Source organism: Lineus longissimus, chromosome 10, assembly GCF_910592395.1.
Source record: "Lineus longissimus chromosome 10, tnLinLong1.2, whole genome shotgun sequence".
Lineage (NCBI taxonomy): Eukaryota > Metazoa > Nemertea > Pilidiophora > Heteronemertea > Lineidae > Lineus > Lineus longissimus.
In genome coordinates, this window is record NC_088317.1 from 8710792 (window position 1) to 9864224 (window position 1153433).

Consider the following 1153433-nt stretch of genomic DNA (forward strand, 5'->3'; position numbering starts at 1 on the left):
CTGGTAAGTACATGTCAGAACGAATCACTTACTTATTATCAATCTAAGCTGAATTTAAGACTTTTTTGGTGTCAAAAGTTTGGGTCAATTTTCCTTTCCTTTTAGACAACAGAAGACCAATAATTAACTGCCATACATGAGGAAAAAGGGAGAAAATCCCGTTGAGGCGTGCTTTGAGGTGTTGTACGCGAACACGACTTGAGGCAATTGGTTCTCCCAGTCATCACCTGGCTCCATCTTTAGTAGCGTTGCTTCCAATGTCTGATTGAAACGTTCTGGAGAAAAAAATACAACAAATGAAGCGAAATTAATTTACGTATAAAACAGAACTAGAATATGTGGCCTTGTAATGTATTGTCTGCATTTATATAGCGCTAACAAGTTAACCTGCTAAAGTTCTTTACTTACCAGTTAATCCATTCGACTGAGGGTGGTAAGCCGTGGTTCGGTGGTGCGACATTTCTAAAGCAGTCACTATGCCCTTCACAATCTCGTTGTTGAAAAACCGCCCTTGATCGGAGATCAAAACCCTTGCGAAACCAAAACTGAAATAAAGAATACGAATACGGAAATATTGTTTTTTTGTGCGTATGTCTATTGATGAACAGTCCTGTCCCTGAGTAAGGCATGATGGGTTATACTTACATGTAGCTGCCAAAGTAGCGCTAATTTGACTATCGCCTATGTCTTAAGTTATAGTAATGTATTATGCCTATGTCCTATCAACATGATCAAGGAGAAAAGAAAATTATTTATTTGTCTGATTTCATTCTCTATTCATTGTTCAAATTTAGTCTATAAAACTTACCACAAGAATGACTTGAAAAGCACTTTCTCAACACCTTCTGCATGTTTTGACGGTAGTGGGTTCGCCTGGGCCCACTTGGACAAGTAACAGGTCGTCGTGCATATGTATTTATTGCCATTCCTTGACTCTTCTAGAGGCCCGATAAGATCGATACCAATCTGAAATCACAAAAAGGGGACAAAACGAAAGTAGAGTTAGAACGCAGATAATCAATTGTAGCGTCTTGCCCAGTAGGACACCACTGCATTACGAGATATTACATTGTATTTAAATGCAAGATACTATCGCTATTTATATGAGCATACTGCAGTTAGTTATAAACAATGAAGAGTGTAAACTCACCGTTCTATAGCATTGCGCTATAGCGACAGGGATCGGGTGAAGAGGCGGGACGACCATATTCATTTTGCGGTTTACCAGCTGGCATCTTGGGCATTTCTTCAGAAAGGCATTAACGTCGGCTACAACGTTTTGCCACCAATAGCGCTTTTCAACTTTGTCCAAGGTTTTATCCCTTCCTAAATGCCCACCTGAAATGTTGGAATGGTAGTTGAAAAGAGGAAAGATTTTCGGTACCACGATCATTTCACCAAAGTTGCCTTCAAATTAAAATTCGCTTATTTGATATAAGTGGTCAAGTGTATCCTTAGAACAGTAAGCACATCAGTAAACACTACGCATAAATTAACCATCCATCGCTTACCAAAGGCCGACGAATGGAGATTTGCAAGCGCGTCATCGATCTGTTTTGGCGTCATAAGGACCTTGCGCCAAGGACTTTCGTGTAATTCCCCATCTTGGTCAGCATCATCGTAAGTGCCTGGGACGTCGTTTATCTTCTTTTTCAGTCGCCGATACATGAGTTCACCGCGTTCAAGCTGTAAAAAGACGTATGCTGGTGTTAACAGTGAAAGCATTCATGGTTGTTGCTTCCCAGTCTAGTTTTTTTTTAGAAATTTGAAATTTTTTTGCTTGCAACAAAATTGCCTGTTTGGGATGAACACTGTAGTCGTGCGTACACGCATTAAAATGTATTGAAATCTAGATCAGCAACACCGAATTTGTTGCACATATTTGTCGAAAAAGTGTACCATTAGATTTCGCGCTGGAGAGGAAAAGGCCTATGCTATGGCATGGGGTCTATATATTGATTGAATTTGAAACATCATAACCAAAATCCTACGCAGCGCATCAATAGCCTTCTCAAAAATAAGCTTCCTCCAGTCATCCGGACCTATTTTCCTAGGAAAAAAAGGCCCCAAGACCTCCTTTCCTAGTTATCTAACTCCCCCGGACCTTCTTTTCTAGGAATCCAAGTCCCAAGACCTGCTTTCCTAGGAATCCAAGTCCCCCAGACCAGCTTTCCTCGGAATCCAAGTCCCCAAGACCTGCTTTCCTCGGAATCCAAGTCCCCCAGACCAGCTTTCCTTGGAATCTAAGTCCTCAGATCTGCTTTCCTAGGAATCCAAGTCCAAACTTACCTTAAAATTGTTCTTTGCTGCTCGGCGGATGGACCGCATCCTCGAAAGACTGCAACGAGCTGGATAGGCATGGTCCCGTAAATAGCGAAAAATAATGTGCGGGTCATGAGGTGTTCTTTCGGTTGACATCTCGGCAGGAATGAAGGCCAATACAAGTTTCCACTTGCGTTTTATAGGCCTAGGCTACACTGATGATCATGATTGAATGTTGAGTCACTCGAATGATTGTAATCGATTATGCAAGATGTAATGAAGAGAAATAAACAAAAAAAGAATAGACCGAGCGGGACTCGAACCAGCGGTTTCTGCTTACTAGGCAGGGACCATGACCACTACACTATGGGGGATTGGCTGGCAGACATCCCAAAACTTTAAATATTTGAACGCATGTTCTATTATATACCGTAGTACATGCGTATGTAATTTAAGTGGGTACGGACATTGGTTACGGGGACCTCAATTTCTGTCACTGTTGTAAAAGAAATCTAAGTCCCCCAGTAATCAAAGTCCTACCTTCCTTTTATATATATAGGAATCGTAGCCCAGGAAGGGAAGTCCGGTTAGGACAACCGTTCCCAAGGAATGGGGGCCCTACCGTAGGACCTTGGTTCCGGGCGGACTTGCATTTCTTTTACACCGGTAATAGATCAGGCAGGGACCTCTAATAAATAGCATAGCTGCGTTATTTATGTGGTTGGATAGCGCCCAGCCCAGAGGTTATAGTTTAGTCAACCGTGGTTTGTGGTCATATAGGTTCGGGCCCAGATCAGTTATTGTGGACTGTGGTTGGATAGGGAAAGAATGAAAATGTCGCAAACAAGACACAAGCCCTTTTGCGGGAAGGGCTAAAGCTGAAGGACTTGTCTTTTCAAAAAGTCGAACGCAAACGCTCATACAATGACCGCCCAGGCCTGATTATTGCCACGTGCCGGTCGTATGAGGACAAATCTCTGATAATGGACGCTAAACAATCGCTTAAGGAGTGTCGTCAGTACAGTAATGTGTATATTTCGAACGATAAGCCTCTGTCACAGAGAATCGCCGAGAATAATATACGGACAATTGTGAAAAATCTCCCAGGCGCTGGCGACGTGCTTGAGGTCAAAGGCTCGCGAGTGGTCGCCAAGCAACAGAAATATGTCCCCAACGAGAATAATCGAAACGATAAAATGAATAGCCGAAATCTACCTCAGGGTAACCAAACAGTAACACGAAACACGAACAACCACCAGGAAGGATATAACCGTGGAGCGAATGCAAACCGCCAGGATGGCGCAATGTGTCGAGACAACTCCGCTGGAGAACATGCAGTCAGGGATGGCCACTCATTTATGTTGCTGAACGCTCGTAGTCTAAAAACTGTAAATCGGTCGAAAAATAAGCTGGCGCAATTCCAGCAGTTGGTGCTTTGTAATCAGTTTGATTTCGTGTGTGTTTCGGAGACTTGGTTAAACGCAGAGGTAGCAGACAGTGAAATACTGCCGCCTTCGTACACCATCCATCGAAGGGACCGCAACTCGCAGGACCAAGAACGTGGTGGCGGCGTTCTAATGGCATGTAGATCGGACATGCCGTCGTACCGTAGAACTGATCTGGAAAAAGAAAACTCCGAGATTCTTGTGTGCGAGGTCAAACCAGATTCTGACGAGCCTTTTGCTCTTATTGTGTGCTATAATCCACCGGATAATGTCGATGAGCAGATGTCGTTCCTGGGGGACCTCAGGGACGTTCTCAAAAGTTGTGAGGGAGAATTCAGCAATATTTGTCTCTCAGGCGACCTAAACATTCCGAGCATCAATTGGGACACTGTGTCTAGTGTCAATGGCTCTCATGTGTCTGGGGAGTTTTGTAATATCGTGAACGATTTCTCGTTAACACAGCTCGTCCTCAACCCTACTCATAAGCATGGAAACATACTCGACTTAATTCTGACAAATCAACCAGAGCGATTCAGTGACACGGAAACATGGCCAGGAATGTACGATTCTGATCATTTTCCCGTAGTGTCGAATTTCCGTACTAGAATGCCCCGTCGTGTTGGAATTTCGCGCGTTGTTTATGACTTTACGCGTGCGGACTACACAGGTCTAAGGTCATTCCTTTGTGACGAGCTTGGTCCCAACTCTGATCTCTGTTTGCAAAATGGCCAGGATGGCATTGACAATTTGTGGTCAGAGTGGCTAGGTGTGTATAACACTGGATTAGACCGCTTTATTCCGCGGAAAACTATTCGTGACAAAAGCTATCCGCCATGGATTGACCGCGAAGTGAGACGCATGTCAACAAAAGTGAATGCTGCCCGCCGCTGCGCAAAAAACAGGAACAGTGACTCTAGTTGGAGGAAATACCGGCGCCTGCGCAATGAACTCAGAAATTTGACCCGTGACAAATACAAAGCGAATGTAAACAATCTTGGATCAGAAGTGCGTAGAAACCCAAAACGTTTTTGGAACTTCTATCACGCAAAAACCAAATCAAACTCTGTACCAGAGACAGCGAAGCTGGGCAATGAGTCTTTTGTGACTCCTCTGCGCAAGGCAAATGCCTTCAATGGTTATTTTTATTCCAATTTTTCTCATCACAACGACTTGAGAAAACCTGATGTTACTATGTATGATAATTATAACCTTGATTCTGTTAACTTTACAGCAGTTGAGGTGAAATCGGTATTAAACAGGCTGGACAAGACTAAGGCCTGTGGGCCTGACAGGGTCTCTAATCGTGTTCTGAGGGAGTGTGCCTCTACACTGTGTTCTTCACTCGCATTTTTATTCAACGTTTCAATGCAGACAGGTGTTTTACCAAACGATTGGAAAATCGCTAACGTTGTGCCAGTGTACAAGAAGGGAGACAAGCATTTGATTTCAAATTATAGACCCGTGTCTCTCCTATCTGTGGTTTCTAAAGTAATGGAACGTTGCATTTATAACAGTATCTATCCAGTCTTAAGTCCGTCAGTCTATAAAGGCCAGCATGGCTTCTGTAACAGGCGGTCAACGGCCACTCAGCTTGTTCAGTTCCAGCATAGACTGGGCCAGGTCTTAGATAGTGGGGGTCAAACTGATGTTATATATTTGGATTTTGCTAAAGCTTTCGATTCCGTTCCCCATTGCCTCTTATTACATAAGATTCGTTCCTTTGGAATCTGTGGACGTCTTCTGAGTTGGTTAACGTCGTATCTTACAAATAGGAAGCAGAGAGTTGTGATTAATGGCTCGGAGTCATCACTTTTAGATGTACTGTCTGGTGTGCCGCAAGGGTCAATTTTAGGCCCTCTTTTATTCTTATTGTACGTAAATGATATTGCTGAGGTCGTTAGTGACGGTACTGCCATGGATCTTTTTGCTGATGATTCCAAAATGTGTAGGGAGATAGAGTCTGTAACCGACTGTCTGCTACTTCAGACCGACCTTGATAAATTGTACGCTTGGAGTAAACGGTGGGGCATGACATTTAGCCCAAGCAAATGCATGGTCATGAGTGTTACTAGGAAGTTAAATCCGACACACTTCTTTGACAATATCAATGGTTTTGCATTGTCTCGGGTTGATAAATTCAAGGATCTTGGTATTGTCTTTTCTTCGGACCTGTCATGGTCATCTCATGTCAATGGTATTGCAAGCAGTGCAAGTAGAATGTGGGGTATGATCAGGCGTGTATGCGGGCGTACTGCAGACGTTAATTTGAATATCATGTTGTATAAATCACTTGTGCGTAGTCGCCTTGAATATGGTACGGTGGTATTCGACACACATGTGCGACGTGATCTTGAAACTTTAGAGCGTGTCCAGCGGAGGGTGACTCGTCACATTTTAGGCCCTGATATGCCATATGTGGAGCGTCTGCGAGCGTTGTCTCTGCTGCCCCTGTCGTACCGTCGGGAAATCAAGGATCTAGTTTTTATGCCCGATTCTTATTATAATGTCCTGGATTTTAATGCACGTTTTTATATAACCCCGGCTGTAAGGGGCGACGGTTTACGACTAGCGCAGCCGAGATTCCACTCGGAGACGTTCGGTGCCTCATACTGGGTGAGGACACCGAAGCTGTGGAACAGCCTACCGGTCCAATTACATAATTTGAAAAAAATGCATTTTAAATCGTCCCTTAATGTTTATTATTTTGACAGGTTGGATCGTTTGGATGTCGACGACATGTGCACTTTCGTCACTTTCTGCCGTTGTGCAAACTGTCGGCCCACTTAGTGCGCATGTCGCCGGTACCCCGACGACACAACCCATATTATCTGGTGCCATATAATAGGTCTCGACCTACATGGTTACCAGTGTAATGCATGTACGTTTTATTTTGTTCATAATTCAATGTCTTGTCATGTTATATCAAATATTGTACATGTATTTTACACGAATAAATAAATCATAAGATAGTGCCTAGCCCAGTCAACTTTAATATCCAAGTTAGTTTTTTAGAAAGTCCCTGACCGGAAGTAATAGAAGTTTGGATCATATTTGGTTTCAATTTGTCTCAAGAACATTGTTGTAGATTGTTTCTTTTGTGTAACGTGCAGTATTCGTCAGAAATTAGTTTCTGTTCTATGATTGGATAGGGCCTAGCCCAGGCCAGAGCTGTTGCACAGGAACACAGTTTCCAACGAAGAATAACAATCATGGCTGAATTTAACAAGAAAGAGATGGAACTTAGACCTAAGCGAAAAGGAAAATTGCCCGCTAATTTAAAGGGACACGTGTTGGGCACATATAAGAAGGCGACGTCATCGTCTGGAGGTACAACTTCGTCGAGTATGGGACGTCTCGTCATGGAGAGGGACTTCATTCGAGCTGACGTGGATGAGTACTGCAAACAGGTGGATAAACTCGTAGGATCCCCTAAAAGTAAAACAGCATTAAAAAGAGTAGAAGCGCGTTTAGAAACGTCATACTCAGAGCTACAGGGTATCACCAAGAAGATACTAGATGCTGGGGAAGATAACTTCCTGCAGGAGACAGAGGGTGCTGCTCATGTTGTGAGCGTAATCAAAAGCAGATCGAGAGCTGCCAGGCTACGATTTCGGATTAACTAGATGAGTTGAAGAAGGTTACAAAATCCTCCGCTCCCATGCCTACAGGAAAAACCTCGAAGGCAATATGCGAAGACCTGGGCGCCCCCCAGGGTGATGACGGATCTCTTGAAGATGGAGAGATTAAATCGACTAGGAAGAAATCATAAGTAAGGTCGCTGAACAAAATAGCGGTACAAGAAAAACGGCTTTACGAGGAGAAGCAACTTTGAGAAGAAGCTAAGCAGAACTTAACCATGACGAATTAGACAAAGCCGAAAGGTCCATGTTTGAGGCCGAGTTACGCCGAAAAGAGAAAAAGGTGGACTTTTATAATATAAATGTTGAATCCCCAGAGAAAAAGGTCAGACATTGAAATGATCAAAAAACACCTGACATGTTCGTCACACCGGACAAAATCATCAGGAAGAAACCAGGTTATGGAGAAAGTGGTTTCACTGGATTCGAAGAGACTGGTCCAAAGCGTGAGCGGACGGATAGTAGTCCATTTGGAGGACTGTCATTCATTACGATACTCTTCACTACAGCGGGGCTACACGCCACAGCAAAAGCGTGAGGATGAAGAAATCAAGCCAGTGTTCCACGGAATGGCAAAACCCACATTGCCAAAATTTAAAGGTGACAAATAGCAGCTTGCTGATTGGTGGGAGAATTAATAAGTTTTTATTTATAATGTTGATGTGCCCACAAAATACAAAATTGCGATGTTAAAAAGCTCGATTGGCGAAAAAGCAGCGGAGCTGGTAAAACGCTTAGGGTGCTCAGAGGCCCAGTATAACTTGGGCGTAAAAAAGCTTCACGACAGATACGGAGGGGAATCCAGGCAGTTACAACAACATGGATGCCATCATGGCAGTACAGCCGATAGACGAGCAAGATCTCAATGGACTAGTCAGAGGCCTTCTGCAATCGCCTACAAGATATGGTGGCTAAGTTGATAGACGCCTATGATAGGCCGTAGTGGACATACATTTATGTTCTAGAACACAATTCCTGTTCAGCGATTGGTAGATTAATGGTCTAAAACAGAATTTCTGTACTGTGATTGGCTGATTTATGTCCTTTACCATTATTCCTGGCCAGTGATTGGTCGAGTAATGGGTCTAGAACAATATTCTTGTTCTCCTATTGGTAAGATTATGTTCTAGAACATAAATCGGCATTGATGTCCACTACGGCTTACCATAGACGCCGACATAGAAGCGGATGTGTATGGTTTATCCTCACGGTTCTGTACACCCTGGCCATGCAGAGGATACCGGACCACCTGATTGTGGAGTACAAAGACAGAAGACAGACAGGAGGCAAGGATGGCCTTTTTTACTTCACAGAGTGGATGAGCAGGCAGTTTATAATTAGATAAGAGATGGCTGAATTAAAGGATGGACTTGAAAGGAGGCCTAAAAAGGCCAGAGTTCGAATCAAAAAAAGTCAAAACCACAGAGAAGTTCGACGCACACCAGTCAGACAACGCCTGAAACAAATAAGGCAAGTATAATTTTAGTTCAAAGGGATAGTTCAAAAATAAATAACAGGAGTACAGGCATGACTGGTCAGCCAGCGAGCTCCAAGTGACCACATGTAAGGGCTATCATCCGATGTGGATTTGTAAACAGTGGACCACACCAAATGTTCAAGGGCGATGGAAACTAGCAAAAGAGCACTGCTTGTGCTACAGGTGCCTGAAGTTAGGTCATCAGGGAAGAGAGTGTGCCGGGTAAGGAAAATGCGGAGTAGATGGATGTGACAAGACGCATAATCGGAGTCTTCACTCACCCGCTAAGATGTCCGCAGGCGACACACAGCCCACTGCACCTAAGTCTCAAGTTGCTTTTGAAGTGAGTACGGATGGGCAGATTACTCCAACCAAGGTGGCGCTGCGACTTACTCCAGTGTATCTCGAAGGATCCGACGGGATAAAGCTTAAAGTAAACGCCGTTGGTATCAGCATCCAAAGCGGATTAGTCACACTGACACATCGAGAGTATAGACGGTAAAACATTTTGCACAATATGTTCTAGAACCTTACCACGTATGTGTGAGCGACTGACTATCCCAGATTGGGCCAAACTCAGGAAGAAATGGAGCCAACTAGAAGGGATACCATTTCCGAAACTAGAGGGCCATAAAAAGGTTAATCTCCTGATATTATCAAATAATCCAAAACTTACCATAGCACTAGAAGAAAGGGTAGGCCAAGCTGGAGATCCAGTCTCCAGGAGAACCCCGCTAGGATGGACTTGTGTGAGACAGATAGGAGTACAAACAGAAAGGATAACACATTACGCCCAGACATACTGTGACAATGCACAGATGAATGCAGACCGGAGAAGACTGTGGAATGCAGATGCCATGCAATATCAAGGTCCCACTCCACTAACTGGATAGGTGACATGGAGAAGGCAACACAGTAACTGAAGTTCCTGGGATATAGATACCAGGTATCAATACCGTGGAAGGAGAGTGCGCCCAACCTCTTTGATAAATATAACATGCCAGAAAAACGATTACGGGTCTGGAATCTAACTTAAAGAAAGTACCAAACATCGCTGAAACCTATAAGGAGGTTATGAACGGCAACATTGAGAATGGGTATCTCAGAGAGGTGCCTAAAGATGAACCCCATACCCCAGGGTGGTACTTACCACATTTTGCAGTGGTTCGAGAAGACAGAGAAACCACTAAAGTTCTGTGAAATGTAAAGAGCGCTGACCTGCGGATAAGACCGTTGTCATTGAACGTTGCGTCAATCAGTGTCAATACCGTTGCATTGTCCTGAAGTCGCTGCGTTATCCGTGGATTCGGTGACGTCGGGTTGACCCGTGGCGTCGCTCTTCGTGGAGAGACGTTCCCTTCGATGACGCAATTTGGCGTCAGATTTGGTGGCAAAACTGGGTTGCGCGTGTGTCCCCGTAGGTGGCGACATAGTGTGTTTGCGGGTTTGGCTCGCCGGGTGATGGTTGCAATGAAAACGGTTTCGAAAAGGTGTTTTCTCATAAGTAATCAGTGCGGGAAAGACGGAGTATGGTGCAGGTACCAAAGTGAATCATGTGAAATCTTATTTGTGGTAAGACTGTGAGTATGTCCCGAAAGGGTCCATATTTACCAAAGTATTGCCAAAGCAGTACACTGAAGGCTTGTGCTGGGTTTGCAAAATAAAGGAATGAAACTGCTGAGGTGTCATTCAAAAGGTGCGACAAAGTTGGGTGTGAGGACTTGGATTCTGAGTGATATCCCGGCTGATGCACCGTAGCATGGTAAAGAAATAGTTCGTGGGACCACAGCACTGTGTAGTGGTGTGAGAGACTAGGTAGCTCAGGTCCATTGGAGAAATTAAATAGTGGAAACGCCAGGATGAATAGATCAAGGCTGCCAAGACTTTTATGTTGAGACCGAGAGGCGACATGGTGCGCAAGCGGTGGATCCAATATGACTCTCTCGCGAGTCTGATGGGTTTGGAAAATGGCGCCTCTGGTGGGGCATGTAGAAATTCCAGTACTGTGATAGTAAGGTCCGGTAGGCCTGTGTGAGCATGGCGGTTGAAATGATGGCCTATGACATCTGAGTCGAATTTTACCACTAAAGTTCGTGTGATCTTCCCTTTAGCGGCAGAGTACGCAGGGCATAGTCCGAACGACAAAATGCTAACTGGACCAAAATAGCTGTTGGACATGAAAGACATTCTTGTGACCTTCAGGAAGGAGGCAGTCGCACTAGTTGGTGATATTAAGGAAATGTTCTGTCAGATTGAGCTAGATGAAGGGGATAGGAAGTATCACCGAGTGCTCTGGTGAAATTTAGATCAGGAATCTCACATAAAAGTTTACGAGTCTGCCCGGTTAACATTCGCTGACAGGGCACCACCTTTCTTAGAGCAGTTCGTGGTTAAAACTCATGCTCAGAAACACGAACAAGAATATCCGCTGGCAATTGATGTCTGCCTAACAAGTATCTTAAGTATCTATGTCGACGATGCTATGAAGTCACTGGAAACCATTGAATTATTTACAGAGCTTCGGAAGCAGCTAAAGGAGTTGCTGAAAAAGGCAGGCTTTGTGAAAAGAAAATGGTGTAGTAACAGCGTGCCCGGTGGGATTCCGCCAAAGATGCATTCGGATATTCTCACACGAAGGTAGAACTCGAGATAGTAACCAAGCGTATTCTACTTAGCCTCATTACGCGTCTGTTCGACCCATTGCAGTTGCTTGCGCCATTCATTATTAGGGCCATGATACTACTACAGCAGGCCTGGTTAGAAGGCTTGGAGAAGGATGAACGATTTTCACAAACATTAGAGAATCAAGTAATTGCATGAGCTAAGGATATGGACTTAGTGGCCCGATTTGAGGCCTCAAGATGTTTACACCGAGGATCTCCCAAGGAGAGGTCTATTCAAACATTCTCAGATGCCTCGGAACTAGCCTACGGAGCAGCGGTTTACGTACGCAGCGTCTACGTAGATGGTACTGTTCTACTATTAAACTGTTTTAAATCAAATATTTGCTTCTAACTCCATTGTAAAGTGCCTTGGAGCATGCTTAGCATGTACAGGGCACTATAATATCCGGTATTTATTATCATTTTTATTATTATTATCAACTTGATCCCCCTTATCCAAGTTTGCACCACTGTCATGTAATGAGCATCATTTTATATCAGTTGAACCTCGATGATCAGTTTCGAGTGAATCAGCCTCTCCAGTACCTTTGAAATAATGCATCACAAAGACACTGGTCGATAATTATCACCCTTACCCTTATCTTTTTTCTTATATACGGGCGTAACATTAGCCAGCTTCAACGACGTTGGGAGCACACCAGACGACATGCTACAATTAAATATAAATGCACATAAGTCGCTCAAAGAAAGAGCACATTATTTCAATGGTATGTGTGAGATTCTATCTGGACGATAGGCCTTGTTTACATCGAGAGCACAAATACACTTTAAAACCTCATCGGCCGTAAATAAAAAGCACTCAAGCGACGGCTCGATGACAACATCAATATCCGCCATCTCAAATACCTCTGCGGAAAAAACTAATGCAAAATAGTTGTTGTACAAGCACGCTTTTTCACCGTTCTCCACAGCCTTTACTCCATTGTAACTAACAGTTTTCGGTATCCGATCAGCTTTTACTTTGTTATGATAAAAATACCAAAAACGTTTCGGACTAGTCTTCGCATCCCTGCCCACTGACTCGACATACAAATTGTAGCTTGTGCGAGACTTATCACTCAGCCTGTTTCTTAGGACCCTGCATTTGTTCCAAGAGCGCCCGTCCCTCCGGGCCTTACGTAGTGCTGTCTTCACCTTTTTTGACAAGTGCTTCAACTCACCAGTTACCCAACACGGTATCTTAGAGCTTTTTAAAACTTTCTTGTGAACAAAACATTCAACACCCCGATTTACAATGCCAATCCAGTCCTGCCATATACACACACCGAGACCTTCATGTCTTGCTTTGAAATCTGAACCTTTACCAAGCTCTTTACAAAGAAAATTACGCAATACATTAATATTTGCACTCTTCCAATCTAACACTAATCGTAAACACAACCGGGTAGTTATCCGAACAAAAACTGTCAGGCTAAACTTCTAAATCATTGATCTGTTCCGGTCTATTAGACAAAACAAGATCAAGAACGTTACCTGCCCTGCGCGTGGGCTCACGAACCATCTGCCACAGTGAACAGTTAAAGAAGAGATCAAAAACTCTTGCGCAACGTCATTTACCGAGTCGCAAACAACGATAGACCAATCAATGCTAGGAAAGTTTTAAATCACCTTAAACACACACATCATAAATATGATTTTCACAATTATCTAGGATAGCTCTAATCTGACCGATAAACTCATGTACTGAAGCGACCTCGCGGTCAGGTGGACGATAATACACTACAACACCATGTTTCTTTCCATAGCTTCCCCTCAAATCTACTACAATACATTCTAGGTTATCAACCTCCAAATCTGACCGTCTCACACTGTTAATGTCACTTTACAGGGCCAGAAAAGCACCCCTTCCCCGATCATCATTTGGTCGATCCCTGCGGAATAAACAATAACTATCAAGCAGTACCTCACTGTCCGAGACTTTCGATGTTGGCCACGTTTCAGTCACCGCTACACAATCAAAATAATTACACAATACCAGGCTTTTAAAATCGACGAGCTTATTCTAAAAATTGTCAACAGTTTTTACACTACGTGCGTTCAGCTGGATGGTAGACAGTTCGGAGAATAAATTACCGGTCTCATGTTCTCAAGCCTGACGATGTGCACCCCCTCGATAATTCCTCGTACTCATCTGCTCCGCATTACGTTGATCGGCCCTCCGTGTATTCTGCTGCCCATTAATACCTGGCTTTATAGACTCGTCGATTCTGGCCATAGCACCATTGCCTTGACCATGATGGCCTTGACGACGACGGCCCGAATTTACAGTATTCCAACCAGCATTGTGATCCTCGTCACGTGCCCTGTGTTCATACCTGGGCCTTTCATCGCCACGGGCCTTAACGACCCGATCACCGTCGAAACTTGCATGACCACGTGCTCCAGGAATGATATTTATAATAGTGCGAATTCCATGATACGTTCATGTTTTGGCTTGTCATGTTTTATCGACACAGCATATTATTGTCGACTATCTCTCAAAAGGTTCTTAGACTTCATTACACGCTTTTTGTCATCAGCACATTTGAGTTTGGCAAGAACAATGCCTGGCTATGCATTATATGAACGTGTTCGTTCAGCACTCACAACCTAAACGTCAAGCTTTTGGGCCTAGCGGATAAGAGCGTTCACTTTACGCTCCACGGACGGCTCGTTAGCTCCTTCTGTCAGATTGCGAATAACAATAACCAAAGAGTAGTCCTCTGAAGTTTTGACAGATGACTTGATAGTATCCATGTCATCACGGACATCAAGTAGTGATGCATCCAAGTCTTCCCCGACTCCACGCATCTTAGTGGCAATTTGTCTCATTACATTATCAAATATTTTGACTATACGTTCCTCAAGACGAGACTAAAGATCGTCAAAACGACTGGCAATTCTGACTTCGGAGGCTTTAATAGCACTAAGAACAGCGGAGTACTGATACTGATCGTCCTTATCCTCAACACCATTACCGGCAGACTGGCTGCCCGCCTTTCCCTTTTTGTCTTTTTTGACTTTGTCCTTCCCCCGGCATTGCGCCACACTACCAGAATCCTTTCCTTGCGAACATGAATCAGACTCGGCACAAGTCACATTATTTTTCTCGCCACAAACAGTATTGTTTTTTTTCAGTCGACACTTTGTGCCATTTCAATAGCGTGTTGTTGCCCAACGATGAAGACAATGAAACAGTGGCCGACGGATTCGGCCACGGGGGAGAATGTTCAGGCGTCAGCTTGCGCCAGCCCACCGACTGGCTGACTCGTAAGTGAGACCGGGGAGTGCCTGCATGTGACGAAAAAAATGGCGAGTTTTAGGAAAAAATAGTTTGCTCGTGGTTGATTTGTGCCGAACTAGTGACTTTAGATCGTTCGATTATAGAATCAATGTTATTCTGCTGGAAGATTAGATCGTTTAGAAGACGTAGAACCTAAATTTAGAAGTTGTCTTAAAAACTCGTTTGAACATCATCAAAATTCTAGTTTGTGCAGTGATTGAAGTTTGCGATTTCGCGGTTTGCCTGCTTGCGTACCTCGTGCGCTGTACGACCTTCACCTTTCGAGACCGTCAGCGTGTTTATGTATTTTGGGAGCTAGCTCGTCGCGTTTTTGCTGTATTCCTTAGCGACTGTTAGTGTATTATATGAGTTATCGTTTCGTCGTGTTTATGCCATAAAAATCGTTCGTGTTACATTTGTTTGAATAACCGCAATGCAACTTAGACTGCGCGTGGTTTTGTGATTAGTTTGTTCGTCGAAACTGTCTATGGAGAGCCATTACCGCAATAATCAACATTCTGATGTGGGAGTTTATTCATTCGAACAACCTGGCCGGTTGATGTGATTCGAAGTTAGATTCCATGGACTAAGAGTTATGTATATATGTTAAACAAACAAACCCGTAGCTGGAAAAGGCCAGATAGCGGGTCCATCCGGTCGTCACAGGGATGGCTAGAGTATAAGTAAAGGAATCAAGAGGAAGAGAATAATCAGTGAGTTTCATAGTTGTTTAATTAAGAAGTCGAGGGCGTACATTTCGTTTCTTTATTATACAGTCCCAAAATAAGTATCATTTGGCGCCCCGCCCCACCACAAAAAAATTACCAGCCGGAACAAAAAAGTTGAGAGAAGGCAACCCTGCCGCACCCCGGTGCGAATCTAAATTGCATTCGCTAGGGAGCCGCTGTGGATAACTTGACATGCCGAAGGTTTGTACTTGTTGCGAATCAGGTTGACGATCCTGCCTAGGATGCCATGATGTTCTATGAGTCTCGACATATTTTGTCGATCGACGACACCAAACGCTTCATCAAAGTCACCAAAGGTAATGCAGTCGGAAAAATTCCACCTCGAAAACTGCTTAAGGCACTGGTCATTGACAAGCGCCATGCCGTAACCATACCGCAGCCCGGCAAGTTAAAGTAAGCTTTTAAAACACCAGATGTCGCCCCATCAAGCAAACCAATTTCAAATGTCAGCAAACCTGGTATCAACAGGGCATGTTCAAAACCAATGCTAAAACTCCCATGTCCAGAATGATACATCATTGTTCGAGGTAACATCACAAGCGTACGTATTGAGAGCTAATGCATAGCGACACATGCTGCTATTAGCAGGCCTGTTTTTGACAATATACTGTGGTTTCACTTTTATAACATAGTGACCTTGACTGGTCTGAAGTATAAATTCTCCCAACTGATCAGTTTTCATAGGCATTACAACATGTGTAATAACATCAGGGCAATGAAATGAATGCCAGCAGAGGTACACATTGACCCATTATTGAATAGTTCTCATAGTGAATCCATTTCAATCAGCATGACCCTTCTTTCTTCATTCCTCTGAAACCTTATTACCAAAGGCAAAGGCTATTTTGGAATGCGTTTCATACCGCTGACATGTTTATTTCCACATCTTTTCAACTTTTGCTGATGTCCCCTCATAACCTTATTTGATTGTTTTAAACATGTTAAATGTCCAGTTATTCCAACATTAATCAGTCGTAATACTGGTGGTTTTTATCAACGTGTGCATGAAGCGGAACTTCTTGTGAAGTTAACCTAAAAAACGTCTGTCATGTAGGCTTTATGATTACATAATCAAAAAATTCAAACAAGATAAAAGCAGGTGCGTTGGCACCACATGTTCCTCAGAACGCATCTAACACAGAACACTAAACATGTTGAAAATCGCTGCCTTATCCTTGCTGATCCTGGTGACAGCCATGCATCAAGGTGAAGACGATGAAGCTGATGTAGCCGCAAATGGTATGCCCGACAACAATGATGAAGGAAATGCATTTGCAGACCAACGTGTTCCCCGTCGACGCCAGAGTTATTCCATTGCGGAAAAGGTCCGTCGCCTGCTGGACTTCCATGGGTTACATCAACAGGGGAGGGTTCTTGATGCGGCAGAGTATGCACGAAATAATCACATCTCATACCAGACGTTCCGCACTTGGTTGAATAATGAGGAATGGATTATTGAGCAGGACGACCAGAACCGGGGTCAACGCAGAAGAGTGAGAGAGGGCCATGGTGGTTTGTGGCCGACAGTTGAAAACCGCGTCCTAGGACGAGTTCAGAACACGAGAGGAAGATGATTGCCTGTCTCGCTTGCTGATATCCATGATTATGGCATCGAAGAATTCGATTACTATTGGGCAGAACTCCCTGAAAATGAACGAAATCAACTGGAAGCTTCAAGAGCGGAAAGAGCACATTTCCATGCATCAAATGGGTGGGTTAACTATTTCAAAAAACGCAAAGGATTATCCCATCGAAAACGGACAAAGAACTCGACGACGATACCAGACGATGCTCCGCAACGTGTACAGGAATGCATTGGTCGTGTGCGAAATTCAGTCAGAGAATTCAATGTGCAACAAATGGTTAACATTAATCAGACATTCGTACAGTTAGACTTTCCCCCTCTCTACACTTACAGTGCCAGGGGTGCACGGCAGATCGATGTGAAAACATCTTTGGGCAACCACAAGCTTGGCTGTTCAGTGTCCCTAGCAATCGGTAGCAATGGGGAAAAACTTTCAGCGCATGTGACCTTTCGGGAGCCTGGATTTGTCCGACAAATTAGAGCATTGCATGAAAACAATGAACTACCAGAAAACGCTGTTTTTTCCAGTTCTCGCACTGGTTGGGTGAACACTGAAGTGTTAATAGACTGGCAAGATCGTGTGCTATTTCCAAATGTCGGAGATCTACAGGATGCTATTGGTTCCAAAATGTTGAGTGTGGACAGATTTCGTGCACACCTTCAGCATTCAGTATCCCAGTGATTAACCATGGCCTCCTATTAGACTACATCCCAGCAGGCTGCACTTCCCTGGTGCAGCCATTAGATTTAGTAGTCATGAGGCCGTTTAAGACGCTGGTCAGAAAATATTGGAAACAGTGGAAAGTCTTAAACACTGATGATGATGGTGTATCCCAACGGATTTCATTGTTAATTTTTTTGCAGATCATAAGCCGTGCCTGGGATGAGGTAGACCCTCATTCAGCAGAACATGCATTTGCTGTAGCAGGACTCACGGGTGAACAACAAGTTGTAGGCCTAAATGATTTTGTTCAAGTAGAGGGAGAAGAGCCAAATGATGACGATCTAGAGTTTTTTGACGAGCCACCAGCTACGGATGATGAATTTGAATTTGAGTAATTGATTGGTTTTTATTTCTCATTTTTCCGGGAGCAAACGGAGGAATGTTTGACCTTGTAAGTATTTTTTTCAGAAGTGCAGTATATGTAATAAAATACAGAACCAAACGAAAATAAAGTTCTACTTGGCCTATGTTCATGTTCGTAGACGGAAACGTGTCCTATTGCCATATTTCAATGACCTAAAACCAATTTGTCTGGTGTCATAATGATTTAAGAATGAATGAATACCGTGCACGGTCATCTGAATGCCACAGTTATCCATTATAAGAGGGCGTATGCAATACATGAAAAGAATTACCGCTACAAGTTGGGAGAATTTATACTTCAGATCAGTGAAGGTCGCTATGTTATAAAAGTGAAACCACAGTATATTCACTTGAATTCTTGTCATATTAGTGTCTGTATTGAGATAGCATGCATCTGTGTTGAATGGTTGACTTAGGTTAGTAAGAACATAAACACAGTAATGTATATTTTAAAAGTCATTTCGGCCCCGAAAGAGATATGGGTTTGGTACGGTAGCGAAGACTTGTATAAAGAATCTACGAGAATCGTGGAATGGATGAAGGAAAAGCCCAAGGCGGTGGCTCGAGTTAAGAAAATCTATGACGTCCACATCGCCAGGGATTTTTGCAATCTTGCAGAAGCCGTCAGGAGCTCTCCTTTCTCTGGTGTGCTTCTGCTCTTGTCCTTTCCGGGAACAAGTGGCAGCCGTAACATGTTCAACAATCGTGTAAACAGTTGGCTGTGAATTTCATTTGTACATGGCATCAATTTGAGAGGATGGTCTAGCATAAAAGCGTTAGGTAACCGACAACTACTACCGAGCACTGTGGGCACGATTTCCCTCCGTCGGTGGATACTAATCGGGTACTTCTAAAAGGTCAGCCGGCAAGCAGAATGAGGGGGCTCTCACGAGGAGGCTTTAACTGCTCCTCTTTCTCATCTGCCTACTGTGCTGACTCCAAAACTGCTATAACACTGCTTCCATGATGACTTTGCACATACCCTATCGTTGGTAAGCCTAAACGGAGACTTGAACAAACCCTTTGTGCGATTAAATGTTCTTTTGTTCCTAAGACGTCTCTTTTTTGCACGTTATAATATAACTTCTTTTGAATCGGCATCTAACTTAAATCAGGACATAATTGCGCGATTATCATCTTTGTCCGCACACAACACTGCTCTCATTGAGTACTGGGAACATATTAACATTAAAGCTTTGTGATTAGTCAATGATCTCTGGCCTGGGCACAATCACTGGATGCTTGGCTGGGTCAGGAATACATTCGTTCTTCAAACGTCCCGTCACTTTCAGGAGCTGGTCTTCGTCCAGATATGGCTCTAATTCAAATATTGAACTCAGCTTCGTAATGCGTCCATTGGTTCTAAAAGTGTTTAACTCGTTGCTGTGATGCTTTTTCTGGCGACATTACAGGATAGTTCGTTCGGGTGCCTTTACACCATCAGATGAAATACGTTCGTTCATCTTGCGCCTTTCCTGTTGTAGCCACTTGAGGAATCTCATCAAATACGCCACAGGAATCTCATCAGATACGCCACTACATTGAGTAGCCGAGGCCAGCTTGAATAATTATCTGTTAAATAGGTTTAAGATGATATCGCCATGTACCTTCACAATCGCACAGGACATGGCTTCCTTCTTGACTTCGGGATCTCTCTCAAGCAGGTCAGGCTGCCCTTATGGTATTTCTGGCTCACTGTCTTCACTCAACCATAAGTACGCTGGACCTTGGCCCCATCTGGTGTTGGACAACATCTGTTCGGCGTTTAACCCTCTTGAGGCGTCACCAAAGTGTCATTAAAGTTTGGGAAACTGTACCCATGAATTTCAAACAAAGTCACACACAAAATTATTTTAAATTCAAAATTAGGACCTTTTTGAGAGGCAGATGTGTGTACTACAAAAATACTGGACTTATCCCGCTCCGTGGAAATAAACCTCAATAAGGTCAAATGTTATATCCTTTTCAAGCAGCACATTTTCACTCATAATTTTGATATTGATCCATCGTGTGCCTGTGATTACATATCCCAAAAAAACAGAACACCTATTCTTTCTACTTGCGATGCCCTCTTGCTAAAAACATCAGAGCCGATCTTCTTCAGGACCATGGACATCTGCTTTGCTTTAATCATGTATTTCTTACGTTAAATTTAAACCAAAAGCGTGTTACCCTACTTCACGGGCACCAATCACTTTCACATTTTACCAATCAAAATAGTGTTTCTCGTGTAGCAAAATTTAATGTGGATGTTATATGAACTTAGGCAAGTTCGGTTGGGTGGCGTAACTGTACAAAGACGCACAATATCGGTGTGAGAAGAAGGTAATAAGATAGTATTTTGAATATAAACAAATGTGAATTTTTATATAGATTAAATACACAAAAATAATGAAGTTGCGGAAATGGCAGTGGCGCGTGTCGTCATTAGTGCGTATCTCGCGATTTGGAGCAGGTTTACTACTTGGGTTTCGCAAAGTTCGGAACAAGGGGTTACAGTATCTATGTTACAGGCTAGACGTCATGTGACACTCCAGTAGCTTGTTCGTTGATACTCGGACCAGCTCGAGGGGGCTTTGTCTCGATGCAGCCACGTTGCCTTTCGTAGGCCTTGCTTATTCCGTGTTTTAGACAACCCTGCCCCAAACTAGTCTGCTCCCCACAAATGTGACATTACCAAACGTAACATTTACTTGTGGCGTAATCTATACGCGCTCTATAGTCAGTCCAAGCTATCAGTGAAACTGCGTGGTGTCACGTATACTTTTTTTTACTGTCATTACTGTTATACATCTAGTGTCTTTTACATTTTTCTGCATTTTCTTCTCTTCTTTTTCAACTTGCCTTGGCTAAAAAATAGATCTATATAGCAAATTGTACAGCCAGGGCTGCCCATGTCCTCATAGGGGAGCTAGGCCCTAGCTAAATTCATTGATGTAAATCAAATATGTGTATTGTCTGGAAACGTTTCGTCTTGTTCTTGACATATTGGAGAACGATGGTGCTGTCCGTCCAAAACGAAGACTCTTGCAGGGGTATTCTCATCTCACGACGTATTAGGTTATCAATATTCACAGCGAGCACAGCAGCGGACAGCTTTAGGCAGGGAATCGTCATCGGTGTCATTGGCGCCAGTCTTGATTTCGCCATCAGTATTGTGAAGTGTACGGCGCCGTCGCTGTTCACCAGTCTCAGGAATCTCACAGCACCATAGGCATCGGCTGATCCATCGGAGTAGTGATGTAGTCTTGCTTCAGTGATGTCAGTCGCTTGAATACATCTAGGCACTTGAAAACCATTCTAGTTTGGGTAGGTCATCTAACCATCTCTGCCATATTTTGGTGCTGGTGGGGCTCATTTTGCGCATATCATCCCTTGTCCGACCTGCATTCCGTCTGGCAGATCACCTTTGCTTCACTGACGGATGGACAAACCAATCCTAGGGGGTCGTACATTGAGCTGGTGATCCTAAGTAGGCCTCGTCTGGTGAAGTTAGTTCCTTGTAGCGAATAGTGAGGCCAAACGTGTCTGTCTCTGTCTCACTCAATCGGCAGGGAGTCGGACATCATGTCGAGATCTTTGATTGTCTTTCCTCTTTCCTCGGAATGAACAGGAGGATATTTTCACTAAACACCTCAACAAAAGTAAGCCCCCCTCTAAACAATTGATTATAATTTCTAAAGTATCCACGACAATGCGATGATAATTGCAGGACATCATTATATCATACTTTGTGAAGTAGTCTGCCAAGACGATTTATATTCGACCATTAACCACAAATAGATCAGAGGCCAATTTTAACCATGGTCCCTTGGCGATTTTGTGTGGGATAAGAGACTCGTTCTTGTCTTGAGGTCGATACTCCTGGCATGTGCTGCATGTTCTAACAAGGTCTTCCACATCTCTGTTGATGTTTGGCCAGTATACAGTTCCTTTAGCCAGTCTTCTTGACTTCTCGATACCTTGATGGGCGGCATGGACCTTTTCGCGTATATCTTTGCGGAGTGTCTCTGGAATGAGGACTTGCTTACCCTTGAACAGGATACCATCCTCAATTGCTAGTTCATCTCTGCAGGACCATAATTGCCTTAGTGGGGATGAAAGATCATTCTGCTTCATCGGCCATCCTCTACATACGTACTCGCCCAATTGTTGCAGGACTGGATCATTGCTTGTGTGGTCTCTGAGCTGCTGTGGCTTGTAGGCACCACAATGGAAAAGGTATTGGTTGGTGGTCTCGCCTTCTATCTTCTGCTCCGGGTCATATGGCACTACATCTGTGGCGACAAAGTGGACTCTGGTGGCTAGCTTTACTTCAGCATCATTAGATTGGTTGGGCAAGCGACTTAGCACGTCGGAGAGGACCATCTCTGGGCCGGGACGATAAACCAGTCGAAAATAATTGTAGCCTCTGATTTTCTGAAACATTCTATATAAGCGGCCCGGTAGTCGGTAGAGCGGCATCTCTTTCAAAGTCACTAGTGGGTTCTGCTCTGTTTTATTATTATTTATTATTATTATTATTATTATTATCAAAACATATTTGTTGGTACCTTTATCAACAAATTGCTCAAAGGCACCTTACAATCTAAGAAACAATGTGCTCAAAGAACTAAAATACAGCAATAAAACAATAAAACAATTTAGGACCACATTATTAAAAAACGGATTTAAAAATAGGCTAATTTAAAAATATAGGTTTTCAATGCCTTCTTGAAGATGCCCAGGTCAGCTGTCGATCGGATGGACAGAGGAAGTTCATTCCACAGCCTTGGGGCCGAAGCCCCAAAATATCTCCCTCCACAGACCGTCCTATGGCGGGGGACCTTGAGTTTATACTCCCCCGCAGAGCGGAGTGCGCTGCCAGGCCTGTGGAAGGAAACCAACTCCGAGATGTAAGGAGGGGTTGTGGAATAAAGGGCTCGAAAGGTATGGATGAGAACTTTGTACTGGATCCTAAACTTCACGGGCAACCAATGTAGGTCGATCAGTACAGGTGTTATGTGGTCAGACATTTTAGTACAAGTGATCAAACGTGCCGAGGCGTTTTGAACGTTTTGATTGCTGCACCTAACCCCTTTCTGGGATGCGTCAACTTCGAGAGTCACCGGCTCCTTCGGATCATAGTAGGCCAATGTGGATTTACTGGAAATAAGCTTTTTCAGGTGCTCAAATTGTATCTGATTGTATCTTTTCGAGCGTTTGGACATCCTTTTGGAGATGGGGGCTACATACTGGAGCCACGTATTCTAGTATTGGCCTCAGGTGTGTGGTGTAGCCTACATCGTTGACTTCTATGTGGTGTTTATATTGCCAGAAGTTGCTTCTCAAGAAGCCCAACGTTCTGTGTCCCTTGCATATTACGTTGTTTACATGCTTCGTCCATGATAGGTTATTACTGATTGTCACCCGATGTATTAATGTGGGCTTCCTCATTTAGTACGTGACCGTGTAGCCTGTATGGGAAGTGTATCATCTTTTCTTGCGTCAGCTTGACCGGATGCGGATGACAGAGCATTTCGTTGGATTAAAGGCCATTTGCCACTTGTCTTCCCAGCATTATTGTAATGATGCCGCATCAGCCCAGGTTGTGTGCCGCATCAGCCCAGGTTGTGATGAGTTTAAACTTCAGGCAGCCATCATGAAATAATCTTGCTTCTGAGGATAAGATATTGTCCGGCAGGTCATTGATGGAAGCTAGGAAGAGTAAGGGACCTATGACTATACCCTTGGGAACTCCTGAGGTAACTGCGCCCTGGCTCGACTATTGACCGCCAACAACCACACACTGTGACCTCTTATGCAGGAAGGACTTGATCCAAAGAAATGTGTTACCTCGGATGCCGTATAAATCTAGCATTTGGAGCAGTCAGCTATTGGGGACTTTATTAAACGATTTAGCAACATCTAGTAGGGTGATTTCATGGATGGTGGTGATCAGCTGTGATTTACATGGTCTTCTTTTTCTCAATTCGTGTTGGCTGTCGTGCAGGCTGTTTTTTTTCCATATGGTCAATTATTGTACTGTGAATTATGTTATCCCACCTTACATGTCACGGATTTTAAAGACACATGTCAGTAGTTCTGGGCTAGATGTTTGTCTCCTTTCTTGAAAATAGGCAAAACTCTTGCATCCCGCCAGTCCTTGGGAACTTCACCAGAGTTGATTGACATATGAAAGAGGACTGTAAGTCAGTTCATCTGCTGCAGCTTAGAGGATAAGTGTTAGAATTTCGTCCGGTCCTGGGGCTTTGTGTGGCTTTAGTAGTTCTGAGCTCTTGTCAACCTTGATGTCTGCCATTCTTGGGAAGGGGCCGTCGCCTTCAGTGGGGATGTTGGTCTCATCGTCTATAGTAAACACTGACTGGAATTGGGTGTTAAGAATGTCTGCCTTGTCTTGATTATTACTCTTGATGTATCCTTATTTCGATTTATGCGGTGGTATTCTGTTGCTCCTTGCTTTGCATCCTTAATATTTTGCAAGAAATTCCTTGGCATATCTTTTAAGTTGTCGCTCACTTCTTCAAGGTAGGTTCGGTTGGCTCCGCGCAGTTCGGTTCTGGAGGTTCCTGTACCGTTTTCTGGTTTCCTTGCTTTCTTGTGGACCTTCTGTTTCCCCCGGACCATGATCAGTCGGCGCAAGTTCGTATTCTTCCAGGGGTGATTTGTCCTGGCTCGGATGGTTCCTCTGGCACATGTTCCGTATTGTGGATCGTGGCTTTGAGTGATTCCCTGAAGTTTTCGATATCTGTGAATCATTTAAACTTAAATTCTCCGATGGTTGCATGATCGGATCTCTTCTAGGTTTGCCTTTTTCCATAGCTTAATTCGTCGCTTTGGTGATTTGGGCCGGTTTGCAGTGGTTGTGTTGTCATAATAACATGTTTAAGTCTGGGTCACGGTTCCCGATTTAGATCATTAGTTTACAGCAGGTCTTGAAGCTGGAGATCGTGGCTTTGAGTGAATTCAAGACGTTTCGGATATCTGTGAATCATTTGAACTTAAATTCTCTGATTGTTGCATGATCTGATCCCTTCTAGGTTTGCCTTTTAATTCCTCGCTCTGGTGGTTTGGGACCGTTTGCAGTGGTGGTGGTGTCATAATAACAGGTTTAAGTCAGGGTCAGGGTTCCTGATTTAGGGCATTGGTTTACAGCAGGTCTTGAAGCTGGGGTGAGTGGCGAGTATCAGGTCCAGCGTGGCTTCTTTGCGAGTAGGAAAAAACATATGTTGCTCGAGGGAATTCTCTGCCATGATGTCGAGGTAGGCTTGAATTACTCTCTTTGGGTATTAGTTTCCTACGATGGTTAGTGAGGTCCAGTCAATGTCTGGGAGGTTGAATTCTCCTCCTATGAAAGTTGGTGTTGATCTGTTTCACTTGAGGAATTTGTTGATCTCTTCCTTCGACTGCTCTAGTTATTCCTCCTTGGTCCTTTTAAGTGGCCGGTAATATGCTGCAATGTTGATCTCCTTTCCATTGCAGTGTCTAACTGTGGCTCTGATCAAATCGGTGTTAGTGCTCCTCTTTAAATCTTCGAGCTGGAGTTCTCTCTTGACTGCAATGAGTACCCCTCCATAGCTGGCGTCTCTGTCTATTCGCCAGACGTCGTATCCTATCCAGGTAGGGATGAACTCCAGTTTGTCTTTTCATCTAACCATGTTTGTGTGCTAAGCATCACAACTTGGTCTGTGGATTCGATGATCTCCTCCAAATAAAGCACTTTTTTCATGACACACAGGAAGTAAATGTTGAGTATCCTTATTTAGATTTGGGGACGTGGCTTGGCTTTCTTGTTGTGGCCTGGAGAGGATATCATCGCTGGACGATTGAAGGAGAGCTCAGAGTCTAGGATGGAGTTGGATATGGTTTGGTATTGTGCAAGGCTGGCATCTGTGTCATCTTCTTGTATGCTGTAGATTAGTGATGTGGTTACATTGGCTGAATTACAGCCGGGGCACTAACAAATATCGTCAGTTCTACCGAGCATACTGTATTAAGCACTTGACATACCGATGCATTCTTTGTGGATCCATGGTGATCTTTATGTGTCGCATACATTACAGGCAATGGATTTAATCTTGCTCTCCTTTTTGCAGATTCCACAGGGGTATGGAGTTGGTGTTAAAGGGTCGGGTCTGGGCTCGATACCTGCTATGAGCAGCAGAATGAGTCGTGTTTTTTTTTTGTTGCATGCTAGGTTTCACATGAGAGATCCAAAAAAACTCAACTATACCAAGGTCATTGTACATTGGGTCCATGCATGCGAAATGCAAACATAGACGTGCTTTAGTGGTAGAAGTTCCCAAATATCCTAATCCGATCTTGCATCCACGTTGTTGCGTTGGCAAAAGTATGGACACTTAATTCACTAGAATGTCCGGCTCGGGGTTGCTATAATAAGACGCACAGGATGCAAAAGAGTTAAAATCGGTTGATCTTTGTGTAGTGGTGGCATCATTCCTACTAGCCCAGGCTAGAGGGGAAATTCCCTTTAGCTCAGTCGGTAGAGTGATGGCCTTATAAGCGAGAGGTCCCGGGTTCAATCCCCGGTTGGACCTTGATGTTTTTCCTCTGTTACATTTGCAAGATCAGTTGTGGCGGGCGTCAATTTTTAAGTTGGCCTCGCCTTCATTTACGCGCAAGTAAGGGCGCAGCAATTTTTGTCTCCCTATTATCCTCTGGTCTTAGAAAAGCGATATTCTTCGATATATATCTTCCAGATGGATTTATGTTTAGATCTTAGTACTAGTTATTGGCGCTGCATTTGATGATGAATCAATAGTTTTAGAGGAGCGATCTAAAAAGGAACCTCTGATCGCTCGCGCATTGACATGCTAGATACCATCGATAATTATGCGCTATGCGTATTAAACACGGGAATAACCATTACAACCGTTCATTATCTACTTAGATGAGACAATAATTCGTCGATAGTTGGTATGTTCCAAATAAAAGTAGATTGAGTTGTAAACACAGCGGCCACACTAAATCAGACTGGGGAATCCCAATATCTTCGCAAGTGTTCTTGCGCCGGAGTTCTCGACACCATACTGCACCATTGTTTGACAAAGGCGGGATCTGACCACTGATTATTTTGTTTACTTTTGGAACATTTTAGAATAGCACGTAATATCTCGCGGTGTCGGTTTTTGGTTGTATGGTTTATGCCGTATTTGCCATTTCCACATTCGCCATTTTCCACACTCGCCTAAATAAATCCACATTCGAAATTTCCTTATCGGTCAATTCCATATTTTTCACATTGGCCATTTTCTTATTCGCCATTTCCTTCTTCACCAAAACCACCTCATCTCTATGAAAACCCCTGTCATAAATATACTCTTCCAGTCTCGTCGGTGAAGTGACTGATTTACTTGTAACTGGTGAGGAGGCGGGGCAGAAATCAAAAATCACAATCTTGACTGCAGGATCGATGATATGCGTTTGAAGGTCCCTTAGTAGTCGCCAGATACTGATAAATTGTACGACGATGATTGTCGTACAATGCCGTTTCCAAATCAATCAAATCAAAACATCAAAATGAAATTGGATTTCACCTTTTTTTGGACAATTCAGAGATAAAAGCACCAGCAGAAATGTATTAAAACAAATAATTATGAATTTATAGTTCATCATTTGTTCAAATGATTGCAATTTGAAAGTAAATGTCGCACATACATGTACATATATACTGTATATCCATGCCGCAAAAAATGTCTGGTGATCGAGTGCAAAACATCTGAGATACACTTTTGATGTAAGGACATGAAGTTAATTTTTGGCAGATGGCATATTATCAAGTATTTTTTTCATTTTAAATATGCAGGGGGTAAAGGCTGTATTCAAAATGGCGAATGTGGAAACTTGCGAATATGGAATTGGTGAATAAAGAAATGGCGAATAAGGCAGATGCCGGTTGTATAATCAAGACCGCTTGGGTAGACCACAAATTACGAAATATTATCTGTATTTTCAGTCTACCCGCACTGTCTTGATTATACAACCAATGACCACCAGCTCGGTATTAATCCTTAAATCAAGTAGTCCCCGGATGTACAGGTTGTCATGATTTTATTAAGTCAGGCATCCATGGTCAAAGGCATACATGGAGTCGGACATACATGTATAAAAGGCATGCATGGCTTAGTTAAACATGTGTTTATCTACCACTACTACTAAAGGGTCACAACAAATTCTACACAAACTGGAATAGAGGACAGCCTGACAACCAACAGGCGCCCGAATATTGCACCAAAGTAGACAAGCGCGGCTATTGGTCGGACACACCATGTGACGTCAGAAACAAAGTCATCTGCCAAAGAACAATGTTACCGGGTAAGATAAGTGTAGGGTAGATGCTGGTAAATGATATCAATTTAATTCCGAGGCTTTTTGAGTGTAAGTATGCGGTTTTGACGTGAACATTTGTTGGCAATGGCTTTTACTGTTACAAAAAAAAAAATCTGCTGTGTTGATTTAAAACCCCATGCTTTCTCACAAAACTAACAAGACGATAAAAGTCTCACCTTGACCGGTTTCGCATGTAACTAGCCACTTTTTGGAGAACTGTAGGCAGGAGCAGTGGGGTTAAATTGGCCATATTCGGGTGACTCATATGAACGTTTGGGCACTGGGTCATGTTATATATCATGTTACATGTTATATCATGGTATATCAGCACTAAAATAATTCATTATACAAGCGTGAATAGTTTTGACGTACTGTGAGATGTGAGGTACCCCTATTGTCGACATTGTGTAACTTTATATTGCCTACCTAGCAGCTACCTACAGTGTCTCTTTAATACAAGTTTTTGTGACAAGAAAAAATAACACGTAATTTCCAAAGAGCGGGCTATATACGAATGATGGTGTAACTTTATTTCCCTCCTCAGATCTCGTCATGTCGTCTTGTATAGCCAGGTTCAAGCTGACATGCATGCATAGAACCCCTAACTGCCAAATAAGAAAACATAGACGCCAGGGGCCTGTTTCATAAAACTTTTTAACGGACTTCCTTCAAGGTACCATAAAGGAAGGATATAACGTCTATTTAAAGCTGCGTATTAAAAGCGTTTCATAACTCGTTATTACTCTGCCATTACATTAAATTTAACAGGCCTGCCATTAATAAATGATTGTATGGTGTACCTCATTGGTGAAAAAAAAAAATCGAACGCAGAGTGATTTATTGTGTTGAGATTAAGGAATTGAACCCGAGGCGGAGGACCTTGGTTGAGTTACCAAGACACTCGAGGGTGGAGCTAAAATACAGTCCAAACCCGAGCCGACAGGCGAGGGTTTGGACGAAATTTTAGCTCCACCCGAGAGTGTCTTGGTAACTCAACCAAGGTCCGAAGCCGAGGGTTCAATTTCTATTCTAAAATACCTCAAACTTAAAAAGATAGGCCACGAAATAACTTGAATATGTGCGAATTTGGCAAATTCCATCCATCGCCTGCCCGGAGCGCCGGTAGCGCCGTTGTTTACATTATGTTACGGCAGCCCGTATAGGAAGTCCGGATCGGCTCGCTCAAGTGACGCTAAAATCCGCGCAAATGGGCTATTTGGAGCGTTTTTCTCAGCAAATATGTGTAGTGCTCATTAAAAAACTTAGGGTGGTTGATGCTTCCTTGGCTGATTTGTGTTTGAAGCAGTGTTTTGAGAGCCTCAAACTTCTGAAGTGAGCTGTGTGCATGGTTCCACATTTTAGTGCAACCCGAGGGAACTTTGGTAGAGCATCTTGGTTGCGTGTCCAAAACACTCCACTCTCAGAACGAGGCTTATGCATTTTCCATTTAAAAGTTGACTTTACGGTACCAAGGTATTTTAGAATTCGTAATACATGATCGAGCCGTGGCAAATGTGTCAATTTCAGTGTCTTTGGTTCCTATACACTATATGAATGCCCTTTCGACATACGAAACTTCCTTTCCATGCATTAACTCTGTGTCTCGAGGAGGAAAGTCATCATCCCCTGCGTCATCATCATAGGTCTCGTCATCATCGTTATCGTCGTCTGAATCCTCCACTAAGGGCAATCTATCCCGGACAGCAATGTTGTGGAGCAGGCAGCAGGACTGAATAATAATGCTTGCCTTTTGTGGTGTGTATTGAATCTCCTTGCGGAGGCATCTGAACCGTTGCTTTAGGAGACCGTTGCAACGTTCTATGATGAATCTGGCTCTTATTTGCATCCGCTGGAATGCCCCTTCCTGTCTGGTTTGGGCATTGGCAAGAGGTGTCAAAAGCCACCTCTTGCAAGGATACCCCGAGTCTCCCAACATCCAACCATTCGGTGGATTGTTTTCAAATGCCTGGCCAAGGGCTGAACTGTGGAGAACGAAGGCGTCATGAGACCCTCCTGGAAAACGTGCCACACAGTTATTTATGATCATATCCCAGTCACAAACTAGCATGACATTAATGCTGTGGTATCCTTTCCGATTGATATACACGTTTTCGTTGATGTGAGGCTTGCGTATACGACAATGGGTCCCATCGATCGATCCAATTACTATTGGAAAATCCGTGTTATCAAAAAATTTGGTTTTGACCTTCTGGAGGTCCCTGTTGGTCAATGCGTGCTGCAAACGCGGATGACACAGCGCCTATACACCTCGATGTTGTCGCAATGCTCACATGGTTAATATCACCGATACTAGATTGTTCGTGCCCGGTTGCGAAATATCGTAATGCTGTACACACTTGCAATGATACTGGGAGGGCGTCATTTCTCTAAGTAGGATGCTCCAACTCCTCCGACAGCTGACGACAAAAATCGAAACATATGTTCTTCGCGGCTAAAGGAACTCTAGACTACCTTCAGGTTTAAAGGAACCGAATAAAATAAAGACAGGATAAAACCACAACCTGAAACACTCTTAATGGTAACATTAACCTAGATATTTTAAAGACACGTTTATGAAACGCGTTCTTCATTTAAGGAGTGACTTTATCCTAGCATTAGGGCTAAAGGCACTCTATTAGGCTTTATGTAACAGGTCCCAGGCCACGAAACGACCAACAACTGCACTTGAAACATGACAGACATCGAGCGACTGCTCTCACCTGACTGAACAAACAACACGTTTGTTGATGAGACAGGTAACAGAGACGCTCTCGAAGAAAAGAAAAATGAAAAATATGTACGAGTTCGAACTTGGAACTCTCGCCGTCTTACCCACTATGTCATGAAGCCGTTATTGTAAATTAACATATTTTTTGCACGTACAAACTTAAAAGAACGGCATCTTTTGTGCCTTCTGTACCATTTTCAGTTTCAAAGTGGCCTTGAGAAATTGCCCTTTTGCAATATTGGCAAAGTGAATTCACAAGATACATAATCCGGAGATGAACATGACACCCTCTGATGAACCCCGGATAATCAAAAATCATGAACTCCGGACATTACGTGCCAAATTAAAGTTCCGAGTCATCTCGTAAGCCTTTGTTCCGAGTCCCACGATTGGTCGTCTAGGAAAACAGCGCTTCCCTCCTTCAAAGATGCGATAAAGTAATGATTCAACTTGTGCATTCGGATATTGGGATTTTTGGGAACACGATAGTTGAAGTATCATATTAAATGTTGCATCTGATAGGCTACAATAAGGAAAAAGCTGTTGTTTTTCTTGCTTGCTTATTGATATTTTGCTTCGCCGCGTCATCTTAGCAGAGATAAGGTACTTGAAGTCAGTACATAGCAGGCCAAGTAACTCTATATCCGAATACACGCATCAGTTAAATACTACTTTATTTAGGTATGGCATGAGAGAGCCATGTTTAAAAGGAATATACCGAGGGACTCGGTACTCAGGAATACCAGGTGACTTGGAATCTGGACTTGGCACGAATTGCCCGGAGTTCAGGATTTTGAATCTCCGGGGTGATGAGTTTCGGAGCACGCAGACATTGATTGCACGAGGTCGAAAGCTAAAAAGTAAAATATCTCTCTTATGAGCGACTCGTTTTCGATGAAATATTTATGGTAGGTTCTCATAGCAAGGATACATCTGATATCATACAGGTTTTTGATTTGATCAAATTTTCAAGGTCACGGAGGTCAAATGGTCTAGATTGGCCATTTGAGTGTATGGCACGTTTCTTAACCCCTAAAGCCATAAACTTGAAATTTGGTACTCGTGACTCATTACGTCATGTTACCTGGGAAAACCAATTTCGATCCGATCTAATTCTCGACTTGGCCACCAGGAGGCCAAAACTAAAAGTAAAAAAGGGCTATATATCGCTTATTAATGACTTGTTTTCAATTATATTTTATGGTAGGTACTCAAAACAACGATACATTACATGTCATACCGACTTTGGTTTGACCTATATACTACATGTATACATGTAGCATGTTTCCTAACCACCAAATACCAATACGGTGAGCACAACGGCCCTGGCCGTTTCGTTAGTGACTTGTTTTCGATAATATTTTTATGGTAGGTACTCCGAGCAAGAATACTTCGCATATCCTACAGGTTTTTGATTTGACCTAATTTTCAAGATCACAGAGGAAAACAATTGCGAACATTGGCCGTCTGAGTGTAACTATGACACGTTTCTAACGACTTAAACTATGAACTCTAAATTTGGTACACATGACTCCCTATGTCATGTTACCATTGACACCGAATTTTTGTCTGATATGATTGTAGACTTGGCCACCGGGGGGCCAAAAATAAAAAATGTAAACAAGTGCAATATCTCGCTTATAAGTGACTTGTTTTCGATAATATTTTAATGGTAAGTACTCCAAGCAAGGATACATCATTTAGATTTGATCAGATGTTCAAGGTCGCAGAGGTCAAATGACGTAAATTGGCCGTTTGAGGGTAGCTATGTCCCGTTTCTTAACACATTCAGCGCCAAGGCTTTTTTTAGTGTTTTCTGTGGGGGACCAGCGTTCCTCCGACGTTACCTCTTAACACGTTCGCTACCGAGCCACGAATATACTCGAAAGCTTGTTCCTTCTCCATTGCCAAGGCACGAGTTTTCGTCACCATTGTCAAGTCACGAATATATTTGGAGCAGTCTATGCATTATTCCATGTATTTTAAATGACTGGCAGGGGTAAATGTGCTTCCGTTCTGTAAAGCATCATGGGATATACGGTTATTTTAGTGTGTTTATTATGCACTAGGTGTGTTCTAGGCTCACGGCCAACCCTCGTGATGTGGCAAAGAAGCAACACGCAAAACCTGGCAAACGTGGTGAATTGCGCTGCGTTCAAAAAAATGGGGCGACAATGAACGCGTAAGATAAAAAAAAATAAAAAATTCTAGAAGAGATAATCCCACCATTTTTTCTTCGCTGTTTCGTTGATATTTTCTATGGTAACATATACTATTTACTTGCCAGTGATTATTTTATGTAGTGGAGGAAAAGGTTGAACTTTGGTACACATTTCTCCCTAAATCATACAACCTCTGACACTGAATTTCGGTCCGATCAAATTCACGACTTGGCCACCAGGGGCAAAGAGGCTACAAAGGAGGCATACTTGCTCCTCCAACTACCGAACATGAAACATTGTACCGTGGCCACGATTTTGAACTACACTGCCCCAAAAGATCGGGTGTGGCAGATATTGCATCATCAAAGACTTGTATCAACCTTTACATCAGCAGTCAGCTGTCATTCAGACATCGTTTTAAAGCATTTATGAAAGTTCTTCATGCAAATTACGCCACTTGGTTGTTCTATACATATTTTTCTGGCCAAATTTGACTTATATCAAACATCGATAAAAAAGCAAGGTTTTCATCGGGAAGCAAAATGCCGGAAAGCAAAAGCCTTCAAATATATGGCGCTGACATCAGAATTACTTTAATGCGATATATGCTGTTACAGTAAGCGTAAGATCCACACAAAGGTCGCGTTTAGGCCTCTGTCAGTCAGAAAGAGTGCATTGGCCTGGATACGGCATTGGTCTCAAACCTCTGCGTCCCCGGTTTGAATCCCTCAATGGCCTTTTTAAAATTTTCTGCCCGTGATTTTTCTTCTAAATTTTGCGAAAATATTGCTTCACTTGTTATAAAAAAGCCTGACTTTCACTCCAAAATAAAAGACAATATCACATACTCTATTTTTCCATTTACCTGTCTGTGGTAAAGTGGGCCCAGGCTATTGGTTCCTCCGGACAAGAACTAAAATGACAGCTGGTTAAGATAAACAGATTAGGTATTTACAACAATAATTGCGTACAGCTTGAAAGAAACAAAGGTTAGAAGTAAGTCGTGAATAATGTTTATTCTGTCTAAATGAGAATGTCGGTATACTTTACCTTATCAGTCCAAGTGCTCTTAGACTTTACCGAGCAGTTTATTCTGAATTGTTCACAGAAACGTTCCATGAAGAGTAACGGTGAATTCCGGAGGTGGGTATGAGCAACGGAAGGATAAGTAAAGAACGTTATGAACTCCGGCCGGCCGTTCCCGTATCGTGTTCCGCAACGTAATGGCGATACCAGTGTAGAGCAGGTTCCTGGGTCGCCTCGACCCCATATATGCCCTCGGTCACAGAATGAATAACCAGTCCACTGCCAGTGAGTGAACAAGCCGCGTCACACGACTTAACAGCACCAACGCCAGGAAAGTTTCAGACCACTGCCAACAGCAAGTGAACAAGCCGCGTCACACGACTTAAAATAGCACCAACGCCAGGAGAGTTCAGACCACTGCTAACAGCAGAACAGGAGCTACTTCTGCAAAAGGTCATACACGGTACACTGTGACTCTAGAAGGGATCTTGTATTTTGATCATACCCCCAAAATTAGCTATACCCCCGTACCCATTACACAATAGGGAGTTCCCCACACAAAATTATTCAGGCCTAGTTGGACCACTATTACTTCTGCAAAGTCTCAATGTTTATAACAGTGTCAATTTCTAAACCACAGGGCCTGACACAATCATTTCCGCAATACAAACCTTCCATTATAACCAGCTAACCAATACAGGGTGTCTAACAAAAAGGGAAGGGGCACTTCGCCACACTGTCCCACTACCGAACATGGCAAACTAAGTCCGAGGTGGGCGAGAGCTCAAGTCATGTAAGAGTCTACGTTACATCACTGTCTTTCGAATAATATTCATAAATTATGAAAGACTATGGTTACATCAAAACATGTAATACAAGTAGGACATTGTGTTGAGTAGGGTTTGCCCTAGAGTGTTTAGGTTGTGGTTTGTGGTTCGATTTGTCAAGATGAATTTATTTTGGAATACGTTTTGCTTTGTGTTTTATATTTCTGTGGTGATTGTGATGGATAATGATGACGATGGGGCGAACGATGAGCAGGCAGGACATGAAAGGAGGCATATTCACGGTTACAGGCTAAATCAGCGATTGGACTACGTTGACACGTTCAGGCTGCACAATGTGTATTACATCGACCATGCCCGGTCTATGCGTTCTTTTGCGAACCATTTTCGAATCCACTCGCGGACGAGTTCATGAATACGAGGAGATGGCAGAAAGGCGTGATCAATGCACACAAGATGAGAGAACACGACGGAGAAGTCGGCATCAAGGCCATGATGAACAAGGTAACTCATTTGCTGGTCAGGAATTAACCGAAAACCTTTGCCCTCAAATGGAGTAACAAATTATTGTGATAATCAGTGTCATTTTCGAGATTTTTGTTTGAATAATTTCGATCAGGTGCCTGTTAGTTAACCCTTAAGGGTTGATCATTGGTAAATGAAAAATTGCAAATAGCTGCTTGCTTTCTTCGACTTCAAATTTTAGCAAGATGATTTCTCCTTCAAAACTTGGAGTAAACATAATGAAACTACGGGAGTGCGTTCTCTGCATAGTGAATGTACATTTCAAGTGCTCCAGTCCATACTGTTCACCATGTTTTGAAGAAATTCATATGATTTTAATTTCTGACAAAATACTTCAACATGTGCACAAAATCCTGGAGCAATTAACACACCTTCAACAAGAGAAAAGTGCATGAGGAGGTAGCGAATGCGTTCTACACTACACAGATAACGCACTTCTTGTAGTTTCCCACTCGTCTTGGCCGCATTTCTCTGTGTGCGCCTCGCTTGAGTTTAGGAATTGATATGCGCCTCGGTTTTGGCCAATATTTTATCTCCACCCGAGCGGTTTTGTAACAAACGTGTAATGTGCGGTTCATTCTAAACCCAGTTGTTTGAGATTGTACCACCCATTCTGATGCGATTTGATAGTCAATCACCAAAAACAACAATTCATTTTCCTTCTGTCTTTTTCAGCGTTTTTGGCCAGAGATGGAAAACCAACTGCTTGAGTGGTTCCTTGAACGTCGCCAGCATGGTTTTCCTATTTCTGGAGGCGATCACCAATCCCAGTCGTCCAGGGAATACCGAAGGTGGTGGGATGCAATGACAGAGGAGCGGAAACAGCAGCAAAACCACAGGGGCCAAGCCATCAGCATTTCCGAGCATCAGACATCTGGCTCCAACGTTTCATGAAAAAGTAGCACAATTTAGCAATACCATGCTTTTATGCACAAATATCCCTCGATGTTACATGTACCTTTTTCGAAGTTCGATGCAATCAATATCCATGACTCACTCGATTCAATCTCTCTCCAATTAGTTTCTCTGCCTCTAAGGAAACATTAAAGAAAAAAATCCGTACTGGCCCAATGGCGGCAGAGAAATTAGAGAATCGTTGGTGGGCAATTAAGGGTTGGCAATAGGTACCACTAATTTTGACTAGAAACTGAAATCCAAACTCAATTAGAACCCCTTCAAAATGAAGTGAATGCCGATTCAAAACCTGGGAGGCTGTTCTCCAGAAAACAAAGAACAACTTCCCACCCTTAAAATTGCCATTCACATTATTTTGAAAGAGTTTTAATTGCTTTTGGATTTCAAGTTCTTGCCAAAATTTGAAATGCGAAATTTGCCATGGATTTAGTTGTCGTCGATTGCTTTTCAGAGAAAGGATAAGCCACTAAAGGAAGAACAAAGATACGAGAACCTTACCCGATAATGCCCAAGAAATAGCAACCGACAGTCGAAGAGAAACGCTGGCACTTACCCGGAATGAGGACTGACGAATTATCCTTAACATGGATGAAACTTTTGTAACTTTTGATATGGTTCCTAGAACAACTATGGCTAATAAAGGCTCCCAATCGATAAACATTGGATCTAGCCGAGAAAACGCAAAACTAGGATGCACGGTCAGTTTAGCTGTTACAAGTGATGGAAGGAAACTACCCGCCGAAATAAACTTCAGACGCATTGACCCTGATCTGGCGATAACATAGCTGAACTACTAGCCTATGCTCAACGGAACATGAGAGTATGTAATCTCTCATTTAGCATGTTTTACAGCTTATTTTAATCCTTGTTAGCTCTTTTATTGATTTACCATACATTTTTAGTCTGCCTGTCCGTGATGGAATGTCTCTTTTACCAGAGGTGAAGTCACCCTGTACTGGTGTTTTTACTGTACGAATGATCACATTTCACCGACCTCCAACAACAGCATTACGAAAACTCAATCAGCTTACTGAGTGATATGAGAGTAGGAGCTTGATTGCATGAATTGCCCGGATAATGACTAAATTTGATTATTTGTCTTACGTATACACTTTTTAGGGTATACCTACGGAAAATCTGAAAACCTTAACTCCTTCCAAAAGAACTGAATGCCGATTCCAAGGGTCGGAGTCCATTTTTTGTTTGCCATAGATTGGACTCCAACCCTTTAAATGCAAATTCAAAGTTTGTAGAAGGTGTTTTTAGATTGAAAATGTAAGACAAAATGTCGGTACCGAGGATAAACCCTTAACAAAACTCTTTGTCTTAGGTTATAGGCAGTCTGTCGGGGACGCGGTTCCTTTGACCAAAGGCAAACGTTTAGACGCATGTGACTTTTATATGCTCTTCAAAAACAGGTACGTCATACATGGTTTTACTGTAAAGACACAGGAAAATAGGAGCATGAGATAATTGTCACATTTATACAAATGGAATATTAAACGTTATAATACACAAAGTATCTCCCTTGCAATGATGAAGGGTTATCAACCCAGGATGGACAGGCAGATTCCTGCACCAATGCTTAGTACAGGAAATGTATATTAGACTATTAGTCAGATGTGGATCCATTTTCGGACACTGGCCGAACATGACCCGTGGCGGATTTTCTTGGGACATTTAAAACCAGAAAGAGCGTTCTGGTATACGATCAGACCAATATACTGATGTTAAAAAACCCCAAAGGGGCGTATTATGAGAGTAGAATGCAAAATTTTGGCCGTGGCGGAAAATAAGTGGCAAGAAAGTGGCGTCCAGAGTAACTTGGCATCGCCAATATTACAACGATTTCTAACAACTTTCAAATGTCCTTACATCATTTGTCTCATTGAATGCCTTATAAAAAACATTGTCCCTACTGTCTGTGTTTATTGGAAACAATAGCAAAAAGATTTGGAAATTAGTCTATAGGTTCGGTTTTTCTCGTAATTTGACAATTACCTCCTTTCTCGCGAAGAGTCCAAACCTCAATTACCCGTGGCGCACAAGTTCGAATGACGTCATCATTCCCGCAAGTTTAGGCGCTTAATTTGAAACACTGCTAACTAAATAAACTGAAGCGAGGCGCCGACATCCTCCCCCCAGTTGCTACTCTAGTAAGACAGCCACGAGATAATTTCATATGACGCTGAGCGAAAGTCAAATCACCTTAAACGGAGACCCTGTAAGTCCAAATCAAACATAACATATTGATTGTCTATCCTAACGATGCGTAATGTCCATGATATGAAAACCTGTGTAGGAGAACACCACATACTGAATCAAGTTCCTCCAGGTTAAGAGTGCCGACATCCTGTGGAGGCCTGTCGAAGGAGCACAGAATGGCCCAAACAAGGACACTCACATCCATAAAGAAATCAGTTTATCCCAAGCGTACGAGCAAAACAATTGTTAGAGTCCAAGTTTGGCCAGGGTCCGAGCACCGAGACAGAATTGACCAGATGAGACTCCAACACAGGATGGGAGGGTGAGAGGTTCCAGCTCATCACCCTGTGAAACGGTTGTTATAAAGCACTAACTCTGCGACTGAACACGACCTGGTTCAACGCATATCGAATCTCGAATCTAGTCCTCAGCAACCGTCTCCTCGAGAACTGCTTCTCTCGTCACCGGCCGTGTAAAGACTCATCTTAACGTTCTCAACCTGACTGCCCTTGTCCTTCTGTTTTCTCCATCCAGTGTCTCGAGGATGTATTCTCCGCGACCAAGAAAACCAAATCTCCTTCACCAACTTTTTTCTTGTCCTTCAGCCATCGCTCCCGTAGTGTCAGCTGCGGAAGGTACTATTGTAGCCATATTTTATTGATGTGGTCCGCTACCACCTGGCTCTGGCGCCAAAGTTTCTTACTGTTGATCTCTGTTTCTCCTGAAAACTATCAGGTGGATGGTTGTTTTCTGCTCGGCCCAAAAGAAAGTGATAGGGCGTGATGAGCAGTAAATCTTGAGCATCTGAACTTGTTTCTGTCAAAGGGCGATAGTTTAGGACTCCCTCTGTCTCAGTAAAAGCTGTGCGTAGAACACTCTCGGTAACCACGACTGTTCCCAAAGTGGCGTTCAAAGCTCTCTTGACGCTGCGGACGAGTCTTTCCCATTCTCCCCCCCCCCCCCCAAGTGTTGGGCCACAGGGGGGTTGAAGTTCTACTTGATCCCCAACGGCGCGAGGTATTCTTGTACGCGGCTCTTGTCCAAGCCTTCCAGGCAACGCTTTAGCTCTTCTGCTGCCCCACGGAAATTTGTCCCGTTTTCACTGAACATCTGATGCGGCTGGCCGCGCCGAGCGATGAAGCTCCTTAGGCACAGGATGAAGTCGTCTTTCTCAAAGGAGTTGGCCAGTTCGAGGTGTACAGCCCGGCTACTCATGCTAGTGAACAAACACCCCCAGCGCTTCGTGGTCGTGTTCCTTCATATTTTGATGTTCATCGGTCCAAAGTAATCCACTCCCGTGTAGTAGAAAGGCCCTTTGTTAGCATCTAGACGGCATGTCGGCAAATCCGCCATCCTGGGAACTGTGGGTCTTGCAAATTGTCTTCTACAAGGGATACATGGCACCTTCAGTCCCTTGGCTGTAGTCTTCAGAGTGGTTGGCCAATATCGTTGTCTTATCTTAGCTATCAAATGTTCATTGCCGCCATGCTTGATCTTCAGATGAGCTTCCCTTATGATCAGTTCAGTAATATGATGGCTCTTGGGGAGTATGTGTTGATGCGTTGCGTCTCTCGGGATTTCCGCTCTCCTTAGACGGCCACCTACTCTCAGTGCCTGTGTTGTTGGGTCATGCAATGGCGCCGGAGCAAAGACTGTGCACTTGGCTGGAAGAGGCTCGCCTTTCCTCAAGGCCTCCAACTCATCAGCAAATGCATCATTTTGGGCCCTTCACATCCACATTAGTTCAGCCTCCTGGAGCTCTCCTGTTAAAACGTATCTTCTTCTGTAGGCTCCTTCCCCTTCGACAGGAAATTTGATTCAGCACGCTGTAGCCACGCGGTCTGCCTGACTACCTTTTCCAAGCTCGAGTAGCGCCCTGGCTCTTCCAGCTTTGACGTGTCCATCCGTGGCCTCTCATCCTCAGCAATGTCATTGAGTACGGTCCGACGTAACTCTGGATCCCCTTCTTTCAGCACTGGGATATTGGCCTCCTTAGATTCCAATTATTTCTGATGTTGACTCTCCGGGCCTCGGAACGACAAGTAATCGGACTGGAATAATGACGCCTTGAGGCCTTTAGTACATAGATCCCCTGTGTTCGATTCAGATGCTACGTGGTGCCAGTCAGCAGCGTCTGTGTGTTCCCATATCTCAGCCACTCTGTATGCGACAAACGGCAGGAATCTTCGTGTTGTGTTATTGATGTACTGTAACACGACCATTGAGTCACTCCAGTACACCTTCCTCAGTGGGTCAAGTTTCAGTTCTTCTCCAACAATCTTCCCAATTATAACGCAACGGCTCTTTAAAACGATATAATGTATTTATTCTTCACACATCGTCTCCTACAAGTACCGTATCTTAAGCATACGTACACTGAAATGTACAGAAACAAACAAACATGTACTAGTAATTACAGTGAAACCTAGGACATAGGCACAACCAACCATGAGCACAATCGTGCGATCAAACATGAAATTACTCCAAACACAAAAACTTCAATTACACCAACATTACTGGTATTAAGAGCTTACGTATTTATCCTAAGTAATAGGTGTATATTTATCTATGCTACGTACCTCTTATAAGAGGGTCTTAGAGGCTCAGTAAAATGATTAAACCCTAAAAACGACAAACTTTGCACAGAAAGTTCTCGCTCTACACATCTTAAGCGACCACAATCCACCGCTGCCGCGACCTCTCCTAAAATAGACCGAATACAGTTATATTACTGTAAACCAACAACGAGACGTTTCTACACCAGCCTTCTAATACTGTTATGTAGACTCAACCGAAATAATTGGCACTAACCAAACAAATTATAACGTATATAATGCTTCAAGAAGCATAACCAGTTCAGTAACTGGACGTCGGTAAGTACCAGTCTGTGTCTTGACCTGAGCAACGCGAACCAGTCTCTTCTCTTTAGGACCAACATCAATCACCCGTCCCAATGGCCAATGATGCGGCGGAGCATCCTTGTCTGCAATCAAGACTACGTCTCCTATCGTGACATTCCGTTTTGGTTGCAACCACTTCTGTCGCTCCTGCAACACTGCCAAGTACTCCTGCTGCCACCTTCTCCAGAAGACCTTGATCAGGTACTGGATCTGTCGCCACCGATTTCGAACATAGAGATCCTCCTTGAACAATTATCCTGGTGGAAGCTGCGGACAAGTCTGAAGAATCAAGAGATGGTTGGGGGTTAGAGGTTCAGGTTCGTTTATATCGTTCGATGCCATTGTTATCGGTCTGGCATTGATAATTGCTTCAGCCTCGCAGAACAACGTTTGCAGGGTCTCGTCATCCAGCCTAATGTTTTGCTCCTTCAAGAGACCGTATAGCACCTTCCGAACAATCCTTATCATCCTTGCCCAGACCCCTTGTTCTGAAGACAATTGAACTCCCATTCAATCCCAACCTGTTGCAACAAAGCTGCCATCCTATCCTTGTTCCATTCCTGCAATGATTTGTCCAGCTCTGCCTTTGCTCCGACAATATTTGTTCCATTATCTGAGCGCAAGAACTTGACCGATCCGCGCCTTGCCACAAAGCGCCTTATGGCATTTATACAGGAACTCATATCTAAAGAACTGGCAACTTCTAGATGTACGCCGCGTGTCAACAAACACGTGAAAATGACCCCATAGCGCTTGTACCTAGTGTTACGCCCTCGTCGTACCTCAATATGGCCAAAGTAATCCACTCCTGCATTTGTGAAAGCATGTTCTTGACTAATCAGCCTTTCAATAGGTAGATCCGCCATCTTCTGTTCCATCAGTTTACCTCTATAGCGGCGACAGGACACACACTTTCACAACATGCTCCCAATCAGCCTCGAAGCTCTCACCACCAAGTATTTCCTCCGAAACCTTGTAAGTACCAACATGTCCCTGGGTCGTGTGGATTTCCTCAAAGATCAACATAGGTATTACTGACTTTCCGGGAAGGAGGATCGGATGCTTGGCTTCCATCGGTACATTTGCCCTTGCGAGTCGACCGCCTACCCTCATGATGCCCGTCACATCCATTAAAGGGTCCAGCTTCTGCACGCCTCCCCCTTAGACTCCTCTTCCAGATACCTCTCCTGCTCGTGCCGTATTATGGCGATCTCAGCTCTATGTTGGTCCTTAATGGACAAGCTGTTTGTTCTCTCTGACGTTCACATTATGGTTGGCTTCTCCAGGCCTTGGTTGGTTTGATCTCCAAATTTCCTTTGCCCTGATAATCCTTGCCACGATCTTCTTGAGCATCAGCCAGCTGGAGAACCTGCCAAAAAGCCTGTCAATCGCCGAGTGATCCGTTTTGACGACTGCAGATACCGCAACCGTCTTCTTTACTTTAAGATCGTATGAGGAAAGATCCCTTGAAAGCTCCACCTTAGGCCACTCCGACTCCAGCTTGTAAGGAATGATGGCCCCCTTTCCCACAACTGTAGTGCTACGGGTTTCTTTAGACCTAGCCCTCGTGATGCGATATCTGCCGGATTTTCCTTGGTGTTTATGTAGTTCCACTGTTGCGGCTGGTTGCCTTTGTGAATTGTTGTCAACCTGTTTGCCACAAAGGTGTGGAACATAAACTGACCCTGATGTGAACATATCTAATCACAGCCTTGGCATCGGTCCAGTATTGTACATCAGCAAACTTGTATTCCATCTCAGCAACGATGATCTGAGCAAACTTTACTGAAATTGATGCCGCTGAAAGTTCGAAGCGGGGAACAGTAACCTTCTTCAATGGTACATCTCTGGAATTTCCCATCAACAGCCTACAACTTATATTTCCTTGTTCGTTGACCAATCTGATGTATGCCGCTATCCCATACCCGGTGACACTAGCATCCGAGAACATATGCAGCTGACATGTGGTGATATTACCAAAATTCTTCGGTTTCAGACATCTGGGAAAACTGAGCAGTATTAACTGCTGAAGTTCTAGCAGTCACTGTTGCCATTTTTTTGAGATATCCATCCTCGATGTCCTCATCCCATCCTACGTTTCTCTTGAAAAGATCCTGCAGAAGAACTCGCGCTGGAGCCACTAAACAAAGAGGGTCGAATACAACACTTATAACCGAAAGAATACCTCGTCGAGTTGATGGCTTCTCCTTCACACCAATCTGAGTGTGTCCTCTTCTACAGACCACACTACCCCTAATGCCCTCTTGGTATGTAATCCATCACCTTCAATACTAAGCTGCAACAACTTACACCGATCTTCCTTGGAGATAACTTGGTTGATTTCCTGGTAATTGCTTAGCCACTGTCGCAAGTGAAATCCACCCTCTTGAAAAAGCCTTGATGTGTCTCTCATCATGGAGATGCCATTCGCCACGCCGAAAGCTGTCTTAAGGTAGTCATCAACATAGAAGTTCTGCACAATGCTCTTGACGATTTCTTGATCGACACTATCCTTGTGATCCAATGCCGTCTGATGAAGAGCCATGTTGGCTTATGCAGGCGACGAGACTGCTCCAAAAGGATGAACCACCATTTCGAAGGTCTCCGGCTGCCGTGTGAAGTCCCCTTTAGGCCACCACAGACAGCGCAAGAAGTCTGTACATGAATGTGCCACCCCAACTTGATAAGACATACACTCAATATCTCCAGTGACCGCAACTTGCTCCTGCCTATTAAGCGTAACAAGACATCCAAAATCCTGTTTGTGAGGTTGGGACCAGAAAGTAACGTGTCATTGGGCGAAACTCCCTGATGTCATGCTGAACAATCAAACACGACCCTTATCTTACCAGGTTTGTGGGGATTGTATACACCATGATGCGGTATATACCACTGCTGACCAGGGGAATCCTCGCCGGTAGGGACCCTTGTTTCGTAGCTCCACAAAAGAAGTGACGACTACTGGATAATGTGAAATGAATTTAATTTCTTAACCAAATAATATTTATATATTTATAAACCCGCTTCGGGTAAAGTTCATAATATTTCAATGTCACAATGTCAAAACGGCAACGCCTCCAATTCCACTATCCTCGTTTCATGAAAGCTACAATGATACATGCGATGCATGTAAAATCCCGAATGTCGGTATATACCACTTGGATAATTAAACGAGAAAGCTTGTCATGACCGTAAACCGCAAACCACATACAAAACAGCTGCTTCTCCCTGCTCCTCATATTAACCATGGACCTCCCATGTCAGGGCTCATCCACACTCTCGTAATGCATGCCTTGCTCAAGGCCTCGTTCGTATGGTGTACACTACATGTACATAACAAATGCACATCAGGTCACATTCATTGCACAAAGACGTATGTCACACATGGATAAAATCCAATCCCATAGAACATCGTATACACTATTTTCCTGCCACCTGGTTAGTATTCTCTAAATACATCTAACTTATTTAAATAGGCGAATATTGTCTTCATTTTTCTGGGGCTCAAATTTCACACATGTGCTTCTCAGCCATCTTGAATTGGGAATGGAGGAAGAAAAGGGCCAAACTGAGGAAGAAAAAAATTTAGTTTAGGAAATCTTAACCAGGTGGCAGGAATATCTAGCAGACAGCATTTTAACAATACTCATACACAAAGTTAGTTTATAAATAAAGTTTATTAACCACGACCAAACATTCTCCCCTCTGAAAATTAAGCTGACGAAATTTTCACATTAATAGTGAAAAGTAACCGCATTTTAGAAGCAAAAAAAATCCATACGGGTCAGATGTTACAATAAAAGTGGCGGTTCAGCTTTAAATATATTTTACTCTCGCTAGCAAAGAGCAAATACATTTAGCGTACTGCTAGATAGACAAGTCCAGTAGTCTTATTTCTCTCCTGCCTCTAACAATCTCAAACGCTGTATCGGGCGTCTCCTCATTCCTGCCGGCGTTTTTACATTCACTGAGCGAACTAAACCATCCCTTCCTGGAAAAACATATGTAATTCTTCCCAGCAACCAATCTTGTCTCTTTTGATCATCATCCAAAAGAACCACATCTCCAACTTTAAGGTTACGTTGTGCTTCGACCCATTTCGGTAAGGCGTTCAGCTCCTGCGTACTCGTTCGTCCATCTATTCCATAACATCTTGGAAAGTCGTTGTTGGTAAACCCAGCGTTTTCCTAACGGGGTTGTCTTCGTGTCTCGGTCCAGATCAGGTAAGATATGTGGTACTCGTCCAATTGTTAGATGTCCTGGTTTTAAAGCCGCAAGATCCTCCTTGTCACTCGATACCACCGTTAGTGGCCGAGAGTTAATCTGAGCTTCTACTTCGGTTAATGTTGTCTCCATTTCAATAAAAGAAAGTCTAGACTTGCCTAGAATTCTTTTCAGTGTGGTTTTCACACTTCGAACCATTCTCTCATAGAATCCTCCATGCCATGGAGCTCGTTCTGTTATAAAACACCGAGTTATTCCTATTCGACCAAGTTGATCTCGGAGATTCTTTAATGTTTTATAGATTATCAATAAGATACTGGATGCTTTCTTAAAGGTCTTGGCAATGTCAGAATAAATCTTATGACACTGCCCTCATCTGCTCGTCATTCTCCTCAGTGCCATTAGGAAGTGTTCTGTCGTCAAATCCTCGACCAGCTCTAGATGAACCGCTATTGTTACCATGCAGGTAAACAAACAGATGTAAGCTTTCTTGTTCAATCCACCACTGATCTTTACATATAGAGGGCCAGCGAAGTCAACTCCAATATTTGTAAATCAAGGAATCACAGAAGTCCAATCGGTAGGCAATGGTGCAATCTTCTGTGTTAGCTTGATTGGTTCCCTGCATACCTGACAATGGTTTATTATTCTCCTGACCTCCAGTCGTCCATGCACCAACCAATATCTACTCCTCATACTGGCTAGGGTCTGCGCTCTGCCTATGCTAAGATTCTTAGTATGATGATGCATAACAAGCTTGTCAATGAAATGGTTATGAGTTGGCATAATGATGGGGTTTCTCGTTTCCTCTGGGAGTTTACTGTATTGCAGGCGTCCTCCTAATCTGAGAACATCCTTCTTGTCATCCCAATATGGATCCAACTTTCCTAACATGCTGTTTTTCTGAACATTCTCACCCCTTTTTAAACTCTCTATTTCTTCTCTGAAATTCTTCCGTTGAGCCCATTGGATCCATTTCAACACTTCTTCCTCTCGGTCTGTGACAGTAACACCAATACTCCCCTCATCTATGATCCACTCGTCTAAACATGTCTTCTTCTCTCTATGATGTTTCGCCAGCTTCTCACTAGTGTCATCACCCTGATGAACTTCTGAAGAGATGAAAACCTTTTCATCAAGTTCTCTTGCTGATCGGGTTCATCGGGATCTGATTCAGTGACGCTGAAGACACCGACTTGGTGTTTCTCCGCTTCTTCTATTCTCGCTGACTCCACAACGGGTTGACTTGGCCACTCTTCATCACTTCTCAAAAATGTAGGTCCATCCAAACACAATGTTGCTTCTACTAAGGCACTCGCTGATATTCTTCTCGAACAAAGATCCGCTGGATTTTGCTTCCGAGGGACATATTTCCAACTGTTAGGATTTACCAGTTCTTGGATTTCTGAGACCCGGTTGGCTACAAAAGTCTGCCAGGTGTAAGCTGGCTGACGTACCCAATGTAGTACCACTTGTGAATCTGTCCAACAGACCTTGTCATCTATCTTCAGCTTCAGCTCCTTTTCAACATAGTTTATCAATCGTACATGAGGGCGGCCATCAACTCTAGTTCTGTGACAGTTCGCCTTTTCCCGACAGGTACAACTCTTGTTTTGGCACATAGTAATGATGTGTGAACTCTGTCTGATCCTGTATCCGCTACACTCAAATAAACGGCTGAACCATAAGCTGCCTCACTGGCATCTCTAAATCCATGCAGGGTATAAGTTGGTGTTGCGAAATCGTCAGGAATCAAACATCTCGCTACCTTGATCTCATCAAGGTCAGGAACTTCATTCTTCAATCTCAACCACTGTTCCTCTAGATCCTCTGGTACAGGCTCATCCCAGTCTAGGCTGGTCAACCATGACCTTTGGAAAATCTGCTTGGCAATGACTGTAAAGGGTGAAACCATTCCTAAGGGATCGTAAACTCGGTGTAGTTGTTTCAAGATGGTGCGCTTTGTTTCACATCCAATGTCGTCCATCTTATCACAGAACGAGAACATCAGAACGTCATCCGTTGGCTCATCATATCGCACTCCTAACGTCTTGGTTGCAGACTCTGTACCAATCACAGTCTTAGTGCATTGTGCAGCTAAATCTCTCTCTTCCAACAATGACAATGCCTCATGTTTGTTGGAAAGAAACTTTCTCAGTGGCCAACCGCCTGATCCCAGAACCATTTTGAGATTCAACGCTAGTACTGAAGCCTCCTCCACGGTACTATCACCAGTCAAAACGTCGTCGACAAATATATTTTCCGTTATTTCTGTTACAGCCTTCGGAAATATATCTCGTTGAGTCTCCACATGATCAAGAACTGTCTTAATACTGGAAAAGGGGATGGAGTTAAACGAAACGTCACAGTTGTCAGACGATAGATATCAGGCTCCTTATCAGTATCCAGATCTCGCCAAAAGAATCGCTGCATATCTCTAGCAACCTCTCTCATCTTAACGTTCAAAAACATTTTCTTTATGTCGGCTACGATTGCAACCTTATGTCTTCTAAACCTCATCAGTACTCCAGGTAAGTAGTAGGTATAATGTCCCTTTCAACGCCCAAAGTCCGAGGCCCAAAGTCCAAGGGTCGCGGGGCGTTGAAAGGTGCATCATTCGACGCCTGCGACAAATGCCCTCCCGTGATATTGTGCTTAAAGTATTTTTTCCGCGCTTCGTGTAAGCGCTCAGAAATTCGGCGCTATCTGTCCGCGCTGTCCACGGGAGGGCATTCGTCGCGTTTCAAATATAGTAGAGAAATAGAGACAGAACAACCGAACATGACACATTAAAGCGCATCATGCAGGTTCGTTTTCCCTTTTTATTTTGTTGCTCCTTCTCTGGAATGGGAACTCTTAGTGGCAATATTTTAACATGATATTATAAACAACTGAGAAAAAGGGAATTTTAGCAGCGAACACTTTCTTAATTTCAAAACGTATCTTCACTTAGCGGCACCCCTGTGGTTTGTCTATCAATACAATTCAATTCAATTTATTTCAATTGATTTTTAGGCCACCGGCCCTTTACAGCATGAACATATAGACATATACACGAGGATGATACAATAGGAAGACACGATGATACATAGTAATACACATACACTAACGCCTCTGCTCGTTTACTTTTTGCAGATACATGGCCGATAAATTTCGTAAAATTTCATAACGTTTTGGAGACATAATATTGATAAATAATGATAGAACGGTTGGTCGTACAAATGCAAATACAAAACATATAAATATTGTATCAATCGTAAGGAGTATTTCAGAACATTGGCTTTGCAATAGGAAACTACTTACGGCGGCCGCAATCTCCCAAAGCCGCAGTATTATGGGCCTTTGTTGAAACATTCATAAAACGCTTGCATGCATAATATTGTACTCATTCAATTGTCGTGAAGTCCTCATGGCCCCATAAGTCAAGATCGGGGAGATTTTTGTGTTAATGATCTTAAAGAATAAACTAGTCGACAGCTCACAAAAAATCCCTAATGAGCATAGACATTGGGAACTGCTCTCTTGCCTTTCTCTGCTATATGATACAAACAAGAGAATGTACCTTTCTAATAGACAGACAACAGGAGCGATTGCTTTTCACTCATATACCAGTATCCCTAATGTTCAAAGTACAGGCTATATACTTAATTTACAAAACTATATACAACAACAGCAGCAGTGATCCCGGCAGTGATCCTTTCATTGGGAGCAGGAATTTCTATCAAATGCATGTTACCGCACGGAAGGATAAGTAAGTGGGCGATACAGTCTCCTCTTTTTACTATGTATGGTTTTGTCCCCTCGTTTCGAACTAATATTGTCACTGATTTTTCGAAATCCGCTTCAATGACGGCGGGAAAAATACAAATGTTATGACTATAGGTTAAATCTGCCGCCCCCTGATCATACCAAAATGTCCAGCCGGAATGAAAAGAACAATGTCTGTGGGCACGGGTGTGAAACCGCCCCATGTCCGACAGAGACCGTCTCGCACACGTACAACTCCAGTGCGCTTGCATTTGACGAGGGCCACATTGACTCGATCATTCGTGGGGAATATCGCGCGAACTTGATACGAAGAGTCATCTTATTTTGATCCCTACCTATCCTCTCGATGGTCTGAATTTTGTGCACGTGTATTCAAAGTTTTTTTCGAAACCAAAATCGTCATATTGCAATAGATGAATCAAAATCGCCCCGTTTTGTCGTAGGACATCAAAGGGGCAGAAAGCCTGAGTATTGAATCCCTCTGCCCGCAGTTGACAGATGATGCACTGAGGCATTTTTCTGAAAGATGGAATAAAATTCTCTTTCTGTTGTTTGTTTTTCATAGCGAGAAGGGGCTATTAAAAGAGACGTTTAATTGTTCAAAGGCGTGTCAGCTCCAGCAAGCTTCTTTTAAAGTGTTTCGTTACAAATGTTGTTTTCTTATCGAAGAGTTAGTTTGTTTTTAGCTGCGCGCGGTTGTTTTATTTTCGTGTTTCTTTGCCAAATATGTTTTTGTAAAGGTAAAAAGCGACAAAATATAGTAGCGACTGTACGTCCCGTTGTCTAAAACAAGAAGATAACGCACTGCTTGGGAAATTACATTGAATATTAACAATTCTCCCTTTGAATTTAAGCTTTAGTCTTGGCGGCCGTGGTGTCAAACAAGAATGTATTTCTTTCAAAATGTGTTCATAAAGTTTCTTGAAATTTTTCCTTTCAAGCCAAGCGCCTATATTTTTTCGCAGATGCAAAGTAATGTGTAATTTCTTACTAACCCGGTAGGAAATGTCAGTAAAACGTCGCGTAACATAACCGTCTTTAACTGTTTGGAAATATTTTTTGGAAAAGTGTTAGATTTCAAACTTGTATTTTTCAAAAAATGAAGGCTCTATAAGGTCAAAGTGAAATATAACTTGTTTGATGGAACTAACTATTGTATCATTCATTCAGCTTTATGGGGGTTATGGAAGAAACTTAAGTTTTTTCTAGCGCGTGCACGGGTATACAGTTGTTGTTGTGTATACTTTTTATGAATGATTATGTACTGTACTTACAAATACTCAGTCTTACATGTAATTCCCTTTAGAATTCCTGAAGTCATAAACACTAGTGAATGAAACAGTTGTAGAACACAATCATGCTCCAAACGTTGAATGATATATTGAGGCTATACTGTATGTGTATGAGAAACATCAGGTCGAGCTGTCTGGAAAGAGAAAAACGAGGGTTGACGTTAGTTTGCTGTCAGAGAATATCGCTTACGATCATGTAAAGAAATGTGTATTTTTTTCCTAACCCAGTAGGAAATGTCAGTAAAACCTCGCGTAACATAAGCGCTTTTTCTGTCTGGAAATTTATTTTTTAAATGAAGGTTCTATCAGGTCAAAGTGAAATATAACCTGTTTTATGGAACTAAGTACTGTACCGCGTTCACGTGGTTATACTTTTTATTAATGAATGTATATGTACTTACAAATACTCCTACATGTTATTCCCTTTAGAATATTCCTGTACACTCGTGCTTCATCCGTTGAATGATTTTGTGAAAACACCAGGTCGAGCTGTCTGGAAAGAGGAAAACGAGGGTTGACATAGTTTGCTGTCAGAGAATATCGCTTACGATCATGTATCACATGCTTTTGTTCCAACGGCGTGCTCTTTGCTTTTTACTTCACATGATCAGGAATTGATGTAATGAGACAGGCTAAGTACAGCGTGTCCTTGTCGCATTGTATAAATAATAAACATTAGCGCTTGTCTATTTTGTTCAGATGTTATTCTGGAAAATTAAATAGAAAGGATATGATGAGTTTTGTTAAACAAATAACAGCCTTCGTTTAGTAGAGACAGTATTTTTGTCCGTCCTTGTGAGTAAACAAATAGGCCTACCTTTTAATCGGGCGGGCAGCAAGGGCTGTTTGTATCTGCATGGCGCTGGAAGAGAAATATGGCGTCGCATGTTATTTCATTTCCCAAAGAAGAGATGATTATTATTGTTGAAGCAAAATCATACTGAGCCGACAGAACTATAAACATGAAGGCCCTACCTTGATTCACGATAACATAATGTTTCTCGGCTTTGGGGCGCTTGTGTATAAGCCATCCTTCTGAAAGAGAAAATAATGGTCGGATGTTACCTTTTAATCGGGCGGGCAGCAAGGGCTGTTTATATCTGCATGGCGCTGGAAGAGAAATATGGGGTCGCAAGTTATTTAATTTCCCAAAGGAGAGATGATTATTATTGTTGAATCAAAATCATACTGAGCCGACAGGACTATAAAAATGAAGGCCCTACCTTGATTCACGATAACATAATGTTTCTCGGCTTTGGGGCGCTTGTGTATAAGCCATCCCTCTGAAAGAGAAATAATGGACGGATGTTACCTTTTAATCGGGCGGGCAGCAAGGGCTGTTTATATCTGCATGGCGCTAGAAGAGAAATATGGGGTCGTAGTTATTTCATTTCCCAAAGGAGAGATGATTATTATTGTTGAATCAAAATCATACTGAGCCGACAGAACTATAAAAATGAAGGTCTTACCTTGATTCACGATAACATAATGTTTCTCGGCTTTGGGGCGCTTGTGTATAAGCCATCCCTCTGAAAGAGAAAATAATGGACGGATGTTACTAAGTCTGTTTCTGAAGACTTTTAGCCGAGCTGCTAACTAAACGGAAAAATAACAGTTATAAGGCCTACCTTTTATCCCGATTGCTTCTCAGCAAAATGTGTGTGCGTAAATTACCCGCACATGCGAAATGGGGGAAGTTTTGCCCTCACAGCTCTTGATAAAGGTTGAAATATTCCATTTTTGACCAATAATGGAGGCTAGAAGTGTAGTTTGCCACGTAAGGAGTCACGAGACCATAATAGAATATTGTTGTATTGATTTACAAACGAACTCCTTGACCTAAAGCCCTTCGAACTGATCAAGGCACCTCCAGGCACTTTTGAAATTATTCTCAAGAACAATCTCCCACTGATTATATAGGGTGCTTAATATTTCATCACTAATCCAAGCTCAGATTATATATAACTCGGCCACAATAACAGCCAGTACGTGCGAAAAGACGATGATTCATTATAAAACAATTAGGCACTTTAACTTCACTTTTCGGTCACCCAATTGATCACATTGGATTGTGCGTATTAGAAATGATGCCAAGAGAATAAGTTCATAAGAGTTTTTTCGTTGTTGCTAGAACAAAAACAATTGTTATCGCTCCAAGAACAGCTGGAAAAAGGCCTAATTTAACATGCCGGTTAACCAGCCTCTCACTAGTACAATCTACCTTTTTGAAATGACGCCAAAAATCATTTAAACAAGAGCTTGATTTGGCTCATTGACATACTAACTAGCGCGCTGTGTTTTATCAAAGTGATCTTGAACTCACCAACGAAGTAAATTTTGCAAAGCAGTTCAGAACATTTAGTTCTGCAATCAGATAATGAGTTGGTCTTACATCTCGTCCACGAAATAACAATGGGAAGATATTGTGGGCCTAAGTATCTTCTTTTTTTCCTGTAGCATTTTGTCGTCACAAAGCTATTATTACGAAGAAATTGAATGCTTGTTCTCCTAGTTTTTCTTCTAACCTAGATGTGACACGATCGTTTGTAATGGGTGATTTTGCTCGTGCGCAATTTGTCGTGTCAACTTGGCACTAGGACAAGGGTAAAGAAGGCAATTGAATTGCACATTGCGCTAGTAACCTACCTCTCATTAGATTCTTCGCATCAGTAATTTGTTTTTCAATAGCAAACTTGTTCTACTTTGAGGAGAAAATCATTTTAGAAGGCCCAGCATATTCTCGTCACAAGGCAATTATGAGCAAAACGATGTTTGCTGTGGTTATTTTTCTCTTAACCGTGATGTGATACGATATAATCAAACCAACGCGTTGGCACCGCCGATTGTTGCTTTCAATACGACTGATTTTGTTAGTGCGCATTTCGTCATCATGTCAGACGACCAACTTTTATTCTATAGACCAAAGATTGTGGATGAAAAAAATGATGATGATGAAGCTGAAACACTCATTTTTCACAAATTGAGTGACTTAGCTTCTGCCCCGCAAAAGGCGACGGCACATTCAGTGGGTTTTGACCTGGCTAGCGCCCATGACTACACGATTTTGGCCGGTTGCTCGCAACTTGTCCGCACAGATTTACAACTCGTTCTTCCAAGAGCGTGTTATGGTCGAATCGCGCCTCGCTCAGGTCTAGCCTTAAACTATATGATAGCCGTAGGCGCATGTGTAATCGATTCCGATTTTAGAGGCAATTTGGGTATTTTGCTATTCAATCATCATCCGCAAAACGAATTTCGTATTCGACACGGCGATCGTGTGGCCCAACTTATTTGCGAAAGAGCCCTTATGCCACGTATTCGAGAATCCAAAGATGAATTGCCCCGCGCGGCCAAGGCGGTTTTGGATCAGCTGGCGGCTATTCTACGAGAAATTAAAAAGCCGTGAAATGAGCTTGTGATAAAAACGGACCATCCAAATGTAACGCTCAAAGTACAGTTGTATTGTTGTCACTATGAGAGCACAATTCTCTTTTGATGTTTTGAAAAAGAAGCCCCATGATTTGGGGTGGAGCCGTTCACTAAAGTCTACTGCGGCATCAGACATGCATTATATTAATAGGCGAAATAAGAGCTGCCGATGTCCAGATTTTGCCTTGACTTCGATCAAAGATGTATTAGAACGTGTCTGTCATTTTGGGAATATCTGCCCCCTATGTAGAGTCGAATGTCCCCGTTGGAAGACAATGCAAATAGCTTTTGCACTACCTGATCTTTTATTGTTTTCGTTGCAATCATTAGTAAGCGAACAATTGATAAGAAAGAACGCATCTCCTGATGAAAGAAAGAAAACACAAGATACGAGTTACTCTATCCTTCGTTCGGGTTTACAAATAGATCTTGTCGCCTATCGCGCCATGCACGATATATTCTGTTTCGTGCCAGAGGAAGGGTCTAACTACGTCAAAACCTAACTGAGACAATAGCTAGGCGCCTACCATTTACTAATAATATTTCAAGGATAGCTTACTTTAATCGTGACCAAGTGGAGGAGCAGGAACAAGATACGTTGTCGTGTGCCCCTCAAATACGCAGTACAAAGGGGAAGTCGACCCAACACTAGTTCGAATTTTAGGATTCCTTTGGCAAAGCCGCTCGATTTCACGATGTCGCCTTTTGCATACGAATGTGGCATCGCGGAGGTCAGCTACGCACATTCTTGGTCAAGCGAGATCAACGTTAAGAGGTGTACTTACCAGATAGCGCTGGCAGATTTAAACGAACCCGACAAAGCGCCCGTATTGCTTGATGCCTGCGCGCAGAGCGAAAAAATGGCCTCGTCAATTGAAGATTTGATAACGGCGCTAAATAGACAGAAACCAGTTCAGTGGAGCGGTGATTTTCTTCTCACGCGGGGTGAACACGTAGCAATAAAACTGAGACACGGCGAAGCCATTTCGATGGACACTTACTTCGCAGAAGTGCTCGGTTTTGCGAAGGCGAATTATTTTCACGTCGATGGAAAAATTATTATACCGAAGAGTAATTATGAGGCTAAGAAACGACACCAGTACACACTGTTGGCAAAAACAGTATTGGGGGAACATTCGGCCAAGGAAACCCAGTGACGGCGGACCCTCTTGTGGGCAAAAAAAGTCCCGAAGGAGAGGACACCGATCGCACTTTTAAAAGCGATGATTTCGGCAGGTCAGACGAAAGTATGGATGATAATGATGATGATGATACGTCTAGTTTACAAGGAGATCAGGCGACCGTGAATTTACCCCTTCTGTCGAGGCGTTTTTTATCGCGTTGTAGCGGAATGAAAATGTGATTTAATGTCCTCGAAGTATGCACTATTCTTTTACTCGAATTTAGTATAGCCAATACAAGTGGGAAACGTTTTTGTCCCCTTGCTACGAACGATACCCACACGCCCGGAAAAACATGGCAAATATCTCTCCAAATCGTTTGAAAGAATACGCTACAGACCCCTGAGTGCAAAGTTTTTTCAATTTATAGAAATTAACATTTGCGACGATATGGGAAATCTAATCGATTTTAAATTCGGTAAAGTCATTGTGACATTACACATTCGACGCCAGCGGCGCCACTAGATGAAAGGCAGACTAGAGCTAGATTACCCGTTGCCTTTGTAAATAGCACAAATCATAAAAAACCAGGACAGAATCATTTTTAAGTGACAGATGGTACGTGAGGGCTCTATCACAGAGGGAGAAGAAATTAACGTTCACACCTATCGGTTGAGTGTTCGTGTCACCCTCCGCATATCAGCACCCATCGACGCGCGGTTGCAAAAAATATCGCTAATTAACTTCGACGCGGAAAACCGCATCGATCTGACTTCAGAACAAGCCCAAGAGATGCTGTGCATGAGTGAACAGGTACTTTCAAGCGAGAGGATTGGTGCGATCCAATTGTGGACTTTGTTTGTTTGCGTGCCAACATGTACAGCACAAGACATCGGTCGGAGGCCGTCACCAGCAAGGCCAAGGGTTTGCCCAGATGCGTTATGCAAAGCATTGGCTTTGAGCAGTACAAAGATGCGCTATACATGAACACATCTTCACAAGCGGCACCCAGTACGTGCAATTTTAAATCGATTAGGTCAAAAAACTAAAGCTTTATACATTAACGCAAGAGAAAAAAGCTTTGTCACCATTGGACACGAAACGTTGGCTGTGCGAAGATAACATTCACACATTCGCCTTTGGACACTACCGCATCAAAAACAAGTAAAGAAGTCAGAGAATCACATTGTGACAAGGACAAATATCCATAAGTGTTTTTGACGCATCTCGCCGCCACATGAGTTCGACAAAGAATACTAGAAGTACAAAAAACACACGCTGCACCATAGCAGTCGGCAAACGGTGCAACGTTGATGTGACGAGATTTAAAGGTGACACCTGGTTTCCCCTCTATTTGAAGAATAATCGTCAAAAGTGCATCAGTTTACTTGGGGAAGACATCGCAGATTTGTTGATGAACATGGAGAAATTGAAGAAGGCCAGTTACAAGGTTTTCAAAGCAGAACAGCAAAACGGAGAAGGCGATGGTAGAGGAAAGGGGCAACAGCAGAGAGCAGAGCTTCGTAGAAGACAAAACGAAGAACAAAATGTGGAGGATGAGTTTTTTCAGGCCGGCGATGCTAAAAAAGCTCCCCAAACGAGAGGAAGAAAAAGAAAATACGAGGAAAGCAGTGTAAGCGAACAGAGCGAAGAGCAGGAATCTCCCAATAGCGAGGGGACTCTCGTTTCGAGTTGGTACTAGTCGGCGTGACACAACGCAAACGATTAGCCCGTCTGTGAAAAGTGACATGGGAGACGTTCACTGCACTCTTATTTGTTGCGCTAATGTGGAAAGAAAACACGAGCAAGACTTTTTCGACGGGGAAGACAGTGTATCTACGGAGCCACAGGATTTTGTAAAGGAGTTTGAAGCTACACCATCCCCTTGTGAGCCTATTGAAGATTGTGATAAGTAGCATGTGACAAGAGAATTTACTAGAAAAACTTTACATGTGCAGCAAAGACTGTTCACGGTCGAGGGTATAATCGCAGCCGGCAAAACAACCATCATAGATCAAATACAAGAAATGGCTACCTTCCACGGCGACGATCTTCCCTTCAATATTGTTAGCATAAGGGAATGCCTGGACGAGTTCACCTCGTTTCAGGGACACAATCCGCTCAAAATGTGTTACGATAATCCCTTAATGGAGGCTCCCCTAGCCCACATTTTGTCCAGTCGCTCAACAGAGTCGTCCGAGAGACAGTTCCTCAGCTTTTGAACAAGTTAGCGATGGAGAAGAGGGAAAAGAACACTACAATAATTGTCACAGATCGAAGCCTTTTTTCGCCCCTCCCCTTCGTCGAAACCTTATTCGAGCTTGGGAGAATAAGCTGTTTCTCAAGAGATTTCCTCATCGATTTTCCGAGGACAGAGGCCGAGAAGACAATGCAAATGCTAGCACTTCAGATGCACGGTATCTTCTTGGTGAACACGCCAACAGACATATGTATGCACGTCTCGTAAGACGTGGTCGAGATTTCGAGTGCAGCGGACCAAATCCGGTGGCGTATTCGTATCAAGAAGCCCTTAAAGCCGCTTACCAAAGGCACCTGGCCAAATGGAAAAGCCACGAAATTTGCACAGGAGCATGGGGCGAGTGCTACATTGCCCTAAAGGAGAGTGCCAAGGCAAGCCCGAGAGAGCTGCTATATTTCATACAGGACACTATTAAAAATAGTGAAAAGTAGCATATGAGAAGAGAAAAGGATGTCTATAACTGTACATGATATAACCTCCCTCAGGACCACCTTAGTTGAGCAACGCAAAAGCGACGCCACAGGTTGGGAAGCGTAAAGCGAAAGTAAAACACACGGATACTGATGAGGAACATTTCAATTCCGACACCGATTATGAACACGTAAAAAAAGAGGTGTAATTGGTGCTCTTCTTACACCTTTCTAAAGGAGATTCGCTCCAGGACAGACCTTTTTCGGAGACTATCAAAGAATATTTGTACCACGAAAATTGTACAACAATAGTGAGCGAATTTGGCAAAAAAACCGCTAAGAACGATGTGATAGGCATCGCTTAGATGCGGTGTGTGAGAAGACAACAATAAACATTGAGTCAAAAGAGATCGTTTCGTGCAATTATATATTACCAGTGCCAGTACAGTTTAAAATGCTACCAAATAATAGACACCTCATGGAGCAATTAATTCGGAGTAAACAGAAGGGCAGACGCAAAGGAACGGGGAGGAGACAGTCTTATAATAGGCAGAGGAATCTTCCTCGCGATTCCACTGCCGCCGATCATATCGATTTTTTATCGCCCTTGAGCAAAACTAGCAAAAAGAATCAAGCAAAGCTCTTGGAAGTCGCCAACGCGGGGCAAATTGACGCTTTGCTCGAATGCATCCACAACGTGGGTAATAGAAATGTGAGTGGCATTTCAGCGGATAAGATCAGGAAATTACAGAAACACAGCGCTATGGTACAGAAGCTCTTTCGCCCTAGAAGGCATTTCGACCGAAGGTATCAAAGGATGATTCTTGAGCGCCTTGATTCCACTGGCCGTTTCGGCGATTGGCAGTTTGATCGGTGGAATCGGCAAATAAGTCTTTCCTCCGTTTTCAAAATAGAACTCTAGCCAGCAAAATGGCCAGATATTCAGGACAACATGACAAAGGGGGATTCGAGGAATGTATCTTAATTCTGTTGGAATTCTACAAGCGTCGTTGTGCGATGGTCGGTGCAGACATCCTGACTAACAGTTACGATTCATCAACGGCGAAAGCCTTTAGCTCTATCAGCAGCGAGGCAGCATATGACAAGGAGCAGGAGGAGGAGGAGCCTTCATCGGATCGACTGTTAGTGGCGAAATCTACCAATCTACCGGCCGATTTAAGAATGAAACTTTTCAGTCAGGCTCGAAGAAGAGAGACAAGAGCTTTGTTCGATCGCGTAGCGGATTACGGGGAAATAATGTACTCGATATGATCGCGCCCACTTTGAAATTACACCACCCCTTCATTAATTACACTATGAAAAATTACGTAAGACGTCTCCGTTCAACGATAGACTGGGATCCGTTCAGCTACTAATTAATAATCGAGGGAACAAAGCTACCCAATACAAATATCGTACGAATCATTGAATTCCTAATGAAGCCGGAGAGCATGAACTACGTTGTCCCGCAGGGGGCCACCGAATTGAGAGATGCCTTCTTGAAGATCGGAGTGCCGCCGGGATGGATAGCCTATACACCGAATATGAAGAGACCGTCTACCAACACACCCCCACTACTATCAGAGGGGAAAAAAAACGAAACTTGTCGCTGATGAGGACGGTTCTAAATTGACACCAATTCAGAGCGCTATTACGAAGTCAAAATTGTTATCTCCACTCGCGGGGCGCGCCTTGGAGGAGAGTATCAACACAGAAGAGGGTGCCTTTTCGCCGTTGATGAAGGCGAAAAAAGCAGCCAAAAGGAAGGAAACATCGGTTCTGGGCTTGCCAATACCTCTATCTGTTGCCATGAGTCCACAAGAAAAAGCTACAAGTGCACCAACATTTTTTAAGGATTCAGAAATACCGAAGCACCGACGCTCGTCACGTCTGAGTAAAGCCAGGGAAAAAGCACTGATAGTCGGGAGTAAAAAAACAACGCCTGTACAAACTGTGCCCAATTGGTCCCAAAACCAATCATGGAGTCCTCTATCAGAATCAACAGCTAGTCCGGACAGAAGTCATAAAGAAAACGAAGAAGAGAACTCTCGGACCGCATAATCAAGTGGGAAAAACGCACCTAGCCCTTAAAGGGTTTGTGAGGGGAAAATATCGTGTTTTAAAAACAAGAAACAAACATTCAGCCTGTAAAATCGTTCTAGGAAAAATTCATCATGTATGTATGTTTATTCGTACAAAACTAGTACAGATTGTTGTGCATAGTGCAGATCAACTTGTCTTTGAACCTTAAGTGCATTACAAAAACGTATCTTATGTATTATTAAATAGTGCAAAGGAAGTCTATAATTTGTCCTAACTCTTCCTTTGATAAGAGACAATGACCGGAATCCCTCAATTTTAGTAGCTCTCTGATTTGCTGTGCGATTCTAAATGATTCAGTGTTCTCATCAACTCCATTTACAATTGAATATGAGTAATTTATGCGGACAGCGTTATATTTACAAAAAACATATTTCCGACTGATTTTGATAAAGTTTTTACTCAGGTACGACGCGCTTCCCTCCAGTAACAAGTTCTTACATAACATTAAGTAAATGTTATCTGATTTGAATATATGTTCGATGTATCTCAATGTCCTCCTTTCCAAAAGTGTCTCCATATCACAATCACTGATTATAAGCGGAATTAACTGATTATGAGTCCTACTCGGTATACACATAATCTTTCTTACACATTTCCTCCATGCCGTATATACATTTTCAATGTAATGAGATGTTGTGTCCCAGAACTGAAAACCATATAGACAGGTAGCAAAACTCTTAAAGAGAGCATATCGAATGTCTGCATTTGCATGACCGAAGTACGCCATTACCATATTAGTCTTTTTTATATACTTTACTTTCGGCTGTCTATGGTCCCTTCCGGATATTCATGGTAGAATTTATGCCTTGCCTCCAGGAATAACTACCCAAAGGAAGATTCTATTCAATAAAATTGACCAATAGGCTGTGTTGCAATCTGTTTGCACTGGTACTCACGATGAAGGCCTGAGTTCACACAGCTCCACATTGTCAATTTCATTGTGGACCATTCAAGAATTTCCGCCGTAAAATGGCATGGTTTATACAGGGTGTACCAGAAAAAAAGCGTATTGCTATCATTCGACAAAAACACTGTTGGCCGATTTCACAAATGGTGTTTAAGACTTAGACGCGTGTAACTTCGTATATCAATCAATCAATCATTTTAGATTAAGGGTGCCTATATCCACTGCCAGTGATCAGAGACACCGTAGCTCCAATTCGGTTCGGTACATTTCACAACATTTTCGTGCTCTTGAAGGCAGGGACACTATCGATGGCGCGAAGTTTTTGTGGTAAGTTGTTCCACACTCGTGTTGCAGCACACTGAAAGGCCCCTTTCTCTCAGCAACAACTCCCCTGATGAACGCAGAGATATGGATGACACACACCTAGTGAGGAGCTCCACAAGATATCCTGGCGCAAGACCATGCAAACATTTGAAAGTCAGTAGGAGGATTTTAAATTCTATCCGTCTCGCGACTGGCAACCGGTGAAGTTCACGCAGAATGCACGGTGGAAGTGCATTTAAAGTGAAGTCACACGCGTCTAAGTCTACTTTGATGAAATCGGCCCTGGAAGTTTATGTGGTTTGTACGACGGAATTATTCGGCCGTCCCTGTATATGAATATTCGGTGCATTATCTGCGGATATTGGTCTGAGCTGATTGGTGAAATTAACACACTGAAGTGTGATTCACAACTTTTGTGGCATGCGATATAAAATGACGACACGGCACTTTGTCATGAAGTTGTCAATTTCTCTCTGGTCGAGTCTTCGTGGCCATCCTAGGCCTATAAAAATGAGGTCGATGGCCATTTCCATCTCAGTTTGTCCGTCAAATATGGATCAGCAAGAACCCCTACGAAAACGGCGAAGGAGCTACTCGGTTCGTGAGAAAATTGCTTATCTGCGGGATCTAGAGGCAGCTCTCCTCAATGGCACAGTCGACAGCATGAGCGAGTTTGCGCATCACTACAAGATCCCAGTGTCGACCCTGAAGAAGTGGGACCTTCAAGACCTGGAGCGAAAGGCAGGTGAAGGTCGCGGCGACGACAGAACCTCTAAAGAGCGACAAGTTGGTCTTTGGCCCGAGGTAGAGGACGACTTGTATCAATGATTACAGCAGCAACGGGAGATGAGGCTACCAGTCGCAGTCCAAGACATTCAAGAACGAGCCCTGACCATTTTTGAAGACTGGTGGAATGCGTTACCACACGAGCTGAGACAAGACGTTATCCAGGCCAGACCGACACTCCACCAATTCAACGCATCCGCTGGCTGTGTAGAGGGATTCATGACAAGAAAGAAGATAGCCCTCCGAAAGGCGAATAAAAACACCACCACTCTCCCAGCTGATGCCGCCCATCAGGTCCAGGTATTTCGCGACAATGTGATGCAAACTATCCAGCATTTGGAGATTGCCATGAGGTTGCTGCTAAACATGGACCAGACGTTCGCACTATTTGAGTATCGACCAATGTATACTGTCAATGACAAGGGAGCGAAGTCAGTGGATGTGCGTACATCGAGATCAAACACAAAACTGGGCTGCACCGTTAGTCTAACCATCAGTGCGACGGGATGGAGGGCACCGGCACACGTCACCTTTCCAAGAAGAGGGTTCGTACGACAGCTCGATCACCTGCAGGAGGATGACGACTTGCCAGCAAATCTCATTGTGACGTCCTCTGCTACCGGTTGGATGAGACGGGAGACAGCCCGTCATTGGTCAGACCAAGTATTGGAGCCATACGTCACCCCAGAGAACGATGAGCGATTCCTTCTAATAGTAGATAGATATCGTGTGCACCGCACAGGGGAATTCGGCCAGCGAATTACGGAACTGGGAGGGATACTCGATTTTATTCCAGCCGGCTGCACATCCTTGGCCCAACCCCTCGATCTGACTGTTATGAAGTCGTTCAAAAGCAACATGAAAGAGAAGTGGAAGGCCTGGAAACAAGAAAACACGGACGATGCAGGACGCTGTGAACGCATTGGGTTACGTAACGTGGTCAACATCATCAGTCAAGCCTGGGAATCTGTACCTGTACAAGTGGTAGAAAACGGATTTGAAACGGCTTTCAGAGCAGCAGCGGTAGACGCAGGACCAATTCAAGAGCTGGACGATGAGGAGGACGAACCAGGACTCGAATTCTTAAACATCCAGGGGGATGAAATAGAAATAGAATAAATAGTATTTTACTTGGTGGTAAAAAATATGGGATGATCTTTTGAACTACCCTGTATAACGCTCTTTCATTTCAACGAAATCAGTCTGTAGGCCTATCGCTCATCAAACCGATCAGTTTCAAAATGATCACAGTCGGTGACTCGGATCACTGCTCTCAGTTGTACCATTCGGACAATCGGTTAAACAACTTCATTATTCCCCACCTTTCAGAGAACCAGCCAGTCGTATTGAAAGGCCTTCGACTTGGCCAGTGCATACGTAATGAATTGGTATTTAATGAAGGGACCATAGACAGCCGAAAGTAAAGTAGTTCATTAATACCAAGGTCAACTCTTCTACGCTGTACATCTGGACCTAACAGAAATCCGAGGTGGACCTCCGATTCCACTGCATATAACCTATTTCCGTCAAACATTATATTGTCTATTACGATATCTAATCCTTTGGCAAACACAATAAATTTACTTTTTTTCGCATTGAATGTTATCTTGTAATCTAACGAGTATAATTTGGCAATTTTTAACATCCTTGTCAACGCCCAGATGGTGGGTGCCAGTATTATTACGTCGTCCGCATAGGCAAACACTCCGGCATAAACATAGCCTATGCGGCACCCCACTCCCGACTCCTGCATGCTCACCAGTAGGTGGTCTAAATACAGATTGAATAATATCGGTGACAATACACCACCTTGCTTCACCTCATTTGTGGCGGTGAACGGATTTGATACGTAATCTGCCCACTTCACGCTAATCTATTGATTTGTATACATGCAAGCTAAAAACCTTGCTATCAATGGACATATTCCTCTATTAATCAGCTTTCGAAATAGCTTCACAAAGTTTACACAGTCAAAGGCCTTGCTTGCATCCAGGGTGACACAATATACCGGAGATCCTCTATTGTTATAGTATCTTATGACCTCATTGACTACAGAGCTGCAATCTGCTGTCGATAAGTTATTTTTGAAACCGAACTGGGCGTCGCAAGACGCCAGTGCCTGGCTATGATTTCTGATAATGACATTGTCTAATATCTTCCCCAGAACGCTACTGAGAGATATACCGCGGTAGTTTTCTGAGGCGCTTAGGGATTTCCTACTGTCCTTAGGAATTGGAATTACCAAAGTTTTCAAGAAACCATTGGGGCAGTATCCATGTCGCACCATAGTGTTCAACAAGAGACCGATATATACCGAGAGCCTATCCCCTCCTTGGATGAAGTGGTCCGTAGAAAGACTCGGGATACTGTCCTGTTTACCACTATTTAGACATTTTAACGCTGCTTTAATGTCTTCGACATCTATGTTATGATTGCTATGACATAAACCTCTACAACATTTGTCCGCCACACCTTTGTCAATATCAGACTGCAGTTCCTCCATCTCATCTAGATTGTACAATACACTGTTATATAACGTTTTAAATTTTTCTGCCAAGAGGTTACCAACTTGTACATTTCCCACTTTATCATCCATCGTCTTTGGCAATTCGTTTGATTTGCCTCTTATTTTCTTGACTTCATTCCACACGTTTGTTTTACTCCCTAATTTGTTTGCCGAGACCCTATCTTGCTCCTTCTTGATTTGTCTGACCTCATAGTGATACAGCGCTCTTGTTCGACGTCTAATGTCTGCTACAACACCATTTCTAGGCCTGCCATTCTCTTCCCATATGGTGTGCCAGAAAATGGCTCGTTGTTTACCTTCATCGAGGGCGGGGTTCCACCCTGCTCTTCCATTCGGACGATTAGGATTAATTTTTGGTATTGAATCTTTGCCTGCCGATATGCACGCGTTTATCAGATCATCATGAAACGACTCAATATCGAACTTGTGATCCCCGCACGTATATCCCATGTCCTGACATCTAACTGCGTTCGGTATCACTATTTGCCTTAATTTGTCATTCAGTTTTTCCCGGTAATTATCAAGGTTATCAGGTGATGCTTTATCCCATTTTAACTTGATCGTATTGTTCACCCTCTCTCCCCCTAAATGTACTTTCGGAGCTGGTAAATTGACAGAGATACGTAAACACGAATGGTCTGATAGGTTATAACCTTTATGTTCCACATCGTATGCGCTTAACAAATCAAGTAGGCTTTCTGACATTAAGAAATGATCAATCAATGAACGATCACCATTGATTTTGCTTTCGAATGTATAATCCACTGTACTCAAATTGCTCATTTTGGCCAGTCTTAGATTTTCTGCTTGTAGGAATTGATTCAAGTGAATGGTATTTGGAGAATTAATCATTGTAACGTCAGTGTTAAAGTCCCCGCCGACCATAACATACCTCAAGTTATTGGTTTCGATCAAAGCCAAGATTTCTTGTAACACACCATTGTACTATCTAATATTCTCAGGCCCACCGCCGTCGGTTGGCATATACACATTTATCAGTAACAAATCAGATTCTAAACCGTCATAACTTAGTCGTGCGGCGCACAGCCTCTTTGAATTCCATACAGTTGGAGTTATTTTGGCTTCCATGTTAGAATTCCAAACGATCGCGGTACCACCGTATGGCCTGCCTCGTAGCAACTCACCATCATCCATACCCGATTGACCAAGAACACTGAAGTCGTTGCCAAGTTTTTGTGTCAATTTTGACATTTGCGCATTAAATAACCAATGTTCCTGTATCAGACAGAAATCACATGATGACATCATTTCTGTGATATAATCGGTACGCCCCGGTCCTAGCCCGTTACTACTAAATGATGCAAGTCGTAATGTCACAGCCATAATCACAGTTAATGCAATGTAAGAAACCACGATAAACTTATTCGTCATTCTGAGCGTTTTCTTTCGGCTTTACCTCCATGTTTCTACCTGGAGAGATATATTTCCGTACAAATACGCCTTCTGGCCACAAGTCATCATTGAACATATCTTTGAATTGTGAGACCGGTACTGTTAATTTGAATGATTTGAAGGTTGCTTCCTTATGTGAAACTTGACTGATATCTCTTACTGTGAACCCGAGGTCACTTATATAAGTCTTTAGGTCACCCGTGTGGGTGCTGCTATCGACGCGGTAAACAAACGCGATTCTACTCGGCTCTTGCGCTCCTTTAAAACCACACCCCTCCTTTTTAGACTGTGATTTACCGACTATGACATTCTTCCGTCTCTGCTCCGCTCTTTGGTTTCTACGCTGTTGATATCTCTGAAGACGATAACTACCGCCCGATGAATTCGTTTCCTTTGAACAAACGCTCGTTCTATCTGATGACGCGTGACTTCCACGTAATCGCGATACATCCTGATTTGGTAATTTTAGAAACGACTTGTCAGAATCAGCAACGTTGTACGACCCCGTCCGGTCTCCACGGGCCCCCCGACCACGACCACGGCGGCCTCTTGTCATGTTTTGACCCGTAAATCCAATGCCCTTTGCCGCATTCGCAAACGACATCACTTCGCCATCGGTTGTACAACCGCCTCTGTTGTCCTCTGACGTTGGTATGGTAATATCATCAGGCCAAAAAGGAGCAATGGTCAAGGCATCCCATCCTCCCTTGTTTGGTTTCACCGTGTTCGAATCTCCCCGTGCCTTCATTTCAGATATTATTGTTTTAATACCCGTTCTCGCTCATAATCGTCTCTAAGCGTTCCTGAATTCGGTCCGTCTTGACATCCACATCATTCACACGTTTAGCGATCGACATAGTGTTTATATCCTCTGGATGAATCCGTGGTATCTCGCCGAGTTGTAACGCTGATATTACGAACTCGGGCATGATCTCTCTCTGATCCAATTTACCTATAGCACTTAGAATATCGACGACATTTGCTTCCTCAGCCGACCTCGTCGTCGAGGTTTGTCTCATCGTCTTTTTCCTTATAATGTTCACATCGCATTTGTCCCATAGTGCATGTTTTGCCTCAGTTATAGCGTCACCGTTAAATGTACCTATCACTACCTTTTTTATATTCTCAATCGATGCGGATTGCATTGCGTACACCACGTATGCTAAAATGGCGTTATTAATAGTCACCTTGGTCGACCTGTTATCGGCATCTTTTTTGACATTCTCACCGTCAATATCCCCGTCATTTGACTGTCCTTTGGCCATTTTATGCTCCGGGCTAATCCCTTGAACTGGACTCAACATGTCCTGCTTTCTTTTATTGTTATCCTCATTCTCTGCGGTATTTCCAACCCTGTTTGGGGTCTTAAATCTGTCTAGCGTAACTTGTTTCTGCGAATTTGGCGTTCCGGTTAGTGCTTTCGTCTGTTCCTCTACCATGGTGCTGGTTCCTTACCGTCCGGACTTAAATGCATATCGAAGACACTATCAAAACACACAAAGTTCAGTCTTGCATCACAGATTGTGTGCCAAGTAGACTGCCTCAGGCAGAGGCCAATTAGGATTAGCACGGGTGACTAATCTGAGTAAACATAAGAATGAGAAAAATATTGGGCTGGGTGTACCATTCCTGTGGATGCATACCGATACACTGGATGTTGCCAGCATTGCAGTGAATAGAATTTTATGTCCCGGGGCTAATTCCAGAGTTCAAATTGGCTAATTTTAGACCCTCCGCTGGAGTAAATGCCCGGATGACGGCATGATCTTATCAAATAATTTTTTTCCCGCTTGTTCATTATACAGGGACTGTACATTTTCAAGCTTTACACTCTTTAACATCAACTCACAGTGAGATACCCCTTTAAATGATTTATCAGAAGGTTCTCAAGCGCCACCTATCGGAAGAAGTCCACAGCATTGTTAACATCAACTCCCGGTCAGAGACCCCTTCAAATGATACCGCCACCTACATTAAATTTATCGAGAAATCATGAATTTTGGCATTGAATGCATTTCTGAGATGGCCCCTTGGAACTTGGAACTTGGAACTTGGAACTTCATGGAACTTGGAACTCTGATTAGGGAGTCCCCTCAAATGATTCTGATACCACTAAAAAACTATTCAAACAGATTGCGTCAGCAGTTGGAGTTTACCTTCACTCGGGCTATCCACAAATCTACGCCAGTGAGTATCTCTGTCACAGGGGTGCTGATGTAGTTGACGTTTTATGTAACTGGTTACTCAGAATTGAAGAGACGTTCTCAACTCTACTGAACTGCAACATTCCTCTCATCATGGCAGACGAAGATTTGGTGAGATATCCCCAAGAAACAAACTGCTACTACTGCAATACATTTTTAGGTGAGGAGAGAGTTCAAGATCACAATCACTACAATGGAAAATACAGAGGTGCTGCTCACAACGCTTGCAACTTGAACGAGAAGAAAGCCATGTTTGTCCCAGTGTTTTTTTCACAATCTCAGTAATTACGATTCTCACCTCTTCATCAGAGATTTGATGTCTAGGTCACACAAGAAACTGAAGCTTCTTGCTAAAAACGCAGAATAGTACATTTCATTTGAGTTAGGTTGTTTTAAATTGTTAGACTCTTACAGATTCTTACAGTCTGGCTTGGACAACATCACCAGATCTATCATGGAAGATGGTGACTTTAAGATAACAAGACAGTCTTACCCAAATCCTGACGATTTTAAACTATTGAGGAAGAAAGGATCGGTGCCTTATTCATTTTACACGTCACATGAAAGTTACAGTGTTACTCACTTAGAGAAGTCTATATTCTTTGATGAATTGAAGAATGAAATGGCGGATGATTCAGTTTACCTAAAATCCAAAGACATATGGGATCATTTCAAGATCAGAAATCATGGCGAGTTCATCGACCTGTACCTCAAAACAGACGTTCTTTTGTTAGCTGATTTATTCGAGAAATTCAGGGACGTTAATTTAAACAATTTTCAGATCGATCCTTGTCACTGCTATTCAGCACCTGGCTTGACCTGGTTGGCCGGATTGAAACACACAGACATAAATCTCGAACTTCTTACCGATACCAATATTCTACTTACTTTTGAAAAGGCAATAAGAGGTGGAATTTCAGGTGTGATGGGAACAAGACATGTCAAGGCAGATGAACACCACAAACTACTCTACATAGACGCAAACAATCTGGGCTATGATGGAAAGTCAGCCTTACGGCAGTTTTCAAATGTTTGACGGTAATGATACCATGAACAAAGCAAACATACCTTATCAGAAGATCATGTCAATTCCTAAATACAGTAAAGTAGGATATCTTTTCGAAGTAGATTTGGCTTATCCAGAGGAAATCCAGAAGTATTAAGGTAGCAGGAAGGGTTGGGCGTTTGTGTTTCCGAGTCTGAGGGGGTTGGTGTCTGTTGACTGTGCTTTAAGAGAGACTAGGCATGGCGCCAGTCTCTCTTAAAGCACAGTCAACAGGCATTTGGTCTCAGTATTTGGGTTTTGATTGCCATGACTGTACCCCTGTAAAAGTCAGAGGAGGAGAAGTTTGGAATGATGAAAGCATTGAAGAAGAAGAAATGTTATTATTGAGGAAAGCAAAATTTATTATGAGACTAGAAGGCAGTGTCCTGACTTGATTATTTTGAAAATGGCGGTCTGAACACATTAAAAGGTGGAACATGGCATTTTATCGACTTTGAAGTGTTCCGCAGTTAAAGGGAGACTATAGGCAGCAGCTAGGTAGGCAAGATAAAGTCATACAAATTTGCCAATAGGGGTCAGTCATATCTCTAGGCATGGCGCCAGTCTCTCTTAAAGCACAGTCAACAGGCATTTGGTCTTAGTATTTGGGTAAGTACAGAATCAAGGCAGCTCAGAGAGCAATGATTGAACGATGCTGTGGACAAGTCCAAGGATACTGCATCAGTCACGACCAACTTCTCATCAGAAAGCGTCACCACCAGCATATTCAATGTTCAGTTCCAACCTGTACCAGTCCAATGCACGCCTGTCATGGTCAGCAGTGGTCAGCTTAGCGCGATATGGAACATTCTTCCGAAACTCAAGCGAGGGAAGTCTGCTCATTAGCCTATCTCGCGCACTGCTCCTTCTTGTCAAACATCGTAGTGAAATCGTGGTACAGTGGGGCGTCCTCGAGGATTGCAGCTGGTCGGACAGACGTGAGGTGGAATGTGGGCGGCTGCACTTCTTCGTTGATGTGCGATGGCAGATAGCACAGTTGTTGCGTTGCATGACAGCTGAAAGTGAATGTGATATCATAGAACTGAGGCGTTTGCAATGATATTATAGGTGAAGTAGAAGGAAGGAGTGAAATGGGCCATCTTCCAGTGACTAATATACAGAGTAAGGGCACTGGGTGTTGTTAGATTCAGCATTGAATGTATTCCTCGTACAAGCGTGAATAGTGTGGACATACAGTGAGAGGTGAGAGACCCCTATTGACTACTTCTTGTAACTTTATCTTGGATATTATATTAGTATTGAACTTCTAGCCATGGAATATGAAGAAATTGAAGTTGTAGGCATGGAATATGAAAAATTATTCAACGGTGAAAGACATTATTCCATGAGGCTTTGCCGTGATCGCAAAGGACGCGACGTGATTGGTTCACATGCTAATGAGGTATGATAATGATAATTACCTCTATAATGCTACTTGGATAGCGACTGTGTCGTTGACTGCAACAGTGGTCAATGTCAATGTGTGCCTGTAATGTCAATGAAGTATGATGAGGTGATGACGATAGTGCAATTATTAAATATTGGCAAGATATCATACTGCAACATAGGTCTTGTTTTTGACAGATGACTGTGCGACATTCCCATTGGGTCTTGTTAGAGTCAGCGCTGCATGTATTCCTTGTACAAGCTTGAATAGTTGTGACGGACTTTGAGGGGTGAGAGACCCCTATCGGCTACTTCGTCTAACTTTATCTTGCCTACCTAGCTGCTAGCAATTGTGCCCCTTTATCAAGACTGAAACCCACTGTGCGGGGCTAAGAAATTACCTTTATAATCCTAGTTGGATAACCACTGTGTAGATGATTTGAAGAGTGCTCTGTGGATGTGTGCCTGTAATGTCAATGAAAGTATGATGAGGTGATGACGATAGTGGAATGACGAAATATTGGAAAGAGATCTATTCCTAGAAGAACATATGTCCTGTTTTGACTAGGTGGCGCATTTTAGAATCAGCAGTGAGCACTGTGTGTAACATGGTGGAGGCAGCGGAGATAATAACTGTGTCGAAAGTATTGTTATAGGGCCTTCCCTAGGCCCATGGGGTTAAATTTACAATCCACGATTGAAAAGACGTAGTTTGATCGCATTCAACTATAAATACATTGAACAGTTGTGTTCCTTTAGTCAACCGATGACCTTTTGTTGGGCCATGATCGGGGATTGTAAACTGTAAATGTATTATGGACTGGGAGACGGGGGAAACACAAGTGAAACTGAAATGGACCAAAACAAGTGATTTTGGGGCTTTGGTTTAGACGCATGCCCCACATGCACCATGCGGGATTATACGGTTCATGTGAACTTGTTGACATCTACATGATCTGGTGCTGTTATTGGTCATGGTACATGGTAGGCCTAATCATCATGGCTATATGTTTCAGGAAAAGCTCGGAGTAAAATGAACTGCCGATGAATAATGATGTTGTTCATGTTTACCATGTTTACTAGTACATAGCCATAGGGTATGCAGTGGCCAGTGCACTTTCTGCACGTCGTCATGGTCATGTACGTGATACCTTGCATATTTTGTTTTTTGAATGCGCATGCTTTTTGGGCAAAATCACTTGTACTAACACTAATGAATAATGTCTTCTTATCCCTATGACTCCATACACAGTGAGGGCATTGTCCCATTCCCATCAAATGGTAACTTATTGTACCGTATTAGGGTGGAAGTTGGGGAGCAGATACCTACCGTTGCACGCCTGTCATAATCAGTGGTGATGAGCTTAGCGCGATATGGAACATTCTTCAGAAACTCAAGCGAGGGAAGTCTGCTCATTAGCATATCTCGCGCACTGCTCCTTCTTGTCAAACATCGTAGTGAAATCGTAATGGAAAACGTCTGGCTTTGCGCCAGACGTTGAGACTAATAAGTGAAGAACTAATAGGTAAAGAACTTCTACTTGCGCGAGACTGCTCTGATAAAATTATCATTGCAGAGACTACGGTGACGTACACATATATTTTTTACAATCAAAAATGCCCTCAAAAGACGAAATGGAATGATTATTTTATTGATTTTTCCTACTATATGACTTCCAATTATCACTTTATACAAATAGATCGGCGTTAGGTCGCATGCTTTTCTTTCCTGGTGACACTATAAAGCAAAATAGTTGCAACCCCGTAAATGCGCTATAAGTCCAATAATAAGTGACGGTGACCCGTTATAAATGTTTCGCCAGCTTCGCTTTTTTGCCGCTACGCGGCGCGTTGGGCCCTTGCGTCAAGTTCAAGTCAAAGAACTTTCCATTCTGTCCAGAATCGCTTTTCATAGACGACGACGAATTAAGCCCTTACCAGAAAGGGTTACTTGGTGACGAGAAGAGGTCAAGGGTAGAAAAATTGATCCTCACACAGAAGGACAAGACCAACTACATTGTGCATTACAGACTTTTACAGTTTTACTTAAAGCAAGGAATGACACTAAAAAAGGTCCATTCTGTCATCAGTTTCAAACAATCAAAGTGGTTGAAATCATACATCGACTTCAACACTAAAAAGAGGATGGCTTCTACTACTGATTTCGAGAAAGATTACTTCAAATTAATGAACAATGCTTCATAATTGTCTGTTTGATTGACACCCTTATTTTTTGTAATTCTGCCTTTTGTAATTACCCTGCAGTATCTTGGCTACAACCTTATCAAGTGTTGAGGCAAAAGCTGTGCCTATTGCTTTCATGGCTTCTGCTTCAGAGGTACAGGTTATTTCGTCAGGAGTTTGTCAGTTTTCGGCTTTGTATGGTTTGCATAGGACTTGGGCTTTTGTGAATGTGCATGCGTCACTCTCAGAGTTTCATCCTCGCTGTCCTCATGCTCTGAGTCAGACGACTCATCACGAACAGCCCGTACTGGACGTCGCGATTTTCTTGAGTCATTGTCTTCAGACTCGCGATTACGCTTCTTTGTCTCAACAAAGTTTACTACTTCGGCCACAGCCACATCAATATGGAGGGTTCTTGACAAACTCGACCTGTACTCTGGCCTGGTCATCACTGAGACCATCAAAGAATCGAGGTAACAAGTATTCATTCATTGGTGGAGTAATCCCTGGCTGGGTAGGCTTTATTGTACAGTCTTTTCAATTCAGCGGCAAACTTTTCCACAGTTTCGCCAGGTTTCTGGTTTCTGTTTGAGAATCTAACCCCAAAGGTTTTGGACGATTCAACCTTGCAGAACCTGTTTTCTATCTCATTCACCAAGGTTGTATAATTGCCCCTAGTCTGCTGTGACAGTTGCCCAAAGACAAAATCGCCAGCCTGGCCTTGTAATTTCGGCAAGAGTTCATACAGGTTGTCAGCATCTGACCACCTACAATGTCTCGCCATATCTTGAAATATATTGTACCAAACGTGCCATTTTTCGGTGTCGGTGCCCGTGAACGGTGGAAGTCTAGGCCTGTGGGACTGCTTGACACTTCTAGAACTACTGTGACTGAACAACGAATGTAGCAATAAGAATGAGGTGAAGCAGTGTGAGGTATAAGGAGTCTGGTCCAAAGTAATTAAATGTATTCCCCAAGGTGTCTTTAAGACAGCTAATTGCCCCAAGCAAGATGGTCACCCAGAAAACCCAAATATTACTGGAAACCATGCACCCAAGCTAAGGAATAGTAAAGAGAGTAACCCCAGCTAAACCATTATCCTCACAATATGTATTTAATTTTGTCTTCCAACATATGTATATTAGTGAAAAACTTCAAGTAATAGTATCATACCTGTGGAATTTGAGCGTCAGGTTTTTGGGGTATCTGCTCATCTGGTTGATCTTCTTGATCCTATGGTAAGAAATTAACTTTTATAACGAATGCATGAATGTGTAAAACTTCGTAGATTGAATACAAGGGATTTATAAATAATTACTTTGTGAATTTAATCATTTATTTTTTGGTTTTAAATAAAGTAATGAGGTTAGTATCACATATTTACGGCAGCAGATTAGTGCCATAAAAAATAAAATATTACCTCGTTATTACGAGATCTTTTCTCGTTATTACGAGATCTTTTCTCGTTATTACGCAATGTTATCTCGTTATTACGAGATCTTTTCTCGTTATTACGAGATGCGAAAGTGCACGCAACATCGACGATTAAGGTCTCATTAGGGAGGTTTTTTTTTATTCATGCGCGGCCAAGCCCTAACCGTAGTTCCTAAAATCATTGATTTCTCGGTCCTTACAGTATGTCAGCGTTGATTCAGCAGTTGTTTTGGCAAAGACATGTTTTTTTGGAGTTTCTGAAACCTAGAGCGCTACTCAATAGGCGACTAACAAGAAACTACGCATTTATACTGTTGTTGCCGACGTATGTGTACACTGAACTTGGGATGTGCGTCGGCCCCGTGTTGAAATGCCGTCCAGTACCAGTTGGTGCGTTTTTCGCTGATTTGTGCAAAATTCAACTTATCTCAAAAGTTCAATGGTTGACCCTCGATTTTTTTTGATTTTTGTGTAGCGTAAGCAACTGTCTTTCATGGGAGAATGGTCTCTGTAAGAATTATTCAGGAAGAAATGTATAATATTTGGGGTTTTTCGTGATTGTCCGGCCCAATTGGCAATATTGCCATTTGGGATGGTGAACAGAGCTAGGAGCAAATGCGACGCTTATGATTTATTTAAAGAAATAAAATGCCCGATTTAACATCCTGCAGAATCAGGGGAATCGGGCGTTTCCAGTGATATACTACACAAATGGGTTGTCCTCATGCATTCACTTTGGAAACGCATTTTAAAATAGATGTTACGTCCTGTTAATGGGGCACGTCATCATCGCGTACATTTGGGAAAAACTCCCTAACGAGACCTAAAGCTCAGGATCAAGCGCGGGAAAGGTCCGTACTTTATAGACCCATATACCATCATCGCGTAATAACGAGATAACATCTCGTAATAACGAGAAAAGATCGCTTAATAACGAGAAAAGATCGCGTAATAACGAGAAAAGATATCGTAATAACGAGATAACATCGCGTAATAACGAGAAAAGATCTCGTAATAACGAGAAAAGATCGCGTAATAACGAGAAAAGATCTCGTAATAACGAGATAACATCGCGTAATAACGAGAAAAGATCTCGTAATAACGAGATAATATTTTATTTTTTATATTTTTTATGGCACTAATCTGCTGCCGTAGCCGTACATATTACCTGGTGTATTGATGAATTTAGGGCAACCGCAGGGGCAGCTGAGGCACGTTTTGAAGTAGGGGCTGCTACTTTTCCCTTTGTCTTGCATCGGGTTGAATGCTGACTCTGTAACAATAAGAAATATTACTATTTAAATACTCTAGTCTCGGCTTTTTATGGTGGGTTTGCAATATGCAGGCCATTCCCCTTCACAAACTACGTAGAGCATGTTTACTCACCGCTTTTGTGATGAAACGGCCAATCAGATGGCGGAGCAATTCCGAAGTGTGCTATGGTCAATTTCGCGGTTATGCTAAACACTCAGGGAGTTTGTTGAATCGCTCCTATGAAAGAGATCTGACCTATGAGCAGTTCCGAAGTTCCAGTGTCAATGGTATTTCCAAAATTGGGTCCGGGATGGTTTTTTGAATTGTTTGTTGTCAACATTGTGAGCAATGCCTGTGCCTGTGGTGCCGTGAGTCACCAGGTTATCGAAAATGGATTCGAGGCAGCTTTACGCCAAGGCCATGTCGAGGCTGGACCTCTTCCACAACTTGACGAAGAACATGCAGATGGAATTGAGTTCATGGCCATGCTAGATGATGAAGTGGATCAGGCCTAGTGCTCTGCAGGATGCGAGAGAACACGGACTGTGTCTTTGTACTGTCTGTGTCAACATTAGTTGTCCACCATAAATCACCTTCGTGGCACTTATTTACCCAAAAAATCTCTAAAAACTACCCCATAATAATCTCTGATTTTTAAACCTGCATTCAGTGGTATTTCAACAGAACTTCCATGTTTTGCCGCAATGAAATGCAGAAAAATACTACTGAATGCAGGTTTCCCAAATCTGAATTTGATTTTGTGGAAGTTTTTAGATAAGAATTTGATGGGTAAATAAGCGCCATGAAGCCGATTTATGGTGGGTAACTAATTTTGACCCAGACAGAAGCCTGAATATGCCAGATCCATGACGTCGACTTATGTCATGACGTCAGTCACATTGGCAAGAGGAAAAACCATTGTTGTTTTCGGCCGTTATACAACATCGTCGCTGCATGTGCTTACTGTGTACATTACCGAGTGACGTACTGCACATCTTAGCAATCTATGGGTAATAAGGTTCACGTTGGTTCACGTTGGCTTTTGTCCTTAGCGACGTTTGACGTGTTTAGAAAAAAATGGCCTGTGTTGAAACGTGTAAACAGGTTCCCCAATCATCCCCCTGGATCTATCTATCTATCTCATTTCTTGTTTACCTCGATGCGAAAAGTTCAATTCTGAATTGAGACTGTAGTCATTTCCTATGTTTAGAGAAAAATGCACCAAACGTTGCAATTTTAAGGAAAATTTAGACACCCAGGCAGTTTATGGTTCATACTCAGAATGTAAAATTCGCGCATTTCTTTTGCGACACCCTGCATTATAGCATTACTTTTATTTATCGTAATAGCAGTGTGAAGTAAAACTTTCAATATTACAAACTGTATCAATTTCGGTCATACATTGAACATTAAAAGATTGGATGTAATGAACCATAACTTTCCCTGTGGCTCAATCAATTTCACAAGGACCGCGTCCCATGCTAGCAGTCACACGATTCAAATGTGAATGACAGACGTTCAGCCATTCATATGGTGGAGGCGGTCTTCCATTACAAATCACCACTGTGTAGGCGGTAGGCCGTGGAGATAATGAACCCACCATAAAAAGCCGAGACTAGAGTATATACAATGTACAATGTGTAAATGCATATGTATTTAGCCAGCTGTATGAAAATGAACAACAGCTAAATAAAAATAATAGATTTTTGTGTAAAAAGTTTGAGTTTGAATTTCCTCTGATATGCCAATCAAACTTGAAAAATTCTGGATGTGACGGACACCGGCAGAAAGCCAAAACAGGCCAGTACTGAGAATTGGAACCTCTCATATTATTTTACACTGGAAGTTTGAGGTTCTCTATAAGGTCACCCTGGTTTATGCGTGAAAAATAGAGGCAATAACAATGAACAATGAGGAGGACAAATAAACCAACCTGTCCCCGGTTCTTGCATCTGGTGTTCAGGGACTTGCAAATATCGTGACACTGCTTCTTCGCCTCCTTGCATGGACATGATTTCGTCGCGCACATGTTCCTGCACTTGCATACTGGTGAGGATCCAGCAGCAGCAGTAGAGGGACTAGGCCTGGGAATTCTTGAGGGGTGAGGAGTTGGCAAATGTTCGGCTCCGCTAGTCGGGAAAATTGGCAGACGCTGGGGAGTGCTCAATGCTAACGGCAATCGACCGACGGGCCTAATCGCGCCGGCTTCCACCTCGTGTGCTTCATATGGTCCGGCTAGGGGCGATGACACCGGGCTGGCCGAACATGGCCGTGGGCTAAAGCCCATGTCGAGCATCCATTTCTCCAGGTCATCGGCACCAGCACGGCTTTCGTCCGCTCCCGATAACTCTTCGGGCACTGGTTCCGCAAGTATGACAGAAATCGATAAAAATTCACCGCTCTCTTCAGCATCCATCTTCGTTTCGAGGTTTCTATTACTAAGTAAAGGTATACCCATACACGCATGACATCATTTTCCTCGTTTCACTACCATCATCGGGCCAATTTGATACATACCTGTCAAATAGCCATGATCACGTGGTCATTCATTCATGAGTTTCGTAGTAAAATTCCATAGTAGTGACGTCACGAAATGATTGACAGCGGGCGCCATGTTTCATTCGTCCTCGTTCTGATTATCGTATGCGCGGGAATTGAAAGCGAGGCTGTATACTATTGCGTCAGATAGTAAGTTTCTCGTGCACATATCACTTTAATCTGGTTTAATTAATACATCTTTTATCAAACGTTTAACTTTCAGTTTGTGACCCCCTCTCATTGTCAATCCGCCATACCTTTGCTTTTTCCTCATACAGTTTGTCTTCTAGTTCAGCTATTTCCTTTTGTAGTTTATCTATCTCAATGTTGTCATTAATCAGTTGACCTTGATCATACTCACCTTTAACTTTATCAATATCATATTTAGCTTGATCAAGATCTTCTTCTTATGCTTGCTTTTTTCGGCGTCATCTTCCCAACCTTTTAGATAATCTCTTGTTAAGTTTTTCATTGTATTTTTGTCTTTTTCCAATATCTCTTTCAATTTATCTTTCTCTTTATTCATTTTCTGTATTCGATCGTTTAGTTCCATTATCTGCATATCCTCTTCCATTCTTACTGCAGCAAGATCAACACCAGCCTTTTTAACACTCTTACTTCTCTCATCACATTATCCGTAAAGCCTAAGTATTTAAGATCATCATCAGTTGCGTCAATCAATTTATCTATTGGTTTGGGTGATTTAATAACTTCATCGATTAATGATTGTGTTTTACCTGATAATAAAGGTTGTCTTAAACTTCTACTACCTTCCATAGGCATTCTTGTTTCACCTAGAACATATGGTCTTGAATCATTCCTTTAATCTTGGTAGCAAAATATGTACCCAAATCTTTTGTTAATGTACTTTCAGCATAGAACTTTCCCTTGCTACCATAGGTTAAAGGAATTGCCATTTTTTTCCCTTTTGATGCATATATTTATTTCAATTTAGATTTTATTTGATCGTCAGTAAAACTAGAGATTTCATTATCGTCAAGTAAATAATAAAGTTTGCTTTCTTATTTATTATTTTTAACATAAATACGTGGTGCTAGATTACTCAGTTTATTATGATCATATCTCCATTTTGTTCCTTTCAATGCTTCATCAAGTTTAGACTCAATTTCGGTGTAAATTGATTATTTTATCTCAAGTTCTGTTGTAATACCTCTTGCTCTTTCTGGTTAAATAAATGAAGTTTATGTAGTTAAATTACTTATTTTACTTACACCAGTGTTGAAAGTTGTATTATCATCACGGTGTCTATTGGAAATACTAGTATTGTAAATTTCGTCATTAGTGTCAGTTGGTCAAAGACCACCCATTTCCTCCATTTCAAAATCTTCAACTCCCTCATTCATATTTATTATTTCTGACATTATCTAATCAGAAATCACATAATTTGTTATCACATATGTTGTTATTACATTATCATAAAAGCAATAAATGCCCCACATACTGCATACAGTATGACCTTAATTGCATTATGTGTTTCATTGTCATTTTTAATAGTGAAAGGAGTAACAATATCCTTATTGGGAACATCAGTACTAGTTCTGATATCAGTCTGTCGGTTAGCTCATACAGTGGTAGTAACAGGAGGATTCTTAACTATATCAACATTAGTCTTAACCTTTATTTTCTTAACACTATCTCCTTCCATTAGTGGTGTTGCTACTAGCTTCTTTTTATTGATATCGTTAATACCAGTTTTAGCATTACTTGAAGCTATCAAGATATTATTATTGTAGTTATCTATCTTACCTACATTTAGAACCATGTTTGACCCTATGATGTACAGACCAGGTCCTATTACAAATCTAGTATTGTATGTGTTTTGGTAACAGCATTCTGGTACCTTAGAATTGAGGTCGGAATATCCACATGTTTATTAATTGAATCCTTTAGCAGCTTTTTAAACTTCAACTGAGCATCTAATTATGTCCCGGGTATTCTAACTATCGGTGTTCTAGTTTATCCCTGTGATCCCAAAAGACAGTAAACATATGTCCTGATAGAGTCATTCAATCTCTCTATCCCTGGATTTGAAAAACCTGATGACTTAAGAGTCATAAACTGTTGGTATGTTCGACATGGTTTCTGTTTTATCACATCAAATACATGTTTATGTCTACTGAATGATCCTTGATAAAAATATCAGGATACTTAACATTAGTCATACCTAAATCCCAATCGGGTTTAAGCATTGCTGGCATTCTGTTCTCATGTACTTGCATCAGAAAGAAATTAATTTTCGAAATATTGATGTAATAACCTGGATCTGTTATTGTCGGGTCGTAATCCGGTACACTCCAGGAGGTCCAACCCTCATTACTTTCTAACACTGAGAAGTCATATTCATCATTTAGCTAAAACTCACTCCATAACAGTCCTAGTTTATTACGATTTATTTCATTGTTAACTTCATTGAAAAGTGTTTCACCTGGTAAAGGAATTTGCAAGTTTTTCATGATTTTACAAATTTGATAATAAGCGTGAAATCTGTAAAATGATTTTGTCATTGTATCACTGTGATTTAAATGGTCATTAATTGAAATCCCACAACCAGTTGTTTCAAACCATACAGCCAGGTTAAATTGATTCTGACAAAACGATAGTGGATTATTAATTAGTCTTAGACAGTCCTTACTATTTTTCAAACTTATTAACCCAGAAGTTGTGTTAAATTATTTTAGAGTGAAACAACTATTAGAGGTAACATAAACATCAACGTTAAAAAAGTCGTATGTAAACATATCCTTATTAGTCCAGTCAATCTAGCTAAATTCTCACCAAACCCACCACTAATTGCAACAGAAACGAAACCTGTTGAAATGTGTTCATGTTCCTACCCTTGATAGTATATCAAAAGTCCCATGAAGTATTTGGAGTGGAACATTTTCTTTTTCGCAGTCGAAGATTGCATCATATAATCAAGATTTTCGAAAGGTGTATAGTATAAAAATGGCTGTTTCTCTGCCTGTGGTAAGGCTATCATCAAAATTCTGGTGTCTATACCTATGTTTATAGGGTCTATCCTCCACATGCAAGGGTTGTTTAAATGATGTAGGGGTTCCTTATGCTATTTGTGAGGGTTACCCTTCCCCTAAACCCCCTCATAGCGAAGTCCCAGAATTTTTGTGAAAACAAAAAAATCAGCAATTACAATGATTGCTCTCTATGTGTCTGTATCAATAGATGACACCACTTTACAATGAATAGATTTCGAATTAGACAATAAAACGATTGTCAAGATTTTAGCAGTTTCACCAAATTATGTTATATGCAGATGGTTCACAAGGGGAACCACCCAGGCCAGGCATCCGTGATGTTTCTCCCAATGATTGACATGAATCCCAGCGACATGACGTGTGTGAATACAACCCTTCATTTTGTTGCAGAACCTGCCAGGCGTTATGGGGTAACACCAGTGCTTACTTTCGACCAGCCTTTATGTTGGAAGGCAATGTCGATTGTTGAAGGCGCTCAAGAGGACAGTCCTCTGCATTCATTCGTCGTAAGACTAGGTGGGTTTCACACTCAGATTAGCTTCCTTGGTAGCATAGGACACCTAATGTCTGGATCAGGTCTTCAGGATATTCTTGAAGTGATATTTGCAGGAAACACAGTTTCTCACATAATCAGTGGACAAGCTGTTGCGCATGCCATCCGTGGTCACTTTCTCCTTGATTCAGTACTTCACTCACTTCTCCTGAGCAACATGTTTGACACAAAGTTGCATCCATCGAGTGACATCATTCCACAGGAGCTGGAAGTGATAGCGGACCTCAAACATGACCTGTGTTATGGCAATGCTACCCTGCTTGAAGTCGAATCTTCTGCTGATTTACAGACCCTACAAACGCAACTTGATATGCAGCATCTCTCGAGTCTAAATCCCGCACAGCTAAACTATGGTTGAGCTACATGGAAATGATAAACATCTTGATGGCTTTCATACGATCGGAAAGAACCGGAGATTTGGCGCTCAACCTCATAACACTGCAAGAGATGCTACCATACTTGGCAGCATCTGGTCATAACTTTTATACCAAATCCTTGTATGTGTACCTGGAGAAGATGATCAAGTTGGCATACACCCATCCCAATGTTCACAGACAATTTACCCAGGGGCTGCATGTCGTCAGGAGGAGCGATCGGTTTTAGGCCGGGTTGTCTACCGACCTTGCCTTATCATAGAGCAGGTGCTTATGAGGAGCCTGAAGGCAAGTGGTGGACTCACGAGAGGGAGGGGTATGACTGAAACCCAGCGACTTGTTTGGTGTCTCTCAAGACCAGCCTGCGCAGTGCAACATCAGTCAGCTACGAGACAAGTGACCAGCATAAGGACATGTCTCAAGCTCGACAAACAAGGAACGCTGCTGATTCGGAGAAACTGATGTCCTTCATTGATTGGAGGTCGCCATTTGACACAGACTCCTCACTTCAAAATATAGTCAGTGGCATCGCAGCTGGACCAAAGGTTAATGTCGATCATGCAAGGAGATTGGAGAGGCGATTGTTATTGGGATGGTCGGACAACCTGTGCTGAAGCATTCTTTTAAGAGAAAAGCACAAGCTGTAACTTTTGACTCAAAGACAACAATCAAAATAGGCGAAGACAAAGTTCAGATCGATCATCTGCTTCTATGCCAAAGGCTTATCATCTGTGGAACGCAGACAGACAATCTGCCCAATGCTCTTACCTCTGCCACTACCCCCCAGCATTGTTTGAATCTAAGGAAAAACTCCTAAACGCTGGGAAACCACAACTAGCTGTCGCTATCTGGTCTGAAGTACCACAAGAACCATCACCAAGTCGGGACTTCAAATACATACTTGATGGAGGTACCCTTCTTCATCGCATTCCATGGCAAGTTGGTGACACATATGGCAAGATACTACAAGACTACAACAATTATGTGAAAAAGCATTATGGTCGGGCAGTTGTCGTATGTTATGGGGACCAGGCAGGACCTTCAACGAAGGACAGCACACATTAGCGCCGAGCGGATGTGAGGGCCACAAAGTGACGTTCAATTCTTCCATGAAATTGCAACTGAAGAAGGCTGACTTTCTTTGCAACCAAGAGAACAAGCAACGATTCCTTGATCTTTTGGGAGACACACTGGCTACGAGTGGATGTGAAATAGTCCATGCAGCAGGGGATGCGGATGTCATGATAGTCCAAGCAGCAGTGAACTGGTGAATGTTTCCGAAATCTATGAAGCAGTGCTAGTGGGAGATGATACAGACTTGCTTGTTCTCCTTATTCATCTTGCTGATGGAAACAAGCACAACATCTACTTCCGACCTGAACCAAAGAAAGGAGCGGCACTGAGGTGTATAGGGATTTACTCTATAAGACAGAAACTTGGAGAATACATCTGTGAGAATATACTTTTTGCACATGCGTTCCTGGGATGCGACACCACATCCAGGTTGTTTGGTATCGGAAAATCAGCTGGCTTAAAATTGTCAAAAGAAAACGAAACATTTCGTGCACAAGCCAAAGTTTTCAGAAATGCCGGGTCTTCCAAGGATCTTGTTATTGAAGCTGTAGAGAAAGCCATGACGATCGTACATAAAGGAAAGCAGCATGACCACCTTAATACCATGAGACACCAGCGCTACCAGGAACTTGTCACCACCAGCAAAACAGCTGTCCACCCCAAACAGTTACCCCCAACATCTGCAGCAACGAAGTACCACAGCCTCAGAGTCTTTCATCAGGTTCAAGAGTGGCAGGGTAATACGCTTGATGCTGTAGATTGGGGCTGGAAGATATCGGAAGGGAGACTAAAACCAGTAATTTCGGACCTTGACCCTGCCCCGCAATCACTTATCCAGCTTGTGCGATGTACCTGCAAGACAGGTTGTGGGACGCTACGCTGTGGCTGTCGCCGAAGTATGCCGCCACAGGAATGTACCACTGCATGTTCCGGATGTAGAGGAATTTGTCAAAACATGTAAAAAAATGACTTGGACGATAAGGAAGACAGTGGCAATGAAATAATGTGATTTCACAAGTTCTTGCAACTGTGGACCATATTCTGGAGTGTGCTTTCGGTAAAGCCTGAACTCACCGTGGTGTGGGGGGGGGGGGGGGGGGGTTACCCTGAATTCGAGTAAAAGAAAATGCTTAAAGTAACTTTAGGTGCGTCGAAATGAAAGTTTTACCCAAGAAAAATTGGTAAAGATTCTTTGAGCACATTGAATAGCTGAGAATTTATGGACATCTGTTATTCTGAGTTGTTACGCAATATGTTTGGGGTAGAGGTACCCCTATATAAGACCTAATGAATCAAGTGTCTGCCCTGTAAATATGTCCATGTACAAGACAGTACCAGCAAACATGGGTAACGAAACCAAGATTGCTTGGAAATGATGTGTGGTTGTGAAGTTATGTGAATTAGTATCTTTGAGTTCTGACGCAACAGGTGTGGGGTAGGGGTACCCATGAATATGTCATAAGGAATCACTCAACACCGCTGTAAATACTTCGAAATGAAAGATTACCACAATTCACCCTGAAAAAATGTGTTTCTTCTGTCATTTGTTTCAAAAATGTGCCATGTTATGCCTTTTTCAATATTCTACACTTATGGAAAATGAGTTAAAACTGACCAACTTTCCCCAACGAAATTTACCATGTTCCACTCCAAGGACTTTATGGGACTTTTAGTATGTTATAAAGTACACCCATACCTATCAAATATGGGTGGTTTGGTTTCTGTTGCAATTAGTGGTGGGTCCTACGGTATATTGACTGGACTATATGTTGTATTATTAATAGTTAATACCTAACCAGTTTTTTGGGTGGGGTAATTGATAATAAAATTCTGTCCATGAGACCAACTGTTACTCCTACGCCAAGACTCTGGTGAAATGTCATGTGATTAATAACTACCATTTCTATTTATTTAGCATTAATTTTGTTATTAATACCAGTGTACAGACTTTACAGACTTTACACTTTCTAGTAAGTCTTTAAAGTGTAAGGATAATGCATGCTAGGTTAGTTCTGTTTTGTATTGGAAATAAGGCAACTTTAATTGGGTAAAACACTTGTGTTTTTATCTAATTGATTGGTTTTTGGCCTTTTTTTCTACAATAGTCGTAGATATCGTAGATTGCATTATCCTTATACTGTTTGGATCACTTATTTGCCTTGTTTTTCTTTAAAACATTCAATGTGTAGGTATAAGAGGTGGGACATTTATCATAAGACCAGGTATTCCCTAGCTAGGCCTACCTAAAAAAAACGATATCATAGAAACGATATTGATGTCCCCGTTTTGAAGTAATGAGTTTTTGAAAAGTCCTCATGTCATGACCAACGTAACCAAGGAGTTTCTTTAGCCATATATTGAATGTACATACACTGTATATCATTATTCAAAACGGTCTACTTGGCCTGTCTCATAACATAACGTTAGGGACGGACGGGAACCAAAATCAACGTCCACGGACGCGTAGTAGGATTAATCTAATAGGCCTTCACATGTCACGTGGAGTACGTTTGCGTTCCAAGTTCTGAATGGAGGCCGGCCATGTAACAATGATCTTTGCACTGGATAATTGCATTCAATGGCAATAGACCGCCCATATGGGAAGGTTCATGTAATTTTCCTTGATTATGCGTCTAGCCTTATCCCTGTGGTGACATGATTAGACACGCATTGAAAATGGTCAATAAAATATCATTCCTTTGTCCGAAATTGAATTGATTATTGATAACATTTAATTGCCATGGTTTGTGTTGGCCAGCAGTCGCTTGGCCTCACGCTACTTTCATCATGGAGAGAATTAGGATGTTTTTGTTCGCTGCTCCGCCGCCCATACCACCGCCACCAGTTTTGCTTACACCAGCATTGCATAATTTAGAAGTGCGGCGCCTCCGTTGCCTCCAAGACTTGATGAAGTTCTCACCAATCAACCAAATGGTCCATACGGTGGTAACGACGTCTTTACCAGGATTAGAAACCACCAGATGGACTTTTGGTATCTATCAGGTGAGACAATGGCCTCTTTCCAGCACTTCGTAGATGACATTACGCCCCTTCTGGAAAACAGGCCAGGACGGTACCGCGATCATTTGCTGTCGGTGGAGAACCGTTTACTACTTTTTTTCTATTGGATCAAGAAATATCCGGACATTGTTACGATGAGTGCAATGTTTGATATCAGCAAGCAATCTGTTTGCAGGGAACTTTATTTTATGACAGATGTTTTGTGGACTTATTTTCAAGACGGTATAACATGGCCGACCGATGAAGAGTGGGAACAACTGCGGGGCAACTGGGATACTATTCCAGATGCTGTTGGGGCGATAGATGGAACGGTACACGCAATCGAGATCCCAGAGACTGAGGATCCCCACCTGTTCTACAGTGGCCATGTCCACAAATATTGTATCAGCACTCAGGTCATTATCGACAATTGTGGAATGAGTTGTGCTCCCCTTGAATAATCGGTATATGGAAGTGGCCCCTTTGTTACTGTGCTACTGTTGTGTGGGGTGCGGGTGCGATTGTGGAGGGGGTATACGATACATGTATTAACTCAGCAATTTCTCTTGCAATAACTTATCTTATCCTTCGTCGGAGTTGTTTTGCGGTTCGCCTAGCGTATAATGCCCTTGTGCGTTCCGGGAAACGGTTGACATTTTGCCGGATGTGGCCTAGAATGCGAACATAATTATTTCTATGTCGCTGGTACCCTTCCGGGAGAAGGGCCATCTCCTCCATGCCAACAAGCACTCTATCACACATGACTGTTCGTTCACTTCGACAACACTGTACTAAAAACCGCGCTAAAACTAGACCCATATCATAGTCATAACTTGTTACTGTTACTCAGCCACAGTCCAACAATGGACCGGTTTCTTTTGCATAGTAACTGCTTAGATAATAAAAAGACACTCAATTTGGTTAATACGAGCCAACCAGGCTTTTATCAATAATTGACCGCTTGTCTATAACAAGGCCTATTCGGTAACATCGGTAACATCGATTTCCCTTCATTGACAGTTAACCAACGCACGGTGTCAAAAAGCTATTGTATGTATAGGTGGGCGTTCCTAATGTGCTTTGGTGACCACCAATCAGAAGAAGGACCTTACATATGTATTCATCACAGCAGCGTAGCCCTGGTGGTGATGCTCGTGTAACCAATAGCATCAAAGTTAACAAGCATGGTACGTTGAATTAGGTACTTCTTAGGTTCCCGTCTGTCCCTAACGTTCTATCATAAGACAGACCTATTAGGTCTGTCTCATGATAGAACGTTAGGGACAGACGGGAACCTAAGAAGTACCTAATTCAACGTACCATGCTTGTTAACTTTGATGCTATTGGTTACACGAGCATTACCACCAGGGCTGCGCTGCTGTGATGAATACATATGTAAGGTCCTTCTTCTGATTGGTGGTCACCAAAGCACACTAGGAACGCCCACCTATACATACAATAGCTTTTTGACAACCAGCGTTGGTTAACTGTCAATGAAGGGAAATCGATGTTACCGATGTTACCGAATAGGCCTTGTTATAGACAAGCGATAAATTATTGATAAAAGCCTGGTTGGCTCGTATTAACCAAATTGAGTGCCTTTTTATTATCTAAGCAGTTACTATGCAAAAGAAACCGGTCCATTGTTGGACAGTGGCTGAGTAACAGTAACAAGTTATGACTATGATATGGGTCTAGTTTTAGCGCGATTTTTAGTACAGTGTTGTCGAAGTGAACGAACAGTCATGTGTGATAGAGTGCTTGTTCGCATGGAGGAGATGGCCCTTCTCCGGGAAGGGTACCAGCGACATAGAAATAATTATGTTCGCATTCTAGGCCACATCCGGCAAAATGTCAACCGTTTGCCGGAACGCACAAGGGCATTATACGCTAGGCGAACCGCAAAACAACTCCGACGAAGGATAAGAGAAGTTATAGCAAGATAAATTGCTGAGTTAGTACATGTATCGTATACCCCCCCCCCCCTCCACAAATGCACCCGCACCCCACACAACAGTAGCACAGTAACAAAGGGGCCACTTCCATATACCGATTATTCAAGGGGAGCACAACTCATTCCACAATTGTCGATAATGACCTGAGTGCTGATACAATATTTGTGGACATGGCCACTGTAGAACAGGTGGGGATCCTCAGTCTCTGGGATCTCGATTGCGTGTACCGTTCCATCTATCGCCCCAACAGCATCTGGAAGAGTATCCCAGTTGCCCCGCAGTTGTTCCCACTCTTCATCGGTCGGCCATGTTATACCGTCTTGAAAATAAGTCCACAAAACATCTGTCATAAAATAAAGTTCCCTGCAAACAGATTGCTTGCTGATATCAAACATTGCACTCATCGCAGCAATGTCCGGATATTTCTTGATCCAATAGAAAAAAAGTAGTGAACGGTTCTCCACCGACAGCAAATGATCTCGGTACCGTCCTGGCCTGTTTTCCAGAAGGGGAGTAATGTCCTCTACGAGGTGTTGGAAAGAGGCCACTGTCTCACCTGATAGACACCAAAAGTCCATCTGGTGGTTTATAAATCTGGTAAAGACGTCGTTACCACCGTATGGACCATTTGGTTGATTGGTGAGAACTTCATCAAGTCTTTGAGGCAACGGAGGCGGACGCACTTCTAAATTATGAAATGCTGGTGTAAGCAAAACTGGTGGCGGTGGTATGGGCGGTGGTATGGGCGGTGGTATGGGCGGTGGTATCATCCTAATTCTCTCCATGATGAAAGTAGCGTGAGGCCAAGCGACTGCTGGCCAACACAAACCATGGCAATTAAATGTTATCAATAATCAATTCAATTTCGGACAAAGGAATGATATTTTATTGACCATTTTCAATGCGTGTCTAATCATGTCACCACAGGGATAAAGCTAGATGCATGATAAAGGAAAATAACATGAACCTTCCCATATGGGCGGTCTATTGCCATTGAATGCAATTATCCAGTGCAAAGATCATTGTTACATGGCCGGCCTCCATTCAGAACTTGGAACGCAAACGTGCTCCACGTGACATGTGAAGGCCTATTAGATTAATCCTACTACGCGTCCATGGACGTTGATTTTGGTTCCCGTCCGTCCCTAACGTTCTATAATGAGACAGACCTATTACACCTTAACCTCAACCGAAAAATGTGCTTATTTCCATGCGATCAATGTATTCAGTGAGTGGACTAGTTGTATGGAACACTAATTGACACCTGTCTTTTTGTTTAGAATGTCATATGGAGCTTATCCTAATTGGTATGTACGGTATCTTGGCCCAGTTACCACCCTGAATGATAACTTTGAGAGGTGTGGCACTTATATTACAAAGGGGGCAAATTGACCCAAATAGACTCATGACATATTCTTTTGCTATGATAATTACTAGTAGGCCTACTATTTTTACTCTACTTAGCGTGGACAAAAACTGTGAGTCAGAAGGACCCGGGAAAAGGACCAGTCAAGTGCCATCTTTAATGGCAAAAAACTCGATCTAGAGAAGTTTGAAAGGTTATATAATTTTCTCCAAACTTAGCTGTGTTTTGGCTTAACTTCAGCCTAACATTGCCGCACTTGTACAAAACAGAAAGAAGAAAATAAAATAAAAATGACACTAACAGAGAGTTTTAAACATTCCGAACCAGGCCAACTCATTGAAGTCAAGAGCACGTGCATGGATATTGAGGTGGATCAAACCACACATTGCTCATGAATAATGGGCCTCTTGGCCGATTCTCTGACAAGAAATATTCATGGACTAATGGTTACGCTATTTTATTGTTGGAAGTGACTATTTGGCAAGCCCGGCTTACCAAACAGCAACTTTTTCTTGTCCTGAATGGAGTTAGAGCCGAACTCATTAATATTAAAGTAAAGTCTCCAGCTCGCCAAACAGGGTAGATTTTTTACCTGTTTGGCAAGCCCGGCTGGCCGAACAGGGTGGCTTTTTAGTGCTGTTTGGCAAGCGGCTCTCCAAACAGGACAAAAAAAGATGCCTGTTCGGCGAGCGGCTTACCAAATAGACCCGGCCTTTATTGTTACCTATATGGCCCAGGTTCGATTCTTATAATGAAACTTCTTAAACATGTTCTTTCTGACTTGTTTTGCGATTATATTTCTTTCTATTTATCTTTAAATAGACTTTCACTTGAAAATAACTTACAATACCATTCAATTTTCTTGTCCAGAGGTCATATTTGTATCATTTTCCTCCAATGTATTATTAGTTTTGTCACACGCACGTGTAGTGTGTGGTGGTAAAAATACCGTATAACACATATTAGTGGAATTTTGGCACGCCGACTGCGATACCCGCGCTGCAATATAAAGCTATTCTCTTGTTTAGCCGTCTGTCAATCAATGTTATTGGTATGAATTTACTCAAAACTCGTAAATACAAGTATAGTTCCGTACTCCTAGTATATAAATATACACACACCTGTAGATGATAGAGCTTTTATAATTAAATAATGTCATACTACAATGTACAATACATATCTATATTATTTATCTTACCAATTTATTACCAAGATTTTTCTTTATAAAAAAATAGTATGATGGAAACTACCAGTTTCTTGCTAACCAATAATAATCTTTGTAAGATCTTGTAAGATTTTGATCAGTAACTTATTTCTTTTAATTTCTTACTAAGATTCTTTTAAATCTTAGCAATATTTATCTTCGTAATTAATTGGTCATATATAACTAATTTGATTAGCAATTTAATTACAATTTAATTGGTAAGATTCAGGTCCTGGCTGCACACAAACCCTTTGGAGACATGCACCTTCATTTGGTGAAGTGCCAGTGCAGAAGTAATTGCACCCAATCAGAACGTCGCTTATATTTGAGTCTAGGTATTTCAAAAACGCTGTATCTTGCACTGGTTGTTTTATTATGCTGATTAATATAGAGCACTGTCTTCTTCGAGGTAGGAACTGCACCTCGAATCTAAAAGTTCTGAGTACGATTTCTATCCATACAAATCATTAGAAGTATGGTACTACAGCGGTTGACAGTTTAATCTCGTTGCTGACTTAAGGGTGATGTACGTCTGTACTTCACCAAATCAGGGCTTGCGTCTCCGGGTTTGTGTGCAGAGCCAGAGAAGCGAACATTAACCTCTGATTTCCTCACACGTTTTCAATAATCACATGATTTCATATGCACAAACATCAACTTGTATTGTAGAGCTTGGACATGCCTTTCATTGCCAAAGTTGTTCAACATGAGCGAAGGACTAAGGTGAAACTTTCACCTAAAAAACCGGCGGAAATTTTAATTCTGCAGTCTTTGAGCCAAACCAAACAAGCACAACATTCACTTTATCCATGTATAAAGCATTATGGCTCCCACGCTTGTATAAAATATACCTGTTTTGTACTAAAAGTTACAAAACTACATATGAAACGGACCGTTAATATGTTCTCGTTTGTGGCGTGGCACAATGAATTCACATGGATCTCTCGCATGGTGTCTTAGGGAAATTATGACTTATTATGTTTGTCTTAAACAAACATATATAGATAAATGAAGTTTTGACTTCTACAATTAAGTCCTGGTATGCATAATTGCTGCTCCACACGGTTAAATTCAATATGACCAAAAAATTGTATCGAGAGCCGAGGAAAATCAACGAGTTTCATGATAAAAACTTTTCAGCAGAACAATTGTTCTGAAAAGAGGCGTTCTATTTAATATTTGGTTCCATTGAGAACAACACCATTGTGTGCTGCGTCGAAAAATATTTTTACATTTGATTAACACCTTGATCGCAGTGGCCGTACATTTCGTTATGAATAGCTGTGTGGACGTGGATGTCATTTTCCGGAGCTTTTGGGGATTTGCCAGGATTTAACTGCAGAAGCCAAGTAGTTACTGACGTCCTACCGGGCTAATTGCTATTTACGGTAAGGTTAAAAGTTAAATGTATATGTTATCATGTCGGATGCGTCAAAACCAAAACTAAAGTTCAGAGGTCCATACATCGAATAAGCTTTATGGACAATCATGCCACTTTCAAATGAAACGGTCAAGGGTCATTGTGCTCACGGTATAGATATTTGGTGGTTAGGAATTCATCCTGGTTAAGAAACACGCTACATGTATAATATATAGATCAAACCGAAGTCGGTATGACATGTGATGTACCGTTGCTTGGCGTACCTACCATAAAAACATCATCGAAAACAAGGCACTAATAAGCAAGATATTGCACTTTTTACCCTTTTTAGTTTTGGCCTGCTGGTGGCTAAGTCGAGAATCAGAGCAGATCGAAATTATGCGTCAGCGGTTATATGACATAGGGAGTACCAAATTTCAAGTTTAAGAAACGTGCCATAGTTACACTCAAATGGCCAATTTACAAATGAACGCCATTTGACATCTGTGACCCTGGAAATCAAAACCCCGTATGATATGTGATGTATCCTTGGTAGGAGAACCTACTACAAACGTTTTATCGAAAACGAGTCAATCATAAGAGAGATATCACACTTTTTAGGTTTCCACTTCTGGTCCCCTGGTGGCCAAGTTAAGATCATATCGAAATTCATTGTCAGAGGTCACCTGACCTAGGGGGTCCTGTGTACAAAGTTTCAAATTCATAGCCTTAGCGGTTAAGAAACACGGCACTGTTTTTGAAACAGGATATGACGACGGACGACGGACACTGCAGTGTTGTATAGACTCCCCTACGGTATGCCAAAAATTAATTAACCTCTTTATATAGACATATTTTTATAAAAGTAGAAAGATGACAACATTCAACAAGTTTAGAGTACCGGTACAGTCTTGGCCTATACTGAACACTCTGACCCTGACCTATTAAATATTTATCCTTTTGCTATCAACCATCTGATGCAGGTGAGAAATGTTTTACTTTATATTGATTGTCAGGGAAATACACTTAGCTAAGGAGTAAATCAAATTGTTACCCAAAAATGACCACCTTCATCTCTGGCCCACCTTATTATTTGATATGCAAAAGCAAACAACATCTACACCACATACAAACACTTGCTCTTGTTGACGGCCTCACAGAATAACGCAAAATATTAAAATCCTACAGTATTATGTACACTCAGATAAGACTAGCAACTGGTATCAGGCTTGGCACTAGACTCACATTTGTTGAGCTAGTTTTGAACTTCAGCATAATCAGTGGGTTATTTAATTCATTCAAAAGGGTAAATTTTACATGTTGAATTCATTAACGGTGTAGCTGAACAAATGTTCACTCCTGACTCTATCAGTTCTCAACAACAACAAAATGCACACGACATACAGGTAACTGATATTTTAATCATTTTATCAGAATTTGATAATGATACAAAATGTTCATACCTTTTATATATTTTTCTAACATCAGAGTCTTTCAAATAAAGAGCAAGGCAACAAGGGAACGTATGGTTTTAACACCAAAGCCACCGCCTGTTCCGAAAGGCACGCGTAGGGACAGCTCTCTCGGGTCATGCGTTGACCCAAGCCTATTCCGCACAACCGGAACTTCAACGATTCTTCGATCAGCTGAACGTTGCCATAACAAAAACTCCGTTTTAAAGCAAGCGCCAGCTTCAAATTCATTTGATTCGACAATACCCATCTAGCCTTTATGGCCTGAGGGGTAAAAACTGCAAAATAACTCGACTTAATGGTCAAACATTAACATGCTTAGAAATCACGTTTTTGTTTCATTGAATTTTAATTTAATGCCAATGCTATTTAATGTGATATAGTTTTGCGATTTTGAAGCCCACTTTGTTAGAAAACCATTCATTTTCCTGTCGATGAGCTTGTTTTGGCAAACATTAAAGTGCAGGTTGGTGTGAGGTATCCTTCCAATATGGTTGAACACGCCATAATACACACAACCTTTCATAAATGTATAATGTGTACATTATGAGTCATCTCATAAGATACAACAGCATTTCTGCCTGTCAGAGGTTTGCCATTGGTTTCAACTGAATCATGGATTTTTTATTACACATTGCAATCCGATTAGAGAGTGCATGCAGCCTAATTGCGGTTTTGTTATTGATTTGTTGGGCAATTAGAAGCCAATCAAAACTTACTCTATAGATATTAGATACGGACACTCTTACCGCATTACACAAGAAACTTTGTGAGGATATAACTGTGCAATTTCTAAAGAAATTAGATACGGACACACTCTTACCGCATTACATAAGAAACTTTGTGAGGATATAATTGTAAATTTCCGCAGTTTAAGGATAGACGTATCGTCAACAGGCAGGCGAAACACAAGATAGAGGAGGACGTATGTAATATGGGCTACAGTCTTGTGAATAAGCAAATGACAAGGGATCTTGATAAGATATTCGTTTGCAAGCAGTCTCAGTCAGTGAACGAGGATGAGACATCAGATAGAGAAACGGAACTGTCAAATATGATGAAAAATGTCCGGACCATACTCGAACGGCTCGCTACGGCAGAGAGCGAGCTTAAATCAATGAAAAAAAGAACGCTGCCTTAAACCAAAAAGTGAAAGCCTTGGAGAACTTTCGCGCTCAGTTCGATTCCGAACTCTTGAAGGGCGGCGCCCTAGATGAACCTTCCTCTTCGTCCGAGAGTGACGATAGCGATAATGATGATAAACAACCTGATACACTTTTGCCAGCAAATGAAACCTCCCCTCAGAGTGTGGCGGGTGATAGGCCTAACTCTGTGAACGAGAAGGACCACATGACTGCTCAGGCTGATGCCGACGCTCCTGACGAGGCTTTTCAAATACCCGCACGACAAATCAAACAACAGAAACAAAAATACCGTAAACGATCACAAAACAATGCTGCACTGGTTGTTAGCCAACCTGAAGGCAACCATGGAAACGATGCAGAAACGGTGGAAATGTCGGATGTTTACGTCGGGCAGGTTGACCCAAAACACACGGTGAATCATATAAGCGAGCATGTGCAATCAATGGGCATTCCCAATGAAAGGTGTCCATTCTCGGTAACAAAATGGCGTACAAATCATTCAAAATTAGTGTTCCAAAGGATGCTGTAAGACTGGTACTGGTACTGGTACGACTAAAGAATGTTAGTATTTTATGCCTTAAAGAGGTTGAATAGCGCCTCCAGAAGCAAGCAACAGCGCCACCCGTAGCAGAAATAAGAACTGCTTAGTGACGCCATGGTTTCCATATACGGCATCTTATTTGCATATTTTTACAACCTTATTTACTACGAGTTATAAATATGCCAGTAGCACGTGGATCATGCCGGGCGGCGCTGTCAGGTGTTTCCACTATGGGTTACATAATCGGCTACAAAGAGGCCAGTGTTGTGGTAAATGAAGTTAGCAATGATAGCGAAAGAATGTTAGTGTATGTTACGCAGTCAATAGCGATAGTAGTGAGTTGGAGAGGAGAAAATGGAAAATCGAGAGAATAGTAGTATGGATTTCGAGTCCCAAGAAGAAACTTTGCAAAGTTTTCATCAAACTGATAATCATATTCCTTCCTTCTCTGTCTCCAACAATTAAAAGTTGCTGCAGTCAAGCTGATGCGTTTATCCGCGAGCGAATCGACGAGACGAAGCATTTTTCAAGCATCCGAATGGTACCTTACAGATCCGCAAGGGGCGCGTTACCGAAAATGTTGCAAAAATCAATAACGTGATCGTAAATATTGTCATATTTTTCAAAATGAGAGTATGTAAATGATACGCAGACGGTAAACCAATGAAAGGCCAGTATCTATTGAACCTTATAAGTGATTTGGGGGCCTTGAAACTCCTTATATTTATCAATGAAACCTTATTCCCGCCTAAGGTTTTGACCGGGCCGTCCAAAACTCCCCATTTTTTGGCGGGCCATTCCCTTTAATGAGACATGGTTGAGACCTGGCGAGATCTATTTAGTGGATGAAGTTAGCAATCGTAATAATGATTCACAGTCAACTTATAAGTCCTTTTCAAAGTCAAGTATGAACGATTTAGACGCGAGTTATACAGGGAGGCCGTTCGGCGGCGTCTCAATCATTTATCAGGAGTCTCCAGATTATAACTGTTATGAAATTGACGTCGACAATCCTCGGGTTGTTTCTATAGGCATTCGTGATAATACTGGTAAACTAAAGACTGTTGTTGTGAACGCCTATATGCCTTTCTTTGATGCGTCAAACGGGAAACAAACAGAAGAGTATATAGAATGTATTGATGCTATTCAATCGCTTTTGGACAAATACGCCCATCTCTGTCCAATAAAGATAATGGGAGATCACAACGTTCAATTACCAACTTCGCCTGATCTTAACAAATATTGGTATAGGGCCAAAGGTTTTAATCAACATAGTGCACTTTTATATGATTTTATTTCTGCCAATGATTTACATGTTTTGGATTTTAACTTTAAGCAACCGGTGCAATATACAAATTTTTGTGTGAAGCGGAATGTCCATACCTGGATTGACCATGTTTTGGCCTCAGGCCAGGAATATAATAAAGTTAAATCATGTAGCATTGTTCCCCTACAAGAGGGCAACGTGAGTGACCATTTGCTAATCGACGTTGTTTTCACTCTGGAGTGCAGTGACTCCGAAGTTGGTGGCTAAAAGTGTAAAACATATGTGACATATAGTAGGCCGGTCTTTCCTAAAGCGTGTTGGCAAAATAACGCAAAAACCGAAAAGTATCGGTCACTTCTAAATAAAAAATTGTCGGCATTAAATCCGTTGCGCATAGAAGCCTTGTGAAATGGAAGCCTTTGTGTATGAGTATATCGATGATATTAATTCCGCCATTCACGAGGCCTGTAGTGAAGCTGGATGTACAAGGTCAAATGGTTTTAAACCCAGAAGGTTTTGGTGCCCGCAATTGGGAGAGTTAAGACAGAAAAAACGTTTCTGGTGGAAACTCTGGGTACAGAACAACAGGCCACGACACGGTGCAGTTTTTGATTGTTGGAAAGTGGTGAAAAAACAATTTCATAAGGCCTGCCGAAATGGATTGAATAATGCTGGTCAAATGAGAAACAACGCTACAATAGGCTATTTAGAGACAGGAAAATGGATGTTTTTTGGAAAATTATGAAAAGAAAGAGGGGGGGAATCCCCCCTCGACTTTGGTGCCGAATGACTTTGCCAACTTCTTTGGAAAAATTATGAAGAACTCGGAACCATATACTGAATTTCAGATGAACATTGCAAATATAGTTAGAGATAGGTATGATACCTTATTGGCACAGGAGAGGGATGAGTGTATCATATCCCCTGAGATGGTTAAGGAAATGATAAAAGCTCTTCCACGGAATACTGCTCCCGGTTGTGACGGAGTGACAACAGAACACTATTACTGTCTGGACTGTCAGAGGAATTATGCGACCATCTATCGGCTATTTACTCTTCCATTCTAACCTGGAGGGGGGGGGGGTCGTACCGCAGGTGTTCGCTATGGGAATTACTGTATAGTGTGACTTATCCGGCCACCAAGACTAACTTGCAAACGCGCAAAATATTGAATATACACAATCCAGGCCAAGTTGTAAAATACCTTTCACTTGTGAGTTTCTTTTCAACGGCAGGTCTTAATCCACAGTATAGGCCTGGCTGAAATTGACACCATTTTCAAGTCGTGCTGGTCAGGACATCTCAGGCATGTTAGACATTGAGAAAGACAGGCACATTCTGTCACAGAGTATGCTCTGTGGTCAAGATGAAGATTTTACCCCCAATGTTGGCATTTAGTCTCCTCACATCTGTGCTCATGATGGAAAATGCTGATGATGTTGATGATGATGATGTCTATCCTCGACGTCACATATCTTATTCTTTATCTGAAAGAATCCGTGTGATGGATGATTTTCATGCTGCTCACATTTTAAGACAGCCCCGTGGGATTTCAGCCACCGAATTTGCAAGGGAGCACAGCATCCCTCGAAGGACGATGCGACGATGGCTCAACGAAGAAGAAGAAATTAGAGAGAGGCAGCGTGGGGCCACCAATCGCCAAGCTAGAATGCATCGGAAAAGATAAGAGGCGTAGGTAGGTCTCAGCAGAAATTAACGAAATGGCTATGGGATGCGGCAGGCTGAAAATTTTCAGCATAATTTTTTTAGCTTAATCCGACAACCGAATGAAAATCAACAATGTAATCGTTTAATTTGGTTCTTAGGTCGTTATTTGGTGATGATCGAGATGAAACTTTTTATTTCAGCCCTCTGGCCAGAGGTCGACCGTTTGGTTACGCAGTGGATGAAGGGACGGCGTGGACAAGGACTCCCATTGTCCGGAGAGGATTTGATGATACAAAGCCAGCGTGAGTTCAATAGGTGGTCGGCAGAGCTACCTGGTGACCAACAAGAAGAATACAAGAAGAACAGACATCACTTTGCAGAATTTAAAGCTTCAAGAGGATGGTTACATGGATCTTTAAACAGAAATGACCTTAAAGTTACCGAAAATCTTTCAAGGGTTCAACAACTTTACCTGCAAATGCTGATGAACTGATGGAAAACCTCCACCAGGATGTCGCTGCAACTGTGGAAGAAAATGGAATTGATCTCATCGCTAATTTGAATGAGACTTTTTCCCCATGGGACATGGCTCCCAGATACACATACAGTACTAAAGAAGCCAAACAGGTAGACGTACGTACTTCCCACAGCAACGCAAAGCTTGGTGTTTCTGTAACGTTAGGCATTACTTTCGACGGGAGAAGGATGCCTGCCAGTGTAATCTTTAGGAGTTTCAGGGCAGACGGAGAAGAAAGGCAACATTTACAAGCTAACGCTCCATAAAAGGTCCGGGTAACAGTTTCACCAACAGGTTGGGCTAACTGGGAAACGCTTCTGGCCTGGGATAATGATTGCCTCCTGCCTTTTGCAGGGGATGCATTTCCCTTTCTATTAGTTTTGGACATGTTCCCAGCCCACAGAAATGCCCACCTCCAGCAGACAATCGAAGATTCATCCGGATTTGTGCACTTGATTCCTGGGAGGTGTACCTCGATTGTACAACATCTAGACCTGACGATAATACGATCTTTCAAAAGTAACATGCGCAGGCTGTGGGTCAGCCGATGAAGGTAGTGAAGATGATGTGCTCCTTGAGGATGTGTATGACGATATTGAGTGATTTTAGGTTTTTGTACCCCTTGCATAAGATCCGTGCATTTTGATTTGTAGTTTGGCCGAAGAGGCATTAAAATTGTTTTTGTTGAAATGTGAGCTTTTTCAATTTAAGTCCGTTAGTCGCAGGTGAGGGTTCATGAGTGTCATTTCATTTCTAACCATTACAATGTACGCCTAGGACGATTTCCATGAGCATGTAACCCTAATCAGGCCTTTCATAACTTGGCCTGGAATGTGTATATTCAATAATTTGCTTGTTGGTCAAGTTGGTCGTGGTGGCCGGATAAGGCATACTGTACAGTATTGTTCCAATTCTAAGGAAAACAACTCTGGATCCGAAATCTCCCATTAATTATCGCCCCGTGACCCTCAGCTCAATACACACCAAGTTGGTGGAGGGATTTATGATACCGGATGCTGTGTCTAATGATAATCAGTTTGGGTTCAAATCTGGTAATGGGATAGAATTCGGCTGTTCATTAATGCATGATTTAGCAGCCCTTGCAAGTAGCGATGGGTCGCCTTTGTTTGTTTGTTCGCTAGATGCACAGAAATGCTTTGACAGCATTTGGCATAATGGCCTTTTTTTACAAACTGTGGGATAACATCCCTAATCATCACTGGTTCTTCTTGTATAGGTGGTATGGTAAATTAAGGTGATGGTAAGATGAAACGGTGCTTGTAGTAGGGAGATAAGTGTGTTCCAGGGAACTAGACAAGGGAGTAAACTCTCTCCTACTTTGTTTAAGATATTTCTGAATGATATGTTGTCTATGGTTACCGATGCCAAACGGGGTTTCTGTATTGGTGAGGACCATTACAATTCGACGGCTTATGCGGATGATGTAACGTTATTGAGCTTGACAGTCAGTGGTCTACAAGAATTGATTGATGTATGTGGTCAATACTCCATAAGATGGTGTTTTAAATGCAATGTGATGAAATCCCGATGCCTCATTATGGGTAAGCATAACTTTAAGATAGACCCTGTATGGAAGATTTATGGTAGCTGTCTCGGTTCGGTGAAGCAGCTAGATATACTAGGTGTCAGTTACAACAAACTGGGTAGTAGTACGGACCATGTGAACAATAGAACTAAAAAATGCCGTGGAGCTTTCTATGGCCAGAATGACAAAGGTTTGTGTTACCGCGGTCTGTGTACCGCAGCGAAGGTTTACCTATGGAAGTATGCCCTGCCTTATGTTTGGCTGTGAAACCATGTATATTTCAAAAACAGACATATGCAGATTAGAAACTACTCAGGGAAATATTTTAAAACAGGTACTTGGTTTGTCACGGAGAAGCCGTGCATCCTTCTTTTTACGGGCCCTTGGAGTGCCAAAAGTTAAAGAGTTATTGGTTAAGAGGACTAACGGTTTGTTTACGAGAATAATGCGTGGTGAGTCACCCTGCTCTCGGCTGTATTGTACACTTTTGTCCAGATATATAATTACTGGCCAGTTCAACCCTCAGACGTTGCTTGACAGAATTATTGGAAGTGGTCAGTCTCCCTCGGATCTTATTTTCGGCATAAATAATAATCAAGTGGAAGCCTCACCTCCTAATGGAATTGAAGATTCCATACGGTCTCTTATTTTCTCTGATAGTTACAACAGTAAAGCATCACTGCACCATAAGCTTGTTTGTCTCTTAGTAAAGGCCTCATAGGCCTACGATGGTCATGTTTTGTGCCGGGTTGGCCCTAGGGTGTTTGGTACAATGTATTTAACTGGTTTTTAAAAGATTGTATATTTGTATGTCCTGCTATGTATTGTTACTATAATGTCCTCAGTTATGGGGTTTTTGAATAAATAAATAAATAAAATAAATAACACATATGTTGGATCAAAGGAAACTTGCCGTGACCTGACTCTCTATTTGAAAGACTCTGCTAACATCAATTAAATGGTCAAACATGTAGCCTCAAACCGATGTCACCGATTCATAAACATAGCAAATGTTGACTATCGTCCAGTAATGATATTGGAAAATCATGTATTAGTAGAAATTATCCGTGCTCCTCACAGAGTTTTGGGCATGGCCACAACGAATGTTCGGTAAAGCTGCTTAATATCATTATTATAGGAGGGGGGGGGGGGCGGATTTGTTGTCCGACTCTGATTCCTCAAATGATGAAGATCTTTCCACGGGTAGGCCTACTGATGAACTGTTGGAACAATCTGCGTCTGACACTGATGAGGAAGTGGGGGACAATATACCTCAATTCATACGGTTCTTGCGATAGATACATATTTAACACACAGATATCAAAAGTAATGTAATCTGGAGCCAATTCCAATGAATATCCCCTCTCACACTAGACCACAATACCATCGAATACTCCAAACGAGAAGTTCACTTGGGACTTGTAAGAACACCGGACGAGGGTTCCACCGCAGCAGTAAAGGAAAAGATGCACATTGACCGATGAACTGCTAACGCACTGATGGGGGCTGGTCTCGATGGCGTCTCACATCTCAAAAGCCATGATAACTACCTATGCTGAACCAGCCATCCTCTAAGGACTTTAAGCCATGATCCTCCAGCAAAGAGAAGTACATTGCTATAATTTGCATCGACAACTACTGCGCGAAATACAAGATCTCCCCGAGTCCTTGTGTTCTTCAATAATATCCTGCATAGACCTACTTCAGTCGAATATCACCTCCTAAACAGACAAATGGCAATAAAAAGTGTCAACTTGAAAAGCTGGACCTTGCATTTTAAGAAAATCCATCGTACCTACAGTCTACGAACTCCTTCAGAGCTTATAGCCAACACACCTACCAAAGAACAGTGGAAACGCGAGATCAAAACCACCGCAAAAAACTACTGGGCGACCAAGATGAAGGCTGGAGCATCCTCCAAGAGCACTCTAAAACAACTCGACCTTGATGCCTGCACACTGCAATCAGAGATTCGCATCGGGTGTGGCAATGCGAAACAGACCAACTTCAGGCAACAATGGCAGCCGCCAAAGCCAGACTCTTGGTCGGACGGTACCCACTTACAAGACTCAAATGTGCAGGCTGGTACCAAACTCTATGGTGTCCGCTATGCGAGGAAAGCAGGGAAAACTTACAACACTTCTTGCCCGAATGTAAAGCACTCGAGGAACACCGAAAGCCTTATCGCGAAAATCTCAAGGCACTAACAGACACAACCGATGACCTCGACCTGCAGTTCAAGTACATCCTCGATCCCTCACATCTCGGACAAACTGGCATTCATATCGAGGGTACAATCAGAAGGATGTGCTACACGCAACACGAACAAAGATACGACACGCTTGGCATCATCCGGAAGAGGCATAGTGCAAAATTTGATCTCATCGAATAATATTATTCTTCACGGCTCAATGGCACAAAAGAAAGTATAGCATTTTGGTTATAAAGTTGACTGAATTTCAGGGTTATTTATGATATTCCGGACAGTCAGGCAAGTAAAATGGTGAAAAATAAACTGGTAGTTGACCATGGAATTTTTTTTGATAATCGACAAATTAGACAGACATTGATATTTCCACTCTTTTTGGGACATGGGTACTACTAGGATGTATAGAAAAATCAGAAAAATCTCAACATTTTCAGAATCTCAAAATTTTGATATTTTGATATATCATGAAAAGTAAATGATATTTTCAAAAACTTTCTTCACAGAAAGTCTTAGCATTGTTATCTGTATGATGCAAGATTTATACTTCGATTTAAAAAATCCATCAACCAAAAAGTGAAAAATAGATGCCTCTCAAAATTATGTAATAACTTTGTTATGCAATTGGTCCTGATATCAACTATCACGTCATTCGATAGCCAAGAAGATTCTCCACCATTGGTGAATATTTGGGTTCAATAGGATAAGCCGTTTTTGAGAAAATGTGCAAAATCTGGTGTCCATAAACTTTTGACCATGAGTGTACATGTATACAAAAATGTACCAGCTATGCATTACAATTAATCTTAACATAATCATGAAGATATATGGCGCGGTATGAAAGTGATAGCCATAGAATCAGCATCAAGGCCAGCATACGCAAACCGACAGAGTATTCTCTGAATTGGTAGAAAGGAAATCGAGCCTCCGAACTCAAAACGTTTACAACACCATATCTGACATGCTTGACTGATTTGCTCCTTGTTCTCGGATTCTCTGTACCATGACACAGCAGCAAAGTAATGTTGCTTTCGGATTCCATTCAAAGTAACAACATGAGAAAAGTAGAAGTTCACTCTACATGGTCTGAATTGAACTGAACCATCATCAGTATGCACCCACGCAGCAACAACTCGAGCAGATCTCAATGTCCTGTTTTCCATTTTAGAGCCATACCTTTCCCCAGCAATGTATAATGATCCAAATTTCTGGACAACTTCACTCGATGTAATACTTTCGCCTGTTGCTTCAATATTTGGATACATCTGCTGGTACACAAGATTGATCATGGGAATTTCCTCTTCCAATGAAAGAGTTGAATATTTACAGCCTGATGGAAATTTGAACACTTCATAATCCAGCCAATCAATAGAAGAATTTGCATTATTCCTGGCAAATTGTAAATTCAAAATGTTGCCAACATGGATTCTTGGCAAGTTTTTCTTTCTTTTTGGATCAAAAAAATTCGCAAATTCATCTCTGGCCATGTTGGGTAACTGAACACCTTGTGTGCATCGAAGCACATTAATCTTTCTCATGAATTGGATTTCTACACACCTGTTATTGTGAGTAAAGTTTCCGAGGTACCCATTGTATCTCTCAAAAGGAAAACACCAGAAAGACGGCATTGGACCAAAATCTACTAAACACTCCTTAAGATGACAATGAAGATGCATATTTGGTGTGATGAATTCAGTACCATAAAGTTCTTGCACCTTCTTACAAAAAAATAAGAAGAAGGAGGTCAGCCTTTAAGATTTCACGGTGTGAAACTGTTGGTCCTGACAATAATTTACATGCAAGTACAAATTTTTCCCAGCAACGAAAATGAGTTTCACCTAGTTGGTCATGTAAAGCATACAACGAAAACACAGTGGTCCAGTTTTTCCATTTAGCTGCAGTATAGCTACCATAATTTGATGATATTTTGGATGGTACTCTACCTATATCCGATGGAACTGTGACTGCACTGATACGGTCGACTATAGTGCTCAGTTTATCTTTGTCCAATAAACTCTCCTCAACCCACTTTTTGAACATACGTTTTGCAGTTCCTAAAAACAAATTGTGCATGCCATCTACCACAGAGAACCTCACAGCATCAGAATACTCTAGCTCAATGAGAACGCTGTAATAAGTACCATACTGCCGGGAAAGGTTGTTGAATTGTGTGACAGTTTTACTATTTTTAACTAACCGAGCATATCTGTTGTGCAAAAATTTCGTACGGACAGGCCAGGTTTGCCTATCAAAGCCACTATAATCTCTCTTCACACCAAAACCACCAGGAAAGGTTTTGTAACATCTGTTGCAACCCTTTTCACCCGCATGTCCCTTAAATCCGGAAGCTTTTCTTGCAGCTGGAATATCAGCTACCACGGCAAGAAGAGCTGCCCGGTACAAAAGTGGAAAGGATGATGATGAGGTTTGAAGTCTAACCCCCCCTCCAAAGTACCTGAAGTTCTCTCACCATGGGTTCAAAGAAATACTTTAGTGATGCAGGTTCTTTATCTAGAGCGGGAATTATACCTGCTACAATTACATTTTCCATCTTAAAGCGTATATCTCTAGGCAAGTTCATTATTACAAAATATATAGCACCAACAGAGTAATCTGACCTATTGTCAAAAGGTTGGAACCAATCGATGTTCATCATCAGTCCCAAGTTTCTGCTATTACACAAGAATGGCTCACCATTATATGATTGGAATTCCTTCCATATAGCACCATCGTATACATCACGATATACCTTTTCTTCTACCGGGGTGTTAAAATCAACATGATTCTTCCATTCATCGCAAAGATCTGGAATTCCATTCCTCTGAAGAATGCGTTCAATATCATTGATAATGCTTTTAAAACAAAATACCTTAATCGGATAAAATCTCACCCGACCCAACTTTGTTAATACTTTTTTAACGAGAGGAGAATTACAAATTTTAGCTTGTCCCCTACCACCAAATACCTTGTTGTTGCAGAGTTTCCCCTTTTCAATACCACTGACAACTTCAGTGCACCTGTCAGGTGCATACAACATTGTGCATTTCGGACATACAACATACCGAGTAACATCATCCCTGTCAATCTCTGCTAATTGTCGCAACATATACATGCTTGTTGGGAAAAGAACAGCGAATTCTGACAGATACCGGTGATCTACATTACAGCCAATGAAACTGAACAACTGGAAGTGGAATTGCAACAGCCATTCAACCGCATTGTCACTTACATTTACAGATGCCTGCCAGTATGATATAAAGTATACAACATAGAATAATAGTGTGTTCACAAATTCACATTTTGATTTTCTCGTGCCAGTGTTATTTGCAGGTAGAATTCGGAAATCTTCAAGCTCCTCATCTGAATCCTCCACGACTTCCTCGTCTTCCGATTCGGATAAACCTTCGTCCTGCTCGCATCGGTCGTCTTCACCAGCAGTACTTGAAACCTCGTCAACATCTTCATCACTGACAAATTCCATAAAGTCGTCATGATCCTACAAGATACAAACATCTCAATTAAGCTTACTGCCTAGCATGCTATCTTCAGTTTTCGTAATGGGAACGGGAATGAACTATTGGTTGAAGCAAATCAAGAGCCAAAATTAGTAGGTCACACTAATCTATTTCTGTCAACATGCACAGGAACTCAAGTCAAGACTCTACTGTTGGGGAGAATTTGATTGCTGTTATGTGTTACCATGGAAAATAGGTCAATGTCAAAATGTTTCTACCTTGTAGATATGGGTGCAAACATGTTGATAACATGTGAAACGCTTTTAGCAACTGAAACCAGCTGTTGCATGGATTTAGCGCGACATAAGTCTAGAATACAATGGAATAAGACACCAGTGTAAAGTACTTATACCTCACGGTGTTGTTCAGTATAAGCTCCCTGAAAGGTGAGCTACAAGTAGAAACTTGAGGTTTAAACTTACGATAATATGGTCAGCTGCTGGAACTGCTGCTGCAGCTACTTTGTTCAAATCATCTAGCCCATCACCTTCAACTGCATTCAATGCATCATCTTCAAATTGGGACGCAACAGATACATGTACAGCTGAAAAAAAATGTGGACATTTAACCAAAATGGAACAGCCAGCTTGGACCATTGTCACGATTGTGCTATTTTGATAAAACTTTGGTTGAGATTATTGGCATAATAAGACATTCCTTGTATCATCATTAGAAGTTCCTGTGATAAATTGTCTTCAGCTTGAGCCACTTTGTGGCAAAGTCCAGGACCAGTTTTCAAACAATTAATGAATCTAGAAGGACAGGATGATTGACAGCTAGCAATGAATGGTACTTACAATCGTCAGAGTCAGAGGATGAGCTTATATCTTCAAACGGATTGTACCCAGCAGCTCTATGTCGTGTCAGTTTGGGCAGGAAGCCAGCACGTGCATTGAAACGGGACACTTCATGATGCTTCCAAGCATTGTTTTCAAAATCATAGTATAACAGCTTGTGACGTGAGAAGGTTATCTTCTTAAAGTCCATATCACACATTTCACAATGGTACAGTTTATCCTTCGAGTTGGAAGCCATTCTGTAAAACGCAAAAACATCCTTTTTTTCAGGCAATGTGGAAGAGTGAAAACTAACAACACCATTAATATGATTCCACAAAATGCAACAATGACTCGTCAAACCAGTCTTAAATGTACACTGCATTTCCCTTTGAGCAACATGCAATGGTGCATACTGGTACATGTACTGCTTCAATTCAATTCAGACCATGTGGGGTGAACTAATACTTTTCTAATGTTGCCAATTTGAATGGAAATTGGCCAACATTGTTCATGTAAAAACGGACATCAAGCAATGGATCACATTTAAAAGAATGTTTTAAAGGGACAATTAGGCAGCAGCTAGGCAGGCAAGTTAAAGTTGCACATAGTCGCCAGTAAGGCCTGGGGTCTCTCACACCAGTAAGTCGAAATGATTCACACCTGAACCAGGAATGTATTTAGTGCTGCATCTGAGATGACCTTGTGGCCTTATTGTGTATATTTGTCACCTGAAGATGGTCAAATAAGCCCCTCTGCTCCTGCCTATAGTCCCCCTTTAAAACTGAGATGACAGAGGGAAGAATTATACATTTAGTACAGTCCTGATCATATTAATATCAACACCTACTTCATATGATATTTCGCAAACTAATGGACAAAATTCAATGCGGTTTTCAGCATTATCAGATATTTTGTTTTCTAATCATGCATTACCAGTATGGATGTGATTGCATCAGTTATTCATTCTCCAATCGGCCATTTAAAATAGTTTTTTTGTAAGGGTTTTTTAAATGGCAAAATGAAAAACAAACTTATGTAATCAGTCACATTCCTGCTAGAATGTGCGATGAAACAACAAAATTTCTGATAATATAGTGAAAACCGCATTGAATTTTGTCCATTAGTTTGCGAAATATCGTGTGAAGTAGGTGTTGATATTGCCATATGATCAGGACTGCTCATTGGATGCTGTACATTTTGTTTGATCATTAATTTGATAAAAGCATGGCACTCAATATAGAATCAAGTCTTCTCAAAAGAACCACTGTAGTTGGCCTGCCAGATGGTAAATAGTCTTTACATTCCTTCGCCAAATCTCGAAATTGTTGAACGTCCCGTGCATACCCAACACTTTTCAGGATCCTCCCAAATGAATATACATCAGTAGCAGGGCACTGCTTTGAGTTTGGCACGTTCCTCAATTCATGAGCCAAATGCCGGAATCTTAAATTGCGTTGTTTTTGGTCTTGACTTCCTGGCACAACGTTATACACAACCGGATTATCCACAGGTGTAGCCTTCCCAAAATCAATGATTTTGGGGGAAATTCCCTTCCGAAAAGAATAGCGAGCAACAAGCACATTGTTTTCTTTCAGATCATTGTGGAGAATATTCTTGCTGTGCATGAAGTCTATACCGCTCACAAGGTCATTAAAGAAACTGACCCATCACTCTACATCAATGCTCATATTCTTCATATTTGAGTAAACAGTTTCAGAAATATAAGTAGAATCACCATGAGTACCAACAAACTCCATCACAATAGATTTAGTGTCAAGAATCCCGTAAATAAATAGAAATGACGGATGTTGACAAAACAACTGCATGATCTGCGCTTCTTGGATCAGCTTGGAGCCATTCGCTTCTTTTAAAGTTTTAACGGCAACAACTGTGTCCAAAAATATCATCTTCCCAAGATGCACTGACCCAAATGTCCCCGCCCCAAGAAAAACGCGATCATTATTCTCCTGCAGGACATCAGCCACAACTGCGCTGGATAGCTGTGTTGTCACTGGAAGTGAACCAAAAAACCTGTTTCTGTTTGAACAAGAAGGAAGCAAGATTGTTTTTCTGCTTGCTTTTGACAACTGTGGTGTTGAGGTTTGTTTAAAAGACTGAGGTGGCTTCAGTCGTGTCAACAACTGCGTCCTGAGACCGTTTATCTTTCTCTTTGAATCGACCACTTGTATCCTTAAAGAAGCCACTTCCTCAGCTTTCTCTTTCTCGTGCTGTTCAGCTTTAAGTTTTTTCAATGCCTTTTTCTTCTTAAGCTTTTCTTTCAATGCTTTCCTGTGCTTTTTTTTCACTAAATCTGATCGTACATGTTTTGAGTCCTTTGTAGACATCATTTCTACAGGTAGCATCTCTTGTGAAATAAACAGTATGATCTACCAGTAATATTTTACAAATATCCCACCGTTTCAAAAATTATTACACTATTATCATTATCATCAAAACACTTAAGAAGAGTAACTTACAGACTGTTAGTTATACTTACACCAAAATAATCTGGCTTCTTAATCAAATCAACCGCGCTTTTCTCAGGTGCAGGGACTATTCACATTGTACTGCATTGAACAAAGCATATATCAAGTGTAGGCTAATTGACCAACCTTTTGTTTCAACTTTTGTTTCACCAGCTGGGACTTCTTCAATTTTCATCAAATTTCACAGGCAGTGGATCAATCTGGAGGTGGAGGCGCACTGCCACAGCAATTGACAGCAAACAGTAACGTCAAGTTAGAGGACTGAAAGCGACAGAAGACGAGGTGTGACCAATTATGATCACCCAACAATTTTTGTAAACATCTGATCATGAAACAGGATGTACTACTGCAGAGGTGCATTGTGGGACGGCTTTTTCTGAGAAACACATGCTATGAATTTTAAAACAATTTATTTTTGTTATTCTATCATTTAGAAGACTATTTTTTATGGTTGGTGTTATAATTAGGCCTATGATTATAAGATATGGAATTATTTATAGGATAAAAATAGGTTTCATTTTTGACCTTCACCTTCACCTCGTGTCATTTTGCCGCCAATTTCAACCATCACACCATTACTATCCTATATTTCTCCAATTTATTTGTTTTTTTACGCTAATGAAAGAGTGGTACCTCCATCCATTAATGACCGGTGTGTTCTCCTCCTCGAGAAAAGCATTGAGGAGTCTCAAAAACAGAGGGAGGAGAACAGAAAAATATTGGGGTTGTTGGAGGAAGAAAGGCGACAGAACGCTGAACTGCTCAAGAAAATTCAGGCACAAAGCGAGAAGACGCCGAGTCCTAGCTGTTCCGGTAAACGAAAACAAAAGCAGAAGCTGCAGATTTCGTCAATTTGCCAGGTTAGAATGTTTACATTTTACTAATTTACAATTTACATCTAGCCTAGGGCCTACATGATGATGATCTAAGATCTACTCTAGGCTCTGGCTGATATAGTACATGATCTAGCATTGTCTATCATTCATTGTTGTCTATATTGGCCTAGATCCACATGCCCTTGGGTTGGGAGTGGGACAACGTTTGCATAACCATAACATAGTGTTGGCCGTCGTAACGTCACCACGCATTTTACATTTAAACATTACCGTGACGCGACGTCTTCGTAAACGTTCTGGGTAACATTGCCCCACTTAACTGTCCACGTAGGCGTTGGAAGTTATTGTTTTGCCACGTCATGAGAAGATTGAGTATTAGATCGCCAATTTTTGAAGGGAATTAGCGTCATGACGTAAATGGCGATAAAAGGCACAAGTGGCGATATTACGAGTTCTGACGTTAGGCCATTTTGTAGGACTAGGGCGACTAGGCCTAGGCCTACACCCCCTAGCATTTTGCCTACCTAGTCAGTCGGATTCATAAGTAAATGTCACCGACACTGCCCTTTTGGGTCACTGCGCAAAAACTACTGGGCCGATTTCTTGAATACTGTGGCATCTCGGCTGGTGGAGTTTGGACTTGGAGGCGCCTCTTGACCTTGTTCTTTGGTCGCTTCCTTCTTGGTGCAGTGCACAAAATACACATCATAACGACAACGTATGCCCATGGAATACAATTAATGAATTTCTAAACAATGAACTTCTAATCCATTCCTCATGGGTTTCCATGATGTGACGTCCATGAGAAAAGTAAAGCCCGGTTAAACCCCCTACCATGGTGGTTACAAAAGCTAGCTTATTTTGTGCCATTTCTTTCCAGAGGAAGACCAGAGACATTTACAAGGAATTTGCCAAGAAGGATGACTTTGATGGTTACAACTTTGAAGAAATGTAAGTACATTGATTGACATGGTTGATAAAATGTGACTTTCTCGGACTCAAGGGCAAGTTGTACTGCCTTGCATCTGGTTGAAATGGATTTGAGGCATACAGGAAAGGGATGAATGTATTGATTTTCGGTTTGTTTCTGTTTCATTTAGTAATTCTATTCTATCAGGATTAGGATTAGGAATGATGCTGGTGAAGTCCCTGCTGAATACCAACAAAATTTATCTTAACAAATGATGGCAATGGCATATAGACTAGTGTGTGAGAATGAATCGCAACAAATGATGTCGATGTTGAATAAATACCAACAAATTCATCCTAACATATGTGACGTCGATCACTGGTCAAGTGCGGTGCTGTGCTAAACCGGTGTGAACTATTTAAGTGCGGTTCTGTGCTAAAAAGAGAGTTGCATATCGCAGTGTGTTCTTCGTTGATATTTTTTTCAACATTCACTTCAATCCTTTGGTGAATTGATCCATGTTGTAGTTATCACTGATGATTGATATGATTCAAGGCGACTAGGCCTCAATCAAAGATTTATTTTAGCAGTATTAGGTACAATGTAAGTACCATCCCATGTTGGGATCAAATACTTTTCAGCAATACTAATACCCTTTGATTCAATTCAAAATATGCTTTTCACCTGTGCATGTTGAATAAATGTTGAATAAATACCAACAAATTCATCCTTACATATGTGACGTCGATCACTGGTCAAGTGCGGTGCTGTGCTAAACCGGTGTGAACTCTTTAAGTGCGGTTCTGTGCTAAAAAGAGAGTTGCATATCGCAGTGTGTTCTTCGTTGATATTTTTTTCAACATTCACTTCAATCCTTTGATGAATCAGATCCACTGATGATATGATTCAAGGCGACTTGGCCTCAATCAAAGATTTATTTCAGTAGTATTAGGTACAGTGTAAGTACCATCCCATGTTGGGATCAAATACTTTTCAGCAATACTAATACCATTTGATTCAATTCAAAATGTGTTTTTCACCTGTGCACAATGCAGATCCACAGTTATTAGAATGTTTCAAAACTGTGTGTAATTTCATTGGTTTTATCTCACCAATGTGTGGTCAAAGCTATTATATCCCTACCAGAACAGCGCACTAAGTTAAACATTTATTTTAATGTCATCACACAAACTCCAATTAATGTCAGATCAGTGATTGCAATCCTTAGCCAAATTAAATGTTCATGATAATGCATTAAGAATCGGATCTGACCAAAATTCACTGCCACAGAGGTCATGTGACCTAGGGCATAACGTGTACAAAGTTTCGAGTTCATCATAGCACCAGCGGTTAAGAAACGTGCCACAGGATACGACGACGGACACCGGGCTAATTTTATAGACTCCCCTAACGATTAGCCAAAACATGTGTTAGTACAGACATGAGACTGGTACTGTAAACCCTGAAATTTTTGTGAGAAAGTTTCAAAACGAGTGAATCGAGGAAAAATTCAACCTCTGTTTTTAATGCCCCTAGCCATTTCATTTACTTTTTAAATTAATTGCCTCTTTTCTCAGGTTTAATTCTGCCACCAACAAGGACGTCACCCAGCGCATCATCAAGGCTGTGATTGATGTCAGTGGGAAAGGCGACTTTCCACATTTGCATATTGAAGGTAGGTTTTTGTATTGCAACACCAGTAACATGAGTAAGCAGAAAAGTCTTCAAAAAAATACAGTTTCACGTTTGTGAATGCTACAGCTGTGATTCAGTCTTCTAGAAACAACTGTGAAACAAGACAACTGCATGTACCCACTGCTGGTCCTTGCTGCTAGAATAGAAATGCCTGACGTTGAAAAGATTTGAGTGTTGTTGGTGACATGATGATGCGAGATAAGGTGCAAGAGGCTACTTTTGCAAGTCCTGGCAATATATTTTACTATTCATTACAAATTTAATTACATTTGCACTTTGCCGACACCTGCAAAAAGTTCCATTGTTGCTTCTTTGTAATTGATACGATTATCGTTACAGAGGCATTAAGGATCTACTTCAGAAGCCTGAGAGATCAACATAAACGTCAATCGAAGGGGATAGACAATGCCCATAAGATTAAGTGCCGCCGGCAAATACGTCTTAGAGAGGTTAGTATTTTTTGATTGACTGCCAGCCGTTTCTTTCTGAAATGTCTGATCCCATGCTGGATTGATTAAGCGTGCACAGAAAATTACTACTTGTATCATTGGTGGACAGTTGCTAAATATGGTCCAATCTGCAGGCTGCTTGGTAGCTTGTTGAAATTCTATTTGTCTTAGATTGTTGAAGTACTTCTTGCATCTCGGAGGTTAGTTATGCAAATTGATGATGCAGAGTGCACAATGCCCTGCTGGAGTGTACAGTACACCCGTTGCACTAGAAAGTGAAAGTATTGCATGCAATTTTGGTGTGTTTTCCCTTGTATTTTGCAGAAGTGTGAACAACTCGAAAGAGCTTTGCAAGCGAGTGGTTGGGACGAAGACGGCATGAGGAAAGCAGAAGGAATCATGGCCCCCGAATTCATGAGTTCCGAAGAAAGTGACGTTGAGATAAGTGATAAGACGGGGATTGAAACCAATGTTTTTGTCGTCAAACGCCTCAAGTGGGAATCGAAGAAAATGCGCAGCATAAAAAAGAAGTTGCGCAAAATCTGTGATGAGTCACGTTCATCAAGACAAACCAAGATGATGACAACAAGAGTGCGAGACATGATTTATTCAAATCGGCCAGCTCCTGTAGCTGCTCATGCGCTAAGCTGGACTGTGCGTTCGGCCGAGGAACGACCAACCAACATCGAAGAGCAGCAGTAATCTCTTTTGCTTTGGTGTGGCGTACTATTCATATGTAATATACAGCTTCAATTTGCATACATATAATTAGTGCCCAAATTGTACGTCACATTGTATCATATCATATGGATGATACTCAAACGGCACTATTTTTGAGATGGTCCATTCGTCTATTGGAGTTATAAAAATGTGTTTGTTTCATGTTATATTTTTATATTTTGTGACTTTGTAGATTTTAGGCTAGAGTAGTGTTTCTTCAAGAAACTTAGGGTAGGGTTTTGGGTGAGCTTATGTCGTCACGTCTTGTCCGTCGGTCGGTCCGTCTGTCTGTCCGTCCGGCGTCCGTCAACAATGGTGGCACGTTTGCTCACCATTGAGTCTAGGAGGTTGAAACTTGGTGTGTGGATGTCTTATGAGAGCATGACCTGACATACCGAAAATCATTGCAATTTGGCGTACTTTCTGGGCTCCAGGCGGCCATCTATGAATGCTGATAGCTAGGATCTTGATTTTTTTTCTGTGGATACCTCTGAAGAGACTACATGACATAATACCCAGGTTTTTGATTTGACCTACTTTTCAAGGTTACAGAGGTCAAACTCTATAATTTCACCGCAGGTGGCACGTTTCGTCATCACTTGTTGTAGACTCTTTAAATTTGGTATGTAGACACTTATTTAGCATCTCTACATGTTGCCCAAAAAAGTAGGTCAATGTGACCAACTTTTTTGGGCTCCAGGCAGCCATCTTGGAAAACCTTATTTTGTCAATAACTCATGAACGCTGATAGCTAGAACAATGAAATTGTTACTGTCAATACTTCTGATGAGACTACATGACATAATGTGCGGGTTTCTGATTTGACCTACTTTTGAAGGTCACAGAGGTCAAACTCTAAAATTTCAGCGATGGTAGCACGTTTTGTCATTAATTATCCGAGACCCTTCAAATTTGATATGTAGACACCTATTGGGCATCTGTACATATTTACAAAAATTCAGGTCAATGTGACCTACTTTTCAGGTGTAAATAGGTCGGGTCATGGCATAACACTCAATGTCAGTTATATCAAGAAACCTTCACTTTGTTATCTTCAAAGGTGAATTATTGATTGATATGATCAAGATTGACATAGAGCTTGTAACATTTTAACCTTGGCTTAGTTTCCAAGGTCAGAAAGGTCAAACTATAAAATTCCACTTAAAGTTGATATATTCACTTTTGTCTGAGATTCTTCAAATTTTATATGGAGACTCCTAATGGGATCTATACAAGTTGACCCAATTTAGGTCAATTGTGACCTAGTTTATCAAGTTGCACTTGCAGAAGACAAACTCTAAAAGTGTCATTGACGTGCCACATTTTTTCATATCTAAAAGTCAATTTAACCTCCATATGTCATTTCATCTGCAATTTAATGATTCCCAGGTGAGCACAATGTCCCCAGGACATTTCATTTAGATTAGCAACGGCAGGGTAACCTGAGACAAAATATAGGGGAGTCGCCCTTCTGTACAAAATAGAAAATGTTTGAAAAAAAACCGGGAGCATTTTTAGAGGGGCAGCTGCAGGGTGCTGCGCCGTACATCATTGTGGTGTCCATCATCACTCAAAATTGTTCTGTCAATTTTGTGTGATGAGCCACTTTTATCTCTGATATAGTCATGCACATATTATTTTAATGACAATGCATTATAATATACATTAACATAGAAATTCTACATTTTTGTAGATTGCAATCCACTTGTAGTCACAAGATTGAAACTGCTGTATTTTGAATTGGTTTAAATGTGAGTTTTACTGTAATTCATCAGCTGACCGGACGTGTATTGTGGTATTCTGATTTTTGTAAACTTCAATTTGCATGTACAGTACATATATATAAATATTGTGATCATGATGATAAAGACATTTGGCAATGTATGGTAAAATCGATCTGACTTGCAGTGCATATATGGAGCCATGATACTCATACTGTCATCTCCCTATCTGCTGCAAGCTATATATATATGGTTGTCGATCTGTTGTTTATGTGTCTAGTGAAATTAATCATGGGTAGAAAATAACACCAGGGCAAAGTGCCCAAGTTGTCACATTGCATCATGATATGCGGCCATACTTTTAGTATGTACATGTATGCACATTTTCCCCGTTTTTGCCCCCCTGTACGCATGAGTAGATACAAAATAATGTACAGCAAGTACATTAGAGTACGCATTTTGACACTGATTTCCCGTACCCCTGATGCGTACATACCAGTATGGCCCCTATGGATGATACTCAAAACGACATTATTTTTGAGATTGTCCATGGAGTTATAAAAATGTGTTTGTTTTCATGTACCCTATATTTGTTACTTTGTAGATTTTAGGCTAGAGTCTACTTTATACATCTTTGCTTCTCAGGTATCTCAAAACTATATTTTTGTATGATTTTATATTGCAAGAGAAATAAATATTTTCTAATTTTGAAATTTAGTCTTCATTTTCTGTAATAACTATGAATTCAGTCATTAAAGGATGTGACTCAAGTGTCCTTTGGCAGAACAGTATTCTAATCATGCCTTGTCAAAACTGCCTAAAATTTTGACATGGTTGCCTTTACATTTATTTACATTATGCTTAAAGGCATCGCTTGCCTAAATGCATAATGGTTAAAGGTCATGAAAAGTACCCATAAATGAGTCTGAAATGTGTATTTAAGGGTAATTTACTAGACCCTTAAAGATGCTGAAATGTAGGAACCAAAATAAAGCATCATTACGGACTGCTTAAATGTGACTTAAATTCAACCTTTACCAAGCTTTAAAGGTTGTGAAAGGTTTATTTCAGGCGTCATTAAGTTGGCTTTAAGTGGCATTTACGTGGCCATTAAAGCTGCTGAAAGGAAGGGGCCATAAAGCACCTTTACGCACTGCTTAAAGGTGACTTAAAATTCAATCTTTAAGCAACTTAAAGGCGTTGGAAGGTTACATTTCAGGCACCTTTACGTCAGCTTTATGCATGCTTAAAAATCGCATTTCGTCCTGTGTCTGTGACCATGAAAAGTAGGTCAAATCAAAAACCCGGGTCATACGTCATCTAACCTTATAAGATACACCGACCTAACAAATTTCGTCCTTCTACGTACAACCATTAGCTTCAAAAGGGCAAAAAAAGAATTTCCATGATGGCCGCCAGGAGGCCAGAAGGTAGGTCAGATCGCGAAAAAAAATATGTCTGGGCATATTGCCTAAAGCTACCATCACACCAAGCTTTAGCCATCTAGCCCTAGCGATAAGGAAACGTGCTCCGCTAACGGACGACGACGACGGATGACGGACGCCACGGTATCGTATAAGCTCCCCAGAGGTGAGCTAAAACATAGAAGCGGCACCGTTTTAATCTACACCCCAAACGGGGGTTCTCCTGCCCAGGAGGAGGAATTTACATAACTAGTAACAAGTAAGTAAGATTACGAAACGTACCGCGCTAACATACGCCGACGATGACAATGACGGTAGCCACGTCATCGAATAACAAAAAAATGCCTCTTAATGGAAATGACCACCAAAGTAAACAAACACACTGAGCATTTAAACCTATACGCCTAATCCTTTTCATACTGCACTATCATGTTTTTACATGCACAACACTGGCGAAAATCTCATATAACATATGTGAGCCGTGATATACAAATGTTTTGCTCAAACACCTTTAATGTCCAACCCTTACGCACTTGCAAAACATGCGAAATGTCTCGAATGCCAATTTCCCCGTAGATTATACGTACTGAATAAATGGCCCCTTACCTCCAAGGTTTTGTTGTCCACATATATATATGTTACGTTACAAAACCAACACACAAAATGCAACTCTGGGTAACAATTGGTTCTTGTTATCTGAATCATCTGCACATTGCAGTTACATTTTGGTCTATGTTATCTGAACCACCTGCAAAAACAGTAGCTAGCATGTGTTTACTGAGCATAATGTGAGGTAGAAATACATGTGGTTCCAACATAATAGTATGTGACTACATGATGGAAAACTGTACAATCTAGCTTTCACTCCCATTATTGTGAGTAGGATGGATATGTTTGGATATATTATACATGATCGTACAGTCTAGCTCATATTAATATCAACACCTAATTCAAACTTATTCTTCCACACTTATGACAGAAATGTAATGAAACAGGTTTTTCATTATGTAATCGGTCATTTAAAAAACTCTTACAAAACAACTTTTTTATTTCTAACTTTTTTGGAAAAAATCTCCATAAAATGACGGAGCACACAATTATAAGACCATTAGTGTTTTATTTCATCGAAATCGAAGAAGTTATGGTGGAGACATAACAAAATAAATGCAATTTTATGGGACGCCATTCCAACAATAGAACACACCTTCTTCGCGCCTACTGTTTTGATCTAAGTTGGCTCTCTTAAAATTGCCATATCTAGAGTACCGACCAAGACCAAGATTCTTAGAACTTTGTGTTTTATCATTCAAAAGAGTTCGAAATAAAAACTTTTTTTATAAGGGTTAAGTGGTAGATTACATAATGAAAAACTTATGCAATCACATTCCTGCTATCATGTCTGATTAGAAAACAATTTTTTTGACAATATGCTAAAAACGCATTGAATTTGGTCAATTACTTGGCAAGAAATCGTATGAAATAGGTGTTGATATAATATGAACTAGAATTTACATATTGCAAAGATAAATAATCCACCAATTCAAGGCCAGCAACTCTTGCGTTGGGATGGGGTTTCCAACCAAAAATTGCCAATTTTGAGCTACCGTGTAGTTTTCAATGTCACACCACAGAAGCAAATGCATTCATATGTACTGGGACATTGGGACGCTGCATGTTTGCAAACATCAACCCATCAGTTACTTTTCTGTTCGAGCTGCAGGTACTTCAGTTAATTATATCATTGGATAGTTTTATATAAATACATTGTACATAGTATCCAAACAAAGCAGTTTGAAGATCAGAATTTTTTACTTTTTTCCGAGTTGTAGCATGATCAGCGGAGAAAATTTAACAAAATCACACTGTTTCAGAGTGTACACTGAATTCAGCTGGCTCAGAATATTGTTAATAGAAAACACGGTGGAAAACCGTAGCGGTTTAGCGACCAAATGTACGGTTTAACGAACTGCCGCTTATGCACTCTAGCAGACGACGTGAGTTGAAAAGCAGTACATGAAATAAAATATAGAAGATATGAATACATTTTTGCGATGTAGCGCAGACCTGCCTACCTTACCTTGGCTCAATGTGTAATCATGATCCAAAAAAGTGTAAAATCAAGGGAACTATGTGTAATGTCGAAATAGTAAGTAATAAAAAAGAGCAAAATTCGAACAGCAAAGTGTAATTTCATTTTATGTCTACTCATACCATGACTACACCCTGGACTCTCTGAAATAAAGAAAAAAAACCGTCAGACGTTTCTTATACAAATCATTTAACACACGAGTACAATATTATCTGGACAGACCCTACATACGGGAGAATCCAACTTATCTCGACGCGAGTCCATGTCATAAACATTTTTCTGAGTTCTAATAATACCGTTATGTAGTAGGGGTAGCATGGTAGATCGAACAGCTTGTATTACCTAATGGTGGTTTTCATGGGCCTGCCTTTTGTAGGCCTTTAGTCCCTCAATAGAATGATGTAAAGGCTAGAAATGTCTATGAGGCAGGACTTCAACTTGTCCAGCGCGCTAGATTGAGGGGTATAATAATCGTAAACGATCGTAAAAGCTTTAGTTAAGAGGCTTTGGTATTAGGACGACTAGATGAAATAGTTATAGTGAATAACCGTAAGCCACAATTTGTATTGCGATTACTTTATTCTGTAATGCACTATTAACCTTTTATTCAAACACAATGTACGGTAACGAAATCATTTAACATGTACTGAGCAGACTACTCGTCATTTTTGGGGTCAGAAAGGACCTCTAAACCATCAACTTGCTCTTCATCTTCAATAACTAGGTCATTGATACCGATATTAGCATATTCTGCCACAAGGCCACTTGCACGCCAGGCAACACGCACTGCCTCATCAACAATTCTCTCCCACGCTAGTCCAATCATTCTTACAACTCCTCTACGCGATATAGGCGGACAGTTTCCGTCATCGTCCGTGTTTCCTACCTTCCACGCCTTCCAGATCGCCCTCAGTCTCGATTTAAAAGCATACAAGATCGTTAAATCCAGTGGTTGGAAACGCGAAGTACAACCTCCGGTAACAAAGTCCATGACACCTCCCAAGTTCTCTGCTGCTTCTCGAAACAGTCCATTAAGGTGAGTGGGATACCGGTCCACAACTAGCAAAAATGCAGCTCCATCAATGAAGTCGGTGAGCACTGTTTCAGCCCATTGAACTAACGATTCGATTCTAGTCCATTCATTTGGGCTGGATGTTAGCTGAAGAGAAATATGCAAATGTTCAGTTCTTCATCGACGGAAATCTAAACAGTTTTACTAGATTACAACTTTCTCAGTCACTACTAATAGGCACAAGGAAAGAGCGGATTTGTACCTAGTAGGATGTTGTGTTGATATGACTTACACTAACGCTTTCTGGTGCATGCTCCCTCAGTTCTCGCATAACACGTCCGTGCGGAATTAGTCTAGGGAAATTAATATCGGCAATTATGTTCCTCCCATCAGCCGCAATCAGTAAAGTGACTGTACATCCTTCTTTCGGGTTGCCCCTGGAAGATGGAATATCGGTGTCGCGGTTTCCTTTGTTGCCCATCGAGTAGTTCGGAGGAAAGTCAAAACGGACGAACGTTTGATTCATATTGAAAATATGATGGTTGAATGTTCTGTTCTCGTAACGTGTCCGCAACTTGTCTCTGAAATGCTTCCACAAGTTCTGCAGCTTCCGTTGTCTCTTTTTGGAGTCTTTTGTGGCGCGCTGTAACTTATTCGATGCCTGAAATGAAATAAGCATGTCTATTACACGGACCGAAAGTGAATGAAATGGGATGACGCCGTTAGGGTCAACGAACAATAGAAACGTAATACATTAATATGATTCACCTGTGCATGCATCCTTTCAGCCATGACTGTGATGCCCTAAAGTCCAGTCTATGGGGGCGGTCCCTATGTAAATGTTCCATATCTCCATCTGGCAATTCCCCGATCCACTGACGAAATTCCCTCGTTGCTTGTCCTGTGAGATCTTGCCCAGCTACGGGAAAACCCAGCGTCCTTCTATTTTGATACCAGTCTGCTAGAGAATCTTCCACCTCGGGCCAGAAACCTTTAAGCACAAACAATGGCTAATTATCAGCTGTATTCAATCATAAGACTTTTCAGTGAAAAAGCGAACATTTTGTGTCATTCAAACTTACCTATGGAACACTTTTGCATGTTACTCCATTTGGGCTCAAACACAAGAGTATCCCTTTAATTTTCTAAAGGGAGAACTGAGTTAACAGCTCGGCCGCCAGGCGGCGCCCTGACCGATCCCGCGAGATCGCGCCGATCTCATGCCGCCATATTCAGTCTTTACTCTTGTGCTTCTACGAAGCACATCGTTTTTTCAAAACTGCCGTGAATTCGATTTAAAACCAAATTCAACCAGCCAAGTCTAGACGATTTTTGGGTACATTCACCTACGGAGTAGACCGCCAAACTAATCTTGGCATTAGTATTGTCCAGTCTATTTAATTATAGACATTTTCTTAGCTAGCTTAGTCGACCCGGCTCCATTATTTTGATCTTGGTAGGGTAGAGTTAAGTAGGCTAATCTCCGCTCTATTGTAATGAACAAGACTCAGATCCATTGCAATAGTGTTTAATTCAAGTAGGCATGTTTTCCTTTCCATTAATTATTGCGTCCTTTCTGGCCTACTTGGGGTTCCCAGTGTTTTTATTGTCATTGGTACCATTTTTTATATGGCGTACCCCTCCGACGGCATCCTTTGTCTCACCACAAAGGAATGCGTCTGGTGGCGGGAAACGGGCCGCGAAGACGCCTAAACCCTCTTCCGGTTCCGTTTCCGGGCATATAACCCGGAGGTCTAGCAAACCTCCCGCCACCTGCCCTTCCGTCAGCCGAGTTCCGGTTCCGGCCGCGGCTGCGAAGGATGCGGGATCTGACATTATTAATGTCTGTGGTCCCAAGGGAGACTTACATCCAATAAGTCTCCAAGGGTTTAATATACCCCGGACCTCAGGGAACCTTCCGGTTCCTCTGTCGTCCGCTCCCCCGAGTACAAGCCCTTTGTACCCGCGGGAGCACACTGCTTCCGGTCCGCCGATTGCAGTTCCGGTTACTGACGCGGGTTCCCGTTTTTCAGTAACCGAAGACTACTGGGGGTTTTTCTCAGTCTTTACTGCGAAATAACCCCAGTCCTCACGGACACAGTAGAGTAGGGCCGGACTTTATAACGCCACCTCCGAAACGCCATGCGTCTTCGGTAACAGCGTTTCCGCCCTCCGTACCTCCTTCTAAAAGGGCATCCGGTAGCTCCATACCGGCGAAGGAGTTACGGGCATTTCCGGTTTCGGACTTCGTCCTACCGGAAATGCAGGCACCTTCCTACGTTGGCCAACCTCTTGGGTGGAACCAACCGGAAGTGCCACCCCCTCCTCGTAGCAGAGGCGTCGTTCCCATGGAACGAGCTACGCAGAGAGGACATCTGAACTCTGGTTCAGAATATGGGCATCTTCCGCTTCCGGAAGACCCATTCGCCCGTACATACGGCTTCCAGGGTTCGCTTATGCGCTCACCCTCGCCTCAACCGCCCGTCGTTGAGAGAAGCCGCACGTCGGGTCCGGAACCCGAGTCGGGACAGCAACTGTCCCAGCTCATCCAGATGGTAGCAGGTCTTACTGATAGACTCAGCCATCTGGAGCAGGGTTCCGGTTCCTCTGGTGCGCCTGGTCCCATTAGATAGCCACCATCCGACTCCTCTATTTTAGAGGAATTTTCTGAGAACGAGAGTTCTCAGCCAGGCTACCGCTCCCCCAATCAGGAGGAGCTGTCACCAGAGGAGGCCAGTATCTTGTCGGATATGAGGACACTCAGATCCTTGATCAGAGCGTACCTCCCGCAGGATCTGTGCCCTACCCCGCCGGAACTGCCAGCCTTGTCAACACCGACCTTTTCACTCTGGGGACAGGAAGTGGATCCCAATCCACAGGTTTCTGAAGGCTCCACTCGGGCACTTGAATTCCTTCCTCCCTCCCCGTCGGTGGTAGCAGTCTCTGAACTTTTGGAGCGTACAATCAGAGACTCACAAGGCGCACACCAACGTACTTCCATCCCTGTCCTTCCGGCAGTCGGACCGGAAGCTTGGTGTAAACCGGGGAAGTTGTTCACGGCACAACTTCCTCCCGTTAGGCAGTACCGCGCTGACTATTATCGAGTCAGCTCGGCCGGCTGTCCAGCTGCAGCATCGACTTCCATATTAAAGGACGATGTACAGCTGGACCAACTCGTGCCTAGGGTGACCTCCTCCTCGGCTTACCGAGACCTTAGAGCACAAGAGGGTCTGGCCAAAAACACGTTAGCGGTGCTCCCCTGTTCGCAGATTCTGTACAAGAGGCGGCTCAAGCACAGAAAGATTGTGACAAATTATATGCCCCCACTGTTACACAGAGGGCCAATACCTCTCTACCCAACGCTAGAAAGATAGAGAGGCCCCAGCAGGCATCGGGTTCAATCCCGTACGCCAGGCAGGTCCTGTCTAGGCCTACCCCACCTAGTCAGCCTGCTCCTGCTGGATCCTTCCGACGGGAAGCGGAGGGTCGCCGGACTGGAAAGAGGAAAAATACTTCCTCTAACCAGGGTGGATCCGGTCCGACTAAGCACTCCTTTCGCCCAAGGGGTGCTGGCCGGAAGAGGTGACTCCCCCCTCCTTTCTCCTCCCGGACGCTAAAAGGAGCCGACTCCGGTAGTCGGGGGCGGTCTGCAAAAATTTGCAGACATTTGGGACGATTGGTGCCCAAAGGGGTCCCCAGTCCCAAACATGTTGAGGTACGGAGTGAAACTAGATTTCAACCGTCCCCCCCCCCCCCCCCGACTACCATATATCCAACCCCAGTTCAGCCACCGAAGGACCCAGTCAAGGCCTCTGCCCTCCAAGCAGAGGTCGCGACATTACTGGAGAAGCAAGCTATCCAGGTCCTTCAAGATCCATGCTCCCCCGGCTTTTACAGCCACGTTTTCTTGGTTCCCAAGAAAGCAGGGACATGGAGGCTGATCATATACCTTTCCAGGTTAAACACCTTCTTGAATGTTCCTCATTTCAAGATGGAAACCACCAGGTCTATAGCAACGGCGATACAGCCCAACGATTGGGCGGTATCGATGGATTTAACGGATACGTACTTACATGTACCGATCCATCCAGACTATCAACACTTCCTTCGATTCCATTACGAAGGAAAGACGTATCAATTCAGGGCCCTGCCGTTCGGTCTGGCATCGGCACCCCTAATTTTTACGATGATAGTCACAGCCTTCGTCGCTCCCTTTCACGTGATGGGGTTCAAGCTCCATCACTACCTAGACGATTGGCTACTCCGTTGCAAATCGCGGGAACTACTACTGCAACAACTTCAGGTTCTAAAGCAAAAAGTAGTTTCCGCAGGTTGGATTATCAACGAAACAAAGTCAGAATTCATACCATCCCAAGACTTCGTTTACGTTGGAGTTCGGTTCCTTACGGCCATAGGGAAAATGCTGCCCCCCCCCCCCCCCCCCTAGACAGGATAAAGAAAATTCTTCATCTCGTCACAGAATTCAGAGGAAGGACTCAAGCTCCCGCAAGCCGATGCTTGAGCCTTTTGGGACTTCTGAATTCGGCAGCAGACCAAATCCCCCTTGGCCGTCTATATATGCGTCCCATCCAGATGTTTCTAATGTCTCTATGGAAACCCCACAGGGACCCATTAGACAAGTTGGTATTGATACCTCAATACCTACTCAAGAACGTCTGGAACTTCTGGGAGTCGGAGACTCGTCTCCAAAGCGGTGTAGATCTTGCTCCACCGCCCCCAGAAGTGTCCTTGTTCACAGATGCTTCCCTACTAGGGTGGGGAGCACATCTGAACAACGGGGACATGTCCATAAGGGGTCTATGGACAAGGGAGGAGACCATTCTTCCAATAAATATATTGGAAATGAAGGCTGTCCTTCTTGCCGTGAGGGCTCTTTCCCTTCGCCTGAAGAATCGGAGAGTAACCCTGTTCTCCGACAATTCTACAGTAGTAGCATATGTCAGGAGACAGGGAGGCACAAAGTCCGGCATTCTTTGCCAGCTAACTTGGGAGCTTTACCATCTTTGTGCCGACCTTGGAGTATCGATATGTGCCAGACACATACCGGGCAATCGCAACATCCTTGCCGACGCCCTGTCCCGTCAGAACAAGCTAGTTCAGACAGAGTGGACACTCCATCAGGAGATTGTAGACGACCTTTGTCGCCTTTGGCAATCTCCGAAGGTAGATCTGTTCGCCACCAGGCTGAACAATCCCATCTATTACTCTCCACTTCCGGACGAAGAGGCCATGGAAGTCGACAGCCTTACAGCCTCTTGGGTCGGGCTGAACGCATATGCGTTTCCACCCCTCCCTCTCATCCAACCAGTCCTGAACAAGATCTTGACCAGCCACCCGGTGAGAATAACTCTCATCGCACCTTGCTGGCCAAATCAGGCCTGGTTCCCAGCCTTGCTGGAGCTCCTGATAGACCACCCCAGGAGTCTTCCTACTTGGAAGCACCTCCTGTGGCACCCCCTGGGGAGATGCTACCACCAGAACCCTGAATTTTTCAAGTTTCACGCCTGGAACTTATCCAGTTGCATCTCCACCAGAGAGGCTTTTCGGACATCGCTGTCAAGCGCATGTCCGCACCTCAAAGGGGGTCTACCCTTGATGTGTATCAAGGAAAGTGGTCTACCTTCACTTCCTGGTGCAGGGAGAACGGAGTTAATCCGATCTCTCCCTTTATATACAGATTAGTTGATTTCCTTATTGAATTATTCACGGAAAGACAACTATCTGTCACGGTTATAAAAGTGTACAAGTCCGCCATCGCTTCTACCCTCCGTGTTTTAAGCACCTGGGATCTTCGTTGGGAGGACCAAATAACCCCTCTTTTCAGAGGAATGTTATTAGAGCGTCCTAGACCGGTTCACAACACCCCTAAATGGGACCTTTCTGTTGTCCTTAAGGTGCTCATGAGGCATCCTTTTGAACCCATGTCTATTTCATCGATGAAATATCTGACACTCAAAACGGTCTTTCTAGTAGCCTTGGCTACCGCCCAACGGAGATCAGAGCTCCATGCACTTTCTTTTAAGAAGCTGGCTTTTAGAGAGGGAGGGGAGGTTATCCTGGCTTTCATACCAGGATTTCTGGCGAAGAACCAGGGACCGGCCGCCTCTCGGCCCCCGGTTACTATTCCCTCTCTGTCAGGAACGATCTCTTATGATCTTCCTGACAGAACTTTATGTCCCGTCAGGGCCCTAAAGTTCTACATAAATAGGACAAAACCTCCCGGTATCCGCCAGGGGAGAGAGCGTTTGTTTTTGTCCTATAAGGAGGGAAATAAACGAGAGATAGCGGCCGCCACTATTTCAAGGTGGATTGTGGAGACTATTCGTCTTTCCTACAACACCTTGAAGACTTCCTCTGATCTTCGTTCGCTAGCTAACATCTCAGCGCACGAAGTTAGAGCACTAGCCACCTCCTGGGCTAACTAGCGAAGAGTTGCTCTTCAAGAAGTCGTTTCCGCTGCATGTTGGAGTAATCACTCCACATTCTCTCGTTTCTACCTACGAGACGTTTCTTCCCTCGTAGATGGCATGCACACAATCGGCCCGATTGTGTCTGCGGGGCATGTTGTTTGATCCTGGCTGGATCAAAAAAGGGGGGGAAGCCCGACTGAAGAGTCAAACGCGCATCTTGCGCCATTTTTGATATGCCCTATCTTCAACAATCCAGGCAACCCCTAGTAGACTAGAAAGGACGCAATTTCTTATTGTTGTTTAGCAATAACTCATTCTACACCCTTGAACATGCCTTACTTGCTCTAAGCTCTGTTGCCGGAAAGAAGATGGTTTTATTACGCAATTCTAGCGCTTTCCGGAGAATGGGTCTATTACTCTCTATAATATGATTGTAATACCGAGATCAAAATACCGGTCCTCCGGTTCTCCCCATTTCTTTCCCCTGGCGGTCCTCCTTAGCTAATATGCCGGTGGTGCCTCCTGGATGGAACAACCTCAGCCATAGGTAAGTCCTCGTTTCCCACCTCCAATAGGTTGCTGGGATTCGATGCAAAAGTGTTCCATAGGTAAGTTTGAATGACACAAAATGCCAATTTCCTTACAAGAAATGGCCATTTTGTTAGTTCATACTTACCTATGGAACACGGCCCTCCCGCCGTCCCCACAAACGGGACATACTCTTTATTAACGCTCAAGAGTAAAGACTAAATATGGCGGCATGAGATCGGCGCGATCTCGCGGGATCGGTCAGGGCGCCGCCTGGCGGCCGAGCTGTTAACTCAGTTCTCCCTTTTGAAAATTAAAGGGATACTCTTGTGTTTGAGCCCAAATGGAGTAACATGCAAAAGTGTTCCATAGGTAAGTATGAACTAACAAAATGGCCATTTCCTGTAAGGAAATGGGCAGTTTATGCTAAATAAAAGAGATCAAAATCTTTATTTAGACTGGCTGAACGTTGTAAAAATAACTAAATAGGTGATTACATCTTATGCAGTTCATTGACTGGAGTCAGTAATGTTATGCACGATATGCAATGTTACCTTGATGCCAGCTCACGACCCGGGGGGAACTCGAAACTGCTAAATTTTGAGAATTGAAGCTTATTCCCACCTTAGGTTTTAACCGGGCCGTTCAAAACTCCCCATTTTTACAAGCGTTTCGCGATAGGTTTCCTTTAGCCTGTGGAAATCGATTGCTTACCATTGCCCAGTTACCGGTATCTTCTCATTCGTCGTCGTCGTCGTTGACCCTCTACAAACTCAGTTATAATGTCATCTTCGTTTCTTATCCAGTCCCGAAATGTCGCCGCCCAAATATTTCGGAATCTTGCAAAATGAGTTGGTGTCTGCCCATGTTCCAGCCCTTCTAAATGAGCTAACCAATATTCATCCAAATAATATATTTTTTGCTGTAAGGAGTATGCCTGAAGCCGTCGCCTTGGCGGTCCCCCCGCCTTGTCCATCGCCGTATTTAAACAACATGAGCAAAGAACCAAAATAATACAAAAGCAGATCATTCGTCTTCGTTTGGAAAACAAATTTTGCAGTGTGGGCCTTGATCAGGCGCGTGTCATGCCCATCGTCATTTCTAGGCCTTACATCATTCGATTCATTGAGGGGCTGAATGATGGCCTACAAAATACCACCATTCGTTCAGGTAATACAAGCTTCTCCATCTATTATTTTGCTACCCCTACTACATTACGGTATTATCAGAACTTAGAAAATTTTATGACATGGACTCGCGTCGAGGTAAGTTGGATTCTCCCGTATGATATTTGTGAAATTAATAAACAGTCAAAAAATACTTAATAAAACTCGAACAATAACAGAACACTAAAAGCTGAAAATCGTTTGAATTATGAATGTCAGTCTTCATCTTCTCATTCATCTCATCTTAAAGTGATACTATGATGTGATTTACATCTTTCCGGAAATACGTCCGTTTTTAATTGTTGATCACAAATGTAAAGCTCAAATTTTCCATTTTTGATTATATTTATTATAAAATCGCTGTTTTAATCGCGTCAGACTGGCCAACTGCCGAATACGTTTTGAAAAACCCGCACTAAGTCACGTGACCTCATGACGTCACAACATGACCAAGTCAGACCGTCGAATATTTTCCTTTTCGCTCTAGGAAGTAGCTATATCCGCAGTAGTTCGCGTACGCTCAGGAAAATCTAATGAATATTAAATGAGGTCTAAAAATAGTTTTAGGACTACCATTATTATGACGTCAGCGATGGAATTTCCTGGTTCGACTTGGGAAATTTATGATGAAATGACAAGGACTGTGGCCTTGGGGGAGGGGCCGTCCCTCTCCTTACTTCGCTACTTCGAGATTTTTTCCAAATGTGCTGGAAGTCCCCCAACGGCAGACGAATTTGGAGTTGGTTTTCGAAGTTGTGTTCCGGCGGAGCATCAGGAGGAGAAGATGAACCACTGGCTGGTGACCTCTTAACTCGAATTTCACGGTGACGGCCCGGTTCTTTGATAGGGTCAGGCCAGCGGAAAACCCCAACACCGTCAGTTTTTCTGATATTGCCGCAAAACATCGCAGCACAACACCACCCGACAACCCTTTACTTCTTCTTCTCCATAATATTCAGTTCTTATCGTGTGTATATTGTGTAAGGACGGGATGGAATGTCAATGGTCAATGGCAGTTGTAAATAAGCGAATGATTTTTTTTTTTCGCGGGAATGTAAACCACCGCGACCTCGAAAATGTTCATGTTGTGACGTGATCAGCGAAAACGACGTTGGCGTAGCGCGATTTCAACGGCATCGAAGCGAGCCGTCCGGGCGGGATTAAAACCATCAATTTCTAGAAAATGTGCTTTTCGATTCGAAAACCTTACCGATTTATGAGAAAGTGACGTAGTCATTTGTCAAAAACAGCTCATGGTGAAATTTGACACGAGTTACCCTTTAATATCTGCAGCTGAGTGTTTTGTGTTTTACGATAGCAGTTGTCTTTGACCGGCCGAAGGCAAACGATTTAGCAATTTGGGAGTTGGAAAACGCTTCATCAACCACCTTTGTAAACTCATCTACCGCTGTCAGCGGCAGATTTATCTTGATGATAAATTCAGTCTCCGCTTTGATAACTTGAAGGTAAAGTTCTTATCAATATAAGTTTATTGAGCACCAATATACAAGAGTACAGAACATAAACAATAAAAATACAAACAAACGAAGGAACACAATGATGGCACTCAATAGGGACACCCAGAGATATCATAGACCCATAATGGGGGTCCCCTAAAAATTAATACATATAATGATAACAATCAATCAATATTGGACTTGAAAAAACAAAAAGGCACAGAGAGATTTAAAATCTACAGTTAGCACATCTGCAACGACCAACCCATGTGCACGCATTGTCCGGGTCAAAGCGCCCCGTCAACAGCTCATTGTAGTAAACACCGACAGAGCGCCTGAACACATTAAGACTCGCCGCACAACGCGCGCGCATTGGAAGGTCGTTCCAGCTATAAGTGACACGATTAAAAAAAAGACCGGCATAACGTTTCCGTCCTAAATGAACTGCGGCTGCGAATAAAAAGAGGGTCCCATATCCTTTCTCTAAAAAGTAAATAATTGGTTGTGTCAAAATCAACCATACCGCTAAAAACATTTGTCAATGAATAAAAATGACAAATCTGACATTTCCTGCATGTGTGAGAATGGCGCTATGTTGAGGGCTAAACGCATGTGCCTAGTTGCCCGGCGTTGAACACGCTCAATTTTAGTCAAGTTGTCTTTTGTGAGGGGATCCCAGGACACAGTATTATATTCGAGTTTAGACCTGACTAGAGACGCGAAAAGAGGACGCATCAACCTAGGATTATTTCTCTTGTCGAAGACCCGCCGCACCGTAGCCCAAGTCTGGTTGGCTTTCTTAACAATAGCATTAATGTGAGAAGAGAAAGTCAGGTCGCTGCTCACAACAACATGTACACCAAGGTCCCTGACCTCGTTCACCTTTGCCAAAACTTTGCCATCGATGTTGTAATAGTAAACAAAGGGATTAACCCTTCTGGTGAAACTCACTACTTGACTCTTTGGGCTTTTAAGGTCATTCTCCACTTCTTACACCAAATGGCTACCTTCTCAATATCGTCTTGGATAAACAAACAGTCATGAACCGATTTTATTACTCTATACATTTTGAAAATCTGCAAAAAGGGACATTTTGGTATCAATATTCACGACTTCAGACAAATCATTAACATTCAATAAAAACAACAGTGGCGCAAGAATGGAACCCTGTGGGACACCATAAGATACACTCTTGATAGAGGAGAAAACACCATGCAGACCAACCCTTTGTTTCCTACCGGTAAGATAACCAGAAAACCATCTCAACAGCCTGCCATTGATACCAAAGCTCTGTAGCTTATGGATACGTAAAAGATGCGGCACTTTATCAAAAGCTTTACTAACGTTAAAGTCAAGATATACTGCATCAACCTGGTCCCCCTTATCTAGTTTCTCACCAATATCATGTAAATATTGCACCAACTGGGTGCTTGTGGAACGTTTGGCCCGGAAACCGTGATGACAATCATGTAATCTAGGCTGAACAACATTAAGGAGTTTGGTATGAATTAACCTTTCCATGACCTTAGAAATAACACACAATAAAGAAATTGGACGATAATTATCAACCTTTCCCTTATCATCCTTTTTGAACACCGGTGTAACATTGGCCAGTTTCCAAATGTCTGGCAGTTCACCTGACGACATACTACAATAAAACATAACAATAAAACATAAGAGCACATGAATAACTTAGTGAATGGGCACATTCCTTTAATAACCGAGGCGCGACACCATCTGGACCGTAGGCCTTTTTAGCATGAAGTGCACTGAGGGATTTCGTAATTTCATCGGCCGTAAATTCAAAACACTCCAGCTGGGGGTCAACAACAACATTGACCTCAGGTAAATTCACAAACCCTGTGGAGAAGACCGAAGCAAAGTAATCGTTGAACAAGCTCGCCTTATCACCGTCCCTCTCAGCCTCCGTGCCGTTAAAGTTAACAGTTCTAGGAATCCTATCAACATTCACTTTGCTATGATAAAAAGACCAAAAACGCTTCGGGTTAGTTTTCACATCTCTACTGACTGTTTTGATGTAAGCATTGTAACAACTACGAGACCTAGTTCTAAGCTTATTTCTGAGCGTCCTATACTTGGCCCAAGAAGCCTCGCGTCCGTCTCTTCTAGCCTTGCGGAGCGAAGTCTTAACTTTGTTTGACAGGTGTTTTAACTCGCCCGTAATCCAATTTGTGCGTTTTGCTGAACCGGTTTGAGTAATTTCTATTGTAATGAGCTTGGTCAAGGTTCAGACTTTAGTGGCCGTAATGCTGGCCGCAGCGTGGAGCATGTTTGGCAGGGTTGGATTGCGGTTATTGAGCGGGGTATTGGCATTTTTGTACCGAAACGCTTAGTAAAAAGTAGGTCTAGACCAAATTGGATTACGGGCGAGTTAAAACACCTGTCAAACAAAGTTTGTTGGTCAGAACTAACTGTCCTATGAATTGGTGAATGTTCGTCACACAACTGTATATAGGTAATGATTGATTAAACACATATATCTAGACAAAGTCTTTGTACCTTGCGGGCGGCACAACATGACGACCACTTCTGGTGACTGATTGAGATTGTGGAGTTTGCACATTTTGATTAAGGGTACAAGTGGTTTCAGATTGAACACTTACAGGCGATTGCGGCGGATTTTCCACAGGCGGTTGTGACACGACAGTCGCGGGTGACTGTGCCACAGAGTTAGTCAATGGTGTTTCCATTGGTGTAGTTGACGGATTGACATTGTCTGGCACTTTGAGTAAATGTCTACGGTTCCTACGGTATTGATATCCTCCCTGTGGTGCCTGTACGTAATATGATCTTGGCTCGTCCGCCTTCCTCACGACAATGGCGGTTTTGTCGTATCCTTTGTCTGTCTGCATCCTCACAGCGTCTCCAGGCGCAAGTGGTGATAATGGCCTGGACGATTTGTCCACACATTTTTTTTGGATATTTCTAAGTTCAGTAAGTCTTTTTCTCACTTTTGTTGGCTCTTTTAATTCTGGCTTGAGAAGTTCCTCATCTACCGGGATTTGAGTTTTTGTGCGTCGCGATATGTTGCGTTGCGCTTATGACCCGAGTACAGTGTCCCTTGGAATATTTCCCCAGTTCAGCAGATTCATTTGGAAATCAGAACCATCCCGCATGGATTTTTCAAGCAGTCTCTCGGCAGATTGTACAGCTTTTTCAGCCAACCCATTACTACTGTGAAAGTTTGCACTGCTGGTGGTGTGCTTAAATCCCCAGACACTGGAAAATTGTCCGAATTCCTGATAATTGTATTGTGGCCCTGGATCCGAGCACCCATATAAGCTTCAAATTTGCTGTGAAATTGGGGTTGCCTGATGAAACTGTTTACCTTGCGGGACAAGGCGGATTGAAGGGTGATGCAGCCGGTTTGGCATTCCTAAAGGATGCAGTGACGAGGCTTGAGCCGGAACTATTAATTCTTGATTTGGGGACCAATGATCTTGTCGGACAACCCGCTATCCCTGACGAACAGTTGTCGGATGATGTTGCATGTGGTCTAATCAACGTGTCCATGCAACTAAAGGAGAGCTGTGCAGCGTTACGAAAAATTATCCTGTGCAAGGTTGTCAAAAGGAGACGTTGTGGGAGGTCTACTTCTGCCGAGCAATTTGACAACAGGAGACAGTTGTTTAACGAGAAATTGCTGAAGACGTGTTTGGAGGAACAATACTCTGAACTCCTGTGGTGCTACAAACACGATCGTTCGGTTCTTGTCAACTAGGACAATGACCTTAGTGGAGATAGCATTCACTTCACACCACAGAGAGGACTTGACCTGTATCATTTCAGTATGCGGGGAGCGATGACTCAAGGCCTACAGATGCTGCGACGGGAGGATGGGCAGATGTGAAGATATAACATGCTCTCTATTAATTTGGTTTAGGTATAGTGTGGTAGTAGCATAACATGTACTTTTTGGTATTTTCTGGCCCTTGTTTTTATTTCATGATGGTCATTTCTAGTGTCAATGTGGATGGTTGACTGGATCGTTGCTGGCCGCCAACACTTTGACCCTAGGAAGATTTTGCATGTACACATTGTTGGGCCTACCTGACTGTACGTTTTGCTTGATTTACATTGTACAGTGGAACCCCGGTCGGCGACCACCTCAGTAACGCGACCACCCCGCGAACACGACCAAAATTCTCCGGTCCCGAATGGTTTTCTCTCTAATTCCCATTAACTGGCCCTCGCTAACACGACCACCCCGGTACCCAGACCGCGACCACCAGCTTGGTCGGTCCCAAACTGCAAATTAACCCCGCTAACGCGACCATGAGGCCTAATTGCCGTAATCAACCATGACTGCATGGTATCAATTGGCACCTTCTCGCAAATCCGTGTTGATAATTAGCACCTCGAACACAATGACCATGGGAATCCATATAAAAATAAATGATGTGTAAGTGAGTTTGATCTTGGAGGAACTATACTTCAAGTATAATTCCTCCAAGGTTTGATCAAATGTAAGCGCAAATAAAATGAAGAATAAACTTTCTTTTCGACTCACGGTTTGTTTTTTCATCATTTAGTATTAAATGATGTCAAGAGGCATGCACACGTAGTTTTTAGGACAAATAAATTATGTTGATTAGTAAGAGTACCGATACTCAAAGTAAAGAATGCTTACTACGTCGTAATGTTGATAAAATACGTTATTAAAAAGATGATTTAATCAGTACCAGTTCAAATTGGCTAATGTTAAAGCAGGAAGACATCAGGAAGAATTCTCAACATCTTCTCACATCACCTCTCTCAATGTTAGCGGGAATATTAGCTTGACATCAAGAAGGGCAGCTGCCGATGGTGTGAATTACATGCTTGTTCTAATTAGCATGCTCAAGTTTTAATGTAATGTTTGGTCTAATTAGCTCTCGTCAGTTTATTTACTCATTTACATAAGTTGCAAATTAAACGCAAAACACTCAAGAAAATGATTTTTATTCGTAATATACACACAAAATTATCGAATCACCCGGTGGCGTAGTCATTAATGCATGTCAATGTACACACAGCAGGACGATGTTTTGGCGGGAAAACCTACTTATGATTCTTAAATTCACTAACGCGACCACCCCGGTAACACGACCACTTCGGCTTAGTCCCTTGGGTGGTCGTGTTACCGGGGTTCCACTGTATGTTGTTTTTCAGCTCCTGGTACTGTATATGTATGTATGCAATGTACATATGCCTATACTGGTATACTGGTTGTATACATGTCACATCATTTTTGGTATAAATTTGTATGCATGTTAGTGAATGCGTCTTGTATGCTAGTATAGTGGAGAGTGTGCCTTTTTTTTGGTTGCACGATTATTACACTTTGCTCTTTGTTTTTTTGTGGCACAGGTTGGGCATACTCACTTGGTCGGTGTCAATTTGGCTGCTGTTTAGGGATCGTATGTCATCTTGTTAGGGTGCTGGTTCAGTGTTTACATACTATATCATCATGGAGATGGAGAATGTTCGTGAGGAGGATGATGTCCATCCTGGAATGGTGTTGAGAGGCATACAGCTTCCTGGGGTGTTTCCGAGGGTGCCACCCCGTCGAGAGCCGGAATTGTTATCACCATTAGGATTTTTCGGGACAGTGAGGAGGAATCTCTCAGGATTCTTTTCACGGTTTTCCGCGCTCATTTGATGATATCGCTATGGAGGAGACTGTAGTACCTGACACGAAGATAGAGCTACAAACCACTTCAGCTGATGAGGGCACTACCCATGTGAAACAGACGACGTCCACTCCAGCTTGGGAGGGTGCTTCTCGGCCAAGGCCCACCCTTTCGTACCACCCTTATGACCCTTTTGGCCATGACCATGAGCCAGCGGTCACCAGGTAGAGGAGTGATTTGAATGCCACACCCACCAGTTGTATGGGATCATTGTCCATGCAGGACCGGGTGAATGTACAGCATGTGAGAGAGCAAGGCACATTGTCGGAAGATCCAGGGGGCCAGAGGTTGACAGGATCGTTGCCTGCCGCCTCAGGAGTGTCTCCCCACCATGAACCATCAGCAGTGTCTCCACTCCGAGATCCAACTAGGTCAGTCCCGCGCATGGTGGACTATGTGCGTCCGGAGTTGGGTGGATCGTTACTGCTCGCTTCTGGCCCACAGCCACAGCTCACCATGCCGGACCCGGACCCACGAGAGAGGACTCAGGAGGACGCCCAAAAGATTGTTCGAACGCCTTTGACCCAGACACCTAATCATCAGGTGCCGGAACCTGTCGTCAATAATACGTACAGCAATTGCTCTTTTGTGGAACGTCCTGCCAACCAATCGAGGAGATTTCCTAAGCTACCGGTGTATGACGATTCGAAGCTTGACTTTGAGGCGTACATGGCCAATTTCAACGCGGTGACACTGGGATGGAGCTCGGAGGAGAAGCTTAACTTGCTACGAGAAAATTTGGAGGGCAGGAGTGCGAAGGTTCTAGCCGCTTTAGACCTACAGGGTAGAGCAGTGACGTTTGAGAGTGTTGTGGATGCTCTAACGGAAAATTATATTGGAGAGAGATCTGAGTGGGCTGCACGACTGAGAGACCTCCACCGGGAGCAGGACGAGACGCTAGAGGATCTTGCATTTCGGTTGCAGCTGTACAGCAAGAGGGTTTACGGAAAGTTTCAACAGGACCTAGGCTTTCAATTCTACCTAGCCCTTAGAGGAGACACGCTGTACCAATATAAGAATGAGTCTCTAGATGCAGTATTGAAGCATGCCAAGGCATACGAGAGTCACCTTCTGTCAACTAACCAGCCGACAATGAATACCACCACCACTCCCATTTCCGTGGCTGCAGTTCAACCGGAGATACAGCCCACACCTCAGCATTCGGACCATCGCGGTAGGGGGAGAGGACAGGGTGGACGAGGTCGAGAAAATAGGTACAATGCCGGTGATCGTCGCTTTGGATCGAATTGTTACATTTGCGGTCAGCCTGGCCATTATTGGAGAAGGTGTTATAGGGCTGAGGAATACTTTCGCCAAAAGATCCCGCCAGAGCAGAAGGATGAAGAGCAGACGACGTCAAACGTTTAGGCCGGACCTTCGAGGTGAGTGGAGGTGCTGGCGCGACAGCTCACATTACTCACCAACCCACTCAAGCGTATTTAACGACATACCTGAATGGAATTCCATCTTCCTTTTTGCTTGACTCAGGATCACCTCTAACATTCTTGTCTCGTATTGTCTATTACAAAATACCAAGAAGATATAGGCCACCATTGCAGAAAACATCCAAGAGTGTCAACATGGCTGATGGACAGTCCTCCCTATCAATCATTGGAGAAGTTATGATGCCGGCACGGATTCACAATTCCAACTTCAATTTCAAGATGTATGTAGCAGACTTGGAAAATCTGGATGGAATATGGGGACTTGATTTTTGGCATCGATTCAGGTGTGACCTGAAGCTCAGTACCGAGTCTTTTGTCTTTGACGGCAAGGCATTTCCATTAGTTACCAGTAAACACGAGCTGCTACCACATTCTGTTGCATTGCGGGAACACGTGACTATTCATCCTGGAAAGGAAGTTGCATTTACCACATCACTTAGGAGTCAATTTAGAGACAAGACAGTAACCATGTTTGAGCCTAGTAGCCATTTTGTCCAGAAATTTGAAGTTTTGCCTGTCCGCACTGTTGCAGTTCAGGGGAAGAAATACAGGAAGACAGTAGTGCAAATGTTCAATCCTACGGAGGATGTCATTAGGATTCCAAAAGGGGCTACTGTGGGGTATTTGTTCCCAGCTGACAACTTGTAAGATTATAGTGAGGAAGAGGGACAAGTGTTCTGATCAAGGCGAAGCAACACCTACGTTGTATTCTATTAACTGCTCTGACATTTCTGATTTGGAAAACTAGGTTCCGGAACATCTCGAGGAACTTTACCGTAGATCATCTGCGAACTTACAGGAGGAGGAGAAGAACCAGCTGGCTGCTCTTTTGAACAAGTATGGTGAAACCTTTGCCACTTCGTCTAAGGATATGGGGCGGACTACTCTAGTTAGCCATTCAATAAACACCGGGGATGCACCACCATTCCGGATACCACTTCGTCGCCATGGATGGAAAAAGGAGCAAGAGATTTTCACTGCAGTCAAGGATGGACTGGCACGCGGGATTATGGAGGACGCTTCAGGTCCATGGGCCAGCCCACCTGTGGTTGTAACAGAGAAGGACGGGACTGCTCGATTTTGCCTGGATTTTCGTAGGCTAAATTCCATTACCAAGGTTGATTCCTACCCTATCCCTAGGTTTGATGAATGCATTGATTCGCTGTTTGGAAGCACGCATTTCTGTTCTCTTGACCTGCAGGCTGGCTACTGGCAAGTGCCCCTACGTACACAGGAAGATAGGGAGAAGACAGCGTTTTTGACGAAATCAGGTGCATATCATTTCACTGTTTTGCCGTTTGGACTTTGCAACGCTCCGGCGACATTCGAGAGGCTCATGGAGTCTGTGTTACGTCACCTGCAGTGGGAGAGATGTTTGTTATATCTCGACGATATCCTGGTTTTTGGCCGCAGTTTCACCGAGACTCTGCATAATCTGGAACTTGTGCTGGATGCACTACACAAGGCCGGACTAAAGATTAAGCCCAGTAATGTACGTTGATGCAGGACAAGTAAGAATATCTAGGATATGCGATTTCGAAGGAAGGTATTGCTCCACTTAAGAAAACGGTTAAAGCAGTACAGGATTGGTCATCTCCAGCCAGCATCCCACGGCACAAACTGAAGACTGAGGTGAAGCGTTTTCTCGGTTTGGTGGCATATTATCGCAGGTTTATGAGGGACATGTCGACTATTGCTACCCCCTTGTATCAGTTGACCAAAGGGAACATCTCCCCAAAGTGGACACCAGATTGTGAGGATGCCTTCATTCGCTTGAAAGTTGCTCTGTCCTCTGCACCAGTCTTGTCGTTTCCTGACGTAAAAGGCGGAAATTTTATCCTGGATACGGATGCCTCAAATTCAGGGATCGGATGTGTGCTGAGTCAGCTTATATCAGGAGAGGAACGCGTGATCGGTTATTTCTCAAGGTTAGGGGCCGTCTCCAAATTGATTTCGTTTCAAACGCGTTTGAAACGTATCTAAGATCGTTTGAAATTCGTTTGAAATGTGAACAATAAAAACGCACCCAAACGATCTTGAAACGTTTGTAAAACGATTGTCAAACGCTGGCCCTACCGTTTATTTCCCGTTTGAAAGCGAACGCAATTTCGTTTCACCCTAAACGAACTTCGTTTGAAGAGCGTTTGAAATTCGTTTGAAGAGCGTTTAGAAAAGCGTTTCGTTTTCGTTTCGTCAAAAACGGCATTGCACCATTTGTCAGCAAACGCGTTCCAAACGCTTTTCGTTTTCTTTCAAATAGTTTCCGTGAAAAAGAAATATATTCCTGCCGTTTGTGTTCAAACGAATTCCAAATGGCTGGAGTTATCGTAAAAAATCATGAAAATGGCGACCTGTGCAAAACGAACGGTGATTTTTTTCTGCTTCGATTCTAAAATATGTGGACAACAGTGCTCTTGGATGCCCATTCAGTGACCACATTACGTTTGCTTTTCAAGGGTTAAACACTTTTTCTTTGTTAGAAAAATGTAAAAAGATACGGTGAGGTGATTTTACTGACGTATTCATTTTGGTCGGGACGAATGACTGTGCTGCCAGCGGGCCCGGATTCTCGACGAAGGAAATTTGTGATCGCATTTATGTAAGTTTTCCAGCTGGCAGTCATCATGGTAGTGTTAGGCCTGCATTGATGTGGAAGGAACATGGAGCTAGTAAAGTTTGGCCATAAGTTTTATATGACGTAAAGTCCTTTTTAAATCAAATGATGAAGAAGCAATCATTGAACTTATGCAAAATATTGTAAACATTGGAAGACATATGGATAGACAACTTCAAGTATAAAATTGCTTGATTATGTTGCTTGTTTCGAAGAAGAGGTTGATAGGGTTTTGAAATAGCGTTTTATGGTCTCTGTAATATTGCTTTCATAAAATAGTATGTCATGTTTGTGTGCTGCACCAAATTCGTGTGTGACAGTTTCGACTATTCCTCCGAGGAACATGGATGACAAAGCGTGGTTGTAGGCAAAGCAGAACAACAAGGCTATCAAGGCATTGAAGATGACGTATGCAGTAGAGGTATTTTGTTTCAAAAGAACCCACGGACCACTTCATGAACACCACATAAACATCCTTCAACTTGTCTGAAGTTTTCTGTGGTGTTTCAGAGGTGTTTTGAAGGGTGTTTCCTGAGGTGTTTTAGGGATTATTTTTAGTAGAGTTCTAATACACGGCAATCCCCACAATGACGTCATCGATATTACCATGAATATTGATGTTACGGCTTTTTTTCATCGCCCTGAACTCTATAACGTAATCATCTTTTGCAGACGTATTTGATTTTTGCTGATTATAGGCCCCAGATTCTGATCATTTCGGTGCTTTTGAAGCACTTTTTGGCTTTGATTTTTAACATCACCGGCCGGCGAGGCCGGGGATTTTGTCAATCACGCATACATTAGCATGTATTAAGCTCCGCCCCCGTTATGTTAACGTCATCCTCATGGCCGATCCCGCGAGCTGTCGAGTATGCTGAGCGAAGAAAACGGAGAACTGTGTGACGGTTGAAAGTAGGAATCAGAACTAAGAGCCGTAAATGCTTATCGATGAACTATCATGCCCATCTGACTGTTTGAATGATTAATGAGCGTGTTATTTTGTGAAAGGAGCGAGCGAATATGTCCGGAAATAGATCATTCGCGAGACGGTATAGCATATAGACGGGGAGATCACTACACTACTTCCTTTTTCAATGTTGGGCAGATTCGTAAAATCGCCATACCCACGTATGAATGGCTGTGGAGCAACTCGTCACCCCCTGGTGATGGACACAAATTTGCTGAAAGCAAATTTCACAGTTCTAGTTCAATACTTTAGTAATGCAGTGAAGACATGATGCTTTTTCTACCTTCCAAAAAGCAAACTAATGTCACAACCTGCCATACGCATTTCCAACAAAACAATACAACCCAGCTATAATAAACATACTAACCAACACAAAATCGACAATATCTTCAGATTTATTACGATTCACCACTGATCAATTCACAATTAAAACCCTCAAATCTTACGATATATAAAGACTCTTCACCATTACAAAAAGATTTTAGGTCTACAATTCAAATAACAACCATCATAATCACCACAAACACATAAAAACACCCAAGTCTAGTCTTCGCTTGTACCAAAACTGCTGACAATTTCCAGAACCGTGTCCAGCTGCCCTGCACACCTGGCAGAACGAATATGGATAACGAACAACCACATCTTCAACTTTAGATGTACGAGCCCCCGGTAGTTTGAGAGCAATCTTCACAAGCTGCGTCAACACCTTACTTCCTTCCAAAGTTGGGTGCAATCCATCATTGCGGCTCACCAAATCTGCTTTTGCTGGCCTTTAATCCTGGCTGCTATCTTCTGGCTGCTATCTTTCTGCGGGTCTTTCTGCCCACGGCCTCTACAGAAAACACGCTGAAATCATAACACACAATTATTAATTATATACCATGCACATAACATTACAGCTACGAATACTAATATGAACCGGCTCTATTACACTTGCAAAACTTATGTTCATCACAAATCAAACACTAAGCCTGCACGCCATGAGTATCTCCGCTATTAATAGTAATAACATCCTAACAAAAATCCACTTACACAAACATTGCATATATTCACTGCATACGTCATATGTAGGCTGATATATTTTTTTGATTCCTCTGAGAGTCTTTTCATCCGTGAAAGGAATGAAGACTCCATCAGTCGAACCGAGTTGAAATTTCAACAGAACAGAAAAAGACTTTAGTGATAGCCAATAGGCAGTCAAGCCTAAGAAGTTTCCAGACTTGGCAGCTCCTGTACAAATGTAAAATGATGATTAAATTGGTTTCACATGTACCAAATACAAACTTTTCTTGTATCTTTTTTTGATGAAATGTAGTGTACTTTTTTCCCTTTAAGTAACACTGACAGAGGCCCATGCGTGCCTATCAATCAAGGGGCGGGCTGACTAGACTGAGAATAGTGTTGTACCGGTATTGATTATAATTTTATTTTTATGCCAATATCGATGATTTGACGCAGACTTTGTGTCAAAATATTGAAAATAAGGATAACATACTGACATAGTCAACCAAAATATCAAAGTGTAAATGGGTGTGCGCATGCTACAATCCAGCCTTTCGTTCCAGTTAATACATTTTAATTTTTTTTTTTTTAAAAGAGCATTCAGAATTATGAAATATCAATGCACTACCAGAAGCCTACAGAAGCCTTAAGACCTCACGAAGCTGACCAGATAAATGTGCAAATTCATTTCATTATTCTAAATATAATTGTTAAATTGAAGCAGCTTGTTTAGAAAGTGGCAGCTCAGTTTCCCTTTAAGTGACACTGACAGAGGAACATGCGTGCCTATCAATCAACGGGCGGGCTGACTAGACTGAGAGTGAGAATAGTATTGTACCGGTATTGATTATAATTCTATTTTATATGCCAATATCGATGATTTGACGCAGACTTTGTGCCAAAATATTAAAAATAAAGAACAAATACCGGTATTAATAATATTTTCAATCTATCTAAAAATTAGCATTCAGAGTTATGAAATATCCATGCACTACCAGAAGCCTACAGAAGCCTTAAGACCTCACGAAGCTGACCAGATAAATGTACACATTCATTTCATTACCCATTCTAAATATAACTCCTAAATTGAAGCAGCTTCATATAGAAGGTGTCAGCGCAGTCCATTTTAAGTGACAGAGGCCCATGCACGTGCCCATCAATCATGGGGCGGGCTGACAAGCCCGGGTATAGTGTTGTATTGATTACAATTTTATTTTATATGCCAATATCGGTGATTTGACGTAGACTTTGTGTCAAAATATTCAAAATAAGGATGACATAGTGAACCAAAATAACAAAGTGTAAATGTTGTGTGCTGCAATCCAGCCTTCCGTTCGAGTTAATACATTTTTTTTTAAATATCAATTTCAAAAGAATGAGCATTCAGAAAATGAAATCTTCATGCACTACCAGAAGCCTACAGAAGCCATAAGACCTCACGAAGCTGACCAGATAAATGTGCACGTTAATTTCATTATTCTAAACATAGCCTTCTCTTGATTTGATAATGAAAACATGAAAACAGCTTGAATTTCCGGTAGGCATCTTCATTGGTGGCAGAAGGAAGTGTGAACACAATTTATGAAACCAAGTATAAATACAGTACGGTAGATGGTTGGTATATCAAAGTTCGAAGAGAGCATTTTAGTATAGCAATTAGCATTACATTATAAAATCAAACCTACCTTTTTCTGCACCTGGTAGGCCTATGTCATTGACATCACCGGGATCCATCATGCTGAACACAAACCTGAAATAATTGGTGGTGGAGATGGGGTTTAAATACATGTGCGATCGTTTAAACCTTAAATGCATTGGGGAATACCGGGGAGAATACAGTCACCCAAAAAATAATCTGGGGGTATTGGTATCACCCAGTATCACAACGCCCTCAAAAAATTTCTCTTGTTGTTGTGGGTTGGATTAAAATTTTAACATTTATACGCATGTAGTTTCTTTACCAAACGCTACTTCAGTCTGTTAACGTCATAAAGTAGGCCTAGGTCATTTGGTTGGTAATAAAGAGTGGGTAAGTTCGAAACTTTAATAGTCATATACCAAGGCAATACGGCCACCGCGCTGACGATGTTATTATATTTGTTTTGCAGCTTGGTATTGGCAGGACTCATTCAAATGGGAGAGCCAAGAGTACCAATATAGGGAATGGCTAGGACAGGCTATAGTGACTACTAGTATAGCCTACATGTGCAGTTACACAACGGCAAGTCTTGGAGGCAGGAATGATTCTGCCCATACATATACATGTCATGTCTGGGCCGACCGCAAGATCGATGTGCGCGAATCGGTACTAATTTAATTCTAGTCATAGACCAAGGCCTACTTGATACAAGCCTAACTACTTGAAATGAGAATTTAGGATTGATATTCAACACATGCGATCGGCCCTGATGTCGCAGGACTGTGAACAGATAGGCCTATAAAAGCACATTTATAGGCCGAGTACTAAAAACAGTGATACGGTAGCAATTAGAAGCAAATTTCTCTAGATGCAACTGTTGAATCTCAATTAGACTTACCGATAAAGATCGAAAATAACAAAGATAAATGGGCAAAATACACATCCGTCTTTCAAGATATAAATCAATGAAAGAATGAAACAAGAGCATCGCATGCGCATTTCGTGCACATTTCGTTTGAAACGAAGTACGTTTCAAGTTCGTTTGATAGTGCGTTTTCCGTTCGTTTGAAACGAATTACGTTTCCAGTTCGTTTGAAACGAAGTGCGTTCGACAATCGTTTCGTCTGAAACGAAGTGCATTTGACAATCGTTTGACGTGCGTTTGAGATCCGTTTAGTACGATCGTTTGGAAATCGTTTGGCAAGCGTTCTGATCGGACGTGTTCGTTTGGGAGCGTTTCGAAATTTTCGTCTGGGGTGTGCGTTTGATTTCAAACGCTTTCCAAACGGCTGATAAACGGATGATTTTCGTTTGAATTTCGTTTTAGAATAAACGCTTTTTGCCCGTTTCAAACGCGTTTGAAACGAAATCAATTTGGAGACGGCCCCTTATTATCTGACGCTGAACGTAATTATTGCATCACAAAGAAGGAGTTTTGTCAGTCATTCGCTCAGTACATAATTTCAAACCCTACCTCTATGGCCAGCATTTTACCATCAGGACGGATAATGCCGCGGTTAGCCATCTTCTGACTCTGACCGAGAGCAATGACCAGATACAGCGCTGGCAACTTTTGATGTCTTCTTTTAAATACGATCGCGTACATCGACCTGGCAGGAAACATGTCAATGCGGATGCAATGAGCAGGATCCCATGTTCTCAATGTGGCCGTGATGAACCCCCTCCATGCCAACCATATAAAGGAAAACCTAGGAAACTGAAGAAATCTCCATCCACTGATGCACCACCGTGTCCCCACACTCGAACCACGGATGACGCTATAGAAGAAACAGTGGACGATTTGATGATGACCTGCAATGTTGTACTGGCTAGGGTGAGAGCAAAGGACTTAGCTACACAAACATCACATGAGCAGACAACATCATCGCCTGCAGCTAAGCCCAGTCCTGTTCAGAATGATCTGTTGAAAAGGATAGGCAACTTACAGAACACTGATCCCGATATTGCTCCTATTTTGCAATTAAAACTTGCAGATACTGACTATCCAAGTTTCCGGACTATCTCATCTGAAATTCTCAGTGTGAAGGCACTTCGCCAACATTGGAGGAATATTTTTGTTAGGGATGGTTTGTTATTCAGGAAACTAGTCACACCTGGAGGATCTGACAGGATTCAGTTAGTTTTGCCTAGGAACATAAGAGAGGAAGTTCTACAGCAATTACATTGCGATCCGACTGCTGGCCATCTCGGAACGTTCAAAACTATGCATCGGATCAAGGACAGATTCTATTGGGTAGGCTGGCGCAAGGACGTCATGAGATTTGTTTCCAGGTGCCGCACGTGCAATCTTGCCAAGCGACCACATCGCAAGGACAAAACTCCATTAACACAACAACTATTTGGAGAAGCATTTGAACGGATTAGTATAGATCACATTGGACCGTTGAAGCGTACACCCAGAGGATTCTTGTATGCAGTCACAATGGAGGATAATTTCACAAAGTGGGTCGAGGCAGCACCCTTACGTACAATGGAGACAGAGGAAATATGTAACGCCATCATTCGGGAACTTGTATCTAGATTTGGCTGCATGCATATCATTCATAGTGACAGAGGAGCCCAATTTACATCAGATTTATATTCCTGTCTCATGCAGAAGTTACAGGTTAATAAGACTTTAACCACTGCGTACAATCCTAAGAGCAATGGGCTTGTGGAAAATTTTAATAAAGTGCTCAAGAGTACCATGAAAACCTATGTCGAAGATCACAAAGAGAGCACTGGATCTTGGGATTTGATGCTACCAATATTTATGATGGCCTACCGGTCCTCTGTGCACTCGAGCACTGGTGAAACTCCTCATTTCCTTGTGACCTCTCGGGAAATGCGTCTCCCTTTGGATCTTATGTATAATTCGCCTTCAGAGAAATCACAGGATGTACCTACTTAAGTCATTGACTTGGAAGCAAAATTTCACAAGGCCTATGCAATTGTGAGGGAGCGTCTGAAGGCGGCACAACAAATACAGAAAAAGCAGTATGAAACGGCTTCGCCTAAATATAGATCACTACAGGAGGGTCAGGCAGTGTGGTATTTCCATCCGAGGAAAAGCTTCAAAGGAGACAAGCATCATCCATGGCTTGGACCTTACAAAGTAAAGACACTGAACGAAGACTTTACTGTCCTACTTCAAGTGAATAAAGACGGAGAAACTATGAAGACCCATGCAGACAAGCTTAGGCTCGGAATGGAATCACTCTGGATGACTGGTAAGGTGACATAATGATCCTCTGGCAGCATGTCCTCTTTCCGACTCTGACCAAGTCAAGTGTGACCCGAATAGCCTACATGGAAGTGTTTGGGTTTTGGTAGACTGTCACATGTCTTTGAATGTGTGAGTGAGTGTATTTGTCAGTCAGTGCTGCAGCAGCACTGTAGAGTGTATCGATGTGTGTTGTGTTTACTAATTTTGACAGGTTTTGGTAAACCCGTGATACTTCTTTTGTTGAAATACTGATACATGTTAAGGTTCCGGACCAGAGATAGTGACTGCACTTGTAGGGTGTAGTAAATGTGATTAGGCCTAAATACACTAGCTGGTCATTTGGAACAGAGTTTTGATATTGTTACTGTGGTCAACTTCTACTGTGATTTGGTTTTAAATACTAGCCGTGATATTTGTCTCTGACCACTCAGCAAACAGTGTGATGATGGTCCATAGTTATACGGGTACCTTTCTTATTTGAAGGATACCCATTAAAGACTTTTGGCAACTAGTGTTGTCATCTTAGTGATTTGCCAAGTAAGTGCGACAGAAGTCATGTCTCATTTTGATTACTGAGAGTGCAAACATATTTTGTACAGTTTTGTTCAATTGTTTGATAATTTGTAATATTTTGTATAATGTACATGTATATGCTCATTTCTTGATCAGGTTAAGATCAGGGGTGTTTTGTAACTTTACTTGGAATAGTTACTGATATGGAAATGGTGAAGTTGAGTTTTAGTAGGAATGTCACTGATATTGTTGCAGACATTATGTGCTATGATCTGGTAGTTTGCCCTGGGATTACAGTATTTTTATCCTGCTCTAGCCTGTTATTGGGATTGGACAATTTTAAGTAGGGATAACTGTGATTGTATTGCACCTGTTAGTACATCTAAGTATTTGCATTAGAGTGACTGAAACTTCTAGTGTTAACCAACTTTAAAGCATAACAAGTAGAGACTTTTATTTGTATGATATTGTATCTTGTAGGGATATTGGCATTGAATAATTTGTGTGACTATTGTTAGGATTTGTCGTATAGAACCGAGTTCTGCAGCAAGTTGCTGGTAATTGCTATTTTGATCCATTTTGTTCAGACTGAGTTACATCTATAATCTGTGAGTTCCTGTCTTGACTATTTATAGTTGACTAGTGTCATAATTTGACGTATTATAGGCGTTTCAGGCATATTTTGATAATGCATGCATTATCGGATAGCAATGAGCTGAACGTTTGTGTGTCAGACACTTTTGAGTAAGGACAGTCTTGGGTCCATGATTAGTCAGTTCAGGGTAAAGCGGCACTGCTGACAGTACTGCTAGGGATTTGCTTTGTTATATTTTTGATACATATGTATGCTTTTACTTGTATGTTAACTTTGATGGCATTTCCATCACTTTTATGTCCAGGGTTAACTGGCATTGTAGTAGGTTGCATTATTCTGTGTGAAGTTTTCACAGGGATTAAGTATTTTTGATATTAATTTTGATGCTCAGGTACTTAGTATATCTGATGTGACTCTGGTAATGTGACAGTATTCACTAGTTCTGTTCATCCTCATGGGCAATATTATCATGCCTGGTAGAACTTTTGTATAAATGCATTTTATGCATATTTGGTATTTGTTGACCATTTGCTTTTTACCACCTAATGACTGCAGCTTCGGTGTATGAGTGTCTGCGGACTGAGGTGTATCTGTGGGCCTCATGCGTGATGGATGGTTCAGTGCTCAACAGTCTTGTCATGCGTTAATTTTAATGTGCAATATGTAACCCTTCATGTGTTCTACATGTATTCTGTAATATTCGATATCCTGTTTTGGTTACCCTGATTTGGGGAATTGGTCCTTGCGTTTTGCATTTTTGGTCTTCGGGCTTCGAGTTGGCGCCTAACCAGGAATTTAACTCAGGTTTTGGCATGTCCCTCCCAGCCTTGGGGCAGGATAATTTTTCAGATCAGGTGTCTTTTATTCGGTAAATCGTTCTGGGTTATTACGTAACATCTGTACTTGTAATATCTGTGAATCCCAGCTTTAGTTTTATGACACAACTTGTGAATGGGCATTGCTTATGATTCTCTTTAAAAGTTTAAAATGTATCAGCACGCTGGTACAGGCGACCGTTCTTTGATAAGTTTTGGCTTCTACCAGTTACGCGTCCTAGTTGTGACTTTGCATGTCATTTGGTACTTTTATTTTTTCTTCGCTCTTTGGGGGCACATGGCAGGGGCTATCATACGCTCGGGAGGGGGGTGATGCATGGTATTTCATATATCGCGCTCCTGGCCGTCTGGTGGTGCCGTCATGCGCCTACGTGTTAACTAATTTGTAATCGCCTACGGCGATATTGTAAAGATTGACCAATTCGCAGTATTAAATATCCTGTTCAGAAATAGTATTCCCGTGTCTTTTTGGCCACGAAAACTATTACAAATGGAGGGCCTGGCGTCCCCAAGGATCGTGACGGGGGAGACCAAACACACGTTACGAGAACAGATCATTCAACCAGATCATGTTTTCAATATGAATCAAACGTTCGTCCGTTATGACTTTCCTCCGAACCACTCGATGGACAACAAAGGAAACCACGACACCGATATCCAATCTTCCAGGGGCAACCCGAAAGAAGGATGTACAGTCACTTTACTGATTGCGGCTGATGGGAGGAAAGGAATTGCCGAGATTAATTTCCCTAGACTAATTTCGCACGGACGTGTTATGCGAGAATTGAGGGAGCATGCACCCGAAAACGTTAGGGTAAGTCATATCAACACAAAATCCTACTAGGTACAAATCCGCTCTTTCCTTGTGCCTATTAGAGTAGTAACTGAGAAAGTTGTAATCTTGTAAAACTGTTTAGATTTCCGTCGATGAAGAACTGAACATTTTGCATATTTCTCGTCAGTTAACATCCAGCCCAAATGGATGGACTAGAATCGAATCGTTAGTTCAATGGGCTGAAACAGTGCTCACCGACTTCGTTGGAGCTGCATTTTTGCTAGTTGTGGACCGGTATCCCGCTCGCCTTAATGGACTGTTTCGAGAAGCAGTAGAGAACTTGGGTGGCGGCATGGACCTTGTTCCCGGAGGGTGTACTTCGCGTGTCCAACCACTGGATTTAACGATCATGTATGCTTTTAAATCGAGACTGAGGGCGATCTGGAAGGCATGGATGGTAGGAAATACGGACGATGACGGAAACTGTCCGCCTATATCGCGTAGAGAAGTTGAAAGAATGATTGGACTAGCGTGGGAGAGAATTGTTGATGAGGCAGTGCGTGTTGCCTGGCGTGTAAGTGGCCTTATGGCAGAACATGCTAATATCGGTATCAATGACCTAGTTATTGAAGATGAAAAGCAAGTTGATGTTTTAGAGGTCCTTTCTGACCCCAAAAATGACGAGTAGTCTGCTCAGTACATGTGAAATGATTTCGTTACCGTACATTGTGTTTGAATAAAAGGTTAATAGTGTATTACAGAATAAAGTAATCCCACAACAAATTGTGGCTTACGGTTATTCACTATAATTATTTCATCTAGTCGTCATAATACCCAAGCCTCGTAACTAAAGCTTTTACGATCGTTTACGATTATTATACCCCTCAATCCAGCGCGCTGGACAAGTTGAAGTCCTGCCCCATAGAAATGTCTAGCCTTTACATCATTCTATTGAGGGACTAAAGGCCTACAAAAGGCAGGCCCATGAAAACCACCATTAGGTAATACAAGCTGTTCGATCTACAATGCTACCCCTCCTACATTACGGTATTTTTAGAACTCAGAAAAATGTTTATGACATGGACTCGCGTCGAGATAAGTTGGATTCTCCCGTATGTAGGGTCTGTCCAGATAATATTGTACTCGTGTGTATAAATGATTTGTATAACAAACGTCTGACGGTTTTTTTCACTATTTCAGAGAGTCCAGGGTGTAGTCATGAGTAGACATAAAATGAAATAACACTTTGCTGTTCGAATTTTACTCTTTTTTGTTACTTACTATTTCGACATTACACATAGTTCCCTTGATTTTACACTTTTTTGGGTCATGATTACACATTGGGCCAAGGTAGGGTAGGCAGGTCTGCGCTACATCGCAAACATGTATTCATATCTTCTATATTTTATTTCATGTACTGCTTTTCAACTCACGTCGTCTGCTAGAGTGCATAAGCGGCAGTTCGTTAAACCGTACATTTGGTCGCTAAACCGCTACGGTTTTCCACCGTGTTTTCTATTAACAATATTCTGAGCCAGCTGAGCCAGCCAGTGTACACTCTGATACAGTGTGATTTTGTTAAATTTCCTCCGCTGATCATGCTACAACTCGGAAAAAACACTTCTGATCTTCAAACTGCTTTGTCTGGATACTATGTACAATGTATATATATAAAACTATCCAATGATATAATTAACTGAAGTACCTGCAGCTCGAACAGAAAAGTAACTGATGGGTTGATGTTTGCAAACATGCAGCGTCCCAATGTCCCAGTACATATGAATGCATTTGCCTCTGTGGTGTGACATTGAAAACTACACGGTAGCTCACAATTGGCAATTTTTTGTTGGAAACCCCATCCCAAACGCAAGAGTTGCTGGCCTTGAATTGGTGGATTATTTATCTTTGCTATATGTACATTCTAGTTCATATTATATCAACACCTAATTCATACGATTTCTTTCCAACTAATTGACCAAATTCAATGCGGTTTCTAGCATATTGTCAAAAACGTTGTTTTCTAATCATACATGATAGCAGGAATGTGATTGCATAAGTTTTTCATTATGTAATCTGCCACTTAACCCTTATAAAAAAAGTTTTTATTTATTTTGAATGATTAAACACAAAGTTCTAAGAATCTTGGTCTTGGTCGGTACTCTAGATATGGCAATTTTAGGAGAGCCAACTTAGATCAAAACAGTAGGCGTGAAGTAGGTGTGTTCTATTGTTGGAATGGCAAACCATTGTGTTGCCTACACAGTGCGTCCCATAAAATTGCATTTATTTTGTTATATCTCCACCATAACTTCTTCGATTTCGATGAAATAAACAGCTAATGATCTTATAATTGTGTGCTCCGTCATTTGATGGAGATTTTTTTCCAAAAAAAATAGAAATAAAAAAGATGTTTTGTAAGAGTTTTTTTAAATCACTGATTACTTAATGAAAAACCTGTTTCATTACATTTCTGTCATAAGTGTGGAAGAATACGTTTGAAGTAGGTGTTGATATTAATATGAGCTAGACTGTACGGTCATGTATGATATATCCAAACATATCCATCCTACTCACAATAATGGGAGTGAAAGCTAGATTGTACAGTTTTTCATCATGTAGTTGTTCGGTTGTTGGTCAAATAGGACCTGAGTTAATTATTTTGTTACAACATGTATGGTGCTGGCTTGTGGACGCCATCAAGAGACTTGTTTACAGACACAGGTTATTTTAGGCCTATGCACTTACCTTCTTACGTAAGGGCATATGTTCATTTCTAACAGAGTTTTCTTACACTCGCCCCATTCGTATACACAGCTGTGTGTGAGAAGACCGGGAGGACGTTTGCTCCTGTGTTTTATTCGTGTTCAAGGATCCGAACTTTGAGTATTTCTATTACGTTCTTTCCACGATTGATGGAAAGAAATATTTACTTTGTGTCTCGAGCTTTGACAATTCTTTAATTCGTAACTATGCATAGAGCCAAGCACGTGTGTGCATAGACCATACATTTGGCTACATTTCGTAGCACTGCTTACATCGTTGGTAACAAGTGTCTGTGGCGGCCGCAAGGAGCACCTTTACATGTAACCTTTATACGCAACGTTTTACGTGGATATACGTCGGATATCTGTACTTCCTGTTTGCGCAATCGTGACTTGTCTTTTGTCACTCAATCCCGGTACCGGGCTTGCACTTTTTCTGTGACGTCATCTACATGTACATGACTGTGTTTCTACGTTCTACGAGTACATAACTGTGTTTCTACGAGTTGGAGTTTCTTTGGATACGTGTTTCTCAACCAGATTAACTGACTGATGTGTTTGTGCAAGTGTCATTCATAGCAGAGAGCTCTACATTGTCAATATATACCATTACCTAATTTGCTTATGTAAATAAAGTGTTTGTGTATTTGTGTAAAACAGCTTCAGGGTTTGTATTTCTTCTGCTAATTTAGTGAGTGTTTTTTCATGTAGCTATCGTACAGTAGTCACATACTATTATGTTGGAACCACATGTATTTCTACTTCACACTATGCTCAGCAAACACTGGCTGGCTACTGTTTTTGCAGGTGGTTCAGATAACATAGACCAAAATGCAACTGCAATGTGCAGATGATTCAGATAACAAGAACCAATTGTTACCCAGAGTTGTATTTTGTGTGCAGGTTTTGTAACGTAACATAAGTCGTAGTTCCACCTATCATAAAACCGCATGTTTTTTCAAGAGCCGTGTCTTTGCCGTTGGAGGGAAATTTCGCATGCGCAATGCCGATGCAACTTCACCGCGCCATCTGTCGCCGGAACTTAGACATTGCAATTGCCGTGTCTATTCAGATTCCACCTATCAAAAAACCCGTGTTGAACACGGGTCTAAATTAGCCCCCGATTAGCCCCATCGAGCTCGATGGGGCTAATAGACACGGGGATTTGACACACGTGTCTATTAAGACACGGCAATTCACAGGTGTAAGCGCAAAAGACACCGGGGTTTGATAGGTGTAAGTACGACTATATATATAGGAGGACAACAAAACCTTGGAGGTAAGGGGCCATTTATTCAGTACGTATAATGTACGGGGAAATGGGCATTCGAGCCATTTCGCATGTTTTGCAAGTGCGTAAGGGTTGGACATTAAAGGTGTTTGAGCAAAACATTTGTATATCACGGCTCACATATGTTATATGAGATTTTCGCCAGTGCTGTGCATGTAAAAACATGATAGTGCAGTATGAAAAGGATAAGGCGTACAAGTCTAAATGCTCAGTGTGTTTGTTCACTTTGGTGGTCATTTCCATTAAGAGGCATTTTTTTGTTATTCGATGACGTGGCTTCCGTCATTGTCATCGTCGGCGTATGTTAGCGCGGTACGTTTCGTAACCTTACTTACTTGTTACTAGTTATGTAAATTCCTCCTCCTGGGTAGGAGAACCCCCGTTTGGGGTGTAGATTATAACGGTGCCGCTTCTATGTTTTAGCTCACCTCTGGGGAGCTTATACGATACCGTGGCGTCCGTCATCCGTCGTCGTCGTCCGTTAGCGAAGCATGTTTCGTCACCGCTAGGGCAAGATGGCTAAAGCTTGGTGTGGTGGAAGCTTTTGGCAATATGCCCAGACATATTTTTTTCTCGCGATATGACCTACCTTCTGGCCTCCAGGCGGCCATCATGGAAATTGTTTTTTTGCCCTTTTGAAGCTTATAGTTGTACGTAGAGTGACGAAATTTGTTAGGTTGGTGTATCTTATAAGGTTAGATGACATATGACCCGGGTTTTTGATTTGACCTACTTTTCAAGGTCGCGGAGGTCAAAGTTCACTCAATCATCAATATGTGGCACGTTTCGTTTCTATTTGAGCTGGAATGTTCTAAACTTGTGAGAAAATATATCTAGGGACCCTCCATTCTACCCTAAAAATGTGTTCCGCTCGGACTTGAAATATGGCCGCCAGGCGGCCTACTTGAAAAAAAAGTCGGATTGCAACCAAATTTCATGTGATTGTATATATATGTACCCTCTACAACATTCCTGATTGTCAGTCAAATCCATCTGCCAATATAGCCGCCAGGCGACCATCTGGTAAATTGAATAAAGTCGGATTGCAACCAAATGTCATGTGATTGTATAGATATGTACATGTACTCTCTACAACATCTCTGATTTTCAGTCAAATCCATCTACCAATATGGCCGCCTGGCGACCATCTCGAAAATTAAATAATGTTGGATTGCAACCAAATTTCATGTGATTATATATATATGTACACTCTACAACATTCCTGATTGTCAGTCAAATCCATCTGCCAATATAGCCGCCAGGCGACCATCTGGTAAATTGAATAAAGTCGGATTGCAACCCAATGTCATGTGATTGTATAGTTATGTACATGTACTCTCTACAACATCTCTGATTTTCAGTCAAATCCATCTACCAATATGGCCGCCTGGCGACCATCTCGAAAATTAAATGAAATGGCCAGGGCCATTGTGCTCACCTCATGTTGAGGAAAGATGGATAAAGAGCATGGTCTTGTGTCATGTAGTGTTAGGTTTGATGTAGGTCCAAGCAATTACAATTTCCCCAAAATGGCCAATTTACAGTACATTCGACCTCTGTGACCTTGAAAAGTAGGTCAAATCAAAGAAGACCCGGGTGACACATTGAATGGTTGTTAGAATTAGATGTACCTATGATATAAAATTGGTGCCAATCGGGCAAGTCATTACTAGGAATAATGGCATTTTGAAGAATTTAGGATTTGGCCCCCTCCCTGGAGGCCAAACGGCAAATCAGATCGCACCAAACTTCGGTACCTGAGATCACCTGACCAAGGGGTACATGTGTACTTAATTTGTGATCAATAGTCATTGCAGTTAAGAAACGTGCCATTGTTACGGCCTGACGGCGAATTTACGCCATTTGACCTCTGTGACCTTGACAAGAAGGTCAAATTAAAAACCTGTGTGACATATACTGTATGGTGGTTAGATGTACCCATGATATCAAATTGGTGGCAATCGGGCAAGAAGTTAAGGAATAATCACATTTTTAAGGTTTTTGGATTTTGCCCCCTGGTGGTCAAGTGGTGAATCATATTGGACCAAACTTCGGTCCCTGAGATCAGCTGACTAAGGGGTAAATGTGTACCAAATTTGGTATCAATAGTCATTGCAGTTTAGAAACGTGCCATCGTTACATCCTAACGGCCAATTTACACCATTTGACCTCTGTGACCTTGAAAAGGAGGTCAAATCAAAAACCCGGATGACATATGATGCACCTTTGCTAGAAGTACCTACCATATTTTTTTCAAAATTTCCCGACTACTATTGAGGGAGATATTGCATATTTTCACTTTTAACGTTTGGCCCCCTGGTGGCCAAACCATGAAACGAATCGGACCGAAACTTGGTCTCCCAGGTGTCATTACATAAGGGTACATGTGTACTAAGTTTCAACTCAATAGCTCTAACAGTTACGAAACGTGCCCTGCTAACGGACGACGGACGACGACGACGACGACGACGACGCCGACGACGACGACGACGACGACGACGACGACGACGACGACGACGACGACGACGACGACGACGACGACGACGACGACGACGACGGACGACGGACGCCACGGTATGGGATAAGCTCACCTCTGCTAAGAGGTGAGCTAATAATGTTGGATTGCAACCAAATTTCATGTGATTATATATATATGTACACTCTACAACATTCCTGATTTTCAGTCAAATCTATCTACCACTATGGCCGCAAGGCGACCATCTCGAAAATTGAATAAAGTTGAATTGCAACCAAATTTCATGTGATTGTATATCTATGTACACTCTACAACATTCTTGATTTTCAGTTAAATCCATCTACCAATATGGCCGCCACGCGACCATTTCGAAATTTAAATAAAGTTGGATCGCAACCAAATTTCATGTGATTGTATATCTATATACTCTCTACAACTTTCCTGATTTTCAGTCAAATTCATCTACCAATATGGCCGCCAGGCGGCCATCTTGAAAATTGAACAAAGTCCTATTACTCCGAAACTAAAATCCAACGTGCAATTTATGTGCTAGTATACTGGCAAACTAAACCACCCAACTACCAACCAATGGGCAAAATATGACTTCATGACCTTGGTTAATACCCCGATCTTTGTTACTGTACTATTCTGTAGATGGTTCTTGACCTAATTTCCAAGGTTTCATAAGTCAAACTCTAAAATTCTACCAATAATGGCAAATTTGTCAGTATTTGTCCTTGACTCTTCAAATTTGATGTATCGGTACCTCCTATCAGGCATCTCTACATGGTGAAAAACGTATAATATGTCAATGTGACATTTTCGAGCGTAAATACGGTTAGGTCACATTCCACGAAAATTTCACTGTGTGATGATCGAATACATGTCATTGGTTAATCTGATCTAGCTTAATAAAGTGGCTGAAAGGTTTTGACATTAACCTATTATATAAAAACATAGCCTTAACCATTCTACTGTAACCGACCACAGGTGAGCTCATGGCCCCTAGCCAATTTGAAAAACTGAAAGTGTTGACGATTTCCAGTACTTTTTTCTGGGAATGGAGATATTTAGATATGTATTTTCCACGGTGGATAACCGTAGCGGTTTAGCAACCACTCTGTACGGTTCAGCGAACTTCCGTTTTCCCTTGATTTTCCAGGTAGCACAATTTTACAATTTTCGGTAAGTTCCTGTTGTTTAATTCGGTTCTGCTTTTTGGCTCACCGTTCGTGGAGTCTATACAATACCGCTGTGTCCGTCGTCGTTCTTCGTCGTCTGTCGTCACCGTCCGTCGTCGTGTCCTGGGCACGTTTCTTAATCGCTAGGGCTAGATGGCTAAAACGTGGTGTGATGGTAGCTTCGGGCAATATGCCCAGACATGTTTTTGTTTTTGCGATACGAACTACTTTCTGGCCTCCAGGCGGCCATCTTGTTTTTTTTTGCCTTTTTGCAGCTAATGGTTGTACGTAGAGTGACAAACATTTTATGTTGTGTGTATCTAATAAGTTTCAATGACATATCACCCGGGTTTTTGATTTGCCCTACTTTTCAAGGTCACATAGTTCAAAGTTCAGTAAATCACCGATTGGTGGTACGTTTCGTTGCTATTTGAGCTAGAAGGTTCTAGACTTGTGAGGGCATATAAGCATATGGCCGCCAGGCGGCCATCTTGCAAATAAACAAAGTCATATTACTCCGAAACTAATGATCTGATTGCTACTAAACTTCATGTTGTTATGTATCTATGTACTCTTATCACTATCCCTAATTTTCAGTCAAATCCCATTACAAATATGGCCGCTACTCCGCCATCTTGAAAATCCAACGAAGTCTTATTACTGCTTAACTGTTGAACAAATGTCAACCAATTTCCATGTGACATGTACACTCTTCAATAACCCTGAACTTTAGTCAAATTTATAACCAAAATGCTATAGTGCCCATGGAATCAAAATGAAGTCCCCAAACACAAGCCGGCCGCGTGTCAGTCATTCATGCAAAATTTTAATTTGGGCTCCTGATTTAACTCTCGCTGGAGTAGTAAAACGTTGTATCAAGGGGAGGGGACGAGACAAGCCCGCAAACAACCGAGCGCCTCGCCGTGTTAAAAAAGTAAACTAATTTACCAACCTCGGCGCTGCAAGATCTGTTGGCAAAGATCTATTGGACTTCCTTTTGGTTCCATGGGTCGAACTCGAATATTTTTGAAATAATATTTCAAAACCGGCCGAAAACATGACATTGTTTGATTAGGATTATACAAATTACACAAAAACAGCAGCAATAGATGTTTATTTAAAAAACTACAATGCGAAATGTTTTTTTTTTAGAAGTCTTATAGTGGGGAATGCTTGGGGGTATGATATCAGAGCGCTATGCGTAATGCGTAGAATCGGCAATTCGGATCGTATTCTTTACGCAAAAAGCGTAAGGGTAGGCAGCCCTGTTTAGCGGCCTAGGCACTACACTTTACTATCCTCCAGATCATAACGCGATGCTTTTGGCGTTTATAAGTCTATTTGATTAAATTTTTTAACAAGTTTAGCAGGGTACCATGTAATCGCTGTCTGGTCAACGGTATAATATACTATTAGAGGGTTTATATAGCGCTCGATTATGCATGGATTATTCTCGAGCGCTTTACAAAGCAAAGCACTCCCTAAAAATATGACGTTAAAGGAGTGATTTGAAGTGGCCGATGTTTCCTGCCAACCTAATACTCCTGGGGAGATTGTTCCAAAGATTGGGGGCAGCCGAGCAAAAAGCCTGGTCCCTAAAAGTTTCGCAGCGCGTAACCCGCACCACAAGTAATAGCTCAGAGTCACCACGCAATCTATGATGAGAAAATGGTTGTCTGACCTTGACATTATCAACAAGGTACTGAGGAGCATTACCCTGGAGGGCCTCAAACACTAGAAGTAAGACCTTGAAAATTATCCTGTACTTAACACTAAGCCAGTGTAGATGCACAAGTACCGGGGTGATGTGGTCGAAGCGAGGCACAAGACATACAACCCTCGCAGCAGCATTCGAAACCCTCTGCATCCGACTACACTGCTTGTCAGTGATGCCATATAGAACAGCATTACAGTAGTCGAGATGGGAAGTTACGAAAGCGTGAACCAGAATCTTGGTGGTGTCCTCAGTAAGAAATTTCCGAATTTGTCTGATGTTATATAGTCCGCAAAAGGCATTTGAGCACACTTTGCCTACATGGGTTTCCATATTCATATTGGAATCAAACCATACGCCGAGATTTCGCACACATTTTGACAGGGCTCACATCAGTCACACCAACTTTAATTGAGTCAATGTTAACTTTGAGCAATTGTTGGCGGGAACCAATGATGATAAATTCAGTTTTCACATCGTTAATCAACAGTTGGTTGGTGATAAGCCAAACCCTCACATCACGAACGCAGTTCTCAGTCTCCTTCAGACCATCGCATTCAACTGAAGTCGAAAGGGCTTGTGGTATTCGACTCGATGACTCGACGACGCGATGGCTCGATGACGCGATCGTTGCTATGGATTTTGCTAAAATACGGAATCCCATGGTCCTGGTCTCCGGGCTACCGCTCCAATAGCCGAGGTTTTAGCTTGGCCTTCCCATACCCAGCTACGGTATGTGGAAGGATGTGCCCCCCCCCCCCCCCCAGCCATGGCCACTGAAGATTGGTCCCCGCGGTTGATTTTGATATTTAAAGGACACGCGGAAGTTTCATAGCATGCAAAATGACCCGAGATTTAATTGACACACAAGCTTCTAGTGGCCAATGTCAGATGTCATGTGGTAGTCTGTCAACAATCGGAATTTCGCACATGTGCAGTTTTTGAGACTCAGTCACTCAGTCCCTCTTCCGTCCCTTGACATCTGCCCCCCCCCCCCCCCAGGCATCAGCCCCTATAGGACATTTAATAATGCCCCCTAGGGCATATCCCCAGATATGGACATGTCCTGGTTGGATATGCCCTAAGGGGAAAGATGTCATACGAGGATTTATAATTCCCAAACTAAACTGACACTTAAAATAACTCTCGGAGTTCGACTGCCGTGCTGAACGGATATCCAGAGCCAACCTTGTATCCAGGAACTCGCGTGTCATTTTAACATTGGAATTTCTGCTTGTAAAGAACCTGGGTAGGAGGTTGATCTGAACCAGCTATACTTAGGTGTATTTAGCTGTATTGACGGTAAGATACCAGTGGCTTGCATAGCAACATGGCGCATGGTTTTATCAAAAATGCGAACTTGTGGGAAACGAAAAATGGTCGGATTAGATACGGTGAAAACAGCTGGAAAGGGGTTGGTAATGATCGGTTCTTTTTTATTTTCCTCCACTTATGATTCTATGTATAAATTACAGTCCAAGCAGTGATATTCTTTAAAAAAATTCCAACTTGATCGCGTCATCGAGTCATCACGTCGTCGAGTCGTCGAGTCGAATACCACAAGCCAGTCGAAAGTGGGCGAAAATACAGATACAAATGATTATCATCAGAATATCCATGAGCGTCAGGTACTTGTCGGGATATCACGTGATAGAGGCGCTAAACGTAGAACAAAAATAAAATTGGCCCTAGGCAGCTGCCCTGTGAAACATTTGAGATCAACGTTAGTTGAGACTGAGTCGTTGATAACAATCCGCTCTTTCCGACTGTTGAGATATGACTCCAGCCATTTTAGGGCAATATCCATATATTCCGAAATCGATGTTCATGGTTTCAAGGAGAATCATGGTATCAACAGTATCAAAAGCCGCACTAAGGTCAAGCAACACAAGCAAACACACTTCTTGCTTAGCCATCCTCATCAGAATGTCACTCTGCACTTAAACTAACGCTGTCTCAGGTGAGTGGTACTGCCGATAGGCCGATTGTGATATAGGCAATGGAGAATGCAAGGTGCTATGTGACATGAGTTGTCCTACAACAACCTTTTCTCTCAACTTTGACACGAACGACAAATTGCTCACTGCTCTGTAGTTGGGAAAAACCAGGTCAAGACGTGGCTTCTTTTGCGACACAAGTGCACATTTCCACTGACTCGGCACAGAGCCAGAATCACGCAAGAGGTTTATCATCCTGGTGATGATTGGGAGGAGGGTAGCGGAGCATCGCTTAAGAAACCACATTGGAATAGGGTCAAGTTTGCAAGACGCATTGGTAGAACCCTTGATCAGATTAGCCACTTGATCACTTGACACTTTTGAGAATGCTTCAAGTTTTTGTTGTGGCGGAGGAAAGTTAACAGCAGGTGGTTCGACAGTAACTGCACGAATCTTCTCCTTGATGCTGTCAACCTTCCTTATGAAAAACTCACCAAATCGGTTAGTAAGTTCTACTGGGTCAACCTGAGCAGGAAGCGTTGTATCCTGCCTCTGCTTGCATAGTAAATTGACTACACGGAAAGTTTCTTGGCATCACCAGCAAACTGAGTGATCATGTCTGTATATTAATCCCGACGAGAGACATTTAGACACACCGAGTATATATTGCGTACATTGCGATATGCAGCAGCTGTGGCAGCAGATTTATGTCGATTCCTTTCAAGTTTTCTCCTCCTTGATTGAGGTTCCTCGCATTTGCTACTAAACCACGGGACATGTGGACACACCTTACGTTCCTTTACAATGACGGGAGCATGTTTGTCCAGTATGCCCGACAGCTTAGAATCGTATTGTAGCGCAAGCTCGTCAATATCAGTTGATACTGTAGTGCTCAGATCTGATGATTCCTTGTCATGTTTGAAAGATGCAATGTCAATCGGAGTCTGGTGAACATCGCTAACCACAGTGTCTTTGCAATCCCTAGACAGAATCAAATCTAGTGTATTCCCGGTGATGTGAGTTGGGCCAAACACATGTTGCCTGACCCCAAAAGTTAGAAGCATTTCGGGAGGCCGTCACATTCTCTTCGAAGCTGTGTAGTCAACCTCTGGGTATGTGTTCCGTGCGTAATAGCAGTAGTAGTTTTGCTTATTACCGTACACTTTCATGAAGTCAAGATATTCTGCGCTGTATCTCACGAATGCGAAAAATATATTACTTCCGACTTCGTCTGTCTTTACTGTTGACATTGCAGTACAATATAGCCCTACAAAAATATTACTTATTACTTTCGACATGAATATTAGCTCCATTTATCAAAGTTACATACGCATAGGCATACTGATGTAAATTACAACGACCGATGATATATGCATAATAAAATGATCCAGGGAACATGTGCTCACCTCGGGTAATGTTATGCATGTCATTTGCAGTTGATATGGGAGAACAGTTTCTGACTAGTTTCACCACTTTTGATTCCATTGAATACAATCATTCTTCTTAGCTCAATGGCACAAAAGAAAATAACCGGTACAATCTAACTATAGCATTTTGGTTATAAATTTGACTAAATTTCAGGGTTATTGAAGAGTGTACATGTCACATGGAAATTGGTTGACATTTGTTCAACAGTTTAGCAGTAATAGGACTTTGTTGGATTTTCAAGATGGCGGCCTGGCGGCCATATTTGTAATGGGATTTGACTGAAAATTAGGGATAGTGATAAGAGTACCTAGATACATAATAACATGAAGTTTAGTAGCAATTAGATCATTAGTTTCGGAGTAATAGGACTTTTCTTTTGTAATATATATTTTTATTTCCCTTGTACTTTCTTTTTTACATTTTACTTTACATTTTACATTTTACATTTTACATTTTTCTTTTTTTTCTATATTTACATTTCATGATTTCATGAGAAAAAACCTTTTTGTGGAGGCGGAGTATGGAAAGGGTAAAAGGATTATTAGTATTCTTTAAAGTCCTTAATTATACATAGGGAAAGTTTTGAAATATAAAAGTGCACTATTGGTGCATGTGCAGAGGTGCAGGTGCATGGACCATGTTTGTTTTGTTGTTTTTTAATTGATTGTAAGGGGTTGGGCTCTATTTGTTTAAACGATATTTTTCCATTTTTGGTAATGTTCATTGGGGTTTGTGTAATTCTTTTCTATATTAGCTTTGTATTTGATGATGTTTTGTAGTTTTTTTTAAAAGTCCTCTTCCTTTAGTTTTGATGTGTAAATGAATTATTTTATGATTAATTTTAGCTGTTCAATAAGACATGACCCCTTTATATCTCCCAGCAGAACATTGGTTTTATTGAAGTTGTCAGTTATTTGTTTTTGTTTTAAGAAATCTCCCATTTGAAGCCATATATTTTTAGATTTTTGACAGTCCCAGAATAAATGTTCTATAGTTCCAGTGTATATTGTGCAAAAGGAGCAGTTTGTTGTATTTGCAAGTTTTGCTTGGCATAATGTATTTGTTGGAATAATTCGGTGTAGGATTTGAAATTGTAGGGCTCTTAGTCTGGTATCTTTGGTGCATGTTAATGGTATGGTGTAGAGATTGTTCCAAGTCTCTTCATTCGTAGTTTCCCCTAATTTTTCCTTCCATTTGTTCTGTGTGCTGATAGCTTTGATGGTTGTCTTCTCTATCATTTTTGAGTAGGTGAACCTGTTTGGTTTTGGGGTATTCTGTATTTTTTTTAGTAGTTCATCTTGTATCATTCCTAATTTTTTGCCTTTTAGTTTGTCTTTCCAGGTTTTGGGTACTGCCCTTTTTAATCCTATATACTGGGCGGTGCCCCAGCAGAAGTAACAGCAGATTATCACTGCAGTGCTGCCATGTATGCTGCTTACTTAGAATTACTCAGACCTGAGGATGATAACCAATGAGGCAGATGGAAACTTCGTCAATGGTTAATCATAAGGATCTCCTAGAAACGTTACACCAATCGTAATCTAGAGATGAAGTTGTTTGGTCATCAAGATAGGGAAATACAATTAAGTCTCATTCCTGAAAGGGTTACAAAAATATAGCCAAATTGTTTTTGGGCATACATGTATGAAGATTTTGCAAATGATTGTGAATCTTTCATTTTTTATTTCATTTTATAGCATTTTGAAAATTTTGATTCTTGCTTGGAAAAACAAGAAATGTCATAGTCCAACAAATAAAGGATCATGAAAATGTTAATGATTTGCACTAATCAGTATAAGAATTTGGCAGTGTACAGTCGCATGGACTAATTTGGAAACTTTGAGTCTTCCCGGGAGGTTATTAAATGAAAAGGCCAGGGGCCATTGTGCTCACCTTATAGATATTTGGTAGTTAACCATTTGAGCGCAGTAGTTGCCGAACAGTGACAAGATACCCTTTAAACTGCCCTGGCCCCTCTCAGACATCATTCATTCAGTTCCATTTGGTATTCATAGACGACGCTCATGTATATCAACAGATTACTGGTTTTAATTTCCTGGCTTTTATGCCGAATGCGGAGTTTTTAAGGGGTAATCATTCCAAATAGTTTACCCCAATTTGCGGGCTACTAATCAGCCTCTAATTAGTGCTGATTGGATCATAAATTGATGCTAAAAATGATGAAAAGAAGGATGGATGCTTCGTGTACATTATACATTAGGCAAACACATGAGAAGTTTGCATAGTAGGTTGCTTACTTTCATTTTCATACCCACTCTGGCCATGGTGGGGGTTATAGAAAGGGGCATGGGGGTCAGGACCTTATCATATTTTTTTTCTCTATTTTATTATGGTTTGGGGTTCATACTGAACAAAAAAAATCTATGACTATGGACATAGCACCAATATTCATTATATTATAGCCATGTGAAGGGTGGTTGTAACATTTTCTGATTTTCTAAAAAAATATGAGCACGCAAAGGCTAATAATTCATGCTGGTTAGGAAACGTGCTATAATATATAGCCAAACGGAAATTTCATGCCATTTTACCTCTGTGACCTTGAAAAGTAGACCAAATCAAAAACCTGCAAGGAGTGATGCATCTGTATCAGGAGTACCTATCATATAACTATTAGCGAAAACAAGTCAATAATAAGCGATATATTGCACTTTCTATTTTTCAGTCTTGACCCCCTGGTGGGGGAGTTGTTGCTGGAGGTGATGGTCCAGATGTGTAGCGTCAAGGAAAAGGTAGAAATTAGAGAGAACATGACACACAGGTCAGAAATAGGTTAAGAGTGAGAAGAAGTTGAGCAGACAGTTTTCAGCTGACTTCTGGGATGATTAAATCAAAAGTCATCCAGACCTCCGGTCATTTGAAAGCTCCAATATCATTTCCACTATTGTTGCCCTCCAATTGCCAGTTGCATTCACTGCCTCCTACTTCTGGAAGGTAACCTGTCAAGAGGATCAAGTGCAGTTTCTTTCAATACATCATATCAGGTGACTTCAAATCTGACGAGTGTCATAACGGGGCAACCGCCGACTTGTCCAGTAGCGACATCTGCCTCGTGATGTCTTTGATGGCTTGCTGCAACCGCTTGACATGGCCGATTTTGTGGATACCCATGTCCTGGAAGTGGTAAGGAAAAAGGATAACAGATTAACCAAAAAAATCTACCTTCAGAAATTGCCAGCTACTGTTGATGCACAAGTGCATCAGGGGGTCAGTGACAAAACCGTTTAGCCGACTGTTAAAACTGTTTAGCTTACTATCCTCAAATCGATTGCTTTGTGTACAGCTGAGGGGTAGTTACCCCTAGGGCATATGTAATGCATCCATGTTTTAGAACTACCACTTAAATCAAGCCAATCCCAATAAATGCCTTATTTGAACAATAACCATTAGAAACACCATATTAAATTGAGTGAGATCAAAAATATATAAGCGAGCCGATATATTTCACGACATCGATATCTTTCACGGAGTTCACCCAGAGTGAGCAGATTCATAGGGTATTTCGAATCTGGCTTCACTCTCTCTGACTGCCTTTCAACGGATTTGATTATTTTACTGGTCCCTTTACGGATATAGCAGTGTAAAACACTGTGGCAAACACTTTCATATTCATTGTTCTCTATTCCCGCACAAAATACATGCTGAGGCGACAAATAGTCCAACACTGAATCTGCAATGTCATAATCAATGTCAACTACTCCGGCTTCTATGGTAACCAGTGAATTAACGGGCAGTCAGAAATGCCCGTCTAGATTATCTATTCATGATAAGTCGAAGCGTAGTAAAACCTAACTTGGTCCATTGAAATGTGACTCCTGCTTTTAATACGATGTATAAATCAAAATCCAGGCCTTTTCTGATATCTCACAACAGCCACGTATTGCAACCTTTACAGTATTTACAGGCATTCAAATGAAGTATTATCTCATGTTTGGGTTATTAGATCATTAATAACATAATGTTTCGGGATTTCGAAAGTGGTAGTAACCTATCTTGAACAAACGTTCCAATGTATCCTTACACAAGTAGAAGGGTAATAGATGTACGATTAATACGAATAATATCTGCGTAATAGCCTAAGAAAACTTTGTTTTCTTGCCCAAATCGCACATATTTTAACTTGTCAAAAAGCCACCATTACCCTTCTACTACAACATGTAAACAGCATTCTCGGCAACAATGGGTTAAAAGGTATCAAAAATATTTGTTAACTTACGGGCATTCATAGCCACGCCAGAGGTCAAGTATTTTCAATACTTGTAAACTAACGGGCATTCATAGCCAAGACAGATGTCAAGTTTGTTTTTTTTCAGACAAAAGGTATTTGTGAAACGAAAGCTATCTCAGCTTTAACACCGTAACATGTTTTCGCTCATACGAAAAATATTTTTCCGATCCTTCATTGATGTAAGGAGATTATTATCTCTCTACAAATATCCATCACAGGGATATTACACTTTCTAATTGATTATATGTAGGTGCCATACATAGCATCAATTTTTGCGTAATAGAGAAATAGAGCCGAGTTCATTCCTATGTAGGCGCCATAAATAGGAATAAAGACACATTTATTTCACACCATCTCACACTTGAACAACACTACTCAAACAGTATTTATGTGGTTCCTATTGAAAATCATTTAGTATTTGGTTTAACCTAATTCTTTGGCTACCAACCATAGAATGACACCTGGTGTACTTTTTATGCACTAAAAAGCGCCACCTGGTGTCCTTTTACGTACTAAAAAGCAACACCCGGTGTCATTTTTATGAAATGATCTGGAATTATAGTTAGATAAAATGGATATCTAGTGCTAAAAGTGTAGAGCTTTTACGCAAAATAAAGGTGTATTAGAACGCCATACAGAAAATAGTTTCATTAAGAGCTTCTTTGATTAATATGGAGAGGATGTACAATTATTTACCTTTAAACGAGTACTTTAAAAGATGTGGTTGCAGAGCCTCGCTCGAACAGGGGTTTATTCGACCTAGGGAAGGTTTCCCTTCTTTTATCCGTGCTTCTTCCCAAAGTGACAAGTATGACACTAGCACTGAAACTGATGCTGTATTATGCCACAATTGCAAAGGATGGACGCTGTTTGAATACAAGTGGGACTTAAACCCAATGAGGCCTGGTGATACGTTTACATACAAGTTCTGCATCAATTGTAATGCGATTGCTTATGATGATGATGGTTTTCGGAGTCTTGAGATAATACACGATAATACACGATAATAGACGATACTTTGAATGCATCCTTAGAAGGCTTGGGCAGAGACATCTGCAAGAACCAGCAGTAAATTATTTAAGATATGTTGTTGAAGCTTCTTTGCAGGGCCACTTCTAAAGCCCAAGGAAATGGTTGTGTAATGCCAGATACGAAAAGACGATTCAATTGGCATTTAAAACTGGTGTCAGCAATCCCCCATCTAAATTGAGACATGAAGGGGATGCACTGCTTTTTTAAATTCATTGTGGTGACTATGACTGGATTTTAGAGGCAGAATTCATTAACAGAGCACTCAGTCAACCTAAATTAACTGAGGACAATTTTACAGATACGTTATTGTGGGATTAAAGTAACCATAACCATAAACTACCATGTCTTTTTAAACCAAGTTTTTGATAAATTGAAAATATATTATTTAGTGCTGAATCCTTATCTCACAAACAAGGATAGAATGAAAGATATGAATCAATTATGATGTGATTTCATGAATAGTGTTCTCTTCATGACTTACAGGCTTATGAAGGAAGAGGAAGACGCATTAACGCAGCAGAGTGACGTTTTACTTAGTGTCCTGAAAGGTCAAGAAAGTCGCTGTCCTTCGAGACTTTGTCTGTCAGGCCAAAAAAAAGCCACAAGTCACAATACTAATCAAGCTTTGATCTTATGACGTAGTCAGATAGAGCTTTGCTCTGAGGTCAAAATACTGATTCAGGGTGATTTTACATACTATTAAATACAATGAATAATCAGACATCAGCGGTAATTGAGCAGCATATGAAACAGATGAGAGTAATTAATTCAGTTAATGCTAGTTCAAATCCAGCTTATCCCATTGCAGCTAACTTTCAACAGATTGCAGCTAACTTTCAACAGAACAATGCTTCTTGCCAACAGAATTACACAACAAAGCAACAAGGTGCTACTAGGTCGTCAGTTAGTTCAAATCTAGTGCCCCCTTGTCAAGGTCTTGTCTCGACTACGAATCAACAAGCCTCGAAGTAGTATAAAAGTGGGGTTCTAGCTCACAGTCATTTTCTAGTCAAAATATTCTAGTCAATTTTCGCTCAGCCACCTCACTCTGCTCTGCTCCGTTTGCGCAAACTATGTTCTAGTCAAATGTTGGTCAAGAATCGTTTTGACCTAAATTGACTAAAACAAAAAGCTGACCGAAAATCGTCTAAAACAAGTTTAACCAGACGTTGACTCTAACTTAATATCCCCCCTTTATACTACTATTCAAAAGTCGCAAAGGTCTAAAAAAATCTCAAAATTATCAAAAAATCTCAAAAGTCACAAAAAATCACAAAAATCACAAAAAACATATTTAATCAAAATTATTTTTATACGAAATAAATATGTTTCCGTCAAACGAAGAACTAAATTCTCAAATGAAAAAATCATCATTGTTTCTTAAATGGAGAGAAGTTCCGTTGAACGCATGATATAGAATTATTAAAAAACAAATCATTTCGACAAAAAACGGAGAAGCTTTGATTCTTACCTTAGAAGACAGCAATGCAAATCATATCAAAACATTCACAACCTCCATTATTAAAAAGTATATCCGATCGACAGGTGAAGTGGAAGGTAAAATATATTATGGATTTGATTTGGTTTAACATATTGTGATTTCTGTTTAAATAAAATGAACAACAAAATTAAAGTGTTACTTAGTATACTATGCTTGTCAATGTCTGGTAATGTGATTCTGACTGGATTGTATTTTTTACCTAGATGTTCAAATACTATAACTATTACAGTTTTTCCAATAAATTATACATGATTACTCGATACAAACAGATATCTGATTAAAAACCACATCTATGGACATATATGCTATAATCCGTGGTTAGATCTATCAATTGTTGATTTACACTATTATAAAGATGGTTATGTCAATCTCAGTAATAAAAAATTCACTTTATAAGAATCCAAAATTCTTATAAAGTTACATCATTACTTTTGCCTGACTTGCTATGACAGCCCGTGCACATTATCTCTGATGAAGTCATGTCATTTCAGATTCTCTGTAACTTAATTTGAATCAGTTTCTTCTTTCATTGAGTTCTTATATTTTTGAATAATAAGCTCAAATTCACTCGCAGAAATGTGTTCATTGGTAATCGCTCATGACAGTAAATTATTGATAATATTTAAACTACCTTTAGCTTGCATTAAAATTGTTTTGTGTTTTTTAATTTTTTTCCTCAATTGAGGTACAACAATTTTTTCCAGTTGTTCCCAACATAGCACAAGTCACAGCCAATGGTTAGCTGACAATGTTTGTCACAACATCTCCTGCTCCAATAGATGCGATCCCAGCACCTACGATGAAAAATGATGTTTCCAGCCAATGGATTTTGCTTGAAGCCCTTTTATAGTTTTTATATAGTTTTGAACGTTTTTCAATTTTCAATTCTAATTCTGCTTTGATTTTTTCAATTTATTCATATCGAAACTCGTCTTGCTCTGGTATGCCATCTAATCGATCTGCTTGATAATTGCATCTTTTTCGCTTTGTGGAATACATCGATTTTCTTTAAAAACTTGATCGATAGAACTCTGATCATTTAAAGTATGAATAATCATTAAGTTTACAATTTTCCCTAATGTTTTTACAAATGGCATTATATTTTTGGGTTAAAAGCCGTACAGAAATTCTAAAATGTCTTCCAGAAAAAGAGTCAACTATATACATTTATTTTTTGATTCCCAAAAATTGGCACAATCATCTATGACAAATAAAGTTTGTGTTTTACTATCTTTTAAATGTTTAATTGTATCTTCTAGACATCGATTTACATTTTCTTGTACAATATTTGGTGGATAAATATAAATATATTTGTCTTTTTCCATCTAACAACGTGCTTGGTATGTTTTATTCATTTCAATGGTTGGACAAAAAAAAAAAAAAAAATTTTTATTGAATTCATTTTCTAGTAGATCTAGAATAAAATACGTTTTTCTACAATATGTCATATCTGTTACTAATATATTGAAAGGAATGTCACAGTCAAAGTTATCGTTGAAATTCATTTTGTGGGTGTTTTTAAACAAGTGCACTAAGCCTGACACCTTTTTATTATCAACCCCTACTAAACCATCTGCTACAATGTAAACCAACATATCATACTCTGTCTCGCTTGATCTCGTTAGTTCCAATTGCAATCCATGTTTGATATTTGACATCGCTGTGCCAGATCCATGGACATCATTATCCTCAGTTGATCTTAAATCAATCCACAATGCATATTTCTCATTACCATTATATTTCTCCACATGGATTAAACAATTTTCAAAAGCTTTTAAATCTTCACTCATATAATGTCATTTGATTTCATCAAATTGATTGTACGCTTTAATTCCAGACTTGTAAATACAGTGTGAATATCCCCTCTGATGTGATTGTCACATTTGTAATATCCGGATTTTGATAACTCGTCTTTTCTGAATCATATTCTGTAAAACTTTTTTGGAAAAACAATACAATTCCTTTTGTAGATGCGCAATTTATAATATATTAGCATTGACACGTTTATTCTTTCCAGTCGCTTCTGTCTTCAGCAAATGAATATATTCATATAGAAATCGCAAATTTGATCTATACATGGATTCAATCGATTTAGCAAGATGACCTGAATGCACCATTTCATTTTCGGACTGGATGCCCGTGACAGCATATGTTTTGCTTGTTGCTGTACCAGCTACAACGTATTTTGCATCAATAAATGTTATGTTATATTCAATTGCTTCCAAAATAGCTGAATGGTAAAATGGTAAGTGATCATCGAATATTTCTGATTCAATCGGGATGCAGTATCTGTCATCAAATGCAGTCGCAATAGCACCTTGCCTTTGATTTTTATCAATGGCTTGTTGAACACGATTTTTCCTGTGTTTTTCTGTTAACCAAAAATTCTTGAACGTTTTGTAACTTCACTCATGGTTTTTCCTCCCAATCTTGTTGTAATACTTCAACTATATTTCGATCTACATTTGCTACAAACGCTGCACTTGTCGCATTTGCCGCATAACTTGCTTTGAACTTGTTGATAGTTTAAATGTAAGTTTCAAACTTGTAGGTACAATCACTTGCCCTTTTTCTAGCTTAGGGACTTTTACATAAAGTGTTTCTCCCGGATTAACCGAATTTGGATTATGTGTAATTACTTCACAATTACGTTTAGCGTTTAAACCTTTAGAAACTTTACTTGATCGCCATGGATCAAAGTATTTACCGAAACTCATATCATCCGCCATTTATTTATATTAAAAAAAATGTATTTATATGAAAATAAAATTATAAGATTATAAATATTTTACTTTGCATCGCTACGCTTTCTTAATCTCCCTTTGGTATCAATAATATTTTTAGGATCTAGTCCTTCCTTGTGTTTAATGATTTTTTCAATTTTTATATCTTCATCATTTTTTTCCAATGGATCTTATGAATCAAAATCCTTTGTTTTTTTTTGCAAATAATCTAATCTAACCTTAGAACCATCATTCAACATAGCATGGATTCGTTCAATATTCTTAATTGTATATGTATTCAAAGTCCAGAGTCTTTTATAACCTTTTGTAAATATAGGTTTTATCAATTTTTTCCTCACTAAATCATTCACTTTGAAATGATGCTCAACCGCAATACTTTTTTTCGTATTTAATGCAACTAATTCTGTAGAATGCTGATTTGCTTTGTTTGGCGCATAGTCTAAAATGCCTCTGTGTGGTGAATTATTGTATGTGTAAATATAATCATCAAGTTTATCATACCATACCACTGAATTCCGTTCTGTAAAATCTTTGAAAATTTTTTCTTTCATTGTTCTGCCAAGTCTGTTGATTAAACATAATGCCTTGTGGTCTCCAATATCAACAGTATCATGTTTTATCTTTAATTCTTTTAAAAGATCTTGCACAGGTTTATTCAGAAATTCAATACCAGAATATGTGATAATTAATGCAATTGGATCAGAATCGTTGTAAATCTCTTCAAAGCCTTCTTTAACCTCAAACCCTTCTTTTTTTTCCGAAGCTGAAGTATATGCTTTCTGAGTAAATGTGTCGATTGCAAGTAAAATCCATTTTTAACCTTTATTTTGCCTTGAGTAATTTGTTAGGTCGAGAAGATCCATAAACCACAATGCATTCTCACGATATGCTGCAATATGCCCTTGGATTTGTTTTCTCGGTTTTTTATGCAGTTTATAACTTTTTTTAGATTTTACAAATTGATCAATGTCTTCAAATTTAATGTCTGAATCAATTTTTTTCATAATTTTATAAAATTTCATTGTGCTTGGATACTTGTATTTCTTGTATTCTTCTTCCATTTATTTTACATAAAATACTCTAATAAAATTGCAAGTGCAACTAAACTGATTGTGAAATTTGCATGAGTTGACTGAGTTGACGGGGTTGCATGATTTGACTGAGTTTTTGGAGTTTTTGGAGTTGTCTGAGTTGTCTGAGTTTTTGGAGCTTCATGCTTTTTTCTCACATTGATATGATTATTGATTCCAAAATTTGTCATTTTAGTTGCAGTCAAAAGTGAATTATTGTATCCTTCAATTGTACCAATATTTAAACGCATTCGACTTGGTACAAGTTGTAAACCTAAACCTATAGCAAAATCTATTCGAGAACCTACTTTTTCCAAAGCACTGGTATACGATTGTTTTGATCTGATTAAGATACTTGCTGTTTGAAATGTTTTCATCGAATCAACTAAAGTTTGACTTTGAATTGCATCTTCAACAAGAATACCAAATTGTTTTTGTGCGTCAAGATATCCATGATATCGCGTCTGATCATTGTTTGTGCACCAAGAATGCAATACACATATATTCTGATAAATTCGTTTATTCTGCTCATTCCTGTTTTTGTAAATCCATTCCCATCAATAGCTATGAAATTAGTCCAGTCATCAGAATAAAACAGATAATAATTTATCAATATAAGCCCTATGATTCAAATAAACATAAACATGTTTATCTGCATTAAATTGAAACTTGCTTGGATCTCTTAAATAATATGTGCCATTCATTGTAATATCAAGTGCTTTAACTTTACCCTTATGAAAATAATTGAAATCAATAGATCCAAATTCAAGTTTTTAATTTTCATATGCTTGCTTATTATAGGGATTCTTTTTTGAGTTAAAATCTGGATTACCTGCTAATGGTATTTTGAGCTGATGTAAAAAAAAATTGATTGTAAAATATATATAAAATCTGAATATACTTTGTTATAAGGGATCTTGGTGATTGATGTGATTATGCCAAGAAACTCCACATCCAGATGTTGCACAATATATCACAAATTTAAATTGATTTTCCCAGTTATCCATCGTCGAATTTTTTATATAATCGTGTACCTGAGAATACTCTGGAAATGTTTTTGGAATGTGTTTATCTGGAAATATTCAATCGTATTATATTTAAAACTTTGATTGGGTGCAACCCTAATATCTTGATGCAAGGAGGATACCGCGGTGACGTCACGGCTTTTCCAAGATGGCGCTGCATAATGTAAACAAACTCGATCCACGGCCAAGGGAAAATCAAGTCATCAAAAAAGTTAGATTTTTCGCATCAAAACAGAGTTATTAGTACTTTTCTGCTATGAAATAAGTCTTCAGACAATAAGCTATCATTTGAATAATGAAAAGTGCTGTTTTGATGGGGAAAAATAGGGTTTTTAAAACCAAATAGCCGGGCACCGATCTTCCAAAATTAGCGATGGTTTAAAACAGTCTCCCAGATATGGGGCAATCTCTTCATTATCATAATGGGATTTGGAGGCATGTTTACAGATTTTACAAGTTTGAGACCTGTTGGACCTAAAACTCGCATAGATCCCCATAGATCCCCTCTATTTGTCGAGTTAGCGCCCCTGTAAGATCATGCATTTTCGGACACTAGAACGAAATCTTCCTGCGGATATCGCGGTTTCGGTGATGATTTAAGGAGAAATTGACTGTTCTTAGAGTTGTATGGGACAGAAATGAGTTCATACTTCATGAATACATGAATATATTATGATATGGGCGGGCCTCTAAGTCAAAACAATAACAAACTCAACTGCATCTCTACTGTATATTGCGTAGTGCATTGCCTAGTGTATTTCGTAGTGTATTTTAGCGGAGACATTATTTCCGCACTTTGGCCACGCCAAACGTCTTTTTTGTTCGTGGAAGTTAATCTGCTCTGTAAATATTATTTTACACAGGAAGAATCCAATCTAGGTATTGCAATATTTCATGTCTATTGGTGTTTTTGTGTACAGGAGCGCACCAGACAGTGAGACGTGGAGATGTGTTCAGTGCTGCTGCTGTCAGTAGACTGAATCTGATTGGCCATAGCGATCACTAATATGGGTCGGGATCACGTGATGTGACGTCACCGCGGTATCCTCCTTGATCTTGATGAATAAATGGTTATTTTGTTAAAGGCCATATATCAAGGTTTTTTGCCATTTTTTGCTGTAAGACGATTTCAAAAGTGTACCTAACACTTTATACAATACAGAAAACCAAATGCAATTAGCTCCATCCATTTTGAAGATATAGCCAATTATGTGTTTGACAACTTGATTACCTAATCAGGCTTGCAACTGGCTTGTTAGAGCCAGGCGGCGGGTTGAGCAAAAGTTGTGATGTAGATAAGGTTATCTGTACATGTCATGCAATCATAAAAGCAGGAGGGCCTTAATTAATTATGCACACCTGGAAAAAATGTGTTTCATTCACTATGGTGTATTGTGTGGCTCCGAATTGTGTCAAGGATAGCACAAAGAACAATCGAATGACGGATGGGACCCATTTTCATGAATTTCCAAAGCCAGTTGAACGAGAGAGGAGGAAGCTGTGGATTCGGAAGTGCAAACGTTTGGAGTGTTGGAAGCCTGGGCCTTCGGCCAAACTTTGCAGTGATCACTTTATCGATACGGATTATCACATGAAGCCGGATATCTGCATCCAACTGAATATTAAATGCCACTTGTTAAAAACAGCTGTTCAAACCATGTCAATTGCATTTAATGCCCGAGGCTGCTGAGGTCGGTTGTTATACATAATGTGTAGGCCCTATTGGGGCCTGTGATACCCCATAGTGTCTTCTTGTGTTCCAGCCATAGCAAGGTGACAGCGACACAGGTCAGTGTCAGTGACAGCCACTGTCAATGACAGATTATTGACTATCTAACGTTGCACGGCATTATATCGTCACGTCAAGATGATTGTGCATAATACCGTCACTTTTCAATAGTAGTTCAGCGTCATGACATAACTGGCGATACAACACTGACGAGGCGAAACAATATTGTGCAACATTAGTCTGTTCAAAAATCATACATGTTATGCATCTGCAACCGTCTATCAATGTCTTCTTTGCTATATCGGCAGGTCTGCCATGCAAATTGATTAACCACAAATTCTAATCACTTTCGTCCGAATGATCACTCTCATTATGATCTAGTGATATTAATGGCTCGAACATGTACGGCTCAACGTTTAAATATCCTTCTGTATCGACCAAAACATCCTCAAATTCACTGCTCTCACTCTCTGAACTGTATGCGGAAGCCATCTTGCTTTGTTCTGACTGACCTGATCTACGTCATCAAAAAATCCCTAGCGGCCACATGTGGAACTAATCTAAAGTTGTGTGTGGTGGGAAATTCAAATAGTTTAAAATTGAAAATTGAAATAACTAAATAATGACTTTATTATTATAATTTTTTTAATGTCTGGGATCTTGTTTTTTTAACCCTCAACATATTTCATGAGTATCAAGCATGTTTTCAAACCTTGATATATGGCCTTTAAAGAGTTATTCTTATATTCTAATGGATAATGCGGATGCGCATTGTATGTTAGATATGTTGGAAAGCTCATTTATTTTGTTAAAAACTTTTTTCATACTAGACTAGAAAATAAGTCATCAAATTCTTAAAACATTTTTTTACAGCATTTTTATTTCGACGCACTGCGCAGTCAAAGTCATGAAGTGCATATTCCAATTCATGTCCAAACCCATGAAGGTATGCATACCTAACAGCAATATTTTGTTGGTTGACATTTTTTCTTTGATAGGTTCTTCTTTGATAGGTTATTCTTTGATAGGTTCTTCTTTGATATGATTTTGTTTCCAATGTCCTAAAGATAGTTTTGAAATTCCGTCTGGTAAAATGAGCTTTTTATCATCATTTGCAGTGCAAGTTTTGTCACTTTTTCTGTGAACAGCTGATGATTGCAACTTCGAAATACTGCCATCTGTTTTTCAATTGGAATTCTTTCAATTAAAACTTGCTTGTTTTTATTCGTCAAATTAAATTTCATGTTTAATCACATTTTTAGCTCAGCTGACAAAGTCAGCTGAGCTAGTCAAATAGCTATTCGAGTGGTGTCCGTCCATCCATCCATCCATCCATCCATCCATCCGTGGACAAAGTTGGGCATTTTGTAATCATACAACCGAGGCACTTCAAATCTAGTCTTGCTTATAAACACCGCAGAAAATGTTGCTTACAGAAAAAAAATTGGGCGATTCGACTCAAATTCAGCTCCCCAGGGGGCAAAATGCATAAATGAAAAAACAATTTTTTGACGCTCTATTCCAGCAGATAAAAGCTTGAAATAAAGTTGAAAAGGTCTTCATGATACAGAAGTTTTGATATAAAATAGATTAGTGTCGATTTATATCACCAGTTGGCGGTAGTGAGCAAAACTGTTGTTTGACCCCGGATGATTCCGCTTTAAATTTCCCGCCGCGAACTGACATGAAAACCTCGAACCAGGGAATACCGGGCTGCTGGTATTGCCAGTCCATTCACTGTATGAACGGCTCGTCTGGGGTAAATTGACGAGGCGGCTCGACCCTCCACTGCGCGGTCGAGGTTACCTGGAGTACTATCATCAAGAAAATGGCGGTGACCTTTTTATTTCTACCGGAGCGATGATTTTGTAAGTGACAAATTTTCTTATTTAAGCCTTTACGGAAATGTATTTTGGTACGAAACTTCACACAACGAGAATGTGTTCAAATGCCCTCATAACGATGAGTTCAACGGAATTTGGTCAAAACAACCTTCGAATGGAGTCAACTTTCTTTGCGAAATTGAAGCGACGACCTCATTATTTATCGTAATTTATGCAGATCTGAGTCCAGCTGATTGGTCAAGGAGGATACCGCGGTGACGTCACGGCTTTTCCAAGATGGCGCTGCATATTGTAAACAAACTCGATCCACAGCCAAGGGAAATTCAAGTCATCAAACAAAGTTAGATTTTTCGCATTAAATCAGAGTTATTAGTACATTTCTGCTATGAAATAAGTCTTCAGACAATAAGTTATCATTTGAATAATGAAAAGTGCTGTTTTGATGGGGAAAAATAGGGTTTTTAAAACCAACTGAAATATCCAGGCACCGATCTTCCAAAATTAGGCCTAGGCCTAGCGATGGTTTCAAAACAGTCTCCCAGATATGGGGCAATCTCTTCATTATCATAATGGGATTTGGAGGCATGTTTACAGATTTTACAAGTTCGAGACCTGTAGGACCTAAAACTCCATAGATCCCCATAGATCCCCTCTTTTTGTCGAGTTAGCGCCCCTGTAAGATCATGCATTTTCGGACACCAGAACGAATTCCTGCGGATATCGCGGTTTCGGTGATGATCAAAGGATAAATTGACTGTTCTTAGAGTTGTATGGACAGAAATGAGTTCATACTTCATGAATACATGAATATATTATGATATGGGCGGGCTTTTAAGTCAAAAACAATAACAAACTCAACTGCATCTCTACCGTGTATCTTGTAGTGCATTGCCTAGTGTTTTTCGTAGAGTATTTTAGCGGAGACATTATTTCCGCACTTTGGCCACGCCAAACGTCTTTTTTATTCGTGGAAGTTAATCTGCTCTGTAAATTTTATTTTACACAGGAAGAATCCATACTAGGTATTGCAATATTTCATGTCTATTGGTGTTTTTGTGTACAGGAGCGCACCAGACAGTGGGACGTTGAGATGTGTTCAGTGCTGGTGCTGTCAGTAGACTGAATCTGATTGGCCATAGCGATCACTAATATGGGATGTGATAACGTGATATGACGTCACCGCGGTATCCTCCTTGCTGATTTGTGATGTTCTGAGTTGTGTTCAAACTATTGGAAACTTCGTAAATTAGTTCTATTAGTTCTATATTCTGCAGGAGTCTATTATAGCCATTGATGTTGACAGCTAAAAGCACGAAAACTTTGTTTATTTATCAAACTGTATCGAGTGTTATCGAATCGAATGGATGTGTCGATCGTCGGGGCGGATTGATATGTGGTTGTGCGTCCAAGGCGATTAGGTCATTCAGTTAGTTTGAGAAAGATCATGATCATGAAGATGCGTGTTGTGTTATCGTAACCGGAAAATAATTTGAAGTTATTAGTGGTGTTGTCATTGCCATTTTTTGCATGGAATGATAGTTCGAGAGCTCTCATCGACGTATTCAGCATTGAAGGAAAGTAGGTCCGGATTTGGCAACGCGCCAGCTGTCTCACATGTTCCTCCTGGAGTCACCAGGTGCTACAGCCAACACTACAATCACTTTCCATCTTGACGTCTGGTAATAATCTTTGCCAAATCAGTGATTCTTATATAATTTACTCCATGATTGCAATCAGCCTTTGTTAAATTCCAATCACCTGCAGGTCAGGTCAATCTTTTAACAATAAAGTTAATGTTCTTAAGCACCTCTTTATCTTACTTCTTCACATACAGGGCATCCCAAACACTTTGCTAAATCCACTAACCCCCCATTTCAAGTTGGTATTGCCAAATCTATCTAAAAGTATCAGTCAAATTGCTAAACTATGAATTGTATCTGCTTACTCAGCTGAGCGCCAGGCCCTTGGGCCTCTTGTTCTTTACACCCTCGCATTTTTTAATCTGACTTTTATCAGTTATATAAGAATACAGCTTAGATCTTAATGCGATGAACTCTTCAATTTCATTTCCAGCTTCCTCATCCTTAAACTTACCAATTACCTTTTTATTGGTTTCAGAAAACAAATTGTGATATTTTGGATAATTTGATAGATCGTAAAAATGTGAATCTTTTTGCATATCTTGGTAAATATCTTCTGTTTCAATATGGTAAACTAAAGAATCAGTATCCGTGTATAGTAGCTGTGCATTATTTGAATATTTTTTTCATTACATGATTATAATGAAAATTATACATGTGTTGTTTCGAAATATCCAATACAGCCTGTCCAATATAAATTGCTTTGTTCAGGTAAACTTGAGCGTTCTGTCGTTGAACCGCGACGTGATTTTTGCTGAAGATTTTGTGTGAACGATATTGTTCGAATTAACTAATTTCCTCAGTTGATTCACACTTGTAGCTAAACTAATATTTTCTCTCAATCGAACATTTTCCATCGTTTTGCCAAACACTGAATTGTTCATCAACTTGAAGAAATCCTTTTTTGTTTTTCGCTTTCGTTCTTAAACTGGTGTTTAAATTAATGTATTTTAAAAAAAATCAGATTCTTCTTAAGAAATTCCACGATGTATCTTTTTCAATAATAAGCCTTGTGTTCAGGCGTCGGCTTGCGCAGGCCCACCGAACGGCTGACTTGTCAGTGAGACCGGGGAGTGCCTGGATGGGATGAGAACAATGGGAAGAAAGACAATGGGAAGAAAGACAATGATAAGAAAGACAATGGCGGTTTTTTAGTATTAGACTAGTTTGCTCTTCGTTCGTAGATTAGTGCAAAATTAGCAACTTTATATCGTTCGATTCGGGAATCAAAGTTATTCTGTTGGGAGATTATATCGTGTAGAAGACGTAGAACCTGAATTTAGAGGTTGCCTACAAAACATTCGTTTGGATATCGTCATCAAGATTCTAGTTTGTGCCGTATATATAAGTTTACGATTTCGCGGTTTGCTTGCTTGCGTACCTCGTGCGTTGTACGACCTTGATCTTTTCGGAGACTGTCAGCGTGTATGTTTATTTTTGCGAGCTAGCTCGTCGCGTTTTCGCTGTATTCCTTAGCGACTTTTAGTACGTGTATATATGAGTTATCGTTTCGTCGTGTTTATGCCGTGATAATCATTCGTGTTATATGTTTGAATAACCGCAATGCAACTTTAAATGCGCGTGGTTTTGTGATTTAGTTTTGTACGTCGGAGTTGTCTATGTGCCACTACCGCAATAATCAACATTCGGATGTGGGAGTTTATTCATTGGAACAACCTGGCCGGTTGATGTGATTTATGTATATATCTTAAACCAAGGATATCGTAGCTGTAAACGGACAGATAGCGGGTCCAGCCAGTCGTCACAGGGATGGCTAGAGAATGAGTAAAAGGATTCAAGAGGAAGAGAGAATCGGTGAGTTTTATAGTTATTTAATTTGAGTCGTCGAGGGCGTACATTTCGTTTCTTTGTCATACAGTCCCAAAAATAAGTATAATATGGCGCCACGCCCCACCACCTTGGCTTTTCGTTATGCACAATGTATTTTGTTTTGTTTTGCAAATTTGGAATCAATTTATCATTAAGGTGTTCAGGAGCTAAGGGGTATGCATTGTGCAAATCACGAAGACTCCCAGGATAAGCTAAATCAACTTCGAGCGTGCAAGGAGTTTCTTGCCATTCTTCAAAACTTTCCATCCATTCGAAATTTTTATAAGGTAATTTTTCACTCATGGCTAAACTTTATAAGTTATTTGCGTCAAGATAGCTGATATAAATTGTTTTTTCATTTTTGATAACATTTTCCATATATGGATTATTTGGCTTTGCATATCTGTGGCTCGCCATGCAAATTCCTCCACGTATTCCTTGTTCGAAAAACATGTACATATCTGAATCTGTCAAAAGTTATAATTCTATTTCAGTCATTTTAAGCATCGCTTGCCAAGACAATCCTGGTATGTGTAAAACCAAGCGGGATCTAATTCATAATTTTTCATGCAAGTTGTTCTGAAATTTTCGAGAATATCTGTGAGTTAAAGCACATATGTTTCAAGACAAAGTTTTTGTATTTGAAATGTTTGTATTGTTAAATTTCGAATCAAAATCTTGTTTACTTGGTAGTTCAGTTCATTGAATGTTTTATCGCAAAGGTAACAATTTTGTGAAAGAATATATTCTTGCTGTTCTATTTCAGTCAAAGGATCCATAGGTTAAGGATTTAATAAGTATTTTGTCGCAAGTTCAAAACATATCTCTTCAATTTTATTCACAAAATGTTCTGCAATATTTTCATCTTTATTTTCCTAAATATGAGTGATTAATTTGTTATTCCTCTGAATTTTATTTTTATCATACTGCATATATAGCGAATAACTGTTTGGGATCTGTTCATGTGACTGAACGGTTTTGTCTCCGATTTTTTTTTCTATTGGTTTAAGGAAAGATTCTAAATCTGCTGTGATAATGATGGGATGTTTTTGGGTCGCTTCTACATTCTGAAATTTCAAATATTCTTTCCTTCGCTTGGCAAGGAAATCTTGCAAATTTTATGGTTTTTACAATGTTCCATGTGTTCTTGAAATATTTTTTCACGAAGTTCGCTTGTGTTGGCTGAGATTGCTTTCATACATTTGAAGCATATTTTAGATGCACATTTGTGATTAGAGTTTTGCGTTGATGCAAGTCTAGACAAATTTTTAATCCAAGCATAATAATTTACATTGTCAGAAATTTCATTGATTTTTTCACTTCATATAAAAGATTGATGTAAGATTTTTCGGCTTACATTTTCTCAGAAATTCTTCTCGGACAAATGTCGTAAATTGTAAACTTTTTACCTTCTTTTCGAATAAATGTAAAAACATTAATTACAATGTCAGGATTGTTTTTCTCAAAGATATCAATATCCTTGATTTTGACTGGATATTGTAAATTTTCAAACATGTGATCAAATCCTGGTTTGTTGTGATTGGATACTCGCTCTGCCTTTTTATCTAAATTTAATAATGCTGCTTCGACTGAGTATCTGAAACATTTTTGATCTGAATTTTTCACATTAATCACTGCCTTTTTGTCTTTTATCTGGTTCGGTAAATCGATATAACTCGAGCCTCAAAATGGTTGATATTTTATAATGTGCAGATCAATTTTTGTAATTTCTAAAAACTTCCAGCTTGTTCGGTTGTTGGTCAAATAGGACCTGAGTTAATTATTTTGTTACAACATGTATGGTGCTGGCTTGTGGTGGACGCCATCAAGAGACTTGTTTACAAACACAGTTTATTTTAGGCCTATGCACTTACCTTCTTACGTAAGTGCATAGGTTCATTTTCTATCAGTTTTCTTATACTCGCTTCATTCGTATACACAGCTGTGGTGTGAGAAGACCGGGAGGACGTTTGCTCCTGTGTTTTTATTCGTGTTCAAGGATCCGAACTTTGAGTATTTCTATTACGTTCTTTCCACGACTGATGGAAAGAAAGATTTACTGTGTGTCTCGAGCTTTGACAATTCTTTAATTCGTCACTATGCATAGAGCCAAGCACGTGTGTGCATAGACCATACATTTGGCTACATTTCGTAGCACTGCTTACATCGTTCGTAACAAGTGTCTGTGGCGGCCGCAAGGAGCACCTTTACATGTAACCTTTATACGCAACGTTTTACGTGGATATACGTCGGATATCTGTACTTCCTGTTTGCGCAATCGTGACTTGTCTTTTGTCACTCACTTCCGGTACCGGGCTTGCACTTTTTCTGTGACGTCATCGACATGTACATGACTGTGTTTCTACGTTCTACGAGTACATAACTGTGTTTCTACGAGTTGGAGTTTCTTTGGATATGTGTTTCTCAACCAGATTGACTGACTGATGTGTTTGTGCAAGTGTCATTCATAGCAGAGAGCTCTACATTGCCACCATATAGACCATTACCTAAGTTGCTTATGTAAATAAAGTGTGTTTGTGTATTTGTGTAAAACAGCTTCAGGGTTTGTGTTTCTTCTGGTAATTTAGTAGTGTTTTTTCATGTAGCTATGGTACACAGCTCGAACCTTTTTGAACTAGATTTTTTCAGCTCAGCTAACATATTTTCTTCCATTGTAGAATAATTGAGTTCTTCACCCATGCCAAGTATATGCCCAGATCTCAACTCGAATTCTTTAACTTCATCTTTCCTTTGCATTTAAATATGTAAAATAATTGTAATTTCTAAGCCTTCTATATTCTCTTCTTTTAACTGTTCTTGCAAAATTGGTTTACATTTTTCAAGATCAGCTTGAATGCCAATCTTTGGCAAACCTTCCATTCTAAAATGATTTGCAAATCCTCGAAAAGCACTGTTAAATTTCTTATGCTACGTTCACACTGAGCAGGGTTCTGATCCGTATTCCGGAATACGTAATCCAGAATACGGTTTCGTTAATGCGATTTAAAAATGACCCGTTCCCATTGCGTTAATTCGCTTCAAATTCGCTTGCTGATCCGGTTCTGGAGCGTTCACACTCAATGCGTAATAACGCAACGGCATCTATCGGATGCGATTTAAACTAATTCCGAGGGCCTCCGACAAATCCTGAATGTCCCGAAGGAGGCCGATCCGAAAGATCCCGAGAGGTGAAGGTCAAATTATTTCCAAGATGGATGCGCCCATGGACATGATGGAGAATGAGAATGAGAATTTGCGCGATGTGTACCCTCGTTTTATATATTTGTTCGTGTTTTTCATGCAAATAACTGCTCAATCTGTCAACTGACCCTCGACGTCCTCGTCGCACCAAATGACGAGGAGAGCCAGCCTTTCTTCTTTGGACCATACCGCCCCACGGTTCGCAACCTTTTTATTCTTACCACCAGCCATCACTACCAATAGAATCGGCGCCGTAGATCAAATAATCCGCAAATTTCTCTGACATTTATGTCAACACGTTTTCCCCACGACGTAAAACGGAAGTAGGTGGGCAAAACTCAACTACGCATGCGTAACGCGGGATTCCAGTTTAATACGTATTAAGCTGTTCACACTGCGGTGACAAAGCGATGTAACCAATTCGAATTAGTTAAAGCGGAATGGAATACGCATTAAGAACCGTATTTGTTAATACGGTTTCAATGCGCATTAGCGGGTTCCTAGTGTGAACACCTGAAGCGTATTAAAGCTTCAATGCGCTTTGGGATACGTATTAAAGGCCATTGTGAACGCAGCATTTATGTTTTAAACTTTCCATGCTTTTCAATCATATCTGCTATGAATGGTTTTCTCATATCATTTTTTATTTCAATGCCAATATCTTTCGCTTGTTTGAATTAATCAGACTTCAAAATTCGTTTGACTGGAGGTTTGCTCAAAAGTTATTTTAGTTTGTCTATGTTTATATTGTGATAATTTCTTCAACCTCCTTCTATAGCTTGTTGTAAAAGAGGTTTTTTGATTGAAACTTTTGGTTTAATATGTTTTGGTTTGATGTTTGAAATATTTACATTTTCCAACATTTCATTAAGTTTTTCCTGAGGAATTGTTCTTATGTTTTTGAATCCTAATCGTTTAGCCAAAACACGTTTTTCAATTTGTGAAAGTTTTGAAATATCTGGATTCAATGTCGGAGCTTCTAATTCCTCCTCCAACTTTTCGAGTAATTTTTCTCTTGAAAGAGATCCATAGTTCTTGATTCTATTTCTGAAAGCAAACATCTTTAGTTCCTCTGTAGATAAACCCTCAGCTGGAACAGCCAGGCCTGTTGGATTATTTATGTTAGTGTCAATTCGTTCCATTTATTTATACAAAATATAAAATGTATTAAATAGCGATTTTTGGGGAATCCCCTTTTTTAGTTTCGGTTTCAACATCTTTAATAACCTATTAAAAACGCGAACGAGAATACAATCCCACATAAATAATGCAACAGATTTCTCATATTGAGGAAAGATGGTGAATTTTAAAGTTCAAGATAAACATCACTTGATCGAGAATCTTGAACTTAGGGCTCATAATAACTCAAAAAATATTATGGGTTTGGTTATTTATTTATGGAAAAATAATTTTAATTAAATAACAACAATATGTTAAACCAAATCAAATCCATAATATTTTTTACCTTCCACTTTACCTGTCGATCGGATATACTTGTGTTCAGGATTGTTTTCGATCTCTTTTTTAATAATGGAGGTTGTGAATGTTTTCATATGATTTGCATCGCTGTCTTCTAAGGTAAGAATAAAAGCTTCTCTGGTTTTTGTCGAAATGATTTGTTTTTGAATCATTCTATACCATGCGTTCAACGGAACTTCTCTCCATTTAAGGAACGATGATGATTTTTTCATTTGTGAATTTAGTTCTTCGTTTGACGGAAACATATTTATTTTATATAAAAATAATTTTAATTAAATATGTTTTTTGTGATTTTTGTTATTTTTTGTGATTTTTGTGATTTTGTGAACTTTGTGACTTTTTGATTTTGTGATTTTGTGACTTAAGAGATTTTTGAGAATTATGAGATTTTTGAGACTTTTGAGACTTTTGAGACTTTAGAATAGTAGTATAAAAGTGTGTGGGGGGGGGATTCTAAGTTAGAGTCAAAGTCTGGTTAAACTGGTTTTAGACGATTTTCGGTCAGCTTTTTGTTTTAGTCAATTTAGGTCAAATAAACGATTCTTGACCAACATTTGACAAGGACAAAGTTCGCGCGAACGGAGCAGAGGGGAGTGAGGTGGCTGAGCGAAAATTGACTAAAATATTTTGACTAGAAAATGACTGTGAGCTAGAACTCCAACTTTTATAGTACTCCTCGACTATGAGCCAACAAACCTTAACTGACAGTGGCATTAAAGCCAAACAAGACCTTGAGATGCTTGTAGCGACTGGTCAAAGCAAGGACTTCCTGAATAATCAGATTACCTTTAATGACTTAGACAACCAGATCGAGAAGGAAATCTTGAAACACCACATGATCTACCAGACAAAGATGGCTGCCAGACTAAACGATTCATTGGGTAAGACAGTCTTAAACGCTTACACTAATTGAACAAAGTTGTTCTTGCCTGTTGATGACGCAGATGCTCTCTAAGAAGATTTAAGGAATTATTATATATTACATAGTTACCAATGAACTGGACAAATGGTTATTGTGGGTGAGTCTGAGGATGGGATCATTAACTGCTTTAGCATCATCAACTATGATCACTTTAGGACATTGTAATGAGACCGATACCAAACATAGCATCGATCAGGACCGGGAAAAGTCAATTAAGATAAATGGAGAATCAGGAGGGTCCTGTAGCTCAAGTGACGACCGTTGAGAAACCCAAGAAAGCCAGATCAGAGAAGCAATTAGCGTGGTCACGAGAGTTAGGTAAAATTTTCATAGTCATGATTACTGAATCTACTAAGGGATTTACATAAATAGTTTCCTGTTTATATTTGTTGATATTATTTCAATGCAGGTTGGAACTCCACTCACACGCAAAAGAAAATTTCCAGTCGGGGATGTACACCCTTGTCGGAAAGTTTAAGGACACCAGTTTTTTACAATTTTCTAAAAAACTACTGGGCCAACTGGAACCAAAGTTTTATCATATCTGGATAAACTTCTTGGGTATCATTTACAATAGGTTTGGTTTTCATTATCAATTAGGTAAAAACTTTATGGCCGTTTTTCCAGAGGCATGTTTTTTTTACTGTTTTGTCTGCAGATTTTTCTGCCATTTTTTTGTAACATCATTTGGGCACATCAACTAAAACCAACTTCTTGCAAAAATTTTTAAGTTTGGTCAAGGGTTTTTAGGAAAAAATACAGTTTTTTTCCATTTTCTCAATGATATTTTGCTGGCCAAGATGACACCTTTTGACACTGGCCCAATGACCATTACAGTGGTTATTGCTCACAATGATTGATGTGCACTCCAGCCAAATCCTCACCCCAGGTCAGATTACCTGACCACATCAAACAATATGATGTGCACCTGGCCCAGGGCCTCAACCCATTTCAGATTACCTCATCACAGACAACAGGCCAAACCAATTGCAGTGCTGTTTCTTTCTACTGTAAACATTCCTTGTCCTGTGTATTTAAGCAACAAGCTAAACCCTATGCCCATTATTGCTGTCCCGGGGATTGCTGTCCATTGCGGACCATGCCTTTATAGTTAAAAGTAATTATTTATTCCTGGGCTTTGATTTATGTCACCATGAAGCATAGGGGAGACAACCAGTTAACGGACTTGCAAAAAAATCGCATATTAGAACTCAGAGAAAATGGGTTATCCTATAGAAATATAGCAGACCACTTAGGATGCAGCAAGACTGCTGTGTCCACATGGGTAAATCGACAACAAACTGATGGCAACACAAGAGTGAGAGAGAGAGCAGGAAGGCCAAGATCCACAACTGAGAGGCAAGATCGGACTTTGGTGCGTCGAGTCCAACAAGACCCCTTCCTCCTCCCAAGGCAGCTCCAGGATGAGCTACACCAGCAGGGGACAAGAATCAGCCGGGGGACAATAAGAGAGAGGCTGCGCCAGGCAAACTTGATGGGACGTATTGCTGCCAAGAAAGATATCCTAAGTGATGCCCATAGAAGACAGCGCTTGCAATTTGCCCAAGTAAGATGATTTATACAAAGTGTAGTTTCTAAAATTATGCCTACATTTGTTTCCATTGAACACTAAAATTGTTTTATTAATATCATCAAAGACACAGGAGTTTTGAATGACTGAAAAAACCCAATGAGACGGACTTGGAAATCTGGCATTTCCCCTCCCCTGTGTTTCAAGATGAAATTATCTCATGCTCGTGCAAACACAGAAAACAATACATAATCAGCGCCTTATTTTCTTTTCAGGATCATCTTAATTGGACAATAGAACAATGGAGGAGAGTAGTTTTTACAGACGAAAAGTCATTTGAGGTTGGAAGACATGGGCAGGTCTGGTGCCGTCGGCTTCAGGGTGAACGCTACAACGCAAACAACATCAAGACATGCCAGCGGAGTGGGAGGTTCACAGTGTTAATCTGGGGCTGGATGAATGACCGAGGCAACGGAACTCTTCAAAGGATACAGGGACGGTTCAACCAGATACAGTATCGTGAGATACTAGACAGATGTCTTCCAGATATGCACCATCACTTCCCAGATGGATTCATTTATCAGCATGATAGGTAGGCCTTATAAAAATCAGCTCTGATAAGTTTGAACAAGCAACTGGCAAGATGTTCAGTTCACCCAAGGTCAAACACAAAAGCTGAACTCTACCAAACCCACTTTCGATTCCTTTTTATAATTTGTATGGCAGGAGTAATTTCGGTCAACCAAGCAGGTTATAAAACTTTCCCATGAGTTTGTGTTTTACCATGCTGTTCTCCCATTCATAACATATTGGGACATCCTGCATTCGCAACATTATGATTGATACTTGCTTACAACATTCATTTTCAGGTCCCCTATCCACACGGCAAGAAACATTACAGCGTTCCTGCAGGAGCAGCCCTTTGCTGTCATTGACTGGCCTCCCAAGGGCTGTGATATGAACCCAATTGAAAATGCTTGGGGAGTGATGGTCCAGAATTTTAATTATGAAGGGGTGCGTAATGGTGATAATCTGTTGGAGCGAATTATGGAAATATGGAACACGCTTGGGGCAGAGTATTGGGATGGGTTAGTGCAGTCGATGCCAAGACGGATGCAAGCAGTCGTTGATGCTGAAGGAGGGTGGACTCGCTACTGACTGTTTTGACTGAATGGAATATTACGAGCTGACCAGGAAGTAGTTTGAGCTGTAGTTGTGGTGATAAAAATAAAAACAGTTGTGTGCTACATTATTATCTTTTTATCTTATTTTGCTCATCAAAGTCGCAGTGCAGTGTTTGCAATGAAATACCAAGGCCACAGTCATCCATATACTGGTACCCCCCCCCCCCAGACTTTGAAAATATTTTTTGATCACAATAACACAGAGAAATGCGCAGAAGCAGAACGAGATGGTAAACACTGTAGTAGTATGTGGAGGCCTACCTCCCACACTCATTACAAATTTAAACGGAACCTAATGTGCACCAGTCGAGTTAGCTTTTAGAATTTGGTGTAGCAACCAAAACTTCTTCAGTATGACAAGAACTCCATCATGTAAAACATTTTTTGAATCGCTCCAATTGCATTGCCCTGACTTTTTCAGCCTACACACTGTGGTAGGACACAGTTCAGTTACAGTCTGATTCACTCAAGTGGAGAAAGTTCCTGACCAGAGTATTACCATATCAATAGGAGTTACCAAACCCAGGCAGACAATGCCGTTGGTCCGAGGGGTCATTACGAGAGTTGCTGAAGTCATAGCAATTGGGAGTATTTTTGGGGACAAAAACCTCAAAAAGTGGTGCTTTCCAACAATTTTTTAACAACAAATCTGTGCTTAAAGTTGCTTTGGTTATTGTGTCCAGATGATGTTGCAAAAAAACGGCAGAAAAACTTGCAGACAAAAAAGTAAAAAAAACATGCCTCTGGAAAAACGGCCATAACGTTTTTACCTAATTGATAATAAAAACCAAACCTATTGCAAATAATACCAAAGAAGTTTATCCAGATATGATAAAACTTTGGTTCCAGTTGGCCCAGTAGTTTTTGAGAAAATTGTAAAAAACTGGTGTCCTTAAACTTTCCGACAAGGGTGTACATAGAGCACGGAAGGAAGGCAGAGCGAACCTTGCTCAATCATCTGCAATGAAGGTGATCTCTTAGCAAGTTGACCGCCTGGATCAGTTCATCAACGACAAGGAAAACACTTTGAGAGATCTCAATGCCGATGTAAGTGACACAATATTTGGCCATCTAATTGTTCATTCTCTTTGTTCTCAACATATTGAAATTAATGGTGATAATGATTGATGTTTCAAAAGCTAGTCAATGAAGCACCATTACATTGTAAATCTTTCTAAGTCACCCTCTTGATTGAAAACCTGACGTTGTCTTTCTTCATCAACATATTTCATTGATGGAGCGTCTTAAAGAAGGAGAAGAGGAAGTGGAGAAGAAATGTCAACGTGTTCAAGTTAAAAAAGTAAGTACCGGTAATGAATGTTACTAGTTTAGTTTGACACACTAGATACCTGGAGTACAGTCGAATCCGGTGATAACAATTAGGCTTGTGGCAAAAAGCCACCAATAATATTAGCATGCTAGATCCCTGATCTGCACATTGGGTGATATGAATAAAGACTAGCAAATGCTTTTACTCCGGTTTTGTACAGGAAGGCCTAGTGTAAATGTACATGGAGATTTAGATAAAAGCATTTCCTAGTCTTTATTCATATCACCCATTGTCTTACTTTACATGTTGGAGCGGAACTTGGTAATATAAACTAAGAAAGAAAACGTCAGGCTCAGGGTTTTGACTACTTACTTGATGAATAGGTGAGGCCTCTGCCCCAGACACAATTTTTAACGGATTCCTCTGTTTATAACTTTACATTTCATTGAATCACTTGTTAGAGCATTTACTCCACAATGAAATTATATGATTTGCACTTTTTGCTCTTTTTCAGACGCCCAAGGAGACACCAGTAAGGACTAAACCAACCAAACACACACCAAGTGACTTTCTGAACTCTGATAAAGTGCATCTATCATATCGGACTAAGAAGTCAAGACACGAACAGACATTGGGTGATATGAATAAAGACTAGCAAATGCTTTTATCTAAAACTTCATGTACATATACACTAGGTCTTTCTGTACAAAATTGAAGTAAAAGCATTTGCTAGTCTTTATTCATATCACCCAATGGCAGCTTTACGAGACATTCATGGGAATGGCAAGAATGACAGACCAGTAAAAGATGGACTTTGGCACAGTTTGACCACCATTTGTGAACCGAATGAATTGTCAGATCGAATAAAAAAACGCAAAGTCTGTAAAAAAATTTTACCTGTAACTAAGCCACCAATTGAAAGTGAAACTGAAAAAATGGCTTCATCCATAAAAGTAATGTACAAGGATTGCATTGTAAGTAAAAGGAAATATTGTGCCATACGGTCCGAGTGCAAAAACCTCTTACCATATTCTGATCTAATTGATAGGATCAATGAGTTGCATAGGTCTGAGAATATTATTCCTCTTGACGGTGTTCCAGGCTTCCATAGGAAATTTGAATGCTTTCTGCTAGAGCTTGCTGAAATTTATCTCAGTATTGATGAGCATTTGACAAAAAGAGGTTGTGGGTTGAATTGGTTTGGAAAGCAGCCAGGTCATTTTTTTATAGCTTTAGGTGCTGATGGTGCTCCATATGGGAAATTCAAAACTACTACTTCTTTGCATGTTTCATTTTTGAATGTTCAAGAAAAAGTTGCTGGTTGTGACCACAATTACCTTGTTTTTGGGGCAGATGTTGATCAAGGCCACCAGTGTGTGATGGAATATGTAAAAACAATTTTGAAAAAATGAGGGAAATTGAAACTAAATCTTATGTTGTAAATTAATGTATAGTTAGATTTTCTCTTGAGCTTGTTCCCTCAGAAAACAAACGGTTGGCGACTATAGCAGGGGAACTTAATAATGCGGCTACCTACCCATCCACGTTCGCTAAAATTCATTTAGATCACCTTGGTAACCTTAATCAGGTTGTTAATGATACAATTCCGTTATGGAAATATTCAGATCGATTAAGTCATGCTGAGAGAATCAACACACTTAAAACGAAAACTTAACAACTGATCGCAACAGAATTATGAAAGAAATTGCATCCTTAGGGTCACGACAAGAATTCGCCCCTATCATTGGCGATTATATAGACAAGGCTAAGATTGATCCCTTGCATACTAAAAACAACATGTGTCAGCAAATTAACAATTTGATACTTAAAGAAGCTATTTCACGCTCTGACCAGGTTATTTTCAAGGCCTCTTGTTTAATGGAAAGTCCTGTTTTTTCTTGTTCTCCATTTGGGAAATATTTGATTGCTATCAGAGATGTTCTTAAAGCCGGCAAACTGTATATACGTTTGAAAAAATGGTTTGCATTGAATCGAGTAAAACAGGGGAATTCTTTGTCATGTGATGTTAGATTTACTGGCGAAGACTCCTGGAAATTCTGCCAAGAGTTTGGACATCTTATCAAATCCCTTGAGCCAGTTGGTGGTTGTGAGTCCATGAACAATCAATGCCTTTTCAAGTCATGTTTACTGCATTTCATTTGTACTACAGGAAGATACTATATAGCATTGTTTAGTAAGTTCAAAACCAGCCAGTTTGATATGAATCAATTGAAAAGACTATGTGAGTCATATCTAGCAGCATATGCCTTGTTTCTGACTAATGTATCTTTGACCACTTGGCATGTTGGTTATATTATTCCATATCATTCACAGATCATGTTCGATACTTTTGGTGTTGGTTTAGGTTTGAATATCATGCAAGGCAGGGAAGCCAAGCACAAACAGTTGTCGAACTATGCAAAGTTTTCTACCCCTCAACACAAGTGGGAAGCTGTTTTTAGGCATGAGTATACTCATTTGGTCTGCCTTAAAAAGATGAGCCCTGAATATGTTGCAAAATCAATGTTTCGAAGCAGGGATTATATAAAGAAGCTGTAAACAAGGAGGGTCATTGTGAGTGTGGTGTTAAATGTGAAGCATCCATGTATTTCTATTGTAACCATAGAGTTGTTTCATTAATCAAGGATTCATGTTTAGCCAAGTCAGTACATGGTTATTTGAAACAGTTTCTTGGCATAACATAATAATAATTTGAGAACTTGTACGATTGAGGAATAATTAAACTCAAAGCGGAGGATCTGTTGAGATACTCGAGGGTGGAACTAAGATGCCCTTTTGTATGATATTTTGGGCGCAGATTTGCCCAACCTGGATTCCCACTTTCCAGTTTACATTGAGATTGTAGATCACAGAAAAAGTTCCAATATTACCTGCAGTACCCTGCAGTATTCCTGTGCAAGGTGTCTCATCAAAGTTTTATACACGTTTGAGGCAACTAGTGAATGATAAAGCGATGTTAAATTATGGTTAGTTCTGATAATTTAAAATGAAAGTGAATGTTGTGTAGTACCGTGTACATTTAAATTTGTAAAAATGATTAATGATGAGTCAGATGTAATTTATTGTTAATATGTTTTTTAATTTTTTTAAATGAGTAGATAGATGTAAAGATGGTGTTATAAAAATGTATAAATTGCCTCTTTACAGTTTCAAATTAATATTATTCATCCAAATGGCTACTTAATGTGATATGTTGATTGTTTTACTAATGGTTGATATTTTTTAACTTAAAATAAAATGTTGAATTTAAATTTTTGTGTTGATGTCTTCAGAAATGATGTTTTTCTTCTCATTCTCAATACCGGAAACAAAGTGGGGAGATTTTTCTCATCCGGGGAGGGGGAATGGCATCACATCACACTACATGTACCACTGCAATAAGTGGGAACAACAATTTGTTTACTGGGCAACACCGTATTTATTCAAAACCTCATAATAAGCAGATACAAAAAAAACCTCTTGCCCGTCTTGTTGTACCTAACAGTGAATGGTCGCATCTCGTCCACCACTACATTCATCTTGTTTCCCTGAAATGAAAAAGAGGAATCATTTAGGGTCATTAGATTAAATTTCCAGCAACTGCAATATATTAGGCCTATAGATTATCAATGGAGTGGATTTCAAAAAGGGGGGCAGGGGACATTTGTCAGAAGTCAAGTGTAAGCCTACTTCACATAGATCCAAATGTCTGTCAGGGAAATGTGAGTCCTAGAATCCAAAAATGCATTTTACCTTCCGATCACTCTTCCTCAGGAGGTCTTTCCTATCATGGCCCTCCTCCATCCCCCAGAAATTAAACAACACCACCACCTTCTCCTTGCTGGTTATAGTAAGTGTTGTGGTTGACCTTGTCGAGCGTTCTACGGTCTGATACGAATTTGTCGTCAAGAGGAACCGGACCTCTCTGAAGTAAAAAACTGCAAAGAGTAATTAATGGTAGTTCATTAGGCATAAATGCCAACGGGCTGAGGCCAACAATGTGGGTGTTTAGGGCTGGACCAAGTTAATTGTCTGTTTGCAGCTCAGTAACCTACCCAAGGTTTTCACACAAAGTCCAAAATATACTAGTGTGCTTAAAGCCAACGAGTCAAGGTTACGAACCCATGAAGCTTTAATATCTAGGCCTACACTTACCGAGCAATCTGAATTCACCTCCGGGGAGTGTTCACTCTCATCAACAGCATCATTTTTTTGTGGATGAGACCAATCTCACTAACGACCGTTGGATAAATCTGAAATAAATCAATAAATCAAATATGTATTCATATGGCACTGAGTTGAGTAGGTTTTGCTTGGATATTTTGGGTTATGAAGGCCTACGGTTATGTAATTGTAGGCCTGCATGTTGGCTAGTGTATGCATAAATGAGGCCTTGGCTAAAGTCTTCTAAAATGTCGTTTAATTGTGCCAGCTCTAAGGAATCATCTTAGCGCAAAGAGGCCTCTAGTTCTGAAATGGCTCATTCATACGGTGCCCCCCCCCCCCCCCAAGTTATCTGTTGTTTAAGTTAAAACTTATCATATTCCAAAAGGCCAAAGCCATAAATGGGCCAATTTTTTGGCTCACTATAGTACTAGTCAATTTAAAAGTCCCGCCCACGAGTTCCCGCCAAAATCAATTAACTGCATGTTCTTGGCAACGTAATCAGGCGGTGAAGGTGATGATGTTATGGTCCGTCAACTTGCACTCAATACCAGTCAATGGCAGATTACAGTTGATCAATCGTGTAAATCGGGCTGAGATATGGGTCAGAGTTGATTTGGGAGTGATTTTGACCTTTTTTATAGAGATCTTAAGTGGGGATAATGAGTGACCCTGCGCAGGAAATAGATAGAATATTGGATTGACATGTTGTTATGAGTGAATGCATGACAAGAGCTACCCAAATACAAAAAAGCATAGCCAAATGACCTTCGATGTTGTTGTACTAGGCCTACCCCTACCCCTATTTCAAAGGGGTCAATGAAACATGGTGAACTTTCAGCCCGGATATCTCACCCTTTGCAGGGCGTTGGGCAATGGTTCTTTGCCTGTCGGATACTTTATGATGTCAAGATTTAAAATCAAGAATAAAAACTTTGTCCGCTCTGTTCAGCTAGGAATGCCAAAGCTTGAAAGTTAGGCCAAATTTGATCATTTTGGGCTGTCGCCACCTATTGGGAATGACTTGAACTAGTATGATTTTCTACAGAAATTGATTATACATGTATAACCGATATCCCTGCAGGAGATATAAGCTTAGGTACCATCTCAACAGTATTTTGAGGCCAAGAAGACTAGGTCACCCAGTGTTGGGGTCTGACCCCCTCCCCCCTCAAATTCAATTTATTCATCAAAAAGATCAGGTAAAAGATGTCAAGTATGCTCGAGGACAGAAAAAAAGAAACTTTAGTTCCAAAAGGGCAAAATAGACACGACAGTGGTGAATGGCACAGATGATTGAATGTAGTATTAAAAACATTATAATATACTGTACTACCTGGGTAAAGGTAGAGGAAAATGATAAAATGAACTTCAGCTCCATCCCCACTTCATATGGCAGAACCCAGCCTTTCTTTCAGATTGTGCCCATTTTACTATAGGCAGCTTAAGGGTTAATCCATGCACATGCTCCAGCTCGGAAGTATAGCTTTATATTCTAAACCAAACTAGAAAGGATTGTTTAGCTGAATGTCGCTTCTACTGTACTAGATGATCCATCACAACATGTACATGCTACCAGAAGTACCTTTGGTGTCATCAGGGTGGTGAAAGACATGGAGCTGAACAGTCATTGCATCGGCAAAAATATCCCTGTTATGTCCAATCACAGGGCTAGGTACCCATGTAATACTAAGTACAATGAAGAACTTCATAGCCTAGCCCTGGGATTCATCTGTATGTTACAATTTTATTGAAAGTAATAAAATTATTTCAAACAAACAATGAAGAACTGTTTGAAGGAATAGGTAAGGCCCCCTAAGCCTAACCTGATGTAGCGTGGCCATCGGCTTCTCGTTTTATATGGTTAGTTTCAGCATCATTTCTTCATTTCAATACAAATCATGGCCTACTTCCAGCCTTATTGACAGAGATGGATGAACAACGTGATGTATAAGATTATTTTATTTTAATATGAAAATATAATGTTATTATAGACTAATTACAAAAAGATATCGCTGCATCGAGAAATAATACTCTTTACATGATGTGTACATTGGCATATACATGGATGTGGTATGTCACCACCTGCAGAGACCATGGAAACAAAAAATGGAATAACCACTTTGAATCAGACCAGCACTCACAACAGCATTAACCATGCCAACAAAGACTGACTCACTATTCAGAAATTCTGAAACACGTAAAGTACTGTCAATGGTATTAATACTGCTGGGCAAAATCGGGAACATGTCTGAAAATTGCACAGATTCGTAACTGACATTCCTGGTAGTTTTGACTTCTGAGGGTTACTCGGGTAGGCACCTGCCAGTGCAAAGAACCAGCATCACACTGAAACTTCCTCAGCCACTGTCCACCAAGAGATACTGGTCATTCATCGACACATGCAAGCCCTTCATACTCACATTCTCAATTTTCAAATGTAAAACCAAAATAAGTGGAATTTGGGCTATGGATTTTCACAGCAGGCTTCAATTGTTCATCAACAATAAACCACCAACTAGGCTATTCTAACCACTGTGAGGGGCAGTAGTCATGATCCTCTTATGGTACCGGTACCGTACATTACTATTGTTGACTCGAAATGATTTCTGAATACAATGCACATTATTATTGTACACTCAAGAGGATACTATGCTGATTAGTGCACCTATGATTACTTTAGTCAAGGGTATGGCAAGCTGCAACAAGATTGAGAGATTCACGCTAAATGCAGGGGCATGGCGATCATCCCATAAGCTACGCAGCTGAATGGAATGATAACGCTAGACCGAACGAAAATATTTGACTGAAGACTAGCTGTCTGCAATCCAATCATGATAAAATGGTTCTAAACGAAGTCATTAAAACCAATGAGTTCATAGGTGAAGTTGATTATACTAGTATCCCTACTTCGGTCATAACCTTTCTACGAATACTGTAGCGCTTGACTGTCTCCTGGTGTACCTCTTCTTCGGTATCCTCTTGTGCCTCATCTTCCTCAGAGTGGCCCGATACTTCTGAAAGCTGTCGCTGCTTTTGTTTTGCAGAGAGGCGACTGAAGTAGGACATTACCTGTGTTGAAGTCCGCCACTGATCTTTGGGAAACATCATCTTCAGGCGCTTTGCAACGTTAGTTGGATTTTCTTTGAACCCAGTTACACCTTTCATAAATTCCGCATACAAATATCTTCGCACTTCTGCAGAAAACCGTCTTGAGGTATTCTGTCCTCGAAGAGCCCAGCCTGCAAAAAGAAAAGATTGTTCTGAATCTGCATCTGTCTTGCTCCGTACTACAACAGATGCGGATGGTTTTCCAACTTTGGCTATGGCATCAACTCGCCCAGCCCATTTCCGCGTTACCTTGTCCATGACGGTTTCCTTGAGTGTCACACTTGTGTGGGAGCCATAGGCCAAATTTTCTGTCAGGTCCTCTTGTGATTTGAAAAATCGGTCACATCCATTTTCAGGGCTACACCAACCTCACCTCAAGGTCGATATCCACAATCACTGTACCCACTATACTTTCCTCTGTACTAGAACATGGTAGAGGCTCATCATAGGCGGAGGAAGCGCCAGGCTGAAAAAGCAATTGTGAAGTAAAGCAAACAGTATGGACAACAATCTTTCAACATAAATGTACGTCACTGTATGTAGAGTAAACATTGCGTCTCGTCCAATCATCTCCATTGCAAGAATTTCCTACTGGCATGTCCAGCCCATGTCATGAATATCACTGGTTACAATGCAGATTTTCAATGATTGAACTTTTACAATGTGACCTTGAAATTAATGAAAATTGAAGAAGGCATTTTTTTGACAAAATCACTCTCCTTTTATTCAAGGAAAGCATTTATACTCATTTATACAGGAACATAGCAAGCCGGGTCAGGAGCTCCTTCAGCCACTTGCTTACATTCTGTTCCGTTGAGATATTCGAAGAAGGATGAGGCCTGTGCTGTTCTTTGTCGCAGTATTTACAAATAGCTGCAATAAATATTAGAATGAATGAACATGAGGTGCTCGAGTGTAGTCATCACCATGGGTGCATAGCCTACATTGTAGGAAAGGCAATATCATGATATCAAGTGGTTTGTCGTCTGGTTGGAGGCGACAAATTTGTTGACCCTCGCTGGGACTCAACCTCAGAGCCACATATGACACGCGCGATCGATTCTCCAGGTGACCTCGAGAAAATAAATTATTTTAGAAGGCCCTTCACGACACAGGCCTTTATAAGTAGCCCAAGTGCAAGTATAGTACCGGCATATAAGAGATAGCTAATGAGCTGATGAGCCATTCATAATCAGATCTAGATGCTTACCAGAACCAACAAGCAAAATAACTCTCCACTTCTCGAACACCATCCTGGATACTTTTGCTGAAATGCCACGATCCTTTTGTGGGCGTCTGGTGGAAGTGACTTTGTGCAGAGGATGTTTACACATTCCTGACGGAATCCAGCAAAGGCCCAACTTGTAGCGGTGAACTGGGCATATCGTAGTGTCGAGATCTTGGGATTCAACGTCGAACACTCCTGCTCGAAGCGCAATGAGCTGCCATTCGTACTCAACCACGTCACTGCATGCAATGCCCATGGTGCCAGCTTCAACATGTTCAACATGCCCACGCCTGCGCCTGCTGGATGACCGAACTTTTAGGCGGGTCAAATGCGCCTGAATATCTTTCTTGTAATGTTTCAGCCCAACTACACTAGTGTCCTCTGGATATTGGGTATTAAAATGGACCACAATCTACCCCACAGCTTATAGCGGAAAATCCGCATTTTAATGATATCTTTGGTTTTTTGGGCTCAGGCTCGCATGTGTCAATGATATCAGCCATGCTTGCTTGTGTCGTGTGACCACCATGTAGTAAACTTGCATGATGAATTCCATACTGGCCGTGGTGTTGCCCTGAATCACGCATTCGTAAAGGCCTGCGGTATGGGGTGGGGTGCCCTGGTACGCAATCACCAGTAGTCCTGAGCACCTGTTGCTGCTTATGTATATTCTTCCCAGATGTTAGGAGGATTATTTAGACAGGAATAAACCAGAAGAGACCAGAGGGCATCTTCCAAATCCATCTTGGAATGCAGTGCAAAATACAAAAAGCAGCAAACAGGTAGGTTGTAATCGCGGTGCACCCCCCCCCCCCCCCATAATGTCTAATGAGTAATAGAATCTACCCGGAGGATCTCTTACTGAAAACCTCGAATAAACTTCCCAGCACTTCCCAATGGTAGTTGATAAAGCTTGGAATCAGTGAAATCATGTAACCAGTGATAAAGCTTGGAATAGTCGGTACTGAACCGTGGAATCACTTTGCAAGTTCCGCGTGAAATCGGGCGCGTTCCTTCCACGATTTATACCCTACCAACTGCCAATCTCGTCCCAGCTGACTTTATTGATTGCAATTTGCCAGTAGTTCCAGAATCAACCTTTTGTGGAGGATGACGTCATCATTGAATGCATTGGAAATGTGTTGTTGTCGTTTAAAAATAAACTTATATTCATGACGGGCCGCCATTTGCATGTATCTAATTATTGCTCTTCGATGAAAGCGAAAGTAAGCTTTTGTGATTGTTTTGTATTCCATAAACTAAAATAAAACGTTTTTATTAGAAGAATCATTTGTAATGCTCTGATAAAGTTCAGTAGATATGACAAACATGCACACGGGAATCACTAAAAAATGTGTCCGCTTAGAACTGGTTACATCACGAAAATATCTTTAGGCCTACATCACTCGATGTGTACATGAATATGTACGAAATCGCTCACAGCGAAGGAATTTATTCACATTTTTCATCTCCAAACCCGGCTAAAACCTTCGGTAATAAACCTTCATCTACGTTTCTACGGATAAGTGCCAGCCGGTACTGCATGATGTAGTCAATCTTCTCTGTATCACACTGTATGATCACACAGCTCCGTAGTTCAATTAGGCCCCGTGCGGTGGCGTAGTAAGCGGAGCGCTGATTGGTCCATATTATGGGTGTGTGGTGGGCGTGTCGTGACGTGCATGCCTTGGGTCTCACTAGCCAGTGCAATGGCCGGGCCTACCTGGCTCCACAAATGGCGCGACGTCATTTCATGCATACCCCTGTTCAAGTGGCTGTCGACCTTGCAGTATATCACTCTCACACATAAACCTATACATTTCTGAATAGCTTGTCGCTTCTAGAATACATCTGGCCAGCTTTCATTGTTATCAAGTAATTCAGTCATGAGAACATGGGGGCAGCACAATACATGAGACACCCTGTACATCGATGACAATTTTGAAAATTTCCCCTTGCCGCCTTATAAATTGACGATTAACATGGATGGTGAAATAATATTTTTAAAAACTTCTACTTATCACCTTGAGAAAGCCAAATAATAACAATTTTAAATTTTGATACCAAAATAGGGTGTCGTTGCGGCTTTTCTTTGAGCATTTTGACCGCGAAGTCTTACCTTGAGAACATGTGCACTCGGACAGGAACCAGTTCATGTCAACATCCGATTGAGCTATAAATAGCATGCGAGGCCTGGTCACTGCGGACGTGCACAGAAGAAGCTGATATTTTCCTCAAATAATCGTCAGAGCTACCTCTTCTCAAAATACCCAGGACACCGACATTTGAACATGCAGCAATAGCGATATGATAGGCTTATCTGTATCCATGGTAATCGCCTGAGATTGAAGAACCTTTTTTTAAGGGGACCAATGTTGACCTGATCACCACTGGCTAGTGAGACCTTGGGAGATCAGTAATGCACACTGGAGGCGAGGTATGACTGAGTTGTTCTTAAATATAGATTATTGAATCGAATATGCGACTGATTTCTAAACTACCGTCAAATTCCGATCTGATCATGTAAAAATAAGCTCCAAATATTGATTCGTAACCACCTTAGGTTCAAATGCGGCTGTTATAAAACGCGGATTCCGCGGAAATCCGCGGAATCCGCGCGTACCTGGTTCCGCTGGCCACCGTCAGATGTAGTGGTAGTTAGATGTAATGATAACTGTGTTTCGATCTATCGCTAGGCCGAGAGCTCCAACATACAATAATCAATGCCAGCCAACTGTAATTATATCATGTGCTAATATGCTTTTTACTACACTGTTCTACAGAGATGGCTAGTGTAAATGTATGGTATACATGAAATTTAAAGTAAAAACTTTTCCTCGTTTTTTATGAATATTAGCCATTGGCGCCCTTCTGGAACATTCTTAGACTCTCGATGGTAGGTCTAGCTACTCGGACCGAAGATCGCCCAGCGTAGTGTGTGATTCAGTTTACGTTTCATCCGACATGAAATGATAACCAGGCTTATTTAAATGTCCTTGTCAATTAACCATTCGCATGGTGGTATTTTATTTAATGAATATACCAAAATGCGGTGGGGACTATAGGCAGCAGCAGTGGAGCTAATTTAGCCATCTTTAGCCATCTTCAGGCGACGATTCATCCTTGGAAAAAAAATTCAAAAACCGTAGTACAATGTATATGTGATTAATAGAATAACAGTCCTGTCTGTATTTCAGTCCACAGTGTCTGTTTATAGTACTTACCTTCCCTCAAAATAATGTAATAAAATACAGTTATTACGGAACGATTTAGTTCTCTAAATTCGTGCTGCGTGCAGTGACCGTGCAGAGAGCGTGTGAACGACTACCACTACATCTGACGGTAGCCAGCGGAACCAGGTACGCGCGGATTCCGCGGATTTCCGCGGAATCCGCGTTTTATAACAGCCGGTTCAAATGGCATTATTTCATGTTTTTATGCATTTTTAGGACTGATTCCAAGGTTTATCACTGGTTTCAAGGTTTCACTGGTTCCAAGCTTTATCACCTACCCTTCCCAATACCGGATAGCTCCTTTTTTTAAGAAGATAAGCTTTTTTTATATTTTTAATTCATTATTAGATATATTAAATAAACTTATACATGGCGAAAGTGTTCAACGATCGTGCATCGCAATCATCAAAACCCTCCTCGCCATCATATCATTACATGCACCATGCATGTGATTCGATATAATGTATTAATTTTATTGGCTCGCATCTCAAAGCACAGCGGCTCGCAGTACAAATGTATCTTTCTGGGACGTGGTCTGTTGCGTCGCGACACTCTCCACAGCGCGGCCCGCGCAAAAACAACGTAAGTCGTACTGGCGCAGCGGCGAGTGGTTGGACGTCGGGGCCGAGGCCATCTTCGGGTTGCGTCGTGTACTTCGGAGCGTAGCTTGGCAACGGTTCGTTGCGTCATGGATGGCGCTGCAGTGTACAGTGGTTACCTTTGGAACTACGGCGTATGCATGATTCTACTGATCATTTGCCCGCTGTGTCAATTCCTTCAACTTTCTCTATTCCATCAAGCTCCACGGTATCACAGGCATCCTCTTATCTACACATTTAGGGATTAGTGGTGGAAGAGAAGGTTGTACTTGTATCCCTTACTGATATATATGTCCCTTAATTTTCCTGTGAGTTGCCATATTGCTGTATGACACATATTTATCACAAGTAGGACAATAAACCTTTTGGTTTCTATTACTCATTATTTAGATTTAAAAGATTAATCAAATTTAACTCACATGTACAGCCGACATAATTCAAACATTTCGATGAGGCCTACTTCTTCATAGTTCAATGCATGACACTTTATCAAATCCGGAGAGTCAAAGTAATGATGTATGTGTTGCATAGCTATCCCAGGCCCGCCGTTACCATTCAAAGTAGGCATATGTGGCGAATATTGATCGCGTCGTATTTACGGCTGTTATAAAACGCGGATTCCGCGGAAATCCTCGGAAAAATCACAGAGCCGCCAGTAAATACGCCATAATATTTAATGATAATTATATTATACAAATAACAACATAAATCATAAATCGGAGGCAAGAACTACCAGTTATCTGCACATTTCATCGGTCAGATTTAAATCCTCTGGAGCGCCATTTATGCCATTCATATCGACTCTTCTCTCTTTATTTCTTGGTGTCGGTAAACTTTGCATGTTATCTTCGACACCACCGTGGTTCCTTCCCTAACGGAACACATTACGAGGCTGCTTTCAAGTGTGATTGATGCCCAGATTGATGTACGTTACGGTATATGCCTCCTTCAAATATAAGTCGATGACGAACTGAATTCTGGTCTACGAATTTTTTTTAGGACAATATCCTTGCAGCTCGAACCTAACCAACCATATGCGACTGCACATTGGTGTCTATTTAAGCAATCACAAAAACTTACTTCGCGGCCCGTCTAGAGTATAAGTTTATTTCAAACCACAAGGTGCTTGTGATTTACGGCGGATACAGCGCACCATATAACGGGGATTCCCAAAGACCTTGTCACCAGGAGTACTTCATGCGCACAACAATGCACACTACTAATATGACAAACTCTCACCTGCGGTTCAGGTAGCCACCCTGTAGCCAAGTTAGATTTTTCCGCGGATTTCCGCGGAATCCGCGTTTTATAACAGCCGTCGTATCTATCACAAGTAGGTCAGTGAACCTTTACCTTTTGATAGTTAATTCCATCTATCATACCAGGAACTTCAGACATCAGAGTGGAGCCAAACCATTCATATGAAATTTCCAAAGACTGCTCGTGCTCCCACGAACACCATTCATAATATTATTAAACTGCATAACAAAGCCATATGTTGTCATAACAAATTTGTTCGATAAAATGTAAAAGGGGGTCCCTCCAAGTGGTAACTTACGGGCGTTCATAGACACGCTAGAGTTTCGCCTGATTTATTTTTCATTTGCTTGTCATTTCAACTTTGTATTTCATTTCAACTTTGTATTTCATTTCAACTTTAACACCATATGATTCTTCCTCATACGAAACGAAAGTTATGAGATTCTTCATTGATGTAAGGAAATAACATCTCACTTACCAGACATGTCGACTTTCTCTTTCTTCATATATATCCATCACAGGGGTATTTACACATTTTAATTGATTCTATGCAGGCGCCATACATAGAATCAATGTATTGCATAATATCTCTGTATGAATATATGGTGTGATCCATGTGAAACAGAACACATAGTTTCTTCCTATGTAAGCGCAATACATAGGAACAAAGACGTATTTTCTTTCGCACCATCACACAACCAAAACTCCCTATAAAGTTCCCTTTATGTTTTTCTAAACCAACCAAAACTCGTCACATGGTTCAACCCAAATATTTAAAATATTTATATCAACTTGTTCTCAGAGGTGCTAGGTTGATTTTGTTTCAAACCTTTTTTAACCATTTGGTACTATCACTCTACAGTTTCTAGTAAGTGTAAGTAAAAGGATAATGCATGCTAGATTATTCGGTTTTGTATTGGAATAAAGGCAACTTTAATGTGTTTTCCCCCATTGATTTTGGCCCTTTTTTCTACAACAATCGTAGATAATCGTAGATCGCATTATCATTTTACTAATTACAGGGCGTTTAGTCTTTCTGTGAATAGCTATAATCACATCGAAACAAGAGTTCAAACGATTGGTATCCTGGCCCAGCTACAGCAAATTCTGATGAAATTGCAACTATTTTGCAGGAACTACTTTCGGCCAGCTCCAGTACAAAGCATAAGCTACGCTGAAAAGCCAGCGTAGCTGAAAAGTACACCAAAGGCCCCAAATATAAATTTGCACCAGTATACTTGTTAAAAATGTGTTGAATCACCCGAAGAGGGCTGGCTCCATGATGTGCAAAGTTCAAACTAAAATCAGGACTCACTGGGGCCCCACACCGGAACGAAGACAATGCAAATGTATATGCATGGGTCTTAACTTCCCCTGGAAACCAGGTACATGCTATTGAAAAGCCAATAAAACCGCACTAACAGGGTTTGAATGGGGATATAATTTATCAGCGCATATGCTGGCGTTACAGTTTATGGTCCAAACAATTTCCCAGCATATCTGCGGAGGTGAGAGTGAACTGGTTAACGAGACTGAATGGCAAAACATTCTGCGATGTGGCTACATGAGTAATCATGGAATTTGTGTACCCTTTCTATTACCGAGACTAACAGTTGTGGTACATCACCAAAATTGTCAGCCTCTGTTTAATGTTTAAAATATAAACTGTGTTAAGCTCTGTACACACTGACAACATTTCGGGTAACATGATGGCAACATTTTGTCCAGGTGCAATGTTATCGAAAATGTTGGCAGTGTGTACAGTTCGGAAACAATCGATAACATGTTGTACAAATGTTGCTCAAATGTTGTCGAAATAATACAAAATCAATTTTGTTACCGAGATGCTAATGGTGTTGTCGAGTTTTATCCATCAGAAATAGGCCACAAGTCACATGATCTACCTGAAGCCATGTGATGTAGTCAAAATGGCAGCCTCCAGAAATGAATGGTTATGAGGAGACAAGACCACTAATGAATATTCATAGGTTGGAGGGTCGAGGCCTATCAATTAGACGAGTGCATGTTTTTAACTCTCAAGTTAATATTTGGAGGGGTATTGAAAAAATATTTGTTGTGGCAAGTCTACAGATATAAAGAAATTATTTCATGAAAAAATTTATTTCGAATTTTGCTAATTTGGTAATAGGGGGCGTGTTTTGAGATTTTTCTGCCAGTTGGCTGAATAGAGTGGAAATATCAATGTCTGTCTAATTTGTCGATTATCAAAACATTTCCGTGGTCAACTACCAGTTTATTTTTCACCATTTACTTGCTCGACTGTCCGGAATATCATATCAAAATTTCAGATTCACAACCCCACGCAGTATTTGATGTGTCGCGGTCAAACATTGACAATTTAACTGCTAAAAGGCTTAAAAAATCAATTGTGGTCTTGTCTCCATTTACACTACATTTTGGGTCAATTTAGTGAACATTTTGAATGTGCTCAGATCACTATAATTCATTTAGAATATTCTATTGCTGATGATTTAAGGTCAAAACAAGGTAAAATAAAGAGAAAAAAAACTTAATTTGACCAAAATATGAGCCAACCTAGCCCCGGTCTAAGTTCGGTTTCATTTTTACAAGTCTTGTTGAGTTGCCATTCATTTTGTAATTTCTTTGAAACTATGAGGCCTTGATACTGAAAGTTGTGTCCTAAGCAGGAAGGATATTCCTAAATCACTTCCTAAATTTTCAGCTCGATAGCTTGCTTATTCTGGCCAGGGCTGGTCTTTGAATTCGGTGCTGTTGGCTGCAAAATCATGACTTTTTGTCGATTTTGTCCTCTTTCGTCGCTTTTGGCACAGTTGTACCACTCTTGGAAATGTCTCTCATTTCTCCAAAAATGTCCAGATATCACTTTCCTTTGTTGAAAAGTTGTGGGATGTCATCTACATTAGTTTGAAAAAATTCTCAAAATTTTAACCCCTGAAATCTACCTTCATTGAGACAAGACCACTAATGAATATTCATAGGTTGGAGGGTCGAGGCCTATCAATTAGACGAGTGCATGTTTTTTAACTCTCAAGTACATATTTGGAGAGGTATTGAAAACAAATTTGTTGTGGCAAGTCTGCAGATATAAATAAATTATTTGATGAAAAAATTAAATTCGAATTTTGCTTATATGGTAATAGGGATTTTGAGATTTTTCTGCCAGTTGGCTGAGTAGAGTGGAAATATTAATGTCTGTCTAATTTGTCGATTATCAAAAAATTTCCGTGGTCAACTACCATTTTATTTTTCACCATTTACTTTCCCGACTGTCCGGAATATCATTTCAAAATTTCAGTTTCACAACCCCACACAGTATTTGATGTCGGGTATTTGAAATAACTGGAAATGGCTTGGAAAATCAATGGTGGTCTTTTCTCAATTAGAGACAATACCACCAATGCATATTCATATGTTGGAGGGTCCAGGCCTATCAATTAGACAAGTGCATGTTTTTAACTATCAAGTACATATTTGGAGAGGTATTGAAAACAAATTTGTTGTGGCAAGTCTGCAGATATAAATAAATTATTTGATGAAAAAATTAAATTCGAATTTTGCTTATATGGTAATAGGGATTTTGAGATTTTTCTGCCAGTTGGCTGAGTAGAGTGGAAATATTAATGTCTGTCTAATTTGTCGATTATCAAAAAATGTCCGTGGTCAACTACCATTTTATTTTTCACCATTTACTTTCCCGACTGTCCGGAATATCATTTCAAAATTTCAGTTTCACAACCCCACACAGTATTTGATGGCGGGTATTTGAAATAACTGGAAATGGCTTGGAAAATCAATGGTGGTCTTTTCTCAATTAGAGACAATACCACCAATGCATATTCATATGTTGGAGGGTCCAGGCCTATCAATTAGACAAGTGCATGTTTTTAACTATCAAGTACATATTTGGAGAGGTATTGAAAAAACCTTTTCTGTGGAAGTCTACAGATATAAAGAAATTATTTGATGAACAAATTTTAATTTAGAATTTTGCTAATTTGGTAATAGGGGGCGTGTTTTGAGATTTTTTCTGCCAATTGGTTGAAAAGAGTGGAAATATTATCAGTGTCTGTCCAATTTTCCGATTATCAAAAAATTTCCGTGGTCAACTACCAGTTTATTTTTCACCATTTACTTGCCCGACTGTCCGGAATATCATAACAAAATTTCAGATTCACAACCCCACGCAGTATTTGATGTGTCAAACATTGACAATTTATTGAAAATTATGGCAGAGCCCCCGACAATACGTCTTCTTCTTTTAGGATCTTCAATTGTTTATGAATTTCCCTCCAAAATCCTCATTTTCTCATAAACATTCGATAACAAGCTGCCCAACATATTGTTGAACTGTTGTCATGTGTATACAGGGCCCAATTTTTGTTGCCCAGGTGTGTTGCCGAGATGTTCCCGAAAATGGTACCGAAAATGTTGTCAGTGTGTACAGAGCTTTTTTGTCAATAACTGAACTTGGGCCAAGAGAGGCAGGCATCTTGGATTCCTTCACCCTTAAAACCTTTATGGTGCAACACCAAAATTGTCAGCCTTTGTTTAACATGAATGGAGTTATGGGCAATAACTTAATTTTGGGGGTCACAGTGGTAGCCATCTTGGATTTCCCATGATGCGATTCCTTCACAACCTCATAAATAGTTTTAAATGATTCCTTCACCCCTCAAAACTATGGCTAGACACCGAAATTGTCTGCCTTTCTTTAATATCAACTGAGTTATTGCAATTAAAGAATTTGGGGGTCACAGTGGTGGCCATCTTGGATTTCCCATGATGTTCCTGATAACCTCATGAATAGTCTAAATGGATTCTTTGACCAAAATAACCTATTGTTAGACACCAAAATATTCATCATACTGTATTTCAAATATGAAGAGGGTCAATAATTTCGAATTAGCAGAAACGGCCGTGTTACTGAAACTACCGCCGAAAACCACGGTGATGGTTCAAAAACCAACACCAAGCGTCGACATGTCGCATCCGGTGAAAACACGGATCAGAATCTACGCCTTCTGGGAGAACGAGACGAAGACCAAATGGACACGCTGGAGGAGGAACGCTCGTCTAGTGAAGGTGAATGAGACGGAGATGGGGAGGAATCTGCTGCAGCAGAAGCGGCGGAAAACTATTAGATAGCCGGCGTTATGGAGGTGACATTTCTTTATGCGCCTGGAACGTGAATGGATGGACAGAATCGGAAAATGAGGATGATTGAAAGCTATGCGCAGAAATTGTTCGTAAAATCGACTGCGATATAATCGCAATAGATGAATCACTTTTAAAGGATTACGCAGAATTATCCGTCCCAGGATATCAGTGGTTTGGGTATAACCGCACACTTCTTAACGCTCGGGCTACGCGGGGATAAGGAGGTGTAGGTCTGCCTCTAAAGGTTGAGATGGTGGACTCGCACTCTATTCAGATTGTCGAAAAATTGTTCGAAGGAATCCTTTGGTTACGTTTTACGGACGAACTGTCGGATTTCTCCTTCCTAGTGTGTGGAATATACCTGCCGCCTGAAAGATCCTCTCAGTGGGACACCTCTAAACAGTTCTATGACGCACTCCTCACTCAGTTCTATTATCATTGGCAGAATGAAATAACGTTAATATGTGGTGTTTTTAATCGGAGAATCGGTAGAAAATCGGACGAGGAGGACAGTGCTTTACCAAATCAGTGTCCACTTGATCTTGAAACAAACACATTCGGCGATCACTTATTGGATTTCCTAAATGATACTAACCTATGCGTTATCAATGGTCGATTCCCACAGAAGGATAATGTCACGTGTGTCTCGACAAAGGGAAGATCTGTCGTGGATTACAACTTGACAACAAGCCATTGTTTTGACAGAATTAAAAGTTGCGAGGTGACACTGATGAGTGATAGTATAAATTATCTAGGATTCGCGTCACGGAGGATTCCGGACCACTCGTTCTTAAAAACCGTTATATAGTCTCGCGAAAGCACTGATGGTATCGAAGACACGACTCCAACGGACACTGGGAATAAATCATGCTGTTATTTAACAGACCGCCGTTACGTAATTGATGGAGTACCGCTTAACTTTCTTGAGAATCCAAGGCGCAGAAACGCAATAGTTATAATGTGTGATATGCATATAAATGAACGATCATCACATGCACCGACAGATAACGCCTATGAACAAACTGGCCGAGAACTGAGAAATGAAATGGATGATAATTTCACATTCAAGGACACTAAAATATACTTCAACGGGTGTAAGAGGCTGATGAAAAAACCGTGGTGGAATGCACAGTTGCAGAACTTGTGGGCAGTACAGAGACAGAGTAAACGTAAATACTTGAGCTGCCGAGGAAACCGCGGAACGAAACGGACACTGCTACAACAGTAATCAGAACACACCGTGTAATTTTTGAAAGAACGTTTAGACAATAAGAGCGCAAATTCCACATAGACAAAATTAATAGGATCAAATAACTACGAACAGACGACCCGAAGGTATTTTGGTGTGATATTAGAAACCTAGGTCCGGGTGAAAAAAGTAATGATTCCATTCAAGCAGTGGGCATGCCAGATGGGTCTATATCGCATGATAGAAGGGACATTCTGACTCAATGGATGGAAATACAAGTACATGTAATAGACACATTTTAACGATATGAATGAGCACACGATCATAATCATTTGGAGGAAATTCAGAGAGAATGGGACGAAATTCAACATAGGGAATATGCTGATGTCCAGCGTTATGCCCATTTGAGTTTAAACATGTACATTTTACGAGTTGAAATGGTGAAAGCTATATGCAGGCTTAAATTAGGTAAAGCTTGTGGACCAGATGAAATATCGAGCCAGATATTGAAATCTCAAAAAATGACTGACACCCTATTGCACCTTTTCAATAAGGTTTTTCACAGTGGAAGGATACCGAAACTGTGGAACAACAGTATCATCTTCCCAATTCTAAAACCGGGAAATGACAGTAAATATCCCCTCAGCTACCGGGGTATAAGTCTAAACTCGACCATTAGTAAGGTGTATAGTGCAATCCTGAACCACAGACTCATGAAGTGGTGTGAGGAAAACAATATGATCATTGATACAAAATGGGTTCCGTACATATAGGAACTGCATTGATAATTTCTACGGACTGACCACGGTTCTGCGCAATAGGAAATTACAAAGGCAATCAACAGTCCTCTGCTTCGTTGATTTTTCAAAAGCGTTTGACACAACAAATAGAACCTGCCTCTTCACCAAACTACATAGAATGGGTATCAGATGAAAGTTTCTCAGAACTGTAATTGGGATGTACACGATCACTAATGCATGTGTGAAGATCAATGGACACTTAACTAACCATTTCCGAAGGACATCTGGTGTGCGACAAGGATACTGTTTATCACCCACCATGTTTTCGTTGTATATCAATGATTTGGCGCGTGAAATTAAGTCAAAGTGGATACGGGGTGACTGTGAATGGAGAGAAAATTCCTATCTTGCTATTATGCTAATGATATTGTGTTCATCAGTGATTCCGAAGAGTCTTTGCAGTGTATAATAGAAATCTTAGAACGCTGGTGCGCGAAATGGAGAATGCAAATCAACGCTGATAAAACCCAGGCGATATACTGCCGGAGGAATAATGATCCGAAATCTGGATTTATTTTCTCCTACAGCAATGCACGAATCAATGTTACTGATCAATATAGATACCTAGGAGTGCAAATGCAGGACACACTTGATTATACTATCACAGCAAATGAACTTGCTAAGTATGCATCCAAAGCGCTAGTTGGAGTGTGATATGGCCCCACTTTTTGAGGATATCCCTAGAAATGATCGTACCAGAGCAGACATGCGATTATCAGTTAAAAATGTAAATAACCAATTGATCTCAGTGCATGTTGATGAGTGGCTTGTCCGAATAAATGATATGCCCAGTCTAACGACATACAGGACTCTGAAAAACTCATTTGGTGTTGAGGACTACGTGAAAGTGCTGCTTAATACTAGGGCACAGCGGTCAGTATTAACTCGGTTTAATACGAAATGGGCCTTCCCTATTAATATTGAGATAGGGCTTTATAGGGGCATCTTACTCGAGAGTAGAATCTGCCATAAATGTAATTCTAATAGTGTAGAGAATGATGAACATTTTCTATGTTTTTGCCCTGCTTATGACACTCAGCGCATCAGACTTTTCCGTGAAATTGAGGACGCAAATGACATTAGTTTTCAGAATGATTTGCCAAGTGATGACATTCGGAAAATTTTACTTGCGAACTCTGGAATCGCCAGACGTGTTGCTAACTACGTTGAATTAATATACCGCTTGAGAAATGAAGTTTGAACGCTGGGGACTCGTGTGGGTACCGGCTGGGAGCTTATGGAGTCTTCGAAGTAGTAAAGCTAATTAATAAAATAGCTAATCAATAACGGGTAATATTGCCCACCGAAGACGCCTGTAATATTCACGTCGGGGCCCGCGCGAGTCTACAGCGCTCCGACTCATTATCTAGAAAGTATTTTGTGAACTACACTGTATTGTCTCAAATGACTATGAAAGGCCGGCTACGTAAATTTAGGTGACAATAAACAATAACATAAATATGCAGAGAGATATAGCCAAACACATGATGTGGCAGCCAATTTGTTTTAGTCGTCCCATCCTGATCCTTTCCCGGGCCAACATTTTTCTAAACGTTTAATATGTTGTTTATAGGAACCACTAGTACAAGAAAACACCATACAAAAAAAGCGTTATGATAAAGTTGTATACCTTTAAATCTCTCCTCTCTAAGTGAAGTAACTCTGGTCCTTGTATGTCATTCTTGATGAAGGCATCTTTGTATTCACCCAGACCTAGCCCTTCTAGCCACTGGGCCACATCTTCTGGGGTCCATTCATTCACGCATAGTACTGTAACAGGAAAGTGAATTGAAGATATATGTCTTGCTTGGGAGCTAGTTTGATAAGATCAGTGCACGGACTGCAATTTAAGCACATCCCATCTGGTAGGTGAAAGACAGATCTACATTGGTAGGTACTTTTGCATAAGAACAGTACTGTAAACCTCGAGTCTATTTTTGTTATTTACAGCGATTCTTCAAAAAAACATCTTACAGTGTATTGAGATTATCTATGAAAATAAAATGCAGCCAAAATTTGGTGCTTATCAGTGACTGTCCAAAACTTACTTTGCTGAGGGCTTAATAAGTACTTGTCCTTCTCTTTCTTCCCAAACATTAATCTGGTCATGATTTTAAATTTGCCATGTTTGTGTCGCTTGGTGTCGCCACCAGTTAAGTACTGCAATGATAAAGCAGAAGAACACATAAGGAGAAAAATGAAAAATATGGCAAGCTCAGGCCTTGAGGCTAAACAATCACAAAAACAGCAGAATCCTTGCCCAAATAAGAGTCTGACTGAGCAACCTGAGCTGTTATCAGTAAAATACTTTGAAATGAACTGATGCGCATACCATGTAAGCACATCTTTTGAATATGTGTATATATTTATACCAGGATAAAGGAACATAGAGAAATCGGTAGATTTGTTTTGGAAAGAGAGAAAACCACCCCAGGTGGACCACTTTAATTAAATGAGTACAGCATTTGACTAATCCGGTGTGTACAACAATCACAAGCCCAAACTTTGTTTTGCTGCGTCCCCTCACCCTCACACACATATTTTTCACATACCTTATACTGGTATAATATGTACCTCCCGCAAATTGAGTTAAAGTAATGGGCGGGTTTTTCACTGAAGTATGTTTGTTCTTCTTTTAGTTCAGAAAACTATTTTTCTGAACGTGTTTGATGCTTTTCAAATGTTGTTTCAGCACTTAGATAGTACAAAAACGCGTTAGTACCCACAAGTCCTGGCGCGAACATTAGGCAATGCCTAATGTTCGGTGTTTTTTCGCATTATATGCAGCAAACAGCTGTTCTAAGACGTCCAAATAATGATACGTATTCCCTTGGTAGAGGCATTTTGAAAAAAAAATGATTCAATAAACGTTTGTTGTATCTCTCGACCAAGCTAGCCTTTTTATCGCTATAAACCGAATAGAGCGTAATGCCATACTTATCGAGAAGCGCCTTTACATGAGAGTTGTGAAATTATTTGCCTTGGTCTGTATGAATTGTATTCGTATAGACTCTCTCTCTTAAATAGTGTTTCAAAAGCTTTGGCTATGGTCTATCCGCGTTTATCCTTCGAGGGATAAGCATATCCTTTTCTACTGAACACATCAATCACGGTCAAAAAATATTGGTAGCCCCTATTATATCGAGCTATATTTTGTAAAATAATCAAATCCGCTTGCCAAATGCGGTTGATGCCTGCTGCAATTGTTTTTCGATGAAGAAATTTTGTCCGAGCAGGTTTAGGTAGCGTGTAAGTGGCTTGACAGCTTTTGGACCTTGGTCCGTTTCAAGCGACTAGCGTCGACTAAACTTTGCTATTACTCCTGGTGAAATGCGGAGCAGAATTATTCATCATACCAGGCTTGGACGAAATTTACTATGCCTTTGAGAAACTGTCCAACTCCGAGTCACTCACACTATTCTCACTCTCGTCACTGCTTTCATCTTGACTGCCATCTTCTACTGGGAGTGTTTGTTGCTCGTTCAAATGCGGGTCTTTAACAACTTCCGTTGAAATAACATGAACGCTTTAGGGGTCGCTCGTGTACTGTTTTGCGACGATTGCGGGACGCCGCAAGTGGGTTTACTTTGGCTTCTCTGTGGGCATTTCGCTTTTCAAGGAACACACAGGAAATGCCAAATAGTTTTTCTGTTGACCATTTCTCATGCATTCAGTAAATCGGAAAATTTGCATTATAGTGGTTCGTTGTTCATTCCTAAAGCTTCCTCTTTCTGCTCGAACAAACCCGCTTCCAGTCGTTTTGTTTTTGCCAGTCGCTCCTGCATACTCGCTCGACGTCTCATCACTGATCGACTTTCGGTTTCGTTTGTGCACGTTTTCATTAGAAATTTAAAAAAATGGATGGGTCGGGCAGCTGCTCTGTTGATCCATGTGCTTAATTTCGGTGGCAGAACCTTTTTTGGCATTCAATTTTTTCCTTTCCTCTTGCCTCTGTCGTTCTTGAGCTAATTTCTTAGAACAACTGGTGCATCTTTCTGCCTCCAATTGAAAATGGCTGATAAATGGAAAAGGTCGTCTACACCTACGACACTCACGATAACATTTTTTGGCGCACTCTTGACAGTACTTGTTACCTTCGGCTAGTCGACGTATTTGATTGCACCAATTACACGTTTTTGTAAATGTTTCAAAAGACGTGTCGGAATTGAAATCATCCACATTGAAATCACCCACGTCACTTCATTGAAACGTTGTTGTATTGTCAGCCGTCGATGTATAATTAGGCATATCATCATCACAAATTGTCTTTTAAGAGTATTTCTTCGAGGAAATAGCATAGTTTTTGTACTATGACCTGCTTGCTGCTATTTCCGACAATGACCCGACGTACTTTCGAAGCTTCATTTAAGTGCCACAAGTTCATATGAATGTGGTAATTACTTTGCAGTCCAACCATATACTTTTCTGATAGCTTCCTTTCGAAAGTCCTCTGTCTTAAGTGCGCTCTGTTCCGGCAGTAGCTTGGACTTACGTCTAAGAAAAATCATCCTCTTGGAAAAATATTGCTCAAACGAAAGCTTTGTAGTGCCAACTGGTACGTTTTATAAAAAAGAAAATCTCTCACGATGGGGCTTATCAGACCAATATCAGTTGCAGTAGCAATATAATTTAGAGGGGATCAATTGGTTGGTCAACCAGGATAATCAGCGGCTTCTGCCGCGTTGGAGTTTTGCCCCCTTCGATACTTTTTCTGCATAAAGCAGATGTGTTGTCGCAACGTCTCGTTTACTGAGCGAATAATATGTATCTATATAATGCTGACATTTTGACAGGATCTTCATAACTCAAACTCAACGGATTATAAAAACTTTTAAAACTTGTATAATAATCGAGTGCTTCCGGTATGATTTCCAGGTGATATCTATGCTTCTGTCTGCGGAAAATCTCAAAGGTGGTACTTTTCCCAGATGCAATTAAGCCCTCGCAAGCATTAAGCCTGACATAGGGCGGTTCAACACGTGAGACAGGTGGCGTGTTGCCAAATCCAAACCTACTTTCCCTCAATCATCAATGTGAATGTGAGCTCTCGAACTATCATTCCATGCAAAAATGGCAATGACAATGGCTTTGAATTACTTTTCGGTTATTATTAACACAAAAATTCGCATGATCTTTCTCAAACTAACTGAAATACCTATTTCGTTTCCAACGCACAACAATATATCAATCCGCTCCTGCTATCCACACATATCCATTGGATTCAATAACACTCGATACAGTTTGATAAATAATCAACGTTTTCGTGCTTTGTTCTGTCAAAATCAATAGATATAATATACTACTTTAAAATAGTCGAACTAATTCCCGAAGTTTGCAATATTTTGAATACAAATCGGATCACCCTTCTCAGATGTGCATAAATTACGATCATACTGAAATAGCATGAGATCGTGACCGTCGCTTCAACATTTCGAAGAGAAAGTCGACTCAATTCGAAGGATGTTTCTACCAAATACAGTTGAACCCATCGTCATCAAAACAGTACTAACCAATTTTGATGAATACCTTCTCTACTTCCGTAAAGTTTCGTACAATAATTAATTTCAGAAACGGTTTAAATTATCAAATTTGTCACTTATAAAATCAATCCAGTCGAAATAAAACAGTCGCCATTTTTCTATCATGTGATCATACGGGTCAGCGGGTCAGCACACTCTCCACTCAAGATATCCAGCCAAATCCTCTGCCACTAGCTTCCATGTTAGAAAGTCACCGTACATTATACATTACGTTGGAGCACACTCGGCAATAATGGCGGCCAATTCTAGCTGGGACGTAAATGTGTGTTTATTTCGGGGCGGGACATTCAAATCGGGAAAAAAACGGCGTCAAACGACATTTTGCTCACTACCGCCAACTGTGATATAAATCGAAACCAATCTATTTTATATCAAAACTTCTCTATCATGCGGACCTCTTCAACTTTATTTCAAGCTTTTATCTGCTGTAATAAAGTGGCGCAAAAATGTTTTGTACTTTACACGTTTTCCCCCCTGGTGAGCTGAATTTGAGTCGAATCGCGCAGAATTTTTTGTAAACTGCTTAGGTAGTCTAGTTTTACCACCCATCTAAATTAAAAGTGCCTAGGTCCTACAGTTACAAAACGCCCAACTTTGTCTACATATGGATGGAAGGATGGAAGGACAGGCACAAATCAATTAGCTATAGGACTAGCTCCGCTGACTTTGTCAGCTGAGCTAAAAATAAGAAAAACTACATAGTGCATAACAGGATTCTAAAAGTTTACCTAAAGCAAATAATGATGTAGACAAAAAATCACAACGTCATCATTTTTAGGAAGAGAACGTGGTTGGGAAATATATCGATTTCGACACCAAACAGAGAATGGAGGCCAAAACAGACTTTGAGAAAGATTTTTTCAAATTAATGAACAACGCATGCTACGGCAAAACTTGTGAAAACATAAGGAACAGGAAGGATGTTGAGTTGGTGACAGACCCCAGCGTTGCATTGAGGAAACACGCTAATCTTAAGTTCGATTCAGAAGTTATCTTCAATGAGGATTTGGTTGCAATTTTAATGAGAAAAACAAGTTTGGTGTTCAACAAACCAATTTACATTGGGGCAACAGTTCTAGAACTATCTTAATTATCATTGTACAAATTCTACTACGAAACTTCACAACCACACTTTGGTGAGAAAAATATAGTGTTGCTCTATCTTTACACTGGCAGTTTTGTCTTAAAGTGATACTATGATGTGATATACAACTTTGCGGAAATACGTCCGCTTTTAATTGTTGATCACAAATGTAAAGCTCAAATTTTCCATTTTTGATTAGATTTATTATAAAATCGCTGTTTTAATCGCGTCAGACTGGCCAAACTGCCGAATACGTTTTGAAAAACCCGCACTAAGTCACGTGACCTCATGACGTCACAACATGAACAAGTCAGACCGTCGAATATTTTCGATCTAGGAAGAAGCTATATCCGCAGTAGTTTGTGTACGCTCAGGAAAATCTAATGAATATTAAATGAGGTCTAAAAATAGTTTTAGGAATACCATTATTATGACGTCAGTGATGGAATTTCCTGGTTGGACTTAGGAAATTTATCATGAAATGACTGGGACTATGGACTTGGGGGGAGGGGCCGTCCCTTCCCTCACTTCGTTACTTCGAGATTTTTTTCCAAATGTGCTTCCCCCAACGGCATACGAATTTGGAGTTGGTTCTCGAAGTTGTGTTCTGGCGGAGCATCAGGAGGAGAAGATGAACCACCGGCTGGTGACCTCTTGACTCCAACTTCATGGTGACGGCCAAGTTCTTTGATAGGATCAGGCCAGCGGAAAACCCCAACACCTTCCGTTTTGCTGGTGTTGCCGCCAAACATCGCAGCACAACGCCACCCGACAACCCTTTTCCTCTTCTTCTCCATAATCTTCAGTTCTTATCGTGTATATATTGTGTAAGGACAGGATGGAATGTCAATGGTCAAATGAGATTTTTTTTTTCCGCAGGAATGTAAACCACCGCGACCGCGAAAATATTCGTGTTGTGACGTCATCAACGAAAACGTCGTCGGCGTAGCGCGATTTCAACGGCATCAAACCATCAATTTCTAGAAAATGTGCATTTCGATTCGAAAACCTTACCGATTTATGAGAAAGTGATGTAGTCATTTGTCAAAAACAGCTAAAACATTATATGGTGACATTTGACACGAGTTATTATTTAAAATCAAAGACTGACAATTAATTTGACAACAGATCTTACAATTCTGAAAGAACATTTCGTCTTCTTAACTATCCAAAAGATCATCCATTGTATGATAGGAGTAAAGTGAAAGTCCCAGGATATTTTAAAGATGAATTGGCAGGGGATGAAATGAAAGATCTTATTGCTTTGAAAGGTAAAATGTATGCCTATAAAACTGAGACATCTGAGTCAAAAAAGTTAAAGGGAATAAGTAAACATGTGGTAAAAACTGGTATTTCATTTGATGACTACTACAGTTCGCTGGTTGATAAAAAAAACATGGTACCATGATATGAGGGTGCTGAGATCTGCCAAGCACAATATGTTTGTAGAGGAAGCTGATAAATAAAGTTTAAATCCATTTGATGATAAGAGATACATTTTAGATGATGGAATTTCAACGGTTCCGTATGGTTATATCGAATAAAATGTCTATTCAAGAAAAAAAAGTGTTTTAAATGGAACAAAATTTAAATTCAAAATTTAGAAAAATAAGAATCATAATTAGGGTAATATTTATGCCGGAAAATCAAAGTTAGTTGAAAGTATGAAAGAATTCAAAGATGTAGAGTTTATTCCAGCGCCTATAAATGAATGGAAAAATTATAATGGAAAAATTTAGTTGGAACTTATGTACAGTAACCCTTAATAATATTCTGAAGAATTTCAAATGATGGCGTTAGAAACGACTTTTAGAGACAATAACAGTGCAGACTCTAATAAAACAATATATTCTGAGAGAAGTATTTTCTCCACCCATCATGTTTTTTCACGTTTGGGCCATTTGGACGGGAATTTAACTCGGGAGCAATTTAAGAAGTTGGGGAGTAAGTATTCTGAATACTACCATAAAATATGTGATACTGGAAAACTTCCAAAAATCGTGATTTATCTTAGAACAGATCCGAATGTTTGTTATGGGAGAATGCAAGAACGAAACCGTCCAGAAGAAAGGTATATTAGTTTAGAACATTTAAATTATGTTCATTACCTTCATGAGGAAACATTCATTAAAAATAGAGAATATTTGTCTATACCTCCTGGTGTTATTGTTTAAGACGATAACGATAGAACCGAAAATGTAAAAAATATATTCATTAACCTAATGTAAACTCATGAATACAACTACTGTTCAAAATGTAAAATAAATAAACCTTACGAATATTATTCTAAAAATAATAAATCACAAGATGAGTTGCAGGGTTACTGTAAGAATATATGTATTGTGGTGCTAGGAATATAGGTATTTTGAAGCTATTTTGACCAAAGACCTTACATGTCTTTTGCCCCAAATAAGCCTACAACCCCTAAGAACCAGACACCACAATACATATATTCTATCATTCATGAGATTCCCAGTGAAGCGTTGCAATGAAATGGTCAATGAAATGGTGAGGGAATACTAGAGCTCAATGGGTTATTCCATTAAAATAAATGGCTTTTTTACTGTCTTCATTATCCAAAATTCAAGGAATAAATTCAAGTAAATTAAATGTATTATCCAATAGCAAATCAACATAAAAGTAAATTCACCTATGACTTCTTTAATTTAGAAGTAACTGTTAATACTAATAACTTCTTCAGACTACAAGAAACTAAGATAACACTTGGGTTTTTGAGCCTGAAAAATAAGAAAGACTGACTGCGACTGGAAAAGAATCCATTATCGTTTTACCAGAACCAATTTAACATGGCTGTTTGGTTTGCTACAACAGGTTGTGGTATTTCAATAGACGATCACTTGAATCACAGTGACCCATTGTTAAGGTCAATTTACAGGTTTCATGTTTACTATCAAATATTGAAGATCATGAAGAATCTAGAGATACCAATTCCAGGTGAAAGTGATTTTAATGAGACAAACAATAACATTAACCGTAGGAAACTAGGAGGGTTATTGAGTGAATTTGGTTTAAAAGACGAGTACGATTTATCGGTGTTTGAAAATAACGGTGGTTGGAGGTCATGGAGTGTACCGGATTACAACCCGAACATAACTGATCCCGGATATTACATCAATGATTCTAAAATCAATTTCTTCCTCATGCAAGTTCATGAAAATAGAATGCCACCAATGTTCAGTAAAGACTGGGATGCTGGAATGGCTAATTTCAAATATCCTGATACCTTCATTAAGTATCATGTGAAACAACACAAGAATGTATTTGATGTAATTACACAAAATGAATGTCAAACCTATCAACAATTCATGATATTTAAAACAAATGGTTTCTCTAATCCTGGAATAGAGAGGTTGAATGACACAATAAGAACATATGTTTACTGTATTCTGGGTGCTCAGGCGTTGACCAGAACACCAATAATTGGAGTACCGGGTACAGAATTGGATGCTCAGAAGGAATTTAACAAACTATTAAAGGACTCGATTAATCAACATCCTGATATTCCCACTTCAATTCAAAGATATCAAAAAGCAGTGAGTGACACTCATACAAGACTAGATTATGTAATAGCACCAGGATTGTATGTCATAGGATCAAATATGGTACTCGTTATTGGTAAGCTGGATAACTACAATAATAACATTTTAATAGCACCAAAAAATGCTAAACCCGGTAAGAATGACATTAACCACAAAAAGACCACCACCACTGATGGAAGGAAATAGTTCTAAGAAAATAAGAGTTAAGAGTAGTGTTGGTACTGTCAAGACGGACTTCGTCCTGAGAGCAAAGCTCGAGACCAGTCATACACCAAAGAGTAATGTTGATACACCAAAAACAACTGAAACCTCAAAGAATACTCCTACTACTACTAAACTTGACACCAAAGTTGAGAAGGTGGATGATACTCATGAAACAATTAAATTCATGTTTTACTCAGTTGTTGGTACATTGATTGTTTTTATGGTTAGATAAATAAGTAATTATGGCTGAAGGAGGTGAAAATTATGAAATGAGTGATTACTATCCACATTACAATCCTGATTACGATCCTGATTACGAACCTGATTACAAACCTGAGGATTATGTTGATATCTTTGGTTTTAATAAAAAGCCTCGATATGATGACACAACATACAACACAGGAGGTGAAGATTATGCTGATATCTTTGGTTTTAATAAAAAGCCTCGAGATAATGACACAAAATACGACACAGGAGGTGAAAATCTTACTGATGAAACTTCATTCACTAAAACTCCAGAAAGGCCAGGCACAACATACAACACAGGAGGTGAAAATCTTACTGATGAAACTTCATTCAGTACACCAGAAAGAGTAAGAGGTATTGTCCCTGAATTGATGGAAAAGGAGTTAAGTTACGATACAATAGAGGATAAACTTGATACAGCATTGGGAGGATCAAACTGGAAGTATGACAAGAAAAAATTGAGTAATCTTTCACCACACATTAGTTACAAAGGTAACAAACTTTATTACAATCCGACAAATTCTGATTTTGATTTGATAAAAGATAAACTAGGAAACAAAAATTTATTTGAATATCCTGATAAAAATGGAGAAAAGATAAAGTTTATTCCTTCAACTAAGGATAATGGAAGCTTCTATGCTGAAGGCACATTAAAGACTAAGTTTGGTACTAGATTTGCTGACATGATTAAAGATATGATTGCACCTGACCCACCAGTAAGGGAACCTAAATCTGCATCCACTCAAACAGATATATTAATTAATGAGGTAAACAGTTCAAACAAACCAATAGATAAACTGATAGATGCTACTGATGATGAACTTAAATCACTGGGTTTTACTGAATATGCCTTGAGAGAACTTAGAGGGTTAAAACACGCTGGTGATGATCTAGCTGCAGTAAAGATGGATAAGGACATGCAAATAGAGGAATTAAAAGATCAGCTTCATAATTTAACAAGAGACTATGTAAAGTCTGTAGAAGAAGATACTAAAGATAAAGGAGAGTTGAAAAAGCAAATAGATGAACTAAATGACAAATTGTATGAGGAACAGTCAAAGGTATGGAGGTTAGACAATGACAGGGAGTCACAAACTAGAAGAATTAAACGTTTAATTGTTGATTTCTAAAGAAACCAGATTCAACTATTCCTCTGAAGGACAGAATAAAGTTACTTTTTAAGACGTATGGTGTAACTATTAGCGCCATAATAACAGCTGTTGTAATGACATTTACAACTCTAGGTCTCAGTATCAGTAGTGCTTTAAGTGGTGCCACTAAATCTGTAAAACCAACTCCAGGACCAGACCCAACTCCAGGACCAGAACCAACTCCTGGACCTACACCAGAACCTGGACCAGGACCAAAACCATCAATACCAGATAAAGTAAAAGAAGGTCTCAAGAAGTTTGCTGAATGGCTAAAAGAACTAGCCAAGAAATCAGCTGCGGCTTTACCGGGAATCATCGGTTCTATCGTATCATTTCTCCTGAAAACAATTGGTGCAGTTGTTGGCTTTCTAGCTGAACATCTGATCATAGCAGTTATTGCTATTGTGAGCTCCATAATCTATGGTTTAATAGAGGGTGTTAAAGCCTTAAAATCACGTAAAACAGTAAAAAAACATAAAAGGTCTTAGGTGAACTTCTATCAAAACAATGTTTAAAAAATAATTATCATGTAAATATGAATAAATACATCTCATTTAAAGATCATTATTCTAGTGAGTGGAACAATGAGAATCTTACTGGATTCCTTCGTCCTAGGGTTATGGATCGAGCTATGCTCTCAGGACTGCGTCCGACTAGAAATTTTAGTGAAGAAAATGACAGCAAGAATTATGACAGTGGGAAATTTGATAAGCCTACTCGAGCTATGCTCTCAAGACGAAGTCTGACTGAGACACACAAAGTAGTCCTGCCAAGAATGAAAGAATATGACGTCAGTACCAACACTAATGCCCAATTCTGCCGTAATTGTAAAAGGTGGACCCTTTTTGAGTATCAAAAAAACTTGAATTCAGCAAGGTACGCAGCTAAAACTGTGAAGTATCAATTCTGCACCAATTGCAATTCGACTACTTACGATGATGATTTTAAAACTCTTGAGATCAATATTGACAACAAGACACGTTACTTTGACAGTATTCTAAGGAAACTTGGATGGAGGCGGCTGTCCGAATCGGCAGTTAAGTATTTAAAGGACTTTGCGGAAGGGTATTTACAGTGCTACTTTTCAAGTCACAGAAAATGTCTTAGTAAGCAGAGATATGAAAGTACTCTTCAGTCAGCCCTAAAAATGGGTATTAACACTCTCCCCTCTAAGTTATGTAACCAAGGGTTACATGGTGAAGCCATGCTTTTTAAATTTCACTGTGGGGAATATGATTGGTTTCTTGCCATTGAATTTATTAACAGGGCAATTGGTAAACCGCAATTAACCGATGAGAATATCACTGACCTTAGACTAGTGTACTATGCTTTCCTTAGATTTCTGCAATACTGTGGTGTCAAGGTCACCATTAACTACAAGGTATTTTTACACCAAGCCTTTAAAACGCTGAAAATTGATTATGTAATATTTACACCTTTTTTAACCAACAAGGAGCGAGTTAATGATTTGTAGAGATTATGGTATGATTTCACTCAAAGTATTTTCTTCCAGAATTACAAGGTTGAGAAGGAATATGACCAGGATATTGACAAGCAGTTTGACGTTTTACTGAGTGCCAGTGCAGGTAGAGACAATAACTGCATCAGTAGTATTAAGTTTACACCAGCCGGACTTCGTCCTGAGAGCATAGCTCGAGCCGGACTTCGTCCTGAGAGCATAGCTCGAGCTAGTGTTAAGATGTAATAAAGTTGTGAAAACAGCATTTTGCACTTAACAGTCATTTTTCCATAATTTTAAATGAATAATCAGCAAATGAATAGTCAGACATCTGCAGTGATTGAACAACAGATGAAACAGATTGGTGTTATGAGTCCTGAGACCTTAGCTCGAGTTGGGGCTTCTAACCAACAGAACACTGGTAGTTACCAACAAAACAGAACTAACTTTCAACAGAACTGCTCTACAAATCAACAAGTTTCAAACAAGCAGTTGAATAGTTCAAATTTTGTTACTCCTAGTCAAGGAATAGTCAATTCTAGTTGCCAACTAGGATCAACTAGCAATCAACAAGGTTCAAGTAGCAATCAACAAAATTTGAACTATTTGACTGATAGTGGCCTTAAAGCCAAACAAGACTTAGAGATTCTAGTTGCAACTGGTAAAAGCAAGGATTTCCTTAATAAACAAATAACTTTTAATGACTTAGATAATATGACTGAAAAAGAAATCTTAAAACACCATAGAATGTATGAAACAAAGATGGCTGCCAGACTTAATGATTCTTTGGGTAAGACAGTACTTAAAGCTTACACTAAATTATCAAGGTGGTTATTACCAATAGATGATGAAGATGATCTTTATCATGATCTTAGAAATGATTATTTGATAACTAACGAGTTGGATAAATGGCTTGGATGGTTGAGTTTGAGAATGGGTGCACTAACTGCACTTGCTTCAACAACACTTATTACTTTAGGTCATTGTCATGAGGAATCATCTATGAATACATCGAGTATGACTGCATCAAATATGAATACACCAAATATGACTGTCTCTGAATGTGACAAACCAATAGATGAAAGTCTAGATATCACAGGTAGTGATGATAAAGAAGACTAAATTAACCTGGTTATGAGAACATAGTTCGAATTAAATTCGGCTAAGATAAATGGAACTTGAAACTGTAACTGATACTACTCGAGCTATGCTCTCAGGACTAAGTCCGACTAAAGTTTCAGTGTCTAAGAAACCTCGATCAGAGAAACAATTAGCATGGTCTAGAGAACTGGGTAGAAGATCTAAGGAATTTAAGAGGATAAAAAAGGATAAGACGACATTTAAAGTACAGGACTCTGTCCCAAAAAACAGAGTTATGGAAAAGGAGGAAGAAGAAGTAGAGGAAGAAGAACCACAATCTCAAAATACTGATGTATCACTGCGTGAATCTAGTAGTAATACCTATGTCTATGTACTAGGTTTAGGTGCCGTTATTTTAGCAGCATTCATTATGTTTAAGAAACTTCCTAAAAAAGTAAGTAAAGAGCAGCGATCAGGCTTGAATCGAGCTATGCTCTCAGGACAAAGTCCGAATGAAGCAGTCATGAAGGGATCAATTAACCCTCTTGTTAAACCTGTAGTTAAAGAGAAGAAATGTACTATTCCTTTAATGGAATGATCTCATCAGGTGGTCAGACTTCGTCCTGAGAGCAGAGCTCGAGTCCGAGGTGCTTGTCTTCACCACAAGAGTTTAACTCTATTCGGACTTTGTCCTGAGAGTTTAACTCTATTCTTAACTCTAAAGAAACCTCTGTTCCTCTGAAATTAACTAGCTTACCATTCTCATCAGTGATTTCGAATTTAATGTGATTAGTACACTTATTTATCGTTTTCTTACAATTCGGTTCGTATCGCTGCATTTTTATTTGGTCACCATCTTCTACAGGTATGATGCAGAAAATGTTAGATGGTTTATTGTTGTAGAGGGTCTTAGCTTTGTCAACCAAATTAGCTTGCAGGAATAGATATTTCCTGTAAAAGTTGAGTGGTCTTGTGGAGTAGTATTTTCCTTTCTTGGTGAATTTAGTTTGCTTAAAGCCAAACCACTCATTCACCACTGTGAGCTGTTTTTCTATCACCTCTCTTATGGTTTTTCTTATTTGAAAACCTTCTGTGTTTCTCTCAATCTTGATTTTTTCATTTTTATCTAACTTGTATACTTTCAGAGGGTACTCTTTATCCTCTGTAAGTTCAAGGGTTATGTAATTATTGTTATCACAGTTGATCTTAATGTGGCTAATTCCAATTTCTTTTATGTATTTTTGCCATACCTCACAAAACTCACTTAAACTAAAATGTCGAGAGTATGGAAATGTGTATTGAGTAATGGTGTCTTTAGTTGTGGTAGATTCATTTTCCAAATACCGTTCGCAAACTTTCATGACTTCCTTTTCAAGTGTATCTGTTTCAAGTCCAGGAGCAAATAATGTCCTAAATTCATCCATACACCATAATTGTTTATCTAAGGGCTCATTTGTTGTAATTCTGGTTATTTCGACTAGAAATGAGAAAATCCTGACTCCCTCTGGTAGAAAATCACCTGTCCTCCATGAATTGTAAAAGGTTATCGATTTCAAAGTAATGGATTTTATGTCTAATTGGTCTGTTAAGTAGTACTCAAATTTGGCTTCATTACATTCTTGTTCATTGATTATGAAGTCCATTTCTATTTAATTCAAGAGATTTATTGAATTTAATAAATTTTAATCTAATAAATAGAATGACTGATAAGAATCAGAAAATACTTTGCACTACATGTGACAAGTACATATCCTACAATAATATGGCTATTCACAGGAGAACCAAAGGTCACTTAAGTAAATTAAATCCGGATTATGTCCCTATTGCTCAACCCCGAGCCCCATCACTGATCCCTAAAACTATGGATAAGAAACTTGCATTTGAGGAAAATGAGCTAGATGGCATAAAGAAAGTGAGTGGAATAGAAATAGTAAAACAATTTGGAAAGCCTGTAGTCACCATTAGTTTGAAGATTGACAGAGAAGCTAAACAAGTGTATGAATACAGAGATAAATTAGAGGAGGTATTATTTCAACTCAATGATTACCATCACAAAATTAGCATATCAGTATTTGCTCAGTTTGATCGTCAGGGTGAAAGTGTAACACACCCCATACAGTCCCCAATGGAAAGCATAATTTCAAGGAACCAGGCAATTTATGCCATAACCAACCATTTAAACTACATTAAGACACAGATTGAGGAAAGGTACTTTCAAGGTTCTGGACTTACTTTAAATAAAATAGAGTCTTGTAACATGACCATCTGTTCTTACAAGAGGTGTAAAGGTGGTCATTACACTAAATTACCATTTAAAACAAAAGCAGTAATAAATGTGGAATCAAATGACAATAAATGTTTTCTCTGGTCTTTATTGGCCGCTAAATATCTGAAAGAAAATCCAGAGACGGACTTTGTCCTGAGAGCAGAGCTCGCGAGTACATTAAATATTACTACCGATATGCTACAAAATACTGATATCAAAATCAAATCATTTCCTGTATGTATTCAAAAGGATATCCCTAAGATAGAGAGTGATAATAATCTCAAAATTAATGTGTTCAAGTTAGAGAACAAATGGGCTAAAAGCACCTGTGAGGCAAAACTAGAACCTCTCTGCCTGTCCAAGAATTATGATGATGATGATGTCATTGATCTGCTGTATTTCAAGGACCATTTCATGTACATAAGAGACATCAATCTTTTCTTCAGGACACTAGCTCATAGAGTGTATCTTTGCAGGAGATGCATGAATTACTTTTACAGGAAGTCAACACTAGATAAGCATAAAAAGAAATGTGGAGAACACGATTACTGTAAGATTACTTTGCCTCCACCTAACAGTAAATGGTCACAAATTAAATTTGAAAAACACTCATTCAAAAATAGAGTTCCGTTTGTGATCTATGCTGATTTCGAAGCGATAAGCACAACCGTCAATGATAACACAACTCAGACAGATACCACTGTTACCACTAAAAAACTTTTTAAACAAAATGCATCAGCTGTTGGTGTTTATGTTCACTCAGACTACACACACCTTTACAGTAGCCAGTATGTGTCTCACAGGGGTGCTGATGTTGTAGATGTGTTCTGTAATTGGTTAATCAGGATGGAAGAACAATTCTCTAATTTATTGAACTGTAACTTTCCTCTAACAATGACAGATGAAGACTGGCATAAATATCAATTAGAAACACATTGTTACTATTGTAATCAACCTTTGGGATATGACAAGGTCAAGGATCATGATCACTACTGTGGTAGATATCGAGGTGCTGCTCACAACTCGTGTAATTTGAATGAAAAGAAAGCTATGTTTGTTCCAGTGTTTTTTCACAATCTCAGTAATTACGATTCTCACTTATTTATTAAAGAATTAATGACTAAGCTACCGAAGTACAAGAAACTGAAAATACTTGCCAAAACATCAGAGGAATACATTTCATTTCAGTTCGGTTGTTTCAGGTTTTTGGACTCGTACAGATTCCTGCAGTCCAGTTTAGACAACATAACCAAATCAATGTTGGATGATGATTTTAAAATTACCAGACAGCTGTTCCCAAATACCACTGACTTTAAGCTATTGAGGAAGAAGGGTTCAGTACCTTACTCTTTTTACACATCACATGAAAGCTACAATGTTACTTACCTAGAAAAGTCTATGTTTTTTGACGAATTGAAAAATGAAATGGCACCTGATTCTGCCTATGATGAGGCTAAGGTAATATGGGATCATTTCAAGATCAGGAATCACGGTGAGTTCATTGACCTCTACCTCAAAACTGATGTGATCCTTTTAGCTGATTTATTTGAGAAATTCAGGGATGTCAATTTGAACTACTTTCAGATAGATCCATGTCACTGTTACTCGGCACCAGGCCTAACCTGGCAAGCTGGTTTGAAGTACACAGGAATAAACCTAGAACTACTGACTGATACCAACATCTTACTTACTTTTGAGAAAGCAATACGAGGTGGAATTTCGGGTGTTATGGGAACAAGACATGTCAAGGCAGATGAACACCACAAACTACTCTACGTAGACGCAAATAATCTCTACGGCTGGTCCATGATGGAACCTCAACCATATGGTAGTTTTGAAATGATAGATATTGATCCACTTGAGCTATGCTCTCAGGACAAAGTCCGACTTAACATGAATGTTATCAGTAAAGAGCAGATTATGGCAATTCCAAGTGATAGTGAAGTAGGCTACTTCTTAGAGGTTGATTTGGAGTATCCAGGAAATATTAAATTTAAGTCAAGGAACTTTCCATTCTGTCCCGAATCTCTCTTTATTGAAGATGATGAATTAAGTCCTTACCAGAGAGAGTTACTGGGCGATGATAAAAGATCAAATGTAGAGAAACTAATACTAACACAAAAGGATAAAACTAATTACATAGTGCATTACAGAATGCTACAATTTTACCTCAAGCACGGAATGGTACTTAAGAGGGTTCATTCAGTGATAAGCTTTAAACAATCAAAGTGGTTAGCACCATACATTGATTTTAACACTAAAAGACGTATGGATTCTAAGACTGATTTTGAGAAAGACTATTTTAAGCTCATGAATAATGCGTTCTACGGAAAGACTTGTGAGAATGTAAGGAACAGGGTTGAAATTGAATTTGTATCGGACGGGGAGAGAGCCAGGAATGTAATGGCCAATCCCAGGTTTTCATCGATATGCGTATTTGACGAACATAATGCTGCTATTAGCATGAGGAAAACATCAATGAAATTCAACAAACCAATCTACATAGGAGCTTCAGTACTTGAATTGTCTAAATTATTGATGTATGAATTCTATTATGAAGTTCTTCAACCGTACTTTGGTGAGAAAAATATTGAACTGCTGTATCTAGATACAGATTCCTTTGTACTTAACATTAATACTGATGACTTAACTAAAGACTTAAAGGAGTTGAAACACTATTTTGACTTCAGTAATTATCCAAAAGATCATACACTCTATGATACCAGTAAGAAGAAGGTACCAGGCTACTTTAAGGATGAGCTAGGAGGAGTAGAGATGACTGAATTCATTGCCCTGAGAAGTAAGATGTACGCTTACAGGACCAAGACTATGTCTGGAGAGCAAGGCTCAACAAAAGATTACGATTCTAAGAAATTGAAGGGTATTGCCAAGAATGTAGTAAGGAGAAATATCTCATTTGATGACTATGTTGATTGTCTTGAAAAGAGTAGGTCATTTTACCACAAGATGAGACACTTAAGATCAGATAAACACCAAATCTATTTGGAAGAAGTTGACAAAAAAAGCCTCAGTCCTTTTGATGACGAGAGGTTCATACTTGAAGATGGAATAATAGTGATAATAATAGTAATAGTAATAGTGATAGTGATACACCACATTAGGATTAGGACTATTTAGTCGAACTTTGTTCTCTGGACTTTGTCCTTGTCCGACTTCGTCTTGAGAGCATAGCTCGAGTCGAACTTTGTTCTCTGGACGTAGTCCGGGTCCTGTTTGATTTACTGAACTTTTAGTTTTTCTAGCATCTCTGTCTGTGCTAGTTTTTTTCCTTCTTCTAAAAAAGTCTTCTTTAAAGACTCTACATCAACAGCTGAACTTGCCTCCCTTTGTTTTTTCCTAATGGCATTTTTCATCGAAATGTATTTCTCCTTCTCCTTGAGAATCAAAGTAAACTCATCTGTAGATATGTGAGAATCGGTTAATGCTTTACTGACCAAAATTAATCATTGATTGTGTTCAGTTTTGAAATTGCCAACATTCTGATATTCTCATGCTTTTCAATTTTCCTTAGAATATTCTTTTTCTCCCAGCCTAAGGCTGATGAAATAATGGCACTACCTATTGTTACGCCACCCAAAGCTAAGCCTATCGGTGCCGTGATGACACCAGCTAGAGCGGAAACACCAACAGATCCGGCTGCTACGCTAGTTAAATTAAGGAAGTGGCTAATGCCAGTAATTACGCTAAATGCTTTTTTGTACTTTGAAAATATCTTTCTTCTAAATTCAATCTCGCTTTCTAAGAAACTCTTAACATCACATATTTGTTGTAGTCTGAAAGCCTGAGGGTTACTTTCTGTATGCTTTTCAGACCTTTCATAGTTTAATTGACTTTCAGAGTTTGAATTACTTAAATCTGGATAAACCTTGTTGTCTCCATTCATTTAATTAGTGGGAATAACCAGAATCAGTTGTTCTGTCATTTCTAGTGTTTAGTGTTGATCTTACAGACACTACAGGTTTTTGAAGTACATTAAATTTTAACGGTTTTTCTGACCCAGCAGGCCCAGCAGGTTTTAAAGGTTTTTCGGGACCAGGCTCCAACTTTGACTCTACTTCTACCTCTAATTCTCTATGAAATCGTTCTAATCTTTCTTTCCAATTACGTGGTCGTTTTGTGTAACCCCAAGTTCTATTCATTTGATTAAGTAAAATAAAATCAATTCACTGCAAAGAGTAAATTTCTTTCAAGTCTATTATTCAACTTAATCATCTCGTTTATGATTTCTGTCTGACTACATATGTTAATGTTCTGGTTCATTCTAATGTTATTATTTAAATTCGATAATCTATCAAGCAGAATCATATTTTCATCACGAAGATAATCCCCGAAATGCTGTGATATCACTATTTTTCCAATCTGGTATTACATCCTGGTCTCGAAAGACAAACCAGTTTTCACTTCTCATTTTTACCATGAAATCCATTGACCTATCCAATTGATCCTTAAATAGTGTGTAGTCTACTGTAGCACTCTTCTGTCTGTTTTCTGTCTTTTCCATTGGTCTCATGTTAAACCAAGCAAAGCACAGTTCAGGTTTATCTTTGAATTCCTTGATTGGTAAGACATGATCCAACTCTTCTTCTACTATTCGAACTCTGTTCTCGGGACTTTGTCCTATTGGAGATAGACTCCTCTGGTACTCTAACCACTGTGAGAAGAAACTGTCTGTACATCCTAGATTGAATGATGAATTACCAGTACACTCTCCCTTAGAAATGCGGTTTAGACCAACTCTAATTTTGTGTCTGTCTCTATTACCATTTTGGTCAAGGTAATCCTTTTTGTAATATGAATTAAAACATGATCTGCAGTTACCTCTATTTCCGTTTTTACCAAATTCACCATCACTTAGTAATTTAATTTCATAACATTTATTACATCCCTTGATTTTACTTGAACCACATTCTTTACAGTAATCAAGTAGTTTATTACGCCTGTTCTTTTCAAAATTAATTTCAGGTTTCTTTTCACAGCACTTAACACAATAAATTGTAGGTTGATTTTCCATGTTTTGATTCATCATATTATTCTGATTTTCCATGTTTTGATTTAACATATTATTCTGATTTTCCATGTTTTGATTTAACATAATCTGATTTAAGATAAACTGATTTATCATATTTTGATTTAACATAATCTGATTTATCATATTTTGATTTAACATATTATTTTGATGCAAATAATACAAAAACTTCTGAATATTTTGATTCATCATATTATCATGATTCATCATATTATTCTGATTCATCATACCATTTTGATTATCAAATATTGCTCCATCCATTTCTTTCTTTATTTAGTAGGACATTTTTTTTTTAAATTACGTTTTTCGAACTTGTTCTTGTGACTTAAGTCACTTTAGAGACTTTATTTCATTTCAATGATTTGATATCAGAAACTGGTAACCATTCATTGAACTTATCACTGTAACCCTTCCATTTCACTAATCCGTATTTCTTGCCTTTACTGGTCTTGTACCTTAGGATTTTCTCGATCTTGTACTCTAGCTGGTCAGGATTAGGAACATAGCTCAATTCCTCTTCATAGAAATATCCTTGAATTTCTTCTTTGTGGTAATCCTCAAGCTTGTAGACGATAGGGTGAGTAAAGATGATCTGTTTGATTTGGAACACCTCCTCAGTGTAGTTGGGCATGTAACCTTTACCGAAAATGGACTTGTATTTTTGAAATTCTTACACTGTCACCTACTTTGTACTTTGGATCACCAAATGTCTCTTTGAGGTGAAGACCGTAACGATTGTACCACACTGTTCCTTCGTTTTCCATCTTTCTGGCGTCTACAGGTTTCATACCTATTGATGAGTGAAATGTGTTATTGTAGCCGCTGACCAGGTCATCCAGAACGTCAATCCACTTGTCAGTCTCCTTAGCGGTGAAATAACGCCACATTTTTTCTTTAAGGGTTCTATTAAATCTCTCTACTACTGCTGCCTTCTTATCAGATTTTGTGGAGAACCATTCTATGTCATTTTCTGTAAAGAGTTCCTTGAAGTGTTTGTTGTAACATTCTTTACCGTCATCAAACTGGATTTTCGTTGGTTTTGCTTCCTCTAGAGCTTTGCTCCTTGGACGAAGTCCTGAAAATATCACTTTAAATGCATCTCTGATTTCTTCTCCCCTCTTACTCTTAACTGCTAGAGCCCAAGAAAAACGACTAAATAGATCTATGACTGTTAAAATGAATCTGTTGCCTTTATTTTGTTTCTCGAATTTCTGCATGTCAACCAGATCTGCTTGCCATTGTTGATCGATGTACGATACCATTGTCTTCCTGATGGTGAATTTCTTAATGGCCGGTTTGTGTAGTTGGTGAGTTGGTAGTGTTTCTAGAAATTCTTTCACTTCTTTTTGTTTAATAAGTTTTCCTGAGCTCTGCTCTCGTGACGAAGTCATATCTTCCTGACCTGTTTCCAGATTTTACTCAAAGAACTGTAAGCCACGGGACTCTCGGGATTGTAGTACAAATCCCTTAGATACTGCTGTGTGTCATCCTTTACATTCATTTAAATGAGTGAAGTATTTATTTACGAGCCACACAATATGTTAATTTCTGGTGTTACCAATTGTGGTAAGACATATTTTGCCCTTGACCTCTTAGAAAAGGAGTATCGGCACAAGTTCCAGAACATAGTCATTTTCTGTCCAACATATTTCAACAATAAGACATATGAAAGGAAATGGATTTACCAAGACAAGAACGTCTACATAGTTAATCCCGAAGCTGTGGCCAGTAATTTGGACCTTGTGCTTCAGTTTGCTACTCTGACCTTTGCTGGTTCTAACACATTATTCCTCATTGATGACTGTGCTAATTTGAGAGACACAAAAAAGAAGGTGTCCGAGTTATGTAATCTTGCCTTTTCCGGCAGGCACTACAATCTCACTGTTTGGTTACTAGTTCAGAAGTACAATTCAGTTGTCAAGGACTACAGAGAGAACATAAGAATTTTAGTATTATTTTTTAACAAGGATGAATCAGCCATGAAAGATGCCTTAGAAGAAAACAGTGGTATTCCTAAGGAGAAAAGACAGTACTACATAGAAGAACTTAAGATGAAAAAAGGATCAAAACTGATCATTAGACTACAACATCCATTTGGATTTACTCTTTCCCATCAAAAATCTTAGTCCCGCTTCTGATCATCAGGACTGTGTCCGATCATCAGGACTGTGTCTGATCATCAGGACTGTGTCCGATCATCAGGACTGTGTCCGATCAGTGGTCTTAGTCTTTCTAACCCTAGTAAAATAATAAATTATTAACCCTAAACCACTAAGTCCTAGGATAATCCATAGGTACTCGTATTTCTTCATTTCATCACTAGGTTGGTAGTAATCACTTAATTGTGGTCGCTGAGGTAGTACAATAGTTCTTTCTGGATGTAAATGATTGTAAACAGTAAGTGCTGAATCAGTATTGTTAAAATCAATAGAAGCGTCTCTTTCTCTCTTTAATTCAAGATTAACAAAGTCAATAGTACTCTTTCTATGCTCCTCCCATTCTGTGGAGGCCTTCTGTAATTGCTCCTGAGCCAAATCATGTCTTTTCACTTCATCTTCATAACCGTTTTTGTCTAGTGACTTGAAAAGGTAACCGGATCCAGTGAATGCTAATCCATTGATTATTGCAGATCCAAATAACATACCAATGCCAGCCATTTAATTTCAACGAATTTTAATTTCAATGATGTGTCGCTGAGAGCATAGCTCGAGTTAATACCAATTGGTACTGTACATTATGACCATTAAGATCGATGATGTCACCTTTTTCATCAGTTAAGCGAATATTCAGCTTATTGAATCTTGGTTTACAGGGAATTGCTATTGGTTTCTCAAATGTGTATGCTATTAAATCCCCAAAATTAGCTTCCTTTATTGGTCTTGTGGTTAGCACATCAGATGCTTCACCATTACTTAATACACTAGTAGATTCGATTATGTCACAGTGAAAAACAAAATGGTTAATTGGTCTAAAATTGATGGGTTTCTCGCTTACAACATCATCCTTACTTTTATTGTCTAAAGGGTAAGGCCATTCTGATTTCATGCCAAATAATTCATTACTTTTACCAAGAAAATAGATCTGATAATGCACCTCATTTTTTCTCTTTAGGAAGTGTAAGATGGCCTTACCTGTTGGTTCTTCAAGGTCAAATCTTACAGCACCTCGACTCATACTATTTTCTTTCAGCTTATCCGCAAATACTTTTGAAAAGCTCTGTAGGTCATAGAGACCATCTGGTAGCGTAATCTCTGCCACATCAAACCCCTTAACTTTGATTCGGTTATTCTCCCTGGCTGCACTTATGTTGTAGAATGTACAAGGTATTACTGCAAAAGTTAAAGTGATGCTACATGCATCCTGAATTTCAGTCTTGAGATTGACTGTTAAATCACTTGAACTCTGATCTGGATATTCACTTGAATCTATGTTCATTACAGTAACCATTTACTTAAGCAAATTTTCGTTTTCAAATTTACCTTTTATCAAATAAGTAAATTATTCTTACTTCACAATATTTCTGGGTAGGATTCCTTGATCGTAAAGGTACTCTAATGTTCCATTGCTAATAGCTACAGTTCCGCCCAGTTTAAGAATTTCCTCTAGGTTGGCCTGACTTGGGGGACCAATATTGATTCTCAAGAACCTTTTCAGTAACATAGAGTAACCAATTGTTGTTGATGCCAACAGTAAACTTTGATACAATGTATTTATGATATCTTTCTTTCCTGGTGTATCCATTTAATCACTTAGAAAATCACTAGTAAAACTCATTTATCTAGTATTCAGTATTTAATTTAGTGTTGTACGAACTTTGTTTCAGTGTTGGAGTGAAGCAATCTGAGAATTCTGAATGTTAACCTGGGCATCAGAAACCACGAATATGTGCATTTTGTATGGTCCCTTTCCAGATTTCTTTGCAATAGATAATTGAATACCATCTTTTGTGTTCTGGAGCTTCTTTCCTGATCCGTGTAGACGATTATCTTCAGAAGTTCTCAGGTCCAACCATAAACCATAGTGATTAGAATCACCATAGTATTTCTCCATGGTCATGTTACAGTCATGAGTTTTCTTCAAATCTTCAGACATAAAATGTTTCTTGATCTCCTCCCATTGATCCATCATTCTCATTCCTTCTGGGAACACCTGATTGGCAACACCCTCTATTGTGATCTGCACTTTACTTATGTTAGGGTTTTCAAACTTCTCTGAATCTCTAGCTCCATCTACATAGTCAGACACAAATAGTAATAATAATCCTTTAATAGACATTCTTGGAAAGTTGATGTTCTCATTAATTAGTGTTTCATTAGCAGTAACATTGACTGTCTTAAAATGGTCTACCCAATCATAAAATATTGAGAATCCAGAATTGTACTTGTTACTCAATTGACTAGCAATCATTTTGTTGGTTACGGTATCATATTCAAAACAAATATTCTCTAGTTTGTAGCCCATACTTGCTGTGGTTGCGGTAACTATGATCTCTTCCTTTGGTGCTAATGTGATTTCAATGATAACATCTTCTTGAATTGGAAACTTGTAAAATGGAGCATGATTTTGGAATAGTTCAAAATCTAACGGTATTTTGTACTTCTTGTCAAACACTTTCTTTAAAGTCTTTTCATTAGCTGTTTCTCCAGTGACATCAGCTTCAGCGACTCCTGATCTTAATTCTCTAAGATTTTTTGACTGAATACCCTGAAACACTCTATCATTTCTTTCTTCTTCTGTAAACCACAGATCTTTAAATGTAGAATAATGACTGTATTCGTCAAGGTCAAATATCTGTGCTGTTCCCCACTTAACCACCATCTTTGAGATTAGGTTTCTACTAAGATTATTTACAACACTATTTTTAGAATCACCAGAAATGGTTACATCAGCAGACAGATAAAGAGATTTAGGTACAAAGAATGTATTCTCTCGCAATGCCGGTATTCTAACATACAGTGTTTCTTTGGGGTTAGCAGATGAGGGGTTATGAGTAATGATATGATGCTGCCTCTCAGCTTTCAAACCAAGTGGAATCTTATGTGCCCTTTCGGTATTTAATAAATATCCTGTTGCCATTTTCTATTTATTTACTAGTAAAATTATGTACATGCAGTGAACAGTGCCAACATCATATATCAGGTAAAATGCACGGAAACGAATGTACAGTGTACAATACTTACAATACTTACATTTTCCAGGCAAAATTAAGGCCTCTAAAATTCATGGAGCGTGGCTTTATGCCACATATGGTAATTGATAAACTATTCTTTATTGTAATATTGATCAGCTCTCATTAGCAATTCAGTCATGCGCATTTTGGTCCTTAACAACGATCCCTGAGAGAAGGATGGTTGCTATGCCTATGTAAACACCTTGGTGTGTTTGTCATGGATGATCGTTGGACACATGTTCGATTGCGACATCTTTCATTGTAACATCTAACTAAACAAGCTTGACATAGGCCAGACTCGAACCCGGGTATTCTGCGTGGTAAGCATATGTTATCCCACTAGGCTATTGAACTTTCTATTTAGATCAATAATATTTATGCCTATTTAAAAGTAACATCTGTTTAAGGTAATAAGAGCGCCTATTGATTATGCGCATCACAGCTGTCATGTGATATCTCATTCAGTGTGGCACATGCATGGGAATAGGGTCAATTTCTCTGCTATTTTTTAACGGATATTTGCAAATGAGGTATCCTTGGAAAGCTATTGACGTGTACTTTATGTTGGAATACAGTAAGTCATGATTACATTAACCCATTGAACTCTAGTATTCCCTCACCATTTCACTGACCATTTCATTGCAACGCTTCACTGGGAATCTCATGAATGATAGAATATATGTATTGTGGTGTCTGGTTCTTAGGGGTTGTAGGCTTATTTGGGGCAAAAGACCTGTAAGGTCTTTGGTCAAAATAGCTTCAAAATACCTATATTCCTAGCACCACAATACATATATTCTACTGTAAATATTGTAGTATAACCAATATTAGGGACTACATGAGAATAAAATACCAAGACCCTAATTTGTATGTTTTTCACAAAATGCGTGTTTCTATGAGTCATTGTGGTACAATGGGGTCGCTTAAAAAATACCTTGGGTGCACTAACCAGTTTTTCATTGGTTGATTGAACTGGCAAAGAGATAAGCAAAATATTGTGGATGAAGAACTTGACCTTGTTTTACCAGTGTCCAAGTTAAGGGAAGTTCCCGAAATCTGCCGGCATTGGGTAAATATCAACCCGATTAGTCGAGAAGAAAATCGTAGGAAGAGTGCAAAGATTTATTTCAGTAGGTACAAAAGTCAACTTTAAGAATCTAAATATTTTCTAAAACTTTAATAGTTTTCAAATGAACAAGATAAGAATAGAACCTTCGGGTGATATAGCATTATGCTAAATACTCTGAAAGAAATCGCCCAAAAAACACCTTAAATTCACTTTTTAAAAAACAGTAAAAATTCGATTTAAAAAACACTTATAGTGATTTTATGTTCGATACCGGAAGCCACTCATTGAATTTTTCTGAGTAACCTTTCCATTTACCTAAACCATATTTTTCTCCCTTAACTGTTTTGTAACGTAAACATTTTCCGATTTTGTATTCGATTTGATCTGAATTGGAATGTTACTAAATTCCTCTGTGTAAAAATAACCATCTATAATTTCTGATTGATAATCCTCGAATTGGTAGACGATACTAGGTTTCGTGAAAAGTACTTGTTTTATTTTAAAAACTTCTTCAGTAAAATTAGGAAGATAACCTTTTGAAAATATGGTTTTGTATTTGGTTATCAAAACACTGTCACCAAACTTGTATTTGGTTGACCATAATCTTTAAGTAGAAATGCTCCATAGAGATTGTACCAAACTGTTCTGGTATTATCCTCTTCTCTAGCTTCGATTGGTTTCATTCCACTGGATGAGTGAAATGTGTTGTTGTAACCATGCACTAGGTTTTCAAGAATATCCAACCATTTGTTAGTCTCTTTTGCACTGAAATATTTCCACATTCTAGTTTTTAAGGTACGATTAAATCTTTCTACAACGGCTGCTTTTTTACTTGAGAAAGTTGAGAACCATTCTATGTTATTTTTTTTCAGTAATTATTTCAGTGATTTATTGTATAATTCTTAACCATCATTGTTGGTGTCCAACTCTAAACCTCACTATTTTTTTATCTATGCTGCCATCTGGCCAGAGATGTTTAAACTAAATTTGTTATGTGCTGATCTCTGAGGATGCTCAGACAGTTGCAATTAGGCACCCATCTTTAAACACCCAGTTTTCATATTTCTCTTACAAAATCAAAATCATATATATATTTACCCTACTTTCAAAATTATAAATTACCAACAATATGTAAGTTGCTTATCCCTTTTCAACTACACTAAGGTCAAATAGTCAAAAGTCATCTAAAAGAGAGTTATTTTTCTCACCTTCAGTGTCACTCGCCGCCCAGGTTTATCTAGTATGCACTCCATGTACATGTTGTACTACGGTGTGTGCAATGTGTAGTACATTGTGCAGTGCGTGCATTTGCACCCTGCTTTTTCCATCCAATAATTATACAAATTCAACCCATTTCATCTTCTTTATTCTATCTGTTGCGCTTGTCACGCATAATCATCAAACTGTAGTTTCTCTGGTTTTGCTTCTTTAAAAATAGTGAGAAATAAATCTTTAACTTCTTCTCTCTTCTTAGTCTTGAGAGGTGAAGCCCAATCAAAACGACTGAATAAATCAATGACCATTAAAATGTACCTGACATTTTTATTGTCTTTTTTATAGTTCTGTAAATCCACTAAATCGGCTTGCCATTGTTGATCAACGTAAGAAACCATTGTTTTTCGGAAAGTGAATTTTTCGGTAATAATTGGTTTGTGCAGTTGGTAGGTTGGTAAACTAACTAAGAAATATTTTAAATCCTTTTTCTTTATTGCCATTTCATCTGTTTTTATTTTTCTCCAAAGATGGCTTTCATTTGGATAGTCAACAGTGCTTTGGGGATTAAAGTATAAATCTCTCAGATATTGTTCATTTGCAACATCTTTCTGTTGAACCTTTTCGGTGGTCATTTATTTACCATTTTCTTATTGTTTGTAAATGGCTGGAATGTTAATTGGTGCCGTTGTAAACGCCATTACCTTTTCTGGAGTGGGGTATCTTTTCAAAGCCATAGACAAAAATGGTTATCAAGACGAAATGAAAAGACACAATTTAGCTATCGAAAAATTTGACCTCTATGACCTTGAAAAGTAAGTCAAATCAAAAACCTGTATAATATGTAATGTATCCTTTCTGTGAGTACCAACCATGACAACTTTATCGAATACGAATCACTAATGCTAATGAGCGAGATATCACACTTTCTAGGTTTTTTGCCCCCTGGTGTCCAAGTCGAGAAACAGATCAGACCAAAATTCAGTGTCAGTGGTAACCTGACCAAGGGGTCTTGTGTACGAAGTTTCAAGCCCATAGCCCTAGCAATTACAAAACGTGCCACAGTTACGCTTAAACGGCCAATTTACGCCATTTGACCTCTATGACCTTGACAAACAGATCAAATCGAAAACCTCTATGATATGGAAAGTATCCTGGATGGGAGTACCTACCATAAAACTTTCATCAAAAACAAATCACTAATAAGTGAGATATCACACTTTTCGTGTTTTCAGTTTTGGCCCGCTGGTGGCCAAGTGTATAAGAATCAGATCAGACCAAAATATTATTGTCTGTCAGAGGTCATCTGACCTGGGGGGAATGCATAAAAACTTCCAAGCACAATGCCTTACCAGTTAAGAAACGTGCAACAGTTACACTCAAACGGCAAATTTACGCTATTTGACCTCTGTGACCTTCAAAAGTAGGTCATACCAAAAACACGGATGATATTCAATATATCCTTGCTAGGAGTACCTACCATAAAAATTTCATCAAAAACAAATCACTTATAAGTGAGATATCTCACTATTTATTCTTTCAGTTTTGGCCCCCAGGTGGCCAAGTCAAGAATCAGACCGGACCGAAACTCAGTGCCAAAGGTCATCTGACCTAACGAGTCATGCATACAAAATTTTGAGTCCATAGTACTAGCGGTTAAGAAACGTGCCACTGTTTTTGAAATAGGATGAGACGGACGACGACGACGACGACGACGACGGACAACAGACACTGCAGTGTTGTATAGACTCACCGTACCGGTGAGCCAAAAAGAGGCTACATATACCCCATTTTACCTTACATGTAAAAACATACTTCATTCACAGAATTGAAATTCTACCTACACTTGAAACAGGCCACCAACTGCAGCAAATAAATCGACTTTACCCTTAAAAATGTGCAGTGATGTCTTAAACAATCTCAGGCTATTTGTAGAAGGAATTTGATTTGTAAAACAAAACGGAAATTATTAGAAAAACAAAATTGTGGTTTTGTAGAGTTTTCAGTGCGATAGTTCCAGGAAATATCGAATAACATATCTTGATGTCACCGGCATTTAATTCTCACTGCTGTTGGGCCCCGAGTCATCATTTTGGTGTCTTGCTGACATTGCAACTTTACAGACTCCATTTCTTTTCCCAAAACTACAAGGCCAGAAAAAACAAATCACGAAAACTAAAACAAGAAGTAGAACTCAATATTACCTCCTCGTCCACTTGGAAGCCAGGGATATCTAACATCTTTTTCGTGTCCGTCTCAATGTTGGCCAAAGCGGCACTTAATTTCTCTTCAAGGTCTGGCCTCAAACGCTGAAACAACAGATGCAAATGAATAGGTCAGGGATCATTGTGCTCACAGTAATAAAATGCTGTGGACAATTCTTGTTGAGTTAAGAAACATGCTTTAGCATTCAGCCAAATTGAACTTTTATGCCTTTTAACATAGAATGTGACCTTGATAAGTAGGTCAAGTCTAAAACCCATGAAACATATAATAAGCGCACAGCAGGCTTTTCTGCGAAGCGCTACTATAGTTAACGTGCATACGTATCCAATGTAAACAATGTTTCACATGTCCATGGATTCGATTCAAATGGCTTAAATTTGACTTGAAATGGCCACCAAAAGAGATCAACGCGCAAATGCAGCAATTCGACTATTCTAAGCTCCGAGAATCACACGAATATTCACACTGGTTTTTTATCAAACTGCAATGTCAAGGGGGTTAGGGGGGTTGCCCCCGTCATAATATGCTGACAACAGATTTAAGCGTTGATTATGAGGACAATGGTGCGGCAGTGAGAAATGAACCGGTAGCGAACTGAAATAGGGTTTCAGCTACCGATATTCAAGCGTATAAGACATGTCTAGATAATAAGTTGGGCGAAATAGACCTCCCTATCGGGATGTCAGGTTGTCGGAACTTCATGTGTAATGACCACAACTCTAATGTTCACGACTCTATTGTTAAAGCATGCGTTAACGCAGGTTTAGAATGTTTACCTGTTCAAGGTCGACCTAAGGACACCCAAAACAGAGGCATTCCAGGGTGGAACGATCACGTTAAAGATGTGCGCGAACGTGCAATATTCTGGCACTCCATGTGGAAGGATGCCGGGAGTCCGCGAAACGGAGTGGTTGCTGATATTAGGAGAACAACCCGAGCTAGATATCACTTAGCTATAAAAGGACTAAAACAACAGAACGTCGCGCAGAGACAAATGCATATTGCCGAGGCCCATATACAACACGATGATAAAGATTTCTGGAAAATGGTAAACAAAGTAAAGGGAGGCAAGAAACCAACTCCAAACAAAGTAGACGATGCCAATGATGAACATTCAATAGCTGAGAGTTTCGCTGACAAATATGAACAACTTTATTCGTCTGCGGGGTACGACCAGGCAGAAATGAATGAGTTGATTGATTCACTGGACAGAGACATCGGCAATGGCTGTATGCAGAATAAGTGTGCTTGCAAAAGCCACGTGATCACACCGGCAGAAGTCCGCGGTGCGGTTAAACTTTTAAACAAAGGAAAGCATGAAGGGCATAAAATTCTCTTCTCGGATCATTTAATACATGGCACTACAGACTTAGATGAACTTCTGGCTGCATTACTCACGGGTATGCTAACGCACTCATATGTCCCTGAAGCTTTCAAAAACTCAGTTATCATTCCTATTCCTAAAAACACTAGAAAGTCTTTGAGCGACTCAGAAAACTATAGGGGTATAACGTTGAGTAACATTCTTGGGAAAGTTTTCGACCACATTGTGATTAAGAAGTGCCCCGGCACGTTTAAGTCATCAGATTTACAGTTCGGTTTTAAAAGCAAAGGTTCTACCACGCAATGCACCTTTACCATGCAACAAACTATCGACTATTTCAGAAAGAATGGGTCCAATGTGTACGCTATGTTCCTAGACGCTAGCAAAGCGTTCGATAGAGTCCAATATATCAAACTTTTTAATCTACTCAAAAAGAAAGGGTGTTGTCCACTTATAGCCAGATTTCTTGCTAGACTTTACGCGACTCAACAGTGTCGGGTAAAGTGGAAAACCGCACTGAGCAGGCCAATTAGTGTTAAAAACGGGATTAAACAGGGGGGAGTTTTATCCCCAATTCTTTTTTGTATATATATGGATGTACTCCTTCAACGATTGGAATGTTCCAAACTGGGATGTCATGTTGGTCACGTGTTTATGGGGGCCTTTGGCTACGCCGATGACATTGTCATTCTATCTCCAATGAAAAGCGGGTTGATGGAAATGTTGAAGATATGCGATACTTTCTCAGTGGAGTATCATGTCACGTTTAATCCCACAAAGAGCATTTTGCTTTTCTACGGTATAAAGAAGCCAAACGAGGAGATATTCATTATATGGAACGGCAGAATTATTGCCCAAGACCACACAAAACACCCAGGACACATGGTTGGCGTTGACGTTAAGGATAACGTCATTAACGATGTCACCGCGGAAATGTACAAACGAACAAACTGTCTGTTATCATTATTCGGGTTCTGTGATTTCGAAGTAAAGTACAGGCTGTTTAAATCATATGTTATGACATTGTGCGGTAGCGCTCTATGGGACTATTCTCACCGATCCTTCAGCAGATTCAACACTGCTTGGAGAAATTGCATTCGAAAGTTATTCAGGTTACCCTGCAGAACCCATTGTATACTGCTGCCGTCTATTTGTAGAGATGAACAGTCCGATATCCAGGTTTTTAAGAGATTTGCGAGATTCTTTAAAAGCTGTATGAACAGTGAAAGCAAGAGAGTTTCAATAAGTGTCGAATTGACTCTTCTGGGCGGAACGAGTGCATCACGAAATCTGCTGAAAATATGCGACTTGTTCCAGTGTACTATAGACAACCTACCAGTAAAGAAGGAGACATTTGAGGAAACGGAGCCTAACGGACCAGTAATTAGGGACCTATTGAGAATGCGCGACCGCTGGGATTATTCTATTCTAAGTAAAACAGAGATGGAGCAGATGCTAAATGTAGTGTGTACAGATGAGACTTGATTAAACTGTATGTAATAACTATGTTCTTATTATAACGCCTGTAATTGCACAAATATACATGTACATGCACCCTATTAACTCACTGTCTATTGTACTTCGTACGAAATAAATAAATAAATAAATAAATAAATATGTGTTTTGATTTTTGAGACTTCAGTAATAATATCCAATAGACGATTAAAATGAATATAATCCCAAATTAATCAAGCGCTAGCAAAAACAGGGCTGGCGTTTCGAGGAAGTTTTTTTTTTAGATTTCAATAAACCGTTTGAACGAATTCCAAATGGGTAGTGGTTGGACGCGAAGACACATTATGGAATGTATGTTTTTATGGGGTACCATTGGTTTTGCAGATCTTCTGGTTTTTCCTAAAGAATAATCAATATTCGCTAGCAGGCTTTTTATGCTCCCAGATGAAGAGGGTTCTATGTTCCACAGGTTCTTTGGTCATCAGTCTGGTTTTCCTCAAGAGTCAAGTGTCTTCCAGTCTCTTGGCCTGCAAAAACCCTTTCCAACCAATATTTGATGCATTCGACAACATGTTGGTGGGGGAAAACCTGACCCCTGACCCATTGAATTGGTTGCCCAGGTAAAACCACATGCAATTGTCTTAAGGAAGCCACCAGTGTTTACCACCTCTTGGCAGTCTTGCCAATATCATCCCAGTGAAAAGGAAGGGTAATGATGGTTGAGGGTCTGGGTAAGGGTACCATCAAAGGGGTACCCCTTCCTCGCCCTGGGTTTAACGTGTCACAGGACTGTACCATCATGAAGGTTTGGGGGTTCCTCTCTTTGCAGGTGGACCATGTAAACATCAGTATATTGTACAAAAGAAGTTCAACATCCCATCGTGGAACTTTATCCCAGTCACTGATCCCTTGATGAGGAAACTCCTGTACCAAGTGGCAACTGGTTGTTCTGAAGTGCCAGAGGGATGGTTTCAGCCACTTAAAGGGAAGGGCCCGCCAAAAAATGGGGAGTTTTGGACGGCCCGGTCAAAACCTTAGGCGGGAATAAGGTTTCATTGATAAATATAAGGAGTTTCAAGGCCCCCAAATTACTTGTAAGGTTCAATAGATACTGGCCTTTCATTGGTTTACCGTTTGCGTATCATTTACATACTCTCATCTTGAAAAATATGACAATATTTACGATCACGTTATTGATTTTTGCAACATTTTCGGTAATGCGCCCCTTGCGGATCTGTAAGGTACCACTCGGATGCTTGAAAAATGTTAGTGGCGTGGCTCCATCTGCTACAGCTGTCACCGCGCCGGTGTTAGTCTCACGTCTTGGCGTCTGCACCACCCTTGGGGAACACCTCAATGCCGTTGGCGTACTGACGAGACCAGCGTCTCTGGAGGCTCCGACATTCGCCATGAGCAGTGACAGGTCACTTGGCTGGAATGGCCCCATCTCCTCTTCACTCATGTTCATTGCCGGCAATTCTGGCAAATATCTTGAGTCGTCACGGTTGTCAAACAAGTCTTGGATAATATGCTGCTCCATTTCTTCTGTACTGTTCGGATCAGGGGCCTCGCTCTCCACCGGCCCAGAATCCACCGGCGACTCGAAAGCCATAATACTATTCTCTCCATTTTCCATTTTCTCCTCTCTCCAACTCACTACTATCGCTATTGACTGCGTTACATACACTAACATTCTTTCGCTATCATTGCTAACTTCATTTACTAGAACACTGGCCTCTTTGTAGCCGATTACGTAACCCATAGTGTAAACACCTGACAGCGCCGCCCGGCATGATACAGTGCTACTGGCATATTTATAACTCGTAGTAAATAAGGTTGTAAAAATATGCAAATGAGATGCCGTATATGGAAACCATGACGTCACTAAGCAGTGCTTATTTCTGCTACGGGTGGCGCTGTTGCTTGCTTCTGGAGGCGCTATTCAACCTCTTCAATCAGCAACCACCTGCAATGGCAATAGAAGATACTATGACGGATGTAAACTTTCTCGGGGCAGGTACTCACGATCACCCTGACAGTGCTGCAGAGAACTCTACCCGACGATCATGATGACGATAGTGGACATGGACATGGCGATGAATCGGATTACTCTGATATGATCACTAGTTCACCTCTTGACAGCCTACACCTGTAACGTTCTCTTCAAAACCAATTTGACGCAAGGACATGTGGAACGAATCCTGTTGACTGTTGTGCCATAGTGACAGACGATCCACTTTTAAATGAACTCAGAGAGGTGTTTATTTCACTCCAATACAACTATCTCAGCAATAAAGACTTCCTTGCAGCACATATGAAAGCATTCACTAAACAGGCCAAAGGACTAGCTTCTGGGACACATTCTGTACTAGCATCAGCGCTTCATTGTTTTGGCCGATACTCTGGTGTTGCAGAAGCATTAGGAAACAAAAAGAGAAAACCTCCAGTCAGCCTGAAAAGAATTGGTGTACAACCAACTGCTGCAGCTAGGAGGAAGATGGTTTGGGGTGGTAGAAACCGTGTTGGTGTAGGTAGACCATTAAACAAAAGTCTTCAAAGTGTTAAGAAGAATGTACCTTTCAGCTCCCAAGTCAGGCCGAGATGCAAAGCCCCTCATGATATTCGTTTCTGTGTTAATAACAACCAGACACTGGGTAAAACACACTCCTCAAAGTGAGCTGTTGGATATATACTGCCTGCCTCTGGTACTCATGATTTGTTTGTAAGCTCTTTGTCTTTGTCTTTGGCTAGTTTCACACAAATTTTGACAGGCAATTATTATCAAGGCATTGAAAAGGTGTTATTGAAGTAGACATGCTTGGGGATGATACTAGTATTCATTGTAATGACTGTATTTGTTTTTTTTGTCTACTTAAAATAAACTCAGTTTTACAGTTGAAATCAAGTTTACTCTTATTGTTTTCCTTGTTGGATTGTGGACGAGCTACTGTGACTGAAAACTATGGTGACCTGAAAGCGACAGATTTTACATAATTGCCAACAAAGGGACACTATAGGGAGCAGCTAGGTGGCGAAGATAAAGTTGACCAAAGTCACCGATAGGGATCTATCTCATCTCGCAGTACGTCAAAATTATCTGATCCTGTGTGAGGTGATATTCAGCGCTGAATTTAACATGACCCAGTGCTCTTACTGTGTTTATTATAGTCACATGAAGATGGCCCATATAACACCCTTGCTTCTGCCTATAGTCACCCTTGAAATTGGTTTGATGTCTTTCGGACACACAGAGATCATAATCACAAATATATGTTAAAAAGAAATATTGGAGAAATGAGCAGAACAAACATCTACTTTCACGGTAAATTGCCCTGAAATCCCACAGCAGATCTTCCCTTTAAATATTAAACTTCAAACTAGGAATGTAAATTGCGCCAAGTGGAAAAGGTAAACAAATGCACGTGCACATATTCTATCATTTAAGTTGCCACGTGATTTTCGCCAACAATAGCGCTGATTGGCTGTATGCAAATGAGCTCAGATCGGTGTCCGGAACTCTCGTGGGAATAAAAATTTCTCCCCCCCGGGTAAGCAGCTCGGAAGGACTTATCGAGAAGGGTGGGGGGGGGACATTTTCCATTTCTTTGCCGGCTGTTGTGATGATGCAGTTGAGTTACTGCTTAAGAACTGTCTCTCAAAACAAAAAAAAATGGCATGATGAACTATAGCAGGTTCCCAACCAGGGGGTTTGGTGGGTTCCCCCCCCACACTCTAAGGGTGCTACACACTTACTAGGGCACTGCACTGATAATATTACCCTATGATAATATAACCGGTAATATTACCCAATGATAATATTACTGGATGACGTGTAGCCCTCGTCATAGAGCAATGTATATGTATATGCACTGACACGTTTTTCTTTTTTCTGGATTTTTTCAGTGACGTCCGGGGGTGCCCCAACCAGAGGACCAAACTAAAAATTTGTGAAAAATTGCCAATGCAAAATGTTATGAAAATCATTATCATTTTAAATGCAGAACATTCATATCTATCCTGTAATGCAATGGGATGATCGTTTTTGTGAATATGAAAAAAATGGTGCCCTCCGAGGCTTCAGCAGTGAAAGGGTTAAGCATCCAAGCCTTGGATCAATTCTGCCGACCCGGACTCCATTACACCAACCCTTGACGCAATACACGGATCTGCCTGTACAAGTTGGTTCTGTTATTCCTCACTAGATGGCACGCTACCGCCGATCTTGTTTTCAGAAGCCTCCCGCTGTTTCTAGTACATATTACCATACCATACCTTTCAGACAATTGTGATTGACATAAATTTGCAACTAATAATTACATGTGTTAATTATTTTTGAACTATTTATTGCCAGTGTAAACGACTTATGATTGAGAACACATGATTTATAAAACATGGCGGCCATATTTGAAATCCGAGCGGGACAAGTTTTTGGCGTAGGATAGAGAGTCCCTAGATACATGCCCTCAAAAGTTTAGAACCTTCCAGCTCAAATAGAAACGAAACGTTCTACCTATCAGTGACTTAGTGAACTTTGACCTCTGTGACCTTGAAAAGTAGGTGAAATCAAAAACCCGGGTGATATGTCATTTATCCTTATTAGATTCACCCACCATAAGATTTTCGTCACTCTACGTACATTCATTAGCTTCAAAAAGGCAAACTACCTATTACCAAGATGGTCGCCTGGAAGCCAGAAAGTAGGTCATATCGCTAAAAAGATAAATACGTCTGGGCATATTGCCCAAAGCAACAATCACACCAAGTTTTAGCCATCTAGCCCAAGCGGTGTCGAAACGTGCTCCGCTAACGGACGACGACGGATGACGGACGCCGCGGTGAGAGGTGAGCTAAAATGACTCATTCATGAAAAATCACAATTTTGAAAGCAGCGTTCTGATTTACTCACAACAACTTGAGGCGCACGAGGTACAGAATTATGGCATGCTTTTCTTGAGAGATAACAGACCGAGTAACGCTGATGGTTCAGAATGGTTGTTAAGCAATAGGTGTATTTTTAAGGTTTTCAGATTTGGCCCTCCTGGTGGCCAAGCTGTGAATCAAATTGAACAGATCATCGATGCCTGGGATCACCTGACTACTTTAAAATCCAACTTAGCCCGCCGTCATCGGCTTCGCCCGAAAAATGTCTGAGACCAAATATAGTCGATTTATAACTTCTAGCAGGAGATAAGTGTGCACTGTTTTCAACAGCAAGGTGGACAATTAAGCTGGATCGTCTCCAGGCCCTGAGCTATTGAGAATCGAAGACCGCAATGAATGTTGCGGGTTCGGTCAACGATATTTACATGTGTTTTTAACGAGACTCTCGTCTCGTACGCCCAACTGGCCACGACAATGTAGGGCCTACAACGTACATGATGTGGTTATTTCTGTGGTCATTCCATATTCAATTATTTGTTTGCGTGGGTGATTTGAAGATGAAGAAGTTACTTTTGTTGCTGTATTTTGCCATTTTCTTTGGTCTTGTCCAAGGAATGGACAGGGATGACGACAACGAGCAGATTCGACGTCATCTGCAAGGGTACAGTCTGAAACAAAAGCTAGACTACATTGACACTTATCAGCTAGAGCATGCGATGGGCGTCTATCATGCCGAAACGCCAACATCGTTTGCCCGACACCGTTTCATCAATAATCGCACATTCAGAGACTGGCTGAACAATGAGGATGATATCCGTGATGCAGTAGACAGGGCATCGGAGGAACAACGTTTGCGGAGGCGGCAGTGGGAGCATGGACATGATGAACAAGGTAAAACGCTATTTTCCACCGATTTCATCAATTTTGCAATCCATTTTTGACGATACTAGGCTTATACTATACACTTAAAAGATGCTGTAGAATTATTGAAGAAAGAGTAGTTGCGTTAGTGGCAATGCTAATTTGGATTCAACGCTATGGTTTATGCAATTTTTCTAAAACGTGACTTTAATTTTCAGCGCTTTGGCCAGAAATGGAGAATGCCTTGTATGACTGGTTCGAGGAACGGCACAGATTAGGTTTCCCTGTCGCTGGTGAAGACATTCAATCCCAAGCTGGACGTGAATTCAGAACCTGGTGGGAAGAACAACCTGAAGACAGAAAACAGCAATATCGAGAGAAGCGGCCTCGTCAACATCGGTTTAGGGCTTCGGATCAATGGCTCCAGGGTTTCATGAAAAGGTAATTATGGAAAATTACTACAGTATATCATATCAGGGCTCTATATAGCTGACACAACCAATGTTACGGGAATTCAATGCCTCCCAATGGATTTGGTTTAGTTTGAACTCGCTCCCATTGCCAAATGTTTGTGGTAAAAATGCTGTTCATACAAATTATTGATTGTCCATTTCAGGAAGCGAGTCAGTCACAGGAGGAAGACCAAAGACTCACGGACTCTTCCGGACAACGCCCAACAAGTCGTTGGTGACTACATAATCGCTACTCAAGGGATCATTCGTAATGGCAACTTTGACGTGATCATGAACATGAAAGAAACGTTCGTTTGGTATGACATGGTGCCACGGACCACAATGAATGCGACAGGATCTCAACACGTTGACATTCGGTCCTCTAGAGGGAACAATACGTTGGGATGTACGGTAACCCTGGTAATAACATCCGATGAACGCAAAAGCCAGGCGGAAGTAAACTTCAGGGGACTACAGCCCGATGGAAATGTAATCCAGGATCTCCAAGCTACAGCACCAGAAAATGTCCGGGTAAGTGTTTTAAAATTATAGATGAACCATGAACCATGACTTGTCGTGACGGCATAAGGGTCAATATATTCTGTATATTACATTCGCATCCTGCATGTCTTGGTTATACAACCAATGACCTACAGCTTGGTCATGATTCCGTACGAGTGGTAGATGTTTTATTGCAGGTCAACACTAGATAATGAAATGAATAATGTCATCTAACACCGTCCTTGTTTTTATCTTCAGGTTACAGGCAGTCCGAATGGCTGGGCTCGACACCAGTCTTTGATGGAGTGGCTGCAAGCAGTCGTTGTACCGTTCGTCGTGGGAAGGACGTTTCTGCTGGTTTTGGACCGGAGTATTACGAGATGAATTAAACGACACTGACGGAACAGAGACGTTCATCCCAGGCCGGTGCACATCAATGTTACAGCCGCTTGACCTGACAGTAATGCGCAGTGTTAAGTGTCATTTGAGGTGTTTGTGGAAAGCGTGAAAGGTGAGAAATACCAATGAGATAGGAAACTGTGAGCAGATTTCGAGGCAGAACGTTGTGAGAATGATTAGTTTGGCTTGAGAGAGGGTGAACGAGAACACAATTCTCAACAGATGGAGGGCTAGTGGTTTGCTCCCTCAGGTTCCAGACAATGCTGATGAAGGGGAAGTAGTGGTTGGCGGGGTACAGGAGTTGGAGGAGAGTAGTACAATAGTGGGGATTGTAGCTCAGAGTCAAATCCCAGTCAAACTTATCTGAGTCATTTCTCAGTATAAATAGTTTCCAGTCATTTCTCAGTCTAAATTCTCCCCAGTCAAATCCCAGTATAAATAGTTTCCAGTCATTTCTCAGTCTAAATTCTCCCCAGTCATTTCTCAGTCAAGTCACTAAATCATCCAAATCGTCCAAAATTATCAAAATTATCAACATTTCAAAAAATAAAAAAGTGAAAAACTTTTCTTATAATAAATGAACACCTTTCCATCAAATTCAGAACTTGATTCAAGAGTGACAGAATATACAAAATTTAAAGATCTTCCCGTGAACACATGGTATAAAATTAAATCATTCAGAACAATTACCACAAAGATAGGAGAATCAACCCTCCTTGAACTGGTGGACTCAGAAGCGAAAGAAGTGACCGTATGGGCCACGTCGATCATCAAACAAAAATTAAATCTTCACCACAATTACATAAGATTCACAGGAGTCAAGGAGACCAAACAGGGAAAGAAATTCTATGGATTCAATCTCTTGGACTAATTTTATACTCATCTTATATCTAATACAAATAAAAACATCATAAAATGAACAAAACTGTGAAAGCTCTCATTGGTGTCCTAATCTTGTCAATGACAGGAAATGTCATTTTGACCGGAGTTAATTTTGTACCTCGAAATACTCTCACTCCAATCGTGAATGTTACAGACTTTCCAATAAAATTACACGTGTCTCATGGAGCACAAAAGAAAGTTGATTAAAAATCACATATATGGACATGTATGTTATAATCGATGGCTCGATGTTTCTATCATAGACATAAGGTATTATAAAGATGGAATTGTAAATCTGACCGATGTAATTTTATAAACTCTTAAGCTTATAAATTTACTCGCCCCCACTACTTTTGTCTGACTCGCTTGACAGCCCAAACTGATTATCTCAGATGAAAGTCATGTCATTTCGGATTCTAGGATGAGCTCAAATTCACTTGCAGAAATAGTACCATTATCCAAATATCTGGAAAGTAAATTATCAACACCTCGCAAGCATGCTTTTTTCTCAATTAAAATAGCTAAATGTTTTTTCTCTTTTTTCCTTAATTTAGGAACGACAATTTTTCCAACTAAGCCTAACACTATACAAATGGCAGAAATTGGAATACTGATGAAATTTCCAATCACAGTCGCAGCTCCAATTGATGCGACTGTGACACTGGTAATATACATACCAATTTCACAACCATGTAAGATTTGACTCGCTTTTTTATAATTTTTATGTAACTTTTTTCTTTTGTCAATATTCAACTCTAATTCTGTAATTTTTTCTTTAATTTTTTCAAGTCTAAATTGTTCAGCGTCAACACCATCTATATTATCCATTTATTCTAATCGTAAATCAATGGAAACTGGCGTTAAAAATTCAATAGGATCATCATTCTGATCCTTGATTTGTAGTTCAATACTAGTATGATCGTGCTTTGCGATCTTTACTTTTTGAAGGGAGGTATATTCATGAATATCTCCATAATATTTACCCTTGGGAACAAATGACGTAATAAGATCACTGCGCTTTCCATTCACTAAATTTTTATGTCCATCCAAAATACTGCAAGAAATTCTATACTCATGATAAGGTAGAAGTTTACAAGGTTTATTTCCAGTAATTTCTGAGCTTATGAAGGTAATCTCTTCATGAGTCATTCCTAATATGTCACCTAGTTCTTGATGGAGAATGACTCCAAATGGTGGCTCAACTTTAATGTTAATTTTCCCTAATGAAGGTATATAAGTCAACTCAAAGTCATCAGCATGTCCTTTTTCTTTCAACGCTTCCTTGACTGCTTTATTATACGTCGCTGGTGTATAAAATCCATCAGGAATAACAATGATATCCTGTGCTGTATATTCATCATTGACGACCGTCGCTAATCGTAGATGACTATTTCCCAATGTCCTTGAAAAATTATAGTAAGTCATAGGAATAATAGCCTTTTCAACTTGTACAGTGTCATAGGACTGAATACTCGCTGGAAGTAGCATCCTTAATACATCATGAAATCTAACGTTCATTTATTTTAGAAGAAATTTTATGTGCTTTTTGTTTAATGGTTCCAACATTGCTTGATATGACTTGAACAATCACTAAAATAGTGACTGCGACCATAATAATCACATGCTCTGCTAAAAATCCTACAACACTAGCAGCTGCTTTTAAGAGAGTAGACACAATAGAGCCTAAAATTCCAGGCAAAGCGATTAAAGCTTTTTTACCTAAAGAAAGTAGCCAATTTTTAAATTTGATCAAACCATCATGAATTTTTCCTGGCTTACTCGAACCATCAGGTTTACTAGGTTCTATAGGTTGACTAGGCTTGACAGGTTCACTGGGCTTGACAGGTTTGTCAGGCTTTGGTACTGTTTTAGTCTTAAATAATCCCCCAATGACACCACCAATAGAAGAAATGACCAATATAACAGCTGTTACAATTGACCCAATTTTAATCTCTTTTAATTTGAATAAATTTTTAATTCTTTCATCCAAAGATCTTGATGGGTCATTAATTATTTCTGCATATAAATATGATAATTTATCTGCTGTAAGCCGAATGTTTTTAAGTTCAATATCAATGTCTTTTGCAGCCTCTCTCATTCCTTGCTCATCATTGTGTTCTTTTGCAGTAGCATATTCTTCCTTTGCTCTATTTAATCTATATTTGATAGCTTTTATTTTGTTATTTTGATTATTAATGAGAGGGTCTGTATCTTGTGAAAATTCTACTTGTTCTGGTCCATTTAAAATATCTTGTGAAATTTTATCAATATCCTCAGACTCAATTCGAACTGACTTAGATGGACCAAAGAATTCACCAAATTCTTTACTTTTATCCGTAATTGTATTTAATTCTTTGAGTGTTCCATCAACATTTGTAATTTTATATGTTCCTCCTTTTGGACCTACATAAACCCATTGCTTTTCAACATATAGTATTTTTTCTCTTAGAAATTCACGATCACCAGCTATATCCATCCAATATTTTTCTTGCATCTGGTCAATAATAAGATCTGCATCTACATTTGTTTCTAGTCTTCTACCTTTCACTTCAGCTTGTTTCTGTGATTGAAAAGTAGTCATTTCTATATTATCTTCTTGCATACTTGCATCATTATTAGCTGCTTGATTCAATTCTTTAGCCAAATTTTTTCTTACAGTATCTTCAACCTTTGAAGCAGGTTCAGCATTTTGACGAATAAAATCTATAAAACTAGGGCATCTATCTTTAAGTTTTTTCATATCAATGAAATCACCATTTTCACCCTTCATATATAATATTTTTCCCTGTTTACCTATAATAGACCATTTTCCATTTACTTTTTTCAAGACTTCCCTTAGAAATTCTCGATTACTGGCCAGTAATCCATATTTTTTATACATGTCATCAATAACCCTTTCTTTTTCCATCTCTTCTTGGTTACTACTGTCATCCTTTACTTGTTTATCTTCCGTAAATCCATCCCATTCACCATCTTTAGCTGGATTAAAGGCTGCTTGATTCAAGTCTTCTTTGTATGTCAATTGTCTTCTAGATGTTTTTTCTTCATCTTTTTCAAATATTGGAGTGTCATCTTTTTCAAAAAAATCCAGGAATTCTGCTTTTCCCTTCCCAGTTATAGAGCTAACAGCATAAGGCTTACCATTATTTTGTGATATTTTAAGTCTACTACCGTCGATTGATTTAAAAAATACAAGATTGTTTTCATCAATTACAAGTCTGTTACGCACATTAGTTGCACGGATTTTTAATCTTAATTTAGTTTTTTCCATATAATCTTTTAAAAATTGTTCTTTTCTGTCAATCATGATCTCTTTGTCAGTTATACTAATATTTGGACGCCGTGGACGAGTTCCAGCTAATTCATCGTCAAGATTACCATTATCCTCTATTGGTTGCTCTTCCACATCCTCCAAGTCATCAGGATCATAGCCTTTATTATCAAATTCCATACCTTCATCCATTTATTTTAAATAAATTTTGACAATACAGCTGATCCAATCACACTTCCTGCAATATAGGCCTGTTCATAATTTTTCTGAGAAGAACTAGGTTTATAATTTAAAGTTGGCTTAGGATGGATGCTGTCATAGTAGCGAATAGAGTCTGTCATGTCTAACATGTCTGATTGTGCCTGATGTTTTTTCTGTCGTTGTTCTGCTAGGAAGTCCAGATGTTTAATTCTATTGTGTGACCACATCGCTGATTCCTTTTGTAATTTTTCGCTTGCTAAATCGTGTCTTTTACGTTCTTCTGCAGCATTCTTTGCATCAAATGCGTGGAACATGGCATTCCCTCCAACAAAAGCAGTCGCATTAGCTACTGCTCCAAAAATTGTTGTTAAAATCATGCCAGCCATTTATTTTATAATTTTTTTTCAAGAGCTAGCAAAATGCTAGCTCTTATTGCTACATTGAGGGCTAGCAAAATGCTAGCCCTTGATTAATTAGTGATGTTCTTTGGCAAACCTTGCTTTTCCAGATAGCCTTTCGTCATAATAGCAAGTGACACAGCTCCAGTGAGCTTCACTGCCTCCATTAGGTCAGGTTTACTAGGATCTCCAATATTTGACTTGAGTAGCTTTTTAGCAGCCATGCCATAGCCAACAACAAGTGCTGCTAAAACTGCAGAATGGTAAATTGTGTTTCCAATATTTTTCGTGTCGATCATGGTGCTCATTTATTTAAAGGAATTTTTTTTAAAAAAATTACAAGATCAGATTGTCAGATTTTTGTTTAGGTTTAAATTTTTTATTTAATTTTTCAATAGGTGACTCCTCAATAGGTGATGAATTTTTAGAGTAGAACCAAACAAAACCTGCTAAAGTGATGCCACTTATCACTATGAAAGGATAGTACTCGCTTCGCTCGTAGAAGTAAGACGAATTTTGCTTCATGTCATCATCTGTTTTACTTTTTTTCTTTCCTTTATTCAACTGACCTAATTTTTTACCCCATTCAACTCTTTTATGATTCTTTGGCTTTTCTGTTGTTGTAATTTCAGTTGTGTCTTCGCTCATATCTGTTTATTTTATGAAAAATATTAGCGACTATTATTATGACTATTAGCGACTATTAAAGTGACTATTATTATGACTATTAGCGACTATTAAAGTGACTATTATTATGACTATTAGCGACTATTATTATGACTATTATTATGACTATTAGCGACTATTATTATGATTTAAAATGTGGTGATAGTTGATTTAAAATGTGGTGATAGTTTATTTAAAATGTGGTGATAGTTGATTTAAAGTGTGATGATAGTTAATAAAAATGATGTTGTCATAAATAAAACATGTTTCACGCCGTAAAAATAACTCCAGCTGTTAGATTTGACAATTTTGAAGAAATATATGACAAAGTGGTTGACGTATTAGAAAATGATGCAAGACACTATCAACATGACATGTCACGTGTGCCATATAATTTGCGAGAGCATCTTAAAATAGCTGGAAAATATGTCAATTTATATTGTAATCATTGGATATGTCAAGGCTGTTATTCAACCGATTGTACTATATTAGAGAATGAAGTCGTTTGTAATGATTGTGGTGATGTAGACAATGCTTTTGATCCATATAATGAGACTCCAATGTTGTGGATGAATTCTATTCAAAAAACATATATGTCTGGCTCACACTATGGCATGGAAAAAACTCATACCTATGTGATATCTAAGTTTCAAAAGTTTAAAGAGCAGTATAAGGATGAACAATTGTTCAAGAGAGTGGACAATCATTTAATTGCCAAGGATGTGAAAAGGTTAGAAGACCTGTTTGAACAGAATAGGGATAAACTAAGCAGAAAGTCCTTCTTTTTTAACAAACATATTTTGAGAAAATTAAATGAACACTATCTTTTAGCACCAGCAAGTATAAGCGCAGCGATGAGAAAAGAGTTGAAAAAAGTAGACAAACAAGCAGCTGCATCAGCGAGTGTACTCACATCTTCTTTAGAAAAGGTGTATGACGATTTTAAAACATTACATTGGCCATAGATTTTATACAGTTAGACTCTATAAAATTTAGGCCTACTCGCATGTATCCTCTGCTTCGCTTTTTTCAATTGCAGTTTCAGCCGTATTGACTACAATTGTACCTGCCGCTAAAAGTGTTGGGTTCATATAGTGACCCAGTTGTTTTTTAATTTCATGGTTGACGATGACATTGTCATTTAATTTTTCATGTAATTTTTTTTGGTCCAAATTTGGAAATACCATTTTTACTGCTTGTGTATAACCAAATAGTAAGTTAGACACTAAATCATCAGCAATCTGAGTATTATATTTAATCTTATACTCATTATATAATTTTTCAATATTTTTTTGTGACGCTTTTTTAATCGTAGCCTCAGATGATTTTATTCCTAGTTTATTGAGTAATCCTGATTGATAGTGTGAAAGTAATTCACTTCGCATGTCACACTCTTCTTCAACATCATTGTTATTCATTTATTTATTACAAATTTTTTTACTTAAGTGAGTAATCAAAAGGCATCGTTCTGCGCAGTATAAGCTTCTTTCCTGCATCAATCTGTGCCAGAACTGTGTCTTTTTCGCTTTGTGGAATACAGCGATTTTCTTTGAAAATCTGATCCATAGAGAGTTGATCATTCATGGTATGAATCACCATATGTTTACAATTTTCTCTAAAATCTTTTACAACTGCATTATATTTTTGAGTCAAAAGCCAAACAGAAATGCCATAATGTCTTCCTGAGAAAGCTAGTTCAGTCAGTTTTGTACACTTATTCTTTGATTCCCACAAATTACCACAATCATCAATGATAAATAATGTTTGATGATCTTGACTTTTTAAATTGTCAATCGCATCTTCTAAACAACTGTTTAAATCTGTAAGTACTAACTTAGATGGGTAAACAATGACACCTTTATCTTGTGTAATCCATGTTCTATCTTGGTAAGTTTTATTCATCTCAATGGTTGGACAAAAAGCACAATGTCATCGAATTTTTTACGAAATTCTTTTTCAAGTAAATCTAGTATAAAGTAGGTCTTGCCACAGTCTGTCATTCCGACAATTAACATATTGAAAGGTGGATCACAATAAAATTCATTGTTCATACTCATTTATTTTTAAAATTTTGAAGAAGCAAAAGAATTTAAGATGTCTTCAAATTTGAAGACAAAAATTCATCCAAATGCAAAGTATTTTTGTGGTTAATGTACAATGCCCTTTACTCGTTTATTCTCAAGTCCTACTAATCCATCAGCTACAATATAGACAAGCATGTCATATTCTGTTTCAGTACTTCTGGTAAGTTCAAGTTGTAAACCATGTTTAATATTGCTCATGGCAGTCCCAGATCCATGCAAATAGTTGTCCTCTGTACTTCTCAGATCAATCCACAGAGCATATTTATGATTTTCGTAGAATTTTTCGACATCCATCATGCAGTCTTCAGTTTGCTTAAGATCTTCTGACATATAAAGTCGTTTGACTTCATCAAATTGATTATAGGCTTTCATTCCTGACTTGTATATACAGTGAGAAATTCCTTCTGAAGTAATGGTCACATTAGTGATGTCTGGATTTTGAAAACTTGTATTTTCAGCATCATACTCAGCGTAATTTTTCTGGAAAAATATCAGAATACCCTTTGTAGAAGCGCGATTGACATCTACATTGATATTCATGCGTTTATTCTTTCCAATTGAATCTGTTCTCAAAAGATGCACGTCTTCATATCTAAATCTAGTATCAGCATATATTGCTTCGATTTCCTCACTAAGTTCTGTGGAAAAGACTGTTTCATACTCAAGTTGAATATCTTTCACAGCATATGTTTTTGACGTTGCAGTTCCTGTCACAACATATTTTGCGTCATTGAATTTGATGTTATATTCAATGGATTCTAAAATAGCTGATGGGTAAAAAGGTAGATGATCATCAAACAGTTCTGACTCAATAGGAATACAATATCTGTCACCAAATGCTGTTTTAAGTGCATCTTTTCGTTGCTCCTTGTCAATACCTTGTTGAACACGATTTTTCCTTTGTTTTTCTGTCAACCAAAAGTCCTTGAATGTATTATAGATGTAAGATTTGTCCACTTCACTCATTGTTTTTCCGCCCAATTTTGTAGTAATTCTTTCAACAATATTTCGACCTACATTGGACACAAATCCAGCTGCTGCAGCATTGGCTGCATTACTTGCTTTTGATGAGGTAGACAACTTAAATGTAAGTTTCAAACTTTTAGGAACAATCACTTGTCCTTTTTCAAGCTGAGGAATTTTCACATAAAGTGTTTCTCCAGGATTCACAGAATTAGGATTGTGAGTAATGACTTCATAATTTCTTTTAGCTTTGAGCCCCTTGGCTATTTTGTTTGATCTATAAGGATCAAGGTATTTACCAAACGATGTGTCCATTTATTTATAGTAAAATTTTTTTAAAAAAAATGGCATATTGAATTTAATTTTAATTAAAATAAATGAGTAATTTATATTCTAACTTTGATCAAATTCAAGACATTCAAGACAAGTTCAATGCAGACATCCTCAAGGTTAAAGATAGATTTAATTTGTGGGATTATGAGATTGACAAAGTACTAGTTGAAATTAAAGAAGAGATCCTCAAGGTTAAAAACAGTTCGTGGGGTGCAGACGTTATAACAGCGAGTAAAGTCAACACTAAAGTGGATCAACTTGAGATATCAGTGAATGACTCCTTCATCAAATTAGAGACATGGTGGGCTATCGTTGGAACTTATTTAGACTATATGTTGACCCGTAGAAGATGGAAAAATGTACCCAAGGAGATGAAAGAACTTCCTTCATTGCAAATTGAGTAAGCTTACGAGCTTAGCGAGTAACATGTTTATAGAGTGAGTTTACATTATAAATATCTTACTTCTTTCTCAACCGTGAGTCAATACTATTTTCAGGATCTAAGCCTTCTTTATGTTTAATTGTTGACTCAATTTTAGCTTCTTTATCTGCTTTCTCAACCTCAGAAGAATCAGCTTCTTCATCAATTGTAGCTAGCACTTGCTGCAAAGCATCAAGTCTAACTCTTTCGTCATTATTTAAGATAGCATAAACACCTTCAATATGTTTGATAGTGTAAGTTCTATTGCTCCAAATCTGTTTGTAACCCTTTGTAAATAGTGGTCTCTTCAATTTTTTTCTAACTAATTTTCCAATGTTAAACTTGTGTACAACAGGCATAGATTTTTCTACATTTAATTCAACTAATTCAGTAGCATGAAGGTTAGCTTCATTTGGACTATAGTCTAAAATGCCAGAATGAGGTATTTCATTGTATGCACTAATGTAATCTTGCAAATGATCAACCCATTTGACTGTATTTTTCTCTGTGAAATCTTTGAAGACCATTTCTTTAATAGTTCTAGATAGTCTATCAATTAAGCCTAATGCATGATGATCACCAATATCCACTGTTCCATGTCTAATGTTTAACTCTTTGAATAAATCTTGTAGTGGTTTGTTTAAAAATTCATTGCCTGAATCTGTAATAATAAGTGTAATACTAGAAGTATCATTATAAATTTTTTCAAAGCCATTTTTCACTTCAAACTTAGTTTTATTTTTTAATGCTTCAGCATAAGCTTTTCTTGTAAATGTATCAATAGCAAGTAAAATCCATTTATACCCTTTATTTTGTCTTGAGTAATTACTCATGTCCAACAAATCCATGAACCAAAGAGCATTTTCACGATAAGCTATAATGTGACCTTGGATTTTATTGGACTGCTTTTTGTGAAGCTGATAGCTTTTCTGAGATTTTACAAATTGATCAATGTCATCAAATTTTAAACTAGGATCCTTCTTTTTCATGATTTTATAAAATTTTAAAGCAGAAGGATCTTTGTAACTTGCATATGCTTCTTGCATTTATTTTAGAGAATAGTTATGAATTTTTGTCTTCAAATTTGAAGACATCTTTAGAGAATAGTTTGAACTAAAAATCCAACAACAATTAATCCCATTGTAAAAGGTAGATGACTCGCTTCGCTCGTTTCACTAGTTTGTTCATTCATCAAATTTGATGAATTAGTTTGTGGTTGTTCGCTCATCAAATTTGATGAGCGAGTCACCTGTCGCTTTTTTCTGACATTGATATGTGAATTGATGCCAAACGTTGTATTTTCTGTAGCGGTTAACAGAGAGTTATTATACCCTTCAATGATGCCAATATGTAATCGCATATGACTAGGAACAAGTTGTAATCCTAATCCAACGGCAAAATCTAATCGTGAACCTGCTTTTTCTAAAGCATAGGCATACGCTTGTTTTGAGTGAATGAGTATACTCGCTGACTGAAATGTTTTGATAGAATCGACTAACGTTTGACCTTGAATAGCATCTTCCACTAAAATTCTAAATTGTTTTTGCGTGTCCAATGAATCAAGAATATCCTGTCGAATCATGGTTTGTGAACCTAGAATACAATAAACATACGTTCGAATGGATTCATTGATTCTACTCATGCCTGCTTTAGTCAATCCTTGACTGTCCAAGGTGATAAAATTTGTCCAATCGTCTGAGTAAATGAACGATAAAGTGTCAATGTAGAGTCTATGATGGTCTGCATAGACATATCCTTTTTTGTCTGCATTAAATGGAAACTTACTAGGATCATTCAAATAATAGTTACCATTGTCCATGACAATGTCTAATGCTTGTATTTTCCCTTTGTGAAAATAGTTGAAGTCAACAGAGCCAAATTCAAGTTTTAAATTTTCAAAGGCTTGTTTATTGTAAGGATTTTTTGATGGATTAAAGTCAGGATTTCCTGGTAATGGAATTTTTAGCTGGTGTAATATCTTTCTGATGGTAAAATAGACATGGAATCTAAAAATACTTTGTACTAAAGGATCAGCATGATTAATATGATTATGCCATGAAACACCTGAACCTGATGTCGCACAAAAGAGTGCAAATTTAAATTGGTTTTCCCAGTTATCCATGGTTGCATTTTTAATATAATCTTGTACTTGAGAATACGTGGTAAATTGTCGTGGAGTCACTTTATCTGGGAAAATATCAATTATATTGAAATAAAAAAATTCATTTGGAGTGACATAAATGTTTTGGTGAATGAAATGATCCTTGCTTAAAGAGTTATTACTGTAAGTGACAGGATAGCTTACATTAGGTTTAAATTGTAGATATGAAGGAAATGTCATTTATTTATAATTTATTTTTAATCAAGGTCTAGCATTTTGCTAGACCTGTTGCCATTAAGAGGGCTACCAAATTGGTAGCCCTGTTTTATTTTTTAAATCCAAGAGCTTTAGTGGAGATGCCATCGTCCAATATGGTACGTTTATCATCATTCGCGTTCAACGCTACTTTGGACACTTTTTCTGTGTAAAGTTGATGATTTCTTGACCTAAACACATTCATCTGTTTTTCAATTGGAATTTTATCAAGAAGTACAGACTTGTAATCTTCAAAGGAAATCTCATTTTTGACTACATTCTTCTTGACTCCTTTACATTTTTTGACTTGATTGTCTTTATCAGTTGTATAGGCATATAACTTAGAACGTAAAGCGATGAACTCAGTGATGACATGACCAGCTTCTTCGTCTTTGAATTTGCCAATGACTTTCTTGTTCGTTTCATCAAACAATGCATGGTCTTTTGGAAAATTTGAAAAGTCAAATAATTCAGCATCTTGTTTCATATCCTTATAAATATCAGGTGTTTCTATATGATAGACGAGTGAATCTGTATCAGTGTACAACAGTTGTGCTTTGTCACCCTTTTTCATCATATGATTATAGTGGAAATCATACATATGAATTTTTGATAAGTCTAGAATCGCTTGTCCCATAAATATTGGTTTATTGAGACAAACTTCTGATTTTTGAGATTCTACCATGACTAGATCTTCGCTGAAAATTTTATGATCTTTATAGTTGTTTGAATTGACTACTTTTCGAAGCTGAGGGGCATTTGTAGTCAATTTTATATTTTTTCTGTCTCTGACTGATTCCATTGTCTTTCCAAAGCATGAATTGTTCATCAATTTGAAGAAATCCTTTTCAAAGTCATTTTTCGCTTTGGCTCGTTGACTTGTGTTTAAGTCAATGTACTCTTTCAAAAAGTATGATTCTGTAAAAGAAATTCCTCTGTGAATTTTAGTCAATTTTAAACCTTGACTCAAGTAGAATTTCAAAGCCTTGTGATGTACAATATATTTTTTCTTATCGTGTAAATTAGGAATCAACTTATCATTCACATGTTCAGGTGCAAGTAGATAGGCATTGTGTAAATTGTGTAAATGCTTAGGATATTCAAAGTCCACTTCTAAAGTACATGGCATGCTTTGCCACTTAATAATTCTGATGGAGTCATCCATTTAAAATTAGAATGTGGTAATTTTTCACTCATGGATAATCCATACAAATTATTCACATCAACATAGGTGATATAACTTGTAGGTTGACCTTTGTCAAAATCTTTCAAATAGGGATTATTTGCTTTTGCATATCTGTGACTTGCTTGACATATTCCTCCTCTAATGCCACATTCAAAGAAGTTGTACATGTCAACATCTGTTAAAAGTTCAATGTTAACATCAGTCTTTTTCAACATGGCTTGCCAAGACAATCCTGAGGCCGAATAAGCCCAAATTGGATCTAAACTATAGATGTCCATGCAGGTCTGTCTGAAATTTTCTAAAATGTCTGCTAGTAAAAGAACATCAGTTCTCAAATAAATTTCGTGATAATCTCTAAAGGTGTGACAATTGAACCTATTCCACACATGTTGAGCGTGTAAGTATTCCTCTTGTGAAATTTTTGTATCATTAAAGTTTGAGTCAAATGCTTCAATCGGAGGTAATTCTTTTTCTTCAAATTTATTGTGTGAGTCAACCCATTCATACGGATAGATTCCTTTTCTAGTGACTAGATCAAATTGTTCGTCTTTGAAAAATTGTGCAAGGTTTTTCTTTTCAGAATTAGGCAAATTCTTAGCTAGATTTGCTAGAGATGACTGCATGAGTCTATAGGAGTCAAGAAATCTGATCGATAGAGTCTTATGCTCACCCACCTGTAATTCCTTGCTGAATGATATATAGTTTTCAGAATTTTTCGCGATGACATTCAATCTCCCTTTTAAATTTTTCACAAACAGATGTGCATCATAACCTGACAAATTGTGAAAGTAAACTGGTATGAAATCAGGTGCTTGTAATTGAAGGTTACACTTATTACAAGCTGGTCCTCTGTATTTTCCATTAAAATGGTTGTGATCACGAACTTTATAATTTTTTTCTGTGAACATTTTGTCACAGACATAACATTTTTTAGCTGTCTTGTGCTTAACCTGTTGTTCTTGTGTTAAGGCTAACATAGCTTTAGGTTTGAAATGCTTGTCATGGATGTTATAGACAGCTTTTTCAATCTCTTCACAGAATCTTTCTCCGATATCTTCATTATAATCGTTGACACTCTGTTCCACTAAGATATTTTCAGCCTGGATTTGATCCTTGTCAAAACAAACATAGAAGCTGAATGAGTTAGGAATATGTTCTTGAATTTGAATAGTTTTTTCACCAAGATTTTGGTTGACTGTTTTCAAAGATGATTCAAAGTCAGCGACGAAAAAAACAGGATGTTTTTGTTCGAATTTTTTATGTTTAAATTACAGGATTTTTTCATGATCCTTAGGCATGCTAACTCTGACACATTCAAACTGCTTACAGTTCTCAACATGTTGATTGTATCTTTTATTTAGAAGTTCGCTTGTCGATGCTGAAATAACTTTCATACATCTGAAACATACTTTGACTGCTTCTTTATGTTTAGAATGAGATGTAGATACCAGCCTAGAAAAGTTCTTGATCCAAGCATAGTGATAATTTGCATTATCTTTGACATCTTCAACCTTTTCACCTTCTGGAACATCGTTCTCATCTTTGTAGTGCAGAAGATTAATATACTTGTCTTCTGCTAGAATTCTCTCAGATAGTCTAACTGGAGAAATTGGGTAAACTACTGTTTCATTTCCAAAGCATACTTTTTGTCTAGGGATAAATGTAAATACATTGACTGCTAAGTCAGGATTATTCTTCTCAAATTTCTCAATATCCTTGATTTTTACTGGGTATTCTAAATCTTTAAACATGTGGTCAAATTCAGATTTGTTATAATTTGAAACACGTTCTGTGTTCTTTGGAATATTTAATAATGCAGCTTCAACTGAGTATCTGAAGCATTTTTGATCAGAATTTTGTACATTAATCACTGCTCTTTTATGTTGAATCTTATCTGGTAAAGTAATATAGCTTGATCCTGAAAGTGGTGTGTAATTGACTGTGTGTAATTCAATCTTGATGACTTCTAAAAATTTCCAACCTGAACCTTCCTGAACTAAATTTTCGAGTTCTTTAAGGAAGTCTTCAATTAACTTGGAATAATCTAGCTCTTGACCCACATAAAGGATGTGTCTAGAACGAAGTTGAAATTCTTTCACGTCATTCTTTCTTTTCATTAGAATATGTAGAATGATTGAAATTTTTAATCCTTCTTTATTTTCAGCTTTAATTTTATCTTGTAAAACTGACTTAATTTTATTGAGATAATTTTCAATGTCAATATGAGACAAACCTTCCATTTGGAAATGATTAACATATCCTCTGAAAGCGGAGTTAACTTTTTTGAATGTTTTTAACTCCACATGTTTTTCAATCAATTCCTGGATGACTCTCTTTGTCATGGAACTTTTAACATTGATGTCAAGTTCCTTCGCCTTTTTGAAAAGATCTGATTTCAAAATACGTTTAATGGGTTCTTTAGTCAAGAGTTCTTTCAGTTTCTCAATATTAAGATTCTGGAAATTTTTATGGCCAAGTTCTTTTACTTTCTGTAAAAGAGGTTTTCTGATTGACATTTTTGGCTTCACAGGTCTTGGTTTGATGTCAATCAAATTTTCTTGTGATATTTTTTCTTCAATGATATTTTCTAGCTGTTCTTTTTTGAATTTTCTTGGATTTAAACCTAGTCTTTGAGCTAGAACTCTTTTTTCAATTTGTGACAAGTCAGAAACTGGCTTGTCAATTTTCACTTCGATGTCGTTGAAACTGTTGGGGATCTGTTCAAGTCCCTCAAGTAACTTTTCTCTTGATAGAGATCCATAATTCTTCATCTTGTTTCTGTAAGCTAAAATTTTTAGCTCATCTGAAGAAAGTCCCTCAATTAATTTCATATTATTCGTTGTCGTTGTCATTTCTTTATTAGAAGAAAAGTTTTTTAATTTTTTCGTTGACGCTCGCTCCATTTATTATAAGAAAAGTTTGTTATTAGATATAAGCATGGGGGAATCCCCTTTTTTTAGTTTCAGTTTCGATTAGTGAGTTTATAATCATGTTTATGATTATAAGATGACTAATGGAGCAAAGTTAATTGAAGAACTTCAACGAATAATATGAAATTAACTGATGTAAAAATTGAAAGTAAAATCAGATTTTTTTAATGAAATTTAAAATTCTACATAATCACCACTTGGTCTAAAATGTAGAACTTAGGGCTTACTACACCCATAAGAATTAAAGAATTGTTATGGATGTGGTCATCATTTATATTATAAAAGTTTTGTTCATTTTATTTATAATAATTTGTATTAGATATAAGATGAGTATAAAATTAGTCCAAGAGATTAAACCCATAGAATTTCTTTCCCTGTTTGGTCTCCTTGACTCCTGTGAATCTTATGTAATTGTGGTGAAGATTTAATTTTTGTTTGATGATCGACGTGGCCCATACGGTCACTTCTTTCGCTTCTGAGTCCACCAGTTCAAGGAGGGTTGATTCTCCTATCTTTGTGGTAATTGTTCTGAATGATTTAATTTTATACCATGTGTTCACGGGAAGATCTTTAAATTTTGTATATTCTGTCACTCTTGAATCAAGTTCTGAATTTGATGGAAAGGTGTTCATTTATTATAAGAAAAGTTTTTCACTTTTTTATTTTTTGAAATGTTGATAATTTTGATAATTTTGGACGATTTGGATGATTTAGTGACTTGACTGAGAAATGACTGGGGAGAATTTAGACTGAGAAATGACTGGAAACTATTTATACTGGGATTTGACTGGGGAGAATTTAGACTGAGAAATGACTGGAAACTATTTATACTGAGAAATGACTCAGATAAGTTTGACTGGGATTTGACTCTGAGCTACAATCCCCACTATTGTACTACTGAGGAGTTTGATGAACTTTTGTTTGACGATGAACAATTGTTTGATGATGACGACGATGAATTTTGAATTAATAAAACGTTAATTGTTGTAAAGCTATCGTTTCTGTTCTATTTTATTACGCAAAGTGCATGTATACTAACCCAACCACCCCAACCCCATGCCCACCCACACCCACATCCACACATACATCCCACCCCCTCTATACTAGGCTTATTTTGTTTCAGACATGAGTATTTACGACTTGTGAATGACATTTTTCTGCAACGTACTGTAGTTCATACATGCACTACTGAACAGTTAGATGTGTTGGTTGAGGTCTGAACAAAGTCTTCGCCCAAGCCACAGCCTAGAAAAAGATTTGTCCAGACAAAACATAAGATAACATAACATAAGATGTCATAATAGAGTATACTGTAACTCTAATGCCCGCCGTTCACGATCAAATCTGTTGGTCAAACTTTTGTGTCAAATTTTCTAGTTCAGCCGCCCGTCGTGCACGATGGATTTATTTCATCAAATCTTTTCCAATATGGCTCCCGTGCAGTCAAGACTGATTGCGGCAGCTGCTGCATGTGCAGCCATAACTGCAATTGTTGCGAGCCCTATACTCTTCGATCAACACATCTACAGCATTTTGTGTCCAAACCATCTTGGTACAAGCCTGCGTTTCGACCGAGTGTGCAGGTATGGTGCGAGTTGCTTGTATAAAGTGTACCTGAATTATTTCTTGGCGCATAATACTCATTATTATAACTATTAACTGTCTTTGTCGCTGTCCCGGCTCACAAAGGATCGGTACAGTATATGAATAGGCCTACCTATTCGGACAGCTCTTATAGTGAAAGACCATGCTTTAATTGTTACTAAAAACGTCAATGCGCGTCACACCTGAAAAAAACCCCATCTAATTGATGTGTTCATTGATTGATGGCCCGGTAATATTGAAATGGCTACTTTGACTCAAACGGTTAATCGTACAGAAAAAATCCAATCCCGCCGCTCACGATCCAATATTTCCGAATCGTACTAAATAAATAGGACCGGTTCTATCCACAACAATTTTTATCCTAGGAACATATTTCATCCAATTTCCCGTCGTTCACGATCAAACTTTTTGGTCATATTTTTTTGGTCAAATTAAATTTGATCGTGAACGGCGGGCATTAGGTACAAAAATGAAATAGACGTCTTGCACCGTAACAGTCATGTCCGTGCTTCAATTTACAATACCGAGGATTGACAGAGTTGGATGTTCCAAACAGTGCACACCTACCGCCTGCTATAAGTCGTAAATTGACCTAACTTGGTCTCATAAATTTTTCGGGCCATTTGGCTGACGGCGGGGTAAGTTTGATTTTAAAGTATATGGTTGACAATAATTTGTGATATCAAATGTCACTGGAGTTAAGAAAGGTGCCCTAGTTAAAGCCTTATGAGCAATCACGCCATTTTACCTCTGTGACCTTGAAAGGTAGGTCAAATCAAAATCGGCACAACTTGTGACGTATCTTTGCTTGGAGTACCTACCATAAAATATATCAAATCAAGTCATAAAAAACCAATATATTGCACTTTTCACCTTTTCAGTTTTGGCCCCTGGTGGCCAAGTCTAGAATAAGATTGGACCGAAATTCAGTGTGTGTGTTTATCTGACCTGGAGGGTCATGTATACCAAGTTTCAAGTTCATAAGCTTTGTCGATTAAGAAAAGTGTCATAGTTAACGTTAACTAACGGCAGACTTACGCCATTTGACTTATGTAATTTAAGTCAAATCAAAAACCTGTCAGAAATGTGATGCATTCTTGCTTGGAGTACCTACCACAAAAAAATATTATCGAAAACAAGTCACTAATCAGCAAGATATTGCACTTTGTACCTTATCAGTTTTGGCCCCCTAGTGGCCAAGTGAAGATTCAGATCAAACTGAAATTCAGCATCAGAGGTTATCTGATGTAGGGGTCATGTGTACCATGTTTCAAGCTCATAGCTCTAGTGGCTAAGAAATGCGCCACTGTTTTTAAAACAGGATACTGACGACACAGTGACGACGATGGACGACGGAGGCTGTGGTATTGTATAGACTCGAGGTGACCTACGGTGAGCCATAAATCCCGTAGAATAAAATAGTTCATGTCAGTGCCACAAACTATTTATATGATCGGTAGATTATGTTGCCATGGTGGCTAAACAGCCGCAACCTCGAATCGGTACTACACACAATATGTGTACGTTAAACTCTGGATCGGCGAATTACTAACATTCTGCAAGGCTTTTATCTCTTCCGCTACTCACTAATAAAGACAAAGTTTGCACTTAGCTAACACAGAAACACGCATTTGGACGTAATATATATGGTTTTTGCGAACGGTTTCTCTCGCGATATTACCTGGGTGGTCAGCCGATGCCGATGCAGAGCGCAGTCCATACGCTTCTAAACCTGGAGCCAAGCCTGTGTCGATCTGTCCCCTCAAGTCAACACATGATATTCGTCTCCTGTTGCATATGTGCATGGGGCGGAGACGAATCTAAAAATATCATCAGAAACGTGTCGCTAAATAGAGTTGACTTGTCAGTCACTAGCAAGAAGACTTGTGGAAATCAGAAAAAACAATGTGTGTTGTTCCCCCTTCCAGAGAGGTTTGACGTTTATTTTCAAAATCACCTAGCGAATCATACGCTGGTATGAGCCCTAGGCCTTACTTACAACACGATGTAGCCCTAATAATTTCTTTTTCATCCATTAATCACAAATATGTAATATGTCGAAAAATCCAGTGGCAATTGAACATCCGTTCCTGCACAGTGGATTTCTTACGTCCAATCAGCATTTAAATGAGACATGACCTGAAATTTGCATAGTGGCATGGCGGAACCCAACTGACGTTTATCGTGACGTTACACCGGGACTCCAACCACGTGGTCTTGCCTGATCAATTTTCGCTCACAGAGAATACATTCTCGAGAGCGTAACAAAGTCATCAAAATATAAATTTTTAAATTTCAGATGAAGCCAGAAATAATTAGGCATCTTGTTATACTAACTTCCTGCCAACGCTGAAAGTTTGATGGCGATACTCATCATAGTTTTCAATTATTCTGTGGACAAACCCATTCCAAAAGATATTCCAGAGAAAGATCGAAAGTCAGTGAAAATAAGGAAGATTGCCAACTACGTGGCAGGCAGTCTTGATAAGTGAAATACTGCGCGTTTTAACTTTTAAGTTTTGGCCGACGATGGTGGTCAAGAAGAGAACGAAATCAGACCAAAATTCATTGTCGGATGTTATCTGACGTAGGGAGTCATGTGCAAGTTCATCGCTTTAGCAGAAATGTGCCATAGTCACACTCTAGCAACCAATTAACCCCATGACATATGTGACCTTGAAAAGTAAGTCAAATCAATAAATCGTAATAGATGTTACCTGGTCACTAAGCCCTACCATGAAAAATTATAGAAAACAAATCACTAATAAGAGAGATATCGCACTTCGTATGACCTCACGTATCACCACCTGGTTACAAGAGACGGTGTTGTATTAACATTTATCAGGGAGGAGTGCGAAACATGTAAGAAGGTTTCATGTTGGTACAATGAACGGTCAAGGAGGATATATCACTTTTAGACTGACTGATGGCAAGAGACAGAGTTGGATTGAAATTTTAAGGGTGCTGTGCATCTGTCAATATGCAGGAAAATATATCGTTCCGCTAACACTAACAATAACGATAACACAATTTTTTACATCGTATCATGCAACATATTTCAGGTAAAGAAAATGTAAGCTATTTCACTGCTAACATTTTTTTTCTCCAATAATGCAATTACGTCAAACACAACCATTAACAAGAGCAACGCACAGCGTGGCATATGTCCCCGTCTGGATTTGAGACGAGTTGGAGATCTTTATACCAGAGGGTGCTGATTGTCAATTGTCGTTCGTAAACAATTTGTAAAGTTCGAGTAAGGGATTTTGGATATATGTTGTATGGGAAGTGATGTACATGTTGCAGTGCATTTGGCAAAATACATGTAGCATCAAGTTTTGTTATGTTACAACACGGTTCTGGTGGAAGGTTTGGAAGAAGAAACAACAGGGATAGATAATATGGACTGTTAGGCACTTTTACACGGAATTTTTTACTTGATTGATCTTAGATGTTTTATTCTGCATCATATGTTCATTGTACACAAGCATATCTTATTGCATATAATGCAATACTTGTGTGGTCTATAGAGAATGGGCAAGTTCACATTTGGTGGTGTGTTATGATTAAGGAATATGTTAGCGCTTTTCAACGCCTGGTGCAATTAGTTGATGCAAAAGTACATAACATACATTAAATTCATGATAAGAAGTTTTCAATGTTGTTATATTATTTTGTATCATTTACACTTTGGCCAGGAGTTGAAAGCGGTAACAGATTCATCAATCATAACACACCATCAAATGTGAACTCACCCAATAAAGACTAGGAGGGGCCATTGTGCTCACCTGTCGATATGAAAGGGAGAGTATGAGGAAGAACTTGTCATTGTTAGGGGTTAATCATGCAATAGTTGTGGGATGGTGTGGTTTGTCTTGAAAAAGTGGAGTTAGTCGTATTGTTTTCCGCGTGCACATGTTACTGACGTTGGAATAAGTGAATCGTTATTTGTGGGAGAAGCTGAGAGATGTTTTCTGGCCAATTAAGACGGGTTTACATGTGTCTTAGCTATTCAGTGACTATTGAAAATAAACAGCGCATTCACATTTTGTAAAACCTGCTGTCATTGGCCGAAATTTCAAATGAATGGGATGTACCTGGAATTGCGTGTGATTACGCTATCTTGAAAGGAGTATTTATCCTCGGCTTGCGATTAGAGAGAAATGTTGAAAAATATGATACAAGAACAATTGAAGCAAGGAATGCACAGTATAGAATATGATGTACTAAGTAACTAGGTAGCAGTTTGTATTCATTTTTGAGACAATAACATAGTTACAAGACAGCCCTATAGTCGGATTCATAAGTAAATGTCACTGCCCTTTTGGGCCGCTGCGCAAAAACTACTGGGCCGATTTCTTCAAAGTTTGGTTTTTCTTGAATCTAATTTCGGAACCCAAGAGGATTTTCATATTTCAGTAACCATGGTTACGAAATAATTTTTTTGTATGTATTGGTGTACATTGACGTAGTGTATTGATTTTGACATTTTCTCCTCTGTACTGCTTATTTCTGGATGCAATTTGCTGAAATGTTCAGTTTAATTTTTTTTCGTGTGTATCTTTAAAGCTGCCAAGTTTCATTTAGAACTATCCATCAAAAAAAAATCGAGCCCTCCAGATTCCCCAAAAATGACCAGCCAAAGGGCTCCAAAGTTGACAATTTTTTCTTTATAATCTCTAATCTGGAAATTGTCTTGGGTCCCGAAATTAGATTCAAGAAAAACCAAACTTTGAAGAAATCGGCCCAATAGTTTTTGCACAGCGACCCAAAAGGGCAGTCAGTGATATTTACTTATGAATCCGACTATACTACTTAGGCCTAACTATAAAAGCACTGATGACAGCTGTGCTACATTTTCATCATTATCATCATCTACTTTAGTCAACCAGCTCAGATGACCTTTCTTGGGGCAGTGATCGGTAACGGTGAACTCCTTCCGACCCAACAGGCAAATGTTTACATTTGTGTCTCCGTGTATCATGGATTCATGTGTATACTAACACCGTTGTTGTGTTGACACACTGACTGACTCTGACTGTGTACATTTCTACAGCTTTTTAAGCACTTGTGACATGTTTACAAAAATTAAAGCAAGTGTTTTTAGTAGAGGTTTACCTAATGAGTAGCGTCTGGGTGATTATAAACCATTAACTTGTGTTTAAAAGCCCACATTGTAACGAAAGGTTCCGGCTTGACGCTAATCTCCAATGACGGCAGCGGCCATTTTGCCATACTCTCGAAACTTTGGGATCGTCAAATGCAATGGAAATCACATAATTTCTGACACACACTGCTACAATCCATCATTTTATTGTTCTTTCACAGTATTATTAGGCCACCCCGATTCGCAAGGCAGCTTGTACCAACTGGCTCTGCATTGACTATCCCCATTCCAAGCCGAAGAACAGTGTGACAAGTTTCTCATTTTACCTTCCAATCACAGTCAAAATTTTCTAAAACAACCGGCAATGAGGACAAACTAATCATCTCAAACCAATCACAAGAATGTAATCAACACATACGACCTCATCCGAAGAGCGGATGATTAAGTTTTAGCATTGATTCAAGGTGATTTAATTCCTTCTTCGTCTCGCTTCAAATTCATAAAATGGCTGTCTTCCATACATTGTAGTATGCAGATCTAGTGGCGCAGTACAACACTGCGCATCTGGGATACCCCGACGGATTGCCTCGAACCGCGAAATTCAAAACTGCTGGCAATGTGCCAACTGAAATTTTTCACAATACCGCCACCTAGTGATATGAAAAGAAATTAATCTATTTAATATCGAAACCTCTATATCAGGCCGACCTCTAAAATTTCATTTCAAACTTCAATCTGCTGGAATAAAGAAAATGGGCTTTTTTAACATTGACCTACTTATACCTGAATAGTAGGTCACACTGACCTTAATCTGTGTCAACATGTAGAGATGCCCAATAGGTGTCTACATATCAAATTTAGAGAGTCTATGACCAATAGCAAAAAAACGTGCCATGATCAAAGAAATTTTAGAGTTCGACCTCTGTGACCTTGAAATGAAGGTCAAATCAAAAACCCGTGTTATATGTGATGTACCTTTATTAGATACACCCACCATAAAATTTTCATCACTCTAGCTTTAACCATAAGCTTCAAAATGACAAAAATATGTTTTCAAAGAGCACCCCCTATATGGCAGACCAGCAGTCAAATTGCGCTGATTTTCATTCTGAAGGAAGGTCTTGCCTAGGGGTACCCACACACTAAGTATGAACTTTCTGGGTCAAGCGGTTAAGAAACGTGCCATGATTTTGTCAAAGGTTAACGACGGACGACGACGACGATGACGACGACGGACGCCAGACGCCGCGGTATCGTATTAGCTCACCTGACAGGTGAGCTAAACAGGGGTGGATCAAACGCTAGAGGTGGTAAGACAGTGGAGAAGACATAATTTTTTGAATGGAATTTTATTATTAATGCAAAAATAGGCAAGTACAGTGTATACAATAAACTTATGAAAAATATGTATGGATGTACTGATTATTCTTGTCCAGCAAGTGATTAATAATCATATATATGTACATTCATTGAAAATCACAGTTAATTATATTTTTGTATACTTGAGACAAACTTATTACTCTAGAATTTTGGCTATAAAAGCAGACAAAGGAGATTCACTGGACTTGGTGTAAAACTATAACATTGAATATAAGGGTGGCCTATTGTGCATAATTTCGATTGGCGATGTTTGCAGTAAATGCATGTGTGGTTTGAGTGTAGGCCTTGAGCTCGCTGGTCTTATAGCCAAGATTCTAGAGTATATTAATATACATGTAAAATATGTAGGTTTAGTCAGTTGGCCGCGCCCCCGTTCGCAGCGCTCAAAAAGCGTTTATCTCTGCGTTGCGCTGCTACTGTCACCTATCGGTAAAAAATTGGTACTAACTCGCGCCATATTTGTGGCAGAGACTAAAACCTCTGTAGCATGCACGACTGTTCGGGGAGAGCGATTGATCAAAGATGGCGAAATTGTTAGTTATTGTAAGAAAAAATTGGTGTTTATTCCATCAAATTCCATGCAAAATCAACCGAGTTTGATCAATTTTTCGAAAGATGATATTTTTGCAATCTTCGCTGAACATACCTCACTCAAAGATATTTTCCCACTTTGCGACGATATTTGGTAAATTGATATCTTGCGAAGTGAAGTACATGTAGAATAAATTTAAGAACATAGACATACATTCACTTCACTAAAGATTACCTGATCATAGATATTACAGCTTTGATCGGCAGTCATATAATTACAACTACATGTATTTCAGACCTTGGTGAAATGAAATCAACCAACAAGGGCAAAGCAATGATTGATGTACCCAGTATTACCTTGGTAGAATGGTGTACAGAGAGACTTTTCACTGCCTTTCCATCAGCAAATACATCACCAACCTCTGAAGAAAAACATGTCAAAAACATTTAATCAATGCTGGTGCCAGTGGTGGTATGGTGAGATATCACATGTATCAGATGTTCAACGGATGTTCAACTAAAATTCTGTAAAAGTATGCCCTCTACGGTAGTGTCTGAAGGTGGCCTCGACATTGGTCCCTGTCCTGTTAGGCTGCTGTAATCAATAAATTTCCAACACTTGAGTTGGCATGACTGGGCTGAGACTGACAGTGACATACTGAACTGACATTGACAGCACATCATGAGACATGATGCATGACATGTACACTACAGTGTACTGTATAGTGTAGTGTAGATCTAGGCCCTACTACACAGGTAAATTGTGTAGGCTACTGTGTGGTGCATGCAGGCTTAGCCACCAGTGACATGACTCGATATACGTCTTTATGTACCGTGTGGTGAGTACTGGAAGCCTGGCCCTTCGCGAGTCCAACCCCTGGGTCTGGGAGCAATCATTTGTCCCAACTTGCACAATGGCAAGGTCAAACGAGCGCATCACGCATCGGATCTTATCGAACAGGCCTTCAGATGTTATGCCCGGGTAGCTAAAAGTGATATGTCGATCATGATCCAGCTGAAGAGTCTCAGCGGACATGTACTTTAATATACTGGCAGAAAAAATAACAGAAGAGTCGAAATTTTAATTTTCAAACGAAATGTTGATTTTGTAGCGATGGTGGCGATCCTAGTGTTTGGGCCTCTTCGGCTCAACTTCGGGTGTGGTCGGAACCTAAATCCGGCTGCAACATTTTCTGACAAAAATCAGAGGCAACTTAAACGTATTTTCCAGCAGTGCGACGGAAATAATCATTTTTACTATCGTGTTATTCAGTCAAATATACATATAACAATAAATATCAGTCATTACTTCCGAGCACGCGTGATGTTTTTGATGAGTTACGTGCATTTATTCAACAAAATTACGTGTAAAAATTGCAAATTTTCGGGCGACGACCGCTGTTCAAAGTCACGTAAACAGCAAACCTCAGGACTTTTTACACTTTTTTTCTTAATGAAACTACTGATTAATGTTTCATCTAGAATAATATGTTCAGTTTACATGTCATTCAGAGAGATTTTGGCAAGTTTAGGATCGATTTCCGACTTCATATTTTTCACGCCTAAATTTACGCGATAATGAGCTCGTAATTACATGCAGTGACTTCAAAATTGCTGTTGTATTCCAGTAATGAAACGGCCAGGGGCCATTGTGCTCCCCGTATAGATATTTGGTGCTTTGGAATTCATCCAGGTTAGGAAACACTGTACATATATAGTATATAGGTCAAACCGAAGTCGGTATGACATGTGATGTATCGTTGCTTGGAGTAAGTACCATAAGAATATCATCAAAAACAAGTTACTAATAAACGAGTAATTGCACTTTTTACCTAATTTAGTTTTGGCCTCCTGGTGGCCAAGTTGAGTACCATATCAGATCGAAATTCGCTGTCCGAGGTAACATGACGTAGGGAGTCATGTGTACCAAATTTCAAGTTCATAGCTTTAGTAGTAAAGAAACGTGCCATAGTTACAATCAAACGACCAATTTACGCCATTTGACCTCTGTGACCTTGAAAAGCAGGTCAAATCAAAAACGCATATGATATGTGATGTATCCTTGCTAGGAGAACCTACCATAAAAAAAAAACTTTCTAGGTTTTCACTTTTGGCCCCCTGGTGGCCAAGTCGTGAATCAGACCGGACTGAAATCAGGGTCAGAGGTCAGCTGACCTAGGGGGTCCTTTGTACAAAGTTTCAAGTTGATAGCCTTGGGGGTTAACAAATGTTCCACAGTTACGCTCAAATGGCCAATTTACGCAATTCGACCTCTGTGACCTTGACAAGTACGTCAAATCAAAAACCTGTATCATATGTGATGTATCCTTGCTAGGAGTATCTACCATAAAATTTTTACCAAAAGCTAATCAGTAATAAGCGAGATATGGCACAATTCAATTTTTGGTTTTGGCCCCCTGGTGGCCAAGTTAAGAATCAGACCGGACCAAAAATCAGTGTCATCTGACCTAGGGGGTCTTGTGTACCAAGTTTAAAGTTCATAGCTTTAGTGGTTAAGAAACGTGCCAAATTTACACTCAAACGGCCAATTCACACCATTTGACCTCTGTGACCTTGAAAAGTACGCCACATCGACCTGATTTTTTGTCAACATGTAGAGCTATGTAACAGGTGTCTACATACTAAATTTAAAGACTATAGGACGAATAAAGACAAAACGTGCCACTATCGGCGAAATTTTAGAGTTTGACCTATGTGACCTTGAGCAGTAGGTCAAATCAAAAACCCGTATGATATGAGATGTATCCTTGCTAGGGGTACCCACCATAAAATGTTTAGCCAAAACAAATCAGTAATAAACGAGTTATCGCACTTTTTAAGTTTTTGGTTTTAGTCCACTGGTGGCCAGGTGAAGAATCAGACCAGACCGAAATTGGCTGTCAGAGGTCACATGACCTAGGTCATAATGTGTACAAAGTTTCAAGTTCATAGCACAAGCGGTTAAGAAACGTGCCACACAGGATACGGACGACGACAGACGAAGACGACGACGGACACAGGGCTATCGTATAGACTCCCCTAACGGTGAGCCAAAAAGGATTCAATATCCTCTACTGACAGAGATTAACCAGATTGTGGTTCTGAATTTTCTGCAGCCTTGATCGCATCTGCTATGTCTGAAATACACTGTTGGCTGAATGATAACTTATGGCACCGTTTACTTTCATCAATAAATGTGGCTTTGCCCCTGTACATTCTCTCTGCTTTCAGTATTTTCTGCTGGCAATGACAGTGTGAGCATCGCCCATATTCTGAATCAAGATGATCATTGAGGGTTGAACATGAGGTAGACTTGTAAAGTCTTGTTATGTCAACTGCCACAAGCTCCGCATTAATAGTGTCAGTCTCCATTTTTATGTAATGGGTTAATTGAGCAATGGGAGCTATGGTGGTTTGTGAAGTTGTTGATAGACTCGTCTCTTCATTGAAGTTTTTTACAGACACATTGGTTAGTTTGTAGCTCTTTCCAACAACAAGAGAATGAATGTGGTCACCACATGATGTTAATTTGATTAGTCCAGTAACATCAGAAACATATTTGTTCATAAGTGGCATGGACCCTGTATTTTTTGTCTCAGTATTGTCATCCTGTGTGAGAACCATATTTCAATATTGATCTTTTGATGAATAGGCAAGTTTGGAACATTGCTGATTGAAGTAATTACAGCAGATGGTGGTTCGTAGGGGAATGCGAGTTGGTTTGGTAGTGAAATAATTTCCGTTTTTGTTGTTAATTTTATATCTCTTTCTTTTGAAATTTTGGACTGAATAAATCCCTAGTTTCTGATCTCAATGGGGAATGTGTTTCCCATATTTTTGAATAATGTTTCTTTAAATTGCTCAGGTGAGAACGTGATAACATGTTGGTGTGTTTTTTGAGCGGTTTGTAATTTGAACGTCAGGTGTTTGGGTTGGGTCAATACATCATGGACATAACCAGTGAGTGCGTTGGTTGACAGTACAGGCTGTGGTGAGGTTGTCTTTGTTGGTGTCGCTGAAATAAGAAAAAAAGGTTGTTAAATAAAATATTAAACTTTGGGAAATTGTTAACTCCAGGTAAGACTCTATAGCTGTGTTAACACTGCAGCATTAAAACAGTTTGGCATCATGTGAAAACAATTAAGTCAGTCCCAACGGCTTAGCTATTCACACACACGCAATTCCTGCACGTCTGGACAAAAACGCATTTTAACTGTTCTACGATCTGTAAGTGTACAAATAGTCTAGCCCCGATGCTTTAGATCTGTGTGTGAATACAAAATGAGTTTGAACAAGACGTTTTGGCGCTACACACGCGCGTTGCAGCAATGGCCATTTCCTTCCGTTTGTCAGTGTCGTGGACAGTTCGGATGACTGTATGAAACTAATGACAGAATGTACCCCATATTACCTAATCTTTTCTTCATTTTGTCTGGCGTGAAGACTATCTTTTTCTTGGGACATGTGGGATGAGATGTGAGATGAGATGTTTGTTCTGTAGTTGGTGCCTTTTTCTATGGTGTGAAGACCATTTTCTTCTTTGCATCAGATGTTTGTGTGGTTGGTGCTGAAAGGTTAGATGGTTTGATAAAATGTATAAGTACATGCTTTAAAATCTCAATTTATATAGTTGTACTTGCGCCTGAAAAACTCCAGATTATTTTAGAGAATCTACCTGCTTAGCCGAATTGTTCTTATAGTAGTAATATACCAAGTTGTAGAAATGAAAGTAATGCAGTTGTGTGTAAATTTACCTTTTACTAATTTTGTGTGTGTAAATTTACCTTTTACTAATTTTGTTTTAGACGACTTGGACGGTGATGGTAGTGGTATTTGCTTTCATTTTCTTAGCAGCTGAAAATATCAGAATAGGTTTTGTAAAGGATTTAACAATTTCTAATTATTAATTACTCTTGTTTTTTTAGTTATCACTAGTCATTACTGTCAGTTATTACTATTGTATTGATTACTACCACTTTAAATAATTTGCATACTTATTTATTTGAGCTTAAGTGTGGAATTCATAAAAGCTTGTATTAATGCAGGCCCTGAAACTGATTAATCAGAACTTATAGGCGGAATGATTAAATTGGTAAGGCCTTTAGTGAACATATAATTCAAGATGACGGCCATACATTGGACTTTGTCAGGGACATAAAAAATAAGCAGCACCTCCTTCACCCTAGGACATCATTCATACCACATGAATTTAAGGTCGCTTACTCAACAGCTTATCTAGTATTTGGGTCAGAATTCATGCCAATGTATTTCAGTAGGGCTGGTAGCATACCTACCGTATTATTGCCTTTCCAGTTCCACCAATGAACAACTTACTCCCAACCTATCAAACAAAAGAAACATATCCTATAAAATAGATGACATCACGGCAGGCGAAGGAAGCCATTGCTAGCCACAACAAACCTAGATAGGCACAACGAACAAAAGAACACATGGTATGCAACCATGTGGTCTTTTGTTTACTACTGGTTTGTTGTGGCTAGCACTGGTTGATCCCACCGGCAACAATATGCACAACATTTCAAAAACGTAGTGATTAGACCAATGATAAATATCCAATGCAAATGAAATGCACACCACCAATTAACTAACACGTTATAACGCTGTTTTATTATTCCTAACAGAGACAGAAGTAGGTCTTATTTAAACCTAGTCTACTAGTAGAATCAGTGTTGATATCATTAAAAGTAATTAATTCAACAAATATACAGCCAGGCCTACAGCTAGCTACAGGCTATATACATCATGTATTGTGTACATTATACACTATGCTTGTGCAGTAGGCCTACATTTCTAATCGCTATCTCATGTGTAGCGAACCGAAAATTGTTGTAAACATGGCCCGATTTCAGTAATTAAAGACAGCTTTATCAAGCTTTGAGCACATGTTGCCTATATTGAAACATCCTGAGAGTTATGTCAGGGTATTTTGGTGTAATTTAGAGCTGATTTGAGCGCAGAGTGTTTCAAAACAAACAAAATTGGTATCAACAAAATTTTGATCGTCCACCATCTTGGTTTTTCCATTTACGGCTTTATTATGATTTGTTCTGCCAAATTTAACCAATTTAGAATTTATTAATCAATTTGACACTTTATGCCTGTATTTTAGAAGTATTTTAACTTGTAATCTTCATAGTTTTAGTCCATAGGTAAGTTTGTGTGATTAGGTAGGTATTCGGCCTGTTTTGATCAGAAAATGAAATGCCATTGCTGGCAAGCTGCCATCATCCATGCCCATGACACCGACACTGACAGTGAACTGCATAGTAGAGTTGAGTCGGCAAACTCACTCAAAATCTTAAATAATCAGCGGGATTTCTGAAATCACTTGCATCAAGGCATCATTACCTATATATCTGCATATTCGGATGACAGAAATATAAAAGTCTTACCTTTGCAAATTGCAACATCTATGGCCGATACACATCCATATGAGGTCAAGTGACCCGGTCAAGTGTTTCAGCTGAGAGAGCAAGATGGGAATTGATGTATCCATCCGCAGTACTGACTTCTCATCTCATGGTTAATGAGTAAACAACAACATTTCATCACACTATTATTTATTACTTAATAAACAAAAATAGATGCAAGACTTGTAATATTGTTGTGATGATGAACCTTTGATGCTTTCGTGGAAATCTTTAGGACTATTTTTTGCACAGACTGGATATTATACCAATCGTGTATTACTCTCAACCTCAATCGACTTTGTGGCATAATATCCATGTTTAAGAACACTAACTGTGGTTCGTGGGAATGATATTAGCCAAAAAACTACCTCTTGCCAAACAAATACTTGTTTTTGAAACAACGGATATCATTTTAATGACTGAAACTGAACCATTCAGACTATATTTATCGTAATTACTCCTGATCCTGCCAATTCAAATTTGCAACCTGTGCGTCCAGGCGCCAATAGTCGTATAGGCTAGCATTGTGCCAGTGTGCAATTTGAGCCCCTAGGAACTAAACGTCTTACAAACTGAGTGTGACGGAATTCGCATAACATAATGTCCCAGACTCTTAGGAGTCAGGGACATCAAAGGGGCCTTCTTTGCGATCATACAATTCAGGGTAGACAGTTGGTTTGATATACCATTTTCGGATCACAATAAACATGGCAGAAACATGTGATGTCCTTTCACCATGTTCACCTACAATTTTATCAACCGCAAACGATTAGGACAGATCTATTGTCCTCGAGAGATTCTTCGCAATTTCCAGCCAAAGCCTTTTTTTTCTTTTTCCTTGGGCAAAAGGCTTAACCGCGAGTACATCGCGCAGCAGTAATACGCCCTGGGTGATCGAGAAGTGGAATCGCTTGGCTGCCATATGTGCTACATTGAAAAGACGAATAAACCACTAAATTCAGCTCAAAGAACACTCTGATAAAATGTATTGCAATGGCCATTTTGGAGCTGATTACACGTACACCAACCTCTGAACAGTGGTGACCTGACTGACGAGCTTCTTCATTTCATTGAAATAAGGAAATCGTAATGATCTCTTATCCTCACTAATATGGGTACTGCCGGTGTAACATCTGTGGTTGTTCCCCATGTTTCAGTGTTTCCAAACAATAGGCAGCTAGAGAGACCATGACTTTTCAATAGGGGGGATACACAGAAAAACTCGTCAATCTATTTTTGAGCGTTCCCAAACAATGAGGGGAAACACTCAAAAACAGAAACACTCAAAAACATTACACCGGCCCCAAAATTCACTCCCTATTTTCGTCAGCAATTTAGAAGGTCTCCTTTCTATTGATTATCAAGCTAGCATGCTTACCACATTGCCTGCCTTCTCTGATAAGAAAGCACTTGTCTCCTGATGTAACATCTTGACACTCTGGACAAGTTCTATCACATGGTTACGCACCACAGGCTGAAATTGACAAGAATATTCAATAATGTACTGCCTCACTCAGAAACATATTTTGCAGTCATCATTATTCAAGGGTCATTTCTGACTCATTGGGACTGAGGGCATTATTACCAAGCTGTCGGCTGTCCAGTCACCTTCAATTCCGCAGCCGAAGTTCCCATTATTGAATAACACATAAAATGGAAAAATTCAAAAACTAACTGAATAAATACGCTTTTCCGATTTTGGTTCCCACTGGACCCGAGTTTTGCCTCCGTGCAGAGATAATTTTGGTGTGGATTGATGCACGAAGTCTACACCACGACATCTCGCTCTTGGCGTTCAATTACCCAACTACTGGGACGATAATGGAAATGACGTTGCGTCATGATGCCGGGGTAACGTGAACTCCGATATGGGTGGGCACTCACATTGGCGGGAAATGTTTTTCGAGGTAGGACTTGGGCGTACTTTAAAAGTTACAAATAACATGTTTTTCTACTATCTAAGAGCTGTACAAAAATTGAAAAAGCATCAAAAGCGTTCAGATTCAGAAAAACAGATTACTGACTGGACCAGAAGAAGAAGAAAACACTATGATTTCAAAAGCCGCCCATTCCTTTATTCCAATTGAGCCATTGCCAGCCTGAAAAACCTTGCTACGAGCCACGACCGCCCTGAACCGCCCTATCGACGATGTCCTTTAAAACGGCTGGAATACCCCACTTGGGAAACCCAGGCTACGTCATCGTATTCATATCACTAAGGAAATGCACCGGGCTATCTAAATATGGAATAAAATATGCGGGGTTCCATTCTTGATATCGGGAATCACCGGGGAAATCACGAATGGGAATCCCTTGATTGAGGACTTTATGTTTTTTGTGCAGCAATATTGCCAATTGCATCTTTCTACATGTACAGCGATCAAGTGAGTTTTGCTCCAAAATGGCAAGGAATTAACGACAATTGGATCAAATTATTCACAATTTTGATGACTTTGACGATGATTAAGGACCTCTAGATGATGGGGAATCTGATATTGATGTCCAGCTCACAGGTCAAGTTCAAAGGTCACACATTTTGCATATTTGAATTTTTCAGGTTATCAGCTTTCATATGAACAAAACTTGTAATAATGTGTTTTGAATTCCAGCAATGCATAGAGATAATTGAAAAAATAATGTCTGAATTTACGAAATCCTAAAAAAGGCGGTTACAGATGGACAGGGCCAAAACAATAGGTGGCTCAATTGGCGTAATATTATTATTGAGATATCACTGCCTGGCAAAAATGCAACAGCCTGATATGTACAAATGAAATAAACCATCTCATCTCGGATAATGTTAATGCATGTCAGTTGCAATGGATATGGGGAGAACAGTTTTGGTCATTGATGTCAATTTTGCAATCTTAGAGAAAGTGGTGTGGTAGCGCAAATTTTATTCCTAGGGCAGTTTATATCAATATTCCGTCAAAAAAACTTAGCTAAAAATGGTTTCCAAAATGGCTGCTTGCCAAATTTAAAAAAAGGAGCTATGTTCTGGGTCTATCTTATTGTTGTAGAGCCCAGGTCTGATAAGAAGTGATCATAGGCCTTAATCATTATATCACCGAGACCTGCATTTTGACTTGTGTAAGGTTTGATAATGTAGACTTTGAATATCGAATGATATTGTTTATCAGGTTGGCCTGGGCGATTTGCAATATTGCCATGTAAGTTAAAAGGCAGTATGGTGAGCGATAGCTAGGCGAACGGATCGGAATCCCGTCTTTGAGGCATAGTGTACCGACTCAATTCCCGATTCGTCTATTAAAGTGACCTTGATATAAGAAGTATATATTACTGCTGATGTTCACCTCGGATCTTCTATCGTTCCGAGGGAGAACAAGGACCCGTTAGCGAATTACGACATGGTGGCCAGTACGGGGGTATTTTCTGTGCAGTAGAAGACGATGTAAGAATATTTATTACGATACTATTGGAGCAATCAGTAAGGATTTTGCGTTTGTTGGCAATTTATAAGAAGAAAGAAGGGTACACGTAGTCTAGAAATAACTACTGTCAATCGAAAAGTTTTGAAATGACTGTTCAATTGCACCATGAGCTGGAGCCCGCTTTACGTTCTCTTGGACTACACATACCTCAGTCTTTATGGGCAATCCAGGGTTCCGGAGATAAATGAATATTGACTTTCGAGTGGCAAATATCTAGTCGTAAGATACAGCAGTTTGGAGAGAGGGTTCAGCATGTTCAGGGAAACCTGATCAAGCCATTCCCAGTGACAATGAAATCTGCACGAAATCGTGATCGCGATAGGAAGCGGCTGTTGGAATTCCTTGGGAGAAAAAGAGCAAAGACCAACGTCCGGAAAAGTGCTGAGGAATTACCGAATATAGTAAGTTACAAGAAATCTGACAATAGTGTACTCAATATAGATGCTGTCCAGTTTAAATCCAGCAACACGGAAGTGGAACCGTCAAACAAAGACTGTAAATCCTTCACACGGGACCAGCAATTATTGAACACTGGCATGCAGACTGATAACTCTATGCAAGAAAGAAATGGTGCATTTCCGAAATCACCTGTTAAGCAATTCAAGTCGAATGCCAGTGGAAGTTTGCATGCAGATGAACGAGACCGTCATAAAACAGGATACACCGATGATCCACAGACCGAGTCCGATTATCACAATTTACCAAATTACCAAATTACCAAATCAGAGCATGCCATTTCTCGACACAAAAATGGCTGCACCCCAATGAAACAATGGTGAGAACACAGTTGCACAGCCTACAATATATGTAAGAGACTTGATAGACTTTTCTGCATGTGCCGAAAATGCTGCAGCTTGTTACAATTCAGAAAACCAAGACATTTACTCCGGAAATCTGAATGATGCAACTGCTATCACTGACTCGGACACATCAAGCATCAGAAACAGTGAGACGTCTACATGTACCTCGTCAGTCTCAAATCTTGAAGTTTGTATCACACCAAATCTACTGTATTCAACCCGTTGCATAATGACTGAACTATCGGCCGTGACGCTCTCGATGGACAAGGCCTCCACCATTTCTGACTGTGTAAGGCAGTATAGCGAAACTGTTTTGAAGACCAGGAAACATATGTGCGAAATATCAGTTTATTTTAATCCTTTTCAAGACTCTAAGGAATTTGAAATAAGAGAATGCAATGTAAAATATGAGATATACCTTCAATGACACCAGTATTGCATCTGACTTTCAGATGGTAACCATTCAATCAAAGGATGCTGTCATTTTGGAATACGTGACTGTTTCAGTGTCACAAGGAAGGCTTCATGTAAAGACTAGAATCGTTATCAAAGAGAGAAAAATATGCTTGTCACACCAAACGCATTAGGACATTTCAATTTTGGATGTATGGACGTCTACAGTTCGTCCAGCCATCGAACTATTTAAATTATTTACCTGACTTTTGAAATTTTAGATATCTGGTTATTGTTTCTATTCAAGTGCAAGGCACGCATGCTAGGTTTTAATTATTATTGTAACGGGTCAACGCTCTCGCTGGACTCACGGATGTTATTTTGGAGAATCGGGACGATTCTTTCTCGAAGGGGGGAACTGTTGTAGAGCCCAGGTCTGATAAGAAGTGATCATAGGCCTTAATCATTATATCACCGAGACCTGCATTTTGACTTGTGTAAGGTTTGATAATGTGTACATCGAATGATATTGTTTATCAGGTTGGCCTGGGCGATTTGCAATATTGCCATGTAAGTTAAAAGGCAGTATGGAGAGCGATAGCTAGGCGAACGGATCGGAATCCCGTCTTTGAGGCCTAGTGTACCGACTCAATTCGCGATTCGTCTATTAAAGTGACCTTGATATTGGAAGATTGACGTCGAGAGTATATATTACTGCTGATGTTCACCTCGGATCTTCTATCGTTCCGAGGGTGAACAAGGACCCGTTAGCGAACTACCACATTATTGTACATATAACTTCATGTAATGAGTGTGATTACAAGTGGAATATTGTTACATAGATTAAATCCTACTAGTTTCCATGGTTCCTTCAACAGTCACAACCCAGTAAACAACAAGTTACTGCTGTCTGGACCTTTACATCATATCCGTTGAAGTTCAGCTTGAGACAAACCACAGTCCATTAGATGCATGGTCACACCTTAGGAAAACGAGTAAATGCAATCTGGATCTTTGTATCAATTCCTTGGAAGCGCATGCTGTGAAAAACTAGTCCAGTCGATGCATGGTCACAGGCTTAGGGCAAACAGTTCAGAAAATATGAACTTTTACATCAAATCCTTTGAATAAAATTTTGAGACACACCTGCCCAGTAGATGCATGGTCACAACCAGAACTAGAGGTACCGCGTTTGCTGGCAAATGCTAGTATATCCGCACTTTGGTGAAATCAGGTTGATGGTAGTGTTATGGGATGGAATAGAATAGTAAAGAAGGAAGCTAATGATTGGAGTGACTTTTATTATTATTTTAGGTAGTCTATTTCTATAGCGAGACATGGCTAGGTGAACTCGTTCAGAATGTAGAGAGGTCACAAGGCATTTCCAAGTTTTACAACAAAATGACCGCCAATCGGCCATCTTGAACGCGAAATCAGCCATTTCGAACTTGACCTTGACATTAACCCCATACACGTTCACACTAAATATGAAATGTCTAGATGAACTCGTTCAGAATGTAGAGAGGTCACAAGGCATTTCCAAGTTTCACAACAAAATGGCCGCCAATCGGCCATCTTGAACGCGAAATCAGCCATTTCGAACTTGGCCTTGATATTCACCCCATACACGTTCACACTAAATATGAAATGTCTAGGTGAACTCGTTCAGAATGTAGAGAGGTCACAAAGCATTTCCAAGTTTTACAACACAATGGCCGCCAGTCGGCCATTTCAAATGCGAAATCAGCCATTATCAAACATAGCCTTGATATTCACCCATACACGTGCACACTAAATGTGAAATGTCTAGGTGAACCCCTTCAGAATGTAGAGAGGTCACAAGGCATTTCCAAGTTTTACAATAAAATGGTCGCCAGTCGGCCATCTTAAGTGCGAAATCAGCCATCATCCACCTCGGCCTTGATATTCACCCCATACACGTTCACACTAAATATGTAATATCTCTGTGAACTCTTTCATAATGTATAGAGGTCACAAGACATTTCAAAGTTTTACAAGAAAAGGGCCGGCAGTCGGCCATCTTATGTTCGAAATCAGCAATTATCGAACTTGGCCTTGATATTCACCACATACACGTGCACACTAAGTATGAAATGTCTAGGTGAACTAGTTCAGACTGTAGAGAGGTAACAAGGCATTTCCAAGTTTTACAACAAAATGGCCGCCCGTCGGCCATCTTGAAAGCGAAATCAGCCATTATCGAACTTGACCTTGTTATTCACCCCCTGCAAGTGCACATCAAATATGAAATGTATAGGTGAACTCGTTCAGAATGTAGAGAGGTCACAAGAGTGTGACAAACAGACGGACGCGGAGGTGAGCGCGTGGAAGTTTGATGGTGTTCGTTTGGTTCTAAGGAAGTAGCCCCGCTCCTCTCTCTTGTTCATTTGTTACGTGGTCACCAACACGTTGAAATGCAGCAGCTGTCGATTATTCCTATAAAACATCATAACATTTGCTTACAGACGGCAATCCGCCATTTTGCCGGACAATACTAAAGCTGGGGCAAAGCATAGAATTTAATGCAATTAGTGTAGTGTAATCCATATTGCCCCTTTAAGAGTCACCACCGCATGGTGCTGCCACCTTCATGTTAAGGGGTTAACTGTGTAATGGCTTCTCTTATTAAACTTGCATTGTTTACATCTGTCTTATTCAAGTGAACCGTACCCCAAATCCAGCAAAGGATACTACTTCCACATGGTGTCAGAATAGGATTGAATATGCAGATAATGTACTAGTAGGCATCAAAGTGCTGCTAGAAGCCAGCAAGTTCAGAAAAACTTCCAGTAAAGAGAGTGGGAACTTTTACCTAGTTTTGCATGTAGTGATGCACACGTAAAATGTACAACAAAGCACATGGTTATTGAAAATCATTGTAATGGCAACATTCCAAGTCGCCCCCCGGATAACGTTGACTTTTCAAAGCCTGTAGAGCGGCCAAAATGGTTACAAGGTTCCGAAAGGTTCGCATCGGCATCTGGGCTGACAGAAAAGGCCGAGGAACAACAAGTAAACAAAATCATATACATGCTTCCCGAAATTGGTGGCTTGCATTGGAACTAACTTTTCCCCCTTTTTTTTGTAATTTATATTTTTTATTTTTAAACTCTCAAAAAAAATTTACACAAAGTATTATATCCAACAATTTTGTTTACAACAGTTTTCTACAGTGTGGTGCAGAGGTGCAAGAAACTTAGTCTTTTCCTAGATAGCATTTAAGAAATTTCCCCATTTTCCCACAAAGTCTGTTCTTTTTTTGTGGCATTTTTCAATATTGATTTGGAGTTTTATTGTCTGTTTGAGATGTTGAAGGTTTGGTAGGCTATTGTTTAGTTTTGTTTTGTATATATATTCTTTTGTAATAATTTTGATATGTTCTATTGCAAGCGACTGCCCTGGACTTCCAAAAATGATGTCTTTGATGTTAAATAGTGGTATGTTTAGATGTTGACAAAGGTTTAGCCAGAGAGTTTTGGTTAAATTGCATTCCCACAACAGGTGTTGTAAAGTTTCTTATATATATTAAACAAAAACTACATGTATTGGTGTTTGTTAGGCCACATTTGTATAACCAAGTATTAACAGGTAATGTTCTATGTAATATTTTATATTGCAACATTCTTGGTGTCAATTGTGGCCCGGTAAGGGAGGCAGTATATGTCGCTCCAGTCATCTTCAGTGAGGTTGCAGTTAGTTATGGTTGTCCATTTGGTTTCTGATTTTTCAGGTCTTTTACTTGTACTTTTAATTTTTTGCCAATAGAAATGTTTTCCTGGTTTTTAAAGATTTTTTATCTTTGTTATGCTAAGATCTACAATTTCGGTCAGATTTGATCCCCCATCTTTTATTCTTTTCTTCAAGTTTTGTGGTACTGCATGTAACACAGCTAAGAGTTTGAACGGTTCTTTTTGAATTCCATATTTTGTCGAGAATTGTTCCCATGTACAAAAGTTCCCTGTTTCGTCAATTAAATCATTCAGATATTTAACACCATGTAGTTGCCATTCATTGTAGAAGATTGTTTTGTTGCTTATTTTGATATTTTTATTATGAAAAATCATGTTTTTAAGGGGATGCTCTTCTTTTGAGTCAGCCATTGTTATCAAAGATTTATAAACATCTTGCCAGAAAGGGTTTAGGTGATTTTTAAAGGTTGCATGAGGGTCTCTTGAAAGCCAAATTAAATTTCCGTCATGCTTAGTAGTGTCAGAAAGGATAAGTGTTTTCCAATCAGAAAAATTTAGATCATTGTGTAATTTCTTAACCCATATCAATTTTTGGGCCATACAGAAGTATTTTATATTTATCATTTTTAAACCACCATTGTCATAGTCATTGCATAGCGTTGTTCTTTTTATTTTTTCATTTTTATTGTCCCAGATGAAGTTAAAGCAGATCTTTTCTGGCCTTCCGAAACATTCCTCTGATGGATTTGGCAGTGCTGTAAACAGGTGTATTAATTTAGAGAGTGCTAGTGACTTAATGATACAGATTTTCCCATACATAGTTAGATTTCTCCCTGTCCAGATATTTAGTAGTTGTGAAACTTCTCTGATTTTGTCTACATAGCTTTTTTCAGTAAAATTTTCCTCATCTAAATTGTATTTTATTCCCAATAAAGTGAACTTTCCCTCTAATTGCCATTTTATATCCTTGTCATTTCCCAGATTGTAGTTTAATTGTTCAGTGAGCCCAATCTTGATAGCTACTGTTTTGGTGTAATTAATTGTCAACCCTGACACTTCGGAAAATCTATCGAGGAGGTTCATACAAGATCTGTAGTTGTGTTCTGTATTATCGAGGAAGAGAGTTGTATCATCTGCCAGTTGGCTAATTAAGTATTCCGAGTTGTCGATTTTTATGCCTTTTATGTCTTGGTTGTTGATGGAGTTGGCAAGGATCTCTGCTGCCAGATGAAAAAGATATGGGGAGAGGGGGTCCCCCTGCCTGACTCCTCTTCCTAATGTAAACCTATCGGAGCAGTGCCCATTGGTTATTATACAACTTTGGATGTTTTGGTAGAAGATTCTTATCTATTTTCTTATATTTTCCCCAAAATTGAAGTTCTTCATTGTCCTATTTACAATATTCCAGTCAAGAGAGTCAAATGCCTTCTCAAAATCGATAAGCAGTATAATACCAGGCATATTGTGTTTTTTCATCTTAAAGATTAAATCCCATGTGATACGAGTGCATTCCCCTATAAACCTACCCTTTACAAAGCCCTTTTGATATTTTGAAATCAATTGATTTAAGTTTGTTGTGATCCTGCTAGATATAACCCCGGACAGTATTTTATAATCGACATTTAAAAGGGAAATTGGGCGCCAGTTTTTCATAAGTTTTTTATCTTTACCAGGTTTAGGGAGGCATGTTATTACTCCTAGTTTTTGATTGTCCGATAGTTCGCCCGTTAGAAAAGCCTCTCTGAAGGATCTTATCATTGCAAGTTTTAATTCACCCCCAAAAGTGATTATAAAATTCCACGGTAAGACCATCTGAGCCAGGTGATTTATTTAGTTTCATTGTCTTCAACACAGCTTTACACTCTGCCTCACTAATATCATTTTCCAATTCCATTGCTTGTTCATCTGTTAATTTTTGTATTGTATCATCTTCTGGGAAAAAGATATTTAAGTTTTCATCTGTGTTATTTGTTTGTTTCTGTTTATAAAGATTTGCATAGAAGGCCTGCTGCTCCTTTAGAATATCATTTATTTCAATTAGCTCGTTTCCATCATTGTCCAACAGTTCTGTAATGGCTTTTTCTTGAAAGTGTCTGTTTTCTAAATTGCAGAAGTATTTTGAGTTTTTCTCGCCCTCTAGATGCCATTTTGCTTTTGCTCTTGTTATTATCCCTCTTAGTGTCTTCAGTTCACTTTGCACTTCAATGTATTTAGTTAAGTTTTCTGCATTTGGATTAGCATTATATTTTATATGTAAAGCATCCATTTTTTTGTCTAATAGTTTCTCTTGTTTTTGATTTTCCCTCTTTTTGGCCGTTGAATACGCTATGGTTTTTCCCCTTATTTGGGTTTTTAGAAACTCAAAAGCAAGTTGATCACTTAGGTTATTGTTTTGATTTGTAACATCATTTATGACTCTTTTAATTTCCACTACGTATTCTTCATCCTTTAGTAACGAGTTGTTAAACTTCCATAGCCCTGGGCCTTTTTGTTGATTTGATAGATTTAAAGTTAATTCCACCACTGAATGGTCCGATCTATAACCAGGTTTTATATAAACATTTTCTGCTTTGTCTTTTATGCTGTCCGATATGAGAAAGTAGTCTAGACGACTAAGTTGATTCCTAGAATTATGCCATGTGTACATGCGAGTGTCAGGGTTTTTATCCCGCCAAGGATCGTGCAGATCAAGATCTAGTTTCATTTCATTTACAGCTTCATTTGCCTTTGGGTTGTTTGTATTCATTAAGTTGTAGTTGTCTAGTGTGTAGTCTTGAACTACATTGAAATCCCCTCCCACCACTGTATTGCTATGATCAAACTCCCCTATTTTGGTTTTTATATTTATGAAGAAGGTTGGTGTGTCCTCATTTGGCCCATATAAGTTAACTATTGTCATTATGTAATCACTGATTTTAATATCTAATATTATGTACCGCCCCTCTGGGTCAATTATGGTTTTGTTAATATTGTGACTGAACGAATTTCTCAGAAGTATGGCTACTCCTCTACTATTTGTGGTATGGTTGGAGAATACACATTTATATCCCCATTCATTTTCTCATTTTACTTTAGTTTGATCGGATGATCGGTTTCTTGCAATAGACATATGTCATAATTTTTCTTTTTGGGCCACAGAAAAAGGTCGTTTCTTTTTTTTGTATCCTGTATGCCCCTTACATTGAACGAACAAGTGCGAATAATGGTCATGGTTTGACAAAAATGCAAATGGTTACACTAGTGTATCCAAGAATAGACTAGGTCTGAAAGTGCTTGTGCTGGGTGCTGTTGTGTACAAAAATCAAGTTAGCATTTACAATTACAAAAGGTTGTTCTCTGGATGTGATTGATTGGGTCCAGAAAAAAAAGGTGGTTATGTACCAAATAATTAGATGTTGACCACATTTGGACAGAGGTTTATATAACTGTCAGCTGAAGTCCTAACATAGATTTTGTGTGAATCAACAGGAGTACCAAGACTCTACATATTCAAGTTGAAGCACTATCTGGTTCCAACAGGATTGTTTCACATACATCTATACATACACATAGCTGACCTATAACCAAAGAATGGAAGGGCATCAAAGAATGAAAGACAATCAAATGGAGTTAACAAAAAGTATTTCAGTTAAAGCTGAATTTGACAGGTCTGGCGAAAAAGGTTATCTATCCTAGTCTATCAGTCCCAATGGAAAGCATAATTTAAAAAAACCAGACAATTTATGCCATAACCAGTCAATTGAACTACATAAAAGCCGTGATTGAGGAACGATACTTCGAAGGAAGCGGCCTGAGTTTAAATGAAATCAAGTCGTGCGATCTCACGATATGTTCCTACAAGAAATGTAGGCGGTCACTACACTAGTTTGCCATTCCGAACTAAAGCTGTCATTAATGTGAAATCAAATGATGAAAAATGTTTTCTATGGAGTCTTTTGGCTGTCAAATACAAAAACGACAGAAACGTCACTAAAATCTATCCCAACATGGACTTTCAAAACGAGGAAAGCTCGATAATGGTGCCACCAATAAAGATCAAATCATTTCCTGTGTGCGTTCAAAAGGATATCCCTAAGATCGAACAAGACAATGGTATCAAGATTAATGTGTTCAAGTTAGAGAACGAATGGGCTAAAAGCATTTATGCCGCAAAGCTGGAACCACTCTACCTCTCTAAGAACTACGATGATGATGATGTTATCGATCTGTTGTATTTCAAGGGTCATTTCATGTACATAATAGACATAAATCTATTCTTCAAGACTGACAGAAATAGTGTATTCATTTGTAGGAGATGCATGAATTACTTTTACAAGAAATCTACACTAGAAAGACATAAATTGAAATGCGGAAAACACGATTACTGTAAGATCAATCTGCCTCAACCGAATAGTAAATGGTCACAACTTAAGTTTGAAAAGCACTCATTCAAGAACAGAGTTCCCTTTGTAATCTATCCTGATTTCGAAGCGATAAGCACAACAGTCAATGGTAATACAAATCGGACAGAGTTTAGAGAGAACTCAGTGAAAGATCAGTGCCCAAATGATACCGGTGCCACTAAAAAACTATTCAAACAGATTGCATCAGCAGTTGGAGTTTATGTTCACTCTGACTATCCACAAATCTACGCCAGTGAGTATCCCTGTCGCAGAGGTGCTGATGTAGTTGACGTTTTCTGTAACTGGTTACTCAGAATAGAAGAGACGTTCTCAACTCTACTGAAATGCAACATTCCTCTCATCATGACAGACGAAGATTTGGTGAGATATCCCCAAGAAACAAACTGTTACTACTGCAATGAATTTTTAGGTGATTTAGGTGATTTAAATGATGACAGAGTTCAAGATCACAATCACTACAATGGAAAATACAGAGGTGCTGCTCACAAAGCTTGCAACTTTATCGAGAAGAAAGCCATGTTTGTTCCAGTATTTTTTCACAATCTCAGTAATTACGATGCTCACCTATTCATCAGAGAATTGATGTCTAGGTCACACAAGAAACTGAAGCTTCTTGCTAAAAACGCAGAAGAGTACATTTCATTTGAGTTAGGTTGTTTAAAATTTTTAGACTCTTACAGATTCTTACAGTCTGGATTGGACAACATCACCAAATCGATGGAAGATGGTGACTTTAAGATAACAAGACAGTCTTACCCAAATCCTGACGATTTTAAACTATTGAGGAAGAAAGGATCGGTGCCTTATTCATTTTACACATCACATGAAAGTTACAGTGTTACTCACTTAGAGAAGTCTATGTTTTTTGATGAATTGAAGAATGAAATGGCGGATGATTCAGTTTACCTAAAATCCAAAAACATAAGGGATCATTTCAAGATCAGAAATCATGGAGAGTTCATCGACCTGTACCTCAAAACATATGTTCTTTTGTTAGCTGATTTATTCAAGAAATTCAGGGACGTTAATTTAAACAATTTCCAGATCGATCCTTGTCACTGCTATTCAGCACCTGGCTTGACCTGGTTAGCCGGATTGAAACACACAGACATAATTCTCGAACTTCTTACAGATAACGATATCCTACTTACTTTTGAAAAAGCAATAAGAGGTGGAATTTCAGGTGTTATGGGAACAAACATGTCAAGGCAGATGAACACCATAAACTACTCTACATAGACGCAAATAATCTCTATGGCTGGGCAATGATGGAAAGTCAGCCTTACGGCAGATTTCAAATGTTTGACGATACCATGATCAAAGCAAACATAACTTATCAGACGATCATGTCAATTCCTAAAGACAGTAAAGTAGGGTATATTTTCGAAGTAGATTTGGCTTATCCAGAGGAAATCAAGTTCAAGTCAAAGAACTTTCCATTCTATCCAGAATCTCTTTTCATAGACGACGACGAATTAAGTCCTTACCAGAAAGAGTTACTTGGTGACGAGAAGAGGTCAAGGGTAGAAAAATTGATCCTCACACAGAAGGACAAGACCAACTACATCGTGCATTACAGACTTTTACAGTTTTACTTAAAGGAAGGAATGATACTAAAAAAGGTCCATTCTTTCATCAGTTTCAAACAATCAAAGTGGTTGAAATCATACATCGACTTCAACACTAAACAAAGGATGGTTTCTACTACTGATTTCGAGAAAGATTACTTCAAATTAATGAACAATGCTTTCTACGGAAAGACATGTAAAAACGTAAGGAACAGGGTAGAAATTGAACTGGTGACAGATGGGGAAATTGCCAAGAACTTCATGGCAAGTCCCAGGTTTTCATCGATTAACATCTTTGACGAAAGTAGCGCAGCAATTTGCATGAGGAAAACATAAATAAAGTTTAACAAGCCAATCTACATAGGAGCTGCAGTACTGGAGTTGTCCAAGCTGCCGATGAATGAATTTTACTACAACATACTTCAACCTTACTTTGGTGAGAAAAACCTAGAACTTCTTTATTTGGACACGGATTCTTTCGTTTTAAAGATCAAAACAGACGATTTAACAGCATACCTCAAAGGGTTAAGGGATCACTTCGACTTCAGTAATTACCAAAAGGATCATCCTCTTAACGACACTAGCAAGAAGAAAGTGCCAGGTCACTTTAAGGATGAGCTTGGAGGAGACGAAATGATAGAATTTATTGCCTTGAGGAGTAAGATGTATGCGTACAGAACAAAGACTATGTCTGGAGAGCAAGGCTCGACTACAAATTCAGAAACAAAGAAATTGAAGGGAATCGCTAAGAATGTAGTGAATAAGTCTATTACATTTGATGACTACGTTAATTGTCTTGAAAACACTACGACTTTTCATCACAAAATGCGTCATCTGAGGTCAGAAAAGCATCAAATGTATCTGGAAGAGATTGATAAGAAAAGCTTAAGTCATTTCGATGATAAGCGTTTCATCTTAGAGGATGGAATCTCTACATTGCCTTTCGGTATGTACTATGAAAAATACATTGATTACAGTGATTTAATGAATGTTTAACCTTAATGAATGTTTAACCTTAATGAATGTTTAACCTTAATGAATGTTTAACTAATTAAATAGAAATGGACTTCATAATTTTTGAGAATGAATGCGATGAAGCCATATTTGAGCTTAATTTAACAGACCCATTGAACATAAAATCGATCACTTTGAAAACGATAGCGCTTTACAACTCGTGGTGGGCAAGCGATATCCTGCCAGCGAGTGCCCAAGTATTCATGTTTCTTTACGAAGAGTTTAAGCTTAAAAAACCACGGAATGCAACCATAATGGAACAGTGCATTGAAGACATTAACCATACACCAGGTGCGACGCCAGATGAATTTTTTTTGAATTTTTTAGATAACCCATCTATTAGAACAATGATAAAAAAAGACAATCTGAATTTCCACACTCTCGACATTTTAGTTTAAGTTCGTTTTGTGAGGAATGGCAAACATACATAAAAGAAAATGGAATAAACCATGTTAAAATGTACTGTGACAAAAATTGCCTAGTCCTTGAACTTACAGAGGACAAATACTTTGACCTTGATATCATATTTCATGATGTTGCAAATGATACACCAGCTGGCAAAACATTCTCCTCACACATTGGCCATGTGGTAAATGAATGGTTCGGCTTTAAACAAGATGCGTTCAACAAGAAAGGAAAATACTACTCCGCCAAGCCACTTAGCTTTTACAGAAAAGAACTATTCTTAAGATCAAATTTGGTTGACAAAGCTAAGACCCTCTACAACAATAAACCTTCTGACATTTTATGTATTGTTCCTGTTGAAGAAGGTGATCAGGTACAATACCAGAGATATGAACTCAATTGTAAGAAAATAGTGAATAAAAAATGTACAAATCATGTCAACTTTGAAATCACTGATGAGAATGGTAAAATAGTTAATTTCAGAGGTAGCTCAGTTACTTTAATTTTTTCACTTGAAACTAAGAATAGTGTGTTTGAGTAATTCTTGTTGTATCACTTGAATAAATTCTACTCCATTAAACTAAGATTAAATGTTTTAGGAGTTGTGTAACACCCTTCTGGTTTACTACCTTCTTGTTTACTAACTTTTAATTTGTATCCTTCTGGTTTACTGCCTACTAGTACTTTCTTGTTAGTTTTAATCTTAGGATAGCAGTAAATGATGACTGCAAAACCAAATGCAGCTAAAATGACATACATTGTTGTACTCCTGGAACTTCCAGTATTTGTGGTAACCTCAGGCTCTGCTCTTTGGACTTTGTCCAAATTGATTTCAGTACTTTCAGTATTTTCAGTACTTTCAGTATTTTCATCTTCTTTCCTGGGTTCATCGTCTTTCCCAGTAAACCTCTCCTTTTTCGACTTCTTGAATTCCTGATATATTTTACCTAATTCTCGAGACCATGCAATTTGTTTTTCGGTTCTTGCTCTCTTAATGGGCTTTTCACTGTCCGTCACTCGAGCTATGCTCTCGGTCTCTGCTCTCTGGACTTTGTTCGGTTCCACTTCCATTTAATCTTATGAAATTTTCATTTTCACTAGCAGATTTTGTTTCTTGACAATGTCCTAAAGTGATCAGTGTTGATGAGGCAAGAGCAGTTAGTGCGCCCATTCTCAAACTCAACCATCCTAACCATCTGTCCAATTCATTGGTAACAATGTAATCATTTCTAAGGTCTTCGTACAGCTGGTCTTCGTCATCAACAGGCAAGAAAAACTTTGTTAATTTAGTGTAAGTTTTTAAGACTGTCTTACCCAATGAATCGTTAAGTCTGGCAGCCCTCTTTGTCTGGTAGATTCTATGGTGTTTCAGTACTTCCTTCTCATTCATTGCGTCTAAATCATTAAATGTAAACTGTTTATTCAGGAAATCCTTGCTTTTACCTGTTGCCACCAGAACTTCGAGGTCTTGTTTAGCTTTAAGGCCAGTTTCAGTTAAATTAGCTTTAATGCCACTATCAGTTAAATTTTGTTGACAATTAGTGTTAACTAGACCTTGACTAGTGTTAACTAGGCCTTGACTAGAACTTACTAAATGTGAACTACTTAACGCCTTGTTAGAAGCTTGTTGCTTTGTAGTGCAATTCTGTTGGTAATTAGCAGTGTTCTGTTGAAAGTTAGCTGCATTCTGTTGGTAATTAGTTGCAACGGGATTAGCTAGATTTGAACTAGAATTAACTGGAGTCACTCCATTAACTGGGATTACTCCGATTTGTTTCATTTGTTGTTCAATTATCGTTGATGTCTGATTATTCATTTATTTTAACGGAAAATCCCTTCCAGGAAAATCCTTTACAGGGTATCTCGATCTGGCAAGTTCTAGACTACATGGTAAAGGGTAACATTTACTGGTATATTGCACCTCTAATGCCTTCAATAAAATTTCACTTTGTTTATCGATTGCTTGTTCATTTTCATATTCAAGCCTGTAATTTTTGAAGAAAATACTTCCTAAGAAACCAGACCATAGTGATCTCAAATCATCCAGTCCGGCCTTATCAGTTGGATTCGGTTTCAATACTACATAATCGATTTTCAATGCTTTAAATGCTTGGTGTAAAAACAGCTTGTAATTTATGTTAATTTTAACTCCCCTGTAATGAAGATATTTGAGGAATGCCAAAAAAACCATTCTGAGATATGTAAAATTTTCTTTGGTCAACTGAGGTTTACCAATTGCTCTGTTAATGAATTCAATTTCTAAATAAGTGTCACACTCTAGACCAGGTAAGACATCATTGGGTTTGAGTTTAACAATACCAAATCGCAAGGCATTCAGGACTGTTTTTTCATAGCTGGCCGCACAGAGCCATTTTCTTGGACTTGAGAAGTAAACCTTAATCCTATTTTCAACAAAATGTTTCAAATTTACCAATAAATCTGACAGACGTGTCTGGCCAAGGTTTATGATGATGTAGTCAAAGTAACGTGTTTTGTTCTCAATAGTGATTTCTGGATTCTTAAAGTAATCACTGTAAGTGGTCGAATTGCAATTCCTGCAGTATGTGTAGAGTTGCTTGGCCGGTCTGTCAAAATTCAGTTTTTTCTGGCATTCAAAAAGTGCCCATCGTTTGCAGTTATGGCACAATTGAGCATCACTTCCTGTGAATGTATCATACTGTTTCATAGGTGTTACCTGAGTAATAGGTGTTACCTGGTTCATAGGTGTTACCTGAGTAATAGGTGTTACTGTAAGATCGAGCTCTGCTCTGTGCACTTTGTCTAGATCTTCTTCAGAGACTGTCATTGATGGTTCAACCCTTGGTCTAATGTAACCATTTTGTTTCATAAGTTTCATTGGATTGAAATACTGCATTTTACTAAAATACTTCTCTAAAGAGACATAACTGTACATTCTATCACTCATGATTTAGAATTAAAAAAATCATTAAATAGTAAACTTGCTTTTATTCTTGTGACATTTCGAGCACTTGACCAGTAGATATCTGTGTCCATTTGAAGTAATGTGATGAGTTAACTTACCCGAATTACCTGTAATTTCCTTACATCTAAGGCAATAGATCTTTTTCATATTCAATTAGCAGAGACAATAAGTAAGTAATAGGGAACCTTGTCGTTTTATCCATGTTACGTATTTGGTAAGTTTGGTAGGTTTTGGAAAAAAACCAAAGACCCCCCTGTGTTTACAGAAATTATCCATGTTGGGTTTTTGGTAGTGTTTGTGGTGTAAAACCTAGGATTCCTGCCAAATTTACATGAATAATGATGAAGGGTGAAGTTTTTTGCCCAAGTTTCCAGGATTAGTCGTAGATAGTCGTACATGGGGTTCCCTATTACTTCCATTGATTGCCTTTCTTTGCAAAATAGGTTTGAGAAGTTTTGTCAGGACCCCATGAAAGGGGAAATCAACTATGCTTCCAGTCAGAGTAGTCCTACCTGCACTAAACAATGATATATATATATTGAGCATAGTATATAAATTAGCAATTAATCTCTACCTGGGGTGACACAGAATGCATAGTTTAGAATGATACTTGTTTTATACTATACAATGTATTTTGAAGATTTATGCAAAGAGAGTGCTTAAAAATCCTCTTTTTGTAAGATGAGACATTTCACTGCATAAACTGCTCATTTATTCATGTAGTCGCATACCTAATAATCAGTTTGTCAATACAAAGCGTCCTTATAACAAAATAACTTTAACAATCTTTGTAAAATTATTGTTCGTCAAAGTCACTATTTTCAAAAATCAACCATGCTTCCACTCAGATATGTCCTAGCTACACTAAACAAGTATATATATATTAAGCACAGTACACATACTGGTAATTAATCTCTACATGGGGTGACACAGACTGCATTGTTTAGAATTAGGCTTGTTTATACACATCTGGTTATGCAATAATCACACAAAGCAGCAGTGACCCATACACTCAACCCAAAGGAGGTGTTAAACCCTCCTGCCCTCGCTTGGATTAGTAATAGGGAGTGTGGCAGATCTATGGAACAGCCTTCTTGCTATTGTTGGAGGTTGAGGAAGTAGGCTCACGCTCAGTCGGGAACAATGGATTGTCTTGGGGGAAGATAGAATAAAATCCAAATCGGGATCAAGGGCTCTAGAAACGTAATGCAAAAGCTCATTCCTCAACAGGACAGAAGGTAAAATGGGGTATTTGTAGCTCCTGTCTAATTGTAGCCCCTGGCAATGTTTTTCATTCATATTCCGGTAACTATGGAATTATTCAGCCAACCCAAGCAGGGATAAAAAAGAAGAGACTCTTGAGTATCACAAGATAAATAGTTCTGGATTATGCATCATGTTATGTAAGAGCTTTGACTATAAGAAATCAGACACATGCACAACATAAGTTGGGGTCGAACTTTTTACAGGTCTGAATTTTCAACACTTGCAGAGCATTGAACTATTTGAAACTTGGTTCAGGTGATAAGTTTTTAGAGACACTTTTCTGACCCTCGGGGTATTTGTAGCCCAGTATATCCTAGTTTTTTTTATCCTCATAACCGAATTATATTATCTGATCATAAGTCTATCGGAATTCGATACAATGTTAACCCTTCATGTACCAACAATGATACAATTGAGGTTTCATACTAGTTAATCTAAAATTATTTCGAAATAATGTTAATATTTCAAAGTTACTTGTGTCTCTAATTGACTAGATAGCAGCTTTCTGGTGGTGCCAGCTTATAGTTGGGGTTGATACATGACCCATAATTGAAACTACAGTTTTTAATGGCGCATGAAAAGACCGTCAGTCAATTCAGAATGTCACAAGATGTTGTCTGACACAAGGCATGATATACAGTAGAGGTAATAAATATAGCTTCGTGTTTTAACACCAGTTTAAAATCAGTCCGATTTGTGATGATTAAAACAATTGTTGGTAAGCGATTGTATTGAACATCATTCAATGTGTTCAATAAACATTGTTTGATACCAGCAAAATCTCGTTGTCAACCTAGATTTTAATAATATTGAAAGCTTTCTTACTAATATGAAGACCAGAAACCTGTGAAAAAAATGTTCTCATACATAAAAAAACATGCAATTTTAAATTTTAGTAAGGGGCTACAAATACCCCAAGGCCACAGGGTATGTGTTGCCCCTGACCACGAGTCGTGTATTTTGTCTGAGAGGCATTTCTTTAGACTAAGTGCCCTAAATTGCAGGCTATAACATTGTAAGAGGTGCCGCTACAAGATGCAGGCCAGTTTTTGTGAATCTGCCTGGAAATCTCTTGCGTAACCAAAGCGTAACCGTATAAATGAAAAAGGGGCTACAGTTACCCCATTTTAACTTACAGGCCACTCTAATCTAAACATGCAATACACCACTTGTTTGGTTCAGACATTAATCATGAGAAAAGCACAACAATGATAGCACAGGCTAAATATCAGCAAAGTAATCAAAACACTAACAATAAATACTAAAAACAACAACAAAAACAACAACAACAACATAATAGCCACCTGATGTCCTTCACTGTCGGTTCCTTCAGCCTGAAATGAATTGGGATTAAACATTAGAGAATCGGGCTTCTTACAAATTAAAAGTGAAGCATAAAGGTCATAACAACTATGAGCTTATTAATCTGTGCAAATATCCGATTACCATTCCAAAAAAGTTATGTATCTAGGAGGTGGACTACAGGCACATTAAAATAACATGTATAGCGTATAGGTCAAACCAAAATTGGTATGACATGTGATGTATCGTTGCTTGGAGTACCTACCATAAAAATATCATCAAAAAGAAGTCACTAATAAACGAGATATTGCACTTTTTACCTGTTTTAGTTTTGGCCTCCTGGTGGCCAAGTTGAGTACCAGATCAGATTGAAATTCGGTGTCCGAGGTTACATGATGTAGGGAGTCATTGACGTAGGGAGTCATATGTACCAAATTTCAAGTTCATAGCTTTATTGGTAAAGAAACGTGCCACAGTTATGCTCAAATGGCCAATTTACGCCATTTGACCTCAGTGACCTTGACAAGTAGGTCAAATCAAAACCCGTACCATATGTGATGTATCCTTGCTAAGAGTATCTACCATAACATTTTTACCAACAACTAATCAGTAATAAGTGAGATATCACACAATTTATGTTTTCAGTTTTGGCCCCCTAGAGGCCAAGTCAAGAAACGGACTAGACCGAAATTCAGTGTCAAAGGTCATCTGACCTAGGTGGTCATCCAAACAAAGTTTTGAGTCCATAGCCGTAGCGGTTAGGAAACCTGCCACTGTTTTAGAAATAGGATACGACGGACGACGACGATGACGACGACGACGGACACTGCGGTGTTGTATAGAATCCCCTACGGTGAGCCAAAAATGAGGTGACCAGAGAACATTCTCGGGAGTGCAGTGGGGCCTCATGGTAGACACAAACATTTAAAGTGCCTTGAAAAGTGGTTTTATTAATTTACCAAAGTTTACATAGCCATCTCAATTCATGCTGAAGTTTTCTAAAGTTTCAATAGCTGAAGCAGAGCTTTCTCATTACAGCAGTTCCAATCCATGCCATCACATGAACATCATTATTTTCTGCACTTTTATACTAGTATGATGAACCTACAAAATAGTGAGAATAGATATTTCAATTACTACATATACATCAATAATAAATGAACAGAACAAACATTTTCATGACATCGATGTCCACACTTTCCTTGACTCTACAATAAAATGGCCAGGGCCATTGTGCTCACCTCATGTGGAGGAAAGATGGAGAAAGAGCATGGTATTGTGTCATGTAGTGTTAGGTCCAAGCAATTACAATTTCCCCAAAATGGCCAATTTACAGTACATTCGACCTCGGTGACCTTGAAAAGTAGGTCATATCAAAGAAGACCCGGGTGACACATTGAATGGTTGTTAGAATTAGATGTACCTATGATATAAAATTGGTGCCAATCGGGCAAGTCATTACTAGGAATAAAGGCATTTTGAAGAATTTAGGATTTGGCCCCCTCCCTGGAGGCCAAACGGCAAATCAGATCGCACCAAACTTCGGTACCTGAGATCACCTGACCAAGGGGTACATGTGTACTTAATTTGTGATCAATAGTCATTGCAGTTAAGAAACGTGCCATAGTTACGGCCTGACGGCAAATTTACGCCATTTGACCTCTGTGACCTTGACAAGAAGGTCAGATTAAAAACCTGTGTGACATATACTGTATGGTGGTTAGATGTACCCATGATATCAAATTGGTGACAATCGGGCAAGAAGTTAAGGAATAATCACATTTTTAAGGTTTTTGGATTTTGCTCCCTGGTGGTCAAGTGGTAAATCATATTGGACTAAACTTCGGTCCCTGAGATCACCTGACTAAGGGGTAAATGTGTACCGAATTTGGTATCAATAGTCATTGCAGTTTAGAAACGTGCCATCGTTACATCCTAACGGCCAATTTACAACATTTGACCTCTGTGACCTTGAAAAGGAGGTCAAATCAAAAACCCGGAGGATATATGATGCACCTTTGCTAGAAGTACCTACCATATTTTTTTCAAAATTTCCCGACTACTATTAAGGGAGATATTGCATATTTTCACTTTTAACGTTTGGCCCCCTGGTGGCCAAACCATGAAACGAATCGGACCGAAACTTGGTCTCCAAGGTGTCATTACATAAGGGTACATGTGTACCAAGTTTCAACTCAATAGCTCTAACAGTTACGAAACGTGCCCTGCTAACGGACGACGGACGACGACGACGACGACGACGACGACGACGACGGACGACGGACGCCACGGTATGGGATAAGCTCACTTCTGCTAAGAGGTGAGCTAAAAACGGAGGGCAAAAAGCATTAGTACAATAGTCTTGCTCGATGAACCTGTCAAGAGAATGGGTATTGCAATTAAAAGTAGAGAGAAGCAGAGAGCAGTCTGTTTCACGGCCCCTGTAGTCAGTCAGTCATTTTAATATAATTTTCTTTTACACAATATGATTGAAACCCTTATCGGAACATCTGGGTAGAATTGTGTACTAAGTTTGAAATTCATAGCACTAGCGGTTAAGAAACGTGCTACAGGATACAACGACAACGACAACGGATATGTGACCTAGGGCGTAATGCGTAGGCCTACTAAGTTTCAATTTAACAGCTTTAGTGGTCAAGAAACGTACCACTGTAATTACACTCTTATCGGCACATTTACGCGATTTGACCTCTATGACATTGACACGTTAGCAAAATTGACCTAATTTTAGAGTTTGACCTCTGTGACCTTGACAAGTAGGTCAAATCAAAAACCCGTATGATATGTCATGTATCCTTGCTAGGGGTAACCACCATAAAAACTTACCAAAGTTACACTCTAACACCCAATTTTTGCAATATGACCTCGGTGACCTTAAAAAGAAGGTCAAATCCAAAAATCGTAAGACATGATGTATCCTTGCTAAGAGTCCCTGCAGTAAAAATTTCATCGAAAAAAAGCCATTAATAAGCGAGATATTGCACTTCCTACTTTTTCAGTTTTCGGTGGCCAAATCAAGAATCAGATCGGGCCAAAATTCGGTGTCACAGATTATCTGATGTAGGGGGGTTACATGTACCAACGTTCAAGTTCATAGATTCAGCAGTTAAGAAACATGCCATAGTTACACTCCAACGGCCAATTTACGCCATTTGACCTCTGTGACCTAGAAAAGTAGGTCAAATCCAAAAATCGTAGGACATGTGGTGTATCCTTGCTAGAAGTCCCTGCCATAAAAATTTTATCGAAAACAATTCACTCAAATAAGCAAGATATTGCACTTCTTACTTTTTCCATTATGACCCCCTGGTGGCCGAATAAAGAATCAGATCGGGCCAAAATTCGGCATCAGAGGTTATCTGATGTAGGGGGTTGTAGTAACCAACAGATAATCTCTACAGCGCTTATGTCAATAACTATACTTGTGCGCATGCGTAATAAAGCATTTGTCTCTCATCACAGAATCCCGTGTTCCCGTGTTGTATTATTGGCGACGAGGAGTAAAAAACATCGAAAATAAGCATGGAAGCCAGCAAGAAATTATAATCAAACTAGTTACGATAGTAAATTAGTATCTATAGATCATATCTAGCGAGAGACCACTGCATGGCATCGGTTCTATTCCGATAAAAAGCAGCTTGGAAGCAGGCCATCCCAGTCGACCGAGCTTTCGGATCAGGGGAAAGCAGCCACGCCGCCCGCACTCTTGAGGTCACGTGATCAAATTGGCGGGAAAGCATGCCGAGCGACGACGAAGAGGAACCTGTGGTAGAGACCAGATATGTCCAGACGGGCATACTGCTGCATATTGAACCGTTTATTATACCAGATAACCGGCTCAATGTTGGAAATGAATGGGAGGAATGGTTAGATGAATTTGAGGAGGAGATCCAGCTACAGAAAGTTGAGACAGCAAAAGACAAGGTCCTTTGCCTCCGTAGGTATGGGGGGAAGGAGATCAGGCGTCTTGTAAAGCACTTACCAGACCCACCCGCACCGCTTGCACCTGAGGACGACTTTGAGAAGATGAAAAGGAAGCTCAACCTACACCTCATCCCCAAGAAAAACAAGCAGCACGTGAGATATCTTTCAATAAAGAGAAACCGCAAGCAGGGGAGACTGTGACAGCATACACAGCCAAGTTAAGGGAGAAATCGGAACACTGCGATTTTGGTACAACCAGAGACGATAGGATTTTAGAGCATATCATACAAACCATTCAAGATGACAGCTTAATCAAGAAAACCATTCAAAAGAAGTGGAATCTCGACTAATTCCTAGAAGAAGCAGGTGAAAGGGAGGACCTCAACTACGAGATCAAGGACATGAAGGCTGAGCACAAAGTCGCTAATGTCAACTTTCGCCATGGCAACCGCAGCAGATTCCAGTCAAGGGGCAGGAAAGGTCAAGGACAGCCACCCAGGGACAAAAGCACAACCAGGGACAGCGAAGGCGCACCTTGCCACTACTGCGGAAAAACCGGGGCCCATGCACCAAATCAAAAGGTGCTGCCTATGGAAAGGAATGCATGAAATGCGGTCGAATGAATCACTTGCTGTTTGCTGCAAAGCAGGACGCGATCATCAGCAGGAAGATAAACCAAGAAGGTCCAGACACCAACGAGGACGCAGATTTGGTCGTTCCAGCAATCGAAGTGTCGTCAAGAAAGTATTCGATGATGATCAAGGCCAAGACAATTCTGAAGAAGAGTCCGATGATGCGACATACATACAGCACCAAGCCAGCCATGTCAGCCGATGCAAGAGGGTAAAGTCAGGACAAGACCAAGCAACTGTAGAAGTACGCATCAATGATGTCGACACCAGATGTGAACCAGACAGCGGAGCATCAGCTAACATCATGGACGAATACCAATTTAGGTCATTGCGGCGCCATTCATCGAATGTAGGCAACCTACAACCAACAAGGGAGACACTCAAAACCCTCCAATCCGAGCTCTAAGTAAAAGGCGAATTTTGGGCGACCCTTAGAAACAAGACCAGATGAACAGCAGCGAAGTTTCTGGTGATAAAAGGGCATATGGATTCACCACCTCTAATCAGCAAAACAACTCTTGAGGACCTGGGAATGTTGCTTATAGACCCGGACGGAGCGCTGAAGGAGAAAAATGGACTCCGAATAAAGAAGGTCCAGACAACGAACTCTGAACTCCAAGACATCCTGCAAGAGTATGATGACATTTTTCACGGCATAGGAGTGAGTAGAGATCCCAAGACAGGAGAGGAGATTAAAGCCCAGTTGGAAATAGACCAGGAAGCGATACCAGTGGCACAAAAACCAAGGCATGTGGCATACCACTTAGAGAAACCGTTAAAAAGTTGGCTAAAACAGGGAGTAGAGGAGGACATCTTCCAGCGTGTACCTGACAACGAAGCAATAACTTGGTGCTCACCATTGTTAGCACAGCCCAAACCAAAGTACGCAGACAAAGACCCGGATCAGCTAGAATCACACATGATTAGAGCCAGTATAGACATGCGTGTACCCAACAAGTCCATGAAGAGAAGTCGCTGCGTCCAAGCTCCCATTATTGATGACTTCACATACAAGTTGAGGGACTGCAAGGTCTTCAGTAAGCTAGATTTACGCCAGGGCTACCACCAACTTGCCGTAGACGAAAAAACGGGTAGTCTCGCAACGTTCAGCACTTCATGGGGGAATTACAGACCAAAAAGACTAGTTTTTGGAGCAAAATCGTCACAAGATGTCTTCGATGAGATCATGTTCAGAATCTTTGGTGACATCCCACAGTGCATGAATCAGCGCGATGATTTAATCCTGGGAGGAAAAGACACTGAAGATCACAACCGAATCTTGTGGTTGATACTACAGCGAGTCAAGATGTATGGAGTCAGATTCAACCTAGAGAAATGCGAATTTGGGAGACCAGAAATAGGATTCTTCGGACATCTTTTTACTGGCAACGGACTCCGAGCCGATCCAGAGAAAATCAGAGCAGTCGTTCAATGCAAAGCACCAGAATCCAAAGAGGCAGTACGCAGTTTCCTAGGGTTGACAGGATACCTTGACAACTTCATCAAGAACCATGCAGCGGACATCTTTTTACTGGCAACGGACTCCGAGCCGATCCAGAGAAAATCAGAGCAGTCGTTCAATGCAAAGCACCAGAATCCAAAGAGGCAGTACGCAGTTTCCGAGGGATGACAGGATACCTTGACAACTTCATCAAGAACCATGCAGCACTCACAGCACCACTGAGAAGACTAACCCAGCAGAATACAAAGTTCAAATGGCAGCATGAAGAGGAAAAATCTTTCCAGAGCCTAAAGGCAGCCATCACTAGTAGTGAGACCATAAGATACTTCGACCCATCAAAACCAATCATCCTGCGGACTGAGGCCAGTTTCAACGAGGGACTATCAGCGGGACTATTCCAAAAGAGAGCAGATGGAGTAAGACCAATACAGTTCATCAGCAGGAGCCTCACAGATGTCGAAAAGCGATACAGCCAGACAGAAAAGGATGCATTATCCATCAGATGGGCAACACAGAGACTGATAATCTACTTAGCAGGGGCACCAAGATTCAGGATCATCACAGCACACAAGCCACTGCTACCGATTTTCAACAAAGCAACTGCCAATATACCACCAAGAATCGAGAAGTGGATCATGGAGCTACAAGACCTAGACTATGAAATTGATGTATGAGCCAGGAAAAGACGAGCAAGATCCGATGGACTACTTATCGCGACACCCAATGCCGGACACAGCGAGATATCGGACAGAGAAGATCGTCAAATGGAACTCAAAGTCAGAAAACGCCATCGTTTTGAATCGCATGAGAGAAGAAACCCTACAGAAACTGATTCAGCGAATCAACAAAGGAGACTGGGAGAGACACCGCCGAGACAGAGATCTGCAGCCATATTATCACACAAAGGAAGAGCTTTCCGTGATAAATGTATTGATCTACCGTCTCAACAGAATAATTGTCCCAGCCTCACTACAGAGGAGAGTAATTAAAATTGGTCACAGCCTAGGACACCTGGGGAGATCTAAGACAAAGCAGTTACTGAGAAAACGCTATTGGTTTCCACTGATAAGCAGCATGATCGATCAATCAGTAGACCAATGTTACGAGTGTAAAGTCGCAACCAAGGACCCCAGAGAGGAGCCAATCAAGCCAACAGTCATTCCAGCCAAAGCATGGGAAAGGATAGCTGTAGACTTTGGAGGACCATATCCTGATGGTCATTACAACTTCGTAGCCATTGATCAGAGGACCCGCTACCCTGTCGTTGAGGAGGTACAATCAACCGCATTTAAGCCAACAAGGGAAAAGTTCAAGAAGATCATGGCAACCTATGGCACGCCAAAAACGGTACAGAGCGACAATGGACCGCCGTTCAACTCAAAAGACTTCGCAAAATTCGCAGATGAAGAAGGTTTTAAGCATCACCATGTCACACCGCTGCACCCAAGAGCTAATGGAGAAGCGGAATCCTTCATGAGATTGCTCAATAAAACCGAGAAGATTGCTGCTCTTCAAAGCAAAGACAAGTCCGAGAGAAGCATTGCAACCCAGGAGATGCTCACAGCATACAGATCTACGCCACACCCTGCTACGGGAGTACAACCTTATGAGGCGATGAAACACAGGACCATCAGAACTAAACTAGACCATGAGAATCCTGAAGACGAAATCAGCGCCACAGATAAGGAAATCAATATCCGGGATGCAGCTTATAAGAGAAAGATGAAACTGACCAGAGAAAACCGCAATACCAGGGAGTCACAACTGATCCTTGGAGACTACGTGCTTGTTCGTCAACCCAAGAAGAACAAGTGGAGCACCCCGTACGAGCCTATCTTCTACATCGTCACGAAGATCGAGGGATCCAAGATCACAGCCAGGAGAGCTACAGATGAACGCACAATCTGCAGAGATGCCAGCCAGTACAAACTAGCCAACTCCGTGATCAACACAGCTGATGACGTCATCCCTGAACCTGAAGACAGCCTCAGGAACAATAAGGACAACTCAGCTCAAGACAAATTGCAGCTGATTCAACCAGATGCCAAGCAGCCGAAGCAGCCAATCATCGATGAGACAACCAGCACCAGTGAAGCCACTGCAGTTTCTCTCGATTTTGGTATTGGTAGCACGCCTAAAGCCGCCACACCAAATCAAAAGACAACTGATAGTAGTAGCATGCCAAAAGCCACTACTCCAAACCGACAGCAGACACCAGCGAGGAAGACACAACTTGCACCGATGGCGAGACCACGTACACCCGAGATGTCACAACCACTGGAGACGACATCACAACCAGCCGAGATGAACGCCAGACCAAAACGAGTACGATTCAAGCCGAAATACCTCGAGGATTACGTCGAAAACTTCGAATAACGCCTCTTGGGGGGTGGATGTACCTGGCTGCAGGATGCAGGCGGATCGCTGTTCTTCTGCCAGTGTTGGGGACAAAACATACGTTCGTGTGTTCTATTGGTCATTGCAAACTTGCTAAAACCCAGGCATTCTATATTTCTGTGGAATTATTTTTTTTGCAATATTTTCTTCTTACTAAAATCAGTAAAATCAGAATAGCCTAGTTCGCAACCAAGATTGCAATATTGGGGTGAGAATACGGTACATTGATCAAACCAGGGGGGAATACGCGACGATTAGTAAAAGTGAGAAAAAGACATTCCATTGGACACTCTTGTAAATAGTCACTGGACATTGTTCTGCTGAGTTAATCAACACCAGCCTAAGTGAGAAAGAAACTCAAACACTGCAGAATTAAGCGGAGAAATTTAATTGATATTTTTGACTTTATTTACAGTCAATACCGGCAGTCATAATAGTTATTTTAGTTAACATCTTAATACTAAAAGATATGTGGACAAATTAATATCAGTTATTACACTTCATCTTTAAAGGTTGGGAGGAATGTAGTAACCAACATATAATCTCTACAGCGCTTATGTCAATAACTATACTTGTGCGCATGCGTAATAAAGCATTTGTCTCTCATCACAGAATCCCGTGTTCCCGTGTTGTATAAGGGGTTATATGCACCACGTTTCAAGTTCATAGCTTTACTGGTCAAGAAACGTGTCATAGTTTACACTCTAACGGCCAATTTACGCCATATGACATATGTGACCTTGAAAATTAGGTCAAATTAAAAACCCTTATAGTATAAGATGTATATTTGCTATGAGTACCTACAACAAAAGTTTCATCGAAAACAAGTTACTAATAAGCGATATATCACATTTTTTAGATATCGACATTTGGCCCCCTGGTGGCCAAGTTGAGAATCAGATCGGACCGAAATTCAGTGTCAGAGGTCACCTGACCTAGGGGGTGCTGTGTACAAAGTTTCAAGCTCAAGAAACGTGCCACTGTTTCTGAAACAGGATACGACGGACGACGACGACGACGACGACGACAACGACGGACACAGCGCTATCGTATAGACTCCCCTTACGGTGAGCCAAAAAGATTGATAACTTTGTGGAGGGTCTACGTTGTTTTTTGGCATTTGGGTAAAGTTTTCTGACTTCATGCATTAACTCAAATTACCATTTTTAACCTTCTCTCTCCCGGATTCATTTTAAATTTTCATTCTGAGTAATACCGGATTGTTATAGAAATTTAAAATTAGCTGTACAGGATTAATATATGTAAAATTGTTTAGAATACCATGTATAATTCAGACCCTTTTATCTTGGGAGTGGTAAATGATATCAACCGGTAATGAACATGAAAATTGTAAAATTGTTCCTGTTCTACAGGTTTTTACCGTGTTAAGTGTAAGAAACAAAACAATTTGGGGCAAAATAATGTGTTTTTCTCAAAAACACACGCATTTTGAAAATTTTTCTTCAATAAAGACATCAGTTTTTCAAATATAATGATGTTTTCTTGTTTCTCGTACACTCCCCATAACACCTTGTCATTTGAGGGACTTTTGGGTAATTGTTCAGAAGATTAAAAGGCGGACAAAATCGGTTTGAACACTATACATGTTATATAACAAAGGAAAGAGCAAATGCCCAGCTACATAATGGAATTGTTGTTGTGTAAATGCGGAAAGTCCTAGTGGTAGCGTAACGAAACACACAGACAATGTGCATCTGGAAAATTTGCAAGAACGGGAGGTTTCAATGATCTTATGGGTCATGTCAAATTACGAGAACAGTAGGCCTTGGTCGAAAGTCTGTTCTCGCAATTTTTCAGCAATGGTAGCAAGAGGGTTAGGGATCTCTTCTCCAAAAAATGTGTTTAACATTTCAATGCTGAAGCCAAAATTGAGGGCAATTCCCTATAAAATCTTTACTCCATGCAGACGATTGTCTGCTCATTCAACAAATGCAATTCGTGACTTCATCAAGTGAAACAGGCGGGGGAAATACATACGATAGCGCACATTATGTAGTCCTCTGCAATGGTGATTGTTTCAATGACTACCATGGAAAAAAGCAGTACAACTGATAAGTAGGTGAAAGAGTAAGCTGAGACAAAGAAAACTAAAGGCCTGGCCGCCTGAATAGCTACGCAGGCGGAATTGAATAGCAAGGAATGAGATGAATGACAAGAAAATGTAGCAAGTAGTATATGCGAGTACCAGAATGTAGGTTCATGGAAGATAGGGAGATGTGGACATACTAGATGGAATCAAGCTTAGTCAAATGGGGCCAAATGCATGAAGGGCGTTCAGCTTAAAACATTGTTTATCTGCTGAATAGACAGTTTCAGGTCCTTCATGTAAATCTTCACAGAATATGAATAGGCCCTATAACTTATCAGGGAGAAGTTACACAAGTCTAACCCTAACATGCTCTTTATGAATTTGGGCCCTAGGGTGGATGACAGTTGTGAAGGTTTTATTTGAACTGCAGTTTTGACCCCCTGGTGGCCAAATCAAGAATCAGATCAGGCCAAAATTCGGTGTCAGAGATTATCTGATGTAGGGGGTTACATGTACCAACTTTCAAGTTCATAGCTTCAGCAGTTAAGAAACGTGCCATAGTTACACTCTAATGGCCAATTTACGCCATTTGACCTCTGTGACCTAGAAAAGGAGGTCAAATCCAAAAAACGTAGGACATGTGGTGTGTCCTTGCTAGAAGTCCCTGCCATAAAAATTTTATCGAAAACAATTCACTCAAATAAGCAAGATATTGCACTTCTTCCTTTTTCCATTATGGCCCCCTGGTGGCAGAATAAAGAATCAGATCAGGCCAAAATTCGCCATCAAAGGTTATCTGATGTAGGGTGTTATATGCACAAAGTTTCAAGTTCATAGCTTTACTGGTTAAGAAACGTGCCATAGTTTACACTCTAACGGCCAATTTACGCCATATGACCTCTGTGACCTTGAAAAGTAGGTCAAATTGAAAACCCGTAAGACATGTGATGTATGCTTCCTAAGAGTACCTACCATAAACATTTTATCGAAAACAAGTCACTTATAAGCGAGATATCACACTTTTTAGATATCCACTTTTGGCCCCCTGGTGGCAAAGTTGAAAATCAGATCAAACTGAAATTCAGCACCAGAGGCTATGTGATATAGGGGGTTATATGTACCAAGTTTCAAGTTCATAGCTTTAGTGGTTAAGAAACGTGCCATAGTTTACACTCAAACGGCCAATTTACGCCATATGACCTCTGTGACCTTGAAAAGTAGGTCAAATTGAAAACCCGTAAGACATGTGATGTATTCTTCCTAAGAGTACCTACCATAAAAATTTTATCGAAAACAAGTCACTTATAAGCGAGATATCACACTATTTAGATTTCCACTTTTGGCCCCCTGGTGGCAAAGTTGAGGATCAGATCAAACTGAAATTCAGCACCAGAGGTTATGTGATATAGGGGGTTATATGTACTAAGTTTCAAGTTCATAGCTTTAGTGGTTAAGAAACGTGCCATAGTTTACACTCTAACGGCCAATTTACGCCATATGACCTCTGTGAACTTGAAAAGTACGTCAAATTAAAAACCCGTATAATATAAGATGTATATTTGCTATGAGTACCTACAACACAAGTTTCATCGAAAACAAGTCACTAATAAGCGATATATCACACTTTTTAGATATCGACATTTGGCCCCCTGGTGGCCAAGTTGAGAATCAGATCGGACCGAAATTCAGTGTCAGAGGTCACCTGACCTAGGGGGTGCTGTGTACAAAGTTTCAAGTTCATAGCCCTAGCGGTTAAGAAACGTGCCACTGTTTTTGAAATAGGATACGACGACGGACGACGGACGACGGACGACGACGGACGACGGACACTGCGGTATTACATAGACTCCCCTACGGTGAGCCAAAAAATCGGGCCCTCCAGATTCCCCAAAAATGACCAGCCAAAGGGCTCCAAAGTTGACAATTTTTTTCTTTTTAATTTGCAAATCTCTAACCTGGAAATTGTGTTGGGTCCCGAAATTTGATTCAAGAAAAACCAAACTTTGAAGAAATCGGCCCAATAGTTTTTTGCACAGCGACCCAAAAGGGCAGTCAGTGACATTTACTTATGAATCCCACTATAGCCTAGGCCTAACTATAAAAGCACTGATGACAGCTGTGCTACATTTTCATCATTATCATCATCTACTTTAGTCAACCAGCTCAGATGACCTTTCTTGGGGCAGCGATCGGTAACGGTGAACTCCTTCCGACCCAACAGGCAAATGTTTACATTCGTGTCTCCGTGTATCATGGATTCATGTGTATACTAACACCGTTGTTGTGTTGACACACTGACTGACTCTGACTGTGTACATTTCTACAGCTTTTTAAGCACTTGTGACATGTTTACAAAAATTAAAGCAAGTGTTTTTAGTAGAGGTTTACCTAATGAGTAGCGTCTGGGTGATTATAAACCATTAACTTGTGTTTAAAAGCCCACATTGTAACGAAGGGTTCCGGCTTGAAGCTAATCTCCAATGACGCCAGCCGCCATTTTGCCATACTCTCGAAACTTTGGGATCGTCAAATGCAATGGAAATCACATAATTTCTGACACACACTGCTACAATTCATCATTTTATTGTTCTTTCACAGTATTATCACGCCACCCCGATTCGCAAGGCAGCTTGTACCAACTGGCTCTGCATTGACTATCCCCATTCCAAGCCGAAGAACAATATGACAAGTTTCTCATTTTACCTTCAAATCACAGTCAAAATTTTCTAAAACAACCGGCAATGAGGACAAACTAATCATCTCAAACCAATCACAAGAATGTAATAAACACATACGACCTCATCCGAAGAGCGGATGATTAAGTTTTAGCATTGATTCAAGGTGATTTAATTCCTTCTTCGTCTCGCTTCAAATTCATAAAATGGCTGTCTTCCATACTTGTAGTATGCAGATCTAGTGGCGCAGTACAACACTGCGCATCTGGGATACCCCGACGGATTGCCTCGAACCGCGAAATTCAAAACTGCTGGCAATGTGCCAACTGACATTTTTGCACAATACCGCCACCTAGTGATATGAAAAGAAATTAATATATTTAATATCGAAACCTCTATATCAGGCCGACCTAAACTTCATTTCAAACTTCAATCTGCTGGAATAAAGAAAATGGGCTTTTTTAACCTTGACCTACTTATACCTGAATAGTAGGTCACACTGACCTAAATCTGTGTCTACATATAGAGATGCCTAATAGGTGTCTACATATCAAATTTAGAGAGTCTATGACCAATAGCAAAAAAACGTGCCATGATCAAAGAAATTTTAGAGTTCGACCTCTGTGACCTTGAAATGAAGGTCAAATCAAAAACCTGTGTGATGTGTGATGTAACTTTATTAGATACAACCACCATAACATTTTCATCGCTCTAGCTTTAACCATAAGCTTCAAAATGACAAAATAGGTTTTCAAGGAGCACCCCCTATATGGCAGACCAGCAGTCAAATTGCGCTGATTTTCATTCTGAAGGAAGGTCTTGCCTAGGGGTACCCACACACCAAGAATGAACTTTCTGGGTCAAGCGGTTAAGAAACGTGCCACGATTTTGTCAAAAGTTAACGACGGACGACGACGACGACGACGACGACGACGGACGCCAGACGCCGCGGTATCGTATTAGCTCACCTGACAGGTGAGCTAAAAAGAAAGAATGGATTCAATGGACAACCCTGGGACACAAATTTCACATAGCTTTCTGTTAAAATCTTTCCACAATTGGTGCAACAGATATATTCCAAGCAACTGCTACCTAAGGGATTTCACCACACATTTCTTGCAGAGGAAGCGTTCTTAGCTTATGAAATTTGTGTTTCGGCTCGTTTAGTTATTGGTTAATGTGCTCCTCCACCTGAGAGCCAACTACAACCTGCCATCTACCGTATACTTACACAACATTGATGACAGACTGAAGCTCCTCCAAAAGGAAGTCATCAGCCTGGGCAGGGGAAGACAATGCACAACCAACAAATGAACAAGTAACAAAAAACAGAAATTTGCAGGTTAGTGCAATCGTTAAAACAGCAGCAGAACAAAATCTTGAAGCAGCAAAACATGGAAGGCATGCCTACCAAAAGAACAAATAAGCAATTCCATGCAACAAGTCATCAGCATTAACGCACCTTTTAAAAAAAAGTCCTTTGGTTTACAGATGACCCATTATGGAAATGCTCAGGAATAGGATAATTATATTGTTTGCTTGTGTCTAGTACAAGAAACAACCATCATCTGAAATTCCTAGGGCTCTGTAGAGGTTAATTAATCCTGCATTTGCCTAGGCTTAGACTATGACATCCCACTTAGCAGCATTTCAAGGCACCCTTAGGGGAGAGTCCACTATTAACATTTGGGGCCCTGCTGGCCAAACTGAGAATCAGAAAAAGACTGCAGTTTAGTCTAAGAGTATAGGGGTACATTCGTACCAAGTTAGGGATCTGTAGCTAAAGCAGTGACAAAACGTGCCGTCATTGTAAAATGGCGGTGCCATAGGAAAACGTTGACCTCTGTGACCTTGAGAAGTAGGTCAAATCAAAAACCCACATTTATGAAATGTGTTACGAGTCCGTGAGCTAGATAGGGCTCGTATTGATTGAGACGACTCAGCGTTGGTGCAAATACGTTTATTACCAACTACTGAATATAGAGGGGGACACAACTCGGTCTCACTATACAGTTATATCGTAACATCCCATTTTGTTTAGAGGAGTCCAATGGCCAAGCTAGCTATAACGTAAGAGAACACTCACTAATATAATGAAATGTTAATTACCAATATTGAAAGTCAAAGTTATAAGAAAATTAAACTGCGGCTTGTCGAAAGTTTTGGTAAGTAACCACATAAACAAAGATAATCATAGACTATGAAATTGTAGATACACGACTTTAGTGCGCGGATATACGTATTAACTATGATACTAAATAGGCTATAACTTTACTCCGACGTTAGTCTTATGGCGGAAGTAAAGGTGTCATCAATGAACACTTAAGTTGTTTTTTGGCGCGCATTATAAGTTTAACTTGTCTGGCGGTCTCACAGTGCGTCCAGAACGAGTTGCGCGGAGCTGCGGATGTTCCATGGGAGCGTCCTCTGATGGAGAGTGATTCTCGCGTGGGGGTTTGTCTAATGAGCTTGGAGGGGCTGATGTGTTGTTATGATCATCGAACACAAGTGGCGGTTCGGTGTCTTGATCAGGTCTGATACTAGAAGTGAACAGTTCGGAGGTTGCGCGAATGAATCTTCTATTCCTGCGAATCTTAGTGCCATCATCCATAAGAAGTTCATACGATCTATCATTGCGCTTGTCTATTTGTCCTTTCTGCCATTCCTTTTGATATGGTCGGATGGATCGTACGCGGACGTTGTTACCAATTTTCAATTATGGGAGGTCCTTTGCTTTTGCATCATAGATTCGGACTTGCTTTGCAATTTTCTTCTTCTTTTTGCTGTTGACGTCTTCCAGAGTCTTTGGCTTTAACTGAATGTTTGTTATGGGTAGCTGGGTCCTTGTACGACGACTAAACAGGCGCTGTGCTGGAGAACTTTGCATGCCTTCTGCTGGGGTATTTCGAATCTGTAGAAGCGATAGGTGTAAGTCTGTTCTTGAGTGGAGGGATTTCTTTATCAGATGTTTCGCGATTTTCACTGCGCTTTCTACTTTGCCATTTGATTGTGAATGTCCAGGGGACATGGTGGTGTGTTTGAATCCATATGTTTTGGCGAAGTCCTTGGCATTGTATGGAATATTATCAGAAACTACTTCTGTAGGGTTCCATGGCGTGCAAAGTGGCTTTTCATCTTTTCAATCACTTCACTGGCTGTTTTGGTTTGTAGCTTGTCTAGTTCGAAAAGATCACTGTAGTAGTCTACACAAACACGGTAGTCCTCCTGATTGATGGAAAACAGATCTGAACCAACTTTTGTCCAAGGCAGGTCAGGTATCAGGTGTGGTTGTAGTGTTTCCTTTTGTTGCTTTCTCATGAAGGTCTGGCAAGTATCACATTGTTCGATCAAAGCGGCTATCTCAGCATTGATGCCAGGCTAGTATACACAGTCTCTTGCTCTTCTTCGGCAGACTTCTATGCCATCATGTGATTGATGCAGGCGTTGTAGGATTTTACGTCGCATCTTGGAACTAGGCATTGCTGTTGTCCTCGAAATATTGTGTTGTTCTCCACAGACAACTCATCTCTGATGTTGAAGTAGGGCGTGCACGCAGTTGACAAGTCTCGTTTGTTGATTGGCCACCCTTGCAGGATGACAGACTTGAGTTCCTGGAGATCTTCATCATCCTGTGTGGCATGTTGAATTTCTCTGAGGGTTGTACTTGAGATTGGTGTGTAGTCTGTCATTCGAATTGATTGGACCTGTAGAGCAACATTCTGACGGGTGTCATGGTGGTCTTCACTCTGGAGATAGGCTCTGCTTAGTGTGTCTGCTAAAAACATTTCATTTCCTTTCTTGTACTTGATTTCGATGTCGTACGCTTGAGCAAGGCTGAGCAGCATTCGTTGTAATCGCTTTGGCGCTGACAAAAGGGGTTTTCTCTGGATGGATTCTAGTGGGCGATGGTCTGATTCAACTATCACCTTTCGGCCATACGTGTATTGATGGAACTTCTTTGTCGCATAAACAATGGCCAGTAACTCCTTTTCTATTTGAGCGTAATTGCGCTCGGCCGACGTGAGAGCCCGGCTAGCGTAGGCAACAGGTTGTTCCTTTTGCATTATGGCTGCACCCAAGCCAGTGTCGGACGCATCACATTGTATGGTGGTGTCTTCATGGACATCAAAGTATCTGAGCACTGGAGCTGTTGTTGCCAAGTGTTTTAACTTTTCGAAGGCAGCGTCGTGGTTTGCAGTCCATAACCATTCGGCATCTTTCTTGGTTAGTTCTCGGAGCGGTTCACAGGCGTCTGATAAGCCTTTGAGAAATCGGGACAGGTAGTTTATCATGCCAATGAGACGCTGTACTCCAGCAACATCTGTGGGTTTTGGCATGTTAGCGATGGCTTCGACCTTCTTAGGGTCAGCTTTGAGTCCGTTCGTTGTGAACAAGTGTCCACTAAAATCAACTTCTGAAAGTTTGAACTTGAGCTTGTCCCAGTTAAGTTTTGTGTTGTTCTCTCTGCAGCGTTCGAGTAGAGAAATGATGTTTTGATCGTGATCCTTGATAGCATCTTCTATAGTGTCTCCCTCTCCAGTTATGAACATGTCATCAGCTATCAGTTCAACACCTTTTGCGCCATTTATGACCTGGTCGAGGTGGCGCTGAAAGATCTCAGACGCGGGTTTCACTCCGAATGGGAGTCACAACCACCTAAAGCGCCAAAAGGGGGTCCCAAATGTAGATAGAAGCGAGGATGGTTCGTCAAGTTCTACGTGCCAGTACCCATTTTTCACGTCCAAGACGGAATATACCTTCACATTGGCGAGCTTGGGCAGTAAGTCGTCCACCACAGGTAATGGATAGTGGCTCCGTTTTAGTGCACAGTTTAGTGGTTTGGGGTCAATGCAGATTCTTAAGGTTCCATTTGGTTTCTTGACGGCAACTAGACTGGAGACCCAATCTGTGGGAGAGTCCACCTTTGTGATGATGTTGAGGCTTTCAAGTTTGTCTAGTTCCTTCTGGAGCGGTTTTTTGAGTGCTATTGGTACTTTGCGCACATACTGTTTGACAGGCGGAACGGTTTCGTCAATTTCGAGACGCTGCGGTTCCCCTTTAAAGCAACCAATGCCTCCGTCGAATACTTCCGGGAAACGCTTGCGCAGATCCTCCTTTGTGAGGCCATGGCTAGAGTCTATCGCAGCAATGTTGTCATGACGTACCTCTATTAACTTCATGCGCTGTGCTGTGCGAGCACCTATGATTGGTTGAGCTTTTCCACCAACAATCACGAATTCAGTGCGATGCTTCTTTAGAGTTTTCGGATTTGTGAGTTTGAGAACCGACTTGCCTATCGGCACAATTTTATCTGAGCTGTAAGTAGTAAGTTGCGTATCGGTGGGGCTAATTTTAGTTCCAAGCGGTAGATTTAGTTCACTAATTACATTGCAGGTGGCACCACAGTCAACTTGAAATTTAGTGATGCACTCGCCCTTCTCACCGAGACACATGTTCGCGAATATTTTGCGCTTGTAACCCTTGTTTGAGTTATTGATAGATAGGATGTCCTCATCCGTGTCAGTTTCAGTTTCGTCGGTAGTTTCATCATGGAGGCATGGACATGCTTGTTTCGTGACTTTTCTTTTGCGCTTCTAGAGTGGCATTTGCGGCTGAAATGCCCAACGCGATTGCAAAGGTTACATGTTTCGTTAAGTGCAGGACAATTGTTCCTGTCTTTATCATGTTTATAGCCACAATATCTACAGTCAAATTTCAGAGTCATTTGAGTTTTAGAGTCATGTTTGGAGCTTCCACCTCTTCCCTCTTACGATTATGTTGACCTCTTGAAGAACCCTTAGAGGATTTCCTGCTTGAGAATTTAAGCACAGAGTCACTTGCAATAGATTTCATCGCCTTGACTTGAGCGGTAGTGGTCTCAGCTGCACGGCAAATGTAAATGCACAACTTTAATGTCAGCTTGCTCTGTTGTAGGAGCTTCTTGCGGACACCATCATCCGAGATGCCACAAAAAATTCTGTCTCGGATCAGTTCATCCTTGAGATTTTGAAATTCACAAGTTTGCGCGAGGGACTTTAGTTGTGTACAATATTCATCTATCGTTTCACCAGACTTTTGGTCACGGTTGTTGAATATGTACCGTTCATAGATCGTGTTTGTTACACCGAGACAATGATTTTCCATTAAATCAATGATTTTAGTTATATCCTGTTTGTCCTCCTCTTCCTCGAATGGTAGGGAATTATAAATCCCTAGGGCCTCTGGGCCGACACAAGTGACGAATGTCGCAGTTCTGTATTCATCACTTTGCACTCTAAGATTTGTGACGATCTCATAAGAGTTCCATACTTGTTTCCAACGTTTCCAATTCTGGAAAAGGTTTCCCTTGACATCTAGCTTGTGGGGAAGTGTGTCGTGTCTACTTGCTCAGCTATGTCACAACCGGTCCCCCTGGAATTGGTCCTGGAGGAGACAACTTTATGTAACAACGACAACAACAGACACACTTTTATCGGAAAGCCAAGGGGTTTTCCTTTTTTCTGATGCTGTATAAGACAGCTTAATTTGAGGCTCCTGCATGAAAGGCATGCATTGTTTATTAGCGGGTTGAGGAGCAAAGTGATAATATGTAAAGTCAAGGACTTAGTGAGCCCCCCTTTAGGTCGGGGGAGCTCCCCCGAACCCCCCTACGAGCATATGTTAAGTGCAAGCTCTAACAACTACAGCTGTTACAATGGGGGACACCCCCCAAACCCCCCTCCGTCGACATAGGTTTTTACCAGTGCGTTGGGGGGAAGCTCCCCCAAACCCCCCCGGTGGACAGTCAACTAGCCCTTCTGTGTCATACTGCTGGAGGGGGGGGGGGTGCGATTGGACCATCCATATAGTTCCTTCCGACACATTTTTGTTTTGGTAATGTAATACATTGTGATTGTCCTTATTCACGAGAATCGGGCGTTTCCAGTGATATACGACACAAATGGGTTGTCCTCATGCATTCACTTTGGAAACGCATTTTAAAATAGATGTTACGTCCTGTTAATGGGGCACGTCATCATCGCGTACATTTGGGAAAAACTCCCCAACGAGACCGGAGCAGACGGCTGAAAGTAGTTTATTTATTGGCCGCTAGGGTGCAGTATGTCGCTCACCCGAATTTTTCACGCAACTTTTGCTAAATAGAGCTAGTTCTAGTTTGTGATTCATTTTGATACTTCAGATTTGGGTAGTAGACCAATATAACTTAGTCGTCAGTGTGGTTTTAAGCTAGAAAAACGTATTTGTTTTTCTTAAAGTGCCTTTTTTGGACGGGTGTGTGCGATTGTTTTGTTTTTATGTCACGTGACCTCGACCATGTCGACACAAAATTGAAATAAACCACCCTTTTCTGTCATTATTTAGGACGGATATTTCTCTAATAAAAATATTAATATAATTGGCCAATTTCTTAGGCATATGATGTAGCGAATTCCCATGAAGATTTAAATTTAATTTAACTTAATTTCAACCAATGGGATAGCAACCACCACCGGAAGATCGCGGAGAAATCGGTAAACTCAACGGATTTAATTCAGAAAAATACCAAAAAAAATTGTTTGTAGGATATACAATATTTACTCTCTTTATTTCTAATCATTCATTATATACTCCCGCACACACGTGTATCTTAAGAGCCCCTCCTTAGGCACCTATTCCATAGAGGTATACGGTATACTACACTATACGCGAACAATGGCTTTACAAAGGGTGCATGACCATGAAACTATTGTTCGCGTATAGTATAGTATAGGGTATAGCTCTATGGAATAGGTGCCTAAAGGGGGTCTTATAAGTCATTTTGGCGGTATTGTTAAATGTATATTTACACCTCGGATGAGGTGTTTTTGCCTGCCAAAGGGGCAGCGGTTTCATGTAAAAATGGTGGTCGTCTGTGTTGTTCCCGGGTTTTAGTCACGTGCTTCGTGCGAACTGATTTGTCATCTATTCGGTATTTATTGTCTAAATACCTCCGTTAGTACATTGATTAATATAAGTTAAACCATAGATCTTGTAATTGGGAGGAAGTTCCTCTTGTTTTTAGGCTCAAGTAAGGGCACAACCCCTGTCCAATTTCTATCCTATGTTGCATGTGCACAGTACAGTGTACATTGTTATAGTGCGTGGTGTTTCTCGCAGGTGGCAGCACCGTATGGTGTCTTCAAGACGTCCTGTCTTCAGGTTGTGACTTGATGAGATTTGTCTTTTAGTTGTAGTTTAGAGATGTATTGACACTGTCATGTTATTTGTCTTTACAGTTTCACCTCAGGCAATAGAGGTAAAATACAAGAGTTTACCAAATGAGAGTTATCTTCCTTTATAATCCTACGAGACCCGCAATGCCGTCGTGAGCGGACGTTACAGGGAAGTGGAACTGAACTCTGTATGATCGGAGGGGCAGGATTGGCAGGAACTGCATTTTCAGCATGAGCTTCGTACATGTTCGCATATAGTGTGTCCATTTAAAGTGTATCGATTAGTCCTGGAGACGAGGTTTTAGAAGTACATTCGAGCGTGCCAGGTACTACGAAAGTGTCATTACTTTGAGCCTAGGTCAAGGTTGGCTGTAACAATGGCTGCTTCCAGGCGAGCACGTTTTTAGAATTTGAGAGGCGAAGTGTAAGGGCTTGAGGCAGCTATTTCACTGACGAACTAGCTCTAGAGAATCTCCATCTGGCGATCCTTCACCATCTCACTTCTGTCACCATGTTACGAGTCCGTGAGCTAGATAGGGCTCGTATTGATTGAGACAACTCAGCGTTGGTGCAAATACGTTTATTACCAACTACTGAATATAGAGGGGGACACAACACGGTCTCACTATACAGTTATATCGTAACAAAATGTATCCTTGCTAGGAGTACCTACCATAAAAATGTTATGAAAATCAGACCACTATTAAACGAGCAATCAAACATTTTAACTTGAGACATTAAATTTGGCCCCCGGGTGGCCAAACTAAGAATTTTTCAAGATGCCCGCCTGGCACCCATATTGGCTATCACATTTGATAAAAAATCAAGGATTTAGTAGAGAGTACATAGATATACATCCAGATCAACTTGGTTGCAATCCGATCATTAGTTTCAGAGTAATAGTACTGTGTTAATTTTTCAAGATGGCGGCCTCGCGGCCATATTTGATGTCCGAACGGCCGAAATTTTAGGGGTGGAATAGAAAATCCCCAGATACATGTCCACACTGGTTTAAAACCTTCTAGCTAAAATAGATAGGAAACATGCTACTGTTCAGTGAATCAGCAAACTTTGACCTCTGTGACCTTGAAAAGGAGGTCAAATCAAAAACCCGGAGGATGTATGATGCACCTTTGCTAGAAGTACCTACCATATTTTTTTCTTTCAAAATTTCCCGACTACTATTAAGGGAGATATTGCATATTTTCACTTTTAACGTTTGGCCCCCTGGTGGCCAAACCATGAAACGAATCGAATCGAAACTTGGTATCCAAGGTGTCATTACATAAGGGTACATGTGTACTAAGTTTCAACTCAATAGCTCTAACAGTTACGAAACGTGCCCTGCTAACGGACGATGGACGACGACGGACGACGACGACGGACGACGATGACGACGACGGATGACAGACGCCACGGTATGGGATAAGCTCACCTCTGCTAAGAGGTGAGCTAAAACGTTGCGATCCAAAGAAAGAGGTTTTAAGAAACAATTGATTAATAGGTTAGAGGAGTTGGCAAAAAATAACCCGAAGAGGTATTGGACATAACTTGATGATTTAAGAACGGTGTCTGCTAAGGGTAGTCAGGATAAATCACCATCTGCTGATATTACAACTGAAGAATGGATTCACCATTACGAGGAGTTATATAAACAGCCGGTGACATGTAGAGAGGAGATAGAAAGGGTTCAGTTACGCTTGAACGAACTAGAGGAGGAGCCATATTTCTCGGAATTGGACTTCAAAATTACATCGGAAGAAGTTATGAAGGCAGTTAGAAATGTGAAGGCTGGGAAAGCAGTTGGTCTATATAGAATATCAAATGAAATGATAAAAACATCGTTACCTGTATTGATGCAGCCTTACTTAAACTTGTTATATGCTATTCTTAACTCGGGAAAATTTCCAAAGGTTTCGAGTGAAGGTTTAATTGTTAATTTGTATAAAGCCGGTAGTCGTTCAAATCCCGGAAAAAAATTACAGAGGAATAACTTTATTCAGTTGCCTGGAGAAAGTATTCAGTACGATTCTTTATAATAGACTAGAACAGTTTATTAAGTCAAAGAAGTGCTTATCGGAATGTCAAATAGGTTTCCAAAAAAAGGCGCGGACATCGGATCATCTTTTTATAATCAAAACTCTGATGGACAAATATGTCAAGAAAGAAAAAAAGCAAATATATGCCTGTTTTGTAGATTTCAAAAAAGCATATGATAGTATTTGGCATCAAGGTCTTTTCTTGAAGATCCAAAAGAATGGAGTGAGAGGTAAATTTTACAATACAATCAAAATTTTGTATTTGCAAAGTGAATCGTGTATTAAGATGCCATTGGGTAGATCATAATTTTTCAAGTGTGCTTCAGGTGTTAAGCAAGGAGAGCCATTAAGTCCGGGGCTGTTTAACATATATATTAATGACCTGTCTGAGTTATTAGATAAGAATTGTAGAGATCCACTTGTGTTGAATGCAACTGATATAAGTCACCTTTTGTATGCTGATGATTTGTTGCTTTTTTTCCCTGACCAAAGAGGGTGTGCAGAATTCTCTTAATATTTTGTCAAATTATTGTAAGGATTGGAAGTTAAACATAAACATTCAAAAAACCAAGGTAGTTCGATTTTCCAGGGGCGGTCGTATATCAAATGAAAATTTCATTGTTGATGGACATTCAATAGAGGAAGTTCAGAGATATAAATATTTGGGTACGGTTTTAGCCTCATCATGTACCTTCACATATGCAAAGTCTAATATAATTGAGAGGGTTAAAAAGCCATATTCAAGATTAAGGGTTGTTTAGGTTATGGCAATGTATCAGCTGGTCTCGGTTTACAAGTATTTGACCAGTTAGTGAGACCGATTTGTTGCTATGCGTCTGAGATATGTTGTGCTGAAGACTTGGATAAGAATAAAAAGTTCAATATGCAGTGGGGTTTTCAGGAACATTTCTGTAACATGCCTATTGAGGATTTGAATACTTCGTTTTGTAAATATTTACTTGGGGTTAATAGGAAGCGGGAAATTTAGCTGTAAAGTCAGAACTTGGTAGGTTCCCCTGGCTTTTAGTTTTGTTTCTCAGTGTGTGAATTTTGGTAAACATTTATTAGTATCTGAGAACTCCTTGTTGGTTAGTGCAGTTGTTGAAGCTAAGCGGTTGACATCAGATGGGTATTTTTCATGGTTTTCTTTTTTCAATGCTTTGTGTAAAACGGCTAACATAGATCCCAATATAGATTGAACAAAGAAAATTAAAATTAAACTACTAAATTAATACCGTAGTTATTGGGAAAATAATTTTATTGAGAGGTATAAAAGTGATCAAACTGGGAAATTTAACACATATGCTCTCTATAAAAACAAATTTAATTATGAGTCATATCTTGACCAAATTGTAAATTTTAAACATAAAAAAGCGTTTACTAAATTTAGGGTTAGTAATCATATGTTAGAAATTGAACCACAAACCCCCAGGGGTGAAAGATTTTGTTCACATTGTAGGGATTTAGGTCGGATGGTAGTTGGTGATGAATTTCATTTTGTTTTTAATAATAATAATAATAATAATTGGTATTTATTACTCCCTTGAAAACTTGCATAATCATCAGGTTTGACAGTAATAAACAAGGCATATCAAAAATACATTTAAAATACATCACACGTGAAATAATCATTTAGGTTGAGGACAGTATACAATAATAAATGGCCGGATTCCTATCAGACCTATCTAATTTCTAAAATCTTTCTGAAAAACCTCCCAACAGTATGTACAATGGTTTCATCTGATGCCAGGAAGCAATATCTAAATTTATCTCTAGCACTTAGAAGTGCAAAACTAGGAGTGACTGCATCTATCTCATCCATGGCAACCTTTCTAATTTGTACAACATTATTATTGATACATTTAAATAACACATGAAATTCATCCCCAACATTCTGGGTGTTACATAAGGAACAATATCGCAAGGACCGCTGTATATTTTTCTGTCGTCCAGTTTCAATATCAAAATTATGTGCTGACAATCGGATTTTCGTGATTGCCTTCCGAGCTGCAACATTTGAAATGAGCGATAAATATTTCTCTCTACCGAAATTGCACTTTAGTGAGGAGTAAATTTGTAACTTGGTACACTGTTGAATGTTAGAAATGGCGAGTTTCTCAAACACTTCACATAACCTGTTTTTAATGTTTGTAATGTCAAGATTCACAATGTCCTTGAAAAGTGGAAAGTCTTCATCAATCAGTTCAAATATACACTTTATGATGCTGAAACAGCTCTTGCGATCATTACAGTAATTATCATACTCATTTCTCAAGATGAGTTTGGCGAGTTGGTTACTATCTTTCACTACATGTTGGATATATTTAAGAATTTTTACAAATATATTAAACAACAATGGTATTCGACCAATCTCACAATATACACCGCTATTGGACGTATTTCTTTTGACACCAAGTATCTGTTTGCATATGCGTAGATGTACAAGTTCATAGTCTAACTTTACATTTTGCATAGATTTCATTATAGTATCCTTATATATATATTACTTGGCTTCCTAAAAAGATAGGCACCCCAAAGTTCAGAGCCATATAATAGTTGGGGCCTCACAATGGTATCAAACATATGTACCAACACACTAACTGGAGTCCCATCATAAATATTGAGACTTTTAGATAAAGCAAACCAGGCTCTTCTAGCCTTCAGTCTCAGAGCTTGGGTAGCTCCTTTGAAACTCCCATTCTTTTGAAAGATAACCCCTAAATAATTTATGGAATCCACAATGTCTACATCCGTTCCACTGATTTTGAAAACTGCTCCATTTAATTGTCTTTTATTGAAGCAAATTATTTTAGTTTTCCTCACATTAACCTTTAGTCTTCATCTTCTACAATAAGATGTGAGCTTATCCAAGGCACACTGTAAACCACCTGCACTTTGTGATAATACAAGAAGGTCATCTGCAAAAAGCAATGACGAGATAATTTTTCCATTAAACAATACCGGATCTGAATCTGGTGTATTCAGAATTGATGGCACGTCATTAATAAAAATATTAAAAAGTGTTGGAGTAAGACAACAACCTTGACGGAGACCAATACTCTGAGAGAACATCTCTGATAACTTGGAGTCTAGTTTTACACATGATTGTGACCCTGCATACATGTTCCTAATAATCCTCGTGAATTTTGGGCTCAGTCCCATCTTCATCATTTTATAAAAGAGGCAATCATGATTGATCCTCTCATACGCTTTAGAAAGATCGATAAAACATACATCTAATGGCTTCCTCTTCATTTTAAAATAGCTGATAATTGATGACATTACCAACATATGATCAGCCGTCCTGAATTTGGGACGGAAACCTATCTGGTTCTCAAATAGATAATTTTCCTGTTCAAGTAAATCTGAGAGTCTCTGATTGAGAATACCCGTGAGTACTTTACTCAGAGTACTCGATACCGTGATTCCCCGATAATTGTCGACTTCATTCACAGAACCACTTTTATGTATTGGAGTTACAGTTACAATGCCCCATGACTCCGGATACTGTTCACTTTCTAAAATCATATCACAGAGTCCCAAATTTGCTAGTGAGAGTGAACAATTACTTAAATACTGTTATTGTCTATATCCAAATTTGTCAAGTTTATCGCAAAAATATATTTTCATTTATTTGATGTCATCTGAAGGGGAAGTAATAAAGAAGGTAGCAACATTTTGCAATTTAATGTATGAGTGATGGGTCTAATCTGCTTATGGGCAGAGACCTGTATTCATCCACGACCGGAAGTGTGGCACAGTCACATAGAGCTTATCAAAATATCAAGTTGTGGCAAATACATGGCTGGGATGGACCAAAGTGGAATTAATTCTCAATCTGTGGTTGATTCTTAATCTACAGAGTCAGGCCATCACAGAAATATGCTTTTTGATAATATATTTAAGAAAATGTGGTCTCACTGGTCAGTTTAGAACTTGTACTTTGACAGGGCCATATCAATGTGCCAGTGACGTTTTGATGGATATGGTGTACGGAAATCTCTTTTCCTCAGGCAATCGGTATTGGAATTTTTTAAAACTTTATTATGCTATTGGCAAAGGGTTCTTCTTGACACATATAAAATTTTGTGCAGATTGATTGGTCCAATGAGTACTTTTTTTACCAAAACCTATGCACAACAATGTACACGTATTGTACACATGTTTTAATAGAGGACTCTGGCCTTTTGATAATTTTTTTTTTGGTAGCTTTTGTAAAATGTTTATTATTCATGTTCTGTTCTTTTAATCGTCTTGTATGTTTATTACATAAAAATTCAATGTAAATGTACTTTTATAAGGAGTAATAAACAATTTGAATTTGAATTTGAATTTGTGACACTGCCCTATTCTCTCCCTTAAGGCTACAATGCAGTATCTTAATTGGGACATGAGGCATGATGCCGTCTCTAACATCAACCTCTACTCTCATAATTATCAATCAGGCTACAATGCGGTCTCTTTACGTGATTGTGACACGAGGCATGATGCCGTCTCTTGTATCAGCCACTTCTCTTATATCAATCAGGCTACAACGAATTCTTACTTGATTGTGACATCAGGCATGATAACGTCTCTTACATCACGCTCTTCTCTTATATCGATCAGGCTACAATGAAGTCTTACTTGACTGTGACATCAGGCATGATAACGTCTCATACAACACGCTCTTCTCTTATATCGATCAGGCTACAATGTGGTCACTTACTTGATTGTGACATCACCCTCTTTTCTCATATTATTCAGGCAAAAATGGGGTCTCTTACTTGATTGTGACATGAGGCATGATGACGTCTCTTACATCACCATACCCATTGCCTTACCTCTTTTGAAAAGGTGCTTGACTTACAGTCGCAAGTTGCGGGAAAGTTTCATGTAGAAACAATTTGGTTTCCTGGTATCGAATGTTCAGATGCAGTGCCGTCTTTACACTGGCAGATAAACTAACAATAACGGACTCCAATTGCGCCGCTTGGATAATTTATTTTCTGAGGCATTACCCTCTCTCTTGACCCAGAGTCGAGCGCGGCAGTAAAGGGGTAGGAATTTTAAATCAACCAAAGATCGAACATGACACTAGTATAAGGGTTAAAGGTTGAATGTTCAAGAGTTTAGGTTTATTAGGCAAGCTTTATTTTTTGATATTATTATAAATGAAAATTCAGAGATGCCTGTTCAATTTCAAGGCTTCTTTATTCAATCAACTTGTATAATACAATAAAACAAGACCAAAAGGTGAAGGACAAATCAGCTAAAATACAGCGTCTTCTTTCCCAATCCTGTCAATCTCATGGCTGACTGGTTGATTGGTTTTGTGTCACCAGTTCCAGAGCATGCACAGCAACACCACTTAAAGTTAAATTTGAAAACGTTCACCCTTATTTATTAACGTTCACCTTGGTAGAGTTTGGACACATGGCTTGCAAAGCATACTTTACTTCCCTGCACATATGTTGCAGTGTATTGCATTTGTTCATGTACCGGTATCAGGTATGTAACTGTAATGTATGGTAGGCCGAGTTCATGCAGCTCCTCGCCGTTTTGCATATCAGCATAGATTGAGAATGGCAATTCCAGCAGACTACTTCGTCGCTATTATTTGTGTACTCTGATCAGTGTCACTATCAAAGGTCTACGATATCATTGTTATTTTGACAAGAAACATGAGAAAACGTCAACTTCTTGTGAAGTGGTCCGCCATGTTTGTTCATCTAGCGTTCGGGTTTGTTTTGATTACGTCAATGATGATTATAAATACAAAGAGGCTATTATTATAACAAAGTTTTGTCTGGATTTCGAAGTCATTTTCCAGTAGTGGTTATATTAATGTGTAATAGATAATTGTGAAGTATTACGATTATTTCATTCTGATGATGGCGAAGAATTTTTTGCAACACCGTTTTGTGAATAAAATGTACTATGGCATTCATGTGTGTTTTGATCTTCGACTTTGACTCAATGACTGAGCAAATTTAACGAGACAGAAAGCCAAGAACGGTAACACTTCCTCTGTAAACAAGCTACGGGAGTCATTCTATACTATGACTTTTCAAATAACAGTTGTCATGGCCAATTGTACCAAGCAAATCAAGAGAAAATACAGAGAAAACTCACCCTGGTTTTCTGTCAAAACGTCTACCGTACCTAGATGAACTGAGCGCATGAATCTGGGTTTCTCTACGTGTCTTTTATCGGCAATAATATTATCAGTGCAGTGCCCTAGTAAGCGCGCAGCACCTTCAGGTTGAGGGGAAACCCCCCAAAGCCCCTGGTTGGGAACCTGCTATAGTTCCTTCCGCCAATTTTTTGTTTTGATAGAGAGTTTTCTCCGTGTATCTCTTTAGCAGTATCTCAACTCCATCATCATAATAACCGGCAAAGAAATGGACTATGTCCGGACTATCGTACTCTGGCACTCTGGCAGATTCTAATGTAAAGTGCAAGCTTTATTGAACTCGCGCAACTGTCGACATGGAGAGCCCCCCCCCCCCCCCCCCCCCAACCCCCGTCCTTCTGACATGTATTAGCCAGTGCATTGGGGGAAGGCCCCTCAAACCCCCTATTGGCCTCTCAATAAGTCCTTCTGAGCTGCTCACCCCGGGGCGCTCGAGTGGAACCCCCAAACCTTCATGATGGAACAGTCCTTTGACACGTTTAACCCAGAGCGAGGAAGAGGTACTCCTTTGATGGTACCCTAACTCCAACCCTCAACCATCATTATCCTTCCTTTTCACTTGCATGATATTGGCAAGACTGCCAAGAGGTCGTACTGGTGGCTTCCTTGAGACAATTGCTTGTGGTCCTACCTGAGCAACCAATTCAAGGGGTCAGGGATCAGGTTTTTCCCCCACCAACATGTTGCCGAATGGTTAATGCATAAAAAATTGGTTGGCAAGGGTTTTTGCAGGCCAAGAGACTGGAAGACACTTGACTCTTGAGGAACACCAGACTGATGAACAAAGAACCTGAGGAACATAGAACCCTCTTCATACCTGGGAGCATAAAAAGCCTGCTAGCGAATATTGATTATTCGTTAGAAAAAAACAGAAGATCTGCAAAACCAATAGTACCCAATAAAAACATACATTCCTCCTTAAGGTGTCTTCGGATCCCACCACGGCCCGTGTGGAATTCGTTCAAAAGGTTTATTGAAATCTCAACAAAACATTTTTTTCTCGAAACGCCTGCCCGGTTTTTGCTTGATTATTCAGGATTATATTTATCCATTTTAAGCGTCTTTTGGATATTATTACTAAAGTCTCAAAAATCAAAACAGTGTATGTCGGGGGGAAACCCCCCGAACCCCCCAGAAATTGAAGTTTGATTAAAAAACAGTGATAATAATCGTGTGGTTCTCTCTCGGAGCTCAGAATAGTCGAGTTGCTTCATTCGGGCGTTTATCTCTTCTGGCAGCCCTTTTAAGTCAAATTTAAGCCATTTGAAACGAATCCATGGACTTGAGAAACATTGTTTACATTGGATACGTCGTATGCACGTTCTGCAGCGCGCTTATTAATAAGAATTAGACAAAATAACCCCACAAAACGACATGTTGACAATGAAAATCAAAATATAGGGAAATACCACTTTCTAACAGCTCATTATGAAAAATTTAGATTGGAACTATGTTTTTAAGTGAACATACACACTCTATATACATTCGCAAAATGGCCATCAGTTTATCAGCCTCGGCTGAAATGCCTTAGGGCAATGCCTTATGTGTAGCGCGTTCAGTACATTACAGAGACAGGTAGGATCGAGGCCATTTTGCCAGTTTTCACCAGACGACAATTTCCAGCTTAAAATCTGCCAATTACTGCCAATTAAGGGGCGTTAGTCTTTCTGCTGTAAATAGCTTTATTCCTAACGAAACAAGAGTTCAAAATATTGGTATCCTTGCATATTTTCTGGCCCAGCAACAGCAAATTCAGCTGAAAATAGGCCCAAATTCGGCAATTTCATAACATTTCCCGCTCGCACTACCCCAATTAAAGCATTTCAAAATCCTATTACTCTAATCTACCCCCCCCCCCCCCCACCATTATCAGCGTGAAGAAAAAAAGCAAAAAAAAATAAGAAATTAAAAACAACCCTAATTCCAACACATTTCTAAACATGGGCTTAACAAACACCTCTTTTATACCTTTAAAAACGCATTACACGTACACCTTGGTGCATTCCACTCACAATTTGTGAATGTTGAACATTTAACTGTGCGTCTGAAGCAATGAAAATATGCATTTTGTACGGATCCGTTGTTCCGTCTTTTGTGATTGCCAACTGTATAACTTACTTAATTTTTTTACAGAGCTCGACCACTCCATGCAAAGTATTTTTTTCTGTGGTTCTCAAGTCCACTCATAAACCAAAATGATTGGAATCTCCATAATACTTTTCCAAGGTTGAATTTCAGTCGTGAGACTTCTTCATATCTTCTGTCATGAAGTGTTTTTTGACACTTTCCACTGGTCTAACATTCTCAATCCCTCCGGGTAGAGTTTATTGGCTATTCCCTCTATCCATTACCAGCTATTGCGGGCCTAGCCAATCAAGCCAATTAGTGCACCTGCTTAATTGGTCCTGGCAAGCCTAATGGAAAATGAATAGGAAATATCAATAAAGTTGGCTTTTTGGGCGGGGTGTTAAAATAATCTCAACTCCCGACTTCTGACACAATTCTATATGTCTAGGTATTTACTGGCAAAATTTGGAGTGATTTGGATGGAAATTCGATGGGTCCATCTATAGGTTGAAAATTTTGGTAAATCTGTAATGCTTCACTCGTAGCCTGTAGTGTAAATTCCTGAGAAATTGGGTTTTGGGGGCTTTTCTAGCTGCGCTAGCTCCGAAACTATACATTTGATACAAACTCCCGACTTCAGAAGTGGTTGATATAACTCTTAGGATTATATTCCCAAGATTTCAGCTTTATTGGAGAAAAATTCATAGTGTCCATAAAATTGGAGGATTTTCAATTTTTTTCCCAACAAATATGCGAAAAATATTACTTTCCACCTAGAATTAATCAACATTTTGCAAACTATCATAAAGTACTTCCTTGCGACAATCATTTGTGAAGCTTTCAAAACTTTTGGCTGATTTATTTGACCCTAAATTAGCAAAAACCAAACATTTTAGTGTTTGCATGCACCAATGCACAGGAGGCTAATTGCCAGATTAATTCACACCTGTCCAATCTCAAACAATAGGAATGATGGCGTCTCCCTCTATTCAAAACAGAGTGTGCTAGGCCTGCCATTGCTGGTAATGCGTTAACTTTCTAATCTGAAATGTTTGGATTTTCGAATTTTTCACTGTCTCGCACACTATCAGTATAGTTGGATATAAGGAGGAGTAAAATTCCTTTGATTGAGCGTTTTGGGTCATTTATATTTTCATTGATTAGAGTGGCAAAACTCCTTCTAAGATCCTTGGTGATCTCAGTCTTCTTGCATGCGGCAGAATCCTGGACCATGAACAGCGAGATCGAGAAGCGGATCAACGCGTTTGAAATGAACAGTTACAGGAGACTGCTCGGCATACACTATACCACGCACACCACCAACATCCGAGTAAGAGAGCTGGTCATCCAGTACATCGGGCGCCATGATAGCCTCCTAACCATTGCCAAGAAGAGAAAGCCGAGGTGGTTCGGCAACGTCACCAGAGCCAAGGGAGCGCTAGCCAATACCATCCTGCAGGGCACAGTAGAGGGGAACCGACGATGTGGCCGACCAAAGAGAATTTGGATGGACGATGTGAAGGACTGGACCGGAAGGAAGACCAGTGACCTGATCCGCCTCGCGGAAGACAGAACCATATGGTCCCGAATTGTCGATAAAACAGGGTCGCCCCAATGGCCGCATGGCTGCGGGATATGATGACGATGATGAGAGTGGCACATCTACACTCAGGTTCTTAAAATGGTCTATCCAATCATAGAAGACAGAATAACCAGAATTGTAGTTACTGAGCAATTGTCTAGCAATTCTCTCGTCTGTGGCAGTGTCAAATTCCAGACAGATATGTTTAAGGTCATAATTCATACTTGCAGTTGTGGTTGTAAAGATTACATCCTCCTTTGGCACCAAGGTCAGGTCAAATATTATGGCCTCTTGAATGGGAAATTTGTAAAACGGACATTGGTTGGTAGCAGTTCAAAGTCAATTGGAATTTTGTACTTCTTATCAAAGACTTCTTTCAGGGTTTTCTCACTGATAGTTTCACCGGTAATATCAACCAAAGCCACACCAGATCTTAATTCGCTGATGTTACTAATCTATATCCCTTGAAAGATCCGTTTTTTTCAATCCTCATTTGTTAACCACAGGTCTTTGTAAGTGGCATATAAGCTGTAATTATCCACTTCAAGTGTCTTTTAAGATTACGACCTAGTTATTTACTACTGACTTTTTGTTGTTACCTGAGGGCACAACAGCAACCGAGTAATAAACACTACCAGGTACGAAAAAAGTATTTTCATTTAACTTTGGAATTCTCACATACAGAATTTCCTTTGGTTGCGCCGATGAGGGATTGTGAGTTATAACATGATGATGATGTTCAGAGGATGGCTGCCAAGAAAGATTTTGAGAAGGATTTCTTCAAATTAATGGACAATGCCTTCTACGGGAAAACGTGTGAAAACAAAAGGAAGAGGAAAGATGTTGAATTGGTGACGGACCGCGAGGCTGCTCTGAGGCTGCACGCCAATCCTAATTTCGCAAATAACGCAAATAGTAGGTATAATGTCCCTTTTAAACGCCCAAAGTCCGAGGCCCAAAGTCCGAGGGTCCCGGGTGCATCATTCGACGCCCGCGACAAATGCCCTCCCGTGGTATTGTGCTTGAAGACTTTTTTCGGCGCTTCGTGTAAGCGCTCAAAAATTCGGGGCTATCCGTCCGCGCTGTCCACGGGAGGGCATTTGTCGGGTAGCAGAGTACAAGCAGCCCGATTCCGCAACGAGCACAGATTAATGTGCACTCTTATTCGCGCTCCTCCTGAGGTTTTACTACGGCTGTTGTCAATAGGGTCTCCACCATCGAGGAAGTCTGTTCGGGGCAAATAGCCTACTGAAGCATTCTGTTGCTATCACTGGGATGTTATCAGTGTCTAGGCAATCCTTGTCATTGACTATGCATAGAGACTGTTCATCCTAGCTAAAATTATGACGCGAATTGCCTCGACTCGTCGCCACATTTTAGGGATCCCGTCTCTTTATGAACACATTTTGAAAGAAATACATTCTTGTTTGACACCACAGCCGCAAAGACGAACGCTTATATTCAAAGGGAGAATTGTTAATATTCAAGGTCATTTTCCAAGCAGTGCGTTAACATCTTGTTTTAGACAACGCAACGTACAGTCGCTACTATATTTTATCGATTCGTTTTTTGCACCCAAGGCAGACAGGGGTGAAAGACCGCTTGTTAAATTAGATTCGGAGGCAACGGAAAAGCTGTCCATGCGTGGTCTTTACAAAAAATATTTGACAAAGAAATACACAAATAAAACAACCGCGCGCAGCTTAAAACAAACTAACCCTTCGATAAGAAAACAACATTTATAACAAAACAGTTTAAAAGAAGCTTGCTGGAGCTGACACGCCTTTAAACAATTAAACATCTCTTTTAATAGCCCCTTCTCGCTATCAAAAACAAACAACTGAAAGAGAAATTTTATTCTTTCTTTCAGAAAAATGTCTCAGTGCATCATCTGTCAACTGCGGGCAGAGGGATTCAATACTCAGACTTTCTGCCCCTTTGATGTCCTACGACAAACGGGGCGATTTTAATTCATCTATTGCAATATGACCATTTTGGTTTCGAAGAATACTTTGAATACATGCGCACAAAATTCAGATCACCGAGAGGATAGGTAGGGATCAAAATAACATGACTCTTCGTATCAAGTTCGCGCGATATTCCCCACGAGGGATCGAACCAATGTGGCCCTCGTCAAATGCTGGGACACTGGAGCTCTACGCGTGCGAGATGGTCTCTGTCGAATAGGGGGCAGGTTCACAACCGTGCCCACAGACATTGTTCTTTTCATTCCGGCTGGACATTTTGGTATGATCAGGGGGTGGCAGATTTAACCTATAGTCATAACATTTGTATTTATCCCAGCGTCATTGAAAAAAAGAGGAGACTGTATCGCCCACTTAATTATACTTTCGTGCGGTAACATGCATTTGACAGAAATTCCTGCTCCCAATGATAGGCAATGCCGTAAATTTTAAAGGATCACTGCCGGGATCACTGTTGCTGTTGTTGTATATATTTTTTGTAAATGAATTATATAACCTGTACTTTGAACATATGAATACTAGTATATGAGTGGAAAGGAATCGCTCCTGTTGTCTGTTGTATGTTGTCTCTTGTTTGTATCATGTAGCAGAGAAAGGCAAGAGAGCAGTTGCCAAATGTCTTTGCTCATAAGAGATTTTTTGTGAGCTGTCGAATCGTTTATTCTTTAAGATCTTTGACACAACGATATCCCCGATCTTGACTTATGGGGCCATGAGGAGTTCACGTCAATTGAATGAGTGCACTATTATGCATGCAAGCGTGTTATGAATGTTTCAACAAAGGCCCATAATACTGCGGCTTTGGGAGATTGCGGCCGCCGTAAGTATTTTCCTATAGCAAAGCCAAGATTCAGAAATACTGGTTACGATTGATACACTATTTATATGTCTTGTATTTGCATTTGTACGACCAACCGCTCTATCATTATTTATCAATATCATGTCTACAAAACGTTATGAAATTTTACGAAATTTATCGGCCACGTATCTGCAAAAAGTAAAAGAGCAGAGGCGTTAGTGTATGTGTATTACTATGTACATAAGTATCATCGTGTCTTCCTATTGTATTATCCCGCTGTATATGTCTATATTTTAATGCTGCAAAAAATGTGGCCTAAAAATCAGCTGAAATAAATTGAATTGTATTGATAGACAAACCACAAGGGTGTCGCTAAGTGAAAACACATTTTGAAATTAAGAAAGTGTTCGCTGCTAAAATTACCTTTTTGTCAGTTGTTTATAAGATCATGCTAGATATTGCCACTGAGCGTTCCCACTCCAGAGAAGGAGCAACGAAATAAAAAGGGAAAAAGAACATGCATGATGCGCTTCAATGTGTCATGTTCAATATTGCACTGTCCCTATTTCTCGTCTAGATTTGAAAATGTGTACTTGGAAATTAGAAATAAAAGTGTTTTTCCATAATACGTCGTATATGAGTTGTTCTTTCTTCATGTGCATGTCAAAATATCCACCCTTCTATCAGGAAAAGGGTGGAGCAAGAGAGTTGTCCGGTCCTCCTCTTCCCGCGCTATACAAACCCGGCCACCATGCGAGACGAAGAGGACAGACCTCGTTGCTTTGGAGCTAACGGACATTGAGGAAACGGGGCCCCTAAAATGTGGCGACGAGTCGAGGCAATTCGCGTCATAATTTGAGCTAGGATGAGCAGTCTTTATGCATAGTCAATGACAAGGATTGCCTAGACACTGGTAACATCCCAGTTATAGCAACATAATGCTTCAGTAGGCTATTTGCCCCGAACAGACTTCCCCGATGGTGGAGACCCTAATTGATCCACACTCTTTGCTCTGCTCGGCTTGTGACAGCAGCCCAAAAAACCTCAGGAGGAGCACGAAGAAGAGAGCAGATTAATCTGTGCTCGTTGCGGCATCGGGCTGCTTGTACGCTGCTACGCAACGAATGCCCTTCCGTGGACAGCGCGGACGGATAGCGCCGAATTTTTGAGCGCTTACATGAAGCGCGGAAAAAAAATTTAAAGCACAATATCACGGGAGGGCATTTATCGCGGGCGTCGAATGATGCGCATTTCAATGCCCCGGGACCCTTGGACTTTGGGCGTTGAAAGGGACATTATACCTACTACCAACGCAGCTGTCTGGCAACAATTTTGTTCCTCCGCAGTGAGCTTAACTCAACAACGGGAAGAGCCCTGTTGTGCTACTTTTAGGAATAATTGACTTGCCTCACAGGGCTATATAAAGCCACCCAATGCAACAATAAGTGACGGGAAAAGATAATCGATAGACTATGCGGTCTGGAAAAGTTACCAAACAGTCTCTGCTATTTAAGTAGATATATCCTTAGTGGGAGGGACTTAATTCTCCTATTATATTTCAATGGAAAGAGCATTCTGTCTGTGACACAAACAACAATGATGTAAAATAAGCTGCAGGTTTTAGAAATATGAGCTGCATATTTAACGATATATTGGTTTGATGAAATGGTGAAGTCAGAAAAAAAGTCCCACTCCCTGGGATATGTTTCACCTTCTAAACTATTATCTAAATTCGTGTTCAACAATCACATATAAACATCAAGCAAAATACATTGTAGTAAAACGGCCAAGGGCCATTGTACTTACCGTATAGGTATTTTGTGGTTAGGAATTTATCCTGGTTATGAAACATGCTACATGTATAGTATACAGGTCAAACCAAAGTCAGTATGACATGTGATGTATGCTTGCTTGGAGTACCTACCATGAAATATCATCGAAAACAAGTCACTAATAAGCGAGATATTGCACTTTTTACCTTTTTATGTTTTGGCCTCCTGGTGGCCATGTTAAGAATCAGATCGGATCGAAATTGGGTCTCCAAGGTAACATGAGGTAGGGAGTCATGTGCACCAAATTTCAAGTTCATAGCTTTAGCAATAAGAACCGTGTCATAGTTACCCTCAAATGGCCAATATGCCACTTTATCCTGTTTACCTTGAAAATTAGGTCAAATCAAAAACCCGTATAATATGTAATGTATCCTTGCTGGGAGAACTAATAGAGCTGCTAGGCACCAGAATCGTTCAGTTTTTGCAGAAAGCATGAAACTTTGCACAGGGGTAGTTCTACCGATGGGATACATAAAAAACCCATAAGACTTAATGGTTGTCTGACAGACGTCCGCCATATTGGATTCCAAGATGTCTGAAACCTACAACACATACTCCTCAATATCTCCAAAACTACAGCAGATGTGGACATAATTTTAAGTGCTACCTCTATCTTTTCTGGGTCAAGGTACAATATGGAATCATTTCTGAATGTGTGCATACTGGCAGCCATCTTGGATTCTAAGATTCCAAGATGGCTGCCGCATGGGATCTTGTAATGTCCATAACTTTAAAGGTAAGGAGATAGTAATGTTCTGTTTGTTGCTAATCCCCAATTTTCAGGGTTAAGGAATCTCATAAAACCAATTTCAGATGGCTGCCGCAAGGGATCTTGTGATGGCCATAACTTTAAAGATAAGATCGACAGAAATGTTCTGTTTGTTGCTAACCCCAAATTTTCAGGGTCAAGGAATCTCATAAAACCAATTTCATGTCCATTTGACGTCTGTCATCTTGGATTTCAATTTGGCAGAATTTTGGATCAACTTCTAACGTAAGCAACATGCTATAGTCTTTTCAAAGTCTAAACCTACTTTTTTTGGGCAATGAACATAGTCATACCATTTCTGTCCGAATCCAATGTCAGTCATTTTGAAATCCAAGATGGCGACAATAACATCTAAATATTTTGAATCCCTATGTTGGTAGTTGCAATTGAAAAGTCATTCAAATACCAATATTAGCTTTCCATTGAAGAACTTTGGCAACTCCGCTTTTGACACAGTCAATGTCTGTTCAAGCTTCAGCAAGTTAACCCTCTAGCTTCCGAGCCGGATGGCACCATACCGCCCGTAGCCACCAATGTTTAAAACTACCGCCCTACGATATCCAAGCGGCCGCAAAATGAAGTAACACCACAGGGGCGACGTTTAGAGTGTAATATTCATAATAAAAATTGTTCCTAAGTGGTTTGCTGTACATTTCCCAAGTAATATAGGGCTACAGCGAGTTGGCTAGTCAGCCTTCTGACCCCATTCATGTATTCATGTACAGGAGACTGCTGGGTTGTGTTTTTCGATCAATATTAGGTTAGACTATCGTACATTAGGGTTTATCTGTGGATTTTTTTATGAGGTAGGAACATCTCATGATTATATTGTTCAAGGGCCTTTTTATGAATTTTCACTAAATTGCTGTCAATACCAGGGGGTTAAAATGAAAAATCAATGATATCCATTTGTAGACCTGCATGAGCTAAAGGGTTAAAGTGATGTCGTAATTCAGAATCCGCAATAACAGCCAAATTTCAGAACCACTTCCACGGCATTTGCACAAGGCAGTGCAGATGGGCTTTAGTGTGGAATTTGCTCTGTAACACTTGCAGTTCCTCCCGCATGACTTCGTGCATTAGCATGCGATCAGCTCGAAACCGGCTTTCTCGGCAATAGGTATAACTGTCCATTTTGGCCTGAAATTGTTCCCATCATTCTCCCAGTCCCAGTGTGTAGGAGTGGGAACTTTCCGAGGCTTTTCAAGGCATTGTCCACAGGTATTGTCGTCATCACCGGTACGACAGTACAATAGCAAAACTAGCGCTCATGTTTTTCCATAACAACCTCTGGTAGTGTCGGCGACACTTGTGATGACAAGGCAACAAAAGTCTCAGTGATTTATGGCCATGCCAACAAGGTAGCCCATGCATATTCCTTGTCATGGTTTGTGAATTATGATGTCGTGTCACAGCCAGACACAGCGTGGAAAAACGGCAAACCTTTTGCCATGTCAGGGCCAATGCTTCTGGCTAGCTCATGCACACAAATATATCAGAATTCTTTCCATGTAGTCCTGAAAATAGGCAACGGCCAGAACAACAATGTCCGTGTCAACAGTCCTTACCATAACATCCTTGTATCAAGAATTCATGATATCCTTCACATGGAGCAGAATTCTAGTGTCAGCCTCCTCATATGAACAAGGCTGCAACTCATCCAAGTTCAAGTCCGGATTTGGACTCATGGACAGTGGAGAGAATGACTCAATTTTATATTTGTTAGCCCTCTACGCAGTGGTTTTACATGGTGCCCCCTGGTGTTCATGCCAAAACAGAGCATTCCTATCTGTCTTAGTTTCGAAGCTATGGCCATACATGATCCTATGTGTCGGTCATCGTGGAATCCAATAGGGTGGACATATGTCAGACTTCCGGTTTGTCTTATTGGCTTCCAGAACCCTAAAAATGTGGGGTTATCAACGAACAAAACATTTCTATCGGTCTTAATTAATGATAATAGATATCAGAATGGCGGCCATATTGAAATTCGAAGATGGCGGATGTCAAATGGACACGAAATAAGTTTTTTATGAGATTCCTTGACCCTCAAAATAGGGGGTTCGCAACAAACAGAACATTTCTTTCTAGCTTATCTTCAAAGTTATGGACATTACAAGATCCCAAGCGGCAGCCATCTTGGAATCTCAAAATCCAAGATGGCTGTCAGTATGCACACATTATATAGGGTAGCACTTAGAATTAAGTCCACATCTAATGTAGTTTTGAAGATTTTGAGGTATACAATGTTGTAGATGACGGCCATCTTTGAATCCTATATGGTGGACGTATGTCGGACTTCCGGTAGGTCGTATGGGCTTCCTCTCAGGGGACACGAATTTCAGTGTTCCATTTTTTTTCTGTACCCCCATGAGTAGAAATACCCCTGTACAATTTCATCCTTTCTGCAAAAACTGAACGATTCTGGTGGAAATCCTGCCTTCGCCGCTCCACTAAACCTACCATAAAATTTTTGTCGAAAATGAGTCATTCATAGAAAGATAACATAATTATTCAGTTTCCAATTTCCACAAGTCAAGATTCAGATCAGACCCAAATTCGGTGTCAGAGGTTACATGACATGTGTACCAAATATCAAATCCATAGCTTTAGCGGTTAAAAAATAAGTAGAATAGAGCCACACTACTTTTCTTTCAGTAGTCACAACAAGCACTTAAAACGACCCAGAAACTTTTGAGCAGATATCAGGTCGTATATGACTTCATTGGGCCCATTTACGTTTGGCTTGCCATTCCCGCCAAAGCAACCGCTCTGGCCCATGGAGGCCGCAATTTACATCGTAAGACGTCACAAAATTGTATGTTACGTCAAATCAACTTCTACTGTGCCAAGGTGCGTAAATTTTACAAGTACCCGACCCGTTGGCAACAAGAGGACGTCCTTCTTGGACTTTACATGGTATGACGTCATTTTCCAAAACAAAGCCGACATCTGGTTTTGGCGCCAATATATTTGCCCCTTGAACGGGCGATTTAAATCTCCGATATCGGGTCATGTGGCAATATTTGGGCGCAGAAATTTGGTCAGTTGTGATATATCGAGTTAATGTCTCAAGGGTACCCTTTATTTCGAAATATTTTAAATGTCTTCTACTTACTCTTTAAGAAACGTGCCATAGATACACGGCCAATTCACACCTTTTGACCTCTGTAACCTTGAAAATAAGGTCAAATCAAAAACCCGCAGGATATGTGATGAATCCTTGCTAGGAGTACCTAAAATAAAAATATCACTGAAAACAAGTCACTAATAAGCGCGATATTGCACTTCGTCCTTTTTTTAGTTTTGGCCCCCGGATGGCCAAGTCGAAGATCAAAACATATTCGGCTGTTAAAAGGGTCAATATGAGCTGGAGTGTACAAGTTTGCAGTGTAACGTTTCCTTCTATGACAATTTAGTCCCAAAAAATAGCATCGCAAAGCGAGCATTACCCCTCAGCCTTTTAAGGTTGAAGGTGAGATAATGGTGAAGTTGGCTTAGTGGAGTGGCTAGTTTGCATGGAAATTAAAATTGTGGAAAGCCATTTAGAGGATGTGAGCGTGGCGGCCATATTGAATTTCGAATCGCGCTGATTTTCGAAAGGAACCTTCCCCTTACTAAATTGCATTAGGCCTACACCCACTAAAAATTTATTCCATCCTCCAAACCGTTCTCCTCGTAATTGACGGAAACCGATTCCAAGTACGTTCACCTGGTAACCATATTGAGAATCAGAACGAGCTGGTTTTCGAAATGAGTCTTCCTCACGTCACCCCCAACGTACATACCAAAAATGAATTTGATCGAACGAACGGTTCTCCTCGAAATTTACGGAAACTGATTTCAAGCACGCCGCCCTAGTGGCCATATTGCGAATCAAAACGAGCCGGTTTCGAAATGAACCTTCCTCTAGTCACCCCCAACGTACATGCGAAAAATGAAATTGATCGGACGAACAGTTCTCCTCGAAATTGACTGAAACCAATTTCAAACACGCCGCCCTGGTGGCCATATCGATAATCGGAACAACCCCGTTTTCGAAAGGAACCTTCCTCTAGTCACGCTCAATGTACATACCAAAAATGTTATTGATTGTCAAAGCCGTTCTCCTAGAAATTGACGGAAACCAAGTAGCAGACGCCCGCCCACCCGGACGGACGGCGCACGTGACAACAATACCCCTCTAGCCCATTTGGGCTGAGGGGTTAAAATCACTTGAGGCAATAGAAGCATTTATCCATGAGCTAGATAGATACATTTTCAGGGAAAAAAACGAGTTATCTCTAGTCTCTGTACCCACCTCTGCTAATCGTCCCGATGGATATAGACGATCAAGGCATCCTGAAGCATGGGTCGCCAACTGGAATAGGTCCTGCTCTACAGAACTATGTGTAATGGCTGCAACTTTCACACTGAAATGACAAGAAGATAAAATATTGAATGCAATGTGAACCATTATTGGTGCTTTTTAATCTCCACTTAATACTCAATATTGTCCAGAAGGCAACCAGGAACAGCTTTATGTAATTTTCAAAGTAAAAATAGGTGTATCTGAGGACTGGTGAGCGGACGACTTCGGTAGTGTTGGTGCTAATTTTCTAATCATTTCCCTATGGCTTAATCATTGATAATCTTCAAAATCAGCATGTTGTTGCGTGTAAACGTCGATCTCATGACCATTGCGCAACAAGTCAATTAATAACAACCAAAAGGAACTAAGTGGTTTGCCGCTTAGCATGAAGTAATCAGTGATCTGCACGGGACAGATTCAGACACAGCAGATAACATAATTCCTCATTGTTAAGCGCAACATACGCAATATCACACACAAAGAGGCTGTCAGAGTGTCATAGTGGAAACATTGGTCCAGCTGTCACCTTTAAATTCCAAGATTCAACACCATGCATATTCAGGTGACAGGGCGACTCTCTATCACAACGTAGGTTTCCCCCTGGTCTTCAGTTTCCTCCTACTAGACATTTTGCGGTCGAGGCCAATCGCAGTTACGTTTAAGGTCGGTCACTAAACTGGTCCTCAAAATATGGGGGAGAATGCAAATGAAACGGCCAGGGGCCATTGTGCTCACCGTCTAGATATTTGGTGGTTAGGAATACATCCTGGTAAAGAAACATTCTACATGTATATTATATAGATCAAACCAAAGTCGGTATGACATGTGATGTATCGTTGCTTGGAGTACCTACCATAAAAATATCATCTAAAACAAATCACATATTATAAGCAACATATTGCACTTTTTAGGTTTTTTAGTTTTGGTCTCTTAGTGACCAAGTCGAGAATCAGATCATTTCGAAATTCGGTGTCCGAGGTAACATGACGTAGGGAGTCATTTCTACCAAATTTCGAGTTCGTAGCTTTAGCGATTAAGAAACGTGCCATTGTTACACTCAAACTGCCAATTTACGCCATTTGACCTCTGTGACCTTGAAAAGTATGTCAAATCAAAAACCCATATTACATGTGATGTATCCTTGGTAGGAGAACCTAACATTCAAAAAATATCGAAAAAATAGTCACTCATAAGAGAGAAATCACACTTTTTAGGTTTCCACTGCTGGCCACCTGGTGGCCACATCAAGAATCAAATAGGACTGAAATTCATTGTCAGATCTACCTGTGTGGAACATTTCAAGTTCATAGCTCATGTGGTTAAGAAACTTGCCACTGTTTTGAAACAGAATACAGACGTAGACGGACACAGCGGTGTTATATAGACTCTCCTACTGTGAGCCAAAAACTAGAAAACAAACACTTTCTCAACACTAGATTATCGCACCACAGAAGTTTCATGTCTGTCTCTCAAACGGTTCTTGGGTTATGGGGCCGAATGCGAAGAACACATTTGGCGGCCTAATAGCTGTTTTAAAGTCCGGGCTGTGTCAGAAATCAATAGAGAACCTCACCTTCACAAGGTAATCACACCACAGATATTCCATGTCTGTCATTCACTCGGTTCTTGAGTTATGGGGTGGAAAGGAAAAATAACAAATGCAGGGGGAGGGGCACATCTTCACTACATAAGCCTATTAGGATGCGACTAAGGGTCCCACCCACTTTAAGCCAACATGGTAGCCTCTATGTAGGCTGGTGCATGATCTCAAGACTGACACGCAGTATTGATTATGAGCACTCCGACAACAAGTTTAAAATTCAACAAGAGGCCCAAGGGCCTGGCGCTCAGCTGGATGACCTAATAACATAGGACTGAGGGTGTAAAGTAGTAAATATCGGCTTTATACTACTATTTGAAGGTCAAGAGAACACCTTATACCACTAAAATTTCCAAAGCAGAGCTGCCAGCTGGATGAAATATGATTGAACTAATCAGCCATGGTATGTAAATATTACAGGAGGCAACGGAATATATCCCTAGTTCAGTATGTTGTATCGGTAGCTTTACAGAAAAGAAGTGTCAGAGAGGATGAGACTTCTCCATGGACAACTGTGGTATGTCCAGGCTGGGTTGTACAGCACAAGGATACAAAATGCTGTCTGTAATTGAGAGGTATCCTGATTTAACAGAGGTCAAAATAAATAGAAACGACCAGTTTGGACTAACACCACGGTCTTTTTTTTAATAAGGTAGAGATTACAGGAGTCAACAAAATTAATTTTATTGAGAGAAATTGACCTGTCCTGCAGGTGATTGGAATTTACCATACAAAGTGTCGTTTTTTCATGACATTGTGCTCTACTGCGTATCCCTAGTGAGTCAATCGGGAACCAATCTATCCTTGGCGCAGACAGGTTCAAAGTGGCTATATCTTGAATAGATTGAATTGCGATGAAAATCTAATGCAATAAAGGAGCAATATCGAAGAGACAAATTAATCAAACCAATTGTCCACAGACTCGGCCCCTGAAATGGCGTGATGTATGCGTGCATATAAAAGTATATCGATTGGTCCGATAGAGATGATGAGGCAATGTCAATATGCCTTGTTCCTTAGTCAGCAATATGCCCCTTTTTATACGGAGAAGAAGGAGAACCCAGATAGGCCTTCACATGTCGGCTTCCAAATGGCTCGAACCAACTGTATTACTATCACTACTATGAATTTAAAATGCTCCTCCTACATGTAGCAATGTCTCGGCCAAAAAGGCACTTAGTCGACAGGCAAGCTAGAAGTTCAGCACCGTGACTAGCTCCTTGGTAAGGCCATGTCAGGTTCCGCGCGCCTCTTCAGATACATCAAGTATTGAAAGCTGTGGTGAGCATATAAACAGACCATGGTCACCTTAATTTGAAAATCCCTTCATAATCAAGGGCTACCTCTGACTAAAACAGCACCCATAAAGAATAGACCACCAATTTGACCCCAGCTCCTAACTGCGGGAAAATCCAAGTCCAGCAACCAAAAGTACAAAAAATACACTTCTGTTTACATTTGAACTGCACACATGCGTTTGTTTACAATTTCATTTCCCGCGAAATCTCGAAAATCAGGTGACCTGCAATCGTGGATTGAAAATAACATTAACCTGGGTTCAGCAGGTCAGCAGGTATTCCGGCTGTTCCAATCATCCCCCTACAGCCATCTGTTCAAAAGGTAATGTTATTCATTCCACAGGGAGTGCAGGTAATTGATTAAGCCCCTGCATAACTTAACAGCAATGGCTAGGCTTCTGTGAGTGTGAGTGGTAAGGAGAATTGACAGTTTTTTTAAGGGAGTAACATTATTGTGTTGCTTAAAAAGTCCACTTTTTACTCGTGTAAGAATCGTAGTACTCATAATAACTTCAAATTATTTTCCGGTTATGATAACACAACACGCATCTTCATGATCATGATATTTCTCAAACTAACTGAATGACCTAATCGCCTTGGACGCACAACCACATATCAATCCGCCCCGACGATCGACACATCCATTCGATTCGATAACACTCGATACATTTTGATAAAAAAACAAAGTTTTCGTGCTTTTAGCTGTCAACATCAATGGCTATGATATACTCCTGCAGAATAGTAGAACTAATAGAACTAATTTCCGAAGTTTTCAATAGTTTGAACACAAATCAGAACATCACCCATCAGCTGGACTTAGATCTGCATAAATTACGATAAATAATGAGGTCCTCGCTTCAATTTCGCAAAGAAAGTTGACTCCATTCGAAGGTTGTTTTGACCAAATTCCGTTGAGCTCATCGTTTTGAGGGCATTTGAACACATTCTCGTTGATCTTTTCTGAAAACGTGTTAAGTTTCATACCAAAATACATTTCCGTAAAGGCTTGAAAAAGAAAAATTGTTAACTAGAAATATATAACGCAATTGGGGCAAATTGCGAACGTATGCCCCCGCTCACACCACAAAAGTTTGAAGTGTGTCAAACCTCTAGTTCTTCAGTTAACAATCGGAATACCAAAATCTAAGTTGGCTGCTGGTAGCCATAGTGGAATTTGGAACACACCCAAAATTGATAGAGAGCATCCCCTGAATGACCATTGCACCACAAAAGTTTGAAGTGTGTCAAACCTCCAGTTCTTCAGTTAACAATCGGAATAACAAAATCTAAGTTGGCTGCTGGCAGCCATATTGAATTTTGGGTCAGGCCCAAAATCGACAGGGAACCTCCTCTACACAACCTCATCACACCACATAAGTTTCAGGTCTGTCACTCACTTGGTTCTTGAGTTACAGGTCGGAATGCGAAAAACCAAGTCGGGCCTGGCAGCCATCTTGGATTTCAGATCGGGCCCAAAATGGATAGGGAACCTCCCCTACACTAGGTAATAACACCACATAAGTTTCAGGTCTGTCACTCACTCGGTTTTTAATTTACGGGGCGGAATACAAATCACCAAGTCGGGGACCTGGTGGCCATCTTTGATTTTGGGTCTGGCCCAAAATCGATAGGGAACCTCCCCTACCATAGACCATTACACCACAAAAGTTTGAAGACTGTTGGACCTCCGGTTCTCCAGTTAACGAGCGGAATGCCAAAATCTAAGATGGTGGCTGGCGGCCATCTTTGATTTCGGGTCGGGCCCAAAATCGATAGGGAACCTCCCCCACCATAGACCATTACGCCACAAAAGTTTGAAGACTGTTGGACCTCCGGTTCTCCAGTTAACGAGCGGAATGCGAAAATCTAAGATGGTGGCTGGCCGCCATCTTTGATTTTGGGTCGGGCCCAAAATCGATAGGGAACCTCCCCTACCATAGACCATTACGCCACAAAAGTTTGAAGACTGTTGGACCTCCGGTTCTCCAGTTAACGAGCGGAATGCGAAAATCTAAGATGGTCGCTGGCGGCCATCTTTGATTTCGGGTCGGGCCCAAAATCGATAGGGAACCTCCCCCACCATAGACCATTACGCCACAAAAGTTTGAAGACTGTTGGACCTCCGGTTCTCCAGTTAACGAGCGGAATGCGAAAATCTAAGATGGTGGCTGGCCGCCATCTTTGATTTTGGGTCGGGCCCAAAATCGATAGGGAACCTCCCCTACCATAGACCATTACGCCACAAAAGTTTGAAGACTGTTGGACCTCCGGTTCTCTAGTAAACGAGCGGAATGCGAAAATCTAAGATGGCGGCTGGCGGCCATATTGGATTTTGGAACGCGACAAAAAACCATAGGGACCCTTTGACACACTAGGCCTACACCTCCTAAAAATTTCAAGTCAGCCGAGCAAGGGGTTCTTGAGTTATAGTCTGGAATTCAGTGCGGCGGACGCGGCCGGAAACCACCTAAGAACATAATGCCCCCACTTTAGCGGGGGCATAATTACAAAATCATCGCTCCGGTAGAAATAAAAAGGTCACTTCCATTTTCTTGACGATAGTACTCCAGGTAACCTCGACCGCGCAGTGGAGGGTCGAGCCGCCTCGTCAATTTACCCAAGACGAGCCGTTCATACAGTGGATGCACTGGCAATACCAGCAGTCCGGTATTCGCTGGTTCGAGGTTAGTTGGCGGCGGGAAATTTAAAGCGGGGTCATCTGGGGTCAAACAACAGTTTTGCTCACTACCGCCAACTGGTGATATAAATCGACACTAATCTATTTTATATCAAAACTTCTATATCATGAAGACCTCTTCAAGTTTATTTCAAGCTTTTATCTGCTAGAATAGAGCGTCAAAAAATTGTTTGGTCAATTACGCATTTTGCCCCCTGGGGAGCTGAATTTGAGTCGAATCGCACATATTTTTTTCTGTGAGCAACATTTCCTGCGGTGTTAACATACAAGACCATATTTGAAGTGCCTCGGTTCTACGGTTACAAGATGGTTGGATGGTTGGATGGCAGGATGGAAGGACGGGTCAGTGTCAGTGACAGCCACTGTATGCGGAAGCCATCTTGCTTTGTTCTGACTGGCCTGATCTACGTCATCAAAAAATCCCTAGCGGCCACATGTGGAACTAATCTAAAGTTGTGTGTGGTGGGAAATTCAAATAGTTTAAAATTGAAAATTGAAATAACTAAATAATGACTTAATTATTAGAATTTTTTTAATGTCTGGGATCTTGTTTTTTTAACCCTCAACATATTTCATGAGTATCAAGCATGTTTTCAAACCTTGATATATGGCCTTTAAGTGAATAATTCATCGAAACAGCAACTCAAGTAATTCATTTTACATCAGTACATTAAGGATATTCATGCAAACACGAAAATGTATAGAAACATGGTATTGATTGGATAAAGCTGATTTTATTGAGATAAATTGTGAGACCGACCCTAATAAGCGCATTATTATTGCCTAAACTACCCCCTTACTAATTCACAAGTCGACTAGTTAGAGGAAGTACAATTACCTCATCTCTTGGAAACTACTAAAGTGATACCTCTTCTATCTATTTCAATCACAAATTTGTCAAAAATAGGTTGAGGAAATATGTTTTAAGGATGAATTCATAGAAAACAAGGTTTTTCCACTGACAATTCGGCTGAATAAAGCCATCTTGTTGCAAATATACTTATCCTCACCCTCCTACGATAATTGCCTTACTCACTTTTTGGCCATTTTGAGTTTTTTTACCCAAGTGCACCCCTCCAAGAGCAAGGCACCTACAATAAAAATGTCCACACTGTATCCAGCTCAATATGGGCCTTTCTCAAGTATGTGAGTTAGGAAATTTAACATACAAAGTAAGATTGCCTAACTCAGAAAAAATAACGAGTTAGGGATTTCTTATGGTGGAATTTTCAGAAATCCCAATTCAATGTCCCTAAATACAATTTCTTCCACCACACAACTTTTAGCCTATTCCAGGGCAGGTTTAGACAGAAGAATAATCCCAATCTCAATAAACACTTCTTAGTGTCATTGCTCTTAGCAAATCCACTGATATAGCAGTAAGGAAATACCTACTTATTTGTGGACCATTAAGTCAGGTAATAGCATGGTCAAAATTGTTCCAGGAAACAAAGTCTCACTTATTATCTTTTTGTTCAAACAATTTCCTGTTCATGCATATCTATTTAGTTGGCTTTATATATATATATTGCTTTGAATACCTCAGCTACATCATTCTCAAAAATTCAAGTCCTATCTCCCAGCCAATAAGGAGAAATTTTAAGATTTTAGGGTCTGCCTCTCTATTTTTTAATATGATTGGCCCTATGGATGCGGGGCAATTATAGGTAGCCAGAACGAATCGGAGGAAATGTTAACGTGATGCGGTCCGGCAGGGAGCAAGCTATTTAGGCCACATGATGTGAGAACTTAATTTTATAACTACACATTTCAAATGCAATTAGTTACTGTAATCATAGGTTATGCCAGGGGTATTGGTATGGTAGAATACTCTTAATAAAATATTGAAATATTGCAGGATTAGATTTTGTTTTTTTCGAATATTACTGTACCCCAAAATAGTATTGTACATTTTATTTCTACAATGCAGGAGAAGAGGCCTTTTTCTCAATATTAGAAATTAAAGGATCTTACCTCCGACATTGAATAGTTCATTGTGTTTCATTCCAATTTACGTAGGTTCAATGATTAATTATTCCAGCAGTGAATTACATATTGCAATATACGGGAGAATCCAACTTACCTCGACGCGAGTCCATGTCATAAACATTTTTCTGAATTCTAATAATACCGTAATGTAGGAGGGGTAGCATGGTCGATCGAACAGCTTGTATTACCTAATTGTGGTTTTCATGGGCCTGCCTTTCGTAGGCCTTTAGTCCCTCAATAGAATGATGTAAATGCTAGACATTTCTATGAGGCAGGACTTCAACTTGTCAAGCGCGCTAGATTGAGGGGTATAATAATCGTAAACGATCGTAAAAGCTTTAGTTACGAGGCTTGGATATTAGGACGACTAGATGAAATAATTATAGTGAATAACCGTAAGCCACAATTTGTAGTGGGATTACTTTATTCTGTAATACACTATTAACCTTTTATTCAAACACAATGTACCGGAATGTAACGGAATCATTTAACATGTACTGAGCAGACTACTCGTCATTTTTGGGGTCAGAAAGGAACTCTAAACCATCAACTTGCTCTTCTTCTTCAATAACTAGGTCATTGATATCGATATTAGCATATTCTGCCACAAGGACACTTACACGCCAGGCAACACGCACTGCCTCATCAACAATTCTCTCCCACACTAGTCCAATCATTCTTTCAAATTCTCTACGCGATATAGGCGGACAGTTTCCGTCATCGTCCGTATTTCCTACCATCCACACCTTCCAGATCGCCCTCAGTCTCGATTTAAAAGCATACATGATCGTTAAATCCAGTGGTTGGACACGCGAAGCACAACCTCCGGAAACAAAGTCCATGCCGCCATCCAAGTTCTCTACTGCTTCTCGAAACAGTCCATTAAGGTGAGCGGGATACCGGTCCACAACTAGCAAAAATGCAGCTCCATCAACGAAGTCGGTGAGCACTGTTTCAGCCCATTGAACTATGATTCGATTCTAGCCCATCCATTTGGGCTGGATGTTAATTGAAGAGAAATATGCAAAATGTTCAGTTCTTCATCGACGGAAATCTAAACAGTTTTACTAGATTACAACTTTCTCAGTTACTACTCCAATAGGCACAAGGAAAGAGCGGATTTGTACCTGTAGGATTTTGTGTTGATATGACTTACACTAACGTTTTCGGGTGCATGCTCCCTCAGTTCTTGCATAACACGTCCGTGCGGAATTAGTCTAGGGAAATTAATCTCGGCAATTCCTTTCATCCCATCAGCCGCAATCAGTAAAGTAACTGTATATCCTTCTTTCGGGTTGCCCCTGGAAGATGGGATATCGGTGTTGTTACTATGATTCACATTTGCATGAATCCTTTCAGCCATGACTGTGATGCCCTAAAGTCCAGTCTATGGGGGCGGTCCCTCTGTTAAGGTTCCATATCTCCATCTGGCAATTCCCCGATACACTGACGAAATTCCCTCGTTGCTTGTCCTGTGAGATCTTGCCCAGCTATGGGAAAACCCAGCGTCCTTCTATTTTGATACCAGTCAGCTAGAGAATCTTCCACCTCGGCCAGAAACCTTTAAGCACAAACAATGGCCTAATTATCAGCTGTATTCAATAATAAGACTTTTCAGTGAACAAGCAAATAGTTTATGCTTAAAGAGATTAAAATCTTTATTTAGACTGGCTGAACGTTGTAAAAATAACTGAATAGGTGATTACATCTTATGTAGTTCATTGACTGGAGTCAGTAATGTTATGCACGATATGCAACGTTACCTTGATGCCAGCTCACGACCCGGGGAAGTCGAAACTGCTAAATTTTAAGAATTGAAGCTTATTCCCACCTTAGGTTTTAACCGGGCCGTTCAATACTTCCCATTTTTACAATCGTTTCGCGATAGGTTTCCTTGAGCCTGTGGAAATCGATTGCTTACCATTGCCAAGTTGCCGGTATCTTCTCATTCGTCGTCGTCATCGTTGACCCTCTACAAACTCAGTTCTAATGTCATCTTCGTTTCTTATCCAGTCCCGAAATGTTGGTGCCCGAATATTTCGGAATCTTGCAAAATGAGTTGGTGTCTGCCCATGTTCCAGCCTTCTAAATGAGCTAACCAATATTCATCCAAATAATCGATTTTTTGCTGTAAGGAGTATGCCTGAAAACGTCGCCTTGGCGGTCCCCCGCCTCGTCCATTGCCGTATTTAAACAGCATGAGCAAAGAACCAAAATAATCCAAAAGCAGCTCATACGTCTTCGTTTGGAAAACAAATTTTGCAGTGTGGGCCTTGATCAGGCGCGTGTCATGCCCCATAGACATTTCTAGGCCTTACATCATTCAATTGATTGAGGGGCTGATTGAAGGTCTACAAAATACCACCATTCGTTCTGTATACTTCCAAGGCAAGGTCTATGGTATGTCATGATATCTGGACGATGACTACAGGAACAGTTTGATGATTATTGTCATTTGATAAACATGAATTTATCAATCAATGCACTCTGGAAGTGGAATATTATATACATTGTAAGGATCACACCCAAATGAAAGTCTGGTGTGGGTAGAATATGCATGAAACTAAGTAGGCCTACAGTGAATTGAGTAATTTGGATTGAGAGCCAAGCATAAATTTAGGCTTGATCACATGTATCAGTATTTTATTTCATATACATCTCTATGCTTGCCGAGTATCTGCATGATCACTTTAAATATTTGGTGGCAAAAGAAAACTTGAAACGCTTTCAAAAAATGTATCTATAATTTTCTTTTAATCAAACCACATCCCGAATTAGAATACACCCACATTTAAAACCCGAAAATTAATTTAGGTAAATAACCCAGACATGCTAATGCAGCAGTCAATCAGAACCATGTGCCCTCCCTGGTCAGGGTTCGCCGCGAATTCGATGTCAAATTGGCGTAGAATATCGAGTTGGAATGTGTTTTTGCTACGTCTTATTCCTGTCGAATAACAAACAAGAGGCCCAAGGGCCTGGCGCTCAGCTGAAATGGATAGCTGAAGGCAAGGGCCAAGTGTGTGTTGGTACCGTTATTATGAGGCAAGGGCACACTTATTACTCAGTGAAAAGTCAGTCCTGTGGGCTGTTTTCCAATTCAAAATAAAAGTGTAACCTCTTTATTGTGACTTTAAATTAGTCTCACAGACTGAACCATAACACTAAAGAGCCAACCGTGCCCACATGATGTGAGCCGAGAGCTGGGCTTAAAGATGAGCGAGTGGTGTACTACATTTTGAAAATTGTCTATCGTCTACGACATGTGACAGAACAGGATCTAGTGGACTTAATGATGAGGTACTATCAAATAAGGTGTCCATCAAATGAATCATGAGGGCCTGTTGAGTTATACTCTAAGCCTATCCTATAGGCAGATAGGGCTAGGCTATCGTTTTTGTCTTTTTTACAGCCTACAGCACAGCCATGCACAGCGCAGTGTACAGACAGTACAGGATTGCAAATTAAAAACATGAGCATTGCTGCGTAACGAAACTGCAGTGGAATTCATACTACGATGTCATAATGTGACTTTCAGAATAATTGTTGTCACGGCCAATGACCAGACAGGGAGAAAACAAACGTAAATGGCGAGATTTGTTGCAAAATTGCCAACCACAACAACTCAGTGACAATTTTTCACTCAGGGACCGTAGCCAAAATGACCGACGGCGAATTCTCCGGTCGCTAGCGCAGTCCATAAACAAGCATCAATTCCACCAACTTTGGGTCCAAGCTTGGTCATCAAAGTTACAGAACTGTTAGAAATACATCTTAACAACATATATATACAGTTAAAAGTGCATAAAAATCCCGATTCAACCTCCGGGCGCTACCTTTTTTTCTCCGCCAGACTCCGGGCCCTACCGGTCGTTATTTAGTGCGACCGCCACCAGAGTGTTTATCAAGATCTTTCGCCGTTTTAATTGCGCATTTTAGGCAGATTAATCAATTATTACATGCATGCATTATATATCACCGAAATGATAATTGCGTTGGCTATTTAAAACTAAGTTCAGATATTATTTTCGATCTTTGAATTGAATTTAGGCGAGTGATTTTTGACACCCGGTCGACATATCACTATCAGGACTTGCAAAATTCACGCGAGATCGCTTGCATCATCGGCACGTTTGAAAACCCGAATTTCACAAATTCCACAAATATTTATCACATACCATATGTATCACCACAAAGGTAACTCTCTAGACTATTTGAAACCAAGTTCAGATACATATTTTCACAAAAATTCGAAGCTATGCAAGCGATTTTTCACTGGTAGAGATCGACGGAAACAAATTTCTCGCTCTAAAATGACATGAGACGAGCACCAACTTTCGCTAATTTGTGCACAAAATTTCCGCAATACTATAAAAAACTATTGATAAATCTGAATTATATAGACTCTTTTCAGTACCTAAACAAATTTCAGGTACATGGTCATGTTGAATAAAAGAGTATCAACCGATTGAACATGATAAATTTCACTCACCTTCATTGAAGCAGCGACTACCGCCATTTTGAAATGGTGGCATCTCTTCTGTCGATCGGCCAATCAGCGGCACTGCTTGCAAAAAGTTGAGCCACCGCCAAATTTGAAATCGCCAAAATTCAGTCAATGTGCCTGCAGCGCCAACTGGCGGTGAAAACTATATTAATTCCATTAAAAGTAAAAAATGAAAAAATATTTAAAAATATTCAGCCACATTTGAAAACAATATTTGCTCTGTGGACCGAGGTAAAAAGGGAAAGAAATCTAAACGCGAAATGACCTCATTCTCTTAATACAGGTCGGATCGCGCTGATTTTTCGTTTCTGAGTTCACCTTGGGCAACTCCTAATTTAGCACCGTCAACGAAGTGGCTCGGCCTTTCTGGTCAGAAATGTCCAATTTTGTCCACAGATGGGTCCCTAGATGGATGGATGGATGGATGGATGGATGGATGGATGGATGGATGGATGGATGGATGGATGGATGGATGGATGGATGGATGGATGGATGGATGGATGGATGGATTGCAGGACGGACACCATTTGAACAGCTATTCCTATAGCTCCGCTGACTTTGTCAGCTGAGCTAAAAATAACACGACAAATTTGCGTCGGATGCCTGTGGCGGTGTTCATCTGGTGAAGTCCTGGCGAACAGTGAATATATTTATGGTGGAATCCTCTTATGATTCACAACAAAGCATTCGAAAGCATGGCTGTAGATGGTAACTTCCCTACCTAGATGTCACTGTGCGTGACAATCGTTTGGTGTCTTTCAAACTAGCCACTTTTCTTCTTTTCCCGAAGGCGCAATGTCAGTTTTTTTTGTAAACCAACTACCACATACTGCTTTCGTTTTTCAATCTATTTGAGGTAGGAATTACAGTGAAAAATATTTTTAATACTAGAATCGACTGGTTTTTCTGATAATCGCGCAGGTGAGCACTGATATTAGATGGGAGGTGCAATGTATTGGTTTGGTTCTATGAGTATGAGTGTAGCTCAGCTCCTCTCTCTCGGTCATCTGTGATGTAGTTACTGAAAACGCTTAAATGCAGCTGTCGAGCATCCCTGTAAAACATGATGAGAAAACATTTTAAATTTACAAGCACGTTTTAAAAAACAAGACCAACAACAACTGATAAGGCGCTAATGATTATTGATAAGGCGCTAATGATCATTGATCAAGGAAAAGGTAAAGGAAGGAACTACTAATTAAGTGCTGATGATCAAGTAAGTTCATTGATATGATTGAGAATACAATAATGTCTTAGTTTATTACTTAAAGTCGGCTTTTTCTTACAGTACAGTTCTTACAGTTAACTATTTTTCTGAACGTGTTTGATGCTTTTCGAATTTTGTTTCAGCCCTTCGCATTATTCGTTATTTTCAGTACGTGCAAGTCCTGATCCGAAATACCTTTCCTGCAACGTATGTGGACGCCGCGCCGAGATCCAAGTTCACGTCACCCCGCAATAAGATGCAACGTCATTTCCATTAAAATCGTCGCAGTTTCGGGGTAATTAAGCGCTGAAATAATCGATATCAGCATCATGACGTCAAGGGGTAGATCCTAGCTCCAGCGAACGCCTCACTAGTGCATAGTTCCATGTGGAACGAGTCAATGTGTGGAGAGCTAACTCTGGTCAAATCGGAGTCAACTTCAGAAAAGGGCAATAATTCAGTCAGACTTTGAATTTTTCCTTTTCTGTGCAATTGGTTGATGGAAACTAATTATGTAGAACAGGAGGTGACTGGGCAGCCGACAGCTGGGTAATATTGCCCTTAATAATGCCAATGGTCCTTTAGACTAAAAAGTTTGTCCTAATTACAAATGATTTGCATAAAATTACAAGATTAGAAACATGGATTTAATACCTTAATGTCAATTTAGCAGGTTTGTTTACATTCGTGAGTACATTTATTGCACTGAGCGTGTATACACGATGGTGCCTATCATTACGAGTTCTCTATCATTACGAACCTACTTTGAACTGCCAATACACGATGAAACCATAATTTACTAACATGACAATTGTTGTACATCTGAACTAGATAACACTCAAGCCTCCCCAATATGCTAATGGCGTATTGTTAGAATTTTGTTCACAGGAAGTGATTTTGTGAACCTCACTTTTACCGCTAGCCGAATGTACCTAGCCATCAGAATATTTAATTTTAGTAACAAGGCTTCTGATAAGTCGATAGGTGACCACCATTAAATGTTGGCAGATTTTCAGTCAATCAGTGATGTTCGTTATAATAGGAGACTTAATTGTTTACAAAACATGAGGCCCAAGAGCCTGGCGCTAAGCTAGTTTTCAACTTATCTCGCCAGCCTAGTTGCTGTCTATATTGTCCCTTTAAATAACAACTGATTGAATGGCCCACACTGCTAGTCAATTTCAACATTGGTGGATCAGTTCTGTTATTTTTGAAACAGCATGTTTTTCATTCAATTGAAGATCATTCATGAATAACAATAGGTAGGCCATTGTCCTTTTCACCCATTATGCCTCATGTTGGTATGATGATGTCCTGCCATTTTCAATGCATCGTCGTGGATACTTCAGAAATTCTGACACATTTTTAAGGGGGGAGGACTTACTTTTCTTGAGGTGTTTAGTTGCCATGTTCCTTCGACAGTCACAACCGAGCAGGTGCATGGTCACAATCCAGGAGACGACCAGCAACTGCAGTCTGGACCTTTATATCAAATCCGTTCAAGTTCAGCTTGAGATAAACATGTCCATTAGATGCATGGTCACACCCTAGGAGAACGAGTAAATGCAGTCTTCACCGTTGTATCAATTCCTTTGAAGTGCAGGTTGTGAAAAAACAGTCCAGTCGATGCATGCATGGTCACAACCTTGGAGCAAGCAGTTAAGGCAGTCTGGACCTTAAAATGAAATCGTTTGAAATGCAGATTGAGACAAACCAGCCTAGCAGACGAGTGGTCACCACCACAAACAGTCTGGACTTTATATCAATTCCTTTGATTAAAGTTTACGTTGTTATTGACAAATTAGTCTTGGTCAAGCCTAAGCTGGGAAGACCGGTGCCAACCAGTTTTAAAGGGGAAAATAATGAAATACTAGAAGGACATGTTTGATGGGAGGTGCAATGTGTTCGTTCGGTTCCATGAGTATGAGTGTAGCACAGCTCCTCTCTCTGTCATCTGCGATGGGGTCATCGAAAATGTTGAAAAGCAGCTGTCGATCATCTCTGTAAAACATGATGAGAATACATTTTAAATTTTCTAACCAAGTTTTATAATATAATACCAATAACAACTAATTAGGCGCCAATGATGGAACGACTTGTCTTTACAATCCCCATTCATAGCCCAAAAAAGGTCATCGGTTGATTCAGGAAGCGCCACTGTTCGATGGATTCATAGCTGAATGCGATCAAACTACGTCATTTCTGATTGGGGATTGTACATTTTAACCAAAATGACCGGAAATATAGATTCACAATACCTTAGATGATAATTTAGCAGGTTTGTTTACATTCGTGTTAACATTTAAGTCCGACGAATGTAATTCTCATACCACTAACATTAGACAACATCTCATCCATCTGAATTGTAAGGTCGTTACCATTTTGACCACTTAACCACTTTGACTCAATCATAACTATTTTTCACGCATTTATTTAAGTTAATTTTACGTTTTTTAAGTTTCAGGAGCACCAGCACCGCTGGATTTTAATTTAATTTTTAATTTTTCGGGATTTTAATTTTTAAGATTTTGATTTTATTTTTGGGATTTTAGGTTTTTTAAAATTTATTTTACAAATTAGATTTTATTTCCCCCCTTGTAAACAAAGTAAATATCAGGATTTTCCTTTAATACTTCCATCTCCAATTCTGTCATTTTGTTGTAACGTTCTGGGAGATCGAATGTTATTTCACCAACACTCCCGGGAGGGGAAACACTAGAGTAATTTCCAGTATTTTACCAAACTTACTATAATGAATACAAATATCCTTAATTTTATATCTTTCACCCATTTCTGAATCTCCAAACTTACCATAATACTTTTTTGTTTTGTAATTTAAATATTTGTTTCTATGTCCATTTTGATGGTCATTTCAGTTTATCCGAACTTTGCTCCTTTATCAATGAGCACATCAAAAATCTTTCAGGACATGTTAACATCAGCTGTGACAATAATAATGACCTTACTGAGGACAAGTTGTTTATGCTGAAAGATTCCTATCTCGGTGATGAATATTTTATAATAGCAAACAATTTTTTTGGCTCTGAACAAAACTAAATTCACCAAGAAAGGAAACTACTACTCCACCAAGCTACTTAATTTTTACAGGAAATATCTGTTCCTACAAGCTAATTTGGTCGACAAAAGTAAGACACTCTTAAACAATAAACCATCTGCAATTTTCTGCATTATACCTGTGGAAGACGGTGACCAGATAAATATGCAACGATACGAACCGAATTGTAAGAAAATGGTAAATAAGTGTACGAATCACATAAATATCGAAATCACTGATGAGAATGGTAAACTAATTAATTTCATAGGAACATAGGCTTTTTTAGAATTCAGAAATCACTGATGAGAATGGTAAACTAATTAATTTCAGAGGAACAGAGGTTTTTTTAGAATTCAGAATAGAGTTAAACTCTTGTGGTGAAGCACAACTTTGTTGTTTAGGACGAAGTGAGATCATTCCTTTAATGGAATTTTAAGTTTTTTTAATTTTTGGAGCGTCAACACAAAGTGAAACAAAGTGAAGCGAAGCTCGCTCCCACCTGGGTTTTTTAATCTTTAAGATTTTATTTTATTTTATTCTTCAGTTTTTTAAGTTTTTTTAAGTTTAGATATTTTAATTTTGTTTAATTTTGCAGTTTTTTTATATTTAGAAATTTTAAGTTTTTTTATTTTTTTTAATTTTAAGAATTTTTTAATTTTAAGAATGTTAGATTTATTGAACAAATGAGATTTTATGATGTTGGTTTTTATTTTCCCCTTTGTAAACAAAAAGAATATTAGGATTTCCCTTCAAGGTTTCTCTCTGGGATTCCATCATTTAATTGAACCGTTCCAATAGATAAGTTGTGGTTTCAACAATACTACCCAATTTTGAAAACGCTAGAGTAATTTCCAGTCTTTCACCAAACTTACTTTGTACTTTACAAAATTATATCTTTTATTTTGTATTTCTCACCAATTTCTAAGTCTTCGAGTTTACCATAATTCTTTTTTCGTTTTAGGTTTGAAATCCATGTTCAAATCCTCTAAAAAATGTAGATAGATTTTCGACATTTTCGACTTCTTTATTTTCACTTATTTTACCCTCCATTTATAGTACTTGTTTTTTTAAATAGACGAATAATGAAGTTTTTAACAATTTAAGAAAAAAAGCTTAAATGGAACAAATGAAGTATCAACCTAAAAAATAATTTTCTCGAGATTGTCTTTCTGAAGTTTTAAAGAAAAACTACAACCACCATCTAAAATCTAAAAAACATAAAAATAACACAAAAAAATAGCATCGCAAAGCGAGCATAACCCATCAGCCTATTAAGATTGAAGGTGAGATAATGGTGAAGTTGGCTTAGTGGAGTGGCTAGTTTGCATATGGAAATTAAAATTGTGGAAACCTATTTTGAGGATGTGAGCGTGGCGGCCATATTGAATTTCGAATCGCGCTGATTTTCGAAAGCAACCTTCCCCTTACAAAACTGCATTAGGCCTACACTCACTAAAAATTGATTCCATCCTCCAAGCCGTTCTCCTCGAAATTGATGGAAACCGATTTCAAGCACGTTGCCCTGGTGACCATATTGAGAATCAGAACGAGCCTGTTTTCGAAAGGAACCTCGCTCTAGTCACCCCCAACGTACATACCAGAAATGAATTTGATCGGACAAACGGTTCGCCTCGAAATTGACAGAAACCGATTTCAAGCAAGCCGCCCTAGTGGCCATATTGATAATCGGAACGCGCCCGTTTTCGAAAGGAGCCTCGCTCTAGTCACTCTCAACGTACATACCAAAAATGAATTTAATCAGACGGTTCTCCTCGAAATTGACAGAAACCGATTTCAAGCACGCCGCCCTGTGAGCATATTGACAATCAGAACGAGCCGGTTTTCAAAAGGAACCTTCCTCTAGTCATCCCCAACGCACATACCAAAAAAAAATCACGATTTCATAATTCCTGAGATATAGCCGAAAGCAGTTTTTCGCATGAAGCGCCCCCTGGGGCCAAGTGTAGGTTGAAAACCGTCGGAACTGCCAAAACGCACAATGGTACCATAAGACCTTCAAACCACCCAGAGATGAAATGCCTAGCATTTATGGTTACGTATATATGCTCCGGAAACCACTGATGGTCAATTTACGCTATTTGACCGCTGTGACCTTGAAAAGTAGGTCAAATCAAAAACCCGGGAATTATGTGATGTAGTCTCATGAGTACTGTCCTGAGTAAAAATATCATGATTCAAGCTAGCATAATTCATGAGATATAGCCAAAAGTAGTTTTTTGCATAAAGCACCCCCTGGGGCCAAGTGTAGGTCGAAAACCGTCAAAACTGCTAAAAGGCACAATTGCACCATAAGACCTTCAAACCACCCAGAGATGAAATGCCCAGCATTTATGTTTACGGATATATGTTCCGGAAACCACTGATGGTCAATTTACGCTACTTGACCCCTGTGACCTTGAAAAGTAGGCCAAATCAAAAACCCGGCTATTATGTGATGTAGTCTCATGAGTACTGTCCTCAGTAAAAAATATCATGATTCGAGCTAGCATAATTCATGAGATATAGCCAAAAGTAGTTTTTGCGCATAGGGCCAAGTGTAGGTCGAAAACCGTCAAAACTGCCAAAAGGCACAGTGGTACCATAAGACCTTCAAACCACCCAGAGATGAAATGGCCACCATTTATGGTTACGGATATATGCTCCGGAAACCACTGATGGTCAATTTACGCTACTTGACCCCTGTGACCTTGAAAAGTAGGTCAAATCAAAAACCCGGGTTATGTGATGTAGTCTCATGAGTACTATCCTCAGTAAAAATATCATGATTCTAGCTAGCATAATTCATGATATATAGCCAAAAGTAGTTTTTTTGCATGAAGCGCCCCCTGGGGCCAAGTGTAGGTTGAAAACCATCAAAACTGCCAAAAGGCACAATGGTACCATAATACCTTCAAACCACCCAGAGATGAAATGGCCAGCATTTATGGTTACGGATATATGCTCCGGAAACGAGATCAACGGACAGACGGACAGACGGACGGCCCGACGGACAGACAGACGGCGAACGCCTCGACAATACCCCGCTAGCCTTTATGGGCTGAGGGGTAAAAACTATCAGAGGAATTAAATAGAACACTAACACCTAAGAACGAATGTCCTCCAATTCAGAACAAAGTTCCATCGGAAGAACCAATGAACAAACTTCCAGCGGAAGAAAATACTAACAGTTCTATTAATACTTCACAACTCACAGAAAAAGAGGAAGATTTTTTGTCAATGGCAGAAAAAAAAAGAAATAGAGATAGTAAACAAATTTGGAAGTAAGGAAAAAAAACATTTACCTTCAGATTTTGTAACTGTGCAATTTATACAACCACAAGTAGTAACAGACTTGTTGAATAAAAAAGAGAAATTTGTTGAGATTTTGTCACTTCTAAAAAGCTATAATTTTAAGATAAGTATTAATGTGGAAGTTAACTTCTCTAAAGCTTCTTGTTTAAAGAATAACACCAAAATTCTTCATGAAATTCAATCTCCATTTGAAGTTGTTTTTTAAAAATCAAAACTAGAAGTTGCCGTACATAAATGTTTGGATTACATCACACTACAAATCGAAGAGAGATATTTTAAAGAAAGTGGACTGTCACTTAAAAAGATAAACAGAGCGGATTTATTTCTAGTTGCGTACATAGATACCAAAGGTGTACACTTCATTAAACTTCCTTTCAAATCTAGTTCGATAATTAATATACAATGTAATGACGAGAAGTGTTTTTTGTGGAGTTTGTTAGCAGCACTTTATGAACCAACTAATAACCATTGTAATTCTAGCTCCTACGGGATATATGAAGGTAAAATAAAAATATATAGTTTTCCAGTATGTGTAAAAAAGATGTGCCAAAAATTGAGAGGAATAATTTGAAGATTAATATATTTGGGTCGGTGAGGGCTAATAAGCAATTAAATAATCTGTTAGATTACACTTTGGAACCACTATATCTATTTGATAATTTTGAGGATGAAAACGTAATATATATTTTGTACTACCAATAACATTATATGCTACTTAAAAATATATCTGTGTTTTTTCGTAATAATAGCAGTCATACAAAATATTTATGTAGAAGGTGTATGAATGCTTTTGATAGGGAAATAACTCTAGTTATACACAAAAAGAAAGTCGGGGTACATGGTTATTGCGAAGTCAAAATGCCAAAGAAGGGAAGAACATCAGCAAACCTAAAATTTAAAAACCACGCGTTTAAAAAAAGGGTTCCTTTCGTGATGTTCGCCGATTTCGAAGCAACTAGTGATAATTCAAAAGATTCAGAGGGTGTTCTAGAAAAGTTACTGATGAGGGATCAGAAAAAAAACTAAGCGATTAAAAATCCAAAAAGCCTCTGGGGTGGGATGTTATATTCATTCAGATTATCCAGAACTATTCGAAAGCGCATATTTTTCATACCGCAGTGAGGATGTGGTCGATTGGTTTTGTGAATGGTTAATGCAGTAGGAAGATGAATTTGGGAAACTTTTGAATACAGAAGTAGAAATGGAATAGACTAACGAAGAGCAGGAAAAGTTTGAGTTGGATAAGAAAACCCGAAACCGATATTATTGTGGTAAAGATAATAAGAATAATGAAAAGTTAGACAGGGATCATGATCATTACATCTTTTCATTAAAACACTGGTTAAAATAACATTGATTAAGAAGATAAAAGGTAACACACTAAAACTCCTTCCCAAATCAGCTGAGGACTATATTTCCTTTCAGTTTGGTTGTTTTCAGTTTTTAGATTCCTTTAGATTTCTGCAATCCAGTTTGGACAACATCACAAAATCAATGGTAGATTGTGAGTTCAAAATCACCAGGAAGTTTTATCCAGACAATGAAGACTTCAAATTACTAAGAAAGAAAGGTTCTGTACCATATTATTTTTACACCTCACAAGAAAGTTACAATGAAGAAAAACTCAGAGAAGATATGTTTTTTAATGATTTGGAAAATGAAATGGAATCTCCGGAGGTGTATCAAAAAGCAAAGGAGATTTGGGATCACTTCAAGGTGAAAGAAAGTGGGAGTTGGGACCATGGAAAATGTATATATTTGTACCTAAAATCTGATGAGTTACTTTTGGCAGACCTTTTTGAAAAAATTTAGAGATGTCAATTTAAACTATTTTGAAATCGATCCTTGTCATTGTTATTCCGCTCCTGGTCTCACTTGGCAAGCTTGACTGAAATATACAGGCATCAATCTCGATCTACTAACTGAAGTTGATTCTTTTCTGCTATTTGAAAAAAGCAATAAGAGGTGGAATTTCTGGGGTGATGTGAACTAGATATTTCAAAGCTGATGATCAAAAATAAAGTTTAAATCGTTGAATTTTCCGTATTGTCCGGAATCATTATTTATTCCCTACGAGGAATTGAGTGATTACCAGAATGAATTGCTGGGGGATGAGAAGAGACCAAAGGTTGAGAAACTTATCTTATCAGAAAAATAACAAAAACTACATAGTATATTACAGGATTTTATAATTTTACCTAAAGCAAGGAATGGTGTTGAAAGAAATTCACGATGTCATAAGTTTTAGGCAGAAAAAGTGGTTGGGAAAATATATCGATTTCAACACCAAACAGAGAATGGTGGCCAAAACAGACTTTGAGAAAGATTTTTTCAAATTAATGAACAACGCGTTTTATGGAAAAAACGGTGAAAAACATAAGGAACAGGAAGGATGTTGAGTAGGTGACAGACCCCGACGTTGCAATGAGGAAACACGCCAATCCTAAATTCGATTCGGAAGTTATCTTTGACGAGGATTTGGTTGCAATTATGATGAGAAAAACAAGTATGGTGTTCAACAAACCATTTCACATTTGGGTGACAGTTCTAGAACTATCTAAATTACTAATGTACAAATTCTACTACGATACTTTACAACCACACTTTGGGGAGAAAAACACAGAGTTGCTCTATATTGACACTGATAGTTTTGTCTTAAGTTAAAGACTGACGATTTGACAAAATACCTTACAATTCTCAAATAACATTTCGACTTCAGTAACTATCCAAAAGATAATCCAATGTATGATAGGAGTAAAGTGAAAGTCCCATGATATTTTAAAGATGAATTGGCTGGGGATGAAATTAAAGATCTTATTGTTTTGAAAGGTAAAATGTATGCCTATAAAACTGAGACATCTGAGTCAAAAAGGTTAAAGGGAATAAGTAAACATGTGGTAAAAACTGGTATTTCATTTGACGACTACTACAGTTCGTTGGTTGATAAAAAAACATGGTATAATGATATGAGGGTGCTGAGATCTGACAAGCACAATATGTTTGTAGAGGAAGTTAATAAAAGAAGTTTATATTTAACTCAGGGTCAATTTAAAAAGTTGGGGGAGAAGTATTCAGAATATTATGATAAAATATATGATACTGGAAAATGTCCAATGTTTAAAATTTATCTTAGAACCAACCCAAAAATTTGTTATGGAAGAATGCAAGAACAAGATCGTGAGGAGGAAAAATCTATTAACTTAGAATGATTAAATTATGTTCATGACCTCCATGAGGAAATGTTCATTAATAAACATCTGGAGGTTCTGGGGACGGTTATTGTTTTAAACGGAAACGATATAAGAGAAAATGTAAAAATATATTTATTAACTTCATGCACATTTTTGAGTATAAATACTGTTCAAAATGTAAAATCAGAAAACCTTATGAGCATTATGATGAAAAAAAGTAAAACCAAAAATGGGTTACATGGTTATTGTAAAGATTGCTGTAGGAACAATTTGCAATCTAGCCTAATCTCATATGGCATGTCTGGCTGACCTACCACAGCAGGTGTTGCGGAATTTGTTATCGTTACTCCTGCCTGTAAGTGGCACATCATCTGACAAAATCAGAGTGTACTCAATGTAGGCCTAATGGCAATGCTTCAGATGAAGACCTGATCGGTCCTGTCGGATGCTTGTTTCTATATTGCAATATTGTAGTTGATCAAAAGATGGTGTTTATTCTAGTTTAACCCCCTGTGTGTCTGCATTGGTGCAGGATGTAACTGCTTTTTCGGACTGTTTGTTTATAGTAGGCCTATGTGAAAAAAACATTTCTTTTTTTTGATAGTTTTTTTAATCAGACTGGTTTAAACATGTACCTTGCTTTTTAAGTTAGGCCTGTAAACAATAATGACGTAGGGGCCTTGAAGGCTTTAATCAATATTGTTCTGCCCTGCGAAGAGCGATCGTGTGCAAAGCGGTGGGACAGAATGGGGTACAACTAGATTACCTGGGCTCACTGTCATCCATCCGAATTTGACCACCCCCACTATTAGGAGAGGAGCGACGATATATAATAAAAAAGTGAGGTAGGGGGCGGAGGACCACATGGAATCAGAGGACCCCTAATCTCCATTTGGCGGGTGGCGGGGTTCCCGGAATCACTCGTGGCCAGCTTATCTAACATATTATTACTCATTTATTAGGGGCCTATTACTAGCTTTAACCTTGGGCTGAAGTTTTCCCAGCTTGGATGTGTTCACTGCCTGAACTAGTGGGCCTAATACCCACCCTGACAATATCGCACCCGTTTAGCCATCACCACCTAATTTGCAGGCTTGGATTGGTTAAAGGCTTACGAGTTGCTTGCTTACATTTCATTGATCCATTGGTATTTAAAGCCCCTTATTTCTATTTTCTATTTTTTGCATGAAAAACACGTTTTCGGGATTGGTTGAGGAACACGACCTGCTCTTGTTGGGTCGTCGCTAACGCAGTGCAGACCCTTATTGTCAGTTTTTCCGTGGATATGTCTGTGGCAGCATATGCCTAGCAACCATGCCTAGCAACGGCCATTTTTACTTAGAAAAAAATCTTTGAATCATTTTTTCGAAATTCGCTTCCTACGAATTGTGCGGAATACATCAAGCCTCTTTGTCACCAATTTTCAGCAAAATCGGAGTAAAAGTGTAGGCGGTGAATCGATTTGTTTCCTCTGGGTGACCAATAACTCTTACTGAGGAGTCCCGAATGGAAGGAGTTGCGAGTGATTTGACAGGATTCCCCATGAAGCACTTATGAATAATCAATTTCAATCTTTATTTGTTACAATGATATTCTAATGAAGAAGTCAGCCAATCTATACTGCATCTGGACAATTTCATTATGAAACATAGAATGGTGTCGGCGTTGAATAATAAGGATGCTTACCTGAAGAAAGTGATCAAGATGTCAAATGGTGTTTTGAAACTTTCATTTGACTCCATAGCGAAACGATTGATGATTCAGTCCAAATCAATCCCCTATTAACCAGGGTCAGAATTATGCTATGACTGAGCCATTCGAAATGCTGACACCATGGCGACATCCTGAAAACTTTGCTTCAATGACCAATCGACCTCCTCCACTTTTGGAAAGTTGGAAAGGGAACATACGCAGACCTAATAACTTTTATAACATGTAGATGGTCTCATCAATCCGGAACGTGCCGTTTTTAATGAAATGTTGACCGGTTCCTAGAGTCTGTTTGGGTCGGACACATAGTTTTTAATTAGTGGTTGTGGCAGTGAGATTTGATTGATCTTTGATTATTATTCAAAAGTTACACGACATGCCAATGTCAAGTCTGTGATAACAGGGAGTAATGCCATAAGTTGACTTTCACATGCTGGACTCAGCCTACGCAATGTTAGCTTATAAAATTGGTGAAAAGTAGTTTCGTAAACATCGATAAGCAGACCTAATGATATTGACAGTCTTATGAATTAGTAGAGAAAGTCGGACAAAATAAATTGTGAAAAAGTTATAAAATACGCTAACATAATGATAACCCACAAATCAAAATCAGTGGTCCATTCCCATTATTACCGGCCTGATGATTTAGAATGACATCATAAGCAGCCCGTCAAGCAGGTCAAGATTAATTATTTCTTTCAGAAGTAACCTGCTTAATGCCATTTTACACCTGTAAATAGGTTACCGATAGACTCAGGAATGCAAGATAATTTTCAAAAGCCACTATTGACATTCTCCCAGTGCTAACACATAAAAACAATGGATCGTCGTCCGCTTGTTGTAAAAATGATCTAAAGAACGATTTATGAAGCCGGTGTAAAAGTAGAAAGTGTCCCTCCTTGAAAAAGTGTCCGGGCCTATTTATGGCACATGGTTCTATAGAGGCCATGACCGTCAATATCTCCAGCGCATAATATAATCCTTTGTTCCCGGAAAGTTTATCGTAGGACATTTTAAACGTCTACACAGGCACCCCATTCAGCCATGTCAGCAACACATTGAGTGCATTCGATCTAATCCACTAATCCACATACCCATATTGCACCAAGGGTAATGAACCCAGTAAGACAGGTAAACTTAACACAGCAGGCAGGTGGTGTCTGTGTTGCAATAGCAGATGTCTAGGAGGAAGGCCGCGGAGTGCAATCAATCAGCTTATCTGACCTATTATAAACATCCAGCTGAGAGGCATTCCACCTATTTCGCTCAACTTTGGCTAACGGGGTCTGGCTGTCATGAGCAACATCAGATGAATAAAGTAGGCCTATCCTCTCTCCTTCGATTCCCACAGTAAGGAACGGCAGTGTAACTTATTCGTTTATCCGAAATGAAGAAGAAACTAGACTAGGCATTTTGTCGCAAAACATCCAAATACATGTCGAATCTGCAAGGGGCGCGTTAACGGTAATGTTGCAAAATGAATGTAAAAATTGGTCGCATTGGTCATAAATATTGTCTTATTTTTCAAGATGAGTGTATGTTGATGATAAGACAACGTAAACCAATGACAGACAAGTAATTCTTAAACCTTGCAAGTGTTTTGGGGTCCTTGAAACTCCTTATATTTATCAATGAAACCTTATTCCCACCTAAGGTTTTGACCGGGCCGTCCAAAACTCCCCATTTTTTGACGGGCCCTTCCCTTTAAGGTGAGTACAAATTAAACTTGAATCCAAAATTCCAAATTTATCGAAACATTGAACTTTAAAAAAATTAAGTTCCTCTTTTCTGTTGTTGCTGTACATAATCTTGAATTGTATTGACCGGTTCCACACTTTGACTTGGATTGTATTGGAAATGCTTGATATAAAACAATTAAGGTGAATACAAATTGAACTAGAATCCAAATTTATTCTCAATTTAATAATCAAAAGATGGAAAATAAAAAAATTACCTTACTCTTTTTAGTTGTTGCTGCATATATCTTTAATTGTATTGACCGGTCCCACACTTTGACTTGGATTGTATTGGAAATGCTTGATATTTAGGTGAGTACAAATTGAACCATAATCAAAATTTATTCTCAATTTAATAATCAAAAGATGGAAAATAAAACAAATTACCTTACTCTTTTTAGTTGTTGCTGCATATATCTTTAATTGTATTGACTGGTTCCACACTTTGACTTGGATTGTATTGGAAATGTTTGATATAAAATATTTAAGGTGAGTAAAAATTGAAATCGAATCCAAAGTTATTCTCAATATAATAATTGAAACATGGAAACTAAAAAAAATTACCTTACTCTTTTCAGTTGTTGATGCAGATATCTTTAATTGAGTTGACTGGTCCCACACTTTAACCTTGATTGGAAATGGATAAAAAAATGAAGGTGAGTACAAATTGAACTAGAATCCAAACTTATTATCAATTAATCGAAACATGGAAACTAAAAATTTGTTTGCTCTTTTCAGTTGTTCCTGCACATAATGGACTGGTCCCACATGACTATGGCGCAATTGTCCAATTTCAGCTAAGCCTAAATCAAAATAATATCAATAAAATGCAAAAATATCATCCCATCATTTCCAATCCATTAATTCAGGGCCAAAATGAAAACAAACATAATTAAAGGCACAACAAACACGTCATTGTATGTAACAATGCAGTCTTTTTTGCTCTTGTTTCATTTTGGTCTCAACATGGCTTCCTCCGACTGGTCAATGCTGGTGCGCACGATGATATATAATTTATTGAAACTACCTAAAACTTACGGAGGGTTCCATCATGGGGGGGGGGGGGGTCCCCTCCATCGCACTGGGTAAACATGTAGTAAGTACAGGGGTTTGGGGGGGGGGTCTCCCCCATTGTAACTTCGCTCTCACCGGAGCCAAATTGCTTTTCATGTATGATCCAGTCTTATTTTTTTCTCCCGTTCTCAAGTTGATTCAATTTCGCATTCATACTATTTGGCAGTTCTCATCCTGTGGTGTATGCCTGGTCTCTAGCCAGGCAGAGTGCAGCGAGTGGTGGAGCCTTGCTTGACCTGACCTTGTTGTCCTTGGACTAAATCTTTAGCAGGCCCTACTCACAGTCTAGGACTAAAATGAATAATGATAGGCCTACATACAATTCTTGACGCTTTTGAAATTGAAGTAGCCTACTAATAGACCGTATGCGAAAATAAATCCGGCCATCTTTTCACAGGCAGCGTACGTTTACCATGACATAAAAGTCATGTTTTAAATCAAATCATCACCAAAAGCATTTATTATTCCAAATATCATGAACATTGAAAGGCATTGACAACTTGAAGAAAATTGCTTGAACAAGCTTGTAATGTAGGCCTTTATTTTTACTTTTATTTTTATGCCGTGGTCAACAAATGTTCCCTGTGAAAAGGGTCGTTTCAAAATGGCCAAAGTTTATTTTCGCAGTGTGTCTATTACTATTATTAGAGATGGCAAATCATCATGAAGCTATGAAATCGGTATAGGCCTAATAGTTCCCGCTAAACCTTTTTTTTCAATGCATTGCAGTTGCACGGAACGATTGAATGCATGCAGTTTCCACATGTGTCACACACACTTCACACTTCCGCCGGTTCCGGCTTGAAAATGTTGCCATTCGGCTCAAAAATGATGACACCTCTTCAACACCCTTCCAATCTATGAAACATGTATTCAATTATGTTTGCAACATGTCTACTTACCCTTTTAAGAAAAGAATCAATTATTTTTGACGCTTTTTGTAAAAGTCTGAGTCGTCTTCATTCAACAGCTGCACGTGCATGTAAAAAGGACGCGAAGCACAGCACGCCCACCGTGTCAACACTGTGTCACGTTGACCTAGATTTCTAAACCAAGTCACGTGTTGTGATTTATGATCATTTCTGGGAATATTTCTTGGAACATTACTAGAAGAAAATGCGAGCACAGTGTAAAAACCAGCTCGGGACCATACCCAATCATCCTTTGATGAAATCGGGGCTTAAAAATTAAAATTAAAATTTCTTTATTGACTTTAAACATGCTGTTGGACTACATCTTGCTCATTTATCTGGCTCTTTTTGGTACAGGGCCTGAGAAGCCATCATTAAAGGAAATCAATAGCCAATACGCCTATAAAAATGGGGAGTTTTGTTAGGCCCGGCTCAAACCTAAGGTGGGAAAACGCTCTCATTCATTAATCTAGGCAGTTTCGATGACACTAGACAGTTTCACTTTTTTTTTTTTATCCCATGAATAGCAATTTAGCCTTCATAATGCATTGTATCAAACAATCGATATATCAGACGATCAACCACTATCATGGCTGCCGTAAATTCAGTAGTATTTGTTACATGACATCTCATTCAAACCACTGCTTATCTTCTTTTGTTGTATTCCTGATTGGCCCCCTTTAAGCCCCTACTTCCTCAGTATGTACCCCAAGTCTCAAGATGGCTTGTCACATGGTTGGTCTACGCGAAACTGCTGCATCTTCATTATGATTATGATTTTGCTTGTGACACGCTGCTAAATACAAATTATTTTAGTTCAAATTTGTTCGGTCCAATCATGGCAAATTGGTTCAATGCTGCTCAAGAGAGACGGGATAGTATTATTACTCACATCTTGTAGTTTGTTCGTTGTCCACTAGGGTGTAGAAATTTGGTCATTAATGGAACTCAAGCCAATTTGCTCGCGCAATCGGCGTTGGGATTATGATAATGATTTTGCTTCTGAAACGCTGCTAAATACAAATGATTTTTCTAGTTATGTTGGCATTATATATCGGGGGCGGTTCTAAAATTTAAAGTGATTTAATAATTGAATAATTAGAGCCTACATCCAACCAACGGCAATGAAATATGCGACTCCGAGGGAGCTACCTGGTGACGAGTGTGCGAGATGGTTGGTGACGAGAATACTAATCACCCCGCAAAATCAGCGCCATTTTGAAATCAAAAGTGCGACAAAAAAAATTGTTGGTATATGGATTGGATTGACCAAATAAGGAACATATTTCCCCACGTGTATATCTTACGCACCCCGTCCTAACGGGGGGCCTATAATCCTATCGAATCAAGAGTTCAAAATATTGGTACCCTGGCACATTTCCTGGTACAGCTGCAGCAAATTCTGATTCAAATGCAACAATTTTGCTGGAACTACTTTCCACCAGCTCCAGTACAAACCATCAGCTGCAAAGCCAGCGCAGCTAAAAACAAATCACTAATAAGCGAGATATTGCACTTTTTACCTTTTCAGATTTGGCCCCCTGGTGGCCTGGTGGAAAATCAGATCGAACCAAAATTATCTGACCTAATTAGTCAAGTGTACTTAGTTTCAAGTTCATAGCTTTAGTGGTTAAGATGAGTGTCACATGTACACTCCTATGGCCAATTTAGGACATATGTGACTCGCCATACAAAAAGGTACCTCCGCGCAGTAATGCATCATTAAAAAAAAATGACAATTCAAAGTTAGCGCCTGAAACTCACATGTGCCCAATTAGATAGTTTGTTCAACAAGTGGCACTATTTTAAGAACTCTATACAAAACAGGGAATCCCCAATTACGACCGCGTTTTGGCGTACAGAATCTTGAATTATTTTGAAATTTAACTCATGAAAACTGAGAAACCAAGTTGTTTAGGACTGGTAGTGTTAATTTAGGTCAACTAAGGTGCTGCCACCTCTTGGTGTGTTTTTAAATAATGGAACTCATCAGTCAGTGAGCTGAGAGCCAACTTGGAAGATCACCACCTATTTCTATCCAACCATATTCTCTGTTTTTAATCCCAAATTATTCAAACAACCAACAGCATTATATCAGGTAACATCTTAGCTATATTCACATGTAATCGTTTGAAAGAGGTGATATTATTTAGACCTATTTCACTAGTTCTACAATTGCCACTCCCTTCCCCATACACTTTCCTGCATTATCTGAAGCATGTGCAGTGAGTGTGTACTGTATCTATTCAGTCCATAGTTTAATAATAATTTATAGTAGATTCCCTCTTCTCTTCATTTGCTCAAATGTACTACTTGCCAAGCTCTGGAGGCAATCACGTACATAAGTGATACATTTATGTCTTTCACCCTCAAACTTGATGAATATTTTGGGAAGGTTTATAAAACAAGAGGCCCAAGGGCCTGGCGCTCAGCTGGATGACCTAATAACATAGGACTGAGGGTGTAAAGTAGTAAATATCGGCTTTATACTACTGTCTGAAGGTCAAGAGAACACGATATACCACTAAAATTTCCAATGCAGAGCTGCCAGCTGGATGAAATATGATTGAACTAATCAGCCATGGTATGTAAATATTACAGGAGGCAACGGAATATATCCCTAGTTCAGTATGTTGTATCGGTAGCTTTACAGAAAAGAAGTGTCAGAGAGGATGAGACTTCTCCATGGACAACTGTGGTATGTCCAGGCTGGGTTGTACAGCACAAGGATACAAAATGCTGTCTGTAATTGAGAGGTATCCTGATTTAACAGAGGTCAAAATAAATAGAAATGACCAGTTTGGGACTAACACCACTGTCTTTTTTTTAATAAGGTAAGGTTACAGGAGTCAACAAAATTAATTTTATTGAGAGAAATTGACCTGTCCTGCAGGTGGTTGGAATTTACAATACAAAGGGTCATGACATTGTGTACTACTGCGTATCCCTAGTGAGTCGATCTATCCTTGGCGCAGACAGGTTCAAATTGGCTACATCTTGAATAGATTGCATTGCGATGAAAATCTAATGCAATAAAGGAGCAATATCGAAGAGACAAATTAATCAAACCAATTGTCCACAGACTCAGACCCTGAAATGGCGTGATGTATGCGTGCATATAAAAGTATATCAATTGGTCCGATAGAGATGATGAGGCAATGTCAATATGCCTTGTTCCTTAGTCAGCAATATGCCCCTTTTTATACAGAGAAGAAGGAGAACCCAGATAGGCCTTCACATGTCGGCTTCCAAATGGCTCGAACCAACTGTACTATCACTACTATAAATTTAAAATGCGTGCTCCTCCTACATGTAGCAATGTCTCGGTCAAAAAGGCACTTAGTCGACAGGCAAGCTAGAAGTTCCCGCACCGTGAGGAGCTCCTTGGTAAGGCCATGTCAGGTTCCGCACGCCTCTTCATATCCATCAAGTATTGAAAATGAAAGCTGTGGTGAGAACATAAAAAGACCATGGTCACCTTAATTTGAAAATCCCTTCATTTCATAATCAAGGGCTACCTCTGACTAAAACAGCACCCATAAACAATTGACCACCAATTTGACCCCAGCTCCTAACTGCGGGAAAACCCAAGTCCAGCAACCAAAAGTACTAAAAATACATTTTTGTTTACATGTCCCCCTACAGCCAGCTGTTCAAAAGGTAATGTTATTCACCCCACAGGGAGTGCAGGTAATTGATTAAGCCCCTGCATAACTTAGCACTATAACAGCGATGGCTTGGCTTCTGTGGTAAGGAGAATTGACAGTTTTTTTACGGGAGTAACATTATTGTGTTGCTTAAAACGTCTACTTTTTACTCATGTAAGAATCCTAGTACTAATAATAACTTCAACTTATTTTCCGCTTATGATAACACAACACGCATCTTTATGATCATGATCTTTCTCAAACTAACTGAATGACCTAATCGCCTTGAACGCACAACCACATATCAATCCGCCCCGACAATCAACAACAAAGTTTTCGTGCTTTTAGCTGTCAACATCAATGGCTATAATATACTCCTGCAGAATAGTAGAATTAATAGAACTAATTTCCGAAATTTCCAATAGTTTGAACACAAATCAGAACATCACCCATCAGCTGGACTCAGATCTGCATAAATTACGATAAATAATGAGGTCGTCGCTTCAATTTCGCAAAGAAAGTTGACTCCATTCGAAGGTTGTTTTGACCAAATTCCGTTGAACTCATCGTTATGAGGGCATTTGAACACATTCTCATTGATCTTTTCTATAAACGTGTGAAGTTTCGTACCAAAATACATTTCCGTAAAGGCTTAAATAAGAAAATTTGTCACTTGCAAATCATCGCTCCGGTAGAAATAAAAAGGTCGCCACCATTTTCTTGATGATAGTTCTCCAGGTAATCTCGGCGGGAAATTTAAAGCGGGGTCATCCGGGGTCAAACAACAGTTTTGCTCACTACCGCCAACTGGTGACATAAATCGACACTAATCTATTTTATATCAAAACTTCTGTATCATGAAGACCTTTTCAACTTTATTTCAAGCTTTTATCTGCTGGAATAGAGCGTCCAAAAATTGTTTTTTCATTTACGCATTTTGCCCCCTGGGGAGCTGAATTTGAGTTGAATCGTCCAAATTTTTTTCCGTAAGCAACATTTTCTGCGGTGTTTATAAGCAAGACTAGATTTGAAGTGCCTCGGTTGTATGATTACAAAATGCCAAACTTTGTCTACAGATGGCTGGATGGATGGAAGGATGGATGGAAGGACGGACACCAATTGAATAGCTATTTGACTAGCTCCGCTGACTTTGTCAGCTGAGCTAAAAATTATGTCAGGTATGAGATTATAATGGGCCGGTGATCCTCACATTGAATTGAAACCTGTGTGTATAGAAACTACAAATTTAACAACTTCACAATGCACCAGCAACTCAAAACTGAAAATTTGCTCCCTACTGGTGTTTTTGCATGGCGGGTCACATTTGACCTCTGTGACCTTGAACATCAGGTCAAATCAAAAACACGTGCGACATGTGATGTATCCTTGCTTGAAGTACCTTACATCAAATAATACTGAAAACAAGTCACTAATAAGTGAGATATTGAAGTTTTTACCTTTAAACCTTTACAGTTTGGTGGCCAGGTCAAAAATCAGATCGACAGAAATTGGGGGGTAGAGGTTATCTAATGTTGGGAGTCATGTGTAGTAGGTTTCAGGATCATAACTATAGCAGTTCAGAAACGTGCCCTATTACACTCTAACGGCCAATTTACGCTGTTTGACCCTTGTGACCTTGAAAAGTAGGTCAAATCAAAAACCCATCTGATATGTAAATTATCCTTGCTATACCTACCATAAATTGATTATCGAAACACTTATAAGCCAGCTCTCGCGCTTTGTTTGATTTCACATATCACCCCCTGGTGGCAACAAACAGAGTTGGATCAAAATTTTAAGGGTGCTGTGCACATCATTGGAGGAGTACAAAACATTTACCAAAGTTGCAAGTTGGCATGTTGACCGGTCTAGGGAGATATTGCTTTTGGACGAACTGACGGTGTACGGTAGTACAATATCTCCCCCCTTTTTTTGGAAAGCGGGGAGATAATAATCCCCTACACTAGGTCATCACACCATTTAAGTGTTACATCTGTCACTCAACCCGTTCTCGAGTTGTAGGGAGGAATGCAAAAAACAAATCCTGGATTTGGTCTCAGGCCGAAAATCTATAACAATTTTCAAGTCTGCAGGTAATAGTGACTAGCTGAAAACACAATGCCACCAAGGTCAACGTCGTTAAGCGGGGGCATCAACATAATTTCCCCATCTAGCTCTGTTGAGTGGGTCAAAATAATGTTTTAGGCAATGCTTAGCTCTCAATAATTTTTACAAACAAACAGACATACCTCTTTATAAGTGCTGCTGATGAATCGACAAATCCCTGTAGAATCGTTGACTCATCTTCATTGATATGATATAAAGATGACAGACTTGTCGGCCGATCAAACTTCAACTTCTCTGACCAAGACTTCAAAGTACTCTCGAACTCCTGGCAGATAACGTGAGAAAAAGCATGGTAAGGAGAGGGTATTTATACTATTATTGAAAGTTTGAAGACCCAACAGTCTTGACAGTGAAATATTCCAATTTCATGATGCATTACAGACTGCAGGCCGAATACCCCATATCCCGTTAATGGAGTTTAAGAAACAATCGAGTGAGCAAAGCCAAAGAAAGAGTATATTTAAAGACTTAACTTGGTTGGCACATGCTTGATGATGGACCTAGATGACTCTTTTGTTCACCAAACCTTCCACATGGAAAAGCTAGATTCAGAGAGCAGCCAACAAGCGAAACAGGTCTATATCTATCTAGCTATCTATCTATCTATCCATCTATATGTCACACAGCCAAGCGGCCATCGGGGTAGCCACTGGGGCAATCCTATACAATTGACCTTGTGACACCATAGTTGCTCTGTGAGCAAATCAGCTCTCCAATCCTTTTTCTCATCCACGATTTTGCATCGTCCATCCTAATCCCCTTTGGTCGGCCGCATCTTCAGTTACTGTGCTCTGCAGGATGATGTTCGCAAGGGTCTCCTTTGTTCTTGACACAAGGCCAAACCACCTGAGCCACTCTTCTTAGCTATAGTCAGTAAGCTATCGTGTCATCCTATGTGCTGAACAAACAGCTATCTGATCTTGATATTGGTAGTATGAGACATGTAGTGAATGTTGAGAAGTCTGCGGCAAAGGTTGAGCTCGAAAGCGTTGAGGCATTTTTCTATCTCGGCACTCATTGTCCACCATTCTGAGGTATACAGGAATATTCAAAGTACCAGAGATCTAAATGGGTGAAGTTTGGGTGATGTCACGCCATATCCTCTTCACTCTGGACAGGGTGGCTATGAGGCAAAGACCCAATCGAGTCATGAAACCAAGTTTTCTAAGTTCTATGATAGTAACAAATGTATGCAAACTGAAACATCAAGTTCATATCAATATAAAGAGAGAAAAAATATCTCATATTTACCCTATCCCTCGTTAAAACCTGAGCTCTATTCTTATGTACAATCCTCATATACCCTGGTGGTTGTATCCATGCTTCACCATCTACCTGGACAGGCACACCCTCATCTCCCATTATGCAGATCTTTACACTCCGACACTATAAATAAGATCACACAGGTAAGAGTAACTCACTCAGACAGACATTCTCCTGAATGCTCTAAGGCATAGTGTGGATTACCATTTGTTTCTAAGAAGCCAATTATGTCCAAAACGTTTTACACAAAATAGGAAGTCTACTGGCTTTAAATCCACAGTGCCTTCTCCTTCCTTTTTTCAGATGCTAGTGCATATGACTGCATCATGGTCAACTTCAAGATATTCCGTTTTCAGGCAGTTTTTGAGGCTTCGAAATCAATACACAATACAAAATATGATACTTCACTTAATTAATTGTGTGTTATAAATACTTAGTATTTGGCAATCAAACAAGTGACCAGAGATGAGTTGAGTAAAGAAACATAAGCAGGCAGGAATCCAAACAAGGCCTCACAAGCGATGTCTTTGTATTTGTTTACCTGAGCAATCCTGTGATGTTGTAAGTTCATGACACGTGACATAGCCATCTGAATGCTACCAAACACCGCAACCACTTCTAATATCTTGTCATCAAAACTTGGGGCAGTAAAACTCTTCAAAACAAATAGAATATCTTTGTCAAATGTATGTGTCTTATGAGAGATGAGCCCTTACTCATATTACCTAGTTGACACTGTATCTAAATTCTGGACTGTTTGATGGATTTAAGTAATTATGAGCATGAAAAAAATAACTGTATTTTTTAAATGAAATAATATTAAATAATTCCTTCATTGGAATCCAATGCCTTATGCCAGTCAAATATACATTCTATCTTGCTGAAAAAACCAAGCCCTCTAGACTATGATCAGTACACGCAATACATCATTCATCATATCCAAAATACGCCCGACCACCCCTTGACTTCTATATTCTGAAAAAAACTTACATCGTCTTCCTTCGTGCCACCCCAGAAGTTTGTCCCGCCGCCATAACTGACAATATTCAGGACCACAATGCCTTGCAAACTTGGCAAGGGTATCCGTTGTCCATCACACTCCAGCTGTACTCGTTCATCAAGATTTTTGAATGTCTTCTGAAGAAGTTCTTTGCCACCTAACATACCATACCACATGATGTTCTTGGTACGACTGAAATGGGAAATCAAATGACAAACATAAAAATGTTCCAAGGAGTTAAGGAGAGTGATGGGAGAGATTTGTTGATATCATCACTTCATTACAAAATCCTCTCAGTGACCACTATTTGTTATCAACACTGCAAGCTTTTGACCATAGCTAAAAATCGCACACGAGTATCAAACCAATCAGTTTGCATCTGTACATGAAACTACAATATGTAGTTCATGGCGCAGTTTCACTATACAAAAATCGAATGGTAACTTTCATTTAAAATTTTACTTCTCCTTTAATTGTGAATAAGGTGTGTTAAAAATGAAGAAAATGAAAAGGTAGTACAATTGGGTCACTGTTCAGTTTTTTAGGACTAAAACTAACCAGTCGGTATTCAAGAAGCTGATTGATGGGTTAAAAGCCATCAATATAGACCTCACTAACTTCAGACCCCCCCCCCCCCAAACCCTGAAATTATCATGTATAACGAACAATGAAAATTTCAGGGATTGGCAGGTCAGCATAGGTCTATTTGGCTGACAAACCCTTCCTCCCTGGGAAAATAACTGTTATGAGCATTTAGATACTTCTGATTTTACTGAAAAATGGCATAAAACTTTATTACAGGTGTGTGACCTGAAGGTTTTCTCCAACATCTTTTCCATTTTCCAGCTGTAGAGCCTGATAAGTCATTTTGGCAATGAGGATCATCTGGCCAGAACATGCAGAAGTTCTTACCTGCATTTCTCAGGATGTTCTTCTCTTTTTAAATGAAAATCTAACGCTATCTTGGCATCTAGGCCGATACCAAAGTAGTTGTTCATCACACACCTTTCAGTGTAGTCCTCCCTAAAACAGTTGGAAGTAAATTTTAAACAAATGAATTGGAGATCTACAATTGCTGGGATTGCTATTAAAATATTGCTCATACTCTGGCCCCCTACTTACTGGTACTTTATCCGGTGTCAACTCAATAGAGAGTTTGAGATCCGCAACTTATAGCAAAACTTATACATATACTTATTAGCAACACGTATACGTATACTTATACACATTCGCTTACGTTGGAACGTATATAGACTTGAGAAAACCCCAACTTATGTGATAATGTATTCATACAAAAATGTAATATGAATGCGGGTTCGATTCCACCAGTGCCTTGTGAAAAATATCAGCTTGCCTCACAAATGCGTGATATTTTGGCAAACAATAAAATATGAATTATAATACAAATTGTCTTTTGATGCCATTGTATGTATTCAAACTTCAAACTCAGTCTGAATGGACAATGAGTTGACGATACAAGTTGTTCGATGGTGATTACGTTACCGGCTGTGCTGTCTTCGCCTTTGCCTTATTTTCATGACTTTGAAGGCACACTGCTGATCAAACTCATTTTTTCTATCAGAACCCTACTCTAGACGTAAAAGATAACACCTCTAGGTGTAAGTGTAAACCCCACATAAAATATGATGTGAATTATTTTGAAATTAGAGTGGAATATACAAAGAAAAAAAAGATTGTTTTTAATGGCAGTTCGTTTCATTTCCTTTTTTGGTCTCTGCGTATAGAAACATGATTATGTAATAGACTCAGCGCCCATTGATGATGATGACAGCATAGAAGCATGAATAAGTCTTGTGATGGGTTTTGTATTCAGCTGAGGCCTGCATATAAGAATTTGACGGATTGAAATACATTTTTCCCATACCTAACCAATTACAGCAATCTCACACTTCAGTCGCCACCCATGTGACCATCATACATGTGATCAGTACTGCTGGGTGCTTCAGTCGGATTGAACTCAGAAAAGGGACCACAAAACCGGCCTTTTTTCTCTGACTGTGGTAATATGTTGGTGGTTGTAATAAGATAAGAGCTAATGTAGTTTCCTTAATTATTGAAGTTAGTTATCTCAGTCGGGAGTCAACAGCCAGAGCATTTATATCCATGCTGGAATATTTCACTTGTGTACAACTTGGGAAAAAATCAGTCCCATAATTGATGACGTATTTGGCAAAAATAATAAGTATACACATAAGTTTTGCTATTAGTTGCCGATCTCAAACTCTCTTGTGACTCAAGTGCCAAACTTATCGAAACAAACCTATCGGCTACAGGGTGTAACCATACAATGGTAGTGCCCACGTTGCAGTTTGCCATGGCAATTTCAATTCCTTAACAGATTTTTGATATGTAGAGGGGTGAGGCTTAGGTCATGTCATGGGTCCGATTCAAAGTATTTGTCATTCAGTGAGTGGTGTTAGATCATGGTGTTTGGTCATAGGTTTAATTCTCTTTAGGGCTTTTGGTCAAGTTCGGGGTTTTTATTTTTTTGCGTGTTGACAAACAGTGTAGTGATTGGAGGTATGGTTGAGTTGCAGCACTTGTCAAAATACTTAAATAATATTTTTTCACAAAAGAATAAGTTGGGCACCCAACTTAATAAGTCAGCTGCCCAATAGTAAGTCGAGTGCCTGGCCCAGTTAGTAAGTCTGGCACCTGAAAAAGTATGTCAAGCGCTCAGCCGAGAAAGTAAGTCAGGCACCCGAGATAGTAAGTCAAGTCAGATGATGATCTCAAAAAATTGTATGCCATTTAACCTCTGTGACCTATAGAAGTAGGTCAAATTAAAAACCCATGTGACATATGATACTGTATATGGTGGTTAAATGTACCCATGATATCATATTGGTAGCAATCAGGCAAGTAGTCAAGCAACAATCACATTTTAAAGGTTTTCAGATTAGGCCCCTCGCTGGACGAGCAGTGAATCAGATTGAACCAAGCTATAGTCACCGAGATCACCTAACCATAGGGTATGGTATGTGTGTATCAAATGAGAGACGAATGGTTACTGCAGTTAAAACAGTCCCATACTAAAGCCTAACGACCAATTAACACCATTTGACCTCCAAAACCTTGAAAAGTAGGTCAAATCAAGATCGGCATGTGATGTATCCTTGCTTGGAATGGTGGCCAAGTCAAGAATCTAATCAGGCAGTGTCGGAGGTCACCTGACCTGGGGGTCCTGTGTACAAAGTTTCAAGTTAATAGCCATAGCGGTTAAGAAACGTGCCGCTGTTTTTGAAACAGGATACAGACAACGAGGACACCGGACACTGCAGTATTGTATAGACACCCCTACGGTAAACAAAAATGTCACCAACATCACCGAAGAACAAAAACTAAATGTTGACTATCCTGTGACTAGGCAATGACATTTTTGACCATCTTGACTCATCTTGATCTCGACACATCTCAATTCAGTGAAATTCAATAAATTTTCTTCAGGCAGCATAAATACATGGCATTTATGTTGCATACAGTTACAATCGCCTGGGAAAGGGTCAAATAGATTTACGAATGTAAAAGGTGGATTTAAACTGCTGCTACCTGCAATATAAATCACATGCAGCAATAATTGATCATATGTGATTGTCAGGATACAGACGACGATGACACCATACACTGCGGTACTGTACAGACACCCCTACGGTAAACAAAAATGTCACCAACATCACCGAAAAACAAAAACTAAATTTTGACTATCCTGTGACTGGGCAATGACATCCAAACCAAAGTAAACTCTGACTTTAACATACTTACAATGCAATGTCTTCTTCTATCAAAGGTGAAGCGGCAGCACACAAGGCATCAGCATTTGCTAACAGGACCTTGCTGATGAAACTACCTCCTGCTATGGAATTGGCCATACTGCTGATACCTAAAGATTAAGAGGAAATATTTTGTTGTATAGATCGCCACCAGGAAATGTATATCAATGACAAATTTTACTACTGTACCCCCCAGAGGAAAGGATGTGTCTGACTATAAGGTACAAGCATTTCATGTAACCCTTTCACCAGCAAATTCTAAAACAAAACCTACCCATTTTTGACCATCTTGACTCACCTTGACCTTGACACATCTTAATTTAGTGAAATTCAATTAATTTTCTTCAGGCAGCATAAATACATAAAATTTATGTTGGATACATTTACAATCGCCTGGGAAAGGGTCAAAGAGATTTACGAATGTAAACGGTGGGTTTAAACTGCTGCTACCTGCAATTTAAATCACATGCAGCAACAATTGATCATATGTGATTGTCATCACAGCAGCCTGCGTTTGATATCAAAACCTGCTATTACCAGTTTTACTCGCATACATGAGATATTTTTGTTGCACATAGCAGCGTTTATAAGCACAGATAGCATTGACTTCAATCGCTCATTTGCATTGCGTTTTATCAAACAGTGGGAGGCCACCCAGGTTACTAGCCAGGGTTACATAGGATTTTTGTTTGTCATTGTTTACGTGTCACATGTTCCTTGTCAAGAGCATGTTACTTTATTGACTTAGATCTGAAAACATGACATGACACAAAATCAAGGTATGAATTATACTATTATATTCATGAATTATACGATTATAATTGACTGTCCATGTCTACAGTAGTGTTACGGTCAGCGAAAAGGGATTATGTTATTTTCACCCAAGGTTAATGACGCAAATCAACAGGTGCAACATAAAACAATGATCTTGTAACATCACTAGCGACACTACACGGCGAATACCATGACTCGTCCATTTTATCCTGCGTGACGAATCCGGTGGTGTTCGTCTTCGGAACTCCCGAGATTTCAGGTAAATATTTCGATTTATGCCGCGTAAGGGCAGGCCGCTTAAGGGCCAGATGAGAGATGAATGTCGCGCAAGGACAATTAGCCGCGAAAGGGCTGTTTGAGAGTGGAATATATCGCAGTTTTTGGAGAATTGTGAAATTGAAATATTGGTGAAAGCGGGCAAGATGGCCGCGCTGTGTACAGGGTCATGTACAGGTGGTACACGTGTTGTTGTTATTGTACGTGCATGTACATGATGCAGGCAGGGGAGTGAGTGCAATGCATGGCATAATAGATCATGTTCGGTGTATGTTATGTTGTGGGCTGTGGATAAGGTCATAGACGCTGGTATTGGGGTGAATATAGGGCCTACTTATGAATTGGTACATTCTGTTAGTTACTATGCGAGTGTATAGGCCAATGGAGTTTCTGTCCGGTTTGAATAATATTCACATTCAAACATTGTTGTGTCATTATTATGTTAAAGTTGGAGCCGGCGGGTATGCAAAAGGATTCAAGTCTTTGGAATAATTGTGGTAGGCCCAGTGCAGTATACGCTTAGCTTGGTGATGCGTGAAGGAATATTTATTCAAGGTGCATGTATTTTGGGGACAAGTAGTAATAGACGCTTGAGCATTGAGGTCTCGGTGACCCTCGTTAATCAACATAGGCAACCCTATTATGAAAATTTTTAGTACAAGATGGAACTAGAAATATATAACGCAATTGGGGCAAATTGCAAATGTATGCCCCCGCTCTGGTCTATTCATTGTGCGCATTATTTAGCCTATAAATATGAAATTGTGGCTATAAGCGCACCTCGAATATAAGCGCAGTGCGCTTATAAGCGCATAAATACGATAATATCTTCTCTGTGGCTGTTTATGAAATTTTGTGGAGGCTCTCAAATAACATCCACAATAATATGGCTGTTGAGTGGGCTAGTTGGTCTGACAATAGACATGCACGTGAACAGCAGAGGTTGGTTTTCCCATTTACTCACTACAGAGGTGAAGCGTGGTCTATACTATTTTCGCCGTTGTCATATCCTTGATCTTTTAAGTTTTTGCCGTTTCCAAGGCGATTGCCTGCTAGCAATTTACACAGAAGATCAGTGGGCAAGCTGTTGACCCTGTTACTGGAACAGCATCAATTATGCGATCGCCTGGAATCAGTCACAGAATATCTGGTACCCAGGAAGTTAAAGACTAGTCACTGCCGGGTAGCTAGTGCAATCTGCTAGAATCAGTCACAGAATATCCATTGCTTACATGCTAATGAATAACAACTGTCAGGCTATTTATCCCTTCTCCTGGTGTCAGTCACAGAATATCCAATGCTCGGATATCAATGAATAGGAATTGCCTAGCTATTTATCTCATCTCCTGATGTCTGTCACAGAATATCCAATGCTCGGATATCAATGAATAGCAACTGCGTGGCTATTTATCTCATCTCAGTAAAAATCTAAGATGGCGGCTGGAGGCCATTTTGGATTCTGGAATGCGCCCAAAATCGATAGAGAAACTCCCCTACTGAAGACCATTACACCACAAAAGTTTGAAGTGTGTCAAACCTCTGGTTCTTCAGTTAACAATCGGAATACCAAAATCTAAGTTGGCTGCTGGCAGCCATATTGGATTTTGGAACACGCCCAAAATTGATAGAGAGCATCCCCTGAATGACCATTGCACCACAAAAGTTTGAAGTGTGTCAAACCTCTAGTTCTTCAGTTAACAATCGGAATACCAAAATCTAAGTTGGCTGCTGGCAGCCATATTGAATTTTGGGTCAGGCCAAAAATCGACAGGGAACCTCCCCTACACAACCTCATCACACCACATAAGTTTCAGGTCTGTCACTCACTTGGTTCTTGAGTTACAGGTCGGAATGCGAAAAACCAAGTCGGGCCTGGCAGCCATCTTGGATTTCAGATCGGGCCCAAAATGGATAGGGAACCTCCCCTACACTAGGTGATAACACCACATAAGTTTCAGGTCTGTCACTCACTCGGTTCTTAATTTACGGGGCGGAATACAAATCACCAAGTCGGGGACCTAGTGGCCATCTTTGATTTCGGGTCTGGCCCAAAATCGATAGGGAACCTCCCCTACCATAGACCATTACACCACGAAAGTTTGAAGACTGTTGGACCTCTGGTTCTCCAGTAAACGAGCGGAATGCCAAAATCTAAGATGGTGGCTGGCGGCCATCTTTGATTTCGGGTCGGGCCCAAAATCGATAGGGAACCTCCCCTACCATAGACCATTACGCCACAAAAGTTTGAAGACTGTTGGACCTCCGGTTCTCCAGTTAACGAGCGGAATGCGAAAATCTAAGATGGTGGCTGGCGGCCATCTTTGATTTCGGGTCGGGCCCAAAATCGATAGGGAACCTTCCCTACCATAGACCATTACGCCACAAAAGTTTGAAGACTGTTGGACTTCCGGTTCTCTCGTAAACGAGCGGAATGCGAAAATCTAAGATGGTGGCTGGCGGCCATCTTTGATTTCGGGTCGGGCCCAAAATCAATAGGAAACCTCCCCTACCATAGACCATTATGCCACAAAAGTTTGAAGACTGTTAGACCTCCGGTTCTCCAGTTAACGAGCGGAATGCGAAAATCTAAGATGGTGGCTGGCGGCCATCTTTGATTTCGGGTCGGGCACAAAATCGATAGGGAACCTCCCCTACCATAGACCATCACACCACAAAAGTTTGAAGACTGTTGGACCTCTGGTTCGCTAGTAAACGAGCGGAATGCGAAAATCTAAGATGGCGGCTGGCGGCCATATTGGATTTTGGAACGCGCCAAAAAACAATAGGGACCCTTTGACACACTAGGCCTACACCCCCTAAAAATTTCAAGTCAGCCGAGCAAGGGGTTCTTGAGTTATAGTCTGGAATTCAGTGCGGCGGACGCGGACGCGGACGCGGCGGCCGGAAACCACCTAAGAACATAATGCCCCCACTTCAGCGGGGGCATAATGAGTAGAACTCGGCAAAAAAGGCTCACCCGATCTTTACCAAATTTTAAGAGTAGACTAAGGTACACAATTACAATATGGAACGTACACGGTATACTTAAAGTGTCATTTATATCTTTTAGGATGGTTTTACCGACATTACTAAAGAGGCGGCACTCGCTGAAGGATCGAGATTTATTGCCATTAATAAGAAGATTTCGGGATTTTGGCTCCGACCTCCCCAATCAATTCGCACAAGTGTCAATGGAGGACAAAACGTCGGATCTTTCGGTAGAACGCATTAGCCAGACGTTTCACGAGTTAACGGCCACGCCTGCTGAAGAGATTTTCGACTTAGCAGGAAGAGAACCGAGTGGGTCTAACTTTCGACTTTTCCTCCACTTGGCGATAATATATGCGAATGAGATAGGCCAGCCTAGGGGTCAAGAGTTAGTGGTAAGTTGTCTTTTAGATCAGATTGGTGTTTGAACAAATGATACCTATTGCTGCAGAGTGGTTATTACTATTGGTAACATTCAGTAAGATTCTAGTTTCTTAGGAGATTTATGCCTTAATATTCAGTACGAAGAAGTAGACGTTAGATGGGATAATCCAGGTGGTAGAATTTAATGGATATATATCGTGGTTATACTAGTATCATTATATTTCAGGAACCACAGGCGTCTGGTAGTGCAGAAACTCCACAGCCACCAAAGAAAAAGGCGCGGATAGCAAGTGAGGAGGTCGCTAAGGGGAGAGGTCAGCCTCAAGCGGGTACGGGGACTGGTGCAAAAGAAGTGAAGGAGGCTAAGGACCAGGTGAGATCCCTGGCATGCCAGGTGGATCCGAGCGAGTCCCTCATCCTTTTGTATTTGGATAAACTTTCGAGAATAGCCACGTTAAATGCGCAGGAAGATGCAAGTGTTTTTCAGGAGTTATCTCTACAGGCTACAAAGCTTCAGGGCAAATAGATTTAGCTCAATTTTTCTTAACGGTTTTGGGGGGCGGAATAGCTGATGTAGTGGCCAATGCCATTAATAAGTGCATGAAATCGTCGAAGAAGAATATAAAGAAAGTAAAGGTGTCTGATTCAGATGATGATGAAGGTGAAAATGTAAAGGTTAAGCAAAAGAGGTAGCCATCGCCATTGACGAATCTGTACCCTCAGGGACCACCCAATACTAATATGATGCCGATGCAGGGTTTTCAAGCGGGTCAATCTCCTTACCCATATAATGGATACGGCAATTATAGTGGGTATTATAGTAGACCGTATAGACCATATTATCGAGGTAGGGGCAGGGGTAGAGGTTCGCTTATGGCCCAGGGTTGTTTCTTTTGCGGATCTGATCAACACTATGTTCGAGACTGTGAAAAGATGAAAAAGGCCAAAGATAATTAATACATGAGTTTTCCCGCCTTTAATCTTAATCCAGGGAGTCTAATTCCCTAACAAGGAATTTCCTTGTACGGGTTGGGGTTGGGGGTCCTTTCCTTCCGCTTTTATGTGATCATTTTCACTTCCAGAATATACAGCAACGGGTGTTACATGTACCAGAGTGGGAAAAACAATGTAATTTTAGCCCGGAAGAGGCGATGTCGAATATCAGTAAGAAGGTATATTGGACTAATTTGAGAAATCAGGAAGAGAATATATGTATTGTGGTGGTAGGTATGTAGGTATTTCTAAGCTATTTTGACCAAAAGCCCTTACAGGTCTTTTGCCCCAAATTAGCCTACAACCCCCAAAGAACCATCCACCACAATACATATATTCTATCATTCATGAGATTCCCAGTGAAGCGTTGCAATGAAATGGTCAATGAAATGGTGAGGGAATACTAGAGCTCAATGGGTTATTCCATTAAAATAAATGGCCTTTTTACTGTCTTCATTATCCAAAATTCAAGGAAAAAATTCAAGTAAATTAAATGTATTATCCAATAGCAAATCAACATAAAAGTAAATTCACCTATGACTTCTTTAATTTAGAAGTAACTGTTAATACTAATAACTTCTTCAGACTACAAGAAACTAAGATAACACCTGGGTTTTTGAGCCTGAAAAATAAGAAAGACTGTCTGCGACTGGAAAAGAATCCATTATCGTTTTACCAGAACCAATTTAACATGGCTGTTTGGTTTGCTACAACAGGTTGTGGTATTTCAATAGACGATCACTTGAATCACAGTGACCCATTGATAAGGTCAATTTACAGGTTTCATGTTTACTATCAAATATTGAAGATCATGAAGAATCTAGAGATACCAATTCCATGTGAAAGTGATTTTAATGAGACAAACAATAACATTAACCGTAGGAAACTAGGAGGGTTATTGAGTGAATTTGGTTTAAAAGACGAGTACGATTTCTCGGTGTTTGAAAATAACGGTGGTTGGAGGTCATGGAGTGTACCGGATTACAACCCGAACATAACTGATCCCGGATATTACATCAATGATTCTAAAATCAATTTCTTCCTCATGCAAGTTCATGAAAATAGAATGCCACCGATGTTCAGTAAAGACTGGGATGCTGGAATGGCTAATTTCAAATATCCTGATACTTTCATTAAGTATCATGTGAAACAACACAAGAATGTATTTGATGTAATTACACAAAATGAATGTCAAACCTATCATCAATTCATGATATTTAAAACAAATGGTTTCTCTAATCCTGGAATAGAGAGGTTGAATGACACAATAAGAACATATGTTTACTGTATTCTGGGTGCTCAGGCGTTGACCAGAACACCAATAATTGGAGTACCGGGTACAGAATTGGATGCTCAGAAGGAATTTAACAAACTATTAAAGGACTCGATTAATCAACATCCTGATATTCCCACTTCAATTCAAAGATACCAAAAAGCAGTGAGTGACACTCATACAAGACTAGATTATGTAATAGCACCAGGATTGTATGTCATAGGATCAAATATGGTACTCTTTATTGGTAAGCTGGATAACTACAATAATAACATTTTCATAGCACCAAAAAATGCTAAACCCGGTAAGAATGACATTAACCACAAAAAGACCTTACCACCACCACTGATGGAAGGAAATAGTTCTAAGAAAATAAGAGTTAAGAGTAGTGTTGATACATCAATGACCAGTCATACACTAAAGAGTAATGTTGATACACCAAAAACAACTGAAACCTCAAAGAATACTCCTACTACTACTAAACTTGACACCAAAGTTGAGAGGGTGGATGATACTCATGAAACAATTAAATTCATGCTTTACTCAGTTGTTGGTACATTGATTGTTTTTACGGTTAGATAAATAAGTAATTATGGCTGAAGGAGGTGAAAATTATGAAATGAGTGATTACTATCCACATTACAATCCTGATTACGATCCTGATTACGAATCTGATTACAAACCTGAGGATTATGTTGATATCTTTGGTATTAATCCAAAGCCTCGATATGATGACACAACATACAACACAGGAGGTGAAAATTATGATGATATCTTTGGTATTAATAAAAAGTTTCAAGATGATGACACAAAATACAACACAGGAGGTGAAAATCTTACTGATGAAACTTCATTCACTAAAACTCCAGAAAGGCCAGGCACAACATACAACACAGGAGGTGAAAATCTTACTGATGAAACTTCATTAAGTATACCAGAATGGCCAAGAGTTTTTGACAAGCAACTAGAGGAGAAGAAGTCATTTCTAGATGATAAAGAGGATAAACTTGATACAGCATTGAAAAAAAGTGGTAAATGGAAATATGACCCTAACAAACTAAGTAAACTAGCACCACGTATTTATTTGCACAACGAGGAACCTTACTTCTTGCCTATAAAGGAGAATTAGCAAACTTTACAGAACAACAAAAGAACAATATGAATAAAATTCCTAATCCTAATGGAGGGAATGCCTTTATCATTCCTTTAATTAAATCAGATGGTAAATTCCTTTCTGAAGGCACATTAAAAAATAAGTTTGGTACTAGATTTGCTGACATGATTAGAGGTATGATTGCACCTGACCCACCAGTAAGGGAACCTAAATCTGCATCCACTCAAACAGATATATTAATTAATGAGGTAAACAGTTCAAACAAACCAATAGATAAACTGATAGATTCTAATGATGATGAACTTAAATCACTGGGTTTAACTGAATATGCCTTGAGAGAACTTAGAGGGTTAAAACAGGCTGGTGATGATCTAGCTGCAGTAAAGATGGATAAGGACATGCAAATAGAGGAATTAAAAGATCAGCTTCATAATTTAACAAGAGACTATGTAAAGTCTGTAGAAGAAGATACTAAAGATAAAGGAGAGTTGAAAAAGCAAATAGATGAACTAAATGACAAATTGTATGAGGAACAGTCAAAGGTATGGAGGTTAGACAATGACAGGGAGTCACAAACTAGAAGAATTAAACGTTAAATTGTTGATGTTCTAAAGAAACCAGATTCAACTATTCCTCTGAAGGACAGAATAAGGTTACTTTTTAAGACGTATGGTGTAACTATTAGCGCCATAATAACAGCTGTTGTAATGACATTTACAACTCTAGGTCTCAGTATCAGTAGTGCTTTAAGTGGTGCCACTAAATCTGTAAAACCAACTCCAGGACCAGACCCAACTCCAGGACCAGAACCAACTCCTGGACCTACACCAGAACCTGGACCAGGACCAAAACCATCAATACCAGATAAAGTAAAAGAAGGTCTCAAGAAGTTTGCTGAATGGCTAAAAGAACTAGCCAAGAAATCAGCTGCGGCTTTACCGGGAATCATCGGTTCTATCGTATCATTTCTCCTGAAAACAATTGGTGCAGTTGTTGGCTTTCTAGCTGAACATCTGATCATAGCAGTTATTGCTATTGTGAGCTCCATAATCTATGGTTTAATAGAGGGTGTTAAAGCCTTAAAATCACGTAAAACAGTAAAAAAAACATAAAAGGTCTTAGGTGAACTTCTATCAAAACAATGTTTAAAAAATAATTATCATGTAAATATGAATAAATACATCTCATTTAAAGATTATTATTCTAGTGAGTGGAACAATGAGAATCTTAAAGGATACATTCGTCCTAGGGTTATGGATCGAGCTATGCTCTCAGGACTGCGTCCAACTAGAAATTTTAGTGAAGAAAATGACAGCAAGAATTATGACAGTGGGAAATTTGATAAGCCTACTCGAGCTGTGCTCTCAAGACGAAGTCTGACTGAGACACACAAATTAGTCCTGCCAAGAATGAAAGAATATGACGTCAGTACCAACACTAATGCCCAATTCTGCCGTAATTGTAAAAGGTGGACCCTTTTTGAGTATCAAAAAAACTTGAATTCAGCAAGGTACGCAGCTAAAACTGTGAAGTATCAATTCTGCACCAATTGCAATTCGACTACTTACGATGATGATTTTAAAACTCTTGAGATCAATATTGACAACAAGACACGTTACTTTGACAGTATTCTAAGGAAACTTGGATGGAGGCGGCTGTCCGAATCGGCAGTTAAGTATTTAAAGGACTTTGTGGAAGGGTATTTACAGTGCTACTTTTCAAGTCACAGAAAATGTCTTAGTAAGCAGAGATATGAAAATACTCTTCAGTCAGCCCTAAAAATGGATATTAACACTCTCCCCTCTAAGTTATGTAACCAAGGGTTACATGGTGAAGCCATGCTTTTTAAATTTCACTGTGGGGAATATGATTGGTTTCTTGCCATTGAATTTATTAACAGGGCAATTGGTAAACCGCAATTAACCGATGAGAATATCACTGACCTTAGACTAGTGTACTATGCTTTCCTTAGATTTCTGCATTACTGTGGTGTCAAGGTCACCATTAACTACAAGGTATTTTTACACCAAGCCTTTAAAACGCTGAAAATTGATTATGTAATATTTACACCTTTTTTAACCAACAAGGAGCGAGTTAATGATTTGGAGAGATTATGGTATGATTTCACTCAAAGTATTTTCTTCCAGAATTACAAGGTTGAGAAGGAATATGACCAGGATATTGACAAGCAGTTTGACGTTTTACTGAGTGCCAGTGCAGGTAGAGACAATAATTGCATCAGTAGTATTAAGTTTACACCAGCCGGACTTCGTCCTGAGAGCATAGCTCGAGCCGGACTTCGTTCTGAGAGCATAGCTCGAGCCGGACTTCGTCCTGAGAGCATAGCTCGAGCTAGTGTTAAGATGTAATAAAGTTGTGAAAACAGCATTTTGCACTTAACAGTCATTTTTCCATAATTTTAAATGAATAATCAGCAAATGAATAGTCAGACATCTGCAGTGATTGAACAACAGATGAAACAGATTGGTGTTATGAGTCCTGAGAGCTTAGCTCGAGTTGGGGCTTCTAACCAACAGAACACTGGTAGTTACCAACAAAACAGAACTAACTTTCAACAGAACTGCTCTACAAATCAACAAGTTTCAAACAAGCAGTTGAATAATTCAAATTTTGTTACTCCTAGTCAAGGAATAGTCAATTCTAGTTGCCAACTAGGATCAACTAGCAATCAACAAAATTTGAACTATTTGACTGATAGTGGCCTTAAAGCCAAACAAGACTTAGAAATTTTAATTGCAACTGGTAAAAGCAAGGATTTCCTTAATAAACAAATAACTTTTAATGACTTAGATAATATGACTGAAAAAGAAATCTTAAAACACCATAGAATGTATGAAACAAAGATGGCTGCTAGACTTAATGATTATTTGGGTAAGACAGTACTTAAAGCTTACACTAAATTATCAAGGTGGTTATTACCAATAGATGATGAGGATGATCTTTATCATGATCTTAGAAATGATTATTTGATAACTAACGAGTTGGATAAATGGCTTGGATGGTTGAGTTTGAGAATGGGTGCACTAACTGCACTTGCTTCAACAACACTTATTACTTTAGGTCATTGTCATGAGGAATCATCTATGAATACATCGGGTATGACTGCATCAAATATGAATACACCAAATATGACTGTCTCTGAATGTGACAAAACAATAGATGAAAGTCTAGATATCACAGGTAGTGATGATAAAGAAGACTAAATTAACCTGGTTATGAGAACATAGTTCGAATTAAATTCGGCCAAGATAAATGGAACTTGAAACTGTAACTGATACGACTCGAGCTATGCTCTCAGGACAAAGTCCGACTAAAGTTTCAGTGTCTAAGAAACCTCGATCAGAGAAACAATTAGCATGGTCTAGAGAACTGGGTAGAAGATCTAAGGAATTTAAGAGGATAAAAAAGGATAAGACGACATTTAAGGTACAGGACTCCTCACCAAACAACAGAGTTGTGGAAAAGGAGGAAGAAGAAGTAGAGGAAGAAGAACCACAATCTCAAAATACTGATGTATCACTGCGTGAATCTAGTAGTAATACTTATGTCTATGTACTAGGTTTAGGTGCCGTTATTTTAGCAGCATTTATCATGTTTAAGAAACTTCCTAAAAAAGTAAGTAAAGAGCAGCGATCAGGCTTGAATCGAGCTCTGCTCTCAGGACAAAGTCCGAATGAAGCAGTCATGAAGGGGTCAATTAGCCCTCTTGTTAAACCTGTAGTTAAAGAGAAGAAATGTACTATTCCTTTAATGGAATGATCTCATCAGGTGGTCGAACTTTGTTCTCGGGACTTTGTCCTAGTCAGACTTCGTCCTGAGAGCAGAGCTCGAGTCTGAGGTGCTTGTCTTCACCACAAGAGTTTAACTCTATTCGGACTTTGTCCTGAGAGTTTAACTCTATTCAGACTTCGTCCTGAGAGCATAGCTAAATTCTTAACTCTAAAGAAACCTCTGTTCCTCTGAAATTAACTAGCTTACCATTCTCATCAGTGATTTCGAATTTTATGTGATTAGTACACTTATTTATCGTTTTCTTACAATTCGGTTCGTATCGCTGCATTTTTATAGGTATGATGCAGAAAATGTTAGATGGTTTATTGTTGTAGAGGGTCTTAGCTTTGTCAACCAAATTAGCTTGCAGGAATAGATATTTCCTGTAAAAGTTGAGTGGTCTTGTGGAGTAGTATTTTCCTTTCTTGGTGAATTTAGTTTGCTTAAAGCCAAACCACTCATTCACCACTGTGAGCTGTTTTTCTATCACCTCTCTTATGGTTTTTCTTATTTGAAAACCTTCTGTGTTTCTCTCAATCTTGATTTTTTCATTTTTATCTAACTTGTATACTTTCAGAGGGTACTCTTTATCCTCTGTAAGTTCAAGTGTTATGTAATTATTGTTATCACAGTAAATTTTCACATGGCTTATTCCAATTTCTTTTATGTATTTTTGCCATACCTCACAAAACTCACTTAAACTAAAATGTCGAGAGTATGGAAATGTGTATTGAGTAATGGTGTCTTTAGTTGTGGTAGATTCATTTTCCAAATACCGTTCGCAAACTTTCATGACTTCCTTTACAAGTGTATCTGTTTCAAGTCCAGGAGCAAATAATGTCCTAAATTCATCCATACACCATAATTGTTTATCTAAGGGCTCATTTGTTGTAATTCTGGTTATTTCGACTAGAAATGAGAAAATCCTGACTCCCTCTGGTAGAAAATCACCTGTCCACCATGAATTGTAAAAGGTTATCGATTTCAAAGTAATGGATTTTATGTCTAATTGGTCTGTTAAGTAGTACTCAAATTTGGCTTCATTACATTCTTGTTCATTGATTATGAAGTCCATTTCTATTTAATTCAAGAGATTTATTGAATTTAATACATTTTAATCTAATAAATAGAATGACTGATAAGAATCAGAAAATACTTTGCACTACATGTGACAAGTACATATCCTACAATAATATGGCTATTCACAGGAGAACCAAAGATCACTTAAGTAAATTAAATCCGGATTATGTCCCTATTGCTCAACCCCGAGCCCCATCACTGATCCCTAAAACTATGGATAAGAAACTTGCATTTGAGGAAAATGAGCTAGATGGCATAAAGAAAGTGAGTGGAATAGAAATAGTAAAACAATTTGGAAAGCCTGCAGTCACCATTAGTTTGAAGATTGACAGAGAAGCTAAACAAGTGTATGAATACAGAGATAAATTAGAGGAGGTATTATTTCAACTCAATGATTACCATCACAAAATTAGCATATCAGTATTTGCTCAGTTTGATCGACCTTTGGTCGAAGAGCAGAGCATTGATCGTCAAGGTGAAAGTGTTACACACCCCATTCAGTCTCCAATGGAAAGCATAATTTCAAGGAACCAGGCAATTTATGCCATAACCAACCAGTTAAACTACATTAAGACACAGATTGAGGAAAGGTACTTTCAAGGGTCTGGACTTACACTGAACAAAATAGAGTCTTGTAACATGACCATCTGTTCTTACAAGAGGTGTAAAGGTGGTCATTACACTAAATCACCATTTAAAACAAAAGCAGTAATAACTGTGGAATCAAATGACAATAAATGTTTTCTCTGGTCTTTATTGGCCGCTAAATATCTGAAAGAAAATCCAGAGACGGACTTTGTCCTGAGAGCAGAGCTCGAGAGTACATTAAATATTACTACCGATATGCTACAAATGACTTCGTCACGAGAACAGAGTTCGAAAACTACTGATATCAAAATCAAATCATTTCCTGTATGTATTCAAAAGGATATTCCTAAGATAGAGAGTGATAATAATCTCAAAATTAATGTGTTTAAATTGCAGAATGAATCGGCTAAGAGCACCTGTGAGGCAAAACTAGAACCTCTCTACCTGTCCAAGAATTATGATGATGATGATGTCATCGATCTGCTGTATTTCAAGGACCATTTCATGTACATAAGAGACATCAATCTTTTCTTCAGGACACTAGCTCATAGAGTGTATCTTTGCAGGAGATGCATGAATTACTTTTACAGGAAGTCAACACTAGATAAGCATAAAAAGAAATGTGAAGAACACGATAACTGTAAGATTACTTTGCCTCCACCTAACAGTAAATGGTCACAAATTAAATTTGAAAAACACTCATTCAAAAATAGAGTTCCGTTTGTGATCTATGCTGATTTCGAAGCGATAAGCACAACAGTCAATGATAACTCGAGCTCTGCTCTCAGGACAAAGTCCGACACAACTCAGACATATACCACTGTTACCACTAAAAAACTTTTTAAACAAAATGCATCAGCTGTTGGTGTTTATGTTCACTCATACTACACACACCTTTACAGTAGCCAGTATGTGTCTCACAGGGGTGCTGATGTTGTAGATGTGTTCTGTAATTGGTTAATCAGGATGGAAGAACAATTCTCTAATTTATTGAACTGTAACTTTCCTCTAACAATGACATATGAAGACTCGAGCTCTGCTCTCAGGACGAAGTCCGACTGGCATAAATATCAATTAGAAACACATTGTTACTATTGTAATCAACCTTTGGGATATGACAAGGTCAAGGATCATGATCACTACTGTGGTAGATATCGAGGTGCTGCTCACAACTCGTGTAATTTGAATGAAAAGAAAGCTATGTTTGTTCCAGTGTTTTTTCACAATCTCAGTAATTACGATTCTCACTTATTTATTAAAGAATTAATGACTAAGCTACCGAAGTACAAGAAACTGAAAATACTTGCCAAAACATCAGAGGAATACATTTCATTTCAGTTCGGTTGTTTCAGGTTTTTGGACTCGTACAGATTCCTGCAGTCCAGTTTAGACAACATAACCAAATCAATGTTGGATGATGATTTTAAAATTACCAGACAGCTGTTCCCAAATACCACTGACTTTAAGCTATTGAGGAAGAAGGGTTCAGTACCTTACTCTTTTTACACATCACATGAAAGCTACAATGTTACTTACCTAGAAAAGTCTATGTTTTTTGACGAATTAAAAAATGAAATGGCACCTGATTCTGCCTATGATGAAGCTAAGGTAATATGGGATCATTTCAAGATCAGGAATCACGGTGAGTTCATTGACCTCTACCTCAAAACTGATGTGATCCTTTTAGCTGATTTATTTGAGAAATTCAGGGATGTCAATTTGAACTACTTTCAGATAGATCCATGTCACTGTTACTCGGCACCAGGCCTAACCTGGCAAGCTGGTTTGAAGTACACAGGAATAAACCTAGAACTACTGACTGATACCAACATCTTACTTACTTTTGAGAAAGCAATACGAGGTGGAATTTCGGGTGTTATGGGAACAAGACATGTCAAGGCAGATGAACACCACAAACTACTCTACGTAGACGCAAATAATCTCTACGGCTGGTCCATGATGGAACCTCAACCCTATGGTAGTTTTGAAATGATAGATATTGATCCACTCGAGCTATGCTCTCAGGACAAAGTCCGACTTAACATGAATGTTATCAGTAAAGAGCAGATTATGGCAATTCCAAGTGATAGTGAAGTAGGCTACTTCTTAGAGGTTGATTTGGAGTATCCAGGAAATATTAAATTTAAGTCAAGGAACTTTCCATTCTGTCCCGAATCTCTCTTTATTGAAGATGATGAATTAAGTCCTTACCAGAGAGAGTTACTGGGCGATGATAAAAGATCAAATGTAGAGAAACTAATACTAACACAAAAGGATAAAACTAATTACATAGTGCATTACAGAATGCTACAGTTTTACCTAAAGCACGGAATGGTACTTAAGAGGGTTCATTCAGTGATAAGCTTTAAACAATCAAAGTGGTTAGCACCATACATTGATTTTAACACTAAAAGGCGTATGGATTCTAAGACTGATTTTGAGAAAGACTATTTTAAGCTCATGAATAATGCGTTCTACGGAAAGACTTGTGAGAATGTAAGACAGGGTTGAAATTAAATTTGTATCGGACGGGGAGAGAGCCAGGAATGTAATGGCCAATCCCAGGTTTTCATCGATATGCGTATTTGACGAACATAATGCTGCTATTAGCATGAGGAAAACATCAATGAAATTCAACAAACCAATCTACATAGGAGCTTCAGTACTTGAATTGTCTAAATTATTAATGTATGAATTCTATTATGAAGTTCTTCAACCGTACTTTGGTGAGAAAAATATTGAACTGCTGTATCTAGATACAGATTCATTTGTACTTAACATTAATACTGATGACTTAACTAAAGACTTAAAGGAGTTGAAACACTATTTTGACTTCAGTAATTATCCAAAAGATCATACACTCTATGATACCAGTAAAAAGAAGGTACCAGGCTACTTTAAGGATGAGCTAGGAGGAGTAGAGATGACTGAATTCATTGCCCTGAGAAGTAAGATGTACGCTTACAGGACCAAGACTATGTCTGGAGAGCAAGGCTCGACAAAAGATTACGATTCTAAGAAATTGAAGGGTATTGCCAAGAATGTAGTAAGGAGAAATATATCATTTGATGACTATGTTGATTGTCTTGAAAAGAGTAGGTCATTTTACCACAAGATGAGACACTTAAGATCAGATAAACACCAAATCTATTTGGAAGAAGTTGACAAAAAAAGCCTCAGTCCTTTTGATGACAAGAGGTTCATACTTGAAGATGGAATAAGCACCTTACCATTTGGAATGTATTATGAAGGCTACATGGATTACAGCGATTCAAACTTCGCTTGAGTCGAGCTTTGCTCTCTAGACCTTGTCCTAGTCGGACTTTGTCCTGAGAGCATATCTCGATTAAACTAATGAATAGGGTGGTGCTGATGGTAGTGTTACTTGGTGAAATTCATCCCTAACACCAAAGTAATGATAATAGTGATAGTGATACACCACATTAGGATTAGGACTATTTAGTCGGACTTTGTCCTGAGAGCATAGCTCGAGTCCTGTTTGATTTACTGAACTTTTAGTTTTTCTAGCATCTCTGTCTGTGCTAGTTTTTTTCCTTCTTCTAAAAAAGTCTTCTTTAAAGACTCTACATCGACAGCTGAACTTGCCTCCCTTTGTTTTTTCCTAATGGCATTTTTCATCGAAATGTATTTCTCCTTCTCCTTAAGAATCAAAGTAAACTCATCTGTAGATATGTGAGAATCGGTTAAGGCTTTACTAACCAAATCATTGATTGTGTTCAGTTTTGAAATTGCCAACATTCTGATATTCTCATGCTTTTCAATTTTCTTAAGAATATTCTTTTTCTCCCAGCCTAAGGCTGATGAAATAATGGCACTACCTATTGTTACGCCACCCAAAGCTAAGCCTATCGGTGCCGTGATGACACCAGCTAGAGCTGAAACACCAACAGAACCGGCTGCTACGCTAGTTAAATTAAGGAAGTGGCTAATGCCAGTAATTACGCTAAATGCTTTTTTGTACTTTGAAAATATCTTTCTTCTAAATTCAATCTCGCTTTCTAAGAAACTCTTAACCTCACATATTTGTTGTAGTCTGAAAGCCTGAGGGTTACTTTCTGTATGCTTTTCAGACCTTTCATAGTTTAATTGACTTTCAGAGTTTAAATTACTTAAATCTGGATAAACCTTTTTGTCTCCATCCATTTAATTAGTGGGAATAACTAGAATCAGTTGTTCTGTCATTTCTAGTGTTTAGTGTTGATCTTGCAGACACTACAGGTTTTTTAAGTACATTAAATTTTAAAGGTTTTTCTGACCCAGCAGGCCCAGCAGGTTTTAAAGGTTTTTCAGGACCAGGCTCCAACTTTGACTCTACTTCTGCCTCTAATTCTCTATGAAATCGTTCTAATCTTTATTTCCAATTACGTGGTCGTTTTGTGTAACCCCAAGTTCTATTCATTTAATTAAGTAAAATAAAATCAATTCACTGCAAAGAGTAAATTTCTTTCAAGTCTATTATTCAACTTAATCATCTCGTTTATGATTTCTGTCTGACTACATATGTTAATGTTCTGGTTCATTCTCATGTTATTATTTAAATTCGATAATCTATCAAGCAGAATCATATTTTCATCACGAAGATAATCCCCGAAATGCTGTGATATCACTATTTTCCAATCTGGTATTACATCCTGGTCTCGAAAGACAAACCAGTTTTCACTTCTCATCTTTACCATGAAATCCATTGACCTATCCAATTGATCCTTAAATAGTGTGTAGTCTACTTTAGCACTCTTCTGTCTGTTTTCTGTCTTTTCCATTGGTCTCATGTTAAACCAAGCAAAGCACAGTTCAGGTTTATCTTTGAATTCCTTGATTGGTAAGACATGATCCAACTCTTCTTCTTCTATTCGAACTCTGTTCTCGGGACTTTGTCCTATTGGAGATAGACTCCTCTGGTACTCTAACCACTGATGGAAGAAACTGTCTGTACATCCTAGATTAAATGAGGAAATATGAATTAAAACATGATCTGCAGTTACCTCTATTTCCGTTTTTACCAAATTCACCATCACTTAGTAATTTAATTTCATAACATTTATTACATCCCTTGATTTTACTTGAACCACATTCTTTACAGTAATCAAGTAGTTTATTACGCCTGTTCTTTTCAAAATTAATTTCAGGTTTCTTTTCACAGCACTTAACACAATAAATTGTAGGTTGATTTTCCATGTTTTGATTCATCATATTATTCTGATTTATCATATTTTGATTTTCCATGTTTTGATTTTCCATGTTTTGATTTAACATAATCTGATTTAAGATAAACTGATTTATCATATTTTGATTTAACATAATCTGATTTATCATATTTTGATTTAACATATTATTTTGATGCAAATAATACAAAAACTTCTGAATATTTTGATTCATCATATTATCATGATTCATCATATTATCATGATTCATCATATTATTCTGATTCATCATACCATTTTAATTATCAAATATTGCTCCCTCCATTTCTTTCTTTATTTAGTAGGACATTTTTTTTTTAAATTACGTTTTTCGAACTTGTTCTTGTGACTTAAGTCACTTTAGAGACTTTATTTCATTTCAATGATTTGATATCAGAAACTGGTAACAATTCATTGAACTTATCACTGTAACCCTTCCACTTCACTAATCCGTATTTCTTGCCTTTACTGGTCTTGTACCTTAGGATTTTCTCGATCTTGTACTCTAGCTGGTCAGGATTAGGAACATAGCTCAATTCCTCTTCATAGAAATATCCTTGAATTTCTTCTTTGTGGTAATCCTCAAGCTTGTAGACGATAGGGTGAGTAAAGATGATCTGTTTGATTTGGAACACCTCCTCAGTGTAGTTGGGCATGTAACCTTTACCGAAAATGGACTTGTACTTTGAAATTCTTACACTGTCACCTACTTTGTACTTTGGATCACCAAATGTCTCTTTGAGGTGAAGACCGTAAAGATTGTACCACACTGTTCCTTCGTTTTCCATCTTTCTGGCGTCTACAGGTTTCATACCTATTGATGAGTGAAATGTGTTGTTGTAGCCGCTGACCAGGTCATCCAGAACGTCAATCCACTTGTCAGTCTCCTTAGCGGTGAAATAACGCCACATTTTTTCTTTAAGGGTTCTATTGAATCTCTCTACTACTGCTGCCTTCTTATCAGATTTTGTGGAGAACCATTCTATGTCATTTTCTGTTAAGAGTTCCTTGAAGTGTTTGTTGTAAAATTCTTTACCGTCATCAAACTGGATTTTCGTTGGTTTTGCTTCCTCAAATATCACTTTAAATGCATCTCTGATTTCTTCTCCCCTCTTACTCTTAACTGCTAGAGCCCAAGAAAAACGACTAAATAGATCTATGACTGTTAAAATGAATCTGAAACCCTTATTCGGACTTTGTCCTGAGAGCATAGCTCGATTCTTACTCTCGAATTTCTGCATGTCAACCAGATCAGCTTGCCACTGTTGATCGATGTACGATACCATTGTCTTCCTGAAGGTGAATTTCTTAATGGCCGGTTTGTGTAGTTGGTGAGTTGGTAGTGTTTCTAGAAATTCTTTCACTTCTTTTTGTTTAATAAGTTTTCCTGAGCTCTGCTCTCGTGACGAAGTCATATCTTCCTTGACCTGTTTCCAGATTTTACTCAAAGAACTGTAAGCCACGGGACTCTCGGGATTGTAGTACAAATCCCTTAGATACTGCTGTGTGTCATCCTTTACATCCATTTAAATGAGTGAAGTATTTATTTACGAGCCACACAATATGTTAATTTCTGGTGTTACCAATTGTGGTAAGACATATTTTGCCCTTGACCTCTTAGAAAAGGAGTATCGGCACAAGTTCCAGAACATAGTCATTTTCTGTCCAACATATTTCAACAATAAGACATATGAAAGGAAATGGATTTACCAAGACAAGAACGTCTACATAGTTAATCCCGAAGCTGTGGCCAGTAATTTGGACCTTGTGCTTCAGTTTGCTACTCTGACCTTTGCTGGTTCTAACACATTATTCCTCATTGATGACTGTGCTAATTTGAGAGACACAAAAAAGAAGGTGTCCGAGTTATGTAATCTTGCCTTTTCCGGCAGGCACTACAATCTCACTGTTTGGTTACTAGTTCAGAAGTACAATTCAGTTGTCAAGGACTACAGAGAGAACATAAGAATTTTAGTATTATTTTTTAATAAGGATGAATCAGCCATGAAAGATGCCTTAGAAGAAAACAGTGTTATTCCTAAGGAGAAAAGACAGTACTACATAGAAGAACTTAAGATGAAAAAAGGATCAAAACTGATCATTAGACTACAACATCCATTTGGATTTACTCTTTCCCATCAAAAATCTTAGTCCCGCTTCTGATCGAGCTATGCTCTCAGGACTGTGTCCGATCATCAGGACTGTTTCCGATCATCAGGACTGTGTCCGATCAGTGGTCTTAGTCTTTCTAACCCTAGTAAAATAATAAATTATTAACCCTAAACCACTAAGTCCTAGGATAATCCATAGGTACTCGTATTTCTTCATTTCATCACTAGGTTGGTAGTAATCACTTAATTGTGGTCGCTGAGGTAGTACAATAGTTCTTTCTGGATGTAAATGATTGTAAACAGTGCTGAATCAGTATTGTTAAAATCAATAGAAGCGTCTCTTTCTCTCTTTAATTCAAGATTAACAAAGTCAATAGTACTCTTTCTATGCTCCTCCCATTCTGTGGAGGCCTTCTGTAATTGCTCCTGAGCCAAATCATGTCTTTTCACTTCATCTTCATAACCGTTTTTGTCTAGTGACTTGAAAAGGTAACCGGATCCAGTGAATGCTAATCCATTGATTATTGCAGATCCAAATAACATGCCAATGCCAGCCATTTAATTCCAGTGAAAATGTTAATTCCAGTGAATTTAATGATGTGTCGCTGAGAGCATAGCTCGAGTTAATACCAATTGGTACTGTACATTATGACCATTAAGATCGATGATGTCACCTTTTTCATCAGTTAAGCGAATATTCAGCTTATTGAATCTTGGTTTACAGGGAATTGCTATTGGTTTCTCAAAGGTGTATGCTATTAAATCTCCAAAATTAGCTTCCTTTATTGGTCTTGTGGTTAGCACATCAGATGCTTCACCATTACTTAATACACTAGTAGATTCGATTATGTCACAGTGAAAAACAAAATGGTTAATTGGTCTAAAATTGATAGGTTTCTCGCTTACAACATCATCCTTACTTTTATTGTCTAAAGGGTAAGGCCATTCTGATTTCATGCCAAATAATTCATTACTTTTACCAAGAAAATAGATCTGATAATGCGCCTCATTTTTTCTCTTTAGGAAGTGTAAGATGGCCTTACCTGTTGGTTCTTCAAGGTCAAATCTGACAGCACCTCTACTCATACTATTTTCTTTCAACTTATCCGCAAATACTTTTGAAAAGCTCTGTAGGTCATAGAGACCATCTGGTAGCGTAATCTCTGCCACATCAAACCCCTTAACTTTGATTCGGTTATTCTCCCTGGCTGCACTTATGTTGTAGAATGTACAAGGTATTACTGCAAAAGTTAAAGTGATGCTACATGCATCCTGAATTTCAGTCTTGAGATTGACTGTTAAATCACTTGAACTCTGATCTGGATAGTCACTTGAATCTATGTTCATTACAGTAACCATTTAGTTAAGTAAATTTTCGTTTTCAAATTTACCTTTTATCAAATAAGTAAATTATTCTTATTTCATAATATTTCTGGGTAGGATTCCTTGATCGTAAAGGTACTCTAATGTTCCATTGCTAATAGCTACAGTTCCGCCCAGTTTAAGAATTTCCTCTAGGTTGGCCTGACTTGGGGGACCAATATTGATTCTCAAGAACCTTTTCAGTAACATAGAGTAACCAATTGTTGTTGATGCCAACAGTAAACTTTGATACAGTGTATTTATGATATCTTTCTTTCCTGGTGTATCCATTTAATTACTTAGAAAATCACTAGTAAAACTCATTTATCTAGTATTCAGTGCTGGAGCGAACTTTGTTCTTGCAACACCTCAGTGTTGGAGCGAACTTTGTTCTTGCAGCACCTCAGTGCTGGAGTGAAGCAATCTGAGAATTATGAATGTTAACCTGGGCGTCAGAAACCACGAATATGTGCATTTTGTATGGTCCCTTTCCAGATTTCTTTGTAATAGATAATTGAATACCATATTTTGTGTTCTGGAGCTTCTTTCCTGATCCGTGTAGACGATTATCTTCAGAAGTTCTCAGGTCCAACCATAAACCATAGTGATTAGAATCACCATAGTATTTCTCCATGGTCATGTTACAGTCATGAGTTTTCTTCAAATCTTCAGACATAAAATGTTTCTTGATCTCCTCCCATTGATCCATCATTCTCATTCCTTCTGGGAACACCTGATTGGCAACACCCTCTATTGTGATCTGCACTTTACTTATGTTAGGGTTTTCAAACTTCTCTGAATCTCTAGCTCCATCTACATAGTCAGACACAAATAGTAACAATAATCCTTTAATAGACATTCTTGGAAAGTTGATGTTCTCATTAATTAGTGTTTCATTAGCAGTAACATTGACTGTCTTAAAATGGTCTACCCAATCATAAAATATTGAGAATCCAGAATTGTACTTGTTACTCAATTGACTAGCAATCATTTTGTTGGTTACGGTGTCATATTCAAAACAAATATTCTCTAGTTTGTAGCCCATACTTGCTGTGGTTGCGGTAACTATGATCTCTTCCTTTGGTGCTAATGTGATTTCAATGATAACATCTTCTTGAATGGGAAACTTGTAACATGGAGCATGATGGTGAAATAATTCAAAATCTAACGGTATTTTGTACTTCTTGTCAAACACTTTCTTTAATGTCTTTTCATTAGCTGTTTCTCCAGTGACATCAGCTTCAGCGACTCCTGATCTTAATTCTCTAACTGAATACCCTGAAAAACTCTATCATTTCTTTCTTCTTCTGTTAGCCACAGATCTTTAAATGTAGAATAATGACTGTATTCGTCAAGGTCAAATATCTGCTCTGTTCCCCACTTAACCACCATCTTTGAGATTAGGTTTCTACCAAGATTATTTACAACACTATTTTTAGAATCACCAGAAATGGTTACATCAGCAGACAGATAAAGAGATTTAGGTACAAAGAATGTATTCTCTCGCAATGCCGGTATTCTAACATACAGTGTTTCTTTGGGGTTAGCAGATGAGGGGTTATGAGTAATGATATGATGCTGCCTCTCAGCTTTCAAACCAAGTGGAATCTTATGTGCCCTTTCGGTATTTAATAAATATCCTGTTGCCATTTCTATTTATTTACTAGTAAAATTATGTACATGCAGTGAACAGTGCCAACATCATATATCAGGTAAAATGCACGGAAACGAATGTACAGTGTACAATACTTACAATACTTACATTTTCCAGGCAAAATTAAGGCCTCTAAAATTCATGGAGCGTGGCTTTATGCCACATATGGTAATTGATAAACTATTCTTTATTGTAATATTGATCGGCTCTCATTAGCAATTCAGTCATGCGCATTTTGGTCCTTAACAACGATCCCTGAGAGGAGGATGGTTGCTATGCCTATGCAAACACCTTGTTGTGTTTGTCATGGATGATCGTTGGACACATGTTCGATTGCGACATCTTTCATTGTAACATCTAACTAAACAAGCTTGACATAGGCCAGACTCGAACCCGGGTATTCTGCGTGGTAAGCATATGTTATCCCACTAGGCTATTGAACTTTCTATTTAGATCAATAACATTTATGCCTATTTAAAAGTAACATCTGTTTAAGGTAATAAGAGCGCCTATTGATTATGCGCGTCACAGCTGTCATGTGATATCTCATTCAGTGTGGCACATGCATGGGAATAGGGTTCATTTCTCTGCTATTTTTTAACGGATATTCGCAAATGAGGTATCCTTGGAAAGCTATTGACGTGTACTTTCTGTTGGAATACAGTAAGTCATGATTACATTAACCCATTGAGCTCTAGTATTCCCTCACCATTTCATTGACCATTTCATTGCAACGCTTCACTGGGAATCTCATGAATGATAGAATATATGTATTGTGGTGGATGGTTCTTTGGGGGTTGTAGGCTAATTTGGGGCAAAAGACCTGTAAGGGCTTTTGGTCAAAATAGCTTAGAAATACCTACATTCCTACCACCACAATATACACTTTCTAGGAAGGAAAGGATCCTCATCTCCAACCCCGTGCAAGGCCTTTTGAGGAAGTTTTACAAGATGGGTCGTTGTCCCAGGATGTCCCAACTTGCGTTGATTGATAATTTGTTAGTTCGTGATCCTAACCACTTTGTCGCCGGTGAATTGCATAATCATTGTGATGAATGGGAAAAACTCCTTAATTCTGTGTCAGATTCTGATTTGCCTTGTGATAAAATTAGAAGCTGGTTGAAAGATGGGGTGGATGTTACTCAGTTTTTTAAGCCTTTCAAGGGCAAATTTAAGAAGCAGCAATATGATCACGCACAACCACCTTCTCGATATTTTGAGAATTCACCTAGTTGCAAGGATTTTGAGAGTTTTATTACGGCTGAACTTGAGGAAAAAATTAGAAATGGAGCAATCACTGTGCTCGGTAAGGTTGGGGAATGTGAGCTTCCACACATAGTTATGCCGCATGATGGGAGATTTTTTAATATGTGGATTTAGGATTCCCCTTTCTGTTTAGAGAATTTACGTGATATGCACCGGGTCATCGGTAAGGATGCCAAGATGGTATCGTCTGACGAGAAGTCAGGGTATAATCATATTCGTTTGTCGGCAGAGTCTCGAAAGTTCTTCGGGATTCAGTTTGGGGGGTACATTATGGTGTATAATACCCTTCCATTTGGATGGAAGGCGGCCCCGTATATTTACCAGACAGTAGGCATGGTGCCAACGCTGTATCTGCGTAGTTTTGGTATTTGCACTACGCAGTATATAGATGATAGATTTGCAGCGGAGGCAATTAGCCAAAGTACAGGCAAGGTGGTAATTAACATAGATCTTACTAGGTATGCATTAATACAGTTGTTGGATCGGTTAGGATATTTCTTCGCACTACACAAGAGCAGTTTGTTGGGGGTGACATCATTGAGACACCTGGGCTTTATTGTGGACTCTGAAAAGCAGGCTTATTTATTACCCCAGGATAAAAAAGACAGTTTCATAGCTTTGAGACAAAGTATATTGGAGCGGGAGACGGTAGATGTGAGAACACTACAGAGATTGGTTGGGAAGTGCGTTTCTTTGGTACTCTTTGTACCTGCAGCGAAATTATATACAAGGGAGATTAATAGGGCTATATCGTTTTGCCTACAACATGATAGACAAGTGCAGCTTTATCCCGAGTTAGTGGAGGAGATTAAACATTGGGAGTTTATTGATTCATGGAGTGGTTTTCTATCATGGAAATTAGTGTGTCATAAGCAGGTGATGTTGGCGACAGATGCGTCTCTGTTTAAATTCGGTGTGAAGATGTTGTCAGGGTATATGCCGGTAGCTCGTTTTCAGATTTTTTGAGAGAGGGGGATGATAGACCGATACATTTAAAGGAGGCAGATGCTCTTTGCTGTGCTCTTCAGTCGATTGGGTTTCAGATTGCGGGTCATAGGGTAGATGTGTTTACGGACAGTAAAGTTGTAGTGGCAGCATGGGAAAATCAGGGAGTGAGAGACAGAGCACTGAGTGATATGGTGAAAAAGTTGTTTCAGCTTGTGTATGGCTTCTGTGTTGATTTGAGGTTGTATTACATTCCGTCTGGTGACAATCCTGCTGATGCTCCATCAAGAAAGTTGTGTATGTCAGATGTAACGTTGTCTGGTAAATCATGGCACACAGTTCAGCGGTTATTTGGCCCTCATACGTTGGATTTAATGGCGTTAGACAGTAACGTCATGAAAGATGCGGATTCACGGCCTTTGCGTCATTTCACACCAGGGCCAAGCCCAAACTCAGCAGGAGTTAATTTGTTCGCTCAAAACATTATGCCATGCGAGAATCCATACGTTTTTCCACCATACCCCTTGATTTTGCCACTTCTGACTTTCTTGATGGAACAAAAGATAGCAGGCTATACACTGGTGGCTCCTGGACTGCAAAATTCCCCTATTTGGGCTCCAGTTATACGAATGTACACAAAGTCGTCTGTTTGTCTGCGATATAAAGGACAGAAGGGGGTAATTTTGCTGCCATCGAAGAGAGGATTTATTTTGGATACCAACGGGTTAAAACATGCCTTGTATGTTTATAGATTATCCTTTCAATAGAGTGTTTACAAGTTTAAAAAAAATTGGCATTTGTACATTCCAGGTTATTAGCAATGTAAGAGGACCACAGGTTAATATAGCGGCTATTGAAAACAGGATTTCATACCTTAATACAGTTTGGCAAGGTTCGGATAAGTATAAGAGACAGTGTAGTGTGAAGAAGTCATTGTTACTCTTTTATGATGAGCTGCCGTATAAGCCATCTTTGAGTACGCGTCATCCGGTAGATGTGTTAAAGTTTTTAGTTGATAAGGATACTGTTGGGAAAACTAAAATCCATAATATACAATGTCCCTATTTGGGGAATAAGCGTGAGATAAGGTGTTCTTGTCCACTCAGATTGGCTGCTGCGACAGCTAAAAATTTAGCTCAAAAATTGGTGGACGTTTTTGAGCTAGAAGGTAGAGGCAGGGAATGGAACATAAAAACAAATAGTGGAAATCCTGCATCATCACTGGTGTTTAAGAATTATTGCAAACAAATAGCCTTAGAACATGCTCAAGCTCATGTTTTACCATCTCAGGTTAAGCCACTTTTCTTGAGTAAGCTTACCCAGCTGGCGAAATATATTGATAACCAGTTTGGTAGGCCGGATCTGTCATTGAGACAGAGGTTTGTATTGATAAGGGACCAGGCATTTTTCAAACTTCTTTACTTTGCCGGAGACAGAGCGACTGATTTATCTAGAGTTCCTTCACAGGAGGTGAAAAGATTGTCGGATGACTCAGGCATGTTATTTTGCCATACCATTACGAAGACAATAAGGGGTGGAAATTCAACTGTAAATCAATTTGTTGTTAAGAGATGTGAAGATAAGCAGATATGTCCAATAGCAGGCTTGGAACGGTATATCCGTTGGTGTAAATCAAAGGGTGTTAACCTAGCATATGGATATTTATTTAGGGTGGTAGACGAGTCGGGTAGAGTCTTGTACGACAATGTTACATATTCTGTAATGTATTTGAGATTCAGAGAGTATTTGGTAACCTTGGGAATTTACCAGGGTGAAACCCCACATAGTCTCCGTGCGGGATGCTCAGTACTTCTCGGTCTGTCAGGATCAGTCGAAAATGAACGGCAAATGATGGACCATGTCGGTTGGGCGACTCAAGAGTCCGCTTCGTTTTATAGCAGAGTAGAAAAGGTTAGGGATGCGGCTGTCGTTGCCGGACGTTTGGCGGATTCGACTACTAATTCGGACAATTTTGAGAAAGTGTTCTATGAATGTGTGCCAGATAGCTTATCAAATGCGTTTGGTTAAAATGTGTATGGAGGAGAGTGATACCCATATTGTAAGATATCCATTTTTGGCATCAAATATGGGTATAGGGCAGAGGTCAGAAATTAAGTATTATCAGGGTTCTGCTGGTATCCCTGTGTTTTAACGCATTTTACGCCCTATAATCAACTTAAAAGTTGATTATAGGGCGTAATATGCGCAATAAAGTAATATATTATACGTTTTCCTTTTCTGCATTGTTTTCGGACAAAGTGTTGGGAAGTATTGGGGAGTAAGTATTGGGGGTGGGAAAAAGGGGAACAGTGTACTGGGATGTATACATTGGTGAATATTACAACATGCTGGTTTTCCTCCCCAATACTTCTGTGTCAAAGAGTCATGAGAAGCAAGTAGTGCTGCTGGTGATGAGGTAACATCACTAGCGACACTACACGGCGAATACCATGACTCGTCCATTTTATCCTGCGTGACGTAGAAGATGTTGGAGTGATGAGACAATATATTAAACATCGGTAAAGACTCGGGGGTGCATGGCAAGTGGTTCCCCTCCCCGCCCACCCTTCCTGAGTAAGCGGTTGTATCCTTTCATGCTCTTTGACACATGCTGGTTTTCCTCCCCAATACTTCTGTGTCAAAGAGTCATGAGAAGCAAGTAGTGCTGCTGGTGATGAGGTAAATTCGGTATGTCTCGGCTGCCAGTGCATGAAGTTAAAATCAGTGTATTTTTTCTCAAAATCACAGCGCAAATTATGATGTAATGAGCTCTTACATTTAACATGATGCTTAGTTTATTGTGAAATATGTGATGCGTGGGGTTTGATACATTTATCGTGACCTCTCGAGAGCGTAAGAAAGTCATTGAAATAAATGTTTATGAATTTTAGATGAAGCCAAATATAAATAGGCTTCTCGCTATACTCAGTTGAGCGGTCTGCAGAGCCTCCTATCCCTACAGAAACTGGGGGAAAGTAATGCCTGAGGAGGCGACGAATATTGTGCATGTCTGCCACCATCTTTAGGTCCTCACTCCCGGGGGGAAATCGGCCTGAGAGCCAGTTTGGACGTGGACCGTGAGTCGTAAAGTGGGAAGACACAGTCCACAGGCTGATGACCCAAGTCAAAAGCCGGAATGAAGGGTGTGCCGCCCGCCAGGTTGTGACACCCGACTGACGGCCTACCGGGGTGTCTGAAGACAAAAACTTGACCGTGTGACATGCCGAGACAGTCACAGGCAAAGAGGTAAGCAAATGCACCACCAACTCACACCCAAGGGGGTTGGGAACTCGCCAGAGAGAAGAGGACCAGGAGAAGGACCACAAAGCCTGTTTTTCAGACTCACATACCTCCAGGTGAGCGCTGGCGGGGAAGGGAGGACGGCACACATCCAGCCTCACCCAAGTTTGTACCCCTGGATACAAAGGAAGGTGATGGGGTCCAATGGAGTTCCCCATCACCAACGCTCAACACAGAGATCATCCTGGGGAGCACACCACCCAGCCCAGCCCAGCCCAGGTGGCGGGGTCAGGAGAGACTACTGTCACTGCAGAGCCCCGAGCATCACGCCACTGTGAAGCGGGGTTCCTGCGGAAGTAGTAGCCTGGGGCTGCATCAGCCGGCTGGGATTTCTAGGTCCCCTCTGCGTAGGTTCTTCGACTTCTTGACAGATTTACCGGCATAATTGATTGAAGAAGCCATCCTCGGGTTGAGTTTTGGGTAGAGGTCTTCATCCTAAAAGCAAAGCATGGCATATACCAGGTTTTTTAGTGGTGAGAATGATATTTTGAAAGGGGTGGTGTGGTGGCGTAACCATGGCCAGGTGGATGTGCCTTGATATCCTAGTCAGGGATATTGGCAAAACAGACTAGTTCATCCCACCCTCGCTGTGCTAGTTGTGAATCGACTTCTAACACACCAGCCCTGAAAACATCAAGGCCAAATCTCCATCAGTTCCAAAGTTCAGGGTCAGAAGGGATTTGGACAGACTGACTAACGCAATGATGCAAGGCGTTTTCTCTCTATCCGTACCAAACATTTTCGTTGTAGGGAATAATAATAAATGTGAACAAATACTCAAAAGTATATTTTTAGCCGCAGTAGCCTTGTGGCTGAGACATGGAACTAGTGGTCTGGTGGTCCTTGGTTTGAAGTATACTGTCGGCGTAAGACGCAGCCCACCAAAACATCAACAGATGAAATGAATAGGAAGAGCTGTTCTCAAGTTATTGTATAGAAACGACAATTTGACAGGAAATGTTAATCGCATTGTACCTGCTATTGAAAGGAACCTCCCCTACTGCACCCCAATATTCCAACAAAAAAAAAGAAATCAATCGCAAAAGCAATTCTCAAGTTAATCATGCTGAATCAAACAAGAGGCCCAAGGGCCTGGGGCTCAGCTGAGTAAGCAGATACAATTCATAGTTTAGCAGTTTTACTGATACTTTTAGATATATTTGGCAAGGACTATATAGTTACAATAACCATGGATGCTTCAATTTGTCAAATGTGAAAGATGTAAGTGACATCACATGAAGTAATGCAGTGCGAGTACGACATTTCCAATAGAGCCAGGATCTATGTCACAGTAGTATGTCAGAGTAGTATATCCTGAAAAGGTATTTGGACACTTACATGATCAGTGTACCGTTGAGCCTGGGTCTGGTGCAATACCAACTTGAAATGGGGGGGGGGGGGTTAGTGGATTTAGCAGTGTTTGGGATGCCCTGTATGTGAAGAAGTAAGATAAAGAGGCGCTTAAGAAAATTAACTTTATTGGCAAAAGATTGACCTGACCTGCAGGTGATTGGAATTTAACAAAGGCTGATTGCAATCATGGAGTAAATTATATAAGAAGTACTGATTTGGCAAAGATTATTACAAGACGTCAAGATGGAAAGTGATTGTACAGTGTTGGCTGTAGCACCTGCTGACTCCAGGAGGAACATGTGAGACAGCTGGTGTGTTGCCAAATCTGGACCTACTTTCCGTCAATGCTGAATACGTCGATGAGAGCTCTCGAACTATCATTCCATGCAAAAAATGGCAATGACAACACCACTAACAACTTCAAATTATTTTCCGGTTATGATAACACAACACGCATCTTCATGATCATGATCTTTCTCAATCTAACTGAATGACCTAATCGTCTTGGACGCACAACCACATATCAATCCACCCCGACGATCGACACATCCAATCGATTCGATAACACTCGATACAATTTTATAAATAAACAAAGTTTTCGTGCTTTTAGCTGTCAACATCAATGGCTATAATATACTCCTGCAGAATAGTAGAACTAATAGAACTAATTACCCAAGTTTCCAATAGAACACAAATCAGAACATCACCCATCAGCTGGACTCAGATCTGCATAAATTACGATAAATAATGAGGTCGTCGCTTCAATTTCGCAAAGAAAGTTGACTCCATTCGAAGGTTGTTTTGACCAAATTCCGTTGAACTCATCGTTATGAGGGCATTTGAACACATTCTCGTTGATCTTTTCTAAAAACGTGTGAAGTTTCGTACCAAAATACATTTCCGTAAAGGCTTAAATAAGAAAATTTGTCACTTACAAAATCATCGCTCCGGTAGAAATAAAAAGGTCACCGCCATTTTCTTGATGATAGTACTCCAGGTAACCTCGACCGCGCAGTTGAGGGTCGAGCCGCCTCGTCAATTTACCCCAGACGAGCCGTTCATACAGTGGATGCACTGGCAATACCAGTAGTCCGGTATTCCCTGGTTCGAGGTTTTCATGTCAGTTCGCGGCGGGAAATTTAAAGCGGAATCATCTGGGGTCAACAGTTTTGCTCACTACCGCCAACTGGTGATATAAATCGACACTAATCTATTTTATATCAAAACTTCTGTATCATGAAGACCTTTTCAACTTTATTTCAAGCTTTTATCTGCTGGAATATAGCGTCAAAAAATTGTTTTTTCATTTACGCATTTTGCCCCCTGGGGAGCTGAATTTAAATCGAATCGCCCAATTTTTTTTCCGTAAGCAACATTTTCTGCGGTGTTTATAAGCAAGACTAGATTTGAAGTGCCTCGGTTGTATGATTACAAAATGCCCAACTTTGTCTACAGATGGCTAGATGGAAGGATGGATGGAAGGACGGACACCAATCGAATAGCTATTTGACTAGCTCCGCTGACTTTGTCAGCTGAGCTAAAAATGTTCATGGCCCAAAGTAGCAAAATCGAGAATCGAAAGGACATTCATCTACCTATAATCAAATAAATCAAAAAGAGATGAAATCATTGCAAAAAGCAATTCTCAAGTTATTGTGCGGAAACGACAATATTTTACAAACAAATTTGATGGCCCCTAGTGGCAAAACCAAGAATCGCAACGGACCCTTATCAAAAGGAACCTCCCCCTACTCCACACCAATATTCTAACTAGAAATAAAATCAATCGTAGAAGTTGTTGTCAACTCATCGTGCGGAAACGAAACATTTGTTGACGGGTCCCTAGTGGCAAAACCAAGAACTGCATCGTGCCTTAAATCGAAAAAAACCTTCCCCTATCCAACAGCAATGAACCACTAAGAGATGAAATCAATGTGAAAAGCCATTCTCAAGTTATCCTACAGAAATAACACTTTTACCAAAAATTGCAGAAGGCTTCTTCACACGGGAGCCTTGGAGTAATTCCCTTTCCAGACTTTCTGTCTCCATACATTTGTTCTACTTCTGGCTATCCTTTTAAGACAGGATGTCGCTTGCCCGTACCCAACAGCAGTAAACAATCAAGAGCGGAAATCAATGCGAAAAGCTGTTCTCAAGTTATCCTGCGGAAACAAAAAATCTTACGAAAAATGCAAAACCGAGAATTGCATCACACCACTATCAAAATAAACCACCTCCTACTCCACCCCTAATTTCCCACAAGAAATAAGATCAATCTCAAAAGCCGTTCTCAAGTTATTGCGTTGAAACCGAAAATGTTGATGGCTCCCTATAGTGGCAAAACCGAGAATTACATCATGCCGAATATCAAACCTTTCCCCCTACCGACACCAATAAACCACCAACAAGTGATGAAATAAATGCGAAAAGCTGTTCTCAAGTTGACCTGTGGAGATGAAAATGTGAACGCTGACCACCGCCATTTCCGTAAACAAATAACCATGATTTTTTGGGAGAAAAAAAAGGTTAATGAAATGGCCAGGGCCATTGTGCTCACCTCATGTGGAGGAAAGATGGATAAAGAGTATGGTATTGTGTCATGTAGTGTTAGGTTTGATGTAGGTCCAAGCAATTACAATTTCCCCAAAATGGCCAATTTACAGTACATTCGACCTCTGTGACCTTGAAAAGTAGGTCAAATCAAAGAAGACCCGGGTGACACATTGAATGGTTGTTAGAATTAGATGTACCTATGATATAAAATTGGTGCCAATCGGGCAAGTAATACTAGGAATAATGGCATTTTGAAGAATGTAGGATTTGGCCCCCTCCCTGGAGGCCAAACGGCAAATCAGACTTCGGTACCTGAGACCACCTGACCAAGGGGTACATGTGTACTTAATTTGTGATCAATAGTCATTGCAGTTAAGAAACGTGCCATAGTTACGGCCTGACGGCCAATTTACGCCATTTGACCTCTGTGACCTTGACAAGAAGGTCAAATTAAAAACCTGTGTGACATATACTGTATGGTGGTTAGATGTACCCATGATATGAAATTGGTGGCAATCGGGCAAGAAGTTAAGGAATAATCACATTTTTAAGGTTTTTGGATTTTGCCCCCTGGTGGTCAAGTGATGAATCATATTGTACCAAACTTCGGTCCCTGAGATTACCTGACTAAGGGGTAAATGTGTACCAAATTTGGGATCAATAGTCATTGCAGTTCAGAAACGTGCCATCGTTACATCCTAACGGCCAATTTACACCATTTGACCTCTGTGACCTTGAAAAGGAGGTCAAATCAAAAACCTGGAGGATATATGATGCACCTTTGCTAGAAGTATCTACCATATTTTTTTCAAAATTTCCCGACTACTATTAAGGGAGATATTGCATATTTTCACTTTTAACGTTTGGCCCCCTGGTGGCCAAACCATGAAACGAATCGGACCGAAACTTGGTCTCCAAGGTGTCATTACATAAGGGTACATGTGTACCAAGTTTCAACTCAATAGCTCTAACAGTTACGAAACGTGCCCTGCTAACGGACGACGGACGACGACGACGACGACGACGACGACGGACGACGGACGCCACGATATGGGATAAGCTCACCTCTGCTAAGAGGTGAGCTAAAAATGGGGAGTATATATTGCCCCGGTTAAAACCTAAGGTGGGAATAAGCTTTCATTGAAAAATGTAAGGAGTTCCGATGACCACAAATCACTTGTAAGGTTCAAGGAATACTAGTCTTCAATTGGTTTACGTTTTCGTATCATCTACATGCTCCCATCTTGAAAAATGAACTGGCCAGGGCCATTGTGCTCACCTCATGTGGAGGAAAGATGGATAAAGAGCATGGTATTGTGTCATGTAGTGTTATGTTTGATGTAGGTCCAAGCAATTACAATTTCCCCAAAATGGCCAATTTACAGTACATTCGACCTCTGTGACCTTGAAAAGTAGGTCAAATCAAAGAAGACCCGGGTGACACATTGAATGGTTGTTAGAATTAGATGTACCTATGATATAAAATTGGTGCCAATCGGGCAAGTCATTACTAGGAATAATGGCATTCGGTACCTGAGATCACCTGACCAATGGGTACATGTGTACTTAATTTGTGATCAATAGTCATTGCAGTTAAGAAACGTGCAATAGTTACGGCCTGACGGCGAATTTACGCCATTTGACCTCTGTGACCTTGATAAGAAGGTCAAATTAAAAACCTGTGTGACATATACTGTATGGTGGTTAGATGTACCCATGATTTCAAATTAGTGGCAATCGGGCAAGAAGTTAAGGAATAATCACATTTTTAAGGTTTTTGGATTTTGCCACCTGGTGGTCAAGTGGTGAATCATATTGGACCAAACTTCGGTCCCTGAGATCACCTGACTAAGGGGTAAATGTGTACCAAATTTGGTATCAATAGTCATTGCAGTTTAGAAACGTGCCATCGTTACATCCTAATGGCCAATTTACACCATTTGACCTCTGTGACCTTGAAAAGGAGGTCAAATCAAAAACCTGGAGGATATATGATGCACCTTTGCTAGAAGTATCTACCATATTTTTTTCAAAATTTCCCGACTACTATTAAGGGAGATATTGCATATTTTCACTTTTAACGTTTGGCCCCCTGGTGGCCAAACCATGAAACGAATCGGACCGAAACTTGGTCTCCAAGGTGTCATTACATAAGGGTACATGTGCACCAAGTTTTAACTCAATAGCTCTAACAGTTACGAAACATGCCCTGCTGACGGACGACGGACGACGACGGACGATGACAACGACGACGACGACGACGACGACGGACGACGGATGCCACGGTATGGGATAAGCTCACCTCTGCTAAGAGGTGAGCTAACAAGCAGTATTTAAAAAAATACTGAAGGGGTGGTTCGAATTGTGGGCAGGGCAGGGACTGAGGTTTTTGCGCATATGATGGGGCCAATCTGGGCAGGAGTTGTTGCAATGTGATGTGGTATCGTCAGAGGAACGTGACATAGATGTTTTCATTTTAAATCTATATAGGTAGCAGCGTTCATGAGAAATTATTGACAGGTATTATTTATAGGAATTTGACCGCATTCAGTAGGCATATGAAGCTTAGGAATGCAATTGCGAATTGATCTATGATGGCTTATTGCTAGAACACGTATAATGATAAATATAGCCCTTTTTAGCTCACCTCTTAGCAGAGGTGAGCTTATCCCATACCGTGGCGTCCGTCGTCCGTCGTCGTCGTCGTCGTCGTCGTCGTCGTCCGTCGCCGTCGTCGTTGTCCGTCGTCGTCCGTCGTCCGTTAGCAGGGCACGTTTCGTAACTGTTAGAGCTATTGAGTTGAAACTTGGTACACATGTACCCTCATGTAATGACACCTTGGAGACCAAGTTTCGGTCCGATTCGTTTCATGGTTTGGCCACCAGGGGGCCAAACGTTAAAAGTGAAAATATGCAATATCTCCCTTAATAGTAGTCGGGAAATTTTGAAAAAAATATGGTAGGTACTTCTAGCAAAGGTGCATCATATATCCTCCGGGTTTTTGATTTGACCTCCTTTTCAAGGTCACAGAGGTCAAATGGTGTAAATTGGCCGTTAGGATGTAACGATGGCACATTTCTAAACTGCAATGACTATTGATACCAAATTTGGTACACATTTACCCCTTAGTCAGGTGATCGTAGGGACCGAAGTTTGGTCCAATATGATTCACCACTTGACCACCAGGGGGCAAAATCCAAAAACCTTAAAAATGTGATTATTCCTTAACTTCTTGCCCGATTGCCACTAATTTGATATCATGGGTACATCTAACCACCATACAGTATATGTCACACAGGTTTTTAATTTGACCTTCTTGTCAAGGTCACAGAGGTCAAATGGCATAAATTCGTCGTCAGGCTGTAACTATGGCACGTTTCTTAACTGCAATGACTATTGATCACAAATTAAGTACACATGTACCCATTGGTCAGGTGATCTCAGGTACCGAAGTTTGGTGCGATCTGATTTGCCGTTTGGCCTCCAGGGAGGGGTCCAAATCCTAAATTCTTCAAAATGCCATTATTCCTAGTAATGACTTGCCCGATTGGCACCAATTTTATATGATAGGTACATCTAATTCTAACAACCATTCAATGTGTCACCCGGGTCTTCTTTGATTTGACCTACTTTTCAAGGTCACAGAGGTCGAATGTACTGTAAATTGGCCATTTTGGGGAAATTGTAATTGCTTGGACCTACATCAAACCTAACACTACATGACACAATACCATGCTCTTTATCCATCTTTCCTCCACATGAGGTGAGCACAATGGCCCTGGCCATTTCATTTGATCACCTGGTGGTGGCCAGCTCAATGCATACAGTACTGTATTTACCGTAATTCAACTGCGCACCAAATCAGGTGATCCGAAATTCCCACCACGTTTATTTGTGAACTCAACTGGCTATCGATAGGCAGCAGCACCGACAATGTAGACGGCGCAGATTTTTTGGCGACTAAATGTTGAATATCTGCAAAAATCAAGTCGCTAATCCACCTAATCAGGGTGAAAAGCGAATATCACTGTTAGTGCGATACTGCTGTGAAAAAGTGTAGCATTTGATGGCGCCAGGAAGCTAAAATGTGTACATTCACATCGCATATTGACAGCTTGACCTCCACAGGCAGACAACCGACTCAATATAAGATTACTACGCTATACATCGGTGATGTATGGAACAAAATGGGTATTGAATAAATCATTTATTCAGCAGGTTATAGCGGCTATTAGTAAATTCAAGTGGGCGATTCAAGCTGAGATTAATCTGAGGGATGTAGGCCGATTTTTTTTTTTTGGATGTTACAAACATGAGAACTAATTTGTTCACGCAGATGCATACATGGGACTATAGAGGAGTAAAATCGAATAACCAAGCACAGATGGTGGTTCGCAATCGAACCACCAAAAAAGACAATAATTTTTTACATTCATTTCCCAACATAATTGGCGCCTTGGCAATGCGCCTCTTGCGGACCTGTAAGGTACTATTTGGAAGTTTTGAGAAAAACTCCCTCGTCCAGTTTCTTTGCTTCTTGATAAACGAATAATGTTTGTCACTGCCGTTACTTTCAAATGTTGGAATCAAAGGGAGAAAGTATTACATGCATATGGTTTTAGATGTTTCATAAAGATGTTGCTAAGTTTCTTCTTTTTCTTTTACTCTTTATGACATCATACATACATGTACAGGAACACAAATATAATACAATTTCTTTGTCTTTTAGAAAAAGGAATAAGCATGATATTTTTCACAAGCATAATATTTGTCATTTGATATTGATTGCGATACTTGTCCCAGTTTCAATATCAATCTGTCTGATGTAGTTTGTCAGAGAGTGAACAGGTTGGAGCACCGCTTTGTATGTGAAATAGATCTTCTGTAATGATGTTTCACGTACTTATGATATGTACAATTTTCAGACCAAAGTTAGGTGCTTTTGCTCCCAAGTTTTTATGTATCATTTTGTTATTTTATCCAAACCGATCCCAACTGTCTGAATCATTCATAAACGCACAAGCCAGCTCCTCCGCCGTAAAAGAGGACGACTGCCTTTTTGCCATTATTGCCGCTTGCCATGCCGCAATTCGCGCCAAAATCCTGGGGAAAACCCAGCAAATCAGCTTTAACAGACTACCAAACCATTAGCTTTAGTTTGATGAGCTTTTAGGAGAGAGCAGCACCAAACACGCAGTGTAGCACTGTGTTGAAGGCATAATGCGCGGAGCATATCATACGGAAACAAGCCAATTGGACTGAAATTTCATCAGTTTCTTTATTTTAAAAATACCTAATTCTCAATTTAAGAAAAACATATTTTAAATGGAAAAAACCATTCAACAGATATGGTGAGACCATGCATTGATCTCAAACGGAACTATTTTCGTATACAACCGCGAGCTGATTGGTTTAATAGAAGTGCGTGACCTAGTAGAGGCCGGTTTTCGGGTGTGATTACTATGAATGCATGTATTTGACGAAAATAATTTAATTTCAAGCAACAGGATGTGATTTGATCTCATTTTGAACTAGTTTTAAATGAAATATTAAGAAATTCAGATAATTGGCATTCTGGGAAACCGCCGTTTTTTAGCTTTTCGGCACCAACAATCGCGGACCTCGACAACAATGTTCATGAAAAATCTGGACCCCAAGGGATTAATTTCATCATATTTTGCAATAATATTATATCATTCGATGACCAAGAATGAAATAATATGTAGAAATATGATTAAAATCATCAAATATGAGGATAGGAACAAGGCTAGGGCATGGATAGCATTGATCAGGCAAAAAACAGTATTCACGCTCTTTTTGGACATCCTCTGCCAGTATAAAATCACCCCTCAGAGGTACCAGTGACAAGAAAAGGCACCAAAGTGACATTCACTTCAACAAAGAGACAACAATAGACACAGAAAAATGCATTTCCATGACCTATCAGGTGAGGAATATGATGTAAATAGTCTCTATTATGAGGACACATGTATTTCTGTAACGTGTTACCTGTAATAAACGGCTAAGCCATTTTTCAGTGAAATCGTACGTTGTGTGTGAAAATTTCAGGGTGTGAAGTTAGGGTGGGTTGAGGCTGCCGCACACGGGCAACTAAATCGAGGCGACTGCCGACGCCACTGGCGGCCGCAACGTTGCCAGCGATGATCGCAAGTGAGATCGCCAGGCGACGTCGTGTGCAACCAGTCGAGTGAATCATCCGCAAATGGGCGATCAACTTCCGATGGTGACCTAGGTCGCAGTCGATTGTGGCGTCGCATCGGTTTGGTTTGCGGGCCAAAATCGCCTGCGCAACTGATTTTCTTCGTGGCCCGACTAGTTGAAACAACTGTTGCACAAAGCGACTGAAAATTCAACATGTTTATTTTTCAATCGCTTGGTCGGCTGAACGTTCTTTTGTCATGTTCTGGGCTATTATTTATCTGGTCTTCGCCGGCCACTCAGTAGTATGTCATGTGATGATCAGCCATATACTGGACAGCTTCAACTTCTTCAACCTAGTCATTCTACACCATTGCGACTGCTTGTTGTCAGCGGCATATGCTAGTCATTGTGTTGTTGTTCTTGCGCCGCAAACGGCGCCGGCGGCAAAATAGAACAGCGTACTTGTTGGCATACAAATGGATTCTCCGACATCAACGTTAGGGGGCATATGGGAATCTTGTCAAGGAGCTCCGCCTTGAAGATGTGAACACGTACCAGAAGTTCCTAAGAATGAAACCGGATATTTTCGACGACCTCCTCCACCTGATTGCACCACTGCTAGTGAAACAAGATACACTTATGCGAGAGGCAATTTCACCAGGGGAGCGTTTAACCATCACACTGCGTTTTCTAGCTACTGGTCAGTATAGATAATATAACTTGATTCCATAATTTATGTATTGAGTTTTGAGGTGTAATGTAAAAAAAATCACATTCTCAAATTTCAGGGGAAACGTTCGAAAGTCTGTCCTTTCCGTTCAGAGTTGGAGAAAGAACAATATCTAACAATGTGAACGAAACAACAGTGGCAATATTTGACGCTCTCGGTGAAAAGTACCTCAAGGTAAGTTCCTGTGTCTCCAGTAGGAAATGAAAGTAGAAAATTATCAAAACCATGACAATAGCAATACAACGACTGAGGAGACGCCAACATTCATGTATTTAAGCAGAATAGTACATTTTTCACAAATATATGCCGGTAATTTCAAAAGGAAAGGAGGTTTGATACATACAGAACAAGTAGTTGAAGTCATAGCTCACAAGGAGGTTGGAAGGGCCTATCCGAAATCTCACAGCCAGCGTTGTCATCCTTTGAAAATTGCGTATCGGGGGACGAAACTGTAAACTGGGGGAAGTTGGGTTTATTAAGGGCAGTAGGCACCCCCGGAACGTATTGGTGCCGAGGTTGGGGAAACGGGTTACCTGTTGTTAGGGTATCGAATCTGGCAGCAGGAAAGTAGGCGGATGGTGGAAGCATCCGACTGCTTTGTGGTGTGGGATGATCAAAACAATGTCTGCACACAAACCACTATACTCGATGTCAAACACGACATTTTCGATTTTGTGTACTGCCATCATCTGACCACGCCTATCCAGCCTTTTTTCCATTTCCTGTGGAAATGTCATTTTATTAGTTCATACCTACCCAGGTCAGACTTTTGCATGTGTACTCCATTAGGACACACCCGAGGAAGAAATGATATATTTATAATAGAAATATCTTAGCTAGTTCGCTTAGCTACACCTAGACGGCGCCCCTATACAGCCTCTGCCTCATGTGAGCCGCTATCACTAGTACTTATTACTCGAGCGCACCGAGTAAGTCCCGTTGCTGTGAGGACAGGCAGGGCGGGTAGTCTGACCTGGGTAGGTATGAACTAATAAAATGACATTTCCACAGGAAATGGAAATTTTATGTTGTTCATACTCTACCCAGGTAATGGAAATTTTATGTCGTTCATACTCTACCCAGGTCAGACTTTTGCATCGAATACCAACAACCAAAGGAAGGAGGGTGAACGGTGACTTACCATGTAGTGAAGTGAACTGTCTCCAAGCTGCGCAGCAGAACCCAACGGGTGAGACCAGGGGACCCAGAGAAAGAATGCTTGGGGAAAACCCGGGCTAGAGGTCAACAGGCCCTTTGACAACAAAGGGAAGCATAACTTGGAAAACCCATCCCGTCCTAGACGGGGACAGAACCACCTCAACACGGTATAAGCTCAGCACATATCGTCAAGAGACACAATGTGGAAAAAAGGAGGAGAACACGCCCCAGAATAACATGGAGCGGCCTCACTGACTAACTCTCAAAAGTCCTAGGCGGCTGAACCCTAGGACAGCTGGACGGGGTGAACGCGCAGCCCCGAAGACCCGGCGACAGTCTATAGAACAACCCCCCCCCCCCCGCTTAAAAAGGAGGGAGGACAAGACAGCCAGCAGGAGAGAAAATCGACGAGTGGTCTAGGCAGGGAAAACACCTAGACCACGTGCTGAGCAGCGACAACTGGACAAAGAGACAGCATACCGTCTGTTAACTTGGAACAATCGCGCATATAATACTGGGAGAATGTAGAGTGAGAACTCCACGTAGCCGCATCTAAAACCTCGTTCAGCGCCACTCCCTTATACTCGGCCCACGAAGTAGAAATGGCCCGAATCTCGTGGGCCGTAATGGCGCCTAGGCGACGAAGCTCTGGAGAAACGAGTGTCATATAATAAGCCATCCGGATGGTGGCCACCAAACATCTGGCGACCGCGGCTGCAGCTATCTCCCTAGTAAACCCCTCTCTATAAGACAAAAAGAGGCAGGCTCCTTAATCTTATTAGAATAGAACTTCAATGCCCGAACAGGACAGAGAGTTCTGTCCGGAAGGTCTCTAGAGACACAAGCGGATAACGAGGGGATAAAAACCGGGCGCCTGGAGGTGTGCGGTGCCTGGTTTTTTAGCCAGAAAGCTATGGACAAATTCTAGGACCGCGCCCCTCTCATTGAAAGCCAATTTATCAAAGGCTAAAGAATGGAGCTCAGACCGCCGCTGTGCCGTGGCCAAAGCCAACAGGAAAACGGTCTTAAAGGTCAGATGTTTAAAATCTGCCAGATGCATGGGCTCAAATGGAAATTTCATGAGAGCCCTTAAGACCACCGATAGGTCCAACTTGGGGGAGAGCTGAATGGAGCGAGGATGCTCCAAAGACATATTGCGAAGCAACGATGAAACAGCGTCATCCCAAGACGGTTGCCACGATTCAGTCAGCCTTAAGGTGACCGAAACGGCGGAGCGATAACCTTTCACTCCCTGAACCGAAAACTTCCGGGCCGAGAATAGAAAATTCAAGAAGTCGAGGAAGTTGGGAAGAGAGGGAGCAACCGGAGAAACTCCGTGCTCCCGACACCAGTCTCGAAAGACAGCCCACTTGCTATCGTATGAATCAAGGGTAGACTGTCTCTGAGGGAGGTTGGGCAACTTTACAGATAATGTCATCCGAAAAGCCTCTCTCTCGGAGGAAATACCGACAGCCTCCAGGCGTGAAGCCTGTAAAAAGAAGGGTCTTGATGATCGACCCGGCCGATCGGGTGAAAAAGCAGACGGTCCCACGCCGGCAGGCGGCGGGGTGATCCGTCAGCAGCTCCAGCAGAACCGGGAACCAGGCCTGGTTCCGCCAGCACGGTGCTATCAGACAAAGTCTGACCCGTGAACTGGCCACCTTGTTGAGTACCGGTAGCAACAGAGGGGTTGGTGGTTATGCATAAGCATTGAGGCCGTCTCAGGAGACCGACAGGCTGTCCACTCCCAAGGCCTCCCCGTCTGGAAGGGGTGAGTAGTACAGGCGGAACCTCTTGTTTAACCGAGTTGCAAACAAGTCCACGACCTAAGCATCCCACAGGGCCCCCAGGCGAGAGACCACCTCGCGATGGAGGGTCCACTCTGTCTGGACCAGACGGTCTGACCTGGAAAGGGCGTCGGCCAAGATATTTCTCTTGCCGGGGATGTGACGGGGGAGGAGCTGGATATCCAAGCGGCGACAAAGCTGCAGGAGCTCCCAAGTGAGACGGCACAATGTGTCGGATCTCGTCCCCCCCTGTCTCCGAATATAAGCGACCACTGTCGAATTGTTGGAGAAAAGAGAAACCCTGTGAACCCTTAGATGAGACGTGAAGGCCCTCACGGCCAGGATGACAGCCTGCATCTCGAGGATATTGATCGAGAGACGCACATCCTCCTCTGACCACGAGCCCTTGGTGGTCAGGTCCCCTTCGTTCAAATGGGCGCCCTAACCATAAAGGGAGGCGTCCGTGAACAGGGACATCCGTGGCGACGGAGGGCTGAGCTGCACTCCGCGGAGGAGCTCCGTCTCCGAACCCCAGAAACTCCACACCTCCCCCAGGAGGGACCCCGGGATAAATATCCGCTGGTCGAGGGAGTCCGTGAATGGACGCCAACTCGACAGCAGAAGGAGCTGGAGTGGGCGCATATACAGGCGGCCGAAAGGAATCTGGTCCGCTGCCGAATTGAGCAGCCCCAGCAGCGACAGAAACTGTCGGGCTGTGGCGCTGTCCTGACGGTGAAAAATACCGACCAAGGACCGAATCTTGCGAATTCGGTCCGGAGGGGGGGACATCAGGCCCTCTCGTGTGCGAAATTGCACCCCCACGAAGATATAATCCTGAGCTGCGTCCAGCTCGGATTTGTCCCAATTTAACAACCACCTTGCCTGTCTGGTTGTGACGAGCAGAAATTTGCCTGCTTTCCCAGACGGCGATGAGCCTGGTGCCGTAGCAGCCAGTCGTCGAGATAGCAATGGAGCTTTAAGCCCATGGCGTGAAAAGGCGCGGCAAACGCCTTGACGACTGTTGTAAAAATCAGCGGAGCAGAAGCCAGGCCGAAAGGAAGGGCCTGAAATTGATAAACCTTTCCTTCGAAGAAGAAACGAAGGAAGTGCTGAAACTCTGGATGGACCGGGATGTGTAAATACGCTTCTTGAAGGTCCGCGACCGCTACTGACCTGGTTGTCTCCATCTTAAAGCTGGGGGCCCGGAGGAACCGATTCAAGCTGGACAGGTCGATGACCAGTCTCCACTTCCCCGACTTCTAGGGGACCAAGAAGATGTAATAGCAGTGAAATATCGCCCGTAAAGGTAGGTGTGGAACTGTTCGATGCCATGGACTAGACCAAGTGCTTCATGCTCTATGTTCGAGTACCTGGACTGGGTATCAGACAGACATTTGGATGCGAGTGCAACAGTTTGGCCATTCTGTAGGAGTACTGCACCTAACCCTTGCTGGGATGCGTCAACTTCGAGTCACCGGCTCCTTGGGATCATAGTAGGCCAATTTGGATTCACTGGAACTAAGTGTTTCAGGTGCTCAAATTATCTCTGATGATCGTTGGCCCACTGAAACGGAGTGACCTTCTTCAATAGACCACGGAGGATACATGCTTCGGCGCTGTAGTTGGGTATGTGTGGACTCAAGTACGTCATCATACCAAGGAAATTATCTAGGTCATCCTTGTCTTGTGGAACTGGCCTCTCAGCAGTATCCTTCACCTTCGTGGGGTCAGGCTTGACGCCTCCTCCGGTGTACAAATGCAAAAATACGGCACCGACGGCTTTCGAATGAGGCATTTGGTGCTGTTGTAGACAACACCGGCTGGTCCGGACTTTTCCATCAGGGCTACCAGGTAGCTATCATGGTGCACGTCACCTTCCAGATGACATCATCTGCTATGCCCACAGTGCATGTCAGGCCTTCTAAGACTTCGTCCATCCTGCTCTGAAAAATTCTCACTGCTTAACCGAAGAGAAGGTGTGTCCAGCAATATCATCCAAATGGGGTTCTGAAGGTGGTCAGGAGCTGGTTTTCTTCCTCCAGGGGTATGGCCCAATATCCCGCTTTGGCATCGAGTTTGCTGATATGGTACATCTGGCTAGTGTGGGGTTGATTTCTTAAATGGTGGGTATATTGTGTGGACACCTCTTGAGGGCTTTGTTGAGCTTTTGAGGGTCAAGGCAGATGTGGAAGAATCCATCTGCTTTTTCAGCAAATGCTAGGCTAGAACGCCAGTCAGTACGCTCTATTATTTTCCTGATCACACCTAACTTTTCGATGCGATCCAGCTAAGCTTTGATCTTTGACGTCATGTGGATGGCGTACTTTCTTGGAGGGTCTTGGAATGGCTCGGCATCTTCTTTAAGATGTAGTTTCACTGTTTTCCCAAGGTTGCCAATGGTATCAAACTGGTTCGGATATGCCTTCATCAACTCTGCAACATACTTGATCGGATGAGCCTGTCTGGATTCTAGGGTTGAAACCTTCTGTGCATCACAGTGGATTGTAACGAGCTTCATAGAGCGGCATGATTGTAGGTCTATGATTGCAGGGCCTGGTACATTGACGACCTAGTCGGCTACATCCTGAAATGGTTGGTCCTTGTATCTGAATTTAATGACTATTGTCCCCCAGCATGGTATACGCTGACCATTGTAGGCTGTAAGTACAGTGTTGACAAGTGGTTTCAATCTCTGCTCGGTTGCTCTTTTCCCATACATTTGCTTGTACGTACAGACAGGTAAGGTGTTTCCTGCTGCACCTGTGTCTATCTTCACCTCAAAGAGGTGGGTCCCCTTTATATCTGGGACCTTCACGTCCAAGTTGGTGTAAGCTTCTGACTCAGGTTAAACCCCGGCACGAAGGGCATCTAAACACGTGATCGATATCTGGATTGAGCTGAACTGCTGCAAACCCAGGGTTTCTGGGTCACTCTGATCAGAAACTTGGTCTTTGTACTCGCCAAATTCATGAACAGACCTCCTATTTCCTCTACCAGTACCACGTCTACCATGTTGATCAGTATTTCGATAGAGTTTGCGTTCATTTTTTGACTTCCTGCAACATTTCTCCCAGGAACCAAGAGTCCCGCAGACCTATCATTCATCGTTACAGGCAGGGCACAGGCGTGCATTGCGATGAAGCAGGCAGTAACTGCATGGCTGACGATTTTGCCTTGGCTTGATGGCATCAATATCAGTCCTGGCAGTTGTCCCCGAGTCATGTGTGAGTGCTGACGTTATACTCTTATGACCAGCACACATGGCCTCATACTTGCGGCCCTCAGCAACAACAGCAGCTAGAGATATTGCTGATCGGTTTGCCAAAGAGAAAGTTCTGATAGTCCAAGATCGGTGTGCTAGCAGTTATCAATTCTATAACCATCTCCTCTAATTCACCTTTCCTCTCAAAAAAACACTTGTATAATACTCGATTATCGTGTTCTACAGTTTATATTTGATAGCTTTACCACTGCTACCATCTTGTAATATGGATGGTTGATGAGGTAAACGAACATCTAGCGGTACTTTATTGTTGCTACTTAATATTACAGAATGGCCATCTTCCCAACCCCCAGTCATACGATGGATATCACAACACTCTCCAACTCTGCCTTATCAAGCCACGGAAAAACCAAGCTCACCGGGTGACATGTTCAACAGTTCGGGTCATGAGGGCCGCCTAGCAGTTACATTGGTTATCAAATTGATGGGGCACCTCACCAACCCCAACCCATCAAGCCACACTAAAATCAAGCCCACCGGGTGACACGCTTTACAGTTAGAGTCTCGAATGCAAAATCAAAGATGGCCACCTAGCAGTCACATCGGTTATCGGATCAGGCCCGAAATCAATGGGAAACCTCACCAAGCCCACACCATCCCGCACTGAAAATTCAAGCCCAACGGGAGGCTCGTTCGGCAGTTACAGTCTGAGATGCAAAATCCAAGATGGCTGCCATACCAGATGTCAGAAAAATTGCTAGGAACCAACCTAACACATACAGCCCAACTCATTCGGTGGGATAATAAATGTATCACATGAAAGCAAAACTCACTAGGTAATAATGGAAACATAGGCACCCCTCCCAGGATGGGCATATTTGGAATTTGCTCTGTCGTTGGACTTTTCTCTCCTTTTGACAACCCTGACTGGTAACTCGTAGATCGACGGAATGTACTCATGCTGCTGATGCGACGAAAGGCACCTCCCACTCGTGGTGAACGTGAACCTTCTGGAAAAAGATGAAGTGATTTGGTTAAAGAATGAACCAGTAACTGTTTACATATTGATCACGTTTGTGTGCAAAAGACTAGTGAATTACAGAGACACATACTATTTATCACATGCAACAATAGTCTATTGCTGGGGATCACAGTGTCTGCTGCAATTTGTGATAAAATTCTGCAGCTGGGATCACCCTGTCAGCTGCAATTTGTGATAAAACCCAATCTTCACTGCATGTCATTCACTATATGACAGGTGATTTTGCTGACACACTGGTGATATTTTCATTGACCATCACATCTGTGGCCATCTTAAAGGGGATTTCGCACGACCAACATTTTAGCGTACTTATTACATTTTCTTGGGCGTGAAAGTGAACCTTCTCAATTCTTGTTGACAAGTCCGGCACATATCAATCAGCAAGATACAGCCTGATGATCGAACATGCGGACGATAGGGTCCGCAATAGGGTTAAATTCAGAAACTTGCATATGACTTTATGATGCATCAATTGCTTGGACACAGACTGAGGTGTGTGGTAAGGGCATTGTAGTGATTGTACAAAGTTTGCTTTAACTCTACTATCAAGTGTTCTCCCTTTTTTGTATCAAGTGTTTCATCACTGCTTTCATAATAATTCATAATAAAAAAAACGATGATCTTAAATAATTTGGTAACGCTTTTATAGACATGCAGGTCAAATTAATTGAACTAGACTAGCACAAAAGACATGCTGTCTCGGACATGGTGCAAAGTGCATGCTCATGACAGCGCATATCGAAATCAAGATGAAGATACATCCCCAAGATTGTTCTGTATTCGAAGTAGTGCCATGGTCTCCAACAGAAACAAAGCATTGAGTACTGCAGAACTGTGAACATTTCAAAACGCAAAATATCTTCTGACCTTTTTCTTTGCCGAGTCGCTTCAATCGTGGAGACAGTCTTGGGCTTGCAGAACGTGAATTCGGCCGTGAGTTTCCCGGCGACGTAAAAACAGAAAATTGTGGCACTTCTAAAAATTTGCTTCCTGATGACGTTCCGGCTTCTGGGTATTCCTTCTTTTCATTTATTGGAGAGTTCATCATTGGTGTACCCGGACACGGCGTCCCAGGGCATGGGGAATGGATTGTAGGTAGAAGGCTCTGAGCGTTTTGTTCGTCGACCGCACGCTCTGTGTGTTCAATGATCTGTCTTATTGCTTTCTTGAGGCTATTAGCACGCGACATGAGGGCTTCACGAGCACGGAATGCTGAGTGTGTTGACTGAAAGTACATACACAATAATGATTTAGAAAGTAAAACAATAGCAATAGCAATACGATAATGATAATAAGTAGTGCTATTAATAATATATATATAGTGTTTTTTTAACAATTTCAAGCTTGCTTCTTATATTCTTAATACATGCTGCATGGTATGCAGTTGGTGTTGCCTTCATTTTGATGCACCCTGTAACAAAGCAATCTGCCACCAGACACGCCCCCAGGCCCATTGTTCATATTGTTATCAGACAAATTCTTGAAGGACGTTATACAAAACTATTATATCCAATTTTATCTCTGGATATCTCATTCCATAAGGCCAAAAACATATACAGGGTGTATCAAAAAAAGTATAGAGTTGAATAAATTACCCCAAAAGAAGCCATTTATATTTTTGGAAAATATTTTCGATGGATATTGGTAGGTAGGTGTTTGATGCATATCTGTACAAAATGTCACGACCAGCTTTTCACGCATGAGCGAGCAGGGCAAATTGCCTTAACCAGGTTAAAACTGGTTTGCACCGAGAATGGATGGCATTTAAATTGAATCAAAGATAATGGGAAACACACTGGGCATCCGCCATGTTTTCCACAATTAAAAGATCGCTCATCCGTGAAAAGCTGGGTCTAAAATGTTGTATAAATATGCATTGAACCCCTACCAACCAATATCCATTGAAACATTTTCCAAAAAATTAAAAATAAAATTATAAATTAAAAAAAATGCTAATATGGGGATAATTTATCAAAATGTATTATTTTTGAAATTGACGATGAGGCCAAAGGGTTAATGCTGTATTGAGCAATTTTTGTGGAAAGCTAGGCAGATGCCCAATGTCCTTTCCCATGATCTTTGATCCAATTTAAATGCCACCACTTTTCGGTGCAAACCAGTTTTAACTTGGTTCAGACAATTTACCCTTCCTCGCTCATGCGTGAAACGCTTGGTGTGAAATTGTGTACAGGTATTGCTTAAACCCCTACCTACCGATATCCATTGAAAATATTTTCAAAAAATATTAAGTGATAATTTTGGGGCCATTTATCAAACTGTTTTTTTCATACACCCTGTATTGATCCAAGCTTAAACATTATTAAGTTGCTCCAGTGTATACCAGGGTTGACAAATTATTATGGAGTAGTTTAGCTTACAGCATCATTCGCTCTATTTCATGATTTAGGACCTATAGTGTCTGACATACAAACACAACAATACCACAAACGATCTTCTGCAGAATATGCACAGTGCTTTTTTTGCACAACCAATACATGAATGTAAAACAAGCGGTAATCTTGATATAATTGAGAACAATACAAGATGTCAACTGACCATCCTAGAAAAATGATGAATGAACTTCTCTCTCTGGAGTGAACATCTGATAACTTAATGACTGTGTGCTGAATCAATATATCCATATGGTGTGGCAAGTGTAACTACATTCAGGTTATTACCTGCAACATTCCCTAACTATGTGAAAGTATCAACTGCAGTCAACATCAAACATAATTTCTAAATCCATAGCATCGCAAAGCGAGCATAACCACTCAGCCCACACTCGCTGAAGGTGACATAATATGATAGTAAAGTTGGCTCAAAGTATCTACTGCAGTCAACATCAAACATAGTAAAGTTTGATGTTGAAAGTAGTTGTGAGAAAAAGGGACCTTTTTGACTGATGAGTGAAAGTGCCAATTAACACAATGCCACTATTTAAAATGGAGACATGCTCCAGAAACCAACAACAGTCGATTTACTCTATTTGACCCCTGTGACCTTCACCATGAGCAGTAGTCTCATGAGAATTGTCCACAGTAAACATTTCATGATTTAAGCTGGCAGAAATCATGAGAAACAGCCAAAAGTAGTTTTTTTTACATTGAGTGCCTCCAAAGGAACAAAGTGTAGTTCGAAAATTGTCAAAATTGCCAAAAGCAACATAAGGCAACATAAGACCTTCAAACCACCCACATATGAAAAGCCTAGCCTCAATAGCTATGGAGATATGCTCCGGAAACCGATTACGGTCAATTTACGCTATTTGACCCGTGACCTTGAAAAGTAGGTCATATCAAAACTCCGAGTGTTATGTGATGTAGTCTCATGAGCAGTGTCCGCAGTAAAAATATCATGATTTTAGCCAGCAGAATTTAGGAGATATAGCCAATAGTAGTTTTTCACATAAAGCGCATGGGGCTGAGCGTAGTTCGAAAATCGTCAAAAGTGCCAAAAGGCACAATAGCACCATCAGACCTTCAAACCACCCAGAGATGAAGTGCCTAACATTTATGGTAAGGCCAATGACAGTTGATTTATGGTCCTCGTCAGCCAATTTTAAGAAATTGGTGAGGGATTTTCATCATCTTTCATCTTTCATCAGCACACATTTAGAGTTCTTGTCAGCTCTATTCAGGAATCAGGTGGAGGATTTTGGTCAACTTTCATCTCCGGTACTTCACTATTCAATATACAGTTCAATGAAAGGTACTTCTAAAGAGAAATACGAGTCCTTCATAACATTTATTTGCTGCTTTTGTTGACTGCATTTCACAAGAAGTGTATCAAATTATAACATGTTGAGTAACTGACCAGTATTTCACACACATAAAGAATTAAATGATATCAAATTATAACAAACATGTTGAACTAACTATGGCTTGTGGAACACTGAAACCATCTAGTTCTTTAAATGTTCCGGGCATTGTTGTCAGCCTAGCCTCCAGTCGAGCATGGTGACCATCTATATCCCCCGCCCCCCCCCCCCCCACTCCCCTTATTTAGGGGGTACATAGGCTTGTTCCCAAGTTTTAAAATCACCCCCTAATGGAAGGAAACAGCATTTTTGTGTACCCCCTATTTGCAGGCTTTTGTGAGGAAATTGACCCCCTATTTGAAGGAAGGATTTGATCTTACCCCCCTAATTGAAGGGAGTCTTGGATCCCTACCCCCTGACGGACCCTATTCTCTCTGCAGCGTGGAAAGAGCGGGAACGGGGTGGCGGGAAGATTCATGACCGCATGACCCTGCATGTTAGATAATTTTAACCGGGGATAAAACGGGCTTTTTAAAAATATTTTCGGGGAAGAAGACCCAGTGAAGGAAAACATGAGAAAATATACCCCATTTTCCGTTTTTGAAGGGAAAATAGCAGTAATAACACCCCTATTTATTGATTTTTCGGGGATTTTTCCCCGAAACAAGAGTGAAAATTAACCCCCTTTTCCCGAAAAATCAGGAACGCGCCTGCGGCCCCCTTGACTATGGAAGTGTGGGGGGGGGGGGGCGGGCTATATCCCACAATATCTTTGTGAAATCACCAACAACAGAGAAGTAATTTGAGCTGTCCCACCCCAGCCCCATCTCTCTCAAAGTATCAATTAACTTATTATTCAACCTGGTTTCTAGGGGGTTCCATCAGATTGGGCAGTGACGGGAGGCGTGCTCTGGCAGGTGCCTTCATCATCTTATCAAATGCATTGTTCACCAACTTCGGTCTGCTGCAAATGCAATCTGCAGGATGGTCTGTGATTTTCACAACAAATTTCACAAAGTCACCGAACGATTTTACACAGGCACTGACCGGCAATTCCTTTGTGCACTCCATTAGCTCATCCCAATTTTTCCCGATTAGCACAGACTCGAGAACAATCTCCCTCTCGCCCTCGGCACATGCCGCCATGTCAAAATTCCACGAAGGAGAAGAAGCAACTCCTAGAATCAAACCTTGCTTTATTTGGTCAAGTAGGCCCACAAATGAGTTGCCGTCGTTGTCTTCGAATGATACGACCTTCGAAAATGAGTCTCTCATTAGATAGATATCATACTTTTTAGGTTTCCACTTCTGGCCCTTCATTTCATTGTCAGAGGTCAACTGACCTAGGGGGTCATATGTACAACGTTTCAAGTTCATAGCCCTAGCGGTTAAAAAAATGCAACTGTTTTTGAAACAGGATACATGCGATGATGACGACGACGACGGACGCTGGCTGTTGTATAGACTTCCCTAAGGTGAGCCAAAAAGATGAACGAACGAGTTCAGCGGACAGACAAACAGACGGTGCAGGCCTCGACAATATCTCTCAAGCTTTTATGGGCCGAGTGGTAGGGGTAAAAAGGTAAAATACAGTTCCAAATACTAATGTATCTATCATACAACATCCAAGATGTGCACTGAAATTGTTGAGTTGTTGAAAAGGTGCTCCAAATAAAAGTCAACGTACGTGTATGGTGGTGTCTCTTAGCATTCATATTCATTATCATTCAGAAAATTGAACACAGCATTACCTCTGGGGGTTTAGGAACAAAACCTATTGTGCACACCCAACCACTCAAGTTCGAAGAACTGTCATCCAATGATTTCCGAGCATCCTCGGCAGGAATTAACAACCTCTGGTTCCCACATCCCAACTTAATCCTTGGTGGTTTAGGAGGTGGAATCTTGACAGCGGGGAGTTCAAAAACTGTATCCACACATTTAACTTGGGTATGAACATCTATTTCCAAATCACTGCCAAGATCTTTTCCTTCTCTGTCAGTCACTGCATTCATATTCATTGCCAATAAAATTTCAATTTGGTCTATTTTGGAAACATTTCTTGTAGACTTTATAGGTCGTCTTCTTTTGATATTCCAATGTTTGTCACTTGCTTCATTATCACACACCCTTCTATCCAGGTTGCAAAACTCATCCTTTCCATCACCATCATTCAGTTCCACACCCATTTTTTTTAAATTAGTCCTTCCCCCATCTTCAACTACAAATTGATGATTTTTTTCCTGTGGTGTTGTCAACTGATCACGCTCAGCTTCATCTTTATGTTTGCCACTTTCCCTGACTCCCTCATTGCGTGGATCCACGAGCACATTATCAACAAATTTATCAGAGACATATTCCGCCATTTTGATTGCCCTACTGACATTTTGGTCAGTCACAAAATTGGCCCTTACTTCTTCTCCTTTATTTTCAACAGCTTTAAAGTTTCCACTGAGTTTATGTTCAAGCTTTATGACACACTGTTCAATGGAGTTTTCTTTTTCATGTAGCAAGCCCTCATCACTGGTGAGAGAACTGGCTCTACATGGTGAAGGATGCCTAGAACCAGACCGGCCTTTTGTACTACCTCCATCTTCAAGAGGTAATCCCTCATTGATTTCTTCAGACTCGGCCTGAAATAGTGTGGGCTTCCTAGCATGTGGCCCACCATCACCACACACAGAATTCTCCCTGGAAATCATTTGTCCCACTGACAATGCACAATCGAATGATGAAGAATCCGACGCATCAAAACCCAATAACGAGGCGCACTCAACTTCTTTATCACAATCTAGGTCAAGTGTTGCAATTTCTACTTCTCTGTCCAATTCGTCAACACTCTCTTCCATTTCCAAAAGAGGTAATCCTGGGCAGTTCAAACCAGGCAGCATTCTCCTCTGTGGTTTTGGCGAGTCCGGGCAAACACCAGCACGACCATATTCATCCATATATCCAATATCATCCACCGACACGTGTTTTTTGAAGCTGTCGTTATTATCACTATGACTTAATCTTTGACCTCGGATCCGAGTTGTCGACTGGCAGCCTAAACTTTTGAATGTTTCTTTTGACACGTTTGATGTGGTTTCAGAAAATGACAAATCTTCACCAGACAGTCTCCAATCTTCTGCCGTACAACTGAGGTCATCTCTGCCAATTTCATCAACAATTTCTTGAAAACTGACACGTTGCTCTATCGATGTTTTTGGGGTCCTTAATATCCCATGAGGGGGCTTAGGGGGTATATTTGCAATGGAAAGCATACTAGCCTGTGAGCCAGCGCAACTCATATTCTCAGTAGAAGTATTGGTACTGTGTTCTAGAGCATCTATTTCTCCCAAACTACTTCTACATTCCCATCCTAAAGCCACATTTGCTCCACTTTTACCTTCAAGACTACTGAATGCAATATATTCTCTTCTTAAAGCTTCATTTAATTCATTTTCACCTTCACTATCTGCTGATAGTGTTGAAAGTTGAAGGCACACTGATTTTTTTCTTGGTGGTTCGAGGGGTGGTGGATTTCGCCTCGAGACAACAATTTTATCCTCCTGTGCTTCATGGGTTTCAGGCTCATCTTCAGAAACCTGCTCAGTGTTATCAATATCAGAACATGTGGGCAATGCATCAACACTACTGTTGGCAGAATAGAGGGTTCTGCCTCGAACATTACTTGGGAAAAATAGTGTCTCCTCCTGACTATTGTCAATCGAAGTTTCACCATTATCTAAACTCACATGGTTGACCAAGTCTTCGATAACCCTGTCAAAATATCTCATTACAGTTTCCCCACTCATACTTGGAGAGCTAACAGGACTGTCCTTAGACAGAAATCGTGTACCCATTCTAAATTTCCTCCTCAAAGACTTTGGAGGTTCACTTTCCTCAATCTCAAAGCTGGTCTTATTTTCACACAAAATACCATCTGCTATAAGTTCTTTCACAACATTACTCTTAGACAAATTAGTCCTAGCATTATTTTCATCAGATAAAGAATATGAGAGATAGGTCACATCAACAACTTCATAAAGCGCCCAATCTGGGCTACTTACAGATCTTCTCCTCGTGGGCTTGGGGGGTGTCAGTCCACTAGATGCGACATCATCACGAGAACTTTCCCCATTCAAATCCAGGCTTTTCGGAGGATCAAGTGTCTTTGAAGATTCTTTATTCTTATCCACTTCTTTCTTTGGCTTTTCTGGTTTAGGTTCCAATAGTTTCACAACGGCTTTTATTTCCTCCTGGACCTTGGCCTCAGCTTTTTTGGAAGCTTTTGACTCAGCATTCAAGGTGTTCAATAAGGCATCCAGTTTTTCGTTTAAAACCGCACACTGAAATTGTGAGAAGAGAAATGTGACATATCTAATATGAAATGGTCCAGGGACCATGTGCTCACCTCGGAGAATGTTAATGCATGTCATTTGCAGTGAATATGGGGAGAGCAGTTTTGGTCATTGTTGTCAATTATGCGATCTTAGAGGAAGTGGTGTAGAAGTGCAGCTTTTAGGGCAGGATAACTTATATCGGCTGAGGGAAGAGACCTTTGAAGAAAGGCCTATTTCAAATGTCACAACTCCAAAATAAAATTGGGAAAAAAACTTTAAAAAATGTTACTAAAGCCTCCATTGTGCCATTTAGGCCATTCAGGAGGGAAAAAAAGAGTGAAGTACAATACGTTTTTGCCAAGAAATTCATCAGTCTCAAAGCCATATTTTTCAGTGCAACAAAACACGTCCACATATGTATAATTCTCTATACCTCTGCCACATCACTCAGTTGATCAAAATCTGCATGACCACAAAAAATTTATTTCTCAACTTCAAAGCTATTTTTCTTTGAGTACCAAAAAGCGTCCACAAAATGTTTAATTTCCTAGTCCCACAGCCATATTTTTCAGTGCACCAAATAATGTCCAAACAATGTTAGTAATCAATATTTCTATGCCACATTACTCAGTGGACAAACAAACGCCCACAAAATACTCAATTTCGAAAAAATGTTCAGGGTCAAGGCCATACTTTTCAGTGGACTAAAAAAGCGTCCTTATATAGATTACTTTTCAATCTCGAACTCAATTTTTTTTGTGCACGAAAACATGTTCACAAAAAGTTTAATTTCTCTGTCTCAAACCCACATTTCTTACGTCCTTATAAACCAAAGAGTATCCTCCAAAAAAAATCCATATTTGTCCGATGACCAAAAGGCATCCACAATTGGTTAATTATTTCTCATTCTCATTCTCATGTTTATCAACGTTGTCCACAGAGAGATATCATGTGAAACTAGAAATGGAACAGAAGATGTGATGGCCTTTTGTCCCTCACTACTTTTTGTTCAAAATTCGATGACAATATATTTTTTAATTATCCACAGACTATTTAGGAAAAGGATTCAAAAATGGAAGAAAGATATTTTAATAATGATGTCTTATCCACTGAGAATTTTGCTGGTAATTTAATTAAATTTTTTTAACTGAAGCTGTCCACAGATAAATTTGGCAGAAGTTTTCGAGGAAGATATTTTAATTCTTGAAAACATATTGTCCACAGATAAATTACGAGAAGGATTTCGACTCTACGTGGGAGATTTGAAAACATGTCAACAAAAATTTTTGTTAGTAATATACGATTTAGTTTCAATAAAATCTAACAGTCCACGGAGAAATTTGTGAGAGAATATTCAGAAATAAAAGTGAGAGCTTTGATAAGATAAGTTTGTCCACATATAATTTTGTTCATAATTTAGTTTGATATATCATCAAATTACACTGTCCACAGTTGAATTTGAAACAAAGATTTCGAAATGGAAGAGGTGTCGTGGTCACACGACAGCTCCCGTCCTCGTACTCGATGAGAAAACAACGACTGATTTTACGCATCTCTGCTCTCTATATACGATGAAGTTGATGATGGTTATGATGGTTATGATGGTTTAACTGCAAAGACAAAGGAACAACCACGTCTCAACAATGGTACAAAGACATACAGAGACTTGTGCATCCTCTACAACGAAAACTAAACAAACAAGACAATGTCACAACATTGAAGACAATTGCACCGCACGGTGCTGCCACCTGCGAACACAAGCTATAACCAAGTTCTTGGTCCAAACCTTCATTTACAGCTCAAACAACAGCACAGATCTTACCAAGGTTGTTATTACTTGTTACATATTACGCTTATACCTACAAAGGGTATCCTTAAAGACATTACAGCGGCATAAACTCATTTTAGCGATTTGGACAACCACATGACCCACGCGGCGGGAAGAAAAGACAATGGGCGATAACGCCTACTAAAGGTGCTCACTATGAGCATACTATTTCAGTTGAGAGGTATATATGACATTCTCCAAAGGCCCTAAACTTACATCTGTTTCGATGTCCCTTCAGAGTAGACGGCACACTGAACAATAACGGTATTTGAGCCTTAATTTGACGACTTGGGGACAACATCAAGTTTTGCATAAAACAACAAATGCCGTAAACCCAGTTCCATTTTCGCCGGAGATGCACAACCGGACACCAGTTCTGTCTTCGCCGAAATTGCACAACTGGACACGACAAGAGGAACATAAATTTCATTCTTGAAATAATGAAATAACTTGTCCACAAATAAATTTGGGAAAGGAATTATAAATGAAACAGAGAGTTTAGATGAGGAATGTCTTGTCCACTGATAATTTGTTCATAATTTAGTTGCATAGATCATTGAACTTAGATTGTCCACATGTAAAATTGGAAATACTTTTCGAAATGATGTTATATACCTGACAATGTATTGTCCACAGAGAAATTTGGAAAAGGAATGCAAAAAGAAAGAGCAAAGAGAGATTTGATGAGTGATATATTGTGCACTGATAATCTTGTTGATAATAATAGTGTCCACAAATGAATTTGTAAAATGATTTCGAAATGGAAGGTGATTTTGATTCGGTATTCCTTTTGTATTTTTGAAAGTTATTGTCAACAGAGAAATGTTGATAAAGAAGGCATGGAAGGAAAGAGAGAGAGATTTGATATGACTTTTCCACTGAGAATTTGGTTGATGACAAAGTTTGATATATCATTGAACTTATTCTGTCCACAAATACATTTGAAACAAGATTTCGAAATGGAGGAGGGAGATTCATATTGATTAAATATTTTTTTTAAATAATCTCGAAAAGTTATTCCACAAAGATATTTTGAAAAAGAATGTGTGTAGGGAAAGAGAGAGAGATTTGATGAGAGATGTCTTGTCCAATAAGAAATTTGTTTAACATTTAGTATGATATATCATTGAACTTATAATGTTCACAGATAATTTTGGGAAAATGTTTCGAAATGAGGGAGATTACGATTTGATTTCCAGGGCCGTATTTAACTTTTTTGTCCAGGGGTGGCAGTGGGATAGATCGCCGAAGGCGATCTGCATGCGCCGCAGGCACATCCGAACAGGGGCTGGGGGCCCTCCCCCTGAAAAATTTGAAAATAAAAGGTCTGAAATGGCATTTTCCTGGCATTTGGAAGTGTGAATCAATAGTATTTTTACTCTAAAAAAGGACCACTTTTATGAAGTATTTTACGAAAATACCACATTTGGACAGAAAATGTTAATTTTCATAGTTTTAATTGTGCAGGATACCGTTAACAAGCAATAACAAGCTAGTCTTTACCTAATGTTGCATCATTGTGTATAACCATAGACGACTAGGGTCAGGGCACAGGACTGGTCAGATTATAAGGGTTGCACCTGAGTTGATAACATCTGCTATCCATATGCTGCTATCATGCTGGTAAAGCTATGGCTAAGATTAGTTCGTAATCTTATAATCACGACACTTGGTATGTTTACTAAGTCAATAGTTTGTAGAAATAAAGTCAGTTGTAAAAAAGATGCGATAGAGTCCAGTTCACCATCAATTTGTAGTCAGCAACTCCGCAGTAGAAAACCAGAAGTGCAAAGTTTTCGACAACTTTCAAGATCTGAAGGTGCTAGATTTAGAAATAGGATGCGTTCTTGCTGAAACAGACGAGACTGCAGCTTATACTGATGTTGACACGGCATTTTAGAAAATGATGCAAAATCAATCTAAGATATTCTGTGCAAAGAGCTGTTTGGATATACATACGATGGGAAAAAACCAACGGTTGCAACACCGACTACCTCGGGAAAAGCGACGGCTACTACATCAAAACTTCCCAACTTAACTTTACAGACGTTTAACTCTTTCGCTACCGCACCCGGTATATACCGGGTGCCTCTATCCCGTACCCCTGGCCCGCACCCGGTATTTACCGGGAGGCCTACATACCTCAGATAAATATAAATTACTAAATAACTCGCTATAACACCGCCTTTGGACGAGGCTTAGACTGTAGAATGTATAGTGCTGCCATCTCGTGATTTTTTCCGTCAACATGTCCTTGCCTTCGGCGTGAAGAGCAGACGACAAGGACACGTGGTATTGGAAAAATTGAAGTTTCGATTTGAAGTCGGCACCGGTGAAACTATCGCAAATATCGCTGTTATCTGGCGATATCAAGTATGGGTGAGTATACACATTGATAAAGTGTAATCCAAAGCTTAATTTCGATGGTGTTTCATAGGGTGTTCGTTCATAATATCGCCTGTAGCTCACTAACATGTGGCGAGCACGTGGTGTCATTGCATTTCAATCCTCATGCCCGTCTAAAACATGCCGATCTATCTACTCAAACCAGGCTCTTCTATGATAAATCCCTGCACAGGTCGTAGAATGGACACTAATGAGGCCCTACATTTGCATTTGAAGGCCTACAACAGTATATATTGATCGTATAAACAGTTTTTGAAGCGGACATTGTTGCCATTTTATTACCCCAGTCCTTCTCACTTAAAATGTCTAGGAGAGCTATAAATAGCTCTCCTATAGTATGCTGGGAGAGCTATTCACTCTCCTAAAATAAACTCTCTATGACATGCCTAGGAGCTCGCATTTCAAGAAATTGTTCCCTTGCTTATAAACACTATGTTAGCCACCTTTTTATGCAAATGCTTGCCTTTTATATGAATCCAATCAAATGTTTCCTATTACCTGTTTTGTTCGTTGGTGTTTGCATGCTTATTTCATGTATTGTAATAATAAGTGATGATGATAAATGGCGGCCCGAGGTCAACAAATAGACCAAAACTCGTCCCTATCGCTACTAAAAAGAAGCATTGTGATGATTCACCGCGCAAACAATAGGCCACACAGATAAGCGGGACGAGGTTGCGCTACGACGACGGCAAGATCACCTGATCAGGTCGGAACTTCTCGGGAAACTTCGTAGCTTGCCCAGTGACGAGCGCGGCTTGGATATCAACACGGGGAGCGCGGGAGAGCCCGCTAACGGAAGTTGGCAAGCGATATTATTAGTGTAATTCCCAGGGGCGCGATAGAAAACGCTCCCTGTCACCATTTTGCGGGCGCTTAGGGGCGCAAGCGCGATCGCGCACCTCAAATCAGAAGCACTGTTACCCAGAAATGGCGGGAAATTTGAACATAGGACTTTGGCGCGAGTGCATTTCAAATACCCTTCCAACTGTTTTTGTACCTATTATTTCTACAAATATTATCATATTAGCACACAATATGACCTGTACTGCTGCAGAACTCGCCCCTTACCAGTTTTTTGCCCCTTTTTCTCTGCAGCATTTAGTACCAGCCAAGTACTTGAGATGCTGATAGATGCTGATTCTGATGATGACGATTTGGATCTTGGTGAATCAGATGATGATGATAACGGTCCTCAGGATGATGAAGTGTGTGTAGATTCTAGCTTGTTACAACCTGCCTATGATGACATGAGCATAGCTGAAAGCTTACCTGCATCCGAAAACGAGGACATGGATGTAGATAATGGTGCCCCTGCATCTGAAGATGACATCATGGATGTCGATTATCAACCCGACGCCGATGTCAACTACGACAGTGATGGTCATTCTGTGAGTGAGAACGATGTCAATCAGGAACTTAGTGACTATGAGGACCATCAAGCAAGTGGTGCATCCACCAGAAGTAGAAGTGAATCACCTGATAGAAATCGTGTTCCCATGCCAAGAGGTAGAGCCAGGGGCCGTGGTGTGCGAGTCAGGACAGGGTGCAACCGGGGACATTGTGCCCCAGTTGGATCAAGGTATAATGTGTCTGCACCTACAGATAACAACTCCAATCAAGACATTCAGAACGACAGTGATGCATCCACCAGGAGTAGAAGTGAATCACCCATTAGAAATCGTGTTCCCATGCCAAGAAGTAGAGCCAGGGACCGTGATGTGCGAGTCAGGACAGGGTCCAATCAAGACATTCACAACGACAGTGATGCATCCACCAGGAGTAGAAGTGAATCACCCGATAAAATCGTGCTCCCATGCCAAGAGGTAGAGCCAGGGGCTGTGGTGTGCGAGTCAGGGGAGGTGTACGGGTCAGAGGCGGAGGTCGTGGCAACCAGGGTCAAGGTGTTCAAACGAGGGGAGGGCGTGGTAATCGAGCTCGCGGTGTACAAGCCAGGGGAAGAGGCCGTGGTAATCGGGGACGGCCTGCTGCCCAAGGCAGAGCTAGAAATCGTGCGACATCGCCTTGGTATGAGACTAATAACATACCCCATGTTGAGAGTTATAATGGCCCGAATCTTGAAGGCAAACATCTCCTTGACGATCGAGTTGGGCATACAGTTTATGACTACATTCGTGTATTTTTGGACGATGCATTTATTAGACTTGTTTGTGACGAAACCAACAGGTACGCTACCCAATCCATTGCAAACTTTGCTCCGAATGAAGGTGCACTCATCACGAAGGACTGGTATCCCACAACACCTGATGAAATCGAATTGTTCATTGCCATAAACATGTTGATGGGTATCATCCGAAAACCGTCTCTCAAGCTATACTGGTCTACAAGGGCGATCTTGGCAACTCCTGTGTTTGGAAAGTACATTTCAAGGAATAGATTCGAACATATCCTTAGATTCCTTCACTTTAACAACAATGCCAACCTCATTCCACGTGGACAACCAGGTTATGACCGGTTGTTCAAGCTGAGAAAAATCATTGATGGCTTTGCTCCAAAGTTTATGGATTCCTACGATCCAGGGAAAGTTATGTCACTGGATGAGGGACTGTACCTGTGGAAAGGCAGATTAGTATTCAAACAGTACATCGCCAACAAGCCTGCAAAGTATGGTATAAAGTCGTACTTGCTGTGTGATTCAGCAGGTTACACTTGGAACTTAATAGTCTGTACAGGAGAGGACAAGATGATACCGTATCTCGGAAATCGAGATGATGACCCATTCAAGACCGAAGCCATTCCTCGAATCGTTGTATATTTGATACGTGAAGGTGCAGATCCAAATGTAGTAGGTGAATACAGACAACTGTATATGGATCGATATTACAACAGTCCGGCATTGACTGAACACCTCATGAAGCAGAAGATTTACACTTGTGGAACTCAAGACATGAGAAAGAAGGGTGTACCACCGGCTGTCAAAAATGCAGTTGTTCGTGTTGGCGAAATAATCCATAGACATAAAAGGAACATGACGGTAATTTCATGGCGTGAAAAGAAGACCAAGAAGCCTTGCACTATGATCAGTAACATGCATCATGCTGATTTGATCGACACAGGGAAAAAAAGGAAGGTAAATAATGTTGAGATTGCAGTGAAGAAACCATCAATGGTGCTGGCCTACAACAAGCGAATGGGAGGTGTCGATAAAAGTGACCAGATGGTAGCAGACTATGGACATTCAAGGAAGTCATTGAAGTGGACGTCAAAATTCTTCTTCCACTTGATTGACATTGCAGTACTGAATGCCTTTGTGCTGTTCAACAACAGGGAACCAGAAGCGAAAAAGTTGCTGCACCTAGAATTCAAAATGAAGTTCATCGAAAAGATATTGAGTAAAGCGAAGACAGGAAATGCACTGGAACTACCAGACCCTAAAGGCATCATACAACATCAGTTGGACACTGTAGGTCATGTGGAACGTCTGGAATCACGACTATCTAAGCATTGGCCAGATGACACACCCTTCCAAGATGCTACACTGGGGAAAAAAGTCAAACGCAAGACTCGCGTTTGTGCCCAGTGTCGAAAGGACCCAAAGCCGTACGCGGAACACCATGGTCTGGAGCAACCCCCCCAAAAGACCTGAGACCAGCATAATGTGCCCTAAGTGCAACGTACCTCTGCATTCAACTCCCTGTTTTAAACTCTGGCACACACTGAAGTGAAATACATGGTGTGAAGGAAGAAAAGACATGGTGGTCGCTTTTTGGGATTTTCTTGGGTTTCACGTAAAATCAAGACTATGTGACTATTTAGGCTTTTGAGACCAAAAGGGTCAAAAAAATGAACCAAAGTACAAAATACTAACTGTAAAAGGCATCTTTATTTTGATTCTCATCATAAACATTTGCTAGACATGTTATCTTTGTTAATTTTAGAGTAAAAACCATGGAGAACACGCAACAACACAGATAATTGGAACAAGTGCACTCATTGACCCCATATTTTGGGGGTCAGGGGGGCCAAAAAACTCAATTTTATTATTTCATATGATAGATACGGGTCTAACCTACAACATATGTAAATATCTCGTTGATACCTTAATGAATTAAAAAGTTACAAATTTTCAAATAAAACTTGTTGTTTTGGGTGTTTTTACCTAAAACACTGCGGGCCAGGGGTACCATACTAGAGAAAAACCCTGCGGTAGCGAAAGAGTTAATGGTAACCTTACTGAATGGATTCCGTTTTTTGGAGAGATTCCAGGCGGAAATTGGTAACCATCCTTCTCTTACGGATAGTAATCGGTTTGACTATTCATATGGATTACTCGAAGGAGAAGCATTTGCTTTAGTCAGGTCAATCGTGCCTTCAACAGCAAATTAAGCTATCTTGAACAACATCTGAAAGAACCAAGTATGTCGGCCCTAGGACTAAGAACGTATTACAATCACGTAATGACGGATCTACAGAGTTAAAAGACTCACTCAGTGAACGAGGACAGTGCTGCTGCTATATTAATGCTGATTCTCAATGAAAAGTTGCATGGTCATGTTCGCAGTGACATAGCAGACATTGATAGTTCAGTGGAATATGTGTTACAAACGTTCTTAAATGCTCTGAAAGGACAGATTGAACGTACGAACCTGTAAGTGAGTACATTGACCTTGAGGACGAAAGGCCGGTTATGTTATGTCAGCATGACCCACCCGTGTTGACACTTGGTTTCTTTGTTGGCCTGGCGAGTAGCTGCGCAATTTGTGGTTCATCGCAACATGGCGATGAACGATTACCCCTTTCCACGAAACAAAAAAGACATGGGGATGGTGAAGAGAATTTGTAGCTTGTGTTTAGTACATGATCACATTTCACGTATGTGTACAAGTCAAACGATGAGCGGTGTATGTATGGCATTACACCAAACGGCTTTACATGGTGTCCATTTCCGTATATTTCCGTTCAGGCATCCAAGGCCAATGGGACAAAGTTATAGGGAATACAGAAGTATAAATCAGAAGAGGAATACTCCAGCATCGCCAGAGCAAACGGATACCACTATTACTTTGTCAGAAACAGCGGAGACTACACCTGTTACTTCTACATCTTCTTATGTGTCGTGCAATCTGATTCGTAATAGTATGGCGCCGACATAAACTGAAATGTCAGTGACAGATGTTTCATCTTCGGTTATGACAGTTGGTTTACATCAAAACCCCATCAGTGAAAACAGCAAAGGGTATTGCTGATTTCAAGGGCAGGCAGATTCGTTGAAATGTTCTTCGATGAGAGCTATCTGAAGATATCACCGGGAAGATGTTGTACAAAGGCTTGGTATACAACCTACGGGATACATGCAGGTATCAGTGGATTTCACTCAAGTTACTTGGAGGAACGTTATCATTACGTTTCTAGAGCCCTTGATCCCGATTCGGATTTTATTCTATCTTCCCTCAGTATCATCCATTGTTCCCGACTGAGCGTGAGCCTAATTCCTCAACCCCAAACAATAACAAGGAGGCTGTTCCATAGATCAGCAGCCCTCCCTATTACTAATCCCAACAGAGGGCAGGAGGGTTTAACACCTCCTGTCGGCGCTCCCGTCTTCAATTTATATTTACCGCCAGTCGGTCTTACTATCTACGTCACTTTCTGAGTTCGAGGCTCCTGGCCTTTGCCATTATCTGCCATCTTATGTCCCTCTGCAAAAAAAACATTTACACTATATACTACAGTAAACTTTACTATGTGCCGCTTTTTCTTATTTGTAAATGTCCCGGTTACCCGGCACGATGTTATGTGAGTATTATAGCTCAGTGGTTTTACAACATTTTGCCTTGGTTCAACTCGGCTCCGCCTGTTCCCATCTTGCTGGCAGCCATGTTTATGTTTTGTGAACCTTGGGTCCCCCCTTCCCGGGTTTAGTGCCTTGATCTGAGAAGTTGTTGTGGTTTTACTTGCTTACACTCTACCATTATGTTGGTCGATGTGTTTGCCCAAATGAATAACTTTCAATCCTATCTAGACCGCACTGTTATAATTTGCTAGAGTGTCTGACTACGGATCAGTATTTCTTACTTTGTGATATTTTCCTGTCCGACAATTGGACACACCTTTTTGCTCTACAATAGAGTTGTACCGGTCTGTGGATAGATGGCGTCACGTGAGAACGCCTATTTTACTTAACTCATTCGTGTGTATAAACATGCTTGGGCCTTTCAGTGATAGTTTTAATATTTCTACCTCTATTTCTCATCATTATCATGTCTTTCTTGGGAACGCTCTGGCTCCCCTGATTTCATTCACTGAAAGTGCCATGCATTTTATATCAGTTATACTAATTTATACTTAGTCCCGGTGCAACTTGTATCCTTTCAGTTAAACCAAAAACTAAGACCTACAGCCCAGAAAGCAGATAGGAGTACAACATCTACCCGAACTACGAGCCATCTTCAAACGTCATATTTATTCACGCCACACTCTAGCGAATCTGTTTTCTGTAGACATTGGACTTCTTATCCCAAAATAAACATTAAAAATTCCAAACTTGTGTTTTTGAAGTAAAAATCATCGTCCAAACGCCAAGAAATTCGACACAAAGTTTAAATAACATCTTCTTAACATCAGAACTTTCTTCAATGGTTTCACCATGGATTCAGACACCGCTCAACTCAAACGCATGAGGTCTAATCAGGCAGGAATCCTGACTCGCTACCAAAACAAGGCCTTGAAAGGCATTCAGAATGATCGTTCGAAGCGTCATCTCAGGGAATGCAAAGAGTGTATATTTACCTCCTTGGCGCTTTTGCAGGAAACTGAATCAATGTATAGAAATCGTCATGGATGCTACATAATGGTTTGCCTCACGCAAAGAAATTGCCTTGACTGTACTCGATGCCCTTAGGTTTCGCATTAATAGTAAAACTTTGGCTTCAATTACTGAAAATTCAAGTGAATACACAGACTGTTCTAGTTCTACTGAGGCTATTGTTGAGGAGTTACCTAACCCCCTTGAACCACTCAATGTTCAGACTGGATTCAGTAACGTACAATCCAAGGTGTCTAGCCTACAAGATTGGTTGATGAAAGTCAAGGAGGAACCTACTGGTGTGATACCGCCGACGCCTCAGACGGACGTTCCTGTTCAAGCCAGAGGTGGGAGGCTACAACTCGTCCATGACAAGACTGCTGAGATTTGTATCAGTGATAAACCAGGTGAGGTTAACTCGACGCAGGCTGATGTCAACACCAAGATTCCACGAAAGATCGCTTCGCCAGAGAAAGCAACCCGAGAAAAACCGAATGCAGCTGCCCCTTGCCAGCCTGAACCTCGAGAAGAGCCACAGGCATACACCCTTTGTGAGCCTACACGATCAAGACATCATGAGCCCAGAGTTAGCCATCTACCCCAACCAGCTATTGGTCGACAGGATCAAGCATGTTATGGATGACTGAATCCCTTGGCTCGGGAATGGGAACCCTCAAGAACTCAGGCCCCAGCTTGGTCACCAGATGGGTTGATTACTTGATCCCTGGAATCGAGACGAGTCTTCGCCGAGAAGACCCGGGCTAGAACAATAACGATAGATTCACTGAGTATTCGACAAGCGTTGAGAGTGAGAGAGGTCTACCACCGATGGAGTTGCCCTCGTTTAATGGATCTCCCAAGGACTGGCTAAGGTTTATAGAGAGATTCTATGAACAGGTACACAGTAGGCCAGGCATTTCTGTGGTGAATTGCGGTCCCTCTCGTTGATCCCAGATTCCAACCAGGGAGTTATAAGGCTTAGTGATGATGGGCTAAAGAATCGTGCATAAACTGAACTGTACACGTTGAATACTTTCATATAACTGCTAACTTTATTCCTCACAAAGCAAAATGTTATAGGGCTCATGAACTTTCATGTCCGGGAGAAGTGAAGGTATCTTGTGACAAACTCAACTTGAGGTGATGGATGACCATCGTAAAACTGCCTAAGCAAAAGCCTAGAGATTGGAAACAGATGTGTTGCTGAGGCTTGAAATTACCGACAATTTCGGACACTAGAAGAATCGATAGTATCTCAGTAGAACCTCTCTATTAAGGACACCTTCGGGACTGGCAAGTGCTGTCCTTAATAGAGAGGTGTCCTGATTAGAGAGGTCAAATTGAATAGAAACTACCAATTTGGGACCAAAACTAGTGTCCTTAATATAGCGGTTGTCCTTAATAGAGAGGTGTCCGCTAAGGGAGGTTCCACTGTACTACAATCACAACTGACCAGAGGTGCTAATAATTGTGTCCAAGGGATAGGATTTAGTGGAAGATGATATGCTATGATGCTATGAGATGTTACAGGAGCTCAAACGGATGTATGGACACAGAAACAAGGTTGCTCGTGCTTTCATAGACCAAGTGACTTTAGGACCGGTGATAACATCTCGCAGTGTCTCTCATCTCTCAGATCCTTCTTCGTTCATGTTCATGTTCATGAGACTGCATAGTTACGCTTAATCGCCTCAGTTACACTGCATATCTTCAGGGAACAGATGGGTTGGTCAAAGCAGCCCGTAGGATCCCGACCAATAAAATCAACTATTGGAACAAATATGTTGCGAACATTTCTAAGGATCGTCAGCCCAACATCCACGATCTCGGGGATTGATTACAGGAATGTTTGATCAGGGATACCAACCTTTATGATGTGTCGTATGATCGAGCTGACCAAAAGCCAAAGCAGGGGAAGCCGGTTAAGACAACCTCCTCCCAAGAGTTGACGCTGTGCAATGCTGTAACTACCAAACCAGACAAGAAGAGCCATGCCAGGGACAAAAACTTTAACCCTACCTGCTGTCCGTGCCAAGAACAGCATATTCTGTACAAATGTCCGAAATTTGCAGCGAAGAGTGTTGCAGAAAGGCAAGAGGCAGTCAAAGCAATGAAGTTATGCCTCAACTGCCTGAAACCAAAACACTTCATCAAGGATTGCACGTCAAAAGTATCTTGCAGGGAACCCTCATGTGGCAAACGTCACCACACTTTGCTGCACTTTCCCGCCAGGGATGACAAAAGGAAGGTCGATAAATCAGATGTCGCCCACTGTGGTACCCAGTCGACCGTAGACTTTCAGCTGGTTCCTGTCTACATCAGTGGTAATAATGGATCTACCATTGCAACTGTGGCACTACTGAACTCGGGGAGCCAACTGACGTTGATACAGAAGTCATTAGCTAAAGAGCTTTGCCTGAAAGGAGTAACGACGAGGCTAACCATAAGAACTATGAATTCACAGTAAACTGAACAATCATACAGGGTGTCATTTCTTATAAGATCACAAGATCCAGCCCAAGCTGAGAGTGTTCACATTAAGAATGCCAGAACTGTTGATAAAGACTCCTTTGCTTGTTTCGAGCAGAATTTAAATCCATCTTGGGACCATTGCCAAAGGGTTGGGCATCCCCAAAGAAATTGACCCCTCGCAGGTCAAGCTATTGATTGGAATAGATTGCCCAGAGGCACACCTCCAACTTGAAATAAAGAAGGGAGAAGAAGACCATCCGCTCGATATCCGTACAAAGCTTGGATGGGGCCTATTAGGAACATACAGATCCAACGCAGAGAAAGACAGTCATGCCAACGATTTGGAGGCACAGGTGAATTTCATCGAGACAGAGGAGCAACAACTTCAGAATTTACAGTAACAAGTCTAGAAGTTTTGGTCAACTGAGTATTTCAGGATACAGGCCAGCGTCAACCAGCCATCATTTCCTGAAGACAGATTAGATATGGAAATATTGGAGGAAATGAAACGGCCAGGGGCCATTGTGTTCACCGTATAGATATTTGGTGCTTTGGAATTCAGCCAGGTTAAGAAACATTGTACATGTATAGTATATAGGTCAAACCAAAGTCTGTATGACATGTGATGTATCGTTGCTCGGAGTAAGTACCATAAGAGTATCATCAAAAACAAGTCACTAATAAACGAGATATTGCACTTTTTACCTATTTTAGTTTTGGCCTCCTGGTGGCCAAGTTGAGTACCAAAACAGATCGAGAATTCGGTGTCCAAGGTAACATGACGTAGGGAGTCATGTGTGCCAAATTTCAAGTTCATAGCTTTAGTGGTTAAGAAACGTGCCATAGTTACAATCAAACGACCAATTTACGCCATTTGACCTCTGTGACCTTGAAAAGTACGCCACATCGACCTGATTTTTTGTTAACATTTAGAGCTATGTAACAGGTGACTACATACCAAATTTAAAGACTATAGGACGAATAAAGACAAAACGTGCCACTATTGGTGAAATTTTTGATTTTGACCTCTGTGACCTTGACAAGTAGGTCAAATCAAAAACCCGTATGATATGTGATGTATCCTTGCTAGGGGTACCCACCATAAAAATGTTAGCAAAAACAAATCAGTCATAAACGATTTATCGCCCTTTTTAAGTTTTTGGTTTTGGCCCCCTGGTGGCCAAGTTAAGAATTAGACCGGACCGAAAATCAGTGTCACAAGTCATCTGACCTAGGGGGTTATGTGTACAAAGTCTCAAGTTAATAGCCTTAGATTGTTAACAAACGTTCCACAGTTACGCTCCAATTGCCAATGTATGCAATTTGACCTCTGTGACCTCGACAAGTACGTCAAATCAAAAACCCGTATCATCCTTGCTAGGAGAATCTACCATAAAATTTTTACCAAAAGCTAATCAGTAATAAGCGAGATATGGCACTATTTAAATGTTTGGTTTTGGCCCGCTGGTGGCCAAGTTAAGAATCAAACCGGACCGAAAATCAGTGTCACATGTCATCTGACCTAGGGGGTCATGTGTACCAAGTTTAAAGTTCATAGCTTTAGTGATTAAGAAACGTGCCATATTTACACACAAACGGCCAATTCACAACATTTGACCTCTGTGACCTTGAAAAGTACACCACATCGACGATGAAGAATCAGATCGGACCGAAGATCACTCCCAGAGGTCATGCGACTTAGGTCATAATTTATACAAAGTTTCAAGTTCATAGCACAAGCGGTTAAGAAACGTGCCACACAGAATACGGACTACGGACGACTGACGTCGGAGGACGGACGACGGACAACGACGGACACAGGGCTAGACTCCCCTGACGGTGAGCCAAAAACCCAGTTAATTGATGGTCATTATCAAGTCCCGATGTTATGGAAGGTTCCTGCTGTAACAATGCCCAACAACAGACAACAGGCTCAGTATCGTTATGACACGCTCTGCCGCAAATTCAACAAATATGCTAACTACAAGAAATTGTACACTAATACGTTGAACTCTTACATAGAGAAGGGATAGGCTCGAAAGATGGAACCTGCTGAAGTCGTCAAAACTGGCCCAAAGATTTGGTATTGGCCGCATTTTGGGGTCACAAACGTCAACAAGCCAAGAAATTCGGCACACCTCCTTTGGCCTGAGGATATGGGTCACTGCTGCTTTGTGTGATTATTACATAACTAGAAGTGTATAAACAAGCCTAATTCTAAACAATGCAGTCTATGTCACCCCAGGTAGATATTAATTACCAGTATATGTTATACTCTAATTTCTTTTTTCTAACATTCCTTCAATAAAGTGGCGAGGACGCCTCCTTCGTAAAAATGCATTGGGCAGGAAAAAGGCCGTTTGTAGTCATAGGCCTATGCTGAGACCGGGCGGGGAGAATAATGAATTTAGGTGAGAGCCAGTTGAAGGCCTAACTGATCAGACAATGAGTACATGTAATTGATCCTTGCTGTGCTTAGCCATGACGGGAATGTTTGAGGTGGCCCGAACAGGGTGGTTCATAAGCGTTGCACACCAGAATTTTTCATTGTTTTCGCGATGTGATGATGGAGCTGGACTAAGTAATTCTGTCTTCAAGTCCTGCTACAGGCGGCATGCCCATGTATATTTGCTTGTGACGCGACATCACAATGACGGGATAATGTCGGGAAAACAATGAACACTGTAGACTATGATGACTCATGCAATAAAATGAAAATGCAGCGTTTATGATGGATGTTCCATTTAATACAGTTCTCACAGATTAGTAAGCAATTGCATGTTTTCTATTGAGACCAAGTCCATCACAACACTAGGTACAGATAGTCCATCTCCACTTCCATATAGGATTCTAGATGTTCTATCTAAAGTTCTTGCAGATTAGTCAGCTAGTACAGGTTTTCTATCGAGACCACGTGTGGCAACCGGAACTCGCACATCCTATGATTGACAGCTACTTAGCTTCTTACTATACGATCACCATTAGCCAATCAGGATTCAAAACGCCTGAATTTGGGTCTTCTCAAGCGCCCACAAAACGCGAAGTGCTCAAACGCTCGAGTCTAATTTGTGATCCGTTAGGCCACTTGAGTCTTGTAACAATCAGATCTCGCATCTTCCTCCAGTCGCTCTGGAAATAAGGTCAACAATGGGAAGAACCATTGTCAGCAGATCTATGTCGCAAATGGCAAACTATTGCTGATGACTTACAACTCGCATCTACGCAATGCAATATCAAACGGCATTACTTTCCAAACCTTGATGCTAGCCTAACGGAGCCTTGTCATCTTCACGCCTTTGGGGACAGTAGCATCAAAGCCTACGGCGCATGCGTTTATCTACGCTGCGGAAATCAAATTGCGTTAGTCATTGCCAAGTCTAGAGAGGCCCCAACAAAGCAAATTACACTTCTACAATTAGAGTTAATGGCCGCCCTGTTAGCCGCACGCTTGCTTCATTACGTACGCAGTCAGTTACATCAGAGAGTGACATCCACTACGCTTTGGTCCAATAGCCAATCAGTTCCTAAGCAATGATATGTGGTGGTACGGTCCTGAGTGGCTACGAAGGGGAAACTTTCCCCCGCAAATACTCGTTGATTCTATTGTAGATTTGGTGCCTGGCACAACTGTACCATCTGAATCAGTGAATCTCGCGGAAACTGATAAGTTGGCATAGGCCAAGTTATTAGTGTGGAACGGTATGGTACGCTGCGCAAGTTAAATCGCATAACTGCATGTGTTTTCAGGTTCATCAGTAATCTGAAACAATCAGCCAACCATCGAAATCTTGATGCTAATCTCAATGGTTAAGCGATCGATAGCGCAAACACCACCTCGATTAAATCTGTCCAGGCGTCCCATTACCTGCACGAAATAGACCGCATCCAAACTGACGCAAGGCACGTGCTGCCTCCGCTTGTCCGCCAACTCAAGTTGTTTCTAGACCAGGGCATTGTTCGTTGTGTGGGTAGAATGCATAACGCTCTGATCAGCGAAAGCGCAACATTTCCAATATTGCTTCCTCCTCAACATGGTTTCACTAAGCTCATTGTTGATGACGCGCATCGCAAAACACTGCATACAGGGCTGCAATCGACAGTTACTCTGTTACACCAGACTTACTGGATAACAAAGATACGCGTGACTGTCAAGGCAGTACTTTGGAAATGTGTAGTGTGTAAACTATTTTGTGGCTTACCGTACGCGCAACCAATTCGTGCGCCATTACCTGCTTGTCGCTTACAAAACGCTCAGCCTTTTCAGATTAGCGGTGTAGACTTTACTGGTGAAATGTTAGTCAAAACTGACAGTGGTAAACGTAAGTGTTACATTTGTCTGTTCACCTGTGCCAACACAAGGGCGATCCACTTAGAACTGGTTACATATATGACTACGGAGTCATTTCTGCACGCTTTCCGCCGTTTTGCCACGAGACGCTCACTTCCCCGCTCAGTAATTAGCGACAACGCAACAACTTTCATTTCAAGCGCTGAGACTGTGAAGGAGACAATCCAAAATGCAACTGTTCAAATATTTATAGCAAACAACAATGCTGACTGGGCTTTCATTGCAAAGCGTGCCCCCTGGTGGGGTGGTTTCTATGAGAGACTAGTTGGTTCTAGTCCATGCGGACATGAATGAAACGGCCAGGGGCCATTGTGCTCACCGTATACATATTTTAGTAGGCAGGATCATGCTTAGTTTAGAGGTGAATATGGTGAACACAATCAGGCATGAAGACTTTTTTAGATGTGTATTGATGTCAAGTAATAAGACAGGGCAGTATATATAAGTTTATGATCAAACCAATAATTGTCTATGACATCAACAAGATCAATATCGTGTGATTGCTAAGAGTCCCTGCAATAAAAAATTCATCGAAAAAAAGTCATTAATAAGCGATATATTGCACGTCCTACTTTTTCAGTTTTGACCCCCTGGTGGCCAAATCAAGAATCAGATCAGGCCAAAATTCGGTGTCACAGATTATCTGATGTAGGGGGTTACATGTACCAACTTTCAAGTTCATAGCTTCAGCAGTTAAGAAACGTGCCATAGTTACACTAATGGCCAATTTACGCCTTTTGACCTCTGTGACCTAGAAAAGGAGGTCAAATCCAAAAATCGTAGGACATGTGGTGTATCCTTGCTAGAAGTCCCTGCCATAAAAATTTTATCGAAAACAATTCAGTCAAATAAGCAAGATATTGCACTTCTTCCTTTTTCCATTATGGCCCCCTGGTGGCCGAATAAAGAATCAGATCAGGCCAAAATTCGGCATCAAAGGTTATCTGATGTAGGGGGTTATATGCACCAAGTTTCAAGTTCATAGCTTTACTGGTTAAGAAATGTGCCATAGTTTACACTCTAACGGCCAATTTACGCCATATGACCTCTGTGACCTTGAAAAGTAGGTCAAATTGAAAACCCGTAAGACATTGTGATGTATTCTTCCTAAGAGTACCTACTATAAAAATGTTATCGAAAACAAGTCGCTTATAAGCGAGATATCACACTTTTTAGATATCCACTTTTGGCCCCCTGGTCGTAAAGTTGAGAATCAGATCAAACTGAAATTCAGCATCAGAGGTTATCTGATGTAGGGGGTTATATGTACTAAGTTTCAAGTTCATAGCTTTAGTGGTTAAGAAACGTGCCATAGTTTACACTCTAACGGCCAATTTACGCCATATGACCTCTGTGACCTTGAAAAGGAGGTCAAATCAAAAACCCGGAGGATATATGATGCACCTTTGCTAGAAGTACCTACCATATTTTTTTCAAAATTTCCCGACTACTATTAAGGGAGATATTGCATATTTTCACTTTTAACGTGTGGCCCCCTGGTGGCCAAAACATGAAACGAATCGGACCGAAACTTGGTCTCCAAGGTGTCATTACATAAGGGTACATGTGTACCAAGTTTCAACTCAATAGCTCTAACAGTTACGAAACGTGCCCTGCTAACGGACGACGGACGACGACGACGGACGACGACGACGACGACGACGACGACGACGACGGACGACGGACGCCACGGTATGGGATAAGCTCACCTCTGCTAAGAGGTGAGCTAAAAACAAAGGATAATGATGTTACCATAACTCCCGGTAACAAAACTGACACTAATAACATTGCCAAAACTCGTCCTCCAAAACGGGCAGCCGCTAAAAGGGCCGAACAGAAAATCCAGGACTGGATAGGCCCCCTAAGTGATATCTAGACAATGCCAGATTGTTTCGAATGGATTATTTGTATCATGACATTGTGTAAATATATACAACACACTAAAGTAAGACATTCTAGTGGTGTATTCAGAGACTTTTCTTTGTTTTCATGATTAATTGTGGAAGTATATTTCGCTCATGATGTTCTTTCAATGCTATGGCACTTTAGTATAATCGTTCTTCCTTCTCGTATATATCTACATATTTCAGTTTTATCATAATAACTATGACTCCTGACGTCTTGATTGATTTATTTGCATTTAATTAATTATTATGTTTACTTTCAATGTTTTGACTAGACTTGCTAGTATCTGTCTGCAATGGTGATTTACTCTAAGTACCTCTTCAACAAGTCTGCACAGTAACCTACGGTAATGAAGAATTTACTTAAGTGGGATGTTTTGACTGCGTTAAGACGTCATGTCTACAGCTCGTTAAGATTAGCTTAATCCTTTGTTTGGGTTTTGCATGCATCAATCTGACTCTGTTAATTGTGTATATTGAACTCTTGCGGCCCGCAGAGCTTCTTACTATATGATCACCATTAGCCAGCCAGGCTTCTTTATCCTTTTGTAACCTGTAAACCTTTTATGCTTGTTTTCTAAGTGATAAATATATTTTAGTTGACTTTATGGAACGACGGCGTTCACATCATTCTATGCATTACAACTCATTTGTGCCACTGTGCGCACCATGTCCATCCCAACACAAGGCATACTTACTCCAATTCTACTGCCATTTCATCGTCACAAACATCTATAAACTCCAGTCCCAGTTCCTCCTCCTCATCCAGTTGCTGATGTGGCCCTTCCTCAACAGGGGCATCTCTGAAGGCCAGTTCGAATCCTTTTTCAACAACCTCTGGAAGTGTGTCATCCCATGCCTTGATGATAATGTCAAGTACGTTACGCAGACCGATACGTTCACAACTCCCTTCCTCGTCAGGGTTCTGTTTCTTCCACGACTTCCAACTTTTACTCAGGTTGTTCTTAAATGCCTTCATCACGGTCAGATTTAGGGGTTGCACAAGGGATGTGCAGCCAGCAGGGAGAAAATCTAGCATCCCTCCCATCTGTGTAAATGCCATGCCGAAGTTTTCTGTACGACGTACATAATACTGGTCAACGATGAGAAGAGAAAGAGATCTGCATTCTCTGTGGTCACGTAAGGATGGAATACTTCGTCTAACCGATGCCGAGATGTGTCTTCTTTCATCCAACCTGTGGCTGATGACGTAACAACCACGATGGCCGGCAGTTCCTCTTCCTGCAGCATGACCAGCTGACGGACAAAACCTTTCTGTGGAAGCGTAACGTGTGCGGGTAATTTTCCTCCTGTCGCAGTGATGACCAAAGTGACTGTGCAGCCCAATTTCGTATTTGATCTGGATGTGCGAACATCAATCAAACTTGCCATTGGCAACATTGGCGGAATTGAATAGCAAGGAATGAAATGAATGACAAGAGAATGGAACAAGTAGTCAATGCATGTACCAGAATGTAGGTTTATGGTAGATTGGGAGATGTCGACAGACTAGATGGAATCAAGCTTACACAAATGGGGCCAAATACATAAAGAGCGTTTAACTTAAAACAGCGTTTAACTACTGAATAGACAGATTCAAGTCCTTCATATAAACCTTCACAGAATATAAATATGCCCTGAAACTAATTAGGGAGAAGTTACACAAGTCTAACCATCAAATGCCCTTTATGAATTTAGCCCCTGGGGTTGACGACAGCTGTGAAGGTTTTATTTGAACTGCAGTGAATGAAGTAGTTGAGGGTTCTTTTGTCACGTCCGCTCTTGAATATCTTCAGTTAGATGACAAACACGACTACCTTTGCTACAACTGTGTTAAAGCATGTCAGCACAAAACTGCTCTTTCAATACATTTAGTTTGATGCCATTAACGTGACTGCCTTCTTCTAGCGGTGTTTACATTGTTTAGTAGGTCATAAAAGTAGATCAGGGCAAACCTACTCTTAAACACTTTTAGTTTGATATCCTTTAGCTTTAACCGTCTTCAAGTAGGTCAGTTGGTGATAAAAATGGGTTAGCACAAACCTACTGTTCATTAACTTTAGTTCCATACTAAACAAGACTTATTTAGCAATAACTGTCTTAAAGTAGTGCAGAAGGTCATAAAAGTAGGTTAGTGCAAATATCTCATTCATTACCTTTAGTTTAAATTAGTTTTTGTGACACTACACTATTCCCTCCCATAAGGCTATAATCACAGCTGTTTCAGCTAGGCCTAAACATGACATCGAAATAAACCATTCTGCCTACTAGCCTGCTGCCCAACGATTGGTCCATGCGAAAAGCCTGTTAACCGCTATGTAAACATTGTCGCCAATACACATCTCACACATTATCGCAATACCCATTCAGCCAAAGGGTTAATGCATTGACATCGTTCAAACATCAGCGTGCTTCTGTACACGTGCTCGAATTAGATACGACGGTTTTCATTGGCTCATAAGTTGTATCACATGACCATTCACCCGGCTTGAAAATTTCATGAAATTTGGACCAAAATTAACGAAACAGTGGCGATTTCCATGCTTTTTATCGATTTTTCGACAAGTTACAGATTTCGGAATTCTTCAAGACTAGATAGCCAGGTAGGCATAATATCATATATCATAAATACCCCGGCTGTTTTGCATAACTCATTTCAGTTTCGTACAGAATCGTGCGTTTATTCTGAAATTTCTCAAACTTTGATCTGCTCAAATTCAAAATGGCCGACTTGCAGACGGAGTTTGAGATGGGGTGCCAAGTTCATCGTACAACATCAAATTCCCTTCATCGTTATTTAGCAAAACGAGTTACTTCCAGTATTCATTTAAATCTTTACTTTTAAAATATATATCTATTTTATGTTAGTTTGCTGTATATTCATGCAGAAAATGCATTTGAAAAACAAATGTCTAAAAATAGTTGAGTTTTGAAGTTCGATGGTCGGGTCTATTTTGGTGAAAGGGGTACAGCATGGGTAATAGTACAATAATAAGTCATGATCGTGCTTATGAACAAGCCATGAGTTAGCATATACCATAGTTTATGTTGAAAATATCTTTACAGATGTAATTGATAAATATAGTCTTAAGAATTCGCCAAATATAGAAAAGTTCTTGGTTTAATATCCACCTGTTAGCAAAATGAACTCGCCCATTGACCCACATTCCAGTTTGTTGTGGTATTTTTGTACAGGGTGATGCCAAAACAGTGCCTTTTGTTGACTGGTAAACATTCCTTCAGTTACTAAAATGCCTTTTTCTTTAATTTCAGCTGGTTGCATGGTGTGTACTGAATATAACTTCTCGACTTAATCCGGCTGATGTGATGCTTTAGTTGATTCGAGAGGCTACATGTATATAGGCCCAGTACGTCGACATCACTGATCCGGCAGTGAACAAGATAAGTGGTAAGTTAAGCGATGTTTCCCTTCATCTATGTATTCACAAACAGATGATTGAAATCATTATACTGTATTCCCGTAGGCTTTGTATGCATGTATTCTATTCAAATAAATTACTCTTTATTTCAGGTTCAGCCTCCAAGATGTGTCACCAGAAATGCAACCGACATTATAGACAGGCGTGATTACTACTCTGATTTTGGATTGATGGTAAGTTCCGAGGCTATTTTGATTGCAATTAAATATTATTTGAATCTACATTGAAATAAAAGTGGACATCTGTAGGATACTTCCTTTCTTTCTCTAGATTCAACACTGGTCAGTGTCAGAATTGAATTAGAATAGAAGCTGTGTCTGTTGGAGCCACCCCCAGTTACCCCCCCCCCCCCCCCTCCCCCATTTAGCCACTGCCATTATGTTTACACTCGCCTTTACAATTCCAGGTATACTCGTCTTCAAAATGGACCTGACTAGGAATGATGATGGTGACTTCCCTCCTCAGAAAAAAGCTTGGTTGGATTCGAAAGTTAGTGCAGGCGGTCAAAAGCGATATTTCGGTCGTAAACGCAAGAAGTCCAAGAAATCCACTGGCAAATCAGGAAAACGTATATTCAATGTCGGCGACACGTGTTTGTTCAGATTGGACTCAAACGTTTATCTTGGAACCGTTCTTAGTCAAGTTGATGAACATCATTTCCAAATTGAGGACTATACAGGAACAGTGCGCACCTGCCATTCTGATTACATATACGAAGGACAACGAGTTTCGCTTGATTGTTTGCCTGGTAGAAGTCACATTGTTTATGTGCTATTTAGTGAGAGATCAGGCCTTGTAAAACTAGGAAAGACAATTTGTATTAGTAATGAAAAGATGTGGGTGAGTTTTGATAACTCTGGACTTGAGTTTAGTGTGCCATTTGATGAGGCCTTCCTTATCAACGAACGTAGTAAGGGACTAGGGCTTGGGAATATGGGAGTCGTTGGAGAGCAGTGTGATGAAAATGGTACCGGAGATAGGTGTACTCGCGAGGCTGTGCACCTATTCACCTGCATGTTGAATCGATTGACCGAGGAAACGATCCTCACACACTCGGACTATCGTGATCGCGCTAGCCAGATTCGGGAGCTGTACATGCAGGACATTCAAATGCGAGACAATGCCATCCTTGAACTGAAACAGCAACACTTGGCTGACACCGTGACAATTAAGGAACTTGGTGGCGAGTGGTTTCGTTGGTGGAGTACGTCTAATGAGTCAACCAAATGTCTGCAGGAGAAACTTGTTGCGACAATCAAGGAGAGTGAAGGCTACTGTGGAGAAGTCCATCGCCTGCAAAGGCGACTGTTTGTGCAGGAGAGGGTGCACTCAAAAACTGTTGAGAAATTAGAAGGTGAAATTTCTAAACTCAAAGATCATGTAGTCAGGTTAGAAACTGAGAGTATGTTGAACAGTATGGTCAAGGACAGTCTAGTTCATGAAGCTGCAGAGAAGGACAAGGAAATTACAGATTTGAAGTGTAAGTTAGGAAAGTTAACTGGCAAGGACATGTTAGAAAAAGTTGGGCAAAGTCCAGATGGTGTTATTGATGTTCGCAGTACTGCCACGAACAAGCGGTCAGCCCAGTATGTCAGAGTTGTCAAACCGGTCATACCATCGTCTAAAGCAAGCGAGAGGTCATTGAGTGAAAGGTCACTCGTTTTGAAGAGAGTCCTTGAGTTGGTTTCTTGCTCCAAATCTCCATCTGAGGAAGATCTTGTAGCGACTTTTACCCAGTTTGTTCGGGCAAATCCATCGATTACCATGGAAGCGTGTAAGGCAGCATCAGTCTGCAATGTTGCAACATTGTCACCAGGCGATTGTGTTGATTTGAAGGTCTTGTTGAAACTCCCTATGAGTAGGTTCCGAAATTTGAGGACGTTTCTTGGTAATAAGGGTGTGAATGTTTTCGCTAGTGAACCCCTCATGAGGGATGAAATGAGGGAACGGATTCCGATTGACTCTCTCATTGACGTTGGTATTGCCATGCTGCCCAAAAATGGTGGTTCTTCTGATACTTCACCTGTGGCCTTCTGTCGTGTAAAGGATCTCCAGGCATCAGTTGAAGATTTCTGTAGGCGAAACATGGCGTCAGTTGGTGAATTGGGGATGGTTCCATTTCCTGAGGAATTCAAAGACCAGGTCTTCTTGAAATTGGGGGGTGACAAGGGGGGTCCAGTTCAAAGCTTGTGATGCAATTGGTCAATTTTCCTAGATGCAATAGTGCAGAGAATACTGAAATTTTGGGCATGTTTGAGGCTTTCGATTCTTCTGATAACGTCTGGGAAATGTTTTCCCCTTTGCGGGAATGTGTTGGTGCTATCGATGGTCATTCTATTTCTCTACCTTCTCCGTTGACTGATAGCATTTTGAGGGTTTTTCTATTCGGTGACTATGCATGGTTGTGCAATATTTTAGGTCACCAAGGTGCAGGAAGTAGCTTTCCTTGTATCTTTTGCTTGTTGCCTCTCAACAAACTCCGAGAGAGTAGGGGCAAAGCTCACACTCCTTGTGTATATGATGATTTGTCTAAGGATTGGGTTCCAAATGTTGAAGGAAAGTTTGTTGCTAGGTCTTCGCACATGTACAAAGCCGATTTGGCTAGTTTCTTGAATGACAAAAGGAATCCAGAATGCAGAAGGTCTAACGGTAAATACCACAATAGTGTTGTTAGGGATATGCTTTTTCCGGTTCCCTTGGATCAGGTTGTTCCACCTCCCCTGCATATTTTCCTTGGATTAGTCAAAACTGCTTACGAGATGCTTGAGACTAAGTGTGTCAACATTGACCGTCTCAAGATGGCTGAGCATGAGAATGCAGAGGTTCAGAAACTCTACGATAGTTGGAAAGGTCTCACTGACAGTGTTGTCGACATTGATGATAAGCTATCTTGTGCTAAGTCAGACTTCTCTGACAAGGACAGTTTTGTCAAGGATTTGATGAAAAATAAGAGGAAAAACAGCGTCTTTCGAGCTAATTGTGCTAGTACTATTTGTGTTGTTCCACTGACAGATGAGGATGAGCCTGAAGGTTTCTGGGTTCAGTGTGACTTCTGTCATCGTCATGTCCATTCTAAATGTGCTGGTCTGAAAGCAAAAGGTGCAGATGTTGATGATCACGATGATGATGAGTTCAAGTGTTATCTATGTCAGGGTGTTCGTACAAAGGACAAGCTTGTTGATTTTCACAAGGCATCACTCAAAGCATCCAAGGCTGAGCTAAAGCAGGTAGAAAAGGAACACGCGAATCTCCATTCCAGGTTGGATGTGGTTTTTGCTAATGTAAAGAAGCACCAAGGTCATCTAGAACTTCAACTAAACAACGTGCTAGAAAAGGACTTACTTGTTTATAAACAGGCCTACCACAGCAATGCATTTATTGGTAATCATTGTCGCAAAATTATTGAAAAACCCCACGGCTTGGTCGGTGTTCTCAGTCAACACGGTTTCTCTGACATTCATGATAAGTATCTAGAATTGTTCAATCGAATGGCCAGGATCTATAATCTTATTTCATTCTCTCGCTTCCTCACTGAAGAGGAAATTCGAACACTCTCTGTTGAATGCTGGAGTTATGGTTCTTGGTTTCCAGTCAATTTTCCGTCTTGTTCTATAACCGTGAAATTTCACCTGCTTACATATCATATTCCTGACTTCGCGTTCAAGTGGAAAACTGTTGGTTTAATGGGTGAGCAGGGTGCAGAGAGCATCCACAAGCTTGTCAACCTCGACAATAGGACATATGCCTGTGTCAGGGATTCTGAACTTCAGATGAAGTTGTTGTATTCCAATCATGCCCTTCGCACTACTGCGAATCTAGGCAATTTGAAGAAGAGCGAGAGAACTTGCAAGAAAGTCTTGGAAACTGGCAAGGAATGTCCTGGTCGTCTAAAAAAGACTCTGGCTGGCACATACATACTGTGTGTATTGTTCATTTCCCTTTTGTTTGATTATTTACTGTAGATTTAGTTTCTAGTCTAATCTTGAACTGTGATTTTAATAAATTGAGCTTACAGTTCCACAATTTGACAACAATATTTGCGTATACTTTTAGTAAGAAGAATTGTTCATTTGTCTGTCACTTTTATTAAAAGAAAGTTAAAGTTGAAACTTCTATAGCAAGGAATATGAAGATGTGAACTTTGTATTATTATTTTTTTAATGTATGAGTCTATTGAATGTAAATTAAATGTATATTGTGAATAATTAATAATAATAATATTGTGTACATTGAAATCATGACTTTTTCATTTTTGTACTGGTACTGCCTTGATATGTTGTCCTCTGTGACTGTTGTCTCATCTCTCTTAATAACAAGGCCTCAAGCGGGATGAGACAACTACATCCCTTGTCTATGATAATAAAGGTTGTAACATATAATGTCCTCTGTGACTGTTGTCTCATCTCTCTTAATAACAATACCTCAAGCGGGATGAGAAAACTATATCCCTTGCCTATGATAATAAAGGTTGTAACATATAATGTCCTCTGTGACTGTTGTCTCATCTCTCTTAATAACAAGACCCCAAGCTGGATGAGACACCTACATCCCCTGCATATAAAAGATAGGTTGTGACATAATGTCCTCTGTGACCTTTGTCTCATCTCTCTTAATAACAAGGCCTCAAGCGGGATGAGACAACTACATCCCTTGCCTATGATAATACAGGTTGTAACATATAATGTCCTCTGTGACTGTTGTCTCATCTCTCTTAATAACAAGGCCTCAAGCTGGATGAGACAACTACATCCCTTGCCTATGATAATAAAGGTTGTGACATGTCCTTGGTGACTGTTGTCTCAACTTCACTCCCGGAATTACAAGACCCAAGGCTGGATGAGACACCCGTTGTCCTGCCTATGATATCATAGGTTGTGACCTGTCGATTTTTGCAACTAACTGTCTCATCTTGGTAGGCCTACAATAGGACACATTTGTCCTGCCTATATATACTATAGGTTAAGACCTGTTCTTTGCGACTATTTGTCTCATTTGTGTACAACAGGGCACCAATCTTTCATACCACAACATAAGTAATGGGCATGGCATTTTCAAATGACGACCATTCTTCACAACGAATAACGAAGTAGGCCCTTTTAAAATGCCTATTATTTGTCTTTGCCTGAGTGTAAACCTAATCTAATCACAGCCATACAAAGCTATGTTATATGCAGAATATTAAAATGCTTTTTTACAGAAGAATTGGTATCTGGGCTGAAACATAATAGAGGTGCAAACAATCATCAATATTTTTACAGAAAAACTCCATCAAAGTCATCTTTTATACACTACGCAGTGCAGGCCCAAGCCTATCCAAGATGGCAGCCGGAATATAATACACAAAGCTTGGTTCAGGTCAAGTTGGTTCTAATAAACGCATGCAATCTTAATTACTACTAACACAATTAAGGGGAATACATGGGTGGATTCAGGCCTTTATGTAATCCTTAAGCGGTTGGGGTGAGGAACTGGGTTGTTTATTGGGGTAGCAATTAACACCTTCATGCCAGCACCTCCCTAAAAAGCGGCATCTGGTGCCGTTTGATTAAACTTGCGTTTCTATTCTAGCTGAAACAGCTGTGTAATACAGTCTCTTGATTGTGACATGAGGCATGATGATCTCTTACATCAGCCTCTTCTCTCAGATGAATCAGGCTACAATGCGGTCTCTTTCTAGATTGTGACACGAGGCATGATGCCATCTCATGCATTGCCCTCTCCGCTCATATCAATTAGGCTACAATGCGGTCTCTTACTTGATTGTGACATTAGGTATGATGCCGTCTCTTGCATCACCCTCTTCTCTCATATCAATCAGGCTACAATGCGGTATCTTACTTGATTGTGACACGAGGCATGATGACGTCTCTTGCATCACCCTCTTCTCTAATATCAATAAGGCTACAATGAAGTCATACTTGATTGTAACATCAGGCATGTTGCCCAGCTCTTACATCACCCTCTTCAATCATACCCATCAGGCCACAATGTCAATGCGGTCACTTACTTGATTGTGACATCACCCTCTTGCTCTCTTCTCTATCCTATCAAGCTACAATGCCGTCTCTTACTTAAATGTGACATCTAGCTATGATGCAGTCTCTTATATTACCCTGTTGGCTTATATCTGTCAGACTACAATGCAAGCCCTAGATTGTGACATCAGGCTTTGCAGTCTCTTACACCTCCCTCTTATATCAACCAGGCAACAGTACGGACTCTTGCCTGGAAGTGAATGAGCCAAATTTTGACCATCTTGGTTGTAATGATCCTTAATTAATGTCACCAGGTAAATTCATCAGCTTAAAGGTACCTTCATAACCGCCAGTTTGATACTAGCACATATTGTCCTTTATCAACTCATAGGAATGTTCAATGCAGTATTGATTGTTACTGGTGGTCTACTAGTGCGGTTCCGGCAACCACCCAATTGTTTTAGTCTTACCTTTCACGAATTGGCTCCATGGTCGTGGCATTCACCGGGCAATGAAAGTCGCCTTTCTCTAGCCCGTCATCTACATATGTACATGCACAAAGCCTACAGGCCAAGCACTGAGACAGACTGGCTGCCTCGGGACTGCGGTTTTATTTGAAGAGTGGAGTTAGAGGGGAAGCATGCAATGGTTAGGATAGCTGCATAATAAGGCCTGCAACATTTAAAGAGAAAACATCAGAAGGGAACCAAGTAACCTTATGATTAGTCCTGATTAACCCTGATTAGTCATAATGACACCAAAGACTACCAGTAGTCAGAAATCCCCATTAGAAATTGGTGCATCTTACCCACTGCATATTGCCTCGACCTTGAGTAACAGTAAAATGGCATCAGCACTGCCGACTGTTCGTGTGCACTAAATTAATCATCAGCTCCACTTCGGGGTAGTATACACGTAGGACTATAAATCCATGAAAGCTCCACCCTCGGTCCAGCAGCCTACCGATTACCGATATCTACATCGCAAGAGTCACCACTATAGAGTCACCACTTTGGGATGATGACATGAGACGAATTCCCAGGGGAAAATGCGGTACTGGATAAAATCTTTCATACATGTAGAGTGATTTCATGTGATGTCATCACGTTCCATGCTGGAAGAACAGACAAATGTAATGATGGTCTTGCTACAATTGGTATTGTGACATCAGATGGAATTAAAAGTGTCCCAGTGTTGATTACGAGAGATATTATGTCGCCGATCAACCAACCTGGTTGGAATACATGTGACTCGCTCTACCAAAACTAGGCGCTTGTCGCATCTGAACTCGACAGGTTGATACGGACTTGTTGTTGATTTCCCTATTGTAGACCTTTTGTGAAATCTATTACAAACTGATTTGGTCACATTTCACAAAAGGTCTACAATAAGGAAATGAACAACAAGTCCGTATCAACCTGTCAAGTTCAGATGCGACAAGCGCCTAGTTTTGGTAGAGCGGGTCACACATGTACATATATGCCGTATTTAGAAGGACTGGAGCTAGCTGATGACTTTTGTGATAAAAAGAGTTCATTGTAGACGTGCTAATCGGTGCAGATTGCGCATGGAAATTCTTCGAAGGAGAATGTGTACGGGGGATTGACCTACGGTCATCTTTCCAACGTTGGCGCATTGTTGGTTGGTGCACTGAGTTGTGATCCTTCGATTGTTGCAACGGATAGTATAGTGCATTGTTGTGTTACTAGGCCAGTGATCGCTGATTCATGTCGAGTGTTATCCAATCATGAGCTGGATGATAACATATCAGCGTTGTTTTGCAGCAGTGATTTGGACGTTCGTGACGTCATGAATGACGTGGATAGTATGGATGATGTCTTCAAGACAATATACGTACCATGAACAGACCGAACATGAAATGGCCAGGGCCATTGTGCTCACCTCATGTGGAGGAAAGATGGATAAAGAGCATGGTATTGTGTCATGTAGTGTTAGGTTTGATGTAGGTCCAAGCAATTACAATTTCCCCAAAATGGCCAATTTACAGTACATTCGACCTCTGTGACCTTGAAAAGTAGGTCAAATCAAAGAAGACCCGGGTGACACATTGAATGGTTGTTAGAATTAGATCTACCTATGATATAAAATTGGTGCCAATCGGGCAAGTCATTACTAGCAATAATGGCATTTTGAAGAATTTAGGATTTGGCCCCCTCCCTGCAGGCCAAACGGCAAATCAGATCGCACCAAACTTCAGTACCTGAGATCACCTGACCAAGGGGTACATGTGTACTTAATTTGTGATCAATAGTCATTGCAGTTAAGAAACGTGCCATAGTTACGGCCCGACGGCGAATTTATGCCATTTGACCTCTTTGACCTTGACAAGAAGGTCAAATTAAAAACATGTGTGACATATACTGTATCGTGGTTAGATGTACCCATGATATCAAATTGGTGGCAATCGGGCAAGAAGTTAAGGAATAATCACATTTTTAAGGTTTTTAGATTTTGCCCCCTGGTGGTCAAGTGGTGAATCATATTGGACCAAACTTTGGTCCCCGAGATCACCTGACTAAGGGGTAAATGTTTACCAAATTTGGTATCAATAGTCATTGCAGTTTAGAAACGTGCCATCGTTACATCCTAACGGCCGATTTACACCATTTGACCTCTGTGACCTTGAAAAGGAGGTCAAATAAAAAACCCGGAGGATATATGATGCACCTTTGCTAGAAGTACCTACCATATTTTTTTCAAAATTTCCCGACTACTATTAAGGGAGATATTGCATATTTTCACTTTTAACATTTGGCCCCCTGGTGGCCGAACCATGAAACGAATCGGACCGAAACTTGGTCTCCAAGGTGTCATTACATAAGGGTACATGTGTACCAAGTTTCAACTCAATAGCTCTAACAGTTACGAAACGTGCCCTGCTAACGGACGACGGACGACGACGGACGACGACGGACGACGACGACGACGACGACGACGGACGACGGACGCCACGGTATGGGATAAGCTCACCTCTGCTAAGAGGTGAGCTAACAAGGATGGAAAGTACTACGTGACACGTCCCTCTTCCATGAAAAGAGGATCATAAGGAGTTGCCGTCTAACCTACAGTTGAGTAGGAGTCATTTGGAACACTTCATGAGTCGTCTCCGAAAGGAGAACTTACTTGATACATATTGCGGCGTGATGCAGGAACACATGGATAAAGGCTACATTGAGGAAGTGAAGGACGATCCCTGGGACGAGCACCAGTCTCACCTTTTGCCTCATTTCTACGTTCTCAAAGAATCTGAAACCCAAGGTTGCGGATTGTATATGCTGCGAATGCCGGTCGTGTGTGCCTCAATGATTGCTGAGTGACAAGGCCATGTCTGTTGCGAAGCTGACAAGACCTTTTGTTGATGTTTGTGCTCGGAAGATTGCTATTGTTGCAGATATTGCCCGAGCTTTCTTGTCAATTCGCTTGCTTGAAAGGGACAGGAATTTTTCAAATTCCTGTGGTTTCGGAACAATGACCCCACTCAAGATATCATTGTATACCGCTACACAACTGTAGTTTTCGGAAATACATCTTCTCTCATTTCACTTGACATTGTTTTTGAACACCAGTTGGAACAACAATGCAAGTCCGAAGTTGTTACAGACATGGATTGGAAGTTGCACATGGACAATTTGGTCACCGGTGTGAACAATGATAATCAGGCCGTGAACTATTCTTACACCTCACGCGACCTCACACGACAATATGCGCAAAGGAGGGTTCAATAGAGATGTTATCAACTTCGGCTGATTTGTCACACATTACGGAACTTGAAGGAACTTAAAACAATAGTACAACAGTGAGTGTTCTGGGTATGATGTCAAATGCTGAAATTGACTAACTTCGTTTCCAAAGAAGTCTCTAGTTCCAGTTTACACTGCAAAAGTGACAAAGCGCAGTGTACTGTCAGGGGGGAGCGTGTTTGACCCTCTGGGACTCGTGGTCGATTGATAAGGTCAAAGGTTGGAGATCAATTGCCAGTGATCTTGAGGTGATTTCAGATATTGAATTTCCGCGATGGTACAGGTTTGATCGTAAACGTCCTGTGCAGATCCATGCATTTTGTTATGCCAGTCTTAGTGCATTGTGGAACTGTAGCTTTTCTGCGGCAAGGGAAATGTATCAGTTTGGTTGGGTCAAAGAGTAAGATTGTCAGTAAACATTCATGAGTGAAAACTACGATTCCGCAGTTGGAATTATCAGCGATGGTACTTTGTTCTAAGTATGTGGACAATATGTTAAAATGAATTGATTACCCACAGCTGGATTTTAATTATTAGACTGATTCCGAGATCAGTTTCTTCTGGTTGAAATCTGATAATCAGCTGAAACGATCGACATCAACCAAAGTGAATGCAATTTAGGAAATATCGGATATCAGGAACTGGAGGCACGTGAAAGGTAATCTAGTATCTCGCTGATGCAACACGCAGGCATTGAAATCGTCTCTATTGTGGCGAACAGGCCCCAAGTGGTGGACGGAATGTGAGGCGCAGAGACGATGGTTGCTGCAGCATTAGAGTATGAGCAAGTATCACTCGGAAATAAGGGACATAAGCTAGCTCATTGATGCCAAGTGCTTCAGCAGTCAAGAGCGATTGTTACGTGTCACCGTGTACGTGATGAGATTTGCTGGAATGTTCGCAGTTCGTGGTGTCATAACTGTACAGAAGATCAACGGTGGTGAAGCACTCTGGGTAAAATCGATAGAGGGAGCACATTTCTCAGAGTCATTGAATTATTTGATGCATGACAAGACTGGTGTCAGATGTGCGACAGTTGAATTTAGTCGTCGATTGAAATGGATTAGTTCGCGAAACCGGGAGATTACGTAAGGCGCTGTCAATGGACAGAAATGCTTGCATGCCAATATTCTTGTCTCAAAAATGTTGGTTTTAAAAGTTAGTGATCAGGAAGGCACAGGAACACATTATGCATGATGGCCTTGGGTCAACTGTCGTAGCAGTCAGGCAAAAGTATTGGATACCTGCAACTCTAGTGGAAGTGAGGGCGAACTTGCGTCATTGTAAGTGTAAACACACGACTGGATCTGCATACTTGTTACCCCTCAGTCCAGATCTATCGGAGTTTCGCGTGGATGCATCGAAACCGTTTCGAAACATTGGAATGGACTTCACTAGACATTTGATTGTGAAAGTAAACCCAGGTCAATACCGCAAAGTGTATGTCTGCCTGTTCACTTGTTTGGGAACAAGATGCGTAATCTTGAATAAGTTAGTGACTTAACCGCTGACGCATTCACGCAGGCCTTAAGAAGGCATTGTGCTACATTTTCAGTTCCGGATATGCGCCTTTCAGACGATGCATCGAATTTCAAGAGCGGTAATGAATAAATAAAAAAGTTGTTGGATGTTGTGGCAAGTTCACCGGTGCAGGGGCCTTATTCATGAAGCCTTCTTAGGGGTTAGTAAGCGTTTACGAAGTCGTACACCGCTCGTAGTGTGCTTTTATCGATTTGCGTCATATTCACAAAGGACTCGTTACTTCAATCGACCTCGTAATGCGTTACTAAAATTACGTGAGGTGTTTTAGGCTTCGTTGAGTGTTTGTAAATAGTTTGAAACACTTGTACGCTACAATCATGGCAGCTGGTTTTATTGGAAGAGGTTGAGGCCAGACGGGCTTTACGGCGGCAGCGTGTGTTTAGAGACAGATTACAACCACTCGACGTCTACGATGACGTATATTTATATCAGCGGTACCGGATGACTCGACCAGTCCTCCTTGAAATCATCGACCTGTTAGTAGGTGAGATTGCCCCAGCCACCATGCGATCACGTGAAGTACCAGCAACTCTCCAGGGGCCTTATTCATGAAGCCTTCTTAGGGCCTAGTAAGCACTTACGTATTACTAGGTCGTTATTAGCGAATTACGCGGTATTCACGAAGCACCCGTAACTTCAATCTATTTCGCAAGTCGTTACTAGTGTTACGTGAGGTGTTCGGGCTTCTTAGCGTGTTATCAGTCCATGCTTAGATAGTTGGACACATTTTTACACAAGGAGCATGGCTGCGGCGTTGATTGTGTTGGAAAATTTGGAAGCAAGGCGGGCTTTACGACGGCAGCGTGTGTTTAGAGATCGTCTACAACCGCTTGACGTCTATGATGACGTAGATTTGTACAGACGATACCGGATGACTCGGCCGGTCCTTCTCGAAGTTATCGACCTGTTGCAGGATGACATTGCCCCGTATACGCTGCGCTCGCACGCCGTTCCAGCAACTCTCCAAGTTTGCGTTGCGCTTAGATATTTTGCTACTGGCAGTTTGCAGTTGGACAATGGAGACATGTCAAATGGCTTGAGTCAACCTACGATATCAAGGATTATTACCAGAGTTGCAACTGCTTTGCAGGGTAAAGCAAAACATTTCATAACATATCCTCGAACAGCTGCTGAGCAAGAACGTCAGAAGGAAGGATTTTATACAGAACGCCATCGGATTCCGAACGTTATTGGCTGCGTAGATGGATCCCTTATTCCGATCAAATGTCCATCCGTAAACGAGAATGCATACGTGTGCAGGAAACAGTGGCATGCCATTAATGTGCAGGGGATTTGTACTTATGATTTGAAATTTTCAAATATAGTAGCCCGATGGCCAGGTGCCACCCATGATGCGTTTATCTGGTCCAACTGCAATTTAAAGGTGAAGATGGAACGCGGACTGAATGATGGAGGATACTTGCTCGGTGACAGTGCCTACCCACTTAGACCCTGTCTCATGACCCCAGTCTCCCGCCCAGCAGATGCAGCGGACAGACAATACAACGTTCACCACAGGCGAGTACGAAACATCATTGAACGAAGCTTTGGAAGATGGAAAAACCGATGGAGGTGCTTGCACAAAGAAGGTCAATTATGTCCTTATTGGTGAATCAGGAGAGATCGCCAGTTTCTAGACACCGACAGCACCTGTCTGCAAATGGCTATTATAGCCATTCTCAGACAGTGCTGCAGCATTTCACCCCATAACATTGCTGCATAGACTGCTTTGTAGTACAAGTTCCATTTCGATTTCGACTGACTTTCCCCATTCTCATTTCTTTAATAAGATGCCTTTTTTGCAGGTGGAACTCTTCGATTAAGCCCCGAGAAGTGTTGCTCGGTGATCATTGCAACATCTGTGCTACATAACATCTGTGAAAACCACGGCCTCCCTGTCCCAAACGACCCACCAGCCAATGTGGATAATCCCGATGATGACGTCAACAATAGACCAATCCTCGATGTCGATGTCGAAGAAAGAGGTGTTGGAGAAAGGGCACGCTTGATAGATCAGCATTTCAGGAATATGTAGTATGTATTGAAAACAGAACTTTATTTCCAATTAACCCAAACATTTTAATTGATGTGTACAACCAAAATGGTGGTACATGTAACAAGAGACGTTTTCAACATCATGTTACAATCAACAACGATATACAGTAAGGTTGTAGAGCATTTGATTACTGGCGAGACTGCCAAACTACAATTCCAACGATCTTCTTTCATCAACAAATAAACATCATGTTTGTACAGAACAATGTACTGTGATCAAGGTATAAATTCATACCAACAACCAACACGATTTTGATGAAAGCACAATCTTATCAGTTATTCCTTACTTCACTATCTATCTAACAAACAATGTAGCAGTTATACAGCAACAACATCACTTTAAAATTGCGTGATATATGTAGGTCACTCTCCTTTGGCCATTTTTTCAAGTACAGAGAATGCCGATGACCTGGACTTGTACTCCTTTGGTTTTGAGCCAGTTGTCTGGGATTCGCTGGTTTCCGTAACAGCATCCACTAGTACCTCCAATAGCCATACTGCCTTTTTTGCGAGATGAACCTTTGTTTCTTCCAGATGAAGCCGTTGTTCTTCCACGTCAAGTCGCTTGCTCTCGATTTTGACCCGTTCCTTCTCCACATCAATTAGTTCAACGGCATGTGAAAGCTTCTTATCTGCGAGAGACAAACCAGTTGAAGACGCCTTGGAAGAGCCAGCAGTGGGACGACAGCTCTTGGGTTGTCGGGCAGGACTTGGCGGCGGTGAAGGGGATCGGGTGTCATCTTCTGAGCTGCTATCGTTCGGGCGCGTGACGGTTGCTGTAACCTTACGAATTCTCTGGAAAATACATTTGATAGACTTAAATGCAAAAAGCCATTAAACATGAGTGAGGTCTTAGTATGTCTTTAGTTGTTATTTACTTCCTTCTCATATAGAAGGCCAGTACTGAAACGGGCACGTCAGGAGATACGTTTTCTTTCCTAATAACGACACAAGCAAATGAGAAAAAGCATTGCACAGATCGTTGTGCAGCCACCTGGAAAGTTGCGATCTTCCCTTATCACTGCTTATGCCTCCAGTAATCAAAGTCCTATTTACCTCGGGTGATTTCCGCAATTCAGCGGTATGGAATGTATACAATGACTTCTTTGCTGCGACAGACAAACCAGTTGAAGACGCCTTGGAAGAGCCAGCAGTGGGACGACAGCTCTTGGGTTGTCGGACAGGACTTGGCGGCGGTGAAGGGGATCGGGTGTCATCTTCTGAGCTGCTATCGTTCGGGCGCGTGACGGTTGCTGTAACCTTACGAATTCTCTGGAAAATACATTTGATAGAATTAAGTATTGAATGCTATGTAAGGATGAAATATCTCGTCAAGAGCCAAGCGCCTAAGATGGCACTTTTGAATCTGCAGACAAATCGGGCGAAATGTAATGCAGGAAACTGGAGCGCCCGCAGACGACCAACCTACCTTCGATTTTTGAAGTGAGAGTGACGCATTCTGATCGAAATAAGAAATTTCGTCATCATCGGCTTCTGTGACAGACGAGGAAAACGGGTATTGCTGGTTCATGTCATCTTCAGGTAGGTCCAGCTCTTCTGTGTCCATACCAGTAGCGATTCCTTGTATCATTTCGACACCGATTAGGCCTACGATCCTTTGCTCGAGTTGCGTCAACTCGGACATATCATCGCCAAGGGGTTTGTTCCCGGTCCGCTTGGTCAGTACATTGATTTTTGCAGCCTTCTGTTTTGCCTTCGATTTCAGGTCATGCCATTTATGGTGAACTGCTTCGATCGTTCTCCGGACGCTTGCCACACTGTTGATCTTAAGGGTTATTTCTTTCCACGTGTCGGACTTCCGCTTCAGCGTAATGACATCCGAAAACTTGCTGCTGATCACGGACCACTTCGATTCCAAGAGATCAACTAACTTTATAATTTCATTTGGGGAAAAATTCACACCCCGTTTCCTCTTTCCTTCCTCGGGTGGTGGGACAACGGTCTTCTTTCCTTCCTCGGGTGGTGGGACAATGGTCTTCCTCTTCTTATTGGTTTTCTCCATGATGTTGTCAGGGTGGCGAATATCCATCAAATGATGGTAAGCACGTCCAATTACTGTATAAATACTCGATGCCCCTATTACAAACAGTCAATGAGGTGAGCTCAAGTGGATTACGTAACAATTCTATACAGATCACCTCAAGTGCGTACCTGATAATATTTCCCTACGAAGGGTTTAATAAGTAATACGGTAATAAATCGATGATAATGCTTTGTGAATAAGACGTAGTGTCTTACTTGGCAGTTACTAAAGTCTTACTACGAGCCACGTAAATCGTTATTAGTAACAATTTTACGAAGGCTTCATGAATAAGGCCCCAGGTCTGTGTTGCACTCAGATTTTTTGCTACCGGCAGTTTTCAACTTGCATGGCTAGTGGCTTGAGTCAACCTACCATATCAAGGATTGTGACCAGAGTTTCCTCTGCTTTAGAAGCTAAAGCACAGCAGTTTATAGTGTTTCCTCGAACGGCTGCCGAGCAAGAGCGTGAGAAAGAGGGTTTCTACTCTGAACGCCATCGGATTCCGAATGTCTTTGGCTGTATAGATGTTCACTTATTCCAATTAACTGTCCCTCCGTAAACGAGGCGTCTTATGTATGCAAGAAACAGCGAGATGCCATAAATGTGCAAGGAGTCTGTTCGCATGACTTGAAATTCACTAATATCGTTGCCCGTTGGCCAGGTGCCACACACGATGCGTTTATCTGGTGTAACTGCAGCTTAAAGGCGAAGATGAAACGTGGACTACTGGATGATGGTGGATACCTGCTAGTTGACAGTGCCTATCCTCTCAGACCCTACCTAATGACCCCTGTATCCCACCCAGAAGATGCTGCAGATAGTTGATATAACGTTCACCACCGGCGAATTCGAAGCATCATTGAACGAACATTCGGAAGATGGAAAAACAGATGGAGGTGCTTACACGTAGAAGGTAAGCCCCTGAATAATGTACACTCATTATCATATTATGCAATTCCGGAGATTGCATCTAGGACCAGTCGCTTAAACAATGGAATTATATACTTACACATGTATTCCAAATGTTTGCTATTTTTTCAGGTGGAACCCTCCAATTTCGACCCGAAAAGTGTTGCTCAATTATCATTGCGACTGCCGTGTTACATAACATGTGAAAACCATGGACTTCCCGTTCCTCGTAATCCACCCGCCAACGTGGACAATCCCGATGTCGACAAAAACCCTCTAATTGGTTTCGCAGACAACGAGACGGGCGTGGACGCAAGGACAAGAATCATAGATCAATATTTTAAGAATATGTACGTATTTTTTACTTATTTTATTGCCAAATAAACAACCGAACCATCACCAATTACTGCTTGGGAGAAATATGTGTGTTTGGCCAGAACAACGGATAAACAACAAAATTATGTAGATCCACCATAACACATGAATGTTTTGAAGAAATAAACTATGATATCTACCATAACACATGATTGTTTTGAAGAAAAAAACTATGATAAGCAATTACATATCTCGCAGAGTAGGTTACACTTGTAGTAGGCTACAACTCAGTCACCTAGGGCAGATGTAGAACCCAGGCACAATTGTCCGTAATATTTCGGCAGTGTTAACAAGTTTACCATGAAGGAATCACTCTCCTTTGCCCTGTCTAGATCTGTGTTCCATCAGTTTTGGACCAATATCCTCCGATTCACTGGCTTTCGTGACTAGTAAATCCAAAAGATGCACAGCCTTTTTAAAGATATCAACTTTTGTTTCTTCCAGGTGAAGCCTTCTTTCTTCAACATCAAGTTGCTTCTTCTCAACTTCTACCCGCTCCTTCTCTACCACGACTACTTCAGCCGCATAGGAAAGTTTCCTTTCTGCTGCAGATCCCATGGATGAACCAGCCTTTCCTGATCGCCGGAAAGAAGAATATGAAGCTGAAGGAACGTCACCATCCGAGATGTCATCGACAGGATGAGTGATGAATAGCGCTACAACTCGACGATTTGTCTGAAATGTTGACGAAATTAAAATCATGTTAATCTTAATAGTAAAATTCTTATGTAGTTCATTTCTTGACCACTCAAACTTTTTGGGGTGTGGGATGTTCTGTCAACTGCAGCGTTCGTCTGTCTGTCGGTCGGTACGTTTCCTGTTCTAGCCGAGTAATTTGGGGGAAAGGGAGATGTGAAATTAGAACACTTCCCCCTTCCTTAAATACGTAGATGCACAAACACCACTTCTTGGGCCATCCCGCTAAATTAGTAATTTTTTTCTGTCTTACCTTTGGTGATCCCGACAGTAAAGTACAGATGACGTTCTTTCTAGGACAGAAGAACCACGCTTTGAAGATTGCAAGCTGCAGCGTTGTGGTGGTGGAGTAGGAGAACGGACGGCTTCATCGGAGTTGACATCATCACGGCGTGTCATGGTACATGAAGCTCTCTTATTTCGAGCAGCCTGAAAAATAAGATCCATTGTGACTGATTACATGCAAAAAATACAAATTGTTTGCTTCATGCATTAGTTTATAGGCTTTTATGATTATAAAGCTAATTATTTAGCGCTTAAAATACAATATCACCAATATTTAAGGGATAAAATTGAGCAATCAGTCTTTAACATGGGTGAAGTAAACACTACTTACAGTCAGTGATTTCTGCAAATCTACATGAGCGGACATCTTTGCTGGAAGAGGAGAATCTCCCATGGACTCCATAAACGATCAGGAGACGGGACCCTTATGTGGTCGCACACGATTCCTTGGTGGTGGAGAAGGAGAACGGACGTCTTCATCGTAGACGGCAATGTCTAGGGAGGCAATGGTATCTATTTCGTTTCGAAGTTCCTGTAAATTCAATTTAGTGGTTGAAAGTGATATCAAAGATAGGAGGGTTTGTTACATTCGATCGAAACAGCCATGTGTAGTCAACAGTTGGGCCATATTATCGAATCAACATCGTTACAATATCAGGTTGTAGTGGTTGGGGGAGGGGTAGGGGTCCTCACTCGAGATTTTTGTATGATGCAGTTCGGGAGATTTATTTACCATTTTCGACATGGCATACCAGTTTTACCCGTGGCAAAAAGAAGTATGCGTTATGCCAGTCACTTTTTTCTTGCCATGGGGGTACTAAATCATTCTCTAGACTCGGCCATCTTTGAAACGTGTCTTTGAACACTGGTTGCCAACAACTTACTTGTTCTGATATCCGCGTTTCGAAATCGAAGTCGCGGTCCTCGTGGTTGTCATGGTCCCCGGAGACAGGCTCTTCTGTATTTATGCCGCCAGTGATTCCCTCAATCATTTCAGTCCCGATGAGTCCTGCAATCCTTTCCTCCAATTCCGTTAGCTGAGGAATGGCATCTTCCAATGGCACGTTGCCAGTTTTTGACAACATCTTTTTTACATAGACGGCCTTTTGTTTGACTTTTGATTTCATATCGTCCCACTTGTGCCGAATGCTTTTGTTTGTTCTAAGTACTGTGCCAACGATGTTCACTCTTCGCGTTATGTCACTCCACACATCCTGCTTTCGCTTCAATGTAATCACATCTGAAAACTTGTCATTAATAACCCTCCAATTCTTTTCCACAAGACTAACACACTTTAGAACTTCGGTGGGGGAAAACTTCGGCTGACAGCTGTTAAAAATGGTGTCATCCTCGTCATCTCGCGGGACGAGAGTTTTTCTCCTCTTCGGTCCCATCACGCTTCTTGCAAATTCCGGGAAATAATGGTGTATAGAGCTTGTGGTGTCCCTGTATATAGGTCTATTACAGTGACGACATGCTCAATTGTATTTCATAATACATCAATGACTCACCCCGGCCAAAGTGCTCAACCGCGCAAAACAACGTGAGCGTTACGAGAGGTGAAGTAAGTAAGGCATTAGGAGAAGCATAAGAATGCTTTGTGAATACCACGTAATGACTTATTACATAGTTACAAAAGTCTAAAGCCTAGTTCATACTCCAACGCACGACCGCCGGCGACCGACGCACGATCAAATTCTCGACGCTGACGTTGTGGTGTTGATTCATACTTTCGCGTGCGACGGCGATGGCCATCGGCGTCCGGAAGCGCGTTCGGTCGGCGTGCGATATTAAAGAGTTCAACAAATTTTAACTCTCTGCGTCCGATCGCGGCGTCGTACCAATGAATGATCACTTTTCTGGTCATGGGACCAATGACTCATGTTTATGCATATTTTCAAAGGCGCCTAGATGGGGAATGGGAATTGATTACGTCGTTTTACGCTTGAGCTTCCTCACATAACGAAGTTAAAATGTCGGACGCAAAAGAGCTACTAATATGTGAAGTAAAACGTTACAAATGTCTTTATGACATTTCCAGATCCGACAACAAGGACAGCCTGAAGAAGGAAAATGCGTGGCGGGCAATTGGAGCAGCTCTTGGCAAAGACAGTGAATATCTTCCTGTTGTTTATTCACTTTGTTTATGAGACTTGCCTTTTTACGTCGTTTTGAGTCGATTGTGGCATACATCATGTATATTGGCCAGTACCAATGCATTGAGTTAGCAGTCTTTACACCCTCATTGTAGGCCCATGTGTTTTTGCGGTGCTAGATACAATGTGAAGATTTATATAACCCGACGAGTGTCTCTATTGAAAGGAGATTTATTGTATGAGACATGGGACTAATAGTTTGGCCGCCTCAATAATGGAAATGTAGTTTTTAACAAAGGGGGCCTATTGAAGTATAGCCCCCAAGTCCCGTCATTCAGTCAGTCACACTGTAATCTTATAGAATGATAATCACAATGCCCCACAGGACGATGGTACTCACGCGAGTTTGCAGTGATTTATTGCCCCCCCCCCTCCCCCATTATGAGCAGGGGAAGTTGCCCACTGACGCGAATTTTGCTAGATTTCAAACACATTTCATTAAAATACTGAAGGAAGCTCTTTAACTGTCCGAGGACATGAAAAAATGTTCACCAATCAAGTTAATTTTTGTTGTATTATTCGTGGAATGCCTTTAAGAACAGCAAGTGACGTACATTGGCCACAGCGCCTTGAAATTTAAATTTAGTGCCTGAGTTAAGGAATTTTCCTATTAGCGTTCAGTGGGGAACCAGTGGGAAACCAACAGGGTAATTAGCGCATGCGCAGTGGGTTATTCCTAAAATTTCTGGTAATGCAATGCAATCACTGATAAGACATGTATAGAGACACGATGCAATTGGACCAAACTTGACGCTGCAGTAGACAGGCCAAGATCTCTGTGAACTCAGTAATAATTAACATTCTTCATAATTATATTTCAATTCTTTCCAGGCAACTGGGCTGCAAAGAGTTTCAAAGGTCTACGAGATGTCTACCTAAAAAAGAAACGAGAAGTATCTAACATGAAGAGTGGGTCTGCAGCATCGTTTAAACCGAAGTGGAAATACTATGTTTTGATGTCATTTCTTGCACCATTCATAAGAAGTGGAAGGTATGTACCATTTTAGATTTATGCACGGTTTGAGCTGCTCTTTCATGAACAAACTTATCCGTAAAGTTAGCTACTATTTATTCCCGCACTGGGTAGCAATTGAACAGGTGTTGCATTGAATTAGCATACTGGGGTGTTCATTGGTTATGCGGGGAGGGTGTAGGAAATTTCAGAAACTGGTGATTTGAATTCGAGCCGAAGGTACAGCTATTTCCTTTCTAAATGACGACAATTTATTTTTCACCACTGATGGCAACTTCAAACCCACAACAACCTGTACGGACACAGGTGCAAGCGCCATCGTGGAAGATGTTGCAGACGACCAAAGTACTGAACGGAGGCGTATGGAACCTTTTTGAGGAACCCATTGAACAGCAGGACCAGTCAGCTGAAACGTCTGTTTCGTCCTTTCCATCTACATCTAAACGTAAAAGAACGGATAGAGATTCTGTAGATAGTGAAATCCTTTCTGTGCTAAAGAAATCTTCCGATGCGATTGGTAACATCAAACGTCCAAACAGAGATGAAACAATGGTATGGGCTGAATCAATCGGTATGCGCATGCAGAAGCTGACATCACGCCAGAGAGCATTGATGAGAGTTAAGGTGGAGCAGATGATGTTTGATGCAGAATTTGGAGAACAGACAACAGCGCTCCAAGATGGTGTCAAGTCGCAAGCTGATGATTCGTTCTCCGGAAGTTCACCCCATACGTACATCGAACTGACATCTAATAACGTTGTATCATTTCCTGGTCTCCAAGATTATCAGCCGTATAAGTATTGATACCGGCATGTGAAACTATGGTTTAAATTCAGAAGACATTGCTACATGTATCAATCAGATCAATTGATCATTTGCCTAATCTGTCAAGTCTACATGTATTCATTGATAAATTGTTGAAGATATATCTTATTACACGATGATCAAGTTCGTTATCAATATTCATTCTATCAATCAGGCTGTGAACCCCTCTGTACGTGGTTTAGTTGCCAGGGCAGGGCTCCTTCTTCACTGGTGAAGTAGTCTTTGAGATTGTTCCTAACCTCTGCAGCATTTATATCGTAATTATTAGCACCAACGCGACCGATGGGGTTAAGAGCAGAGCCCTCGCCTATTTCTTTCCTCCACACTCCCTCTGTTATGTTGTGTTGTTCATCCTCCTGGTCAACAAAGCCTGGTGGACATTACTGCGCTGCAGGTTGTTTTGCCCGATCGGTCTCTCGTAGAAAGTCGTGGAGACAAAGTGTAGCTTTCACTATACCAACAACATGCTCCGGTTTAGAAATGATAGGCTTTCGGAAGATTCGCCATCGGGCAGCCAGTATTCCAAACGCATTTTCAATTATTCTTCGAGCCCGGGAAAGACGATAATTGAAGATGAGTTGATCCTGGGGTAGGTTTCGTCCGGGGAATGGGCGCATCAGACCGGTGCGCAAAGGAAACTCTTCATCTCCAACAAGCATGTGCGGGACTTCTCGATTTGTCCCTGGTATGTAAGCCTGAAGGGGGAAATTCAATTCTCCATGTTCAAGAACTTTGCCGAATGCTGAATTTGCCAATACACCTCCGTCACTGTTGCGTCCGGGTGCTCCTACGTCAAATAGCGTGAATTTGTATTTCGCATCACAAACAGCCATAAGTACTATGCTGTGTGTTCCTTTGTAGTTGTAAAAACTGACCCTGCATTGACGGGGGCCTGCATGACCACATGTTTTCCTTCAATGCTCCCAACACAGTTCGGGAAATTCCAAAAGCGGAAAAAGTCCGAAGCAATTTCCTTCCATTTATCAGTTGATGGAGCTGCGACAAACCTACCCCCCAGAACTGTCCAAATGGCATTGCAGGTCTCCCGCACAATAATGCAGACGGTTGACAGTCCCATACGATGGGCAAACACGATTGATTGCTGTGAATCCCCAGAGGCGAGATACCTGAAATAAAAGAAGGTGGACATTATTATATTACCTATAAAATGTGATTCTTCAGAGGAAAATAAGGATGCACGAAATAAATTAATTTAATCGGTTATTGAAAAGTAACTTACCTCAAAGTAAGAACAAGACGTTGCTTTGGGTCTATGGGTGTCCTGTGGGTGTATGGTGCTGAAGCGATGGGCCTACAAGCTGGAGCAGCTCTTCTAGCAATGGTGGGGTAAGGCGCAGATACTTGAAAAAGTAGGTGTGGTCACCGAGTTCCATCTCGCGGACTAGATTGTTAAAGTCCCCTTGTTCCCACCGCCAAGCGAATATCTCCCTCACATACATATCTCGTCGGTGGCGTTTCCTTCGCATCCTGTAGAGGACAGCCATTGCCTGGACATTTAAAATAAGCAGTGCGTCCTCCTCCTCCATTTTGACCTGGCAGAATGGTATAATCGCGTGAGCATTCATAGTCACGCGATACGACGCCTACAAAATCGTGCGATGGCATAGGCGACCGACGCAGGACGCTGCGTTCGACGTTGGCGATGGTCGTGCATCGGAGTATGAATCCACCTTTACTTAGGGCCTCGTAGATTGTTCGTTACTAACAATTCTATGAAGGCTTCATGAATACGCACCCAGGATCGCTTTATGCAGAAGTGCGTTCAGTTCAATTACATACCAGTACAGAGCCCCTGGTTGGGTGGCGTATGGTGTCATGAAATCATTAATCTGCAAAACCCTTGGCCTAGTCTTCATAACATACAAACAAATGTTGACTTTAGTAAAAGTGCAAAAACATAGTGCTGCTGAAGACGTCATTAGGGTTAATGACAATGTTTTAGTTCATGATGATAATGTCGCAATATCTCACTGGAAATTAGCATTGGTTACGCAATTGGTTCGAGGGACAGATGGTAGACATCAACCGTAGACCGAGCCTAAAGACAATGGCATTGTGTTGCGACGTAGTCTAAGATCATCTGTAGCTGAGACACGAAGAAAAATTTAACAACAACTCGGGCGGGGGGGGGTGAATGTGTAAATGCGTTGCGTAATACAGTAATAGACTATGGAATAGGCTGCTTAGTAGTGAAAATTACATCACTATGCATGAGGACGGCTCGTGTCTATGGCCCTTTGAATCATAGGGCACTGCCTGTGTATATGCTCAATTTAGTTAATAAAGCCCTTGTTAATAAGAACTCACAGCGTCAAGTTGTTCTTTCGGTCGGTTAAATTGCCGTGTATCATATTGACTTGGAATCTCCGAACAATTAATGGCCATAGTTGGACTCATGACGACTACTACCAGGCATCACCTGTATCTCCTAACGGGTTGACTTCTTGATGGACGGACTTTGGCACCCAGCACAGGGAGAAATTAGGGCTGTCGCGTGGTGTTTGACTGCCAACCAAAGGTTGGCGTTCCCATCCTCCCACGAGCAGAATACCTTAGTGTTTAGACTTGAGGATAATCAATTTTCAATTTACACGCTGTTGTAAATTTCCGTGATTAATATTCATGTATCATGATGATGCAGTAATTTTTAATTTTCAAAAGTTTCGGGTGGCGAACGTCAGGGGGGTAAATGTCCAGGGGCAGATGTCCTAGGCTGGCAGATGTCCTAGGCTGGCAAATGTCCGGGGGTTAAACGTCTGGGAGGCAAAATTCTGGGGCAAAGGTCCGGCTGGCAAGTGTCCTGGGGGCAAATGTCCTAGAATCCCTCTGTTGAGCGACAGGGGACAAAAATCATCCCTGTAATTTTCCATAGCTGATACTCTTCTCAAACCATAAATTTGGTCCTTCATCGTATTAGAGGAACATTGAACCCGAGGAACATAGAACCCGAGAAACAAATAACCCAGGGAACATAGAGATTACCCCCATCTTTAACAACAACATGCATGGTAGCGAATATTCCAAATGCTCAGACAAATACTATTGGTACACATTCAAAGGCATAGAGTTTATGAAGAGTTTCCTGCAATGGGGAGGGCTGTTATGCTATAAACCAGGGCCGACCGAATCGAAACTCCGATAGCGGTATCAATGCCTTTCGGAGGAATAGGCCAAATTACAATAGGCACTTTCAATCCAAACGCTGTTAGCGCGCCAGTAGTCCATGCCACTGGTAGGCTATCGGTAACCACTTTACCACGTGCGTTAGGCCCTTTCCTTGGACCAAGGTTGGTATATAAATATCCATCACTACAAGGTCTATTTCAATTCCTTTGTATGTTGTGGATCTGGGAAAATATGAGGGCACGGATTGCGCGGTAAGCTATGGTATAGTGCCGAAACTTTCACCCGTTCTGCCCAGTTTGTGACAGTCTGCGCCATGGACAAGCCTAAACGAAACCGTGTTGTTGATTATTCGGAGGCCGAAAAACGTATTATTGGGAGGCCGTTAAGCCGTAATAATGCAAAGATGACGGCCAAACACTCGGCCAAAATAACGCAGAAGTATAAAGACGCTATATACGCCGATACACTTCAGCAAGTTACTGATGTAGGTGTCTCTACAAGAAATCTCAGTGGCATAAAAGATACCCATGGTCATGTCCCTCAATGACGTCCATCGCCACATCACCTTCAACACGCCACATGCTGCTTAGAAGTGATCTACATACTACTAACAGTGCGCTAAAGGAGGTCCCGACCAACTATAGTGAAACGGCTTACCGGTGTGCAAGGGATAGTAGTACTAGGGCTGATAGTCCGTGTAACAATAGCCCGCATTGCTAAATGTTTTGGTTAGGGTTAGCGGTACAATAGATCATGCTGCTTAATTGATCAAATACAATGCTACCGGACTATGACTCCAGGGGAACTATATCCGCTGTCACACCGGCGCCTATCTGTGACGACATTGGTAGCCTAACAAAGTTTCTATTCGGTCTTCCTAACAATGCCGGTGGCTACCAGAGTTTCGATTCGGGGGAAGTGCCTATTGGCACTATTGACCTATACCTCCAATAAGCATTGATACCGCTATCGGAGTTTCGACTTGGTTGGCCCTGCTAAACTGACCTCTATCAAGGTTGGGTCTTATTCTCAAGTCTTATTCTCAAATTCTTATTCTCATGAATGATATTCAATTGGACAATCAAAAACTTATTATTTCTTTCAATGTCGTCTTAACAGGCTTAAAAATGCAGCGACCCTTTCTCAAAGCACGCACCTTTCTTGATATTGAGTTATCCTCTTCATCATTGTCATCATCCTCGTCCTCCTCATCAAAGTCAACTCTTTCGTGGGCTGTGCCAACTTTTGCAACAAAATCTTTCACTGTTTCACATAAAACTCTGAAATAATATTTTGGAGAAAGCTGCAGAATAAACTTGGAATGGTCACAGTCAAACAAACAACCTCTCGATCATGAGGCCAACGCTCATCCACTGTGCCACTGATGCTGGTGCTAATGCCGTAAGCAGGTTTTTCCTGAGTGAGTTTCTTCCGATAACAGGTCAGGTAAGAACACCATTCAAGTGGTAGCCAGATAAGGCTCATACACCCTGGCTGCCGAGGGCCTCATTAAGTCAGTATTCCTAACTGCTCCTAAGCTGTAGTGGCACACAATCAACAAAATGAACAAATTCAGAAATAGAAGAAGATGATATAACAGTGCTGGTACACTTATTGAAACACCTGTTTGTTGACCCGAATCCGCAATTCAACCGACTGAACGGTGTTGCTTCGTAAATTTTCATAATATTGTACTTTTCTTTGTGGGGTGATAAAGTCATACCTTGCAGATGAAATGACCACAGAGTGGTCATCAGAGTGTAAGATTTTGGAAAGATGAGCTGCAACTGAATCCTCATATACTGAGATTGGATCAAACTGTTGAGAAAGTTTTCTTGGCGGTGGCATCGTCCCTTCATATGTCATGATGCTCCATCGGTCCAGCATCTTAATCTGAGCATGTTCCATTTTTTCGAGGATTATCTGTATCTGTGTCTCATCATCGAAGACGCTGCCCCAGCCTAGTACCCTGGCAAGATCGTTCCCAGTCCCTAGGGGTAGTACTCCTACTTGACACTGAAAAAGGGAAGTACACTTCTAGATAATACTTCCATTGTTAGGATGTTCAGGTAAAATATATTTCACTCAATTCACTTGTTTCCATTCTTTGATCGTTGGAAATTAAAGGGGACATGATAGTGAAGTGGGCTTAGTCAACTATGCACAAAATTTCATGAAATATTGCTGAAAGTAGTTTGTAAGATCTCGAGACCCATTCGGCTGATGACAACATGAGCAAAAGTGCCAAGAACACAATGGCATTACAAGACTATCATAAAACTCAATGATTAAAATCCGAGCATCAGTATTCATGGAGAAATGCTCGGAAACCAAAATTGGTCAATGTATGCAATTTGACTTCTGTGGCCTTGAAAAGTAGGTGAAATAAAAAATGGAATAGTAAGATGTAGTCTCATGAGAAGTGTCCAACGTAAAAAAGTTCATAACCTTAGCTAGCAGCATTCATGAGATATATTCAAAAGTAGTTTTTTACAATGATGCACCTGCTTGGGCTGAGTGTACATCTAGTACCAAAACTAAATATCATTTTTAAGCTGATCGGTCCGAGTACGAACCGTTGACGATCCGCAAATGAATCGTACTGCGCGCGCATACCGTGCAATTAATTTTTGTGGTATGGTCCAAAGAAAACTAGCACTCGACTCGAAAAAATCCACAGCACTGTCTGTTAGATATATAGTACGAGCCGATAGAAATTGAATTACGATTCGCTCTTGCCTGAGTATTTTCTGAATACTGTACGACGCGACGAAACGATACACTCAAAAAACTCAAGTGTTAGATTTCAACATTTAGAAATAGCGTTGAAGAGTTTACAACTCTTTAAATATTGGAAATATGATTCCAACATGTTATGGTGTTGGAATCTACCTACAATAAAATATTGTTTCAACAAGTTGATAATGTTGGGTTTCAACACTTTCATCAAATCAGAACTCACAATGAAGAAGTTGAAATTCCCGCACATTGGGTGCGTGCGCAGTCTGGCATAGCGTCATCTGCAACTGTCCGCCATTGAAGATTCTCGATTCTTGATTCTCAATTATTGATTTAACGGCAAATAATAGGTAAAATCGCGAGTGCTAATCAATGTTTTTACTGTATATAGTCGTAATATAACATGAAGAAGCTTCTGGACCATTGCAGTTTGGCCTACATGTCCATTTCCGGTTTGAGTTCCAGAATCATTGAAATTAAACAATTGGAAATCATTCTAGAATGCATTCAAAATACCTACAAAAAGGATACTTGAATGCTGTTAAAATGAGTTCCAATTGATTTTAGATTTAATAATTCTGGAACCCAAAGCTAACTCCTGATATTAAGTTGGATTCAAACACTTCCTTCAGTGTTAAAATTCCACCACTTATTATCAGTCACATTGCAACATTTCATTCAGTTGGATTCAACCCTTCATAAGGCAGATTCAACACTTCATACAAGTTAGGAATTTAACACTTTGCATATGATGAATTCAACACTTTGAAGTGTTGTCACTCTCAAGCCTCTTATAAAGTGTTGGATACAACATTTATAAAGTTGGCTGCAACACTTGATATATTAGAGTGTACTAACCGGCACAGGCCGACCCACCACACCATTTGTTCACATAGCCATTTATCTTGCTTAATTAATTCTCAACTGACGGCCTCGCCTGGTTTCAATAGAATATCAATGATGTATTTGAGAGAAATTCCCAAAATCACTACGTGTAAAAACTTAAATTAGCCATGTGCTCGATGTTTACTAATTGACATCACACATACTGACCAATCACTGCCCGGCTGACGAGCTGGCACTTGTTGCGAGTGGGACATACTTCGATTGGAAACATGTCAAAACTTCATATGTGTCAAACGTGATGATCGTTGGTTAAGGCGGACAAGTGTGAACTTGCCCTGTTCTCAAGAAAGTGAATGTCAACTTTCCCGTAAATTCTTCATGGTAAACAAACTTCAATTTCCTGCGAAATTATGTCAGACAAAATGAGTAGTATATGTGACCAGCTCTACCAAAACTAGGCGCTTGTCGCATCTGAACTTGACAGGTTGATACGGACTTGTTGTTCATTTCCCTATTGTAGACCTTTTGTTGAATGTGACCAAATCAGTTTGTAATAGATTTCACAAAAGGTCAACAATAGGGAAATGAACAACAAGTCTGTATCAACCTGTCAAGTTCAGATGCGACAAGCGCCTAGTTTTGGTAGAGCGAGTCACATATGAAAATCACACTTTAAAACAGAACCCAACTGTTTTCGTCTAAATTAACAGAATCCAACACAGAATCTAGGAGCACTTTGATTCTGTTTTAAAATGTGGATTTCATAGACCGGACCCGTTCAGGACTCTTGGAAAAATCAGTTCTGGCCGGTAAAAACAACGTAAATTCAAAAGTTCTCCTTCACGTTTGGTGGTAGCGTTCTCTCTCGAAATTTGAGGGCGTGGGAAACTATTATTAATCGGGGAGTAAGAAAAGATGGAAAGATGAAGACAGACAACAAAACGCTGTTTTTTGGATTATTATGTTTTTTAATACTACACATTCCCACCTCTAAAAGTTACATCGTATTACAGTATTATTTTATTCTAAAGTTTGTGCTAAAGACTTACTTCGTGTTGTAACATCAACATCTATTCTAAAGTTTTTGGTCAAGTTTTCGCCTTGGCAAAGTTTACATCATCGAGATACAACATGTAGTTTGATAAAGTTTACTTCGAGTTACAACATCCATAAGTTTGTTAAAGTTACAAAGTTACATACATCTATTCGTCTAAATTATTCATACTAGTTTTGTTCTCCCCCCCCCCCCCCGCCGCTTAATGTACTTCTTTTGCTTTGCTGAGGAGTTGTGGGAAAATTTGTGGCAGGAGAAAACTAGTGTCGTATATGTCCCGTTTTATCCCGAATTGCCTTTCTATGGTCGCATTTACTTTTTTATCGTTTCCGAGAAGGTCGTACGCCGAAAATTGTTTTATAATCTCTCTCATCGATAGGCATATACTTCGCATGAGGATGTAGTACATGCAGTATTGGCCGCAGACTGTGGACAAAGGGCTTTGAAGCCGAATATAGTTTCGAGTAAAAGTTCCTTCTCTACTAAGAATTTCTCTGAATCTCGCTTTTCTGGGGGCTTCTCCGTTACTGTCAAAGTACTCGTGAGGAGGAACTTGGTTAAAATAAAGGCACACCCAATGTTCCCCTGGCTCGTGGGCTTTTGCCGTATTGCTTATGTATGCGCAGGGTCTCCGTTTTCGAGCATTCGTCGGAAGAGTATCACTGGACACCACCTTGGTAAAAATGTTTCGTGTCCCCAGGTGTCTTTTCATTAAAACGTTTAGTTCGTGTTTGTTCATATTTATTTTTCTGCTCCTTTCACCCCGCCGTGACTGTAATACACGTTTCGATCGGCATCAATTTCCACGAAAGAATCGTATTCGTATAAAACTATGAGATTCACTGCTTCGGTGGTGGCCGTGGATAGCTTGATTTCCACTCCGACATCACCATTTTTTGCGAGTTGGAAAGCACTCGATCCCGCGTCATCCGGCGCTAAATTGAAGACGTACAAGGCATATCCATCCACATAGTCGTCTAGTGATATGTCGTTGCTCTTGTTGGCCGGCCACAACTTGCTCCCCCGAAAGAGCGTCATGTATCCATTCACCACATTTTTCGCGGTACAATCCACCTTTAGTTCCCCGTACTTTAAAACAGAATCCAACTGTTTTCGTCTAAATTAACAGAATCCAACACAGAATCTAGGAGCACTTTGATGCTGTTTTAAAATGTGGATTTCATAGACCGGACCCGTTCAGGACTCTTGGAAAAATCAGTTCTACACGTTTTAAATGCAAATGCCGCAAAAAATGGCAACGCATTTTAAACGCAAATGGACTTCCCATTTTCCGTTGCATTTGCATTCAAAATACACATGTATGTTGGTCTGAAAGACATTAAAATGGAAATTCCAGGTAACAGAACTGATGTTTTCCCCTTTTCCACTTACTGATCTACCAACGATATATTGTCTCCCTTACCTCCGCCCATACAGCTGAAGAAATGCAGGTTATCTTTCTGTACATTGCGCGCCTCACTTAATGGTCCATCTCACCCAAATTTGACTTTGAGCTGATTCTGCCGTATGCAATGTACATTATCTCTATGCGAAAAATAATGTAGCACTAAGGCGAACCCGTTTTACACAGACCGCATTTTCCATGGCTATACTGCGTTGTCAATATGAGTGGGATTTAGAAATATCTACACGGGTTTGCACTATTGATTTTCAGGTTTCAGTGCAAGGCATACTGTGGTTTTTGAGCGAGACACAAAAATGCTTGTGTGATATCAGACCTTGATCAAGGAGCAGCGATGGCTAACTTATTACCATTTTGTGTACAATTATGCCATTTATCTGAGCGAGTATTAGTCGATCAGCTTCAGCTTGAAATAGACAGCATGCTGTGCTTTTCGTCTTGCTCGTGGCCTTTTGTTTCTCCATTTACAGCGAATTTTGTTGGCCAAAACTTTGTAGTAAACATCAATATATCATTTGATGACAACTTTCTCTTGCTCGCGGCCTTGAGTTCCTCCATTTACCATGATTTAGTTGGCCAAAAGCGAACAACATCCGAGCTTCATAAACAAATATATCATTTGATGGCAACGTTATTGTCAGGCTTGCTCAAATATCAACTTCGGGTCAGGCTTTTAGCTCCGTAATTTCTACTCGATAATAAATAAGACATGATGGTAATTTGTGTTTCTGGCAGTAGCTTTAATTAAGTCTCGGAATGCAGATCGAGACCTTGACACGATTCTTTGCTCGCTCTAAACCAACAGTGATCGGTATTTTTGTGGACGTCACAGAATAATCTCTTCTAGCCGAAGTATCACCAACGCCCCGGAGCTAATTTCGCTCATTTCCCTCTGGCGCGGCTGTGCGTTCTGAAAGATTCCCCCCCCCCCCCCACTTTTAAAATTGTCGAATTTTGACAAGAATTGTCGGAAATCATGAGATCGATACATTGTTCTTCAAAAATACATTAATGGAGAAAGACAGGAAAATTGTGATGTATACATTCATTCGAGGAAACAATTTCGAAGAAAAAAAATTGACGGGAACCCTTTCGGAGACGTCTTGTTTTTGAACTGATTCATACTAGGCATTTGGATTAACGGACGAGATAAACGACAAACTTCGGTAAGTTTTAGTCTCTCTCCTGAAAATTAACCAATTTTTAGCTCAGCTGACAAAGTATCGTTCGTTATTTACTGGAGCTGCTGATTTGCGGAAAGTTAGCTGTGATTTATTAGGGAAGAGTAACAACAGCGAGTAAGTAAAACATTATTTTTCCCTCAGAATCTGTGTCATTGGAGGATATTAGACGCGTGCCAAGACATACGCCAAGTCACACAGTCCCCAGTTTTCAATTATTATTATTCACACCGCGTGTTTTCTTCTTCCTAGTGTATTTAATAGTAAATGACCTTCATTTTTCACCTGCAGGATTTGATAATCATGCCTTCTGGAGAAGATATCTGCTAGTTGTGGTCGTTGGTCGATTGGATATTTCTATCATTTTCGAGTAAGTATCGCAAAACCTTTCTCCTCTTTCCTTTTTTTTTGGAAACTATACTCCGTGCAGAATTTATACTCTACTCACAAGCTGCGGGATCCTTCTTATTTCCTGGTGTAATTGTAACCTTTTTTTTTTTTCTGCAGGATTTTGTCTGCTGCTGCTGCTGTTGATCGATCGATCGTCGAATAGTTCTAATCCAAAAAACATTCCTCTTCCAAGTAAGTAAAATATTTTTTCTCAGAAAACTGATGCAGCGGAGTCTTTGCAGAATGAACGGTCTAAGATTTTCCAGAAAAGATGAGTTTTTTCATTCTTAAATCTATAATTAACTGAAAACTCGGACAAACGCTTATAAATTTCGATAAGCCACCTGGACGGGAGTTGTGCGTAGACTTAGAAAATGTTTTCGGAAATAAGTGACATATCTCTTGAGTAAAACTTTCAAACGGGTGGGCTTTTCGCCAATTCATCGATTTTACTATCGGTGTTTCAAAATCAGGGTTTCTGTCAATCTATATTGTCAAAGATTTTGAGTATTAGTTGCTCGGACCAGGATTCAAGTGGATTTTACGATTCGTCGAAGCTAGGGTGTCTTGTTTTTTTCTGAACGTATGAAGGATGCCCCAAAAATGACAGTTTGTGAAAAAATCCGATTCAAATCGAGAGATGCCGTTTTTAAACTGATACAAGGAGGTTTGAGTTTTGAGAAGAATTCACCACAAGCAGTGTGGTTTAAGCAGTTGATCAGGGTTTTTGTGAAATCTAGAGAAGATGCAGTATTACTAGCTCTCGAGGAATTTTTTCAGGAATTTACCGCCAAAACAGGAATTTTAGTGTATATTCAACGCCCATTCGCCTCGAAAATCCCGGACTTACTAAGAGGTATATATTTTTTACAACGTCATCATAATCACTCGGCCTCTGGAGACAAAAAGTCTACAGCAATTATTCGATTTTTCAATAATGCCGCTTTATCTGGGACTGTAAACGGGAGTAGCTTAAACTTAATCAGGCTATTATCAAGAATTTTTTTTCAATTTTGCAGACATTACGGCGAAGCTGAATCTCGATTCATTTCAAGATAAGAAGATCTTTCCGAGAGGAGACTGATTTATTTACGGGCAAGGTTTACAACTAATTCTCCGAAGTAGACAATGGAACACGTACGACAATAAGTTGGCCTTAATAGTTTTGCGTGTGATTTTTTCCAGTTATTTACTAAACTCGTGCGTTTAGTGCCAAAAATAACTGTGGATGGAAAAGTAACCTTTGCATTTCTGGATGTGATCGAGGCTATTTCGGGACAGGTACTCGACGACCACTTTTCTCAGAGCCTAGCCAATAAGGTGGCTTCCTATTCTGGACTTAGGGTTGTGTTTTCCATTGCGGGTGATTGTTCGGAGCGACATTACTTTTCTGGTGGAGACCGGTGCGATGATACACTTTACATTAGGTGTTCTGCTGTTTGCCGTGATAACCTGAATGTAAACGACTTCTGGCTCGAATATTGCCCGAGTGAATGGCCAGAATTAGAAAATGTGACCCAATATTTCCAATCTACGATGATGAAATTTGGGCGTGATTTGATAAGATCTGACATTTTAGTGCCGTTATTTTCTGGAGGACAAGATGACAATCGAGTCGATGTTTTTCTGAGTTTCTTGTCACTCGTGAGGAACTTTTGCCAGAAGAAGACAAAAAGCTCCGATTGGGCTGATTGGTCTTCTTCCTCTTTCGACAAAAATACTCTTAAATGGGTATTTTCTATATTGAACTTTTTAAACCAACAATTAGACAAGTCGAGCGAATTTGATGATACTGGGTTTGCATTCGACACGAATGTGGAGGCGAATGATGTTACGCTCCAACTCTATAATAGTGCCAACTCTGATGGACATGATTCCAACTTCAATATGCCAGCTCTGATGGCGATAGATAAGTACTCAGCCGCAAGATGTCTCTACCCGGTGAACGGTTTGTTCCAACTCTAATATGCCAACTTTGAAAGCGGAACTGTGTATACAGTTTCGATACACGTGCGAGTCAAGATATTGCGATCATTCCTTATACTTTTTTCGGTTATCTTTTGTCATTGTGAATTGGGGTTGGCCGGTTCCGATACGGTACGTACATGCATTGGTTCACTGATTAATCTCATGCGTCTGTTCTAAGAAGTTCGTACACAACTGAGTTGCTGATGATACCCTCAATGGCCACATTGATATGCTTGGGTCTGTGCTCGTGCAAGGTGGCACAAAATACACGCTTTTTCATAGCAGATAGGGCCGAAGGTAAATGCTCTATCCCATGCTAGGCTGGATAGGCAGTGTTGGAGCAGTCCAAGCCCCGGCCTAGGACTACTGCTAGAGGTTGATGTTAATAAATGGACGTTCGGCCTCCTGGAAAAAAAGATAGACATCTTCAAACACTTGTCACGGGAAAGGGTACATAGGCCTACATGTATTTTCAAAAATTCTATCAAAGAACTCGGCCTGGAAGGGGGAGGGCTGAAATTCACCTGAAAAAAATCGTCGGTTTACCCGATCGATGATGACGTTTATAAGGAGTTGTATCGTTTTCTGTCGGGAGACGTACGATGGCGCGAACTTTCAACGCCTGCGGAAATGAAAGCAGACCAGAAGAAGATTTCTGGCAGGTACCGAATCATGAGAAAAACCAATCCGCTAAATGGGAACGACGAGGAAAGAATTGTGGAAGTCGGTGGACATAGGATATTTCCGAGGATATCAGAAATTGAGCCTATAGTCAGGTATTTCTTTGGCAAATATAAAGGACTCGCTGCCAAGAAACTATCCGCCGTTATATCCAGGCAATACTGTGCGATGGGAGAAAAGCTTGTGCGTCGATATCTTGCAAAAATGAAAGAGAGTCAGAGCCGAAAACCTTTCTTTTCCAACAAAGCTTCGGCCTGTTCTGGCAAAATCAGTGATGGCCCGGATCCAAATGGACCTTGTGAACTTCTCAAACATGCCCGTAGAAATAGAGGACATGAAGTACTGTTACGTTATTTCAGTGCTCGACATCTTCTCAAGATATCTTTGGCTGAGGCCACTTTGCGACAAAGGGTCGCCTAGGGTGGCTGAAAAGATTGAACACGGCTGACCCAAAATAATCCATTGCGATAACGGCGGAGAACTCAAGAAGATGGTTAGCAGACCAGCAGAGAGGTTAAACGTAAAAATCATCAAGGGTCGGCCGTATCATCCCCAGACCCAAGGAAAGGTTAGTTTCAATGCGCTTAAATGTTTAAAAAATGCAAGTTCAGTAGGACAGATTAGAATTTGTTTCAATGAATCTGAGCAAGGACCCCCCCCCCCGGGAAAATGAATTTAACTCCGGGTCTTGGAGACATATGTAGTTCCACTGGTAGGTCCGACTGTCAGTGAATAAATTTATATCCAAATCGTCACTTTACATTTATCGCCTGTTGTTACTGCAACCCATGAACTCCTCCATGAAATTATAGGTCCCGCAGATATGAAATTCGTGCTTGTGAATAAATCTTAACGGACAATAATAATCCTGTTCTTTGTTTTCAGGTTGAAAGGGTACAAAGAACGTGAAAAGAGAAACTCGCGTTTGACATTTCACAATTTGTGCAAACGGGCAAGGCTCATTATTGGGTTGAAGGATTGCCGTCCTACGCAAGACTGTATAACAACTCTCCGCACGAAGCTTTTAAGAGTAAGTACACACCTAAAGGTTTTTATGATCCGAGGAGACTACAGTACTTGGAGATCTCCAGGAGATCGCCATCAAATTTTGCCCCCTCCTGATACCCCCCTCTGAATTAATACCCCTAGGAATTCCTAGTAGGACATGAAAGTTTTCGTCTGTGATCAGAGGGACAGAAAATATTTTGGGGAAGACAGAAGTCAGGTACATGTTCCACAAAGCAATGGAAAATTGCCCGACGACTTTTCATGTGTACCTTTTTTCAGATAAATATTGTCCTTTTGAGTCGTTCTTCGCCCGAGTGCCTTGGTTGCCTGGCAGTAAAGAAAAGAATAAGAAAGACGATGGAACAACAACCGAGGACGAAGACGAACATGAGGAGGAGGACGAAAAATAAATGGGGTGATTATCCTTTATAGATAATTCCTAGATGCGGGATGCAGTCATCCTTCGTCCAGCGGGTTTATTTTTGCTTGCTCCTTTTTCATGTGACAAATCAGTAAAGAGATTCTGGCTTAAATTTCTGTGTTGAGCTTCCAAGATAGTTGAACACCTGAGCGAGAAATCACGACTTAATGCTCCGAAAAAAACGAAGGTGGTAGGTTCGAATATTCCTCGTCCTCATGTGATATTTTCTTCGATGGGCCCTATGTGTGCTGAAGATGAGCCAAATTGGAAGGGGGGGGGGTGTTGTTTTGGCATGGAATGACCCACATGGAAAGTAAAATCTCTCCCGTTGTTTGCCTCATACTCTCAATGTTTCTACGTCTTTTTCAGGTGGATACAAAAGAGAACAGTGCAACCCTGGATGATGTTCAAGCTTTCAAAGCAGCTGCCGATGAAATTAGAGAAGAGGTCAGAAAGACTTCGAAGAAATACGCACAGAAGATGCTTAACAAAAAGCTAGGCAAATCACCTCCAAGTGTATACGCAGTTGGGGATAAAGTGTTGGTGCGGATTCAAGGTACAGAACAGCGGAAAAGTGGAAAGAAGGTGAAGGCACCAAAGGCAGTCGAGGGGGTCGTTACAAAGGCTCGGAAACAAAAGTACTGTTACAGGGTAAAATACATCTTAGATGATGCCGAAAATGAAGGATGGTTTTCGGTGAGCGATATCACGTCTATGACGCGTAAAGAAGAAGCGAAACGCCGACCGAGAACTGCAAAGACAACCGAGGAATATCTATTCGAGGAGTATTTAACGAATACAGCGTCTTTCTCATCTGTGGAGGCAATGTTGGAATTCATTGAACTCAACCAAGCAATTGAATGCTCGAGATTGGAACACCAGTCAAGAAATAGCATGCAAGAGCGATTCTTCGCAACCATCACCAACCATGGTCTCCAGGTTAGACGAAAAATTGAAGGCGATGGGAACCGCATGTTCGCAACTCTCGTCGACCAGTTGGAACGCGTCGGCATAAACGATTTTAACCCGAGAACGCTAAGACTAAACATCGTAGAGTTTTTACGACGCAACCCAAGGATGTCAGATGGCACCGAATTATTCTCGTTTGTGAGTGGTGACAACAGTTGGGAGGAGTACCTGAGTCGAATGAGCTGCCAAGGTACATGGGGAGACCACTTAGTTCTGCGCGCTGCTTCAGAGATGTTGAAAATGCAAATTGTGGTAATTTCGAGCGTATCTGATCGTCCTGTTACCATCCACCCTTCTGCTGAAACCACTCAGTGCCCAAGACTCCTACTAGGACACCCCTTTGAACTGCACGAGCCTTGAAGAAGCCCAGCATCAGGCAGACAGTCCCAGTATCGGTGCTGCACACTTGGACCCAAATGATGCATTTACAAACGAAAGTGTTCTTGAGAGTACCGAGAATACCTCAGATGATGTGCGTGGTTCCGTAGACTTGCAGTCCCAAACAGTGTCGATGGGAAAACCCCATGAAGGACCCGATGACCCATCAGATACTTTACCTCTGGATGCTGAATGGCCTTTGGATGATGATGAAATAAGACAGGCTGTAAGAGCGGAAAGGGGTGAACATTTAACGGAATGGGATGCTGTCCCAGAAAATCACTGGCTCTTTGGCATAACGAATGCGAGCGTGCTGTGGGCCAGAGATGCACAGACGAGAGGAATCACACTGGAAAAGGTGAATGGGCATTACGTTTTGAATGAAGAACTGATGGACGATTTTGACGCATTCCAGGGGAAAATGACAGCAGAGGATTCTCGAAAACGCTTCAAAGACAAGCTTCTTAAAATTTGGCTTGCCAAATTTCGACCTTCAACAGCTTTTCCGGAAGACGGTGATTTTTTTTCCTAATGAACTCAACATCAGCTAGAGAATTTGATGAGTGGAAGTGCTCCTATCTGATATAGTTAATAACAACCGTAACATGTGTAGCTTCACTTTACTTTACCGTGAACAAAGGTCTAGTTTTGTTTAGTAAATAGTCAACTAAACATATACTTGAATATGACATGAACCATGATTATACACTTTATGATAATTTGGATGAGAACCTTTAATTTCGTTCAAAGGCTATCTTCCAGATATTTTTCTGAGAAAAATATATCGTAGTCAGTAATTGTACTATCTGTATCTATTAGAAAATACATAGTAAGTGATCTTGATCTTAATGTTTTTATACTTGGTTTTCTTGCTTTTTAATGTATTTGTACAGATTCATTTTACGTCAGTCAAAGCACCAAAAGAGGCGAATTTTGCATTTCTAGACACTTTAGGCAATAGCTTTGTTCGAAAAAGACTAATAAGGGTCTAATTTGTTAGCCAACTCCTTGAGACACAAAAGGATGTCGTGTCTTTTTCACAAGCTAGCTTGCCAAATTAAAGTGCAATTAGACCTTAATTACTTATTTCTGTCCAAAGTTAGGCCTCTTTTTGTCTAAAAGGTTTAGAAATGCAAAACCTGCCTCATTTGGTAATATTAGTGGTGATGGGTGTCCCCACGACTCGATCATCTGACTAGTCACGGGTAGCTGGACCTAAGATCTTTGGATCTCAATGCCAATTGTCAACTGAGATATCCTTCATCTACGATTGTTTTATCCTTACTAATATCTGTCACAATAACCTATGTCTAAAGATGATGAGCAAATGTCAATAGACATGAATAAGCAGGGACAAGTCCTGATGCAGGGCGGTCAAACAATCTTTGGAGGACACCATGTACTTTTTCTACACTGAAAAAATCAACATGAAAAATCAACATGAAAATCACACAGCCGACGTAGAGGCATGTCAAATGCCTGTGTCGTCATTTTACAACCCGCATTCATTAAACACCAAAATACCAATGGCTACAATCAAACTGTTGCTCTTTTTGTGCCCAATATCTTCAGGATGTTCAGGAAGTCAGCTGAATGGACCATGGGAGATCTTTGCGTCCTTGCGGATAAGAAGACGAACGATCATCCTGCTTTACTTAGGCGTTTTTAAATCATTCAGACTGATTGCAAACTCTCGTATAGTTGGCATATTAGAGTTGGAACAAACCGTTCACCCGGTAGAGACATCTTGCGGCTGAATACTTATCTATCTCCATTGGAGTTGGCATATTTAAGTTGGAATCATGTCCATCAGAGTTGGCACTATTATAGAGTTGGAGCGTTACAAATGCCACCATTCCAAGGTACTTGTTTATCAAGTCCTGTTGGATTCGAGGGAGATATTTCCTCGTATCTTTTGAGAAGTTAGAGGCGCTTCGACTGGCCCCCCACCAGGCTATATTCGTGTCTTCTGAGGACGAGAGCGTCGCGGGAACACCGCTGCGGTATGAACTTGATCACTAATGCGAAAAAGGTTACGAGGCTGCCCCGTCGTCGTTGTTGGCGTCGTCGCCGTCTCACATGAGGAATATTTTTGATTCATTTTCAAATTTTGATATTAAACTTCTATCGCCCATTGAAGAAGACACTGAAGGCGAAGTTGTCGCAACCTCGCTCACCGACGGCACTATCCGGGACACCGGAGAGCTTGTTTGGCCCATTCAAACGGTAAGTTGTCTTACTTAATTAAAACAATTAATAGATGTGATTTTTATACGCCTGGTTCAATATATCAAAATCAAAAAAGAGCACCGTAGGTATGATAGCGGCACGCAAGCCGCGAGCGAGCGTTTGTTTTTAGCGGCAGTTAAATAATATCTAGGCGTGTTTTGGACCTTTACAATGTGCCCGAGAGGTTGGTTCCGACGATCTACCATACAGTGAGTACTTTATTATATCTCTATTTGCAGTCTGTTGCACTAGTGTGCTCCGAAGACGACGCCGAGTCGGTCAACGATGGTGCGAGGGTTGAAGAAGCCACCAATCCGCGCCAAGCAGTGTCGACAAACGAACAATTAGTGTCAAACGACGATCAGCAGCCCCGTATCACTGGCGACGGCGAATCACATCCTCAAGTGAGTATATAGCCATGTCTATTCCGTTTTAACGCTGATACATACATACAATACTACTCTATACCTAAGCCGTGAGCGAGCGTTTGTTTTTTAGCTGGAGGTAATTAATGTCTAGGCGATGATGTGCCAGTAATTTTATCTCTATTTGCAGTCTGTTGCACAAGTGTGCTCCGAAGACGACTCGGTCATCAATCAAGGCGCGAGGACCGAAGAAGCAGCCCCCGCCCTGATACCGGCCCCTACAAGCGGTACTCAGCGAGAATCGATCCAAAAACGTAAAAGGGATGGCGGAGACGATGATGATGAGGCAGATGAAGATGATTTAAACGTCGAACAGCGGCCCGCGGAGGGCCCCGCGACCATGAATGCTAAAGAAACCCCAGCCCTCGCTACAATTAGTGCGCCGGATGCTCAGCCACAGAAAAAAAAGAAGAAAAAGCGAAGAAGGGACGATGATCATCAGTCCGTCCTATGTACAGTCGAGGGATCACATCTTCAAGTGAGTATACGGGCCTATTCCATTATTTTGGCAGGAACCTGTAGTATCGCTGCTTTTTTTGGTTCTTTCTTGCGCGCAGGGATGAAAATATCTTAACAACTATAATCTTTTATTTCATTTTACAGACAGTGCCGCGAGTGATGTGTCTTGAGGAAGGACCGATCATTGCTTTAAAGGAAGTATTCATCACCCCCGCCCCAGCCGGTACAAATGATGTTCATCATCAGAAAAAGAAAAATACCAAAAGGGCTAGGAGAGTAGAGCACCATCATATTGTTGAAGAAGATGGCGAAGGGCGATTCACAAACTCGGAGGCGAAACATCTCCCTCAGGCTAAGGCCCAACACGCAGATTCGCAGCAAGCGGAGAAGGTACGACCGTCCGCTCCATCACCGTCGCCAGTCGTCCGCAGTATCGTCGACGGCGGTGAATCTCATCTTCAAGTGAGTATAGGCCAAATTCCATTTTTACGCTGCTAAACTCAAATAATATTCGTTCTTGATTTCAAAACCGGGTATTTCTTATGCCCCCGTAGATCCGTTTGAACTTAAATAAAATCGGCAAACAGAAGATACACCTTTTACATATAGATTTCTGTTTTGTTAATACAATATCATTTTCTTATATTCTATCATGTTTTTTGTTGTTGCTTGATTCTGCAGGTCTGTACCCCGTCGACGAAAAATAAGAAAACTAAACCCGAAAGAAATGAGCATCGGGCTTCAACGAAAAACCGAGTGCGTGATAAAGAATCCTCTCAATCAAAGAAGAAGAAGTATCAAGAGGGTCAGCAGCCCTCGCGCAGAAAATGTTCCTCGCCCGTTATACAAGTGCAGGGATTTGAATCCGCTTCTGATCGGGCGGGTGTAAGTGGGATGGCCACACCACAGGAAGTCGTCTCAAATACGTCGTTTGATACGGATCCACCCAGCACTAGCGATGATGATAGCAGCGAGCAGGGCGAGCGAGCAGACTTCAACAGTTTCTTATGCCAAGAGGCGGACGCTGCAGAGGAGGGGACCTTATTTCATCGTCTCCGGGCTCGTACTAACCTAGCACTATCCAAGGCTGAGCTCAACGTGACTCGGTTTCTTTCCAATCACTACTCATTTTTATATTCTAATCTAACAAGTGAAACGGGACGGGCTAATTTTAGGGAATATTTTCACGCAGGCTTTGAACATTTTATTGACCTAATTTTAGAAAAAGAAGTTCAACACAAGGTTTTCGTACGCTCTTCAGAGTACGCGAAACGCGTCAATAAGGCCCAGTGCCTAGAAAGCGAGTACGCCCGAAAACAAGAGGCTATCGCTCTTGGCGAAAAGGCAACACAATTCATGGATGAGGCCCTAATAAAAGTTAAAGAATTTCGCACAATTGTGCACTCGGCAGTAGAAGACTATACCAAAGACATAAACTATACAATGTTAGATAGGGCCGCGTTTGATGCGGAGGTTCAGTCCGCAAAAGATCTGACCAAAAAGATTTTTGCTCCCGTACTCAAAACTCAACGAGTTTACGAGAATGAAGGGGAAAAAGGGCAATGTTTTGGGTGCGCCGAGAGAGAACTTAAATTTAAAAGTAATGATAAGATCCTCGGGAAATGCCTGTTTGTTTCTCGGTTGCCACGAGAACTAAGGCAGCTTGAAATATTCCCTAAAACCGAGAAAGAACGTGAGAATGAGGTTCGTCTTCAGCGAGAGAAAACCGATTTAAACGGTTCGGAGCAGGGCGTCCGAAAACCAACCTTGCCCGGTAAAATCACGACTGGAGGTAAGCGGTCGATGATCGGCAGCAAGAACATCAAATGACTATCATCAAAAACGGGCTCATGGTTGGAAACCGAATTGGCTTCGGGTTTACTCCGGAAATATCCCTTTCATCCGAGCAGGGTGGCTTCGCCCGTTACCCGAAAAATTGGCCCCAAGATTTTTAGGAAATACGCCTCGTTAGATCAGATACAAACTGTAAGAAGATCTGTTTTCCAATTCGATCGAGTGCTGCATTCTGCGGCCAAAACATTAAACTTTAAGATTCCACAGTTTGTGGAGGAAAACTTTAAATGAGGCGCTCACGTATATTAGGCCTACATGAAACTTCACTAAATGTTAGATTTTTTTCAGCGGACCTCCCATTTGCTAATGGGAATTTACTTGGTACGTTCAATAAATGAATAAGAACGAAATACTCCTCCCATTTATTTGATAGTTGTGGTTAATTTTTTTTTTTTTGCATGAGAACCGGGTTGTTATAGTTTTTGCTCTACAAGAGATGACCCACGTTGGATGTTGTTTAGTACGGAACTATAGTAGTAAATAGTTATATGAGGATGCGTCTTGCTGCCAGGAAGCAAAAGTCTGATTGTAGGAATCCTGTTAAATTAAGTAAATTAACAGAGGTTTACGCTCTGCATCAAGAGTCACCCAGCTTATTCCCTCCAAAGACGCGAATCCGGTACGGCGAGAAACGCTTTGGTCACGCGGCGGCGGCGGTGGCGCTGTATTGTGGAATAGCCTGCCTGCAGTTATACGTCTCTCTTTAAAAAGGCGGGTTAAGCGTCAGCTTTTCCGAGAGCATTTTCAAATTGATAACTTCTTCTCAGTGGTAAAACGCCTTTGAATCATTCTTCTGAAAAGGGCGCTTTAAAAATAAGGTATATACATTATGTACGCGGTACACCCATACAGTCATACTGTTAGCTCTAGCTGTTTATCGTCTGCTCGAAGCTAAACCTGTCTCTCTTATTTTTGCAGCAAGATGCTCTACTGCGCACTCCTTGACGACCAATCGTCGGTTAGTGAGTTGGAGGCGCGCAGGGCGGAAGACTCCGCTAACGACTGGTGCGGAGAAGAGCTAACGAAAACGGATGCCTTGCGGAGTGCCATTTCTTTCCGGCACAGGGAATACGTGGAGTATCTTCTCGACGAGGAGTCTATCCACAATTCCCTGGCCCCGCGAGGATCCTGCTCTGCCATTCTATTTCAACTCGTTTCGGGGGGGTGGACGAGTTGGTAGCTTTATTTTGTCGTAGAGTGCGGGAGGCGCAAATCGACGTCAACTTCAATGCTACGGCCGTTTATCCCATATTTTCTGCGTATTCGAGAAAAAGTATTCTCCTGCAGACGATTCTCTTTGGGGGTCCCGAGACTTTCAAAATCCTACTGGACTACGGGGCGGACCCCAAATCGTCTGTCGTAATCGGGGTGTTGGAATTTATCCTCCTCCCCGACACGGATTTTAAGGAATATTTTCTCTCGGAAACCAGCCGCAGGATCGACTCTGTCGTGTTCAATTTTATTCACAGACGGCATATGCAACCGATGAAAATACGAGAAAGCATGATTTTTCGGCTCTTGAAATTTGACGATTTTATGCTTTCGATAGATAAAGAATCTGCTTTATCTATCCAAAATTTACTTAAAATTTGTTTTGAGAGGCTACCCAGTGAGCTTTTCGCAGCGCTGTTTAGCTTGAAGCGCCTGGTGAAGAATCGTAGCGAGTCGCCCTCAAGTCTTCTCGATTCTCCATCAGGAATCGACTGCAGCAGTTGCATCCTGCTGATCAGCTGATACCCACCAGCGCTGCGGAACAGCTGGGGTTGCCTCTCTATCTCAGAGATTTTTTATTACATAAGTTGATTCCGGCCCGGCCCTTTGAAGTAGTTAGTTTGAAATTATTGTATAAGCGTTGATAGAACCTTTTTCGTAGTAGATCGAATAGAAAATAATAATATTGTCTAGAATAATTTTAAAAGCCCCGTAATCTATTCGATTCTTCGGTTTGCTCACAGCCGGGGTGGTGGTGTCGAATCCCGGGGTGGTGTAGAATCGTATTATGAACATTTTTATCTTCATCAGAACTGAACAACAGTTGTATTTAATATATAATAATTTGATAGTGCCCAGTCAGGGACACATCATTTTCGCTGGGCGAACTATAGCAACGTAGCAGCGTCAAGGGCGCAACAACAAAAAAAGCCCTTTGTGAATACAGCGACTTGCCGTCTTTTGAGAGTCGCATCTCGGAAAATTAAGCAAGAAATATTATGGCCGCCAGAAACGACCCACATAATGTCACTAATGTAGGCTTTGTGGTCTTGCCATCAAATACACCGGTAGCGGCTGGATTCCCTCAGAATAAAGCCAACAAGTTTGTTGTTCGGCTGCCGAAGCCCATAGATGTCAGCTTAATCCCGACGAAGTCGAAGTTGCATTGGTGGAAATTACATTCCCGCACAGCTGGACAGTGCCATTTCCCGCTCAACGTTGCGAATACAAGGTTGCCGTAGCGGACATAAGACAACCGCTTATACCGGCGACGACATTGACAGCCTGCCTCCCGGCCGGGCTACCCGTGCAGGATTACGGAACCGTAGGAGATTTAATTCAAGGCTTAAACGAGAGGCAACCCCGCCTTGAGAACATACCGAATAGAATATGGGCCGGAAAATTCCGCCTGACAGCAACCGGGTTCGTGCAGCTAATTCTATTGGAGGGCGAGGCCGTAGAAATATCTACACATTTAGCCGAAGCGTTGGGTTTTTCTCGAACCAAATTTTTTTTTAGCGAAGGAACGGTGGCCACGACATAGGGACCCTTTGCCGAAGACAAATTGGTGGTTGGGGGCAAACGCAACGACCGTCGCGTTCTAAACGAAGCAAAGGAACTACCGCTAGGCGGACAAAGGACGCACCCTCGACCGAAGGACAAGGGCAAATACAAGAGGCGGCTGCGAGTCCTTCGACCGACGAGGCTCCGGTGAGCCCGGCCCGCTTGGTCACCGATAATCTGCCGCTCAACCAGGCGAAGCGATACTTGATCAAGGGAGACCGCAAGCCAAACTTGGAATTCAATGCGTACAACCTGTTCATCTACTCATCCATCGTCAAATCAACACCCGTGGGTGATGTATACACCCCACTTTTGCGGAGCGTGCCCGTGGATCTGCGGAATCGAGAAAAAGCAACTGAGCCACGCTTTCGTGCGGCCGTGATACCTTCCACTGAATGGGTCGTTTTTCAATGAAATCGATTTGGAAATACGCCACGAGACAGGTGAACCGGTCAAATTTCAGTGGGGGAAGGTACTTTGCACGCTCCACTTCAGACACAGGCGAGCCGACAACTAATTTTGAGGAGAAAACATTAGGTTGAATTCTGTTAATAGTAGGCGGAATTACTAGTAGTTAGTATGTTGTACTAGCAGTGTAATGAGGGCGCTGTCAACGTTAAAACGGCAGTTTTTCAACTCGAAATTATCATCCTCAAAACAGTCTTGTGAATAGCATGCGCGCGAGAAAGGGACACGGGAGGCGGGAGGTATCATGTTTCGTCTGGAGAACATTTTTGGCCCAAAGAAAGAAGCGCACCCGTTAATAGTAAATCAACTCAAGAAGATACTAGTCTCGAAGGGATCCGGGGCCCAAGCCTTTAAATATCACGTCGAACTGCGGGTGTTTTTCTCCAAATTGGTTCCGATGGCCCCCGGCCCCGGGGAAGACAACACCACAACCGAATTTGTGGAACATACGGCCGAACCGTGGTTTCGTACACAGGTGAGGAGCTTGCTCGCAGAACAAGGAATTGACGAACTGGTTACATCGCAGTTGGAAGAGATCTCTGGGAAAGTTGACGCCTATCATTACGAAGGTTCCGGATGGACTTTTGATCGAGTGGTAAGTCTTTGTCTGTATCTATCGGCATTCACTCCATTTCGCGGGGGCGGGCAGGCCTCGTGTGGTGACGCCAGACACTGTGGGTTGCCTCGAGATCTGCTCGGAAAGAGAGCCTGTGTCAGCCCCCCAAAATCAAAGGAGGACGTGTGTTTTCGCGACCGCTTATTGCTTTTTGAAAACGGGCGCAGTTGGAGTAGACCCCCGCCTCGATATAAACTTGAGGCTTGGTACACGAAGAGTAACATGAATTTTTCTGGCTTGAGCTTCCTGACGCCGTTAGCCCAAATGGCGTTTTTCGAGAGAAACAATCCGTCTCTTGTCCTGAGCGTTTTTGGAATCACCGCTTCAAAACGACCCAACAAGACTCCCCCGATTCGAATCTACTATTTGAGTAAGAATTTACCCAGTCAGCCGAGGGAGGGACAGTGTGTGGACTTGCTGCTGTTTCGAAATCACTACTTTCTTATCTCGAGTTTGACTCGCCTTTTAGACAGCGGCGTCACTCAGAGGAGGAAATATGTCTGCCGCACTTGTTTTTGTATGTTCGCGACAGAAGACCGCCGGGGCGAGCACTGGCGCAGTTGCTGCTCCCAGAAGCCTCAACTTTACCAAACCCCGAAAAAGGCATCTACTGTCCAATTTTGCCAGTTTGAAAAAATGACAATGGCCAGATTTGTGATATACTATGACTTTGAAACAATGCAAATCCCCTGTCCAGAAGACGATTCCCGAAGGCGGCACGTACCAATTGCCGTGGCCGCAATCAGGATATGTAACCCAAATAGGACATACAACTCATCCCTGTATCACCGGGTCGGGGCGGATTGCGTAGAAAGATTTCTCGATTGGCTAGACGTTCAAAGCGAAGAGATCCAACTCATAAATGATACTCAAAACCTGCCTTTAAAAATGACCCCCGAAGACTGGCTTCGTTTTCGCCAACAAACGTGTTGTGAAATGTGCGGGGCGGATTTCGCAGGATTCACTTCCCCCCTCAAAGATCATTGTCACCTTTCTGGAAAATACCGTTACGCCTTGTGTAACCGTTGTAACTTCACTTACGCGAGCGAAAAAACAACAATGGTGCCTTGTTTTGCTCACGGAGCCATACGATTCGACCAGCATCTTTTGATCAAAGCCATAGCGCGACGAAATGAAGAACGCCGGGCGCCACCCCCTCGGATTTTACCAAGAAACACTGAGCACTACTTGGCCGTATTTGACAGGGAAATAGTATTTCAAGATTCATTTGAATTCATGAAAGCTGCCTTGAGCTCGATTGCGGAATCCATGAAGAATGCCAAGAGCACCGTTGGAGGGTCCAACGCCAAGAATCCAACCGTGTTCCCGCTCTTATGGGAATATGTCAGAGGCAACACCGAGCAATACGAGCTCTTGAGTAGAAAAGGTGTGTTCTGTTACGACTTCCTAGACGGGGAAGATAAACTCAAACTCGATAAACTCCCTTCAAAAGAGGTGTTTTATGATTCTCTTCGTGAAGTAAGCGTCACGGAGGCCGAATATAAACACGCGGAGCGGGTGTGGAGGGCTGCGGCTTGCCAAAATCTGAAAGATTACCTACTGGTCTATCTGATAACGGACGTGCTCCTCTTGGCGGATTGTTTTGAGAAATTCCGCGATTTGTCTTTGGGTCATTTCCAAATGGATACGGCCAAGTTTTTGACACTGCCACACTTTGCCTTCCACGCCATGCTGAAGCGCACGCATGATGTATTACACGATCTAGAAATGGTGCAGTGGGTGAAACGGGGTGTCAGAGGGGGTGTCGCCTCCATCATGCTACGCCACGCCGAGGCCAATATCCCCGAAATGGGCCGGAACTACAGACCCGAGGAGCCTCGGCAAGAAATCATGGCGCTCGATTGCACTAATTTATACGGACACGCCCTGAGCAAAAACTTGCCCGAGAAAAACTATCGTTGGTTGAGCAAGAACGAGATCAGCAAATTAAACGTTACAGAAATTCCAGACGACGCGAGAACGGGTTTTATCCTGAGCGTAGATCTCACTTACCCGGCAGAACTACACAAAAGGCACACCGTGTATCCTCTCGCTCCACACAAAGTGGCGATTCCTCCGGCCCATTGGTCGGATTACACTTATGAATTGGGACTCAGACTAGGCGAGGCATCGTTCTTTAAATCTGGTCAAGAAAAACTGGTGCCCGATCTGACTGAGAAGCGGGACTACGTAGTGCACTATAAAAATTTAAAATACTACCTCAAGTGCGGCATGCGGTTGCGACGCATTCGTCGTGTACTGGCCTTTGAACAGAGATGCTGGATGCATTATTTTGTAGACTTTATAACCAGCAAGCGTTCAAAGGCGGTCTCCGATTTTGAAAGCAGCTTTTGGAAGCTGATCCTGAACAGTATCTTTGGCAGACTCTTAATCGACAAAACCAAACACGTCAACATGAAGCTAGTCAGCAATGAGGCAGCTTTCAAAAAGTTATCGAGTAAACCGAATTTCAAATCCGTCACGTTCTACGATAAAACACTAGTAGGGGTACAGTCTACACCCGCATCCGTTGAGCTGAACAGTCCAGTGGTGGCTGGGTTCACCGTATTGGAGTTGAGTAAGGGGCCGTCTCCAAATTGATTTCGTTTCAAACGCGTTTAAAACGTATCTAAGATCGTTTGAAATTCGTTTGAAATGTGAACAATAAAAACGCACCCAAACGATCTTGAAACGTTTGTAAAACGATTGTCAAACGCTGGCCTGACCGTTTATTTCCCGTTTGAAAGCGAACGCAATTTCGTTTCACCCTAAACGAACTTCGTTTGAAAAGCGATTGACGAGCGTTTAGAAAAGCGTTTCGTTTTCGTTTCGTCAAAAACGGCATTGCGCCATTTGTCAGCAAACGCGTTCCAAACGCTTTTCGTTTTCTTTCAAATAGTTTCCGTGAAAAAGAAATATATTCCTGCCGCTTGTGTTCAAACGAATTCCAAATGGCTGGAGTTATCGTAAAAAGTCATGAAAATGGCGACCTGTGCAAAACGAACGGTGATTTTTTTCTGCTTCGATTCTAAAATATGTGGACAACAGTGCTCTTGGATGCCCATTCAGTGACCACATTACGTTTGCTTTTCAAGGGTTAAACACTATTTCTTTGTTAGAAAAATGTAAAAAGATACGGTGGGGTGCTTTTACTGACGTATTCATTTTGGTCGGGACGAATGACTGTGCTGCCAGCGGGCCCGGATTCTCGACGAAGGAAATTTGTGATCGCATTTATGTACGTTTTCCAGCTAGCAGTCATCATGGTAGTGTTAGGCCTGCATTGATGTGGAAGGAACATGGAGCTAGTAAAGTTTGGCCATAAGTTTTATATGACGTAAAGTCCTTTTTAAATCAAATGATGAAGAAGCAATCATTGAACTTATGCAAAATATTGTAAACATTGGAAGACATATGGATAGACAACTTCAAGTATAAAATTGCTTCATTAGGTTGCTTGTTTCGAAGAAGAGGTTGATAGGGTTTTGAAATAGCGCTTTATGGTCTCTGTAATATTGCTTTCATAAAATAGTATGTCATGTTTGTGTGCTGCACCAAATTCGTGTGTGACAGTTTCGACTATTCCTCCGAGGAACATGGATGACAAAGCGTGGTTGAAGGCAAAGCAGAACAACAAGGCTATCAAGGCATTGAAGATGACGTATGCAGTAGAGGTATTTTGTTTCAAAAGAACCCACGGACCACTTCATGAACACCACATAAACATCCTTCAACTTGTCTGAAGTTTTCTGTGGTGTTTCAGAGGTGTTTTGAAGGGTGTTTTCTGAGGTGTTTTAGGGATTATTTTTAGTAGAGTTCTAATACACGGCAATCCCCACAATGACGTCATCGATATTACCATGAATATTGATGTTACGGCTTTTTTTCATCGCCCTGAACTCTATAACGTAATCATCTTTTGCAGACGTATTTGATTTTTGCTGATTATAGGCCCCAGATTCTGATCATTTCGGTGCTTTTGAAGCACTTTTTGGCTTTGATTTTTAACATCACCGGCCGGCGAGGCCGGGATTTTGTCAATCACGCATACATTAGCATGTATCAAGCTCCGCCCCCGTTATGTTAACGTCATCCTCATGGCCGATCCCGCGAGCTGTCGAGTATGTTGAGCGAAGAAAACGGAGAACTGTGTGACGGTTGAAAGTAGGAATCAGAACTAAGAGCCGTAAATGCTTATCGATGAACTATCATGCCCATCTGACTGTTTGAATGATTAATGAGCGTGTTATTTTGAGAAAGGAGCGAGCGAATATGTCCGGAAATAGATCATTCGCGAAACGGTATAGCGAATAGACAGGGAGATCACTACACTACTTCCTTTTGCAATGTTGAGCAGATTCGTAAAATCGCCATACCCACGTATGAATGGCTGTGGAGCAACTCGTCACCCCCTGGTGATGGACACAAATTTGCTGAAAGCAAATTTCACAGTTCTAGTTCAATACTTTAGTAATGCAGTGAAGACATGATGCTTTTTCTACCTTCCCAAAAGCAAAATAATGTCACAACCTGCCATACGCATTTCCAACAAAACAATACAACCCAGCTATAATAAACATACTAACCAACACAAAATCGACAATATCTTCAGATTTATTACGATTCACCACTGATCAATTCACAATTAAAACCCTAAAATCTTACAATATATAAATACTCTTCACCATTACAAAAAGATTTTAGGTCTACAATTCAAATAACAACCATCATAATCACCACAAACACATAAAAACACCCATGTCTAGTCTTCACTTGTACCAAAACTGCTGACAATTTCCAGAACCGTGTCCAGCTGCCCTGCACACCTGGCAGAACGAATATGGATAACGAACAACCACATCTTCAACTTTAGATGTACGAGCCCCCGGTAGCTTGAGAGTAATCTTCACAAGCTGCGTCAACACCTTACTTCCTTCCAAAGATGGGTGCAATCCATCATTGCGGCTCACCAAATCTGCTTTTGCTGGCCTTTCATCCTGGCTGCTATCTTTCTGCGGGTCTTTCTGCCCACGGCCTCTACAGAAAACACGCTGAAATCATAACACACAATTATTAATTATATACCATGCACATAACATTACAGCTACGAATACTAATATGAACCGGCTCTATTACACTTGCAAAACTTATGTTCATCACAAATCAAACACTAAACCTGCACGCCATGAGTATCTCCGCTATTAATAGTAATAACATCCTCACAAAAATCCACTTACACAAACATTGCATATCTTCACTGCATACGTCATATGTAGGCTGATATATTTTTTTGATTCCTCTGAGAGTCTTTTCATCCGTGAAAGGAATGAATACTCCATCAGTCGAACCGAGTTGAAATTTCAACAGAACAGAAAAAGACTTTAGTGATAGCCAATAGACAGTCAAGCCTAAGAAGTTTCCAGACTTGGCAGCTCCTGTACAAATGTAAAATGATGATTAAATTGGTTTCACATGTACCAAATACAAACTTTTCTTGTATCTTTTTTTGATGAAATGTAGTGTACTTTTTTTCCCTTTAAGTAACACTGACAGAGGCCCATGCGTGCCTATCAATCAAGGAGCGGGTTGACAAGACTGAGAATAGTGTTGTACTGGTATTGATTATAATTCTATTTTTATGCCAATATCGATGATTTGACGCAGACTTTGTGTCAAAATATTGAAAATAAGGATAACATACTGACATAGTCAACCAAAATATCAAAGTGTAAATGGGTGTGCGCATGCTACAATCCAGCCTTTCGTTCCAGTTAATACATTTTAAATGTATTTTTAAAAAAAGAGCATTCAGAATTATGAAATATCAATGCACTACCAGAAGCCCACAGAAGCCTTAAGACCTCACGAAGCTGACCAGATAAATGTGCAAATTCATTTCATTATTCTAAATATAATTGTTAAATTGATGCAGCTTGTTTAGAAAGTGGCAGCTCAGTTTCCCTTTAAGTGACACTGACAGAGGAACATGCGTGCCTATCAATCAACGGGCGGGCTGACTAGACTGAGAGTGAGAATAGTATTGTACCGGTATTGATTATAATTCTATTTTATATGCCAATATCGATGATTTGACGCAGACTTTGTGCCAAAATATTAAAAATAAAGAACAAATACCGGTATTAATAATATTTTCAAACTATCTAAAAATTAGCATTCGGAGTTATGAAATATCCATGCACTACCAGAAGCCTACAGAAGCCTTAAGACCTCACGAAGCTGACCAGATAAATGTACACATTCATTTCATTACCCATTCTAAATATAACTCCTAAATTGAAGCAGCTTCATATAGATGGTGGCAGCGCAGTCCCCTTTAAGTGACAGAGGCCCATGCACGTGCCCATCAATCATGGGGCGGCCTGACAAGCCCGGGTATAGTGTTGTATTGATTACAATTCTATTTTATATGCCAATATCGGTGATTTGACGTAGACTTTGTGTCAAAATATTCAAAATAAGGATGACATAGTGAACCAAAATAACAAAGTGTAAATGTTGTGTGCTGCAATCCAGCCTTCCGGTCGAGTTAATACATTTTTTTTTAAATATCAATTTCAAAAGAATGAGCATTCAGAAAATGAAATCTTCATGCACTACCAGAAGCCTACAGAAGCCATAAGACCTCACGAAGCTGACCAGATAAATGTGCACGTTAATTTCATTATTCTAAACATAGCCTTCTCTTGATTTGATAATGAAATCATGAAAACAGCTTGCATTTCCGGTAGGCATCTTCAATGGTGGCAGAAGGAAGTGTGAACACAATTTATGAAACCAAGTATAAATACAGTACGGTAGATGGTTGGTATATCAAAGTTCGAAGAGAGCATTTTAGTATAGCAATTAGCATTACATTATAAAATCAAACCTACCTTTTTCTGCACCTGGTAGGCCTATGTCATTGACATCACCGGGATCCATCATGCTGAACACAAACCTGAAATAATTGGTGGTGGAGATGGGGTTTAAATACATGTACGATCGTTTAAATCTTAAATGCATTGGGGAATGCCGGGGAGAATACAGTCACCCAAAAAATAATCAGGGGGTATCGGTATCACCCAGCATCACAACGCCCTCAAAAAATTTATCTTGTTGTTGTCGGTTGGATTAAAATTCTAACATTTATACGCATGTAGTCACTTTACCAAACGCTACTTCAGTCTGTTAACGTCATTAAGTAGGCCTAGGTCATTTGGTTGGTAATAAAGAGTGGGTAAGTTCGAAACTTTAATAGTCATATACCAAGGCAATACGGCCACCGCGCTGACGATGTTATTATATTTGTTTTGCAGCTTGATATTGGCAGGACTCATTCAAATGGGAGAGCCAAGAGTACCATGTACCAATATAGGGAATGGCTAGGACAGGCTATAGTGACTACTAGTATAGCCTACATGTGCAGTTACACAACGGCAAGTCTTGGAGGCAGGAATGATTCTGCCCATACATACATGTCATGTCTGGGCCGACCGCAAGATCGATGTGCGCGAATCGGTACTAATTTAATTCTAGTCATAGACCTAGGCCTACTTGATACAAGCCTAACTACTTGAAATGAGAATTTAGGATTGATATTCAACACATGCGATCGGCCCTGATGTCGCAGGACTGTGAACAGATAGGCCTATAAAAGCACATTTATAGGCCGAGTACTAAAAACAGTGATACGGTAGCAATTAGAAGCAAATTTCTCTAGATGCAACTGTTGAATCTCAATTAGACTTACCGATAAAGATCGAAAATAACAAAGATAAATGGGCAAAATACACATCCGTCTTTCAAGATATAAATCAATGAAAGAATGAAACAAGAGCATCGCATGCGCATTTCGTGCACATTTCGTTTGAAACGAAGTACGTTTCAAGTTCGTTTGATAGTGCGTTTTCCGTTCGTTTGAAGCGAATTACGTTTCCAGTTCGTTTGAAACGAAGTGCGTTCGACAATCGTTTCGTCTGAAACGAAGTGCGTTTGACAATCGTCTGACGTGCGTTTGAGATCCGTTTAGTACGATCGTTTGGAAATCGTTTGGCAAGCGTTCTGATCGGACGTGTTCGTTTGGGAGCGTTTCGAAATTTTCGTCTGGGGTGTGCGTTTGATTTCAAACGCTTTTCAAACGGCTGATAAACAGACGATTTTCGTTTGAATTTCGTTTTAGAATAAACGCTTTTTGCCCGTTTCAAACGCGTTTGAAACTAAATCAATTTGGAGACGGCCCCTAAACTCCACATGTACAAGTTTCACTACAACTTCGTCCTGCCCGTGCTCGGCGGCCCAGAAAACTGCCAACTCTTGATGACTGACACTGATAGTCTCGTGTATCTGGTGAAAAACATCGAGCCAAAGGTTATCTTCTCCTCGGTTGCGCCACAGTATTTCAATTTTTCAAATTTCCCCCGGGGGCGCACCAGTTGTACAGTGAGGTCAATAAAAAAATCAAGGGCACATTTAAAATAGAATACCCGGGAGAATCCATAGTTGCCTTCGTGGGGGTTCGCGCAAAAATGTACTGCTTCAAATTTCTATCCGAGGGCAGGGAAGCAAAAGCCAAGGGCATCCCGAGAGCGGCATTACAAAAGTTACATTTTGAAAATTATCACAATGCGCTGTTTGAACCAGAAAAGCCCCAGAGGTGCCATTTCAAGGCTATTCGCTCGATCAAGCACGACCTGTTCACCCTCTCGGGCGACAAGAAGGGACTATCCTGCCTTGACTTCAAACGTTGGGTACGAAGCGACCGTATTCAGACGTACGCTTACGGCAATTTTCGGTGCAACCGTCAACCACCCTTCCCCTGTACCGTCTCTCGGAAGCAGCAGCTCTAGTGAGGACGACGAAAAATGAGATTGGCATTGATGAAAAACACCCGTGTGGTCAGAACTTAGTCTTCCAAACAACACTCAAAATGGCGTCATCATCAAAACTGCCTCGAGAACGGGTGACCGTAGAACTGTCTCCGCGGCTGTCGATCAACATCTGCCGTTGGAACCAGGAGACGTGGTTCCACTTGCGACGAAACACGAAGACTGTGAGTTTAAACGCGGACGAGATGCGGGACCTGATAGGACAACAAGAGCAGTTAAAAGCTGCGGCACGCAAAGTGTTCCGGGCCGAGTTTAAACGCGAGCTGAACGAAACAGACATGGCGCCAATTCCCACCGCTCCGACGACTGCTTTTGCTGCGCCGAAAGTCTCACACGAGCCGGAGGAAGAAAGCGATTCGGAGGGGACCGGATCCTGGACAGGCGAAGATCCAACTACTAAAAGTGACACTAAAAAGCGCAAGAAAAAGTCATCAAAGAACAGTGCTGCTACTGCTACTGCTACAGAAAAATTGGCGAAGAAAGCGCAAATTAAAACTGTCAAGGACCCTTGGTAACTAACTGCCAGATATCGTTCCTCCCTCCTCCCTCCCTAGCCAATATCCTATCAATCTTGATTAATCTGACCGAGACAAAAACTGAGATGTGACAGACTACAACGAGTGTGAACTGCGAGTAATTGAAGTCAAGTCTTTCTTCGGTATACAATTATACAAACTGTTGCTCTGATGCCCGGAGAAGAGCGGAACAAAAACATACCGGAGGACTCCCCGGATTAGGAAAAAACAAACTTTCCTCGCCAGATGAACCGGATTACGGACCTTCAGCGAGGACCCGTCTCCGGCACGTGTACTGCCGTTGGTTTTGTTGCAGTTGCCCTTCTTTGGAACGAGATGACGACCCAAAAGAAAAAAATACTTGTGGTGGCCGTTGAGGGACAAATCGGGGCAGGAAAAACAACTTTGTTGGAAGGGCTCGTCCAAGCCCACGCTCGACGTTTGAACTCCTCGTTCACCCTCTCAATAGTGCGAGAAGGACTCGACGAATTCACGAAATTTGGTAAGCATAACCCTCTAGCCCTAGCATACCTCGATCCAAAGGAAAATGTAACTTTATCTCAATCACACATAATTCGTTGCATCAACTCCGTTTTTAAGTGGGAAGTTCAGGCCGATCTCATCCGTCTCGCCGAAACGCCTGCTCTGACAGCGAAATACCACATCATAGTAACCGATCGAAGCCTGCTCGGACCCCTTCCTTTCCTGCAAAACGCAGCTCAGCAGGGAACAATTGGGATTTTCGCGGAAGACTACCTGCGAGCGGAGACCTTATACTTGGCACGACGCACCCTGTTTGAAGTCGGGGTCCCCGAAGGATATAGCAGCATTTACTATCTGAACATCGGAGTAGAAGTTTGCTTGGAAAGAATAAAAATTAGGGGTCGCTCTTACGAATCTAGCATAGACAGGCGTTATCTGGACTCGCTGGAAGAACAATACGCTAAACATCTAGACTGGTGGACCGAGTCGGAAGGCAGGCTGTATTTTTGCAGGGATGAAAACAGAGTCGTTAAAGTGGGGGTAGGAGAGCCCTCACAACTTCTCAGCTTCCTAGATTCGTTAGTAAGGGCTGCGGAGGAGAAGAAATAACTGTGTGACTGTGAAGACGCCGGCATTTTATAGGTATCGGATAAGTTGACGATAATAATGCGAAAATAGTAGCTTCTCCTTGGCCAACTCGGCGTCTTAGTTCTAGCTGATATGGGGAAAACGGCAAAAATCCAAGAGGGGACTGGGAAAAGAAAAACTCTGGTTTCCACTGCCGCCTACGATTCGGGAACTGACTTCGAACAGTTCAAAAAAAAGTGCATCTGGTGTAATCGTCTATTAAGGCTCGTTTCGGGTAAATCGTATTGCAAAGGTTGTTCTAAGGCTTGCTTCCGCAAGTGCAGGCGGTGCCATAAACCGTACAACAGTCTCAAATTCTACAATTTCGATGATCAACGTTGTGATTCCTGTTTCCATAAACTAAAAGCGGAAAGAGAGGCTCGAGCAAAAAAGAAGCAACAACAGTGCACGGGGAGGGCGAGTGAATCTTTAGAATCGCCGAAGAGTGCTATTTAAAAAAAACCCCACCATATCAGAGAAGTCCACCACAGGATCCGACGAGCAGGGATTCTTCTGCCACGAAATACTGCCCGAGATTGAGCCACAAACGAAAGCACGACCAGTCCATGCGAAGGCGGCGACGGCGGGAGGTTTACCGACGAAAACTCGTGACCCGAAGGGGAAATCTGTCAAGAAACGAAGCGTCCCGGACCTAAAAGCGCGAGAAGGGCTCTTCTGACGTCTCAGCTGGTTCAACAAGCTCCCCTCACAGTTCGTATTCAACTAGATGTAACCCAACGGAGAGATGGTTTAGTAGAAGTACTACAAGTAAACACACAAGAACACATGAACCCCGACCGACCAAGCAGCGATAAGACGACCATTATAGCGGGACCATCACCACAGATCGAGAACACACTCTCCGTAGAAAGACAAACACCAGCAACCCTCCCCCCGAAAGTCTCGCGTGCACCGGATCCTCCGGCCGTCACTAGACAACCCGTCAAAGGAGAATTGGAGTCCGAAAATGGCCCGCCTCTGACTCCTTCCCCTACCCAAGCACCCTCACCCTACCCGACCACTGTCGCGGGGCGAACCGATCTGAGCGATGGCGCGAGCGAAGAAAATTGGAACAACAATAGTTCGGGAGACGAAGACAGCGAGGAAGAGGAGAGTAGTAGCGAAGAGGAAGAAGGCAGCACAAGCGGGACCGACGAATCCGGTAGCAACGAGGACAACGGTGAACAGCTCGAGCGCGGTGTTAAAGCTTAGAAAAAATCAAGACAAAATTAGGAGGGACCTATTTTCCAAAATCTACTATAAAAATACGCATCCAGCAAGCTTCGGCTGCGTCGAGCGTCTGCTAGGGGCCAGCAGGCGACGCGACCCCACTGTTAAGCGAGCCGAGGTCGTTCACTGGCTAAGCGGGGAGGACACCTACACGCTCCACCGGCAGGCTAGAAGAAACATCCCTCGTCGCAAAACCATCGTTCTCGGAAGCAATCATCAGTGGCAAATTGATTTAGTGGACGTGCAAAGCTTGCAAAAATTCAATGACGGAATAAAATACTTGTAAACAGTTATTGATGTGTTCATCCGCCGAGCCTGGGCTCTGCCCCTCAAGTCAAAAACAGGAGCAGAAGTGACCAAGGCTCTAAAAGACCTCTTTCTCTGGGAAAAGGTTTACCCGAAGTACCTCCACGGAGCTTTATGGCTCCACCTATACAGGAAAGAATTCCCGACTAAGACTAAATTTGCGTTTGAGTTGGGAGACACCATCAGAGTCAGCCAAGTTGCCCAGGTCTTTGTTTGGCAAGGGCTACAAACCCCAATACACAACAGAGTGGTTTGTGGTGGCTCATCGTCGAAATACCAAACCACCAACGTATAAACTACGAGATGAGCACGGGGAGCTCATAGAGGGAAGTTTTTATAAAGAGGAGATGCAACGAATACAGCGCCCGAAAGATAAGACCTCCTTTCGCGTTGATGTTTTGAAAAAAACGCCGGCGAAAAAATAAAACCGAATATTTTGTCCATTACGTCGGTTGGCCGGCTCGTTTCGACGAATGGGTGACAACAGGACAACTCGAAAAGGCATAAACGAACATGTGGGGAGCACAAAAACTGAACGATTAGCTCGATAGAAAATGACGAACCCAGACAACATTGTCGCCGGAGGCGTGGTTGACGCTCATATCAAGCGTGACTTTGGTATGATTTGTGTTGGCCCTCCACTTGCAGGAAAGACTTTCTTTGTACGGCAACTCCTAAAAAATGCTAGACGAGTCGTCGATGGGCCTTTCGATTATATATATTGGTTCTACGGGGAACAATCGAAAACAGTGACCGAGCTGGAAAGGGAGAATACAATACGAACAGTGGAGGGCCTCCCAGAAAATCTAGACGAATACATCCACGTCCGAGATCCCCACACCGGCGAGCGCCAGCACGGGTTGCCAATTTTCGATGACCTTATGCAGGGGGTCAGCAACAGCGAGGAAATCAGTCGTCTGGTGACAAAGAAATGTCAACACGGAGGCGTGAGTTGGATTGTGCTCATGCAAAACCTATTTCACCATGGGAAAACAAGAGTAACGATGCTTAGATGTTGCCACTATCTAGTTCTCTTTAAAAGCCCGTTAGACCGGTCGGTTGGACAGCATTTGGCGAGACGCATTCTTCCGAGCAGGCCGGAGACATTCGTTAGAATTTACGAAAGTGCCACGCAGAAGCCAAACAGTTACTTGTTTATAGACGGGCACCAGAACACCCCGGAAGAAGCTCGTTTTCGCACAGACATTTTTGGAGAAGACTTTCAGAACGCTTTTGTTCCGTACGCAAAAAAGGGTGGTGGAGGAGGGAAAAAATAAAGGCATCTCGATATTGTGTCCAATATAACGCCTGTTGTAAACGTACACATTAGATACCTACTTATATCTTAATGTTTGATGGAGTTTAAAATCAATCTTAATGTTTCGTGGAGTTTTTGATCAAATAATGATTGTCGTCGTTAGTGTCATAGTCTGATCGTGTTGAGCGACTAAGTTCTTCAAACTCTCGATAGTGTGACCAATAACATATAACGCCTGTTGTAAACGTACAAATTAGATACCTACTTATATCTTAATGTTTGGTGGAGTTTTAAATCAATCTTAATGTTTCGTGGAGATTTTGATCAAATGGTTGTCGTCGTTGTGAAAGTAAATTATTATGTATAGGCCTATACATATTACATACCAAGCACAAAAAAAAAATCATGTATAATCGTTCCCCGGCAATGGGGAGCCTGATAACTTTAATCTTTCGACATCATTTTATACGTCATCGAAAGAGGACCATACGCCGGGCGTCTTGTGAAATTGAAAATCTTACTCTCGCTCCGATACTGTAGTAGTAGGATTGGTACTACTGAAAATAAAACGAAACTAGCCGAAGAGAGCTGAGGGGGGGGGGGGGTAGGGCTTGAAACACATGGCACCCAATGCCGGTAAAGAAGTCTTCGACTAATAATTGTTAGAACTTTCTCTTCTGTGTAGTACCAGTTGTTCTTAGGCGATGTGAAATAAAAATTTAAAAACCCATACCACCATTTTTGTTAGTATTGCCGTAAATTAAGTGAAATGGAAACATCTAGTTTTTGATTCCAAACCAGGGCCCGGTTGTTAGAAAGCATGTTAGGCCCTAACGGTATGTTGACATGTCGTTAGGTCTATGTTACCCTAAACGACTCGTTAAATCTGTTGCTAGAAAGCATTTTGATGCTAACATCATGTTATCTTCATGTTACCATGCCGTTACAAATAACGTTGTCAAGGGGCTGCGTCAGGTACATGTTACCTGCAAAAAAATGGCCGCCAGGATACTTTTACATGATCAATTACTTCATAATTTTCAACTTCACCGTCAAAAAAGGACATTTCGTAGAAAAATTTGCCCACTAACTGATTTCGAAGGAGACGAGGCAATAAGGAAACGTTTTTGCTTTGGGAGACAGGGTATTGAGTTGATCTGTAACCTCTTGGACAATGAGCTGAGCCGGCCCACAGACAGAACTCAGAGTCTCAGTACAATAACTCAAGTATTGATAGCTCTGAAATTTTATGCCACAGGGGATAAACTCATTACCATCGGTGACAACTTTGGAATAAACATTGGTACTACCTCAAGAGTCATTGCAAATGTGTCCCAATCTTTAGCAATCAAGTTAAACGAGTTTGTTGTGTGGCCAAGACGTCCTACAAGAAGAGAGGAAATCAAACGTGGGTTCTATGGTATGGGAGGCTTTCCAAACGTTTGTGGCTGTGTTGACCGTACACACATTCAGATACAGGCCCCTAGCACACCTGCACACTGGCATGTCCAACTCCAAGAAGTCAATTAGGCTGAGAGGGCTAGCTACGAAGCAGCATTTGTCAACAGGGCCCACTATCACAGCATAAATGTGCAGGCTATCTGCGATGACACATGTAAGTAAAATAACCTTTACAATGCTTCCACTATGTTCTTCTCAATACCTACAAATTGTGTCCACATCAGAGGTCTGCTATTGTAAAAACAGTCAAAAAGTATACAGAAAAAAATCAAACTTCCATTTTTGAAACGCCATGATGGCAATGGATGGGGTCAGCTGGTGCATGTTTATCTTGGATATGGGGTGCAATTGTTGAATTAATCACGTAATTCTGTTTAAAGTGAGTTCTATCAATCTGACTTTGTTCTGGGTCAATTTCAGATACTATCTGTGACCTAATAATAATATGATAGTGGACAATTTGGAATCATCATTATCTTTTAAGAATCATACCGATTATGATATTGGATAATATACCCACAATATTGCCCATTTCAGGCCATTCCTTCTTACCCCTTACTTGAGGCCGATGACCAATGCACAAAGGCACTACAATCGGGTTCAAAAGAAGACAAGAGCAACCATTGAGAGATGCTTTGGTATTTTGAAGAGAAGATTTGGTGTCCTGCATCAGGAAATTCGTATGAGTCCAGCCAGAGTGTGTAACATCATTTGTGCATGTGCGGTGCTACACAACATTGCACATCTTCTCAAGGAACCTCTTACAGAAGGACCAGATGTCCCAGAACCGCTGCTGCGATTTCTCTATAATGGAGAAGAAGATGGTGGCCATGTGAGAGACTATGTTGCTAACACATATTTTGGAGAACTCTTGTGATAGACTTAGTGATGGCTACCGGTTCCGTGATCACTGTAATGCAACTCAACCTGACTTTATTGTTTGTGATATACATGTATTACTCAGCTCTGTTTTAGCTGCTTATGTGTAAATATTCTGTAAATAAGTGTACATGTATGTGTACTTATATTTTCTAGTCATATTTTCAATAAAGGTCATTCAGCCAGTCTATGTTATGTTATAGTTTGAACGTCCTTTTGTTTCAAGTCTGTCTGTCTGTCTGTCTGGACTATTAACTACATAAACTATAGTAAGTCGAAGTAGCATGCATGTCCACCTTTCAGCATTGATCAGATTGTTAAGTTGTTATTTTGCATTTGTTAGATATCGGAACCTATATATTGAGTCAGTATTTCAGAATACTTCTTTAAAAAGAAAATTAAGTACTTGTAATTTGTTAAAATCATAAACTTCTCTAATTAATAACAACATTTACTACATGAGATAACAACAATAACAATATCAAAATAATAACAATTATATACATTCTCCTTGGATAACAATAATAACAATATGAAAATAAATATTATGTACAGTCTCATGAGATAACAATTTTAAGATAACAATTCTATAACAATAAGATAACAATTCTATACAGTCTCTACAGTCCAAAAAAACCTTTAGCCTATTTATACTCCTCAACTCAACTCTCTCTCTTCAACTTCGCAACTTCCAACCTTAACTTTTCTATCTTGAGTTCCAAAACACATCTCCTGAGTTCATTGTTCCGTATTTCAGACTCAATCATGTCGTGCTGCCTTGCACAATGTCCGCAAGTTTTCTCCTCTGTGGCCTTCACTGCTGACTTCCCCCTCTTCCTACCCCTCCCCATTCTTTCTATTCGTCCTGCCATCGATCTCAGCGATTCTAGTTCTGCACAATCTTCTTCCAATGGCATTTCCTCAAACTTCCCCAGGTCCTCAACGTGTCCACTAGAGGCTTCAATGCAGAGGCGTTGGACTTCTTCTTCTTCTGGTGTTATTTCGACCACAGTCGACAAGGCTTTAAAAGAGAATAAAATAATAGTAAATTCAATTACCAAAATCGAAGGTACATTTTTAACATTGTGTATACTGGTATTGATGTTAAACAAGGATTTATGTTTTATAAATATGTAAAAAATGACTTGGAATATTTTCACGGCAAATATAGATTTTAGAAAATTTACTACTTTTTCTCATAAAGATGAAGTTGATTTCATCTTGTCATGAAATATTGCAACTATATCATGAACTGAAATGATTGTCATATTTGAGCAACTTCATGGTATTATTACTGCATCTGCACCCTATACTGCTGAGTTGAAGGAGCAATAACTGGAATCATAGATATTTGGGCTATACACTACAATGAGTATTTTCAGTCATTTTTAATTAAAAAATTAGCTATCAGAAAAATGAAAATACGAAACAATAAATTGCCTTCTTTCAGATTTAATTTTTTTGGTACTTATTTAATTCTAAATCTCAACAAGAGGCCCAAGGGCCTGGCGCTCAGCTGAGTTAATATCATTAATATCTTCCCGGTGTTTAGTTCATTATGCATGAAAATGGCATGCTCCATGGTATTTGATATCCTTTTGCGTTCACTACGGTACCAATATTTTTGGTTGACATAATTATGCCACTGTTGGAACATTCTCATGGTTTATGGTATGCACCTGTTGATGGGCCATATGAATAAAAACAAGCATAAGCTTTTACTCCAGATTTTGAAGTATTTAGTATGCTTCAAAAATTGGAATAGTTTAGTTCTTGTGAAAGCAAAGGATTTTTAGAAATCAGTAGTTGCTACCAAAACAAGTAAATGCTAGACTACATATGAACGAAAATGTAGGATGAACCTTTTACTTGGTAGTATAAATGTATTTTCTTGGAACCATGTAGCCTTTAAAAGTCGAAGTGAATGGTTGGTTGTTCCTCTTTGCCGGACTGCATTCACATTTTGTTTGGTGGACATGTCATGCAAGAATTGGTCAAACCATACATCCATTTATGGAGAATCAGAGTGCATGGATTCCGAGTCATTAAAAATGTCTAAAGAATTATTCTTGGGTCATAAAGGGAAACCTGCGTTGTTTAGTATGAAAGTGAAAAATATGACAGAGTTAAGAAAATTATGTTTTATTGAACAATAGTAAGTTTTGATTGTCTGCTTGGCTCCTTGCCAGTTAAATGACATGTGACTATACACAAAATAGAAAACTTTGGTGGAAATTGTAAATCATTTTTTTTTATCTATCAGGGGAAACAAGCTGATGATGATCAAGTAAATCATTCATGAGAAATCGTTTTGTTGCTGAAGCTTGCATGACGAAGTTAATGCTAAACCTTTTCTTGTGCTCTACTGCGCCACCGTAGTTTTCTATTTAGACCAGCGATGACGTCATTTCTGGTGATTCCCTATGCTATTTGGTATTGTACAGTATGCAATGTATTTTTTCAGCGCTGTCAGTTGCCGAAGAGAGTGCCGTAGCTCCCTCAATTTCAAATAAATTTTTATGGGAGTGACATTATTGTATTGCTTAGAATGTCTACTTTTTACTCATGAAAGAATCGTAGAACTAAAACTTAATAGGCGAACAGAATCATGCCGATTCACTGCACATACTGTGGGAATTCTCCACTTCAAAATACATCGGCGATGTCATCGCGAATAACAGAGCATGCACTTCCGATATCGTTTTCACAGAAATGTGGCCAAATTTTCAAGAACTAATTTCTGAAAGTAGTCCCTAAAGACCTTACGACTACCACTGAAACGAACTGATGATAATATCGCCTACCAGACTACCATCGTCATCGAGCTGAGTGTCATTGAGCTCCAAGATTATTGCACATGGATCGAGTAAACAACATGCCGCCATTTTGTCTCCGCTTCGGTATTTCGTAGGCCGCTAAAATGCACCTTCTCAATTAAAACCAACATAATAAGGCCTCACATCGTTGATTGAATAGGAACACCACACAAAACACAATAAAGTGGGGGTACAATCGATTACGAAGCTGAAGTGAACAGTGATTTATTCCTGGAGCTACTGCTGCTTTTTTGTGTAGCTGCCATGTTTTGAGAACTGGCAAATAGGAGACTTCATTGATGGCTGACGTCATCGGGCGGGAATTTGAATCAGCAGAAATAATTAAAAGGCAGGTAGCGCCCTCTCCTGTTAAAATTTTGAACTTTTTCTCAATAAAATAGTTTTTCAAGAATTTTATCTTAATATTAAAGCATATTTCGACTAATTCTGCTGCTCCTAGGCCGATATAGGCCAGTTTCCTTCATGCGCTCTCGCTCGCAGGAAGTAGGTCGAATGGCGACAAATTTTGTTTTGAAAGTAGAGTTTGACCAGAAGTATCCAGAAATGCAAAATTGAAGTCTCTAGGTCTTACGGTTACAAAATGTGCACCATGGGTTTAACGGACGGACGGACGGACGGACGGACTGACAGACGGACGCCACCGAGCAGCTTGTTTGACAAGCTCAGCTGACTTTGTCAGCTGAGCTAAAAACGTTGACAACAAACTATGTTAATGTAACACAATCACCTGTGACCATTGGCTTTGCAGCTGTGTGCATCTTCAGTGTGCATGGCCATACATTTCGTGAAACCAGCCGGACATGCATTGAAAGTAATCTCGAGTCATAACATGTTTTGGAGGCATAATTGGACATGGCATGACTATTAGGTGAGCTGTTGTAAAATATTATATTCTGGTGAACACTTTAGGGTGTATTATATGAATAGTCAGTCTTCCTTTCAATGGAGACGGACACAGATAACCCATACACTGTGATCAGATTGTCAGAAGAAGCAGCATGGCCGCCATTATTGATTTTTTTTAGGCTAGGCACTGGCATAGTGCCAACTCATGAACTGTAAGCAGACGTGTTTTTTTTAGTTTATGAGTTATTTTTACCCTTAGAATAATAAAGATGTATGCTCAAGAACAAACTGTCATGACTTAGGCAATAAAGATCTGACATTTAAAGGCAAATTTAATGAAGGAGTATTTGACATAAAAAATATATTAGAAGTTTTTGATTGGTTGCTCATTGGCATTGCTGGCTGTCATTTCACTTTTGCCCTATAATGTGGCAAATTTTGGCTTTGAAATATGCACAAAAGGGATGATTCTAACATACATGACATACCTTGGTCAAAAAATGCTGGCTCTGGTCCAACTGTCAAAGGAAAAAATGTTTCACTGGCAACATTGGCAATGGCATGATGACTTATGGCAGTAGCAGCAGGGGGTGGAGAAGTAAACGCACAAGCTGCAGACTCCGAGCCTCCTTTAATTCCTTCCCAGCTTGGGTCAGCCTTGAATATATCGGCTATCGTCTCTGACACCATATCTAGTGCGACAGCTGGGCCACCTCCCGTCTTCTTCTCTTCTTTCTTGGACTTGGCCTGTTGGGATTTGGCCTTGGCCTTCAACTGGCGCCACTTCTCTTTCACCTCATCCGAGGTTCTCTTGCAAATGCCAACAGCATTGACACTGGTGGCTATATTTGTCCACAACTCATTTTTCCTATCATTCTCCGTCATGTTGCGGAACTTAGATGTCATTATCGACGCATTCTGCCTCACCATTTGAGTCAGAATTGCTACTTCCCTGGCTGTAAAATTGGGCTCCTTGGATTTCTTTGTCATCATCTTGAATTTTTTCACAGGAAGTAGATCAATTCCAAAAAATTTGCAATGAATTATGGGAATTTTTTTTCTGAACAGAAGATAACATGTTGTTAACTAGCTGTTACCAAAAATGCTTAAAATTTTGCTTCTAACAACAACATATTAACGGTTTGTTTGGTAACGGCATGTTACTGGATTTAACATGCCGTTACTGGTAACGGCATGTTAAAATAAACTTTTTTTCTAACAACCGGGCCCAGATGTACTCATTTGGATCTCCTTGCTCCAAAGCGGGTAAATCAAAAGCAAAACAACACTTAGACTTTCTATCCTTGCTCGGGAGGGCCTCCAGTCGATCAACACGCGCAAAACTTCTCGATTTAGCAGCAAAGGTCAAGTTGACGCGATTTTAGAGTGTATAGAGAACGTCCACCATTGCACTGTGCCAGTTCCGGAGAATAAAGCACAAAAACTACGAAAGCACAGCCCATTGGTATGTCGGCTTAAGACTCCCCGAACTAGCCTACGAATTAAAAAAGCTCTGTTGGCGCAATCGGGTGGATTTTTTGGCTCTCTCATACCACTGGCCGTCTCGGCAATAGGGAGTCTTATATCCGGAATAACCGGGAAGAGAGGCTAAAAACAGCGGCTTAATCCAGATGTCAATGAATCCAGATTTCGGGGAGAGCGTCATAGTGTTCTGAGTACCTACCGGGCTAAATGTCGACAGACAATTACAGTACCGCCGCCACCACCTCAAGAAAACGAAGAAGATGAAAAAAAGGAGGGCCTCAATCAAAAAGACCTACCGGATGATGTGAAACTAGATTTGCTCGCGAGGAAACGCTGGGAACAAAAACAAACTGGACAAATCAAGGAAAAAGCACAAACTAACACCGGACAAGCATGGCGACTCGAAGACTTGTTGAGCAGATTTCAGATCATCGGCATCCGTCATCCCTTCATTAACAGAATATTACGCGATTACGTGCAACATTTCCAGGGTGAAATTGACTGGAAGGATAGCACTTATGAAGTGATAATCGACGGAACTGTATTACCGAAATCAAATATTTTGCGAAGCCTTCATTTCCTTTTGGCTCCCGAAGACCTCGACTACCACGCTCCCCCCGGAGCCTATCGCTTGGCCGCAAAACTAACGGAGATCGGCGTGCCCCGATGCTGGATAAACTCAGCGGACAGGGCAGAATCGAGCGGCAGTCCCGCGGTGATTCCAGCACCGGCAGCAGATATTCGCGGAGCCCAAATTCCCGATACACCCCCCCCCCCCCCGAAAAAGCCCAGGGCACTCAAGAATCAGAAACAGGTCTTGTTAAACTACCTTCAGCTCAGGGAAAATAAAGGAGACCAGACCCCCCTGGGTAAAATCAGTTCTCCTAAAGCCGCTTCTACACCTGTGTTCAACCTGCGGGGAGCGACAGGGGTTGACAAAAGCATTTTGAAAGCATTAACCGACTTTCAGAAAAGTGCAGTCCCGAGCACCCAAGCCCAAAAAAACAACAACAGCAGCGTCAGTGTCATCCAAGAATCTCCCGACAGAAGCCGGGGGGTGGTGGAGAAGAGCATTTTCTTGACGCTGGATTCCTCCAAAACGGATGCGGCCTCACCATCCGAATTAACATCGAAACCGACCACCCGAAAGTCGAAGCGCCAGCGAAATCTGAGTTGGCTACCCTTCGATGCGAAGAAATGGGTGCAATAGAACGTAGTTGCCGTGTGGTTGGAGGAGTCAGCACGAGGACATAAAATACCAATCGCGTAGGAAACTATATATCATATACCCGTAAACAAAAAGCCCCTTAATTCCACATCATATCATGTCAAAGAGGAGTGGAAGGACATGCGCCCTAGCAAGGCGCGTCATCTACGAGCCCGTGGACGCAGACTACATCGCCCATTACTGCGGGAAAGGAGAACAGGCAGGAGGCCTCCCAGTTTTCCGAGGAACTCCATACCAAGAGGGATACGGGATTGGGGACACATTAAGCAAAATGTTTAGATGCATCATTCCCGTACTGAAGAGAACCGTCCTACCCATGGCTAAAAGAGCGGCGTCAAGGGCGGGAAAGGTTCTTCTGGCGCAGGGCGTGGCAGTTCTTGGAGACGCTATGGACGGAAAGAATATAAAATCCGCCTTTAAAGAGAGAGCCCTTGAGGGAGTAAGAGAAGTCGGGCATGATGTAAGAAAAGACATTGTGGATGCGATAACAACGCCCCGACCGGGTAGAGATCGACGCGTAAACAAGCGACCACTGGAAGAGCCGCCGAGGACCAAAAAAGCAAAAAGAATAAAAGGACAAAAATCAAACTCTGAGAAGGGATTTTTCACCCGTCGCCGATAGTTACCCCGAGAAGAAAACATGTCGCTTATCGCACTAAGGCGGAATTGGAGTTGTTCGAAACAAAACCAACACAAACAGCGATCACGTCCGGAAAACTCGTAGAGGTGCACCCAACAACTTCGATTGAGAACACCGATGTCATTGAATTTAAACCGCAAACCGACAAAAAAAATTACATCGATCTTCGGGAAACGACCATCTACATCAGGGCCAAAATTGTCAAACTGGATGGCACCGCTCTGACAGAGAAAACAGGAGGCACTGTTGACCCAAAGGCGCAATGCTACCCAATAAACTATCTGGTCGGTACGATGTTCAAACAGGCCGAAGTATCGCTTTCCGGGACACAGATTGGGAGCACCAGCAGCATGCACGCTTATCGGTCTTACCTGGAGGCGTTGCTCAGTTATGGCAAAGACGCAAAAACCCACCAATTAAGAGCAGGAGGATACTTCAAAGACGTGACCGACATGGAGACAACCGGTGCTACAATAAGTGACGGCACAGCCACCAACAAGGGGGCGGTGAGCCGATTCAAGATGACGAAGTTCAGCCAATCTTTTGAACTCCAGGGTCGGATCCATAATGAGATGTTCGAACAAGGGAAACTGCTTCTCAGCAAAGTACCACTAACCGTCAAACTAACATTAGGAAACCCCAAATTCAGCCTGATGTCCGCATCAACAGCTACCGATTACAAGATAAAATTGGAATGAAACGGCCAGGGGCCATTGTGCTCACCGTATACATATTTTAGTAGGCAGGATCATGCTTAATTTAGAGGTGAATATGGTGAACACAATCAGGCATGAAGACTTTTTTAGATATGTATTGATGTCAAGTAATAAGACAGGGCAGTATATATAAGTTTATGATCAAACCAATAATTGTCTATGACATCAACAAGATCAATATCGTGTGATTGCTATGAGTCCCTGCAATAAAAAATTCATCGAAAAAAAGTCATTAATAAGCGAGATATTGCACGTCCTACTTTTTCAGTTTTGACCCCCTGATGGCCAAATCAAGAATCAGATCAGGCCAAAATTCGGTGTCAGAGATTATCTAATGTGGGGGGTTACATGTACCAACTTTCAAGTTCATAGCTTCAGCAGTTAAGAAACGTGCCATAGTTACACTCTAATGGCCAATTTACGCCATTTGACCTCTGTGACCTAGAAAAGGAGGTCAAATCCAAAAATCGTAGGACATGTGGTGTATCCTTGCTAGATGTCCCTGCCATAAAAATGTTATCGAAAACAATTCACTCAAATGAGCAAGATATTGCACTTCTTCCTTTTTCCATTATGGCCCCCTGGTGGCCGAATAAAGAATCAGATCAGGCCGAAATTCGGCATCAAAGGTTATCTGATGTAGGGGGTTATATGCACCAAGTTTCAAGTTCATAGCTTTACTGGTTAAGAAACGTGCCATAGTTTACACTCTAACGGCCAATTTACGCCATCTGACGTCTGTGACCTTGAAAAGTAGGTCAAATTGAAAACTCGTAAGACATGTGATGTATTCTTCCTAAGAGTACCTACCATAAAAATTTTATCGAAAACAAGTCACTTATAAGCGAGATATCACACTTTTTAGATATCCACTTTTGGCCCCCTGGTGGCAAAGTTGAGAATCAGATCAAACTGAAATTCAGCACCAGAGGCTATGTGATATAGGGGGTTATATGTACCAAGTTTCAAGTTCATAGCTTTAGTGGTTAAGAAACGTGCCATAGTTTACACTCTAACGGCCAATTTACGCCATCTGACCTCTGTGACCTTGAAAAGTACGTCAAATTGAAAACTCGTAAGACATGTGATGTATTCTTCCTCAGAGTACCTACCATAAAAACTTTACCGAAAACAAGTCACTTATAAGCGAGATATCACACTTTTTAGATATCCACTTTTGGCCCCCTGGTGGCAAAGTTGAGAATCAGATCAAACTGAAATTCAGCACCAGAGGCTATGTGATATAGGGGGTTATATGTACCAAGTTTCAAGTTCATAGCTTTAGTGGTTAAGAAACGTGCCATAGTTTACACTCTAACGGCCAATTTACGCCATATGACCTCTGTGACCTTGAAAAGTAGGTCAAATTAAAAACCCGTATGATATATGATGTATCCTTGCTATGAGTACCTACCACAAAAATTTCATTCCAAACAAGTCATTAATAAGCGAGATATCACACTTTTTAGATATCTACATTCGGCCCCCTGGTGGCCAAATTAAGAATCAGATCGAACCGAAATTTATTGTCACAGGTCATCTGACCAAGGGAGTCCTGTGTACAAAGTTACAAGTTCATAGGCTTAGCGGTTAAGAAACGTGCCACTGTTTTTGAAACAGGATACGACGACGACGACGACGGACGACGGACGACGACAGACGACGACGGACGACGGACGACGGACACTGCGGTATTGTATAGACTCCCCTACGGTGAGCCAAAAAGCAATACTGATGACAAGCGTCAAAGAAATAGCCAGCTACGTCCGAGTAGCGCACGAGCAGCGGCTTCTCACAGCAAACGCAAAATACCCCGTGACAAGGATTGAAATGCGCTACTACCAAAAAGCAGCAGGAGGAAGCGACTTGTCCGAGGCAAACCTGTGCAAAGGAGAAACGCCGAGGCGCATCGCTATAGGACTGCTTGCCAGCAACGCCATGAACGGGGCCCTGGATGGAAACCCGTTCAACTTCAAACACTACAGCGTGACAAGCATAAAACTAACTGTCGCGGGGGCATCTATCCCTTACGGGGAACTAAAGGTGGATTTTACCGCGAAAAATGTGGTGAATGGATACATGACGCTCTTTCGGGGAAGCAAGTTGTGGCCGGCCAACAAGAGCAACGACATATCACTGGACGACTATGTGGATGGATATGCCTTGTACGTCTTCAATTTAGCGCCGGATGACGCGGAATCGAGTGCTTTCCAACTCGCAAAAAATGGTGATGTCGGAGTGGAAATAAGGCTATCCACGGCCACCACCGAAGCAGTGAATCTCATAGTTTTATACGAATACGATTCTTTCGTGGAAATTGATGCCGATCGAAACGTGTATTACAGTCACAGCGGGGTGAAAGGAGCAGAAAAATAAATATGAACAAACACGAAATGAACGTTTTAATGAAAAGACACCTGGGGACACAAAACATTTTTACCAAGGCGGTGTCTAGTGATACTCTTCCGACGAACGCTCGAAAACGGAGACCCTGCGCATACATAAGCAATACGGCAAAAGCCCGAGAGCCAGGTGAACATTGGGTGAGCCTTTATTTTAACCAAGTTCCTCCTCACGAGTACTTTGACAGTAATGGAGAAGCCCCCAGAAAAGCGAGATTCAGAGAAATTCTTAGTAGAGAAGGAACTTTTACTCGATCTATATTCGGCTTCAAAGCCCTTTGTCCACAGTCTGCGGCCAATACTGCATGTACTACATCCTCATGCTAAGTAAAGGCCTATCGATGAGAGAGATTATAAAACAATTTTCGGCGTACGACCTTCTCGGAAACGATAAATGAAATGGACAGGGCAATTGTGCTCACCTCATGTGGAGGAAAGATGGATAAAGAGCATGGTCTTGTGTCATGTAGTGTTAGGTTTGATGTGGGTCCAAGCAATTACAATTTCCCCAAAATGGCCAATTTACAGTACATTCGACCTCTGTGACCTTGAAAAGTAGGTCAAATCAAAGAAGACCCGGGTGACACATTGAATGGATGTTAGAATTAGATGTACCTATGATATAAAATTGGTGCCAATCGGGCAAGTCATTACTAGGAATAATGGCATTTTGAAGAATTTAGGATTTGGCCCCCTCCCTGGAGGCCAAACGGCAAATCAGATCGCACCAAACTTCGGTACCTGAGATCACCTGACCAAGGGGTACATGTGTACTTAATTTGTGATCAATAGTCATTGCAGTTAAGAAACATGCCATAGTTACGGCCTGACGGCGAATTTACGCCATTTGACCTCTGTGACCTTGACAAGAAGGTCAAATTAAAAACCTGTGTGACATATACTGTATGGTGGTTAGATGTACCCATGATATCAAATTGGTGGCAATCGGGCAAGAAGTAAAGGAATAATCACATTTTTAAGGTTTTTGGATTTTGCCCCCTGGTGGTCAGGTGGTGAATCATATTGGACCAAACTTTGGTCCCTGAGATCACCTGACTAAGGGGTAAATGTGTACCAAATTTGGGATCAATAGTCATTGCAGTTTAGAAACGTGCCAATGTTACATCCTAACGGCCAATTTACACCATTTGACCTCTGTGACCTTGAAAAGGAGGTCAAATCAAAAACCCGGAGGATATATGATGCACCTTTGCTAGAAGTACCTACCATATTTTTTTCAAAATTTCCCGACTACTATTAAGGGAGATATTGCATATTTTCACTTTTAACGTTTGGCCCCCTGGTGGCCAAACCATGAAACGAATCGGACCGAAACTTCGTCTCCTAGGTGTCATTACATAAGGGTACATGTGTACTAAGTTTCAACTCAATAGCTCTAACAGTTACGAAACGTGCCCTGCTAACGGACGACGGACGACGACGACGACGACGGACGACGGACGCCACGGTATGGGATAAGCTCACCTCTGCTAAGAGGTGAGCTAAAAAGTAAATGCGACCATAGAAAGGCAATTCGGGATAAAACGGGACATATACGACACTAGTTTTCTCCTGCCACGAATTTTCCCACAACTCCTCAGCAAAGCAAAAGAAGTACATTAAGCGGGGGGGGGGGGGGGGGAGAACAAAACTAGTATGAATAATTTAGACGAATAGATGTATGTAACTTTGTAACTTTAACAAACTTATGGATGTTGTAACTCGAAGAAAACTTTATCAAACTACATGTTGTATCTCGATGATGTAAACTTTGCCAAGGCGAAAACTTGACCAAAAACTTTAGAATAGATGTTGATGTTACAATACGAAGTAAGTCTTTAGCACAAACTTCAGAATAGAATAATACTGTAATACGATGTAACTTTTAGAGGTGGAAATGTGTAGTATTAAAAAACATAATAATCCAAAAAACAGCGTTTTGTTGTCTATCTTCATCTTTCGATCTTTTCTTACTCCCCGATTAATAATAGTTTCCCACGCTCTCAAATTTCGAGAGAGAATGCTACCACCAAACGTGAAGGAGAACTTTTGAATTTACGTTGTTTTTAACGGCCAGAACTGATTTTTTCAAGAGTCCTGAACGGGTCCGGTCTATGAAATCCACATTTTAAAACAGAATCGAAGTGCTCCTAGATTCTGTGTTGGATTCTGTTAATTTAGACGAAAACAGTTGGATTCTGATTTAAAGTGTGATTTTCATATACTACTAAAATGAACCAATCAAAACTGGGAACGTAATAAGTATGATTGGTCAATTTGAAGTACAATAACATTTAATATTTTGGTCAGGAACTGGCAGACAACATGTAGATTACGAGCCGAGGTAAATTCAGGTACGGTCCGAAATTAAACATGAACCGAAAAAAATATCAAGTGCGACCCGACAATTATGACGATACGAGCCGATGGGATTTAGGTGACGCTACGGGGTTCGTACTGTGCCCTCATCAGGCCGACCTAGTGCTAGGACGCGATCACGGTAAGATTCGACGACGTTACGACACAATACTTAGTTCTGTTACTAGCTGTAGTTCGAAAATCATCAAAACTCCAAAAGGCACAATGACACAATATTACATTTATACCACCTAAAGATAAAAACCGAGCATCACTAGTTATGGAGTACACTTTTTAACCGCTGGAACTTTGAAAAGTAGGTCAAATCGAAAACCTGAGTATTATGTAATGTAGTCTCATCTCATGAGAAGTGTCCACAGTATAAATTACATATCGCTAGCTAGCAGCATTCATGAGATATAGTCAAAAGTATGTTTTCACATGACGCCTAGCTGGGACAGAGTGTAGTTTGACAATCATAATGAAATGTCCTGGGGACATTTTGCTCACCTGGTAATGAGTTAGTGGTGGATGAAATGACAGATGGAGGAGACTCCTTGATATGACAAAATGGGACACTATCAATGACACTTCTAGAGTTTGACCTCTGTGAACTTGATAACTAGGTAGAAATTAATAATAATAATAATAATAATAGTCTCTTTTATAGCGCTATTCCATGGACAGAGTCCTTGCTCACAGCGCTCCCTCTCCAAAAGCTCGCACAAACAGCCAGGTCTTTATCGCTCCCTTGAATTTTTCAGTGTCCACAGTGTCCCGAATGTGGCATGGAAGAGTATTCCATAGACGCGGTCCATAACACTTGAAACTACGATCCCCAAAAGAAGTCTTGGTTCTAGGAACCACCAGCTCCGAGAAAGCACCTGATCGGGTTGTGCGGGGAGCAGGTTTCCCAGAAACAAGGTCTCTCAGATACTGGGGAGCTGCACCCTGCACGCACTTGTGCACCTGAAGCAACACCTTAAAGTCAATCCTTTCTGCCACAGGCAGCCAGTGAAGCTTGATCAGAGTGGGTGTTATGTGATCAAACTTCCTGACTCTGCAAACGATGCGAGCAGCAGTATTTTGAACACGCTGTAATGGAGCAAGTGTCTTCTTCGGTAAACCAGCAAGTAATCCATTGTTGCAGTCAAGCCGAGAGGACACGAAGGCATGAACCAGACGTTCCCGGCTATCCTGGTCAAGGTATCTGCTAACACGGCCAATACTATACAAACTGGCATATGCAGCGTTGCATATCTTCTTTAGATGTGCTTGCATTGTCATGCCCTGGTCCAGAAGAACGCCTAGATCCCGTACACAGTCAGACTTTGGTACTGATACTCCATCAACTGATATTCCGGCAATAGATCCAGTTCTGCGCGATGAAACAATGTTAATCACATCCGTTTTGGGGGCATTGAGCGCTAGTTTGTTTTCAAATAACCAGTCCTTCACATCCTTAACACATGATTCCACGCGTGTCACCATCCGCTTGCTCTGCAAACTATCGCCACAGGGGGCTGACGCTTCAAGCGGATTGTCGTCAGCATACAGTTGGTATGGAACATTATGTTCTTGCATAACAGCACTGAGTGGTAGAGTGTATATGGTGAACAGAACAGGACCAAGAACAGAGCCCTGGGGAACATCATACTCGAGGACAACAGAGTCCGAGCACATGTTGCCGATTGCAACTGAAAGCTCTCTGCCTGTAAGGTAAGTTTAAATTGGGTCCACAGTTGCCCATTAGGTGTCTACATATAAAATTTGAAGAATCTGTAACAAATTGTATTGAAACGTACCACCTTCAGTAAAATGTTACCTTTCTGACCTTTGAAACTAGGTCAAGGTCTAAATGTTATAAGCACCATGGTTAGCTTGATCATATCAATCAACGGTTTCTTGGCATATGATCGACATTGAGTTTCATGACCGGACCTACTTACACCTGTACAAGTAGGTCATATCGATAGTCAATAAGTGTCTATATATCATATTTGAAGAGTCTAGGACAATTAATGATGAAACGTTCCACCTTTGATGTAGTTTAAGTGTTTGATCTCTGTGACCTTCAAAAGTAGGTCAAATCAAAAACCTGTATATTATGGAATTCGAACGAGGCAAAGGACTGAAATTTGCCTTTTGCTGCGACTAGGTTTGACCGGTGAATGACGTAGAGTCGAGTTAGGTGTCTTCCGCAATTACTGTTGGAGTATGTCACGTAATGTGACGGCTAGAAGTCTCGTACGCACTGTGACATCATTGGCGATCAAATGACGTCATCAGCTGGCTGGTCCCGCCAGAATGTTGTTGGGTGGGGAAGTCCACAGTGTGTTTTGTGGCAAAGTTCTCTGAGACTAGTACGGTTTCGTTAAGGGTTTTCACGGTTGCTAATCCGTGTGTGCATTAAGCTGGTTCTCTTGGACAGATGTTGAGCCAGGGCCAGGCCCCGGCTTACCAGAATGATTATGTTGCTAAAGAACATGTATAGTATGTCATGAAGTCTCATCAGAAGTATTGTCAGTAAAAATGTCATGGTTCTAGCGTTCAGCGTTCATGAGATACTGACAAAATAAGGTTTTCAAAGATGGCTGTCTGGAGACCAGAAAGTAGGTCAAATGGCACTAATTTTTTGTGTGTCAAGAAGTCATCCACAGACCCAGTTTCAACTTTCTAGACTCAACAGTGAGCAAATGTGCCACCATTTTTGACGGACGCCGGAAAACAGACGGACAAGATATACTCTGAAAAGTAGATGGACAGACGGACCGAAACAAATGGTGCCCACCTTGACAAAACACCATCTGGCTATAGCCCCTTTCTCAATATACAGCATTTTTTCCTATGAGGTAAACAATGTCCTTTTCCCTACCCACTGAGAATAAAATAAAATAAATTGTTCCAAAAACATAATGAACCTCAATATTGAGTAAACAGATGAAAAACAATATCTTCGTTTGAGAGGTGTATTGGTTATATTTGCAATTTATACGCAATTTTTATGCAACTCCTTGTATATAAAAACCTTCCTCCAGTCGCTGTGTCAAGTGCATTATAATAATTCACAAGCCATCTACAAATCGATCAAGAACCCATAGTTTGATATGTTGATTTTCCTAAGAAGAATTAATACAATTCTTTTCTTAAGAAGAACTTTCCTCCCGATGTAGATTTCTATTTTCCCTTTTGGATCAATGACACATATTCAAACTTTTTCATCAAAGGGATGTTTGTCTGTTAAGTTTGAAATACCTGGTCACATTAAAATTGACCAGATCTGAATTTTGGTCAGATGCATCTGAGAAATGTAAAATACCATGTGACCTGCCAGGTACATTTAGCCATTTTGATAATGAGAATGACTTTGATTACCAACCAACGCCTAAGAACGGTGAATGGGTTTCTTTGATCACAGACATATTGCTGGATGGTTCAATGATTAATAGGGGCACAACATCTCAATATCCGCAGGATGAACCCCATGTTAACTGAACTGAATCACCAATCTTAAATATCGAAAAAACGTTTTGAAAACTAAAATTGACACCAGCTAGAAATCAAATCATTTTACTACCAAGGAGAAAGCTTTACACCAACATACCTGATTATGCAACTTGAGTTTATCCATTTCTTGAAACACCCAGCCTACACTACCATCTCCCCCACAAACCAGAATGCGGAATGGATCAAACTTTTGGAACAGGCGTATCCCAGTATATGGCCCACCATTCATTAGGTCAAACACCTGGGCTGGGTTCATGAGCTGCTTGAAACGTCGTAGAAACTTTACACCCTGCAAAAGGCAATGATTACAATATGACAATGGTGTTGAATTTTGTACTGGTTCAGGAACTCACATCTATAATAAATTCCACAGTCGGCCCATGCCAGTGAGGTGCACACTAGGCTTACTCCTGCCATCAAATCCCATGCTGGTTCGTGATGGTGTGGTGGTTATCTTGCAGCAGCAGGACGAATTTGTTGATTAGAAGCTATATTTTTCTTGAAACTCAACATTTATTCGCCAAAATTTCACCGTTTCAAATAACCAGTACTGCTGCCTGTCGATAATCAGGCAACTTAAAATATTCCAGATAAAAAGAAACTAAAACTGGTGGCAATTACCTGCCGGTGCCGTGGCAAAACAGTTAAGGCGTCAACCTGCCAAGCTTGAAACGTGCCGAGTCCTTCTTTAAATTTCTTTATTTCTGTAATTTTAGTATTTTCCCCTTAACTCTTTCCCTGCCAAACTCATTCTAGAACGTACGCAAATTCCTGCCAATCTCGTTCTAGAACGAAATAGTTAGTTCGCCGTCATAACACCAGATATATTCTGGGTACTGTACCAGGATCTGATGTGTTAGGCTTCCATGCAGACGATCATCTGCTCATTCTACGCTTGCAATTCGTGACTTTATCAAGTGAAACTGGTGGGGGGAAATATATACGATAGCGCACATTATGTACCCCTCTGCAATGGTGACTGTTTCAATGACTACTATGGAAAAAGCAGTAAAACGGATATGTAGGTGAAAGAGTAAGCTGCAACAAAGAAAATAAAACAGGTTTCAATGATATATGTCTTCTTGTTTTTTTTCTAAATTTTTTTGAAATCTGGTCAGAATGGTGAAATGGTTGCAAACTGGGGGATATGAATTAAAAATAGCCAAGGCAAAGAAATAGTTAATATAATATGTTTTATTCAAGATCATCTTTTGATTTCACGGTTATTCATTGAATCTACCCACCCCTTGAATAAACAATGTCTATAAATGTGATTTTATTGCTGCTAAAACAAAATAATGCTGAAATTCAAGTGGAAAACGACAGGTCTCCCCAGCCTAGGCCCAGGCACAGTAGTTGCACTATTTTAACCCACCAATGTTTAATGCCTCACGTAATATTCCAAGACTAATATCATAACAATCCCCACACCAGCCACGAAAGACATTCCACTTGCCACTATGACCACCAACTCTCGTGTTTCTCTCGGAAAACTCTCGAAATCTGAATCGGTCAAGAAATATCTCGTAAATCACTCGTAAAGTGCAGGGACGCCTAATCGGATTACACGCTCAGTGGCGATGCCCCTCATAAAGTCTCGAGTTCTTGAATTCCGATACCTTTCTTCAGTTTTTCGATGCCTTTCGACAGTATAATCTATTAAACGGTTATTTTCATGTTGGTTTGCAGGGGGCGCGATAAGTCCGACCATTATGATCAACGTGCTCAATATTTATGATAGTTGTCAGTTCCACAATGAAACATAGGAGGCGGATAAGATATGCCGTTGCCTATCTTTTGTAAAAAGTCAAATCTATGCGAACCAGAGGCAATTCATTTATTGAGTGTCCTTCCCGGGCAGGCTCTTCCCCTATCATAATTATGTTGATGACAATCGATGCGTTTATTTAACGCGTTGGCCTTTGATGATTCCAAATAAGCATTAAGAAATAAACATTAACCTCATTAAGTGTGTTATAAACAAAAAAATTTTATTTTAAAAATTTTACCCGATCCGCAATGCATGGTACGAGTGCGTCCATAAGACACCGTTGACGGTCGCTATCAGTGTGAATCGAGTTTAGCCAAGTTCGTATCAGAGCGATTCCTCGCGTCAGTGTATTGTACACTTTTTTTCCGCGCTTCACGTTCGCAAGGCGGAGATAGACTGGCGCGTCTACATAGCGTTTTGTATTAGTAGCGCGTTTTATATTAGTAGCGCTGTGCTTCAGAAATTAGCAGTAAAAACGTCAGTCTGTCATTACTGCAGCCTCTGAACAGACAAAACCTTTAAACCACCGGATGCTATCACCTTTTTATACATATGTAAATAAAACCGCAGTATCAATTAATGGTTCATGATATTTGCTGCTCGGGTGGTGCATTAGGCAACAAAACGGCAAAATAGCTGTCAATCACATCATAATTTAGCCATTACTGTCAAAGACCCTTATTCGTCGGTGATTATCTCGCAATATACCACATTGGATTATCACACCAAACTACTAATTTCTTTTTTGGATCATTCAACATAATAAGACTTATACGAACAACACTGAATGACCACAACTTCCTGATGTCAGGTAATCCTTTAATGTGTGTCTATAGAAATGTTTATTTTCAGCTAAAAATACATTTGTCCCTCAATCAAAACAGGTTTTCTTTTTTATTTGACCAACAATAAACTTGCAAGGGTTACATACACCTTACTTTCCACTTTTTCTTTTAGCAAAATATGAACTTTCGAGGATCTAAGTTCCCGAAAGTGGATGCTTAAGCCAGTGAAACATCATTCCTGTGTTTGTCCCCCATATTTAAATGTTTCCATACAAAAGACAACCAGAAGAAAAACCATGAGGTGAAAACAGAAAATGTGCCAATCTTTGTTTAAGCGTTTCCAAACAGCGAGGTTTGCGAACATATAACGCAAGAGCCAATTAATTGCTTTTTACCTCACCTCTTAGCAGAGGTGAGCTTATCCCATAGCGTGTTGTCCGTCGTCCGTCCGTCGTCGTCGTCGTTGTCGGCGACGGCGGCGTCGTCGGCGTCGTCGTCGTCATCGTCGTCGGCGTCGTCGTCGTCGTCGTCGTCCGTCGTCCGTTAGCAGGGCACGTTTCTTAACTGTTAGAGCTATTGAGTTGAAACTTAGTACACATGTACCCTTATATAATGACACCTTGGAGACCAAGTTTCGGTCCGATTCGTTTCATGGTTTGGCCACCAGGGGGCCAAACGTTAAAGGTGAAAATATGCAATATCTCCCTTAATAGTAGTCGGGAAGTTTTGAAAAAAATATGGTAGGTACTTCTAGCAAAGGTGCATCATATATCCTCCGGGTTTTTGATTTGACCTCCTTTTCAAGGTCACAGAGGTCAAATGGTGTAAATTGGCCGTTAGGATGTAACAATGGCACGTTTCTAAACTGCAATGACTATTGATACCAAATTTGGTACACATTTACCCCTTAGTCAGGTGATCTCAGGGACCGAAGTTTGGTCCAATATGATTCACCACTTGACCACCAGGGGGCAAAATCCAAAAACCTTAAAAATGTGATTATTCCTTAACTTCTTGCCCGATTGCCACCAATTTGATATCATGGGTACATCTAACCACCATACAGTATATGTCACACAGGCTTTTAATTTGACCGTCTTGTCAAGGTCACAGAGGTCAAATGGTGTAAATTCGCCGTCAGGCCGTAACTATGGCACGTTTCTTAACTGCAATGACTATTGATCACAAATTAAGTACACATGTACCCCTTGGTCAGGTGATCTCAGGTACTGAAGTTTGGTGCGATCTGATTTGCCGTTTGGCCTCCAGGGAGGGGGCCAAATCCTAAATTCTTCAAAATGCCATTATTCTTAGTAATTACTTGCCCGATTGGCACCAATTTTATATCATAGGTACATCTAATTCTAACAACCATTCAATGTGTCACCCGGGTCTTCTTTGATTTGACCTACTTTTCAAGGTCACAGAGGTCGAATGCACTGTAAATTGGCCATTTTGGGGAAATTGTAATTGCTTGGACCTACATCAAACCTAACACTACATGACACAATACCATGCTCTTTATCCATCTTTCCTCCACATGAGGTGAGCACAATGGCCCTGGCCATTTTTTACATAGATATTCCAAAGGCAATAATAAAATCTGGTGTTTTCTCCACCACATAGGACATTGAGATGTAGCAGGGTCAAATTATGGTGGGGAAGTTTGGAAAGGTTGGCGTGTCTTCGGAAGGTGGACCAGCGTGAAATTTAGGAGCTGTAGAGCACAGACAAAACTGAAGTTAAGAGTCGCCCGCACACACTGCTCTACAAGTAGGAAGAACAGTCTAATGGCTACATTCTTTATTTATGCTGGGGGCCGGGGGGGGGCACGACTTGGAAAAAGTGCAATTGATCTGATCATTTTTCAATAACACTGTAATCGGTCAATGTGTAACAGAAGTGATGATAGAAATGTGATGTGCTCCTGTCAAATGGAAACCCAAATGAAGGTTGTCAAAATCAGTAACCTTGGCATATCAACTCTCTGATCTCTGATCTCAGATTACCCTTTTTTGATATGCACTGTATAACTTTCCATCTTACTTGATGTTTACCGTTCATTGTAATGAGGCAAAAATCGCCGTCACCAAGCGCAATACTCAATCTGTGTTCATGAATTTGGCGTGCATAAGCAGTCGCTCTGCTCTGTGATGAGTCTTAAGCGATCTCCTGAATTTGTCCGTTGTCTGAAGAATTTTGTGGTGTGTTTTTTCCACAATACACTTGTCTTAAGCCAAACTAATTCTCACCAAAGTCAACCCACTGCAAAGAACAATGATACCGAACAGGGTGACATGAATAGATTCAAAATAACCTCCCGGGGAACAATAGTAACTAATTACGAGACTGTGTGTGCCACTATTAGCCACATCATAAATTGACCTTGAAATATTTCTGACTGTTAACAGCATGACGGGCGCTTCCCCTTTGTCTTTACCTGTTGAGTTGCTGGACATGTGTGAGACAGTCGCAACATAACTTTGGACCAGGTGGCAATGATTATGTTTGATTGTTTCTAGAGACACAGCCGCATCTTTTTGGGAATAAAGTGGATTGCAATTCCTGGAGAGGCTTTCACTATCCTGTTCTTCCTTGTCTGTTTAGATGTGACACTTACATGACTAACAGGAGGCTGTCGCAACATAACGCGGGCCAAAAAGTCAGAAATGAATATGAATATGAATATGAATATGAATATTTATTCGACCAACAAAATTTACAAGGTGCATTAATGAAATACATAATATTGATTGTGGTCGGGAGCAGAACAAGACCAGATTGGCCGCTTAATGCCTGCTCCCTTATGAATTACATGTAGTACAATGTTAATTATTATATACTGGATTTACAATTTAATTTACAAGACAGTTCTATTTTACAGTGAAGGAGTGAGTAATAACAGTTATAAGACGAAAAAAGTTTAACGAATGTTGTTGCAATGTAAAGAAAAAAGCAGACAAACTTTTTCGACGGTCTCGCAGAAGCGAGACTAGTTCGTGAAGTAGACGTAATCGGGTCGTGTGACTTTTGTTCGTCGCCATTCGTATTCTTGCTGTCGTGTTAGCAGGTTCGTGTTTGTTTCGTGGCCGTTTTTTGTTCGTCTTCGTTCAGCTTTCCTGTCATGTTTCGGGATTTCGTGTAGATAGACTTCTCAGCAGTTGTTTGGAGCGCTCCAAGGTAGGCCTAGACATGTTTTAGGTGGTTTTTCCGACTTTGTTCGCTACACCTTGCGCGAGTTGTTGACGAAGTAGTTTCCCGCCATTCTCGGCCACCATTTTGAATAGATTTGTATGCCCGAGTGTGACTTGGCGGACGGATGTTTCTGCCACGTAGTTCGTTGTAAATCGTGGTTTTATTATTGATAGCACAGGTCAGTTGGACGGAATGCATGCATGTACATGATGTACGTTAGTATAGATGTTTTGTCGAGCCTTGCACTTCGTTGATGTTCGTTTTTAGTTCCGTCACTTGGGTGACCTTGACCTTTTGAGTTTTGGGTTTACCGAGTTGGTCACGTGTCTGCGTGACGTCTCTTCCTGGCTTCCTGGATTTAAAAATTAGGTCAGCTCTTCTACGCTCCGCTGTGAGCGCTTGTTTTGGGACAGTTTTCTAGGTCTGTAGGAGGGTTGGGGATTCACTGCAGTTTATCAGCTCTTAGTTGGCCTGTATGCCAATGGCCTCTAAAGACCCATACTTGTTTCTCCGCGGCTCAGAGTTTATTCAATGCCTGTGGATTTGAAACCAGAGTGCCCTTGCAGTTGACTCAGATTTGGGTTGATTGCTAAGTTCCAGGTCAAGTCAGTCATCTTTGTTAATATAATCTAAGCCAAATCGCACCAAGCAAAAAAATGTTTCATGTTTACTTGTTCTTGTGTAATTGTGGACAATTTATAATGTTCGTATAAGTGTTATAGCCTAAAGGCTCAAAATTTAAACAAGCCCTCAGTTTTTGAGAGAACCCTCCGCAAAGGGTATATTTGCGGCCGATTCCGCTTCGGCCTTCACGTGATTGGACTTTCAAATGAACTTAATTGTAAAGACTTTGAGTGTTGATATACGGATAGGAGTTAGTTGTTAATGGACCTTAGTACATTCGGATAGAAGCCTAGTTGAAGTCGCGAGGAGACGGGTGGATCGGATCGAGGATAACTGTAGAAGTTCCGAAGTTTATCGAAGCAAAGCTGGTGAGTGCTCCTTTGTAATTTTTTAGAACTCGCCAGTTCAAATGTCGCAAACATTAGCAGTTGCGAATTTGGCACTTTTTATTATAGGAACCCAAAATTTCATTTTTGTAGTATGTTGAAAAGGATTTTAAGCTAAAATTTGAGTGGAGTTTGTTTAGAGTTTGTTTTGAGAGAGAATTATATAATTTAGTTAAACTGTATCGTGGTGTCATTTTGGCATATTAGTGTCTTACATTTGGTATTTTAAATTTATCATTAATTCTTGTGGGATAGTTATGAACATCACTGTTAAATGAGAAAAAATTGTGCATGAAGTACACTGGTAAATCCTTTTTTAAAAATCTATAGAGAAATTTTATTTCAATTAATTTGTGTAAGTCCGGTAGTTTGAGTAGTTTCAGCTTTATGAATAAAGGGTCAGTGTGACTAATAGGATGACTGAGAGTAATGGCACGAATAGCTTTCTTTTGTAGTTTTAAAATTTCGTTGTGATCATAGCCCCTAGATAATATTTGATAGTTGAGATGAGCAGAGATAAGAGAGTGGTAAATCGTTATTAGAATTTTCTGTGGAATAAAATGTTTTAAGTAATTGATAATGCCGGTTGCCCTTGATATTTTTTTTGAAATATGATTTATATGTGAAGTCCAAGTAAGATCCTTATTTATAAGTAATCCAAGGAGGTTAAACGATTCAACACATTCAAGTTTCGTGCCTTCAATTTGTAAATCTAGGATGCCATTAAAAATTTTGTGTGTTCGTTCAAAGATCATAAATTTAGTTTTTGAGATATTTAAAGATAATTTATTTGCTTTTAACCAGTTTGCTATGTTTAATAGCTCGGTGTTTAATATGTGGTTTACCTTGGTAGAGAAAGAATGTAATTCGCTAAGTGAAGTTGTATCGTCCGCAAACATTATAAAATTGAAGAATTTACTTGCTTTGTTTAGATCATTGATGTAAATGGTAAAAAGGAGAGGCCCTAAGATCAACCCTTGGGGTACACCCGTTTTAATGACAGCATGGTCGGAGGTGTAACCAGAGAAATCAACATATTGACGTCTGTTGGATATATAAGTTTTCATGAGATTTAGAGCAGAGTCAGTAAGACCGTAAAGGCTAAGTTTATGTAATAAGATATTATGATCCAATGTATCGAAAGCCTTGGACAGATCCATAAATATGGCAATTGATTTCTTGTTGTTATCCAAGGTTTTAGTTATTCTATCAATTAACTCTGCTGCGGCGAGGTCTGTTGAGTGTTTTTTTCGGAAACCATATTGACTTTCAAAGATTATTTTGTTGTCGACGAGATATTTAGTGAGTTGATCATGTATGATTCTTTCATAGATTTTTGAATTTGATGGAAGAAGGGATATTGGCCGGTAGTTGTTAAATGAATCTTTTTCCCCTTTTTTAAATAACGGAATAACTTTTGCTATTTTAAGATTGTCTGGGAAAATGCCTGATTCAAGAGAGCGGTTTACTAAAGCTGTGACAATGTCAAGAATTTCAAATTTGCACATTTTTAAGAGTTTAGTGGATATACCATCCCAGCCACTGCTAGGTTTCGGATTTAGATTGTCAATTACTTTAGCAATATCCATTCGGTTTATTTTCGTAAATTGAAAGGTCTTATCTCTTTGATTATCAAGGTAATGTTTGAAATCAGTGGTGATAGGCTTTATGTTTTTTGAAAGTTTAGGACCGATATTTACAAAGAAGTCATTAAAACCATTGGCTATAACTGTTTTATCGGTTGTTTGTACATTATTTACACTGAACGAACTTGGTATTTGTTCACCCTTATTGTTTGATATTTTCTTTATGATCGAGTTTATATTTGACCAGGTTTTTCTGCTGTCATTCGCACATTTGTTGAATTGCTCAGTGTAGTATGACCTTTTTGCTCCATGAATGAGTCGTCTTAGAATCTTATTATAATTTCTGAGTTGATTATGTCTTGTTTCATAGAGTTGACAGTTTCTTGGAGTTCCTTTAAGTTTTTTGTAGAGTTTGTCCCTTGTTTGTTCCTACTAGTAGAGAAAGACACATCCCGTATTTCCATGTATGTTGAGATGTTACAATAATGAGAGAATATCGCAGCATAACGATGACCTAAAGAGTTGGAATAAATTGCAGAATGTTCCTAGAGAGACACGTACCGCCTTTCCGAGTCAGTTGAGGTGAAACAGTAGGTGACTATCATATAATAACGCAGGCCATACGGTGCAGGACTAATCGCTGATTTTTCCTGGAAATATAGTCACATCACCGTCTTACAGCGTATGTTAAGATTTGACAATAATGCAAGATGTCGCAGCATATCGCACGCCTAACACGCCTAAATGTAGTGGAATATAGTTGAATGATTCTGTCATGTCCGTGGACAGACAGTCAGATCCTGTTGTCTTTTGATGCTTGTTGAGATGTGACACTTATAATAGGCTGTCGCATTATAGCATAGGTCAAAATGCGTGAGAATATCCATGTTGGCTGAGATGTGAGAATAATAGGAGACTTCTCAGCATATCGCAGGTCTAATTGGTAATTATAGTTGTTGATTGTTCATGTGAAGACAAACACTGTCATTCCCATTCTGTGGAGACCGAGACCAGAGTGATCAGAGATTAGCGCAATCTAGCCTGTGGCATGTCTTGCTGACCTACCACAGCAGGTGTTACGGAATTTGTTATCGTTACTCCTGCCTGTAAGTGGCACATCATCTGACAAAATCAGAGTGTACTCAATGTAGGCCGGCTTGTGGTATTCGACTCAATGACTCGACGACGCGATGACTCGATGACGCGATCAAGTTGGAATCTTTTTAAAGAATATCACTGCTTGGACTGTAATTTATACATAGAATCATAAGTGGAGGAAAATAAAAAAGAACCGATCATTACCAACCCCTTTCCAGCTGTTTTCACCGTATCTAATCCGACCATTTTTCGTTTCCTACAAGTTCGCATTTTTGATAAAACCATGCGCCATGTTGCTATGCAAGCCACTGGTATCTTTACCGTCAATACAGCTAAATACACCTAAATATAGCTGGTTCAGATCAACCTCCTACCCAGGTTCTTTACGAGCAGAAGTTCCAATGTTAAAATGACACGCGAGTTCCTGGAGACAAGGTTGGCTCTGGATATCCGTTCAGCACGGCAATATTAAATGTCCTATACACCTTTCCAGAAATGGGGCGCTGAGTGTCCGAAATAGTGATGTCATAAGGGGAAACTAGGCCTGTGGTGGAGGGACAAAGGAGATAGTCATGGTTGACCAACACACTTGAATGCCTTTAATGACGGACAAGGGGGAAAAAGTTAGGCTAGTTCCAATGCAAGCCACCAATTTCGGAAAGCATGTAGAGGGGCTGATGTATGGGGGGGGGGGGGGCAGATGTCAAGGGACGGAAGAGAGACTGAGTGACTGAGTCTAAAAAACTGCACATATGCGAAATTCCGATTGTTGACAGACTACCACATGACATCTGACATTGGCCACTAGAAGCTTGTTTGTCAATTAAATCTCCGGTCATTTTGCATCCTATGAAACTTCCGCGAGTCCTTTAAATATCAAAATCAATCGCGGGGACCAATCTTCAGTGGCCATGGCTGGGGGGGGGGGGGGGGAGGGGCACATCCTTCCTTATACCGTAGCTGGGTATGGGAGAGGCCGAGCTAAAACCTCTGCTGTTGCAGCGGTAGCCCGGAGACCAGGATCATGGGATTCCGTATTTTAGCAAAATCCATAGCAACGATCGCGTCATCGAGCCATCGCGTCGTCGAGTCATCGAGTCGAATACCACAAGCCATGTAGGCCTAATGGCAATGCTTCAGATGAAGACCTGATTGGTCCTGTCGGATGCTTGTTTCTATATTGCAATATTGTAGTTGATCATGGTGCAGGATGTAACTGCTTTTTCGGACTGTTTGTTATAGTAGGCCTATGTAAAAAAACTTTTCTTTTTTTTTCATAGTTTTTAATCAGATTGGTTAAAACATGTACCTTGCTTTTTAAGTTAGGCCTGTAAACAATAATGACGTAGGGGCCTTGAAGGCTTTAAACTATATTGTTCCGCCCTGCGAAGAGCGATCGTGTGCAATGGGGTACAACTAGATTACCCTGGGCTCACTGTCATCCATCCGAATTTGACCACCCCCACTCTTACTCTTAGGAGAGGAGCCTTGCCTCTATCTCGACCTAACTTGAAAATAGTACACATCCCTGCGGCCTATATAATGTATGCTATTGCGTGGCCTACTACACTGACACAGACTCCCTGTCTGTAGCCAGGTCAGAACTATCCGTCCAATTTCAACTTAAGCTAAAAAAATTGCAATGCATCAGGTGTGGATATACTGCCTATCATGCAATGTCCAGTTTAGCATGAAGCATGCTGTTTTCAAGCTCCTAAAACACTTTCAAAAAACAATCTTAGTATGCGTCCAGCAAAAGTACTGGACGCCATGTTTGTTTTAGCTGCCGTTCCTTGGGTTTATAGAAAAAGCGGAATCGGGATCTGGCATCAGATTGGCATACTAAGATCGTTTTCTGGTGATAATTATTCAAAAACTAGGTTTGCAAACTCCACCAAACTTCTAAATCTTGTTTATTGAAAGTGTTTTAGGAGCTTGAAAACATTTTTAACCATATACACCCTATTATTTCGCCTTGGACGCCACTGGTCGCCACTGGACGCTAAATAGGATGACCCGTCTCGAGCGCCACCCAACGTCTGTTTTGATATACGACCGCGTTCTTCGACGTCCTCTTTCTTAAAAACATGTGAGGGATGTTTGCGCGAGCGCCACCCAACGTCTGTTTTGATATACGACTGCGTTCTTCGACGTCATCTTTCACAAAAACATGCAAGACATGTTTGCGCGAGCGACGACTGCTTACAAAAACATGTACAGATTTTTGCGGTTTTCACGGCCCATAAGTCTGGGGTGAAATCCCAAGGTGTATTGCAACAGTGACAAACAGGAATATTGCTTCAAATCTGCCAAGGATTTGTAGAGTGACTTTGAACGAAATTTCATGGACATCAGATAGAAACCAATGCAGAAGCATACACTGCTTCTCTGCATCACAATCATTGAAGCAACTGTTCCTTGACCAATCCATGACTCATCATTATACAACATTATATAACAATTCATGGCACGAATTCAGCAACACATAAGTTGCGGTTCCACTACAGGAAAGTGCGGACTACATCCGAATTAGTTGTGATTCCATTACAGCTAGTCCGGACTAAACAAGTCCGGCTCTCACTAAGACCGGTCTTATTAAGTGCGGATAGGACAAGCGGATTTAAGCCGAACTTAGAATAGACCCGGATCTAAAGCAGAAATTACCTGTAATGGAACCGCATTAGTCCGGATTAAGATGAAGTTACTAAGTACGGCTACAGGTGGTGTGTCAATGTGAACGTATTGCACATGAGCGGAAGTGTTGGTTCTGTCAAAACAACACCTAACGCGCATAGAGTGGCGCCGCCTGTAGCCATACCTGTTAACTTACCAATCCTGTAGTCGAACTGCACCACATTCGTTAGTCCGGACTAAGCTAAGTTCGGACCTGATGCGGATGCGATAGAAACGGATCTAAACCCTGTAGTGGAACCAAGACTATTGAGTGCATTCGATCTAATCCACTAATCCACATACCAATATTGCACCAAGTGTAATGAACCCAGTAAGACAGATAAACCTAACACAGCAGGTGGTGTCTGTAGTGCAATAGCAGATGTCTAGGAGGAAGGCCTTGGAGTGCAATCAATCAGCTTATCTATTATAAACATCCAGCTGAGAGGCATTCCACCTATTTTGCTTATCTTTCGCTAACGGGGGTCTGGCGGTCATGTCAGGAAGTTAAAGACTAGTCACTGCCAGGTAGCTAGTGCAATCTGCTAGAATCAGTCACAGAATATCCATTGCTTACATGCTAATGAATAACAACTGTGAGGCTATATATCCCTTCTCCTGGTGTCAGTCACAGAATATCCAATGCTCGGATATCAATGAATAGGAATTGCGTGTAGACATGCGTGGCTATTTATCTCATCTCTTATCTTATCTCATCTCAGCAAAAATCTAAGATGGCAGCTGGAGGCCATTTTGGATTCTGGAATGCGCCCAAAATCGATAGAGAAACTCCCCTACTGAAGACCATTACACCACACAAGTTTGAAGTGTGTCAAACCTCTAGTTCTTCAGTTAACAATCGGAATACCAAAATCTAAGTTGGCTGCTGGCAGCCATATTGGATTTTGGAACACGCCCAAAATTGATAGAGAGCATCCCCTGAATGACCATTGCACCACAAAAGTTTGAAGTGTGTCAAACCTATAGTTCTTCAGTTAACAATCGGAATACCAAAATCTAAATTGGCTGCTGGCAGCCATATTGAATTTTGGGTCATGCCAAAATCGACAGGGAACCTCCCCTACACAACCTCATCACACCACATAAGTTTCAGGTCTGTCACTCACTTGGTTCTTGAGTTACAGGTCGGAATGCGAAAAACCAAGTCGGGCCTGGCAGCCATCTTGGATTTCAGATCAGGCCCAAAATGGATAGGGAACCTCCCCTACACTAGGTTATAACACCACATAAGTTTCAGGTCTGTCACTCACTCGGTTCTTAATTTACGGGGCGGAATACAAATCACCAAGTCGGGGACCTGGTGGCCATCTTTGATTTCGGGTCTGGCCCAAAATCGATAGGGAACCTCCACTACCATAGACCATTACACCACAAAAGTTTGAAGACTGTTGGACCTCTGGTTCTCCAGTTAACGAGCGGAATGCCAAAATCTAAGATGGTGGCTCGCGGCCATCTTTGATTTCGGGTCGGGCCCAAAATCGATAGGGAACCTCCCCTACCATAGACTATTACGCAACAAAAGTTTGAAGACTGTTGGACGTCCGGTTCTCCAGTTAACGAGTGGAATGCGAAAATCTAAGATGGTGGCTGGCGGGCATCTTTGATTTCGGGTCGGGCCCAAAATCGATAGGAAACCTCCCCAACAATAGACCATTGCGCCACAAAAGTTTGAAGACTGTTGGACGTCCGGTTCTCTAGTAAACGAGCGGAATGCGAAAATCTAAGATGGTGGCTGGCAGCCATCTTTGATTTCGGGTAGGGCCCAAAATCGATAGGAAACCTCCCCAACCATATACCATTACGCCACAAATGTTTGAAGACTGTTGGACCTCTGGTTCTCCAGTTAACGAGCGGAACACGAAAATCTAAGATGGTGGCTGGCGGCCATCTTTGATTTCGGGTCTGGCTCAAAATCGATAGGGAACCTCCCCTACCATAGACCATCAAACCACAAAAGTTTGAAGACTGTTGGACCTCTGGTACTCTAGTAAACGAGCGGAATGCGAAAATCTAAGATGGCGGCTGGCAGCCATATTGGATTTTGGAACGCGCCAAAAAACAATAGGGACCCTTTGACACACTAGGCCTACACCCCCTAAAAATTTCAAGTCAGCCGAGCAAGGGGTTCTTGAGTTATAGTCTGGAATTCAGTGCGGCGGACGACGCGGCGGCCGGAAACCACCTAAGAACATGATGCCCCCAATTTAGCGGGGGCATAATAAGTGAGATATCACACTATTTATGTTTTCAGTTTTGGCCCCCAAGTGGCCAAGTCAAGAATCAGACCGGACCGGAATTCAGTGTCAAAGGTCATCTGACCTAGGGGGTCATGATACAAAGTTTTGAGTCCATAGCCCCAGCGGTTAAGAAACATGTGACTGTTTTGGAAATAGGATACGATGACAACGGACGACGGACCACGGACACTGTGGTGCTGTATAACCTCCCCTACGGCGAGCCAAAAAAGGAATGATATAACCCACGACTTCCAGTGGGTGTCCAAGGAGGCCCTTCGTCAGCTTGGAATTGGTGTAAGACATGAAAATCAAGCAAAAAACTCCGGGCAATGTTCAACAGTGCGCCAAGGAAAAATTACTGCTCAGTGGCGGCTACCACGAGGCAGAGGCTGTACAGGGACGCCGCCCTGGATGTAGCTTCATGAACTAGCTAATTATTTGCCTATTAAAAATTGATGAAGTTTTCCTCAGATGTGCTTGATAAGAGTACATATGCAAAAGTATGACCTGGGTAGAGTATGAACAACATTAAGTAAATACTTACCTGATTGTCCCCACTTTTTGAATTGACGAACACCAACAATGGACAAGTTCCAAGAGGTCTTGTGGCCTCCCAGTATCCGTCTGAGTCAATGTTGTTTATGCAGATTGGTGGTAGTACTGATACCCGACACGGGCCCAGCGGGCATGTTTTTGGGTAAGTCACGACACACGATGTGTGCACCTGAAAATGAGGGACAACATGGTTTACTAAAGACTGAATAGCAAGATTGTTCATTAAGAGATTATCTGTCTTAAGATTAAGCCTGAGGCAAGTTAAGTGTCATTACCTCCATTAATAACATTTACTCAAATATAGTTGGTGTATTTTTCAGTATTTCCTATTTCATTGTCAGAAAATGCACATTAAATTGATTGGATACTTTTTTGCCGAGTTGTGGGTATTGTAGAATATTATCCAATGAATATATCTCTGCACCTCGCGCTTATGAACAGTTACAATGTACTTGTGTGCATGTGTGAATATATGATTGTCTCTCCTACACATAATGCAGACTCTGTTTGTTTTGGCAGTGCCGCACAGTTCTATTATTTACCACCACAATTGCTCTCCCACCAGCATGGCCCTACACGCATACATGCACGCGCACTTCCCTCTAGTAAACCAAATCAGCAAGCTAATATACTCACCATGGCTCTGCACCACAGACACCGCTGATCTTGTAACCGCAACACACTCCCACACGTTTTGTCACAAAAAGTACATTTGGCACTGACTGGTAGATTCCCCTCTAACCACTGATGAGGCATTGCTAATGCCTGTGCAAGATTGGAAACAAACTTAAGAAAAGAGAAATCAAGGAGAAAAGCCAAATTCATTCTCATTACACAAAGTGTTGGTCACCAGGTTTTAACAACTCTCACACATCACAGAGACAACTACTGTAGTATAATTTTGTGAAATTCCCAAGTAGGTCTTCCAGGAATTCTGCGCCGCTGTTACCATTTTTCCCAACGGCCCTATGATCTCAGCTTAGTACGATCTCAGCATAGTACACCATATCAAATAGGTGATTAAAGAGACTGCATATACACAGCGCAATTAGCACTAATCATAATTACTGTACACCAAACAAACACAAATTCCACATCTCTTCAAAAACTTGTCTAATTAATGTTCATATTTGTATGCTAGGCTTACTTACACATACTCCACACATTAAAACCCATCGAGTATTGAGTATGCAGTAGACATCTTCACTACAGTGCTTATTCACTATCAATAGCTCTAGGTCAAAAATAGGCAATGCAAAATGTGACTTGTGAATAATTATGGCCATCGCTCAGCATATGCGAAAATGTTATGGCACGAACATTTTCTGTTCTCCAGTGAGCTGAATTCTGGTCACTGACAACCATATTAAAATCTAAGTCATAGTTGTCATCTGGTGGGCACAAGCCAGATGGAAAGTCGCCATCAAATGTTGGTGATGGTTTCAAGCTTAATATATACTGACTGCACAGGGAAAATTGGAATAGATTTTAATGCGAACTAGATGTCAGAATTCTTAGAATTTTCTGCATTTCATTCCTATGAAAAAGAGTTTTTTTAACTGGCAGTATTCATCAAATGACTCAGCAAAAGATGGTTACTGGTCACAAACTCTTTGAGATGTCAGTCTGTGTCTGGGATCGAAATTCAGCCAATCTGTAGCATGGACATGTGTAATGAGCAATTTACCAATGTACATGCCTCATCACACACTGAAAGTCATATTTTAAAATTTCAGACATTTTTCAAATTTTTGGCGAACAGGTAGATATTAAAGATTACTGCTGTGTGCTCTGACTTATCAATAAATAACGGAAGATACTGCAGTGTGTACATTTTGTGATATCGGTCACCACATTTGCAACAAGATTTCAAAGTCATCGCACATTGTTTTATCAAAACTCCAACTGTTTTGCATAGTGAGCGTACACACTGCAGTATCTTCCGTTATTTATTGATAAGTCAGTAGGGGAGAGTTTGTCAGTCGATTGGGGCTATTGAGCATGATTTTGACGTGCCTGTGCTCAAATGGCCAAGTTACGCCATTTGACATCTGCGAGGATGAAAAGTTGGTCAAATCAAAAACCTGTATGATATGTGATGTATCCTTGCTAAAAGTACCTACCATCAAACTTTTAGCAAAAGGAATCATTCATAAACTTTTAAATGTTTTAAAATCATTAATATTTTATATTGTCAAGCGCACTGACATTTCACTGAAACTTAGTGCGCTATATAAGCACTTTTTACCATTATTTTTTATTATAAACGTGATATCAAACTTTTTAGGTTTTAACTTTTGACTCCTGGTGGCCAAGTCAAGAATCAGATTGAACCGAAAGGCAGTGTTAGAGGTCACCTGACCTTGGAGGTCATGTGTACAAAGTTTCAAGTTCATAGTCTAAGCAGTTTAGAAACGTGCTATTGTTTTTGAAACAGGATACAGGCAACGGACGATGGACACTGCAGTATTGTATAGACTTCCCTAGAATGAGCCAAAAAAGGACATAAGGATTACCCCATCTTCCTCTTCAATGATGTCTTTCCCAACTGCCGCAAGTGTTGTCCACTTACAATTGTTCTGTGCTCGCACAGCACACCGTTTATGAGCTTTAAACTTGCACACTGGAAGGAAACAGTAATACATGGATTATCAGTTGAAGGCGTCAGGAAACAGCAAAACATGGATTATCAGTTGAAGACGTCTGTAAACAGCCCACTGCAAGCATGGGCGTCTGTAAAGCCAAATCATTGCTATTCTGTCAAAATTTGCATGAATTTTCCGGAGACACAAAAAAACTGTTTTATTTATTAAGTTTTCAAAACTTCTGATGACCAAAACAAATAAGTATCAAATAATATGCCTTGAATTATGTGTCCAGTCAATTTGCTAATTAACCTGCTTTTAATTAGTTTACTGGTCTGGCATGGTTTTGACCACAAACTTTAGTGTCACGGAAGGACATAGAAAGCGTTGATTTTGTGGAAAGCGGACATGGAAATAATTTATTCGAAGGCATTTGTCCTGTTTTACACATTTTATTACAAATTAACTGATAAAAATGAATTATCCAGTAAAAAGTGTAACAAAATCGTTAACAGCTTTGAAAAAAGAGAACAAACTCTTAAACACTTGAGCAAACAAATGATGATGTAAATGTTAACATCTCATATTACATGTACTAGTAAGTACTGTTGTTTACAGTTTTGCACCATATACGTTGTCTTTCCATTTCCTGTGGAAATGTCATTTTATTAGTTCATACCTACCCAGGTCAGACTTTTGCATGTGTACTCCATTCAGACACATCCGAGGAAGAAATAATCTATTTATAATAGAAATATCTTAGCTAGTTCGCTTAGCTACACCTAGGCGGCGCCCCTATACAGCCTCTGCCTCGTGAGAGCCGCCATTCACTAGTACTTATTACTCGAGCGCACCGAGTGAGTCCCGTTGCTGTGGGGACAGGCAGGCGGGTAGTCTGACTTGGGTAGGTATGAACTAATAAAATTACATTTCCACAGGAAATGGAAATTTTATGTCGTTCATACTCTACCCAGGTCAGACTTTTGCATTGAATACCAACAACCAAAGGAAGGATGGTAAACGGTGACTTACCATGTAGTGAAGTGAACTGTCTCCAAGCTGCGCAGCAGAACCCAACGGGTGAGACCAGGGGACCCAGAGAAAGAATGTTTGGGGGAGACCCGGGCTAGAGGTCAACAGGCCCTTTGACAACAAAGGGAAGCATAACTGGGAAAACCCATCCCCTCCTAGACGGGGACAAAACCACCTCAACACGGTATAAGCTCAGCACATATCGTCAAGAGACACAATTGTGGAAAAAAAAATTTTTTTTACAAGAAGGAGAGCATGCCCCAGAATAACCTGGAGCGGCCTCACTGCTCCTTAGTCTTATTAGAATAGAACTTCAATGCCCTAATAGGACAGAGAGTTCTGTCCGGGAGGTCTCTAGAGACCGTAGCGGATAAATAGGGGACAAAAACCGGGCGCCTGGAGGTGTGCAGTGCCTGGTTTTTAGCCAGAAAACCTGGGACGAATTCTAGGACCGCGCCCCTCTCAGTGAAAGCCAATTTATCAAATGCTAAAGCATGGAGCTCAGGCCGCCGCTGTGCCGTGGCCAAAGCCACCAGGAAAACGGTCTTAAAGGTCAGATGTTTAAAATCTGCCTGATGCATGGGTTCAAATGGAAATTTCAAGAGAGCCCTTAAGACCACCGAGAGGTCTCACTTGAGAGCTGAATGGAGCGAGGACGCTCCAAAAACATATTGCGAAGCAACGATGAAACTGCGTCATCCCAAGACGGTTGCCACAATTCAGTCAGCTTTAAGGTGACCGAAACGGCGGAGGGATAACCTTTCACTCCCTGAACCGAAAACTTCCGGACCGAGAATAGAAAATTCAAGAAGTCAAGGAAGTTCAAGGCTGTCCACTCCCAAGGCCTCCCCGTGAATAGTACAGGGGGAACCTCTTGTTCAACCGAATCACAAACAAGTCCACGACCGAAGCATCCCACAGGGCCCCCAGGCGAGAGACCACCTCGCGATGGAGGGTCCACTCTGTCCGGACCAGACGCTCCAACCTGGAAAGGGCGTCGGCCAAGATATTTATCTTGCCGGGGATGTGAAGGGGGAGGAGCTGGATATCCAAGCGGCAACAAAGCTGCAGGAGCTCCCAGGTGAGGCGGCACAATGTGTCGGATCTCGTCCCCCCGTCTCCGAATATAAGCGACCACCGTCGAATTGTCGGAGAAAAGAGAAACCCTGTGACCCCTCAGATGAGACGTGAAGGCCCTCATGGCCAGGATGACAGCCTGCATCTCGAGAATATTGATCAAGAGACGCGCATCCCCCTCGTGACCTTGGTGGTCAGGTCCCCTTCGTTCAAATGGGCGCCCCAACCATAAAGGGAGGTGTCTGTGAACAGGGACATCTGGGGCGACGGAGGGCTGAGCTGCACTCCGCGGAGGAGCTCCGTCTCCGAACCCCAAAAACTCCACACCTCCCTCAGGAGAGACCCCGGGATAAATATCGGGATGAATGGTCGAGGGAGTCCGTGAATGGACACCAACTCGACAGCAGGAGGAGCTGGAGTGGGCGCATATACAGGCGGCCGAAATGAACCTGGTCCACTGCCAAATTGAGCAGCCCCAGCAGCGACAGAAACTGTCGGGCTGTGACGCTGTCCTGACGGCGAAAAATCCCGACCAAGGACCGAATCTTGCAAATTCGGTCCGGAGGGGGGGACATCAGGCCCTCTCGTGTGCGAAATCGCACCCCCACGAAGACATAATCCTGAGCTGCATCCAGCTCGGATTTGTCCCAATTTAACAACCACCCTGCCTGTCCGGTTGTGACGAGCAAAAACTTTGCCTGCTTTCCCAGACGGCGATGAGCCTGGTGCCGTAGCAGCCAGTCGTCGAGATAGCAATGGAGCTTTAAGCCCATGGCGTGAAAAGGCGCAGCAAACGCCTTGACGACTGTTGTGAAAATCAGCGGAGCAGAAGCCAGGCCGAAAGGAAGGGCCTGAAACTGATAAACCCTTCCTTCGAAGAAGAAACGAAGGAAGGGCTGAAACTCTGGATGGACCGGGACGTGTAAGTACACGTCCTGAAGGTCCAGTGAGATAGCCCAATCGTTTGGCTCCACCGTGACCGCTACTGACCTGGTTGTCTCCATCTTGAAGCTGGGGACCCGGAGGAACCGATTCAAGGTGGACAGGTCGATGACCAGTCTCCACTTCCCAGACTTCTTGGGGACCAAGAAGACGTGGCTGTAAAAGCCCGGTGAGGAATGGTTGTCCACCAGCCTCACTGCCTGCTTCTTGAGAAGAGACAGGACCTCCGATCGAAGGGCAACCGCGCTGACGGGGTCTACTGGCGGGGACACCGGGGTGGGAGTCGACGTCATAGGGGGGGGGACGGGAAAAGTCCAATCAGACACCGCGTCGGAGCATATCCGGCACAGGGGGTGTCTTTTTGACACCACCGGTCCCAAAAGTCTGCGAAGTGTCGCAGTCTGCCACCCACGACGCCAACTGTGGGGGCGCCACCTGGAGGCGCAGGAGGAAGGACTAAAGAGTCACTTGCGCTTGCCCCCACGACCCTTCTCTTGAAAGGGACCCCCACGACCCTTCTCTTGGAAGGGACGCTTGGGCTGCCTGCCGCCCCCGCCCCTGCCTGAGGAGCGGTGGCGCTTATTGGAGAAGCGTGAGGGAGCCGCAGTTTCTGCCTGCCCTTGGGGACGAAAGGAGGAGGAGCCACGCAAGGACGAGGGCCCACGAAGAGCCGACAAACCTCGGGGGCGTCGAGACCCCACCTGTTGTCCCCTGCCCGCGGCCTGTGAATAGGAACGCGGACGGGGGGCGGCCTGGGGAGTCGAGACTGACTCCATCAGGCGATCAGACTGTGCCTGAGCACCCATGGTGTCAGGCAGGGAGTCATGAAACAAGAAAGGGCCGCTCAATGGAACGGTCCTTAATGCCCCCCGCAGAAACTGGGACCTGACCATGCTCAACCCCCCGATGAGCAGGTCGCGGCGTTTTAGCACGCCGTTAGCCGCCTGCTTAGCAGACAGATCACTGGCATGCTGCAGGGACTGCTGGAGGGACATCGCGAGAATACGCTGTTCCTCCGAGGCATCGGCGGCTAATGACCTGGTAAGGGCACACAGAGTCAGGTCGGCGTAAGCCTGGGTCTCTTTAGCCAGGGCTTCGTCATTCTTCGCATCCTTTAAGGCCGAAGAAGAGAGGACTTTAGGGGGTACCAAGCCTGAAAGTTGGATGACATCCTTGAGGGGCAACAGTGAAACCGGGTCGGTTCCCGATGTTGAGACCCGATAATAATCGGGTCTATAGGACAGGCTTGGAGGGGAAGCGGTCGTGAATCGCTTCCCAGCCTGAGTCCAGGCACCCGGCCCCGTAGACGGGAGCGTCGAGACCAGGGCACGCTGGTGACCCCCGCAAGAAGGTGCTGTGTCCCTGAGAGCCGTATCCAACCATGTGGAGGCTCTAATCAGGGCTGGAGACGCAGGCAATTCCTAGAAAGCCCGGTCAGGGACCGCATCCGACTACTGCTCGGAGGCGTTGCCGAACAAGTCGAACGGCACCTTACCGAGGGCGGGTTGACCGTCGGGAGAGGACATGTGTCTTGCGGCACAAATTGCCGAACAAGAGGGCGCAAGTCGTGCATACCCGCAACAATAGCGGAGTCCTCACCCCCAGAGGGGGGGTCAGCCTGAGAGGCCGAAAAAGACTGTGAATCGGTAAATTCACAGTCCATTGGCTGATGACTGAAACAGCAACTGGCCTCTCGGCCGGGCGAGCCGAGGACCTGCCATGGAGGTTGGAAGCCTCCATGCGGTCCGTCAGGCTCCTAAGCAACTGCCGTTGCTCCTCCGTGAGAGAGGAAGCAAGAGGCCCAGGCTCAGAGCTCAAATCAGACTCCCGTGGGGCAGACATGGGAGGGGGAGGGGGGCATGCCTGATCAGCAGCCACACCCGTCATCCCCGACATACCCGACAGAGCAGGGTGAGGTCGGACCAGGGAAATAGACGGTCTGATGGCACCCATAATGGGGGGGGGCACCAGGGCCCCTCGCCCTTGAATAGTGGTCGATCACCGACCCCCTGCCCACACTGAGAAGGACACCTCTGGGTGCAATGAACGGCTGCAAAGACAGGAAGGTGAAAACCAGTCTTGCCCCGCCAGGGGGCGTCCGAAGAGACGACCGACTCACAGAGAGAGGGTCGGACGGACGAGCCCGCCCCAAAGCGAAGGGGTGGCGGATCCCCGGAGTGAACGTGGACTCAACCGTGGCGCTGGCAGAGCCAGCTGCCGCTGGCAAGGGCAGCGGCCGTAACCCCGTCGCAAACCCCGGAGGGGGACCGGGGAGCACACCTGAAATAACAGGCAGCTCACCGGGGGCAATGCTGCTCACCAACCCATGACAGGTGGGGGCGTCGGCGGGGGGATCGGGACGTAAAACTTCCAGAGTCCCACCCAGAGCCCTGCCCCCTGGAAAGGGGGCAGGACTAGCCCTGGGGAGTGTCCCTGAATCAGGGTCGCCAACACTCAAACCCAAGGCCTCCCCAGGGGGCACACCCCCAAAAGAGGGGTGGCCGGCCTGGGGGGAGGGGTCGGGGGGGTTGAAACCCCCCAGAGCTCCGTGGACCTCGCTGCTTAGGGATCACGTCCAAAGTCCGCACGCGAAAATCGACCGGCGAATGCGAGGCGAAAATATGAAATCGTCCACCAGGTTTAAACACATACATACATTAAAACCATCAAAGTAAAATCTAATGGTCTTAAACGAAATAAGCATGAAATTTTTAGGAAAAGTATTTTTTATGGTGTACGTATTACGTTTTGGCCACAAAATATTATTTTGATGACTTTATACCCGACTTTAAACCTGGTGAACGCTGGTGGGCGCTGGTGGACGCTGTTTAGGATAACCGGATACTACAACGATCTTGATTGGTTGGCTGAGACTCGGAAACATAAGCCTAACTATGATTAGCTGTATGATTCGGTACATTCCGCCACAATCCTTCGGAATACATACCATAATACTAAGAACCTCAAACCTCTGTGTCAAATTTGTGTAGCTCCTCGTGGATAGATGTGATGTATATGATTACTGCAGTCAGGTTGACCGGGAATTCCAGTTTGTGTTTTTGTTCGGTCTGCTATCAGCTGATGTCGGAATAGGCATACTACAACACATATAGGCCTCTAATATTCGCTTCGTTCCGATGGTTGGTGAGAGCGAATTAGGCGCGATTATTATTTTCGCCTGCGATTTTTATTCAGTCTGAATTTTCGCCTGATCATAATAGAATCGCCGAAGCAGGGAGCGATTTGGAGGCGAATGAATGTGGCGATATTCGACCAGGCGAATTTCCGCCCCGATTCGCGCAGCAAATATTCGCGTGCGGACTTTGGACGTGATCCCTTAGCGGGGGTCCGTGAGGAGGGCGAGGGAGAGGGAGTCAAAAACCCCCTTGCCTTTGAGGGCCGTGCCCCTCTCCTTACCTCCTTCATCTTCTTGCCGGCGGTGCCGGGAGAAGAGGAAGGCATCCCGGGGGCGGAAGGGTCCGGCCCAATGAGGGCGGAACTACCCGCACCCCGACATGGGGAAGAACCGGGCCGGGGACTATGAATCCCTGATACACCGTAACAGACCTCAAAAACCCGCCCTGAAGGGCAGGAGGTCCAGAACAAAGGGCGGAACACCCATAGAAGATAGAAAGGACGGCAATAACGATGTCATTACGCCGAAATTTCTAACAGAAAAACCACAAAAGTATAAAAACGAACGGTCACCTGACCAACAGCCCGGGAAAACGGAGAAAAAATTTCTTGGGAGACGGCAGGAAAAGCACGCTCCAAAAGCAGAAATCGAGGGAGGATGGTAAAATAACGATCTCACCCCTCTCCTAGAGATAATAAGCTTCCGGAAGGTGTCCCGGGGTGTCCTTCTCGAACGTGGAATCGACCAAAATTTGGCGAAAACAACTTAGAAAAATCTCGGAACAATGTGCAACAGTGTGCCGAGGAAGAAGTACTGGTGAATGGCGGCTCTCACGAGGCAGAGGCTGTATAGGGGCGCCGCCTAGGTGTAGCTAAGCGAACTAGCTAAGAGATTTCTATTATAAATAGATTATTTCTTCCTCGGGTGTGTCCGAATGAATACACATGCAAAAGTCTGACCTGGGTAGAGTATGAACGACATAAAATTTATCAACAGAATCTGTAACATCATTCGAAGTATTAGAACTATCGGTGTCCAGCAAATGCTATTGTGAAAAATGTCGAGATTTTCAATATCAACAACATTGGTCTCACTCGTGAGGAAGTAGCCGATGGACTGGTCAGCTGAGAGTCCTCTCTAAACATCTACAGCCCTCACATGATCACATTGTTGTGCAGCGGAGCAGACATCGGGTATGTTATCATAGAAAGGATGGTAGTCAATTGGGATCACACTCTTCAACTGCTGAAGATGAACAAACTTTTAACCTTTTATGGGGATGGGATCAGGGTGCAGTTGGGGGATGTGTTGAACTTGTGCAGAGTTTGCTCTGGCAGGGAGAGGCGCACAGTCATCATGGAACCTTATCTTGTACTCTATCACACCACCTGAGTTGTACTTTAGGCACCTAATGTTGGTAACAACAGGCTCATCAAGGTCGATTTCTACTAGGTCGCAGGGTCTTGTAGTAGCTGAGGGTATAGTGAAGTCCTTGAAAAACGTGTGGTTGAGATACCTTGTTTCATACGAGGAAATCAGGAGTTATTGGGTAAGCAAAAAGTAACCCCCCCCCATGACATTTCCCCTCATTGACTAAAGTACAAGCATACATTGCATTTTAAATAATCAACATCCCAGAATATTAATATGGGGTTGGGGGACTAGTTTATGGGCGCCTGAATGATTCAAGGAATGAGGTGAAGTTCAAATGTCATTTTAGGTTGTTGCTTTAATTGTCAAAGTATTCTAGAGTCCATTATACATGAATTACATTCAATAAGACAGTGTTAAACAATTTCACAATATTGTTAAGATGAGTGATGAAATTGAAAAAAAATGGCCAGGGCCATTGTGCTCACCTCATGTGTAGGAAAGATGGATAAAGAGCATGGTATTGTGTCATGTAGTGTTAGGTTTGATGTAGGTCCAAGCAATTACAATTTCCCCAAAATGGCCAATTTACAGTACATTCGACCTCTGTGACCTTGAAAAGTAGGTCAAATCAAAGAAGACCCGGGTGACACATTGAATGGTTGTTAGAATTAGATGTATCTATGATATAAAATTGGTGCCAATCGGGCAAGTAATACTAGGAATAATGGCATTTTGAAGAATTTAGGATTTGGCCCCCTCCCTGGAGGCCAAACGGCAAATCAGATCGCACCAAACTTCGGTACCTGAGACCACCTGACCAAGGGGTACATGTGTACTTAATTTGTGATCAATAGTCATTGCAGTTAAGAAACGTGCCATAGTTACCGCCTGACGGCCAATTTACGTCATTTGACCTCTGTGACCTTGACAAGAAGGTCAAATTAAAAACCTGTGTGACATATACTGTATGGTGGTTAGATGTACCCATGATATCAAATTGGTGGCAATCGAGCAAGAAGTTAAGGAATAATCACATTTTTAAGGTTTTTGGATTTTGCCCCCTGGTGGTCAAGTGGTGAATCATATTGGACCAAACTTCGGTCCCTGAGATCACCTGACTAAGGGGTAAATGTGTACCAAATTTGGGATCAATAGTCATTGCAGTTTAGAAACGTGCCATCGTTACATCCTAACGGCCAATTTACACCATTTGACCTCTGTGACCTTGAAAAGGAGGTCAAATCAAAAACCCGGAGGATATATGATGCACCTTTGCTAGAAGTACCTACCATATTTTTTTCAAACTTTCCCGACTACTAAGGGAGATATTGCATATTTTCACTTTTAACGTTTGGCCCCCTGGTGGCCAAACCATGAAACGAATCGGACTAAAACTTGGTCTCCAAGGTGTCATTACATAAGGGTACATGTGTACCAAGTTTCAACTCAATAGCTCCAACAGTTACGAAACGTGCCCTGCTAACGGACGACGGACGACGACGACGACGACGACGACGGACGACGGACGCCACGGTATGGGATAAGCTCACCTCTGCTAAGAGGTGAGCTAATGAGATTCTAAAATTAGTGACACAAGGAACTTACACAGTTTAGAACTTCGGAGTTTATGAATGATTGCTTATTCAAGATTTAGTCTAATCAAGTCAGGTTACCAGACATTTAACCTGACATCAAGAGAGTTGTTCTTAACAAAGTTGATACACATACTTCAAAAGCAAAAAATATTTATCTACAAAAGTTTCAACACTTTCCTCAATGATTCAAGGAATGAGGTGAAGTTCAAATGTCGTTTTAGGTTGTTGCTATAATTGTCAAAGTATTCTTGAGTGACTTCTCAACAGAAGCGCTGGGTCTTAAAGCGTGCCCAGAGAAATACTGGCTAATAACAAACAACGTAAGACACATTAGGAACTTCCCACGGCTTGGGTGACCAGAACCAATCAGATACGTGTACCAAATTGAGGCTAGCAATCTGCGTCCTTGGAAACCCTAAATGGTTACCAAACATACTGAGTTCGAATCATTATATAATGATAATCTTAATTGCAATCCATTCGAAATACCAATAAGCTAGTTTTGGCCCAAGCCTATTCTGGCTTAAACAATGACTAAGGCAATATGCACTCTAGTCTACCAATAGAAATTGAAACATAATTAAGCCAACTAACTTGCTTCGCCTGAACATGAAAATGATAGACAAAGAGATAATACATATGACTTGGCGATTTTGTTTAACGAACCCTTCGAACAAGCTTGTTACCTGACCTAATGGTCCCACACATGAGTAGGATATTGTTTCAGGCTATTCCTGGCTTTACTCATAGCTAAGAGACAAAGACTTGTTTGTAATTGATATTTAGAATTGGACTTGTGTTAGAACCTGCTCCAGAACAAGGCTAAGTTGTGTGGGAAGGAATGATACAATTGGGAAAATATAGATTCATAAAGCGATCTTGAGTTGTAAAATTTAAGATAACTTTTGCACCATAAAAAACTCCTGTTGATTAAAAAAAAGGATTTGCTCCCGCAAAGTAGCATGTCCGAGACAAAACAAACATTATTACCCATATCTCATCACATGTTAATTGGTGCTGACTAAGAGCATTACTTCCAAATCAAATCCAATCTATCTACTAACTCTTTATTACATAAATACTGCTATACAGCGCACACAAATACTAATATGATTGTCAACACATTAAGTTACAAACAGTTCCAAATATATGAAGCCTCAATCATTGGTCCCATACAGATATTATGAAGGTGGCAATGTTGTGACTGTAAAACTAACATTTTTAGAATCTCAAGTTAACGATGTGGGTTACAATTTCAATGCAGGATTGCTGACGTGGAATTAAAGTCTCCCCAAGCTGTTGCCAGATTCCTTCATTCTACCTGATATAAACCAATCAAAACATTTTACAATCAAATGCTACAGTCTACCAGATACATTGATAGCTACAAAGTGTTGATACTAATAATAATACGATTGTGAGGATGTACGTGATGTCCTTCCGGTTAGTCTTGCTTAACCACTTAACTGTGGAATTTTTTTTCCGTTAACCCACCCCCAGTGGGGATTAATTTGGCGAAAAATACCATTTTTTTAGTAAGTATGTTTTATTCACACAGTGCAATGTAACACAATGCATTGTAATTTCAACAGTAACAGTAACAGTAACTCAGTAACACACAGTTCAATCTGTAATCTATCTAGCCTGTCTAGTCATCCTGATCTGACACATCCATGTCACCTGACCCATCCGATTCATCCGCTGGATTCGGCAGAATGTCAGTGTTGTACCTCACCAAAGTGTGGTAAAGCTCAAAGCAAGGGGCAGCACACAAGGCTTTGTCACACTTTCTGCAGTAGTAACTTGACTCCTTCCTCTTCTTCCTAGATTGACAAACAACACACCTACGTGTAGGTTTGTCTTTCTTGGGAGTAGGAGGAATGTGACTGGGGACGTGACGCTCACTTAGTCGCTGCGGTATTTCACCATGAGGAGGTCTACCTCGTCTAGGCTTGGCAGGTGCCCCTTGCTTGTACTTTGCCAGAATGCCCTCAATCAGATCCAACTGAAAGGTCAGCCTGTCCATCTTTCCCCCCTGTTTCTTGTACAGCAAGTAGGCGTTGAGAGCAGACATGTCTACTAGATTTCTGAATTGCTTCTGGTAGTACTTTTTGAGCCTCTTCCTGGCTGAGGGATAGCACACCAGATAGGCATCACTCAAGTCAACGCCACCCATTGTATCGTTGTAGTCAAGGCAGACTTGGGGTTTCGACACCACCTTATCCCCTCTCTGTCTAACACCTACTTTGGTACCATTGTGGTAAGTGGAGAGCATATGGACATCTTTCTTATCTCTCCATTTGAGAGCCATCAACTTACCACGGTAGTATTCACAACTTTCCCCCTTTTTCAACCGCTTCTGCTTCATCTTGACAGGTAGGCCTTTTCTGTTGGATCTGATTGTACCTACAGCATCTGTTTCATGCTGACACAGGAAGTCAAACAGGACTGGAGAACTGAAGAAGTTGTCCATGTTTATCCCATATCCTTGATCGAGGAGAGGATGTGCAAGCGAGAGGACGACCTTGGCTCCCATTGATGGGTTATCACGGTACTCAGCACGGTATTCGGTGTCTTGCCCGGTGTAGATGAAGAAATCCCAAATATAGCCAGATTGGGATTTGCACAACTCGTAGGACTTGATGCCAAAGCGTGCTCGCTTTGATGGAATGTACTGTTTCCAGCCAAGGCGGCCTTTCCACATCATGAGCGATTCATCTATTGCAATCTCCTGCTCTGGCTGGTACACAGACTTGAATTTCTGGCACAGATGGTTTAGGATAGGGTACAGCTTGTAGAGCTTCCTGGACACATTTGGAATGCCAGGATCCATCATAGTGTTGTCTGCAAAGTGTAAAAATTTGCACAACAGAAGGAAGCGATCACATAGTATTATATCGCTGAAGAATGGCGTTGCAATGGATTGCCGCTTGCTGAAGTACATCTGGTTATCTGGCTTCTGAATAATCCCTTGTAGAAAAAGGAGAGCCAGTAAAACCCGTATTTCATCAGAGTTTGTGTCCTGCCATTGTTTATAACGTGACCTACGTTTCTCCTGACCTCTGTGCTTATCAATGAACTGTGCAGCATAGAGGTTGGTCTGCTCCACAATAACTGCTAAAATGTCATCATCAAAAAACAGTTCAAAGTACTGCACTGGATCATCCTTATCGGCAACATTAGCCTTCAACCCTGGTACAGCAGTAAACTGAAACCTGTCACGACGCTGTCCATTTTCTGTCCAAGGAGGTTGATTTTGAATTACCCGCGCTTGAACTTGGTTGCCACGGCGACCACCTAACACATGCCCGATATTACCATCACTGCCACTGTCAGAGCTTGCATTGTCAGGCATATCATCCCCACTCTGACTTGTTGCATCTAAATCGGAAGCATTCTGGGCATAAGGTTCATCATCATTGTTAGAAGATACATAATCGGACAATTCATTGTCAGAATCGAGTATCTGTTCCAAAAGATTGTCATCCAGAACACGCCTCACCTTTTTTGGTGCTGCCATTTCCGAGAAATCGCCGACAGTGCTGCCACACCTCAATAAAACTTGAGACTAAACATCGACGAACTTCGGGGAATCCCCATTGACGATCATGGTATTGCATAGAACTGATATGACTACTAGAAAACAAGGTATAACAGTATGACGAGATATCTCGTCGTACCCAGTAGCGGTGCACACGTGCATGACGAGATATCTCGTCCTGCACAGTTAAGTGGTTAACCAAAACACAATGTTGAACTCTCTACTCCGAATTGGCCATCGCCATGTCCGAATTTTTGGTCCAATTCCCTCCCAATTACGGACAAAAGGCAAAACAATGGTTTCCCACGTGCGCTTGGAGAGTCAAGTAGGCCCGACAGGTGTGATATATGCGTAATTAATCAACATAATTACCCCATGGCATTGTGTTTTTGTATGCTAATTAAGCCATGGCATTTGTTTACTCATCTTTTCAACTAATCACAAAGGCCCATTGTGTCAACGGACACTCATAAATCCACGCGGTTTTGTCAGTGTTGCGGCGAATATAGTAGAGAAACTAGTATTGGGCAATTCGCCTGACAGCAAATTGCAGACCATATCCCTGGTGAAAGTAATTTGTCATGTTGAGAAATTAGGTTTGCACCAGGATATAACCAGATAAATCAGAGGCAAATAACCCTGAATAACCAGCTGAATTAGGTTGTGACAGTAGGTGCATCATAAATACTAGAATTAGCGATGGTTCTGGGACTGCAACAACTCAGCATATGGATGGTCAGAATCCAGCAGACAACAAGCAAATGTAATCTGAATCTCAACATCTTTCGTATCTTTTGATGAGTTTTCTGGTCAAGTGAGGGAAACCAGTTGGCCATCTGATATGGCTGGTGGGGATGAAAGCTCCCAATGTTGGGACGACCAATAATACATTGCGTCTCCACAGTATTTATATTATAATACCTCCCTCCATGCACACATGGTTCTGCTGCCAATTTTTTCTTCAAATGATCTAGGTGTCAATCATGCACTTGTGGGTACTGGCACCACGTAGGTAACGTCTGATCTGATCTTAAGTGGCAGGTTTTTGGTGCTTTGTCCTGGTGCTCATTTTTAAGATGACAAAACACTATCACCAGGGATATGGTCTGCAATTGCTGTTAGGAAAGTCACAACCTGGGGACAAAAAATAAATGTGATTTAGACTTCGCATTCCCTTGAAGTGTAGGTTGCAACATCCCAGGCCATTGATGCATGCATGGTCACAACATAGGGGCAACCGGGAATCATGGCAAGGATTTTTACAACCATTCTTTTGAGGTGTAGATTGTGATGTGAGGGAAGTGTCTTGATCTCTACATAAAATTCCTTCGACATGGTGCAACAAACCAGTCCAGTAGATATATACATGGTCATAGCATACGGCATCGAGACAACCAGTATGCAAGGTTACGGCCAGGCCCAAGGGGTATGACCGATCAGCACTAAGAGTAAAAACGTAAAATGCAATAATATCTTTTTAAACTAACTGCCACAGTAGGTTTATTTATTCAGTCTTTTTGAAGTAAAAGTATTACAGTGAAAAGAACGAAATACGGCTGGAATATTATACTGGTTTGTCTTCGGACGGCAAATTCAGCACTGCACCGATGTCAAGGTTAAGACGGTTATACGACTTTGCCTCATCAGCTCCTCGTGGTCAAGGCTCCTATATCCGTGACTGATGCGGTCGCAGAACAGAACATATGCTGCTCATCCCCGTCACTGCGTCAGGCTGTAAAACAGAGCGAGGAAATATTTTAACTTCACCAGAAGTTTTATCATTCATTATTCAGACCAACAGACACTGACTACCTGCTAATAGTCTATGAATTTCATTGTCATAATTCAGAACAAACACTTATCAAATTTGCTGACAATATTTTTAGAAGGTGTGTACATTCGTGTGTCCATTTACACTGCACGTGTATACGTGCTTTACTGTACATTTCTACAGGAGTGAGCAGGATGTACAGAAAAACGATCTCCAAAACTGTTGCTTTCAGCACTCGCGACACGTTAAGCGAGGTTTTAGCAATTATTTTCAGTGAAGGTATATCTCATGTGTAGAGTCTGGGTGATTTTGAGACATTCTTAGGTGTTTAAGGCGCACAGTTTGATGAAACTTGCCCGAATTCGTAATTTTTTTGATGAATGTATATCCGCCATTGCGGGGATCTGGAAACTTTCGGATAGATGGACGTGCTCCCTATAATCACCAAAACTAACAGCGAATATATATTCTTAAGATCCTTTTCTTGACCTCTGATGAGTTAATTTTGTCTAATGCAGTGTTTCAACACAAATTTGAGGGCGATTACAATCACGAAAAAATCACACTCACCCAGTCTAGAATGCGTAGACGAAATGTCTGTTGGCTCTTCCATGTAGCGGGTATCCTCCCACCTGTTGAGGTCGGGACAGATCAACGTTGAGCAACTTGCCTAATCGGTAAAAACGCGGGAGGCAGTGCTATTACCGGAACGGTTCAGAACCGGCGATTTTCATCAAAAATCACCCGAAAACTAAAAAAGTAAGCAACGGCTGCAAAAATAAAATACACGTTGTTCGTTAGCAGGTTATGAAACGTAACCTAACCAAATTTCAGGTCGTTCCGTGCGGCAGTTTCGGAGATACGTGTCGAAAACCACATCCCTCGGGTCCTGGCGATCGGCTCAGTAAAAACAATAGAGCATATCCACGGAGTTGTGGATATGGTCTAATTAGAAAAAAAAAAAATTAATCAAAGGTGGCTGATGGACAGAAATTATGGTGTTTTTTCACACATTATGACATGTCGAGGAGATTTTGCAATAAAAGGGGCACCTTTTACTAGAGAAATTATTCACTCTCTGAGTTCCAAAGTAGCTCACGTCATTCAACGCAACATCACAAGCAAATACCGATCAGCCAACAGGTTTAAAGTTTCTACGCTAGATGTCGACACAGAGAATACCAAGACCTGCAAGGGGGAAACTTCAAATCCACCTATCGGATGATTTGGCATAACCTCTATATTGCGGACACATCTCTATTGCGGACACCTGGGCCCAGTCCCATGGGTGTCCGCAATACAGAGGTTGTACTGTACAATGTTTCTTTTGGATAAGCAGAAGATGGGTTATGAGTGATAATGTGATGTTGTCTATCAGCCTTCAAACCAAGTGGAATATTATGTGCTCTGTCAGTGATTTTATAAATATCATGTTGCCATTCTATTTATTATCAATATAAAATTGAATATTACTTCTTACTACTTTGTTTCTTTATTGCTTTAACTCCCTCCATCAATCCATAGATTATTGAGGTAGTGATAATAAAAATACTATGATCATGTAGCCAGAAAACCGACAACACCGGCCGCTGATTTCAATAGGAATGAGACAATAGACCCAATTATCCACGGTAAAGCAGCTGCTGATTTCTTAGCCAGTTCCATAAGCCAATCAGCAAAATTCTTGAGTCCTTCTTACTCTGTCTGATATTGTTGGTTCTTGTTCTGGTTCTTGTTCTGGTTTAGGTTTAGGTTCTGGTTCTGGTTCAGGTTTAGGTTCTGGTTCAGGTTTAGGTTCTGGTTCTGGTTTAGGTTTAGGTTCTGGTTTAGGTTTAGGTTTATATTTCTCTTCAGGTTTAGGTTATGTTGTTTTACTATCAGGGTTTCGGTTAACTACTTTACTCAAAGAATTACTGATAACAAAACTTAGAGTTGTGAAGAACATGAATACAGCTGTTACTATGGCACCAATGGATACACCTTCCATTTTAAAAAGTAACCTAATTCTATCAAATAAAGGAATAATTAAATATGGTTTCCTCAAAATATTAATTGTTAAACGTTTGAATCTTTCAATTTGTCTCTCTCTTTCATTCTCTATCCTAAATATGTTTTCCTTTTCTTCTTATTTTTCTTCTACTTATTTTATTTTATTTCTTAACACTTCTCTTTCTTCTTTTTTTTTCTGCATCATATCCTCACAGTTCTTTGTCTAATTCCTTTATTTCTCTTTGTAGTTCATTTTTCTGTTTTTGTAGTTCAATTATCTGCAAGTCTTTTTCTGCCTTTATTTTAGCAATATTTCGACTTTGGATTTTTTACCCTGTTAATTTCTCTAATATCTTGATTACTAAAACCGAATGCACCAAGTTCTTCTTCATTTGCATATAACAAATTTTTTACGGGTTTATATGTTTGAGTATTTTTTTTCAATAGCAAAGTTATTTCATGTTACATGCGTTGCATGCGTTAAATTAATCAATCGTGTTCAGTAAATTACTCTTTGATACCTTTAAGATATCACATTTACAAGAATTAAAGGATTGGCTGTGTTATTACACATGATAGATGTTCCAGACTTCACTTCCAGTACATACAACCTTTGAGGTCAACTTTAAGAATTATACCCAAGCTACATTACTTCTATTGGTTGCTAGGGTGTTAATGAACGGATCAATTAACCCTTTGGAATTCACTGTCGACCCCTGGTCGACCAGGAAATTACCCCCTATTCCGTTCACTGTCGACCACAGGTCGACAGTACATTATGCATTGAAAACCCGTCAATACACACGCATATCTGGGGAATCCCCGTATAGTTATTTGCGTTATAGAAAGCTGGCGCTGCGGGTTGTTTCAGCAAATCTTGGCGCAATTTCGATCCGAAGTTTGCCGATTTTGCACGTGGACAAAATGGACGTCAATCAAGTTTTAGACGAAATATTTGCAGATGAAGACTCCAATGATGAGGATTTCCCCAACCAATCAAGTGGGGATGAGGATGAGGATGGGGATGACGATACAATGGACATAGATACCGATTTCCCACCTCAGAGCCCTATGCAAACAGGCCAATCCCCCCAAAATCCGTCTCCCGATCTTACCAATATGGACATTGACTCCGGTGATGAATCAGATATCGATGAAGATAGGCCTATAATACAGATACCCCCAGTACAGGATCGCGGTAGAGCAAGGATTAGAGGTGGTGCTATGTCTCGGGGAGGGGTAACACCGCGGAGGGGAAGGGTCAGGGTACGGGGAGGAGGTAGGCCTACTGTTGTGGCAATGCACGACTCTGATCCTGTCCTTAGTGACTATTCTGATAGTGATGTTCCTGGCTATGCATCCCCTCAGCACTCAGATGCGAGCCACCTTGACTACCTTCCAAGCCCAGGGCAGGCCTCGCCAAGAGACTCTGATGCGCATTCGGCAAGTGAATCCTCCAGTGATGATGCTCCTATGGCCATCGGACAATACGGCACTAGACATGGCAGAGGACGTGGTAGGGCTCGAGGCCAGGATAGGGGTAGGCCTGCGGTAAGGGGCAGAGCAAGAGGCAGAGGTAGAGCAGGAAATCGAGGCGGTAATGGCATACGTGGCCGGGGGCGCAATCAGCCTCAGCCACAACCTCAAGTCCAGGCTCCAGTTCCAGCCCAGGCCCAAGCCCAAGCTGCACCCGATGATGGTTGGCGTGATGGAACGCATCACAATCCGAATTGGCTTCCAAACTTCTTGGGTGTGGACACAGGGATGCCTGCCGTGGATACCGATGGATTTTCCCCCGAGGACTTCTTTTTGCTTTGCTGGCCCGACGATCTAACAGAGACATTGGTAACGGAGACAAATCGTTATTATGAGCAGTGGGCAGCAAACAAGAATGCAAATAACTACGCAGTTAGGAGATGGCAACCAGTCACCTATGAGGAAATGTGTCAGTTTCTTGGTATCCTCATTCTAATGGGAGCAACACGAAAGGACCCCATTACTTACATGTGGAACACAAGATGGTTCATGGAAAATCCTGGCATACGTACTGTCATGAGTGTCAACCGCTTCAGAGACATCTTGAGATTTCTTCACTTTCTTCCAAGAGGACAGCCTGGCTATGATCGCTGTTTCAAGGTTAGGAAAGTGATGGACACTTTGACAACTGCTTGGAAGGGGGCATACAATCTTGAGAAAAACATAAGCATAGACGAATGTATGTGTGCCTTCAAAGGACGTGTGAGCATGATGCAGTACATGCCGAAAAAGCCAAAAAAATGGGGTATGAAGGGGTGGGTTCTTGCCGGTTCCGATACAGGATAATGTTATGATTGGGCCCTCTATACTGGAAAAGTAGATGGACAGTTTGTGCGGGATCTGGGTTTAAAGGTCGTGAAGGAGTTGCCAGCTGCACACATCATTGGACATGTCTTATTCACTGATAACTTCTACACAAATGTAGCCTTGTGTGAGCACTTGAGGAGGCAGGGTATTGGCGTATGCGGCACTGTAAAACCGAACAGAGTGGGGAACCCAGACATTCTAAAACGCTTCACAAACAAGACTAGAAAACAGACTCTCATTGACTTGTCTCCTGTCTTCAAAGCAAAGGATGAGCTTCTTGCTGTTGGGTGGATGGATAAACGCCCTGTCTGTATGCTCTCCTCAGTTCACCCGGCTGGCGAGCGTAACATGAGGATTCGTGACAAGCACACGCAAGGTGGCTTCAGGCAGATCGCTAGACCGATAGCAGTAGATGAGTACAATAAGTACATGGGTGGCGTAGATCGGAGCGACCAGTACAACTCTTACTACATGGATACGCATAAGTCAGTTAAGTGGTGGAAGAAAATTCTATTCCACCTGCTGAACACCGCAATCAGCAATGCCTATATTCTGAAGAAATCTGTGGCCGCACCAGAGGATGTTATGAGGTGTGAACACAGGGAATTCAGGCTAGATCTTGTTGGTTGGCTGCTCACCCGCGGCCCAAGAAAGGAAATGGCTCAGACCCGTAATGAGCTTCCCCCTGAGCTGCGCTTGACGGAACGCCACTTTCTGGAGAAACTTGAGAAATCGAAGCCAGACTCTGAGGTATGCAGCAACCGTGATCCCAGAAAACAAGGCAAGAGAAAACAAGTCATGTACAAGTGCAGAAACTGTCCGGGAATGATCGGACTTTATGTTACCCCATGCTTTGAGATATACCATAAACGTCGGGACTACAAGCGCCACTATAATGAGAACTTTCGCAACTAAGCACAACTAAGAAATAATAACAACAAATAAATTGTGATATCCTGTGAGGATATCACAATTTATTCGTTATTATTTTCAACATTTATCAAATTTTGCACAATTTGTCACAAAATTAACATTTTTCACCCCAAAAACCAACTGTTGATCCACAGCTGTGGAGTAAAATAAGGCTGAGGCATTCCGGGTGTCTACAAAACCAAGACCCCCACCTACAAAACCAAGATCTACAAAACCAAGATCCATCAACAAACCTACTCCAAACTAGTACCTAGTACCATAGTACCTGCCCAAGAAGTAATTACATTGTTCTTTTTTTCATTCACCCTAGCCCTTTAGAAAGCTAGGCTATATTATCACGAATACCCTCGAGAGGACTATTTAAGGTATTTTAGCTTTTGTATTATATCCTTACCCCGAGATCCTTATTTTCTTGGAAAAGCTTAACCAGTGTTAAATGTTCTGAACAGAATCTGAGTACAAAGCATCAAAGAGCTTGTTTATATAGGAGCTTCTGTTTTATTGATAAATTGCAACTTCCTGCTGAAAAAAGGAGAGATGTAGATGGGGTCTTGGTTTTGTAGGTCTTGGTTTTGTAGATGGGGTCTTGGTTTTGTAGGTCTTGGTTTTGTAGGTGGGGGTCTTGGTTTTGTAGGTCTTGGTTTTGTAGACACCCGTGTGGGTGTCTACAAAACCAAGACCCAAGATGTTGATGGGTCTTGGTTTTGTAGGTCTTGGTTTTGTAGGTGGGGGTCTTGGTTTTGTAGGTCTTGGGTCTTGGGTCTTGGTTTTGTAGGTCTTGGTTTTGTAGACACCCGTGTGGGTGTCTACAAAACCAAGACCCAAGACCCAAGACCTACAAAACCAAGACCCCCCACCTACAAAACCAAGACCTACAAAACCAAGACCCATCAACATCTTGGGTCTTGGGTCTTGGTTTTGTAGGTCTTGGGTCTTGGGTCTTGGGTCTTGGTTTTGTAGACACCCGAGGCATTCCTGTACATATTGTTCATGTTATTGTTTAGTGTTTCAATTCATAAAACTGTTCAGGACAGTTTTAGAGAGAGTAGCCAAAGGTGGATGATATTCTGCAAAAAGGCGGATTTCGATAATTTCAAAAAACTGTGTTTTTACCCCAAAACGGGCTGTATATAAACAAAGTTACTTTTTTTGCACTGTTTATGTATTACTTGTTGATGAAAACGTGAAATAAACACAATAATAAAAAAGAAAATGTGTTTTTTTCATTTTCCCAAAAATTCGTCAAAAATTGTTGATTTCTCAACAATTTTGGGTGTTTTTACCCCAAAACCGATTTTGATATACACTTCTACCAGCACTCCTAACAAGGCCCATGAACTACCGATCAAACTTTTCTATTACTCCAAAGACATCAGATCAATCACTTTTGAGCTACAGCCTGCCAAAAACAAGGTACCAAATGAAATGGCCAGGGCCATTGTGCTCACCTCATGTGGAGGAAAGATGGATAAAGAGCATGGTATTGTGTCATGTAGTGTTAGGTTTGATGTAGGTTTAAGCAATTACAATTTCCCCAAAATGGCCAATTTACAGTACATTCGACCTCTGTGACCTTGAAAAGTAGGTCAAATCAAAGAAGACCCGGGTGATACATTGAATGGTTGTTAGAATTAGATGTACCTATGATATAAAATTGGTGCCAATCGGGCAAGTCATTACTAGGAATAATGGCATTTTGATGAATTTAGGATTTGGCCCCCTCCCTGGAGGCCAAACGGCAAATCAGATGGCACCAAACTTCGGTACCTGAGATCACCTGACCAAGGGGTACATGTGTACTTAATTTGTGATCAATAGTCATTGCAGTTAAGAAACGTGCCATAGTTACGTCCTGACGGCGAATTTACGTCATTTGACCTCTGTGACCTTGACAAGAAGGTCAAATTAAAAACCTGTGTGACATATACTGTATGGTGGTTAGACGTACCCATGATATCAAATTGGTGGCAATCGGGCAAGAAGTTAAGGAATAATCACATTTTTAAGGTTTTTGGATTTTGCCCCCTGGTGGTCAAGTGGTGAATCATATTGGACCAAACTTCGGTCCCTGAGATCACCTGACTAAGGGGTAAATGTGTACCAAATTTGGTATCAATAGTCATTGCAGTTTAGAAACGTGCCATCGTTACATCCTAACGGCCAATTTACACCATTTGACCTCTGTGACCTTGAAAAGGAGGTCAAATCAAAAACCCGGAGGATATATGATGCACCTTTGCTAGAAATACCTACCATATTTTTTTCACAATTTCCCGACTACTATTAAGGGAGATATTGCATATTTTCACTTTTAATGTTTGGCCCCCTGGTGGCCAAACCATGAAACGAATCGGACCGAAACTTGGTCTCCCAGGTGTCATTACATAAGGGTAAATGTGTACCAAGTTTCAACTCAATAGCTCTAACAGTTACGAAACGTGCCCTGCTAACGGACGACGGACGACGACGACGACGACGACGACGACGACGACGACGACGACGACGACGACGACGACGACGACGACGACGACGACGACGACGACGACGACGACGACGACGACGACGGACGACGGACGCCACGGTATGGGATAAGCTCACCTCTGCTAAGAGGTGAGCTAAAAAGCCTAAAAAGCCTAAAACAGGCTTGAACTCCAAGGGGTAGCATATTTGAAAACATGCTTGAACTCCAAAGGGTTAATCAAACATCCGGTTCAACTCGAAAATAATGTTCACAAAATTTCTTGCGAGGATCGACACATCAAAAATGTTTTCAATTCATCTGCGCATTAAGTGATTCATAAAATGGACAACATGTGTTGAGAGCTATATAGTCCATATGCTGCGTGAGTAGTTGCTTTTGGACCTTGATTTGTTAGGTTTTTGGGAAATTTAGTGTGGAGGGATTTTTTTACTGGTTTTTTTTCCGGCATATAGTAAGTGTAATTTGTTGTGGGGGTGTCCAAATCAACCGTTTTAGTGTTGGAAATGGGGTGCGGAGAGCTTGGGAAGCTAGAAAGTTTGATTATTAGAATTTGGAGCAGCCTATTTTGCCGTTTTTCACTCACTAAAACTGTTGTCTGGGGCTAGTACCCCGTAAATTACACTTAGGGGCCTTGTCCAAATTATTCGCCGAAATTCGCCGTAATTCGCCCCAAAAATGCCACAAATTCGCCTTCAATTTTGGCGAAGTTCTGACGATGTTTGGGGAATATTGGGGGATTTTGAAGGCGAATTTCGGTGAATTTATGGCGAATTATCGGCGAATTTTTGGCGAATTAGCGGCGATTTTATGGCGAATTGCAGGCGAATTTCAGGCAAACTTTCGGCGAATTCCCGGCGATTTTTCGACAAGTTTTTATCATTGAACGTTGGCAAAATTTATACCAAGCAAATTTCGACGAGGAGAGGCGAAGTGAAAATCGCTGAAATCTGGCGAATTTCCGTATTTTTGGGCGCATTTTTTTACCAGAAAGCAGTCGCAGCTCACCCTGTTCTTTGTATCGTCATCCTCCTCATTGTACGTCCAATGGAGAACAGAGAGATTTCTGTAATGGTGAGTACAAGTGTGTTACAGCCATCTTGGATAGTTGTACAGAGCCAGCTTCGAACGACACTTTCGTTTCAAAAAAATGATTAAATTATAGCCAGCACAAAACATTAGTTATTTCTTGAATAACTGAAAATCGATTTGGATGACTAAATGAAAAATTACCAGTTAGTGTTTTTTGCCTCGTTAATGTGGTTATTTACTTATTCCTATCCTACGATACACGGCGCGACCAGATAAACGAACATAAGTGAGATCCCAAGGCAGCGACATCAGCGCCACCGTGGGGACTAATGGTATTAGGCTGGGGATTCCCAGGTATCCTCGTGCCTACTGAATACCGGAGCGTTCAGTATTTCTCAGTGCTCTGTACATTGGCTGTACATTGGGCTTTATTCCTAGTGAATCGACGCAGCCCCGGCGGTCGAGGTTGCCTGGACTATAGTAATAATTATAATGTTTTTGCTCTGTAGACGTGCATTGAACAGTCAGTTCTACATTGACAGTGGATGTACTATTTTTGGCCAATTTTTTTTATAATCCAACACAAGGTAGCTACAGATCTTCTATTTTTACGACATTGCAATGAGGAACCGGCGAGGAGGTGATTTTCGCCAGATTGTAGCGATTTGTGGCGAATTTGAGCCAGATATATTTCGATTGGCGAATTTCGGCGAAGTTCATTGAAATACCAGCGGCGATTTCTCGGCGAAATTTTGGCGAATTTGTGGCGAATTTCCGGCGAATTTGTGGCGATTTTCCGGTGAATTTGTGGCGATTTTATGGCGAATTCTAGGCGATTTCTGTCGAACTTTCCGGTGAATTTTTTACGATTTTTGAGGAGGTTTTGGCGAATTTTGGCGAACTTGTAAAAATTCGCCGTAAATTCGCCAGAAATTCGCCGGTGAATTTCGGCGAATAATTTGGACAAGGCCCCTTACTACATGGAAACAAACAACTTTGGTATCACGGCAACACTCCTATCCTCTACCATCATGTTCACATGACTCTACTCAAATCCTCTTCGAATGTCTAATACCAGAAAACACCACGATCGTTGATGCAGATTTAGCAGATTTGTCCTACCGGTAGTTCAGACGGAGATAGAAATTCAGTTCTACACAATGCCATATAGTGCAGTTATTATTCAAACAAATTTGCGGAAAATTTTCATTTGTAGTACATGTATTTGCACATCCGTCTTCATATCAGCAATACTGAAATATATATTTAATGCATATTTACACAATTAGAAAGTTTCAAACTCGAAGTACAAATTTCATAAATTTCTTCACAAACAGCGTAGGCCATTATATTCAATGACTTGGTCATAAACAAGTTGCCGTCATATGTAGGGCGCGGTATGTATACCATGAAAATTGAAAATCTAGATTTTCAGTACAATTTTTAGGCAGAAGATATTTCATTAAAAGTATCTAAAAAAATTGCATTAGTAAATATCCAGCACGCCGCAGAAGCAGCTTCATTAAACACATGAGCAGCACTACACAACCTTCGACTCTACACGGTTTCCCAACCTGTATTATGCCCAAAACTCTGTGCGGAGCATGGGCATATTGCTAGTATATATTATTGTTAAGAAGTTACAGAGAGGACGACAATTTTTCATGATTTTCAGGAAGAGTTCCCTATGGGGGAAAAAAAGGCTGAAACTAAAACTCAGATGACATATTATGAACTATTCTTAGCTTAGCCTACCATAAAAATTTGGTAAAAATCTGAAAAATATTAATCGAGTCCTAACACTTTTTGTGTTTTTTGTTTTTGCCCCCTGGTGGCCAAGTTGAGAATCAAATTTGGCCGATTTTTCAACACGACACACCTTTGGCCTACCCCTATATCAGCACACCAAATTTCCAGTCAAAATATATTAACGTTGAAATGTTACAGAGGGGAAGGCAATTTTCATGGTTTTCAAGAGGCGCTCCCTATGGGGTAATCTGAAACCAACCAGCACATCGGCTGTAGCGTGTTCAAAACACTTCACTGACAACTTTTTTGAAGTACTATTATCGTTTGCCCGGATCGAAAGTGGTTTTCAGAAGAAGTAAGGACATTTTGATTTTGTAGGTCTAATAACTTTCTCTAGTTTAGACGCAGTATCAATCGAATCGTAATTATACTGTGTATACTGTGTAGGCTACTGTGTCATGTGTGTGGTCATGCACACAGTGTAATGTATGCTACCTGACGAGGAATGCCGAGTGGTTTCATGAATATGTATGAATGTGTAGCTGGTGAGTTTGTAACCTATTTGTAGTCTTCAGTAATACAGTAACTATCACACGAATCACTTCGTTGCGTTATATCTTACATGGTGTCAGAGACGTCAGCTCTCGCCCGCAATCGGAAACACCTACAATGTCAGGACTAAAACCACCAGCGCAGTTAAGCCTTGAAGGCAATCTTCAAGCTAACTACCGAAATTGGATACGTTCATTCGAAGTCTACAGCATAGCATCGGGTGTCGCCGATAAAGCTGAGGTGGTCCAGTGTAACGTCTTCCTTCACGTTGCCGGACCGGAGGCCCAAAAGGTTCACGCCACGATGGAGTTCGCCGAGGCAGACGTGGACCAGATCGCGCCACTGAAGGCGAAATTCGCCGCATTCTGTGAAGGGAAACGGAACATCACAGTTATCCGGTACCAATTCAATTCTCGGACGCAGAAAGACGGCGAATCATTTGACTCATTTCTCACGGAGTTGAAACAACTTATCAAGGACTGTGAATTTGGCGACGCTCTACGAGACTCTCTACTCAGAGACCGGGTCGTTTGCGGCATCCGTGACGAGACCACGCGCGATAAACTTCTGCAGACCGAGGACCTTACCCTGGAGAAGTGCGTCAATACGTGTCGCATTAGCGAATCAAGCGCTAATCAACTTAAGGCGCTGACTGATACGAAAGAAAAAGACGTCGACGCCGTCGGAAGATCATTCCAAAATAGTGCGGTCGCGGCTCCCACGATCGCAGCCGAAACAAACATCGCGGAACATTTGACAAACGATCACAATCCGAAAAATGTGGAAACTGTGGCGGACAAGCTCATGCTGACTACACACAATGTCCGGCATACGGCAAGGAATGCGGATATTGCCGCCGCATGAACCACTTCAAAGCATCTTGCCGCACACTGGCAAGATCAGAGAAACAATGCGTACGTCCTCAAGCTCCATCGTCATCGAGCATTCATGACGTAACCCTGGAATCACGTAATAACGGTAGGCCTACCACAGAATTCTATCATTGCAATTATGAGCCAGACTTTCATGGTCCCCACGTGGACACGCTATTCATCGGCGAGGTATCAGTTACACCAGCCAACTACGTCGGATGGCATGAAACATTTACCATTCAAGGACAATCCATATCGTTCAAACTCGATACCGGCAGCGAGGCCGACATTATACCGTTACAGTTTTTCAAGAAACTGAACGCAACACACACACCCCCAAAGTGCCGATTAGTATCATATTCGGGGCATAGGATTACGCCTGTCGGCGAAACTGTCTTGAATCTTAACGGATTGGACGTCACCTTTCAAATCCTTGACAATGCCCAACCAATTCTAGGCCGTGATACGTGCGATAAACTGAACTTAGTGAAGCGCATACATTCAATATCGCAAATCAATGATTTCGAGGATGTCTTTCAAGGATTGGGATGTATTCAGAGCAACTACCATCTTTTCACAGATCCGACCGTTGAGCCGTCCGTCGATCCACCTCGTAAAATCCCGTACGCGATTGAGGACGTCGTCAAAACCGAACTGGATCGAATGGAGGACCTGAAAGTAGTGATCAAAGAAAACGAACCAACCCCATGGGTCAATAGTATGACTGTCGATCGAAAACAAAACAATAAGGTGAGAATTTGCATTGATCCATCCAAACTGAACAAAGCGATTCGCAGAGCTCACCATCCAACGAAAACAGTTGAGGAAATCGCAGCACGCATGCCCGGCTCAAAGATATTTAGTACACTCGACGCTGAATCAGGTTTTTGGCAAATTGGCCTTGATGAGCAAAGTTCAAAGCTCTGTACCTTCAACACGCCGTGGGGACGCTACCGTTTCCTTCGGTTACCATTTGGTATATCCACGAGTGGTGACATTTTCAATAAAGTCATGTCGGATTTATTTGGTGACCTCGAAGGGGTTGAGATTGTCGTCGATGACATCATCGTACACGGCCGCACACAAGCCGAGCACGATAATCGCCTACGCACCGTACTGGAGCGAGCACGCGCAGTAGGGTTAAAACTCAACCCCGCTAAAACGAAAATAGGCCTCAGCGAAGTTGACTACGTCGGACATATATTTTTAGGTAATGGCCTAAAGGTCAGCCAGGATCGCGTAAGTGACATCACCAACATGCCGACACCGTCATGTAAAGAGGACATTAGGAGATTCATCGCCATGGTGGGATATCTTGCGAAATTCATCCCCAACCTCTCACAAGAAACGAAACCACTACGTCAAGTCCTCAAAGAAAAAGTTGAATTTCATTGGGAGGATCTCCAAGACCGAGCATATAAGAGACTGAAACGTTTGATCACAAACACGCCCGTGCTGAGTTTCTATGATGTCAATAAACCCATCACGCTTCAGGTTGATGCCAGTAAATCTGGATTAGGCGCAGCCTTAATTCAAGACAGTCATCCAGCGTTCGGATCTAAGGCCCTGGATGAAACGCAATCTATGTACGTGTCACAAAAGCAGTCTGGGAGAAATTGTGACCATTCAGCTTTAAGGGGTCAGCCATGTTGTTTTTTTAGTGGAGAGTAGATGTGAATTTTGTGGATAGGATACTTGGGGTAAGTGTCCCAATGTGTGATTATTGTTTGTAAACATGTCTATCATCCATTGGTCCTTCATTAGTTGGGTCTTAGTTTCCCTAGCTCTTCTTATGAGGAGAAGTTTACCTAGCTGGTGTGTGCAAGGTGTGTGTATTAGTGTAAGCCAATGTAGTGCTTTGTGACACAGGCTGTATAGGGCCTAGTATGTATTGTGTGTATGGTGGCATACAGTTTGTAGAGAAGCTGTCAGACTATTTGTGTAAGTGGAGCTCCAGGGTTGTTGTGGTCAAGTTGAATGCCACAGTACGGCGGTAGTAAAGTGTTTAGTGTTTAGTGTGTAGGTCAGCTCACATTTGTAGTTAAAGCTGAACCGCCCAATTATTGCTGGACATGGAAGACTATGTTGGATGTTTATGTGTATAAGGTCATTGTACATATTGTGAAACTAAAGGTTGTAGATATTGTACATTTCAGTCCCTCTACAATAAAGAAGGAGATTCTGTGGAGAACGTAGCCCTGTCTTTCTGTTGGCCGCGGGTGATGAGGGCCCGTCCGCGACAGTACGCCGTCATTGAGAAAGAATTGCTCGCGATTTGTTTCAGATGTAAGAAATTCCATGATTACGTCTACGGAAAAGGCCCGATAACAATAGAGACAGATCATAAGCCACTACTGGCAATCATGACAAAGCCCATACATCAACTCTCAGCCCGTATGCAACGCATGAGGTTACGCCTACAGCACTATGATCTGAAACTGGTATACCGCCCGGGACGCGAAATGTTTCTAGCTGACACTCTATCACGCGCATTCGTATCCGACACCAACCCGCAAGACCTATTCGATGACAAAATCGAGGTCAACTTGCTGAACATTGCCAGTCACATCAGCGATGCCAAATTAGAGGAGTTTAAATCTGCCACGGACGCAGACCCAACTCTACAGTCTCTAAAAAACACTGTGATGCAAGGCTGGCCAGATGACAAACAGGATGTACCACTTGAACTAACTCCATACTTCCCGTATCGCGACGAAATCACATTAGCGGACAACCTGTTGCTCAAAGGCGATCGTCTCGTAGTACCAGAGACATTGCGCGCAAACTTGCTCAAACGAATTCATGAAACTCATATGGGCATCGTTAAATCAAAACAATTGGCCCGAGACATTCTGTTCTGGCCCGGAATGGGTCAACAAATTGAGGATACCGTATCACGCTGTACCGCCTGCCAGACAGCGAGGAAATCCCAACCGGCTGAACCTATGATACCACATGACATTCCAGACCTCCCGTGGAGTAAAGTCACAACTGATATGTTTGAATATCGGAGCAAGGAATATTTGCTGACTGTGGATTACTTCTCTAAGTTTCCGGAAGTGTGCATTCTTCCCACGCTGACAAGCCAGTCTATTATTACGGCTCTCAAAGCATCGTTCAGCAGATTTGGCATCCCTAATGACGTCATCACCGATAATGGGCCTCAATTTTCAAGCCGCGAGTTCTCCAATTTCTCCAAGGCCTGGGGATTCCGCCATACCACCAGCAGCCCTGGTTACCCCCAGTCTAATGGACAGGTTGAACGCGCTATTCAGTCAATAAAGGACATCTTCAAGAAATGCGAACAATCATGCGATGATCCCAGCATAGCGTTACTTAATTTCCGCAACACACCACTCGACGGGGTTGGACAATCTCTGGCGCAACTGTTAATGTCACGCCGATTGAATTCGAAATTGCCAATTCTCCCCAATCTCTTGAAACCAAAAGTGGTAGATAACGCTATGAGAAGCTCACAGACCGTCAAAACCGCCAGAAACAGTATTATGACAAGCGTGTTAGTAATAGCACAAATGCTGACATCCATCCTGGAGATGCAGTTCGTTTCAGGACCTTGAGAGGACAGTGGAAATATGGGACGGTGCAAGACAAACTGCCTGATGTGCCAAGGAGCTATAACATTCAAACCCCCGAGGGTAAATCGTTCAGACGTAACCGCCGTCACATGTTTCAAACCCGCAAAATAACATTCCCAACGAAGGGACTCGCCCACGTGTAATGTATACGTCTGGGGACCCGCCTCATGCGCCTGCGAATGATCACACTGATGTCAACGTGGCCCCACAGGCTGCAGTTGCTGAGCCCATTCCAACCATAAACAACACCCCGGGATATGTTACAAGGAGTGGGCGAACAAGCAAGCCACCTGATAAACTAGATCTCTAGCAAGACCAGCCATGAAACATAAACACTTCTTATAATTATCATAAACAAACACTTGTGTGCCGGTACAGGCATCTGGCATGTTATGCAAATTCGTGGAAGTTCCATTTTATTTGGTTTGTGAGTTATACTTAGATTTAGGTTAGAAGTTTATGTAATAGTCAGTGCTTCATTGGTAAAAGAACACTTTAGAAGGAAAGATGTAATGTATGCTACCTGACGAGGAATGCCGAGTGGTTTCATGAATATGTATGAATGTGTAGCTGGTGAGTTTGTTACCTATTTGTAGTCTCCAGTAATACAGTAACTATCACACAAATCACTTCGTTGCGTTATATCTTACACACAGTACATGATACATACATGGACATGGTAGGTCATCAGTACACTACACTTCATAAATGTAGCTAGCTACAGCCAGCCAGTAGAGTCAGCTGTAGCTGTGTAGGTTCTATGTGCATCTGCATAGGGCCTATGCATGCAGGCATGACAGGCAGTGGTACTGGTAGTGGTAGGCCTAGGCCTATGCCTTGTATGGTGATGTGGTTGTAGCAGCCTAGTATGACAGTCTGCATGGTCTAGTCTTGTGTCGTATGACTTCAATGGTTATGGCAATTCCACTTGGCATTATTGGCATTGCCATACAAGTCTGCTCTCGTCTGAGCCTTATACATGTTAGACAGGTTACGCACGTTAGCTTGCAAAACAAACCATGCTCAAGCCCAAGGCCACTGCCAGTTGTATTGATAATATTCAATGACTTTATAAGGTGCCGAAGATTGAAGAAAGATGCAGTGCCTACCATATCTCCAAAAACCTTCCATTGAGGCGTGTATCATCAGAGATCGAGTTAGAGAATGGGTCTGATGAATCTAGGCCTAGCACAACCAGTGGTGTTGTTTGTCATATCAGCTTACAAGAAAAGAGATAGGAAAAGGGTAAGGTTTATGTTCATGCCCTGAAAACATTGCATTTTGTTGTATGGCCTGCCATGTCCTTTATCAATTTTATATAGACAGACTTCCTTACGCCACAGTTTTTTTTTCTTTCAGTTATTGTTACAGGTGCTAGATGATAACAAGCCTGCAGCCACTGATGAGCAGCATAATACGTCTAATGTATATCTACCAAATGAGCCTGACTCAGATCTGTATATCAAACTCTGTACCTGAAGTCAAATCACCTCTAATGTCCACGCAAATACCTTTGCCACAACAAGAGGCATTTACTCCAATCATTCCGAGATCCGAGCCAAGATCAAGAGGTAATTGATTAAATACCGTACTTTCAAATGATCATTACCAGCCCTGCACATTACAATTTTGGAATCTCATTAATACCAAGATACTGGTGCATTGGACTTAGCAAAAGGTGATTGGATGACAGAGACATATTATCACTACTGAAATCAAACAGACATGAAATGCAGACAACTGTACAATCAAAAGCAACTGAGTGCAACACAGCTGAACTGCCTCCATTGACTCTGTTGCCTCCCAAAAGATGCCCAAGTACCAGATGAGAATTTGCCGTCTCCAACCAAATCCATTCCATACACCATGCCAGCGGATGTATCTTAGGGAGTGGAGGAGTCTGACTGTGGGGAGAGCTTCATTGATGATCCGATGGATGTTGATTGGGAACCAGATGAGGAGGAGAAGATTCAAGATTTGTGAGTATTTTTCATTCTTAATGACAGTAATGCTGGGATAGAATTATAGTTTTCAGAATAGAACAACTTGCACATATTACACGGCACGTAAAGCTGCATAATAACACGAAGTGAATGTTTGTACAATAGACGATGATGGTTGATGTGAGGAAGCCAAAAGGTATGTTGTATATGAAAAGGAGCTCCTCGATCTATTCTTGATATGCCACATTTGTTGTGTGCATGGGGCAACTGCCAAATATTCACAAGAAATGGGACTTTCATAACAATCCAACAAGACTGCCTATCCTGTGATAGTATGAGTAATTGGACCAGTCAACCAAAAGAAGGACTTATCGCAGACGGCAAAATTTCCCTGTCAGCTGCAATCTTATTTGCAGGTGCCCTCCCACACAAGGTCCTTTGTGTACTTGACTTCTGGGGTGTCCAAATCTACACGAAGGACACCTTCTTCACTCACCAGAAGAAGTATATCCATGGAGCGATCAGGAAAGTATGGGCGAAGCAGACTGAAGACAACTTGGCAGCCCTGGACACTGACACCTCATTTACCAGAGATGCTCGAATGGATTCGATGGGGCATTGTGCCAAGTATGGCTCATATAGTCTTCAGGACACAAGGAGGAATGCCTTGATTTTCAAATAACTTGTTCAGGTATGATTTTACATATCGATATTATACATGTAGTTTAGCAATGATTTAATACTCCAAAATGGCATTATAAGCATTGCCAGTTAGCCCTAAAAAGAATGATAATACCAATCTAAATCACCTGATATTTAATTTTTTTTAGAGTACAGAGGTCAAGTCTAGCTATCATTCGTTAGCCTCATAGCATAATTGCCTAACTCATATTAATTTTGAAGGTTTTGAGAAAAATTAAAGAACCTTTTTTTTAGACAACGCTTAGGAATTTTTTATTCAAACTTTAACAAAAACTTATAACAGATGTCTCAACAGTTTTAAAACCATTAAATAAGTAAACGATGCTTGAATAACACATAAAAGTGACATAGACATATCATTTTCACATTTTGACCAAAATATAACTTAGGCAATTATGCTGTGAGGCTTTATGGAGCTCGAGGGTTTGAAGAGGTGCCTGAGTAAAGTCGAAGCGGTCCAGCCAGGCTTGACACCCACTTTGACAACTGATGGACACATACAGATACAGAAGTGGTTGAGGGAGACAAACCCAATGTGACTCATTACCTCGAAGTATGGCATATCGCAAAAAGTAAGTTGGGTTACAGATACAGATAAAACATTGCATCGTCCTATTCTGTTGTTGAATACAATGTTGAAAACAAACCAGAGAACATGTAAGGTAGTAAATGGGTTGGGTTGAAGTTATTTGAGCCTAAATGCAATAAATTGTTCACACCTAACAGATCTTCAGAGAAGCTGACAGCCTTTCCTGCCAAGAATAAGTCTGCTCTGGTTTTCAGATGAAATCGAAGCATCCGCTATCACTTATACTGGTGTGCGGCTACAAGTGATGTAGATCCAGATATGCTGCAGGTAAAATGGTCTTCCATTGCCAATCATTTGGGGAACATCCACAATCATGACAACCATATCTTTCCAAAATGTCTGCATGGACCTACTGTGAGAGATTGGTTTAAGCCAGGTACTTCAAGCTAAAATACTCTAAAGTTGACCTTATTTCTTTCCTTGCAACATGGTAACTTCTCCAGGGTTACTTGAGGACATCATCTACCACTAGACTAACACATACATGCTAGCAGTACCTGGTAATATTCACGTGAAATATCCGCTTCCCCCATTACACAATATTTATGACTATTTCTGTTTCATTAAGGCACTGAAGTTCATGATAAGCTGAAAGACATCCTCTTGTCAAAGACGTAGATGAAGTTTGTGAGGAAGCTAAGTCCAGATGGGCAGACATATACACTGGATGGGGTGCCATGCCACAGTTATACATTTTGCACCAAAAATGTATCACTTTGGATAATTGGTCATGAAGAGTAGGCAAGTGTCTCACTCACAAAAGTCTTCATGTTTGCCATTGTCAAGCTTTCAAGTTGTACCCATCAATGTAGATTGTGATGCCAAGCACACATGCAAACTGACCACTCATATTCACTAGTTAATTTGTTTCTACTTGTAGGCTACAGTTAGCTGGACTCCACTTCAATGAAAACAGTGGCAGGGACCAAGCCAAACTCAAGCATCGGGTAGAACATTCCCCAAATTCAAGAAGGGAGGCTTTTCAGTGAATTCCCATTTCCTGTGGAAATGTGATTTTATTAGTTCATACCTACCCAGGTCAGACTTTTGCATATGTACTCATATCGGATCTACCCGAGGAATTATTTAACTAATTACATTAGAAAAATAACCAGCCAGTTCACAAGGCTACGTCCAGGCGGCGCCCCTGTACAGCCCATCAACCGTGCAAGCCGCCATATTGCCAGCACTTTTTACTCAAGCAACTCAAGTAAGTCCCGTTGCTGTGGGGACGGACGGGTGGGCAGTCTGACCTGGGTAGGTATGAACTAATAAAATCACATTTCCACAGGAAATGGGAATTTTATGTCGTTCATACTCTACCCAGGTCAGACTTTTGCATCGAATACCAACAACCTAAGGAAGGTGGGTAAACGTGACTTACCATGTAGCGACGTGAACTGTCTCCAAGCCGCATAGCAGAACCCAACGGGTGAGACCGGGATAACCAGACCAAAGAGAAATGGGGATGCTCATGGCTCAACGGTCAGGCCACCATATAAAAGAATAATGGAAAGGGCCTTAAGGTTATCAACTACCCCCTAGAGTAAAATAGCACATCGCATGGTACTTGCTCAGCACACACCTCGCCAAAAGAATGTGTGGACTTAAGAGGGTAACCACCCTCTGCGTGCGGGGACAACCCACAAAGTCTAGGCGGCTCAACCTAAGACATCCGGACGGGGCACATGCACAGGGGAACCACGTCCCGGCATGAATGTCCGCACCTCCCCCCCATCTTTAGAGGGAAGGACGGAGAATCCGGAGTGAGGAGTCCGGCGGGTAGGCTAGGCAGGGAGAACCTAGACTACGTGCTGAGCAGCGACGATTGGACCGAGAGACAGCATACCGTCAGTCATCACGGAACAATCGCGCATATAATGTTGGGAGAAAGTGGAGTGAGAACTCCACGTCGCCGCCTCCAAGACCTCGTTCAAGGCGACTCCCCTATATTCGGCCCATGAAGTCGAGATGGCACGAATCTCGTGGGCCGTCACGGAACCCAGGCGGCGAAGCTCCGGAGACTGAAGAGTCATGGAGTAGGCCTGCCGGATGGTGGCCACCAACCATCTGGCGACCGTGGCGGGCGCAATCTCCCGTGTGAATCCCTCGCGATAAGACAGAAAAAGACGCTTTCTGCCGAGACGGACGGCAGGGTCTTTGGTCTTATCGACATAGAACCTCAAGGCCCGGACGGGGCAGAGAGTTCTATCCGGGAGGTCTCGAGAGACCACCCTGGAAAGGGATGGAATAAGAACCGGGCGCCTGGAGGTGGAAGGCGCCTGGTTCTTCGCAATAAAGCCTGGGACAAATTCTAGGACCGCGCCCCTCTCATTGAAGGCTAGCTTGTCAAAAGCTAGGGCATGGAGGTCGGACCGTCTCTGGGCCGTAGCTAAGGCCACCAAGAAGACGGTCTTAAAGTAAGATGCTTCCTATCTGCTAGGTGCAAGGGCTCGAATGGAAATCTCATAAGAGCCCGTAACACCACCGAGAGATCCCACTTGGGGACGCAATGTAAGGAGCGGGGACGCTCCAGAGACATGTTGCGAAGCAACGATGACAAGGCGTCATCCCAAGCCGGTTGCCAGGAGCCTGTCAGTCTAAGGGTGACGGCAATGGCAGAGCGATAGCCCTTAACCCCCTGGACCGAAAACTTCCGAACCGTAAACAAAAAGTTTAGGAAATCGAGGAAGTTGGGAAGAGTGGGAGCGATCGGAGAAACTCCGTGCTCCCCGCACCAGTCTCGAAAGACGAGCCACTTACTGTCGTATGATGTAAGGGTAGACTGTCTTTGAGGCTGAGCGACTTTTCGGATAACGTCCTCCGAAAAGCCTCTCTCTCGGAGGAAATGCCCGATAGTCTCCAGGCGTGAAGCCTGTAGAAAGAAGGGTCCTGATGGTAGACCCGGCCTATCGGGTGATATAGCAGGCGGTCCCACTCCGGCAATCTGCGGGGGTGGTCCGTCAGGAGCTCCAGCAACACCGGGAACCAAGCTTGGTTCGGCCAACAAGGGGCGATCAGGCAAAGCCTGACGCGCGATGAGGCCACTTTGTTCAGAACCGGCAGCAACAGAGGGGTTGGCGGGAATGCATAAGCATTGAGGCCGTCCCAGGAGGCCGACAGGCTGTCTACTCCCAAGGCCTCGTCATCCGGGAGAGGGGAGTAATACAGGGTGAATCTCTTGTTGAGGCGAGTGGCGAAAAGGTCCACAATCGGCGCATCCCACATCCCGGCCAGCCGGGACACAATCTCCTGATGGAGGGTCCACTCGGTCTGAACTAAGCGATCGGCTCTGGAGAGAGCATCCGCCAGGATGTTCCTCTTGCCGGGGATGTGACGGGGGAAGAGCTGGATGTCCAGCCGACGACAAAATTGTAGGAGGTCCCATGTCAGACGACACAGAGTGTCGGACCTCGTTCCCCCTTGTCTCCGAATATAGGCGACGACAGTCGAGTTGTCGGAGAACAGAGATACCCTGTGACCCCGTAACCGGGACGAAAAGGCCTTCACGGCTAGGATGACAGCCTGCATTTCGAGAATATTGATCGAAAGGCGAGACTCCTCCCCTGACCACGTGCCCTTGGTGGTCAGGTCGCCCTCGTTCAGGTGAGCCCCCCATCCGAAGAGGGAGGCGTCCGTGAAGAGGGACATCTGGGGGGGTAACGGACGGAGCTGCACCCCGCGGAGGAGCTCCGTCCCCGTCCCCCAGAACCTCCAAACGTCCTCCAGTAGCATGGAAGGGAGTGCTACTGCTCGATCGAGTGGGTCCGAGAAGGGGCGCCAACTCGAGAGTAGGAGGAGCTGGAGGGGGCGCATATACAGGCGACCGAGAGGAACCTGGTCCGCCGCCGAATTGAGCAGGCCCAGCAGGGACAGGAACTGTCTGGCTGTGGCGCTGTCTCGACGACGGAAAGCCCGAATCAGAGACCGGATCTTGGTGACCCGGTCCTGAGGTGGGGACATGAGGCCCTCTCTGGTACGGAAACGTACTCCCACGAAGACAAAATCCTGAGACGGGTCTAGCTCGGATTTTTCTAAGTTTGTTATCCACCCGGCCTGGGTCGCCGTCTTGAGCAAGAACCGAGTCTGCTTGAGAAGACGGGGACGGGATTGGCAACGTAGCAGCCAGTCGTCTAAGTAGCAATGGAGCTTGAAGCCCAAAGCGTGAAACGGGGCGGCGAACGCCCTGACGACGGTTGTGAAAATAAGCGGAGCGGAAGCCAGGCCGAAAGGCAAGGCCTGAAACTGATAAATTTTGCCTTCGAAGTAAAAGCGAAGGAAATGTTGAAAGTCTGGATGGACTGGGATGTGAAAATACGCATCCTGCAAGTCCATGGAGACGGCCCAATCGTCAGGCTGCACCGCTGTTGCCACTGACCTTGTTGTTTCCATCCTGAAACTGGGTACCCTGAGGAACCGGTTCAGGCTGGACAGGTCTATGACCAATCTCCATTTTCCCGACTTCTTCGGAACCAAGAAGATGTGGCTGTAAAAGCCCGGGGAGGAGTGGTCTTCCACCACCATGACAGCCTCCTTCTGGAGGAGGGAGTTGACCTCGGACCGAAGGGCTTCGGCCCTGGCCGGGTCCACGGGGGGTATTACCGGGTGGGGAGTCGATGTCGTTGGGGGAGGATGGGCAAAATCGAGGCGAACCCCGTGCCGGAGCATGTCCGGGACTGGGGAGCCTTTTTGACACCATCCGACCCCAAAGGCTGCGAAATGGCGCAGTCGGCCCCCAACGACAGAGTCCGAGGGAGTGTCGCCTATTAGCGCCCGAGGAGAAGGTGACAAGTCACCGACGCCTGCCCCCGCGACCCTTCCGCTGTTGTGGCCGGAAGGGGCGCTTGGGCTGCCCGCCACCTCCGCCCTGACCTGAGGAGCGGTGGCGCTTATTGGAGGGGCGGGCTGGAGCCGCAGCTTCTGTCTGCCCTCGGGGACGAAAAGACCCGGAGGAGCCCTGCGAGGCCGAGGGCCCACGAGAGGCCGACGCACCCCGGGGGCGTCTAAACTCCGGCTGACGTCCCCGGCCCGCGGACCATGAAGAGGAACGCGGGCGGGGGGCCTGTCTGGGGGGAGGAGGGTCCCCCTCACGACTCTTATCGGACTCGCGCTGAGCCCCTAAGGTATCAGGCAGCGAATCGTGGAATAAGAAGGGACCGCCCAAAGGGGCGGTCCGCAAGGCCCCGCGCAGAAACTGGGCGCAGACCACACTCAGCCCCTCGATGAGGAGGTCCCGGCGCTTCAGCACCGCGTTGGCTGCTTGTTTGGCAGCTAAGTCACTGGCATGTTGCAGTGACTGCTGTAAGGACATAGCCAGGATGCGTTGCTCATCCGTGGCGTCCGCAGCCAACGACCTGGACAGGGCACAGAGCGTCAAGTCGGCGTACGATAACACCGACTGCGTCTCCTTGGCCAGGGCCTCATCGTTCTTGGCATCCCTCATAGGAGCAGACGTGAGGACTTTCGGAACGACCAACCCGGCGAGCTGCACATCATCCCTCAAGGGGATGAGTGAGACCGGGTCAGTCCCCGACGGCGATACTCTATAGTATTCTGGCCTATACGAAGGACTGTGAGGGGAAGTGGCCGTGAAGCGCTTCCCCGCCTTCGTCCAGGCTCCCGGTCCAGTCGACGGCAAAGTCGAGACCAGGGAGCGCTGGTGGCCCCCGCAGGACGGCGCCGTGTCCCTAAGCGTTGAATCGAGCCAATGAGAGGCTCTGATCAAGGCAGGGGAGGGGGGCAACTCATCGAGTGCCCGGTCCGGCACGGCAGCCAAGTCCGGCTCGTCGGCATCCCCGAAAAGATCGAAGGGAGCACGGCCGAGCGCGGGGTTGACAGGCGGGAGAGGACAATGCTCGTCCGGCACGAACTGCCGGACGAGCGCGCGAAGATCGCGCATCCCAGCCACAATGGTGGGGTCCTCTGTTCCAGAGGGGCAGTCAGCCTGAGGGGCCTGCCCGATGGAAGATTGCGACTCATCGAATTGATAGTCGACCTCCATGGGGACTTGGGGCAGCTCAAAGGCCACTGGTCTCCCGGCCTGCTGCTGAGGGGCCCTATCTGAGAGATTTTTGGTCTGCAGATGGGCAGCCAAACTCTGCAGGACCTGACGCTGCTGGGCCGTAAGGCCCGGTGCGATAGGCCGGGGATCCTGTCTGGACATACCTGGGGCAGGCAGGGATGGCGGGGGGCTACTCACCACAAAGGGGGTGGAGCTCAGACCCGCAGAGCCAGACAGGGAGGGACGGGGTCGCACCGGCGAAATCGTGGGGCGAACCCTCCCGACGTCCGGACGGACCCTAGGGTCTCTAGACCGGACGTAATGCCCCATTGTCGCACCCCTACCCCAGGGGGGTAGGTCACCTCCGTGCGAGACAAGAGGGGGCGGCAGAACAGGGGGGGTGACGCCCGAGTCTGCAGTAACCCACGGGGAGGCGGTCGACGTCCTCAGAAGGGGACGGAAATTGGGGTGAGCCGCCTGCCAGGCCTCATAACCCGATGGGATACGCCCCGTCGCCTCAGAGCGGTCAGATGTGACGGTGTAATCTGAAGAGACAGTCACAACCGAAGACACTGCCGGAGGCACATTTAACCCGGAGGAGGACGGGGGACGACCCAATGCCGCAGCAGGGGGGTCCCGACGGGGGAGGGCGGAGGAAACCCGGCCAGGTGGGGGCTTAGACGTAACTAAGGACTCCACGGCCGGTAGCCGGAGGAGTTCCTGAATCAGGAGGTCTGCCTCCAGCGGGGTATGCTCAACGCCCAGGGGATCGGGACGCAAAGCGTCCAGAGTCCCGCTCACTTCGACCCCCTGTGAAAGGGGGGAGGAGCCAATCTCCCTAGGGGGCGCCCCGATGAGGGGGTCACCGGCGCTCAACCTAGGAGAGAACTCGGGGGGCACACCTCCGAATGGAGGGTGCCCGGCCCGAGCCCCGGAGTCGGGCGCCGAAACGGCGCCAGAGCTCCGGGGGCCTTGCCCCCGCTGAGAAGAAACAGCGGAGGGGGACTTAGAAGAGGCCACACCAGACTTTCTGGGGCCTCTCCGGGTCGGCTTCTGCTTCTTCGACGGCCGAGGGGCCGGAGAAGCAGAAGGCAGCGTCCCGGCAGCGGACGAAACCGCAGTCGCAGAGTCCGACGGGGCGGACTGGCGAGCCGGGGACGAACCGGGACGGGGACTAATAATCCCCGATACACCGGCACCCGGGCACCTGAATACCCAGAAGGGTAACAGGCCCAATAAGAGGGCTGGAAAGCCCAATAATGACAAGAAGGACGCTAACAAGAGCGGCAGAGCCAGCATCTTGAGAGGCCACACAAAGAAAGTGAACAATAAGAAAAACTTGGATTTATTTGGTCACGTGACCGGAGCCTGGAGCGAGAAAAAATTTTTGGGAGAACGGCGAAGAAAAAGCGTTCTAAGTGACGAAATCAGGGAAAGATGGGTAAAGGAATAGTCTCACCCGCTTCCTGAAATCGGCAGCTCCAAACGGACGTCCGGGGGAGGATCCTTCTCAATACTGTCGCGGGGGAATCAACGCAAACAGCAACAGAAACTCGGTGCTTGTGATACAAGGCGCCGAGGAAAAAGTACTGGCAATATGGCGGCTTGCACGGTTGATGGGCTGTACAGGGGCGCCGCCTGGACGTAGCCTTGTGAACTGGCTGGTTATTTTTCTAATGTAATTAGTTAAATAATTCCTCGGGTAGATCCGATATGAGTACATATGCAAAAGTCTGACCTGGGTAGAGTATGAACGACATAAAAACGTGTTCTGACCAAGTGCTCATTCAGTCAGTCTGTATTTGTTCTAACAAGAGGCCCAAGGGCCTGGCGCTCAGCTGAGTAAGCAGATACAATTCATAGTTTAGCAATTTGACTGATACTTTTAGATAGATTTGGCAATACCAACTTGAAATGGGGGGTTAGTGGATTTAGCAAAGTGTTTGGGATGCCCTGTATGTGAAGAAGTAAGATAAATAGGTGCTTAAGAAAATTAACTTTATTGTTAAAAGATTGACCTGACCTGCAGGTGATTGGAATTTAACAAAGGCTGATTGCAATCATGGAGTAAATTATATAAGAATCACTGATTTGGCAAAGATTATTACCAGACGTCAAGATGGAAAGTGATTGTACAGTGTTGGCTGTAGCACCTGGTGACTCCAGGAGGAACATGTGAGACAGCTGGCGTGTTGCCAAATCCTGACCTACTTTCCGTCAATGCTGAATACGTCGATGAGAGCTCTCGAACTATCATTCCATGCAAAAAATGGCAATGACAACACCACTAATAACTTCAAATTATATTCCGGTTACGATAACACAACACGCATCTTCATGATCATGATCTTTCTCAAACTAACTGAATGACCTAATCGCCTTGGACGCACAACCACATATCAATCCGCCCCGACGATCGACACATCCATTCGATTCGATAACACTCGATACAGTTTGATAAATAAACGAAGTTTTCGTGCTTTTAGCTGTCAACATCAATGGCTATAATATACTCCTGCAGAATATAGAACTAATTTCCGAAGTTTCCAATAGTTTGAACACAACTCAGAACATCACCAATCAGCAAGGAGGATACCGCGGTGACGTCATATCACGTGGTCACATCCCATATTAGTGATCGCTATGGCCAATCAGATTCAGTCTACTGACAGCACCAGCACTGAACGCATCTCAACGTCCCACTGTCTGGTGCGCTCCTGTACACAAAAACACCAATAGACATGAAATATTGCAATACCTAGTATGGATTCTTCCTGTGTAAAATAAAATTTACAGAGCAGATTAACTTCCACGAATAAAAAAGACGTTTGGCGTGGTCAAAGTGCGGAAATAATGTCTCCGCTAAAATACACTACGAAATAGACTAGGTAATGCACTACGCGATACACGGTAGAGATGCAGTTGAGTTTGTTATTGTTTTTGACTTAGAAGCCTGCCCATATCATAATATATTCATGTATTCATGAAGTATGAACTCATTTCTGTCCATACAACTCTAAGAACAGTCAATTTCTCCTTTGATCATCACCGAAACCGCGATATCCGCAGAAAGATTTCGTTCTGGTGTCCGAAAATGCATGATCTTACAGGGGCGCTAACTCGACAAATAGAGGGGATCTATGGGGATCTATGGAGTTTTAGGTCCTACAGGTCTCGAACTTGTAAAATCTGTAAACATGCCTCCAAATCCCATTATGATAATGAAGAGATTGCCCCATATCTGGGAGACTGTTTTGAAACCATCGCTAGGCCTAATTTTGGAAGATCGGTGCCCGGATATTTGGTTTAAAAAACCCTATTTTTCCCCATCAAAACAGCACTTTTCATTATTCAAATGATAACTTATTGTCTGAAGACTTATTTCATAGCAGAAAAGTACTAATAACTCTGGTTTAATGCGAAAAATCTAACTTTGTTTGATGACTTGATTTTCCCTTGGCCGTGGATCGAGTTTGTTTACAATATGCAGCGCCATCTTGGAAAAGCCGTGACGTCACCGCGGTATCCTCCTTGACCAATCAGCTGGACTCAGATCTGCATAAATTACGATAAATAATGAGGTCCTCGCTTCAATTTCGCAAAGAAAGTTGACTCCATTCGAAGGTTGTTTTGACCAAATTCCGTTGAACTCATCGTTATGAGGGCATTTGAACACATTCTCGTTGCGTGAAGTTTCGTACCAAAATACATTTCCGTAAAGGCTTAAATAAGAAAATTTGTCACTTACAAAATCATCGCTCCGGTAGAAATAAAAAGGTCACCGCCATTTTCTTGATGATAGTACTCCAGGTAACCTCGACCGAGCAGTGGAGGGTCGAGCCGCCTCGTCAATTTACCCCAGACGAGCCGTTCATACAGTGAATGGACTGGCAATACCAGCAGTCCGGTATTCCCTGGTTCGAGGTTTTCATGTCAGTTCGCGGCGGGAAATTTAAAGCGGAATCATCCGGGGTCAAACAACAGTTTTGCTCACTACCGCCAACTGGTGATATAAATCGACACTAATCTATTTTATATCAAAACTTCTGTATCATGAAGACCTTTTCAACTTTATTTCAAGCTTTTATCTGCTGGAATAGAGCGTCAAAAAATTGTTTTTTCATTTACGCATTTTGCCCCCTGGGGAGCTGAATTTGAGTCGAATCGCCCAAATTTTTTTCTGTAAGCAACATTTTCTGCGGTGTTTATAAGCACGACTAGATTTGAAGTGCCTCGGTTGTATGATTACAAAATGCCAAACTTTGTCCACGGATGGATGGATGGATGGATGGATGGATGGATGGATGGATGGATGGATGGATGGATGGATGGATGGATGGACGGACACCACTCGAATAGCTATTTGACTAGCTCAGCTGACTTTGTCAGCTGAGCTAAAAATAGGCCTGGTGAAGGAATCTATGATGTCCTCCTGTATGTCACAGTTATACGTTCACCTGGGATGAGTATCATTTCCGAAGTAATACTACAGGGTGGTCCAGGAAAAGTGTCCCAAGCCAGTCGTCCAAGTGAATGGGGACACACTTCAAAACATCTTCAATTAAAATGTGCTGGCTTTTTTTGAAATATATATACATATGTCTTTAAAATATTGGCTAGACTCTTTTCCTAGGCCACCGCTTAGTTAATGTTCATTAACACAACAACTGTCGTTTTTCAGGCTGTGACTGAACTACAGAAAGAGGTGTGCAGAATCATCCGAGCTGGAGAAATATGTCAGAATGAAGAACCACCACCCCACTTTCAAGTGCCTATGAACATCCGGACAAGCAGGAAGCCATCAACAGATATCGGAGTAAAAAACGCTACGTGGAGCATGTGGGGAAATAACGTGTGGGACTTGCATAATCTAGTGTAAACTGTATGTGGTGGGAGCAAATTTGGTTGGACGATCATAGAAATCTGGGGTCATGACGAAGCTTTCACAACTTGCATGCCCTTGGGTCTAGTCATCCAGTCGGCCATCTTGAATGCAAAATCAGCCATTATCGAACTTGACCTTGATATTCATGCGATAGACGTGCACACCAAATATGAAATGTCTAAGTGAACTCGTTCAGAATGTAGAGAGGTCACAAGGCATTATCAAGTTTTACAACAAAATGGCCGCCATTCGGCCAACTTGAATGCGAAATCAGCCATTATCGAACTTGGCCTTGATATTCACCCGATACACGTGCACACCAAATATGCAATGTCTAGGCGAACTCGTTCAGAATGTAGAGAGGTCACAAGGCATTTGCAAGTTTTATAACAAAATGGCCGGCAGTCGGCCATCTTGAGTGCGAAATCAGCCATTATGAAACTTGGCTTTGATATTCACCCGATACATGTGGACACCAAATATGAAATGTCTAGGCGAACTTGTTCAGAATGTAGAGAGGTCACAAGGCATTTGCAAGTTTTACAATAAAATGGCCGACAGTCGGCCAACTTGAGTGCGAAATCAGCCATTATCGAACTTTGCCTTGATATTCACGAGATACACGTGCACACCAAATATGAAATGTCTAGGCGAACTCGTTCAGAATGTAGAGAGGTCACAAGGGATTTGCAAGTTTTACAAACAAATGGCCGACAGTCGGCCATCATGAGTGTGAAATCAGCCTTTTGCACTTAGCCCTGATATTCACCCAATACACGTGGACACTAAATATGAAATGTCTAGGCGAACTCATTCAGAATGTAGAGAGGTCACAAGAGTGTGACATACAGACGGTCGGACAGACAATACTGATAAAAACAATATATCCGAACTTTCTCTGAAAGTGCGGATATGAGGATGGCAGAACCACAAGGTCATCCCGCCCCAGAAACCCCCAACATCGCCGAATACCTCATCAATATCATTACTATCATAATCGGCGGCAAGAAATTGGCTGTAAGCAGACGACGAAGTGCTGCAATCGCTACAAATTTATGAAGAATCCCTACTTTCACCACATGCATTCGCCATGTTTGGTTCTGATTTTCTGAGATGATGTCACCAACACTTTTTTTGTTTTTTTGTTTTTTCCCCCTGGTGGCCAAGTTCAGAATCAAACTCGGCTGATTCTTCAATGCAACACAGTCAGTTGGCCGCGCCCCCATTCGCAGCGCTCAAAAAGCGTTTCTCTCTGCGTTGCACTGCTACTGTCACCTATCGGTAAAAATGTTGTACTTACTCGCACCATATTTGTGGCAGAGACTAAAACCTCTGTAGCATGCACGACTGTTCGGGGAGAGCGATTGATCAAAGATGGCGAAATTGTTAGTTATTGAAAGAAAAAATTGGTGTTTATTTCATCAAATTCCAAGCAAAATCAACAGAGTTTGATCAATTTTTCGAAAGATGATATTTTCGCAATCTTCGCTGAACATACCTCACTCAAAGATATTTTCCCACTTTGCGACGATATTTGGTAAATTGATTTTTTGCGGAATGGTTGACCAATCCTAAATGAATTCATATCTTTTAAAACATTTGAGCACCCGGTTTCCTAAATATTTCTTTTTTGGCACTTAATTTGGTGATTTTTCGAAAAAATCTCATTAACATTTATGACGTTTTGGATCACGTGATGTTAATCAAGCAGTTTTTTGCGGCAATTGCGTGCACAACGCGATATTGTAAAACATTTTAATGCACAGCGTGTCTCAAAAAAATTGTGGTTAAAAGTGAGAATGGCATGATGGTAGCCAGTTTGAGTTCTGTTGATGAATATGCTTAGTCTGACTATAATTTCTACAACTTGTGGCCAAATGACCAGATGATTTTGAGCCTTTTGATAAAGCTACAGGTAGAATAGTCATCAGACATGTCAGAGTGACAGTGACTGAGCGAGTGTTATGTTAATGTTATGAGACTGGAGGTATGTCATGTGTTCCACCATATCGTCATTGATATTAACCAGGAATACTATCGATTTGTGTGGATGTGCTCAAAGAGTAAAGCCTGAGCCATGATGCTTCACTTCCGAAAAGATCCAGGTGACTGAGATGTCTACTACTACTACTGTTGGGCAATCCGGCTGATTCTTCAGAAATTTCTCTGTATATCCTCTGTGAAAATAAACTTTCTCATAATGATATATCTCTTCTTTGTTTGGTAATTTTAGTTGCCTATGTTTAGGCACTTTTTTGCCAGATTTGCCTGTAAAAGGCTGCCATAGATCAGGAAAAGAAATCATATACACATTACAATGTGGCTCTTCACGGTCCAAAACACCAGGGCCTACTACGTGACATGGCTCAATAATAGGCATTGTCTGGTAATTTTGGACGACCTTTGGATGGATAGTTTATTTTCCCTGACCCTGGCCTGGGTCTGAACGGGCTTCCAAGCCATCAATGATGCTTATAAAGCCGGGAATAGCCTCATCAGTACCCCCACAAGAGTTATTTTGTGCCAGACATCGCGCACAGAACTTGCCATCATCTCATTTTTAGAGTTGCTGTATCAGTAAAAGATAATACCAAAAAGCTGATAAAGTATGTAATTTGAGCAGCATGACCAATGCCAGTGTTAAAGGTGTAAACTTAACCTATTACAGGACATCTTCCTGCAAGATTGTGATTGGTTTAACTTGAAGTTTGTCATCAATTTGTCTGTTGTAATTGTACATCCATGATGTTGTCATTCAGGAAAAATCTGCTTTATCTTTCAGCTAATACTTTCACTTCTCCAGTCAATCGGGTTTGATGAACAAGTCAAGCTGTTACATGGTGTAAACAATCATTAGCAAATAACGTCACGAATGAAAATAAGTTTGATTCCCCCCACTTGAAAAGTTCAACAGCACCACTTGCAAGAATTTGAATTTGGCATTGTGTTTTACACCCTTCAACAATTGACTGTCTGTTTGTTATTGGTGTTCTTGTTTCAATGTTAGCGTTTCACTGTTAAAGAGTTTCAAGATGCAGAAGAGAGGATTAGTCTTTAATGTTAAGTTTCTTCTTTGCATCATTTTGTCATTAAATTTGGGCAATGGTGGTCTCATGAAAGGAGGGATGGGACGGCAGGATGGGCTATTGGACAAGTTTTCATAATCAGTATTCTAGAACTCGTTTTGTAGCGATGGTGGCGATCCTAGTGTTCGGGCCTCTTCGGCTCAACTTCGGGTGTGGTCGGAACCTAAATCCGGCTGCAACATTTTCTGACAAAAATCAGAGGCAATTTAAACGTATTTTCCAGCCGTGCGACGGAAATAATCATTTTTACTATCGTTTTATTCAGTCAAAGATACATATAACAATAAATATCAGTCGTTACTTCCGAGCACGCGTGACGTTTTGATGAGTTACGTGCATTTATTCAACAAAATTACGTGAAAAAATTGCAAATTTTCGGGCGACGACCGCTGTTCAAAGTCACGTAAACAGCAAACCTCAGGACTTTTTACAATTTTTTCTTAATGAAACTACTAATTAATGTTTCATCTAGAATAATATGTTCAGTTTACATGTCATTCAGATTTTGGCAAGTTTAGGATCGATTTCTGACCTCATATTTTTCACGCCTAAATGTACACGATAATGAGCTCGTAATTATATGCAGTGAAGTCGTAATTATATGCAGAGAGAATTATGCAGAAATGGGGGCGCGGCCAACTGACTGAACATGCCTTTTGCCCGCCCTTTATTAGCACACCAAATTCCTTGCCAAAATATTTTGTTGTTGAAAAATTACAGATTGGAAAGGAAAACTTGCCTCTAGAGAGCGGCGATCAGCCAACGGCATGACGTTTTGCCTCTACTGGCCAGACCTGGAATCAGACCGGGATGATTTTTGGCGAGACTCATCTTCAGGTGTCCTTCACTCCTTCCACTGAATTTAGATAGGATTGTTTCTGTCGTTTAGAAGCTACAGGGTTGAAACGAGCCCAAACCTGATGCCATGTACTATTTCCATGTCCCCCCCCCCCCCACACAGGCTCCGGGTGACAACTATAGTCGTGATTCGGCCCATGCAGGAACTGGAACCAGATGCCAGCCAGCCGCCACTCTATAATATCTCTGTTAAAGCAGGGAAGTAAGAAATCAACTGCCTTTGAAATTAACACGGATAAAGCCGTTTTATCAAAACAAAGACAAACGCTACAATGACCACTGCCCTGGACGAAATATTAAGTATCTAATGCAGTATTGCAATAATCCATATCAAATCCTAACAGGATACAAACCATGCACTGACCAAAGTTTCTGTGGAACTATAGTCGTGATTCGGCCCAAGCAGGAACCAGAATCTGGACTCCATCAGCCCCCACTCTAACACCTCCCTGCTAAGGCAGAGAAATAAAGATAAATACTCGAACTGTGAAAGCAAATATTCAACATCTAGAAGTATCAAGAGTATTCATTTACACCTTGTACATACCTTCACAGGAGAGGCCATGTGACGTGACCCCTGACAGGGCCTCCTTGCATACATTACAGTAAGTCGGTCGTGCGTGTGAACATGCATACCAGTTGTGTTGCCCTGAAAGCATGTCACGATGCTCTACCTTGGGCTGAAATGAGATAGGAGAGAGTCAAGGACATACTGGGAGTAGGATCAGAACAGAAAGAAAGTTAACGCCAAGGACATATACAATGGGGTCAATTCTTGACTAAATGCTACTTCTGAAAATTAAACGATGTAATTTTAACCACTGTCGAAATGGTGGCATGCATCCATCCCCTCTCAGCCTAAGCCTTCAGACTTATAATCTCATCCTGGTTGTTGATACAAGCAAACAATAGAAAGCATGATAACACTTCCGCAAGATACATTTTAAATAAGAGAAACGCAAGGCGTGGCATATGCCGCCGTAAGCACATTGAGTTGGTGTATTAGGAAATTAAAGTGTTTTTCAGACAACCCCGGGCAGCTGGTGTCATAGCTGACTGGGTTTAGTTGACATCGTGAAAGAGTTATTGGTCTGTAATGCCTGTTTATCTTTTTCTACCCACATAAAAAGTTACATAGATATTACTCATAGTGTTCTCGTTAAAATGAGCGGAAACGAAAAGTTTACAGACGGCTAATTGATGCACAAACGGCCCGACGCACGGACCGGGCGAACATACATCGGTAGAACATAATGCCTCCGCAAAGCATTAGGAATTGGCGGGGGCATAAAAATGAATTTGATCAAAAAAATGGTTCCTCGCAATTGACGGAAACTGATTTCAAGCACACTGCCCTGGTGGCAATATTGACAATCGGAACAAGCCAGTTTTCAAAAGGAACCTTCTTCCCGTCACCCCCAACGCAAATACCAAAAATAAATTTGATTCGACGAACAGTTCTCCTCGAAATTGATGGAAACTGATTTCAAGCCCACCGCCCTGGTGGCCATATTGACAATCGGAACGAGCCTGTTTTCAAAATGAATCTTCTTCCCGTCACCCCCAACGCAAATACCAAAAATAAATTTGATTGGACGAACGGTTCTCCTCGAAATTGATGGAAACTGATTTCAAGCCCACCGCCCTGGTGGCCATATTGACAATCGAAACGAGCCTTCCTCTATTCACCCCCAACGTACATACAAATGAAATGGCCAGGGCCATTGCGCTCAACTGTCGATATGAAAGGGAGAGTTTGAGAAAGAACAGGGGTTAATCATGTAATAGTTGTAGGATGGTGTGGTTTGTCTTGAAAAAGTGGAGTTGGTCATATTTTTTTCCGCGTGCACATGTTACTGACGTTGGAATAAGGTGAATCGTTCTTTGTGGGAGAAGCTGAGAGATGTTTTCTGGCAAATTAAAACGGGTTTATATGTGTCTTAGCTATGCGGTGACTATTGAAAATAAACAGCGCATTTGGACACACCAATTCGCCACGTCAACAATAAAGCCTGCCCTGGCCAAGGTTACTAAATAGGGTTGTAAATAAGAAGAGTAAGATAATCAATTTAGTCAACTCATACTCCCGGTCAAGCATAGGCCCTACCCATCAGCAGATAGCGAATATATCCATGGCAAGGCATAGGCCTAGGCCTACTCAGCTCAGTACTCGAAATGAAAATTGGGTTGTGGGGCCTAATTACTTATTACAAAAGATTTGCTTACAATCACAAGATTACCTATTACCATCACTCACAAAAATGGTTGTTTGAGCACTCGTGACACGTTTACAAAAGTTAAAGCAACTATTTTTAGTGGATGTTTACCCAATGAGTAGCATCTGGGTCATTATAAGCCGTTAACATGAGTTTAAAAGCGCATAGTGTAACAAAAGGTTCCGGCTTGACGCTAATCTCTGATGACGGCATCCGCCATTTTGACGTATTCTCGAAACTTCGGGATCGTCAAATGGAATGGACATCACATAACTTCTGACACACACTGATACAATTCATCATTTTATTGTTCTTTAGCAGAATTATTACGCCACCCGTATTGGCAGGGTAGCTTGAACACAACTGCGCTTTGCATTGACCAATATTCCCTATTCCAAACCGAAGAACAACCAAACAAGTTTGTCATTTTACCTTCCAATCATAGTCAAAATTTTCTGAAACAATCGGCAATGAGAACAAACTAATAATTTTAAAACAATCACAAGAATGTAATCAACACATACCACCTGGTCTGAAGAGCGGATGATCGATTTATACCATTGATTGAAGGTGATTTAATTCCTTGTCGTCACGCTTCAAACTTATAAAATGGCTGTCGTCTATACCTGTAGTATGCAGCTCTCGCGGCGCAGAACAACACTGCACATCTGGGATACCGACAGATTGCCTCGAACCGCGAAATTCAAAACTGCTGGCAATGTGCCAACTAACAATTTTGCCCAATACCGCCAACTAGTGATGTGAAACATAACTAATATATTTGATATCGAAAACTCTATATCATGCAGACCTCAAAAACTTCATTTCAAACTTCAATCTGCTGGAATAAAGCAAAAGGAGTTTTTTAACCTTGACCTACTTATAACTGAACTGTGGGTCACACCGACCTAAATCTGTGTCAGCATATAGATATGCATAATATGTGTCTACATATTAAATTTAGAGAGTCAATGACCAATAGTAAAGAAACGTGCCACTAAAATTTTTTTTCGAGTTCGACCTATGTGACCTTGAAATGCAGGTCAAATCAAAAACCTGTGTGATATATGATGTACCTTTATTAGATACTGCCACCATAAAATGTGCATCACTCTAGCTTTAACCATAACCTTCAAAATGACAAAAATAGGTTGTCAAAGACCGCCCCCTATATGGCAGACCAGCAGTCAAATTGCGCTGATTTTCATTCTGAAGGAAGGTCTTGTCTAGGGGTACCCACACACCAAGTATGAACTTTCTGGGTCAAATGGTTAAGAAACGTGCCACTATTTTGTAAAAAATTAACGACGGACGACGACGACGAACGCCAGATGCTGCAGTATTGTATAAGCTCACCTGACAGGCGAGCTAAAACTGAATTTGATCAGACGACTGGTTTTCCTCGAAATTGACGGAAACTGATTTCAAGCACATCGCCCTGGTGGCCATATTGACAATCGGAACAAGCCTGTTTTCGAAAGGCACCTTCCTCTAGTCACCCCCAACGTACATACCAAAAATGAATTTGATCCTACGAACTGTTCTCCTAGAAATTGACAGAAACTGATTTCAAGCACGCCGCCCTGGGGGCCATATTGACAATCTGAACAAGCCTGTTTTCAAAAGAAACATTCCTCTAGTCACCCCCAACATACACACCAAAAATGAATTTGATCGGACAAACAGTTTTCCTCGAAATTGACAGAAACCAATTTCAAACACGCCGCCCTGGAGGCCATAATGAGAACCAAAACGAGACCGTTTTCGAAAGGAACCTTCCTTAGGTAAAGGTCAACCAACAAAAACAAGTTTTGTGGTTATCGCTAAAAGCGTTCTCCTTAAAATGAGCAGAAACGAAAAGTTTACAGACGCCCGACGCTTCACGCTTCACGCCAGCCGCCTGACGCCTGGCGCCCTACGGACGTCGGTTAAACATAATGCCTCGGCAATGCTTTACGCATTGGCAGAGGCATAAAACTATTCCTCAATTTATGAGTTACCATTGATATAAACCAATGGATTCAGTACATTCGAATGATGTGCAAGGGTTCCAATCTTAACACAACTCTGGCCTTTGAGCTTTCTATCCAGAAATATCATCAGGTTTTGTTTTCAGCAAAAGTGCCTTGTTGCCAAATCATGAATTGAATCGGGCCAATTTTCAGAAAAGAACAGTGTCTTTCTTATATCTATTACCTCAAAGCAGTGTCACTATAGAGCATATGAGGGGTTCAGGCGCAAAACCCAGTAAGTCCACAATACCCCTATTGTTTTAAAACAAGAATTTTTGTTTGGGAGTAGGTTCATTGGTTACTGGTTTACTCTCATTGTAATCAAATAGTTATTGGGTGGTAAACAAAAGGCCAGAATTTCAAAAATTAACCTTTATTATGAAAACTAGTTATTAAGCAATTTTGATTGATATTGTCGGCAAAACTCTGTAAGTCCAAATGCGTTATTTTTGCAAAATTCAGTAAGTCCAAAAAATATGTATTTGCAAAACCTATCACTGGAAAAATACCCATGAAAATATAACAGAACACAGCACAGTTAGCAATGTACTCAAATTGGATTAATAAAAGAGCAAATTCCTGTCTGTGAATAGTTTTGAATGTTAGTGTTTTTTGCCAGGAGTCTACAGACCAGAAACTACCGACTGTCCGTCACTTGGGAGGCCAAGCCATCCTGCTGTGATAAGTGAATGAAATCAGTACTGGATACCTCAGAAAATTTCTGCACAATTTAATTCAATGCCTCCCATAAAGCCAAACTTTTAAAATCCAATTTATTCATCTTAATTTTGCGTAAATTCAGCAGAAATTGACAAAAAAAACGCTCTTCTACAGCGAAAGCCTTGCGAACGTGGGCGCCGCCATTTGTGCGTCATGTGACATGCAGTTCATCAGTGATTGGCTTTCAGGGACTTACATGTTTCTGCAACAATATGGTGGTGGCGTTTACTGGGTTTTGCAAACAAACTGGGTTTAAGGTAGGCATTTACGATGGGACTTACGGGATTTTGCAACAATATGATTTGACTAACGTCATCTACATGCCAAAAGCTGTACATTGGTACAGCTATCTCATTTTTCATAGGAATGGCGTTTACAGGGTTTTGCGCCTGAACCCCTCATATATCGTAAGTCAATGGACTAATATTTGACCAAAAGAAATTTGACCTCTTTGATTTTGGAGATAAGGGCAAGCCAAGAACCCATCTGGTATACATGCATCATGCGTCCCGAGTAGATATACTAACCATATTCATCATGAAATTACGCTGAGTTATATAGGAGGAATAGCAATTTTCCTGTTCCCAGCAAAAGCCCCTAGTCGTGAAAACGTAATCAGGATCAGACAATTTTTACATAGCAAACTATGAACTTTGCACTTTGACCTCTGTGATTTGGAAAGGTAAAAGCCCATTTGATATATCACGTATCCGCAGTAGATACACTCACCATACAAACTTTATTGCATTCCATTGAGCTGAAAAGGAGGAATTGCATTCAGCAAAAGCCCGCTAGTGGTGAAACCAGAATTGGATTGGGCAAATTTTTAACACATGTAGCAAATATCACCTACGGCTATGCTACACATTAACTGCATTTGAAAAGAAAGTTTTAAGTTAGAGTGTTTAGTGTTGACGGAAACACAGAGAAGGGAACCCTGACAGACCGATAGATAAATGCCAGCAAGCCCTCTCCTCCGGCAATGGTGGTTTCCAAGGTGCCAAAAACAAAAGCATCATATAATTTGGACTAGATTCACAAAGTTCGGTTCACCTTATTTTATTTCACCCAGTATAAGAAATAACGGTTATCTTGTTAACTGGTTGTCTGATGATATGTAGTGAAGATCTACGGAGTTTTAAAGGATACCGATTTCACGTTTCCATGACGATGTCGACTGGCTCCCACACATACTGTCATATGATTACAATGATGTGTTAACCCTTTCAAATTTGAAAGTCATCAAATTGTGAATATTTAAACAAGGTAAACGATCAATACAAGCAAACAATCTTCACCAAGCCCCAGGTGAGCGGGACATCGGCTACTACTTACTATTCTTAGGCTGAGTAAAGGCCTGAACCCACTGATGCGATTTGTCGCTTTGCAAAAATCGCTGCGATATTCTGCTATGACAAGTCGCCACCTGTCGAATTACGTCACCTGTTCCCACTCAGGCATTATCTCTAGTGATTGACATCAAGGATGCATAAAGCTCATTTAGACACGTTGCACAGACCGCTTGAGATTATGTCTTCACACGACTCAGATTCCCTTTTTACCGCCTGGCGCGCCACACAGACAATGAACCTTCGTTGGTGTTATTGATCGTTCCCATAGGTTATGCCGTGTCACATTGCGGGCATATATGCACTGTGGATTGGGAATATAGGCCCATATTGGGATTGAACATGTCCATTCTTTTGCGAGTGAACAACACGGAAGCAATGTCTGAGGCGAAATTAATTCAAGAGGTTCATCAACGGGAACTACTCTGGGATCCCTAAACTGATGATTATCATAACAAGCACGAACCTGTAATTTGTTGCTTAAAAGTCAGGTTTTATATACATGTACATGTCAATTTGATGTTGCAAGTGAAAATACAAGTTACTTGTATTTTCATTTTCAATATTCATAAGAAATTGTCTTCTGAAATAATGACAGCGTGCGAATAAACGCGATTGACCGCTGCGAAATGAGGACTACAAAGGCCTACATGACCAAAAAGGAATATCCAATGGAGACTCAGGGCATCGTGCCAGGTCACAAGGCTGTTACGCCATAACGCCACACTACACAAGGGCATACCCTATGGATACGCGGCCTTAACAGGCAGTGGTATGCCCCATCATCCACCCTCATTTTGATCCAGGGCCTGGTCCATATTCTCTTTGGTTATTTCGCCGCCTCTTCCGTCTCTCAACAATGACAGCTAAAATTGCTGCAGAAGCACTCAAAACACATCTTCTCTCCTTGGAATCATCCATTTTCCCTCCAAAATACCTATTTCCCTTTGTTCCCACTAAAAAGTTTGCAACAATTTACCAACATGTTGTAAAAATGTTGCTAATTTCTTGCAATTTTGTTGCTAGTGAACACAGGGCCTTGAAGGGCTTGTTGCAAAATTGTTGTAAAAATGTTGGTAAAATGTTGGTAAAATGTTGGTAAAATGTTGGTAAAATGTTGGTAAAATGTTGCTAATATTTTACTAGTGTACACCCTGCTTAAGTCAAGTGAAACTCTTTAACAAACCTTAGCAGAATGCCACCATTGAAATGTTGATAATAATGATAGCAAGTAAAAACTTTAAACAGATAGACTTGATTTTTTTAACCAACTGCCACATGCGCTTTTCTTTATTTAGTAAATTTTGAGGTAAGTATTACAGAATGAAATACTTCAATACTAGAATTGCCTGGCTCTTCTGATGATTGCACTGGTGAACACCGAAGTCGATGGGATGTGCAAAGTCATAGCTCGATCCTCTCTCTTGGTCATCTTTGAGATGTAGTCACCAAATATGTTCAAATGCAGCTGCAGATCATTCCTGTCCTGCAAAACATGATGAGGAGATAACATTTTAATTTTGATAGAATAGGTAAGCTAGCCAAGTTTTATATCAAATACAAGGCCAACAACAACTGATAAGGCGCTAGGGCCGAATGATCAAGGAAGTTCATTGATATGATTGGGAATACATTGTGATAAGAGTGATGAATCGGCCCCGTTTGAAGCATTGTGCTATGTACAGTGTGCAAGTGTCAGTGTGTATCATATCGCATTTACTGTTTGTTGACATTTCAAATCGCTGGCGTCGATCCTCAATTACACTGTTTATGTACATTGGCAACCTTACCCGATGATATCAGAACGATGTTTATTATTGTCTTGTTTATTCACATTAGTTCTGCTATGTGACAAGAGTTATTTGTTGAGAAATCCATGATTTAAAGCCGGACTTTGACATCGTTTCTCAGACCAACCAAGCTGCATTTCGCAGATCGTTTTTCAACGATCGTCGACGAACTATTTCAAATTAATCACATCCAATTAAACAATCCAAGCCTTCCCTAATGTCATCAACATGCAATAACACAAGCAGCCAAATATTATCGCCTATGAAATTGTGAATTTAATGAGAACTTACCTCTGAATTGACAGAACGCGATCTATTCCATAGCATGGTCTCCTTACGTCTGAACTGCGCAGACTCGAGACGTGACGTTCGCTGCATGTGTGATTGGACGTGGGATAACTCGCGCGAAATTTAAAATGCTCTTCTGGGGGGTGCTCACTAAATTGCGCCAGTAACACCACCTGGTGAGAAATTCATGAACTACGCCTATTGATAATGAAAGAGAAAGCTTTGCTCTATAAAATATGATTTGATTCATGATCCCCAACTGAGAAATCAGCTGCTGGAAAAGTTTTTGGAAAATTTCGCTTGGTGCCACCTAGTGGCCAAACCGCTCATCCTGCCGGACCCACATTTGGTCTATTCAGGAATCCTGAAGGGTCTCAACGCCTCAGAGGGAAAATCTATCGCCTATCCGCCATAGTTTTGAAACGTGCCTGTTTAACGGACAGACAGACAGACAGACAGACAGACAGACAGACAGACAGACAGACGGACACTCATTCTACCATTTACTCATATGAATAGCTCAGCTTTTCAGCTGAGCTAAAAATCAAGGGAACCACAAAAAACCACAGTATTGTGATGAGATCCATGAGGAAAGCCTACTTCGGCGCCAGCTTGAGCGTGGATGGAAAACTACAGGACTGGAAGTTCACCGGCAAATGTATGTCCAGGAGAGCAAAGCAGTGGTACCTATGATATGCAAAGCGAAGTCAAAATAGTTCCAAGATAAACACTCCACATGCTCAAACAAGGTGCTTTTTCGAGAGGTAAATGGGCTACTTTCAGATAGATGTAACCAGACCTCTCAACGAGTGATAAAGCTGAACTTGCGAACATGTTTGCGTCTTTCTTCGTTGGCAAGATCGACAACATTCGAAAAGGGTCTCATTGTAGAGAGGCGCCGAAGCAGACCCTTCGACAGTTCAGTACGGAGACTGCCCTGATCAAAATCAAGTCTGACATTGATGGTGCCCTGGATAGGGGGCAGTCCTTGTGCTTCTAGATATGTCTGCCGCATTTGATACAACTGACCACGGAATACTATTGTCCCATTCAGAATCAAGGCTTGGCATATCTGGAGTTGCATTGGATTGGTTCCGGTCCTACCTGTCCCTTAGAAAACAATTTGAGCAAATTGATGAAGCCCGGTCGGAAAAAACAGCACTCTGCGGGGTTCCTCAAGGATCAGTTGTGGGTCCCCTCCTGTTTTCCATATACATTGAGCCATTGGGTGACATCATCAGACGCCATAAAATTCAATACAACCTCGGATGGTCTGAACAAAGCAATAACAGCGGCTGAAAAATGTGCAATAGAGGTTAACTGCAGAGAAAAAAACTGCATCCGGCATTTCCACGTTCAACCCCATGGCTCCCGGACTATAACAGTTGTAGTAATAGTTGTGGACGGATTATGAAATTTTGCTCATTTTCTGCATATGGTATAACAAGTAAATATGTCATCATCCAGTAAAAACGAGTAGTGACTTCATGTGTAGCAACATTATACTTAACCCTTTGAACCCGAAAGGCCGGAATTCCGGCCTTTAGTTTTATCTTATGTATCCGAAAGGCCGGTAAACCGAACAAAGAAATTCAGAATGCATCTAGTATTAGTTTAACTTATGCAGGAATACATTGTTCCTTTCACAACATAAGTGAAGCTAGGAAGAATAACAAAATTAAATCAAGTTATTGGATAAATAAATGACATTTTTACGATACCTGATGGTCTTTATGACCTAGAAAGCTTTTCAAAAGCATTTTCATATCAATTGAAAGAAAACGTCTTAAGTAGCAATGCTGTTAGATTTGATTCAGAAGAACCTACTGGTAAGACTATGGTACACTTACTTAACCCACTCGTGCGCCAGGCGGTCGCTAGCGACCGCCTTGTGGCATGAATTAAAAAATCAATAATTAACCCTGTAATCATTACTGGCTGGTGCTGCCGTGCTCAGAACCAACTTTAGATACTATAACCTACTGATTTATTGTATTTCTGATAGGTGTCACTATTTACGGTAAGGTTGGAATCTTTGATTGAAAAATAAAAAAATAATCGCACAACAACAATGGCGGACGTTGACAGTGGCTGACCTCATGAGGACAAGTTTCACTTAGTATTTTATGGTTCAACACCTAAAATGTCTAAATGAGTGGTCGATTTGGTGTAAATGAGGCTTTAGATCTGTTAGATGATCTCCCTGAAGATTTTTCTGACACCGAATTTGAAGACGGGAGTGATCTTGAAGAGGATGACCTTGCCTGGTTGCGCGAGACTAATGTCAACGAAAAACACAATGAGGAAGCTGCATTCCGTGACTCCGTTCTGTACACTGCAGATGATTTACTGACCCAAAACCAGGTTAGTTTACACTTACAGATAACAATCTGAATATGTCCCGACTCTGGGTTGTTTACAATCTGGACAAATGACGATTTGATGCACTTGTGTGCCGGCAACATGTTTGTTGACAATGGTTGAGTGAGCTCGGCCTAAATCAAAGATGGCGGCGCCCATGAATCAAACATGTGAAGAGACAAGACCACTAATGAATATTCATAGGTTGGAGGGTCGAGGCCTATCTATTAGACGAGTGCATGTTTTTTACTCTCAAGTACATATTTGGAGAGGTATTGAAAAAATATTTGCTGTGGCAAGTCTACAGATATAAAGAAATTATTTGATGAAAAAATTAATTTCGAATTTTGCTAATTGGGTAATAGGGGGCGTGTTTTGAGTTTTTTCTGCCAGTTGGCTGAAAAGAGTGGAAATATCAAAGTCTGTCTAATTTGTCGATTAAAAACAAATTTCCGTGGTCAATCACCAATTTAAATCGCACCAGTTACTCGCAAGACTAACCCGTATATCATATCCGAAGTTCAGTTTCACTACTTGACGCATTCTTTGATGCGTCGCGGTCAAACATTGACAATTTAACTGCTAAAAGGTTTAAAAAATCAATTGTGGTCTTGTCTCCATTTACACTACATTTTGGGTCAATTTAGTGAAAAATTTGAATGTGCTCAAATCATTCTAATTCATTTAGAATGTTGTATTACTGATGATTTAAGGTCAAAACAAGCTAAAATAATGAGAAAAAAACTTAATTTGACCCCAATATGAGCCAACCTAGCCCCGGTCTAAGTTTGGTTTCATTTTTACAAGTCTTGTTGTGTTGCCATTCATTTTGTAATTTCTTTGAAACTTCTTAGGCCTTGATTCTGAAAGTTGTTCCCTAAGCAGCAAAGATATTCCTAAATCACATCCTAAACTTTCAGCTCCATAGCTTGCTTATTCTGGCCAGGGCTGGTCTTTGAATTTGGTGCTGTTGGCTGCAAAATCATGACTTTTTGTCGATTTTGTCCTCTTTCGTCGCTTTTGGCACAGTGTACCACTCTTGGAAATGTCTATCATTTCTCCCAAAATGTCCAGATATGACTTTCCTTTGTTGGAGAGTTGTGGGATGTCATGTACATTGGTTTGAAAAAATTCTCAAAATGTTAACCCCTGAAATGTACCTTCATTGAGACAAGACCACTAATGAATATTCATAGGTTGGAGGGTCAAGGCCTATCTATTAGACGAGTGCATGTTTTTTACTCTCAAGTACATATTTGGAGAGGTATTGAAAAAATATTTGCTGTGGCAAGTCTACAGATATGAAGAAATTATTTGATGAAAAAATTAATTTCGAATTTTGCTAATTGGGTAATAGGGGGCGTGTTTTGAGTTTTTTCTGCCAGTTGGCTGAAGAGTGGAAATATCAAAGTCTGTCTAATTTTTCGATTAAAAAAAAATTTCCGTGGTCAATCACCAATTTAAATCGCACCAGTTACTCGCAAGACTAACCCGCATATCATATCCGAAGTTCAGTTTCACTACTTGACGCATTCTTTGATGCGTCGCGGTCAAACATTGACAATTTAACTGCTAAAAGGCTTAAAAAATCAATTGTGGTCTTGTCTCTGAAAGTAAGCAACCAGCTGTTTTATGACCAGAAAATTGTTTTGGGCAGATAGTGCTAGGGCTATGCATCTACGGCGCATCTTGGTTTAGCTCTATTGAACATAAGTGTAGGTGTGGGAGGCCCTGGTGTAAGCTTAGGGCTCTATCTATGACATGCCTGTGCTGCATGATACTGTGCTGTCAGTGTTGAGAGCTGTGCTTTGGCGCTGGTGATGATAAGCTTACCTTGGGCCTAGCATGCATTTAGCACTAAGACAAGCAGTGTCTGTACTTGTGTTACTATTGTGCAGGCTAGTCGCCCTTTCATCCCACATTTCCCAGGCCATGGCCTATCCCAGCCCATTCCCATTGGCCTGCATCATGGCATAGTTGATACATGCCTCCTCCAAGTACTATGCCTAACATTGCTGCATAATTGATCAATCTTATTTTTATTATTAGGGTCCCGGTCAACATGATCTCGTTGTTCAAGAAGACAGGAACCCTCGTATTAGTCGTGCAATCCAAGAGGCTCTCTGGATACTGTTGTGTCGTGCAAGTCTTTTTATAGTCACCATAGGCCTGCCAGTAATGCTCCTTCTTCACATGCTCCAGCACAGGTAAGTATGTTTCACTATCACTTAGGGAAGTGGCACGTTTGAACTATTTATCACAAACACATTGATCACATGTAACAATCGGTCAAAATTCTTTTTTAGGCTCTGAGCAAGAATCGAAACAGCAGTGACAGCCAGTCTGATGACAGTAACGGTGACGAGGAGTGGTTTCCTTCTAGTGTTCAAACGGCCGCTACCAGCAAATATCGAGGTCGTGTCAGAGTACGAGGAGGTTCTGGTCGAGCTTCAAGTTCAAGTAGCCGGAATGTCAGCAGGGCCTGTCATTCACATGAAGTTCGACTACATGATGCTCAACAGGTTAGTTTATATTATCTTCTTGATTTTAGGTGATTTATAGTTGTAGGGCTTGCTGATTGAGTGGCACATTTATACCTCTTTTAGCTGGTGTGTGAGATGTCCATTGTTGATGGGCTGTGGACAAGGACCTACAGGCCTAGTTACTATTTGAAAAATATTGCTTGCTTTCCACAGGAGCCGTTTTTCATTTCCATAGCTGGTCAAGGCCAAATATAATTTATTAATTTATGGTGATTGATCAAATAACCAAGCAATCATTATTTCCAGACCAAAGAGGCATTGCCTGCCCTTCCACCTACTAGCCAGGGAGTTTACCAGTGTGGTCGCAGAAGAGGTCGCGTCCGTGTTCGAGGCTGTGGCAGTAGGAAAGTGTGCAGAGTTTCAAGTACCCTGGATGTTTATTCACAGGTGCGTTTTCTGTTCATCTCATGTGTTTCTAAACTCAGTAACATAGTTTTACTTTGGCTAGTATACTCTTGTGTGAGCAGTTTCTGAATTCCAAAGTTAGAAAAAAAGGTATTAGTCGAGGAAAACTCGATGATGTCAGTTTTGAATGAACACTGTGACATACTAGTAAGTAAGTCACCAATATTTCCTGGGGATATTTTCTTGTACCAGGCATGATGAATATTTATCATCTCCATTTCTATCTTCCCACAAAACAATCATCATCAGTTGAACATTTGTTTTTGTTTTCAGAGCCAGAACGAAGGCACTGAATTTCATCGAGGTGACAATGACAACACTGGTGTAGAAAGCCAAGCTGACACTAGCACTGATGAGGAATGGTTACCTGGCTCTCGTACCAGTCAAAATCGTGAAGGTCGCCGTGGCATTGGTGCTAATGCATTGCCCGCTGCAAATCGTGGACGAGGTCGTGGTCGTGGTCGCGGTCGTGGTCGCGGTAAGGTGGTCAACACAGTGGCCAGGGATGGAGAACACGTTGTTCAACTTCAACCAGAGACCGACGATACAGATGATTCAGGTGTTGACAATGATATTATTGTGGCTGGTCAAGACTTAGTGTGGGAGGCGTTTGATGGCGATGAAGTGAACCCTAATCATGCTATTCCTTTTACTGCTAGGAGTGGTGTGTGCGATTGGGTTTTAGCCAGAGAGCCTGTTCTAGCCTCAGACTTTTTCAAACTCTTTTGGGATGACAACATATCCCGTGACATTTGCAGGGAGACCAATTTGTATGCAGATCAGTGTAGGGCAGCAAATCCATCAAAAATGCGGTGGATTCAAATTGACAGGATATCACTTGATGCTTTCTTAGGAGTAAACATTGCCCAAGGCATTGATCGTCGTGCCCATCTGAGGGACTACTGGTCCACAAAGCCATGGTCCCGGACACCGTGGTATGGAGAGGTCTTCACTGGGAAGGATTTTTTTCAAATCCATCGATACTTACACTGTTGTGACAATGTACAATATGATCCAAATGATCCGAACAGAGACAAACTTTTCAAAGTCAGGTTTATTGTAAATAGATTGAGTGAAAACTTTCGGCTGATGTACACACCTGGACACCATATTTCAGTTGATGAACAGATGATTGGAACAAAGTGCCGGGTTTCTTTCCTCCAGTATATGCCGAAGAAGCCAAAGCGATTTGGTATAAAACTTTGGGTCCTCGCTGATAGTGATTCTGGCTATTGCAGTCGGTTCCAAATCTATACTGGGAAGGTTGCTGATCGCGTTGAAGTTGGCTTGCCATCACGTGTTGTCCATGATCTAACTGCAGACTTTAGTGATTCTGGATACCGTCTTTATACTGACAATTTCTACACATCGCCAACCTTGTGTCTTGAACTTCTCAACCGTGGTATCTTATGCTGTGGAACAGTTCGTCTGAATAGACGAGGCTTCCCAATGGAGCTAAGGCCTGTCAAAGGTGACCATTTTCAGAGAGGTGGAATGGAGTTCAGAAAATGCCATGGTGGATTGATGACTGCAGTACGTTGGAAAGACAAGAGGGATGTAACAGCCTTATCCACAATGCATGGAAACCAAGTGACAGTCATACCGCCACGTCGAGAAGGGCAGGACGAACGTAGAAAGCCAACGTTGATAGCCAACTACAATGATCATATGGGAGGAGTAGATCTACTTGATCAACACTTGTGTTACTATACCGTCAGTCGTCGCAACCTGAAGTGGTGGAAGCATGTATTTTGGAGGCTTGTGGAGCTTTGCATAGTTAACTCATACATAGGGTACAAAAAAGTGACAGGAAAGAACATTGAGCAAAAGGCTTTTCGTGAAATGTTGGTAGCAGAACTGACGGAACCACAGCGAGAGCGACGTGCCAACAGAGATCTACCTGGTCGTGGTCGGCCTCGTCTGGCTCCAGTTGAGAACATCCCGATTCGCGGTCCTATTCCTGCAGTTGCAGCAAGAACAACTGGTGTCCACCCCATGACAACACAAAAAGATGGTGGAATTAGGAGAACGTGTAGAGTGTGTGGCTATGAAAAGGATGAAAATGGGAGAAAATCTCAAAGGAAAACGAACAATTACTGTTTGACATGTGAGCGATATATTCATAGGAAAGACTGTTGGAATCGGTGGCACTCTAGAGACCCTTTGCTCTAGACACTGCAGTGAAAGTGGCCTCTGAAATGGCTCATCCATCAGTGCATCTGTGGTGCATTCATGAGTGTATCTTCTTAGACTGCTAGGCACATTACGGGGCTGGTTTCGTGAAAATATGCATTTTATGCACATTTTCAAAATGTATTTGTGATTGTTCCGTACATTTTCCTATTCCATAAGCGTATTCGACAATATCAAATTTGATCCGTCCATTATGCGCACTGTTGCAGTGATCAGTATTGTTGATCCGGCCATTCTGCGCTCTGTTGCAGAGGTCAGTATTGTTGATCTGTCCATTATGCAGATTAGGTGTAGCAAGGCAGAAAATAGGGAAAAATCAACTTTTTCTCAAATATTCAGTCAAAAATCAAATATTTGCAGAGTTTGATCGTTACCATGGCAACGGTGCATGATTTATTTTCGTTCTATCAGATACCCTGGTTGCCCATATATAGGCCTAACAAAATATCATTACAGTTACCCCTCTATCTTTTGCAGCTTTGCTACACTGGCTCCTTGAAAAAGATTGGTGTTGTTTTGCACTTCCATGAAAATTCACTCTAAGTCCACACAGTGATAGATTATGCCGTTATGTAAAAAAATAGCATAAACAACTTCATTCTTCCAGAGATATGCATCATGTTCTGTCCCTAGGATGAAAAGTGCCCAGTTAACTCGATTCCTTGGTCAGATCTGGTGTATCTAGACCAACAATATGGTAAAAATCTATTTTTTCTCGAATAATCTCTCAAAAATCAAACATATCCATAGTTTGATTGTTACCATGGCAACGGTGCATGATTTATTTTCGCTCTACCGGTTACCCTGGTAACCCACATATAGACCTAACAAAATGTCATTACAGTTATCCCTCTATCTTTTTCAGCTTTGTTACATTGGCTCTTTGAAAAGTATTGGTGTTGTTTTGCATTTCAATAATAATTCATTCTGTTGTCCACTCTGTGAAATGATAAAGCCGTTGGGTAAAACGAAAAGCAAAAACAATGTCATTCTTACAGAAATAAGCATCATGTTTTGTCTCTAGAGTGAAAATTGCCCAGTAAATCGAATACTGGGGTCAGATTTGGTGTAGCTAGGAAGTAAATGTGGTAAAAAGCCACTTTTTCTAAAATAAACAACCTTATTTCATAATTTTCACTGTTTTGATACATATTATAATGGTTGCCATGGTAACCAGGTAATGTTTTTCCAATATTTGCTGATGGATTCTGAAAGGTCAATCAAAGACCTAAACAATATTCCATTACAGTACCCCTGTAAAGTTTACAGGGTTGATGCACTGGCTCTTTGAAAGAAATTGATGTGATTCTGTGCAAAATGCTCTGAATAATAATGGTGCATGAGAGGGTTAAGAGAAGAAATGAGAATCGATATCAAATTATGTTTATGGATAAAAGCAATGAACTGTTTGGTTTTAAACGTTCTTCAAGAAAACGTCTTAAGCGTTCATTATTAATTCTAATCATACTGTTCTCCTTGTCTTCTCGTTCATTCCTTTCAGGTCGGCTGTGGATGGCCTCTGTTCGATCAAATCCCTCCCTGCTTTACTAACTTTATAATTTCTTTCTTATCTTTGCCATTTCAGTCATCGGGGAAATTTCTAATTCTCTTATGACTAAAAAAATGGGGAGTTAGGCTTGAAAATTAATTGCGCTGATAATTTCCCAATCTGAGCGAAAGTCTTGCGCATAAATATCTGCAGTGCTTGAACACTTTTATGTCACAGCATCCTAAATGCCCGATAAAGAAGACCGTAATTGTAATTTGTAAGCAAACTGACTTTTAATCGTATTGGCGTAGTTCCACCAGCTGACACCAGGTGGCGTATCAGCCAGTTTACTTGGTATCGATGACCACAACTATAATCATGGCAATCAAATGGAACAAATTTAAGAACATTTCATAGGATTTTGTCATTCTTTCACAAAATCTGCGAAGTTCATTGAAGAAAAGCAATGGAAGTGTTATAATAATTTTGTTCAAAGTGTAAACTAGAGTCTTCTCCGTGGTTACATGTAGTTAGATTAGGGAAACCGAGAAACAACCTTGTAGCTGCACACATTTTGTTCTTTTCACACCTCAAGTGTGAGGATACTCTTGGCAGGTCGTAGAATTTGGTGCGGTGACCTAGTCATGCACCGTTGTCACAATTCTGGTGGAATTACAGATCCCTTGAATTGAGGGCAATACCATGAGAATAAATGTTAGACACTCTTAGTGACACCTGTGTAAATGTGTAATATTTCAGTAAATAGCGCAAGGCATGTAAGGAGCATCTGGCATAACCAGCCATGATAGTCATACAGATTCGTTGTTAATGGTGGTTTAAGGTCGCTACCAGTGGCTAAGGTTAACATCGTGGAATACATTACATCAACGTGACCAATTATGGTGATAGTTAATAATGGGAAATTGTAATTGTCTTTGTGACTATAGTTAACTAACATTTATAGGTTGAATTTGTCAATGACATCTTGACAACAATTGATACTAAATGATGCTGAGACCTGCTTGTAGATTGTCTTTGTGACTCTTTATTTGTAACTTTGTCTTTGTGACTCTGTATTTGTAACTTTGTCTCTGTGACTCTGTATTTGTAACTTTGTCTTTCTGACTTCGACTTTGTTATTTTGATGTTGTCCATTTAGGAAATGGAATATTGGTACCTCTCTCAGGAATATGTTATGCATCTGTGTGGATGGTCCACAATTAGAAGTTTTACAGATGTTTGCCTTGTCACAACCTATAGTAATACCAGCCATGTGATAATTTCAGAGGATTGTTTGTGGTAACCACCAATAGAGCAGCTATACCCCTTTGTATTAGCCTTTGTATTGGTATTAGACCTTATGGGCATGAAGTTCTGTCATCAACGAAGATCCAGTGTTCGCTTGAAGTTCTTCCCCAATCTTCAGAACTTTCCACCTTGTCACAATTGGCGTTGTCGGCAGGATTGGGTGAATGAACATCTGAACTGCATTAGAAATAATATAATTCTTCAATAAATAAAGGGGCAATAGGCTGGCTGACCATCGAGATGGAGATTTGGATTCAATATCGACTTTGGTATCATCATCCACTACAGGATCATGGAAGTTCGACGGATGAAGGCTTAGATCAGGACTGCTCAGTCTCCAAGTTCCATCATATTCTTTATCATCAGGAGTGACTTTGTGTGCACAGACTAAGATAGTTATACGTTAGCAGAGACTATCTTTTGATTTCATGGACTTTGTCGTATTTATGCAATCCCCTTTCACGTTATATCTCTCTGTGTGCCTGAGATTCGCTCCCAACTAACTCAACTTCACATTCTCACAGTGCATTCGCTTTAGTAGCTACCCATAGTCCCCATCCCATCATCTGTCAGATCGCACGGAGAACCATCATGGCTGACCTGGAGGACATGTCCGAGGAGCAGTTGAAAGGACAAGTCCTTCACCTCCGTGCAAGACTTCAAGCTGCCCAATCAGCTGAATATGACTCTGTAAAACTTAACATGGAACTGAAGACATAGTTTGACCAGTTGGCAGACAAAGTCAAGACCCTAGAAATAGGTGAGCCCAGTAGCTCCAGTAGAAGTAGTAAATTAGTTTACTTAGCTAGAGATAGAAAGTTAGAAAAAATGCGGGGTGCACCAACCGCTGCCAAAGATCCAGAAATCGATGAGTGGATTAGAGATGCCCAAAGTGCAATTCATTGTCAGGATTTCAGTGGCACTGAGGCTGTTCTGTATCTTAAGGATCACCTATCTGGTGAGGCCTGTACCGAGATCGATAGCAGGGGAGATATCAGTACAGTAGATGATATATTTAAGGTCCTTAGGACCGTGGTCGATTCTGAGCAGACCCTCCCTCAAATTAGAAGGGTATTCTATAGCAGGACACAACTGTCCACAGAAAATGTGGTACAATATTCCCATGCTTTGACCTGATTATACCATAAGATGGAGCTGAAATCCCCAGAGCTAGATAAGGAAAGAGATGTTGCCCTTAGATCACAACTGTCAGAAGGCCTAAGAGACCGGGATCTGAGAAGGGAAGCGCTTAGGTGGCTTCGAGAAGTCGAGGGGAATTTATTTGAGCTCCGTGATTGGACTAGTGAATGGACAAAGCAAGAGGAAAATGCTAAGGTAAGTGTAAAGGAGGATCAGGCCACCGTAGAGACCATCGATTCATCATCTGCAACAATAGTTGCCATGCTTCAGGAGCAAAATAAATTGCTCGTGAGCAGATGGAGAGTCCGAAAAAAATGTGGGAAGCTATGACAAACCCTCGTCATGATCGTGGGAAGAACGGACCGAGACGGTGTTATAATTGTGGCTCGGAGTCGCATTTTATACGTGACTTTCCCCAGCCGTTAAAGGAGGGCATGCGAGGCCCAAGAAACCCAGAAACTGTGAATTTAAACCAACAGTTGCCCCTACTGTGAGCCAGGTAGTGGGAGAGGCCGACAAAGGCTCGGTGCTTGCTAAAGCAATTGGCAGGTGTCCGGAGGCCGACATTTCTTTAAATGGTGTGCTGTGAGATGTTTGTTAGACACTGGTGCACAAGTATCGACTTTGACTGAGAGTTTCTTTAATAGAACATTTAAGAGTCAGGTTGACTTGGTGGACACGCCACATTATCTGAAGATTACCGCCGCTAATGGCCTCCTTATCCCGTACAAGGGCTATGTAGAATTAGATGTCACAGTTTTGTGGTAAAGTGTTAAAGAAAATGGGATTTCTTATAGTGGAAGACCCACAGTCAGTCACGAGTTCATTTAGAAAGAAACTTGTCCTGGGCCTAATAGGCAGGAATATTTGTGAAAAAATAAGCCCTGGCATGAAAGACATTTCCGATGAAAATAAGCCCATAGTTTGGAATCAAGTCCTTACGTTATATGAAAATGAGATTCGGACAGAGACTGTTAATATTGACCATGATGAAAACAATCTCATAGGCTATGTTAGGAATGCGAGTAATTCTCCATTGCTTCTACTTTCAGGAACCACTCGGGCTATTGAGGCAACAGCACACCATCCTAGACATGGTCTGAGGTATACAGCTCTGGTATAAGGACTACCGGTGGAGGAGTGCAACTTGCCCAGAGGTCTGGCTGCCTCATATTCATAGGTGATAGGAGGTAGGACCTTGGTACAGGTTGCCAACTTTAATGAAGAGGACATATACATTCCTGGTAAGTCTATCTTGGGAAAACTGTTCAATGGGAAGTTTCAACACACCACACCACTACGGAAGTCCAAGAGATTACCTGTAATGAAATAAGTGTAAGCGAAAATAACAATACCATTCCTAGTAGCCCAGATGACGTCAACTTAGAAGAGGTTGAAAAGCTGATGTCACAGCTGGATATAGGTCCAGTATCTGATGATGTCAGAGGAGGTAAATTAGCTCAGATCATCGGGAAGTACCCCACTCTCTTTAGTAATGATCCATAGGCTGAGGGGGTCCCCGTGTGCATGAGAGGTGCATCATATATAAATGAGAATACGGGGCCAAGGTCAAATCCCAGTCAAACTTATCTCAGTTAAATCCTAGTCTAAACTTATCTCAGTCAAATCCTAGTCAACACGTTTCAAGAGTTATCTCAGTCAAATCCTAGTCTAATAGTCACCAGTCAAACTTCAGTCAAGTCCAAATTTACAAAAATCGTTCAAATTTACAAAAAATTTAAAAAAATTTAAAAATTTAAAAAATTACAAAAATTAAAAAAATTAAAAAAATTAAAAAAATTTTAAAATTTTAAAAAAATTAAAAAATTAAAAATTTTAAAAATTTTAAAATTTTAAAAAATTTAAAAATTTAAAAATTTAAAAATTTTTAAAAATTAAAAAAATTATTTTCTTCTAAATAAAATGAACAACTTTCTTCTTCTAAATAAAATGAAGATCTTTCCGTCAAACGAAAATAAAATGAAAGAAGAATGTGTCAATTGGAGAAATGTTCCTGATAATACTTGGTATAAAATTGAAAGGATAGAATTTTCATCATCAGAAAAGTATGGGTTTTCAATATTTTTAATACCCAGAGATAAAAAGCTATTGTATATTGTAAAATTGACAAAACAAATAAAGGATAAAATTTTAGATTTGAATAAAATTTTAGATTTGGATAAAGATGATATCTTCATTTACAAAAAAGACAATGATATCTCTCAACATTGGATTTTTTTTAAAAATTGTTTCCATGCTTATATCTAATATAAAATAATTTCCTTTAGAAGAAAATTATTTTCTTCTAAATAAATGGACTCCCTTGTTAGAGAATGTACAAAGTGTTTTCAAGAAAATTTTTTAGAAGAGTTTGATAAAGTTAAAAAGTGTAAATATGGTAGAAGTTATAGATGTAGATCTTGTTACAATAGATATACAAACAAATATATGATTAACTATCATAAACAAAAAAGAGAAAATAATCCATCATTCAAAAAATCATGTAATTTAAAAAGTAGCTTGACAGCTTGTATTAAAAATAAACAAAAAAAATCTTACCTTGAAAAATATCTTGACTGTTCCCTTGATCTTTTTTCCAGATGGTTTGAGTTTCAATTTGATGAAAATATGACATGGGAAAATTATGGTGATTATTGGCATATTGATCACATTTTACCTAAGTCACACTTTGATCATTTGAATGAAGAAGAACTTATGGTTTGTTGGAACTGGAGTAACTTGAGACCTGTTACAAAGGAAGAAAACAGGAAAAAGGGAAAGAAAATTGACTACAAATTATACTATAAAAATGTATCACTAGCTTCTGATTTTCTTGAATTGAATTATTTTCTTCTAAATAAATGAACCCTCATCCATGATGATTTTCACAAATTCTCATGGGCGTGGTGAACCCTAAGTTCTAGATTTTCGCTCAAGTGAGGATTAACTAGAATTTTAAATTTCACTAGAGTTGGAGGTATTTTTATTCATATTTGACTATGTATTCATGTTTGTTGTTGAAGTCATTTTATAGTCAGTCATTTGACTATAAAATCACTAATCGAAACTGAAACTTTTAAAAATTGTTTCCATGCTTATATCTAATAAAAACTTTTTTATAAATAAAGAGATGACAACGACAACGAATAATAAAAACTTTTTTATAAATAAAGACATGAATACAACGTCAAATATGAATACAAATACAAATTTCCCAACAGGCCTGGCTTTTCCAGCTGAGGGATTATCTACAGATGAATTAAAAATTCTTGCCTTCAGAAACAAGGTAAAGAATTATGGATCTCTATCAAGAGAGACATTACTAGAGAAACTTCAACAAATTACAAATAGTTTCAATGATGTTGAAGTGAAAATTGAAAAAAATATTTCACAACTCTCACAAATTGAGAAACGTGTTCTTGCGCAAAGACTCGGAGTCAATGCGAGAAAATTCAAAAAAGAACAGCTGGACTCAATTTTAGAAGACAAAATTCAGCATGTGAATTTGTCTGACATTAAACCAAAAGCTGTGAAAGCGAAAATTTCCATCAGGAAGCCACTTTTACAGAAAGTAAAAGAACTTGGTCATAAAAGTTATCAGAATCTTAATATTGAGAAGTTGAAAGAACTCTTGACCAAGGAACCAGTGAAAAGAATATTGAAATCAGATCTTTTCAAACAAGCTAAAGAGTTTGGCATTGATGTCAAAGATAGTATGAAAAAATCACTGATCAAAGACCTCATTGAAAAACATTCAGAGTTAAAAACATTCAAAAAATTCAACTCTGCTTTCAAAGGATTTGCTAATCATTTCCAAATGGAGGGACTTCCTAAAATGGGTGTTGAACCTTACTTGGAAAAAATAGAACCTATTCTTCAAGAAAAAATTAATGAGGAAAATAAAGTAGGTTTAAAAATTTCAATCATTCTACATATTCTAATGCGAAGAAAGAATATTGAAAAAGAGTTTCAACTTCGATTTTATCATACCATCCTTTATGGAAGACTCTTAGATTACCCTAAATTTATTTCAAAAATGTTAGAAGAAGAGAAAAAACTTCTTCAACCTGGTTCAAGTTGGAGATTATTAGAAATTACTAAGCTTGACTTACATACAGACAACTATACACCATTTTTAGGATCAAGCTATATTCCTTTACCGGAAAAGATTCAGAAAAAACAAGCTATAATCAATGTGAAAAACACTGATCAAAAATGCTTCAGATATTCTGTTGAAGCTGCGCTTTTAAAATTAAATAATCATCCAGAACGTGTTTCAAATTATAACAAACCTGAATTTGACCACATGTTCAGAGGAATTCAATATCATGTTACAATCAAGGATATTGAAATTTTTGAAAAAAATAATCCTGAATTAGGTGTCAATGTATATACTTTTATTCCATCAAATAAAATTTAAATTTTTTCCAACACTGATTTCAGAGAAAATTTTACCTGATGGGCACTACATAAATTTACTTCACTACAAAGATGAAGATGATTTTCCAGAAGGTGAACACCATATAGATGTCAAAGATGATGCAAATTACCACTATGCTTGGATCAAGAACGTTTCTAGGCTGGTTTCTGCAGCACATTCTAAACATAATGGACAAGTCAAAGTTTGTTTTAGATGCTTGAAAATTATTTCAGCACCAACGAAAGAGCTTCGTGAAAAAAGATATCAGGAGCACATGACACATTGTAGAAAATTTGAATGTGTCAGAGTTAGCACTCCATTTTTACACTCGAATATACTCAAATTCAAAAATAAAAAAATGGAGCAAAAGCATCATGTTGTAATCATTGCTGACTTTGAATCAACTTTGAAGAAAATTGACAAACAATTAGGTGAAAAAACTGTTCAAAATCAAGAACACATCCCTAACTCATTCTGCTTCTATGTTGTATTTGATCCAGAACAAATTAAAGATGAAAATCTCTTATTTATTTATTCGTGTAAAATACATGTACAATATTTGATATAACATGACAAGACATTGGATTATGAACAAAATAAAACGTACATGCATTACACTGGTAACCATATAGGTCGAGACCTATTATATGGCACCAGATAATATGGGTTGTGTCGTCGGGGTGCCGGCGACATGCGCACTAAGTGGGCCGACAGTTTGCACAACGGCAGAAAGTGACGAAAGTGCACATGTCGTCGACATCCAAACGATCCAACCTGTCAAAATAATAAACATTAAGGGACGATTTAAAATGCATTTTTTTCAAATTATGTAATTGGACCGGGAGGCTGTTCCACAGCTTCGGTGTCCTCACCCAGTATGAGGCACCGAACGTCTCCGAGTGGAATCTCGGCTGCGCCAGTCGTAAACCGTCGCCCCTTACAGCCGGGGTTATATAAAAACGTGCATTAAAATCCAGGACATTATAATAAGAATCGTGCATAAAAACTAGATCCTTGATTTCCCGACGGTACGACAGGGGCAGCAGAGACAACGCTCGCAGACGCTCCACATATGGCATATCAGGGCCTAAAATGTGACGAGTCACCCTCCGCTGGACACGCTCTAAAGTTTCAAGATCACGTCGCACATGTGTGTCGAATACCACCGTACCATATTCAAGGCGACTACGCACAAGTGATTTATACAACATGATATTCAAATTAACGTCTGCAGTACGCCCGCATACACGCCTGATCATACCCCACATTCTACTTGCACTGCTTGCAATACCATTGACATGAGATGACCATGACAGGTCCGAAGAAAAGACAATACCAAGATCCTTGAATTTATCAACCCGACACAATGCAAAACCATTGATATTGTAAAAGAAGTGTGTCGGATTTAACTTAGTAGAATATAGTGTTAACGATCCTAATGAAGATATAGGAGAAAGATTCTGTGAAGAGATTGAAAAAGCTGTCTATAACATTCATGACAAGCATTTCACCAAACCTAAAGCTATGTTAGCCTTAACACAAGAACAACAGGATAACCATGAGTCAGCTGAAAAATGTTATCTCTGTGACAAGAAATTTACAGAAAAAAATTATAAAGTTCGTGATCACAACCATTTTAATGGAAAATACAGAGGAGCAGCCTGTAATAATTGTAACCTTCAATTTAAAACACCTGATTTCATACCTGTGTATTTTCATAATCTTTCAGGCTATGATGCTCATCTGTTTGTGAAAAATCTGAAAGGTGACTTAAACGTGCTTGCAAATAATAGTGAAAACTATATTTCATTCAGCAAGAGGTTACATTTTGAAGACTACAAGTCATTTTCAATCAGATTCCTTGACTCTTACAGGTTAATGCAGTCTTCACTAGCAAATCTAGCTAAGAATTTGCCTAACACAGAGAAAAAGAATCTGACAAAATTTTTCAAAGGAGACTCCTTTGACCTTGTGACAAGAAAAGGAGTCTATCCTTATGAATGGGTAGATTCTTATGAAAAATTTGAAGAAAAAGTACTTCCTTCAATTAAATCATTTGACTCAGAGTTTAATGCTACAAAAATTTCACAAGAAGACTATTCTCATGCACAAAACGTGTGGAAAACACTCAAGTGTAAAACATTTCGAGATTATCACAGCCTGTACCTCAAAACAGATGTTCTACTCTTAGCAGACATTCCGGAAAATTTCAGGCAGACTTGTATGGAGATTTATAATTTAGATCCAGTCTGGGCTTATACAGGTCCAGGGTTGTCTTGGCAAGCCATGTTGAAAATGACAGATGTTGAAATTGAACTTTTAACATCTGTGGACCATTACAACTTCTTTGAATGTGGCATTAGATGAGGAATCTGTCAAGCAAGTCACAGATATGCAAAAGCTGAAGAAGGTAAATCCGTCATCATCAATTTAGACGCAAATAATTTGTATGGCTTATCGATGAGTGAAAAATTACCTCATTCTAACTTTAAATGGATGTCCAGCTCTCAATTAAAAAATTGGCAAAGCATTCCATGTACTTTAGAAGTTGACTTAGAATATCCTAATCAACTTCATGACTTGCACAATGCCTATTCTCTTGCCCCTGAGCATTTGAATAACAAGCTTATTCCTAATCTTAGGGACAAGAAAAATTATATTGTGCATCATAAAGCCTTGAAGTTCTATTTGAGTCAAGGTTTAAAACTTGCAAAAATTCACAGAGGTATTTCTTATACAGAATCAGACTTCTTGAAACAATATATTGACTTGAACACAAGTCATCGTGCCAAAGCCAAAAATGACTTTGAAAAGGATTTCTTCAAATTGATGAACAATTCATGCTTTGGGAAAACAATGGAATCAGTCAGAGATAGAAAAAACATCACATTGGCTACAAATGTTAAACAATATCGAAAGCTTGTGAATTCGAATAATTTTAGATCTCGCAAAATTTTTAGCGAAGATTTAATTATGGTAGAATCTCAAAAAGCAGAAGTTTATCTGAACAAGCCAGTTTTTCTAGGTCAAGCGATTCTAGATCTTTCAAAAATACACATGTATGATTTCCACTATAATCATATGATGAAAAAGTATGGTGACAAAGCACAACTGCTTTACACTGATACAGATTCTTTAGTCTATCACATACAGACTGATGATATCTACAAAGACTTGCATGAAGATGCTGCATTATATGATTTGAGTAACTTTCCTAAAGATCATCCATTGTTTGATGAAACGAACAAGAAAGTAATTGGCAAGTTCAAAGATGAAGAAGCTGGTCATGTCATCACTGAATTCATCGCACTCAGATCAAAACTATACAGTTATACAACTGACAAAGACAACGAAGTCAAAAAATGTAAAGGTGTCAAGAAGCAAGTTGTCAAAAATGAAATCACTTTTGAAGATTACAAGTCTGTGCTCTTGGAAAAAATTCCAATTGAAAAACAGATGGAGGTGTTTAGGTCAAGAAATCATCAAATTTACACTGAACAAGTAACCAAAGTAGCTTTAGATGCAATGGATACAAAAAGACAAATTTTAGAAGATGGAATAAGTACTTTAGCTTTAGGTCATTACGAAATTATAAAGCCAATCCTAGACAGATTTACTATAGAAAGATCTTCTAGAACACATATCTTGACAAATAAATTCATCAAAAATCGTTATAGAAAAGATGACTATACACACATTGGTGTTTACAATCCAAAAGGAACGTTTTACATTAGTGACTATGACTCCCACGAATTCATAAGAGAGTATGCAGAATGCATTGAAAAGGATTGTGACATTGGATTAGCTGAAAGAAGACGTGGGATAGACGCCTACGATTCAATCATCGTTGATCTTGACATAAAAATGGATCCGTCTGACTATAAAAATACTCCACATCTGTATACAAATGACCAGCTCATGGGAGTTATTGAAATTTATCAAAAATTCCTTCGCGAACACATTAAAGATTTGCCAGATAAAGCCTTAGAATGTTTTGTCTTAGAAAAGGCTATTTCAACGAAAGATGACAAATTATCTAATGGTATTCACTTGCATTTTCCTTATTGTCGAATAGTAAATCTGGAGTATAAGGAACTTATATGTCAGATTAAAAACAGTGTAAACTCCCTGTTCAATCAAGAAGTATTGGATACTGCTGTTACTAGTGTTCCATGGTTAATGTATGGATCTAGAAAGAAAACAGATTCTCATCCATATTTAGTCACTAAGATAATCGACTCAAATCTTAATGAAGTTAAAAATGACTTCACATTAATTGAGTTGATTCAATTACTAAGATTGAACAAGAATGACAAAAATGATCAATATGAAATGTCACTTGAAAGACAGGCTAAAAAATACGACTGTGATGAATCTGTAAAATTTGACAATAATCTTGAGCATTGTAAGCTCCTACTAGATTTATTATCATATGAAAGATCATCTGGTTACAGAAACTGGATATTTATTGGTCAAATATTACATTCAATATCTGACACTGAAGAATCATTCAATCTATGGGATGAATTTTCACAAAGATGTGTCTCTAAATATAATTACAAAACATGTCAAGAAAAATGGCATAATTTTAGAGAATCAGACCATGATATTTCAGTTTTACACTCTATGGCCAAATTTGACAATAAACAGAAGTACACTGAACTTCAATTCAATGTGCCAAAAATGGCACATTCACAAACCTCTACGAGCGGAGCGAGTAATCAACAAGAAGAAAATCAAGTGGTCAAAATGACACAGTCAAAAAATAAACAAGAAGAAAATTTCAATAGACTGTGCCAAAAATGGCACAGTCACATATTGAAACAGCGTGAATGTTGATTTGGCAATAAATAAATGAAACAAGGGTTAGCATTTTGCTAACCCTGTTAATGGCAACAGGGCTACCAAATTGGTAGCCCTGATTAAAAAAATAAATAAAAATAAAAATATAGAAATAAAAATAATAATAAATGGAAACACACAATGCATTTCCACCCTATCTTAAATTTAATCCAGATGCAAATTATCCTGTATCTTACAAGAATAATTCTTTAACCAAGAATCCTTTCATTCATCAAAAAATTCATGTAACACCAAATCTAAGTTTTGAATTCAATACAATTGATATTTTTCCTAATAAGGTGATTCCACGAAATTTTTCAACTTATGCACAAGTACAAGATTATTTAAAAAATGCAAGCATGGATAACTGGAAAAACCAATTTAAATTTGCATTATTTTGCGCAACATCAGGTTCAGGTGTAAGCTGGCATAATCATATTAATCATGCTGATCCTTTAGTACAAAGTATTTTTAGATTCCATGTGTACTTTACCATCAGAAAGATATTACATCAGCTAAAAATTCCTTTACCAGGAAATCCTGACTTTAATCAATCAAAAAATCCTTACAATAAACAAGCCTATGAAAATTTGAAACTTGAATTTGGTTCTGTTGACTTCAACTATTTTCACAAAGGGAAAATACAAGCGCTAGACATTGTCATGGACAATGGCAACTATTATTTGAATGATCCTAGTAAGTTTCCATTTAATGCAGACAAAAAAGGATATGTCTATGCAGACCATCATAGACTTTATATTGATAATTTATCGTTCATTTACTCAGACGATTGGACAAATTTTATCACCTTAGACAGTCAAGGATTGACTAAAGCAGGCATGAGTAGAATCAATGAATCGATTCGAACTTATGTTTATTGTATTCTAGGTTCACAAACCATGATTCGACAGGATATTCTTCATTCATTGGACACGCAAAAGCAATTTAGAATTTTAGTGGAAGATGCGATTCAAGGTCAAACATTAGTTGATTCCATCAAAACATTTCAGTCAGCGAGTGTATTAATTCACTCAAAACAAGCGCTTGCATACGCTTTAGAAAAAGTAGGTTCACGATTAGATTTTGCTGTTGGATTAGGATTACAACTTGTTCCGAGTAATATGCGATTACATATTGGTACAATTGAAGGGTATAATAACTCTCTGTTAACCGCTACAGAAAATACAACTTTTGGCATCAATTCACATATCAATGTCAGAAAAAAAAGGACTGCATCAGCGATGCAACCTATTTTAGAGAAACCTGAAATAGCAAGTAACAAGAGGCCCAAGGGCCTGGCGCTCAGCTGAGTTAATATCATTAATATCTTCCCGGTGTTTAGTTCATTATGCATGAAAATGGCATGCTCCATGGTATTTGATATCCTTTTGCGTTCACTACGGTACCAATGTTTTTGGTTGACATAATTATGCCACTGTTGGAACATTCTCATGGTTTATGGTATGCACCTGTTGATGGGCCATATGAATAAAAACTAGCATAAGCTTTTACTCCAAATTTTGAAGTATTTAGTATGCTTCAAAAATTGGAATAGTTTAGTTCTTGTGAAAGCAAAGGATTTTTAGAAATCAGTATTTGCTACCAAAACAAGTAAATGCTAGACTACATATGAACGAAAATGTAGGATGAACCTTTTACTTGGTAGTATAAATGTATTTTCTTGGAACCATGTAGCCTTTAAAAGTCGAAGTGAATGGTTGGTTGTTCCTCTTTGCCGGACTGCATTCACATTTTGTTTGGTGGACATGTCATGCAAGAATTGGTCAAACCATACATCCATTTATGGAGAATCAGAGTGCATGGATTCCGAGTCATTAAAAATGTCTAAAGAATTATTCTTGGGTCATGAAGGGAAACCTGCGTTGTTTAGTATGAAAGTGAAAAATATGACAGAGTTAAGAAAATTATGTTTTATTGAACAATAGTAAGTTTTGATTGTCTGCTTGGCTCCTTGCCAGTTAAATAACATGTGACTATACACAAAATAGAAAACTTTGGTGGAAATTGTAAATCATTTTTTTTATCTATCAGGGGAAACAAGCTGATGATGATCAAGTAAATCATTCATGAGAAATCGTTTTGTTGCTGAAGCTTGCATGACGAAGTTAATGCTAAACCTTTTCTTGTGCTCTACTGCGCCACCGTAGTTTTCTATTTAGACCAGCGATGACGTCATTTCTGGTGATTCCCTACGCTATTTGGTATTGTACAGTATGCAATGTATTTTTTCAGCGCTGTCAGTTGCCGAAGAGAGTGCCGTAGCTCCCTCAATTTCCAATCAATTTTTATGGGAGTGACATTATTGTATTGCTTAGAATGTCTACTTTTTACTCATGAAAGAATCGTAGAACTAAAACTTAATAGGCGAACAGAATCATGCCGATTCACTGCACATACTGTGGGAATTCTCCACTTCAAAATACATCGGCGATGTCATCGCGAATAACAGAGCATGCACTTCCGATATCGTTTTCACAGAAATGTGGCCAGATTTTCAAGAACTAATTTCTGAAAGTAGTCCCTAAAGACCTTACGACTACCACTGAAACGAACTGGTGATAATATCGCCTACCAGGCTACCATCGTCATCGAGCTGAGTGTCATTGAGCTCCAAGATTATTGCACATGGATGAGTAAACAACATGCCGCCATTTTGTCTCCGCTTCGGTATTTCGTAGGCCGCTAAAATGCACCTTCTCAATTAAAACCAACATAAAAAGGCCTCACATCGTTGATTGAATAGGAACACCACACAAAACACAATAAAGTGGGGGTACAATCGATTACGAAGCTGAAGTGAACAGTGATTTATTTCTGGAGCTACTGCTGCTTTTTTGTGTAGCTGCCATGTTTTGAGAACTGGCAAATAGGAGACTTCATTGATGGCTGACGTCATCGGGCGGGAATTTGAATCAGCAGAAATAATTAAAAGGCAGGTAGCGCCCTCTCCTGTTAAAATTTTGAACTTTTTCTCAATAAAATAGTTTTTCAAGAATTTTATCTTAATATTAAAGCATATTTCGACTAATTCTGCTGCTCCTAGGCCGATATAGGCCAGTTTCCTTCATGCGCTCTCGCTCGCAGGAAGTAGGTCGAATGGCGACAAATTTTGTTTTGAAAGTAGAGTTTGACCAGAAGTATCCAGAAATGCAAAATTGAAGTCTCTAGGTCTTACGGTTACAAAATGTGCACCATGGGTTTAACGGACGGACGGACGGACGGACGGACTGACAGACGGACGCCACTGAGCAGCTTGTTTGACAAGCTCAGCTGACTTTGTCAGCTGAGCTAAAAAATCTTTAGACAAGCGACGTGAGTCAGAATCACATTTACCTTTTACAATGGGATTAATTATTGTAGGACTTTTAGTTCAAACTATTCTTTAAAATAAATGCAAGAAGCATATGCAAGTTACAAATATCCTTCTGCTTTAAAATTTTATAAAATCATGAAAAAGAAGGATCCTAGTATAAAATTTGATGACATTGATCAATTTGTAAAATCTCAGAAAAGCTATCAGCTTCACAAAAAGCAGTCCAATAAAATCCAAGGTCACATTATTGCTTATCGTGAAAATGCTCTTTGGTTCATGGATCTTTTGGACATGAGTAATTACTCAAGGCAAAATAAAGGTTACAAATGGATTTTACTTGCTATTGATACTTTTACAAGAAAAGCTTATGCTGAAGCATTAAAAAATAAAACTAAGTTTGAAGTGAAAAATGGCTTTGAAAAAATTTATAATGATACTGGAAGTATTACACTTATTATTACAGATTCAGGCAATGAATTTTTAAACAAACCACTACAAGATTTATTCAAGGAGTTAAACATTAGACATGGTACAGTGGATATTGGTGATCATCATGCATTAGGCTTAATTGATAGACTATCTAGAACTATTAAAGAAATGGTCTTCAAAGATTTCACAGAGAAAAATACAGTCAAATGGGTTGATCATTTGCAAGATTACATTAGTGCATACAATGAAAGACCTCATTCTGGCATTTTAGACTATAGTCCAAATGAAGCTAACCTTCATGCTACTGAATTAGTTGAATTAAATGCAGAAAAATCTATGCCCGTTGTACATAAGTTTAACATTGGAGAATTAGTTAGAAAAAAATTGAAGAGACCTATATTTACAAAAGGTTACAAACAGATTTGGAGTAATAGAACTTACACTATCAAAAATATTGAAGGTGTTCATGCTATCTTAAATAGCGCAGAAAGAGTTAGACTTGATGACTTACAAAAAATTAAAAAAGATTTTGAGTTGGATTCTTCTGAGGTTGAGAAAACCAGATAAAGAAGTGAAAGTAGAAAAAATTTTAAAACATAAAGAAGGACTTGATAAAGAAAATATTATTGACTCACGGTTGAGGGGAAAGCAAGCGAGAGTAAGACCTTTATAGGGTTAACACCTTATAAAGATTTTACACCTTAATCAATCCATAATGATGGAGACAGTTTAATTACATCAGGTATATTCTGAAATCTGTGATTTGTTAGCTCTCTATGAAGGTATCCGCCCAATCTATTTAGCCAAGGTTGTAATTTTGAAAATTGATTGTTTATCTTTTCTTTCAATTCAACGATGGCATCAAGATCATGTTTTGTAGCTTCAATTTCAGCCTTATATTTTTCAATATCTTGTTTATCTTGCTTGATTTCAGTTTTAATTTTTTCAAGTTCATTTTCTAATGAAACTTTAACTTTGACAGTGAGATTTGAATTGTCTGATCCGCTAAACACATTCGTCATTTATTTAAACATTTTATTTGAATGTGCCATTTTTGGCACATTGATTTTTAAAAAAAAAAATTTTCCTATAAATAAATGGACACATCATTTGGTAAATATCTTGACCCTTATAGATCAAACAAAATAGCCAATGGGCTAAAAGCTAAAAGAAATTATGAAGTAATCACTCACAATCCTAATTCTGTGAATCCTGGAGAAACACTTTATGTGAAAATTCCTCAGCTTGAAAAAGGACAAGTGATTGTTCCCAAAAGTTTGAAACTTACATTTAAACTTTCTACCTCATCAAAAGCAAGTAATGCAGCCAATGCTGCAGCAGCTGGATTTGTGGCGAATGTAGGTCGAAATATTGTAGAAAGAATTACCACAAAATTGGGTGGAAAAACAATGAGTGAAGTGGACAAATCTTACATCTATAATACATTCAAGGACTTTTGGTTGACAGAAAAACAAAGGAAAAATCGCGTTCAGCAAGGTATTGAAAAAGAACAACGAAAAGATGCTATTAAAACAGCATTTGGTGACAGATATTGTATTCCTATTGAGTCAGAAATATTTGATGATCATCTACCTTTTTACCCATCAGCTATTTTAGAATCCATTGAATATAACATCAAATTTAACGACGCAAAATATGTTGTGACAGGAACTGCAACGTCAAAAACGTATTCTGTGAAAGATATTCAACTTGAGTATGAAACAGTATATTCCACAGAACTTAGTGAGTCAATCGAAGCAATTTATGCTGATACTAGATTTCGATATGAAGACGTGCATCTTTTGAGAACAGATTCAATTGGAAAGAATAAACGAATGAATATCAATGTAGATGTCAATCGCGCTTCTACAAAGGGTATTCTGATATTTTTCCAGAAAAATTACGCTGAGTATGATGCCGAAAATACAAGTTTTCAAAATCCAGACATCACTAATGTGACCATTACTTCAGAAGGAATTTCTCACTGTATATTCAAGTCAGGATTGAAAGCCTATAATCAATTTGATGAAGTAAAACGACTTTATATGTCAGAAGATCTTAAGCAAACTGAAGACTGCATGATGGATGTCGAAAAATTCTACGAAAATCATAAATTCGCACTCTGGATTGATCTGAGAAGTACAGAGGACAACTATTTGCATGGATCTGGAACTGCCATGAGCAATATTAAACATGGTTTACAACTTGAACTTACACGAAGTACTGAAACAGAATATGACATGCTAGTCTATATTGTAGCTGATGGATTAGTAGGACTTGAGAATAAAAAAGTGAAGGGTATTGTACACTAACACGTAAAAATATTTCGCATGTGCTGATTTTCTCTCAGTTGTCAAATTTGACAACCGAGTTGCTTACGAGCTTAAGCTTAGCGAGTATATTCTTCAAAGGTAATTTCTTTTGAATTTTTGTCTTCAAAATGTTAAAAATAAACAGGTATGACGAGTGAATTTTATTGTGATCCACCTTTCAATATGTTAATTGTCGGAATGACAGACTGTGGGAAGACCTACTTTATACTAGATTTTCTTGAAAAAGAATTTCGTAAAAAATTTGATGACATTGTGATATTTTGTCCAACCATTGACATGAATAAAACTTACCAAGATAGAGCATGGATTACACAAGATAAAAATATACACATTTATCCTCCAAAATTAGTACTTACAGATTTAAATATATGCTTAGAAGATGCGATTGAAAATTTAAAAAGTCAAGATCATCAAACATTATTTATCATTGATGATTGTGCTAATTTGTGGGAATCAAAGAATAAGTGTACAAAATTGACTGAACTAGCTTTCTCAGGAAGACATTATGGAATTTCTGTTTGGCTTTTGACTCAAAAATATAATGCAGTTGTAAAAGATTTTAGAGAAAATTGTAAACACATGGTGATTCATACAATGAATGATCAATTATCTATGGATCAGATTTTCAAAGAAAATCGATGTATTCCACAAAGCGAAAAAGACACAGTTCTGACGCAGATTGATGCAGGAAAGAAGCTTATACTGCGCAGAAAGATGCCTTTTGATTACTCACTTCGTTCGTAGAAGTACTTTCTACGAGCGTAACCTTAGCATATTATGTAAAAAAATTTGTAATAAATAAATGAATGACAATGATGTTGACGAGCGAAGCGAGAGTGAAATGCGAAGTGAATTACTTTCACACTATCAATCAGGATTACTAAATAAACTAGGAATAAAATCATCTGAGGCTACGATTAAAAAAGCTTCACAAAAAAATATTGAAAAATTACATAATGAATATAACATCAAATATAATACTCAGATTGCTGATGATTTAGTATCTAATTTATTATTTGGATATACTCAAGCAGTAAAAATTGTATTTCCAACTTTGGATCAAAAAAAATTACATGAAAAATTAAATGACAATATCATAGTAAATCACGAAATAAAGAAACAACTGGGTCAATATATGAACCCAACACTTTTAGCTGCAGGTACAATTGTAGTCAATACGGCTGAAACTGCAATGACGAGCGAGAGTGAAAAATCAGAATTAGCAGTGGACGCCCACGAGCGAAGCGAGTAAGACACATGTGAGAGCGAGTAAGACAATAATAACTATTAATAGTCGCTAATAATAACTATTAATAGTCGCTAATAATAACTATTAATAGTCGCTAATAATAACTATTAATAGTCGTTAATAATAACTATTAATAGTCGTTAATAATAACTATTAATAGTCGCTAATAATAACTATTAATAGTCGCTAATAATAACTATTAATAGTCGTTAATATTTTTCATAAAATAAACAGGTATGAACGGCGAAAAAGATAACACAACAGCTGAAATTACAACAGCAGAAAAGCCAAAGAATCCTAAGAGAGTTGAATGGGGTAAAAAATTAGGTCAGTTGAATAAAGGAAAGAAGAAGCCTGTTCAACAAGAAGTCATACAATCTACAAACTACTTCTACGAGTATCCTTTAATATTGATAAGTGGAATCACCTTAGCAGGTTTTGTTTGGTTCTATTCCAAAAAGGAGTCACCTACTTCTGCGAGTATTGAGGAGTCACCTACTTTACATAAAAAAACTAAACAAAAATCTGAAAATCTGATCTTATGATACTCACTAATCTCGTAAGCTTACTCACTAATCTCGTAAGCTTACTCACTAAATTATAAATTTTTAAAAAAACTTTTTCATAAATAAATGAGCACAATGATCGACACGAAAAATATTGGAAAGACAATTTACCATTCTGCAGTTTTAGCAGCACTTGTTGTTGGCTATGGAATGGCTGCTAAAAAGCTATTAAAGTCAAATATTGGAGATCCTAGTAAACCTGACTTGATGGAAGCATTGAAGCTAACTGGTGCTGTGTCACTTGCTATTATTACGAAAGGTTATCTGGAAAAGCACGGTTTGCCTCATAATATCACTAATTAAAAAGGGCTACTCGCTACGCTCGCAGGAGTACTCAGGGCTAGCAATTTGCTAGCCCTGTTCAACAAAATTTTTATAAAATAAATGGCTGGAATGATTTTAACAACAATTTTTGGAGCAGTAGCTAATGCGACTGCTTTCGTTGGAGGTAATGCCATATTCCACGCATTTGATGCGCAGAATGCTGCAGAAGAGCGTAAAAGACACGATTTAGCGAGCGAAAAATTACAAAAACAGTCAGCAACGTGGTCACAGAATAGAATCAAACATCTTGATTTCCTAGCTTCCCAACATCAGAAACAACTTCAAGCAAAATCAGACATTTTAGACATGAAAGATTCTATTCGACAGTATGATCAACTCAATCCTAAGCCAAATTTAACTCACTATTATAAACCTAGTTCTTCTCAGAAAAGTTATGAACAAGCCTATATTGCAGCAAGTGTTATTGGATCAGCTGCACTATCAAAATTTTTATAAAATAAATGGCAGATTATGAACCAATTGAAGATTATGAACCAATTGAAGATGCTACAGATGACATGAATGAAAATTATGATCAACAACTTGCAAATGAAGATGCTTTAAGAAAATAATTTGACCCACCTTCTAATGAAGATGATGTACGCATTGATACACCCGAAAGAAGAATACAAATTCTTGAACCAAAATTAGAAAAACAATATGGTAAATTAATAAGTGATATTGAAAGAGATTTACTAAAACCACATATTAAGTTTGAAAATGATACATATTACTATGTAGAAGGAGATAAAAAATTACAATTAACTTACAAAATTTATTATAAAGGTAGTAAAAGTGGTGATTTTAAATCAAAAGAGGCATTGGAAAAAAGTAAACAAAAAGATTTAGCAAGTAGATTTCTCAATCATTTTGAAGGAAAAGAAACAATATCACTTCCTGAAGGAACACCTAAAATAACTGGAGGTGTTCCTAAGTCAGGAAATTTTCAAGAAAGAATGAATCAAGCAGCTGATGATTTAGGCTTAGGTGAACAAGAAACAAATATTGATACTGGTGAATCAAATGTTGTACAGGTTGCACCTGAAGATATTGAAAATTTGTCTGAAGAAGTGATGACTGGTGCTTTTGAAGCAAAAACCAAAGAAGAAAAAACATTTTTTCAAAAAATTAAAGATAAATATCAATATATTAGAGAAAAATATAGATTATTAAAAGAACGTATTAAGAAAAAAATTCAGTATATTAGAGTGAACAAAGATGAAATTGAAATGGAACCTTTGATTGAACGAGAAGAAGCAAATTCAAAAGAAATTGATGAAGCAGAAGCTGATGAATTACATTCACTCAAAGAAAGGTCAAGACCTTATTTTGAAAAAATAGCTGAAGGCTATAGCAAAGCTGCAAATGATGTAACTAAATCATTAAGAGAAAGACTTGAAGCATTATTTAAGTTAAAGGGCTTTAAAATTGGAAGCATTGTCACAGCTGTTATCATAGTCATTTCTTCTATTGCTGGAAGCTTTGTCAAACCTAGTAAGTCAGTTGGACCTGATAAACCTAGCAAACCTGATGGTCCGAGTAAGCCAGGAATTCCTGGTAAAATTCATGATGGTTTGATCAAGTTTAAAAATTGGTTACTTTCTTTAGGTAAAAAAGCTTTAGTAGCTTTGCCTGGAATTTTAGGCTCCATTGTTTCAACCATTTTTAAGGCTGCAAGTTCTGTTGTAGGATTTATGGCTGAGCATCTGATTATTATGGTCGCAGTCACTATTTTAGTTATTATTCAAATCATAACAAACAATGTTGGAAGCATTAAACAAAAAGCACATAAAATTTCTAATAAAATAAATGCACGTTAGATTTCATAATCAAACACGTTGTGAATTACCCGTCGGCATCAATCAATATAAGACAGTAAGAGTTGAAAAGGCTATTATCCCTATGACTTACTATAATATTTCAAGGGAATTAAAAAATAGCCATCTGCGATTTGCGCTTAAAGATAGAGCGAACTATACGAATCCTGATTTAATCACTATTCCCAATGGATTTTATACTCCAGTTACCTACAATAAAGCAGTACAAGAAGCACTGAGTGAAAAAGGGCATTCTGATAAATTTGAATTAACTTATTTACCCAATGAAGGTAAAATTAAAATTAAAGTCGAGCCACCATTTGCTATAGTTCTCCATAAAGAACTAGGTGAATTATTAGGAATAACTTTTGAAAATAATGTCTTTCTAAGCCATGAAATTACAGGTGATAAACCTTGTCAATTTTTACCTAATCATGAGTATAGAATTTCTTGTAATATTGTTGATACGAGTAAAAATTTAGTGAATGGAAAGCGTAGTGATCTAATTACTACATTTGTTCCTAAAGGTAAATATTATGGAGATATACATGAATATACCTCCCTGCAAAAAGTAAAGATCAAACAGTATGATCATACTTATATTGAACTTCAAATCAAAGATCAGAATGAAGAGCCTATTGAATTTTTAACACCTGTTTCAATTGATTTGCTGTTAGAATAAATGACAAACATGTGTACTGGACTTAGAGAAACTAAACAAGACATCATTGAAGACTTACAAGACCTTCAGATTCAGAGTAATTCAAACATTGAAAATATTAATTTAGAATTTGACTCAATAAACACTCAAATTCAAAATTTTAAAAGCAAACCTGTTATCACAATATATGCAGATGAAAGAGGGGTTCTGCATGGTAATATTGCAGATTTTAGCTTTGGTGATGGTAGTCAAACTAGTAAGAGGAGCCTATAAAATTCATGTTATTGTAAATGGGGTTAAACAAACATTTATTGAAGGAGACACTATAACATCGACAAAGCAAGTAGATGTTCCTTTAAATCAAAATGATGTGATTAGTTTTCTCAATGAAATTAGAGCATCTGCACGGTCAACAATTATCTGTCTATTGATTGAATTAGATCTATAAATAAACACACCATGAACGGCGTGAACACCCGCGAACGAAGTGAGTGTGTGGACGTCGTCGATGGTGTTGATGCTGAACAATTTAGACTTGAAAAAATTAAAGAAAAAATTTCTGAATTAGAGTTGAATATTGAAAAAAGAAAAAAATTAAATAAAAATTATAAAAAAGCCAGTCAAATCTTACACGGTTGTGAAATTGGTATGTATATTACCAGCATCACTGTGGCATCGATTGGAGCTGCGACAGTGATTGGAAATGTAGTCAGCATTCCAATTTCCGCTATCTGTACACTCCTAGGATTGGTTGGAAAAATTGTAGTTCCTCAGTTGAGGAAAAAGGAGAAAAAACATTTAGATATTTTAATTAAGAAAAAAGCATGCTTACGGAGTGTCGATAATTTACTTTCCAGATTCATGGATAATGGCACTATTTCTGCGAGTGAATTTGAGCTCATCCTAGAATCCGAAATGACATGACTTTCATCTGAGATAATCAGTTTGGGCTGTAAAGCGAGTCAGACAAAAGTAGTGTGGGTGAGTAAATTTATAAGCTTTTAAGCTTATAAAATTACATCAATCGTGACTGTGCCAAAAATGGCACAGTCAGATTTACAAATCCATCTCTAGTGAGTTATTATTCCAAAAGATTAAACCCATAGAATTTCTTACCTTGTTTTGTCTCCTTGACTCCTATGGACCTTATATAATTGTGAGCTGGGTTTATTTTTAGTTTAATCAGACTTGTAGCCCAAACGGTCAACCCATTAGCTTCTGAGTCAACAAGTTCAAGGACTGTTGACTCTCCTATTTTTGTGTTTATACTTCTGAATGAGATGATTTTATACCATTTGTTCAATGGAAGATCTTTAAACTTTGTATAATCTGTGATTCTTGATTCAAGTTCTTCGTTTGACGGAAAGTTGTTCATTTTATTTAGAAGAAAATAATTTTTTTAATTTTTTAAATTTTTAATTTTTTTAAATTTTTAAATTTTTTTAAATTTTTAAATTTTTAAATTTTTTTAATTTTTGTAATTTTTTTAATTTTTTAATTTTTTTTTATTTTTTGTAAATTTGAACGATTTTTGTAAATTTGGACTTGACTGAAGTTTGACTGGTGACTATTAGACTAGGATTTGACTGAGATAACTCTTGAAACGTGTTGACTAGGATTTGACTGAGATAAGTTTAGACTAGGATTTAACTGAGATAAGTTTGACTGGGATTTGACCTTGGCCCCGTATTCTCATTTATATATGATGGAGGTGCCCTAAGTTTCTTTTCATATTACTGAAGTACACCATGTTCACATCAAAAAAATTTGGGTAGACTTTTGATAACCCGGCAATAACAGAGAAAATGACGTCATCAGCCACGCCCATCAACGCCCTATTGCAGCCAAAATTTAGGGGTAGGGGAAACATAAATCCCTATATTTTTAAAAGTATACATCACAGAACAATAAAATACCCCTTAAAATGTTTGTATTGAAGTACTCTATTCATTAAAACAATTATTATGCAAATTAGTACATTAATGAGGTCACCAAAGGTCAAAAGGTCACGAAAATCGGGTACAAGTGAAAATTTGACCATTGCGCCAAACCTCCATCAATATCAAACCATCTGACCAGACAATGCCAGCTTGGAGAGAAACCAATGCAGTTCTATCTGAGAAGGAAATTTCCAAGAAGAGAGTAGGGTTCCTCCCAGTTCTTCCCTACCCTGTGACACAGTATGATACAGTTTATACTGCCCTAAAGAATTTCAATGTAATACTCCAGCACCTGGACCAGCACAAACTACCAGTGACATGTGAAGAGGGTGTCTACCACATAGCACGTGAACTACAATTGATTCGGCCTGAGGAATTCCAAGACATTGTGCTATGCATGGGATCATTCCATATGGCTAAGGTGGCCCTGGGATGTTTGGGGAAATACCTGAAAGGAAGTGGAGCAGAAAGCATCCTAGTAGAGAGTTCCATCTTCGGAGTAAACGTTGTGGACTCTGTCCTGCGTGGCAAGAACTATAGCAGGTGATTGAAGGGGTTGCAGTAACTGAAGGAGGCATTGTTACGGTTACAGTGGGAAGCGTTTTTCAAGGAAGGTGACAATGTACAGGTGCACAAAGAGAAACTGGACATGTTGGTAGACTTGAAGGGGAAGGTTGCTTCATCTTCTAATGAAAGTGCAGCCATTTTCCGGAACTTTGAGGAAAACAGCTCTGACCTCTTCAGTAACTTTGACCACTTCATTGATGATGCAAGGAGTAGCAATGAAACCTTCAAGTATTGGGACACATTCATCCATCTCATACAGCAAGTTGAAAACCTTGTTCGTGCTGACCGTGATGGAGATTGGGCATTGCATATGCAGGCAGTTCAGGCCTTGCTTCCCGTTTTTGCAGCCTTTGATTCGACAAATTACCTGAGGTGGTGTTCTTTATATATAGAGGATATGCACAAACTACCTGGCACAGCACCAGGGGTACATCAGGCCTTCATGGCTGGTAAATTTGTTGTGAAGAGAACTCACGGAAAATTCAATGCAGTTGGAGCTGATATGGCTTTAGAGCAAACCATCAATAGGTCGCAGAAGAGTGCATCTGGAATTATTGGCAACACAAGAAAGAAGAAATTCGTGGCAATGTGGGAGCTTGTCTATCATGAAATGCTGGCAATAAGCAACTTATTCAGGGAATTAAGTGGAGTTAGCTGCAGTCTATCCGACGAACATGTCATCAGTAAAGCCGAGATAACAACAGGGGAACAGAAAGTTCAAGCCATCATCGCCACAATAGAGAGGAATGAAAATCCATTTCAGCTTGTTCCTGACCAAGTGAAACTACACAATATTCTCACCCAAGAAGTTATGTCTGATGATATTAGAAACCAGTTACTTTCAGTGATAGAAATTGGGACCAAAGCATATGAAACACTGAGAAAAGAGCGCTTTGTTGAAAAGTCAGTGAGGTTCTCATCAACTATTCATCGGACGAACCTGAAGACATTTCTCAGCATACATAAACATGAAAAAGAAAAGAAAGGGAAGTCTTCTGGGAAAAAGAAGGAAGATGCCCAAATGAGGCGATCAATTGAGGTCGCCCGTGCCCGAGGAAGGACTATGGACGAATTATTGCAGCGTGACGTTTCCTCCACCTCATACTTGTTTGATCAAGAAGACCTGATGACAAAATCACAAAAGAGTGCACTTGTCCAGGATCTAGAGACAAAACTAACCAACAATGATGAGAGAGTTCCCGCAAAGGACAGTAAGTTACAGACTGCCTGTACAGCTGTTATCATAAAGATAAAAACGAAGGATATACAAAATATTGGCGATGATCAGTTCCTTGACTATATCACTGCCGTTGGTCGGGGGCCGGACAGGCTGGACTTAGTGTTTGATTCTTATATCGATGGCTCCATAAAAGATTCAGAGAGAAAACACCATAGCCCAAATCGAAATGAACTACATACATTATGACACGCCTTTACCCGTAGAAATGGACCGATTCTGGTCATCCAGCAATAATAAACTGAAACTCCAGATGTTACTTCACACACAGGCCATAAAGCGTGGAATAGAAACACCATCCACAGTCCATGTTGTGGCAAGTTCTTTTTCAGGTGCATCTGATGGTGCTACATGCAAGGGTGTCATAAATGGCAATTCACCGGAAATACCAGACCTGCGTCCAGAAGTAGAAGAGGCAGATGCTCGTATCATCCCACATGCAATGCATGCAGTCAGAAGTGGAATTCAAGGTATTGTTGTCCTGTCTGGAGACACAGATGTGTTTGTTCTCCTTTTGCACTACATGGACATTCTCAGTTCTGAAGGTCTAAGAGAACTTTGGATAAGAGCAGGTGTTGGGGATTCAACAAGATACATTCCTGTTCACATACTAGCACCAAGAATTGGGGAAGAACTTTGTTATTTGCTTCCGCTAGTGCATACCTTGACTGACTGCGATTACACGAGCAAAGTGGGGACAAAGCATGCAGCCTTGAATACTAATCCATCTGAGTAGCTCAAATATTTTGATTCTGAACCAAGTTGTACTGATGATTTCGCAGCATCCTGTGAGGCATACTTGGTACAAGTGCTAAGAAGGAACACAACCTGCACAACAATAGATCAGTTAAGGGACTACATTTATCATCACAGTAAAGGGGTCTCCTTGGATCAGCTTCCCCCTACCAGCTGTGCAGTAGAACAGCACATCCGTAGAGCCTACAATGCAACATATCAGATGGTGACATTGTTACAACCACATAAGCCCACAGTATTGAGTCCAACTGCCTTTGGCTTAAAGAAAATGGATGATCTTTTGCTGCCAACTAAAGGCCTGAATCCAGTCCCTGAAGGATACACAATCCTCTGCAACTGCAAGAAATGCAGCAATGACAGATGTGTCTGACACAAAGCTGGACTTCCCTGCATAAGTTTCTGCAAGTGCCAAAGTCTCCAGGGTGAAGAACAGATTGTGCAATGCAAGAATCCATCTGGTTCAATTTGCGGTTAGATTCTCAGACTAACTCACTGTGCATGATGACTGCCTCTGTGCATGAAAACATAATGATAGGGATGGGTAAATGTGCAGGAGTTTGACTCTCGGAAACTTCAAAATTTCCACTTCGTTCCTGTAGACCTCTTGGGTTACATGTAGGGATCATTTATTGAACTAACTTGCCTAGATCCACGTCTTTTTTCATGTAAACCAATTTACCATATTTAAAGTTTATGGTATCTAATCCTAAACATGAGCTGTCCAGCTACTTTGCAAAGGTCCAGTGAGGGTTAATAAAACATCTTCAGGAAAGGAAGCATAAAAACAGTCAAATATTGCTCAAGTAATGTATGTGTTGGTAGTATACTGCATGCACAATATACTATAATGCTTGAGTGCATGATACCCATTAATGGCATTTTTCAATTGATATAATATAATGTTCTCAGGCATAAAAGGCCCTACAATGCTTATCAAAACAATATAGAGCATCTTTTCTAACATTTCCATGTATTACAAATGTCAAAATAGATGAATCCATGATTTGGCAGGTTATTTTGGAGCAATGGTCAAATTTTCACTTGTACCCGATTTTCGTGACCTTTTGACCTTTGGTGACCTCATTAATGTACTAATTTGCATAATAATAGAGTACTTCAATACAAACATTTTAAGGGGTATTTTGTTGTTCTGTGATTTATACTTTTAAAAAATATAGTGATTTATGTTTCCCCTACCCCTAAATTTTGGTTGCAATAGGGCGTTGATGGGCGTGGCTCATGACGTCATTTTCTCGGTTATTGCCGGGTTATTAAAAGTCTACCCAAACTTTTTTGATGTGGCGCATGGTGTACTTCAACAATATGAAAAGAAACTTAGGGCACCTCTCATGCACACGGGGACCCCCTCAGCCTATGGATCATTACTAAAGAGAGTGGGGTACTTCCCGATGATCTGAGCTAATTTACCTCCTCTGACAACATCAGATACTGGACCTATATCCAGCTGTGACATCAGCTTTTCAACCTCTTCTAAGTTGACGTCATCTGGGCTACTAGGGGACCCCCTCAGCCTAAGGACTATAAAGGAGAACATGATTTGGGTTATTGCGACAAAATTAAACACTGTGTTGTTACGTCAGATTAAATACCAGTGAAGGTGCTTTACAGGCAGTCAGGGAATGTTTGGAAGCCCAGTTGAAGGCAGGTATCATTAGGCCCGGCACTTCACCATATGCAGCTGCTATGGTCGTAGTCAAGAAGCCTTGTGGCAAATTAAGAGCAGTAGGTGATTTTAGAGCGATCAATGCTAAGACAGTGCCAGATTCTCATCCCCTGCCACGAATTACTGATGCATTGGAATCTTTGACCGGAGCCAGATATTTCTCCACGCTAGATTTGGCACATGGGTTTTTACAGGTTGCCATAGAAGAATCCGACTGCCCGAAAACAGCGTTCACAGCTGGTTCTTCAAGCATTGTATGAATATACAAGGATGCCCATGGGTTTATCTCTGGTAGTCCCGCCACCTTTGCACGACTCATGGAGGCCTGCCATGGTGATCAGAATTTCCTCTCCCTTGTAGTATATTTGGATGATATTTTGATTCACACCACAACCTATGAGGAAATGCTGGAGAGATTGGACCTTGTATTCCAGAGACTAGTAGATTTTAATTTAAAAGTTAAAATCATTATGGTTCAGCTGTTCCCAGAAAATGCCAAGTTCCTGAGCCACATTGTATCTGCCTCTGGTATATCAACAGATCCTGAAAAAGTGCTTGCCATACAAAACTGGAAAATTCCCCAGAGTGAGACAGAGTTGCGATCATTTTTAGGGTTGGATTTGTATTACAGAAGTCATGTTCGAGGGTTTGCCAAAATCGCTGCGGCCCTGCATTCCTTGTTGTCGATGCTTTCAATACCTTGAAGCAGAAATTGACCAATGCTCCAGTGCTGGGGTATCCCGATTTTTTGATCTGCCATTTATTGTGGAAACCGATGCCAGTTTTGCCGGCCTTGGCGGTGTCTTATCACAAGAACAATCAGGTTAGCAGGTAGTGATAGCATATGCCAGCAGAGGTCTCAAACCCGCAGAATGGAACGATATGAATTACAGTTCTATGAAACTGGAACTCCTCGCCCTAAAATGGGCTGTTACTGACAAATTCAGAGAATATTTGCTTGGATCTAAGTTCGTAGTCCTCCCAGATAACAATCCTTAAGCCTATTTTAATGGTGTACTTTTCATCAAAAGTATAAATTAACAAGTTATCATTTCTCATAATGTTTTAGGTGAATCTATGATATTTCAAACAGGTCAAAACACAAAACTGGTCAGCCATTTCTGAAAACAATGGTTACTGAGGGTTTAACTCTTTCACTATAAGGTGTCATTGTTTTAATCAATGGCTGTTCATACAAGTTGGAGACGCTATGTCTGGAAGACCATTCATCATTTCTTGCATTCTCTGGCTTATTTGATTTTGTTCATTGTTGTAGTTAGGATAATCTAACTCAGCCTAGATTTAAATTAGTTCTTTATTGTTTTGCTGCTAGTAGGTAATATTTGATGTGGTTACCTCATGTATATTTGGTAAACAACAACGGCTTCCTGGGACACGAACTATCATGGTCAGATGATACGGCGTTTCTGATTGGCTTGACCTATATCGCATAAGTTTCCAAGGTTGGTTAAGGCCCTTTCTTATTGGTCAGGATCATCCATATAAGTTAAATGCTTTGGGTCTTGAAGCACTTTAACTTTGAGTGCTGATCAATAATAAATGGAATTATCTAACTTGGATCTTTATTCACATATTTGCAGGCAAGCCAAACTTATTATATTCTCTACTTGTATCTCATGTTTAGTAGGTTTTAACTTAGTTCTAATATTTGTGTATTTAGACAACTCAATTTGTTGGATAATTTGGTAACATTGCTTAAAGGCCATATATCAAGGTTTGAAAACATGCTTGATACTCATGAAATATGTTGAGGGTTAAAAAAACAAGATCCCAGACATTAAAAAATTCTAATAATAAAGTCATTATTTAGTTATTTCAATTTTCAATTTTAAACTATTTGAATTTCCCACCACACACAACTTTAGATTAGTTCCACATGTGGCCGCTAGGGATTTTTTGATGACGTAGATCAGGTCAGTCAGAACAAAGCAAGATGGCTTCCGCATACAGTTCAGAGAGTGAGAGCAGTGAATTTGAAGATGTTTTGGTCGATACAGAAGGATATTTAAACGTTGAGCCGTACATATTCGAGCCATTAATATCACGAGATCATAATGAGAGTGATCATTCGGACGAAAGTGATTAGAATTTGTGGTTAATCAATTTGCATGGCAGACCTGCCGATATAGCAAAGAAGACATTGATAGATGGTTGCAGATGCATAACATGTATGATTTTTGAACAGACTAATGTTGCACAATATTGTTTCGCCTCGTCTGTGTTGTATCGCCAGTTATGTCATGACGCTGAACTACTATTGAAAAGTGACGGTATTATGCACAATAATCTTGACGTGACGATATAATGCCGTGCAACGTTAGATAGGCCTAGATGTCAGATGACAATAATCTGTCATTGACAGTGGCTGTCACTGACACTGACCTGTGTCGCTGTCACCTAATGCTATGGCTGGAACACAAGAAGACACTATGCGGCATCACAGGCCCCAATAGGGCCTACACATTATGTATAACAACCGACCTCAGCAGCCTCGGGGATTAAATGCAATTGACATGGTTGTGTAGCCACTGTACAGTGGATGACATGTGCCATTTGGGTAGTATGAGTGTTGTGTGCATCAGCAGTGTATAAATCATGAAATAGTGTTCAACTCACTTCTTGATGTTTTTTGGCTAACGAACGTTCCTTTGGAGGCTGTCGCATGTAAGTGGGGTTGGTCAAATCGAATACAGATGGAACAGCTGTTTTTAACAAGTGGCATTTAATATTCAGTTGGATGCAGATATCCGGCTTCATGTGATAATCCGTATCGATAAAGTGATCACTGCAAAGTTTGGCCGAAGGCCCAGGCTTCCAACACTCCAAACGTTTGCACTTCCGAATCCACAGCTTCCTCCTCTCTCGTTCAACTGGCTTTGGAAATTCATGAAAATGGGTCCCATCCGTCATTCGATTGTTCTTTGTGCTATCCTTGACACAATTCGGAGCCACACAATACACCATAGTGAATGAAACACATTACTTCCAGGTGTGCATAATTAATTAAGGCCCTCCTGCTTTTATGATTGCATGACATGTACAGATGACCTGATCTACATCACAACTTTTGCTGAACCCGCCGCCTGGCTCTAACAAGCCAGTTGCTAGCCTGATCAGGTAATCAAGTTGTCAAACACATAATTGGCTATATCTTCAAAATGGATGGAGCTAATTGCATTTGGTTTTCTGTATTGTATAAAGTGTTAGGTACACTTTTGAAATCGTCTTACAGCAGAAAATGGCAAAAAACCTTGATATATGACATTTAATATCATTCATTGAACATTACTGTTTAATTTAAATGTTGATACAGCACATGCTGCTACAGATATTACTTAGTTTCAGTCAGGTTGTCTGGTAACCTGACTAGACTATGAGTAATCATGACTTGATATTGAATCTGGGATTCGTGATGCAATTGTAATTATTTGTATTTCATAAACTTATACTTGTGTAACGCTTAGATGACTTTAACTTGGAGTGCTGATCAATAATAAATGAAATTATCTAACTTGGATCTTTATTCACATATTTGCAGATTTTGCTAGTCCCCTCTCTTATAAAACCTATCTTCAGACGGCAAGGTTAGGCGCCACTGAAATTAGATGGGTGGCCCAACTTGATCAGTTTGACTCCTCAGTAAAGTATCGGACCGGAAGACTAATGCTTCTGCCGACGCATTGAGCAGAATGCATCCTGTACCCAAACTAGATTTCCAAACTATGACAGAGTTCCAGGTAGTTAGTCATCTTGTTGAGGTCGTGGGGAGTACTCCCCTAGGCGACGATCTAAGAAGAATGTTAACCAAGGAGATGAGTGAGGTAATTCTTGAATCCCATGAAGCCTTTACTCCTAAGGAGACCGCAGTAGGAACCTTACCCTCCTACTCCTGTGAAGAATTGGCTAAATTGCAAGTATTATATCCAATCATTGGTCAATTCCTTCAGCAATGGGAAAAGGGTCAAAAACCTAATTTGAAATCGATGAGAACTTTCTCCAAGCCGGTAAAAAGACTGGTCAATAATTGGGATCGTATAGTCCAAGTAGAAGGAGTCCTGTACAGGCAGGTACAGATAAAGGGTAAAGTCGTTCGGCAAACTTCTCCTTCCCCAAGTCATGAGGGAGTAAGTTTTTGTCCTGTTACAAGACCAAGCTGGCCACCAAGGAATAGGTAGGACAGAGGAGTTGGTCAGAGCCAGATTCTATTGGTATGGCCTTACTGGCTATGTGGAGGAGAAATGTGCATCCTGTTCCCGTTGTATCGTTTCCAAGGCACGCCAGAGAGTGAAACCTACCATGGGGCATTTGTTGGCCAGGAAACATTTAGAAGTGTTATCCGTAGATTTCATTATATTGAGCCATCATCTGATGGCAGAGAAAACGTACTGATTATGACTGACGTGTTCTCTAAATGGACACAGGCTGTTCCCACCAAGGACCAGAAAGCCAAAACAGTGGCAATGACGTTGGTAAATGAATTGTTTTTCCGTTACGGTATACCTTAACGTATTCACAGCAACCAGGGTCGATGATTTATATAAAAAAATTATACATGAACTGTGTAAAATGTACGGAATAACCAAAAGCAAAACCACTCCATACCATCCGGAGGGTAATGTGAGAGGTACAATAGAACAATGCATGACCTATTGCGTACCTTATCATCTCATCAAAAGCGTCATTGGCCTAAATTCCTACCAGAATTGGTTTTTGCCTATAATGCCACCCCTCATCAGTCCACGGGACATACTATTATGGGGGTTATGTGGGGACTAGCAAGATCTGTCAATAGATGTGGATAAGACTCCAGTTAGCGAATTCCATTTATTAACGATCAACATCCAAGTTAAAGTCACGGTACAATAAGTATGAATTAACTATGCAATATCATATATACATGTACAACTGGTCACAGAATTGATATGAAATCTTGGTTACTTGTGATTTAGTCAAATTACCAGACATTTAACCTGACTGAAACTAAGTCAACGCTAGAGAAACATTCACATTCTATATTAATCCCAATTGTCTTTTATGTCACATGAGTGACCTGATAGAGTTTACAACTTCTTAAACTAACAGAGTGATCCAAATACACACATATTAATGATAATCAATTTAAAACCTACAAACTAAAATATAAAGATATAAAGTTTGGCTTACCTGTAAATAGATGTGGATAAGACTCCACTTAGCGAATTCCATTTATTAATGATCAACATCCAAGTTAAAGTGCTTCTAACCTCAAGCCTTTAACTTGTATAGTGAATCCTGGATTGTGTTGACCAATAAGAAACAGTATTACTAACACCGGAGTCTGAAACGACATAGGTCAAGCCAATCAGAAACGCCAAGCTTGTGTCCTAGGAAGCGGTTGTTGTTTACCAAATATCCCTCAGGTAACCACATCAAACATTACATCCAGCAGCAAGACAATATGAAACTAATGTAAATCTAGGCTAAGTTAGTTTATCTGAGTTAAAAACAATGAACAAATCCCTTAAGCCTGAGAAGGCAAGAAGGGATGAATGGCCATCCAGACACAGTGTCTCCAAGTTGTATACCTAGTCATTGATTAAAACAAAGCCATTTAATGATAGAAGGTTTAAGCCGTTGTTAACCATTGTGCTAAGGGATTAGGATACTTAGTATTGGCTTTGATATTTGATAGCTTCCCATGAAACCTTAAGAAAAATTGATAACAAGTTGATTTTCATTTTTGATGAAAAGTACACCAAAAAAATACACCATATTGTCATATCTGACCGATTCTTCTTCTGTGGGCGGGTCTCTACAAGAACCCCTCTAAAATGTAGATTGACTTAATAAACACAAATGTCTGAATATAATAACTTTGTTCACACAAACTGCCTCCAGATGCGATCCTGCATCCACGGCAAACCATTTACAACTCTCCCGCACGTACTACACGTGCTACAATTAACAAACAAACCAATGTCACCTGCGTCTCGGCCAGTCAGGACGCGAGGACAACAGATGGCGCGACGTTACGACAAAATATAAACGTTGATGCGAGGTGATGAACAGCCGTAAAATATGATTGAGAAAACCGATGTTTAAACTATAAAGAAAGGGAAATATAATGAAATGAACACACAGGTTTGATTCTGCATTGCAACACGAATCAAACCTGATGCTTAGTTTAGAAAGAGCTTAAGGAGGAAGGTCGTAATCATCGACGGAAGACGGGGCAAAAGGCCGAATTTCGGCGAAAATACACAGTGAAATATACACGCAGAAACCGCCCTACAAGAAAGCTCTGAATCATAAATACGACGACGGAAATACTTATACATTATACCAAAACCTAATCAGAGGGTACAAATACATATCTCCAACAAGTTTCCATAACTATACTTATTTCAAACCGTAGTTAACAGAGAAAATAGAAGTGCGTCTGCACAGTTTACTTACATAAATTATCTCCCGGAAGAATTGCTTCCAAATATGGGCAAACGTCGCCATGACGACAGAAACAACTGGTTTTCCCCGGAATAGGCGTGGCACTCTGGCATTACAACAGCTCCCCACTTAAAACTAGTGCGTACCATCGCACGATAAGACTTTCACAATATAGATACAAAACAAAATCATCCCCCATTACTGCTGATGGCACAAAACTTATCCAAACTGTCACATCTCCTGAGTCTACTAACCACAGATATTAACAACTATTTACAATACTGACGTTTCCCCTCTAAGAGCTCAACCATAAAAATATTTTACATGAACGTGAAAAATACAAGTCCAATTCTCTAAACCTTTGAAACTCTGTTAGTCCCCTTCAAATGTAACAGTCCAACCTTAACCATTAAAGTAACAACAACGACAGGTTGCATATAAAGTACGAACAACAATCCCGAATGCAAGCTGCTTCCTTTAAAAGTCTAACGCTGGATAGTTCCCGGCGGATAGGTGATGGTCTCTTCCATTCTGAGTCCGTCTGGCCAAACCCAGACACGTGAGGTTTTAAGTACTGTTTCTCCTGTTGGTCGGGTAGGGCGTACAGGAACCTCCGGTTTTGACAATGCTTGGACTGCTACTGGCATGACTGGCGTTACATTCTCCTTATCTTCATCCGGCGACTCGGTTTCTCCGACTCTCATTTCGTCCTCGCTGCTACTACTGCTGCAGCTACTACTGCTGCTCAATGACCTTGATTTTGCCCTTCTCTGCGTCAGCGTATTGGGTACGGGATCTACGGCTACGCTTCAGAACGTGCTTCTACCGAAGTTATTGATGGTGCCCTGGGTCTGGATCGTGCCCTATCAGATCTCATCGATGCTGGAAAACCATTTTCCTTATACAAAGTAGCGTGCTGCCTCTCATAATGACGGCGTAGAGTAGTGCGTCGGGTAGTAACGGTGTTGCATTCTGTGCACTTATGTACCGCGGGCTGTTGCGACGGCTGTCTTTCGTTTTCAATGGTCGGTATGATGCGGGATACAACTGAATTGATCACGAAGGGCGGCGTCTGGCGTTCCGTTCTCCTGGGTTCGCGCTCTTGAAATGCTTCTCTAGGTTGCGACATGTAACTTTCCCGATGTCGCTGACCGCGTGGACTACGAAAGCGATTATAATGACATTCTTGTCTTCAATCGTAGTGATGACGGCTGTTGTTAGGCAAAGGATGGTCTATGCGCAGATGGTAAGACAAATCGAGCGACAACTGCTCCTGCATATCGTACACTGGTGCTGAAACTCCATCCCGAAATGACGACATACAGACGGTGAGTCTCAACAGGAGTATCTAAATGAACACCTAAAACCTAAAATCTTCCAGAAACTTCTGGAAAGAGGTTCTTCGATGCTGGCTAATACTAATGGCGCCATTAGCGTTTGTGCGATCAGTTGTGTAGCAACCACCATCACCCCTTCTTTTTCTTTGTTTTCATGTGTCATCATACTTGTGTTAGCCATATGTCGTTCTATGTTTCATCATTGTTTTCTTGTATGTCTTTGTGTGTTTTGTTATTTGTCTTTACCTCTATTTCCCAGGTCTTGAATTATGTGCCTTGATATAGTTTTAATCGATCAAAGTGTATCACCACAGCTTTCGAATATTTAGACTTCTGTCATCTGTAGACAGCGTCGTCAATCTTGTCAATAACCATGTACAGTCCTGTCCAATTTCGCTGAAGTTTTGGTGATAACCCTTTCTTCCTAACTGGTTTCCATAGCCATACAACGTCCCCAACCTTGTAAGGTGATCCGTTTCTCAATCTGTCGTATACTTTCTTCTGCCTTGACTGTGCAGTATTAAGGTGAAGTCTTACATGCTCAAAAGCACTTTCCATCTTCTCTCTTAAATCCAAAGCATATTCGGTCTCTTCTAAAGGTTGTTCTGTTTCAGGAAGTCCCATCATGACGTCAATCGGTAGGCTCACTTCTCTACCGAGCATCAGCGCATTTGGAGTTTCCCCCATATATTCATGTCTGCTTGATCTGTAGGCCATCATCAGATATGGCAAATGTTCATCCCAATCTTTCTGGTGAGCTAAGACGTGCGATGCCAGCATATTTAACAACGTTTTATTGAAACATTCCACGACTCCGTCTGATTGTGGGTGTCCTGGCGTGCACCTAGTCTTTTCTATATCTAACAGTTTACATACTTCTGCCATAAGGAGCGACTCAAAATTTGATCCTTGATCCATATGGAACTGAAAAGCTGCTCCGAAACGGCATAAAAGTTATATAACGATTTTCTTGGCTACCGTCGCAGCTTCTTGGTTTCTGAGAGGGTAGCATTCTGTCCAGCGTTTGAAATAGTCAGTTACTACTAGAGCGAATTCAATGCCTTGGTTACTTCTCGGTAAAGGCCCAAGTATATCAGCTGCAATTCTTTCCATAGATTTACCGAAGCGGTATTTCTTCATAGGTGCTCTCCTTTTCTTGGGTGGACTCTTCCTAGATGAGCAGATGTCACAACCAAGGATGCGTCTGGTCACTTCAGATGTCATTCCATACCATGCGAACCTCTTTCTGAACTTATCTAATGTTTTCTTCACGCCAAGACGAGCTGCTGTACATACTCCGTGCAGCTGCATGAAAGCTTCATCCCTGAGATGTTTAGGTAGTAGCGTCTGCCACCAAGTTTTCTCTAAGTCGGAATCATGCCACCTCTGTTTAAGCACTCTATCTTTAATTGTAATTTTGGCAGGGAACCACAACTTCTAATTGACCAACAATTTCCTACTGGTCAGGACTCGGAGGAAGTGAGGAACCCGGATGAGTGGATTGCCCTACACCACGCAAGAATGAGGGATGCCCAGGAGAGAGCCAGAACCAAAATAGAGGCCAAAGCATGGCGGAGGTTAGGACATCGTCCACAAATCAATGATGATTTGCATGTGGTTGCCCGTGTATACTTAAAAAACCTTGGGATACGAGGATGCAGCAAGATCCAAGACAGGTGGATTTCCAGTCCCTATGAAGTAATAGGCAGGCCAGATCCTCAATACAATGTGTACCAGGTTGAACCTGATCTTTGAAGGGAAAGCCAGTTGTCGTCATGAGACTGAGACCAGGGATTCAGTCGGTTTCGAGCCAGAGCCTGAGTCAGATGTAGATTCTGTATCTTCCAGTTATGATATTGAGCTAGCAATAACACCAGAAGAGCCAGTCCCAGTGGCCGGGGTCAGCCAGGATGAACCAGATGAGCAACCTCATGTGGTCAGGCGATCCCAGCGTAAAGGGGCAGGTACTCATAGTAATGTCTATAACATGCCAAAGTCAATGGTAAAAACCCAAGTTACAGGAAATAAATGTGACCAGCCAGACACAGTCGGTAAGTGCTGATGACTTGGCAGATCTAATCAGAACACAAGCTAACCTGACTCAGCTACTGTTGGGAGGTATCCCTGGTAAAAGGTAACCATGGTAACAGTAGTTCTAGATTCAGGAAACTTAGGTAGCTATAGCCAGTAGTTTAGAGTAGTCCACTGTTCAAACAGTACTCACACTACCGTAGGTATCATAGCTCGGACGTGTATGGAGACCTTTGACCCATTAGGCGCCGTATCGCCCTATGCCGCCCTGTTCATTTTGTGCCGTATCGCCCTAAGCCGCCCTGAAGTTTAGAGGCCGTAATGGAATACTTGTGGCGACAACAACCAAACACCAACATCGATTCCATGTGGCTGGCATCCTAATCATCATAATTCATGCATTTTCTTCATATGGCCGTGTGGAACGATTGAGTGTATTTTGAAATTGAAGTTCGGGTGCCCGAGGTTTGACCTAGCTTACTGCGACACAGAAATTCTATTGTAAGCATACTTTGTGTACAATTGCGAATAATCTATTGTCCATTCAAGATGTGTTGGTGAACCTTGACGAGAGTGATTATGATGCCAATTTCAAACTAAAGCAGACGATCTGTGTTTGGGTGGATCTTATCGTTGTGTAGTGATTGAGGGTGTGGTTGGGGGTGGGGGGTGGGGGGTGGGTGCCCTGACACGCCCCCAAGATAGTTAAAGGTGTTGCAGGTGCATTGTTTTGGTTTTATTCACTGTAATGATGATGAGGTGAGATGGAGTTGGGTTAATCTGTAAGCTGTAACTATAAATGTTGCCGACATACCCAACAATTCATGCCTATACAGGCAATATCAATATGGGCACCAAAATTAAATTTCATTTATTTTTGGTCATGGTCCGGGTCAGGGGGGTTATTTTTCACTATTTTTTAAATTTTTGAAGAAAAATATATTGTAACATGTCCATCATGTTCTAAGGATCAAAATAAATATTACTTGTAATACATCATCTCCAACTTGTTCTATCTCATTTGTGCAAAAACCAAAGCATGGTCGAAAATGTGAAAAACTGCAAAAACCTCTGAGAGAAAATCGGCATTTAATTTTAGACGTCTGGCGCCTAATGGGTTAAGACCGACAGTTATGGAATAATTGTCAAAATCTGTAGAAGACGGACCGAAATTGGAGATCTCAAGACTTTAAACGATTACCGGTTGTTGTGGGCAACAACTAATTCTTGTTGGGGAGTGCGTGTGACAACCTAGATTAAGTATGAGTTGTTGATTTTATATCTTTCTATTTTTATGGAAGTGGTCACAGTATTGTATTTTGTGGTGCCCCCTCGAGGTTGTGAGAGATGGCGGAGACCGTCCTAATGTTGTGACAGTCCCAACGGAGAATAACTGTAATTGGAGTCCAGGTTGTGACCAGACCGTCCCCAGGTTGTGACATTCCTAACAGAGAATAACTGTAGTTGCGGTCTATACAAACTGACAAGAAAGCTGATATGATATAGACATGATAAGGACACTGAGTGACATTTATTGAAAATAAGATAATTGTAGGCCCGAAGAAAACTTGAATATTTACATAATGAGCAGCATGAAGTATTTTGGGTTATTTACAAGAAAAGCTGCATGATGAGGACCATTAAAAAGGCAAAGGAGTGGGGCAAAACCGCCACCACTTACTCCAAGGTAAATACATGCAATACTAATATATACCAAGTCCTCTTAAAGGGAGAGAGAGGGGGGGGGGGGAAATTGTGATATTTAAAACGTGAAGTAGCTTAGTGTAAATCTAGAGCAAGAATGATGCCCAGGAATCTGGGCCACCGAGCTTGCTCATGCTAAGGCGTGATTGGCTCCCCATGTCACGTGAGGATGCTGGAAGAATCTGATTAGCTGACGTTAGTGCAGCTCAGCGTGCAAACTGACCTGGGAGAGCATAGTAATTAGTTATTGGCATGATAACAACAAAGATAAAGAAAAAGCGGGAAAACTACAATAGGGCCTAGAGGGGATCCACAAATGTATTTCTCCCAATACAGGTATTAATAGAAATATGTTTTTTTTACTGTTAGTTCATCCAAGTTTAAGCATTCATTATTAATTCTAATCATTCTGTTCTCCTCTTCTTCTCGTTTATTCCTTTCAGGTCGGCTGTGGATGGCCTTCGTGCGATCAAATCCCTCCCTGCTTTCCTCCCTGCTTTACTAATTTTATATTTCCTTCATATCGTTGCCATTTCAGACATCGGGGAAATTTCTAATTCTCTTACGACTAAAAAAATTTGGAGATAGGCTTGAAAATTAATTGCGCTGTGAGAATTTCCCAATCAGAGTGAAGTCTCACGCATGAATATCTGCGGCGCCTGAGTTCTATTACATCATAGCTTCCTAAATGCACGGATAAAGAAGACTGCCGATTTTCTTTCGGGATGTCACTATCTTCGTCCTCTTGAAATGTTTCCTATTTTTACATAGGTAATTAGGTAGAGAATTTATAAATATTATATTATTAAAACATAGTGTCCGAGGCACCCCTAGAGATATAAATTTAGAATCCCATTGGTCTTATAAATGGGTAAAGTGTGATTGAAGTTGGAAAATTATGCGCTGCCATTGCAGACGATCAAAAATTGGAATGCCGCGTTGTGCGTCAGTTCTGTCAAAAGTTTAAACCCTTGAATTATCGGTTACATCCGAATGATTCCGTGTCCAGTCTATGCCTGAAGGTTTATAGGGTCCTAATTGATACTTTAACTGGGAAATGTTGTTGTAATTTGTAAGCAAACTGACTTTTAATCGTATTGGCGTAGTTCCACCAGCTGACACCAGGTGGCGTATCAGCTGGTTTACTTGGTATCGACAACCACAACTATAATCATGGCGGACAAATGGAACAAATTCAAGAAAATTTCTTAGGATTTGGTCATTCTTTCACAAAATCTGCGAAGTTTATTGAATCAAAGCAATGGAAGTGTTAAAATAATTTTGTTAATAGTGTAAACTAGAGTCCTTTCCATGGTTACATGTAGTTAGATTAGGGAAACCAGGAAACCGGGAAACAACCTTTTAGCCGTACACATTTTGTTCTTTTCACACCTCAAGTATGAGGATACTCTTGGCCAGTGGTAGAATTTGGTGCGGTGACCTAGTCATGCACCGTTGTCACAATTCTCTTGATTTGGTGGAATTACAGATCGCTTGAATCGAGGGCAACACCATGAGAACAAGCATTGCGTTGAATGTCCTCCGTCGCTGTTGGGTGTTTTTTGAAAAAGCGTAGGTTGAATCCGTGTGGTGTTGTTGGCTGTCATTGATTGAAGTTTATGGTTCAGTTGGGTGTCCCATTTTAGGGATTTCAATCATTTCAGTCTGAAATTCAGGTAGGAAATTTGGGGAGGAGTTGTAAGGTCTAATCCTTGGTAGCGTTCCTTCCAGGGGGGGGGGGGGTCATTTTGAAAATGTGGAAGAGGCATGCTCAGTTTTAAAAAGGAAATGGTGGGCAGTGGAGGGAGGTTTTATACAGTCTGTATTAAACCTCTCTGGGCAGTCTAACTTGAGACTGTGTCAGACTGTGACTGTGTCAATGGATGTTCAAACATGAAATGGTCACAATCAGACATTAAGATATGTTCTGACTATGGGGCCATCGATTTAGTATGTAAGCACTGAGAGGGTGTATGAATTTGGGCACGAAGCAGGGAATTAGGAGGCTATTTTCGTCAATTGGGAAAACCTTTTTAGACGAGTAACAACCACGTCAAAATTAAATGAAATGGCCAGGGCCATTGTGCTCACCTCATGTGGAGGAAAGATGGATAAAGAGCATGGTCTTGTGTCATGTAGTGTTAGGTTTGATGTAGGTCCAAGCAATTACAATTTCCCCAAAATGGCCAATTTACAGTACATTCGACCTCTGTGACCTTGAAAAGTAGGTCAAATCAAAGAAGACCCGGGTGACACATTGAATGGTTGTTAGAATTAGATGTACCTATGATATAAAATTGGTGCCAATCGGGCAAGTCATTACTAGGAATAATGGCATTTTGAAGAATTTAGGATTTGGCCCCCTCCCTGGAGGCCAAACGGCAAATCAGATCGCACCAAACTTCGATACCTGAGATCACCTGACCAAGGGGTACATGTGTACTTAATTTGTGATCAATAGTCATTGCAGTGAAGAAACGTGCCATAGTTACGGCCTGACGGCGAATTTACGCCATTTGACCTCTGTGACCTTGACAAGAAGGTCAAATTAAAAACCTGTGTGACATATACTGTATGGTGGTTAGATGTACCCATGATATCAAATTGGTGGCAATCGGGCAAGAAGTTAAGGAATAATCACATTTTTAAGGCTTTTGGATTTTGCCCCCTGGTGGTCAAGTGGTGAATCATATTGGACCAAACTTCGGTCCCTGAGATCAGCTGACTAAGGGGTAAATGTGTACCAAATTTGGTATCAATAGTCATTGCAGTTTAGAAACGTGCCATCGTCACATCCTAACGGCCAATTTACACCATTTGACCTCTGTGACCTTGAAAAGGAGGTCAAATCAAAAACCCGGAGGATGTATGATGCACCTTTGCTAGAAGTACCTACCATATTTTTTTCAAAATTTCCCGACTACTATTAAGGGAGATATTGCATATTTTCACTTTTAACGTTTGGCCCCCTGGTGGCCAAACCATGAAACGAATCGGACCGAAACTTAGTCTCCCAGGTGTCATTACATAAGGGTACATGTGTACCAAGTTTCAACTCAATAGCTCTAACAGTTACGAAACGTGCCCTGCTAACGGACGACGGACGACGACGACGACGACGACGACGACGACGACGACGACGACGACGACGACGACGGACGACGGACGCCACGGTATGGGATAAGCTCACCTCTGCTAAGAGGTGAGCTAAAAAGTTTACAGATCTGATGAAGCCAGAAAACAATAGGGTTCGCCGAGGTAATTTTCTGCCAATCCGTACATTTTGGTAGCTTTAGCGATTATCTTCTGTGAGTTATCGGGTAATACAGGTTAGATCGGTAGTCATCATCAGGTAGTCTGAGAAAGATAAAATTCAGTCAAACCAATAAACCACCGACAGAGTAGTCAGTAGTTTTAAAATGTCATCATAAATGATTTCAAACATGTAACTTACATCATAATATTCATTATTTGCTGCAGATTTTAAGGCAGATATCCATTCCTCCATTTCCTTCCTAGACTCAGCCCCAAGAACCAAGTTCCGAAATGGTGTGATAACCTGCAAAACGTAAGCAGAGAGTGGTTAGCATGATGAGCATTTCCTTTTTGGTAGAAAACTTGACCCTCACGTTTCACTTCTTGTTTTGAACATATAATGATAAGGCCATAGGCCGTGGTATTAACCGTATAGATATTTGGTGGTTAGGAATTCATGCTGGTTAAGAAACATGCTACATGTATAGTATATAGGTCAAATCAAAATTTGTATGACATGTGATGTATCCTTGTTTGGAGTACCTACAATAAAAAAATATTGAAAACAAGTCACTGACTAGACATAACACGATCGAGGTGAATCACAATGTATCTATCCGAGGGCACCAGAGATTTTTCTGGTCGCACTAATCTGGTTCTGAAGTTGTGGGGTGGAGAGATAGCAGCCTGGCAGCCAAATTGGATTTTGTGTCGGCTTATCAATCGAAAGGGAAGGCCATCACATTGTAGAAGCTTACGGTCTGTCACTCACTCGGGTCTCGATTTTGGGGCGGAATTCAAAAACGAAGATGGCGGCCTGGTGGCCATTTTGGATTCTGGGTTGGGTCGAAAATTGATAGGGAACTTCCACTACAGTCTGGAGTTGTGCAGCGGATTGGCCCATGTTCATAGGGAACCTCCCCTACCCTCGCACATCACACCACATAAATCTAAGGTCTGTCACTCACACGGTTCTCGAGTTATGGGGCGGACTGCAAAAACGAAGATGGCGGCAGCTAGGAATAACTTTTTAGTGTTTTACGGGTGAAAAAATTTGCTTACAGTTACTTGTTCATATGAGTTATCTGTTTCAATCATAAATTACATGAATTTGACTGTTAGAATGCACCAGCAGATTTATTTCAAAACAAGAGGCCCAAGGGCCTGGCGCTCAGCTGAGTTAGTATCATTAATATCTTCCCGGTGTTTAGTTCATTATGCATGAAAATGGCATGCTCCATGGTATTTGATATCCTTTTGCGTTCACTACGGTACCAATGTTTTTGGTTGACATAATTATGCCACTGTTCATTCCTCAATCCTGACCATAATTTGGGTGAAATCATCGTATGAAAATATTTACCAATCATGAAGTTTATGCCATGAATGAGGATACTCATTGTCATAGCCTCGTTTACAAGTACGAAGTATTTTCCCGCGAATATTCAAAACTGCTTGGCTCCTTGCCAGTTAAATAACATGTGACTATACACAAAATAGAAAACTTTGATGGAAATTGTAAATCATTTTTTTATCTATCAGGGGAAACAAGCTGATGATGATCAAATAAATCATTCATGAGAAATCGTTTTGTTGCTGAAGCTTGCATGACGAAGTTAATGCTAAACCTTTTCTTGTGCTCTACTGCGCCACCGTAGTTTTCTATTTAGACCAGCGATGACGTCATTTCTGGTAATTCCCTACGTTGTCCAATGAGCGCTTTTTAAAATGTGCCATTTGGTATTGTACAGTATGCAATGTATTCTTTCAGCGCTGCCAGCGCCAGTTGCCGAAGAGAATGCCGTAGCTCCCTCAATTTCCAATCAATTTTTATGGGAGTGACATTATTGTATTGCTTAGAATGTCTACTTTTTACTCATGAAAGAATCGTAGAACTAAAACATAATAGGCGAACAGAATCATGCCGATTCACTGCACATACTGTGGGAATTCTCCACTTCAAAATACATCGGCGATGTCATCGCGAACAGAGCATGCACTTCCGATATCGTTTTCACAGAAATGTCGGCAAATATTCAAGAACTAATTTCTGAATTTAGTCCCTAAAGACCTTATGACTACCACTGAAACGAACTAGTGATAATATCGCCTACCAGACTACTTTTTAAGCAGAAAATTGGGTGCTTGAGTGTCATTGAGCTCCAAGATTATTGCACATAGCGTAAACAACATGCCGCCATTTTGTCTCGGCTTCGGTATTTCGTACGCCGCTTATAATGCACCTTCTCAATTAAAACCAACATAATAAGGCCTTACATCGTTGATTGAATAGGAACACCACACAAAACACAATAAAGTGGGGGTACAATCGATTACGAAGCTGAAGTGAACAGTGATTTATTCCTGCAGCTACTGCTTTTGTTGTGTAGCTGCCATGTTTTGAGAACTGGCAAATAGGAGACTTCATTGATGGCTGACGTCATCGGGCGGGAATTTGAATCGGCAGAAATAATTAAAAGGCAGGTAGCGCCCTCTCCTGTTAAAATTTTGAACTTTTTCTCAATAAAATAGATTTTCAAGAATTTTATCTTAATATTAGAGCATATTTCGACTAATTCTGCTGCTCCTAGGCCGATATAGGCCAGTTTCCTTCATGCACTCTCGCTCGCAGGAAGTAGGTCGAATGGCGACAAATTTTGTTTTGAAAGTAGAGTTTGACCAGAAGTATCCAGAAATGCAAAATTGAAGTCTCTAGGTCTTACGGTTACAAAATGTGCACCATGGGTTTAACGGACGGATGGATGGATGGATGGATGGACAGACGGACGCCACTGAACAACTTATTTGACAAGCTCGGCTGACTTAGTCAGCTGAGCTAAAAATATTTCATGTTAGAAAATCGACAACCAATTTCTGTATTATACGTTAGTAATAGGAAAGATGATGTACCACAATAAAATACCTTTTTTTAAACACCCCCAAAAAACATGGTCCACAGCGGGCCACAATCAAGTAGACTGTGCACATGCTGTAGTTCCCCGAGTTCACTGTTAGTAGACAAGACGTTCACATTGATCGAAGTTACTTCACGTCGTCAAGGACAATAGCGTCATGCTCCCAGATGCCTGTGCGGGCGACAACACCGCAACGATCTCCGGCGACATGGCAATTACACGATCACCGATGGCGTCACAATGCTAAACCGGCCAATACACTACGAGTCAATGAGTACAAAATTCCGTGAACTGGGCTGGCGCAAAGCTTATTATTTTCATAAATGTTGTTGCAATACATTTACATATAAAATTTGTACGCCCAAGTAGGGGATTAATAAATAAGTCTTGCTGGCGATATATTTTACCGTTATGGGCAAAAGAGAAACCATACGACCAATCTTCATTTAGTTCCTGCCGTCGCCGCCACTATCGTTCAATAAACGTGGCGTCGGGAACCAAAATGAGGAAAAGCGTCCAAAAATCAGCCACATAACCCTATTAATGGCAGTTTCCATGTTGATGAATAGTTTTATCCCCCTAAATACGTATTGCATTGGCCCACATACACCATTCCTGTCGGTATAATTTACCTCCCTGTATGCCCTTTCTTATGGTCATGTGACACTACTTCGCACCATGATTGGTCAGCATTGGGGATTCCCCAGGATTTTCCTTCTTCTCCTGTGGCACACACGTGGGGGAAATTCAAAATAATGGCATCAAGGATTGAGTCAGCTCTGTTTGACAGGGACCAAGACTACCTGTCCCAGCTAGTGACAACCACAATTGATGATGCTGTGGGAGAATATTCCACATTCCTTGGCCCAGGATCCCCCCTCCAGGATCAACTTGCCAGCTGTTGCCAGGAGATAAAATGCCTGGCTGGTAATGTCATGCAGCGTCATGCTCCTGGCATACATGGAAGGGTTGCTGCCTCGCGACTGCAGCTTGTACAGGTATATGTTCCAATGAGGGCTAATGAAAATAAGAAAAAGGCCGCTCTCGTTAACACTTTTTATGTCAATTCAAAGTCAAGTGTAAAAAAGCCAACACTCACTTTACATTCGACATTTGAAAAAAGGCTTAAAATAATAATATCTAATAATAAATAATTGGGCACTCACTCGCAATATGACATTCATGTTGTGTGGAGATTACCTTTTGGCTTTTATTGCCTCTATTTTGCTTTAGCTGAAACCAATAGTGTAGGACTACCTTGTCCTACTACATAATGTAGTCACCAGGATGATAAAGACCCCCACCAGGCGTTCTGGTGTAATTTCCCTTGTTACACCAAGAGAACTGTTTGCTGCAGCAGAGAAGATCCTGACAAACCGCTACTTTGGTGTGAAGTCGACCAAGAAAACGCCATCAGTTGCCTCAATTGCGTTGAACAACCTGGAGAAACTGCGGATGTTGTTCAGTTTTACTGACTTGAAGATGCCCAAGGATGACCTATTGAAGGCCACAGGCAGGAATGGATGCATCAGCGAACTGGTTGTGACCGATTTAGAGCCACTACACATGACGTATCAAAAATATGCAATGTTATTGACAATTAAGTTCAGCTATCAAACCAGAAACGTGTTTGGCATCCTCCAGTAAAATTATCTCTTCGTTCAGTAAACAGTGTTTTGTTGGCACCCGCACAAAATGTTCATGCACGTTCACAATATTTCTGTACTTATAGTACAAATAAACATATATATATATATATACATATATATAGTAATAGTCCGGGAGCCAAAGGCTGATATTTACCTGAACCTGGAAATGCCGGATGAAGTTTCTTTCTTTGCAGTTTTCAATAGTCTAGGGGATGATCAGCAAGATTCAAGAGGGTGCCCGGTGATATCCCTTGAGCGTTTTTCAAAATATGCTAATTAAGTCTGCCATTACCGAAATTTCGTTAATTGACTATATCTCAATTAACACATTGACTGCCAGGGCGAAATTTGAATTCTGACCCCAGGTGCCAAAGTTAGGTTTTTAGTGCAGTCGCTACATTAGCCCATAGAGACTACAAATGGATGGTGACGAGGTTCCTACACCTATGTATAGTACAAAAAAGAAAGAATCGAATATACTCGTAGTTGGCACCACTGAAGGACCGTTTCCCCTAGTGCCAAGCTACAAGTCGTACTCTGGCAATGGCGGAAAATTTCTACGAGTCGTAGTCTGGCCTCCTGACAGGAAGTTCTCTGCCATTGCCAGAGTACGACTCGTAGCTTGGCACTGGAGGAAAACTGTCGACAGTGGATCTTGAAATGAACAATTGTACATTCGAAATTGACACCTTTTCTGTATGATATGTCGTCTGCTCTCACGTTGCGCCACTTGGTACATTTTCTAACTGACCTTGGGCTTGGGCGTGGTCAGGCCTGTTTTTCTTGGCAAACATGGCGCAAACTGCGAGTCAAGTGGCTGACCAGCTTATGCTGGAGGAATCTGACATGGATAATGCAGACGAATCGGTAATGAGTGCTGATCCTACTGATAAAGATACTAGTACCCCTGATAATGCGGCAAGCAACGAACGTGCAGCTGGACCAAACGATGTACCACCCCTGCCCCTCAATGTTACCCCTCCACCACTACTGTGGCAGTTGCTGCTGTTTCATTAAGTGAAAGTAATAAAGTTGTAATGTTTCGTTTAAATATTTGTTGTTAATCTCTTACAAAATTCCACAGATCGTGTAAAAACTGAAAAGACAGAAAGGACCAACACTGAATACACAGTTGGAATGCAGTGGTTACAAGAGACAGATTGTGACCTTGTCTCTCATCAATGACAGGTTGTGACATTGTCTCTTGCCGAGGATAGAAGACATACATTTTACTATTAGCAGTAGTACTAAGCTGCTATCATTTTATAACATCAGTAAAGACATAGAAGGGCTTTGAAACTTCATTAACTTAGACAATAGTTTCATCAGCTAAAAATACCCTTTACTAACACGGTGGCTCCGTCTATTGATAAACTCTCACTTTACACACATGTACGCCACTCGCACTGAAACCCTGTCAACTAAAACACTCTTGTAGGGACAACCAAAAAGGCCCAGAACTGTCACAGTGCAACCTAATAAGTATATACATTTGTTCTCCCTTAATTACCTCTATCCCGGCCTTATCTTTCAATCATTGTTGTACTAAGGCATGTTATAATTCAAAATTGTCGGAACAAGTATAAAAATCGTGTCTACTGCGGTGGGCGGAAATGGCAAATGCGCATGCTCCTGGAGAATAGGGCGTGAAAACAACAAGACGCGCCAAACTTAAAATGCGCTACGCCACACATAAACCTCTGACCGTCACAACTACGGACTTCCTATGTTAAGCAAAGTCATGAGTCGGAATTGTTTCCAGATAATGCTCCGATTCTGGCACTTTGCTGACAATGCAGCTGGCCAGAACGACACAGATCAACAATACAAGATTCGCCCACTGTTTGAGCACACCAACGCAGTCATGAGTGAAATCTACTGTCCTGATAGGGATCTAAGTATCGACTAATCCATGGTTCTTTGGTGAGTAAGGTTACTGTTCAGACAGTACATAAAAAACAAGAAACACAAATACGGGATGAAGTTGCGAGTCCAACAGGATTGTACTCAGGCTTAGTCTCTACACTGGTGAAGGGTACCCAGATCCCCACGACCTTGTTCAAACTGGAGCAATAGTCCTGTATCTTCTTCGTGATGACTTCTTGGACAAGGGCTAAGCTGTCTCACTGACAACTTCTACAATTCGGTCTCCCTTTGTAAGAAGTTAGCCAATCGGTCGACGTACATCTGCGGAACCCTCCGTAGTGATCGGAAGGAGAACCCTAAGCATGTGAATAACAAGAAGCTGAAGAAGGGCAAAATGACTTGGGCACGGTCTGAGTCAGTTGTTGTTTGCAAGTGGAAGGATAAACGAGAGGTATTCACCATAAGCAATATGCACCACGTTGAGATAGTGGAGGTCCGCAACCGGAATATCAAGGCGTCGCAAAAACCCAATGGTGTGGGTGATTACAATAAGGGCAGGTCTGGTATTGACAGATCTGATCAAATGCTGCCATATCACTCAGCTCTACGCAAAACCATTAGATGGTACAAGAAGATGGGGCTTCACTTGCTTGAGATTTGGGTGTCGAATGCCCATTTGTTGTATTCGGCTGAAACTGGCATCGCAATGCGCCAACTCAAGTTTCACGACACCATCATCAAGCACTTACTTGGGCCAGAAGTTATGGAAGGCATAGAGACCACCAGTAGCAGTTGCAGATGCGGACCCCTTCCACTACTTGAATTCGATTCCACCAATCGGAGAAGAAACAACGACCAACAAAACCTTGCCGCATCTGCACACGACGGGGTATCAGAAAAGAAACCAGGTACATCTTTCCAAAATGTAAAGACAAACTGGCTCTCTGTGTGGATGTTTGTTTCAGGCACTGTTGGACTGGCATAAGTTGGTAGAGTGGAGAAAGTAGTTACCTATGTACATGATGTACGAGAGGTTGAAAGTGTTTCAAAATGTTTTGTTATTTTACTGTAACTTCCTTCACAATATTTTTTGAACTGCGTATACTTGGAATCTTCGGTGACACCAACCTTCATGGCGACGCAAAACTGCACGGGAATGTGCACTATTTTTGAACAAGATGACATTGTAAATGTCTGATGGTTCCCGATGTGCCGAATGTTGAAATAAAGTTCTGTTGACACTAGTTTTAATTCGAATTGAATTTAAACCTTAATTCGTATTAAGTGTTCACACTGAAAACGGTGTGGCACGATGCAGAACCGTTTTATTGACATCAGTTTTGATTCGAATAGACCATATCAGGGTAACAGGTGGCACCACATGACGGCAGAAAAGACGTCTCCAAATTGTTTTCAATGTTATTCCTCTAATGACGTGGTCCAGCAGTGGCCTCCAGGTGGTCCACCCAAAGTTGGTTAAGGTTAAGGCTCCACAACTCAACCCCTTCGACAGACCGAGATAGGAGAGGATGCCTGCTTCATAACTTTCGACCTTGCCCTTGACGTTTGACCTTCAAAGCATCACAGAAGATATAGATTGGCATTTTGTTCCCGTGTCATAGACTAAACAGTTGAAATATCAGTGGTTTCATTGGCAGGTGATTTGACCTTGACCTTGACCTCTGACCTTCAAGGTCATTGCATAACCTGAATGGGCAACCTCAATAACCTGGGCATAGGTGAAGGTTCCATGACTCTACTCCTCCCACAGACCGAGATAGTTCAAATTATCAAAATTGATATATGAAAATCTCATGATATCTTAATGATCCAAATGCCTGACACTGTACATTTTCATGTCATTTAACTCTTTGGTAACTACACATTACCTAGACTTGGTTGCACATTGCTAACTTACTCAGATGTCAAGATATCTCAAAATATCAAATTCGATATATCAATATCACCATGACCCTGATAACTGAGATTGAATTTGATGCACTCACTGAAATCAGGCACATCAATAATTTAAGGTAGACCTTGTTTCCAAACTTCTAACTTGAATAGGGACAGAGATATTCGCATCTGAAAAGTGTGACAGACAAAATCTCACATCTCAAAATGTCAATTTCACCATGATCCCCGTGTCGTAAGTTGACAATGATGGGCTCATTAGATTGCTAGTGTCCACAAACCTAGGGGTAGGAACTGTTTCTAGACCTCTAACCCTCATTTTAACTGAGCTGTGACAGTCATAAGACTGGACAGACACACACACACACAGACACACAGACACACAGACACACACACACACAGACAGACACCATGACCAAACACAATATGGTTCCTGTTCTGAAAGAACCAGGAACCATAATTACTTTGTTGAATAATATATGATGTTATGCAAAGGGTTCACTATCCATTTCTTCAGTACAGAACTTTTTCAGGAACATGGACAGCCTTTCAGGGACATACAGGCTTCATGGTCACTACTTGTAACATGTCGTTAGCCTCATAGCATAATTGCCTAAGTCATATTTTGGCCAAAATGTGAAAATGTTATGTCTATGTCACTTTTCTGCTGCGTTATTCAAGCATTGTTAAACAATGCTTAAACAATGCTTGAATAACGCAGCAGAAAAGTGACATAGATGGTTTTAAAAACGTAGAGACATCTGTTATAAGTTTTCGTTAAAGTTATTTCCTAAGCGTTGTCTAAAAAAATGGTTCTTTATTTTTTCTCAAAACCTTCAAATTTAATATGAGTTAGGCAATTATGCTATAAGGCTAACAATGACTTCCAAATATTTTTCGTGAGATGTTATTTGTTATTCTCATTGCCCATACACTAAACTATTGGCACAGGGGCAAAAATACTGTTAAAATGTCCTATGGGGTAAGGAGCCTCATGGCCTAGTGGTTTACACTGCTGGCCACCACGCAATAGGGCCCGGGTTCGATCCCGGGGAGAACCCAGGATCGTATGTCTGGATGAACCGGCGTGGCTTTCAAGGAACTAAAATTCCTGGCTCTTCACAGTCCTTTGAATGAGACTCAAAACCGAGGTTTCTTGTACCTGAGGTCTATGCCAGGGCAAGCTAAGACCCCACCAAGTGAGAAACATGAGTAGCTTGCGTGGACTCTATCTCTCTCGCCAAAGTCGGACCACTAGGCCAATAAACCCAATTGGCGCCTAACCGTAGTGGCACGCAGAATACGCTCATCCCACCTTGGAGGAGGATTACTCCCAGGAGAATGACCCCTCCAAGTGCAGAGCGAACGCTGAAGAAGAAGAAGAAGTCCTATGGGGTGAAAGTAACGATTTTGAAGAGGAGTTATGTACTATGTCTTACTACGAATTTACTCGTAGTCGGCCACCAAGGGTGACCTTCAACTACGAGTAAACTTGTAGCTGGCAGTCAACGTGTTAATCACATCATACCATGACGAAATTGGTGTCTATATTAGGGTATATTAACATGATAAACCCATTATTTCAGGAATTAAATGCTTCGAACATATGCAAATTATGCAAATGAGGTCGGCCATTACCTAATTTCAGTTGTTTTGCAATATCTCGGGAAATATGTGGTATAATCTCATCATATAAGTCTCCATTCCTAGGTTATCAGGGTCTATCTTTCAAATAAGACATATGCAATTGTATGCCTTACATGTATATCACACTGAATCATTGGATGAAGAGACTCATGACAATGACAAGATAAAACAAATCCACAAGGATGAAATGTCCAAGGAAATCCCATATGATGTGAATATACACCGCTACCAAGTGATGAAACAACCGGCAATGCCACAGGAGGGAGCTCCTAAGGCAGTCCTCTCTATCAAAGCACAAGCACATCAGGCCATTGTAAGGAAGAAAGCATTTGAAATGGATTTCGGATTTCTGCAAGATGTTCTGAGGAATGAAGATTGTCCAGAGTTTCACGGCAACAACACCAAACAAAGTAGAGACCAAGGCCACAAGGAGGATGTCAAGACAAGGACTGTATATGAAATACTAATTGACATGAAGCCATCCGACCCAGACACAATGATGTCAGCAATGGTTAAGGCACAGGAACTAACATTTGATACAGGTCAAAGGTTCACAATTCTAACTTGTGACCAACAGCTCTACCGGGTAGCTGTACAAGTCCGTTGGGTGCACCCTGACAGGTTCAACGAGATGTACTTGTGACTTGGGGGCACGCATGCCCTAATACGTTTTGTATGAGCTATAGGTGCACTAATGGCTGAGAGTGGGTTGTCTGATATCTTGACGGAAGTGTTTGGAGGTGTCCAAAAGATGCTGAGTGGAAAGAAGTTCCCACAAAACGTGTGTGCACTACGGCTGCTTGCAAAAGAGGTTCTGCGGAGCATTATCACTTGTGGTGAGTTCGAGGCTGATGATTTGATGAGTACTTTGGAGGAGAGAGCAACCCAAAGCAAGAGAGTGAGACCGTGGGTTGATGTCTTAATAAAGCCAGTGTTTCTTATGATGCATTACGTTAGGGCAGAACGTGAGGGTGACTAGCTCCTCCACCTTGCCACATTCAAGCAAATGCTCCCGTGCTACTTTGCTGCCAGTCATGTCCATTACGCTTAGGACTATAATACCTCTGCACAATGGAAAAACTCCCGCCACATGTTTTGAGCCATTTCATGAATGGATAACATGTGACCCGTCACGTTGAAGGTATTTGGAACGGGATTTGGAGTGATCAATTCATCGAGTCAACCTTTATGAGGTATGGTCATGGTGCTGGAGGAATCATAGGAATCACAACTCTGAAGGTTTGGGCGCTCAGTCGTCATTTGTACTGCAAGATAAGGAGGGTGAGACATCACACATGAGTCTGCTCTGCCACAAAGAAGAGGGCAAAGCTCGAATTCAAGCTGATGGCAAAAACAGGCCTGGAATCCGTCAGAAGTTGGAAGCGTACGTCGATCCATTAGACCCAAAGGAACATCCCAATGGAATAGTGAACATTGCCAGTGGAAGGGTTGCTATATCTGCATTGAATGTGCACAATGCAGTATCCATTGGAGAAACGATGCTTGAGAACTTTGAGAACTTTGAGAAGGACTTGCCCAGTGGTTTCTACAACACCATATCAAAACAGGTTACAAATATGGCCAACGTTAAAAAACGATTTGCCTCATACCTGGTGAAAAGTGACGTCTATCTGATCTTTGATAGATACGATGAGTACAGTACAAAATCTGTCACAAGAGATGGCAGGGTGAGTGGTGACAGCCGTACGTATCGCTTGTTGTTGACAACAAGACTACCTGCCCAAAAGGTTGTCTTGTCAAATGTTCAGAACAAAAAACAGTTGATTATAATCATCTGTAGTGATCTAACTGTAGATAGATTGTTTCACAACCGCAGCACTGAGAAACACAAGTTAGTTGTCACTGGAGAAGACCCATGCCCAACTGAAATCATATGATATTCCCAATAAACTAAATTAAATTAATGATGACCTACCTAATTAGCATAATTAATGTGATTCCTTGAGTGTGAGGTATTAAAAGTGATGGGCTTATCATGTTCATAGACCCTGAAAACATGGGTGTAGACACCATTTTTATGATGTTACCATGTATAACAAATGCGTTACAGCCAATAAATGGAATTTCAGTAATGGCGGACTTAATTAGCATATTTTGAAAATTGCTCAAGGGATATCACCGGGCACCCTCATGAATCTTGATGAGCATCCCCTAGATTATGAAAACTGCAGAGAAAAAAACTTCATCCGGCATTTCGACGTTCAACCCCATGGCTCCCGGACTATAACAGTTGTAGTAATAGTTGTGGACGGATTATGAAATTTTGCTCGTTTTCTGCACATGGTGTAACAAGTAAATATGTCATCATCCAGTAAAAACGAGTAGTGACTTCATGTGTAGCAACATTACACTTAACCCTTTGAACCCGAAAGGCCGGAATTCCGGCCTTTAGTTTTATCTTATATATCCGAAAGGCCGGTAACCAAACAAAGAAATTCAGAATGCATCTAGTATTTGTTTAACTTATGCAGGAATACATTGTTCCTTTCACAACATAAGTGAAGCTAAGAAGAATAACTAAATTAAATCAAGTTAAGGGATAAATACATGACACTTATTACGATACCTGATGGTCTTTATGACCTAGAAAGCTTTTCAGAAGCATTTTCATATCAATTGAAAGAAAACGTCTTAAGTAGCAATGCTGTTAGATTTGATTCAGAAGAACCCACTGGTAAGACTATGGTACAATTACTTAAGAGAAGAAACGAGAATCGATATCAAATTATGTTTATGGATAAAAGCAATGAACTGTTTGGTTTTAAACGTTCTGAATGGCGTTATTTTTCTGAAGATGGTTTGATCGTAAGTGATTTTCCAATGAATTTCAGACCAATAAACTATTTTGTTTTACACTGTGACATAATAAACACTGATAAAGAACTTTGTAACACGGAAGCATCAGATGTTCTGGCCATTTGACCGATTTAGGAAGATAATATTGGAGATAATATTACATGCGCATTCGTTAAACCAATGAAAATACCATGCAAATCAATATTCAATAAAATAGAGATCAAATTAACAGATGAACACCGTGACAATATCGACCTTAATGGTTTTGATGTACCGTATTTTGCTGCGTATAAAGCGCAGCTTTTTGACCCAAGAAAGCCCTAAAATCGGGGGGTGCGCGTTATACGAAGGTGCGTGTTATCTATGGCCTAGCCCTAGGAAGCCACCGAATGATTACAAGATTTTTTCCATCAACTCATTTCTTTTGACGGCTTTTTTGGCTCTCAACCAAGTCGGCGCATTTTATATTTTTATTTTGCACGAAAGAAAAATCGGGAATATCGATGCACTTTGCATAGTTCACCGATGCTAACTCGCCTGTTCTGTACGCAATACATATTAGTATCCTCATTATCATTTCAGTTACTTCTATAAATGTTTTTGAGGGTCCTTAGCGGCAATATTCAGAGCGTAGATGCGAGATAAATCCAAATCGATAAATCAGCTGATCGTGTGCCGCCATGATTTAACATCAAAGCGAGGCTTTTACGAAGGAAAGATAGGCAGGGGGCATCTCAGAATATATGCAGAAGTAAAATGTACTGCGTGTTATACGTAGGTGCGCCTTATGTCTGGATTTTGTCTACGGACTCAATGGGTGCGCTTTATACCCCGGTGCGTTTTATACGCAGCAAAATACGGTAAGGTATCAATTGTTGATAAAGGGAAATCAACCTAATTCAATGGCAAGTATTGCTATATGATAGGAGGCGCTTTATTCAACGCAATTGCATTCACAGGATCTGGTTATCTTTTTAAAACATTAGACAAGAACGGCTACAAAGCTGAAACTAAAAAACATAATAGGGCTATGGAAGCATTACAGAAAGCAACAGAAGAATATGAAGAACATAGAAAGAAGATAATTGACTTCGTTAATCTTGAAATGAAAAGAGAGAACCAGTCTGCTATTGATTTTAACCCTTTGAACCATAGATGTCCCCGCCCACATGTATCCTGTACCCTAGGGTTCCCATGGCAACGTGTGAAAAACTGGTATACCTGAACGAAATGGTCATAGCATCACTTCTGTTACTAACATTCTTATGTCCAGTATCTAACTTTAGTGTGGAAGGCTTGAAAGCAGTTTGTGTCACCTGTCCCGATACACAGAAATACGTTGCAAGACCTACAATCTTTGGCTGACCACCTGCTGCTATTCCTGGGTTCTGCTGTCTGAACTTGCGGTTTCTCTCAAGGCAAACTACACATCTATAGTTTGTAGAAGCACCTTCAGCATGCTCTGCAAGGTGGATTGGCTCATCCTGTGCATTGGTAAGACGACGTAGTCCTTGGACAACACGACCTGGGATGACAGGACCTGGTGGAAGTTTCCAATCAGTTGATGGCACAAGTCATCAATGTAGCGATGGAAGGTAGGCCTTCTTTTTCCTGGTGCTGTTGGTACTTTCATACCATAGATTACATGAGAGTTAAAGACAGCACACATGAACATCTTCACAGTCAGTCTCCTAAGCCAGCGGTGGTGACGTCTACAACATTGAAATTTGCACAGCTGGTCATTCATATCTACACCACCCATATAAGCATTGTAGTTTTTCACAACTCTAGGGCAATTGACTTCAAAAACCCACATGAACATCTTCACAGTGTGGTGAGTGGCCCTTTTGAGACGGCCCCTCACCAGCGAGTGACGATGACGTCACGACGCACGAGCAAGGGTGTGACGCTACCAAGTTGGGTGCCGATTCGATTTTTGTGTATATTCACCAATACACGAGAAAAAGCCTACATAAGGATCCAGTTTTATCTGTTAAGGTAACAGTAACCGTAGAAGTAACGAGTTATCACACTGGTGGCAGCGGTATGGTATAAAACCAATTGAAAATTGAGAATTTCCAAGAATTGATCAAGCCCGGCCGACGCATTTTGAGACCCGCCTTTTGCATAACGTCAATTAGCGTAATTTGTGTACATTTGCATGCAAAGTACAGACTTCTTTCTACGATCTTTATCACATGAAATATAATGTGCTGGCGCCAGTTTTAACTGTGTCAGTACTCCAGTGCAAACTGAGTGCCCGATCGTCGATTTTACCTGTTAGAAGTGTACATTTCGCCCATAAATAATGGCGACACAAGATGGTACGCTCAGCGCCGCTGGAATGGCGGGGGGCGTCTCACCAATGTTGACTCTGCCAGTGGTGAGCCAGCCAGGACACATGAGCATCCCGAGGTCTGGGACAAATGTCACGATGTCTGAATCGGCTAGTAAACCAAATGTAAGTTTGGTAAGTTCTACCGGTGGTGTGATGCCAATGATTCCTAACGTCGGTGGTAGTGGACATGATGCGCCCAGTGCCCGCAGTGTTGATGATGGTAGGCCTACTGGATTACCCAATCCTGGTGTAACTTTGCCAGCACATGGTGCTGCTCAGGCAATTTCTGGCCTAGATATGAATACACTTGTGGTAGAATTGCTCAGTCGATTGGCTGCAATTAGTAATGTCGGTAACAATGGTAATGGTAACCCGGCCCAGGGTCAAAGGTCAGGCCTACCCACACCCACTATGTCAGCTGCACCCCATACCCACAAAGTACAGGCACCGAAAAACTTTGCGGTGGGCCAAAACTTTAGGATTTGGTTGGAAAGTTTCGACTCTTATGCAGACCTCTGCAAAATACCTCAGAGCGAAAGGCGAGAACAACTGCAATCTAGGCTGGACCACCAGGCCTATGTGGCTATAACCAATCTTTACTTACCACCTATGATGGAGTACAGTGAGTTCAAGGAAGCCCTCCTGACCAGATTCATGAACACAACTAAGGAAGACTTTAAGTTCCAGCTTCGAGGCAGGAATCAGAAGAACCAGGAGCCCCTGAGGCCTATGCTGATGCGCTGCAAGAGCTTAACTTAAATGCCTATCCAGGATGTGGTTTTTCAATTCAACTGGAGATGGCTCTCGATCGATTCATGAGTGGTGTTGATGTCTCCGAATTGACAAGGAACAGCTATTTTTGGCTGCGCCTACCACCCTAAGTGAAGCTGTTAGAAAGGTCCGCCAGCTCTAAGCTGCGAAGCTTATGTCTAGACAGGCTGAGGCAATTCAAAAGCCAAAGAAAATTAATTGCTGCTACGACTCCGAGTTCGGCAAAGGCCCAAGGTGAGGTAAATAGGCCTATGGTAGAAAATAAGTCTGAAAGGGGGAAAATGTTGGAAATTTTGGGTAGGATGGAAACCCGTCTTAGCAACCTTGAACAGGGCGGTAATGCCTTTTTTTTACAAAGAATTTATTCGGTTTATATTGTAGATGTATTTTACAGTTAAAAGCCGAAGGCTTAAACTTCTGCAAAATATAAATATATACAAATAGTTACATAAGTTTATAAAGATACGAATAGTGACATAAGTTTTTTAAAGATAATTTGAAGAGATATACAAAATATATAATTAAACAAGAGGCCCAAGGGCCTGGCGCTCAGCTGGATGACCTAATAACATAGGACTGAGGGTATACTATAAAGTAGTAAATATCGGCTTTGTACTACTGTTTGAAGGTCAAGAGAACACGTTATACCACTAAAATTTCCAATGCAGAGCTGCCAGCTGGATGAAATATGATTGAACTTATCAGCCATGGTATGTAAATATTACAGGAGGCAACGGAAGATATCCCTAGTTCAGTATGTTGTATCAGTAGCTTTACAGAAAAAAAGTGTCAGAGAGGATGAGACTTCTCCATGGACAACTGTGGTATGTCCAGGCTGGGTTGTACAGCACAAGAATACAAAATGCTGTCTGTAAGTGTAATTGAGAGGTATCCTGATTTAATAGAGGTCAAAATAAATAGAAATTACCAGTTTGGGACTAGCACCACTTTCTTTTTTTTTTAATAAGGTAGAGATTACAGGAGTCAACAAAATTAATTTTATTGAGAGAAATTGACCTGTTCTGCAGGTGATTGGAATTTACAATACAAAGGGTCGTTTTTCATGACATTGTGCTCTACTGCGTATTCCTAGTCATAGTGAGTCGATCTGGAACCAATCTATCCTTGGCGCAGACAGGTTCAAATTGGCTATATCTTGAATAGATCGAATTGCGATGAAAATCTAATGCAATAAAGGAGCAATATCGAAGAGACAAATTAATCAAACCAATTGTCCACAGACTCGGACCCTGAAATGGCATGATGTATGCGTGCATATAAAAGTATATCAATTGGTCCCATAGAGATGATGAGGCAATGTCAATATGCCTTGTTCCTTAGTCAGCAATATGCCCCTTTTTATACGGAGAAGAAGGAGAACCCAGATAGGCCTTCACATGTCGGCTTCCAAATGGCTCGAACCAACTGTACTATCACTACTATAACTTTAAAATGCATGCTCCTCCTAGTCCTACATGTAGCAATGTCTCAGCCAAAAAGGCAAAGTGAGCAGCTCCTTGGTAAGGCCATGTCAGGTTCCGCGCGCCTCTTCAGATACATCAAGTATTGAAAGCTGTGGTGAGCTGAGCACATAAAAGACCATGGTCACCTTAATTTGAAAATCCCTTCATAATCAAGTGCTACCTCTGACTAAGACAGCACAATAGACCACCAATTTGATCCAGCTCCTAACTGCGGGAAAACCCAAGTCCAGCAACCAAAAGTACCAAAAATACATTTTTGTTTACATTTGAACTGCACACATGCGTTTGTTTACAATTTCATTTCCCGCGAAATCTCGAAAATCAGGTGACCTGCAATCGTGGATTGAAAATAACATTAACCTCGGTTCAGCAGGTCAGCAGGTATACCGGCTGTTCCAATCATCCCCCTACAGCCAGCCGTTCAAAAGGTAATGTTATTCACCCCACAGGGAGTGCAAGTAATTGATTAAGCCCCTGCATAACTTAACAGCAATGGCTTGGCTTCTGTGAGTGGTAAGGAGAACTGACAGTTTTTTATGGGAGTAACATTATTGTGTTGCTTAAAACGTCTACTTTTTACTCATGTAAGAATCGTAGTACTAATAATAACTTTCAACTTATTTTCCAGTTAGGATAACACAACACGCATCTTCATGATCATGATCTTTCTCAAACTAACTGAATGACCTAATCGCCTTGGACGCACAACCTAACCACATATCAATCCGCCCCGACGATCGACACATCCATTCGATTCGATAACCCTCGATAAAGTTTGATAAATAAACTAGAACTGAGATTTCACAGGAGCACCTGTGAATTCACGACTCCAGGGTTGTTTTGAGGGCGATATTGTGAGAGTTGGTCTTGAGTATGGGGACGTGAAGGTCCGTGTGAGGCACCTGGGGAGAGAAGACTAGTTGTTTATACCTCCATGATGGGATCTGACACAGACACTACTATTGATCTCATTATATGAATACCATTTAATTACAAATGAAACGGCCAGGAGCCATTGTGCTCACCGTATAGATATTTGGTGCTTTGGAATTCATCCAGGTTAAGAAACATTGTACATGTATAGTATATAGGTCAAACCAAAGTCGGTATGACATGTGATGTATCGTTGCTTGGAGTAAGTACCATTATGGTAACCATAAGAATATCATCAAAAACAAGTCACTAATAAACGAGATAATGCACTTTTTACCAATTTTAGTTTTGGCCTCTTGGTGGCCAAGTTGAGTACCAGATCAGATCGAAATTCGGTGTCCAAGGTGACATGACGTAGGGAGTCATGTGCACCAAATTTCAAGTTCATAGCTATAGTGGTTAAGAAACGTGCCATAGTTACACTCAAACGACCAACCCATATGATATGTGATGTATCCCTGCTAGGAGAACCTACCATAAAAATGTTATTGAAAACGAATCACTAATAAGCGAGATATCACACTTGCTAGGTTTTCACTTTTGGCCCCCTGGTGGCCAAGTCGAGAATCAAACCGGACTGAAATTCAGGGTCAGAGGTCAGCTGACCTAGAGGGTCCTTTGTACAAAGTCTCAAGTTCATAGCCTTAGGGGTTAACAAACGTGCCACAGTTACGCTAAAATGGCCAATTTAAAGCCGTTTGACCTCTGCGACCTTGACAAGAACGTCAAATCAAAAACCCGTATCATATGTGATGTATCCTTGCTAAGAGTATCTACCATAACATTTTTACCAAAAACTAATCAGTAATAAGTGAGATATGGCACTATTCAAATTTTTTGTTTTGGCCCCCTGGTGGCCCAGTTAAGAATCAGACCAGACCGAAAATCAGTGTCACAGGTCATCTGACCTAGGGAGTCATGTGTACCAGGTTTAAAGTTCATTGCTTTAGTGGTTAAGAAACGTGCCATAGTTACACACAAACGGCCAATTCACACCATTTGACCTCTGTGACCTTGCAAATAAGGTCAAATCAAAAACCGTAGGATATGTGATGTATCCTTGCTCTGAGTACCTACCATAAAAATAGAATTGAAAACAAGTCACTATTAAGCGAGATATTGCACTTTTTACTTTTTTTAGTTTTGGCCCCCTGGTGGCCAAGTCGAGAATCAGATCAGACTGAAATTCGGTGTCAGAGGTTAAATGATGTAGGGAATCAGGTGCACCAAATTTCAAGTTCATAGCTTTATTGGTTAAGAAACGTGCCCAAGTTACACTCAAACGGCAAATTTACGCCATTTGACCTCTGTGACCTTGAAAAGTAGGTCAAATCAAAAACACGTATGATATGTGATATACCCTTGCTAGGAAAACCTACCATAAAAATTTCATCAAAAACAAATCACTAATAAGCGAGATATCACACTTTTTAGATTTCCACTTTTGGCCCCCTGGTGGCAAAGTTAGGCATCAGATCGAACCAAAATTCAGCACCAGAGGCTATGTGATATAGGGGGTTATATGTACCAAGTTTCAAGTTCATAGCTTTAGTGGTTAAGAAACGTGTCATAGTTTACACTCTAATGGCCAATTTACGCCATATGACCTCTGTGACCTTAAAAACAAGGTCAAATTAAAAACCCGTAAAATATAAAATGTATATTTGCTATGAGTACCTACAACAAAAGTTTTATCGAAAACAAGTCACTTATAAGCGAGATATCACACTTTTTAGATTTCCAGTTTTGGCCCCCTGGTGGCAAAGTTGGGAATCAGATCGAACCAAAATTCAGCACCAGAGGCTATGTGATATAGGGGGTTATATGTACCAAGTTTCAAGTTCATAGCTTTAGTGGTTAAGAAACGTGCCATAGTTTACACTCTAATGGCCCATTTACGCCATATGACCTCTGTGACCTTAAAAACAAGGTCAAATTAAAAACCCGTATAATATAAAATGTATATTTGCTATGAGTACCTACAACAAAAGTTTTATCGAAAACAAGTCACTAATAAGCGAGATATCACACTTTTTTAGATATCGACATTTGGCCCCCTGGTGGCCAAACAGAGAATCAGATCGGACCGAAAATCAGTGTCAGAGGTCAACTGACCTAGGGCATTCTGTGTACAAAGTTTCAAGTACATAGCCCTAGCAGTTAAGAAACGTGCCACTGTTAGGATACGACGACGACGACGACGACGACAACGACGACGACGACGACGACGGACACAGCGCTATCATATAGACTCCCCTTATGGTGAGCCAAAAAGTGAAAACAGATCATATCATATTCCTTGGCATAAATTAAAATAGGAGTGCGGGAACAAGGTTTTTTAGCAGGAGGAAAGCGAGAACATTTTGCGCCGTCGTATTCCGATTTGGCTGGTTAGTGGTGAAATCTGCTTTTAATTTTGCAAATTAACATATTCGTTTTTCTAGTTCTAACGTTGTCTGAATCAAAGATGCTTTCCCAATGGCGACATTGCCAGGAAAACGTGACGTCATTTTGGCCATTCTTCTTACCGCACGCCCTCTCTCTCCGTAAAAGTTCCTGACATGGTGTGAAGTGGGAGGGTGCACAATGGGAATAACACTGCCGCGATGTTAATAGTTTCTATTTATAGAATTCAGCGGCAGAGATTTTAGGCACGGAAAAAGTGGATTAACTCGGCTAATCTCAATGGATTTTACCCAGGAATGTTGTCAAGGCGAGAGAAACATCTGATTTAAGTACTGCGCTTATTAGATTTCATGTTCAGGCCGAAGATTGGCCTAAAACGTGGACGAAAAGAGTGCATTATCGAGTGTTGGAGAGGTCACGTGATTGGAGGAGAAACCTGAACAAAGTTTTCGTGCTTTTAGCTGTCAACATCAATGGCTATAATATACTCCTGCAGAATAGTAGAATTAATAGAACTAATTTCCGAAGTTTCCAATAGTTTGAACACAAATCAGAACATCGGCCATCAGCTGGACTCAGATCTGCATAAATTACGATAAATAATGAGGTCGTCGCTTCAATTTCGCAAAGAAAGTTGACTCCATTTGAAGGTTGTTTTGACCAACTTCTGTTGAACTCATCGTTATGAGGGCATTTGAACACATTCTCGTTGACCTTTTCTATAAACCTGTGAAGTTTCGTACCAAAATACATTTCCGTAAAGGCTTAAAAAAGAAAATTTGTCACTTACAAAATCATCGCTCCGGTAGAAATAAAAAGGTCACCGCCATTTTCTTGATGATAGTACTCCAGGTAACCTCGGCGGGAAATTTAAAGCGGGGTCATCCGGGGTCAAACAACAGTTTTGCTCACTACCGCCAACTGGTGATATAAATCGACACTAATCTATTTTATATCAAAACTGTTCAACTTTATTTCAAGCTTTTATCTGCTGGAATAGAGCGTCAAAAAATTGTTTTTTCATTTACGTATTTTGCCCCCTGGGGAACTGAATTTGAGTCGAATCGCCCAAATTTTTTTCCGTAAGCAACATTTTCTGCGGTGTTTATAAGCAAGACTAGATTTGAAGTGCCTCGGTTGTATGATTACAAAATGCCCAACTTTGTCTACAGATGGATGGATGGATGGAAGGACGGACACCAATAGAATAGCTATTTGACTAGCTCCGCTGACTTTGTCAGCTGAGCTAAAAACATGTGATGTTGAAATGTAGTAAATTTCGTAAAAAATGAGAAAAAAAGGATAAATAGTTTGGAAAGTGCAGGGGGACGGTGGTGCAAGAGTTAGGAATGATCATACGAGTTTGGGGTTGGCGGAAACGGAGAAGAGGGGGGTCAGATATTTTTCTTTGAGTTAGATTGGAAAACGATTTGTGGATGATATGAATTTTAGGGTTGATTTGATAAGGAGAGCATTTTCGAGGTTGGAGAAAGATGGATGGCCGTTGAGAAGGATGTTTGAGTTTAGAGTTGCATTATGGAAGTGTGTTATTTGAAGGGTATTGGCGATTAGGGAGTTGCGTTGGTTTTCGTACTTAGGACAGTCGAGAAGAAAGTGTGAAGAGGTTTCCGGAACATCCATAGGGCACATGAGGCAAGTGGGGTTTTCAGAAACATTGTTTAGGTATAGGTCAGATGTTAGTCCGCTGCAATTGTTTCGCATACGTGTGAGAATGATGTTAAGTGGGCGAGGGCCGATGTTTAGCCAAGAGGGGATTGGTTTGATAGAGAATTCTGGCAGTTTGGTTAGGGAATATTTGAAAGAGTTTGGAGACTATTAGTGCGACAAAAGAAAGGTGTTATATTGTTGTTTGTAGCTAAACGTGTGTTATGGTAGTGACTATCGACGGTTAGTTCTGGGATGAGGTCTTTGAGGTAGGTTGGTGCAAGTCTGTTTAAAATTTTGTAAAACATCACGAGGCGGTGGAATTTCCTGCGCTTTTCAAGTGGTAGAAGGCCAGATTCTCTGTAAAGGTTGTGGTGTGAGCTGATTGTTAATCCTGTTATACAACGTGTTACTGCGTGCGTTTAAATTTGGCGCCATCCGCTATGTGGCGGAGTCTGGACTTTTCGATGAACTCTCAATTGGCACGACGATATTTTTTAATGAAAACGACGAGGACAATATTTAGTTTTAGCGACGATTTGGCGAATTTTATGGGACTTTAAAGGAAAGGGGAAGTTAATTCCGAACAAATATGTGACACGATAGTCAACTGAGGAGCTTAATCGTTGTAAGGTTTTAAGGAACTGGTGTTTTGACACAATTTATGAGACGAAATAGAGCTATAGTTTGTTGTTGACATTGTCGCAGTTCTCATTTTATTGGAATCGCCAAGCAACTTTATTCCCCTAACCTACGTGTGCTGGACAGGCCAGCCACACAGTCACATATTTGGAACATTTGGAAGCATTTAAAGGCATACATGTATTTTGTTCGCCGTTTGTATCAAAGCTAGTTTTAGGAACTGTACCAGTGCGTCGTTCAACATATGCTTTGTGTATAAAAATAAAGGTCTGAAAAGGGTAAATACAGGAAATAAAGACTTGAAGTGTCAAAAATAACTCTGGACACTCTCAAATAAACCGAAACCAAAGGAACCAGAAGAGAGTCTTTGAAATAGTCATGTCGGAAGAGGAGCTGTTACAGGAAAACATGGACGAGCAAAGGCCAGAGGAGTCTGAGGACACAAATGAGGAAGCAGAAGGAAATGCAGTGGCTAACCTTCAAGATCAGGAAGAGTAAGAGGAGCAGGAGAATTGGATTGTGCAGCATGAGAGACTGCATGCCAAAAGGTCTAGGTCAGTTTACCAGGGTAAAGTCGGTGCATATTGTAAAAGGCTTCAGGACGCAATGGGTAATTGCGATACAGCATTAGTGGAGAAGCTAATGGAGAAGACTGCAGAGTCAGGAGAGAAGCTGGAAAGGGCACACAAGAAGTACCAAGATCTGCTACCCCTCCAGGAGAGACGCAAGGAAGATTCTGAATGGTGTCAGCCAAATATATCAGAGTATGAGGACCTGACATCGGAAGTTTTAGGTTGGCTTGAGGCCATGAAAGAAGACGAGGAGGAAGAAGAATCCAGGCCTGGCAGGATATTACAGGGGCAGGAGTTGACTACGACCACGTCAACTGGGTCGACACCAGGACATTCGCCTGCACAATCACAGCAGAGACAGATGAACCAGCCGACAGCTAGTAATGTAAGGACTCCTTCATCACAAGCTAGGACAACTGAGAGACAAAGGCCACCCATGGGAGCAGCTATGTCCTTGTCGCCTTATACTACTTACAGTCCCGCATATAGTACACCAATCTCATCACATGCCAGGCAAGGCACACATGATATGACCTCACACCCAGAGAACAACCAGGTCTCTTCCCACCCACATGGAGCAGCTAACGGCAGTTACACCCTATCAGATAATAGCAGTTACTCTCAGTCATGCAGCCAGCACGTCATGGAGAGAATGGCACAGCTAATGCTGTTACCTCCGAACGACATCCCGACATTTGATGGAGACTTCACAAGATACCGCGAGTTTATTGAGCTGTTTGAGACAAGAGTGGCGAGTAGGGCCCCAGATGAGAGGGAGAAGCTCAATTATTTAATGCAGCTGACAACAGACAAGCCAAAGGAATAGTCAGAGGATGTGTCCACCTAGGACCAGCAGCAGGATATCTACGGGCTAGAACGCTGTTAGAGGAAAAGTTTGGAGACAAGTATGAGATAGGACAGACTTATCTAAACAAAGCCTTAACTTGGAAACCAATGAAGGCGCATCAATCCAGCGAATTGGAGCAATATGCCATTTACCTTTGTGAATGTGCAAACGCCATGCTAGGTTTAGGCAGGTTGTCGGAATTAGAACACTATAGCAGCATGAAACAGATTGTGCAAAGACTACCATTGCATCTGCAGAGAAAATGGATCTCGGAGGATACGGAGACACAGCGAAAACATGGTGTCCCAGCAACATTTGAGGCTATTGTAAACTTCATTGAGAGGTAGGCCAGAGTTCTGAATAATCCGAGGTACAAAGCAGAGAGGCCAGATGACAACAGACGCAATCAAGGCAAAGAACTCCCAAAGCCGAGAAGGCCTACATTCGCTACTAATGTGAAGAATTTGTCAAACAGAGTGTGTGGATTTTGCAATCGTGGAAATCATGACGCAGTGGCTTGTAGAACTCTAGGCAGCAAACCACATCAAGACAAACTTGCATGGTTAAAGACAAACCGTTATTGCTGCTCATGCATTCGTAAAAACCATAGGAGCAAAAATTGTCTAGATAAGGCAACATGTCGAGAATGCAGTGGTAAACATCCTACCATCCTGCATAGGAACAAAACTGATTTCGATAAAAGGCAGGACAAAGGGTCTGGAGCAAATCAGGACTCATCAAGGCGAGCCACGGAGCAGACGGGCAGTATGAAGAAGACTGATGATCGAAAGGAGCGAGAGACTAGTGTGAAGAATAGGAACGATGAGGAAGGAAAGGAGGCAAAGTCTGTCAGAAATGGACGTATAGGGCCGGCAGGAAAATCGGCATGTCAGTTGTACCAGTTAGAATAAAATCTCAGGAAACTGGAAAGATGTCAAAACCTTGGCATTGTTAGACAACGGATCAGGAGCTTCTTTCTGTACAGATGATATTTGTAGTTCACTTGGCTTAACAGGACCAGCTAGAGTTAATCTTTCAACCATGGCATCCAAGGACCATTTAGTCCAGCTGAAATTGGTGAGAAACCTGGAAATCAGTGGATTGGAGCGTCAAAGCCAGATTCATATCCGAAGCTTGTATGTATACCCGGAGATGCACATTGGTAAGGAGGATATAGTCACACAACAAGAAGTCAACGAGTGGGAGCATCTTAAAGAGAACGAGCTCCTCATCAATGATCATAAGACAGAGTTCATTTTTATCGGTTCTAGACAAATGCTCCAGAAGGTAGATATGGGTCCAATCAGAGTGGGGAAGGCCTCAATTTCACCTGTCGAATCGGTACGAAACCTTGGTGTTTACTTTGACAAAAACATGTCTATGGAAACCCATGTTAGTAGGGTCTGCTCCAAGGCTTTCCTGGGTCTTTATAAGATCCGCCAAATTCGACGGTTCCTCAGTCCTGAGTCAACCACCACTCTTGTTCATGCCTTTGTCACTTCTCACATTGATTATTGTAATTCCCTTCTATATGGCATTTCTACACATCAACTCTCCAGACTGCAGCGTGCACTTAATGCTGCAGCTCGCGTTGTGTGTCTGGTGCCGCGGTTTGATCGTATCACACCGGTTCTCATGCGACTCCATTGGCTTCCTGTTAAATACAGGATTGTTTTCAAAGTGCTTTTATTTACATATAAGGCAATACATGGAGTCGCACCTGCGTACCTGTGTGATATGGTCAGACTGAGGCACCATTCCACCTACCATCTCCGCTCTGTTATTGCTCCAACTTTGGTGGTCCCTCGCACTAAGTGCAAAACCTTTGGTGACCGTTCTTTTTACAAGTCATCACCGGTTCTATGGAACCACCTACCTTCCAACATCAGGCTTGCTGGTTCCATAGACATTTTCAAAACTCTCCTGAAACAACACCTTTTCAGGGAGTGTTTTGCTTTGTAAAGCGCCTGAGAATTTAAGTTTTTCTTTTAATTCAGGCGCTATAGAAATTCTTATATTCATTCATTCATTCATTCATTCATTCATATTCCAGTCCCAAATACAGACTTACAAGTTGGACAGCCTATCGGAAATGATCTACCACAAGCCATACAGCCCATAACCGTTATTGCCGGAGAAGGAAATGCACTGTATGCAGTGAAGACTAGGCTTGGTTGGTCAGTAAATGGACCGCTTAGAGTTGGAGGTCAAGATCGCAAATCGGTAAACGCTATTGGAGTAGTCCCATCTTTACATGAACTGTTTCAGCAGTACATCAATATGGACTTTGCAGAAACTATCGATCAGGAGGATGAAGCTATGTCAAGGGAGGAACAGAAGTTCATGGATTATATCAAGGAAAACATGGAGTATAACGGAGAGCGATACCAAGTTGGGTTACCCCTCAAGACATCTCCAGAAGCAGGACTTCCAAACAACAGGGAACAAGCCGTGCAAAGGCTTAAGTCTGTGGAACGCAAAATGCAAAGAAATGTGCAGTTCGCGGAGGATTATCAAGCTTTTATGAATGAAATGCACAGAAAACGCTACGTGGAAGAAGTAGAGGAAACCAGTGGAGAAGAGGGCAGAATTTGGTATCTCCCCCACCACGGAGTTTACAGTAAACACAAACCCGGAAAGATTTGAATCGTGTTTGATGGATCAGCGACTTACCAAGGACAATCCCTCAACAAGTGCTTGCTGAAGGGCCCTGACCTGACCAACAGGTTGGATGGAGTTCTCTTACGATTTCGTCAAGGCAAAATAGGGATAACATCAGACATCAGGAATTTTTTTTATCAGATCCAGGTCACGGAGAACTGTCGAGATCTCTACAGATTTCTTTGGTACCGAGATGGCAAGATCAGGGATTACCGGTTGACCGTACATGTATTTGGATCCACGTCAAGCCCTGCTATTAACAACTATGCTCTGCTAAGGAATGCAGATGATAACGCTGGTGACTTTAGTCAAGACGTGATTGAGGCAGCTAGGAACTCATCGTATGTGGACGACAATATTGCATTCAGACCAAGGATCAAATTTTGAATCCAAGTTATTCAAAGAGATGTGTTCCTTGCTGGGAGTGCGCAAATCAAGGACGACAGCGTACCATCCACAATGCAATGGCCAGGTGGAGAACTTCAATAAATCTATCAAGGCCATGCTGACGGCCATGGTAGATGAAGAAGGTAGAGACTGGGACCTGAAGCTTCCAGCAGCACTCATGACGCAAGAACGGCCGCCATTTAGGCCTAGAGTTAGACATCGGCAAGCTAAATTTACGGGATGTAGGGGCCTATTAGGCCACAAACGACACCATATTGCTACGTTACAATACCCCGATACTCTTGGAGATTCATACTACAATCTGATCAGTCATATAAAAGTTCTTATGGCCAATGGCTGGGAAAAAATAGAGGTTAATATTGAGATAAAATCTTCTAAAATCTTACCTGTGCAAATGGTAAACATGTGAGACAGCTGGCGTGTTGCCAAATCCGGACCTACTTTTCCTCAATCGTCCATGTGAATGTGAGCTCTCGAACTATCATTCCTTGCAAAAATGGCAATGACAACACCACTAATAGCTTTGAATTACTTTTCGGTAATTATTAACACATCAACACGCATGATCTTTCTCAAACTAACTGAAAGACCTATTTTGTCTCCGACGCACAACAACATATCAATCCGCTCTGGCTATCCACACATATCCATTCGATTCGATAGCACTCGATACAGTTTGATAAATAATCAAAGTTTTCGTGCTTTGTTCTGTCAAAATCAATAGATATAATAGTAGAATAGTAGAACTAATTCCCGAAGTTTGCAATATTTGACAAATCGGATGACCCTTCTCAGATCTGCATAAATTACGATCATACTGATAAAGCATGAGATCGTGACTGTCGCTTCAACATTTCGAAGAGAATGTCGACTCAATTCGAAGGCTGTTTCTATCAAATAAAGTTGAATCCATCGTTAACGGAGCGTACTAACCAATTTTGATGAATACCTTCTCTACTTCTGTAAAGTTTCGTACCATAATTAATTTCAGAAACGGTTTAAATTATCAAATTTGTCACTTATATAATCAATCCAGTTGAAACAAAACGGTCGCAATTTTTCTATCATGTGATCATACGGGTCAGCGGGCAAGCACGCTCTCCGACACAAGATCTCCAGACAAATCCTCTGCCACTAGCTTCCATTATATATTACGTTGGAGCACACTCAGCAATAATGGTGGCCAATTCTAGCAGGGACGTTAATGTGTGTTTATTTCGGGGCGGGAAATTCAAATCCAGAAAAAAACGGGATCAAAAGACATTTTGCTCACTATCGCCAAATGGTGATATAAATCGAAACTAATCTATTTTATATCAAAACTTCTATAGCATGCGGACCATTTCCACTTTATTTCAAGCTTTTATCTGCTGGAATAAAGCGGCGCAAAAATGTTTTGTGCTTTACACGTATTCCCCCCTGGTGAGCTAAATTTTAGTCAAATCACGCAGAATTTTTTTTAAACTGCTTAGGTAGTCTAGTTTTACCACCCAGCCAAATTCAAAAGTGCCTAGTTCCTACAGTTACAAAATGCCCAACGTTGTCTACAGATGGCTTGGACGATGGAAGGACAGGCACCAATCAAATAGCTATAGGACTAGCTCCGCCAACTTTGTCAGCTGAGCTAAAAAGACTTAAAGGGTAACTCGTGTCAAATTTCACCATATAATGTTCTAGCTGCTTTTGACAAATGACTACGTCACTTTCTCATAAATCGGTAAGGTTTTCGAATCGAAATGCACATTTTCTAGAAATTGATGGTTTTAATCCCTCCCGGACGGCTCGCTTCGATGCCGTTGAAATCGCTCTACGCCGATGACGTCACAACATGAACTTTTTCGTGGTCGCGGTGGTTTACATTTCCGCAAAAAAAAAAATCTCATTCGTTTATTTACAACTGCCAATGACCATTGACATTCCATCCTGTCCTTACACAATAATGATAAGAACTGAAGACTATGGAGAAGAAGAAGAAAAGGGTTGTCGGGTGGCGTTGTGCTGCGATGTTTTGCGGCAACACCAACAAAACTGAAGGTGTTGGGTTTCCCGCTGGCCTGACCCTATCAAAGAACCGGGCCGTCACCATAAAGTTCAAGTCAAGAGGTCACCAGCCGGTGGTTCATCTTCTCCTCCTGATGCCCCGCCGGAACACAACTTCGAGAACAAACTCCAAATTCGTCTGACGTTGGGGGTCTTCCAGCACATTTGGAAAAAATCTCAAAGTAACGAGGTAAGGGAAGGGACGGCCCCTCCCCCCCAAAGTCCACAGTCCTAGTCATTTCATCATAAATTTCCTAAGTCCTACCAGGAAATTCCATCGCTGACGTCATAATAATGGTATTCCTAAAACTTTTTTAGACCTCATTTAATATTCATTAGATTTTCCTGAGCGTACGCGAACTACTGCGGATATAGCTTCTTCCTAGAGCAAATAAGAAAATATTCGACGGTCTGACTTGTTATGTTGTGACGTCATGAGGTCACGTGACTTAGTGCGGGTTTTTCAAAACGTCTTCGGCAGTTGGCCAGTCTGACGCGAGTAAAACAGTGATTTTATAATAAATCTAATCAAAAATGGAAAATTTGGGATTTACATTTATGATCAACAATTAAAAACCGATGTATTTCCGCAAAGTTGTAAATCACATCATAGTATCACTTTAAGTTCCAAAACATGTAAAATGGCCGTTACAGTTAAGACTTGTTTTCTGCTACTCAAGCTTTGTTGATTCGTAGTTGAGGCTAGTTGACTGCTAGTAGAGCTTTCCTCACTTGACAAAGTCATAGTTGAGGCTAGTTGACTTGTATTTTAGGCTAGTTGGTGACTAGGGTAAACTAGCATTTGACTAGCTCGTCAAGAGAACAAAGTTCAACTACAAAACAACAAGGTTTGTTGAGTCTAGTTAAACCTAGTCAAAGGCTAGTTAACCCTAGTCACCAACTTGCCTCAAATACAAGTCAACTAGCCTCAACTACGACCTTTGTTGAATGTTGGTTCCACCATGTTGATACCCTTGGAATGAAACACACCAATCTGTTTCAACCGTTGTTCGATTACCGCTGTGTTTTTCATTGTATTTATTTAAATAGAATGTTCATACTCTTGTTTTGGTTCGAGTGAAGCTCTCTGGACTTTGTCTGGAGCTGGTTCTGGTTCAAGAAAAGCTCTAGAAACACACCAATCTGTTTCAACCGTTGTTCGATTACCGCTGTGTTTTTCATTGTATTTATTTAAATAGAATGTTCATACTCTTGTTTTGGTTCGAGCGAAGCTCTCTGGACTTTGTCTGGAGCTGGTTCTGGTTCTAGAAAAGCTCGCTGGACTTTGTCCGGTTCTTGTTCTTGTTTTGGTTGTGGTTTTGGTTGTCTGGTATCCCTTTTTAACCTATTATTCTTCTTACGATCTTTTACCTTATTCTCCTGACCACACTAATTGCTTCTCCGATCTTTGTTCCTAAGGTGCTTCATTGCTTGTCACCTGTGTCACAGGAGTCTCCTGAGTCTCCTGGTCCATTTATCTTAATTTATTTTTCCTGGTTGACTTGTATTTGAGGCTAGTTGGTGACTAGGGTTAACTGGCCTTTAACTTGGTTTAACTAGACTCAACAAACCTTGTTGTTTTGTAGTTGAACTTTGTTCTCTTGACGAAGTCATAGTCGAGCTCTGTTGAATGTTAGTTCCACCTTGTTGATACCCATGTTGACAACTGGGATTAAGCACACCAATCTGTTTCATCTGCAGTTTGATTACCGCTGTGTTATTCATTGTATTTATTTGAATAGAATATTCAAGTTTCTTTTCAATTTTACTCTTACATACTGATCAAGGAATGGTTTTATCATATAGCATAAAGGATCAGATAAAATATATCTTTTAGCCTTTATGCTATAAGACAAAACCATTCCTTGATCAGTACCTTAGCAACAATTCAACTAGCTTTAACATCTTCCTTGTCAATTTTTAAAAAAAATTACTTCTTGTGAAACCATTCCATAAGTCATTCAAATCATTAATTTGGTCAGTGTTTGTCAAATAAGGATTCAGCACTACATAATATATTTTTAACTTATCAAAAGCTTGGTGTAAAACCACTTGGTAATTTATGGTAACCTTAATTCCACAATAATGTAGGTATCTGAGGTATGCATGGTAAACCATTCTAAGATCATTAAAATTCTCTTCAATTATTTTAGGTTTACCAAGTGCTCTATTGATGAATTCAGTCTCTATAAACCAATCATAATCACCACAGTGTATTTTGAAAAAACATTCCATACACCCAGAGACTTCGATCTTTTTTCTTGAGGCGCTTAGTGAGGTGTTTGTCCGTAAGGAAGTTGTTCGGTAATTAAGATGGTCGTTCAGGGCTACCAAATTTTATTGCAGATTGAACTGTCTGAAATATCTGGTATCACTTAGCCATTTCCTTGGACTTGAGAAGTAACCCTTTAATTTAGTTTCGACAAACTCTTTTACATAATTTACGGTTGATTTATTCAATCGTCTCAGGTCTAATCTTCCAAGGATAGTGTCAAAGTATCTTGTCTTATTATCAAAATTAATTTCATGACATCGGAAACCGTCATCGTCGTAAGCAGTTGCATTACAATTGTTACAGAACTTGTAATGGACTGTTTTACTATTTAACCTTTATGGATTCAAGCTATCTTGTATTCAAACAATGTACATCGTTCACAATTATGACATAATTCAGCTGGAGGGTCTGCATTAACGTCACATTGTTTCATTAATGGTTGTTCCATTAAGACAGGGTCGAACTTTGTTCTCTTGACGAAGTCGAACTTTTTTCTCTAGATGAAGTCATAGCCATGTCGTGTAATATAATTTACATGCGTCTCTCTTTCAGTGCCATACCTGGGATAACTCTATGTCGAATAAAACCCTCAGGATCAGGACCACATTTGTTCCCACGCCTGCTAAACTACTCTGACCTAGATTGGTGTGTACAGGGTGTAGTATTAAGGAAAAGTGGTATTTCTAGAAATGGTGTTTTTACTAAAATTGAGCTCAAAAACCATATTTTGTAGGCTGTTTTTAACCCTTTCGGACCTGAGCAACCGTGACACGGTTGATCTTGACCCCACCGCAATTACCCGAGCAACCGTGGGGCGGTTGATGCAGAAGATCGTTGATAACTAGCAAATTACGGTGCTGCCATCTTCGAACTGCCTATCAAACCAATGTCTACAATCAATGAAACCAGTCTCGCTGGTATCGGGGATTCCCCACCGATATATACGGCCGTAGTAGACATTTGTACTCCATGCATTGTAGAGCAGCAGCGCGGCGATATGGCGGCAAAACGGAAAGCACATTTGTCTACCGAAGATGTTCTCGCGGCGCTCATTGATGATAGCGAGTCCGATTTAGACCTGGGGGGTGAAGATATGGAGCTGTCAGATGGGGAAAACATTGATTCGGACTGGGAGTTCGACCACTCAGACCATGAATCATACAATCTTACATGTCGCAGTTGCGGGTGTGAAAAATTCAAAAACAGGGTGATCTTGTATTTTTTCACCTAAATATCAGGTAAAAACAATTTGTTTATCACAGTTTCAAAATTCTAATAGTTATAATAAAGATATAATAACAAAAGAAGTGGTTTTTACCATTTATTTTGGCTGAAATATGAAATTATGTCGTTTTCGTCAGATTTTGAAGTTTTCGACCAAAAATGAGGAAAATGCCCCAAAATCATAATTTCTAAGATAATTGAAAAAAAAATGTGTGAAAATGAAGATGCCCCACCCTTCTACCTATTCCATGCAGTTTTTGTTTGTGGTTCTTGAAACTAAGAGAGCCAATAATTTTCAAAGTAAAAAAAATCACTTGCGGACAGTTTTGAGAATATGCTAATGAGGTCACATGACCTCATTAGCATTTAAATTTTTTTTTTTTCCCTACCAAAATATTCTCCATTTAGTTGTCTATCCAACCCAGGCAGTCATTTTCCTCTATCTCTCTTATTTTCAACACACCAGGCCAGCAGAAAAAAGCTCTAAAAATCCCCGTTTTGGGCCTGGGTAGATGGGTGGGTTAGGTGTTGGGTCCGAAAGGGTTAAAAAAGTAATGGATTGTCATACATCATCTTTCCCATTACTTACGTTGTCCCTAAGTATAGGCTCCCGATATGTGGCCAGCTTGTTAGCACTATTGGCCAATTACGAGCCACTCTCTGTGATGTATTGCAAAAGAGTAGTTGAGTTGCTTTAACGTTTTAGGTACGAGCCATTGTTACACTCAAACAGCCTATTTGAGCCTCTTTGACCTTGAAAAGTAGGTCAAATCAATGAAATGGTCCAGGGACCATGTGCTCACCTGTGTCAAAGGACCTTGAAAAGTAGGTAAAAACTGCAGATGATATATAATGTATAAATGCTAAGAAGTACCTACCATATTTTTTTCAAACTTTTTGGACCAGTATTAACTCTTTCAGTGCCCAAGGACGTACATGTACGACCTAAATATTAAGGTATTTTAGTTCCTCCAGACGACACCAGATGTCCCCAGCTACTCAAATGTGGTTCATATGGTTTCTCTGGCCTGGGGCGTCCAAATTGAATATTTTTTTCGACTGAGAGGGTGGGGTGGGGTTTGCCACCCCTCATTTTAGGTGAATGAAATGGCCAGGGCCATTGGGCTCACCTCATGTGGAGGAAAGATGGATAAAGAGCATGGTATTGTGTCATGTAGTGTTAGGTTTGATGTAGGTCCAAGCAATTACAATTTCCCCAAAATGGCCAATTTACAGTACATTCGACCTCTGCGACCTTGAAAAGTAGGTCAAATCAAAGAAGACCCGGGTGACACATTGAATGGTTGTTAGAATTAGATGTACCTATGATATAAAATTGGTGCCAATCGGGCAAGTAATACTAGGAATAATGGCATTTTGAAGAATTTAGGATTTGGCCCCCTCCCTGGAGGCCAAACGGCAAATCAGATCGCACCAAACTTCGGTACCTGAGACCACCTGACCAAGGGGTACATGTGTACTTAATTTGTGATCAATAGTCATTGCAGTTAAGAAACGTGCCATAGTTACGGCCTGACGGCCAATTTACGCCATTTGACCTCTGTGACCTTGACAAGAAGGTCAAATTAAAAACCTGTGTGACATATACTGTATGGTGGTTAGATGTACCCTTGATATCAAATTGGTGGCAATCGGGCAAGAAGTTAAGGAATAATCACATTTTTAAGGTTTTTGGATTTTGCCCCCTGGTGGTCAAGTGGTGAATCATATTGGACCAAACTTCGGTCCCTGAGATTACCTGACTAAGGGGTAAATGTGTACCAAATTTGGGATCAATAGTCATTGCAGTTTAGAAACGTGCCATCGTTACATCCTAACGGCCAATTTACACCATTTGACCTCTGTGACCTTGAAAAGGAGGGCAAATCAAAAACCCGGAGGATATATGATGCACCTTTGCTAGAAGTACCTACCATATTTTTTTCAAAATTTCCCGACAACTATTAAGGGAGATATTGCATATTTTCACTTTTAACGTTTGGCCCCCTGGTGGCCAAACCATGAAACGAATCGGACCGAAACTTGGTCTCCAAGGTGTCATTACATAAGGGTACATGTGTACCAAGTTTCAACTCAATAGCTCTAACAGTTACGAAACGTGCCCTGCTAACGGACGACGGACGACGACGACGACGACGACGACGACGACGACGACGACGACGACGACGACGACGACGACGACGACGACGACGACGACGACGACGACGACGACGACGACGACGACGACGACGACGACGACGACGACGACGACGACGACGACGACGACGACGACGACGACGACGACGACGACGACGACGACGACGACGACGACGACGACGACGACGACGACGACGACGACGACGACGACGACGACGACGACGACGACGACGACGACGACGACGACGACGACGACGACGACGACGACGACGACGACGACGACGACGACGACGACGACGACGACGACGACGACGACGACGACGACGACGACGACGACGACGACGACGACGACGACGACGACGACGACGACGGACGACGGACGCCACGGTATGGGATAAGCTCACCTCTGCTAAGAGGTGAGCTAAAAATGGTGAAAATCGGCCAAAAATACCACTCCCTCAAAAAATTTAGAACATAATCCTAGTATGCCCGTACTTATTACTGCTGTTTTATTGAAACAGGAGGTAAAGACAAAGGTTTTGAAGAATTTTGATGAGTGTATCTCAATTATTTTTGTGAGATTTTGGGTAGTGACAATGCCCAAAAATGCCCAAATCATGGCACTGAAAGAGTTAAGCAAACAATGGCCTATTTTTACTTGAACAAACCATCATATAATGCCACCATTTGGTCTCTCAGTAGGGATCACCAAGGGGTTCATTTGTACCAAATTTGAGATCTCTGGCTAAAGCGGTTGCAAAACATGCCACTGTATGCCATGCAACTTGATCCTGTGACCTTGAGAAGTAGGTTTGAAAAATAACGCGCTGGATATATGATGCACCATTGCTAGAAGTACAACCATATTTTTTTCAAATTTTTTGGACCTGTAATAACGGAGCAATCGCATATTTTCAAGGTGGCCAAAACTTGAATCATATGACACCACAATTCGATCTCCGAGTAGCGGTCACCCAGGGGTACATTTGTACAAAATTTGAGACCTCTGGATGAGGCAGTTACAAAACGTGATGCCATTGTCTTATGGCAGTGACGCCAACAGACTTTCATCTCGGTGACCTTGAACAGTAAGTCAAATCAAAACCAAGATTTGCTCTAGCAGCGTTCATAAAATCTAGCCAAAAATAGGTTTTCAAAGAGCGCCACCTATATGGTAGACAAGCAGTAAAATTACTCTAATTTTCATTTTGAAAGAAGGTCCTGCCTGGGGGTACCGTACCCACCCACACACCAAGTATGAAGGGCCAGTGGTTAAGAAACGTGCCACTCTTTTGTCAGAAGTTAACGACGGACGACAAAGTATTGTATAAGCTCACCTGACAGGTAAGCTAAGAAGTATCTTTCAAGCAGTATGCATCCAATAAAAGAGAGAAAAAACACCTCATCTCTTATTTGAAATTTCGGTAACGCTACTAGGTGTCTGAATGGGAGTGTTTAGGGGTTAAAAGTGAGTGCTGGAAGTGTTAAAAGTGGAATAGTCAATCACCTAAAGCCAGCTACACACAAGGGATTTCTCACCAACTTAGTTGGTTTTAAAATCAAGAGCAGGTGCACAGGTGACTGGAAGTTGAGAGTCGTTCACCCATTCACACAAAAGACATAATCGCAGCAATATATAGGTCCTGCACTATTTTAAGGCCAAAACCTTGGTCAAGGCTGAGTGCAAATATCTATTATTTCTGGCGGGGAAATCCTAGAGCTAGAAACACGGCTGCCAATGACTTTGTTGTGTACAAGGAGAGGAAGAAAAAGAAGATTTCATCTATTATTATTGTAAAAAGTATCAGTGAAAAGAGGAAAAGGAGAAATCGATGGTATAATAGGAGGTTTTGGGCAAAACCGTGAATTATGAGACGGTACAGCCTTGCCGCCTATGGGACTCTATAAAGATAAAGAGTCAAAATATGGCCCAACTATGTTGTTGACTGAATCACACGGGGAAATTTCTACCCCACACTCCTTATATAAACAAAAAATTCCTCATATAAACAAAAGATGCCATCGAGAAATAGAACAAGTCGGCAGTGCAGCCAGCAGCTCCAACCAATCAGGCAAAGTATCAGTTACCTGGTCTGCGTTGCAAATACACGAAAGATTTGAATTGGCCGATTCCTGTTATGAATTAAAATTCCAACTATGTTTGTGAGAAATCCCTCGTGTGTACCGGGCTTAACCTGTTCATATGCCTGAATTTCTGGGTTTAATGGGCTACAAGAACAAAACAAAGAAGAAGATAAATTAATGTCTTACCTGAAAACTATGATTGACATTTTTGGTGCTGCACTCGGCAACACTGAGATCGGTTAAACTGATTTCGTCAAAGATCATAGACTGAAATGGAAAGATTCTCTTAAATTTTCTTTCAGTTTTGAAAGACTTAAGTTAATGTCAAAGGCTTCCTTATCACTTTAAGCATTAGCCAAAGATTAAAAGCTCAGAGACAAAACCAGCCATCCAATGTAATGTAAACTTATTGACAATTCACATTCTTCTCTTCCTCTGTACATCTGCATGTGGCGTATTTTGTACAAAAATTCTGATCACAAAATTCAGGCAAGGTTTCCACTGGCGCACACCAATTTTGCCATTTGCGATAAAAATACTCAACTGGCGATAATCAAAAAAATTTGCGAAAGTTTTGAACTGCAAATACCATTTTTCTTCATCCATGTCTGTTAATAATCTTCAGCATAGAGTTAGCAGTGCATTTTTATTTCACAATTCGAATCAACCTCATTCTAGGTTGATCAAGGCGCCTACTGAGATGGACAAGTGGTAAGGACGTGAGGAGAACGAACCTGCCGATTTTTAGCAAAATAAACGATTAAACTACGACTCAGGAGGACACGGCTGGACCACGAACGAGGAACGAACAACAGACAACCCAGGGATATCGAGAGGACAACGTATTTGCCGATTTCAATAGAACTTTTAGTACTTTTAGATGCTTTTATAAATCGCCGGGCCGACGCCATTGTGAACTGAACTATACCTTCGTACAGTGCAGTGCATTGATGTACAACGCCCATGCACGCAACGCCCATGCATTGTGTGGAACTCTTATGCAGCATAAAGTAATAGTGGCACAGCAGTTTTAATATACCAGATTTTAATATAGACTCTTAGCATCTGAGCAATTGACTTGCATCATAACTATACCCCCCTTTTATCATCACAACTGGCACAACCCAGCATTGACTTTTATCATAAACAATTTTAGTACACGCCCGCTGCGGCGCCCGTGCTCAGCGTGGGGGAAAGGCCATTTTAGTGCATGAACTTTGTCTTTTACCATAACTTTTAACTTTTATCATTTATCTTATAGTCATCTGAGGCCAGTTATATAGACTTTTAACACCATTGCTGCCATAAGCAATAGCGAATCTCACCATATAGAACTCTGATAGATATACCCAAGCTTAAACACCCACCCCGTTCAGTTCAGAGAGCACCCACCACTCCCATGATGGATGAGCAGCCCGACATACAGATCCACGAGCAACATGCCAGGACCAGCACCAGGGATTCCCGCCGTACATCACAGGGCCAATCATCGCTGCTACTCCTGATGAACTCAGACACGATGCCGGAGGACACGCACATCCTAAACGCAAGAGCCCGACCTATTGAGGTGCCATACTCCCTCAACAAAGCGAAAGCCATAAAGAAGAAGCTGCAATCTGTAAACCAGGATGCTGAGGTAGACGTCAAATACGAAAAGAGCTGCGTCGTTATCAGATGTCAGGCAGGTATCTACGAACTCATTAGGAAAGGCCTCCACTTGCACTACTCAATGATGCAGAGGCATGGCCAAACTTGTGAGATTCAGATACACAGGGAGAAGTCTTCTAATCTTATTTGCCAAACTACCTACATGATCAAGTCAGACTCTGGACCTACCAAGTACACAGTTAACCTCTACCACACTAGATCGTCCATAATGGTCAACGGGAAACATCATAGAAACTTCTCAAATGATGTTTACTCAGCACTGGAAGCCATCGGGGAATGCAGTAGGGCCAAACCAGACATTCTGAACAGCGCGATAAAGACACAGCTAGAATTCTTGAGGGAAGCCCTGAGGAACGGCCAGGACAAGACCCTGCCTAATCAAGACAACATATACCCAGCTATCCAGGACACAGCAAAGAGTGAATGCTGCCCCAATACCGCACAGAGCCATGCTGGGCCTACTAGAGCAGCCCAACCAGCCACATTAACAAGCCAGGACATCCCGATGAGTGATACCCCCGAGCCCAGGGCCTGCCCCACTAATGGACAAAGCCAAGATCCGACAGCCAGACCAGACCAGAACAGGCAAAGGAGAGCGCGAGCCATTGAGACCAGGGCCTGCCCCACTACAGCACAGGGCCAAGATCTGACAGCCGGACCAGATCAGCCCAATAGAGTAGACCAGCCAGCCACCTCAACAGTACAGATCATCCAGATGAGTGATACCCCCGAGCCCAGGGCCTGCACCACTACCGTACAGAGACGAGACCCGGCAGCCGGACAAGATCAGCCCAAGCAAGGGAGAGTGCGAGCCACAACACCAACCCAGGCCACGAACCAGGTTATAGGGAGAGTCCCCCCCGGTACCACTACCGTACAGAGCCAAGATCCGACAGCTGGACCAGATAAGCCCGAACAAAGTAGAGCGCGAGCCACCATACCCACCCAGGCCATACGGAGCGAGAGGATTCCAACAGAGCTGCACAACCCAGCACCCAACGTCTGCTCCACCACCCTGAAGAGCCAAGATTCACTACCTGGAACAGACCAGCCCGAGCAAAGGGTAACCCCTGGAGCCACAGCTACCCTACAGAACTGTATCCTAGAAAAAGAATCCCAACTCAAAACCAGAGAGCAGGAACTGGAGGCGCTGCAACGAAGACTGAAATCTTGGGAAAAGATTCTCACAACCAGAGAAAAAGACCTAGACAAGAGGGAGTCACAACACCAAACAGCAAAAGCATGTATCGTGGGACTCGAACGAAGAATAAAGGAGCTCGCAGAGACCAATCGAACACTGGAGCTTAGGATCAGTAGCTCTGACCACCCCACCCGACAAGAAGGATACAGTGCTACACCAGGCAATACCTCCCATTACAATATCTCTGAAGACAAGCTGCTAGCACACCTCCGGGACACTGAGATCAGGATCAGCAATAGTCAGCGCCTAATGATGCATGAGTTAGAGCAGAGGCTCGCGGATAACCAAACGCACCAGCTACTCCACAGTATTGCATCTAACATCAAGAGAAGCAGCCAGAGTAACCCATTAGGGATTAACAACCCGATACCACATAGTAACATGTCACCCGTGAGACCAAAATCACCACGTCAAAGACGACCGTACATATCACCTGCCAGAAGATATAGGAGCCCACAGCCGCATAGAAGATCAGAGAGAAGGCATCACAGCCCCTCCGGCCCCCTACGCTATGACGATGACAGGTATGAGGGCAGCCGACGTCGATCCAGATCAAGAAGATCCAGAAGCCCAGAGAATGCTGACCGCTACGAGAGGAAACAAGCTAACTCGAGTCGAAGACGTCGATGGGTGAGCCCCCCCCCCCCCCCAACAAGACACAGGAGGAACTACCGGGGCCTCGATGACTGGAGATGCATATCCCCAACACGCCTACCAGACGACACTGATATCAGGATCAGAACTAATGGGTCCGGGATACCAAAGGACCAAACACCGTTCAGCAACAACAGAACACAAAAGCCTGGAGACGACAAAAAGAGGAATCCAGGGGATGTGGCCACCACCGACACAACAGCTGACAGAGTTGACGTCAGAAAGGACACTCTCGAGACAATACACCAAGAGCAAGCAGCAGACACAGGCCAACCACTGACTACCATAGGCTCCAGCAGACAACCAACCCCACTAGAAGCTACAGAAGATTCTTCATGGACATCCATGCTCATGAACCACCTGGGACCCCACCATCCTTATGATGAGGACAAGGGACCACCCGTAGATGATAACCCAGATGATGGAACACAGCCAACAAGACGACTATTCAGCATAGTTGATATCACAGAGCAACTAAGCCACAGCAGGGACAAATAGGAACAAACCTGCCAGCCCATGGATATCGAAAATGGCAATCCGGGCCCATACCAACTTGTGGTGACAACTTTCAACGTGGAAGGCGCAGTTGGAAACCACGCTTTTGTGAACTCACAACTTACTGATGCAGACTTGCTGTGCCTCCAAGAGCACTGGTGCCATAGTTATGATGAATCTAAGCTACGAACTATATTTCCCGGCTGGAAGATGGACTCTGTAAGCTCCGACTCCAGGGACCAGGGACAATTCCAGAATGTACAACACATGAATGGAAGGGGCGGTGTAGCGACTTTATGGGCTCCCTGGATGGATCCGCATGTGAGGGAACTACAGGAGAAAGGCAACGAAAGAATACTAGTTACTCTATTCGATCTACCTGACAGACCCCTGTGTGTCATCAACTGCTATCTTCCCTCGGGCAACAGCACCTCAGCAGTGAACACTTTCATGGAAGATATCGACACAATCCATGAGTAAGTCGAGAATCATGGAAGCGATCGAGAAATCCTCTTGACAGGTGACATCAATGCAGACCACTACCACAGATCGAACAGGAAGGAAAAACGCCTCAGAGAACTACTGACAGAACTACTGTTCAGGGATATTGGAGAAGGAGCAACTTTCCCCACCTACTGCAATCCCCACCTCAACCACCACTTAAGAATCGACCATATCTTTATCCGGCAGTTACCAGGAGCAGACCACGAATGGTCGAACCCAGCTATCCCTCGAAAGGAATACCATGCTAACACCTCGATGCACTACCCACTGAGATCGACTACAACGCTAAATCGTGTCGAGCAAAAGACACAACAGAGTCGCCCAAAAATCCAGAAGAAAGCATTCCACTTCGCCAAAACAGACAAGAAGCTTTTCGCGCAGCGACTATCCGAGATGCTCAGAAAAGCACTAATCCACACTCAATCCCAGGAAGCTGCCCTGATCACCCTGAGGCACGCAATTTCCAAAGCAACCGACGAAGCAGTGCCCTACACCACCATCAAAGAAAAACTGGTACAGAAACCTGGCAAATGGACCAAGGAACTTGCTGCTGCTGTCAAGGAATCGAAGCATAGCCTCCACACCTGGAAAGAAGCGGGAAGCCCAAGAGGGAGCCACCCATCCTGGACCATGAAGAAGAAGGCCAAAAAGAAGATCCGCCGTATCCAGAGACAGCAAGGGGCTGAAGAACGCAATAAACTCTTAGACCGTATCTCTGAGGCACAGGCAACGGACCAAGCACTATTCCATCGGATCATTGCAAGACAAAGGGGCCAACTGAACCAGTCACAGGCGCTGATGGTCGATGACACTCTTGTCACCGACACTGACACAATCAGAGAAGAATGGGCTAACTACTACGAGGATTTGGCAACCCCGAAGAAAGAACTCCTGGATCTACTTGCATCACTGAACCACATGAGGCACATCGCAATAAGAGAGGGCGAAACCATACAGGTTGGAGAGGACTCCATCAGGAAGGCAATCAATGGGCTCAACTCAGGCAAAGCAGCTGACAAGGAAGGCCTCAAGGCAGAACACTTGAAACTATTGCTTCTCTCCCCAACGGCAGTGTCGGAACTCACAAGGATAGTAAACCTTGTCCTAGAATCGGGAATACTCCCTAAAGCAGCCAGATCAGCATACAAGCTACCAATTCCCAAAAAAGGCAAAGACTCGAGAAGGATGGATAACTACAGAGGAATAACAGTGACCTCGATATTCGGAAAGCTAATAGAAACAATCTGCCTACAACATATGGACGTCGTCATACAGCAGCAAAGCGGGTTACAATATGGCTTCACCACCGGCCGATCACCAAACATGGCCTCCCTACTGGTAACGGAAGCAATCGCAGAGACGAGAGAGAATGGCCAAGGCTTATATATCTGCTCACTTGATGCAAGGAAAGCTTTCGATGTAGTTTACCATCCGAAACTGAAACACAAACTGTATACCTCTGGAGTTAACCTGTCACTGTGGAGGCTCATCGATGATATGTACTGCTCAGGATCCGAAGTGGTTAGATGGAAGGGATTAGATAGCAGAGAATACGCCATCCACCAGGGTGTGAAACAGGGAGCCATATTATCCCCAACACTATACAAAGTCTATGCTAATGATCTCCTCACTTCACTACAAAGATCAGGGATCGGATTACACATAGGCTCTACATACGTGGGATCCCCAGGTTGTGCAGATGACATCCTACTAATGTCAACAAAACCCCAGGAACTCCAGGCACAGATGACCATCAGCGACAACTACGCCGAAGACAACCTGTATGACCTTCATCCAATAAAGTCAGTGGTATGCCCGCACAAAATCCATCGCAACGACGGAGAGACAAGCAGACAGTGGTTCCTAAAGTCCAAACCAGCTCCAACTGTCGAAACATTTGACCACCTAGGAATGAATTGGCAGGCGAGTAAAGCAACCCCAGATCTAACAAGCAGACTGTCCATGGCAAGAAGGACTGCCTACTCGCTGATGGGTATTGGTTTCCACGGCAACAATGGGCTGGACCCACCAGCCAGCCAGAAGCTCTGCGAGACATTTGTCATCCCACGAATCGTGTATGGATTGGAGGCCACAACCGCCACAGCCACACAGCTAGAGTCACTTGACAGATGCCACAGAACCATCATCCGCAGGATCCAGGGCCTATCAGAGAATACAGCTTCAGCCGCCGTCTATCTCCTATTAGGTGCACTTCCAATAACTGCCACTGTTCACATACATACATCAGCTGTCACTCTTTGGGGCTATCACAAGACTAGACACGGTTAACCCACTGTATCAGGTGGCACTTAGACAATTAGCGACGAAGACAGACACTTCCAAGAGCTGGTTTGCACAGGTCCGCAAGCTGGGATGGCACTATGGCATTGATGTGAATCAGGCAATAGTGTACCCTTGGCCTAAATCCTCCTGGCGAGAACACACAACCCTACTAGTAAAGGACAAATGGTACACAAAACTGTCAATCGAGGCAGGCAGTAAGAAGACTCTCAAATGGTTGATTGTTCATCAGACTTGGACAGGCAAACCTCACCCATTATGGCTTCCGTGCAAAGGCAAACCATATATGGTGGAGGCTGCAACCACAAGGGCACGTCTACTGGTGGGTCGATACGGCCTACAAGTCACAAAGGTCCAGTTCTTAAAAAAGGAGATCTCCCCAATCTGCCCCCTGTGCAACGAGGAGGAGGAGGATGTTGTTCACTTCCTGATCAGATGCCCAATCATGCAAGAGATGAGAGCTGCCAGGATAGAGAACCTCCAGAAACTATACACAGAAGAAAAGCTGACGCCACCAAGGACAGACGATGAAGTATGCTCTGCGGTGCTGAACGGGTGGGGATATATCACTCAAAATAACACTAGAAACAATAGAAATATTATCATGCTAAAGCTAAACAAAAACGTAATAAGTGCCAATAAACTCTCAAACTTGCTGTGCCACAAACTGCACTCTACGCGAGACATTAAGATAAACGAAAAACTACTTGCAGAGGATCAGGATATCGACCCGAGCAAGGTGCTCCGATCAAGCGGAGGGATCTACTAATACAAGACAAGACTGTTTACACATGTGCATGCAGTGTAAGTAAACATTGATGATTGTTTGCAACCCCTTTATGTTTCAGCACACGCACCAGATCTTCAGAAATTACTATTACAACCTGACATCTCACTTAGCTATGTATTTTTATTAAAAAGTTTTCCCTGAAAAAAGTTTAAGTCACTGGGTCGTCCTTTTTACTTGGCCTATGTTTTTTACTTGGCCTATGATTGAAAGATATATTATTCTCTCATAAGCAATGGTATAATGTTATAAATCTGGTGAAATTCTATAGTAAATGGAGATTAGTAACCTGATAGATGTGTGGGGAATAAAGACGATGGCTGTGCACTGTGTTCAAAATCACAACTAAACCTGCCTTCCTACTACACTGAAGACCAGATCAGTATGATACAAACTGTAGACATAGTCACAATATGTCTTCTTCCTACACTGTACTGAAGACCAGATCCAGGAAGGAAGTTATGATGCAGACCAAAGACGTAGTCACAACCTGCCTACCTACTACACTGAAGACCAGATCAGTAAAGAAGTTGTGATGCAAACTGAAGACTTAGTCCTGTTGAACAAAGATTGGACAAGAAGTATATGACAAGAAATAACCTATATCATGGGCAAGGGATGTGACCGTCTCATCTGGCTTGGTGTCCCTGAACCAAGATGGGACAAGTCATAACCTGTATCATGGGCAAGGGATGTGAAAGTATCACCAAGCTTGGTGTCCATAATGTAAGCTGTCCTGTTGAACCAAGATGGGACAAGTGGTTCTAGATCCCTCAGCAGGTCTCCTAGGAACACAACAAGGTCAGTTGTAAAGAGTGCCAGTGCTTGACGAGTATTCCAAATGCTAATATGTAAGTAATAGGAAAATGCGATCCACGAATCTACGACTTTTGTAGTTGAAAAATAAGGCCAAAACATATCAATTAGGGTACGCATACTATGCATACCCTAATTGAAGTTGCATTGTTTCCAATAAAAAACGAAATGTCCTAGTATGCATTTTCCTATTATTTTAGACTTATAACAACATGTAAAGTCTGTAAAGTCTGTACACTGGTATTTAGTAACAAAATTAATGCTAAACTAGAATTAGCTTGTCAGCTAATTTGAAGAGTGCCCGGCCAGGGTGTTAGCGTATCTGGCCCGCTTTGAACACAGGGATTTGATGGTTACATACGCTGCATATATACATGTAGAAATTCTTGATGCGAGGTAATCCCTGAGAATATACTAATCTGCTGATGCTACATGGAGTTTATGCTTTTCCGACCGATTAAAACGCCGGGGGGGGGGGGGTTACAATATAATTAAGATTCTCATATCTAGTGGTCTGAAGGTCCATTACACATTACATTACACACACCAGGAAGCATTTTGTTTTAAACATAGGATCATATCATTGATGATGTTTTTAATCATCTTATATACAATTATACAAACATGCATATAGTGCCTGACTGTGTAAAAGTTTGAAGTGTCATTGCATGGATGGACCATGCAGAAAGTAATAACCCGGTAGTCAACGGCTTTCAACGAAATTTGGTGGACATGTACACTTGACAAACTTATGAAGGAATATAGGATATGAGTAAAATCCATGCTTTTTTCCGAATAAACGGCCAATAATCAAATTTGGGGGTCGACGGCGCCATCTTCAAAGGGTATTCCAGGGGTTATTACAGTTGGTCCTCGACAGAAAATGGTAAAAGCTGCAACATTGCCCCTTTGAAAGGAGCTTTTCCATCACATGGCCCGCTAAATTCCAGAAAATCACAAAGATATATCTTCAAATTTTGGAGATAGGGGGCACAGTATAACCCCCCACCCAAAACATGGCATTTTGTGTCGGAACCTTTAATGGCGAATATCTCAACTTCCGCAGGGATGTGGGTAACGAAACTTTGTGGAAATATGGGCAATATCAGCATCTATCAAGATCAGAAAGAAAAACTTTGGGCGCCAATGTTATTTTTGAATGATGGCCGTATATAATATAACGATTACAGCACTTTTCAGTCCTGCCATCTATTGGGAATAAAAAGAACTAAACATTAGTGGTCAAGGCCAGAATATAAAATCTTGGTGTGGAGGGCTTGCTTGAACAACTACTGTAATCTCTCCTCCAAGATATCCATCTAGAGCAGCCAAATTGGCAGTTATTGAGGATATCGCTTCTATTGGCTCCTTGCACAAATTCATTCCATGCTGTTCTGCATTGGTAGCTGAACATACATGTATGATTTGAGACCACTCGTTCATTGGGTACTTGGGTCATAGAAATTTATTGGAGAACCCCTTGTCTTGTGGTGTTTGGATGGCTTAGACAATCAGTTACAGTTCCTTCAGCAGGCCTATATATGCACTCTCAACCATCATGACATCACAGCATATTCCTCTAAATTTGGCCGCCATGTTTTTCAGGAAGATTGTAGTTCCGCAAATCATAAGATTGAGGAAGAAATGTACAACAAGGCAAAAAGCAGAGAGAACATGTACTTCTCAGATTTCTAATAATTATTCAGAATATCTTCATGCATGTGAGAACTTTGATGATATGCAAGTCCTTAGCAGCAACTACTAGTATCATATTTCGGTCAAAGCAAATGTATAAAATACCCCTTATCAACTCAAGCCCTGTAATAGGCCATTCGATTATGATTTGAGGCACACACCGAGTCACAAAACCTCATTTTCACAGACCTAATCCAACCTGATAGCTTTTCCTCAACTACACTTTCATAAATCAACCTGTTTGATCACCTCAGCTCGCAGTCTCGATCTTGTCATCATACAGTCAGCAAGTAGATGCTGGGCATCATAATGGCTGTCCACACTTTGGCCAAATGTCCACATTTCTGTTGGCAAGCGAGCCGAGAGAAGTAGCTTGAGACTTGCTGCGTTGTCAACCACTCATCTTGTAGAAAGCGGGCCTTTATCTTCTTGGCAACTAATCCAGGGTTTTCCTTTCTTCCTGTGTTCACGCCCCTCAAAAACTCCTCGAAGAGGAAGTCCTTAACTGCGACTGAAAACCATTTTGCTTTCTTCTTGGCTTTCACAGCCCATCCACCTTCAACTGGGTTGAGGGCAACCAACATTTCAGACTCTAAAGAAGCAGGCTGGTGCGATGTTGTCATAACATGCAACATCTTGTGAGCCCACTTCCAGGAAATAACGTCCAATTTGCTGTCTTGAGTGTGTTGCCCAACTGCAAGATGCTGGAACAATGCCTCTTGGGTGGCAAACGTCTTGTGACACGAGTCTTCAGTGCATGTGATTGTGGTTGTTCTGGCACCACTGCCTCCACCTGATTTTTCTCCGAGAGCTCCAGCAGCAACTGGCGGATCGCAGTAATCCATGATTACATTGAACTTTGTTGGACCCTGGGGGTCCTTCTTTAGGATCGATTTGTATGTTATGAATTCTGGCTGGCCAATATAGTAGCCTTGTGAAACACTCACTCCTTCCTCATTAAATTCGAAGTTAAGTGTACTTTGTCACACCTGGCCAAGTGACGCAATCCTCCATTACCCCTTCTGATATTTCAAGAACAGCAGGGTAGCACCCTCTCACACCTCCGTACGTTGCCAAGGCAGTGTGCATATTCACTGCAGTAGTGACATTGTGAGCTTCGTTTACATAGCGAGTTATGTGAGCCTTCATTGGTGCAATTTTCCTGTCACATACATTTTGACTGCTTGGGCCTCTGAAAAGTCATATTGACGTATCTGTATATCAAGCCTCTTTCCAAGGACAGGGATGGCAAGTAAGAGGGGAGCGCAGTGGTAACAACCTGCAGTATCTGATCTAAAGAAGTACTCTATGATGGTCGGGAAGCGAACTTTCATCTCCGTCAATGTGGCGTCAATCACCGACAGCACGGCAAACCAATTGTGCGTACATTGTTGCAAAATATGCACAAAGCAATGGATCTGGAATGAAGAATCAAGAGTACCGGTAATCAGTTACAACAACAAACATGACAAAACAATGGTGTAGGTTTACTGATGTTTGAGTGAAATGACTACAACCATGTTCCTTTTCCGTCATATTACAGTTACTGTATGCCTCTACTATACTAGTATCACACCTGACTTGAACTTGTTGATCAGTTGCAATTAACCCAGTGAGTCTGCATGCTACACTCACCTCAAATTTATCATCTTCTGTCCTGGTACCAGCAGCTGGCACATGCCAGGAAATCCCTTTCTTGCCATACCAGTCTTGCTGGGATTCTCTGAACCTGGTAGGCAGAAATTTAATGGCCCAATCCATGGTGATGAGCATCTGGGTTGTGGTCAGATTATCCAGAATGTCTGCCTTTGCCTGTTCCTGGCATATCTGGCGGAGCAAATGGCTTTTCAGACTGTTGATTTGATCTTTGGCTACACCGATGTCATACAGCAGGTGGTATCTTTGCTGCGGGTATCTGGTATGAAAGAGAACTGTTCTGATGATAAAACTAGGGTTAGGAAGAAAGATGTCTGCTATACTGTATAAAAGAACGATATGATCGCTTAGCAATCTGTTGTTACATAAGGTATCCATACTGTATTCACAAGCCTTCAGCCGAATCACTGTTTTCTTGCAAGGCCCTGCCTCTTTCATCTACATTTTACACATCCCTCTGGTTCACAGCCTTGGAATCTTTGCGTACTTATAATGGGCAATCTCAGCGCTAGGACGGATCGCAGGTCTTCACACTGTTTACATGCTCATGCAAAGACTCAAAAGCTTCAGCCCCCTCAGCTGCGACGTTATCGAGACCAGCGAGTGACGTCTTCTTAGAGGCTACACACACCTGGTAAATGAAGGACACGAAAATATAATGTTTGCAACAAGGGATGATGAATTTGATTACTGATGACTGCAGAGTGCTGCTTTAGTTTTAGTGGGGTCAAACATGATTTGAGATGTCAGTACATCTAATGTACACTGTAGTTGTACGCCGCGAAACTCCATGGCATTCACAAGGATGGGTCGGAATTTTCCCACATGGAAAAACATTGTGTCCAATGAAGGTACATTTTGCTCTTTAGTTTCAAAAAGATCATCAATCAACAATGCAACAAGAGGCCCAAGGACCTGGCGCTCAGCTGAGTAAGCAGATACAATTCATAGTTTAGCAGTTTTACTGATACTTTTAGATAGATTTGGCAAGGACTATATAGTTACAATAACAATGGATGCTTCAATTTGTCAACTGTGAAAGATGTAAGTGACATCACATGAAGTGATGCAGTGTGAGAGCGACATTTCCAATGGAGCCAGGATCTATGTCACAGTGACACACGGACAGGATTGGTTTTCCTTCTGGTATCAAAATTGATGTCCTCATACTAGTATGTCCTGAAAAGGTATTTGGACACTTACATGATCATTGTACCGTTGAGCTTGGGTCTGGTGCAATACCAACTTGAAATGGGGGGTTAGTGGATTTAGCAAAGTGTTTGTATGTGAAGAAGTAAGATAAAGAGGTGCTTAAGAAAATTAACTTTATTGGTAAAAGATTGACCTGACCTGCAGGTGATTGGAATTTAACAAAGGCTGATTGCAATCATGGAGTAAATTATATAAGAATCACTGATTTGGCAAAGATTATTACAAGACGTCAAGATGGAAAGTGATTGTACAGTGTTGGCTGTAGCACCTTGTGACTCCAGGAGGAACATGTGAGACAGCTGGCGTGTTGCCAAATCCGGACCTACTTTCCGTCAATGCTGAATACGTCGATGAGAGCTCTCGAACTATCATTCCATGCAAATGAAATGGCCAGGGCCATTGTGCTCACCTCATGTGGAGGAAAGATGGATAAAGAGCATGGTATTGTGTCATGTAGTGTTAGGTTTGATGTAGGTCCAAGCAATTACAATTTCCCCAAAATGGCCAATTTACAGTACATTCGACCTTTGTGACCTTGAAAAGTAGGTCAAATCAAAGAAGACCCGGGTGACACATTGAATGGTTGTTAGAATTAGATGTACCTATGATATAAAATTGGTGCCAATCGGGCAAGTCATTACTAGGAATAATGGCATTTTGAAGAATTTAGGATTTGGCCCCCTCCCTGGAGGCCAAACGGCAAATCAGATCGCACCAAACTTCGGTACCTGAGATCACCTGACCAAGGGGTACATGTGTACTTAATTTGTGATCAATAGTCATTGCAGTTAAGAAATGTGCCCTAGTTACGGCCTGACGGCGAATTTACGCCATTTGACCTCTGTGACCTTGACAAGAAGATCAAATTAAAAACCTGTGTGACATATACTGTATGAAGGTTAGATGTACCCATGATATCAAATTGGTGGCAATCGGGCAAGAACTTAAGGAATAATCACATTTTTAAGGTTTTTGGATTTTGCCCCCTGGTGGTCAAGTGGTGAATCATATTGGACCAAACTTCGGTCCCTGAGATCACCTGACTAAGGGGTAAATGTGTACCAAATTTGGTATCAATGGTCATTGCAGTTTAGAAACGTGCCATCGTTACATCCTAACGGCCAATTTACACCATTTGACCTCTGTGACCTTGAAAAGGAGGTCAAATCAAAAACCCGGAGGATATATGATGCACCTTTGCTAGAAGTACCTACCATATTTTTTTCAAAATTTCCCGACTACTATTAAGGGAGATATTGCATATTTTCACTTTTAACGTTTGGCCCCCTGGTGGCCAAACCATGAAACGAATCGGACCGAAACTTGGTCTCCAAGGTGTCATTACATAAGGGTACATGTGTACCAAGTTTCAACTCAATAGCTCTAACAGTTACGAAACGTGCCCTGCTAACGGACGACGGACGACGACGACGACGACGACGACGACGACGACGACGACGACGACGACGACGACGACGACGACGACGACGGACGACGGACGCCACGGTATGGGATAAGCTCACCTCTGCTAAGAGGTGAGCTAAAAATGGCAATGACAACAACACTAATAACTTCAAATTATTTTCCGGTTATGATAACACAACACGCATCTTCATGATCATGATCTTTCTCAAACTAACTGAATGACATAATCGCCTTGGACGCACAAACACATATCAATCCGCCCCGACGATCGACACATCCATTCGATTCGATAACACTCGATTGATAAATAAACAAAGATTTCTTGCTTTTAGCTGTCAACATCAATGGCTATAATATACTCCTGCAGAATAGTAGAACTAATAGAACTAATTTCCGAAGTTTCCAATAGTTTGAACACAAATCATAACATCACCCATCAGCAGGACTCAGATCTGCATAAATTACGATAAATAATGAGGTCGTCGCTTCAATTTCGCAAAGAAAGTTGACTCCATTCGAAGGTTGTTTTGACCGAATTCCGTTGAACTCATCGTTATGAGGGCATTTGAACACATTCTCGTTGATCTTATCTATAAACTTGTGAAGTTTCGTACCAAAATACATTTCCGTAAAGGCTTAACCCTCTCATGCACCATTATTATTCAGAGCATTTTGCACAGAATCACATCAATTTCTTTCAAAGAGCCAGTGCATCAACCCTGTAAACTTTACAGGGGTACTGTAATGGAATATTGTTTAGGTCTTTGATTGACCTTTCAGAATCCATCAGCAAATATTGGAAAAAACATTACCTGGTTACCATGGCAACCGTTATAATATGTATCAAAACAGTGAAAATTATGAAATAAGGTTGTTTATTTTAGAAAAAGTGGCTTTTTACCACATTTACTTCCTAGCTACACCAAATCTGACCCCAGTATTCGATTTACTGGGCAATTTTCACTCTAGAGACAAAACATGATGCTTATTTCTGGAAGAATGACATTGTTTTTGCTTTTCGTTTTACCCAACGGCTTTATCATTTCACAGAGTGGACAACAGAATGAATTATTATTGAAATGCAAAACAACACCAATACTTTTCAAAGAGCCAATGTAACAAAGCTGAAAAAGATAGAGGGATAACTGTAATGACATTTTGTTAGGTCTATATGTGGGTTACCAGGGTAACCGGTAGAGCGAAAATAAATCATGCACCGTTGCCATGGTAACAATCAAACTATGGATATGTTTGATTTTTGAGAGATTATTCGAGAAAAAGTAGATTTTTACCATATTGTTGGTCTAGATACACCAGATCTGACCAAGGAATTGAGTTTACTGGGCACTTTTCACCCTAGGGACAGAACATGATGCATATCTCTGGAAGAATGAAGTTGTTTATGCTATTTTTTTACATAACGGCATAATCTATCACTGTGTGGACTTAGAGTGAATTTTCATGGAAGTGCAAAACAACACCAATCTTTTTCAAGGAGCCAGTGCAGCAAAGCTGCAAAAGATAGAGGGGTAACTGTAATGATATTTTGTTAGGCCTATATATGGGCAACCAGGGTATCTGATAGAACGAAAATAAATCATGCACCGTTGCCATGGTAACGATCAAACTCTGCAAATATTTGATTTTTGACTGAATATTTGAGAAAAAGTTGATTTTTCCCTATTTTCTGCCTTGCTACACCAAATCTGACCCCAGAACTGAATTCACTGGACAATTTCACCAAAGAAACAAGACAGGATGCTTATTTCTGGAAGAATGACATTGTTTATGCTTTTCTTTTACATAATGACATATTTTTTGACAACAGAACGAGTTATTATCGAAATGCAAAACAACACAAATCTTTTTCAAAGAGCCAGTGTAGCCAAACTGAAATACATGTAGGGGTAATTGTAATAAAATTTTGTTAGGTCTACATATCGGTTACCAGGGTAAGCGGAAAAGCGAAAATTAACCCAATAGAGCCACCTATTTTTTTTGCACTTTCCATCTATAACCACCTATTTTTTTAAGGGTTTCAGAAATTCAGACATGAATTTTTAAAATGATTTTTATGTATTGTTCGACTTCAAAACCATATATTACAAGTTATATTTATATGAAAGGTCATGAACTAAAGAATTAAGATTTTCAAACATTTTGGTGGGGGGGTCATTTTTTCGTGACCTTTGACCTTGACCTTTTGACCTTTGATGAAAAATCCTCTTTTCAGCCACATTCAAACTGCATAAATGTGTAACTGTTGTCAGTGTTACCTTGTGACCTGAATAAAATAAGAGGAAACATAGCTGATAGATGCTTTGAATGAACACCCGAGGCATAAAACATCTCCCAAACCATACCTCGATCACACGTGCATCTGTTATTGTTTACATTGGCGCCATGGTAATGCAAACAATGAAATCAGCTGATTATTGTGATGCAAATCTCACCGATTCTACTGTGATGTGGACATCGATGTCCGACTCTCCATCATCGAGGGGTCCTGAATCATCTCCTGAATCGTCAAATTCATTCAGTATTTCCTCCAAACGACGCAAATTCTTGGCCATTTCAGAGAACTCTCAATCAATACATGCAATATCGGTGTTGTTAAACAAAAACAGGAGGAGCCCGCCTCGCAATTTGGGGATTCCCCATGTGATTCCGCGAAACCTAGAATAGGAACGCGCATATATTATTCCATATTTGGATACCTAAGGGCATTCCCTTGATGATATGAATATGATGACATAGCCGGAGATTCCCAAGTGGGGTTTTCCAGCGGTTTTAAAGGACATCGTCGATATGGCGGTTCAGGGCGGACGTGGCGGCTCGTAGCAAGGCGGTTCAGGGCGGCAGTGGCTCTATTGGGTTAATCATGCACCGTTCCCATGGTAACATTTGAACTCCGCAAATATTTTACTTCTGAATGAACGCATGATAGAAAATGATTTTACCTGTCCATATGTCCTACCTATATACATCAAATCCGACTCCAGAATTTAGATATGTGTTTAAAAAAATTTAAACAGTGTTTCAAAGGCAAAAATCACCAATTCAAGAGCAATGAGAAAACATGCATCTCAGATAACAAGGGTTCTCCATTAGTAAGGAAATTGAGAAATGATTACTCTCAACAATTGCCCGATTGACAGGAAGCTATGTACACCAATCACACTCCCTGAACTGCACCCACAAATGTTAGAAACAAACTTTATGATAAAGTAACAAGTAAACATGGTAAACATAAAGGAATCCCACATGGCACATGTCATAAAGTCAAACCACATTGTAGCACATACAAATTTTCATTTGCGTCTACAAGCACACATTCGTGTATCAACAATTATGTTGTTTTGATGGTCAGTCACATGAATTGATGTCATCAGTAGGATTCCATATAAATAACAATACTGATTACTGCAACAATGCGCAGAATGGACGGATCAACAATACTGATTACTGCAAAAATGCGCATAATGGACGGATCAACAATACTGACTTCTGCAACAGAGCGCAGAATGGCCGGATCAACAATACTGATTACTGCAACAGTGCGCATAATGGACGGATCAAATTTGATATTGTCGAATACGCTTATGGAATAGGAAAATGTACGGAACAATCACAAATACATTTTGAAAATGTGCATAAAATGCATATTTTCACGAAACCAGCCCCGTAATGTGCCTAGCAGTCTAAGAAGATACACTCATGAATGCACCACAGATGCACTGATGGATGAGCCATTTCAGAGGCCACTTTCACTGCAGTGTTTAGAGCAAAGGGTCTCTAGAGTGCCACCGATTCCAACAGTCTTACCTATGAATATATCGCTCACATGTTAAACAGTAATTGTTCGTTTTCCTTTGAGATTTTCTCCCATTTTCATCCTTTTCATAGCCACACACTCTACACGTTCTCCTAATTCCACCATCTTTTTGGGTTGTCATGGGGTTCTTGCTGCAACTGCAGGAATAGGACCGCGAATCGGGATGTTCTCAACTGGAGCCAGACGAGGCCGACCACGACCAGGTAGATCTCTGTTGGCACGTCGCTCTCGCTGTGGTTCCGTCAGTTCCGCTACCAACATTTCACGAAAAGCCTTTTGCTCAATGTTCTTTCCTGTCACTTTTTTGTACCCTATGTATGAGTTAACTATGCAAAGCTCCACAAGCCTCCAAAATACATGCTTCCACCACTTCAGGTTGCGACGACTGACGGTATAGTAACACAAGTGTTGATCAAGTAGATCTACTCCTCCCATATGATCATTGTAGTTGGCTATCAACGTTGGCTTTCTACGTTCGTCCTGCCCTTCTCGACGTGGTGGTATGACTGTCACTTGGTTTCCATGCATTGTGGATAAGGCTGTTACATCCCTCTTGTCTTTCCAACGTACTGCAATCATCAATCCACCATGGCATTTTCTGAACTCCATTCCACCTCTCTGAAAATGGTCACCTTTGACAGGCCTTAGCTCCATTGGGAAGCCTCGTCTATTCAGACGAACTGTTCCACAGCATAAGATACCACGGTTGAGAAGTTCAAGACACAAGGTTGGCGATGTGTAGAAATTGTCAGTATAAAGACGGTATCCAGAATCACTAAAGTCTGCAGTTAGAACATGGGACAACACGTGATGGCAAGCCAACTTCAACGCGATCAGCAACCTTCCCAGTATAGATTTGGAAGCGACTGCAATAGCCAGAATCACTCTCAGCGAGGACCCAAAGTTTTATACCAAATCGCTTTGGCTTCTTGCGGCATATACTGGAGGAAAGAAACCGGGCACTATGTTCCAATCATCTGTTCATCAACTGAAATATGGTGTCCAGGTGTGTACATCAGCCGAAAGTTTTCACTCAATCTATTTACAAGAAACCTGACTTTGAAAAGTTTGTCTCTGTTCGGATCATTTGGATCATATTGTACATTGTCACAACAGTGTAAGTATCGATGGATTTGAAAAAAATCCTTCCCAGTGAAGACCTCTCCATACCACGGTGTCTGGGACCATGGCTTTGGTGACCAGTAGTCCCTCAGATGGGCACGACGATCAATGCCTTGGGCAATGTTTACTCCTAAGAAAGCATCAAGTGATATCCTGTCAATTTGAATCCACCGCATGTTTGATGGATTTGCTGCCCTACACTGATCTGCATACAAATTGGTCTCCCTGCAAATGTCACGGGATATGTTGTCATCCCAAAAGAGTTTGAAAAAGTCGGAGGCTAGAACAGGCTCTCTGGCTAAAACCCAATCGCACACACCACTCCTAGCAGTAAAAGGAATAGCATGATTAGGGTTCACTTCATCGCCATCAAACGCCTCCCACACTAAGTCTTGACCAGCCACAATAATATCATTGTCAACACCTGAATCATCTGTATCGTCGGTCTCTGGTTGAAGTTGAACAACGTGTTCTCCATCCCTGGCCACAGTGTTGGCCACCTTACCGCGACCACGACCGCGACCACGACCACGACCTCGTCCACGATTTGCAGCAGGAAATGCATTAGCACCAATGCCACGGCGACCTTCACGATTTTGACTGGTACGAGAGCCAGGTAACCATTCCTCATCAGTGCTAGTGTCAGCTTGGCTTTCTACATCAGTGTTGTCATTGTCACCTCGATGAAATTCAGTGCCTTCGTTCTGGCTCTGAAAACAAAAACAAATGTTCAACTGATGATGATTGTTTTGTGGGAAGATAGAAATGGAGATGATAAATATTCATCATGCCTGGTACAAGAAAATATCCCCAGGAAATATTGGTGACTTACTTACTAGTATGTCACAGTGTTCATTCAAAACTGACATCATCGAGTTTTCCTCGACTAATACCTTTTTTTATAACTTTGGAATTCAGAAACTGCTCACACAAGAGTATACCAGCCAAAGTAAAACTATGTTACTGAGTTTAGAAACACATGAGATGAACAGAAAACGCACCTGTGAATAAACATCCAGGGTACTTGAAACTCTGCACACTTTCCTACTGCCACAGCCTCGAACACGGACGCGACCTCTTCTGCGACCCACTGGTAAACTCCCTGGCTAGTAGGTGGAAGGGCAGGCAATGCCTCTTTGGTCTGGAAATAATGATTGCTTGGTTATTTGATCAATCACCATAAATTAATAAATTATATTTGGCCTTGACCAGCTATGGAAATGAAAAACGGCTCCTGTGGAAAGCAAGCAATATTTTTCAAATAGTAACTAGGCCTGTAGGTCCTTGTCCACAGCCCATCAACAATGGACATCTCACACACCAGCTAAAAGAGGTATAAATGTGCCACTCAATCAGCAAGCCCTACAACTATAAATCACCTAAAATCAAGAAGATAATATAAACTAACCTGTTGAGCATCATGTAGTGGAACTTCATGTGAATGACAGGCCCTGCTGACATTCCGGCTACTTGAACTTGAAGCTCGACCAGAACCTCCTCGTACTCTGACACGACCTCGATATTTGCTGGTAGCGGCCGTTTGAACACTAGAAGGAAACCACTCCTCGTCACCGTTACTGTCATCAGACTGGCTGTCACTGCTGTTTCGATTCTTGCTCAGAGCATAAAAAAGAATTTTGACCGATTGTTACATGTGATCAAGGTGTTTGTGATAGATAGTTCAAACGTGCCACTTCCCTAAGTGATAGTGAAACATACTTACCTGTGCTGGAGCATGTGAAGAAGGAGCATTACTGGCAGGCCTATGGTGACTATAAAAACACTTGCACGACGCAACAGTATCCGGAGAGCCTCTTGGATTGCAACGACTAATACGAGGGTTCCTGTCTTCTTGAACAACGAGATCATGTTGACCGGGACCCTAATAATAAAAATAAGATTTATCAATTATGCAGCAATGTTAGGCATAGTACTTGGAGGAGGCATGTATCAACTATGCCATGATGCAGGCCAATGGGAATGGGCTGGGATAGGCCATGGCCTGGGAAATGTGGGATGAAAGGGCGACTAGCCTGCACAATAGTAACACAAGTACAGACACTGCTTGTCTTAGTGTTAAATGCATGCTAGGCCCAAGGTAAGCTTATCATCACCAGCGCCACCGCACAGCTCTCAACACTGACAGCACAGTATCATGCAGCACAGGCATGTCATAGATAGAGCCCTAAGCTTACACCAGGGCCTCCCACACCTACACTTATGTTCAATAGAGGTAGACCAAGATGTGCCGTAGATGCATAGCCCTAGCACTATCTGCCCAAAACAATTTTCTGGTCATAAAACAGCTGGTTGCTTACTTTCACATGTTTGATTCATGGGCGCCGCCATCTTTGATTTAGGCCGAGCTCACTCAACCATTGTCAACAAACATGTTGCCGGCACACAAGTGCATCAAATCGTCATTTGTCCAGATTGTAAACAACCCAGAGTCGCGACATATTCAGATTGTTATCCGTAAGTGTAAACTAACCTGGTTTTGGGTCAGTAAATCATCTGCAGTGTACAGAACGGAGTCACGGAATGCAGCTTCCTCATTGTGTTTTTCGTTGACAATAGTCTCGCGCAACCAGGCAAGGTCATCCTCTTCAAGATCACTCCCGTCTTCAAATTCGGTGTCAGAAAAATCTTCAGGGAGATCATCTAACAGATCTAAAGCCTCATTTACACCAAATCGACCACTCATTTAGACATTTTAGGTGTTGAACCATAAAATACTAAGTGAAACTTGTCCTCATGAGGTCAGCCACTGTCAACGTCCGCCATTGTTGTTGTGCGATTATTTTTTTATTTTTCAATCAAAGATTCCAACCTTACCGTAAATAGTGACACCTATCAGAAATACAATAAATCAGTAGGTTATAGTATCTAAAGTTGGTTCTGAGCACGGCAGCACCAGCCAGTAAGGATTACAGGGTTAATTATTGATTTTTTAATTCATGCCACAAGGCGGTCGCTAGCGACCGCCTGGCGCACGAGTGGGTTAAATAAGAAAATCATCGCTCCGGTAGAAATAAAAAGGTCACCGCCATTTTCTTGATGATAGTACTCCAGGTAACCTCAACCGCGCAGTGGAGGGTCGAGCCGCCTCGTCAATTTACCCCAGACGAGCCGTTCATACAGTGGATGCACTGGCAATACCAGCAGTCCGGTATTCCCTGGTTCGAGGTTTTCATGTCAGTTCGCGGCGGGAAATTTAAAGCGGAATCATCCGGGGTAAAACAACAGTTTTGCTCACTACCGCCAACTGGTGATATAAATCGACACTAATCTATTTTATATCAAAACTTCTGTATCATGAAGACCTTTTCAACTTTATTTCAAGCTTTTATCTGCTGGAATAGAGCGTCAACATTTTTTTTTTTTATTTACGCATTTTGCCCCCTGGTGAGCTGAATTTGAGTCGAATCGCCGAATTTTTTTTCCGTAAGCAACATTTTCTGTGTTTATAAGCAAGACTAGATTTGAAGTGCCTCGGTTGCATTACCAGCAATTCCCAACCTTTTAGCTGCGCATGCGCCAAACTCCCTTCCAGAGCCAAGCATTATGTTTTCTACAGCAGATCGAGATGTGAGACATCTCACGGCTTTCTGTGTAACTAAAGCCTAGTTGCCGATAGCGTATGTGATTCTATGACTATCAAGGCATTTTCAGGCCAAATTTTGAGTTGATTGGTGAAAAATGTTCCATGTCCACATATGGGTTGAAAATACCACGTGTATTGCAATTTTTCCTTATGTAAATTCTAAGACAACATGAAAATTGGCCGACTTCTGTGGCCGTTTTGAATCACATAGAGTTTGCATATTTAGTTTGCCGATAGCTCCTGCAGATGGCAGCATCATACTAAGTATACTGAAACACATGCCATTGGGAAAATTGAAAAATTTTCCATGTCCACAGGGGGGTCCAAATTGGCGTCCCAAGTGGATTTGAGGAGAGAATATGTCCAAACATCAACATACATGAAAAGCTGGACCTCAAGTGATCTTTGAAGATATGAGAATGACTGCCCTTTGATAACTTCTTGCTTTATTCGTCCACTTTATGGCCTAAGATCCCTAGCTTTGGATGGTTCAATTAGGGACACTAGGGCTGGGAAGGGTCATGTCGGGGGGGGGGGGGGGGTAGGCGGGTGACCAAGCCCGAAATATTATATTGCATCGTTCCCTTCAGCATATTTGCCAAAGCTTTTGCTGTTGCATGGATTCCTCAGATGTTTGGGCTCTCTCAGCTCTGTCATTTGGTAACCTCTGTCTGGGTGTTGGCTAGGTAGATAGGATGGGGGGGGGGGGTTCCTGACAGTGTTGACAAGGAGAAACTCGGAAAACCGTGATTCTAGACAAAACCCTGTTCTTTTGATGATCTGGAACACATTCAAAATTGTGAACCCACAACTTGAAGGCATAAAACTGACACAAGGCATTGATTTCTTGTACTAAAAATATATTTTATTATTCGATGAACGCTCTGATTGGCTAAATTGGGTCACGTGTCAAACTCGATCGTAGCGCCTGCATTTAGCAGCGGCATAATAAAGTTGGGGATTGCTGGTAATGGTGTGATTACAAAATGCCCAACTTTGTCTGCAGATGGCTAGAAGGAAGGTTGGATGGAAGGACGGACACCAATTGAATAGCTATTTGACTAGCTCCGCTGACTTTGTCAGCTGAGCTAAAAAGTACTGGAAAATTTTGCATTTCATTCATTATCAGCATTATCTACATGTTTTACCTGCATAATACTGTATAGAGATCACGTCTTTAATGGAGAGAATCCAGTCTCTTCACGATATGCCTGGTAGAGGTCTATTATTCTTGAGGCAATGACGGATCAGACCACATTTTGAATTTCCAGCTTCGTCCCATGGCTGAGTTTGATAGTCTTTGTGCCGTGCGCCACATCCTGAATGAGTTATGGTCTGCTGACAAAATCAAGGAAGTGGTCAACTTTCACATCATCTATTCTTGATTTTTTAATTTGTCCAACGTCAACTGGCTTACCAGCTCCAGCATCTCTAGCATGTTTCCTGGCCTGATCAATTCGCTATACAGTGAGCTCTGGTATCAATTCCTGGAAAAGAATCAGCTTCTGATAATAATGGACAAATTAGGAAAGTTCTTCTTGTTCTTGGAAGTTATTTCAACATTTATTAGGTCTATGACTGGCTTGTAATCATTCATGGCAAACTCAATGGAAGCTAATTACTGGCATAAGGACTTGTCAGAGCTCTAACCTGTAGTTGTTCTTTTGTCCTCCCCGCAGCCAATATAGAAAATTTTTGCCTCGGAGTGAACCAGGACTTTGCGCTTTGATAACACTTGACAACTGCGGTCAGTTCTGCAGAGGTTGACTCAAGATCTCCCAGTTGGTCTGCTTTAATGGCCTGTTTGAGAAGTTCCTCCTCTTGGCCCGGAGCTAGACAAGATAGTGACATGCTGATGGCCTCCCGAGCTTTCCGCGTGTATAGCCGCATTGTGTTTGGGCTACAATCTTCCAATGGCTTCAGCAACTGCCCTTTAACTGGTTCATAACCACCATGAGAGAGGAATGTGTTGAGGATGTCTAGTTTGTACTGAGGAAATTGAGTCGGAGCCAAAGACTTGTCAGCTGGCATGCATAATCTTTCATGGGAACCTGGGAAACTATCACTATCACTCGACTCCAATGAAACGAGGGCTCGAAGGATCTGGAAAGAGAGCATAACATTAAGGTACCGGTCCCATACAGATACATGTAATTCCAACAGCACAGTCGTCATCTTTTGTGCTCCATTTTCTATATAAAAGGGAAATCTTAGTAATATGTTAACATTGTAAAATATTCCCTCAATTATGAGTGTATACAATAAAGGATAAGCTCTTTGGGGGGGGGGGGGGTAAATGTTGATGCATCGCTCACCTTAGATTTTACGATTCCTGACTCAGAATCTGTAGACTCATCCTCCTCCGTAGCAGTTGGCTGGGAATCTTTGCCTTAATAGTGTAGTTCAACAAATCCCTGGCCCTCCCCAATTGTACATGGAGATGGACTGCATGCACCGAGTAGCTGAAAGTGAATGGTAGAGAGAACAATATCATACACCGGTATGCCATCTCATCCAAAGTAGCACAAGAGTTTGTTCAAACTTTCCACTTTGTTTGAAAAAAAGAAAAAACGACTGGGAGTAGCCTTATAGTTACCTGTTGTTGATGACGCACTCTTTCAGACTCCATCGCTTCCTTATGGCCCGAATCGCAGTCTTTACAAATTGCTGAGAATGTAAAATATCAGTGTCAAGAACTATCCTATAAGCTGGGCTGATGGTAGAACACAAGTGACGTGATTCATGAATAGGACCATAAAGGCCTGCATGGCCTAGTATCATGCGCCAAGGTTCAATGGCAAAATGAAAATTGAAATAGACAGGTCGAGATCAGAGATTTGCACCTACCTGACCCGATTGGCAGCAAAACATTCCACAACTGGAAGATCTCCTTTGAGACTGATGCTCAAATGGCACAGTCTTTATGTGGCTTGCAGTTAGAAGACAAGGGATGTGTGGGTGCTGGCATTTACGGGATGGCTTCCAGTCAAGGCCCAGTTTATAACGGTGGGTAGGGCAGATTGTCATGTCCTGCTCAACATTATCAAATAACCCTGCACGCAGTGCAATGAGCTCCCACTCGGTCTTTGGAGCAATACACGTCTTTCTGTGAGTGCTACTTGGCATGCTGCTGTGTAAAATGTTGGGTAGTAGGCCTAGGCCTAGAGGAACTTTCAGTCCACTTAGGGGCCGTCTCAAAATTGATTTCGTTTCAAACGCATTTGAAACGTATCTAAGATCGTTTGAAATTCGTTTGAAATGTGAACAATAAAAACGCACCCAAACGATCTTGAAAAGTTTGTAAAACGATTGTCAAACGCTGGCCCTACCATTTATTTCCCGTTTGAAAGCGAACGCAATTTCGTTTCACCCTAAACGAACTTCGTTTGAAGAGCATTTGAAATTCGTTTGAAGAACGTTTAGAAAAGCATTTCGATTTTGTTTCGTCAAAAAAGGCATTTCGCCATTTGTCAGCAAACGCGTTCCAAAGGCTTTTCGTTTTCTTTCAAATAGTTTCCGTGAAAAAGAAATATATTCCTGCCGTTTGTGTTCAAACGAATTCCAAACGGCTGGAGTTATCGTAAAATATCATGAAAATGGCGACCTGTGCAAAACGAACGGTGTTTTTTTTCTGCTGCGATTCTAAAATATGTGGACAACAGTGCTCTTGGATGCCCATTCAGTGACCACATTACGTTTGCTTTTCAAGGGTTAAACACTATTTCTTTGTTAGAAAAATGTAAAAAGATTCGGTGGGGTGCTTTTACTGATGCATTCATTTTGGTCGGGACGAATGACTGTGCTGCCAGCGGGCCCGGATTCTCGACGAAGGAAATTTGTGATCGCATTTATGTAAGTTTTCCAGCTAGCAGTCATCATGGTAGTGTTAGGCCTGCATTGATTTGGAAGGAACATGGAGCTAGTAAAGTTTGGTCATAAGTTTTATATGACGTAAACTCCTTTTTAAATCAAATGATGAAGAAGCAATCATTGAACTTATGCAAAATATTGTAAACATTGGAAGACATATGGATAGACAACTTCAAGTATAAAGTTTCGACTATTCCTCCGAGGAACATGGATGACAAAGCGTGGTTGAAGGCAAAGTAGATCAAAAAGGCTATCAAGGCACTGAAGATGACGTATGCAGTAGAGGTATTTTGTTTCAAAAGAACCCACAGACCACTTCATGAACACCACATAAACATCCTTCAACTTGTCTGAGGTTTTCTGTGGTGTTTCAGAGGTGTTTTGAAGGGTGTTTTCTGAGGTGTTTTAGGGATTATTTTTAGTAGAGTTCTAATACACGGCAATCCCCACAATGACGTCATCGATATTACCATGAATATTGATGTTACGGCATTTTTTCATCGCCCTGAACTCTATAACGTAATCATCTTTTGCAGACGTATTTGATTTTTGCTGATTATAGGCCCCAGATTCTGATCATTTCGGTGCTTTTGAAGCACTTTTTGGCTCCAATTTTTAACATCACAGGCCGGCGAGGCCGGGATTTTGTCAATCGCGCATACATTAGCATGTATTAAGCTCCGCCCACGTTATGTTAACGTCATCCTCATGGCCGATCCCGCGAGCTGTCGAGTATGTTGAGCGAAGAAAACGGAGAACTGTGTGATGGTTGAAAGTAGGAATCAGAACTAAGAGCCGTAAATACTTATCGATGAACTATCATGCCTATCTGACTGTTTGAATGATTAAGGAGCATGTTATTTCGAGAAAGGAGCGAGCGAATATGTCCAGAAATAGATCATTCGCAAAACAGTATAGCGAATAGACAGGGAGATCACTACACTACTTCCTTTTGCAATGTTGGGCAGATTTGTAAAATCGCCATACCCACGTGTGAATGGCTGTGGAGCAACTCGTCACCTCCTGGTGATGGACACAAATTTGCTGAAAGCAAATTTCACAGTTCTAGTTCAATACTTTAGTAATGCAGTGAAGACATGATGCTTTTTCTACCTTCCCAAAAGCAAAATAATGTCACAACCTGCCCTACGCATTTCCAACAAAACAATACAACCCAGCTATAATAAACATACTAACCAACACAAAATCGACAATATTTTCAGATTTATTACGATTCACCACTGATCAATTCACAATTAAAACCCTCAAATCTTACAATATATAAAGACTCTTCACCATTAAAAAAAGATTTTAGGTCTACAATTCAAATAACAACCATCATAATCACCACAAACACATAAAAACACCCAAGTCTAGTCTTCACTTGTACCAAAACTGCTGACAATTTCCAGAACCGTGTCCAGCTGCACTGCACACCTGTCAGAACGAATATGGATAACGAACTACCACATTTGCAACTTTAGATGTATGAGCCCCCGGTAGCTTGAGAGCAATCTTCACAAGCTGCGTCAACACCTTACTTCCTTCCAAAGTTGGGTGCAATCCATCATTGCGGCTCACCAAATCTGCTTTTGCTGGCCTTTCATCCTGGCTGCTATCTCTCTGCCCACGGCCTCTACAGAAAACACGCTGAAATCATAACACACACTTATTAATTATATACCATGCACATAACATTACAGCTACGAATACTAATATGAACCGGCTCTATTACACTTGCAAAACTTATGTTCATCACAAATCAAACACTAAGCCTGCACGCCATGAGTATCTCCGCTACTAATAGTAATAACATCCTAACCAAAATCCACTTACAAAAACATTGCATATCTTCACTGCATATGTAGGCTGATATATTTTTTTGATTCCTCTGAGAGTCTTTTCATCTGGGAAAGGAATGAAGAAGACTCCATCAGTCGAACCGAGTTGAAATTTCAACAGAACAGAAAAAGACTTTAGTGATAGCCAATAGGCCGTCAAGCCTAAGAAGTTTCCAGACTTGGCAGCTCCTGTACAAATGTAAAATGATGATTAAATTGGTTTCACATGTACCAAATCCAAACTTTTCTTGTATCTTTTTTTTTGATGAAATGTAGTGTACTTTTTTTCCCTTTAAGTAACACTGACAGAGGCCCATGCGTGCCTATCAATCAAGGGGCGGGTTGACAAGACTGAGAATAGTGTTGTACCGGTATTGATTATACTTCTATTTTTATGCCAATATCGATGATTTGACGCAGACTTTGTGTCAAAATATTGAAAATAAGGATAACATACTGACATAGTGAACCAAAATATCAAAGTTTAAATGGGTGTGCGCATGCTACAATCCAGCCTTTCGTTCCAGTTAATACATTTTTTAATGTATTTAACAAAAAGAGCATTCAGAATTATGAAATATCAATGCACTACCAGAAGCCTACAGACGCCTTAAAGGACAGTTCTCGTTAAAACGCTTAAGAAATTGGTGTGCTATGAATGGCCCGGTAAAAACCTAAGGCGGGAATAAGCTTTCATTGATAAATCTAAGGAGTTTCAAGAACCCCAAATCACTAGTAAGGTTCATAGGATACTGGTCTATCATTGGTTTAGGTCTCCTTATCATTCACATACTCCAATATCCAGAAATATAACAATATTTACGATAACTTTTTATGTTTTTGACATTATTTGCGACCATTATCGATAACGCGCTCCATGCGGATTCGTAAGGTACTATTATAGTATAACACCATGCCTCGTCAAGTTACCTCGCTTGCGGAGCCACCTGGGTGACCCACGTGCTTAGACTCATAGTAAACATTGTAGTAGAAATATGCTAATGACTATCCCTTATATGGAAACCGAAGTAGTTGAATATTTTCACTGCAGGTGTCTCTGATAGTCACGTGGATTGACGAGCAATCTCCTTTAAGACCTCACGAAGCTGACTAGATAAATGTGCAAATTCATTTCATTATTCTAAATATAATTGTTAAATTGAAGCAGCTTGTTTAGAAAGTGGCAGCTCAGTTTCCCTTTAAGTGACACTGACAGAGGAACATGCGTGCCTATCAATCAACAGGCAGGCTGACAAGACTGAGAGTGAGAATAGTATTGTACCGGTATTGATTATAATTCTATTTTATATGCCAATATCGATGATTTGACGCAGACTTTGTGCCAAAATATTAAAAATAAAGAACAAATACCGGTATTAATAATATTTTCAATCTATCTAAAAATTAGCATTCAGAGTTATGAAATATCCATGCACTACCAAAAGCCTACAGAAGCCTTAAGACCTCACGAAGCTGACCAGATAAATGTACACATTCATTTCATTACCCATTCTAAATATAACTCTAGCTCCTAAATTGAAGCAGCTTCATATAGAAGGTGGCAGCGGAGTCCCCTTTAAGTGACAGAGGCCCATGCACGTGCCCATCAATCATGGGGCGGGCTGACAAGCCCGGGTATAGTGTTATATTGATTACAATTCTATTTTATATGCCAATATCGGTGATTTGACGTAGACTTTGTGTCAAAATATTCAAAATAAGGATGACATAGTGAACAAAAATAACAAAGTGTAAATGTTGTGTGCTGCAATCCAGCCTTCCGTTCGAGTTAATACATTTTTTTCAAATATCAATTTCAAAAGAATGAGCATTCAGAAAATGAAATCTTCATGCACTACCAAAAGCCTATAGAAGCCATAATACCTCACGAAGCTGACCAGATAAATGTGCTTGTTAATTTCATTATTCTAAACATAGCCTTCTCTTGATTTGATAATGAAAACATGAAAACAGCTTGAATTTCCGGTAGGCATCTTCATTGGTGGCAGAAGGAAGTGTGAACACAATTTATGAAACCAAGTATAAATACAGTACGGTAGATGGTTGGTATTTCAAAGTTCGAAGAGAGCATTTTAGTATAGCAATTAGCATTACATTATAAAATCAAACCTACCTTTTTCTGCACCTGGTAAGCCTATGTCATTGACATCACCGGGATCCATCATGCTGAACACAAACCTGAAATAATTGGTGGTGGAGATGGGGTTTAAATACATGTACGATCGTTTAAATCTTAAATGCATTGGGGAATACTGGGGAGAATACAGTCACCCAAAAAATAATCTGGGGGTATCGGTATCAACCAGTATCACAACGCCCTCAAAAAATTTATCTTGTTGTAGTAGGTTGGATTAAAATTCTAACATTTATACACATCTAGTTACTTTACCAAACGCTACTTCATTCTGTTAACGTCATTAAGTAGGTCTAGGTCATTTGGTTGGTAATAAAGAGTGGGTAAGTTCGAAACTTTAATAGTCATAAACCAAGGCAATACGGCCACCTAAATTGCAACGCCCTCAAAAAATTTATCTTGTTGTTGTAGGTTGGATTAAAATTCTAACATTTATACACATGTAGTTACTTTACCAAACGCTACTTCAGTCTGTTAACATCATTAAGTAGGTCTGGGTCATTTGGTTGGTAATAAAGAGTGGGTAAGTTCAAAACTTTAATAGTCATATACCAAGGCAATACGGCCACCGCGCTAACGATGTTTATTATACTTGTTTTGCAGCTTGGTATTTGCAGGACTCATTCAAATGGGAGAGCCAAGAGTACCAATAAAGGGAATGGCTAGGTAGGGTATAGTGACTACTAGTATAGCCTACATGTGCAGTTACACAACGGCAAGTCTTGGAGGCAGGAATGATTCTGCCCATACATACATGTCATGTCTGGGCCGACCGCAAGATCGATGTGCGCGAATCGGTACTAATTTAATTCTAGTCATAGACCTAGGCCTACTTGATACAAGCCGAACTACTTGAAATGAGAATTTAGGATTGATATTGATATTCAACACATGCGATCGGCCCTGATGTCACAGGACTGTGAACAGATAGGCCTATAAAAGCACATTTATAGGCTGAGTACTAAAAACAATGATACGGTAGCAATTAGAAGCAAATTTCTCTAGATGCAACTGTTGAATCTCAATTAGACTTACCGATAAAGATCGAAAATAACAAAGATAAATGGGCAAAATACACATCCGTCTTTCAAGATATAAATCAATGAAAGAATGAAACAAGAGCATCGCATGCGCATTTCATGCACATTTCGTGCACATTTCATTTCAAACGAAGTACTTTTCAAGTTCGTTTGGTAGTGCGTTTTCTGTTCGTTTGAAATGAATTACATTTCCAGTTCGTTTGAAACGAAGTGCGTTCGACAATCGTTTCGTTTGAAACGAAGTGCGTTTGACAATCGTTTGACGTGCGTTTGAGATCCGTTTAGTGCGATCATTTGGAAATCGTTTGGCAAGCATTCTGATCGGGCGTGTTCGTTTGGGAGCGTTTAGAAATTTTCGTCTGGGGTGTGCAATTGTTTTCAAACGCTTTTCAAACGGCTGATAAACCGATGATTTTCGTTTGAATTTCGTTTTAGAATAAATGCTTTTTGCCCGTTTCAAAAGCGTTTGAAACTAAATCAATTTGGAGACGGCCCCTTATATCCTTGTTACACTTCTTTAAAGCCTGGTCTACACTATCAAACATTCGCCAACAATTGTTGGCCAACATGAGCCAACATCATTTTGGCGAATGTTTGGGGACCTGTCCAGACTATCAAACACAGGCAAACATTGCCAAACAAGTTTGGCTAAGTTTGGCATGAATTTGAGCGCCATTTGGAGGGAAAATCAGTCATTTCTCTCCATATTTCTTTAAAACAATGGAGAACCACAGGAAGAAAGCATGCCTAGGTGCTTCAGCAGCAATTCTTTCAGCTGTGATTAACCCCCGTCGCCGCCGCAACTGACAAAAGTCATACTTGTGGAAAAAGCATGCATGGGGCCTATCACTGCCTCCTTCAAGAGTTAAGGGCCTCAGACCCAAAAAACCTCAAGAATTTCCTGCGGATGGATAAAGCTTTTTGTATTCCGAAATTAAATGTTCAATTTCTTGAAAGTACCATGAGACAAGACCACCATTCATTTTTTAAGCCTTTTAGTAGTTAAATTGTCAATGTTTGACCGCGACACATCAAATACTGCGTGGGGTTGTGAATCTGACATTTTGATATGATATTCCGGACAGTCGGGCAAGTAAATGGTGAAAAGTAAACTGGTAGTTGACCACGGATTTTTTTTTTATAATCGACAAATTAGACAGACTTTGATATTTCCACTCTTTTCAGCCAACTGGCAGAATAAACTCAAAACACGCCCCCTATTACCCAATTAGCAAAATCCGAAATTAATTTTTTCATCAAATAATTTCTTTATATCTGTAGACTTGCCACAACAAATATTTTTTCAATACCTCTCCAAATATGTACTTGAGAGTTAAAAACATGCACTTGTCTGATTGATAGGCCTCGACCCTCCAACCTATGAATATTCATTAGTGGTCTTGTCTCCCATTCTCTATCTTTCATTGAGGCTGCCATTTTGTCCCAGTAACTCCATCACATGATCCAAATCTGTTTCCTGATTGGCTGTTGTTTGCCCAACACCAGCCAACATGTTTTTCAGAAGGTGCATGGCCTAACATTGGCCAGCATTGGCCAGCAAGTTTGCTGATGTTTTCACTTGTTTTTCGACCCGTCCACACTGGCAAAAAATAGCAAACATGCCTCTGCAACAAGGCCCAACACGATGTTGGCCAACAATTGTTGGTTCATGTTTGCTAGTGTAGACCCACTTCCTTATCAGACCACATGTCAATGCAAGACAGATGCCTGAAAATCCACATTTAATGGCCTCAGGGGCCTGATGCTGATGTTCTTCACTCATATTCACCATCACCACTTCATCAGTTCATGTGGGCAGAGACATGTATTCATCCACAGGCGGAAGTGTGGCACTACACATAGTCCGTACTGAACTGTGAAGCTGTGGTAAATACATGACTGTGATGGGTGAAAGTGGATTTATCTTCAATCTTTGGTGGATTCTTAATCTACAGAGCCAGGCCATAACGGGTATATACTTTTTGATAAATAATTTAAGGAAATATTGTCTCACTGGCCAGTTTAGAACTTGTATTCTAATAGGCCCATATCAGTCCGCGAGTGACGATTTGATGGCAATGATGTACACAAATCAATTTTTCTCAGGCAATCAGTATTGGAATGTTTTGAATTTTTACTATTATTTCGATAAAAGCCTCTTGTAAACACATAAAATTTGGTGGGAATTAAAGCACCCTTTGTACTTTTTTCACCAACCTATATTCATTAAAATGTACACAGAATGTACACGCTGACTTATAGAGGTCTCTGGCCATGTGCTCTTCACATTTTTTTTTTCTTTTTGGTGCATAGTAAACCTGAAAGCACAAATTCTGGAACTGCCGTGGAAGGGGCAATGGCGTGGGCAGAGGGCACCTGGGGCAAACATATTTATTTTGGGTGATCAATACTGAGATAATCTTGGTACTTGCTCAAATGATTAACAGTACGCCTCCAATGTTTAAACAAAACTGGGGTTTTAGGTCATCTCTGTGCAACTGAAAAAACAAATACAGGGATGGTCATAGCGCTCTGTAACAGAAGGGAAAGTAGCGCACAAACTTTCTATTCTTTTGAATGACAGCACTACACTTCAGGTCACTTATGACCAAAGATAATCTCCCAAACCCTGTGGCAGCTGACATTTCACACAATGCGTTTAACTAAATATTTCGGCCATTGGGGATAGTGCAACTTGAACGACCATGATACCTTTAATGCCGGAATTTTAAGAAACCCATTATTTGTCAGAAAACAGCAGAGGACCTATACTTCATAGCCGCTATAAACAATATGTGGTCCATAAGCTGGGACAAGTATGAAAAGTTTCCATTTCCTGTGAAATGTCATTTTATTAGTTCATACCTACCCAGGTCAGACTTTTGCATGTGTACTCCATTCGGACACACCCGAGGAAGAAATATTCTATTTATAATAGAAATATGCTAGCTAGTTCGCTTAGCTACACCTAGGCGGCGCCCCAATACAGCCTCTGCCTCGTGTGAGCCGCCATCACTAGTACTTATTACTCGAGCGCATCGAGTAAGTCCCGTTGCTGTGGGGACAGGCCGGGCAGGTAGTCTGACCTGGGTAGGTACGAACTAATAAAATGACATTTCCACAGGAAATGGAAATTTTATGTCGTTCATACTCTACCCAGGTCAGACTTTTGCATTGAATACCAACAACCAAAGGAAGGAGGGTTAACGGTGACTTACCATGTAGTGAAGTGAACTGTCTCCAAGCTGTGCAGCAGAACCCAACGGGTGAGACCAGGGGACCCAGAGAAAGAATGCTTGGGGAAAACCCGGGCTAGAGGTCAACAGGCCCTTTGACAACAAAGGGAAGCATAACTGGGAAAACCCATCCCCTCCTAGACGGTGACAAAACCACCTCAACACGGTACAAGCTCAGCACATATCGTCAAGAGACACAACGTGGAAAAAATTTCTTTTTTTCACGAGAAGGAGAGCACGCCCCTGAATAACATGGAGCGGCCTCACTGACTAACTCTCAAAAGTCCTAGGCGGCTGAACCCTAGGACAACTGGACGGGGCGAACGCGCAGGCCCGAAGACCCGGCGAGAGTCTATAGAACAACAACCCCCCCCCCCCGCTTAAAAAGGAAGGAGGACAAGACAGCCAGCAGGAGAGAAAATCAACGAGTGGTCAAGGCAGGGAAACACCTAGACCACGTGCTGAGCAGCGACAACTGGACCAAGAGACAGCATACCGTCTGTTAACTTGGAACAATCGCGCATATAATACTGGGAGAATGTAGAGTGAGAATGTAGAGTCGCATCTAAAACCTCGTTCAGCGCCACTCCCTTATATTCGGCCCACAAAGTAGAAATGGCCCGAATCTCGTGGGCCGTAATGGCGACAAGGCGACGAAGCTCTGGAGAAACGAGTGTCATAGAATAAGCCATCCGGATAGTGGCCACCAACCATCTGCCGACCGTGGCTGCAGCTATCTCCATAGTAAACCCCTCTCTATAAGACAAAAAGAGGCGCTTCCTGCCTAGGCGAACAGCAGGCTCCTTAGTCTTATTAGAATAGAACTTCAATGCCCGAACAGGACAGAGAGTTCTGTCCGGAAGGTCTCTAGAGACCATAGCGGATAACGAGGGGATAAAAACCGGGCGCCTGGAGGTGTGCGGCGCCTGGTTTTTAGTCAGAAAGCCTTGGACAAATTCTAGAACCGCGCCCCTCTTAGTGAAAGCCAATTTATCAAAGGCTAAAGCATGGAGCTCAGACCGCCGCTGTGCCGTGGCCAAAGCCACCAGGAAAACGGTCTTAAAGGTCAGATGTTTAAAATCTGCCTGATGCATGGTCTCAAATGGAAATTTCATGAGAGCCCTTAAGACCAACGAGAGGTCCCACTTGGGGAGAGCTGAATGGAGCGAGGACACTCCAAAGACATATTGCGAAGCAACGATGAAACAGCGTAATCCCAAGACGGTTGCCACGATTCAGTCAGCTTTAAGGTCTTCCGAAAAGCCTCTCTCTTGGAGGAAATACCCAACAGCCTCCAGGCGTGAAGCCTGTAAAAAGAAGGGTATTGATGATAGACCCGGCAGATCGGGTGATAAAGCCTGACCCGAGCAACTGGCCACCTTGTTGAGTACCGGTAGCAACAAAGGGGTTGGCGGGTATGCATAAGCATTGAGGCCGTCCCAGGAGGCCGACAGGCTGTCCACTCCCAAGGCCTCACCATCCGGAAGGGGTGAGTAGTACAGGGGGAACCTCTTGTTCAACCGAGTCGCAAACAAGTCCACGACCAAAGCATCCCACAGGGCCCCCAGGCGAGAGACCACCTCGCGATGGAGGGTCCACTCTGTCTAGACCAGATGATTCGACATGGAAAGGGCGTCGGCCAAGATATTTCTCTTGCCGGGGATGTGACGGGGGAGGAGCTGGATATCCAAGCGGCGACAAAGCTGCAGGAGCTCCCAAGTGAGACGGCACAATGTGTCAGATCTCATCCCCCCTGTCCCCGAATATAAGCAACCACCGTCGAATTGTCGGAGAAAAGAGAAACCCTGTGACCCCTCAGATGAGACGTGAAGGCCCTCACGGCCAGGATGACAGCCTGCATCTCGAGGATATTGATCGAGAGACGCGCATCCTCCTCTGACCACGTGCCCTTGGTGGTCAGGTCCCCTTTCTTCAAATGGGCGCCCCAACCATAAAGGGAGGCGTCCGTGAACAGAGACATCTGGGGCGACGGAGGGCTGAGCTGCACTCCGCAGAGGAGCTCCGTCTCCGAACCCCAGAAACTCCACACCTCCCCCAGAAGGGACCCCAGGATAAAAATCCGCTGGTCGAGGGAGTCCGTGAAAGGACGCCAACTCGACAGCAGGAGGAGCAGGAGTGGGCGCATATACAGGCAGTCAAAAGGAACCTGGTCCGCTGCCGAATTGAGCAGCACCAGCAGCGACAGAAACTGTCGGGCTGTGGCGCTGTCCTGACAGCGAAAAATCCCGACCAAGGACCGAATCTTGCGAATTCGGTCCGGAGGGGGGGACATCAGGCCCTCTCGTGTGCGAAATCGCACCCCCACGAAGACATAATCCTGAGCTGCGTCCATCTCGGATTTGTCCCAATTTAACAACCACCCTGCCTGTCTGGTTGTGACGAGCAGAAATTTTGCCTGCTTTCCCAGACGGCGATGAGCCTGGTACCGTAGCAGCCAGTCGTCGAGATAGCAATGGAGCTTTAAGCCCATGGTGTGAAAAGGGCGCAGCAAACGCCTTGACGACTGTGGTGAAAATCAGCGGAGCAGAAGCCAGGCAGAAAGGAAGGGCCTGAAACTGATAAACCCTTCCTTCGAAGAAGAAACGAAGGAAGGGCTGAAACTCTGGATGGACCGGGACACGTAAGTACACGTCCTGAAGGTCCAGTGAGATAGCCCAATCGTTGGGCTGCACCGCGACCGCTACTGACCTGGTTGTCTCCATCATGAAGCTGGGGACCCGGAGGAACCGATTCAAGCTGGACAGGTCAATGACCAGTCTCCACTTCCCCGACTTCTTGGGGACCAAGAAGACGTGGCTGTAAAAGCCCGGGGAGGAATGGTTGTCCACCAGCCTCACTGCCTGCTTCTCGAGAAGAGACAGGACCTCCAATCGAAGGGCAAGCGCGCTGACGGGGTCTACTGGGGGGGATACCGGGGTGTGAGTCGACGTCATAGGAGGGGGACGAGAAAAGTCCAATCGGACACCGTGTCGGAGCATATCCGGAACGGGGAGTCTTTTTGACACCACCGGTCCCAAAAGGCTGCGAAGTGGCGCAGTCTGCCACCCACGACGCCAACTGTGGGGGCGCCACCTGGAGGCGCAGGAGGAAGGACTAAAGAGTCACTTGCGCTTGCCCGCGACCCTTCTCTTGGAAGGGACGCTTGGGCTGCCCACCGCTCCCGCCCCTGCCTGAGGAGCGGTGGCGCTTATTGGAGCGGCGAGAGGGAGCCGCAGCTTCTGCCTGCCCTTGGGGACAAAAGGAGGAGGAGCCACGCGAGGACGAGGGCCCACGAGGAGCCGACGAACCTCAGGGACGTCGCGACCCCACCTGTAGTCCCCTGCCCGCGGCCTGTGCATAGGAACGCGGACGAGGGGCGGCCTGGGGAGTCGAGACTGACACCATCAGGCGATCCGACTGTGCCTGAGCACCCAAGGTGTCAGGTAGGGAGTCATGGAACAAGAAAGGGCCACTCAATGAGCTGGTTTTTAATGCCCCCCGCAGAAACTGGGACCTGACCGTGCTCAACCCCTCGATGAGCAGGTCACGGCGTTTTAGCACGCCGTTAGCCGCCAGCTTAGCAGCCAGATCAGATCACTGGTATGCTGCAGGGATTGCTGGAGGGACATCGCGACAACGCGCTGTTCCTCCGAGGCATCTGCGGCTAAAGACCTGGTAAGAGCACACACAGTCAGGTCGACGTAAGATAACACCGCCTGGGTCTCTTTAGCCAGGGCTTCGTCATTCTTCGCATCCTTTAAGGCCGAAGAAGAGATGACTTTAGGGGGTACCAAACCCGAAAGTTGGATGTCGTCCTTGAGGGGCGACAGTGAAACCGGGTCGGTTCCCGACGGTGAGACCTGATAATAATCGGGTCTATAGGACAGGCTTGGAGGGGAAGCGGTCGTGAATCGCTTCCCAGCCTGAGTCCAGGCACCCGGCCCCGTAAACGAGAGCGTCGAGACCAGGGCGCGCTGGTGACCCCCGCAAGAAGGCGCTGTATCCCCGAGAGCCGTATCCAACCATGTGGAGGCTCTAATCAGGGCCGGAGACGCAGGCAATTCTTGAAAAGCCCGGTCAAGGACCGCATCCGACTCCTGCTTGGAGGCGTCGCCGAACAAGACGAACGGCACCTTACTGAGGGCGGGGTTGACCGTCAAGAGAGGAAAAGTGTCTTGCGGCATAAATTGCCGAACAAGAGCACGCAAGTCACGCATACCGGCGACAATGGCGGAGTCCTCACCCCTGGAGGGGTAATCAGCCTGAGAGGCCGAAAAAGACTGTGAGTCGCTAAACTCACAGTCCATTGGCTGATAACCCAAGTCAAAAGCCACCGGCCTATCGGCCGGGCGAGTCGAGGACCTGTCATGGAGGTTGGAAGCCTCCATACGGTCAGTCAGACTCCTAAGCAACTGCCGTTGCTCCTCCGTGAGAGAGGAAGCAAGAGGCTGAGGCTCATAGCTCAAATCGGACTCCCGTGGGGCAGACACAGGAGGGGGGAGGGGGCATGCCTGATCGGCAGCCACACCCGTCAACCCCAACAAACCCGACAGAGCAGGGTGTGGTCGGACTGGGGAAATGGACGGTGTAACGGCACCCATAACGGGGGGGGAAGGGGGCGCACCAGGGCCCCTCGCCCGTGAATAGTGGTCGATCACCTACCCCCTGCCCACACCGGGCAGGACACCTCCGGGTGGGCGTCCGAAGCGACGACCGACCGAGTGAGGGTCGGACGGACAAGCCCGCTCCAAAGCGAAGGGGTGGCGGATCCTCGGAGTGGCCGTGGACTCAACCTTGGCGCTGGCAGTGCCAGTTGCCGCCGGCAAGGACAGCGGCCGCAACCCCGTCACAACTCCCGGAGGGGGACGGGGGAGCACGCCTTAAACAACAGGTGGCTCACCGGGGACGACGCTGCTCACCAACCCATAACAGGTGGGGGCATCGGTGGGGGGATCGGGACGTAAAACGTCCAGAGTCCCACCCGGGGCCGTGCCTCTTGGAAAGGGGGCAGGGCTAGCCCTGGGGAGTGTCCTTGAACCAGGGTCACCAACACTCAAACCAAAGGCCTCCCCAGGGGGCACAACCCCAAAAAGAGGGGTGCCCGACCTGGGGGAGGGGTCGGGGGGGTCGAAACCCCCCAGAGCCCCGTGGACCTCGCCGCTTAGCGGGGGTCTGTGAGAAGGGCGAGGGAGAGAGGGTCAAAGACTCCCTTCCCTTTGTGGGCCGCGCCCCTCTCCTCACCTTCTTCGTCTTCTTGCCGGCAGTGCCGGGAGAAGAGGAAGGCATCCTGGGGGGAAGGGTCCGGCCCAATTGGGGCGGAACTACCGGCACCCTGACACGGGGAAGAACCGGGCCGGGACTATGACTCCCCGATACACCCGTAAAAGGACCTCGAAAACCCGCCCTGAAGGGCAGGAGGTCCAAAACAAAGGGTGGAACACCCAGAGAAGAAAGAAAAGATAGCAATAAAGATACCATTATGCCGATTTTCTATCGGAAAAACCACAAAAGTTATAAAAACGAACGGGTCACGTTACCAACAGCCCGAGAGAACGGAGAAAAAATTTCTTGGAGACGGCAGGAAAAAGCACGCTCCAAAAGCAGAAATCGAGGAGGGATTGTAAAAGAACGATCTCACCCTTCTCCTAGAATAAATAAGCCTCCCGAAGGTGTCCTGGGGTGTCCTTCTTTAGCGTGGAATCGGCCAAAATTTGGCGAAAACGACGTGAGAAAACTCGGGACAATGTGTAACAGTGTACTGAGGAAGAAGTACTGGTGATGGCGGCTCTCACGAGGCAGAGGCTGTATAGGGGCGCCGCCTAGGTGTAGCTAAGCGAACTAGCTAGGAGATTTCTATTATAAATAGATTATTTCTTCCTCGGGTGTGTCCGAATGGAGTACACATGCAAAAGTCTGACCTGGGTAGAGTATGAACGACATAAAATCGACAAAAATAGTGGATATTTGGTAAAAAATTGTCACTCTTTTAAAGGGGAAATGGACAAAACGGGTTTTCACCCCTAAATTCTGAGCAGTGCGATTTTTCGCCGAATGGCTTTACCTGCCAACATCCTACCATAAGACCAAACTTCGGGGCAAATATCAGCCAGATCCGTTATCCAGCGGGTCATCACCTCCAATTGATTTGTGCATGGTCCACTCATGCAATGACACTGAAATGTCCCAGCCTAGTGTCTTTGGGACAAATGTTTCTCATGCATGCTTTTAATCCTGACACATTTAAAATTGTTCAAATTGAATACAGCCTTCTTGCAATTCTTCTTTAGAACAACAAAAAAGCTCCAGCTACTAGACAAAGAAGTATTCTAACAGGGGTTCACATAGGAAACGTTACCTTTGATGCAGGATTTCCCAACAACTAGATTTATTTCACCTTTGAAAATGAAGAGGTTAAAGTGCGGCCATGAAGGTTGGAAGATAATCGAACACATGATCAGAAAGGGTCTGATGTTTGGGATAACCACTCGGCTGCCACTGTGCTTTAAGGTGTCACAAAATCACTGTCAGACTTTCGAACAATGAAAAAAATTGCGAAATGCCAGTCTTTTCACATACATTTACAACCATATAGCTTACTAACAGATTCGAGGTGCCGACTGTTCCCATTCTAAAGTAATAGGCCAAGCTTGGCATTCCAACTGTGGAAGTTCGTATTTTAGTTTCATTTGTTGAATACGATCATTCATATGCTCTTTGCATATTCTTTTTATCGCAGCATCTGGATAATACTCGTTTCCAGGAGTAATTTCACGATAACACCACGCATGTCAGAGCGATTACCGGTTTCTCGTATTTTGGCACAGGGTTTGGCTTCACTGACACTGCTGCTGCTAATATGTAATTTGATGTATGGGCCTTAGAAACAAGACTTTATTCGATAAAACGTCCAAAAACAAATCAATCTCTATCATTCCCATATATTATAGATTTTTGAGGGAAATCATGGGTTGCAGGGATTTCCCGCAGCATGTTTTGATGTCTTCTCTAATTTTGTCAAGCGCCGCCTTTGGTCCATTTTTGAACTGAAGGTTGGGCATAAAACAGCTGTTTGCTTTACCATAACGCGCCCCTGGGGATTTCAAGGTAAATCGTTAATCCCACCTAATGCGATCGAGTTTTCTGGTAAAATGTAGTTTTAAGGTCGTGTTTCAAAACTCAAAAAACTACGAGAATCTCTAGCCGCAGGGAGTCTAAGGCGATTAAAAACCCCTACTGATTTACAAGAGATGACAATGCTTATACAGAAAACGATCGAAATACAAGACAAATACGAGATCTGGAGTTCATAGTGTTTTGGCGCTTGGCCTTATAAACGGCTAAAATCACATGGAATCTGGGTGTCCAATTCAACAACCTCAAACACCCCATAGTGGGCATTACTTAGATAAACTTGGCTATAACTGCCAAAACTATTGCCTGGGAATAAAACCTACAAAAAGTTTGGCCCGCAACCATCCACGATAGTCGCCGCCACTTTAAACACTAAATTATCATTCAAAACACCAAAATTGAATGAATGAAATGGCCAGGGCCATTGTGCTCACCTCATGTGGAGGAAAGATGGACAAAGAGCATGGTATTGTGTCATGTAGTGTTAGGTTTGATGTAGGTCCAAGCAATTACAATTTCCCCAAAAATGGCCAATTTACAGTACATTCGACCTCTGTGACCTTGAAAAGTAGGTCAAATCAAAGAAGACCCGGGTGACACATTGAATGGTTGTTAGAATTAGATGTACCTATGATATAAAATTGGTGCCAATCGGGCAAGTCATTACTAGGAATAATGGCATTTTGAAGAATTTAGGATTTGGCCCCCTCCCTGGAGGCCAAACGGCAAATCAGATTGCACCAAACTTCGGTACCTGAGATCACCTGACCAAGGGGTACATGTGTACTTAATTTGTGATCAATAGTCATTGCAGTTAAGAAATGTGCCATAGTTACGGCCTGACGGCGAATTTACGCCATTTGACCTCTGTGACCTTGACAAGAAGGTCAAATTAAAAACCTGTGTGACATATACTGTATGGTGGTTAGATGTACCCATGATATCAAATTGGTGGCAATCGGGCAAGAAGTTAAGGAATAATCACATTTTTAAGGTTTTTGGATTTTGCCCCCTGGTGGTCAAGTGGTGAATCATATTGGACCAAACTTCGGTCCCTGAGATCACCTGACTAAGGGGTAAATGTGTACCAAATTTGGTATCAATAGTCATTGCAGTTTAGAAACGTGCCATTGCTACATCCTAACGGCCAATTTACACCATTTGACCTCTGTGACCTTGAAAAGGAGGTCAAATCAAAAACCCGGAGGATATATGATGCACCTTTGCTAGAAGTACCTACCATATTTTTTTCAAAATTTCCCGACTACTATTAAGGGAGATATTGCATATTTTCACTTTTAACGTTTGGCCCCCTGGTGGCCAAACCATGAAACGAATCGGACCGAAACTTGGTCTCCAAGGTGTCATTACATAAGGGTACATGTGTACCAAGTTTCAACTCAATAGCTCTAACAGTTACGAAACGTGCCCTGCTAACGGACGACGGACGACGACGACGACGACGACGGACGACGGACGCCACGGTATGGGATAAGCTCACCTCTGCTAAGAGGTGAGCTAAAAACTGGGCATCAGTTCATTCTATCCGTCACTTGACCCATATGTTCAGCTAACCTGCTAGAAGGAAAGGGGAAAACTCATAAATTTGACAGCAGAGGGTTCTGCAAAGAGGTTCATTCAACCCAACAAAATGGCTTCTGACAACACTATTGTGACATTTCTCATTAGATCTTTTACTTTCTGGGTTACTCGTGTCATTCAAAAACCCCACCAAATCGGCTTTATACATGTCAGAAGACCTAGCAGTGAATCTCAAGTCCTCATTGGGTACCCAATCCTTCGAAACATCATCATATACACAAGGAGTGTGAGGTTTTCCCCGACTATCACGTAGTTTGTTGAGAGGCAACAAGCAAAAGATACAAGGAAAGCTGCTACTGGCAACATGGTCGCCCAAAATGTTGCATAACCATGCATAGTCGCCAAACAGAAAAACCCTCAAAATACTATCAGTCAACGGGGAAGGTAGAGAAATAGAATGGCCATCAATGGCACCAACACATTCGCGCAAAGGGGAAAACATATCCAAGATGTTGTCAGAAGAATCGAATGCCTCAAACATACCTAAAATCTTAGCCAACTGCATAACAAGCTTTGAACTAGATCCCCCCTGTCACCCCCAATTTCCAGAAGACCTGGTCCTCAAATTCCACAGGAAACGGTACCATCCCCAATGCACCTGTTGATGCGATACTTTGCCGACACATATCTTCAACCGATGCCCAAAGATCTTTGACCCGACTGAATACCACTGGTGTGGTTTCAGTAGTGCCACCATTTTTATGCAACATGGCAATACCAACTTCAACTAGAACTATGAATTTGCTTGGCAGCAAATTGAATGGTCCCCACTAATTAGGGTTGAGGGAGGTGTGAAGATGTACAATGGAAGTTGTGAGGTAGGGAGGCACCTGGGTAGAAGAGCAAAGAAGGTAGTTGCTTTGTGGGATTAAATCAAGTACTTCTGTATTTTGGAGTTGTCCATAGGACTAACATAGTAGTAGCATCTGGTTTTCCTCAGAATTGGCTAGTGATGGTGGTTTTCATGGCAGGCACAGCTGCTTTGGTCCATTTAGGAATAATTGAGTTGTCATTTGAAAAGGTATGCCATGTCATGAAAATTGAAGATACAGTCAACCTTGCCAAAGTTGAACTTGCATATGCCGAGATCTGATTAAGTTGAAGCAAATTTCATGCTTTTCTTTTGAATAATCATCACCTAAGTAGACTTTGTGTAAGTTGAAGAAAAATCTATGGTCCCAATAGGTTCGACTAAGGTGAGGTCTACTGTACTACGTTTTGTTTTGAGATGACAATTCAATTAAATCCTTTTTTATACTTTTGATAGAATATGAATAACTAAGATACAAGAGATTACTAGAAATTTGAAATTTGCTTGTCAGCAAATTTGATAGCCCCCACGGGCCCACACAGTACACGTATGGAGGATTGAAGTCTATTCCGTTTCGCGGATGATCTATTTCCGGATAAACACGCTTGCGCTTTCTCAAAATCACACGCTTAATAACATTTAAACAACACCCTAACCTTTTCAGATGGGCAGGATGGATCATCGATAAGCATTTAAGGCTATTCCTTTATTCCTACATTCAACCGTCGTTCTTTGCTCAAAATACTCGACAGCTCGCCACTTCGGGGGATCCCCCACTTCGGCAAAGAGATACCGCCGCCATGATGCATGAGGATATGACGTCACCATTACGGGGCGGAGCTTATATGCTAATGTGCGTGACGTGCCGGAGATTTGAAAGCAAATCAGAAAAATCGGCGCATAAAAACGCTTCAAAGTCATCAAAATTATCCAAATTTCGAAAAGTCTTTGGTGACGTTGAATGGTTGGGGTTATGTTTGGTGGTATACGGAAGAAAGATTTTTGGTTTATTTAGGTGTTTTAGAGAACACTCACAATAATGTTTGTGGGTGAACAGATAGAAGAATGTAGAACTTCCAGCAATCTCAATATGGTCCCCAGACTGTTGGTCTGGGGCCCATAATGAGAGAGTCAACAGGAATTCGTTCTTTCATTTCATCCATTATGAGGGGTTCACTTGCAAGAACATTCACCCCCATGTTTGCTAGAAATGTCCTCGTTATGGAACCTACTCAGAGGGAGTTTCAACAACACTTTCAAATTGACACAATCACCAGGTGACAAGGTAGCAACATTGCAAATTGATGTTGCCTACAAGCTTCCATAGTTATGGTTGGGTTGGCCTTAACAAACTGCGTAAGAGTCGCCACAAGATCTTCGAAGGACTCTTCAAAACAAGTGACCTTTCACTCAGAGATTTCTCACTTGCTTTTGACCATTGGATAACAGGTTTGACAACTCTAACATACTGGGCAGATCACTTGTGGCAGTCCAGACGGTGTCATGGTTGTTTACACCTCCATGACACCATCTAGACTGTGCCAACTCTTTCTCACATATCCTTGCCGGTTAACTTCCCTAATTTACTCTTCAAATCTCTTATTTTCCAATCCTTCTCTAACATATCAGATTCTAACTTGGTAGCTCCAACTGCACCCTCATGTACCTGACTGTCACTGACCATACTGTTGAGCATACTCTCTGTTTCTAATCTAACCACATTATATTTCAGTTGGGAAATTTCACCTTCTAATTTAAGGACAGTTTTTGAAAAACACTCTCCCAGATATCATTACCAGTGTCCTGGGAAAAATCCGTATCTTAAACATGACAAATGAACCGGTTACGCCAAAGGAAATGAACATCTCTGTCAAATCCGCAACTTTTTTGTCCCTGATGATACACCAGCAGGTATATCAGTAAAAACACCATCGACAGGCCGACCGCAAGCAAACTCCACCAAAAAACACGCCGCCAATGTTCGCCTTGACCCAGGCGGTATACTCCCAACTGACATAGCCGCTAAATTAAGGTCAACTCTAGATGAGTATGTCTCTAACCGTGAATGTAAAGGATATAACGGTGCTTCCGGTCCATTCGAAACTAAAGTTAATATTGGTCCCATACAACCTCCACAACGAAAGGGTCGCCTACCACAATACGCCTGCAACCAACTGGTAGAACTCCAGGACAAATTTGACACTCTTGAACAACAAGGTGTGTTCAAACGTCCTGAAGACTAAGGTATGACTGCAGAGTATCTTAACCCTTCATTTCTAGTCAAGAAGCCCAATGTGGGTTTCAACTTGTCACAGCATTTGAGAACGTGGGCCGTCACAGCAAACTCCAGCAATCGCTAATGCCTGATGACGATTCTACCTTACGCCACATCGCCCAATGGAGGTATGTAATAACCACATATCTGACTAGCCCTTTCTATCAGATTCCACTTTCCCGTGATTCCATGAAATACTGCGGAGTATGCACCCCCTTCCGTGGACTTTGTGTGTATGTCCGATCTGCAATGGGCATGCCATGGTCAGAAACCACACTGGAAGATCTAATGTGCCGTGTCACTGGTCATCTTCTTCAGGAAGGTATAGTTGCTAAAATAGCAGATGACCTCTACGTAGGAGGCTACACTCCTCAAGAACTATGGATTAACTTCAGAAAGTTCCTGCACGCCCTCCATGTTAATGGACTAGCACTGTCCGCTCCCAAAACAGTAATCGCACAGAAAAGCACCACAATCCTTGGTTTAATTTAGAACTTGGATACCCTTAAGCTAACCCCCACCGCATTGCTACCCTGAGTAATTGTAACCTCCCTGAAAGATCTTCGGTCTTTCATTGGAGCATATTTTATGGTGTACTTTTCATCAAAAGTATAAATTTACAAGTTATCATTCCTCATAATGTTTAAGGTGAATATGGGGTGACATATCGAACATGTCGAAACACAAAACTAGTTAGATAATTCTGAAAACAATGGTTACTGAGGGTTTAACTCTTTCACTATAAGGTCATTGTTTTATTACTCAAGTATGTTCAGACAAGTTGGAGACGCTTGATTCGCAAGTGTAATTAGTATAAGTCTTTCAATCAGAAACATGTTTGATTTGTCAAAGTTTGTATTATGTCTCCTTGGTGATTTTGTGTTGTTATAGTTTCATGGTAAATCAAAGATTGTATATGGTCATTCAAGTTTGGATTCGAGACTGGGAACACACATATTTGGACTTCCAATCTGTATTTGTAATTGTAACTGTCAATGTATTTGCTTTTATGAAAGTTTATTGAATTAGAAGAAGTGAACAGAACCTACATGACTCCAACTTATTTCTACCACTAGTCTCTTTTCCCCCATAATATTTGGTGGAGAACCCAAAGGATCCTGAACATTTTTCATCATGACGATATCAGCAGTCCCGCCATCGCTCACATCAGTGTTAGAACATCTCGGATTAACCAAATCACCAAACGGGTGGAATCTCTCATCAACTGGTGATGGATTATCATTAACACTAAATTGGAACGAGGATGGAGTAGTAATATGTTACACCTCCCCAACAAGGATAAAAGGTATGAAATCGCCATCAATGCTTCGCTGGGATCATTGCCGTATGCAAACCTACCTGCAGAAAATCAGGTGCAAAAATGTAAGTGACACTGTAACAAAGACTCCTTCTGTGACTTTTACTGATCATGTTCCCGAACTCGCCATTTCCAAGGATAAGTCAGCAGTGATGTCAGCTCCAGAGATTTGGGTCATACACGAACCCCCAGCAGAAAGGATATCAATCTGTGTAGAATGTGTACCGGAAAGTTCATCAGCAAGCATCCAGTGTAATCCAGAAACTGTATCTTGTACTGTCCAATGCATCTCCGACAGTATTTCGATTGGAATCCAGTGCAGTAAGGACACCATGTCAACATCTAGTCAATGTGACCAGCTTATCTTCTGATGCCATATCACAGACAGAAACTGAAGAGGACATAACTCTCAAAGCCAAGTCCAGCTAAGTTGAAGAAGTCTGTCAGGAACGACAAGCAAGTGAAGGCGACACACAAAGTATTATCAAAGCGCAAATGTTACAATGGAGAACAATTTTATTTCATTGAGTGGCAACATCCATATCACAAGGACGACACATCTTGGGTACATGTTGATGATCTCGACTGTGAAGCCAAGGAATATATTGGAACTCATGGCGACAACATTCTAGACCCAGATGCTTTAGCACACATAGCTTCAACTAAAGCGATGTGAATCCTGTTCCAAAATTTCCTCCGTATGAACCATATGCTAGGAACTTTGATCATACCGAGTTACTGGCTGTTCATCTCCAATCAGTACCAGGCAACAGTATGGGGACAGTCTATTTGCACCCTACAAGCACAGTGGCGGACAGTATCAGATTAGTCCTTCAGAGAGTCCAACGCTTGCGTCATGTACCACCATCTCGGATTAGTGCGTATTTCAATCACAAGTAACTGAAGAAAACATTCTCATTAGAACAGGACTTGCAATTCTTAAAGTTACCAAACACAGGGAAAGTGCACGTCTTGGACAATACACGAGCATGTGATGAACCATATCTCACATTTGATTTTCATAAAAAAGGTGAAATCTTCAAATTGAATGTGCCAAATTAACGGGTGTTAATCTTATCTTAAAACAACAGCAGTATTTTATAGAGTGAATCTAGTTATCACAGGACACTGCATGCTTCAACCACGAACTCATTTTCAGAAAAATGATTTGAACTTTTTCGGACGTCAGGGAATAGTTTTGAAGTTTTAGCTCTTTCCATCTGCCGAGAGAAAAGACATTATAAAGCAGAAACTTAACTTTAATTGTGATTAGTTAAAATGCTAATTGTAGCACAGTTATTTTGGTAATGATCTGAACAAGAATATTCTAAAGACTCTTGGTCAAAACTTGAGTGTTGAAATAATGATGATTTATTGTATTTCATGTCACTTCATTTTATAACTCTATGTATACTTGTACTTGGTTTTGTCCATGGTAGACAACGTGTAATTTGCAGGAACGAATTTGATTTTTAAAACAACAGGATCAATTCTTTTATGGTGTACTTTTCATCAAAAGTATAAATTTACAAGTTATCATTTCTCATAATGTTTAAGGTGAATATTTGACATATCGAACATGTCAAAACACAAAACTAGTTAGCTAATTCTGAAAACAATGGTTACTGAGGGTTTAACTCTTTCTCTATAAGGTCCATTACCAGCTGTTGCGGGCCTAGCCAATCAAGCCAATTAGTGCACCTGCTTAACTGGTCCTGGCAAGCCTAATGGAAAATGCATAGGAAATATCAATAAAGTTGGCTTTTTGGGCAGGGTGTTAAAATAATCCCAACTCCCGACTTCTGACACAATTCTATATATGTCTAGGTATTTACTGGCAAAATTTGGAGTGATTTGGATGGAAATTCGATGGGTCCATCTATAGGTTGAAAATTTTGGTAAATCTGTAATGCTTCACTCGTAGCCCGTAGTGTAAATTCCTGAGAAATTGGGTTTTGGGGGCTTTTCTAGCTACGCTAGCTCCGAAACTATACATTTGATACAAAGTCCCGACTTCAGACGTGGTTGATATAACTCTTATTATTCCCAAGATTTCAGCTTTATTGGAGAAAAATTCATAGTGTCCATAGGGGGGCTGAAAATTGGAGGATTTTCAATTTTTTTCCCCAACAAATATGCGAAAAATATTACTTTCCACCTAGAATTAATCAAAATTTCGCAAACTATCATAAAGTACTTCCTTGCGACAATCATTTGTGAAGCTTTCAAAACTTTTGGCTGATTTATTTGCCCCTTAATTAGCAAAAACCAAACATTTTAGTGTTTTCATGCAACAATGCACAGGAGGCCAATTGCCAGATTAATTCACACCTGTCCAATCTCAAACAATAGGAATGATGGAGTCTCCCTCTATTCAAAACAGAGTGTGCTAGGCCTGCCATAGCTGGTAATGCATTGTTTTATTACTCAAGTATGTTCAGACAAGTTGGAGACGCTTGATTGGCAAGTGTAATTAGTATAAGTCTTTCAATCAGAAACATGTTTGATTTGTCAAAGTTTGTATTATGTCTCCTTGGTGATTTTGTGTTGTTAAATTTTTCATGGTAAATCAAAGATTGTATATGGTCATTCAGGTTTGGACTCCTGACTGGGAACACACATATTTGGACTTCCAATCTGTATTTGTAATTGTAACTGTCAATGTATTTGCTTTCATGAACGTTTATTGAATTAGAAGAAGTGAACAGAACCTACATGACTCCAACTTATTTCTACCGCTAGTCCCTTTCCCCCCATAATAAATACAAATTCCTCGCTCAAGTAATTCCAAATTGCTCTAATGCGTTAGTCGAAATTAGACAAATTTACTGCAGGGTGCGAGTCAAAAGAGAAAATCAATGGTCAGACGATACATGCGAATCATTCAAAAATGCTCAGAAAGAACTAGGATCACACCGTAGCACCACGCTACCACGCGCGGAAGACTTACTCTGTATCGTAACTGATGGCGCTTTCCGTAACCCAGGCTTAGGCACTACATTGTACATCATGCGCGCAAATCAACTATGCCCAGCTAGATTCTTCAGTGCAAACATTGTGATCGACAATCAACCTAGATACCATGCGAGGTAGAGGCATTGTCTATTGCAGCTGCGATCAAACATTTCAGTCTGTACATCGTTCAGTCTAAACATAGCGTACTAACTGACAGTAAGCCAGTCCCCATGTCTCTACATTTATATCCATAGCAAGTAGATACCAAGTATATATCCGTCATGTATGTGGATCCGCAATACTCCAATAAGAGTTTGCAAGTCGAAATGCGGCACAATGCGCAGACACTTCCTGATATATTTGTAGTTTCATCAGACAAACAGAAGACTCAGTCGTCCGACGTACACCGGTATCCACCCCAGACATAATACCTGGCCAAACAAAACTGCCGTATACAGGCAGGACTTCTTGGCTATCAATGCAGTCTGATCTCCAAAGATGGTATTTTAGTTGTCCCTCAAAATGAACCGCTAGCTCCTACGCGTGAGCACATTGTAGTCCCCCGACAATTCTTGGATGGACTAATAAGCGCCCTCCATATCCAGCTAAACCACCCTTCCACCCACCAACTTAAACAAGTCGCACACCGATACCTGTTCGCTCTTGACATGTACAAAGCTATAGAACAAGTCACAAATGGGTGTCACTTGTGCAATTCACTGCAGACTACACCTAAAGTGATGGTGAAACAATCCACCTGTGAACCATCGGACACAGTTGGCACCTCATTCACTGGTGATGTAATTAAACGCAATTGGCAACTCATTCTCATTTTAAGAGAATGTGTGACGTCATACACCACATCCTCCCTCATAGAAGATGAATGTCACTAAACCGTACGCGACGCTCTCATTCGCTTATGAATGGACGCGAGACCATTAGATGGCCCCCCTGCTGTTATTCGCACAGATCCAGAACCAGGTTTCAGACCTTTCAGAACAACTCTCGCACCAAAGAATCGCTATCGAGATCAGAAGAATAACTAGAGGCCTGGCGGCCTGAATAGCTACGCTGGCATAATTTAACAGCAAGGAATGAGATGAATGACAAGAAAATGTAGCAAGTAGTATATGAGAGTACCAGAATGTAGGTTTATGGTAGATAGGAAGATGTGGACAGACTAGATGGAATCAAGCTTAGACAAATTGGGCCAAATTCATAAAGGGCATTAAGCTTAAAACAGCGTTTAACTACTGAATAGACAGATTCAGGTCCTTCATGTAAATCTTCACAGAATATGAATAGGCCCTATAACTAATCAGGGAGAAGTTACACACGTCTAATGAATTTGGCCCCTAGGGTGGATGACAGTTGTGAAGGTTTTATTTGAACTGCAGTGAATGAAGTAGTTGAGGGGTTATTTTGTCACATCCGCTCTTCAATAACTTCAGTGCCTTTGCTCCAACTGTGTTTAAGCAGGCCAGCGCCAAACTGCTCTTTCAATACCTTTAGTTTGATACCATTAACATGACTGCCTTCCTCTAACGGTGTTCAAGTTGTTAAGTGAGTCATAAAAGTATATCAGGGTAAAAAACTTTTAGTTTGATATCAAACACGGAGGACACATTTCGCTGTAACCGTCTCCAAGTAGGTCAGTTGGTAATGAAAATGGGTTAGCACAAACCTACTCTTCATTATCTTTAGTTCGATTACAAACACGACTACTTTAGCTATAACAGTCTTAAAGTAGGGCAGAAGGTCATAAAAGTACGTCAGTGCAAATCTCTCCTTCATTACCTTGAGTTTAGATTACTTCTTGTGACACTGCCCAATTCCCTCCCATAAGGCTACAATGCAGTCTCTAGATTGTGACATAAGGCATGATGCCGTCTCTAATATCACTCTCTCTACTCTCATATCAATCAGGCTACAATGCGGTCGCTTACTTGATTGTGACATGAGGCATGATGCCGTCTCCTTCATCACCCACTTCTCTTATATCAATCAGGCTAAAACAAAGTCTTACTTGACTGTGACATCAGGCATGATAACATCTCATACATCATGCTCTTCTCTTCTGATATCGATCAGGCTACAATGTGGTCACTTACTTGATTGTGACATCTCCCTCTTGTCTCATATCATTCAGGCGACAATGCGGTCCCTTACTTGATTGTGACATGAGGCATGATGACGTCTCTTACATCACCATACCCCTTGCCTGACCTCTTCTGAAAAGGCGCAAGTTGTGGGAAATTTTCATGTAGAAACAATTTGGTTTCCTGGTATCATGATCAGATGCAGTGCCGTCTTTACACTGGCAGATAAACATAAAGGACTCCAACTGCGCCGTGGATAATTTTTTTTCTGAGGCATTTCCCTCTCTCTCGACCCAGGGTCGAGCATGACACTAGTATAAGGGTTAAAGGTTGCATGTTCAAGAGTTTAGGTTTAATAGGCAATTTCAAGGCTTCTTTATTCAATCAACTTGTATAATACAGTAAAACAAGACCAAAAGGTGAAGGACAAATCAGCTAAGATACAGCATCTTCTTTCCCGATCCTGTCAATCTCGTGGCTGACTGGTTGATTAGTTTCGTGCCACCAGTTTTACAGCATACACAGCAACACCACTTTGCCAGTGGAGACCACCAGGAATGACTCGTAGATTATAGACTGCATCATCCAGTAAACATGAGAAAAAATATAACTTTGTAAAAAAACACCTTCAAAATAAGATATTTATTATCAACATATGAACATTCCCGATTATGTTACAAAAACAATTAGTAATCAGTGCCGATACGCGAAAACCGTGAGAGGATATACAAACCTGTATGGCTTGCTGTTCATGTTGGTGATAAGGTAAAACATAAATGTACAAAAAAAGATCAAAACTTTTGTGAACAAGAGGCCCAAGGGCCTGGCGCTCAGCTGAGTTGTTGCTGCGTTGTTCGTATATATTACATTACTCGTCAAACTCTACTAAACTAAGGACTCAAAGCCTAAGGATATTAGCTTCTGGATGTGTAACGGTGAATTACGGTAGACTGGCGCAATCTACTTCAAGCAAGCTCCACCCTTGCAATGTGTGCGCAAACAGATAACCTAACCTATATTGGACCATCAATTCTACACACAGCAACATGATTCATCCTCAGCTGTTACCATGATGATGATGATGATGATCCTTTTCGCAAATTGGTCGTCTTCTGTCTTTCTTCCATACTTTAGTGCCACCGGATGTAGTCTGCCCTTGTGGAGGGAGCCTTTCAGCACAGGACACAAGAATCCATGCGAATTGAATCACATGGAGAGACTAGCCCAATCACCCACTTTTGGCTGGGTAGAAATTGGTAAATCTCGCAGACTGGACCTTAAACTCTACTGCCGACGTGCGAGGCCAGTCTGACAGATGAGCAAGTAGGGTCCACCTAATGCAGAAGGCACCAGTTTCCCTAACTAAAAGGGTAACATTAACAAAATGCTCTACCCAACTCTATTATTGCCTAAAGGCCTGTGTACACTAGTAAAAGATTAGCAACATTTTTACAACATTTCCAGTTGCAACAAATGTTGAAAAATGTTGCGTAGTGTGTACAGAGCAAAACGCATCTTACATTTACAACATGTTGTAAAATTGTTGTAAAATTGTTGCAAATTAAATGCAATGCAATTCTTTGTTGCATGTTGTAAAAATGTTGCACTCTTCAGCCAATCAGAAATAGGATTTGCGTCATGTGATCTACCTGAGGTCATGTGACTTGAACAAGAAGCAGGTATAGCAACTCTCAAGTGAGTGTCTTGCTTCGTAGGGTGATGAAACCTTTTCTAGAAGTTTCATCCATTTGCAGGAAGTTTGTGTATGACGGCTTGTCAGTCAGCCGCAACTCCTTTAACAGGCAGTGGTATGCCCCATGATCCACCCTCATTTTGATCCAGGGCTTGGTCCATATTCTCTTTGGTTATTTCGCCGCCTCTTCCGTCTCTCAACAATGACAGCTAAAATTGCTGCAGAAGCACTCAAAACACATCTTCTCTCCTTGTAATCATCCATTTTCCCTCCAAAATACCTATTTCCCTTTGTTCCCACTAAAAAGTTTGCAACAATTTACCAACATGTTGTAAAAATGTTGCTAATTTGTTGCAATTTTGTTGCTAGTGTACACAGGGCCTTGAAGGGCTTGTTGCAAAATTGTTGTAAAAATGTTGGTAAAATGTTGCTAATATTTTACTAGTGTACACCCTGCTTAAGTCAAGTGAAACTCTTACAAACCTTAGCAGAATGCCACCACCATTGAAATGTTGATAGCAAGTAAAAACTTTAAACAGATAGACTTGATTTTTTTAACCAACTGCCACATGCGGTTTTCTTTATTTAGTCAATTTTGAGGTAAGTATTACAGAATGAAATAATTGAATACAAAAATAGACTGGCTCTTCTGATGATTGCACTGGTGAACACCGAAGTCGATGGGATGTGCAAAGTCATAGCTCGATCCTCTCTCTTGGTCATCTGTGCGACGGGCAGAAAATGCATGCTGCATACCGTCTGCAGACTGGGGGTTTTCTCATGAGTCAATAGAATCTAAGGTTTGGAATAAGGGGACCATATCAGTAGTTGCTTTGCGCCAACTTTTTTTCAAAGTTTGTTTTCTTATAATAGAAATACCTGTGAATCATCTTGGAGGAAGATTTTTTTGGGTGTGCATGACAGATGACGTACTTAATACAGAACATGTATATTGTATCGGCCTGTTGTGCCTCGTGCGCCTGGTTGATTGGCCGGCAAGGTTGGGTTCGTTTCAAAGGCAGCATTTCATGATAAAAAGTGCTGAATGACATGGGTAAATATAATTAAAGATAACAGAATGAAGAAACCCAGGGAACAGAAAACCATTGTATATCAAACACCCACCTTGACAGTTCTCCTCTGTCTCTTGATGTTAAGTGAAAATACCGGCCTCTTTGACATTCTAAACAGGTGTTGTTAGGCCAAATAAAAAATGTTTTCAGGCAAATGTTTATTACTACAGTCCTGGTCACAAGATACATCCTAGCTGATTAGCATCATGTAGGCCCTACGTGCTAAATCCATGCGAGTCACACATACATGTAGCGTGCCAGTGGATGCACTTGGTTCACAGTTAGAAATTTAGGCCTACACCCCAACTCGTGGTGTATCGCAAAGCCTGTTTGCACAACGGCCTAGATAATCTTTGTTCTACTGTTTGGCATATACCTGAAATGGCCTCTTATTTTTTAGTGTGAAAATCACATGGCAACTGTTGAGATGGTCCCCTAATTCCAGATCTTAATTTTAATACAGAAGTTGGCTGAAAGCAACTGCTGATATGCTCCCCTAATTCCAGACCTTAGATTCTATTGACTCATGAGAAAACCCCCAGTCTGCAGACGGTATGCAGCATGCATTTTCTGCCCGCCGGTCATCTGTGATGTGGTCACCAAATATGTTCAAATGCAGCTGCAGTAGTGCAGATCATTCCTGCAAAACATGATGAGGAGATAACATTTTTATTTTGATAGATAGCAAAGCTAGCCAAGTTTTATATCAAATACAAGGCCAACAACAACTGATAAGGCGCTAGGGCCGAATGATCAAGGAAGTTCATTGAGAATACATTGTGATAAGAGCAGCGGACAGAAAATGCATGCTGCATACCGTCTGCAGACTGGGGGTTTTCTCATGAGTCAATAGAATCCAAGGTCTGGAATTAGGGGAGCATATCAGCAGTTGCTTTCAGCCAACTTCTGTATCAAAATTAAGATCTGGAATAAGGGGACCATCTCAACAGTTGCCATGTGATTTTCACACTAAAAAATAAGAGGCCATTTCAGGTATATGCCAAACAGTAGAACAAAGATTATCTAGGCCGTTGTGCAAACAGGCTTTGCGATACACCACGAGTTGGGGTGTAGGCCTAAATTTCTAACTGTGAACCAAGTGCATCCACTGGCACGCTACATGTATGTGTGACTCGCACGGATTTAGCACGTAGGGCCTACATGATGCTAATCAGCTAGGATGTATCTTGTGACCAGGACTGTAGTAATAAACATTTGCCTGAAAACATTTTTTATTTGGCCTAACAACACCTGTTTAGAATGTCAAAGAGGCCGGTATTTTCACTTAACATCAAGAGACAGAGGAGAACTGTCAAGGTGGGTGTTTGATATACAATGGTTTTCTGTTCCCTGGGTTTCTTCATTCTGTTATCTTTAATTATATTTACCCATGTCATTCAGCACTTTTTATCATGAAATGCTGCCTTTGAAACGAACCCAACCTTGCCGGCCAATCAACCAGGCGCACGAGGCACAACAGGCCGATACAATATACATGTTCTGTATTAAGTACGTCATCTGTCATGCACACCCAAAAAAATCTTCCTCCAAGATGATTCACAGGTATTTCTCTTATAAGAAAACAAACTTTGAAAAAAAGTTGGCGCAAAGCAACTACTGATATGGTCCCCTAATTCCAAACCTTAGATTCTATTGACTCATGAGAAAACCCCCAGTCTGCAGACGGTATGCAGCATGCATTTTCTGCCCGCCGGTGATAAGAGTGATGAATCGGCCCCGTTTGAAGCATTGTGCTATGTACAGTGTGCATGTGTCAGTGTGTATCAGCTATCGCATTTATTGTTTGTTGACATTTCAAATCGCCGGAGTCGATCCTCAATTACACTGTTATGTACATTGGCAACCTTACCCGATGATATCAGAACGATGTTTATTATTGTCTTGTTTATTCACATTAGTTCTGCTATGTGACAAGAGTTATTTGTTGAGTAATCCATGATTTAAAGCCGGACTTTGACATCGTTTCTCAGACCAAGCTGCATTTCGCAGATCGTTTTTCAGCGATCGTCGACGAACTATTTCAAATGAATCACATCCAATTAAACAATCCAAGCCTTCCCTAATGTCATCAACATGCAATAACACAAGCAGCCAAATATTATCGCCTATGAAATTGTGCATTTAATGAGAACTTACCTCCGAATTGACAGAACGCGATCTATTCCATAGCATGGTCTCCTTACGTCTGAACTGCGCAGACTCCGAGACGTGACGTTCGCTGCACGTGGGATAACTCGCGCGAAATTTAAAATGCTCTTCTTGGGGGATGCTCACTAAATTGCGCCAGTAACACCACCTGGTGAGAAATTCATGAACCACGCCTATTGATAATGAAAGAGAAAGCTTTGATCAATAAGAATAGATTTGATTCATGATCCCCAACTTAAAGAATTAAGAGAAATCAGCTGCTGGAAAAGTTTTTGGAAAATTTTGCTCGGTGTAACCTAGTGGCCAAACCGCTCATCCTGCCGGACCCACATTTGGTCTATTCAGGAGTCCTGAAGGGTCTCAACGCCTCAGAGGGAAAATCTATCGCCTTTCCGCCATAGTTTTGAAACGACAGCCCGACGGACGGACGGACGGACGGACGGACGGACGGACGGACGGACGGACGGACGGACGGACGGACGGACGGACGGACGGACGGACGGACGGACGGACCCTCAGACAGACAGACGGACATTCATTCTACCATTTACTCATATGAATAGCTCAGCTTGTCAGCTGAGCTAAAAACTAGTGAACCGGTTGGGGGGGGGGGGGCTGGGGAAAAAAATAAAGTAAATAAATTTGAAAAAGTTCAACCTTATTTTACTAACGTTCACCTTGGTAGAGCTTGGACACATGGCTTGCAATGCATACTTTACTTCCCTGCACATATGTTGCAGTGTATTCCATTTGTTAATGTACCGGTATCGGGTATGTAACTTAATGTATGGACGGTAATGTATGGTTCATGCAGCTCCTCAAGGTTTTCCGTATCAGCAGAGAGACTGAGAATGGCAGTTTTATTGTTCGTTAAAAATATCTCGCAATTCCAGCAGACTACTTCGTCGCTATCATTTGTGTACTCTGACCAGTGTAACTATCAAAGGTGTACGATATCATTGTTATTTTGACAAGAAACATGAGAAAACGTCAACTTCTTGTGAAGTGGTCCGCCATGTTTGTTCATCTAGCGTTCGGGTTTGTTTTGATTACGTCAATGATGTTTATAAATACAAAGAGGCTATTCTTATAACAAAGTTTTGTCTGGAGTCATTCTCCTGTAGCTGTTATATCTATGTGTAATAGATAATTGTGAAGTATTACGATTATTTCATTCTGATGATTGGGAAGAATTTTTTTGCTACACCGTTTTGTGTATAAAATGTACTATGGCATTCATGTGTGTTTTGATCTTCCGACTTCGACTCAATGACTGAGCAAGTTTAACGAGGCAGAAAGCCAAAAACGGTAACACTTCCTATGTAAACAAGCTACGGGAGTCGTTCTATACTATGACTTTTCAAATAACAGTTGTAATGGCCAATTGTACTAATTGTACAAATCAAGAGAAAATACAGAGAAAACTCACCCTGGTTTTATGTCAAAACGTCTACCGTACGTAGATGAACTGAGCGCATTAATCTGGGATTCTCTACGTGTCTTTCATCGGCAATATTAATAAGAATTAGACAAAATAACCCCACAAAACGACATGTTGACAGTGAGAATCAAAATAAAGGGAAATACCACCTTACTAACTGCTCGTTATGAAAAATTTAGATTGGAACTATGTTTTGAAGTGAAGGCACACACTCTATATACATTCGAAAATGGCCATCACTTTATCAGCCTCGGATGCAATGCCTTAGGGCAATGCCTTATGTGTAGCGCGTTCAGTACATTACAGAGACAGGTAGGATCGAGGCCGTTATGCCACTTTTGACCAGACGACAATTTCCAGCTTAATGTCTGCCAATTACTGCCAATTACGGGGCGTTTAGTCTTTCTGCTGTGAATACCTATAATCCAATCGAAACAAGAATTCAAAATATTGGTATCCTTGCACATTTTTTGGCCCAGCTACAGCAAATTCGGATGAAAATGCAACTATTTTGCTGGAACTACTTTCGGCCAGCTCAAGTACAAATCATAAGCTCCGCTGGAATCCAGCGTAGCTAAAAAACAAAGGGGATGAACTTTCCCTAAAGGTTAGTTCTTTGGGAGTGGCCACAAGGACCGGGGATAACTGCAGGGAAAAATGGAACCAGCAGCTGGAAGCCAGCGTAGCTAAAAAATAGCATCGCAAAGCGAGCATAACCCCTCAGCCTATTAAGGTTGAAGGTGAGATAATGGTGAAGTTGGCTTAGTGGAGTGGCTAGTTTGCATATGGAAATTAAAATTGTGGAAACCTATTTTGAGGATTTGAGCCATATTGAATTTCGAATCGCGCTGATTTTCGAAAGGAACCTTCCCCTTACAAAACTGCATTAGGCCTACCCCCACTAAAAATTGAACAGAACGAGCCGGTTTTCGAAAGGAACTTTACTCTTGTCACCCCCAACGTACACACCAAAAATGAATTTGATTGGACGAATGGTTCTCCTCGAAATTGACGGAAACCGATTTCAAGCACGCCGCCCTAGTGGCAATATTGATAGTCGGAAGAAGCCCGTTTTCGTAAGGAACCTCGCTCTAGTCACACTCAACGTACACACCAAAAAATGAATTTATTCGGACAAATGGTTCTCCTCGAAATTGACGGAAACCGATTGAGAATCAGAACGAGCCGGTTTTCGAAAGGAACTTTTCTGTAGTCACCCCGAACGAACATACCAAAAATGAATTTGATCAGACGAATGGTTCTCCTTGAAATTGATGGAAACCAATTTCTGGGATCTTAAGCTTGCAAGCACTTTCATTGGAACAGGCCACGGGTGATGAGATGAAATTTTTGAAAGAAAATTGATTTAGGAATGTGTTTAGTCGGTTAATACCTCGGATTAGGTCAATGATGGACATTGCGAGTTTTCAACTTTTGCCACTAGTGGGCCTCACAGCTGTTTCAGCTAAGCCTAAACATGACATCGAAATGATCCATCCCTACCATAGACCTCCTGCCCAGAGATTGGACAGTGCAATAATCATGTTAACCACTTATATAAACATTGTCACTATCACACATCGCAATACCCATTCAGTCCAAAGGGTTATTGCATTGGCATTGTTCAAAAGACCTGCGCAAGCCTTTAGAAATCCTGCAAAAAGTAACATCGGTTTTGATTAGCTCATTAGCTCCGTCAAGTGCCATGCCACCCGGCTTCAAACTTTACAAAAACTGTACTAGCCAGTAACAGTACTATAGTGGAATAGGATTTCGTAATATACTAACGTTAACGGAACAGCGTTTAGGAAAACCTGTTCACAAACGATGCCCATTCAAAATACTGATTCAGACTGCCTGATGCTTTGTTGCAAAACTGCACAAAGTCTGGACAAAGGAAAAAGTGATAAAACGTTGAAATCAGTTGTGAACTGCGGCACTAACGTATGTCAAGAACTTTACGATTATGATTATATTCACGATATTTAGTTTTGATCGTGTTCGTTTCCACCTTTAGCAGTTTAGAGAGTTAATTACTTTAGTTTTTGGTCTTTTCATAAACATCAAAGCATTTGATCATATTCTTCGCTCTCAAGATTTTGATGCATTTGTGTATCATTCCGCGTTAGTACATATCGTAAAGACTAAATCAGCACCAAGCACCTCACGATTACAGAAACTTCTTGAACGATTTTCATCGTATTCTTTCAAACTAGGTTACCGTAAGGGTAGTGAAATGGAATAAAGTGACTCCCTATCTAGAAGTCAGCGTGATGATGATGATGTGTTTGATGTTATTTTACCGGTTGTTTTGGTTACTCTACTGACACCAGCATTTGCAATTATAGCCAACGATTGCCTTTTTCCCACCCTAAGGAGCAAGTGTATAGTAACACTTGGGTATGCCAAGCGGATGGGCATAACACCAACCCCACTCTTCAAGCCACAGGAAAGGCAAACTCCTCCTGTCATTCAGCATGTGGTCATTCAACCCATCCGACTGGAAGTCGCACCACTAACACAACTGCCAGCAGGTCAGCCAACCAGCCTTTGCCTTGCAGCAGCAGAGAATACATCACATGCTAGACAGACTCCACCCACTCTGGTTACACTGCCGGAACCACGGCTCGTCGATAAGAGGAATGAAAGACCAAAGCCCACGGTCCCGCTAACAACACCGCCGCATCGCCACCCATCAACTCCAGAGGAAGAGCATCAAGCACCATCAGCCGACCAGTCATGTCCCGCAGTGCCTCAGCTGATTACTAATATCGACGCAGTTGTAGCCAAACACATTCCAAAGCAGTATGAGCTCGATCGCATATTAGCGATTAATCAAGAGGAAAGTAGTTAGATATTATAGTCTCCCAGTTGAAGTTAATGCTCTGTGCATGGCACAACACCAGAACAGTTCATATTAGTGAATGATGTATTGTTTCGATTGTTTTTCCTCACGAATGATGAACACTTCAGTTTCCAGTTAGCAATACCTGAGCAGTACATTCACACGATAATAAGCAGATATCATGATGAACGACTTAGTTCACACACGGTTACGGTAAAAACCTGTCTGACTCTCCGTCGAAATTTCTCTTTCTGCGACAACATGTTTGAGCGTATAGCAAGCTACATCAAAGGTTGTTCACAGTGTTAGCAAATAAAGGGTAAAACTGACAACTTACGTCCCACGCATTCCACATCATTATTGTTTGTTCAAAACAATAAGTCTCGACTTCAAGTCAATGCCGCCTTACTTACGGTTACAAGCAAGTGACGATAACAAGTTATGCCGTGACACGTTACATAATTTGTACACCACTAAAGTCATTACAGGCAGAGACAATTTGCGGAGCTTTTCTCCAAAAGGTTGTAACCATGTTTGGTATCCCGTCTGTAGTTGTAACAGATGCGGCGACTTCGCTTACAGGGAAGCTTTTCTCTCTACTTTGCTCATCACTTGGTATTGATCAACCTTGCATAAGTGTTGAAAATCATGTTTTCATGATGGTAGAATGTCATATGCATACAGTAGGAGATATGATAAAGGCTAACTTAGGCCAATACGGCAATGACTGGGTATGTTACGTCTCAGTAGCACAGTTTAGCTACAACTCGTTTGCATCGCCGCACTTGGGAGGACATTCACCACATTACATGTTGTTCCTTCGTGACCCGCCCGATATTAGTGAAATTAGGTTCAAAGTTAATCTTGGTTTGTCGCATTCTTACAAAGAGTATGTAGGAAACCTAAAAAAGCGATTTCACGACGTTGCGAAGACAATGCTTGAGTTACAGCAACACCACCAAACAGTGCAAAACGCGATCAGTGATAGGTTAGATAAGTGTCCATTGTACGCAGTTGAACAGTTGGTTTATTTGCATAAACCTAGCATTCTTTCGAATCCGAATTTCGTAAATTTTGAAGCCGGGTGGCATGGCAATTGACGAAGCTAATGAGCTAATCAAAACCGATGTTACTTTTTGCAGGATTTCCAAAGGCTTGCGCAGGTCTTTTGAACAATGCCAATGCAATAACCCTTTGGACTAAATGGGTATTGCGATGTGTGATAGTGAAAATGTTTATATAAGTGGTTAACATGATTATTGCACTGACCAATCTCTGGGCAGGAGGTCTATGGTAGGGATGGGTCATTTTGATGTCATGTTTAGGCTTAGCTGAAACAGCTGTGAGGCCCACTAGTGGCAAAAGTTGAAAACTCGCAATGTCCATCGTTGACCTAATCCGAGGTATTAACCGACTAAACACATTCCTAAATCAATTTTCTTTCAAAAATTTCACCTCATCAGCGTGGCCTGTTCCAATGAAAGTGCTTGCAAACTTAAGATCCCAGCGGCCGTAAAAGTGCAATCTACTGGGGACTTTTTAAACCCCAGAAATAATCAAGCCAAAGAAGTTGTAAATTAAAAGTTGTAAATAGCAGATTAACTTTCTGGTAAAAGCATCACTCAAGAAAAATAGTTTTGTCACAAAGACAAAATAACAGTTCCCTTTGCTTTGCCAGTCGGCGGGCATTATCTAGGGCAGGTCTTAAATTCATTCGATAAATATCGATTGTTAGAGGAGGGCTGACTCTCATTTTCGGGACCCTATGTCATGCCCTACGACAATTACTGAAAATCTTGCATGTCTCTTATTTGTGGTGGCGTTATGCAGAATACAAGGACAGGCATAGGCTCCAATTTTGGAATACTCTTTCTTGACAACAACTTTTTTACTAAGAACATGTATACTTACAATAGTATCCTTTGCATAGTAAAGTTTTCTTCCCTTGAGCTTAAAATATCTTCTTCTCCATCTCTGCAACAAAAAAATACAAAAAAACACTTTCAAAAAATATCATAATTCTTACTGACATATGTTTTAAATGATGTAGAATAGTTTTTTGCTCCCGAGGAACTTAATCACGTAACAGTTAAGAAATATTTTAATAAAGTACAAATTGCACAATGAAATGACCAGGGGCCATGTGCTCACCTATTGTCAATGAATGGATGTTATTATTGTTACTGAACAGCATGGAAATTAGTTCAAGGTAAATATCATTTAACCACTATGTCAACCAGTTCATTGTCATGCCTGTATATATGCGGCAGAATTGTGTGGAGATGAACCGTCACGCTCACATATGTGCAAGTAAATAACATCTCCATTCAAAACCTGTTTGTGAGGTTTTAATGGCGATTTAACAGCATGCATTTGGTGTACAGGGAGGACCCATGCTTTTACATTTACATTTCCTTCGTTCCAGTGTGGGGCTCCTGTGAGTCCAGATTTTAGCTTGAACTTTGCAAACCATAGAGCCAGCCCTCTACGGTTGACTCAACAAATTTTGAACAAGTATACTGGAGAGTGCAGTAAAAATAAATACTTGCAACGGAAAGAATGAGTTTGTGGCATTTCTAAATCAAAAGGATTTTAACATGGGCCATTAGTGTATGTTATAGATATGTTTTTAGGGCTAACGCGGTAGGAGTAGTAGAGGCAAATACATGTGTAACACGTCAAGTATCGTAATTACATGTACCTGCGATAAAACTTTGGTGATGATCGGGCATTTGATTAGGGAAATATAGCACTTTTTGTGTTTTTGGTTCAAGCCACCTCGTGGTCATTTCAGGAATCACACCGGTGTGAATTTTGGTCCCACAGGTGTCATTACATAGCAGAAAATATGTGCCAAGTTTCAAGTCATATAATGAAAAGCTGTTTCATTGTTTTTTCGAATTTCAAAACAAGGAATCGTACCAGACATAAACTTGGTCTGCAAAGTTTCATAACATAGGGCTACAAATGCACTGTGTTTCAAGTCAATAGCTCCAGGAGTCAAAAAAACATGCCACCCATCAGCTAATTCATGCTTTTTGGCCTCTGTGACCTTGAAAAGTAGGTCAAATCAAAAACTCACGTGATATGTCATGTATCATCATTAAATATACTGTTACGCTAAGTAGAGAAGCAGGTCGCAGGGAGAACAAAACAAGACGCACAAATTGTTCAGATTTCAGTGTATGAGTTATATTTAATAGATATGTGGGCGTCCTATTTACAACTCGGACCTGTCAATGTAATGTACTTGCACATCTGACTGTAACGAAGCGATGGTTCCCAGCAAGTGGTCTGAGACCGGAGCTTTGGTTCAGGTTTAGGCTTAATAAAAGACCAAATGACAACAAAGCATTCATAGATGATAAATGAATGTTCGGCGAACTTTGCCTACCGTAAAGAGTGGAGTAACCATGCTCTACGTAGTTTGTGAAGGGGAATGGCCTGCATATTGCAAACCCACCATCAAAAACCGAGACTAGAGTAATTTTGATTTTGTGAGAGAAATATGAAACTGGGTGTTTAAAGATGGGTGCCGAATTGCAACTGTCTGAGCAGGCTCAGAGATCAGCACATAACAAATTTAGTTGAAACATCTATGGCCAGATGGCAGCATAGACAAAAAAATAGAGAGGTTTAGAGTTGGACACCAACATTGCCACCCCCCTGACAGAGTAAAAATTGGTAACATCCAAACAGATGGTGTATTAACCTTGAACAAAGGTGTACGATACATAACCTCAGCAAAGGGCATAAAATTTAACGGTATTATACGAGTGCACCAAAACACAACTCAAAGCCGTAGGGCAGTAACAGTAATGATAAATATGCCCGAACCGAAGGCAGTATAGAGCAAATTAGGACCATCTTATTGGTATTTAAGCTGGAGCCGTTGGCAGTGCAGCTTGATAGCAACATGCTAAAGTTCACCATTGGTCTGTCCACATCGGACTTCTGCTGAACAATGAAGATCATGGTCTTAAAAGATAAATAGGAAGCTGGTAGTCATAAGACGACCTGCTAAGGCAATATAAAGCTCTGAAATGAAGGGAAACCACTAACCTTCATTACTACCCAGCAGGAATGGGACAGGTCAAACAAACAGAAAAAAATAGAATGTCCGAATGTCCATCCCTGAAAAAGGTGCACGACATCTTTAGGTAAAGTCAGTTTTGTCGAACATCGTCAGTCCTTCGAACAATATTGGCATATTGTCATTGTCTTTTGCCAGTTTTGGCAGCTCAAACATGAATGTCCTCCAACACATGACTTCAAAATAAAAACATTGTAGCCAATTTTTAGGCCAGACAAAGTATGGTAAGTAAATTATTTTGGAGATATCCCTCCGCCCCAAAAAATCTTAAGAAAAAAAAATAGAATTGATTGTACCGGTACTGTGGTGTCCACCTGACAATGGCCACAATGATCTTGCAAAGAAATCAGTTTCAAGGCAACTTCATTTCGATCAAGCGCAAGCACAGACGAACATACAGAATACGGCCATGAGCACGGATGACAGCACAGGGTCAAACTGGATCAGGGAGTTGGTTTAAACTCGACCTCGGTTATACTTTAAATTCAGGACTTATCTCCAAATATGGAGTGAATATCCCAAATTTTTGGCAAGGAGCCCAATTTTAAGCCTGTGAATCAAAGTGCCATGTCTGACATCTGCATAACTATGAGCAACACAAGCTCCAATCCAAAGCGTTTCTTTTGATTCATCCAGAATGGAGCCAGAATAAACAAACCAAAGCGATTCTTTGGTACTGCATGTATACGTTACTAAGTTCACTAATGATATGTATATATTGCATTGAGAGGTTACTAGCACATCAGATGCAATAAAGTGGGAAACTAAAATCAGCCCTTAGGAGAAATATGCCATTGAGTAGTATATAATTAGAAAGCGGAGTGCTTATCAACTCAGCTTAGTTTATGATATCCTGATTGGATATACATGTTAGGAAAATTTCAACTCAAAGTCACAAGTCTCCCAAAGCTTGATTAACCAGACGTATCAAAGAGGCACACACTGTCACTGTTCACATTATCGTTTCCTCGTTAATGTTCATAGTAGAAGTTTTCCTCGAGAAGGCAGATTCTGGCCACCAGCCTGACGTAGGTAGATTTTGCGGTCTTCGGCAAAGCAGAACGGATCCTCCCATTATCTCCTGGGTATGTTTTGACCACTCTAGCCATTTCCCAATCTCCACGAGGTAAATTGTCATCCTGGATCACCACAAGGTTGTCCTCTGCAAGGCTGCGTTCCTCCTTTAACCATTTTCTTCGGACAGTCAGGGTAGGCAGATATGCACGCTCGATAGGCAATAAGGCTGACAGAATAGTGAATTTTACTATTGATAATGGCATTGACATACTACTGATAAATGAAACATGGTTATCCCGTGATGATGTGATCTCGGCTAATGCGATAACACCCGATGGTTACTGCTTCAGGCACGTTCCATGCTCGAGAAAGCGCTCGCTTGGCGGTGGTGGTGTTGGAATATTGTTCCGGTCATCTTTGAAATTTCGGATCAAATCCATTGGCTGGCCGCGAAGTTTTGAATGTCTACGGGCTAGAGTATCTTGGGATAGTCAGAACTACTGCTTGGTGTTGATATACCGTCCGGATAAAATTCCAAATGTGACGCGTAAAGTCTTTTTCGAGGAATTCCCAGATCTGCTGAATCGTTTGAATGCAGAATTGCCGAATGACAAGATTGTCCTATTAGGTGATCTAAACCTACACCTAGACATTCCTACAGACTCGTCGACACGCAAGTTTGGAGCTCTTCTTGATCAGTTTAGCCTGATTCAGCACGTTAAGGAAGCCACTCACATAGACGGTCTTCTATTGGATCCTGTGATTTCATGAAGGGAAGACTCATCAGTCACTGACGTTTTTGTTAGTCGTCCATCAATATCTGACCACTTCGTGGTTCATTCATGCTGAATATGCGAAAACCACCTCTTCCAACCAAGGACATTACATATCGAAGACTTAAGGGTATCAACATTGAAAATTTCTGCTCCGATTTGGCGGAAAATGTTGGTGATCAGATGATATGTCACGTAAGGTACCATCTCCGCTTCCCAGCCACGATGATGATGGTGAACTAGCAGAACGATTTAACACGTACTTTGTTGATAAGGTCGCTGGCATTAAGCAAAGACTTCCCCAAGTTGACGTTGACAAGGCCTGTAGTGAACAATACAATGTGCAAAGTTCTCTCTCCATGTTTAAGGAGGTGGACGAACAATATGTTGCCAAGGTGATCAAGGCGATGAAGTCAAAGCATTGCAGTCTTGACCCAGCGCCCACGTCACTAGTAAAAGATGCCCTAACCACGCTGCTGCCAATCATTACCAAGATATTCAACCTGTCTCTTTCATCAGGGATCTTCCCTGAGGAGTGGAAGGAGGCCATTGTTGTCCCACTTCTCAAGAAGGCATCTTTAGATGTGGAGGTGTTAAAGAACTTTAGACCAGCCCCTGGTTCCTCTTTCATACTTATCAAACTTTCCCTTTGGTTTCTGAAAGGCAGTGTTATACGAGTGAGCTGCGGCTGGAGTCTTCCCCTTTAAAGTATCCAACTTGACAGAGTATGGATTGAACTCAGTGTCGACACATTCTTTCAACCAATTCCTTAAGTCGAGTATGGATGGTTCCCTTGTCTTCGATATGCCAGATATGTGACGATTCCAAAATCTAACACGGTTGACTGGGAGGCGCCTCGATACTCTCACAAGAAGATTGGTTCCTTGCATGTCGTTGGTATAGTGCAGCTGAGTTAGAGTAATGATGCAGTCTCTTATATCAACGTAAAACTGACGAAGTGCAATAGGATTTCTTGCTGGGATTGTGTTTCCTGTTGTAATCAAATCAAGATAGGCTCGTGCGACTTTATTTCTGTGTCGAAATGCCCTCTTCAGTTCCTTCAGTGCATCGGCGTAGCAACTACCACTATATCCTATCCCCTTTATCACTGTTTGAGCATCCTTTGAAACATGCGACGGTAAAAGATCCATGCGACGCGCATCATCGATTCCAGGCTTGCAGTGAACTTGAGTGTAGAACTGTTCAACAAACTTGGGCCACAAGAGGGCAGAACCATCAAAAATTGGAATCCTTGTTGCTGGTAGGGCTCTGTCACTCTCTAGCTTGACTAACGCTGCTAGCATCTGATCTTTGGGTTGAGTTAACATTGTCTGCCTTGGCAACACAGTCTCCTGTCCACATACCAATTTATCAATCCATTCATCGATTGGCGGTCGCATCTCCCACGAAGGTGATTCAGAATCCAAAACATATTGGTTTGCATCAGCTCGAGTATCTTCATCTGGTAACACATGATACACTAAGCCCGGTGTGACTGAATGTTGAGCAAATGGCGCAGTTCGATTTCCACTGACTGGCGGTTTGTACGGAATACTTGTTGTTGTAATACGATGAGCCAACTCCTTAAACATAACGCGAGGTGCTGTGGTTGCACCAACAGGCCTAGGTTGCTCGGGTTTCTTGGGCTTTACATCTTTAGGCACTTTGCTCGACTTCAGCCACTCCTCTTTTTCTTGTTGTTTCTGTCTTCCCTTCTTTACCTCTTCCCGTAGTCTAGATGCGTTCAATTCAGCCTTGACAAATGCCTGCTTCTGTTCTACTCTTCGGTCACTCCGTAGTTGATCTGGATACATACTACTAACAGCAAGTTTGTGATCAGATGATATGGATTCAGTTTCAGATAACACACCAGTAGTAACGGATTGAATGTCATCAGACAATAGACGTGTTGCAATGTTCTGCATTACTTGATTAGCATGCTCAGCTCTCACTTGCATCCAGTCATTAGCTTGTTGTACCGCGGACGGGGATTCGATTAATGAAATGTATAGTTCGTGTGTAGTTGTGAGTGTGTCTAAATCAGATTGGACATTCACGGAACAGTCTCTAAGTGTGGCCTTCGACCAGCCATCCTCTACGGCTCGTATTGCTTTGTTGCATCTCTTTCTCAAGGTTCAAGCATTGGATGACCTCAGCTTCTTAATTTGCGACAACACTTGGGTTTGGCTACCATTTTGTTGTTGGGTGGCAGCAGTGTCACGAATGAGTTGCAATTCGTACCAATATTTATAAAAAGATGATAATGGGCATGGTTGCACAATGCAAAAAATCACTCATCGAATTTTAGAATTGGGATAAATTTTGGTTGAGAACTACACAACAATGTACATGAATGTACACGATGTATGCACTGTGACTGTGAAGAAAATTTTGGGTAAAATTGAGAGTAAAATCATGGATAAATTTACCACAACTTTCTATAAATTACTTTTTGTGCATGACAAGCACAACAGATAGAATAAAGAAGATGAAATGGGTTGAATTTGTATAATTATTGGATGGAAAAAGCAGGGTGCAAATGCACGCACTGCACAATGTACTACACAGTGCACACAACGTAGTACAACATGTACATGGAGTGAATACTAGATAAACCTGGGCGGTGAGTGACACTGAAGGTTAGCAAAATAACCCTCTTTCAGATGACTCTTGACTATTTGACCTTAGTGTAGTTGAATAGGGATAAGCAACTTACATATTGTTGGTAATTTATAATTTTAAAAGTAGGGTAAATAGATATATAATTTTGATTTTGTGGAAGAAATATGAAACTGGGTGTTTAAAGATGGGTGCCGAATTGCAACTGTCTGAGCATGCTCAGAGATCAGCACAAAACAAATTTAGTTTAAACATCTATGGCCAGATGGCAGAATAGACCCAAAAAATTGAGAGGTTTAGAGTTGGACATCAAGATTCCTAGACACACTACCGACACACCAACTACATAAACCAGCCATTAAGAAATTCACCTTTAGAAAAACAATGGTATCTTACATCAATCAACAGTGGCAAGCTGACCTGGTTGACATGCCAAAATATGATAGTAAGAATAAAGGATTCAGATTCACTTTAACAGTCATAGATTTGTTCAGCTTCGTTATGCTTGGGCTGTGGCAGTGAAGAATAAGAGAGGAGAAGAAATCAGAGATTCATTTAAAGTGATTTTTAAAGAGTTAACACCAGTTACGGCGATACCGGAAAAGAATCAATTCGATGACAGTACTGAATTCTACAACAAACACTTCAAGCAACTTTTAACAGAAAATGACATAGAGTGGTTCTCCTCAAAATCGGACAAGAAATCAGCAGTCGTAGAGAGATTCAACAGGACTTTGAAAGAGAAGATGTGGAGGTATTTCACTGCTAAAGAGACTGACAAGTGGACTGACGTGCTGGATGATTTGGTCAGTGGTACAATAATACATTTCACTCATCAATAGGTATGAAACCAATAGACGCCAGAAAGATGGAAGGGTTACAGTGGAAGGGTTACAGTGATAAATTCAATGAATGGTTACCAGTTTCAGAGATTAAATCCCAGAAGTAAAATCTTTAGAGAATAAAGTAAAAGGTTAATAAAACATTTTTCTATTAAATCAAGCAACAAATAGAAGGACAAATATTTAATAATAATTATGGAACAGTCAATGTTTATCAGCGTCAACCAGTAGTTTCAGGACCTACATTTAAATGTGTTAAATGCTATGTAACAAAACCAGAAAGTGATTTTGAAAAGAACAGACATAATAAATTCCTGGATTATTGTAGATCATTGTGGGTAGATTACCAAAGATCTATTAATAATCCAGTAATTGAAGAAGAGTTGGATAATGTATTACCAATCAAGGAATTCAAATATTACACTGAACTGTGTTTCTCTTCGTTAAACATGAGACCTATGGATAAGACAGAATACAGACAGAAGAGTGCTAAAATAGACTGGTCGCTATTTAAGGAGCAATTAGACAGATCAATTAATTTTATGAACAAAATGATGAATGTAAAATGGTTCGAACAAAGCTCTCGTGACCAAAATGTGGTATCAGATTGGAAAAGAGTAATTTACCAGTATTTTGGGAATTACCCTGATTTTTATCTTAGCTAGCTTTATGATTAATGATTTTAAACTTAGAAATGATCACTATATTAAGAATGGTTCAATCAATGAACTTTTAAAGTTATATTATGAAACAATTGAACTATTTACAAGTTTTTATTCTGTTCCGCAGTGAACATAAGAAAACTCATATAATAAGGAAAATCGGGTGTTATTCAATATAATATACAGAAATGGTACACAGCGCAGCACTTCTGATGATCTTGTCGCATCGTACCTCATCAGTTCCGTAATTTGCCGCAGGATGGCAGCAGTGCGCACAGAGGGTTGACCTCTCTACGTTTTACACACGGTTCCACACTCTTGAATGAAATGGCCAGGGCCATTGTGCTCACCTCATGTGGAGGAAAGATGGATATAGAGCATGGTATTGTGTCATGTAGTGTTAGGTTTGATGTAGGTCCAAGCAATTACAATTTCCCCAAAATGGCCAATTTACAGTACATTCGACCTCTGTGACCTTGAAAAGTAGGTCAAATCAAAGAAGACCCGGGTGACACATTGAATGGTTGTTAGAATTAGATGTACCTATGATATAAAATTGGTGCCAATCGGGCAAGTCATTACTAGGAATAATGGCATTTTGAAGAATTTAGGATTTGGCCCCCTCCCTGGAGGCCAAACGGCAAATCAGATCGCACCAAACTTCGGTACCTGAGATCACCTGACCAAGGGGTACATGTGTACTTAATTTCTGATCAATAGTCATTGCAGTTAAGAAACGTGCCATAGTTACGGCCTGACGGCGAATTTACGCCATTTGACCTCTGTGACCTTGACAAGAAGGTCAAATTAAAAACCTGTGTGACATATACTGTATGGTGGTTAGATGTACCCATGATATCAAATTGGTGGCAATCGGGCAAGAAGTTAAGGAATAATCACATTTTTAAGGTTTTTGGATTTTGCCCCCTGGTGGTCAAGTGGTGAATCATATTGGACCAAACTTCGGTCCCTGAGATCACCTGACTAAGAGGTAAATGTGTACCAAATTTGGTATCAATAGTCATTGCAGTTTAGAAACGTGCCATCGTTACATCCTAACGGCCAATTTACACCATTTGACCTCTGTGACCTTGAAAAGGAGGTCAAATCAAAAACCCGGAGGATATATGATGCACCTTTGCTAGAAGTACCTACCATATTTTTTTCAAAATTTCCCGACTACTATTAAGGGAGATATTGCATATTTTCACTTTTAACGTTTGGCCCCCTGGTGGCCAAACCTTGAAACGAATCAGACTGAAACTTGGTCTCCAAGGTGTCATTACATAAGGGTACATGTGTACCAAGTTTCAACTCAATAGCTCTAACAGTTACGAAACGTGCCCTGCTAACGGACGACGGACGACGACGACGACGACGACGACGACGACGACGACGACGACGACGACGACGGACGACGGACGCCACGGTATGGGATAAGCTCACCTCTGCTAAGAGGTGAGCTAATGAGACCAGGAGGTGCTGCTTCTGGTGGCAAGGTCGGGAATCCAGCAGCAATGGTGGTCAGTGTAAGTGATTTTGGAAAATATCAAGTATTTCATCAATTTTAACGTCGAAATATGCCTCCAAAAGTGACACTTTTTGCACAGGAAGTAGAACTTGGTCAATACTAACTTACGATATTCGCCATAATGACCGTATTACTTAAAAAACGGAAAAATTGGCGTTTGGTTTAGGGTATTCAAGATTGTGTGTATGTAATGTCAGACCAATGCAGTGCACCGTCTTGAAGAAAAACATTTGTTCCAATTTGGACAACCAATTTTCCATTGTCTTTAGGTCATGGCGCATGCACATAGGCCCTAATGGCGGCCAAGTCCTCCTTGGCTTGCAAATGACCTTGGACATTGTCCCAAATTATTAATTATGCTGTTTTGAGTGCTAAGAAGCATTCCCTATACTAGGCACTGACCACAGGAATAGTCATCCTAACTTTCAGAGCAGCATACCATGCTATAGGTTGATGCAATGTCTTCAGTGCACCCAATACATGCATTGACCTTGAGGTCTATACTCTATGCATGCACTGTGTGCATGCAACGATGCATTACAAGAGCACACCATGCCACAAGCCTATTTTGTAACCCTGTCCCTGCCTGTTGTTCTTTTTAGCGTACCCGGTAGGCATAGTAAAGGAACAGTTTCCGACAATTTCCACACCCGGCCCCCTCCAACAGGAGGCGGGGTCAAGGGGGGGGCACACGGCTGTAACCGATATTACAAATCCCCTCCCCCCCGGCCCCTCTGGCCGAGGCTATAGGCTTGGCCGGTATACGTGTGTCACCCCTGTGGCCCTAAAGGCAAGCGAGGTAGCCCTGGGGAGGGGGGGGGGGGTAGGCCTTGGTCTTGCATACCATGCATTCATATTCATGTCCATTTTTGCAGGCTAGCCTCACACTTCCATGACATCTAGAAATGCTACCTACAATACTCTATAGAAATGGTTGAGGTTTTTTAAACAATGATACATGTCTCTATTTCAGGCACTAACACAGTAATGGCAGTCCCGCAGGCGATGGACAAAGGGAAGGTTGGGGAGTGCACTGAACTCCTTCGCAAGGTTTTCCACTACCAGGGAGGACGAAAGAGAGTGGCTAGAGATGGCCGAAACCCCTCTGGCTGGTTTAGGTATCCAGGTAAAACTGATTACTACTTATAGTACCAGTAACTCCAATCAGTTCATGTGATGTAGGCCTACCTATTCGAAGTTGAAGCAATGAAATACCGGTATAAGAGTTTGCCATGTTGATGAGAATTGATGTCTATTCTGATCACAGTACAATACATAAATTTGTCTCATTTCAGTAAATCCTGATGATGTGCCGGGGTATTGTGAAGAAATTGATCAGCCAATGGATTTTACAACTATCCAGGAGAAACTAAATGTAAATGAGATCTTTGTCACTACATGTATACGTTTGTTTGTTGAGTTAACATGCAAATCACTCATGAATTTTCCCCCTCCTCCAGATCCTGTGTCTTCTGTTGATGAACTAAGTAGATTCTTGTTTGGCGCCTGTCTTTCATCCTTCCCGACGTTTTCAGGGCAACCAGTACAATAATCTCGATGAATTCAATGCTGACATGCTACTTGTTCGAGACAACTGCACTAAATTCAACAGGGATGAAGGCAGCCAGATCCGTATGGACAGCAACATTGTGTTCGACTCTTATTGCAAAGAATTTGAAAAACTGAAGAACAAGAAGAAGAAAACGCAAGAGGTAATCAGCAATACTTACTGTAACATATATAATGTGGATAAGATACAATCAACACTGATAAGGCACTGCCTTTTTCAGAGTTATTGATACGTATTGAGAGGTGTCAAACTGGAAACACGACACCATGATATATTACTGTGCTTGGCCAATGAATTCTTTCCAACAGTGGCTTTGATGTTTGTCTCAATTCTCTTGACATAACATAATGCCAACTGCGGTGCAGGTCTTTAACCTTGGTGGTAAACAACAACCTACCGGTACTGAATCAGTGCATGTGAATATCTTTTAACTACGGTTTGCAATGAGTCAAGATTGCAATGTTTTGAGATAACCTTTACTTTATTTTGCCCCAGGGAAAACATAGCAGTTGGAATGTAGGGCAGCACATGTGTGCCCAGAAAGAGGCCAGGCTTGACATGGCTCACTCCAGTGCAATGAAAGTGGTCCAAAAGCAAGTTGTGCAGCTGGAGAATACTATTTTATAGAAAGAAGATCGTGTGAGAGAACTGAATGCAGATGTAAGTAGAAATGATGTCAGGTGCTTCCTCCTGTCTCATGCCCAGTCAGTTGTTAATAGAGCTTCACATTACACTGGCACTAGTAGTATTTAAATTTGCCCTCTTTCCTGCTTGGTGATCTTCAGTTGCTCATACATATGTTTAATTACAGTAGTTATAAACTTCAGATTGAATGGAGAGAAAGATTACAGTGCGATGTAAGAACTGCAACAACTGAAACTACAACACAAGTAGCGCTTGATCCAGCCAATCAACTGATGCAAGTAGACCAGAAAGGAAACAGGAGGGGCCCTGAAGTGAAAGTGAAAGTTCCAACTCGAGTTATTCCAAATGACACTGACACTACCCTATTGGATCCGAAGACAGCTAGCAGTCGCGTTAAAAAAACTGTTACGGCTTTACAATCGGTGCATGGTGGTGATGTGGAAAATGTTAAAGATGGTATGTGGCACTCTCTGGTACAATTGACTAGTCCTGCTGAACTGAAGGTGTATGTTAAGAATAGTAAGAAATGCAGAAAGGTAGTTAGCCAAGGTAAGGTGATGAAAAGGCAAGTGATTCACAATAGACGCACACACTCCAATATAGTAAGAAGTGTGAGAGTGTTGTACAAAGTTGGCTTGATCAGCAGCAGGAAGTACAGTGCTATTAGGCTGGCTGACAAAGGTGTTGCCAAACCTGAGTTACTCACTTATAAGGAAATGAAGGAAGAAATTGACAAGATTGAGGAAAGTCTTGCGTCCACATCTGTCGAAGGGATCAGTGGTTGTTATAGAAATGTTGAGGCTACTTTGCTGAAACTAGCCGGTTTGTACCTACGCATCGATGAAGTGCTATCCAAAGATGGTGGAATCGGTCTGAGTTGGTTCAATAAGCCTCGGGGAGAATTTTGTATTGCGATAGGTGCAGACGGCGCCCCGTCGGGTAAGTTCAAAACCCAAACATCCCTCCCACTTTCTTTCTTAAATGTACTTGGAAAGGTCGGTAGTTGTGATCATAACTTTCTGCTGTTTGGGGCAGATGTTACTGAAGATGATCCAGTGTTCATATCCCAACTCGAAAGGATCATAGCTGAGTTAGAAGAAATTGAGAAGAAGGAGTTTACTATTGGGTCAGTGGCTGTCAGATTTAGACTTGAGCTAGTCCCAGCTGATTGCAAATGGGCTGCGATAGCATGTGGGGAGTTGTCAAATGCTGCCACATACCCCTCCACATTTGGCAATGTGCATAAGATGAGCTGGGTACCCTCAATGCATCCTTTGGTACAGACGAGAAGAGCACATGGAAACCATGGGGTTATCTTCAGAGGTTAGAACATGCTAATAAAGTAATAAGTCTGAAGAAGAACGTGACGAACAGGGCCAAGATACTAGACGCTATCAAAGGCATGCATTCTCGACAAGAACATAGACCCATTCTGGGTAAGTATTGTGAGAAAGTGTTTGTGGAGCCACTGCATTTGAAAAATAATGCCTGTCAGCAGCTGAATAAGATTGTTCTCTTTGAGGTCTTGAAGAGAACCGATGACAAAGTGCTCAAAAAGCCCTTCAATGATGAGGAATTCATAGCTTGTCCCTTGGGTAAGTATCTGCACTGCCTGAGAGAAACAATGAAAGCAGGTAAGATGTATATTCGACTCACTAAATGGCTGAGAGAAGCCAGGACGTCTGCTGGTGGACTCAAAGACTGCACAATTCGCTTCACTGGTGAGGACTCGATGAAATTTTGTGTAGAGTTCCCCAATCTCACAAAAGTCTTAGATGAGACCAGTAATACCACTCACTTGAAATTCCGCCAGCTACTCATTCACTATGCATGGACCTTGCTCAGGGAAGCAATTGCCCTTTGGTCAAAAATCAAGTTCAGTCAAGCAGAACTTGAGCAACTGAAAGATGTGTGTGAGCTATACCACGCCACCCATGCACTGTTCTTTACGAAACCTTCGCTCACCACCTGGCATATAGGATATATTGTCCCATACCATGCCAAGTTGATATACTGGAAATTTGGTGTTGGTTTAGGTATCAATACAATGCAGGGCAGAGAGGCAAAGCACAAGCAGGTTGCACTATATTCAAAGTTTTCAACTCCCCAAAATAGGTGGAAATGCGTGTTTAGGCACGAATATGTGCAGCTATACTGGGTTCGAGAAAATGATCTGCAGGGTGAGGCCAAAGAAATGACAAAAAAACGTGATAATAGCAAGTATCATGTAAACCCAATTTCGGCAGAATCGTGTAGGTGTGGTTTGAAGAAGAATGATGATGAATGTATTTACTGCAACCACCCTGTTACCAAGATGATTGCACGAAGTTGCCGCGAAAGGAAAATCAGTCATGAATTGAGAAAGATGTTTCAGAGCAAGTAGTTAATGTGTATTGCAATGTGTCGGTTCATTCAATAGCCATTAAATATGTTTAAATTTCAAGTGCTGATATTATATAGTATTGATGACAATGTTTCGTGAACAACAGGACACTCAATGTACCAGGTTTTAGAGTCTGCATTGCATTCCTGATCTGTTTTGAAATTGATGTTTCAGATCATGGTGAATTCAACAGGTATGCGTCTATAATCTATCTAGCATGCACTTTTATAATATTGCTTCATTGGCCAGTGGTAGCATGAGCACTGGACAATGATGCCACGGAGGATGGTACTGAGCTACAAGCTTTCCCAAAAACGTTTGCAAGGTTCTTGTTATTTAAGTCAATAGCAATGCATTTGTGGGCCTGGCAGTGCAATAGTTCGACATGAAGGGGGGAGTAGGGAATGCGGTTGTGGCGGAAATCTCACCTTATGTTTCGCCTTTACCTTAGCGACTGGAAAATAACCTTCAAGGGGGGAGGGGGATGTAAGAGTTTTTGAGACACCCTGCATTACAGTACTTAATAATTTCCGTCTTCAGTGGCATGAGTGTTGGACTTCAATCTAACCTTGTATATGTTGCATGCTTTCTTGTCCAATTCTGCTGATGAGTAGAAAAGTTTTCCTCGCTTTGTTAAATGAAATAAGATGCAGCACTTCCAGTGACATTGGGTGATATGAATAAAGACCAGCGAATGCTTTTACTTCAATTTTGTACAGAAAGGCCTAGTGTAAATGTATGCAGAGTTTTAGAAAAAAGTATTTGCTCGTCTTTATTCATATCATTCATTGTCTTGTCACTTCCAGCATGTCCAGTGACATTGTCCGTCCATTCTTCAAATGTCTATTTTGTAAATGAAATGATATGTAGTTATTACTCAGACATTTATCTTGATAGTTGACATTGATAGTTGACACCTGTCCGAGGGTCCGTCCATTCTCAATTGTTTATTGTGTAAATGAATTAATATGTAGCTATAACTCTGACAGTTGACATCTGCCTGAGGGTGCATGCATGTCCAGTATGTGATATCTGTGTCAGGTGCCTTGGCGAATCCTTCTTGAAAGTGATGATTGACCCTCATCTTGGTGTTAACAAGACAGATTTGAACTGATGAAGGCTATCACTCTCACCACATCACTGGAAAAGGCAGGTGGTGTACGACTGTGTTCCTTGAATGCCTCCATATCTGCATAAATCTACTAGTATTACTTTGGGGTGAGTAACACCATGGTGAAGCATCTATCATTTTCAAAGGGGATCAATAAGGCGGCCTTTCACACAGACAGTTTCAATGTCAGGGCATTATATTTACCGGCTTGATCTCCAAGATTTGTTTTAATGCAGGTACATGTAGGTTTCAGTTAGAAACAGTAACAGTTGTCTATGTTGACCTACATTTTACTGTGTTATTGGGTAGGAGCCCATCAATGAGATACCGGATAGTGCTGCGATCAAGATTCAGCCTACAAGTGAAGAGTGAATGTTAAGCTAAATGTGTAAGAAATGTGAAATGTGAATACCCAAATATAACGTTTACATCAATTCAATTTTGTTTCCTCACATTGTCATTATTCATAAGTAAAAAATACAGCCCCCACACCCCCAGATCAGGGATATTGCTTGCTAGTCAATGGCTGGAACATTTAATGACACTTGTGATGCGCATGTCCTGATCATGGACAACCTGTCTGGTTATTGTGTCGCCTGTCCGAGCGATGGACAGCATGTAACAACCATGGACAACATTATGTCTCAACCATGCAGACACCATGTCACATACCTTGACTGTGACACATCCCCTGGCTTCCTCCATGGCAGGGGTGGAGTTAAAGATTGTACTGCCTGATAAGAATGTACTGCCTGATTGTACTGCCTGATAGAATTCACGTTACGTTTTGAATGAGAATATCTGTCCTACTACCGATATACTGGATATCAATGAATAAGGTAACAAGGTTTGTTTTCTTATTTCAGATATTTTTATTGTGGGATTCCATGTTTGTTGGTAACCACCCACGTGCAAGTGCAGAATAGTCTATCGAAGTTCTTTTTGTAGACAATGATGAACGGATGGTCCTCATCGATTTCCACCTCTGCCTTGCAGCCGTCCTTGAATTCTTTCCTGAGCAGAGACAGTCTTTCGGGGGCATCCTTCTCCTCACAGGCCCAAGCATTGAAAATGGACATGACCTTCTCCTGGCTGGTAATAGTGATGGTAACTGTGGCCCTGGTTTCTTTTTTGGTGGTCCTGTGGCTGTTGGAGAAAATGAGCCTGTCCAAGGCATCAAAAACTGATCTAGGGGTGTCTCTGGCAGTGTGCACCCTCCTCCTCCCACGTAAGGACACCTTTCTGTGTATTGCCTTGCGGAGGTACTTGAGCTCGTCTTTCACCAATGGATAAACCTGAAAGTAAATTTGAAATAGATCAATGATGTGCTACTCCTGAGAGACATGTGCAAAGGTTTAGAGACAATAATGTCCATGGGACTTCGATCCATCATCAACGCAAGAGTTTCATTTGTATATCAGCCTTCGCTAATATGACAGAGATAGGCCTATGATAGTATGATCCTAGGACCCCTTGTCCAATATGCCACCTAAGGGGCGTCCCATTCGACCATCAAGCAGGTGACACCTAGTCAAAGGGGCCATCTGAAGAATACGCGATGGTGTCACAACTAAGGAAGGTCTGTCACAACCTAGGGCAACATATGAAACAACCATGCAGATGATTGTGATGTGCTGTCTCCATGGTTGAAACATTCCCTGGTCCTCTGCGGGGCGCAATTGCCTATGGGGAACTCAGAATATGATATCACATCCATTAACAGCCCGTCACAACCAGGGACATCATGTCATATCAGTGGTCTTCCTTTGTCACAATCACCTGTGTAGGTGAGTGCACAGGTGATTGTGATGTCTCCATTGTTGTATCATCTTGCTGCTCTCCATGCAGTGTCCTCCACAGGGGTTGAAGTGTCACTGGCGAGGACGTCACAACCATGAATAGCCTGCTGGTGATTGTGACGTGCTGTGTTGTGACACCGCATCAACCTGGTTATCACCAAGCAAGACTCTGGTGGTCCACATAGCACTGGGACAACAACTGGAATGAATTGCTGGTACTGGCAGGCTTACCTGAATGACCTCATGGCGACGCCCATCAGCCTGGCCATAATGGGCAGGGTCAAATTTCTGCAGCTGTGTTTGCAGCAAAGTTTCTGTCTCCTGACAGAAAAGGGTGAATCTAGCGCTTTCTTGAATATTCTTAGTTGAGATGGTGCTAGTAAAATTTGATTTGAACTTTTTAAAAGAACTCAGAAGAGACTTATTCAACAGGCCCTGGTTCCACATCTTTGCCATGATGATATAGAATGGGTTCCAATGTATTTTATTGTAATATTTATTTTGTTAATAAATACATAATTTATTTTCATCTATGTGTTGTTTGATTCTTCTCATGTATACTATTGTTTTTCTCACCCATGTATTTTGCTACAACTCAGTTCACAGTACATTCGATAAAAATACATTGCGTAGCATAGGACATGTAGGACAAGAACGTGACGTCGTGACGCTATGCCTGTCTAAACATTGTTTCTCTTCTTGATCTGATGACGTAACGTCCTGAACTTCGGCCCGACTTCGTGTTGAATCTTCGTGTTGCCCTTAGTAACGCCGAACGGCCGTAGCGCTGACTGCAGGTGCGGTGAACTATGGAACTACGCGTATTCCAGTTTACAGCCTAGGTTCGCAGTGCTGTGGTACACAGCTGTTTCAGCTAAGCCTAAACATGACATCGAAATAAACCATTCTGCCTACTAGCCTGCTGCCCAACGATTGGTCCATGCGAAAAGCCTGTTAATCGCTATGTAAACATTGTCGCCAATACACATCTCACACATTATCGCAATACCCATTCAGCCAAAGGGTTAATGCATTGGCATCGTTCAAACATCAGCGTGCTTCTGTACACGTGCTCGAATTAGATACGACGGTTTTTATTGGCTCATAAGTTGTGTCACATGACCATTCACCCGGCTTGAATATTTCATGAAATTTGGACCAAAATTAACGAAACAGTGGCGATTTCCATGTTTTTTATCGATTTTTCGACAAGTTACAGATTTCGGAATTCTTCAAGACTAGATAGCCAGGTAGGCATAATATCATATATCATAAATACCCCGGCTGTTTTGCATAACTCATTTCAGTTTCGTACAGAATCGTGTGTTTATTCTGAAATTTCTCAAACTTTGATCTGCTCAAATTCAAAATGGCCGACTTGCAGACGGAGATTGAGATGGGGTGCCAAGTTCATCGGACAACATCGAATTCCCTTGATCGTTATTAAGCAAAACGAGTTACTTCCAGTATTCATTTAAATCTTTACTTTTAAAATATATATCTATTTTATGTTAGTTTGCTGTATATTCATGCAGAAAATGCATTTGAAAAACAAATGTCTAAAAATAGTTGAGTTTTGAAGTTTGATGGTCGGGTCTATTTTGGTGAAAGGGGTACAGCATGGGTAATAGTACAATAATAAGTCATGATCGTGCTTATGAACAAGCCATGAGTTAGCATATACCATAGTTTATGTTGAAAATATCTTTACAGATGTAATTGATAAATATAGTCTTAAGAATTCGCCAAATATAGAAAAGTTCTTGGTATATTATCCACCTGTTAGCAAAATGAACCCGCCCATTGACCCACATTCCAGTTTGTTGTGGTATTTTTGTACAGGGTGATGCCAAAACAGTGCCTTTTTTTGACTGGAAAACATTCCTTCAGTTACTAAAATGCTTTTTTCTTTAATTTCAGCTGGTTGCATGGTGTGTACTGCAGATAACTTCCCGACTTAATCCGGCTGATGTGATGCTTTAGTTGATTCGAGAGGCTACATGTATATAGGCCCAGTACGTCGACATCATTGATCCGGCAGTGAACAAGATAAGTGGTAAGTTAAGCGATGTTTCCCTTCATCTATGTATTCACAAACAGATGATTGAAATCATTATACTGTATTCCCGTAGGCTTTGTATGCATGTATTCTATTCTAATAAATTACTCTTTATTTCAGGTTCAGCCTCCAAGATGTGTCACCAGAAATGCAACCGACATTATAGACAGGCGTGATTACTACTCTGATTTTGGATTGATGGTAAGTTCCGAGGCTATTTTGATTGCAATTAAATATTATTTGAATCTACATTGAAATAAAAGTGGACATCTGTAGGATACTTCCTTTCTTTCTCTAGATTCAACACTGGTCAGTGTCAGAATTGAATTAGAATAGAAGCTGTGTCTGTTGGAGCCACCCCCAGTTACCCCCCCCCCCCTCCCCCATTTAGCCACTGCCATTATGTTTACACTCGCCTTTACAATTCCAGGTATACTCGTCTTCAAAGTGGACCTGACTAGGAATGATGATGGTGACTTCCCTCCTCAGAAAAAAGCTCGGTTGGATTCGAAAGTTGGTGCAGTAGTCATAAGCGATATTTCGGTCGTAAACGCAAGAAGTCCAAGAAATCCACTGACAAATCAGGAAAACGTATATTCAATGTCGGTGACACGTGTTTGTTCAGATTGGACTCAAACATTTATCTTGGAACCGTTCTTAGTCAAGTTGATGAACATCATTTCCAAATTGAGGACTATACAGGAACAGTGCGCACCTTCATTTGTCTGTCACTTTTATTAAAAGAAAGTTAAAGTTGAAACTTCTATAGCAAGGAATATGAAGATGTGAACTTTGTATTATTATTTTTTGAATGTATGAGTCTATTGAATGTAAATTAAATGTATATTGTGAATAATTAATAATAATAATATTGTGTACATTGAAATCATGACTTTTAATTTTTGTGTACTGGTACTGCCTTGATATGTTGTCCTCTGTGACTGTTGTCTCATCTCTCGGAATAACAAGACCCCAAGCTGGATGAGACACCTACATCCCCTGGATATAAAAGATAGGTTGTGACATAATGTCCTCTGTGACTGTTGTCTCATCTCTCTTAATAACAAGGCCTCAAGCGGGATGAGACAACTACATCCCTTGCCTATGATAATAAAGGTTGTAACATATAATGTCCTCTGTGACTGTTGTCTCATCTCTCGGAATAACAAGGCCTCAAGCTGGATGAGACAACTACATCCCTTGCCTATGATAATAAAGGTTGTGACATGTCCTTGGTGACTGTTGTCTCAACTTCACTCCCGGAATTACAAGACCCCAAGCTGGATGAGACACCCGTTGTCCTGCCTATGATATCATAGGTTGTGAACTGTCGATTTTTGCAACTAACTGTCTCATCTTGGTAGGTCTACAATAGGACACATTTGTCCTGCCTATATATACTATAGGTTAAGACCTGTTCTTTGCAACTAGTATTTGTCTCATTTGTGTACAACAGGGCACCAATCTTTCATACCACAACATAAGTAATGGGCATGGCATTTTCAAATGACAACCATTCTTCACAACGAATAACGAAGTAGGCCCTTTTAAAATGCCTTTTATTTGTCTTTGCCTGAGTGCAAACCTAATCTAATCACAGCCATACAAAGCTATGTTATATGCAGAATATTAAAATGCTTTTTACAGAAGAATTGGTATCTGGGCTGAAACATAATAGAGGTGCAAACAATCATCAATATTTTTACAGAAAAACTCCATCAAAGTCATCTTTTATACACTACACAGTGCAGGCCCAAGCCTATCCAAGATGGCAGCCGGAATATAATACACAAAGCTTGGTTCAGGTCAAGTTGGTTCTAATAAACGCATGCAATCTTAATTACTACTAACACAATTAAGGGGCATACATTGGTGGATTCAGGCCTTTTATGTAATCCTTAAGCGGTTGGGGTGAGGAACTGGGTTGTTTATTGGGGTAGCAATTAACACCTTCATGCCAGCACCTCCCTAAAAAGCGGCGTATGGTGCCGTCTGATTAAACTTGCGTTTCTATTCTAGCTGAAACAGCTGTGGGTAGAGGAGTTCAAAGACTTGTCGTCCGATCCGAATGGTTACTGAAGTCGTTCTGTCCTTACGTTCCGTAACGTCCTTTCTATTGACGCTGAAGTATGACGCAAAAGTCGATGACGCGCGGATGGCCATGACATCATAATTCCTTCGGAACATAACCCCTTCCCATGATAAGACATAGTTCTTCATCATTTTAGTGTTCAAAATTCTTGAAACAAAACGTATTTACACGATAATAGTTCAATTTTTTTTTCATGTTGTCGTTTCTATACGGTTCACATTGTCCGGTTTGAAAAGTCCAAAAATGTTCTGAATTTGATTTACGCTGTCACTAAACCTTTACACAGTTTCGTAATTGGGCGTATCTGGCTCAAGTTTCCGTTCTGCACTCTTGCCACTCGTGTATGGCCATCTTTTCCCTTGAAGACTTCGGTGATTCGTCCCATTTTCCAGTTTCCGCGCGTTGTGCTACTATCCACGACCAGTACAACGTCTCCTACGTCCATATCTGGTTCTTCCTTTCTCCATTTCTTCCGCCGATTTAATTCTGGGATGAATTCTTTCATCCACCGTTCCCAAACTTGCTTGATCAATTGTTGTACTACTCTCCACCGTTTCGTTGGATTGTACTGCACGACGTCTACCGCCTCTGGTGCGAATTGCCCTCCTAACTGTCCATGGAGGAAGTGATTTGGCGTCAACGGAATGTTGTCTGTCGGATCTGCTGACTGGTACGTCAGAGGTCTTGAGTTCAATAGAGCCTCGACACCAGTGAAAGCTGTCATCAGTTCTTCGTCTGTTATGTCGGCCTTCCCAAGAACTGCTTGAATTGCCCTTTTGGCAGATTTGATTAGGCGCTCGTGTACTCCTCCGTGGTGTGGTCCTAATGGGGGGTTGAAATGCCATCTCACTCCAAGCGTAGAGGTTTCTTTCTTGATTCTTTCTTGATCGAACTGCTCAACGATTTCACGCAACTCACGGTTCCCCTTTACAAAGTTTCCTGCATTGTCTGATGTCATCTCCTTTACGATGCCACGTCTGTTGATCATGCGATTGAATGCATTGAGGAATGAATCCGTATCCAGGCTGTATGCCATCTCCAGGTGAACAGCTCGGGTTGTTTGACATGTGAATAGACATAAGTACCGGCGCATCTGCGCTTTTCCGCGTCCTTGCGTTGTATAATACGGACCTCCGAAATCTGTGGAAGACATTATGAAGGCTCGTAATTGATATTGTAGTCTACTTCTTGGAAGAGGTGCCATGATTTGTGTACCTGGTTTGCTCTTCCGTCTTTTACACATCGGACATTGTCTCTCGCATTCTCTGATTTCCTCCCGCCCGCAAATTATCCAATAGCGACTAAATAATTCAGCTAGCGTGTGGTTTACTCCTTGTACGTGTCGTCCCTTCTTATGATAGTATCTCACTATCAATCTTGTGACGTGATGTCCTCTAGGTAGTATCACTGGGTATTTCGTCTCAAACGGTAGGAATTCCGCTTGGGTCAGTCGTCCGTCACTTCGAAGGACACCATTTTCATCGATCCTTGGGTTCAGGTCCGATAGCTTGCTTGTCTTGTGAATTTTACCTCCTCGACGTAATGCTTTGCATTCTTCAGCAAACGTATCTTGTTGTGCCTTGGAGATGATCACGTCTCCTGACCTTTCTATTTCCTCTGGGCTCAATTCTCCGATCTGACGATCTTCATTCGATTTTCTGCAGTTGTCGATGAATCTCCGAACCCAGGCTTGTCTCCTGCATAACTGCATCCAGCTAGAGAAATGTGACGGTTCCAGTCTCAAAACGTTATTTTCCTCGATGGGCTGCTCAGATGTGTCTTCATTTGTGGTCACGTGCGTTCTCTCTGTCTTCTTCACTTCTAGTTCTACTATCGCTATGTTGCGGTCGTCCACCTTATTCTCAGGCCATTCACTTGTTCCTTGTTGTAGAAAGGCAGGTCCCGACCACCATATCTTGGATGCTAGTAGATCTTTTATTCCCATTCCTCGAGAGACTAGATCGGCAGGGTTGACATCTGTCGGTACGTGTCTCCATTGTTCTGGCGATGTTATACCCTGTATTTCTCCGACTCGATTTGCGACGAATGGCTTGAACTTGCGGCTCCTTCCTCTGATCCACCACAGGACGTTCATGCTGTCAGACCAGAATGAACTTCTTTGATGGATATCTCTAGTGTTGATGATACGGTGACCGTTAGCCGTAGTCCCTCTATGGCTGCCATCAACTCGAGTCTAGGGATGCTGAGTGCTATCAGTGGGGCTACTTTTCCCTTGGATGCTACCAGTCGTACTGCCACTGTTCGGTCTTCATATTCTGTCCTCAGGAAAATACAACACCCGTATGCGTCTTGGGATGCGTCCACAAACGTATGCAGCTAAGCGTTGATCATTTTCTTAGCTGATTCGAGTCTCAGGCATCTGGGTACTTTGACGTTCTCTACTTGTAGTAGCCCCTCAAACCAGTTGTTGGCATCGTCAGCAGCTTCTCCAAGAATGGCGTCATCCCAGTTGTATCCTGCAACCCAGACCTTCTGTAGTACGATGCGTCCTTGCATAACGTATGGTGCGATAAACCTAGTGGATCGAATACTGCAGCAATTTTGCGGAGAAAATTGCGTTTCGTCAACTTGAAGTCATCCTCCACTGGTTTTGGCTCGAACGTGAAGATGTCTTTCTCTGCTTTCCACATCACTCCCAGAGTTTTAACAGATGGTAACTCTCCTCCATCAAGACTGATCTGCGATGCTCTGTCTTCTATAGGTATCTCCGCTAAGACCTTGGGTGAATTTGACAGGTACTTCAGTGCGTCCATTCCGGCGATACCCCACAACTTGTTCAGTTGTTTGTAGAGTTCAATGCCGCTTTTGTCATCTTGTACTGAGTCCATAGAGTCATCCATGTACGTAGATTTCAGAACCGTCTCTGATGCCAGTGGGTACTGCGACTTGTACTTGCGTGCGTGTTCTTGACTGACAAACTGAGCCAAAAATGGTGACGCGTTAACACCAAAGACAAGTCGATTAAATTCGTATTCGTTGGGCTCTTCTTTGTCGTCTCCTCTCCAAAGAAAACGATGGTAAGGCCTATTCTCCGGCGCTAATCCGATCTGTAAATACATCTGCGAGATGTCGCAAACTAATGACATAACATCCACCAGGTTGCTCTGTAGCTTTGGTCCTTGGCAAATAATGTCATTCAATGATGTTCCGTTTGTCTTAGCTGATGCGTCGAATACGATCCTAACTTTCATTGTCGCTCTATTCATCCGAACTACAGGGAAGTGTGGCAAATACCATTGACATCCCGACTTTGATTCTGTCTTCATTACGTTACGTATGTACCCTTTTCCCAGGTACTGATCAATCGTATCGCTGTATGTCTGTTTGACCTCCGGTTTCTTTTCCAGTCTTTTCTCCGTCGACCGAAGACGATCAAGCGCTGTCTCTCTGTTATCTGGTAGTCGTGTCTTCTTATCTTTCCATGGGATGGCGATTTCATATCGTTCCCCGTCATGTATCAATGAATTCTTCACTGTATCCAGTGCACGTGAGATGTTGTTGTGTACTATCAACAGGGTCGTCTCAATGCTGTGACGAGGGCGATAAGCTGACTGCATGGGATCAAACAACTGGTTGGAATCGAGGTGTTCCGAGAGACATCTTGAGACTACTTTCTAAATGACTTTTGATAGAAATGGAATGTTTGAGACCGGATGATAATTAGATAGTATTTGCGGATCGAGTGATGGCTTCTTCAGTAATGGGCGTACTCGAGCACACTTGAGGTCATCTGGAAAAACACCGCTTAACAATGATTCGTTAAAAACTTGGGTAATAACAGGAAGAAGTTCAGGAAGTGTCTTTTTCAGAAGCCATGTGGGCATCGCGTCGAGCTCACATGACATAGTTGGCATGTTCGATACAGTTTTTCTGATTTCATCGTCTGTTACTGGATTGAAAGTGACAAGTGGTGTACCTTCAAAGGCCTGGTCAACGGGAGTCATTGATGACACATCGTAGAGCTCGCCCGGATTTTTCTGATTTTATCACTGAAAAAAGCTGAAAAACTGTTTGCGACAATAACGGGGTCGCCTGAAGGCAACTGACTGTTGTCGTCATTTGCCAGTTCCTTTAACTCTCTGAGGGACAAGTTTTTTTAGGATAGATTTTAGTCAAAATACCCCAACGAATATGATTGACATGATTGTGGGCTTAATAGGAGAGATAGAGTATAGGTGTAATGGAATTATTTTAGGGGTAGTGAACTGCCTTTCAGGTTGGACCTAAGTAAGCGTCATAATATTGATGTTTTTGCCATGGTAACGGTTGAAATTCTCCAGAAAGTCTTAAATTTCCACAAAAATGTTATGTATTCCCAACATAATAGTCTTTACACAGTTTCCCTGCTCAGACACACCAAAAATATCATCAATGAAATGGCCAGGGCCATTGTGCTCACCTCATGTGGAGGAAAGATGGATAAAGAGCATGGTATTGTGTCATGTAGTGTTAGGTTTGATGTAGGTCCAAGCAATTACAATTTCCCCAAAATGGCCAATTTACAGTACATTCGACCTCTGTGACCTTGAAAAGTAGGTCAAATCAAAGACGACCCGGGTGACACATTGAATGGTTGTTAGAATTAGATGTACCTATGATATAAAATTGGTGCCAATCGGGCAAGTCATTACTAGGAATAAAGGCATTTTGAAGAATTTAGGATTTGGCCCCTCCCTGGAGGCCAAACGGCAAATCAGATCGCACCAAACTTCGGTACCTGAGATAACCTGACCAAGGGGTACATGTGTACTTAATTTGTGATCAATAGTCATTGCAGTTAAAAAACGTGCCATAGTTACGGCCTGACGGCAAATTTACGCCATTTGACCTCTGTGACCTTGACAAGAAGGTCAAATTAAAAACCTGTGTGACATATACTGTATGGTGGTTAGATGTACCCATGATATCAAATTGGTGGCAATCGGGCAAGAAGTTAAGGAATAATCACATTTTTAAGGTTTTTTGGATATTGCCCCCTGGTGGTCAAGTGGTGAATCATATTGGACCAAACTTCGGTCCCTGAGATCACCTGACTAAGGGGTAAATGTGTACCAAATTTGGTATCAATAGTCATTGCAGTTTAGAAACGTGCCATCGTTACATCCTAACGGCCAATTTACAACATTTGACCTATGTGACCTTGAAAAGGAGGTCAAATCAAAAACCCGGAGGATATATGATGCACCTTTGCTAGAAGTACCTACCATATTTTTTTCAAAATTTCCCGACTACTATTAAGGCCGCCTGGTGGCCAAACCATGAAACGAATCGGACCGAAACTTGGTCTCCAAGGTGTCATTACATAAGGGTACATGTGTACCAAGTTTCAACTCAATAGCTCTAACAGTTACGAAACGTGCCCTGCTAACGGACGACGGACGACGACGGACGACGACGACGACGACGACGACGGACGACGGACGCCACGGTATGGGATAAGCTCACCTCTGCTAAGAGGTGAGCTAAAAATGAATTTAGTAGGTAATTTTGATCAAGAATGGTGAATTTGAGAAACATATCTCTTGGAACAAGGTTGATATGGCTATCCTTTGGGACAGTAGGCCGACCCATTAGGTCACTATACTATAGCACAGGGTAAATACTGATGCAGACATACCAAAACCACATACATTAAGTGTGATGATATGAACTAACTTTGACACCAAGAACACTTCTTGTGTGAAACAAGATTTAGGGCAGTGAACTGCCTTTCAACTAGTCCAAGAATACTTGTCATAGTTTCACCCCTTTGCCATGGAAACGCACAGAAACTGAAGAATACCATGAAAATTGCAAGAACCTTTCAGTTTTCTGACTTCTGAACACTTTCTTTGGGCAGATACACCGAATTTCACATCATGACTGGATTCTGGAGGCAATACTCATCAAGGATGGTGAATCTGGCAACAAAATAAGGGGAAATGACGTCCTTCCAAAACGATCTCCCCTAATAAATCAAATATGAACGAAAAATGACAGAAAGAAAAATAAAAAAACAAACATAAAATGCGAAATGGAAAATGTTCAATAAGCGTATACTTTTCTAGCAGACGATAGAATGCGACACCTAGCGGAATTTTCGTACACCAAAAGATCCGGTCGTCTGCTGACTTCAGAACGCCGCAGGAAGTTTGAAATGCTTAAAAGGGGTGAAAAAAACGGCATTTTTCGGGGGCGACTGCCCTGTCCTTCAGAGAGTTAACACATTGAATGTTTCCTTGAGATTCTCTGAGCTGAGTCTTTCCTCGTAGTAACCATTTTTAGCGTCATAAACAAGGTTCACCACTTCATCCCGCTGGCTGATAAAGATTTGCCTGTCGATGTCAAGGTTCGATGAATGCCATTTCCTCTCGAGTTTTCGATGCAGTTTCCTGGCCGCGGCAATGTCATCATTAAACCAGGGATTCTTTGCTCTTGGCGTAAAACGTTTTGTCTGCATCGGTGCCACTCGATTTAGGACTGCCTTGGTTGCTATTTATTTAGGTTAGTAGCGGCTGCATTGACTGGGGTAGTTTGCGACGTATATCTGGTCCTAATTGCTCCGGCGAAATCGAACGGTATTTACGAAAGGTTTTAACCACTCCGACTTTCGGCTATGAGAGGCTCAGGGCTATCTCAATCGTGGAATGGTCCGACAGCTGCGAGTTCAACACTGAAGCACCCTTCACTAACTTGTCCTTATCTCTCACAATCACAAGATCAAGGGTGTGATTGCACTTGTGTGTTGCACATGAAACAAGCTGGGAAAGATTAGGTGAATGAAGAATATCCATGAAGCGTTTCACATCTTAATGGAATGATTACCTCATCAGTTATGATCTTATCATCAGTTATGACCTCATTATCACTTACACTAATTCAAGGGTTTAACTCAATTAAGAATTCAAGAACAATAGGCATTCCTATGAAATTAACAATTTTACCATCATCAGTAGTTATTTCAAATGTGATATGATTAGTACATTTTAACTTCTTAAGTACAGTTAAGTTCATATCTCTGTTTCTTTATCTGTTCGCCATCTTCCACTGATACAATGCAAAAGATGTCAGAAGGTTTATTGTTTAATAATACCATACTTTTATCAACCAGATTCGATCTTAATAAAAGATATTGAGAGTAAAAAAGAAAAGGTATGATGGAATAGTAGTTTCTTTTCTCTGAAATTTTGATTGTATAATTCCCAACCAATTAGTAAAAAAAAAATCATCTTTGAAAGGTAAACTTTCTTTAAATGAAAATTCTTTATTCTCTGTAAGTTCAATTATTATGTACTTGTTATTATCACAGTTTATTTTAACATGTTTAATTTCATTAACATAAATTGTTCTTTGTAGTGAAAAGCAAAACTCACTTCAACTAAAATGTTTATTGAATACTTTCGCATTGTTTGGTAGAAAATCCAATGTCCACCAAGAGTTGTAATATATCATCGACTTTAAAGTAACAGATTTTATGTTTATTTCTTTTGGTAAGTAGTACTCAAATGATGCTTCATAACATTCCCATTCACTTATTATGAAGTCCATTGTACTTACCTGTATTTAAGGTAGTTAAAATACTCTAAGCTACATCCCGAATGGTAACGTAGTTATTCCATCCTCTAGTATGAACCTTTTGTCATCAAAAGGACTAAGACTATCTGATATCAAGTGTCTCATCTTATGATTAAATAATAATAATAATAATACGAGTCTTATATAGCGCAGTATCCAACCATTAACTGCCCGCTCAAAGCGCTTGATAGGCCTCTTTAAAAAGCAAATGTTTAAGTTGTCCCTTGAAAGATAACAGAGAGCTGCAGTTCCTAACAGTTGAAGAAAGTTTGTTCCACAGCTGAGGGGCTCCAATTGAAAATGCTTACTATTCTCTAGACAGTCAACATAATCATTCACTGCAATATCTCTCTTTACTACATTCTTTCCAATACCCTTTAATTTCTTAGTATCCGATTCTATATCTTTGATTGAGTCTACGAGCTTTGCTCCTGACACTTTGTCAAGTTCTCTGGACAAAGTCATAGTCTTGGTTCTGTAAGCATACATCTTACTTCTAAGCGCAATAAATTGAGTCATCTCTTCTCCTCCTAGCTCATCTTTAAATAACCTGGCACCTTCTTCTTGTTAGTGTCATAGAGAGCATGATCCTTGGGATAGTTACCGAAGTCAAAGCGGTCCTTTAACCCTTTGAGGTCTTCAGTTAAGTCATCAGTATTTATCTTAAGTACAAAGGAATCTGTATCAAGATACAGTAGTTATAGGTTCTTCTCACCAACATATGGTTGAAGCACCTCATAGTAAAATTCATACATTAATAATTTAGACAATGCAAGTACTGTAGCTCCTATGTAGATTGGTTTGTTAAATTTCATTGATGTTTTCCTCATACTAATAGCAGCATCATGTTCGTCAAATATGCATACTGATGAAAACCTGGGATTAGTCATTACACTCCTGGCTTTTTCACCTTCTGTTACCAACTCAATCTCCATCCTGTTCCTTATGTTCTCGCAGGTCTTACCGTAGAAAGCATTATTCATCAGTTTAAAATAATCTTTCTCAAAGTCAGTCTAAGAATCCATCCTCCTTTTAGTATTAAAGTCAATGTATGTCGCCAACCACTTAGACTGTTTCAAACTTATAATTAAATGAACCTTCTTAAGTACCATTCCGTGCTTGAGGTAAAACTGTAGCATCCTGTAATGCACTATGTAGTTGGTCTCATCCTTTTGTGTCAGTATCAGTTTCTCTACATTTGATATTTTATCATCACCCAGTAACTCTTTCTGGTAAGGGCTGAGTTTATCATCTTCAATGGAGAGAGACTAGGGGCAGAATGGAAAGTTATTGGAGTTGAATTTGATGCTTTGCGGATAAGTCAAGTCTACCTCAAAGAAAAAACCTACATCACTATCCTTAGGTATGGACATAATCCATCTTAAATATAGGTTATCATCATCTGTTGAATCAATATCTGTCATATCAAAACTACCATAAGGTTGAGGTTCCATCATAGCCCAACCGTTAAAGGTTATTAGCATCAATGTACAGGAGTTTGAGGTTATCATCGGCCTTAATATGTCTTTTTCCCATCACACCTAAAATTCCACCTATTATTGCCTTTTCAAATGTAAGTAAAATGTTGCTATATGTTAGAAGTTCTAGGTTTATTCCTGTGTATCTCAAACCAGCTTGCCATGTAAGACCTGGTGCTGAGTAACAGTGACATGGATCAATCTGAAAATACTTTAAATTCACTTCCCTGAACTTCTCAAATAAATCTGCCAGAAGCAAAACATCAGTTTATAGATAAAGGTCAATGAACTCTCCATGATTGCTTAGGTTAAAATTATCCCATATGGCTTTAGCTTCATCATAAGCAGAATCAGATGCCATCATTCTTTAATTCATCAAACAACATCAAAGACTTCTCTAGACTTCTCTACAACTACCACTGTAGTGATCATGGTCCTTGACCTTATCATACCCTGGCAACTCATTGCAGTAATAACATTGTGTTTATTTGTGGTACCTCTTACAGTCTTCATCTGTCATTATAAGAGGAAAGTTCCTGTTCAATAAATTAGAGAATTGTTCTTCCATTTCGATAAGCCAATTACAGAAGACATCTACAACATCCGAACCTCTATGACTTAAATACTGATTATTGTAAAGATATTGATAATCAAAATAAACTCCAACTGCTGATGCATTCTGTTTAAAAGGTGTTTTACTAGTACTCACTACTGATACTACAGGTATGTTTATTGACTCTGCATAGATAACAAAAGGAACTCTATTCTTTATTGAATGTTTTTCAAACGTAAGTTGAGACAATTTACTATTTGGTTCTGACAAACTAATCTTACAATATTCGTGTTCATTACATTTCTTCTTATGATTCTCAAGTGTTGATTTACGATAAAAGTGATTCATGCATCTCCTGCAGAGATACACAGTATTAGTGCCTCTCCTGAAGAACATATTGATATCAGTTATGTACATGAAATGACCCTTGAAATAAAGAAAATAAATGACGTCATTATCATCATAATTCTTACCATTACCAGACAGGTAGAGAGGTTCTAATTTTGCCTCACGTATGTTTTTAGCAGCTTCATTCTGTAACTTGAATACATTAATCTTCAGATTGATATCATTCTCGATTTTAGGGATATCCTTCTGAATATATAAAGGAAAGTTCTTTATTCAAATTCCATACTGAGAGCTTGAATCGACCTTCAGTCGCAAAGCAGGATCGACCTTAACATCATTTGCATAAATCTTTTCCAGCATTTCAGTAGTAAGTTTCACATGTTCTTGAAGTTTTATATTATTTTCCTTGACATATCTAGCAGCCAGTAGACTCCAGAGCAAACACTTCTGATCATTTCCATGTTCCTGTGACATTACATTTATTACAGCTTTTACAATTTCCCCAAAATGGCAAATTTACAGTACATTCGACCTCTGTGACCTTGAAAAGTAGGTCAAATCAAAGAAGACCCGGGTGACACATTGAATGGTTGTTAGAATTAGATGTACCTATGATATAAAATTGGTGCCAATCGGGCAAGTCATTACTAGGAATAATGGCATTTTGAAGAATTTAGGATTTGGCCCCCTCCCTGGAGGCCAAACGGCAAATCAGATCGCACCAAACTTCGGTACCTAAGATCACCTGACCAAGGGGTACATGTGTACTTAATTTGTGATCAATAGTCATTGCAGTTAAGAAACGTGCCATAGTTACGGCCTGACGGCGAATTTACGCCATTTGACCTCTGTGACCTTGACAAGAAGGTCAAATTAACAAGAGGCCCAAGGGCCTGGCGCTCAGCTGAAATATATGAACATGGAAAGTACCCGATAGATCTCTTTCAACCTCAGTTTTGTCAATATATCAGGCAAACATACCAAAGTAAAAAGACTTTTAAATGGTGACAAATATGCCACTTATTAGTCAAATCTAAGTGCCTGAGCCAGGCTGACCTTGAAAAGTAGGTCAAATAGAAAGCCCATGTGATATCATGTAAAGGAGACTTATTGTACACCAACCATAAAATTCATGTCACTCTGGATACAGCAAAGGCTTTAAAATAGAAAAAAACACCAAGATGGCCGCCCACCAAATTATTCAAAAAAGTAAAGAAAATGTATTTACAAGTGAAAAAAGTAAAAAAATTTGGTATCAATAGTCATTGCAGTTTAGAAACGTGCCATCGTTACATCCTAACGGCCAATTTACACCATTTGACCTCTGTGACCTTGAAAAGGAGGTCAAATCAAAAACCCGGAGGATATATGATGCACCTTTGCTAGAAGTACCTACCATATTTTTTTCAAAATTTCCCGACTACTATTAAGGGAGATATTGCATATTTTCACTTTTAACGTTTAGCCCCCTGGTGGCCAAACCATGAAACGAATCGGACCGAAACTTGGTCTCCAAGGTGTCATTACATAAGGGTACATGTGTACCAAGTTTCAACTCAATAGCTCTAACAGTTACGAAACGTGCCCTGCTAACGGACGACGGACGACGACGACGACGACATCGACGACGACGACGACGACGACGACGACGACGACGACGACGACGACGACGACGACGACGACGACGACGACGACGACGACGACGACGACGACGACGACGACGACGACGACGACGACGACGACGACGACGACGACGACGACGACGACGACGACGACGACGACGACGACGACGACGACGACGACGACGACGACGGACGACGGACGACGGACGCCACGGTATGGGATAAGCTCACCTCTGCTAAGAGGTGAGCTAAAAACCAGACCCTTGAAAGTACCTCTCCTCAATCTATGCATTAATGCAGTTAAGCTTGTTGATTACTGCATAGATTGCCTGATTCCTTGAAATTATGCTTTCCATTGGAGATTAAACTGGGTGGGTAACTGTATCATCTTGCCGATTAAATTTCAATTTCTATTTCAATTTCAACAACTTTATTGAGCACCAACATAAAATGATATACAATATATACTATAATATATAGTAAAACAACAGTGATGAAAATACAAATAAAACATATGGTCGAAATAACAGTAAAACTAGGTGCCCAAAAGGGAGCGCCAAAGGGTCAATTAAGACCCATTCACGGGACCCCTAAAAGAGTATAATGATTTTAATAAAACATGTAAAAGCATTCTTTTAATAGCGGCAAAAAGGACACCTGCAACGCCCAACCCATGAGCACGCGTTGTCCTGGTCAAAACGCTCCATCAGCTGACTTTCATAAAAGTCCCTGACGGATCGCTTAAAGGCGTTAGGACTCGCCGCACAACGCACACCCATAGGCAGGGCATTCCACGTGCCCTCCACACGATTAAAAAACAACCGGCAATATGTCTCCGTTCTACATCTAGCACCACGTATAAGAAGTGGGTCACCCCTCCTTTAAAGGATATATATTTTGAAGTGTCCAAATTGATTTTACCGATAAAGCAATTGTGCAAAAAATTGAGGTCAGCTATCTCCCACCTGTAAGACAAAGGTAACATAGACATAACAGAGAGCCTCTCTTTGTAACTTTGATGGTGGTTACATCAAAGTGGATTTTGATAGACAAATATCGAGCTGCACACTATACCAGTGTCTAAAACATGGAAAGCACCTGGTAGGTCTTTTTCAGCCTCAATTTTGTGTGGAGCCTATATCAAGCATAATATTTAGAGGGACTGAAATTATTCCTACAAATGTCCTTATCAGCGGCCATATTTGTAACTGGCGGCCATCTTAGAAAGACGGCCAATTTGAATTCCACCCGAGATGCTATGTAATCCAATACACAGTGCAAGGACCATGCATTTCACAACAAGAGGCACAAGGGCCTGGTGCTCAGCTGAAATACATGGGTACAATGTACAAAACATGGAAAGCACGTGGAATGTCTTTTTCAGCCTCAATTTTGTGATAGGCTATAGGTCAAATCAAAAACACTGGGTGATATGTCATTTAACTTTATAAGATACACCCACCATAAAAATTTCGTCACTGTACTTACAACCATTAGCTTCAAAAAGGCAAAAACCGAATATCACGAAAAAGAAAAATAAGTCTGGGCTTATTGTTAACAAGCGGTTAAGGACCGTGCCACTGTTTTTGAAACAGAATACAGACAACGACGTCAGACGACGGACACTGAGTTATTGTATAGACTCCGCTACGGTGAGCCAATCAGCAAGATATTGTACTTTTTACCTTTTTAGTTTTGGTCCCCTAGTGGCCAAGTCAAGACTCATATCGGACTGAGAAACTCGGAATCAAAGATTATCTGATGTAAGGAGTCATGTAAGGAGTCATGTACCATGTTTCTTACTACGAGTACCTTCCATAAATCTTTATGGAAAATGAGTCACTTATATGCGAGATATCACACTTTCTTGGTTTTGACTTTTGGCCCCCAAAAGACCAATTCGAGAATCAGACCAGTGCAATTTAGTGTCAGAGGTCACCTGATATAGGGAGTGTCAAGTTCATAGCCATTGTGGTTAAGGAACGTGCCACTGTTTTTGGGGGGTCGGGGCTCTTGGGGTCATGGGTCGGGTGCCTGGGGCCCCAGAAAGTTTTCTAAAATACTTGAAATACAATTCGATATCCATTTGAACAAACTTGTTTTTTTGCAACAGAGTACTTGAAAGGGTTGACAGAAAAAGGAAAAATAACAATACATAATATATAAGTTTGCTAGCCCATTCGCTCCCTTAGATTCAGTTCCAAAGATTAATGTAAGGAGGTGCTCACGCTGCACTTGATTGCCTTCTCTGCATTGTGGGGCACCAAAACTGCGGAAGCAGCTGCTGGATATGTTATACCAGAGGCCTGGCGGCCTGAATAGCTACGCTGGCGGAATTTAATAGCAAAGTTCATAGCCGTTGTGGTTAAGGAACATGCCACTGTTTTTTGGGGGGTCGGGGTTCTGGGGTCGTGGGTCGAGCGCCTGGGGCCCCAGAAAGTTTTCTAAAATACATGAAATACAATTCGATATCCATCTGAACAAACTTGTTTTTTGCAACAGAGTACTTGAAAGGGTTCACAGAAAAAGGAAAAATAACAATACATAATATATAAGTTTGCCAGCCCATTCGCTCTCTTAGATTAGGTTCCAAAGATTAATGTAAGGAGGTGCTCAGGCTGCACTTGATTGCCTTCTCTGCATTGTGGGGGACGAAAACTGCGGAAGCAGCTGCTGGATATGTTATACTAGAGGCCTGGCGGCCTGAATAGCTACGCTGGCGGAATTTAATAGCAAGGAATGAGATGAGTGGCACGAAAATGTAGCAAGTAGTATATGCGAGTACCAGAATGTAGGTTTATGGTAGATAGGGAGATGTGGACAGATTAGATGGAATCAAGCTTAGACAAATGGGGCCAAATTGATGAAGGGCGTTCAGCTTAAAACAGCGTTTAACTACTGAATAGACAGATTCAGGTCCTTCATGTAAATCTTCACAGAATATGAATAGGCCCTATAACTAATCAGGGAGAAGCTACACACGTCTAATGAATTTGGCCCCCAGGGTGGATGACAGTTGTGAAGGTTTTATTTGAACTGCAGTGAATGAAGTAGTTGAGGGGTTATTTTGTCAGATCCGCTCTTCAATAACTTCAGTGCCTTTGCTCCAACTGTGTTTAAGCAGGCCAGCGCAAAACTGCTCTTTTAATACCTTAAGTTTGATACCATTAACGCGACTGCCTTCCTCTAACGGTGTTCAAGTTGTTTAGTGAGTCATAAAAGTATATTAGGGTATACCTACTCAAACACGGATGACACCTTTCGCTGTAACCGTCCCCAAGTAGGTCAACTGGTAATGAAAATGGGTAAACACAAACCTACTGTTCATTATCTTTAGTTCGATACCAAACACGACTACTTAAGCTATAACACTTAACAGTCTTAAAGTAGGGCAAAAGGTCATAAAAGTAGCTCAATGCAAATCTCTCCTTCATTACCTCGAGTTTAGATTAGTTATGTGACACTGCCCTATTCCCTCCCATAAGGCTACAATGCAGTCTCTAGATTGTGACATGAGGCATGATGCCATCTCTAACATCACCCTCTCTCCTCTCATATCAATCAGGGTACAATGCGGTATCTTACTTGATTGTGACATGAGGCATGATGCCGTCTCTTTCATCACCCGCTTCTCTTATATCAATCAGGCTACAACGAAGTCTCACTTGATTGTGACATGAGGCATGATAACGTCTCATACATCACGCTCTTCTCTTATATCGATCAGGCTACAATGTGGTCACTTACTTGATTGTGACTTCACCCTCTTGTCCCATATCATTCAGACGCCACAATGCGGTCTCTTACTTGACTGTGACATGATGTCTCTTACATCACCATACCCCTTGCCTGACCTCTTCTGAAAAGCTGCTTGACTTTCAGTTGCAAGTTGCGGGAAATTTTCATGTAGAAAAAATTTGGTTTCCTGGTATGAAAGGATCAGACTCAGTGCCATATTTACACTGGCAGATAAACTAAACATAAAGGACTCCAATTGCGCCGTGGATTATTTATTTTCTGGGGCATTACCCTCTCTCTCGACCCAGGGTCGAGCGCAACAGTAAAGGGGAAGGAATTTTAACTCGACCTAAGGTCGAGCATGACACTAGTATAAGGGTTAAAGGTTGCATGTTCAAGATTGAGGCAAGCTTTATTTTTCTATATTATAATAAATAAAGATCCAGAGATGCCTATTCAATTTAAGGCTTATTTATTCAATCAACTGGTATAATACAGTAAAGCAAGACCAAAACGTGAATGACAAATCAGCTAAGATACAGCGTCTTCTTCCCCGATCCTATCAATCTCATGTCTGACTGGTTGATTGGTTTTCGTTTCACCAGTTCCACAGCTTGCACAGCAACACCACTTTGCCAGTGGAGACCACTGGAATGACCCGAAGATTATAGACTGAATCATCCGGTAAACATGAGAAAAAATAGCACTTTGTAAAAAAACACCATCAAAATAAGATATTTATTATTAACATTCCCGATTATGTCACAAAAACAATGAGTAGTCTGTGCTGATACGCGAAAACTGTGAGTGGATATACGACCCTGTATAGCTTGCTGTTCATGTTGGTGGTAAGGTAAAACATAAATGTACAAAAAAAGATCAAAACTTTTGTGAAAAACTAGTGAACTGGTGGGGGTGTGATAAAATAAACTTGAATTTGAAAAAGTACACCCTTACTTACTAACGTTCACCTTGGTAGAGTTTGGACACATGGCTTGCAATGCATACTTTACTTCCCTGCACATATGTTGCAGTGTATTGCATTTGTTCATGTAACGGTATCGGGTATGTAACTGTAATGTATGGTAAATAATGTAGGCCCAGTTCATGCAGCTCCACACGGTTTTCCGTATCAGCACAGAGACTGAGAATGGCAGTTTTATTGTTCGTTAAAAATACCTCGCAATTCCAGCAGAAAACAAACCCGTTTTACTACTCAATCGCTATTATTTGTGTACTCTGACCAGTGTCACTATCAAAGGTGTACGATATCATTGTTTTGACAAGAAACATGAGAAAACATCAACTTCTTGTGAAGCAGTCCGCCATGTCTGTTCATCTAGCGTACGGGTTTGTTTTGATAACGTTGATGATGTTTATAAACACAAAGAGGCTATTCTTATAACAAAGTTTTGTCTGGATTTCAAAGACATTCTCCTGTAGTTGTTATATTTATGTGTAATATATAATATTGTGAAGTATTACGATTGTTTCATTCTGATGATTGGGAAGAATTTTTGCAACACCGTTTTGTGTATAAAATGTACTAGGCCTATGGCGTTCATGTGTGTTTTGATCTTCGACTTCGACTCAATGACTGAGCAAATTTAACGAAACAGAAAGCCAAAAACGGTAACACTTCCGATCTAAACAAGCTACGGGAGTCATTCTATATTATGACTTTTCAAATAACAGTTATCTTGGCCAATTGTACCTAGCAAATCAAGAGAAAATACAGAGAAAACTCACCCTGGTTTTCTGTCAAAACGTCTACCGTACGTAGATGAACTGAGCGCATGAATCTGGGTTTCTCTACGTGTCTTTTATCGGCAATATTAATAAGAATTAGACAAAATAACCCCACAAAACGACATGTTGATATTGAGAATCAAAATATAGGGAAATACCACTTTCTAACGGCTCCTGATGAAAAATTTAGATTGGAACTATGTTTTGAAGTGAATGTACACACTATATATACATTCGCAAAATGGCCATCACTTTATCAGCCTCGGCTGCAATGCCTTAGGGCAATGCCTTATGTGTAGCGCGTTCAGTACATTACAGAGACAGGTAGGATCAAGGCCGTTTTGCCACTTTTGACCAGACGACAATTTCCAGCTTAAAATCTGCCAATTACTGCCAATTACAGGGCGTTTAGTCTTTCTGCTGTGAATAGCTATAATCCTATCTAAACAAGAGTTCAAAATATTGGTATCCTAGCACATTTTCTTGCCCAGCTACAGCAAATTCTGATGAAAATGCAACTATTTTGCTGGAACTACTTTCGGCCAGCTCAAGTACAAACCATAAGCTCTGCTGGAAGCCAGCGTAGCTAACAATAAACTATTCCCAGAGTCCAACTGTGTTGCAGCAAATATTCACCGATTTTTTTTTGAGGTCAGAGACATATTCTGTAAGTTTTGTTTTTATATATGAAGGAATGAATGTTGATGAGGTTAATTGTTAATGAAGATAATGACCAATGGCAGCGATGATGGGTCTTAAAAACAATAATGACAAGTAACATGAACCGCTATCATGGTTATTATAATACAAGGGACAATGTTAAAGATTATGACAATGATGATGGTGATGATGATAATGTCAGGCAAATGGTTGTGATGACCTTGGATGATGATGATGATGATAATGATAAGAATGTGTTCCCTCTTACCTGGAATGATGTGGTTTGTTTCATTAAGTATCCCTCTTTAAGGCATCTCTGAAAATATACAAATACAGTAAATTTAGTATAGGTTAATTTTTCGGCAAGTCTTCCATAAATAATTGTAACTTTGATGGGCTGAGCAGCACTTTTTGGCAAGTAAAGAAAGTAAGGCCAATTTCCTTTAAAGGCGTCCAAATTAAAAACTAGAGCAGTCCTCGCCTTTCCCCACCCCCTGCTTTTCATAAGCAGGAAGGTGGAGATGGATAATTTTATGATAGGTGTGTTAACTCTGTCCCTGCCACAGAAATTTGTTATTAATATCCCCCAGTTTGCCGCGATTTCATTATTTTTACCAGATTTTCATTAATTTTTTAGAAAAAAAAAGAAGACATATATCCTTGAAACCTGTTTTATTTTCTTTGTCTCAGCTTATCTTTCACCTACATATCAGTTATACTGCTTTTTTCCATGGCAGTCATTGAAACAATCACCATTGCAGAGGGGTACTTTGCAGGTTTTGCTTCTATCAGCAGGAAAAATGTGTTTTTTCCCGCCAGTTTCACTTGATGAAGTCACGAAATGCATGCATAGAATGAGCAGACGATTGTCTGCATGGAAGCCTAAGACATCAAACCATTTCCCGGTTCAGTACCGAGATGACCTCTGGTGTTAAGACAGAGAACCAACCATTTTGTTTTGGAACGAGTTTGGCAGGCAAAGAGTTAAAATGGTGTGTGTATGATGGTGAAGGTGTTGGACGTTGAGAATATGTGCACGGTGAAGTTGAAATTAGTGCATAGAGACTTCAGCTTTTGAGGTTAATGAGGGAAATGAAAGGAAGCGATGTGATATTGTACAATGCTAATGATAATGATAAGGAGGAAGAATTATGTACATGTATTAGAACATCACTACATAATGGACTTAGAGGTGTAATAGTCTGTTAGCTAAAACCTCCTTCAGTTTAGATCTGATGACAACAAAACTTTTCCTGAGAGTCAAGATTGATACAGAGTAAGTCATGGCAGGCTTTAAGTTTTTAATTCTCGAGCGATTATGGAGAAATATAAGTTTGATAATTTTGCATTTTGAGGGAATGCCTTGGCCTTTTATCGTATGGAACATGATATTGGCCTAAAAATCAGCCAGCCTTCAATTCTAATGCATGTACTTATATGACTCACCATAGTCTCTCCATGTAACTAATGCAGGTATAGAACACACATAGGTAATATATATACTCCATTTTTATATACCGCTCTGGGCGCCATATTCAAGAGGCCCGAAAGGGATGAATACCTCCCATACCTAATACAAATCTTAGGCCTAGTGGTAGGGAGTTCAGGCAATAAAATGAACTTAACAATAGTATCATTTCATGTAATTTATTGGAAAGAGTTGGCTCCAACCAACATTCCGATATAATTTTTTTCAAAATCGGTCAACCCATTGATCTTCTATGACTCTTTTTAATATCAGAAAGAAATTGAGAGAAAATACAAAGGGATAATGCATTAACCTCTGTCATAATAATGGCACTAATTATGGAAAATAATTAGCCATTTTTCTACTCAAAATGTCATTTCTTCATAATTATTCTATATAAATGAGCCTGGAATTTCTAAGGGTGGCTGCCATTTTGGATTTTCACCGACAACATCTATGGGTATCTATTTCCTTCAAAGTATGTCATGTGTGGTATCAAAAGAAAGGGAAAACTCTACTATTAAAGAATATCTCACCATCAAACAGCCAAAATCTGTAAGTTATCTGTAAATAGCAATTAATCTTTTAATATGGATGGTGGCCATCTTGGAAGTAAGACGAAGACAGTTGCCTTTATTAAAAATTCGACAATTTAATCCTAAAACAATGTCAGTAAACACCTCGATATACATGTAATTTTGCTGTCAATAAAATATTCGCCTACATCAGGTATTTTGCTTTATACTGGTTGAATTCTTGGTCAAGATCGGCAGTGGATGAGGAACACATATTCCAAACCGTGAGACCCGAATCCCTTGGTGCTATTGCAAGATTGTTGTCAAGAACACAGATAGACTTAGTGTCTTTGAGATCAGGAGGAGATGGCCACTCGCAGTATGTCTTGCGCACTCTTTTCATATAGCTTATATTAGAATCATCTGAAGAGACCATTTCAATGACTTGCCCCAAGTACCATGTGTCATCAAAGGCAACAGCCACAAAAGAGTTAACAGACCCTTCAGAAAATTTCAGTCCAACCTGGTCGAGGCTGCTACTTTAGGGAACTGGACCAACTAGCAATGTTGATCTCCTCTTTAAAGTTACAGCTTTTCTTATTGCCAGGCTGCCAGGGCGAAATTTGAATTCTGATCCCAGGCGCCAAAGTTAGTGCAGTCGTTTTTTAGTGCAGTCGATACATTAGCCCACAGAGACTACAAATGGATGGTGACGAGGTTCCTACACCTATGTATAGTACAAAAAATAACAAATCGAATATACTCGTAGTTGGCACCACTGTAGGACCGTTTCCCCTAGTGCCAAGCTACGAGTTGTACTCTAGGAATGGCGGAAAATTTTCTGACAGGAGGCCATGCTACGAGTCGTAGTCTGACCTCCTTACAGGAAGTTATCTGCCATTGCCAGAGTACGACTCGTAGCTTGGCACTGGAGGAAAACTGTCGACAGTGTGATCTTGAAATAAACAATTGTACATTCAAAATTGCCGCCTTTTCTGTATGATATGTCGTCTGCTCTCACGTTGCACCATGTGGTACATTTTCTAACAACTTGGGCGTGGTCAGGCCTTTTTTTCTTGGCAAACATGGCGCAAACTGTGAGTCCTGAAAGTGGCTGACCAGCTTATGCTAGAGGAATCTGTGGATAATGCAGACGAATTGATAATGAGTGATGATCCTTCTGATAATGCGGCAAGCAACGAACGTGCTGCTGGACCAAACGATGTACCACCCCTGCCCACCAGTTCATGGGCGTGGTCAAGGGCGTGGCGTACGTAGGCATGGTGGCAGAAAATGTGGTAGAGGAGGTTCAAACCAGCAGCAGCAGCAGCAGCCTACACCCCAACACCAGGTATGTCAATGGCAGATTGTTATTTCTTTACAGCCTCAAGCTCAAGCAGCTGCTCCAATCATTCATCAGTGGACAAACACGCATCAAGACCCACCAGTATATCCTTTCAATGAAGTACCTGGTTTGAAAGTTCAAATGGCATCGCATGAGCCTACTGATTTCTTTGACCTGTTCTGTACCCAGGAAGACTGAGACTAACAGATACGCAGCTGCTAAAATTGCTGCAAAGGGTCCACTGCGTAGGAATTCTCGTTTTGCGGCGTGGAAACCTACAGATGCGTAAGAAATGAGGGCCTTTCTCGGCCTTCTCCTTCACATGGGTCCTAACACGCAGCCCACCATGGCTAGCTACTGGAGTAAGGACCCCCCTCTATGAATTTACTATGTTCAGCAAAGTCATGAGTCGGAATCGATTCCAGATAATGCTCCGATTCTGGCACTTTCCTGACAATGCAGCCGGCCAAAACGCCACAGATCGACAATACAAGCTTCGCCCACTGTTTGAGCACACCAACGCAGTCATGAGTAAAATCTACTGTTCTGATAGGGATCTAAGTATTGATGAATCCATGGTTCTTTTACGTGGAAGGTTAATGTACAGACAGTACATAAAGAACAAGAAACACAATTACGGGATGAAGTTGTACGAGCTCTGCGAGTCCAACGGGATTGTACTCAGGCTTAGTCTCTACACTGGTGAAGGGTACCCAGATCCCGACGACCTTGGTCAAACTGGAGCAATAGTCCTGTATCTTCTTTGTGATGACTTCTTTGACAAGGGCTAAGCTGTCCACAGTGACAACCTCTACAATTCGGTCTCCCTTTGTAAGAAGTTAGCCAATCGGTCGACACACATCTGCGGAACCCTCCGTAGTGATCGGAAGGAGAACCCTAAGCATGTGATCAACAAGAAGCTGAAGAAGGGCGAATTGACTTGGGCACGGTCTGAGTCAGTTGTTGTTTGCAAGTTGAAGGATAAACGAGAGGTATTCACCATAAGCAATATGCACCGCGTTTAGATGGTGAAGGTCCGCAACCAGAATAACAAGGCATCGCAAAAACCCATTGTCGTGGGAGATTACAATAAGGGCATGTATGGTATCGACAGATCTGATCAAATGCTGTCATATTACTCAGCTCTACGCAAAACCATTAGATGGTACAAGAAGATGGGGCTTCACTTGCTCGAGATTTGGGTGTCGAATGACCATATGTTGTATTCTGCTAAAACTGGCACCGCAATGCGCCAACTCAAGTTTCGCGTCACCATCATCAAGCACTTACTTGGGCCAGAAGTTATGGAATGCATAGAGAGACAACCAGTAGCAGTTGCAGATGCGGACCCTTTCCACTACTTGAATTCGATTCCACCATCGGAGAACAACGACCAACGAAACCTTGCCGCGTCTGCACACGACGGGGTATCAGAAAAAAAGAAACCAGGTACTTCTGTCCAAAATGTAAAGACAAACTGGCTCTCTGTGTGGATGTTTGTTTCAGGCACTTTCACACTGTTGGACTGGCATAAGTTGGTAGAGTGTAGAAAGTAGTTACCTATGTACGTGATGTACGAGATGTTGAAAGTGTTTCAAAATGTTTTGTTATTTTACTGTAACTTCCTTCACAATATTTTTTGAACCGTGTACACTTGGAATCCTTGGTGACACCAACTTTCATGTTGACGCAATATTGCACGGGAATGTGCACTATTTTTTAATTACTTTGTTGAATATATGGTGTTATGCAAAGGGTTCTCCATCCATTTCTTCAGTACAGAACTTTTTCAGGAACATGAACAGCCTTTCAGGGACATACAGTCTTCATGTTCACTACTTGTAACATGACTTCCTAGTGACGATATTGTAACTTGATTTTTTGAATTAAATATATTTTTCGTGAGATGTTATTTGTTATTCTCATTGCCAATAAACTAAACTATTAGCACATGGGCAAAAATACTGTTAAAATGTCCCATGGGGTGAAATTAACGATTTTGAAGAGGAGTTACTGTACTACGTCTTACTACGAATTTACTCGTAGTCGGCCACCAAGGGTGACCTTCAACTACGAGTAAACTCGTAGCTGGCAGTCAACGTGTTAACCACATTTCACTTGGTTTTTTTTTAGACAGGCAACAAGACTGGCCTTGCTACTGGCCTTGCCCTTGCTTTGACTGCCAATTTATTTACAATAGCTTCACAGTGATCGACTAACAGTTGCATTTGTTCCTCAGTAGGACGCAGACATGGAGTATGGGCCAGTGAGGGGGTTGTAGAATCAGTAGCAGCACCAGTTACAGTCAATTCAAGCACAGAAATCAAGTTGTCTCTCAATTTGTCCACTCGATGTTGAACACCAGCCGTAGAAAATTGATTTAAGGACCTGTTTTTTTGTATATATTTTTGTAAAATAGGCAATCCCAGGTGCTGGTGGTGCCGTATTTGATCTTTGAGTGCCTTTAATTTTTCATCATTTGACTTCACCTTCGAAAGCCTCCTTCTAACATCATCTGCTGTTACCCACACCCCACCAGCATCCATGATTCTCTTTTGAAGGTCTTGTTTCGCCTTCGCATCCCTCTGTAGCTATGCTTCTTTTTTGCCTTAAGCTGATCTATGAATCTTTACCGAACAATCTTAACTTCCTTCTGCCTTTCCCGATTTCTCTTTCTCCTGAGTGGAGCCAACTACATAGCTCGTACCATCAATAAACTCCTCCTACCTGCTCATAGGGATTTGAAGTAATTCCAAATCCTGTTGTTCCGGTAGCAAATTGTACCAGAAATGTGATTAGTGAAGCGCTGAGGGGCTCGATTAACTTCTCAGTCCAAGTCTGAGAAAACCTTCTCACCAGCTTGGTTTGATGTCGGATATGATTTAGTTTCTTCCAAAACCTCATCTGAAGGAAGCGCATATTTCCCTCTGGGAAGTTGAAGTTGAAAGTTATCAAAAGGTCTCCAACCAAATCGTGTTCACTGGACCCTATTTCGAAATTGTTATTGAAAGATGGCCCAGTTCTGGACGAAATGGCACCCATAATTTGTAGCATCGTAAATATTTCACTCTCATCAGACATAGTTCCCACCAGTCTCAAGGTTGCTCACGTGCCGCCACTTTTAAAAAAGTCTTCACTTGACAAGGAAGATCTAAAAAACTATCGGCCTGTGTCAAACCTCAGCTTTCTATCCAAGGTCCTTGAACGAGTGGTTGCGTCTCGACTCCAGTCTCACATGACAGAATTCAACTTATATAAATCCATGCAGTCGGCTTATAGACCAAATCATAGCACTGAGACAGCACTACTGCATGTTCTCGTCTGTGTTGGGACCGCTGTTGTTCAGCATCTACATGGGTCCGCTGGGGGATCTTATTAAGAGTCATGGTTTGAGTGTTCATTTTTACGCGGACGACACACAGTTATATATATGGTTTGGGCCAGATGATACACTAGATGCTCTTGCTAAGTTAGAAAACTGCATCCAAGTGGTGCGGGAATGGATGGCCATCAACTTTCTGAAACTCAACGACAACAAGACAGAATTTATCATTGTATCATCTGGCTATCAACGGCAGGAATTAAAAATTGACCATCCCATGTCCATTAAAATAGGAGATCAGCTTATCTCAGTGGTGCCTCATGCACGTAACATCGGTGCTATTTTTGACGAACACCTCTCAATGGACTGACACATAAATTCTATATGTTAGTCAGCCTACCCCCAAATTCACAATATTGGTCTTATCAGAAAAATCCTTACAGTTGATGCCACAAAAACCCTTGTTCATGCCCTTGGCACCTCCAGATTGGATGGTCTGAGTGCACTGCTACTTGGTTTGCCTGCAAATGCCATTGGCAGACTCCAGAGAGTTCAAAATTGTGCTGCTCGTGTCATCACTGGTGTCTGCAGGTCAGATCATATTACTCCAGTGCTGAACAACCTCCACTGGCTCCGTATCCGTGACAGGATAGAGAATAAGATTCTTGTCGTTGTATTTTAGTGCTTAAACAATTAAGCCCCACATTACATGTCCTCCCTCATAGAAGTCTACCAACCTAGACGCAGTCTCTGTTCCTCATCTGTTGGCCCATTGTTGGTGCGACCAAGGAGTAGGTTGATAACGTTTGGCAACCAAGCCTTCTCCACTACAGCCCCAAGGCTCTGGAATCAACTTCCACGCAGTGCGAGTGAATGTGCCAGCATCTCGTTCTTCCAATCGCATCTTAAATCCTATCTCTTTGGTCGCTACCACTCCTGATATGTTTCTCTTTTGTAAAGTGTCACTGATCACTCTGAGTGGATTCTGGCACTATAAATCATTTAAATATTATCATTATTATTTCATTTCCTGAGGGTTGGATACCCTGTTTGTCCTTCCTGTTCCACAGCATGCAATGCCCCTACCTTGTAGAGTCTCCAGCAGCTCATAGCAAATAAAAAAGTTGTCACAGTAGACCTCATGACCCCTAAGTAAAATCTGAGAAAGATCCAGAAGTATTAAGGTAGCAGGACGGGGTGGGCGTTTGTGGTTTCTGAGTGTGAGGGGTATAGTGGTGTCTGTTGATGGTGCTTTAAGAGAGACACAGTCAACAGACATGTGGTTTCATTATTAGGTGTTTCATTGCAGCAATGCGAAAATGTAAGCAATTTTGGCTAGGTCCGTCATTCGTTAGGACCAAGTAGCTTCTTGAGTGACTCAACCACTCACTCTCTTGATAACAGCGACCGCCTCAGCGCCACCACGCCGGGGCTAATGGTATTAGGCAAAGTAGCTCCCGTGATATGCACGATTCTGGGAAAACTCAATGAGGAAGTATGCTCATTAGCATAATCTATTCTTAGCTCCAGCTCCAGGTAATCTTGTGCAGTGTTTCTTCGAGCCATATACATTGTGGTGGAAAACGTCTAGTACAAAGAATGCCCGGCTTGCGCCAGACTAATAAGTGAAGAAGGTCTGGCTACGCGAGACTACTGCGATAAAAATGACCATTGCAGAGACTCTGTGATGCAGGCGTATACTTTTTACAATTAAAAATGCTCTCAAAAGACGATAAGCAATGATTATTTATCAAACATTTCCTGAACTATATACCTTCTAATTATCACTTTACATCAACAGGTTGGTGTTAAGTCACGTGCTTTTCTTTCCTCATGACAATATACAGCAAAATAGTTACGACCCCGTAATCACGCTATAAGTCCATAATGAGATCACGGTGACCCATTATAAATATTTTGCCAGCTTCGTATTTTTGCCGCTACGTTGGGTCCTTGCATCAAGAACAACTCTCTGGCCCAGATTTTCCTTAACTTGGTCTCCTTATTTACCAGTGTACAACTGCCAGTTATAGACAAACCCAGTCTTTGATCCAGCTAGGATCCAAGCCTTCAACCCCCACCTAGTGGGCTTTTTGGGTAAATATTGTATCTGCCCTTGAATCTAATCATGCCCTCGTCAATAATGGTACACTTGTCAATGAAAAACACTGCTTGCCATTTAGGGACTAGAATCCTGAGCATAGGTCTAATCTTGAAACAGCAGTCAAGCCCAGGGTTCCCTCTGGGAATTGCTCTTGTATTATCAGCTGCATGCAAAAATTTGAGAATCACCATGAATCGATCATGATGCATGGCGGTGCGGAATCCTGCCATATCTATGAGTCACTCCAGTGACCAATAACCTTTGAACCGTGGTCTCTTGTTATTTCCAATTACAATCATCACAGCAATATACGCTTTTATTTCTGCATCTATTGTATCCATCCAATCAGCTTTTGTTCTTTTATCAGCAACTTTGACATCAGCACCGGTTCTTACTGCTTCAGCCTCCTTTCCTTGCCACCACTGATGAAAGTACCGAATAGTCTCATCTTTGATGTAACTGATCATTTCGATAGGGAAAGTTGATAAAAAAAGTCCACTGGTTTGAAATTAGCACAGTCTATACTGGGATTTCCAGGTGTGGGGCAGGCCAGATTTGGGAGCCAATCACGAACCTCATGTGCGTCATCTTTCCAATTGGGTCCTTGCTGGGCTGGTTGGTGACCTCCACATCGTCGCCCCCTCCCCCGTCCTCTCTGGGCTGGTACTTGAGCTTCGGGTTGAGCTGGAGCTGCAGGGGGATTTTGGCCATGACCTCCACCTCTAACTCCGGCTCGTGCACCTCCAGTTCTTACCCTACCACGTCCTCATCCTCCACATCCAGGGGCAGGAGCAACAGGGACATCATTATCATCATCTGATTCGGAGGACAAAACGTGTACTGGGTCAGGGGGGCAGCAGGGTTCATAACAGGTTTTACAGCAGGCACGATCCGTCCCGAAAGCTTTAACATTGTGCGCTAGCCAACTGCTTCTTCGGTCAACTGCCATGGCATCATCCTAACAATATCCCCCCCCCCCCCCCCCCCCCCCACTACCACCACCACCCCCACCCGAGTCTTCTCGCTCACCAGCCCTAATAACGAAGAGCTCCCTATCAAGGCCTGAGCCTTCCCCATATTACTAGTATAAAGTGTACTATAGGCAACAACAACAATTGGTAACTCTTACTTACTTAGAAATTTTTAAAGAATTAACATCGGTTCTCCAAGTCAGGCAAACCTAGAAGAGATTCTTAAACTGGAACTGTAGCTGTTAGTAATGGTACATTAGAGTACCTCTATGATCAAGGTATCTTACCCAGAAACATAATGAAGTAATGCATGGATTATTTGAATGTATTTTTAATCTACTAAGAACGGCAAAGTCCAGAGAACCTGACCATGGGGGCTTCGCTAAAACAAAGTTCGATTTACATACCCTTAGACTTGATCATCAGCACTGCAGATTCCAATAGAGAGATTCCTTATCACAACTACATATCAGAATTGAGGGCGAAAATCGTTCAATCGTTCATTCAATCGGGCTCATTCGAATCTTAAGTTAGCACAACGGAGACAAAGGACATACTTCAAGATGCCTTTACAAAGTGGCCGGAGGCAGAACTCTGCGCAATCAGAAAGCAACAACATGCGCCAAAGTGATAGTAAATGATTACATTTCACATTTCGGTACTCCAGAAAATCTTCACACAGATCAAGGAACCAATTTCCAGTCGAATGTATTTGATGACTTGTGCAAGATTCTCAACATCCACAAGACGAAGACGACAACTTTTCATCCACAAGGGAATGGTCAGTTGGAAAATCTTAATAAGACTTTGAAAAGTATGCTGACAGCCATGGTTGATGAAGAAGGCCGCGACTGGGATGATCACCTTCCTGGTGTGTTAATGGCTTACAGATCAAGCGTTCAGGTTTCCACGGAAGAGACACCCTTTCTCTTAACCTTTGGAGATGAGATGCAGCTACCCTTAGACTTAATCATCGGCACTGCAGATTCCGATAGAGAGATTCCTTATCACAACTACGTATCAGAATTGAGGGCGAAAATCGAATCTCCATTCAACTGGGCTCGTTCGAAACTTAAGTTAGCACAACAGAGACAAACGACATACTACGACTGGAAATGTACCATGGTTCCTTTGCCATTGGAGATTTGGTGCTTCTCAGAAACCACTATGTAAAGCCAGGCGTTCCACCCAAGTTTCACGTCGTTGGATGGGACCGTTCCGGGTGTTAGATGTGTTATCATAAGTCAACTACAGAGTAATAGCGACGGAAGGGAAGGCCCCGAAGAGTAAAGTTGTCCACCTGAATAATATGAAGCGTTTCTATGCAAGAGAAAACGAAGAGTTGGACAAACCCAGCATTGACGATGATGATGACGATGATGACAAGATGTCGACTGTGACTACGGAGGAGTCAGATAATGAGTCTGACAGCTCAAACTCTGAATTCGAATTCCGTTCTTATAGACCAATGGTTCTTAGATCAGATAAAATAAATGAAATCGCTAAAGAGCCAGGTGTTAACAAATCAGAGTCTAATGTGACGGATGAAGCAGCTCCTTTTGAGGCGTGTGTTGCTTCCTCTTTGGAGAGCGGTGTGGACCATGCACAGCCCCTGCCGATTCCTAATCAATTTGTATCTGATGTTTCTGTTGATGCCACTGTAAGCAACTATGATCTGAGACCCCGTGAGAAATTGCGCGCGCCGATTCGCTATCCGCAGTTAACTGAAAGTGTAACTTTGTGTCGGATAAGAGCCCACAAGAATGTTAGGCTCAAGAGCAAACTGTAATTAGTAAGCAACCAATAAATGTATCAATCTAAATATGAAAATAATTGTTATTATTAGATATGAAATTATTGGAAGAGAAATACTGAAGCTGAATAATTGCATGAAGTAATTATACCATTTTGCCTTTACAGATGGATATTTTACAATTAGACCTGTTCCCTGTTGAAGTTAAAGAATTGAAGAGGGGGAGCAGTAGACAAGTCTATTTATTCCTTAAGGACATATTACATTGTCATCTCAATGTTGAGATTTCGTTCAAGCAGGCTCTGCAACATCTCGTGGAGGCGGGTAATATTTACCTTATGAACACAAGAGAGTTGGTGACCGGCTGTATGATTCATGGCATCCGCCTATTTATGGCTAGTGTGAAGAAATCCTGGAAAGCGGAGCTGGTAGAGATGGCTTTTGTCAAAGAGTGTATGCTGTCGATAACCAAGGTGTGTAACGGTGACGAGAAGGACATTGGGAGTTGGTTGGCCAAACCTGAAGCCAAGTTGCTTCCAGGTAATTCACCAACTCCCTCCGTGGTTGCACAACCTGCAACATATGTATGATCTCCCCATTTTAGTTATTTCTGATTCTATGTTCAGATTTTGCAAACCATCTGGCGAAATTTATCCAATCTCTCATTCTGGCGAGCGTGCCGAAGGTGTTAGGCACACTGTAGATCTTTTTTCATAACATCCAATGTAGGGCCATCGTCCTTAATCATGGTCTTAACGACACCCGCCAGTATGGCAATCCTCGTCCATTTATGGAAGATGTTTTTCAGTCGCTGACCCATCGTTTCCCAAACATTCCCCTCTATCACGTTCAGCCTCCACTAACCCCATCTGTATTGAACAATCTTCTTCATGTTTTTCGTGTTAGCAATTTTTGCAGGATGATGGTAGATGTGGGATTCACCCCCATTGAACATCCTTCACTTGGTAGAGCTGCGTTTGACCGAGAGGGCTTTCATTATTCGCGTCAGGGGATGGATGATGTCACCCGTTTCCTTGTGGATGCCATTCATTGAAGGAATAGGAATACAATGTTGTTATTGTTCTTGGAACCCTTCGGAGTAGCTTTATATTCGTTGGGGGAAGAGATGGGTTTGGCGTGTTATTGCAGCAAAAGCCCATGAACTCATTAAATCCTAAGCAGCTCACCGAATCCTGAATTCATGAGCCACCTGGGACAACCGCACGAACCGTTGAGGATCACCTTCGGTAAACTGTAACAACCACTTGTAAATTACTCTAAAAGGTTTAAATTTATATTTGATTATCGTTCCAGGTTGTCACACACCAAGTTGGTAGAGAGTATGTTCGTACGTTACTTGTTGACATCGTTACTCATTACGCTTGCGGGGATAAAGCCTGGATTGGATGGTGCTACGTTGATTCATTTTGTATATAGCAGACTTCCTAGCGGACTGATTGTTTGATGGAACTTATCCCTTGTAATATTATATTGGACATGTTGGATATTACTGAATTGTACATTGGAAAGATAGTTGTACAGCTTGCGTTTGTGATTCATATAGTATTATAGTGGACATTGCTGAGATCCGGTAGTTCGTGTGTAATGGATTTTGTGGTGTATATATTGTATAGTTTATTTCTTATTGTAATACAGTTGGAATTCTGGAGCGTAGCTATGAGGACTATTTTGTTCAAATTCTTGATTTTGAACAATTTTTTGGTGGGGATGGTGTGGTGAACTGGGTCACAGTCTTGGTTCCGTGGTTGGCCACGGCGGCGCCAGCATTACGGACGTGCCCCGTTCACCCAGCCATCCCCGCCCGTGTGTTACATCACTCGGCTGCACTCGGTATTTCCCGCTGTACTGTCGATGACGCAACGACGCGTAATGTCATTACGTCATTGACAGAGCGGTGTTGAAGCAGAGATACAAGCGGGTTCGAACATGGAAAGTGACGAGCTGAGATAAAATCGAGTATTAATCAACGTTAGTCGAGTCTTTCATTTAGCAAAACTATTGCTACAACATTATTCTTCTCATCTTACTAAGATCCAGACGAAGTCCAGAGAACAGAGTTACTAAATGATAACTGTGTTAAACATTGATTCTATAGACTACCCAGAACAGAATTCTAGTGAACAGTTAATCTTAACACTGAAATTCAGGATGCATGTAGCATCAGTTTGATATATGCAGGAATACCTTGTACATTTTACAACATCAGTGAGGTCAGGAATAATAACAAATTTAAGATATTAATTGGTCGTCTGTTGACAGGATTATGAAAGCTTTTCAATAATGTTTGCAGATAAATTGAGAGAACATAACATACTAGAAGTGCTGTTAGATTTAATCTACATGAATCGACCGGTAAGGCTATCATGCAATTAATGAAGAGAAGAAATGATCGGTACTTAATTATGTTTGTGGTAAAAGCAATGAATTAATTGGCTTTGAACATTCTGAAACTCCTTATTCTTCACTTGATGGTGAGCTCATAAGCAACAGTCCCATCAATTATTGACCCATGAACAATTTTGTTTTTCACTGTGACATAATCAATTCTAGTAATGTACTTAGTAATGGTGATAGTCCAATAGAGAATACCATGCAAATCAAGATTCAACAAGTTGGATAACATTATCAACCTTAATGGTTTTGATGTACAGTACCAATTGGTAGTTCAATCTAGGGAAAATAAGATTTAATTAAATGGCGGGCATTGGTATGATGATTGGTGGTGATTTGCTCAATGCATTTGCATTCACCGGATCTGGTTACCTTTTCGAATCATTAGACAAGAACTGTTATGAAGCTGAAATTAAAAGATATGATAAAGATCAAGAAGAATTACAGAAGGCATCAACAGAATGGGGGAACACAGAAAAAACACCATAGACTTTGTTAACCTTAAATTGAAGAGAGAGAACGAGTCAGCTGTATATTTTAGAAATGCTGACACTGCACTTTAAATGTACAATCACTTAAACCCACATAATCCAGTAACAATTCCTAAACAACCTCAATTAAGTGATTACTATCAACCAAGTGACGAAATGAAGCAATACGAATACCACTGGATTATCCCGGAAATGAGCGTTTTAGGGTTTGGGATTTATTACTTTATGGGTAGAAAGAGAAAGATTAAATTGAATTAGATCGAGTTTTACTCTTATGACGTAGTCAGATTTATTCATCGTTTTACATTTCAGTTTAAACATGAATAAAGCCAAAGGGATGTTGAAATCTGATGATTTTAATCCCTTTTTCAAATTAATTTCTTCTATGTAGTACTGTCCTTTGTCTTTAGGGATCACACAATTTTTTTTCTAAAGCATCTTTCATGGCTGATTCATCCTTGTTAAAAAACAGTACTAAAATCCTGATGTTCTCTATGGAGTCATTAACCCACTTGTGCGTCAGGCGGTCGCTAGCGACCGCCTTGTGGCATGAATTAAAAAATCAATAATTAACCCTGTGATCCTTACTGGCTGGTGCTGCCGTGCTCAGAACCAACTTTAGATACTATAACCTACTGATTTATTGTATTTCTGATAGGTGTCACTATTTACGGTAAGGCTGGAATCTTTGATTGGAAAAGAAAATTAATGGCACAACAACAATGGTGGACGTTGACAGTGGCTGACCTCATGAGGACAAGTTTCACTTAGTATTTTATGGTTCAACACCTAAAATGTCTAAATGAGTGGTCGATTTGGTGTAAATGAGCCTTTAGATCTGTTAGATGATCTCCCTGAAGATTTTTCTAACACCGAATTTGAAGACGGGAGTGATCTTGAAGAGGATGACCTTGCCTGGTTGCGCGAGACTAACGTCAACGAAAAGCACAATGAGGAAGCTGCATTCCGTGACTCCGTTCTGCACACTGCAGATGATTTACTGACCCAAAACCAGGTTAGTTTACACTTACAGATAACAATCTGAATATGTTGTGACTCTGGGTTGCTTACAATCTGGACAAATGACGATTTGATGCACTTGTGTGCCGGCAACATGTTTGTTGACAATGGTTGAGTGAGCTCGGCCTAAATCAAAGATGGTGGCGCCCATGAATCAAGCATGTGAAAGTAAGCAACCAGCTCTTTTATGACCAGAAAATTGTTTTGGGCAGATAGTGCTAGGGCTATGCATCTACAGCGCATCTTGGTCTACCTCTATTGAACATAAGTGTAGGTGTGGGAGGCCCTGGTGTAAGCTTAGGGCTCTATCTAGGACATGCCTGTGTTGTCGCATAATGTCAGTGTTGAGAGCTGTGGGGTGGCGCTGGTGATGATAAGCTTACCTTGGGCCTAGCATGCATTTAGCACTAAGACAAGCAGTGTATGTACTTGTGTTACTATTGTGCAGGCTAGTCGCCCTTTCATACCACATTTCCCAGGCCATGGCCTATCCCAGCCCATTCCCATTGGCCTGCATCATGGCATAGTTGATGCATGCCTCCTCAAAGTACTATGCCTAACATTGCTGTATAACTGATAAATTTTCTTTTTATTATTAGGGTCCCGGTCAACATGATCTCGTTGTTCAAGAAGACAGGAACCCACGTATTAGTCGTTGCAATCCAAGAGGCTCTCTGGATACTGTTGTGTCGTGCAAGTCTTTTTATAGTCATCATAGGCCTGCCAGTAATGCTCCTTCTTCACATGCTCCAGCACAGGTAAGTATGTTTCACTATCACTTAGGGAAGTGGCACGTTTGAACTATTTATCACAAACACCTTGATCACATGTAACAATCGGTCAAAATTCTTTTTTAAGGCTCTGAGCAAGAATCGAAACAGCAGTGACAGCCAGTCTGATGACAGTAACAGTGACGAGGAGTGGTTTCCTTCTAGTGTTCAAATGGCCGCTACCAGCAAATATCGAGGTCATGTCAGAGTACAAGGAGGTTCTGGTCGAGCTTCAAGTTCAAGTAGTCGGAATGTCAGCAGGGCCTGTCATTCACATGAAGTTCCACTACATGATGCTCAACAGGTTAGTTTATATCATCTTCTTGATTTCAGGTGATTTATAGTTGTAGGGCTTGCTGATTGAGTGGCACATTTCTACCTCTTTTATCTGGTGTGTGAGATGTCCATTGTTGATGGGCTGTGGACAAGGACCTACAGGCCTAGTTACTATTTGAAAAATATTGCTTGCTTTCCACGGGAGCTGTTTTTCATTTCCATAGCTGGTCAAGGCCAAATATAATTTATGGTGATTGATCAAACATTCTGAAATACCTTGGTACCGTAAAGTCAACTTCTAAATGGAAAATGCATAAGCCTCGTTCTGAGAGCGGAGTGTTTTGGACACGCAACCAAGATGCTCTACCAAAGTTCCCTCGGGTTGCACTAAAATGTGGAAACCATGCACACGTCACGTCAATGGAATTTCAGCTCACTTCAGAAGTTTGAGGCTCTCAAAACACTGCTTCAAACACAAATCAGCCAAGGAAGCATCAACCACCCTAAGTTTTTTAATGAGCACTACACATATTTGCCGAGAAAAACGCTCCAAATAGCCCATTTGCGCGGATTTTAGCATCACTTGAGCGAGCCGATGCGGACTTCCTATGCGCGCTGTACAAAATGTACATGTCTCATTTTCTGTAACGTTGCCGTAACATAATGTAAACAACGGCGCTACCGGCGATGGATGGAATTTGCCAAATTCGCACATATTCAAGTTATTTTCGTGGCCTATCCTAAAGACCCCTTCTTTTTTGTTCCTCTCAAATTAGCACAGTCATCTATTAGGAATAAGGTATCTGACCCTGCAAAAGTTTGAGTAGCAAATTTAAGCACAATGTCCAAATTACTGGCTACAGCTTCAGGATTAACTATATCCTAAGCGGTGTGACATCAGAGGACATGGGATTGCCCGATTCCCTCAGTTGGTTTTGGAAATCCGATCAGGGCGGACACGCGGTCTGAAAGCTCCGTGTTCAACCGTGTGGATTGTTCAGGCCAAGTATACTCGTTTTTTGGAGTGTGTGCCGGGGGGTAATCCTGTTGGACAGGATAGGCCCTAGGGCAAGACGGTAGGCTAGGTTCGCCTAGATGACAGAGGGTGAGAAATGGATGCCGGGGGGTAATCCTGTTGGACAGGATAGGCCCTAGGGCAAGAAGGTAGGCTAGGTTCGCCTAGATGACCGAAGGTGAGAAATAGATGCCGGGGGTAATCCTATTGGACAGGATAGGCCCTAGGGCAGGAAGGCAGGCTAGGTTCGCCTAGATGACCGATGTGGAGATATTTTAGCTGGGGGGCAATCTTGGTAGACAGGATAGGCCCTGGGGCACGCAGTAAGCTAAGTGAGCCTAAATGAACGAGTGTAAAGTTTGCGAAAAGGGAAATGGCAAAGCGACAGACTGATTTAGCTTATTAGAGAGCCCAAGTGGGAAGAAGATTGAGCCAAGAGAGGGCTGATGGAAAATCATGGTTGGGAAAAGAGGGACGGAAAATTCAATCTAAGTTGGGTCCAGTCAGTATATCGGTATTTTCAATAGACCGAATAGTGAAGTGCGTTAAATAGTGTAAATAGGTGACAGGACTAGTATGTATGCATAGCAAAATAAAACAAAAGGGCGTAACAAAATTGGCAAGTTGGATGGAAGATTTAGTAGGTTTACATTACTCAAGTCGGGATTTCGTAGTTCGATGCACATGGGTGATGTTTGTAAAGCCGGGATAAGGTCAGTGCATAGTAGAGATTTAGAGGTCAGGTGTAAAAGGAAACAGGGCCCCAGACAATAGACGTGTATGATCAAAGGGTCGGTTAGGGTTAGCGACATTTTTTTTTAAAAAAGAAAGTATGTCGACGGTAATCATGCTTGGTATTGAGGGGTCTTGGAGTTTGGTTACGCCGGCGAAGACTCTATTAGTAAAAACGAAGAGGGTGGCGCCCAAGGAAGGGATTAGGCAGCAGAAAAGTGTTGAAAACCAAAAATTCTTTTATGATCAGGTGAAATTGAGGGGGTTTGGGAGTTCATAGAAGCCCTTGGACGGGATGACGCGGAGCACGTGATCGAATCGGGGATCGAATCAATGTGGTATAGGGAGTGTTTGGCGAGCTGTGGGGTCAGTTGAATCTGAATCGTCAGAAGCACAGGTTCAAACATGTCATCACCAATTGTATGGCTCAAGGAGGGCCACTCCCTGAGAGGAGCAGATGTGCTGCCAGTGATTTTGAGATTTAAAAATTTGCAAGTGGACACTCTACAAGCACAAGAGTCACTAGCGAGCGTGTCGAAGAAGCATTTGCTTCATTCATATTCGAAAGAAGACCTGAACAGAGAGTCAAAAGGACTGACGGGACATGAGGCGTCGGTGAGTAATAAAACAATTATTAGATATTGTTCAGTGTCCGGAGTGTGAGCGGAGGCTAGGTCGATGGTCAGTTGTAGAGTTAGAGGTAAAAGGCTACAACCGCGGTGGTTAAAAGACTTGGTCACATTTCTCTCAAAATTTCCACAAGCATGTGCCGTAAGATAGAAGACCCCTATCGGGAAAATTAATTGTCGAGTAATTTGTTATATTGCCGGCCTAGCTCAGGCCTATATATACATGTAGACGCCCTTTAAAAAACTGGGTAAAAAATGAGAAAAATCGAGAGGCATGACCGGTTAGAATTAGTGCGAGATTGTTTATTACTGGACTTGTTGGTGAGAATACATTCGCCAGACGGAGAAATATCTGTCTGAGGCTAAGCAAAATTCAGAGTAGGGCCGAGACCATGTAGATAAGGTTCAGGGTAGCATTCGGTAAGGAAATATTAATAATGAAAATTCCTAAGTATGGGTCATTGACAGGGTCGGGTAGAGGCGGCGCCGAGAGAAAATGCGGTGGAGAGAATGAGGGGGGTTTAACATAAAAGAGGCGGATACGTCACCCACCCCTGTAACGTTACGGCATAAATGTAGCTGCCACTGCTGTAAAAGCGGCCAGGAGCCGCGGAAACTAAAGAGAGATAAAAAACGTGGTGTGTTGAACAAAAGGTATGCCGACATACATGCGATGATGGAGGTCATTTGAATGTGAAGTTTAGGGGTAATAATGAGGCGTTGGATAGGTAGACCAAAGGAAGGGAAATATGTTTGGTTGGTTTCTCGGCGGGTAGGCCTAGACCTTAGCGGGTAATAAAATTAATATATCACGTGTTATTTGCAGGCTCTTCTCGATCTGATAGACGCGGATGATTCGGTAGAGAACCGAAGACATATGCTGCATTGCGCAGTGTTACAGGCAAACAGTATGGCACAGCCAGGCCAGGTGTTGTCCGCGACTACTAGTACGGTGCAGCCAGCCGAGCAAGATACTACGTCGCAGGCCGAGCAAAAAGGAACAAGTGCGGAACAAGCAAAAGGAGTTAAGAGGGTGAGAAAAATTTATTTATTTATTGAGAAAAACTTTACTCGACGGTATCAGCTAGCAGTTGCGCACCATGTGTTATCATGAGGTCGACATTCCGAGGGAAGATGATTAAAGTCACTGTCATCTAAGACAAAGGGCCAGGCCTACATTATTAATTGTCATAGCGGGTTATGGCAGAGGGAGTAGGAGAGATAATGAGATCAAAGAAAAAAAAAAAAAATAATAATAATAATAATAATAATAATAGAACGGGAAAGAATTAGGAAATCTTTATGGCTAGTCAGGTAAAGTTGTTTTAATTATTTGGCAGGGTGCAACCGGTGAAAAAACCACTACAACCGGCGAGAGCTCTCGAGTGGACGAACTGGAAAAGTCTATGAAAAAGTTAAAGCAGGAACAAGAGATACTGCGTCCAGAGTGGATCACGAGGAAGCAGATTCCTACAAGTTGGCGCTGAAAATGTGCCGGGAGAACGATAAGTCTGGTTCTCTACATACCTTGATCACCAGGTTAGTGGGGACGGAACAAGCTAGGAAGGCGCAGGCGGCGGTGGATACCTGGCGTAAAGCAAAGAAGAAAGAAGAAAAAGAAAAAGAAAAGGAGAAGGAGAGGAAGATGGAACAGGGGGTTTAACTAATCAGACTTACTCGAATGTCCCGTATCGTAGAGGGTTTAGGGGGAGACGAAATTTCAGATCCGGTCCTAGAGTTGGATACGCCGCAAGAAATTGTTATTTGTGTAATTCGTCAGAGCATCTCATTAGGGCATGTCCTCAGAATACGGCCAACGCCCCTCAACTAACAAAGGCCGAGTAATTATTGGTTTGAAATAAGAAGGAAAAGAAAAATTTGGTGAATGTTATGATGAGAAAAGTGTGATGCGGGTTTAAGATTGTTAGGAAGCGGATCGGTTAGTATATAAAAAAAAAAAAAAAAAAAAAAAAAAAAAAAAAAGAATATCAGTATTGTAAAAGTAAGAAGCTGAAGGAAAAGTAATTAGGCAATAAAATAGGTTAAAGGAAAGTGAGGAGTTGTTTCCGTTTAGATACGTGAAGGTATTAGTTGAATTTCTGGACATGACGAAAATATCAGTGGGTTAGGTCTTCTCTTCTAGTTTTCGCTGGGACACTGATGCCCAGTGGGAGCGGGAGGGGGAGGTCTGCCCTTGCAGTCTTATTTCAACGTTGCTTTGTTGGAAAAATAATGACGGTTTATTTCGGCATTTCAGTCAAGTGGTATCCCAGAATGGGAAAAAAATGCGGGGTTCAATCCGGTCAAGGCAACGTCAGAAGTAAGGTCGGCGGAGTTTGTCGACTGCACGGGCAGGCCGTTCTCCTCCGCTCATCATCCAGACCCTGAGTTTCTTACGAAGGATTGGCAGAAATTGGGGAATAACTGGGAAGATCTCCTAAAAAAAAATTACAATTGAGAGATCAAAAACACTTTGTAGCAGGACAGTTGCACGAAGAAGTGGACAACGGGAAAGTGTTGTTGAAGTTGGTGGACAATGAGTCATCGCAGATGGTGGGAGATTGGGTTGAGAATAAGGTAGATATTTACAATTTCATTCAGCCGTTTAAGGGGACATTCAACGGTGTCCGGTATGATGCGAAAATCCCACCACCTGCGATATTCGAAAACCACAACAACTGTGCACCACATGGCGAGGAAATAGCGCGCCATCTGGAGGAGGGTTTGGCAAATGGGTCGCTAGAGCTCCTGGGACAAGTTGGGGAGGTTGCCCCTCCTCATTTGGTGATGCCATTGTTAATGGTGACCGGGGGAAGAAAAAATTGTCTGTGCCATGATGAAAGATTTTTGAATTTATTCATGAAGCATATACCGTTTTCCTTGGAGGGTTCCTCGTTGATACCCACACTGATAGACAAAGGAGATTTGATGGCTGCTTCAGATGAGAAATCCGCCTATTTGGGTGTATTTTTGACTGAGAGGTCAAGGAATTATTTCGGCATTCAATTCGGTGGATGGTATATGCATACAAGTGTTTGCCATTTGGATGGTCCGAATCTCCTTTTGTCTATCAGTCCGTGGGTATGCAAGCTACAGCATATTTGAGGTTAAAAGGAGTGGTAACAACACAATACATAGACGACAGGTTTTTGGGGCCGGCGAAGTTCGTTAGAGGCTCAAAATTACAGCAAACGGGAATGGCCATATATTGTAATGCAGCCACGCTTACACTGCTTGGGTTCACGTTCGAGTTACTCAAGAGCATTTGGGTCCCTACATGTGCTCTTACAAACCATGGTTTGATTGTCCATTCTGATTTAAGACAATTTCAAATTCCAGAGGCCAAGAAACAAAAATTCATTGAATTGAGGGAAAACATTCTGGGGGCGGATACGGTGCCAGTGAAAACTCTGCAAAAACTAATGGGAAAATGCGTGTCTTTCAAGTTATGCGTCCCAGCGGCTAGCCTGTACATCAGAGCAATGGCTTGCGCGATTGGTCGGGCCGGGAAAGCCAAAAAAGATATTGAGGTTGTTGGGGACGTGAGGGAGGAGATAATGTTTTGGCGGTTCTTGGATGACCATACAAACTGGGCGAATTGGAGGGGGGAGCGTCATGTTGATTTTCAGTTCTCGACGGATGCGAGTGGATACGCTTGGGGAGCTGCTTTTTCGGACGGGCAGATGATTCATGACATGTGGCAGCAAGGTGATGATAGGCCCATCCATCTTAAGGAGGCTGAGGCCTTGCTAAAGAGCCTCCAGGCGATTCCGGAGTTGATTCTGGAGAGTAGACGTGGCAGTGGATAATCAAGCCGTGGTAAAATCATGGGAAAATCAGGGGGCGAGAGATACTGACCTGGTGAGATTGCTGAAATCCATATTTCAGTTTGTTGCGCGATGTAATTGCGATTTGAAGCTTTTCTATGTGCCATCTGGTGATAACCCGGCAGACGCACCCTCCTGTAAATTGTCCCTAAGTGATGCCAAGCTGTCAGAAGCGGCGTGGTCAAAACTGGAAGATTCATTCGGGCCACATACTATGGATATGATGGCTTTAGATTCGAATGCAATGAGAGATGGGAATGGACGGGCACTTCCACACTTCACCCCATGTCCCCTGCCAAACTCAGCTGGGGTGAATGTGTTCACCAAAACCTTGTCTGATTCAGAGAATTATTATTGTTTTCCGCCATTTTGCTTAGTGGGAGCGGTTCTGAGTTTTCTATTACAGGAGAACCCAAGGCCACTTAGAATTACTTTGGTGATACCAAAGTTGTTGCCTCTACCTCCCTGGTGGCCGGTTGTGATGGCATCGGCTAACGTTACTTTTCAACTTGGTGCCAAAAACGAATATGATGTAGTTGATCTTCCGTCAAAACAAGGGTATGTGCGCGCGCCCCTGAGGTGGCCCCTGGTGGTTGCTAGGCTTGTATTGGAGTAGAGTAAAAATAACATAACCTTGGGGAGCAATGCTCTCAGCTGACGAGATACTCTAGATTCACTTCTCTAAGGTCAGGGGCAAATATGCATGTTTTGCCCCTATTATCGTCTTTCTACAGGGATACATTTCCGTGGAGCACTAGGCTTGTGCCGATGCTTATGAACCAATCGGACGATTATGTCGTGACCAAATTATTGTACATTCCTGTAGATAATACGGTGTAAGGTGTGATTACCAAATAATCGACTGACCTGGGAAAAGCGAATCAAAAGTAGGTACGGTAACACGGCCTTGAGCTAGACACTCAGGGACAAAATGTAAACTAGCATAATTCGGAAGTGATTCGGAGGTCAAATTTCTGACCTTTATATCACAAATAGAATTCAGGGCATAGGCATGGAATTTTGGCATACCTGAAGCCAAGCATTATCGATCAATGAATAAATAGATTTAAAAAATTCTCTATTAGGAATGTCTGGCTCAGGACGGAGTTTACAGTAACTGAGGGACCAGAGTCACGTTGTGTGGCTTGGCTGAAAGCGGCATTTATTGGTATAATGTGTGCCATTAGGTTGGGGTCGCTGTAGCTGGTTGTGAGAGCTGGGTGGACGGAAAATTTTATGTTTTTTTTTCTTTTTCTCTCTTTCTAATTTGGCTATTTAGAGACCTGGTGACGCGAAAAGTCAGGCATCGGTGGACATCTACGGTTTGAGAAGTCGTGTGGATTTTTTGATGGAAAGTTTCGGTTCATCGAGGTATCAGACAAAAAAGTCCAGGGTTCAGAAGAGTTTGGAGATATTCCTGAAGCATCTGGGTAAGGACGTAGTTACCTGTTCCCCATATGACATTTGCTTATACTTGGCGTGGGCCGATGAGGAAGGAAAGACGGCGATTCATGTCACTCAATGTACGGCTATTGGCAGCAAGTCGCCGACTTGTAATTGTCCGAGAAGACTCGCTTACGGTACGGTAAAATCGACAATATCTCAGCTGAAGGCTATTTTTGTAGAGTTAGGAAGACCAGACAGGTGGTCGTCTGGCGGTAAGGGAAATCCGGTCATCTCGGATCAAGTTTCGACTTATTTAAAGCAGATCCGGGAGGAGCAAAGTAAAGGCCATGTCATGGTTACACAGGCAAAACCATTGTTCATGTCTAAATTAATCTTAATTGCTATGTATATGGACAGGCAGTTGGCCCGCCAGGAGGTCAGCCTCGAGATTTACTCTTGCTAGGGACCAGGCTTTATTCAAGTTAATGTTTTTCGGCGGGGATAGAGCACACGATGCTGGGATAATGTTAACCCAGGAAATACGGGAGCTACCGGAAGGTTCGGGTTACGTGATTAAGCATACGTGGGGAAAAACCCACCGCGTGGATAATCCAAATATATTTACTATATTTACTTGCAAGGAGCCATGGTTTGCCCGATCTTGGGATTGAAGAGGTACCTCCAGGTAGCCACCTCTATGAATGTCAACTTAAAGCAGGGGTTTCTGTTTGGACCAATGTCCGGCCAAAGGGTGCTTGATCGTCCTCTTTCCTACGAGGCAACTTATCAGAGACTTAAGCATTATTTGCGTATTTTGGGAATAGATGAGGGCGAAACCCCTCATAGCATGAGGAGTGGGTGTGCTATCTCAATTGGTTTGCTGTCTGTACAGACGGACACCTCGCCTCGTAGTTTGGAAGCCATGATGCAACACATTGGTTGGACAGGCGAGTCTTCGGCAAAACATTATGCCAGAAATGGTAAGCTAGACCAAGCAGCGAAGATGGCATCAATCATGGCGAGAACTAGTGTAGAGGATTGGAAAAAAGTTGAGGAGGGCTATATCGAGGAGTCTGAACTTCCTGGACCGTCCCTCGAGTAGGGCTGTATTGAGACAGAGGTGAAGGTTCAAGGGAGGGTAAATACCGCAAACAAATTGGGTAGTAGTTGGGCCTAGGGTATCAGATTGGTATAGTAAAATGTTTGCTCAGTTAGGCTACGTGTAAATAATGTAGAATGTAATCATAACAGTTAGATGTGCAGATAAGGCAGAATAAAGAGTGTTATAAAGTTGATAACTTGACTGTTTTTTCAGTATTTGTTAAGGGGGCCCCCTCGAGGGGGGGGGGGGCATGATGTATTGAGTTTGGGATAAGGGTTGGAGATCTCAATACATCATTGCTCGGGTTCGCCTCCTACCTGATGATAGGAGAGGTCACGGGATGAGGTGAGAGAGAGCAAGTTATTCCCATTCCTTAAAGGCATCGAGCATGCATATGATGGTACGCCGCTTTGGATACTTTGGTATCCTAAGCGGTGTGACGTCAGAGGACATGGGATTGCCCGATTCCCTCAGTTGGTTTTGGAAATGGACGAGGTGGAAGGGCATAAGTCGGGGGCGGCGTTGTTTCGGATTACATGTTAATTAATGCATAAACTGGCTAGTTGGGGTCAGAGTGGTGGTCTCTCTTTTGTTTTTAACCCGCCCACCCACCCAAGAGGCAGCTGCTTTGGGGCGTACATCATGTGGATGTCTCGAGCCGAGCAAGTTATTCCCATTCCTTAAAGGCATCGAGCATGCATATGATGGTACGCCGCTTTGGATACTTTGGTGTCGACGTGCTTGTCTTTGTAAATCCATTTTCTTTCATGTCTTATTATTGAAATCTGTTGGACAGAAAATGACTATGTTCTGGAACTTGTTACAATAACCCTTTTCTAAGAGGTCAAGGGCAAAATGTGTCACAATTGGGGACACCAGAGATTAGCATGTCATGTGGCTCGTAAACAAGCAGATTCTTTAATGATCAAGTCAAACTCTATGGACTTTTTCCTGATCTTTGATCACCCATTTAAATGAATGTAAAAGAACATTCAGGACTTCGTCCCAGGAGCAAAGCTCGGGAGAACGAGCAGTATCTAAGAGATGTGTACTACAACCCTGAAAGTCCTGTGGCTTACAGTTCATTGAGTAAAATGTCGAAACAAGTAAAGGAAGATAGTGTTACTAGTAAAACTAGTAACAAAATCAAGTACAAAGAGGTGAAAACAATTCTAGACACCCTGCCAGCCTAGCAACTACGCTAACAGGCCTGGATTGAGCGAAGCGCTCATGACAAATTCAGGATTGATGTTTTAGATGACTTGGTCAGTGGTTACAATAATACATATCACTCAATAATACATTTCACTCATCAAGGTATAAAACCTGTAGACGCCAGAAAGATGGAAAACGAAGGAACAGTATGGTACAACCTTTACGGTCTTCACTTCAAAGAAACATTTCGTGATCCAAAGTAAAAAGTAGGTGACAGAGTAAGAATTTCAGAGTACAACTCTACTTTCGGTAAAGGCTACCTTCCCAACTTCGCTGAACGTCAGTAACCCATCATTTAGACAAGAATCTCCGAAGAATAGTGCATGACTTACCGTTTCAGGGAATGAAAATTCACACATACCGCCTTCGTAGCCTCATGGCGGATGGATTGGCTTCCCGCGGTTTCGTTCTCGTCATCCCTGAATACCCACTATAAAGTATCCGAAATGTTGACACAAAATGATCTAATACATAAGATATCGGCAATATTCCGCCCTTGCATGCATCATGTTGACATTCCGAAGCCATTAGTTCAATCGTGTGCTTCCCACTGCCAAGGCCAGGATATGATCAGCAGCCGGCGGTGCGCTGCTCGAATAATAGAAGAGCAATCAAGCTATAGTCCCGCAATAGGTTTGCCTCCCACTGCTCAGTAGTTCACCTCCATGATCTTGGCAGGGCTCGCTCGAATATGGAAGAGCAATGGATTTATTGACGCACGACCGTAAAAGCATTAAAAATTCCCCAAAACTCAGATTTTTATTGGATTGGGCCCACAATCAAATCACTTCTGGTCACAGCATATATCAACAAGAGGCCCAAGGGCCTGGCGCTCAGCTGAAATGGATAGGTGAAGGCAAGGGCCAAGTGTGTGTCGGTACCGTTATTATGAGGCAACGTGAAGCTATAACGTCTAGCACGCAGAAGTGCTGGTGTGAAGACCTTCTTGCTATATCAGTGCATGCTGAAGTACTGAGTTGACGTCACCCTGCTATATGACGTAAAGTCATTTCTATTGCCGTTGCAGTAGTGGGGTGTGTGATGACGTCAAGGAGTTGTGTGGTGACGTCAAAGAGTGGAGTCCTTGTCTTCATGCAGCGTAGGTGGAACAATAACATGCACATGGACACAAGGTACATAATTATTACAGTGTATTTTGTGAGGTGGGGCCTGGTGCTTTACAATGGTCAAATGAACCGACTGTTGTCTGGACATTGATGAAGTAGATGCAGCCAAATGTTTGGGACGGTCTTTTTTGTATGTGAAGAAAAGAAGATAAAGAGTTGGTTAACAAAATGAACTTTATTGGTGTGACAGATATTTGATGCCTTTCAGCAGATATTTGAAGCGCCTTGCGGCAGATATTTGTTGCCTTGCGGCAGATATTTGATAACGCTCTCCGGGAATGGAAAGCAGTAAAACGAGTAAGCACACCTTACTCTGAATGTGGGAACAGCAAATGCTTTCCTGGACTTGAAATGTGCCAACGACTCCTCTTGCAATAACCAACAACAGTAAATCTGTAAAAAAAGAGAAGAGAAATTAACACTGACTGAATAAAAAAGGGTGACATAGACGGGGAAATGTACACCACCGGATACAGTCTGTGCTTGACCAGGCATCGGTCAGATGATATCCTGAACAAGGCATCTATGGAAGCAAATCCAGAAAGAGACTTAACCTTTGAAGGGCACACTTATTACTCAGTGAAAAGTCAGTCCTGTGGGCTGTTTTCCAATTCAAAATAAAAGTGTAACCTCTTTAAATTAGTCTCACAGACTGAACCATAACACTCAACAGCCAACCGTGCCCACATGATGTGAGCCGAGAGCTGGGCTTAAAGATGAGCGAGTGGTGTACTACATTTTGAAAATTGTCTATCGTCTACGACATGTGACAGAACAGGATCTAGTGGACTTAATGATGAGGTACTATCAAATAAGGTGTCCATCAATTGAATCATGAGGGCCTGTTGAGTTATCCTCTTAGGCTATCGTTTTTGTCTTTTTTTACAGCCAACAGTACAACCATGCACAGCGCAGTGTACAGACAGTACAGGATTGCAAACCAAAAACATGAGCATTGCTGCCTAACAAAACTGCAGTGGAATTCATACTACGATGTCATAATGTGACTTTCAAAATAATTTTTTTCACGGCCAATGACCAGACAGGGAGAAAACAAACGTAAATGGCGAGATTTGTTGCAATATTGCCAACCACAACAACTCAGGGACCGTAGCCAAAATGGCCGACGACGAATTCTCCGGTTGCTCGCGCAGTCCATAAACAAGCATCAATTTTACCAACTTTGGGTGCAAGCTTGGTCATCAAAGTTACAGAACTGTTAGAAATACATCTAAACAACATAAATATACAGTTAAAAGTGCATAAAAATCCCGTTTCAACCTCCGGGCGCTACCTTTTTTTCTCCGCCAGACTTCGGGCCCTACCGGTCGTTATTTAGTGCGACCGCCACCAGAGTGTTTATCAAGATCTTTCGCCGTTTTAATTGCGCGTTTTAGGCAGATTAATCAATTATTACATGCATGCATTATATATCACCGAAATGATAATTGCGTAGGCTATTTGAAACTAAGTTCAGATATTATTTTCGATCTTTGAACTGAATTAAGGCGAGTGATTCTTGACACCCGGTCGACAAATCAGGACTTGCACAATTCACGTGAGATCGCTTGCATCATCGGCACGTTTGAAAGCCGAATTTCACAAATTCCACAAAAATTTATCACATACTATATGTATCACCACAAAGGTAACTCTCTAGACTATTTGAAACCAAGTTCAGATACTTATTTTCACAAAAATTCGAAGCTATGCAAGCGATTTTTCAGTGGTAGAGATCGACGGAAACAAATTTCTCGCTCTAAAATGACATGAGACGAGCACCAACTTTCGCTAATTTGTGCACAAAATTTCCGCAATATTATAAAAAACTATTGATATATCTGAATTATATAGACTCTTTGCAGTACCTTCACAAATTTCAGATACATGGTCATGTTGATTAAAAGAGTATCAAACCGATTGAACATGAGAAAGTTCACTCACCTTCATTGAAGCAGCGACTACCGCCATTTTTAAATGGTGGCATCTCTTCTATCGATCGGCCAATCAGCAGCACTGCTTGCAAAAAAGTTGAGCCACCGCCAAATTTGAAATCGCCAAAATTCAGTCAATGTGCCTGCAGCGCCAACTGGCGGTGAAAACTATATTAATTCCACTAAAAGTAAAAAATGAAAAAATATTTAAAAATATTCAGCCATATTTGAAATCAATATTTGCTCTGTGGACCGAGGTAAAAAGGGAAAGAAATCTAAACGCGAAATGACCTCATTCTCTTAATATAGGTCGGATCGCGCTGATTTTTCGTTTTTTGAGTTCACCTTGGGCAACTCCTAATTTACCACCGTCAACGAAGTGGCTGGGCCTTCCCGGTCAGAAATGTCCAATTTTGTCCACAGATGGGTCCCTTGATGGATGGATGGATTGAAGGACGGACACCATTTGAACAGCTATTCTACTAGCTCCGCTGACTTTGTCAGCTGAGCTAACAATCCCTGAACGTTTCAGAGTGATCCGTGTATTCGTTCTTGAGTTATCGTGCAGAAATCACGTATTATGTCACAGATTGGATACAGGAGAGAAAAACAGTAAAAACAAGTAAGACTGCCCACTCTTGTGTGAGGGCGGTCTTAATTAAGCTCGTATCTCCGGTTCTTTATCTGGTCGCCATCTTCCACTGGTACAATGCAAAAGATGTCAGAAGGTTTATTGTTGTAGAGTGTCTTACTTTGGTCAACCAAATTTGATCTTAAAGTAAGTTGTGCTCTGTAAATTGGAAGTGGTTTTGTAGAGCAGTATTTTCCTTTCTTAGTGAATGTTGTCGGTTTAAAATCAAACCACTTATTCACCGCTGTGAGTATGTGTTTTGTTATCTCATCTATGAAACGGTTCATCTTGAAGCCGTATGGGGCTGGTTCCATAGTGGTTTTTTTATCTTTTGTATCCAAGATATCTTGCAGTGAAAATTGTTTGCACTCTGTAAGTTCAATGATAAGGTAATTATGATTGTCACAGTTTAGTTCAACATGTTTTATTCTAGCATGATCAATGGCGCCTTGCCATGCCTCACAAATTGCACTTAAACTGTAATGTTGTTTCAAATCACCTGTCCACCATGAATAATTGTAAAGGTATATCAATTTCAAAGTAATAGATTTTATGTTTAATTGATCTGATTGAAGAAATACTCAAAAGTGGCTTCATTACATTCTGGTTCATTAATTATGAAGTCATAATCATGGTTCATTTTCTATTTAATTAACAGTTAAATAACGACCTGAAATGCCAGTTCCTGGATTGTCAAACCTAACTTTGTCAAATCTGAAAATGTCAAGCACAGATTCATAAATTTCTTACTAACATCTTCCATTTTCTCACTCCCATTCAAAACGATAACCAACAGGGTAAATCCTGTTGGTTTTCAATGAATAGATTTTCAAGAAGCTTGTGAACCATTTTTAGGTAATCTAAACTAACTGAATTTTCTTCTGAACAGTTTCTTTTTTTCATTCTTTCATAACAAACTGTTGGATCCTTACTCAGGTAAACTATGAAATTGGGCTTATCACACATATTTTTGTAGTGCTTGAAATATGTGACTTCCCGGAGGCGATATTCCTCTCAACTAAAATTCTCATGTTTCTAACCATTTATTAACCAATAAAACATGAAGCAAAGATTGGATCAGTGTAATCTATGTATTTCTCATAATACATACCAAATGGCATCGTGGAGATTCCATCTTCTAAGATGAAGCGTTTTTCATCCAAAGAACAGACTTTTCCTTTCAACCTCTTCCAAAAACATCTGGTGATTCTCTGACCTAAAGTGACACATTTTGTGGTTAAATGACCTACTTTTTTCAAGACACTCAATGTAGTCATTAATTGTGATATCTCTCTTTACAACATTCTTAGTGATTCCTTTCAGCTTCTTTGCCTCTGAATATTTTGTCCTGTAAACATACATCTTACTTCTCAAGGTAATGAATTCTATCATCTCTTCTCCTCCTAGCCCATCCTTAAAATAACCTGGCACCTTCTTCTTTTTAGTGTCGTAGAGAGGATGATTTTTTTGGGTAAATACTAAAGTCAAAGTGGTCCTTTAACCCTTTGAGGTATTCAGTTAAATCATCAGTATTAATTTTCAGTACAAAGAAATCTGTGTCTAGATACAGTAGTTCCAGGTTCTTCTCACCAAAATATGGGTGAAGCACCTCGTAGTAGAATTCATACTTCACTAATTTGGCCAGTTCCAAGACTATAGCACTTATGTAAATTGGTTTGTTGAATTTCATGGGTGTTTTCCTTATGCTAATAGCAGCATCATGTTCTTCAAATATGCAAATTGATGAAAACCTGGGATTAGGAATGATACTCCTGGCTCTCTCACCGTCTGTAACCAATTCAGTTTCCATCCTGTTCCTTACTTTCTCACAAGTTTTTCCATAGAAAGCATTGTTCATTAATTTAACCCTATAACACCTGGAGGCGCCCGATGACGCCATACACCCATATTAAAATTGTGCGTGCTTAGTTAACAATCTCCTTCAGAGCGCCTCCTATTATTAATCTATGAAACTTAAGCTTTCAAATGCCCGATGAACAATGGCAGTTGCTGAGTTTTTTAGATATTTGACGATGAAGTTTTTGTTTCTCTTCAAGCCAGTAAATGCAGTTTGGACATTTGAATTGCTGAAATGGATCATTTGTTTGATTCCGATTTGGATGTACCCTATCTAACAGGAAATTTCATCTTCTTTCAAATAAATGGGACTTGTTATATATTATTTGGAAGTTCACCTATGTCATTTTGTGAAAAACTTGACCCAGCGCAAAAACTGTGATTTCCAGGTGAAATTACACAGCGCCTCGAAACCGTTGAGATCAAGCAACCGCTTAGCATCAGTTCTGTCACGCCCCGCGTGGAGCGCCACTGGACGGAGGTCAATTTTTGAAGCCGGTTAAAAATCCATTGATTTTAGTATTTTCCTGCCTGACCCTAACCGGGAGCTGCTGCCACCCAGCGGCCTTCGACCTCAACAAGATCAGAATGGCGGATAGAGAAATGAAAAACGATTTTCTCTGAATTTTAACCCGAATTTCATCAAATTTTAGGCATGGTAAGAGAACCTTTTTGGCTCAAAGGAAGTGATAAATGTCAAAGTTTATGAACAGCTAGTTAGATTATTCTAACATCAATCCGAAATGTAAAAAAAAGGTGTTGTGTTTGGTGTATTCAATTTACACTGTGCAGAATTTCGTTGAGCAGTGCATTGAGATCTTCAAAATAGAAATAGGAAGAAAATTTGATACTTATAATTTCAGCTTTGGTGGGTCATGGCGCATGGGCCCAACGCCCATAATGGCGGATTTAGGCCCTTGGGCTCCAGTTGACCTTGGCTATTTACAACAAGAGGCCCAAGGGCCTGGCGCTCAGCTGGATGACCTAATAACATAGGACTGAGAGTATAAAGTAGTAAATATCGGCTTTATACTACTGTTTGAAGGTCAAGAGAACACGCTATACCACTAAAATTTCCAATGCAGAGCTGCCAGCTGGATGAAATATGATTGAACTAATCAGCCATGGTATGTAAATATTACAGGAGGCAACGGAATATATCCCTAGTTCAGTATGTTGTATCGGTAGCTTTACAGAAAAGAAGTGTCAGAGGATGAGACTTCTCCATGGACAAGTGTGGTATGTCCAGGCTGGGTTGTACAGCACAAGGATACAAAATGCTGTCTGTAATTGAGAGGTATCCTGATTTAACAGAGGTAAAAAAAAAAAAAAACCAGTTTGGGACTAACACCACTGTCTTTTTTTTTTAATAGGGTAGAGATTACAGGAGTCAACAAAATTAATTTTATTGAGAGAAATTGACCTGTCCTGCAGGTGATTGGAATTTACAATGCAAAGGGTCATTTTTCATGACATTGTGCTCAACTGCATATCCCTAGTGAGTCGATCTTGAACCAATCTATCCTTGGCGCAGACAGGTTCAAATTGGCTATATCTTGAATAGATTGAATTGCGATGAAAATCTAATGCAATAAAGGAGCAATATCGAATAAAGAAATTAATCAAACCAATTGTCCACAGACTCGGACCCTGAAATGGCATGATGTATGCGTGCATATAAAAGTATATCAATTGGTCCCATAGAGATGATGAGGCAATGTCAATATGCCTTGTTCCTTAGTCAGCAATATGCCCCTTTTTATACGGAGAAGAAGGAGAACCCAGATAGGCCTTCACATGTCGGCTTCCAAATGGCTCGAACCAATTGTACTATCACTACTATAAATTTAAAATGCGTGCTCCTCCTACATGTAGCAATGTCTCGGCCAAAAAGGCACTTAGTCGACAGGCAAGCTAGAAGTTCAGCACCGTGAGCAGCTCCTTGGTTAGGCCATGTCAGGTTCCGCGCGCCTCTTCAGATACATCTCAAGTATTGAAAGCTGTGGTGAGCTGAGCACATAAAAAGACCATGGTCACCTTAATTTGAAGATCCCTTCAAAATCAAGGGCTACCTCTGACTAAAACAGCACAAGAGACCACCAATTTGACCCCAGCTCCTAACTGCGGGAAAACCCAAGTCCAGCAACCAAAAGTACCAAAAATACATTTTTGTTTACATTTGAACTGCACACAAAAGGTAATGTTATTCACCCCACAGGGAGTGCAGGTAATTGATTAAGCCCCTGCATAACTTAACAGCAATGGCTTGGCTTCTGTGAGTGGTAAGGAGAATTGACAACACAACAAGCATCTTCATGATCATGATCTTTCTCAAACTAACTGAATGACCTAATCGCCTTGGACGCACAACCTAACCACATATCAATCCGCCCGAAGATTGACACATCCATTCGATTCGATAACACTCGATAAAGTTTGATAAATAAACTAGAACTGAGATTTCACAGGAGCACCTGTTACTTCATGACTCCAGGGTTGTTTTGAGGGCGATATCGTAAGAGTTGGTCTTGAGTATGGGGACCTGAAGGTCCGTGTGAGGCACCTGGGGAGAGAAGACTACTTAGTTGAACGATGGGATCTGACACGGACACTACTATTGATCTCATTATATGAATACCATTTAATTGAAAACAAGTGAAAACAGATCAAATCATATTCCTTGGCATAAATTAAAATACGAGTGCGGGAACAAGGTTTTTTAGCAGGAGGAAAGCGAGAACATATTGCGCCGTCGTATTCCGATTTGACTGGTTAGTGGTGAAATCTGCTTTTAATTTTGCAGAGGCATTGCCAGGAAAACGTGACGTCATTTTAACCATTCTTCTTACCGCACGCCCTCCCTCTCCGTAAAACTTCCTGACATGGTGTGAAGTGGGAGGGCGCACAATGGGAACCACACTGCCGCGATGTTAATAGTTTCTATTTATAGAATTCAGCGGCACAGATTTTAAGCACGGAAAAAGTAGATTAACTCGGCTAAACTCAATGGATTTTACCCAGGAATGTTTTCAAGGCGGGAGAAACATCTGATTTAAGTCCTGCGCTTATTAGATTTCATGTTCATGAAGAAGATTGGCCTAGAACGTGGACGAAAAGAGTGCATTATCGAGTGTTGGAGAGGTCACGTGATTGGACGAGAAACCTGAACAAAGTTTTCGTGCTTTCAGCTGTCAACATCAATGGCTATAATATACTCCTGCAGAATAGTAGAACTAATAATAGAACTAATTTCCGAAGTTTCCAATAGTTTGAACACAAATCAGAACATCACCCATCAGCTGGACTCAGATCTGCATCAATTACGATAAATAATGAGGTCGTCGCTTCAATTTCGCAAAGAAAGTTGACTCCATTCGAAGGTTGTTTTGACCAAATTCCGTTGAACTCATCATTATGAGGGCATTTGAACACATTCTCATTGATCTTTTCTATAAACGTGTGAAGTTTCGTACCAAAATACGTTTCCGTAAAGGCTTAAAAAAGAAAATTTGTCACTTACAAAATCATCGCTCCGGTAGAAATAAAAAGGTCACCGCCATTTTCTTGATGATAGTACTCCAGGTAACCTCGACCGCGCAGTGGAGGGTCGAGCCGCCTCGTCAATTTACCCAAGACGAGCCGTTCATACAGTGGATGCACCGGCAATACCAGCAGTCCGGTATTCCCTGGTTCGAGGTTAGTTCGCGGCGGGAAATTTAAAGCGGGGTCATCTGGGGTCAAACAACAGTTTTGCTCACTACCGCCAACTGGTGATATAAATTGACACTAATCTATTTTATATGAAAACTTCTGTATCATGAAGACCTTTTCAACTTTATTTCAAGCTTTTATCTCCTGGAATAGAGCGTCAAAAAATTGTTTTTTCATTTACGCATTTTGCCCCCTGGGGAGCTGAATTTGAGTCGAATCGCCCAAAATTTTTTCCGTAACCAACATTTTCTGCGGTGTTTATAAGCAAGACTAGATTTGAAGTGCCACGGTTGTATGATTACAAAATGCCCAACTTTGTCTACAGATGGCTAGATGGAAGGATGGCAGGATGGATGGAAGGAAGGACGGACACCAATCGAATAGCTATTTGACTAGCTCCGCTGACTTTGTCAGCTGAGCTAAAAATGTATGTCTGTACAAAATTGCAGCTCTTCCTACCCTGTGTCTGTGTTCCTCATAGGCTGCATCATATATATGGACTACCAAGGGCCAAATCACTAGTGTGGGCACATGTTATTTTAATAGACAACAGAAATTATCATGACCTTGAAATGCACAGAGGCCTGAGTGCACTGGGCCTGTACATTTGCTGTACATCTCAATGGCTACTGTACTGTTGCGGCTAGAGCCTAGGGTTATGGCAGTCTATATCGGAGGGTTAGGGAGGTGGTAGGGGGTTAAGATTGGGGGTAGGGGCAAATTTAGGCTGGATAGCCACTCTGGGTGCAGGAATGAGGAGGCAGGATTGCCGAAGAGTGGGTCATTTTCCAAAGAAATCGAAGGCACAATCGGCATGATTTAGAAAGATTTTTTTACCCAGGGTATTCACGGGCAAAATTAAGGGGGATCCCAGAGTAAGATAACTATTTGATGATGCCTTTTCTCTCCTGAAAATATTGGTCTAGTTTAACAGGGAGTATGATTTCTCCGGTAGTTAAGTCCATTGTGTCAAGAATTTTAAAGGCATTTACGCTTGTACCGTTACCACAACTGGATAATGATTTTCATTTCATTTCAGAGTACTTACCAATCCAAATGGGAGTCATTCTCCCTTTGGAACTGCTGTCCACAGTTGGTTTTTCCCTGTTATAGATTTCAACAGCTTTCAGTCTGAGTAAGTATAAAGAAATGAAACAATAGGCAGCATATACTTGTTCTCTTTAAAGTTGGGATCAAATGGTCCTGTTTCAGAATTACTATTTCTATTAATCAGACATCCATGACATAGATATTTTTGATGGCATTTTGATTTTGTTTTCTAAAACACCCACTTTCAGTTCAAGAAACACTTTTCTAAATTGGTTTTAATTTTAGTAGAGGTCTGCAATTGAAAAGAGTTTATGCTGTGTCAATATTTGTGCATGCCTTATTAAGAATATCTGGTGTTTATTTCAGTGGCAACAGCCTCCATGATGGAGTCCGAGTGTTTGGGATTGCTCCAGAGGGTTGCCCACTACAGAGGAGGAAGAATGAATAGAATTAACATTGACCCATCAGTTTGGTTTATATTACCAGGTAAATATCACAAATCAGGCCGGAGAAATCGGGCATGATATTATGAATCTTATTCAATCTTAGGTTTTTGACTCAGTTGCCTACAGGTGTTCGAAGATATTATGTGATTGCCTACCCAGAAACATCATGTATGTATTGTGGATAAACACCTGACAGTCTCTAATCAGATGGCCACAAAAGACAACTGGTATTTTCTGACACTGTGATAGATACTGCACACTGCTTTGAAGGAATGAGATGATCAGAGCTCACTTCTAATACACACACTGAAGACGACAAGTTAATGTTGCACTTCCACCACCATCTAGCTTTGCAATTTTGTGAGATGCCCTGGCACCTCCTGTAGTGTAGCTTATAATGTCCATTATTTCTTTATTGCTATCATCCTGTTTCAGTGAATAAAGATGATGCACAAGGTTACTTCGATTTGATTCAGCACCCAATGGATTTTTCAACCATCCAAGGGAAAATAAAGGTGGGTAGCATTTGGATAATACCGGGTGTAGCTCAAACAATGTTTGGGAAATTCAACCCATGAAGAAGTGAATGCTAAGACCCCCTCAGAGACACCAAATTGTAGACTGGTCAAAAATGCTAGTCAAATCATTGCTCACTGGTCCCAATTGGTGTGGTTGATTCCTCTAGGCCTCATAAGGGTGGCTGTGGTTGACTGGCATCTGCCTCTCACGATGTTCTGCTGCTGAATGACGTCACAGCTTCAATCTGGTTACTCCATGATCTAATGATGTTGTGTCCTCTGGCATTCTCTGTTGGCCTCGAACAGTAAGCTGGGTGGGCTGCATCATATTGGAAACTCACAACTTCTCACTTGCAGATCACTAAATCCTATCACTTCCATTTCAGAGTGGTCAGTATAAAGACATTGAGAACTTTCATACAGACATGCTCCGCGTCAGAGATAATTGTGTGAAGTACAACAGATATCCAGCAAGTCAGATTCGGGTTGACTGTGACACTGTTTTTGGCTTCTACACTGTGGAGTATGATAAACTGAAGAGCAGGAAACCAGCAAAGGTATTATAGAAATGATGTACATGTACTGTTTCCCCCAAGAAATATTCTTCTCCTGTCCAAGGCTAATTATACCAGACCTGTGTAGCTGATGTCGCAAAAACTGCTTTCAATGCCCTCTGAAGTCACTTCTTAAAATCACAGTCTGACCATTCTTTCTTTTATTTAGCCTCTTATAGCAAGAGTACCAGTACGCTGAATATTCTCCTGTCATCATTTCAGCTTGATTTGATTGTACCTGTAATATATTCAATTTTAAAGGGATAAAGTGCGCACTGCATTTTTGGTTCACATGTGTTCACAGATGTCAAAGTCATATGACACAGCAACCTTGGCTGTCTAAAGTTGTCCATTTCATTACATTGTTCAGTTCATCCACCGGCTGAACACAATTTATTACCGTATGCTGACCTTTCATCAATTTCGGTTCCAGAAAAAAGCTACCGGAACTGGCTGGGATATCGGAATGTATATTCGTGCACAGAAAGAGGCAAAACTTGACATGACCCATGCCAGTGCCATGAAAGTGGTGCAAAGCCAGGTTGAGAAGCTGGATGATGACATCAGGGAAAAGGAAGAGTGTATTCGTGATTTGACTGCTGAGGTATGTTATCTTAACAGTAATTCTACAACAAAAGACAGCAGCACTGTACGGGTATCTCAGTCTGAGAAATATTATGTTACACTGAAATTTGTTACCTTGTCACATATAATTTTGTTGCAAAGCCAGCCTTGAGGAGCAGTGTAGGCATATACAATCTTTCTGATACGTACAGGCAACCATTACCAGTTTTGAGCCTCAATCAAGAACTGGTATCCTGAACAAACGTTTATATTGCCCTCTTAGCAACATTTTTCATCCCTTGGGACACCCAATGGGTTGTTGCGGAAAAATGGAAACAACCGGTAATCAGCATCGAATACATTAGGCCTTCAGTTCTTTGGCACTCAGTTCTTGAAAGATGCATTTATCTGTATGTGCTCATTTTGTTTGGTATCACTTTCAGATCGAATGGAAGGAAAGACTGAGAGCTGAATTTGTACCCCCTGTTAAACTAGACCAATATGTTCAGGTAGAGATGAAATCGAAACTACGGTGTCTGACGAACCCGACCCGTGTTCTGCCAAACGACTCTGCGAGATGCTACCTGAGCAACACAACCATGACTAAACGAGTTGACGAAACATGCAAGGCATTGGAACCAATTCATGGAGCTGATTCCAAAAGTGTGCAGGATGGATTGTGGCTGACGTTGGTTAAAAAAGCAGGGAAGGGAGCCATTCAAAAGTACTATTCAAATTTATCGAGACCCAAGGAAGGCAGAGTAACAAAGCATAAGGAACGGGTAACGGAAGCAAATGTGGTCCGGTGTGTCAAATACATGTATCGTAATGGTTCAATATCCAGTCGAAAATACACTTCATTGCGGCAGGCAGATCTCAGTTTCGAATGTAGTGGTGATGAGCTGATGACATATCAGGAGATTGTTCATCAGTTGAAAAGTATTTGTAAAGAGCTTCAGGTTCATGAAGTTGCAGGTGTTTCCGGCTGCTACCGGAATCTCGAAGACACCCTCCTGAAGATAGCATCAGTCTATTTAGAGATAGATGAGAAGTTACAGGTCAATGGGCAATCTTTGAATTGGCTGAAGAAGGAAAGAGGCCATTTTTCGATATCTGTTGAGGCAGATGGTGCTCCTGCCTCGAAGTTGAAAACGCACACGTCTGTTCTATTGTCTTTTCTGAATTTGCCTGAGAAGGTTAATAGCTGCATGTACCAGTTTTTGTTGTTCGGGGCTGATGTGCCTGAGGACCATGCCTCTATTCTCAACTATGTTGCCGAAATAGCTTCAAACATGGAGTCCATTGAGAAGAATGAGTTCATGATTGGATCCACTGTGGTCAGGTTTACTCTTAACTTGTTCTGGGTGACCGCAAGTGGATAGCCACTGCTTGTGGCGAGCTCAGCAATGCAGCTACCTATCCATCCAGTTATGGCAATGTGCGAAAAGATGACCTGTCAAAGCTTGACGGAAGTTTAGGTGACAGTGAATCCACCTGGAAACCTTGGTCGTATCTTGATCGACTAGCCGTGGTAAAAAAAGTGGCCTTGAAAAAACAGGAGGCCAGCAGGCGTGATGTAGTGGCTAAATACATTGCATCCTTGCATTCTAGGCAAGAACACGTACCTACACTTGGCATTTACTCGGAGCACTGTTATATCGATTCTCTTCATCTGAAAAATAACATCTGTGCTCAGCTTCACCAGGCTATTTTGACTGAAGCCCTAATACTAACTGATGATAAGGTCATCAGGGGTGGCATTGATTTTAAGAATAATGCTTTCATAGAATCTCCCTTTGGCAGATACCTGGTTTGTCTTCGGGATGAAGTTCACGCTGGTCGTATTTTCATACAGGTCAGAAGGTGGTTTACAGAGAATTGTGCCGCTCTGTCAAAAGGTTCCTGTGGCACAAGGCTTCTTGGTGTAAGGTTTACAGGAGAAGACTCCTTCAAATTTTGCCAGGGTTACCCCTACTTGATCAAGGCTGTGGGACAAAATGGGACTCCTGATAGACAATTCAGACTCCTGGTATTTCACTTTGCCTGCACGGTTGTGCGCGAAGCTATTGGTTTTGCTTCAAAGATCAAATTCAGTCAGTTTGAACTGCAACTATTGCAGACTGTTTGTCGACAGTACCATGCATGTCACGTTCTTTTGATGACTGGAGCAAACTTGACAACTTGGCATCTTTGATATGTTGTTCCATTTCATGCGGAGGTTCTTTATTACCGCTTAGGAGTTGGTCTAGGTATCAATAGTATGCAAGGACGGGAGGCCAAGAACAAACAATTGAAGGAGTATGCGAGATTCAGTACCCCCCAGAACAAGTGGGGTATGATATTCCGGCATGAATATTTTGATCTGTATTGGCTCAAAGAGCATGATATGGATGTTGTTGTGAAATATTTGGTGAAGAGTAGGTCCAGAGATAGATATCACATCAATCCAAATATGAAAGCTGACATGTGTAAGTGTGGTTTAGCCACTGAGGGTGCATGTCTATTCTGCAATCATCCCACAATGAAGCTGATTGAAGAAACCTGTGAGAAAAGACGAATCTCACCAGAAATGAGGAAGGCACAGCGTGATGTTGTCTGGTAGAAAGGCCTTTGCATTCCTGTTAACCGTAAACACAAAAAGTGCTATATCTCCTTTATGCATGGATCAGTGCCAAATTTTTATCATAGGTACATCTAATAAAGCCACATAACATATCATACGGGTTTTTGATTTGACCTATTTTTCAAGGTCGCAGAAGTCAAATAGTGTAAATTGGCCGATATTGGCACATTTTGCAAATAATGAAGCTCTTGACTTAAAACATGGTACAATTGTACCTCCTAAAGATTCATGCACTTGATTGGGAACAACGTTTACATAGTGTTGGCTGTTGTCATGTCACGATGCATTGTAACTCTGACTGTTTTACATTAGTGTAACTACATGTAATGGCAAAAAGCTGTGAGCAGTTAAAGGTGGATTGGAATATGCTGTAATGGCCCAATTTCTATAGAATGTGCGTTGATAGCCCTGCATCAGGTTTTAATGGCACTGCCTTGGTCAATAGCCACTGGTGTATAATGCAGGAAAATGATATTTGTTGTATTGTTGTACAAGGATTCATAGTTGCCAGATTTACATAGATTATCAAAAAGAAAGGAGTTCAGTTGTAAATTGGTTGATTCAAAAAATTTTGTTGTGCACGACTTCTTAATGTCATTCATACAAATTATTAATGAATGTCAATGATAAATGATTTATCTGGTTATTGAGTGATTGAATTTATACTTTTTCAATTATAATCAGTGTTGACCGTAAAATTTGGTGTTGTTTTGAATAGTCTTTCTTGTACATGTACATGCCTGACACTAGTGAGAAGTGGCAATGAACACCAGGAGAGGTTTCAACTTCACAGATGTCAAGACTGCCATGTTCAAGGGACATTTCTTTCCAGATGACATCAGCACAATCCATATGATCACCCTGCATCTATGTCAGCATTGCTGGAACTTTGGAAATGCCTCCTTTAATTTGCATTTCTAGGACATTTGCCCCCTGAACATCTGCCCACTGGATGTTTGCCCCCTGACACCCCAAAGGATATCACTGTGTCTGATATAGATCCTTCAGGGTGGGGGGGGAATGAACTAGGGGGAGATGCATTTCCCCGCCTACTCCAGATACAGTAGCAGATTCTTATCTTGAATCTGATTCTTCCGCAGTTTGTTGATTCTCGGACATTTGCTCCCCTGATGAAAACTGACTGATATTGGTTTATCTGAAGTCCTTCAAGGGGGGAGATGTCCCAGGGGGTCAACTAATGTCCGGGAGGGGGGAGGGGGAGGATGTCCTGATACCCAGTTTGTTAATTAAGTCAATCCTTGCTTTTCTGGTAGCATCCAGGAAATTGGAGGAACAAGACATTTGCTGGAGATCCATTCATTCAAAGAAAGGAAATAGCAACAAAAACGTTTTTACTGGGCAATACCATATTTATTCAACACCTCATATCCAGATGTGAGGAAGAGTCTCTTGGTGTTACTATGGTACTTCAGGGTGAAGGGGTGGCTCTCATTCAGGAGGATGCTCATCTTATTTCCCTGAAATGAAAAGGAACAATCAATCAGTATCATGAGATTAAAGTCAAATGCACTTACATCATGACATTAGAGTGTCTCACATTACATTTAAGTTCATACTCTATCAATTAAAGCCTGCTGGCAGGATCTTTACTTCACCAATTGGCCATCATGGGAATGTAGGGAGTTATTCGTGCATTCCAACCCTTGTCACCTTTATTCACACATCGGGATAAATTTTAGTCAGGAGGAGCCTGGGATGCAATTTACCTGTCGGTCCGTCTTCCTCAGCAGGCTATTCCTTTCTAAACCCTCTTCCCTGCCCCAGAAGTTAAAAAGGATCACCACCTTCTCTGCGCTGGTGATGGTAAGTGTCGAGGTGGTTCTTGTCTCTCTAACTGTGGTCCGGAATGAGTTTGTCGTCATCAGGCCCGGATCTGGTCGAAGACGCAACTTGGTACATCTCTGTAATGAAACAAGAATTGCAATACAAACAGCTATCATTCAAAGTGGTGGTGTCCAGGGAAACAGCTACCATATTGGTTCGGGGCAGACAAAAGACACCATTTTTTCTGTTGCCTGCCCCCCCCCCCCCCCACAAAAAAACCGTTTTTCTCTACTTCCGTTGAGAATAAAGAACTCATGAAGTTCATGAACCTACCGAGCAATTCACAGACTCTTCCGTTGACCATTGGAACTCATCATGCGGAGGATTTGCTTGTGAATGAGCCTGATCTCATCCACAACCATAGGATAACTCTGGAAAGACAAAAACATATGGAAAATATGGAAAGAAAAATCTTAGGCTGCCAATTTCTTCACAGAGGGAGGGGGTTAACAATTTGGGCAATAACTTTCTATAGTAACATTTCTTTCTAATCCAAGTAGGCCGCGCAGAGGGCCTGCGCCATCTAAAGGTCTAGGGTACAGTCTCAGTTATTTCGTTCGCACCTCGACCCCCTGGTTCATGCCCATTTCGCCTTGTCTTTTTTCGCCTTTTCCCATTTTGCCTTTAAAAAATATACATTTCGCCTTCTCCTATTTCGCCTTTTCAAATTTTGCCTCTTCCCAATCCGCCTTATTCTATCTCGCCTTTGTCTTTTTTCGCCTTTTCATTTTTCGCCTTATGCTATTTTGCCTCTGTTTTATCTTACCTTATCACAAGTTGCCTTATCCATTCTTGCCTTCGTCTCAGTTTGCCATTGTCTTAATCTGCCTTCTCCTATTTCACCTTGTCCTAATTTACCTTTGTCCTAATTCGCCTTCATCCTATCTCGCCTTTACCCGCCCCGCCTTTGTATTATTTCGCCTTCTTCCCATTTCGCCTTCTTCCTACTTTGCAACAAACTTGGTGTCTTTACCCATGTTTGTTGAGTCAATCTTTCATATGAAAGTGTCTTCAACAGTGTTGAAGGGCTTCTAGGGTCCATTCGGGGGTACCCACAACCAAAACCCGGTGGACATTGCCAAAATTACAAGTGTAGATAACTTCTCAGCCATTGTAGTCATATTACATTACATACCATATTACAAAAGACTTTTGTCTCTTTTACCCATGTTTTACCCATGTTTGTGGGGCCAATCTTTCATATAAGAGTGTTTCCACGAATTATGTTTTGGTACCCTACCCAAGGCTGTTGCTTAATTACCAATATTTTCAAATCTTCATAACTTCTGAACCATCTACATGTAAGCTTACATGTATCTCCAAAACCAACTTTTGGATTGATAAAAGGCGAGGTGAGATATGGCGAAACGGGAGAAGGCAAAATGGGAAGAAGGCGAATTGACATAAAGGTCAATCAAGAAAAGGCAAGATGAGATAAGGCAGGATGGAACCAAGGCAGAATAGGACAAAGGCGAAATAAGAAAAGGCAAACTAGGATGAGGTAAGATGAGAGGAAGGCGAGTTAGGAAGAAGGCCAATTGGAACAAAGGCGAGATAAGACGATGGCGAAATCGTAGAAGGCGAATTGAGAAAAGGCAAGTTAGGAGAAGGCTAAATGGGAGAAGGCAAAATTGGATAAGGCGAATAAGGTTAAGGCGGAATGGGCAGATACCGACCCCCTGGACGTTAGGCCCCCTGTGAGTACTAAACCCGCAGTTATATCAAACGAATTTTTGTGCACTCTGGCGGGCTGCTTCCCGCTTCCCGCTTCCCGCCACGTCAATTATGTCAATCAATCAAATTTCAGGCGGTATAGGTGGTGATGTCATTATTGCAATTTGGTACCATGCCAGGACACGGCTAATCAAAGTTAGTAACTGTTTATATAGCTGATTAGAAAACAATGCGTAAGTGGCTTATGACAACATGTTTTTTTCAATTTTTGATTGATTAGACTTTGCTCTTTCATAAACACAATGTAGAAGCTGACGTCAGTGTTCGCCACCTCTTGCAAATTACCATTCGGAAGGCTTCGGGAATTGTCGGCTTGGGAACAATATTTCCCTTTCTAGGCTCGGGAATGACACAAATAACCTAATTGACGTAGACCTACTATGCTTTTGACGTCTCTGTATAAATTGGAAATTAGAAATACAACTGTCAGTTCATTACCTGCACCAGTTGGTGCTTCCTCGCCTCCGCCTGGCCATACACGTCAGGGCTGTACTTTTGAGCCAGGCACCCTGCAACACCATCAAGTTCGTGGCAGAATGCCCTGAAAATCTCCCTTTCCTCGGCTGTCAGCAATTCGGCATGGAAACCCCTCCGAAAGTTGGAGAGAGCCCCCTTAATATGGCTGTCTAAGTTCTCCATTTTTGTGAACAATTCAAAATTCCCGCCAAATCACTATCGGGGTCTAGCAAAGGGGTGGGGGTGTGATGGAGCCTAAACCCGAATGGCAGTCAATGTTTGTTTGTCATCTCTCTTCAGAACCAGTCCACACACCTAAAGATACACATAGGTACTCTTATATATACATGAGTTAAGCGTTTCCCTCTATCAGAGCAGTTTTGTTAGGCATATCGACCACCCATCCCCCCATCTGTTGAAATATACTCTCCGGTAAGGATGCCGTTATAAAACATCAACATTGGGAAATTCGGCTAATTTATTTCTGATATACTCTTAATACACTTTTTTATTACACTAATAAAGATTTTCCCAAACTTTATAAGACATAAGCAGCTATCTTAAGCAGGGCCATCATCATCATGCGCGCCTTCAACACCAAGACACTTCCACCACGCCTGGGACCCGCCCTGTACATTTGCATTGTGCACCACTCAAAAATGTATCAAGTCGGGTCATATCTAAAAGCACAGGAACCCGCAATGCATTGTATTACATTGTATCTTTCCCGTGACGTTGCCTCGTGGGGAACTCTCCAGTGGCGCGGTCCGTGAATGCGTAATAGAATAAGCACTGCGAGTGGAGAGTGACGTGACGCCGTCATGCCGCTATCGTTAACTGTGCCTGCGCGACGACGCGAAGAGTGGATCTGACGCTGTGTTGAGCGTGGTCGTAAATGGCGCTGACGTCGCAGAGTAGTGAACTCGGAAACCACACGTATTCCGCGTTTTGAGCTGGTCCTGAGGCGCTGTGTTACGTCGGAGCCTAGGGGAGTAAGCACTTGCGCTGGCAGTGGCTCTAGGTGTTATAGGGTTAAAGTAATCTTTCTCAAAATCAGTCTTAGAATTCATCATCCTTTTAGTGTTAAAGTCAATATAGGGTGCCAACCATTTCGACTGTTTAAAGCTGATCACAGAATGAACCCTCTCAAGTACCATTCCGTGCTTGAGGTAAAATTGAAGCATCCTTTAATGTACTATGTAGTTGTTCTTATCCTTCTGTGTGAGGATTAGTTTCTCTACATTGGTTCTTTTCTCATCACCTAGTAACTCTTTCTGGTAAGGACTTAATTCATCATCATCAATGAATAGTGGATAGGCCAAATCTACTTCTAGGAAATAGCCTACTTTACTGTCATGGAGATCGCCATAATCTGCTCTTTAGTGATGAATAGAGTTCAATCTTTTCAAAACTACCATAGGGTTGAGGTTCCATCATGGCCCAGCCGTACAGGTTATTAGCGTCAATGTACAGGAGTTTGTGGTCAGCATCGGCCTTGATGTGTCTTGTTCCAATCACGCCGAAATTCCACCTCTTATCGCCTTTTCAAAAGTGAGTAAAATGTTGCCATCTGCTAGAAGTTCCCGGTTTACTCCAGTGTGTTTTAAACCAGCTTGCCAGGTAAGTCCTTGAGCTGAGTAACAGTGACAGGGATCAATCTGAAAGTAATTTAAATTGACATCCCTGAACTTCTCCAATAAATCAGCTAAAAGTAACACATCCGTTTTAAGGTAAAAGTCAATGAACTCACTGTGATTCCAGGTCTTGAAATGATCCCATAGGGACTTGGCCTCTTCATAGGCTGAATCATGTGCCATTTCATTTTTCAATTCGTCAAAGAACATGGACTTCTCTAGGTAAGTAACATTGTAACTTTCATGTGACGTGTAAAAGGAGTAAGGAACTGATCCTTTCTTCCTCAATAATTTGAAGTCTGTAGTATCAGGGAACATCTGTCTTGTAATTTTGAAGTCATCATCTACCATTGATTTGGTTATGTTGTCTAAACTTGACTGTAGAAATCTGTACGAGTCTAAGAACCTAAAGCACCCAAACTGAAATTAAATGTATTGTTCTGCTGTTTTGGCAAGTAATGTAAGCTCCCTATGTTTGGGTAGTTTAGTCATTTAAAATCTTTAATCAATAGGTGAGAATCACAATTACTTAGATTGTGAAAAAACACAGGAACGAACAAGGCTTTCTTTTCATTCAGATTGCGAGAGCTGTGAGCAGCACCTCTAAAACTATGGCCTGTATTCTAAGATGTTCCTTCAATCAACTTCAAAGGGCCCTTTAGTTAAGTGCCCCTTAGCTAAGTGTCCCTTTCCTTAAGTGTCCCTCAGCCAGCCGTATTGAAGAACCAGACTTTGGCTTCCATTCCACTAAGAATTGCTAAATAATCCTAATAGCAGTGTCCCTTTACTTAGTGACCTTTATGCTTATGTATTCGGTGATAAAAGGCATTCATGAAGTTGTCATTGAGCGCATGCATTGTATACAGAAGCTTCAATGAATTAAAGAAGCAGTTCCTAATGAATCTTGTGCGAAAGGAAAAGAGTATTCTGGACTTGAAAGATAATACGAACAAAGTTACAAGCAGAAAAAACCAGGCGTGGGATAGGATTGTCAAAAAGTTCAATGAGCAGCCATCAATAAAGAAAGGGGAAACAGAGTGCAGTGCCACACAGCTGAAGAAGTTCCTTGAGAACTTGAAAGCGAAGGCTAAAAAAGACGTCACCCAGGAGAAGAAAACTTGCCACCAGTCAGGAAGGGGGGCCCGTGGAGAAAGACACTGTCGCCGATGATCTGTCGCATATGCTTGCATCCTATTGTAGTGAAGTGCTGAACCCATTGGATAACAGCTTTGATGATGACAGCGACTATCATAATGTACCAGGTAAGTATAGAAATGTGCATTGCTGGAGGATAAGTAATTTGCTTGCATATGCTAGAATGTCCCATGGCACCTAACTCTCACTGATTTTCTTGCTCCAATTGCAGAAACAATAAAGAAGCTTACAGCTGCTGGAAAACCGCCGACCGACGAGTCTGATGCAGAGAATCCATCAGCCAGGAGTGAAGAAGAAGTAAGCCAGCCCACTACATCGATGATCAGAACACTTGGTACACCTGCTACATCCTCCAAACAGCAAACCAAAGTGGCTCCCAAAAGCCCTGCCCACGGCCCTGCTATGACTGCTGCTCTGGAATTGCAGAGGAAGGAGCATGCTCTGCAAATGAAATATCTGGAGAAGAAGATTCAATTTCAAAGGGAAGAACATGACAAGCGCATGGAACTCTTCAGGCATCAGATGAATTTATTGGCAAATGCCAACAAAGAAGTGGCACAATCATCAGAGCAGGAAACAGGAAACAACACCACTGATTACCAACTTTTTAGTATTTATTCTGAGCTTAACTGATTCATGGTACAGTCGTATGGTATAAACAAATACCTGGAAAACATTTACATTCCTAGGATTGAAACACAAGTGCGAACACAGACACTGCAGTCTTTTTGAAACAAATATCCCTGAAGCCAGATTAATGCAAGTGATTTTAAGCATCACAACATTTTTTGTTTTCTTCTGACACTGTCTGAATGTTATGTTAATTCATCAGTAATAAAGTACTATTGTCAAAGATAATTGTTATACACGTCTCTTCATAGAAACCACTGTTGAACTATTCTCTGCCTCACCACTACACCCATCTCTTCATCTCCGACATGTCTGATCATAGCGCCGTCATCCTCTACAACTCGCTCTACACCGAAATCGGGCTCTTTCAGATCTATAGCAATGTTATGCAAGATGGCAGTTGCAGTTATGACAGCCATGGATGTGTCGAGCTTTACCAGTATTCCCTCCTTCAAACAAGGAAATTTTCGCTTCCATATACCGAACATTCGTTCAACAACAGATCGTGTTCTTTTGTGAGATCTGTTGTAGGCATTCTCAGCGAGGCCGTCTGGATTCCTGAATGGTGTCATGAGGAATGGTCGACATGCATATCCCTTATCGCCAAGTAGATCCCAGAACATCAGGAAAGCCATGCATTTCATAGAATGTTACCTTATTCCTCACAGCGTCCTGGCCTGTTGGAAATTGAATTATCTGTCCTCGATGTCTGGCAATAGCTCTGGAAACCTTCTTGACAATCCTTGAGCTGCTGGTTGGGAAACACCTTGCAAGTCACCAGAAACGATGTGGAATGATCCAGTTGCGAAATATCGAAGTGCCACTAGCAGTTTTGTCCTTGGTGTCAAAGGGATTCCACGTTGGTTCGCTGCGTCTGGCAAGTCGGGCCCCAAGAAATCCATCAGATAATTGAATCCATTCTTTGTGAAGTGAAAGCGCTTGAAAAATGACTCGTCATTATAGTCATTTTCTTGAAAAACGGGGAGTCTGGTTCTGAAGCGTTCCCTGCCCAGATTGACGTCATACAGTTGAGCAATGCGATGTACATAGTCGGCCATCATCAACAAAAGTGAATGTCGCCTACACAAGTCGGAGGCTTAAGGGACACTAAAGTTTGGTCCAAACCAAACTTTATTTTAAGGATCCCTTTGAAGCAAATAAAGTGCTCTTTTAGGCTAAAGGGAGGTCTGTGAAACGACCCCCACTTTTCCTAAGGGAGCTTCCAAAGGAAGCACTTTACCTGACATAAAGGGTCATCTCTGAAAAGAAAATCTTATAAAGGTTGACCTTAACCCTTTCACTGCCGGTAGCTTCTAATTTTTAGCTACCTCACCTGCCGGTAGGTTTCTTTGTCGATTTTGAGTATGGATATTTCTCCACCCTGTAGAGAGAAAGCCTCTGGAGATAGAGCAAAACAATGTATATAGAAGTTGTTCAGTGTTGCCTACTTTTCGAAATGGGACCATAATTTGCCCTAATTTGCATACCGCCATCTTGAATTTATAATGAGGACGACAATTTAAAAAAAAAATGTATATTCTGTGTGTCACTATACACACTCTCATTATCGCTAATTTGTTCATCATTTACATCAAAGTCGGGATCTAAATCATCATCATCGACGAACTCCTCACCAGAGTCCGAATCGTTCACTATATCCAGCTCATCAAGGACCTCAGACACAGTCAGTTTCTTGGTCATTTTGGCTTCAAATTACTCGATAAACTTCCATACATCGAAATATAAAACCATCCGCCATGTTTTGCTGAACCATTTATACTACAGCGCCATCTATCAAACTTTACGCTAACCATGCTCAATAACGAAATTTCAATGGTTTTATAGTGTATGGATAATTGTCGCAGAAGTGCGCCTCCGGCAGTGAAAGGGTTAAATCCCACCTTAAGCTAAAGGGATGTCTTAGAATACGGGCCTATGTCTCGTATGTACATGAAATGGTCTTTGACGAAAAGCGGATCGATTAGGTCATCATCGTAATAGTTCTTGGACAGATAGAGAGGCTCCAGTTTGCATCACAGGTGCTTTTAGCTGATTCATTCTGTAACTGAAACACAATTATCTTGAGATTGTTGTTATGCTCGATCTTGGGGATATTTTTATGGTGCACTTTTCATCAAAAGTATAAATTTACAAGGTATCATTTCTCATAATGTTTAAGGTGAATATTTGACATATCGAACATGTCAAAACACAAAACTAGTTAGCTAATTCTGAAAACAATGGTTACTGAGGGTTTAACTCTTTCACTATAAGGTCATTGTTTTATTAATCAAGTATGTTCAGACAAGTTGGAGACGCTTGATTGGCAAGTGTAATTAGTATAAGTCTTTCAATCAGAAACATGTTTGATTTGTCAAAGTTTGTATTATGTCTCCTTGGTGATTTCGTGTTGTTATAGTTTTCATGGTAAATCAAGGATTGTATAATGGTCATTCAGGTCTTGGACTCCAGCCTGGGAACACACATATTTGGACTTCCAATCTGTATTTGTAATTGTAACTATCAATGTATTAGCTTTCATGAAAGTTTATTGAATTAGAAGAAGTGAACAGAACCTACAGGACTCCAATTTATTTCTACCGCTAGTCTCCTTCCTTTTTCCCCCATAATATTTGGTGGAGAACCCAAAGGATCCCAGAGAAACAAGAGGAAGACGCCAAGCGAGTGACTCAGCTCATCATGACGATATCGACGCTACCTCAGAGTATCACATCGGTGATAGCCACTCTTGGATTGACCAGTATGCCAAACGAATGGGATATCTCAGCAACTGCAGAAGGAACGTCGCTAACTCTCTTCTGGAACGCTGATGGAGCTTTAAAACGAACTGCTGCACCTCTAAGGATCAAAGGTTTGAAATCACCTTCAACACTTCGTCGTGATAAAAACCGTATGGAACTGTATTTACAGAAAATCAAAGGACGAAACGTGAGTGACAATCCAATTAGCATGCCTTCACGGAAGCTGGTTTCATCAATAGCCAAGCCAACTTTTGCAGAGACACATGTCGACAATCCAGAGGACTTCTCCCATCAAGAAGATTTTACATCAATTCAAATTAGGACTAGGAGTGGGTCATCACAAACTGATGCAGACTCCGTGCCTACGAGAGTGTCGGTTGGTGTTCAGTGCAAACCAGAAACAAACACCTATGCGAGTCAGTTTGCTCCAGAGACTCACACCGTGACAGTACAATGCAGCCAAGAAAAGGTCTCAAAGTCAGTACAGTATGTGTGCAGCAGCACGTCTGTTTCTGTACAAGTTGCCTCTGAGCGCAACTCAGCATCCGTCCAGTGTGATATGGCTAGTCAGTCCGACAATGACAAGGGGAGGGCGGACAGAAAACCCTCAACAGTTTTCGACTCGGGACACGAGCATGTGATGCCAATCCAGAATGTGCACGGTGATGAATTACAGAAAGATTCAATGAACAGTTTGGCCAAGAAATTTAATTCATGTGGAAATGAAATTGGTAATAATGATGTGATAAGTGTCTTGAGTATCTACCAAGGACAACATCCGATGAATATGTTTCCACAATATCCCATTTATAGGATACCGAACAGGGATTTACTTGGTTGCACAGAGTACATCGCTATCCCTATCCAGTCACTAAATCGACACAGTGACTTTTGCCATGGACATTTGTGAACGGTTGAATAGCCTAAACGGTGAAGAAAATTCTGTGTTGGCCTACAATGATGCCATGTCTTCTTTGCTTGACAAGCATGCTCCGGTGACCACTGTACGTATCAAGGGTACCTCTCGTAAGTCATGGTACAATGATGATATACATGCTGCTCGTAAGACACGGCGTCACCTTGAGCGCCAGTACAAAAAGTCAGGTCTGGAGGTACATCGCCAAATGTTTGCTGAGCAGAGCAAGATAGTGGTGTCATTGATAAATAGGGCAAAGACTGGCTATCTGCATGAGAGACTTGCAGCATGTAACACTCGTGACATGTTCAAAGAGGTAAATGGGCTCCTTTCCGCTGATCAAGGGGGGAAACTTCCCGACTCTGATGACAAACAGGAGTTGGCAAATAAGTTTGCTCATTTCTTTCATGAGAAGATCGAGACCATTCGTGCTGGCTTTGTTAATGAATGTACTAGCCCGACTGTCCCACCTTTGGAAGATCGTTGTCTGACCAGTTTCAGGCCTGTGTCCTCTGATCAACTGCGAAAGGTGATCAAAGAGAGTCCTCCCAAATCATGCGGTTTGGACCCTTTGCCTACTTGGCTACTCAGGGATGATGTTGTGCTGGATGCAATTTTGCCACTGTTGGTTCGTTGTGTAAATGAATCGATTGGGACCGGTCAGGTACAGGACTGCTTAAAGAATGCCTTTGTGACACCACTGCTAAAGAAGTCAGGTTTGGATTGCAATATCCTCAAAAACTATCGCCCTGTGTCCAATCTTCCTTTTCTATCAAAAGTCATTGAAAAGGTGGTGGCGAAGCAGCTCGTGTTGCATATGAAGGTGCATGGCCTGTATGATCCGTTACAATCTGCTTATAGAGTTGGACACAGCACGGAGACGGCATTACTGCGTATCAAGGCAGACATCGATGTGGCTCTTGACGGGGGCAGGGTGTGATTTTGATCCTCCTTGATATGTCTGCTGCTTTTGATACTATCAGCCATAAGCTTCTGATCTCACAACTTGAGGACAAGCTTGGTATCAGGGGGACAGCCTTGGAGTGGTTTAAATCCTACCTCAGCTCGAGAACTCAGTCGGTGCTCGTTCAAGGGCAAAAGTCTGACAAAATGCCTCTCCTCTCTGGGGTGCCACAGGGCTCCGTGCTTGGCCCTATACTCTTCTCTATATACATCAAACCACTTGCGGCAATCATTGAAAATCATGACATGTGTCGTCATGGCTTCGCGGACGACATACAATTATATGATACGTTCGATGTCACACCAGAAGGGCTCCGCCTTGCCATTAAAAAGGCTGAATCATGTGTAGCAGATGTTCGGGAGTGGCTTGGCCCCAATCACTTGAAGGGCAATGATGATAAAACTGAATTCCTCATCATTGCGTCGAAGAGAAAGCTGTCAAGACTTGAGCCACTTCCTTCAATCCAGATCGGATCATCCTCTGTTACTCCCTCATCTCAGGTTCGAAATCTTGGTGCTGTTTTTGATGCAAACATGTCTATGTCACAACAGGTGTCCCAAGTGGTGAGGGGGGTTTACTATCAGATCCATAGAATAGCAAAGATCAGACGATACCTGGACAATACCACCTGTGCCAGAGTAATAAATGCGCTAATAACATCTCGCCTGGATTTCCAAAACGGTCTTTTGCTCGGATTACCGGGCTGTGAAATCCAGCGCCTTCAAAAAGCACAAAATGCTAGTGCTCGCCTCTTAACCAGGTCCAAAAAGAGAGAGCACATAACCCCTATTTTAAAATCTCTTCATTGGTTGCCGGTGACATCACGTATCGACTACAAAGTTCTTCTCACAACCCACAAGGTCATCCATCATGAGGAGAGCCCACAGTATATGAAGGAACTTCTCAGTCTCCGTGCGCCCGGCCGCAGACTTCGGTCCTCGGATGACCCTTGGCTCCTTGCCATCCCACGTTCAAATGGGGTCTTCGGGGATCGATCTCTGTGTGTCCGGGCCGCGGGGCTGTGGAACGCCCTTCCAAGCTGGTTACGTGATGTCACTGTGCTAAACACTTTTAAGAGTAAACTCAAAACTCATCTTTTTATCCTAACATATTCAGAGTAGGCCATACATGTTTTAAATATTGATATTTTCCGGATGTTTTTAAACTGTTTTTTATCCTCATGAAATCACCACTTTTAATGTACTCATTTAATATTATGTACAGTGCTTAGAAAATGTATGCACCATTATTTTAGCACTTTAAATCAAATAAATTATTATTATTATTATTATTAAATGGATGTGAGAGTAAAACTATTTTCTTGCCAAATCGATGCACAATAGCGGACTGCATCAGAGAGTATTCAGAGTTTGATACGTCTCTAAATGAACAGGATGTTTTTGTATATTTTGATCACCCAAGACTAAAGCGAACATTCACATTAGGAAGCAACGCCCCACTCCGTCGATTGCCAAGCACAGGAACACAAATGATTGGACCTAAAGGTGGCCTTTGTAATCAAGTTAGCATCACCATGGACTTCAGTAAGGCAAATGCAATGTTAAATTTAAGATACTGAACAAAAACAAAAAGAGTAGGGTTTCAGATGTGTGGACAACTGGAATTTGCAGGAGCAAATCTCTTAAAACAACAGGAGTATTTTATGGGGTAAATTTTGTTATCACATGACACTGAATATAAACTGAATTTTAGAACAATGAAATGATTTGATCTGCGTTTGACATTTATACTGGACTTCTGGCCACATTCTGAAGACGCAACTATTTTCATCTGCCTCGAAAAAGATGTTATGAATTATAAAATTGACTTTCATTTTGATGAGTTTATGTGCACAATATAGCTATTTTGACTATGGAATAGTGTGAAGAATTATGTTCACTTATTGAATTTCATGTTACTTCATTTTGCAATTTCATGTATACTTTTATATGGTTTCGTCTTTAGTGACTTCATTTTGTAATTTCATCTATACTGCTATTTAATCTTGTCTTTTGTAGACAGCATATAATTCGCAGGAGCGAATTTGATTTTTAAAACAACAGGAGTCTTTTATGGTGCACTTTTCATCAAAAGTATAAATTTACAAGGTATCATTTCTCATAATGTTTAAGGTGAATATTTGACATATCGAACATGTCAAAACACAAAACTAGTTAGCTAATTCTGAAAACAATGGTTACTGAGGGTTTAACTCTTTCACTATAAGGTCATTGTTTTATTAATCTAGTATGTTCAGACAAGTTGGAGACGCTTGATTGGCAAGTGTAATTAGTATAAGTCTTTCAATCAGAAACATGTTTGATTTGTCAAAGTTTGTATTATGTCTCCTTGGTGATTTCGTGTTGTTATAGTTTTCATGGTAAATCAAGGATTGTATAATGGTCATTCAGGTCTTGGACTCCAGCCTGGGAACACACATATTTGGACTTCCAATCTGTATTTGTAATTGTAACTATCAATGTATTAGCTTTCATGAAAGTTTATTGAATTAGAAGAAGTGAACAGAACCTACAGGACTCCAATTTATTTCTACCGCTAGTCTCCTTCCTTTTTCCCCCATAATATTATCCTTCTGGACACAAACAGGAAAGGAGTTAATTTTGATACTACCATTATTTAGTTTGGCTAGAGTTTCAGTTGTGATTTTATCAGTTGTGAACTTGTCAGTTGTGATTTGGTCATTTGTGATTTGGTCATACTTAGCAGCCAGTAGACTCCAGAAAAAAACGTTGTTACCATTTGATTACACATTGATTACAGCTTTTGTTTTGAATGGTAGTTTAGTAAAATGACCACCCTTACACCTCTTGTATGAACAAATGGTCATGTGACATGACTCTATTACGTTCAGTGACAGGCCCGATCCTTGAAAGAATCTCTCCTCAATCTGTGCCTTAGTGTAGTTTAACTGGGTGGTTATTACAAAAACAGCTTGGTTTCTTGAAATAATGCTTTCCATTCGAGACTGAATTGGATGTACAACGCTTTCACCATTTCTATTGAACTGAGCGAACATTGATATACTTATTTTGTGGTGGTAGTCATTGAGTTGAAATGACACTTCTTCTAACTTATGTTTGTATTCAAACACTTGTTGTTTCGCTTCTCTGTCATTTTCAATTTTCAAACGAATCATGTCAACGGGTTTTGCCGAACTTCTATAAAATGTTTACACAACTCACTTTTTTTATGTCGTCAAGCTCTTCAGTCTCAAAAGCAAGTTTCTTGTCTGTACGTTTAGGGACCAGCAGCTGCGTTTTTCGAGCAAGCACTCCTTGAGTTAAAGATGGTGTTTGCACTCCTTGAGTTAAAGTTTGTGGTGATGTGGGTGGTAGAGTAACAGGGACATAATCCGGGTTTAATCTGGTATGATGTCCATATTATTGTATGATATGTATTTCTCACATGTAGGGCAAATAATCTTTTTATTCTTATCAATCATTCTATTTAATTTAAAAAGATTAATTAAATTTCATTAATCATAGTATGAGCTTCCAAAGCTACTGTATCTAGTTGCACTATCAGTCATTTGGCTACGTTCAAGTATTCCAGGCTCCACATGACACAGATGGAATTACCTATTCTCATTGATGAGGTCATCACCATATGTTGGAACATAGTCAAACGATGATTGTTCAAATAGCAAGCCTAAGGTGTTAAACAGCTTGGAATCCCCATTTTCACTCTGAATTAGTTTCACTTTTAAGGCCTTGTCAATCGTTGCTAACCAGACCCTCCAGCCCTAGCAACAGCAGGAGCAGCGTTTCAGCGGTAACTAAGCTGAGACTCCATCTTGCCACACCATATGTCCCTAACGACGATAGGAACTGCATTCCGGCGGTAATTAACCACCATCATACTTCATCATGCCTTAGCAACCAACGAAGAGAGAATCCCTTTAAACTCAAATGCATATATGCCGTTGGTCGGCTTCAAACCTAAGCCAGCAGATCCAGCTGGTGTTTAGAAATCCAATGCATTTACCACTCAGCTATGACTGCTATAATGCTGGCGATCGATACTGAATGTGCTGGACATTCGTTGCTGGATGACGATTCAATACGTCACATTTGTACATTGTGTGTAGCGTGAGGTGATGAGGTATCATTGGAAAGATCGTGTTGAGGACTTTCACTTGTACTACAATGGGTAAACCCATTCGTCTCTATTTTGCAGTAATATGGAAAGGCTTTGGGATGGTTTTAGGGTTTATCACTTAGCCATTCTTAGTGGTTTTGCACCAAATATTGCTGATATATTATGTCATAGGATTCCTACCAGCGCCTTTCAATATTACTGGTGGCCAGTTACTAGTACTAGTGTTGCCTCGAAACGCAAAATTCAAAAACGGCCGGCAACGTGCAAACTTGTAAATCATCCTCAACTGTCAACTTTTCTTCAATAATGTCTTATCAAAAAGTGCATTTTCCATGTTTTCAGGCCACACAACAACGTGTGCGCCTAAATAAGGGGAGGATCAAAATGGCAAATAAAACTGTTCTTTTGTGTTTGACCATCCAAGAGAATTTCCACGAGGTCAAAAATGTTAAATATGCTCCTAGACACATTTTTAAACACTAACCAAAGACATCAAATGAGTGGGTTTTTTTTTTCTTCAAAAACTAATGTTTGGTGGCCTGATTTTCCATCAATAGGTGAACATGCTCTTTATGAGGCCAAACAAGGCAGTGCGTCCTTGGCAACGAAGTATTGGGCCTGATTCCCTACATTCTCTTGCATGCTGCCAGCTGTCAGGTTTCTGATCTGTCTCCATGGTGACAATGTAAACTGAGATGACAGGTAGATCACGAGATGTGATCGCGTCATGTTGAGCTGTATGGAGGTCCAGGTGGGAGATTGGTAACTTCAACCTGATTGCTTGTAAGGAGAAAGTCATTATCAACAATATTTCTGAGGGCACATTCAATGTCAATTCTGACCAACAGAAAAAATCCCAGCTCCATAACTGAGGTCCAGGTAGGACAAAGGTTTGGAATTTGATTGCCTGAGATGACTTTTTGACGAGACCAAATTTTCTCCAGCTATTCCCCATAACCACTGTGTAACGGTGTTTTGTACAAAAATAAACCACGAGTTTTTATTAACTAAAGCAAAATCAAAGAGAGCAAACAACGTTTTGAGGCGCATAGTTTTGACTGCATAAAATTTGAATGTTTTGTATGTTGTGTGGTTTAGTAATAAAGGCCATGCACATACAAACTGTCTCATAATCAGCTTGTTCAGGCTAGCCCGGAATCGGGCATGGAAACAACTACAACAACGTTCAAGGCTTCTAAGATAGCTTCCTGTATTTCATGATTTGATATCAAATTGATGCTGCATAAATCCGCTATTTTATAGAATATATTACCCCATCCTGAAACATGGTGGCAGTGTGACTTTAAAAAGAGACTCAAAGAACCCAAAGGAGAATACATTTTTGCAGACATGGCAAAAATAAGCCCACCAGAGCCTTTCAAGTTTGACGAACCGGGTCAGTGGCTAGAGTGGAAAAGAAGGTTTCAGGTATAGACTGGCCTCAGAACTTACAAAAAAAGATGGGGAAGTACAGGTAGCAACCCTTATCTACAGTATGGGGAAAGAAGCCGACCACATCTTTGAAAGTTTTGGCCTATCAGAAGCGGACCAGAAAAAGTATGACATGGTCCTGGAGAGATTTGATTCACAATTTGTTCCTAAAAGTCTAAAAAGAAACATCATACATGACCGTGCATTATTCAACCAACGTGTTCAAAAGTCCAATGAGACAGTAGAGTCATTCATACGGGCGCTGCACGAGCTTGGAGAGTATTGTAATTATGGTGTGCAGAAAGATGCTCTCACACGTGATCAGCTGGTAATTGGCATTAAAGATCGTGAAGTCACCAAGGAACTCCAACTCAAGGCTGATCTGAAGTTGGAGGATGCCGTCACAACTGCTCGTCAAGCTGAAATGGTCAATAATCAGATGAGTGAATTCACGATTGGTTCCAAAACAAATGAAAATGAGGTGAAGAGTCGAGGCAACTCATGAGGGGGAAAACCGGGACCCCAAGGATTCCGTGGAGGTCGTCGTCATGTGCGTGGTTGTGGCGGTAGGCCCAGACATAATTCGGGCTCTGATCGCTATCAGAGTACTTACGATCCCACCAAACGTGTGGTCAGTGTGGAAAGCCGTGTCATTAATATGGCGAAGGGTGCCCAGCGCGTGATTCAACCTGCAACCGGTGTCACAAAAAGGGACACTTTCAGTACTGTTGTAGATCAAAAATGGTCAAAGAAGTTGTCGTGTATGATCAGGATGAAGAACCAGACGAATTCTTTATCGTTAGTGTAAACACAGGAACTCAGGATGAAAATCCTATCAATGAGTGTACTGTCAAACTTAAAGTCCATAGCAAGGACACTCTTTTCAAAATTGATACTGGTGCAGATGTGTCGATTATATCCGAGCAGGACTATGAAACGCTAAAACCAATGCCAAAACTCGAAAAACCGAAAGTCGTTCTAGAGAGTCCTGGCGGTAAACTCAAAACTATTGGTACTTTTCTTGCACCCATAACTCATCGCAACGCCAGGTATAAATTCCAGGTGTACGCAGTCGACGGAAATTCTGGTAACTGTTTGGTGAGCAGAATGTGACGGACGGTAAAATAAGGGGGGACCTTTTCAATTTTCAGGAATACCTTTATTGTGGGACATGCTGTAGTACAGATGGCGGGTTGTGAGGGAGTCGCGCGTTTGTTAGGGACGCCTCCGGCGAGTCTGGGAAAGCATCGCGTTTCTTCGTCCGCCATATTGCGTTTCCAATAATAGACAGTCCGGGGAAATTCGCCTCCTTAATTCACTATTTTCTCCCCTATAATTTCAGGTAAGCATAAAGCCCTGCTCCATAACGATGCATGAATGCATGTAGTATGCACTGGTACATATCTTTTTTGTGGTAAACCTGACTTGTAGCGAGAAAGTGAACTTTAAAACCTGGCAGATCTGAAAGCATGCATTCGAATTTCGCGCACTGTTGACTTGTGCGGTGTAAACATTAGCTTTGTAACATGCTGTATATTATTACTTGGTTTTTGATACATGCTGTATAACGCATGCGCAGTTTGATAAATACAGAATCATCTTCCGGCATCCCGTTGTTCGTGTCATTATTTACATGGTACCAGATAAAAAATCAAAAGAATAACAGGTAAACATGAACGTAAACCGGACCCACTATGCCTAGATGGCAATGTTGACCACAACTGGAAGACGTTTAAACAACGTCTCAATCTGTATATGCTGGCGATTGAGGCCGATAAATTCAACGATCCTTGCAAGATCACAGTATTGCTCACAGTAGCCGGACAGGCCGCCACTGATCTCTTCAATACTTTCGAACTCTCTGACGGGGATAAGGTCAAATACGATAAAGTCTGTGAAAGTTTTGAAAAGTACTGCTCACCAAAAAAGAATGAAACGTATGAACGCTATATATTTCGCAGTAGGCTGCAAAAACAAGGCGAAACATTTGACAGTTTTTACACAGACCTCCGCCTCAAGGCAAAAACATGTGCATTTGACGGGTTGCATGATTCAATGCTAAGAGACCAAATAGTGTTTGGGATCAGTGATGTAAAAACTCGTGAACGCTTGTTAAGAGAGCCGGAACTGTCCTTAGGTAAAGCCATCAGTGTCTGCCACAGTGTGGAGGCCACTCGTAAACATGCTAAAGTCCTTGATGTTGGCACAGCCACAGGCAGCGCTGCAGAAGTAGGACTTGTGAATAAAAGGACTGGTGCAAAGTCAAAAGGTGGTGGTGGTGGTCAAGGTGCAAAACGCAAAGCGTACAACAAGCAATCAAGTGGCCGTCATGGTACTGGTGGTGACTCTAGTCATAAATCGAAATCTGTCCAGGATGCCTGCACGCTTTGTGGAACGGTGCATGCACATGCAAAGGAACACTGCCCTGCTTATGGCAAAACATGTTCGAAATGTGAAAAGCCAAATCATTTCGCTAAATTCTGCAAAACGAAAGAGAACCCAACAAACAACGTCTCAACTGTTGACCAGCAGAACATTTCAGAGGATGACTTTGATGACACTGGTATTGATGAACTATTCATTGGATCAGTTGACAACCAAGCACACAGTGCTCAAAGTAAAAATGACAATGTCGATTCTCAAGTCGATATTGTACATGTAGGTCAAAGCAGTTCTGTTAACACAGTTGACAATGAGTGGATTGCGTCAATAGTGGTAAATGAAACAATTGTGCCCATGGTTCTAGATACTGGTGCAAAGGCAAATCTCATTACTGAGTGTGATTTCAAGTTATTAAACTAGTATTGGGCAATTCGCCTAACAGCAAATTGCAGACCATATCCCTGGTGAAAGTATTTTGTCATGTTGAGAAATTAGGTTTGCACCAGGATATAACCAGATAACCTGAATAACCAGCTGAATTAGGTTGTGACAGTAGGTGCATCATAAATACTAGAATTAGCGATGGTTTTGGGACTGCAACAACTCAGCATATGGATGGTCAGAATCCAGCAGACAACAAGCAAATGTAATCTGAATCTCAACATCTTCGTATCTTTTGATGAGTTTTCTGGTCGAGTGAGGGAAACCAGTTGGCCATCTGATATGGCTGGTGGGGATGAAAGCTCCCAATGTTGGGACGACCAATAATACATTGCGTCTCCACAGTATTTATATTATAATACCTCCCTCCATGCACACATGGTTCTGCTGCCAATTTTTTCTTCAAATGATCTAGGTGTCAATCATGCACTTGTGGGTACTGGCACCACGTAGGTAACTTCTGATCTGATCTTAAGTGGCAGGTTTTTGGTGCTTTGTCCTGGTGCTCATTTTTAAGATGACAAAACACTATCACCAGGGATATGGTCTGCAATTGCTGTTAGGAAAGTCACAACCTGGGGACAAAAAATAAATGTGATTTAGACTTCGCATTCCTTTGAAGTGTAGGTTGCAACATCCCAGGCCATTGATGCATGCATGGTCACAACATAGGGGCAATCGGGAATCATGGCAAGGATTTTTACAACCCCTTTTTTGAGGTGTAGATTGTGATGTGAGGGAAGTGTCTTGATCTTTACATAAAATTCCTTCGACATGGTGCAACAAACCAGTCCAGTAGATATATACATGGTCATAGCATACGGCATCGAGACAACCAGTATGCAAGGTTACGGCCAGGCCTCAGGGGTATGACCGATCAGCACTAAGAGTAAAAACGTAAAATGCAATAATATCTTTTTAAACTAACTGCCACAGTAGGTTTATTTATTCAGTCTTTTTGAAGTAAAAGTATTACAGTGAAAAGAACGAAATACGGCTGGAATATTATACTGGTTTGTCTTCGGACGGCAAATTCAGCACTGCACCGATGTCAAGGTTAAGACGGTTATACGACTTTGCCTCATCAGCTCCTCGTGGTCAAGGCTCCTATATCCGTGACTGATGCGGTCGCAGAACAGAACAGATGCTGATCATCCCCGTCACTGCGTCAGGCTGTAAAACAGAGCGATGAAATATTTTAACTTCACCAGAAGTTTTATCATTCATTATTCTGACCAACAGACACTGACTACCTGCTAATAGTCTATGAATTTCATTGTCATAATTCAGAACAAACACTTATCACCTTTGCTGACAATATTTTCAGAAGGTGTGTACATTCGTGTGTCCATTTACACTGCACGTGTATACGTGCTTTACTGTACATTTCTACAGAAGTGAGCAGAATGTACAGAAAAACGATCTCCAAAACAGTTGTTTCAGCACTCGCGACACGTTAAGCGAGGTTTTAGCAATTATTTTCAGTGAAGGTATATCTCATGTGTAGAGTCTGGGTGATTTTCAGACATTCTTAGGTGTTTAAGGCGCACAGTTTGATGAAACTTGCCCGAATTCGTAATTTTTTTGATGAATGTATATCCGCCATTGCGGGGATCTGGAAACTTTCGGATGACAAGTTTGCCTCAAAAGATGGACGTGCTCCCTATAATCACCCAAACTAACAGCGAATATATATTCTTAAGATCCTTTTCTTGACTTCTGATGAGTTAATTTTGTCTGATGCAGTGTTTCAACACAAATTTGAGGGCGATTACAATCACGAAAAAATCACACTCACCCAGTCTAGAATGCGTAGACGAAATGTCTGTTGGCTCTTCCATGTAGCGGGTATCCTCCCACCTGTTCAGGTCGGGACAGATCAACGTTGAGCAACTTGCCTAATCGGTAAAAACGCGGGAGGCAGTGCTATTACCGGAACGGTTCAGAACCGGCGATTTTCATCAAAAATCACCCGAAAACTAAAAAAGTAAGCAACGGCTGCAAAAATAAAGTACACGTTGTTCATTAGCAGGTTATGAAACGTAACCTAACCAAATTTCAGGTCGTTCCGTGCGGCAGTTTCGGAGATACGTGTCGAAAACCACATCCCTCGGGTCCTGGCGATCGGCTCAGTAAAAACAATAGACCATATCCACGGAGTTGTGGATATGGTCTAAAAACAAACCCAAAGTTTATCAGAACAAGAGGCCCAAGGCCTGGCGCTCAGCTGAGTTAATATCATTAATATATTCCCGGTGTTCAGTTCATTATGCATGAAAATGGCATGCTCCATGGTATTTGATATCCTTTTGCGATCACTACGGTACCAATGTTTTTGGTTGACATAATTATGCCACTGTTCATTCCTCAATCCTGACCATAATTCGGGTGAAATCATCGTATGAAAATATTTACCGAAACATGAAGTTTATGCCATGAATGAGGACATTCATTGTCATAGCCTCGTTTACAAGTACGAAGTATTTTCCCGCGAATATTCAAAACTGCTTGGCTCCTTGCCAGTTAAATAACATGTGACTATACACACAATAGAAAACTTTGATGGAAATTGTAAATCATTTTTTTATCTATCAGGGGAAACAAGCTGATGATGATCAAATAAATCATTCATGAGAAATCGTTTTCATCATCATCATCATCATCAGGTTAATATCGTAGGACCTAGGGTCCTGTTGATATCTGTAAGTTTTACTCGCTGGTTTATGGTTCTCGCGCTCAGCACAGATGTGGTTTGTGGTGTAAAAAGTTACAATAAAAGTTCTGCTTCCTCGATTCGCTGGTACTTAAGCCCTAAGCTTTCATCACGGTTTCCTTAAAAACACAAGCATGTCTATGTCCGAGATATTTGCCTATATACAATTACAACTAAACTAGTCTCTAATTATCTCCGTTATCCGATCCACAGTCGATAGAATATGTACAGTCAAAGTAAACTAATAAGTCACATACTTCCTGTCCACCCAGGCCTTATCCAGCCTTGATTTAAAAGTATCCACAGTTTTCGCCTCCAAGACTGCCCCTGACAGTGCGTTCCACGGGGAAACAACCCTCTGACAGAAGCTGTACCTGCGTAAATCTGTCCGGGCTTTCTTGCCCGCCAGTTTGAGTGTATGACCCCTTGTTTCCTGGATTCTACCCTTTGCTAGGGGGAGTAATTCATCGGCTGCCTCATGATCTGCGCTCTTCAGGTACTTAAAGGCCTGAATCATGTCCCCCCTTTCCCTTCTATACTTCACTGATTGTAGATCAAGCTGCTTCAGCCTTTCCTCGTATGGCCTCTTCCGTAGGACTGTGATCATATTCGTTGCTCTCCGCTGTACTTTCTCCAGAGCTGTAGTGTCCTTCTTATTGCGTATGATAATTGCACCATTACAATACTCAAGGTGAGGCCTTACTAATGCTGTATATAATTTCCATATGGGTCCTGGTTTTCTGGTTGCTATGTTCCTACGGATTGTCCATAGTATCTTCTGGCATTTTCTAGTTACTTCAGTTATATGTCTATTGAATGAAAGCTGGTTGTCAACATGTACTCCAAGGTCTTTTTCACAATCTGTGTTCATAAGGTTGGTCTCTTTACCTCTATAAGTTATTTTGTAGGTATGTCCATGGTTTTTATTTCCCATGTGCATGCACACACATTTCGCCGGGTTAGGTGCGAGCAGCCAGGTGTCACACCACACACATATCTTATCAATGTCATGTTGCAACAGGGTCACATCCTCATCAGTGCTCACACCACGATAGATCTTGAGGTCGTCGGCTTCAAGTTTTGATGCAGAAGTCAATGTGGGAGGAATATCATTCACATACAGAACGAACAAGCTTTTGTTGCTGAAGCTTGCATGACGAAGTTAATGCTAAACATTTTCTTGTGCTCTACTGCGCCACCGTAGTTTTCTATTTAGACCAGCGATGACGTCATTTCTGGTGATTCCCTACGTTGTCCAATGAGCGCTTTTTAAAATGTGCCATTTGATATTGTACAGTATGCAATGTATTTTTTCAGCGCTGCTAGTTGCCGAACAGAATGCTGTAGCTCCCTCAATTTCCAATCAATTTTTATGGGAGTGACATTATTGTATTGCTTAGAATGTCTACTTTTTACTCATGAAAGAATCGTAGAACTAAAACTTAATAGGCGAACAGAATCATGCCGATTCACTGCACATACTGAGGGAATTCTCCACTTCAAAATACAGCAACAATATCATCGTGAACAGAGCATGCACTTCCGATATCGTTTTCACAGAAATGTGGCCAAATTTTCAAGAACTAATTTCTGAAAGTAGTCCCTAAAGACCTTATGACTACCACTGAAAAGAACTAGTGATAATATCGCCTACCAGACTACTTTTTAAGAAGAAAATTGTGTAATAATCTTCCGCTCCTCTTCTTGTAATAAATGCCAGTGTGGCAAAGTTGGCAGTGGCATACCTAAAGCAGAGCCTATTTCTATGCGATCTAAAGCAGGGTCATAGAAATCCTGATCAATCAAGCTGTCAACTTGGCCACTATCTTCAACTGGAGCTACTGCTGGTTTGAGGTCCGTCCGCCCCTTGACGACCTCACGTTGGAGTTTTCCGAACTCCTAGGGCATGACTTGGAGGTGTGCCCGTAACTGTGACAATTGTAACACTCAACAGTGGGACACTGGCTGGATTTGTGCCCGGCCTCCTTGCACCGCCAGCAGAGACCCTGGTCTCCGGATCCATCCCTGGAGTATCGCTGTGAACGAGGTTTCTCCAAATAGCTAATTCGGGTCTCCATCTTTTGAAGAAGTTCTAACACCCTGCTCATCTCAGATTGGGGCTGAACCAGTGGTGAACTTGAAGCGACACTTGCTATCCTTTGCCTTGGTCTCTCTTGAGCTGTGTGCTGTGTGATGTGTCCCTGATTCAAAACTAGCTGGGCGGCCTCCAACTGTCGCACCTTTCTTATGGCTTCCTCTAGTGTCTTTGGCGAACTCATTAAAAGCTGCTGTTTTAATGCCTTGGACAATTTCACGCCCTTTAAAAACTGGTCCAAAGCCATTTCTTGTTGCAGTTCAAAACCTCCGTTGGGATATGCATTTAGTGCTAACTCCTGCAATGCATCAGAATAGCTTTCCCGTGACTCTGTCGACCCCTGTTGACGTGCTCTCAACTGTAGCTTGTAATCCTCCCTGGTTGTGTTGTGGAACCTCCGTTCTAGGGCTGACGTAAAATCCTTATAAGAAATCTCCTCACTAAGATTAAGATTGGCTACTGCCACATATGCCTGATGTTCAAGTCTGGACAGTAATTGTTGCCGTCTCTGCGATGTTGGGATTCTAGCCAGATCCGCATATGAATTTAACCGTTCTAACCAAATTCTAAAGTTAAGGTTAGGCGCATAGTTCTTTGGAGCCTGCACCTTCGCAGACGTAGGCGGTTGTGACTGCTCCTGCTTTAATCTGTTTTGCATCAACGAAGCAAAGCAGTCCAAAAACGAAGACATCTGATCTGGTACCTGTACGCCTGGGGCAGCATCATGTTCATAAGAGTGACTCAAAGAAGCCCTGCTTGCACTTGGTTCACCCATGCCTAACGAATGAACACTATCTTGTGTAGGCTTACTGGCACTGGTTTGTTTAGGCCCAGCAAACCCATCATTACTGATATGATGTGCACTGCTTGAAGCAGTTGTCTCTTCGTCGGGGCTTTGAACATGTTCCCGCCTAAAACCCCGGCCGACTTCCATCCCTCCTTCACATTGGAAATCTCCACTTTCACGGCCCGTGTCAGCATCAATTTCAACAATCGTATCCATATTTCTAAAAATCGTGATGTACTACAAAGCGTGTACTTTAGTGCGCCTCACAAAGCGTATAACACACTATTTTAAATTTATCAAGACGGGGAATCACCGATTTCAACCTTCTTCTTTGACTCGGCACAGTGTCAGTGCGCTCCGACTTTGTTCGCTCAACTCACGGGCGAATTCTAACTTTTTGGGGGTTTTAACTTACAATTATTCACGCAGATTCAATCCCACCGCTGTCACCAGTGTAATAATCTTCCGCTCCTCTTCTTGTAATAAATGCCATAAAACGGCTCAAATACGGTGTCTCTCTTTTTTATTTCGTGCGCTCTCCTTCCACCTTTGTCTTCCAACAACGTACATACATTTTGCAACAATCCCCTGCCGTGACCGCCTGACGTCGCCCGAAGACGTCGGCTTCATCGACATACGTCACATGAGAAGGATGCGCCAAACCCGGTGATGACGTCACCCTGCGTAGCAACAGTTCGCAACAGTTAGCAACGGTGCCGTCAAGACCGAGATCACCACACCTGGGTACTTGAGTGTCATTGAGCGCCAGGCGTAAACAACATGCCGCCATTTTGTCTCCGCTTCGGTATTTCGTACGCCGCTTATAATGCACCTTCTCAATTAAAGCCAACATAATAAGGCCTTACATCGTTGATTGAATAGGAACACCACACAAAACACAATAAAGTGGGGGTACAATCGATTACGAAGCTGAAGTGAACAGTGATTTATTCCTGGAGCTACTGCTTGTTGTGTAGCTGCCATGTTTTGAGAACTGGCAAATAGGAGACTTTATTGATGGCTGACGTCATCGGGCGGGAATTTGAATCGGCAGAAATAATTAAAAGGCAGGTAGCGCCCTCTCCTGTTAAAAGTTTGACCAGAAGTATCCAGAAATGCAAAATTGAAGTCTCTAGGTCTTACGGTTACAAAATGTGCACCATGGGGTTAACGGACGGACGGATGGATGGATAGATGGATGGATGGACAGACGGACGCCACTGAACAACTTATTTGACAAGCTCGGCTGACTTAGTCAGCTGAGCTAAAAAGGTCAAGCTAACAGCTTACAATGGAACCGAAATTGAAAACAAAGGTGTTTGTAGATTGCATGTAAAACATGGTGGAAAATGTCACAGTCTGTACTTTGTGATAGTACCAGAAGGGAAAACTCTTTTGGGTGTGGCTGCTTGTGAAAACCTAGATCTAATAAGACGGGTTAAAACACCTGTTATCAGAATAGTGGAAGATACCACTGAACAAGTATTAGGCCCAGACATGCCTGAACAACAGGGGCCTTATTCATGAAGCCTTCTTAGGCCTTAGTAAGCGTTTACGTACTCGTGGGTCGTTCTTAGCGAGTTGCGTCATATTAATGAAGCACTCGTAACTTCAATCGATTTCGTAAGTCGTTACTAGTGTTACGTGAGGTGTTTTCGGCTTCGTAGCGTTTTCTTAGACAGTTGGCGACACTTTCACATGCAGCGATCATGGCAGCGGCGTTGATCTGTCTGAAGCCAGACGGGCTTTACGAAGGCAGCGTGTGTTTAGAGACCGATTGCAGCCTCTTGACCCCTATGATGACGTAGATTTGTATCAGCGCTACCAGATGACTAGACCAGTCCTTCTTGAAGTCATCGACCTGTTGGAGGACGAAATTGGAACGAGTTTACAATCCCCGACCACACCCCAAAAAAAGGTCATCGGTTGACTAACCAAGCACCACTGTTCAATGGATTTATAGTTGAATGCGATCAAAATACGTCATTTCCGATCGGGGATTCTAAAGTTTAGCCACGAAATTGCCCCGGACACCTTGCGCTCCTATGCCGTACCAGCATCTCTCCAAGTTTGCGTTGCGCTCCGATTTTTCGCTACCGGAAGTTTGCAGCTTGCCAATGGCGACATGGCAAATGGCTTGAGTCAACCTACAATATCAAGGATTGTCACCAGAGTCGCAAAGAACGCAAAGCACGGCAGTTTATAACATTTCCTCGAACGGCTGACGAGCAAGAATGTGAAAAGGAGGGGTTTTAAACAGAATGGCACCGGATTCCAAATGTCATCGGCTGCATAGATGGATCCCTTATTCCAGTAAAGTGCCCATCCGTAAACGAAGCATCATACGTGTGCAGGAAGCAGTGCCATGCGATAAATGTGCAGGGTATTTGTTCTCATGATATGAAATTCACAAATATTGTTGCCCGATGGCCAGGTGCCACACACGATGCGTTTATTTGGTCAAACTGCAACTTGAAAGTAAATATGGAACATGGTCTATTTAATGATGAAGGATGCCTACCAGGTGACAGTGCCTATATATCCACTCAGACCCTGCCTCATGAAACCAGTATCCCGCCCGGCAGATGCAGCCGACAGACGATACAACGTTCACCACAGGCGAGTTCGAAGTATCATCGAACGTACGTTTGGAAGATGGAAAAATCGATGGAGTTCATCACCGTTTTCCTCTTGGCAGCCTTCTGCTTTGCCTTCGACTTCAAGTCATCCCATTTGTGATGAACCGCTTTGATTGTCCTTAGGACTTTTCCAACACTATTGATTTTTCTTGTTATTTCTGTCCACGTGTCGGCCTTCCTCTTAAGCGTTACGACATCGGAAAATTTGTTGTTAATCACGGACCAATTCAATTCGACCAGATCAACTAACTTCATAATTTCACTTGGCGAGAAATTGGCCTTCCGGCGATTCCCCTTTGCCTCCTCACGCTGCTGGCTAACGGTCTTACTCCTCGATTTCTGACTCTCCATGTTAACAGTGTGACAAATATATCTGAAATGACGTAAGCTAGTCCAGTCACTGTATAAATATTCGTTTTAGACAATGGATTACATAACACATCCATGACTGTTCAGCTCAAGCGCGTTCACGCCTACAGGGTGTTATGAGAAGTATAGTAAGTAACGCGGTAATAATACCTTAATAATGCTTTGTGAATAATACGTAGTGGCTTACTAGGCTGTTACTAAAGTCTTACTAAGAGCCACGTAAATCGTTCTCAGTGACAAAGCTACGAAGGCTTCATGAATACGGTCCCAGAATGATAAAGTTGGCACACTACCATTTGTGTATGACATAAAATTGAAAGAGGGTTCAACACCAGTAGTTCATCCCCCAGGCGGGTACCTGTAGCAATCAAAGATGATGTAAAGAACGAATTAGAAAGAATGTGTGAAATGAAGGTAATTGAAAAGGTCACTGATCCCACAGATTGGGTAAACTCTATGGTTGTTGTCAAAAAACCAAATGGTAAGTTAAGAATTTGTATGGATCCAAAGGATCTCAACAACTGTATAAAGCGTGAGCACCATTACCTTCCCACCAGAGAGGACATTAGCAATGACATGGTTGGTGCAAAATATTTTTCTAAACTTGACCTCTCGCACGCTTTCTGGCAAATTCCACTGTCAGATCGTAGCTCTGATTTCTGCTGCTTTAACAGCCCTTTTGGCCGGTTTGAATTCAAACGGTTGCCCTATGGCCTGTGTTCAAGTTCCGAGGTATTTCAGAAAGCCATGGAACGTATCCTCGAAGGTTTAGAAGGAGTAAAGGTGGTCATTGATGACATTTTGATCTGGGGCAGGACCAAGGCAGAACATGATGAAAGGTTAGCAAAGGTCCTTGAGAGGCTAAAGCTGTACAAAATTCATTTGAACACTGAAAAAAGTGAAATTGGAGTTGAGTCAATCACCTTTGTAGGTGACAGGTATTCAGCTAAAGGCATTGAGCCAATGGCAGAAAGAATTGAAGCAATAGTAAACATGCCAAAACCACAGGACAAAAAAGCGGTGCAACGAGCATGGGGTGTGTTTAACTATGTGGGAAAATTCATTCCTTAGTTGTCACAAAGAAATTGTAAATTGAGATCACTGTTACAAGACAAAGTTGAGTGGTCCTGGTCCCATGAGCATGACCAAGAGTGGGAAAACTTGAAGAAATGTTTGACAACTAGCCCAGTTTTGGCTTACTTTGGCTCAAAAAGAAAAACAAAGGTCAGTGCAGATGCGTCCAAAAATGCAATTGGTGCTTGTCTATTGCAATTACATGATGAAGAATGGAGGCTAGTAGCCTATGCAGCAAGGTCAATGACCGATGCTGAAACACGGTATGCCCAAATTGAAAAAGAGTGTCTAGGGTTGACTTTTGCATGCTAACGGTTTGACGAGTATATTTTTGGTTTGCCCAAGATTGAGTTGGAGACGGATCATAAACCATTGATACTGATCTCTCAGAAGAACTTGAATGATATGCCAGCAAGGTTACAGCGATTGATGCTCAAATTACAAAGATATGATGTAACACTGGTATACACCCCTGATATCTTGCACACACCAGACACCTTATCAAGAGCTTGTCCCCCCCAGTAAGCCAGATTCATTATCTGATGAGGTAGAAGCACAAGTAAATTTGGTGTATTCAAGCATTGCTGCAAGCACTGATCAAATGAAGAAAATAGCAATTGAAACTGAGAAATATCCATTTCTGAAAGTGGTAAAAGAAAATCTTCAGAGTGCTTGGAAAAAGGTTCTGTCAGTGCATATTACCCATACAGAAACGAATTGACTGTAGCACAAGGTATTGTCTTCAGAGGTGACCGGATTGTAATTCCGACAAGTATGAGGCGTGAGATGTTAAATAGATTACATGAGGGTCATCTGGGCACTGAGAAAATCAAATCCATGGCTAGACAAAGTTTGTTTTGGCCCAAAATAGGATGTGATATTGAGCAGTTCACATCAACTTGTGGTATTTGTCAAAAGTACAAATACAGGCAGCAAAAAGAGAGCTTGAAAACTACTAGTGAAAAAGTTGGCCCATGGGAGCAGATTGGAACAGATCTGTTTGAGTATGCTAATAAGCATAATCTACTTGTAATTGATTACTATTCAAATTTCCCTGAGGTCATTGAACTGAAAAGCACAACTTCTTCTTCAGTCATTAGGCATTTGAAGAGCGTTTTTGCCAGGCATGGAATACCAAGAGTTGTGGTGTCAGATAATGGACCGCAATATTCTAGCAGAGAGTTTGTAGAGTTTGCACAGCATTATGGTTTCAAACATTTGACCACTTCTCCAGAATATCCACAAAGCAATGGAAAAGCTGAGAAGGGAGTTCAAATAGTGAAAAGGTTATTGCAAAAAGCAATTGACTCAAGGGAAGATCCTGAGTTAGCTCTGCTACAGTATCGCTCCGCTCCATTGAAATGTGGCAAATCACCTGCTGAATTGCTCTTTAATAGACAGTTAAATACTAGAGTTCCAAGATTGAACAGAGATGTGCTCAATGAACAAGAAGCACAAAGAGTAGCAAATGAGAAAAAGCAACAAAAGTTGCAGTATGACAAATAAGCACATGACTTGCCACCCCTGAATGAAAATGATGTAGTCAGGTTAAGATTTCCATTTAAGAGTAAACAGTGGAATGTAAAGGCTCGAGTGGTGAGAGAAGTAGCTCCAAGGTCATATGAGATTTTGACTGAAAGAGGTCAGATTCTAAGGCGAAACAGGAGGCACTTGAAAAGAACGAATGAAGATTTTATCGATTCCAGTACTAACTGATTTTTAGGACTTGCACAATTCTGTGTTGTCACAAGATGAACCAATGTGTGAGATGAATACCAATAGGCCCACTTGTGTTCAGTCTCCTGCTCCTCAAGTAAATGTTAGAAGATCAGCCAGGGTAAACAAGGGTCAGGCTAGGCCTAGGTTGATTGAGAGTATCTAACAAGTGGATTTACTGTCAGTTTAAGATATAAAGTGTAAGCCTTAGATATAATGGTGGAAGATTTCTAAAAAAGGGCGATGTAAACATTAGCTTTGTAACATGCTGTATATTATTACTTGGTTTTTGATACATGCTGTACAACGCATGCGCAGTTTGAGAAATACAGAATCATCTTCCGGCATCCCGTTGTTCGTGTCATTATTTACATGCGGTGCGGTGAGGTTTGACACAGATGGGTCAATTTGCTTGGCAATATTTGTGTACTAAGGTTGTCCATTCAAGGGTATGGACCATCTAGATTACAGATCCGATGTGTTTGTGTGCAATGAGTAGAGAATTAGTGTATTTTTGAAGCAGAAATCGCCACAGGTGCTCATTCAGCAAGTTCACGGTTTTTGCCGATAGATGGAAGTAGTGCATTGGTCAAAAGCCAGAACATGCTTTTCTGAGAGAAATCTCTCAAGATGTGTGCCGTAAATATGTTAGTAATTGGTTTGTTCTTGGTTGTGCCTGGAACCTCTGTGGATTGGGTTGAATTTCGTGGTTTATGAGAGGCTTGGAGACAATATGAAAAGTATTGTGAAAAGAGTTTAGAATGTTGCCATTCTGGAGTTGAAGTATGGTTTGTTCTGAATAATTTGGTCAATCCAGAGATTCTCGGGAAGCAGTTCGGTATTTATACTGGGTGTCAACTGCTAGTGGATTTAACCCTTTCGCTGCGGATGTACGCATTTTTGCGACCAAAAAAATTTCCGATCTGTGCGGATGTACGCAGAACTGCGACTTGGGAGAGACCTGAATCAGACGATGTTTTCAATAGCAAATTAGTACAGTAACTTGTCGCTAGGTGTCCTGCCATGTTGTTTACCGCTAGAACTTCCAATTTCTTGGTGAAAACTTCGGTGTTTTTATTCAAAGTTTAGGCGATATTTTGAGTCCAAAGTTTTGTAAACAATTTTAAATGAATCAGTCACGTGTTCGACGAACTGCAGAATCAATAATTGATAAAATAGTGAATTCGAGGCGTTAGAAGATGAGTCTGATTAGTGATTATGATTCTGAACATAATGCCGATGTACACAGCGTGCATGGGGATTGAAAGTATGCATGATTCAGGGTCCGAGGGGATGATAGTGATAGCCTGGGTCAAGATGAAAAATGGTGTTTTTCTCCTCGTTGATTAATACTAATTAGCGTTATTTAGTTAATTAACATAATTTCAGGTGATTGACAAATGCATAATTTGAAAGTCAATGCTGTCCCCAACCTTTTCCAATAGTCCAAAGCTCTATCTCTTCTCCTTCAGGCTGTATATTGGCCTCAAAGTTACCTATGTTAAAATTGGGTTTTACAGTATTTTGGGGGCAGCAAGGAATCAATATTGAAATAATTTTGAGCGGCGCAGCGAAAGGGTTAAAGGCAAAGAACACCTGCAGTTGGCCCCACCCCAGCAATATTTGGGGGTCTTGACGTTATAAATCTATGTGTGACTGTAGATGAGTCACAGGGATATACATTTTGTGTTAGGTAGAATATTGCACAAGAATATTGAGTTGTACAAGTTGACAGGGTTTTCGTTGGATTAACCCCCTGTGGTCAAGACAGTCCTGAATAAGTTGGTAATGGTGATTTTAACCCTAATTCTAGATACTAAGCCGATGTATTGTTTTGTGTTGTACAAGTACTATTGTTAGTTTTTGTCATGTTCCTCTGTGAGGTCCGCCATATTGCGTTTCCAATAAAAGACAGTCTGGGGAAATTCGCCTCCTTAATTCACTATTTTCTCCCCTATAATTTCAGGCCCTATACAACCCCATTTCCCGGGCGTTACAAGAACAGTCGTGTCAAAACTCGGATTGATTCAGCGTGTTGAGGAGATATGCGAGTGCGTGTTCAGTAGTGCAGGCTTACTAAAGTGTGACCCTGGCAAAATAAATGCACGTCTGAAATTTTCCAGCGCATCATGAGTGATTTGCTCAAAGACACCGGAGCGATAGTTTGGCAGGATGATATCATCATTTTCGGCAAAACTGAAGAAGAACACGACGAGATGCTAGAAAAGGTCATGAAAAGGATTGAGGAATCCGGATTGAAACTCAACAAAGTGAAATGCAAGTTCCGTAAACCGCGACTTTGGTATGTAGGTCATAAGTTCGATAAAGATTGCGTCACCGCAGAAGAGGAGAAAATCAAGGCGATTATGGAGTTGGATGCACCCGAAAACATGTCAGAATTGAGACGGGTGTTGGACATGATAAGATACCTCGGGTGATATCTTCCGAACCTTGCCACTGTCGTGGAACCAATGAATGAACTCTTGCAAGAGGATCACGAATTCTCATGGTGACCACAACAGGATGAGGCTTTCCGCCAAATAAAAGCCCTTGTTTGCGATAGTCCAGTTCTAGCGTACTATGATGTCAACAAATCTACGGTAGTCAGTAGTGACGCAAGCAGCTATGGAATCGGCGGAATGATAATGCAAAGACACGATGAAGAGTTAAAACCAGTTGCGTTCTGCTCCAGGACACTCGCAACTGCAGAACGCAATTATGCGAAGATCGAAAAAGAGTGTTTGGCCGCCACTTGGACATGTAGGAAATTCCGCAGATATTTACAAGGACAAGAGTCTTTCGAGCTACTTACAGATCATAAACCCCTGGTCCCGCTCATGAACTCTAGAGACTTAGACCAGGTACCCCTTAGATGTCAGCGGCTGCTAATGCGTCTAATGCCGTTTAATTTACGCATGAAACATGTCTCTGGGACTACGCTTCTTGTTGCAGACGCGTTATCTAGACAACCCTGAGTGGTGAACAATCCAATACTGAATTAGAAGTCAAGATGTTCGTCAATGCAGTGGTTAAGACAAGACCTATGTCAGATGCTAAAATCGAGAAGATTCTCCAAGAGAAGAAAGAGGACGAGGAACTTCAGGTGGTAATCTCACCCACGGCAGATGGATGGCCAGAGCACCGAAATCAGGTACCAGTTGCAGCATGCAAATTCTTCGATGTTAGTCATAGACTTTCCGTCACTGGTGGATTACTTTTGTTCGGTGACCGCATCGTGATACTTCAATCAATGAGGGGTGACATTTTGAACCACATACACGAAGGACACATGGGTGTCAACAAGAGTCGCGACAGGGCTAAAATGTCTGTATTTTTGGCCACGTCTCAATGCCGAGATTGCTGAACTCGCAGGTGGATGTGACTTTTGTCAAGAACAAAGGCCGACTCAAAAACACGAGCCGTTAATTGTTACCCCTCAATCGCTACGGACTTGTGCACTTTCAAGTCCGAAAAGTATCTAGTACTCATGGACTACTATTCTAAGTACATTGAAATAGTGCATATGCGTTCTACAACTGCCAGCAGTGTTATCAAGAAAGTAAAGGCAATAGTCGCTAGATGGGGTGTGCCCCGTGAAATTGTCTAGGACAATGGCCCGCCTTATGATTTGAAAGAAGGGAAAACTTTTGCGTCGGAGTGGGGAATAACACTCACAACCGTTAGCCCCCACAATCCTCAGGCTAATGGTCAGGCAGAAAGTGGCGTAGCCATTGCAGAGAAAATTTTGAGACAACCTGATCCCATAAAAGCTCTCATGAGTTAATCGCTCAACCCCAATCAGGTCAACTGGATACACCCCAAGTCGTCTAATGATGGGCTGAGAGATTGCGACAACCATACCAACGCTCAGACGTAATCTCCGACCACAATGGCCAGACACAAAACGCATATCTGAAAAGGTGAAGTCAATGCAGCTGCAGTACAAACAACAGTACGATAGTTGGCATGGAGACGCCAACCTGCCCGTGCTGACACCCGGAGAAAAGGTACGAGTCAAACTGGACGGTCAGAAGAAATGGAGTGAGCCAGCTACGGTGGTGCAACGCCAGCTACGGTGGTGCAACACCGAGATCATATATCATCAGATCCAGCGAAGACAAGGATTATAGGCGCAATCAGCGTCACCTGCAACGAATTCCGTCGAACGTGCATAATGGTGAACCTCCAAGTGCCGGTTCTTCAACAGCCAACGTCGTTCGTCCACAATCGTCCAGGAATCATTCGAGACCAATGTCTTCTGCCAGGAATTTTGCTGGAACGCCAGCTCCGTCATCATCAGAACCGCCTGCGTCACCTTCTCAACCGGTAACGCCACCTATGGTGGAATCGAGGACAAGATCTGGGTGAGAGATCAAACCCCCTGTTTAGTCGAAAGACTACGTTCTAAAATGGACATTGACATTTGAAGGGGTGCATGCAAAAACAGCCTCAGTCACTTTTCACCGTTTTCCAGGAGAGCCAAAAAAAAAGTCAGACGTAGGTCAATTTTGCACCAGATCACCATCTTTGCCTTCATTTTTTGGCAGAAGAGGGCAGCACCTGTAGGCAAACCATATTATTGGTGGATAGGGGACGGTATGAGGATTACAGCAATGCCACCATGCAAAAACAGCCCAAGTCAGACTTGGGTTGTTTTTGCATGCACCCCTTCATTTTTAGGCCTAATTTGGATGATGCAATAAGACTGTATTGAGTCCAATAACACAGACCCGTCTTGAGTGGGACAGGGGATTGTCGTCTACCATGACCCTGTGAGATCAGGCCTTCTTGATTTTCCTTGATTTTTGCTGTTTTGTGTGTGTTTTGATAACATAATAGCATGTTTTTTTCTTGTAATTCTCTAAAACAAGCCAGATTGTTTGTGTTTGTTTTGGTTAGCGCATTGGATCGCTTTACAAGACTAGTTTAAATTTTGCCTTGTGTTTCAAGAGTATCTTTTGACTTACTAGTTATTAAAACTATAATACAGCAAGGATGGTTAATAGCATTCCGCGAAGATGAGGTCACTGCAGCTGCTGCCCTCTATTTCCAATTCGCTGAATTACAGGCAATGTCGGACAAACATGCGGTTTCGTAATGGATTCAGGCTTTCTAACTAGGGCAGTTAGATTCAATCTGGCACATGTCCGGGTGTTGGAAATACTACATAATTTTTCTGAATATTTCTCTCTCTGACTCTATGGTATCATTCATGCTAAAATCAATGCAGGGTCAAAGATAATTGACTTTGAAATAAGCTCAAATGCGTAGAAATAAGTGTCCATGTCCGACTGTCACATGACTAAAACGTCATCAATATCTTATGCAAATGACCTTGTGAGCTATAAATAGTAACTTCGCGGAATGCTATTCTGTGCTTTGTTGGAGTGTTGGAATTGGTGTTTGCAAGACATTTAAAGCTGCACTAAATAGTGCTCATAGAACATTTAAAGCTGAAATAATGTTGGACTTCGACCATCCCTCATATGGACTACTCTCTTAAAGGGGGAGATGTCTCATAATCAACTTGTTCAGGCTAGCCCGGAATCGGGCATGGAAACAACTACAACAACGTTCAGGGCTTCTAAGATGGCTTCCTGTATTTTATGATTTGATATTAAATTGATGTTGCATAAATCCACTGATTTATAGAATATATTACCCCATCCTGAAACACAAACAACTTCCACATGGAAAAGAAAATGATTAGTTCAACATTTGGTCCAGGGAATATTAAACAATCTTCCCGGTTATAAACAAGATGCACGCTGGGCGTGGCAAATAACCAGGTTTTCGAAAATTATATGTTTGTTTAGTTTGCAATATGGAATAGGAAGGGTTGGGAGAGTTGAAAAGATGTGCAATATGAATTAAGAAGTGTTCAGGTTGAAAATGGTTGTGGGAATGATTTTTATGCAGTCAAGAAGAAGAAGTTAATTTCAAAGTTGTATATGAGAAGTTTTTATTTAGAAATTACAGTACCTTCATGGAGTTAGCATAACTGAAGTTATACAGGCATAGATATGTGATGAAGACTACAAGCATCTGTATTTATTCATTGATGCATTTTGTGTACTAGTATATTAGAATGTGTGTCATTTCTCAATTATTCATCGAGTCTGAAAACATTGAGAATGAACTGAACTGAAGTGTAACAGCAAGTACCTTACTGTAAGTAAATGGTGCATGATGAAGATGGCTGTAGTCTTCATTGCATATGTATGGCTGTATAAGTAGCAAGACTCTCTTGAGAGTACTAGTATATACCTGAACTAACTAGTGATGAATTGTTGTACCGTGATGCTGATTTCAGCCAGTGAAGATTTCAGTATAAATCCGAGGGGGTGGACATCTTCATGTTTATGGAAACAGTGGTGATTAGTGATTGGAGGTGGCATCCCGTGAATGAACGACTGTTAGTATTTCCAATATCATAAGTTATTTTTTTCGGGTTCAATCCAAGTAGACATGAGAATGCAAAGGCTATGGCCATGATGCCACAAATAGAGTCACTTGATTGTTGCGTCACATCAACATATTCCACATTATCATTGTTTATCTGGTTGTAGACAAGGCATAACTGGAGGAATGTTTGTTGCAAATGTTCCGAGGACATTAAAGAATCGTAGATGTAAATTCTTTTAGACGTAGAATGATAGTATGATGTACTCCAATGGTTTTTTAGAGGATGGATTAATATTGAGTCCTTGTCTGCTGGTATTGGTGGTGGACGTTTGTTTGAATCTTCACTTTGAGATAGAAAGTGCAACTCTGCTGGAGAATAGTAACCGCTATGTCCTTCGTATTTGAGGCGATTTGCATAAAGATGCATAAGGTTCATGGCTGCCATGATGACATCATCAGTGATATCAGTGTTGCCTACAAAATATTCAACTTTCTTGTAGTTCTGGAAAGAAAAACGAAATTGTACAATGGATTTGATGAAGGTGTGTGCGAGGTCAGGGATGATAGTGAATTGTCTTGGAAAAAATGGTTGACAGTGCTATTGGTGGAAGAGGAGTTGAGGAAGTGGATGGTTGGAAAAAAAGGACTTTAAGCTGTCATCTATATCATCATCTCATTTTTGTGTTTAACTCTTTACATACGCTAGCCGCCGCTGGTCGGCGCAAAGAACTTACGCTGTTCTCCCAGGAGCCGCCATTACTCGGCTCCATTCAAACAGTGCGAAACTCCGGCAAGCCGACTACAAGCTACTCCAACTTTAATGTATCGTAATTTCTTATTGGCTGGCTCCATGGTGACCCTATTTGAATGGCCAATAAGAGATAAGCTTCTATTTTCTATTCAGGTCACTCCGTTCTAATTTAGTATTCATGAGGCATGAATAATAACGATGTATTGGCGGGATTCCCCAGGAAGTTGACCTCGTCGGCCATTTTAAACGTTTCTTTAATCTTTTTTTTGATTGACGTGCCGCATTGTTCGGGACCAGCTGGGTTTATTTATGATAGATTTATTTGATTCGAGCTCCGGATCAGAATTTGAAGGTTTTGCAGATTCAGATATCAATGTTTCGGTAGGAAGTGATGATAGTGACTGGGACTTAGATTTTTATTATAAACATTTTGTGTTTACGGCGATTTGTAGAAATTTTTTTCTCTCCAAGTTTGCAGGCCTTGTTCTCGGTTACTTTTCGTTAGAATTCAAAATAAATTACATGAGTTTATGCGGAATTTAATTCTTAGTTACTCCCCAAAATTTTAGTCCTGTACTATGAACAGCAACGGAGATAATATCACTTATGTAAACACTACCTGAAATACGGCCGCCTCAGTGACGCGCTCCCGGGAAACTATATCAGAATAATGACGCTGTGTATTCAGGACTTTGACGCTATGACGCACGCGGGTCTAGCGTATGTAAAGAGTTAAAGATGAAGTTGAGAATGAAATATTGTAAGGATGAGTCATGTCATAGTTATGATTTGAAATGAATGAACTGACCTGTCTCTTTTCAGCTATATAAATGGCATGACGGTGTGCTTTCATAGTATTTGATGTTTTCTTCAGTTTTGGCATGATTATATATCTAAAGAAAGGAGTTAAAGTGTACCAATATCTATTGCTGTGCCCAAGGGCCATGGATTCTAACATGACTGGGACAAGAAACAATAAAAAATATCATTGGTATGGCCTTATCTGCTATGGTAGGGACAAGAAACCAATATCCATTGATGTGACCAAAGGACTAATGGATTCTAACTGACGGAGTGGGACAAGAAACAATAAAAAACATTCATTGGTATGGCCTTATGTGCAATGGTAAGGACAAGACACCAATATCTATTGCTGTGCCCAAGGGCCATGGATTCTAATATGGCTGGGACAAGAAACAATAAAAAATATCATTGGTATGGCCTTATCTGCTATGCTAGGGACGAGAAACCAATATTCATTGATGTGACCAAAGGACTAATGGATTCTAACTGACTGGAACAAGAAACAATAAAAAACATTCATTGGTATGGCCTTATGTGCAATGGTAAGGACAAGACACCAATATCTATTGCTGTGCCCAAGGGCCATGGATTCTTACATGACTGGGACAAGAAACAATAAAAAAATATCATTGGTATGGCCTTATCTGCTATGGTAGGGACAAGAAACCAATATCCATTGATTGATGTGAGCAAAGGACTAATGGATTCTAACTGACTGGGACAAGAAACAACAAAACACATTCATTGGTATGGCCTTATGTGCAATGGTAAGAACAAGACACCAATATCTATTGCTGTGCCCAAGGATTCTAACATGAATGGGACAAGAAATAATAAAAAATATCATTGGTATGGCCTTGTAACTGACTGTGACAAGAAACATTGAAAAAAGTCATTGGTATGGCCTTTATATGATGTCCAGATTTAATCCATATCTTACTTTTATTCGTGTGAAAATAGGTGCTAACGGAACAGTAAAAACAAAGAACGGGTAGGCCTACCATACGATCTCGGTTCAAGCCGGCAACTGTCTTCCTACATGAATGAGTAGCGTGACCAAATAAGGAATCCCATTGACAACATTTTTACGCGGGCTTTTATTTCATTGGTTTAAAGAAGTATGACGCATAAATTATTCATCGAGACCCGTGAAAAGCGTTCTACAACTCTGGATCGGCGGCGTCAATTTAAGCCGCGATTTCTATGAAATCTGACACTTCTGGGAACTGAGAAGACATGAACTTAAGACCCATCTCGCCCCCACCTCCCCCCACCCCCTAATTTTTATTGCAGATCTGCACAAGTCTCAGGACCTAAGTTTTGACCACCTAAAAAGCCGGAATGCAACTACGCAGTTGAGTTACCGTACGTCGTTAGACCAAGCTGCATTCTTTATTTTGGATCATCTTTCAACGATCGTCGACAAACTATTTCTCAAATCAATCTCAATCAATTGAACAATCCAAGCCTTCCCTAATGTTTCATCAATACCTGCAATAACACAGGCAGACACCAATATCTATTGCTGTGCCCAAGGATTCTAACATGAATGGGACAAGAAATAATAAAAAATATCATTGGTATGGCCTTGTAACTGACTGTGACAAGAAACATTGAAAAAAGTCATTGGTATGGCCTTTATATGATGTCCAGATCTAATCCATATCTTACTTTTATTCGTGTGAAAATAGGTGCTAACGGAACAGTAAAAACAAAGAACGGGTAGGCCTACCATACGATCTCGGTTCAAGCCGGCAACTGTCTTCCTACATGAATGAGTAGCGTGACCAAATAAGGAATCCCATTGACAACATTTTTACGCGGGCTTTTATTTCATTGGTTTAAAGAAGTATGACGCATAAATTATTCATCGAGACCCGTGAAAAGCGTTCTACAACTCTGGATCGGCGGCGTCAATTTAAGCCGCGATTTCTATGAAATCTGACACTTCTGGGAACTGAGAAGACATGAACTTAAGACCCATCTCGCCCCCACCTCCCCCCACCCCCTAATTTTTATTGCAGATCTGCACAAGTCTCAGGACCTAAGTTTTGACCACCTAAAAAGCCGGAATGCAACTACGCAGTTGAGTTACCGTACGTCGTTAGACCAAGCTGCATTCTTTATTTTGGATCATCTTTCAACGATCGTCGACAAACTATTTCTCAAATCAATCTCAATCAATTGAACAATCCAAGCCTTCCCTAATGTTTCATCAATACCTGCAATAACACAGGCAGCCAAAATCGCCCATGAAGTTGTGAATTCGATGAGAACTTACCTCTTGTATCTGCGTATAATAGCTAGACACGAAGCGTTCTCCGGCACTGTCTCCTTGCTTCTGAACTGCGCAGACTCTGAGACGTGACGTTGGCTTCACGTGGGACATCACGTGGGATAACTCGCGCAAAATTTAAAATGCCCCCCGATGGGGTGCTCACTAAATTGCGCTAGTAACACCACCTGGTGCAAAATTCATGAACTACGCTTATTGATAATGAAAGAGAAAGCTTTGCTCTCTATGATCAGATTGTTTCATGATCCCCAACTTAAAGAATTGGGAGAAATCAGCTTCTGGAACAGTTTTTGGAAAATTTCGCTCTGTGCCACCTAGTGGCCAAACCGCTCATCCTGCGGAACCCACACTTGGTCTGTTCAGGAGTTCTAAAGGGTGTCAATGGCTAAAAGGGAAAATCAAAAGAAAATCTCCAGTCGTTTCAAAGTTATCAGTGTGACGAGAATCAATACGAGTTTTTCATAAAACGCCACCTATAGGACTAAAAAATTGATGAAATAAAAAAATCGTGTGATATATCATTGTAATCAGCTATCCAAGGTATTTCTGTTGATATATATTAAATCTGTATATCCTTCAATGTCACTCTGTATTCTTTCCCCAAATTTCCTGTGAAATTGTGTAATTTTAATGTTCGCGAAAGTTGTCAAAAATTGTTTTTAGCCAATAAAGTCACCAGATTGTGAAAATAATTGTATTCGTCAACTCCTAACACAACTCCAAGGGAAGAGAAACAATGTACATATATACAAAGTTTATTGGGGTTTTGGCCTCCAAATTGTCCTCCAACATCAAATGGTTGTGTTCAACTGTGTGATACACAGGATTTTGACATGTGTCATTGAGGCCCTCTGTACAGCCGCCAAAGAACTAAATGTCGTCTGCTACGGCTGTCAATTTATTGGAAGTGATCGTTAGTTTCATCACGTATGTACAGGAGGCGATACTGAAAGCCAGGAGATCGTCAGGACTGATTGAAAATAGGCTAATATGCTGGGCATTCAGCCATGTTTGGCCATCACAGACATGTCTGTGCCTGGGCTTCAAAGTGTTAAGAAACATGCTATGGTATCTGCCCAAATGGAAATTTTATGCCATTCCACCTAATCTGTGACCTCAATGAAATGGCCAGGGCCATTGTGCTCACCTCATGTGGAGGAAAGATGGATAAAGAGCATGGTATTGTGTCATGTAGTGTTAGGTTATGTAGGTCCAAGCAATTACAATTTCCCCAAAATGGCCAATTTACAGTACATTCGACCTCTGTGACCTTGAAAAGTAGGTCAACCCGGGTGACACATTGAATGGTTGTTAGAATTAGATGTACCTAGGATATAAAATTGGTGCCAATCGGGCAAGTCATTACTAGGAATAATGGCATTTTGAAGAATTTAGGATTTGGCCCCCTCCCTGGAGGCCAAACGGCAAATCAGATCGCACCAAACTTCGGTACCTGAGATCACCTGACCAAGGGGTACATGTGTACTTAATTTGTGATCAATAGTCATTGCAGTTAAGAAACGTGCCATAGTTACGGCCTGACGGCGAATTTACGCCATTTGACCTCTGTGACCTTGACAAGAAGGTCAAATTTAAAACCTGTGTGACATATACTGTATGGTGGTTAGATGTACCCATGATATCAAATTGGTGGCAATCGGGCAAGAAGTTAAGGAATAATCACATTTTTAAGGTTTTTGGATTTTGCCCCCTGGTGGTCAAGTGGTGAATCATATTGGACCAAACTTCGGTCCCTCAGATCACCTGACTAAGGGGTAAATGTGTACCAAATTTGGTATCAATAGTCATTGCAGTTTAGAAACGTGCCATCGTTACATCCTAACGGCCAATTTACACCATTTGACCTCTGTGACCTTGAAAAGGAGGTCAAATCAAAAACCCGGAGGATATATGATGCACCTTTGCTAGAAGTACCTACCATATTTTTTTCAAAATTTCCCGACTACTATTAAGGGAGATATTGCATATTTTCACTTTTAACGTTTGGCCCCCTGGTGGCCAAACCATGAAACGAATCGGACCGAAACTTGGTCTCCAAGGTGTCATTACATAAGGGTACATGTGTACCAAGTTTCAACTCAATAGCTCTAACAGTTACGAAACGTGCCCTGCTAACGGACGACGGACGACGACGACGACGACGACGACGACGACGACGACGACGACGACGACGACGACGACGACGACGACGACGACGACGACGACGACGACGACGACGACGACGACGACGACGACGACGACGACGACGACGACGACGACGACGACGACGACGACGACGACGGACGACGGACGCCACGGTATGGGATAAGCTCACCTCTGCTAAGAGGTGAGCTAAAAAGCAAGTCAAACACCCATGTGACATATAATACCGTATGGTGGTTAGATGTAACCATGATATCACATTGGTGGCAGTGATCAATGGTCACTGCAGTTAAACGCGCACTAGGCAAAGCTGAACGACCAAGTTACGCCATTTGACCTGTGACCTTGAAAGGTAGGTAAATCAAAATCGATATAACGTGATGTATCTTTGCTTAAAGTACCTACCATGAAACTATTATCGAAAAAGAAGTCACTAATAAGCAAGATATGTCACTTTTTTACACTTACATTTCAGATTGGACCGAAATTCAGTGTCAATGGTTATCTGACTTAGAGGGTCATGTGTTCAACATTTCAAGTTCGTAGCTTCAGTGGTTTATTTATGCCAGCTGACCTCTGTGACCTGGAAAAGTAGGTCAAATCAAAACCTGCAAGATATGTGACGTATCCTTGCTGGATGTACCAACCATAAAAATACTATTGAAAACAAATCACTAAGAAGCGAGATATTGCACTTCTTACTTTTGCAGTTTTGGCCAACTCATGGCCAAAATCGAGAAACAGCTCGGACCGAAATGAGGCGTCGGAGGTTATCTGACGTAGGGTGTCATGTGTTGCAAGTTTCAAGCTCATAGCTCAGATCGATATTGGGCAGGGCTTTCCCCGGATTTGGTGATTGAACAAGTTCTTATGCGAAGTTTAAAGACCACCGGAGGACTGACAAGAGGAAGGGGAATGACCGAAACACAGAGGATCGTTTGGGCCTTATCAAGTCCGGTTTGTGCTGAAGTAAATCAGGCTCTGCAGAACCTTACATCGGTTGCATACAGCACAAGTGAGCAGCATAAAGACCTCTCGTTGGCGCGCAAAAAACGTGATGCAGATGATGTCAATAAGCTAGTTGCATTCATTGAGGACAAGGCACCCTTTGGACCATCCCAAAACCTCGTAAACATTGTCAATGGAGTTTCAGCAGCTGAAAACGTGAATGTGGAGGAATCGAAGGATGTTGGTGGCAAAGTTCTTGAGGGAATGGTAGGGAAACAGGTTCTGAAGTACACTTTCAAGAAGAAAGACCAGGCAGTAACAATGGATTCAAAGTGTAAAATTTCCATAGATGGTGAAGATTTGAGCATTGACCCTCTCCTACTCTTTCAGAGGCTTGTGATGGTCGGTACACAGAAGGAAAGTCTTCAGGAGGCATTTCAATATGAACTATGCGCTTACCCGCCAGCTCTGTTCGAAAAGAGAAATGTCCTCCTCGAAGCAAATAAGCCTGGCCTTGCCAATGCCATACGAGACCTTGCCGGAGATATCAGTGATGAACAGCAGAAAACGATTGAATCAGGTAAAGTCAAGTATGTACTTGATGGAGGTGCTCTCCTGCACAAGGTCCCCTGGGAAATTGGAAACACTTACAAAGCTATCTGCCATAGCTACATTGCTCATGTTGTGAAGCAGTACGGGAAACCAGTCGTCGTGTTTGATGGTTACCAAAGTGGGCCAACCACCAAGGATGGGACGCACACAAGACGCAAAGGTTCCAAACACACTGTAGATGTCCAGTTCAATGAGAACATGCCTCTAAACATGAAGAAGGACGACTTTTTGGCAAACAAGGAGAATAAACAACGCTTCATCCATCTTCTCGGAAAACACATGGAAATGGCTGGTTGTGAAGTCATTCATGCCAGAGGGGACGCTGATCTAATGATAGTCAAAACTGCGCTTGAGGTGGCCAGAAAGAGTGAGACTGTACTGGTTGGCAGTGACACTGATCTGCTTGTGCTGTTGATAAAGTACACGACGGGGTCACACAAGAAAGTCTACTTAATGGCTCCACCAAAATCTGGTTCTTCCGCCCGCTATCTTGATATTCAAAGGACACAGCGGGCCCTTGGCGATGATGTTTCACAGAACATTCTGTTCTTGCATGCAATTCTAGGTTGTGATACAACATCAAGGCTGTTTGGACATGGTAAATCTACCGCATTGTCTTTGTGTGCAAAAAACAAGAATTTTCTCAAGGCAGCCAAAACGTTTAACAAAGATGGAGCTACAAAAAAGGACATCATTGCCGCAGGCGAAAAGGCTCTGTTGTGCGTGTACAAGGCAAAGCCAGATGACAACCTGGACAAGCTGCGGCATCTGAAATATATTGAACTGTTGGCAACACGGAAACAAGTCATTCACCCCAAGTCACTACCCCCAACTCAAGCAGCTGCAAAGTACCATTCCTTGAGAGTATACCATCAAATACAGGCTTGGAAGGGCTGCGACCTCAACGCAGAGGAATGGGGATGGAAGGCACACGGAGGTGCTCTGGTTCCGGTTGCTTCCGACTTGGACTATGCCCCCACAGAACTACAAAAGGTTGTGCGATGCAACTGCAAATCGGGTTGTGAAACTAAACATTGTGGATGTCGACAACTTCACCTGCCTTGCAATCCAGCCTGTGGGCAATGCAGAGGGATCTGTGCGAACATGGGTGAAGACACACCAGGCAAAGATGACCTTTGATGCACGCATTATGTTGTGCAATGAATTAAGATCCTACTTAACTGTTATATTGAATCATGCTACAGGATGATTTCCCATAATTGGCCGCCTCATTACCAAACACTAGAAACCCTTAACCTGTCTGCAACTATGCCAATACATGCTACGTCCACTTAAGACCAAAACCGCGTGAAATTGGTGGCCCTGGGGTAGGGGACCCCCTAGTTTGACCACAAGAAGCATGGATACCATGTAAAAACAACTTCCAATGGGAAGGACTTTCATAAAAAGGTACACATGCAACTGTTCAGCTTAGAGAAAATTGATAAGATACCAAATCTGGTTGTTCTCTATAGGGCGCCTGGCCCCTGACCATGCAAAACGTGATGACCTAAAAATAACACTGTTCCACTAAATATTTTTTTGGGGATTTTTGATATGTTTTTATATAGGCATTAAACTACTGAATAAAACTGGTTTCGTTTCTCTTGCAATTAGTGTGAGGTCAAACCTTATTTTGACTGGACTATTAGCAATTAAGAAACATGCCATAGTTACACTCAAACAGCCCATCTGTGTGACCTTGAAAAATAGGTCAAATCAAAAACCCACATCCTTGCAAAGAGTACCTACCATACGTTTTTATCGGAAGCGTGTCACTTATAAGCGACACTTTTTTAGTTTTTCAGATGTGGCCTCCTGGTGGCCAAGTCAAGAATCAAACCAGACCGTAATTCAGTGTCGGAAGTCACCTGACCTAGCTAGGAGGTCATGTGTACAAATTTCAAGTTCATAGCGTTTGAGGTTATAAGAAACGTGTGGTTTTTTTTAAACAAGATGCAGACAACGACGACACACAACGGACACTTAGTTAATGTTGCCACTTTGTTTCCAACAGTGTTACCATCATATTCAAATTTCTGCTTTATTCACAGAAAAAGAGCTACTTGGCTTGGTGGCATAACAATGCAAGATGGTGTGCTGTGTTCATGACACTTGGTATTAAACATTTATCTACCTTCTCTTACATGAATGAGGCAAAAGAAACAAAGTTTCTCGTCATACTGTTATATTCCATCGAGTGAGTGTCTCCTTGCGAAAGATTGTTAGAACATCCACGTGATGATCAGCAGTTGAACCAGAATACAGATATGTCTTTTATACGTTTATTTCTCCATTACGTGTTACATCGTCTAGGGTATGCCAGCTGGCATACAGAGGATCAATGTTCCAGTACTTGATTTACGACATGGCTAAAGGTTCAAGAAAGCGAACCCCTGACTTGGGGAACTCTGAAGGATAGCACAGAAAATCAACGAGTTGTTACCATCCGCTTGTGTCCCAGGTGAGTGATTTTTAGAAGCCCCGCACCTCAAAAGTGGGGCGTCGCCACGTGACCAAGCTACTCTGTGATTGGTGGATTATGAAAGAAAGTGGTCCCTGGCCAATCACAAGGCAAACTATTAATTGATTAAATTATGATTGAATGGATGGTGCACGTGCGTTGTCATAGAAACGACCTCAATGGCCTCAATGACAAAGGTTCAAGAAAAACAAGAAAAGGCGGGAGATCACTAAGTGCAAAGTTGGTGAATACACATTAGAGAGGTTACGCAAATTTGTAAGATGTAGACCAGATAACTATTATACAACATCCCGCAGAGTTTGAAAAAAAAAAAAGAGAACGCAGTGAAAATATTTTTTGTTTTGCAAGGGGGGGGGGGGCTGGAACTTACACATAGAGACTTTGAGAGGGGTACATGAAGTGTCCAAAATGAATTTTAACCATTGCTCATTAGATGTTATTCAGTTTAGCTTTAAATCATAAGTCCTAACATCCATAAGAAAACCATTAGAGCATTTTAGATAGCATTAATGCAATTTATGGGGAAATAAACATAATTGACTCAGTGACACAACAGTGACGCTCACAGAATAATCAGCAGTTCACATTCACCGGTTGAGACAGATTGAGACAAACAATTAACAGAACAAACAATGAGGTTGCATTTCAATTTTTTTTTAAAGAAAAATTGTCAAGAAGGACAAACAATACCTGTGGGCAGCCATGCCAACACGGCACGCTACCAGCACGGGTGACACAGCAGTTAAGTAAACTACGTGAAGATAATGGCTATCATGAAGATATTTTGGCAAGGTTGTAAGGTAGCCAGTGAAGGCGGACAACCTAAGTAGTCTACAGTTTGCAAACCTGCAGAAGATATGCACAAAAATCACCAAATTGTGAGTGAAATGCAACTAGTATAGCATTGCATTCACTGGTGGACGCCAATTATCTGTAGCTAGAAAATTAAGTCTGAAGCCAGACTTGTGACAAACATGACAAACATACCGCGTAAAATACAAGTCCAAAATATCTTGACTAAAACTGTAGGAAAAAAAAAGAAGGTAAAATTGGAAATGCAACCTAACTATTTATAGTAAGTAATATCATACAAGGAAGCAGAATGTCCTAAACATCATTGTGAAATGCACTAGGTGTGTCCCAGTTGTAAAAACCAAGAGACCAAAGTGCAGGACACAAAATGTAAACAAAGCTTGCTGTACATAGTACAGGTTGTGTACATTGGACACACTATGTGTACAGTGCACACACACACAGCAGAGTAAAAGTTTACTGAACAATGTTTTGCCCTAAAGGCAGTCCAGGATTAATTGAACAGGACACACTGATTCCAAAACACTTCCTGATTGCTTTATTTAGCAATATTTGTTCCCCACTCACAGTAACATTACACAACAGACAGTTGAAGAAACTGTTCCACTGATGTCTTGGAAGACATAAAATATCTAAATTGAGTACCAAAATCTCAAAGAAGAACAAACAACAACCAGACTTTCTGGATGAACACATATTTACAAGAAAGGAAGCCAATCAAAGCTACAATTCCACTAGAGAAGAGCCGCCAGCATTGTGAGACAGATCCCTACATTATATCATGGGATCATATAGTCAACAGTGTAGTACACTTTGAACTAGTGCACTCACACTTTTTCTTTGTTTCTCTTGCACATCTTTACAAAATGCTTAGAAACTGATCCAGTACATGGTACGTATTTACCATTCAACACAGAGTCCACTAAATCACTACAGTGAGAGTCGAGCAGTGGAGACCACCAGTATGAGAATGTGGTCGAACCATATGGCATGGATAACAGAATTTGTAAGCGACCATGTTGAAAACGAGCTTTTGTAATCTCTGACATGTCATGTTCAGCAGGACTGTCGGCAAGCAACGCAGTCTGCTTTTTCCTTTGCCAAGGAGTCAACAAGGAGGGTGCCAAGAGACCTTCATTCATGGCTTGGAAACTTATATGTGGATCAAGACTATAGCACTGATCATCAACAGGATCATGACAGAAACAACCGTCAACAGAGGTTGGTTCACATGTGATACCTTTTTCATCAGCGAACTGATGAGCTGCAGGTTGCTCAGACTGGATGGAGTGGCAAAGCAAGCTCTGCAGATGATCAAGATGTTGCACATTCTTCTCACCAGTTGCCCTCAAATAGGCAGGCTTAAGACGAGCGAAGTTGAAAATGTCTGGAATGACATTGCCCTTTAAATCCGCCAGAATGTAATGAGTCCTATCAAGGGCTTGGTGAACTACAAAGGGGCCTACCCAAAGAGTTTTGAATTTGCGAGAATTGGCAGTCATGCCAGTGGTGTTGGGTTTGTGGAGATACACCAGTTGACCCTCAGCATAGATTGGCGACTTTTGCAATTTGTTTGCAAGTTTGGCATTTTGAGCAAGTTGGTGGTGCTCCTGTAACTGAAGCATGCACTTAGAACCATTCTGAAACTTTTGCTTGAGATGCTCAACATACTCAGAATGAGAGCGGGAGAGACCAAGGCGTGGTTTGAAATGTAAACTCGTCAAATCCGCAGGTTCGTGCAGAAACAAGAGATAGAAAGGTGAGTAACCACCAAGATGAGCGCTCGAGAATGAGTTGTAGGTGTATACCGCAGTGGACACAAATTGAGTCCAAGATGTCCCATAAATGGACAAATTGGCTCTGATGAGCTCAGCGATGGACTTGATTTGTCTCTCAGCTGGCAAGCTGCCATGGTTTCCAACAGAAATGAACTTTTGCTGGATACCAAGAGTAGAGCACAGCAATTCAATCAGGTGGCCTGTCAGAGAGGCAGCAGCATCAGAAATAATGGTGGATGGGACTCCAAACAGTGTGATAACCTTCTGAATTAGGGCTTCACATACTGTAGGAGCATCCAGAGTGCGTAGGGGTACAGCCACTACAAAGCGGGTTATAGAACATAACAATCATGAGATGACTGTAACCACTAGGAGACTTAGGCATGGACTTGAAGTCCAAGCTAATGGTGTCAAATGGTTCAAAGATGGCAAGGATACGCTCATGAAAAGTTCTCACAGTGTCGCGTTTTCCCTTAAGTTCTTGACAACGGTTACAAGATTGGATGTAAGCCACAATTCGTTGAAACATACCCGGAAAATGATAATTTTTCCGCATGGTAAGGTACGTCCTAGTACAGCCACCGTGACCTAGGAGGCCAGAACCATGGTGGAGACCAATGATGGTATCAATATACTTTTCAGGCACAGCCAATTGTAAGCAGAAATCATCATAAGAGGAGGAAGGGAAGAAAAGGCGAAACAAAATCCCATTGCACAATATGTATTGTTCAGACTTGATGATGATAATCCTTGCAGACTTTTTCTCAGAAGGGAGAATATCATGGGCAAGATAGTCATAGACGGGCTTGAAATGTGGCGAGGTTTGCTGAGCCATGGCGAATTGCTGGGTCTCAACTGGGAGATTGAAATCACGAATGACTTTGCGCTTAATAATCTGAAGCATTTTGTTCAGGGAAGCCTGATTGGGCACATGTTTTGTTTGTAGTTTGTCAATCTGGGGAATCAGAGGCTGGGGCTTAATCAAGAGATCTGAAATATCACCTGAAAATTCCTCAACATTGTCGGATTTGTCAACAGAGTCAACTAACCTAGGCTCTGTAGCGTTTGTATTCAACTGAGATGCTCGAATAGGCTTTGGTGGAACAAACTGGATCACTGGAGTCTGCAATGGAGGAGCCATTGCCTGAGGCAGTGAAAGACCTTTTACTAGTATCCACAGTAGATACTGATGGGGGTGGCAGCACTGGGGCTAGAGCTGGATTGTTAACACCAACATTAACAGCACTAGTTTTCCTTGGCCTGGGTTGTGGTCTAGGTTTGTAGAGAGGTTTGACTGGAATATTCATTTTCCTGGCATATGCACGGGTTACAATTTTCTCCGGTGCTGGCAAATTGTAGAACACAACATGAGTGACTGTATCAGTCAGTGACTCAAGTTCATACACTTTCTCATTCTCAGCAGAGAATGCAATGGGTAGGATTCTATCGAATTCTTTGTCATCATCAATGGGAGCCCTGGACAAGAAATCAGACAGCACAAGATCTGAACCTTTGATGTAGGCTAGTTGGAAACTATACTCAGAAAGACGCTCAAGCAATTTCTGAATGCGAGTGGTTGGTGGTTGACGTTTGCTACGGAAGATCTGGACCAAGGCACTATGGTCACAGTAAATCTGAAAATCTTTGCCCAAAAGCATGTGGCGAAAGGCAGTAACATTCAAATAGATTCCCATAAGTTCCAGTTCACTGACAGAATAGTTCTTTGCCGCTGGAGGGAGTCGCTTTGAGTAGTATGCTATGATGTACTCCTTTCCATCAATGTATTCAGCCAAATAAGAACCAGTAGCAACACGTGATGTGTCACTGTAAAGTCTGAGCTGGCCTTTGCCAGTTGGAGCAGACAAAACAGGAGGCTGAATCAGCAATTGTTTTATTGCTTGAAATGCCTCTTCATGCCGAGATTCCCAAACAAAAGTTCGACTCTTCCTTGTCAATTCATGCAAGGGAGAGAGCAAAGATTGCAACTTGGGTAAGAAAGTACTGAGATACATGACAGCTCCAATGAACCATCTCACTCCACGGACATTTTTGGTTGCTGTCATTTTCCTAATTGCAACATACCTGTCATTGAGAGCAGTGATGTTTACTTTACCATCAGGCAAAACAAAGATCACATGACCCAAGTAGACAACACGTGACTGGAAAAATTTACACTTTTTAGGTGAAATTTTGAGACCATTGTCTCTCAATGCTTGAAATATCAGAGAGAGATGTTTGATATGATCAGCAATGCTTTTGCTGAACAGGAGAATGTCATCATGGACAGCTTGACAAAAAGAGTCTGAGTCTGGAATTTTTGACAAGATGTCATTGAGCTTCTGAGAGAAGACTGAAGTTGAAATCATGAGTCCCATAGGAAGCTTCTTATGATAGTAAGTCGGGCCACCTCTGTAGGAGGATATCCCAGTGTAAGCCTGAGATTTGGTAGACAGGGACAGACAGTGAAACGCACTTTTAAGATCAATGACACTGAGCACTTTACAGTTTGATTTGCCAAGTTTCTGCAAAATGTCATGAATAGTAACAACATCACTGTTAGCATTAACACAGCGATTGTTGAGAAATCTGAGATCAACAACACATCTCTTCTCACTAGAATCCCGCTTTTTTACCAAGAGAACGGGACTGGTATAAGGGGTATGACCCTGTTGAAGGATTCCAAGTTTGACCAATTTTGTAAGTTCCTTGTCAATGATAGGTTTGTTCTCATCAACAATGGGGTAAGGCCGAATATAGAATGGACTAGTATCAGTCAGATGGATATCTACCTCAAAATTGGGACAAGTTCCAACCTCACCATACAAGCTGAAAGCTTCATGATGTTGGCCTATTAGCCGATAGAAGTCTTGCTCCTGGCTTTGACTGAGGACACTTTGATCAAGTCTTATGTCCCTCCTAATGATATCACCAGTAGAAAGGTGAGAATCAGGATCATCAGGAGTTAGGTGAGGATACGCCTTCAAATTTTGAGCCTGAATATCAGAGACTGGAGGCTTACGTGTAGGCTGAGATGATGGAGTTGGCTTAGAAACTTGAGATGTCAGGAATTCACTTGGGAGTGCCTGTGTCACATGAATGAAATCTTCAAGATCTGTACAAGCAATAGGCCTGTCCTGCCTAAGATGGAGAGGTTTCTGAGACTGATTATAGATCCTCATGGGAGCTATACCATGTTTGAACTTGGAAAGAATCATTGAGGGGCAAAATTTGGCCAGAGATGAAATGGGTCTCAACAGAACAGCAGCATTTTTCATGTGCTTTGGAAGTTTCCCTTTGACATGTACAGTCTGTACATGGCCAGGTTTGACAACAACGGGTTTAGTGGGGGTAAACCAAGCTTTCTTGGGTCTAGCCCTGAAAGTGTTGGTGATAAAATCCAGTGAACCTTTCAATTCCTTGAGAGTAGAAGTACCCAAGAGTATGTCTGGACCTGAAAAGTTCTCAGCGATGATGGTGAACAGCTTGAAAGGGTGACCCTGAAATTTGACTTCAGGTTTTATGGCTTGTTTGGCATACAAAAATTCACCATTGCCAATGCGAAAGCGAATAGGGGTGATATCAATCCTAGACAATTTTGACAAATATGGAGAGTCACTGACTGTCTCCTGACCTATCAAGCTCTGAGTAGCACCGGAATCAAATAGACAGACTAGACCTTGACCAGTAGGCAAACAACCTTTACAATAATTCCTACTGTTCAATTGAATATCAGCAGGCTCATCACCCAAATACTGAGATTCAGGATTGAGATCAGAATGCACAGAAGGTTGAGAATGAGATTTGGCAGAGTTATATACAGATTGATTACAACGATGAGAGCAAGAAGATCCGCTAGAGGGCGCGTCCTGGTGTCGGCCAGTATTGGCAGAACGTCCCTCTAGTGAAAATCCTGACGCTGACTGGGTTGATATGACTGACTTGGTGGAAATGGATAAGGTTGGGCAGAGTCATAAAACTGCCCAGGTGGTGAAACTTGGGGACCTGAAGCGGGTCGATGCGGAAAATATGAGGGATTTATTCCCTGACGCTTCATGTTGTTATATGTATAGCAGTCACGCCATTTATGGCCGGGCTTGCCACAGAAATGGCACTTGAAGTGACTTCGCCGAGGCGACTGATTGGACCGATACCGAGAGTTTGACTGATGACCACGATATGGAGAACGGCTATAACCACGGGAGCGACTATTGCTCCGGTTTTTATAGTGATCTCGATCACCACTACCAGATCTATGACGATGAGATTGGCGAGACACATGTTCGCCAGGAGACGGGGGGTATGGGGAACTAGACCGTCAGTCCTGAGACTGTGAATGATAATTAACTGACTGGTCATTGGACACAGAGTTAAGTCTGAGTGAATTCAAATCACTCTGAATTTGAGCAACCTGTTGTGAAAGCTCTGACAAGACATTTGTCTGAGCCAAAGTGGGCTCTAATATCTGAGATAAATGGACCTGGTCAAAGGTCACTTGCTTTGCAGAACCAGAACAAGACACGACGTCCTCCGGAGAGAAGTCAAAATACTGTTGTGCTCGCTGCGCTAAAACTTGTGCAGTGGCATCTGGTGGGGCGGACATGATGACGGCCGCCTGACACTTATCAGGGAGAGATTGAAGGAATTTATCCCGAATCTGTTGGTTGCCGTAGTTAATACGCTGAGCAGCCAATCGGATCTTATTGAGAGTCTGCTCTGCAGAGTCACCAGGGGTGTGATGAAGACTGTTGAAGTATTTGACATTCCCAAAATTGGAATGGCTTGGACTGAAACGTTGCAAAAACTCGTCCCTGAGATTTTGAATGTTATTGAAGACCTTGCCCTCTACCCAGAGACGGGCTTTGCCCACAAGGGTTGTCCTAAATAGAGTATGGATGTTAGCGAGAGCAGCTATATCGTTGCCTGGATCATCGAGATCATGGGCAAGCAAGTAATCGAAAAAGGAGAGAAAATGGGCATGACAGATGTCATACTCGATGACCTCGCCTGAGAATGGTTTAGGGAGGAAATCAGTGGGCCACAACCTAGGGGCTGGTGCTGGTTCCGCAGCCATTGTTACTGTATGGTTAATATGGTAATATAATCAATAATCACTAGCTAGCTACTGTTGAGGTAAATGGCTATCAAGATTGGTGGGGTGATTGCTTGAGACTAATTTATGTTTTAACTTTGAAAGTACTAGTAATGTGATGGTGTTAAATCACAAGTCAGATGGGACGACAGTGACCTGATAAATTAATTTTGTAGAAAATAAATGCCTCAACTTATTTATTATTTAAAGGGGGGGTCTGATGTTAATAACTTTACTTGGAGGCTATTTAAAAGCAAGCTAACAGGCTAACAATGTGAATATAGGATAGCTAACTAAGTTAGGCCTATCAGTAGAGCTAGGGGCTGAAATAGAGTGGATTAATTTACTTGGAAGGAAAAGCCATTTTAATTTGGGAAGTAAAAGTTATGATTGTCTGAAATGAAACAGATTAATGAGGGTATGGGGTGGCGATCATCAAGGGTCTTCTTCTAGTTGCTGAAAAGGGAGGTCAAGATCATGGCATGCAATAATATAAATATGGTGTCTCAAAAGGTGAACAGTGAAATGCCAATTTACGAAGTGCTGAGTCTGACCAAGCCACACTATGGTGCCAAAAAGTGAATTAATTTGTTTATAGAATAATTATGATGAAAGCTAAGATGGTATTAGAATGCTCAAAAGGATTCTTTTAGATGCAACAAGGATATCAGTGCAGCAGATGATGAATCTCCTCAGGTTGAATAAAGGAATGTCACTTAAATTGTATGATAAAGTTCAGGGTGGGACGGACCGAACTTAACACAACAGGGATCGGCAGTGACAATTACAGGTAGACAATAGAAAACATGCAATTCTCAAAACCAATAGCTGATGCAAATCTCAACAGGCCAATCAACCGAATGTCAATGGATATAAGAATGTCAATGTCAGATTATGAGGCAGCAAACAGGCATGACATCACACACATCGCAGCAGGGCAGTGGACATCGCATCACTCATCAGGAACGGCATGGGTCTGGTACACAGGTTGGCGTGCAACGCAGCAGGACAGTGCAATGCAAAAGTGCGACAAAAGTGGTTTGAACCACGAGATGTCTTGATGACGATATTCAAAAACGTCAAATCGTTATTAACAGAAGCCAAAATTGACAATGGCTCCAAGAATTCAAACGGACTGACACATCCAGCGATGATCACATGGTCATGATGATCGAACGTTCTCACTCACGGTGAAAAACTTTCCAACGAATGATGAAATGCACGAGCGCAGTGACGATGTACAGATCGAGTCGTACACGATGTCGATGTACAGATGGAATGTACATTCAGAAATTGACACAAGTCCGAGGATGATGATAGACCCACGGTCCTTTGAATTTCCGAGAATAAGAATCTCAAGAACTGGGCGAAGTCGCCATGTTATATTCCATCGAGTGAGTGTCTCCTTGCGAAAGATTGTTAGAACATCCACGTGATGATCAGCAGTTGAACCAGAACACAGATATGTCTTTTATACGTTTATTTCTCCATTACGTGTTACATCGTCTAGGGTATGCCAGCTGGCATACAGAGGATCAATGTTCCAGTACTTGATTTAGGACATGGCTAAAGGTTCAAGAAAGCGAACCCCTGACTTGGGGAACTCTGAAGGATAGCAAAGAAAATCAACGAGTTGTTACCATCCGCTTGTGTCCCAGGCGAGTGATTTTTAGCAGCCCCGCACCTCAAAAGTGGGGCGTCGCCACGTGACCAAGCTACTCTGTGATTGGTGGATTATGAAAGAAAGTGGTCCCTGGCCAATCACAAGGCAAACTATTAATTGATTAAATTATAATTGAATGGATGGTGCACGTGCGTTGTCATAGAAACGACCTCAATGGCCTCAATGACAAAGGTTCAAGAATAACAAGAAAAGGCGGAAGATCACTAAGTGCAAAGTTGGTAAATACACATAAGAGAGGTTACGCAAATTTGTAAGATGTAGACCAGATAACTATTATACAACAATACCATGATAAATGTAACTTTAGCCAAAACAGAGCAGCTGGCATTCAATGATATCATTATGAACAGCAACTCCATCAAATGAAATGGCCAGGGCCATTGTGCTCACCTCATGTGGAGGAAAGATGGATAAAGAGCATGGTCTTGTGTCATGTAGTGTTAGGTTTGATGTAGGTCCAAGCAATTACAATTTCCCCAAAATGGCCAATTTACAGTACATTCGACCTCTGTGACCTTGAAAAGTAGGTCAAATCAAAGAAGACCCAGGTGACACATTGAATGGTTGTTAGAATTAGATGTACCTATGATATAAAATTGGTGCCAATCGGGCAAGTCATTACTAGGAATAATGGCATTTTGAAGAATTTAGGATTTGGCCCCCTCCCTGGAGGCCAAACGGCAAATCAGATCGCACCAAACTTCGGTACCTGAGATCACCTGACTAAGGGGTACATGTGTACCTAATTTGTGATCAATAGTCATTGCAGTTAAGAAACGTGCCATAGTTACGGCCTGACGGCGAATTTACGCCATTTGACCTCTGTGACCTTGACAAGAAGGTCAAATTAAAAACCTGTGTGACATATACTGTATGGTGGTTAGATGTACCCATGATATCAAATTGGTGGCAATCGGGCAAGAAGTTAAGGAATAATCACATTTTTAAGGTTTTTGGATTTTGCCCCCTGGTGGTTAAGTGGTGAATCATATTGGACCAAACTTCGGTCCCTGAGATCACCTGACTAAGGGGTAAATGTGTACTAAATTTGGTATCAATAGTCATTGCAGTTTAGAAACGTGCCATCGTTACATCCTAACGGCCAATTTACACCATTTGACCTCTGTGACCTTGAAAAGGAGGTCAAATCAAAAACCCGGAGGATATATGATGCACCTTTGCTAGAAGTACCTACCATATTTTTTTCAAAATTTCCCGACTACTATTAAGGGAGATATTGCATATTTTCACTTTTAACGTTTGGCCTCCTGGTGGCCAAACCATGAAACGAATCGGACCGAAACATGGTCTCCCAGGTGTCATTACATAAGGGTACATGTGTACCAAGTTTCAACTCAATAGCTCTAACAGTTACGAAACGTGCCCTGCTAACGGACGACGGACGACGACGGACGACGACGACGACGACGGACGACGGACGCCACGGTATGGGATAAGCTCACCTCTGCTAAGAGGTGAGCTAAAAACGAAACCTCTTCAGTTGAGGTTGTTTGACAGAGACATGAGAGAGCAAAACTATGATATTTTATGTCATGATTAAATCAGATGAGTTTGGATCGAATGGCAACATGACTCAAAGTCTAAACTAGAGGCTGGCGGCCTGAATAGCTATGCTGGCGGAATTAAATAGCAAGGAATGAGATGAATGACAAGAAAATGTAGCAAGTAGTATATGCGAGTACCAGAATGTAGGTTTATGGTAGATAGGGAGATGTGGACAGACTAGATGGAATCAAGCTTAGACAAATGGGGCCGAATTCATGAAGGGTGTTCAGCTTAAAACAGTGTTTAACTACAGAATAGACAGATTCAGGTCCTTCATGTAAATCTTCACAGAATATGAATGGGCCCTATAAGTAATCAGGGAGAAGTTACACACGTCTAACCCTTACACGCCCTTTATGAACTTGGCCTCTAGGGTGGATGACAGTTGTGAAGGTTTTATTTGAACTGCAGTGAATGAAGTAGTTGAGGGGTTCTTTTGTCACACCCACTCTTCAATACGTTCAGTGCCTTTGCTCCAACTGTGTTTAGGCAGGCCAGCGCAAAACTGCTCTTTCAATACCTTTAGTTTGATACTGTTCGGTTGTGGTTAGAATTATTTTGTTTGTAGTGAAATTTGTTGTCTACTAGAGTAGTGCTGCCACCTGGGTTTATAACATATAACTAATTTTGGTGAAAAGCTAAAAAGCACAGTAGTTCTGACTTCCCAATTTAGCAAGATGGCTGAACAACGCATGTAATTTCAGAGCTCAAGAAACAAGTGAAAAATGACCCAGAATATGGGACTGAATTACGTTGACAAGCGTTCTTTCGATGAAGCAATGGTAAACTGACCAGGTGGCAGGAGGCTGAGGCAGTGGTATGGGAATTTAATCCCTTGTTGAGCAGCATTCGAGTTCATTGAGTCACATGTGACTGAGAGTGAGAGCAGAGACTACATGCAATGCACAATAGTCAGTGCATACATGTACACGCAATGCATAGCAGTGCATATGATATTGCACAACGGTGCATACTGTATACTACGGCCCATACTACTTCCTGCACCGAGGAAACGGTGCATACTGTACACTACAGCCTATACTACTTCTTTTACTGAGGAACCAATGGTGGGATCTCCTGACGAATATATATTCTGACGTATATTATTCTAGTGCACAACGTTCTATACTTCTGTACCTGTACCGTATATCATGATATAATATTGCAATTAATCACGACGATAGTGTTGAAGTGTTGTTTTTGAGACTGAGGAATTGGTTTATTTGGTCGTCGTTCAAGTGAACATTTTCAGACGACATTGACTCTGGACTGTATTTTGATTGTTTGTTGTAAATAGTATTATTGGCTATTTTCTGAGAAGGGAAATTAAATACACTTTTGTTAGGTTTTCGTTTTTCTCAAAAAACGAAAACCTATTGCTTTGCTTGTGTTTTTTCTTTCTTTCTTTCTTTCTTTCTTTTTTCTACGGATTTTTGTGCAGAGCAAATCTCAGAGATGGTGATAGCTGTAGATGTGGAACTTATTTCATATGATAGGCCCAAGTCTGAAGTTGATCCTTCTTGCCCTAATTACGAAATTCATTGAGGGGGTCGGCCGCTAGGGGGCGCTAAGTGAAAATCTAATAATGGCTTTTTCTCCATAATGCGCACTCCGATTTGAACGAAACTACTTTCAACTGATGCAGAGAGTGTCTTGGTAACTCAACCAAGGTCCGAAGCCGAGGGTTCAATTTCTATTCTAAAATACCTCACACTTAAAAAGATAGGGCACGAAAATAACTTGAATATGTGCAAATTTGGCAAATTCCATCCATCGCCGGCCCGGCCGGAGCGCCGGTAGCGCCATTGTTTACATTATGTTACGGCAACGTTACAGAAAATGAGACATGTACATTTTGTACAGCGCGCATAGGAAGTCCGCATCGGCTCGCTCAAGTGATGCTAAAATCCGCGCAAATGGGCTATTTGGAGCGTTTTTCTCGGCAAATATGTGTAGTGTTCATTAAAAAACTTAGGGTGGTTGATGCTTCCTTGACTGATTTGTGTTTGAAGCAGTGTTTTGAGAGCCTCAAACTTCTGAAGTGAGCTGAAATTCCATTGACGTGACGTGTGCATGGTTCCACATTTTAGTGCAACCCGAGGGAACTTTGGTAGAGCATCTTGGTTGCGTGTCCAAAACACTCCGCTCTCAGAACGAGGCTTATGCATTTTCCATTTAAAAGTTGACTTTACGGTACCAAGGTATTTTAGAATAAATTGTATAAATTTTGTGGCATTTATTGATAGTTTAGATAGTGATTTGAATCGAGAGCCATGTTGTCGGTTACTGTCGCAATTTAGTAGGCTGTCATTAACAATTCGCCATTTTGCATTCGACATTCAATTTCGACTGGGTCGGTAGGTAATTAAGTTTTTTCTCGAAAGAAATCAGCAATTGTGGAGGTGCAAAGAGGCACAGGCTACTGATTTTACTTTTGTAGTATTGACCAGCAAAGTTAACTTCGTCGCTTTTTTAGCGCTTACCCTAGGTTAGGTAGGTAAACCGCAGGCTGTCCAACGATGTCGCGTGGCCGGGCAGCGTCGGACAGCGTCTTCGTCACTCGTGCACGTGGTCGTGTGTGTGTGTGTGTGTGCGTGCTGCGTGCATTGTACTGCACTGTGCGGGATCATACAGTCAAACCTACTGTATTAAACCAGAATTGATGAATGCACCAAGAACATCTTCTTCAAAATAAAAAGTCAACAAGTCAAATCGAAAGCATCAAGAGATTCATGGTTTTATTCATGAGATAATTATACATAAATACTGTGGGTATGTGACAGTTGCCTTTTTAGACGTAATACAATAGACGCATCATCCCAACTGTTCTTTGGCCAACTTTTTACTCTTAGCACAGTCAGAATTCACTCTGCTCATTCGAAATCCTGTTAATTGACCTCAAGCACAACAAAATGACGGTTTAAAGGGGCACTGCATTCAATCGCGAATCGGTTTCAGCACGACCACCATAGAGGGAGGCGCCTATCGGCTAGGAATGAAACTAAGAAACACGTTATCTAAATTGCCATTGTTACCTGTATTAAGTATATTAAACTTCCTTCAGGAAAGCATAATATCCCATTAGAATGTTTGAAGAAGCTGTGTGGAAGCTTTGACGGCAATACATCACTGAACAAACTGCATTGCTGGGTATTTTAGATACGTTTCCTGTAGTTCCATCGTTTTACCGATGGGCACCTCCCTCTACGGTGGTCGTGCTGAAACCGATTCGCGATTGAATACAGTGCCCCTTTAAATGACATTTCATATTTTGACATGCAGACAAAACGCACGTGTTTACAACACTACGTAGATCGCTTTTTCTCCTATATGCTACATCCGATTGAAATGGGATTGGTTTCATCATGGAGGATGCAGAAATAAGAAGGCGCACAAAACATACTGGTCTGTGTCGCACTGAGCTCCGAAAGCCAAATTTATTGAGCAATAGCCCACTGGGTTCTGGTGTGAACATCAATCTCTCCATTCTCCTCTGACATGTTACATCATGTGACCTCCAGGTGCCAATACCAGTTTCCCCAAACGAAAACCGTCGATCAGGCTTTGCCAGTTCTAGTTTAATCAGTAGTTCTTTTTTATTTTTGAGTTGCGAGTTGAGCGAGCTACGGAACATTTTTGGTCTCTCCGACCGGATCTAATCGCCGGTTCTGTGTTTTCTTTTTGAGTATTTTGAGCTACAATTTTGTGAACACTACTGATTGTCTTAGAATGAATTTAATTTTCGATCTTCGATTTTCGAGAATATTTTGTCGTGAATATTGATGTGAATTATTTCATGCTATATTGTTCTTTGTATTGTGTTGACATTTGAGCCTTTGTGTTTACATTTGCATACATTTATGTACACCGGGTTACATGCTTTTGACATGTTTTGAATTGTGTTGATTCGATTTCATACATTTTGCATTTGTCTTTGCATTCTCATTGTGTATATTTATGTACACAGGGTTACTTGCTTTTGACATGTTTGAGTGGTGTTGATTCATTTCATACATTTGCTTGAGTAGAGTGCAAACATGCTTTGTCATTTTATGATCCGAGTCAGAATTTCTTAATATCCATAAGTCTTTCAAGTGTTACAACATGAGTTACGAGCTTTTGAGTACAACTCTGAGTTTGAGTTACGAGTTTTGAGTGCAACTCTGTGTTTGAGTTACGAGTTTGGAGTACAACTCTGAGTTTGAGTTACGAGCTTTTGAGTACAACTCTGTGTTTGAGTTACGACTTTGAGTACAACTCTGAGTTTTAGTTACAAGCTTTTGAGTTACGAGTTTTGAGTTTTGAGTACCGTTTCTACTCTGAATTTGAGTTGAGTTCTGAGTTTTGAGTACATGAGTGCATTTTGAGTACAACTCATGAGTTTGAGTTGAGTTGGAGTTTGAGTTCTTTCTGAAAATCGAGTTGGCTTTCCTCAAAATGTCCAACTTAACCTCATTATTAGAAAAGAGGCGGATTTGCCGCATGAGGTTTACTAAGTGCAAGGCTATAGTTACTGAGTTACATGCAACTATCGAGCAGCAAAAGTTTGATGATGCTGAGGAAGAGGAGATTGAGCTGAGCATGCATCAAGCCATAAAGGCGTTTGCTAGACTAGAAGATATCTATAATGAACTTACTGAAGTTCAAAATGAAGTTGATTATGATCCTGGGAATGAGGATAGATCGAAAATAGTAGCGGATGATAGAGAATCACATTACATAAAATCTTTTTTTGCGAGTAAGTGCAAAAAATACGCGCTTGGATATAGATTTATCAAACCCTCTCTTTAAAGATGGAGAGGATAAGAAGAGTTCTAGTACTGGCAAGGAGAGTTTTATGCCGGAGATGTTCACCGAGTGTTTTACAAAGGCTATGGCATCCATAAATACTGGTATAACAGAAGACCAGTTGGGTAAGATTTTAGGTACCCTTACCCATAAAAAGCGCATGATACAGATTCCCAAATTCAAAGGGGATTGTGAACTTTTTGATCAATGGAAAGAGCTTGTGGAATCGGAAGTAGAGAAACCTGGATACTCCGAGGTTGAGAAGGCCCATCTTGTTATTTCTGTACTGGATGGTGAGGTTGCCAAACTGGTTACATCCCTAAAGGACCCCAGCTACAGAGACATCATTGAGATTTTGGAAAACAGATATGGAGACGTGCTTTCACGGGTAGAGAATGCCATCAACGAGATCACAAATACCAGAGCAGTCACAGCCACTACCGTAAAGGAGTTGGATCCATTTGTTGCAAATTGGAACTATATTCAAAAGAGAACAAACGAAGATTCCAAGGTCGTCGAGTGCAGCTGGATGCTGGTTAGGACAAAGTTACCGAAGAGTTTGGTGAAGCGATGGGATGGGGAGCGTATCAAAGAGGAGAAGAGAACCAATGTGAAAACTAGTTTTCCCATTACGTTTGATGTGCTGTTGGAAAAACTGAAAGATGCCTTACAAGTAGCCAGACGAGCCGAGCCACTGCCAGTAGTCAAGGCCAAGAAGGAGACAACCTACAAAGAGAAACCAAGAGCGTCCAGCCATGCCCTTAACATTACAAAGACGAAAGTTGTCCGTGGTGACCGTGGTGATCAATCTTCTTCGTCCAGGTTACGATGTGTGTTCTGTGATGACAATCATATGTCATACTATTGTCCCAAAGTGAAAGACACATCAGTACAGGACAGGTGTGAACGGGTAAAAAGGTCTAGATCCTGTTTTAACTGTTTGAATCCGACGTCATGTGTTGTTAAACTAGAATCTAAATGCACAATAACCAAAGGCAGGGTTCTCTTCGATAGTGGGAGCGGTGTCAGTTTCATTAGTAAGAAAATGGCAAGAACATTAGGATTAAACAGTCCTTAAGTAGATGCTGAGTTCACCCTCGCGGGGGGTGGTGTCATGAGTCTCAAGACAGAGCGAGTGAAGTTTCATTTGTCATCGGCCTTTCCGAATTGGAAAGGAGAGGTATTTGAAATGATGGCTTACGTCATGGAGAAACCGAGTGGAGACCTAGGGATGGTGGATGCAGACATTTCTAACTTGCCACATTTGAAAAGTCTGCAGTTGGCAGACACTTATCCTCATGGTAACTGTCTGATCGATGTCATGCTGGGGATAGAAGACAGCATGAACATTTTACTTGATAAGAGAATCAAGGGACCGCGAGGTACTCCGGTGGCTCAAAAGAGTCACGTGGGATGGATTTTAGGTGGAGCCATTCCAATGCCAGCGTCGGACAATGAGAACGTTTCCGGTGTTAATCATGTTTCATTTCACATCAAGGATGATAGCGAGATGGCGTTTAAACATTGGGAGACGGAACACATTGGCATCATGCCAAATGAGAGAAAAGGCCAAACAGATCTTGAGTTGTACGCACTACAACAGCATGCTGAGAAAACACGCAGAGTAGGTGATCGTTATGAGACGGGATTGTTACGTCATCCGAACTTTGTTGAGCAGAACATGAGGAGCAACAATTCACTAGCTGTCAATAGTTTGATAGGACTTGAGAAGAGACTTCAGAGAGATCCAGTGTTGGCTGAACAGTACATGTCACAGATCGAAGATTTATTGGCAAATGGCAGAACAGAGAAGGTCAATGAAAAACAAGAGCCAGAAGATCGACAGGTATGGTATTTGCCCCATCATCCTGTGGTCAAGATGGATAGAGCTACAGCCAAAGTTTGCGTTGTGTTCGATGGATCGATGAGAGGTCATGAGGGTAATTCGCTAAATGACACACTACTGCCGGGACCAGCACTTCAGCCTGATCTACCAGGAGTTCTTATGAGGTTTCGAAGACACAAGGTAGCGCTAACGGCGGACGTGGAGAAAATGTTTTTGAACATCAAGATGAGAGAGCTAGATAGGGACATGCAACGATTCCTGTGGAGAGAATTGAATACAGAAAAGGAGCCAGATGTTAATCGCCTGACAACAGTCACATTTGGTTTAAGTCCATCACCATTTTCCAGTATTCAAACTGTTCTTGATCACGTGAGGACTCAACGAGATGCGTTTCCGAAAGCTGCAGCTGAAATAGAGGAAAACATTTTCTTCGATGACGTTTTGATCGTGGATGAAACTGTGAATGAAGCTGCATTGCTAGCAGTAGATCTCAAAACTGTCCTGAGGACAGGTGGATTTCCACTGAGAAAGTTTCTTTCCAACAAAAAGGAGGCATTGTCGTTACTAGATGAGAGGGATTTGGCAGCCCATTACACCAAAACAGTGATTGGTACTGAGTTTGCAACCGAGACTTAGGGAGTGAAATATGAGCAAAATGATGATGTTCTGATGTTCTCTTTCTGTGATAAGATGGAAGACGTCGGATGTAAAACTAAGCGTACTGTCTTGAAACAATTACACAGAGTTTACGATCCCCTGGGAATGGTGACACCCTTTACAGTCATCGCCAAGCAGATTTTCCAGACGACATGGTTAACCGGGAAAGAATGGGATGATCCTGTGCCAGAGGATCTAGAACAGCAGTGGTAGTGGTTGAAATGGAAGAGCGTAGTCCCAACACTCGATGAGATTAAGGTGCCGAGATATTTGATTGCTGAAGATTTCACAGCACCAACCTATACTCTGCATGGATTTGGAGATGCCAGTGAAGCAGCTTATGGTGCAGCGGTATATTTGCATGTAGCGGACACAGGATCAACTAGAGTTCACACAGCATTGTTATGTTCCAAGACGAGAGTTGTACCTGTCGGGAAAAAGCGAACTATACCAGAACTAGAATTGATGGCAGCCCTCATCAATGCACGCTTGATCAACTATGTAGAAAAAGAGTTGAAATTCAAAATAGACAACCAAATCTTTTGGACCAATTCACAAGTGGTACTTAACTGGATACGTCAGCCAGCTTACACCTGGCAGACTTTCGTAGCCAATCGTGTATCGGAGATTCAGGCGCTAGTAGTAGGGTGTTCAGGTCACGCGACTTTCAACGTTCCGTAGGCGCATTTTTTGCGTCACGCACAAAAAATGACGAAAAAAACTTTTCACACCTCTTGAAGATCGGTTAATTTCGGTGTCATATCGATGATGTATGAAGAAACCAGGAAGACCCAAGGTAAACAGGTATCTAATCTTTCATTCTCTCAAATTTCAATGCAATTCATCGAGTATTTGGGGAGAAATTAGAAATTTCGCACAACTTCGGTCGCTGTGGCGATCATCACGTCCGCCATAACGTTATGCTAATGAGGACGGCACGGGGCTGGCCAGATGTGACTTGCTCGTCAAATCTTTGGCGCCTTTTCCGCAAAAGGGCATGTGACCTATGTAAATTATCTATCCGGAAATGAACTCTACTGCTGAAACTCTTCCTGTTCGTCCAAAACCGGATGAAAATCCGTCAATATTTACCGATTTTAGGCATTTTCAAGATTTGTCACTCCTAAACAACATCTAACTATCCTTCTGAAATCTTATAGAAATGATATTTATACGGATTTAGTGGTAATTGTAAGTATAAACTTCTGTTTTGATGAAAATAATTTGACATCTCCAGCGGAATCAAGAATTTATAATTTATTTTGTAGTTCCAACTTGGCCGATGGTGGCGCATGTCCAATTTTCGTAACATCTGGGCACTTTTCCAAATAAATTAGCATTAGAAAATCAACTGATTTCAGTCAGTTTGGGTAGGTTTATTGTATATTTTGACAATGTTTTCATTCTTGTTATCTCGTGACAGTTGACTAATGTTGTTCTTGACAGTCCTGAGACTCGAATGCTCTGTATGTAAAGGTTTTGTTGGGTAGTTTGGTGAAAATATCAATGTTTTTCTTTTCATTTCCTGGTTCATGCATTCAGCATTGCATGGTTTTAGTGACAGTGAGACAGTGTTCTGTGAGTGACCAGGCCATGTTTGGCTATAACTGTGTGTACTATAGCACCATCTGTTACTCTGAACCAATAAAGCCTTGGGGGAGATGTCTCATTGACATAAATGATATAATTGAAAGTACCAATACCGACTGAGATATTATTCTTTATTTTGAGGTATTATTCTTTATTTTTAGATCTGGCTAGATGAAGAGAATTGAGGCAGATTCAGCACAGTGAGGGATTGTGGTTGTCAAGTAGCGAATACATTCGATGGTACTTGAGATGTATTATCCGTTACTTTCATCTGTAATTGGCAAATGAGTTGAATAATAATGTATGAACTTGATTTATAACGCATCTAGTCTTTCTGTGTCTGTTATTAGCCACATTTCAAACAGTCGATTGGCGTCCTTACTCTCATCCGATCATTTTGATTATTACAAGCCTGGTTAGAATATTAATGGTGTTGGCAGAGTTTGACGGCCATCTTGGTTTCAATATGGTGGCCATATTGGTTTCAACATGGCCTCAAAGTGGATAAAGATTGAATGACCTCGAGCTGCATATCATACCAGTGTCTTAGTTTAAGAAACTGAAATGATATCTGCCAACATCCTTATTACTAGCAGCCATATTCCAATATTTGTCCTTGGCGGCCATCTTGGAATGTGGCCATATTGAATTCCAACCCGAAGATCCGTAATCATCAAGTTTTACTACTCCTTTGGCTTGCAATGGGAGTCAGAGCTGCAGAAAAGGTTGCCAAGTTGCATAGTTTTGGTGGCCATCTTGGATTTTGGCTGCCATTTTGGATTTGTTAGGACAGACATCATAATATGACTCCGTTCTATAAATTTTGCTGAAAAATATTCATAAATAAGATTCCTACAGCTAAAATACTTATCATTTTCTCACCCCGGCAGCCATGTTGGAAACCATTAGACCTTTGACCCTGTAAGGCATTTTCCCTTTGGAGCCCTTGGTCAAAATGTCCCAATCTTGCGAAGTTCAAATGCCTATAACTTTTGACTAAACAGGAATTTTTCCATTCTGTACAAGCCATAATGCTTATAATAGCTGATACTTGAAAAATAGCCTGCAATAATAATTATATATGTAATGGTTTATTTTGACCTGAACACCCTACTAGTAGAACCAAGTCATTGGAGATATGTCCCCGGAAAGCAAAATCCCGCAGATCTTTGTTCGAGAGGAATATCGGCTAGTGCTTTGGTAGAGTCAACCAATTGTGGTGGGATGGGCCTGCATTCCTGAGAGGTGATGAGACAGAGAGGCCAGATCAATCCATTGTGGAGTCTGAGAGAAATGAAGAAGCTGAGAAGAAGTCGAAACACAAGGTCAACATCTTCAACGTCACTGAAGCTGAACCTGAAGAGCCAGACCATCAAGAAAACTTTGTGAAAAGGTTCTCATCTTTTCAAAAGTTTATCAGGATAATGACACTAGTGAGAAGCTGGGTGAATCGACGCAGAGAGAAGAGGGCAGGTTTAGACGAGGGGAGGTTTAGACGAGGGGAGTATCGATGTTACTGTTGAAGACAGAGACGAAGAAGTGTTGAGATGGATCCAATGGGCTCAACGAAAGAATTTCGAAGAAGAAATACAGAGCTTGAAAAAGGGTGGGAATGGCCCAAAACATAGCAAGTTGGGAAAGTTGGATCCATACTGGGATGTCGAGAAGGAAGTTTTCAGAGTTGCAGGACGGTTACAATACAGTAAACTACCAGAGGAGACGAGGAACCCCATTATTCCGCCAACTCATAACCATTTTGTTGACAACCTTGTTATGCATTACCATAATACCAATCATCACAACGGTGCAGCTCAGACCTTAGCCAGTATGAGGACGCGATATTGGTTAGTCCATGGACGACAAGAGGTCAGGAGGATCTTAAACCATTGCCAGATATGTAGGGAGCCAATAAAACTAACGCAGAAGATAGCACAATTGCCTGCAGATCGAGTTACTGTAATCCCAGGATTTACTAATATCGGAGTGGATTTTGCTGGGCCTCTATATGTCAAGATCAATGGTGGACTAGTTACCAGAGCTATACATGTGGAGCTGGTGGAAGATTTGACGACGAACATTTCTTAATGGCTCTGAGGAGAATGATCAGTAGAAGAGGGCAGTGCCATAAGATATATTCAGATAATGCTAAAACATTTAAGAAAGCTGCAAGTATTCTGTTGAGAATTTTCAAAACGGTTGAGAATCTCTGTGATCAACTTGGTCGCATGGGAATGACATGGTGTTTCATCACCGAGCGAGCTCCATGGCATGGAGGATTTTACAAAAGAATGGTTAGAAGTGTCAAAACAACACTAAAGAGGATTCTCGGGAAATCAAGATTGTCATTTGTAGAAATGGAGACCACATCAGCTGAAGTAGAGGCTCAGATCAACTCTAGACCGTTAACTGTGGTATCAAGCTACAAGGAGGACCTTGCGCATTTAAAGGCCATATATCAAGGTTTGAAAACATGCTTGATACTCATGAAATATGTTGAGGGTTAAAAAAACAAGATCCCAGACATTAAAAAAATTATAATAATAAAGTCATTATTTAGTTATTTCAATTTTCAATTTTAAACTATTTGAATTTCCCACCACACACAACTTTAGATTAGTTCCACATGTGGCCGCTAGGGATTTTTTGATGACGCAGATCAGGTCAGTCAGAACAAAGCAAGATGGCTTCCGCATACAGTTCAGAGAGTGAGAGCAGTGAATTTGAGGATGTTTTGGTCGATACAGAAGGATATTTAAACGTTGAGCCGTACATGTTCGAGCCATTAATATCACTAGATCATAATGAGAGTGATCATTCGGACGAAAGTGATTAGAATTTGTGGTTAATCAATTTGCATGGCAGACCTGCCGATATAGCAAAGAAGACATTGATAGACGGTTGCAGATGCATAACATGTATGATTTTTGAACAGACTAATGTTGCACAATATTGTTTCGCCTCGTCAGTGTTGTATCGCCAGTTATGTCATGACGCTGAACTACTATTGAAAAGTGACGGTATTATGCACAATCATCTTGACGTGACGATATAATGCCGTGCAACGTTAGATAGGCCTAGATGTCAGATGACAATAATCTGTCATTGACAGTGACTGTCACTGACACTGACCTGTGTCGCTGTCACCTTGCTATGGCTGGAACACAAGAAGACACTATGCGGTATCACAGGCCCCAATAGGGCCTACACATTATGTATAACAACCGACCTCAGCAGCCTCAGGCATTAAATGCAATTGACATGGTTGGAACAGCTGTTTTTAACAAGTGGCATTTAATATTCAGTTGGATGCAGATTTCCGGCTTCATGTGATCATCCGTATCGATAAAGTGATCACTGCAAAGTTTGGCCGAAGGCCCAGGCTTCCAACACTCCAAACGTTTGCACTTCCGAATCCACAGCTTCCTCCTCTCTCGTTCAACTGTCTTTGGAAATTCATGAAAATGGGTCCCATCCGTCATTCGATTGTTCTTTGTGCTATCCTTGACACAATTCGGAGCCACACAATACACCATAGTGAATGAAACACATTTCTTCCAGGTGTGCATAATTAATTAAGGCCCTCCTGCTTTTATTGCATGACATGTACAGATAACCTGATCTACATCACAACTTTTGCTGAACCCGCCGCCTGGCTCTAACAAGCCAGTTGCTAGCCTGATTAGGTAATCAAGTTGTCAAACACATAATTGGCTATATCTTCAAAATGGATGGAGCTAATTGCATTTGGTTTTCTGTATTGTATAAAGTGTTAGGTACACTTTTGAAATCGTCTTACAGCAGAAAATGGCAAAAAACCTTGATATATGGCCTTTAACACCAGGACATCTTACAATAGGACGAGTCCAACAGAGCTTGCCTGATCTCGACCAAGAGACAAAGATAACACCTTTGGGAAAACGATGGGCTTACCAGCAACGACTGTCCAAGATGTTTTGGAACCGATGGACCAACGAGTACATGTTGGAACTGAACCATTTAAAGAAATGGGTCGACATGCAACCCAATCTCAAAGTTGGAGACGCTGTTCTTTTGCATGATGAGCAACAGACGTTTTTCCTGGAAGGGATGGCTTAGATCGTTTCGTGACTGTAAAGACGAAAGGAGGAGTCCGGAGACGCCCTATACAGCGTTTGAGACTGTTGGAAGCTGTAGAAGATTGAGACGACTGAAACTGCGAGAGAAGCAGCTCTTAAATGTCTTTTGCTCTTTGCTAGAGAGAGTAGAGGACATTTTAAAGCGAAACCGCAACATTTATACCTAAACCTTTCAAGCTGACCTGTTCGGTTTTCTAGCCCAAGTTTTTTCATTTCACTATTGTGAAAATCTCGATTTTCAGAGGGGAGAATGTTCGGTTGTGGTCAGAATTATTTTGTTTGTAGTGAAATTTGTTGTCTGCTAGAGTAGTGCTGCCACCTGGGTTTATAACATATAACTAATTTTGGTGAAAAGCTAAAAAGCACAGTACTTCTGACTTCCCAATTTAGCAAGATGGCTGAACAACGCATGTAATTTCAGAGCTCAAGAAACAAGTGAAAAATAACCCAAAATATAGGACTGAAGTACATTGACAAGCGTTCTTTCGATGAAGCAATGGTAAACTGACCAGGTGGCAGGACGCTGAGGCGGTGGTATGGGAATTTAATCCCTTTGTTCTTGAGGATCTCTATTATTTGTGGTTCGTTGTCGTCAAAGATGGGTATTTTGATGGAAAAATGGGCAAGGCAAAACGTGGTTTCAAATATGATGTTGTTTCTAATTCTACACTTTTCGAACAATTCCACAAGGGCCGTAACGGGGTCAAAGACAACAATATCTCCTGAACATCCTCCCCTTTCTCGATGTGCAACGTCATATCGACAGTCCAAAACACAAATTTACGATTGTCCAACTTTTCACAAGACTGCACTTAACGCGATTTAAAGCTTATCCTGTAAATGTCCTAATGCGCGATTCGCAACACTAATATTATCCAGAACTATCTAAAACAATTTTAACTTTTAATAAAACTGTCCAAAGTCAACGCGCTTCATAACGAAATTGTCCATAAACTCCACATGATTAGCTAATGTTTATAGCTAAGAATGTCCATATATTTCGCGCAATTAGCTAATACTAATAGCTAAGAATGTCCATATATTTCGCGCAATTAGCTAATACTAATAGCTAATATAGTCCATATTACACATACACGTAACGATTCGTATCGTATCTTTAGAGACTTGAACATCGACGAGACTCGTTTATGCACATTCTAGTGGACAGAGTCTGGTGATAGGACGTGTCATCACGTGTTTCCCGATCTGCACCTTGGCCACCCTGACATGGCCATCTCCGCCAAGACATACTTCGACCACACGTCCAAGCAGCCACTTCCCTCTGTTCGTATCTGGATTGACGACAAGAACGATATCGCCAACTTCAATGTCCTTTCGCTCCTGGGCCCATTTGCTTCTTGGATGTAGCATTGGAAGCCACTCTTTCATCCAGCGCCCCCAAAAGTGCTTCAGCAATCGTTGAACATGTCGCCATCTCTTCCTTGGGTTGTAGGCGACGTTATCAGCAGCTGCAGGTGCGAACTCACCACCAATTTGACCATGTAAAAGGTGGTTCGGGGTTAATGGTGTGTCGTCATTAACGTCTGCGGACTGGTAAGTTAGGGGCCTGGAGTTTAAGAGGGCTTCTGCACCACTTAAGGCAGTCATCAACTCTTCATCGTTTATGTCGGCGTTCCCCAGGATTGCTGCAGTAGCTTTCTTAGCGGCTTTAATCATGATCTCGTGGACTCCTCCAAAATGTGGCCCGAGGGGAGGGTTGAACGTCCACTTGATCCCTCTGACTGCTCCGTGTCTCTCAATCATGCGTTCGTCAAACTGCTCGACCAATTCCCGCAGCTCCCTTTCTCCACTGACGAAATTTGTACCATTATCCGAGTACATCTCCAACGGCACTCCTCTTCGGTTCATCATCCGGTTGAAACAATGCAGGAACGAGTCCGTGTCAAGGCTAAACGCCATTTCGAGGTGTACGGCTCTGGACAGCAAGCAAGTAAACAAGCATAAGTAGCGCTTGGTTCGGATCCTGCCACGGCCCTGCTTCGTCAAGTAAGGGCCACCGAAATCCACGGATGTTCGAGCAAAGGCTCGGAGTGGTAGCCTAAGTCTAACTCTTGGGAGTGGCGCCATCAGTTGTGTTGCTGCTTTAGTTTTTCTTCTTCTGCATTTGTAGCATGACTTCTCGAACTCTCGGATAGCTTCTCTTCCTGCTGGTATCCAATACTTTGCAGACAATGACGCTAATATGTGATTGACTCCGGCTGCATGGTTAGCTTGTTCATGATGAAACCTTATGATCAGCGTTGTCACCCAACTCTTTCGTGGCAGTATCACAGGGTAACGCACATCATAGGCAAGGAATTCAGCCTTCTCAAGTCTGCCGTTGCTCCTGAGGATACCATCTTGATCGATCATCGGCCGTAGTCCCTGTATCCTGCTGGCAACTGGTAAAGCTTTATTCTTCTGTAGGGCCTTGTACTCAGCCGGAAAGGTCTCCAGCTGGGCTTGTCTTATGAACTGATGTTCGGCGTCGTGGATCTCCTCTGCATCGAGTTCGCCATGTCTCCTTTGCCCTACTGGCTGCTGGCAGTTTTCTACAAAACGGTGGACCCAAGCAGAAACTCTGGTTAATCTGACCCACCTAGAGTAGCGCTCTGGGTTTAAACGCCAGTCTTGAGCAACTCCTTCATCAACATCTTGCTTGTTTTTCTCCTTATCTTGCGGTTGTGGTTCCTTCTGCAATGTAACAAAAACTCCATTTGAGCTTTTCTTCCGCTCACTTGATGGCGACTTGTCTTCTCCGAAGTTCTGTTCTGGCCATTTAGAATGATCTTTCAGCAGGAATTCCGGCCCGTTCCACCAAAGAGTGTTGTCTGATAACTCCTTGACTTTTGCTCCTCTTGTTAAGATGTCAGCAGGATTCATCTTTGTTGGCACGTGCTTCCACTGATCTGGGCAGGTCTGAGTCTGTATCTCTCCGATACGGTGTGCGACAAACGGTTTAAACTGTCTGCTCCTACCCCTAATCCACCACAGAACATTAGCACTATCGCTCCAAAAGGTTACGTCCTGCATTGGTAGCTGCAAGGCTGCGATTACGGACATAGTCAAATGCAAGGCGAGTGTCGCTCCCATCAGCTCAAGTCTCGGAATGCAGGTTGCAGCCAACGGGGCAACTCTAGTCTTCGAAACTATAAAATGTGATATGATTAGTCCTCCCTCGTAGGTTGTTCTCTCATAAAGTACAGCACCATAAGCATCCTGCGACGCATCAGAGAATGCATGGACTTCGATGCTCAACAGCTTCTCAGTTGAAGCCAGTCTGAGGCATCTCGGGATCTTTATGAGTCCTAAATCTCGAAGATCATCAAACCAGCACTGTGCCTTCTGCTCAAGGCATCCAAGATTCCTATCGTCCCATCCAACTCCAGTCGTCCAAATCTCTTGCATAAGTATCTTTCCGCGTATGATGTAGGGCGATATGAAACCCATTGGGTCAAAGACTTTGGCCAACTTTTGCAGGAATGTCCTCTTAGTTAAGGTGAAGTTGTCTTCGACTGGTGTGGCAGTGAAGCTGAACTGATCTTCTTTCGCCTGCCAGAGAACACCAAGAGTCTTCGTGGAAGGAAGCTCCCCTTCGTCTAAACTTATTTCAGCTGCCCTGTCTTCTTCTGGAATCTCAGCTAACACGGTTAAGGAGTTCGACAGCCATTTTCTGCAGTACATCCCAGCCTTGTGCCAGTTCATCCAACTCGTGATACAGCTTCACACCCTCTGTATCGTTCAGTACAGAATCCATCGAGTCATCCATGAAAGTCGACTTGAGTATGGTGTCCGAGGCTAAAGGGAAGATTGATCTATGGCATTTGGCATGCTCTTGGGCGACGAACTGTGCGAGGAACGGCGACGAATTGATTCCAAACACCACTCTGTTGAACTCATATTCTTCTGGGGCTCTGGTTGCGTCTAGATCTCTCCATAGGAATCGCTGGAAAGGTCTATCCTTGGCTTCAACTTCTAGTTGCAAGTACATCTGTTGAATATCTCCGACGAGAGCAACTGGCTCTTTTCTAAATCGCAGTAAGACATCGACTAGGTCTTTCTGCAACTTAGGACCCTGATGAAGTGTGTCATTTAACGATACTCCTTCAAACTTGGCAGAAGCGTCAAATACGATGCGGGTTTTCGTTGTAGACTTGTCAGGCCTGACAACTGGGAAATGCGGTAAGTACCACTTTGACGGTGGCTGCTCTTCAGCTGGTGGAACCTTGCGTACGTAGTTCTTCTCAAGATACTGCTTGATGGTAGCGGTGTAAGCCTTCGCAACTTCTGTCTCACGTAGCAATCTTCGTTCCGTGCTTGCAAGTCTCTGCACCGCCATCTGACTATTATCGGGCAGTTCAGGTCTGCCTTCTCTCCATGGCAATGGAACTTCATAACGGTTGTCCTTATACACCATCTCCTTCTGTATCACTGTGCAAACTGCTTTGTCCTCCAGTGACATGTGACTACTTCCATGGTTCTCGGTTTTGGCTCCTGAGCTGTCTATCTCCCAAAACTGCTTCATGGTAGCATTAATCTCCTCTAAGACAGTATTCTTCCGATTAACAAAGAAATTCCTCTCTTTCTTCATCTCTTTTTGTGGACACCCTACACATGTCCATCCAAGTCTAGTCTTTCTGGCAATTGGCCCGCCATCCTTTCCTGCAACCTCTTTTAGTGAGAAGTGTAACTCCGGGTAGTCAACGCCGATCAACATATCTATGGTTTCTCTCTTTCCGTGTTTCGGGAATGCAATGTCTTTCAGATGTTCAAACTTATCCGCATAATCTCTCCAGTCGATGGCTTTCATATCTCCGGTGACATTATCGGTAGTTCTTGCAGTGATCATCATATCGATTCGCTTGTCCAAACTCTCTAATCCAACCTCAACAGGTGTGGTCTCGGAAGATTCTACCATTCCATTGAGCACGCTGACTGTGGTCTTCATTACTTCTCCTTTAAGTCCCAACTCTTCAGCCACTTCTGTGTTGATATAGGTTGTCGTACTTCCATCATCTAACAGTACGTTGATTTTCAAACGTTTCCTCCCGTTCTTCACAATTACTGGAACAGTGCGGAGAGCGATGTATTCAGACTCTTCTTTGTCATCAGATGTGGTTGTAAGACTTCCATAGTTTTGGCTTCTAGGTTTCTCACCACTTGCTGCAGGCCTTTTCTCTTTCTTATTCTCCCCTTTCGTGGCTGAAAGACTTTCTTTTGGCAATGGGGATCGATGCAGTAAGCGATTGTGTGTTTCTTTACATCCTTCGATTCCGCACACACGACTACGTTTGCAGTCAACACCACGGTGATTACTGTTAGCCAGACATCTATAGCAAAGTTTTAGCTCCTTCGCCATATCCCATCTCTTGTCAATCTCAAGTCCTTTAAACTTGTCGCAACTCCATATGCCATGTTGCTCTTGGCATGATGAAAGAGGACAGTCCCTTTTAAATTCTGGTTTTGCTGCTCCTGCTGACCCGGATGTGAAAAAGCTCTTTTTCTTCTTGTAGTTATCATCTGATCGGTGCCTCCTGTCGTCATCTGTGCTTTGTCCATTCTTTCTATCATCTCCTGTACCATCGGCAAACCCACGAACAGCTTCATGAGCTACAATTCGGACTTGTGCTTCCTTTATGATCCAGGCATGAAGAACTTCAATCGATTCCTTATACTGGTAGTCATCTAGCCAACCATGATACTCGGCAACCATCTTTTCAGTCATTTTCTTCATCAGAACAGAGTACAACAGACGACTGTCGAGGTCACTGTAAAGGCCGGACTCTTTTAGGTTTATGACTGTAAGGTCCAACAAATCAGCGAACTTTTCTACATCTTCTTTCAGCTTTCCAGGTCGTATTGGACGAAAGTTGTGGATTTCCTCAAAGTGAAGCGCCACCTGTCTCCTATATCCACCATATTTCCGATCCAATCTATCCTTTGCCGCTTGATATGCTGTTGCTGAATGCCCAAGATTTTCAATCACTTTCAACGCTTCACCTCTCAGATGCTCCCTCAAATGCAAAAGCTTGAATTCTGCAGTGGCTGGTGCCTTGTCGATGCATGCTACAAAGGCTGCTTTCCAACTTTCATAAGACTTCAGGTCTCCGGAAAACACCGGTATGGAAACTCTCTTCAGCTGTCGCCACATGTCCTTCTCAAGCATTGAAGGCTGACCAATGTTGTTGTCCTGTGTGAACTGCTGGTAACTTGGTTCTTGGCCCCCTGTGCCATAATATTGTATAGTGTTGTATGGTTGTGACCAGTCAGCTTTAATCGTGTTAGGCATACGGGTAGGCTGACTATTTGCTCCATAACTGTTGGGCGAATATGCTGGAATGCTATCAATCTGTTTTCCTTGGAATCGGAGTGGGCTCTTGTCCTTACTCGGCTGACTGCAATTAACTGCAGGCACTGCACCTTGAGTGCTGTGGGAAAGCTCAACGTTAGCATTTCCAGTAGGCGCAACCAAACGATTTTGCGCAACAGGATGATTTTGGATTGGCTCCGGTGGACGGGTAGGCTTAACCTGACGATTATCAATAGGCGCGGCTGGACTATAAAACTGGACCTTCTTAGGACCCTCCACTTGTCTGTTTCTGTGTCTTGCTTCTTCATCTGTTGTCTGTTTCTGCTTAACGACTGTTACTGCTGGACCGACTTTCTTCTGCTGTGGAGGGGCTGTAGTACCAGTAGCGACATCGCTTCTCCCTTGATCACCAATTAAAGTTGAACCATTACCGCCTCTAGGCTTGCTGTCATCTATGGCAGGCACACCCATGGCAATCTCACCAGGGCCTTTGTCTTCCACTTGAGCTGCAGCATTTCCGCCGCGAGGCTTGTTTTCACCCATGGCAATCTCACCAGGGCCTTTATCTTCAACTGAAGCTGCACCATTTCCGCCGCGAGGCTTGTTTTCACCCATGGCAATCTCGCCAGGGCCTTTATCACCAATGGTAATCTCACCCATGGCTATCTCACCATGGTCTATGACAACTGCTGGTTGTTGTACCCCAACATCATCTCGTGTGCGACCATCAGGCTTGTCAGGTGTGCGATCAGCTTCTGTTGTCGTGACGTCTTTTGACCTATCTTCGGGTTCAGGTAGGCCTCTGCTCGATTCTTCATGTTCCTCTTTCATTTCTATGGCCGATCCAAATTGTTGGGATCGGTGAACATTCGCAAGTGAATCCCAATTCCTTATTATGCTAGGTGTCGATCTACTGCTTGACGACTTTTCTCTTCTTTCTGCGAAATACTGTTCAGCTGCATTCTGAGAATCAGCAAATTCTTCTTCTATCTTCTCCATTTCAGCTGTGACTTTATCAAAGTCTTCGAATCTATTTTGAGACGCATACAAATCAGCCAGTGAACTCATATTGCCCATAGCTCTTTCCTGTGCTTCATCAACTTTTCTAGTTGCTGCCTGTATAAACTGACTATCTGCAAACAATGTGTCACTATCTGAAATTAACTCTGTCAACTGCCGCCTGGCCCTGGTAAAAGCAGACTTCAACCCTGCCTTCTCTTTTCTCAAGTTCTTTTCGTACCATCCGGAGGGACGTAACCTCTGTTGGGAGCTCTCAGCAGGCTGAGCGTGGCTCCGAGCTGCATCATCCTCAGTACCACTACCAGCACACATACTACTACTAGCAGGGGGAAAAAGGTTCGAATCGATTGGGCTTTTTATCTGGGTCATCGCGGTCTGGTTTTCATCGGGAGTTTCTTCAACACTGTTCACAGTTTCTACGCTATTTTCGGCCATCCTTCTAAATGTACTCTACTTAACTACGCTCTGCTACCAATATGTTCTTGAGGATCTCTATTATTTGTGGTTCGTTGTCGTCAAAGATGGGTATTTTGATGGAAAAATGGGCAAGGCAAAACGTGGTTTCAAATATGATGTTGTTTCTAATTCTACACTTTTCGAACAATTCCACAAGGGCCGTAACGGGGTCAAAGACAACAATATCTCCTGAACACCCTTGTTGAGCAGCATTCGAGTTCATTGAGTCACATGTGACTGAGTGTGAGAGCAGAGACTACATGCAATGCACAACAGTCAGTGCATACATGTACACGCAATGCATAGCAGTGCATATGATATTGCACAACGGTGCATACTGTATACTACGGCCCATACTACTTCCTGTACAGAGGAAACGGTGCATACTGTACACTATACGGCCTATACTACTTCTTGTACTGAGGAACCACTGGTGGGATCTCCTGACGAATATATATTCTGACGTATATTATTCTAGTGCACAACGTTCTATACTTCTATACCGGTACCATATATCATGATATAATATTGCAATTAATCGCGACGACAGTGTTGAAGTGTTGTTTTTGAGACTGAGGAATTGGTTTATCAAGCGGAACAATTTGGTCGCCGTTCAAGTGGAACATTTCCAGACGACATTGACTCTGGACTGGACAACCTCTCTATTAAGGACAACCTCTCTATTAAGGACCCTAGTTTTGGTCCCAAATTGGTTGTTTCCATTCAATTTGACCTCTCTAATCAGGACACCTCTCTATTAAGGACAGCACTTGTCAGTCCCAAGAGGTTCTACTGTAGTATTATTGGATATTTTCTGAGCAGGGAAATTAAATACACTTTTGTTTAATCAGTAGTTCTTTTTTATTTTTGAGTTGCGAGTTGAGCGAACTACGGAACAGATACCATTAACGCTACTGCCTTCCTCTAACAGTGTTCAAGTTGTTTAGTAAGTCATAAAAGTAGATCAGGGTAAACCTACTCTTAAACACTTTTAGTTTGATATCAAACACGGATGACACATTTCGCTGTAACCGTCTCAAAGTAGGTCAGTGGGTAATAAAAATGGGTTAGCACAAACCTACTGTTCATTATCTTTAGTTCGATACCAAACACAACTACTTTAGCTATAACAGTCTTAAAGTAGGGCAGAAGGTCATAAAAGTAGGTCAGTGCAAATCACTCCTTCATTACCTTGGGTTTAGACTTGTTCTTGTGACACTGCCCTATTCCCTCCCATAAGGCTACAATGTAGTCCCTGGATTGTGACATGAGGCATGATGCTGTCTCTAACATCATCCTCTACTCTCATATCAATCAGGCTACAATGCGGTCTCTTACTTGATTGTGACATGAGGCATGATGCCATGCCGTCTTTTGCATCACCCGCTTCTCTAATATCAATCAGGCTACAACGAAGTCTTACTTGATTGCGACATCCGGCATGATAACGTCTCTTACATCACGCTCTTCTCTTATATATCAATCAGGCTACAATGTGGTCACTTACTTGATTGTGACATCACCCTCTTGTTTCATATCATTCAGGCGACAATGCGGTCTCTTACTTGATTGTGACGTGAGGGATGATGACGTCTCTCACATCACCATACCCCTTGCATTAATTATGTGCTTTGTTTGAATGTTGGAATTCGTAAGCAGGCAAGGTTTATTGTTTAATATTATAATAAATCAAAATTCAGAGATGCCTATTCAATTTCAAGGCTTCTTTATTCAATCAACTTGTATAATACAGTAAAACAAGACCAAAACGTGAAGGACAAATCAGCTAAGATACAGCGTCTTCTTTCCCGATCCTGTCAATCTCGTGGCTGACTGGTTGATTGGTTTCATGTCAACAGTTCCACAGCATGCACAGCAACACCACTTTGCCTGTGGAGACCACCGGAATGACTCGTAGATAATAGACTGCATCATCCTGTAAACATGAGAAAAAATAGCACTTTGTAAAAAAACACCATCAAAATAGGATATTTAATATTAACATTCCCGATTATGTTACAAAAACAATGAGTAGACTGTGCTGATATGCGAAAACCGTATGGCTCGCCGTTCATGTTGGTGGTACGGTAAAACATAAATGTACAAAAAAAGATCCAAACTTGTGTGAAAAACTAGTGAACTGGTGGGGGGGGAATAAAATAAAGTTAAATTTGAAAAAGTTCACCCTTATTTACTAACATTCACCTTGGTAGAGTTTGGACACATAGCTTGCAGTGCATACTTTACTTCCCTGCTCATATGTTGCAATGTATTGTATTTGTATTGGGTATGTAACTGTAACGTATGGTAAATAATGTAGGCCCAGTTCATGCAGCTCCTCGCGGTTTTGCGTATCAGCATAGACTGAGAATGGCAGTTTTACTGTTCGTTAAAAATACCTTGCAATTCCAGCAGACTACTTCGTTGCTATTATTTGTGTACTCTGACCAGTGTCACTATCAGAGGTCTATGATATCATTGTTTTTTTGACAAGAAACATGAGAAAACGTCAACTTCTTGTGAAGCGGTCCGCCATGTTTGTTCATCTAAAGCTCGGGTTTGTTTTGATCACGTCGATAATGTTTATAAATACAAAGAGGCTATTCTTATAACAAAGTTTTGTCTGGATTTCAAAGTCATTCTCATGTAGTTGTTATATTAATGTGTAATAGATAATTGTGAAGTATTACGACTATTTCATTCTGATGATTGGGAATAATTTGTATAAAATGTGTGTTTTGATCTCCGACTTCGACTAAATGACTTAGCAAATTTAACGAGACAGAAAGCCAAAAAATGGTAACACTTCCTATGTTAACAAGCTACGGGAGTCATTCTATACTACGACTTTTGGCCATCACTTTATCAGCCTCGGCTGCAATGCCTTAGGGCAATGCCAGCCTTATGTGTAGTGTGTTCTGTACATTACAGAGACAGGTAGGATCGAGGCCGTTTTGCCAATTTTGACCAGGAAACAATTTCCAGCTAAAATCTGCCATTACTGCCAATTACGGGGCATTTAGTCTTTCTGCTGTGAATAGCTATAATCCTATCGAAACAATAGTTCAAAATATTGGTATCCTGGCACATTTTCTGGCCCAGCTACAGCAAATTCTGATGAAAATGCAACTATTTTGCTGGAACTACTTTCCGCCAGCTCCAGTACAAACCATATGCTGCATTGCAAAGACAGCGTTGCTAAAAAAAGCATATGCTATGAGATGGAATAGGAAGATCAAAGGACATCCGACACGGTAAAGATGGGCTTATGTTGTTGACATCCAGCTCATACTTTCATATTTGAAGCAGAAAGGTCACTGTGCACAGCAAATTAATTTTGATATTCACCTTAGCACTGACGGTTATGCTGTCATATCTCATCACCAATTTTCAAGTTTTTTGTTGCTTCTTGCGATACACCTTTTCAGATGAGTAGGCCTAACCCACATCACATTTCTCGAGGGCATGCCATGATTCGGCTAGATTCGAGGTAGATTTTCAGGAAATATCATCCCTCTTACCAAGTTCCTCTTAATAACCCACAGAAAATGCCATGATTTAGCATCAAAATTACACTTATGTGGCTCGAAAGTACTTACATTTAGTGATTCAAAAAAAACAGCAGGACATTCAAGTGTTTGCAACATTTGAAGGAACTTTAATATTGAAGTAACAGTGAGTTCACTGCAGACTATCCATATGTTTGTATATTGCCGTGTTGGCCTCGAGCTAAATTTTGAAACACTATTTCTCACATCTGAATGATTTTACAGTTCTCCAAACACTTTACTGCAGTTTTAACTCAACCACCAAATAGAAGTATTTTTAAGCCATCTGGCTGTGATTAGATGCAAAATTTTAGAATTATTCTGTAGGTTAGCTGATGACCACGAGAATAGGCATGACAATTCCAAAAATCCTACCTCTAAATCAGTCAAATTGTGGCATTTACTCACACAAAATATGGTGGCGATTCTCTGGGGTATACATCTATCTCTCTCATCATTCATCACAAATGCTGGTTTAATGTCCGGAATCATCAAATAAGAAGAAGAAGAGAACTTGCAGCCCAGCAATTTCTTTCAGAAGCCCTTGCCAACTATTCATGGAGGGGGTGGTATGGTAGCTAATGCTTGATTATCAATACCACATTATTAACAGTTCCATTCATACCAGATTGCCACATGTAACAACGGAATGCATCACTACACAGTGATATACCACAAACACATCCATGACCATTGATTGAGGAGGGGTTAAGCTCTGTACACACTGACAACATTTTGGGAAACAGGTTGGCCAACATGTTGTCCAGGTGCGATGTTATCGAAAATGTTGGCAGTGTGTACAGTTCGGAAACATTCGGAAACATTCGGTAACATGTTGGCCAAATGTTGCTCAAATGTTGTCGAAATAATACAAAATCAATTTTGTTCCCGAGTGTTGTCGAGTTTTATCCAATCAGAAATAGGCCACAAATCACACGATCTACCTAAAGCCATGTGATGTAGTCAAAATAGCAGCCTCCAGCAAGGTTATTGAGTGAAGTGGAACAACTTATCGCAGTATGGGAAAGTTGTGCCTGTTTATGGGATGACCGTAGACAGGAGACAGTGGTAGGCCCCATGCTGGTCTCTCATGTATCCATGGTCTTGTCCACACTCTTTTCTCATCTTTACGTCTTCTTTGCCGTCTTTCAATCAGGATAAGTAAAATTATGGCAGAGCCCCCGACAATACATCTTCTACTCTTGGAATCTTCCGTTGTTTATGAATTTCCGTCCAAAATCCTCATTTTCTCAAAAACATTCGATAACAAGTTGCCCAACATGTTGTCGAATGTTGTCATGTGTATACAGGGCCAAATTTTTGTTGCCCAGGACAGGTGTGTTGCCGAGATGTTTCCGAAAATGTTACCAAAAATGTTGTCAGTGTGTACAGAGCTTTAGCTATGGCATGAAATTGTAATACTGCACAAAACTGGTGATCTTAAGTTGGTCTATCCATGATTGTGGAAGTTAATGATCTAACAGCACAGGATCAGTGCATAAGGGGTAGATCAACTGCATTCATGCATCAATACAGATTAGGACATGAATCAATACACAATTGACTCATCAATTTGGAATCATCATCTCTGGATACATGCAAACAGTACATCCTGTGTGTGAAATTGATATATATATATAATTATATAAGCAGTAGTGGGATCTGAAATTGCAATCACATTATTTGTAGAGACATTCTCACATTTGATTGAAGCTAAATACAAATTCAGTTTTTCCTTGAACTCACCAGAATGTGGAGATAGTCACAGCATTGAATTGTGATTTTGATGCAAAATTTTATCATTTCTGTGGGTTAGCAAGATGAGGAAAAGGATCGAGATAATATTTCCAGGAAATCCAACCTCAAAATCCCCTAAAATGAGGAACACTCTTGAGAAAGGAGGTCCTTATTCTCCAGAATGAAAGTTACAGGTTGAAATGCGACATTAATGTAAACTCGGCTAATAGAAGATGGTACAAGGATTATTTGAAGGTCGGAGCAATTCATATATTTTTCATTTGGCATTTTGAACAAACAAGTTATTTCCAATAGCAGGTTACAATGTATGACATGTACAGACTTTTAATTCTAACTTTTTATCCAAATTTGTTATGACATGTTTTCAAGAATGATTCAAGGAATAAACACACTCATGACAAGAGACATGTATCACATAACATGTCACAGGTGAAGCCAATGTAATCCTGCCCTAACAGTACATAGACTCATTTTTGGTTTACTAAGTTTAGTTTTTAAATTGTTTAACAGAAGAATGATGAAAGATTGAACGCTGTTAAAAGTAGATCTCAAAAGATTCTTGAGATTGGTATTTTGAATCACCCATTGCCATGGTTACACCATTAGAAAAATATATGACCTTTACAATAATCCTCCACCTCCAGTATCAGCAGAATACTCGTTGGGTGACTCAGCACTATTGGAAGAGAAGACAAGTGGGCCACACCTATTATAACATTCTCATTTTTTCAATGTCATGTTGATCGATCAATAAATCGGTGATATTACTCCGTCTTCACAGAACCTTTCTGAGAACAGCTGTATTTTCGTGTTAAGCGACATTGACATTGTTTTGGGACATTTAGGTTGTGTTCTGGCCAATCTACTTCATACATATATGTAGTAAAACACATCTCTGGGGGGGGGTGATGGGCAGCTAATCAGAACACAGCTATTTAAATGATTATCCAATCAAATAACCCAAATTGAGACAGGTATGGATGTTGGTTCGCTTGCTGAATGCTACCCCATGTCTGCAAATGCCACTATTTGACAAATCGTAGAGTTCAACCTCTGTGACACTGGAGATTAGGTCAAGGTCAAAAAGGCTTCAAGCATTATGCCAAGCTTGTTCAGATGAATCACTGATACACATTAGTACAGTAACAGTTTACTGATATCATACATTGACCTACATTGGCATGTATGATCTTGATCTACTTACATCTGAAAAGTAGGTCACATTCACCTAAATCTTAGTCAACATATACACCATATGTTACACCAGACAAGACGTCATCACATTAGCTCACTCATTTGAGCTAAAAATCTTCCACAATCAGGCATAGCTTTCAGTACTCTGGTAAAAAGCATTAACAAGTTTAAACAAACGGCAATCAGTAGACAGATTGATGAAAGTCTGCAGTGCTTGTGGCAGAAGGAAGTATAGCATGAGGCACGACGAACAATAGATGTATCAGGTATCACTTGCATCTTGTTAAGAATGGTGTGCCTGAATAATGCTATACTAGCAGGTGATGGTCACGCACCTGTATTAAACCAATCAGCATGCGGTTGTACATGAAAATAGTTGAAATAAATGCGTGGTCTCACCATACCAGTTGAATGGCATTTTCCATTTAAGATATAATTTTTCTAAAATTGAGAATAAAGGGAGTGTTTAAAATGAAGAAAATGCTGAAGTTTCAGTCCAATTGACTTACTTATGTGGTTTTGAGGCTCCATTCAACCCGTCGTGGTGAAAAAGCTGACTCACGGGTTAAAAGCTGTCAAAAATCACCCCCCCCCATAACTTCAGACCCCCCAAACCCTGAAATTATCATGCATAACGAACAACGGAAATTTCAGGGTCTGACAGGCTAGGATAGGTCTATTTGGCTTTGAAAGCGTTCCTCCCAGATTACGTCTCGGAAAAAAGTTATGAGCATGTAGAACGTACCGTTTTAAAGGGAAAACAGCTTTAAACTTTATTACAGATACGCCAAAAACCGTCCGGGCATATCGCCCAAAGCTAACATCATGCTAATTTTCAGCCATCTAGCCCCAGCAGTTACAAAAAGTGCCTGGTAATAGACGACAATGGACGACGGATGACAAGGTATCGTATAAGCTCCTCACAGGTGAGCTAAAAAGCAAGCGGGCACATATATTATGTTTCATTAAGTGATGAAATATACTAGGACAGGGTGGTCCAGGGGGGATAACAGGGTTACGTCAGGGGTCAACATATCCTTTAAAACTGTTAATAAGTTTACTTGGGAATTGCATCATGGGAAATCCAAGATTGCCGCCATTTTATCCCGTACATTATGTTCTGGGCCATAGGTAAATCAGTAATAAACATATGATGATAAGGGATAAAATCAAAAGTCCGCACACAAATCAGGGCGAATATTTGCCTGGTCGCATATCCCCACACTCATTCGCCTCCAAATCGCTGCCTGTTTCTGCAATTCTATTATGATCAGGAGAAAATTCAGACTGAATGAAAATCGCAGGCAAAATTTCACATTCACCAGCCATCGGAACGGAGCGAATATTACATGTGTTGTAGTATGCGAATTCCAACATCAGCTGATACCAGACAAACAAAAACACAAACTGGAATTCCCGGTCAACCTGACTCCAGTAATCAAAAACATCCCATCTATCCAGGAGGAGCTACACAAATTTGGCACAGAGGTTTGAGGTTGTTGTAGATGCGATGCGCACCTTTAAAAATAGCGGCAAAGTTGTGTCGGGAAAACACCGGTTACAGAATTCATGAGGTTGCGGCGCGCATGCGCACTTGGCAGAATCCATTGTTTGCGTTTGTTGCGGACAGCAGTTATATTGATACACCCTGTATGTACAATAATGTAGTCGCATAAATGTTCTTGTGTTTTCGGAAATAATAAACGCATGTGCTTTTTGCACGGAAATCGAACCAAGAAGAGTTGTTCAATTTGTGAGCGATTTTAGTTGGCTTTATACCCTTAGTGTGGCTTCCCCCACATTAAATGGTGCCAAAATCCGGGAATTACAACATAGAGATATACCACGCAGGCCATGATGCAGAGCAGAATGGCCGCTAAATGCTGGGTTTCGAGGGCAATCAAAAATCTCGAGAAAGCACTCAAAGAATGCAAAGACATTGGGCCAGGCGGCGGCGTCGATGACGCGATCTTCGAGGAGGGTCTTTCAGAATTAGATTTACGCGTAACATTGCCTAAGATAGAACTTCCCAAATTCAAGGGTAACGTCACTGAATTGCAGTCATTTTGGGACAAGTTTAACGCATTAGTTCACAAGACTGACATCCCAACAATCAGCAAATTCACGTACCTTGATTCTCTGTTAGAAGGTGAGGCCAAGACGGCCATCGCCGGACTTTCCATCACTAATGCTCATTACGACGATGCCCGACAGACAGATCCTTGAAGACCGGTACGGGAGAAGGGAAAATATTGCATTTGCCCACATTCAGTGGTTACTACGAATTAGCACGAGGCCAAAGCTGGTACCAAGTGTTGTGCGGGTCAGTTGTCGAAACTGTACAACGAAGTACAGCCTCATGTTAGGAGTTTGGAAGCACTAGACATTACTGGTGAACAGTATGGGGCGTTTTTAACATCAGTGGTATTATCTTGCCTCCCAGGCGAGTTACGCTTGGAATGGGCAAGACATGGGGAAGGTCATGAGGATGACCTGGACTTTCTCTTGGACTTTCCCTTGGAGTTGGTAAATTTTTAACGTAACCTTGCTAGGAGAACCTACCATAAGAATTTTATCGAAAACGAGTCACTCATAAGACAGATCTCACACGTTTTAGGTTTTCACTTCTGGTCCCCTGGTGGCCAAGTCAACAATCAGATTGGACCGAAATTCATTGTCAGAGGTCACCTGACCTGGGGGGTCCTGTGTAAAAAGATTCAAGTTCAGAGCACTAGAGGTTAAGAAACGTGCCACTGTTTTTGAAACACGATACGGACAACGACGACGACGACAACGGACGAGGGACACAGCAGTGTTGTATAGACTGCCCTATGGTGAGCCAAATATTTAGCCTTGGCTAAGGTACTGTAAGGCATTTGTAGGGTATTGTACTAGGGTAAATAAGTGAGCCCGGGCCAAATTACCCCCTCATGCACCATAGAATACCCTACAAATACCTTACAGCACCCAAGCCAATGGGTAATTTTTGTAGGAACCATCGCACAGAGGGATATATTACACCGTGCAGAAAAGCGAGTCCGTTTCATCATCGCCATTGTTCTCTATACATTTTAGGCACGTCGTGGAAAATGAGCGGGAATAGACTCAGGAAGCACATCTGGGGAATCCCGACTTCATCGAACATCGTTGGAAACTATTTAGCGGCGATTAGGAGGGCATCTACCATCTTGGTGATGAACTTCCAAATGAAATGGTCCAGGGACCATGTGCTCACCTCGGGTAATGTAATGCATGTCATTTGCAGTGGATATGGGGAGAACAGTTCCTGGCTAGTTTCACCAGTTTTGATTCCATTGAATAATTTTATTCTTCTGAACTCAATGGCAAAAAAGAAAATTGCCAGTACCATCTTGTATAGCATTTTGGTTATTAAGTTGACTGAATTTCAGGGTTATTGAAGAGTGCACATGTCACATGGAAATTGGCTGACATCTGTTCAACAGTTTAGGAATAATAGGACTTTGTTGAATTTTCAAGATGGCGGCCTGGTGGCAATATTTGTCTTGGGATTTGACTGAAAATAAGGGATATTGATGAGAGTACATAGATACATAATCACATAATCAAGATGGCCATGACTAAAAACCAGGGATGTTGGAGAGAGTACGTCATATACAATCACATGAAATTTGGTAGCAATCCGACTTCGTTTAAATTTCAAGATGGCCACCTGGCGGTCATATTTGAAGTCCCAACAGGACAAATCTTTTGGGTAGAATAGAGGATCCCTAGATACATGTCCTCACAAGTTTAGAATCTTCTACCTCAAATAGAAACAAAACATGCCACCTATCGGTGATTTAGTGAACTTGACCTCTGTGACCTTGAAAAGTAGGTCAAATCAAAAACCCGGGTGATATGTCATTTAAACTTATAACTTATGTACAACCATTAGCTCCAAAAAGGTAAAAAATCTATTTCCGAGATGGCCGCCTGGAGGCCAGAAAGTAGGTCATATCGTGAAAAAGAAAAATTTGTCCGGGCATATTGCCCAAAGATACCATCACACCAAGTTTTAGCCATCTAACCTTAGTGGTGACGAAATGTGCTCCGCTAACAGACGACGACGGACACCGTGTTCCCTCGGTTGAACCATTCCCTTACAATTCCACAGATCTCCGGCCGACGATCTTTTTGAAATCGATCAAAGCGCCATCTAATATCATCTGCGAGAACTAGTTATTCATTTAGTGTATGAAAGATGACAAAGAGGGGATGTTGAGTGGCAGATAGGCCAAAATGGCGAGAGAAATCAGCAACCGATTTTTCAGTGGCTGAAGTGCTTGTACACTGACTTAAAGTTTAAGTCAGTTTAAGTTAAACAATCATAGACTAAAAATGAAATGGCCAGGGCCATTGTGCTCACCTCATGTGGAGGAAAGATGGATAAAGAGCATGGTATTGTGTCATGTAGTGTTAGGTTTGATGTAGGTCCAAGCAATTACAATTTCCCCAAAATGGCCAATTTACAGTACATTTGACCTCTGTGACCTTGAAAAGTAGGTCAAATCAAAGAAGACCCGGGTGACACATTGAATGGTTGTTAGAATTAGATGTACCTATGATATAAAATTGGTGCCAATCGGGCAAGTCATTACTAGGAATAATGGCATTTTGAAGAATTTAGGATTTGGCCCCCTCCCTGGAGGCCAAACGGCAAATCAGATCGCACCAAACTTCGGTACCCGAGATCACCTGACCAAGGGGTACATGTGTACTTAATTTGTGATCAATAGTCATTGCAGTTAAGAAACGTGCCATAGTTACGGCCTGACGGCGAATTTACGCCATTTGACCTCTGTGACCTTGACAAGAAGGTCAAATTAAAAACCTGTGTGACATATACTGTATGGTGGTTAGATGTACCCATGATATCAAATTGGTGGCAATCGGGCAAGAAGTTAAGGAATAATCACATTTTTAAGGTTTTTGGATTTTGCCCCCTGGTGGTCAAGTGGTGAATCATATTGGACCAAACTTCGGTCCCTGAGATCACCTGACTAAGGGGTAAATCTGTACCAAATTTGGTATCAATAGTCATTGCAGTTTAGAAACGTGCCATCGTTTCATCCTAATGGCCAATTTACACCATTTGACCTCTGTGACCTTGAAAAGGAGGTCAAATCAAAAACCCGGAGGATATATGATGCACCTTTGCTAGAAGTACCTACCATATTTTTTTCAAAATTTCCCGACTACTATTAAGGGAGATATTGCATATTTTCACTTTTAACGTTTGGCCCCCTGGTGGCCAAACCATGAAACGAATCGGACCGAAACTTGGTCTCCAAGGTGTCATTACATAAGGGTACATGTGTACCAAGTTTCAACTCAATAGCTCCAACAGTTACGAAACGTGCCCTGCTAACGGACGACGGACGACGACGACGACGACGACGACGACGACGACGACGACGACGACGACGGACGACGGACGCCACGGTATGGGATAAGCTCACCTCTGCTAAGAGGTGAGCTAACAAAGCCATAAATGAGTTCGCTCAGGCTTTGACTTATGATTGTTAACCCTCAAAATGAGATAAAATTTCTGAAATTCAATTAATTCGTTGTACATAATGTGCTTCTGCCAATTATCTCTGTTTCTGACAAGGCAGCAAAATTAGAATTTTTCATTTGAATGGCAACTTTTTGCTAGTTTATATATCCTGGATTGCTATGCAGTAAATTGAAAAAGACACAAAGAGCTTCAATATGATGTATTATATAAGCACTTCAGAGTAATATTACTTTAATAGATATTTTGGTTGAAAATTCCCCACGTCATTGCATAGCCTAGGCTCAGAAGGTGAGCCAAAAACTCGGCCTGACTGAAGACCTCACTGCCACATTTTTACTCTAAACAAATTATGAATGCCCTTTATTCTGTCACTCAAACCGAGGCTAATGAACTTTTTAGTGGAAATGGAATAGATGTATGCGAAAATAAATTTTGGTCATTTTGAAAAAAACCTTTCCCCAGGCAGCGTAAGTTTACCAAGATATAAAAGTAATGTTTTAAATCAACTCATCACCATAGGCATTCAAACTATCATGAAAATTGGAAGACATGGACCATCAAGTAAATTGCTTGAATATGCTTGTATATCTTTACTTATGCAAAGGTAAACATACGCTGCCTGTGAAAATGGTCTTTTCAAAATGGCAGAAATTTATTTTTGCAGGTTTTCTATTGTCAAGTCGTTCTGAAAACCCAAGTTAAAATTTAAATCATGGATGATCAGATGCGCAACGTCATTTGTTGGCTCTGTCATAGCCAATTCGTCTGCCTCCGGGACCGAAGTTGAAGTGTCATGTCAAATATGGTGTTAGACTGCACCCTCACCGAAAGGCAGTGCACTGAAAATGACTGCATCACACTGCTTTTGACTGAAACCCCCACTGCATATGACTGTCTTAGGCATATCATTTTTTCTTAATGTTTTAAAACCACTGATTTTGACTGAAAGACCACTGCAAAGCACTGCCACCTGCATATCATTATGAACGACGTATTTCAAAAACACTGCCTATGACTGAAAGACCACTGATTTCCACTTCTCCAACTCTGATCGAAACCCGTGGCATTTTCAACATGACTGAAAACCACTGCTTTATGACTGGTGAGATTAAGACTATTGATGGCAGTGTAAAGCAGTGGTAATTGCAGTCAAATTCAGTGTTAAATATCACCCATAATGTAACCTGAGACAGGAAGCTAGTAAGTTTGAATTTGATAGTCAAACATTCAAGAAATCATGGTAGCTCTTCATATTTCTCGATATTTACCCGAATTTCAATATGAGAAGAGGGGAGTTTTAGTCAGTTTGAATTGGAACACATAAGGAGCCAAATGAATGCAAAAAGGGTAATCTAGACAGACACTGAAGTTGTATTTTCAGCAAATCAAGAAGGCTGTAGGCCCTATAGATGTTGTAATCCATGCATACACTGCAAGATATCTGCATGTATCTTCATGCATCTACTGTAGGCCCTATAGGTGTTAATTGTAATGTATGCATACACTGCAAATTATCTGCATGGGAGCTCAATACACATCAATCAGTAGATCATTATTCTACAGGCCGCGTGCAGTAATACTTTATTTGGACGTCAATTTGATCTAGCTTCAATCCCTGACATCACTGACGGTAGCTATGTGCCATGTGTAGTTTCAATTGTCTAGTAACCCATCTGACCACTGTCATTATGACAAAGTTTGCAATGACGTAGGTCAAGGACGTGAATTTGTCATCTTTTTACTGTGTCACGTCATCATGCAATGGCGATGTCCTCTATTTGTGCAGATGACGTCATCACTGCCATATTGGACGCAAACACACCGTCTAAAATAGGACAGCAAAAGTAACAGTTCGCTAGAAGTTTTTGCTTTTTCGAACAATTTCTTTGGTTGTCATCAGCACAGGGGGGGTCACGTCCCCCAAACCTCTCTCGGCATCAATGCCTGCATGCCATTAAATAAATTATTCATATTAACACTGAAAATGACTGCTCCCTCCAAGAGGTTTTGGAAATGGCAGTCAAAATCAGTGGTGTTTCAGTGTGGATTCAGTGTGCTGCGAAATATTTAAATTAACACTGAACCCCACTGCCAGCCCTGTGCATGATGCATAGTGGGGAGTCATTTTCAGTGTCAAAAGCAGTGGAAATCAGTCAGCCTAAATATTTAAATGAGCACTGCTTTTGACTGCCTTACCACTGATTTTGACTGTCTTACCACTGCTTATGACTCCCTAACCTCTATTTTTGATTGCTGTATAACTGTATGCTTTGGTATTGCGTGACTGAAAAACACTCCCTATGACTGCTTTCCACTGATTTCAACACTGCCATAAAAATGTGAGGGAACACTGCAACCTGACTGAATCCTGACTGATATCACACTGCGTTTCGGTGAGGGCTGTTAGAGGGACTCCAGCCATCTCCAAATTTGTCCCCAGTATCTCCTCTAATATGAGAATGAGAATGTATACACAGTACACAGTGTCACACAAAACACCTGGCGTTTGCCTCTAGTCTCTACATGTACACACATGACACATGAAATGAATGAAATGATTGACGAGAGTGACGAGTCAGAAAAACAGAAGATGTCAAGGGCCATATCTCAAAAACTTCAAAACTCACCGAGGTCTTGATTTCTTTATTAGTAGATATCCTTCTATGAAATGAGGGTGCAGGCTCCGTTTCCCCATCACTTTCCGAGGATTCGTCTGGTGAGGTGATTTTAATATGGTCATCCCTTCGTATATTCCAACCAGACGCCATCTTGCAGTTGTTATCAGTTTAGTTGATGAACTCACCGCTGAATAGGGGAGATAGGTATACAGTGTAGCGTGCTTGGTTACCGACGCTGCATCGTCTTATAGATGAGAATAGACTCGTCCAGTGTTCTGCCTGCGTCGCCCTCATTCATTTGTGAAATACGAACATTTTTATTTCTCTCAAGTGACTTCACAATCAGAATCGACTGTGTTGCTGTAGTAGGCTTAGCCCCTATATACAGATATATGCTTGAACTAAATAGAAGGCCTGTTTTCGTTTTTTAAACGATCCCTCCTAAATGAGCTTGGGGCAAAATTAGGTCTATGCTAATGCCCGGGGCAACTGCAGGTACATATGTATTACAGTAAAATCACCTGTTATTGGTGGTGCTCAGAATAGCATTCCGCGATGATGAGGTTACTGCAGCTGCAGCCCTCTATTTCCCCATCGCTGAATTACAGGCAATGTCGGACAAACATGCGGCTTCGTAATGGATTCAGGCTTTCTAACTAGGGCAGTTGGATTCAATCTGGCACATGTCCGAGTGTTGGAAATACTACATAATTGTTCTGCATATTTCTCTCTCTGACTCTATGGTATCATTCATGCTAAAAACAATGCAGGGTCAAAGATAATTGACTTTGAAATAAGCTCAAATGCGTAGAAATAAGTGTCGATGTCCGACTGTCACAGTACGTGACTTAAGATTAAAAGACATTTTTACTCAGCATAGATTCATTGTTTCGTGACTTAAAGCGAACTGGAACCGCCGAGCGATTTATTCAACTTTTCGACTTTCACCGCCCGAGAAAGTCGAGTTCAGATTTGTAGCTCCGCCCCCAGTGCCCGAGCATGCGCAGTTCAATTTGTTATTATTGAGAATCATGTGAGAATCACGTGAGTCATGCGATCTTTCGTAGTAAATTCCATAGTAGTGACGTCACTGAATGATTGACAGCTAGGCGCCATGTTTCATTCATGCCTCGTTCTGATCACCCGATACGCGGGAAATGAAAACGAGGTCATACGAACTGGCTTGGCGGTTCCAGTTCGCTTTAAAGGCCAAGGTGCACGCGCCTTTGCTTTAAATTGGTACATACACTGTATCATAAAAACTATATGGGGAACAAAGGTACCTCTTGGAGGAAGATAGGTACCTCTTGGGGGAACATAGGTACCGGGGAACATAGGGATGACCCGCTCAGAATTGTAGTAGGCCTTAGTTTTGAAGGTATTTGAGGCCCAGGATGGGGAGTGGGTAATAGCCGATTATGTGTCAGCAAAGGTACTTATTTTCAACTGCTGAACAGTGATTGTAAAGAAAGCTCGTTGGTGTAGTTGAGACTGAGATGTGATCACAGGGCAGACAGAGTGGCGACAGAGTGACACGAATTGATAAGAGGAAGTTTTATCTCTACTAACAGTAGACTTGCGTTTATTTGAACAGCATTATGATTCTCAATCAAATTCGTCATCTGATCCATTGTCCCGAAATACTATAGTATATCATCTTCAACTCTTCCTCATCTTCAACTCTTCCTCATCTTCAACTCTTCCTCATCTTCAACTCTTCCTCATCTTCAACTCTTCCTCATCTTCAACTGGTGGTCGAGGATACTGAAGGTTAGCAATGTTGTGGAATTGACCATTTTCATATGGTGTTAATCCAGCCACCTGGAAGGCCTTTGCTGCTGATGCTGGAAGGATACCTATGGTGGTTGGATATCACCGAGAAAAGGTGAAAAGACTTCATGCAGCCAATGCTGCAGTGTGTCTCTATTCTCCCACACCGTCCGTGATGACGTCACGCGTACATTCTCAGGAATATTCTGAAGACCCCTTATCTGCCTGATGAATCCCGGCTCTGAAAACATATGCTGGCATTTTTTCGCCGTTACTGCCTATCGTAAGAGCAACAGTACATCCTAGTTTAGGGTTTCCGAGTGACGTTCTAATGTTAATATTCCTTTCTCCGCGGGTAGCTGCAGTGTATAACGGCGGGAAGTCCAATTGCATGAAGGTTTGAATCGTTCATGTTGTACAAAGAATTAACTTCGTTTTGTATGGCGCGGAAGCGATCATTATTCTAATAAAGTGTTCAGTACTTGTCGCCTTTCGTGATTTGTGTTTAACACAAATCGTTTCCCCGACTGCCTGACCAATTACAGGCCCAGCCGAGCATCACGTGATCGACGAGTGGGCGTTTCTGATATCAATTTGTGTTCAACACTTTTCATATAAGAGATTAAGCATGCCTTCGTTCAGTTTAATAGGGGCGGTTCCTAATCAGTCACGAGGCTTTGTCTTACACTTGTTTAAACCACTCATAGACCTCACTGACGCAAAACTTCGGCAAGCATGGCAAGTTCTGAGTTGATAGGACGGATGGATCTTTAATCATACGGTAATGGATACGGGGATGGATAAAACATGTCTGAAAGGAAAGAGGATGTGTTCTGTTGTGTTGCTGCAAGGCCAATAGGCTAAAAAAACAGTTGAGGAGTTCAGATGTAAAAGCCACTAAATCCCCTTGAGGTCTTTTTGAGGAAATGCAACTTTTCTGCCATGACTAATGTAATGGTTATGGCAATAAAAGTGAATCTATTAACATGATTTACAACGGGATCTTGCGGTTTTGCATTGAAACGTATTCCACCTTAACTACAGTTACTTTCTGGTGGATGTGGATCAGGAGTCCAACACAAGCTAATGTTTCTAAATGTTAGTTGTGACAACAGACACCAACCCTCGCCAAGCGCGTGATGATGGAATAAAACCTCCCCATATTAAACACCTTAAAAAAAGTAAGCCCCCCCCCACCAGAAATTTGTTAATAATTATATAACAACTGATCGTAAAGGATCATATAGGAATGTCCATTGAATGAGGGCAATTTGAATGGCAAAAAGTAAGATATCACATGACCAACAGGCTTGTTTGTTTCACAGATTGTTGATAAGACACCCTGGTATATTTGTGGATAGAGACATTGAACGACTGACTACAGTCACAATCAAATCAACTCACACATGAGACGTCTAGTGGTTTTGACCACAGTCGACACATCTCATTTGAAGATATCAAAAGATTGAGTTCAGTCACAACGGAATAAACTTACACATGAGGTGTGTAGTGGTTTTGGCCAAAATGGACACATCTCATTTGAAGACATCAAACGATTGACTTCAGTCACAACCACATCAACTTACACCTGAGACGTCTAGTGGTTTTGGTCAAAGTGGACCCATCTCATATGAAGACAACAAATGATTGACTTCAGTAACAACCAGAAAGTGTAAAAAGCGTTGGTAGGAACGTAGGTAATTCTAAGCTATTTTGACCAAAAGCCCTTACAGGGCTTTTGCCCCAAATAAGCCTACAACCCCAAAGAACCAATCCACCACAATACACACTTTCTATCATTCTTCAGTGAAGCGTTGCAATGAAAATGGTTCATTCATGAGATTCTCAGTGAAGCGTTGCAATGAAATGGTCAGTGAAATGGTGAGGGAATACTAGAGCTCAATGGGTTATTCCATTAAAATAAATGGCCTTTTTACTGTCTTCATTAACCAAAATTCAAGGAAAAAATTCAAGTAAATTAAATGTATTATCCAATAGCAAATCAACATAAAAGTAAATTCACCTATGACTTCTTTAATTTAGAAGTAACTGTTAATACTAACAATTACTTCCGCCTACAAGAAACTAAGATAACACCTGGGTTTTTGAGCCTGAAAAATAAGAAAGACTGTCTGCGACTGGAAAAGAATCCATTATCGTTTTATCAGAACCAATTTAACATGGCTGTTTGGTTTGCTACAACAGGTTGTGGTATTTCAATAGACGATCACTTGAATCACAGTGACCCATTGTTAAGGTCAATTTACAGGTTTCATGTTTACTATCAAATATTGAAGATCATGAAGAATCTAGAGATACCAATTCCAGGTGAAAGTGATTTTAATGAGACAAACAATAACATTAACCGTAGGAAACTAGGAGGGTTATTGAGTGAATTTGGTTTAAAAGACGAATATGATTTCTCGGTGTTTGAAAATAACGGTGGTTGGAGGTCATGGAGTGGACCGGATTACAACCCGAACATAACTGATCCCGGATATTACATCAATGATTCTAAAATAAATTTCTTCCTCATGCAAGTTCAAGAAAATAGAATGCCACCGATGTTCAGTAAAGACTGGGATGCTGGAATGGCTAATTTCAAATATCCAGATATTTTCATCAAGGATCATGTCAGGAGACACAAGAATGTATTTGATGTAATTACACAAAATGAATGTCAAACCTATCAACAATTCATGATATTTAAATCAAATGGTTTCTCTAATCCTGGAATAGAGAGGTTGAATGATACAATAAGAACATATGTTTACTGTATTCTGGGTGCTCAGGCGTTGACCAGAACACCAATAATTGGAGTACCGGGTACAGAATTGGATGCACAGAAGGAATTTAACAAACTATTAAAGGACTCGATTAATCAACATCCTGATATTCCCACTTCAATTCAAAGATACCAAAAAGCAGTGAGTGACACTCATACAAGACTAGATTATGTAATAGCACCAGGATTGTATGTCATAGGATCAAATATGGTACTCGTTATTGGTAAGCTGGATAACTACAATAATAACATTTTAATAGCACCAAAAAATGCTAAACCCGGTAAGAATGACATTAACCACAAAAAGACCTTACCACCACCACTGATGGAAGGAAATAGTTCTAAGAAAATAAGAGTTAAGAGTAGCGTTGGTACTGTCAAGACGGACTTCGTCCTGAGAGCAAAGCTCGAGACCAGTCATAAACCAAAGAGTAATGTTGATACACCAAAAACAACTGAAACCTCAAAGAATACTCCTACTACTACTAAACTTGACACCAAAGTTGAGAAGGTGGATGATACTCATGAAACAATTAAATTCATGCTTTACTCAGTTGTTGGTACATTGATTGTTTTTATGGTTAGATAAATAAGTAATTATGGCTGAAGGAGGTGAAAATTATGAAATGAGTGAATACTATCCACATTACAATCCTGATTACGATCCTGATTACGAACCTGATTACAAACCTGAGGATTATGTTGATATCTTTGATATTAATAAAAAGTTTAAAGATGATCGCGCAAGATACAACACAGGAGGTGAAGATTATGCTGATATCTTTGGTTTTAATAAAAAGCCTCGAGATTATGACACAAAATACAACACAGGAGGTGAAAATCTTACTACTGAAACTTCATTCACTAAAACTCCAGAAAGGCCAGGCACAACATACAACACATGAGGTGAAAATCTTACTGATGAAACTTCATTCACTACAACTCCAGAAAGAGTAAGAGGTATTGTCCCTGAATTGATGGAAAAGGAGTCATTTCTAGATGATAAAGAGGATAAACTTGATACAGCATTGAAAAAAAGTGGTAAATGGAAATATGACCCTAACAAACTAAGTAAACTAGCAACACGTATTTATTTGCACAACGAGGAACCTTACTTCTTTCCTACAAAAGGAGAATTAGCAAACTTTACAGAACAACAAAAGAACAATATGAATAAAATTCCTAATCCTAATGGAGGGAATGCCTTTATCATTCCTTTAATTAAATCAGATGGTAAATTCCTTTCTGAAGGCACATTAAAGACTAAGTTTGGTACTAGATTTGCTAACATGATTAGAGGTATGATTGCACCTGACCCACCAGTAAGGGAACCTACATTAGTAACCCCTGAAACACAGGCAGTAATTAATGAGGTATACAGTTCAAACAAACCAATAGATAAACTGATAGATTCTAATGATGATGAACTTAAATCACTGGGTTTTACTGAATATGCCTTGAGAGAACTTAGAGGGTTAAAACAGGCTGGTGATGATCTAGCTGCAGTAAAGAGGGATAAGGACATGCAAATAGAAAGCCTAGAAGAAGAACTTCATAATTTAACAAGAGACTATGTAAAGTCAGATAAAGAAGATACTAAAGATAAAGGAGAGTTGAAAAAGCAAATAGATGAACTAAATGACAAATTGTATGAGGAACAGTCAAAGGTATGGAGGTTAGACAATGACAGGGAGTCACAAACTAGAAGAATTAAACGTTTAATTGTTGATGTTCTAAAGAAACCAGATTCAACTATTCCTCTGAAGGACAGAATAAAGTTACTTTTTAAGACGTATGGTGTAACTATTAGCGCCATAATAACAGCTGTTGTAATGACATTTACAACTCTAGGTCTCAGTATCAGTAGTGCTTTAAGTGGTGCCACTAAATCTGTAAAACCATCTCCAGGACCAGACCCAACTCCAGGACCAGACCCAACTCCAGGACCTACACCAGAACCTGGACCAGGACCAAAACCATCAATACCAGATAAAGTAAAAGAAGGTCTCAAGAAGTTTGCTGAATGGCTAAAAGAACTAGCCAAGAAATCAGCTGCGGCTTTACCGGGAATCATCGGTTCTATCGTATCATTTCTCCTGAAAACAATTGGTGCAGTTGTTGGCTTTCTAGCTGAACATCTGATCATAGCAGTTATTGCTATTGTGAGCTCCATAATCTATGGTTTAATAGAGGGTGTTAAAGCCTTAAAATCACGTAAAACAGTAAAAAAACATAAAAGGTCTTAGGTGAACTTCTATCAAAACAATGTTTAAAAAATAATTATCATGTAAATATGAATAAATACATCTCATTTAAAGATTATTATTCTAGTGAGTGGAACAATGAGAATCTTAAAGGATACATTCGTCCTAGGGTTATGGATCGAGCAGAGCTCTCAGGACGAAGTCCGACTAGGACAAAGTCCAGAGAGCAAAGCTCGACTCGAGCAGAGCTCTCAGGACGAAGTCTGACTGAGACAGGCAAAGTAGTCCTGCCAAGAATGAAAGAATATGACGTCAGTACCAACACTAATGCTCAATTCTGCCGTAATTGTAAAAGGTGGACACTTTTTGAGTATCAAAAAAACTTGAATTCAGCAAGGTACGCAGCTAAAACTGTGAAGTATCAATTCTGCACCAATTGCAATTCGACTACTTACGATGATGATTTTAAAACTCTTGAGATCAATATTGACAACAAGACACGTTACTTAGACAGTGTTCTAAGGAAACTTGGATGGAGTCGGCTGTCCGAATCGGCAGTTAAGTATTTAAAGGACTTTGTGGAAGGGTATTTACAGTGCTACTTTTCAAGTCACAGAAAATGTCTTAGTAAGCAGAGATATGAAAGTACTCTTCAGTCAGCCCTAAAAATGGGTATTAACACTCTTCCCTCTAAGTTATGTAACCAAGGGTTACATGGTGAAGCCATGCTTTTTAAATTTCACTGTGGGGAATATGATTGGTTTCTTGCCATTGAATTTATTAACAGGGCAATTGGTAAACCGCAATTAAACGATGAGAATATCACTGACCTTAGACTAGTTTACTATGCTTTCCTTAGATTTCTGCATTACTGTGGTGTCAAGGTCACCATTAACTACAAGGTATTTTTACACCAAGCCTTTAAAACGCTGAAAATTGATTATGTAATATTTACACCTTTTTTAACCAACAAGGAGCGAGTAAATGATTTGGAGAGATTATGGTATGATTTCACTCAAAGTATTTTCTTCCAGAATTACAAGGTTGAGAAGGAATATGACCAGGATATTGACAAGCAGTTTGACGTTTTACTGAGTGCCAGTGCAGGTCGAGACATTAACTGCATCAGTAATATTAAGTTTACACCAGCCGGACTTCGTCCTGAAAGCACAGCTCGAGCCGGACTTCGTCCTGAGAGCATAGCTCGAGCTAGTGTTAAGATGCAATAAAGTTGTGAAAACAGCATTTTGCACTTAACAGTCATTTTTCCATAATTTTAAATGAATAATCAGCAAATGAATAGTCAGACATCTGCAGTGATTGAACAACAGATGAAACAGATTGGTGTTATGAGTCCTGAGAGCTTAGCTCGAGTTGGGGCTTCTAACCAACAGAACACTGGTAGTTACCAACAAAACAGAACTAACTTTCAACAGAACTGCTCTACAAATCAACAAGTTTCAAACAAGCAGTTGAATAGTTCAAATTTAGTTAATCCTAGTCAAGGAATAGTTAATCCCAGTCAAGGAATAGTCAATTCTAGTTGCCAACTAGGATCAACCAGCAATCAACAAAATTTGAACTATTTGACTGATAGTGGCCTTAAAGCCAAACAAGACTTAGAGATTCTAGTTGCAACTGGTAAAAGCAAGGATTTCCTTAATAAACAAATAACTTTTAATGACTTAGATAATATGACTGAAAAAGAAATCTTAAAACATCATAGAATGTATGAAACAAAGATGGCTGCCAGACTTAATGATTCTTTGGGTAAGACAGTAATTAAAGCTTACACTAAATTATCAAGGTGGTTATTACCAATAGATGATGAAGATAATCTTTATCATGATCTTAGAAATGATTATTTGATAACTAACGAGTTGGATAAATGGCTTGGATGGTTGAGTTTGAGAATGGGTCCATTAACTGCACTTGCTTCAACAACACTTATTACTTTAGGTCATTGTCATGAGGAATCATCTATGAATACATCGAGTATGACTGCATCAAATATGAATACACCAAATATGACTGTCTCTGAATGTGACAAACCAATAGATGAAAGTCTAGATATCACAGGTAGTTATGATAAAGAAGACTAAATTAACCTGGTTATGAGAACATAGTTCGAATTAATTTGAGCAAGATAAATGGAACTTGAAACTGTAACTGATACTACTCGAGATATGCTCTCAGGACAAAGTCCGACTAGGACTACGTCCAGAGAACAAAGTTCGACTAAAGTTTCAGTGTCTAAGAAACCTCGATCAGAGAAACAATTAGCATGGTCTAGAGAACTGGGTAGAAGATCTAAGGAATTTAAGAGGATAAAAAAGGATAAGACGACATTTAAAGTACAGGACTCCTCACCAAACAACAGAGTTGTGGAAAAGGAGGAAGAAGAATTAGAGGAAGAAGAACCACAATCTCAAAATACTGATGTATCACTGCGTGAATCTAGTAGTAATACCTATGTCTATGTACTAGGTTTAGGTGCCGTTATTTTAGCAGCATTCATTATGTTTAAGAAACTTCCTAAAAAAGTAAGTAAAGAGCAGCGATCAGGCTTGAATCGAGCTATGCTCTCTGGACAAAGTCCTAATCGAGCTATGCTCTCAGGACAAAGTCCGAATGAAGCAGTCATGAAGGGATCAATTAGCCCTCTTGTTAAACCTGTAGTTAAAGAGAAGAAATGTACTATTCCTTTAATGGAATGATCTCATCAGGTGGTCGGACTTCGTCCTGAGAGCAGAGCTCGAGTCCGAGGTGCTTGTTTTCACCACAAGAGTTTAACTCTATTCGGACTTCGTCCTGAGAGCAGAGCTCGATTCTTAACTCTAAAGAAACCTCTGTTCCTCTGAAATTAACTAGCTTACCATTCTTATCAGTGATTTCGAATTTTATGTGATTAGTACACTTATTTATCGTTTTCTTACAATTCGGTTCGTATCGCTGCATTTTTATTTGGTCACCATCTTCTACAGGTATGATGCAGAAAATGTTAGATGGTTTATTGTTGTAGAGGGTCTTAGCTTTGTCAACCAAATTAGCTTGCAGGAATAGATATTTCCTGTAAAAGTTGAGTGGTCTTGTGGAGTAGTATTTTCCTTTCTTGGTGAATTTAGTTTGCTTAAAGCCAAACCACTCATTCACCACTGTGAGCTGTTTTTCTATCACCTCTCTTATGGTTTTGCTTATTTGAAAACCTTCTGTGTTTCTCTCAATCTTGATTTTTTCATTTTTATCTAACTTGTCTACTTTCAGAGGGTACTCTTTATCCTCTGTAAGTTCAAGGGTTATGTAATTATTGTTATGACAGTAAATTTTCACATGGCTTATTCCAATTTCTTTTATGTATTTTTGCCATACCTCACAAAACTCACTTAAACTAAAATGTCGAGAGTATGGAAATGTGTATTGAGTAATGGTGTCTTTAGTTGTGGTAGAATCATTTTCCAAATGCCGTTCGCAAATTTTCATGACTTCCTTTTCAAGTGTATCTGTTTCAAGTCCAGGAGCAAATAATGTCCTACACCATAATTGTTTATCTAAGGGCTCATGTTTTGTAATTCTGGTTATTTCGACTAGAAATGAGAAAATCCTTACTCCCTCTGGTAGAAAATCACCTGTCCACCATGAATTGTAAAAGGTTATCGATTTCAAAGTAATGGATTTTATGTCTAATTGGTCTGTTAAGTAGTACTCAAATTTGGCTTCATTACATTCTTGTTCATTGATTATGAAGTCCATTTCTATTTAATTCAAGAGATTTATGGAATTTAATAAATTTTAATCTAATAAATAGAATGACTGATAAGAATCAGAAAATACTTTGCACTACATGTGACAAGTACATATCCTACAATAATATGGCTATTCACAGGAGAACCAAAGGTCACTTAAGTAAATTAAATCCGGATTATGTGCCTCTTGCTCAACCCCGAGCCCAATCACTGATCCCTAAAACTATGGATAAGAAACTTGCATTTGAGGAAAATGAGCTAGATGGCATAAAGAAAGTGAGTGGAGTAGAAATAGTAAAACAATTTGGCAAGCCTGTAGTCACCATTAGTTTGAAGATTGACAGAGAAGCTAAACAAGTGTATGAATACAGAGATAAATTAGAGGAGGTATTATTTCAACTCAATGATTACCATCACAAAATTAGCATATCAGTATTTGCTCAGTTTGATCGACCTTTGGTCGAAGAGCAGAGCATTGATCGTCAGGGTGAAAGTGTAACCCGGACAAAGTCCCGAGAACAGAGTTCGACACACCCCATACAGTCTCCAATGGAAAGCATAATTTCAAGGAACCAGGCAATTTATGCCATAACCAACCAGTTAAACTACATTAAGACACAGATTGAGGAAAGGTACTTTCAAGGTTCTGGACTTACTTTAAATAAAATAGAGTCTTGTAACATGACCATCTGTTCTTACAAGAGGTGTAAAGGTGGTCATTACACTAAATTACCATTTAAAACAAAAGCAGTAATAAATGTGGAATCAAATGACAATAAATGTTTTCTCTGGTCTTTATTGGCCGCTAAATATCTGAAAGAAAATCCAGAGACGGACTTTGTCCTGAGAGCAGGGCTCGAGAGTACATTCAATATCACTACCGATATGCTACAAATGACTTCGTCACGAGAACAGAGTTCGAAAACTACTGATATCAAAATCAAATCATTTCCTGTATGTATTCAAAAGGATATCCCTAAGATAGAGAGTGATAATAATCTCAAAATTAATGTGTTCAAGTTAGAGAACGAATCGGCTAAGAGCACCTGTGAGGCAAAACTAGAACCTCTCTACCTGTCCAAGAATTATGATGATGATGATGTCATCGATCTGCTGTATTTCAAGGACCATTTCATGTACATAAGAGACATCAATCTTTTCTTCAGGACACTAGCTCATAGAGTGTATCTTTGCAGGAGATGCATGAATTACTTTTACAGGAAGTCAACACTAGATAAACATAAAAAGAAATGTGGAGAACACGATTACTGTAAGATTACTTTGCCTCCACCTAACAGTAAATGGTCACAAATTAAATTTGAAAAACACTCATTCAAAAATAGAGTTCCGTTTGTGATCTATGCTGATTTCGAAGCGATAAGCACAACAGTCAATGATAACTCGAGCTCTGCTCTCACAACTCAGACAGATACCACTGTTACCACTAAAAAACTTTTTAAACAAAATGCATCAGCTGTTGGTGTTTATGTTCACTCAGACTACACACACCTTTACAGTAGCCAGTATGTGTCTCACAGGGGTGCTGATGTTGTAGATGTGTTCTGTAATTGGTTAATCAGGATGGAAGAACAATTCTCAAATTTATTGAACTGTAACTTTCCTCTAACAATGACAGATGAAGACTCGAGCTCTGCTCTCAGGACGAAGTCCGACTGGCATAAATATCAATTAGAAACACATTGTTACTATTGTAATCAACCTTTGGGATATGACAAGGTCAAGGATCATGATCACTACTGTGGTAGATATCGAGGTGCTGCTCACAACTCGTGTAATTTGAATGAAAAGAAAGCTATGTTTGTTCCAGTGTTTTTTCACAATCTCAGTAATTACGATTCTCACTTATTTATTAAAGAATTAATGACTAAGCTACCGAAGTACAAGAAACTGAAAATACTTGCCAAAACATCAGAGGAATACATTTCATTTCAGTTCGGTTGTTTCAGGTTTTTGGACTCGTACAGATTCCTGCAGTCCAGTTTAGACAACATAACCAAATCAATGTTGGATGATGATTTTAAAATTACCAGACAGCTGTTCCCAAATACCACTGACTTTAAGCTATTGAGGAAGAAGGGTTCAGTACCTTACTCTTTTTACACATCACATGAAAGCTACAATGTTACTTACCTAGAAAAGTCTATGTTTTTTGACGAATTGAAAAATGAAATGGCACCTGATTCTGCCTATGATGAAGCTAAGGTAATATGGGATCATTTCAAGATCAGGAATCACGGTGAGTTCATTGACCTCTACCTCAAAACTGATGTGATCCTTTTAGCTGATTTATTTGAGAAATTCAGGGATGTCAATTTGAACTACTTTCAGATAGATCCCTGTCACTGTTACTCGGCACCAGGCCTAACCTGGCAAGCTGGTTTGAAGTACACAGGAATAAACCTAGAACTACTGACTGATACCAACATCTTACTTACTTTTGAGAAAGCAATACGAGGTGGAATTTCGGGTGTTATGGGAACAAGACATGTCAAGGCAGATGAACACCACAAACTACTCTACGTAGACGCAAATAATCTCTACGGCTGGTCCATGATGGAACCTCAACCCTATGGTAGTTTTGAAATGATAGATATTGATCCACTCGAGCTATGCTCTCAGGACAAAGCTCGACTAGGACAAGGTCCAGAGAGCAAAGCTCGACTTAACATGAATGTTATCAGTAAAGAGCAGATTATGGCAATTCCAAGTGATAGTGAAGTAGGCTACTTCTTAGAGGTTGATTTGGAGTATCCAGGAAATATTAAATTTAAGTCAAGGAACTTTCCATTCTGTCCCGAATCTCTCTTTATTGAAGATGATGAATTAAGTCCTTACCAGAGAGAGTTACTGGGCGATGATAAAAGATCAAATGTAGAGAAACTAATACTAACACAAAAGGATAAAACTAATTACATAGTGCATTACAGAATGCTACAATTTTACCTCAAGCACGGAATGGTACTTAAGAGGGTTCATTCAGTGATAAGCTTTAAACAATCAAAGTGGTTAGCACCATACATTGATTTTAACACTAAAAGACGTATGGATTCTAAGACTGATTTTGAGAAAGATTACTTTAAATTAATGAATAATGCGTTCTATGGAAAAACTTGTGAGAATGTAAGGAACAGGGTTGAAATTGAATTTGTATCGGACGGGGAGAGAGCCAGGAATGTAATGGCCAATCCCAGGTTTTCATCGATATGCGTATTTGACGAACATAATGCTGCTATTAGCATGAGGAAAACATCAATGAAATTCAACAAACCAATCTACATAGGAGCTTCAGTACTTGAATTGTCTAAATTATTAATGTATGAATTCTATTATGAAGTTCTTCAACCGTACTTTGGTGAGAAAAATATTGAACTGCTGTATCTAGATACAGATTCCTTTGTACTTAACATTAATACTGATGACTTAACTAAAGACTTAAAGGAGTTGAGACACTATTTTGATTTCAGTAATTATCCAAAAGATCATCCACTCTATGATACCAGTAAAAAGAAGGTACCAGGCTACTTTAAGGATGAGCTAGGAGGAGTAGAGATGACTGAATTCATTGCCCTGAGAAGTAAGATGTACGCTTACAGGACCAAGACTATGTCTGGAGAGCAAGGCTCGACAAAAGATTACGATTCTAAGAAATTGAAGGGTATTGCCAAGAATGTAGTAAGGAGAAATATCTCATTTGATGACTATGTTGATTGTCTTGAAAAGAGTAGGTCATTTTACCACAAGATGAGACACTTAAGATCAGATAAACACCAAATCTATTTGGAAGAAGTTAACAAAAAAAGCCTCAGTCCTTTTGATGACAAGAGGTTCATACTTGAAGATGGAATAAGCACCTTACCATTTGGAATGTATTATGAAGGCTACATAGATTACAGCGATTCAAACTTCGCTTGAGTACGACTACGTCTTGAGAGCATAGCTCGAGTCGAGCTTTGCTCTCTGGACTTTGTCCTAGTCCGACTTCGCCCTGAGAGCATAGCTCGATTAGGACTACGTCCAGAGAACAAAGTTCGATTAAACTAATGAATAGGGTGGTGCTGATGGTAGTGTTACTTGGTGAAATTCATCCCTAACACCGAAGTCATGATAATAGTGATAGTGATACACCACATTAGGATTAGGACGTAGTCCGGGTCCTGTTTGATTTACTGTGACTTCAGTTTTTCAAGCATCTCTGTCTGTGCTAGTTTTTTTCCTTCTTCTAAAAAAGTCTTCTTTAAAGACTCTACATCAACAGCTGAACTTGCCTCCCTTTGTTTTTTCCTAATGGCATTTTTCATCGAAATGTATTTCTCCTTCTCCTTGAGAATCAAAGTAAACTCATCTGTAGATATGTGAGAATCGGTTAAGGCTTTACTAACCAAATCATTGATTGTGTTCAGTTTTGAAATTGCCAACATTCTGATATTCTCATGCTTTTCAATTTTCCTTAGAATATTCTTTTTCTCCCAGCCTAAGGCTGATGAAATAATGGCACTACCTATTGTTACGCCACCCAAAGCTAAGCCTATCGGTGCCGTGATGACACCAGCTAGAGCGGAAACACCAACAGATCCGGCTGCTATGCTAGTTAAATTAAGGAAATGGCTAATGCCAGTAATTACGCTAAATGCTTTTTTGTACTTTGAAAATATCTTTCTTCTAAATTCAATCTCGCTTTCTAAGAAACTCTTAACCTCACATATTTGTTGTAGTCTGAAAGCCTGAGGGTTACTTTCTGTATGCTTTTCAGACCTTTCATAGTTCAAATGACTTTCAGAGTTTAAATTACTTAAATCTGGATAAACCTTATTGTCTCCATCCATTTAATTAGTGGGAATAACTAGAATCAGTTGTTCTGTCATTTCTAGTGTTTGGTGTTGATCCTACAGACACTACAGGTTTTTGAAGTACATTAAATTTTAAAGGTTTTTCTGTCCCAGCAGGCACAGCAGGTTTTAAAGGTTTTTCGGGACCAGGCTCCAACTTTGACTCTACTTCTGCCTCTAATTCTCTATGAAATCGTTCTAATCTTTCTTTCCAATTACGTGGTCGTTTTGTGTAACCCCAAGTTCTATTCATTTAATTAAGTAAAATAAAATCAATTCACTGCAAAGAGTAAATTTCTTTCAAGTCTATTATTCAACTTAATCATCTCGTTTATGATTTCTGTCTGACTACATATGTTAATGTTCTGGTTCATTCTCATGTTATTATTTAAATTCGATAATCTATCAAGCAGAATCATATTTTCATCACGAAGATAATCCCCGAAATGCTGTGATATCACTATTTTCCAATTTGGTATTACATCCTGGTCTCGAAAGACAAACCAGTTTTCACTTCTCATTTTTACCATGAAATCCATTGACCTATCCAATTGATCCTTAAATAGTGTGTAGTCTACTTTAGCACTCTTCTGTCTGTTTTGTGTTTTAGACATTGGTCTAATGTTAAACCAAGCAAAGCACAGTTCAGGTTTATCTTTGAATTCCTTGATTGGTAAGACATGATCCAACTCTTCTTCTACTATTCGAACTCTGTTCTCGGGACTTTGTCCTATTGTAGATAGACTCCTCTGGTACTCTAACCACTGTGAGAAGAAACTGTCTGTACATCCTAGATTGAATGATGAATTACCGGTCGGACTTCGTCCTGAGAGCAGAGCTCGATTACACTCTCCCTTAGAAATGCGGTTTAGACCAACTCTAATTTTGTGTCTGTCTCTATTACCATTTTGGTCAAGGTAATCCTTTTTGTAATATGAATTAAAACATGATCTGCAATTACCTCTATTTCCGTCTTTACCAAATTCACCATCACTTAGTAATTTAACTTCTCCACATTTACCACATTTCTTGGTTTTACTTGAACCACATTCTTTACAGTAATCAAGTAGTTTATTACGCCTGTTCTTTCCAAATTCACTTTCAAGTTTTGTTACATCGCACTTAACACATTTAAATGTAGGCCCTGAAACTACTGGTTGATACTGATAAACAGGATACTGATTAACAGGATACTGATTAACAGGATACTGATTAACAGGATACTGATTAACATTGACAGTACCATAATAGTTAACGTTAAATATCTGTCCTTCCATTTCTAGCTTGATTTAAAGGATAAAAAGATTTTAAATTATGTTTTTAGGCTTTTTATTCCTGAAATTGGTAACCATTCATTGAACTTATCACCGTAACCCTTCCACTTCACTAATCCGTATTTCTTGCCTTTACTGGTCTTGTACCTTAGGATTTTCTCGATCTTGTACTCTAGCTGGTCAGGATTAGGAACATAGCTCAATTCCTCTTCATAGAAATATCCTTGAATTTCTTCTTTGTGGTAATCCTCAAGCTGGTAGACGATAGGGTGAGTAAAGATGATCTGTTTGATTTGGAACACCTCCTCAGTGTAGTTGGGCATGTAACCTTTACCGAAAATGGACTTGTACTTTGAAATTCTTACACTGTCACCTACTTTGTACTTTGGATCACCAAATGTCTCTTTGAGGTGAAGACCGTAAAGATTGTACCACACTGTTCCTTCGTTTTCCATCTTTCTGGCGTCTACAGGTTTCATACCTATTGATGAGTGAAATGTGTCATTGTAGCCGCTGACCAGGTCATCCAGAACGTCAATCCACTTGTCAGTCTCCTTAGCGGTGAAATAACGCCACATTTTTTCTTTAAGGGTTCTATTGAATCTCTCTACTACTGCTGCCTTCTTATCAGATTTTGTGGAGAACCATTCTATGTCATTTTCTGTTAAAAGTTCCTTGAAGTGTTTGTTGTAAAATTCTTTACCGTCATCAAACTGGATTTTCGTTGGTTTTGCTTCCTCAAATATCACTTTAAATGCATCTCTGATTTCTTCTCCCCTCTTACTCTTAACTGCTAGAGCCCAAGAAAAACGACTAAATAGATCTATGACTGTTAAAATGAATCTGAAACCCTTATTCTGTTTCTCAAATTTTTGCATGTCCACCAGATCTGCTTGCCATTGTTGATCGATGTACGATACCATTGTCTTCCTGAAGGTGAATTTCTTAATGGCCGGTTTGTGTAGTTGGTGAGTTGGTAGTGTTTCTAGAAATTCTTTCACTTCTTTTTTTTAAAGTTTTCCTGAGCGGGACTTTGTCCCTAACAACGAAGTTGTGCTCTGCTCTCGTGAAGAAGTCATATCTTCCTTGACCTGTTTCCAGATTTTACTCAAAGAACTGTAAGCCACGGGACTCTCAGGGTTGTAGTACAAATCCCTTAGATACTGCTGTGTGTCATCCTTTACATTCATTTAAATGAGTGAAGTATTTATTTACGAGCCACACAATATGTTAATTTCTGGTGTTACCAATTGTGGTAAGACATATTTTGCCCTTGACCTCTTAGAAAAGGAGTATCGGCACAAGTTCCAGAACATAGTCATTTTCTGTCCAACATATTTCAACAATAAGACATATGAAAGGAAATGGATTTACCAAGACAAGAACGTCTACATAGTTAATCCCGAAGCTGTGGCCAGTAATTTGGACCTTGTGCTTCAGTTTGCTACTCTGACCTTTGCTGGTTCTAACACAATATTCCTCATTGATGACTGTGCTAATTTGAGAGACACAAAAAAGAAGGTGTCCGAGTTATGTAATCTTGCCTTTTCCGGCAGGCACTACAATCTCACTGTTTGGTTACTAGTTCAGAAGTACAATTCAGTTGTTAAGGACTACAGAGAGAACATAAGAATTTTAGTATTATTTTTTAATAAGGATGAATCAGCCATGAAAGATGCCTTAGAAGAAAACAGTGTTATTCCTAAGGAGAAAAGACAGTACTACATAGAAGAACTTAAGATGAAAAAAGGATCAAAACTGATCATTAGACTACAACATCCATTTGGATTTACTCTTTCACATCAAAAATCTTAGTCCCGCTTCTCATCAGTGGTCTTAGTCTTTCTAACCCTAGTAAAATAATAAATTATTAACCCTAAACCACTAAGTCCTAGGATAATCCATAGGTACTCGTATTTCTTCATTTCATCACTAGGTTGGTAGTAATCACTTAATTGTAGTCGCTGAGGTAGTACAATAGTTCTTTCTGGATGTAAATGATTGTAAACAGTAAGTGCTGAATCAGTATTGTTAAAATCAATAGAAGCGTCTCTTTCTCTCTTTAATTCAAGGTTAACGAAGTCAATGGTACTTTTCCTATGCTCATCCCATTCTGTGGATGCTCTTTGCAATTGCTCTTGAGCTAAATCATGTCTTTTCACTTCAGTCTCATAGCCGTTTTTGTCTAGTTTTTTAAAAAGGTAACCGGATCCAGTGAATGCTAATCCATTGATTATTGCAGATCCAAATAACATGCCAATGCCAGCCATTTAATTTCAACGAATTTTAATTTCAATGATGTGTCGGACTTCGTCCTGAGAGCAGAGCTCGAGTTAATACCAATTGGTACTGTACATTATGACCATTAAGATCGATGATGTCACCTTTTTCATCAGTTAAGCGAATATTCAGCTTATTGAATCTTGGTTTACAGGGAATTGCTATTGGTTTCTCAAATGTGTATGCTATTAAATCCCCAAAATTAGCTTCCTTTATTGGTCTTGTGGTTAGCACATCAGATGCTTCACCATTACTTAATACACTATTAGATTCGATTATGTCACAGTGAAAAACAAAATGGTTAATTGGTCTAAAATTGATGGGTTTCTCGCTTACAACATCATCCTTACTTTTATTGTCTAAAGGGTAAGGCCATTCTGATTTCATGCCAAATAATTCATTACTTTTACCAAGAAAATAGATCTGATAATGCGCCTCATTTTTTCTCTTTAGGAAGTGTAAGATGGCCTTACCTGTTGGTTCTTCAAGGTCAAATCTGACAGCACCTCTACTCATACTATTTTCTTTCAACTTATCCGCAAATACTTTTGAAAAGCTCTGTAGGTCATAGAGACCATCTGGTAGCGTAATCTCTGCCACATCAAACCCCTTAACTTTGATTCGGTTATTCTCCCTGGCTGCACTTATGTTGTAGAATGTACAAGGTATTACTGCAAAAGTTAAAGTGATGCTACATGCATCCTGAATTTCAGTCTTTAGATTGACTGTTAAATCACTTGAACTCTGATCTGGATAGTCACTTGAATCTATGTTCATTACAGTAATCATTTACTTAAGCAAATTTTCGTTTTCAAATTTACCTTTTATCAAATAAGTAAATTATTCTTACTTCATAATATTTCTGGGTAGGATTCCTTGATCGTAAAGGTACTCTAATGTTCCATTACTAATAGCTACAGTTCCTCCCAGTTTAAGAATTTCCTCTAGGTTGGCCTGACTTGGGGGACCAATATTGATTCTCAAGAACCTTTTCAGTAACATAGAGTAACCAATTGTTGTTGATGCCAACAGTAAACTTTGATACAGTGTATTTATGATATCTTTCTTTCCTGGTGTATCCATTTAATTACTTAGAAAATCACTAGTAAAACTCATTTATCTAGTATTCAGTATTTAATTTAGTGTTGTACGAACTTTGTTTCAGTGTTGGAGCGAACTTTGTTCTTGCAGCACCTCAGTGCTGGAGTGAAGCAATCTGAGAATTCTGGATGTTTACCTGGGCGTCAGAAACCACGAATATGTGCATTTTGTATGGTCCCTTTCCAGATTTCTTTGTAATAGATAATTGAATACCATCTTTTGTGTTCTGGAGCTTCTTTCCTGATCCGTGAAGACGATTATCCTCAGAAGTTCTCAGGTCCAACCATAAACCATAGTGATTAGAATCACCATAGTATTTTTCCATGGTCATGTTACAGTCATGAGTTTTCTTCAAATCTTCAGACATAAAATGTTTCTTGATCTCCTCCCATTGATCCATCATTCTCATTCCTTCTGGGAACACCTGATTGGCAACACCCTCTATTGTGATCTGCACTTTACTTATGTTAGGGTTTTCAAACTTCTCTGAATCTCTAGCTCCATCTACATAGTCAGACACAAATAGTAATAATAATCCTTTAATAGACATTCTTGGAAAGTTGATGTTCTCATTAATTAGTGTTTCATTAGCAGTAACATTGACTGTCTTAAAATGGTCTACCCAATCATAAAATATTGAGAATCCAGAATTGTACTTGTTACTCAATTGACTAGCAATCATTTTGTTGGTTACGGTATCATATTCAAAACAAATATTCTCTAGTTTGTAGCCCATGCTAGCTGTGGTTGTGGTGACTATGATTTCCTCCTTTGGTGCTAAAGTTATTTCAATAATCACATCTTCTTGAATTGGAAACTTGTAAAATGGAGCATGATGATGAAATAGTTCAAAATCTAATGGTATTTTGTACTTCTTGTCAAACACTTTCTTTAAAGTCTTTTCATTTGCTGTTTCTCCAGTGACATCAGCTTCAGCGACTCCTGATCTTAATTCTCTAAGATTTTTTGACTGAATACCCTGAAAAACTCTACCATTTCTTTCTTCTTCTGTAAACCACAGATCTTTAAATGTAGAATAATGACTGTATTCGTCAAGGTCAAATATCTGCTCTGTTCCCCACTTAACCACCATCTTTGAAATCAGGTTTCTACCAAGATTATTTACAACACTATTTTTAGAATTACCAGAAATGGTTACATCAGCAGACAGATAAAGAGATTTAGGTACAAAGAATGTATTCTCTCGCAATGCCGGTATTCTAACATACAGTGTTTCTTTGGGGTTAGCAGATGATGGGTTATGAGTAATGATATGATGCTGCCTCTCAGCTTTTAAACCAAGTGGAATCTTATGTGCCCTTTCGGTATTTAATAAATATCCTGTTGCCATTTTCTATTTATTTACTAGTAAAATTATGTACATGCAGTGAACAGTGCCAACATCATATATCAGGTAAAATGCACGGAAAAAAGCTATTGACGTGTACTTTCTGTTGGAATACAGTAAGTCATGATTACATTAACCCATTGAACTCTAGTATTCCCTTACCATTTCACTGACCATTTCATTGCAACGCTTCACTGGGAATCTAATGAATGATAGAATATATGTATTGTGGTGTCTGGTTCTTAGGGGTTTCTAAGCTATTTTGAGACAAAAAGGCCTGTAAGGGCTTTTGTTAAAATAGCTTAGAATTACCTAGATTCCTACCACCACAATACATATATTCTACAACCAACTTACAACTGGGACGTCTAGTGGTTTTGGTCAAAATGGACACATCTCATAGGAAGACATCAAATGATTGGGTCAAATCACAACCAAATCAACTTACACATGAGACGTCTTGTGGTTTGAACCAAAATGGACGCATCTCATTTGAAAACATCAAGTGATTGATTTCAGTTACAACCAAACCCTCTTACAAGATTCAACAAGCGGTTTCAGTCTGAATTGACATGTCGCACTTTATGACATAAAAAGACGTGACTCCAGCCACAACAGAAACCTCTTACACAAGGTGACAGACCATGCTCACTAGAGACCAGTCAAGCAGTTCAAACAGGCGCGGTTTACATGGCAGCCAGGTGTTAATGTGTTGTATCAATTATATTGTCATCTTGGTCACTGGGTCATGCTTTTGACTGTGACCATCATGATTTGATGATAAGTTTTTATATGGTGTCAGAATAATTATTTGGGGAGTAGAAGTCCTCAAGATACTTGCTTGTCCTCAGTAGGACAGATTTTAAAGACCAGATCAAGGTTATAGTAACATTGAAAGGGATTATAGTTTAACTGATATGGGTGTCCTTAAAAAGGCATTGTGAGATTGATTAGGGTTATCAAACCCATTCTACATTCACAGAACTAATTAAACATGAAGAGTAATAGTGTTGCAATAACAGCACTCCGAGGTGAAAAGGGGTTATAAAATAACAATAAGGATGCAGATATCACGCAACTTTCTTTATTCAGAACAAATCATATCAAAACATGTCGATTACAGCTATTCACATGCACTCATAGGCTCATATCCTTAAGTGTTTCCATCTGAACCATATTTTACCACCTTCATTACAACCCAAATTCCCGAATTCCCGAGCCAAAGATAATGGCATAGCAAGGCTAACATTCACCAACTCTATGTCGACTCTACAGCTATAGTGAGTGTCCACAGTATCTTTAGAGGCAAAGATCCACAAGGAGCAGGATGCGTCCGTCGTCCGTCGTCCGGCGTCGTATCCTGTGGCACGTTTCTTTACCGCTTGTGCTGTGAACCTTAAACTTTCTATACATCATGCCCAAGGTCATATGTACCCTGACACTGAATTTCCCTTCGGTTTGATTCTTGGCTTGGTCACCAGGGGGCTAAAACCGAATTCTTAAAAAGTGCAATATCTCATTTATTATTGATTAGTTTTTGATAAAAATTTTATGGTGGGTACCCCTAGCAAGGATACATCACATATCATACGGGTTTTTGATTTGACCTACTTGTAAAGGTCACAGAGGTCAAACTCTAAAATTTCACCGATAGTAGCACGTTTTGCCTTCATTAGTCCTGCAGTCTTTAAATTTGGTATGTAGACACCTCTTATGTAGCTGAACATGTTGACCAAAAATCAGGTTGATGTGGCGTAATCTTCAAGGTCACTGAGGGGAAAGTGGTGTAAATTTGTCGTGAAGGGTGGAACATTGTACGTTATTTTAACGGCTAAAGCTTTTTACTTGAAATTGAATAGGCCTACACATGACGTCCTAGGTCATGTGATCATTAACACAGAAGAATCAGTAAAATTGATGTTGAAAAAATCAGCCCAAAGACAAAGAGCCAGTGCCATGTGCCTAAGTCATGTTATGAACCGACCCTCACTGGGCTCTGTTTTGTGTCACATTATGAATAGATTCAACTGAGTGCACCAGATTCACTTGGAATAAATATCATTGAAACATGGAAGGCCTAGGCCTATTTGTTCTGTATAAATTTTGCTTTATATTTGTAATGCCTGTGCCATTGCCAGGTTTTAAACCAACCTCATTCCGCCATTTTGTTCTCTATTTGATGAGCTGAGCTTTTTGGCATTGGTCAGATAAAAGCTAGTGAAAGGCGTTTTAGGTAAGTCAAAATGCATGAGCTTGGACATGAACAGTGGTATAAATCATTATTGTTTCACTAGTGCTAACTACAGTGACAGATGATTATTATAAATTGTGGTTTTTGGAAGAAGAAAAAATCGATAATGGAGTAGACATATATGCATGTTGCATGCATACATTGTACATGTAGGCCTACATGGCATGCACAGTTGGCCTCAAGATCAGATGCACAACTCCTCATCAAGAAACTTTGTGAACTACTAGGTCTAAGGCTAATAATGTGTGTTTTTCATCATGTTCATGTCAACTGTCAAGTTCTTCCTGCTAAAGAGTAGAGTTTTATTTTACACCTAAAAGTTCTAACGTCAGAACTCCTAATATCGTCACAAGAACGTCGTGCATATTATCGCCACTTCATTGGAAATAACGTCATGAAAGTCACGTCACAAAAGTGGCGGTATTACGCACAAGTGGCGATATTAGGAGTTCTGACGTTAGAATAGTGCAAAATCATGTCTAGAGTAGGCCTCCGTTATTAGTGTGGATGCAGTTATAAATGATAGCCAAATAGGTGATACACATTATGCACCCTACTACTACATGTCCCACCTGTATATATATTTACATATGATACTGTTATTTTTCAGCATGAATACCATCAAGGTGAAAATCCTCAACAATGAGTCTACACGTCCCAAATCCCACATATCCTCTTGCCTGATTGCAGGCAAAGACGATTTTTACGATCTTGTGTACACCAAAATGGTACACAACGCTGATATGATTGTCAAAAATGCGTCGTTACTTCTGGTGGATACGGACATTGACAACACTAAGCATGCAATATTTGTCAAGGCAAAAAGTAAGGTTAGTACATACAGTATTCATCAATACTTTTATTCTGACTCCACAAAGACCATTTTTCGGCAGGCAATCCAAAACCATACCACCTATAATTAATCACCTCTAACACTTTATCGCTTAGTTTCACAACAAAACAAAGAAAATATATATATCATAAGTTAGCAGATTTTATGGAGATAGCATTACAAGTAACAACATCCGCAATACTGTTTTCCCAGATGCAGACGAAATTCAAACACTAATTAACATCAAATTTCCCCAAACCCTATGGACCTTTTGCACCAGATACCTAATAGGAGTTCAATGTTAGGTAAAAAAGAACAATATTATACCAGCTGTTCAACAACATACTGGCGTTATAACAAGAAAACTAAAGGCTTAAGTTCCCCATTAGAAATCTTGCTTGGATCACACTACCAAACGAGTATGCGAAATAGCTCAAGACTCAGAAACCTTCAACAGCGCATTGTCCGGCAGCTTATGACATCATCACCCCTGTTGCCAATCCCTTCTTTAAAGATCCATGTACAAGAGTTCATTTCATTACATTTCAGATCTACCCAACCGAAGACTTCGCTGTGAAAGAAGATCTCATGATGCAATTTTTCCATGCACCAACTATGCCACTGGACCAATTGCAACAATCTCCAATCAAACAAAGAGCATCATCCTTGTCAAAATAAAACAGGTAAAGACAAATGCAAATAATTTCAAAGTCCACAGATCAAGAAATATTCATACAAAAACCCAGACATTTCCAAATACCATGTATTTCGTCAACCAGCATTGACTTCCACAATTCTATAATTACAATGATCCATCACCTCACTACCACAATCCATACTCAATGTGTGTCCTTCACCTCCCTCAAGTTCAGTATTAGCAATAACCTATAATCTCACATAAACTATTTATGATATTAGATATCAGTGTCAATACACTCTATAATTCCATTTCTTCCCACAGATTTCTCCACTCAAAACAGCCCCTGATGCATCGTGGAAGCGCAAAGATATCATCATAGAGGAAGATGGGCAGGCTTCAACTTCAACAGCAACTCTGAAGCTGTGGAACAAGTCCACTGATCTCATAGGTGACGTCCACCTTAATAAGAAAATCAAGGTAGAAAATGTTGAAATAACCGAATTCAACATGCAAAAACACTTCCGTGACACCCCAGAAACAGCCATCACTGTAAGTACAATTTTCACCACCATTATTCTACTATTCCCACCCAACTTCACCTTTTCTTTCATCTTCATTTATAGCAGACACCTGCAAAATTAGAAGAAAAATACCCATAACCCATATCAACTATTTGGTCAACAATAGTCTCTTTCTACGCCCACCATCTAATTCTTGTGACTCTACCACCACAACATATGGTGTTTTAGTGAACAACTCTTTGATTCCAAAACAGTTTCAGCACATAAATTAGGACATCAAAACATCTTCAACAGGCACAGAGTTCACCATACCAGTATACTAATTATCTAACTATTATCCCAATGTAATAATACAAACTCCACTCTAATTCCAGTCTTCAGAAGACAAATGCAATGTCAACATCATTGCAGTCTCTGGAAAAGAACTCCTTATTATTCGAAATGGCCTCCATGAAGCAGAATCGTACATCTTCGCATCAGCAGATCCAATGCCAACTATCCCAAGCCTTCCAGCCGCAGCAAGAGCAGTTCTGTCAGGAAACACAGTCACAGAGATCATGCTCACCACTGTCAACTGGAAACCACTTGCCACAACATCTGCCATCCCCCCTAAACCATCAGTCGCCAAAACAAAAAAGTAAATTTATGGACACCCCATCTGTTGCATCAACAAACTTTGAAATCACCCATTAGTTCCGCTATTCATCATCATTATACAGGGTGACCCAAAAGAAAGCCAGAGCCTACTAAAAACTGTAACTCTACTTAGAATTTATTCCGATTTGGTATACTTTAACAAAGATGCCAAATACCATGGCACATTTTTACTCCTATTTCACTTACATACATGTAAGCCAATCAGTACCAGATTACTCTACATAATTTGTGATTTTATTTTTACTGCAATTCTGTTCCTGTTTTCCCTGAAACTTTCAGTCTTCAAAACATCTAAAACAGAATTCACCTGTTCTCATCGTCTTAAATTACTGTATGCCATGTTTCTATTAACAATTTGTATGATATTTCACATACATACATGTAAGCAAATCAGTACCAGATGACTATACATAATATGTGATTTTATTTTACTGTGATTCTCTTTTTGTTCTCCCTGAAATTTCTAGTCTTCAAAAACAGAAGACACCTAGTACTGTTCTCAGGGGCTTAAATTACAGTATGCCATCAACAATTTGTATAATATTTCACTTACATACATGTAAGCAAATCAGTACCAGATGACTATACATAATTTGTGATTTTATTTTACTGTGATTTTTTTTCCCCTAAAACTTTTAGTCTTCTAAAACTTCAAAAAAAGAAGACACCTGGTACTGTTCTCAGGGGCTTCAATTACTCTATGCCATGTTTTTTATTCCATGTTTCGATTCACTTACATACATGTAACCTAATCAACACCACATGAGTATTCATAATACAAGTATCATTTTTTGATTTTATATTTACTGTGATTCTCTTTCAACATGTTCAATGTTCTTTAAGATAAATAAACATTATTTTCATAAATCGGCCTTGTTAATCATTTAGATTGACTGACAGCTCATGCAGGTGTTCAAAAAGGGATGAACATCTAATGCCAAGTGATTACTCTACAAAATCTATAGTGAACACCAGCACTCTGCTATGCTGAACCACAATGACGAGCCATCTCTTAATGCAGTTGCCTGTGCTTTGGAGAGACAGTATGCCGCTTGGTCACCATAAACGGTGAGCACAATGGCCCCTGGCCTTTTCATTAACTTTTTGCAGAGCAAGGAAATATCCAACATTGCCTTATTATCAACATCATCATCATGTCTGAAACTTGACTTTTCCCCTAATATTAACTATATCGAGGCACAGCGGCGCCAGAGAATAGAGCCAAGCACAAAATTTCATTCCACAGCTAGGGTATTAACATTTAATGTTCATCTGCCAAGTCCCAACAAGAAAGCTTGCCCAAATAGTGACTTCAGCCTACATGTAGAGAATAGAGCCAAGCACAAAATTTCATTAGGTAGCTACGGTACAAAAAATTTCATCTGCCAAGTTCCCAAAAAGAAAGCTTACCCAGATGGTGACTTAAGCCTACATGTAGAGAATAGAGCCAAGCACAAAATTTCATTACATAGCTTGGGAACAAAATGTTCATCTGCCAAGTTCCCAAAAAGAAAGCTTGCCCAGATGGTGACTTAAGCCTACATGTAGAGAATAGAGCCAAGCACAAAATTTCATTACATAGCTTGGGTACAAAATCTTTCGACTGCCATGTTCGCAATAAAAGCCTACCCAGATGGAAACTTTAGCCTGTAGAGCATTATTCTGTAGAGCCAGTTGCACAAACTCCTCAAGTTCTCAAGATTGAAGGAGTGGGATTTGGTGACGGACTCTATGAAAGACTGCTGCACCTTATGGACTGATATTTCGTTTCCTGACTTCACAAGAAGAATAAGGCACCAGCCAGTTGGATTGATCATCAAACCAAATGTAGACATTTGAAAATGCATCTGGGTGAACATTTGCTTTATACACTGCATTATAGCCGCATGGGAATCATCTTCCTTACGCTTGCACTCAACATTCAGAACAAAATATCCCGGGTATTCTTGCAAGTACCAAACATGATCAGGTACCACCTTATGATATTTAGGGGTAGTCGAAAGTAGCCCATCCCCGCTTCCACCAGAGCCATCAAAAATGGAGGATCGTGATGAGACACTTTTAGGGCTGGGTGGTTCCACATATCCAAGGTCCCATGTCAATGTGTCAGATTTTGGTACAAGGGCTATTGAACTATTTGTCCTTGATGACAGCACAGGTGAGTGATGGGACATCCTCCTCACGCTGACCTGTCCAACTTCTTGAATGCATTCGAGCAGCGTGTCAATAAAATCTTTTGCACAACCATTACCCATGTTGCCAGCTAACGCCAGATCCAATCTTGAAACCAACAACGATAGATTATCAGGTAACTCATCATCAAGAGTAACATCTGAAATAATGAGAATAACAGCATCATGCTTAGTTCCAAAAAGATTCATCAGCTTGGTAGCAGAAATGTTCGAAGATTATCATTACATTTACAAGCACAAGCAAAAAATGTGATTACCATACTACCAGATAGGACTGTTGTTCAGGGTGACTCTTTGTTGGTCAAATCGTCCCACGCCATAGCTTAGTTGCCATCACCACAATCAACAAACAACGAGTCACTCCTAAAGAACTCATGGAAAGACATCTATCTACCCATCAACCCATCCATCCCATATTCATCAAAACAACCATATAGTCCTTGGATTTGCACAAGGACATGAATGAAGAGGAGAGAAACACCAATCCAATGGACAATATCTGTCTGTTTGTACCCAGTTGGGAGGTCTGTTGCTAAAGTCCAAATCACATAGGTCATCCCTCTCGCGTCGTGTCACTATCAAATGACGAGCCAGTGACGCAATTTAAGAGCCAGTTTTTATGAGAGTCAGGCAGGTGGTGATTCATGACCCTCTCAGATTTGTTCCAACATTTTTTTATTGGTAGATACATGTTACACTGGTAACCACAAAAATCTATGAAAGTGCACATTCCTCAGTGTTTTTTCTGGATTGTCCGTGAAAAGTCTGAAAAGCCCGTGATTTATCCGTGATCTTCCTAAAACAGGAAACCATCTAAAATTTTGTGAGCTCCACTGCACAGGGCCATCAGAGGAACAAAGGCACAGCTGATGAGGCATAAACATTGGTGTAATTAGGCATGTATAATGCCAAACTCTCTGAGGACCAGTGGTGTGTCATGCTAGAATGCCCTCAATTTGATTTTAGGAAAGTCCAACTTTGAGAAAGCAGGGGTGCATAAAGGCAAGTCTTTGGCACACAAATTGAAATAATGTTTAACTGATCTAACTGCTAGTATACACATTTTTACAAAATACATTTTAATACGATAGTCTGTTGTCAGGACTTGTACAAGTTAGTGATTAACACCTTCTATGGAAAGACCAGTGAGATTTCCTTTTAACTCGGACTGCATGAAAGGTAGCATTAGTTTGTTTGTTTGTTCTCACATGTGTCATTCTGCTCTGCCATCCCCACAGATCAAAGGGAAAGAAAAGATTCAGCATAATTACTATAGGTACTCAAACAAAATAATATAGTTGTTCTTTAAAATGAGCACAGTTTAATTGTTCTGCCAGTAAATCATATAAAGTATGCGGCTTATGTATGCACTCCTTTCTTATCTTAGTTTTAATGTCCCAGGCTTGAGTAAAGAACTACACAAATAACAATAAACAGAGTTCAAATTGGTGTTTTTTCTTGTTAAATTACCCTGATAAATTGGCATTTGTTCATGTTTAATTACCATGGTCGTTATGCTTAATTAGGATTAATAAAAACTTTCAACTAAGTTTCCCTTTGATCTGCAATATGGTTGTCCCAAACTGCAATTAAGAACTGCAGGGATAACAATAAGCAGAGTTCAGAATTACATTTTGTTGTGCTTGATTACTATGCTCAATATACTTATTTTAATTAAGATAAGCAATTGCTTTCTACTCAGTTTTACCTTTGATCCATTAATTGCTGTTTATAAAACCAATCCTGCAAAATGGCCAAATTTTTTCATGGAACAAACGGCTGTTACTTTTTACACAATATCAGGCAAAAAAAATCAGAAGTTTTCCCATAGAAGGTGTTATTCATTAATTTGAACAAGTCTTGACAACAAACTATTATAATACTATTCTGTAAGATAAAAATCAATTACACTTTGTTTATTTACTGTTTTGTGTATTCAATGGCAAAAGGCCTTGTTTTATGCAAATACACCCCCTTCATTCACCATGTTGGATTTTCCCACAATTCGATTGAGAGCATTCTAGCGTGACTCACCCCTGGTCCTCAAGAGTTTGGCCATATGAATGCTAATTACACCAATGTTTATGCCTCATCAGCAGTGCCTTTGTTCCTCTGATGGCCCTGTGCAGTGGAACTCACAAAATTTTAGATGGTTTCCTGTTTTAGGAAGATCACGGATAAATCACGGGCTTTTCAGACTTTTCACGGGCAATCCAGAAAAACACGGAAGAATGTGCACTTTCATAGATTTTTGTGGTTACCAGTGTTAATAACGGACGGAAATCACATTTTCTATCCTCAATGGGGTCCGTTTTTAGAGGCCCCTGGAATATTGGGGTCAAAATGGGCCTAAATGGCAAAATAATGTGGTTTTTAGATGCTGGTATTAGGTTCTGTGCGCCATTCCTTAGTGAGCCACAGAGATTTTCATGCTTGTACAAATGTTGTAATTCTATTTGGTATTGACTTTATGAAAATGTGAAAATGTTGGCGGCTGACTTAGGGCGCAGCCCATAGGTGGCACTGCAAAACACCACATTTCGAAATTACACACACCTTCCAAGAGGTCGTGTGGTTTGCGCCCTAAGTCAGCCAGGGTGTTTTATGGGAATTATGATACAATTAGCACCTATTCTTTGATTTAAAATGAAAATTACGGCGGCTGACTTTGGGCGCACAAGTATAGGGGGCGCTTTTTGCTGCCTAAAGATGAAATTACCACCTTTTTGCACAGCAAGTTCTCCATGCGCCCTAAGTCGAAATTGATCAAATATAGCTCAAATAGTCACCCAGCATCTCTAGTATCAGTGGTAAGGGGGTCTATGATGGTGCCTAGACATGTTTGCATCTTTCTAGAAGGCTCATATGAAACCATGAAATTATTCTTATTACTTTTCCCCTTTTTCTCCCTTTTCTCCAAATGCGACAAGCGACTGATTTTGTGGGAGCACCTCACAAATGAAGAACTAGAGAACTCAAATGGTCGATTAGTTTTGCCTTAAATGGTACTTACTATTATCAGCAGTGTATTTAAAAGCTGGGCCTGCTCAGGTAGATTTATGTAACATTTGACAATAGTTTTGCAGCTAATATGGATGCATGTGGCTATAGCAGCAATAGTCCAGTCAAGCTGTGACTGGACCTGGAAAAAATAGTGAGTCGATATCCCATTGTAGTTTTCCCATTGTGGTTTGATAATCATTCATCATCAGAGCCAAATTTATCAAGGGGCTTAGGTGAGTTGCTGCAGCTTAGTCCTTAACAGTCACCGCACACAGCGGTACAACCAAGTGCATGTTTCCTAGAGGTGCATCGCTTGGTATCACATCCCACCAGACAGTTGCAACGGAAGATACAAAGGGTGAGATCATTAGGATCTGGTGACATGTCCGATTTCAACGGCATACTTAATAGTGGTGCAGATGTTGGAGGCAAGTCTCGATCTTCAAAAGGTTTGGACCTTCTGAGTACCTTTTCTGTGAAATGTTTGTAGCGCAGTTGCCCAAGATCATTGTTGGGCTCTCCATTGCAGAGTGCAAGCAGGGCCTTTTCTCCAGCATGGACAATGTCGTCTTTATTGGCATTTTCTTACATGAAGATCTTTGCTTCATCATAGAGGCTGTTATCGCGAATCTTTGAAAGGGCAGGTGGTTTGCCCATACCATGTCATCGAGATGTAGTATCACAGCCTGAGATGGCGTGGGCAAACAGCAAGCTGCTGCTAAACCCCCCCCCCCCCCCCAGTGGTTATCCTACCCTTTTTCATATACCGTCCTCGAAGATGAGGATGATGGACGTCGCAATCAGAAAAGAATGGGTTCAGAGTCTAGCTGCTGCAGATTTCTTTTCGAGTTTTGCTTCGGCTCGGGCCTGAAATCGAGTCAGTTGCCCTGTGTGACTGCATGGTGATGAAGCAAAACAATCAGGTCCGTGTCATCACCGACGAGAACTGTGTCCTGGGACTGAGCGGATTCAATGGCAGCTTGAACGTACATCGCCATCTCAAGTAGGCAAGATGAACACTGCTGCTATTATACAGAACAACTTGTAAATCCTTTTCTTTTTGTAGTCCAAGTGAAGCACAGTTCCTTCACTATCATGATCGGTGTGCAAGCTCAATGCCTTTGATCTGACACTGTAGTTTAAAAAGTTTTGTTACATGTATGTGAATTTGATTGAAATGGTGCATACTGATATACTTTTCTATATTCATATCTTTACTTCCTTATGAATAATTTTACTGAAGTTACAATAAATATTCTACTATTTTGGAATTACAATGCTATTTAGCCTATACACCGATCATGATAGTGAAGGGACTCTGCTTCACTGGGACTACATCTCCTTACACACCAATCATAAAGGTGAAGGGACTCTGTATCATTGGGACTCCAAAAAGAAAGGACAATAAGTTAAAAATTTACAAGCTGTTCTTAAGTACCATGTTAGGCAAAACTAATCGATAATTTGAGTTCTCCAGATCTTCATTTGTTGAGTTCTCTGTTTACCAATACCCAATTTGGAGTACATTTTCAGTGAATTTCAAAGCAATACCTTATTTCAGTCCTAATCAGCAATCTATTCAATTTAAAAGGTGTGCCAGGCAAGACAAAAGTCAGTTCAAAAACAGTATGATCTGTGAATTCAATGTTGGTTTAGCCATTCACCAATAAGTGTTCTTCCTGTCTAAGAGTAAGACATCAAGCCCCGCCCCCCCCCCCCCACTCCCAGGATTTTAGGGGTACCTAATGCTTGTTCAAAGGTTTTTTCGGACGCCCCCCCCCCCCTATGTAAGGGATTGCATTTCAAAACACCCCCCTTTTCACGGGGTTTTTAAGAAATTTACACCCCCTTATGTAAGGGATGACAAAATAACACCCCCCTAATGTAAGGGACTACATATGAACACCCCCCTTATGTAAGGGAAATTGAAAAGAAATACCCCCTTATGTAGGGGAGCACCTGCCATTAGATTTGATGTCCCCTGAAACAGGGAACAATCTTTCCATGAAAGCAACACTCATGAGAGGGCCAAGGATAATGACATGTACAACAATGGCAGCCCCATGGCCACCAAATTCCCTTATATCAGTGGCTTACCAAGTCATGTGGAAGCCAGAAAAAGGTAATGTTCAGAAGACAATCCTGTTGACTGGCCAGTGCAAGGAAGGGGGCATCATAACCACAGAGAAACTGTCCTCCGATCCCATTAGACAAATCTCATGTAGCTTTGCCATTTTGCTGCATATCCACACTGGTGTGGTGCGGCGGGGATGCGGAACTGAAGTCAACTGGTAGCTCGTCTGTTTGTAGACGAATACACATGGCTCGCTGTCATTTCCGGATATCCTTTTAAGAATGTTGATGCTCGATTGATACTCACCTATTCTCGTCACCAGCCGGCCTAACTCGATCTAATACCATACCAGTATTGTACTTGAACAGTTAGGGACAGGGCTGGTTCGATGCTGGGTGGGAAGGCGACCACGGGGGAGACCAGAGCTTGCGTCCCGCGCGCTCTTAAACTACGGGATATCCTGACTACCCCCTTATCTATGGCAGTCAAGGCCTGAAAGGTACCCCTTTTTGGCAGTATCTACGGGGCGTCACCAGAAAATATACCCCTTTTTAAGGAAATCGACGGGATTTCTCCCCGTAGATGAGATCATGAAAAACACCCCCTTCCCGTAGATAAGTGGGACACGCATGCGGTACCTTGGCACCCCTGAGTGGGGGGGGGGGGGCCGGGCATCAAGCATGACAAGACATTGCCATGTGGCACGACATTTTAAAAAATCTGTTTTAATCAAACACATCCTGCCTACACAATACTTTTGCAGTTCTTCCCTTTTCTCTAGTTCGCTGCTCAAATGACATTGAATGAGTTCTGCCGATTACGTAGGCCGACAACAACTGATGCTCTGCCATGGTGAAGACTCAAATCTGAGCCAAAAAGAAATAAGTTACCTAGCTGGTATGTTCCTTACCAGTGGGTTTCCATCTATTCTTCACCAACTTGTAATTTTTTCCTTCCATTGTTTTAAACATCTTCTCCCATTCTTCATTCTCGATACACGTTTGATGTTCAAAGGACAGACCTCCGATGCACTTGCTTGATATGACAGCTTTGAACTCTTCCTCCTTAGTTTCATCAAAAAATGACGAAATTACATCAAAGTTGGTGCAAACTGGCATGACTGTTTTATCACTGTCTAAATCCTCTGGCTTTGGATGACGTGTTAATAACTTCACAGAAAGCGGCATAGAGTTGAAGGTCAACTCTGCTTTCTTTCCAGCCTTAACCTTGGTGTCTATAAAAAACCGGGTCAGCACAGCCCTCGAATGGTATGAGTTGATCCAAAACTGTAACAATAAAAAGAGTTCATCATTCATTATTCTGATCTACCGAGGCATTCCATATGAAATCAACCTATTTAGGAAAATCTTCCCAGGTCATAGTCTCAGAATAGGCTAATTTTTACATATTTTGTAGGTTATGGGGCCAATATGAAAAGTCCAAAATATTTTTGTCATATTCCTGACGGTTAGCCCCCAGAAGGGTAAAAAAAAGGGGGCGTGGCACCTTTTTAGGGGCGGCCGCCTATTTCCTAGCCAACTTTGAATTGCTATATCTCAGAGAGTATCAGAGATATCCTTCTAATTCTTTCAGGGATTGTTCTTCTTGGCCAAAGGACTGCTTTAAACCCATTAATTATATACTGAGACCTATTGGATGAAAATTTGTGGGGTTTCAATATTAGACGATTTTTGTCCAAAATTGCATTTTCAGGGGGCTCTACCACCCATACTATAACAGGGTGGGGACAAATGAATGGTTGTTTTGAAAGTATCCTGTGATGACATTGTCTTGATCTAAAAGAAACATCCTGAAAGATTTAGAAGTTTCTGAAAAGTGGTCCTGAAGTTGGTCCCGCCCCCAAAATGGCCAGGTAGGAAGGGGTTAATGAGGATAAAAATAATTTTCCTCAAGCGACCTTGGTACCCTCTACTTGTGAGTAAAAAATCTTTTTCAAACCAGCACTCCTTCCAGTGGAAATAAATAGCTTCCCTAGTCAAGTTTGGTGTGCCACTCGCCCCTATATAACATGTACATTAATGTGCATAAATGTACACAAAATCAACTTTTCCATATAATACTTTACTTATAACAGGAGGAACAACAGGTACAGTATTTGAATAGCCCTGTAAACACTAGATTGTCCATACCATTCTTCTAAGAACCATAGTCCAGTAAGTCCCATACAGTTTGGTCTACATGTAGATCACAAAACACAGTGCATGAACCGCTGATACCCTGCTTTCATCAGGTGAGGAAATGAAATAACTGCGCCCTAGGTTGATTTTGAACCATTGGTGAAGTAAACTGCACCTTCACACCTGACAATCAGTCAAATTAAGCCAGCCCTGCTTATATTTTAGTGTTGGACCTTGTTTTCCTATTCAAGTTTGGTGTGCCACTCGTCCCTATATAACATGTACATTAATGTACACAAATGTATAGAACCAGGTTTTCAGTACCATGTGCTTGTTTTAATGATTTAAGGAATTACTAAAGGTCCAACACTTAAATATAAGCAGGGCTTGCTACATTTGACTGATTGTCAGGTGTAAGGTGCAGTTTACTTCACCAATGGTTCAAAATCAACCTAGGTCGCAATTCCTCAGCTGATGCAACAAGGATAAAAGCTGGGTATCAGCGGTTCATGCACTGTGTTTTGTGATCTACATGTAGACCAAACTGTATGGGACTTACTGAACTATGGTTCTTAGAAGAATGGTATGGACAATCTAGTGTTTACAGGGCAATTCAAATACTGTACCTGTTGTTCCTCCTGTTATAAGTAAAGTATTATATGGAAAAGTTGATTTTGTGTACATTTATGCACATTAATGTACATGTTATATAGGGGCGAGTGGCACACCAAACTTGACTAGGGAAGCTATTTATTTCCACTGTAAGGAGTGCTGGTTTGAAAAAGATGTTTTACTCACAAGTAGAGGGTACCAAGGTCTCTTGAGGAAAATTATTTTTTTCCTCATTAACCCCTTCCTACCTGGCCATTTTGGACCCCCAAAATGTGGCATTTTGGGGGCGGGACCAACTTCAGGACCACTTTTCAGAAACTTCTAAATCTTTCAGGATGTTTCTTTTAGATCAAGACAATGTCATCACAGGATACTTTCAAAACAACCATTCATTTGTCCCCACCCTGTTATAGTATGGGTGGTAGAGCCCCCGAAAATGCAATTTTGGTCAAAAATCGCCTAATATTGAAACCCCACAAATTTTCATCCAATAGGTCTCAGTATATAATTAATGGGTTTAAAGCAGTCCTTTGGCCAAGAAGAACAATCCCTGAAAGAATTAGAAGGATATCTCTGATACTCTCTGAGATATAGCAATTCAAAGTTGGCTAGGAAATAGGCGGCCGCCCCCTTTTTTGGACCCTTCTGGGGGGCTAACCGTCAGGAATATGACAAAAATATTTTGGACTTTTCATATTGGCCCGATAACCTACAAAATATGTAAAAATTAGCCCATTCTGAGACTATGACCTGGGAGCCACTTGTTGATTTCATATGGAATGCCTCTACCTTATAGTAACATACTGCAAGTCCTCAACTGGGATCAAATTGTGTCAAAAATGGCTGGCGATCAGGACCAAAATTGAAGGGATCGTCTCTTATTTCATTGATGCCCCAAGGGACGAAAGTATTTATGATAGTCTTTCTCTTGACGCCCTCTCCTGAAGTGAAAGAAGAAAACCAAAGACAAACAGACAGATGCTGAAGATGACCGAGGAGTAAAAAATGAAACGGCCAGGGGCCATTGTGCTCACCTTAGGAATATTTAGTAGACAATTAATTCATGCTAGTTACAGAAAGTGTTACTTCAGTATGTAGCCAAATAAAAAAGTTTTACGAGGTAAAATCAAAAACCATGTGCAAGTACATGTAATACTGTATGGTGGGTTAGCTGGTCCTATATTCATCAGACTGGTGCTATAATCACAATTCTTAAAGTTTTCAGATTTGGGCCCAAGGTGGCCAAGTTGAGAATCAGATTGGACTGGAATGTGTTATCTGAGGTTATCTGACCTATACGGCCATGTATACCCAGTTTCAGTTTCATAGCTTCAGTCGTTTTAAAAGAAACGTGCCAAAGTTACACTCTAACAGCCAATTTTTGCCGTTTGACCTCCGTGACCTTGAAAAGTAGGTCAAATTAAAAACCCGTACGATATATGATGTATCCTTGCTATGAGTACCTACGACAAAAGTTTTATCGAAAACAAGTCATAAGCAAGATATCACACTTTTAAGACATCCACATTCGGCCCCCTGGTGGCCAAGTTGAGAATCAGATCGGACCGAAATTCAGCACCAGAGGTTATGTGATATAGGGGGTTGTATGTACCAAGTTTCAAGTTTATAGCTATAGTGGTTAAGAAACGTGCCATAGTTCACACTCCAATGGCCAATTTACGCCATATGACCTCTGTGACCTTGAAAAGAAGGTCAAATTAAAAACCCGTATGATATGTGATGTATCCTTGCTATGAGTACTTACAAGATATCACACTTTTTAGATATCCACATTTGGCCCCCTGGTGGCCAAACTGAGAATCAGATCGGACCGAAATTCAGCACCAGAGGTTATCTGATATAGGTGGTTATATGTATTAAGTTTCAAGTTCATAGCTTTGGCGGTTAAGAAACGTGCCATAGTTAGACTCAAATGGCCAATTTACGCAATTTGACCTCTGCGACCTTGAAAAGTAGGTCAAATTGAAAACCTACCTGATATATGATGTATCTATTTCTATACAATAAGAGAGGAAGTCCGATTCTGTGATGAACTCCTTCCAGAGATTGAAAACAGCGACAGCAATTTGGTAACTATCTGTGAGTGGATAGAACTGCCAGTGAGGTTTTAGGCATGTGAAATTGAAGAAATTTACATGTAAAATGTGCTTTTGACAAGGAAATCCTTTGTTGAGCTGCACATTCTATTTTTAGACATAGGGAAGCCCACTGGATTCTATTTTTAGACATAGGGAAGCCCACTGGATAATCCTGACACCTGGCTGTAGGAGGTTGGAACTAATAGTCTCGCACACAGGTAAGTACCTTTAGAAGTGCACTGTTGTTGCCTTCATATTAATCCAGTGTGCAAGACTTTTTGTTCCTCTGCAAAGACATGGTTGCTTTGTAAAACTCGAACAATAGGTAGGAAAATGACATGAATTAGCACACTGAAGTGCTATTGAGCTGTGCAGGCGTGTGGCAGGCATTGTGCTGCTTTATGCTGCTTTTGCAAGTTAGGAAGAAGTGCTGGATAGATTGTTTTGTTTGTGCCAAAATGAAAATGAAAATGCTAGGGCCTACCATCAATCATGTGATGTCCATGGCCGTAACATCATGGATGATATGCATGTTTGTTAGGGCTAGGCTTATAAATGTGTACTGTGTAGTCGTTATCAGTATAGCGGTGCCGGTGGTCATTAATAGGGCTGCTTCTGTGGATTGGCAAGTTAAGTTAAGCCAGCCAGCCAGAGGCAGAGCTGGATAGGCCCTACTACATGTAGCCTACATCCTAATTTCTGTGCCTGGGATGGGGTAAATGTGGTGTAATCATGATGGGTACATCTTAACTGTGACCTGTGGAAGTTTAGATGTGCTTTTGTGCTGGATGCATCGATGGATGGTTCTTAGTGCTCCATCTTAGGGAGGCTGTTCCATTCTTTTTTTTTAAATTCCACAAATTCCTCATTTGCCATTGTTTCCCTTTTTCAGGCCTGCCATTCATGCCATTGTACCTAGGCCCCCTACAGCGATCAGAATATAATAGCATAGTGCTGCTCATAGTCACCCAATTGTCACAGCAGTCAAAGTAAGTTACATTTCAATGGTTCTTGCAAAGGATAAAATCAGGACCTGCCTCAATACTAACTCACGCAACCAGGGCGCCACAGCCTGTGCTCACCAAAGTAGAATAAAACAAACCCGATAAAATCAGGGTCATCAGCTGTGGCTCACCCCCACCATGTGCCTTGGACATTCACCCATCATTCAAGTCCATTCCTTTATCATTTTCCCCCACTTTCTTCTAGATGTCCTCCAATCAGATGCCACCCCACTGCCGAATAGTTGCCCTCATCAAGCATCTCAGCAGTCTACAAAAAACAGTCAACAACAAACTCATGGATATACAGGTAAAGTCCTGGACTGGCACACCATCAAACCAGCTTGACTTTCACTCTCTTGGAGCACAGTTTAACCTGTCACTAAACGCAGCATTAATCAATGCCAACCTATTAAAAGACAACCTCATAGCTGACAACAAGCGGAAGGCCAATCCAAAATCAACACCAACAGCGAAGAAGGTCTGCTACACTACCAAACCCCAGCTGCCAAAAGCCGCCGCCGCCGCCGCCACCGCCACCACCTCACTCAAGGCGACAACACTGGCCACGCCTCAGCTGACTCAATCTCCCTCATATGCTGTTCCTGATGCCGCTGCCATGAGGCCAACAATATCATCACCATCTTCCACACCCACTGCTTCTCAGGATCTGTGGGATGAGGTTGATGATGACACTTTGAGCCAGAGCTTCGACGACACCCTCAACAGTACAGACTTCTCAATGATCTCCACCCCAATCAAAAACGAAGATGAGGCTGCGAGTGGAAAGGCGACACCAAAAGACTAATTACCACTGATTCATTTATTTTGGAATAATAAATACAAGATATTGATGTTTTTTATTTTGGAATAATAAATACAAGATATTGATGTTTGTAAACATGCTGTCCTCACTCCTTTCTTTTTCAACTCCCCTTCAGATCTCTTAATATAAAAACTCAACAATGCCAGCACACGGGAAACGAAAATCATCCCTGGATCGAAAGAGCCCCGCTGCCAAACGATCACAAACAACTCGAAATACATCAGAAAATGCAAGTCGTCGTACACTGGAACCAGCCCCAACATCTGCTCCACCAGCATATTCGTACAATGAGGACAGCTTCGTTCATTCCACAGTTATAGGTCCCATGAACATTCAGTGCAGACATTGCAAAGCCGTAAAATTCAAAGGAGAGACACCAGGATTCTGTTGCAATAATGGCAAGCTAAAATTGCCTGAACATCCAACTCCTCCCCCATACTTGAACTCGCTCATATCCAATGCAAATGCAGATTCAACGCATTTCCTACAAAACATCCGTTCATACAACTCCGCCTTTCAAATGACGTCCTTCGGATGCAACCGATTTCTCCTTCCAGGTTGGAATCCAACCTATACTATCCAAGGTCAAGTATGCCATCGCATCGGTGATTTGTACCCAGATGCCACTGCACAGCCACAGTTCCTCCAAATATACTTCGTCCAAAACCTATCACACGAACTCAAACACCGTCAGAGCATTACTGGCAATGGAAACTTAAGAACTCACCTCATCAATGGGCTCAATTCACTCCTACATGCACAGAATAAATACATCCGACAGTTGAAAAGTGCAGTTGAATACCTCTCTCTCCAGGAGTCACAAGACCTACGAGTTGTAATTCATGAAGACAAAACACCTCAGAAGGAACATCCACGTCGATACAATGCACCATCCGGGGACGATGTCGGTATCCTAATGCCTAATGAACCTACAGCCACAAGAGACATCATACTGCACCAACGTTCAGGACATTTGCAGCATATCTCAGAACTACACAGAGCGTATGATGCGCTACAATACCCAATTCTATTCCCTTACGGCACAGACGGCTACAGCATCTATTTAAAATCTGAAACAAACAAGAAAGTGACTCAAATGCAATACTATGCATACCATCTCCAGTGCCGGCCAAATAACTACATCATTCATTGTAGACACCTCTTCCAACAATTCCTGGTAGATGTGTATTGCAAAATTGAAACTGAACGCTTACTATACCTCCGCCGAGAACAACGATCACTTCGAGCTGATTCCTATCACAATCTACGTGACTCCATCTTGAGCAATGATGCTGATCCACGCAACGTTGGTCAGCGTTTCATACTACCATCCTCATATACAGCTGGTCCACGTTACATGCACGAGAGACAACAGGATGCGATCAGTTACGTCCGCCTTTTCGGTCGACCAAGCTTATTCATCACCACAACAACCAATACAAAATGGCCTGAAATATTGAGCAACCTCTTCCCTCATGAAGCCGCAACAGACCAACCAGATGTCGTCGTCAGAGTCTTCAACCAGAAGTTGAAGGTGCTGATGAAGTTGTTGAAACAAGGTGCCTTTGGAGATGTACAAGCATGGCTGTGTTCTGTAGAATTTCAGAAACGCGGGCTGCCTCACGCACATCTCCTTATCTGGCTAACCCCTGCCAGTAAAATCACGCCTGACGTCATTGATTCTGTCATATCTGCTGAAATTCCTTATTCCATTCAAGACAAACAGCTGCACGAAATTGTCAAAGCCAACATGGTGCATGGCCCGTGTGGGCCGTTGAACCCAAAAAGCCCATGCATGAAGGAAGGCAAATGTACAAAAGACTTCCCAAAGAGCTTCAGGCAAGCAACAGAACAGGGTAAAGATGGCTACCCAAAATATCGTCGACGAATGCCTGAAGATGGTGGCAACACTCTGACAATTCGACGACAGCAACAAAGTCAAGCGTACGAAATCGAAATTGACAATCGCTGGATTGTACCATTCAACCCCTGGCTGCTGAGGCAAATGAACTGCCACACCAATGTAGAAATTTGCTCCTCTATCAAGAGCATCAAGTATGTTCTGAAGTATGTGAATAAGGGCTCAGACCAGGCCATTTTCAGTATACAGAACAACGACAGGGATGAAATAAAAAAGTACCAAGATGCCAGATATGTCAGCAGTATGGAGGCAGCCCACCGCATCTTAGGCTACCCAATGCATGAACACTTCCCGCCAGTCATGCAACTCGCCATACACCTCGAAAATGGACAACGTGTGTACTTCGACGCCAACAATGCCTTACAACATGCACTAAGTGCACCACCCAAAACCACATTAACTGAGTTCTTCGTCCTTTGCAAAACTGATCCATTTGCAGCTACACTTCTTTATGTTGAGACTCCACAATACTACACTTGGAACAGCCAAATGAAGCAGTGGAACCGCCGTAAGCGAGGTGCAGTGCATCCACAATACCCTGGTGTTTTCAAAAGCAAATGCATCGGCCGTGTATACACTATAAATCCTAAGCAAATGGAATGCTTCTACCTCCGCATACTTCTACACCATGTACGTGGACCTACATCATACGCCACCCTTCTCACAGTCAATGGCACAACATATGCTTCATATCGCAACGCCTGCCTAGCCCATGGACTAATAGAGGATGACTTGCATCTCCAGCGAGCATTACAAGAAGCATGTGAAAGCCAAAGCCCGTCACAACTTCGACAGTTATTCACTGTCATCCTGGTAAACTGTGAACCTGGAAACCCTCTATCACTATGGCAGCAATTCCGCGACCAACTAGCTGAAGACTTCATCCATAAAACTGGGGACCAAGAAGACAGCCACAATCAGTGCCTTCAGGAGATAGAGAAACAACTACTCTCAATGCCAGGCAGCACAACCCTGGACAAGTATGGATTACCCATCCCAAGCGTCCAACACAATGACCACACTGTTGAATACAGACGCTACACAAATTACCCCGTAGAAGACCAAAACCAATATGTGGCGCTCCATCAACCCACATTGACAGACGAACAACAGAACATCTACAACAGATTAGTCAACAAAGTAGACACTGCTGAACCAGGACTCATCTTCCTCGATGCGCCAGGAGGCACAGGCAAAACGTATCTTCTGAAACTATTGCTAGCCAAAGTACGGTCTTCTGGTCAAGTCGCAATTGCAACAGCATCAAGTGGCATTGCAGCCACCCTACTTCCAGGAGGGAGGACTCTTCATGCCATGTTCAAAGTGCCTCTGGATGTCCAAAACCGAGACATGCCCACATGTGCCATAAGAAAAGGTACCACTCTTGCTCAAGTTATAAACAACGCCAAGTTGATCTTAGTAGACGAAGCTCCAATGGCGCATAGAACTGTTTATGAAGCTATCGACCGAACGATCAAAGACATTACTGGGAACCAGGAACCATTTGGAGGTATCCCCACTATCTTATGTGGAGACTTCCGCCAAATACTCCCTGTAGTCAAAAACGGCACCAAATCCAACATCATCGACGCGACGTTGAAGAAATCCTACCTATGGCAAAACATACAAATACTACGCCTCCAAACGAACATGCGTGCAACACTGAGTTCAAACGAGGAACCACAGCAATTCTCCGACTTCCTCATGACCATTGGCGACGGCAAATACCCTGTTACTGAAATACCAGATAAAATCACATTACCGAAAAACATACGCACAACAGACTCATTAAGTGATTTGATCCACACCATCTACGCAGATATCCAAACCAACTACAGGAACAAACAATGGCTCCTTGAAAGAGCTATCCTCGCGCCACTCAACAACACTGTCAACCAGATCAATCACGAAGTCATCAGCGCATTCCCAGGCCAAGAACTTAAATACACCGCCATCAATAAGACGCTCACAACAGAAGAAGCAGTCCACTTCCCGACAGAATTCCTTGATTCTTTGGATATACCAGGACTCCCACCACACACCCTACGGCTAAAAAAAGGCTGCCCAGTGATCATTCTTCGTTCTCTCAACCCGCCGCATATCACGAACGGAACACGCTGCACGATCTTCAAAACATACCCAAACGTCCTAGAGGTCACAATCCTAAACGGCCCATCTTCAGGAGAAAATGCCTTCATACCCCGAATTCCACTGGTACCATCAGACAGCGACCTGCCATTTAAATTCCAAAGGCTACAGTTCCCGATGCGCCCATGCTTTGCGATGACAATAAACAAGGCCCAAGGCCAAACATTCCAGTCCATAGGCATTGACTTACAAGAAGATGTATTCTCACATGGGATGTTATATGTGGCTCTCTCTAGAGTTGGATCCGCTACTGGACTCACCCTGCACACACCCAGATGTCCAACTAGAAATGTTGTCTTTCACGAAGTACTACAAAGCACATCGAACACATAAACAACAACCCGGACTTGCCACCCTCCACAGACCCACCCATTGGGTGGGTATTTTGCTAGTCTTTGCTATGAGTACATACCACAAAAGTTTTATCGAAAACAAGTCATTAATAAGCGAGATATCACACTTTTTAGATATCTACATTCGGCCCCCTGGTGGCCAAGTTGAGAATCAGATCGGACCGAAATTCAGCACCAGAGGTTATGTGATATAGGGGGTTATATGTACCAAGTTTCAAGTTCATAGCTATAGTGGTTAAGAAACGTGCCATAGTTTACACTCCAATGGCCAATTTACGCCATATGACCTCTGTGACCTTGAAAAGAAGGTCAAATTAAAAACCCGTATGATATGTGATGTATCCTTGCTATGAGTACTTACAACAAAAGTTTTATCAAAAACAAGTCACTAATAAGCGAGATATCACACTTTTTAGATATCCACATTTGGCCCCCTGGTGGCCAAACTGAGAATCAGATCGGACCGAAAATCAGTGTCAGGGTCAGCGGACATAGGGCATTCTGTGTACCAAGTTTCAAATTCATAGCCCCAGCAGTTAAGAAACGTGCCACTGTTAGGATACGACGCCGACGCCGACGACGACGACGACGCCGCCGACGACGGACACAGCGGTATTATATAGACTCCCCTAACGGTGAGCCAATGAGCCAACAGACCCGTTGATTTTGAGGATTATTAGGCCAGCATACCTATTGTTTGGGGTACCAGGTTGCGGCTTGTCACTGGAGCTAAGAATGGTTAACCATGAACATTGCGCTCCATCATAAAACTAACGTAAACTATGCGATTGCGATAAATGCAAACTCAGTCACATATTGGCAGAAATATATCCGGTTTTAAAGGGCATACAGCAAGGCTTTTTGTCATTTCCTACTATAACTAAGAGACATTATCAGAAAGGCACTAGTAGATTAACACAACACAGAAAACCCCATGCAATTTTCTCCATCCATTCCAAAGATAACCATTTACGTGTTTGAGAACTGGCCATGGAGAACCTAAGGGGACAGCTTAGCAACTGGCTTGTTAGAGCCAGGCGGCGGGTTCACCCAAATCAATGATGTAGATCAGACTATTGCCCTTCTTGGGACTATAAAAAAAACATTATAATCCAATGAGGAACCGGAGGAACTAAAACTACAGGCGGTGCTGAGGCACAACTCAGTCTTGACGATAGGAGGCGTCACGATATTTTCCTCTAGAACAGAGCAAATGGCGACATCATGCCTTGCGAGTGGGGGACGTAGTGACGCGACACGACGTCACAGTCATTATTTTATCCTGGCTGCAGGTCAGCGCCTCTGTTGAACTGCCTCAGCGCAGCCTATAATCTTAGTTTCCACGGCGGTTCCTCATTGAAATTGATACTTCAGATCTGTTTTTTATTTGCATTTGAGAAATAATTTATTGAAAATATTTGAATTTTTTGAAAATGTGCTATAATATTTGTTTTTGAGCCTGATTTTACCATTAAAAAGGGTATTTGAGTTTATGTATTAAAATGTGAAAACTATGTCAATCCCAGAAAACAACATAGACCCTCACAAATGTTCCAATTTAGATTTTTTACACAATACATGCAAATTTTTAAACTTTACTGCTTTTTTTCAAATTTGGTTATATTTACAGAAAATTGCACCAAATGCACCTACATTGTATCGATGCAATACTTAAACTATTATACTGCATTTCTAGTTCAAAGCTATTGTACATCTTACCCTATTATAAGATTCTTATAATAGGGTAAGGTAATATTAATAAAGATAAATTTATAGTGAGAAGTGCAATATCAGCCTGACCTATGTCAGGGACTTTTGAACTTTGACCTCTGTGAACTTGAAAATGAGATCAAACCAAAAACCTGGGTGTGCTGATACATCCTCAGCAGATACACATACCATGTGAATTTTATCAAATTCGGTCAAGTTGAATAGTCAGTTATTGCCAATTTTGTGTTTTCAGCTAAGGCCCGCTAGGGGTGAAACGGTGAATCGGATGAAGACGATTTTAGATAGCGACCTGCTCCTACTGATAAGCTTTACATCACAAGTCATGCAAGTACCACATATGAAATGAAAATCTTGAAGCAGTCTCAAGTTAGAGCGTTTGTAAACGTCGTTGGTCCAGGGACTTTTGACCTTTGACCTCTTTGACCTTGCAAAATATTATACATCCTCAGCAGATTCACATACCATGTGAATTTTATCAAATTCGGTCAAGTTGAAATAATAGGACTAGGAGTTATGGCCAATTTTGTGTTTTGAGCTGATGCCCCCTAGGGGTGAAACGGTGAATCGGATCGAGGCGGTTTTAAATAGCGACCTGCTCCTAGTCCTACTGATAAGTTTTACATGTACACTCATGGTCATTAGTTTATGGACACCAATTTTTGCACATTTTTCTCAAAAACGGCAAATCCTCTTGAAACCCAATATCATATTAGCTATACCACACTCTTCAGAAAACGCATCAGATTACAATGTACGCACGGTTACGTACATCGCGACGTTACGTCGTGCGGAGCGCCCGGCGACATCGTTAGCTGATCGGCAGTTTGGTACATCATACCACACTTCCTAATTCCGCAAGGGGGATTTCGCGGTACATCTTAATATTGTGATATTTTTTGACCAATCAGAGGAAGCTATCCGCTTCACCCCGCACCACGAACTTCCGGAATCAGAGAATAAACAAGTGAGTATCAACTTCGTCAATTTGACGTTTACAAAGTCCGATTTCAGCCAATCTACGACCAAAAACGCTCAGAAAAGCTTGCGGTTAGTTATTTATAAGTCTTAAGAATACAATGAATGCAGTGATATAAAATTATTTTGCCGTTTGATATGAAAAAACGACCGTCAAAGTTGGAAGGTACAGGCCGCTTCAAATGCAAAACGGGTTCGGCGAATCCAAGTACCGTACTCTCCCGCATTAATTATTGGGATTAGTCACGTGGCCCCATTGGCGCGTTGTGATTGGTCAGTTTGCGGGACTGTTCCATTTTACTTCCTGGTTCGGGTGGAGTAGGTTGTTTTTCCATGAATTTCCTGGAATCTTTAATTTAAATCTTATTTTGCACTGAAACTTATAGTTATAGGTTATTTTTTTAATTCAAAGCTTAATGCATTGTCAGATGTAACCCCCTCGAATAAATTGTTAGGGTCCATGATTGAATTTCAGATGTCTTGGAACTGAAAGTACACTGAATCAAGAGTAGACTATTAATACAAGACTGAATAAAGTAGGCTATCATATAAGACCACACCAAGATCAGATATGGGAACACGGAGTTGGACAGAAAACAACAAAGAGATCTAAAATGAAACATTTGCTTTATTCTAGACTAGGAAAGAATATTTTGGGGAATATTAAAGTATTCCCTTACCGTACATGTTCCCTTCAGGTATATACATACATGTACTCTGGCCTTATGTTGTAATCTTATTTTTCAGCACTTTATCAAATATTGATATGTTGTACATTCTTTTTCAGTCTGAGATGGGACACAACTGCACGCATGTGATGCCAGTGTTGACGTAGTTGAAGTACACAGTACCTGGAATTGGAAAGGAATGAAGGATGAAGAATCTTTAAAGGAAAATAATTTCATGTTTAATTGCCGGTTGTGCAGTGAGACAGGACTCTGATTTACTATAGTATGACAATTATGTTGGATCTGTGTCTGTTCGAAACTTTGTTCGGATATCATGTTTTGAGCCTGGGGTTTTGAGTTTAAACACATTTCATAGATTTTAGGGAACTGTGTTCATAAGGTAATAGGTAGGTCCTTACGGTTGAATTTTACATTTCATTACGGAGATTTTGATATATTACAAGCCAAGGTTGGTAGTAAGAAATATTTTCCCGAGAAATTCTTTAAAAAAAATCAAAATGGCCGACGCGCAAATCCAAGATGGCCGCCACTTCAACATTTTGCCAAGTGCAACATGTGTTGTTTTCTCTGTTTCTGATTTGGTAGTTTGTTTATGCCTTCATAATATGATTAGGTTCAGTATCCTGGTGATGTACACTTACCTCGGCATTGTAAAAATCCAAAATGGCCGCCATTGAAAATCCAAGATGGCCGCCACTCATTCCGACATTTTTGTTGAAGTGGCATCGTCACAAGCTTTCCGTAGACATATTACATGCCACACATCTTTGCCAACTCCTGCTATAGCAGTCCGCATAAATCTAAGTGGCGGACATTTTGAATCCAAGATGGCTGCCGCCGATCCCAAGATGGCCGCCAATGGATTCGGCATGAGAAAAAAATGCCGTCTGGAAATTTTCATCATTTTCCGCCCTTTTTTGGGCAGTGTAGACAAGAAAATAGGAGAGAAATGTGTACCTTTTAAAAATTCTTTGCCCTAGGGTAGGCCCCCCTACCCCCCTGCTAAATGACGTGTCCCACTTGTCCAAATGTACTACAAAACCCATTGTAATGGATTTGTGAAACAATAAGAGGTCTTTATATATAAATCAATGTCATTTCGTTATTTATTGACCGATTTTCAAAATTCAAAAAACACTTTGATCCTTACCTCCAGCTCTATCACCCTATCTAGAAATAGTGTGTGTTTTATGGAGTTTAAAAAATGGTGTGGTATAGCTAATCATATAGTTTATTCAGACCAATTGCATAACAAAGTTATTACATAATTTTGAGAGGCATCTTTTTTTCACTTTTTTGTTGATGGATTTTTCCAAACCAAATTTACCCTACATTACCTTACACAAAGCTAAGATTTTCTGTGGAAAAAATTCGAAAAATCTCATTTTGGTTTTGAGATATATCAAATCAAAATTTTGATATTTTGATATTTTTGGTTTTTTTGCAATTGAAACTTTGAGAACACATTCCCAAATAATGATTGGCACCAATTTAGCACAGCTAGTAACTAATATTGCTGAGAAAAAGGTCGATACTTGGAAGTATGAACATTTTCATATTATAATTTTGAGATGTTCCTTTAGTTGAAAACAAGAAAAAATTCACCATTCAATCAGGGGACATGATTGTGTACTACCAGGATATATAAAAAAATCAGAAAAAATTCAAAATTTTCAGAATCTCAAAATTTTGATATTTTGATATCATGAAAAGTAAATGATACTTTCAAAAAATTTCTTCACAGAAAGTCTTAACATCGTTACATTGTATAATCTCTGTGATGCAAGATTACTTCGATTTTTTAAAATCCATCAACGTCGTCTCGATCGACGGACAGACGGATGCCCCAGATGACGACAATACCCCTCGGCAATGCCACACTGGGCTACCACACTGATACAGAATTTATCCCAGATGACTTACTTACATAAGAATCCTCCAGATGCCTCCGTCTCAACTTTGCCTTTGGTTCACCTGCACCTCCTTCATCTCCATCCCCGTCGGCCAATCTTTTTGCTCTGGTACAAACTTCATGCATGTCATGACCTTCAGCCATTTCGGCCCTAGTAAAAGGAAAGGACAGCAAAAAATATTTTTTTTAAGAGCAACTTTCCGAGATAATAAGATTGGTTGTGGAGCTGACCAACCTAGTCGACTGAGTAGGATAGCTAGGACCTTTTGGCTTTTGTTTGTGGGGTACATGAAATGCTAAAATGAAAAAAAATATTTTCATCAGGTCCCTCTGTTAAGACTCAGTCATTGCAATTGAGAGATTCACTTCAGGCAATCTGTTGACCCCCCTGGATTTGGCTGAAATTTGGAGAAGTTGTTGGCTATACCTCCCAGGCTTTATTTCGACCAAGTCGTTTCTCAGTCAGACCAACTCGACCCGAGTCACCCCCCCCCCAAAATTCTGGCCCTTTTTGGGCAATTGTGGATGGTAACAACTTTGAAGCCCACAATTTTCTTACTTCAAAAGTGTCCCAAATGGAAACTTTTTGATAGTGGACGTGGTAGATGAGAATGTGTCACAACTGCGTTTTATTTAGGACACTCATAAGTGGTCAAATAGGTGGCGCTAAAGTAGCTCTGGAGAGCAATTTTCCTGAAATTGTTATGGCAGATACTGGAAACTGAAGGAGTACTCCAAATGTTTCTTTTCAGTAATTAGTTTCCTGGGAGTATCTAGATGAGATACCAATGGCAAGTTATTTGGGGTACTTTCTAATTGAATATCTACAGTGATCTAGCAATAGCATATTGTCTGTAACATGTACCAATCAGTTTTCAAGTTGACTATTGAAGTAACCGGATAAGTGTCCGAACATACTGCAGTTTTGCGAAAACAGCCATTTATGAGCTCCTGTTTCTCCTCACCTAGAAAGTACCCCAAATAACTGCCTTTGGCATTGTTTGGTATCTCATCTAGTCTAGATACTCCCAGGCAACCAATTACTGAAAAGGAACATTTGGGGTACTCTTTTAGTTTTCATATTTTTGCCATACATGTAACAATTTCAGGAAAATTTCTCTCTGGAGCTACTTTATCGCCACCTATTCGTGTCCCAAATAAAAAGCAGTTGTGACACATTCTCATCCACCCATAGGTCCACTATGACTATCACAAAGCTTTTATTTGGGACACTCTTTAAATAAGGACATTTTGGGCTTCAAACTTGTTACCATGCACAGTTGCCCAAAAAGGGCCAAAGGTGGCATAACTCCGGAACCGTCGGTCTGATTGTGGAACAATTTCAGTTTTGAGGAATGGGGGTTATAGTCAACCAACACTAAAAATTACAGCCTGATCCAGGGGTTCAACAATTCAAAGCGCCAGATATTGCCCGATTCTCTCGAGTGTCAGTCACGTTCGCAAACGGAAATCCGCGGATTTGTACTGAAGTCAGAAATGGCTTGATGTTCGGTACAAGGCAGACATGGAAATAAACACAACCTGTTTACATGTTGGAAAATGGCTGCCACTGTTTTCTCAATGTACAGGAACTCGGAATGCCCGGATTACGGGCAAGGGTTTGTTTACAAATAGAGGGGTACAAATGCTGTACTAAATATAATAGTCACTGATGCACACAAAACTCACTTATTCGAAAGAATAAAATAACCTAACTTTCCTTGAGCATGGCAACATACAGGGTCCCTCCACCAGGTACTGCAAAAAATTCAAGGATATCTCAAGGTCAGAAAAAGCGAAATTCAAATATTCCAAATTATTTTTAAACAATTCACATAAATTACGAAGACATAACTACAAGAAAAACATAAATGAGTAATTTTGAGGATGGTGACAGTCATGGAGTTGGCAATGTGTGTGTACAGTAATCAGCTCTTCACATGTACTGGAGCCTGACCGGCAGGGAACAATCAGGATCGTAAATTAGGTTTGATGCAAAAACAACACCGCCAGGGCCCAAACAAACAAGCTCAGAAAATGAATGTAAGCCATAACAGTTAATTCAAGGATAATCCCAGAATTTAGGCCTGAATGTACTGTAATTCAAGGAAATCAAGGTTTTCAAGGACAAAAGGCATAATTCAAGGATTTCAAGAAATTCAAGGATGTGGAGGGACCCTGAACATAAAGTCCCCCCCTAAACAATTAATCATAACTTCTAAAGTATCAATGAGAATGCAATGAAAATTGCAGGACATTATGATACCATACTTTGACACAATGGGTAAAAGTTACAGCGCAATACTTAATACGCATGAATGAGCCTCAATTGAATGAAAAGAGTGCCATTTCAAAAATAACAAGATTGGCCCAACAAGTTGTCCGCACTGAGTTGTTGACCAGTTCTTAACCAGAGGAACATTTTAAGAGGATGGTTTGGCCAGCAAATTCCCCGGATTTAAATCCGATTGAACACCTTTGGGACTAACTCAAGAGGTGAGTTTATCGCAGGATCACAGAACAATCCAACTTGAACGATTTGGCAGCATACCTGCAACGGGACTGGTGTGGATTTACATCCGACAGCAGGATACGGCACTTGATCCACAGAATGCGCAATAGGTACCTTCAAGTCATAAGAATACAGCAACAGTGGATACACCAGCTACTGAAAATGTTTAACAGTAGCCGAAATCGATCTGTAATTCGAAAAGAATACATTTTGAAAGATATACAAGGTTTTGTTATTTTTGAAATGGCACTCTTTTCATTCAATTGAGGCTCATTCATGCGTAACAATATGTATTGCGCTGTAACTTTTACCGATTGTGTCAAAGTATCTTATCATGATGTCCTGCAATTTTCAATGCATTCTCATTAATACTATAAAAGTTATGATCAATTGTTTAGGGGGGGGACTTACTTTTGTTGATGTGTATATATTTGAAACATAATCCCATATAAAACAGTTTTGATTAAAGTATTTTTGACTTCATCTAAAAAGGAAAATAATGACAAAAAGTTGAGAATATTTGGTCACATGATGTGCCATGTGACCAAATATTCTCAGCTTTTTGTGAATGTTTTCCTCTTTATTCAGAGTCTGAAACAGATTAATGAGCTAAAGTTATTAGGAATATGATTCATTATATCATTTCATCACTCAAATGAAGTAAAGTTACTGAATTCCTCAAAATAAGTGAGTTTTGTGTGCATCAGTGACCTTTTAGTACAGCACTTGTATACCTCTGTTGGTAAACAAACCCTTGCCCGTAATCCGGGCATTGGTTCCCCGATTCATAAGGTTTACTTAGTCAAAATTACTTCGTGGATGTGTTTATTGTGGAGTTTAGACTCTTGTGAACATAATGGATATCAAAATGTGACGGTGGGTTCTTTGTGGGAATGTCAAATGTGCGCCCCAAAAAGGTTTAATCTCACCACTGCTGCCTTCCCCTGCGAGAACATGTACTCGGCAGGATAGGAAAGGTCTCAAACGATTATCCGCCGAGTTTCATGGCATAGCCTACATGTATGTACTAATGATTATCAAGTATCTGACATGTCTGAAAAGTGCCAAGGTTGTGTTGGGAGAGGTTTTGTTTTGGTAAAATTTGATGACTTTCCAAGTTGTTACATGGCGATTGTATTATAGTCGGATTCATAAGTCAATGTCACTGCCCTTTTGGGTCGCTGTGCAAAAACTACTGGGCCAATTTCCTCAAAGTTTGGTTTTTCTTGAATCAAATTTTGGGAACCAAGAGGATTTTCATATTTCAGTAACCATGGTTACGAAATAAAAATGTTTGTATGTATTCGTGTACATTGACGTAGTGCATTGATTTTGACAATTTCTCCTCTGTACTGCTTATTTCTGGATGCATTTTGCTGAAACGTTCAGGTTAATTTTTTTTCGTGTGTATCTCCAAAGGTGCTAAGTTTCATTTAAAATGATCCACAAAAAAAATCGGGGCCTGTCTGGATTACCCCAAAATGGCCGAAGGGCTCCAAAGTTGACAAATTTTTTCTTCATAATTTGCAAATCTCTAACTTGGAAATCCTCTTGGGTCCCGAAATTAGATTCAAGAAAAACCAAACTTTGAAGAAATCGGCCCAGTAGTTTTTGTACAGCGACCCAAAAGGGCAGTGACATTTACTTATGAATCCGACTATCATGACTATAGCTCTGTACTCCGGTAGACGTACATTGGACAGCGCTTGGACTTGGAGGAATGCCCGGATTACGGCAAGGGTTTGTTTACAAACAGAGGTATACAAATGCTGTACTAAAAGGTCACTGATGCACACAAAACTCACTTATTTTGAGGAATTCAGTAACTTTACTTCATTTGAGTGATGAAATGATATAATTATACATAATCCTAATAACTTTAGCTCATTTTATCTGTTTCAGACTCTGAATAAAGAGGAAAACATTCACAAAAAGTTGAGAATATTTGCGCTTATTATAAACCGTGAGATGCGAAATCGCGATATCTCGAGATGGGTAATCATTTTTTTTCTACTTCACTAGACCATCACAATAACCATCATTTCCGATACCTAGGCCTACATTTATATATGTGAACTTCTTCTTTCAATGAGAGTGGGGCTAACGTCAAAACAAAGACTACGTGCAACTGTATCTTCAAACACAGGACAAGTTGAGAACTTATTCGCATCAAATATTTCTGCAATACCGTACGCATATAGCGTCATACATGTTAGTCACCACCATACAGACAGCGATTGACCGACACAGGGCATTGCACGCGGTGACCGTCTCGTCATGCCTAAAATAGCACTAGGTCATAAAGTCTGACCCGGCCACACTCCAAACAGAGCTATTCATCAGATCGATGTATAGTACAGAGCGAGGCATTGCATATCGGAGTATATTCAAATGGGATCATCAAAATAAGGATACCTCCCCAACGTGGCCTCGGTCTCATGAATGTTCGCCTTTTCAGGTTCCTATTTGCAATACTTCATGTGAGCGGGTGGTACTCTCACCGAGGTTGGCATCTCGCGATTTCGCACTACGCATCTCGCGGTTTATAATAAGCCGAATATTTGGTCACATGGCACATCATGTGACCAAATATTCTCAACTTTTTGTCATTATTTTCCTTTTTAGATGAAGTCAAAAATACTTAAATCAAAACTGTTAATGGAATTATGTTTCAAATATATGTTGCCATGCTCAAGGAAAGTTAGGTTATTTTATTCTTTTGAATAAGCGAGTTTTGTGTGCATCAGTGACCTTTTAGTACAGCATTTGTACCCCTCTATTTGTAAACAAACCCTTGCCCGTAATCCGGGCATTATACTTGACGGTCGGAGTGTGATTTCATATATTTCACAATCCAGACCAAAAAATCAAAACGGTGGTTGTCTTTCCACTGTTCCTTATCATATAGGGCCTATCTATTGGCCCTTTTTCGATCAATATCCTCTATGCCAAAGGGGGCGATGAGAAAGAAATTGTCCGAAAATGGATTCCCAGCGGCCAGTACACTGTACTACAGTGCCAATCAGTGAACAGGCTTAGCATGCTCTGATGCTAGAAACAATCAGTTGCCGGATGCAATAATGGCCAAAGGAAAGCTTAGGCTCACAAATTACACAGCAAATGAATTGCTAAGTAACTTTGTTTCAATAACATTCAAATAATTGATCACAGGCCTAAAACATGAACACAATAATGTTCTTACCTTTTCACGTTGTCTCCAACAAGCTCAGAAACCAGGCATGCAGCAGGCCAAGCGCGGGATTGAACGGACCGTAGGCGTAGGTCTCACTCAAGGGTTCGGAGGGTGGTTATGGTTTACATAAAAGTAGATCGTACTAAGGTCTCACTCCACAGTTTCAAATCGGCCCAAGTTCGTATTAAAATGGTGTGTTCCATTGAATCAGCCGTGCCTTGGCTACCAATCGAGCCTGTTTATTATGGAAAACATCTTTAGTGAGCTAGAGCAACAGAGATTTGGCCTCTGTCAACCAAAATGTGTTGGTCACGATGATTTCGTGTTTAGGCTAGGGTGCGAAGTGACACAAAGCTTGGCACTGGGTGAGATGTCCCTTCAAAACGTGACGTCATTTTGGGGTATTCCTGCTTCAACGGACGAATAGACCACTTTGCGCCGTTTTGACACCGGATTTTCTTTCTAAAATATGAAAGTACATTAAATAGCCTATCTCATGGTGGTAAGCGCATGCTCCAGATAATTCTTCTTTCTGAGTATATGCGGCATGGACTCTGCAGACCTCAAATTTTTTTTTCCTCATTCTGGACCACCGAGCAGGATACGGGTGGTATCAAGTGTGGCGCCACCTGCTGTTAACGAAACTAATTAAGCACTAAAATGCCCTAAAAAGCTTCCTTAAGACTCTGCCTCCATAAACATGTGCAGGTTTGGGTATCTAGTGCCAGCAGTCTGTTCCCAGCATCCATTAGGTGATGTCTTGTGTGTCACACTAGGCACTGGCTTGACGTCGGCTTGACACACGCGTTTTGGGGTGTTCCCGGTTCAAGGGCAGAATAGACCGCTTTGCGCCGTTTTGACCCATGCCTTTCTTTCTAAAATTTAAAACTACATTAAATGGCCTATCTCCTGGTCGGCTTATGTGCCAGTAAATTTCTCCCTCCGCGTATATTAATTCAGCGTAAACTTGGCCAACTTTTCCACATTTTTTTGCTCAATTTTGACCGCTTGCTGGAACTGAGTGGTATCAAATGTGGCGCAACCTACAGGCATCGAAACTAATCAAATGCACTAAAAGTGCCCTAGCAGTTTCCTTAGGACTCTGGCTCATTAAAAATGTGCATGTTTGGGTATCCAGTGCCAGTAGTCAGTTCACAGTATCCATTCAGGGGTTGCCTTGTGTGTCCCATGAGGCGCTGTTTTGACGTCACTTCTGATGGATTTCATGAAACTGTGGAGTGAGGCCTTAAGCCTGCATATGGCATATTCTAGATATCAAAATATCTCAAATCATCCACTCCAGATGCACTCAGGGTCCAATGCAGAGCTCAAAACCATGAGAATTATACTCCTAGGGCTAATAGAGACCTCTCAGGAGCCACCAGAACATGATAGGCACTGAACTTGAATTGGCTAGAAATCGCGCATCTGTAAGTGAAATCTCTGTCAAATGCGGGTTCGCGGCTCATGTTTTCAGAGGAGCCCCAGTGCCATCCTATACATCTGAGACCCATGTGTAGCATATCAAAAGACTCGCAGACGGCATGACCACTACTGTACTTGGCGCCTTATATAGACCACTACGGCAGTGCTCGCGATCAGTCGTGAGCAGACGGCATGACCACTACAGTACTTGATACCTTTAGACCATCACGGCGGTGACCGAGATCAATCGTGAGTAGACGGCATGACCACTACTGTACTTGACACCTTAAAGAGTCCATCACGGGGATGATCGAGATCAATTGTGAGCAGACGGCATGACCACTACTGTACTGTACTTGACACTTTATATAGACCGCTACGGCAGTGACCGAGATCAATCGTGAGCAGACAGCATGACCACTACTGTACGTGGCACATTATATAGACCACTACGGCAGTGACCGAGATCAATCGTGAGCAGACAACATGACCACTACTGTACTTGACACCTTATATATATCACTACGGCAGTGACCGAGATCAATCGTGAGCAGACAACATGACCACTACTGTACTTGACACCTTATATATATCACTACGGCAGTGACCGAGATCAATTGTGAGCAGACAGCGTGACCAATACTGTTCTTGACGCCTTATATAGACCACTACGGCAGTGACCGAGATCAATCGTGAGCAGACAGCATGACCACTACTGTACTTGTCACCTTATATAGACCATCAAGGCGGTGACCGAGATCAATCGTGAGCAGACAACATAACCACTACTGTACTGTAATTGACACTTTATATGGACCACTACTGCAGGGACCGAGATCAATCGTGAGCAGACGGCATGACCACTACTGTACGTGGCACTTTATATAGACCACTATGGCAGTGACCGAGATCAATCGTGAGCAGACAACATGACCACTACTGTACTTGACACCTTATATATATCACTACGGCAGTGACCGAGATCAATCGTGAGCAGCCCGTATGACCACAACTGTACTTGTCACCTTATATAGACCATCACGGCGGTGACCGAGATCAATCGTGAGCAGACAACATAACCACTACTGTACTGTAATTGACACTTTATATAGACCACTACCGCAGGGACCGAGATCAATCGTGAGCAGACGGCAGAATATATGTATTGTGGTGGTAGGAATCTAGGTAATTCTAAGCTATTTTAACAAAAGCCCTTACAGGCCTTTTTGTCTCAAATTAGCTTAGAAACCCCTAAGAACCAGACACCACAATACATATATTCTATCATTCATTAGATTCCCAGTGAAGCGTTGCAATGAAATGGTCAGTGAAATGGTAAGGGAATACTAGAGTTCAATGGGTTAATGTAATCATGACTTACTGTATTCCAACAGAAAGTACACGTCAATAGCTTTTTTCCGTGCATTTTATCTGATATATGATGTTGGCACTGTTCACTGCATGTACATAATTTTACTAGTAAATAAATAGAAAATGGCAACAGGATATTTATTAAATACCGAAAGGGCACATAAGATTCCACTTGGTTTAAAAGCTGAGAGGCAGCATCATATCATTACTCATAACCCATCATCTGCTAACCCCAAAGAAACACTGTATGTTAGAATACCGGCATTGCGAGAGAATACATTCTTTGTACCTAAATCTCTTTATCTGTCTGCTGATGTAACCATTTCTGGTAATTCTAAAAATAGTGTTGTAAATAATCTTGGTAGAAACCTAATCTCAAAGATGGTGGTTAAGTGGGGAACAGAGCAGATATTTGACCTTGACGAATACAGTCATTATTCTACATTTAAAGATCTGTGGTTTACAGAAGAAGAAAGAAATGATAGAGTTTTTCAGGGTATTCAGTCAAAAAATCTTAGAGAATTAAGATCAGGAGTCGCTGAAGCTGATGTCACTGGAGAAACAGCTAATGAAAAGACTTTAAAGAAAGTGTTTGACAAGAAGTACAAAATACCATTAGATTTTGAACTATTCCATCATCATGCTCCATTTTACAAGTTTCCAATTCAAGAAGATGTGATTATTGAAATAACTTTAGCACCAAAGGAGGAAATCATAGTCACCACAACAACAGCTAGCATGGGCTACAAACTAGAGAATATTTGTTTTGAATATGATACTGTAGCCAACAAAATGATTGCTAGTCAATTGAGTAACAAGTACAACTCTGGATTCTCAATATTTTATGATTGGGTAGACCATTTTAAGACAGTCAATGTTACTGCTAATGAAACACTAATTAATGAGAACATCAACTTTCCAAGAATGTCTATTAAAGGATTATTATTACTATTTGTGTCTGACTATGTAGATGGAGATAGAGATTCAGAGAAGTTTGAAAACCCTAACATAAGTAAAGTGCAGATCACAATAGAGGGTGTTGCCAATCAGGTGTTCCCAGAAGGAATGAGAATGATGGATCAATGGGAGGAGATCAAGAAACATTTTATGTCTGAAGATTTGAAGAAAACTCATGACTGTAACATGACCATGGAGAAATACTATGGTGATTCTAATCACTATGGTTTATGGTTGGACCTGAGAACTTCTGAGGATAATCGTCTTCACGGATCAGGAAAGAAGCTCCAGAACACAAAAGATGGTATTCAATTATCTATTACAAAGAAATCTGGAAAGGGACCATACAAAATGCACATATTCGTGGTTTCTGACGCCCAGGTAAACATCCAGAATTCTCAGATTGCTTCACTCCAACACTGAAACAAAGTTCGTACAACACTAAATTAAATACTGAATACTAGATAAATGAGTTTTACTAGTGATTTTCTAAGTAATTAAATGGATACACCAGGAAAGAAAGATATCATAAATACACTGTATCAAAGTTTACTGTTGGCATCAACAACAATTGGTTACTCTATGTTACTGAAAAGGTTCTTGAGAATCAATATTGGTCCCCCAAGTCAGGCCAACCTAGAGGAAATTCTTAAACTGGGAGGAACTGTAGCTATTAGTAATGGAACATTAGAGTACCTTTACGATCAAGGAATCCTACCCAGAAATATTATGAAGTAAGAATAATTTACTTATTTGATAAAAGCTAAATTTGAAAACGAAAATTTGCTTAAGTAAATGGTTACTGTAATGAACATAGATTCAAGTGACTATCAAGATCAGAGTTCAAGTGATTTAACAGTCAATCTCAAGACTGAAATTCAGGATGCATGTAGCATCACTTTAACTTTTGCAGTAATACCTTGTACATTCTACAACATAAGTGCAGCCAGGGAGAATAACCGAATCAAAGTTAAGGGGTTTGATGTGGCAGAGATTACGCTACCAGATGGTCTCTATGACCTACAGAGCTTTTCAAAAGTATTTGCGGATAAGTTGAAAGAAAATAGTATGAGTAGAGGTGCTGTCAGATTTGACCTTGAAGAACCAACAGGTAAGGCCATCTTACACTTCCTAAAGAGAAAAAATGAGGCGCATTATCAGATCTATTTTATTGGTAAAAGTAATGAATTATTTGGCATGAAATCAGAATGGCCTTACCCTTTAGACAATAAAAGTAAGGATGATGTTGTAAGCGAGAAACCCATCAATTTTAGACCAATTAACCATTTTGTTTTTCACTGTGACATAATCGAATCTAATAGTGTATTAAGTAATGGTGAAGCATCTGATGTGCTAACCACAAGACCAATAAAGGAAGCTAATTTTGGGGATTTAATAGCATACACATTTGAGAAACCAATAGCAATTCCCTGTAAACCAAGATTCAATAAGCTGAATATTCGCTTAACTGATGAAAAAGGTGACATCATCGATCTTAATGGTCATAATGTACAGTACCAATTGGTATTAACTCGAGCTATGCTCTCAGCGACACATCATTGAAATTAAAATTCGTTGAAATTAAATGGCTGGCATTGGCATGTTATTTGGATCTGCAATAATCAATGGATTAGCATTCACTGGATCCGGTTACCTTTTTAAAAAACTAGACAAGAATGGCTATGAGACTGAAGTGAAAAGACATGATTTGGCTCAGGAGCAATTACAAAAAGCTTCAACCGAATGGGAGGAGCATAGGAAAAGTACCATTGACTTCGTTAATCTTGAATTAAAGAGAGAAAGAGACGCTTCTATTGATTTTAACAATACTGATTCAGCACTTACTGTTTACAATCATTTACATCCAGAAAGAACTATTGTACTACCTCAGCGACCACAATTAAGTGATTACTACCAACCTAGTGATGAAATGAAGAAATACGAGTACCTATGGATTATCCTAGGACTTAGTGGTTTAGGGTTAATAATTTATTATTTTACTAGGGTTAGAAAGACTAAGACAACTGATGAGAAGCGGGACTAAGATTTTTGATGTGAAAGAGTAAATCCAAATGGATGTTGTAGTCTAATGATCAGTTTTGATCCTTTTTTCATCTTAAGTTCTTCTATGTAGTACTGTCTTTTCTCCTTAGGAATAACACTGTTTTCTTCTAAGGCATCTTTCATGGCTGATTCATCCTTATTAAAAAATAATACTAAAATTCTTATGTTCTCTCTGTAGTCCTTAACAACTGAATTGTACTTCTGAACTAGTAACCAAACAGTGAGATTGTAGTGCCTGCCGGAAAAGGCAAGATTACATAACTCGGACACCTTCTTTTTTGTGTCTCTCAAATTAGCACAGTCATCAATGAGGAATAATGTGTTAGAACCAGCAAAGGTCAGAGTAGCAAACTGAAGCACAAGGTCCAAATTACTGGCCACAGCTTCGGGATTAACTATGTAGACGTTCTTGTCTTGGTAAATCCATTTCCTTTCATATGTCTTATTGTTGAAATATGTTGGACAGAAAATGACTATGTTCTGGAACTTGTGCCGATACTCCTTTTCTAAGAGGTCAAGGGCAAAATATGTCTTACCACAATTGGTAACACCAGAAATTAACATATTGTGTGGCTCGTAAATAAATACTTCACTCATTTAAATGAATGTAAAGGATGACACACAGCAGTATCTAAGGGATTTGTACTACAACCCTGAGAGTCCCGTGGCTTACAGTTCTTTGAGTAAAATCTGGAAACAGGTCAAGGAAGATATGACTTCGTCACGAGAGCAGAGCACAACTTCGTTGTTAGGGACAAAGTCCCGCTCAGGAAAACTTATTAAACAAAAAGAAGTGAAAGAATTTCTAGAAACACTACCAACTCACCAACTACACAAACCGGCCATTAAGAAATTCACCTTCAGGAAGACAATGGTATCGTACATCGATCAACAATGGCAAGCAGATCTGGTTGACATGCAAAAATTCGAGAAACAAAATAAAGGCAACAGATTCATTTTAACAGTCATAGATCTATTTAGTCGTTTTTCTTGGGCTCTAGCAGTTAAGAGTAAGAGGGGAGAAGAAATCAGAGATGCATTTAAAGTGATATTTGAGGAAGCAAAACCAACGAAAATCCAGTTTGATGACGGTAAAGAATTTTACAACAAACACTTCAAGGAACTTTTAACAGAAAATGACATAGACTGGTTCTCCACAAAATCTGATAAGAAGGCAGCAGTAGTAGAGAGATTCAATAGAACCCTTAAAGAAAAAATGTGGCGTTATTTCACCGCTAAGGAGACTGACAAGTGGATTGACGTTCTGGATGACCTGGTCAGCGGCTACAATAACACATTTCACTCATCAATAGGTATGAAACCTGTAGACGCCAGAAAGATGGAAAACGAAGGAACAGTGTGGTACAATCTTTACGGTCTTCACCTCAAAGAGACATTTGGTGATCCAAAGTACAAAGTAGGTGACAGTGTAAGAATTTCAAAGTACAAGTCCATTTTCGGTAAAGGTTACATGCCCAACTACACTGAGGAGGTGTTCCAAATCAAACAGATCATCTTTACTCACCCTATCGTCTACCAGCTTGAGGATTACCACAAAGAAGAAATTCAAGGATATTTCTATGAAGAGGAATTGAGCTATGTTCCTAATCCTGACCAGCTAGAGTACAAGATCGAGAAAATCCTAAGGTACAAGACCAGTAAAGGCAAGAAATACGGATTAGTGAAGTGGAAGGGTTACAGTGATAAGTTCAATGAATGGTTACCAATTTCAGGAATAAAAAGCCTAAAAACATAATTTAAAATCTTTTTATCCTTTAAATCAAGCTAGAAATGGAAGGACAGATATTTAACGTTAACCATTATGGTACTGTCAATGTTAATCAGTATCCTGTTAATCAGTATCCTGTTAATCAGTATCCTGTTAATCAGTATCCTGTTTATCAGTATCAACCAGTAGTTTCAGGGCCTACATTTAAATGTGTTAAGTGCGATGTAACAAAACTTGAAAGTGAATTTGGAAAGAACAGGCGTAATAAACTACTTGATTACTGTAAAGAATGTGGTTCAAGTAAAACCAAGAAATGTGGTAAATGTGGAGAAGTTAAATTACTAAGTGATGGTGAATTTGGTAAAGACGGAAATAGAGGTAATTGCAGATCATGTTTTAATTCATATTACAAAAAGGATTACCTTGACCAAAATGGTAATAGAGACAGACACAAAATTAGAGTTGGTCTAAACCGCATTTCTAAGGGAGAGTGTAATCGAGCTCTGCTCTCAGGACGAAGTCTGACTAGGACAAGGTCCAGAGAGCAAAGCTCGACCGGTAATTCATCATTCAATCTAGGATGTACAGACAATTTCTTCTCACAGTGGTTAGAGTACCAGAGGAGTCTATCTCCAATAGGACAAAGTCCCGAGAACAGAGTTCGAATAGTAGAAGAAGAGTTGGATCATGTCTTACCAATCAAGGAATTCAAAGATAAACCTGAACTGTGCTTTGCTTGGTTTAACATTAGACCAATGTCTAAAACACAAAACAGACAGAAGAGTGCTAAAGTAGACTACACACTATTTAAGGATCAATTGGATAGGTCAATGGATTTCATGGTAAAAATGAGAAGTGAAAACTGGTTTGTCTTTCGAGACCAGGATGTAATACCAGATTGGAAAATAGTGATATCCATTTCGGGGATTATCTTCGTGATGAAAATATGATTCTGCTTGATAGATTATCGAATTTAAATAATAACATGAGAATGAACCAGAACATTAACATATGTAGTCAGACAGAAATCATAAACGAGATGATTAAGTTGAATAATAGACTTGAAAGAAATTTACTCTTTGCAGTGAATTGATTTTATTTTACTTAATTAAATGAATAGAACTTGGGGTTACACAAAACGACCACGTAATTGGAAAGAAAGATTAGAACGATTTCATAGAGAATTAGAGGCAGAAGTAGAGTCAAAGTTGGAGCCTGGTCCCGAAAAACCTTTAAAACCTGCTGTGCCTGCTGGGTCAGAAAAACCTGTTGGGTCAGAAAAACCTGTTGGGTCAGAAAAACCTTTAAAATTTAATGTACAACAAAAACCTGTAGTGTCTGCAGGATCAACACTAAACACTAGAAATGACAGAACAACTGATTCTAGTTATTCCCACTAATTAAATGGATGGAGACAATAAGGTTTATCCAGATTTAAGTAATTTAAACTCTGAAAGTCATTTGAACTATGAAAGGTCTGAAAAGCATACAGAAAGTAACCCTCAGGCTTTCAGACTACAACAAATATGTGAGGTTAAGAGTTTCTTAGAAAGCGAGATTGAATTTAGAAGAAAGATATTTTCAAAGTACAAAAAAGCATTTAGCGTAATTACTGGCATTAGCCACTTCCTTAATTTAACTAGCGTAGCAGCCGGATCTGTTGGTGTTTTCGCTCTAGCTGGTGTCATCACGGCACCGATAGGCTTAGCTTTGGGTGGCGTAACAATAGGTAGTGCCATTATTTCATCAGCCTTAGGCTGGGAGAAAAAGAATATTCTAAGGAAAATTGAAAAGCATGAGAATATCAGAATGTTGGCAATTTCAAAACTGAACACAATCAATGATTTGGTTAGTAAAGCCTTAACCGATTCTCACATATCTACAGATGAGTTTACTTTGATTCTCAAGGAGAAGGAGAAATACATTTCGATGAAAAATGCCATTAGGAAAAAACAAAGGGAGGCAAGTTCAGCTGTTGATGTAGAGTCTTTAAAGAAGACTTTTTTAGAAGAAGGAAAAAAACTAGCACAGACAGAGATGCTAGAAAAACTAAAAGTTCAGTAAATCAAACAGGACCCGGACTACGTCCTAATCCTAATGTGGTGTATCACTATCACTATTATCATGACTTCGGTGTTAGGGATGAATTTCACCAAGTAACACTACCATCAGCACCACCCTATTCATTAGTTTAATCGAACTTTGTTATCTGGACGTAGTCCTAATCGAGCTATGCTCTCAAGACGAAGTCGGACTAGGACAAAGTCCAGAGAGCAAAGCTCGACTCAAGCGAAGTTTGAATCGCTGTAATCTATGTAGCCTTCATAATACATTCCAAATGGTAAGGTGCTTATTCCATCTTCAAGTATGAACCTCTTGTCATCAAAAGGACTGAGGCTTTTTTTGTCAACTTCTTCCAAATAGATTTGGTGTTTATCTGATCTTAAGTGTCTCATCTTGTGGTAAAATGACCTACTCTTTTCAAGACAATCAACATAGTCATCAAATGAGATATTTCGCCTTACTACATTCTTGGCAATACCCTTCAATTTCTTAGAATCGTAATCTTTTGTCGAACTTTGTTCTCGGGACTTTGTCCTAGTCGATCCTTGCTCTCCAGACATAGTCTTGGTCCTGTAAGCGTACATCTTACTTCTCAGGGCAATGAATTCAGTCATCTCTACTCCTCCTAGCTCATCCTTAAAGTAGCCTGGTACCTTCTTCTTACTGGTGTCATAGAGTGTATGATCTTTTGGATAATTACTAAAGTCAAAATAGTGTCTCAACTCATTTAAGTCTTTAGTCAGACTTCGTCTTGAGAGCATAGCTCGAGTTAAGTCATCAGTATTAATGTTAAGTACAAAGGAATCTGTATCTAGATACAGCAGTTCAATATTTTTCTCACCAAAGTACGGTTGAAGAACTTCATAATAGAATTCATACATTAATAATTTAGACAATTCAAGTACTGAAGCTCCTATGTAGATTGGTTTGTTGAATTTCATTGATGTTTTCCTCATGCTAATAGCAGCATTATGTTCGTCAAATACGCATATCGATGAAAACCTGGGATTGGCCATTACATTCCTGGCTCTCTCCCCGTCCGATACAAATTCAATTTCAACCCTGTTCCTTACATTCTCACAAGTTTTTCCATAGAACGCATTATTCATTAATTTAAAGTAATCTTTCTCAAAATCAGTCTTAGAATCCATACGTCTTTTAGTGTTAAAATCAATGTATGGTGCTAACCACTTTGATTGTTTAAAGCTTATCACTGAATGAACCCTCTTAAGTACCATTCCGTGCTTGAGGTAAAATTGTAGCATTCTGTAATGCACTATGTAATTAGTTTTATCCTTTTGTGTTAGTATTAGTTTCTCTACATTTGATCTTTTATCATCGCCCAGTAACTCTCTCTGGTAAGGACTTAATTCATCATCTTCAATAAAGAGAGATTCGGGACAGAATGGAAAGTTCCTTGACTTAAATTTAATATTTCCTGGATACTCCAAATCAACCTCTAAGAAGTAGCCTACTTCACTATCACTTGGAATTGCCATAATCTGCTCTTTACTGATAACATTCATGTTAAGTCGAGCTTTGCTCTCTGGACTTTGTCCTAGTCGGACTTTGTCCTGAGAGCATAGCTCGAGTGGATCAATATCTATCATTTCAAAACTACCATAGGGTTGAGGTTCCATCATGGACCAGCCGTAGAGATTATTTGCGTCTACGTAGAGTAGTTTGTGGTGTTCATCTGCCTTGACATGTCTTGTTCCCATAACACCCGAAATTCCACCTCGTATTGCTTTCTCAAAAGTAAGTAAGATGTTGGTATCAGTCAGTAGTTCTAGGTTTATTCCTGTGTACTTCAAACCAGCTTGCCAGGTTAGGCCTGGTGCCGAGTAACAGTGACATGGATCTATCTGAAAGTAGTTCAAATTGACATCCCTGAATTTCTCAAATAAATCAGCTAAAAGGATCACATCAGTTTTGAGGTAGAGGTCAATGAACTCACCGTGATTCCTGATCTTGAAATGATCCCATATTACCTTAGCCTCATCATAGGCAGAATCAGGTGCCATTTCATTTTTCAATTCGTCAAAAAACATAGACTTTTCTAGGTAAGTAACATTGTAGCTTTCATGTGATGTGTAAAAAGAGTAAGGTACTGAACCCTTCTTCCTCAATAGCTTAAAGTCAGTGGTATTTGGGAACAGCTGTCTGGTAATTTTAAAATCATCATCCAACATTGATTTGGTTATGTTGTCTAAACTGGACTGCAGGAATCTGTACGAGTCCAAAAACCTGAAACAACCGAACTGAAATGAGATGTATTCCTCTGATGTTTTGGCAAGTATTTTCAGTTTCTTATACTTCGGTAGCTTATTCATTAATTCTTTAATAAATAAGTGAGAATCGTAATTACTGAGATTGTGAAAAAACACTGGAACAAACATAGCTTTCTTTTCATTCAAATTACACGAGTTGTGAGCAGCACCTCGATATCTACCACAGTAGTGATCATGATCCTTGACCTTGTCATATCCCAAAGGTTGATTACAATAGTAACAATGTGTTTCTAATTGATATTTATGCCAGTCGGACTTCGTCCTGAGAGCAGAGCTCGAGTCTTCATCTGTCATTGTTAGAGGAAAGTTACAGTTCAATAAATTAGAGAATTGTTCTTCCATCCTGATTAACCAATTACAGAACACATCTACAACATCAGCACCCCTGTGAGACACATACTGGCTACTGTAAAGGTGTGTGTAGTCTGAGTGAACATAAACACCAACAGCTGATGCATTTTGTTTAAAAAGTTTCTTTGAACTCGGTTCTTTCATCATAGGTGGCTCTACTGATACTACTGGTATGTTGCCTTCGGCAGAAGAACAAGGTTCGCTTATCGCTTCGAAATCAGCATAGATAACAAACGGAACTCTATTTTTGAATGAGTGTTTTTCAAATTTAATTTGTGACCATTTACTGTTAGGTGGAGGCAAAGTAATCTTACAGTTCTCCACATTTCTTTTTATGTTTATCTAGTGTTGACTTCCTGTAAAAGTAATTCATGCATCTCCTGCAAAGATACACTCTATGAGCTAGTGTCCTGAAGAAAAGATTGATGTCTCTTATGTACATGAAATGGTCCTTGAAATAGAGCAGATCAATGACATCATCATCATCATAATTCTTGGACAGGTAGAGAGGTTCTAGTTTTGCCTCACAGGTGCTCTTAGCCGATTCGTTCTCTAACTTGAACACATTAATCTTGAGATTATTATCACTCTCTATCTTAGGGATATCCTTTTGAATACATACAGGAAATGATTTGATTTGTACTCCGTACTGAGAGCAGAGCTCGATTTTGATATCAGTAGTTTTCGAACTCTGTTCACGTGACGAAGTCATTTGTAGCATATCGGTAGTAATATTGAATGTACTCTCGAGCTCTGCTCTCAGGACAAAGTCCGTCTCTGGATTTTCTTTCAGATATTTAGCGGCCAATAAAGACCAGAGAAAACATTTATTGTCATTTGATTCCACATTTATTACTGCTTTTGTTTTAAATGGTAATTTAGTGTAATGACCACCTTTACACCTCTTGTAAGAACAGATGGTCATGTTACAAGACTCTATTTTATTTAAAGTAAGTCCAGAACCTTGAAAGTACCTTTCCTCAATCTGTGTCTTAATGTAGTTTAACTGGTTGGTTATGGCATAAATTGCCTGGTTCCTTGAAATTATGCTTTCCATTGGAGACTGTATGGGGTGTGTTACACTTTCACCCTGACGATCAATGCTCTGCTCTTCGACCAAAGGTCGATCAAACTGAGCAAATACTGATATGCTAATTTTGTGATGGTAATCATTGAGTTGAAATAATACCTCCTCTAATTTATCTCTGTATTCATACACTTGTTTAGCTTCTCTGTCAATCTTCAAACTAATGGTGACTACAGGCTTGCCAAATTGTTTTACTATTTCTATTCCACTCACTTTCTTTATGCCATCTAGCTCGTTTTCCTCAAATGCAAGTTTCTTATCCATAGTTTTAGGGATCAGTGATGGGGCTCGGGGTTGAGCAATAGGGACATAATCCGGATTTAATTTACTTAAGTGACCTTTGGTTCTCCTGTGAATAGCCATATTATTGTAGGATATGTACTTGTCACATGTAGTGCAAAGTATTTTCTGATTCTTATCAGTCATTCTATTTATTAGATTAAAATTTATTAAATTCAATAAATCTCTTGAATTAAATAGAAATGGACTTCATAATCAATGAACAAGAATGTAATGAAGCCAAATTTGAGTACTACTTAACAGACCAATTAGACATAAAATCCATTACTTTGAAATCGATAACCTTTTACAATTCATGGTGGACAGGTGATAACCTGCCAGCGAGTGCCCAAGTATTCATGTTTCTTTACGAAGAGTTTAAACTTAATAATCAACTGGATGCAACCATAATAGAACAGTGCATTGAAGTCCTTAACCATACACCCGATGCGACGCCAGATGAATTTTGTAAGAATTTTTTAGATAAACCCTCTATTAGAAGAATAATAAAAAACAGACAATCTACATTTCCATACTCTCGACATTTTAGTTTAAGTGAGTTTTGTAAGGTATGGCAAAAATACATAAAAGAAATTGGAATTAACCATGTGAAAATTTACTGTGATAACAATAATTACATAACCCTTGAACTTACAAAGGATAAATACTTTTACATTAATATCATAAACTATGCTATTGTAAATAATACACCAGCTGGCAAAACATTCTCCTCAAACTTATTCGGTGTATGGAATGAGTGGTTTGGCTTTAAGCAAACTAAATTCACCAAGAAAGGAAAATACTACTCCACAAGACCACTCAACTTTTACAGGAAATATCTATTCCTGCAAGCTAATTTGGTTGACAAGGCTAAGACCCTCTACAACAATAAACCATCTAACATTTTCTGCATCATACCTGTAAAAGATGGTGACCAAATAAAAATGCAGCGATACGAACCGAATTGTAAGAAAACGATAAATAAGTGTACTAATCACATAAAATTCGAAATCACTGATGAGAATGGTAAGCTAGTTAATTTCAGAGGAACAGAGGTTTCTTTAGAGTTAAGAATAGAGTTAAACTCTCGGGACGAAGACCGTCTAGGACAAAGTCCAGAGAACAAAGTTCGACTCGAGCTATGCTCTCAAGACGAAGTCGGACCACCTGATGAGATCATTCCATTAAAGGAATAGTACATTTCTTCTCTTTAACTACAGGTTTAACAAGAGGGTTAATTGATCCCTTCATGACTGCTTCATTCGGACTTTGTCCTGAGAGCATAGCTCGATTAGGACTACGTCCAGAGAGCATAGCTCGATTCAAGCCTGATCGCTGCTCTTTACTTACTTTTTTAGGAAGTTTCTTAAACATAATGAATGCTGCTAAAATAACGGCACCTAAACCTAGTACATAGACATAAGTATTACTACTAGATTCACGCAGTGATACATCAGTATTTTGAGATTGTGGTTCTTCTTCCTCTAATTCTTCTTCCTCCTTTTCCACAACTCTGTTGTTTGGTGAGGAGTCCTGTACTTTAAATGTCGTCTTATCCTTTTTTATCCTCTTAAATTCCTTAGATCTTCTACCCAGTTCTCTAGACCATGCTAATTGTTTCTCTGATCGAGGTTTCTTAGACACTGAAACTTTAGTCGAGCTTTGCTCTCTGGACCTTGTCCTAGTCGGACTTTGTCCTGAGAGCATATCTCGAGTAGTATCAGTTACAGTTTCAAGTTCCATTTATCTTGGCCGAATTTAATTCGAACTATGTTCTCATAACCAGGTTAATTTAGTCTTCTTTATCATCACTACCTGTGATATCTAGACTTTCATCTATTGATTTGTCACATTCAGAGACAGTCATATTTGGTGTATTCATATTTGATGCAGTCATACTCGATGCAGTCATAGATGATTCCTCATGACAATGACCTAAAGTAATAAGTGTTGTTGAAGCAAGTGCAGTTAATGGACCCATTCTCAAACTCAACCATCCAAGCCATTTATCCAACTCGTTAGTTATCAAATAATCATTTCTAAGATCATGATAAAGATCATCTTCATCATCTATTGGTAATAACCACCTTGATAATTTAGTGTAAGCTTTAATTACTGTCTTACCCAAAGAATCATTAAGTCTGGCAGCCATCTTTGTTTCATACATTCTATGGTGTTTTAAGATTTCTTTTTCAGTCATATTATCTAAGTCATTAAAAGTTATTTGTTTATTAAGGAAATCCTTGCTTTTACCAGTTGCAACTAGAATCTCTAAGTCTTGTTTGGCTTTAAGGCCACTATCAGTCAAATAGTTCAAATTTTGTTGATTGCTAGTCGGACTTTGTCCTGAGAGCGTAGCTCGAGTTGATCCTAGTTGGCAACTAGAATTGACTATTCCTTGACTGGGATTAACTATTCCTTGACTAGGATTAACTAAATTTGAATTATTCAACTGCTTGTTTGAAACTTGTTGATTTGTAGAGCAGTTCTGTTGAAAGTTAGTTCTGTTTTGTTGGTAACTACCAGTGTTCTGTTGGTTAGAAGACCCAACTCGAGCTAAGCTCTCAGGACTCATAACACCAATCTGTTTCATCTGTTGTTCAATCACTGCAGATGTCTGACTATTCATTTGCTGATTATTCATTTAAAATTATGGAAAAATGACTGTTAAGTGCAAAATGCTGTTTTCACAACTTTATTGCATCTTAACACTAGCTCGAGCTATGCTCTCAGGACGAAGTCTGGCTCGAGCTGTGCTCTCAGGACGAAGTCCGGCTCGAGCTATGCTCTCAGGACGAAGTCCGGCTGGTGTAAACTTAATACTACTGATGCAGTTAATGTCTCGACCTGCACTAGCACCCAATAAAACGTCAAACTGCTTGTCAATATCCTGGTCATATTCCTTCTCAACCTTGTAATTCTGGAAGAAAATACTTTGAGTGAAATCATACCATATTCTCTCCAAATCATTTACTCGCTCCTTGTTGGTTAAAAAAGGTGTAAATATTACATAATCAATTTTCAGCGTTTTAAAGGCTTGGTGTAAAAATACCTTGTAGTTAATGGTGACCTTCACACCACAGTAATGCAGAAATCTAAGGAAAGCATAGTACACTAGTCTGAGGTCAGTGATATTCTCATCGGTTAATTGCGGTTTACCAATTGCCCTGTTAATAAATTCAATGGCAAGAAACCAATCATATTCCCCACAGTGAAATTTAAAAAGCATGGCTTCACCATGTAACCCTTGGTTACATAACTTAGAGGGGAGAGTGTTAATACCCATTTTTAGGGCTGACTGAAGAGTACTTTCATATCTCTGCTTACTAAGACATTTTCTGTGACTTGAAAAGTAGCACTGTAAATACCCTTCCACAAAGTCCTTTAAATACTTAACTGCCGATTCGGACAGCCGACTCCATCCAAGTTTCCTTAGAATACTGTCAAAGTAACGTGTCTTGTTGTCAATATTGATCTCAAGAGTTTTAAAATCATCGTCGTAAGTAGTCGAATTGCAATTGGTGCAGAATTGATACTTCACAGTTTTAGCTGCGTACCTTGCTGAATTCAAGTTTTTTTGATACTCAAAAAGGGTCCACCTTTTACAATTACGGCAGAATTGAGCATTAGTGTTGGTACTGACGTCATATTCTTTCATTCTTGGCAGGACTACTTTGCCTGTCTCAGTCAGACTTCGTCCTGAGAGCTCTGCTCGATCCATAACCCTAGGACGAATGTATCCTTTAAGATTCTCATTGTTCCACTCGAGCTCTGCTCTCAGGACGAAGTCCGACTCACTAGAATAATAGTCTTTTAATGAGATGTATTTATTCATATTTACATAATAATTATTTTTTTAAACATTGTTTTGATAGAAGGTCACCTAAGACCTTTTATGTGATTTTACTGTTTTACGTGATTTTAAGGCTTTAACACCCCCAATTAAACCATAAATTATGGAGCTCACAATAGCAATAACTGCTATGATCAGATGTTCAGCTAGAAAGCCAACAACTGCACCAATTGTTTTCAGGAGAAATGATACGATAGAACCGATGATTCCCGGTAAAGCCGCAGCTGATTTCTTGGCTAGTTCTTTTAGCCATTCAGCAAACTTCTTGAGACCTTCTTTTACTTTATCTGGTATTGATGGTTTTGGTCCTGGTTCTGGTGTAGGTCCTGGAGTTGGGTCTGGTCCTGGAGATGGTCCTGGTCCTGGAGTTGGTTTTACAGATTTAGTGGCACCACTTAAAGCACTACTGATACTAAGACCTAGAGTTGTAAATGTCATTACAACAGCTGTTATTATGGCGCTAATGGTTACACCATATGTCTTAAAAAGTAACTTTATTCTGTCCTTCAGAGGAATAGTTGAATCTGGTTTCTTTAGAACATCAACAATTAAACGTTTAATTCTTCTAGTTTGTGACTCCCTGTCATTGTCTAACCTCCATAACTTTGACTTTTCCTCATACAATTTGTCATTTAGTTCATCTATTTTCTTTTTCAACTCTCCTTTATCTTCAGAACCTTCTTCTACAGACTCTAAATAGTCTCTTGTTAAATCATGAATTTTTAGCTCAGCTGACAAAGTCAGCGGAGCTAGTCAAATAGCTATTCGATTGGTGTCCGTCCTTCCACCCATCCTGCCATCCTTCCATCCATCCATCCATCTGTAGGCAAAGTTGGGCATTTTGTAATCATACAACCGAGGCACTTCAAATCTAGTCTTGCTTATAAACACCGCAGAAAATGTTGCTTTCTGAAAAAAATTTGGGCGATTCGTCTCAAATTCAGCTCCCCAGGGGGCAAAATGCGTAAATGAAAAAACAATTTTTTGACGCTCTATTCCAGCAGATAAAAGCTCGAAATAAAGTTGAAAAGGTCTTCATGATACAGAAGTTTTGATATAAAATAGATTAGTGTGGATTTATATCACCAGTTGGCGGTAGTGAGCAAAACTGTTGTTTGACCCCGGATGACCCCGCTTTAAATTTCCCGCCGGTTACCTGGAGTACTATCATCAAGAAAATGGCGGTGACCTTTTTATTTCTACCGGAGCGATGATTTTGTAAGTGACAAATTTTCTTTTTAAGCCTTTACGGAAACGTATTTTGGTACGAAACTTTACACGTTTATAGAAAAGATCAACGAGAATGTGTTCAAATGCCCTCACAACGATGAGTTCAACAGAATTTGGTCAAAACAACCTTCGAATGGAGTCAACTTTCTTTGCGAAATTGAAGCGACGACTTCATTATTTATCGTAATTTATGCAGATCTGAGTCCAGCTGATGGGCGATGTTTTGATTTGTGTTCAAACTATTGGAAACTTCGGAAATTAGTTCTATTAGTTCTACTATTCTGTAGGAGTATATTTATTATAGCCATTGATGTTGACAGCTAAAAGTTTCTTGTCCAATCACGTGACCTCTCCAACACTCGATAATGCACTCTTTTCGTCCACGTTTTAGGCCAATCTTCGGCCTGAACATGAAATCTAATAAGCGCAGTACTTAAATCAGATGTTTCTCTCGCCTTGAAAACATTCCTGGGTAAAATCCATTGAGATTAGTCGAGTTAATCCACTTTTTCCGTGCCTAAAATCTCTGCCGCTGAATTCTATAAATAGAAACTATTAACATCGCGGCAGTGTGGTTCCAATTGTGCGCCCTCCCACTTCACACCATGTCAGGAACTTTTACGGAGAGAGAGGGCGTGCGGTAAGAAGAATGGCCAAAATGACGTCACGTTTTCCTGGCAATGCCTCTTGCCAGACCAGTCAAGCATTGGGAAAGCATCTTTAATTCAGACAACGTTAGAACTAGAGAAACGAATATGTTAATTTGCAAAATTAAAAGCAGATTTCACCACTAACCAGCCAAATCGGAATACGACGGCGCAAAATGTTCTCGCTTTCCTCCTGCTAAAAAACCTTGTTCCCGCACTCCTATTTTAATTTATCCCAAGGAATATGATATGATCTGTTTTCACTTTTTGGCTCAGTCACCGTAGGGGAGTCTATGCAATACTGCAGTGTCCGTCGTCCGTCGTCGTCGTTGTCCGTCGTATCCTAGTTCAAAAACAGTGGCACGTTTTTTAACCGCTAGGCCTATGAACTTAGAACTTTGTACACATGACCCCCTAGGTCAGATGACCCGTGACACTAAATTTCTGTCCGATCTGATTCTCTACTTGGCCACCAGGGGGCCAAATGTGGATATCTAAAAAGTGTGATATCTCGCTTATTAGTGACTTGTTTTCGATAAAACTTTTGTGGTAGGTACTCATAGCAAGGATACATCATATATCTTACGGGTTTTTAATTTGATCTACTTTTCAAGGTCGCAGAGGTCAAATGGCGTGAATTGGCCGTTTGAGTGTAACTATGGCACGTTTCTCAACCACCAAAGCTATGAGCTTGAAACTTGGTACATATAACCCCCTATATCAGATAACCTCTGGTGCTGAATTTCAGCCTGATCTGATTCTTGACTTTGCCACCAGGGGGCCAAAACAGAAAAAGTAAGAAGTGCAATAGCCTGCTTATTAGCAAATTGTTTTTGATGAAATTTTTATGGCAGGGACCCCTAGCAAGGTTACCTCAGATGTTGCACGATTTTTCGGATTTGACGTACTTTTTAAGGTCGCAGAGGTCAAATGGCGTAAATTTGCCGTTTGAGTGTAACTATGGCACGTTTCTCAACCGCAACAGTTATGAACTTGAAACTTTGAACAAATGACCCCCTAGGTCAGTTGACCTTTTACACTGAATTTTGGTTCGGTCTGATTATTGACTTTGCCACCAGGGGGCCCAAACTCAAAACTCAAAAAGTGTGATTTCTCGCTTATTACTGATTTGTTTTTGATAAAAGTTTCATGGTAGGTACTCCTAGCAAGGATACATCACATATCTTACGGGTTTTTGATTTGACCCACCGTTCAAGTTCACAGAGGTCAAAGTTGAAAACTTTACCGTTCTTGGTACGTTTTGTCGTTGTTCAATGTAAAGAGTTTTAATTTTGTGTAATGATGCATCTAAGAAGCCACTATTTGTATGCCAAGTTTCAGCCAGATCGGAATTCAAGTATGGCCGAAATTGCATGTTTTGTGGGTTTTTCCTCGTATTGTGGCAATCCAAAGGTCGTGAGTTCAAACCCCGGTCAAGGACAGCCAAAAATATTTTTATTTTTCATCTTTTCCTTTTTTCTTTTCTGAGTTCTATTTTACATTTTCTTCATTTTTTGATTTATTTGGTGCCATAGATTTAATTAGGCGGCCATCTTGGAAATCGTTTTTGCCGATTGCTGTAGTGTAACGAGTGATGGAATTGTTATGGTCGGGTGGATGTGTCTACATCACATATCACCCTGGTTTGTTATTTGACCTACATGTCAGGGTTACTGAGGTCAAAGTTAAAAATATATTCACCATTGTCATGGAGTGGCACATTTCTTCACTATCATTTTCACCTAGACTCTACAAGCTTGGAACCACAAGTCTCGGATTCACCACTTGGCCAGGGCCGGCTCTTAACTGGTCACAGATGCATGTATAAATTATGAGAGGCCTACATACTGTAGCACTTTCTGTAACTGTCTACTAAAAATACTTACGGTGAGCACAATGGCCCCTGGCCGTTTCATTTGTAATTAAATGGTATTCATATAATGAGATCAATAGTAGTGTCCGTGTCAGATCCCATCATGGAGGTATAAATAATTATTTATACCTCCATGATCCCATCGTTCAACTAGTCTTCTCTCCCCAGGTGCCTCACACGGACCTTCACGTCCCCATACTCAAGACCAACTCTTACAATATCGCCCTCAAAACAACCCTGGAGTCATGAATTCACAGGTGCTCCTGTGAAATCTCAGTTCTAGTTTATTTATCAAACTTTATCGAGGGTTACCCGGTTATCGAATCGAATGGATGTGTCGATCGTCGGGGCGGATCGATATGTGGTTAGGTTGTGCGTCCAAGGCGATTACTAATAGGTCATTCAGTTAGTTTGAGAAAGATCATGATCATGAAGATGCGTGTTGTGTTATCATAACTGGAAAATAAGTTGAAGTTATTATTAGTACTACGATTCTTACATGAGTAAAAAGTAGAAGTTTTAAGCAACACAATAATGTTACTCCCATTTTTTTCTGTAAAGCTATACTGAACTAGGGATATCTTCCGTTGCCTCCTGTAATATTTACATACCATGGCTGATTAGTTCAATCATATTTCATCCAGCTGGCAGCTCTGCATTGGAAATTTTAGTGGTATAACGTGTTCTCTTGACCTTCAAACAGTAGTATAAAGCCGATATTTACAACTTTATACCCTCAGTCCTATGTTATTAGGTCATCCAGCTGAGCGCCAGGCCCTTGGGCCTCTTGTTTTTTCTAGTTCTTGTATTTGCATGTCCTTATCCCTCTTTACTGTAGCTAGATCATCACCAGCCTGTTTTAACCCTCTAAGTTCTCTCAAGGCATTTTCAGTAAAACCCAGTGATTTAAGTACATCATCATTAGAATCTATCAGTTTATCTATTGGTTTGTTTGAACTGTTTACCTCATTAATTACTGCCTGTGTTTCAGGTGCAATTGATTGAATTTGACTTACTGGTGTTGGACCTTCCATAGGTGCCATTCTAGGTACTTCCATAGGTGCTGGTTCATCAGGTGCAATCATACCTCTAATCATGTCAGCAAATCTAGTACCAAACTTAGTCTTTAATGTGCCTTCAGCATAGAAGCTTCCATTATCCTTAGTTAAAGGAATTAACTTCATCTTTTCTCCATTTTTATCAGGATATTCAAATAAATTTTTGTTTCCTAGTTTATCTTTTATCAAATCAAATTCAGAATTTCTAGGATTGTAATAAAGTTTGTTTCCATTGTAACTAATGTGTGGTGAAAGATTACTCAATTTTTTCTTGTCATAATTCCAGTTTGATCCTCCCAATGCTGTATCAAGTTTATCCTCTATTGTATCGTAACTTAACTCATTTTCCATCAATTCAGGGACAATACCTCTTACTCTTTCTGGTGTACTGAATGAAGTTTCAGTAGTAAAATTTCCACCTCCTGTGTTGTATGTTGTGCCGTCATCTTGAAAAGTTCTATTGGTTTCAACTGTATTAGGATCTATCTCATCCATTTGGATATCTTCACCTCCTGTGTTGTATGTTGTGCCGTCATCTGGATAAGGGAGATTCTTTCTCATTTCTAGAATTTGTTCAAAAGTTCCTGATGATGATGATGATGATGATGATGATGATTGTGAATCGTAATCATCCATTTCATAATTTTCACCTCCTTCAGCCATAATTACTTATTTATCTAACCATAAAAACAATCAATGTACCAACAACTGAGTAAAGCATGAATTTAATTGTTTCATGAGTATCATCCACCTTCTCAACTTTGGTGTCAAGTTTGTAGTAGTAGGAGTATTCTTTGAGGTTTCAGTTGTTTTTGGTGAATCAACATTACTCTTTGGTTTATGACTGGTCTCGAGCTTTGCTCTCAGGACGAAGTCCGTCTTGACAGTACCAACACTACTCTTAACTCTTATTTTCTTAGAACTATTTCCTTCCATCAGTGGTGGTGGTAAGGTCTTTTTGTGGTTAATGTCATTCTTACCGGGTTTAGCATTTTTTGGTGCTATTAAAATGTTATTATTGTACTTATCCAGCTTACCAATAACGAGTACCATATTTGATCCTATGACATACAATCCTGGTGCTATTACATAATCTAGTCTTGTATGAGTGTCACTCACTGCTTTTTGATATCTTTGAATTGAAGTGGGAATATCAGGATGTTGATTAATCGAATCCTTTAATAGTTTGTTAAATTCCTTCTGTGCATCCAATTCTGTACCCGGTACTCCAATTATTGGTGTTCTGGTCAACGCCTGAGCACCCAGAATACAGTAAACATATGTTCTTATTGTATCATTCAACCTCTCTATTCCCGGATTAGAGAAACCATTTGATTTAAATATCATGAATTGTTGATAGGTTTGACATTCATTTTGTGTAATTACATCAAATACATTCTTGTGTCTCCTGACATGATCCTTGATGAAAATATCTGGATATTTGAAATTAGCCATTCCAGCATCCCAGTCTTTACTGAACATCGGTGGCATTCTATTTTCATGAACTTGCATGAGGAAGAAATTGATTTTAGAATCATTGATGTAATATCCGGGATCAGTTATGTTCGGGTTGTAATCAGGTACACTCCATGACCTCCAACCACCGTTATTTTCAAACACCGAGAAATCGTACTCGTCTTTTAAACCAAATTCACTCAATAACCCTCCTAGTTTCCTACGGTTAATGTTATTGTTTGTCTCATTAAAATCACTTTCACCTGGAATTGGTATCTCTAGATTCTTCATGATCTTCAATATTTGATAGTAAACATGAAACCTGTAAATTGACCTTATCAATGGGTCACTGTGATTCAAGTGATCGTCTATTGAAATACCACAACCTGTTGTAGCAAACCAAACAGCCATGTTAAATTGGTTCTGGTAAAACGATAATGGATTCTTTTCCAGTAGCAGACAGTCTTTCTTATTTTTCAGGCTCAAAAACCCAGGTGTTATCTTAGTTTCTTGTAGGCGGAAGAAGTTATTAGTATTAACAGTTACTTCTAAATTAAAGAAGTCATAGGTGAATTGACTTTTATGTTGATTTGCTATTGGATAATACATTTAATTTACTTGAATTTTTTCCTTGAATTTTGGATAATGAAAACAGTAAAAAGGCCATTTATTTTAATGGAATAATTTCACCAGATGGAGAAAGTGTGACGTTAACATCATGTCTCCATGGACAGAATAACATTTGCCTTTAAACCATAGTGATATTCAGTTGTACAATGGCCATATCAGATGTTGCAGTCATTAATTATTTGTGCTTGCAAATTACAATGGCCATATCAGATGTTGCAGTCATTAATTATTTTTGCTTGTCAAAGACATGAAAAGGCCTATTGTGTCTTAATGCGTTTATCCGACAGAATTTTAGAAAATATTTTCAGCGCTGAAAATTATTTTTGCGTCGTTAAAATAATGTCTAGAAATTCTGTCGGATAAACGCATTAACGAACAATAGACCTTTGTAATACTTTGGGACGTGAGTATTGTTTGGTAACATATGTTACCATGTACATGCAGACTCTGTCAACAATATTTTCAATAGATTCAAGCAACAATGATTAATCACTGTAACAGCTGTCTTGTAGGCCTACAGCATTTATTGGAATACGCTGGGACTGTCAAGATGTGCGAACTTCAAGGATTCATTTCTCTGCTAGTTTTTAACGGATATTTGCAATGATGTATCCTTGGAAAGCTATTGACGTGTACTTTCTGTTGGAAAACAGTAAGTCATGATTACATTAACCCATTGAACTCTAGTATTCCCTTATCATTTCACTGACCATTTCATTGCAACGCTTCACTGGGAATCTCATGAATGATAGAATATATGTATTGTGGTGTCTGGTTCTTAGGGGTTTCTAAGCTAATTTGAGACAAAAAGGCCTGTAAGGGCTTTTGTTAAAATAGCTTAGAATTACCTAGATTCCTACCACCACAATACATATATTATGACGGCATGACCACTACTGTACGTGGCGCCTTATATAGATCACTACGGCAGTAACCGAGATCAATCGTGAGCAGACAACATGACCACTACTGTACTGTACTTGACACTTTATATAGACCACTACCGCAGGGACCGAGATCAATCGTGAGCAGACGGCATGACCACTACTGTATGTGGCGCCTTATATGGATCACTACGGCAGTGACCGAGATCAATCGTGAGAAGACAATATGACCACTGCTGTACTTGACACCTTATATAGACCACTATGGCAGTGACCGAGATCAATCGTGAGCAAACGGCTAAACCACTATTGCACTTGACGCCTTATATAGACCACTACGACCAAGATCAATCATGAGCAGACTGCATGACCGCTACTGTACTTGACACCTTATATAGACAACTACCGCAGTGACTGAGATCAACCGTGATTAGACAACATGACCACTACTGTACTTGTCACCTTATGGACCATCATGGAGGTGACCAAGATCAATCGTGAGCAGACGGCATGATTACTACTGTACTTGGTGCCTTATATAGACCACTACGGCAGTGATTGAGATCAATCGTGAGCAGACGGCATGACCACTACTGTACTTGACACTTTATATAGACCACTACGGCAGTGATTGAGATCAATCGTGAGCAGACGGCATGACCACTACTGAACTTGTCACCTTATGGACCATCAAGGAGGTGACCGAGATGAATCGTGAGCAGATGGCATGACCACTACTGTATTTGACGCCTTATATAGACCACTACGGCAGTGACCGAGATCAATTGTGAGCAGAAGGCATGACCACTACTGTACTTGTCACCTTATGGACCATCACGGAGGGGACCTATATCAATCGTGAGCAGACGGCATGACCACTACTGTACCTGACACCTTATATAGACCACTACAGCAGTGACCGAGATCAATTGTGAGCAGACGGCATGACCACCACTGTACTTGTCACCTTATATAGACCATCACGGCAGTGACCGAGATCAATTGTGAGCAGAGGGCATGACCACTACTGTACTTGTCACCTTATGGACCATCAAGGAGGTGACCGAGATGAATCATGAGCAGACAACATCACCACTACTGTACTTTACACCCTATAAAGATCACTACGGCAGTGACCGAGATCAATCGTTAGCAGACGGCATGACCACTACTGTACTTGACACCTTATATAGACCACTACGGCAGTGACCAAGATCAATCGTGAGCAGACGGCATGACCACTACTGTACTTGACACCTTATATATACCACTACGGCAGTGACCGAGATCGATTGTGAGCAGACGGCATGACCACCACTGTACTTGTCGCCTTATATAGACCATCACGGCGGTGGCTGAGATCAATCATGAGCAGACAACATCACCACTACTGTACTTTACACCCTATAAAGATCACTACGGCAGTGACCGAGATCAATCGTGAGCAGCCGGCATGACCACTACTGTACTTGACACTTCATATAGACCACTTCGGCAGTGACCGAGATCAATTGCGAGCAGACGGCATGACCACTACTGTACTTGTCACCTTATGGACCATCAAGGAGTTGACCGAGATAAATCGTGAGCAGACGGCATGACCACTACTGTACCTGACAATTTATATAGACCACTACGGCAGTGACCGAGATCAATTGTGAGCAGACGGCATGACCACCACTGTACTTGTCGCCATATATAGACCATCATGGCGGTGGCTGAGATCAATCATGAGCAGACAACATCGCCACTACTGTACTTTACACCCTATAAAGATCACTACGGCAGTGACCGAGATCAATCGTTAGCAGACGGCATGACCACTACTGTACTTGACACCTTATATAGACCACTACGGCAGTGAACGAGATCAATCGTTAGCAGACGGCATGACCACTACTGTACTTGACACCTAATATAGACCACTACGGCAGTGACCGAGATCAACCGTAAGCAGACGGCATGACCACTACTGTACTTGACACTTGATATAGACCACTACGGCAGTGACCAAGAACAATCATGAGCAGACAACATCGCCACTACTGTACTTTACACCCTATAAAGATCACTACGGCAGTGATTGAGATCAATCGTTAGCAGACGGCATGACCACTACTGTACTTGACACCTGATATAGACCACTACGGCAGTGAACGAGATCAATCGTTAGCAGACGGCATGACCACTACTGTACTTGACACCTAATATAGACCACTACGGCAGTGACTGAGATCAATCGTGAGCAGACGGCATGACCACTACTGCACTTGACACTTTATATAGACCACTACGGCAGTGACCGAGATCAATCTTGAGGAGACGGCATTACCACTACTGTACCTGACACCTTATATAGACCACTACGGCAGTGACCGAGATCAATAGTGAGCAGACGGCATGACCGCCACTGTACTTTTCACCTTATATAGACCATCACGGCGGTGGCTATGATCAATCATGAGCAGACAACAAGACCACTACTGTATTTTACACCCTATAAAGATCACTACGGCAGTGACCGAGATCAATCGTTAGCAGACAGCATGACCACTACTGTACCTGAAACCTTATATAGACCACTACGGCAGTGACCGAGATCAATCGTTAGCAGATGGTATGACCACTACTGTACTTGTCACCTTATGTAGACCTTCACGGCCGTGGCTGAGATCGATCATGAGCAGACAACATCGCCACTACTGTACTTTACACCCTATAAAGATCACTACGGCAGTGACCGAGATCAATCGTTAGCAGACGGCATGACCACTACTGTACTTGACACCTTATATAGACCACTACGGCAGTGACCGAGATCAATCGTGAGCAGACGGCATGACCACTTCTGTACTTGACACTTCATATAGACCACTTCGGCAGTGAACGAGATCAATCGTGAGCAGACGGCATGACCACTACTGTACTTGACACCTAATATAGACCACTACGGCAGTGACCGAGATCAATCGTGAGCAGACGGCATGACCGCTATTGTACCTGACACCTTATATAGACCACTACGGCAGTGACCGAGATCAAACGTGAGCAGACGGCGTGACCACTACTGTACCTGACACCTTATATAGGCCACTACGGCAGTGACCGAGATCAATTGTGAGGAGACGGCATGACCACTATTGTACCTGACACCTTATATAGACCACTACGGCAGTGACCGAGATCAATCGTGAGCAGACGGCATGACCGCCACTGTACTTGACACCTTATATAGACCACTACGGCAGTGACCGAGATCAATCGTGAGCAGACTGCATGACCACTATTGTACCTGACACCTTATATAGACCACTACAGCAGTGACCGAGATCAAACGTGAGCAGACGGCATGACCACTACTGTACCTGACACCTTATATAGACCACTACGGCAGTGACCGATATCAATTGTGAGCAGACGGCATAACCGCCACTGTACTTGTCACCTTATACAGACCACTACGGCAGTGACCGAGATCAACCGTAAGCAGACGGCATGACCACTACTGTACTTGACACTTCATATAGACCACTACGGTAGTGACCAAGAACAATCATGAGCAGACAACATCGCCACTACTGTACTTTACACCCTGTAAAGATCACTACGGCAGTGACCGAGATCAATCGTTAGCAGACGGCATGACCACTACTGTACTTGACACACTATAAAGATCACTACGGCAGTGACCGAGATCAATCGTTAGCAGACGGCATGACCACTACTGTACTTGACACCTTATATAGACCACTACGGCAGTGACCAAGATCAATCGTTAGCAGACGGCATGACCACTACTGTACTTGACACCTTATATAGACCACTACGGCAGTGACCAAGATCAATCGTGAGCAGACGGCATGACCGCCACTGTACTTGTCACCTTATATAGACCATCACGGCGGTGGCTGAGATCAATCATGAGCAGACAACATGACCACTATCGTACTTTACACCCTGTAAAGATCACTACGGCAGTGACCGAGATCAATCGTTAGCAGATGGTATGACCACTACTGTACTTGTCACCTTATGTAGACCTTTACGGCGGTGGCTGAGATCAATCATGAGCAGACAACATCGCCACTACTGTACTTTACACCCTATAAAGATCACTACGGCAGTGACCGAGATCAATCGTTAGCAGACGGCATGACCACTTCTGTACTTGACACCTTATATAGACCACTACGGCAGTGACCGAGATCAATCGTGAGCAGACGGCATGACCACTCTTGTACCTGACACCTTGTATAGACCACTACGGCAGTGACCGAGATCAAACGTGAGCAGACGGCATGACCACTACTGTACCTGACACCTTATATAGACCACTATGGCAGTGACCGAGATCAATTGTGAGGAGACGGCATGACACTATTGTACCTGACACCTTATATAGACCACTACGGCAGTGACCGAGATCAATCGTGAGCAGACGGCATGACCGCCACTGTACTTGACACCTTATATAGACCACTACGGCAGTGACCGAGATCAATCGTGAGCAGACTGCATGACCACTTCTGTACTTGACACCTTATATAGACCACATCGGCAGTGACCGAGATCAATCGTTAGCAGACGGCATGACCACTACTGTACTTGACACCTAATGTAGACCACTACGGCAGTGACCGAGATCAATCGTGAGCAGACGGCATGACCACTACTGTACTTGACACCTTATATAGACCACTACGTCAGTGACCGAGATCAATCGTGAGCAGACGGCATGACCGGCACTGTACTTGACACCTTATATAGACCACTACGGCAGTGACCGAGATCAATCGTGAGTAGATGGCATGACCACTATTGTACCTGACACCTTATATAGACCACTACGGCAGTGACCGAGATCAAACGTGAGCAGACGGCATGACCACTACTGTACCTGACACCTTATATAGACCACTACGGCAGTGACCGAGATCAAACGTGAGGAGACGGCATGACCACTATTGTACCTGACACCTTATATAGACCACTACGGCAGTGACCGAGATCAATCGTGAGCAGACGGCATGACCGCCACTGTACTTGACACCTTATATAGACCACTACGGCAGTGACCGAGATCAATCGTGAGCAGACTGCATGACCACTATTGTACCTGACACCTTATATAGACCACTACGGCAGTGACCGAGATCAAACGTGAGCAGACGGCATGACCACTACTGTACCTGACACCTTATATAGACCACTACGGCAGTGACCGATATCAATTGTGAGCAGACGGCATGACCGCCACTGTACTTGTCACCTTATATAGACCATCAGGGCGGTGGCTGAGATCAATCATGAGCAGACAATATGACCACTATCGTACTTAACACCCTATAAAGATCACTTCGTCAGTGACCGAGATCAATTGCGAGCAGACGGCATGACCACTACTGTACTTGACACCTAATATAGACCACTACGGCAGTGACCGAGATCAATTGTGAGCAGACGGCATGACCACCACTGTACTTGTCACCTTAAATAGACCATCACGGCGGTGGCTGAGATCAATCATGAGCAGACAACTTCGCCACTACTGTTCTTTACACCCTTTAAAGATCACTACGGCAGTGACCGAGATCAATCGTGAGCAGACGGCATGACCACTACTGTACTTGACACCTGATATAGACCACTACGGCAGTGACCGAGATCAATTGTGAGCAGACGGCATGACCACCACTGTACTTGTCACCTTAAATAGACCATCACGGCGGTGGCTGAGATCAATCATGAGCAGACAACATCGCCACTACTGTACTCTACACCCTTTAAAGATCACTACGGCAGTGACCGAGATCAATTGTGAGCAGATGGCATGACCACTACTCTACTTGTCACCTTATGGACCATCACGGCGGTGGCTGAGATCAATCATGAGCAGACAACATCGCCACTACTGTACTTTACACCCTATAAAGATCACTACGGCAGTGATCGAGATCAATCGTTAGCAGACGGCATGACCACTACTGTACTTGACACCTAATATAGACCACTACGGCAGTGACCAAGATCAATCGTGAGCAGACGGCATGACCACTACTGTACTTGACACCTTATATAGACCACTACGGCAGTGACCTAGATCAATCGTGAGCAGACGGCATGACCACTACTGTACTTGAGACCTTATATAGACCACTACGGCAGTGACCGAGATCAATCGTGAGCAGATGGCATGACCACTACTGTACTTGTCGCCTTATGGACCATCACGGCGTTGGCTGAGATCAATCATGAGCAGACAACATCGCCACTACTGTACTTTACACCCTATAAAGATCACTACGGCAGTGACCGAGATCAATCGTGAGCAGATGGCATGACCACTACTGTACTTGTCACCTTATGGACCATCACGACGGTGGCTGAGATCAATCATGAGCAGACAACATGACCACTATCGTACTTGACACCCTATAAAGATCACTTCGTCAGTGACCGAGATCAATTGCGAGCCGACGGCATGACCACTGCTGTACTTGTCACCTTATGGACCATCAAAGAGGTGACCGAGATAAATCGTGAGCAGATGGCATGACCACTACTGTACTTGTCGCCTTATGGACCATCACGGCGTTGGCTGAGATCAATCATGAGCAGACAACATCGCCACTACTGTACTTTACACCCTTTAAAGATCACTACGGCAGTGACCGAGATCAATTGTGAGCAGATGGCATGACCACTACTGTACTTGTCACCTTATGGACCATCACGGCGGTGGCTGAGATCAATCATGAGCAGACAACATCGCCACTACTGTACTTTACACCCTATAAAGATCACTACGGCAGTGATCGAGATCAATCGTTAGCAGACGGCATGACCACTACTGTACTTGACACCTAATATAGACCACTACGGCAGTGACCAAGATCAATCGTGAGCAGACGGCATGACCACTACTGTACTTGACACCTTATATAGACCACTACGGTAGTGACCTAGATCAATCGTGAGCAGACGGCATGACCACTACTGTACTTGACACCTAATATAGACCACTACGGCAGTGACCGAGATCAATTGTGAGCAGACGGCATGACCACCACTGTACTTGTCACCTTAAATAGACCATCACGGCGGTGGCTGAGATCAATCATGAGCAGACAACATCGCCACTACTGTACTTTACACCCTTTAAAGATCACTACGGCAGTGACCGAGATCAATCGTGAGCAGATGGCATGACCACTACTGTACTTGACACCTAATATAGACCACTACGGCAGTGACCAAGATCAATCGTGAGGAGACGGCATGACCACTACTGTACTTGACACCTTATATAGACCACTACGGCAGTGACCGAGATCAATCGTGAGCAGACGGCATGACCACTACTGTACTTGAGACCTTATATAGACCACTATGGCAGTGACCGAGATCAATCGTGAGCAGATGGCATGACCACTACTGTACTTGTCGCCTTATGGACTATCACGGCGTTGGCTGAGATCAATCATGAGCAGACAACATCGCCACTACTGTACTTTACACCCTATAAAGATCACTACGGCAGTGACCGAGATTAATCGTGAGCAGATGGCATGACCACTACTGTACTTGTCACCTTATGGACCATCACGGCGGTGGCTGAGATCAATCATGAGCAGACAAGATCGCCACTACTGTACTTTACACCCTATAAAGATCACTACGGCAGTGATCGAGATCAATCGTTAGCAGACGGCATGACCACTACTGTACTTGACACCTAATATAGACCACTACGGCAGTGACCGAGATCAATCGTGAGCAGATGGCATGACCACTACTGTACTTGTCACCTTATGGACCATCACGGCGGTGGCTGAGATCAATCATGAGCAGACAACATCGCCACTACTGTACTTTACACCCTATAAAGATCACTACGGCAGTGACCGAGATCAATCATGAGCAGACAACATGACCACTATCGTACTTGACACCCTATAAAGATCACTTCGTCAGTGACCGAGATCAATTGCGAGCAGACGGCATGACCACTACTGTACTTGATACCTAATATAGACCACTACGGCAGTGACCAAGATCAATCGTGAGCAGACGGCATGACCACTACTGTACTTGACACCTTATATAGACCACTACGGCAGTGACCGAGATCAATCGTGAGCAGACGGCATGACCACTACTGTACTTGAGACCTTATATAGACCACTACGGCAGTGACCGAGATCAATCGTGAGCAGATGGCATGACCACTACTGTACTTGTCGCCTTATGGACCATCACGGCGTTGGCTGAGATCAATCATGAGCAGACAACATCGCCACTACTGTACTTTACACCCTATAAAGATCACTACTGCAGTGACCGAGATTAATCGTGAGCAGATGGCATGACCACTACTGTACTTGTCACCTTATGGACCATCACGGCGGTGGCTGAGATCAATCATGAGCAGATAACATCGCCACTACTGTACTTTACACCCTATAAAGATTACTACGGCAGTGATCGAGATCAATCGTTAGCAGATGGCATGACCACTACTGTACTTGACACCTAATATAGACCACTACGGCAGTGACCGAGATCAATCGTGAGCAGACGGCATGACCACTACTGTACTTGTCACCTTATATAGACCACTTCGGCAGCGACAGAGATCAATTGTGAGCAGACGGCATGACCACTACTGCACTTGACACTTGATATAGACCACTTCGGCAGTGACAGAGATCAATTGTGAGCAGACGGCATGACCACTACTGTACTTGTCACCTTATATAGACCATCACGGAGGTGACCAAGATGAATCGTGAGCAGACGGCATGACCACTACTGTACCTGACACCTTATATAGACCATCAAGGAGGTGACGGAGATGAATCGTGAGCAGACGGCATGAGCACTACTGTACCTGACACCTTATATAGACCGCTACGGCAGTGACCGAGATCAATTGTGAGCAGACGGCATGACCACCACTGTACTTGACACCTTATATAGACCACTACGGCGGTGACCGAGATCAATCGTGAGCAGACAGCATGACCACTACTGTACTTTACACCTTATAAAGATCACTACGGCAGTGACCGAGATCAATCGTTAGCAGACGGCATGACCACTACTGTACTTGACACCTTATATGGACCACTACGGCAGTGACCGAGATCAATCGTGAGCAGACGGCATGATCACTACTGTACTTGACACCTAATATAGACCACTTTGGCAGTGACCGAGATCAATTGTGTGCAGACGGCATGACCACCACTTTACTTGTCGCCTTATATAGACCTTTACGGCGGTGGCTGAGATCAATCATGAGCAGACAACATCGCCACTACTGTACTTTACACCCTATAAAGATCAGTACGGCAGTGACCGAGATCAATCTTTAGCAGACGGCATGACCCCTACTGTACTTGACACCTTATATAGACCTGTACGGCAGTGACCGAGGTCAATCGCGAGCAGACGGCATGACCAGTACTGTACCTGACACCTTATATAAACCACTACGGCAGTGACCGAGGTCAATCGTGAGCAGAAGGCGTGATTACTACTGTACTTGACACCTCATTTAGACCATCACAGAGGTGACCGAGATCAATCGTGAGCAGACGACATGACCACTGTACTTGACACTTTATATAGACCACTACAGCAGTGACCGAGATCAGTCATGTGCAGAAATCATGACCACAACTGTACTTGCCATCTGATATAGACCACTTTAGCAGTGACCGAGATTAATCGTGAGCAGACAACATGACCACTACTGTACTTGACACCTTATATAGACCACTACAGCAGTGACCTAGATCAGTCATGTGCAGAAATCATGACTACTACTGTACTTTACGCCTGATATAGATCACTAGGGCAGTGACCGAGATCAATCGTGAGCAGACGGCATGACCACTACTGTACCTGACACCTTATATAGACCTTCACGGCGGTGGCTGAGATCAATCATGAGCAGACAACATCGCCACTACTGTACTTTACACCCTATAAAGATCACATCGGCAGTGACCGAGATCAATCGTTAGCAGACGGCATGACCACTACTGTACTTGACACCTAATATAGACCACTACGGCAGTGACCGAGATCAATCGTGAGCAGACGGCATGACCACTACTGTACTTGACACCTTATATAGACCACTACGTCAGTGACCGAGATCAATTGTGAGCAGACGGCATGACCGGCACTGTACTTGACACCTTATATAGACCACTACGGCAGTGACCGAGATCAATCGTGAGTAGATGGCATGACCACTATTGTACCTGACACCTTATATAGACCACTACGGCAGTGACCGAGATCAAACGTGAGCAGACGGCATAACCACTACTGTACCTGACACCTTATATAGACCACTACGGCAGTGACCGAGATCAAACGTGAGGAGACGGCATGACCACTATTGTACCTGACACCTTATATAGACCACTACGGCAGTGACCGAGATCAATCGTGAGCAGACGGCATGACCGCCACTGTACTTGACACCTTATATAGACCACTACGGCAGTGACCGAGATCAATCGTGAGCAGACTGCATGACCACTATTGTACCTGACACCTTATATAGACCACTACGGCAGTGACCGAGATCAAACGTGAGCAGACGGCATGACCACTACTGTACCTGACACCTTATATAGACCACTACGGCAGTGACCGATATCAATTGTGAGCAGACGGCATGACCGCCACTGTACTTGTCACCTTATATAGACCATCAGGGCGGTGGCTGAGATCAATCATGAGCAGACAATATGACCACTATCGTACTTGACACCCTATAAAGATCACTTCGTCAGTGACCGAGATCAATTGCGAGCAGACGGCATGACCACTACTGTACTTGTCACCTTATGGACCATCAAAGAGGTGACCGAGATAAATCGTGAGCAGACGGCATGACCACTACTGTACTTGACACCTAATATAGACCACTGTGGCAGTGACCGAGATCAATTGTGAGCAGACGGCATGACCACCACTGTACTTGTCACCTTAAATAGACCATCACGGCGGTGGCTGAGATCAATCATGAGCAGACAACTTCGCCACTACTGTTCTTTACACCCTTTAAAGATCACTACGGCAGTGACCGAGATCAATCGTGAGCAGACGGCATGACCACTACTGTACTTGACACCTGATATATACCACTACGGCAGTGACCGAGATCAATTGTGAGCAGACGGCATGACCACCACTGTACTTGTCACCTTAAATAGACCATCACGGCGGTGGCTGAGATCAATCATGAGCAGACAACATCGCCACTACTGTACTCTACACCCTTTAAAGATCACTACGGCAGTGACCGAGATCAATTGTGAGCAGATGGCATGACCACTACTCTACTTGTCACCTTATGGACCATCACGGCGGTGGCTGAGATCAATCATGAGCAGACAATATCGCCACTACTGTACTTTACACCCTATAAAGATCACTACGGCAGTGATCGAGATCAATCGTTAGCAGACGGCATGACCACTACTGTACTTGACACCTAATATAGACCACTACGGCAGTGACCTAGATCAATCGTGAGCAGACGGCTTGACCACTACTGTACTTGAGACCTTATATAGACCACTACGGCAGTGACCGAGATCAATCGTGAGCAGATGGCATGACCACTACTGTACTTGTCACCTTATGGACCATCACGACGGTGGCTGAGATCAATCATGAGCAGACAACATGACCACTATCGTACTTGACACCCTATAAAGATCACTTCGTCAGTGACCGAGATCAATTGCGAGCCGACGGCATGACCACTGCTGTACTTGTCACCTTATGGACCATCAAAGAGGTGACCGAGATAAATCGTGAGCAGATGGCATGACCACTACTGTACTTGTCGCCTTATGGACCATCACGGCGTTGGCTGAGATCAATCATGAGCAGACAACATCGCCACTACTGTACTTTACACCCTTTAAAGATCACTACGGCAGTGACCGAGATCAATTGTGAGCAGATGGCATGACCACTACTATACTTGTCACCTTATGGACCATCACGGCGGTGGCTGAGATCAATCATGAGCAGACAACATCGCCACTACTGTACTTTACACCCTATAAAGATCACTACGGCAGTGATCGAGATCAATCGTTAGCAGACGGCATGACCACTACTGTACTTGACACCTAATATAGACCACTACGGCAGTGACCAAGATCAATCGTGAGCAGACGGCATGACCACTACTGTACTTGACACCTTATATAGACCACTACGGTAGTGACCTAGATCAATCGTGAGCAGACGGCATGACCACTACTGTACTTGACACCTAATATAGACCACTACGGCAGTGACCGAGATCAATTGTGAGCAGACGGCATGACCACCACTGTACTTGTCACCTTAAATAGACCATCACGGCGGTGGCTGAGATCAATCATGAGCAGACAACATCGCCACTACTGTACTTTACACCCTTTAAAGATCACTACGGCAGTGACCGAGATCAATCGTGAGCAGATGGCATGACCACTACTGTACTTGTCACCTTATGGACCATCACGGCGGTGGCTGATATCAATCATGAGCAGACAACATTGCCACTACTGTACTTTACACCCTATAAAGATCACTACGGCAGTGATCGAGATCAATCGTTAGCAGACGGCATGACCACTACTGTACTTGACACCTAATATAGACCACTACGGCAGTGACCAAGATCAATCGTGAGGAGACGGCATGACCACTACTGTACTTGACACCTTATATAGACCACTACGGCAGTGACCGAGATCAATCGTGAGCAGACGGCATGACCACTACTGTACTTGAGACCTTATATAGACCACTATGGCAGTGACCGAGATCAATCGTGAGCAGATGGCATGACCACTACTGTACTTGTCACCTTATGGACCATCACGGCGGTGGCTGAGATCAATCATGAGCAGACAACATCGCCACTACTGTACTTTACACCCTATAAAGATCACTACGGCAGTGATCGAGATCAATCGTTAGCAGACGGCATGACCACTACTGTACTTGACACCTAATAAAGACCACTACGGCAGTGACCGAGATCAATTGTGAGCAGACGGCATGACCACCACTGTACTTGTCACATGATAGACCATCACGGCGGTGGCTGAGATCAATCATGAGCAGACAACATCGCCACTACTGTACTTTACACCCTTTAAAGATCACTACGGCAGTGACCGAGATCAATCGTGAGCAGATGGTATGACCACTACTGTACTTGTCACCTTATGGACCATCACGGCGGTGGCTGAGATCAATCATGAGCAGACAACATGACCACTATCGTACTTGACACCCTATAAAGATCACTTCGTCAGTGACCGAGATCAATTGCGAGCAGACGGCATGACCACTACTGTACTTGATACCTAATATAGACCACTACGGCAGTGACCAAGATCAATCGTGAGCAGACGGCATGACCACTACTGTACTTGACACCTTATATAGACCACTACGGCAGTGACCGAGATCAATCGTGAGCAGACGGCATGACCACTACTGTACTTGAGACCTTATATAGACCACTACGGCAGTGACCGAGATCAATCGTGAGCAGATGGCATGACCACTACTGTACTTGTCGCCTTATGGACCATCACGGCGTTGGCTGAGATCAATCATGAGCAGACAACATCGCCACTACTGTACTTTACACCCTATAAAGATCACTACTGCAGTGACCGAGATTAATCGTGAGCATGGCATGACCACTACTGTACTTGTCACCTTATGGACCATCACGGCGGTGGCTGAGATCAATCATGAGCAGATAACATCGCCACTACTGTACTTTACACCCTATAAAGATCACTACGGCAGTGACCGAGATCAATCGTTAGCAGACGGCATGACCACTTCTGTACTTGACACCTTATATAGACCACTACGGCAGTGACCGAGATCAATCGTGAGCAGACGGCATGACCACTCTTGTACCTGACACCTTGTATAGACCACTACGGCAGTGACCGAGATCAAACGTGAGCAGACGGCATGACCACTACTGTACCTGACACCTTATATAGACCACTATGGCAGTGACCGAGATCAATTGTGAGGAGACGGCATGACACTATTGTACCTGACACCTTATATAGACCACTACGGCAGTGACCGAGATCAATCGTGAGCAGACGGCATGACCGCCACTGTACTTGACACCTTATATAGACCACTACGGCAGTGACCGAGATCAATCGTGAGCAGACTGCATGACCACTTCTGTACTTGACACCTTATATAGACCACATCGGCAGTGACCGAGATCAATCGTTAGCAGACGGCATGACCACTACTGTACTTGACACCTAATGTAGACCACTACGGCAGTGACCGAGATCAATCGTGAGCAGACGGCATGACCACTACTGTACTTGACACCTTATATAGACCACTACGTCAGTGACCGAGATCAATCGTGAGCAGACGGCATGACCGGCACTGTACTTGACACCTTATATAGACCACTACGGCAGTGACCGAGATCAATCGTGAGTAGATGGCATGACCACTATTGTACCTGACACCTTATATAGACCACTACGGCAGTGACCGAGATCAAACGTGAGCAGACGGCATAACCACTACTGTACCTGACACCTTATATAGACCACTACGGCAGTGACCGAGATCAAACGTGAGGAGACGGCATGACCACTATTGTACCTGACACCTTATATAGACCACTACGGCAGTGACCGAGATCAATCGTGAGCAGACGGCATGACCGCCACTGTACTTGACACCTTATATAGACCACTACGGCAGTGACCGAGATCAATCGTGAGCAGACTGCATGACCACTATTGTACCTGACACCTTATATAGACCACTACGGCAGTGACCGAGATCAAACGTGAGCAGACGGCATGACCACTACTGTACCTGACACCTTATATAGACCACTACGGCAGTGACCGATATCAATTGTGAGCAGACGGCATGACCGCCACTGTACTTGTCACCTTATATAGACCATCAGGGCGGTGGCTGAGATCAATCATGAGCAGACAATATGACCACTATCGTACTTAACACCCTATAAAGATCACTTCGTCAGTGACCGAGATCAATTGCGAGCAGACGGCATGACCACTACTGTACTTGTCACCTTATGGACCATCAAAGAGGTGACCGAGATAAATCGTGAGCAGACGGCATGACCACTACTGTACTTGACACCTAATATAGACCACTACGGCAGTGACCGAGATCAATTGTGAGCAGACGGCATGACCACCACTGTACTTGTCACCTTAAATAGACCATCACGGCGGTGGCTGAGATCAATCATGAGCAGACAACTTCGCCACTACTGTTCTTTACGCCCTTTAAAGATCACTACGGCAGTGACCGAGATCAATCGTGAGCAGACGGCATGACCACTACTGTACTTGACACCTGATATAGACCACTACGGCAGTGACCGAGATCAATTGTGAGCAGACGGCATGACCACCACTGTACTTGTCACCTTAAATAGACCATCACGGCGGTGGCTGAGATCAATCATGAGCAGACAACATCGCCACTACTGTACTCTACACCCTTTAAAGATCACTACGGCAGTGACCGAGATCAATTGTGAGCAGATGGCATGACCACTACTCTACTTGTCACCTTATGGACCATCACGGCGGTGGTTGAGATCAATCATGAGCAGACAACATCGCCACTACTGTACTTTACACCCTATAAAGATCACTACGGCAGTGATCGAGATCAATCGTTAGCAGACGGCATGACCACTACTGTACTTGACACCTAATATAGACCACTACGGCAGTGACCAAGATCAATCGTGAGCAGACGGCATGACCACTACTGTACTTGACACCTTATATAGACCACTACGGCAGTGACCTAGATCAATCGTGAGCAGACGGCATGACCACTACTGTACTTGAGACCTTATATAGACCACTACGGCAGTGACCGAGATCAATCGTGAGCAGATGGCATGACCACTACTGTACTTGTCGCCTTATGGACCATCACGGCGTTGGCTGAGATCAATCATGAGCAGACAACATCGCCACTACTGTACTTTACACCCTATAAAGATCACTACGGCAGTGACCGAGATCAATCGTGAGCAGATGGCATGACCACTACTGTACTTGTCACCTTATGGACCATCACGACGGTGGCTGAGATCAATCATGAGCAGACAACATGACCACTATCGTACTTGACACCCTATAAAGATCACTTCGTCAGTGACCGAGATCAATTGCGAGCCGACGGCATGACCACTGCTGTACTTGTCACCTTATGGACCATCAAAGAGGTGACCGAGATAAATCGTGAGCAGATGGCATGACCACTACTGTACTTGTCGCCTTATGGACCATCACGGCGTTGGCTGAGATCAATCATGAGCAGACAACATCGCCACTACTGTACTTTACACCCTTTAAAGATCACTACGGCAGTGACCGAGATCAATTGTGAGCAGATGGCATGACCACTACTGTACTTGTCACCTTATGGACCATCACGGCGGTGGCTGAGATCAATCATGAGCAGACAACATCGCCACTACTGTACTTTACACCCTATAAAGATCACTACGGCAGTGATCGAGATCAATCGTTAGCAGACGGCATGACCACTACTGTACTTGACACCTAATATAGACCACTACGGCAGTGACCAAGATCAATCGTGAGCAGACGGCATGACCACTACTGTACTTGACACCTTATATAGACCACTACGGTAGTGACCTAGATCAATCGTGAGCAGACGGCATGACCACTACTGTACTTGACACCTAATATAGACCACTACGGCAGTGACCGAGATCAATTGTGAGCAGACGGCATGACCACCACTGTACTTGTCACCTTAAATACACCATCACGGCGGTGGCTGAGATCAATCATGAGCAGACAACATCGCCACTACTGTACTTTACACCCTTTAAAGATCACTACGGCAGTGACCGAGATCAATCGTGAGCAGATGGCATGACCACTACTGTACTTGACACCTAATATAGACCACTACGGCAGTGACCAAGATCAATCGTGAGGAGACGGCATGACCACTACTGTACTTGACACCTTATATAGACCACTACGGCAGTGACCGAGATCAATCGTGAGCAGACGGCATGACCACTACTGTACTTGAGACCTTATATAGACCACTATGGCAGTGACCGAGATCAATCGTGAGCAGATGGCATGACCACTACTGTACTTGTCGCCTTATGGACTATCACGGCGTTGGCTGAGATCAATCATGAGCAGACAACATCGCCACTACTGTACTTTACACCCTATAAAGATCACTACGGCAGTGACCGAGATTAATCGTGAGCAGATGGCATGACCACTACTGTACTTGTCACCTTATGGACCATCACGGCGGTGGCTGAGATCAATCATGAGCAGACAAGATCGCCACTACTGTACTTTACACCCTATAAAGATCACTACGGCAGTGATCGAGATCAATCGTTAGCAGACGGCATGACCACTACTGTACTTGACACCTAATATAGACCACTACGGCAGTGACCGAGATCAATTGTGAGCAGATGGCATGACCACCACTGTACTTGTCACATGATAGACCATCACGGCGGTGGCTGAGATCAATCATGAGCAGACAACATCGCCACTACTGTACTTTACACCCTTTAAAGATCACTACGGCAGTGACCGAGATCAATCGTGAGCAGATGGTATGACCACTGCTGTACTTGTCACCTTATGGACCATCACGGCGGTGGCTGAGATCAATCATGAGCAGACAACATGACCACTATCGTACTTGACACCCTATAAAGATCACTTCGTCAGTGACCGAGATCAATTGCGAGCAGACGGCATGACCACTACTGTACTTGATACCTAATATAGACCACTACGGCAGTGACCAAGATCAATCGTGAGCAGACGGCATGACCACTACTGTACTTGACACCTTATATAGACCACTACGGCAGTGACCGAGATCAATCGTGAGCAGACGGCATGACCACTACTGTACTTGAGACCTTATATAGACCACTACGGCAGTGACCGAGATCAATCGTGAGCAGATGGCATGACCACTACTGTACTTGTCGCCTTATGGACCATCACGGCGTTGGCTGAGATCAATCATGAGCAGACAACATCGCCACTACTGTACTTTACACCCTATAAAGATCACTACTGCAGTGACCGAGATTAATCGTGAGCAGATGGCATGACCACTACTGTACTTGTCACCTTATGGACCATCACGGCGGTGGCTGAGATCAATCATGAGCAGATAACATCGCCACTACTGTACTTTACACCCTATAAAGATTACTACGGCAGTGATCGAGATCAATCGTTAGCAGATGGCATGACCACTACTGTACTTGACACCTAATATAGACCACTACGGCAGTGACCGAGATCAATCGTGAGCAGACGGCATGACCACTACTGTACTTGTCACCTTATATAGACCACTTCGGCAGTGACAGAGATCAATTGTGAGCAGACGGCATGACCACTACTGCACTTGACACTTGATATAGACCACTTCGGCAGTGACAGAGATCAATTGTGAGCAGACGGCATGACCACTACTGTACTTGTCACCTTATATAGACCATCACGGAGGTGACCAAGATGAATCGTGAGCAGACGGCATGACCACTACTGTACCTGACACCTTATATAGACCATCAAGGAGGTGACGGAGATGAATCGTGAGCAGACGGCATGAGCACTACTGTACCTGACACCTTATATAGACCGCTACGGCAGTGACCGAGATCAATTGTGAGCAGACGGCATGACCACCACTGTACTTGACACCTTATATAGACCACTACGGCGGTGACCGAGATCAATCGTGAGCAGACAGCATGACCACTACTGTACTTTACACCTTATAAAGATCACTACGGCAGTGACCGAGATCAATCGTTAGCAGACGGCATGACCACTACTGTACTTGACACCTTATATGGACCACTACGGCAGTGACCGAGATCAATCGTGAGCAGACGGCATGATCACTACTGTACTTGACACCTAATATAGACCACTTTGGCAGTGACCGAGATCAATTGTGTGCAGACGGCATGACCACCACTTTACTTGTCGCCTTATATAGACCTTTACGGCGGTGGCTGAGATCAATCATGAGCAGACAACATCGCCACTACTGTACTTTACACCCTATAAAGATCAGTACGGCAGTGACCGAGATCAATCTTTAGCAGACGGCATGACCCCTACTGTACTTGACACCTTATATAGACCTGTACGGCAGTGACCGAGGTCAATCGCGAGCAGACGGCATGACCAGTACTGTACCTGACACCTTATATAAACCACTACGGCAGTGACCGAGGTCAATCGTGAGCAGAAGGCGTGATCACTACTGTACTTGACACCTCATGTAGACCATCACAGAGGTGACCGAGATCAATCGTGAGCAGACGACATGACCACTGTACTTGACACTTTATATAGACCACTACAGCAGTGACCGAGATCAGTCATGTGCAGAAATCATGACCACAACTGTACTTGCCATCTGATATAGACCACTTTAGCAGTGACCGAGATTAATCGTGAGCAGACAACATGACCACTACTGTACTTGACACCTTATATAGACCACTACAGCAGTGACCTAGATCAGTCATGTGCAGAAATCATGACCACTACTGTACTTTACGCCTGATATAGATCACTAGGGCAGTGACCGAGATCAATCGTGAGCAGACGGCATGACCACTACTGTACCTGACACCTTATATAGACCTTCACGGCGGTGGCTGAGATCAATCATGAGCAGACAACATCGCCACTACTGTACTTTACACCCTATAAAGATCACATCGGCAGTGACCGAGATCAATCGTTAGCAGACGGCATGACCACTACTGTACTTGACACCTAATATAGACCACTACGGCAGTGACCGAGATCAATCGTGAGCAGACGGCATGACCACTACTGTACTTGACACCTTATATAGACCACTACGTCAGTGACCGAGATCAATCGTGAGCAGACGGCATGACCGGCACTGTACTTGACACCTTATATAGACCACTACGGCAGTGACCGAGATCAATCGTGAGTAGATGGCATGACCACTATTGTACCTGACACCTTATATAGACCACTACGGCAGTGACCGAGATCAAACGTGAGCAGACGGCATAACCACTACTGTACCTGACACCTTATATAGACCACTACGGCAGTGACCGAGATCAAACGTGAGGAGACGGCATGACCACTATTGTACCTGACACCTTATATAGACCACTACGGCAGTGACCGAGATCAATCGTGAGCAGACGGCATGACCGCCACTGTACTTGACACCTTATATAGACCACTACGGCAGTGACCGAGATCAATCGTGAGCAGACTGCATGACCACTATTGTACCTGACACCTTATATAGACCACTACGGCAGTGACCGAGATCAAACGTGAGCAGACGGCATGACCACTACTGTACCTGACACCTTATATAGACCACTACGGCAGTGACCGATATCAATTGTGAGCAGACGGCATGACCGCCACTGTACTTGTCACCTTATATAGACCATCAGGGCGGTGGCTGAGATCAATCATGAGCAGACAATATGACCACTATCGTACTTGACACCCTATAAAGATCACTTCGTCAGTGACCGAGATCAATTGCGAGCAGACGGCATGACCACTACTGTACTTGTCACCTTATGGACCATCAAAGAGGTGACCGAGATAAATCGTGAGCAGACGGCATGACCACTACTGTACTTGACACCTAATATAGACCACTGCGGCAGTGACCGAGATCAATTGTGAGAAGACGGCATGACCACCACTGTACTTGTCACCTTAAATAGACCATCACGGCGGTGGCTGAGATCAATCATGAGCAGACAACTTCGCCACTACTGTTCTTTACACCCTTTAAAGATCACTACGGCAGTGACCGAGATCAATCGTGAGCAGACGGCATGACCACTACTGTACTTGACACCTGATATATACCACTACGGCAGTGACCGAGATCAATTGTGAGCAGACGGCATGACCACCACTGTACTTGTCACCTTAAATAGACCATCACGGCGGTGGCTGAGATCAATCATGAGCAGACAACATCGCCACTACTGTACTCTACACCCTTTAAAGATCACTACGGCAGTGACCGAGATCAACTGTGAGCAGATGGCATGACCACTACTCTACTTGTCACCTTATGGACCATCACGGCGGTGGCTGAGATCAATCATGAGCAGACAATATCGCCACTACTGTACTTTACACCCTATAAAGATCACTACGGCAGTGATCGAGATCAATCGTTAGCAGACGGCATGACCACTACTGTACTTGACACCTAATATAGACCACTACGGCAGTGACCAAGATCAATCGTGAGCAGACGGCATGACCACTACTGTACTTGACACCTCATATAGACCACTACGGCAGTGACCTAGATCAATCGTGAGCAGACGGCTTGACCACTACTGTACTTGAGACCTTATATAGACCACTACGGCAGTGACCGAGATCAATCGTGAGCAGATGGCATGACCACTACTGTACTTGTCACCTTATGGACCATCACGACGGTGGCTGAGATCAATCATGAGCAGACAACATGACCACTATCGTACTTGACACCCTATAAAGATCACTTCGTCAGTGACCGAGATCAATTGCGAGCCGACGGCATGACCACTGCTGTACTTGTCACCTTATGGACCATCAAAGAGGTGACCGAGATAAATCGTGAGCAGATGGCATGACCACTACTGTACTTGTCGCCTTATGGACCATCACGGCGTTGGCTGAGATCAATCATGAGCAGACAACATCGCCACTACTGTACTTTACACCCTTTAAAGATCACTACGGCAGTGACCGAGATCAATTGTGAGCAGATGGCATGACCACTACTATACTTGTCACCTTATGGACCATCACGGCGGTGGCTGAGATCAATCATGAGCAGACAACATCGCCACTACTGTACTTTACACCCTATAAAGATCACTACGGCAGTGATCGAGATCAATCGTTAGCAGACGGCATGACCACTACTGTACTTGACACCTAATATAGACCACTACGGCAGTGACCAAGATCAATCGTGAGCAGACGGCATGAACACTACTGTACTTGACACCTTATATAGACCACTACGGTAGTGACCTAGATCAATCGTGAGCAGACGGCATGACCACTACTGTACTTGACACCTAATATAGACCACTACGGCAGTGACCGAGATCAATTGTGAGCAGACGGCATGACCACCACTGTACTTGTCACCTTAAATAGACCATCACGGCGGTGGCTGAGATCAATCATGAGCAGACAACATCGCCACTACTGTACTTTACACCCTTTAAAGATCACTACGGCAGTGACCGAGATCAATCGTGAGCAGATGGCATGACCACTACTGTACTTGTCACCTTATGGACCATCACGGCGGTGGCTGATATCAATCATGAGCAGACAACATTGCCACTACTGTACTTTACACCCTATAAAGATCACTACGGCAGTGATCGAGATCAATCGTTAGCAGACGGCATGACCACTACTGTACTTGACACCTAATATAGACCACTACGGCAGTGACCAAGATCAATCGTGAGGAGACGGCATGACCACTACTGTACTTGACACCTTATATAGACCACTACGGCAGTGACCGAGATCAATCGTGAGCAGACGGCATGACCACTACTGTACTTGAGACCTTATATAGACAACTATGGCAGTGACCGAGATCAATCGTGAGCAGATGGCATGACCACTACTGTACTTGTCACCTTATGGACCATCACGACGGTGGCTGAGATCAATCATGAGCAGACAAGATCGCCACTACTGTACTTTACACCCTATAAAGATCACTACGGCAGTGATCGAGATCAATCGTTAGCAGACGGCATGACCACTACTGTACTTGACACCTAATATAGACCACTACGGCAGTGACCGAGATCAATTGTGAGCAGACGGCATGACCACCACTGTACTTGTCACATGATAGACCATCACGGCGGTGGCTGAGATCAATCATGAGCAGACAACATCGCCACTACTGTACTTTACACCCTTTAAAGATCACTACGGCAGTGACCGAGATCAATCGTGAGCAGATGGTATGACCACTACTGTACTTGTCACCTTATGGACCATCACGGCGGTGGCTGAGATCAATCATGAGCAGACAACATGACCACTATCGTACTTGACACCCTATAAAGATCACTTCGTCAGTGACCGAGATCAATTGCGAGCAGACGGCATGACCACTACTGTACTTGATACCTAATATAGACCACTACGGCAGTGACCAAGATCAATCGTGAGCAGACGGCATGACCACTACTGTACTTGACACCTTATATAGACCACTACGGCAGTGACCGAGATCAATCGTGAGCAGACGGCATGACCACTACTGTACTTGAGACCTTATATAGACCACTACGGCAGTGACCGAGATCAATCGTGAGCAGATGGCATGACCACTACTGTACTTGTCACCTTATGGACCATCACGGCGGTGGCTGAGATCAATCATGAGCAGATAACATCGCCACTACTGTACTTTACACCCTATAAAGATCACTATGGCAGTGATCGAGATCAATCGTTAGCAGATGGCATGACCACTACTGTACTTGACACCTAATATAGACCACTACGGCAGTGACCGAGATCAATCGTGAGCAGACGGCATGACCACTACTGTACTTGTCACCTTATATAGACCACTTCGGCAGTGACAGAGATCAATTGTGAGCAGACGGCATGACCACTACTGCACTTGACACTTGATATAGACCACTTCGGCAGTGACAGAGATCAATTGTGAGCAGACGGCATGACCACTACTGTACTTGTCACCTTATATAGACCATCACGGAGGTGACCAAGATGAATCGTGAGCAGACGGCATGACCACTACTGTACCTGACACCTTATATAGACCATCAAGGAGGTGACGGAGATGAATCGTGAGCAGACGGCATGACCACTACTGTACCTGACACCTTATATAGACCGCTACGGCAGTGACCGAGATCAATTGTGAGCAGACGGCATGACCACCACTGTACTTGACACCTTATATAGACCACTACGGCGGTGACCGAGATCAATCGTGAGCAGACAGCATGACCACTACTGTACTTTACACCTTATAAAGATCACTACGGCAGTGACCGAGATCAATCGTTAGCAGACGGCATGACCACTACTGTACTTGACACCTTATATGGACCACTACGGCAGTGACCGAGATCAATCGTGAGCAGACGGCATGATCACTACTGTACTTGACACCTAATATAGACCACTTTGGCAGTGACCGAGATCAATTGTGTGCAGACGGCATGACCACCACTTTACTTGTCACCTTATATAGACCTTTACGGCGGTGGCTGAGATCAATCATGAGCAGACAACATCGCCACTACTGTACTTTACACCCTATAAAGATCAGTACGGCAGTGACCGAGATCAATCGTTAGCAGACGGCATGACCACTACTGTACTTGACACCTTATATAGACCTGTACGGCAGTGACCGAGGTCAATCGCGAGCAGACGGCATGACCAGTACTGTACCTGACACCTGATATAAACCACTACGGCAGTGACCGAGGTCAATCGTGAGCAGAAGGCGTGATTACTACTGTACTTGACACCTTATGGACCATCACGGCGGTGACCGAGATCAATCGTGAGCAGACGACATGACCACTGTACTTGACACTTTATATAGACCACTACAGCAGTGACCGAGATCAGTCATGTGCAGAAATCATGACCACAACTGTACTTGCCATCTGATATAGACCACTTTAGCAGTGACCGAGATTAATCGTGAGCAGACAACATGACCACTACTGTACTTGACACCTTATATAGACCACTACAGCAGTGACCGAGATCAGTCATGTGCAGAAATCATGACCACTACTGTACTTTACGCCTGATATAGATCACTAGGGCAGTGACCGAGATCAATCGTGAGCAGACGGCATGACCACTACTGTACCTGACACCTTATATAGACCGCTACGGCAGTGACCGAGATCAATTGTGAGCAGACGGCATGACCACTACTGTACTTCACACCTTATAAAGATCACTACGGCAGTGACCGAGATCAATCGTTAGCAGACGGCATGACCACTACTGTACTTGACACCTTATAAAGACCACTACGGCAGTGACCGAGATCAATCGTGAGCAGACGACATGACCACTGTACTTGACACTTTATATAGACCACTACAGCAGTGACCGAGATTAATCGTGAGCAGGCGGCATGACCACTACTGTACTTGTCACCTGATATAGACTGTCACGGTGGTGACCGAGTTCAATCGTGAGCAGACCATATGACCACTACTGTACTTGACACCTTATATAGACCACTACGGCAGTGACCGAGATCAATTGTGAGCAGACGGCATGACCACTGCTGTATTTGACACCTTATATAGACCATCACGGCGGTGACCGAGATCAATCACGAGCAGACGGCATGACCATTACTGTACTTTACGCCTGATATAGATCACTAGGGCAGTGACCGAGATCAATCGTGAGCAGACGGCATGACCACTACTGTACCTGACACCTTATATAGACCGCTACGGCAGTGACCGAGATCAATTGTGAGCAGACGGCATGACCACCACTGTACTTGACACCTTATATAGACCACTACGGCAGTGACCGAGATCAATCGTGAGCAGACAGCATGACCACTACTGTACTTGACACCTTATAAAGATCACTACGGCAGTGACCGAGATCAATCGTTAGCAGACGGCATGACCACTACTGTACTTGACACCTTATATAGACCACTACGGCAGTGACCGAGATCAATCGTGAGCAGACGACATGACCACTGTACTTGACACTTCATATAGACCACTACAGCAGTGACCGAGATCAGTCATGTGGAGAAATCATGACCACTACTGTTCTTGCCATCTGATATAGACCACTTTAGCAGTGACCGAGATTAATCGTGAGCAGGTGGCATGACCATTACTGTACTTGTCACCTGATACAGACTATCTCGGTGGTGACCGAGATCAATCGTGAGCAGACCATATGACCACTACTGTACTTGACACCTTATATAGACCACTACGGCAGTGACCGAGATCAATTGTGAGCAGACGGCATGACCACTGCTGTATTTGACACCTTATGTAGACCACTACGGCTGTGACCGAGATCAATTGTGAGCAGACGGTGTGACCACTACTGTACTTGACACCTTATATAGACCACTACAGCAGTGACAGAGATCAATTGTGAGCAGACGGCATGACCACTACTGTACTTGTCACCTTATATAGACCATCACGGCGGTGACTAAGATCAATCGTGAGTAGACGGCATGACCACTACTGTACTTGACACCTGATATAGACCACTTTGGCAGTGACCGAGATCAATTGTGTGCAGACGGCATGACCACTACTGTACTTGACACCTAATATAGACCACTACGGCAGTGACCAAGATCAATCGTTAGCAGACGGCATGACCACTACTGTACTTGACACCTTATATAGACCACTACGGCAGTGACCTAGATCAATCGTGAGCAGACGGCATGACCACTACTGTACTTGACACCTAATATAGACCACTACGGCAGTGACCGAGATCAATTGTGAGCAGACGGCATGACCACCACTGTACTTGTCACCTTAAATAGACCATCACGGCGGTGGCTGAGATCAATCATGAGCAGACAACATCGCCACTACTGTACTTTACACCCTTTAAAGATCACTACGGCAGTGACCGAGATCAATCGTGAGCAGATGGCATGACCACTACTGTACTTGACACCTTATATAGACAACTACGGCAGTGACCGAGATCAATCGTGAGCAGACGGCATGACCACTACTGTACTTGAGATCTTATATAGACCACTACGGCAGTGACCGAGATCAATCGTGAGCAGATGGCATGACCACTACTGTACTTGTCGCCTTATGGACCATCACGGCGTTGGCTGAGATCAATCATGAGCAGACAACATCGCCACTACTGTACTTTACACCCTATAAAGATCACTACTGCAGTGACCGAGATTAATTGTGAGCAGATGGCATGACCACTACTGTACTTGTCACCTTATGGACCATCACGGCGGTGGCTGAGATCAATCATGAGCAGATAACATCGCCACTACTGTACTTTACACCCTATAAAGATCACTACGGCAGTGATCGAGATCAATCGTTAGCAGATGGCATGACCACTACTGTACTTGACACCTAATATAGACCACTACGGCAGTGACCGAGATCAATCGTGAGCAGACGGCATGACCACTACTGCACTTGACATTTGATATAGTCCACTTCGGCAGTGACAGAGATCAATTGTGAGCAGACGGCATGACCACTACTGTACTTGTCACCTTATATAGACCATCACGGAGGTGACCAAGATGAATCGTGAGTAGACGGCATGACCACTACTGTACCTGACACCTTATATAGACCATCAAGGAGGTGACGGAGATGAATCGTGAGCAGACGGCATGACCACTACTGTACCTGACACCTTATATAGACCGCTACGGCAGTGACCGAGATCAATTGTGAGCAGACGGCATGACCACCACTGTACTTGACACCTTATATAGACCACTACGGCGGTGACCGAGATCAATCGTGAGCAGACAGCATGACCACTACTGTACTTTACACCTTATAAAGATCACTACGGCAGTGACCGAGATCAATCGTTAGCAGACGGCATGACCACTACTGTACTTGACACCTTATATGGACCACTACGGCAGTGACCGAGATCAATCGTGAGCAGACGGCATGATCACTACTGTACTTGACACCTAATATAGACCACTTTGGCAGTGACCGAGATCAATTGTGTGCAGACGGCATGACCACCACTTTACTTGTCACCTTATATAGACCTTTACGGCGGTGGCTGAGATCAATCATGAGCAGACAACATCGCCACTACTGTACTTTACACCCTATAAAGATCAGTACGGCAGTGACCGAGATCAATCGTTAGCAGACGGCATGACCACTACTGTACTTGACACCTTATATAGACCTGTACGGCAGTGACCGAGGTCAATCGCGAGCAGACGGCATGACCAGTACTGTACCTGACACCTTATATAAACCACTACGGCAGTGACCGAGGTCAATCGTGAGCAGAAGGCGTGATTACTACTGTACTTGACACCTCATTTAGACCATCACAGAGGTGACCGAGATCAATCGTGAGCAGACGACATGACCACTGTACTTGACACTTTATATAGACCACTACAGCAGTGACCGAGATCAGTCATGTGCAGAAATCATGACCACAACTGTACTTGCCATCTGATATAGACCACTTTAGCAGTGACCGAGATTAATCGTGAGCAGACAACATGACCACTACTGTACTTGACACCTTATATAGACCACTACAGCAGTGACCGAGATCAGTCATGTGCAGAAATCATGACCACTACTGTACTTTACGCCTGATATAGATCACTAGGGCAGTGACCGAGATCAATCGTGAGCAGACGGCATGACCACTACTGTACCTGACACCTTATATAGACCGCTACGGCAGTGACCGAGATCAATTGTGAGCAGACGGCATGACCACTACTGTACTTCACACCTTATAAAGATCACTACGGCAGTGACCGAGATCAATCGTTAGCAGACGACATGACCACTGTACTTGACACTTTATATAGACCACTACAGCAGTGACCGAGATTAATCGTGAGCAGGCGGCATGACCACTACTGTACTTGTCACCTGATATAGACTGTCACGGTGGTGACCGAGTTCAATCGTGAGCAGACCATATGACCACTACTGTACTTGACACCTTATATAGACCACTACGGCAGTGACCGAGATCAATTGTGAGCAGACGGCATGACCACTGCTGTATTTGACACCTTATATAGACCATCACGGCGGTGACCGAGATCAATCACGAGCAGACGGCATGACCATTACTGTACTTTACGCCTGATATAGATCACTAGGGCAGTGACCGAGATCAATCGTGAGCAGACGGCATGACCACTACTGTACCTGACACCTTATATAGACCGCTACGGCAGTGACCGAGATCAATTGTGAGCAGACGGCATGACCACCACTGTACTTGACACCTTATATAGACCACTACGGCAGTGACCGAGATCAATCGTGAGCAGACAGCATGACCACTACTGTACTTGACACCTTATAAAGATCACTACGGCAGTGACCGAGATCAATCGTTAGCAGACGGCATGACCACTACTGTACTTGACACCTTATATAGACCACTACGGCAGTGACCGAGATCAATCGTGAGCAGACGACATGACCACTGTACTTGACACTTTATATAGACCACTACAGCAGTGACCGAGATCAGTCATGTGGAGAAATCATGACCACTACTGTTCTTGCCATCTGATATAGACCACTTTAGCAGTGACCGAGATTAATCGTGAGCAGGTGGCATGACCACTACTGTACTTGTCACCTGATACAGACTATCTCGGTGGTGACCGAGATCAATCGTGAGCAGACCATATGACCACTACTGTACTTGACACCTTATATAGACCACTACGGCAGTGACCGAGATCAATTGTGAGCAGACGGCATGACCACTGCTGTATTTGACACCTTATGTAGACCACTACGGCTGTGACCGAGATCAATTGTGAGCAGACGGTGTGACCACTACTGTACTTGACACCTTATATAGACCACTACAGCAGTGACAGAGATCAATTGTGAGCAGACGGCATGACCACTACTGTACTTGTCACCTTATATAGACCATCACGGCGGTGACTAAGATCAATCGTGAGTAGACGGCATGACCACTACTGTACTTGACACCTGATATAGACCACTTTGGCAGTGACCGAGATCAATTGTGTGCAGACGGCATGACCACTACTGTACTTTACGCCTGATATAGATCACTACGGCAGTGACCGAGATCAATCGTGTGCTGAAGGCATGACCACTCCTACACTTGTCGCCTCATTATTGCCCCCGAACTTTGATTACCCGTCTTTTAAAACACCCTGTAGTTTCCCATATTTGTTGTCGAATGAATAGAGGCATTTTTTATCCATTTATCATACCGGTGTAGAGGTTAATGTCGTAGTCAGAATTCATTTTGTACAATAAGTCTAGATACTTTTTCCGGGGGGACACTTTTTACTTTTACATCGGCACATCGACCCCAATGTTTCGAGCCATGGCTTTAGAATTCTCGTCGGTCCAATGCCTAGGGTAAAAAGAGTTAATTTTTTTATCATTGCGATTTTAGTGTATACGCCTGGAGCAGCATTCCGATCTGAAAAAAGAGTGGATGTTGACCCATTTAATGAAAAAAACCTCGAGTATTGCTTACAACGCGACAGGCCTACATATCTGCTGATGCATGGTGATGGTAGTAAAATGTTGGTGAGATCATGGCGGTATACATCCATGGTGAGAAAAGAAGGAGTAGGTAGGCCTAGAAGATGGGGAGGGGGGGGGGGTGATTTTGTCACAGTTGTGGCAAGATTTGCTCTTGCGCCGTTGTTCCTTCAGATTGGTACGGGGAAGTTATATTCAGCTATAAAGCACCACCATGTTGTCTATAATAGAACGTGAAATCTTAGAGCAATTATAAATCCTTCAAAATGAAGTGAATCCAAAATTCAATGATGGAATGCAATTCTCGTTTCTCCAGGGAACTGCATCCCACCCATGAAATTGCATGGTATCAATTTCGTTTTGAGGGAGTTCTAATTGCCCTAAGATTTCAAGCGCTAGCCAAAATAGTAGCCTGAGTGCCTACGGCCAGGTCAAGCCACGGCCAACTACTCTAAACCCTCTTGACCGGCACGATTCTGAATATTCACTCAGCACAGTAAGCCTACCAACGATAAACATTGGTCAGCGACCTACTAAGCCCTGTTACAGACCACGCATGTCAGTACATCTAAAGGATGTTTGGTACATGACAACCAAGAGAGCGTTGCTAGCGTGGGGGGGGGGGGCGGGGGGCAGGGGCAGATGCACCTCCCTCAGAGGTCACAAAAACATATGTTATCAACCGTGATTTTGGCCGAAAAATGTTAGAAAAGTGTCACTTTGAACCCTCTCCCAGAGAGCCCTTTGCCCCTCCCCCCCTGAAAGCTCGCTACGACGCCCCTGAACAAGTAATCAAAACCATTATGTAGAAAGTACGCTCCTATTTGCTTCCTGGGACATTTTTCTTATCTTATGGACTAATTGTCTCCATGCTCTAGCACAATCGCTTTTAGCCTAGTTCGAGTCACCATTCATACACGTGCTTGAAAGACTCCAAAACATCTCGATTTTTTTTGTGATCCATCTTTGTTCATTTCCAAATTTATCGGATTACATTGCACAAGATTCCGTTTAGAGATGGGTAAAGAAGAATTCCCAATGTAATTATTCAGATAGGCTATTCTAGTTTGGCATGTTTTCGCCTTCGATGTTAATCCCTCTAGCTTTAGTAACTTTACTGTGTTATATTGTTTGTGTAAATTTTTACATCCATCTATATTACCTTTGTGCAGTACCATTGTGTTGAAAGCGATGTCCAAAGGCTCTGGTTATCTCTCAGTTACCATTGTCAATTGAGGCACCATAATCAGGGTTGTTTTTTGGTGTGGGCAAGAAATACCAAATGCCGTCGCTGGTTATGCAACTACTTCAGGATAAAATGGCCTGAATGTTCATGTTGCCCATCAGACAGGTGGCTGACCTCCAGTGGTCAGTAACCTGCGATGGTGCAACAAGCAACACATGCGTTTAGCTGTGTTTGGCCAGAGGAGCTGAGGTTGACACGTGGAGGGTGTAGGTGCTAAAGCATGTTAAGAGAAGGCCTGAAACCAATGCAGATGTGAAATGTTTTATTCAAGGCATAAAAACAGTTGATTAAAAAGCTTTGTTCGAAGAGTGAATCAAGCCGACCTTTGCACAGCAAGTTGAAGGCAATGGTGCTCAGTCATGCATGACCCTAGACAGATAACCAACATAATTATAACTGGAAAGCATATTGCTTCTGTAACAGAGGGACAACACCAAGTTCCTGCCGGGGATTGAACCCGGTGTAATAGAAGCAGATGCCCCCTGATATTAAATGCCCTCAACAATAGAACACGGCACCATTCAATAGGAGTCTAAAGAGGCCAAGACCCTTAATCCGAAGACGAACAATACATGCGGGCATCAGGAAAAAGAGGGCATTTGATTCTATCACACCTGGACCTCTGGTGTACAAGGCCATCACTCTACCGACTGAGCTAAAAGAAAAGCTCTTTTCCCTCTAGCTTGGGCTAGTAGGAATGATGCCACCACCACACTTCCTCATTGTGATGCTCATTATGATTATCTTGTTTTTTTGGTAAGAAGCAAACATCCTGCCCATAGCCTATCAACCCCTTCTACCAGGATAACCTTTTTTGAGACACCCTGTGTTTGGCCAATTATGAGCTGACTCTGACCCCCTGTTAGTCAAGGTCCAGCAGTTTAGGAACATGGTTGACTCAAAATGTCAGGCAGGGTTGGGGCAGTTGCCATAATTTGGGCCTATCAGTATCATTGTCGGATAGTGTTGCCATACAGTTAGTGTATGACCCTGGGGAAAAAATGAATGAGGTAACCACCTTGCTGCTCTGAAAAATGAACATGTGAAATAAGATCATGCAATTTAATGATGAAGATCTTAATACTAGACCTAAGCTAGGCCTATATAAAGACAATGAGGGCCCCGGCCTCGGCCGTGAACCGTCTCCCGAATCATAGGAATGTTGCTAGAAAATGGATTAGGAAACTATACTTCCTAAAATTTTTGACGTTTTTCACCAAAAAATTTCAACTCTCAAATATTGTAGAAAACAGGGTTTCTAATTGTCTTTAGCACGAATAAGTCATGTCGTGAAAGACATTTCCTGCAACGTCAGTGACGCCCTTGAAGTACGCAAGGGGGAGGGGGACTGAAGCTCCTTTTTTGACCCTCCATACAGGGTTCCAGGTCTGTCGAGGGGGCCTTAACCACGTTAACAAATACATGTTACAATTTACCCGCAATACTCATGATACCAATGTCGACATGATTCAACACTGGACACCGACTTCTGAAAATCCTATTGGTCCTCTTTCCTATCATACACGAATGCTAGTGTATCATTTTGAGCGTTTTCACCGTATACCGTATGTCTAGCAAAGATATAGCATTGTGTATACCCACATGCAGCAAGTTGCATGGCCATCGTTTTATTTAGGACACTTGTCTCTGGTATCAGTTACTTCTGATAACTCATTGTGCCTGCCATAAACAGTAATTACTGACACGCTTTCACATTCCTGATGTGGGCTGGCTGGAGAAACTGGATTCACGGATAAACTACCCAAGAACTCAAAAGTTCATTACATCAGAAACATACATAGCATCAAAGCCTATCATGTTTGGAATACGTGTGCCGAACTACAGGGTCATGGCATCACTAACGCCCAAGTTGCTAGGACTAGGGGGTAGTATTGTGGGACACCATGAGATTTTGGTGAAAAACGTGCACTGTTACGCATGAGTCTTTTGGCATATTAATGAGTCAGGAAAAAGAAGAGGTTTATGTGAATTAAAATGGTCCTTTTTTTCAGTGTACTTTTGTTGAGGTGTTTATTTGACATGGCAACGTAGACCTATAGTCGGATTCATAAGTAAATGTCACTGCCCTTTTGGGTCGCTGTGCAAAAACTACTGGGCCGATTTCTTCAAAATTTGGTTTTTCTTGAATCTACTTTCGGGACCCAAGAGGATTTTCATATTTCAGTAACCATGGTTACGAAAAAAATGTTTTTGTATGTATTCGTGTACAATGACGTAGGGCATTGATTTTTACATTTTCGCCTCTACTGCTTATTTCTGGATGCATTTTGCTGAAACGTTCAGGTTTTTTTTTTTTCGTGTGTATCTGCAAAGGTGCCAAGTTTCATTTAAAACTATCCACTAAAAAAATCGGGCCCTGTCCAGATTACCCCAAAATGGCCAAAGGGCTCCAAAGTCAACAATTTTTTTCTTCTTGATTTGCAAAGCTCTAACCTGGAAATTGTTTTGAGTCCCGAAATTAGATTCAAGAAAAACCAAACTTTGAAGAAACCGGCCCAGTAGTTTTTGCACAGCGACCCAAAAGGGCAGTGACATTTACTTATAAATCCGACTATATGCCTAATGTGACTCACTCTTAGCCGAATACAATAAGCCTAGCTACGTCGACGGCAGGTGTTAGCTGGTGACGTGACGTACAGTAGTCCAAGAAATGAGAGCAAATGAGAAAAAGCAAGTTCCACCCCGGTTTCATTACGGTCGAATGGATTGAGCCATTGCCGCAAGACTTATCCAAGATGTTGAAGCACCTGCCCATCCAAGAATATCGGGAAAGGATGCTAATCACCTTAGGTGTCGTACCCCAAGCAGTCAACAATCACAGCTGCAGTGAACAACAATTTAAACACTGACGCTAGGTCCAACAAAAAACAGGCATTTGTCACACTTGACACTAATGGAATGTGACGCTGGTGGGTAGTAGATAAAAACCCAGCCAGAGATCTAAATCGTCATATCCCAACTCAAGATGAATCCAGCAAGTACCAGCCTCCTGACCACGAAGCGTAACGAAGCCTTCCGGAAATTTATGAAGGCGGTTGATCAGATAATCGTCTTGGAGAGACACATTCGCCGTATCCGGAACAAGTTAGCTAGAGCCACCACCAGCGGTCACCGAGGCTTGCGATATGTGATCAAGATGAGATTGCCAACGGCAGAGATGATGAATCATATGTATAATCATTATGCCCGCATCCAGGCGCAAGAGGTTAAAGATCTCCAAGACCGGATCGATGAGTTGGAACCGGGATCGGAACATTCTGTCTCCTCAGATTTTCAGACTCTGAATCTGAATCAGACTCTGAATCTTCCGCGGAAGAGACACAAGACTGATTCGCTGCTGGAATAGCAAGATCAATGGCCCTTTTAAGGGCCGCAAAATATTTAAAAAGAGACCTATCGTTGACAAGTTAGCCAGTGGGCCTACACAGGCCTATCTATAGATAGCCTACATTAGCAACTGCCACTTTCGCCCCAATACATACTGTCGGAAAGTCCTTTAGGGAAGGTGTATTGAGTTGGTGTCCGGATTTGGCAGAGAATAGCCTACCTCCCTGGCTTAAAAAAAATCCTAGGATTGATATGAAGGGTGCAAAAAACGTTGCCGAATGTTGCTGTTTTATAACTTCCTCAAAATGCAATTGTTTTCAGCACGGTTTTCGGCATTGTGTAGGTAGAAGCATTAGGAAATTTTGTGGCACAAACCCGATAGAGAAAGACTTTCTCTATTGCTCCACCTAACCAACGAACGAAACTTTCCAAGTAACTTTGCCATCTGTTTCCCCATACTCTGATTCTTCATCTCTGTGCCTGAGCCATTCAGCTATTACAAGCGGCTTGAAAAGGGCCAAGTTTTATTTGACTGAACCAGTTTTCGTGACTATTTTGGTGAGCAGTGGAGTGATGAAAACTCTTGTTTTTTTTTGCTTTTTCATCTGTTTGGTAGGCCTGATAGGATACCGAAATAATTGATTCTTTCTGCAGCGGCATCTCATCTCGGGCCGGGAAAAGTGATGATATCGCCATAAGGTGAAGAAATCTATGGTAAAAATCCCAAATGACCGCAGTAAGATAAGGATTTTTCATGACCCGGGACTGGTTGCTTAATCAGTGTTAGAGTTAACACCAACGTTAGCACTGACGCTGGCTTTAAAATCTCACTTGTGTAACAGTTGAATATCATCGATTTTAGGCAAAAACTGTGTCACGTTACAGTAATTTGGAATGTCAATCCAAATTAAACTCTTACCAGCTCTTATAATTAAAGCCAGCGTGAGCACTAACGTTGGCGTTAACTCCAGTGCTGATTGAGCAACCGGGTCCAGTTGGATAGAAATGCGGCGTGTTGATTAATAGGATTTAACAGTACTTATGATTTATAGATTTGGCCAGTTCTAAAATTCGCGGGCAAATGGGGATAACGACGCGTGTCTTTGCGAGCAAAAAAAGTACAGATAACAAGTTGCATTTTACTCCAATTCTTCCATGCGGAGGCAACTGCTTGGGATTACAGTTTTGGCTGAACAATTCGAGTTTAAAAATGATTACGGCCAGGGATGACCGGTTCCTGCTTGTAGCAACGATTTCCAACGCATGTACAAGTACATGTGATCCTAACAATTCAGTAGCTCATAATGGACTCGCCGACCGGCGATTGGGATCATATAGTTGCACATTATAGGTTCTCCTTGCTTGTAGGCCAAACTTCTAGGAGTCGAAAAACTGATACCGATCAATAATATGCGTACATATCAAGAAGTGGTAAGGTCATCGCCCCCGCAGCAAAACCTTGTTGTCATGTTTCCTTGGGAGGCATCAACGAATGAACAAGCCATGGCTAGCGGGCGATGATAACACATTGTCCTGGTCAAAAGTCCGATTGCCGTTCATGGTCGCACACTCAGGTATTTGTCTTCGGCAAAGTTACGTCGAAGTATCTTGTCTGTGATGTCACATTTCGAGTGTTCTGTCGGTGGCCATGTGGAGATAAACTAGAATCACGACAGCATAAAGACTCTCTTGCAGGCCCGTTACAGGAGGGGGGGGGGGGGGCTATTTGCAGTAATTAAACAGGGGTGGTCGTAATTAAAAGGACCAAGGACTGCGATAAGGCACTTGTCGTTTCTGAAAAGCCTATGCTGGAGGGCAGATGGGTTAACGTGTCCGGATGATACGCTGAGTCATCACTTGAAATAAGGACGTATTTCTAGCACAAGTGCTTGCTTCCCCGAGCTAAAAAAGCTTAATGTATTTTTGATTGCCTCAATGCCCGCGCATATCTTGTTTCTTATTAGGGAGGTCAAGATAAGCGACAACGGTACGTTTATTGTAAATAAATAGCGCTGGGTTGAGAGGCATACTTCGGGAAACGTAAAATGTTCGTGAGGCTAACACTGGTCCGAGTCAGGAAAACCAGAAGAAGGCATATTAACTGACTTATATAATGCCTTAGTGTGACTTGTTACAATCGAAACGTGTGCAAACATCTCTTGGCCTACCAAAGGCCTATAATTGTACACTGCGTTTCAATGCATTACCTCATCAGCTTTGAGTAATTTAGACGTTCCCGGTGTAAAAGAATGCAAGTCCAATGGCTCACCGCAAAAAGGAATCCTTTGTTCCCGGACATTTTATCCCAGGACATTTTAAACTTCTACACCGGTCCTTCTGTTAGAGTGAATGAAGTCGTCGAGTTCCTTTGTTGCAGATTATAGTTAAGCGCAACCTAACCTGGGCCCGGTTGTTCAATCAGCCTTAGAATTAACGCCAACGTTAGCACTAAAGGCCCGTTTCCATATGAGCGTCGGCGTTGGCGCATCACGCTCATCTCCTTTGTTATTTTACACACTATCGCATCCAGACACTTGTGTGACAGTTGAATATCATCGATTTGGAAAAAGCGCTGACGTTGGAGTTAACGATAATGCTGATTGAGCAACCGGACCCAGCTGGGTTGTTGTGTCCCACAGCTTCGTTACACATTTCATAATCAGAATAAAGGTCTGCACTACGCTCACAAAAGGCGCATAAATTGAACGTATGTTACTCCAAGATAAAAATGTAATGACCTTCTGAACCAAACGACATCTATCCATCATTGAAACGGTAGACTTCAATGCCGTTACCGTTAGTTTATCGTTTGAGTTCTTAACCTCCCTAGTATTTCGAGTCCCCTGAGAACGGTAACTGCCTCCGTTCCCAAGTTCGGCAAGTTCAGTCATTCAGCAGAAGTGAGCCCGGTGTATAATGTATATCATACTTGGAGGAGGAGGAGGGGTTCAGGTCAGCAGTCTATGCTAAATTTGTCCGTTTTAGCAAATTCTTTGCTGTGAACATTTTGGAGATGGTGTGTTCGCTACTTTTGGCCTAATTGTGCAAAATCTGTGCTGCTTAGGGGAAAAAAACACTTGTTATGATGCGGTGAGATACGATGATTCATTCTGCGGTCGATATGGACCACGCCGTTGAAAAAAAAACATTGTCCTCATAAAGATGAATCACTACTGTAGACTCCATTCCACATGGGCAATAATCTGTTGTCACATATTGAAGAATCTAATCTGGTATGTCCTGACAGGCCGACATGACATAATCATTCTCTCCTCGCCCGTTGCATCGGCCGTAGCCAGAATGCTTGGGTTTGCATTGGTCTGTTTTCTGTGACGTGAATGATGTATAACTATTTCTCATTTGCAGGTGTTGATGAATAAATCAATTGAATTAATTAATTGACCCCTTAGGACCAAATGTCGGGACAGCCCAGATTCTATTGTAAAGTATAAGCCTGTGCCAAGCGGGTCTGTTTTATTGTGGTCATTGGGCAAGTTTGAAAATAGGCAAATAGCAAGTTGGCAATTGTTGCATGTGAGCTCCACGGCTACCGATCACCGTTGACCGGCTGGCCAGTTATACCCGCGGATCATGTCTGTGACGTCTCTTCGAGTGTTGCTGTTATGTTGGAGGAAATACAGTTGATGACTCTATGGAACGCCAAATCCGTATCTTTATTGCCCCTCTATAACTGCGACTGGTCACAGTCGTTGCATAGGTCCACGTTACGGTATATGTGATTTTGCATGGCCGGCGGGGAGCATTTTGTCGCCAGTCAAAGGGAAGTTTTGTGTGGAGCTAGGCCTACATAGATACTTTCTTCACTTGAAAGAAATGATATCGGTATGCCGTTCAAATTTAGATAACCGTTTGTAATGCTACGGAAGCAAAACTATCCACTCCCAAACAGCTATCGGCCTTGTGCAAGATTTCGAAGTTTTTGAAGTGACCTCCGAGCCTCGATTCACACACTTTGATGCAACCACATAGCTCATATACAGCTAAAAAAAGTTTTTGTATAATTGTCACAGGCCGCACATTTCCTGTTTCTTATCACCATGTCCTCGAAGAGCGGGAACTGGTAACCATCCCAAGCGAAAAAAAAGGTGCTTTGTATGCAAATATTTTTTAGGCGCGTAAATTCCGTGACCGGGTTAAAAAGGCGCATACAGCCGACTTTGGCATCACAAGTAACGATCCTGCCGAGCTGTTCATAGCTTTTTATTCGGTGTTGCGATACGTATTGCGCGGGTAAGTATCCTCTCTTCATTTTGATACTATTCTAACTCATTCTAGGTCTTACTTGTCAAGGAATTTTCATGCATTGTTAGTAACGAATTTTTGCTTGATTGAGCTTACAAGAAGACATAAAATCATTGGCATTTGGCCTCCTCCAGCTGAAATCATTTCCCATAAACTTCACTTAACAAGTTTCCCGGTCCAAGTCGGTGGTTGCTCCGGCCCATCCCGGTCGTATTTTTGAGAATATTTAGGTCGTCGTGAAATTATTGGGAATGATATGAGACATTATTAATTTTGAAATGATTCATTGTGAAATATGCAAGGAATCAAGCGATCTCGGATCGACAGGAGCATTAATTTGTGAGGTACATGTATAAGAAATCAAGGAGGCTTTTTCCGAATCATTGGGTTGATTATATTCAGGAAACGGGCGAGTCTGTGCATGAGTAAAGGGGGGGGGGGCTGCCGGGGCAGCGAACAACCCCGTTAGCGCGAGATTCCAAGAGAAAGAATTGCCTCTTCTAAATCTATTTATTTTGCGAAAACGAACCCCCCTTCGGAATTACCGGAAATACCCATTCGGGGGGCAGGGTGAACCCCTCCTTCATACAGATGTGTCGCTGGTATGCTTTTGGTTGGGGAGTCTAACCATTTTTGTAGGCATTCCGTTTTTTTACTCATTGGTGTTGAGGCTAGGCGATGTCGCTCATCCACGACAAACAGCCCGAATTCCACGTTCCGTTGAGACAGTCCGCATGATGTAGAATTATATCATAACCATGTATTGCATTGTTGCAGATAATGATGAGAAGATCTAGCAGACGGATCAAAAGTGCTTCTTCTGATAGTCCATCATATGAGGAGTACTTGGTGAAAGGCACTGATCCACCGGGATTTGAGAGGCGTTATATTGACAAATCTATCGGTAAGTTCCGTCACTATTTGTCAGATAACAACGTTTTGCTGTAATACTGTAGTACACGTATCACCTTTTAAAGTGTGCATGCCTGAATCAACGGTGAAAATGTAATGCCTGTGTGACAGCTAAATATCTTATAGGCCTTAAATAGGATCAATTAGCCTAGATTATTCACTCATGTCCCTCGCGCCTTTGATGGTTCAACTGATTACGGGAGGTAATTTGATCAAATGGGCAAACTGCAAGATGCATGGCCGGCGATCACATGGGGTTGTTTCATTAAAACGAATGCTTAATTGTCCCAGATAAGAGGGGTGGGTTGGGTATTATCACCAACATTGTTATTAGGGCACCATTGTCCAAGTGCTTGATGGTTTATAACTTGTGACATATGACTGGGCGCAATAGCGGCATTTGAGCAAAATGACTAATTTCCCTCCGTTATTCCTCTTCATTGTGAAATTGCCAGTATTTCTGTGCTGTTGTTTATCTTCATTAGCTCAGATTCAATACTTATCCCTTATCTAGCCCTTCCCATTGTGTGTGATCAAACTAGCTGATTATGTGTAAGATTAAACCCTCTAGTCCATATCATTTGGGTGAATCGATTTCTGGGCAAGACGTAAATTTATTTTTATTCCGTTGCATTTGCCATTTAATGCGATGACAGCGGGGGGGGGGGGGACATGTTTGTGTAGCATTGGTCAGAGGGAGACATAAACCTGGCGTTTTATACTGGTCCACCTAAGATCATGTACATGTAGCTCAAGGAAGGCAGGCGCCTTTTTGTGTGGCATTGGTCAGAGGGAGACATAAACCTGGCATGTTATACGGGTCCACCTAAGATCATGTACATGTAGCTCAAGGAAGGCAGGCGCCTGTTTGTGTGGCATTGGTCAGAGGGAGACATACACCTGGCATGTTATACTGGTTCACCTAAGATCATGTACATGTAGCTTAAGGTAGGCAGGCGCCTGGTCAGAGGGAGACATAAACCTGGCATGTTATACTGGTCCACCTAAGATCATGTACATGTAGCTCAAGAAAGGCAGGCGCCTTTTTGTGTGGCATTGGTCAGAGGGAGACATAAACCTGGCATGTTATACTGGTCCACCTAAGATCATGTACATGTAGCTCAAGGAAGGCAGGCGCCTTTTTGTGTGGCATCGGTCAGAGGGAGACATAAACCTCGCATGTTATACTGGTCCACCTATAACATGCCTAACTCACATGTATTCATCAAAGCAAAACAGAAACTTCCGTGCCCTCTCTTTGTCAAACAACTCAATCGAATGAAAATGTAATCATACTTGCGAATCACAAGTTACCCTGAAGCAAAATGAGCAATATGTTTTATTTTGTCTGCACATACGTCGTATGTCGGAGGGGAAGGCAGGCATACCAATGCTATACAGATATATTGCTTTCCTCCTCTAGCCCGGCCTATCTAATGACCGGCATTTCACAAGTAAATGTCCCATCGTTATCCTGAATTGAGGTTTTTGTCTTTCATGAGGAGATACCTGAAGGTGCACATAGGATGTCTAGGAATAATGTACGAGTCTAGTTCGGCGGTTGGTAAAATAGTATGGCTTCAATTCCTCCAAGATTGAATGAATCACCAAGAATGATTCCGACTTCCTAATTACGGTCTACACTGTCATCCACTTACCAGCCTTGTCTGAGCCATTTCCTTACGATTTTAACTTTCTGCTTCATAAGTACACTCATGGTCAGAAGTTTATGGACACCAGTTATTGCACATTTTCTCCGAAATGGCTGATACTCTTGAACCCAAATTTTCACCACTTGTGGAGAATTTTCTTGGCTATCGAATTATATCATAGTTGTTATACGGACCAATTGCATAACGAAGTTATTACATAATTTTGAGAGGCATCTATTTTTCACTTTTTTGTGAATTGATTTTTCAAACCCAAATTTACCCTACATTATACCTTAAGACTATCTGTGAAACAAATGAAAAATCTCATTTCAGTTTTGAGATGTATTAAAAAATAAAAATTCTGATATTTTGATATTTTTGGGGTTTTTGCAACTGTATCATTGAGAAGTCATACCCAATTAAGGATTGGCACCAATTTAGCCCAGCTAGCAACTCATATTGCTGAGAAAAGGTCGATACTGGGAAGTATTAAAATTTTCAAATCATAGTTCTGAGATGTTCCTTTAGTTGAAAATAAGAAAAATTCACCAATCATTCAGGGGACATGTGTACTACCAGGATATATCGAAAAATCAGAAAAATCTCAAAATTTTCAGAATCTCAACACTTTGATATTTTGATACATCATGAAAAGTAAATGATATTTTCAAAAAATTTCTTCACAGAAAGTCTAAGCATTGTTATCTGTATGATGCCAGATTACTTTGATTTTGAAAAATCCTTCAACAAAAAAGTAAAAAATACACGCCTCTCAAAATTATGTAATAACTTTGATATGAACTATGATATCATTCGATAGCCAAGGAGTTTTTTCACCAGTGGTAACAATTTGGGTTCAAGAGGATCAGCCGTTTCTGAGAAAATGTGCAATAACTGGTGTCCATAAACTTTTGACCATGAGTGTACATGACTGAAACGTTGATAAGTTTTTTTCCACGCTACCAAAAACAATTGGGCCCTACTCTCATGAATGCTAATGCTTGTCCCCAACTCTTCCTTTATTGGAGATTGGTCTGCTCTGCGGCGAATCCATAGTGGTATAGCCAACATCACCCTGCGTCCTTATGGGTGGCGCCTAGCCAAGTAAATGTCAAAAGTGCAGTGGGTTAATAGCCTTAGTGAAACAGCTCAGTAATTCATTTCATATAATCAAGATGTTAAATGCCGGTAATAATGATAACTTCATCTATTTTCACAGCTCGTCCCAGCGCTTTGGATTATTATTATTTCAGAATCCAGAGAAATCAATGAGGGGTTTCACTAGGAGCCCCTCAGCGGCCGTACGTCTTGAACTTAACCAGTAGGAGAAACATAGTAACGACTCGTCGGTCGGGTATCGAGCCAACGACCTTCCGATCACAAAACCGACGCGCTACCACTGGGCCACCGGTGTGACAACTGCTTGTTATCCATTTGCCAGCCTTTACATTTTTATTGTTCTATTCAATAATAATCTACTTCTAGGTTGGGGCGTATTCGCCTGCAGGAAGCATTTCAAAGGCTCCTTCTTGCTCGTCTATCACGGCGTTTTAATCAAAGAAGATGAGGCACGGCGTCGAGAGAAAACCTACGACAAGAAAAAGAAAGGCTCCTTCATGTTTTATTTCAAACACAACACTAGCACCCTATGGTAAATATCATGTGCAGCACCTGATCGACTGACTTGTAGTCTAGGAAGATATCTCAAGTTTGATCTCACTACACTCCCTATATGGCTGTACTGAATATTTGCAAATGTCATTCTCGGCAGTCACAGATGTTCTTACCCGATCAATATAATTCACCCCCCCCCTCCCCAGTCGCCAGTATTAAGTGTGGCCTGTCTATGTATTACCACTTTATTACACATTTATTATGGTTCCTGGTTCTTTCAGAACAGGAACCATATTGTGTTTGGTCATGGTGTCTGTCTGTGTGTGTGTGTGTCTGTGTGTGTGTGTGTCTGTGTGTCTGTGTGTGTGTGTGTCTGTCCAGTCTTATGACTGTCACAGCTCAGTTAAAATGAGGGTTAGAGGTCTAGAAACAGTTCCTACCCCTAGGTTTGTGGACACTAGCAATCTAATGAGCCCATCATTGTCAACTTACGACACGGGGATCATGGTGAAATTGACATTTTGAGATGTGAGATTTTGTCTGTCACACTTTTCAGATGCTAATATCTCTGTCCCTATTCTAGTTAGAAGTTTGGAAACAAGGTCTACCCTAGGTTATTGATGTGCCTGATTTCAATGAGTGCATCAAATTCAATCTCAGTTATCAGGGTCATGGTGATATTGATATATCGAATTTGATATTTTGAGATATCTTGACATCTGAGTAAGTTAGCAATGTGCAACCAAGTCTAGGTAATGTGTAGTTACCAAAGAGTTAAATGACATGAAAATGTACAGTGTCAGGCATTTGGATCATTAAGATATCATGAGATTTTCATATATCAATTTTGATAATTTGAACTATCTCGGTCTGTGGGAGGAGTAGAGTCATGGAACCTTCACCTATGCCCAGGTTATTGAGGTTGCCCATTCAGGTTATGCAATGACCTTGAAGGTCAGAGGTCAAGGTCAAGGTCAAATCACCTGCCAATGAAACCACTGATATTTCAACTGTTTAGTCTATGACACGGGAACAACATGCCAATCTATATCTTCTGTGATGCTTTGAAGGTCAAACGTCAAGGGCAAGGTCGAAAGTGATGAAGCAGGCATCCTCTCCTATCTCGGTCTGTCGAAGGGGTTGAGTTGTGGAGCCTTAACCTATGCCTATGATAGGTGGCAGTTTAGATTATGCAGTGACTTTGAAGGTTTGAGGTCAAGATCTGATCACCTTGAAACATAAAACTGTTGCTATTTTTGAGTGTATTTCTTGTGATATTTGAAGATGTTTTTGAGGTGCTTTACAAGAAATGTGTATGATGACGTCACAGAATGACGAGAGCGTAGCATATTTTCGATACTCCATGCTACCAGATCAAAATAAAACGAAATCCTTAGTCTCTGGCTTACAGAGATGCTGAACATGAGATTAACCTTTGTCTTCAAGGAGAAATTAGTAGAAGGGAGAGTCGCTGATCATTTAGCAATATAATTGGAAAGTATGGAGCAATGAATGGGTACTTAGGAAGGGTTTTGGCGCACAACTGTACCTGCAGTTTCTGACGCTTTTTTCTCAATAATCCAGCGACAGATATAAAAATCTTAGTGCTTAAATTGTCCCCCCGAAACCTATCTTTCATTCAAAATCAATATTTTAATGCGGCAATTATACACCACGTGCGCATAAGGGATTTTCCGACCACCACGTCACACTGCGTCTGAAATTCCTGTCTTCTGTACAAATGTATACAGTGCAAGCCTCGAAGGCGTGGCTAAATATCGTAGCTCATTATCTTAGCTTCACTGTGGAAGTAATAAATATTCATAATGGGCTCCCCCTACATGATATGAGAATTTGACTCAGCAACTGAGGGAAATGTATTCACTGACAAGATGGCGCTTGCACCGTCGTCAAAATTGGAAACGGTGCAAATTAAGGATACGTTATGAATTTTAGGTGCTTTCCCGTACTGATAGAGCGAGCCGGGCTCTCTCTGCAGTCCTTCCATTTTTACCTTTCTCGGAGAGCCATTATTTAAATATTCATGAAATGGCGGCCTAATTGCCTTCAGTTCGAATTTGCAGTCATTGATTTTGAGTGGTTATTTCCAGCAAAATTGCCCAATGTGCGTGATAAACCCTTTTTCTACTAATCAACTACAAAATTAAACAAACTATTTAAATGGAAAGCGACTGCCAAGTCCTATACCCGACCAACTGAACAAAGTATCACAGCCTAAATTATGTAAATTAGGTGAATCTGTGTAAATAACGGCTCGCCGTGCAAAAGCCGTTTGTTCAAGTTTTTCATGTCTGGACGGCGTGCCGCTAACCCCTACGGTCAATCTGCGCATGCCAGCTGTTACAAGAAACATTATGGCGGGTTCGGAGTCCAACTGTTGTAATTAATACGCTGCAACTGTCGTAATTAATACTCATGAATATTCATTACGGGCTCGCTGAGCAAGGTTCATTTTGACAACTGCATAGACAGCCAGCTCGTGCAGTCCTCCCGAAGAGTATTTGTGCAGAGAGCGGCTCGCCGTCCAACATTATGCCAATACATTACATAGAGAGCGGCTCGCTGAATATCACCAGTCTAAAGTTTTCTGGCGTGGACCTGAGACTAGACCGCTAGTCGATTTCCTCCGCTGACGGCGGGGCGGGGGAGGGGAGTTGTTAACATACTATGCATATACATCCAATCTCAGAATGTGTTTGATCCTGTTCCCCTTTCATGTTTAATCAGGGCCCACAACAAAGGTGGACCATGTTTTTTACAGAAGTGAAAGGCGTGTGCAGACGTACATGTAGCGACACCAAACAAAGGGTATGAAGGGTCTTGGGGCTCCCTACTGCCGGGTCCCCCTCCAAAACACACCTTATTGTTTTGAAAAACGACGTTTGAACATGATTTTCGGCGTACCGTTGGCTATCATGAATATTGTACATTTTATAAAAGCTTAGTCTGCATGGTCTGCAGTCTGCAGTCTGCAAGTCTGCTAGTCTGCATTTGTCTGACAACCCAATATTCTGAGGGTTGTGTTTGGTTGAAAATGCTCATCACATCATAGGCCCTATACAACCGATACTGCGTCAGTTTCACTCCATTCACATTAAGAAAGGGGAATCGGCCTTACAACGCATTCCTAAGCATCAACTTTGGGTGGACCACCTGGAGGCCACTGCTGGACCACAGAAAATTGCTGGCAGGGTTATGATTCGGTAAATCACACAGGGTGCACGGCGCATGTGCACAACGCAGGCGCGCTGGCGATTTTAGCGTTTAGTTGGGACACCATACACCACCCCAGAAAACAGCTATGTGCTCGCCACAAGTTTATGCTAGTTGCTTTAATAATAGGTACCACTTTCAAGGTATTCACACTTTCAAAGGAGTCTTTCAAAATATTCAGTTTTATACATCAGGCAGTCCAGTACATGGTAACAATTGGCTGTGCACATTGTATAATATTGTACAGAATTAATAATGAAGTAATATTGATGTAGGCCTTTGTTAAGAGGCACTGTTAATTGAATGACTGACTGTGCCATGAGCCTTTGCAAGGACACTATCTGTTTTATGTTTATAGCGTTATAATACAAAATACCGTAGGTTCGGTTCTAAAAGGTAACTGTAGGATATGCATGGTCCACCTTGAGCACCATGACTGGCCGATTCCCATTGTGTTCGGTGCACCAATGGCCGGCAGAGTTCCGATGGCGTTGAATAACACATTGATCTTTGCCAGGCTTGGCTTGGCTGGCCTGGCATCGTCACTTTCGCATTGTCTGAATGGGGACCATGTCTTTTACTGATTTATTCGATGCGGGAAGTGTGGCTTGCGTGAGTTAATCATTCGCTGGACTGTTGCCTTTTAGAACCGAGTTATGTGTTACCCAATATGCCGGGGCGTGTCAGGACAATAAGACTCAATATTATGTGACTCATTAATGCTAAGGTGTGTCAAACGATGTGCTCTATATAATTATGTAAAGATGAATTGTAGATCATCAGCTGATTCAGAGTCGCCTTTGTTCCCAGTGCACATGAATGGCATTCAGAAAGGTAATAGGGCAGTTAGATAATGTGAAACCTGTACTGGTGTCTGTGTATAAGTAGCAGGCAATTGGAATATACCTTATACCTGAATCAGCTTTTATGCTGGTTAGATTACTCGTGAGCAGATTTAGCTTGCATAAAACAAACACAAACACATTGTTCGGCAGCTATTTGGCCAGTGGCATGGATCGGCCTATGCTCCTGGTTCATTGGTTGACTACAATGGAACACCTTCAGCACAATTGCAAGATTTCGTAAGCCCCGTCGGAAACATGATCCGTCGGGGCGCAAAACATGATGAACTCTTGCGATTCGTGATCTTTTCCATCGGTAACTGATCTGTGCCATAGTGAGGCGCAAGTCTTGTCATGTCTAACCGAATCGCCGACTGATTTCTTCCACGACTTCGTGGGTCAGACGCAGAGTGATCCAAAAATGTCCGTCGGCGCCTGATCTGTGCCCGTCGCAAGGTCGACCTGACATCAGCATAACATGGAGCCAGAATCGCAAGTCGTCAATAATATCGGAAGAAAACTTAATCTCTCTTTTCATGCATTTCCACGAGTGTTTTTTTCATGGTTCATGACCATAACAAGTCTTATCTGCAACCTGTAATCCTTCGTTAAAACCATTAGAAGCCCGCCAGATTCTCCTTTTTGTCCTGTCATGTGTCGCCATCTAGTAGCATACGTCCACGGCCTCTAGCGGAGTGATATAGACTATTCTATTAGACTTTATCAGGGTAAAAGGTGGCATCACCTGACTGTAGTAAAGCAGCTGCGGACAATGCGATCAGTATGCCACGTCATTAGAGGAATAACGTTGAAAACAATTTGGAGACGTCTTTTCTGCCGTCATGTGGTGCCACCTGTTACCCTGATATGGTCTATTCGAATCAAAAACTGATGTCGATAAAACGGTTCCGCATCGTGCCACACCGTTTTCAGTGTGAACACTTAATACGAATTAAGGTTTAAATTCAATTCGAATTAAAACTAGTGTCAACAGAACTTTATTTCAACATTCAGCACATCGGGAACCATCAGACATTTACAATGTCATCTTGTTTCTTTATAGTGTTGATGCCACCAAAGACACTGGCACACTAGGGAGGCTGGCAAACGACGCGTGGAATGGTGCAGACAACTGCCTAATGAAAAAGGTTTTAGCAGCAGACGGGAGTCCAGCCCTCTGTCTTTTTGCCAAACGTGATATAAACATTGGCGAAGAACTACGCTATGACTATGGAGTAGATGATCTACCTTGGCGATCTCAAAAGGTAAGCTTACGTAGGCCTAGTAATCAATAATTGCAGGAAACTCCTTCCGCATGGCTTAATGGTCAGACTTTGGGTTAAAAGGCTTACTGAAGGACTGCACAACAGAATATAGGTATCCTCAGCTACCAGGGAAACATTTCGGTCACTTGGGTAGGCCTACTTTTAATATGTCAAAGAAAATCTCAATTTCGCCAAAAAGTGAAGATACTGCAGTCTCACGTAAGGGGGGGGGGGCAGTTTTGTTGTATTAAAGCTTAAATATTGGACTTTTATTAAAAAGATTTAATATTACACCATGATGGATTTCAGTGTGCTGTAAGTCCATGAGCACGTGACTATGCATGCAATGCGAGTGAAATAAATGTAGTATCAAACGTCTCCTGAGAGCGTTTTTAATTGACTGACAGAGGGAGAGACTGAATGACTGGAATGTGTGACATGTTCGTTTTTTTGCTAATCTTTCAGAATGATACATCTCGTACAGGTATTCAAACACCATCTGACTACCCTGACCAACATATGAAACAAAAGAATGATAAATCGGAGGGTAAGAATGTTTGTTGTTTAAGCAAAGGATAGATTGTAGTTGAATGAGCAACTAAAATCGCTGATCATTGTTTTCTTTCGGTCCTATGTGATCTAATGGCATTTAACAATATAATTGTAGATAGACCTAGCAGAGATAACGCCCTATTCGGCGAGGACCCCCTTATGACAACCGATGACATAACCAGAATCATCAGGGGTCGGAATTTGTGCAAAAGTCATTCGTGTTCTGATGGTGATCAGGTCAAACTGAATGTGGTGAACAACATTGTGATACCATTAATATACACGGGTTGCTTTATATTGGATGTCAAATAAAATGATCCACTCACCATTTCTACAGCCAAGGAAGTATTGGGTTGTTTGAGAAGGAATTCGGTCTGCCACTGAACTCAGCCACTCAGATGAGACATATTTCATCTAAGTAACCACAGAATCTGGGCTACAAGAGGAATCAGCATAGTTGTCTAACATATTCAATATAAAAGGTCCTTCTTGTGCTATTTTGAGCGGTCCATAAATCAACCAACCAGTAGTCAATATCCCACTCGTCACAGATTATCACTGTCTAGACCAAAACAAATGATTTGTAAATACAAAACATAATGCTTATTGATTGATGCATCTAATTAACTTATTTTCAGGTAGGAACATAGAAGCAACAACAACCGAGGACAAAACGGCGTCCAAGAATCAAGCGACGACCGAAAACGGCTACAGGCCAGCCCTGATGAAGTCGACAAGCGACCAAGTAGCCTCCAAAATGGAGAAACAATACCACATTCAAGTACCAGAGAGTTCACGTTCATCTGCTCTCACACAGGGACATTGCCAAGTCATAAAGAAAAAGGAACGTGAATCGAAGACTACGACGGCGCAAGACTGCATTGCTCAAACTACCCTGGTCCCCATGGTGCCGAAAAGTGCAGTTGTTGTGCAACCTAGGAAAGGTGAGCTGACTTTCCTGACTTGAAAAAAAAATGTTGCGAAGTTTTAGATCTGCTGATGTGCTACTGAAGGCCACTAATTGCCCCTGGTGTATTACATAAGACCACTGTGAGTGTCCCGCTATCAGTGGAAGACATCGATCAGTGGAGGACATCTATGAGAAAATGACCAATGGGCAACTCATCCCTGGTCTCATTTAATAATTGGTTGCACAAGGCGTCCTCCTCCATACACGAAACTGCAAATTATCATATATTTCTTTTTCTTGGTACAGCACTGAGTTTAAACGGTCAGAGAATGAAAGTAATGCTTAATGTTTATGTGCATTTCATTTTAGGTAGTAAAATGAAACCACGACCAACGCATGAATATAGGGCTTCGAAGAGGCAGAGAAGATCAAGCTCAGGCCATGACGGGGCTTCATTGCCAGAAACCCACAATTGCCCTGCTCAGGTGCAGAGACACGTTACCCCAGTCTGCAAGAACAAGAAGGAGCCATCAGAAACAACGAATGATCAGGTCCGCACTTCAAAGGTCACAATTGCTGTAGAGAGTACAACAGCCATGCAGCCAAAAATATGTAAGTACTGAATGTGTTGATAACCAATCTGACTCTCTGGGGATGAGCATAATAAGTTGGTATTTTGTGTCTTCACGTCGCATTTGAGTGATCTCGATGCTTTATGCAGAGTGGCATTTAACAATCATTTTACATATACAAATTACATTTCACCTCAGTATGAGTTGATTAATGGCAGTATCATGTTGTGCGTGTCGAGCCAATATTTCTGGTTTGCAGCCTAAGTGTTTAACGTAAAGGAAACGTTCATAGATCCAGTTCAGCTCAAAGCAGATGATAATGCGGTCTTATAATTGATTGAGTCCACACTACTCTGCATACCCTGTCTTCAGAGTGCTTTGAAATTCGAAGGAATGAATTCAACCTTGATTTCGTTAATGACTTACTTCATGTGAGTTTTCGTGTACGCCAAAGCATAGCCAATCACAGAAATATCATTCTTACCTCACCTTGTTAATGTCACCTCTAACAGCAACATCGTATTGTGATCTACATGCAGTTTCGGTCGTTTCCTGGTATTCATAGGCACATGTAAATTCATTACAGGTAAAAAGGTCAGGCCACAAACCAACCGGAACATTATGGCTATCGAAAGGCAAAGGACAGCTATCGGAGCCAGCTCAGCACAGGGCACGGTTCCATTGGGAGAAACCCAAAGTATGCCTCCCACGGCACAGAGCCAAGTTACCCCGTTTGTTACAATGCCTACAGGTCACAGTGAAACTACTCAGGTCCCCGTGGCGCCTCACACACCAGCTGTTGTGCAAATTAAGAAACGTGAGTAGAGCAATATTGTGCTAAATGTCATTGACTTGTTTTGATAAATCATCTTACTAACTGATATCACCAGCCCTTTCAATCAATAACACAATCACATCAAATTGACAGATGTACTGCCACCCAGCCCATGCGAAACAGTTAACTGCTTCCTACACTTTAAAAAAAATGAAAGTGGGTCACCAGAGAATGAGGTCCCAATTGCTCGGGTCCACACTACTCAGCATCCCCTGGCATCAGAGTATATAGAAGTTAATTGACCAGCCTAAGAAATATGAATAGCGGCTCACTACTTGTTTTTCCTTATCACTATGCAGCACATATGGAAATTACTGTGTCAGACAAATTAAATCCTACATCAACAACCTCTTGTTGTCTTAACGGAGAAATAATGAGCACTTCACTTAGTTGGTTAAAATTTACTTAAAAAATCGAAGATATGAATTCGATCCCGATTACGTTAATGACTGTTTTCGTATGAGTTTTTATGTACGTTAAAGCATAGACAATCACAGAATTATCACTCTCGCCTCACCTTGTCAATATCACCTTAATCAGCAACATCGTTGTGATTACATGCAGTATTGGTCGTTTCCTGGTATTCACAAGCCATGTAAGCACATGTTTATTCATTACAGGTAAGAAAATCAGACCACCACCCAACCAGACCAGTATGGCTATCGAAAGGCAAAATACCTATATCGGAGCCAGCTCAGCACAAGGCACGGCTCCATTGGGAGAAAACCAAAGAATGCCTTCAGCGCAGAGCCAAGTTACCCCGTTTGTTACAATGCACAGGGATCAAAGTGAAATTACTCAGGTCCCCGTGGCGTCACGCAAACCTGCTCTTGCGCAAGCTACGAAACGTGAGTAGAGCAATCATTTGCTAATCGCCATTGACTTGTTTTTGTAAGTCATCTCACCGACTGATATCATCAGTCCTTTCAATGAATTACACAATCACATCCAATTGACAGATGTACTGTCGCCCAGCCCATGTTCAAATCATTGAAGCAATCAATTATTTCCGATTGGCCTTTTTTTGCCTGGCACACCACTAACCCAAGAACACACACGACCACACCCCAAGCCTGACTGGGGGGCTGGTGAGCGTACCGTCTCTGAAGCCCAGGAATGCAAAATCTATTAGTAATGACTTTTTGCTGATAAATGAAAACATTGTGTGGTAAATATTGTAAACGAACTAAACTGGGCTCCCAGTCTGTTCGACATTAGAGGTCACCGCTGAGGACCTTTTGCTGATAAATGAAAACATTGTGTGGTAAATAATGTAAACGAACTAAACTGGGCTCCCAGTCTGTTAGACATTGGAGGTCACCGCTGAGGAGTCGAGTTCGATCAGTGTATCAAGTTGTATATGTGCCTAATGCATTCCTCCTAGATCTAGTCACCTACAATCTTAGGCTAACAATATTACTACAACTTTATTTTAGGAACGAATGTCAAAGTACCACCATCCAAGAATAATGCAACTTTAAAAGAACAGCAGACCGATGTTAGATCCAGTTCAGCCCAAGGCGTGGCTCAATTGCCTGAATCGCCCAGTTTGTATGACCAGGCACAAATACGCGTTCCTTTGATTCTCAAGAAAAGGGAAACTATATCGAAGTTCGCAGAGGCTACGGTCCCCATGTCATCAGAGGGATCGGCAGTTGTGCAGACTCAGAAAGGTAAGTAGCAGTTTAATTTTGCTAATAGTCAGCATTGTTGTCTAACATATTCAATTTGAAAGATTTTCCTTAATATGCTCTTTTTTTTAGCGTTCCATTAATCAACTAATCAGTAGTCAATATTCCCACTTGTCACCGATTATCATTTTTTAGACCAGGAGAAATAGTTTGTAAGTAAAGAACATAATGCTTTATGCTTGATGCATCTAATTAAATTTTAGGTAGGAAAATAGAAGCAACAACAACCCAGGACAAAACGGCGTCCGAAAATCAAGCGATGACCGAAATCGACTACAGGCCAGCCCTGATGAAGTCGACAAGCGACCAAGTAGCCTCCAAGTTGGAGAAACAACATCTCATTAAAGTACCAGAGAGTTCATTTTCATCTGCTCTCGCACATGGACATTGCCAAGTCTTAAAGAAAAAGGAACGTGTGCCGAAGACTTCCAGGACGCATGACTATAATTCTCAGACTACCCTGGTCCCCATGGTGCCGAAAAGTGCAGTAGAGGTGCAACCAAAGAAAAGTAAGCTGTCTTTCCAGACTTGAAAAAAAAATGTTGCAAATTTAGATATGCTGGTGTGCTACTGAAGGCCACTCCTTGCCCCTGGTGTGCTGCGTAAGACCACTGTGAGTGCCCCTCTATCAGTGGAGGACATCTATGAGAAAACAACTCTGACCAATGGGCAACTCAGACCTGGTCTCCTTAAATGGTAACAAAGGCTTCCTACTGCATGCACAAAACTGCATATTAACATATATTTCTTGTTCAGGGAACAGCACTGAAGTGCAGCGGTCAGAGAATGAAAAGTAATGCTTAATGCTTAATGTTTATGTGCATTTTATTTTAGGTAGTGAAGTGAAGCCACCACCAACGCATGACTATAGGGCTTCAAAGAGGCAGAGAAGATCAAGCTCAGACCATGGCAGGGCTCCATTGCCAGAAACCCCCAGTGGCCCTGCTCAGTCGCAGCGACACGTTACCCCAGTCTGCAAGAAAAAGAAGGATCCATCTGAAACGACAAATGATCAGGTTCGCAATTCAAAGGTCACCATGGCTATGGAGAGTTCAACAGCCATACAGCCCAAAAAATGTAAGTAGCAGTGGTCTTGATTTTTTTGTGTCGTCACGTCGCATTTGAGTGATCTCAGTGATGAGTTGATTAATGGCAGTCTCATGTTGTCGGTCCTTCCGGCTTGCGAATAATGGCAGTCTCATGTTGTCGGTCCTTCCGGCTTGCAGTCTAAGTATAAAACGTAAAGGAAACATTTATAGATCCAGTTCGGCTCAAAGCAGAACAAACACAGAGTCACATTCTTTAAAGCTTTAAGTAAAATAAAAGAGGTACCTAAAGAATGAGGTCTTCAGTGCTCGGGTCCGCACTGACTGCTCAGCATCCCTTTGCTCGGGTCCACTCTACTCAACATCCTATGGTTCGAGTCCACACTACTCAGCATCCCATGGTTCGAGTCCTTACTACTCAGCATTTCCTGGCGTCAGAGTGTTGAATTTACTTTGTAGTTCGAAAGCATGAATTTAATCCCGATTTTATTGATGACTATTTTCATGTAAGCATTCATGTATAAGTAATTAATAACAAAGAATCATATCATTCTCACCTCGTCCTGTCAATATCACCTCGATCAGCAACATCGTTGTGATAACATGCAGTTGCAGTCGTTTCATTGTATTCATAAAAACATGCAAATTCATTACAGGTAAAAAGGTCAGACCACCACCCAACCAGACCAGTATGGCTATCGAAAGGCAAAAGACCCATATCGGAGCCAGCTCAGCACAAGGCATGGCTCAATTGCAAGAATCCCAAAGTATGCCTCCCACGGCACAGAGCCAAGTAACCCCGTTCGTTACAATGCCTACAGGTCACAGTGAAACTACTCAGGTCCCCGTTGCGTCTCACACACCAGCTGTTGTGCAAGCTAGGAAACGTGAGTAGAGCAATATTTTGCTAAATGTCATTGACTTGTTTGATAAATCATCTTACTTAATGATATAATCAGCACTTTCAATCAATTACACAATCACATCCAATTGACGGAAAAACTGCCACCCAGCCTATGCAAAACAGTGGACTGCTTCCTACACATTTCCAAAAGTTTGAAGAAAAAAGAGAAAGTGGGTCACCAGTGAATGATGTTTTAATTGCTCGGGTCCACTCTACTCAGCATCCCCTGGCTGTAAAATTACATCATCGAGCGTATAGATGTTTTAGACAAATACAAGACAAGTCGTTGATCAACAACCTCTTGTTGTCTAAATGGAGAAATAATGAGCTACTTGTTTGGTATAATTTGCTGCAAAATGCGAGGGAATGAATTCAACCCCGATTACGGTCATGACCTTTTTCTTGTCAGTCCTCATGAACGATGATGCAAAGACAATATTACTCTCACCTTACCTTGTCAATAGAACATCACCTCTATCAACCACTTCGTTGTGATAACATACAGTATCGGTCGTTTCCTGGTTGTCATAAGTAGATGTATATTTATTACAGGTAAAAAAGTCAGACAACCGCTCAGCCAGCACTGTATGGCTATCGAAAGGCAAAAGACCAATATCGAAGCCAGCTCAGCACAAGGCACGGTTCCATTGCAAGAACCCCAAAGCATGCGTTCCCTGGCACAGAGCCAAGTTACCCCATTTGTTACAATGCACACGGGTCACAGTGAAACTACTCAGGTCCCCGTGGCGTCTCACACACCAGCTGTTGTGCAAGCTAAGAAACGTGAGTAAAGCAATCCTTTGCTAATCGTCATTGACTTGTTTAACTGCTTCCCGCACATTTCCAAAAGTTTGAAGAAAAGAGAAAGTGGGTCACCAGAATGCTCGGGTCCACTCAACTCAGCATCCCCTGGCATCTTGTGTATAGATCTTGCGCAACCTAAGAAATTCAAATAGTGGTTCGACCATGTTTATCCTTATCGCTTTGCAGCAAATATAGAAATCACTATTTTAGACGAATGAAGTCGTCGATCAACAACCTGTTGTTGTCTGAACGGAGAAATAATGAGCACCTAGTTGGTCAAAAATCAAAGAAAGTGATTTGATCCCAATTACATTTATGACTGTTTACATGTAAGTTTTCAAGTTCCTAAAGGCATAGACAATCACAGAAATATTACTCTCACCTCACCTTGTCAATAGCACATCACCTCTAACAGCCACATCGTTCTGATTACATGCAGTATCGGTCGTTTCCTGGTATTCATAGGCACGTGTTAATTCATTACAGGGAAAAAGGTCAGACCCAACCAGACCAGTATGGCTATCGAAAGGCAAAAGACCTATATCGGAGCCAGCTCATCACAAGGCACGGTTCCATTGCAAGAATCCCAGAGTATGCCACCCATGGCAGAGAGCCAAGTTACCCATTCTGTTACAATGCACACGGGTCACAGTGAAACTACTCAGGTATCTGTGGCGTCTTACACACCAGCTGTTCTGCAAGCTAAGAAACGTGAGTAGAGCAATCATTTGCTAATCTTCATTGACTTGTTTTTATAAGTCATCTTACTTGTCTAACTGATATCATCAGTCCTTTCAATCAATAGCACAATCACATCCAATGGACAGATGTCACCCAGCCCATATTCAAATCAGAGAAGCAATCAATTATTTCCGAGAGGCCTTTTTTGCCTGGCACACCACTTTTGGATTTGAAGCCAGGGAACCCAAGAACACACACGACCAAACCCTGACCCTTACTTGGGGCTGGTGAGCGTACCGCCTTTAAAGCACAGCAATTCAACATCTATATGCCCTTTTACTGATAATTGAAAACATTGTGTGCTAAATATCGTAAAGGCACTCAACTTGGCTCCCAGTTTGTTATTGGATATTGGAGGTCACCTCTGAAGGGTCGACTTAGATCAGTGTATTAAATTGTATATGTGCCCAATGCATTCCTCCTAGATCTAGTCACCTACTTTTGTTACAATCGTAGGCTTACATTTCTATTACAACTTCATTTTAGGAACGAATGTCAAAGTACCACCATCCCAGAATAATGCAACTTTAAAAGAACAACCGATCAATGTTAGATCCAGTTCAGCCCAAGGCATGGCTCAATTGCCTGAATCGCCCAGTTCGTGTGAGCAGGCACAGATATACGTTCCTCCAATTCCCCCAAAAAAGGAAGCTATGTCGAAATGGGCAGAGGCTAAGCTTGGCATGCCGTCGGAGGGATTGGCAGTTCTGCAGCCGAAGAAATGTAAGTAACAGTTCTGTTTTGCTATTGGTCATCAGTTTCTGAACCGTCTTTCCACAGGCTGCATGGATGCAAATTTTATAGGTTGACTTGCAATCGACCGTAACACTCATTTCAACAAAAACAACCCTCAAAGCGCACAAAATGTAATTGACACTATCTCACATTTGCAGACTCCAATATGGATGATGACTTCATTGTTGATTAATGATGGAAATAGACATGAAGGAAATTCAAATGATATTTTTTTCGATTTTAAGACCGACTGCACGGTTTGATAAATTTCTACCTGGATGAAATAGAAACAAATGGACGATTGTGTAGCTTTACTAGGGATGCCAAGCAGTCTTCAAAAGCTGGACATCAACGTTTGCTGTATGAGGATGATGAAATGCAGCAGAAAACAAAGAACCAAATTAAATATGCAGATCTATATGATGTTGACTACCCCACATTGCAACTTCTTCTGCGGGTTAGGAACGATCCTCAAAACATTAATGACAGTGGCCATGTGTTCACTGTTCTTGCAGATATTGTTTTGGAGGACTTTCACCGCCGAGTGTCTGTTAAAAGTAGGCAAAGGATAGATATAAGCAAATGATAGATTGTAGTTGAGCAACTAAAATCCCTGATCATTTCTTTCTTTCGGTCCTATAAATGTGATCGATCTAATGGCAAATATCAATGTTAGATAGACCTCGCAGAGAAAACATCCCATCATTCGATGATGAAGTATCAGTGCGCGCTATGGCTAGGACTCCCTAGACTACATTTGCGAGCATTATGAATGATGATGCACATAAATAACCAGAATCATCAACTGGGGAAGGGTTAAAGTTAGTGCATAAGTCATTCGTGTTCCGAAAAACTCTGAAAATGCACACTCTGGTAGCATTGGTGTATATGTTAAATAAACTGACTCAAGCGTAATCAGCATAGTTGTCTGACATATTCAATTTGAAAGATCTTTCTCATGGCCATGTGTTCACTCCCGCTTGTCACCGATTATCACCTTTTTGACCCAAATAAATGGTTTGTTAGTATGATACATAATGCTTATTGCTTATCATCATGTTGATGCATCTAATTTATTTTTAGGTAGAAAAATAGAAGAAACAACAACCCAGGACAAAACAGCGTCCAAAAATCAAATGATGACCGCAATTGGCTACAAGCCAGCCCTGATGAGGTCAACAAGCGACCAAATAGCCTCCAAGTTGGAGAAACAACATCGCATTAAAGTACTAGAGAGTCCACGTTCATCTGCTCTAGCACATGGACATTGCCAAGTCATAAGGAAAAAGGAGCGTGTACCGAAGACTACGACGATGCAGGACTATGTTGCTCAAAATATCCTGGTCCCCACGGTGCCGAAAAGTACAGTAGAGGTGCAGCTTAAGAAAAGTAAGCTCTCTTTCCAGACAAAAAAATGTTGCAAATTTAGATCTGCTGGTGTGCTACTGAAGGCCACTCCTTGCCCCTGGTGTGCTGCGTAAGACCACTGTGAGTGCCCCTCTATCAGTGGAGGACATCTATGAGAAAACAACTCTGACCAATGGGCAACTCAGACCTGGTCTCCTTAAATGGTAACAAAGGCTTCCTACTGCATGCACAAAACTGCATATTAACATATATTTCTTGTTCAGGGAACAGCACTGAAGTGCAGCGGTCAGAGAATGAAAAGTAATGCTTTATGCTTAATGTTTATGTGCATTTTATTTTAGGTAGTGAAGTGAAGCCACCACCAACGCATGACTATAGGGCTTCGAAGAGGCAGAGAAGATCAAGCTCAGGCCATGGCAGGGCTCCATTGCCAGAAACCCCCAGTGGCCCTGCTCAGTCGCAGCGACACGTTACCCCAGTCTGACAAATGATCAGGTTCGCAATTCAAAGGTCACCATGGCTATGGAGAGTTCAACAGCCATACAGCCCAAAAAATGTAAGTAGCAGTGGTCTTGATTTTTTGTGTCGCCACGTCGCATTTGAGTGATCTCAGTGATTAGTTGATTAATGGCAGTCTCATGTTGTCGGTCCTTCCGGCTTGCGAGTAATGGCAGTCTCATGCTGTCGGTCCTTCCGGCTTGCGGTCTAAGTATAAAACGTAAAGGAAACATTTATAGATCCAGATCAGCTCAAAGCAGAACAAACACAGAGTCACATTCTTTAAAGCTTTAAGTAAAACAAAAGAGGTACCTAGAGAATGAGGTCTTCATTGCTCGGGTCTGCACTGCTCAGCATCCCTTTGCTCGGGTCCACTCTACTAAGCATCCTACGGTTCGGGTCAAACACTACTTAGCATCCCATGGTTCGAGTCTACACTACTCAGCATTCCCTGGGGTCCACTTTACTCAGTATCCTATGGTTCGGGTCCACACTACTTAGCATCCCATGGTTCGAGTCTACACTACTCAGCATTCCCTGGGGTCAACTTTACTCAGTATCCTATGGTTCGGCTCCAACACTACTTAGCATCCTATGGTTCGAGTCCACACTACTCAGCATCCCATGGTTCGAGTCCTTACTACTCAGCATTCCCTGGCGTCAGAGTGTTGAATTTACTTTGTAGTTCGAAAGCATGAATTTAATCCCGATTTTATTGATGACTATTTTCATGTAAGCATTCATGTATAAGTAATTAATAACAAAGAATCATATCATTCTCACCTCGTCCTGTCAATATCACCTCGATCAGCAACATCGTTGTGATAACATGCAGTTGCAGTCGTTTCATTGTATTCATAAAAACATGCAAATTCATTACAGGTAAAAAGGTCAGACCACCACCCAACCAGACCAGTATGGCTATCGAAAGGCAAAAGACCCATATCGGAGCCAGCTCAGCACAAGGCATGGCTCAATTGCAAGAATCCCAAAGTATGCCTCCCACGGCACAGAGCCAAGTAACCCCGTTTGTTACAATGCCTACAGGTCACAGTGAAACTACTCAGGTCCCCGTGGCGTTTCGCACACCAGCTGTTGTGCAAGCTAGGAAACGTGAGTAGAGCAATATTTTGCTAAATGTCATTGACTTGTTTGATAAATCATCTTACTTAATGATATAATCAGCCCTTTCAATCAATCACACACTCACATTCAATTGACGGAAGAACTGCAACCCAGCCTATGCAAAACAGTGGACTGCTTCCTACACATTTCCAAAAGTTTTAAGAAAAGAGAAAGTATGTCATCATAGAATGAGGTCCCGATTGCTCGGATCCACACTCCTCAGCATTCTCTGGCATCAGGGTGTACAGAAGTTGCTTAACCTAAGAAATATACATTGCGGTTCACTCTTTGTTTATTCTAATCACTTTGCCGTGAATATGGAAACCACTGTTTTAGACAAATGAATTCTTCGATCATAATTCGGCATAAACAAGTGATACCGAAAGATAAACAACCTCTTTTTTTCTAAACGGAGAAATAATGAACACCTATGTAGTTGATGATATTAGCTTTGAAATTCGAGGGAATGAATTTAACCCCAATTACATTTTCGACTATTCTCATATCAGTCTTCATGCGCGTTAAAGCATATACACGATAGACCATCGAATTGAAATATCACTCTCACCTCACCTCATCAATATCATCTATCAGCAGCATCGTTGCGATTACATGCAGTATCGGTCGTTCCCTGGTATTCATAAACACATGAAAATTCATTACAGGTAAAAAGGTCAGACCACCACCCAAACAGACCAGTAATGCTATCGAAAGGAAAAATACCTATATTGGAGCCAGCTCAGCACAAGGCACGGTTCCATTGGGAGAAACCCAAAGTATGCCTCCCACGGTACAGAGCCAAGTATCCCCGTTTGTTCACAAAAACCAAGGAGATGGGCTACATGAGGCTGATAAGTACAGAGATGAAAAAAGGCCTGAAGCTAAAGAAGGCAAAAAGTCGGACGGAATAATTTGCAGTGATGAGTTACAGCCGGTTGAGGAGTTGGTTGAAGACAGCGATGCAGATGCCAGGGAGGTAACTCATTATTATGGAGATGTAAACGACGAAGTCAGTGGTAATGTAATTCATGCAAATGAGGTCATGGAATATCACTACAGTTGTGAAAGTGATGCTGACATGGAAAAATATATCGAATATGCCACGTCTGATGATGAGAAGGATGAGCTACATCGGACAGGGGAAGTGGTTGAGGAACAAAGCAATGTCTGCCCTGCGGGAGAAAGCGAGGAGACTGGAGAGTATGGTATTGGGGAAGACGAAGCCTCGGACACGATGATTATCAAAGATGATGACATTGAAACATCTCTTGACGAGGAAGGTGTTTTTTTATTCAGTGAAACATCTCTTGATGAGAAAGATGTGGTTATAATCAGTGATGATTCCTTGCTGGCTGATGGGATGAGTGCAACAGGAAACGAAAGTTTTGGAAGAGGTCAAAACCTGGACGTAGATCATAATGAAGAAGTAGACCAAGGAACAACAATAGCAGGAGATGAACGATCAGGAATACCTGGAAACACGAAACCTGGGGTTGGCCAAAATGGAATGTGCAGAGGAGACAAGGAAACCGAAGGCGAAGATACCAAAGGTACAGTTATTGTCTTGCCTAACACTTCTTATCTAATGCATTTCCAACCAGAGTCGTTATGGTGACTTTATTGCTAGGTACTGATGACTTTCATAGGTTGCATGAATAGTCAGTAGCCCTTCGACAGGTATTCTTGGGAAATTTTGCTGAACTGCTGCAAAGTAATCACAGATCTACATAAGGAATTCATAGTGAATGTCATGGGCGGGGGTAAAAACGATTTAGAACACCACTATGCTTTTGCGAACAAACTAAATATGCTTTTGCAAATATTTCTTCCAGATAACGCCCTCCTGCATTCCATGCTGCTTCCCCTCACCCCTGAGAGTCTGGTTCTTCCTCTTAGCCCAGATAGCCTATTTGATTTTGAGGTGAGTATCCAAAATAGGAACCTTTCTATAAGTGTACGATAAAGCAAACCACAAACAATGGCCCTTGGGTCCAACAACTCCCTCAGTACGTTCAGATCACTGTCCCCAACTTCTGTCAACACTAGCTTCGGAAAAGAAAGCAAGGTGTTACAAAAGGAGGCAAGTGACCCAAGTTCCATTACCATAACTCTTGTCATTTTGACCAGGATTAGCATCAAATCATGCTTTTCCATCTTCACTTTAACAGGATGATCATCAAGTCATGCCAGTTGTCACATCTACCCCGTCAACTCATCCAGGCAATCACATGGAACCAAGCAGTCTTAACTTTTCAGAGGAGGCGCACCAACCACAAAATGAAGGTGGCCATATCACAGAGTTGATAGGAAATGGTACCAGTTCAATATTCATGGAAAATGATGCGGATACATCATCCTCGTTTACGGAGGGATATGGCTGTGCCGATGACGAAATGAGCAGAGATGTGAAATCAAGTCAAGGGTTGTTAGAAGATATCGTCAACTCATTCATGGCAGAGGAAAAGGATAAAACTATGCAGGTTAGCCCCTCCTCTTCCCATGTCGTTTTTGGAGTGAACATTTCACTGGTTAACCAACCTAATACTTAATTGCTGGCCTCGTTGTTGATCAATCAAGAGTTCTCAGGGGATTATGATAATGCTGGCGCTTAAAAAGTAGTGACAATGCCACACTCACAATGTGTCTGCATGATGGTTTGGTCTTGTTATGCTAGCATTTCATTGACAAAGTCGTGATCTGATTTTAATGAAGGGGTGAAGGGTAGGACCAGATTGGCGATTATTTCCTACTGTATCAACTTTTATATTCATTTTTCATGTTTTGCAGGCTGAGCGAACTCCTATACCAGCTGTCATTGAACAACAACTTGATTGTAATCGCCAAGTAATAAGTGAAAGTTCAGCCGCGGAGGACTATGTTCATCGATCTCCAGATAATGAAGGTTGCATATATGCAATGATGGAATGTTCGGTTGATGATGGTAGTAATTCAACCTCAATGGAAGTGGTAGATGAAGACGATAGCGAGCCCGGGTCCAGAGGGGAAAACACCCAAGATTCCTTTGATGATACGACCAGGGGAGAAATAGATCGAGATGAATCAAGTGATGATGAGTTAAGTGATGATGTATTTGAAGAGGAATGCAGCAACCCACCCAGGAAAGATGGATACATTAACACCGACTTGGTGAGTCCAGATGAGTTTGACCCATTTGACTGTAAGTGTAACGTGTAACTATGGACATTCGTTCATCTCTCAAAGGCATTTTAGTGGGTCGGGGTGCTAACTACCCCCCCCCCCCCCCACATGAGCAGTCAGTGCTTCGGGTTGGTAGTAGTGAATCTCCCCAATGTCTTTCCAAAACTTGTCACCAATTCAATTATTTTGCTACCTTTTCTCGGAGCTTTCATGAAATATTTACATAGAAAATCCATCTAGTCATCTTTAATGACATTTTGCAGAACAAATGCAATGCGTCTGAGGCACCATGCTATGATGATATGTCTGAAGATGATGTCAGCACCATATCCAAGGGAGAGGATGGTATTAGTATTAGCACCACAACCAAGGAAGAAAGGAAAAAAAGCACAAACAAAGTAAATTCAAACATTTTTCATTGCATGTTCGAGTTGGATAACAGTAGTGGGATGGGCAACAGTGACGTGAAGGAAGTTGTGGCCGAGGGGCCGCAGGGGGGGGGGAGAAAACCTAAATGAAACTACCACAATGTGAAGACCTGGACTTTTCATTTAGCTATGCAGACCCAACACAAGAGAACGTCCTCAGTACACATGCACATGAGTCTACATGACTGGTCCTATCATTGATAATTGAGGTGTACTTCACCGATGTTATACTGTGGCATTCGATCTACTCAAAATGAAAACATTGAGTCCACACAGTGATATGCGGACATTTTCTTGTTTTTCGGTAGTTACTGAATCATGCATTGTAGGCCTATTTCTTTCAAGGATGATGACAAACAACCATGCCTGGCCCCGGAACTATTTGTCAATGTCAGCCATTTAGACCATTTGAGGGCGGAAGCCTGTTCGGAAGGCAGTTTTGATACTAATGGTAGACGCCATTCATCTGTGGAAGAGAAGGGTGCCATAACATCTGGAAAACTCGAAATGGACAAATCACCAAAGCAACTGCCTTCGAAGTTTCCATCAGGTTGGTACACAATTTGTACAGACCGATTTCAAATTATATTTCAGACAACTTATTTCACGTATAGTAGCAGCAGCAGCACCACCACAAATTTGTCAACGAGTGAAATTAAATGGTACGTTCATCGTTCAACGCAACTGCACCATAGTAGGCAGTGAACAAGATGTGACCGTTCATGTTCCAACATCATCTTAGTACTGACTAACTTCCATCACTAGAAAAATATGCATATTCTGATGCATCACCTGCACTACGAATTAAGGAACCACGTGACTCCACCTTAAATATTCTAAGTACTCCATATTGAAATTGTTCCATTTTCTTTCAGTGACTGTTCCAACATACCAGAAAAAGGACGGTGGAAATCGGCCCTATGACAGACGGCAGGCGTGTTTCTACTGTGGTGAATTGAAGGCAAAGTTCCCGAGGCATTTAGAAAAATGCCATGTTGATGAGGTTGAGGTCGCTCGAATTTTCAATTTGACTGACAAGCAAACTAAACTGAAGGAAGTGGAACGTATAAGGTTAAAGGGAAACTTCAACCATAATGTAAAGATTTTACAAAAGGGTGAAGGCGAACTCATCGTAGCAAGACGTCCAATACAGCATCGAGATGCCAATGAATATATTCCTTGCATCCATTGTCTTGCATTTCTTCACGAAGATGAAGCATGGAGACATGCAAGGGTTTGCCAATTCAACACCAAATCAAGTGGTAATGATGATGACAGTCGAGATGACGATGGTGACGATGGTGATGACGAGGATGAGGATGACGACAATGACAAAAACGCCAACGGATACAAGGGACACTCGATTAAAATTCAAAGTCGTATCTTTCTTGATGCTGCAACAACAGGAAGAGACCCTAACTCGGCTGACTTTGCCGATCTACACAGTGTTATAATCAGTCCGATGAGAAGTAATGTGGTGAAAACGATCATAAAAAAGGACACATTAATACTGAAGCTGGGGGCAATTTTGTTGAACAAAATTGGTGTGAAGAGACAAAAAGTCATAACACAACGTTTGCGCCTTCTTGGGAGATTCTTGCAGGAGTTTCGTCAACTTAGGGACAATCCATTCATCGGTCTATCTGAAATAATTTGCGGAGAACACTTTGATTCTGCTGTCAAGGCTACCCGAAATCTTTGTTGTGTTAGCAAAGAAACAACAATGGCGGGGGTGAGCCTTCTGAACACTCCATCAATCGGACTACAACTGGGCCACTCGCTTAAAAAATGTGCGCTCATCAAACATGGCATCGGATTGAGAACCATGGACAAGGACAAATCGGATGAAGCACACGTATTTTTCCAACTTTTCAATGCTGAATGGACAGAACTGGTTTCGTCACACGCGCTCCAAAGCCTCAAAGAAAAGAAATACAATAAAGTAGAGTTAATTCCAGTGACAGCGGACTTGCTTAAGCTTCGAACATTTCTTGACAGAAGTATTGTTGTTTTGGAAGATGAGCTGAGGAAATCCCCTTCTGAGAATTCGTGGAGAAGACTGTCGGAAGGTATCTTCTCCATCGTTACCTTGTTCAACAAAAGGCGAGGAGGGGAAGTGGCAAAAATGGTCGTTGGTTGTTTCACGAACAGACCAAACTGGAAGGAAAATAGAAATGAAGATATACTTCTCTCCCTCTCCCAGTTGGAGCAAAGACTCTTGGAAAGGTAAGTGGGTCTTAATTTATTTTATACACAATAACAATTAGACGGCTATTGAGGAAACGTTTTGTGGACTTTAAACGAGTGATTGAAAGCTAAGTCTGAAAATCCCATTGCACAAGGGTGTGGTATGTCATCTTCGTCCCATTTAAGGTGGTTGAAATATCGGTACTTATTCATATTTCAGCCTGGACATGGTGCAGTTACCAGGCAAGAGAAACAGAAAGGTCCCTTTGCTTCTCAAACCAGAATGGGTTAGACCGATGGAATTGTTGGTGGAGAAACGATCTCAATGCAACGTGGCAGGCCAATATTTCTTTGCCGTGCCTGGGTCTAATTCATATCTATCCCCCTGGAAGGTAGGTTGCATCAGTTCGAGAAGATGTTAAAGGGGAACAGTATTCTGATCGAAGACATTGTTCCATTTTAACGTTCCCTGATCAATTAAAAATCCTGACAAAAACTTATGAGACAAGTGAGGTAAAACTGGAAGTGGAAGCTATATGCGCATTCCGTTGATGCCATCATTGTAACACCCATGACTGAGCACCACCAAGGCCCTGAAAAAAGACTTGCAGATTTTTTCTTCTTCCAAGTCTCTTCACATTAGCCCTTTTGCAGGGAGAACCTTTTTTTCGTGCCTCCATTACTCTCATGAACCGTACGTCACGTTCTACGGGCTCCGTTTTGACCCCTGAAACTAGACGTGGGACCCCCTTCTCTTTGCCTGCTTAGTCAAGAGGTAACTTCTTCACGGTTGAGGTCGGGATATAAAACCCTCCTACCTATTTACAGGTTCTCAATCGATTTGCCAAGGACGCAGAGTGTACAAGACCGGATCTCATTTCGACAACTCGACTAAGAAAATACACCGCGACAGTAACCCAGGTAAGGAAGATTTAAAATAGGAGGTCACTGGAATAACGTGTGTAATGGACATTTGAGAAAATACTTGTCATAAATCGTAAATAATCATAAATCATGGATTTCACTTGAACAGACATTCCAATAACAGAAGAGAAAAGTTAGAATGGACGAACATTTTGGTGGAGTTCTTGGTTAGCATGTGATTATCTGCAATTGAGTTGAAGGGGATTTGAACCTCTGACATTGAGATTTAAGTGGTTGCATCAAAGTACTGGGGATTTAAATGCTTGCAGCATCAAAATACTGGGGTTTATTTTATCAGTGTTTAACGATATAATGCCTACCGTTAAAATCGTATTCCCCCCCCCCCCCATGCACATCACACTGCTTTTGTATTATGGTTCATTTGCGGACCACGCATATTGCTGTTTCGTTAGTCAACTCTCCCAAAATATAGCATACTACGAACACTTTCCCATTTCTTAACCATCTTAGCATGCTAATGCAAATGATTATCCCATCTGTTTTTTCAGATACTTGGTTTGAAGCCTGGTGAACTTGAGTGGTTGGGGAATCACCTGGGCCACACTGTAGAGGTGCACAAGGATTCGTATAGGCTACATGAATCAACGATTGAGATGGCAAAGGTGTCGAAGGTGCTGTTAGCAATTGAAAACGGGACAGCGGGAAATTTCCAGGGGAAGTCCCTAAATGATATTCACATTGATGGTGAGTTCAGACCGGATTTTTCTTCAGTTACTTAATGACTGATGTAATGATCAAGTTATTTTCCCCTTACAACAACAGCAACAACAACACAACTTTGAACAGACCAATGTATCGTTCAACATGTAAATATGTAAAACGTTTTATAAATTCTACAGCTGCAACAACGCAAATGTCGATGATGCTACCACATCCACTCAAATGTCGATAATTCTGATCTAGCCATCTCTTCAAAATAATATTTGTTACATTTCAGATATTAATATGCCAGCTCAGCATGAGAGTGACGACGACCAAGCTGGACCCAAAGGTGACGGAGAGGGGAAAAAGACACGAAAGCAAAAACCATTAAAGCCAAATAAGAAAGTTGTAAAGAGAGGTGCAGAAACTCATGAATCACCAGATACTTCGATTAACAGCAGCGACTCGAAGGCTGAGGGTGGCAAAGAGTGGCGTCACCCAAAACGTAAGAGTATAAAGACACCAACTTATAATCTAAGCGATGATGATACGCGTGATGACTCGACGATTGATGAAGATTATAAAGAAGAATCGTCTGAAACAAGCACTGACTCTGGGAATGACAGCTTAGTAGTGCCAAAACTGCCTAAAAAGGTCCTCCCAAAGCCACAGGCTCAGAAAAAGATTCCCAGTAAAAAGGTCTGGGTAAAATGGTCGAATACTGACATAGGCATAATACAAAATGCTTTTAAGCGCTGCATTCTAAATGAAAGGGTGCCACGAAAGGCTGATATTGAGAAAGTTGTTGAAAACTACCCTACCTTAAAGCAACGATCGTGGATGCAAATCAAAAGTAAGGTACAACACCTGATTAAAAATAAGATGAAGGTTACTAGCACCATTATGGAAAAGGCCAAGCAAAGATTGTGAGGGATATACTTTCAATTATGCCAAAATATTGTCTGTGGTGGTAATCCGCCTAACATGTGCTGTATCATGATTTTCACTTAAGTTCAATCCCCTTCCAAATGTTTGCTACTTTGAATGCATAAAACTAGATCGATTCCCAGTTGGTCTATAGTCGGATGCATAAGTAAATGTCACTGCCATTTTGGGTCACTGTGCAAAACTACTGGGCCGACTTCTTCAAAGTTTGGTTTTGAATCTAATTTCGAGACCCAAGAGGATTTTCATATTTCAGTAACCATGGTTACGAAATAATTCTTTTGTATGTATTGGTGTACATTGACGTAGTGCATTGATTTTTACATTTTCGCCTCTGTACTGCTTGTTTCTGGATGCATTTTGCAGACACATTCAGGTTAATTTTTTTTTCGTGTGTATCTTCAAAGGTGCCAAGTTTCATTTGGAACTATCCATTAAAAAAAAAATCGGGCCCGTCCAGGCCTACCCCAAAATGGCCAAGGGCTCCAAAGTTGACAATTTTTTCCTCGTGATTTGCAAATCTCTAACCTGAAAATTGTGTTGGGTCCCGAAATTATATTCAAGAAAAAACAAACTTTGAAGAAATCGGCCCAGTAGGTTTTGCACAGTGACCCGAAAGGGCAGTGACATTTACTTATGAATCCGACTACTGTTGGTATTTTGCCATCTTTCAGTCATGCCAAAGAAAGTTGCATTGTTCGTGACGGCAATCCGTCCAAACATAGTTTCTTTAAAGGCATGAAACCGTGATAGAATTCGAGTTCTCTCGAGTGTATTGTCGACACCTTGCTCACGAGCTAGGTGGACATCCCTGAGATAGTCTAGAGTATGAACATTTTCACTGGGGTTTAATTGTTTAGTCATGCCAAAAAAAGTTGCATTGTTCGTGACGGCAATCCGTCCAAACATAGTTTCTTTAAAGGCATGAAACCGTGATAGAATTCGAGTTCTCTCGAGTATATTGTCGACACCTTGCTCACGAGCTAGGTGGACATCCCTGAGATAGTCTAGAGTATGAACATTTTCACTGGGGTTTAATCGTTTAGTCATGCCAAAGAAAGTTGTATTGTTCGTGACGGAAATCCGTCCAAACATAGTTTCTTTAAAGGCATGAAACCGTGATAGAATTCGAGTTCTCTCGAGTATATTGTCGACACCTTGCTCATGAAACCGTGATCGAATTCGACTCATGAGCTAGGTGGACATCTCTGACGTGTATGTCTTTTCTGTAGTTATTTTCATTATTTCTGTATGCACAGTGAACTGCATTGGTTATTGTCAGCACAAGCATATTTTCCTGGCTCTGGGGGCGGGAATGCGGGATAATTGAGAAATTTAGAGAAATCAAACAGGTTCCAGACATGGAAAATATGCTTGTGTTCAGCTTTGGTGACAACGGTGCTATTACCATTGAGCCCCCCACCATAGCTCACAATGTTTTAGTCACATCTGATAATGCAGTTCGAATGTTATTGAAAAGGAAATGTTCTCATTTTAATTTCGAACGATTTGATATGAAGGCATTTCAGTGTCTTATATCATGCCTGAATAAAGGTACTACCATTCCGATTCATGACAATTTGCTATATCTCACTGTAGAGATCATATGTTATCTTCAGTTAGAAGAGTCAATAGTTTGTGATTTAATGCCTATAATTCAAAATGGACAAATGGCGCCATATCTTAAAGTGATGCATACTCTTCTGTGCAGCAACTATTGTGACACCGTAGAAAATCTTTTCAGAAAGTGCAAGTTGCCGACATCTTTATGTAAAAGTGTTAGCCCCAGTTACCGCAACTTTAAGCAAAAGTACCGAAATGCAAAACGACACAATGAACGGTTTGTAACAAAATGTCAACCCCACTGCAAATGCAAAACATGTTCAAAGCACCAGTCTGAAAGAATGCGTCAGATGTTTTACAGTGACGAGAGCGGTTATTCTAACCCGTATTATGGTGGTTTTGAAAGATCACCATTGCAAAATCTTTAATTCTAAATATGTTTGTGTCAGAGTGTAAGATATTTTGGCAATATATATCATATAACAGTGTATTCAATGTTAGCGGACATTTCCAAAACAATGTATTATAATGGGCTCCAGGAAAGAAATCAACTGCTCTCTCACTGTTTGCATTTTACATGAAATTGCCTTTTTGATTAGGAGATGACTATTATTTTTTGAATTGATTTAATACTTTTTTAAAGCTAGATGAAATTAGTATCTACATTTTGAAATAGGGTGCCAGGCTAATTATAATCATCATCATCGAGAAGCATCATGGTTCTTCTGGACCATTGACCAGAAAATGTATCCTTTGTTTTAGCTGAGTAATACTCAGCGCTACATATGCATGCGTTATATTACATTCTGAAGTTTGGTGTATCATTAGACACGGTTATTCTTTGAACGACATTTATTCTAAAACACTTTTTTTATAAAGCGGGTTTTCACCTCCCACAAAATCCTGTCATTCAATGGATTAATTAGATGGATTAATTAGAATTTTTAATGGGGTTTTCTAGACACAAAATCCTGTCAGCAAAGTGTGGCTATGAGTGGCATCAGCCAAAACCCAAAAGGTAAGAGTATAAAGACACCAACTTACAGTCTAAGCGATGATACGCGTAAAGACTCGGTGGTTGATGAGGATTATAAAGAAGATTCTTCTGAGACAAGCACTGACTCTGAAAATGATAGCTTAATTAGTAGTGCCAAAACTGCCTAAAACGACCCTCCCAAAGCCACAGGCTATGAAAAAGATGCTGAGTAAAAAGGTCTGGGTCAAATGGTCGAATGCTGACATAGGCATAATAAAGAATGCTTTTATCTTTGCATTCTAAATGAAAGGGTGCCACAAAAGGCTGATATTGAGAAAGTTGTTGAAAACTACCATACCTTAAATCAACGATCACGAATGCAAATCAAACGTAAGGTACAACATCTGATTAAAGATAAGGTGAAGGTTGTAGCACCATTATGGAAAAGGCCAAACAAAAATTGTGAGGGGTATATACTTTCAATTATGCCAAATATTGTATCTGGGTGTAATCCGCCCAACTTGTGGTTTTGAGTCGCCAAGGTCCGTCAGCTTAGGTCTAAGTGTCTTGCCCAAGGACATAAAGAAGAAACAGCATTCTGGGCTCGTAATCTGGAGGTCGTTGTTTTGAAGTAAGAAGGGTCATTGCTAACTCTTACCTATTATTGCTAGTGTGTGTTATTTGATGATGTTCACTCATGGTCAAAAGTTTATGGACACCATTATTGCACCTTTTCTCAAAAACGGCTAACCTCTTGAACCCAAGTTTTCACCACTTGTGGAACAACTTCTTGGCTATCGACTGATATCACAGTTGATATTAAGACCAATAGCATAACAAAGTTATTACATAATTTTGAGAGGCATCTTTTTTACTTCTTTGGTAATAAATTTTTCAAAACCAAATTTAGCCTACATAATACCTTACACATTGCTAAAACTTTCTGTGAACAACTTTTGGAAAATCTCATTTCGGCTTTGAGATACATTTTCGGTATTTTAATATTTTCGTTTTTTTTTGCAACCGTATCATTGAGAGGTCATACCCAAATACGGATTGGCACCAATTTAGCCCAGCTATCAAATCATATTGCTGAGAAAAGTCCGATACTTGGAAGTATCAAAGTTTTCGAATCATAATTTTGAGACGTTCCCTTAGTTGAAAAAAATCACCAATCATTCAGGGATGTGTACTACCAGAATATATCGAAAAATCAGAAAAAAATCTCATCTCAAATTTTGATTACTTTTCATGATCTATCAACATGTTTTCCAAACAATTCTTCACAGCAAGTCTAATCATTGTTATCCGTATGATGCCAGAGTGCTTCGAAAAATTCATCAACAAAAAAGTGAAAAAAGATGCCTCTCAAAATTATGTAATAACTTTGTTATGCAATTGGTCATGATATCAACTACTTGTGTGATATCATTCGATAGCCAAGAAGTTTCTCCACAAGTGGTGAAAATTTGGGTTCAAGATGATCAGCCGTTTTGAGAAAGTGTTCAATAACTGGTGTCCATAAACATTTGACCATGAGTGTACATCAATTGTTACCAGATATCCCAGTCGGTGAAATGAAGGAGCATAATGTGCTCACTGGAACAAATGTTTGTTCATGGGGGCGAGTGTCAAATATGATGTCTTTTTATTGCTGTTATTGGATTAGTGATCATTTCCGTTGGGGTTTTCACTTCATGAAATCCTGTCAAGTGTATATATGATCGTTTTGTGCGTGGCTGGGGAATCATCTTCCGATCGCACTTTTGCATTAACCAGGGGGATTAATTCTACCGAAATCATTTAGAAGCCTTTCAAAGAAAAGGTCTTGTGGAGGCTTTATTATTCCGGCTTTTTTCGCTATTTAGTGTATTGTATGTATGTTGCATTTTAGATGTAAAATAATAGATATAATGCATTTTAGATGTCAAATAATGGTCACATTGAGGCACAAGACCATGAGAAGCTTTTCGGTTCATATTGAAAAGAGTAACATGTAACAGTCTGAATAGGGCCACTAGACATGGAGGTAACACAGGGTTCATTGTAGAAATTTATATGTTAGGCAGGGTATATCATAATGCATGGGAAATCATTTGTTAATAAATGTAACGAGGATTTGTAGATTAATAAACGCAATCAGTTATTAAAAAAAAACACTTCCTTCTGATTTCATTTTTAGTAAAGACACTGGGTCAGTTCTAGTCATGATTTTTAACTGCTCAACTATTATTTTATACTGTATTCTGGAGCAAGAGCTGCTTGTACAACAGTCAACAGTTGAGAACAGTGAAAAGGAGATACGTGTTGAAACTGCTGGCCTTTCCGAGGATTTCAATCAAGCCTCCTCTTTGCATCCCACTACGATTTCTACGCTAAGGGCGTTTGTTGTTGGCCATAGTAGGACGCGTAACACACATGCCAGCACGATGGGGCCAGATGGTACTGATCCTATCTCGCTATCTCCTCTCCTGTCCGTCAGCTGTTAAGGAGTATGCGTCCACCAGAACTCTAGGGCCTAAGGGCGTCGATCTTGATAATCGAATTAAAGATATCCGACAGGGCATCGGAATCATAATCAGGAATCCCCACCCCATCCCCGACAGATTATGCTGCCTACGGTAGTCATTTGATGTAGCTCCTACGTAACGGTGTCTATTTCAAGTAGGTCTATGCATGTATGTAAACAGAGAGGGACAGACTGTCGGAGAGGCAGGAAGCCACGTTGTCTGGATTCAGTGTTGAATCATCGTCCTGGGTTAGCGAGTTCATTTCCTCATGAAAGAGTTCAATTTCATTTCCTGCGAAGGAGAGAATGTGTACTGAAATATCCTATGAGGAAAGAATTTTTTCTTTGCTTTAGAATCACCGAGAAAACGCCTGGTCTGTGAATGTTGTCCAGATCCCTGCTGGTCTTCGGCCCTGTAGAAACTTGATGGTAGCAAGGTTTAAAACCTTGGCTTTTCTAAGATACAAAGACACGAGTATCGCCACCAGCCGGCTTGATGTGAATCTGAGACCCGGTTGGTGGTGCGTATTTGTCTAATCAACTGTCTTGGGAAGTGGCAAGAATGCTTGGCTAATTTTCGGGAAAAAAGCAAAACTGTCCTTCCCACCGGTGTATGCGGAAAGAATTACAATAAGCAGACCACAACCCAGCGCCACAGCCTGAATGTCCAACGACTTGGCACTCATGCAGCCCTTGCATGGTGACAGAACGCTTCAGGTTATTTCATAGTCAAGTGAATTTCCAGATTCACATCACATGACCATGAGACATTGTCACAAAAAAGTAACTGGAAATTGGGCATGCTCCGTCATTTCTCGACCCGAAATATAAGTTTGATTTTTGACGCGTGTCACCGCGTTTGAACGCCAGTAAACGGATGGCGGCGCGCCTGACTTGGCGTCAGTGGCGGGTCTTTTGCAAATCAGCTTGCGTCTTGACAGCCCAGAGTAGCGGAAGAGACGCTACTGATCTGAACATGAGGTGTGCTCTTACCGGTGTGATAGAATCAAATGCCCTCCCTTTTCTGATGCCCGCCTGTATTGTTCGTCTTCGGATTAAGGGTCTTGGTCTCTTTAGAGTCCTATTGAACGGTGCCGTGTTCTATTGTTGAGGGCATTTAATATCAGGGGGCATCAGATTCTATTACACCGGGATCAACCGGCCGCAAACTCTCTGGTGTCGAGAGGCGTTCAGTCAAACGCTTCGAGTCGTCGAAGTTGGCTGCTAGTGTGCTGTCGTCATCACTCTGCTAGTGTGCATGTCGTCATCACTCTGATCATGCCACTACAAGCCCAAGTCACTTTCCCTCCAACAAGGCGGTTATGTACTGTTCAGAAACCAAGCCTCACCTTCCCATAAGTAGGGGCCTACCGAGTGTCCATAGTTCAATGCTAAGATTTCATTTCAATCCTTGGTCCGGCTCTGAATCTGACTCCCAATGACTTAGCATCGACGTTGCATATTTGGTACATTAACCTTTGGATAATGGCGACGTCGTATCTTAAAGCGAATTTCTTCTTCCAGCGTTATCGGGACACACACAACATGACAGTACAACACGTGTACTCACTGCACGGTAAAAGAGTGTGCAAGGCCTACTATACGTCCTGATAACGCGGCGGGAACGCCTATGCGTAGGACCCTTAGCCCGCCCCCTCCGCAAAAGGGAGCAAGTTTCATTATTAAATCAGCTATTTACTCCTTTTTTGCCATAGGGGGAGCAGAGCTCGTATCACGTAAGCCTCGGGTAAAGTACCAAGGGAGGGAACACCACTTCCAAGGTGGCCGCACAGTCTGAGTATAGCTATTTTCCATTCGCACACATGTGCTGCCATCTGAGTGTCGCGATCCTTCCTTGGACTTTACAGACAATACACAGCGTTATCACTAGGTTCGCACCCCACAGTGAACAAATCCTTGGGCCAACAATATAGGCCAAGGTCCATTCATTTCCGTTTACAACGGAGAGGTCCCAGCTTGGTCTTCGTAGGTACTTTATTATTCACCAAATTATAAAAAAAAATTGTCCTACATGTATGTCGATGTCGAGTTTTCACGACCCAGGGACTTTACCGCGCTCCCTGACATGCCTGAGACGGATGTCATCACCTTCTTTTCAGTGTAGGCCCCAGCCTAGTTGTAGATATGAGTGTAAATATGAGACGATTTTGTTCAGACAGAGAAAGGTTTTGTATCCCTATCTCGCTCCAACAAATTTAGTTTTCGATCAAATATACTTTAGCAAACAAAAGGGCGTTATTGGGGACATGTTTATCCCTCGGCGTAATGGCGACGTCGAATGTTTAGCCTAACTCAGTTGGAAGGCATTTTACAGCGTTCGTCATGTTCGTGGGACATACAACCTTGGCATAGTGGCGACCTCACATATTCCTGCATAACTGTTGAAATGAACATTTTCCAGGGTTAGTGCGTCTTATACAACTTGACATAGTTATTATGCGGTCCCTGAGGTCAAGGTCAATACTCGTCCTCACTGCTCAGGAAAATATGGAGTATATCTTTGTCTCATAAGGCAGGAAAATTATCAATCTTAAATCAAGAGTAGTTTCTATGAACAGCAGCGAGTAAGTGTTCTGTGGCATAATGTTACGTGAAATACGCTTTAAACGACTTTCCACAATGCGTAATAACAAAAGGACCATAACGCGATAAAATTCGTACAACCGCCCAACCCGGTCGGGACGCCTAGTGGTACATATAATGTATGTATATACATATAATGTACAGCGAATGTATTACAGTTGCAATACTGGACTTGGCCCTACGACTTGACTGGTCATGCAGTACTGCTGAACGTGTGTGAGTGTGCGAATTTTCACCGGCGAACACATGGTATGGATGGAGCGGACTGACCACCTGTCTGCTGGGCCAGGGTTTGGTTTAAGTGGAAATGGGAAACGGGGACCATGGCTAAAGGGGTAGGGAAAGGGAAGCCAAATCAACCTTAATGGGAGGGGGGTCGTCCCATCCTGGGCAACGGCATGGGACAGCACAATGTAGTATCACTGGGGTGAATGCTAATGGTAGGCCCGGGTGCGAGTTTTTTTTTACTGAACCTTTCGGGCAGTACACTGTACATTTGTACAGCGACTCTAACCAATCAGAATACGACTTTGAATGACGTCAGCTTGCACACACGTGTATTTGTTGACATTCTGGACTTAGTAATTTTGCTGTGTTTGGGGAAGGGAAATTGTTGTTATTTGAAGTGGATTTCATTGATGCTGAAGAATTAGGCCTAAGTGATTTTTTCTTATGTCACATTCGACCATTAATTCCTTATTTTTAATGCCAGTGGCCCTATCTGATAGTATCACTATCAGTGGACCTTCTCTATTCTGGGCTGGTGGGAGAGAGGTTAGCAGGCAACAAAATGTCAGGACTATTGCTTGTCAATGCCGGCCAAATAATAATTTCCATCTCTGTAACTAAATCATATTAAAATCAGCAAGATCAACGGGTTTATTGACATATTATATTTGCAAATCCCCGCCATGAAATTGAAAAGTTTTCCTGTCGATGGCGTCAGTCTGACGTTGACATATGATTGGCTTAAAGTTCCTGTACAAATGTACAGTGTACTGCCCGAAAGGTTCAGTAAAAAAAAACTGGGGGGCGAGTTTTTTTTTACTGAACCTTTCGGGCAGTACAGTGTACATTTGTACAGTGACTCTAACCAATCAGAGTTCGACTTTAAATGACGTCAGCTTGCACACATGTGTATTTGTTGACATTCTGGATTTAGTAATTTTGCTGTGTCTGGGGAAGGGAAAGTGTTGTTATTTGAAGTGGATATTTTTTCTTATGTCACATTAGACCATTAAATCCTTATTTCAATGTCAGTGAACCTTCTAGGTGGGCTTGTGGGAGAGTTGCTTCAGCTTCAGGTATGTCACTGTGAAGTGCACCATTCACCATTGTTCCCAGTGCAGACTTAATGCATGACAATGCCTGCCAGCTGCCAAGCTAGGTTATAATAATTTCCATCTCTGTAACTAAATTATATACCCTCTATATACCCTAAGACTATCAATATCAGCAAGATCAACGGGTTTGTTGATGAATTTTTCAGACTCCATGTTTGCCATCTCTAAACCGCCTGCAAGGCTAATATGCAGAAGCCCTAATGTAAAAATGAATTAGGACGGGCAACCAGTCTCCTTGTCTGACTCGACATCTGATTGGCTTAGAGTTCCTGTACAAATGTACAGTGTACTGCCCGAAAGGTTCAGTAAAAAAAAACTCGCGGCCCGGGTGAGGGATATTGAAATTAAGTCAAATCGGGTAATGTGGGGGTGAGTACTACTTGTATGAAAGGCGAGTTCCCAGGTGGTGGAAACACTTTACTTGGTTGAGGCCCCTTACAGGGCAACAACGTTCCCCTCGGAGAGCATGGTTTGCGGGTCCTCGCGGCTCGTGCGCCCTGTCTGGGCAATCTGCGGCTGCTACGGAATTGGTCTGTAGTTCGTTTACCATAAATGTGAAAAAAACCAAAAAAAACCAAAAGAACATCCCAACAAAATGGAATTGTTTGCCGACAGCAAACGCGAAAAAAGGCTTCAAAACACACTTTTCGAGTAAGATATCGCAAATTTAATGTTACGTTGCATCAGGATAGCACTATATCTCGCCCTGTGCGAAGTTTCAGGGCGAACAACGGCCTCGAAGTGCGACTTTATTGAGCCCCCTTCCCGTATTAATATATAGATGATAAATGAAACTGTAGTTACAAAGATTTTAGTGTATTTTTTTTCTTCAGTTTACAGCTTACTAAATACTTCTTATCTTTTATTTGAGGCTGTCTCTCGCTGAGAAGTCAAGATTTCCTGTGAATTAGGGAGGGAAATTACATCCACTTTGCTTTGAGTGGCAGCTTTTGTCTTATTTATTTCATCAATTGAATTAAACTGTGTCAAAAAAATACTCAAACCCGTTGACAACCTATTCTTTAGCACTATTCCACTAAAGCTATAAAGGCTTTTGAAGAATTACTAGAGCCCCAACCACAACAAAGCTATGACTGATATTTGTGGACATGATGGATTTCTTAGAAACTACATTGATACTGCGGAGAACTGCAAACTAGGATTCCTCATCTCTAACCCTCAACAGTTTGGTGCTGGCTTTCACAGGCATTCATCACATCTGTCATATATTATCTCATCCAACTGTACTTGAAATGACAGATTTTAGAAAAAAATTGAATAGATTTCGACGAACAAGACATTAGAGCAGACCTAAATCATGTAACATAAACCATTTTTTTTGGAGAATTTTTCACATGTGGCAAATACTAGATGCGGTTGTCTTAGTTGCTGAGGTAGCCTACACTTTGCTTTGTAATTTGTGAATTTTATTTTTAGTAAGATATCCTTTCAAGTTGTGAGAGTTTAAAAGCATTGTGCCTTCTTTTGCCTGATACAATCACGTTAGTAATTTCAGTCAATTTCTGATTTGCAAGCAACAAAAAAGGAACAAAGGAAATATACCAGAGATCAATTCCCACCTCAAATAAACACAAAGTTGGAAATCACTTATGACTTTTTGAGTAAGTTCAAAGTTCAACTTTCACGTTGAAAGTGTGAAAAGTTTCTGGTTGGGTGACGTGAGGAAACAAGGATATAGCCAAGAACATCACTCTTGTTTGATTCAAGTTTTACGACCAAGTTATAGGATGATATTGAATATTCTCTAGACTGGCATAAGATGGCAGCAAAGGAGGCAGTTTCTGTTTCCCCACCCCTAATTATTGGCTAAAAATATTGGGTTCAATATTTTAGATTTGAGGCCATAAATACGCTATTCGCACGAAATGCGGACATCTTAACAAGTCATTTCCTGTGTAGAATCATTATATCTACCAGAAAACACATCCAAAAAAATTATAGGAGACCATGCGACCTCCCTCAAAATTTCATTGCCTTGGCTCCCCTACTATTAATGTTGTACATGTTATCATAATCACTGTAATTATGTCATGGGGTTTAGGCCAATTCAAATTTGCTCAGCTCTCTAACTTCAGATCCTATCTTTCACCTAAACGTCGGGATATATATCCCTACAGGCCGATTTATCTGAATGAAACATCGAGTGAAAAATGTGTTATCATATGAAAGTTTGACATGCTTTGCCCCTCTTGGCTAAGTCAAGACGAAAGATCTGTGAAGGGCGACCATTTGGAAAGGATGTTGGTGAAGACGAAAGTTCTGGGAAGGGCGACGGGCGGGAAAGGAAGAGGACCGGTTCCGCAAATCCCCGAAAAGCCCGGCAGGCATGGCAGGCCTAGTATCATGCAGTGGTGACGGTAACGTACTTGGAAGCAAACTTCGTCTGCCGAGAACGTCAAATTTCTATCGTTTATTGGCCTATACTTTCTCCTGGTTAACAAGTTAAGTTGAGGTGAAAAACGCTGGTAATGGAATTATGACGATATTTTATGACCCTCTCATCGACTTTAATTCGCACTAAGTGTAAACAGGCGCCCATAACAACGGGAATTATTTTAAGAGAGAGAAGAATGAGTGGTATAAGAATCAAAGGAAGCAGCGGAATCTGTGTTAAATCCATGTAACTTTGAATATGAACTGAGTAATTACGAGAGAATGTGAAGAGCTCTTTTCCAAAACGAGGTAAGTGCCAAAATTCAATATTTTCAGTTTTTCAGAGGAAATCATGGTAAATAATGATTACTTAATGTGGAAAAAAATTGAAAATATCAGTGCCATAGAAGTGGCAGAAAAAAATATTTTGAATTTCTTTCAAATCATATAAATGGACTAATAGCGATTTGGAAAAGAGGTCTTCATGTTTCAAATTAAAATGGTCATCACCTTAGCATGTAAGGCTATAGCGAACAATACTACAACAAAAGGAACATATACGTTATCAGTGACAGGAATCTAGGGAGTTCCTATATCGGTGAGCCATAATTGCTATGCATTGTGTAAGGTAATAAACATTTTGATTTAATTGGTCGCAGCCTACTCAAGTGCTTATTGCATCTCTACCTATTAAATTTATTAAATTTGTAAAATTTATTGGTTAAATAATCATATTTGAATTTGAATTTGAGTGTTGTAGGAAAGATTTCAGGTGACACCGTGCTAGAATAATATGGCTTTAAAAGTGAAAGCCTATGTTACAGTGCAAAACTGTAGCCAAAATCTACAAAAGGGGATTTCAGGTGGCACTGTATATTGCTTTATAAGAACCACGTGTACAAAGGGAAACTTTAACCCTTGCATGCAGGAATAGTGATCATTTCCAGTCCTAAGGTGATTTTAATTTCCAAGATCAAATGTCAATGTTTTAGCTACATCCAGGAGTAATTGCGGATGGCAAATAAATTCTGGCCTAATTGAGCCGGAGAAAAGGCCAATGATTGCTAGAGCCCTTAGAGGCACAATGCTTGCTAGAGCCTTAAATTTAAATGAATTCCAAAAATGTGACATTAAAACCTTTGTTTCTAATTCTAATCATCAAACACGTAATTTTTTTCTGATATAAATGGAAAAAATGCCTACAAATGTCAAGAAAAAAATAGTGTCATCCTACTGAGCGAAACCATGCTTTCCAACATCAGGGGGCGAATCCTTCCCCCTCACCACAATACACCAAACACTCAAATGTACGGTCAAGAAGTCTGGTTTTGCAAATTAATAAACCTAAACATTTTCCTATATTTTTCACCATACACCAGTTATTCAAATGTAAGCTGTTTATCATCATACACCAAACCCTTATTTGTCAGGTCAGTAAGTCTACATTAGTAACGAATCCCACCCTTAAATTCCTTTGTTTCACCGATTCCTCAATTTAAAGGCAAAGAGGCATGCTTGATGTTACAGACCACAGGCTAAATAGTCAACTGCTTCAGATCGTACCCTCCCTTTGCTCCCGACCAATTACTTTCCGTGATGAGGTGAGAGATCTACCTCAAGCACTTAGATAAGAACAGATACTGGTCTTGTAACGGATCCTACTGGTATTAAGGCCTCCCATTTTGAATATAGGGTATATCTCATTATACATCGAACACCCAGTTGTAAGGCCCAGGCACGGTATCCTAATCAAAGTGGTTCTCCCATGACGCCATTGTTCGTTACGAATAATTCTGCACGTAAATCTTGCGTACATCGTTATGTATAAGATGGAGTGCGGTTAGGGAGATCTTCCACATAACAATCCGTGGGAGAAACTCTTTAAAGGATAGATCTCATTTACACACCAAAAACTCCTGGCCAGCGGCGTGTCTACACCCTTACAAATATCACAAATCAAGCAAGAAAATTTATCTATATGCGTTACAATGAAATAGACAAAACAGTTTAGGCCGCCAACGTGACTCGCTAAAGAGCTGACGTTTGCTGCGAGCTACTAGGCTAAAATCATTCCTTGATATTTCAAAAAGAAAACTGAGCAAATAATCCCAGGTATCTCCTCCCTATTTTGCACGTTAATTGTATATGTTGTATGTGATCATTTCTCATCACTTCAAAAAGTGTAGAATCAGATTCACATAAGCTCTCTACAATACATGTGTGACACACCTCTGTGACATAGCCTACTTTATGCCGGCAATTACCTAGAGATCTTAGATAGTCTGCTCATCACGATCAGACTTTGTTTACTTTTAATAATCACTCGACCTGAGTTAGGTTGCAGACACATTGTCTTTTCAACAAGGAGGCCAGTCTATACCCTACTGGTGCTATAAGTAATATATTTCTTGTGCATTCTGTATCAATCTGTAGACCTAAAGTTAACAGATACTTGAATCGAACAATTTATGAAAGCTAAATGGTGAAAAAAAATTACACATTTTAGATCAGGTATGAAACTGCCGAAAAATATGGATACATGTAATGTATTCACGACAATAATATTTCGATGCTTGTCATTTTCAGCTTAGGCATACCACAAACTTTTGCAGTGAAGTGGAATTAGATGCAACAATGAGACTAGAGACCGGCTCAACCGAGATCACTATTAAAATCAAGCAGGAAATCATAAATGTTGACGTATCAAAATTATGCTGTAGGTTGGAGTAAACCTACGATATATACAATTGTTGAAGGCATTAATAAATAGGAAAATATGACCGTCTTAAAAATCCTGTTATATATGTAAATGTCAAGTAAATTATGAAGATTATGATACTGCAGTTTGGTGCATGCGGAAAGGGATGATACCGCCCACTTTAACCGTTACCGTATTTGATGGACGAACTTGAAGACATAAATACCCTTTAAACAGTTGCAATAGTGCACGAAGTACCACTTAATACCATTAGCGTTGCATGAAGATAAGGGGTTAATACCCCCACAACCATCATACATAATGGTGCATGAGAGAATAACCGATTACATTGTAAAGTCCTATCTAGTGCATAAAGATGATTTGGTACATGTACATTAGATGACTTCTGTACTTGACTGGGGGTAAATGCAAATCAAACACTGCGAAGAAATTCATTTCCATCTGCGATATTCATAAGCAGGTTTTGAGGACAAGCTGACGTACCCTACGTAAAAAAATCATTTTAATGCGAATACACATAAATAGTACCACCTACATTTGACATATCTCACTCAGATATGTGATGCATCCGGTTGGAACTTATTAGATCTTATTATAATGGCTCAAGTATGTCGGAATGAATACCGTAGGTGGAAATGGATAGATAATTTTGCACCTCTGTTCAGATCGGCCGATATTTATCCATTCCTAGTTGTGGGGATTTTCTGTAGTGCATTTTTTTACATCGCTATGTGGACGTCCTACTTAGGTAATGAATCAATTACACCCAGTTCATGGTACTGATGATAACAATAGATCCCATAGCATTGAGAAACAGTTGGAAATAATGTAGTCTTTGAATTTTAGTCTCCAAGGCATGCAAGGGGCTCAGGTAGCCACATGAAGGTCCGTCATCGATGGCTATGAATAAGCATAGATGAGGGTACCAAACATAGTGAGCTAATGACAAACCTGCAAGGTAGGCTAATAGACAAACAGTATTTAGGTGGGCTCCTTTTTTGGAGTGGTATTAGACCATAGAAATACTTGAGGTGTTAAAAAACATCATCAGGCAGGAAAACAGATTTCACTGACAATGTAGACGTCGCTGCAGCGATAACGCCTTTGTCACGGCCATATTCTGACAGTAACACTACTACTATTGATGGGGGACGGGAGGGGGTTTTCAAATGGGGAGTGTTCACTAAAAAGATATGAAGAATTCCTTTGCAAAGACAGATACATCCATTTTCAACATTTCTACAATATTCATTTGCCTCTACCGTGTCGGCATCAAGGGCTATTTTCGTAATGCATTAAAATGGGATGTCCTCATAGAGAAGGTAAAATGGTCAATACTGTTTTTGCAAATGCACTCTTCGTAAAAAAGAATAACTTACCAATCTTTTCATTTATGAACCTTTTCTCAAAGCCTGGGGGGTCGGTTATGGTGCTAAGAAACTGCTTTGCAGTGTCAAGTTCTAATGCCGACTGTTTCTGCTGCCGGCGATTTGATCGTCTACTCATCTTGGCTGAAAATAAAAATAAATTCAGTAAATTGATACCATTCGAGGTCATTCTATACATGTGTTTGTCTGGGGAAAAGTATTTTGCTAGCTTGATAGCCTTCATTGAAACGGTGACTGTTGAAATGTTGAATGACGGAACTATTTACGGTGCATACAATTTGTTAACATTTCATTTCCCGAATGACTCGTTTGAATTAACATCAGACCGTCGGACACTTCACCAGTAAAATTTGGCTGACTTGTGAATGATTTTCTTTTTCTTCGGTCGTTGGCACCGCACAACGAATGGCGCAAATATTTATCAATCAAGTCAAACGAATTTGCAAGTTTATCCGATAGAAACGAATGTAATAATTGTTACTCATATCGTTGAAACCTATTTAAAATCGGATACTTACCTGGCTGCCTCTTGAATGATGATCATGACGCTATTTGTCCTCCAAACTGTATGATGTCCTAACTAATTTCGGACTTTCTTTTATCTTATCAACTTCCCGCTCTTTTTACCGGGTTCGGCAGACAAAGCTCTATCCGTCCACTCAGCGACTTGCTTACATTTCGATTGCTAAGAAAAGCTTGATTTCATTGGTTGTCAGAAGTTGTGGAGACCTTCAGAGAAACTCGTGAGTATGTGGCTATCCGGCTGACGTCAGACCCGCATTTTTTGGCCACACAAATCGAAAACAAATGTTTCTTCTCGAACGCGTAGTGATCGTAGTGATGACCTGGTTCTCATGAAAAAAAAAGTATGGCCCATATCCGGTTGACTTTTACAACTCCAAAGCAGTTATTGTTCCTTAAAATATACAACTTTATCGGATATTTACAATAAACGGGTTGTGAGGACAAACATCTGAAAGAAAGAGGCAAGGACTATCTGACATGTCTGAGGAAGTTTACCCATTGTGTAATGTTTACAAAAGACAAAAGTGACCACCGCCCTGTCGCTAGGACATCAGGAAGTTTTTTTCTGCTTACCCTCCTAAAACACCATGATAATCGGGTGTTTCTTTTAATAAAGATGCTTTTAAATCCAACCGGGCACGGTTAGTACCCACCTAGTTACTTGGAAAATACTAGAAATTCACTTGGCTGCAAACTGACATCGCCTGCGCTATTATATGACACACTCGCGGTACCCTGAGAAAAGCAATTGACATTGTAGCAAGCGAATTTCATACTTAACTGTAAGCAAGACACTTTAGTGCCTATTGGGGTAATGGGGACTATAACAGGAGTGAGGATCATATGCGTTAAGGGTACGTGAATCATAATGTAGATGTAGAAAAATCAACAATTAGCACAATTTGTCATTAAAGAACCAACACAGGTCAAAACTTAGACCAGTAATGAATTCCATAGCTCCAATTGTTTAATAATAATTCTGTAGGAAAGAAACCAGTTTATTCATTACCAATGCATTACCGGTACCGGAATGTTTAATAGAGTAGTCGCTACGATGCCCTGAGGACACCAGATACCTCATTTAGTAATTAATATCTAGGCCTACTGGTAAAAATACGTGTAATCTTGGATTGATTAAAAAGATTGGAATCCTATCGGAATGTTTGATAGAGTGGTCGTCTAGATGTCCTCTTCCAACCCCCCTATTCAGAAAACATACCGATGGAAGTTTTAAAAATTTACGCATGATGCATTTGTTAAAGAGACCATCACATTACAGCGAGAATATCAGATAGAATCTCACATCTAGCAATTCTTCAGACTAAGTTAGGCTAGAGGGTGTATTTCGACTACCATTTTTAACTTGAATCATCAAAAATTCCAACTATATTTTCACTCCTTCACGGTACTAGTAAAATTTTACAAGCATTTGCCGGGTAAGATACTAACAGCCATCGAGGACGTGAGTCCCTATTACCGGGATAATATTATTATAGACGTATTAAGGGACTGCAATGTACTGATTTCAAATAAAAGTTGGATAAGGCAAGCTTATATATTTTTGATTTTACTCAATTTTTGTGTGACTATATAAGGGGTTTCAATAATTTCCTTCCGTTATAACCAGCAGGAGAACCCGTAGATAGGGTAGGGGCTACATTTACCATTGGGCTGTCAGAGTGGCACAGTGGTTAACATCGGTGCCTGTCACCTCTGAGGTCCCGGGTTCGATTCTTGGTCGGATCTGGGTTCTTTATCTGATAGAGAGGCCGGCGACTCTCTCTGACAGCGCAGATTTTCCTCCGGTTTTGCTCCGGTTTCCTCCTGCAGCGCATAACTTCGTCAAATTTAATATAATAATGCCCTATTGGGCGCTCAGATATCAATTTAATATTTTTATTTACCGTTCCTTCGTATCCTCTGTCACTGTGAACACTTTGAAGGCATTAAATCTAACCACAAAGTGAAATCGCCGATAAAAACAACAAAGTTGTCCATTACCTACACGAGGGTAGAGAAACGATACCCGTAGAAAAAAAAGTATAATAATGCCAGCCATCTCGGGTAATTAAAGCATAATATGAGAGTTATGGAGAACTTTGTCATCCAAACTCCCTTAGTGGTTAATGAGAGATATCTGCAGGGGGGTTAACTGTTGTCATTAATGGAAAGGTTCCACCACATACGGGTTCCTGAAACACTGATTTTATAGGTACAGGCCTACATGAAATGCATGGTTAATCGAAGCATAATAACTCTAAAATTCAAGAAAGGTCTAAAAAACATAATCAGATCTGCAGTACAGTGAAAAATACCAACCGCAGCGAATAGCCATAAAGATGATTGATGCTGATGGCCGCCATGATAACCAACTGTACTAGGAAACCCCTTAGGTATATATGAAGCCTAATGCACAGCAAAAGATTTGATTGGTAATTTTTTAACAGCATGGACTGATACAAGTGGAACAAAGGTGTCGTCCATGTATTTGAAGAGAAATAGTTTGTAAGGGTTTACGAAGAACCGATAATCCTGGATTAAGGTGTGTATCACGTTACTGGATGTTTTAGACAATGTGCGTTAGGGGCACCTGCATTTGGCAACCTAACGCAGGCCAAGTCCCCATAGCCTGTATCTATCTAAAGTGTACGTAAATATGGACGTATTTTCGTCCTTGCGCCTATAGTAGGCAACAGGTGATTGGCGAACGTGAATAGGAGGCGGGCTGATTATGAGCTTTGAATAGTTGAATGGTGATTGATGACAAACACTGACCAGCCTATTCATCTATGTTCATGGTCGGGCGAATAATCAGTTAGCCTTTGTTGTCGACTGTGTACAATGGATTTTAAACGGTTTAGTCCGTGTATTTTTTTACTAATCGATCTCTTGATCTGGCGGCAGAGAAGTCAAGTGGGCGGCATGGATAGGTTGCATTTTCGGCTTTTGCTTCTTCTGCCGATCTTACCACCACCGCCACCACCACAGCTTCCACTGATGTTTCTGGCCCACCACTTCCTCCAATAGTTCCCCGATTTGAGGAAATTATCACGACCAAGCAGAACGCTCGATATCGAGGAAGAGATGTGCCTGATCTGACAACAAAATTTCGAAGCAATTTCCTTTCCCGAATATGCGGCAAACAACGCCCAATTTTAGCACTGCTGATCTTTCGTCAATTTGCACTGTCAGAGTGAGTCATGCGCACCTCGTGACCATGCAATAATTTTCAATATTCCACGGTGACGTCATAGTAAGATATGCGCCTTGGAAAAAATATTCTGGCGGCCATCTTTTCCTCACTTCGAAAGTTTCAGCCTGAAAGTCAAAGCTGAGAACGCAAAGCTAAATTATTCCACTCGGCTTGGCCTCGTGGAATATTTTTTTTCACCGTTGAATAATTTTTCATGTTCCATCAGTGGATCAAAGTTCAATATTTATATAATATGATGTCTATACCCTACATCTCAGTATAAGTTAGCTATGATAGGCATTCCAAAATTTTTACCATAAACTTCTTTTCTTTCTGTCTATTTACAAACAAGTTTCTGTAATTTATAGCATTGACAAAAAGACACTGTGCCTTTTTTATCTAGTATAATCATCTCGGTGGAGTCGATAGGCTTCTCTAAGAAGCCTCATCTCCTCCACTGCCACTCCAACACGTCTTCTTGCTATTGCTTCCATCTTCACCCCCAGTGACCCCTATTATCGAAAAATGAGTATAAAAGGCATGGGCCCAATCCTCTCGTCCATTCGGCATTTGCGCCTTCATGAAATGAAGGAAGAGGTTGCCTTCTGGTCATACCCTCGCTAGCAAGATATGCTTTGACAGTATGCTTAGTTTTCCTCAATTAATTAATCGCCGATGGTTTAGTATATATCTAAAACTGTAATTGAAGGCTAGGGTTGCATGGTTTGTTATAGCCCTCCCCATTAAGATCAAAAGTTTTGAAATGCTTGATTCGATAGTTATTGATTTTGCCCCCTCCCGCCCACCCTTGGTGCTGCTATCTCTCTCCATTTCTCCATCAATTTGGAGAAATGGTTGATATTCCCAATACTCCCCTTGAGATGATAGTGGTCACTGAGGGTGCGTAGAGATCTGTTGGCCAATTCGAAATTATACATTGCAATACACCTTTCTTCTCAAAGAAAACAAACACTGATTGTACCAGCAAAACTTTTATCTTTAATCATAGACAATTAAATAGCACCCCACATTTGCATATTTATACACTAAGGGAAGGTCAGGTAATGCATGCCAGTCCAAATCATTGTTAATGAATTGTGGACGTTACGCAATATTGAAATCGGTTCGAAATAATTACAGGTGGGCGGTCTGCGTGTGTCATGGTTACAACCAATCAGGATGTGAACCTTGCCTAACACAAGGGCTTATGACGTCACTACAGAGCTGCCCGTTAATAAGTACCTGCCTAACCAATAACAGCCAAGGTTACAAACCTGGACGTAACGTAACCATAATTTTAGGTTTACGTTCAGGAGTTTAGATAGATACCTCCTAGAACGGTAGAATATCAAGTGAAATCCCCCTAACTACGTTAATACAGAAGTATCGGCCACCTAGTTGGAATCAAGTAAGAATCTATGTGGTGTGTGACAAATTCCCAGGGGGTTACTAGCATTTTGCTGAAATTATATACCACATATATGCAAAAACCGGAAAGATGATTAATTATTCAAGGTACGTCAATAATGACGTTGGAGGAGAATCTAAGTTCGAATGCCTTATCCAAAACCTCAGGGTCACCACTGTTTGCTGACATAAGGAAGGAGAATAGTTCGTCAGCTTCAGAGGTGTCATTGACATTGAAAACGCTTGAAGATGACAGCAATGTTTTTTTAAGTAAATAGTACAATGATCAGTGTAACATAAAGTTAGTTCGATAGGTGAATGAATAGTTTGGCCATTGGGAATATTATGTTAATCAAACTAGGAAATATATTATCTATGACAACGGAACTACGACAGCTAAATTCTCACTCAGCCCACTTCATGATTGTGATGATTTCATCGAATTTTATTGTCCTGGGGCCAAACAATACTCAAAAAAGTATCCTGGTGGTCATGACCTGAATCCCACAGCATGGTGAAGTGTGAGCATCCGCAACCACTTTAGCACAGTCGACGTCAAATGATGGGTGCACCATTAAAACCGCGCCGAAACTGATTGATCGGTCGCAAATGTTTCCAGTACGGTTTAGGGGACTACTAACACTTACAAAAGTTGCATCCTCTTACTTAATAAAGTGACATCTAATTTCACCTCTTTACCACAAAAGAATACATTCCAAGAGTTAGTCAGCCTGATTTACCCGGTCATAGAGGAGTTTGCATAAGCTTTATGATACTTGGCATTTCAGAATTTGTTGACTAACTTACAAAATACTAAAGTATTTTCAAAGTCCTGGGTGCAGTTGCTCAATCATCGTTAGTGACTAACGTGGCGTTAGCACTTTACTTGAATTTTCGAACCCTGCTGTGTAAAGCAGATTCATCCAAATGACTGAAATATCAAAATACTCATTTTATTTGCTGGCAACTAACAGACACGAATAGTTTTCACCTCTGCTTATGCAGCCAATTTGATCCAATTTGTATATTAAATTCTGGCGTTAGCACTAACGCCACGTTAGTCACTAACGCTGATTGAGCAACTGGGCCTTGATACCTTTTGTTCACTGAATATGAAGTACACGAATTCGTAAAAAAAATATTTTATTTCTTCAATGGGTGTGTACGCAGCAGCAAGGAGTGTGGATATATTGACAGTCATTTTCTGACAGTCAACAGTCAACAGTCATCTTATGAAGAAATTTAAGGTGGCTCGGGAGGATGAGGCAGTGTTTAGAGAGGCCCCTTTTCAAAAGGCCAGCATGTTGCCTATATTGTGCACACCCTTATCAAGTTAGGGCCTGATAGTGATGGTTGTTTGTATACCTAGTTGTAGGTCATCTATGCACACCAGTGTATTAATTGAAATGGGATTTATTTCAAATAATTTCAAATAATAGACTATTGCACATGGTTTTGTTTAAACTGGTCATAATATCAGTATTGATGGGTCTGTTGGTCAGCTACTCTGTTACCTGATCTCTGAAAGTGGTCTGTATATGCTGATTTGGGTATTTCATCATTATATTCACATTGTTTGAATCCAGCCATCAGACTCTTTTCATTTCCCTACGGCAGGTATATGGGAGGTGTCTACAATCCGAAGACCGCAGACCAAAGACCGTAATATCATATACATATTTTTTTTAAGTTTTGGGAAGGGTCTGCGTTTTGTAGTCGTTGGATCTGCGTTTTGTATTTGGGAAAAAATATAAAAAATAAATAAAGAATGGGGTTAATTTCAGTGAAATTGTGAAGAATCATAGTGAAGGCTACCAAGTATCTGCACATAGAAGGGGAAAGTTTTTCTCATAAAAAAAACAAACAATTATGTATATCATATTATTTCCGTATACAATTGCCCTGTAGAAAAGTGGCCACACCCTTGTTTGGAGATGATGCAATGGAGAAAAATTACTAGAAACTGTTTGAAAAAAGTTGCCGCACAGTAGCAAAACATGATTAAACTTTGTTTAGATTTACAAAATGTCTTCAGTAGTTTTGGGCGGGGTCTGCGTTTTGTAGTTGTTGGATCTGCGTTTTGTAGTTGGGTCTGTGGTCTTCGGTCTTCGGATTGTAGTAGGTTGGGATCTGCGGTCTTTGGTCTGCGGTCTTCGGATTTTAGACACCCGGTATATGGGATTTCCAGTTGTTTCCAAAGCAGTATGTTCGGTGGAGAAAGAGGAAACACAACTGGGCCACCAAACATTTTTTATCAACTCCGAATATCCTTAGGCCTACTGTTCTATAGTATCAAATTATTCTTAGTTCTAATGTCAGATTCCCTCTATCATATGGTTTGCCGACCACACCAAACTATTTCAAACGAAGCATACAGACTAGTAGAACAAATGATAAGCAAGAAAATACGAAATTGGATAAATTTAAGAAAAATTACTATTGACTGTCAAGAAATGACTTTCAATATATCCACACTCAGCAGCAAGCCAAAACGATGACTATTTCCTCAATTAAGACAAGAAAGCGTTTAGATGCAAACTGCTGCATCGCATTGGAGGATTCACAGCTAATTATCAATCACCTGGCAATTAAATGCATGAACAGTCGAATTTAAATTTGGGTCCTGACTGGAAGATAGGGCGAGTGAAAGGACCACAAAAATCTCTCTTATTTCATGTCGTCCTCTGCAATTTTCAGTCTGACATCTAGAATAATTACATGCTTGGGAAATTCTTGTTTCAAGTGTACCTGGTCACTTTTTGACAGGGATGCCAGCGAAATTGTTTTCAACAGAAAGGATACTATGTGCCAATGTGACCCCCTCGAAGAAAAAGTCTCCAACAACACATTAGAGAAAACACTGATTTTAGAAAATATCATTCATGATTTTTTATCGAAAAACATAACAAAGGGCACTGATTTCACATTTGCAGTAGAGAAGAAGGATAGACGACGGTCGTAAATGACGATAAACATACTTTTTATCAGTAATGTTGATGTCATCTGAATTCATTTGCAATTTAAAAAAATTCTTCAATCCATTTTAAATTCATATTCATAAATCATAACGGTGATGATCAGGATGCCATATCTTCGTTTAATGGAGGCCGATATAAAAGAGGTTCTCCCATGAAATCGATCAACGTCATTATTCGTTACGAATAATTATTTTGCGCATAAATCTTGCGTTCATAAGGTGCACTGCTGTTAGCAAGATCATTCGCGCCAAACTCCATGCATAACCACTTTAAAAATCAAGGTGTCACTGTAAAGCTCTGTTTCTGTGTTATAATAAAAATAAATAATAATATTGTTATTAACCCCCAAAATTGGGGAAAATTAAAATATATATACATAATTTTACATCACTTCGCCGATTTACTAAAATCCACTCTCAGCAGCTGGCATGCCATGAGGTGGGAGCTAGACAGAGGGTTGTGGAAGTCGTCGCGATGGAGTAGGTCGCAGAGTGAATCGACTATTCCATCTGCGCCATTGCGAAGACCACCCAGTTTCACCCGAGGGGCCCCACCCAGGGCAATGCCAGCCGCTGAGAAATTAAAACTAAGGACCCGGTCCAACAATGTACCTGCCACCCTATGACTGGATGTCACATATCTTGCCAGGGCCTGAATATTGAACTGACGTGCTGGGGAATCATACTTATAAATTCTGGCATACAGAGATACAGCGTTTCTCCTAATGATTTCAGTAATTTTGGGGATTCCCAAGGCAAGCAACAGCCTGGAATGTCGGGAACGCTTCCCAATGCCATTCAGACTTTTGACTAGACATCCTTGAGTGGACTCTAGACCCCTAATATCCTTTCCAGTAATAGCCTGGCATTCGAGCCTAACCAAAAGAGACGGGACTCCCGCCACATTCCACAGTAATGTTTTGGCCTTTGTGGAGAGAGGACCAGGATATCTTATCCCACTGGATGAAAGACCAAAAATCGAACGACGGCATTTGGAAACCCTCTCGTTTATATGTTTCGTACTCTTTAAATCATTCGATAGTATACTGCCAAGGACAACCGGCCTCTCAACATTCTGGATGGGGACTCCACCAAGGTTCCGTGTAGGAATGCACTTAAAAGTGTTCTTTCCGGGGTAAAAAGGGTAACATCAGAATCAAAACATTTTTGGGCGTCAAGACTACATGCAAAACCATGGAACCTGAGTCCATAAACGTCTTACACAGATCATAAATAAAATTACTAGCCATAGCTGTGCCACGCCCCTCTCGAAAACCGAATTGATTCCTGTGAGCCTCGTCCTGTGGCAGAAGCAGAATTTCACGCATTTTCGACAGCACCGGGCTAAGCGCAATTGGTCGATGATTGTTAAGAACATTAGAGTCTAATGAAGCCTTCTTCAATACAGGAATAGTAATTCCGGTTAAAATAGTTTCAGGTAGCACATTCGAGTTAACAAAGACAGACAGCAGGTGACTAATGCTGAAGGGGTTATTGTCGTCCTGGGTACACATAAAGTGTACCCAGGTTCGATGTCGTCCAGTGAAATTGTACCCTGGGTCCACTTTGTATTCATAAACTGTAACCAGGTTCCGATTCAAATACCTGGGCACGAGTTAATTTCCGAGATCTCGTCGAACACGTGTGTTCGTGACTGGTTACCGCGAATGGTTCTGCGATCCTCCGCCAGGTGTTACTGCTACGGTTAAGTCTGAAAGTGTTTCCAAAATACGTTTAATTTCCCTTCCTTTAGAAACAAAGACGCTATCTTTGTAGGCAGGTATTTTGGATAACAATTCTTTCAAGTTCTCGTCCTTAACTTGCACGGCCATCTTGAAATGGGGTTTTCCCGCTTTTGCGTGTCACGTGACTTCACCGAGAACATTCTCGCCCCTAGGTATCTGAATCGGAACCTGGTTACAGTTTATGAATATAAAGTGGACCCAGGGTACAATTTCACTGGACGACATCGAACCTGGGTACACTTTATGTGTACCCAGGACGACAATAACCCCTTCAGCGTGACTAACATAGTCTCTCAAAGCAGTGGAATTTGCATAAATGAGATGTTATACTTTTATCCAAACCTCTTATGTCAGTGACTGTCCCAAATGGATCGAGGGTTTACCTTGAACAGGTGCTCGCCTACAATCTGAGAAAAGAAACTGAACAGGACTTTTACTCCAAATAGTGTGATCCAATACCACAAAATGAGCCACAAGGGGTAAAAACGAATACACTAAATGACACCAGAAAGAAATGGACAAGTGGCCAGTCAGCGCTGAAATGGTTTCAACTCGTCAACGTCCGAGTGACAAGCGACTCATTCTGTGGTGACGGGTGAGATATACCGAGGTAAATTTCCATGACCGGAAACTACCCATCTGCCTTGCTACGAAAATCTTCACCCATAGATGCCAAATGGTAAATCAATAAGACAAGGCAAGGCGCTACTTCTATGGAATTTCAATAAAACAAAGAGATGGTAGGGGGTTATGAGAGTTTCCTTTTATTGATAGAACACCGGTGTCACAGTGATAGAAGTCCTAGGGATATAGGTCCCACGTACAATAGCTTCGCTTTGTTATGAGGTTTGGTTTGGGTTAGAAACGGACTTACATCCCTGGGGGACTTGGATCGCTGTCACACCGGGCTTAATTTTGATAAACGATTGTTACCAAATTGATGACAGCTGGACAATGTATCTTATTTTTGCAGGAGCTGGAATTCTTCCCAATTCTTTTCAAAGTGGGTTAACCATTGTTCGATGCTGCAGCAGTAGGCCTACTTTTTTCACATCCAACACACTCACTAAACTATACCAGAAATGAGGTCAATTACTCTTGGTAAAGATGGTCTAGAAGAAACAGTATTCGACATGCATTGCTCACAAATGTTTAGAAATCGCGTGGTGTTCAAGTGACCAAACTTCTGAATCATGTTGACAACATATCCCAATGAATAGATATCGCTTGCAATGGAAAATGTCGCGCTTCCATCAATTATCTCATTTGCGACCTATGGGTATCTTTTTCTGTAACTTTGTCTCTCTTCTATAGATATTACTTTACGTGTTGCCTTGCGTATTAGACAGCTTTTACCGAAGTCAATAATGACAATATTAACTCCCGACCCTTCATATTCGATGAGAATGTTATCTGTTTTTAAGTCATTGTGGAGGTAACCACTGTTATGAATGTCGCCAAGCCCAACACAAATTTGTTTCACAACAACTATCCAGTCAATAGGATTACATTGAATATCAGTTTTTCGCGACATTACCGAATGTAAGGTACTTGACTTGAAGCTTATTCCATGAAATGAAGTTACTAAAACGAATGGAGGATCTTCTACGGATATGCCAATCAGGTATGGTACGTGTTGTGAGGCATTAAGGTTCAATAGAACCTTTGCCTCCTTGACGACCTCATAACGAACACGCCGTTTATGCAGATCAAGATGTTTGAATTGTTTGACGGACACGACCATTCCTCTGAATGTTTGTAGCAGGCATTCACCGAAGGACCCACTTCCGAGTATTCCTCTCGTATGAGGACTGTCTATGAGTTGTTTTTTTTTAATGAACAGTGATGATGGTAATTTTGCAGTATTGCTATACTGCACCTTTTCAAGTTCCGCCATGACACGTTCTTTTTCAAGCCTTTCACGGCGGTACATGTTCAAAGCTGATCGATATTTCTTCTTTGCCTTCTGTAAACACACTGAGACGTTCATTTTGTCGTCTTCCGTCTCCTTAACATCTCCGTCGATTTGGCGTAAACCATAATACCAGGATTTACCATCTCGTCCGGTATTTCTTCTAACACTTCGGCCCGGAAACGCTTTTTTTATAAGTCTACCTAACAGTACCTGGCTTATGCTGCGAACCGCAATTTCGTGCATTTCGTGCATCTGTTGACAGCGTATTTTAGACGTCTCGCATGAAATAAATGTTGTCTTCAGCCTGGAATGTTGAAATATTCTAATCAGTCATGAACATAGACTGTGCAATGCCCGTTTATGCAATTGACAAAGCAAACTGTGCAACGCCCATTTATGAATGCATCATAGTAAACTAGAAAAAAGCTTTAAAAATGGAATGAAGCACAGCGCACATGATTTTTCCAATGCATTGCCAGATATCGAGGGCCTTCCACAAAAACCTTTCCTGTCAGATCACCTTACTCCTTTCCTCTAAAAGGCGGCCATGTCAATCAATTATTTGACCCCCGCCAGAAATAGTTCGTACCTTGTCTATTAATAGAGAACTTGGAAACATATCTTAAAATGGTTCTTCCACGGAATTTGGCGGGAAAGATATTGCTAAGTAGGCCTATACACTTTATTCATGTAGTGGTGTACGCAAGATTAAGGCGTCAAATAATTATTCGTAATGAATAATCTCGTAGTTCAATTTCATGCGAGAACCACTTAAAGAGGATAGCAATTATGCCATGCAAATGATGGGATCTCCTAGTGAGTTTTCTTTGGCGACAAGGGTAGTATCTAAAACTTGAAACCATGAAACCACCTTGAAACCATGAAACTACCTTGAAACCACCCATTATTTTCGTTATAGTCATTCGAAACATGTTTTGTTCCCTATTTTTGTCCGTCTAGATTGTTATAACTGTTATTCTGACTGTTACAAGAACTTCCGTACTGGTTTAATTGATTAAAATGCAATTAAACTACCATTAATCGCTCAACACGCCGGACATTCCATATTTTATACCCAACACTGCAACCTCGCATCCAGTTTCCTACCAACAACGACAACATTTTTCTCACGGCCGAAGTGGAAAGGACCAAATGAAATAAAAAACAACGGGCCATGCCGATGAGTGTGCCCATAACCGAGCCTGCTGCCCGGGGGTCACCTGCCTCCCATCCACTACAGCCTGGACTGAGGATTTGGGGTGAATGGGGATAATTTGGGGGGGTTCGGAGAGGGATTATAATTAACGGATAGGCAAATTTGGTAGGTGGGGGTTGGAAGTTCCCAATAAGTTGTCCTCTGGATGGATACTGTATTATAGTGTATACCGGGTACCCAGTCGGGGTCTCTTCGAGGCAATGTTGAACATCTTGGTGACAGAACTACGACTTGACTGGTCATACAGTAACAGTGCTGCTGAACGTGTGTGAGTGTGGGATCACATGGCATGGATGGAGCTAGGTAGGACTGATGACCTGTCTGCTGGGCCAGGGTTTGGTTTAAGTGGAAATGGGAAACGGGGACCATGGCTGAAGGGGTAGGGAAAGGGAAGCCCAATCAACCTTAATGGGAGGGGGGGTCGTCCCATCCTGGGCAATGGCATGGGACGGCACAATGTAGTATCAGTTTGTCACTGGGGTGAATGCTAATGGTGGGCCCGGGTGAGGGATATTAAAATTAAGTCAAATCGGGTAATGTGGGGGGAGTACTTGTATGAAAGGTGAGTTCCCAGGGAGTTGTCTCCTCTGGATACTGTATATATAGTGTATACTCAGGGTCTCTTCGGGGCAATGTTGAACATCTTGCAGCCTGCTTGGTGACAGAATTACGACTTGACTGGTCATACACAGTACTGCTGAACGTGTGTGAGTGTGCAAATTTTCACCGGCGAACACATGGCATGGCATGGATGGCATGGCATGGATGGATGGAGCTAGGTAGGACTGATGACCTGTCTGCTGGGCCAGGGTTTGGTTTAAGTGGAAATGGGAAACGGGGACCATGGCTGAAGGGGTAGGGAAAGGGAAGCCCAATCAACCTTAATGGGAGGGGGGGGGGGTCGTTCCATCCTGGGCAACGGCATGGGACGGCACAATGTAGTATCAGTTTAATTGTCACTGGGGTGAATGCTAATGGTGGGCCCGGGTGAGGGATATTAAAATTAAGTCAAATCGGGTAATGTGGGGGGAGTACTTGTATGAAAGGTGAGTTCCCAGGTGGTGGAAACACTACTTGGTTGAGCCCCCTTACAGGGCAACCACGTTCCCCTCGGAGAGCATGGTTTGCGGGTCCTCGCGGCTCGTGCGCCCTGTCTGGGCAATCCGCGGCTGCTACGGAATTGGTCTGTAGTTCGCTTACCATAAATGTAAAAAAAAAAGAAAAAAAATGCCGTCTATTCATCTGCATGATCTGTCATGGGCTAGGTCCACAATTAAATCTGTAATACATTCTATGTACATTGACTGTACATACGTTTTGTTAAAAAAAAATTAAACTGTACATAGAATTTTCTTAATTTTTTTATATGTTGTTAAACTACTTCTTATCAGATAATTGTGCGAGTTTTATTAAATTCTAATGATTCTGGACCTATTTATTGGGGATTTTGTGACAACATATCAAATTCATATCAAAATGACGCTATGTTAACACCCTCAGAAACTGTAACCATACACCCTTGCCAAGCTTGGCAGATAAGAGATATTGAAATACGGGCCTAATATGTGTTAGATATATCTAACGTGAAAAGAAACAGTCAACTTTCAGAACTTTGCCCCAAACTATTTTCATTAGGCCCTTATCGAAACATCACACGGTCGTCTAAGTACGCACTACCAGCTTGTCCCATGGTCACACTAAACAGTTAATCCTGGATCTAGCCCTCATGTCTGTCATGTCTGTCATCAGATATTTTCCATGTGCCATCAATTTTCTAATCGTGTAATCACTGGTAATAGGTAGAATAATGTGAGTATCGTGGATGTATCCGTTATCGATGACGATGAATGTAGGCCTACAGTACATGCAGTACACGTCATGTCACCTGCCATGCCTGCCTGTGTGCTGTGCTGTGCTGCTGTGTATAGCCTAAACCCAGCGACGAGGTTGAATGCAGCTGTATCTCTAAAAACTGGAATAGGAAAATGGCCTGACATTTTAAGCAGCAGCAAAGTACTGTTTTCTTCGTGTTACGAAGGCCAAATATTATTCGGCAATGCGAGAAAATACATCAAGATTAATTTAGACTAGTTTATGATGGTTATTTTTGGCTAGTTTCATGGTGGTTTCATGGTTTCAAGGTGGTTTCATGGTTTCAAGTTTTAGATACTACCGGCGACAAGTACTCCGGAGACGTGCCCGGGATGTACTCACTACGTATCCGTAAATAACACGACGAAAGAAAACAAAATGGTCCAGGGACCATGTGCCCACCTCGGGAATGAAATGGCAAGCATTTTTCAAATTTTCAATATAGCTGCTATATATTGGATATCAAATCGGGCAGTAATAGAGAGAACTTAGATAAATGCTCACACAAGCCCTGGACATTTGAAATTTTATCATAAGTATAACTAAAAGGACAAGGTCAAAAATTCAAGATGGCCACCTGGCAGCCATATTGGAAACCCGATTAGGCCAAGACTGAGGGGGAATAGAGGATACTTCATGAGGGCACCACTCGTAGTTTACGTAGTTTACTGCTAAGTTCTATCCGCACTACCAGTCGTGTTCAGGTGCGGTCAAATGTATTATAATGTAGCTACATGTATGCTGTGTTCGATGTCACTGATGACGTCACAAGGATGCCATGACGTCATCATGATGTCATGACGTCGGGTCAACAATCACAGCTGTCAGACAGTCCCTGAATGATCTCTTCATTCAGTTGCGGTCATGCAGGCGCAGTGGACACCAAATTGCCACGTCAACATCATGTATGCTGTGTTGGTAAGGATACTGCCACAACTTGCACGCCCTCATGTAGATACATGCTGTCCAGAACTTTAAAGTGAGCTATTGGACAAAGTCAGAAGTTTCAAGATGGCCATGTGGCAGCCATATTTAAGTCAAAATGCGAGAGATTGTCGGCCTAATAGCCCCCCACCCCCACCCCACACAGCTTTTTAAAGACAATGACCCGTATTCTAGAACCCTCCTTTAAATAGACCTAAAGTAAGCCTTAATAAAGGCTACCTTAATCTAGGAGTTCCTTTAATAACGGCTCCCTAAAGAAATGGTATTCAAGAACCACACTTTAACCTCCCTTACGTTAAGGTCGACCTTTACCTCATGGTTTTTAAAGGGTGCCTTTAAATAAGGGACACTTTCCACAAGGCTCGCTTTATCCTATTTAGGTTACAGTGTGCGGTAACAGTGCGTTCCCCAGTGTTTCATACAATGGGAGGGAGTATTTTTTCCCTCTATAATTTGAGATGGGAGAAATCCCCCCCCCCCCATTAAAGTACAGAGTAACTTTTTTAAAAAGGACTTTATTGAAAAATCCCAACAACTTTAGCAGTTAATATAGGGCACTTAGAAGCACAATATGGCATTTTAGAGGTCAGAAAACATTTTAGGATGGGTCAATTAACAATCTTTTGTAGGGGGTTGGGGCCCCTACGGCGAAATCCTGGGGGAAACCCTGGTCCCGTGTAATAATCAATTAGTACACTGCTGTTAATTTCTGCTGCCATTGTTATATTATGCAGTTGTCTTATGAAGTATAGTATGCAGTTCATTGGGTAGAGTGACTGTGGTTTAATGACAAAATACACTGAAGGAAGCGTCATTAGTTAGTGAACAAGACTACATTTATCTGTACCATGAGGTAATTAGGCCCAGTACAGATAGCACCACTAATTACATGCTATGATGCACTATGGGCATCACTTCTCCTGAAGAATAAATTAGAACATCTAAATGCGTTTATCGAGATCTGCAAAAGTGTTCATGAGAAGGCGTTCTCCAGGCGTGGTGTTGAAAGACTTGAAAAGGGCCTAAATATTTCACATCAACAAATATAACCTAGTCTTTACTTGGATATCTGTACATTGCAACATTATCCCCCCCCCCCAAAAAGCAATGTCCGCCATGCGTGGCATTCACCCATCGCTAAGATATCAGAAGATATCCATGCACACTGGCTGCTCAAGGGAGACTAAAGGTTACTCTGGACCAACCTTTATTTCAAAGGCCTCCTTACAGCAAAATGATAAAGGAAGGTTCTTGAAATGGCAAAGGATTCCTTTAGTCAGAGATAAAGGTTGCTTCCTGAAATTAAATTCAGCTAAAGGTTGACTTAAAGTCTATCTCAGTGCTAAAGGAGGGCTCTAGAATACGGGCCATATTATGCGAACCGAATAAATGATCCGTGGCTCTTACGCTGTTGTGTTTTTTTTTTCATGTAGCTGCATAGCTCAGGGCGCGGTATACGGACGAGGCACGTTACCATCATTATCTAGTTTTCGGTCTTCACTATACCGACTAGCACATTTGCAGTATCGCAACAAGAATGCTTTAAAATGTCTCAATATCATACCTGATAATAAGCAAATTATAAAATCGGGGGGGGGGTCAATCTTCATAATCGACTTACATCACTGGAGAGAGAAATTTCAGCACTTTTACAACATTGCCAAACCTTATCAAAACCAGCATAATGACTGCGGCGAAATCGCCGTGAGTATTAAAGAAATAAAAGTACTTTTAACTTACCATCGAACTGATGCTCATGTTGGTCCGAAAGGTATAAATGAGGTCTTGTTTTAATCGAGGGATCCATAATCACAGATGACAGAGAAATCAAGAAAATCCCATGTTATCCAATTCTTTTAGGAAGTTGTGTAGTTCAAATTTAGGTTAATGGGTTTTTGCCGTATGATACGATGTGTTATGATACGCCTAGCATTAACCCTTTCGATTTTCTTCGCACATTCCATAGAAACAAAGTAATGTTCGCCGTTTTCAGGGCAAACGGCGCAACGAAGCAAATTTTCACCAACTCAATAGTACAACTACTTGAATAATTTGACTGATTCCCAAACATTAATAACAGCTCACCAATTGTACATATCGACAGGGCTGTCTTCTTCGGATTGAAAGCCAGGACCAGACAATTGCACCAAATTGGTACAAAAACTGGCCCTGCAATGGTGGGTGTTGGTAGAAGGGGGGGGGGCTTATCTTCTGTGACATGATTTTGTGAGATTCAAATAGCGTTAGTGAATAATGAGAGTTTCTGACAGCTTTCAAATGAGTTTCGCCAATACTTCAATATGTCTCACATCCTAGCATTGCACTGGTAGTGCCACTATCGCCACTAGTCGCACTACCGGTAATTACAGGGTCAACATTTTTGGATTCAGAACAAAGACCAGTTTCAAGTAGAAATGATTTCTTTTTTTGTATCTTTGGCATGTCATTATCAGTAGGCCTACTGTTGAGGCACAACCATTCTCTCGCACCTTGAAAAATGACAAAGCGTGCATTGTTCAAAATGTACCAGCGACATTTTCATCGTGTTGTGTATGCTTTACCCTATATATGTATATCATTTTTTTCTGAACCCGTTTCTGTACAGATTTCCTTCAGGATGAAAATAAAATTGACAAGCCAATCTGCATCTTAGGAACAAGCAGTAGGTATTTGCGGAGGTGTTGGAACCGAAGTACTATACTGAAAAGATAATCTACTCTTGAGTAATGTGCACTAGCTTCATTAAAGGTCGGTCCACACTGGCAAACCTCTGTTTGCAAACATGACCAACACCAAACAGCACTTAACAGGTCTGCGATGTTTTGGACATGTTCATTCTTCATGTATGCTGAAATTTGCCAACAATCAGCCAATCAGAGAATATCTAGTGATCATGAGATTTACTAATTGTAATTGGACAAACATCATGCAGCGTAAAAAAAGGAAAGAGTCCTGGGATTTGAAGAGACTGTAAATTTGGAATAAGAGCAGCATGACAATTACGAGAAACATGAGAAACCCACCATATGGTGACATTCTAGCCCTATGGCTTGCAGATAACCGGTAAAAAAATCACTGCTTGGCCTCACAACAGTTGAAGACCATTTAAACTTGGTATTTTAAGGCCTATTTTTATTGACAATTGTGGCCCTTCCATAATATTTGGTTGAAACTACTAGGCGAACTCGCATAAGTTTTTGATGACATTTTGAGGTTAGAATTGCCCTAGTCATGAAACAAGTATATATGCGTGGCTGATTTCTTTATTAGGCCCCATGGAAAGATTATATTTTATCATTCCCGCCTGCATAATCTTTTCTGCTCTCACCAAAAAAATAAATGTAAATTTTCCTGATCAAATTTGTACCTTCATGCACAAAGACATCGCTGTAATTTATGTTACTACTAGCCATGCTCCTGGCACCTTCCATTTTTTGGTGTAGCCTATATATGTAATGACGATCTGAAGTGCAACTTTGGTTAAATTCAGTGTGTTTCGTCTGAAGAGAAAAATACTGAATAACATCCTGGAGGTGAAAAGGATGATTAACTAATGTTTTTTATAGGGCTTCAATGTAGAATTATCGCAAATAGGGGAAATGGGTGAACATGTATCGGTCATTGTCAATAAACCTTTTGATTATTCAAAATGTAACTCTGTTACTGGATAGTTATTATTATTAGTTTTTGGTCTGGGGATTGAATGACATGCCCCTTTTTCTGTCAGAGTGTAAAGAGTGCTAGGCCTTGATTTATATCTCAACCCTTCAGATGTAAACTGATGGACCTATAGGCTATAAGCAAGTGTAGGCTATAATGTGGACACATAAAGCGTTGACATTTCACTCATCGATGTGACAGTGATCATAGTCCCCCCTGGAGCTATAGACCGCTTTCTATTGCAACAACAGATAAGGCGCGGCGCTCTTTGGTCAGTGATTATGAGACTATCCCTAACCACGGCCCTTGACAATACACTGGCATTGTTTTGGACTCGGCCTACTATCCCTAGTAGGACTAATATCTCGACCACATCGGTTTCCCCAGTTCCGTTTATCTATGGTATATATGTATACTTTTTTGCACGGCTGAAAAGGAGGTTGTCCACTTTGTTGACACTTGCAATGTCTCCCTTCTTGATTGTGATGGTTTAGAATGTCTTGGTCCATGCATAATTTTATGGCTTGTGCTGTGATCTTATAGACCTGCGCGGTGAATTGGGGACCCACCCCTGAAAATGGACTGCACTTTTCCCTGCCCTGGTCTGCTCCCTGCCTTGACGCCCTGCTTTGCTCCCTGCCACCGCATTCCCGGTTAAATACGACCCTGTGATTCAGACTACCACTGGGGGTTGCCCTCCAGCTCCCTAATTGTACAACCATAGCTTCTATTTACTGTTCCATGGGAAACGGCTGAGGTGTACAAGTAGGAGTATTATGAGAAAATTTCCCAACAAGGGATGGGATTTCCTTCCTGTGTATAGACTCCGTGACAAAATACGAATATCAGTTGCATGGAAAGCTGGAATCGAGTAGTAGTGATAAGAAACATTAAAACACAGATGACCTAACTTTAGGTGGACAGTGTTTGACAACACCCAAATTTGAATGCAGACATACGGCACCATGCAGCTCCCAGATGACAAAACTCTGATATACATTGTATTTTTTAACATAATATTTCGTACTTATCATTGCATCACTAAGAATCAGCGATGGATCCCTTTGAAATATTTACAATCAATATAATACCAAAAATAGATCTATTTTTTATAATACTTAGTGCAAAATTTACTTGAATTTAATGCAAAGAAAGCGAAGTAGGCCTATAAATAGTCCAAAAGTGTGGCGTTTTTTTGGGACACCCAATATGTGATTTACTGGATAAATCTTAGATCGTGTTTGAGCTGTATAAATTTTCCTGGGAGAACCACTTTAAACAAGAATCCCTGCATTTGAAAAGGGGATGACCGAGTCTGTAAAAAATGTTTTCTCGTCGTCTCCTCGGTGCACGTGTTTAGTTAGCCTTGCTTTATAGTCTATTATGATAAAGAACCTATTTTACCGCATATCTCCAGGTCTGGAATGAAACTTAACTTCATTCATTATACTCGACACTGTGCGGACAAGCTCGTCTGGAGTGAAATTTCCCATAATGCAACTTAACCACATGACAACCGTATGACATTATAATACCCGGCACTGTGTGGACGAGCTGAGTGGACACCGAAAGCTAGGGAGGCGATTACTGCAGGCTGATTTGATGAAGCTGGACTGATAGATTTACGTCCAGTCTTGAAGACGTTGGTGTTCCATGAATCTGATGGGAACATGGTAAATCTGAAAGCATGGCAGATCAATGTGGAAGCATGGACCATTTTGCGGGGTTGTGGAGATGTGTGCTGGAGGGGGAGGAGTGATGAGAATTGCGATCGAATAACCGGGTTCCACATTGTTGGTGTAAAGACGAGGTATATACGGTCATTTTAGCATGAAACCAAAGAGCTTTGAACAAGATGGCATACGCAATAATCTTTTATTGTCATATTCTGGACGGAAGGGAAAGAAAAATCAATATGTTTCGGATGAAATTGTGTTCAATAATCCATTACATGACATACCTATGCAACTTGTAGTGAATGAAGACAGCACTATGGTCGTTATTTCTAACATGAAAGGAGGCATAAAGGTTTCTTCTTTTCAATTGTTGAATGCTCGCGAGAGGGGGTTCACGGCTTTGAAATATGACCCTTTAAATATTTTGTTTACTCGACAAATAATCATAGACCTACATGGTGTTTGCGCTTAGCAAATTTTTTGATTGGCTGAGGTCATGGCTTGGGGTTTAAAAACGGTTGGGTGTGTTGGTGTTCCGCTTTTACCATGGTAACACAATGATTTGTCCACCCTGCAAGATGTTGAATAATTCGTAACACAAGACTTGAGGGAGAGGGAACCCCCACTCCGGTGAATTACCCCTCTTTTATTCCTCATATATATTTGTGAACAATAGTAAATGTCATTGATTGTGAGATGAAGCTTTTCGCCGATGATGCAATCAGTGCCAATTCATACTTTGATCCAACCCACTGATGGTTTTAGAACCCTTAATCTAGACCTCCAAAAACTTGATGCCCGGTCTAAATCATGGAGATTACAATTTAACATTCCGAAAACTGTGTACTCTGTTATCCCAAAACGTAAAACTAGGCAGGCTCATCCTGACCTCTTGTTGAATGAACATGCACTTGAGGAGGTTACCTCTGACTAATAATATCAAATTTTTATGTTCGGTCAATTTCAACTAAGGCTATGAAACGTGTGAGTGCGTTGAAACCTCAACACAAGCTTCCAAGGTCTACACTGGAATGCATTTACTTCAGTTTTATTAGACCGATTCTTGAGTACGGCTCCGTAGTTTTCGATGGTATATATGAGTCAAGCCGCATCTGATCAGCTAGAAAGAGTCCAGAGAGAGGCAGCAATCATCTGTTCTGAGGCATATCGACACACCTCCCACAGTAGGCCCTCTTACAAGAGTTAGGGCGGGACCAATTATTATGTGAAAGACGAAACGTTGCAAAACTGAAAATAATGTACAAAATCGTGAACAATAATGCACCAAATTACCTCACAATCACCTTTTACCTCTCATGAATAGACCTAGGCACTACAACCTTCGCAATAGAAATGATATTGGTGTACCATACACTCGATTGAGGTATTTTCAAAATTCCTTTGTTCCGTCTACCATAAAGGTTTGGAACTCACTTCCACCAGATATTGGAGCCAGCCCCTCTCTTGACTCTTTCTCGGCAAAGACTCAGGTCATTTACAAACGGAATAAACTATTTTCTGCGCCCACTGGCTCCGTAATCGGAGCAAGACTGCTTTCAAGGTTGCGTATGGGCCTAACTCCCAAGGAATAAGTACAACTTCATCAACCATAGTCGTTGTCCAAGGTGTGATTTTTACAATGAAACACTTGAACATTTCTTTTTAACGTGTCCAGCTTATGCTGCCCCCAGAATCAAACTATTCCAGGACATAGCCAAAGTTATCAGTCCAGATGTCCATTTTTCTTTTATAATCCCTACTTCACAAATTGATTAGAAAGGACTTTCTAAACCTAATTTTATACGGTTCAATAGACGAAAAGTTTGAAAAAAATGAATGGTACTCAAAATTATCTCATTAGACTGATTGTCCCCAATGAATTCTCATACACCCTGCACTCTAAAAAATCAGGGGTGAAAGTAGTTATTTTTCCCACTATTTTCTACTTAATGATAATCAAGGCTCTGTTTTACTATTTTACAATTGTTTCAGCATGTTCAATTAACTATTCTGATGTAGTTAACTGATTTGACCAATCAAAGTTGTCTATTTCTAAAATAACTATTTTTTAGTAAGGGTGTCAACCAATCAGAGCCCTCCTCACAGTTAATTAATTCAGAAAAAATTATTGCGAGTCGTCGCCATCTTTTTATCCGAGTCGGACGCGTTTTCACCCTGGACATCTCACACCAGTAAAGGATGGAAAAGCACCTAAAATCACGGGTATGAATGATTTTTGTTACCGTTTTTTTTTTGGTAATACTAGTAGTAGCACCCGCTGCTAATCGAGGACCCCCTGTCCCCCGCTCCCCGCCGCCGCCCAAACCACTAATTAGGAATAGTAACTTTGACAGACAACTATCTAAAAGTAGTAAAAAATTACTATTTATGTGGTTACAGGAGAGGAGGAAGATTCAACGATTACCACGAGGAAATAGTAAACTTTGAAAAACAACTATCAAAAGTAGTAAAATAACTACTATTTAATGGTTGAAAAAACTACTACTTTTTGTGGTTAAAATCTTTAACTATTTTGAAGTAGTAAAAATGACTACATCTATGTGTGTGCAATATTAATCCATTAAATAGTAACCATTTTACTATTAATAGTGAAATATTTTTTTGAGTGTGTCAACTATCCGGTTTTCTTTGCAAATGTATTGTTCCACCTTCCTGCTTCTTTCATCTACTTCCTATTGTAGTCTTACTTGATATTGTATTGTATCATCTGTTCCAATGTACATGTATATATGTTGAGGGTCCCAACTAGTGGTCCTTGTGACTGTTTGGGCCCCTCGTTTAAGCAAATAAAGTATAAATTAAATTGGCCAGGAATGTTCATGTAGAAACAGGCCTTGGCCAAGGTTGTTCAAGTAGAGACAGGTCTTGGCCAAGCTTGTTCCATTGGAGACAGACTTGTGGTGAAGGTTGTTCCATTGGAGACAAATGGAGACACCTGTTAGGTCCAAGGTTGCTCAAGTGGAGACAGGCCTTGGCCAAGGTTGTTCGAGCAGAGAATGTTCCATTGGAGACAGGGCTATATAAGGTTCTTCCGTTGGAGACAGGTCTTGGCCAAGAATGTTCATGTAGAAACAGGCCTTGGCCAAGGTTGTTCAAGTAGAGACAGGTCTTGGCCAAGGTTGTTCCATTGGAGACATACTTGTGGTGAAGGTAGTTCCATTGGAGACAAGTGGAGACACCTGTTAGGTCCTCAAAGGGAGAATAAGGGTTCCTAAAACATTCGCTAGAGGCCATTACCCCCAACCCTACTCAGGTATAATATCCATGATGATGGGAATCTAGGCCATAAAATACACTGAATCCAAGCTGAGGATAATATGCAATTAATTGATGTGCCAACTATCAAAATGAGTAAAATGTGAAATTATTGTGCTGCTCAGATGACATGCTTCATCAGCCATTTGAAAATATACATCAAATTACTTGTATTAACCCATTCCTAGCGTCTTACTTTGGGGGCTATAAAATCACCTTTTGATGAATTCCTATACCATGGTATATGGAAGAATTTCAACAGAAGTGGATATTGATACATTGATATCCCTTCCATCCAACAGTATTTTACCCTTTTTCAGAAAGTCCACAGGGTTCGAGAAATTTCCACTTAGCCCCTTTACCTGCCAAATTCTATGATTCGTTTCTCTAATTACTGGAAAATGAAAAGTTAATCAAAAAAAGGTAAAAGATTAGCTTGTTGTACACGATCTATAGAGACATTTCAAACAGGTCGGCTGACTTTATCTTTGCCAATGGTATAGGATTTGAACATTTAAGAAATTATTCCAGATAGAGGTGTAATGTTTCTGTATCAAGCAGTGTTACAAATAAACAGCTCGCTCCGACACACCAGTGTCATTAATCAAAGTGCGACTGGAGTGTACTAATGAGTAATAAAGTGGGTCACAACAGTGCAGTTTTGGCATCTCTTATCTGGTGTATAGATCTCAAGTTTCTTAACTCTATGTGTTCGGTCTAGGCATAAAAATAGTGTGGTGTAGTGCCCGACTAGGCCCACAGTGACTGGTAGTCTTCGGTTCATTTCGGCTGTGAACACCACTAAATAAAATTCTACTAGCAGTTTTAAGGCACTAGCGTTGAAAGCATTGTAATGGACACGGTCATTTGAGGGCATACCTAATCCCAGGTTGCTAATCTTGAGAATGTTGGGGTAGCCTAAACGTGCTAAAGTGTGCTTGCCGTGTTAATCAGTCCAGTATCGGTAAAGCCTATTTTAGCGTAGAACAGTTGAAATTTGTTTGGCCCTCTTTACAGTGGTGCTCGTAGAAACTTTATTCTTCATTTACTTCTGAGATGTACATTTTTCCTCTCCTATCTATTTTTGGTATAAGGCGTAGGCCTATTGTTTTTAACCACTTCCGTACAATGAGCAGTTAAAGTTTTAAAATTCCACCTAATTTGTGGTACCATCGAGTTTTTCGTTCCTCAAAAATACATTTCCACTGAATTAAATGAAAGCCAAATGAACACTCTCTAGATCTAGCTGGCGAATATGAGAAGAATATTGACCTCCCCCCCCCCCCCATTAGCAAATATCATACCGTAGTTGTTAGGTTAAAGTCCTAGTCCCAAACGATGAAACACTTATGGTCCATTTATACTCGTATTTCTTTCTTTCAAAAGAACCTAAGGGACTTAAACCCCTTCAGAAAATACCCATGGGGGATTTTTACCGGGGGGGGGGGTTACCTGGGGGTTTTACCTACTTTACCAATAGGGGGATTTTTACCGGGGGGGGGGGGGGTTACTTACTTTACTAATAGGCAGGGGGATTTTTACCGGGGAGGGGGATTATTACCGGGGGTATTATTACTGCAAACCGATATGTTGATATCCTTAGGCCTACATTACGCCGATGGTTGGCCTTGAAAGGATAGCCTTTGTACATAGCGGTGACAAAAAATAGTTATATATATATATGGGTTCATCCCATTTTATTTGCCGTTCATTCAAGTGTTCACTATTACTTTCAACTATTATTTCTCTGTAGTACTATATAGGGAGGCCGTTCTCAGGACCAGTTCAGAGATATTGTCAAAAAATCATCAATGGTTACTAATACTCTGATACTAGTATCATGCTACAAGTCCCTGATTTTCTAGTCTTATCCAGAAGTATTAAGGTAGCAGGAAGGGTTGGGCATTTGTGGTTTCTGAGTCTGAGGGGGTTGGTGTCTGTTGACTGTGCTTTAAGAGAGACTAGGCATGGCGCCAGTCTCTCTTAAAGCACAGTCAACAGGCATTTGGTCTCAGTATTTGGGTTTTGATTGCCATGACTGTACCCCTGTAAAAGTCCGAGGAGGAGAAGTTTGGAATGATGAAAGCATTGAAGAAGAAGAAATGTTATTATTGAGGAAAGCAAAATTTATTATGAGACTAGAAGGCAGTGTCCTGACTTGATTATTTTGAAAATGGCGGTCTGAACACATTAAAAGGTGGAACATGGCATTTTATCGACTTTGAAGTGTTCCGCAGTTAAAGGGAGACTATAGGCAGCAGCTAGGTAGGCAAGATAAAGTGATACAAATTTGCCAATAGGGGTCAGTCATATCTCTAGGCTTGGCGCCAGTCTCTCTTAAAGGACAGTCAACAGGCGTTTGGTCTTAGTATTTGGGTAAGTACAGAATCAAGGCAGCTCAGAGAGCAATGATTGAACGATGCTGTGGACAAGTCCAAGGATACTGCATCAGTCACGACCAACTTCTCATCAGAAAGCGTCACCACCAGCATATTCAATGTTCAATTCCAACCTGTACCAGTCCAATGCACGCCTGTCATGGTCAGCAGTGGTCAGCTTAGCGCGATATGGAACATTCTTCCGAAACTCAAGCGAGGGAAGTCTGCTCATTAGCCTATCTCGCGCACTGCTCCTTCTTGTCAAACATCGGAGTGAAATCGTGGTACAGTGGGGCGTCCTCGAGGATTGCAGCTGGTCGGACAGTCGTGAGGTGGAATGTGGGCGGCTGCACTTCTTCGTTGATGTGCGATGGCAGATAGCACAGTTGTTGCGTTGCATGACAGCTGAAAGTGAATGTGATATCATAGAACTGAGGCGTTTGCAATGAGTCTATAGGTGAAGTAGAAGGAAGGAGTGAAATGGGCCATCTTCCAGTGACTAATATACAGAGTAAGGGCACTGGGTGTTGTTAGATTCAGCATTGAATGTATTCCTCGTACAAGCGTGAATAGTGTGGACATACAGTGAGAGGTGAGAGACCCCTATTGACTACTTCTTGTAACTTTATCTTGGATAGTGCCCCTTTATCAAGACTGAAACCCACTGTGCGGGGCTAAGAAATTACCTTTATAATCCTAGTTGGATAACCACTGTGTAGATGATTTGAAGAGTGCTCTGTGGATGTGTGCCTGTAATGTCAATGAAAGTATGATGAGGTGATGACGATAGTGGAATGACGAAATATTGGAAAGAGATCTATTCCTAGAAGAACATATGTCCTGTTTTGACTAGGTGGAGCATTTTAGAATCAGCAGTGAGCACTGTGTGTAACATGGTGGAGGCAGCGGAGATAATAACTGTGTCGAAAGTATTGTTATAGGGCCTTCCCTAGGCCCATGGGGTTAAATTTACAATCCACGATTGAAAAGACGTAGTTTGATCGCATTCAACTATAAATACATTGAACAGTTGTGTTCCTTTAGTCAACCGATGACCTTTTGTTGGGCCATGATCGGGGATTGTAAACTGAAATAGACCAAAACAAGTGATTTTGGGGCTTTGGTTTAGACGCATGCCCCACATGCGCCATGCGGGATTATACGGTTCATGTGAACTTGTTGACATCTACATGATCTAGTGCTGTTATTGGTCATGGTACATGGTAGGCCTAATCATCATGGCTATATGTTTCAGGAAAAGCTCGGAGTAAAATGAACTGCCGATGAATAATGATGTTGTTCATGTTTACCATGTTTTCTAGTAAATAGCCATAGGGTATGCACTGGCCAGTGCACTTTCTGCACGTCGTCATGGTCATGTACGTGATTACCTTGCATATTTTGTTTTTTGAATGCGCATGCTTTTTGGGCAAAATCACTTGTACCAACACTAATGAATAATGTCTTCTTATCCCTATGACTCCATACACAGTGAGGGCATTGTCCCATTCCCATCAAATGGTAACTTATTGTACCGTATTAGGGTGGAAGTTGGGGAGCAGATACCTACCGTTGCACGCCTGTCATAATCAGTAGTGATGAGCTTAGCGCGATATGGAACATTCTTCAGAAACTCAAGCGAGGGAAGTCTGCTCATTAGCATATCTCGCGCACTGCTCCTTCTTGTCAAACATCGTAGTGAAATCGTAATGGAAAACGTCTGGCTTTGCGCCAGACGTTGAGACTAATAAGTGAAGAACTAACAGGTAAAGAACTTCTACTTGCGCGAGACTGATCTGATAAAATTATCATTGCAGAGACTACGGTGACGTACACATATATTTTTTACAATCAAAAATGCCCTCAAAAGACGAAATGGAATGATTATTTTATTGATATTTCCTACTATATACCTTCCGATTATCACTTTATACAAATAGATCGGCGTTAGGTCGCATGCTTTTCTTTCCTGGTGACACTATAAAGCAAAATAGTTGCAACCCCGTAAATGCGCTATAAGTCCAATAATAAGTGACGGTGACCCGTTATAAATGTTTCGCCAGCTTCGCTTTTTTGCCGCTACGCGGCGCGTTGGGCCCTTGCGTCTAGGCATGAGGAATTTAATAAAACAAAAGAAAATTTCGTTTTGAGTACCATAGCCCTTGTTTTTGATCACATGAATCCATGGGCTCGCCATTGTTTTTGGGACATACCGTAGTCTAGTGAATATGAGCAATACTGTTTGTCCATGAGTATGGGCGGTTATTACCGCAAATAAAGACAAACCAAAGCAAAGACACCTGTGTAGCATATCAAGGACACGTAGATTGATACTCCTGGGCGGTTATTACCGCAAATAAAGACAAACCAAAGCAAAGACACTTGTGTAGCATATCAAGGACACGTAGATTGATACTCCTGGGCGGTTATTACCGCAAATAAAGACAAACCAAAGCAAAGACACCTGTGTAGCATATCAAGGACACGTAGATTGATACTCCTATGTGTGCCACATCAAAGACATCTGGACCATACACCACATCAAAGATAACGATGCGAAGTCAACAGGCGGCGCCACCGTCTTGGGACAAGTAAAAACGATTTCGACAACTATAGGTTTTTGTTGATATAAGCGACTATTTTTATTTTTATAATCATTTTTTTCTCGCAGTGAAATTTTTATTAATTGATTCAACTTCAATAAGTTAAATGAGAAGAAAAATAAATATCTCGACTTGAAAAAAAAAATTTAATTTCAAATTTTTTTTCTTGACATGAAAAAAAATATCTTGACTAGAAAAAAATCATTTCGACTAGAAAAAAAAATCATTTCGACTTTTTGAAGCAAACGGCTTGCCATAGGAGAGAGGTGGCAAATAACAACAACGTCAACAGGCAGCGTACGGCCGCCAGCAATCTACAGTGGCGCCGCCTGTTGACTTCGCATCGTTATCTTTGACGTGGTGTATGGTCCAGATGTCTTTGATGTGGCACACACAGGAGTATCAATCTACATGTCCTTGATATGCTACACAAGTGTCTTTGCTTTGGTTTGTCTTTATTTGCGGTAATAACCGCCCAGGAGTATCAATCTACGTGTCCTTGATATGCTACACAAGTGTCTTTGCTTTGGTTTGTCTTTATTTGCGGTAATAACCGCCCAGGAGTATCAATCTACGTGTCCTTGATATGCTACACAAGTGTCTTTGCTTTGGAGTGTCTTTATTTGCGGTAATAACCGCCCATACATGAGCGACATCATAGAACTGGCCTGATATACACCTACAATCACTATACATAAGATGAAGGCCTCTCCATGTAAAAAAGTAGTCCTATACGATCCACAGAGAACACCAGTACACATTCCTGTGACTCCAGGCGAGGTCAGATAAACTGATAAGGAGAGCATCGTCTGACTTCAAAGTATAATCGTCCGCCTAATTGGCTGCAAGTGCGAGTCTGGCTAAATAAAAACAATATTCTAGGTTAACACATTTGTCACTTGTAATGGGAGTGTGACAGCTTGGAGTGGAGAAGAAAAGCAAAATTCAGGATTATATACCCGAGTAACACAACCTTCGGCCTAACCCTCACATTGTCCCTAACCCTAACCCTGACCTAACCCTAAAAACTGTTTATGCGTCACCACAAAATGCTGTTCAAGTGGAGACAGGCCTTGGTCAAGGTTGTTCTATTGGAGACAGGCCTTAGCTAAGGTTGTTCCATTGGAGACAGGCCTTGGCTAAGGTTGTTCAAGTGGAACAGGCCTTGGCTAAGGTTGTTTTATTGGAGACAGGCCTTGGCTAAGGTTGTTCCATTGGAGACAGGTTTAGGAAAAGGTTGTTCCATTGGAGACAGGTCTAGGATAAGTTTGTTCTATTGGAGACAGGCCTTGACTAAGGTTGTTCCATTGGGACAGGTCTAGGATAAGGTTGTTCCATTGGAGACAGGTCTAGGATATGGTTGTTCTATTGGCGACAGGCCTCGGCTAAGGTTGTTCAAGTAGAGACAGGCCTTGGCTAAGGTTGTTCTATTGGAAACGGGCCTTGGCTTAGGTTGTTCTATTGGAGATACAGATCTAGGATAAGGTTGTTCAAGTAGAGACAGGCCTTGGCTAAGGTTGTTCCATTGGAGACAGGCCTTGGCCAAGGTTGTTCTATTGGAGACAGGTCTTGGTCAAGGTTGTTCTATTGGAGACAGGCCTTGGCTAAGGTTGTTCCATTGGAGACAGGCCTTGGCCAAGGTTGTTCTATTGGAGACAGGTCTTGGTTAAGGTTGTTCAAGTGGAGACAGGCCTTGGCTAAGGTTGTTCTATTGGGGACAGGGGCTAAGGATGTTCCATTGGAGACAGGTCTAGGATAAGGTTGTTCCAGTTGGGACAGTCCTTGGTCAAGGTTAGATGCTACGACATCAAAGGGGAAATGGAGGAACGGGTTTCCTAAAACATTCGCTAGCCAAACCTCGGACAAGGTTGTTCCTGTTGGGACAGGCCTTGGCCAAGGTTGTTCTATTGGAGACAGGTCTTGGTCAAGGTTGTTCTATTGGAGACAGGCCTTGGCTAAGGTTGTTCCATTGGAGACAGGTTTAGGAGAAGGTTGTTCCATTGGAGACAGGTCTAGGATAAGTTTGTTCTATTGGAGACAGGCCTTGACTAAGGTTGTTCCATTGGGACAGGTCTAGGATAAGGTTGTTCCATTGGAGACAGGTCTAGGATATGGTTGTTCTATTGGCGACAGGCCTCGGCTAAGGTTGTTCAAGTAGAGACAGGCCTTGGCTAAGGTTGTTCTATTGGAAACGGGCCTTGGCTTAGGTTGTTCTATTGGAGATACAGATCTAGGATAAGGTTGTTCAAGTAGAGACAGGCCTTGGCTAAGGTTGTTCCATTGGAGACAGGCCTTGGCCAAGGTTGTTCTATTGGAGACAGGTCTTGGTCAAGGTTGTTCTGATAGCACCCCACGTGACTCCATCCAATCGTGTGCTCATGACGAAGAGAATTGGGAGGAACTGAGCACGACATCTGCAAAAGCAGAAAAGCGAAAGGACGGAGAACTGGGGTGGGTGGGTGGGCAAAGCAAACGTCTCAAGAAAGCTAACGACGCTATTTCTAATGTATGAACTAGGCCTATCAATTAGACGAGTGCATGTTTTTTTTTTAACTCTCAAGTACATATTTGGAGAGGTTTTCAAAAATATTTGCTGTGGCAAGTCTACCGATATAAAGAAATTATTTGATGAAAAAATTAATTTCGAATTTTGCTAATTGGGTAGTAGGGGGCGTGTTTTGAGTTTTTCTGCCAGTTGGCTGAAAAGAGTGGAAATATCAAAGTCTGTCTAATTTGTCGATTATCAAAAAATTTCCGTGGTCAACTACCATTTTTATTTTTCACCATTTACTTGCCCGACTCTCCGGAATAACATAATCTAAATTTCAGATTCACAACCCCACGCAGTATTTGATGCGTCGCGGTCAAACATTGACAATTTAACTGCTTAAAGGCTTAAAAATCAATTGTGGTCTTGCCTCCTCGAATGGGACAGCTGGGGAGCAGCCATTCTCCTCCCCTCTCGGGGCAAAAGGCTGAATGAGGCCGAACAAAAGGATTTCGCACACTCGTCGATGAAGTCACGTGGGGTGTGATAGCACCCCACGTGACTCCATCCAATCGTGTGCTCATGAGGAAGAGTATTGGGAGGAACTGAGCACGACATTCCTTCAATTTCGAATGCGCCAGGCAAAATCTCGCTCATTCCTATTCCAACACTCCCACCACTCCCAAAACTCCTATAACTTCTCCAAAGCGTGAAAGAAAATTATACAAGGCGGATATATCTTATACAGAGATACTTTTATTCCTTTGAACCAAGAGTACATGTATATACGTGACATACGGCTACAGAAACGGGAGTTAACATGATGCAAACGCAAAACGTATTATTACCGAAATCACTTTAGTGAGAATGATGAAAGAAGCTAGAACTTGATGAAGAGTTTTGGTTTAGGGGCCTGCGATTACCGTGATATAGAAGTCCTTGTTGTGAACATGTATGCACAAGGAGGATACCGCGGTGACGTCACATCACGTGATCCCGACCCATATTACTGATCGCTATGGCCAATCAGATTCAGTCTACTGACAGCAGCAGCACTGAACACATCTCCACGTCTCACTGTCTGGTGCGCTCCTGTACACAAAAACACCAATAGACATGAAATATTGCAATACCTAGTATGGATTCTTCCTGTGTAAAATAATATTTACAGAGCAGATTAACTTCCACGAATAAAAAAGACGTTTGGCGTGGCCAAAGTGCGGAAATAATGTCTCCGCTAAAATACACTACGAAATACACTAGGCAATGCACTACGCAATATACAGTAGAGATGCAGTTGAGTTTGTTATTGTTTTGACTTAGAAGCCCGCCCATATCATAATATATTCATGTATTCATGAAGTATGAACTCATTTCTGTCCCATACAACTCTAAGAACAGTCAATTTCTCCTTAAATCATCACCGAAACCGCGATATCCGCAGGAAGATTTCGTTCTAGTGTCCGAAAATGCATGATCTTACAGGGGCGCTAACTCGACAAATAGAGGGGATCTATGGGGATCTATGCGAGTTTTAGGTCTTACAGGTCTCGAACTTGTAAAATCTGTAAACATGCCTCCAAATCCCATACTAATAATGAAGAGATTGCCCCATATCTGGGAGACTGTTTTAAACCATCGCTAATTTTGGAAGATCGGTGCCCGGCTATTTGGTTTAAAAAGCCCTATTTTTCCCCATCAAAACAGCACTTTTCATTATTCAAATGATAGCTTATTGTCTGAAGACTTATTTCATAGCAGAAAAGTACTAATAACTCTGATTTGATGCGAAAAATCTAACTTTTTTGATGACTTGATTTTCCCTTGGCCGTGGATCGAGTTTGTTTACAATATGCAGCGCCATCTTGGAAAAGCCGTGACGTCACCGCGGTATCCTCCTTGATGTATGCATGCATATAATTGAATTAATGAACTAATGTAATTGAATGAGCGCTTACAATCGTATTTTGTGCTGAATCAGATTTGCGTGAAAATTATATAGCGCTGGCGGAAAGGCATTAAAGGATGCATACTGCTCGAACTCTCTTTCCAGCCTGAGTGGTGCACTTGAGGAGCTAGCCAAACTACGGACAACGACAATAGCTCGCTTCAACGAGCCTTCCCTAGTGTAATAAGCATAAGATTTTCTTGTCGACCAACCCACGTGCCTCATCGTGTCGGTGGCGATCGTGTCGGTGGCGTTACTTTCACGAGGGTGTAGAGGTTGCTGCGCATCATAAAAGTGCTAGGGTGATAGAGCAACCCACTCTTATGCTGTGAGGGGTCTCACCCTGGTATATGCCGAGGGTACGTAGGTAATGGACCAGGCGATGATACATAGTAGTGTATGATACGGGTTTATTTAAGATGGTACCATTTTCCGATACCACTCTAAAGAGATAACCTAACGAGAGATCCACCGCCCATGAACGAGCCCAGCTTACATAACGGTCAAGACCCGCAATCGGGCAGGTAACAACATTGGAACAGCGTGTAACCGTGAAAGTGTTGCAAACGCCGGTAGCCCCCCTAATCGCTTTTGTGAAGGAGTGCGATATCGCCACACCCGAGTTGTCTAAGTTGGCTTGCGACTCTGCCTAAATCACTGGCACGATCTCCCGCAAAGAATTGAAGTTTGAAATAAGCTTGATCTCTATGTAGAGCGAAACGTTGCCTTGGCGACAGGTTACTACGAGTTATTTGATCATCAATATAGGCGGCAATTTTGATAATTTTTGAGAGAAACATGGGCTTGGCAGGAGTGGGAACAACCTGAGCTCTTGCTTGCTCCCCTGCTATATGTTTTATGTACGATTTAACGAGCGGAGATGCCGCCGGGTTTCCCGCGCCTAGGATGTCACAATAGGAAGTACCTCTACCGCATTCTCTAAAGATGGCTTTATTCTTTGTTCCAACTCTGATGCAATAAAGCTTGCAAATTTAGCACAGGAGGGCGAATTTTGGAACGACTCAGAAGGCGGGCGCTGAGAGTCAAATGCTTGCCCTTTAAAATTTCCCTTGAAATGCTTAAAAAATGGCTCTATATGTCCACTCCATTATGTAGCCAGTTGGCTGTACTGTTGCGACATAGGGTCGTCAGGGGGAAGAATTTCATCCAAAGAACTGGCATGCTCGTGCAACTGGCCGGCAACGAAATTATCTGGGTCTCTTAGCGCAATACTATTTACATCAAAGCTTAGCCGCCGGGAAAAAACGTCCTCAAATTTTGGGCAAAATTGGGCGGGGAGTTGGGCTTTCTGTCCCTTGAGGTTTACCCAGCTTGGCGAGAACCTTGCAGAGCGCGAAGCTGACACCGGATCAAATGGCGTTTTAGTTCCCATGTTGGCACGTTATACGCTCTAAAGCGTTGACTCTGCAAAACAAATAGAGATTACATTTAGGAAGGACAGAAAGCTCTCAACCCCCCACCCACATGAAAAAGATCACTAGGGAAGTTACCCCGGGTGGAAGTAAAGAGCTAAACAAGGGCGCTATTCCTTGTTATCTGACATGGGTTTAGGAACTCTAGGCTTTGTACTTACGAAACAAGGGACACAAATGCCGGCTTAGAAATTTTGCTCTTGCCCGCATCGCTGGGAATCGCCCGAAAATTCTAAAATTACGCAAGGGCGAACGGACAGCTCGTAGGGTGACTTTGACGTAAGCTTGCCCAATATATATGTGTGCACTGTCTGGCTTTGGCGATGTAAAATTGTAGAAAATTTTAGAGTTCGAATCAGACTAAAAAATAGTCGAGCGTGACTTCCCCTATATAGTCGCCTATCGGCGCGTTCAGAGAGGAACTGCAACGCCCGATTCATCTCTACTGTGCTCACTGGCGAGCCTACGCAAGACTCCCAAGGCGACAGTTATACATATATCTCATATCTCTGGCTCGAGCACGCCCCCCAATGGTCTGCTACGATGCCGTCCCCCCTAGCCGAGCGAAGAAGCTCCCTAGGGTGACCCGAGGAAAGATAGATAAAGAGCCGTGTGAGATTCAGGCAAGCCTGAGAGGAAAGACACAAAATACTGTGGTCGAAAATCGGAGAAAAGTAAAATGGACAGGAGGGGAAGCCAGTCGACCGACCAAGGAGGCGACAAAAGGCTGAATGAGGCCGAACAAAAGGATTTCGCACACTCGTCGATGAAGTCACGTGGGGTGTATTGGAGACAGGCCTTGGCTAAGGTTGTTCCATTGGAGACAGGCCTTGGCCAAGGTTGTTCTATTGGAGACAGGTCTTGGTTAAGGTTGTTCAAGTGGAGACAGGCCTTGGCTAAGGTTGTTCTATTGGGGACAGGGGCTAAGGTTGTTCCATTGGAGACAGGTCTAGGATAAGGTTGTTCCAGTTGGGACAGTCCTTGGTCAAGGTTAGATGCTACGACCTCAAAGGGGAAATGGAGGAACGGGTTTCCTAAAACATTCGCTAGCCAAACCTCGGACAAGGTTGTTCCCGTTGGGACAGGCCTTGGCCAAGGTTGTTCTATTGGAGACAGGTCTTGGTCAAGGTTGTTCTATTGGAGACAGGCCTTGGCTAAGGTTGTTCCATTGGAGACAGGCCTTGGCTAAGGTTGTTCCTGTTGGGACAGGCCTTGGCCAAGGTTGTTCTATTGGAGACAGGTCTTGGTCAAGGTTGTTCAAGTGGAGACAGGCCTTGGCTAAGGTTGTTCTATTGGAAACAGGGGCTAAGGTTGTTCCATTGAAGACAGGTCTAGGATAAGGTTGTTCCAGTTGGGACAGTCCTTGGTCAAGGTTAGATGCTACGACTTCAAAGGTAGGGTCTGCGTTTTATAGTCCCTAGGGTCTTCGTTTTATAGTGGGGTCTGCGTTTTGTAGTCCCTAGGGTCTTCGTTTTATAGTGGGGTCTGCGTTTTATAGTCCCTAGGGTCTTCGTTTTATAGCAGGGTCTGCGTTTTATAGTCCCTGGGGTCTTCGTTCTATAGTAGGGTCTGCATTTTATAGTCCCTAGGGTCTTCGTTTTATAGTAAGGTCTTCTTTTTATAGTCCCTAGGGTCTTCATTTTTATAGTAGGGTCTGCGTTTTATAGTCCCTAGGGTCTTCGTTTTATAGTATGGTCTGCGTTTTATAGTCCCTAGGGTCTTCGTTTTATAGTAGGGTCTGCGTTTTATAGTTCTTAGGATCTTAGGTCTTAGATCTTAGGTCTAAGGTCTTCGTTTTATAGACACCCGGTCAGAGATAACCACTTTTCTTCTGTATTCTGGTGTTCATGAAATAGCCCCAATATAGGGTCTGCGGACGTGCCGGTATTTTTTCCCACGGTTCCAACCAAGTCAATTATTTTGGGTCATTTATAACATTACGCATCATTTCATGCCATTTTAAGTAACAGAAAGGTTGTTTTCTAAAAAATTCAACATTCATCAATATTGGATGTATGTGGGGTATGGAACACAAGCGGTTAACTAGGTTTTTCCCGGCAATTGTGCCAAATGCTGTTTTTTCATCAAATTATCCCATATAATTGATGAATACCAATCAACAAGCTCGGACATAACCAATATTCTTCAGTATTCTGGTGTTCATGAAATAGCCCCAATATAGGGTCTGCGGACGTGCCGGTATTTTTTCCCACGGTTCCAACCAAATCAATTATTTTGGGTCACTTATAACATTACGCAACATTTCATGCCATTTTAGGTAGCAGAAAGGTGATTTTCTAAAAAATTCAACATTCATCAATATTGGATGTATGTGGGTTATGGAAAACAAGGGGTTGACTAGGTCCCCCCCCCCCCAAGAATTGTGCCGAATAGTGCGGAATGCTGTTTTTTCATCAAATTATCCAATTTATTGATGAATACCAATCAACAAGGTCAGAGATAACCACTTTTCTTCAATATTCTGGTGTTCATGAAATAGCCCCAATATAGGGTATGCGGACGTGCCGGTATTTTTTCACGCGGTTTTAAGGGCGAGGCTATATCCCTAGTATTTGGAGGACGCTTATAAATAGATTATCGGGGAATACCTTATGACGTCAGAAATGGGGATTTCCAGACAGACTGGTTTCTTTGGGCGGCTAAGTTTTCTAAATTTTCTGACCAGTATTAAGGGAGATATTGCATAATTTCACTTTTAACGTTTGGCCCCCTGGTGGCCAAACCATGCATCGAACCGGACCGAAACTTGGTCTCCAAAGTGCCACTACATACATTGTAAGGCATGTGGGGGGGGGGGGGGGCAGATGAACGTCCCTTTAGATTGTACACGTAAATTCGTAAATGTAACAAACCTCCAACAACAGCTTGTGGAAACCTCCTAATATTACACCACTGCATGTTCATAGTGACTTTCCTGGTTTTTCTACTTTGCAATGGGGATAGCAAACCGGGTGCGGGGCTAATGGAGAGTCCCCACGATCCGTTTGTAGACTTAACAGCTGATTTTGCCATATTAAGACAGATTTCTATCGCTAACAGGGATAGGCAATTACTTGCGTTGCTATATATATCTTATACACAAAGCATTGGATTCATACTTAATACTTGATTGGAAAAAAACCCATTCCTACCTGAGGTGTAACCGATGTCGCTTTTTCCCGCTCCTAAGGAAAATGTCGTATCATTTGAGACACAGGGGTTTTTCTTGTACTCTTTTTTCTTCTGGTTTGCATCCTGGTAAAAGTGAAAAATTATCGTATAAGTGACACAATGGTTTCAGGTAAAAGTGTTCTAGATTTGGAGTAAGGGCGATTGAATCTTGTATTCACAGCATTTACTACTAGTATTGGATAAATGGTACTCACAAATGAACATGCAATGACCCCCCCCCCCCCCGAAAGAGCAAGTTTTGCAAATCCCTTTTTTTCAGAATCCAGTTATTCAAGTTCTCATCACTCCATGTTCCCAGATTTTATTGATGAAGGCCACGCTTGCTCAAGGGTTAGAACATTTGTTAGCGTTGCGGGGCTTGGTCAACCTTCTGTTACAAAGTCATATCGTAAAGAATGAAGAACGTTGGATTGGTGATCAGTCGAGTTGTCCCTAACGATTGCCTCAGGTTGACCGATATGCACAATGCTGATGATGCTTAGATTACGCAATCACCGGTGAGTCTGAAGTACTGCAGCTATACCTTATACAAACTATGTTGGCATGATGCCTTTCTCAACACCTCGCAATGTCTTTATGGCCCTTCTCTTCAGTCTGCTATAGAATCTTTCAAAATATCCTGCTAGTAGTTGAGATAAAATGACACATACCGATGATTTCCTCCAGGGTAAATCTCCCACTCCGTAGTCGTAAAGTAGTTGTTCTCCTACGGCAATATCCCTTTTAGCAAATAAGAGAAGACGTGGAGAACCCTGCGAATCTGCAATTTTCTTCATGGTACAATTGTCTCTTCCTTTCCATCCGTCGTTAACAAGACGGCCAAGTCTTCCATCATCGCGGGTTGCATCCACGCTGAAGGAAAAAGTTCTGGCTAAGCAGGATATTGACAGGAAGTTGCTTAAACAGTTAGATGCAATGCTGTATCAGGAATATTTTGTTGGTTTACATGATTGTATATCCGTCTCAGTAATCAAATGCAATTTACATACCATCAATTTACATACGATCTGGTTGGCCATACCATAACAGGCGCGCCTGTATGATTTAAAGGGCTTTTTGAATTATAAAAGCCTGTTTAGTAAGATGTACCACTTTGCAATAAGGAGAGAAATGCAAGAGAAAAATGAATATTTAGGTACTATCAGATGACTCTTGCACAAACCAAGCCTTTGCACACAATGTAGCTTTGTGGGTCACTGGCATACCTAACCCTTTTTTTTAAACTGTGCTGAGAGACAACAGGCTAAAACATACTGCTGTATTATACATTTTGAATGCATGTACACATAAACCGATCAAACTTTTTTAATAATTCATGCATTTCTTTTCCAGGGTGGTCTGTAGAGGGTACAAAGAGATACCTTGGCGTCCACTCACCATAGAGTTTTGGTTCCGTATTTGAAGTAGAACATGAAAGATCCCACGTTATTTCTCCCATTGTAAAGCTCCTCTCGTTCATTCGCTTCTGCCTCCCCAATAAGTTCTCCACAGTAAGGGAGAAGGAAGCTGCCTTTACGATGTTCCTTTGTGGCAAACACCCCCCAACCTGAAAGGATACCGAGTCATTACTGTCCTGTGGATGTGGAAAAATATTGTGTCATACATGTTTTTCGTCGCTGATCTGGAAAACGTTATATCCCTGCTCGCTTGCGCTCTTAATAGTAGAGCTTACGATTACAGTTCGGTTTGATTTGTATAGCTGTAACCTCTCCTGTATGGAGGATACAACTGTTTGAAACGTCCGAGTATCGACTTGAGGGTGCCGTGTACAAAATAAACTCTCGTTTGCAAGGTTTGTGTTCCTGATATTTCATACTTGAAATTATATTTACTAGTTAGTTCATACATATCCTTTAAAAAATCCTTATATTTCACAGCGTGACCTTTTCTAGGGAACTGTGATCAGTGTTATTTGCCCAATGAAAACGCCTCGTGATTGATGTGTCGAGTTTGGGCACAAGGCACGGATTGGTACAGAATCCGAGAATGTTCTTTTAAATCTAAACTTAATATTCATACCGTGGTTTGTTTGGGAAGGTCCGTTGTTCTTAATCGAAAATGGCTGTGACTTAATTTTTAAGCTACATATAAAACTGGACGTTTGAATACTGACTTTTGATATTTGGATGAGCCTTCTTTGCCTTTGTAGGCCGATTAGACATCTCTCGTTACGTCACGTTTTTACCTTATTCGCAACACAGGCTCCCCCTCAAAAGCGCTTTGGCCGACCCAAAGAACTCACGTGTCCAAGGGTGATACACTTGACAGGACGGACCAGTGAAAATCCATCTATATTACTCGGTCAGCTAGTTTTCAGTTCATTAACCAATACAGTTTAGTGAAATAACACGGGCCGTGATTTGTGTTAGTGAGCGAATACTTCAAGTTCAATAAGCAGAACATTAAATGTATCTTAGCTTGCAGTATAACTGGACGCTAACTCTGCTGTATGCCAGTTGGCAGCGAGAGTTTCCCGTTTATCGTTGATCGTCCGTGGTATCTTCGGCCGCCACTAGCCTGTCCCTTTCCAAATGTTGTAAGATAGCGCAACATCCGAGACGTGTCTGAGCTTGACCAATCATTGATCCAACACTGGATGCTAGGGAGCGTAAGTTCGTTTAAG

The 1153433-nt window shown here is 41.2% G+C and overlaps 19 protein-coding genes and 2 long non-coding RNA genes across 24 annotated transcripts; 11 read left to right on the forward strand and 10 right to left on the reverse strand.

Annotated features, from left to right (window-relative positions):
- Positions 1-21945: 21945 nt before the first annotated feature.
- LOC135494282 (uncharacterized) lies at positions 21946-22557 on the reverse strand. The gene has a single exon (XM_064782195.1). It carries the CDS (start codon positions 22555-22557, stop codon positions 21946-21948), a length of 612 nt encoding a protein of 203 aa, XP_064638265.1.
- Positions 22558-105413: 82856 nt separating this feature from the next.
- Positions 105414-107206, reverse strand: LOC135494283 (uncharacterized). The gene is made up of 4 exons (XM_064782196.1): positions 106969-107206; positions 106594-106715; positions 105719-106152; positions 105414-105477 (listed from the first exon to the last, which is right to left on the reverse strand). The coding sequence occupies exons 1-4, from the start codon at positions 107204-107206 to the stop codon at positions 105414-105416; spliced, it is 858 nt and encodes a 285-aa protein (XP_064638266.1).
- A 57201-nt stretch (positions 107207-164407) lies between these two features.
- LOC135494968 (diacylglycerol kinase delta-like) lies at positions 164408-947169 on the reverse strand. Of its 2 annotated transcripts, XM_064783336.1 has the most exons (29): positions 947039-947169; positions 840391-840562; positions 811235-811282; positions 771959-772021; positions 707705-707785; positions 670402-670506; positions 610006-610138; positions 561313-561419; positions 559433-559561; positions 558786-558965; positions 543963-544154; positions 492042-492334; positions 491475-491598; positions 442139-442417; positions 435197-435554; positions 434121-434297; positions 387213-387330; positions 384342-384452; positions 383420-383621; positions 382971-383084; positions 382418-382552; positions 381289-381431; positions 347054-347165; positions 304155-304184; positions 284274-284369; positions 242256-242360; positions 213012-213123; positions 212594-212733; positions 164408-165103 (listed from the first exon to the last, which is right to left on the reverse strand). In XM_064783336.1, exons 2-29 carry the CDS (start codon positions 840415-840417, stop codon positions 164996-164998), a joined length of 3822 nt encoding a protein of 1273 aa, XP_064639406.1. In that variant the 5' UTR covers positions 840418-840562; positions 947039-947169; the 3' UTR covers positions 164408-164995. The 2 variants fall into 2 exon arrangements, with proteins under 2 accessions (XP_064639406.1, XP_064639407.1); XM_064783337.1 differs by lacking the exons at positions 670402-670506; positions 707705-707785; positions 771959-772021; ... (1 more) ...; positions 840391-840562; positions 947039-947169 and adding an exon at positions 631832-631878.
- On the forward strand, positions 388216-394307 carry LOC135494971 (uncharacterized). The gene is made up of 3 exons (XM_064783341.1): positions 388216-388253; positions 391341-391653; positions 391869-394307. Exons 2-3 carry the CDS (start codon positions 391342-391344, stop codon positions 392166-392168), a joined length of 612 nt encoding a protein of 203 aa, XP_064639411.1. The 5' UTR covers positions 388216-388253; position 391341; the 3' UTR covers positions 392169-394307.
- Positions 479028-480931, reverse strand: LOC135495003 (uncharacterized). Its single transcript, XM_064783389.1, has 3 exons — positions 480338-480931; positions 479965-480216; positions 479028-479703 (listed from the first exon to the last, which is right to left on the reverse strand). The coding sequence occupies exons 1-3, from the start codon at positions 480929-480931 to the stop codon at positions 479272-479274; spliced, it is 1278 nt and encodes a 425-aa protein (XP_064639459.1). The 3' UTR covers positions 479028-479271.
- LOC135494970 (nuclear apoptosis-inducing factor 1-like) lies at positions 482337-485762 on the reverse strand. Its single transcript, XM_064783340.1, has 4 exons — positions 484102-485762; positions 483549-483749; positions 483186-483361; positions 482337-482911 (listed from the first exon to the last, which is right to left on the reverse strand). The coding sequence occupies exons 1-2, from the start codon at positions 484609-484611 to the stop codon at positions 483627-483629; spliced, it is 633 nt and encodes a 210-aa protein (XP_064639410.1). The 5' UTR covers positions 484612-485762; the 3' UTR covers positions 482337-482911; positions 483186-483361; positions 483549-483626.
- On the reverse strand, positions 528509-532524 carry LOC135495004 (nuclear apoptosis-inducing factor 1-like). The gene is made up of 2 exons (XM_064783390.1): positions 532018-532524; positions 528509-528867 (listed from the first exon to the last, which is right to left on the reverse strand). Exons 1-2 carry the CDS (start codon positions 532520-532522, stop codon positions 528509-528511), a joined length of 864 nt encoding a protein of 287 aa, XP_064639460.1. The 5' UTR covers positions 532523-532524.
- LOC135495005 (piggyBac transposable element-derived protein 4-like) lies at positions 619985-628354 on the forward strand. The gene is made up of 5 exons (XM_064783391.1): positions 619985-620197; positions 622297-622401; positions 622501-622716; positions 622984-623124; positions 623416-628354. Exons 1-5 carry the CDS (start codon positions 619985-619987, stop codon positions 625312-625314), a joined length of 2574 nt encoding a protein of 857 aa, XP_064639461.1. The 3' UTR covers positions 625315-628354.
- On the reverse strand, positions 732510-733232 carry LOC135494546 (uncharacterized). The gene is made up of 3 exons (XR_010448399.1): positions 733090-733232; positions 732809-732955; positions 732510-732596 (listed from the first exon to the last, which is right to left on the reverse strand). It is a non-coding gene; the product is annotated as an uncharacterized LOC135494546 (long non-coding RNA).
- LOC135494897 (uncharacterized) lies at positions 781553-786830 on the forward strand. Its single transcript, XM_064783208.1, has 7 exons — positions 781553-781582; positions 782558-782710; positions 782880-782959; positions 783120-783296; positions 783650-783814; positions 783982-784255; positions 786357-786830. Exons 2-5 carry the CDS (start codon positions 782572-782574, stop codon positions 783779-783781), a joined length of 528 nt encoding a protein of 175 aa, XP_064639278.1. The 5' UTR covers positions 781553-781582; positions 782558-782571; the 3' UTR covers positions 783782-783814; positions 783982-784255; positions 786357-786830.
- LOC135494277 (uncharacterized) lies at positions 791055-791652 on the forward strand. Its single transcript, XR_010448373.1, has 3 exons — positions 791055-791148; positions 791272-791352; positions 791582-791652. It is a non-coding gene; the product is annotated as an uncharacterized LOC135494277 (long non-coding RNA).
- LOC135494969 (uncharacterized) lies at positions 826092-835518 on the forward strand. The gene is made up of 4 exons (XM_064783338.1): positions 826092-826362; positions 826967-827125; positions 827226-827441; positions 834896-835518. Exons 1-4 carry the CDS (start codon positions 826150-826152, stop codon positions 835463-835465), a joined length of 1158 nt encoding a protein of 385 aa, XP_064639408.1. The 5' UTR covers positions 826092-826149; the 3' UTR covers positions 835466-835518.
- Positions 829566-831737, forward strand: LOC135495007 (uncharacterized). Its single transcript, XM_064783392.1, has 3 exons — positions 829566-829775; positions 830616-830822; positions 831130-831737. The coding sequence occupies exons 1-3, from the start codon at positions 829566-829568 to the stop codon at positions 831274-831276; spliced, it is 564 nt and encodes a 187-aa protein (XP_064639462.1). The 3' UTR covers positions 831277-831737.
- Positions 848013-851093, forward strand: LOC135494284 (uncharacterized). Its single transcript, XM_064782197.1, has 5 exons — positions 848013-848115; positions 848511-848590; positions 848980-849150; positions 849581-849751; positions 850155-851093. Exons 1-5 carry the CDS (start codon positions 848013-848015, stop codon positions 851091-851093), a joined length of 1464 nt encoding a protein of 487 aa, XP_064638267.1.
- LOC135494285 (putative nuclease HARBI1) lies at positions 860034-860423 on the reverse strand. The gene has a single exon (XM_064782198.1). The coding sequence runs from the start codon at positions 860421-860423 to the stop codon at positions 860034-860036; it is 390 nt and encodes a 129-aa protein (XP_064638268.1).
- LOC135494286 (uncharacterized) lies at positions 871736-872782 on the forward strand. Its single transcript, XM_064782199.1, has one exon. It carries the CDS (start codon positions 871736-871738, stop codon positions 872780-872782), a length of 1047 nt encoding a protein of 348 aa, XP_064638269.1.
- On the forward strand, positions 917571-918860 carry LOC135494288 (uncharacterized). Its single transcript, XM_064782200.1, has one exon. It carries the CDS (start codon positions 917571-917573, stop codon positions 918858-918860), a length of 1290 nt encoding a protein of 429 aa, XP_064638270.1.
- LOC135494289 (uncharacterized) lies at positions 925733-928036 on the reverse strand. The gene has a single exon (XM_064782201.1). It carries the CDS (start codon positions 928034-928036, stop codon positions 925733-925735), a length of 2304 nt encoding a protein of 767 aa, XP_064638271.1.
- A 22280-nt stretch (positions 947170-969449) lies between the features above and the next one.
- On the reverse strand, positions 969450-1002757 carry LOC135494662 (uncharacterized). 3 transcript variants are annotated; one of them, XM_064782855.1, is made up of 5 exons: positions 1002671-1002757; positions 998646-998714; positions 996972-997107; positions 981462-981837; positions 969450-975614 (listed from the first exon to the last, which is right to left on the reverse strand). In XM_064782855.1, the coding sequence occupies exons 3-5, from the start codon at positions 997098-997100 to the stop codon at positions 974908-974910; spliced, it is 1212 nt and encodes a 403-aa protein (XP_064638925.1). In that variant the 5' UTR covers positions 997101-997107; positions 998646-998714; positions 1002671-1002757; the 3' UTR covers positions 969450-974907. The 3 variants fall into 3 exon arrangements, with proteins under 3 accessions (XP_064638925.1, XP_064638924.1, XP_064638926.1); XM_064782854.1 differs by lacking the exon at positions 998646-998714; XM_064782856.1 differs by lacking the exon at positions 998646-998714 and having other exon boundaries at positions 996968-997107.
- A 73605-nt stretch (positions 1002758-1076362) lies between these two features.
- Positions 1076363-1087420, forward strand: LOC135494559 (mucin-6-like). Its single transcript, XM_064782648.1, has 15 exons — positions 1076363-1076778; positions 1077244-1077325; positions 1077969-1078274; positions 1078610-1078852; positions 1079399-1079629; positions 1080268-1080495; positions 1081084-1081320; positions 1081542-1081847; positions 1082173-1082415; positions 1083041-1083271; positions 1083841-1084071; positions 1084579-1084803; positions 1085320-1085556; positions 1086652-1086957; positions 1087278-1087420. The coding sequence occupies exons 1-15, from the start codon at positions 1076653-1076655 to the stop codon at positions 1087418-1087420; spliced, it is 3375 nt and encodes a 1124-aa protein (XP_064638718.1). The 5' UTR covers positions 1076363-1076652.
- Positions 1087421-1087424: 4 nt separating this feature from the next.
- LOC135494558 (uncharacterized) lies at positions 1087425-1101554 on the forward strand. The gene is made up of 13 exons (XM_064782647.1): positions 1087425-1087492; positions 1088317-1088547; positions 1089225-1090109; positions 1090392-1090480; positions 1090728-1091039; positions 1091347-1091706; positions 1091982-1092116; positions 1092492-1092696; positions 1093022-1094372; positions 1094554-1094725; positions 1095162-1095254; positions 1095767-1095962; positions 1096216-1101554. The coding sequence occupies exons 1-13, from the start codon at positions 1087453-1087455 to the stop codon at positions 1096848-1096850; spliced, it is 4704 nt and encodes a 1567-aa protein (XP_064638717.1). The 5' UTR covers positions 1087425-1087452; the 3' UTR covers positions 1096851-1101554.
- Positions 1101555-1153433: the final 51879 nt, after the last annotated feature.

Coding starts and splice junctions, on each gene's coding strand:
- LOC135494282 (XM_064782195.1), bottom strand. CDS start 22,557: ATGGTCCTCTCCGACGTGCTAAGTCGCTTGCCCAACCAATCTAATGAT.
- LOC135494283 (XM_064782196.1), bottom strand. CDS start 107,206: ATGGCTTCCAACTCGAAGGATAAACTGTACCATTGTGAAATGTGTGAT. Junction 106,153..106,593: donor CAGCAGCTGACCATATTATC/GTAAGTTTAAAC, acceptor TGTATCTTGTAG/GATCATGACGACTTTATGGA. Junction 105,478..105,718: donor GACAGGGATGATGTTACTCG/GTATGTTGTATG, acceptor CGCATTCTTCAG/AGGAATGGAATTCCAGATCT.
- LOC135494971 (XM_064783341.1), top strand. CDS start 391,342: ATGGTTTTACCGACATTACTAAAGAGGCGGCACTCGCTGAAGGATCGA. Junction 391,654..391,868: donor CTAGGGGTCAAGAGTTAGTG/GTAAGTTGTCTT, acceptor ATTATATTTCAG/GAACCACAGGCGTCTGGTAG.
- LOC135495003 (XM_064783389.1), bottom strand. CDS start 480,931: ATGGAGAAAACCAATAAGAAGAGGAAGACCATTGTCCCACCACCCGAG. Junction 480,217..480,337: donor TCTCACTTCAAAAATCGAAG/GTAGGTTGGTCG, acceptor ATCCTTACATAG/CATTCAATACTTAATTCTAT. Junction 479,704..479,964: donor AATTGCGGAAATCACCCGAG/GTAAATAGGACT, acceptor TGTATTTTCCAG/AGAATTCGTAAGGTTACAGC.
- LOC135494970 (XM_064783340.1), bottom strand. CDS start 484,611: ATGGGACCGAAGAGGAGAAAAACTCTCGTCCCGCGAGATGACGAGGAT. Junction 483,750..484,101: donor AAACGCGGATATCAGAACAA/GTAAGTTGTTGG, acceptor TTGAATTTACAG/GAACTTCGAAACGAAATAGA.
- LOC135495004 (XM_064783390.1), bottom strand. CDS start 532,522: ATGATGACAAAGAAATCCAAGGAGCCCAATTTTACAGCCAGGGAAGTA. Junction 528,868..532,017: donor GCCAGCATTTTTTGACCAAG/GTATGTCATGTA, acceptor TCTCTTTTAAAG/CCTTGTCGACTGTGGTCGAA.
- LOC135495005 (XM_064783391.1), top strand. CDS start 619,985: ATGAGTGGTCGATTTGGTGTAAATGAGGCTTTAGATCTGTTAGATGAT. Junction 620,198..622,296: donor ATTTACTGACCCAAAACCAG/GTTAGTTTACAC, acceptor CCCTCGTATTAG/TCGTGCAATCCAAGAGGCTC. Junction 623,125..623,415: donor CCCTGGATGTTTATTCACAG/GTGCGTTTTCTG, acceptor TTTTGTTTTCAG/AGCCAGAACGAAGGCACTGA.
- LOC135494897 (XM_064783208.1), top strand. CDS start 782,572: ATGGCAGTCCCGCAGGCGATGGACAAAGGGAAGGTTGGGGAGTGCACT. Junction 782,711..782,879: donor TGGCTGGTTTAGGTATCCAG/GTAAAACTGATT, acceptor GTCTCATTTCAG/TAAATCCTGATGATGTGCCG. Junction 782,960..783,119: donor CTATCCAGGAGAAACTAAAT/GTAAATGAGATC, acceptor CGACGTTTTCAG/GGCAACCAGTACAATAATCT.
- LOC135494969 (XM_064783338.1), top strand. CDS start 826,150: ATGAGTGGTCGATTTGGTGTAAATGAGCCTTTAGATCTGTTAGATGAT. Junction 826,363..826,966: donor ATTTACTGACCCAAAACCAG/GTTAGTTTACAC, acceptor TTTTATTATTAG/GGTCCCGGTCAACATGATCT. Junction 827,126..827,225: donor CTTCACATGCTCCAGCACAG/GTAAGTATGTTT, acceptor TTCTTTTTTAAG/GCTCTGAGCAAGAATCGAAA.
- LOC135495007 (XM_064783392.1), top strand. CDS start 829,566: ATGTCATCACCAATTGTATGGCTCAAGGAGGGCCACTCCCTGAGAGGA. Junction 829,776..830,615: donor TGACGGGACATGAGGCGTCG/GTGAGTAATAAA, acceptor TGTTATTTGCAG/GCTCTTCTCGATCTGATAGA. Junction 830,823..831,129: donor AAGCAAAAGGAGTTAAGAGG/GTGAGAAAAATT, acceptor ATTATTTGGCAG/GGTGCAACCGGTGAAAAAAC.
- LOC135494968 (XM_064783336.1), bottom strand. CDS start 840,417: ATGGCGGTAGTCGCTGCTTCAATGAAG. Junction 610,139..670,401: donor CAAATAATGAATATTATGAT/GTAAGTTACATG, acceptor ATCTCATTTCAG/CCCAAGGTAGAGCATCGTGA. Junction 384,453..387,212: donor ATAGAAGAAGACATTGCATT/GTAAGTATGTTA, acceptor CAACTGTTTTAG/GGAGGACTACACTGAAAGGT.
- LOC135494284 (XM_064782197.1), top strand. CDS start 848,013: ATGGAGTCCGAGTGTTTGGGATTGCTCCAGAGGGTTGCCCACTACAGA. Junction 848,116..848,510: donor AGTTTGGTTTATATTACCAG/GTAAATATCACA, acceptor ATCCTGTTTCAG/TGAATAAAGATGATGCACAA. Junction 849,752..850,154: donor TTCGTGATTTGACTGCTGAG/GTATGTTATCTT, acceptor TATCACTTTCAG/ATCGAATGGAAGGAAAGACT.
- LOC135494285 (XM_064782198.1), bottom strand. CDS start 860,423: ATGGCTTTCCTGATGTTCTGGGATCTACTTGGCGATAAGGGATATGCA.
- LOC135494286 (XM_064782199.1), top strand. CDS start 871,736: ATGCTGGCGATTGAGGCCGATAAATTCAACGATCCTTGCAAGATCACA.
- LOC135494288 (XM_064782200.1), top strand. CDS start 917,571: ATGGCTTACGTCATGGAGAAACCGAGTGGAGACCTAGGGATGGTGGAT.
- LOC135494289 (XM_064782201.1), bottom strand. CDS start 928,036: ATGGGTTTCATATCGCCCTACATCATACGCGGAAAGATACTTATGCAA.
- LOC135494662 (XM_064782854.1), bottom strand. CDS start 997,100: ATGGCTGAAGGTCATGACATGCATGAAGTTTGTACCAGAGCAAAAAGA. Junction 981,838..996,971: donor GGCATCTGGAGGATTCTTAT/GTAAGTAAGTCA, acceptor TTATTGTTACAG/TTTTGGATCAACTCATACCA. Junction 975,615..981,461: donor GAATAGATGGAAACCCACTG/GTAAGGAACATA, acceptor TCATTATTTCAG/ATGTTACTCTTGATGATGAG.
- LOC135494559 (XM_064782648.1), top strand. CDS start 1,076,653: ATGAAAAAGGTTTTAGCAGCAGACGGGAGTCCAGCCCTCTGTCTTTTT. Junction 1,079,630..1,080,267: donor TGTTGTGCAAATTAAGAAAC/GTGAGTAGAGCA, acceptor TATTCATTACAG/GTAAGAAAATCAGACCACCA. Junction 1,086,958..1,087,277: donor AGAGGTGCAGCTTAAGAAAA/GTAAGCTCTCTT, acceptor ATTTTATTTTAG/GTAGTGAAGTGAAGCCACCA.
- LOC135494558 (XM_064782647.1), top strand. CDS start 1,087,453: ATGGCTATGGAGAGTTCAACAGCCATACAGCCCAAAAAAT. Junction 1,087,493..1,088,316: donor AGCCATACAGCCCAAAAAAT/GTAAGTAGCAGT, acceptor AATTCATTACAG/GTAAAAAGGTCAGACCACCA. Junction 1,094,373..1,094,553: donor GAGCAAAGACTCTTGGAAAG/GTAAGTGGGTCT, acceptor TTCATATTTCAG/CCTGGACATGGTGCAGTTAC.